The following is a 1,007,529-nucleotide window of genomic DNA, read 5'->3' as shown; positions in this document are numbered from 1 at the left end:
TAACAAAAAAAATAAAGAGTCCAAAAGCCAAATGACAAGCCAGGAGTCAAAGCCAGTGCAGGTAGTCAGACATGCTGGGACTGGAACCAAATCGAGAAGTCAGACAAGTCAGTTAAGCCAGGCATCAGGAACCAGAAGGGACGTGAAACAAGCTGGGTTATAGTCAGGAACACAAGAACCCATAGAGACACGCAAGGGCAAAGGCAAACAGGACTGAGTTTAATAGGGAATGATGACATCATCATTCTGGGACTGCAACCTGTCTCTCTCTTATGATGTTCTCCAGTTTGGCCATAAGAGGGAGCCTGGAGTAGTGAACAGTGTTACACACTCTGCTACAAGCAAGGGGAGAAGACAGGTGAGTCAAATATGGCAGCCCCAGCTAAAGGGCTTGATTGCTTTAATGTATTGAATTGAGTGATCTTTGGGAGTGACAGACATTTTGTGCATCCTAAAAATTCAGGTGAATTATAACCATCTGATTGCCAGTGAGAACTTAGCATTGCTTTACAAAGTGTTACAGACCTCTCTGGCAGCCTGTTTAAGGTTTATGCATTTCAGTTTAATGAAGGTGCTAACCAGTGTCTGGCCAGAAACCCCACCTGCTATGCAGAGGTCTAAGTAAGCACTGAGTCCTCCTGCCACCACTCCTAGGCGTAGTTATCCTGTGTACTCTGCAGATCTATATAATTCCACGATGTTGACAGATAGCACGCCCACTATCATCGAACTACGGCCAGCAGGATCTAAAAACCTTAGCAAGAAAATGACTACTACTAAAACCACTGCTCAACTGCTTTACTGTCTTGCCCATTTACACTAAGATCTAGTTTCTCCACAGGTTCCTAGGTATACAACTTTGTATACATACTGAGTATAAAGCCATTTTAATATATATATATATATATTATATACAACTGTGCCGTGTGTTATGACATTCCTGAAGCAGCGCTGTACATGTAACACAGCACTCATACATTATTATAGGCTTTGACACTGAGTACAGCTACCCAGTCTCACTAGGCTAAGCTGCAGGATGGAGCATCAGTATTTCCCAGCAACAGACCCTCTCTCACTCTGCCGGCCCGAGTATGTGCTTTAGCATTTCTGGCTCTGTGCGGGGCTCCACTCGCCCCAGCCAAAGGGCGGGCCTGTTGGTTTTATACCACCTCCTAGCCTTGGGCCCCATTGCAGTGACACCGGCTGCACCACCTGTTGTCCCGCCACCTGTTTAGCATATTATAGGCAGGGGGCTATAACATACTCCTCCAGACATTTTTATTTGGCTGTTCAATCCAAAGTTGTACTAGGTTTGTGTATTTTCCAAAACTAGCACTAATGTTGCATACCACACAAGCTGTCAAATTTGCATGCATATTTGGGCAGCATATAATGGTAAAGTATATAGTTTCATCTCACATGCCTTATCTGTTCAGATGACAACTAACAGAACCAACTGTGGGCTGGTTACCTTAGTCGTTAGCATTATTTTTGCATGATGCAGAGCCAGCCCTGGTCTGCCTCTCACTGCATATTTTGCCTGTGAGCCAGGTCACGGGCAGTCCCAGCCCTCAGTCTGATCATGTGAGCTGGACTAGGGATGTGCCCTGCCTCCCAAGCATTAAATAAAAATGATCCTACTCACAATGGCTATAAACTGTAATTTTGGGTTTACTAGTGCCCTGCTTTTTGGGCAAGGGCATAATTTCAGGGTGTAGTGTTTGTGAGATATTTCCTTATCAGACCAATCCTGGCTAGTAGTCTTCTTATACCAGTATTAAGTTGAAACATAAGGAAAAATCACAGATCTAGATTTAACGGATTAAGGGAATGAGAAAGGACAGGAACAGCAAATATTCAGATAATATTGTAAGCAAAGGAATGGTCACAAGGCAATGCAGAGTTCAGCAACAGGTAGGCAGTCCAATATTTACACTAGAGGTAAAAGCAGAGAGCACCCAGGAATACACAAGGCAAACCTATACTAGGGCAATTAGAAAAGAAGGAAGTTACCCTAAAAAGACGCATGCTCGCACCAAGGAGGGAGTACAGGTGCGCACACAGAAAACCAGAGTGGCACTCGCGGTGATGGCGTCACTGCCACGTGCCGCACAACAACCACATGCGGCCATGGCTATGGCTGGAGGTACGGAGAACTAGGGGAGCAGAGGTGGCGGTACGTAACACAGTGATCTGGAAAGTGTATCATTTTGCCTTTATGGTAGCAGGGTTTCCATGATGGACACCACATTTGTATAGGAAGGCTGTACAAGTGAATATTCTCCGGCTTGGACTAACCCAGGGGTAAGGAAATATTAATGGTGCCTGTTGACGTCTGTGGGTGCCTGTTTTTCATTGAATGTCTAGGGTGCTTTGTGTGTTCTTCGGGTGCCTGTGGATGTTAATTAACATTTATTCTTTATTTAAATATAAACTTCAATAACTTCATTTGTTTCTTTAAATTACATTTCACTTTTTTACTATTTAATGGCAACAAATTAACAAAATACAGTGACCGCAGGGTTTTATAAACTTTAAATGTTTTTATAAATCAAACTAGTATGTTATACTTCTCAGTTTTGGGGTATGGCTAAATAACAAAAGGGGTGAGGAGTCGGCTGCTCTGCCTTAAATTGCCCAGGTCTATTTTTGGACCTAGTCTGGAACTGTTCCTGTACTGAAAAAAAAAAGTTGTGTTTATATTAGTGAGTCATTATATAAATAAAGGATTGAGAGATCTGCTTATTAACAGCGAGCAGTCTGGCTTTTGCACTTCCAGGCTGCTTAAAAAATCAAAGTGAGCAGCTTTAGCATATGTATTAAATAATAATATTAACAACATTAGTAATTAAATAAGGTCCCTCAGGGATTGCTTTAAAGGATTTTTTTTTTACCTTTGGAACTGTGTATCTCATTAAGTGGAGTTCACTAATATATTTTTTATGTGAAAGAGAGAAACTTACTTTAGAATACAGATCTCAATAAAATAAGATGATGATTTCTCTCCATACCAGTGAGTTTTTGATAATTGTGCCCAAGGTTTTAATTACCAGTGATAACACAAAAACATAAAACACTAAAAATTGTGACAACATTAACAGTGTAAGGTAAGTGATAGTTAAAGTAATAATGGACCTCATTTGCAGTCTGGAACCAAGCTTGTAGGAGATATGTAGAATATGGTTGTCAGGTGCAGGCCAAAATTGACACCACATAGACAGCCCACAGTTATTAGCATAATGGGGTTAAACCAACCAAAGCAGTAGTCTACAGTCAGGCTTAAGTTCAGTGCCAAAGTTGCTGTCAGGAATAAAACTCATGAAAAAGTAGGCAGGAGAATAGTAAAAAAAAAAATCTCCAGAAGTCAGCAACCAGTGAATCAGCTCTTAAAACAGGGTACAGGCAGGGATGAGGCTTGAGGCCTAAGCCAGGATTTAAGCAGGGGTCAGTTTGGAGAAACTAAAGAACAAGTCAACCCAAAATTTGTTCTAAGTCAAACATATAAAGTTGCAACAGATTAATATTTACAAATGTAGCCCAATTTGCTAACATATATCGTTTTCAAGTAAAAACACTTACTATTTGCACCTCTGCCCTTTTAAAATGTCCGCCTGCCCCTCCCCTATTTTGTCACCAGCATCGTCATCATCTGCCTGTGATCGCAGTAACTTTGCGATCCTACACATTGTTTGGTGCATGTGCATTGCACTGATTTTAGTGAAGGGGTACTTTTGATGTATGCATGTACAAATAAAAAAAAAAAAGTATATGCATGTACATATAAACCACATATTAACCAAAATTAATTGCTCGCTAAAAACTATTGAATAACTCTATGCACATAATAGGCGAGAACAAAGAACCCATATAAGAACATGTTATGCAAAACATGTTAGGGGGAGCTGAGACTTAGAAGTCTCTCTCCATATGTTATTTTAACTTGCAGTGGTTACCTTCGTGTACCTCCGACTCTGTTATAAAAAATGTTGGCTAATATTAATAATAACGTGATTTTGGCTGACAAATGGTGTTGCCGTAGGGATAGTACTAGCAATAATCTCTGGGCTTAAATAACTATCTGCATCTATGTTAACTATATACCGGTGACTCAAGGGCACTGTTTAAGCGGGCTCCTATTGGTAACTAATCAAATACGGGGCCATTATAATTAGAAAACTACTGTAATAACTGGTCTCATATAGTACCTCTGAGCTAACTTATTTGTTTCATCCGAAAACTACAGAAGGGGTTTCTCTCCTCCTTTTTTTAGATAAACTTGAAATTATTTGTATGCTAGATACCGGACAAGTATTATTAAGCATCCATATTACTATTGGTATACAGAAGAACCCTACTTAACATCTCGTCGGCATTAGACCTGTCTGCCTCTTCTCATGATATAGTAATTAATGAATACACCCAGTCACACCACTATATGTTCAACTTCTGGTGTGCTTGAGAATATATCGGTATATTACTAACAAACTATTAGTATTTACACTGATGAGATCTTCTAGACTCTTTGGGCGCATGTACTAAGGTGTCAATTTTTTCGCAAATACCGTATCGAATTAACCCGCCGGCATTTGCACCATGCGGATAGAACTTCATTACATGAATGTACTAAAAACCAAGCAGTAAAATTTTGCGTCTATTGTGTCTCGAAGACAATCGGATTATTGATAACTTTGAAGCTTCGTTCGGCGCGAAAGAGCAAAGTTACGAAGCAGTCTGCGACCTGATTGGTTTAGTTCTTTACCCACGTGACGATCTAGGTGTCATAATCATCGGACAAGTGGCCAATTATAACGCTAGACACAGCTTGGAATGAACCGGTGGAAAAAAAATGTAAGGCTGCCAACAGTTTTAATAGTCCGGGTATGGCTTGTGAACACGCTGTCATAGGCTCCAGGTATTCTGCTATTTCATTGTAAAGTTCCATAATAGCTTCTCTGTGCAAACGGAATCTCTGGATAATCTCCCGATCAGAAATTCCTTCCAAACCCATACGTGGAAGGAAAACTCTAGGGACTCGGATTCTTATACCTCTCCTTCTTTGCAATCCATTGTTGTCAACCGGTGCCTGTATAGCCCTTCTTCCTCGTAATTGAATCAATCGGAAAAGAAACATGTGTAAAAGTGTCTCCATCTTCATTCAGTGATCCAAAAACCAATAATGATACAATAGTAGTCTAGTCATTTCACTTAAGTACTTCTACCTGGCGTCAGGTTAGTACCCCCTATAGTTTTCTATTGTACGCAAAGTTACAGTGAAAGTTGGAGCGGACGGATTAGTTGTAACATTCATAATTTCCGATTACAGCAAATTTATGTGCGATCGAACATGTAGTAAGTGGAAAAAGGCTTCGGAACAATCAGTTGCGTAAAATTACTATAGCTGATGAAAAATAGTGGTTTCTCGATTCGATCGCAGATTGGTAAATACGAAAAGCAGATTGTGAGCGAATTTTGACACGGAAATACAGTCAGACGGTCACTTCGAAGCTTAGTACATGGCGCCCTTTTTGTTCAGTACGTTATAATTATAACCATAAACACACGTTAAACCTGAGGTCCTAATAACATTAGATTCAGATGTATTAATAAGCAAGTATCTCTCAGGCCAGGCTTATTCATCCTTAACGGTTGCACATGACCCAAACCGAGGTTCAATTCAGCACACTTGGTCACGGTCTATTTTTACCTTATCTATGGGATACAAGGGGTCAATACTAATATAATACCCCATAGGTTCACACTGATATTGCACATTCATTGTTGTACTAGCCCAACTCATAGGAAATAACAGGGACATGAATAGTGTGATATTACCTGGCCAATTCTTTTAGAGTCCAATATTGCCAGTAAGAAAACTACTAGCCCAATATTTTGGGAATAATAATATATTGAACTGCTGGTTATAGTATCTATACAGACAGCCTCACACTGGGGAATATTATCCTGGTTAGAGTATGCCTGGTGTAATAATAGCCAATAGCAGTATCCCCTCGTATTAGGCCTGTCTCACATCAGTGGAAACCCCTAATAAGGAGGGATATAGATGAGATATACTTATACTAACATATACATGAGTTTAATTTGTAACTCTGGAAATTATTTATCTTGTGTGTAAGCTCCAATCAAACTACCTCGATACGTTAAATTACCCCCAATATGAAGACTGCAATAAAGATGTGGGGATAGTATTAGTGGTATTTTAGCGCACACTGATATTTAGTACCTAACAACGTGTTCTTATACAGCCAATATTTTCTTCCCCATATTTTGGAGAAGCCCTCACCTAGCTGACATTTAGATTACACGCATTGATTTAGCTTCACATATGGGCCACCCAGCCCTTTTGAATTACACCCTCATATTATTTACAATACATTGTACCATCTGTATTCTATTTCCACCTTTATATATATGGTTTAGTACCCATTTGCCCCGACCCCATATCACCTAACTATATACATACATAGCCTAGTTAGTACCTTTGGTAATGCAGGAGGTATACAACTGTTTTTCTAGTTCTATTTTTCCTTTTATGTATATCATCAATAAAAGTTAAGTTTTAATCTTGTCCTCCTGGGTTTACCCACTCATCTCTCTCCCATTGTGAGATAATTTTGAATTAATTTGAGAAGTGTTGTTGAGTGCTGCTTATGTACACACTTTCCAGTTATCCACTGGTTTCCTGCATGTATTCGTCTCTCCCTGTGTACAGCACCCGCCTTACAATATTTGCAGAACATTGTCCACTATATCATAGCACTGGACCAATAATAATTGAATTATAGGCAACAACACTAGTAGTGCCATTGTTCATTCTCTGTTTTGTCTGTGGGAAATGAAATATGCCTTTGAAATACAACTGTTGAGACATTGTCGGTAGGAAGTATGTATTATGTGTATGTTATATAAATGTAATATTATGCACAGGTCTATATCTAAATCTATAGGAAGGGTATATATATATATATATGTATAGGTATATTATAAGTGTAATATACTCGTATTTGATATTGATACACACATCTTTAGTAGTATTAGATAGTACCATATATGTGGAACAGATGAATTTATTAAAATCAGGAAATAATGAGTATTCTAAATATACGTTTTAAAATATATAAGAATATTTTTGTAGTGGTGTTTGCAAACAAAGCCGCACTCCAGTTTACTTGTTGCCCTCCGGTGTTCGATATGGGAATTACAGCCAGATAAATTCAATTTGAGGAAATTGAATGGCAGTACCAGGACCAATGAGGGACAAGCTCCGAAAAGTGCGTACCCAGTCCTATGGAGTGATTAAGAAATGGGGAGGAGTTTGGTTTCAGACAAAATTTCCTTGCACAAACAGAATGGGCCTTTTTGTTGGAAATTTACTTGGTGACTGTTGCAATCCTGCTTGCTGCCATTTTTGCTTACAGAGAGACACGAGTGTGAGAACAGTTTTCTGTAAGACAAACCTGTTGGGACACTCTTTGTGGATGAGATTATCAGGATTAATTCTCTTCCAACTGTGCATAATTCCCCTAAAAGTTATGAAAATAGACATATTTGGATATTGAACCCTCACCTGGAGCTGGTAAAGTATACGCGTTTGTTAAGTATATTTAATATTTAAATCAAAGGCTGTAATTAAATTGTAGCTGTGATTTAACTTTACTTAACTTTAAATGTATGTCCCATTGGCCTGTGCAGCTTAAAAATAATTATATTGATGCTAAGTTTTATTGCTAGAAAAAACAATTTGTATTTTGGTATTTAAAAGTCAGTCTTACTTATTGTGAAATCTCTTAGAAATTGCATATAAATTGGTTATTGTGTTGAAAATATACAATTTCTTTGGATTTTTTTTTTAGTTCAGCATTGTAACTTATAGGCTTCTGTATTGGCAGTAAATTAGAGTTCTTGGCTAGTTAAAGGCTGTTCTGGTATTCTCATTTGTGGTATTTTAATAAGTGATTCATTGTGAGTAAGGTTAATTTTTAGAGATATATTTTATCATCTGTTTTGTATAGAATAATTGTAACAGCATAGACATACTTATATTGGTCATATGTAATACAATATTTACTACATAAATATAATCATTGTGTCTATAAAGATAACTAATCAGAACAAAGGACTAAATATTAATTTTTAATAATAATATTGTTGTCAAATTTATAGATATCTCTATAGTGATATTTTGGAGTACACTACAGAGATCTCACTGAAGTGTTTTGACAAAGTTCTGCTATATTAATTGTAAGATATCGCTGACAATAGTTTTATACCGCTATTAATTAGTAATATTCATAATTACAATACGTAACAAGTATGCTACAAAATTGTGGAACTAGGAGTGTTCCACAGGACAGAATGCACGTATAGCACTCTAGTGCCCAGACCCCAGGGACGGTGCTTGACAGTTTAAATTAAAATATAACTTTTATTATCCACATTAAAAATGGGTTCATCAAAGTTTAACAAACAACAATAAATACATTCTATTGTTAAAATCAACACTGTGAGATAGAACCTGGGTAATAGGTCTTGCTGTACTATATATAAATTTCTCAAGCCTTTATTGTAAGATAGTACAGTACCACAAATATCATCGTCAAATACCCTGTGTTAGTCTTCCTAGCCAAGGGAGATACCAAATATTAGTTAAATTTGGTATCTTATAGTGTGTGTAAATAAGTAAAGTTGGTTCAATTATGATTGTTTCATCCCACTGTATTACTCAAAGGATCTAAATACGAGGGGTGTGAAGTAATGAGGAGTTTAGTTGCATCTAGTGTAGCAAATTGTGACTGCTGTCTACAATGTTGATATTGTTACGTTCAGAAACAGAACTCAGTATTCAGGAAAGGTAGTGTTTACCACTGAAAACTGGTACTGGAATACAAATATCTTGTGTAAATGACATATATTTTGTGCTGTTCAATTTGCAAATTGCAAAGTTGATATAGTATTAGGTAACTGATACTGAATGATGTAGTAATATATTGTAACTAATGGCCCACTTGGGTTATATTTGGGTAATATTCCATGTGAACCTTATATCTTAATGCCGCATTTCAGGGAGTTGTAGTCTTACACTCTTTATGGTTATCAGATTGAATCTCCCTGAGTGCATTACTACGGTATACCCACAGTGTACGTCAACATTATATTGAGATGGTGATTTCAACTTGTTCACTGACTGTCCAGCTGTATGAAATAGTTATCTGTCACAGCTTGTTGTAATTTCTGTTAAGTGCTATATCTGTCTGTGTTTCACAGTTATAATTATTCGTAAATAACCGCTGAGTGGTTATTTAGCCAAGTATAGAGATGTTTCTTATATTGTATCACAGTGTAATTACACTGCATAAAGTTCCACTTTCTATAGATTTCTAAGAATTCTTCTCTCTATGACTTGGTATATTATAGTAAGTGACAGACTAGCACTTATTTAACCTGATGGAAATAGGTCAATAATTCTCCTCTTATTTCATAATACTACTGTGTCTCAAATTGTTGCCGGTATAAAGAAACTAGTAATCACCCATGTTATGTCCGTTGCTGCATATTAATAAATAAATATGTATGTACCATGCAGCACTAGTGACTTCTATACATTATGCTAATAAAGTTACCAGACTGTATTAATAGCACTATATGTTATACTGACAATGATTAATCAATTATTGTTGTTCCCCTTCGAGTGAGAAGTACGCTATATATTAGATCAGTTAGTTCAACATTATCGTTTAGCATCTCATAGTAAGACTCAACATGGTATATTAAATCAAATCAGCTGGTCTCTTTTGCCTATAGCGTAATTTTAAATATTATCGTGACCTGTTGTTGCAGATGGAATCTGCTATCTTACATATATATTTATATATATAATCTTTTAGTTTGAAGATTGTGGCAAACAGGTGCCGCTAATCCACCAAATAGTTAGCAAATATGCCCCCACTTTGGTTTTGATAATTGACCTGAGTGTCTGGGCTTCAATTATGTCAGATGCTGCTATTCAGCCCACTAGTCAATTTAAACTGGTTCATACCACATGATATGTGCTACGTTACGTTGAGATTACACTAATGTGGCTAGGTAGTTACAGGGTATAGAAAGGTTCTAACTCAACAAGTGCATTTTAAAAGCGTCCTATACACTGCTCTGATGCGTTTCACCAGTCACGGCCTTTTTCAAAGGCAGCGAGTCGTCCGGTCTCGTAATACGTAACACATTGGAGGACACTCCTGAGACGTTTCAACATAATTAGAGGTTACAGCTGAGATAATAATAAATAATATTGTAACCTAGTATATACATTATTGGAGGCACAGCTGAAAGATTATTATCTTTATCACATTGATATAATATATTTTGTAATAAATAGAAATTATACATTTTTTAAATTTTTTTTTTAAATTGTATTAGCATTTTAATTTAACCAAATACTAAGCCAAAATAATAATGTTTGTTACTAGAAGTGAATCAAATGAATCTATGCTCAGTATCGAAATGTGTCCCTAAGATTTGCCCCTTACTAAGGCAGACGTCCTTAAAATGAATACTGTAGGCCACATTAAAAATAGATTTAACATTTCGGGTGATTTAAATGATTATATTGATATGCTTGCAATTAAGGAATTAGATAATAGAATGTGGAATGAAAAATGTGAGTTATTCCAGGAATGATAAATAAATTAATAAATGCAAAAATTCTAAAAAACAGGATCAGCTAATAATAATAAAAATGGCCCCTTGTATTATGCATTATTGATGAAATGTCCACCCACCTTATAGAAAAGGAGTTGCAATTACAGGAGCTAGAAGATGAAATTCGCTCATCATGAAAATATGAAGAAAATTTAGAAATAGCTAAAAAAGAAATTGTTACCTTTAAACAAGACAAAAAGCATAACCAAAAATGAGCAGCCCAAATAGAAAGTTTAAATAAACAACTCGCAGTGAGCCAGAAAAAGCTAAGTGAACTAAAAAGGCAGTATAAAAATAATAAAAACCCCTCAATTAGCAGTGAAAATAAGGATAGTGAAGGTATTTCAAAACCCTAAAAGAATCTATGAAAAACGAACTGCAGAACATTAGCAAAGAATTTATACAAAGGTCCCTGTTTGGATAAAAAATACACTTCCCAAATAAGCAGCCACCTCATGTTTTAAATTCAGAAAATTCCTCCATCTCGGAGATGGAGGGCAGCTCTAATAGTGAGTCAGTGGGCGGAGCCAGCTACCCAGATAGCCCATATAATACTAATGTACGTAAGGGGTCTCCCCATAGTAAATCTAGGGCAGATATGGGATGTTCCAGTACCAGAAATAAGGTCTCTAGGAAGACCCAAGATGCATCTAATAAGGTATATGACACCTCTAAAACAATTACTTTCTTAAGTGGTGCAATACCTACATTTTCCAAAAATAATTGACCACTTAGAGGCCTATGAATATGCTTTATCCATAATGAATGTTAATAGTGAGCAGTCAAAAATTACATTTCTGCCATGGGTATTTGAAGGTAAACATCACAAATTCTTTGCTTTACTAAAGGATATGATTATTCATTCCTTTAGTGAAACAAAGCAACAGTGCAAAAGGGAGTTTGGACAATATCGCACCAAAACAGCTGCTAAAATAGCTGTAAACGGTTTAAAATGTGGGGCAAATCAAAGCCCTATAGAATTCCTTTCTTCACTAAAAAGTGCGTACAGTATGGCCGAAGACTACCCCATATTTGAAAGCTCAGAATTTGTGAATTTATTTTTTTAAACATTGCACGCACACATCAAAATTAATTTGGCTAGAGATTTTGATGAGAACTGCTCATTGGACTGGCTGATCAAAGAGAGTACAAAGTTATACTCTATTCAGCAGTCCGGTGAACAGGGGGTTAAAAGGGAACCAAGGCCCAACCCTAAAATTGTGGCAGAAACTAGGGTGTCACCTAGCCTCCTCAATTTAGAGTTCAAAAAGAAAACTTATGTAGAAGTGGCCACAGAAAATAGGCCTTCCCCATAAAGTTTTGACTCTGCCCCTCCCCCACCAAGGGCTGAGGTGCAGAGAGAATATACTCAAAATGGGGGGCATACCCAGACAAATAGTTATCCCCAAAGAGATGAACACCCACAAGGTAATTGGTATCCCCGTTAAAGTAAATACCAAAAGTTGAGAAAATACTCTCAGGGTATCCAGACACCCCAAATAAATAGTGCTCCCCAAGATATTAATGCTAAACAAGTTGAACCCCAAAGACAAACACGTCAGAATAGAAACAATAGCTATGATTCTGAAGGATCCCAAGGATCCAGGAATCAGTACCCTGGGATGTCAAAAAATTTAACCATGGGTAAAAATAGCTTGTACAATCAAGTGGGCCAACTTAGTACATAGTTAAATCAATTATGTACACTATTCACTAATATGAGTCAAGCTTTGATGGCTCAGCAATCTAACAATCCTTTTTTAGGGGTACAGCCAGTGGCAAGCAGCGGGCCACAGGCACAATCATAAATACTCAGGTATTACCTGAGAGAGAGGGGAGAGAAATACCAAATGAAATAATAAATGTCAATAGTACTAATCATGTTCTCTCCCTACAGCCCAGAAACGAACGGCTTATCAGTGATGACAGGCAGCCTCAGCCTGGAAGCTCTAACAAATCTATTCTTTTGCAGTTGTCCCAAAACCATATTTCCACAGATGCAGTACATAGGAGCCCAGTCATACCAATTATAGAGGAAGTGACGGTAAGAGTGAAAATTATTCTGCATCAGGTAAAGTGGTTGATACAGGTAAAACAAGGCAAAGCCCACACATATTGTCAGGACTGTTCCTTTAAGCTAAGCCCTCCTCCTCACACTACAAATCCCCACTGCACCTGTAACCAGGTGCTTAGCAATTTGTTAGCAACCTTGTGTTTTGTTCTAGCAAGTAAACCCTGTATTCCTCTCCTAAACTGAGCCTGAATTAGCTAAGAGACTATTCAACAACTTATACAAAAGGAATTTACAAAGACACAGAGATTTGGAAGTTTTTGTCATTATCAACTACAGCGCTGTTGTTGTTTCATTACTCCCAAAGTGCCTATTCAGCAGACTATCAAGATAAACAAGCAGGACCCATTACAAGGAGTAAAACTACACTTACTCTGTACCTACCTCACTTGTTCAAAGCTAACTTCACCCGCAAGCGGAACTCCGTGACTGAAACGGAGACCGGTGACACACATCCACTCCCCCCTGTGACGTAACAGAGGGCGCATTCAGCAACTCAGACGCGGTTGTCAGCACCGCCAAGCAGAGACAACGGAGCTCTGTGATACAAACGGAGACCGGAGAACTGGAAGCCTCTCCTCACTGTGACGTAACAGTGGGCTAAATCTACAGCACAGACGCGGTTGATAGTACCGCTAAAGAGAAGAATCTTACACAAACTGAGAGCTGGTCTGCAACATCAACAAAGGTAGTTACTAAACCTGCAAATATCTCATAATAATTCTTATTTACTTGTCTCTTCTAATACATTCCCCTAATTCAGGTAGTGAAACAAATACCAAGAGCTGTTTCTCACCAAGTGTTTATGGTTAAAGGATTACCATATCAGTTCCTCCTCTGACTATACACATTCCTAAAATAAACACTACTTATTCACAAGGGGTAAACTTTGTTACCATTCACTCACAATAGTGGTAACATATTATCCCTTTGTGATACACACCATTATTATTAGATTTAGTTCTGCACATTGTGATCCTGTTATATCCTGTATATATATATTTAGGACTCTTCCAGCACCAGAACACAACAGAGGAATACCTGGACGCAAGGTATTACACATATGTAAACATGCAAATTTTATGTGTGAAATGGTAAAAACCTGCAGGGAGATATTAAGTATTAGCTGAGCTCCAGGATTCAGTTTCTAACCCTATCATGGGATTAATTGATGCTGGATCTCAGGTGACAGGTACCACAGGTACTACACATAGCTAAATTAGCTGACACCCCACCAGCCTAAACTCAAGGAATTTGATGGTTCACTAATATGTGTTGGGGGCGAATCTCTCAAAGTTTGGGGTACTGCATGGTTAAAGCTAAAGCTGGGTGAACAGGGTAATAAGACACCCTGTCATTATAGTGGATCTGCCGACTGATCATTTAATAATTGGTATTGACCTTCTTAAGCGACTAAGTACCATAATTGATTGCATAAATAATGAAATTTGGTCACAAGTAAAAAGACCTATTAAATATGAGCGGTCCAGCATACCTCCCACTAGACATAACTGTCACATGGTGGAAAAGAAGCCACTGGGAAGATAGTCAATATTTCCTTAGATGGCAATGTATTAACCATCTCTCTCCACAAAGGGGACCCTAAGTCCCCTAAAGGGGGAGATCGCTCTCAATTCCTCGCAGAAATTGAGAAAGTTAAAGATTATCTATTTATCCCTATGCAAGTGCATGACCTTGGAAAAACCAAGTATGCCAAATTAAACTTAAAACAGGAAGCTAGCTTAAGCGAAGATAGCTGAACCTAAGGTGATTAAATATCTTTCTCCCCAATATCTCTGGGTCCATGACCTGGATGACAACTCAGAAAGCAATAACATCACAGCTAAATGTTTATTATCTATCTCCATAGGTAATAAATTAGCAAAACACCTGTTTTTAGTTTTAAATAATCTCCATAATCAAATATACATTGGCAATGATCTTTTACATAGATATGCCATACAAATAGATTTGATTAACCTTTGCCTCTGGAGCAGTTTAAAGGGGGACCCTTGAAATATTTCAAGACAAAAACGCGGCCCTGAAATCAAACCAGCAGATGCCATATGCTGTGAATATGCAGGTGTCTAGTGATATCATAATCCCTGTTGGGGCTGAGGAATTTGGGGCTGATGAATTCCTCTTATCCTTACGGGTAAAAAGGGGTCAGAAATTAAAAACTTCTGAAACACTAATATGCATCTCCCATAGAATGCAAAATATGGGTATAACAATGACCCATACTCCTATGGTAAATATTGGAACTATTCCAATACATGTTATTATGCATAACATGACTCCACATGATATAACCTTGTCCAAGGGAACTACCATAGGATATGCTCTAGAATCCAGTTACTACACTTTTGGATTACAGAATAATATAATTGGGCTAATACCTGAAGGATACTTAACTGAAGAACAGTTAATAGAACAATCCTTTGCATCTATGCCAAAGGGATTATTTACAATTCAGTCTATTTATCCCTTCAGCTCAGAGGAAGGCATCTGTAAAATTGAAGAAGCCTCCCTAGTATTTAATCAGCCGATCAAAGAGCAAGAATACCCCAATACCCAGAATCATAGGGGCAATGTAAATTATAATCAAGGGGACCTCACCTCTAGGATGGAAGAAGCCTATGAGATAGGACAGCCTGAAATTTTTCCAGTATTTCAGCAAATAGTCGAAGAGCAAATCTCCTTAGCTAATGGCTATTCCAGTGACGATGAACGTCGACAGCTACGAGAACTCCTGATGGAATACCAGGACATTTTTGCTAGGGCCTACAGACCTGCACATTGCAAGAATCCAAACAGATCCCGATGCACCACCTGTCTTTGTTAAACAATAAAGACTTCCTTTAGCCTCATATGATTCTCTTGCAGAAATCACAAGGAACCTGGAATAAAGGGGTATCATCAGACAGGTGCATAGCTCTTATAACAATCCCATTCTATGTGTTCTTAAGCCCAATGGACAATGGTGTTTGTATGCTGACTTAAGACAACTAAACAAACGAGTATACATGACTGGCTGGCCTGAACCATACATTGACCAGTGCCTAGCACAGATGCAGGGATCTAAGATATTCACTGCTATTGATTGTGTGCAGGGATACTGGACCATAAAGGTACACAAGGAAGACCAGTTTAAGTTCGCATTCTCCTTCCAAAAGGTCCAATATGCATTCCAAAGACTTCCGTTTAGATACATAAATTCAGGACATGAATTTGCAGCATTCATGTATAAGGCTATGCCTGATGATCTGGAAAGGGGGACATTATCCTATGTTGATGATGTTTTGATCAAAAGCACAGACTTTGAGAAACACATCACAGAACTTAAACATGTCAAATTATCCCTACAAAAAGCCCAATGGTGCAGTACTCGTGTAAAATTCTTAGGACATGAAGTTACTTCTGAAGGGTTAAATCCTCAGAAGAAAAAGGTGGAAGCTATAATAAATTCTAAGAACCCAACTAACTTAAAGGAATTCAGATCATTCCTGGGTATGACAAATAATTCACGCAAATGTATTGATAATTATTATGCAGAATTAGCTAAACCACTGCTACTTCTTCTAAAGAAGGATGTGAAATGGCACTGGAGTGAGGCTCAAGAGACAGCTATTAGCACCTTGCTAAGCGTACCCTGAATTTGGTTAACCTTTCTACTTAGAGACAGGTTACACAGATATAACAAAACAAATGAAGAGAGGGCGCTAATGAGCTTAAGGTAACCAACATATTTATTCCATGGACATCTAGTCCGATATCAACAAAAAGTTAAAAAATGATATATGTACATATAAATATATTGTAAATGTGCAAAAAAGACAATTACTATAACTAAGGGACGTCTCCCTAAGAATTATAGTATATATTAAATATATGACAAAAAGATAAACAATAAATTACAGTAAGAATTGAAAAAAGATTTTCTTTGCCAAAATACCACCTTAAAAAATAATAAAAACCACTTTGTGGGTTAAAAAATCAAAAATAAGAAAAGCTGACATCTGCTACTTATTTGCTTTCTCACATTATCAGGATGTTACTTTGTTACATGTGGCCACAGTAACCAATGGTTTTGTACTTTCTCCTGTCTATTTAGACTTGTTGTTTTAACCTTATCTCCTGTTGGAGAAATATATTATATTTTTATTTTTTAACCCACAAAGTGGTTTTTATTATTTTTTAAGGTGGTATTTTGGCAAAGAAAATCTTTTTTTCAATTCTTACTGTAATTTATTGCTTATCTTTTTGTCATATATTTAATAAATACTATAATTCTTAGGAAGATGTCCCTTAGTTATAGTAATTGTCTTTTGCACATTTACAGTATATTTATATGTACATATATCATTTTTTAAACTTTTTGTTGATATTGGACTAGATGTCCATGGAATAAATGTGTTGCTTACCTTAAGCTCATTAGCACCCTCTCTTCATTTGGTTTGTTGCATTGTTCTTTTTGACCACTTATAGGGAGGTGGTCTGGGAGTGGCCTTTGGTAACCTTTAGGCTTTAGCGCTTTATTTTTTCTTGCCTAGTCTTACACAGATATAAGCATGAGTGCTGTTTTATACCAAAAGCATGATAATTTAAGCAAAGTCATTGCTTATGTGAGCAAAACTTTATCCCCAGTAGAAATAAAATCTAGTGATTGTGAAAAATCCCTCTTATCTACTGTATGGGCTCTACAAAATTTCTGCAGATATATACAGGGCGCAAAAGTTATTGTAGAAACGGCCCACCAGCCTTTGCTATATCTGCAAAGTGAAAGAATAAGCGATGGGAACCTGTCCAATAGCCGCATAACAGCTTGGACTCTTTCCTTACAAGGCTGGCCTTTAGAAATTCACTACAAGAGACTTCTGGTGAGCGGCTCTACAAGATGGTTGCAAGCTTCATCAGCTCCGAAGAAAATTTCTTTTAATTTCAATATTGTAGCCATCTGCCTCTCCCTTGACAGGCAAAATGTCCGGGAACACTTAGCAGACAGAAGGAATACCAGTTCTTCTTCAGAACATCGAGCAAACCGGTTTCTTTTTTTTTTCCGATTTTTTTTTAATTTTATTTCAGTTAAAGAAGCAATAACAACACATTCCAACATTATTAGAGAGCAGCATATTCTAGTACAACATAATTGAGGTATATAAGCTTAAATTTCGTATAGTACAAATTAGTATCTAATGTGGCTACAATATTTAGGAGGATCAGTTCAGAGTGCCCATCACAGACAAGCAGGCACTCCTTCAGGAAACCTTACAGTTATACAACCTCGAATTAAGCAGTAATACACCGCTGGAATATTAGATGGTATAACAAGTTTTCATCCTATCGAGTCACACTAGAAGTTCCATACACGTCGTTTTTGAGTAGCAGTTGAAGGTATGAAATACATAAGTATATATAAGTAAAAATAACTACCTGTGTACCTAGTGTAAACATTGGGCCTAGGACTGAAAGTAAACAGATGAGCATATTTCGGGAGGCCGAATACTTTCTACTTGCAAAGAGGAAGGGTACCCTACGATGGAAATGTAGGGGGGGAGGGGGAGAGCAGGGGTAGGGTGAGAGAGAGAGGAGGGACTGTTGGCGATAGGGGAGGAGAGATATGGGAGCCTAATGAGATCCAAAGGACCCCCCCAGAGCCCAGCCAGGATCCTCTCGTTAAATATCCACAGATTATTCTAGGGTTGAACCCTGTAAAGTTGTCTGGCGTACTGTGTCCCTACTGCTTACTCTGCGAGAGATACTGCTCCCAGGGCTCCCAGATGAGGCTGAAGGTCCCTGACTGATTTCTCGTTCTGTATACATAATCTTCCATTGATTTGACATAATTAAGATACTCCACTACCCCCTGCCATTTCGGAGGATGGACTTTCTTCCAGTTTCTCGCGATCAGCATTTTGACTGAAGTGAGTAGGTAAAAAAACAGGGATCTCTTAGGAGCAGGGGTCTTCCGCAGACCCACATGTAGAAGGGCCAGGCCCGGACCGGTTATCTCTGGGAGGCTCAAACTAGCACAGACCTCCCTCACCTTATCCCAGAGCGGCTGAAGTTTAGGGCAGGACCACCACGTATGAAGTGGGGTACCCACTTCCCCACATTCCCTCCAGCAGGCAGAGGGGTGGTCCGGGAACAGTGCTTGTACCTTGGTTGGCACCAGGTGCCATCTTGAGATTACTTTGAAGTACAAATCATACATCATGGTACAATGCAGTGTTGCTTTAGTTTTTGCTATTGCTTTAGACCATTCCTCCTCGGAAAAAAACACTCTTATTTCCGTTTCCCAAGCGATCATATGTCTGGTCTTAGAGAGCACCGGATCTCCCAAGAGACATCTATAGTGCGTCGTGAGGGGTTTACAGAGCTGAAGACCCGATTTCCATCTGGTCTCCCAAATTGTGGGGTTCCTAACTTTGACCGACAAGAACCCCCAAGTTTTCATCAGCGACCTCAATCTCAAGAGCTCAAATTCAAGGTGCCGCGGTACATTGAATTTTATCATCATCTCACGGTGTGTCAGAAGGCGTTCGTCACTGAAAAAAATCACTCACCGTAGTTATCTCACCCTGTTTCCATGCACTAATCCGGATATTGGGGAGAGCCTGTAATAGGGAAATTACACTCCTCTGGCACTCTCCAACCAGCCGGTTGGAGATGGTGAGTTGCGAGGTTAAGTGCGAGGGGAATCACAGTAGATCTGAGAGATCGATATATGCAGGGAGGGAGGCTTGTTCCAGCTCCCTCCATCTCGTGGGTGGGAGATCCTCAAAGTACCAGGACACACTTGGTAGGACCAAGCCCCCTTGCTCCAGAGGGGCCTGCAGGATTGCAGCCGCAACTCTAGGCCTCTTGTTATTCCAGACATACGCATTGAATGATGTTTGGAAGTTCCGCAGAATCCTCAATGGCACCTGCAAGGGAATACATTGCATAAGATATGTTAGTTTGGGGAGAACCATCATCTTTAAAGCTGTGATTCTGCCCAATCAGGAGATATCATCATATTTTTTTGATTTTAATGTTTTATCCACCTCCCTCCAGAGAGTGTGGTAGTTCTCCTGGAGGACCGTTTCTCTGTCATGAGACAGGAACACCCCCAGATGACGTATCCCCCTAGTGGACCATTTAAACTGGTATTGTTTTTTAAGAGCCCGCTGCTCGTCATGATCTATATGTATCATATAGGCTTCCGTCTTACTAACATTGATCTTATAGTTAGAGAGTTCACTAAAAGAATCAATTACAGACATCAAAAATGGGAGTGATTGAAGAGGATCTACTAGAAATAGAGTAAGGTCATCAGCAAAAAGCACCAGTTTCTGGAGCGAATCATGTAGCAGAAGACCCTGAATCCGATAGTCCTGCCTAATGGCTTCTGCCAACGGTTCTATAGCGAGTGCAAACAGTAACGGGGACAGGGGGCATCCCTGTCTGGTACCGTTACATATTGGGATCCTGGGAGAGCAGAAGCCAAGACCTTTAATCACCGCCGTCTGAGCCGTATATAGTGCCTCAACTGCCTTGCAGAAGGAGTGTGGTATACCAAAAACTTTCAAAGTTTCGAACGGATATTCCCATCTCACCCTGTCGAACGCTTTTTCAGCATCTAGTGACAGGGTGAGAAGGGGTAGACCCATGTCTTTCACCTCCATGAAAACGTTTAATAACCTGCGGGTATTATCAGTTCCCTGCCGGCCCTGGACAAATCCCACTTGATCCAAGTGGATTATTGTGGGTAAGTGGCATCCCAATCTAGCCACAAGAATCTTCGAATAGATCTTAACATCGACGTTGATCAAGGAGATAGGTCTGTAACTCCTGCACTCCATGGGGTCTTTACCCTCCTTGGGAATAGTTAGTATATTTGCTTCCAGGAATTCCTGAAGCAAGGAACCTCGTTTGGCTACTTCGCTGTACAGTCGAAGTAGTAGCGGGGCTAGTAGTGGGGCAAAAGTGCGATAAAATAATGGAGTATAGCCGTCCGGTCCCGGGGCTTTGTGTGGCTTCAGGGCTAAAATAGCCGATTTCACCTCCTCCAGTGAGAAGGGCCTCTCCAGATCCTCCATGGAGTCCTCACTCAGCGTGGGCAGATGTAGACCACTCAGAAATTGCCTCACCACCTCACCACTGCACTTTGGCGCGCAGGGAGAGTTGTCAAGGCTATATAAAGAGGTATAGTACTCCGAGAATGCCTTACCAATCTCTCTAGGGGAGCGAACTATCCCCTGACTAGACTTGATAGCTGCGATTCTAGATTGTGCAGCCCAGTTTCTGAGTTTGCGTGCTAACAGCCTATCTGCTTTATTGCCTTTACTATAATACAGCTGCTTAAGTCTAAATAGGTTGGCCTGTACCTTTAAGAGCTCCCTTTTGTTGATTTCAGACCTTATAGCACCTACACGCGTAGCTAGTTCAGGTTCCGGAGTTTTTTTATTTGCATGCTCCAGAGTTCTAAGCTCCGCATAGAGCTTTGTCAGGGAGACCTTATTCTTGGCTTTCCACTGGGCATTTTTCTGTAGGAAATGCCCTCGTAGATAGGCCTTAAGCGCTGCCCACACTATTTCTAAGCTCGTATCTCCCGTATCATTAATCTTAAGGAAGTCGATTACCTTTTCTGTCAATTGTGGTATCTCCACCTACGCTAGGCACTGATCCGGGAGTTTCCAAGAGGGTTTACCGTCTGGGAGGTACAGAAGTGCGAAATCACCAAGGGCACATCTCAATTCATGCGGCGTCAAATTTGTCCAGAGCCCAGGAATCACACAGCAAATAATCTATATGCGCATACGAATTGTGAGGTCTAGAATGATGCGTGTAGTCTCGTTCCGTGGGGGACAAACATCTCCACACATCAAATAAACTATATTGAAACATCAGCTTTCGGAAAGCATTAGACTGCGTAGAGATATTGCGGTCAATTGGGCGTTCTGCTCTAGCCTTCTTGTCTAATTGAGGGTCCCACACAAGATTAAAGTCCCCTCCCACCAGGACATGTCCCCTCTTAATTTCATCCAGCCTGCTCAGGAATTTCCGTACGAAGGGGACCTGCCCCGTGTTAGGAGCATAGATAGAAGCTAGCGTGCACAGTATCCCATTCAAGGTACAAACCATGACGAGATATCTACCCTCTGGGTCTCTCTCTATATAATCAATCTTACAGGAAATATCTCTGTGAATCAATATAGCGACACCTCTCTTCTTTTTAGTGTAAGAAGCTGCTTCACATATTGGGAATAGGAGAGAGCCTCTAGATTGTCTGGGGTCTGTCTCCCAAATGGAGTCTATGTGAGCGTAAGTAGTTGAATAAAAGGCTTCGTTTCGTAGGGGAGTTGAGCCCCTGAGTGTTCAGGGTGGCCACCTTAATAGGAGCCATATGTGTAGGCGAGTGCTGGGCCCCGGGGGTTTTCCCCTCTGGCTGGGAAATTAGGGCTTCAGAAAAAAATATTACCCCTACAAAGAGGGTTAATAGCAGATAGGTATGCATTAATAAGAGGGAAAGGAGGGGGGGGGGGAGGAGGTAAGGCAGCACTATAGTACTAAATTGGGGAGGTTATCTTCACAGACCTAACTGCTCGCAATAGCTTACAAAGTACTTGACTTTCTAGAACTATCTAGTCTTTAGCGAAGTGTACAATACACACTTTCACAATGAGTGGTCCCTCGGCAATGCCAAGAGAACACAACTATTTAGGTTTGGGGGGGGGGGCTGGCATAAGTAAAAGCCAGGCCCCAGTCAGCGGTTCTTTTTAAAATCACACTACATTTTACCTATTCGGGATCAAATATTCTGGGTGTGTAAGATGATATACCAATAAACTTATATTTCAATATATGTAAGCTATCCCTATCCATGTCACTATTTCTCAGGGGGGAAACATATTCCATTTCTAACTCTCCTAACCTGTCTGTTTAACCAACATCTAACCTAACATCTGTTTAAAAATCACAATAGCAAGCATGTATATAAGTAGACAAATATACAGATAACAGATAAACATACTTCCCCTCCCCCAACCCGACACAACAGTAATCTTACCCGTTAAGGTATGTAAGAAAAATCTGACAACCACTCCCTCGGCACCTCCATCTATAACGTACTCCATGCATAGTGTATTTTGGGAGAGTAACGGATTACTATTATGAGAAGAAGAGTTTTTTTGTTGTTGTTCTGGTTTGTGTGTACATTCATCGGGGGCTGTCAAATAAGAGAAGATGACAGAAGGGATTAAGATGCTGTCTTGGAACGTGGGGGGGATTTCGTCTCCAGCTAAATGCAAACTAATTATCAGAACCCTAGCCAAACAAAAAGCCAACCTAGTTTTTCTTAATGAGTTGGAAGCAGCTAAACTGAGGACTAACTGGGTTGGAGAGGTAATTTCTACTAAAGGCTCTAACAAAAAATGTGGTGTGGTTATATTGTTGCATAAACAATTAGATTATAAGATTATTAAAATAGAGATCAATATCGCAGCCCGGTTTATTCTACTCCAAATAAGTGTCAAGAACATAAAATTTATAATCTGCAATATTTATGCGCCAAATAGACTCTCGACAGAATTCTGGGAAAAAATCCAAAACAAGCTATTCCCGTTCAAGGGGCACAACCTTGTGTTATGTGGTGACTTCAGTATGACACTGGAGCCAGCTATAGATCGTTCTTCAAATAAAAATGTAGATAGTCATATGCGTAGCGCTAAAAATTTTAAGAAATTCTGTATTAAACTAAACCTGACAGATATTTGGCGGATTCAAAATCCTGATATTCTAGCATATACGTGCGAGTCTAAAGCCCATAGGACGTTCTCCAGGACTGACCTGTTTTTAGTGTCAGAATCTCTATCTATATGGCAAGTAAAGGCAGAGATCAGAGAGTTCCTGATATCGGACCACGCATTAATCTCACTAATGTTTCCTCTCTCTGGTAAGGGTAAATTACATAATTCAGTGTTTTGCTTCCCTCGTTTTTTATATTCTGATCCTAGATTTCGAGCATGGTTGAAACAAAAATGGCAGGAGTATGGTATTAATAACGCTGACTATAGAAATAAAGTGGAAATTTTTTGGGAAGCTTCTAAAACTGTGCTACGGGGGGAGATTATGGCTTATTTGCATAGACGAGGAAGGAGGATTAAGTCACGGGAGGTATCTTTGTCAAATAAAGTAAAGAATACTTACAGAGAGGTACAGAATGTTCCCTCACAGACAAATTGGGACAAATATTTAGCAAGCAGAAAAGAGCGAGATCTGTTCTTAAAACAAAAATCACAAGCAGAAGAAGTCAGAATAAACCGTTATTATAGGGGGTTTCATGGGTGTTCGGCAAAATATCTTGCAAGTCTCACCAAAAGTAGGAAGACATTTTTTTTATACCAGTTATTAAATATGATGAGCTGAGATATTTTGAGACCCAGGGAATTAGTGAAGTATTTGCCACCTATTATCAACATTTATACTCTTCAATAAATATTAATTCGCATAACCAAGATATATTCTGGTCTAAAGTTGTGACTCCCAAGATTCAATCTGAAGATCTGGCAATGTTAAATGAACCAATAACTAGAGAAGAGATTTGCAAAGCTATTGATAAATTGAAACTGAATAAAGCTCCAGGTCCAGACGGATTTCCAGCAGAATTTTATAAATGTCTTATGGAAGACCTACTCCCGGTGTTAGAAGTCTTGTTCAATAACTATTACTCAGTAGATAATCCGATTTCATCATATTTTTCAATGGCTAATATCTCCCTTATTCTTAAAAAGGGTAAAAATCCTGAGGACCCAGCATCATATAGACTGATATCGGTCTTGAATTCGGATTATAAGATTCTTGCTTCCATTTTAGCTGCCAGATTTTCTCATTGTTTACAGAACCTTATACACCCGAATCAGACGGGGTTTATGACCAATAGGAATCCGTGTAAGAATTTTCGCAAACTTACAACCTTTTTAGATTATGTTTGGAATAAGGAACAAGAACATAAAATGAGTTGGGCTCAGGACATGGCTGTCCTTACATTAGACGCTGTTAAAGCATTTGATTCTATAGTCTGGGAACACCTATTCATCTCGCTGGAAAAATTTGGTGTTAATGGGAACTTTGTTCAGTTTATCCATAGAATCTATTCAAGACCTATATCATATTTACTGGTAAATGGAACTAGCTCCCCTAAGATAACATTGCAGCACGGCACAAGACAAGGTTGCCCATTATCACCTTTACTGTTTAATATAGCCTTAGAACCGTTAGCGATACGTTTAAGAAATAGCCTAACGGGGATTTCATTAGGTTCTCAACGCTTAAAAATTTTGTTATATGCGGATGACATCCTAGTTTTTTTGGAGAACCTCCAGCAATCTATTCCAATTTTGACGCACCTGCTTGATGAGTTTAGCTCATTCTCTGGCTATAAGGTAAACTTAGAAAAAAGTGAACTGATGTGTGTGGGCAAATTCCCTCCTAGCTCTTGCAATAATCCATTTAAAGTTGTCGATACTATTAAATATTTAGGATTAGAGCTGCATAAGAATCCTAAACATTGGTATCTAGATAATTATGTTCCTTTATTCCAAAAGATTAAATTGGATTTGCAATTATGGGTTTCTTTTCCATTGTCCATAACGGCTACGGTGAACCTGGTGAAAACTATTATTTTTCCGCGTCTTCTTTATCCGATACAAAACTTACCTCTGTTTTTGTCTAATAGTGATTTAAGAAAACTGCATGGCTATTTTTCCAAATTTATTTGGCAAAATAAAAAACAACGTATGGCATTGGCTAGGCTAATACAGAGAACTGGTTCAGGGGGATTATCGTTTCCAGATATTAGGCTGTATAACATTGCATCTTTGATAAAAGTTGCGATTGATTTGCTAGCAAGAACGAATATATTCTCTTCTATTGAAGAGGAGACCTTTTAAATATATCCTTTTGCGCTAACAGCAATATTACACTGTAGTCCTCGACAGTTACCCTCTAATATTCTCTCGCTTATAACATTTAAGAACATCGTCCTCGCGTGGCATATGTTTTGTAGAATGTTAGGGATAGATTTTACTTTTTCAGAGTTCCTTCCTATTTAGGGTAACCCATTATTTTCTCCTGGAATTAATCACAGACCTTTTAAATCTTGGGTAGAGAAAGGCTTATGCTTAGTAAATCAGTTATTAGGACCTGATTATCAAATGTTGGCAGGGGAAACCCTTTTTTCCTTATATGAGCTACCTAGGTCAAATTTATTTGCCTTTTTTCAAGTTCGACATTTTGTTGCGGCTCAGAAGTGGCAGTTTCCTCCTCTTGCGTGGTCCGATATCAGAACTTTGATACAAAAATTTGTCTCCGGTGACACATCGATTTCATTAATATATGACATTATGTTGTCAAAGCAAAGTCAGGGATTCCTAGACAAGATCTGTAACTATTGGGTTTCCTCCATTCCCCACATAGATCATGACAGAGTCAAGCAAAGTTTTAGTACTTTAAACAAGTGTAAAGTCCCATCAAATTGGAAGGAATCACATATGAAACTTCTTAATAATTTTTATTTAGACCCAGTGAAGCTTACTAGATTTTACTCAACTAGGTCCCCTTGTTGTCCAAGATGTCTGAACCCTAGAGCGGATTTATTTCACATGTTTTGGTCGTGCCCTAGAATTAACCAATTATGGTTGAAAACTATATATTGGTTTAACTATTATTATAATTTGTCAATTCCCCTCACGTTCTAAGACATTGTATTACTAATTGAGACTCCTAATAATAGTGATAGTCACTGGGTTCGTACCTTAAACACCATAATATTAGCTGTTAGACAGCAAGTGTAAAGTCCCATCAAATTGGAAGGAATCACATATGAAACTTCTTAATAAGTTTTATTTAGACCCAGTGAAGCTTACTAGATTTTACTCAACTAGGTCCCCTTGTTGTCCAAGATGTCTGAACCCTAGAGCGGATTTATTTAACATGTTTTGGTCATGCCCTAGAATTAACCAATTATGGTTGAAAACTATATATTGGTTTAACTATTATTATAATTTGTCGATTCCCCTCACGTTCCAAGACATTGTATTACTAATTGAGACTCCTAATAATAGTGATAGTCACTGGGTTCGTACCTTAAACACCATAATATTAGCTGTTAGACAGCATATATTAAAGCATTGGAAAGCTAAAAGAGGGCCTGCCTTTTCAGTAATTACTCAAACTATACAAGAACAGATTGTCTTTCAATCCTATAATTTGCAGGATGCTTCAGAAAAAAGAATTAAGAAATTTTTACTAGCATGGTAACCCATTATTAAGTCTTATCCCACACCCATACAAAACAGATTTTATCGCCTTTTCTCTCCTCTGCTAGCTTTGCAGAAATGGTCATATTAGAGTTGTTCCCGCACACGTGGATAACAAACGCAGGCGAGATATAATATTAATTATCCCCAGGATTGGTTTGTGGTCTGGATTTTTTTTTGTTTTTTTTTTTGTTTCGTTTTTGTTCGGTTATTTTTATTTTTTTCTGTTAGGGCACCTCACAGCCAGGTGCTGCTAGGTGTAAAGTATAAAAATACAGACAAATTTATGTCATATTGTGTTCTGTGATAACTACGCATACAAGTTGCTGTTTTTGGTTATATGTGACATCAAGATGGAATTTTCTGTATTAAACATTGTTGGTGACAAATAAAGAGATATAAAAAAAAAAAAAAAAAGAGAAGAAGAGTATCTTTAAATTTACCTCTAGGAAAGGGGGTCCTATGAATCTAGTGGGGAGGGGGGCTAGGTCAAAATCTCCTTGGCAGGGAGTATCCTCAAGCATTCCTACCTCTTGGTTGAAGTTGTGGGGTGAACCTAAGGGATCCTAGGGCTAAACAAATTTCCATAGTAGTTTCCAAAGAGCCTAGGAGGTGTCTGCTTATTACTTTCTAACGTGCGGGATCTCAATTACTCAATGGACTCTAAGTAAAAGCTCAAGGCCCCAGGGAGTGGTCGCCAAACCTCAACCAGGTAACAGTAGCATAAGAACTCCTAACCCACCCTCATTTATAAAAACAGAGTTAAATCAAGACAGAAGAGTCCAGGTCAGTAGTGCTGTGAGAGGATAGGGGAGAGAAAATGTCATAACAAACATATTAAACATATTAGTAAACAAACAATCAGGAACAGTCTCACCCATCTTCTTATGTCTCCAACATGGAGGGCTCAGTGTTTTAAGTAAGAGTTGACTCTCGAACATTAGTCCAAAGGAAAAAAAAGTCAAAGAATGAAGTTCAACAGTAGATCTTTTAGGAAATTAGCTGCTAGGAGCCCGTTCAGAAAGATTCCTATCTTGCCTCAACGTAGTCGATCTTTGAGCACTTCTGGATCTCTGAGGGAGGGGGCACCACTCCAGGGCCGAGGCCCTCAGACCCCTCTCAGGTTCATCTGCTGGTCTTGTCATTTCTGGATCCTGTGGCAGAAGTTTCCATCTCTGTAACAGCTCACGGCTTGCTGCGAAGATGAGGCCATACATTGATGACCATCTTTGTTAATATATAATTTAACTGGGAAACCCCAACGGTATTTGGTAGCTTTTTCTCTCAAGACTTTAGTGAAGGGCTGGTAATGCCGACGGAGTTGGAGGGTGTGCAGGGAGAGATCTTGGAATACCTGAATCTCTGCATACTTCTCAGGAAGGAAGTTAGGGCCTGCAAGTGGAGTCGGGCAATAACATCTCTGGGTTTATCACCTTCAGCTATCCTGGATCTCAATGCTCTGTGTGCCCTATCTATCAGCATGTCATTGTCAATTACAGGGCCCAGTACTGCCACAAACATCTCCTGAAGATATTTTACTAAATCTTGAGGGAGAACAGTTTCCGGGATCCCTTTTACCCTAATGTTATTACGTCTGGTCTGGTCTTCCAGATCTGTGAGTTTGACTTCCAGAACCATAAGTTGTTCCACCAGCCCTTAAGAGTAATTGAGCAGGTTAGTATGTTCCACCGATAGGTCCTCCTGCTTGCGTTCTACGGCGTCTGTCCTCTCCCCTATAGTTGCTATATCTCTCTTCAAGTCAGCATGACCTTTTTCAAATTTCTTGGATATTGAATCATGATGTGAGGCCAGTAGAGACCGGATAGAGTCCATCAAGTTATTGTCTGTGCTAGGATCATAACTGGGCAGCCGCCCCATTGACTGAGTCAGAGTCTCTCTTATGTGTGTTTCACTAAGGCTACTCGCATCGGTAGCCTCATCTTCTGAATATGCATGTTGTTGAGAAGCGGGCTGGCTGAAGTGATCAACTACTGTCCTCTTTGGAACACTATGAGGCTTCTGCTTCCTCTAGACTGATTGAGACATTTTATTCTTCGTCATGTGTAGCGACATATAATAGATAGATATATAGTGCTATATTGGTGGTTCCTTAGTGGCTGGCTGACTGGGGCCTGGCACCGTGTTGCTGTTTACATGTTCATGGCCAATGCACTATCCATACAGAACCTATAGAAGTGACTGAGAGGTTCCCGTGATCCGCCCGACCACACCAAGTCGCCTCGTGGAATGTACAGTCTCAGCAGGGTTCTGGATTTGGCCCAAGATCGCTCCTCTAGGGAGCAGTCCCCTTAGGACGATGTTGGTACAGGAATGTGGATATGACCCGCAGGCAATGTGGGCCGGCGGGAAAGGGACAGGAGAGATCTACAGTCCAGCACGGTCAGAAGTGTGAAGCAAGGGAACAGCACCCCAGATTAAACTTTGCCACTTGGGGTAGGCAACTTTATTCAGTTAAGCAATCTGATACTTGTATTGGGAGTAACCAGTTGGTCTATATGTTGGTTTGACTATAGTTAATCTTCTGGCCCTTTTACTCCCATATGACTAATGCAGAGCTGAAAATCCTTTGGTCTCAAGGCCTGGGGTATGTAATCTGATGGGGCCAGAACCTCTGTAATCTATTGTCCTCACACCCTGCTTGTCAAGTGCAGCCCCCTCTGATGTCGCTGTGGTGACTGTGTGGAACTCAATAGTGGGGGGTGAAAAGCAAGCCAGCCCGTGACAAAGATGCAGTCTTCCTCTCTGATCAGGCCCTGTATTCTACTCAGGCCCAAGCCAGTGTCTCCTGAAGGACCGGGGCCTCTAAAATACTTTGCGTGCTACAGATAGCCCTCAACACCTTTGCGTGGGGCAACTCCCGTGTGTGCTGCAGAAGGAAACGAGTTTGCTACTCAAGTGTGCAGGGATCGCCTTACCTCTGGCTACAGGTTTTCCTGCACTTGCGGCAAGATGGCTGCACTTCGCGACAAATCGGACTGGCGATTGTGGGAAGCTTACCACCCTCTTAACGGGCCTCACACTTCTCTAATTCCCCGCTGCGGGGAGATCCGACTGGCCTCTGCTTGTCCCCTTGCCTCCTGGTGACCAAGTGTGACCGGTCTTCTGGGTTTCTGGGCTGCACCTGATTGCGGCTATATCGCGTGGACGGGGTAAGTTGGTCTGTTATCCCCAAAGGCAGTCCACTCCTTTGGATCTCCCCACAGTCAACCAGGCTTAGATTGTACTGCACCGCTACTCCGGAGCGGAGCCCCGACCCTTCGGAGTCAGATGCAGAGAGCCGTTAGTCCCCAGAGCCTTGGCGCAGTTGAGAAATAATGAATTTTCCTCCCTGTAAAAGCGGTACTTGTTACTCCAATCTAGGCAGGGGTCACCTAGTAAGTTTATCTATAGGGTGCCTCACAAATAGCTATGGGTAGGTAGCTTAAAACCCTATAAAAATGAGCTTTTTACTATCAATAAGTCCAGAGCTCCTAACAAGTGCGACTGAGCTGCACGGCAGTTAACCACGCCCCCTCAAACCGGTTTCTTAACAGCTAGCAGAAGCGCCATATGGTAGTGAGACAACTTATCATATGGAAGATCGATCTCCATACACAGGCTAATCTGACAACATTTTACATTTTACACCCAAAGGCTAAACAGACTAAATTTGAAGGCTCCCTTACAGCTCATCCACTGGCTTTGCTGATATATACAGGCACTTTATCAACATTATCCCCAGTGCGGGCTGCATCCCCTATCTCGGATAACAGATCTGTAACTTACATTTTGGAAGTCCACTTCTTGTCTGTGGCAGGGATTACCGAACCGGCATCGTCCTGTAGTGTATATGCAGAGGCCTCTCCTGATTGCGGTGCAGTAGAGATGAAGCGCAGCAACACAAAATTGGAACATTTCGTTCAGCTGTTGACTGCTGCAATGTCTGAGCTTGTCTCGACCTCCAATGTGCTGGTATGTGAGACGCTTAAAGCAACCCTGGCAACGGACAGAAATCATCATGAGGCAATTTGAGGAAAGCACTCTTTGTCTTGCACGATGCAAGGAAACTCTAAGTACAATCAGGCTTGCTTATCTACTGGAGTTGGCTGAATCATAACACACATCCCTGTGCCACAAACATTTACATATCTACCCTTTTGCTTTTAACATAGAATGCGGGTATAGCAGATCCCTATATATGTCTTTGACTTTATCTACTTGTTGCTGGGCCACAGTACCTTTACGATGTGTTTTCTGGACTAACAAGTGATCGGCTTTCTTCTATTATTCATAGCCAACTGACTGACAATACCAATTTCTATGTGAAATGTTGCTTGATTATTAACCAGCTAATTTGTCTGCAATAGATACATAATGCAACTCATTTTGGTATAAGGTGAGAATGCATCTATATAATTGCTCAGAGTTCAGCTTATATAGATATCCATCTGGTATAATTCTTGTTTTGTATTAGAGCTTAACTTTGGCCCTGTTGGCTGCTTGTTTTGTTTAAAATTGTTTTTAGCTTGTTATCATATCTATTTGGAGATTTTTGGTACTATATCGATTTTCTATAAATAAGCAATGTATGTCTGCTTACAATATCACATGCTAACCTCATCATAGTAGGGATCATGTGAACAATTCCTTGTAAATGCTCCTAATGACGTTTTTTATGAAACAAGCTTGCAAAGTATAGAAGATATTCAGATATTCCCAGTTCCCTCTCTTCACAGGGATTTCTCCATGCAGAAGAGACTTTCAGTGGAAACTTAAAATAATAGTATGTAATTCTGAACAATGATATCAGTGAATGCCATGCTCTGCTGAAATGATTAATGTTGTTCTTATGGTTCTGACAACTTTGTTCTGTTGACAAATCTGAACATATCTGTTATCTATGCACTATATCATTGTAAGATTGATCCTTTAGGTTCCACAGGTAACTTCCTACCATATGTCCATTTCACATGTAACTTCCTACCATATGTCCATTTCACATGTACACACTGATCTAGACTTTTGCCACACATTTTATTTGAACGCTATATTTAGAATGTATGCTTCTATACTTTGGTTACTCAACTCCGTAAAATAATCATAGTCTCCAAAGAACACACACAACATATATTGTCTTCTTAATTCTTACTAGACTCTCCGCTAGATTACGAGTTTGGCATTATGAGTGAAAAAGCATTGTTATGGCCCATAGCAATGCTTTTTCCTTAACGCCGCTATTACAAGTCTTGTCAGAATAGCTGTACCGCACACTTTTTTGGCCGTCACGCAACGTCAGTACCGTTTTAAGAACAGGACTTCCATAGCGCCGGTTTTACAAGTTTTGCTGTGAGGCCAAAAAGTGAGCGGTACAGCCTAAAATGATAAGATTCGTACCGCCATCTAAAGTCAGTAGTTATGAGTTTTACGTTACAAAGTTATAGCATAAAACTCATAACTAAACTGTCACAAAGTACACTAACACCCATAAACTACCTATTAACCCCTAAACCAAGGCCCTCCCGCATCGCAAACACTAAAATAAAATGATTAAGCCCTAATCTGATGCTCCGGACATCGGCACCACTGAAAAAATGTATTAACCCCTATTCTGCCGCTTCCCGACATCGTCACCACTATAATAAACCTATTAACCTCTAAATCGCCGTCCTCCCGCATCGCAAACACTATTTAAAGATTATTAACCCCTAATCTGCCATCCGCCCACACCGCCGCTATAATAAACCTATTAACCCCTAAACCTAACCCTTACCCCCTAGCTTAAATATAATTAAAATAAATCTAAATAAAACTTACATTTATTACCTAAATAATTTCTATTTAAAACTAAATACTTACCTGCAAAATAAAAGCTAAGATAGCTACAATATAACTAATAATTATATTGAAGCAAGCTTAGGTTTTATTTTTATTTTACAGGTAAGTTTGTATTTATTTTAACTAGGTAGACTAGTTAGTAAATAGTTATTAACTATTTACTAACTACCTAGTTAAAATAAATACAAACTTACCTGTAAAATAAAACCTAACTTGCCTTAAACTAAAAACTAACATTATAATAAAATAAAATAAATTAATACAATACACGTGCCGGATGTCTTGAAGATGGACCCGCTCCGTGCCGGATAGATGAAGATAAAAGATGCTGGATGGATGAAGACTTCTGCCGCCTGGATGAGGATGGATGTCCGGTCTTCGAAAACTGTAAGTGGATCGTCGGGGTTAGTGTTAGTTTTTTTAAGGGTTTATTGGGTGGGTTTTATTTTTAGCTTAGGGTTTGGGCAGTAAAAGAGCTAAATGCCCTTTTAAGGCAATGCCCATCCAAATGCCCTTTTCAGGGCAATGGTTAGCTTAGGTTTATTTAGATAGGTTTTTATTTGGGGGGTTTGGTTGTGTGGGTGGTGGGTTTTACTGTTGGGGGGTTGTTTGTATTTTTTTTTTGCAGGTAAAAGAGTTGATTTCTTTGGGGCAATGCCCCGCAAAAGGCCCTTTTAAGGGCTATTTGCAGTTTAGTGTAGGCTAGGGTTTTTTTTTATTTTGAGGGGCTTTTTTATTTTGATAGGGCTATTAGATTAGGAGTAATTCTTTTTTATTTTTGATAATTTCATATTTTATTTTGTGTAATTTAGTGTTTTTTGTTTTTTTTAATTTAGATAAATGTATTGTATTAATTTAATTTATTTTATTGTAATGTTAGTTTTCAGTGTAAGGCAGGTTAGGTTTTATTGTAAGGCAGGTTAGGTTTTATTTTACAGGTAAGTTTGTATTTATTTTAACTAGGTAGTTAGTAAATAGTTAATAACTATTTACTAACTAGTCTAACTAGTTAAAATAAATACAAACTTACCTGTAAAATAAAAATAAAACCTAAGCTAGCTACAATATAACTATTGTAGCTATCATACGGCTAGATTACGAGTTTTTGTCGGTAAGGCTGTGCGGTGCTAATGAGCCTGTTTTTCTTACCACTCACTTAAGACAACGCTGGTATTACAAGTCTTCTGCAAGCTGGCGTTAGCCTCAGAAACGTGAGAGTTGAGCAAAATTTAGCCCACATCTCACTGTAATACCAGCGCTGCTTACGGTAGCAGTAAGCTGGCAAAACGTGCTTGTGCACGATTTCCCCATAGGAAACAATAGGGCTGAGCTGGCTGAAAAAAAAGCTAACACCTGCAAAAAAGCAGCGTTCAGCTCCTAACACAGCCCCATTGTTTCCTATGGGGAAATACTTTTTATGTCTGCACCTAACACCCTAACATGAACCCCGAGTCTAAACACCCCTAATCTTACACTTATTAACCCCTAATCTGCTGCCCCTGACATCGTTGCCACCTACATTATATTCTTAACCCCTAATCTGCCGCTCCGGACACCGTCGCCACCTACATTATCCCTATGAACCCCTAATCTACTGCCCCCAACATCGCCAAACCCTACATTATATTTATTAACCCCTAATCTGCCCCCCCAACGTCGCCGCACCTATATTAAATTAACCCCTAAACCTAAATCTAACCCTAACACCCCCCTAACTTAAATATAATTTAAATACATCTAAATAAATTTACTATAATTAATTAAATTATTCCTATTTAAAACTAAATACTTACCTGTAAAATAAACCCTAAGCTAGCTACAATATAACTAATACTTACATTGTATCTAGCTTAGGATTTATATTTATTTTACAGGCAACTTTGTATTTATTTTAACTAGGTACAATAGTTATTAAATAGTTATTAACTATTTAATAACTTCCTAGTTAAAATAAGTACAAATTTACCTGTAAAATAAATCCTAACCTAAATTACAATTACACCTAACACTACACTATCATTAAATTAATTAAAATTAATTACCTTCAATTAACTACAATTAAATTAAATAAACTAAAGTACAAAAAAAAACACTAAATTACAGAAAATAAAAAAAGAATTACATTTTTTTTAAACTAATTACACCTAATCTAATCCCCCTAAAAAAATAAAAAAGCCCCCCAAAATAATAAAATTCCCTACCCTATACTAAATTACAAATAGCCCTTAAAAGGGTCTTTTGCGGGGCATTGCTCCAAAGTAATCAGCTCTTTTACCTGAAACAAAAAATACAATAACCCCCCAACATTAAAACCCACCACCCACACACCCAACCCTACTCTAAAACCCACCCAATCCCCCCTTAATAAAACCTAACACTACCCCCTTGAAGATCACCCTACCTTGAGCTGTCTTCACCCAGCCGGGCACAAGTGGATGTCCAGAGGGGCAGAAGTCTTCATCTGATCCGGCCAGAAGAGGACATCCAAACCGACAGAAGACTTCATCCAGGCGGCATCTTCTATCTTCTTCCATCCGGAGCGGGTCCATCTTGAAGACATCCGACGCGGAGCATCCTCTTCCATCCGACGGCGACTGAAGAATGAAGGTTCCTTTAAGTGAGGTAATCCAAGATGGCGTCCCTTCAATTACGATTGGCTAATAGAATCCTATCAGCCAATCGGAATTAAGGTAGGAAAAATCCTATTGGCTGATGCAATCAGCCAATAGAATTGATCTCACATTCTATTGGCTGATTGGAAGAAGATAGAAGATGCCGCCTGGATGAAGTCTTCTGCCGGTCTGGATGTCCTCTTCTGGCCGGATCGGATGAAGACTTCTGCCCCTCTGGACGTCCACTTGTGCTCAGCTGGGTGAAGAAGGCTCAAGGTAGGGTGATCTTCAAGGGAGTAGTGTTAGGTTTTTTTAAGGGGGGATTGGGTGGGTTTTAGAGTAGGGTTGGTTGTGTGGGTGGTGGGTTTTAATGTTGGGGGGGTTATTGTATTTTTTTTACAGGTAAAAGAGCTGATTACTTTGGGGCAAGACCCTTTTAAGGGCTATTTATAATTTAGTATAGGGTAGGGAATTTTATTATTTTGGGGGGCTTTTTTATTTTATTAGGGGGATTAGATTAGGTGTAATTAGTTTTAAAACATTGTAATTCTTTTTTTATTTTGTGTAATTTAGTGGGGGTTTTTTGTACTTTAGTTCATTTAATTTAATTGTATTTAAAGGGACAGTCAACACCAGAATTTTTGTTGTTTAAAAAGATAGATAATCCCTTTATTACCAATTCCCCAGTTTTGCAAAACCAACACTGTTATATTAATACACTTTTTACTTCTGTGACTAACTTGTATCTAAGAATCTTCTGACCGTCCCTAATCACATGACTTTTAGTTATTATCTATTGACTTGCATTTTAGCCAATTAGTGCAGTGTCTGCCACTAGCCACGGGCGTGATCACAATGCTATCTATATGGCCTACAAGAGCTAGCTCTCCCCTGCTGTGAAAAGTAAATAAAATAGAGGCGGCCTTCAAGGGCTTATAAATTATCATATGTGCCTTCCTAGGATTGCTTTCAACTAGAATACCAAGAGAACAAAGCAAAATTGTTGAAAAAAGTAAATTGGAAAGTTGTTTAAAATTACATGCCCTATTTGAAAAATGAAAGTTTTTTTTGGACTTGACTGTCCCTTTAATTGTAGTTAATTGTAGGTAATTTATTTAATTAATTTAATGATAGTGTAGTGTTAGGTGTAATTGTAATTTAGGTTAGGATTTATTTTACAGGTAAATTTGTACTTATTTTAACTAGGAAGTTATTAAATAGTTAATAACTATTTAATAACTATTGTACCTAGTTAAAATAAATACAAAGTTGCCTGTAAAATAAATATAAATCCTAAAATAGATACAATGTAAGTATTAGTTATATTGTAGCTAGCTTAGGGTTTATTTTACAGGTAAGTATTTAGTTTTAAATAGGAATAATTTAATTATAGTAAATTTATTTAGATGTATTTAAATTATATTTAAGTTGGGGGGGTTCGGGTTAGACTTAGGTTTAGGGGTTAATAAATTGAATATATTTGCTGCGACATTGGGGGGGCAGATTAGGGGTTAATAAAATGTAACTAGTGTTTGCGAGGTGGGAGTGTGGCAGTTTAGGGGTTAATAAATTTATTTAATTTAGGGGTTAATTTAATTTAACGGTCTATACATAACAATCCAATGTAGGACTACTTACTGTGTGAAATGAAATATCATAATTTGAAGATTTTGTATCTTGTATCCTCTACCCCACGTCTGCCCCAAAGTCAAACAGAAGCCATCACTTTGAGTGTATTTACGCCTGATCTTACACCAGATGATTTCTGGTTAATGGTCACCTAAAATCCTTTATATACACATACAAATGTAATGAAACCCTCCCAATTAGATCTGAGCTTACACCTTCACTGTGAACAGATAGGAAGATCCTTGATCCCTCTTGAGACATTACAGTTTGTCATCCCACCATCGGCGGTGAGATACAGCATTAGGATGCAATAAACGTCTCACAATATTAAGTTAGATAAACATTGCAGGTCTATACTTTATCAAGGTCATATATGACTCAATGGCTCCTTGAGAATACCCATAGGCTTTATTTTCAAAAGAACTAGAAGGAAGCAGTGAAACGGCTATCCATTATGAAACTATGAACAAATAAAAGTAAATTGTAAAGCTATTCAATATTAGGATCCAAGAATGTGCCTAGAATTAAGAAAGTGAGTTTTATTAGGATCCAAGAATGTGCTTAGAATTAACATAGCGAGTTTTATTAAAAGCAGTTTTACTATAAGCAGTGACAGATCAGCATCGTAAGAAATTACATACATTATTCAAAGAATTGACTATTCCCAGTAACCGATTCTATTACATATTGGCACATTGACTCTGACATTATACAGGGAGTGCAGAATTATTAGGCAAATGAGTATTTTGACCACATCATCCTCTTTATGCATGTTGTCTTACTTCAAGCTGTATAGGCTTGAAAGCCTACTACCAATTAAGCATATTAGGTGATGTGCATCTCTGTAATGAGAAGGGGTGTGGTCTAATGACATCAACACCCTATATCAGGTGTGCATAATTATTAGGCAACTTCCTTTCCTTTGGCAAAATGGGTCAAAAGAAGGACTTGACAGGCTCAGAAAAGTCAAAAATAGTGAGATATCTTGCAGAGGGATGCAGCACTCTTAAAATTGCAAAGCTTCTGAAGCGTGATCATCGAACAATCAAGCGTTTCATTCAAAATAGTCAACAGGGTCGCAAGAAGTGTGTGGAAAAACCAAGGCGCAAAATAACTGCCTATGAACTGAGAAAAGTCAAGCGTGCAGCTGCCAAGATGCCACTTGCCACCAGTTTGGCCATATTTCAGAGCTGCAACATCACTGGAGTGCCCAAAAGCACAAGGTGTGCAATACTCAGAGACATGGCCAAGGTAAGAAAGGCTGAAAGACGACCACCACTGAACAAGACACACAAGCTGAAACGTCAAGACTGGGCCAAGAAATATCTCAAGACTGATTTTTCTAAGGTTTTATGGACTGATGAAATGAGAGTGAGTCTTGATGGGCCAGATGGATGGGCCCCGTGGCTGGATTGGTAAAGGGCAGAGAGCTCCAGTCCGACTCAGACACCAGCAAGGTGGAGGTGGAGTACTGGTTTGGGCTGGTATCATCAAAGATGAGCTTGTGGGGCCTTTTCGGGTTGAGGATGGAGTCAAGCTCAACTCCCAGTCCTACTGCCAGTTTCTGGAAGACACCTTCTTCAAGCAGTGGTACAGGAAGAAGTCTGCATCCTTCAAGAAAAACATGATTTTCATGCCGGACAATGCTCCATCACACGCGTCCAAGTACTCCACAGCGTGGCTGGCAAGAAAGGGTATAAAAGAAGAAAATCTAATGACATGGCCTCCTTGTTCACCTTATCTGAACCCCATTGAGAACCTGTAGTCCATCATCAAATGTGAGATTTACAAGGAGGGAAAACAGTACACCTCTCTGAACAGTGTCTGGGAGGCTGTGGTTGCTGCTGCACGCAATGTTGATGGTGAACAGATCAAAACACTGACAGAATCCATGGATGGCAGGCTTTTGAGTGTCCTTGCAAAGAAAGGTGGCTATATTGGTCACTGATTTGTTTTTGTTTTGTTTTTGAATGTCAGAAATGTATATTTGTGAATGTTGAGATGTTATATTGGTTTCACTGGTAAAAATAAATAATTGAAATGGGTATATATTTGTTTTTTGTTAAGTTGCCTAATAATTATGCACAGTAATAGTCACCTGCACACACAGATATCCCCCTAAAATAGCTATAACTAAAAACAAACTAAAAACTACTTCCAAAACTATTCAGCTTTGATATTAATGAGTTTGTTGGGTTCATTGAGAACATGGTTGTTGTTCAATAATAAAATTAATCCTCAAAAATACAACTTGCCTAATAATTCTGCACTCCCTGTATGTTATAGACACATAGAGACAATGAGCCATAGTAAGATCGGGTAATACCGAACATCTGAGAAAGATCTGTAGTCCTAATAAGTGAGGGAACTACATATCCCATAAGTCAATGGGGAATATGATGCTGCACCTTCAGGTCATATGATGCAGACCGGTGGACCAAAGAACTTCCGGTCACATGATAGAAACTGGTGAATCGAATAAACTATGTCTCCCAAAAGCTAAAACGGAAGTTGATGCCGCGATACCAGGCCACTTCCGGTCATAGCAATTTTCAAAATAAGATCGCATTGGAAATGAAGTTTTTGACATTAACAGGGGCAATTCATAAATGAGAACCAGTCCATGTAAATAAATAAGCAATTTGAGCCCAAAGAAAGGGGAAACCCGCCCAGAAAACTAACGGAGTTAACACAGAATATAATAATAACAACATTGACAAAACGCTACTATTACCTAATAATGAAAATAAAAAACAAATAAATAGGAAAATCTAGATTTATACTAGAATTTGTGGCAATAATAGGAACCAATTGACCTTTAAGATGGGAAAACATAAACATAACATAGGAAATATCCCAGAGATGCAATGGGTGAAACAGGAAAGGGAGGTGCCTCTAAAAATGGCGCCAACACAGCACCAATCATTTCAACACTGACCCTACTTAAAGCTCCCAGATTTTCTGATACAGTATAGTCTTGAGAAAGGCCTAGTCTAGGCCGAAACGCGTTGGCATACTGGTGAGCTTGGTTTTAATTACCTATATTATATATCATATACAGTGTTGCACTATTTGTTTCTCTTTTGTTCCCTTTTAGGTATTTTATCGATGTATTTGTTTGTTATGGATCTTACCAAAGATTTTTAACATCTGAATTAAGGATTTGTTTTCACTAGATCTTTAGTGCTTTTTAATATTATCACTGATTTTCTATTTTTGTCTTTTGATATTTTTGTCTTTTTATTTTTGTCTTTTGATCTTTGACCTTTGTTTATCATTTGAATTCAAGTTTTCCACGTGGATTTTTTCACAAGTTATTTTTATTTTTATACACCTCACGGATTTACAATTTTTTAATTTTGAAGCTGAACCACAATAATTTGACCCACTCAACGTTTACATTCTACTATTATTGACTTCACGTTATATTTCTACACGTCACTTTGGAGGAAACACTACTGGATTCACTTACATATAACCGGTTGAACATTTGAACATTTTTTATGTACGCCAATTTTTGTGAACACTATTTTTTGTGAATGCTATTTTTCTTTGTTGACAGCTATTGTGTGCACTCAATCACTCACTTAGGTTGTTTATATTATTGAATGTACATGTCCTTCTAACTCCTCATCACTGGCTCACTAAGTCAGCGTCACATGCTTTACTCCATTGGATATTTTTGATACTTTTAGATTTGTTTATTATATATTTTTTTGTTAAGTCAGACATGGATCCATGCGTCTGATTGCCATTTGTAAATTTTTATATGTATTAAAATGTACTTTTTACTAGCCTTTTAAGCTTTTTAGCGCTTACTTTCTCCCCATTTTAACTTTTATATTGTTAGCCTACTAGGAGGCTATATAGTTAGTAAGCTTAAGGCCCTGGGTGTAGCGCTCGGTCCACTTCTCCTGTTTTTAATAAATTTATTAAAGTGACGGCGATGTCCGGTCGGCAGATTAGGGGTTAAACATTTTAGTTAAGTGTTTCCAATGTGGGGGGGGGGGCCCTCGGTTTAGGGGTTAATAGGTAGTTTATGGGTGTTAGTGTGCTTTTTAGCACTTTAGTTAAGAGCTTTATGTTCCGGCGTTAGCCCATAAAACTCTTAACTACTGACTTTTAAATGCGGTAGGAGTCTTGCCAGGAGAGGGTCTACTGCTCACTTTTTCCAGCGATCGTAATACCGGCGTTAGGAAAATCCCATTAAAAAGATAGGATACACAATTGACGTAAGGGGATTTGCGGTATGCTAAAATCGCGGGAAAAAAAGTGAGCGGTACACCTGTACCTGCCTGACTCGTAATACCAGTGGGCCTTAAAAAGGAGCGTTGGGACCCCTCAACGCTGCTTTTTAAGGCTAAGACAAGACTCGTAACCTAGGCGTTAGGTTTTATTTTACAGCTAAGTATTTAGTTTTAAATAGGAATTATTTAGGTAATAATTGTAAGTTTTATTTAGATTTATTTTAATTATATTTAAGTTAAGGGGGATTAGGGTTACGTTAGGGTTAGGATTAGAGGTTAATAGGCTTATAATAGCGGCGGTGTGGGCGGATGGCAGATTAGGGGTTAATAATCTTTAAATAGTGTTTGCGATGCAGGAGGGCGGCAGTTTAGGGGTTAATATCTGCAATTTAAGAAGCGGCGATGTTAGGGGTAGCAGATTAGGGGTTAATAGTTTTATTTATGTGGCGGCGATGAAAAGGGCGGCAGATTAGTGGTTAATAGTTTTATGTAGGTGGCGGTGGCAGATTAGGGGTGTTTAGATGTAGGGTTTATGTTAGGGTGTTAGGTTTAAAGGTAACTTTTTCTTTCCCCATAGATATCAATGGGGCTGCGTTACGCAGCTTTTGTTTCCGCGATTGCAGGTGTTAGGCATTTTTTTTGCATTGATGTCTATTGGGAAATCGTGCACGATCACGTCAAAGCAGCGCTTGTATTTGGGTGAGGTATGGAGCTCAACGCAACCATATCGCCCGCACAAGTCTGCTTTTTGCAAACCTGTAATAGCAGCGCTATGAAAGGTGAGCGGTGAAAATAACGTACAAGTAATTAGCGAGCAGCCATAACGCAAAACTCTAATCTGGCTGTCTGTGAATTATACCATCTCTAATTGCTCTTACTTGAAAATGTTTGATAATTCCTACTACAACCTGCCTTGATCTGGTGGATCATTCCTATCACTATTCTAAAATAGCCCGGCCTGTTTAACTATTTACTTATCGCAGTGGGCATAACTATTTCAATTTGCAGCAATAATCATGTATTTTTTCAACTTTGGTGTTTGCCTGCTTCTAAATTTCTCCTGGATTATCTAAAATCCGATTCCAGCAGCTATAATATTAGTTATATATACACAGACATGTTTACTATTGGTACCAATTGGTAAAATTCTGATCCCTACTGATATCTATAAACTGAAGGGATTTGATCTATGTTAAGTTATTTCACTGAAATTACCTATAATATATTGTGCTAATAGATCGTCATAATACCTCTATAAATATTGATTTGGACATATGCACTAACTATTGGAGACTGCTCTATGTGCTAATTTATCCATCCCTAGGTATATTCTTTATTTTTCTTTAATCAACCGCAAGACATAACCTAAAGCTTCAGACTGATAGTATTTTTATTTCACAATTCTAATCCCAAATGGAGGGGCTAATTGACAGAGTTTGGGTTTGGTTGTTACCCCGTTCTCGTGTTTTTGTTTTATTTGTGTGTGTTTGTTTGTTATTTTGATTAAATAGAAAATTAAGAAGCAAAGGTGACTTCACTATGGGATATATATGTATTTTATTTTGCTTTTCATGCAAAAAATAAATAAATTACCCTAACTTATAGCATTTGTTGCTACACACTGAGTATATCCCATATTTATGCCTGATTTTTGTTGTAAGTGAATCTGTATGTGCCTTCTGTACTTTACTATAATGTATATTCAACAGATCTACTGTTTTATGCTTTACATTAAAGGGACAGTCTAGGCCAAAATAAACTTTCATGATTCAGATAAAGCATGCAATTTTAAACAATTTTCCAATTTACTTTTATCACCAATTTTGCTTTGTTCTCTTGGTATTCTTAGTTGAAAGCTTAGCCTAGGAGGTTCATATGCTAATTTATTACACCTTGAAGGCCACCTCTTTTCAGAATGCATTTTAACAGTTTTTCACCACTAGAGGGTGTTAGCTCACGTATTTCATATCGATAACACTGTGCTCGTGCACGTGAAGTTATCTGGGAGCAGGCACTGATTGGCTAAACAGCAAGTCTGTCAAACAAACTGAAATAAAGGGGCAGTTTGCAGAGGCTTAGATACAAGATAATCACAGAGGTTAAAAGTATATTATTATAACTGTGTTGGTTATACAAAACTGGGGAATGGGTAATAAAGGGATTATCTATGTTTTAAAAAAATAAAAATTCTGGTGTAGACTGTCCCTTTAACTCTCTATCTTGTGACAATATTTTTTTTGTCTTGTATCTGAGTTCCTTGAATAAAAAGATTTAAAAAAGAAAAGAAAAAAAGAAATTCGCTACACGCAAAATAAAAAGAATCCAGTTGCTCCACGACTGTACTGCTAAGGATTATGAGGAAGAGTTATTATAAGATGATTTCCTGGAGGAACAATTGCTTTCCCCATATAAAATGTACGAGGGCCATTGCCAAACATTACCTTGGGTATATGTTGATGGCTGTTCTTACCATGCCACTATTGATAATGAGCGCAGATTAGTCACTGGCATTGGTATAACTTGGGCAAATGGATTCCCAAATATTTCTGTAGGTTTCAACATTGGACAAAGATCTAGTCAAGTTACAGAACTCACTGCTGTTCTAAAAACCATTGGAATAGCTATTGAACAAGGTATTCATGAATTTGTAATCATTACTCAAATTATGTGCGTGACAGTATTGTTGAATACCTGCCAACTTGGAAAAGAAATGGCTTGCAGAAAACTAACAACAAACCAGTCAAACATGGCAAGTTGTTCTGCAAGATTGATGAATTAGTGGTGTCCAATACTTTAACCATACACTGGAAAAAGACAAAGGGTCATTCCAGAATTCAAGATTCTGACAAGGAAGGCAATGACCTTGCAGATTCATTAGCCAAGCAAGGAGCCATAACTGGAGAGCTCCTTGATATTGACTACTTAATGGGTGAAATTCAGGTAGAAACTATTACCAGAAACCAAACTAAACAACAAAATGAGCCTAACCTGGTACAATGGAATCAAGATTCTCCTAGTGATGACCTGATCACTAGTCAAAGAGAAGACCCCACTAATTTGTTAGAGCATGTCATTTTACCACTAGTGACAAAGCAAAGCTATGTTTCTTTCTAATGACACAATGAGTCCACGGATCATATAATTACTATTGGGAATATCACTCCTGCCCAGCAGGAGGCGGCAAAGAGCACCACAGCAAAGCTGTTAAATATCAGATACCTTCCCTCCAACCTCAGTCATTCTCTTTGCCTACGTTAGAGCAAGGAAGTGCTAAAGTTAGGTGTTAGAAAAGATTCTTCAAACAAGATTTTATTATTTTTTTAAGTAGTGCAAGATTGTGCTGCTTTGTTCTAGGGTGTAGCCGTAGTCCATATCAGTCTCTTCAGTAGAGCAGTGGTGGCTTTCAAGCAATGGGAACTTGTGGGACATAATTCTCACTGTGTTGCCCTAACACTGAAAGCCTGAGTAAGATTACTCAGTCTTTATCTCTTTTTCCACAGGTCCATGGGAGGGAGACCTCTCAAACCTAGTGAGCTGCCTGGCAGATTTATGAGGTAAGTGCTGACTTTATTTTTCTGGGTAAACACAGGAAAAAGTGGGCACTTTATTCACTAAGGGACACACAATTTTCTCCTATATGTTTAGGGGAACATATAATGGCAGTATGGTTATGGCAGGTACTGGGGCTGAGGATTAATACAAAAAAGGCTCATTTTAATGTGGTTTCACTTCTCCCGGTGGCTTGACCTTAAAGTATGCCGACCGGGAGGTCGATTTTTTAGACGCCCACGATGGACAGGGCTGAGGCGGCAGTTTGCTGTTGCGCACCATTTCCCCCTTCATTTACTGTGACCGGAGGGTGCAGATAACAGTCTCAGACAGGAAAGCCCATAATAAGTTTTAAAACTGCGCTTTTAGGACCGGACAGCTGCTCATTATACTGCAAGTCGAGATCCAGATCTTTTACTGGAGATATGCTATCCGGTGTCAGCAGGGCAGGTAGGCACCTCAGCAAAGCTAAGCTGAGGTGTAGAGGTTGTCAGTAGTACTTGCATAACACTATTAATTTAGTTACTTACTACAAAAAAAAAAGTTATGTTTTCAAATTTAAAGAAGCTACGGCTACTTCTCTTTCTTTGTGGCTGAAGAGTATCATTCGCTTTGCCTATGAATCTGCTGGACAGCAGCCTCCTGAGAGTGTCATGGCTCATTCTACAAGGGCTTTTTCCTCTTCCTGGGTATTCAAAAATGAAGCTTTTGTGGAACAGATTTGCAAGGCTGCAACTTGGTCCTCTCTTCACACTTTTTCAAAATTCTATAAATTTGACACTTTTGCCTCGGCTGAGGCCGCTTTTGGGAGAAAGGTTCTTCAAGCAGTGGTGCCTTCCGTTTAGATTCTCTGTCTTGTCCCTCCCTTATCTGTGTACTCTAGCTTGGGTATTGACTCCCAATAGTAATTAGATGATCCGTGGACTCAGCGTGTCATTTGAAAGAAAACTAAATTTATGCTTACCTGATAAATGTATTTCTTTGACACGATGAGTCCATGGCCCACCCTGTTCTTTAGACAGGTTGTTAGTATGTTATAAACTTCAGACACCTCTGCACCTTGTTGCTTCCTTTCTCTCCTTTACTTCATTCGAATGACTGGGGTTGGAGGGAAGGGAGGTGATATTTAACAGCTTTGCTGTGGTGCTCTTTGCCACCTCCTGCTGGGCAGGAGTGATATTCCCAATAGTAATTAGATGATCCATGGACTCATCGTGTCAAGAAAGAAATACATTTATCAGGTAAGCATAAATTTTGTTTTTTAACCCCCATAAAGGTATTATACACACACAATTAAATTACTGCATGCTCTGTACCTGCAAAGCATGACTGGTCCAGAGCAGAAACTGCTGCTTATCCAGTGAATCAATGATTGGATCTGCGGCGGTTTCCCAAGCAGTATTTAACTATCGCCTAGATTACGAGTTCTGCGTTAGGGTTAAAAAGCAGTGTTAAGGGGTCCTAACGCTGCTTTTTATCTAACGCTGGTATTACGAGTCAGGCAGGAAAGGGTCAACTGCTCACTTTCTTTCTGCGACTCGAGGCTACCGCAAATCCCCTTACGTCAATTGCGTATCCTATCTTTTCTGTGGGATTTGCCTAACATTGGTATTACGAGTCTTGGAAGAAGTGAGCAGTAGACCCTCTACCGACATGACTCCAACCGCAAAAAAAGTCAGTAGTTAAGAGCTTTATGGGCTAACACTGGAACATAAAGCTCTTAACTACTGTGCTATAAAGTACACTAACACCCATAAACTACCTATGTACTCCTAAACCGAGGCCCCCCACATCGCAAACCCTATAATACATTTTTTTAACCCCTAATCTTCAATCGGATGGAAGACCTCTTCTGCCCCGCTTGGATGAAGACTTCAATCGGATGGAGGACCTCTTCTGGCCCGTTTGGATGAAGAATTTGGCTCGTCTGAGTGAAGACGACTCAAGGTAGGGAGATCTTCAGGGGTTTAGTGTTAGGTTTTTTTAAGCGGGGTTTGGGTGGGTGGTGGGTTGTAATGTTGGGGGGGTTGTATTTCTTTTTTACAGGTAAAAGAGCTGATTACTTTGGGGCAATGCCCCACAAAAAGCCCTTTTAAGGGCTGGTAAAAGAGCTGATTACTTTGTCATTTAGGATAGGGTAGGGCATTTTATTATTTTGGGGGGCTTTTTTATTTTATTAGGGAGCGTAGATTAGGTGTAATTAGTTTAAACTTCTTGTAATGTTTTTTATTTTCTGTAATTTAGTGGGGGATTTTTTTGTATTATAGTTTAGTTTATTTAATTGTATTTTAGCTAATTGTAGGTAATTTATTTAATTAATCTATTGATAGTGTACTATTTGTAACTTAGGTTAGGATTTATTTTACAGGTAATTTTGTAATTATTTTAACTAGGTAGCTATTAAATAGTTATTAACTATTTAATAGCTATTATACCTAGTTAAAATAAATACAAAGTTGCCTGTAAAATAAATATAAATCCTAAAATAGCTACAATGTAACTATTAGTTATATTGTAGCTATATTAGGGTTTATTTTATAGGTATTTATTTTTAAATAGGAATAATTTATTTAATTATAGTAAATTTATTTCATTTTATTTAAATTATATTTAATTTAGGGGGGTGTTAGGTTTAGGGGTTAATAACTTTATTATAGTAGCGGCGACGTTGGGGTCGGGAGTTCAGGGGTTAATAATTGTAGGTAGGTGGCGGCGATGTTAGGAAGGGCAGATTAGGGGTTAATAAAATGTATTATAGTGTTTGCGAGGCGGGAGTGCGGCGGTTTAGGGGTTAATACATTTATTATAGTGACGGCAATGTCCGGTCAGCAGATTAGGGGTTAATAAGTGTAGGTAGGTGGCGGCGACGTGGGGGGGGCAGATTAGGGGGTAATAAATATAATATAGGTGTCGGTGATGTTAGGGGCAGCAGATTAGGGATTCATAGCTATAATTTAGGTGGCGGCGGTGTCCGGAGCAGCAGATTAGGGGTTAATAATATAATGTAGGTGTCAGCGATAGCGGTGTGGCAGATTAGGGGTTAATAAGTGTAAGATTAGGGGTGTTTGTACTCAGGGTTCATGTTAGGGTGTTAGGTGTAGACTTAGAGAGTGTTTCCCCATAGGAAACAATGGGGCTGCGTTAGGAGCTGAACGCTGCTTTTTTGCAGGTGTTAGTTTTTTTTTTTCAGCCAGCTCAGCCCCATTGTATCCTATGGGGAAATTGTGCACGAGCACGTTTTTCCAGTTTACAGCTACCGTAGGCAACGCTGGTATTGAAAGTTGAAGGGAAGATAAATTTGGCTCAACGCTCCCTTTTCTGAGGCTAACGCAGCCATTCAGACAACTCGTAATACCATCATTGGCTTAAGGGTGCGCTGGGAAAAAAAAAAGGAGTGTTAGCACCGCGGGTCTTTACTGACAAAACTCGTAATCTAGGCGTATATATTTAATCCCTAACAAATAAGAGCATTGCATTTTATCTATAATGGTATTTTAAAGGGACACTGAACCCAAATTTTTTCTTTCATGTTTCAGATAGAGCATGCAATTTTAAGCAACTTTCTAATTTACTCCTATTATCAAATTTTCTTCATTCTCTTGGTATCTTTATTTGAAAAGCAAGAATGTAAGTTTAGTTGCCGGCCTATTTTTGTGACCAACCTGGGTTGCCTTTATTGATTGGACAGCACCAATCAACAAGTGCCGTCTAAGGTCTGAACCAAAAATTGTCTGGCTCCTTTGTTTAGATGCCTTCTTTTTCAAATAAAGATAGCAAGAACACAAAATAAATTAGAAAGTTGCTTAAAATTGCATGCTCTATCTGAATCACAGAAGAAAAGAAAATGGGTTCAGTGTCCCTTTATGTTTTGTTGGAAATTATTTGGTAAGTGATTCTAAGCAATTGCTGTCTAGTAAGTAGATTCCACAAACTCAAGGAGTTTTATAGTAAAATCATGCAAAATATAAAAGTATACTAATGTATAATAAAACATATGCATGTTAATTAAACATATGCATACTTTAAGATATGAACCGCAGCTTTCATATGTCATGTCATAGTAAAATATCACCGATGCAGTCTTTTAGGTATTGGGATAACTACATGTTAGCACCCACACTGTGAAGGTGCTAACTGCTGCCAGCACTTAAAATGGACGCGGTGCCGGTGTACTTAAAAACTTCAACCAACACACTAACAAAGACATCAAATCTTTTTTTCTGAGCGTTAATAACATAACAGATACCGGTACGCTCATATAATCGTCTTGTTACTTTTTAGATTATCCAAAATACAAGGTTGATAGTTCGCATGACGTCACTACAGTCTTCCCTCCCACAGCGCTCCCTCCGCCGCGGACGCGTCTGCTTCCTTCTCCACCCTCTAAACTTATGCTGCTGCTTCCGCCGCCGTTTTGTAAAAAAGAGGAAGAGACGACATTAACCCGAAAGAAAAAATAATCCGATACTAATGCCGCGGGGTCGCCCCCCTAAATCCAGGGGTGGGGACGGATCACAACCAGGTAAAAAAAAAAGTTATATATTCCCGTTTTAAAACATCCGAGGTGAGTTCTGGAGGAGGCTTTGTTTGTTTGCTTAGTTTTTTATGTTAGATCACATATAGTCCCCGGATGTAGTGGAGAGGCCGTCTTGCGATTGTGTGAGAGTAACAGGGCGGAATGATATGGAGGAGGGAGGGCACAGTACCAGAACTAGAAGTGGCGGAGGAGTGGATAAAATAGTGTGGAGATTGTTTGGGAGCGAGCAGTTTGTCAAATGTCAATTTATTAGTGGAATAGGTTGTGAATTGGGGTTATACCGGGAATGGGAGGAGACTGAAAATAAACGTAATTAGTCTAAATTTTGTAATCTACTTTTAAGACATAACCGATCGATGTACACGTTAGTATGCCGTGTTTATTAATGCCAAATTTTGTTGTAATGCTGTGGCTTCAGAGCCTTTGGCGTGTTATTACGTTATGCGTAGCTCAGTTTTATGATTTTGTGTAAGCTCACTTGGATATAAAGTGCATATATATGTGTGTATATATACTGTGTATATATATATATATATATATATATATATATATATATATATGTTATATAGTTCATGTACATTTTATATTCGATTCATGTTATTTTGTACATTTCTTTTACTTCTAGTGTTGACAATCCAATTAAAAACAACTTGTTTTCTAAAAATAAAATCATCACATCATTCTGCATATTATTTGTCATGTATTAAAAATCCTGTACAGTGAATGCATTATAAAGAAAAAACAAAGTGGCCAATAATATCAGGGACCATAATTTGTGTATAACACTTGACCACGATCCTTGCAACTTTTGGACTCCAGAAAATAAATATGGGAATACTACTTTAGTAAACGTACTAATATAGGAATTGAGGACCCTGCAAACTGGAAAAGTATCACTATTTAATAGTATATCATAATTTGCTAGTACCCACACAATTAAAGATTGGACCAATCCCTTACTAATTTAAAATGCCATTTTGGACCTGTCATTTATAAATGTACTACTCTTTGTACTGTCCACTGCATGTTTTTTGTACACTTCTCACAATTCCTTACAACAGTAGTTCCAAGTATGAGGAACTGATTATTGCAGTTTGCTTTTCCCCATGATTTGTTGGATCAACAACCACTGCATCTTAAAGGGACAGTCAACACTTCCGTTAACATTATTTGAGATAGAAATATAAGAACCGAAGATCCGCCTGCACTGTACCTCTTCTGCCATGCCGCCTTGCTTCTATAGTAATCACTTTCGCTAACTTGTCTAATACCGGGTAAATATGGCAGCCGGACTCCCCCCACCGTTACGTAGCTGCCTTCTTCAAATGATCATCAAATCAGAATCCAGTCCTCGGATAGAAATTGCACGCGCTTGCAATTTCTGTCTGAGGACTGGATTCTGATTTGATGATCATTTGAAGAAGGCAGCTACGTAACGGTGGGGGGAGTCCAGCTGCCATATTTACCCGGTATTAGACAAGTTAGTGAAAGTGATTACTACAGAAGCAAGGCGGCATGGCAGAAGGGGTATAGTGCAGGCGGATCTTCGGTTCTTATATTTCTATCTCAAATAATGTTAACGGAAGTGTTGACTGTCCCTTTAAAGAGACATGAAACAACATTTTTAGACAGAGAATACCATTTTAAACACCTTTCCAATTTACTTATATTATTTACTTTGCTTGATTCTTTTGTTATCCTTTGCAGAAAGGTTTAGGTAAGCTCAGGAGCAATTAACCTAGGTTCTAGCTGCTGATTGGTGGCTATATATATATATATATATATATATATATATATATATATATATACACACTGACTCATTGGCTCACCCATGTGTTTAGTTAGAAACTAGTAGTGCATTGCTGCTCCTTCAACAAATGATACCGAACGAATGAACCAAATTCGATAATAGAAGTAAACTGGAAAGTTGTTTAAAATTGTATGTTCTACCTAAATCATTAAATAAAAAAATTGGGTTTCATGTCCATTGAAGGGAGGTCAACAGTTTCAAACATACTCTCCCTTTGGCTTCTCACCTCTTTCAATAACCATATGCCATGCTAACAGAAAAAGTGTACCATGCATGGGTCACCAGCTAATGTAAGGGGCTGGGCAATCAATGGACGCTAATTCAGTTGTGTATGTGTTTATGGGTAATCACCGGCTTAAATGGATAGGTAAAAAATTAAATATGAATGGGTGCGTTTCAATTTAAAATATAAGCATTTTTGCAATTTGCTTCCATTAGCAAAAATGTTTCTAGTATTGTTTTTCTATGGCATACGCACATATCCTGTGAGGACCCATGCACCTAGGGTTGCCACCCGTCCCTTAAAATACAGAACACTTATGAGTTATACATGCTGCAGGGTGTGCAGGGAGGAATATGAATAGTGCTGTCCAGAAACACAATACATGTTCCACCCCGCAGCATGTGTAACTCATAAGTGTCCAGGAAAACATGGCTGAGGTGGCAACCCTACATGCACCAGTATTCAAACACTACAAGCAATGCTGTAACGTGTTAACCCCACAGCTCTTTTGTACACAATCCAGAGTTTATAAACCCTATTTTTCAAGTGCTTGAACAGTCTTCTAAACTAAAAACTATAGATATTATATGGTAATGAGAGTAATCATTTGCCACAAACTTTATGAATGCATTCTCCCTACCTTAGTCATACCCATCTAAGCACATTTCCTAGTTTTGTTCACAACCACCACCAGCATTCAACATACACAATCTATAAATAAATATTGGAAACAACTTTTACCACCTCTTAACTCAATCAGGTATAATAATTTCTGCAACTTCCCCTTGGTTGTCGTCACAACTTAAAGTGATAGTAAATCCTAGCGTTTGTGAAATGCTAGGATTTACCAGTGCAACAAATAAGGGGACTTTCAGTTATGAAGTATAAAATAGCTGCGCTGTGTCTCAGGCTACCCGCACGCAGCACAACACTTTTTAAAGGATGGTGACATTTCTACCTCTTAGCACAATAGCCGTGCGGGGCAGTTGGCATTATGTCAGATATAGCTAGCACACTATTGGCTAAGATCAACTCACTGCAAAATAGCAGCTTGAGGCGCTCAGAGCGGCGAACTGTGCACACAAATAAAGGAACTTTCTGCATGAGGTATTTTATACTTCCCTTTATTTGTTGCACTGGTAAATCCTAGTATTTCACAAACACTAGGATTTACTATCACTTTAATATCACAGAAACTAATCTGCTTATTACCCTTCCTTTCGACTTCTCCCTCATAGTAGAAGACTGTAATCACCACTTTTACTCAGGTCCACTGTTTCTGTGTCACACTTAAAGGGACATTGAACCCAAATTTTTTCTTGTGATTCAGATAGAGCATGCGATTTTAAGCAAATTTCTAATTTACTCCTATTATCACATTTTCTTCTTTTTCTTGGTATCTTTATTTGAAAAGCAAGAATGTAAGTTTAGATGCCGGCCCATTTTTTTGTGAACAACCTGGGTAGTTCTTGCTGATTGGTGGATAAATTCACCCAACAATAAACAAGTGCTTTTCAGGGTTCTGAACCAAAAAATGTCTGGCTCCTTAGCTTAGATGCCTTCTTTTTTAAATAAAGATAGCAATAGAACGAAGAAAATTTGATAATAGGAGTAAATTAGAAAGTTGCTTAAAATTGCATGCTCTATCTGAATCACAAAAGAAAAAGAGTTGGATTCAGTGTCCCTTTAACTCAGCATTTTAGTTCACCCTGCATATCCAAACACTTACCTAATCCTGCCATTTTTATGTACACATTTCTAGAATTTTTTCTTTCCTTATCCAAAATGCCACAAAAATATTCACTCGCATCCTATATCACATTGATTACTGCAACATGCTTATTAGTGATCTTCCCAACTCCTGTTTCTCCTGTCTCCAAACTATCATGAGTGCCTCTGACAGAAATAAGCTTCAGTTGTTCCTTTATCAGCCGTTAAAGGAAAATTAAACACTTTGAGAATATAATATAAAATGATAAATTGTATATATAAAAAAATTTGCAATATACTTTCATTTTTTATTTCCCCTTTTCCTGTAATTCCATTATAAAATTGTGAGCTTTTCAGTTCCTGTTAGAAATAGTACAAAACACAGTTATATTCCACACAGTCATTGGCTGCACACTCTAGTGACCTATTTATAACGATCCTTAATTGGCCACAGCAGAGAAGGTAACCTAAGTTACAACATGGCAGCACCCATTCATTTATAGACACTAAAATTTTACACTTATTTAATTTTGTCAATATTTAAACAACTAATGAAACTTTAAAAGATACATCTACATGTCATTCCCAGACTAATCTTTTCTTTGAATGCATCATTTCTAGCATTTATTTAGTGTTTAATATCCCTTTTAACTTGCTCCTTATGTCCTACTGGATCAAATTTGAAATGCACTGACTTATAAAGCTCAAAATTAGTGTTTCTCAACTCCAGTCTTCAAGTACCCCCTTAACAGGCCAGATTTCGCTGATATCTTACCTAGAGCACAAGTGAAATAAGTAGTTGATGGGTGACAGCAGGTTAGTAACCATGGTTACTGATTAGCTGATTATTTCACCTGTGTGCTAGTTCAAATAGCAGCAAATTTGTCCTGTTAGGGCTGCTTGAGGACTGGAGTTGAGAAACACTGCTATAAATAAACTTGAACCTGATTACATTTGCAAACTCCTTTTCAAATATTTCCCAAACTGTCTTCTTCAATCTGTCTGGGATCTATGTCTGTTTTCCAATATCACCTCCTTTCTCCCTAGTCTCCAAGACCTCTTTTGTGCTGTTCCTTATCTACTCTTTTTTTTTTTTTAGATTTCACCTTTCAGAGCTCCAAGCATGGTTTGAAAACCCATCTTTTAGAGATGCATACCATCTTCTAATTGTTTATCACCATCCCCACCTAAAAGCTCATTCTACAAGCAACCCCTACACTTCTTGTGTCAGATAGTTCAGAAAGAGATGTAGCTTGTGATAGGTTTGCACACGTGTTACTGTTTGTGAGCAGAAAGTTTGCATGTTTTGTAAGCTTTGGTCAGTTTTATTGTCCATTCCAAACTCGGCTAGAAATATGTTTATGGCCTTTGAAATCTGTAATGGTTCTGGATTACTGATTAGAAAGGTGACAGTTTAAGCTACAAGCGGTACATTTATAGTGCAATATTTGATTTTAATGTGCATTTGATAGTGAAACCAAATATTGCCCTCTAGTTGGGTTCCTTTTCAGCCAGACTGCCCACTCCATTCAAAACCTTAAAGTGAAATCCATAGTGGACTTAATGTTGATAATGGATTCTTGACACTGCTAAGAAATGCCACTTTTTTTTTAAAGTCAGTATATGCTACAAACCACATGGACATCACACACACATACACATTTTATACAATAAAGTACCAAAAAGTGTACACTAATGCCATAGCTTATGTTCTTAATCAAACAAAATAAAAGCCCATGCAAAAAGTGTCTGCTGGATTGGAATGATGTTGGTGAGGAGTTTGGGTGGTTCAAAGCAAAATAAATAAAATTGATAAAAAGACAGGAAATTGAAAGGTGCAAGACACTTATGCCAGAGTTCATACTCAGTTAACCTAGAAAAATACAATTTACTGTTACCGGACTCCAAAAATGTTCCCATATCAGATAAATGTCTGTAACAACATGTCTTTCAAGAGAGATTCCTAAACGTCATTGAAATGACAAGAAAAAGCACAAGAGGGCACCAACATCATGCCATTTAGCATGATGATAAAATCTCCAATGACTGTTTATACTCAGAGGCATGGTAGCACAAAAGCAGTGGGTGCAGGATATAGAAAATATGCTTTTGTGGACCTTACACTTACTATTTGTCACATAAATAATCACTGACCGTGAAATCTTATGTCTGTCACAGTTTCTGCATATATTATTATATAGATCTATATATTTTCCAGTGACAGCTTATAGTCAGTTCTGTATAATTTGAGAACAAAAAATAAATGTATTTTTTTAAGTTATCAGTTGTGCATTTTTGTGGAACATATATTATTATTGTTAGTTGTATGCTTATGCAAAGATGTTTAAATGCATAGTTAAAGCCTGATCCAGAGCACTACTGGGAGGTGTCTGAACACATCTGTTGAGTCAGTGACGAGGCATATGTGCGTAGCCAACAATTACCAGCTAGCTCCCAATAGTGTATTCCTGCTCCTGAACCCATGCTCTTCAACAAGGGATACCAAAAGAATATAGTAAATTCGATAATAAATTGCATGCTCTATCTAAACTATGAAAATTTAATTTTGTCTCCTGTCCCTTTTCTGTTAATAAAACATAACTTAAACTGAAGCTTTTAAACTATAAAACTTTTACAAAACTTAAATACAATAATGAATATAATATATTATTTAGTTAGTGCTTCGCACATAAAAAAAAAGTTAAACTACGTAAAATATGAAAAAGTGCTGTGAAACTAAACAATTGTCCACTTAAAAAAGAGAAATTCAATCACACACATTAGGTTGCTAGTATGAATACATAGATTGTTTTTTATATTGACTTCATATTTTCCGCATTCTGTGTAAGTATATAAAGAACAATAAATACCTCACTGAAAAGCCTGTTTCTTATGCATGATTGCCTAGCATGTAATTTTAACACTAGCGTCGCGCCCAATGCTTTGTGTTTAATCTCAAAAGGGTTAAACACAAAGTTAAAGAACCATTATAGTCCAAATATTAAATGCTCTAATTCACTAGAGCATGTCATTTTAAGACTAGTGATCCTTTAATGCTATGAGTTTAAACCTGCAAAGGGTGTTAAACACATAGGGCCCGATGATCAAAAGTTAGCGTCCAAAAACTTGAAAAACCAGGTTGTGACGAGATGTCTCCCATAGAAATAATGAGAGCTCCCTGCTATGTAAAAGTTTGCAATAGACGACGGAGTACCCAGGGAGAAACCTGTGTATGTTTAAAGGGACAGTCAACACCAGAATTTTTGTTGTTTTAAAAGATAGATAATCCCTTAAAGGGCCAGTAAACCTAAAAAATAATGTTATATAATTCTACACATAGTGCAGAATTATATAACATATTAGTGCTAGTTTTTTTATTACATAATATATCCGGTGATTTTTTATTACAAAAGAGGGTTTTCTAGACCCACCCTCTGTGCTCTACTGAGCGGGTCTGGTTTTCCCTCAGAGCGCATTGGGCCAGCTGTCTAGTCACAGCCCGGCCCGACCGCGCCATTACATTCAATACAGCTCGCTCCTGCTCTGTCTGACAGCAGGAGTGAGCTACATTGAATGTAATGGCGCGGTCGGGCCGGGCTGTGACTAGACAGCTGGCCCGATGCGCTCTGATGGAAAACCAGACCTGCTCAGTAGAGCACAGAGGACGGGTCTGGAAAACCCTCTTTTCTAATAAAAAATCACCGGGTATATTATGTAATAAAAGACTAGCACTAATATAATGTTATATAATTCTGCACTATGTGCAGAATTATATAACATTATTTTTTAGGTTTACTGGCACTTTAATTACCAATTCCCCAGTTTTGCATAACCAACACAGTTCTAATTATACACGTTTTACCTCTGTAATTACCTTGTATCTAAGCCTCAGCAGACTGCCCCCTTATTTCAGTTCTTTTGACAGACTTGCATTTTAGCCAATAAGAGCTGTCTCCATGGTAAATTCACGTGCATGAGCTCAATGTTATCTATATATACACGTGAACTAATGCCCTCCAGTGGTGAAAAACTATCAAAATGCATTTAGATTAGAGGCGGCCTTCAAGGTCTAAGAAATTAGCATATGAACCTCCTAGGTCTTGCTTTCAACTAAGAATACCAAGAGAACAAAGCAAAATTGGTGATAAAAGTAAATTGGAAAGTTGTTTAAAATTACATGCCCTATTTTAATCATGAACATTTTTTTTTGGACTTGACTGTCCCTTTAAACTTGCATTTTACACTTAATACAAATCAAAATGTGCTATTTTCAGCGCACTGTACCTTAAATTCACTGTTTTTTTCATATGCATAGGTTTTTCTTTCAGAGTAATTAGTGTTTTGATAAAAGCTTGCCACCTTTTAACTGGCGAGAAAAAACAGTGAGATCTGTAAGGTGAAAATGTTTTGATAATTACGCTTTGATTTGAGAGACAATTTCATGCCCATGTTCAGCTCATTTTACCAAAAAACAATTACGCTTTGTTTTTTGTAAGTACACATTTTACAAGTACACATTTCTATGTGTTTTGCACATCCAGCATACTTAAATTACGATTTACGCTGTGCATATTTAATACGATTTATTCCAGTGTGATTTACTGACAAATTTTAAGTTTTTGCCAAAATATGATTTTTGGTGAACAGTGTTATTGCAATTTTTTTTATGTACCTTTTAACAATACAATTTTTTCCTGCGTGTTTTTGTGTGAATGATTCAATTATTTGTTTTGTATGATTTTTAAATGACATATTTCATTGTGCACTTTTGTAATGTATTCATCTCCTCCCCATATGAAAGTGCAGTACACGCCCCTTAGCGAGACACCCTGTTTTCATTCCACCAGGGAAATAGAAGTACAGGCCAGAGACCTTTAGATCATCAGACCCATAGCATTAAAGGGTCGCTAGTAACAAATTAGAGTATGTTATTTTGAGTCTGTGATTCTATGACTCGGCATCAAGGGATAACAGGACAGAGTAGGTGCTACAAATAGTTACTATCTGCTACTATTCGTTGTACATTTTTTTTTATCATTTACTGTTTTTTTTAGAAATTAGATGTACTGAGCAGATGTGAATTCACAATGAAGTGCAGCAGGTGGGGTAAATAACTGAACACATGGGCAATGCATAGAAATACTTTACATTTTTCCTTGTTTTTTAAAACTTCTGCAGATGGTGATTTAACTTCAAACGGCGAGAATAATAATTATGCTTACCATGGAATATCCTATAAGTGTGACATCTGCCTGTTATCTTTTCCCAAAGAGACTCAGTACCAGAGACACATGCGTGACCATGAGAGGAATGATAAGGTAGGGAAATTAGAATTACAAGGTTATTCCCTTGTACACAGATCACAAGCTCTGTTTAAAATGTAATGGTTTTCTTTTTTGTTTCTGTAGCTATAATGCTTGTAAAAGCTGGGAATGTAAAGTTTCACTTATCCATGAATCGTGTTTAAATACTACTGTGTTTTGTTACACAGCCTCACCGATGTGACCAGTGCCCAATGTCATTTAATATTGATTTTAACCTGACGCTTCACAAGTCTACACACAATGTGGATGATCCTGTGTGTCCGGCATGCAACAAGAAGTTCTCTCGAGTGGCGAGTCTAAAAGCCCACATTATGCTTCATGAGAAAGAGGAGGTAATTATCTGGGTATCTCTTACCCACATATAAATCAATCTCTTATGCTACTGCAGATGTTCCTCTGGATATTGTAAGGGCGAGATATCCTAATGAGGGCTGTAGCTTCATTTCGCTCAACTGCTCTCTCCGTTCCACCTTTTTCACTCAATTTTCCTGCTTTTTCTTTTCACTTTCTATTTCTTGTCTCTTTCTTTAAACTCAATTAATTATTCAGCACTAGAAATTCAAAGATGCTTGTCCAAGTATTTATGTTGCATTACAGATACAATTATAAATAACAAAAAAACCATCACATGTTAATGCAAGGATAGAATTCTGAAAAAAGGAATATGAAGTTTTTCTATTGCGCTTGAACATATTTAAAGGAACAGTATACAATTTTAATATAACTGCATGTAATAGACACTGCTATAAAGAAGAATATGTATTGATACTGATCTACAAATCCAGTATAAAACCTTTTAAAAACTTACAGTTTAGCACTGTTGATGATGTTAGGCTGGGACACTACCTGAAATGGGCTGGGAAATAAACATAAATAGCAGACACTCCCCCCTTCCCATATGAAAAAGCAGATTATACAAACAGAAGCAATCTGAAGTCTGCATACATCAGTATATATCTAAAACTTTGGGGCTTGGTTAGGAGTCTGAAAATCAGCACAATGTTATTAAAAACAAAATAAGCATAACTATACATTGTTACAAAAACATTCCCAGATGGGCTTTATAAATGGATCATCTACAAAACATTTATGCAAAGAAAAATCTAGTGTACAATGTCCCATTAATCTCAAAACACCTTAGCAAACCGTGTTCTTGTGCGGTAAAAATAAAAATAGCAATAGTATTCAAAGCTTCAAATACTTTAGTACAAAGTAAAACATATGTATTTAGTAATAGCAAATATGTGGCACAGAAAAAACCTGTGGGTTCTGTGATTCATTTTCGTTTTGCATTTACCTCAGGGAAGAGTTGTATTCTAAGGTCTTATTTGATGCTGATGGCCTTAAACACCCTCTTTGTGCAAGATAGTAATGCCCATTTCAGTCTTCTATTATATACAGATGGTTACATGACTCAGAAAATGTAATGTTTCAGTGATCTGTCATCAGAAGTTGGACATCTCATTGTCCTACAAAATAAGAACCAGAGTCCGAAGTAGTTATTGTTGTTTACCGTTTTATCAAAAGCCAGTGACAGCAAAAAACAAACAAACAAACTACCCAGCAGTGAATGAAGTTTTTCTTCATCCATTGGATTATAGATCGCTAGTTAGTACAAATGACTGACAGAACCATCATTTAATGATATTTAGAAGACCACGCAACTACTCCAGAATTCTATAGCACAGCAGATTTATTTTCTCCACAGAGGTTTAAGCAATGCCACAAACTGGATTTGTTAACATCTTTGAAGCAACGTTGTTCCAGAGTATAAATTCATTATGTTCGGTTACCCACTTTAATAACTCTTTTGTTTGATTCACTAGCGCAAATGACTGCAGTTGTATGCCATTTTCTCTTATTATTTGATCTTCCTTTTGCATAGACAAAGCAATATTTTTCCATGTATGACTTTTTTTAAAAATAGTACTTAGTGAATGCTTCTATTTCAACATTTCTGAAAAACTGATTACATATGGTGCAGGAAATATTCAGGTGTGGGGATGTTTTGCATACTTTGGAGTTGTTGTCTTGTACAAGATCAACTGCACTTTGACCAAGCAGTAGTGCCACTCAATACAGCAAAGGCATGCCATCCCTTCTGACTGTTGTGTGGATGAGGATTCATTTTCATGTATTTTAACAATCCTACACATGGAACTCAGATTGCCCTAGGATAGCTTCCAATGAAGAGCAAGGAATGCTGATCAGCAGGGCTTTTCCTCCACGATCACAGGAACATTTGAAAAGGGAAAATGTGAAACACACTGATATCTGTAGACACTTTCTGGAATGCTCTAAGGGAGTGCTGGTGTTATGTTAATTGTAAACTTCTGCTCAAACTTGTAGAATCAATGCCAGGCAGATATAAAGCAGTTATTAAGGCAAATGTATTAAATACTGCAATTTCTTATTCTCCGTATGTACCAATAAAGATATTTTTTTTCTTTTTTTTAGTAGAAATAATGTTTGGGAAATACTGTATATTCAGTTTAAAAAATAGTTTTTCAGAAATGATGAAATAAAAGCAGTTTGATATGATGCCAAACAATTAAAAATACTGATAAGTGATTGATTATTCAATGTGAAAGGACTGCATGCTTACACACATATACATACACACATATATATATATATATATATATATATATATATACGCACACACACATTTTGTAATATGAAAAAAGTATTAAACCTCACCTTTTTAATGATATATTTTCATAGATTCTTATCTGCTCTGAATGTGGTGATGAATTCACTCTTCAAACTCATCTTTCTCTCCACATGGAAGAGCATCGTCAAGAGATAGTGGGAAGTAAGACATACAGTTGCAAATCATGCAAGAAGACATTTGATTCTGCTCCACAGCTTAAAGACCACATGAAAACTCACTTAAAAATCAGGTCGAAACATAACTGTTTCTTTTTTTTTTTATTTTGCTTTATTTAACATCTGTGCCAAGCCTAAACTATTTAATAGCTGAATTAATAATAAGGTTAATGTGAATGTAAAGTTGAATGAATGGGTGCCCGATTTTTAAAAATACTTTTCAAAACAGGGGCACTTTCATTCATTAAACTTTACATTGCATCGTGTTTTTTAAATACTTACCTTTTTCTTTAGGAAACCCAGACCGGCGATCCTCCGCCCACAGCTCCTTAGTAATGACGAATCCGGCTTCCTCCAATTGTTGTGTGGCCTCACGAGATGGACGTGATTGGAGGAAGCCGGTTTCATCATTGCTGAGGTACAGAGGAGCTGCGTTAGGAAGATCGCCGGTCTGGGTTTCCTAAAGAAAAAGGTAAGTATTTAAAAAAAAACAAAAAAAAACCCCCCGCTGCAATGTAAAGTTTAATGAATTAAAGTGCCCCTGTTTTTAATAGTATTTTTAAAAACTGTGCTCTCATTTCTTCAACTTTATATTCACTTTAAGTATTTTAAAGCCTAGATTTTCTTGGATTCATGTAGCAAAGATGTTTAATATATTCCATATATAAGTTTAAAGAGACAGTAAAGAGAATTTGATATAAAATATTTAGTTGTGTAGTAAAACAACTTTGCAATATTCTGAATTATTTATTTTGCTCCACATTTCCTATAATTTTAAATCTAAAAACATAGAAGTTTCCAATTCTGACAACTAAAAGAACACATGGCAGATTTTTCAAGTATCGCCCTGCCACATAACTGTCCCTGATTGTTTTACAGTTCCTGAACCAATGATGATTTTGCTAACAAAATAAGGCATGTGGTGGGTTGGGTTTGGCTTAAAACAATTACTGTAAACAAAATGTTAATACATTCAAAACATTTTCAAACTCACCAACTGGGAAATTTTAAATAATTTAAATTAACCGTAGTTTTTGTCACCAATGTCCAGATTCATTAAATAATAGTTAGGAGATATGTATTCTCATTAAGGGGCTTGTTTGTGTATGTATAGTATATTTCAGCACTAAATCACTGCTTTGCAAAAAAGAGTTAGATACATTTGAATTTGCTTGTAACCTTTTAAAGGGCCATTCTAGTGAAAATAATGACATGCTCTAATTTGTTAAATCATTTAATTTTAGCTCTTGTGACACTGCAAGTCTATTTGTTTAACAGTTGCAGGAGTTTTTTTAATTTTATTTTATGGGATTTTGTTTTGTGTCTTTTTAAATTACTCTGCAAACGTGCATCTCACTTGGCTTCTTGAGATTCTTATCCATTATATGAATAGATTATCTTAAAGGGACATGATTCAGATAGAGAAGATAATTTTAAACAACTTTTAAAATGATTTCTATTATCTAATTTGCTTCATTCTATTGGTATCCTTTTTTGAAGCAGCAGCAAATCACTACTGGGAGCTTGCTGAACATAGGTGAACCAATAACAGGAGGTATATATATAAAGTGGATATAAAAAGTCTACACACCCCTGTTAAAATGTCAGGTTTCTGTGATGTAAATACATGAGACAAAGATAAATCATTTCAGAATCTTTTCCACTTTTAATGTGACCTATAAACTGTACAACTCAATTGAAAAACAAACTAAAATATTTTAGGAGGAGGTAAGTAAACAAAAAAAACTAAAATAATGTGGTTGCATAACTGAAGATGTAGCTGTGTTCAGAATTAAGCAATCACATTCAAAATCATGTTAAATAGGAGTTGGTACACACCTGCCATCATTTAAAGTGCATCTCATTAACCCCAAATAAAGTTCAGCTGTTCTAGTAGGTCTTTCCTGACATTTTCTTAGTTGAATCCTACAGCAAAAGCCATGATCCACAGAGATCTCCCAAAGCATCAGAGGGATCTCATTGTTAAAAGGTATCAGTCAGGAGAAGGGTACAAAAGAATTTCCAAGGCATTAGATATACCATGGAACACAGTGAAGACAGTCATCATCAAGTGGAGAAAATATGGTGCAACAGTGACATTACCAAGAACTGGATGTCCCTCCAAAATTGATGAAAAGATGAGATGAAAACTGGTCTGGGAGGCTGCCAAGAGGTCTACAGCAATATTAAAGGAGCTGCAGGAATACCTGGCAAGTACTGGCTGTGTGGTACATGTGACAACAATCTCCCGTATTCTTCATATGTCTGGGCTATGGGGTAGAGTGGCAAGACGGAAGCCTTTTCTTACCAAGAAAAACATCCAAGCCTGACTAAATTTTGCAAAAACACATCTGAAGTCTCCCAAAAGCATGTGGGAAAAGGTGTTATGATCTGATGAAACCAAGGTTGAACTTTTTGGCCACATTTCCAAAAGATATGTTTGGCGCAAAAACAACACTGCACATCACCAAAAGAACACCCTACCCACAGTGGAGCATGGTGGTGGCAGCATCATGCTTTGGGGCTGTTTTTCGTCAGCTGGAACTGGGGCCTTAGCCAAGGTAGAGGGAATTATGAACAGTTCCAAATACCAGTCAAGATTGGCACAACACCTTCAGCCTTCTGCTAGAAAAAGAGGAACTTCATCTTTCATTATGACAATTTCCCAAAGCATAAATCCAAATCAACAGAGGAATGGCTTCACAAGAAGAAGATTAAAGTTTTGGAATGGCCCAGCCAGAGCCCAGACCTGAATCCGATCAAAAATATGTGGGGTGATCTGAAGTGGGCTGTGCACAGGAGATGCCCTCGCAATCTGACAGATTTGGAGTGTTTTTGCAAAGAAGAGTGGGCAAATCTTGCCAAGTCAAGATGCGCCATGCTGATAGACTCATACCCCAAAAGACTGAGTGCTGTAAAAAAATCGAAAGATGCTTCAAAAAAGTCTTATGCAACCATATTATTTTGTTTTTTTATTTTTACTTCCCTCCACCTAAAAGCTTTCAGTTTGTTTTTCAATTGAGTTGTACAGTTTATAGGTCACATTAAAGGTGGAAAAAGTTCTGAAATTATTTATCTTTGTCTCATTTTTTTACATTACAGAAACCTGACATATTTTAACAGTGGTGTGTAGACTTTTTATATCCACTGTATGTGCCACCACCAATCAGCAGCTCTTGAGCCTACCTAGGTATTCTTTTCAACAAAAGATACCAAGAGAACAAAACAAGTTACATAATATAGGTAAATTGGAAAGCTGGTTAAAATCACATGCTCTATCTGAATCATGAAGTAAAAAAAAAAAAATGGGGTTTCATGTCCCTTTAAACGGTTATTTATGTTTTTACTGGATTAAAAGACAAACATTTTATACATTGCAAAATTCATAATAGAAACAGTGCTAGGAACATTATTTTGTATGGCTACAGCATTGTATACCATTGTAATAGATCTTAACTGTGTTCTTGTGTCATGATCAATTTTTCTTTTTGTGCTAAATTATCTTTCTTTCTTGCAGGGTCACAAGTACAAGGTCATACAATCGAAACATTGACAGGAGTGGGTTCTCTTACACCTGTCCACACTGTGGTAAAACCTTTCAGAAACCAAGCCAGTTGACACGTCATGTTAGAATACACACAGGTAACAAACATCCTGTTTTGTTCAGACTGTTAGAAATATTTATTCTTAGAATCTAAATCATATTGATCAATGCGCCTAAACCTGGGTATTCCATTTTTCATGTTTATGAACGCACATCATGTAGTATCACACGTGGTTCCATATAAATCATGTAAATATAGAGGCTGGGAGTGTACTGATTTAATCTAAAAAATGAATATTGTATTATCAACCTTTGATACCTAGTAAAGGGTTGTGTTCTATGGCAGCTAAATATGTACAATATGCACTACTTATAATAAAACCAAAGTAAAAAAAATAAAATTATTTTAGGTATAGTTTTTATAGTTGCATTATTTTTTGTGAACATTTATTATTTTCTTTCTAATGACACAGTGAGTCCATGGATCATCTAATTACTATTTTTGGAATATCATTCCTGCTGAGCAGAAGGCAGCAAAGAGCACCACAGCAAAGCTGTTACAAATATCATCCTCCCTTCCCTCCAACCCTAGTCATTCTCTTTGCCTACGTTAGTGTAAGGAAGTGGTAAAGTTTAGGTGTCTAGAAAGACTCTTCAATCAATAATTTATTATTTTTCTGCAGTACAAATGTGTACTGTGTTCCTACTGGGGTGTAGCCGTACTCCATTTCAGTCTCTTCAGTAGAGCAATGGTGACTTTTAAGCAATGGGAACTTGTAGGGTACAATCCTTACTGCGCCTCCCATGTAATTAATGCTGCCCTAATATTGAAAGACTGTAAAGGATCACCAGTCTTTATCATTTTTCCACAGGTCCATGTGAGGGAGAGGACCTCTCAAACCTAGTGAGCTGCCTTGCTGCCAGGCAGACTTTATTGAGGTAAGTGCTATATTTATTTTTTCTGGGAATGCAGGAAAAAGATGGCACATCACTTTATTTAATGGGACTCTAAAAAGAATATGGCTCGTAACAGGTTAAGGAGGCTTTATTTGTGGCAGCGGTGCAGGCACTAGAGGACAAGGAGACAGGCTCTGATATGGTGGTGTGTTTTTTTGCTCCCGGCGGTTTTTTACTTTCGTTTAAGCTACCAACCGGGAGGACAGTGTAATGACGCTCACAAGGGGCGCAGTTATGTGATGCATCAGTATTTTATTTTTCCCTCTCTCCCCTTCACTTCTGTATGTTGGAGAGGAGAGCTTGGGTTGCAGTTTCACAGTCTGTATCCTAAATACTTATCTAAGGACCTTATCCACTCCACTACACTCCGGTTTGAGTCCGGATTATTTTTAACGTTGTCCCCTCAGAGTACTGAGATTTTTCAGATTGGGCAGGTAGGCACCTCAGCAAGAGCTTGCTGAGGTGTACAGGCGTTATGGTTTTTGTTAACATTATTTTTCTGTCATCAATAAACTAATTTTATTTCTATTAAAACAAAAGCACAATTTTCCATTTTATATTTAAAGAGACAGTAATGATTTTTTTTTCTGTGTGAATTATTGATTAAAAATTTAGTAATTTAATACTTTTATTTTTAATTCTGGTAAAAATGGGTCAAGACTCTTTGCAAGATTATAGCTGTCCTTTATGTTTGAATGCTAATATTGAACCACCAATCCCTTTCTGTTCCTCATGTGTTGAGAGAACATTACATTTCAGGGATAAACTTTTTGAGCCAACATTGTCTAAGACGGATGCTGTCTAGGAGTCTTCTGACAATGTTCAAGATATGCCGTAGTGTTCTCCTCAGGTGTCCCAAATATTATTGTCCACTAACACAGTGCCCTGCACTTCCTCTCAAGCTTCGTCTGAAGTGTCCTTGCAAGACATTGCTTCCCTCATGTCTTCTGCAGTTTCTGATGCATTGTCTGCTTTTCCTATGCTGTGGGGAAAGCACAAGAGGAAATGTAAAGAATGAGTGAGGAAGGTTTCTGACACGGTTGAGGCTATTCCGAATGTTCCCTCCTAAAAGTCTGAGGAGGAGGATTCTTCGGTAGCATCTGAGGGTGAAATCTCAGACTCAGTCAGTGTAGTTCCTTCCTCTGATGCTGAAGTTGTATCCTTCAGGTTTAAGCTAGAACACCTCCGTTTATTACTCAAGGAGGTTTTAGCTACCTTGGACAACTCTGACACTACTGTCATTGTCAACCCTAAGAAGTCTAGTAAACTTAACAAGTATGTTGATGTACCTTCCATGGTGGAGTGTTTTCCTGTACCAGATTTGGCTACAGAGATTATTGCTATGTAATGGGAGAGACCGGGTATCCCTTTTTCTCCATCCCCTATTTTTAAAAAGATGTTTCCTATTGCTGACTCTATCAAGGAGTCTTGGCAGACAGTCCCCAAGGTAGAAAAGTGCAATCTCCACCTTAGCTAAGAGAACTACTATTCCCATAGAGGATAGTTGTTCTTCCAAGGATCATATGGATAAGAGGTTGGAGGGGTTACTTAAAATGATGTATGTTCACCAGGGTTTACAATGGGAACCTGCGGTGTGTATTGCTACCGTCACTATTGCGGCGGCATACTGATTTGCTGCGTTGTCTGATTCTAATCAAGCAGACACTCCCCTTGAGGAGATCCAGGATAGGATCAAGGCTCTTAAGTTGGCCAATTCCTTTATTATGGATGCTTCCCTTCAGGTTATCAAATTGGGAGCAAACATTTCTGGTTTTGCCATACTGGCCCGCAGAGCCTTATGGTTGAAATCCTGGCCTGCGGATGTGTTGTCTAAGTCAAAGCTTTTGGCTATCCCTTACAAGGGTAAGACCTTGTTTGGGTCGGGATTAGCTGAGATTATCTCCGACATTACGGGAGGAAAGGGGCATTACCTCCCTCAGGATAAGAGAAATAAGCAGAAGAGACGTCAGAGTAATTTTCGTTCTTTTCGAAATTTCAAGGGTAAGTCTTCCTCTCCTAAACAGGAACAGTCCAAGCCTTCCTGGAGGTCCATTCAGTCTTGGAACAAGGGAAAGCAAGATAAGAAACCCGCAAATGAATCAAAGTCAGCGGGACCGGATCTTGTGGGTGGCAGACTTTCATTTTTCGCTCAGGCTTGGGTTCGAGACGTTCAGGATCCCTAGGCGGTAGAAATCATGTCCCAGGGATACAAAATAGAATTCAAGACCTTTCCTCCCAGGGGCAGGTTTCTGCTCTCAAGATTATCTGTAGACCAGATTAAAAGAGAGGCGTTCTTACACTGTGTTTGGGACTGTAGCCCCCATGGACATCATTCCATTTGCTCGTTTCCACCTCAGACCTCTGCAGTTATGCATGCTCAGGCAGTGGAACAGGGATTATTCCAATCTGTCTCCGCAAATTCATCTGGATCAGATGACAAGAGATTATCTTACTTGGTGGTTGTCTCAGGATCATCTCTCCCAGGGAACCTGCTTTTGCAGACCCTCCTGGGTGATTGTGACAATGGACGCCAGCCTGCTAGGTTGGGGAGCAGTCTGGGGCTCTCTAAAGACTCAGGGGACATGGACTTGGGAGTCCCATAAACATTCTAGAGCTGAGAGTAATCTTCAATGCTCTTCTGGCCTGGCCTCAGTTAGCTTCAGCCTGGTTTATCAGATTTCAGTCGGACAACATAACTTCAGTGGCTTACATCAACCATCATGGAGGAACTCAGAGTTCCTTGGCAATGTCAGAGGTAGCCAAGATTATTCAGTGGTCAGAGACCCACAACTGCTGTCTTTGTGCGATCCACATTCCAGGAGAGGAAAATTGGGAAGCGGATTTTCTTAGCAGACAGACCTTTCACCCGGGGGAATGGGAACTCCATCCGGATGTGTATTCCAACTTGATTCTCAAATGGGGACAGCCGGATCTGGATCTTATGGCATCTCGTCAGAATGCCAAGCTCCCGAGGTACGAGTCGAGGTCCAGGGATCCTCAGGCTGTACTGATAGATGATCTGGCGGTCCCTTGGATTTTCAGTCTTGCATATCTATTTCCTCCGTTCGCTCTTCTTCCTCGGGTCATTGCTCGAATCAAACAGGAGAGGGATTCGATGTTCCTCATTGCACCGGCATGGCCTCGCAGGATCTGGTATGCAGACCTAGTGGAGATGTCTTCTCCCTCCTTGGAGACTTCCACTAAGGAAGGGCCTTCTAATTCAAGGGCCCTTCCTTCACTCAAATCTAGTTTCTCTGAAGCTGATTGCTTGGAGATTGAACGCTTAATTTTATCTAAGCATGGTTTTTCGGAGTCGATCATTGAGACCATGATTCAGGCTCGTAAGTCTGTTACCAGGAAGATTTGTTATAAGATATGGCGTAAATATCTGTATTGGTGTGAATCCAGAGGTTACTCTTGGAGTAGAATTCGAATTCCTAGAATTTTATATTTTCTCCAAGAAGGTTTGGAGAAGGGTTTATCGACAAGTTCATTGAAGGGTCAAATATCGGCCTTGTCTATTTTGTTACATAAACATCTGGTGGATGTATCAGACATACAATCGTTCTGTCAGGCCTTGGTCAGAATTAGGCCTGTGTTTAAACCGGTTACTCCTCCCTGGAGTCTTAACCTTATTCTTAAGGTTCTTCTTGTAAGGAACGTCTGCTGCACAACCTAGATGTAGTACGCGCTTTTGAAATTCTATTTACAGGCGACCAAGGTTTTTCGGCAGTCTTCTGCTCGTTTTTTAATTTTCTCTGAGAATAGTATGGGGCAGAAAGCTACGGCTACTTCTCTTTCTGGCTGAAGAGTATAATTCGCTTGGCCTATGAAACTGCTGGACAGCAGCCTCCTGAGAAAGTCACGGCTCATTCTACGAGGGATGTTTTCTCTTCTTGGGCATTTAAAGATAAAGCTTATGTGGAACAGATTTGCAAGGCTTTAACTTGGTCCTCTCTACACACTTTTTCAAAATTCTATAAATTTGATACTTTTGCCTCAGCTGAGGTTTCCTTTGGGAGAGAGGTTCTTCAAGCAGTGGTGCCTTCCTTTTAGGTTCCCTGTCTTGTCCCTCCCTTATCATCTGTGTCCTCTAGCTTGGGTATTGATTCCCAATTGTAATTAGATAATCCATGGACTCACCGTGTCATTAGAAAGAAAACTAAATTTATGCTTACCTGATAAATTTCTTTCTTTCTTGACATGGTTCGCCCTGTTTTTGAGGACAGGCATTTTTGTTACATTATAAACCTCAGACACCTTTGCACCTTGTTGCTTCCTTTCTCTCCTTTACTTCGGTCGAATGACTGGGGTTGGAGGGAAGGGAGGTTATATTTTAACAGCTTTGCTGTGGTGCTATTTGCTGCCTCCTGCTGGGCAGGAGTGATATTCCCAATAGTAATTAGATGATCCATGGACTCACCTTGTCAAGAAATAAATACATTTATCAGATAAGCAAAAATTTCGTTTTTTAGCATTATTTCATTGTTAATTAGCATTGACAGAGTTTTGTCTAATTTAGACATTGATATGACTTGCACTATATTACAAAATACAGAAATGAACAGACTAAAATCACATTTCACAGGTCTTTACAAACTAGTGCCATTAAGTTTTATTTCAAATATTCTGTCCACAATACTGTAAATAACAGTGATAAACTATATGCGTTGATGCCAGATTTTATATAAGAAAACATTTAGCAGCCCCTAAAATATACTTGAAATTAAAAGTGAAAACATATCTTTTATATTATATAGTGGCCACCCTTGGACTACCTAGTCTCGGGTTACAGAGTAAAGGGATCTAATAGGGGATGAAACAAAAGGACCACTTTTGGATCCATTAAAGAAGTAGAAACATATACAATTAAAACTCATCAGAATAGATAAAGGTAATTTGCATAGCCACTTGTAATCTGGCCCATAGTGTTCCATCTGCAAGTAAGCAAAGTGGTGTGAATGCTTTATATTGAATTGAGTTTGTAAGGTAGTGAAGGAAACAATACTAGAGTTTTCATGATTTAACACTTGGGAAACTACATGTAATACTAGTCTCTTTCAAATGAGGAATGGTTCTGTAGGTATTCCTGCTGGGAAATCAGGGTTCCATTGAAAGGGGAGACATTTAGTGACTTCATGATTAATTCCTAGCCTTTTACAAACTTTCCTCCACACGTGCAGTGGTTGTTTCCTCAAGGGACAATCTGTAAGGAAAAAGTCTCCTTTATTTGTAGTCATATGGGGTAGCATTTTAAATGACCAGGGCATTGTCGTTTTTTGCTCTAGCTCGGGTATAGTGAAGTGATTTTGTTTAGAGTCAGTCCAGGACATATTTAATCTGGGCTTCCCAACAATACAATTCCACATTTGGGACCGCCATTCCTCCAGAGGCAATGGAAATAGTCATACGTGTCCAGCTTATTCAGTGTTTCTTAAGACCTCATATCTTTGAGCCCTTATAACTTTTTTGTGCAATCATTTCTATTAGATAGTGTTATTATGCGTGCAACTGTGCTTTGTTATGTATTTTTTATGTGTTTGTGACACTTTTTTGTTTCGCGAAACAGTTAACCAGAGCTCTGAGGAAGCGCTATCCCAACGTGCGTTAACTTTAATTGCGATCAAGTGATTGCATTTACTTTTAACTTGTAATACCAGCTTTACCACTGACGTGCATAAACACCCACGATAAACCCATTTTCGCTCCTGCGTACTTAGCGTGCCACTCGTAATCTACTACTAAACTGATATTTTATAAGAGCTCTGATCTGCACAGACCCAGCATGCAAAACATACCCAGTCCTTTAGATAAAAAAAAAAGATCATTTTTCTCAACTCTGGACCCTTAAGAAGCCAGATATTCATTGTATCTTAACTAGAGCACAGGTGAAATAATCAGATGATTATTTCACCTGCGCTCTAGTTAAGATATAATGAATATGTGGCTTGTTAAGGGTCCTGAGGACTGGAGTTGATGAACATTGCTTTAGATTTTACCTCCTATTTTAAATATGTACTGTTTGGTGATAAAAATGTATATACTACAGGAGAATTGAAATTGGATATTTGTATCCTAAAAGTAAACCACTTGCTTAAAGGGACATAATACTCATATGCTAAAGCACTTGAAAGTGATGCAGCATAACTGTAAAAACTGACAGGAAAATATAACCTGAGCATCTCTATGTATAAAAGGAAGCTATTTTACCCCATAATTTCATCGGCTCACCAGAGTAAGCCCTGTGTAAAAATTTATACTTCAACTGCTGTCCAGCTAAAAAAAAAAAAAGAAGAAATGAACAGCAGCCAATCAGCATCAACAGAACTCTTTTACTGTGATCTCATTAGATTTCACTTAACTCTCATGAGATTTCATAGTAAACTTCCTTAAACTGGATAGGGAAATAACATGTGTGCACAAGGCTTACTGATTTGATGCTTAAAGACCATTACAATGGGGTGTGAATACTTAGGACATTTTAAGGTAAAAAAAATATATATATTTTGAGGTAATAAAAAAAAAATATATATTTTTTTTACATAGAGATGTTCAGCTGATATGTTCTAGTCAGCTTTTTACAGCTATACTGCATCACTTTCAAGTGTTTCAACATTTGGGTATCATGGCCCTTTAAATTACCTAGAGGGATTCTTCTACAGCTCATTGGTGGTACACTGTGACCTGAAACCTGCATCCTATGTTCAGAAGAGAATTAGCTGGTGCTTAAAGCAAATCTTTTTTGCTATAGCACTAGCGCTCTTATTCTTGTAGTCAACAAGTTAGCAAAAAGAGGCAGCACTAATTGGGTGCAACTTTATCTCCATACATTTGTAATTTGAATATCTGACATTTTGATGCTTTCTACACAGTATTTGATTATATCACTTATGAAGTTCAGTGTGTTGTACTGAATGTGTTTATGTTTCAGTTGAGAGCATTTTTTTCTTTGCTGCAGTTTTTACAAAAGAACACTAGGGGCTACTCTTGCCTTGACAAAATAACACATGAAACACCTACCCTTGTTAAAAAGAAATTACATTTATACATCTTGAAAGCTTTTATAGGAAAGCTGAATAGCTTTAATTAAATAGCTTGTAAGGTTACATTTATCAATTCTTTAGTTTCTGTGCTTTGTTTTCTTGCTTAATTTTTTAACATATTATATCCATTCTGGTATAGTTTTACTTGCTTATTGAAATTGTAATAATTCAGTGTTGGAAACAATGTATCTTTCAAACTTTTTTGCAAAATACTATAAAGGTGTACAATGCAAGGTAGTGAAAACAAACATGAGATAAAACAATTTAATATAAAGCTGTATGCAAAAAAAATGTATATGTGATACTCAAAATCTTACGGAGCATGAATGTAAGATAATGATACAATGACAAGCATACTTGCAACTGCTAGACAGGTCTTTTGAACATGCGCTGGCAGTTGATACATGTGGGGGTTAATTGCACATGCACACAGCTTTCTTAGGGTAGCTGCATGCATATCGATGGTCAATACATACTGTACAGTCATGGCCAAAAATATTGGCACCCCTGCATTTCTGTCAGATAATGCACTACTTCGCCCAGAAAATGGTTGCAATTACAAATGTTTAGGCATTCTTATGTTTATTTTGCTTGTATTGGTATGACACAAAAAAGTGGAGAAAAAAGCCAAATCTGACACATTCCACGCCAAACTCCAAAAATGGACTGGACAAAATTATTGGCACCTTCTCAAGATTGTAAGAAATAATTGCATTCCAAGTTTGTGATGCTCCTGTAATTTGTAATTAAACTCTCCTGTATCAATTAACAGATGCTGACAATAATACCGGCAACCAGTTAAAATGGTGAAAAATGTATTCAACCTTTCTGTTGTGTGTCTCTGTGTGCCACACTGAGCATGGAGAAGAGAAAAAGCAGCAAAGAATTGTCTAAGGATTAGAGAACAACAATTGTGGAAAAGCATAGACAATCTCAAGGTTACAAGTCTACTCCAGATATCTTTGATCCTGTGTCCACTGTGCGCAACAATGTCAAGAAGTTTACAGCCCATGGCACTTTAGCTGATCTCCCTGGACGTGGACAAAAGAGACAAATTGATCAAATATTCAACAAAGGATTGTTCGAATGGTGGATAAAGAACCTTGATCAACTTCCAGACAAATTCAAGCTGACCTTCAGGCACAGGGTACAAATGTGTCAGCTCGCACTATATGTCGACATCTGATTAAAAAGGGATGCTATGGTAGGAGACCCATGAGGACCCCACTGCTGACACAGAAACATAATAAAGCCAGATTGGAGTTTGCCAAAACTCACCTTTGGAAACCAAATGTGCTGTGGACAGACAAAACAAAATTACAGCTTTTTGGTAAAGCCCAGCATTCTACTGTTTTTAGAAGAAGAAACAAGGCTTTTAAAGAAAAGAATACAGTCCCTACAGTCAAACATAGTGGCGGTTCACAGATGTTTTGGGGTTGCTTTGCTGCTTCAGGCACCGGATGTCTTGACTGTGTGCATGGCATTATGAAATCTGAAGACAACCAAAGAATTCTGTGGTGCAATGTAGGGCCCAGTGTCAGAAAGTTGGGTCACTTTCAGAGGTCATGGGTCTTACCCAAATGACCCAAAGCACACGTCACAAAGCACCCAGAAATGATTTAAGAAAAAGCGCTGGAGAGTACTGAACTATTGAGCAATGAGTCCAGATCTCAATCCCATAGAGCACCTGTAGAAATATCTCAAAACAACAGTTGGGAAAAGGAACCCTTCCAATTTGAGAGACCTGGAGCAGTTGGTGAAAGAAGAGTGGCCCAAAACTCCAGTAGAGAGGTGTAAGAAACTCATTGAAGGTTACAGGAAGCAAATTATTTCAGTTATTTTTTTTTAAAGGGGTGTGCTACCAAATATTAAATTAAGGTTGCCAATAATTTTGTCCAGTGCATTTTTGGATTTTTGCATGGAATGTGTCAGAATTGGCTTTTTTTTCTCCACTTTTTTGTCTCATACCAATATAAACAAAATAAATAAACATGAGAATGCCTAAACATTTGTAATTGCATAAAATGTTCTGGGTGAAGTGGTGCATTATCTGACGGAAATGCAGGGGTGCCAATATTTTTGTTATAGTATGTGATCATTTTTCCCTGAAACTTTTTTTTAAGTGAAAGTATATTGCAAAAATGCTTCTAGGCACATTTGACATGCACTAGTGTGGACTTAAATTCGACTGTTCTGTCCATTTAAGAAGTAATCTTATAAAATTCTGCTATTGAGCAGATCTAAAGCTCTCAATACAAAATCATACTTCATTATCGGTTATTAAACATTAAAGAGTCTGATAATCTTCAGCTTATAAGATATTGTTTGAGTAAAATAAAAAAACTTTGAGTGCAGTTATCTGTGAGGTTAACAGCGAGACTATTTTCAAAATAGTTTAAAAGTGTGTTCCAAAGTAATGGAAATATTTAAGTGTGGTAAAAAATATAGTAGAGAACATTGTAATATTGTAAAGGCTGTTTAGCTTATTTATTTTTTAAATAAATCTATTGTCATGTGACCTTTAATATTTTATGGTAATCATATATTGGAAGTACCATAGAATAATGAAATATAACTTAAAGTGAATGTAAATTTAGATGATAAAGTGCCCGGTTTTTGAAAATCCGATTAAAAACAGGGGCACTTTAATTCATTTAATACATTTCACTTGTGTTGTGAAAATACTTACCTTTTAATCTTGACAGCCGCTCCAGCGATTCCCCCGGTCGTCGCAAGACTCTTCATACGTCAGAAATGACGGATCGGTCATCCTCCAATCACGGCTCCCTACCCAGGGGAAATCGGTGTCTGATTCAACGCCGTGATTGGAGGAAGCCGGATTCCTCATTTTAGACCCAGGAAGATGCTTTGCGACGGGCGGGGGAAGCAATGCAGGGGCTGTCAAGATTAAAAGGCAAGTATTTTCACAATACAAGTGAAATGTAAATATTGATGAATTAAAGTGCCTCTGTTTTTAATCAGATTTTTAAAAACCGGGCACATAATCATCTAAATTTACATTCACTTTAAGGGCCATCATAGTAGAAACAATTGCATTGCAGCTAGGTTGTGCAACTAGCGCTGCTGATTGGTTCAGTTCTCTGAGGCTTCCGAGTGGTACTATAACTATGTGTTTAACCACTCTGCAGGGGGTAAACACATAGACTTGCAGCATCGCTAGCAATAAAATAACAAATTAGAATATGTAATTTTTTCACTTTAATGTCTATTAAAGATTACTACTCTGATGTATACACCAAGCAATTCTTCATTAAAAGTAGGAGTGTCACCAAAACTGTTTCACCAATCACATATTACCCTATAATGAGCTCCTGCATATTCATTAGCAGCTGAGCGCGTACGTGATCCCAGTAGCTCTTAATAATAATAGTGTGTTGTGATAGAAAAGCTCTGCAATGCAATACATATTAAAAAAATCTTATGTGACTTACATCTGTGCTGCTGGCCCCCCTTCAACACCCCCTGTGAGGATACATACGTTTTGTCTTGCTAAAGTCTTTCAGATTGCAGGGTGTTTCAAGACATGACCCTTTTTTCATTATGTGTCAGTGTGTGGGGAACTGAGCAGTCCCTGGAATGATCTACACAAACATAGCAAAGCAGTATTTCTTCTTGACAGGAGGAGCACGGCAGCTACGGTGAAGGCTTGTCCCACTGTCTCATCCTGACACAGAGCTACTTGAATCTTATCTAAAATAAACAATTGTGCTACCGGTGTAGTGTCGAAATCGGTGACCCCACGGAATGTGTGACCGCGACATTCCTTAGTGCACATGTGACTGGTTGACCACCAATCACCTGCTAGAGACACCTCCATGGTCGCACATTCCGTCGGGTCGCCTGACTCGCACTACTGAAGGCATCTGAGTGCTCACATTGATCCGTGTGGGAAAATTATGCAAGCAAAGGACCTTCACTATTGCATTGTGCTCTTTTATTCTCCTAAAGCAGCTTATCTCTAAAGCACTACACCGGAGGCAGAATGAAGATGTTGCTTGTATATGAGGGTGACATAAAGACCTATAGCACAGAGAGCTGCCTGGTGACTGAGTGCAAGGGAAGAAGGCGACACGAGAAAGTAGATGTGTGTAGTAGAGACGGAAGATGTGAACCCAGAAAGTGAATATGCACAGAGATTCAAATAGAAATATCTAATATTGAGGGCTGCCCAATAGAAGCTGAAGATCTGGAAGGGTGTAAATAAAATATACACAAAATGAGTGTGATGAAGATATTGATAATGAGCCTTTTGCAGAGACGATAAGTGCATAGGTGTGGAGAATGAGAGAGCTTTAAAAGAGAGCAATTTGAAAGAGATGACAAGGTAGAAATTTATTATTTTTTTAGCCGTTTTTAGGGAGTACAAACAATCTTGGGTTTCATGACCCTTTAAAAGATATGTCTCTGTGCTATATAGGTCTTTATGTCACCCTCATACACAAGCAACATATTCACTCTGCCTCCGGTGTAGTGCTTCAGAGATAAATTGCTTTAGGAGAATAAAAGAGCACAATACAATAGAGAAGCTCCTCTGCTTGTATAAATTTCCCACCCGGATCAATGTGAGCACTCGGATGCCTTCAATGCGTAGGTCGCTTAGTGACAGTAGTGCGAGTCAGGCGACCCGACGGAATGTGCGACCGTGACGGAAGGAGGTGTCTCTAGAAGGTGATTGGTGGTCAACCAGTCACATGTGTGCTGAGGAATGTGGTGACGTCACAGTCGCACATTCCGTCGGGTCGCATATTTTGACACTACAGGGGGTTCCCACCAGCCCCCTTCAAAGCTAAATAAACAAATCTTGAGTGACTTAATACAAACTATGCAGCCGTCCCCTTGCAAGGCTAAAATTGTTCTTCCATGACAGAGAGGGTCTGTATAATAAAAGGGAAATAGCAATTATTGACTCACGAGTTGTAGGTAGAAGTGGAGCCGACAGGTTACACATCAGATAAATTCAGTAGAACTCGAGTGACTACTGCTCCCTTCCCCTCCCCAAATAATGCTCAGATAAGGACATAATAATGTAGATTTTATTGAACGTTTTAAAATAAAAACATAATTATTCAAAAAATATATATAAGGTTTACAAATTAATAATTCCGACAAAGTTGATACAGAACAGTGTGAGCTTTAGCAAACACACACAGGACTGCAGGAAATGTGAACTGGAACGGATACAAGTGAAGCCAATGACGTAACACAATGCAGCAGCTGTCTCAAAGTGCGCATGTGTAGAGTCTGTGCACGCCCCTTCAGACAGAACCTAGGTTTCCCTCAATGATTGGATGGCATTAATTAGTTATACAGTGGGTTTTCCTATTCAGAAACCTTAAAATTGAAAAATAATAAAAACTACAAATAAAATGTTAGACACCTATTGCAAATATAAAGTCCTTACTTTGTATTTTTTTAGATATTAAACAATTTTTTTGTGTTTAAAGACACCCCAGCCAAAGGCTTAAATACCTCCCGCACTTCCCTCATATCCCAGTCATTCTTTGCCTTTTGTCACAGGAGTTGGTAGAGAAGTGTCAGAAGATACAGAGTAGTTCCTTATGAAGGGTATCTACCCTTTGAAATTGGACTGGAGTTTTAAGTAGTCTTGATTCAAAGAGTATTCCAGCCACCAAGTTTTCTTAAAAGACCTTTATTTCACATGGGGTCCCAAACAAACAGTTACAACGTTTCAAGCCACACCAGGCTCTTAATCATGTATAATTAGATACACAGGTGTATGCCTTATATACCCTTACCTATTATTCTACATCCTGCGTTAGAATCCAACTGCACAACAGTGCCATCTTGTGCATGCAAAAATTCAATGCAACTCCAAATTCAACACAGGAGGTGAATAAACACATAGATAAAATCACTTAAAAAGACATATACAACCAAGTACAAATTTAAAAAGAGGAACAATGCTTAGCAAAATTATTTCAAACAACTGATGTTATTTATGTTGTCAATAGAGAAAAATAATTTTATCTTAATACATTATCACAGATTTTATCAGAGAAAAAGACTCCAGTCAAAATCTTTGTTCATACCCTTTGGCTTCATGCACTCTAGTTTATATACCCAGAACATCTCTCTCATTTTTAATAGTCGTTCCCTATCTCCAGCCCTTCTAGGCCTATCTACTTGTTCAATAATTTGAAACCTAAGTTGGCTGATATTATGACCCATAGAGAGGAAGTGAGAGGAAACTGGCGCTTCTTTATTCTTACATCTGATATTAGATTTGTGTTCCCTTACCTCTCTACAGGTCTCGCCAATATAAATTTGGCCACACGGACATTTAATAAGATAGATACAGTATGTAGCCCTGCATGTGAGATACTTATTTATTTTATATTTCTTCCCAGTAATGGGATGATAAAAAATTTCCCCTTTGATCATAGAACTACAGTGGGAACAATTCAGACATGGGTAGAAGCCATATCTCTTAGGCCCAATAGTTTTCTGGCTCTCTTGTTTACAGCTACCAATATCTGAATGTACCAACTCATCTTTAATACTTCTGTTTTTCTTATAAGCCACCATTACATTTTCTTTAAATTCCAAGACTTCTGGATGGCAGTCTTTTATTATATGCCAATTTTTCTTCAAGATACCAGTAATTTTATTACTTAACCTATTAAATTGTGTGACAAAAATCATACGGTTTGACTTCGTTTTTTGTTTATTTATCTTATTTGTTAATTGTTCTCATTCATGATCGCATCTAATTGTTTAGAGATCAAAGATGGAGGATAGTTTCTATTTATAAATTTATTCGCCATTTGTTCCAATCTATATTTACATTGTTCTTGATCCGATACTATTCTTTTCACACGAGTAAACTGACTTTTAGGGATTGCCTGAAAGACATTTTCTGGATGGTAGCTCCCATATTTCAACAAGTTGTTCCTGTCAGTACTCTTTGTGTAAAGATCAGTATATAGAAATCCCTCCTTATTATAGACAATAGTATCAAGATACTCAATCCTCACCTCATTCATATTCAGTGTAAACTTTAAACCTGTAACTGAATTATTAAGATCCTGTACAAATGACTGGAGGCTACTAACGTCACCCCCACACACGCCAAACACATCATCGATATATCTCCACCAGGAGGCGCCATAACGTTGAAAAGATAGATGAGAATATACAAAATATTCTTCAAAATTATTCATGAAAATGTTGGCGAATTTGGAGTTGCATTGAATTTTTGCATCCACAAGATGGCACTGTTGTGCAGTTGGATTCTAACACAGGATGTAGAATAATAGGTAAGGGTATATAAGGCATGCACCTGTGTATCTAATTATACATGATTAAGAGCCTGGTGTGGCTTGAAACGTTGTAACTGTTTGTTTGGGACCCCATATGAAATAAAGGTCTTTTAAGAAAACTTGGTGGCTGGAATACTCTTTGAATCTGGATTGACTGGGACCTGGCAAGTCCTTTTTTGTTCCGTGCCCCAATGAAAAAGCAAAGGTGTGCTGTTTCTTCAAAATCATTTGTGGATCAAGTTTTAAGTAGTCTTGTCAGCCTCTCAGTGAGAGCATTGATGAAAGTTAGGGTCTGGAGATGCAGGGAGAATCTTTCTGCGATTCCATCCAGACTCGTATTAACAGCTCCTAAGCAATCAGTGTTGATGAGTTTCGCTGCCTGCTTTCATCACTCAAGTCCATGTCAGGAGCAATGCTACAAGACGCTCACACTTGAGAGACTGTGTTTCTGTTCCACAGCATAGATTCCGGTAAGATAGTTTCATTTTTTTATACATATGGTAACGCTAGAAGACAGGGTCACAGTGTGGCTCCTTTTATCTGTATGGAATCAAGGGTTCATCTCCTGAGGGGGGATTATTTAACAGTGGGGATTAATTTTATACATTTTTATTTGATTTATTCTGCATTATGTGTGAGATGTTTTTTGAGGCTCATAAGCTGATGTTGCAACATACAGGTTACTTTCACTTTAGAGCTGCACAGCTTTTCAAGCTTTGCGTGCTTTTCCTTAGTGGAGGCGGTCCTAGATGGCGCTCCATGTGACCGGGTGTGGTCGTAGTTTCACTTCCTATTCTCTGACCGTACTGGTTATAGGAGAGAAGCGGTTTACTCTGTATGCCTGGGTCATAGGAGATGGTAAGTGCCCCAGCCATTGGGGGTATAAAGGTGCCATTTTTATATTTTATATAATGTTCGTTATTATTATATCAGGACATAGCCCATAGCTATAGAGGACTCTGATGTTTTAGAGGGTACTCCCCTCTATACCTAAGACTAATGCCTGTTTATATTGTGAGGAGGCCAAGGTATATCCGCCCTCAATTATGTTCCACATGCCTAGAATAAGTGATTATGTCAAAAACGGTTAACATGTTTGATACCACTGAGCCTTCCACCTCTGAGGGGTCCCTGTCCTTTGAGGTCTGAATCTGCTGCCTCTAAGCCTCTGATTGCGGAAGAACCAGATTTTAGATTTAGGATGGAGCACGTGCACTTTCTTTTAAAGGAAGTTCTGGCTACCTTAAAAGATTCCAGAGGCCACGCTGCCTGAAGAACCTTTAATTCCTAAACTGGATAGAGTTTACGAAGACTGGGTTGTTCTTGTAAAGATGGCAAACATTATTAAGAAAGAATGGAAGAGGATTGGTTCTCCTTCACCCCTTCATCTGCCTTTAAGAAACTGTTCCCGGTCCCGGACTCTCAATTGGAGTTGTGGGGTTCCATCCCTAAAGTGGATGGCGCTGTCTCCACACTTGCAAAACGCACTACTATCCCACTGGAGGATAGCTTGTCATTCAAAGAGCCCATGGATAAAAAAGATGGAAACTCTGTTAAGAAAGATGTTTCAGCATTCTGGATATTTATTTCAACCAGTGGCGGCAGTTGCCGCGGTTGCGGGAGAGGCTACCTACTGGTGTGTATATGTAATAGCCCTTAATGATGGTAGGTTATAATAGTTTACTAGGTGTATTGATGATTATTCATTAATTGTGTCTGTTGCGACTGTAACCACATAGTAGTAAATGTTTAAAAAAATGGCTTTCGCAGGTACTGTGATAATCTGGACGATAAATGTCACTATGTTGTATGGGTTATAGCCACTGTAAATATCTCTGCTATGGTAGTCATTGTTTTCACCATACAGCATTATTAATTGGGTAATTCTGTGGCCAGACTTAGACCCACTTGTCCAACAATATGACAAACTTAGAAGGACTGAAATAATTATTGGTCTCCAACTATTTATCCCAATACCATATCTGACCATTACCTAAGAACATAATTTATAATCCTGGTGGAAATTGTTCCCAGGATTTTATATGTTGATTAACCCTTTATTCTCTAGTTGATTTTAGAGTACCCATTTTTTAAAGAAACCTATTAAAGTTTAATTTTTAATTTACGGTTGATGTAAACCTTCCTATATATATAATATACATATGGGATTAGAGTACTATTTGTGTATCTTTTTTGCAACTTTCTAGTTGTACAAGTTAAAGTGTTTGTCAATACACAGCACCTTTGGGCTACCTTTTATTCTTTATAAGGCCAGTTGTGCACCAGTACAAGTCCATCCCAGTTTATTTAAATTAGTAGTGCCATCACTCTTGCCTTTTTTAGTAACAATATTTCTTTCAGACCAAAGACGCTGCAAGCTGGCTTCGGCATGTCTTGCCCTCCGGACCTCCTCAAGGCCCTCTGTGGCGCAGTGTATGGGGGTTATTGGTCTCATGTTGTCCAACATGGACATAATCCCCTTTGCCAGGTTCCGTCTCAGACTGTTACAGCTGTGCATGCTGAGACAGTGGAACGGCAATCATTAGGATCTGTCAAAAACAGATCTCTCTGGACAAGAGAATCGATCTTTTGGTGGCTCTGTCCAAATCACCTGTCCCGAGGGACATCCTTTTTAAGACCATCCTGGGAGATTGCGACTACAGATGCAAGTCTCTCAGGATGGGGAGCAGTTTGGGGAGCCAAGACGGCTCAGGGCCTTTGGTCTCGGGAGGAGAGCTCTCTTCCGATCAACTTTCTGGAACTCCAAGCAATCTTCAATGCTCTGAAGACTTGGCCCCGTCTGGGTTCTTCCCAGTTTATCAGATTCCAATTAGACAATATCACCTCGGTGGCTTACATCAACCACCAGGGAGGAACGAGGAGCTCCCTAGCAATGAGGGAGGTATCTCTGATTCTGGAGTGGGCGGAGGCCCACAACTGTTCGCTGTCAGCGATCCACATTCCTGGTGTGGACAACTGGGAAGCGGATTTTCTCAGCAGACAATCATTTCATCCGGAGGAATGATCTCTCCATCCCGAGCTGTTTGCAGAGATATGCAACAGGTGGGGGACTTTGGAGATAGATTTCATGGCGTCCCGTCTCAATACCAAGCTACCAGTGTTAATTTTGATGGCAAGTTTCAATTTAATCTTGGTTTTAGTCTTTTGACTAAAATGTCATTTTAGTTTTAGTCGTATTTTAGTCATCTGAATTGTTTTAGTTTTAGTCTAGTTTTAGTCGACTGAATCTCCAGTAGATTTTAGTCGACTAAAATCTAAGGGGTGTAGTTAAAGTGTAATGCATTATTTAAACAATATAAAAACTTTAACAGTTCTCTGTTAATAATTAAAACAAGTAACAAGTAACAACACAACAAAAAGTTTCTGCAGCTAGCACAGGCCCAGCATAACTTAAACCCATATTCATAGGTTATGCTTATTTCTATAGGAAGAATCAATTGATTGTTCACAGATTCGAAAAATTTTCGGCAACGATAGTAGCACTGCTCTAGAACTTCCAAACTCATTATATACTCCTGGAGTAAAGGTTTATTAACCTGTTTTTATTTATGGTATTAAGGTTTGAATATGCAATACAGATTTAACAGATTTAACTGTTGTGGTATATAACATGTCTTTATTTTTCTTAAAATTTAATAAAATTAAGTTTCGTAAATTTTACAAAAGAGCAGTAATTGTATATGGATGGATTATAACACCTTGCATAAAATGTTTTTGTCAGCAAATTTTGATTTAATTTTAGTCCTAGTCTTATGACTAAAATGTAATCGGGTAGTGTCCCGCATCAAGCAGGAGCAGGCATCAGTGGTACTAATTGCTCCATCGTGGGCGCGAAGGATGTGGTTTGCGGATCTAGTGGGGATGTCATCTCCTCCATGGAAGTTACCTTGTCTCAGGGATCTGCTGAAACAAGGTCCTTTTGTTCATCAAAATCTAAATTCTCTAAGGCTGACTGTGTGGAGATTGAATGCTTAGTTCTAGCCAAGAGAGGTTTCTCTGAGAGAGGTAATGATACTATAATTCAAGCTCGTAAGCCGCTTACTTGTCGCATCTATCATAAGGTGTGGAGGGTCTACTTATTCTGGTGTGAAGAGCATAGATTCCCCTGGCATAAGGTCAGAGTTTCCAGGATTCTTTCCTTTCTCCAGGATGGTTTGGAGAAGGGCCTTTCGGCTAGCTCCCTTAAGGGACAGATTTCAGCCCTATCTGTTTTACTGCACAAGAGGCTCGATGAGCTTCCAGATGTTCAGTCTTTTGTTCAGGCTCTGGTTAGAATCAGGCCTGTGTTTATATCTAGCGCTCCTCCTTGGAGTTTAAATTTTGTTCTTAAAGTTTTGCATGTAGTTGACATTAAATTACTGTCTTGGAAGGTTCATTTTCTACTGGCTATTGCTTCGGCGTGCAGAGTCTCTGAAATGGCTGCCTTGCAATGTTAGCCTCCTTACCTAGTATTACATGCGGATAAGGTTGTTCTTCGTACTGGGTTAGGTTTTCTTCTGGTCGTTTCAGATCGCAACATCAATCAGGAGATTGTGGTTCCTTCCTTGTGTCCTAATCCTTCTTCTTCGAAGGAACGTTTTCTTCATAATTTGGATGCAGTTCGGGCCTTGAAGTTCTATCTTCAGGCTACAAAGGAGTTTAGACAGCCTTCTTCTTTGTTTGTTGTCTATTCTGGGAAGCGTAGGGGACAGAAGGCCTCGTCCACTTCCCTATATTTTTGGTTGAGGAGCATTATTCGCTTAGCTTATGAGAGGATTAAGGCTCATTCAACTAGAGCAGTGGCTTCCTCTATGGATCAGATTTGTAGGGCAGCTACCTGGTCCTCCCTACATACCTTTTCTAAATTTTATAAGTTTGACGTTTTTTGCTTCTGCTGAAACAGCTTATGGGAGAAAGGTTTTGCAGGCTGTGGTGCCCTCAGAATAGGGTCCCCCTCCTTTTTTGCCCTCCCATTCATTCAGTGTCCTCTGGAGCTTGGGTATAGGTTTCCCACAAGTAAGGATTGAAGCCGTGGACTCTCCTCATATTAAGAAGGAAAACCTAAATTATGCTTACCAGATAATTTCCTTTCCTTCTGTATGAGGAGAGTCCACTGTCCTGCCCGTATTCTCCGTTGGACGGACCTACATTTTGTTTTGTTCTTCTGGCACTATTTATACCCTAAGATTTCTCCTACTGTTCCTTGTTCCCTTGGCAAAATGACTGGGATATAAGGGAATTGGGGGAGGTATTTAAGCCTTTGGCTGGGGTGTCTTTGCCTCCTCCTGGTGGCCAGGTTCTGCATTCCTACAAGTAAGGAATGAAGCCGTGGACTCTCCACATGCAGAAGGAAAGGAAATTATCTGGTAAGCATAATTTATGTTTTTCATGTATTATATAGGGATTTATTATTAAAAGGCCATTATATGTAGAGTTAAAATAGCATGCTTTAATCCGTTAGAACATGTTATTTTAACACTAGCGATGCTGTAATGCTGTGTGTTTAACCCCCGCATAGGGATTAAACGCGTATATAAAATTCTGCCAGCTGTGCGACTAGTGCTGCTGATTGGATCAGCGCGAGTTTCTGCTTGGGAACAGCAGTGCCCTTTGCAGGGTTAAATGCACATCATTGCAGCACCACTAGTGTTAAAATGACATACTCTTAAAGGATTAGAGCGTGTCATTTTAACACTATAATGGTCATTTAAAGAAGGAAAAGAGCACTTGCCAATATAGGGATAGATTACATGTGGCGCACTAACTTTTACATGCAAGCAAAAAGGAATTAATCGTGGATGTTTACGCGCGTCAACTTTAGTGTCGTATTACAAGTTGAAAGTGAATGCGTAAGCGCAAAAGCATTAGAGCTGTAACAACTAATCTCGATATAATCGATTATGACAATAGTTGTCAACGAATCTAATGATTGATTAGTGGGTCAGCAATTAGTTGGTCTGTGCACGGCACCAGCTGCTTCATGGTATTGTGTTTTATGGTTATGCCCTTAGCCTAAAGGATGTCTACAGATGTTTACTTTTCACTTTTGTGCAACCAGAAATAATAGGAGTCATCATTTCGATTGTTTATATTAAATCAGGGGATTTGTGACTATGCTTTGCATGATATACAATGTGTGCACAATTATTAGGCAAGTGAGTATTTTGACCAAATCATCATTTTATGCATATTGTCCAACTCCAAGCTGTATAAACTTGAATGCTTATTGGATTTAAGAAAATCAGGTACGTGTGTTTGTGTAATGAGGGAGGGTGTGGACTTAGGAGATCAACACCCTATATCAAGGTGTGCATAACTATTAGGCAGCTTCTTTTCCTCAGACAAAATAGGCCAAAAAAGAGATTTAACTGACTCATTGTAAAAATTATTTAAGAGGGATGCAGCACTCTTGAAATTGCTAAGATATTGGGTCGTGATCACAGAACCATCAAACGTTTTGTTCTAAATAGTTAACAGGGTCGCAAGAAACATGTTGAGAAAAAGACGCAAATTAACTGCCAAAGATTAGATAAGAATCAAACGTGAAGCTACCAGGAACCCATTATCCTCCAGTGCTGTCATATTTCAGAACTGCAACCTATCTGGAGCGCCCAGAAGTACAAGGTGTTCAGTGCTCAGAGACATGGCCAAGGTAAGGAAGGCTGAATCTCAACCACCACTGAACAAGACACATAAGATATGTCAAGACTGGGCCAACAAATACCAGAAGACGGATTTTTCAAAGGGTTTATGGACTGATGAGAGTGTCATATCAGAGTTTGTTAGCAGTTGTTGTTAGAGTGGAATCATTGACAAGAGACCACACCATAGGAAACTGCAAATTGATTTAACTATCAGTAGCAGTCTGAGTCTGAGAGAGCAGGCAAGACTGCTAGCAATAGCTGGTTAATTAAGGGTTAGCTGGCTAGCAGCTGATACTAATGTTGTGGGTAGATGTGAAATATTATCTGAACACAGGGGCTGCCTTGAGATTAATGGAAAAATAAACAAACAATCTCTGTTTTAGATTAGTAGTTCATCAATAGCAGTTAGAGACAAAGTTAGTTTGTTAATTGCAGTCCATTTAAGCAACAGGTTATAACAAGTTGATGTGTGTGCTGTTAGCAAAAAGAACTAGTAAGATTTGTTGAATTACATATTATAGCAAGCACAGACTTTGTGAGAGTTAATGAGCAGCACACATAAGCATAGATTGTAAGGGAAACAACTTATCTTATGGAAGGAATGCAGTCCTGTATAGGAGATCATTAGAGCAGTGATTGCCAGCAGTAATTCAGTAGTTAAGGTTAAAGGCTTTTCCAGACAGCAGGAGAGGAACAATGCAGCTTCAGTGTGGAGTGTCCTGCTGTTATAGAGAAACTGAAAGTGAATCCAGAAGCAGTGAAAAAGGCTGCAGCTCCTGTAGGTTAGCAGCTGATACAGACTGAGGAGTTACAGCAGTCTGTAGTTGATTGGCTTCAGTAAGTTGCACAGGAAGGAAACTCTCTGCAATTGAAGATACCTAAGCAGAGTGTTAGAGGAAGTGCTGGCTTAAATAGGCTGAAGGAGGAGGGCCATACTTAAAGGGGCAGTAAGTTAGAGCATTACAGAGAGTAACTCTTTACGAACCAGATGAATGGGCCTGTGGTTGGATCAGTATCGGGCACAGAGCTCCACTTCGACTCAGACTCCAGCAAGGTGGAGGTGGGGTACTGGTATGAGCTGGTATTATTAAAGATGAGCTAGTTGGACCTTTTCGGTTTTTTTTGGACCCAGACCTACTGCCAGTTTTTAGAAGACACTTTCTTCAAGCAGTGGTACAGGAAAAAGTCTGCTTTTTTTAAGAAGACCATGATATTTATGCAGGACAATGCTCAAGGTATTTCACTGCGTGGCTTGCTAGTAAAGGCCTTAAAGATGAAAGAATAATGACATGGCCCCTTCCTCACCTGACCTAAACCCTATTGAGAGCTTGTGGGCCCTTCTTAAACAGGAGATTTACAGTGAAGGAAAACAGTACACCTCTCTGAACAGTGTCTGGGAGGCTGTAGTTGCTGCTGCACAAAAAGTTGATCGTCAACAGTTTAAGAAACTGACAGACTCCATGGATGGAAGGCTTATGACTGTTATTGAAAAGAAGAGTGGCTATATTGGTCACTGATTTTTTTTTTTTTGGGGGGGGGGAATGTCAGAAATGTTTATTTGGGAAATTTTTAGTGGTTTATTATTCTCACATTAACAGATGAAAATAAATAAGGGAGATGGGAAAATTTTTAATTTAGTTGCATAATAAATCTGCACACTAATAGTTGCCCAATAATTGTGCACACATAGATATTCTCCTAAGAAAGCCAAAACCTCACTTCTTTTTTCTTAGATATTCAGGTTTGAGGTTTATTAACATTTTGGATTGACCGAGAGCACTGTAGTTGTTCGATAATGAAATTAATCCTCAAAAATTCAACTTGCCTAATAATTGTGTACACAGTGTAGTACCAAGCTTGTTATTTACACCTAGCCCTAGATTCATGAGAGTTATTTGAATTGATGTGCACTATTATCTGTTTGCACAATTATTAGAGAATCGCTTGCTATTGCTGATTATATGTACTGTATAGATAAATGTTTAAGGCTTTGTCCTCTTATTGATATATAGTCCTTAGCGCTTTTGACTTTTTCAGTTTTTTTTTTTTTTATATTTTTAATTACGGTGATATGTACCAAATTCAACCTCTATAAGTATATGTCTGTTATTTTAAGAATGGACTAGAAACGTTTTCCTTAACCTTATAGCTGGTTATTTACCATTGAATAAAGATATTCAAGATATTTTTATGTTAGAATGAAGTCCAGGCTTACTTTTTTAGAGGCCCCTTGTATTGTTGGAGAGTTAACAAAGAGAGATTTCCCACCTTGGTGAAATTGGCAACACCCTACTTATACACATCAACATCATCTGAGCGCATCTTCTCTACTGCAGGCAAAATAGCTGCAAAAAGAGAGCCAGCCTCAGCTAGGAGCATGTGAACATGTTGACATTTTTGCATTTTAATGCAAAGTTTCTGAAAGAGTCAATAACAGAATGTTCTTAACAGTGATAGCCTACCTGTTTGTAGTTCTACCTCATTTGAAACAGTTTTAGTTTTGTTTTGCTTTATTATAAAAAAAAGTTCTGCTGCTTAAAAATTGGACAAACAATTGTGTTAATGTAAAGTTGTAAAGTTCTAGTCTGAAGTTTTATATTTGTAACACTCAGTATGTGGATTTTATTTTAAATATAGGCTTTTTTTTTTTTTTTTTGATTGTTCAATTTAATCGAAAAAATAATTGGCCGATTTAATCGATTATAAAAATAATCGCTAGTTGCAGCCCTAAAAAGCATATTTATGCAATATTCATATTTAATAAAGTCATGCTGTCTATTAACTGTAACTATTTCACATTCCAATTTTCTTCACAGAGGGGAATATGTTCTACGTATTTCTAAATCGATATATACTGTGTGTGTGTGTATATATATATATATATATATATATATATATATATATATATATATATATATATATATAAAATATATATATATACTGTGTGTGTATATGTATGTATGTATGTATATATATATATATTGTACCAAAATACCATCAGATATATGTAAAAATATGTATTTATGAATTAATAGAACATATTCTGCAATGTGAAGAAAATTAACATGTAAAATGATCATATTTTCATGTCAGGTTAGCGCACGAGAATATGCGATTGGTTTGCGCGCGAGTTGGATGCTAGTCCCCCCCACACACTTTTTTGCTCCATTGACTTCTATGAAGGAAAAGGTTATTGCGCACACAATATTCAATGTTTGGCTATTTGTGCGCATCGGGTTAGGGCTTGAGCGAAAACGCTTTACTTTCAACTTGTAATATGAGCGCTACCCGACGTGTGCAAAAAACTTACTTCTAGCTGAGTTAGCATGTGAGTGGGAGCGTTAAATATTGTTCCACTTGTAATCTGGCCCATAAATGTCTAGCAGTATGTGCTGCCTTAAAAGGACAGTATACACCAATTTTCATGCATTTAATAGACACTACTTTAAAGAAGAATATGCACAGATACTGAACTAAAAATCCAGTATAAAACCTTTTAAAAACGTACTTAAAAGCTCCCAGTTTAGCACTGTAGATCAGGTTAGGCTGGGACTCCCAGTAAAAGGGGATGGGAAAACAATAACAGCAGACACTCCCCCCTACTCCCTTCCCTGCATATGAAATGACAGATTATAAAACAGGAGTTGCACCACCCAAGCATCACTTTCATTATTTGGAGGAGACCATTTGGACTTGTGTCTGGAGAAGACTGTACTTGCCACTGTCATTGTGTTAACAAAGCTTCAGCAGAAATGATAAATAACCAACTGCAAATTAGGGACAGCCATGTGGTAGGGCTAGGCTTGTGAAGGAATCCACAATTTGAAGACTTTAATGACTTGAAAAGGGGGAAAATAAACAATAAAAATGTATTGCTAAGTTATTTTACTATGAATAATTAAAGGGACAGTTTACACCTATGTAAACATTAAGCCATTCCTTAGATCTATTACTGAATTTCTTTCTGCTCCCCTGCCACCGTTATGTGGCATCAACATAAAAAAAGATATTGTAAAAAGAAGTTTATATGCTTTTCTCTTTCGATCTAGCACACAAATTGACAAATACGCTTGTGCATCTTCTGCAAAGCAGAAGTCTCTGTGTGCTCAGTAGAAAAAAAAAACCAGACTTAATATTGTTGTGTCTTCCGTTTCCCCTGGTGTGTGTCCTGATTTCGGTGTCAGCATTTATTTAAATAAAAAAACAAAATTTATGCTTACCTGATAAATTCATTTCTCCTGTAGTGTGGTCAGTCCACGGGTCATCATTACTTCTGGGATATTATCTCCTCCCCTACAGGAAGTGCAAGAGGATTCACCCAGCAGAGCTGCTATATAGCTCCTCCCCTCTACGTCACCTCCAGTCATTCGATCAAAGGACCAACGAGAAAGGAGAAGCCCAAGGGTGTAGTGGTGACTGGAGTATAATCCAAAAATTTTTTTAGCCTGCCATAAAAAACAGGGCGGGCCGTGGACTGACCACACTACAGGAGAAATGAATTTATCAGGTAAGCATAAATTTTGTTTTCTCCTGTTAAGTGTGGTCAGTCCACGGGTCATCATTACTTCTGGGATACCAATACCAAAGCAAAAGTACACGGATGACGGGAGGGACAGGCAGGCTCTTTATACGGAGGGAACCACTGCCTGAAGAACCTTTCTCCCAAAAACAGCCTCCGAAGAAGCAAAAGTGTCAAATTTGTAAAATTTGGAAAAAGTATGAAGAGAAGACCAAGTTGCAGCCTTGCAAATCTGTTCAACAGAAGCCTCATTCTTAAAGGCCCAAGTGGAAGCCACAGCTCTAGTAGAATGAGCTGTAATTCTTTCAGGAGGCTGCTGTCCAGCAGTCTCATAGGCTAATCGTATTATGCTACGAAGCCAAAAAGAGAGAGAGGTAGCCGAAGCTTTTTGACCTCTCCTCTGGCCAGAATAAACGACAAACAGGGAAGACGTTTGACGAAACTCCTTAGTTGCCTGTAGATAAAATTTCAGGGCACGGACTACATCTAGATTGTGTAGCAGACGTTCCTTCTTCGAGGAAGGATTAGGACACAAGGATGGAACAACAATCTCTTGATTGATATTCCTGTTAGTGACCACCTTAGGTAGGAACCCAGGTTTAGTACGCAGAACTACCTTGTCTGAATGAAAAATCAGATAAGGAGAATCACAATGTAAGGCAGATAACTCAGAGACTCTTCGAGCCGAGGAAATAGCCATTAAAAACAGAACTTTCCAAGATAACAACTTGATATCAATGGAATGAAGGGGTTCAAACGGAACACCCTGTAAAACATTAAGAACTAAGTTCAAACTCCATGGCGGAGCAACAGTTTTAAACACAGGCTTGATCCTAGCTAAAGCCTGACAAAAAGCTTGAACGTCCGGAACTTCTGACAGATGTTTGTGTAAAAGAATGGACAGAGCTGAAATCTGTCCCTTTAAAGAACTAGCGGATAACCCCTTTTCTAAACCTTCTTGTAGAAAAGACAATATCCTTGGAATCCTAACCTTACTCCATGAGTAACTCTTGGATTCGCACCAATATAAGTATTTACGCCATATTTTATGGTAAATCCTTCTGGTAACAGGCTTCCTAGCCTGTATTAATGTATCAATAACTGGCTCAGAAAACCCACGTTTTGATAAAATCAAGCGTTCAATTTCCAAGCAGTCAGCTTCAGAGAAGTTAGATTTTGATGTTTGAATGGACCCTGGATCAGAAGGTCCTGTTTCAGAGGTAGAGACCAAGACGGACAGGATGACATGTCCACTAGATCTGCATACCAAGTCCTGCGTGGCCATGCAGGTGCTATTAGAATCACTGATGCTCTCTCCTGTTTAATTCTGGCATTCAATCGAGGAAGCATCGGGAAGGGTGGAAACACATAAGCCATCCCGAAGGTCCAAGGTGCTGTCAAAGCATCTATCAGAACCGCTCCCGGATCCCTGGATCTGGACCCGTAGCGAGGAAGTTTGGCGTTCCGACGAGACGCCATGAGATCTATCTCTGGTTTGCCCCAACGTCGAAGTATCTGGGCAAAGACCTCCGGATGAAGTTCCCACTCCCCCGGATGAAAAGTCTGACGACTTAAGAAATCCGCCTCCCAGTTCTCCACTCCCGGGATGTGGATTGCAGACAGGTGGCAAGAGTGAGAGTCTGCCCAGCGAATTATCTTTGATACTTCCATCATTGCTAGGGAGCTTCTTGTCCCTCCCTGATGGTTGATGTAAGCTACAGTCGTGATGTTGTCCGACTGAAACCTGATGAACCCCTGAGTTGTTAACTGGGGCCAAGCCAGAAGGGCATTGAGAACTGCTCTCAATTCCAGAATGTTTATTGGAAGGAGACTCTCCTCCTGATTCCATAGTCCCTGAGCCTTCAGAGAATTCCAGACAGCGCCCCAACCTAGTAGGCTGGCGTCTGTTGTTACAATTGTCCAGTCTGGCCTGCTGAATGGCATCCCCCTGGACAGGTGTGGCCGATAAAGCCACCATAGAAGAGAATTTCTGGTCTCTTGATTCAGATTCAGAGTGGGGGACAAATCTGAGTAATCCCCATTCCACTGACTTAGCATGCACAATTGCAGCGGTCTGAGATGTAGGCGTGCAAAAGGTACTACGTCCATTGCCGCTACCATTAAGCCGATCACCTCCATGCATTGAGCTACCGACGGGTGTTGAATGGAATGAAGGACACGGCATGCATTTTGAAGCTTTGTTAACCTGTCTTCTGTCAGGTAAATTTTCATTTCTACAGAATCTATCAGAGTCCCCAAGAAGGGAACTCTTGTGAGTGGAAAGAGAGAACTCTTCTTTTCGTTCACCTTCCATCCATGCGACCTTAGAAATGCCAGTACTAACTCTGTATGAGACTTGGCAGTTTGAAAGCTTGAAGCTTGTATCAGAATGTCGTCTAGGTACGGAGCTACCGAAATTCCTTGCGGTCTTAGTACCGCCAGAAGAGTACCCAGAACCTTTGTGAAGATTCTTGGAGCCGTAGCCAGTCCGAATGGAAGAGCTACAAACTGGTAATGCCTGTCTAGAAAGGCAAACCTTAGATACCGGTAATGATTTCTGTGAATCGGTATGTGAAAGTAAGCATCCTTTAAATCCACTGTGGTCATGTACTGACCCTCTTGGATCATGGGCAGAATTGTTCGAATCGTTTCCATCTTGAACGATGGAACTCTTAGGAATTTGTTTAGGATCTTTAAATCCAAGATTGGCCTGAAAGTTCCCTCTTTTTTGGGAACTACAAACAGATTTGAGTAAAACCCTTGTCCTTGTTCCGACCGCGGAACTGGATGGATCACTCCCATTAATAAAAGATCTTGTACGCAGCGTAGGAACGCTTCTTTCTTTATTTGGTTTGTTGATAACCTTGACAGATGAAATCTCCCTCTTGGGGGAGAGGATTTGAAGTCCAGAAGGTATCCCTGAGATATGATCTCTAACGCCCAGGGATCCTGAACATCTCTTGCCCAAGCCTGGGCGAAGAGAGAAAGTCTGCCCCCTACTAGATCCGGTCCCGGATCGGGGGCCCTCGATTCATGCTGTCTTAGGGGCAGCAGCAGGTTTCCTGGCCTGCTTGCCCTTGTTCCAGGACTGGTTAGGTTTCCAGCCTTGTCTGTAGCGAGCAACAGCTCCTTCCTGTTTTGGTGCAGAGGAGGTTGATGCTGTTCCTGCTTTGAAATTACGAAAGGAACGAAAATTAGACTGTCTAGCCCTAGGTTTGGCTTTGTCCTGAGGCAGGGCATGGCCTTTACCTCCTGTAATGTCAGCGATAATCTCCTTCAACCCGGGCCCGAACAAGGTTTGCCCTTTGAAAGGTATATTAAGCAATTTAGATTTAGAAGTAACATCAGCTGACCAGGATTTTAGCCACAGTGCTCTGCGTGCCTGAATGGCAAATCCGGAATTCTTAGCCGTAAGTTTAGTTAAATGTACTACGGCATCTGAAATAAATGAGTTAGCTAACTTAAGGGCTTTAAGTTTGTCTGTAATCTCATCTAGTGTAGATGATTGAAGTGTCTCTTCCAGAGACTCAAACCAAAATGCTGCTGCAGCCGTGACAGGCGCAATACATGCAAGAGGTTGCAATATAAAACCTTGTTGAACAAACATTTTCTTAAGGTAACCCTCTAATTTTTTATCCATTGGATCTGAAAAGGCACAGCTATCCTCCACCGGGATAGTGGTACGCTTAGCTAAAGTAGAAACTGCTCCCTCCACCTTAGGGACCGTTTGCCATAAGTCCCGTGTGGTGGCGTCTATTGGAAACATTTTTCTAAATATCGGAGAGGGTGAGAACGGTACACCGGGCCTATCCCACTCCTTAGTAACAATTTCAGTAAGTCTCTTAGGTATAGGAAAAACATCAGTACTCGCTGGTACCGCAAAATATTTATCCAACCTACACATTTTCTCTGGTATTGCAACTGTGTTACAATCATTCAGAGCCACTAACACCTCCCCTAGTAATACACGGAGGTTTTCCAGCTTAAATTTAAAATTTGAAATATCTGAATCCAATCTATTTGGATCAGAACCGTCACCCACAGAATGAAGTTCTCCGTCCTCATGTTCTGCCGCCTGTGACGCAGTGTCTGACATGGCCCTAATATTATCAGCGCACTCTGTTCTCACCCCAGAGTGATCACGCTTGCCTCTAAGTTCTGGTAATTTAGCCAAAACTTCAGTCATAACAGTAGCCATATCCTGTAATGTGATTTGAAATGGCCGCCCAGATGTACTCGGCGCTACAATATCACGCACCTCCCGAGCGGGAGATGTAGGTACTGACACGTGAGGCGAGTTAGTCGGCATAACTCTCCCCTCTTTGTCTGGTGAAATATGTTCAATTTGTACAGATTGACTCTTATTTAAAGTAGCATCAATACAGTTAGTACATAAACTTCTATTGGGCTCCACTTTGGCATTAGCACATATAGCACATGTATCTTCCTCTGAATCAGACATGTTTAACACACTAGCAATTAACTAGCAACTTGGAAATGCTTTTTTAAGTAATTTACAATAATCTGAATACGAACTGTGCCTATAAGAAGCACAGAAAAAATTATGACAGTTGAAAATAATTAAGTTATAGCATCAATCTTTGTCAGAAATATACAATTTTAGCAAAGGATTGTTCCCATTAGCAAAGGATAACTAACCCAGGCAGCAGAAAAAAAATACACAAATAAACGTTTTTTATCACAGTCAACTACAATCTTCACAGCTCTGCTGTGATGATTACCTCCCTCAAAAAAGGCTTTGGAGATCCCTGAGTTCTGTAGAGATGAACCGGATCATGCAGGAAGAAAATTAACCTCTGACTGAGTTTTTTGATGCGTAGTAAAAGCGCCAAAAATGGCCCCTCCCCCTCACACATAACAGTGAGAGAGATCAGTGAACTGCTTTAATTTAAACAAAAACTATTGCCAAGTGGAAAAAATAGTGCCCAAAACATTTTTTCACCCAGTACCTCAGAGAAATAAACGTTTTTACATGCCAGCAAAAAAACGTTTAACCTCAATAAATTAATTGTTATTTAAAACCTATTGCAAGTCCCTGCAAATTAGGTTAAGTCTATGCATACAGTATAAATCCAGTGAAGTACCATTCCCCAGAATACTGAAGTGTAAAATATACATACATGACAGCCTGATACCAGCTACATCTACTGCATTTAAGGCTGAGTTTACATTATAACGGTATGGCAGGATTTTCTCATCAATTCCATGTCAGAAAATAACAAACTGCTACATACCTCTTTGCAGATTAATCTGCCCGCTGTCCCCTGATCTGAAGTTTACCTTTCCTCAGATGGCCGAGAAACAGCAATATGATCTTAACTACTCCGGCTAAAATCATAGAAAAAACTCCGGTAGATTCTTCTTCAAATTCTACCAGAGAATGAATAACACACTCCGGTGCTATTATAAAATAACAAACTTTTGATTGAAGTTAATAAACTAATTAAATCACCACAGTCCTCTCACACATCCTATCTATTCGTTGGGTGCAAGAGAATGACTGGAGGTGACGTAGAGGGGAGGAGCTATATAGCAGCTCTGCTGGGTGAATCCTCTTGCACTTCCTGTAGGGGAGGAGATAATATCCCAGAAGTAATGATGACCCGTGGACTGACCACACTTAACAGGAGAAACAACATATAGATTGTATCTCTGAATAGGTAATTGCTTTTACAGATGATGGGATAAAATATCGATAAGAGAAGCTGAACAATGTCCTTATGCTTGCAATTAAAGTCTCTTGCAAGTAACAAGGAGTTGATAAGTATATTGGAAAATCTTTTGTTTGTCAAGGAATGATGTATCCTTAAGGTTATACAGCTATTATCGTGTATATGAATAAGTATTTCAGTAGAGGCTGTATACCTTGTGTATCAATCCTGACCTTGTTATATAATCTTGAAATGTCCCACACGGTGTATATATGTTAAGACAATATGTAACAATATATTAGAATCCAATATGCTTTGAGGCATAAACATTCACTCACCCATCTTCTTGTAGTGTAGGGGCTGAGTATTGCTTCCTTCGTAGGTGCAGGCTTGAAAAAGCTTTGTAGATCACAGGCTGGTAAGCAGCCCTCCGGATGTGTAAATCCCAGGTATGTATTCACAGGGGAGAATGTTTGCCTGCTGCTGGAGGCGGAAAGTGCCAGGACAAGCCGCCAAACAATTTCACAAATAAAAAGCTTCCACAGCAGTGGAAAAATCCAGCATGGAATGGACCGAGAGTAGTGAAAGGTAAAATATAAACTTTATTAGGTATACATTAAGAAACCTGTGAGTGTTTCACAGCGAATCTGCCAATATTACAGCATAGGTAGAGTCAGCCTAGTAGCCCAACATTACACACTCCAACATGTTTCTTGCTGCAACAGCACTTCGTCAGGGATAGTAAGGGGTTAACTGCTCAGCCGTTAAACACATTTTTTGTCCAATCAGATACCTGTATACAATTTTAAACCAATCATAATACCTCAGGAAAGGCTGTCATGATGACTATTCAAATCGATTGGTTAATTCACATTATCTGGATTAACTTTGACTGTGTGTAACAGGTGAGCAGAATAAAAACACATTCATTTGTAAAAAGACACCAAATAAAACATTGGATTACTCAACTACAGATACTGATTTGTAAATGGATGAAAAAGTTTTTTTGAACAAGTTTTGAAAAAAATATACCATTAAACCGTAAAGGCTAAAAAAGAACTTGTGTAAATAAAAAATATAAATGAAACCTACGAAAGGCTTTTTTGTGTATTTATATTATGTTAAATGTCTATGTAGGAAAACATTTTCTTGTATGTATCCAAACATATATGTAATGGCTCTGTTCATTATAGAATGAAAATCTCTTGCATCTGAGGTGGGCTAACCTTGTTATTTAGTGTATAAACTGTATCAATAGTAAAAAAACGGTAGCGAACCACTTTTATATATTACTATTTCAGGGCCATAATCAAAGCATTCTTACTACATTTAGATATGTCTGCTAGCAATTTGAAAAAAATAAAAAATACCAACTTAAAAGTTTGTGCAGATAAATGGATTTTGTTGCGGATCTGTCTTGTGTCCCTAACCTAATGAAAAAATAATCACTAGAGGGCTCTCGTATTGGTAGTAAAAATAGAACTAGAGAGGATATTAAAGTGATACCTCTCACGGATCTATAGCTAATTTGTGAAAGAAAAAAATAGCAATGTCTTGGATATAATCCTGCTAATTCTGTCCAGATAGGGACAACTTGCTTGACAGAAATGGTTCAAACAAAAAGAAACTAGTAACTATATGGACCTTGGTTCTATATCAGGGGTGAGCTAACCATATCATAAAGTGTACAAACCGTATTGATAATAACAGCGATGACGGACCCCTTTTATGTATTACTAATTAGGGGGAAAAAATATTTTTTCTCTCTAAAGTAATCTTATGGTTATACATTAAGATTTATCCGTTAACAATTTGCAAAAATAAAACAACGGCTTGGAAATTAATTTTGATGAATGAATATAATTACAGGACGTGAGTATAATCTGTCCTTTTATCCTATACTGGTGGAAATAAAGATCACTAATGGGCTCCCGCCCTGGTTGTTGCTAAAATTAAGACAGGGAAAATATACTAAGATAATAGCTATCCCCGATATGTAACAAATTTGTAAAAGGAAAAAGATTAATGTCCTGAATATAATATCCTGCTAGTTCTGACCGGATAGGGACAACGAGATTGGCGGAATAAGTTCTCACCATACAGACCTAAGGGCTATATAAACCTTCATTGTGTATGTACCCTTGTAGCATAGTGCAACCAAAAGTAATAATAAAAAATAATGAGTGAAAAAAGAACAATAATTGCGTCAAAGCATATTATGTGAAGCTGGAATTAAATCCGTGAAATATCGTTTAATTAAATGATAAAATAAAATGAAACAAAAGCGTGAGGTATGATAATGTTGAGTGAATGTGTGTATAATAAAACACCAGTGTTGGAAAGAAAAAATGCATTATGAATAATGAATAATAATAAATAAAAATGTGTGCAAATGTGTAAGTCTAAAATGTGAAGTGTTGTTAAGATGTGGTTATATTTCATACTGTGAAAACGAATTAAATCGTGAGATGTAGTGTCAGTGAAAGTGGTGATTATATTGCATGCTGTGGAATCCAAATTACAAAACGTGAGATGTAATGACAGTGAAAATGGTGGTTATATTGCATGCTGTGGAAACCAAATGTCCACTATACCAAACGTTGATATTGTATACTATTTAAATCCAATATTGGTGGAGTCTTTTGGTATTACACAGCATTGAACATGTAAAATTATGTGAACAATCAATATTACTGTCCAAAATTATATGGAATTATATGTGCAAAATTATATATAAAATTAATATTACTGGTAAGAAAAAAATCTTTAAAGAACCTGTCTAGATAATATAATATATTAAATTGACCTTTCTATCCAATAAATAATTTTATATCAGATTTCTTGTTTATGCCCAATGGTGCTCCAGTTTGTAATGTGAATATCCAAAAAGCCTCTTGCTTATTTAATTTGTCAAATCTATTTCCACCAGTATTTAGTTTGGGAATATGATCAATAGCTTTAAATGAAAAGTATTTTGAAGGTTTTTCACAGTGTGACCTAAAATGTTTAGCTACAGGAGTCTTAGGTTCTTTTTCTGATAGAGAAAGGAGGTATTCCCTAATTCTATCTTTGAGCATGCGGGAAGAACGTCCTGTATATTGCTTTTTACAAAGTTTACATGTGATCAAATACACTATGAATATTGAATTACAGGTTAGGTTATATTTAATTTTATAAGTCTCACCTGTATGGCTAGAAACAAATGAGGACCCTACTTCTGCAAATTCACAAGATTTGCATGGATTTGTCCCGCATCTAAAAAACCCTAATCTTGGCTCTAACCAAGTTCTCTGTATATTACTTGTTTTCTCTTGTTAAGTGTGTTCAGTCCACGGGTCATCCATTACTTATGGGATATATTCTCCTTCCCAACAGGAAGTTGCAAGAGGATCACCCAAGCAGAGCTGCTATATAGCTCCTCCCCTCACATGTCATATCCAGTCATTCTCTTGCAACCCTCAACAAAGAAGGAGGTCGCGAGAGGAGCTGGAGTTTTTACTTAACTATTAACTATTAACTATTCTTCAATCAAAAGTTTGTTATTTTAAATGGCACCGGAGTGTGCTGTTTTTCTATCTCAGGCAGTATTTGGAAGAAGAAACTGCCTGCGTTTTTTATCTATGATCTTAGCAGGCGTAACTAAAATCCACTGGCTGTTCTTGACATTCTGAGGAGTGGGGTAACTCCAGACTGGGAATAGCATGCTGGGTCCTCCGCAAATGAGGTATGTGCGGTACTTTATTTTCTGGGAATGGAATTGACTAAGAAAATACTGCTGTTACCGTATGATGTAAGTACAGCCTTAAATGCAGTAGTAGCAACTGGTATCAGGCTGATAAATGTATGCGCAGTCGAGTTATATTCTAGGAACTAGAATTTGACTGAGAAAATACTGTTAACACTGAAATAATACTTAAGCCTTCTCTGCAGTGGTAGCGACTGGTAGCAGGCTTAGTGATAGCTTTGCATGACATTGAAAAATGTTGTTTTTTAATAAAACGTTTACTGGCATGTTATTCGTTTTTTTGTGAGGTACTTTGGTGATAAATCGCTTTGGGGATGATTTTTTCCACATGGCTAACATATTTTTCTGCATGGAAACCGTTATATCAGGGCTCCCACTGTTGTGATTGGAGTGGGAGGGCCCTTGTTTTAGCGCCTTGTTGCGCAGTTAAAATTATTGCACAGTCTTTCTGCTTCTTCCTCCTTGATCCAGGATGTCTCTAGAGAGCTCAGGGGTCTGCAAATTTCATTTGTGAGGGAGGTAATCAGTCACAGCAGATCTGACAGTGTGCTGACTGTGATTAAAAGCGTTAAATCTTAATTGATATCTGTTTTATCCGTTTTGGGTATCGAGGGGTTAATCATCCTTTTGCTAATGGGTGCAATCCTCTGCTAATAGTACACTTCTTGTTAAGAATTGTTTAATTATATCTGTATTTTTGAAGCGCTGTAGCGTTTTTTATATTGCTTGTAAAACTTATTGAAAGTGATTTCCAAGCTTGTTATTTTCATTGCTAAGTCTGTTTTAAACATGTCTGATTCAGAGGAAACTGTTTGTTCATCATGTTCAAAAGCCAATGTGGAGCCCAATAGAACGATGTGCACCAATTGTATTGATATTGCTTTGAATAAAAGTCAATCTGTACCGATAAAGAAGCTATCACCAGACAACGAGGGGGAAGTTATGCCGCCTAACTCTCCTCACGTGTCAGTACCTGCGTCTCCCGCTCGGGAGATGCGTAGGATTGAGACACCTAGTACATCTAGGCCCTTACAAATCACTTTACATGATATGGCTAATGTTATGAAAGAAGTATTATATAATATGCCCGAATTAAGGGGCAAACGCGATAGCTCTGGGTTAAGGACAGAGCGCGCTGATGACACGAGAGCCATGTCTGATACTGCGTCACAACTTGCAGAACATGAGGACGGTGAGCTTCATTCTGTCGGTGACGGTTCTGATTCGGGGAGACCGGATTCAGAAATTTCAAATTTTAAATTTAAGCTTGAGAACCTCCGTGTGTTACTAGGGGAGGTATTAGCGGCTCTGAATGATTGCGATACGGTGGCAATTCCAGAGAAATTGTGTAGGTTGGATAGATACTATGCGGTACCGTTGTGTACTGACGTTTTTCCTATACCAAAAAGACTTACAGAAATTATCAGTAAGGAGTGGGATAGACCCGGTGTGCCTTTTTCCCCTCCCCCGATATTTAGAAAAATGTTCCCTATAGACGCCACCACACGAGACTTATGGCAGACGGTCCCTAAGGTGGAGGGAGCAGTTTCTACGTTAGCCAAGCGTACCACTATCCCGGTGGAGGATAGCTGTGCTTTCTCAGATCCAATGGATAAAAAATTAGAGGGTTATCTTAAGAAAATGTTTGTTCAACAGGGTTTTATATTGCAGCCTCTTGCATGCATTGCGCCTGTCACGGCTGCAGCGGCATTCTGGTTTGAGTCTCTGGAAGAGGCGATTCGCACAGAGCCGTTGGATGAGGCCTTGAGCAAAGTTAGAACCCTTAAGCAAGCTAATGCGTTTGTTTCAGATGCCGTAGTACATCTAACCAAACTTACGGCTAAAAATTCCGGATTCGCCATACAGGCGCGCAGAGCGCTCTGGCTCAAATCCTGGTCAGCGGATGTAACTTCCAAGTCTAAACTACTTAACATTCCTTTCAAAGGGCAGACCTTATTCGGGCCCGGCTTGAAGGAAATTATTGCTGACATTACGGGAGGTAAGGGCCACGCCCTTCCTCAGGACAGGGCCAAACCAAAGGCCAAACAGTCTAATTTTCGTGCCTTTCGTAACTTCAAGGCAGGGGCAGCATCGACTTCCTCCGCTCCAAAACAGGAAGGAACTACTGCTCGTTACAGACAAGGTTGGAAAGGCAACCAGTCATGGAACAAGGGCAAGCAGGCCAGAAAGCCTACTCCCGCCCCTAAGACAGCATGAAGTCAGGGCCCCCAATCCAGAGACGGATTTAGTGGGGGACAGACTTTCTCTCTTTGCCCAAGCTTGGGCAAGAGATGTGCAGGATCCCTGGACGTTAAAGATTATATCTCAGGGATACCTTCTGGATTTCAAATCCTCTCCTCCACAAGGGAGGTTCCATCTTTCGAGGTTATCGACAAACCTAGTAAAGAGAGAGGCATTTCTACAATGTGTACAAGACCTCTTAATCATGGGGGTGATCCACTCAGTTCCACGATCGGAACAGGGACAAGGATTTTACTCAAATCTTTTTGTGGTTCCCAAAAAAGAGGGAACCTTCAGACCAATCTTGGACTTAAAGATCTTAAACAAATTCCTAAGGGTACCATCGTTCAAGATGGAAACCATTCGAACCATCCCACCCATGATCCAAGAGGGTCAATATATGACCACGGTGGACTTAAAGGATGTTTACCTTCATATACCAATTCACAAAGATCATTATCAGTACCTGAGGTTTGCCTTTCTAGACAGGCATTACCAGTTTGTGGCTCTTCCCTTCGGGTTAGCCACGGCCCCGATAATTTTTACGAAGGTTCTGGGCTCACTTCTGGCGGTACTAAGACCACGAGGCATAGCGGTGGCTCCGTACCTAGACGACATTCTGATACAAGCGTCAAGTTTTCAGAATGCAAAGTCTCATACAGAGATAGTTCTAGCATTTCTGAGGTCGCATGGGTGGAAAGTGAACGTGGAAAAGAGTTATCTGTTACCACTCACACGGGTTCCTTTTCTAGGGACTCTTATAGATTCTGTAGAGATGAAGATTTACCTGACGGAGTCCAGGTTATCAAAGATTCTCAATGCTTGCCGTGTCCTTCATTCCATTCCAAGCCCATCGTTAGCTCAGTGCATGGAGGTAATCGGCTTAATGGTAGCGGCAATGGACATAGTGCCATTTGCGCGCCTGCATCTCAGACCGCTGCAACTATGCATGCTCAGTCAATGGAACGGGGATTACTCAGATCTGTCCCCTTTGCTAAATCTGGACCAGGAGACCAGAGATTCGCTTCTCTGGTGGTTGTCACCGGTTCATCTGTCCAAAGAAATGACCTTTCGCAGGCCAGATTGTACGATTGTAACAACGGATGCCAGCCTTCTAGGCTGGGGAGCAGTCTGGAATTCCCTGAAGGCTCAGGGATCGTGGACTCAAGAGGAGAAACTCCTCCCAATAAACATTCTAGAATTAAGAGCCATATTCAATGCTCTTCTGGCTTGGCTTCAGTTAGCAAAGCTGAGGTTCATCAGATTTCAGTCGGACAATATCACGACTGTAGCTTACATCAATCATCAAGGAGGAACCAGGAGTTCCCTAGCGATGTTGGAAGTCTCGAAGATAATTCGCTGGGCAGAGTCTCACTCTTGCCACCTGTCAGCGATTCACATCCCAGGCGTAGAGAACTGGGAGGCGGATTTCCTAAGTCACCAGACTTTTCATCCGGGAGAGTGGGAACTGCACCCGGAGGTATTTGCTCAACTGATTCGTTGTTGGGGCAAACCGGATCTGGATCTCATGGCATCTCGCCAGAACGCGAAGCTTCCTTGTTACGGATCCAGGTCCAGGGACCCGGGAGCGGTGCTGGTAGATGCATTAGCAGCCCCTTGGGTTTTCAACATAGCTTATGTGTTTCCACCATTTCCGTTGCTACCTCGGCTGATTGCCAGGATCAAACAGGAGAGGGTATGCAGACCTAGTGGACATGTCGTCCTGTCCACCATGGTCTCTTCCTCTGAGGCAGGACCTTCTAATTCAGGGTCCTTTCAACCATCCAAACCTAATTTCTCTGAGGCTGACTGCCTGGAAATTGAACGTTTGATTCTATCAAAGCGTAGGTTTTCGGATTCGGTTATTGATACATTAATACAGGCTCAGAAACCTGTGACAAGAAAAATTTACCATAAGATATGGCGTAAATATTTATATTGGTGCGAATCCAAGAGTTACTCATGGAGTAAGGTTAGGATTCCTAGGATATTAGCTTTTCTACAAGAGGGTTTAGAAAAGGGTTTATCCGCTAGTTCGCTAAAGGGACAGATTTCAGCTCTGTCTATTCTTTTACACAAACGTCTGGCAGAGCATCCAGACGTCCAGGCCTTTTGTCAGGCTTTGGCTAGAATTAAGCCTGTGTTTAAAGCTGTTGCTCCTCTGTGGAGCTTAAACTTGGTTCTTAAAGTTCTTCAGGGTGTTCCGTTTGAACCCCTTCATTCCATTGATATTAAGCTTTTATCTTGGAAAGTCTTGTTTTTGATGGCTATTTCCTCGGCTCGAAGAGTCTCTGAGTTATCTGCCTTACATTGTGATTCTCCTTATCTGATCTTTCATTCAGACAAGGTAGTTCTGCATACTAAACCTGGGTTTTTACCTAAGGTTGTTTCTAACAGGAATATCAATCAAGAGATTGTTGTTCCATCATTATGTCCTAATCCTTCTTCAAAGAAGGAACGTCTTTTGCATAATCTAGACGTGGTCCGTGCTCTGAAGTTCTACTTACAGGCAACTAAAGATTTTAGACAAACTTCTTCTCTGTTTGTCGTTTACTCTGGACAGAGGAGAGGTCAAAAGGCTTCGGCTACCTCTCTCTCTTTTTGGCTTCGTAGCATAATACGTTTAGCGTATGAGACTGCTGGACAGCAGCCTCCTGAAAGAATTACAGCTCATTCCACTAGAGCTGTGGCTTCCACCTGGGCCTTTAAGAATGAGGCCTCTGTTGAACAGATTTGCAAGGCTGCAACTTGGTCTTCACTTCATACTTTTTCCAAATTTTAAAAATTTGACACTTTCGCTTCTTCGGAGGCTGGTTTTTTGGAGAAAGGTTCTACAGGCAGTGGTTCCCTCTGTTTAATGTTCCTGCCTTGTCCCTCCCATCATCCGTGTACTTAGCTTTGGTATTGGTATCCCATAAGTAATGGATGACCCGTGGACTGAACACACTTAACAAGAGAAAACATAATTTATGCTTACCTGATACATTTATTTCTCTTGTAGTGTGTTCAGTCCACGGCCCGCCCTGTCTTTTTCAGGCAGGTTCTAAATTTTAAAATTATAACTCCAGTCACCACTGCACCTTATAGTTTCTCCTTTCTCGTCTTGTTTCGGTCGAATGACTGGATATGACATGTGAGGGGAGGAGCTATATAGCAGCTCTGCTTGGGTGATCCTCTTGCAACTTCCTGTTGGGAAGGAGAATATATCCCATAAGTAATGGATGACCCGTGGACTGAACACACTACTAATAATATGAGTTAAAAGATAACCTACAGTTTCAATGAGAAATTCAATGTATTCAGTGTCATAATTGGTGTATCTTCTCAACATTTGATAGAGTGCAAATAATCCTTGATTGTGAGGAATGCAAGAATATAGAGAAGATACATCAATAGAGACAAGCATACAATCCTCATCCAAAGTTGTTTCTTCCAACATATTCAATAAATGCTTAGTATCTCTGACATGTCCTGGGGTAGAAGTAACAATAGGTTGTAAATGTTCATCCACAAAAGCACCCAGCCTCTCCCCCAGTGTGCCAATGCCAGAGACAATTGGCCTTCCTGGGGGGACGTCAGGTGCTTATGTATCTTAGGTATATGCTTAAAGATAGAAATTTGTGGATGAGTGACTGTCAGATTCTCTGCAGTGGCAGGTGTAATAAACCCTCTATGTACTGATTGATCCAATACATTTTTGAGATCCTGCTGAAATTTTTGAGTGGGGTTGAAACTAAGTTTCAAGTACGTTTGTGTATCTTCTAGTTGTTTTAAAGCTTCCTTGACATAATTATCTTTACTTTGTACCACTACAGCACCACCCTTGTCAGAGTTGGTTATCACCAGATTATCATTGTTCCTAAGTTTGTTAAGAGCAATTCTTTCTAATTTGGTAAGATTATCACCTTTAGTTTTGTTGGCTTTCTTCTTTTTATTTACAGTTTGATGTAATTCAATTAATTCCTTTTCAACTATAGTGTGGAATGCCTCTATTAAGTCACCTCTCATTTGTATAGGGTAAAATTTTTCATTTTTTGATTTTACTTTAATGGATGGAATGATGTGTGAGCTAGTATCATATCTAATACTTTCACTGTTGAGACTTGTTAAATCAATGAGACTGCATTGTTCCTCAAAATTTGAGACATTGCTATATGTTAAAGACTTAGTTCTGTGGTTGATGTCTTCATGGACATTCCATTCCAAATTTGTGTCTAAACTAAAGTGTCTTTTCAAAGTAAGCTTCCGCATGAACCTATTTACATCTAGCAATGTATCAAATAATGAGAAATCTGTTGATGGAGCAAAAGACAAACCTTTGGATAACACCTTTATATCTAATGATGACAATTGTGTATTAGATAAATTCACCACATTAATCTCATTATGATCATGATCATTTTGTGCTGTATTATGTGACATTCCTTGTGGTACAAATAAAGAATCTTTATTTATGGAAGTCTCTAGTCTCTTTGTGTCATGCCCCCTCTTCTTCGACTGGGATATCTTGCTGGGAGATCTTTTGTGTCTTCCCCGTTTTTTGGCTGTCTCCTTTGGCTTACTTCTTTCATCTTATTTGACGTGCTTGCCATGCTTGTTTCTGGAACTGCAATTGGACTGCTGCCATCTTTAGGACGGACACTTCTGTCACTTGAGCCCCCTGTTTTGGGGGTTGATGCTCTTGAACTCTCAGCTGAGGATGTTTCAAAGCTTGAAAAAGTGACTTTTTTGTTGACTTGACCTTTTTGATTATTACTATGATGGCCTTTCTTATTGTTTGATCTATTAGGATTTCTTTGTATGGAAGTCCAATTATAGACCACATCAAGGTCATAATCCTTACAATCACGATGGTATTTTTTTGCTTTTCGATCTGACAAATCATCATTAAGCTTCTTCATTGTTTCTGCAAGTTGTTCAGTGTAATTTTCATATCTGGGGGATGGTGAGAACTTATTCCGCCAATCTCGTTGTCCCTATCCGGTCAGAACTAGCAGGATATTATATTCAGGACATTAATCTTTTTCCTTTTACAAATTTGTTACATATCGGGGATAGCTATTATCTTAGTATATTTTCCATGTCTTAATTTTAGCAACAACCAAGGCGGGAGCCCATTAGTGATCTTGATTTCCACCAGTATAGGATAAAAGGACAGATTATACTCACGTCCTGTAATTATATTCATTCATCAAAATTAATTTCCAAGCCGTTGTTTTATTTTTGCAAATTGTTAACGGATAAATCTTAATGTATAACCATAAGATAACTTTAGAGAGAAAAAATCTTTTTTTCCCTAATTAGTAATACATAAAAGGGGTCCGTCATCGCTGTTTTATTATCAATACGGTTTGTACACTTTATGATATGGTTAGCTCACCCCTGATATAGAACGAAGGTCCATATAGTTACTAGTTTCTTTTTGTTTGAACCATTTCTGTCAAGCAAGTTGTCCCTATCTGGACAGAATTAGCAGAATTATATCCAAGACATTGCTATTTTTTCTTTCACAAATTAGCTATAGATCCGTGAGAGGTATCACTTTAATATCCTCTCTAGTTCTATTTTTACTACCAATACGAGAGCCCTCTAGTGATTATTTTTTCATTAGGTTAGGGACACAAGACAGATCCGCAACAAAATCCATTTATCTGCACAAACTTTTAAGTTGGTATTTCTAATTTCTATTTTTTTCAAATTGCTAGCAGACATATCTAAATGTAGTAAGAATGCTTTGATTATGGCCCTGAAATAGTAATATATAGAAGTGGTTCGCTACCGTTTTTTTACTATTGATACAGTTTATACACTAAATAACAAGGTTAGCCCACCTCAGATGCAAGAGATTTTCATTCTATAATGAACAGAGCCATTACATATATGTTTGGATACATACAAGAAAATGTTTTCCTACATAAACATTTAACATAATATAAATACACAAAAAAGCCTTTCGTAGATTTCATTTATATTTTTCATTTACACAAGTTCTTTTTTAGCCTTTACGGTTTAATGGTATATTTTTTTCAAAACTTGTTCAAAAAAACTTTTTCATCCATTTACAAATCAGTATCTGTAGTTGAGTAATCCAATGTTTTATTTGGTGTCTTTTTACAAATGAATGTGTTTTTATTCTGCTCACCTGTTACACACAGTCAAAGTTAATCCAGATAATGTGAATTAACCAATCGATTTGAATAGTCATCATGACAGCCTTTCCTGAGGTATTATGATTGGTTTAAAATTGTATACAGGTATCTGATTGGACAAAAAATGTGTTTAACGGCTGAGCAGTTAACCCCTTACTATCCCTGACGAAGTGCTGTTGCAGCACGAAACATGTTGGAGTGTGTAATGTTGGGCTACTAGGCTGACTCTACCTATGCTGTGATATTGACAGATTCGCTGTGAAACACTCACAGGTTTCTTAATGTATACCTAATAAAGTTTATATTTTACCTTTCACTACTCTCGGTCCATTCCATGCTGGATTTTTCCACTGCTGTGGAAGCTTTTTATTTGATAAAATATCGATGCCTGATGCGAATATATCTCTCATTTCCTGGTGTCTAATATGCTCTGTGCCACCAACTTTTTTGATCACATTAAATTATGTATCCTTGTTTTGAACACACTATATCTAGCTAACCACTACAGTAATAAATCACATTGTGGGCATGCCATGGAATATATAGCCATACTTAATGTGATTTCACACATTTTACCTTTTCAATTAGTTGTACTGCAATGCTGCACAAATGTCAAAAGGTCACAATGTTTTCAATAGCTCTGCATTTGTCTGTCCCTTGGTACCAATCTACATGAATCGCAACTTATGTTACTGAGTTTCTCCCAATTATATTCATCTAAACTAATAAATGTATATGCAACTTTTCATTATTATTTATCATACTGATTTTATTTATATTTTTTTCCATATGATTTGTGAGTTGAAACCATAAATGGACATCCCTACTTTTTTTTATGTCATTTTTTTTTAATGTAATTTTTTTTCTCTAAAATTTTGAAATACATTTTTATTTGATATATTTCATAAAAAAATATTTGTATCATTTTTCTGTGTGAGCTGTAATATTTGTGTGTTATCTGTAGGCTAATTTTGTGTGATCTGGAGGGTCAGAGTGTGTGTCTGTGAGCTTTATGGTTAGAGTGTGGGAGCTGTAGATTGTGAATGTTTGTGAACTGTATGGGAGTATGTGTGTTTGTGAGAGCTGGTGGGTCAGAGTGTGTAGGCCTATGGTATGTGATCGCATACATATGTATAATGTGATGGTTGCTTACCAAATAATTTACCGTTCCTTATACTACTCAGCTCTGGTGAAAAATGTGATACACATCTAAGTTCTGCCTGTTTGGCTCCCCCTAATGTAGTGCATGCGCAAAATGACCAACGTTCGAGACCAGAAGTTAAAGGGACACTGAACTTAATTTTTTTCTTTTGTAATTCAGAAAGAACATGCAATTTTAAGCAACTTTCTAATTTACTCCTATTATCAATTTTTCTTCGTTCTCTTGCTATCATTATTTGAAAAAGAAGGCATCTAATCTTTTTTTTGGGTTCAGGACTCTGGACAGCACATTTTTATTGGTGGATGAATTTATCCACCAATCAGCAAGGACAACCCAGGTTGTTCACCAAAAATGGGCCGGCATCTAAACTTACATTCTTGCATTTCAAATAAAGATACCAAGAGAATGACGAAAATGTTATTAATAGGAGTAAATTAGAAAGTTGCTTAAAATTTCATGCTCAATCTGAATCACAAAATAAAAATTTTGGGTACAGTTTCCCTTTAACTAGTGATCCTCTTCTTATTGATCAATTAAAAAGCACTGTGACAATGACGTCATTGTTAGGTGGAGCTGAGTGGCCATTTCTAACCGTCAGAAACAAAGATATTTATTTATATATATATATATATATATATATATATATTTATTTATTTTTTTCTGTTGATGCCACGTAACGGTTGCAGGAGTGCAGAAGGAAATTAATCAATAGATCTAAGGTATGGCTTAATGTTTACATAGGTGTAGACTGTCCCTTTAAGTATTTTATATAACAATCTCAAAATATTTACTATCCCTTTAAGCTGCAAAGCACTAAACAAGGTGCACATAATGTGTAAGAGCAATTATGTGCACCTTGTTCAGTGCCGTGCATCTTAAAAACTAGAAAAAATATTCAATTCAATGACAAGAAGTATTGGTGCTGCCTGAATGTAAAAAGGTCATGTCCTAATTACAGGAGCTCCCACCTGAAGGACTCAGGTCTGGGAGTTTCTATAGAAGCTCACTCAGAGTTATTATCCTATTTACCTTGTTCCTGTCTCCAGAGAACAAACATACTTACCTAATACCTGTGTATGCTCACCTTGCTTCAGAGACTAAGCATACTTACCTGGTACCTACATATGTTCACCTTGCTTCTGAGACCAAGCATACCTTCCTTGCTTCTGAGACCAAGCATACCTTCCTTTATACCTGTGTATGCTCACCTTGCTCCAGAGACCAAGCATACTTATCTGATACCTGTGTATGCTCATCTAGCTTCTGGGACCAAGCATACTTATCTGATACCGGTATATAATCACCTTGCTTCAGAGACTAAGCATACTTACCTGGTACCTGTGTATACTCACCTTGCTTCAGAGACTAAGCATACTTACCTGGTACCTGTGTATACTCACCTTGCTTCAGAGACCAAGCATACTTACCTTGTACCTGCGTATAATCACCTGGTTCTTGAAAGCTAAACAGTCTTGCTTTATACCTGTGCCTGCTGTATTTATCTAGTATCCTGTGGCAGTCTCACCAACATTACTGGGTATCCTGTGCCTGCTGAGTACCCTGTGTCTACTATACCAGCAACAGCCTTACTCAAACCAGCTGTGTCTTCTGTACCTATCTGGTATACCGTGGCAACCTCACCAACATTACCCGCTGGGTATCCTGTGCCTGCTGGGAAGCCTGTGTCTACTATACCAGAGACAGCCTTCTGTACCTATCTGGTATCCCGTGACCTGAAACCTCATATTTTTGAGCCTTTATAACTTTTTTCGTGCAATTTTTTTAAAATAATTTTTGTTAGATGGTGTTATTATGAGTGTAACTGTACTTGGTAATGTATTTTTTATGTGTTTTGTCAAAATTAAACGTTCATGATTCAGATATAGCATCCAATTTTAACCCCTTAACGACCGACGACGTGCAGGGTATGTCATCCAAAAAAATACACTTAACGACCGAGGACGTACCCTGCACGTAGTCTGTCTTGGAATGTGGTGGAAGCGATCCTGATCACTTCCAGCCGCTTTCCAGTTATTACAACAATGCCTCGATATCGAGGCACCCTGCAATAACCCTCCTTGGCCATCCGATGCAGAGAGAGCCACTCTGTGGCCCTCTCTGCATCGGACATCGATGGCCGCAATCGTTGGTGGGTGGGAGATGACGTGGGAGGCGTGTGGGTGACTAATGATGGATCCTGTGATGCACAGGGGTGGGAGCGGGTGGGAACCGCTACGCTACAGAAAATGTTTGTAATAAAAGTGGGAGAGAGGGGGGAAATAATTTAAATAAAATGGATCTAAGGGCTCTGGGAGGGGGTGGGGAGTTGGTCTTTGGGGGGGGTAGCTACACTACAGAAAATAAAATAAAAAGAAAATCTTTTATTGTAAACTGTGTACTGGCAGAGACCTGTTTGGGGGGGGGGATCAGGGAGGTTGGGGGCTAAGAGGGGGATCCTATACAGCAGCATATGCAAATATGCTAAAAAAATTAAGATGGCTTTTATTTTAGTACTGGCAGACTTTCTGCCCGTACTTAAGATGGCGGGGACAATTGTGGGGTGGGGGAGGGATGAGAGCTGTTTGGGAGGGATCAGGGGGTATGATGTGTCAGGTGGGAGGCTGATCTCTACACTAAAGCTAAAATTAACCCTGCAAGCTCCCTACAAGCTGCCTAATTAACCCTTTCACTGCTAGCCATAATACACGTGTGATGCGCAGCGGCATTTAGCGGTCTTCTAATTACCAAAAAGAAACGCCAAAGCCTTGTATGTCTGCTATTTCTGAACAAAGGGGATCCCAGAGAAGCATTTACAACCATTTATGCCATAATTGCACAAGCTGTTTGTAAATAATTTCAGTGAGAAACCTAAAATTGTAAAACATTTTAAGTTTTTTTTAATTTGATCGCATTTGGCGGTGAAATTGTAGCATTAAATATACCAAAATGGGCCTAGATCAATACTTTGGGTTGTCTACTACACTACACTAAAGCTAAAATTAACCCTACAAGCTCCATAATTAACCCCTTCACTGCTGGGCATAATACACGTGTGGTGCGCAGCGGCATTTAGCGGCCTTCTAATTACCAAAAAGCAAAGCCAAAGCCATATATGTCTGCTATTTCTGAACAAAGGGGATCCCTGAGAAGCATTTACAACCATTTGTGCCATAATTGCACAAGCTGTTTGTCAATAATTTCAGTGAGAAACCTAAAATTGTGAAACATTTTAAGTTTTTTTTAATTTGATCGCATTTGGCGGTGAAATGGTGGCATGAAATATACCAAAATGTGCCTAGATCAATACTTGGGGTTGTTTACAACACTACACTAAAGCTAAAATTAACCCTAGAAGCTCCCTACATGCTCCCTAATTAACCCCTTCACTGCTGGGCATAATACACGTGTGGTGCGCAGTGGCATTTAGCAGCCTTTTAATTACCAAAAAGCAACGCCAAAACCATATATGTCTGCTATTTCTGAACAAAGGGGATCCCAGAGAAGCATTTACAACCATTTATGCCATAATTGCAGAAGTTGTTTGTAAATAATTTCAGTGAGAAACCTAAAGTTTGTTAAAAATGTTTTGAAAAAGTGAACAAGTTTTTATTATTTGATCGCAGTTGGCGGTGAAATGGTGGCATAAAATATATTAAAATGGGCCTAGATCAATACTTTGGGATGTCTTATAAAAAAAACAATATATATATATATATATATAGCAAAGAATGGGTTTGTGATATCAGCGCAAATTAGGTGTAAGTCTCAGAAAATTCCTATTAAAGAATGCTAATATAACACTATGCAGCCCCAAATTACCTATTAGGACTGTGGGATCCCCAAACCCCACAATCCTAATATAGAGAAAATATTGAGCCAAGACAAAGTAAAATATGAGGGGCGCTCAGTGTGAAGAAGAGTGTATGTTGACAGAAACTGGGTGGTATGAACTCAGCCGAGAATATTGTCAATAATCGCAATAAGCACAAAAGAAAGTGGGAACAATGTATCAAGTGGTATAAAAAGTGTTCCCACAGTTGGTAATAACCAAAAGATTGAAGGTCGGAGGGGTCTAATTGTAGTCGCTATAAATTGTTACAATATACAATATTAGACTACGATTCAAATATGGAGCACACGATAATAAACCATAAACAATAAACACTCATAGATAATATATTGTGCAAAAGACCCCAAGTGACAAAAATACAAATGAAATGCGCAAAGTACAAGTGTTAGACACACAAATAGTGATAAAATGACAGTCCTTAGATGATACTAAGTAGAAGTGGTGAGAGTCCCAAAACTGTGTGGCACACTTTCCCCTCAGGGGATTCAACTTACTCTCCTTAACCTCAATCAGTATGAGGTAAGTGTCGCACAGGGTAAGTAGAATGAGCTCCTTCGTGGTATCAGGTGTCCACCGGCTTGGAAATGTCTCCCGGCACCTCCGCTCACATATATAAATGAGAAGAGAGAGAACAGTAATAGTGCAACCCTGTTAAATGAACAGTACTGTGCACAATCAAACTTTAAGAATCTTACTCACACAGTACAACCTCAGATGTATATGAGGTATTTTATTAGCATCAATGAATAAAACCTAGATACATTATATCCGCTATTGCATTACAGCTCCTGCGGTATTCATGTAAATAGCAGTCACTATTACAAACTGTGTTAAAAGCGAGTTCTTTTCAGAATATCCACAGTCCAAACTACCGTTATCTGGCATTGGCTGTGTGGTGTCACTGATCAATGGTTAAGTCAGGGGCCCCACAATTTCTAGTGGCGGCCCTGGGTACAGTAAATGAGTAAGAGGAAAATTACAGCTAAACACAAACACCGCAAAAATTTAAAAATAGTCTTGGTCCCAAATGGACAGAAAATGGAAAAGTGCTGTGGTCATTAAGGGGTTAAACAAATTTACAATTTACTTTCATTAACAAAATGTAGATAATATTTTTATATTTACACTTTTTAAGTCACCAGCTGAACATGTGCAAGAATTTGCAGAATATACGTGTATGTATTTGTGATTGGCTGATGGGAAGTCACATGATACTGGAGGAGTTGGAATACACATAACTTTGAAATTTGTCAGAAAGAAATCTACAAAACATTTAAATATCAGACTAATTGCTATTGCATTGTCTTTTTTATCATGCACTTGTTGATTCTGCAAATCTACTGTATTTGGTGGCGTGGAAGTCTCCTCCAAGGTGAATTACTGCTTATTCTGCCAGATCAGTTTCTCCTTCCTGGGTTTTTAAAAGTTAGGCTTCAGTAGAATAATATACATATATATATATATATATATATATATATATATATATATATATATATATAAAATGTGTGTGTATATATATATATATATATATATATATATATATATATATGGAAAAACATTATTTTACTTTAAATATTACTAGCCCCAAGGAAAAAAGTTACTAGTCCTCTCAGTGTTAAACATAAGAAAAAGCCAACATTCTTACTCATCTGGGACTAGTGCAAAATATTTTCCAAAATTTACCTTTTTTTATTTTTTAACATTTGCAACCTGTCGTTTCAGGTGAAAGACCCTTCAAATGTAATCTCTGTGGAAAAGCTTTTAACCAGAAGGGGGCACTGGCGACTCATATGGTTAAACACACTGGTGAAAAGCCCCATGCATGTGGTTTTTGTCCTGCAGCCTTTTCTCAGAAAGGCAATCTACAGTCTCACATACAGCGAGTTCATTCAGAGGTAAACAGAGCCATCCTGTTAATGTTCATTTTCAGGCTATGATGTATTCAAAGTATCAGTTGAAGATGATGAACTAATGAGAAGTTAATGTTTTCACATTAATCATTCACTTGTCTCTGTCCTTTATAACTCAGGTGATTCAAGTTAGTTAATGCAAGTATTGCGTGCTTTGCTTGCTGTTCTATTAATATATACATACATGCAGGGCTCAAGAAATATCACTATTGCTTACTCAGTGAAAAAAAATACTGGTTAGAAAATCAAGGTATTTTAGACAAACAAAAGCTTAATTTATTTTTCTGTTTTTTGAAAATTTATTTATGCAATTTTAAGCAACTTTCTAATTTACTCCTATTATCAATTTTTCTTTGTTCTCTTGCTATTATTATTTGAAAAAGAAGACATCTAAGGTTTTTTTGGTTCAGTACTCTGGACAGCAGTTTTTTATTGGTTGATGAATTTATCCACCAATCAGCCAGGACAACCCAGGTTGTTCACCAAAAATGGGCCGGCATCTAAACTTACATTCTTGCATTTCAAATAAAGATACCAAGAGAATGAAGAAATTTTGATAATAGGCATAAATTAGAAAATTGCTTATAATGTCATGCTCTATCTAAATCACGAAAGAAAAAATTTGGGTTCAGTGTCCCTTTAAAGTTTAAACAATCAACATTCTGGAGTACTGTCCCTTTAAGTAACTTTTTTATGGCTCATACCCCTTGTTCAGACTCATCAAATATGCAAGTAATATCACAAGAAAAGAGAGCCATTTGAATAAACTGTCTATTCAACTGGCATTAAAGGGACAGTATTCTGAAAAATTGTTTTTCTCTTAATTTAAAAGGCCACTAAACCCAAAATCTTTCTTTCATGATTCAGATAGAGAACAGAAATTTAAACAACATTACAATTTACTTCTATTATTTATTTTGCATATCTAGATATGCTTTCCAGCAAAGAATATCAAGAGAATAAAACAAATTAGATAATAGAAGTAAATTAGAAAGATGTTTAAAATTGCATTCTCTTTCTAAATCATGAAAGAAAAAATGTGGGTATTATGTCCCTTTAATGTATTTGCAATGACTTGTTATACCACCTGCAGAGTGTAAAATGTGTGAGAAATTGTATTTTCAGGTTTATTTGTGTATTTGAAATAGCTGGTTTTGTGCTTTCAAACTACAGCCTATTAAAATGGGTTGAGCTTGCAGGTAATCTCCGATCTCATTATGTTATCACTTTTATATACACACACATGCTTCCTTATCTTATATTTGTTTATTTTATAATATGTAAAATCATAAAAATATCAGTACTCACTGGAATTAATATTCAAAATAGTTTATTACTTACTAGCTACAGTTGTATCTATCTTATCATGCATTTACCCTGAAATAAAAGTTAAAAAATGATGTATTAAAGTGATGGTAAACTCTCCCCTTTTTAAAATCAGATCTGGAATGTAAGCGCTATTTTAGATGGGGTTTTATTCATCATGTGCAATGAAGATGCACTATAACTTAGTTATTAATATAGATATGAAATTCAAATACCCCACGTTACACCACCCACTTCAAAAGTCAATTTTTAGGTCAGCTAAATGATTGAATTACTCTCCAATCAATGCTCTAGCTACAACAAAAGTACCATATGAGGAGAGCGCTGATTGGACAACAATTCAATCTGTTAGCTCACAGAAAATTTTACTTTTGAAGTGGGCGGAGGAGCATGCAGTATTTGAATTGCATATCTCTATTAAAAAGCATGTTATACTGCATCTTCATTACAGCTAATGAATTAAACTTAATCTAAAATAGCGCTTACATTCCAGATCTGATTTTAAAAAGGGGAGAGTTTACCATCACTTTAATCTGTTTTGTATTTCAGTGAAAGCTGATATTATATTGTCTGTCTGTCTTACTGTCTACCTATCTATCTATTTACACACACACATATATATCATAAAACACTGAGCTGTGCACATTTAATTAAAGGGCCATAATACCCAAATGTTTAAACACTTGAAAGTGATGCAGCATAGCTGTAAAAAGCGGATTAGAAAATATCACTTGAACATCTCTATGTAAAAAAGAAAGATATTTTACCTCAAAAGTTCCTCAGTAGCCACCTCCCATTGTGAAGGATTTCTAAGCAGCATTTTAGTGTGTTTGTCCTGGGACATCTGAAGGGACTAGCATCGTGCACTCTCATATTATTTCACCAATCAGGTAAAGGAAGTTTACTATGAAATCTCATGAGAGTTAAGTCAAATCTCATGAGATCACAGTAAGAGTTCATGACCTCAGCACTGCTGATGCTGATTGGCTGCTGTTCATTTCTTCATTTTTTTAAATTTTTTTACCTGCAGCTGGGAGCAGCTGAGTATAACTTTTTACACAGAACTTACTCTGCTGAGCTGAGGAAATTGTGAGGTAAAATATCTTCCTTTTTTACATAGAGATGCTCAGGTGATATTTTCCTGTCAGCTTTTTTACAGTTATACTGCATCAGTTTCAAGTGATTTAGCATATGAGTATTATGTCCCTTTAACTGACTACAAATTCAAGCCTGTAAATGAATTTTCTTTCCTATAGCATGGCGAGTCCACGACTTCATTCCAATTACTAGTGGGATATTCAACTCCTGGACAGCAGGAGGAGGCAAGGAGCACCCCAGCATAGCTGTTAAGTGTAAGTTCCCTTACCCATAATCCCCTGTCATTCTCTTTGTCTTTGTCAATTGAGGATGTGCAAAGATGGTGTCTGAAGATATTTAATCCTTTATAGGTACTTTTCTCTGAAAGCAAGGATTGGGGCTATGCTGTGTCCATGTCAATCTCTTAAGTAAGAGTAATGGTGGCTATTAGCAGTTAGAAAGCGGCTCGGTTGTCTTTGCTTTATTGCTAACATTTTGCTACCCCCTTTACAGGAAGCCAGGGTTGCTTACTCTGTTCTTTCTTTGTCTGCAGGTCCCTGACAGATGTTGGTGAGTCCGTCATACCTGACACACTGCTTCTGCCCTGCAGCCGGATCCACAGGTAAGTGCTTTGTCTTCTAGGTATTGAGGATTAGCACTTCGGTTTAATTTGTGGACATTTATGGGACATAATTTATTCTCCATGAGTTGGAGTAATTTTTTGGGCAGTTCTGTCAGGGATACTGAACTGCTAGGGGTCTGTTATTTTGATGATCTCAAAATACTATGGCATCAGGCTGGCTCTGAGACTTGTGATGGCTCTGGAACAGTAGGGGGTTAACATCTGTATTTTTTCCCCTGTGTTAGCATATGAGAGTGTGTTATACTATGTCATCTGACAGTTTATGGCGCTGTAGTTACTTTTTCGCGACTTCCTAAAGTTTTGGCGCACTTGTAATACCTTTAATGTCCTCTGTCACGTGACGTATTTGCGCTTCCGTTTTTCCGGCTATACTGCAGCCGTTTCTTTTAGTGGAGCGCATTGTGCATGATAGTTTCTTTTGAAAACGTGTCTATCGAACCGGAGGTTACCGATCACTGGAGTGGTGTTTTTCAGACAGCTGCGATTGGCATCTACATCTATCTGATACTAGTGGGGTTTATACTTTGGTAGCCGGAGCTGAAGTTTTAGTGGTGCCTGAATTTATTTTGTTCCAAATTAAAGAAATTCTTTATTTTTCAAAAACAGTTTATTTTGGTTTTCTGTATTACTAGTGTGAATCCTTTCTAAGATGGATACTGAATTAGAGGGTTCCAATTTTAATAAATGCTTATATTGTTTGGAGAAACAAGTTATCCCTCCTGTGTGTTTATTAATTATTAATAATTATCCTTTAAAATAAACCCCCAATAAAATGCATATACAAAACAATTAAAATGAATGTAAATTCCTAAGTTCTTTTTCTATTAGTTAACATTTATAGACACATTGAAATATATTTGTAGAAAACCAGATATGAATCAAAACTATACATGTTTAAATTATATAATATGCTATGTGAAGATCATAAAATTTACCTTTAGAACTAGCCTTATTCACAATTGAATTGCATAACCTCACCACAATGAAATATTACAGTATGGGTCACTAACTTCCAGACAACTATATTTAGGCAATTTAGCTCACAAAATATTCTATTTAACTCTAATTAAAACAGCAGAAGTTATATATATTCTTAATATAAACAGCCATTTTATATGCCAATCTGTCTAAGCTGAAACAAATTCTTTAGCAGCAATAAAGTAAATTCAAAAATATATTTATATGGCTACAGTTATAAATTACTTGGCAACAAAAGACTAACTTAAAACTATGCAAGACTATGGAAGCAAACTGAAATATAAATTGCTCTTTTACAACTCTTTACTGCAGCAATAATGAATAGATTTGTTTTAAATATTACATATATTTAGCAACCTCTTATACTTTACCAAAAATAACCAAATTGATATTCAGCTTCCAAAACCTCTTTGTTTCATCTCATATGAAAATAAGTGTATTTGCAATATGGATAAGAGGAGGTAGCCCGATTTGCTTAAAGTAACTGTATTCCACGCAATAAGTTATCAATCCAATTCATCAAAAGTCAGCCCCCCCTCTCCTGTTGCATTCAGCTTAATAATTGATGAAACAATATGGGAGGCCCTTCGGAACTAAACATCTCATTGGTCCATTTTGGGGGACACTCTGTATGTGTTCCAATAGACAATTCATTTGGCTGTCATATCATTCCAATCCCCTAGGGGGCAGCAGACAACCAGCAAACACAGTCTAATCTGCTCCCCCAACATCGCAGACACCTACGTTATATTTATTAACCCCTAATCTGCCGTCCCTAACATCGCCGCCACCTACCTACATTTATTAACCCCTAATCTGCCGCCCCCAACGTCGCCGCCACTATATTAAAGTTATTAACCCCTAAACCTAAGTCTAACCCTAACACCCCCTAACTTAAATATAATTTAAATAAATCTAAATAAATAGTCCTATCATTAACTAAATTATTCCTATTTAAAACTAAATACTTACCTATAAAATAAACCCTAAGCTAGCTACAATATAACTAATAGTTACATTGTAGCTAGCTTAGGGTTTATTTTACAGGCAAGTTTGTATTTATTTTAACTAAGTAGAATAGTTATTAAATAGTTATTAACTATTTAACCCCTTAACGACTCATGTTGTACAGGGTACGTCTTGCACAAACTGGTCTTTAAAGACCAACGACGTACCCTGTACGACATTAGGGGTTTAAAGCGCCTGGAAGCGATCCTGATCGCTTCCAGCCGCTTTCCGGCTACACTACAGAAAATGTTTTGGCTAAAAGTGGGATAGAGTGTGGTCAAATTGAATTAAATAAAAAACATCTAAGGGATCTGGGAGGAGGTGGGGGGTTGGTCTTTGTGGGGGGGGGGGAGCATTTTTTTTTTAGTAAACTGGGTACTGTCAGACAGCTGCCAGTATCCAAGATGGCTACCAATAAGGTAGAGGGGGAGGGTTAGAGAGCTGTGGGGGGATCAGGGAGGTTGGGGGCTAAGGGGGATCCTACACATCAGCTTATGTAAATATGCTAAAAAAAATATTTGAAAAAAATAAAAAAAATATTTTAGTACAGGCAGACTTTCTGACAGTACTTAACATGGTGGGGACAATTGTGGGGTAGGGGAGGGAAGAGAGCTGTTTGGGAGGGATCAGGGGGTGTGATGTGTCAGGTGGGAGGCTGATCTCTACATTAAATCTAAAATTAACCCTGCAAGCTCCCTACAAGCTACCTAATTAACCCCTTCACTGCTAGACATAATACACGTATGATGCGCAGCAGTCTTTAGCGGCCTTCTAATTACCAAAAAGCAACACTAAAGCCATATATGTCTGCTATTTCTGAACAAAGGGGATCCCAGAGAAGCATTTACAACCATTTGTGCCATAATTGCACAAGCTGTTTGTAAATAATTTCAGTGAGAAACCTAAAGTTTGTGAAACTTTTTTTTTTATTTGATCACATTTGGCGGGGAAATGTTTGAATGAAATATATCAAAATATTTCTAGATCAATACTTTGGGTTGTCTACTACACTACACTAAAGCTAAAATTAACCCTAGAAGCTCCCTACATGCTCCCTAATTAACTCCTTCACTGTGTGGTGCGCAGTGGCATTTAGCGGTCTTCTAATTACCAAAAAGCAACGCCAAAGCCATATATGTCTCCTATTTCTGAACAAAGGGGATCCCAGAGAAGCATTTACAACCATTTGTGCCATAATTGCACAAGTTGTTTTCAAATAATTTCAGTGAGAAACCTAAAGTTTGTGAAAAATATTGTGAAAAAGTGAACAATTTATTTTATTTGATCTCATTTGGCAGTGAAATGGTGGCATGAAATATACCAAAATAGGCCTAGATCAATATTTTGGGATGTCTTCTAAAAATATATATATACATGTCAAGGGATATTCAGGGATTCCTGAAAGATATCAGTGTTCCAATGTAACTAGCGCTAATTTTGAAAAAAAGTGGTTTGGAAATAGCAAAGTGCTACTTGTATTTATGGCCCTATAACTTGCAAAGAACATATAAACATTGGGTATTTCTAAACTCTTGACAAAATTTAGAAACTATTTAGCATGGGTGTTTTTTGGTGGTTATAGATGTGTAACAGATTTTGGGGGTCAAAGTTAGAAAAAGTGTGTTTTTTTCCATTTTTTCCTCATATTTTATATTTTTTTTTTATAGTAAATTATAAGATATGATGAAAATAATGGTATCTTTTGAAAGTCCATTTAATGGCGAGAAAAACAGTATATAATATGTGTGGGTACAGTAAATCATTAAGAGGAAAATTACAGCTAAACACAAACACCGCAGAAATGTAAAAATAGCCCTGGTCCTTAAAGGGCCACTAAACCCAAAATCTTTCTTTCATGATTCAGATAGAGAATACAAATTTAAACAACATTACAATTTACTTCTATTATTTATTTTGCTTCATTTTTTAGATATCCTTAGTTGAAGAAAAAGCAATGCACATGGTGAGCCAATCACATAAGGCTTCTATGTGCAGCAACCAATCAGCAGCTACTGAGCATATCTAGATATGCTTCTCAGCAAAGAATATCAAGATAATAAAACAAATTAGATAATATAAGTAAATTAGAAAGATGTTTAAAATTGCATTCTCTTTCTGAATCATGAAATAAAAAATGTGGGTTTCATGGCTCTTTAAGGGAAAGAAATTGAAAAATGGCTTTGTCCTTAAGGGGTTAATGAGTACCTAGCTAAAATAAATACAAAAGTACCTGTAAAATAAAACCTAACCTAAGTTACAATAACACCTAACCCTACACTATAATTAAATAAATTAACTAAATTAACAACAATTAAATCAATTAAATTAGTTAAAGTACAAAAAAGAACCACACTAAATTACAGAAAATAATAAACAAATTACAAGATATTTAAACTAATTACACCTAATCTAATAGCCCTATCAAAATAAAAAAAAGCCCCTAGCCTAAGCTAAACTACCAATAGCCCTTAAAAGGGCCTTTTGCTGGGCATTGCCCCAAAGTAATCAGCTCTTTTACCTGTAAAAAAAATACAAACAACCCCCCAACAGTAAAACCCACCACCCACACAACCAACCCCCCAAATAAAATACTATCTAAAAAAACCTTAACTCCCCATTGCCCTGAAAAGGGCATTTGGATGGACATTGCCCTTAAAAGGGCAGTTAGCTATTTTGCAGGCCCAAAGTCCCTAACCTAAAAATAAAACCCACCTAATACACCCTTAAAGAAACCTAACACTAACCCCCTGAAGATCGACTTACCGGGAGAAGTCTTCATCCAAGCCGGGCCGAAGTCCTCAACGAAGCCCGGGAGAAGTCTTCATCCAAGCCAGGCGAAGTGGTCCTCCAGACGGGCAGGTCCCTTTGTAACGAAAGTTCATCTTGCTCTGACCTAATGACCTTACTTAGTATCATCTGCAAAAATAGAGATGTCGCTATTTAATCCTAGCTCCAAGTCATTTATAAAAATATTAAAAAGAATAGGGCCCATCACTGATCCCTGGGGTACTCCACTGATTACCTTTGTCCAATCTGAGTATGATCCATTTACTACTACTCGTTGCTCCCTATCTTTTATCCAGTTATTTATCCACAAACTAACATTTTCAGCTATTCCAAGTCCCTTCATTTTGTGCATTAATCTCTCATGTGGCACTGTATCAAACGCCTTTGCAAAATCTAAGTATATCACATCAACTGATTCCCCTTTATCTATATTTTTACTTCCTTCCTCATAGAATCTAATTAGATTAGTTTGACATGATCTATTTCTCCTAAAACCATGCTGATTAGAACTCATAATCTTGTTTAAACGAATATGCTCATCAAAATAATCCCTTATAATCCCTTCAAATATCTTCCCCACTATTGATGTCAGGTAAGTATTTAGTTTTAAATAGGAATAATTTAGTTAATGATATTAATTTTATTTAGACTTATTTAAATTATATTAAAGTTAGGGGGTGTCAGGGTTAGACTTAGGTTTAGGGGTTAATACATTTAGTATAGTGGCGGCGACATTGGGGGCGGCAGATTAGGGGTTAATAAATGTAGGTAGGTGGCGGCGATGTTAGGGATTGCATCTTAGGGGTGAATAATATTTAACTAATGTTTGCGAGGCGGGAGTGCGGTGGTTTAGGGGTTAATATGTTTATTATAGTGGCTGCGACATTGTTGGTGGCAGATTAGGGGTTAATAAGTGTAGGTAGGTTGCGGCGACATTAAGGGCGGCAGATTAGGGGTTAATAAATATAATGTAGGTGTCAGCGATGTTGGGGGCAGCAGATTAGGGGTTCATAAGTATAATGTAGGTGGTGGCGGTGTCCGGAGCGGCAGATTAGGGGTTAATAAGTATAATGTAGGTGTCGGCGTTGTGGGGGGCGGCAGATTAGTGGTTAATAAGTGTACGAATAGGGGTGTTTAGACTCGGGGTTCATTGTTAGGGTGTTAGGTGTAGACATAAATTTTATTTCCCCATAGGAATCAATGGGGCTGCGTTACTGAGTTTTACTCTGCTTTTTTGCAGGTGTTAGACTTTTTCTCAGCTGGCTCTCCCTGTTGATTCCTATGGGGAAATCGTGCACAAGCACGTACGACCAGCTCACCGCTGACTTAAGCAGCGCTGGTATTGGAGTGCGGTAATGAGCAAAATTTTGCTCAACGCTCACTTCTTGTCTTTTAACAACTGGTTTGTAAAAACCCGTAATACCAGCGTTGCAGGTAAGTGAGCGGTGAGACAAAACTGCTCGTTAGCACCGCATAGCCTCTAACGCAAAACTCGTAATCTGGGCCATAATTATTCTATAAATTTCTATGTTAAAATAGAAAATATCCACATATGTCTGTTTATGACTACTATTCATGGGGCATCTAGTCTGAAAAATAAAGAGGCAGATATTATTTTGAAATTAGTCTAACATTTATACATTTATTATTCAGATACTTATTTAGAGATCTCATCTTCACATCAGTTCTTCCTGCAATCTTCACTAGATTTCTGGAAAACAAAGAAAGTGTGTTCATCTTGAAATAGATGGGTCAGTATTTGTATATACCAATGTAGTTATTGTTCAATTTATTACAATCTGAATTGCATTTCCCCAGATACCTATGTAGACATTTAATACAGTGTTTGAAATTATATAGGCTGTTTTTTTTAAATATATTTTATGGCTGTAATGTCATATGTGTTTGTGCCTGGCCAACTTTCATTGTCTAGAATTTGTGGATTCAATACACAGCAGGTGTCAGTTTAGCACCTACGTGCATAAGACTATTTCCTTTTGAAAATGTTTGTTCATTCAATTATCCTTCCAGATGGACCGTCCACTCCTCTAGGGGAACTCTTTATCCAGGCCTCCTTTGTAAGAAGTAGTAAATTTGATTACACATTTGAAGGTTCCTAAATGCTAATATTTACCTTGAAATGGTTCACTGGTCTTATCTTTTATAAAGCTTTAAACCTTTTGTTCTTCCTTAAGGTGACTTTGGAAACATTTCTTTTGATGAATGAGAGAGGGGGGTTTGGTTATACAGCCAAAAATCATTTTGGCATAGAGGACTGCAATCTACAGTAAATAAACTAGTTTCATATGTAATTAATTAATCCTGTGGCCTTAACAACCATATATATATGAATCATACTCAGGTACCCTGACACTCCTGTGCAACTATGTGCCACTTGTTTAAGCAGGACTTTGTCTTCCAGAGACAAGGATTCCGCCTCTGAGCCATATGTCTCTAAGGATAATGTTGTCCATGCCATGCCTCAGCTTTCCCCTCAAACTTCCCAAGCTTTAGCAATTTCACATGCAGTACCCTGCGGTTCCTCCCAACATCCTATTGGGGGTGTTTATTTGCCAGGAGATTTTGCTGCATAGATAACTTCTGCAGTTTCTGCAGCTTTATCAGCCTTTCCTGTTTCTGGTAAGAGGAAGAGAAAGTCTAAAATATTTCTTTCAGTACGGGTTCTGACTTTGCAAAGACAGCGTTAGTCAGTCTCCCTCAGTTATCTGGTGACGAGGATACATTAGTGGCTTCTGAAGGTGAGATCTCAGATTCTAAATCTAGGATGGAAAGTTCTACTGATTCAGAAGAGGTTCATTTTAGGTTTAAGCTTGAAACTTCCGATAACTTCTGAAAGAGAGACTCACTACCTTAGATGACTCCGAACCTTCTGGCGTCGTCAACCCTAAAAAGTCAACTAAACGTAATAGGGTTTATGATTCTCCCTCTTCTGTGTAATTTTTTCCTGTTCCAGATAAGATGCCTGAAAGTATAGCTCAGGAATGGGATAAGCCAGGGGTTCCTTTTTCCACTTCCCCTTTTTAAAAAAAAATGTTTTCTGTTGCTGACTCCATTCGTGACTCTTGACATACTGTGCCTAAAGTAGAGGGAGCTATCTCTACTCTGGCTAAAAGAACTACCATTCCTATAGAGGATAGTTGTTCCTTTAAGGATCCAATGGATAAGAAGCTAGAGGCTTACTTAAAAAAAGATATACATCCATCAAGGATTACAGTGGCAACCTGTGGCAAGTATTGCTACAGTTGCGGAGGCATCATCTTATTGGTGCGATGCCCTGTCTGATCTGTTATCAGAAGAAACTACGATAGAGGAGATCCAAGATAGGATCAAAGCTCTTAAACTGGCCAATACCTTTATCTACGATGCCAACATGCAGGTAATTAGACTGGGAGCTAAGATGTCTAGCTTCATTGTTCTAGTTCGCAGAGCTCTGTGGTTAAAATCTTAGTCGGCTGATGTATCTTCAAAGACCAAGCTTTTGGCTTTACCTTATAAAGGTAAAACTCTATTTGGTCCTGGTCTGGCGGAAATCATTTCCGAAATTAAGGGTGGAAAGGGATCTTTCCTTCCTTAGGACAAGAAGAACGGACCTAAGGTTCGCCAGAATTCTAATTTTCGCTACTTTTGTAACTTTAAAGGACCAAAGTCTTCCTCCTCTTCTTCCAAACCAGAGCATGGCAATACCTCTTGGAGGTCCAGTCAGCCTTGGAATAAGGGGAAGCAAAACAAGAAGCCTTCCACTGACTCTAAATCAGCATGAAGGGTCCGCTCCGATCCAATATTGGGTCAAGTGGGGGGCAGGCTTTCTCTTTTTTGGCAGACTTGGATACGCAATGTCCCCGATCCATGGGCTGTGGACATAGTATCCTAGGGTTACAAAATAGGATTCAAGTCTTGCCCTCCAAGGGGCAGATTTCTCCTGTCAAGACTGTCCACAAACCAGGTAAAGGACCTTTCATCCCTGGGAGTTATTCTAGTTCCTCTAGAGGAACAGGTCAAGGATTCTATTCAAATCTATTTGTGGTTCCCAAAAAGGAGGGATCTTTCTGTCCGATTCTAGATTTAAAGTACCTCAACAAATTCTTTAGGGTTCTGTCCTTCAAGATGAAAACTATTCGTTCCATTCTTCCATTGGTTCAGGAAAGTCAGTTCATGACGGCCATAGACCTGAAGGACGCGTATCTTCATGTTCCCATTCACAGGGATCATCACCAGTTTCTAAGGTTTGCTTTTCTGGACAAACATTTCCAGTTTGTTGCACTTCCGTTTGGTCTTGCCACATCTCCCAGAATATTCACAAAAGTTCTGTGGGCTCTTTTGGCAGTGGTCAGATCCCAGGGAATTGCTGTGGCGCTTAACTTAGATGACATCTTGGTTCAGGTGTCATCTTTTCATCTAGCAAAATCTCATATAGAGATTTTGTTTTTTCTACGTTCCCACAGATGGAAAGTGAATCGGGAAAAGAGTTCCCTTGTTCCAGCTACAAGGGTGTGTTTTTTAGGGACAATCATAGATTCCCTGTCCATGAAAATTTTCCTGACGGATGTCAAGAGATCCAAACTTCTTTCTTTGTGCCTTTCTCTCCAGTCTACTATTCGTCCATCAGTGGCTCAATGCATGGAGGTGATTGGTCTGATGGTTGCTTCCATGGACATCATTCCTTTTGCTCGGTTCCATCTGAAACCTCTGCAACTATGCATGCTCAGTCAGTGGAATGGAGTCCATTCAGATTTATCACAGAGGATAGATCTGGATCCCCTAAAAAGAAACTATCTCGTGGTGGATTTCACAGGAAAATCTAGCTTGGAGCACTTGCTTCCTGAGACCTTCCTGGGTGATTCTGACTACGGACGAAAGTCTGTTAGGCTGGGAAGCAGTTTGGGGCTCTCTAAAATCTCAGGGCCTGTGGACTTGGGAGGCGTCTTGTTTCCCCATAAACATCTTGGAGTTAAGAGCAATCTTCAATGCTTTAGTAGCATGGCCTCAATTATCTTTAGTCCGGTTTATCAGATTCCAGTCAGACAACATCACCTAAGTGGCATACATCAACCACCAGGGAGGAACTCCGAGTTCCTTGGCTATGAAGGAGGTGATTCGCATTCTGCAGTGGGTGGAAGCTCACAATTGTTTTCTGTCTGCTATCCACATTCCAGGGGTGGATAACTGGGAGGCGGATTTTCTGAGCAGACAGACTTTTCATCCCAGGGAGTGGGCTCTTCATCCGGAAGTGTTCTCAGTGATAGCCCTCAGGTGGGGGGTTCCGGAAATAGATCTGATTCCTCCTATCAAACCTGTCTTCAAGACCGGAAAAGAGAGAAGCCTTTCTAGAATGTGTGAAGTATCTCTCCTCTCTAGGTGTTATCTTACCAGTACCCCAAGCAGAATGGGGTCTAGGGTACTATTCAAATCTTTTTGTGGTTCCAAAGAAGGAGGGCACGTTCCGCCCGATTCTGTTCCTAACGTGTTTAAACAAGTTCCATCGTTCAAAATGGAAACGATCAGATCTATTCTGCCCTTAGTTCAAGAGGGACAGTTCATGACAACTATAGACTTAAAGGACGCTTACCTTCATGTGCCAATTCACATGGACCACTTCCAGTTCCTGAAATTTGCTTTTCTGGACCAACATTCCAGTTTGTGGCCCTTCCCTTTGGCCTGGCGACGGCCCCGAGAGTCTTCATGAAGGTTCTGGGGTCGCTACTTGCGGTGGCCATATCCAGGGGCATTGCTGTGGCGTCCTATCTGGACGGCATCCTAGTTCAGGTGCCGTCGCTCAGTCTCGCAGAGGATCATTCGAGGGCGCTTATTCTGTTACTCCAATCTCATGGTTGGAAGATCAACTCAGGAAAGAGTTCACTGGTTCCCAGCAACAGGGTGGAGTTCCTGTGCACGATAATAGACTCTATGTCCATGAAAATATTTCTCACAGACAATCGACGCAGTAAGATTGCGTCCTCTTGTCTTGCCCTTCAGTCCTCCTCAAGCCCCTCGGTGGCTCAGTGTATGGAGGTGATCGGTCTCATGGTTTCCAGCATAGACGTTATTCCATTTGCCAGGTTGCATCTCAGACCTCTTCAATTGTGCATGTTGAGTCAGTGAAACGGCGATCATTCAGATCTATCACAGCAGATATCCATGGATGCTCTGACTCAGATCTCCCTCTCTTGGTGGATCCGTTTGGAGTAACTTTCCATGGGGACATCCTTTTTGAGAACGTCCTGGGAGATTGTGACCACGGACGCAAGTCGGGCGAGATTGGGAGTTGTTTGTAGTGCCAGGATGGCACAAGGAAAATGGTCCCGGGAGGAGTCTCTCCTTCCAATAAATATTCTGGAACTCTGAGCAATCTACAATGCTCTGAAGGCATGGCCTCCTCTTGGGTCGTTCAGCTTCATCAGATTCCAGACCGACAACATTACATCGGTGGCTTACGTCAACCATCAGGGGTGTACGAGGTGCTCCCTAGCTATGATGGAGGTGTCTCGGTTCTTGGAGTGGGCGGAGTCCTACAGCTGATAACTCTCAGAGATTCACATTCCAGGTATTGGCAACTGGGAAGCAGACTTTCTCAGCAGGCAATCCTTCCATCCGGGGGAATGGTCTCTTCACCCCAAAGTGTTTGCAGAGATTTGTTTTAGGTGGGGAACGCCGGAGATAGATCTCATGGCATCCAGACTCAATTGCAAGCTACCCCGATATGGGTCGAGGTCGAGGGATCCCCAGGCAGAGCTAATAGATGCATTAGCCGTGCCTTGTGGGTTCAGCCTAGCTTACATTTTTCCACCATTGCCACTTCTACCTCGTGTAGTGGCACGCATCAAACAGGAGCGAGCTTTGGCCATTGTGATTGCTCCATCGTGGCCACAGAGGACGTGGTTTGCGGATCTGGTGGGGATGTCATCCTCTCCGCCGTGGAGGTTACCCTGTCGCAGGGATCTGCTGGAACAGGGTCCCTTTCAGAATCAAAATCTCGATTCTCTGAGGCTGACTGCGTGGAGATTGAACGCCTAGTCTTGGCCAAGAGAGGCTTTTCTGAAAGTGTGATTGATGCTCTAATTCATGCAAGGAAGCCAGTCACTCGTCGCATCTACCATAAGGTGTGGAGGACTTACTTGTCCTGGTGTGAGAAGCAGGGATATCTGTGATATAAGATGAAGGTATCCAGGATTCTGTCCTTTCTCCAAGATGGTTTGGAGAAGGGTTTAGCCGCTAGTTCCTGAAAGGGACAGATTTCGGCATTATCAGTCTTGTTGCATAGGAGACTCGCTGAGCTCCCTGACATACAATATTTTGTTCAGGCTCTGTCTAGAATCAATCCTGTCTTTAGACAGTCTACTCCCCCATGGAGCTTAAACTTGGTCCTTAAGGTATTGCAGAGGGTTCCGTTTGAGCCTATGCATTACATTGACATTAAGATTCTGTCCTGGAAGGTTCTCTTCCTGTTGGCCATTGCATCGGCACGCAGAGTATCTGAACTGGCTGCCTTGCAATGTGAGCCCCCTTATCTGTTTTCATCATTGTAACATCAATCAGGAAATAGTTGTTCCTTCTTTGTGTCCTAACCCTTCTTCTTCTAAGGAGAGGTTACTTCATAACCTGGATGTGGTCCGTGCCTTAATGTTCTATCTTCAGGCTACAAAGGATTTCAGACAGTCTACATCTCTTTTTGTGGTGTATTCAGGGAAGTGCAAGGGGCAGAAGGCCTCTTCCACTTCTTTGTCCTTTTGATTGAGGAGCTTGATTCTCTTGACCTGTGAGACAGCGGGACATAAGCCTCCTCAGAGGATCACGGCTCATTCAACTAGAGTTATGGCTTCATCTTGGGCCTTCAAGAATGAGGCCTCTATGGAACAAATTTGTAAGGCCCTCCTTACACACTTTTACAAAGTTTTACAAATTTGATGTTTTTGCTTCTGCAGAAGCTGTTTATGGTAGAAAGGTTTTGCAGGCTGTGGTGTCCTCAGATTAGGGTCTGCCTTTTACCCTCCCGGTTTCATTCAGTGTCCTCTAGAGCTTGAGTATATGTTCCCACAAGTAATGAATGAAGCCATGTACTCTCATCCCCTTTAAATGGAAAGCATAAATTATGCTTACCTGATAATTTAATTTCCATCGAGGGGAGGAGAGTCCACGGCTCCTGCCCGTATCTTCAATGGGCGGACCTAAATTTAATTTATCTTCTGGCACCATTTATACCCTGATGTTTCTCCTACTTTTCCTTGTTCCCTTAGCAGAATGACTGGGGGAGTGGGTAAGGTATTTTAAGCCTTTGGCTGGGGTGTCTTTGCCTCCTCCTGGTGGCCATGTTATTAATTCCCAACAGTAATTTTATGAAGCCGTAGACTCTCCTCCCCTTTTAGATGGAAATTAAATTATCAAGTAAGCATAATTTTTTTTTTTTACACCAATGAAATTGATTTTACAATTTGCAATGCTTCCAACACCAATTCAATAGCTACAGGGAGTGCAGAATTATTAGGCAAATGAGTATTTTGACCACATCATCCTCTTTATGCATGTTGTCTTACTCCAAGCTGTATAGGCTCGAAAGCCTACTACCAATTAAGCATATTAGGTGATGTGCATCTCTGTAATGAGAAGGGGTGTGGTCTAATGACATCAACACCCTATATCAGGTGTGCATAATTATTAGGCAACTTCCTTTCCTTTGGCAAAATGGGTCAAAAGAAGGACTTGACAAGCTCAGAAAAGTCAAAAATAGTGAGATATCTTGCAGAGGGATGCAGCACTCTTAAAAGTGCAAAGCTTCTGAAGCGTGATCATTGAACAATCAAGCGTTTCATTCAAAATAGTCAACAGGGTCGCAAGAAGCGTGTGGAAAAACCAAGGTGCAAAATAACTGCCCATGAACTGAGAAAAGTCAAGCGTGCAGCTGCCAAGATGCCACTTGCCACCAATTTGGCCATATTTCAGAGCTGCAACATCACTGGAGTGCCCAAAAGCACAAGGTGTGCAATACTCAGAGACATGGCCAAGGTAAGAAAGGCTGAAAGACGACCACCACTGAACAAGACACACAAGTTGAAACGTCAAGACTGGGCCAAGAAATATCTCAAGACTGATTTTTCTAAGGTTTTATGGACTGATGAAATGAGAGTGAGTCTTGATGGGCCAGATGGATGGGCCCGTGGCTGGATTGGTAACGGGCAGAGAGCTCCAGTCCGACTCAGACGCCAGCAAGGTGGAGATGGAGTACTGGTTTGGGCTGGTATCATCAAAGATGAGCTTGTGGGGCCTTTTCGGGTTGAGGATGGAGTCAGCTCAACTCCCAGTCCTACTGCCAGTTTCTGGAAGACACCTTCTTCAAGCAGTGGTACAGGAAGAAGTCTGCATCCTTCAAGAAAAACATGATTTTCATGCAGGACAATGCTCCATCACACGCGTCCAAGTACTCCACAGCGTGGCTGGCAAGAAAGGGTATAAAAGAAGAAAATCTAATGAAATGGCCTCCTTGTTCACCTGATCTGAACCCCATTGAGAACCTGTGGTCCATCATCAAATGTGAGATTTACAAGGAAGGAAAACAGTACACCTCTCTGAACAGTGTCTGGGAGGCTGTGGTTGCTGCTGCACGCAATGTTGATGGTGAACAGATCAAAACACTGACAGAATCCATGGATGGCAGGCTTTTGAGTGTCCTTGCAAAGAAAGGTGGCTATATTGGTCATTGATTTGTTTTTGTTTTGTTTTTGAATGTCAGAAATGTATATTTGTGAATGTTGAGATGTTATATTGGTTTCACTGGTAAAAATAAATAATTGAAATGGGTATATATTTGTTTTTTGTTAAGTTGCCTAATAATTATGCACAGTAATAGTCACCTGCACACACAGATATCCCCCTAAAATAGCTGAAACTAAAAACAAACTAAAAACTACTTCCAAAACTATTCAGCTTTGATATTAATTAGTTTTTTGGGTTCATTGAGAACATGGTTGTTGTTCAATAATAAAATTAATCCTCAAAAATACAACTTGCCTAATAATTCTGCACTCCCTGTATTGTTGCTTTCCAAGAGAAACTTCCTGTCTATAGTATACATTGTGGCATTCTATCTTTGATTTAAGCAAGACCCACTTCTCTTATGTTTCACTAACTAACCTCATCTTCACTTTTCACACTAAAAACTAAGCCTTAAAGGTTTGTAAGGACATCCTGAACAGTATTTTCTATTTCCTTTAAATGCCATCTCTGTGCCATTTATTAGATACACATGATTTTGTGCCATTTATTAGATACAAATTATTGTGTGAAATAACTCCCAATTTATTTTCTTGTTCCTTGAAGGCAAAGAATGGAGCTACATACGACTGTAATGATTGTAGCTGCATTTTTAAAAGTCTTGGCAGTCTTAATACTCATATTAGCAAGATGCACGGGATTGGCGCACAGCAAGCATCAGCTGCAACTGGTGGAATACCTCATGTAAATATGGTAAATTCCATATTCAAGTTCTGTTTGTTTTGAAGTAACAAAACTGGATAAATTGCTTGGTTAATTGCTTGTTCATATTTTATGGTTACATATTCTAATACCAGCACGACCAGCATGACTTTTTAACCCAGAGATGTATAAATTTAGTATTGGAAAGTTGGCTATAGAAGTCGTATATTTATCATCTGCTGCTTATGGTTTAAGTACTGTTGAGAGGAAAAGAGTTGTTACAAATGACAAAAAATAAACTGCTGTAAGGCAATAGAGGAACTTCAGACACCCCTGAAAAATTGTGTTTTGCAAACATTAAATTGTATTGTTTTAATGTTGTTTGCCTATGACTGTGTTCAACACCATGCAATGTACTAATGGAACCTAGCTCAATACATCTGTTGAGCCAATGCCAATAGGCATATGTGTGTAGCCTCCAATAAGCAGCTAGCTCCCAGTAGTGCATTGATGCTTCTTAGCCTACAAAGGTATGTACAGGTTACCAAGAGAAGGTAGGAAGTATATTATAAAATGTCTCTTAAAATATATGCTCTGTCTAAATCATAACATTTAATTTGACTTTCATGTCCCTTTTTTTAAAAATAAAAAATAAAAATAAAAAAATACATATACTTATTTCTTCTACTAGATACGATGAGTCCACGGATTCATCCTTACTTGTGGGATATTATCCTCATGCTAACAGGAAGTGGCAAAGAGCACCACAGCAGAGCTGTCTATATAGCTCCTCCCTTGACTCCACCCCCCAGTCATTCTCTTTGCCTATGCCAAGTAATAGGAAGAGGTAAAGTGAAAGAGGTGACAAAATGATAGTTTTTATTTTCTTCAAGCAAGACTTTATTTTAAATGGTACCGGTGAGTGCTATTTTTCCTCAGGCAGCATATGGAAAGAAGATTTCTGCCTGGAGGCTGATGATCTTAGCAGTGGTTACTAAGAACCAAAGGAGTTCACACAGAATGGCTGAGGAGTACTTGAGAAGCTTCAGTGTGGGGAACGGTCTTTATGCTACAAGCATTGAGGTATGTTCAGTCATTTTTTCTGAAGAGACTGTGGTATTTCAGAACCGGCTGACATTGTTCCCATGAGGGAAGGGGTAAACAATAATCCTACAGGCAATGAAGGGATGTTACTGGGACCTGTTATATTATGGGCTATAATTTTGCGCCTTAGATGCACAGTTGTATTTCACATAGAGACAGCAAGCTCCAGCTCCGGTGGGCCTCAACTGAAGAGATAGCCTTATCGAAGTGAGAGTGTAATTCTCAGACCCCAGAGGGCAGGTAAGCGCCACAGCAGGGGGTTGATAGTTTATTCTCATAACGTTTTTTTGGGTAACGTTTTTGCTAATAAAGGGTTAATAGTCCCTTACTTGTGGTGCAATCTTAGGCTGACAGATTAGACACTTATATAATAAAATTGTGAGTGTTAAAACCTTTTAAAGCAGTTCTGGAAAAGGCGCAGTAACGTTTTTTCAGATTGTTGTTTTTTTCATTAAATAAAGTGTTTTCAAGTCTTTTTGTGGTCATTACTAGCCTGTTCAACATGTCTGACATTGAGGAAAGTCAATGCTCTATGTGTTTAGAAGCCATGGTGGAACCCCCACTTAAAATGTGTCTCTCATGTACTGAAAAAGCCTAACATTGCAAGGAACATATTTCTTTCATGTAATTAGCAAGAGTCCATGAGCTAGTGACGTATGGGATATACATTCCTACCAGGAGGGGCAAAGTTTCCCAAACCTCAAAATGCCTACAAATACACCCCTCACCACACCCACAATTCAGTTTTACAAACTTTGCCTCCTATGGAGGTGGTGAAGTAAGTTTGTGCTAGATTCTACGTTGATATGCGCTCCGCAGCAAGTTGGAGCCCGGTTTTCCTCTCAGCGTGCAGTGAATGTCAGAGGGATGTGAGGAGAGTATTGCCTATTTGAATGCAGTGATCTCCTTCTACGGGGTCTATTTCATAGGTTCTCTGTTATCGGTCGTAGAGATTCATCTCTTACCTCCCTTTTCAGATCGACGATATACTCTTATTAATATACCATTACCTCTGCTGATTTTCGTTTCAGTACTGGTTTGGCTTTCTACAAACATGTAGATGAGTGTCCTGGGGTAAGTAAATCTTATTTTCTGTGACACTCTAAGCTATGGTTGGGCACTTTATTTATAAAGTTCTAAATATATGTATTCAAACATTTATTTGCCTTGACTCAGGATGTTCAACATTCCTTATTTTCAGACAGTCAGTTTCATATTTGGGATAATGCATTTGAATCAATCTTTTTCTTACCTTAAAATTTGACTCTTTTTTCCCTGTGGGCTGTTAGGCTCGCGGGGGCTGAAAATGCTTCATTTTATTGCGTCATTCTTGGCGCAGACTTTTTTGGCGCAAAAAATCTTTTCTGTTTCCGGCGTCATACGTGTCGCTGGAAGTTGCGTCATTTTTGACGTCCTTTTGCGCCAAAAATGTCGGCGTTCCGGATGTGGCGTCATTTTTGTCTCCACATTATTTCAGTCTCATTTTTTCTTTGCTTCTGGTTACTAGAAGCTTGTTTATTGGCATTTTTCCCATTCCTGAAACTGTCATTTAAGGAATTTGATCAATTTTGCTTTATATGTTGTTATTTCTTTTACATATTGCAAGATGTCTCACGTTGCATCTGAGTCAGAAGATACTTCAGGAAAATCGCTGTCTAGTGCTGGATCTACCAAAGCTAAGTGTATCTGCTGTAAACTTTTGGTAGCTATTCCTCCGGCTGTTGTTTGTATTAATTGTCATGACAAACTTGTTAAAGCAGATAATATTTCCTTTAGTAATGTACCATTGCCTGTTGCAGTTCCGTCAACATCTAAGGTTCAGAATGTTCCTGATAACATAAGAGATTTTGTTTCTGAATCCATCAAGAAGGCTATGTCTGTTATTCCTCCTTCTAGTAAACATAAAAAATCTTTTAAAACTTCTCTTTCTACAGATGAATTTTTAAATGAACATCATCATTCTGATTCTGATGACTCTTCTGGTTCAGAGGATTCTGTCTCAGAGATTGATGCTGATAAATCTTCATATTTATTTAAAATGGAATGTATTCGTTTTTTACTTAAAGAAGTACTAATTGCTTTAGAAATTGAGGATTCTGGTCCTCTTGATACTAATTCTAAACGTTTAGATAAGGTCTTTAAATCTCCTGTGGTTATTCCAGAAGTTTTTCCTGTTCCTAATGCTATTTCTGAAGTAATTTCCAGAGAATGGGATAAATTGGGTAATTCATTTACTCCTTCTAAACGTTTTAAGCAATTATATCCTGTGCCGTCTGACAGATTAGAATTTTGGGACAAAATCCCTAGAGTTGATGGGGCTATTTCTACCCTTGCTAAACGTACTACTATTCCTACGTCAGATGGTACTTCGTTTAAGGATCCTTTAGATAGGAAAATTGAATTCTTTCTAAGAAAAGCTTATCTGTGTTCAGGTAATCTTCTTAGACCTGCTATATCATTGGCTGATGTTGCTGCAGCTTCAACTTTTTGGTTGGAAACTTTAGCGCAACAAGTAACAGATCATGATTCTCATAATATTATTATTCTTCTTCAACATGCTAATAATTTTATCTGTGATGCCATTTTTGATATTATCAGAGTTGATGTCAGATTTATGTCTCTAGCTATTTTAGCTAGAAGAGCTTTATGGCTTAAAACTTGGAATGCTGATATGGCTTCTAAATCAACTCTACTTTCCATTTCTTTCCAGGGTAACAAATTATTTGGTTCTCAGTTGGATTCTATTATCTCAACTGTTACTGGTGGGAAAGGAACTTTTTTACCACAGGATAAAAAAAATCTAAGGGTAAGAACAGGGCTAATAATCGTTTTCGTTCCTTTCGTTTCAACAAAGAGCAAAAGCCTGATCCTTCATCCTCAGGAGCAGGGTTAATAGTCCCTTACTTGTGGTGCAATCTTAGGCTGACAGATTAGACACTTATATAATAAAATTTTGAGTGTTAAAACCTTTTAAAGCAGTTCTGGAAAAGGCGCAGTAACGTTTTTTCAGATTGTTGTTTTTTTCATTAAATAAAGTGTTTTCAAGTCTTTTTGTGGTCATTACTAGCCTGTTCAACATGTCTGACATTGAGGAAAGTCAATGCTCTATGTGTTTAGAAGCCATGGTGGAACCCCCACTTAAAATGTGTCTCTCATGTACTGAAAAAGCCTAACATTGCAAGGAACATATTTTAGCTGATAAAAGTATGTCTCAGGATGATTCTCAGTCTGAAGAGAATCGGGTTATGCCATCTAATTCTCCCCAAGTGTCACAACTTTTAACGCCCGCTCAAGCGACGCCAAGTACTTCTAGTGCGTCTAATTCTTTTACCCTGCAGGATATGGCTGCAGTAATGTCTACTACCCTTACAGAGGTATTGTCTAAACTGCCAGGTTTACAGGGTAAGCGCAGTAGGTCAGGTGTTAGAGTAAATACTGAGCCCTCTGACGCTTTATTGGCCATCTCCGATGTACCCTCACAGTGCTCTGAATTGGGGGTGGGGGATTTACTGTCTGAGGGAGAGCTTTCAGACTCAGGAAAGATGTTCCCTCTAACAGACTCATATGTGACGGCCTTTAAATTTAAGCTTGAACACCTCCGCTTGTTACTCCGGGAGTTTTTAGCGACTCAACTGGATGATTGTGACCCTATTGTAATTCCACCAGAGAAATTGTGTAAAATGGATAAATAACTAGAGGTCCCTTCTTACACTAATGTTTTTCCAGTCCCTAGAAGGATTTCTGACATTGTAACTAAGGAATGGTATAGACCAGGCATTCCGTTCTCTCCCCCTCCTACTTTTAAGAAAATGTTTCCCATATCTGACACCATTCGGGATTCCTGGCAGACGGTCCCCAAGGTGGAGGGAGCTATTTCTACCCTGGCTAAGCATACAACTATACCTATTGAGGACAGTTGTGCTTTCAAAGATCCTATGGATAAAAAATTAGAGAGTCTGTTAAAGAAATTGTTTATTCATCAGGGTTTTCTTCTACAACCTATAGCGTGCATTGTTCCTGTAACTACTGCAGCTGCTTTTTGGTTTGAGGCTCTAGAGGAGTCTCTTAAGTTTGAGACCCCATTAGATTATATTTTGGATAGAATTAAGGCTCTCAAGCTAGCTAATTCTTTTATTACAGATGCCGCTTTTCAAATGGCTAAATTAGCGGCAAAGAATGCAGGCTTTGCCATTTTAGAGCGTAGAGCGTTATGGCTTAAGTCTTGGTCTGCTGATGTGTCATCAAAATCTAAGCTGTTAGCTATTCCTTTCAAAGGTAAGACCCTATTCGGGCCTGAACTGAAGGAGATCATTTCCGACATTACTGGAGGTAAAGGCCATGCCCTTTCTCAGGACAAGACGGTTAAAATGAGGGCCAAACAAAATAATTTTTGTTCATTTCGAAACTTTAAAGGTGGACCCTCTACTTCCTCCTCCGCCACAAAGCAGGAGGGGAATTTTGCACAATCCAAGTCAGTCTGGAGACCTAACCAGACCTGGAATAAAGGTAAACAGGCCAAGAAGCCCGCTGCTGCTACCAAGACAGCATGAAGGGGCAGCCCCCGATCTGGGACCGGATCTAGTAGGGGGCATACTTTCTCTCTTCGCTCAGGCTTGGGCAAGAGATATTCAGGATCCTTGGGGCTTAGAAATCGTGACTCAGGGGTATCGGCTAGAATTCAAGGATTATCTCCCAAGAGGGAGATTTCATCTTTCACGTTTGTCTGTAGACCAGACAAAAAGAGAGGCGTTCTTACGCTGTGTAGAAGACCTATATACCATGGGTGTAATCTGCCCAGTTCCAAAACTAGAACAGGGGCAGGGGTTTTACTCAAATCTGTTCGTGGTTCCCAAAAAAAGAGGGAACCTTCAGACCGATTTTAGATCTCAAGATCCTAAACAAATGGAGACCATTCGAACTATTTTACCAATGATCCAGGAGGGTCAATATATGACTACCGTGGACTTAAAGGACGTGTATCGTCACATTCCTATCCACAGCGATCATCACTCAGGGTCGCCTTCCTGGACAAACACTACCAGTTTGTGGCCCTTCCTTTCGGGTTGGCCACAGCTCCCAGAATCTTCACAAAGGTGCTAGGGTCCCTTCTGGCGGTCCTAAGGCCGCGGGGCATAGCAGTGGCGCCCTATCTGGACGATATTTTGATTCAGGCATCAACTTTCCAGCTAACCAAATCTCACACGGACATTGTGTTGGCTTTTCTAAGAACTCACGGGTGGAAGGTGAATATACAAAAGAGTTCACTAGTTCCACTGACAAGAGTTCCATTCCTAGGAACCCTGATAGACTCGGTAGACATGAAAATATTTCTGACAGAGGTCAGAAAGTCAAAGATCTTAACTACTTGCCGGACACTTCAGTCCACTCCTCGGCCATCAGTGTCGCAGTGTATGGAGGTCATCGGATTAATGGTAGCAGCAATGGACATTGTTCCGTTTGCTCGCTTACATCTCAGACCACTGCAACTGTGCATGCTCAGACAGTGGAATGGGGATTATGCGGATTTATCTCCTCCGATAAATCTGGCTCTAGAAACCAGAGACACTATTCTTTGGTGGTTGTCACAGGATCATCTGTCCCAGGGAATGTGCTTCCGCAGACCAGCATGGGTCATAGTGACAACGGACACCAGCCTCTTGGGCTGGGGTGCAGTCTGGAATTCCCTGAAGGCTCAGGGTGTTTGGACTCAGGAGGAGTCCCTACTTCCAATCAATATTCTGGAACTGAGGGCAATATTCAACGCGTTTCAAGCATGGCCTCAGCTGGCCTCGGCCAAATTCATAAAATTTCAGTTGGACAATATCACGACTGTAGCATATATCAATCATCAAGGGGGAACAAAGAGTTCTCTTGCAATGATGGAAGTTTCCAAGATAATTCGATGGGCAGAGACTCACTCATGCCATCTATCAGCAATCTATATCCCAGGAGTAGAGAACTGGGAAGCAGATTTTCTAAGTCGTCAGACTTTTCATCCAGGGGAGTGGGAGCTCCATCCGGAGTTGTTTGCGGCATTGATTCGTCAATGGGGCACACTGGAATTTGATCTGATGGCATCTCATCAGAATGCCAAACTTCCTTGTTACGGGTCCAGATCAAGGGATCCCCAAGCAGTACTGATAGATGCTCTAGCAGTACCTTGGTCATTCAACCTGGCTTATGTGTTTCCTCCTTTTCCTCTCCTGCCTCGTCTGATTGCCAGAATCAAACAGGAGAGGGCTTCGGTAATCTTGATAGTGCCTGCATGGCCACGCAGGACTTGGTATGCAGATCTAGTGGAAATGTCATCTCTGCCACCATGGAAACTGCCACTGAGACAGGACCTTCTCATTCAAGGTCCGTTCCAACATCCAAATCAAAATTCTCTGCAGCTGACTGCCTGGAGATTGAACGCTTGATTTTATCTAAGCAGGGATTCTCTGAGTCGGTCATTGATACCTTGATTCAGGCTCGGAAGCCTGTCACTAGGAAAATTTACCATAAGATATGGCATAAATATCTTTATTTGTGCAAATCCAAGGGCTACTCATGGAGTAGGGCTAGGATTCCTAGGATTTTGTCCTTTCTCCAAGAAGGATTGGAGAAGGGATTATCGGCTAGTTCCTTAAAGGGACAAATTTCTGCTTTGTCAATTTTACTACACAAGCGTCTAGCGGATGTCACAGACGTTCAGTCTTTTTGTCAGGCTTTAGTCAGAATCAAGCCTGTGTTTAAACCTGTTGCTCCGCCATGGAGTTTGAATTTAGTTCTAAATGTTCTTCAAGGGGTTCCGTTTGAACCCATACATTCCATAGATATTAAGCTTTTATCTTGGAAAGTTTTGTTTTTAGTTGCTATCTCTTCTCCTTGAAGAGTTTCTGAGCTTTCTGCATTACAATGCGACTCGCCTTATCTTATATTCCATTCTGATAAGGTGGTTTTGCGTACTAAACTTGGATTCCTTCCTAAGGTTGTTTCAAATAAGAATATTAATCAGGAAATTGTTGTTCCTTCTCTATGTCCTAATCCTTCTTCTAAGAAGGAGCGTCTGTTACATAACTTGGACGTGGTTCGTGCCTTGAAGTTTTACTTACAAGCGACCAAGGATTTCCGGAAAGCGTAGGGGTCAAAAAGCTACAGCTACCTCTCTTTCTTTTTGGCTTAAAAGCATCATCCGTTTGGCATACGAGACTGCTGGACAGCAGCCTCCTGAAAAAATTACAGCTCATTCTACTAGAGCGGTGGCTTCCACGTGGGCTTTTAAAAACGATGCTTCTGTTGAACAGATTTGTAAGGCTGCAACTTGGTCCTCCCTTCATACCTTTTTCAAATTTTCCAAATTTGATACTTTTGCTTCTTCTGCGGCTATTTTTGGGAGAAAGGTTCTTCAAGCAGTGGTGCCTTCCGTTTAGGTATCTGTCTTGTCCCTCCCGTTCATCCGTGTCCTGTTGCTTTGGTATTGTATCCCACAAGTAAGGATGAATCCGTGCACTCGTCGTATCTAGTACAAGAAAAGGAAATTTATGCTTACCTGATAAATTGATTTCTTCTACGATACGACGAGTCCACGGCCCTCCATGTCATTTTAGACAAATTATATTTTTGTTTTCAAACTTCAGTCACCTTTGCACCTTTTTTAGTTTCTCCTTTTTCTTCCTATACCTTCGGTCGAATGACTAGGGGGTGGAGTCAAGGGAGGAGCTATATAGACAGCTCTGCTGTGGTGCTCTTTGCCACTTCCTGTTAGCAGGAGGATAATATCCCACAAGTAAGGATGAATCCGTGGACTCGTCATATCGTAGAATAAATCAATTTATCAGGTAAGCATAAATTTCCTTTTTTCTATGGAAAACAGTGGAAGCTATATACAATATTTTAATTCTGACACAAACCGGATGTTCATAACTGGTCGTTTTTGATTTTTAAAAAACTAAAAAGTGTAATACACAAAACACTTCCTTGAGGTGCAACAAAGAAAAACAAATTGTTCTAATTTTTCATTTAAACAAAATAATTATACACAATGCTGACAAGTTCCTGCAGATGAACCAGTTGGCTTTAGTGTCAGATGTCAGTCAACACAGCCAATTATTGGCTCATTCACCCATATGTGTAGAAGAAGGCATGGGTTTTTTCATTTTCTTTATTCTGTCTTAGTATTTTTCATGGTCCTGTTCGCCAAAAAATATACTGCTATATTTTTGATCATCTCGTCCTTTTAATACAGTCCTCAGCATCCATTAACAGACCACAAGTAATATAATCTGCTGCTTAGTAATTTTAGTTATATGACTTGCTCTTATTCAAGCTAAACCTAAAAGCCTGGCCTGTTAAGGGGATCTGGAGTTTGAAAAATCTTGTTATAGATGGTCATATCTTCCAACATTTGAAAGTCTCTACTTAGCACAGAGTCTTGCCAGACCAGTTTGGGCTGATTCACTGCAAGAAGTATGGATGATTTTGTAAAGTCTGAGGGTGAGCCCTGGACAGGACATTTTTGGTTGGGCATTGAGATGTCTGAAACTTAAACACAAATTGGGATAGAATGGACAGAGAGGCAGAAATCCCAAATTAGAACAATCCAGAAAATTTTACTGCTGTGAGTTCTGGTTCTGTCACATGTAACCCAAGTATTTCCTGTGCAGAAGAAAAAAAAACTTTGTTTTTAGTGCACATTGCAAATTTCTTCCTACTTTGCTTCAGCTGACCTTAAATTTTAGAATTTATTTATTTAGAATTTATTTAATTCATTTGAACATATTGCCTTTTTTAAATTTGAAACCTGCCAGATGGTGTACTATTGCCCAAAACCAAGTATGACACATTGTAAATTGAGATGTAAGAATAGTTTTCTTCATTATACCTCAATCATTATATGCTATGGTCTTTTGTTGCCTAGCAACAGAGCATCATAATATCTTAATTATTTAAAAGTCTGTACATACCATTGTTCTGACAGTACCCCTAGGTAAAGTTAAACCAGCAAGGGCAGGTGTTAATATTCAATTCACAATCTATGAATTTATAACTAACTCTGAAAATGTTAACCTAAAAATGACAGGGTTCAAACTTTTCTTAAAGGAATACATAAATAATATCTGCTATTCATCCCCTTTGTTGCTTAAAAGGGATCCTGCCAAGATGTACAAAAATTAGTTTTTTTTCTCCTAATTTAAAATAATTACTAAAATAATGCATAAAATACATTTTTTTATATATATATATATCATTATAAAAATGACTTGTTTGCTACGTGAAGCAATTTATTAACAGGTAGATTATGAGTTGTGCGTTTGTGTTTTAACACTGAAAAAATGGCCATTTTAGCGTTAAAACGGAAACGCAGCCATTACGAGTCTTGTCGGTATAGCTGTATCGCAAGCATTTTAGCCTGTAACGCAACGTCAGTCCCGCACTCAAAAAACATTTTCTTCTATAAGATACGACGAGTCCACGGATTCATCCTTTACTTGTGGGATATTATCCTCCTGCTAACAGGAAGTGGCAAAGAGCACCACAGCTGAGCTGTCTATATAGCTCCTCCCTTGACTCCACCCCCCCAGTCATTCTCTTTGCTTACTCTAAGTAATAGGAAGGGTAAAGTGAAAGAGGTGATAAAATGTTAGTTTTTATTTTCTTCAAGCAAGACTTTTTTATTTTAAATCGTACCAGTGAGTGCTATTTTCTCCCAGGCAGCAGATGGATGAAGACTTCTGCCTGGAGACTGATGATCTTAGCAGTTGTTACTAAGATCCAGAGTAGTTCCCACAGAATGGCTGAGGAGTACTTAAGAAAACATTGAGGTATGTTCAGTTATTTTTTCTGGAGAGATGTGTTATTTCAGAATTGGCTGACAGTATCCCCATGAGGGAAAGGGTAAACAGTAATCCTAATGTATAGAGAGGGGTATTACTGGACCTGTATATTGGGATATAACAAAATGGTTGACACTGATGATATGATGTTTGTGGGCAAACGTTTCTATGTTGGGAGTTACAGATAACGTTTTTTATGGCAAACGTTTTTACTTTATTTAAGAATGGAGGGTACACATGGCTTCACTTAATGGGTATATGAACCCACATTGCTAGGTTTTAGACCGTTCTGGTGCGGTTATTTTAGGCTGTGAGACATCAAGTGAGATGGGCGGGGCCTATTTTCGCGCCTCAGTTGTGCAGTTGTTTTTCCCAGACAAGCAGCAAGCTCCAACTCTGGTGGGCCTTTCAGAGACAGTTTGGGCCTAATCGAAGGGTTAATACGATTTTACAGACCCCTGAGGCCAGGTAGGCGCCACAGCAGGGCTGTGGCGAGGTGCAGGGGGTGTTTTTGTTTGAATTTAACGTTTTATAGCACAACGTTTTTTTGGTAAGGGTTAAGTATTGCTTTCCTCGTGGGGCAATCTTAGCTGGCAAGTTGGGATGCATTTATCATAAAATTGTGGTAATTTTATCGTTTTAAAGTAGTTTTGGAAAAATTGTATGCTTTTTTTTCTCTTAAAGGCGCAGTACCGTTTTTTCAGATTGTTATTTTTTTCATAAAATAAAGTGTTTCAAGTCTGTTTGTGGTCATTACTAGCCTGTTTTAACATGTCTGACATTGAGGAAAGTCAATGTTCCATGTGTTTAGAAGCCATTGTGGAACCCCCACTTAAAATGTGTCCCTCATGTACTGAAAGGGCCTTACATTGCAAAGAACATACTTTAGCTGATAAAAGTATGTCTCAGGATGATTCTCAGTCAGAAGAGAATCAGGTTATGCCATCTACTTCTCCCCAAGTGTCACAACCTTTAATGCCCGCCCAAGCGACGCCAAATACTTCTAGTGCGTCTAATTCTTTCACCCTGCAGTTATGTCTACTACCCTTACAGAGGTATTATCTAAACTGCCTGGTTTACAGGGTAAGCGCCGTAGGTCCGGTATTAGAGTAAATGCTGAGCCCTCTGATGCTTTATTGGCCATCTCTGATGTACCCTCACAGTGTTCTGATTTGGGGGTGGGGGAATTGCTGTCTGAGGGAGAGCTTTCTGATTCAGGAAAAATGTTCCCTCAAACAGACTCAGATATGACGGCCTTTAAGTTTAAGCTTGAACACCTCCGCTTGTTACTCAGGGAGGTTTTGGCGACTCTGGATGATTGTGACCCTATTGTCATACCTCCAGAGAAATTGTGTAAAATGGATAGATATCTAGAGGTCCCTGCTTACACTAATGTTTTTCCAGTCCCTAAGAGGATTTCGGACATTGTTACTAAGGAATGGGATAGACCAGTCATTCCATTCTCTCCCCCTCCTACTTTTAAGAAAAATGTTTACCATATCTGACACCATTCGGGATTTGTGGCAGACGGTCCCTAAGGTGGAGGGAGCTATTTCTACCCTGGCTAAGCGTACAACTATACCTATTGAGGACAGTTGTGCTTTCAAAGATCCTATGGATAAAAAATTAGAGGGTCTTCTAAAGAAATTGTTTATTCATCAGGGTTTTCTTCTACAACCTATAGCGTGCATTGTTCCTGTAACTACTGCAGCTGCTTTTTGGTTTGAGGCTCTAGAGGAGTCTCTTAAGGTTGAGACCCTATTAGATGATATTTTGGATAGAATTAAAGCTCTCAAGCTAGCTAATTCTTTTATTACAAATGCCGCTTTTCAAATGGCTAAATTAGCGGCAAAGAATGCAGGCTTTGCCATTTTAGCGCGTAGAGCGTTATGGCTTAAGTCCTGGTCTGCTGATGTGTCATCAAAATCTAAGCTGTTAGCTATTCCTTTCAAGGGTATGACCCTATTTGGGCCTGAACTGAAGGAGATCATTTCCGACATTACTGGAGGTAAAGGCCATGCCCTTCCTCAGGACAAGACGAATAAAATGAGGGCCAAACAAAATAATTTTCGATCCTTTTTCGAAACTTTAAAGGTGGACCCTCTACTTCCTCCTCCGCCATAAAGCAGGAGGGGAATTTTGCTCAATCCAAGTCAGTCTGGAGACCTAACCAAACCTGGAATAAAGGTTAACAGGCCAAGAAGCCCGCTGCTGCTACCAAGACAGCATGAAGGGGCAGCCCCTGATCTGGGACCGGATCTAGTAGGGGGCAGACTTTCTCTCTTCGCTCAGGCTTGGGCAAGAGATGTTCAGGATTCCTGGGCATTAGAAATCGTGACCCAGGGCTATCATCTAGAATTCAAAGATTCTCTCCCAAGGGGGAGATTTCATCTTTCACGTTTGTCTGTAAACCAGACAAAAAGAGAGGCGTTCTTACACTGTGTAGAAGACCTATATACCATGGGAGTAATCTGCTCAGTTCCAAAAGTGGGGCAGGGGTTTTACTCCAATCTGTTCGTAGTTCCCAAAAAAGAGGGAACCTTCAGACCGATTTTAGATCTCAAGATTCTAAACAAATTTCTCAGAGTCCCATCCTTCAAGATGGAGACCATTCGGACAATTTTACCAATGATCCGGGAGGGTCAATATATGACCACCGTGGATTTGAAGGATCACAAAGATAATCACCAGTTCCTCAGGTTCGCCTTCCTGGACAAACATTACCAGTTTGTGGCCCTTCCTTTCGGGTTGGCCACAACTCCCAGATTTTTCACAAAGGTGCTAGGGTCCCTTCTGGCGGTGCTATGGCCGTAGGGCTTAGCAGTGGCGCCCTATCTGGACGATATCTTGATTCAGGCGTCAACTTACCATTTAGCCAAATCTCACACGGACATCGTGTTGGCTTTTCTAAGATCTCACGGGTGGAAGGTGAACATAAAAAAAAGTTCACTTGTTCCTCTAACAACAGTTCCATTCCTAAGAACTCTGATAGACTCGGTAGACATGAAGATTTTTCTGACGGAGGTCAGAAAATCAAAACTCTTATCCACTTTCCGAGCACTTCATTCCATTCTTCGGCCGACAGTGGCTCAGTGTATGGAGGTAATTAGACTAATGGTAGCGGCAATGGACATAGTTCCGTTTGCTCGCTTGCATCTCAGACCACTGCAACTGTGCATGCTCAGACAGTGGAATGGGGATTATGCGGATTTATCTCTGCGGATAAATCTAGATCTAGAGACCAGAGACTCTCTTCTTTGGTGGTTGTCACAGGATCATCTGTCCCAGGGAATGTGCTTCCGAAGGCCAGCATGGGTCATAGTGACGACAGAGGCCCTACTTCCAATAAATATTCTAGAACTGAGAGCGATATTCAACACACTTCAGGCGTGGCCTCAGCTGGCTTCGGCCAAATTCATAAGATTCCAGTCGGACAATATAACGACTGTAGCATATATCAATCCTCAAGGGGGAACAAAGAGTTCTCTAGCGATGATAGAGGTTTCCAAAATAATTCGATGGGCAGAGACTCACTCTTGCACCTATCAGCAATCTATATCCCAGGACTGGAGAACTAGGAAACCGGATTTTCTAAGTCAGACTTTTCATCCGGGGAAGTGGGGGCTCCATCCGGAAGTGTTTGCACAATTGATTCATCAATGGGGCACACCAGAATTGGATCTGATGGCATCTCGTCATAATGCCAAACTTCCTTGTTACAGGTCCAGATCAAGGGATCCTCAAGCAGTGCTGATAGATGCTCTAGCAGTACCGTGTTCGTTCAACCTGGCTTATGTGTTTCCTCCGTTTCCTCTCCTACCTCGTCTGATTGCCAGAATCAAACAGGAGACGGCTTCGGTAATCTTGATAGCGCCTGGCCACGCAGGACTTGGTATGCAGATCTGGTTGAAATGTCATCTCTGCCACCGTGGAAACTGCCTCTGAGACAGGACCTTCTCATTCAGGGTCCGTTCCAACATCCAAATCTAGTTTCTCTGCGGCTGACTGCCTGGAGATTGAACGCTTGATTTTATCTAAGCGGGGATTCTCAGAGTCATTGATACCTTGATTCAGGCTCGAAAGCCTGTCACTAGGAAAATTTCTAATAAGATATGGCGTAAATATCTTTATTGGTGCAAATCCAAAGGCTACTCATGAAGTAGGGCTAGGATTCCTAGGATTTTGTCCTTTCTCCAAGAAGGATTGGAGAAGGGGTTATCAGCTAGTTCCTTAAAGGGACAGATTTCTGCTTTGTCAGTCTTACTACACAAGCGTCTGGCAGATGTCCCAGACGTTCAGTCGTTTTGTCAGGTTTTGGTTAGAATTAAGCCTGTGTTTAAACCTGTTGCTCCGCCATGGAGTTTGAATTTAGTTCTTAATGTTCTTCAAGGGGTTCCGTTTGAACCCATACATTCCATAGATATTAAACTTCTATCTTGAAAAGTTCTGTTTTTAGTTGCTATCTCTTCTGCTCGAAGAGTTTCTGAGCTATCTGCGTTACAATGCGATTCGCCTTATCTTATATTCCATTCTGATAAGGTGGTTTTGCGTACTAAACCTGGATTCCTTCCTAAGGTTGTTTCAAATAAGAATATTAATCAGGAAATTGTTGTTCCTTCTCTATGTCCTAATCCTTCTTCTAAGAAGGAGCGTCTGTTACATAACTTGGACGTGGTTCATGCCTTGAAGTTTTACTTGCAAGTGACCAAGGATTTCTGTCAAACATCTTCTTTGTTTGTTGTCTATTCTGGAAAGCGTAGAGGTCAAAAAGCTGCGGCTACCTCTCTTTCTTTTTGGCTGAAAAGCATCATCCGTTTGGCATACGAGACTGCTGTACAGCAGCCTCCTGAAGGAATTACAGCTCATTCTACTAGAGCGGTGGCTTCCACATGGGCTTTTAAAAACGATGCTTCTGTTGAACAGATTTGTAAGGCTGTGACTTGGTCTTCCCTTCATATCTTTTCCAAATTTTCCAAATTTGATACTTTTGCTTCTTCTGCGGTTATTTTTGGGAGAAAAGTTCTTCAAGCAGTGGTGCCTTTTGTTTAGGTATCTGTCTTGTCCCTCCCGTTCATCTGTGTCCTGTAGCTTTGGTATTGTATCCCACAAGTAAAGGATGAATCCGTGGACTTGTCGTATCTTATAGAAGAAAATGAAATTTATGCTTACCTGATAAATTGATTTCTTCTATGATACGACGAGTCCACGGCCCGCCCTGTCAATTTAAGACAGATTATATTTTTTTATTTGAAACTTCAGTCACCTCTGCACGTTGTAGTTTCTCCTTTTTCTTCCTATACCTTCACCTTTGGTCAAATGACTGGGGGGTGGAGTCAAGGGAGGAGCTATATAGACAGCTCTGCTGTGGTGCTCTTTGCCATTTCCTGTTAGCAGGAGGATAATATCCCACAAGTAAAGGATGAATCCGTGGACTTGTCGTATCATAGAAGAAATCAATTTATCAGGTAAGCATAAATTTCCTTTTCTTTTACAAAGATATGACGAGTCCACGGATTTCATCCTTACTGGTGGGATATTAACCTCCGGCTAACAGGAAGTGGCAAAGAGCACCACAGCAGAGCTGTATATATAGCCCCTCCCCTTCCCCTCCACCCCCAGTCATTCTCTTTGCCTGTGTTATACTAGGAAGACATGGTAAAGTGAGGTGTTAGTTTTAGTTTCTTCAATCAAGAAGTTTTTTATTTTAAATGTTACCGGTGCGTACTATTTTCCTCAGGGGGATATGGAAGAAGATTTCTGCCCTGAGGTTTGATGATCTTAGCATTTGTAATGAAGATCCACGCTGGTTCCCACAAGACTTCTGAAGGTAACCATGAGACATCTTCAGTGTGGAGACCGGTTTCATGCTACAAGCAGCATTAAGGTATGTGCAGCCTTTTTTTCTGAGTAGACTTGGTGTATCAGAACTGGCTTGCATTATTTCCCTGTATGGGGATGGGGTAAGCAGTAAAACCTATTTTAATAAGAGGGCTGTTACTGGAGTCCCTATATTATATTTATCATTAGTTGATATTTGGGCATTATGTGACATGGGAGACAATGTAAAAGACGATGTTTTATGTTTTTTTATTTTTGGCACTTAAAACTTATTGGTTTTATGCTTGAGGGTTGTATTGTGTGTGTATTTCTACTTTAGTGCAAAACTGCATTCCCATGCTGTGTTGTTTGGGCCTTCTCCAACTTTTGACTTTAAGGGACGGAGCCTATTTTGGCGCATTTCCTTCAGGCTTAGCAGCAGCAAACAGTAACTCGGTGGCTCCTGGACTGGTCTGAAGGGTTGGAAACTTGATTTGAAGTACTCTGGGGGCAGGTAGGCGCCACAGAGGTGTAGAGGTTTTTTTTTTTATCTATCTTTTAACTAGATGTTGATATAAGTACAGGTGGCCCTCTGTTTACAACGGTTCAATTTGCACCGTTTCAGAATAACAACCTTTTTTTTCAGTCATGTGACTGCTATTGAAAAGGATTGAGAAGCAGTGAATTGATTAAAATAGCCAGTAGGTGAAGCTGACAGATTGTGTTGCAGTAAAGATATGCAAGCCAAGCAAGCTGAAATTAATCAGTATAACCAGCAGCTTGCAAAGGAACAAGATCTTCTTGTCTATAAATCAGTCCAGATTGGAATGCATAGAAAGAACTGTTTGCAGAAAAATGCAAATAAAGTCTGTGTGGTGTGATTATTTCATAAGGTTTATAATGCTGTTTAGCAAATGTTTTTGTTCATTTAACTTAGTTTAATTATATATTCTGAGTTGTGTGATTATTTTATTAGGTTTATAATGCTATTTAGCATTTAAAGTCTTCATTTCAAAGCTTTAAAAATAATGTTTAGGTGTTACTTATGCCAATTTTGAGAGGGGCCTGGAACCTAACTCCCTCACTTCCCATTGACTTACATTATAAACTGGGTTTCAATTTACAACGGTTTCGATTTGCAACCATTCCTTCTGGAACCTAACCCCGGCGTAAACTGAGGGCTACCTGTACTTCTAAAGCCTTATTTCTGCCCTTGCTTCTGGGTGCAGTAATTTTTGGATTAACCAACGATATTTAAGTTAAATTTGAGAATAATTTAACGTTTTTTGTGCATTTTGAAAAAATTGTTCACTTTTTCTTTTCTTAAAGGCACAGTACACGTTTTTTCTAATGTTTATTTTATGCTATAAATAAGTCTTTAAACGACTTTTGTGGTATTACTAGTCTGTTCAACATGTCTGACATTGAGGTTTCTCATTGTTCTATGTGTTTAGAAGCTATTGTGCAACCCCCTCTAACATTGTGTAATTTTTGTACTGAAAGGGCTTTACAATGTAAAAAGCATATTTTAAATAATGTAATTGTGCCTAAGGATGATTCTCAGTCTGAAGAGAATCAGGATATGCCACCCAATTCTCCCCAAGTGTCACAACCTTTAACGCCCACACAAGCGACGCCTAGTACTTCTAGTGCGTCTAATTCCTTTACTCTGCAGGAGATGCCTGCAGTTATGTCAACTACCCTTACAGAGGTATTGTCTAAATTACCAGTGTTGCAGGGTAAACACAGTAGGTCAAGTATTAATGTAAATACTGAATCCTCTGATGCTTTATTAGCTATTTCCGATGTTCCCTCACAGTGCTCTGAGTTGGGGATCAGGGAATTACTGTCTGAGGGTGAAATTTCTGATTTAGGGAATGTTTTGCCTCAGACAGATTCGGATGCTATGTCATTTAAATTTAAGCTTGAACACCTCCGCCTGTTACTTAGGGAGGTTTTAGAGATTCTGGATGATTGTGACCCTATTGTTCCTCCAGAGAAATTGTGTAAAATGGATAAATATTTGGAAGTACCTACTTACACTGATGTTTTTCCGGTTCCTAAGAGAATTTCAGAAATTGTTAGAAAGGAATGGGATAGACCAGGTATACCATTTTCTCCCCCTCCTAATTTTAAGAAAATGTTTCCCATATCAGATACCATTCGGGACTCATGGCAAACGGTCCCTAAGGTAGAGGGATCTATATCTACCCTAGCTAAGCATACTACTATACCCATTGAGGATAGTTGTGCTTTCAAAGACCCTATGGATAAGAAATTAGAGGGTCTTCTAAAGAGATTATTTGTTAATCAGGGGTTTCTTTTACAACCTACGGCTTGCATTGTTCCAGTAACTACTGCAGCAGCTTTTTGGTTTGAGGCTCTAGAAGAGTCTCTTAAGGTTGAGATTCCATTAGATGACATCTTAGATAGAATTAAGGCTCTCAAGCTAGTTAATTCTTTTATTACTGATGCCGCTTTTCAAATTGCTAAATTAGCGGCAAAAAATGCAGGGTTTGCTATTTTAGCACGTAGGGCATTGTGGTTCAAATCTTGGTCTGCTGATGTGTCATCAAAACATAAGCTTTTAGCTATTCCCTTTAAAGGTAAGACCCTTTTCGGGCCAGAAAAATCATTTCTGATATTACAGGAGGTAAAGGCCATGACCTACCTCAGGATAAATCGGTTAAAATGAGGGGTAAACAGAATAATTTTCGTTCCTTTCGGAACTTTAAAGGAGGACCCCCCGCTTCTTCTTCTTCCTCAAGGCAGGAAGGGAATTTTACCCTTATCTAAGTCAGTCTGGAGACCTAATCAGAAATGGAATAAGGGTAAACAATCCAAAAAGCCCGCTGCTGCTCCTAAGATAGCATGAAGGGACGGCCCCCGATCCGGGACTTAATCTAGTAGGGGGCAGACTCTCTTTCTTTGCTCAGGCTTGGGCAAGAGATGTTCAGGATCCCTGGGCACTAGAAATAGTGACCCATGGTTATCAATTGGAATTCAAGGACTTTCTCCCAAGAGGGAGATTTCATCTTTCAAAGTTATCTGCAAACCAGATAAAAAGAGAGGCGTTCTTACGCTGTGTAAAAGACCTTTCTACTATGGGAGTAATTTGTCCAGTTCCAAAATTGGAACAGGGACAGGGGTTTTACTCAAACCTATTTGTGGTTCCCAAAAAAGAGGGAACTTTCAGACCCATTTTAGATCTCAAGTGTTTAAATAAGTTTCTCAGAGTCCCATCGTTCAAGATGGAGACTATACGAACAATTTTACCAATGATCCAGGAGGGTCAATATATAACTACCGTGCATTTAAAGGATGCTTACCTTCATATTCCAATCCACAAGGATCTTCATCGGTTTCTAAGGTTTGCCTTCTTGGACAAACATCAGTTCGTGGCTCTTCCTTTTGGGTTGGCCACAGCACCCAGAATCTTCACAAAGGTTCTAGGGTCTCTTTTGGCGGTTCTCAGACCGCGAGGAATAGCTGTGGCGCCTTATCTGGACGATATTCTGATTCAGGCGTCAACATATCATCTAACAAACTCTCACACGGACACAGTGTTGTCTTTTCTGAGAACCCACGGCTGGAAGGTGAACATAGAGAAGAGTTCACTTGTCCCACAGACAAGGGTTCCTTTCTTTGGAACTCTGATAGACTCGGTAGCCATGAAATTTTTTCCGACAGAGGTCAGAAAATCAAAGATTCTAAATACTTGCCCAGCACTTCAGTCCATTCCTCAGCCATCAGTGGCTCAGTGTATGGAGGTAATTGGATTTATGGTAGCGGCAATGGACATCGTTCCGTTTGCTCGCTTTCATCTCAGATCACTGCAACTGTGCATGCTCGGACAGTGGAATGTGGATTATGTGGATTTATCTCCTCAGATAAATCTGGATTAAGAGACCAGAAACACTCTTTTTTGATGGTTGTCGCCGGATCATCTGTCCCAAGGGACTTGTTTCCGCAGACCCTCGTGGGTGATAGTGACAACAGATGCCAGGCTTCTGGGCTGGGGTGCAGTTTGGAACTCCCTGAAGGCTCAGGGTGTTTGGACTCAAGTGGAGTCTCTACTTCCAATCAATAATCGGGAACTGAGAGCAATATTCAATACGCGTCAGGCGTGGCCTCAGTTGGCTTCGGCCGAATTCATCAGATTCCAGTCGGACAACATCACGACTGTGGCATTTATCAATCATCAGGGGGGAACAAGGAGTTCCTTAGCGATGATAGAGGTATCCAAGATAATCAGTTGGGCGGAGGCCCACTTTTGTCATTTGTCAGCAATCTACATCCCAGGAGTAGAGAATTGGGAAGCAGATTTTCTAAGTCGGCAGACTTTTCATCCGGGGGAGTGGGAGCTTCATTTGCCTCATTGATTCTCAGATGGGGCAGACCGGAATTTGATTTGATGGCATCTCGACAGAATGCCAAGCTTCCAAGATACGGATCCCGGTCAAGGAATCCTCAGGCCGAACTGATAGATGCCTTGGCAGTGCCTTGGTTGTTCAGCCTAGCTTATGTGTTTCCGCCGTTTCCGCTCCTTCCACGCGTGATTGCTCGAATCTAACAGGAGAGAGCTTCAGTGATCCTGATAGCGCCTGCGTGTCCACACAGGATTTGGTATGCAGATCTAGTGGACATGTCCTCTCTGCCACCGTGGAAACTTCCATTGAGACAGGACCTTCTCATTCAAGGTCCTTTCCAACATCCAAATCTAATTTCTCTGCAGCTGACTGCGTGGAGATTCAATGCTTGATTTTATCGAAGCGAGGATTCTCTGATTCGGTCATCAATACTTTGATATAGGCTAGAAAGCCTGTCACTAGAAAAATCTATCATAAGATATGGTGTAAATATATTTATTGGTGTGTATCCAAGAGTTACTCATGGAGTAAAGTTGGGATTCCTAGGATTCTGTCTTTTCTCCAAGAAGGATTGGAGAAAGGGTTATTGGCAAGTTCCTTAAGGGGACAAATTTCAGCTTTGTCAATTCTGTTTCACAAACATTTGGCAAATGTAACAGATGTTCAGTCTTTTTGTCAGGCTTTATCTAGAATTAAGCCTGTATTTAGACCCATTACTCCTCCCTGGAGTTTGAATTTAGTTCTTCGAGTTCTTCAAGGGGTTCCGTTTGAACCCATGCATTCCATGGATATCAAATTGTTATCCTGGAAAGTTCTGTTTTTAGGTTGTTTCAAATAAGAATATTTATTAATCAGGAAATAGTTGTTCCTTCCTTATGTCCTAACCCTTCTTCTAAGAAGGAGCGTATGTTGCATAATTTGGATGTGGTCCGTGCCTTAAAGTTTTACTTACAGGCAACTAAGGATTTCCGTCAATCTTCTTCTTTATTCATTGTTTATTCTGGAAAGCGTAGGGGTCAGAAAGCTACGGCTACCTCTTTTTCTTTTTGGCTGAGAAGTATCATCCACCTGGCATATGAGACTGCTGGACAGCAGCCTCCTGAAAGAATTACGGCTCATTCTAGGGCTGTGGCTTCCACATGGGCTTTTAAAAGCGATGCATCTGTTGAACAGATTTGTAAGGCAGCGCCCCTTGGATGATGACTTCTGCCGCTCCGGATCTCTTCTTCAGTTCCATCGGTTGGTCGGCTGGCTGAAGATGGCTAAAGGTAAGATGATCTTCAGGGGGGTAGTGTTAGGTTTATTTAAGGGGGGTTTGGGTTAGATTAGCGGTATGTGGGTGGTGGGTTTTAAGGTTGGGGGGGGGTTGTATTTTTATTTTACAGGCAAAAGAGCTGTTTTCTTTGGGGCATGCCCCGCAAAAGGCCCTTTTAAGGGCTGGTAAGGTAATAGAGCTGGTAACTTTTTAATGTAGAATAGGGTAGGGAATAGGGTAGGGAATTTTTTTATTTTGGGGGGCTTTGTTATTTTATTAGGGGGCTTAGATTAGGTGTAAGTAGCTTAAAATTGTTGTAATATGTTTGAAATTTTTGTAACTTATTTTTTTTTATTTTTTATAACTTAGCTTTTTTTATTTTTTGTACTTTAGTTAGTTTATTTAATTGAATTTAATTGTAGCTAATTTATTTAATTAATTTAATGTAGTGTTAGGTTTAATTGTAACTTAGGTTAGGATTTATTTTACAGGTAATTTTGTATTTCTTTTAGCTAGGTAGTTATTAAATAGTTAATAACTATTTAATAACTATTCTAACTAGCTAAAATAAATACAAAGTTACCTGTAAAATAAATATAAATCCTAAAATAGCTACAATGTAATTATTAATTACATTGTAGCTATCTTATGGTTTATTTTACGTGTAAGTATTTAGTTTTAAATAGGAATAATTTATTAAAGTATAGTGTAGTGTTAGGTGTAATTGTAACTTAGGTTAGTTTTTATTTTACAGGTAAATTTCTCTTTATTTTAACTAGGTAGCTATTAAATAGTTAATAACTATTTAATAGCTATTGTACCTAGTTAAAATAAATTGAAAGTTGCCTGTAAAATAAAAATACATCCTAAGATAGCTACAATATAATTATTATTTATATTGTAGCTATATTAGGGTTTATTTTAAAGGTAAGTATTTAGTTTTAAATAGGATTAATTTATTTAATAAGATAAATATTATTTAGATTTATTTAATTAATATATAAGTTAGGGGGGTGTTAGGGTTAGTGTTAGACTTAGGTTTAGGGGTTAATAATTTTATTACAGTGGCGGCGGTGTAGGGGGGGCAGGATAGTGGTTAATAAATTTATATATATATCGAGAGAGAGAGAGAGAAAATAACTCATTGTGTAAATGAGTTATTTTCTCTATATTTTGTATTTAGTAGAGGATTTTAAACTCACTTTTCGCCTCCCCATAATTGTAATTGTTGTTTTTTTAATATATATATATATATATATATATATATATATATATATATATATATATTTATATATATTAGGGATGCACAGAAATTTTGGCCGCAGAAACGTTTCGGCCGAAAATGGCATTTTTGGCTATTTTGTTTTCGGTTTTTTTTGCCTGTTATTTTCGGTAAAATTATTGTGTAGCATGTTTCAAATTTGATGCTAGCCTAAAGCAGCTGTTTAAGTTCCTTACTTGACTTACTGTTTTGCATATAATGTGTTTTTTAGTACTATACTTTATTTGGATAGTAAATCTGATTCTGTTACATAGAACTAAATAAAGAATAATACAGTATTTATGATATTTAATATTGTTTTAAGTAGGGATGAACCGAAATTTTGGCCGAAAATGGCATTACCATTTTTTTTTCTTGGTAAAATTGTGTAGCTTATTATTGTTTTAAGATATTTTTGTCCAATTTTAGTGTGTTACATTCAATAAGTGTGTGATTTTTTTGTATTGGCTTGAAGGTTTTCAGTTCAGATTCATTCATTAAATAGTCTAATTATGTAAAAAAAACAAAAAAAATATATTTGAAAATAATTAAAAAAAAAAAAAAAAAGACATTTTCCATATCGGTTTCGGTTTTCGGGCCAAGTGCATCCTGGATTTTCAGGTTCGGTTTCGGTCCAGAATTTCCATTTCGGAACATATTTTTTTATTGGAAGAACATTGGAATGCTTAATATTCATAACTACCTTCGGGTTTAGGGCCGTATGTCTAATTTAGTGTTGGGTTAGTATGTGAGCGATAAGAGTTTCCTTTTAAAGCATGCTCTATTAAAGTCTATGGGGGGGGAAGAAGCTAACGTAGTTGTGATATCCAAAGTCCTGAAGTTGGCGTGCATTGGGTTTCTCTCGCATCCAAGCAATTTACTTTCCACCCACTCCACATTTAAAGTTTACTTCTATTGTTGTTTGTGCGTGAGAGAAAGCTCTAAATAACACGTCACTTGTAATCTGGCCCAATGACTGTTATTTTTTAACAATTGGTGAATATTACAATGCATAGAGCGATATAAGTTCATTTTTGCTGAATTTGAAGGAAACCATTTTGTAACATTTAGATCAAGAGTAATAGTTCTAGCTCACATTTATTTGTTTTTTTATCATAGATTTAATTACTGTGGCTGTTATTCATTTTTTTATTTGTTTAAGATAGGGAAGGTAATGGGACTTGAAATGGTTCTGCAAACATTCAGTATATTTGTTTTTCACATTGTTATTATTGGCAAACATTGACTTTTACTAATTACTATTCATTATTATTCTTCATCATTAGGCTGCAACACAACCTCCACCAGTTCCTGATACTAATATCCTACAACCAACTACAGATGACAAGTGGAAAAATGTAAGAAATTTAGTTTTGGTGCAAAATCTAGTATAACTTCAACTTTCCTGATTTTTGTTTTCTTTCACATTTTTTTTCATAACTCCTGGGATTCAACTCCTGTCCACTAAGAGGAGGCAAAACAAACCAAAGGTTAACAAACCCTACATCAGTCATTTGTTTGTCACAGAAAGGGTTAATTGGTTAATCTAGCCACTCCAGACAAGACTGTGACTTAGTTCAGTGGGTACAAAGGTTAACTAATTGTCATGCTCCATCCTGGCCCATTCCCCAGCTCCTTCATAAGCTTGGCCACACCTGTAAACAGGTGCTTAGTGATTTTGTTTGTTCAGACTGTCAGAACGCACTGTGCCAGCATCTAGCAAATCTACCTTGGATTACAGTTTGTTTTCTCCCTACCTCTACGGCATCAAGTTGTTCTGTGCCTGGTTTTGAGAACCGTTCTATTCCTGGGATCTGTGCTCTCCTTATCCTGTCAGTTATATTAGTTTGCCTCTTCATTCCACGCTAATACAAACAAACGGAACTGGAGCCTCACGGACTTACGTGCTAACAAGCTCTCCCTACTATACTCCCCACGGATCCACCTAACTACCTGGTGCTCAAATCCTCCTTCCCGTGAGAGCCGTGAACCCCAACCAGCAAACCGCTGCAGTGTTTGTTTGCAGAGAATAGACTCACTGCAACTGCAGCCGGAATAATCAGCTGCTCCTGATCTCTCCGCTTAAGCATAAGCCTCATTCAGATCACCCTCTGCTATAGTGAAAGTATCCACTGTTTCTACTTAGTACCTGCTGATACTGCATAAGCCTTACTCAGTTGAGTATGTTTCCGGTAACGGGTTTATCAGCTGCAACTCTGCTGCACTTTGCTTCGCCTCTTAAAGGCATATAACGCTGTTTCTCCACATTCCACAAACAGCAAGGCAGAAGCAATAGTGAGATGTGTACTGCTACTTATCCACTCTTGTATCAGTGCTGCAAGTGACAGAGGTCTAAACCTTGTTATTAATTCACTGTCTGACAATTTTATATCTTTGAAGTATCTTATACAAGTCATAGTGATACAAATTCATTAGGAACTTTTCACAGATTGTCAAACCTCTCACTGCACTTACTGGGGCAAATACTTTCCATTGGAATGATAAGGCGGAGACAGCCTTCAACGATTTAAAAGCTAGGTTTACTACCGCTCCCATATTACATCACTCTAACCCATTGTTACAATACATTTTGGAGGTTGACTCATCCGATTTTGCTACGGGAGCTATCTTATCCCAACGTGAAACTACCACAGCATCTATACACCCAGTCGCATATTACTCCAAGGTCCTGAATAGTGCAGAGATGAACTATTCAATTGGTGACAAGGAACTTCTTGCCATTAAACGCTCATTTGAACATTGGAGGCACTTAAAAAACAAAACAACAAAACCTTATCTTAAAGACAAGTAAGGTGGAGCTTGTATTTTGCCAGGTTCAATTACAACATCATTTACCGTCCTGCAAAGAAAAATGGCAAAGCAGATGCCCTCTCACGGAAGGATTACAAAACAGTATATAACGATATTCCAAGTTCTATACTTGATAACTGATCTAACAAAAGTCTTAAAAAGAACCCTACACTCAGATGTGGAACTCCCACATAAGGATCTAATAAAAAAAAGCCAATGGTTTCTACTACCACAAAGATCAACTATACATCCCGACAGGTCTAAGACCTACTATATTGTGGATGTTTCATGATTCCCCTCTTTCCAGACATCAAGGCATTACTCGAATCCTAGAAAAAATTTCTAGGGAGTTTTGGTGGCCAGGTCTCAAGGCATCAGTTACTGATTACATCCAATCTTGTACTATCTGCACAACTTCCAAATCTGAGAAAAACTTACCATATGGATTACTCATACCAATCAAAGCTTCAGAAAGGCCCTGGGAACAGGTAGCCGTGGACTTCATAGTCGATTTACCTCTTTCAGAGAAACAAAATACAATCCTTGTTGTCATTGACCTTCTTACTAAGATGGCACATTTCGTCCCCTACCATAAGGTACCCACCTCAGTTGAGACTGCGGACTTGTTCATAAAGCATATAGTGAAACTGCATGGAATTCCTCCCGTATTATTTTCTGATAGAGGCACCCAGTTTACCTCTCAGTTCTGGACACATCTCTGCAAAACCTTACAAATAGAACATAGTTTCACCACATCCTTCCACCACCAGACTAACGGGCAAGCTGAGCGCCTTAACCAATGGCTTGAACTGTATATATGTTGCTATTGTTCTTCACATCAGTCTGAATGGATGAAGTATTTACCTTTAGCGGAATATGCATTCAACGACTCAATAAACACTACTACTAAAATGACTCCATTCTATGCCAATTACGGCTACAAACCTCGACTATCTGTGGCACCTGGTGTTATATCTTCCTCTCCTCAAGTTGATCATTTATTGAATTCTCTATTAGAGATCTTCAAAGAACTCCGAGACAACATCACTCAAGCACAAACCACCCACAAGAGGTATTATGATTTGAGAAGACGAGCACCTCCGAAATATTCTGTCAGTGATCATGTATGGTTGTCAACCAGGAACTTGAGATTACAGATTCCCTGTAAAAAGTTCGGTAGCCGTTTTCTCGGACCATTTCGTGTCATCAGAGTCATCAACGAAAATGCTGTCACCCTGGACCTCCCTTCAAACATGCGTGTTCATCCTACATTCCATGTCTCTCTCCTGAAACCTGCTACTCCCATGAGAGATCCCAATCCGGTTTTACCGCCTGGTCCTGTACAAGACTTACCTGATGAATATGAGGTTCAAGCCCTGCTGGACTCCAGATTCTAAAGGACAACTGCAATATTTGGTATTCTAAAGGACAACTGCAATATTTGGTATGTTGGAAGGGGTATTCTAGTCAGGATTATTCCTGGGAACCCTCCGTTAACATCCATTCTTCCAGGCTGAAGAACCTGTTCCACGGCAGAAACCCGGAACGCCCTCGACCTCAAGCTGTGGGACAGCTTGCTTGAGGAGGGGGTCATGTCATGCTCCATCCTGGGACATCCCTTAGCTCCTTCATAAGCTTGGCCACACCTGTAAACAGGTGCTTAGTGATTTTGTTTGTTCACACTGTCAGAACGCACTGTGCCAGCATCTAGCAAATCTACCTTGGATTACAGTTTGTTTTCTCCCTACCTCTACGGCATCAAGTTGTTCTGTGCCTGGTTTTGAGAACCGTTCTATTCCTGGGATTTGTGCTCTCCTTATCCTGTCAGTTATATTAGTTTGCCTCTTCATTCCACGCTAATACAAACGAACGGAACTGCAGCCTCACGGACTTACGTGCTAACAAGCTCTCCTTCCTATCCGCCCCACGGATCCACCTAACTACCTGGTGCTCAAATCCCCCTTCCCGTGAGAGCCGTGAACCCCAACCAGCAAACCGCTGCAGTGTTTGTTTGCAGAGAATAGACTCACCGCAACTGCAGCTGGAATAATCAGCTGTTCCTGATCTCTCCGCTTAAGCATAAGCCTCATTCCGATCACGCTCCGCTATAGTGAAAGCATCAGCTGTTTCTACTTAGTACCTGCTGATACTGCATAAGCCTTACTCAGTTGGGGATATTTTCCGGTAACGGGTTTATCAGCTGCTCCTCTGCTGCACTTTGCTTCACCTCTTAAAGGCATATAACGATGTTTCTCCACATTCCACAAACAACAAGGCAGAAGCAATAGTGAGGTGTGTACTGCTACTTATCCACTCTTGTATCAGTGCTGCAAGTGACAGAGGTCTAAACCTCGTTATTAATTCACTGTCTGACAATTGTATATCTTTGAAGTATCTTATACAAGTCATAGTGATACAAATCACATATATTCTACTACCTCAAACAAGATCGGTAGCTGTGATCCACACCATTAGCAAATCTAACACTAACATTATCTAGTCTGTTCTAGACCTTGAAAAAAATGCCCAAAACTCCCCTTTAATGCTACCCACACTAAACTCTCAAAGCTGCCACCACCTAACATTTTTTATATGCGGAAATCTTAGGGAAAACCCAGAAAAAACTAAAATCCCAGAATACAATTTAGAAAAAATTAAGCTAAAAAAAACCTCCACATTATTAATATTACCAGTCTCTTTCAGTAATGTGGTTCAAATATTAGACAAAGTCAAAATTTAATAAAGGAGCATTTATTATGAGAAAAAGGAGTCACAGGGCAATTTATATAAATAAGAAACAGGTAACAAACCATGTACAAACAGCAAACCGTTTTTAAAATAAAAGGAGATATAAAAGAACCTAATAACTTTACCCGAAGAATATAGTTTCTTCTTCCAGGAAAATGGATATTGAAAAATAGTCAGACATTCCATTATGAACAGCTTCCCATGTAGAATCTTAAATTGTTAGAATCAAGGTTATATACACTTTCCTCTGATTTCATTTCTTGACCAAACCTCTTTCCAGGGGGGGCCAGGAAAAACCCACCCCTCTATTTTACAACATGTCATAAAGCCCTGAATCGGCTGAAATCATAGAACACCTATGTATATCTAGTTCATATACACAGATAGGAAATCCCTCTGTGATGCCATGGGGAGTATTTTGATACCAAACATCATACATTTTGCATTCTTTATTGCTCTAAGGCAGGGGTCAGCAACCTTGGCTCTCCAGATGTTTTGGAACTGCATTTCCCATGATGCTAACACATTTAGGCTGTCTGAGCTTCATGGGAAATGTAGTTCCAAAACATCAGGAGAGCCAAAGTTGCTGACCCTGCTCTAAGGCACCATGACTAATAAAAGTATATTTCTTTGCATGACTGGTTGTCCTGTCAATGACATCAGGTTAGTGCCTGGATAGAGGCACTGTGTTTTATCACTGACCTTAGGCAATAAAGTTCTCTCTAGTGAATCTTATAAACTATTTATTAGGGCTCTGACTTATCTAAGAAACAAAACACAGAAACACATTTTTTTCTGGAAAAAAAATCACATGTTTTAGCACGCAAACTAAAATCATGAGGCCTTCATGACACCTCCTCCAAATAAGAGACGCAAAGGGAGGTGTCACAGAAGCCATTGCAGGTGTGGATCAAAGGGAGCTTTCCCATTGGTGTGATTAACTCGTCTGCATTACCATGTTCACTGCCCTTTCTGTGTTGTAGGGTAAATTCATACTGCTGCAAAGCTCCAGAGAAGTACGTTTATTCTCGCCAGCCACCCTGTGTAGCCAGTTTAGGGGATTATGGTCAGTAATTACAGTTAATTGCTGACTGTGCAGGTAAGGTTGCAGCTTCTGTAATGCCTAAACTATGGCTAGGCATTCTTTCACCACAGTGGCATAGGCCACGTTCTGTGGAAACAGTTTCAGGATATGCTTCACCCTTCTCATTTACCTGGCTTAGTACAGCTCCCAACCCATAATTGGAGGCATCTGTCTGTGCTGCAAACCTTTTCTTATAGTCAGGAGCCCGCAATATAAGTGACTCACTAAGGGAATGTTTCAGGGAGTCAAAAGCTTCTTGACAGCCAGGTGTCCAGTTGACTTTCTGTTGGAGGTATTTTTTGATGATGTCGGTGAGGGGTCTTGCAATGACACTATATTGGGGCACAAACTTCCTATAGTACCCTGCAGTGCCAATGAAGGTCATAGGCTGCTTCTTAGTTTTAGGGGGTTGCAAGGCCATTATCACTTCTACCTTACTGGGATCTGGTCATAACCCCCCCCCCCACACACACACACACACACATACTCTATGTCCCAAGTATTGCACCTCTGCCATGCCCAGCTGGCACTTATCAGGTTTTATGATTAGCCCAGCTGCTGTAATGCAGTCCAATACACTAGCTAGGTGTGTTAAATGTTCCTCCCAAGTATCACTAAATAGTGCAATGTCATTGAGGTATGCTACAGCATATCCCTCCTGTCCTTCTAACAAGTGGTTAACTAACTGCTGGAAGGTCAAAGGGCATTACTTTAAATTCATAAAGCCCATAGTAAATGACAAATGCTGACCTTGACTGTGCCTCTGGGGAAATGGGAATTTGCCAATACCCCTGCACAGATTCAAAAATACTAATGAATCTGGCACCAGCTAGCTGATCTAGAAATTCATCTATGCAGGACATAGGATAGGCATCAAAGGTGGCCATTAGATTCAACTTCCTGTAATCCACACAGAATGTAGTGATTTTGTCTTTCTTAGGGACTAACAGTACAGGCAAGGCCCAGGGGCTCTGTGATTTGTAAATCATGCCTAGCTCAAGCATGCCCTCTTTTTTCCCTTTTTATTATAGTCCTAACTTCCATAGACACCCTATAAGCTGCCTGCCTGAGGGGATGGGGATCTCCAGTGTCCACATAATGAATAACTAGGTGTGTCCTACTTGGTTTCCCAGTAAAAACATTGCCGAGGGGCCTAAGTGTGTCTAACTGCTGTGCTTTCTGAGCCTCACTCAATCTTTGTGAATCTGGATTTTGTGAATTTTACCTCTTTTATTGTAATGAGTTCGCAAGGGGATCAGCTTTTTACTTATCCCCAGGTGGGCTACATTCAGTCAACATAGTGGACTTTTTCACATGGTATGCTTTTAACATGTTCACATGATAAACTGTTTGTACCACATATTGTAATCATTTAACTGTTTCATAATACAGAAAGGCCCCTCCCATGCAGCTTCCAACTTATTCTGCCGCAGGGGTACCAATGCCAGCACCTTTGCCCCACCTCATATGTTCTTTCTCTGGCATCCCTGCTGTACATTGCTTTTATCAAAGGTAAAAATGAAGGTAGTACCAAGATATTGGCTGGGTATGAATCCACCAAAATACCTTGAACTCTTATTACCGATAAGAGAGTTCCCAGAACCCTTGTAAAAACCCTTGTCATAGCCCAGATGGGTATTGAACCCAGGACTGCTTGCTTGTATTGATGTGTGTTACCGCTGAGCCGCAGGTAGAGCAACAAACTGAAAGTCTTTGTGCATATAGGTAAACATTAGGAACTTATGAATGTCTCTGTGGATAGTACTATGAAGGTAAAAGTTCTTCAATTCTATAGTGGACACGTATTGCCCCTTCTGAACCAGGGGTAAAATAGTCAAATGGAAGTTGGAACCCTGATAAACTTGTGTAAAGTTTTCAAACAAAGAATAGACCTGAAAGTTCCCTCTTTCTTGGAAAAAAAAAAGGGGAATAAAAACCCCCTGTCCTCGTGAGTGTCACGCTCGTGCCCAGGATTGATCATAAGTCTCTCTCTGCTTTGCTGTTTTTTTGCTTTCTCATATGAGACACTGGAGGGCTCTAAAGTGTCATGCCTGGAGGCAAACCAGTCCTCAACATGCTAGGCCGTTGCTTAGCCTGTGTGCTATATGTGATCTGTAACAATGACTTCCATGAGTTCTAAATCTTCAACAGAATGAAAAAAAAGTTTTGTGCATTCACATGGTCCTTTGACACATGGAACAGAATAAGCCTTTCTATGGAAGGCCTAAAATTGTACCCTCTACTTTATCCCTGAGAAAACTATGTTTAAAAACCCAAGGATCTTGACCAGACTGAGACCAGACTTTTCGAAAAAGGTGTAATCTGGCTCTAACCAGAAAGGTATCTGGATCGGAGGCCTTACCTTCATGCTGACTTGGAAGAGGAAAAATACTTATTTGACAGTTTGGCCTTGTTGTGATTATGGAAGAAGTTCCATGAGGATCTGATCTGGAAGAATCTAGTTTTTGTGAAGAGGAGGATGGATTATGGTTCCTAGATTGACGAAAGTACCGACAATTACTAGTATTTGCGTTCCTTTCCCTGGATTTCCTGTCCTGAGGGAGAAAAGCTCAATGTCCTCCATTCATAAAAGAAATTATGATGCCCCAGGTCCAAATTTGTTTTCCCATCCTTGGAAAGGAAGAGAAAAAAGTCTAGCTTTAAAACCAAGTCAGCTGATAAGGCCATATTTCTTGCATTAAACTAATTGTGTCAACAAGTGCACCTCAAAATTGTCTTTCTCCAACATTGGTGTGTCCGGTCCACGGCGTCATCCATTACTTGTGGGAATATTCTCTTCCCCAACAGGAAAAGCTGTCCATATAGCCCCTCCTCAGGCTCCGCCCCCCAGTCATTCTCTTTGCCGCTCTGAACAAGTAGCATCTCCACGGAGATGGTGAAGAGTATGTGGTGTTTAGTTGTAGTTTTTATTCTTCTATCAAAAGTTTGTTATTTTAAAATAGTACTGGTTGTACTATTTACTCTGAAACAGAAAGAGATGAAGAGTTCTGTTTAAAAGAGGAGTATGATTTTAGCAGCAGTAGCTAAAATCAATTGCTGTTCCCACGCAGGACTGTTGAGCCCAGAGAACTTCAGTTGGGGGGAACAGTTTGCAGACTTTTCTGCTCAAGGTATGACTAGTCCTTTTCTAACAAGACTGTGTAATGCTAGAAGGCTGTCATTTTCCCTCTTGGGGATCGGTAAGCCATTTTCTTAGACTCAAACAAAATAAAGGGCTTATTATGGGCTATAAACTGGTTGACACTCTTAGGGGCTAAATCGATTGCTTTATTTAAGTATTTTAACTTTTTAATGTTGGGGAACGTTTTTAAGCGTCAGGCACTTGTTAGACACCTTCCCAGTCAGGAAGGGCCTTTCACTGTAGTAGGTAGAGCCTCATTTTCGCGCCATTATTGCGCAGTTTCTTTTGGATGCAGTGCATGCAGCTGCATGTGAGAGGGTCTGATTCTCATTGAAAAACGTTCCTGGAAGCTTGACTTGGTATCGTATACCCCCCTGGGATAAGTGAAGTCGCAGCAAACGCTGTGGCTGGGACTGTAGTGGAGTTAAAATTGTTAATTGACTAAACGGCTCCGGTTTCCTCATTTAAGGGGTTAAAGGCTTGAAAATTGGGGTGCAATACTTTGAATGCATTAAGACACTGTGGTGAAATTTGGTAAAGATTGGATAATTCCATCATAGTTTTTCACATATTCAGAAATAAAGTGTGTTCTGTTTAATATTTAAAGAGACAGTAACGGTTTTGTTTAAAAAACGGTTTTTGTGCTTTATTACCCTGTTTAAGCCTGTCTAACATGTCTCTACCTTCAGATAGATCATGTTCTGTATGTATGGAGGCCAAGGTGGTCCCCCCTTCAAATGTATGTGATAATTGTGCCATAGCGTCCAGACAAAGTAAGGACAGTACTGTCACATTTAGCAAGGTTGCCCAAGATGATTCATCAAATGAAGGAAGTAGGGATAGTTCTTCATCCTCTCCTTCTGTGTCTATACCAGTTATGCCTTCACAGGCGACCCCTAGTACTTCTAGCGCGCCAATGCTTGTTACTATGCAACAATTGACGGCAGTAATGGATAACTCCATAGCTAATATTTTATCCAAAATGCCAGCATTTCAAAGAAAACGTGATTGCTCAGAGGATAATTTATCTGTTATACCCTCACACCAGTCTGAAGTGGCAGTGAGGGAGGGTTTGTCAGAGGGAGAAATTTCTGACTCAGGAAGAATTTCTCAGCAGGCAGAACCTGATGTTGTGACATTTAAATTTAAGTTAGAGCATCTCCGTGCATTACTTAAGGAGGTGCTATCTACTCTGGATGATTGTGACTCTTTGGTCATTCCAGAAAAATTGTGCAAGATGGACAAATTCTTAGAGGTCCCGGTGCACCCTGATGCCTTCCCGATCCCTAAGAGGGTGGCGGACATAGTGAATAAGGAGTGGGAGAGACCAGGCATACCCTTTGTCCCACCTCCTATATTTAAGAAATTGTTCCCCATGGTCGACCCAAGGAAGGACACATGGCAAACAGTCCCTAAGGTTGAGGGGGCAGTTTCTACCCTAGCTAAGCGCACGACTATTCCCATTGAGGACAATTGTGCTTTCAAAGATCCTATGGATAAAAAATTGGAGGGTTTGCTTAAAAAGATTTTCTCCAACATTGGTGTGTCTGGTCCACGGCGTCATCCTTACTTGTGGGAATATCTCTTCCCCAACAGGAAATGGCAAAGAGTCCCAGCAAAGCTGTCCATATAGTCCCTCCTAGGCTCCGCCCACCTCAGTCATTCTCTTTGCCGTTGCACAGGCAACATCTCGTCGGAGATGGTTAAGAGTATGTGGTGTTTAGTTGTAGTTTTTTAATTCTACTATCAAGAGTTTGTTATTTTAAAATAGTGCTGGTATGTACTATTTACTCTGAAACAGAAAAAGATGAAGAGTTCTGTTTGTGAGAGGAAGATGATTTTAGCAGACAGTAACTAAAATTGTTTGCTGTTTCCACATAGGACTGTTGAGATGAAGTAACAGTCCTATGTGAGATGAACAGTTAGCAGACTTTTCTGCTTAAGGTATGACTAGCCATATTTCTAACAAGACTGTGTAATGCTGGAAGGCTGTCATTTCCCCTCATGGGGACCGGTAAGCCATTTTAATATGGGCTATAAAACTGGTAGACACTTTTATGGGCAAAATCGATTGCTTTATTTGGGCATTTTATACATGTTTATGCTTGTAATTCACACTTATAAGCTTGGGGAACGTTTTTTAACGTCAGGCACTGTGTTAGACACCTTTCCAGTCAGGAAGGGCCTTCCCAGTTGTAGGCTGAGCCTCATTTACGTGCCATTAATGCGCAGTTACTTTTGAGAGCAAGACATGCAGATGCATGTGTGAGGATCTGAAAGTAGTTGGAAAAGTTCCTAGAAGGCTTCATCTGGTATCGTATTCCCCCCTGGGTTTGGTAAAGTCGCAGCAAAGGCTGTAGCTGGGACTGTAGAGGGGTTAAAACTGTAACCGGCTCCGGTTTCTTTATTTTAAGGGTTAAAGCTCTGAAAATTGGTGTGCAATACTTTGAATGCTTTAAGACACTGTGGTGAAAATTTGGAACAATTCCTTCATACTTTTTCACATATTCAGTAATAAAGTGTGCACTGTTTAAAATTTAAAGAGACAGTAACGGTTTTGTTTTAAAACAGTTTTTGTACTTTTTTTGACAAGTTTAAGCCTGTTTAACATGTCTGCACCTTCAGATAAGCTGTGTTATATATGTTTGAAGATCAATGTGTGTCCCCCTTCAAAATTGTGTGATAATTGTGCCATAGCGTCCAAACAAAGTAAGGACAGTATTGCCACAGATAGTAAAGTTGCCCAAGATGATTCATCAGATGAGGGGAGTAGACATAGTTCTACATCATCTCCTTCTGTGTCTACACCAGTTTTGCCCACGCAGGAGGCTCCTAGTACTTCTAGCGCGCCAATGCTTATTACTATGCAACAATTAACGGCAGTAATGGATAACTCCATAGCAAATATTTTATCCAAAATGCTTGCATATCAGAGAAAGCGTGATTACTCTGTTTTAAACACTGTAGAGCAGGAGGGCGCTGATGATAATTGCTCTGTCATACCCTCACACCAATCTGAAGGGGTCATGAGGGAGGTTTTGTCGGATGGGGAAATTTCAGATTCAGGTAAAATTTCTCAACAAGCAGAACCTGATGTTGTGACATTTAAATTTAAATTAGAGCATCTCCGCGCACTGCTTAAGGAGGTGTTATCTACTCTGGATGATTGTGACAACCTGGTTATTCCAGAAAAATTATGCAAGATGGACAAGTTCCTAGAGGTTCCGGTGCACCCTGACGCTTTTCCTATACCCAAGCGGGTGGCGGATATAGTGAATAAGGAGTGGGAGAAGCCCGGCATACCTTTTGTCCCCCCTCCTATATTTAAGAAATTATTTCCTATGGTCGACCCCAGAAAGGACTTATGGCAGACAGTCCCTAAGGTCGAGGGGGCAGTTTCTACTTTAAACAAGCGCACTACTATTCCTATCGAGGATAATTGTGCTTTCAAATATCCTATGGATAAAAAATTGGAGGGTTTGCTTAAAAAGATTTTTGTACAGCAAGGTTACCTCCTGCAACCCATTTCGTGCATTGTTCCTGTCACTACGGCAGCGTGGTTCTGGTTCGAGGAACTAGAAAAGTCGCTCAGTAGAGAGACTCCGTATGAGGAGGTTATGGACAGAGTTCACGCACTCAAGTTGGCTAATTCTTTAATTTTAGATGCCACTTTGCAACTAGCTAGATTAGCGGCGAAAAATTCAGGGTTTGCAATTGTGGCGCGCAGAGCGCTTTGGCTAAAGTCTTGGTCAGCGGATGTATCTTCCAAGACAAAATTACTCAATATCCCCTTTAAGGGTAAGACTCTCTTTGGGCCAGAATTGAAAGAGATTATTTCAGACATCACTGGGGGAAAGGGCCATGCCCTCCCACAAGATAGGCCTTTCAAAGCCAAGAATAAGTCTAATTTTCGTTCCTTTCGCAATTTCAGGAACGGACCGGCCTCTAACTCTGCATCCTCTAAACAAGAGGGTAATGTCTCTCAATCCAAACCAGCCTGGAAACCGATGCAAGGCTGGAACAAGGGTACAAGATAGCACAGGAGTACTCAGCGCTTAAAATCTAAAAAGGATACCTAAGCCACTCTCCACTATCTCCTCAAGATAGAAAAATGGACAAACAATATGGCGAATGAGAGGGCGCTAATAAGCTTGGTATACTTAACACACCTAATTGGTTTAGGTCAAAACAAAAAAATATAAATCATAAGCGGTGTAGTTTGTAAATCTTTTACTAGTGGAAATAATCCCTCATACAGAAATTTATAAAACAGTATATGAAAACATTTAAAGACGCATGAATTAAAATTAGATACAATATTTATGACTAGTGCTGTAGGAATCCCTGATACATAAATTTATAAAACAATATATGAAACATTTAAAGACACATGATTTAAAATTAGATACAATATGATTAGTGCTGTAGGAATACCACCCTGATATAAAAATATGTATTTACAATAATAATATATATTTTTTTGTTTTGACCTAAACCAATTAGGTGTGTTAAGTATACCAAGCTTATTAGCGCCCTCTCATTCGCCATATTGTTGGAACAAGGGTAAGCAGGCCAAGAAGCCTGCTGCTGCTAACAAAACAGCATGAAGGAGTAGCCCCCGATCCGGGACCGGATCTAGTAGGGGGCAGACTCTCTCTCTTTGCTCAGGCTTGGGCAAGAGATGTTCAGGATCCCTGGACACTAGAAATAGTTTCCCAGGGTTATCTTCTGGAATTCAAGGAACTACCCCCAAGGGGAAGGTTTCACATGTCTCACTTATCCTCAAACCAAATAAAGAGACAGGCATTCTTACATTGTGTAGAAGACCTGTTAAAGATGGGAGTGATACACCCAGTTCCAACGTCGGAACAAGGAATGGGTTTTTACTCAAATCTGTTTGTAGTTCCCCAAAAAAGAGGGAACTTTCAGACCAATTCTGGATTTAAAGATCCTAAACAAATTTCTCAGAGTACCATCGTTCAAAATGGAAACCATTCGAACGATTCTACCCACCATCCAGGAAGGTCAATTTATGACTACCGTGGATCTAAAGGATGCGTATCTACATATTCCTATCCACAAAGAACATCATCAGTTCCTAAGGTTTGCCTTTCTGGACAAACATTACCAGTTTGTGGCCCTCCCATTCGGGTTAGCCACTGCTCCAAGGATTTTCACAATGGTACTGGGATCCCTTCTAGCGGTTCTAAGACCAAGGGGCATTGCAGTAGTACCGTACTTGGACGACATTCTAATACAAGCGTCGTCTCTTTCAAAGGCAAAGGCTCACACAGACATCGTTCTGGCCTTTCTCAGATCTCACGGATGGAAGGTGAACATAGAAAAAAGTTCCCTGTCTCCGTCGACAAGAGTTCCCTTCTTGGGAACAAGAATAGATTCTTTAGAAATGAGGATTTTCCTGACAGAAGTCAGAAAGTCAAAACTTCTAAACGCTTGTCAAGTTCTTCATTCTATTCCTCGTCCTTCCGTAGCTCAGTGCATGGAAGTAGTAGGATTGATGGTTGCAGCAATGGACATAGTTCCTTTTGCGCGAATTCATCTAAGACCATTACAACTGTGCATGCTGAAACAGTGGAATGGGGACTATACAGACTTGTCTCCAGTGATTCAAGTAGATCAGAAGACCAGAGACTCACTCCGTTGGTGGCTAACCCTGGACAACCTGTCCCAGGGAATGAGCTTCCGCAGACCAGAGTGGGTCATCGTCACGACCGACGCCAGTCTAGTGGGCTGGGGCGCGGTCTGGAAATCCCTGAAGGCTCAGGGACTATGGTCTCGGGAAGAGTCTCTTCTCCCGATAAACATTCTGGAACTGAGAGCGATATTCAATGTTCTCAGGGCTTGGCCTCAACTAGCAAAGGCCAGATTCATAAGATTCCAATCAGACAACATGACGACTGTTGCTTATATCAATCATCAGGGGGGAACAAGGAGTTCCCTGGCGATTTAAGAAGTGACCAAAATATTAAAATGGGCAGAGGATCACTCCTGCCACCTATCTGCGATCCACATCCCAGGTGTGGAAAACTGGGAGGCAGATTATCTGAGTCGTCAGACATTCCATCCGGGGGAGTGGGAACTCCACCCGGAGATCTTTGCCCAGTTGACTCAATTATGGGGCATTCCAGATATGGATCTGATGGCGTCTCGTCAGAACTTCAAGGTTCCTTGCTACGGGTCCAGATCCAGGGATCCCAAGGCGACTCTAGTGGATGCACTAGTAGCGCCTTGGACCTTCAACCTAGCCTATGTGTTTCCACCGTTTCCTCTCATTCCCAGGCTGGTTGCCAGGATCAATCGGGAGAGGGCATCGGTGATCTTGATAGCTCCTGCGTGGCCACGCAGGACTTGGTATGCAGACCTGGTGAATATGTCATCGGCTCCACCATGGAAGCTACCTTTGAGACAGGATCTTCTAGTACAAGGTCCATTCGAACATCCAAATCTAGTTTCCCTCCAGCTGACGGCTTGGAAATTGAACGCTTGATTCTATCAAAGCGTGGGTTTTCAGATTCTGTGATAGATACTCTAGTTCAAGCCAGAAAACCGGTAACTAGAAAAATTTACCATAAAATATGGAAAAGATATATCTGCTGGTGTGAATCCAAGGGATTCTCATGGAATAAGATCAAAATTCCTAGGATCCTTTCCTTTCTGCAAGAGGGTTTGGATAAAGGATTATCAGCGAGTTCTCTAAAGGGACATATTTCTGCTTTATCTGTCTTATTACACAAACGACTGGCAGCTGTGCCAGATGTTCAAGCATTTGTTCAGGCTCTGGTTAGGATCAAGCCTGTTTACAGACCTTTGACTCCTCCCTGGAGTTTAAATCTAGTTCTTTCAGTTATTCAAGGGGTTCTGTTTGAACCTCTACATTCCATAGATATTAAGTTGTTATCTTGGAAAGTTTTGTTTTTGGTTGCTATTTCTTCTGCTAGAAGAGTTTCTGAGTTATCTGCTCTGCAGTGTTCTCCGCCCTATCTGGTGTTCCATGCAGATAAGGTTGTTTTGCGTACTAAGCCTCGTTTTCTTCCAAAGGTTGTTTCTAACAAAAATATTAACCAGGAGATAGTTGTTCCTTCTTTGTGTCCGAATCCAGTTTCAAAGAAGGAATGTTTGTTACACAATTTAGACGTAGTCCGTGCTCTAAAATTCTATTTAGAAGCTACAAAAGAGTTCAGACAAACTTCTTCTCTGTTTGTTGTCTATTCTGGTAAAAGGAGAGGTCAAAAAGCAACTTCTACCTCTCTTTCCTTTTGGCTTAAAAGCATCATCCGATTGGCTTACGAGACTGCCGGACGGCAACCTCCAGAAAGAATCACAGCTCACTCCACTAGGGCTGTGGCTTCCACATGGGCCTTCAAGAACGAGGCTTCTGTTGATCAGATATGTAAGGCAGCGACTTGGTCTTCACTGCACACTTTTGCCAAATTTTACAAATTTGAAACTTTTGCTTCTTCAGAGGCTATTTTTGGGAGAAAGGTTTTGCAAGCCGTGGTGCCTTCTGTTTAGGTAACCTGATTTGCTCCCTCCCTTCATCCGTGTCCTAAAGCTTTGGTATTGGTTCCCACAAGTAAGGATGACGCCGTGGACCGGACACACCAATGTTGGAGAAAACAGAATTTATGCTTACCTGATAAATTACTTTCTCCAACGGTGTGTCCGGTCCACGGCCCGCCCTGGTTTTTTAATCCGGTTTGCTGAATTATTTTTTCTAACTACAGTCACCACGGCACCCTATGGTTTCTCCTGTTTTTTTCCTCCTGTCCGTCGGTCGAATGACTGGGGTGGGCGGAGCCTAGGAGGGACTATATGGACAGCTTTGCTGGGACTCTTTGCCATTTCCTGTTGGGGAAGAGATATTCCCACAAGTAAGGATGACGCCGTGGACCGGACACACCGTTGGAGAAAGTAATTTATCAGGTAAGCATAAATTCTGTTTTTGTTCAGCAAGGGTACCTACTCCAACCAATTTCGTGCATTATTCCTGTCACTACGGCGGCGTGTTTCTGGTTCAATGAACTAGAAAAGTCGCTTAATATGGAGACTCCATATGAGGAAGTCATGGACAGAATTCACGCACTTAAATTAGCTAATTCTTTTATTTTAGATGCCGCTTTGCAATTAGCGAGATTAGCGGCGAAAAATTCAGGGTTTGCAATTGTGGCGTGCAGAGCTCTCTGGCTAAAGTCTTGGTCGGCGGATGTATCTTCCAAGACAAAATTGCTTAATATCCCTTTCAAAGGTAAGACCCTTTTTGGGCCGGAATTGAAGGAAATTATTTCAGACATCATTGGGGGAAAGGGCTATGCCCTCCCACAGGATAGGCCTTTCAAGGCTAAGAATAAGTCCAATTTTCATTCCTTTCGCAATTTCAGGAACGGACCGGCTTCTAACTCTGCAGCCTCTAGACAAGAGGGTAACGCTTCCCAGACTAAACCAGCTTGGAAACCAATGCAAGGCTGGAACAAGGGTAAACAGGCCAAGAAGCCTGCTCCTGCTACCAAGACAGCATGAAGGGGTAGCCCCCGATCCGGGACTGGATCTAGTAGGGGACAGACTCTCTCTCTTTGCTCAGGCTTGGGCAAGAGATGTTCTGGATCCCTGGGCACTAGAAATAGTCTCTCAGGGTTATCTTCTAGAATTCAAGGAACTACCCCCAAGGGGAAGGTTCCACATGTCTCGCTTGTCTTCAGACCAAATAAAGAGACAGGCATTCTTACATTGTGTAGAAGACCTGTTAAAGATGGGAGTGATACACCCAGTTCCAACTGTGGAACAAGGTCAGGGGTTTTACTCAAACCTGTTTGTAGTTCCCAAAAAAGAGGGAACTTTCAGACCAATCCTGGACTTAAAAATTCTAAACAAATTTGTCAGAGTTCCATCGTTCAAAATGGAAACCATTCGAACAATTTTACCTACTATACAGGAGGGTCAATATATGACTACCGTGGATTTAAAGGATGCGTACCTACATATTCCTATCCACAAAGATCATCATCAGTTCCTAAGGTTCGCCTTTCTGGACAAACATTACCAGTTCGTGGCTCTTCCATTCGGTTTAGCCACTGCTCCCAGAATTTTCACAAAAGTGCTAGGGTCCCTTCTAGCGGTTCTAAGACCGAGGGGCATTGCAGTGGCACCTTATCTAGACGACATTCTAATTCAAGCGTCGTCTCTTTCCAAGGCAAAGGCTCATACAGACATTGTTCTAGCCTTTCTCAGATCTCACGGGTGGAAGGTGAACGTAGAAAAGAGTTCCCTGTCTCCGTCAACAAGAGTTCCCTTTTTGGGAACAATTATAGATTCTTTAGAAATGAAGATCTTCCTGACAGAGGTCAGAAAGTCAAAGCTTCTAAACGCTTGTCAAGTTCTTCACTCTATTCGGCAGCCTTCCATAGCTCAGTGCATGGAAGTTGTAGGATTGATGGTTGCAGCAATGGACATAGTTCCTTTTGCTCGAATTCATCTAAGACCATTACAACTGTGCATGCTCAATCAGTGGAATGGGGACTATGCAGACTTGTCTCCCCAGATTCAAGTAGACCAGGTAACCAGAGACTCACTCCGTTGGTGGTTGACTCAGGATCACCTGTCTCAGGGAATGAGTTTCCGCAGACCAGAGTGGGTCATTGTCACGACCGACGCCAGTCTAGTAGGCTGGGGCGCTGTCTGGAAATCGCTGAAAGCTCAGGGTCTATGGTCTCGGGAAGAGTCCCTTCTCCCGATAAACATCCTGGAACTGAGAGCGATATTCAATGCGCTCCGGGCTTGGCCTCAACTAGCGAAGGCCGGATTCATAAGATTCCAGTCGGACAACATGACGACTGTAGCTTACATCAACCATCAGGGAGGAACAAAGAGTTCCTTGGCGATGAGAGAGGTATCCAAGATCATCAAATGGCGGAGGATCACTCCTGCCACCTATCTGCAATTCACATCCCAGGAGTAGACAACTGGGAGGCGGATTATTTGAGTCATCAGACTTTCCATCCGGGGGAGTGGGAACTCCACCCGGAGGTCTTTGCCCAGTTAACCCAATTATGGGGCATTCCAGACATGGATCTGATGGCGTCCCGTCAGAACTTCAAGGTTCCTTGCTACGGGTCCAGATCCAGGGATCCCAAGGCGACTCTAGTGGATGCATTAGTGGCGCCTTGGTTGTTCAACCTAGCTTATGTGTTTCCACCGTTTCCTCTCCTTCCCAGGCTCGTAGCCAGGATCAAACAGGAGAAGGCCTCGGTGATTCTAATAGCTCCTGCGTGGCCACGCAGGACTTGGTATGCAGACCTGGTGAATATGTCCTCGGCTCCACCATGGAAGCTACCTTTGAGACAGGATCTTCTAGTACAAGGTCCATTCGAACATCCAAATCTAGTTTCTCTGCAGCTGACTGCTTGGAAATTGAACGCTTGATTTTATCCAAGCGTGGGTTTTCAAATTCGTTGATAGATACTCTGGTCCAAGCCAGAAAACCTGTGACTAGAAAGATTTACCATAAAATATGGAAAAAATATATAAAAATATAAAGTGTGTTCTGTTTAATATTTAAAGAGACAGTAACGGTTTTGTTTAAAAACGGTTTTTGTGCTTTATTACCCTGTTTAAGCCTGTCTAACATGTCTGTACCTTCAGATAGATCATGTTCTGTATGTATGGAGGCCAAGGTGGTCCCCCCTTCAAATGTATGTGATAATTGTGCCATAGCGTCCAGACAAAGTAAGGACAGTACTGTCACATTTAGCAAGGTTGCCCAAGATGATTCATCAAATGAAGGAAGTATGGATAGTTCTTCATCCTCTCCTTCTGTGTCTATACCAGTTATGCCCCCGCAGGCGACCGCTAGTACTTCTAGCGCGCCAATGCTTGTTACTATGCAACATTTGACGGCAGTAATGGATAACTCCATAGCTAATATTTTATCCAAAATGCCAGCATTTCAAAGAAAGTGTGATTGCTCAGTTTTAAACACAGTAGAGCAGGAAAGCGCTGAGGATAATTTATCTGTTATACCCTCACACCAGTCTGAAGTGGCAGTGAGGGAGGGTTTGTCAGAGGGAGAAATTTCTGACTCAGGAAGAATTTCTCAGCAGGCAGAACCTGATGTTGTGACATTTAAATTTAAGTTAGAGCATCTCCGCACATTACTTAAGGAGGTGCTATCTACTCTGGATGATTGTGACTCTTTGGTCATTCCAGAAAAATTGTGCAAGATGGACAAATTCTTAGAGGTCCCGGTGCACCCTGATGCCTTCCCAATCCCTAAGAGGGTGGCGGACATAGTGAATAAGGAGTGGGAGACACCAGGCATACCCTTTGTCCCACCTCCTATATTTAAGAAATTGTTCCCCATGGTCGACCCAAGGAAGGACACATGGCAAACAGTCCCTAAGGTTGAGGGGGCAGTTTCTACCCTAGCTAAGCGCACGACTATTCCCATTGAGGACAATTGTGCTTTCAAAGATCCTATGGATAAAAAATTGGAGGGTTTGCTTAAAAAGATTTTTGTTCAGCAAGGGTACCTACTCCAACCAATTTCGTGCATTATTCCTGTCACTACGGCGGCGTGTTTCTGGTTCGATGAACTAGAAAAGTCGCTTAATATGGAGACTCCATATGAGGAAGTCATGGACAGAATTCACGCACTTAAATTAGCTAATTCTTTTATTTTAGATGCCGCTTTGCAATTAGCGAGATTAGCGGCTAAAAATTCAGGGTTTGCAATTGTGGCACGCAAAGCGCTCTGGCTAAAGTCTTGGTCGGCGGATGTATCGTCCAAGACAAAATTGCTTAATATCCCTTTCAGCGACTGTAGCTTACATCAACCATCAGGGAGGAACAAAGAGTTCCTTGGTGATGAGAGAGGTATCCAAGATCATCAAATGGGCGGAGGATAACTCCTGCCACCTATCTGCAATTCACATCCCAGGAGTAGACAACTGGGAGGCGGATTATTTGAGTCGTCAGACTTTCCATCCGGGGGAGTGGGAACTCCACCCGGAGGTCTTTGCCCAGTTAACCCAATTATGGGGCATTCCAGACATGGATCTGATGGCGTCCCGTCAGAACTTCAAGGTTCCTTGCTACGGGTCCAGATCCAGGGATCCCAAGGCGACTCTAGTGGATGCATTAGTGGCGCCTTGGTCGTTCAACCTAGCTTATGTGTTTCCACCGTTTCCTCTCCTTCCCAGGCTCGTAGCCAGGATCAAACAGGAGAAGGCCTCAGTGATTCTAATAGCTCCTGCGTGGCCACGCAGGACTTGGTATGCAGACCTGGTGAATATGTCATCGGCTCCACCATGGAAGCTACCTTTGAGACAGGATCTTCTAGTACAAGGTCCATTCGAACATCCAACTCTAGTTTCTCTGCAGCTGACTGCTTGGAAATTGAACGCTTGATTTTATCCAAGCGTGGGTTTTCAAATTCAGTGATAGATACTCTGGTCCAAGCCAGAAAACCTGTGACTAGAAAGATTTACCATAAAATATGGAAAAAATATATCTGTTGGTGTGAATCCAAGGGATTCTCCTGGAGTAAGATTAAGATTCCAAAGATTCTCTCCTTTCTCCAAGAAGGTTTGGATAAAGGGTTGTCAGTGAGTTCTCTAAAGGGACAGATTTCTGCTTTATCTGTCTTGTTACACAAACGACTGGCAGCTGTGCCAGATGTACAAGCTTTTGTTCAGGCTTTGGCCAGAATCAAGCCTGTTTACAGACCCATAAATTTAGTTCTTTCAGTTCTTCAAGGGGTTCCGTTTGAACCTTTACATTCCATAGATATTAAGTTACTATCTTGGAAAGTTCTGTTTTTGGTTGCTATTTCTTCTGCTAGAAGAGTTTCTGAATTATCTGCTTTGCAGTGTGATCCACCCTATCTGGTGTTCCATTCAGATAAGGTCGTTTTGCGTACTAAACCTGGTTTTCTTACTAAGGTTGTTTCCAACAAGAATATTAACCAGGAAATAGTTGTTCCTTCTCTGTGTCCGAATCCAGTTTCAAAGAAGGAACGTTTGTTACACAATTTAGATGTAGTTCGTGCTTTAAAGTTCTATTTAGAAGCAACAAAAGATTTTAGACAAACCTCATCTTTGTTTGTCGTTTACTCTGGTAAGAGGAGAGGTCAAAAAGCTACTGCTACCTCTCTTTCTTTCTGGCTGAAAAGCATTATCCAATTGGCTTATGAGACTGCCGGACGGCAGCCTCCTGAACGAATCACAGCTCACTCTACTAGGGCTGTGGCTTCCACATGGGCCTACAAGAACGAGGCTTCTGTTGATCAGATATGTAAGGCAGCGACTTGGTCTTCTCTGCACACTTTTGCCAAATTCTACAAATTTGATACTTATGCTTCTTCGGAGGCTATTTTTGGGAGAAAGGTTTTGCAAGCCGTGGTGCCTTCCATTTAGGTAACCTGATTTGCTCCCTCCCTTCATCCGTGTCCTAAAGCTTTGGTATTGGTTCCCACAAGTAATGGATGACGCCGTGGACCGGACACACCAATGTTGGAGAAAACAGAATTTATGCTTACCTGATAAATTACTTTCTCCAACGGTGTGTCTGGTCCACGGCCCGCCCTGGTTTCCTAATCAGGTTTGAAAAATGTATTTCTCTATACACTACAGTCACCACGGCACCCTATAGTTTCTCTTTTTTTTCTCCTAACCGTCGGTCGAATGACTGGGGGGCGGAGCCTGAGGAGGGGCTATATGGACAGCTTTTGCTGTGCTCTTTGCCATTTCCTGTTGGGGAAGAGAATATTCCCACAAGTAATGGATGACGCCGTGGACCGGACACACCGTTGGAGAAAGTAATTTATCAGGTAAGCATAAATTCTGTTTTCTTTCATGTAATTAGCAAGAGTCCATGAGCTAGTGACGTATGGGATATACATTCCTACCAGGAGGGGAAAAGTTTCCCAAACCTTAAAATGCCTATAAATACACCCCTCACCACACCCACAATTCAGTTTTACAAACTTTGCCTCCCTATGGAGGTGGTGAAGTAAGTTTGTGCTAGATTCTACGTTGATATGCGCTTCGCAGCAGGCTGAAGCCCGGTTTTCCTCTCAGAGTGCAGTGAATGTCAGAGGGATGTGAAGACAGAGTTGCCTATTTGAATACAATGGTCTTCCTCTAGGGGATCTATTTCATAGGTTCTCTGTTATCGGTCGTAGAGATTTCTTCTCCTACCTCCCTTTTCAGATCGACGATATACTCTTATATACCATTACCTCTACTGATTCTCGTTTCAGTACTGGTTTGGCTATCTACTATATGTAGATGAGTGTCTTAGGGTAAGTAAGTCTTATTTTATTTATGACACTCTAAGCTATGGTTGGGCACTTTATATGTAAAGTTCTAAATATATGTTTTAAACTTATATTTGCCATGATTCAGGATAATCAGTATTCCTTCTTTCAGACTGTCAGATCCAATTTGCATTCAAAAGGTCCTTTTTTACTTTTCCACCCTTCAGCTGGCACAGAAAAAGTGAAAGCTCTATGAGTAAAAAAAGAAAAGATTTTAAAATAAAATAAAATACAAAAACATACAAGAAGAATATTCTGAACACAACCATAAGTATTAGATACTTAATAAAACAGTAAATATGAGGTTAAACAAGACTAATATCCCTTAGGGAGGAGCTGAACAGAAAATAATAGCTATTACACGGTAATGTCTCCTGAATTCCTAGACTAATATGTGACTGTGTATGATAGTGGTAAAAAGGCCATATTAAGGTGTCTGGCTATGCTGTACTTAAGCCAGTGTACCTACTATGAGAGTGCATGAGTGTTTTTTTCACTTACCTGAAATGCACCCACTCTACCATGCTTTTCGCTGCAGAAAGACTGATTCCAGTTGAGAGCCCAGTGCTGTGCAAGCAACAGCTGAGGATTTCTGTGAGGAGTACGACAACGACCCAACATAAGGAGGCGACACCTGTGGCATGTTTGTGACTAAATCCCATAGGAAAATATAGCGTCACTACCCAGTACTCCATACACCCTTCAGTCCAATGTCCACTGCATAAGGTGAAGAACAGGTCTCACATAGGTCTGAGAACCCCTTTCAACAAAGAATCTGGAACACCTCAATTCTTCACCTTAATCCTGAAAGCCAAAGATAAAACTAGCATACCAGAGAGGTGAGAGGGATGAAGTGCTCTTGCAGTTTTGGGAATCTTTTGCCTCCTCCTATTGGTCAACAGTTACATCCCAGGAGTAATGGCTTGTGGACTCCCACCACCTTGTGAAAGAAATGTAACCTTTATAATGCTTAATAGATAATTGTGTATTTTAAGGAAAAAACAAATATCCAATTCATCTGCCCATTATACGTAGTTTTCGAAATGTCCTTAAAGTGAAATTAAATTTCACTCCTCATAAATTCAAATTCCAAATCTGTGTATTATTTTATGTATAATGCTCAATATAAATGTATGTACGATAATAGCAAATAGCTTTTATTCCTTCTGATGTTTTAATTTTTTAAACACACTCCGCCTGCCCTCTTCATTCATGTTTTATTTTCCTGAGGGGACGTTTTCACCTCCCAGATATAAGGAGGGTGGTGCATATAGAACATACACCACACTCCTAGGGGGCGCTAACAATAAGCAGCAAACAGGTAAGCAAATAAATACAGATAATTAAGAGAATATACAATAAACCTAGCACACTTATATCAGATTATTAGAGATGATATGCTCACAAGTGGACCCAGATGATATTGGTATAATAAAATAACAAAATGTCCGCACAAAGAATAATCCAAAAGAAAGAGGGCAGCTCTCTGTCATAGGACGGTCATCCTGATGTGACGTGATCTATAAGAAAAAGAAGCACAGAGGCGCCAACATGGCCTAGTAACGTCACGGCAGTCGGATACAAAACATCAGCAGGATAGGAAATATACTCACAACCGTAGCGCACCCAAATGGTGCTATTGTGGCAGCCTGGAACATCAAACAGTGGTCCAGCTCACTGGTGTCTCCAGCCAGATAGAGATGATCCTTGGCGAGGGCCTATCCTATGATGCCTATAAGGGCAAAAAAGGCACACACATAGCCCAGTAACGTTTGTACACCAGATAAAAAAGGATTCAAGGTTGTACTTACAGGAAACAAAGCACCACCAGGTGCAATATCAGCAGTACTGGGACCTCTCAGCCGCCCAGTGGACTGTGGAATCCAATTTGCAGGATGCAGAAAATCACCACTTTGGAAGATAGGACTAGCACACACACTCTGCCCCCAAACAGGAGCAGAATAATTGTGATAAAGCAAGTATATATTTAAAAACTTTTATTTTAAAAACAGCTATTTTTAAAATAAAAGTTTTTAAATATACACTTGCTTTATCACAATTATTCTGCTCCTGTTTGGGGACAGAGTGTGTGTGCTAGTCCTATCTTCCAAAGTGGTGATTTTCTGCATCCTGCAAATTGGATTCCACAGTCCACTGGGCGGCTGAGAGGTCCCAGTACTGCTGATATTGCACCTGGTGGTGCTTTGTTTCCTGTAAGTACAACCTTGAATCCTTTTTTATCTGGTGTACAAACGTTACTGGGCTATGTGTGTGCCTTTTTTGCCCTTATAGGCATCATAGGATAGGCCCTCGCCAAGGATCATCTCTATCTGGCTGGAGACACCAGTGAGCTGGACCACTGTTTGATGTTCCAGGCTGCCACAATAGCAGCATTTGGGTGCGCTACACTTGCTAGTTTTCACCTCCCATCCAATCGACTCGCTAGACACATGACATTAAAGTGATTGTAAAGTTTAATGACTAATTGCCCGATATCTAAAAATAATCTTAAAAACAGGGGCACTTTCATTTATTAAACTTTACAAAGACGCTTATTTTTTAAAATACTTTTGCGTTATGGTAAAGATAACGCTGATCCAACGCCCGCAGCTCCTGCTTTCATTAGCATATCAATGACAAGCTTCCTCCAGTTGTTGCTTGCCTCATGAGCTAGATGCAACGATTGGAGGAAGCCGGGTTCTAAAGATGCTAATGAAAGCAGGAGCTGCAAGCAGAGGATCGGCGTTACCTTTACCATAACGCAAAGGTAAGTATTTTAGAAAATAAGCTTCTTTGTGCAGTTTAAGGAATGAAAATGCCCTTGTTTTTATGATTATTTTTAGATACCGGGCAGTTATTAAGTAAACTTTACAATCACTTTAAAAAAAAAAAAAAGACATTGAAGGGCTGATGCGTGGCTAGCAACCCTATTGGATGGGAGGTGAAAGTGTCACCTCAAAACAGGAGTGAAGTAGGAAGGCAGGGGGGTAAAAAATAAAAACATTGGAAGGAATGAAAGTTATTTGCCATTATCGTACATACATTTACATTGAGATAGATGTGAAACTTGGATTTATGATTAGTTAAAACTACCATCTCTTTAAAGGGACATGAAACCCAACATTTGTCTTTTGAAATTTGTTTTGGTCTCATGGTATATGTTGTTAAAGGGATATATAGTTAGGTAGCATGCACATGCCTAGGGCATGATACGGCAGGAAAATGTGCTGACATCTAGTACTCTTGCAAATACATAACAATCTTGCAGAACTGCTGCCATATTGTGCTGCAGAAATGTGCACACTCCTGATATAACCAACCTGCTTTTCAACAAAGTATACCAAGAGAATAAAAAACAATTGATAATAGTTTTTTAAAACTGTTTGATCTATCTAATTTATGAACGAAAAAATGTTTTTGTTTGCAAAATGAATAAGTTATCTGTAGTTTCCAGCATTTGGAAACTGCCAATAATGGATATGTTAGAAAAGGACTGCAAATCAAAAATGACTGTGTAAATACAGAATTTTTGAGCTTTAGTTCTTTTCTAATATGTCCTCTGTATGAGAACTCCTCTTATGCTAGAAACTGCTGCTAAGGATATTCTAGTGATAGTCTTTATAAAACAAATTACCAGATATGCTATCTAGTAGAACTCCTCTTCTTCCTTCACTAATAATGTCTGCTTCCTGTCAGCTTCCACACTCAACAGTGCATTGGAGCCATTTGCAGTCAAGTAGCTGAAAACATGTAAAATAATTTTAATGCAATATTCATATTTAATAGTGTTATTCAGTGTTTTTACTGTAAATATTTTACATTCCAGTGTTCTGCACATAGGGGAATATATTCTATGTATTTATAAATAGATATTCATATATATATATATATATATATATATATATACACTGCTCAAAAAAATAAAGGGAACACTTAAACAACACAATGTATCTCCAAGTCAATCACACTTCTGTGAAATCAAACTGTCCACTTAGGAAGCAACACTGAGTGACAATCAATTTCACATGCTGTTGTGCAAATGGGATAGACAACAGGTGGAAATTATAGGCAATTAGCAAGACACCCCCAATAAAGGAGTGGTTCTGCAGGTGGTGACCACAGACCACTTCTCAGTTCCTATGCTTTCTGGCTGATGTTATGGTTACTTTTGAATGCTGGTGGTGCTTGCACTCTAGTGGTAGCATGAGACGGAGTCTACAACCCACACAAGTGGCTCAGGTAGTGCAGCTCATCCAGGATGGCACATCAGAGCGAGCTGTGGCAAGAAGGATTGCTGTGTCTGTCAGCGTAGTGTCCAGAGCATGGAGGCGCTACCAGGAGACAGGCCAGTACATCAGGAGACGTGGAGGAGGCCGTAGGAGGGCAACAACCCAGCAGCAGGACCGCTACCTCCGCCTTTGTGCAAGGAGGAACAGGAGGAGCACTGCCAGAGCCCTGCAAAATGACCTCCAGCAGGCCACAAATGTGCATGTGTCTGCTCAAACGGTCAGAAACAGACTCCATGAGGGTGGTATGAGGACCCAACGTCAACAGGTGGGGGTTGTGCTTACAGTCCAACACCGTGCAGGACGTTTGACATTTGCCAGAGAACATCAAGATTGGCAAATTCGCCACTGGCGCCCTGTGCTCTTCACAGATGAAAGCAGGGGCACACTGAGCACATTTGACAGATGTGACAGTCTGGAGACGCCATGGAGAACGTTCTGCTGCCTGCAACATCCTCCAGCATGGCCAGTTTGGCAGTGGGTCAGTAATGGTGTGGGGTGGCATTTCTTTGAGGGGCCGAACAGCCCTCCATGTGCTCGCCAGAGGTAGCCTGACTGCCATTAGGTATCAAGATGAGATCCTCAGACCCCTTGTGAGACCATATGCTGGTGCGGTTGGCCCTGGGTTCCTCCTAATGCAAGACAATGCTAGACCTCATGTGGCTGGAGTGTGTCAGCAGTTCCTGCAAGATGAAGGCATTGATGCTATGGACTGGCCCTCCCGTTCCCCAGACCTGAATCCAATTGAGCACATCTGGGACATCATGTCTCGCTCCATCCACCAACTTCACTTTGCACCACAGACTGTCCAGGAGTTGGTGGATGCTTTAGTCCAGGTCTGGGAGGAGATCCCTCAGGAGACCATCCGCCACCTCATCAGGAGCATGCACAGGCGTTGTAGGGAGGTCATACAGGCACGTGGAGGCCACACACACTACTGAGCCTCATTTTGACTTGTTTTAAGGACATTACATCAAAGTTGGATCTGCCTGTAGTGTGTTTTTCCACTTTAATTTTGAGTGTGACTCCAAATCCAGACCTCCATGGGTTGAAAATTTTGATTTCCATTTTTTAATTTTTGTGTGATTTTGTTGTCAGCACATTCAACTATGTAAAGAACAAAGTATTTAATTAGAATATTTTATTCATTCAGATCTAGGATGTGTTATTTTAGTGTTCCCTTTATTTTTTTGAGCAGTGTATATATACAGGGAGTGCAGAATTATTAGGCAAGTTGTATTTTTGAGGATTAATTTTATTATTGAACAACAACCATGTTCTCAATGAACCCAAAAAACTCATTAATATCAAAGCTGAATATTTTTGGAAGTAGTTTTTAGTTTGTTTTTAGTTTTAGCTATTTTAGGGGGATATCTGTGTGTGCAGGTGACTATTACTGTGCATAATTATTAGGCAACTTAACAAAAAACGAATATATACCCATTTCAATTATTTATTTTTACCAGTGAAACCAATATACCATCTCAACATTCACAAATATACATTTCTGACATTCAAAAACAAAACAAAAACAAATCAGTGACCAATATAGCAACCTTTCTTTGCAAGGACACTCAAAAGCCTGCCATCCATGGATTCTGTCAGTGTTTTGATCTGTTCACCATCAACATTGCGTGCAGCAGCAACCACAGCCTCCCAGACACTCTTCAGAGAGGTGTACTGTTTTCCCTCCTTGTAAATCTCACATTTGATGATGGACCACAGGTTCTCAATGGGGTTCAGATCAGGTGAACAAGGAGGCCATGTCATTAGATTTTCTTCTTTTATACCCTTTCTTGCCAGCCACGCTGTGGAGTACTTGGACACGTGTGATGGACTTCTTCCTGTACCACTGCTTGAAGAAGGTGTCTTCCAGAAACTGGCAGTAGGACTGGGAGTTGAGCTTGACTCCATCCTCAACCCGAAAAGGCCCCACGAGCTAATCTTTGATGATACCAGCCCAAACCAGTACTCCACCTCCACCTTGCTGGCGTCTGAGTCGGACTGGAGCTCTCTGCCCTTTACCAATCCAGCCACGGGCCCATCCATCTGGCCCATCAAGACTCACTCTCATTTCATCAGTCCATAAAACCTTAGAAAAATCAGTCTTGAGATATTTCTTGGCCCAGTCTTGACGTTTCAGCTTGTGTGTCTTGTTCAGTGGTAGTTGTCTTTCAGCCTTTCTTACCTTGGCCATGTCTCTGAGTATTGCACACCTTGTGCTTTTGGGCACTCCAGTGATGTTGCAGCTCTGAAATATGGCCAAACTGGTGGCAAGTGGCATCTTGGCAGCTGCACGCTTGACTTTTCTCAGTTCATGGGCAGTTATTTTGCGCCTTGGTTTTTCCACACGCTTCTTGCGACCCTGTTGACTATTTTGAATGAAACGATTGATTGTTCGATGATCACGCTTCAGAAGCTTTACAATTTTAAGAGTGCTGCATCCCTCTGCAAGATATCTCACTATTTTTGACTTTTCTGAGCCTGTCAAGTCCTTCTTTTGACCCATTTTGCCAAAGGAAAGGAAGTTGCCTAATAATTATGCACACCTGATATAGGGTGTTGATGTCATTAGACCACACCCCTTCTCATTACAGAGATGCACATCACCTAATATGCTTAATTGGTAGTAGGCTTTCGAGCCTATACAGCTTGGAGTAAGACAACATGCATAAAGAGGATGATGTGGTCAAAATACTAATTTGCCTAATAATTCTGCACTCCCTGTATATATATATATATATATATATATATATACTGTGTGTGTGTATGTGTATATATATATATATACATACACATATACACAGTCGTATGGAAAAGTTTAGGCACCCCTGACAATTTTCATGATTTTCATTTATAAATAATTGGGTGTTTGGATCAGCAATTTCATTTTGATCTATAAAATAACTGAAGGACACCGTAATATTTCAGTAGTGAAATGAGGTTTATTGGATTAACAGAAAATGTGCAATATGCATCAAAACGAAATTAGACAGGTGCATAAATGTGGGCACCCCAACAGAAATATTGCATCAATATTTAGTAGAGCCTCCTTTTGCAGAAATAACAGCCTCTAGACGCTTCCTATAGTCTGTAATGAGTGTCTGGATTCTGGATGAAGGTATTTTGGACGATTCCTCCTTGCAAAACATCTCCAGTTCAGTTAGGTTTGATGGTTGCTGAGCATGGACAGCCTGCTTCAAATCACCCCACAGATTTTCAATGATATTCAGGGATGGCCATTCCAGAACATTGTACTTGTTCCTCTGCTTAAATGCCCGAGTAGTTTTTGATCAGTGTTTTGGGTCGTTGTCTTGAAATATCCAGCCCAACGTAACTTCAATTTTGTGACTGATTCCTCAACTTTATTCTCAAGTATAATTCTTCTGCTGATATTGAGTGGAATCCATGCGACCCTCAACTTTAACAAGATACCCAGTACCGGCACTGGCCACACAGCCCCACAGCATGATGGAACATCCACCAAATTTTACTGTGGGTAGCAAGTGTTTTTCTTGGAACGCTGTGTTCTTTTGCCGCCATGCATAATGCCCCTTGTTATGACCAAATAACTCAATCTTTGTTTCATCAGTCCACAGCACCTTCTTACAAAATGAAGCTGGCTTGTCCAAATGTGTGTTTGCATACCTCAAGCGACTCTGTTTGTGGTGTGTGTGCATAAAAGGCTTCTTCCGCATCACTCTCCCATACAGCTTGCTGAATTGTTGAACGATGCACAGTGACACCATCTGCAGCAAGATGATGTTATAGGTCTTTGAAGATGGTCTCTAGGCTGTTTTTGACTGTTCTCACCATCATTTGCCTTTGCTTCTCCGATATACCATAATGTTAAACAATCTTTGTTTTCAGGTCATTTAAGAGTTGTTTTGAGGCCCCCATGTTGCCACTCTTCAGAGGAGAGTCAAAGAGAACAACAACTTGCAATTGCCCACCTTAAATACCTTTTCTCATGATTGGATGCACCTGTCTATGAAGTTCAAGGCTTAATGGGCTCACCAAACCAATTGTGTGTTCCAATTAATCAGTGCTAGGTAGTTACAGATATTCAAATCAACAAAATGACAAGGGTGCCCATATTTAGGCACCTGTCTAATTTCGTTTTGATGCATATTGCACATTTTCTGTTAATCCAATTAGCCTAATTTCACTACTGAAATATTAGTGTGTCCTTCAGGTATTTGATAGATCAAAATGAAATTGCTGATCCAAACACCCAATTATTTATAAATGAAAATCATGGAAATTGTCAGGGGTGCCTAAACTTTTGCATACGACTGTATATATAAAAACATAAATAAATATTCTGCTATGTGGAGAACATTTGAATGTGAAATATTCATATTTTCTTGTCTGGTTAGCACACTTGAGAAAATGCGAGTAGAATGTTAGTTTTCTTTCCCACTTTTCGTGTTCTATTGAAGTCTATGAGGGAATACGTTAGCATTGTAGCAATATTCTCACTCCATAAGATGTATGATGTCTGCTCATCTATAGATGACCTCACAGTTAGCTGGAACCAAGGAGAAACTCCAATAATATCGACCCAAAATGCTAAAGGCAAGGAAAAGCTCCAATCAGGTGTGCATAAAATTACTTGAAAATACAAGTAGCAACTTACTCCATCAAATCTGGAATTCCGGCAATGTCCTAGCAAAGCAGCAATTCATTACTCCAAAGATGGTAAAAAGTTTTTTTAATGGCTCTACGAGCATCTAATCAAGAAGGTATCTCAATACAAGCCTAAAAACAGTGAATGTCAAGACACTACTGGGGAGATTTTGTGTCTTGATTTCTCCAACATAGGTGTGTCCGGTCCACGGCGTCATCCTTACTTGTGGGAATATTCTCTTCCCCAACAGGAAATGGCAAAGAGCCCAGCAAAGCTGGTCACATGATCCCTCCTAGGCTCCGCCTACCCCAGTCATTCTCTTTGCCGTTGTACAGGCAACATCTCCACGGAGATGGCTTAGAGTTTTTTAGTGTTTAACTGTAGTTTTTATTATTCAATCAAGAGTTTGTTATTTTAAAATAGTGCTGGTATGTACTATTTACTCAGAAACAGAAAAGAGATGAAGATTTCTGTTTGTATGAGGAAAATGATTTTAGCAACCGTTACTAAAATCCATGGCTGTTCCACACAGGACTGTTGAGAGCAATTAACTTCAGTTGGGGGAACAGTGAGCAGTCTCTTGCTGCTTGAGGTATGACACATTCTAACAAGACGATGTAATGCTGGAAGCTGTCATTTTCCCTATGGGATCCGGTAAGCCATGTTTATTAAGATAGTAAATAAGGGCTTCACAAGGGCTTATTAAGACTGTAGACTTTTTCTGGGCTAAATCGATTCATTATTAACACATATTTAGCCTTGAGGAATCATTTAATCTGGGTATTTTGATAAGATTATATCGGCAGGCACTGTTTTAGACACCTTATTCTTTAGGGGCTTTCCCTAATCATAGGCAGAGCCTCATTTTCGCGCCGGTGTTGCGCACTTGTTTTTGAGAGGCATGACATGCAGTCGCATGTGTGAGGAGCTCTGATACCTAGAAAAGACTTTCTGAAGGCGTCATTTGGTATCGTATTCCCCTTTGGGCTTGGTTGGGTCTCAGCAAAGCAGATACCAGGGACTGTAAAGGGGTTAAAGTTAAAAACGGCTCCGGTTCCGTTATTTTAAGGGTTAAAGCTTCCAAATTTGGTGTGCAATACTTTTAAGGCTTTAAGACACTGTGGTGAAATTTTGGTGAATTTTGAACAATTCCTTCATATTTTTTCGCAATTGCAGTAATAAAGTGTGTTCAGTTTAAAATTTAAAGTGACAGTAACGGTTTTATTTTAAAACGTTTTTTGTACTTTGTTATCAAGTTTATGCCTGTTTAACATGTCTGAACTACCAGATAGACTGTGTTCTGAATGTGGGGAAGCCAGAGTTCCTTCTCATTTAAATAAATGTGATTTATGTGACAATGACAATGATGCCCAAGATGATTCCTCAAGTGAGGGGAGTAAGCATGGTACTGCATCATTCCCTCCTTCGTCTACACGAGTCTTGCCCACTCAGGAGGCCCCTAGTACATCTAGCGCGCCAATACTCCTTACTATGCAACAATTAACGGCTGTAATGGATAATTCTGTCAAAAACATTTTAGCCAAAATGAACACTTATCAGCGTAAGCGCGACTGCTCTGTTTTAGATACTGAAGAGCATGACGACGCTGATAATAATGGTTCTGAAGGGCCCCTAAACCAGTCTGATGGGGCCAGGGAAGTTTTGTCTGAGGGAGAAATTACTGATTCAGGGAACATTTCTCAACAAGCTGAACCTGATGTGATTACGTTTAAATTTAAGTTGGAACATCTCCGCATTCTGCTTAAGGAGGTATTATCCACTCTGGATGATTGTGACAAGTTGGTCATCCCAGAGAAACTATGTAAAATGGACAAGTTCCTAGAGGTCCCGGGGCTCCCAGAAGCTTTTCCTATACCCAAGCGGGTGGCGGACATTGTAAATAAAGAATGGGAAAGGCCCGGTATTCCTTTCGTCCCTCCCCCCATATATAAAAAATTGTTTCCTATGGTCGACCCCAGAAAGGACTTATGGCAGACAGTCCCCAAGGTCGAGGGAGCGGTTTCCACCTTAAACAAACGCACCACTATACCCATAGAAGATAGTTGTGCTTTCAAAGATCCTATGGATAAAAAATTAGAAGGTTTACTTAAAAAGATGTTTGTTCAGCAGGGTTACCTTCTACAACCAATTTCATGCATTGTCCCTGTCGCTACAGCCGCGTGTTTCTGGTTTGATGAGCTGGTAAAGGCGGTCGATAGTGATTCTCCTCCTTATGAGGAGATTATGGACAGAATCAATGCTCTCAAATTGGCTAATTCTTTCACCTTAGACGCCACTTTGCAATTGGCTAGGTTAGCGGCTAAGAATTCTGGGTTTGCTATTGTGGCGCGCAGAGCGCTTTGGTTGAAATCTTGGTCAGCTGATGCGTCTTCCAAGAACAAGCTACTTAACATTCCTTTCAAGGGGAAAACGCTGTTTGGCCCTGACTTGAAAGAGATTATCTCTGATATCACTGGGGGTAAGGGCCACGCCCTTCCTCAGGATCGGCCTTTCAAGGCCAAAAATAAACCTAATTTTCGTCCCTTTCGTAGAAACGGACCAGCCCAAAGTGCTACGTCCTCTAAGCAAGAGGGTAATACTTCTCAAGCCAAGCCAGCTTGGAGACCAATGCAAGGCTGGAACAAGGGAAAGCAGGCCAAGAAACCTGCCACTGCTACCAAGACAGCATGAAATGTTGGCCCCCGATCCGGGACCGGATCTGGTGGGGGGCAGACTCTCTCTCTTCGCTCAGGCTTGGGCAAGGGATGTTCTGGATCCTTGGGCGCTAGAAATAGTCTCCCAAGGTTATTTTCTGGAGTTCAAGGGGCTTCCCCCGAGGGGGAGGTTCCACAGGTCTCAGTTGTCTTCAGACCACATAAAAAGACAGGCATTCTTACATTGTGTAGAAGACCTGTTAAAAATGGGAGTGATTCATCCTGTTCCATTAGGAGAACAAGGGATGGGGTTCTACTCCAATCTGTTCATAGTTCCCAAAAAAGAGGGAACGTTCAGACCAATCTTAGATCTCAAGATCTTAAACAAGTTTCTCAAGGTTCCATCGTTCAAGATGGAAACCATTCGAACAATTCTTCCTTCCATCCAGGAAGGTCAATTCATGACCACGGTGGATTTAAAGGATGCGTATCTACATATTCCTATCCACAAGGAACATCATCGGTTCCTAAGGTTCGCATTCCTGGACAAGCATTACCAGTTCGTGGCGCTTCCTTTCGGATTAGCCACTGCTCCAAGGATTTTCACAAAGGTACTAGGGTCCCTTCTAGCTGTGCTAAGACCAAGGGGCATTGCCGTAGTACCTTACTTGGACGACATTCTGATTCAAGCGTCGTCCCTTCCTCAAGCAAAGGCTCACACGGACATTGTCCTGGCCTTTCTCAGATCTCACGGATGGAAAGTGAACGTGGAAAAGAGTTCTCTATCTCCGTCAACAAGGGTTCCCTTCTTGGGAACAATAATAGACTCCTTAGAAATGAGGATTTTTCTGACAGAAGCTAGAAAAACAAAACTTCTAGACTCTTGTCGGATACTTCATTCCGTTCCTCTTCCTTCCATAGCGCAGTGCATGGAAGTGATAGGTTTGATGGTAGCGGCAATGGACATAGTTCCTTTTGCGCGCATTCATCTAAGACCATTACAACTGTGCATGCTCAGTCAGTGGAATGGGGACTATACAGACTTGTCTCCGAAGATACAAGTAAATCAGAGGACCAGAGACTCACTCCGTTGGTGGCTGTCCCTGGACAACCTGTCACAAGGGATGACCTTCCGCAGACCAGAGTGGGTCATTGTCACGACCGACGCCAGTCTGATGGGCTGGGGCGCGGTCTGGGGATCCCTGAAAGCTCAGGGTCTTTGGTCTCGGGAAGAATCTCTTCTACCGATAAATATTCTGGAACTGAGAGCGATATTCAATGCTCTCAAAGCTTGGCCTCAGCTAGCGAGGGCCAAGTTCATACGGTTTCAATCAGACAACATGACAACTGTTGCGTACATCAACCATCAGGGGGGAACAAGGAGTTCCCTAGCGATGGAAGAAGTGACCAAAATCATTCTATGGGCGGAGTCTCACTCCTGCCACCTGTCTGCTATCCACATCCCAGGAGTGGAAAATTGGGAAGCGGATTTTCTGAGTCGTCAGACATTGCATCCGGGGGAGTGGGAACTCCATCCGGAAATCTTTGCCCAAGTCACTCAACTGTGGGGCATTCCAGACATGGATCTGATGGCCTCTCGTCAGAACTTCAAAGTTCCTTGCTACGGGTCCAGATCCAGGGATCCCAAGGCGGCTCTAGTGGATGCACTAGTAGCACCTTGGACCTTCAAACTAGCTTATGTGTTCCCGCCGTTTCCTCTCATCCCCAGGCTGGTAGCCAGGATCAATCAGGAGAGGGCGTCGGTGATCTTGATAGCTCCTGCGTGGCCACGCAGGACTTGGTATGCAGATCTGGTGAATATGTCATCGGCTCCACCATGGAAGCTACCTTTGAGACGAGACCTTCTTGTTCAGGGTCCGTTCGAACATCCGAATCTGGTCTCACTCCAGCTGACTGCTTGGAGATTGAACGCTTGATCTTATCGAAGCGAGGGTTCTCAGATTCTGTTATCGATACTCTTGTTCAGGCCAGAAAGCCTGTAACTAGAAAGATTTACCACAAAATTTGGAAAAAATATATCTGTTGGTGTGAATCTAAAGGATTCCCTTGGGACAAGGTTAAGATTCCTAAGATTCTATCCTTCCTTCAAGAAGGATTGGAAAAAGGATTATCTGCAAGTTCCCTGAAGGGACAGATTTCTGCCTTGTCTGTGTTACTTCACAAAAAGCTGGCAGCTGTGCCAGATGTTCAAGCCTTTGTTCAGGCTCTGGTCAGAATCAAGCCTGTTTACAAACCTTTGACTCCTCCTTGGAGTCTCAACTTAGTTCTTTCAGTTCTTCAGGGGGTTCCGTTTGAACCCTTACATTCCGTTGATATTAAGTTATTATCTTGGAAAGTTTTGTTTTTGGTTGCAATTTCTTCCGCTCGAAGAGTTTCAGAATTATCTGCTCTGCAGTGTTCTCCTCCTTATCTGGTGTTCCATGCAGATAAGGTGGTTTTACGTACTAAACCTGGTTTTCTTCCAAAAGTTGTTTCTAACAAAAACATTAACCAGGAGATTATCGTACCTTCTCTGTGTCCGAAACCAGTTTCGAAGAAGGAACGTTTGTTGCACAATTTGGATGTTGTTCGCGCTCTAAAATTCTATTTAGATGCTACAAAGGATTTTAGACAAACATCTTCCTTGTTTGTTGTTTATTCCGGTAAAAGGAGAGGTCAAAAAGCAACTTCTACCTCTCTCTCTTTTTGGATTAAAAGCATCATCAGATTGGCTTACGAGACTGCTGGACGGCAGCCTCCCGAAAGAATCACAGCTCATTCCACTAGGGCTGTGGCTTCCACATGGGCCTTCAAGAACGAGGCTTCTGTTGATCAGATATGTAGGGCAGCGACTTGGTCTTCACTGCACACTTTTACCAAATTTTACAAGTTTGATACTTTTGCTTCTTCTGAGGCTATTTTTGGGAGAAAGGTTTTGCAAGCCGTGGTGCCTTCCATTTAGGTGACCTGATTTGCTCCCTCCCTTCATCCGTGTCCTAAAGCTTTGGTATTGGTTCCCACAAGTAAGGATGACGCCGTGGACCGGACACACCTATGTTGGAGAAAACAGAATTTATGTTTACCTGATAAATTACTTTCTCCAACGGTGTGTCCGGTCCACGGCCCGCCCTGGTTTTTTAATCAGGTCTGATATTTTATTTTCTTTAACTACAGTCACCACGGTATCATATGGTTTCTCCTATGCAAATATTCCTCCTTAACGTCGGTCGAATGACTGGGGTAGGCGGAGCCTAGGAGGGATCATGTGACCAGCTTTGCTGGGCTCTTTGCCATTTCCTGTTGGGGAAGAGAATATTCCCACAAGTAAGGATGACGCCGTGGACCGGACACACCGTTGGAGAAAGTAATTTATCAGGTAAACATAAATTCTGTTTTTCTTTTATTTTGGTAAAAGGTGGAGCTTTTCATTAAATGTAGATTTCAAATCTGATAGAAAGGTTGCCATTGGAAGCCTTCTGAAATCTTTCTTAGTTTCCACAGGGTCTGGAATTTCTTTAGGATGATATTGATATGGGTTTGTAAATCTGTTCAAACACTGCTGCACCCCTTTTTTTCCCACAAAAGACATTTGTTTTTTTCATCTCATGGTCATGCATGGACCCAAAAGTAAGCATTTATTAATATATCTACCTCTGGGTATTAGACCTCTGAATGTTATGTTTTGTGTTCTTTGTTTTAAATATAAAGGTGGAAGAAATTTATTTTTCAATCCATTAATAAAATATGTGCTATTTTTAAGCATTATATTTCTCAGTTACTTGAATTTGGTCTTACTTATTCCGCAAAACCCTTTTTAAACATGTATTAATTTTGATATTGCTATCTTCCAAGTTAATTTAAAGTGATGGTAAAGGCAACATTGCCTTGTTCTTTTGTAATCTTTGTTAAAGAGTAGGCTCATCAGAGTTCTGCTCTGGGTTCTTACGCTTCTAGTTTTGGGAAGTAAAATATGACACTTTGGGATATTTTAATGCCAAACATGGTCTAATCTTTGAATATTTATTTTGATATTGATGTTTTCTCATTCTCGTTTGGCTAACAGAATAAGTAGGCATGCGTTCATGGACTAGTTGGATTTGAGGCTTGAGATGATTGCTAGGCAACCGCAAAACAAAATTGGAAATTAGAATTTCCCATTTTGTCCAACTTTTTGTTTTTACTTATTTGTATTTTTACCTCCCAACTGTGTTACCATATTGACTTTTTGTTTCTGACCCAACAATACCAAGTATATTATCATGAGCATATAAAAAAAAAAAAAACATTAATTATTACTTTGTATACAAAGAGACTGATTTATTCTAAGCATAGCATATAATGGCCTTCCCTTACAAAGTGTTTTATACCTAGTTAAAGCACCAGTAAATACAGTAGATTTGCATAATCATCAAATGCATGATAAAAAGACAATGCCAATAGTACTTCATCTGAACTTCAAATGAGAAGTTTAATAATTTTTGACAAATTTCAAAATGATGTTTATTTCCACTCCTTCTGTATCATGTGACAGCCATCAGCCAATCACAAATGCATATATATATATTCTGTGAATTCATGCACATGCTTAGTAGGAGCTGGTGACTCAAAATGTGTAAATATAAAAAGACTGTACACATTTTGTTAATAGAAAATTGCATGTTTCATTTGAATCATGAAAGTTTAATTTTGACTTGTGTCCCTTTTAGTAATTTTTGTGGGGCAGTTTTCTTACTTCCATAATGCTTGTGCATTAAACAGAATCAGCATACAGTGTGAGGAAGAAGAGTGACTGAGTCTTCCTAGCTCCAAGTGGTGAGGAGCTATGTACCCAAACCTTCAGAATATTTTATATAAATGTAAATATATAAATGTAAATATATATATATATATATATATATATATATATTGTAAGTATAAATCTTTGTATTGTTACAGGAACACTTTTAAAATTCAGAAGCATGAGTCAGTATTTGTTTTAATGTTTTTTTCACAGTCTCTTATGTAATTATTTTTTTTAAAGCAGACAGTAGTTTTTCAAGCTGTACCAGCTCAGACGGACTCCACAGGAACATCATCAACTGAAGAACAGGGGCAGCAGCCGGCTGTGACAGATGTTATCCAGCAGCTATTAGAGCTGTCTGAGCCAGTGCCTGTAGAGAATCATCAGAATCAGCAATCCGAACAACAACTTAACATAGCAGTTGGGATTAACAGAGATATTTTACAGGTGTGTTAAGTCAGTGATTTTCAACCTATTTTTTTACATAAAAAACTCCTGCGGCACACCATAATCGCGAAATTTTACAAAATCACACATTGTAGCCTAATACAGTATATATATATATATATATATATATATATATATATATATATATATATATATATATTTATATATATATATATATATATATACTGTGTGTGTATATATATATATATATATATACATATATATACATATATATATATATATATATATATATATACATATATTAAAAAACAATTAAGTAAATTCTAGTCAATTCAATTCAGAATACAACCAGGCTGCAGAGCAGGATGGTTATAACTTGTTTATGTTTATGTTGTTGTTTTTTTATGTTATGTGCGGGTATATTCCAGATGCAGGGGGTATAGCGAGGAAAGGTTTAGAGGCAGGGACGACTCCATGTGGTGCAGAACACATTTGGACTCATGCTGAAAGTTAAGCATCTATTTTTTTTTTCACTTTAAAGTTTAAACTTAATTTCAAAGCCTGCACACAGCACAGTGCCATAGCCTGCAGGCACTTACAGACTGAACCAGCATTGGATGCAGCCTGCAGGAGGAACACAGCGTTTTTGATCCCTTCGCTGCCCTGCAAACTTAGTCTTTAAGTTTGCAGAGCAGCAAAGCGGGGAAAAAAACGGTGTGCCACCCGGTGTCCAAAATCATGGGTCAATATTTGCACAAGACAAGACCCCAGACCAGTACGTATTGGCTCCCGATAGTCAGAGGCCTCCTGCGATCACACCCACGTGTGGATGGTTGTATGCACTCCGCAGCAGGCTGTTACTCAGTGGACCCTCCGCTCCTGACGTACAAGAAGCGGTCAATGCCCACTCTCTTTAGTTGGAACTTCCAATAGAGATGGAAAAGTGGCAGGTGGCAGTTTATTATGGGCTATGTCACGTGCAGTAGGGTCTGTACACTCTGGAGTTATAACTTATTACATTATGGCGGCGGCTCTCTGCCGATGTGCTCCCAAAGTGAGCAGAACTTTGCTTCTCAGTCTCCACACACTTCTGAAGCTGCCCCAGTAAATGATATTGTCTGCCTAATGAGCCTGTCAGTCTGCCTCTCTGATGGCGGCACACCTGATGATCTCTCACGGCACACTAGTGTGCCATGGCACAGTGGTTGAAAATCACTATGTTAAGTTAATGCACACATTTTAGTTTTAAAGGGAAAAACATTCTCAATGTGTAAATAAAACTGCCTTACCAACTCATTGTGTATCTACAACCATCATTGTAGATTAACTCCTTAGCACTCTATCTAGGATAACAGAAGAATGTTAATTGAAAGATACAGGTCATTTTATATCTTTTTATAGTTATTTTCAAATGAGGAAATATTGTAATCGAAGCTACATGGCTATCAACTTCCATGAAGGTCTGTGAAAACTCAGTGAAAACAACATGAAGCCCTTATTGCACATATATTGATGTATTTACCTAATCCGAAAACAAAAATTTCCTTCCTAAGACAGGGAGAGTCCACGACTTCATTCCTTACTGTTGGGAAATACAACACCTGGCCATCAGGAGGAGGCAAAGACACCCCATCCAAAGGCTTAAATATCCCTCTCACTTCCTCATTACCCCAGTCATTCTTTGCCTTTCGTCACGTTAGGAGGTGGGAGAGAAGTGCCAGAAGATTCAGAGAGTCCTGAAAAAGGGTATCTGCCCTTCGAGATAGGACTGGAGTTTTAAGTAGTCATGTCAACCTCTCAGTGAGAGTATTGAAAAAAATTAGAGTCTGGAGATACAGGGAAAGTTTTTCTGCGAAACCATCCATACTACTGCTAACAGCTCCTAAGCAATCAGTGTTGACGAGTTTCGCTGCCTGCTTTCTCTCACTCAAGTCCATGTCAGGAGAGCTGCTATAAGACTGTCACACTTGAGAGGCTGTGTTCTGTTCCACAGCATGGATCCTGGAGGTAAGATTGTTTCAATTTTTACATATAAAATGCTATAACAGGGTCACAGTGTGGTTCCTTTATATCTTGATAGAATACAGAGTTAATATCCTCTGAAGGGGGTTTATTGAACAGTTGGGGTTAATCAGTGTACTAATTATTTACATGCTGCTTTGTGTGATTTTTTTTCTGGGCTGATAGACTGTGTGTTTTTGGCTGGAACAAACAGGTTTCACTTTTAAGTTTCACTTTCATTTTTGAAAGTGTTACACAGCTCCTTTTACTTGCTGTACTTGTAATAACAAGGGAAGTACTGTCTTGCACTCCATGTGACCGGGTGTGGTCTATGTTCATTTCCTCCATTCTGGCTGAGACTTAAACTTGAGGAGAGCGTTTCCTCTGTTAACTGTGTCTAGGAGGTGGTGAGTGCCCCAGCCATTGGGAGTATAAAGGTGCAGTTTTATATAATAAAAAAAACGGGAACAAAAACTTGTTATTTGTGTCTTTCGGAGGGTATAACCTGAGCTATGGAGGACACTGACATGTTAGAAGGTACTAAACTATACCTGTTTATATTGTGAGGAGGCCGTGGTTTTCCCGCCCACTCAATTATGTTCCACATGCCTTAACACTGTTATAAAGACTAAGAAGGGAGACTAGCCTGCTAAAGCTTTTAGTCCCTCTGAGCTGCCTACCTCTCAGGACTCGGCATCCCGTGAGATTACTACCCTTGCTACATTATCCACTCCATATGCAGTTCTCCGTAGCACATCTAATCCTCCATCCGGAGGGGGCCTTCTTCCTGCGGACTTTGCCGCGCAGTTACAAACGGCAGTGTCTGCGGCCCTCAGTGCATTACCTCGCTCTAACAAACGCAAGAGAAAGATTAAACATAGCTCTCCTGACCCGGAGTCATCTAAATATTTATAGGATTTAGCTATTATGTCCCAGTTGTAGCTTCAGAGGGTGAACTTTCTGAGTCAGATTCCTTAGCGTCTAAGCCTCCTGCTGCAGAGGAACCGTCCTTTAGATTTAAAATTGAGCACTTGCGTTTTTTATTAAAGGAGGTTCCGTTTGCGTTAGAGGTTCCAGAGGCCGCGCTGCCTGAAGAACCTATGATACCTAAATTAGACAGAGTTTACGAAGACAGGAAAGTTCCTTTGACTTTTCCTGTGCCGGTTAAGATGGCAAAAATTATTAAGAACGAATGGGAAAGAATTAGTTCTTCCTTTTCCCCCTCGTCTACTTTTAAAAAGTTGTTCCCGGTCCCAGACTCTCAACTTGATTTGTGAGGCTCCATTTTCTAAGGTGGATGGTGCTATCTCTACGCTTGCTAAACGTACTGCTATACCTCTTGAAAATAGTTCTTCATTCAGAGAGCCGATGGATAAGAAAATGGAAACCTTTCTGAGAAAGATGTTTCAACATACAGGATTTTTGTTTCAACCAGCGGCTGAAGTTGCCGCGTTTGCCGGAGTGGCTACCTTCTGATGCAACTCTTTGTTGGAACTCATTGAGGTGGAGTCTCCCCTCGAGGATATTCAAGACAGAATTAAAGCTCTGACAATTGCTAATTCTTTTATCTGTGATGCGAACATGCAAATCATTTGCCTAAATGCAATGGCCTCTGGTTTTGCGGTCCTAGCCCGCTGGGCGCTCTGGTGGAAGTCTTGGTCTGTGGATATGACTTTTAAGTCCAGACTCCTTTCTCTTCCCTTCAAGGGAAAGATTTTATTTGGTCCAGGCCTGGACTCCATTATTTCTACAGTTACCGGAGTAAAGGGTGCCTTCCTACCGCAAGATAAGTCTAAGGGACGACAATCTTCTAATTTCCGTTTCTTTCGTTCTGACAAATTCCAACGACAAAAATCCTACTCCAAGCCCGAGCAACCCAAGAGTACTTGGCAGCCGGCTCAGTCCTGGAATAAATCCAAGCAGAATAAGAAGCCAGCCGAAAACAAATAGGCATGAAGGGGCGGCCCCTGATCTGGCATCTGATTGTGTAGGAGGCAGACTGTCTCTTTTTTCAGACAAGGTGGTGGTATCTGAGGGATAAGCCTCATCTCATCTGCCAAGAGGCAGATTCCTTCTCTTGAATCTGTCTACCAGACCAGTGTGCGTTCGGGATCTATCCTCCTTAGGAGTTGTTGTCCCGGTGCCTATCGAAGAAGAGTTTTGGGGTTTTATTCTTTTCGTGGTCCCAAATAATGAAGGGAAGTTACCGCCCAATTCTGGACCTAAAGTGCTTAAACAAATTTCTCAGTGTCCCTTCCTTCAAGATGGAGACGATAAGGTCCATCCTTCCTTTAATTCAGAAAGGCCTGTTTATGACCACTATAGATCTGAAGGACGCTTACCTTCATGTTCCGAACCACAGGAAACACTTTCAGTTCCTGAGATTTGCATTCCTGGACCCGCACTGCCAGTTCATTGCCCTTCCGTTTGGCCTAGCTACTGCTCCAAGAATCTTTGCCAAGGTTCTGGGGGCTCTACTAGCCGTTGCTAGAACTCAGGGTTTTGCAGTAGCCCCATACTTGAACGATATTCTTGTGCAAGCACCATCCTTTCGTCTTGTGGAAGAATTCTTGGAGTTCCTTCTCAGTCTTCTTCGATCACATGGATGGATGATAAACTTGGAAAAGAGTTCTCTTATTCCAAGTACCAGGGTGGAATTCCTGGGTACTATAATAGACTCAATATCCATGAGGATATTTCTAACAGACCAGAGACGTTGCAAGCTAACATCGGCATGTCTTGGCCTCCGGACCTCCTTTAGTCCCTATGTAGCTCAGTGTATGGAGGTGATTGGTCTCATGGTGTCCTGCATGGACATTGTTCCTTTTGCAAGGTTCCATCTCAGACCTTTACAACTGTGCATGCTGAGGCAGTGGAATGGCGATCATTAAGATCTGTCTCAACAGATTGTATTAGACAGCCGGTCAAGAGAATCACTATTTTGGTGGCTCTGACCCGAGGGACATGCTTCTTAAGACCATCCTGGGAGATTGTGACTACGGACGCAAGCCTATCCGGATGGGGAGCTGTTTGGGGTGCCAGTAAGTCACAGGGGTTGTGGACTCAGGAGGAGTCTTCCCTTCCGATCAATATTTTGGAACTACGGGCAATCTTCAAGGCCTTGAAGGCTTGGCCACTTCTGGGTTCGTCCCAGTTTATCAGATTCCAATCAGACAATATAACCTTGGTGGCTTACATCAACCATCGTGGGGAATGAGAAGTTCCTTGGCGATGAAGGAAGTATTCCAGATTCTGGAGTGGGCAGAGGCCCACAGCACAACTGGGAGGCGGATTTTCTCAGCAGGCAGTCCTTCCATCCAGGGGAATGGTCTCTCCATTCCGAGGTGTTTGCAGAGATATGCAGCAAGTTTGGGATGCCGGAGATAGATCTTATGGCGTCCCGTCTCAATACCAAGCTACCCAGGTACGAGTCAAGGGATCCCTAAGCGGATCTAATAGATGCACTAGCAGTGCCCTGGTGGTTCAAACTCATATATTTTTCCTCCATTACCGCTTCTTCCTCATGGTGGCCCGCATCAAGCAGGAGCAGGTATCGGTAACTTTGATTGCTCCATCGTGGCTGCGAAAGACGTGGTTCACGGATCTAGTGGGAATGCCCTCATCTCCTCCGTGGAAGTTACCTTGTTGCAGAGACCTGCTGATGCAAGGTCCATTTGTTCATCAAAATCTAGATTCCCTGAGGCTCACTGTGTGGAGATTGAACGCTTAGCCTTAGCCAAGAGAGGTTTCTCTGAGAGTGTCATTGATTCTCTTATTCAAGCTCGTAAACCAGTTACTTTGCATATATACTACAAGGTGTGGAGGACCTACTTATTTTGGTGTGAAGAGCGTGGTTTTTCCTGGCACAGAGTTAAGGTTGCCAGGATCTTATCTTTTCTCCAGGATGGGCTGAAGAAGGGCCTTTCTGCTAGTTCCCTGGGGGGACAGATTTCAACCCTGTCGGTTTTATTGCACAAGAGACTGGCTGAGCTTCCAGATGTGCAGTCCTTTGTTAAGGCTCTGATTAGGATCAAACCTGTGTTTAGATCTGGGACTCCTCCTTGCAGCCTATATCTTGTTCTTCGGGTTTTGCAACAGGTTCAGTTTGAGCCTCTTCATTCATAGTAGACATAGTAGATAAGGTTGAAAAAAGACCGAAGTCCATCGTGTTCAGCCTATACAAATCTAAAATACTTACAAAAAGCTCCAGTTAAGCTTAAAACCCCCCACTAAAAGGTGACCCATTTAATACTAGCAATCATATCCATGAATTTTGTTTATATACAGAAATTTATCCAGACTATTTTTAAATGTAATCTAGGGTATTGGCATTCACTACCTCCTTTGGTAATGAGTTCCAAAATTTTATTGCTGTTACAGTGAAAAAACATTTCGGTTGCAGGAGATTAAATCTCCTTTCCTCCAACCTTAAATTGTGACCTCAATTTTCTTGGAATAAACAGAGCTTCTGCCATCTCTGTATATGGGCCTTGACCATATTTATATAAAGTAATCATGTCACCTCTCAAGCGACTTATTTTCTAAAGAAAACAGACCCAGTTTGGCTAGCCTCTCCTCATAGGTTGAATTCTCCAATCCCAATATTAGCTTTGTGGCCCTTCTCTGAACCTTTTCTAGTTCTGCAATATTTTTTTTGCGATCGGTCCCCAGATCTGCACTCCATACTCAAGGTGAGGTCTTACCAGGGCTTTATATAGTGACAGAATTATGCTTTCCTCCCTTGAATCAATGCCTTTTTTAATACATGCTAGTATCTTATTAGCCTTTGAAGCCGCTGCCCCGCATTGTGCACCCATCTTTAGCTTGTTATCTATTACTGCTCCCAAATCTCTTTCCTCCTCTGTTTGGCTAAGTCTTGTCCCATTTAAAAAATACGTTGCCTGCTTATTTTTACTTTCAAAATGTAGAACCTTGCATTTTTCCATTCCGTTGACATTAAATTGTTATCTTGGAAGGTTCTCTTTTTATTGGCTATTGCCTCTGCGCGCAGTGTTTCTGAGATATCTGCTTTGCGATGTGAGCCCCCTTATCTGATTTTTCATGCAGATAAGGCAGTTTTATGTACTAAATTAGGTTTTCTTCCTAAGGTTGTGACAGATCGCAACATCAATCAGGAGATAATGGTTCCTTCCTTTTGTCCTAATCCTTCTTCATCAAAGGAACGCTTAATTTACACTTTGGATGTGGTTTGCGCATTGAAGTTCTATCTTCAGGCTGCTAAGGAGTTTAGACAATCTTCCTCTTTGTTGTCTATTTGGGGAAGCGTAAGGGGGAGAAGGCTACTTCAACTTCCCTATCTTTTTGGTTAAGGAGTGTCATCCGCTTAGCTTACGAGACAGCGGAACATAGTCCTCCTGAGAGGATAACGGCTCATTCCACTAGAGCAGTGGCTTCCTCTTGGGCCTTTAAGAACGAGGCCTCTATGGATCAGATTTGTAAGGCGGCTACCTGGCCCTCCTTACATACGTTTTCAAAATTTTACAAGTTTGATGTTTTTGCTTCGGCTGAAGCAGCTTTCAAGAGAAAAGTTTTGCAGGCTGTGGTGCCCTCAGAATAGGGTCCATCTCTTCCTTTTTGTTCCCTCCCGTTATTCATTCAGTGTCCTCTGGAGCTTGGGTATAGTTTTCCCAAAATTAAGGAATGAAGCCATGGACTCTCCTTCTTAGGAAGGAAAACATAATTTATACTTACCAGATAAATTCCTTTCCTTCCGGATAGGGAGAGTCCACGGCCCCGCCCAGTTTTTCTTGTCTATGGGCGGTCACCTATTATTTGTTTTATTCTTCTGGCACCATTTATACCCTAATGTTTCTCCTACTTTCCTTCTTAATATAAGGATAATCCACAGAATAATTCCTTAATGTTGGGAAATACTGAACCTGGCCACCAGGAGGAGGCAAAGACACCCCAGCCAAAGACTTAAATACCTTTCCCACTTCCCCAATCCCCCAGTCATTCTTTGCCTTTCGTCACAGGAGGATGGCAGAGAAGTGTCAGAAGATTCGGAGTAGTTCCTTAGAAAGGGTATCTGCCCTTCGATATGGGACTGGAGTTTTAAGTAGACTTGTCAGCCTCTCAGTGAGAGCATTGGCGAAAGTTAGTCTGGAGATGCAGGGAGAGTCTTTCTGTGAACCCCCTCCAGACTACCTGCTAACAGTTTCTAAGCAATCAGTGTTAACAAGTTTCACTGCCTGCTTGTTTTCTCACTCAAGTCCATGTCAGGAGCGATGCTACAAGACTGTCACACTTGAGAGGCTGTGTTGCTGTTCCACAGCATGGATTCTGGTAAGATCGTTTAAATTTTTACATATGTTGAATACTCTAGAAGACAGGGTCACAGTGTGGCACCTTTTATCTTAATAGAATCATGGGTTAATGAGGGATAATTAAGGGATATTTATTTAGGATATTAAAGGGATATTATATATAATATTTAAGGCATATTAAATATATTTAAGGGATATTAAATATATTTAAGGGATTTTTATTTTATTTTAGGGATATTTATTTTAATGATTTGATATTTATTTTCATGAGGGATAATTAAGCCTTTGGCTGGGGTGTCTTTGCCTCCTCCTGGTGGCCAGGTGTTGTATTTCCCAACAGTAAGGAATGAAGCCATGGACTCTCCCTATCCAGAAGGAAAAGAATTTATCTGGTAAGCATAAATTATGTTTTTCTAGACAATTGTTTTACCATTTAATATGATAGAATGATGGACAATGACTAATGGAAGATATTTTCTTCTCTTGGCACCACACTAGCAAGCCCTAGAAAACAGTGGTCTTTCATCAATCCCAGTTTCAGCACTTCCCACTGACACTACTCAGGGAAAGACGACAGTGCAAGTAATTGAATGCCTCTCAAGCCAGCAAATAGAGTGCAATGACCAGGAGCACGTGGTAGAGCAAGAGGACCAGGATACGACTGACAAGAGTGAAAAAAGGATTATAAAGAAAAAGTCATTTTCCACAGGTACACATGATTGGTCTTTAGTAGTTAAATGGACATGATACTCATACATTAAACATGAAAGTGATGCAGCATAACTGTAAAAAGGAAGCTATTTTACCTCAAAATCTCTTCAGCTCACCAGAGTAAGTGCTCTGTGATCCAGAGCTTCTCTCTTTACTGTCATCTGCATGATGAAATAAAAACAGCAGTCAATCAGCATCATGAGTTTAGTTTGCTTTATGCGATTAATGGGATTTCACAGAAATCTTGCTAGATTTCATAGTAAAATTCCTGAAACGAAATAAAGTGACTGTATCTGCACATGCCAGATAACGTTCCCTTGCAAGTCCCGGGACTAGCATCCTGATTGGATGCTTAACCCCTTAATGACCAACGACGTGCAGGGTACGTCCTCCATAAAAATTTCCTTAACGACCAAGGACGTACCCTGTACGTCGTTGGTCTTTGAAAGCAGTGGAAGCGATCCTGATCGCTTCCAGCCGCTTTTATGTTATTGCAGTGATGCCTCGATATAGAGGCATCCTGCAATAACTGTTTAAGCAGTCCGATGCAGAGAGAGCCACTCTGTGGAAATCTCTGCATCGGCTATTGATGGCTATGATCGTTGGTGGGTGGGAGCGTGTCCAGGGAGGCGAGTGGGCTGCCATCAGTAGAGGAGGGGGGCGGAATCGCGTGTGGGTGCGCGTGCACGTGTGAAACTGGCCAAAACATTGGAAGAGGCACAAGGTGGGACTCAGTGGGAGAGAGGGTGGGAATAAAAAATATTAACGATCTGGGAGAGGGTGGGGGGTTGGGTGTTGAGGGGGGGGCAGCTACACTACAGAAAAACTTAAAAATAAATAAAAAAATAAACATTTGATTCCAAACTGGGTACTGGCAGGCAGCTGCCAGTACCCAATATGGTGCACAATAAGGCAGGGGGGGGTAGAGAGCTGTTTGGGGGGGGATCAGGGAGGTTGGGGCTAAGGGGGGATCCTACACAGCAGAATTTTTTTTTAAAAACGAAACAAAAAAACCCTTTTATTTTAGTACTGGCAGACTTTCTGCCAGTTCTTAAGATGGCGGGGACAGTTGTGGGGTGGGGGAGGGAAGAGAGCTGTTTGGGAGGGATCAGGGGGTGTGATGTGTCAGGTGGGAGGCTGATCTCTACACTAAAGCTAAAATTAACCCTGCAAGCTCCCTATAAGCTACCTAATTAACCCCTTCACTGCTAGCCATAATACACAGCGGCATTTAGCGGCCTTCTAATTACCAAAAAGCAATGCCAAAGCCATATCTGTCTGCTATTTCTGTACAAAGGGATCCTAGAGAAGCATTTACAACCATCTGTGCAATAATTGCACAAGCTGTTTGTAAATAATTTCAGTGAGAAACCTAAAATTGTGAAAAATTTAGCGTTTTTTTCAATTTGATCCCATTTGGCAGTGAAATGGTGGCATGAAAAATACCAAAATGGGCCTAGATCAATACTTGGGGTTGTCTACTGCACTACACTAAAGCTAAAATTAACCCTACAAGCTCCCTAATTAACCCCTTCACTGCTGGGCATAATACACGTGTGGTGGGCAGTGGCAGTTAGCGGCCTTCTAATTACCAAAAAGCAATGGCAAAGCCATATATGTCTGCTATTTCTGAACACAGGGGATCCTAGAGAAGCATTTACAACCATTTGTGCCATAATTGCACAAGCTGTTTGTAAATAATTTCAGTGAGAAATCTAAAATTGTGAAAAATTTAGCGGTTTTTTTTTTTCAATTTTCAATTTTTTTTCAATTTGATCGCATTTGACGGTGAAATGGTGGCATGAAATATACCAAAATGGGCCAAGATCAATACTTGGTGTTATCTACTGCACTTTACTTTAAAGTTAAAATTAACCCTACAAGCTCCCTACATGCTCCCTAATTAACCCCTTCACTGCTGGGCAAAATACACGTGTGGTGCGCAGTGGCATTTAGCGATCTTCTAATTACCAAAAAGCAACGCCAAAGCCATATATGTCTGCTATTTCTGAACAAAGGGGATCCCAGAGAAGCATTTACAACCATTTACAGGTATACTTCACTTTACAGCGTTTCGCTAATACAATGCTTTGTGGAGCTGAAGTTCAACCTCCAAAATTTTGAAACAGTGCTGTAATCTTCGTGAGATTGTGAGAAAAGTGACTGGCACCATTTTGTTATGTGCAGTTCACTTTGTTTACAGCATTACAGTGCAATCTGTGTCTCAGTATTATAGTCTGGCAAATTTTACTACAGTAATTGTCACTATTTTAAAGGTACAGTATTTATTGAATACTGTGCTGAGCTAGTGTTAAACTAAACATAGCAATATTGCACCTCTAATATATGTTAGTTTAAACATGTTTTTAAACACACACTTTAAAAGATAGCTAAAACTGCCTTGTTTCACTTTAAGGTGGTTTTCACTTTACAGCGGGGCTTCGGTCCCTAACCCGCTGTATGAGCGGGGTATACCTGTATGCCATAATTGCACAAGTTGTTTGTAAATAATTTCAGTGAGAAACCTAAAGTTTGTGGAAAAAATGTGTGAAAAAGTGAATGTTTTTTTTTTTATAAAATTTTTTATTTGAGAAAATCACATAGTACAAGAGCGTGAAACAAATGCAACATTTTCAATGATGCAGACAAAAAAAGAAATAATAACAACCACAAGAATAGCTTCAAAAGTTTCAGCGTAAATGCTACTCAAATGTTGCATGGGACTTCAATTAAGACTTTTCTCAATTTTTAAATAATTTGGTAAATTGAAATATAAACATAAGTAAGCGGGAACATATACTCTCATAGAATAGCCCAAGAATGATAAAGGTGTAAGAAATAGAGACAATACAGGTGGAGGGTCAGAAAAGGGGATGGGAAGTAGGTGAAGATAATAAAAAAAGTATGTCATATTAGAGGAAGGTGACCAAGATCTAAGTGACGTAAAGCTTGTTTAATTAGGGAATTTTTCCCACCAGGGTGCCCAGGTTGCATGATAGAAATCTAGCTTATCTAGGGCTGAATGGGAGTAAGCTTCCATTTCTTTCATGTAATTAGCAAGAGTCCATGAGCTAGTGACGTATGGGATATACATTCCTACCAGGAGGGGCAAAGTTTCCCAAACCTTAAAATGCCTATAAATACACCCCTCACCACACCCACAAATCAGTTTTACAAACTTTGCCTCCTATGGAGGTGGTGAAGTAAGTTTGTGCTAGATTCTACGTTGATATGCGCTCCGCAGCAGGTTGGAGCCCGGTTTTCCTCTCAGCGTGCAGTGAATGTCAGAGGGATGTGAGGAGAGTATTGCCTATTTGAATGCAATGATCTCCTTCTACGGGGTCTATTTCATAGGTTCTCTGTTATCGGTCGTAGAGATTCATCTCTTACCTCCCTTTTCAGATCGACGATATACTCTTATATATATATACCATTACCTCTGCTGATTTTCGTTTCAGTACTGGTTTGGCTTTCTACAAACATGTAGATGAGTGTCCTGGGGTAAGTAAGTCTTATTTTCTGTGACACTCTAAGCTATGGTTGGGCACTTTTTTATAAAGTTCTAAATATATGTATTCAAACATTTATTTGCCTTGACTCAGGATGTTCAACATTCCTTATTTTCAGACAGTCAGTTTCATATTTGGGATAATGCATTTGAATCAATCATTTTTTCTTACCTTAAAAAATTTGACTTTTTCCCTGTGGGCTGTTAGGCTCACGGGGGCTGAAAGTGCTTCATTTTATTGCGTCATTCTTGGCGCGGACTTTTTTGGCGCAATTTTTTTTTTCTGTTTCCGGCGTCATACGTGTCGCCGGAAGTTGCGTCATTTTTGACGTTCTTTTGCGTCAAAAGAGTCGGCGTTCCGGATGTGGCGTCATTTTTGGCGCCAAAAGCATTTAGGCGCCAAATAATGTGGGCGTCTTATTTGGCGCTAAAAAAAATGGGCATCACTTTTGTCTCCACATTATTTAAGTCTCATTATTTATTGCTTCTGGTTGCTAGAAGCTTGTTCACTGGCATTTTTTTCCCATTCCTGAAACTGTCATTAAAGGAATTTGATCAATTTTGCTTTATATGTTGTTTTTTCTATTACATATCACAAGATGTTCCACGTTGCAACTGAGTCAGAAGATACTTCAGGAAAATCGCTGCCCGGTGCTGGAGCTACCAAAGCTAAGTGTATCACTTTTGGTATCTGTTCCTTCAGCTGTTGTTTGTATTAAATGTTATGACAAACTTGTTAATGCAGATAAAATTTCCTTTAGTACTGTTACATTACCTGTTGCTGTTCCGTCAACATCTAATACTCAGAGTGTTCCTGATAACATAAGAGATTTTGTTTCTAAATCCATTAAGAAGGCTATGTCTGTTATTTCTCCTTCTAGTATACATAAAAGTCTTTTAAAACTTCTCTTTTTTCAGATGAATTTTTAAATGAACATCATCATTCTGATACTGATAATGGTTCTTCTGGTTCAGAGGTTTCTGTCTCAGAGGTTGATGCTGATAAATCTTTGTATTTGTTCAAGATGGAATTTATTCGTTCTTTATTTAAAGAAGTATTAATTGCATTAGAAATAGAGGATTCTGGTCCTCTTGATACTAAATCTAAATGTTTAGATAAGGTATTTAAATCTCCTGTGGTTATTCCAGAAGTTTTTCCTGTTCCTGGTGCTATTTCTGAAGTAATTTCCAGAGAATGGAATAATTTGGGTAATTCATTTACTCCTTCTAAACGTTTTAAGCAATTATATCCTGTGCCGTCTGACAGACTAGAATTTTGGGACAAAATCCCTAAAAGTTGATGGGGCTATTTCTACCCTTGCTAAACATACTACTATTCCTACGTCAGATGGTACTTCCTTTAAGGATCCTTTAGATAGGAAAATTGAATCCTTTCTAAGAAAAGCTTATCTGTGTTCAGGTAATCTTCTTAGACCTGCTATATAATTGGCTGATGTTGCTGCAGCTTCAACTTTTTGGTTGGAAACTTTAGCGCAACAAGTAACAGATCATGATTCTCATAATATTATTATTCTTCTTCAACATGCTAATAATTTTATCTGTGATGCCATTTTTGATATTTTCAGAGTTGATGTCAGGTTTATGTCTCTAGCTATTTTAGCTAGAAGAGCTTTATGGCTTAAAACTTGGAATGCTGATATGTCTTCTAAATCAACTCTACTTTCCATTTCTTTCCAGGGTAACAAATTATTTGGTTCTCAGTTGGATTCTATTATCTCAACTGTTACTGGTGGGAAAGGAACTTTTTTACCACTGGATAAAAAATCTAAGGGTAAAAACAGGGCTAATTATCGTTTTCGTTCCTTTCGTTTCAACAAAGAACAAAAGCCTGATCCTTCATCCTCAGGAGCAGTTTCAGTTTGGAAACCATCTCCAGTCTGGAATAAATCCAAGCCTTCTAGAAAAGCAAAGCCAGCTTCTAAGTCCACATGAAGGTGCGGCCCTCATTCCAGCTCAGCTGGTAGGGGGCAGGTTACGTTTTTTTCAAAGAAATATGGATCAATTCTGTTCACAATCTTTGGATTCAGAACATTGTTTCAGAAGGGTACAGAATTGGTTTCAAGATAAGACCTCCTGCAAAGAGATTTTTTCTTTCCCGTGTCCCAGTAAATCCAGTGAAAGCTCAAGCATTTCTGAAATGTGTTTCAGATCTAGAGTTGGCTGGAGTAATTATGCCAGTTCCAGTTCTGGAACAGGGGCTGGGGTTTTATTCGAATCTCTTCATTGTACCAAAGAAGGAGAATTCCTTCAGACCAGTTCTGGATCTAAAAATATTGAATCGTTATGTAAGGATACCAACGTTCAAAATGGTAACTGTAAGGACTATCTTGCCTTTTGTTCAACAAGGGCATTATATGTCCACAATAGATTTACAGGATGCATATCTGCATATTCCGATTCATCCAGATCATTATCAGTTCCTGAGATTCTCTTTTCTGGACAAGCATTACCAGTTTGTGGCTCTGCCGTTTGGCCTAGCTACAGCTCCAAGATTTTTTACAAAGGTTCTCGGTGCCCTTCTGTCTGTAATCAGAGAACAGGGTATTGTGGTATTTCCTTATTTGGACGATATCTTGGTACTTGCTCAGTCTTTACATTTAGCAGAATCTCATACGAATCGACTTGTGTTGTTTCTTCAAGATCATGGTTGGAGGATCAATTCACTAAAAAGTTCATTGACTCCTCAGACAAGGGTAACCTTTCTGGGTTTCCAGATAGATTCAGTGTCCATGACTCTGTCTTTGACAGACAAGAGACGTGCTGCATCAGACGCGATCCCATTTGCTCGTTTTCACATGCGACCTCTTCAGCTCTGTATGCTGAATCTATGGTGCAGGGATTACACAAAGATATTTCAATTAATATCTTTAAAACCGATTGTACGACACTCTCTAACGTGGTGGACAGATCACCATCGTTTAATTCAGGGGGCTTCTTTTGTTCTTCCGACCTGGACTGTAATTTCAACAGATGCAAGTCTTACAGGTTGGGGAGCTGTGTGGGGATCTCTGACGGCACAAGGAGTTTGGGAATCTCAGGAGGTGAGATTACCGATCAATATTTTGGAACTCCGTGCAATTTTCAGAGCTCTTCAGTCTTGGCCTCTTCTGAAGAGAGAATCGTTCATTTGTTTTCAGACAGACAATGTCACAACTGACCACTTAGTCTACATGTAGTTTTTATGTCCTATTATTTTACTTTCTATGCTTGCTCACAATAAAGGTGCATTGGATTTCAAATTTCGCTTGAGACCCGCTTTCTTTGTATACATTCATCTATTCTGGTCTGGGGATCGCCAGCAGCGGTTAGCCGAGTGAAAATTGGAGTCTGGTCTCTTATTGGATGTTTTTCTTACTGGACGTCCTGTTGTTTCATGCCCTAATCCAGAGGTTACTTCAAAAATAAGGAACAACGAATATAACATATTAAATAACTTTCACAAGGAAATAACTCATACCCGACATACAGAGGATCTATGGCCCATCCGGCGACAGCGGTGTGAGGGTGCTGCTTGATGTGGAACTTTTCCTCCGCTCGGAGTTGCCTGGGGGACCGGCACAGGTAACGGAAGTGGAAGCGCATAGCGCATTTGGGATTACGTCATTTCCGGTGAAGCCGACAGGGCCGCCGATGCGTCGACCGAGAGGAGCCGCTGATGTGGAGAAGTTTTTCGCTACATACTGCAGGGCTCCCGTTACTAGGGTCTAATTTGCATCCAACAGCCGCTTAATCCCAAGGACGCTCCACTTCGCTCCCCACCGGTAAGACACTGTTTTTCAACATTGGGTACTCATTTCTACAGTTATTTCTACAGTTATGTTCGGATAGTGAGGCATGATGACAAAGACTGTCCTAAATATATGTTAAACTATAAAGAATTACTTTTCCTGGTTACGGAAGTGGGGACAATCTAGAAGTGGTTTGTCAGGAAATTCTTTGTGTATCTGGATCTTCAAATCCCAATTTTTTCCCCTTGCCTTTCTCCACTCGATTTACCCACTTCTTTAAAATTTATAAGAGACAGCACCATTCAGCACACACTACGCTGTGTAATCTGTTGACTTTCTATTTGGGGTCTGTTTTTTCATAGCAGTCCATTTGTGAGCATTTAAAGTTATCATGGAAAGTGTAAAACCTTTTTCCCTAAGAGCAATAACTGATTTGGACAGATTAAGGCCCACCTTGGATGAGCTTTTCTCCTGTAAATCTAGGAGAGTGACCATCACAGATGTCTTCTCTAAGTTAGAGGATCTCCTTATCAAGGAACATAAGATCTGGTGGGATATTAATCTCATGGAAAAATACTTAAGTTTGGACATGATTCCCAGGGGCTTGAGGATTGTCAAATTCCCCACCTTTATGATCACTGACAAGGTCTTCATAGAAAGATGGAACTCTATATTAACGGATTGCTCAATCAGGCTTATGAATATGCTTATAACATATAAGAAGGAGCAATTGGATCATATACGAGGTGAAATTACCACACTCCAGGAAGATCTAAATCAATTCTTGACACATAAAGATTACAATAAGTTTGATGATATCCTCCAGGGGACTGTCACTTCTGTTAAAGAGGACATTGATGCCCTAAAATTTAAAAAATTTGATAGGGATCTGTTGGACTATAAGAATAATTTGGTGTATCTTTGGTCTAGTTACAAGAAAAAATCTAGGAAATTTAATAAGAAAAATCAAAAATCACGTGCTAAACAGGTTTCCTTTTCAGATACAGATGCATCCTCAACAGAAGATGACACTCCAAAATCTACCCTATTCCCTGAGGCACGAGACCAACAACAAAACAGACACAATGATCCAGGTAATGGTAACATTATAATTGATAATACAAATAGACAGGAGATTACTCAAACACATGTTGCAGACATCTCAGACAGATCTGGTCAGGAGTTTATTAGTACCATTAGACCAACCTTTGATTTAGTTCTAGATGATAGAGAAGGAACTGATATTTCAACAGGATTAGATCATTTAAGCCAAGTTGTCTCTACACAATCTACTACACAGGTTTTTCCCAAGGAACAGAGAACAAAAGGCATAGGTCTAGAAAAAGAAAGAGAAGGGGCAAGCGTATCAACGCAGAAAGACAGAAAATACCCGGTAAGAGTGAACCGTCAGAAAAACAAGTACAAAGTCACACAGTAATCAATGTCTCTTCATATGAGTTAACAGATGAACAAAAACAAGTTCTCCAGCTAGGTTTAGGCTTTGTACCTGCTGAAGACTTTAATCTCTTTGATACAATTATAGATGTCAATAGATTCATACGTAAATTGACATTAAAAAAGTTTTTCGCACAGCAAACCTTGTTGCCCTCTAATACTTCTCACCATGTATCTAACTCTGTTCCCATGGAAATTTCTCCAATAGATGTATCATTCGATGAAGTACATGACTACATGTCCCTTTTGGAATTGGAATTAGAGTCCAGCAGAGTGAACTTGGGAGTTACAAGTACACATGTAGGTTTCAGACCACCTTCAGTCTTCTATCCCACTAAACATAGGGGTAATGTTTTGGAGTTTTTCCATAAGAAGATAGAAGCGGATCTGAATAACCTACATGATAGTCTGAATACCTCTTCGAGGTTTCAAAACTTGTCTTTATCACAAAAGAAAGCTCTCAAGTCCCTGCAGGCGAATTCCAACATTGTTATTAAACAAGCGGACAAGGGTGGGAATGTGGTAGTGCTTAACAGAGGTGATTATATTGAGGAGGCTTATCGCCAGCTCAATGATACTAATGTCTATATGAAATTGGGAAAAAACCCTACCTTTGAATACCAGAGACTTGTGTACGACATATTGGATGATGGGAGAGAAGCGGGATTTTTTGATAGTGACACACAAGATTATCTATATGTAAAAGATCCTATTGTCCCAATTTTTCACCACCTTCCAAAAGTGCACAAGTCTCTGGAATCTATCAAGGGCAGGCCCATTGTTTCGGGCATTGGCTCTCTTTTGGAGAGATTATCAGCCTGGATAGACAGCATCCTTCAACCCTTAGTTCAACTTATCCCAAGCTTTTTAAAAGATACTAAACATCTCTTGAATCTCTTGGATAAGGAAGTCTGGTCTCAGGATTATATATGGCTAACTGTGGATGTAGTGGGGCTGTATTCAGCCATTCCACACAGTTTAGGTTTACAATCTGTAAAATTTTTCCTAGACAGATTTAGTAATTATTCAACAGATTTCAAGAACTATGTAATGGATGTGATAGAGTTTTTACTCAATCACAATTATTTTCTGTTTGAAAATGAGTTTTTTCTCCAGAAACGTGGAACAGCTATGGGGGCGAAATTCGCCCCCTCCTATGCCAACCTGTTCATGGGTTGGTGGGAGCTGTTCCACGTTTATGGACAGGAAAACTCTTTTCGTCAATGTATCAGATTTTACAGGCGTTACATTGACGACTTGCTCTTTATCTGGGAAGGTACATCACAGGAAGTAGATGAGTTTGTTGCATCCCTCAATGTTAACAGATGCGGTCTAAGTTTCACATATACATGTGACTGTGCCAAGATTCCCTATCTTGATTTAACATTGATAGGTGATGTTTGTAGCAATACCGTCTCTACTGAACTGTACTCCAAACCCATCAAGTCCAATGCTCTGCTGCATGCAAAGAGCTTGCACCCCAAAAGCACTGGATTTGGTATGATAAAGGGTGAAATGATCAGGTTAAAACGCAATTGTTCTAACAATGATACTTTTTTGTCAGAAAGTACCATGTTAACACAGAAATTTCTTGAACGTGGGTACACAATGCCAGTGATAGATAAAGCTCTAACACAGGTACAAGCTTTGGATAGATCCTTTTTACTAAGGGACAGATTCAAATCTAGGCCAAATAGTCAAGCTAAACAAGAAGAAAAGATTATCTTCAGTACCAGGTACAGTAGGCAATATGATCAGATAATCAAGATTATTAAACAGAATTTGCCTATGCTTATGGGAGACGCTTCTTTAAACCCTATTATTAAAAGGGGTTTTCGCTTCGTCTCAAGACGCAATCAAACTTTGGGAAATTGTTTGTCACCCAGTATGATCCGTACTCAGACCAAGCAAGGCAATTGGCTGGCGACCCATGGTCACTTCAAATGTGGGAAAACCAACTGTAAAGCCTGTGGTCATGCTGAGGTCTCTAAACAATTCCAATCTTGCGTCACCCAAAGAATTTACAATTTGGAACATTTTTCAAATTGTAGGAACAAATATGTTGTTTATTTAGTCAGATGTCACACATGTAATCTTCAATATGTGGGTATGACTACAAGGGAAGCCCGTGAAAGGATCAGAGAACATCTTAATGATATCTCTAATATCTCTCCATGTTCAGCACTGGCAGAGCACTTCATAATCAAACATGACTGTAAAGTGAATACATTCAAGTGGCTTGTAATAGAACAAATTCGTCGCCCCCTAAGGGGGGGAAATTTGGATGAGATCCTCTCCAAGAGAGAAGCGTTTTGGATTTTTGTTCTGAGAACAAGAGTACCATTTGGCTTCAATATTGATTCAGACATTATAAATGTCTGGAAATAGGAATTTAAATCTACCCTGGTAATACAGATTTATCACAATACAATGTTAGAGCTAGGCTTATGGAACCACTTAATAGAGTGGATATCCTGGTAGGAAGAACTAAGAGGCATCCACGTTATCTGGACCCTGAGCACTCAGTTTATCCAGACGCTATGGACACCATAGGAGATAATTGAGTGTCTATAAGTGACTTACTTTATTATTATTATCACACTTTCTCTTCGGGGAGGGCTAGTGATTAGAGTGGGGTTCGTTACAATAGGGGTCACTAGGGGTACATACGTATCAAAACCTCTATATGAGCTCAATACTATAATGCATATAATATATGTTCGTGACCAATTACTGCTGAAAAACACTTGCTATGAGAATCTATGGTTTTTTGCAGCTCTCTCAAAGTGGTATAATACCTAGGATCTAGTGATCAAGTTTCTTGATGAAAAAGAGGTTTGATTTGGCAAAGGGATGATGGTTCAAGTGACAACTTTCATAGTTTAAAATGTCCTTAAATTTATGTGACAAAATATGTCATTAGTCCAGGAAACCTTCTCCCAAGTCAAAATCTATTTCTATTTTTTCTCTTTTTTTCTTCTTTTCTCTTCTTTTGAGCACACTATTATAGGTTTATACGTTGAGAATCTACAATCAACATAACAAAAATCAAATAAAATTCTAATAAAATTTAAATCAAAAATCAAACAATGGTAAAATTAATTAACATTGATTAAATATAACATTTGGTTCATGAAATTAAATTTTATATGTCTGAGCGATGTTTTTAGCAGGCACGTCTGTACATATACATTTTTCAGCAGCCATTATTATTATTATTATTATTATTATAATTATTGTATTGCGTATTATTATCATTATTTTCTGTTGCACATAAACTTTTATTGATGATAATCTGTTTGTTTACAACATGCATTTTCTGTTATATGCATTTTTCCAGGGGTTAAATCCTAAGAGGGTGTTCTCTCAACCTTAATTAACTGATTGTTCTGTGCACCAATTAACCAATCAGCAATACCCTTAGGGTATATACATGCTTAGCAGAGTATAATGTACAGGTCACAGATGAAGGCGTGAGCCGAAACGCGTCTGACCACTTAGTCTACATGTAGTTTTTATGTCCTATTATTTTACTTTCTATGCTTGCTCACAATAAAGGTGCATTGGATTTCAAATTTCGCTTGAGACCCGCTTTCTTTGTATACATTCAATGTCACAACTGTGGCATACATCAATCATCAAGGAGGGACTCACAGTCCTCTGGCTATGAAAGAAGTATCTCGAATTCTGGTTTGGGCGGAATCCAGCTCCTGTCTAATCTCTGCGGTTCATATCCCAGGTATAGACAATTGGGAAGCGGATTATCTCAGTCGTCAAACGTTGCATCCGGGCGAATGGTCTCTTCACCCAGAGGTATTTCTTCAGATTGTTCAAATGTGGGAGCTTCCAGAAATAGATCTGATGGCGTCTCATCTAAACAAGAAACTTCCCAGGTATCTGTCCAGATCCCCGGATCCTCAGGCGGAAGCAGTGGATGCATTATCACTTCCTTGGAAGTATCATCCTGCCTATATCTTTCCGCCTCTAGTTCTTCTTCCAAGAGTAATCTCCAAGATTCTGAAGGAATGCTCATTTGTTCTGCTGGTAGCTCCGGCATGGCCTCACAGGTTTTGGTATACGGATCTTGTCCGGATGGCCTCTTGCCATACGTGGACTCTTCCGCTAAGACCAGACCTTCTGTCGCAAGGTCCTTTTTTCCATCAGGATCTCAAACCCTTAAATTTAAAGGTATGGAGATTGAACGCTTGATTCTTGGTCAAAGAGGTTTCTCTGACTCTGTGATTAATACTATGTTACAGGCTCGTAAATCTGTATCTAGAGAGATATATTATAGAGTCTGGAAGACTTATATTTCTTGGTGTCTTTCTCATCATTTTTCTTGGCATTCATTTAGAATTCCGAGAATTTTACAGTTTCTTCAGGATGGTTTAGATAAAGGTTTATCCGCAAGTTCTTTGAAAGGACAAATCTCTGCTCTTTCTGTTCTTTTTCACAGAAAGATTGCTAATCTTCCTGATATTCATTGTTTTGTACAAGCTTTGGTTCATATAAAACCTGTCATTAAGTCAGTTTCTCCTCCTTGGAGTTTGTATTTGGTTCTGGGGGCTCTTCAAGCTCCTCCTTTTGAACCCATGCATTCATTGGACATTAAATTACTTTCTTGGAAAGTTTTGTTCCTTTTGGCGATCTCTTCTGCCAGAAGAGTTTCTGAATTATCTGCTCTTTCTTGTTAGTCTCATTTTCTGATTTTTTATCAGGATAAGGCGGTGTTGCGAACTTCTTTTGAATTTTTACCTAAGGTTGTGCATTCCAACAACATTAGTAGAGAAATTGTGGTTCCCTCATTATGTCCTAATCCTAAGAATTCTAAGGAGAAATCGTTGCATTCTTTGGATGTTGTTAGAGCTTTGAAATATTATGTTGAAGCTACTAAGTCTTTCCGAAAGACTTCTAGTCTATTTGTTATCTTTTCCGGTTCTAGAAAAGGCCAGAAAGCTTCTGCCGTTTCTTTGGCATCTTGGTTGAAATCTTTAATTCATCATGCCTATGTCGAGTCGGGTAAAACTCCGCCTCAAAGGATTACAGCTCATTCTACTAGGTCAGTTTCTACTTCCTGGGCGTTTAAGAATGATGCTTCGGTTGATCAGATTTGCAAAGCAGCAACTTGGTCCTCTTTGCATACTTTTACTAAATTCTACCATTTTGATGTGTTTTCTTCTTCTGAAGCAGTTTTTGGTAGAAAAGTACTTCAGGCAGCGGTTTCAGTTTGAATCTTCTGTTTGTTTTTCATTAAACTTTATTTTGGGTGTGGATTATTTTCAGCAGGAATTGGCTGTCTTTATTTTATCCCTCCCTCTCTAGTGACTCTTGCGTGGAAAGATCCACATCTTGGGTAGTCATTATCCCATACGTCACTAGCTCATGGACTCTTGCTAATTACATGAAAGAAAACATAATTTATGTAAGAACTTTCCTGATAAATTCATTTCTTTCATATTAGCAAGAGTCCATGAGGCCCACCCTTTTTGTGGTGGTTATGATTTTTTTGTATAAAGCACAATTATTCCAATTCCTTATTTTATATGCTTTCGCACTTTTTTCTTATCACCCCACTTCTTGGCTATTCGTTAAACTGATTTGTGGGTGTGGTGAGGGGTGTATTTATAGGCATTTTAAGGTTTGGGAAACTTTGCCCCTCCTGGTAGGAATGTATATCCCATACGTCACTAGCTCATGGACTCTTGCTAATATGAAAGAAATTAATTTATCAGGTAAGTTCTTACATAAATTATGTTTTTTGATAAATAGTTGACTGTAGCTAAAATTTGTGAGGTGGTAGGAGGGGTAAGTTGTTTCCATGCTTTCGCTATTTCCAATTTAGTGGCCATTAGAATATAAATAGATAAGGCTTTATGGGTAGGGGTAATGGCTGGGAAATCTAGGTGAAGCAGGCCAATTTGGGGACTAAGCTGAATAATGATACCTAAAGAGTGAAGGAGGTTTGTTACATTAAGCCACACAGAGGAAACTTTAGGGCAGAACCACAAGATATGTGCCTGGGTTCCAAGTTGTCCACAACCTCTCCAGCAAGCAGGGGAGTGAGAGTCATATATCCTATGGAGGGTGGCTGGCACTAAGTGCCATCGTACTGTGATTTTGTAATGAAGCTCCCAAAGGGATGTGCAATGTAATAGTTTTCTCGTAGACTTAAGTTTTCTGTACCAGGAGTCGGCGTCAGCCGTGAAGTTAAGATCGGTTTCCCATGCTATAAACTGTGAAACTTTTTGTTGAGAGGAGGGATCTAGTAAGATCCTATAATGAAACGATACGGTTCCCTTGAGTTTGTGAGGTTGGGACCATCTCTGCTCCCATGCTGTAAGTGGTCTAAGATTCTTTCTGGGGAACCCCCATGATCTGACCATGGAGCAAAGACGAAAGGCCTCAAATTTCAATGAAGCAGGGATCCGCAATTTATTACAAATCGTTAAATAGGACATACCCCCAGTATGATCATAGAGATCAACTACATAGTCTGCTCTGAGAGAGGACCATCTGGAGATATGAGTGTCAGGTAGGCAGAAAAGAACACTAGTAATAGTTTGGTATGGGGAAGGATGGGGGGCAATCAAATTTGAGTGCCTCGCCTGATCCCAGAATCGAAGAGTATCTATAATCACCGGATGTGTGGTAAGAAGACTTTTCCAGTAATGTGAGGGTATCCAAGGGAGGTCAGTCAGTCCTAAGTCTGAAGGGAGAAGTGACTGTTCCACATCTCTCCATGAGGCTGGGTTATCATTGTGACCCCACTCTATCACATGAGCTAGGCGTGCCGCTTGATAGTAGAGAATGATATTAGGCATTCCTAGGCCGTCTCTGTCACTAGGTCTTTGAAGAGTTTGTCTCGATGTTCGAGGTTTCTTACCCTTCCAGACATCACTAGTGATGAGGCTCTGAAGTTTATTAAGAAGTGGCCGAGGTAGATTAATTGGAATAGTGCGAAAAAGATAAATAATCTTTGGGATAAAAGACATTTTAATGGCCGCGATTCTGCCCGTCCAGGAGATTTCGTGAAAATCCCAGGAATCTAATAATTTTTTCCAATCTGGAATTCTTTCCGTGAAGTTCTTGTAGATGACAGTGGAGACATTTGGTGAGAGGTGTATACCTAGTAGCTTAAGAGAATGGGGGGACCATTGAAATCTGTATCTATCGCGGAGAATAAGGAGATCTTGAGGTGTAACGTTGACATATAAAGCCTCCGTTTTAGAAAAATTTAGTTTGTGGTAACTTAGGGTCCCGAACTTAGAGATGATTTTAAACACCGCAGGAAGGGATCTAAATGGGTCAGTGAGCAAAAGAGTTACATCATCTGCATATAGAGAGATAGTGTGTTGACAGGGACCAATAGGGAAGCCAGAAATATCCGGGTCTGATCTGATAGCCTGAGCAAGTGGCTCGATAGATAAAGCAAACAGGAGTGGAGAGAGGGGACAGCCCTGCCTCGTTCCATTTGTTATGTCAAAACGATTGGATTGAAATCTTATTCCTTTAACTCTGGCAGTCGGACCAGAGTAGAGAGCTTGAATAGCAATAATAAATTGTTCTGGAATCCCAAAGGCGCCGAGAGTTTCCCATAAGTACTCCCACCTCACCCTATCAAAAGCTTTCTCAGCATCTAATGATAGGGCTAACGTGGGAGTTTCTCCTCTCGCACTTTCCAATAATATGTCCAAAACGCGTCGAGTGGCGTCCGGACCTTCTCTTCGGGGTATGAATCCCACTTGGTCTGGGTGTACCAGAGTGGGGATGATTCGGGCAAGGAAATCGGACGATAGCTCCCACATTCCTGAGGGTCCTTGCCTGGTTTTAATATGGTGGTAATCGAGGCTTCAAGGAATTCCTTACGAAAACTACCTCTGTTTAATGCTTCATTGAATACTCTACAGAGAATTGGAGAAATCTGAGGGGAGTAGGATTTATAGAATTGGCATGTGAAGCCATCTGGGCCTGGGGATTTCGCTATTTTAAGGTCGTTGATGGCTAAGGTAACTTCCTCGAGAGAGATAGGGGATGTCAAAGCTGTTGTATCTGTTTGGTCTAGTTGAAGGAGATTTAGGGAACAGAGATATCTACGAATACTATCCGGGTCAAGAGTTTTCGTAGGGTCTGAAGAGCCTAGATTATAGAGCTGGCGGTAGAAATGTTTAAAAGCCTCTCCAATATCGGATGGGGACGTCACACATCCACCATTGGTATGTATGGCGGTGATTTTGGCTTATGCAGTTCGATTCCTAAGTTTCCTAGCCAATAAAGTAGAGACTATATTATTATTATGGTAGTAGACTTGTTTGAGTCTTTCTAACATATGCTGAGTATTAATAACTTCCAAAGTCTTTATCTGTTTAGTGATCTCTGAGATTTGTGTATTTGTTGTGGTAGAGTAAAAGTTTGAGAGGTCAAGCTTCAGAGTTCTGAGCTGACAATTAAGAGATGCGAGTGAGGCCCCTTGTGCCTTCCAAATTTGGGAGGACTTGCCGATAAAAAAACCTCTAAGATATGCCTTGAGAGTGGCCCAGATCACCTCTTCCGACAGGAGAGGAGTGCAATTTTCATTTAGAAAAGTGGTAATTGCTGTTGAAGTCTCTGCCTTAATCTCAGGTGTGGTGACCAGGAAATTTTTGAGGTGCCATGTGGTGGAGGGCTACCCAGCACAATTGTCAGAGAATCGTGATCTGACCACGAAATCACTGAGATTGTCGCGTCTGAAATCGAATCTAATAGGCGAGCACCTAAGAAAAACAGATCAATTCGAGTGTGAGATTTATGGGGTGCTGAATAGAAAGTGTGTTCTCGACTATTTGGATGAATCGCTCTCCACATGTCATATAGATCATACTGTTTAATTAAGTTTTGAAAGGTTGTAGACAGGGGGTGTAACGCCCTCTCCGATGTGGAGATCGGGGGACCTGTTCTATCAACTAAGGGGTCCTAAATGAGGTTAAAATCCCCTCCCCAAATTAGTTCTCCCTGGGTCACGGCCGACACCGACTCCAGTAGGCATCTAAGAAATCGAATTTGTCCTGAGTTGGGTGCATAGATGTTTACTAATGTAAATAGTTTATAATTGAGCTTGCATATTAAAATTATAAAACGTGAACTATGTATTTGATACTATGCAGTGGCCTGATTGTTCAGATTGTGTACCATTTTGCCTTATTTTTTGGCTATATCTGTTAAACTTCAGTTGTACCTCAATAAAAAAATTATTTGAAAAAAAAAATAAAAAAAAATAAAAAATTGTAAAACGTGCTTGCGGGTCTTTTTCTATGTAAATCGGTTCGTATAGAGTGGAGGAGCTAATCAGTATAGCGACCCCCCTAGACTTGGAGTGAAAAGACGCCGTAATTACAGTAGGGGATTTTCTGTATGTATATGCAAAATTAGCGCTAACGAGCCAATGCGTCTCCTGTTTAAAGGCTACGTCAACTTTATTACGGGATAACATGGTGAACAATAAGCTACGCTTGGTTGGGGAGTTGAGCCCTTGGGTGTTAAGGGTTAGAAACTTCAATTCTGACATTGTAAGTATAAGACTATATTTCTCTACGTCTTGTCTTAGGGAACTATGAGAGAGTTAGGATACAGAAAAAAAGAATACTATTCTTAAGTCTGGAGAGCCCACTTTATGAGCTAAGGGAGGAGGATGCACCGGGCGAAAGCCGCTCAAATTTGGGGGGTAAAGGGGAGTTAGGGGAGGGGAATATTGGGAGGCTGGAGTTGCTTAGAAATGAACTTTAATCAGTGTATTTCGTGGAACAAATATAGAGAGGTGCAAACCTTAAATATATAGGGGAGAAGTAGGGGAGAAAAGAGGGGAATTAATAAAATTAACCAAAACTTAGGAGGGGTAATAAATGAGGAGAAAGGTTAAAGTAAAAGGGGGAAGTCAGGAGCAGAATCTAAACCGTAATGTCTATAGTGGCTATCACAGTGATTCTGGTGTACAACTTCTCTAAAGTGACAACTATGGATTAGTCTTGGGGAAGAGAGAGCAAGATTAATGTCAAGTAATGTACTAAGAGGGGAGGGAGGGGGTGCCTGGGAATGACTCCACTTCACTCCCGAAGCTGAGGTCAAGAAGAAAGATAGAAAACAAAGAGAAAATGAGTCTATCAAATATTAAATAAACGAAACAATACAAACATAAATACCAATTCAAACATTTCAAATATAACATTCAAAGTATTGGAGGAACTCAAATGCGTAAAAGATATTGTAAAGGAATGTTTTTTTTTTATTTGATTGCATTTGGCGGTGAAATGGTGGCATGGAATATACCAAAATGGGCCTAGATCAATACATTGGGATGTCTTCTAAAAAAATATATATACATGTCAAGGGATATTCAGGGATTCCTGAAAGATATCAGTGTCCCAATGTAACTAGCGCTAATTTTGAAAAAAAGTGGTTTGGAAATAGCAAAGTGCTACTTGTATTTATGGCCCTATAACTTGCAAAAAAAGCAAAGAACATGTAAACATTGGGTATTTCTAAACTCAGGACAACATTTAGAAACTATTTAGCATGGGAGTTTTTTTGTGGTTGTAGATGTGTAACAGATTTTGGGGGTCAAAGTTAGAAAAAGTGTGTTTTTTTCCTCATATTTTTTTTATAGTAAATTATAAGATAAGATGAAAATGGTATCTTTAGAAAGTCCATTTAATGGCGAGAAAAACGGTATATAATATGTGTGGGTACAGTAAATGAGTAAGAGGAAAATTACAGTTAAACTCAAACACCGCAAAAATGTAAAAATAGCCTTGGTCCCAAACGAACAGAAAATGGAAAAGTGATGTGGTCATTAAGGGGTTAAAGGGACAGTTTACACCAGAATTGTTATTATTTTAAAAGATAGATAATCCCTTTATTACCCATTCCCTAGTTTTGCATAACCAGCACAGTTATATAAATACACTTTTTACCTCTGTGATTATCTTTTATCAAAACCTCTGCAAACTGCCCCCTTATTTCAGTTCTTTTGACAGACATGCATCTTAGCCAATCAGCGCTGGCTTATAGGAACTCCACGTGCGTGAACACAGTGTTATCTATATGACACACATGAACTAACACCCTCTAGTGGTGAAAAACTGTCAAAATGCCCTGAAATAAGGGGGCAGTTTGCAGAGGCTTTGATAAAGTCCCTTTACAGTAATATGTGGCTACTGAGGACATTTTGAGTTAAAATATTTTCTTTTTTGTTTAATTTCAGATGTTCATGTGATATTTTCTAGTTAGCTTTTAAGTTGTTTGCTTCCAATGCCATTTCTAGATTGATTTGATTATGTATACAAGTTCAGAAAACATTTTATCTTGACTGAGGAAAAAGTAATGTTTTATGGACTTATTTAAATATGATTGAAAACTTCTATTAACTGTTGCACCTCTACATGACAGTAGCTGACATGGGAACATGCTACCATAATTGTCAATAGCGATGGCAGTATAGCAACAAAAAAAAAAAAACGTGTTTGAATGGGATGCCCGACTGCATGAAAGAGGAAAGTTTTAACTGCTTAAAATAAAAACACATAAGTAGTTTTTAAAAGTCTTCTTTTACATGTACTATTTGTGTTCGGCATATGTCCATATGCTGTGCCTATATTCTTTAGTGAAATTGCTGCCAACTGCATTGATTTGCATCTTGATTTTTTAGTGCAGTTTCAATGTAAATACATGGTTATGAGCTCAGGGATTCATTATATTTCCCCTACACAATCAGCATGTACGTTCAATCTAATTAAAGGTACAATATTTACCACAGATCTACAAAAGTTAGTACCATAGTCTTGTGGATTCTATAATTAATTGTAAAATGTTCTGCTCTGCTGCTGTTAGAAAATTAATTTTAAATTGGCAGAGTGACTACTGGGAATCTGTGAACTACATATATTAGCAAAAACAATAGCCACGTTGTGATTCATATATGCAGAGCATTTTCAAAAGGATAAGGGATGTACTTGAGTCACCCTTTTATGCTTTGTTCTAGAGAAAAAAAAAATCTGATTATTATATCTATGTTGAAGATGGAAAATTGATTTTCACAGTATTTTAACTCAAAAATGTATCTAGTTCACACTTCTCGCTCCTGCACAGCAGTATGCCATCTGGTTAATACATTGCTATAACTAAAATTATTCATTGTTTGATTGCATCCTATGTATCCAGGATTTCAGATTTTCTTTTTTTTTCATGGAAATAATTTAGCTGGGATTGGCATCACAAACAAGAAATATCAGGCTAGATTTCAAGTGGAGCGTATACGTTTGTGCCCGAGCGATAAAAGGGAATATCGCGAGGGTTTGCGCTCATCGGCCTTACCGCTCGTATTACAAGTTAAAAGTAAACACAATCACATGAACACAATCGTGATTTATGCTAGAATGATTACCATTAATTCAGAGCCCTAGTTAACTGTTAAGCAAAACTTAAAAGTTGCACAAAACACATCAGAAATACATTACACAGTACACTTACACTCATAATAATACCATCTGATAAAAATTATTTAAAATAAAAATTGCACACAAAAGTTAATAAAGGCTCAAAGATAGGAGGTCTGGTGTTAGAAAAAAAAGACAGGCAAAGGTCTTTAACATAGACATACTTACATATATATATCTAAAGATGTGTGTGTATATATATATATATATATATATATATATATATATATATATATATATATATATATATATATATACAGGGAGTGCAGAATTATTAGGCAAGTTGTATTTTTGAGGATTAATTTTATTATTGAACAACAACCATGTTCTCAATGAACCCAAAAAACTCATTAATATCAAAGCTGAATAGTTTTGGAAGTAGTTTTTAGTTTGTTTTTAGTTATAGCTATTTTAGGGGGATATCTGTGTGTGCAGGTGACTATTACTGTGCATAATTATTAGGCAACTTAACAAAAAACAAATATATACCCATTTCAATTATTTATTTTTACCAGTGAAACCAATATAACATCTCAACATTCACAAATATACATTTCTGACATTCAAAAACAAAACAAAAACAAATCAGTGACCAATATAGCCACCTTTCTTTGCAAGGACACTCAAAAGCCTGCCATCCATGGATTTTGTCAGTGTTTTGATCTGTTCACCATCAACATTGCGTGCAGCAGCAACCACAGCCTCCCAGACACTGTTCAGAGAGGTGTACTGTTTTCCCTCCTTGTAAATCTCACATTTGATGATGGACCACAGGTTCTCAATGGGGTTCAGATCAGGTGAACAAGGAGGCCATGTCAATAGATTTTCTTCTTTTATACCCTTTCTTGCCAGCCACGCTGTGGAGTACTTGGACGCGCGTGATGGAGCATTGTCCTGCATGAAAATCATGTTTTTCTTGAAGGATGCAGACTTCTTCCTGTACCACTGCGTGAAGAAGGTGTCTTCCAGAAACTGGCAGTAGGACTGGGAGTTGAGCTTGACTCCATCCTCAACCCGAAAAGGCCCCACAAGCTCATCTTTGATGATACCAGCCCAAACCAGTACTCCACCTCCACCTTGCTGGCGTCTGAGTCGGACTGGAGCTCTCTGCCCTTTACCAATCCAGCCACGGGCCCATCCATCTGGCCCATCAAGACTCACTCTCATTTCATCAGTCCCTAAAACCTTAGAAAAATCAGTCTTGAGATATTTCTTGGCCCAGTCTTGACGTTTCAGCTTGTGTGTCTTGTTCAGTGGTGGTCGTCTTTCAGCCTTTCTTACCTTGGCCATGTCTCTGAGTATTGCCCACCTTGTGCTTTTGGGCACTCCAGTGATGTTGCAGCTCTGAAATATCGCCAAACTGGTGGCAAGTGGAATCTTGGCAGCTGCACGCTTGACTTTTCTCAGTTCATGGGCAGTTATTTTGCGCCTTGGTTTTTCCACACGCTTCTTGCGACCCTGTTGACTATTTTGAATGAAACGCTTGATTGTTCGATGATCACGCTTCAGAAGCTTTGCAATTTTAAGAGTGCTGCATCCCTCTGCAAGATATCTCACTATTTTTGACTTTTCTGAGCCTGTCAAGTCCTTCTTTTGACCCATTTTGCCAAAGGAAAGGAAGTTGCCTAATAATTATGCACACCTGATATAGGGTGTTGATGTCATTAGACCACACACCTTCTCATTACAGAGATGCACATCACCTAATATGCTTAATTGGTAGTAGACTTTCAAGCCTATACAGCTTGGAGTAAGACAACATGCATAAAGAGGATGATGTGGTCAAAATACTAATTTGCCTAATAATTCTGCACTCCCTGTATATATATATATATATATATATATATATATATATATATACAGTATATATGTTTAAGTGTGTATATATATATATTGTATCCCACAAAAGTGAGTACACCCCTCGCATTTTTGTAAATATTTTATTATATCTTTTCATGTGACAACACTGAAGAAATTACACTTTGCTACAATGTAAAGTAGTGAGTGTACAGCCTGTATAACAGTGTAAATTTGCTGTCCCCTCAAAATAACTCAATACACAGCCATTAATGTCTAAACCATTGTCAACAAATGTGAGTACACCCCTTAGTGGAAATGTCCAAATTGGGCCCAAAGTGACAATATTTCTTTCATGTAATTGGCAAGAGTCCATGAGCTAGTGACGTATGGGATATACAATCCTACCAGGAGGGGCAAAGTTTCCCAAACCACAAAATGCCTATAAATACACCCCTCACCACACCCACAATTCAGTTTTTACAAACTTTGCCTCCCTTTGGAGGTGGTTAAGTAAGTTTGTGCTTGATTTTCTTTTGTGATATGCGCTTCTCAGCATTTTGAAGCCCGATTCCTCTCAGAGTACAGTGAATGTCAAAGGGATGTAAAGGGAGTATCACCTATTGAATTCTATGGTTTTCCACGCTGGAAATTGTTTTCATAGGTTCTCTGTTATCGGTCGTAGAGATTCATCTCCTACCTCCCTTTTTATATTGACTATATACGCTCATATTCCATTACCTCTACTGATAACTGTTTCAGTACTGGTTTGGCTATCTGCTATATGTGGATGGGTGTCTTTCGGTAAGTATGTTTTCATTACTTAAGACACTCTCAGCTATGATTTGGCACTTCATGTATTAATGTAAATTTCTAAATATATGTATTGTACTTATATTTGCTATGAGTCAGGTTTATGTATATTTCCTTTTTCAAACTATCAGTTTCAAAATTGGGAAAACATATTTAGGAAGTTATTTTTTCTTACCTGGGGTGTAGTGTTTTCTTCAAAATTGAATGTTTTTCATTAATTTTCGCGGGCAAAATTCGGTTTGCGAGGCCACAAAATGCTGATATTTATTGCGTCATTCTTGGTGCAAGAATTTTTTGGCGCAAAGGTACTTTCGGTAACGCAAATTCATAATTTCCGGCATCTTAGTTGACGCCAAGTCTCCTTGCACAAGGTTGCGTCTGCCATGACGCGAGTTGCATCAGTTCCGGATGTTGTTAGCGGCAAAAATTTTGATTTTGCGTTGCGCGTCATACTTGATGCCAAATAATTTAATTATTTATACCCCAGTTCCTATATGCCTCTTGCCTTTTTCTATGCTCAGAGGGCTATGCTGTTTGCATTTTTTTTTTCCATTTCTGAAACTGCCATATAAGGAAATTGATAATTTTGCTTTATATGTTGTTTTTTCTCTAACATTTTTTGCATTTTTGTAAGATGTCTCAATCTGATCCTGTCTCAGAAACACTCTTGGATCCCTGCTGCCTTATAACAGTTCTACCAAAGATAAGTGTATCTGTTGTAAGTTAGCAGAGATTATACCTCCAGCTGTAGTATGTAACAGTTGTCATGATAAGCTTTTACATGCAGAATATGTATCCATCAGTACTAGTACAATGCCCGTTGTTCCTTCAACATCTAATGTACATGATATCCCTGTAAATATAAAAGATTTTATTGCTGATGCGATTCAGAAGGCTTTGTCTGCTATTCCTCCTTCTAATAAACGTAAAAGGTCTTTTAAAACTTCTCATAAAGTTGATGAAATTTCAAATGACCGACAATATACTGAATTATCCTCCTTTGATGAGGATCTATGTGATTCAGAAGATCCTACCTCAGATATTGACACCGACAAATCTACTTATCTCTTTAAGATGGAGTATATTCGTTCCTTGTTGAAAGAGGTGTTGATTACTTTGGATATTGTTGAAACTAGTCCTCTTGATACTAAAACTAGTTAATGTTTAAATTCTGTTTATAAACCTCCTGTGGTTGCTCCAGAGGTTTTTCCAGTTCCTGATGCTATTTCTGATATGATTTCAGAGGAATGGAATAGGCCTGGTACTCTCGTTTATTCCTTCTTCTAGGTTTAAAAAGTTGTATCCTTTGCCAGCAGTCAGATTGGAGTTTAGAATAAGGAACAGAGACCAAATCTTTCCCCCAAAGAATCTGGTTCCAATTGGAAACCTTCTTCAAGTTAGAATAAATCCATGCCTTTTAAGAAACCAAAGTCAGCCCCCAAGTCTGCATGATGTTGCTGCCCTCATTCCAGCTCAGCTGGTGGGGGGCAGATTAAAATTTTTCCAAAACATTTGGGCAGATTCTGTCCAAAATCATTGGATTCAGAGTATTGTCTCTCAAGGGTATCGAATAGGATTCAGAGTAAAACCTCCTGTGAGAAGATTTTTTTCTCTCATGCGTTCCAGCAAATTCAATGAAGGCTCAGGCTTTTCTGAAGTGTGTTTCAGATCTAGAGCTTTCAGGGGTAATCATACCAGTTCCGTTTCAGGAACAGGGTCTGGGGTTTTATTCAAATATTTTCATTGTCCCAAAGAAAGAAAATTAATTCATGCCAGTTCTGGATCTGAAAATTTTGAATCGCTTTGTAAGAGTGCCAACTTTCAAAATGGTGACTATAAGGACTATTCTGCCTTTTCTTCAGCAAGGTCATTATATGTCCACGATAGACTTACAGGATGCATATATTCATATTCCGATTCATCCAGACCACTATCGTTTTCTGAGATTCTCTTTTCTAGACAAGCATTACCAATTCGTCGCTCTTCTATTTGGCCTAGCGACAGCTCCAAGAATTTTTTCAAAGGTTCTTGGTGCCCTTCTCTCTGTAATCAGAGAACAGGGTATTGCTATGTTTCCTTATTTGGACGATATCTTGGTACTAACTCAGTCTTTATATTCTGCTGAATCTCACACAAATCAGCTAGTGTTGTTTCTTCAAAGACATGGTTGGAGGATCAGTTTACCTAAAAGTTCCTTGATTCCTCAGACAATGGTCACCTTTTTAGGTTTCCAGATAGATTCAGTGTCCATGACTCTGTCTCTAACAGACAAGAGACAAATAAAATTGGTTTCAGCTTGTCAGAACCTTCAGTCTCAATCATTCCCTTCAGTGGCTATGTGCATGGAAGTTTTAGGCCTCATGACTTCAGCATTTGACACAATTCCCTTTGCTCGTTTTCATATGAGACCTCTCCAGCTTTGGATGCTGAAACAATGGTGCAGGGATTATACAAAGATATCACAGTTAATATCCTTATATGCCAATGTTCAACTCTCTCTGACTTGGTGGTTAGACTACCATTGTATAGTTCAAGTGGCCTCTTTTGTTAGTCCAACCTGGACTGTAATCACAACAGATGCAAGTCTTTCAGGTTGGGGAGCTGTCTGGGGATCTGTGACTGCACAAGAGGTTTGGAAACCTCAAGAAGTGAGGTTACCAATCAATATTTTAGAACTCCGTATTTTCAGGGCTCTTCAGGTTTGGCCTCTGTCGAAGAGAGAACCATTCATTTGTTTTCAGACAGACAATATCACAACTGTGGCATATGTCATTCATCAGGGTGGGATTCACAGTCCCCTAGCTATGAAAGAAGTATCTCAGATACTTTCTTGGGTGGAGTCCAGCTCTTGTCTAATTTCTACGGTACATATCCTAGGTGTAGACATTTGGGAAGCAGATTATCTCAGTCATCAGACTTTACATCCAGGGGAGTGGTCTCTCCATCCAAATGTGTTATTTCAGATTGTTCAGATGTGGGGTCTTCCAGAAATAGATCTGATGGCTTCCCATCTAAACAAGAAACTTCCCAGGTACTTGTCCAGGTCCAGGGATCCTCAAGCGGAGTTGGTGGATGCGTTAGCAGTTCCTTGGTTTTACCAACCTGCTTATATCTTCCCGCCTCTAGTTCTTCTTCCAAGAGTGATCTCCTAGATCATCATGGAACAATCATTTGTGTTTCTGGTAGCACCAGCATGGCCTCACAGGTTCTGGTATGCGGATCTTGTCCGGATGTCCAGTTGCCAACTTTGGCCACTTCCTTTAAGACCAGACCTTCTGTCTCAAGGAATGTTTTTCCATCAGGATCTCAAATCGTTAAATTTGATGGTATGGAGATTGAACGCTTAGTCATAGAGGTTCCTCTGACTCAGTGATTAATACTATGTTACAGGCTTGTAAATCTGTTTCTAGGAAGATTTTTTATTGAGTTTGGAAGACTTATATTTCATAGTGTTCTTCTCATAAATTCTCCTGGCATTCTTTTAGAATTCCTAGAATTTTACAGTTCCTTCAGGATGGTTTGGATAAAGGTTTGTCTGCAAGTTCCTTGAAGGGACAAATCTCTGCTCTTTCTGTTTTATTTCACAGAAAGATTGCTAAGTTTCCTGATATTCACTGTTTTGTGCAGGCTTTGGTTTGTTTCAAGCCTGTCATTAAAACAATTTCTCCGTCTTGGAGTCTTAATTTGGATTTGAAGGCTTTACAGGCTCCTCCGTTTGAGCCTATGCATTTTTTGGATATTAAACTACTTTCTTGGAAAGTGTTGTTCCTTTTGGCTATCTCTTCTGCTAGAAGAGTTTCTGAATTATCTGCTCTTTCTTGTGAGTCTCCTTTTCTGATTTTTCCATCAAGATAAGTCAGTTTTGTGGACTTCATTTACATTTTTACCTAAAGTTGTGAATTCTAACAACAGTATTAGGGAAATTGTTGTTCCCTCTTTGTGTCATAATCCTAAGAATTCTTTGGAGAGATCCTTACATTTTCTGGATGTTGTAATAGCTTTGAAATATTAAGTTGAAGCTACTAAAAATTTCAGGAAGACTTCTGGTCTATTTGTTGTCTTTTCTGGTCCTAGGAAAGGTCAGAAAACTTCTGCCATTTCCTTGGCATCCTGGTTTAAGCTTTTGATTCATCAGGCTTATTTGGAGTCAGGTCAGGCCCCGCCTCAGAGAATCACAGCTCATTCTACTAGATCAGTTTCCACTTTGTGGGCTTTTAAAAATGAAGCTTCAGTTGATCATATTTGCAAAGCAGCAACATGGTCTTCTTTGCATACGTTTACTAAATTCTATAGTTTTTAAGTATTTGCCTCTTCGGAAGCAGTTTTTGGTAGAGAGGTTCTTCAGACAGCTGTTTCAGTTTGATTCCACTGCTTATGTTTTAAGTTTTTTTTCTTTCAATTATGAGAAAAACTTATTTTTTTGGATATAGATTTAATTTTTTCAGCGGAAAATGGCTGTTTTTATTTTTATCCCTCCCTCTCTATTGACTCTTCTGTGGAGTACCACATCTTGGGTTTTACTATCCCATACGTCACTAGCTCATGGACTCGTGCCAATTACATGAAAGAAAACATAATTTATGTAAGAACGTACCTGATAAATTTATTTATTTCATATTGGCAAGAGTCCATGAGACCCACCCTTTTTATGGTCGTTAAGTTTTTTTGTATAAAGCACAATTATATTTCCAGTTCCCTTTTTTGATGCTTTTTACTCCTTTTTTTCTATCACCCCACTACTTGGCTATTCATTAAACTGAATTGTGGGTGTTGTGAGAGGTGTATTTATAGGCATTTTGAGGTTTGGGAAACTTTGCCCCTCCTGGTAGTAGTGTATATCCCATACGTCACTAGCTCATGGACTCTTGACAATATGAAAGAAATTAATTTATCAGGTAAGTTCTTACATAAATTATGTTTTTGTGTGGCCACCTTTATTTCCCAGCACTGCCCTAACCCCTGGTGGATGTTAGAGACCTTCCAATTGAGGATGCCCCACAGATGCTCAATAGGGTTTAGGTCTGGAGACATGCTCGGCTAGTAAATCACCTTTACCCTCAGCTTCTTTAGCAAGGCAGTGGTCGTCTTGGAGGTCTGTTTGGGGGTGTTATCATGTTGGAATACTGCCCTGCAGCCCAGTCTCCGAAGGGATGGGATCATGCTTTGCTTCAGTATGTCATAGTACATATTGGCATTCATGGTTCCCTCAATGAACTGTAGCTCCCCAGTGCCGGAAGCACTCCTGCAGGCCCAGACCATGACACTCCCACCACCATGCTTGACTGTAGGCAAGACACACTTGTCTTTGTACTCCTCACCTGGTTGCCGCCACACACGCTTGACACCATCTGAACCAGTAAGTTTATCTTGGTCTCATCAGATCACAGGACATGGTTCCAGTAATCCATGTCCTTAGTCTGCCTGTCTTCAGCAAACTGTTTGCAGGCTTTCTTGTGCATCATCTTTAGAAGAGGCTTCCTTCTGGGATGAAAGCCAAGCAGACCAATTTTAAGCAGTGTGCGGCTTATGGTCTGAGCACTGATAGGCTGACTCCCACCCCTTCAACCTCTGCAGCAATTCTGGCAGCACTCATACGCCTATTTCCCAAAGACAACCTTTGGATATGAGGCTGAGCATGTGCACTCAACTTCTTTGGTTGACCATGGCAAGGCCTGTTCTGAGTGGAACCTGTCCTATGAAACCACTGTATGGTCTTGCCCACCGTGCTGCAGCTCAGTTTCAAGGTATTGGCAATCTTCTTCTAGCCTATGCCATCTTTATGTAGAGTAAAATGAAACACAAGGAAAGAGGCGCCGTATGTGTGAATCTGTAGCAGCCAGTATCAAAAATAGAACAAGTGCAGGGTACTCACAATGTGGAAAGGCACTCAATTGTGCCTGTAGATGCAGGCTGGTATTCACAGCAAACCAGCTAGCTGTACAAGGCACTCCAGGATATCCCCAAGTAGGAATCTGTAAATATTTCAGCCGAATGTAGGAGATCAGTCCAGCAATGTGGAGGTCTGGAGCTAGGTGCAAAGAAAAGCGCATAAACTGTGTGAATCTGTAAGCACCCAATAATTAGTTTAAAACCAGTACAGGGTACTCACATTCTGTAGCGGCACTCAGACGTGCCAGTAGAGGCAGGCTGGTTATCACAGCAAACCAGCTGGCTGTACAGGGTAAGCAGCAGGATACTCCACAGCAAATAGGATCGACAGGTAACTCAGATAAATATAATCAGCAGCAATGAGGATATATGGTTAAAAATAAGTTTAATAAAGATAAAAACAATTATAAAATACATATATCACTCATGCAATATGAGTAAACAGCTTGCAACGCGTTTCTCGGTAAAGACCGTTTCATCAGGCCTAATGATTGTATACTAATATTGTAACATTGTAACTTTGTGATTCCGCTGATTTTTTGTTGTAGGTATATATATATATATATATATATATATATATATATGTGTGTGTGTGTGTATGTATGTGTATATATCTAGTATCTATATATAATCTTTATGCATTCCTATATGAAATATAGCTGTGCAGTATAGTCTATACATAATAGCGCCCCCTATTGGGTTCTTTACCCTTTTTGTTTTTGTGTTTATGTAGAGTAACAATTTTTTCAGATCCTCAGAGATTTTTTTGCCATGAGGTGCCATGTTGAACTTCCAGTGACCAGTATGAGAGAGTGTGAGAGCGATAACACCAAATTTAACATACCTTCTTCCCATTCACACCTGAGACCTTGTAACACTAACGAGAAACATGACACCGGGGAGGGAAAATGGCTAATTCGGCCCAATTTGGACATTTCCACTTAGGGGTGTACTCACTTTTCTTGCCAACGGTTTAGACATTAATGGCTGTGTGTTGAGCTGTTATACAGGCTGTGCACTCACTACTTTACATTGTAGCAAAGTGTAATTTCTTCAGTGTTGTCACATGAAAAAATATAATAAAATATTTACAAAAGTGTGAGGGGTGTACTCACTTTTGTGGGATACTGTGTGTGTGTGTATATATATATATATATATATATATATATATAATGTGTGTGTGCGCATATGTATTTTCAGACATATATAAGTGCATTAAAGCCCTTTGCCATTAAGTAGATGAAAACATGTAAAAGCATATATATGCAATATTCATATTTAATAAAGTGTTACACTTTGTATTTACTGTAAATATTATACATTCCAATGTTCTGCACATAGCAGAATATGTTCTATGTATTTATAAAAAGATATTCATATATATATATATATATATATATATATATATATATGTGTGTGTGTGTGTATATATATATATATATAGCTATACCTATATGTAATCATATATAGATATATATTGTACCAAAAAGCATTAGATACTGTATATGTAGAAATATTTATTTATGAATAAATACAACATATTCTGTTATATGCAGAACATTGGAATGTGAAATATCCACATTTTCATGTTGGGTTAGTGCAAATGAGAATATGCGATCGTGTTTGCGCGAGAGTGTATTTTTTTGTTCCACTTTATTTTTCCTCCATTGACTTCTATGGGGGAATTGGTGAACACGCATGCAATATTCTAACTTTTTTTGCGCTCGTCGGGTTATCGCTAGAGTTTACTTTCAACTCATAATACAAGTGCAACCTTCTAGGGCAATTAACGCTCAAACTGGAGCGTTGATTTGCGCTTCACTCGTAATCTTGTCCATCATGTCTTAATTATATTTTTAGTGCCCTATAGACATTTCTTGTATTAACTTTTTTTTTTGCTACATTTGTGGAGGATAAGACCTCTCCACCAGTAGAGGTAGTGGTAGTGTTTTTATTAGTCATTATGCCATTTACTGTATTTAGTGGTCCTTTTATACAGCACTATTTTTTTAATATATTTTTTTTATTGACTGACCCTGCAGCTTTGTGTGTTTAACACCAGAAAATGGGTTAAACACATAGTTTAAGCTCTGCTAGGTGTTGCTAGTCCGAAACAGAAATTTCAAATGAGCCAATCAGCTGCTTTAGTCATTCAGCTAGGTTGGGTATTTATTGGCTACCTTTTTTATATATATAACAGATTAATTAGAATATATGTTTCACTGATGTTGCCTCGTTTTTTTAATTACAGTATCTGAATAAGTAACATGGTCTTTTGTATTGCAGTTATAATTTGTCAGAACGTAAGTTTGACGAGCGGATTGCTCTTTAAGACCTCCACCGGTTTCTTTAACTACAATATGACTATAATGTGATTTTAAGGCATGATAATCAAGAACTCCTCATCATAGAGAGAAATTGCACAAAATCTTTGAGGGCTTTATTTTAACATTCTATTTTTATATGTTTCTCTTCTTCACATCCAAAACCCTTCATAGTCTGATAAACAGCTCTCAAGCTTAAAGGGACTGCAAAAAAATAAGAGTTTTATGAGATTTAAAGCGACACTGAACCCAAATTTTTTCTTTCGTGATTCAGATAGAGCATGCACTTTTAAGCAACTTTCTAATTGATTTCTATTATCAAATTATCTTCATTCTCTTGGTATCTTTATTTGAAATGCAAGAATGTAAGTTAAGGCCTATTTTTGGTGAACACACTGTGTTGTTCTTGCTGATTGGTGGATAAATTCACCCACCAATAAACAAGTGCTTTCCATGGGTCTGAACCAAAAAAATAGCTTAGATGCCTTCTTTTTCAAATAAAGAAATCAAGAGAATGAAGAAAAATTGATAATAGGAGTAAATTAGAGCATGCAAATTTAAGCAACTTTCTATCTGAATCACAAAATAAAAAATTTGCGTTCAGTGTCCCTTTAAGCCTGCAAAGCTACACTTACCTTGTGTTCTTCGCCAGCCTCTTCTGATCCTGTCTTTTTTTAAAAGTGTGTCTAGCACCATTGAACTAAATGTACTGCGCTCCTGCGATAGCTAAAGCTGTCGGCTGTGATAGTAGCGCACGCCCATGATGCTTTTTAAAAAAAGACAGGATCAGAAGAGGCTGGCGAAGAACGCAAAGTAAGTAGAGCTGTGCGGGCTTTAAATCTCACAAAATTATATATTTTTTGCAGGTATCGTTAAGTTAATGTTACATAACTCTGCGCATAGTGCATAATTATGTAACATTAAAGGGACGTTCCAGCCAAAATCGACAAAGGCACATTTCAGTTTTGAATAGAAGCATTTTTGTAATATACATGCAATAGCAAAAATGCTTCTAAAAAAAGCTATATCTTTTTCAAAAATGGAAATGTAAGTATGCACCGTGCGCCACTACAACCCCATCTTTGGAGGTCTCTCCCACACAGATGCAGCAACTTACCTCATAGGCTTGAGGTAGTTTCTAGTAAGTGGGATACCTTCTATACTCCATTTGGGGACCTTGTTCTATGTCTTATGGACTTCTGTGGATCCACTCATTGAATACATTGTGTATTTATTGTGTATATATTGTTGTATATTCATTGTATTAGTATTCGACTGGCGCTTCACACTCCTTTATATATATATATATATATATATATATATATATATATATATATATATATATATATGTGTGTGTGTGTATACATTTTCTACACCAGGGTGCTGGGAAAAATATCCACAGCAAAAAAGTCTAGGCAGGCACTTTCTGGGTTTTAATATAATCACACCATTATTGTTATTTTTCAGGGTTAAACAGGTCTGAGGAAGGGGTGTTTATCTCTGAAATGTCACAATAAAGGTGCACACACACACTATTTTAGTTTTGGATTCATTTGAGGCCCATACTAATATCTGCCATAAGATATATTAATAAATTGTTGTACAAATTTTGTTTCAGGTTCTTTCAGAGAAGAATGTGGCATCCGGTGGCACATTTGTACTTACTGTGCAAAGGAGTTTAAAAAGCCCAGTGATCTTGTTCGGCATATTCGTATCCACACCCACGAAAAGCCTTTCAAATGTCTACAGTGTTTCAGAGCCTTCGCTGTAAAAAGTACTTTGACAGCCCACTTAAAGACGCACACTGGCATCAAAGCTTTCAAATGTGAATATTGCATGAAATGCTTCTCCACCTCTGGAAGTTTAAAAGTTCACATTCGTCTACACACTGGTAAGAATCTTGGCTGTTTTTTTAATTTTAAATCTCAGGTTCTTTTGTTACTTTGTCGTCATATTACATATATTCTTAAATTTTTTAGGATGTCTTTTATATATGAGGTAATATCACATATTTATGAAGAGGAATCATCACTTACATATCTGTTGAAGAACATATGCTGTTACTTTTAGTAGTTGATAAAATAAGAGCAGTGCTTGTTAACACATATGGAATTGGTGAAATGTTCTAGAAGGTTCTTCAAACAATTGGGACTGATGTATACAAAGTTGGTGTCTGAAGATATATTGTCCTTTTATGCGTATTTTTCCTTGCAAGTAAGGACTGGGTTCTAGCTGTGTCCACGTCAATCTCTTGAGTAAGAGTAGTGGTGGCTTTTAGCAGTTAGAAGGCGGTGAGGTAGCCCTTACTTTACTTCTACCAAGTTTTCTACCTTTTTGTTGAAAGCCAGGGTTGTTGACTCTGATCTTTCTCTTACTACAGGTCGTGACAGGGAGCGCAGTACCTGCCACACCTATGTAGCTGCTTATTGCCCCGCAGCCGGATCCACAGGTAAGTTTCTCTTCCTTTCTAGGTTAGAAAAGACAGCACTCAAGAGGTTAAACCTCCAGTGGATCTCATTATAGGACAGAGTTTCACTACTGCCATGGGGTACAGTGTTGGGGTAAATTTTTATTGGGTCAAAAGGGACAAAAAATAGTTGGCACTTTAGGTATGAGGATGAGAGACTTTAAGGGTTAATCTCCTTAATTCTTGGCATTATATGTGGCTTATTTATGTTATATTGCAACATATTTGGGAGTTATTTCTTATCGTTGCTGGTTTTAAATTCTCACCAGCAGAGGGAGCTAACGGTTTTATTAGCTTATACAGCCGTGGGAACAAACGGCTTTTAAAAGCTTATACAGTTTGTTTTTTTGGCGCTAGTATGTGTAGCACAGTTTCTATTTCCAGCCACTCACTTGTCCTCCGCACTTCCGGTTTTATGGAGCAGACTTTTGTGAGCTCAGAAAGCTGGTCTGCAATTTGAAGAGAGGTGTCAGCTTTGTCCTTTGCCGATCGGACTATCTTCAGTGGCTCTGGATCGTCCATCTGACAGTTCACAGGGATTTTAACACTGGTCCAGTAGGAACTTCAGATAGTGTGTCTGAAGTTAATTTACATTAGTATTTTTCTCTTCATTTACTATTTTTTCAATAAAAAAGTAAAAGTTTTTTTTAATATTTCAATTTAGTTTCAGTTCTGTTTTTTGCTAGTGGGACCTGTCCTTGTATTATGGACGCTGAACAGGATCAGCCTATCTCTCTGGATAAATGTTTGTTATGCTTAGAGAATCAGATTGCTCTACCAATGCAGTTTTGTTCCTCATGTTTAGCAAAAATTTTAAATTTTTAAAGAAAAGATTCTCCCTTCTGAGCCAAGTGTCTCTTAGGCTTTTGCTGTGCGTGACATGCCGCAGCATTCTCCTCAAACGTCCCAAGCCTTAGTTGTGTCTCATACTGTGCCTGCTGTGTCCTCTTAAACTACTGGGGTGTTTATTACCTGGGGATTTCGCCGCTCCAATTACTTCAGCAGTGTTAGCGGCTTTATCTGCTTTCCTTCTTCGGGGAAACGTAAGAGGAAATTTAAACATTTGCCTGCTACTAAGTTTTCTGACCCCTCTAAGTCGGCATTAGCCAATATTTCTCAATTGTCTGATGAGAAAAATTCTTTAGTAGCTTCTGAAGGTGAAATCTCAGACTCTGACACTTTAGAAGAAAAATCTTGGAACCTGAAGAAGTGAATTTTAGATTTAAGCTTGAACACCTCGGGTTACTACTGAAGGAAGTCCTAGCTACGGTAGATGACTCTGAACCTTTGGTTTCTGTTAACCCTACTAAATCGTCTAAACTGGATAGAGTTTATGATTGTCCATCTTCTGAGGAAGTTTTTCCTGTTCCAAGGAAGATGTCTGAAATTATTGCTCAGGAATGGGATATACCAGGGGTTCCTTTTTCCGCTTCCTCTGTTTTTAAAAATATGTTTCCTGTTGCTGACTCTGAAGGGTAGAAGGATGTCAGGATATCTTTGAATGTTATTAATTTTTATATATATATATATATATATATATATATATATATATATATATATATATATATATATATATATATATATATATATATATATAATTTATTTAATATATATATGGTTGTATACACCAAATAATTCATTTTATTTGTAAAACTATATCACTGTAACAGACCAACCCCCTCTCCCATTCATCAAAGGAATGGTTTTCAAGTTATCTTAGAAAGATCACTTCAAAAGACCTTATGGTCACTACCTGGAAATGTGTAATAAGATTTCCTACTTCTTACAAGAGAGTCTAAAAGTCTGAGACAAGTGTTTTGGGAAAGTGACCATTCACGCTTTGATGCAAATTGGTACCTGCTGTGTCAGATAAACATGTACTGAACCAAACAGAAACACATGTTTGTATTGTAGTTTTAAAATTCATTTTTAAAATACTACTTGTGTTTAAAATTTCAAGTATAATTGATTCTCAGACTGTGTATATATATATATATATATATATATATATATATATATCCTGAGAAGAAATGCCTTTCAGATTTGCAATGGATTAAATGAATAACTGTAATTAGATGTATTAGATGTATAAATGTTTGATATTTTTAACAACATTATTATTATCTGGTGTTTCATGCATTCAAAATTTATTAGAAATATGAAACCACATATGTCTGCTGACCTCAAGGTATGTATGAGATATTAAGATGATGGCTGAGAGAGTAAGTGAATCCATGATGAAAGTATTACAATCCTTTCTCCAACATTGGTGTGTCCGGTCCACGGCGTCATCCTTACTTGTGGGAATATCTCTTCCCCAACAGGAAATGGCAAAGAGTCCCAGCAAAGCTGGCCATATAGTCCCTCCTAGGCTCCGCCCACCCCAGTCATTCTCTTTGCCGTTGCACAGGCAACATCTCCACGGAGATGGTTAAGAGTTTTTTGGTGTTTAAATGTAGTTTTTTATTCTTCTATCAAGTGTTTGTTATTTTAAAATAGTGCTGGTATGTACTATTTACTCTGAAACAGAAAAGGATGAAGATTTCTGTTTGTGAGAGGAAGATGATTTTAGCAGACAGTAACTAAAATCGATTGCTGTTTCCACATAGGACTGTTGAGATGAAGTAACTTCAGTTGGGGGAAACAGTTAGCAGACTTTTCTGCTTAAGGTATGACTAGCCATATTTCTAACAAGACCATGTAATGCTGGAAGGCTGTCATTTCCCCTCATGGGGACCGTTAAGCCATTTTCTTAGTCAAGCAAACAGAATAAAGGGCTTAATATGGGCTATAAAACTGGTAGACACTTTTATGGGCTAAATCGATTGCTTTATTTGGGCATTTTATACATGTTTATGCTGATAATTCACATTTATAAACTTGGGGAACGTTTTTTAACGGCAGGCACTATGTTAGACACCTTTTCCAGTCAGGGAGGGCCTTCCCAGTTGTAGGCTGAGCCTCATTTTCGCGCCATTACTGCGCAGTTGTTTTTGAGAGCAAGACATGCAGATGCATGTGTGAGGATCTGAAAGTAGCTGGAAAAGTTTCTAGAAGGCGTCACTTGGTATCGTATTCCCCTCTGGGCTTGGTTAGGTCACAGCAAAGGCTATAGCTGGGACTGTATAGGGGTTAAATTTGTAAACGGCTCCGGTTCCGTTATTTTAAGGGTTAAAGCTCTGAAAATTGGTGTGCAATACTCTTAATGCTTTAAGACACTGTGGTGAAATTTGGTAATTTTTGAACAATTCCTTCATACTTTTTCACATATTCAGTAATAAAGTGTTTTCTGTTTAAAATTTAAAGAGACAGTAACGGTTTTGTTTTAAAACATTTTTTTGTGCTTTATTGACAAGTTTTAAGCCTGTTTAACATGTCTGTGCCTTCGGATAAGCTATGTTCTATATGTATGAAAGCCAATGTGTCTCCCCATTTAAATTTGTGTGATAATTGTGCCATAGCGTCCAAACAAAGTAAGGACAGTACTGCCACAGATAATGAAATTGCCCAAGATGATTCCTCAGATGAGGGGAGTAAACATGATACTACATCATCTCCTACTGTGTCTACACCAGTTTTGCCCACGCAGGAGGCCCCTAGTACATCTAGCCCGCCAATGCTTATTACCATGCAACAATTGACGGCTGTAATGGATAACTCCATAGCAAATATTTTATCCAAAATGCCTACATATCAGAGAAAGCGCGATTGCTCTGTTTTAAACACTGAGGAGCAGGAGGGCGCTGATGATAATTGTTCTGTCATACCCTCACACCAATCTGAAGTGGCCATGAGGGAGGTTTTGTCAGATGGGGAAATTTCAGATTCAGGAAAAATTTCTCAACAAGCTGAACCTGATGTTGTGACATTTAAATTTAAATTAGAACATCTCCGCGCACTGCTTAAAGAGGTGTTATCTACTCTGGATGATTGTGACAACTTGGTCATTCCAGAGAAATTATGTAAGATGGACAAGTTCCTAGAGGTTCCGGTGCACCCCGACGCTTTTCCTATACCCAAGCGGGTGGCGGACATAGTGAATAAGGAGTGGGAAAAGCCCGGCATACCTTTTGTTCCCCCCCTATATTTAAGAAATTATTTCCTATGGTCGACCCCAGAAAGGACTTATGGCAGACAGTTCCTAAGGTCGAGGGGGCAGTTTCTACTCTAAACAAGCGCACTACTATTCCTATCGAGGATAGTTGTGCTTTCAAAGATCCTATGGATAAAAAATTGGAGGGTTTGCTTAAAAAGATTTTTGTACAGCAAGGTTACCTTCTACAACCCATTTCGTGCATTGTTCCTGTCACTACAGCAGCGTGGTTCTGGTTCGAGGAACTAGAAAAGTCGCTCAGTAGAGAGACTCCATATGAGGAGGTTATGGACAGAGTTCACGCTCTTAAGTTGGCTAACTCTTTTATTTTAGATGCCGCTTTGCAATTAGCTAGATTAGCGGCGAAAAATTCAGGGTTTGCAATCGTGGCGCGCAGAGCGCTTTGGCTAAAGTCTTGGTCAGCGGATGTGTCATCCAAGACAAAATTGCTTAACATCCCTTTCAAAGGTAAAACTCTATTTGGACCAGAATTGAAAGAGATTGTCTCAGACATCACTGGGGGAAAGGGCCACGCCCTTCCACAGGATAGGCCTTTCAAGGCCAAGAATAAGTCTAATTTTCGTTCCTTTCGCAATTTCAGGAACGGACCGGCCTCTAATTCTGCATCCTCTAAGCAAGAGGGTAATGCCTCACAACCCAAACCAGCCTGGAAACCAATGCAAGGATGGAACAAGGGTAAGCAGGCCAAGAAGCCTGCTGCTGCTAACAAAACAGCATGAAGGTGTAGCCCCCGATCCGGGACCGGATCTAGTAGGGGGCAGACTCTATTTCTTTGCTCAGGCTTGGGCAAGAGATGTTCAGGATCCCTGGGCACTAGAAATAGTTTCTCAGGGTTATCTTCTGGAATTCAGGGAACTACCCCCAAGGGGAAGGTTCCACATGTCTCACTTATCCTTAAACCAAATAAAGAGACAGGCGTTCTTACATTGTGTAGCAGACCTGTTAAAGATGGGAGTGATACACCCAGTTCCAATAAAGGAACAAGGAATGGGATTTTATTCAAATCTGTTCGTAGTTCCCAAAAAAGAGGGAACTTTCAGACCAATTTTGGATTTGAAGATCCTAAACAAATTTCTCAGGGTACCGTCGTTCAAGATGGAAACCATTCGAACAATTCTACCCACTATCCAGGAAGGTCAATTTATGACTACCTTGGATCTAAAGGATGCATACCTACATATTCCTATCCACAAAGAACATCATCATTTCCTAAGGTTCGCCTTTCTGGACAAACATTACCAGTTTGTGGCCCTCCCATTCGGGTTAGCCACTGCTCCAAGGATTTTCACAAAGGTACTAGGATCCCTTCTAGCGGTTCTAAGACCGAGGGGCATTGCAGTAGTACCTTACTTGGACGACATTCTAATACAAGCGTCGTCCCTGTCAAAAGCAAAGGCTCATACAGACATCGTTCTGGCCTTTCTCAGATCACACGGATGGAAGGTGAACATAGAAAAAAGTTCTCTGTCTCCGTCAACAAGAGTTCCCTTCTTGGGAACAATAATAGATTCCTTAGAAATGAGGATTTTTCTGACAGAGGTCAGAAAGTCAAAACTTCTAAGCATTTGTCAAATTCTTCATTCTGTTCCACGTCCTTCCATAGCGCAGTGCATGGAAGTAGTAGGGTTGATGGTTGCAGCAATGGACATAGTTCCTTTTGCACAAATTCATCTAAGACCATTACAACTGTGCATGCTCAAACAGTGTAATGGGGACTATACAGACTTGTCTCCAATGATTCAGGTAGATCAGAAGACCAGAGATTCACTCCGTTGGTGGCTGACCCTGGACCATCTATCCCAGGGAATGAGCTTCCGCAGACCAGAGTGGGTCATTGTCACGACCGACGCCAGTCTAGTGGGCTGGGGCGCGGTCTGGGAATCCCTGAAAGCTCAGGGACTATGGTCTCGGGAAGAGTCTCTTCTCCCGATAAACATTCTGGAACTAAGAGCGATCTTCAATGCTCTCAGGGCTTGGCCTCAGCTAGCAAAGGCCAGATTCATAAGATTCCAATCAGACAACATGACGACCGTTGCGTATATCAATCATCAGGGCGATGAAAGAAGTGACCAAAATAATTCAATGGGCGGAGGATCACTCCTGCCACCTATCTGCGATCCACATCCCATGTGTGGAAAACTGGGAGGCGGATTATCTGAGTCGTCAGACATTCCATCCGGGGGAGTGGGAACTCCACCCGGAGATCTTTGCCCAACTAACTCAATTATGGGGCATTCCGGACATGGATCTGATGGCGTCTCGTCAGAACTTCAAGGTTCCTTGCTACGGGTCCAGATCCAGGGATCCCAAGGCGACTCTAGTAGATGCACTAGTAGCACCTTGGACCTTCAACCTAGCTTATGTATTTCCACCGTTTCCTCTCATTCCCAGGCTGGTAGCCAGGATCAAACAGGAGAGGGCCTTGGTGATCTTGATAGCTCCTGCGTGGCCACGCAGGACTTGGTATGCAGACCTGGTGAATATGTCATCGGTTCCACCATGGAAGCTACCTTTGAGACAGGACCTTCTTGTTCAGGGTCCATTCGAACATCCAAATCTGGTCTCCCTCCAGCTGACGGCTTGGAGATTGAACGCTTGATTCTATCAAAGCGTGGGTTTTCAGATTCTGTGATAGATACTCTGGTTCAGGCCAGAAAACCGGTAACTAGAAAGATTTACCATAAAATATGGAAAAGATATATCTGTTGGTGTGAATCCATAGGATTCCCATGGAATAAGATAAAAATTCCTAAGATTCTCTCCTTTCTACAAGAAGGTTTGGAGAAAGGATTATCTGCAAGTTCTCTAAAGGGACAGATCTCTGCTTTATCTGTCTTACTACACAAAAGACTGGCAGTTGTGCCAGATGTTCAAGCATTTGTTCAGGCTCTGGTTAGGATCAAGCCTGTTTACAGACCTTTGACTCCTCCCTGGAGTCTAAATCTAGTTCTTTCAGTTCTTCAAGGGGTTCTGTTTGAACCTTTACATTCCATAGATATTAAGTTACTATCTTGACCAGGAGATAGTTGTACCTTCTTTATGTCCGAATCCAGTTTCAAAGAAGGAACGTTTGTTACACAATTTGGACGTAGTCCGTGCTCTAAAATTCTATTTAGAGGCTACAAAAGATTTCAGACAAACATCTTCTTTGTTTGTTGTCTATTCTGGTAAAAGGAGAGGTCAAAAAGCGACTTCTACCTCTCTTTCCTTTTGGCTTAAAAGCATCATCCGATTGGCTTATGAGACTGCCGGACGGCAGCCTCCTGAAAGAATCACAGCTCACTCCACTAGGGCTGTGGCTTCCACATGGGCCTTCAAGAACGAGGCTTCTGTTGACCAGATATGTAAGGCAGCGACTTGGTCTTCACTGCACACTTTTGCCAAATTTTACAAATTTGATACTTTTGCTTCTTCGGAGGCTATTTTTGGGAGAAAGGTTTTGCAAGCCGTGGTGCCTTCCGTTTAGGTAACCTGATTTGCTCCCTCCCTTCATCCGTGTCCTAAAGCTTTGGTATTGGTTCCCACAAGTAAGGATGACGCCGTGGACCGGACACACCAATGTTGGAGAAAACAGAATTTATGCTTACCTGATAAATTACTTTCTCCAACGGTGTGTCCGGTCCACGGCCCGCCCTGGTTTTTTTAATCAGGTCTGATGAATTATTTTCTTTAACTACAGTCACCACGGTACCATATGGTTTCTCCTATATTTTTCCTCCTGTCCGTCGGTCGAATGACTGGGGTGGGCGGAGCCTAGGAGGGACTATATGGCCAGCTTTGCTGGGACTCTTTGCCATTTCCTGTTGGGGAAGAGATATTCCCACAAGTAAGGATGACGCCGTGGACCGGACACACCGTTGGAGAAAGTAATTTATCAGGTAAGCATAAATTCTGTTTTTAAATCGTTTCATAGAAAATGCGATTTTTAAACACATTTTAATATATTATAAGTGTAATATTTTCACGTTTGGTCTTAAAATGATCAGAAGAAATGGTACTGTGTGATTCATGTGTATTTGAACATGTAACTTATTAGTACTAGGAATCATGGTGTGTTGAATAATCACTTTATAAGGATATATTAAATTGTTAGCAATATTGATGATGAGATCTGCATTCCTGGGTGTCTGCTGCCACCTATGGATCAGGAACGGTATCACAGCCAAAAGACATTTGGCTGCTCAGGGAGGCGTTTCCCAAAATAACCTATGAGATATTCAGATCCAAGGGCGAATCAGAGACATGCTCCGCAAGGGCAAATAACAGACAAGCTTGAGGGCATATCATATTGTTTCACTGATGATTAGAATAATAAAGGGTGGGGATTTTCACATGATATGACCTCAATGCAAGGAGAGAAAAAAGGTATTTTTAACTGCTGAAACTTGTGACTGAATAACTGCTGCCAAATCGGGACACAGTCACTTTAAGCAAAATTGGACTACCTTTTCTTATCCACATCGCAATACACTTATTCATATGAGGTGAAACAAGAAGTTCTGGAAGCTGAAACATTGATTTGTTTATTTGGGTGATGTATGACTGTTCTATATTTTTAATATTTTAGACAAAGGTATTTGCAGTTAGTAATTTTAAAAGGGCACTTTGTATTTTAGCTTGCATTCATAATCCTGTGTGGTTTAAAACTAATCTTTTGTTTGCCAAGTAATTTATAATTGTAGCCATATAAATATATTTTAGAATTTGCCTTATTGCTGCTAAAGAATTTATTTCATCTTAGATAAGTTAGCATATAATTTTGTTGTGTGCATTAATAATATATATAATTTCTGATGTATATAATTGGAGTTATATAGGATCAATTGTAGGCTAAGTAGCTTAAGTATATTTGTCTGGAAGTTAACAAACCATTAACAACCTTGGCATCTCATTGTGATATTTAAATGCAACTCTGATTTGGGAGATTATTGTGAATAAGGTAATTTTTATGATCTTTGTATAGCATATTATAACAGCATAAACGTGTATAGTTTGATTCAAACCTGGTTCCTATAAATATAATTCAATGTGTCTATAAATTTAACTAATATAAAGAATTTAAGAATTTACATTAATTTTAATTGTTTCGTGTATGCATTTTATTGGGGGGTTAATTTAAAGAATAATTATTAAATATATTGTATTATTACCCAGCCATAAACTGACAAGGAGCTATTACTACCCTTTCTAAGACAACTACCATTCCTATTGAGGATAGTTGCTCTTTTAAGTATCCAATGGATAAGAAGCTAGAGGCTTACCTGAAAAAGATGTACATCCATCAAGGATTACAGTGGCAACCTGAGGCGAGTATTGCCATGGTTGCGGGGGCTGCATCTTATTGGTGTGATGCCTTGTCTGATCTTATTTCTGAAGAAACTACAGTAGAGGAAATCCAGGATAGGATCAAAGCTATTAAATTGGCAAATACCTTTATCTGTGATGCCAACAAGCAAATGATTAGATAGGGAGCTAAGATGTCTAGCTTTACTGTGCTAGCCCGCAGAGCTCTGTGGTTAAAATCTTGGTTAGCTGATGTTTCCTCAAAGGCCAAGCTTTTATCTTTACCTTATGAGGGTAAAACTCTGTTTGGACCTGGTTTGGCGGAAATCATTTCAGAAATTACAGGTGGAACGGGATCTTTCCTACCTCAGGACAAGAAATATAGGCATAGGGGTCGACAATCTTCTAATTTTCGTTCCTTTCACAACTTTAAGGGACAAAAATCCTCCTCTTCTAAACCAGAACAATCGAAGTCCTCTTGGAAATCCAACCAGCCCTGGAACAAGGGAAAACAAAAGAAAAAGCCCTCTGCTTACTCAAAGTCAGCATGAAGGGTCCGTCCCTGATCCAATTTTGGTTCGGGTGCAGGGGCTAACTTTCTTTTTTTCAAACAAGCCTGGATTTGTGATGTCCCAGATCCATGGATTGTGGACATAGTATCCCAGGATTACAAGATAGGGTTCAAGTCTTGCCCTCCAAGGGGCAGATTTCTCCTGTCAATATTATCCTCAATCCAGGAAAAGGAGGCCTTCTTAAGTTGCGTAAAGGACCTATCCTCCCTGGGAGTTATTGTACCAGTCCCTCTAAAGGAACAAGGTCTAGGATTCTATTCAAATCTATTTGTGGTTCCCAAAAAGGAGAGGACTTTTCGTCCCATCCTAGATTTAAATAATTTTAACAAGTTCCTCAAGGTTCCGTCTTTCAAAATGGAAACTATTCGTTCCATTCTTCCGTTGGTCCAGGAAGGTCAGTTCATGACGACCATAGACCTGAAGGACGCGTACTTACATGTTCCCATTCACCTGGATCATCACCAATTTCCTAATATTTGCCTTTCTGGACAAGCATTTCCAGTTTATTGCCCTTCCATTTGGTCTTACCACGGCTCCCAGAATATTCACAAAGGTCCTGGGAGCACTATTGGCAGTGATCAGATCCCAGGGAATTGCAGTGGCGCCTTATCTAGATGACATCTTGGTTCAGACATCATCTTTTCAACTTGCAAAATCTCATACAGAGATGTTGTTGTCTTTTCTACATTCCCACGGGTGGAAGGTGAATTTGGAAAAGAGTTCTCTAATTCCATCTACCAAAGTGTGTTTCCTAGAGACTATAATAGATTCCCTCTCCATGCAAATGTTCCTGACGGAGGTCAGAAAATCCGAGATTCTTGCTTCATTCCTTTCTCTCCAGTCTACCTTTTGTCCATCTGTGGCTTAATGCATGGAGGTGATTAGTCTGATGGTGGCATCCATGGACATAATTCCTTTTGCTCGGTTCCATCTGCGACAACTGCAACTTTGTATGCTCTGTCAATGGAACGGAGACCATTCGGATATATCTCAGAGAATAAATCTGGACCCTCTAAGAAGAGACTCTTTTGTGGTGAATGTCACAGGAACATCTGTCTTGGGGCACTTGTTTTCTGAGACCTTCCTGGGAGATTGTGACTACGGACGCCAGTCTGTCAGGCTGGAGAGCTGTTTGGGGTCTTTTGAAGGCTCAGGGTCTGTGGTCTCGAGAAGAGTCCTCTTTTCCCATAAACATCTTGGAGTTGAAAGCTATCTTCAATGCCCTAGTGGCGTGGCCTCAACTATCTTTAGTCCGGTTTATCAGATTCCAGTCGGACGACATCATCTCAGTTGCTTACATCAACTGCCAGGGAAGGACTCAGAGTTCCTTAGCTATGAAGGATGGGACTTGCATTCTACAGTGGGCGAAAGCCCGCAATTGTCTTCTATCTGCCATCCACATTCCAGGAGTGGACAACAAGGAGGAAGATTTTCTGAGCAGACAGACCTTTTATCCCGGGGAGTGGGCTCTCCATTGGGAAGTGTTCTGTCAGCTAACCCTCAAGTGGGGTGTTCCAGAGTTGGATCTGATGGCTTCCCCCCAAAATCAAGGTTCCAAAGTACGGTTTAATCAAAGAGATCCTCAGGCCGTTGTGATGCCCTAGCGGTTCCTCCAAGGTTTTCTCTGGCATATCTGTTTCCTCCATTTGCTCTCCTTCCACAAGTTATTGCTCATATCAAACAGGAGAGAGCATTGCTGATCCTAATAGCTCCTGCATGGCCTCGCAGGATCTGGTTTGCGGATCTGGTAAGGATGTCATCTCTACCTTGAAGGTTACCTTTAGAGGAAGGAGCTTCTAATTCAGGGTCCTTTCCTCCATCCAAACCTAGATTATATGAAGCTAACTGCTTGGAGATTGAACGCCTAGTTCTGTCTAGACGTGGTTTTTCTGAAGCGCATCATTGAAACTATGATTCAGGCTTGAAAACCTGTTACTCGCAAGATTTACCATAAGATATGGCGTAAATATCTTTACTGGTGCGAATCTCTAAGGGGTTCTTCTGGAGCAGGGTGAGGATTCACCGGATTTTGTCTTTTCTTCAGGATGGCCTAGAGAAGGGTTTATTGGTCAGTTCTCTAAAGGGTCAGATTTCTGCATTATCTATCCTTTTACTAAAACGTCTGGCAGATTTACCAGATGTTCAAGCCTTTGTTTAGGCCCTGGTTAGAATCAGGTCTGTGTTTAAACCTGTTGCTCCCCTGTGGAGCCTTAATCTAGTTCTTAAAGTTTTGCAGCAGGCTCCGTTTGAACCTATGCATGTTGTTGCTATTAAATTGTTATCTTGGAAGGTTTTGTTTCTTCTTGCTATTTCTTCCACTCGCAGAGTGTCTGAGCTTCCAGCTCTGCAGTGTGATTCTCCATACCTTATTTTTCATGCTGATAAGGAGGTCCTTCGTACTAAATTGGGGTTTCTCCGTAAGGTGGTGTTGGATCGAAATATTAATCAGTAAATTGTTGTTCCTTCTTTTTGTCCTAATCCTTCTTCTCATAAGGAACGTTTTTTGCATAACTTGGATGTTGTGCGGGCTCCTAAAGTTTTACTTACAAGCTACTAAAGATTTTTGGCAATCTTCTGCCTTGTTAGTTGTTTTCTCTGGAAAGCGTAAGGGTCAGAAGGCCACTTCTACTACTCTGTCTCTCTAGTTGAGAAGTTTGATTCGTTTGGCCTATGAGACTGCTGGACAACAGCCTCCTGAGAGAATTACGGCTCATTCCACTAGGGCTGTCTCCTCGTCTTGGGCTTTCAAAAATGAAGCTTCTGTGGAACAGATTTGCAAGGTGGCAACATGGTCCTCTCTGCATACTTTTTCCAAATTCTACAAATTTGATTCTTTTGCCTCGGGTGAGGTTTCTTTTGGGAGAAAGGTTCTTCAAGCTGTGGTGCCTTCTGTTTAGGTCCTCCTGCCTTTTTCTCCCTCCCTGTTCATTCTGTGTCCTCTAGCTTGGGTATTGGTTCCCACTAGTAATTGGAATGATGTTGTGGACTCTCCATGTCTTTGGAAAGAAAACAAAAGTTATGCTTACCTGATAAATGTATTTATTTCCGGACATGGAGAGTCCACGACCCTGCCCTCTACTTTATTGTAAATCGGCAGTTTTTTTTTAATAAACCTCAGGCACCTTTTCAACCTTTTGTTTCTTCTTTTTCCTTCAGCTGAATGACTGGGGATTATGGGTAAGAGAAGTTACACTTAACAGCTTTGCTGGGGTGCTCTTTTCCTCCTCCTGCTGGCCAGGAGTTGAATATCCCATTAGTAATTGGAATGACGTTGTGAAATCTCTGTCTGGAAAGAAAGAAATTTATCAGGTAAGCATAAATTTTGTTTTTATAGGTAGATTAGCCGGTAAGAACAGTGACATATTGCAGTCACGTTCAGCACTAGAAGAAATATGCTGTAGGTATAATAAACCTTGTTGGTAATGCAATAAATGGGCTCTAGATCACTATAAAACTTCCTCAGAGAACCTACAAACATGACAGAGGAGTAGATAGGAGTTCAGCCAGGCAGTGAAAATCTTCTCCCGTTGTGGAGATGCCACCAGCCTCCTAGGTGAAATGTGGGCATGCTCACCCATCTCCTGGTCTACAGTGTGCTGCTCCTTGTTATCACCTTACAGATCTTTGGCACTGTATTTGCACTGATTTGGATGGGCCAATTTACTGGTAGCTGTCTTTTGCAGCTAAGGTGAACACAGTAGACAGATGCTGAGAGGTAAGTACCATTATAGCCAGCAGGCTATTAGCATGATCATGTACACATTTCACATATCCTGGGTACATAGTCAAATACATAATTTAATGCTACATAAACTTTTAGGCACTTTGGGTACTGTTAGAAAAATATCAAAAATCTATGTACTGTCTCTTTAAATTTACTGCTTTCAGCTTTTTTGCACATCCAAGCTCCGATCCTCATCTGCAGCAGGCTATCACATGATTAGGAGGATATTTAGCCCTGTTGAGAGCTAACTTTTGCTTCATGCGCTAAAAGGGATCTGCAAACCTCAGCTGTTAATTATTGGAACAAAAATAGAACTGGTCATCTTGCTGACACAATTTAATTTTCAATTGGAGCGATGAGCACCCTTTATTTCAAGAACTTACATATTATTGTATAAATTTAAAGGGACAGTCTAGGCCAAAATAAACTTTCATGATTCAGATAGAGCATGTAATTTTAAACAATTTTCCAATTTACTTTTATCACCAATTTTGCTCTTGGTATTCTTAGTTGAAAGCTTAATCTAGGAGGTTCATATGCTAATTTCTTAGACCTTGAAGCCCACCTCTTTCAGATTGCATTTTAACAGTTTTTCACCACTAGAGGGTGTTAGTTCACGTATTTCATATAGATAACACTGTGCTCATGCACAAGAAGTTATCTGGGAGCAGGCACTGATTGGCTAGACTGCAAGTCTGTCAAAAGAACTGAAAAAAGGGGCAGTTTGCAGAGGCTTAGATACAAGAAAATCACAGAGGTTAAAAGTATATTATTATAACTGTGTTAGTTATGCAAAACTGAGAAATGGGTAATAAAGGGATTATCTATCTTTTAAAACAATAAAAATTCTGGTGTAGACTGTCCCTTTAACCCTTGGTTTATTATTTTTCTTTTCTTTTTTGTTGAAATCTTTTTATTGTTTTTTTCAGTTGGTGATCAAAATATACATATAACAAAGTCAATAACAGTAAACCTATAATAAATAATACAGTCTTCAAGTGCTTCCTCTGAATAAAATATGAATTGACAAAGAACGGTTGATAGTATTAGCAATTATCTTTCGGGAACCTTATGTTGAGCCATTGCCTTTCTTAACGTGGGATTAATGTCTATATGCATCGTGAAATTAGTTACAGCGTGGATGGGGATATAATCCTACAAACAACCTCCTACCCATCTACATAAATATTTGAGTCTAGTTCTGCTTACGGGGGTCTCTCTACTCCAAGGACCAGTACTGTTGGGCCACCCACATCCCCAACCATCTGATTGGTATTTCTTCTAGCTCTGTTTACTTGTTCAATATACATAATGTATGGCTCCCATTGTTGAATAAATCTGTTCTTCGTATTCAAGAGAGCTGCAGAGACACTAGTCATATTATAGTGGTATTCTATTTTCTTTTTAATATATTCAAATGTGGGAGGATCTACTTTCCAATATCTAGCTATACAAATCCTCACTACGGTGCAGATCATAGCTATTAGTTTGTGGTGTCTTTTTTCAAATTCCCTTCCGGGAGAAAATGGAGTAAGGCCTGTTATAGGTAAGGTCTATTTCCATTTCTAGAATTAAACTTAAATATGCAGAGTTCATCTCCCATATCCTTTTCACCTTCTCACATTTCCACCACATGTGTAAGTATGACCCTATCTCTCCACATCCCCTATAACACATGTGAGGGGTGTCATCTAGGGACTTAGCTAATCTGGTGGGGTATATATACCATTTGTAAAGTACCTTAATGTAATTTTCATTCAGCATTGCATTAGGAGAAAATGACAGGCCTCTGTTAATGTTTGTAACCCAGGTTTCTACCGTCCACGTCTTATTTAAGTCTTGTTCCCATTTAGTCATAATGAAATTCTTTTCCATAACGTTCCCCCCACTGAAAGTCGGGTAGAGTAGCGATATCAGGCCACTTCTAGGATTTTTTGTGAGACATAGTGACTCAAATATGGTGTTAGTCGGAGGTTTATCTGATCCTATTATCTCTCTTTCTCTGGATTTAAGCTGTAGGTAGTGAAACCATTCATTTCGCTCAGGTGTACCCAATTCCATATATTGCATATAGGACAGTATATTGTTATTGATAAGTGTGTCTGCATTCCGGTAGAGGCCCTTATATTCCCATTTCTTTTGTATGTGAGTGCTGACTAAGGAGTCAAGTGGGGTGAGTGGGGTCAGTTGTGATTTTACATTAAGTAAATTACATGACTTGATCAATTTATCCCATATAAAGGTGGTGTCACTGTTAGAGATATATTGTTTAATGTGCCAGGGCCTATTTTGTTTTGTCGACCAAAGAATATTATCTAGCCTTCCTACCCCCATGATGTCCTTTTCTAATTGTACCCACTGCGGTGCTTGGTCTAATTTGTACCATTGCATGGTCTGTGCAAGTCTAGCTGCTTAGTAATATGAGATGAGATTTGGTAATCCAACCTCTCCACCTCCTCTATGTCTCGTCAGGACATGTTTGTTTATCCTTGCTCTTTTCCCCTGCCAAACATATCTTAAGATTTCTTTTTGCATCAGATGTAGATCTGTAAGTGGAATCGATATCGGGAGTGCTCTAAATAGATATAGGAGTTTAGGCAACACTGTCATTTTAATGGAAATCATTCTCCCATATAGTGAGATATTATATTTGGCCAATTTAACTAGTTGCTCTCTGATCTGTGAAAACATGGGGACATGATTTTCCTTATAAAGTAAGTTTACATTGTTAGTGGATTTCTAAATAAGTGAGGGATGTCTTAACCCATTTAAATTTTAAAGTTTATCTCTAGTAATTTTTTTGTTTGTTTTGGAAGGTTAATACTAAGGACTTCGCATTTGCTTTCATTGACTTTATAGCCAGACCGTAGTCCAAATTTATTTATCATAGAGTAAACTATTGGGTGGGAAAGTAATGGTTTTGTGACGGCGAGAATGACATCATCCGCAAATAAAGATATTTTGTATTCCCTATCTCTCATCCTTATTCCCGCAATATCTGGGTTATCTCTTATCTTCACTGCTAATAGCTCAATGCACAATGCAAAAAGTAAGGGGGGCAGGGGGCATTCTTGTCTGGTGCCATTTCAAATTTGAATTTGCTTTGATTAATATTCTGACAGTCTAATGAATACGTCCGGTCTTGAATGTCTTGAATATATCTTATGTAATGCAGTACTAAAGGGTCCCTTAATTCCCATCTTGTTAAGTACCACATGCATATAGTCCCAATTAACCCTGTTGAATGCCTTCTCTGCATCCAAAGCTACAAACAGAGAAGACATCCCCCTAACTGTCGCCAAATTGATCAGATCGATCACTTTCCTTATATTGTCTGGTGCTTCTCTTTGTGCAATGAAGCCTACTTGGTCTGTATCTATCAGGCCTCTAATAGGTGTCGCTAAACGGTTGGCAAGAATTTTAGTAAATAATTTAAGGTCCTGATTAATTAAAGAGATTGGGCGATAGTTTTGACAGTACTGTTTATTCTTGCCTGGCTTCGGGACGACAGTCACCCTCGCAGTCAACAGGTCAGGGGGAATATCTACACCTTGTAAGATGTTATTATACAGTATAACTAATTGGGGTGCTACAGTGAGCTGAAGATCTTTATAGAAGGAACATGGAAACCCATCTGGGCCTGATGCTTTATTTCTTTGTAACCCTTTAATGGCTAATGCGACTTCCTGTAAAGTGATAGGAGAATTCAGAGATTCCAGTTCTTCCCTTGAAATAGTCTTTAGCTCAGTGTTATCAAGGAATGTATCTAACTCAGCTCTCTTATTGTCACCTTGTTTAATAGTGGGCAAATTATAAAGACTACTATAAAAATTAGCAAATTCATTGGCTATTTGGAGGGGATCATTAGTGACTTGCCCATTAGATTTTTGGATTTGTGGGATAGTGGATTCTCTAGTGAGCTCCTTTAATTTGTTTGCCAACATTGTGTCCGGCTTGTTCCCATATATATAATATCTGGTGTCAACTGTTCTGATCAAGTGAATCGCATCCCTTTCTAGGAGTTGATTTAGCTCCTTATTTTTATCTTTAAGTAATTTTATTAGCTTGTTTTGGGGATTATTTATCGTCTGGTCTCTTAGTGTAGCAATCTCTACTCTCAATTTCTCCAATGTGTTAGTATAATCTTTCTTTATTCTACTAGACTCAGCGATCAGGAGCCCCCTAATGGAGGCCTTGAGCACACTCCAAACAAAGTTTGGATTTGTCGTGGTTCCTACATTTATGGCTAAGAAGTCTTTACTATGTTGCTGTATTTTCTGTAGAAGTATGTTGTTCTGGAGTAGGTTCGGATGCAGAGACCAGGATCTCACTCACTTTGGGTTCAATCCCTCAAAATCCACTAACACCATTTCATGATCCAACCATGAACAATTATGAATATGTGCTGATTTTACTAGTGGTAGTAGGATCTGACTTATTAATATTAAATCTATTCTTGAACAAGTGCCGTATATTGCGGAGTAATAGGTATAGTCTTTGGTTCCCTTATTGAGTGCCCTCCAACTATCTTTTAAGTTAAAATCTAAAAGAAAATCTTTCAGAAGTTGCTGAGCTGGGGTGTTTCTTTTTCTCTTGCAAGATGTATCGAGTCCACGGATTCATCCATACTTGTGAGATATTCTCCTTCCTAACAGGAAGTGGCAAAGAGAGCACCCACAGCAGAGCTGTCTATATAGCTCCTCCCTTAGCTCCACACCCCCAGTCATTCTCTTTGCCTACTCTAAGTACTAGGAAGGGTAAAGTGAGTGTGGTGACAAAAATGTTAGTTTTTATTTTCTCAAGAAAAAAGTTTGTTATTTTAAATGGTACCGGTGTGTACTATTCACTCTCTGGCAGAAAAGGGATGAAGATTTCTGCAAGGAGGATGATGATCTTAGCACTTTGTAACTAAGATCCACTGCTGTTCCCACAGAGGCTGAGGAGTACAGGAAAACTTCAGTTGGGGGAACGGTTTGCATGCTAGGCTGCATTGAGGTATGTTCAGTCAATTTTTTTCTAGATAGACTGTGATCATTCTAGAAAAGGCTGGCAGTATCCCCATGAGGGAAGGGTAAGCTGTATTCTGACACGTAGTAGGGAATCCCAGCTTGCATAAAGGGCTCAGTTGTTACTGGTGACACTTATAGGAAAAACGCTTTTTTATTGAAAACTTAACATTTTTTGAGGGATTTCAGGGGTCATTGTGGCTTATTTAAGGGTTATTAACCCACATGGCTAGTTTAGAAAAACTTTGCTGTGTTTCTTTTAGGCCCCACTAACATCGAGTGAGGTGGGAGGGGCCTATTTTTGCGCCTCAGTTGCGCAGTTTCTTTTACACAGAAGACATCCAACTGCTTCTCCAGAGGGTCCTGCTGTGTTGAGGGCCTAAACTAAGTTTTTTCCCCACAAATCTATCCTTTAGGGCATGTAGGCGCCACAGCAGAGCTGTGGCAAGGTGCTGAACGATTTTATACCGGTTTTTGACGTTTTGTCAATCCGGTTTTTACATTAAGGGGTTAATCGTTTATTTGTCTGGCTGTGCAAACTTACTAAGGCTTTATGATTCTACTGTAAACATTTCAAAGATTTTACTGCTTTTTTACACTGTTTTGCAGAGTTTGTGCATCTTTTTTTTCTCTTAAAGGCACAGTACCGTTTTTTTCTAAATATTATTTACTTTGAATAAAGTGTTTTCCAAGCTTGCTTGTTTCATTACTAGCCTGTTTAACATGTCTGACATCAAGGAAAATCCTTGTTCAATGTGTTTAGAAGCCATTGTGGAACCCCCTCTTAGAATGTGTCCCACTTGCACTGATATGTCTATAAATTATAAAGAGTATATTATAGCACTTAAAAATATAGCAATAGATGATTCTCAGACAGAAAATGAGGGTATGCCATCTAGCTCTCCCCAAGTGTCACAACCAGTAACGCCCGCACAAGTGACGCCAAGTACCTCTAGTGCGTCGACTTCATTTACTTTACAAGACATGGCCACAGTTATGAATACAACCCTCACAGAGGTTTTATCTAAACTGCCTGGGTTACAAGGAAAGCGTGACAGCTCTGGGTTAAGAACAAATGCTGAGCCTTCTGATGCTTTAGTAGCCATATCCGATATACCCTCACAATGTTCTGAAGTAGGGGTAAGGGATTTGCTATCTGAGGGAGAGATTTCTGATTCAGGAAAGATGCTCCCTCAGACAGATTCTGATATGACGGCCTTTAAATTTAAGCTTGAACACCTCCGCTTGTTGCTCAGGGAGGTATTAGCGACTCTGGATGACTGTGACCCTATAGTGGTCCCAGAGAAATTGTGTAAAATGGACAAATACTTAGAGGTTCCTGTTTGCACTGATGTTTTTTCCAGTCCCTAAGAGGATTGTGAATATTGTTACTAAGGAGTGGGATAGACCAGGTATACCGTTCGCTCCCCCTCCTGTTTTTAAGAAAATGTTTCCCATATCTGACACCATGCGGGACTCGTGGCAGACGGTTCCTAAGGTGGAGGGAGCTATTTCTACTCTCTCTAAGTGTACAACTATACCTATCAAAGACAGTTGTGCTTTCAAAGATCCTATGGATAAAAAATTAGAGGGTCTTCTAAAGAAAATTTTTGTTCATCAAGGTTTTCTTCTCCAACCTATTGCGTGCATTGTTCCTGTAACTACTGCAGCTGCTTTCTGGTTTGAGGCTCTATAAGAGGCTCTTCAGATGGAAACTCCATTAGACTTCTGGACTTCAAAGACTCCCCCCCAAGGGGGAGATTTCACATATCTCAATTGTCTGCAAACCAGACAAAGAGAGAGGCGTTCATACGCTGTGTAGAAGACCTACATACCATGGGAGTGATCCGCCAAGTTCCAAAAGCGGAACAAGGGCTAGGGTTTTACTCAAACCTGTTTGTGGTTCCCAAAAAAGAGGGAACTTTCAGACCAATCTTGGATCTCAAAATTCTAAACAAGTTCCTCAGAGTACCATCCTTCAAGATGGAGACTATTCGGACTATTCTACCTCTGATTCAGGAGGGTCAATATATGACTACCGTGGACTTAAAGGATGCGTATCTACACATCCCTATTCACAGAGATCATCATCAATTCCTCAGATTTGCATTTCTGGACAGGCATTACCAGTTTGTGGCCCTTCCCTTCGGGTTGGCCACGTCTCCCAGAATTTTTACAAAGGTGCTAGGGTCCCTTTTGGCGGTTCTAAGACAGCAGGGCATAGCTGTGGCGCCTTATCTAGACGACATCTTAATTCAGGCGTCGACATTCCAGTTAACCAAGTCTCACACGGACATCGTGTTGGCTTTTCTAAGATCTCACGGGTGGAAGGTGAACATAAAAAAGAGTTCTCTCTTCCCTCTCACAAGAGTTTCCTTCCTAGGGACTCTGATAGACTCGGTAGAAATGAAAATATTTCTGACGGAGGTCAGAAAATCAAAACTCCTATCCACTTGCCGAGCTCTTCATTCCATTCCTCGGCCATCAGTGGCTCAGTGTATGGAGGTAATCGGACTCATGGTAGCTGCAATGGACATAGTTCCTTTTGCCCGCCTACACCTCAGACCACTGCAACTATGCATGCTCAAACAGTGGAATGGGGATTATGCAGATTTATCTCCTCAAATACATCTGGATCAGGAGACCAGAGATTCTCTTCTCTGGTGGTTGTCTCAGGACCACCTGTCTCAGGGAATGTGTTTCCGCAGGCCAGATTGGCTCATAGTAACGACAGATGCCAGCCTGCTGGGCTGGGGTACAGTCTGGAACTCCCTGAAAGCACAGGGCTTATGGTCTCGGGAGGACACTCTCCTCCCGATAAACATTCTAGAACTGAGAGCGATATTCAATGCGCTTCAGGTGTGGCCTCAGCTAGCTGCGGCCAAATTCATCAGATTTCAGTTGGACAACATCACAACTGTAGCTTAGATCAATCATCAAGGAGGAACACGGAGTTCTCTAGCGATGATGGAGGTAACCTAAATAATCCGATGGGCGGAGATTCACTCTTGCCATCTTTCAGCAATCCATATCCCAGGGGTAGAGAACTGGGAGGCGGATTTTCTAAGTCGTCAGACTTTTCATCCGGGGGAGTGGGAGCTCCATCCGGAAGTATTTGCCCAGCTGACTCAGCTATGGGGCACGCCAGAATTGGATCTGATGGCGTCCCGTCAGAACCCCAAGCTTCCTTGTTATGGGTCCAGGTCCCGGGATCCCCAGGCAGTACTGATAGATGCTCTAGCAGTGCCCTGGTCCTTCAATCTGGCCTATGTATTTCCACCGTTTCCTCTCCTTCCACGTCTGGTTGCCAGAATCAAGCAGTAAAGAGCTTCAGTGATTCTGATAGCACCTGCGTGGCCACGCAGGACTTGGTATGCAGACCTAGTGGACATGTCATCTGTTCCACCGTGGACTCTGCCATTGAGGCAGGACCTTCTAATCCAAGGTCCATTCAAGCATCCAAATCTAATTTCTCTGCGTCTGACTGCTTGGAGATTGAACGCCTGATTTTATCAAAGCGTGGTTTCTCTGAGTCAGTCATTGATACCCTGATTCAAGCTAGAAAGCCTGTCACCAGGGAAATTTATCATAAGATATGGTGAAAATATCTTTGTTGGTGTGAATCCAAGGGTTACTCATGGAGTAAGATTAGGATTCCTAGGATATTGTTTTTTCTCCAAGAAGGATTGGAGAAGGGATTATCAGCTAGCTCCTTAAAAGGACAGATATCTGCTTTGTCTATTCTTTTACACAAGCGTCTGGCAGCTGTCCCAGACGTTCAGGCGTTTAGTCAGGCTTTAGTCAGGCTCAAGCCTGTATTTAAACCCGTTGCTCCGCCATGGAGCCTAAACTTAGTTCTTAAAGTTCTTCAAGGGGTTCCGTTTGAACCTATGCATTCCATAGATATTAAGCTTCTATCTTGGAAAGTTCTGTTTTTAGTAGCTATCTCTTCGGCTCGAAGAGTTTCTGAGTTATCTGCTTTACAGTGTTACTCACCTTATCTTGTTTTCCATGCAGATAAGGTGGTTTTGCGTACCAAACCTGGATTCCTTCCTAAGGTTGTTTCTAATAAGAATATCAATCAGGAAATTGTTGTTCCTTCGCTGTGTCCTAATCCTTCATCAAAGAAGGAACGTCTGTTGCACAATCTTGATGTGGTTCGTGCTTTAAAGTTCTACTTACAAGCAACTAAAGATTTCCGTCAAACATCTTCATTGTTTGTTGTTTATTCTGGTAAGTGGAGAGGTCAAAAGGCTACGGCTACCTCTCTTTCTTTTTGGCTGAAAAGCATCATCCGTTTGGCTTATGAGACTGCTGGCCAGCAGCCTCCTGAAAGGATTACTGTTCATTCTACTAGAGCAGTGGTTTCCACATGGGCTTTTAAAAATGAGGCTTCTGTTGAACAGATTTGTAATGCGGTGACTTGGTCTTCGCTTCATACTTTTTCCAAATTTTACAAATTCGATACTTTTGCTTCTTCGGAGGCTAATTTTGGGAGAAAGGTTCTGCAAGCAGTGGTGCCTTCCGTTTAAGGTACCTGTCTTGTCCCTCCCTTCATCCGTGTCCTAAAGCTTTGGTATTGGTATCCCACAAGTATGGATGAATCCGTGGACTCGATACATCTTGCAAGAGAAAACAGAATTTATGCTTACCTGATAAATTTCTTTCTCTTGCGATATATCGAGTCCACGGCCCGCCCTGTCTCTTTAAGACAGGTAGTATATTTTTATTTAAAAAACTTCAGTCACCTCTGCACCCTATAGTTTCTCCTTTTCTTCCTAGCCTTCGGTCGAATGACTGGGGGGGTGGATCTAATGGAGGAGCTATATAGGCAGCTCTGCTGTGGGTGTTCTCTTTGCCACTTCCTGTTAGGAAGGAGAATATCCCACAAGTATGGATGAATCCGTGGACTCAATACATCGCAAGAGAAAGAAATTTATCAGGTAAGCATAAATTCTGTTTTTTTATGAGGAGCTAGGGATGACCTATCTAAGTCATCATTAATCGTCATGTTGAAATCCCCCCCTATAATAATCTTACATCTCTTCCAGATTGAAAGCTGTCTACTTAATTTAGTAATAAATGGTCCCTGATTTTCATTAGGTGCATACATGTTAATAAGTACAACGGGAACGTTATGAATTATCCCTCTCACAATTAGAAATCTCCCCTCTTTGTCTTTGACTATTTCTTCCTCCTTAAAATTAAGGGAGGTATGCATAAGAGTTGACACCCCACATTTTTTCTTGGTTTTAAATGCATGGTATTGCAATGGCTAACTCTTATCCCAGTATTTGGGTGTGGAGACTGTAGTGAAGTGCGTTTCCTGGAGCATTACTATTTGGGCATTTTGGGATTTATAGTCTATTATGGCCTTTCTCCTTTTAATGTTGGAGTTGAGCCCCCTTACATTATGGGATACTAGTCTAATATACATGGATCTTGTTCAAACATATCCTTATGTGATCCCAAATTGAATTCTGCAAGAAACAACCTCTGCGCAAGTGTACCTCTATTCCATATGGATCAGATAGTCTCTTATTATTTAGGGCTCTTCTCAATATTACACCAATGTATCTAGTAGGGTAAAGGCTGTCATTCCTGTCATTCATACATCCTTGAACACTTGAGACTGTAATTAAACAAATGTAACAATATAACATTAACTTAAAACTTGATGCATCTAAACGCATCTGTAGCGTTAAATAATTCTACAAAGAGAGATAGTAATAAACATTAAGAACGTTATGTAAAATGATACAGTATTGAAAAATACAGATTGAGGGAATATAAGGGGGAAGGTGGAAAGTTAGGACAACATTTTTCACATTTCAACATAGTGTAAATGCCCCCCCCCCCCCATGTTGCATCTGTAAAAGTTCTGGTAACAAGACATTTAGTCCATACTTGACTAATTATACGACCTGCTTGTCAGACCACATGTAGGTCATCATCTTCGGACATCTGGGCTCAAACCTCTAATGAGGTCAGTGTCAAAGTACTGGTGGTGCTTCTGTATTGGAGTTGTCTACTTCCTTTTCACCTGTGGGACTCGGTTTGGCTTTTTATTTAGATTTTCCAGTCTTGTTTACTACAGTCCATTCGTTTTGCGGGTTCTTTCTCATTGAACTCTGTGGTCCCTGTGTCTCTACATCTTCCACTTGAATTTCCAGCTTGGAAAGTATCATCAGCCCTTCTTCCACTGTGGAACATGTATAAGTGATATTCTTGTATGTGAAGATCAGTTTAAATGGAAAGTTCCATCTGTATCTTATGTTTTCTCTAATTAGTGTTGCCACCACTGGTCTCATCTCCCTGTGTATCCTTAATGTAATCAGAGATAAATCTATAAAGATTTGGATGTTGTGCCCTTCATACATTACTGTGTGAGCTTGTCTGGCTGCTTGGAGGATCAATTCTTTAACATGAAAGTAGTGCATCTTGACTACTATGTCTCTTGTTTTGGATTGAGATGGTTTGGTCAATGCTCTATGAACCCTATCCATCAGTAGCATAGAAAGTTCTGTGTCAGGAATGAGTTGATAAAAAATTTCTTTTATATCCGCCTGTAAGTTTTTATAGTCTTCTGGAAGGTTCCTAATTCTGAGATTGGAGCGCCTAGATCGTTTCTCCAAATCTTTTACTTGATCTTCAAGTTTCTTAATATAAATGGAGGGATCTAATAGGGTATGTTAAATTTGAGGAATTTCTTCTGAAAGATCTTCAAGTTTATTTTCAATCTCCGTTCTCCCTCCAATCTCGGATATCCTGTTTGAGGTTATATATGGCAGACTTTAGTTCCTCATGAAAAAAGGTTTTGATTTGAGTTAGCAACTCGTTATTTGGGATATCTCCAGATTGTGTGATATCTTCATCTGACGTTTCTGCTAGGGCGTTTTGTTTAGGCGGGCTGCTGGATTTGTCTGCTGCTTTTAGTTTCTGCTGTGATTTGGATAGATACTCCTTCACAGATTGATTTCTGCTTTTCATCTTGTCTGGTTTTGTAAATTTATCTCTGGTTAGAATAATAAGGTGCAGCTGGACTTTTATGGCGTTCTTTTTCCAAGCAGCTCTTTTATGATAGTCACAGTTGTTGTATATTATCTCCGGTATGGCATTGTAGGAAGCTGATCAAATCCTATCTGGCCTCAGTCGCTCCAATTAGACACTCATATCCTCAGCAGAGGTTCTGCTTTTGGCGTATTCTGATACAAGCCATTATTGAGTACTATTATATAGGGAATTTTAGTTCTTGGGTCTTGAGACCTCTAGAGCCGTATAGGAGTCTTCTAAACGTGTCTTGAAACCGCCCCTATAGTTGCGTAATGAAGTTAGAGAGACTGAAGGTGGTTATTTGTGACGACCCACAGTAACAAAGAACTTTAAATGTCCAAATTCCCTATCTATTTAATTTCCCCCTCACATTAGTAATCTTCAGGTTTTTTTTCAGTTTTTATATATTGTCTGTCAGAACTAATATGCCTTGACTGTATGCCTTCTATCCTTAGGCCTTCTGATCCCTTTGGCACTATAGGGAAGTTATTATTGTCCAGGCCAAAAGTGTGGTTTTATAGAGCAGTCAATCCTTCCAAAATTGCTATAATAGTAGGTGTTTAAATCCAAGGTATTAAAATATGCAAAAATGTCCCTTCAGTTGCTATGAATGGATTGTGCCCCTGGTTCTGAATATGCAGAACCAGGCTCAAAGCTATTCTAAAATGGCTTCTGAGCTCCAGATCCCAGAGCTTGTGTGGTTAGGATTATAGTGGTCACTATTGCTGTAATCAAGCTAAGAAAAGTGTACAGCCAAGGGGGTTGCTTTTATGTGCAGTGTTCAGATTATAAATTAGTATGCAGTGTTTGGTATGGTTTTAACCTCCGTAGTACTCACAGTCTCCCTGCAGGGCCTGTCCTGTCTTGGGCTGTTCCAGTGATTCACTGCTGTCTGCTGCGTGTCTAATCTTTTGCTTTTTAGTTCCAGGCACCTCCGATCTAGGTGTTATGAAGTTTCCTGAAGTTATCTGTCTTTGGAGACCCTGCTGGTGTAGCTCTCGATCTCCGGTATAGGCCACAGCCGCGGTCTTTCCTAAAGATTCTACCGGTTCTCCTTGGAGCTCTGTCGCCGCTTTTCTTACTGCCCCCACAATCGTTTGATTGAATGATCAAAGGGCTCACACTAACTATCCCAAAGATTTTACAGCTTAGGATATTGTTTTGTTCACTGCAAATCCCTTTGATTTTAATATATTAGCTGGATCTCCTGCTATGTGCGTCTGCCCTGTATCACCCCTCTATTTTTCTTTTTAAAGAGATAGTGTCTTTTGCTAAATGCATTCTAGGGACAGTTTTACATTGTGCCACTTATACTGTGTTTCCCTAGGGGATTAACCCTTTCTGTGCGCAAGTGATATTCGGTTTATTGCAGCTGTTTGTGCATGTCAAAAGTATCATGCATATTACAAGTTAAAAGTAAAAACATTCGCTTGAGTGCAATTGTAATTAACGGGTTCACAGATGTATTTATGTATTTATATGTGTATGCGGAATCTGTTGGTGCTTTATAAATAAAGAATAATAATAATACACATAAATACTCATGTATACTTATGTACACATATACAGTCATGGCCAAAATTATTGTTAACCCTTCATTTCTGTCAGATAATGCACCAGTTCTGCTAGAAGATTGTTGCAATTACAAATGTTTATGCATTCTCATGGTTATTTCTTTTATTTGTTTTGGTATGATACAAAAAAGTGGAGAGAAGAAGCCAAATCTGACACATTGCACGTAAAAGTCCAAAAATGGACTGGACAAAATTATTGGCACCTTTTCAAAATTGTAAGAAATAATTGCATTTCAAGTTTGTGATTCTCATGTCATTTGTAATTAAACTCACCTGTATCAATTAACAGGTGCTAAAATCACACTGGCTACCAATTTAAATGGTGAAAATTTGACTCAACCTTTCTGTTGTGTGTCTCTGTGTGCCACACTGAGCATAGAGAAGAGAAAGAGCAGCAGAGAATTGTCTGAGGATTTGAGAACAAAAATTGTGGAAAGCATGGACAATCTCAAGGTTACAAGTCCATCTCCAAAGATCTTAATGTTCCTGTGTCCACTGTGGGCAACATTGTCAGGAAGTTTACAGCCCGTGGCACTGTAGCTAATCTCCCTGGACGTAGACAAAAAAGAAAAAAATGATCAAAGATTGCAACAAAAGATTGTTCGAATGGTGTATAAAGAACCTTGATCAACTTTTAGACATATTCAAGCTGACCTTCAGGCACAGGGTACAAATGTGTTAGCTCACACTATACATCGCCATCTGAATGAAAAGGGATGCTATGGTAGGAGACTCAGAAGGGCCCCACTGCTGACACAGAAACATAAAAAAGTCATATTGGAGTTTTCTAAAACTTACCTGAGGAAGCCAAAATCCTGTGCAGTGGACAGACAAAACAAAATCACAGCTTTTTGGTAAAGCCCATTATTCTACTCTTTTCAGAAAAAGAAATAAGACTTTTTAAAGAAAAGAATACAGTTCCTACAGTCAAACATGAAGGAGGTTCAATGATGTTTTGGGGTTGCTTTGCTGCTTCAGGCACTGGATGTCTTGAGTGTATGAATGGCATTATTAAATCTGAAGAATACCAAAGAAGTCTGTGGTGCAATTTAGGGCTCAGTGTCAGAAAGTTGGGTCTCCGTCAGAGGTCATGGGTCTTACAGCAGGACAATGATCCAAAGCATACATCAAAAAGCACCCAGAAATGGTTAAATACAAAGTGCTGGAGAATACTGAACTGGCCAGGAATGAGTACAGATTTCAATCCCATAGAGCACCTGTGGAGAGATCTCAAAACACCTGTTAGGAAAAAGAACCCTTCCAACCTGAGAGACCTGGAGCAGTTGGCGAAAGAAGAGTGGTTCAAAATTCCAGTAGAGAGATGTAAGAAACTCATTGATGGTTACAGAAAGCGATTGATTTCAGTTATATTTTTCAAAGGGGTGTGCTACCAAATATTAAATTGAGGGTGCCAATAATTTTGTCCAGTCCATTTTTGTAGTTTTGTGTGTAATGTGTCAGATTTGGCTTTTTTTTTCTCCACTTTTTTGTGTCATACCAATACAAACAAAAGAAATAAACATGACAATGCCTAAACATTTGTTATTGCAACCATTTTCTTGGTGGTGCCTTATCTGACAGAAATGCAGGGGTGCCAATATTTTTGGCCATGACTGTATATATAAGTGAATTTGAGCCCTTTGCAGTCAAGTAGCTGAAAACATAAAAAAATACTATTTATGCAATATTCATATTTAATAAAGTGATTAACTGTGTTTTTAGTGTACATATTTCACATTACAATGTTCTTCACATAGGGGAATATGTTCTAAGTATTTTTAAATATATATTCCTATATATATATCTGCATATATCTATACCTATAAATAATCATATATACACACAAACAGCTAACCAAGTGAGCAAAATAGACAGGCAGTCTTTGTTTTCAAGCTACACTGGTAGAAATACTACCAATACCATAAAGAAAAAGGCATTCACTGATGAAATTGTTTTCTCTACCCAGTATAGCAGACAATTTGATGAGATCTGCAAAATAGTACACAAATATCTTCCTATTCTCCAGAGTGAAGGCCCCCACAGTAGGGGATAGAGTTAGGAAACATTTCACTAACAAACCTACACCCGGGACACATTGGCTCAGCCTCAACAAAGGTTTCTTCAAATGTGGACATATCTGCAAGAGCTGTAATTACACTCAGAAAACCGATTATTTTTCCTCATCTATTTCAGGCAAAACATTCCCTATCAAACAAAGAATAGATTGCACTACCCGTTTTGTAATATACCTCATAACATGCCGGCAGTGCTCCCAACAATACGTAGGTCTTACCACACGACCACTTAAGGACCGTATCAGACAACATTTATTATCTCTAGAAGATGAAATTCCTAAAACCCCTGTAGCTAAACATTTCCGTTCTCATGGTAATCATATTAAACATCTCTTTACATTTGTAGGCATTGAACACATCCCCAATGACATAAGAGGAGGAGATAGGGTGGGGAGACTTCAGAAGAAAGAGGCATATTGGATATTCACTTTACATACTAAATCTCCCCATGGCATCAATATGAGACATGACCTTGACCTATTCATTGACTAGGCTTGATACATGTCTCATTAGCATGGGACCATTTTGCCTCTCTCCCTTTCTCTCACCACTTTCCTTTTTCTTTTCCTTTTCCATCTCTCCCTTACTTCTCCTCTTATCCTCTTTCCTGTCGCACCTCAAGCTTCAGGCCAAGCAACCCATGCCCCTAGGTTCCTGTTCCATCTATATAACCCATTTTTTAGTGTTTCTTCTCTTTCCACTAGTTCTTAACTCACACTTTACATTCAGATCATTACTACTCAATGGTTAGTTCCTATTTCAGAATTACTTATTACTTTTACCCAACATACTGCACTTCTCTTCCTTACCTCACTTCTTTACTCCCCCATTAGGGAGCCTCATCAATCTTTTTCATAAATTCCTCTGTCCATACACACATTCATTTGTTTACATATTTTTTTAAACATTTTTTCTTTCTTACTTCAAGGGTTACCGCCCTTGTCATTTGTATTAAGCTTACACCGAGCAGGTAACCAATGACCAATAGGCATAGTTCCCCATTTATGGTCCTGACACAGCAATTAGGTATTTACTCTATATACTGTAAAATTTGTCCGGCCATTAGGGGCACCCTGACACAATAAACCTATTTGTCCCGCTCCGGTCCTTAGCTTAAGTCTCAATCTGTGTAATACAGAAAAGTTATGACCATCTGTGTTTATTTTTATTTTTATTATATATTATTTCCTTTTTTATTACATACACATTTCCTTTTTAGATACATATTGTCTTATCCTAGTACTCTAGTTTTCCCTCTTAGTACCTTTCTGCTCTTCATTTTTATAAGTCTGACCTTTGTCAATTTTTGTAATTGTGCCCATTTCACTCTATTAGTTCACTCAAAAATTAGATTTGCAAACTGAATTTAGTGTTCTAATGTTACAGGAAACATTACAATTGTTCTAGTTACCAAAGCAGGAATTCAATGCCTTAAACTTCATAGAGAAAACTAACTTATAGAATCTATAAAGACCCTAACATTGATTCCTAGTGGCTCTCTGAACAAATTAAGTAAAAGAATTTTCTTAAAAAGAATTTAATAAAATAAAGAACAATACTATGAGGTGAAAGAAAAAAAAAAAAATTTAGTGCACTTTTATGATGTGTGCTTTTTAATATAGTTATGGAGTTTAGAGGAGGAGTAAATCTTCCCTTAGATCTTTTTACTTCTTTTTATCTCTCTTCTATTCTGAATGTAAAAAATATCTTGCCAATAGTTCATCTTAATCAATTTATTATCACTTTGATCCCATCACTTTTAAAAAAAAATGTCCCTTTTCCTCCCGGACTTATTATACTTATTTTTCTTATGGTCAATAGATTTTTGATTGTCATTCACTGATGTTATTTATTTACTTTAGTCATATCACACTCACAAGTAGTTTTCACTTAATTACCATAAGGGATTAGTACCGGGATTAGCACTGCCCACCTTTGTGTCCAGTGTTCTATTGGCTGCTGTTTTCTATATAACCTTCTCACAGGTAACACTACTAGATCTCTGATGAAGCGCATGTGAGCATGCGCGAAACGCGTCAGATCTAGCACCCCTTGCACACCGGTGTTAGTGCTACTCACCTTGTATATCAAATAAAGTCACCTGGCTTCAAGTTCCTGAGTCCTCGCTTTTTTCCTTTGTATCCTATAAATAATCATATATACATATAGGTATAGATATGTATACGTGAGGTTAGCGCACTTGACAAAATGCGATCAGGTTTGCGCGATTTGTTGGGTGCTTTGCCCGCTTTTCGCACTCCATTGTAGTCTATGGGAGAATACTTTAACCCAATCACGATATTGTAACTTTGGCTTTTTCTGCAAAAAGCCGAAGTCAAGCACAGTTAGCGCAGGATCGATAAATAGCGCTCCACTTGTACTCTACTCCTGTGCCTTTTATACTGTGTTTCTGTGCTGCTATTTACCTTTAGATACTTGCCTGTCCTTACTATATATTATATACTATGGAGTAACTGGGGCAGCTCACGTCTCAGGACATCATGATGACCCCTATTCTACTAACAATTTAACCCCTTCACATTTGCTCTGTAAGGATGTGATGGTGTGCCCCCCTTCACTCAGTTATGCTACTTATGTCTGTCTAATTCCAGATAACCCTATGCAGCATTTCATTTTCAGCTCAGTGCTCAGACATTTACTGCCCACCAGAGTTATCCAAAAATAAGAGCTGACCTACATATTCTGCAGGAAAGTGTAGCTTCTGGCTGGATTATCCCCCACTATTAACATTTGGAGAATATGTGCTAAATCACTAGGTAAAAGAATAAAGTCTAAATCCTTTGCAGTGCACTAAAACAGAGCCATTAAACTTGAGACCCCAGTGCAATAGCTCTTTAAAAACAATTTACACCTTAATCATCATGATCCAAAACCCTTAAACTCATTCTCAAATTGTAGTCATGTCCCCTAAACAGCCATGCACCCCAAACCCCTCAATTAACCCCTTTGTTTGCAAGAGCAGTGAGGATACTAGGTTTTCAGGTACTGGTAATTTTGTAGATTAGATTTAGCTATACCTGGTTCACAATAACTAATGGATATCAGGCTACTTAATACAACCTATGTACTGTGAACCTATAAGAATATGATTGTATCATATAAATATGTCATAGTCTATTGTTTAAGAAAATGAGTAACTCACGATAGTTAGGTAAAATTAATAGGGTTAAAGACGAGTCCAAAAAGTCTCTAATTAACTTCCAATTCCAAATAAGAGGTTAAGACACGGAGCTCCTTGCAGATGCGTGATGCGACCTCACAGTTCGGCAGCTAACTCTGCCCCCAGCATGCAGCATTACATAACAATTCATTATTTTATTTATTATTTTTAAAGCGTATGATCATATCAATATTTTTTGAGGGGGCACAGCATTCAATTTGGGTTGGCATTGCCCCCCAATGCCCCCCCTTGGAGCTGACCCTGGGTGTGCTATCTGTTGCGAAGGAGTGATAAGGGGTTTATCGCGGCTCTTTGCATGGTTGGAAGTAGCGTACGCATTACGAGTTGAAAGTAAATGCTTTCTCTTGAGAGCAATTGAATTTAACCCACGTCTAGTTAGCACGACTTCAGAGCTCTTGTTAACTGTTACACTAGACAGAAAAGTTGCACAAAACACAAAAAAGAATACATTGTACAGTACAGTTACACTCATATAAACACTGTCTAATAGAAAGTCTAAAAAATTAGCATAAAAATGCAATATTATTTTTAAATAGATATTCCTATATATATATATTTGTATATATCTATACCTATATATATATAATCAATCTTTTTATATATATATATATATATATATATATATATATATATATATATATACATTTGTGTGTGGTATGTATGTATGTAAATATATATATATATATATATATATGTATTTATATATATTGTGTGTGTGTGTATATATATATATATATATATATATATATATATATATATATATATATATATATGTGTGTGTGTGTGCATTAAAGGATTGTACTCTTCTCCAACTCTCTTCTCTTTCTACAATCCTTCAATATATATAAGTAATAGGTCTCATGGTAGCAGTTTCAGATGCTTTACATTTTGTCAGATTTAATTTATGTCCTCTACAGCTGAAAATGTTGAAACAGTGGAATAGAGATTATAAAGATCAGTCTCAAAAGATCTTCTTAGACTTCAAGACAAGGCAGTCCCGATTGTGGCACACTCACCAATCTCTTTTTCAGGGAGCCCCTTTCTCTGTCCAGCATGAGTGGTGATCACCTGTTGTGTTGAGGTGCAGTCTGCGTTTTTAGGAGAGTGCACGGAGACAAGGTTACCAATCAACATCTTGGAACTTTGCACAATATTCATTGTTCTCCAGAACTGGCCCTTATTAAGACAGGAGTCATTTTTAAGATTTCAATAAGACGATGCCACTGTGGTTGGTTATATTATTCACCAAGTTGGTACTGGAATTAACTTCACAATGAAAGATGTAGCCCACATTCTGACTTGAGCAGAACATCATTGTTGCATAATTTTAGCAATCCACAACCTGGTTGTGAACACTTGGGATATAGTTCGTGGGATAGCCTTATGCTTGTCCCAGACATTTTTAAAGTCCCCCACAGTGTTTGTCATTACTACCTCTTGAGGACGTTTATTCCATAAATCAATCACTCTTTCTGTAAATAAGTGCTTCCTCAAATTACTTCTGAATCTACTAGCCTTTGGCTTGAGATCATGACCCCTTGTTTTTGAATTTTCCATTTTATGTAAAATACCCACAGCCTCAGTTTTACCAAGTCCTTTAACGTACTTGAAAGTTGCTATCATATCACCTCTTTCCCTTTTCTCCTCTAAGCTATACATATTTAGGTCATTGAGCCTATCCTGATTTTATTTTTTTAGACCATGTACCATTTTGGTAGCCCTCCTTTGTACATATTCAAGTTTGTTAATATCCTTCTGAAGATATGGCCTCCAGAACTGCACACAATACTCAAGAAGAAGCCTAACTAATGATCTCTAAAATGGCATAAGAACCTGACTATTTCTGCTGCAGATACCTCTACCAATACATCCAAGCATTCTGCTGGCCTTATTCGCTGCATTACTATATTGTTTACTAAATTTTAAATCATCTGAAATAATAATTCCCAAATCCTGTTCCTCATTTGTAACAGTCAGTAAAGTCTCATTGAGTCTGTAATTAACATTTGGATTTTTCTTCCCTAAATGCATTATTTGCTGTGTTAAATTTTAGATCCCAGTCATTTGTCCAATCCTCCAATTGTTGTATATCACTTCTCATTTTGTCCACATACTTTACCCTGTAGCCCTTTGCTGATATCACATATAAATATGTTAAACAAAACAGGCTCCAGATTGTTCAATCTGATTTACATCTTTCCTCCTTTTGTATTACTATCCAGGATAATAGCCAGGATAAAACAAGAATGGGTCTCTGTAATACGGATTGATCCAGCATGGTCAAGTCAAGTTTTTGTTTTAACCTGGCTATTATCCTGGACAGTATGGAGATCTTATACAAATGTCCTCCAGCCAGCCTTGGAGTCTTCCTTTTAGGGAGAACCTTCTCTATTCAGGTACCTTCTGTCATCAAGACTTCAAATCTTTATGGCATGGCGATTAAATGCCTAACTTGGTCTCAACTGGGATTCTCTGTGATAGACACTTTGACTCAAGCCCAAAAATCAGTTACCTAGTGCATTTATCACAACGTCTGGAAAACTTTCTTTACCTGGTGTGAGAATAAGCATTACCGTTTGAACTCTCTTCAAAATTCCCCATATATTGCTGTTTTTACAGGATCTTCTGGAAAAAAGGTTTAACAGCAAATTCCTTTTAAGGTCAAATGTCAGCCTTGTCGGTCTTGTATCACACATTTCCTGCTTTTGTTCAAGCCTAGGTCAGGATAAGACCAGTTATCAGACCAGTTTCTCATCCATGAAACTTGTTGTAGGATTTCTACAAGCTATGCATGGCCTGTATATTCAGCTGTTGGACGTTTTTTTTTCACATTTTGAGATATCCCGTGTTTTGCCTCCTCCTAGTAGACTGGACTTTAATCCCTCATGTGATGGCTTGTGGATAACATCATGAATTTATCAAGTAAGCATAATTGTTTTTTCTTTTTTTTGCTTTTTATTGTTTTCTATTTTTGAAAATCATAATAACAGCTTCTATTATAGTAAGTTAAAGAGATCTAAAAATACATTGCTGTTAATCATTTTTACAACTCTGCGCTAGAACGTTTTTAGTTTTTTTTCCCTCAAACTTTGCACATAATTATTTGTGCATTTTATGTGAGATACCCACAGAAACCTTACATTATAATTTTTATTTATTTACACCTAGATTACAAGTTTTGCGCTACAGAGGGTGAGGAACAAACGCAAAAAAGTTGAGTTATTTCACCCTCCATAGCGCTGCCATTACAAGTTTTTAAAAAGCCGCCTTGTGCGTGCGATATGGTGGCGATGAGCTCCATACCGCACAAAATCCAAGCGCTGCTTTGACGTGCTCATGCATGCTTTCCCCATAGACATCAATGGGTAGAGAGTGTTAGAAAAAAACACCTGCGATCGTGGAATGAAAAGCTCCGTGACGCAACCCCATTGATGTCTATGGGGGAAAAAAGTTAAGTTTAAACCTAACCACCTGACATAAACCCCAAGTCTAAATACCCCTAATCTGCTGCCCTTGACATCGCCGACACCTACATAAAGTTTTTAACCCCTAATCTGCTGCTCCCTACATCGCCACCACCTAAATAAATTTATTAACCCCTAATCTGCTGCTCCTGATATCGCCGCCACTATAATAAAGTTATTAACCCCTATTCCCCGCACCCCAACATCGCCCACAATATAATAAAGATATTAACCCCTATTCCGCAGCTCCCCAACATCGCTGCCACTAAATAAAGTTATTAACCCTAAACCTCTGGCCTCCCACATCACTGCCACTAAATAAAGGTATTAACCCCTAAACCGAGAGCCCCCACATCGCCAAAAACTAAAATAAAGGACCTATCAACACAGAAGATTTGCAGAATCAACAAATGCAAGCTAACCAGACAATGCAATAGCATTTAGTCTGAACTTCAAATGAGTAGTAGATTTTTTTTTCTGACAATTTTAAAAGTTATGTCTTTTTCCACTCCCCCTGTACCATACACGTACCATGTGACAGCCATCAGCCATTAACAAATGCATACACACTTATTCTTGCACATGCTCAATAGGAGCTGATGACTCAAAAAGTTTAAATATAAAAAGACTGTGCACATTTTGTTAATGGATGTAAATTGGAAAGTTGTTTAAAATGGCATGCTCTATCTGAATAATAAAAGTTTAATTTTGATTGAGTGTCCCTTTAAACTATTAACCCCTAAACCTAACAACCCCTTAAAAAAAAAAAAACACATAGCCTACGATAAAGTACCAATAGCTCTTAAAAAGGCCTTTTGTAGGGCATTGCTCTAAATAAATCCGCTCTTTTCCCTGAAAAACAAAAAATACAAATTCCCCCCAACAGTAAAACCCACCACCCAACCAACCCCCAAACTCTAACAAAAACCTAAGCTTCCCATTGCCCTGAAAAGGGCATTTGTATGGACATTGCCCTTAAAAGAAAATTCAGCTCTTTTTCTTGCCCTGAATAGGGCATTTAGCTCTTTTAAGAAAAGCCCAAACCCTAATCTGAAAAAAAACCCACCTAAAAAAAGTTTAAAAAACCCTAAAACTAACCCCGACAATCCACTTACAGTTTTTGAAGTCTGGGCATCCATCCTCATCCAGGCGGCGAGAAGTCTTCATCCAGACAGGGAGGTCTTTATCATCCAGGCGGCGTCTTCTATCTTCATCCAGGCAGCGTCTTCTATCTTCATCCAGACAGCATCTTCTATCTTCATCCCAGCGGCGTCTTCTATCTTCATGCCGGCAGCGTCTTCTATCTTCATCCCGGAGACTCAGAGCTCGTCCATCCTGAAGACATCCGGCGTGGAGCATCCACTTCATACGGTCGCCACCGTATACTGAATCTTCAATGCAAGGGAGCCTTTTCAAAATGGCGTCCCTTGCATTCCTATTGGCTGATTTGATTTTTGAAATTCAAATCAGCCAATAGGATGAGAGCTACTGAAATCCTATTGGCTGTTCAAATCAGCCAATATAATTTCAATAGCTCTCATCCTATTGGCTGATTTGAACAGCCAATAGGATTTCAGTAGCTCTCATCCTATTGGCTGATTTGAATTTCAAAAATCAAATCAGACAATAGAAATGCAAGGGACGCCATTTTGAAAAGGCATCCGCCGGGATGAAGATAGAAGACGCCGCCAGGATGAAAATAGAAGATGCCACCTGAATGGATGAAGACTTCTTGACGCCTGGATGTCCGGACTTCAGAAACTGTAAGTGGATCGTCGGGGGTTAGTGTTAGGGTTTTTTTGGGTGTTTTTTTTTTTTTTTTTAGATTAGGGTTTGGGCTTTTATTAAAAGAGCTGAATGCCCTTTTCAGGACAAGAAAAAGAGCTAAAGGCAATGCCCATACAAATGCCCTTTTCAGGGCAATGGGTAGATTAGGTTTTTGTTAGTTAGGATTTTTATTTTGGGGGGTTGGTTGGGTGGTGGGTTTTACTGTTGAGGGGGTCTTTGTATTTTTTTTCAGGTAATAGAGATGATTTCTTTAGGGCAATGCCCTACAAAAGGCCAGTTTTTGGCGATGTGGGGGGGCTCTTGGTTTAGGGGTTAATAGGTTTATATAGTGGCAGTGATGTGGGAGGACAGATGTTTTGGGGTTAATAACTTTATTTAGTGGTGGCAATGTCGGGGAGTGGCGGAATAGGGGTTAATATCTTTATTATAGTGTTAATAGGTAGTTTATGGGTGTTAGTGTACTTTGTAACATTTTAGTTATGAGTTTTGTTTAATAGTTTTGTTGCGTAAAACTACTTGTCTCATATTGCAGAACAGATTGTGTCGGTATAGGCTGTAACGCAAGATTTTTAGCCTTACCGCAAAACTTGTAAGGGCAGCGCTATGGAAATCCCATGCAAAAACGCAATTTTTTTGAGTGCGGGACTGAGGTTGCGTTACAGGCTAATATGCTTGCGGTACAGCTATACTGACAAGACTCGTAATGGCTGCGTTACTGTTTTAACGCTGAAATGGCAATTTTCTCAGCGTTAAAACACAAACACAAAACTTGTAATCTAGGTGATTGTTAGCTATTTTTTTAAGCAGCTTTTATGAAATAATTGTAGTTTGCTAAAATACTCAAAATAGTAAAAAGCCACCATAAATATTTGAAAAAAATCTATAGTATATATGGTAAGCCTCAGTATCTGAGTCATTATTCACTAAATATTTCCAAAAGATTGGTTCAGCTTCCTAAAACCCCAGAATTATATAATTTAATAAACAATTACTAATTGAAAATCAGAAGATACAATTTATTATTTGTATCTCTTTTAACAATCTATTATTGTTGTCACTGCACAGTTTATTCTGAAAATAAGTAAGGGTATCTGTATTGACCACATAAAATATTAGATACAGTTGAAAATTACATAATTGTGATGTGCCTTTATCATCAGACTGCTGCTTCCTAACCTATTCACCAGCTATGAGCTGGCAGTTAGTAATCGCCCAGGCCTAGTCCGACTGGGGTGGTTTTCAGTCCCTGCTTGCTCTTGTGCAATGTGAAACGCACTCACCTAGCGTAGTGCAAAATAATATTAATTATCATCAAAATACCAAACATAAAACAGGTGTGTCAAAAATCATGAATTTATAATTTTACTTAATGGCATCTATTTTTACACACGTAGCTTTCTCATTTGTTAGGATACTACCAGCCATTTTATTTAAAGTGGATCTTCCTGGATGTGGACAAATCAAAACAAAAAAAATTGTACCATTGAAATAAACACAGACAATATCAGAATGATTTTTTTTCCAAGGGAGGGTGAAGCACATTTTGCACATGTAGTAAAGCAATAGCAAGCAAACAGATCAAACATTTTATGGGAGAGTATAGGTTTCTTTAAAAGGATATTAAAGATTGTTTTTTTTTTTTTCTCACTTGCAAATTTCTTTTCCTCTGATGATTAAATAAGCATTTACTTTTCCTAATTGTTATCTTTGTAGGTGTTAGACCATTTGCTTGTCCACATTGTGAAAAAAAGTTCCGTACTTCAGGTCACAGAAAGACTCATATTGCTTCACATTTTAAACAGTGTGAATTGAGAAAATTACGGCAACAGCGTAAACCTGGTAAAGTTCGTGCTGGAAAATGTAATGTTCCATTATCTGAGATTCCTTTACAAGAACCCATACTCATCACAGATCTAGGTAAGATTTTTTATTTTAGTTTTAAGCATGGTTTGCACATGGCATTTCTTCAGAAAAGGGTACAGAAAAATGAAATTATGTTTATTGTAGCAGAAATAACTGCAATATTCTAATGCTTCTCTGAGCAATGCTTGTAAGAGATAAAGCTGAGCTGGTGGTGTCTATTTTATTTGATTTTTATTTGCATAAATTATAACTATCACTGTGGGTTCTTAACACCTAATCTTTCATCTTTTATACCTTTTTAAAACTACAATTGATAACAATCCCACATCAATCATTTTTATGGATGCTGCAGTTATGATCTGCCGAGTCTCTTCCTCTGACATGTTCATAGACAGCCATCTACTTTGCAGAACAGGATACCTTTGAATTGATAAATTGAGCTCTGGGGAAAATCTATCTTAATAAAACAATTCAAGTTTAGGAAGCAGTTGTCCATAGTTTTTAAATTGTTTCATGTTTTAAAATCTACACTTAGAAAATAGCAGTGATATTACAATTACTCGCTGCTTTTTAATTCATTCTACTGCTAAGCAAAAGTATTAATATACTTTTATAAAGCATTAAGCTTTATAAATTCCATGTTTCTTTTTAATGTAGAAATAATGTGATATTTGTTTCCATACGCAACTTAAAAGGACAGGAAACTCCAACATTTTCTTTTAGGATTTACTAGTCCTAAAGCCTGTTCACACGGGCCATTTTTTGCAGTACAGCGATCCCACCCCTTGCTCTCTCTCCCTCTCTTTTGCGCTCTCTCCCCCTCTCTTTTGCGCTCTCGCTCTCTCCCCCTCTCTTTTGCGCTCTTCCCCCTCTCTTTTGCGCTCTCCCCTTCTCTTTTGCTCTCTCTCTCTCGCTCCACCTCTCTTTTGCTCTCCCTGACATCGTCGCCACTATAATAAACCTATTATCCCCTAAACCGCCGCCCTCCCGCATCACTACACAAATATATTAACCCCTAAACCTAACCCTAACGTAACCCTAACCCTTACACCGCTAACTTAAATATAATTAAAATAAATCTAAATAAAACTTACAATTATTACCTAAATAACCTATTTAAAACTAAATACAAACTTACCTGTAAAATAAAACCTAAGCTAGCTACAATATAACTAATAGTTACATTGTAGCTAGCTTAGGTTATATTTTTATTTCACAGGTAAGTTTGTATTTATTTTAACTAGGTACAAAGTTACCTGTAAAATAAAAACTAACCTGCCTTACAGTAAAAACTAACATTACAATAAAATAAAAAAATTAAATTAATTAAATACAATTACCTAAATTACAACAAAATAAACACTAAATTAAACAAAATAAAAATCGAAATTATCAAAAATAAAAACGAATTACTCCTAATCTAATAGCCCTATCAAAATAAAAAAACCTAGCTTACACTAAACTGCCAATAGCCCTTAAAAGGGCCTTTTGTGAGGCATTGGCCCAAAGAAATCAGATCTTTTATCTGTAAAAAAAATAATACAAACAACCCCCCAACAGTAAAACCCACCACCCACACAACCAATAGCCCTATCAAAATAAAAAAAAACTATCTTACACTAAACTGCCAGTAGCCCTTAAAAACCCACCCAATAAACCCTTAAAAAAAAAACTAACACTAACCCCGACGATCCACATTACAGTTTTCGAAGACCGGACATCCATTCTCATCCAGGCAGCAGAAGTCTTCATCCAAGCGAGCAGAAGTCCTCATTGAAGCCGGCAGAAGTCATCCAGATGGCATCTAATATCTTCATCCATCCGGCGCGGAGCGGGTCCATCTTCAAGACATCGGCTGGGGAGTATTCTCTTCTTCCGGTGGTCGCTGTAGAATGAAGTTTCCCTTTAAGTGACGTCATCTAAAATGGCGTCCCTTACATTCCGATTGGCTGATAGAATTCTATAAGCAATAGGAATTAAAGGGGGAAAAATCCTATTGGCTGTTGCAATCAGCCAATAGGATTGAACTTTCATCCTATTGGCTGATCCAATCAGCCAATAGGATTGAGCTCACATTCTATTGGCTGATTGGAATAGCCAATAGAGGATGAAAGCTCAATCCTATTGGCTGATTGCAACAGCCAATAGGATTTTTCCCCTTTAATTCCTATTGGCTGATAGAATTCTATCAACCAATCGGAATGTAAGGGACGCCATCTTGGATGACGTCACTTAAAGGGAAACTTCATTCTACAGCGACCATCATAAGAAGAGTATGCTCCGCGCCGGATGTCTTGAAGATAGACCCGCTCCGCGCCGGATGGATGAAGATAGAAGATGCAGTCTGGATGAAGACTTCTGCCCGCTTGGATAAAGACTTCTGCCCGCTTGGATGAAGACTTCTGCCGGCTTTGATGAGGACTTCTGCCCGCTTGGATGAAGACTTCTGCCGTCTGGATGAGGATGGATGTCTGGTCTTCGAAAACTGTAAGTGGATCGTCGGGGGTTAGTGTTAGGTTTTTTAAAGGGTTTTTTGGGTGGGTTTTATTTTTAGCTTAGGGTTTCTTAGGGTTGTCCATCCAAATGCCCTTTTCAGGGCAATGGTTAGCTTAGGTTTATTTAGATAGAATTTTATTTGGCGGGTTTGGTTGTGTGGGTGGTGGGTTTTACTGTTGGGGGGTTGTTTGTATTATTTTTTTTTACAGATAAAAGATCTGATTTCTTTGGCCAATGCCCCACAAAAGCCCCTTTTAAGGGCTATTGGCAGTTTAGTGTAAGCTAGTTTTTTTTTTATTTTGATAGGGCTATTAGATTAGGTGTAATTTGTTTTTATTTTTGATAATTTCGTTTTTTATTTCTTCTGTTATGTGTGATCAGTCCACGGGTCATCATTACTTCTGGGATATTATCTGCTCCCCTACAGGAAGTGCAAGAGGATTCACCCAGCAGAGTTGCTATATAGCTCCTCCCCTCTACGTCACCCCCAGTCATTCTCTTGCACCCAAAGACTAGATAGGAGGTGTGAGAGGACTATGGTGATTATACTTAGTTTTTATAACTTCAATCAAAAGTTTGTTATTTTACAATAGCACCGGAGCGTGTTATTACTTCTCTGGCAGAGTTTGAAGAAGAATCTACCAGAGTTTTTCTTATGATTTTAACCGGAGTAGTTAAGATCATATTGCTGTTTCTCGGCCATCTGAGGGAGGTAAAAGCTTCAGATCAGGGGACAGCGGGCAGTTGAATCTGCATTGAGGTATGTAGCAGTTTTTATTTTCTGAATGGAATTGATGAGAAAATCCTGCCATACCGTTATAATGACATGTATGTATACTCTACACTTCAGTATTCTGGGGATGGTATTTCACCGGAATTACTCTGTAAAAGTACATTAAACCTTTTAATAGGTATTTAATTCATGTTAAACGTTTTTGCTGGAATGTAGAATCGTTTGCATTTCTGAGGTACTGAGTGAATAAATATTTGGGCATTATTTTTCCACTTGGCAGTTTGCTTGTTTTGATTATGACAGTTTCGTTTCTCTCTCACTGCTGTGTGTGAGGGGGAGGGGCCGTTTTTGGCGCTCTTTGCTACGCATCAAAAATTTCCAGTCAGTTACTCTTGTATTTTCTGCATGATCCGGTTCATCTCTAACAGAACTCAGGGGTCTTCAAACTTCTTTGAAGGGAGGTAGATTCTCTCAGCAGAGCTGTGAGACTTATGTAGTGACTGTGTTTTAAAACGTTGCTCTGTGATTTTTATGTTTAAAATTTAATTAGTGTTACTTTACTAATGGGAACAAACCTTTGCTAACAAGTTGTGTTGTTTTTAAAGAGTGATGCTATAACTGTTTTTTCAGTTCATTATTTCAACTGTCATTTAATCGTTTAGTGCTTCTTCGAGGCACAGTACGTTTTTGTTAAATAAGATTGTAACCAAGTTGCATGTTTATTGCTAGTGTGTTAAACATGTCTGATTCAGAGGAAGATACCTGTGTCATTTGTTCCAATGCCAAGGTGGAGCCCAATAGAAATTTATGTACTAACTGTATTGATGCTACTTTAAATAAAAGCCAATCTGTACAAATTGAACAAATTTCACCAAACAGCGAGGGGAGAGTTATGCCGTCTAACTCGCCTCACGTGTCAGTACCTGCGTCTCCCGCCCGGGAGGTGCGTGATATTATGGCGCCTAGTACATCTGGGCAGCCATTACAGATAACATTACAAGATATGGCTACTGTTATGACTGAAGTTTTGGCTAAGTTACCAGAACTAAGAGGCAAGCGTGATCACTCTGGGGTGAGAACAGAGTGCGCTGATAATTCTAGGGCCATGTCTGATACTGCGTCACAGCTTGCAGAGCATGAGGACGGAGAGCTTCATTCTGTAGGTGACGGTTCTGATCCAAGCAGATTGGATTCAGATATTTCAAATTTTAAATTTAAATTGGAAAACCTCCGTGTATTACTAGGGGAGGTCTTAGCGGCTCTTAACGATTGTAACACTGTTGCAATACCAGAGAAAATGTGTAGGTTGGATAAATACTTTGCGGTACCGGCGAGTACTGACATTTTTCCTATACCTAAGAGATTAACTGAAATTGTTACTAAGGAGTGGGATAGACCCGGTGTGCCGTTCTCACCCCCTCCAATATTTAGAAAGATGTTTCCAATAGACGCCACCACACGGGACTTATGGCAAACGGTCCCTAAGGTGGAGGGAGCAGTCTCTACTTTAGCTAAGCGCACCACTATCCCGGTGGAGGATAGCTGTGCTTTTTCAGATCCTATGGATAAAAAATTAGAGGGTTACCTTAAGAAAATGTTTGTTCAACAAGGTTTTATATTGCAACCCCTTGCATGCATCGCGCCGATTACGGCTGCGGCAGCATTTTGGATTGAGTCTCTGGAAGAGAACCTTAGTTCCGCTACGCTGGACGACATTACGGACAGGCTTAGAGTCCTTAAACTAGCTAATTCATTCATTTCGGAGGCCGTAGTACATTTAACCAAACTTACGGCTAAGAATTCAGGATTCGCCATTCAGGCACGTAGGGCGCTGTGGCTAAAATCCTGGTCGGCTGATGTAACTTCTAAGTCCAAATTACTTAATATACCTTTCAAGGGGCAAACTTTATTTGGGCCCGGTTTGAAAGAAATTATCGCTGACATTACAGGAGGTAAGGGCCACGCTCTACCTCAAGACAAAGCCAAAGCTAAGGCTAGACAGTCTAATTTTCGTCCCTTTCGGAATTTCAAAGCAGGTGCAGCATCAACTTCCACTGCACCAAAACAGGAAGGAGCTGTTGCTCGTTACAGACAAGGCTGGAAACCTAACCAGTCCTGGAATAAGGGCAAGCAGGCCAGAAAACCTGCTGCTGCCCCTAAGACAGCATGAACCGAGGGCCCCCGATCCGGGACCGGATCTAGTGGGGGGCAGACTCTCTCTCTTCGCCCAGGCTTGGGCAAGAGATGTCCAGGATCCCTGGGCGCTAGAGATCATATCTCAGGGATACCTTCTAGACTTCAAATTATCTCCCCCAAGAGGGAGATTTCATCTGTCAAGGTTGTCAACAAGCCAAATAAAGAAAGACGCGTTTCTACGCTGTGTACAAGATCTATTATTAATGGGAGTGATCCATCCGGTTCCGCGGTCGGAACAAGGACAAGGGTTTTACTCAAACCTGTTTGTGGTTCCCAAAAAAGAGGGAACTTTCAGGCCAATCTTGGATTTAAAGATCCTAAACAAATTCCTAAGAGTTCCATCGTTCAAAATGGAAACTATTCGGACAATCTTACCCATGATCCAAAAGGGTCAGTACATGACCACAGTGGATTTAAAGGATGCTTACCTTCACATACCGATTCACAAAGATCATTACCGGTATCTAAGGTTTGCCTTCTTAGACAGGCATTACCAGTTTGTAGCCCTTCCATTCGGATTGGCTACGGCTCCAAGAATCTTCACAAAGGTTCTGGGTGCCCTTCTAGCGGTTCTGAGACCGCGAGGAATTTCGGTAGCTCCGTACCTAGACGACATTCTGATACAAGCTTCAAGCTTTCAAACTGCCAAGTCTCATACAGAGTTAGTTCTGGCATTTCTAAGGTCGCATGGATGGAAAGTGAACGAAAAGAAGAGTTCTCTCTTGCCTCTCACAAGAGTTCCATTCTTGGGGACTCTTATAGATTCTGTAGAAATGAAGATTTATCTGACAGAAGACAGATTAACAAAGCTTCTAAATACATGCCGTGTCCTTCATTCCATTCAACTCCCGTCAGTAGCTCAATGCATGGAGGTGATCGGCTTAATGGTAGCAGCAATGGACATAGTACCTTTTGCACGCCTACATCTCAGACCGCTGCAATTGTGCATGCTGAGTCAGTGGAATGGGGATTACTCAGATTTGTCCCCCACTCTGAATCTGGATCAAGAGACCAGAAACTCTCTTCTATGGTGGCTTTCTCGGCCACATCTGTCCAGGGGGATGCCGTTCAGCAGGCCGGACTGGACAATTGTAACAACAGACGCCAGCCTTCTAGGTTGGGGCGCTGTCTGGAATTCTCTGAAGGCTCAGGGACAATGGAGTCAGGAGGAAAGTCTCCTGCCAATAAACATTCTGGAATTGAGAGCAGTTCTCAATGCCCTTCTAGCTTGGCCCCAGTTAAAGACTCGGGGGTTCATCAGGTTTCAGTCGGACAACATCACGACTGTAGCTTACATCAACCATCAGGGAGGGACAAGAAGCTCCCTAGCAATGATAGAAGTATCAAAGATAATTCGCTGGGCAGAGTCTCACTCTTGCCACCTATCAGCAATCCACATCCCGGGAGTGGAGAACTGGGAGGCGGATTTCTTGAGTCGCCAGACTCTTCATCCGGGGGAGTGGGAACTTCATCCGGAGGTCTTTGCCCAAATACTTCGACGTTGGGGCAAACCAGAGATAGATCTCATGGCGTCTCGCCAGAACGCCAAACTTCCTCGCTACGGATCCAGATCCAGGGATCCGGGAGCGGTTCTGATAGATGCTTTGGCAGCACCTTGGAACTTCAGGATGGCTTATGTGTTTCCACCCTTCCCGCTGCTTCCTCGATTGATTGCCAAAATCAAACAGGAGAGAGCATCAGTGATTCTAATAGCGCCTGCATGGCCGCGCAGGACTTGGTATGCAGATCTAGTGGACATGTCATCCTGTCCGCCTTGGTCTCTACCTCTAAGACAGGACCTTCTGATTCAGGGTCCATTCAAACATCAAAGTCTAACTTCTCTGAAGCTGACTGCTTGGAAATTGAACGCTTGATTTTATCAAAACGTGGTTTTTCTGAGTCGGTTATTGATACCCTGATACAGGCTAGGAAGCCTGTTACCAGAAAGATTTACCATAAAATATGGCGTAAATACCTATACTGGTGTGAATCCAAAGATTACTCCTGGAGTAAGGTTAGGATTCCTAGGATATTGTCTTTTCTACAAGAAGGTTTAGAAAAGGGTTTATCGGCTAGCTCATTAAGGGGACAGATCTCAGCTCTGTCCATCTTGTTGCACAGGCGTCTGTCAGAAAATTCAGACATCCAGGCCTTTTGTCAGGCTTTAGCTAGGATCAAGCCTGTGTTTAAAACTGTTGCTCCGCCATGGAGTTTAAACTTAGTTCTTAACGTTTTACAGGGTGTTCCGTTTGAACCCCTTCATTCCATTGATATAAAATTGTTATCTTGGAAAGTTCTATTTTTAATGGCTATTTCCTCGGCTCGAAGAGTCTCTGAGTTATCAGCCCTACATTGTGATTCTCCTTATCTGATCTTTCACTCAGACAAGGTAGTTCTGCGTACTAAACCTGGGTTCTTACCTAAGGTTGTCTCTAATAGGAATATCAATCAAGAGATTGTTGTTCCATCCTTGTGTCCAAATCCTTCTTCAAAGAAGGAACGTCTTCTACACAATCTGGATGTAGTTCGTGCCCTCAAGTTCTACTTGCAGGCAACTAAAGATTTTCGCCAAACTTCTTCCCTGTTTGTCGTTTATTCTGGACAGAGGAGAGGTCAAAAAGCTTCTGCTACCTCTCTCTCTTTTTGGCTTCGTAGCATAATACGTTTAGCCTATGAGACTGCTGGACAGCAGCCTCCTGAAAGAATTACAGCTCATTCCACTAGAGCTGTGGCTTCCACTTGGGCCTTTAAGAATGAGGCCTCTGTTGAACAGATTTGCAAGGCTGCAACTTGGTCTTCGCTTCATACTTTTTCCAAATTTTACAAATTTGACACTTTTGCTTCTTCGGAGGCTATTTTTGGGAGAAAGGTTCTTCAGGCAGTGGTTCCTTCTGTATAATGAGCCTGCCTATCCCTCCCGTCATCCGTGTACTTTTGCTTTGGTATTGGTATCCCAGAAGTAATGATGACCCGTGGACTGATCACACATAACAGAAGAAAACATAATTTATGCTTACCTGATAAATTCCTTTCTTCTGTTGTGTGATCAGTCCACGGCCCGCCCTGTTTTTTACGGCAGGTACATATTTTTTAAATTATAATTCAGTCACCACTACACCCTTGGCTTCTCCTTTCTCGTTGGTCTTTGGTCGAATGACTGGAGGTGACGTAGAGGGGAGGAGCTATATAGCAACTCTGCTGGGTGAATCCTCTTGCACTTCCTGTAGGGGAGCAGATAATATCCCAGAAGTAATGATGACCCGTGGACTGATCACACAACAGAAGAAAGGAATTTATCAGGTAAGCATAAATTATGTTTTTGTTTAATTTAGTGTTTATTTTGTTGTAATTTAGGTAATTGTATTTAATTAATTTAATTTTTTTATTTTATTGTAATGTTAGTTTTTAGTGTAAGGCAGGTTAGTTTTTATTTTACAGGTAACTTTGTACCTAGTTAAAATAAATACAAATTTACCTGTGAAATAAAAATATAACCTAAGCTAGCTACAATGTAGCTATTAGTTATATTGTAGCTAGCTTAGGTTTTATTTTACAGGTAAGTTTGTATTTAGTTTTAAATAGGTTATTTAGGTAATAATTGTAAGTTTTATTTAGATTTATTTTAATTATATTTAAGTTAGGGGTGTGAGGGTTAGGGTTACGTTAGGGTTAGGTTTAGGGGTTAATATATTTGTGTAGTGATGCGGGAGGGCGGCGGTTTAGGGGATAATAGGCTTATTATAGTGGCGACGATGTCAGGGAGCGTCGGAATAGGGGTTAATACATTTTTTATGTGGCGGCGATGTCCGGAGAGGCAGATTAGGGGTTAATATTTGTATTTTAGTGTTTGCGATTGAGGGAGGGCCTCGGTTTAGGGGTTAATAGGTAGTTTATGGGTATTAGTGTACTTTGTAACAGTTTAGTTATGAGTTTTATGCTACAGCTTTGTAACGTAAAACTCATAACTACTGACTTTAGATGGCGGTACAGATCTTGTGGTTATAGAGTGTACTGCTCACTTTTTGGCCTTCCAGGCAAACTCGTAATACCAGTGCTATGTGGAATTCCCATTGAAAAGGACTTTTTAAAAAGTGCGGTACTGACGTTGTGTGACGGCCAAAAAGGTGTGCGGTACACCTATACCTGCAAGACTTGTAATAGCGGCGTTAGGGAAAAAGCATCGTTATGAAGCATGGTTATGAAGCATAACGATGCTTTTTCACTCATAACGCCAAACTCGTAATCTAGCTGAGTGTTTGATATTTTATTTTTATAAAGTACATTTCAGGACTTACTTAAACAAATCCAGTATAGTAACTACCAATAAAAGAAAAATAAAAAAGAATGGGTAATAAAAAGAAATGTATAAAGAAAGAAGCTTTCATTTGTTATGCTGTTCATTTGGTTTTCATGTTCCAGATGGAGCTAGGTTTTAATGCCATTTTAATAGGATTTTGTTATGAAGGCTCTGTCACTCCTAACTAATTTTTAGCAAAGAGTATGTTAGCTAACATTCAATAAAAACACATAATTTTGTATTTTTGGCTAGGGCATGTTAATTAATTCAATTTCAGGGCATATCACCAACTAACAATTAGTATGATTTAAATGCATTCTGCCAAAACAAAATACCATCTAACTTGTGTGGTTTTTACAGACAACAACAAAATAGTTTTTTTTTTGTTTTGTTTGTTTTTTATATAGACATTATAGAGAAGATATAAAATATGTAACCTTTTAGAATTTAATAAAGGTACAAAGTAGTGGTAAAAATACATGTACAGTTTGTAAAATGTCTTTGAATGGTCGTAAGGAGGAACTAAATAGATTTGGAAGAAGAAAATACTTCTTCCCTATAAAAGCAAAGGAATGAAGCATTATTATAAACTGTATTATTTACTGCAAAAATTCATGCTGTGTCAGAAACCATGTAGCACGTTCCTTTATCAAAGTTTTTAAGGCCATGTTTACTATTCCAGACCCTACTTTTAAGTTGTGGGAAACCATTCCTAAAGTGGATAGTGCTATTTCCACCTTGGCCAAGAGTATTACTAGCCTTCTGAAGGGATAGAACCTTTATAGCTTTTTATAGATGTTCCTTCTATACTGTAGTTTTTGTATCGCCCTGCTGTGGTTGTGGCCTTTGTTTCTACAGCCATGCCGGAATGATGTGACATCCTAAGTTTTTTGCATTAGGGCTGGGCTAAACTTATTAAAATTTCTATCAGCTTTTTTAGTGACACAGCTGTTGACATGGTTGTTGCCTTGGCAGTTTTAGCTTGATGGGCCTTTTAGCTGAAATCTTGGACAGCTGATATTGTAGAGTAGATTTCTGACTTTGCCCTTTCAGAGGAATGTATTTTTTAGCCCTGGGTTGGATTCTATCATTTCCACCGTTACTGAGGGTAAAGGTGCTTTCTTACCTCAAGATAAAATTGGTTCACGGGGCATTTTTGTCCCTCAAGGCATTCCAAGAATCCCAGATCATCTAACGCTTTCTCAAATGCCTCTGGTGCTTCCAAATCACCCTGGAAGATGGGAGATTCTTGGAGCAAATCTAAACAGTCCAAGAAGGCCATTTCCTCTTCCAAGTCAGCAAAAAGGTCTGCATCTATACAGGTATTCCTGTAGGGGGCAAACTACTGCTTTATGGGGGTTTGAGAGAAATCAAGGTCCATGAGTTTTGCAGGGGATATAAACGAGTTACAGGAAGAACCCCACAGGCACACATTTTGGGGGGATATTTATCAAAGCCTCAACTATGCTGCATTCGCCGGCACCAATACGCTCGCCTAACAGCGCTGCCACGGACCTGAATACGATCTCCATTTTTATAAAAAAAAAGCCGGCAAAAAGACGCGCACCAGGTACGAGGCGATGAGCATCGGACTGTTGTTAACTAACAGTCATCGATTACGCGTCTATTCGGCTTTTTCCCAACTTTATTTATACCCTGTCACTAAACACAGCCACTATACTAAAATATCCCCTATCCCGCCGTTCCCGGATCCCGCCGCAACCTAAATAAATTAATTAACCCCTATCCCGCTGCTCTCGGACCCCGCCACAACCTAAATAAATGTATTAACCCCTAAACCTCTGGCCTCCCACATCACTACCATTAATTAAACCTATAAACCCCTAAACTGCCAGCCCCCAACATCGCTATAAACTAAATTAAGCTATTAACCCCTAAATCTAACAAGCCACTAACTTTAAATTAAAATTACAACACCCCTATCTTAAAATAAATTTAAACTTACCTGTAGAATTAAAATAAACTATTTTTAAACTATTAATTAACCTACCCTAACTATTATACTACAATTAAATTAAACTACCAATTAAATTAACTAAATTACTGTCAGATATCTAGTTAGTAACTAGAGATGATGGATCTCAACTGCAGAAAGGAGAGAGTATAGGAATTGAGTAAACGTTATTTACCCCTGTTTACTGGTTACAGGAGAGAGTTGGTAAAGCAAGTTAGCACAGAGTCTATTGAATGAGAGCGTCTGTTTGAGATGCAGTACTTTCCTCAGTACAATTTGCAAGTTTAGAGAACAAGTGGATGAACAACTCTGAATGGAGAGTGTTTAAAGAGCGCTCTAGTATTATGTACTGCTCGGGTAGCAATGGAGAGAGAGCGTGTGAGGGAGACGAGCCAGCGCTGCAGAAAGCTGACAGCCTCAGGGGGGTGTGTGACGATTATCCAATGGCATGCGAGAACACGCTGACAGGCACACGCTGTATGAGAAGCTTAACAGCGCGGTTTCAGTGAGGAAGGTTAGTCGGTGAATAAGTATAAGAATTGCCGGGTTGCTGGAAAGCAAGTTTGTTCAGAGTTGTAGCGGTAGTTGAGAGGAGTAACTCACTGTGTTTGATAGAGGAGATTGTCAGTGGAACGGCTTGGTTATACCGGCAATGAGAGGCAGTAATCCTGGGTATCTGTGCAAACGAACTGTAATATAAGTCCATAAGACGATGAATGTATAGGAATAGTAGGTTGATAATACCCAAAAGTATTATAGTTGTAATCCAATGATTAGGTAGAGAATAATCACTTAGCCAGGAGGTTTAGAACATGCTGCTTCACACAACGTAGCATGCTGCAAACTAACATTAATTGGCACCTGGAAGGGGGAGGTGTAGGTTTAAGTAAGGCCTGCTTAAAGGTGTACAGACATGCACATAAGAACATGACAATTACATATTAAAAAACCCTAACCCTACTCAAATTATTTAAATCTACTATTAAACATTATTAAAATTACTAAATTACCAAAAAAATAAACGCTAAATTACAAAAAAATAAAAAACACCACTAAATTACGAAGAAAAAAAAAACACATTATCAAAAATAGAAAAGAATTATACCTAATCTAATAGCCCTATCAAAATAAAAAAGCCCCCCCCAAAAAAATAAAAAAAACCTAGCCTACAATAAACTACCAATGGCCCTTAAAAGGGCCTTTTGTGGGGCATTGCCCCAAATAAATCAGCTCTTTTGACTGTAAAAAAAATTACAAACACCCCCCAACAGTAAATCCCACCACCCAACCATCACCCCCAAATAAAAAAACCTAAGCTCCCCATTGCACTGAAAATGGCATATGTATGGGCATTGCCCTTAAAAGGGAATTTAGCTCTTTTACCTGCCCAGACCCTAATCTAAAAATAAAACCCACCAAAAAACCCTTAAATAAACCTAACACTAACCCCCGACGATCCAATTACAGTTATTGAAGTCCAACTTGAAGGATCCATTCAGCCGGCAAGAAGTCTTCATCCGGGCGGCCTCTTCCGTCTTCATCCAGCCGGCGAAGTCCTCATCCATGCGGCAAGAAGTCTTCATCCAGACGGCATCTTCTATCTTCATCCATCCGGTGCGAAGCGGGTCCATCCTGAAGACATCCGGTGCGGAGCGCCTCTTCATAAGGTCCCAATCAGCCAATAGGATTTGAGCAGCTCTCATCCTATTTGCTGTTTCAATCAGCCAATAGGATGAGAGCTCAATGAAGAGGAGCTCCGCACCGTATGTCTTTAGGACCCACTCCGTGCCGGATGGATGAAGATAGAAGATGCCGTCTGGATGAAGACTTCTTGCCGCATGGATGAGGACTTCACCGGCTGGATGAAGATGGAAGAGGCCGCCCGGATGAAGACTTCTTGCTGGCTGGATGGATCCTTCAAGCGGGACTTCAATAACTGTAAGTGAATTGTCGGGGGGTTAGTGTTAGGTTTATTTAAGTTTTTTGGGGTGGGTTTTATTTTTAGATTAGGGTCTGGGCAGGTAAAATAGCTAAATGCCCTTTTAAGGGCAATGCCCATACAAATGCCCTTTTCAGGGCAATGGGGAGCTTAGGTTATTTTAGATAGTTTTTTTTATTTGGGGGGGTTGGTTGGTTGGGTGGTGGGTTTTACTGTTGGGGGGTGTTTGTATGTATTTGCAATGCCCCACAAAAGGCCCTTTTAAGGACCATTGGTAGTTTATTGTAGGCTAGGGTTTTTTTTCATTTTAGGTTTTTTTTTTTTATTTTGATAGGGCTGTTAGATTAGGTGTAATTCTTTTTTTTATTTCTGATAATGTGGTTTGTTTGTTTTTCTTAATTTAGTGTTTTTTATTTTTGGTAACTTAGCGTTTATTTTTTTGTTAATTTAGTAATTTTTAATAATGTTTAATAGTAGATTTAAATAATTTGAGTAGGGTTAGGTTTTTAATATTTAATTTAGTTTATTTAATTGTTAGTTTAATTTATTTGTAGTATAATAGTTTGGTTAGGTTAATTATTAGTTTAAAAATAGTTTATCTTAATTCTACAGGTAAGTTTAAATTTATTTTAAGATAGGGATGTTGTAATTTTAATTTAAAGTTAGCGGCTTGTTAGGTTTAGGGGTTGATAGCTTAATTTAGTTTATGGTGATGTGAGGGGCTGGCGGTTTAGGGGTTAATAGGTTTAGTTAGTGGTAGTGATGTTGGAGGCCAGAGGTTTAGGGGTTAATACATTTATTTAGGTTGCAGCAGGGTCCAGGAGCAGCGGGATAGGGGTTAATAACATTTTGTAGATGGCGGCGATGTCGGGGGTGGCAGATTTGGGGTGTTTAGACTCGGGGCTTATGCTAGGATGTTAGGTGTAAACATTACTTGTTTTCAACTATAGAAATCAATGGGATATCTGGCAGCATTGAATATAAGCTTTTGGTGCTTTCAGACTCCCATTGATTCCTATGGCATCCGCGGCCTCCAGGGTGGCGGATTGAAAACCGGGTACATTGGGCTGAAATAGCCGCGAGCATATCTATTAGAAATTTGATAACTGGCAAAAAGTGTCAGATAGAGCCGAATGTGTATTCGGAACATCTGTAATGACGTAAGCATCAATCTGCATCGGATTGAGACTGGCGGATCGTATGTTACATCACAAATGTCAACTTTTGCCGGTATGTAGGCTTTGATAACTAGGTCGGATCAAGCTCGCAACAATTATGCTGCGGAATTCCGGCGTATTTGCAGTTGACGGCTTGATAGATATCCCCCTTTGATTTCTTTGGTTTCTTAAGAACATGCTTTGGCCAAGGCTCTTCTTGCAAGTGTGGAACAATTGGGGAAAAAAAACTGTTTGATTGTGCTAGTTCTTTTGAGGGAATAAGGGTATGGATTTTATTCCAACCTATTCATAGTTAAAAGGAGTCAACTTTTATCCCTTCACCACTTTAAAAAAAGTTTCTTAGTCTATATTATGAAAAAAATGAACTCTATCAGAACTATTCTCCCACTAGTTCAGGGAGTTTATATCTACAATGGACTTCAATGTTGCATATTTGCATAGTTTGGTTTTTGAGATTTTCCTTCCCAGACTGGCTAGATCAAATGGAAGAGTAACAAACTGATAATGCCACAGTCCCCATGGTGTTCACCAAGATCTTGGGAGCATTGATGATGCTAGCAAGGCTTCAGCTAATTTGTGGTTCAAGTGGGCTCCTTGTCCATGCTCTGGAGTCATGGTTGGTGCAATAAAATATGTGGGTTTTTGACACTTTGGATGCCGTTTCTTTTTCCCAATTTCATCTGAGACCTCCGTAGTTGTGTCTCCTTCATTAGTTCAACAACCATTATGAGGATTTATATCAGGTTATAATCCTGAACCAGGAATCAAGAGTTGCTACTGTTGTGGATGTCTCACCTGTGTCCGTAGCTGTAGTTTGGACATTTATTTCCACAGATGCCTGTCTGGTGGGCTGGGACTAGTTTGGGAGCTTCAGAGGGTGTAAGGATTTTAGTGCCCTTAGGAGGCAAGGTTGCCAATCAATATTCTAGAATTCTAAGGAAGCTTCAAAGCTCTGATGAACTAGGCCAGTCTTGTTTAGGTGTGTCACAGTTGCTTCCATTTGCACAATGTCACATCTATGACATATGTAATCAAAGAGGAACATAGAGTCGTTGTGCAATAAAAGAAGTAGTGTACACATCTTTAAGGTTGCAGATATTCTCATTTGCCAACATCTAAATCCAGGAACAGAGTTCTCTGTCAGGAAATGATCAACCAGATTATCAAGCACTGGGGTCAGCCAAAGATAGATCTCATGGCTTCTTGCTTGAGTATCAAGCTGTCTCACTATTGTTTCAGGACCAAAGATCCTCAGGCAGTGCTTGTGAATGTGTTGATTGTTCTCTGGTCATTTAGTTAATGTTTACCCTCATTGGTAATGCTTCCTCTTGTAGTGACAAGAATCTGCCAGGAAAGGGTGCCAGTGATATTCATTGCACTGACATGGCCAAGGAAGGCATGCTATGCAGACCTGGAAGAGATATCCATTTGCTGTTAAAGTGGCATATTCCTTTCAAATGAGATCTGTTGTCAGAGTCCTTATTGTCATCTGGACCTATGGTCTCTAGTTTTGACAGCATGGAGCTTGAACATATGATTTTATCTAACAAGGAACTCTCAGACAATCTGATTGAAAACTTAATTCTACCACAAAATATGGCAAATCGTTTTGTCCTGATGGCAATTAAGATGGTACTGTTGTTAGCCGTCTACACAGCTAGAAGAGTTTCTGAATTGTCAGCTTTATCTTGTAACCTACCTTTACTTATCTTTCCTAAGGATAAGGTAGTTTTGAAAACTGATACAATCAGTTAGGAAATTGTGGTTTGTTCACTTTGTCAGATAAGGAGCAACTTGATTTAAATTTGACAAGGGTATTTTAATTTTATGTAAAAATAACAAAATATTTTTGTCCCTCATCTGTACTTTTTGTGCATTTTTCTGGCGCCCTAAAAGGGGAGTTTCATAATGAGTCTTCCATGGAATAAATTTGTAAGGTTGCCTCTTTGTCTTCTGTTCATACTTTTTCCAATTTTAGCACTGTGATGTTTTTACCTTGACTTAGACAGGGTTTGTCAGGGAAGTTTTGCAGGCCTTTGTGCCCAACTATCTGCCTTTCCTTTTAACCATCCTTTTTTGTGGTCTCATGGACACACTGCTTTGGTATGGGATCCCAATATACGGCCAGATTACAACTGGCGTGTTAACTGTTACGCCAAGTGAAAAGGGGTTTATCATGGATGTTTGCGCGCATTGGGTTTCCCGCTCATATTACAAACTGAAAGTAAACGCGATTGCTTGAGTGCAATCATGATTTTCACTAGAATGATTACCGTGTCCTCAGAGTTCTTGTTAACTGTTTTGCAAAATAAAAACACATAAAAAATACATTACAAAGTACAATTACACTCATAATAACATTATTTAATAAAATATATTAAAACATTGCACAAAAAAAGTTATAATGGCTCAAAGATATGAGGTCTCAGGTATTAGAGAGAAAAAAAGCAGACAAAGGGCTTTAACATAGAGATACATGTGTAAATATTTGAAATTAGTGTATATTTTCAAATATACATTAAATTCACAAAGTAAAACATCAAATAATGTGTTAATAATGTGTTTTCAATATAGTACCGGGAGAATAGAATTTTCAAATGACTCTTATTGTTTGTGTTTTGCATTTTCCAAACTGTCCCAACTTTTTCAAAATTGGAGTTGTAGAATACAACTAGAAAATACAGGATATTTGTATGCAACTAAACCCCCCCCCCCCCAAAGAAAAAAACAGCTTCTAAAGGCTAAAGTGGCAAGTATTTAGTGTTACCTCCCCTTATACTTGAGTAATCGCAGGAACCTGGCTCTTGTAAACCTAAATGGAATGGAACCCTAATTCATTTCATTGCTAACACCTGTATTTGTCCTACTATTTCATGTCAAAATGACTGCTCTGAAAAAGGCTTGTGCAAGACATGTTTGAGCATTACATACATGTGGTATGAGTTTAATTCATTGGAAGCGTGTTAATAAAACCAACTTTCAATCACATCCATTCAAAATGCCAAAGATCAAAGAATTTGACAGACATAAAATCATACTTTTGCATCAGCAAGGCCACTCTCAAAGTAAAATCATCAAATAAACTGGATACTCAAGATGTGGTATTTAAGCTTTTAAAAAGACATTTGAAGAATCAGGAGAGCAGGAAAGCTGAAGGCCAAAAAAAGGACTGGAAGGCCAAGGAAACTTTCAAAATCTGATGAGAAGTTTCTCAAAGTTTCATCTTTGAGAGACCAGAAGAAGTCCAGCAAGGGCCTTCCTCAGCATCTGGCAGCTTTATCGGAATGCCACGTTGACCCTTCTACAGTCCGAAGTAGCTTGATCAGGAATATTCTTTGTGGAAGGGTAGCAGCCAATAATCCACTTTTTCGGAAGGGGAACAGGGTGAAAAGGCTAAGATATGTTAAAATTTACAAAGATTGGAATGAATATCAGTGGTAAAGAGTATTATGGAGTGATGAATCCAAGTTTGACATTTTTGGATCCAATCATTGACAATATGAGAGAAGAAGCGTTGGAGAAAGATGGAAGAAGGAGTGCTTGCAGCCTTCAGTGAAACATGGTGGAAGTTCTGTCCTGGTTTGGGGCTGCATTTCTGCCAGTGGTGTTGGTGATATTGTCCAAATTGATGGGATCATGAATGCTGGAAAGTACAGACAGGTTTTAATTCATCATGCCATTCCTTCTGGAAAGCGCCTGATTGGGAATGGTTTTTCAGCATGACAAAGATCCCAAGCACACTGCTAATGCAGTGAAATCATATTTGGAGAGAAAAACAGCTGATAAGACACTGACAATCATGGACTGGCCTCCACAGAATCCATACCTGAATATTATAGAGGCAGTATTAGATCATCTGGACAGAGAAAGAAATAAAATATAACCTAAAGCTAAAGAAGAACTGGGAAGTGCTGAAAAAGCCTGGTAAAATAAACCAGAAGATTACTTCAGAAAACTTCAGGACAGACTCCCCAAAAGAGTTCAAGATGTGTTTAGTGCCAAGGGAGGTCACACAAAATACTGACTTTTGAATGAAGAAGCCATTTTGTTCTTAAAATAGTGTGTGTGTGGGGGGGGGTTGTTTATATATTTTGTGTACATATTTCCTGCATTTTCTGTTTTATCTTAACGACCAACGTCGTACAGGGTACGTCATACAAAAACTGGTCGTTAACGACCAACGACGTACCCTGTACATCGTCAGGGGTTTCAAGAGGTGGAATCAATCCTGATCACTTCCAGATGCTTTCAAGGTATTGCCGTGATGCCTCGATATTGAGGCATCACTGCAATACCTTTTTTAACACACCGATGCAGAGAGAGACACTCTGTGGCTCTCTGCATTGGCCAGCGATGGTGCGATCACTGGTGGGTGGGAGCCGTTGCAGGGAGGCGGGTGGGTGGCCATCGCTGGTGTAAACACGTCAGAGGGGGGCAAGATCACGCACATCCTGTGAGTAGAGTTAAATCATCCCAACTATTCTATCCATCAGAGAAAAGTTAAGTAAAGTAATATAGCTTCCAAGAATCCTTAATACTTAAATGATTCCTGCTAGTAAAACAAACACAAGCCTACATACTGAAAACAATTTATACACATATATAATATATGTACTGTGTGTTAGTTGTTCCTAGCTGATCCATTTAACTATTTTATGTCTCTAATGGAGGAATAAGTTCATTTCAACTATACTATCTATTAGACACATTACTTAATATCACTTATCCTATACCATTTTATTATACTGTATTTGGAAACTTCCTTTGTAAGTAGAATAGGTACGGTTCTCTATACTAGTAATATCAACTTAAATAATATAATATAGTCTACAACAAGCCATTTCATTGAATTATACATATATCTTCGGGACTATCTAATATTAGCTACTGTTGATATTAGTCAAAGATACAGAAATAGTCTCTTAAATAACCACCAGGAAATTACTATAGTCTATACATATAAAAGTGTTAGTTCCTCCTAGAATTCTTCTAACTATATCCTAGTCCTCTCCATAAATAACTCTTCTCCCCCCTATTTACATTTCTAATTTAATAGTTCTTACATAATTATTTTACATTATACTTATTTTTCTTTTCTTTTTTGTTTTAGTTAGGCAGTTATAATTTCTATTTTCTGTGTTGTTGGCTACCACTTGATGACTAAGAACACTGACATTAAGTGGCAATATTGTTATTTCCCACTATCCTGTTCCTACTATTACTAATTATTTTATAATATAGGTCCAAAGCGTAGTTCATTTGTACTTAAAAACACTTTGTTTGCCCACTTAAACAATATCGTATGGGGATTTACAGGCTATTGGGAAACAATATAGTTTTACTCTATTCAACAACCTTTATGTAATACCATACTCTTGTTGCTTTTAAAGTATTAATTTACCATTATATGTTAAATTTGGTTTTATATGTATATGTTTTACTGTTTATAATTTTGTTTATGTATTTATTTTATTCCATTTTATTTTATTTAATTACTCACATACCTAGTTCAACAGTCACTTACTGGTGGTTGTTTCACTAATAAGCATGAAGTAACATTCTAGAGTTCATATCCACATTTTTAATAGAAACAGAATAAGCTAAGAAAAATAATTTATCTAATCTGTTCTGTTATGTCTCTTCCCTAATCTGGAGATGTATAATAGGTGAATGCCATTATTTCATTCAAGCACACATAACGATTTTTCAGACCCTAGGTACTAGCACACATGTCTATTTATACATATAAAGGGTTAAAATCCACTAATTCTTCTTGTCTTCCGATTGGCTTAATTCACCTTTATGTTGACCCAGACTGGTTGAGACACATATCTCTGAAGAAGCGCATGTACGCATGCGCGAAACGTGTTAGATAGGAGCTTACCTGGTGTGTTTTGTAAAGCCTGCTCCTAAATAAACCTATTCTGATCTACTGTGAGTTCCACCGTCTCCTTTTCCTCATCTCTCTGCATTGGCCAGCGATGGTGCGATCGTTGGTGGGTGGGAGCCGTTGCAGGGAGGCGGGTGGGTGGCCATCGCTGGTGTAAACACGTTAGAGGGGGGGGCAAGATCACGCGCGGGGACGCTGGGAGTGCGCACGGATGCGGGCACAGGGGCGGGAGTGAGCCCTACACTATGGAACAAAGTGTAAAGGGGAGGAGGGGGGACAATTTTATCTAAGGGATCTGGGAGGAGGTGGGGGTTGTTTTTTGAGGGGGGGAAGTTATACTACAGAAAAAATAATATATATATATATATATATATATATATATATATATATATATAAAAAGGCTAATTGTATGCAAACTGGGTACTGGCAGACAGCTGCCAGTACCCAAGATGGCAGACAATAAGGTAGAGGTGGGAGGGATATAGAGAGCTGTTTGGGGGGGATCATTGAGGTTGGGGGCTAAGGGAGGATCCTACACAGCAGATTATGTATTTAAATAAAAAGCCTTTTATTTTAGTACTGGCAGACTTTCTGCCAGTACTAAAGATGACCGGGACAATTGTGGGGTGAGGGAGGGAAGAGAGCTGTTTGAGAGGGGTCAGGGAGGGATCAGGGGGTTGGATGTGTCAGGTGGGAGGCTGATCTCTACACTAAAGCTAAAATTAACCCTACAAACTACCTAATTAACTCCTTCACTGCTGGGCATAATAAAAGTGTGGTGCGCAGCAGAATTTAGCGGCCTTCTAATTACTAAAAAGCAATGCCAAAACCATATACGTCTGCTATTTCTGAACAAAGGGGATCCCAGAGAAGCATTTACAACCATTTGTGCCATTATTGCAAACACTGTTTGTAAATAATTTCATTGAGAAACTTAAAGTTTGTGAAAAAGTGAATATTTTGTTTTATTTGATCGCATTTGGCGGTTGAATGGTGGCATGAATTATACCTAAATGGGCCTAGAGCAATACTTTGGGATGTCTACTACACTACACTAAAGCTAAAATTAACAATACAAGCTCCCTAATTAACCCCTTCACTGCTGGGCATAATACACATGTGGTGTGCAGCGGCATTTAGCGGCCTTCTAATTACCAAAAAGCAATGCCAAAGCCATATATGTCTATTTCTGAACAAAGGGGATCCCAGAGAAGCGTTTACAACCATTTGTGCCATAATTGCACAAGCTGTTTGTAAATAATTTCAGTGAAAAACCTAAAGTTTGTGAAAAAGTTAACAATTTTTTTTTATTTGATCTCATTTGGCGGTAAAATGGTGGCATGAAATATAGCAAAATGGGCCTAGATCAATACTTTGGGTTGTCTACTAAAAAAATATATACATGTCAAGGGATATTCAGGGATTCCTGACAGATATCCGTGTTCCAATGTAACTATCGCTAATTTTTTTTTTTTAAAAAATGGTTTGGAAATACCAAAGTGCTACTTGTATTTCTCCAACATTGGTGTGTCCGGTCCACGGCGTCATCCTTACTTGTGGGAATATCTCTTCCCCAACAGAAAATGGCAAAGAGTCCCAGCAAAGCTGGCCATATAGTCCCTCCTAGGCTCCGCCCACCCCAGTCATTCTCTTTGCCGTTGCACAGGCAACATCTCCACGGAGATGGTTAAGAGTTTTTTGGTGTTTAAATGTAGTTTTTATTCTTCTATCAAGTGTTTGTTATTTTAAAATAGTGCTGGTATGTACTATTTACTCTGAAACAGAAAAGGATGAAGATTTCTGTTTGTGAGAGGAAGATGATTTTAGCAGACAGTAACTAAAATCGATTGCTGTTTCCACATAGGACTGTTGAGATGAAGTAACTTCAGTTGGGGGAAGCAGTTAGCAGACTTTTCTGCTTAAGGTATGACTAGCCATATTTCTAACAAGACGATGTAATGCTGGAAGGCTGTCATTTCCCCTCATGGGGACCGGTAAGCCATTTTCTTAGTCAAACAAACAGAATAAAGGGCTTATTATGGGCTAAAAAACTGGTAGACATTTTTATGGGCTAAATCGATTGCTTTATTTGGGTATTTTATTCATATTTATGCTGACAATTTGCATTTATAAACTTGGGGAACGTTTATTAAACGGCAGGCACTGTGTTAGACACCTTTTCCAGTCAGGGGGCCTTCCTAGTTGTAGACTGAGCCTCATTTTCGCGCCATTACTGCGCAGTTGTTTTTTGAGAGCAGGGCATGCAGATGCATGTGTGAGGATCTAAAAATTGCTGGAAAAGCTTCTAGAAGGCGTCAATTGGTATCGTATTCCCCTCTGGGCTTGGTTGGGTCTCAGCAAAGACTATAGCTGGGACTGTATCGGGGTTAAATTTATAAACGGCTCCGGTTCCGTTATTTTAAGGGTTAAAGCTCTGAAATTTGGTGTGCAATACTATTAATGCTTTAAGACACTGTGGTGAAATTTTGGTAATTTGAACAATTCCTTCATACTTTTTCACATATTCAGTAATAAAGTGTTTTCTGTTTAAAATTTAAAGAGACAGTAACGGTTTTGTTTTAAAACGTTTTTTTGTGCTTTGTTGACAAGTTTAAGCCTGTTTAACATGTCTGTACCTTCAGATAAGCTATGTTCTATATGTATGAAAGCCAATGTGTCTCCCCATTTAAATTTATGTGATAATTGTGCCATAATGTCCAAACAAAGTAAGGACAGTACTGCCACAGATAATGAAATTGCCCAAGATGATTCCTCAGATGAGGGGAGTAAACATGATACTACATCATCTCCTACTGTGTCTACACCAGTTTTGCCCACGCAGGAGGCCCCTAGTACATCTAGTGCGCCAATACTTATTACCATGCAACAATTAACGGCTGTAATGGATAACTCCATAGCAAATATTTTATCCAAAATGCCTACTTATCAGAGAAAGCGCGATTGCTCTGTTTTAAACACTGAAGAGCAGGAGGGCGCTGATGATAATTGTTCTGTCATACCCTCACACCAATCTGAAGGGGCCATGAGGGAGGTTTTGTCAGATGGAGAAATTTCAGATTCAGGAAAAATTTCTTAACAGGCTGAACCTTATGTTGTGACATTTAAATTTAAATTAGAACATCTCCGCGCACTGCTTAAGGAGGTGTTATCTACTCTGGATGATTGTGACAACTTGGTCATTCCAGAGAAATTATGCAAGGTGGACAAGTTCCTAGAGGTTCCGGTGCACCCCAACGCTTTTCCTATACCCAAGCGGGTGGCGGACATAGTAAATAAGGAGTGGGAAAAGCCTGGCATACCTTTTGTCCCCCCCCCCCCTATATTTAAGAAATTATTTCCTATGGTCGACCCCAGAAAGGACTTATGGCAGACAGTCCCTAAGGTCGAGGGGGCAGTTTCTACTCTAAACAAACGCACTACTATTCCTATCGAAGATAGTTGTGCTTTCAAAGATCCTATGGATAAAAAATTGGAAGGTTTGCTTAAAAAGATTTTTGTACAGCAAGGTTACCTTCTACAACCCATTTCGTGCATTGTTCCTGTCACTACAGCAGCGTGGTTCTGGTTCGAGGAACTAGAAAAGTCGCTCAGTAGAGAGACTCCATATGAGGAGGTTATGGACAGAGTTCACGCACTTAAACTTATAACTCTTTTATTTTAGATGCCGCTTTGCAATTAGCTAGATTAGCGGCGAAAAACTCAGGGTTTGCTATCGTGGTGCGCAGAGCGCTTTGGCTAAAGTCTTGGTCAGCGGATGTGTCATCCAAGACAAAATTGCTTAACATCCCTTTCAAAGGTAAAACTCTATTTGGACCAGAATTGAAAGAGATTATTTCAGACATCACTGGAGGAAAGGGCCACGCCCTTCCACAAGATAGGTCTTTCAAGGCTAAAAATAAGTCTAATTTTCGTTCCTTTCGCAATTTCAGGAACGGACCGGCCTCTAATTCTGCATCCTCTAAGCAAGAGGGTAATGCCTCACAACCCAAACCAGCCTGGAAACTGATGCAAGGCTGGAACAAGGGTAAGCAGGCCAAGAAGCCTGCCGCTGCTAACAAAACAGCATGAAGGAGTAGCCCCCGATCCGGGACCGGATCTAGTGGGGGGCAGACTCTCTCTCTTTGCTCAGGCTTGGGCAAGAGATGTTCAGGATCCTTGGGCGCTAGAAATAGTTTCTCAAAGTTATCTCCTGGAATTCAAGGAACTACCCCCAAGGGGAAGGTTCCACATGTCTCACTTATCCTCAAACCAAATAAAGAGACAGACATTCTTACATTGTGTAGAAGACCTGTTAGAGATGGGAGTGATACACCCAGTTCCGATAAAGGAACAAGGAATGGGATTTTATTCCAATCTGTTCGTAGTTCCCAAAAAAAGAGGGAACTTTCAGACCAATTTTGGATTTGAAGATCCTAAACAAATTTCTCAGGGTACCATCGTTCAAGATGGAAGCCATTCGAACGATTCTACCCACTATCCAGGAAAGTCAATTTATGACTACCGTGGATCTAAAGGATGCATACCTACATATTCCTATCCACAAAGAACATCATCAGTTCCTAAGGTTCGCTTTTCTGGACAAGCATTACCAGTTTGTGGCCCTCCCATTCGGGTTAGCCACTGCTCCAAGGATTTTCACAAAGGTGCTAGGGTCCCTTCTAGCGGTTCTAAGACCGAGGGGCATTGCAGTAGTACCTTACTTGGACGACATTCTAATACAAGCGTCGTCCCTGTCAAAAGCAAAGGCTCATACAGACATCGTTCTGGCCTTTCTCAGATCACACGGATGGAAGGTGAACATAGAAAAAAGTTCTCTGTCTCCGTCGACAAGAGTTCCCTTCTTGGGAACAATAATAGATTCCTTAGAAATGAGGATTTTTCTGACAGAGGTCAGAAAATCAAAACTTCTAAGCTCTTGTCAAGCTCTTCATTCTGTTCCTCGTCCTTCCATAGCGCAGTGCATGGAAGTAGTAGGGTTGATGGTTGCAGCAATGGACATAGTTCCTTTTGCATGAATTCATCTAAGACCATTACAACGGTGCATGCTCAAACAGTGGAATGGGGATTATACAGACTTGTCTCCAATGATTCAAGTAGATCAGAAGACCAGAGATTCACTCCGTTGGTGGCTGACCCTGGACCATCTGTCCCAGGGAATGAGCTTCCGCAGACCAGAGTGGGTCATTGTCACGACCGACGCCAGTCTAGTGGGCTGGGGAGCGGTCTGGGAATCCCTGAAAGCTCAGGGTCTATGGTCTCGGGAAGAATCTCTTCTCCCGATAAACATTCTGGAACTGAGAGCGATATTCAATGCTCTCAGGGCTTGGCCTCAACTAGCAAAGGCCAGATTCATAAGGTTCCAATCAGACAACATGACGACCGTTGCGTATATCAATCATCAGGGGGGAACAAGGAGTTCCCTGGCGATGAAAGAAGTGACCAAAATAATTCAATGGGCGGAGGATCACTCCTGCCACCTGTCTGCGATCCACATCCCAGGTGTGGAAAACTGGGAGGCGGATTTTCTGAGTCGTCAGACATTCCATCCGGGGGAGTGGGAACTCCACCCGGAGATCTTTGCCCAAATAACCCAATTATGGGGCATTCCAGACATGGATCTGATGGCGTCTCGTCAGAACTTCAAGGTTCCTTGCTACGGGTCCAGATCCAGGGACCCCAAGGCGACTCTAGTAGATGCACTAGTAGCACCTTGGACCTTCAACCTAGCTTATGTATTTCCACCGTTTCCTCTCATTCCCAGGCTGGTAGCCAGGATCAATCAGGAGAGGGCCTCGGTGATCTTGATAGCTCCTGCGTGGCCACGCAGGACTTGGTATGCAGACCTGGTGAATATGTCATCGGTTCCACCATGGAAGCTACCTTTGAGACAGGACCTTCTTGTTCAGGGTCCATTCGAACATCCAAACCTGGTCTCCCTCCAGCTGACGGCTTGGAGATTGAACGCTTGATTCTATCGAAGCGTGGTTTTTCAGATTCTGTGATAGATACTCTGGTTCAGGCCAGAAAACCGGTAACTAGAAAGATTTACCATAAAATATGGAAAAGATATATCTGTTGGTGTGAATCCAAAGGATTCCCATGGAATAAGATAAAAATTCCTAAGATTCTCTCCTTTCTACAAGAAGGTTTGGAGAAAGGATTATCTGCAAGTTCTCTAAAGGGACAGATCTCTGCTTTATCTGTCTTACTACACAAAAGACTGGCAGCTGTGCCAGATGTTCAAGCATTTGTTCAGGCTCTGGTTAGGATCAAGCCTGTTTACAGACCTTTGACTCCTCCCTGGAGTCTAAATCTAGTTCTTTCAGTTCTTCAAGGGGTTCCGTTTGAACCTTTACATTCCATAGATATTAAGTTACTATCTTGGAAAGTTTTGTTTTTGGTTGCAATTTCTTCTGCTAGAAGAGATTCAGAGTTATCTGCTCTGCAGTGTTCTCCGCCCTATCTGGTGTTCCATGCAGATAAGGTGGTTTTGCGTACTAAGCCTGGTTTTCTTCCTAAGGTTGTTTCTAACAAAAATATTAACCAGGAGATAGTTGTACCTTCTTTATGTCCGAATCCAGTTTCAAAGAAGGAACGTTTGTTACACAATTTGGACGTAGTCCATGCTCTAAAATTCTATTTAGAGGCTACAAAAGATTTCAGACAAACTTCTTCCTTGTTTGTTGTTTATTCTGGTAAAAGGAGAGGTCAAAAAGCGACTTCTACCTCTCTTTCCTTTTGGCTTAAAAGCATCATCCGATTGGCTTATGAGACTGCCGGACGGCAGCCTCCTGAAAGAATCACAGCTCACTCCACTAGGGCTGTGGCTTCCACATGGGCCTTCAAGAACGAGGCTTCTGTTGACCAGATATGTAAGGCAGCGACTTGGTCTTCACTGCACACTTTTGCCAAATTTTACAAATTTGATACTTTTGCTTCTTCGGAGGCTATTTTTGGGAGAAAGGTTTTGCAAGCTGTGGTGCCTTCCGTTTAGGTAACCTGATTTGCTCCCTCCCTTCATCCGTGTCCTAAAGCTTTGGTATTGGTTCCCACAATTAAGGATGACGCCGTGGACCGGACACACCAATGTTGGAGAAAACAGAATTTATGCTTACCTGATAAATTACTTTCTCCAACGGTGTGTCCGGTCCACGGACCGCCTTGTTTTTTTTAATCAGGTCTGATGAATTATTTTCTCTAACTACAGTCACCACGGTACCATATGGTTTCTCCTATATATATTTCCTCCTGTCCGTCGGTCGAATGACTGGGATGGGCGGAGCCTAGGAGGGACTATATGGCCAGCTTTGCTGGGACTCTTTGCCATTTCCTGTTGGGGAAGAGATATTCCCACAAGTAAGGATGACGCCGTGGACCGGACACACCGTTGGAGAAAGTAATTTATCAGGTAAGCATAAATTCTGTTTTTTTGCCCTATAACTTGCAAAAAAAGCAAAGAACATGTAAACATTGGGTATTTCTAAACTCTTGACAAAATTTAGAAACTATTTAGCATGGTTGTTTTTTGGTGGTTGTAGATGTGTAACAGATTTTGGGTATCAAAGTTAGAAAAAGTGTTTTTTTTTCTTTTCTTTTTTTTCATCATATTTTATAATATTTTTTTTATAGTAAATTATAAGATACTAGTCCTAAAGCCTGTGTACACGGGCCATTTTTTGCAGTACAGCGGTTTCACCCCTTGCTCTCTCTCTTTCTCCCCTCTCTTTTGCTCTCTCTTTCTCCCCTCTCTTTTGCTCTCTCTTTCTCCCCTCTCTTTTGCTCTCTCTTTCTCCCCTTTCTTTTGCTCTCTCTTTCTCCCCTCTCTTTTGCTCTCTCTCTCCCCCCTCTCTTTTGTTCTCTCTCTCCCCTCTTTTGCTCTCTCTTTCTCCCCTCTCTTTTCCCCCTCTCTTTTGCTCTCTCTCTCCCCCTCTCTTTTGCTGTCTCTCTCCCTCTTTTGCTTTCTCTCTCCCCCCTCTCTTTTTCTCTCTCCCCCCTCTTTTGCTCTCTCTTTCTCCCCTCTCTTTTGCTCTCTCTCTCCACCCTCTCTTTTGCTCTCTCTCTCCCCCCTCTATTTTGCTGTCTCTCTCCCTCTTTTGCTGTCTCTCTCCCTCTCTTTTGCTCTCGCTCTTCCCCCCTCTCGTTTGCTCTCTCTCTCCTCTCATTTGCTCTCTCTCTCCCTCCCCTATCTTTTGCGCTCTCTCCCCCCTCTCTTTTGTGCTCTCTCCCCCCTCTCTTTTGTGCTCTCTCCCCCCTCTCTTTTGTGCTCTCTCCCCCTCTCTTTTGCGCTCTCTCCCCCCTCTCTTTTGAGCTCTCTCCCACTTCTCTTTTGAGCTCTCTCCCCCCTCTCTTTTGGGCTCTCTCCCCCCTCTCCTTTGCGCTCTCTCCCCCCTCTATTTTGCGGTCTCTCCCCCCCTCTTTTGCGCTCTCTCCCCCCTCTCTTTTGCGCTCTCTCCTCCATCTCTTTTGCTCTCTGTCCCCCCTCTCTTTTGCGCTCTCTCCCCCTCTCTTTTGTGCTCGCTCTCCCCCTCTCTCTTTTGTGCTCGCTCTCCCCCTCTCTCTTTTGTGCTCTCTCCCCTCTCTTGTGCTCTCTCCCCCCTCACTTTTGCTCACTCTCCCCCCTCACTTTTGCTCACTCTCCCCCCTCTCTTTTGCTGTCTCCCCCCTCTCTTTACCCCCCCTCTTCTGCACTCTCTATCCCCTTCTTTTTAGAGCTCTCTGTCTCAATCACTCACTCTGCACTCTCCCGGCATCTGGCCCCGCCTGCGTTGCGCTTGGCCCCGCCCAGCCCCACGGTCGACCCCGCCCATACCATGCCCGGCCCCACCCATGTCACACCCATGTCCATACACCCACACCCGCCGGGCACGCCCACTCCACCACACGCGAGTCCAGGAGGAAGACACTGACAGTTAGAAGGCCAGGTGTGTTTGTCCTTGTGCGCAGTCTCTACTGCGCATGACAGCTTCGGACCAACACACTTGGCCTTTTATTATATAGGATGATGAAAATAATGGCATATTTAGAAAGTCCATTTAATGGCGAGAAAAACGATATATAATATCTGTGGGTACAGTTAATGAGTAAGAGGAAAATTACAGCTAAACACAAACACTGCAGAAATAAAATAGCCCTGGTCCTTAAGGGTAAGAACATTGAAAAATGGTCTGGTCCTTAAGGGGTTAATAAAGAGACCGAAAAATAAATATGGAAAGTCATTAAAACTTAGCTAAAACATCAAATCTAATTGTCTTCTAAGACTTTTGCACAGTACTGCGTACATACACACACACATACATATATAGACACATACATATATACATACATATACTGCATACATATATATATATATATGTGTGTGTTATAGTGTGTATTTAGTGTATATATTTTACATTCCAATGTTCTGCACATAGTAGAATATGTAGTATGTATTTTTAAATAGATACAGTATATATATATATATATATATATATATATATATATATATATACATACCTATATATAATCATTTAAATATATAGGTATTGATATATGTAAAAATATGTATTTATGAACATATAGAACATTTTCTTCCATGTGAAGAACATTGAAATGTGCAAAATTAATATTTTTGTGGTGTTAGCACACTTGAGAATATGCGATCGGGTTTGCGTGCGAGTAGGGTGTTTCTCCCCACACACACTTTTCTGCTCCATTGACTTTTATGGGGGAATATGCTGTCGCACGCAATATTCTAAGTCTGACTTTTTATGTGCATTGTGTTTACTGTTTATTTTCAACTTGTAATACGAGCGCTACTGACGCGTGCAAAAAGCTTACTTCTAGTGGAGTTAGCACTACACTTGTAATCTGGCCCATAGATGGATCTTGTACTAATATTTTCTTAAGAAATAAAACATAATTTATGCTTACATTTCTTGAGGGTAAAAATCCACATCACCTTTTTTATTATATTTGGGGGGTGGTAGGTTAAACTTCAACTGCCAGTCTTTCTTTTGGGGGGTTTTCTGCCATTTTTCTATTAACTTTTCTGCTTTCCCATTTGGTTAACTGTGGCTGAGTGGGATTATATGCTGGGTAATGCCAAAAAAACAATAAAAATCCTTTATCAGATAAACTTAAATTTATATTTTCACTGCTCATTTAAATAACAATACAGGTTATCTCCCAGTTCCTGAGAATTATTAATATTGCTGAGATTTGTAAATACAATATACTATACCAGGCCTTGAACATATTCCCGCTCCCATCATATTTTATGAATACAGTTAATCCCTTCTGTTGCAACCTTGTAGAAACACTGCACTAGATTGTCTCTATATCTGGACTAAGACACCATGTTCTTTGTATAGGTAATATTGAGTCATTATTTCATTGTTGGATAATAGTAAGATTTAGATTCAGTGTAACATCCAAAGGGTAAAGGGTATTTGAAAGGAGAACCTTTTATGTCAGCAACACACACAAATGCTTAAAGGGGCATGACACCTAAAATTCTTATTTCATGGTAGGTCATGCAATATTAAACAGCTTTCCCATTTATTTATTTTATCTAATTTGCATGGTGCCTAAAGTAGAAGGGGCTATTTCTACTCTGGCTAAGAGAACTACGATCCCTATAGTGGATAGTTTTTCCTTTAAGGACCCCATGGACAAGAAGCTGGAGGCTTATTTGAAAAAGATGTATGTTCAACAAGGTCTTCAATGGCAACCTGCAGTTTGTCTTGCCACAGTAGCAAGTGTGGAATCTTATTGGTGCAACGCCTTGTCTGAATCAATTTTGGTAGAGACTCCGTTGGAGGAGATCCAGGATAGGATTAAGGCTCTCAAACTAGCCAATTCCTTTATTTCTGATGCTAACATGCAAGTTATTAGACTGGGAGCCAAGATCTCTGGTTTCACTGTCCTAGCCCGCAGGGCGTTGTGGTTAAAATCTTGGTCAGCTGATGTTACCTCCAAGTCCAAGCTTCTGGCGCTTCCTTACAAGGGTAAAACCTTGATTGGACCTGGTCTGGCAGAATTAATTTCTGATATTACGGGTGAAAAGGTATCTTTTCTACCACAAGACAAGAAGAACAGACCTAAAGGACATCAGAGTAATTTTCGTTCCTTTCGTAACGTCAAAGGAAAGTCTTCATCTTCCTCTGCAAAGCAGTAACAGTCCAAGTCTTCTTGGAAACCCAAACAGTCTTGAAACAATGGGAAACAATCTAAGAAACCCACAGCTGAGTCTAAGTCAGCATGAAGGGTCTGCCCCGGTCCGGGATGGGATCAAGTGGGGGGCAGACTTTCTCTGTTTTGTCAAGCAGGGATATGAGATGTGCCCAGATCCTTGGGCTGTGTACATAGTATCTCAGGGTTACAAAATAGAATTCAAAACGTTCCCTCCCAGGGGCAGATTTCACCTCTCAAGATTATCTGCAGACCAGGCAAAAAGAGAGGCATTCTTGAACTGCGTTCATGTCCTTTCCACCCTGGGAGTAATTGTTCCAGTTCCAGTAAGGGAACAGGGCCTAGGATTCTATTCAAATCTGTTTGTGGTTCCCAAAAAAAGAGGGATTTTTTTTACCCATTCTAGACCTAAAGTGTCTCAACAAGTTTCTCAGAGTACCGTTCTTCAAAATGGAAACCATTCGTTCCTTTCTTCCTTTGGTTCAAGAGGGTCAGTTCATGATAACCATAGATCTGAAGGATGCATATCTTTATGTTCCCATCTACAGGGATCATCACAAGTTCCTTAGATTCGCCTTTCTAGACAAACACTTTAAGTTTGTGGCTCTTCCGTTTGGCCTTGCCACATCTCCCAGAATTTTTTCAAAGGTTCTGGGGGCTCTCTTGGCAGTTATCAGGTCTTGGGGAATTGCAGTGGCACCCTACCTGGACGACATATTGGTTCAGATGCCATGTTTTTAACAAGCAAACTCTCATACAGAGATCTTGTTGTCTTTTCTACGTTCCCACGGATGGAAAGTAAATCTGGAAAAGAGTTCCATTGTTCCAGCTACAAGGGTTGTTTTCTTAGGGACAATAATTGATTCCCTATTTATGAAAATTTTTCTGACAGAGGTCAGAAAATCCAAAATTCTCTCCTCTTGCCTCTCTCTTCAGTCTACTGTTCCATGGACATTTTTTCCTTTGCTCGATTCCATTTGAGAGCTCTGCAGTTATGCATGTGCAGACAATGAATGGAGACCATTCGGATCTGTCTCAGAGGATAGATCTAGACCAGTCGACAAGAGACTCTCTCCCGCGGTGGCTTTCTCAGGAGCATCTGTCTCAGGACACATGCTTCCGGAGACCTTCCTGGGTGATTGTGACCACGGACGCCAACTTGCTAGGCTGGGGAGCAGTCTGGGACTCGTTAAAGGCGCAGGGTCTATGGACTCGGGAGGAGTCTGCTCTCCCCATAAACATCTTGGAGTTGAGAGTAATTTACAATGCTCTGATGGCTTGTTGCCCTTAGCCCGGTTTCTCAGGTTCCAGTCGGACAACATCACCTCAGTGGCTTACATCAACCACCAGGGAGGAACTCAGAGTTCCTTAGCCATGAAGGAGGTAGGATTTCCTGAGCAGACAGACATTTCATTCCGGGGAGTGGGCTCTCCAGGTTAACCCTCAAATGGGGGGTGCCAGAGTTGGATCTGATGGCGTCTCGGCAGAACGCCAAACTTCCAAGGTACGGTTCAAGGTCAAGAGATCCGCAGGCTGCAATGTTAAATGCGCTGGCAATTCCTTGGGATTTCAGTCTAGCATAACTGTTTCCTCCGTTTGCGCTCCTTCCACAAGTCATTGCTCGTATCAAACAGGAGAGATCGTCAGTAATTCTAATAGCTCCTGCATGGCCTTGCAGGATCTGGTATGCAGATCTAGTGCAGTTGTCATCTCTGCCACCTTGGAGGTTGCCTCTGAGGAAGGACCTTCTAACTCAGGATCCATTCCTCCATTCAAATCTTGTTTCTCTGAAGTTGACTGCTTGGAGATTGAATGCTTAGTTCTGTCTATGCATGGTTTTTCTGAGTCAGTCATTTAAACCATGATCCAGGCTTGCAAGCCTGTTACTCTAAAAATTGACCATAAGGTATGGCGTAAATACCTTTATTGGTGTGAATCAAAGGGCTACTCTTGGAGTAGACTTAGGATTCCTAGAATTTTGGCTTTTCTCCAGGAAGGTCTGGAGAAAGGATAGTCAGTCAGTTCTCTGAAAGGTTAGATTTATGCATGATCTATTTTGTTACACAAGCATCTAGCGGATGTGCCAGATGTCAAGCCCTTTTCAGAATCAGGCCTGTGTTTAAACCTGTTGCTCCTCCTTGGAGCCTTAACCTTGTTCTTAAAGTTCTGCAGCAGGCTCCATTTGAGTCAATGCATTCCATAGATATTAAGTTGTTATATTGGAAGGTTTTGTTTCTTATTGATATCTCTTCTGCTCGGAGAGTCTCAGAACTCTCGGCTTTGCAGTGTGATTCACCTTTTCTTATCTTTCATGTGGATAAGGTGGTTCTTTTGTACTAAATTGTGTTTTTTTCCTAAAGGGGTTTCAGATAGAAATATTTATCAGGAAGTTGTTTTTCCTTCTCTCTGTCCTAATCCTTCTTCTCATAAGGAATATCTGCATGTTATGCGTGCTCTAAAATTCTACCTACAAGCGACCAAGGATTTTCGCCAGTCTTCTGCCGTTTGTTTGTTTCTCAGGAAAGCGTTAAGGTCAGAAGGCTACTGCTACTTCTCTTTCCCTCTGGTTGAGAAGTATAATTCATCTTGCTTATGAGACTGCTGGTCAGCAGCCTCCTGAGAGAATTACAGCTCATTCCACTAGGGCTGTCTCTTCTTCTTGGGCTTTCAAAAATGAAGCTTCTGTGGAACAGATTTGCAAGGCTGCAACTTGGTCCTCTCTGCATACTTTTTCCAAATTCTACAAATTTGATACTTTTGCCTCGGCTGAGGCTTCCTTTGGGACAAAGGTTTTTCAAGCGGTGGTGCCTTCTGTTTAGGTCTGCCTGTCTTGTTCTCCCTCCCTATTCATTCTGTGTCCTCTAGCTTGGGTATTGGTTCCCACTAGTAATTTGAATGACGTTGTGGACTCTCCATATCTTAGGAAAGAAAACAAAATGTATGCTTACCTGATAAATTTCTTTATTTCCGTATATGGAGAGTCCATGACTCCACCCTTAATTAAGACAGTTATTTTTGACTAAACCTCAGGCACCTCTACACCTTTGTGTTATTCCTTTTTCCATTTCCCTTCAGTCGAATGACTAGGGATTATGGGTAGGGGAGTGACACTTAACAGCTTTTTTGGCCAGGAGTGATATTCCCACTAGTAATTGGAATGACGTTGTGGACTCTCCATATCCGGAAAGAAAGAAATTTATCAGGTAAGCATAAATGTTGTAGTTTAGTATAGTGTATATATGGTAAAATACAGTTTCAATCTGCTGGGTCTGCTGATATATCAATATATATAATTTATAGGTTTCTCATGGAAAAAATTGAGGGAGCATCTTAAAGCTCCAAAACAGCTCAGCACAAAGTTGGAAATGGCTCAGCAGTTAAATGGGTTAAATTGTATCTGCCTTCAGAGATATCTGAACACTATAGGTGTCATATATTCTGTTCCATAAGCTATCTTGACTTATTTACAATCAATGATCTCTTTGGAAATAATCTTACCTAGAGATTTGTTGGTGTTTCTATTTTATATTCTTATATTAATAAATTGGTCTGTATGATCTTGCTAAGTTCATAAATTTATGCATAAGCCAAATCTCAAATACTACTGTGGAAATCAAAGTGATTTGAATTAGCAAAATTGATTAGCATAGGTGACAGTTATGCAGGCAAAAGCAGCTATTTCAAATATCAAAATAAATGTGAATTAGGTGTTTGCAAATAATTGAATATTCCCTAGGAACTAATTAAAGTGAAGAACATTTAAGAGTACAATATCCCTTTGAAGAACATTTCAAAATTCTTGAAATAAGCACTGAAATGCACTGCTGTACATGTTCATTTACTAGCATGTCCTTTTAAACTCTGTCTTTGACATAAGTGTTTAGTCATTTAAACTTTTCAGTAATATTAAGCCTAAGGAATAAGCATTCCTCAAATTGTATGCTCTGAAGCTGGCATACTTGGTGACACAGTAAAATAGGCTGTTTGACTTCTAAAAGAAAAATATGAATGTATATACCTTAAGGTAAATAAAACAAATTCTCTTATCTCCTGCCTGCAAATCAAATGGTGTAACAGTGCTTGAGGAATGTAATAAATGTATTTGCTAACTGTAATTCTTACAAAGACCCAAATAAATACCTTTTAAAACCAGTGAAAATGAATGGCACAAAGTGTGTTGGCAGACTCTGCCTTCAAACTAAGATTAAAAGTTGTAGTTTTCAATCAAAACTTTCCATGTAAAAAAGGCCTAAATACATTTATAGTAACAGATCAGTCTAACATAGCATATAGCTTCCAGAATTAATAATTCATCCAAAACACAATAGGAGTAAATTCAATTCAAGACAGCTTCATGTGCAAGGAGAATATAAACAAGGCTTTATTGTTCTAAAGTTAGGAAGTTAAGGGAATGTATTGCTAGTGTGTTTGTGATTCGCTGTATATGTATTTAGAAAGCTTGTGTGTGTGTGTGTGTAGGAAGGGGCAGTCTTTATGAGACAGTAACCATATGTTGCCATAAAGAGGGCAGGATATTTTGTTTCAGTTATTTGTGTGAATATACAAACAACACAGCAATAAACACAGCGCTAGATTCAAAACTAAAGTCACAAAGACTATCTGAAAGACTTATTCCTATATTACCTAAAATCAGAACATTAAATAACAGAAGCACCACTGGAATGCTAAATGTGACATAAAAGACTACATGGAGAACAAACAATGTATAATATAATATATAATAAAATCAATTTAATTACAGAGAGCTCCTAAATATGTGAAAATAAACACATAAATATAATACAAATGAACAAAAGTGATACGGATCTGTATTATAAAAATACAATAGGGCAATGCAGGAAAAAATATATTTTACTGTGCACACCAAAGTGTTGTAACTACCAGAAATATTGATGTCCCAAAGAGAAATTGTCAATGAGTTTTGACTCTGACGGGGCCTTTTTCAAGACTAAGGGGCCAAATTATCAAGTTCCGAATGGAGCTTGATGCCCCTGTTTCCTGCTGAAAACAGCAGTTATGAAGCAGCGGTCTAACAACCACTCCTCCATAACTTGTCCACCTGATCTGAGGCTGCGGACGTCAATCCACACAATCCTATATGATTGGGCTGATTGAACCCCTTGTTAGCGGCCGATTCTGCAGGGGGCGGCATTGCACAAGTAGTTCACAAGAACTGCTAGTGCAATGATAAATGCAGACAGCGTATGCTGTCGGCATTTATCGATGTGTGGTGGACATGATACGCTACATTGTATGATGTCCGCTCGCACTTTCATAAATTGGCCCTTAATTATCCTAGTGTACTGTGCTAGTTTAATAGCAACTTGTCCACCAATCTGTGCCAAACAAGCTCACAATATCCGAAAAATCCACTGTGAAACCTGTACCTACAGCCAATCACAATGCTTCAAAACAGTGCATCAAAACAAACAATATATATGATATGTATATACTCAAAGGGAGCGAATGTCGTAAAATGTAGTATTGAAACATAAAACGTAACTGGATAAATGGCCATAGAACTTAATAGGATAGGGCAATGTAATAATAAAGGTGTATAAAATCAAAGGCATTATTAAAACTCAGTTTGTAAAACATTACGCATTTGCGTAAAACATTAAACTATGGGATATCGTAGTGATTCACAAATATTAAAATATTTAATAAATTCAATAATAAAAATACCTTTTTTATAATAAATCCTTAAATATTTAAAAAATACCTAAAGAATACTTACATATTAACAATAAATCCTTAAAAATAAAAAGTATCTAAAATATCTAAATCTAATATCTAATTTCTTTCATGTAATTAGCAAGAGTCCATGAGCTAGTGACATATGGGATATACATTCCTAGCAGGAGGGGCAAAGTTTCCCAAACCTGAAATGCCTATAAATACACCCCTCACCACACCCACAAATCAGTTTTACAAACTTTGCCTCCTATGGAGGTGGTGAAGTAAGTTTGTGCTAGATTCTACGTTGATATGCGCTCCGCAGCAGGTTGGAGCCCGGTTTTCCTCTCAGCGTGCAGTGAATGTCAGAGGGATGTAAGGAGAGTATTGCCTGTTTGAATTCAATGATCTCCTTCTACGGGGTCTATTTCATAGGTTCTCTGTTATCGGTCGTAGAGATTCATCTCTTACCTCCCTTTTCAGATCGACGATATACTCTTATATATACCATTACCTCTACTGATTCTCGTTTCAGTACTGGTTTGGCTTTCTACTACTTGTAGATGAGTGTCCTGGGGTAAGTAAGTCTTATTTTCTGTGACACTCTAAGCTATGGTTGGGCACTTTTATATAAAGTTCTAAATATATGTGTTCAAACATTTATTTGCCTTGACTCAGGATGTTCAACGTTCCTTATTTCAGACAGTCAGTTTCATATTTGGGATAATGCATATGAATCAATCAATTTTTTTCTTACCTTAAAATTTGACTTTTTCCCTGTGGGCTATTAGGCTCGCGGGGGCTGAAAATGCTTCATTTTATTGCGTCATTCTTGGCGCAGACTTTTTTGGCGCAAATTTTTTTTCTGTTTCCGGCGTCATACGTGTCGCCGGAAGTTGCGTCATTTTTTTGACGTTTTTTTTGCGCCAAAAGTGTCGGCGTTCCGGATGTGGCGTCATTTTTGGCGCCAAAAGCATTTAGGCGCCAAATAATGTGGGTGTCTTTTTTGGCGCTAAAAAATATGGGCGTCACTATTGTCTCCACATTATTTAAGTCTCATTAATTATTGCTTCTGGTTGCTAGAAGCTTGTTCACTAGCATTTTTTCCCATTCCTGAAACTGTCATTTAAGGAATTTGATCGATTTTGCTTTATATGTTGTTTTTTCTATTACATATTGCAAGATGTCTACGAGTGACCCTGAGTCAGAAGCCACTTCTGGAAAAATGCTTAACTGAGTTTCAGTTCTACCAAAGCTAAGTTCATTTATTTTAAATGTTATAAATGTTTATCTTTAGCTATGGTTTGTAATAAGTTATTATGATATACTTTTACATGCAGATTCCATTAGTATTTACGCTTTATACATTTCCATTCTTAAGTACAAGAAATGTTTAGAAGATTTATAAGAAATATTTTTTCTGATTAAGGCTTTGTCTGACTTCGTGCCTTCTAATACAATTTTTAGGTCTTTTTCACTTCTTTTTTAATTATTGAAGTTTCAAATGACCAACAACATACTGATTTATCCTTCTCTGATGATGTTTTTTTCTCTTTCAGAAATTCTCTTCATCAGATATTGACACTAACAAATCTACTTTTTTATAATTTTTTTATTAAAGTACATTTTTTCTTTGTTGAAGAGGTGTTGATTATTTTGGATATTAAGGTAACTAGTTCTTTAAGACTAGCTGACACTATTTCTGCCTTTTTTTTCTTCTGTGATTTCAGAGGTTTTCTTTCCAATTCCCCATACTAGGGAATGGAATAGGCTGAGAATTCTCTTTTATTCCTTCTTCAAGGTTTTAAACTATATTCTTTGCCAGCAGTTAAATTCAATTTGGAGGGTTCTCCAATTTATTGGGGCTATCTCTACTCCTACTAATTATGCTATTGTTTCTATAGCAAAATAATATTTATTTTCCTTTATATAGTTGTATCTTATTTATGGAAAATTATTTAGTTTCAGGTACTTTTCTTGGTCCTGTGATATTGCAATTGCTTTATTTTTTCTGTTTACTTTAAGATCAAGTATCAGATTATGATTTATTTTAGCATTGTTAAAGGGACAACATTTACTAGACTAGGTGCTGTTGCATTTGTCTTGTTGTTTTGCATTTTGTGTTTTGACTGGTCCTTTAAACTGGACTATCATGCTAATGATTTCATTTGTGTCTTCATTTTATTGAATATATTCGCAAATGAGGGTTAATCTATGTCTTTAGCTATTTTAGCTAGAAGAATTTTGTATTGGGTTCCGTCTGTCGGTACCTTTAGTCTCTATTTTTTCCTTCAGTTGCTATATATGCATAGAAGTTTTAACAGCATTGGATTCAATTCCCTTTGCTCATTTTTAATGGAAAGATCCTTTCCAGCTTTTTATGAGTGTTGTTTCTTCAAGAACATGGTTGGAGGATCAATTAACCAATCAGTTTGTTGATTCCTCAGACAAGAGTAACCTTTTTTAGGTTTCCAGATAGATTCAGTGTCCATGACTCTGTCTCTGTCGGACAAGAGAGGTCTGCATTTGGTTTCAGCTTATCGAAACCTTCAGTCTCAATCATTCCCTTCTGTAGCCTTATGCAGATGGTTTATGTCACTGTCTTTGTCTTTATCGGACAAGGGACAATTTGTATTGGGTTCCGTCTGTCGGTACCTTTAGTCTCTATTTTTTCCTTCAGTTGCTATATATGCATAGAAGTTTTAACAGCATTGGATTCAATTCCCTTTGCTCATTTTTAATGGAAAGATCCTTTCCAGCTTTTTATGAGTGTTGTTTCTTCAAGAACATGGTTGGAGGATCAATTAACCAATCAGTTTGTTGATTCCTCAGACAAGAGTAACATTTTTTAGGTTTCCAGATAGATTCAGTGTCCATGACTCTGTCTCTGTCGGACAAGAGACGTCTGAATTTGGTTTCAGCTTATCGAAACCTTCAGTCTCAATCATTCCCTTCGGTAGCCTTATGCATGGAAATTCTAGGTTCTTATGACTGCTGCATTGGACGTGTTCCCCTTTGCTCATTTTCACATGCGACCTCTTCAGCTCTGTATGCTGAACCAGTGGTGCAAGGATTATACAAAGATATCTCATTTAATATCTTTAAAACCGATTGTTCGACACCCTCTGACGTGGTACAGACCACCATCGTTTAGTTCAGGGGGCTTCTTTTGTTCTTCCAACCTGGACTGTGATCTCAACAGATGCAAGTCTGACAGTTTGGGGAGCTGTATGGGGGTTTCTGACAGCACAAAGGGTTTGGGAATCTCAGGAGGTGAGATTTCCAATCAACATTTTGGAACTCCGTGCAATTTTCAGAGCTCTTCAGTCGTGGCCTCTTCTAAAGAGAGAGTCGTTCATTTGTTTACAGACGGACAATGTCACAAATGTGGCATATGTCAATCATCAAGAGGGACTCACAGTCCTCTGGCTATAAAGGAAGTATCTTGAATACTTGTATGGGCGAAATCCAGCCCCTGTCTAATTTCTGCGGTTCATATCCCAGGTATAGACAATTGGGAAGCGGATTATCTCAGTCGCCAAATGCTACATCCGGGCGAATGGTCTCTTCACCCAGAGGTATTTCTTCAGATTGTTCAAATATGGGGACTTCCAGAAATAGATCTGATGGCTTCTCATCTAAACAAGAAGCTTCCCAGATATCTGTCCAGATCCAGGGATCCTCAGGCGGAAGCAGTGGATGCATTGTCACTTCCTTGGAAATATCATCCTGCCTTTATCTTTCCGCCTCTAGTTCTTCTTCCAAGAGTAATCTCCAAGATTCTGAAGGAATGCTCGTTTGTTCTGCTGGTGGCTCCAGCATGGCCTCACAATTTTTGGTATGCGGATCTTGTCCGGATGGCTCCTTGCCATCCATGGACTCTTCCGTTAAGACCAGACCTTCTATCACAAGGTCCTTTTTTTCCATCAGGATCTCAAATCCTTAAATTGAAAGTATGGAGATTGATTCTTGATTCTCAGTCATAGAGGTTTTCTCTGACTCCGTAATTAATACTATGTTGCAGGCTCGTAAATCTGTATCTAGGATGATATATTATCGAGTCTGGAAGACTTGCATTTTTTGTTGTTTTTCTCATCATTTTTCTTGGCATTCTTTTAGAATTCCTAGAATTTTACAGTTTCTTCAGGATGGTTTGGATAAGTTTTGTCTGCAAGTTCCTTAAAAGGACAAATCTTTGCTCTTTCTGTTCTTTTTCACAGAAAGATTACTAGTTTTCCTGATTGTTATTGTTTTGTACAAGCTTTGGTTCGTATAAAACTTGTTATTTCTCCTCCTTGGAGTTTGAATTTGGTTCTGGGTGCTCTTCAAGCTCCTCCGTTTGAACCTATGCATTCTCTGGACATTAAATTATTTTCTTGGAAAGTTTTGTTTCTTTTGGCCATCTCTTCTGCTAGAAGAGTTTCTGAATTATCTGCTCTTTCTTGTGAGTCTCCTTTTCTGATTTTTCATCAGGATAAGGCGGTGTTGCGAACTTCTTTTAAATTTTTACCTAAGGTTGTGAATTCTAACATTAGTAGAGAAATTGTAGTTCCTTCATTTTGTCCTAATCCTAAGAATTCTAAGGAGAGTTTACTGCATTCTTTGGATGTAGTTAGAGCTTTGAAATGTTATGTTGAAGCTTCTAAGATTTTCCGAAAGACTTCTAGTCTTTTTGTTATCTTTTCCAGTTCTAGGAAAGGTCAGAAGGCCTCTGCCATTTCTTTGGCATCTTGGTTGAAATCTTTAATTCATCATGCTTATGTCGAGTCGGGTAAACTCTGCCTCAAAGGATTACAGCTCATTCTACTAGGTCAGTTTCTACTTCCTGGGCGTTTAGGAATGAAGCTTCGGTTGATCAGATTTGCAAAGCAGCAACTTGATCTTCTTTGCATATTTTTACTAAATTCTACCATTTTGATGTGTTTTCTTCTTCTGAAGCAGTTTTTGGTAGAAAAATACTTCAGGCAGCTGTTTCAGTTTGATTCTTCTGCTTATAATTTCAGTTTTTTACATTATAAGATTTAAACTTTGTTTTGGGTGTGGATTATTTTCAGCGGAATTGACTGTCTTTATTTTATCCCTCCCTCTCTAGTGACTCTTGCGTGGAAGATCCACATCTTGGGTAGTCATTATCCCATACGTCACTAGCTCATGGACTCTTGCTAATTACATGAAAGAAAACATAATTTATGTAAGAACTTACCTGATAAATTAATTTCTTTCATATTAGCAAGAGTCCATGAGGCCCACCCTTTTTATGGTGGTTATGATTTTTTTGTATAAAGCACAATTATTCCAATTCCTTATTTTTTATGCTTTCGCACTTTTTTCTTATCACCCCACTTCTTGGCTATTCGTTAAACTGATTTGTGGGTGTGGTGAGGGGTGTATTTATAGGCATTTGAGGTTTGGGAAACTTTGCCCCTCCTGGTAGGAATGTATATCCCATACGTCACTAGCTCATGGACTCTTGCTAATATGAAAGAAATTAATTTATCAGGTAAGTTCTTACATAAATTATGTTATCTAAATCTAAAATATCTAAAAATATCTAAATAAAAATATGAATATGAAAGTACAATTGATGTTTATTTGGATTATTTGTGTTTATTTTTATACATGGATCAATATTATTACGTATTTAGGAGATCTCTGTAATAAAATTAATTTTATCATATATGGTGAAGCCCCGTTTTGTGAATGCACAGAGTTGACAGGACTAAGGCTTTGTTTCTCTTTGATTTTCTGATAGGTTCAGATGAATGGTTTGTGGATAAGCACTGAGGTACATAGGCAAAATGCCTCATATTTACCATATTGTAACTTGTTATTGAGGTTTGATGTGCACCCGAGTCTCCGGTGCTCCTCTTGGTGTTAGGGAGCCTTCCTTTAATATCTCCTAGTGGCCCAGTGGTGGACACCATCTTGAGTGCACAGTGATGCACTGATATTGTGTACTGAAGGCCTTACTGATTTGGATATCTGGTAAAGACAGATAGGTGTAAACACAAACATTTGGAAATTACACTGTGCATTTGCTATACTTGGCCATAATATGCCTAATGAGCCTCAGTTATTTTTAATTCAAAATGTTAGCTCTCTGCAAATCTGGCTGATAAGACTGATAACTCCATAGATGTTTTGATAGATAATTTAGAAATTGTGCTGAATTTGATGTTTCGGATCCAGCACCCTTTTGTTAAATGAATTAGCCTTTGGGCCTAGCCGAAGAGATCACTTAGTTTTCTTCTATTAAACAATGATTTAAAGTTATATCTCATGTTTTTCTAGCTCTTATTGAGGAATCAGAATTAATTTATTAAGCAAGAGAAGCAATTATATATTCCAGCCAAACATTTCTAAGATGTATCCCCTTCCCAAAACAGTTGCTCAGGCATTTGGTTTAATTCCTTAAAGGGACACTGAACCCAAATTTTTTCTTTCGTGATTCAGATAGAGCATGAAATTTTAAGCAACTTTCTAATTTACTCCTATTATCAAATTTTCTTCATTCTCTTGGTATTTTTATTTGAAATGCAAGAATGTAAGTTTAGATGCCGGCCCATTTTTGGTGAACAACCTGGGTTGTTCTTGCTGATTGGTGGATAAATTCATCCACCAATAAAAAAGTGCTGTTCAGAGTCCTGAACCAAATAAAAAGCTAGGTGCTTTCTTTTTCAAATAAAGATAGCAAGAGAACGAAGAAAAAATGATAAAAGGAGTAAATGAGAAAGTTGCTTAAAATTGCATGCTCTATCTGAATCACGAAAGAAACAAAATTGGGTTCAGTGTCCCTTTAAGTAATCTCAGCAGTCACTAGCTTATCTAAGAACTTTCTAATGCTTACTAATGTTTCTGGAATTTTTAGAGAAATTAAGGAAATTTAAAAAAAAAAGTTTGTTAAAGGGACAGTCTACTCCAGAATTGTTATTGTTAAAAAAGATAGATAATCATTTTATTACTCATTCCCCAGTTTTGCATAACCAACACGGTTATATTAATATACTTTTTACCTCTGTGATTACCTTGTATCTAAGCCTCTGCAGACTGCCCCTTTATTTCAGTTATTTTGACAGACTTGCATTTTAGCCAATCAGTGCCCTCTCATAAGTAACTCCACGGGGGTGATCACAATGTAATCTATATGGCACACATGCACTAACACCCTCTAGTTGTGAAAAACTGTAAAATGCATTGAGATAAGAGGCGGCCTTCAAGGGCTTAGAAATTAGCATATGAGCCTCCCTAGGTTTACCTTTCAACTAAGAATGCCAAGAGAACAAAGCAAATTTGATGATAAAAGTGAAATGGAAAGTTGTTTAAAATTGCATGCCCTATCTGAATCATGAAAGGTTAATTTTTCCTTTAGGAAAATTCACTTGCATGTTGGGCAGTGTTTTAGTCTTTTATAGCCATGACTAAAGCTATCAGTGTTGTTCTCTTTCTGTAGGGAATGCTGTTTGGGAAGCAATTAGTTCTTTAAATTTCTAAAATCGGAGGCATACGTGTTTAAGACTAATAAGCTTCCATTTTATATGTTTAGACAGAAGCCTATGTTTTGTTCGATTCATCAGTAATCTAAAGCAGTGTTTCTCAACTATGGTCCTCAAGTACCCCCAGCAGACCAGGTTTTCATTATAGCTGAACTGGAGCACAGGTGAAATAATTAGCTGATTAGTTACCATGGTTACTAACCAGCTCTCACCCATAAACTGATTATTTCACCTGTGCTCTAGTTCCCCTATAATGAAATCTGGTCTGTTAGGGATACTTGAGGACCGCGGTTGAAAAACACTGGTCTAAAGAAATTTTTGTGCTCAGATATGGAAATTACCAACACCGGCCAAAGGAGAAGACTGTTTCGGATTCTCCTAAAAAAATAAGATGCAATTAGGCTTTTCCTGCCAAGGATTTTCTGGTTGGTCTCATCACACACACAGACGCACACAAACTTCTGTGTAGATTCAATCACAGATTCCTGGGTTCTATAGGTTACTCTATAGAATTTAAGAATATCCCACTTCGAAAGTTTTGAGACTCTAGTCTTCTAGTGGATCAGGTGAATAAATAAACAGTACATCAGTATATGTCACAACTATTAAAATATAAGCTTTTCCTTTTTCCAATGGTGCTGTGGCCAGTCTTCAAAAATTTCCAGCACTGGTCTGATTTTCCTTTTCTGCACTGCTTTGTATCAAACAGGCAGCGGGCCCTGTACTTCTGCTGCCCTTGTGGACATTGCACACTCGCTTGAGTGTGTAATAACGCCCCCTCCTTTCACATGACAGATGGAACTGTCAGTCACCCCGAGCAAGTGTGTTCTGGGTGATTTCAATCCTCTACCTAACATTCCAAGAAGCAGGTTCACATGTGTGACCCTGGTCCGTAATGGGCTCTCAAGCAGCTTACGCTGCTAAGGACATGGACATGACCTAATGTTAATACATTTTGTAGCCATATACTGCTTTATGTTAACACATTTCCACTCCTATGTTTAGATTTATTATATCATTTGAATTTAAGATTGAAAATGAAATTTGTAATCATGGTTTGAGGACAGATTCTGCCAACACACTTTTATACCTGGATTTATTAGTGCTACCTTCTGTAAATACATTTATTACTTTCCCCAAGCACAGCTGGCAACATTTTAGACTATTTGATTTACAATTTGGAAATAAGAATCATTATTTTATTTGCCCCTGGTATGCACACATTTCCATTAATAAGTTAAACCAATGTCAGATTCTGGACATAGATGATTAGGCAATGTTTCCTGTTGTTGAATATTACTGAATATGTAAGTTATAAAAGGAATTCATCATTTGCACCATGGACATGTGCCTTATATAAATTATTCCTTTCTAATTTATATTAGTTGTACATACCAGCAAATGACTTTGTAGAATTAAATCAGACGTTTTACGTTAATATTCAAACTCAAAAGATATAAAAATACATATCCTCTGATAGATTGTTCATCAGACCAAAAACAGGACAGTTTTAATATCTTGTTTGCTGCAATTGGTTTTTTTTTTCAATAGCCAAACTCCACCCACCTTTTACCCTATTTGGAGGAGTCAGTTTGGCCTTGAGCCTGCATACAAGTCTAGCAAAGTTAATTAGGTTTGTATAAAGCGCCATTTAGGGAAATGTGTAGCAGAAGTCTGCAGTGTCTATTTTCAGTTCTGAGAATTATAAAATCCACTATTTCCCAAGCTAAATTACATAAAAAAGGGCAAAATAAATAATAAAAGTATATTGCAAAGTTTTTTTACTACACATAACTAAGGGCAAGATTACGAGTGGAGCACAAACGTTTGCTCCCGAAGGAAAAGGGGTTTATCGCAAGGGTTTGAGCTTGTCGGCTAACCACTTGTATTACAAATTAAAAATAAACGAGATCACTGCACATAGTGCAGAATTATATAACATTAGCTTACCGGTAGCTTTATACTTTAAAGGATTGCAGAGAAATTGTAACTAAAACCTCCTTTTACAAGAACGCCGCTCCTTGCTCTACTGAGCGGGTCTGGATTTTACACAGCGCATCTCTGCAACACTGTGTGCCCTGTCGTGCCATTAAAATTAATGTAGCTCGCTCCCGCTCTGGTCTAGTAGCGGGAGCGAGCAACATTAACCCCTTAAGGACAAGGCCATTTTTCAATTTCTTTCCCTTAAGGACCAGGGCTATTTTTACATTTCTGCGGTGTTTGTGTTTAGCTGTAATTTTCCTCTTACTCGTTTACCGTACCCACACATATTATATACCGTTTTTCTCGCCATTAAATGCACTTTCTAAAGATACCATTATTTTCATCATATTTTATAATTTAATATAATTTTTTTTATAAAATATGAGGAAAAAATGGAAAAAACACACTTTTTCCAACTTTGACCCCCAAAATCTGTTACACATCTACAACCACCAAAAAACACCCATGCTAAATAGTTTCTATATTTTGTCCTGAGTTTAGAAATACCCAATATTTACATGTTCTTTGCTTTTTTTGCAAGTTATAGGGCAATAAGTACAAGTAGCACTTTGCTATTTCCAAACCACTTTTTTTCAAAATTAGCGCTAGTTACATTGGGACACTGATATCTTTCAGGAATCCCTGAATATCCCTTGACATGTGTATATTTGTTTTTAGAAGACATCCCAAAGTATTGATCTAGGCCCATTTTGATATATTTCATGCCACCATTTCACCGCCAAATTAGATCAAATAAAGAAAAAATTCACTTTTTCATAATTTTTTTTCACAAACTTTAGGTTTCTCACTGAAATTATTTGCAAACAACTTGTGCAATTATGGCATAAATAGTTGTAAACACTTCTCTGGGATCCCCTTTGTTCATAAATAGCAGACATATATGGCTTTGGCGTTGCTTTTTGGTAATTAGAAGGCCGCTAAATGCCACTGCGCACCACACATGTATTATGCCCAGCAGTGAAGGGGTTAATTAGGGAGCATGTAGGGAGCTTCTAGGGTTAATTTTAGCTTTAGTGTAGTGTAGTAGACAACCCCAAGTATTGATCTAGGCCCATCCTGGTATATTTTATGCCACCATTTCACCGCCAAATGCGATCAAATAAAAAAAATTTTAAAATTTTTCACAATTTTAGGTTTCTCACTGAAATTATTTACAAACAACTTGTGCAATTATGGCATAAATAGTTGTAAATGCTTCTCTGGGATCCCCTTTGTTCAGAAATAGCAGACATTTATGGCTTTTGTGTTGCTTTTTGGTAATTAGAAGGCCGCTAAATGCTGCTGCGCATCACAAATGTATTATGCCCAGCAGTGTAGGGGTTAATTAGATAGCTTGTAGGGAGCTTGCAGGTTTAATTTTAGCTTTAGTGTAGAGATCAGCCTCCCACCGGAGACATCCCACCCCCTGATCCCTCCCAAACATCTCTCTTCCCTCCCCCACACCACAATTGTCTCCGCCATCTTAAAGGGACATGAAACCCAATTTTTTTCTTTTGTGATTTAGAAAGAGCATGTCATTTTAAACCACTTTCTAATTTACTTCTATTATCTAATTTGCTTCATTTTCTTGATATCACTTGCTGAAAAGCATATCTAGATATGCTCAGTAGCTGCTGATTGGTTGCTGCACATAGAGGCCTTGTGTGATTGGCTCACACTTGTGCATTGCTATTTCTTCAACAAAGGATATCTAAAGAATTGAGCAAATTAGATAATATAAGTAAATTGGAAAGGTGTTTAAAATTGCATGCCCTATCTGAATCATGAAAGTTTAATTTTGACTAGACTGTCCCTTTAAGTACTGGCAGAAAGTCTGCCAGTACTAAAATAAAAGGCTTTTTTTTTTTTATGATTTTTCTTTTTTTAAAATATCTGTTTAGCTGTGATGGACCCCCCCTTAGCCCCCAACCTCTCTGATCCCCCCCAAACAGCACTATAACCCTTGCCCACAACCTATTTGCTGTCATCTTGGGTACTAGCAGCTGTCTGCCAGTACCCAATTTGCCTCCCAAAAATGTTTTTTTTTTTTATGTAATTACATTTTTTCTGTAGTGTAGCTGCACCCCCTTAATACCCTCCTCCCTCTCCCCCTCCCAGATCCTTTTGACAGTTATTTTCCCCCCTCCCTCTCCCTCTCTCCCATTCATTCATTCATTCATTGGTGGCAGTGGCTGATACGCAATCGTGCGCACGCGCGCTACCTGCAGGCCCCCGCACGCTCCCGGCACCCGGCATGCACATTGCACATTCAGGAACCGGATGCCGGGTAGCGATGGGCCGCCCACCCGCCTCCCTGCAGCTGCTCCCACCCACCAACGATTGGGCCCATCGCTACCGGTGCAGAGAGGGCAACAGAGTGGCTCTCTCTGCAACGGTTTTGGAAAAAAAAGGTATTGCAGTGATGCCTCAATATCGAGCCATCACAGCAATACCTTGAACGCGGCTGGAAGCGATCAGGATTGCTTCCAGCCGCTTTAAACCCTGATGTCGTACAGGGTACGTCGCTGGTGTTTAAAGACCAGGCTGTGTGCGACGTGCCCTGTACGACATGCGTCGATAAAGGGTTAATTTTAATGGCGCGACCGGGCACACAGTGTTGCAGAGATACGTTGTGTAAAATCCAGACCCGCTCAGTAGAGCAAGGAGCAGCGTTCTGGTAAAAGGAGGTTTTAGTTAAAATTTCTCTGCAATCCTTTAACGTATAAAGCTACCGGTAAGCTAATGTTATATAATTCTGCACTATGTGCAGAATTATATAACATTAGTTTGTAAGATTATTGCCCCTTTAAGCGCAATCACGATTTACTCTATAATGATTGCCGCAACATCAGAGTTCTTGTTTTACGAAACATAAAAGTCTCACAAACCACATTGAAAATTCATTACAAGGTATAGTTACACTCATAATAACACTGATAAAACTTATTAAAAAAAAAAAGTTATATGGGCTCAGGTGTTAGAAAAAAAGGCAGGCAAAGGGCTTTAGCATAGAGATACATACATATACATGTCTAAAGATGGATATGTATATAATGTATTTATATGTGTATGTATGTATTTACAGACATAAATATACGTATATATAGACATATGCAGAAGTGCATTGGAGCCCTTTGCCTTTAAGTAGAAGAGAACATGTAAAAGCATATCTAGGAAATATTCATATTTATTAAATGTTTTAACTATGTATTTACTGTAAATATTTCATATTCCAATGTTCTGCACATAGAAGAATTTGTTCTAAGTATTTTTAAATAGATTTTCCTATATATCTATATATATCTATACCTATATATATATATATATATATATCTATACCTATATATATATATATATATATATATATATATATATATATATATATATATATATATATATATATATATAGTACCAAAATACCATCAGATATATGTAGAAATAGGTATTTATGAATAAATAGAACATATTCTACTATGTACAGAACATTGGAATGGAAAATATTTATATTTCTTTCTAATGACAAGGTGAGTCCACGGATCATCTTAATTACTGTTGGGAATATCACTCCTGACCAGCAGGAGGAGGCAAAGAGCACCACATAAAAAGCTGATAAATACCACTCCCCCTACCCACAATCCCCAGTCATTCTCTTTGCTTGTATCAGTTACAAGGAGGGGTAAATTTAGGTGTCTGATTCTTCAATCAAGAGTTTGTTATTTTTTAAGCAGAGCAACTTTGCTCTGGTTTTCTTTGGGGTTTAGCAGTAGTCCATGTCAGTCTCTTCAGTAGAGCAAGTGGTGGCTTTTAAGCATTTGGGAACTTGTGGGGTATAATTCCCACTGGGCCTCCCAAGTAATTTCATGCTGCCCTTGGTTGAACGATTGAGTAAGTTTACTCAGCCTTTTCTTTTCTCCACAGGTCCATGTGAGGCAGAAAGCCCCTCTCATACCAAGTGAGCTGTCCTGCTGCCGGACAGATTTTTGAGGTTACTGACTATTTCTTTCCCTTTTGATATAAAAGAGTTTGGCACTTTGACAGTTAATTCTGTCTAAATATACAATCAGCCTTCTAGGTTAACGGTTTATTGTATGGCAGTTTTACAGGCACTGGGGATGTTTGGAGGCTCAGTTTATTATGTTTTCACTTTGGTGTACATGTTTTTTGTTTGTATATTAATGGCTACCGGGAGGTTTGTTAGGCCACGCCCACAATAGGCGGGCTTATCTGACATAGCAAGGAGGTTTTTGGTGCCCTTTTAGCTGGTTCCTGATGTTCCTGGATGTTGCAGCTCTGTTGCATGGCTCCTCAGAGGTGGTTCAGCGTTCTCTCCGGTGCGGCTGTATAGGGGTCCGGATCATTTTCTGACTTTGTTTCCAGCATCAAGGAGGACAGGTAGGCACCTAAGCAGAGCTTGCTGAGGTGTGGAGGTTGCCTGTTGTTTTTTTTTTTTGTGGGGCTGCTGCTCTGTTTATATTTAAGTTTTTGTCTGAATTTTAGGGACTATAACGGTTGTGTCTCTTTTTGCATTCATTTTGGGAAAAATTGTTGCTGCAAGATTTATTGTGCAGTTTATTTAAGGATTTTCTAGTTTTTTGTTTTTTTAAAAAAGTCTTTACAATTTAAAGGGACAGTAACTTTTTTGTTTCATTAAAATTCTGATTTGAACTTGGAATAAGATGGACCAAGAGGCCCTGCATGCTGTTGCTTATTCTCTATGTTTAAATACTAATGTTGAGCCTCCTATCCCTTTTAGTTTCTCTTGTATTGAGAGAACATTACATTACAAGGATAGACTTTTTGATTCTGAGCTTTCATTGTCTAGGGCGGATGTTGTGCAGTAGTCTCCTGTTCAGGCTAATCCGCAGCTTTCTCCTCATACGTCCCAATCTTCTGCAGTGCCCTTTGTTTCGTCTCAGGTTGGTTTTTCCTTGCAGGATATGGCTACCCATATATCCCCGGCAGTATCTGAGGCTTTTTCTGCTTTTCCTATGTTGCAGGGGAAGCGCAAGAGGAAGTACAAGGTTTTTGATTCTGTTGCAATTGTGTCTAGTGTTTCTTCTCATAAGTCTGAGAAGGAAGATACTTAAGTAGCATCTGAGGGTGAGATCTCGGATTATGATAGTGTAAATCCTTATTCTGAACCTGAGGTATTTTCCTTTAGGTTTAAGCTAAAGCACCTCCGTTTGTTACTCAAGGAGGTTTTGGCTACCTTGGATGACTCTGAGGTGTCAGTCATGGTTATTCCTAAGAAATCTAGTAAACTTAATACGTTTTTTGATGTTCCTTCCTCATGGAAGTTTTTCCTATACCAGATCGTGTTTCAGATATTATTGCACGAGAATGGGAGAAGCCTGGGATTCCTTTTTCACATTCTCCAATTTTTAGGAAGATGTTTCCTATTGCTGATTCTATTAAGGAATCTTGGCAGATGGTTCCTAAGGTGGAGGGAGCAGTTTCCACTCTAACCAAGAGGACCACTATTCCTATTGAGGACAGCTGTTCCTTTAAAGATCCTATGGATAAGAAGTTGGAAACTTTGCTTAAAAAGATTTATTGTCACCAAGGGTATCAATGGCAACCGGCTGCATGTATTGCTATGGTTACTAGTGCAGCAGCATATTGGTTTGATGCATTGTCTGATTCTATTCAGCAAGATACTCCTCTTGAAGAAATTCAAGATAGAATCAAGGCTTTGAAGTTGGCGTATTCCTTTATTGCAGATGCTTCTCTACAGGGTTAATCCTGGTCTGTGGATGTGTCCTCTAAGTCTAAGCTTTTGTCTATTCCTTACACGGGTAAGACCTTGTTTGGGACAGGTTTGGCTGAGATTATTTCTGATATTACGGGAGGAAAGGGGCATTCTCTTACTCAGGATAAAAGAAATAAACAGAAGGGTCGGCAGAGTAATTTTCGTTCCTTTCGTAACTTCTCTGGTAAATCTTCCTCTTCCTCCTCCAAGCAGGAACAGTCCAAGCCATCTTGGAAGTCAAATCAGTCTTGGAGTAAGGGGAAGAAGACCAGGAAGCCTGTTGCTGACTCAAAATCAGCATGATCAGTCTGCCCCTGATCTAGGAATGGATCTTGTGGGGGGCAGACTCTCTTTCTTCGATCAGGCTTTGGTTCGAGATGTTCAGGATCCCTGGGTGGTATATATCGTGTCCCAGGGTTACAAACTGGAGTTCAAGAATTTTCCTCCCAGAGGCAGCTTTCTTCTCTCCAGGTTATCTGTAAACCAAATAAAAGGAGAAGCGTTCTTACGTTGTGTTCAGAATCTGGGTTTTTATTCCAATCTCTTCATCGTTCCCAAAAAGGAGGGAACTTTCAGAGGTATTTTAGATCTCAAGAGTGTAAACAAGTTTCTCAGGGTTCCATCTATCAAGATGGAAACTATTTGTTCCATTCTTCCTTTGGTTCAGGAAGGTCAGTTCATGACCACAGTGGATCTAAAGGATGCATATCTGCATATTCCCATTCACAGGGATCATTACAGGTTCCTAAGATTTGCATTTCTAGACAAACATTTTCAGTTTGTAGCTCTTCCTTTTAGTCTGGCAACAGCTCCCAGAATTTTTTTCAAAGGTCCTGGGAGCATTGTTGGCGGTGCTTCGATTTAAGGGTGTTGCAGTGGCTCCTTATCTGGACGACATTCTAGTTCAGGCTCCATCTTTTCAACTAGTAAACTCCCACACAGAGTTGTGTTTTCATTTCTGGCTCCCACGGTTGGAAGGTGAATTTAGAAAAAGTTCCTTAATTCCGGCTACAAGAGTGGTATTTTTGGGGACCATTGTAGATTCTCTAGAGTTGAAAAATTTTCTGACAGAAGTAAGAAAGTCAAAGATTTTCAATACGTGTCTTGCTTTTCAGTCCCTTCCTCGGCCGTCAGTGGCTCAGTGCATGGAGGTTATTGGTCTGAAGGCTTCAGTCACGGACATCATTCCGTTTGCTCGGTTCCATCTCAGACCTCTGCAGTTATGCTTGCTCAGGCAGTGGAACGGGGATTATGTGGATCTATCTCCAAAGATTGTTCTAGATCAGATGTCCAGATATTCTCTTCCATGGTGGTTGTCTCAGGATCTTCTCTCTCAGGGAACTTGCTTTCACAGACCTGCCTTGGTGATTGTAACGACGGATGCCAGTTTCCTGGGCTGGCGTGCTGTCTGGGGTTCATTAAGGGCTCAGGGTCTGGTATGGAATCGGGAGGAGTCGGTTCTTCCAATAAATGTTTTTCAATGCTCTTCTAGCCTGGCCTCAGCTAGCTTCAACCCAGTTTATCAGGTTTCAGTTGGACAACATAACGTCAGTGGCTTACATCAATCATCAGTTGGTAGCCAAGATTATTCAGTGGGCGGAGATTCACAACTGTTGTCTGTCTGCTATCCACATTCCAGGGTTGGACAATTTGGAAGCAGATTTTCTGAGCAGACAGACTTTTCATCCGGGGGAGTGGGAACTTCATCCAGAGGTATTTTCCAGCTTCATTCTCAGTTGGGGGCAGACGGAGTTGGATCTCATGGTATCTCACCAGAATGCTAAGCTCCCGAGGTATGGGTCGAGGTCAAAGGATCCTCAGGCTGTTCTGATAGATGCTCTGGCAGTTCCATAGACTTTCAGTCTGGCATATGTGTTCCCTCCGTTTGCTCTTCTTCCTCGGGTCATTGGTCGGGTCAAACAAGAGAGGGCATTGGTGATTCTCATTGCTCCAGAGTGGCCTCGCAGGTTCTGGTTTGCAGATCTGGTGAAGATGTCTTCCCTTCCACCTTGGATTCTTCCATTAAGGAAGGACCTTCTTCTTCAGGGACCCTTCCTTCATCCAAAACACGTTTCTCTGAAGCTGACTGCTTGGAGATTGAACTCTTGATTCTTTCTAAGCGTGTTTTTTTTTTAGTCAGTCATTGAGACTATGATTCAGGCTCGTAAGCCTGTGACTAGGAAGATTTATTATAAGATTTGGCGTTAATATTTGTATTGGTGTGAATCCAAATGCTTAGGATTCCTAGGATTTTGTCTTTTCTCCAGGAGGGTTTGGAGAAAGGTTTATCTGCTAGTACCCTGAAGGGTCAAATTTCTGCTTTATCTATTTTATTGCACAAGCGTTTGACGAATGTGCCAGATGTTCATTCTTTTTGTCAGGCCTTGGTTAGAATTTGGCCTGTGTTTAAGTCTACTACTCCTCCTTGGAGTCTTAATTTGGTTCTTAGAGTCCTTCAACAGGCTCTGTTTGACCCTATGAATTCTTTGGATATTAAGATGTTATCTTGGAAGGTTTTGTTTTTGGTGGCTATTTCTTCAGCTCGAAGGGTTTCGGAGATTTCTGCCTTACAGTATGAATTGCCTTTTCTTATTTTTCACTCTGATAAGGTAGTTCTGCGTACTGCCTTGGGTTTTCTTCCCAAGGTTGTTTCTGATAAGAATATTATTCAAGAGATTGTTGTTCCTTCTTTGTGTCCTAATCCTTCTTCTCATAAGGAGCGTTTGTTGCACAACCTGGATGTGGTTCGTGCATTGAAATATTATTTGCAGGCGACTAAGGATTTTCGCCAGTCTTCTTATTTGTTGTCTTTTCTGGGAAGCGTAAGGGTAAGAAAGCTACGGCTACTTCTCTTTCTTGCTGGTTGAGGAGTGTTATTCGCTTGGCATATGAGACTGCTGGTCAGCAGCCTCCTGAGAGAATCACAACTCATTCCATGAGGGCTGTTTAATCTTCTTTGCATACTTTTTATAAATTTTACAAATTTGATACTTTTGCTTCAGCAGAGGCTTCTTTTGGGAGAAAGGTTCTTCAAGCAGTGGTGCCTTCTGTTTAGGTTAACTGTCTTGTCCTCTAGCTTGGGTATTGGTTCCCAACAGTAATTAAGATGATCCGTGGACTCACTGTGTCATTAGAAAGAAAACATAATTTATTCTTACCTGATAAATTTATATATTTCTTGTCACAGTGAGTCCATGGCCCGCCCTGTTTTTCAGACAGTTTGTTTTTCTATAAACTTTAGACACCTCTGCACCTTAGATTACTTCCTTTCTCCTTTCCCTTTGATCAAATGACTGGGGATTGTGGGTAGGGGGGGTGTTATTTAACAGCTTTTTCTTTGGTGCTCTTTGCCTCCTCCTGCTGGCCAGGAGTGATATTCCCAACAGTAATAAGATGATCCGTGGACTCACTGTGTCAAGAAATAAATAAATTTATCAGGTAAGAATAAATTATGTTTTTCATGTTGGGTTAGATCAAATGAGAATATGCGATTAAGTTTGCGCAAGAGTGGGGTGTATGGGGGAATACGTGAACTTGATATTCTAAGTTTGGATGTTTGCGTTTGTTGAGTTAGCGTGAGAGCAAAAACAGTATACTTTAAACTCGTAATACGAGTGCAACCCGATGAGTGCAAAAATCTTACTTCTAGCACAATTAACGCTCAAGCGGAAGCATTAATTTGTGCTCCACTCGTAATCTGGCTCTAAACATTTTATATGCAAATCATAAGGCGTTTAATATCCCTTTAAAAAAAATTCCCTTTAGATTTGTTTATTACTAGAAGCATATGTAAATAGCAATTGTTTTTACAAAGAGATATTCTGTCTGTCTATCTATCTTTTCCCTGTTAAACTATTTGCTGTTTTTGTGCATTATATTTCTGCCCATTATATTGAGATAAAAATAAAACATGTTCTGTAGTCTTCAGGAATAAAGTAGTAATGCTTAAACTGTTTTATTCATTAAGCTATTGATTATGGTAATCTTTTTGTTAGACTCACAAGAAGTATATGGAATATTTTAAGTTTAAGTTTACAAGAGAGTTTATATTGTTGAGCTAAAATGTGGTTTGTGATTGAATACAAATTTCTTCAATTCCAGTCCTCAACTCAGATTTTGAGGATTACCTAGGGAGGGGGCAGCATGGTAACCATGGTTACGGTTATGCTGATTATTTTTTTCTGTGCTCTACTTTAAATATCTATAAAGTGAGATCCATTAGTGGGTCCACTGACAGAAATGATATCTTTTGTTGAAAAGTAGGGATTTAAACTTAAGAGACTGCTCATTTTTGGGGCACTATAGGGCAGCAGGTTTGCAAGAATGTTATCCATTTGCAAAAGCACTAAAGGGCAACACTATTTCCTGCCATGTAGTTCTCCAGATGCCTACCTAGGTATCTCTTCATAAAAGAATAATATTGGAACAAAGCAAATTTGATAATAGAAGTAAAATGAATTTTAAATGATTTTTTGAGTTTCAGATCCCTTTAATTGATATTTTTTTTCTTCTTCACAATTAGATGATAATTTTCTGCAATAACAGATCTTAAAATAACATAAAACCAAAACATGTCTCTCTTATAATTCAGGTAGAGCTTACAGTTTTACAAAAACTTCCAACTTAATTCTTGTTATTAACAAATTTACTTTGTTTTCATGGTATTCTTTGTTAAAGTGAATACCTAGGTAGGTAGCATGCAGGTGTGAGGAACACTGTGTGATAGCAAACAATCCAAATATATAACATTGTTAAAAACGTATTCTTCTAAATTCGCTACCATATAGTGTTCCACGAATGTGCACTATTCTAAACCTACCTGTCTACTTTTCAACAAAGGATACAATGAAATCAAAGTAAATTGTAAAGTTGTGAGGGGGGTAATATTTTTTTTTGAACGCTCTGAATCAAGAAAGGAAACAAATGTGTTTCATTTCCCTTTCAGGTTGTCTGTTTTTGACCAAATCTGTAAAACAAATCCATCTAAACTTATAATTGCAAAATGAATATATAAATGAGTATGACCATTTTTAAATTGCTGTTATTTGGTATTCCATATTTAAGTGCAATTATATTATTATTTCAAAACCTGCTCAAGTTTGGTATTTGCATAGTGAAAAATGATGATATTATATATATTTGTCTTTTAAATACAGGTCTCATCCAGCCCATTCCCCGTAATAGTCAATTTTTCCAGAGCTACTTGATTAATAATTACACACATGAAGTTGATAGGCCATATAAATGTTATTACTGCCATCGAGCATATAAGAAATCCTGCCATCTTAAACAGCATATCAGGTAAGACATTAAATAATGATTCAACAACAAAATAACAGCAAGAAATTGTAAACTGTTCATTGTAAGAATTTTGACAAACATTATCTATATATCAAGTGACCTAAAACACATTTCTTTCTAATGGTTGTGAAAGTCAACAACTTTATTTATTCAACCCCTGACCACGAGGAGGAGGCAAAGACAACTTACACCAGAGCTTTAAGCTTTTGCTTTCCTCTCTCTCCCAGTAATTCTTTGCCTTGTCAAGCAGAGGGCAATGACAGAGGTGCTTAGATGATTTTTTTTATTTCCTGTCAGAAGAAGCTTCCTCAAAGTAGAGTTCCTGGAATAGAGGGAATTAGGAGGAAGCCACAGGTGTTGCTGGGAAGTTCCCAAGCCTTCTCCTGTTGGCTAAGTGAAAGTTTCATCCTGATATGGTCTCACATGTTAGTTTCACAAGGTCCCTTTCCTACCTGGCATATCAGGGGCTTAATAGAGATGAACAGGCCTTACTTAGGACTGTGATAGTCCTAAGGCTGCTAAGGAGCTATCAGGGCACTCTGTGAGTGGTTATTGCTTCTATCTAAAAGCATTATCATAAAGGAGGTTAGTGCACAGTTATCCGGGGCACTAAAGTGGTTATAGCCTTATATTGGGAAATGTTTTCACTATGCACTGAATGCAAGTGTACACCCACTTTTTAAGAACTGCGATAATAGCAGTTTCTCTTTGATCAGCACTCTGGTGTCAGTGTTGGACCCGGAAGCCCTGAGGCAGCAGTGGTTGTACCAGGACCCCAGAGGAGCATGGCATGTTGAGCTTTGTGTGGCGAGAGAAGTGTTTAAACAGTCTTCCCTCCAAAGGAAGGGAGTTTTGGCATGCTTCTCCGCCTCCTTCAGCCGCATCTCTTTTGCACTGACAGATTCATCGCTGCTTGCTGTAACAGAATCCTGATCACATCGGAGGGGGGAAGACCTGTACGCCTACTGCTCTGTTTCATACAGGATGTGGGGGAGCTTTAAAGGATAAAATGTAGTTTTCTGATGCACCTAATGAAGTTAATATTTCTGAGGGTAAATCCCTGGAAATTAATATTGCAGTTAATAAATGTCTGTTGTGCAAATTGGTCACTGTCTGTCAACCGGCACAACTTTGTAATTCCTGCTTATGCTCTGTTCTACAGTCCCATTTTCAGGCCCCAAGCACTGCTTCTGCAGCGGGACAAATGCCTGTTTATGTTACGCAGGGTGAAGTGATTTTACACCCACTTTTAAGAAGCCCTTACAATCAGCGATGTCTGAAGCTATGGTTGCTATCCCGCCTGCAACCAAGCACAAGCGTAAGCTCAAGCATATCTTATCAGACTCTGCTTCTAGGGATTTTACCCCAGCCCAGCTGTCTGAGGGTTCTTCTTCAGATAGGGAGGTTTCCTCGGAGGATTCTGGGTCTGTGGCAGACAACGAATGATATTACTTTTCAGTTTAAGATGGATCATCTATGCTTTTTACTGAAGGAGGACCCTTGGTGCATCATCATACGGAAGGTGGGGGAGTGCAAAGTCTCTAACATCCACCAGCTCTGGGATGTCGTCATGGAGGAGTGCAAAAGGACTCCAGTGGCAACCTATGAAGCTCTGGTGTAGTCCATACCCAAGAGGGTTAAGGCAGTGCTGGAAAATAATGGTGGCCACACACAATATTGATACTTTGTGCCTTATTTGGACATTTCTACTTAGGGGTGTACACACTTTTGTTGCCAACGGTTTAGACATTAATGGCTGTGTGTTGAGTTTTTTTGAGGGGGCAGCAAATTTACACTGTTATAGAGGCTGTACACTCACTACTTTACATTGTAGCAAAGTGTAATTTCTTCAGTGTTATCACATGAAAAGATATAATAAAATATTAACAAAAAAGTAAGGGGAGTACTCACTTTTGTGAGATACTGTATATATATATATGGTAAAGCCCTTTTCAGTCCTGTTTTCTAATACCTTATACCATATATCTTTGAGCCCTTATAACTTTTTTGTTAATTTGTTTTAACTAATTGTTATCAGACATTGTTTATATGAGTGTAACTGTACTTTTACATGTATTTGTTGTGTTTAATGCAACTATTGTCTTCCTCTGCCCTTTAACTGACGAGCGTAAATCGCGATTACGCAATAGCAAACACGTTTACTATTAACTCTTATTATACTTGCTATTTCCTTTGTGCATAAAAACCCAATATCGCTCCCACGCTACAGTTAGCATGCCACTATTAATATAGCGCACAGTGTGCTATGTGTGCTTCTTACCTGATACCATAACATAGCAATTTAATAATCCTTGAAAAAGTTTTAATTGTGGATTGCTAATTTAATTTTGATTCAATATTCTTTTATACAAATATTTTAATGTCAATCCAGTCTTGGCTCTTAATCGACATTACAGAACTGCACACATAAAATGAGTGATAACTGTTTTGTTTATTAAATACAATTCACATAATTATACAGAGGTTCCATAATGTTTCCAACACATTTTATTTGTGGGTACTATGAACATACACACAATTGGCTATATTACAAGTGAAGCACAATTGATAGACCGGTGTGCGTTATCTTGTGCTCAGCCTCATACAAACAGTATTGCTTTATTTGCAAAATACCACTTTACAATATAGTACCTAGTTTGTATTACATAACAAATGAAAATACCACTGAAATAAATTATTTGTTTAATTTAGGCTTAATACTTAGGAAGCAAATGTTTAATAACAAAAAGATGGTTTTGTGGGAGAATTAAAGGAATATGGTATATGTGACGGATTAACCACATCAGCAGTTTGTGTCATAAAGAGTTAAACTACCCACTCAACTTTAATATGACTGTCACAACCAAGTTACTTCTGTGATGTAGGACAGTTTGTACTAAGGTTAACAAAACACTCCCTAGTTTTATTAGACCAAGAACAATGCCCCAAAATCCCTTTTAATGCAACCCACACTAAACTATTTCTGCTGCCAAAGATTAGGATTTTTACATTTTATGGGAAATTTTAAGAAAAACCCAGACTAATTGATTTAAAAAATCAACTTACAACACAATATTGTAATATTTGTATCTTCAGTAATGTGGTTCGGATATTAGCCAAAAGTAAACTTAAAGGGACATTAAACACTTTGAGATGGTAATATAAAATGATAAATTGTATATAATAAAACAACTCTGCAATATACTTATACTCATTATTTATTTTGTTCTCTTTGCCTGTAATTCAATTCTGAAATTGTGAGCTTTTCAGTTCCTGTTAGAAATGGAAGTGCAGAACACTGTTAAATCCAGCACAACCATTGGCTGCACACTCTAGTGACCTATGTATAACTGACCCTAATTGGCCACAGCAGAGAAGGTAACACAAGTTACAACATGGCAGCTCCCAGTGTTTTATAGACACTAAAACTTTACACTTATTTTGTCAATTTTTAAACAACTAATGAAACTTTAAAAAATACATCTACATGTTAGTCATGGACTAATCTTTTCTTTGAATGCATCATTCTATCTAGCATGTGTTTAGTGTTTAATGCCCCTTTAATAAAGAAAAATGTATTGTGAACATAAAAGGCCACAGTGCATTTATATATAAAACAAACAAGATTTAACAAACAATATTACACAAATCAAACACTTTAAAATACAATGGAGAAAACAACAGAACCCAATACTTCACCAGCACAGATTGTTGTCCCAAGGGAGATTGGAGGAAAGATTGTCACTTATTCTATAGTAGCCTCCCATGTAAATGACAATAGCATTTAGCTGAATTCAACATTAAAGGGACAGTTCACCCAAAAATGATCTCCCCTTTAAATTGTTCCCAATGATTCTTTTTACATGCTGGAGTGTTTTAAATTGTTTACACGTAGCCCCTGTACCCCTATTTTTGCATTTGAAATAGCTGATTTAGCCTGTGATATCCCAACCTATACTGAAAGTTTCTATACTGGAGTATATTCTATTGAATAGCCTAAGTAAACACAGTCAGCAGAAGAGATTACACTTTCAGTGGGGAGCATGATAGTTAAGTAATAAAATGATAATTTTCCATTGTTCTCTCTAAGTATTGTGCTTTGGTTTTCCAGACAAATATAAGATAAGGAAGCAAGTCTGTGTACATACAAGTGATAACATAATGAGATCTGAAAATACCTGAAGCTCAACCCATTGTAATAGGCTGTGGTTTAAAAGCACAAAACCAGCTACTTTATATACACAAATAAACCAAAAAATGCAATTTCTCATACATTTTATACTCTGCAGCTGGTATAAGTCATTGAAAATACATTCATATAAAAACTATTTCTCCAACATTGGTGTGTCCGGTCCACGGCGTCATCCTTACTTGTGGGATATCCTCTTCCCTAACAGGAAATGGCAAAGAGTCCCAGCAAAGCTGGTCACATGATCCCTCCTAGGCTCCGCCCACCCCAGTCATTCTCTTTGCCGTTGCAAAGGCAACATCTCCACGGAGATGGTTAAGAGTTTTTTGGTGTTTAAATGTAGTTTTTATTCTTCTATCAAGTGTTTGTTATTTTAAAATAGTGCTGGTATGTACTATTTACTCTGAAACAGAAAAGGATGAAGATTTCTGTTTGTAAGAGGAAGATGATTTTAGCAGACAGTAAATAAAATCGATTGCTGTTTCCACACAGGACTGTTGAGATGAAGTAACTTCAGTTGGGGGAAACAGTTAGCAGACTTTTCTGCTTAAGGTATGACTAGCCATATTTCTAACAAGACCATGTAATGCTGGAAGGCTGTCATTTCCCCTCATGGGGACCGGTAAGCCATTTTCTTAGTCAAACATAAAAGAATAAAGGGCTTAAAAAAGGGCTTAAAAACTGGTAGACATTTTTATGGGCTAAAACGATTGCTTTATTGGGGCATATTATGCAGATTCTAGCTAATAATTGGCATTATAATCTTGGGGAACGTTTAAAAAACGGCAGGCACTGTGTTGGACACCTTTTTTAGTCTGGGGGCCTTTCTAGTTATAGACTGAGCCTCATTTTCGCGCCATTACTGCGCAGTTGTTTTTGGAGAGCAAGGCATGCAGATGCATGTGTGAGGATCTAAGAATCACTAAAAAAGCTTCTAGAAGGCGTCATTTGGTATCGTATTCCCCTCTGGGCTTGGTTGGGTCTCAGCAAAGCATATAGCTGGGACTGTATAGGGGTTAAATTTAAAAAAGGCTCCGGTTCCGTTATTTTAAGGGTTAAAGCTCTGAAATTTGGTGTGCAATACTTTTAATGCCTTACGACACTGTGGTGAAATTTTGGTAATTTTTGAACAATTCCTTCATACTTTTTCACATATTCAGTAATAAAGTGTTTTCAGTTTGAAATTTAAAGAGACAGTAACGGTTTTATTTTAAAACGTTTTTTGTGCTTTGTTGACAAGTTTAAGCCTGTTTAACATGTCTGTACCATCAGATAAGCTATGTTCTATATGTATGAAAGCCAATGTGTCTCCCCATTTAAATTTATGTGATAATTGTGCCATAGTGTCAAAACAAAGTAAGGACAGTAATGCCACAGATAATGATATTGCCCAAGATGATTCCTCAAATGAGGGGAGTAAACATGATACTACATCATCCCCTACTGTGTCTACACCAGTTTTGCCCACACAGGAGGCCCCTAGTACATCTAGTGCGCCAATACTTATTACCATGCAACAATTAACGGCTGTAATGGATAACTCCATAGCAAATCTTTTATCCAAAATGCCTACTTATCAGAGAAAGCGCGATTGCTCTGTTTTAAACACTGAAGAGCAAGAGGGCGCTGATGATAACTGTTCTGACATACCCTCACACCAATCTCAAGGGGCCATGAGGGAGGTTTTGTCTGATGGAGAAATCTCAGATTCAGGAAAAATTTCTCATCAAGCTGAACCTGATGTGACATTTAAATTTAAATTAGAACATCTCCGCGCACTGCTTAAAGAGGTGTTATCTACTCTGGATGATTGTGACAATTTGGTCATTCCAGAGAAATTATGTAAGATGGACAAGTTCCTAGAGGTTCCGGTGCCCCCCGACGCTTTTCCTATACCCAAGCGGGTGGCGGACATAGTAAATAAAGAGTGGGAAAAGCCCGGCATACCTTTTGTTCCCCCCCCCCCTATATTTAAGAAATGATTTCCTATAGTCGACCCCAGAAAGGACTTATGGCAGACAGTCCCCAAGGTCGAGGGGGCGGTTTCTACTCTAAACAAACGCACTACTATTCCTATCGAAGATAGTTGTGCTTTCAAAGATCCTATGGATAAAAAATTAGAGGGTTTGCTTAAAAAGATTTTTGTACAGCAAGGTTACCTTCTACAACCAATTTCATGCATTGTTCCTGTCACTACGGCAGCGTGTTTCTGGTTCGAGGAACTAGAAAAGTCGCTCAGTAAAGAATCTTCGTATGAGGAGGTTATGGACAGAGTTCAAGCACTTAAATTGGCTAACTCTTTTGTTTTAGATGCCGCTTTGCAATTAGCTAGATTAGCGGCGAAAAATTCAGGGTTTGCTATCGTGGCGCGCAGAGCGCTTTGGCTAAAGTCTTGGTCAGCGGATGTGTCTTCCAAGACAAAATTGCTTAACATTCCTTTCAAAGGTAAAACATTATTTGGACCAGATTTGAAAGAGATTATTTCAGACATCACTGGGGGAAAGGGCCACGCCCTCCCACAGGATAGGTCTTTTAAGGCTAAAAATAAGCCTAATTTTCATCCCTTTCGCAGAAACGGACCAGCCTCTAATTCTGCATCTTCTAAGCAAGAGGGTAATACTTCACAACCCAAACCAGCCTGGAAACCAATGCAAGGCTGGAACAAGGGTAAGCAGGCCAAGAAGCCTACCACTCCTACCAAAACAGCATGAAGGGATAGTCCCCGATCCGGGACCGGATCTAGTGGGGGGCAGACTCTCTCTCTTTGCTCAGGCTTGGGCAAGAGATGTTCAGGATCCTTGGGCGCTAGAAATAGTTTCTCAAGGTTATCTCCTGGAATTCAAGGAACTACCCCCAAGGGGAAGGTTCCACAGGTCTCACTTATCTTCAAACCAAATAAAGAGACAGGCATTCTTACATTGTGTAGAAGACCTGTTAAAGATGGGAGTGATACATCCAGTTCCAATAAGAGAACAAGGAATGGGATTTTATTCCAATCTGTTCATAGTTCCCAAAAAAGAGGGAACATTCAGACCAATTTTGGATCTGAAGATCCTAAACAAATTTCTCAGGGTACCATCGTTCAAAATGGAACCTATTCGAACGATCCTACCCACCATCCAGGAAAGTCAATTTATGACTACCGTGGATTTAAAGGATGCGTACCTACATATTCCTATCCACAAGGAACATCATCAGTTCCTAAGGTTCGCTTTTCTGGACAAGCATTACCAGTTTGTGGCACTTCCATTCGGATTAGCCACTGCTCCAAGGATTTTCACAAAGGTACTAGGGTCCCTTCTAGCGGTTCTAAGACCAAGGGGCATTGCAGTAGTACCTTACTTGGACGACATCCTAATTCAAGCGTCGTCCCTGTCAAAAGCAAAGGCTCATACGGACATCGTCCTAGCCTTTCTCAGATCTCACGGATGGAAGGTGAACAAAGAAAAAAGTTCTCTGTCACCGTCAACAAGAGTTCCCTTCTTGGGAACAATAATAGATTCCTTAGAAATGAGGATTTTTCTGACAGAGGTCAGAAAATCAAAACTTCTAAGCTCTTGTCAAGTACTTCATTCTGTTCCTCGTCCTTCCATAGCGCAGTGCATGGAAGTAATAGGATTGATGGTTGCAACAATGGACATAGTTCCTTTTGCACAAATTCATCTAAGACCATTACAACTGTGCATGCTCAGACAGTGGAATGGGGATTATACAGACTTGTCTCCGATGATTCAAGTAGATCAAAAGACCAGAGATTCACTCCGTTGGTGGCTGACCCTGGACAATCTGTCACAGGGAATGAGCTTCCGCAGACCAGAGTGGGTCATTGTCACGACCAACGCCAGTCTAGTGGGCTGGGGCGCGGTCTGGGAATCCCTGAAAGCTCAGGGTCTATGGTCTCGGGAAGAGTCTCTTCTCCCGATAAACATTCTGGAACTGAGAGCGATATTCAATGCTCTCAGAGCTTGGCCTCAACTAGCAAAGGCCAAATTCATAAGGTTTCAATCAGACAACATGACGACCGTTGCATATATCAATCATCAGGGGGGAACAAGGAGTTCCCTGGCGATGAAAGAAGTGACCAAGATAATTCAATGGGCGGAGGATCACTCCTGCCACTTGTCTGCGATCCACATCCCAGGAGTGGAAAATTGGGAAGCGGATTTTCTGAGTCGTCAGACATTCCATCCGGGGGAGTGGGAACTCCATCCGGAAATCTTTGCCCAAATAACTCAATTATGGGGCATTCCAGACATGGATCTGATGGCGTCTCGTCAGAACTTCAAGGTTCCTTGCTACGGGTCCAGATCCAGGGATCCCAAGGCGACTCTAGTAGATGCACTAGTAGCACCTTGGACCTTCAACCTAGCTTATGTATTCCCACCGTTTCCTCTCATTCCCAGGCTGGTAACCAGGATCAATCAGGAGAGGGCCTCGGTGATCTTGATAGCTCCTGCGTGGCCACGCAGGACTTGGTATGCAGACCTGGTGAATATGTCATCGGCTCCACCATGGAAGCTACCTTTGAGACAGGACCTTCTTGTTCAGGGTCCATTCGAACATCCGAATCTGGTTTCCCTCCAACTGACGGTTTGGAGATTGAACGCTTGATTTTATCAAAGCGTGGGTTTTCAGATTCTGTAATAGATACTCTGATTCAGGCTAGAAAGCCTGTAACTAGAAAAATTTACCATAAAATATGGAAAAAATATATCTGTTGGTGTGAATCCAAAGGATTCCCATGGAACAAGATAAAAATTCCTAAGATTCTATCCTTTCTACAAGAAGGTTTGGAGAAAGGATTATCTGCAAGTTCTCTAAAGGGACAGATCTCTGCTTTATCTGTTTTACTTCACAAAAGACTGGCAGCCGTGCCAGATGTTCAAGCATTTGTTCAGGCTCTGGTTAGGATCAAGCCTGTTTACAGACCTTTGACTCCTCCCTGGAGTCTAAATCTAGTTCTTTCAGTTCTTCAAGGGATTCCGTTTGAACCTTTACATTCCATAGATATTAAGTTTCTATCTTGGAAAGTTTTGTTTTTAGTTGCAATTTCTTCTGCTAGAAGAGTTTCAGAGTTATCTGCTCTGCAGTGTTTTCCGCCCTATCTGGTGTTCCATGCAGATAAGGTGGTTTTGCGTACTAAGCCTGGTTTTCTTCCGAAAGTTGTTTCTAACAAAAATATTAACCAGGAGATAGTTGTACCTTCTTTGTGTCCGAATCCAGTTTCAAAGAAGGAACGTTTGTTACACAATTTGGACGTAGTCCGTGCTCTAAAATTCTATTTAGAGGCTACTAAAGATTTCAGACAAACATCTTCCTTGTTTGTTGTTTATTCTGGTAAAAGGAGAGGTCAAAAGGCGACTTCTACCTCTCTTTCCTTTTGGCTTAAAAGCATTATCCGATTGGCTTATGAGACTGCCGGACGGCAGCCTCCCGAAAGAATCACAGCTCACTCCACTAGGGCTGTGGCTTCCACATGGGCCTTCAAGAACGAGGCTTCTGTTGACCAGATATGTAAGGCAGCGACTTGGTCTTCACTGCACACTTTTGCCAAATTTTACAAATTTGATACTTTTGCTTCTTCGAGGGCTATTTTTGGGAGAAAGGTTTTGCAAGCTGTGGTTCCTTCCGTTTAGGTGACCTGATTTGCTCCCTCCCTTCATCCGTGTCCTAAAGCTTTGGTATTGGTTCCCACAAGTAAGGATGACGCCATGGACCGGACACACCAATGTTGGAGAAAACAGAATTTATGCTTACCTGATAAATTACTTTCTCCAACGGTGTGTCCGGTCCACGGCCCGCACTGGTTTTTTAATCAGGTCTGATGAATTATTTTCTCTAACTACAGTCACCACGGTATCATATGGTTTCTCCTATATATATTTCCTCCTGTCCGTCGGTCGAATGACTGGGGTGGGCGGAGCCTAGGAGGGATCATGTGACCAGCTTTGCTGGGACTCTTTGCCATTTCCTGTTGGGGAAGAGAATATCCCACAAGTAAGGATGACGCCGTGGACCGGACACACCGTTGGAGAAAGTAATTTATCAGGTAAGCATAAATTCTGTTTTTACAGTGTACCGTCCCTTTAAACAGAATCCTTGTCAGGTTTCTGGCCAGGCTCCATCCATAGAAGGGGTAAACAATTTAGCTACCACTTGCATGTCAGGCTAGTGGCCAACTCCCAAGCCCTGGCTGAAATTATAGAATACCTCATCATTTTAGGTATATACAGTAGCCATACCATTGTGATCAATTATATCATGGAATCATAGGGATTATTTTGCTACCAAACCTGACCTGTCTCTCATATAAAATGCCTTCAAGATGTAATATATTAAGACACTCCTGTTTGGATATACGGAAATGTATATTATTGTAAAATATATTTTGCTGCTTAGTTCCATATCAGATCTTACATTTGCCTGGTTAGTAATGTGAGGATTAGAGTGCTCATATGTCATGTTACCCTACTATCTGCCCTCAGAACCTGTTATGCATGCACAGCAAGACACACTTTAAATAAAATATAACAGTTCAGTTTCCACTTGACCCTGGCAAGGGGGTAATTGGGAATTTTGAGCCATATGGCTTATAATTTCAACTAGTGCCAGACAGTTTAGAAATTACTTCTGAAAAGTAAAAATTTTGCTTTTTCAACCATTAACATTCAGTGGGGTACTAATTATTTTCCTCTGGGCTAGTGACTGGTAAACAAATAAATATTATTTTGTTATCAAACTATGTGTGGTTTTGTAGCCATGTGGCACATCCCTTTAAAAGTATTGTTTATCTTAACTCTTTAGTGTGACCCTTATTAAGTAATCATCTTTATCAGTTAATTGCTAAGCTTCTGTGTGAGCGTTTAAAGGGACAGTAGTCAAAATTAATTTTTTATGATTCAGATAGGGCATGTCATTTTAAACAAAGTTTCCTATTTACTTTTATTATCAAATTTGCTTTGTACTCTTTGTATTCTTTTTTTAAAGCTAAACCTAGGCTCATATGCAAATTTTTAAGCCCTTGAAGGCCACCTCTTATTTTGACAGTTTTTCAAAACTAAACAGCGCTAGCTCATGTGTGCCATATAAATAATATTGTGCTCACTCCCGTGGAGTTATTTATGAATCAGCACTGATTGGCTAAAATGCAAGTCTGTCAAAAGAACGGATATAAGGGGCAGTATGCAGAAGTTTAGATACAAGGTAATCACAGAGGTATAACGTATATTAATATAACCATGCTGGTTAGGCAAAACTGGGGAATGGGTAGTAAAGGGATTATCTATCTTTTAAAATAATAACAATTCTTGGGCAGACTGTCCCTTTAAGTCTTATTGTCAGAATAATTTTGTAAACAATTTACTTTGCCCAGTTTTGTTATTGGGGTCTTGAGCTTTTATGTTTTGTTATTTTTGCAAAAAGTATGTGTGCTTTTATTTAGTTCACAGTCCGAATGGTACCAACCTTTTTTCTACATCAGTATGGATGACAGTACAATTTACTTCCTGCAAATGAAGCTCAAACTAATAAATAAAATTACAAAATGTAACCTTGATATTATGTACAGAGTGCATCATAAATCCATTCTGCCTTACTAAGCTTTTGTCTTTATAATTTGTTCCATATCTACATTTTTTTATACACATTATTTTTGTTCCTATAAAAAGTACCTGCTCTTACATTTGTATCTTTCTTTGTAGGTCTCATACTGGTGAAAAGCCTTTTAAGTGCACACAGTGTGAAAGAGGCTTTGCATCATCTGGTGTCTTAAAAGCACACATCCGAACACATACAGGATTAAGGGCTTATAAATGCCTTGTATGTAATGGGGCTTTCACCACTGGTGGTAGTCTACGGCGTCACATGGGTATTCATAATGACTTGAGGCCTTATATGTGCCCTTATTGCCAAAAAACATTTAAAACTTCTTTAAATTGTAAAAAGCACATGAAAACTCATAGGTAAGTACAAGTCAATATCTATGCCACTGTATTTCACTGCACTTTATATTATTGTCTTTTGTGACATTTATATTATCTTAAAATCAAATGAAGTAAATGAATCATTGTATCTTCTATAATTGCGGTTTCCTACTGTCACCTAGAGAATATGATAATCATTTTCTGTATGTTAACAATAAATATTTCTGATGATTTATTTTGCATTTCACACTTCAAATCTAGGTTTCCAAAGAATCAGCAATTTTTTTCTAGTCTTTTAATTGTATCTTTCCTAATAACATTTAAACGCATCACATAAACAACTGAATAAAAATCAAGATCTCTATTAACTTATACTCTGCTTTAAAAATCTTTTACAGGTGTACTTTTGTGCCATTTCACATTATTGTTAGAAAGTCAAATTTTTCTGTTCAAGTTGAAATTGCTCAACAGTTTTTATTTATGAGCCAGTGGAAGATTTACAAGTAAAGTTGATGGTCATAAAAATCAAAATGAAAATGAATCACGTCAATTCTTCTCATGCTGTTATGAACTTTATTTATATAAGTTCAACCACAGTAGAGAGCCATTATATTAAATGTTAACAAAATCTCTAACTGAAGCATTATGCATTTTAAAGTTAAAAAATATTAAATTTAAATGTCATATCACCTTTTCATTGCCTGTATAAGCAACTTTGCTTGTTTTCATGCAACGCAGTAAAAAGTGGTGTTGGGGAAAGGTTTCAGATATGAAAATCCTTTTCTCTCATTGTTTTGTGGTACATCTTTTTATACCCTCAACATCCTGCTCTCCTTAGCTTTACTTCTTACCATTATTTTTTTGACATTGTGGGTTTTATCTAGGCATGTGCATTTGTGACATTCGGGAGAAAACTAATTTGAAGATGGCAGATGCAATTTTGGAGCCCGATTTATTCTTGTGATTGTGCAATACACTATGATCCATTTGCGGCATTCATTTCTTCCAGAATTTAATGAATGCATTTGCCTAGTTTTGTCTTTGTCTAAAGTGTTTATATTTCACACAAGTAAAGAAAGAATATTGTAACCCAATTTCAATATGGGTTGCATCTGCAAGAGAATGCATACCCCTTTCCTAAGTTTGGGCATCAGAAATGCAGGTGCATGCTGCTAATTACAAAACCTTACAATTCTACCACACACCAAAACCTATTTAAATCGTAAGCCATAATGCATAGTTTTCCTGATGGCCTTTGCAATTACATTAAAAATGGGACTAAAAATTCCAAATACATTATTTCTCTCTTGTTGATTAGAACCTTGTTTTTAGGGCTGAAAATGAGTATCTATTTTTTTTAATCAATATTGAAGATAGTATGGCAGCATGGTAGCAGAGGATCCTCTTGGTGCTTGCATTAGGATTTAACACAGGGGTGGGCAAGAGGTAGATCGCAAGTGAATTTTGAGGTGACCGCCTGGAAGGTTTCATAAGTCTGCATAATAAGAGAAACCTTTCTCACACATATAGATTCTGAGTGAAGAGCCTCACCACTGTAGATATATGAGAAATGTTTCTCTTATGCAGACTTTTGAAATCAGCTATGGGTCTATGACGGCGGTATGTGTACTTCAGCATGCGCAACGCGGCTGTAGCTGAACTCGCTGCCCCAGCTTTGATTACTGCCTGTCCCAAACTCTTCTTCTTTTTGTCTCAAGAGCGGTCAGTCCATAGTACAGACTCTTCATGCGCCAGGCTGAGATGCTGTTCGGTATCCCTGGGTTTGGCAGTTCCAGGTCCTGCTCTGTCTGATATTCTGCTGCTACTTTCTAGTGGCTATGCTGGGTGAATGGTCTGGTGTTGTTTTCTCTTGTTAAGTGTATCCAGTCCACGGATCATCCATTACTTATGGGATATTCTCCTTCACAACAGGAAGTTGCAAGAGGATCACCCACAGCAGAGCTGCTATATAGCTCCTCCCCTAACTGTCATATCCAGTCATTCTCTTGCAAGCCTCAACCAAGATGGAGGTCGTAAGAGGAGTGTGGTGTTTTATACTTAGTTTATTCTTCAATCAAAAGTTTGTTATTTTTAAATGGTGCCGGAGTGTACTGTTTATCTCAGGCAGTATTTAGAAGAAGAATCTGCCTGCGTTTTCTATGATCTTAGCAGAAGTAACTAAGATCCATGGCTGTTCTCACATATTCTGAGGAGTGAGGTAACTTCAGAGAGGGAATGGCGTGCAGGTTTTCCTGCAATAAGGTATGTGCAGTTAATATTTTTCTAGGGATGGAATTTGCTAGAAAATGCTGCTGATACCGAACTAATGTAAGTAAAGCCTTAAATGCAGTGATAGCTACTGGTATCAGGCTTATTAATAGAGATGCATACTCTTATAAAAATGTAATATAAAACGTTTGCTGGCATGTTTAATCGTTTTTATATGTATTTGGTGATAAAACTTATTGGGGCCTAGTTTTTTTCCACATGGCTGGCTTGAATTTGGCCTAGAAACAGTTTCCTTAGGCTTTCCACTGTTGTAATATGAGTGGGAGGGGCCTATTTTGCCGGTTTTTTGCACAGCAAAAATTACAGACACAGACATCCAGCTTCTTCCTGAATGATCCAGGACATCTCTGGAGGGCTCAAAAGGCTTCAAAGTCATTTTTGAGGGAGGTAAAAAGCCACAGTAGAGCTGTGGCAGTTGTTGTGACTGTTTGAAAAAAAACAAAAAACAAAAAAAACGTTTTTGTCTTTTATTATTTTTTGGGTATTAAGGGGTTAATCATCCATTTGCAAGTGGGTGCAATGTTCTGCTAACTTGTTACATACACTGTAAAAATTTCGTTAGTGTAACTGCCTTTTTTCACTGTTATTTCAAATTTTGACAAAATTTGTGTTTCTTAAAGGTGCAGTAACGTTTTTTATATTGCTTGTAAACTTGTTTAAAGTGTTTTTCAAGCTTGCTAGTCTCATTGCTAGTCTGTTTAAACATGTCTGACACAGAGGAAACTACTTGTTCATTATGTTTGAAAGCCATGGTGGAGCCCCATAGGAGAATGTGTACTAAATGTATTGATTTCACCTTAAACAGTAAAGATCAGTCTTTAACTATAAAAGAAATATCATCAGAAGATTCTGACGAGGGGGAATTTATGCCGACTAACTCTCCCCACGTGTCAAACCCTTCGCCTCCCGCTCAGGGGATGCACGCTAATATGGCGCCAATTACATCAGGGACGCCCATAGCGATTACCTTGCAGGACATGGCTGCAATCATGAAAAATTCCCTGTCAGAGGTATTGTCCAGGTTGCCTGAATTAAGAGGCAAGCGCGATTGCTCTGGGGTTAGGAGAAATACCGAGCGTGCAGATGCTGTAAGGTCCATGTCTGATACTGCGTCACAATATGCAGATCATGAGGACGGAGAGCTTCAGTCTGTGGGTGACATCTCTGATTCGGGGAATCCTGATTCAGAGATTTCTAATTTTAAATTTAAGCTTGAGAACCTCTGTGTGTTGCTTGGGGAGGTATTAGCTGCTCTGAATGACTGTAACACAGTTGCAGTACCAGAGAAATTGTGTAGGCTGGATAAATACTATGCGGTACCGGTGTGTACTGATGTTTTTCCATTGTTTTGCCATTGTTCATTTGACTAAACTAACGGCTAAGAATTCCGGATTTGCCATCCAAGCGCGTAGGGCGCTATGGCTTAAATCCTGGTCAGCTGACGTGACTTCGAAGTCTAAATGACTCAACATTCCTTTCAAGGGGCAGACCTTATTCGGGCCTGGTTTGAAGGAAATTATTTCTGACATTACTGGAGGTAAAGGTCACACCCTTCCTCAGGACAGGGCCAAAGCAAAGGCCAAACAGTCTAATTTTCGTGCCTTTCGAAATTTCAAGGCAGGTGCAGCATCCACTTCCTCCGCTTCAAAACAAGAGGGAACTTTTGCTCAATCTAAGCAGGCCTGGAAACCTAACCAGTCCTGGAACAAAGGCAAGCAGGCCAGAAAGCCTGCTGCTGCCTCTAAGACAGCATGAAGGAACGGCCTCCTATCCGGAAACGGATCTAGTAGGGGGCAGACTTTCTCTCTTCGCCCAGGCGTGGGCAAGAGATGTTCAGGATCCCTGGGCGTTGGAGATCATATCTCAGGGATATCTTCTGGACTTTAAAGCTTCCCCTCCACAAGGGAGATTTCATCTTTCAAGGCTATCTGCAAATCAGATAAAGAAAGAGGCATTCCTACGCTGTGTGCAAGACCTCCTAGTTATGGGAGTGATCCATCCAGTTCCGCGGACGAAACAAAGACAGGGTTTTTATTCGAATCTGTTTGTGGTTCCCAAAAAAGAGGGAACCTTCAGACCAATTTTGGATCTAAAGATCTTAAACAAATTCCTCAGAGTTCCATCTTTCAAAATGGAAACTATTCGGACCATCCTACCCATGATCCAAGAAGGTCAGTACATGACCACAGTGGACTTAAAGGATGCCTACCTTCACGTACCGATTCACAAAGATCATCATCGGTTTCTAAGGTTTGCCTTTCTAGACAGGCATTACCAATTTGTAGCTCTTCCCTTTGGGTTGGCTACAGCCCCGAGAATCTTTACAAAGGTTCTGAGTTCACTTCTGGCGGTTCTAAGACCATGAGGCATAGCGGTGGCTCCGTGTCTAGACGATATCCTGATACAGGCGTCAAGCTTTCAAGTCTCATACAGAGATAGTTCTGGCATTTCTGAGGCCGCACGGGTGGAAAGTGAATGAGGAAAAGAGTTCTCTATCCCCACTCACAAGAGTCTCCTTCTGTAGAAATGAAAATTTACCTGACGGAGTCCAGGTTATCAAAACTTCTAAATGCTTGCCGTGTTCTTCACTCCATTCCGCGCCCTTCAGTAGCTCAGTGTATGGAGGTAATCGGCTTAATGGTAGCGGCAATGGACATAGTGCCATTTGCGTGCCTTCATCTCAGACCGATGCAATTATGCATGCTGAGTCAGTGGAATGGGGATTACACAGATTTGTCCCCTCTGCTAAATCTGGATCAAGAGACCAGAGATTCTCTTCTCTGGTGGTTGTCTCGGGTACACCTGTCCAAGGGTATGACCTTTCGCAGGCCAGATTGGACAATTGTAACAACAGATGCCAGCCTTCTAGGTTGGGGTGCAGTCTGGAATTCCCTGAAGGCACAGGGATCGTGGACTCAGGAGGAGAAACTCCTTCCAATAAATATTCTGGAGTTAAGAGCGATATTCAATGCTCTTCTGGCTTGGCCTCAGTTAGCAACACTGAGATTCATCAGATTTCAGTCGGACAACATCACGACTGTGGCTTACATCAACCATCAAGGAGGGACAAGAAGCTCCCTAGCGATGATGGAAGTATCAAAGATAATTCGCTGGGCAGAGTCTCACTCTTGCCACCTGTCAGCGATCCACATTCCTGGAGTGGAGAACTGGGAGGCGGATTTTCTAAGTCGTCAGACTTTCCATCCGGGGGAGTGGGAACTCCATCCAGAGGTGTTTGCTCAGTTGATTCGTCGTTGGGGCAAACCAGAGTTGGATCTCATGACGTCTCGCCAGAACGCCAAGCTTCCTTGTTACGGATCCAGGTACAGGGACCCAGAAGCGACGCTGATAGATGCTCTAGCAGCGCCTTGGTTCTTCAACCTGGCTTATGTGTTTCCACCGTTTCCTCTGCTCCCTCGACTGATTGCCAAAATCAAACAGGAGAGAGCATCGGTGATTCTGATAGCACCTGCTTGGCCACGCAGGACTTGGTATGCAGACCTAGTGGACATGTCATCCTTTCCACCATGGACTCTGCCTCTAAGACAGGACCTTCTGATACAAGGTCCTTTCAATCATCCAAATCTAATTTCTCTGAGACTGACTGCATGGAGATTGAACGCTTGATTCTATCAAAGCGTGGCTTCTCCGAGTCATTGATACTTTAATACAGGCACGAAAGCCTGTTACCAGGAAAATCTACCACAAGATATGGAGTAAATATCTTTATTGGTGTGAATCCAAGAATTACTCATGGAGTAAGGTTAGGATTCCTAGAATATTGTCTTTTCTCCAAGAGGGCTTGGACAAAGGATTATCAGCTAGTTCCTTAAAGGGACAGATTTCTGCTCTGTCTATTCTTTTGCACAAGCGTCTGGCAGAGGTTCCAGACGTCCAGGCATTTTGCCAGGCTTTGGTTAGAATTAAGCCTGTGTTTAAACCTGTTGCTCCCCCGTGGAGCTTAAACTTGGTTCTTAAAGTTCTTCAAGGAGTTCCGTTGGAACCCCTTCATTCCATTGATATTAAACTTTTATCTTGGAAAGTTCTGTTTTTGATGGCTATTTCCTCTGCTCGGAGAGTCTCTGAGCTATCTGCCTTACAATGTGATTCTCCTTATCTGATTTTTCATGCAGATAAGGTAGTCCTGCATACCAAACCTGGGTTTTTACCTAAGGTGGTTTCTAACAAGAATATCAATCAAGAGATTGTTGTTCCATCATTGTGCCCTAATCCTTCTTCAAAGAAGGAACGTCTTTTACATAATCTGGACGTAGTCCGTGCCTTGAAGTTTTACTTACAAGCTACTAAAGATTTTCGTCAAACATCTACCCTGTTTGTCGTTTACTCTGGACAGAGGAGAGGTCAAAAAGCTTCGGCAACCTCTCTTTCCTTTTGGCTTCGGAGCAAAATACGCCTAGCCTATGAGACTGCTGGACAGCAGCCCCCTGAAAGGATTACAGCTCATTCTACTAGAGCTGTGGCTTCCACCTGGGCCTTTAAAAATGAGGCCTCTGTTGAACAGATTTGCAAGGCCGCGACTTGGTCTTCGCTTCACACTTTTTCCAAATTTGATACTTTTGCTTCTGCGGAGGCTGTTTTTGGGAGAAAGGTTCTTCAGGCAGTGGTTCCTTCCGCTTAATCCTGCCTTGTCCCTCCCATCATCCGTGTACTTTAGCTTTGGTATTGGTATCCCATAAGTAATGGATGATCCGTGGACTGGATACACTTAACAAGAGAAAACATAATTTATGCTTACCTAATAAATGTATTTCTCTTGTAGTGTATCAGGTCCTGCCGCTGTCACTGTCACAACTATTTGCAGTAGTCTTCCGCTAGTAGTAGACGGATGGAGAGCAGCCAACAGGACCTGCCCCCTAATCAATCTGACATGGCGTCCAGCCAATAAAATTGCTAAAAGAAACGAATAAAAGAACTGCTGGTGCAATGATAAATGCAGAGAGCGTATGCTGTCGGCATTTATCGATGTGCAGTGGACATGATCTGCAATATCGGATCATGTCCTCTCACATATTAATAAATAGGCCCCATAGTCTCTACATTGTCACCTGTATCATCATAAATATCTTCCCTTATTGTAGGTTTAACCACTTAGTGACCAGAGCACTTTTCCATTTTCTGTCCGTTTGGGACCAAGGCTATTTTTACATTTCTGCAGTGTTTGTGTTTAGCTGAAATTTTCCTCTTACTCATTTACTGTACCCACACATATTATATACCGTTTTTCTCGCCATTAAATGGACTTTCTAAAAATACCATTATTTTCATCATATCTTATCATTTACTATAAAAAAATTATAAAAAAATGGAAAAAAACACACTTTTTCTAACTTTGAACCCCAAAATCTGTTACATATCTACAACCACCAAAAAACACCCATGCTAAATAGTTTCTAAATTTTGTCCTGAGTTTAGAAATACCCAATGTTTACATCTTCTTTGCTTTTTTTGTAACTTATAGGGCCATAAATACAAGTAGCACTTTGCTATTTTCAAAACATTTTTTTTTCAAAATTAGCGCTAGTTACATTGGGACACTGATATCTTTCAGGAATCCCTGAATATCCATTGACATATATATATTTTTTTTTAGAAGACATCCCAAAGTATTGATCTAGGCCCATTTTGGTATATTTCATGCCACCATTTCACCGCCAAATGCGATCAAATACAAAAAATTGTTCACTTTTTCACAAATTTTTTCACAAACTTTCAGTTTCTCACTGAAATTATTTACAATCTGCTTGTGCAATTATGGCATAAATGGTTGTAAATTCTTCTCTGGGATCCCCTTTGTTCAGAAATAGCAGACATATATGGCTTTGGCATTGCTTTTTGGTAATTAGAAGGCCGCTAAATGCCACTGCGCACCACACGTGTATTATGCCCAGCAGTGAAGGGGTTAATTAGGGAGCATGTAAGGAGCTTTTTGGGGTATTTTTAGCTTTAGTGTAGTGTAGTAGACAACCCCAAGTATTGATCTAGGCCCATTTTGGTATATTTCATGCCACCATTTCACCGCCAAATGCGATCAAATTAAAAAAAACATTACATTTTTCACAATTTTAGGTTTGTCACTGAAATCATTTACAAACAGCTTGTGCAATTATGGCACAAATGGTTGTAAATGCTTCTCTGGGATCCCCTTTGTTCAGAAATAGCAGACATATATGACTTTGGCGTTGCTTTTTGGTAATTAGAATGCTGCTAAATGGCGCTGCGCATCACACGTGTATTATGGCTAGCAGTGAAGGGGTTAATTAGGTAGCTTGTAGGGAGCTTGCAGGGTTAATTTTAGCTTTAGTGTAGAGATCAGCCTCCCACCTGAAACATCAGACCCCCTGATCCCTCCCAAACATCTCTCTTCCCTCCCCTACCCCACAAATGTCCCCGCCATCTTACGTACTGGCAGAAACTCTGCCAGTACTAAAATAAAAGGAAAATTTGTGCATTTTTGTGCATTTTGTTTTAGCATATTTACATATGCTTCTGTGTAGGATCCCCCTTAGCCCCCAACCTCACTGATCCCCCACCCAACAGCTCTCTAACCCTCCCCCTCTGACTTAATGTGCGCCATCTTGGGTACTGGCAGCTGTCTGCCAGTACCCATTTTAGTGAAAATATGTTTTTTTTATTAAAAAAATTTCCTTTTTCTGTAGTGTAGCTTCCCCCCCCCCAATACCAACCCCCCACCCCTTCCAGATCGCTTAAATGCTTTTTTTAAAAAATGTTTATTTCATTTTTTAATACACTTTACTCTTTACTTTTTTTCTGTAGTGTAGCGGTTCCCACCCGCTCCCGCCCCGTGCACGCGCCCGCCCGCCACCCACCGTGCACGCGCGCGCGCCCGTGCGCGCCCCCGAAGGCTCCGCCCCCGATCCCGCCCCCCTCCACCTTCCAGATCTCACCGATGGCCGCCCACCCGCCTCCCAAGTCGGCTCCCACCCACCAACGATACCGGCCATCGATGTCCGGTGCAGAGAGGGCCACAGAGTGGCTCTCTCTGCATCGGATGGCCAGAAAGTGTTATTGCAGGATGCCTCGATGTCGAGGCATCACTGCAATAACCGGAAAGCAGCTGGAAGCGAGCAGGATCGCTTCCAGCTGCTTTCCAGACTGAGGACGTGCAGGGTACGTCCTCAGGCGTTAACTGCCTTTTTTTAGAGGACGTACCCTGCACATCCTCGGTCATTAAGGGGTTAAGGCTAGGTTTAATATACATGCAGATTCCTCCATCCATGTTATTACTCCTATCCCTCCTAAATAAAACATAATTCTCTAAGTTAAATGCCCAGTCATGCGAATTATCCCACCAAGTTTCTGTTATACTGATAATATCATATTCCTCTTCTGCAACTAAGAGCTCCAGCTCCCCCATTTTACTTGTCATGCTTCTTGCATTTGCTGTCATACATTAATTTATTTCCTAAGATATGGTGAGTCCATGGCTTGAGTAATTACTGTTGGAAAAATCACTCCTGGCCAGCAGGAGGAGGCAAAGAGCACCACAGCTAAACTGTCAAGTATTACTCCCTTACCCACAACCCCCAGTCATTCTCTTTGCCTTCGGTGCATGGAGGAGGTGAAGTTTAGGTGTCTGATGAAAAATTTTGATTTCATCTACAAGCAAGTTTTGGGGTATAGCCGTATTCCACGTCATTCCTTGCAGTCGGGTAGTGGTGGCGTTTTCCTAACAATTGCTGCCCTAGTTTAGAAAACCAGAGTTGGCTACTCTGTTCTTTCTTTTTCAAAGGTCTCTGTGAAGAACTGTGTCTTCTCATACATTGTAACTGTCTACATGCCAGACAGCGGAGCAGGTACATGCTTTTTCTTCCAGTTGGGGAGACCATGCACTTAACAAATTAAAAACACTGCTTTTTTTTTGGAACATAGATAATCCTGTCGTATGGTTACACTGGGGCATGAAGCAGGCCCTGTAGCATGTGTGAGACTAACATTTAAACTCTTTTAAAAAGAAAGGGTAAAATGTTTTTGTTAGGCTTTATTTTCTGACATATATTAAATTGATAAAACAATACAAATTTAAACTGAAAGTAAGGCTGAATTTTCTATTTCAGCAGCTTATTCATTTCCACTTTGCTTCAAAACGCAACATTTTGAACTGTCAGGTTTGAAAAAATGGTTATTTCTGGTACTCAGTGTACCAGGAAGTAGTGCCTCTCTGTGTCGCAGCAGTAATTTGAGCTCGGCAGCTTCATAACATTTTAGAAGTTTATTTGATGTTTATTAAATGTTTTTTTCTTAACCTTTCTCACATAATTTTAGCTGGAGATCGATCCTAATTTGGGATAAAATTTAAAGTGTTTTTTTTTCCTTGGCTTATTTTAATTGAATATTAAAGTCTTTTAAACTTATCTGTACAAGTTTATTTACTGTTTCACAACATGTCTGATATGGGAGCCTGCTCTCATGAATTCATGCTTATTATGTTTAAATGCAGCTCCTATGCAATTTTGTTCTTCATGTGTCAAGAAAACCTTGCAAAATAAAGGTAACATTTTTGATCCTTATGTCTCTCAGGATGATGCTGTTAAAATAATACCTCAGCTTTCTCCTGCTATGTCCCAAGCCTCAATTGCGTAACATGCATTGCCCTGCGGTTCCTCTATAACTGCCCAGGTATCTTCAGCGGTATCTGTGGCATTAACTTGCCATTCCCAGATTACAAGGGAAAACGCAAGAGGAAATCTAGAAATTCAGAAAGTAAGGGGCCTGTCCTCAGTTCTGCTTCCCAAGTTGCACTTTCTCATAAGTCTGATGAGGAAGATACATCGGAACTTTCTGAGGGTGAAATCTCAGATTCGGACAGTATAATTCCTTCTTCTGAGACTGAGGTGGTATCATTCAGAATTAAGCTTGAACACCTTTGTGTATTGTTAAAGGAGGTTTTAGCTACTTTATATGACTTCAATTCCCCTGTCATTGTCACTCCTAAGAAATCTAGAAAACGTATTAGTTTATTTGATGAACCTTCCACTTCAGAGGTTTTTCCTGTGCCGGACCGTGCTAGGGAGATTATCTCACAGGAATGGGAGAAACCAGGGGTGTCTTTTTTCCTGTCTCCCATTTTTAAGAAAATGTTTCCTGTTGAGGACTCCATTAAAGACCCTTGGTATACTGTACCCAAAGTTGAAGGGGCCATTTCCACCCTGGCTAAGAGAACCACTATTTCTGTTGAGGATAACTGCTCTTTTAAGAATCCGATGGACAAGAAGCTGGAGGCTTATTTGAAAAAGATTTATGTTCACCAAGGTCTCCAATGGCAACCTGCGGTGTGTATTGCCATTGTGACTAGTGCATCATTTTATTGATTCAACGCCTTGTCTGATTCTCTTTAAGTAGAGAATTCCTTGGATGAAATTCAAGATAGGATTGAAGCTCTTAAGTTGGCCAATTTCTTTATTGCAGATGCCATTTTACAGATTGTTAGACTAGGAGCTAAAACTTCTAGTTTTGCTGTCCTAGACCGCAGGGCGTTATGGTTGAAATCCTGGTCTGCGGATGTTTCCTCTAAAGTCAAGCTTCTGGCAATTCCTTACAAGGACAAAACCTTGTTTGGACTCGGTTTGGCAGAAATTATCTCTGATATTACGGGTCGAAAAGGGTCTTTTCTACCTCAGGATAACATCAATAGGCCTAAAGGACGTCAGAGTAATTTCCTTCCTTTTTTAACTTTAGAGGAAAGCCCTCCCCTTCTTCTTCAAAGCAGGAACAATCCAAGTCTTCTTTGAAACCCAATCAGTCTTGGAACAAGGGGAACAAATCAAAGAAACCCGTAGCTGATTCCAAATCGGCATAAAGGGTTTGCCCCCGATCTGGGATCGGATCAGGTGGGGGGCAGACTTTCTCAGTTCTCTCAACCCTGGATACGAGATGTCCCAGATCCCTGGACTGTGGTCATAGTATCCCAGGGTTACAAATTGTAATTCAAGATTTTTCCTGCCAGAGGCAGATTCCTTCTCTCAAGAGTATCTGCAGACCAGATAAAGAGAGAGGCGTTCTTGAAATGTATGCAACATCTTTCCTCCCTGGGAGTGATAGTTCCAGTTCCAGTGCAGGAACAGGGTCTCGGGTTCTACTCCAACCTATTTGTGGTTCCCAAAAAAGAGGGAACTTTCCATCCCATTCTAGAATTGAAGTTTCTCAAAGTTCCATCCTTCAAGATGGAGACTATAGGCTCCATTCTTCCTTTAGTACAAGAGGGTCAGTTCATGACAACCATAGACCTAAAGGATGCGTATCTTCATGTTCCTATTCACAGGGACCACTGCATGGTCGGAATGCCGACCATGCAGATCTATCTCAGAGAATAGAGTTAGATCAGTGGTCAAGGGATTCTCTCCCGTGGTGGATTTCTCAGGAACATCTGTCTCAGGGCACATGCTTTCGGAGACCTTCCTGGGTGATTGTGACCACGGACGCCAGCCTGCTGGGCTGGGGAGCAGTCTGGAACTTGTTAAAAGCTCAGGGCCTTTGGACTCAGGAGGAGTCTGCTCTTCCCATCAACATCTTGGAGTTGAGGGCAATTTACAATGCTCTATTGGCTTGGCCTCAGTTGTCTTCAGCCCAGTTTATCAGGTTCCAGTAAGACAACATAACCTCTGTGGCTTACATCAGTCACCAGGGAGGATCTCAGAGTTTCTTAGCCATTAAGGAGGTTACTCAGATTCTTCAGTGGGCATAGACCCACAATTGGTGTCTATCTGCGATCCACATTCCAGGATTAGACAACTGGGAAGCGGATTTTCTGAGCAGACTAACTTTTCATCCCGGGGAGTGGGAACTCCATCAGGAGGTGTTTTCCAGCTTAGTCCTCAAATAGGGGGTGCCAGAGTTAGATCTGATGGCGTCCTGTCAGAACGCCAAGCTTCCAAGGTACGTTCAAGGTCAATAGATCCGCAGGCCGTTCTGATAGATGCTCTGGCGGTTCATTGTATTTTCAGGTTGGCATACCTGTTTCCTCTGTTTGCTCTCCTTCCAGGAGTCATTGCTCATATCAAACAGGAGAGGTCGTCGGTGATTCTAATCGCCCCTGCGTGGCCTCGCAGGATCTAGTTTGCAGACCTAGTGGAGATGTCATCTCTCCCACCTTGGAGGCTACCTCTGAAGATGGACCTCCCGATTCAGGGTTCCTTTATCCAAAACTTGTCATTGAGACCATGATTCAGGCTCGCAAGCTTGTTACTAGAAAGTTTTACTATAAAATATGTCATAAATATCTTTATTGGTGTCAATCCAAGGGCTTAAATTAGAATTCCTAGAATTTTATCTTTTCTTCAGGAAAGCCTGGAGAAGGGATTGTCAGTCAGTACCCTGAAGGGTCAGATTTCTGCTTTATCAGTTTTACTACATAAACGTTTGGCGGATGTTCCAGGTGTGCAATCTTTTTGTCAGGCCTGTCTTTAAGCCTGTTGCTTCTCCTTGGAGCCTTAACCTTGTTCTTAAAGTTTTACAGCTGGCTCCATTTGAGCCGTTGCATTCCATAGACATTAAGTTGCTATCTTGGAAGGTTTTGTTTCTTGTTGCTATCTCTTCTGCTCGAAGAGTCTCGGAACTCTCAGCTCTGCAATGTGATTCCCCTTATCTTCTTTTTCATGCCGATAAGCGGGTTCTTCGTACTGAGTTAGGTTTCCTTCCTAAGGTCGTTTCTAATAGATATATCAATCAGGAAATTGTTGTTCCCACTCTGTGTCTTAATCCTTCTTCTTCCAAAGAACGTTTGTTACACAATTTGGATGTTGTACGTGCTCTTAAATTCTACTTACAGGTGATTAAGGATTTTCGCCAGTCCTCTGCCCTCTTTGTCTCTCTGGGAAACGTAAAGGTCAGAAAGCTGCTGCTACTACTCTTTCTTTTTGGTTACGAAGTATAATTAGTTTGGTTAATGAGACTGCTGGACAGCAGCCTCCTGAGAGAATTACGGCTCACTCCACAAGAGCTGTTTCCTCTTTTTGGGCTTTCAAAAATTAAGCTTCTGTGGAACAAATGTGCAAGGCTGCAACTTGGTCTTCTCTACAAACTTTTTTTTTTAAAAAATGTTACAAATTTGATACTTTTGCCTCGGCTGAGGCTTCTTTTGGGAGAAAGTTTCTTCAAGCGGTGGTGCCTTCTGTTTAGGACTGCCTATCTTGTCCCTCCCTATTTATCCGTGTCCTCTAGCTTGGGTATTGGTTCCCAACAGTAATTACTTAAGCCGTGGACTCACCATATCTTAGGAAAGAAAAACAAAATTTATGCTTACCTGATAAATTTATTTATTTCCGGATATGGTGTGCACAGCCCCACCCTTTATTTTAAGACAGTTTTTCTTTTGACTATAACCTCAGGCACCTCTACACTGTGTGTTACTCCTTTTTCTCCATTTCCCTTCAGTCGAATGACTGGGGGTTGTGGGTAAGAGAGTGATACTTGACAGTTTAGCTGTGGTTCTCTTTGCCTCCTCCTGCTGGCCAGGAGTAATATTTCCAACAGTAATTACTCAAGCCGATGACTCACCATATCCAGAAAGGACGAAATTAATCAGGTAAGCATACATTTTGTTTTTTCATGTGCTTTCTGCTGCTACTTGGTGCGCTTTTCTCCAAATTTTCTAATCTGACATTTCTTAAGTCATCCCTTGCTTGAGATATTCTAGGTGTGACATATTCCCCCATCTTTCTATTGTGTTCGAACTGACCCTCCCCACCTTTGCCTTGTTTAAAAGATTCTCAAAACGTGCAACCGTCCTCTCCCCCAACACATCTGCAACCATGTCATTCAGGTGCAATCCATCCTTACTGTACAATTTGTACCCAAGTGAAAAGTCAGCCCAGTGCTCTAAAAAGTCAAACCCCTCATTTTTACACCATGCTTTTAACCATGAATTAACTGACCTTAGCTCCTGCTTTACTGAGTTAGCACATGGCACTAGTAATATCTCAGAAAATATTACCTTTGTGGTCCTTGCTTTAAACTTGCTAGCTAATTCCCTGAAGTCATTTTTTAGGACACTGCATATGCCGCTAATTCCTTCATTAGTACCAATATGTACCATGACTTCAGGATCAGACCCACTTCCCTCTACCAATCTATGAATACGCTCCACAATATGCCAATACAAGTTTCTAAAGAGGCAATATGCTCACACTTGCCGAGCACATATAATCCCTGAAGTGGCTGCTCATCATCTTTGTTTATTAATTTTTCTATTTTACTAGTATCTATTTGAGATCTGGTTAGGAGATCTCTATTCTTTGGAAGTTTGTATGTATGCTCTTTGGCGCTTAATACTTTTTTGACAACCATATACCTTTTTACACTTAAAAAATATTCATATAAATATTAATATATTTATTTATTTTTTATCAGAAACCGTTTATATGGGTGTAACACTTTATTTTAATGTGTTTAAGTTGTGTTTGGTACATTTTTTTTTTTTAACCCTTTCTTTTTACGCAAAGTCTTCACACGCGCAATCCCGATGCGTGCTAATTTAAGTTTGCGCTTGAGAGATTGTGTTTACTTTCAATTCGTAATACATGTGCAAGTTAGCGATGTTGCGATATTGCTTATCACGACTCATGCTAACAATATTGCACCACTTGTTATCTAGCTTATAGTAAGCAAAGGGCTCTAGTTTTAAAAGTAAATTGTTCTTACAAATGAGAGGATTTGATTTTTATATTATTAAATGTAGAGGTATTTATGAGCCATCATTTTTTACAATGCTATAGGAAAATATAACTTTAATTGGGTAATTAGGATTTGTCCGAAGAAACAGAGTGACAATGTAATGCTAATAAAATGACCTTTTATTTTGAATATAGTTTGCTATCTTATATTATGTTACCTGTATATTCTATATAACGCTACTAACTGATTAAAAACCTGCAATAATGAGAATTTTTCATCAGTTAATATATATTTTTTTTATAGAACGTACATGCAACATACTCTTTATACAAAATTACAAATTGTCATTAATGCAGGTTTTTAAGTAGTGAATTGTTTCCTCCTTACAGATATGAGCTTGCTCACCAACTTCAGCAGCACCAGCCAGCAGCTTCAGAAGACACAGTTGATCAGATTCATGTATCTAATCAGATACACGTGGAGATTGTGGGAGAAGAGCTGCATCAGACAAACAATGTGGCCACACAAGAAGAAGCTATATTGCAGCTAAGCCCACAGCCTGTTATAGATAATGTTTCAACTGCTTTAGCACAGTCTTTGGCTGATCAGCCCATAGAAACAGATGAAGGTAGGCATGAAATGTATGTGAAAAGCACCATTTTAGTGCCTTTATCCTTGACAAAACCATTAGTTTGTCTGTATGGGGACTTTTTTAGGTGTTTTTTTTTCCCCACAGTGTTAGATGAAGTTAGTTTTAATGTGTGTTTTATTTTACTTTCATTGATTAAAATGAATACAATGTGTGTGCTCAAATCAACAAAGTTAAGGTAAATATTAAACATTGAAATTCCATAAATCTATTTGTTCTAATGTAAAGTTCAAACAGTCTTTCTGAATTCCTATCTAACAAATGAGTGAAGGAACAGTAGTGATGTTAGCGGTGGAGGGGTTAGAAAACTAAATGGGAAGGAGTAAAAAGGAGAATAAACTCCCATCTATTGGTTGGGAAAGACACCTATTTCTTTCGTATTATGATGATATATTTCACAGGGCTCTATAACATGTTGGATATAATTCCCACCACCCTTTATGAATATTAGTAGAGAAGGATAAATCTAAATAAGGTTCAAAATACAATACTTTAAAGGTGAAATTAGATCTAAAACCAATTAAACCTATGTCATCCTTGGGTGAATAAATAGAGGCATACACAGTGTTCTCTACAGCTGGGGGTCATTATGAAGTAGTTAGGTGGGGGGGGGGCAGTGTAATAGTTTTCAATATTATATTATTTTCTGTTAATTATAAATGCTACTTAAGCTATCCAAAGCACAAATTAATTACATAATTTAGCATAAATTTAATTTGTCCAACAAACATTGAAAAAATATTTAATATTAGATCATTTTAGCTTGATATTGGTTTCAATTTTAGCCGTGTGGTGTGTCCTGTGGAGAACACTGCAAAAAAAATAATAATATTGATTTGTGCCCCAGAGACCCAAGGAGGTAAAGCCCCAATATAGTTGGGTCTGCATATTGCAATGTGTCCTAGTTATTCTGCAGTATTTTTTAGAACCCATGCTGTTATGTAGCATTCAGCCTCCATATGGGGTAAGAAAGCCCCTGATGATGTTTATTTCATGTAGGTTCAGTGTCTGTATATTGATCTGGTAATCTCTAGAGGTTGAAGATCTACACAATCACCTTTATGGTTTTATGTCCCTTTAAGTTTGAACACCTTTGTGTATTGCTAAAGGAGGTTTTAGCTACTTTAGATGACTCTGATACCCCTGTCGTTGTCTAGTAAACGTAATAGTTTCTTTGATGAACCTAGCCGGACTGTGCTAGAGAGATTATCTCACAGGAATAGGAGAAACCAGGGGTGTCTTTTTCCCCATCTCCCATTTTTAAAAAAATGTTTCCTGTCGAAGACTCCATTAAAGACCCTTGGTATACTGTACCCAAAGTTGAAGGTGCCATTTCCACTCTGGCTAAGAGAACCACTTTTCCTATTGAGGTTAGCTGCTCTTTTAAGGATCCGATGGACAAGAAGCTGGAGGCTTATTTGAAAAAGATTTATGTTCATCAAGGTCTCCAATGGCAACTTTTGGTGTGTATTGCCACCGTGACTAGTGCAGCATCTTATTGGTTCGACGCCTTGTCTGATTCTCTTCAAGTAGACACTTCCTTGAATGGAATTCAAGATAGGATTAAAGCTCTTAAATTTGCCAATTCCTTTATTGCAGATGCCATTTTACAGGTTGTTAGACTAGGAGCTAAAACTTCTAGTTTCGCTGTCCTAGCCCGCAGGGAGTTATGGTTGAAATCCTGGTCTGCGGACGTTTCCTCTAAAGTCAAGCTTCTGGCGATTCCTTACAAGGGCAAAACTTTGTTTGGACCCGGTTTGGCAGAAATTATCTCTGATATTATGGTGGAAAAGGGTCTTTTCTACATCAAGATAAGAAGAATAGGCCTAAAGGACGTCAGAGTAATTTTCATTCTTTTTGTAACTTCAGAGGAAAGCCTCCCCCTTCTTCTTCCAAGCAAGAACAATCCAAGTCTTCTTGGAAACCCAATGAGTCTTGGAACAAGGGGAAACAATCAAAAAAACCTGCAGCTGATTCCATTCTAGACTTGAAGTGTCTAAACTAATGTCCTTCCTACAAGATGGAGACTATAGGCTCCATTCTTCCTTTAGTACAAAAGGGTCAGTTCATGACAACTATAGACCTAAAGGATGCGTATCTTCATGTTCCTATTCACAGGGACCATCACAGATTCCGGAGATTCGCCTTTCTGGACAAACATTTCCAGTTTGTGGCCCTTCCATTTGGTCTAGCCACGGCTCCCAGAATTTTTTCAAAGGTTCTGGGGGCTCTTTTGGCAGTGATCCGTTCTCATGGAATTGCTGTGGCACCCTACCTGGACGACATATTGGTTCAGGCGCCATCTTTTCAACAAGCAAAATCTCACACAGAGATATGGTTGTCTTTTCTTCGTTCCCATGGATGGAATGTGAATCTGGAAAAAAAAGCTCCCTTTCCCCTGCTACAAGAGTAGTGTTCTTATGGACCATAATAGATTCACTAAAAATTCACTATTGATGAAGATTTTTCTGACAGAGGTCAGGAAAAACAAAATCATTTCCTCTTGCCTTTTTCTTCAGGCTACTGCTTATCCTTCAGTGGCTCAATGTATGGAGGCAATCGGTCTGATGGTGGGTTCCATGGACATCATTCCTTTTGCTCGATTCCATTTGAGAGCTCGTTGTGCATGCTCAGACAATGGAATGGCGACCATGCAGATCGATCTCAGAGAAAAGAGTTAGATCAGTCGTCAAGGGACTCTCTCCTGTGGTTGATTTCTCAGGAACATCTGTCACAGGGCACATGCTCTTGAAGACCTTCCTCGGTGATTGTGACCACGGACGCCAGCCTGCTGGACTGGGGAGCAGTCTGGAACTCGTTAAAAGCACAGGGCCTTTGGACTCGAGAGGAGTCTGCTCTTCCCATCAACATTTTGGAGTTGAGGGTGATTTACAATGCTCTATTGGCTTGGCCTCAGTTGTCCTCAGCCCAGTTTATCAGGTTCCAGTTAGACAACATAACCTCTGTGGCTTACATCAATCACCAGGGAGGAACTCTGAGTTCCTTAGCCATGAAGGAGGTTACTCAGATTCTTCAGTGGGCAGAGACCCACAATTGCTGTCTGCCATCCATAATCCAGGAGTAGACAACTGTGAAGTGGATTTTCTAAGCAGACAGACTTTTCATCCCGGGGAGTGGGAACTCCTTCTGGAGGTTTTTTCCAGCTTAGTTCTCAAATGGGGGGGTGCCGGAGTTAGATCTGATGGCGTCCCATCAGAATGCCAAGCTTCCAAGGTACGGTTCAAGTTCAAGAGCTCTGCAGGCCATTCTGATAGATGCTCTAGCGGTTCCTTGGGTTTTCAGGTTGGCATACCTGTTTCTTCCGTTTGCTCTTCTTCCACAAGTCATTGCTCGTATCAAACAGGAGAGGTCGTCGGTGATTCTAATAGCCCCTGCGTGGCCTCGCAGGATCTGGTTTGCTGACCTAGTGGAGATGTCATCTCTCCCACCTTGGAGACTACCTCTGAGGAAGGACCTCCTGATTCAGGGTCCCTTCCTTTATCCAAATCTCGTTTCTCTGAAGCTGACTGCTTGGAGATTGAACGCTAAATTCTATCTAAGAGTGTTTTTTTGAGTTGGTCATTGAGACCATGATTCAGGCTCGTAAGACTGTTACTAGGCTGATTTACCATAAGATATGGTGTAAATATCTTTATTGGTGTGAATCCAAGGGCTACTCTTGGACTCTTGGAGTAAAATTAGAATTCCTAGAATTGTAGCTTTTCTTTAGGAAAGCCTGGAGAAGGGATTGTCAGTGAGTACCCTGAAGGGTCTGATTTCTGCTTTATCAGTTTTACTAGATAAATGTTTGGCGGATGTGCCAGATGTGCAATCTTTTTGTCAGGCCTTGTTTAAATTCAAGCCTGTCTTTAAGTCTGTTGCTACTCCTTGGAGCCTTAACCTAGCCTTAATCTGTTTGAGCCATTGCATTCCATAGACATTAAGTTGTTATATTGGAAGGTTTTGTTTCTTGTTGCTATCTCTTCTGCTTGAAGAGTCTCGGAACTCTCAGCTCTGCAGTGTGATTCCCCTTATCTTATTTTTCATGCAAATAAGGCTGTTCTTCGTACTAAGTTAGGTTTCCTTCCTAAGGTTGTTTCTAATAGAAATATAAAAATGAAATTGTTCTTCCCTCTCTGTGTCCTAATCCTTCTTCTTCCAAAGAACGTTTGTTACACAATTTGGATGTTGTACATGCTCTTAAATTCTGCTTACAGACAACTAAGGATTTTTGGCAGTCCTCTGCCCTCTTTGTCTGTTTCTCTGGGAAACGTAAAGGTCAGAAAGCTACTGCTACTACTCTTTCTTTTTGGTTACGTAGTATAATTTTTTTGGCTTATAAAATTGCTTGACAGCAGCCTCCTGAGAGAATTATGGCTGATTCCACAAGAGCTGTTTCCTCTTCTTGGGCTTTCAATAATAAAGCTTCTGTGGAACAAATTTGCAAGGCTGCAACTTGGTCTTCTCTACATACTTTTTCACAAATTTGATATTTTTGCCTCGGCTGAGGCTTCTTTTTGGAGAAAAGTTCTTCAAGCAGTGGTGCCTTCTGTTTAGGACTGCCTGTCTTGTCCCTCACTATTTATCTGTGTCTTCTAGCTTGGGTATTGGTTCCCAACAGTAATTACTTAAGCCGTAGACTCACCATATGTTAGGAAAGAAAAACAAAATTTATGCTCACCTGATAAATGTATTTCTTTCCGGATATGGTGAGTCCAAGGCCCCACCCTTTATTTTAAGACAGTTGTTCTTTTGACTGTCACCTCAGGCACCTCTACATCTTGTATTTTTCTCCATTTCCCTTTGGTCGAAAGACTGGGGGTTGTGGGTAAAGGAGTGATACTTAGCAGTTTAACTGTGGTGTTCTTTGCCTCCTCCTGCTGGCCAGGAGTGATATTTCCAACAGTAATTACTCAAGCCGTGGACTTACCATATCCGGAAATAAATTTATCAGGTAAGCATACATTTTGTTTATTTCTACTATTACTGGAGGTAAGGGAGTTTTTCTTTCCCAAGACAAAAGTCTTAACGGATATTTAAAGCTCCCATTAGTTTTCGTCAGAACCGAAATCAGAAAACTGACTCCTTCCCTAAAGCCTCTGGTTCAGTTTGGGGACCATCTTCAAATTAGAATAAATAAAAGCAGAATAAGAAACCTAATCCAGCCTCTAAGACATCATGAAGGTACGGCCCCCAACCCAGTGTGAATGCTAGGGGGCAGATTATTTTTCTTTTTAATAAAATCTTGGATATAATCTGTCCAAAGCCCCTGGAAACATTATTTCTCAGGGATATCCAATTGGATTCAGAATACGACCGTCTAAGGGGAGTTTTTTTCTCACCCATATTCCAAAACATTCTATGTCCACAATAGATTTACAGGATGCTTACCTTCACTTCGCAAAACACCCAGAACTTTACCAGTTCCTAAGGTTCTCTTTTCTGGAAAAACGTTATCAGTTTGTTGCTCTTTCGTTTGGTCTAGCTACAGGTCCAATAATATTTAGCAAGTTTCTCAGTCCCCTTATATCTGTTATCAGGATGCAGAGTATTGCAGTTTTTCCTTACCTGGACAATATCTTGGTACTAGCTAAATCTTTACATTTAGCAGAATCTCACAAAAACAACTATTGTTATTTCTTCAAAGACATGGTTGGAGGATCAATTTACCAAAGAGTTCCTTGATTCCTCAGACAAAGGTTACCTTTTTAGGTTTCCAGATAGATTTAGCGTCCATGATTGCAGCTTTGGACGCAATTCCATTTGCTCAATTTCATATGAGACCTCTTCAGCTTTGTATGCTGCGCCAATGGTGAAAGGATTATACTCGGATATCTCAACAGATATTCTAACATACAAACACGCACCTATCTTTGATTTGTTGGCTAAATAACCAATCTATTGTTCAGGGGGCTTCTTTTGCTCATCCTACCTGGTCGGTGATCACCACAGATTCAAGTCTTTCAGGTTCGGGAGCTGTCTGGGTGTCTCTGACAGCACAAGGGGTTTGGAATCATCAGGAGGCAAGGTTACCCATCAATATTTTAGAACTCTGTGATCTCTTCAGGGCCCTTCAGGCTTGCCTCTATTGAAAAGGGAGTCTTATCTCTGTTTTCAGACAGACAATATTACAGCAGTAGCTTATTTCAATTGTCAAGGGGGAACTCGAAGTTCCCTAGCCATGATAGAGGTATCTCAAATCCTTTCTTGGGCAGAAACCAATTCCTGCCTCATCTCTTAGATTCACATCCCAGGTATAGACAGTTAGGAGGCAGATTACCTCAATCATCAGTCCCTACATCAAGGAGAGTAGTCTCTCCACCAAGATGTGTTCTTCCTTATTGTACAAAAATGGGGCCTACCAGAAATAGATTGAACGACCTCTCGTTTGAATAACAAACCTTGCGAGGTCCAGGCATCCTTAGGCAGAGGTGTTGGATGCTCTAGCAGTTCCCTGGTCCTTCCTGCCTGCTTACTTATCCCCCCCTCTGGTCCTGCTTCCCAGAGTGATTTAAAAAATCAAAATGAAACCGTCATTTGTAATCCTGGTAGCTCCAGCATGGCCTCACAGGATTTGGTATGCGGAGCTGGTCCAAATGTTCAGTTGCCCGCCATGGCCTCTTCCTCTAAGGCCAGACCTTCTGTCTCAAGGACCCTTTTTCCATCCAGATCTAAAGTCTCTGAACTTAATGGCATGGAAATTGAACGCTTAGTTCTCAGTCATAGAGGATTCTCTGACTCTGTGATTAACACTATGATTCAGGAACGCAACCCTGTTTCTAGGAGGATCTATCACATAGTTAGGAAAACTTACATTTTGTGGTGTACTTCCCATAATTTTTCCTGGCATTCTTTTAGAATTCCTAGGATTCTTCAATTTCTTCAGAATGGTTCAGATAAAAGTGTATCTGCCAGTTCTTTGAGAGGCCAAATTTCTGCCCTTTCTGTATTGTTTCATATGAATATTGCTAATTTTCCTGATGTTCATAGTCTTGTTCAGGGTTTGATCCAGATTAAACCTGTTATTAGGCCTATTTCTACTCCTTGGAGTCTTAACCTAGTATTAAAAGTGTTACAGGCTAGTCCTTTTGGTCCTATGCATAAATTAGACATTAAACTAATTTCTTGGAAAGTGCTGTTTCTGTTTGCTATCTCTCCTGCAAGAAGAGTTTTTGAACTGTCTGCTCTCTCTTGTGAGTCTCCTTATCTGATAAAGCTGTTTTGCGGATTACTTTTCAATTTTTATCTAAAGTTAACTCTCACAACATAAATAGGGAAATAATAGTTCCCTTCCTGTGTCCTAATAAAAAAAAATTCTACTGAAAAATCCTTACAATCTTTGGATGTTATTAGAGCATTAAAATATTATGTTGATGCTACTAAGGATTTCAGACAGACTTCTAGTATGTTTGTTTGTTTGTTTTTTTCTAGTCCCAAGGAAGGCCAGAAGGCCTCTATTTATTTTGCCTCTTTGATGAAACTTTTGATTTTCAAAGCTTATTTGGAGACGGGTCAACCTCCGCCAAAGAGAATTACTGCTCATTCTACTAGATCTGTTGCCACATCTTGGGCTTTCAAGAATAAGGCTTCAATTGATCAAATTTGCAGAGGCCACTTGGTCCTCTCTGCATACCTTTACTAAATTTTACCATTTTTATGTTTTTGCCTTATTAGAAGCAGCTTTTGGTAGAAAGGTCCTTCAGGCAGTTGTTTCAGTTTGGTAATTGTACCTATATTTTGAGTTTTGTCATAAAAAAAATATATTATTTTGGATTTAATTTTGTCAGCAAAAAAAACTGTTTTTATTGTATCCCTCCCTTTCTTGTTATTTATGGACTGTCACATCTTGGGTATTCTATTCCATACGTAATAGCTTGTGGAATCTTGCCACCTATATCAAAGAAAACCATAATTTATTTAAGAACTTACCTGATAAATTAATTTATTTCATGGTGGCGAGAGTCCATGAGTAGTGATGTTGCGAACCTAAAAATTTAGGTTCGCGAACGGCGGACTCGAACTTCCGCAAATGTTTGCGAACCGGGCGAACCGCCATTTACTTCAATAGGCAGGCGAACTTTAAAACCCACAAGGACTCTTTCTGGCCACAATAGTGATGGAAAAGTTGTTTCAAGGGGACTAACACCTGGACTGTGGCATGCCGGAGGGGGATCCATGGCAAAACTCCCACGGAAAATTACATAGTTGATGCAGAGTCTGGTTTTAACCCATAAAGGGCCTAAATCACCTAACATTCCTAAATTGTTTGGAATAATGTGCTTTAAAACATCAGGTATGATGTTGTATCGATCAGGTAGTGTAAGGGTTATGCCCGCTTCACAGTGACAGACCAAACTCCCCGTGTAATGCACCGCAAACAACCGCAAACAGTCCATTTGCACAACCACGAGATAGATAGATTTGATAGATAGATAGATACATTGAAGGCAACTTCAATTAGATTACACTACCAGACTGATGTTTCACAGTCAAAAAATATTTTTTTTAAATATTTACACTACTGTTATAACAAATATGATTGGTGGCACTAGTTGGCAAGTGGGCCTGGCACACACGCTGGGAGGAAGGCAACTGCAATTAGATTACTCTAGATGACTGATGTTTCTCAGTCAAAAAGTTTTTATTTTAAATATTTACTATACTGTTATAACAAATATGATTGGTGGCACTAGTTGGCAAGTGGGCCTGGCACACACGCTGGCAGGCAGGCAGGCAACTGCAATTAGATTACACTAGATGACTGATGTTTCTCAGTCAAAAAAGTTTTTATTTTAAATATTTACAATACTGTTATAACAAATATGATTGGTGGCACTAGTTGGAAAGTGGGCCTGGCACACACGCTGGCAGAAAGGAAACTGCAATTAAATTACAATAGCAGACTGATGTAAAAGTTTTTTTTAAAAAAAGTTACACTAATGTTATAACAGATAGGAGTGATGGCACTCAGGATAGAAGTAGGCACAGTATGTGCTGGCAGCCTGACACACAGGCTGGCACTAGTGGCAGGCTGGCCTGGCAACTAAAATTAAATAACACTAGAAGATTGATGTAAAAGTTTTTTTTTACAAAATTTAAACTAATGTTACACCAGATAGGAGTGGTGGACTGGCACTGAGGATGGAAGTAGGCACAGTATATGCTGGCAGCCTGACACACAGGCTGGCACTAATGGCAGCCAGGCTGGCCTGGCAACTAAAATTAAATAACACTAGAAGAGGACTGATGTAAAAAAAATATTTTACAAAAATTTACACTAATGTTACACCAGATAAAAGTGGTGGAAAAAAGAGCTATTAATCACACTATATGATGTGGGCCTGACACACAGGCCTGATGGAAAATGAAATTAGATTACACTAGCAAAATGATTTAAAAGTTGTTGTTTTTTAAATTTACAATAATGTTAAGCAGATATGAGTGGTGGCTGGCACAGCAATTAACCACAGTATATGTATGCTGTGTAAGCCTGACACACAGGCCTGATAGAAAATGAAATTAGATTACACTAGCAAAATGATTTAAAAGTTTTGTTGTTTAAATTTACACTAATGTTAAGCGGATATGAGTGGTGGCTGGCACAGAGCAATTAACCACAGTATATGCTGTGTGAGCCTGAGACACAGGCCTGATAGAAAATGAAATTAGATTACACTAGCAAAATGATTTAAAAGTTTTGTTGGTTAAATTTACACTAATTTTAAGCAGATATCAGTGGTGGCACTAATCACAGTATATGCTGTGAGCCTCACACACAGGCTGAAAGCCAGGCAAATGCAAATAAAATTACAAATAATAATAAAATAAAAAAAACGACTGAAGTTATAGCCCTAAAAAGGGCTTTTTGGGGTGCTGCCCTTACAGCAGAGATCAGATGAGTCCTTCAGGACTGTAGTGGACACTAAATACACTAGCCTAGCTATCTATTTCCCTATAATGTCAGCAGCAGCAACACTAAAGCTCCTCTCACTAAGAAAACAAGATCGTAATGAATCTAAAATGGCTCCTGCCAAGATGCTGGGAGGGTCTGTGAGGGAGTGTCTGCTGCTGATTGGCTCAAATGTGTCAGAAGGCTGTGAGATACAGGGTCAAAGTTTCCTCAATGATGACACATAGGGGGCGGATCGAACATCGCATATGTTCGCCCGCAGCGGCGAACACGAACAAGCTATGTTCGCCGGGAACTGTTCTCCGGCGAACAGTTTGCGACATCACTATCCACGAGGCCCCACCCATTTGGGGTTACATTTTTTGTTTAAAGCACATCTTTTTATCCTGCTCCTCATTATTGGCTTTTACTAATTATAAACATCTCACCACTTGGCTATTCGTAAATCTGAGGTGTGTGTGTGTGGTATTAATGCATATCCCATATGTAACAGCTCGTGGACTCTAACCACTATGGAAGAAATTAATTTATCAGGTTTTTGTATATGTTTTTGTATATTCTGTGCAACCTTTCAGTATTTAGTACTCTGAATTCCAATGAGACATTTAAATCAGTAGTATATTAGGTACATAAAGTATCTCATATCATTTTCCAGACAGGTTTGTGACTTCCCAGCATGTTCTGCAGGAGAATATCAGCCACTATGATCCCCAAGGATTGCCTCAGCAATCATATGATCAACAGGGTCTAACACAGGGTAAGTATGTTATTAAAAAAAAAAAATCAATTGTTTAAAGTTCTATATATTATTTTTTTTAGTTGTAGATACTTAGTCAAAATTAACTAATCTGGTACTACTATAGAAAATAGCAAACCATTATTTAGTCAGGTGTTAAATATATCATTTAAATCTGTATGATTATTTATTTCTGTAGCACATCAGATACTTCAAAGTGTTTTAAAATTGTTATACTTGCACATTGTATAGAGCAGAGTTTATTAGTACCAATAATCAAGGATCCATAAAAATTCAGATTTAATTGATGTTCCATTATGAGCATAGGTGAGAAAATGGATAAGCTTTTGAACAGTCCATGAAGGGTAATCCTTTAAAGTTGACTTGTTAGGATTCCTTGCAAGTGGAGTTCAGAAAATTTGATAGTAAAACATTGAAAGGGAATGTTGGAAACCTGAGACAAAGGGTGAAAGACCAAGTGGTTATTTGCAGAGAAGTTGCAATTTGCTTAATGATGTTTAACTGTTTGATAATGTTTAATTTTACTGTAAATTCCATAGCTAAAGCCCAATGAATATATTTGACTTACAGTACATAGTTCAGCAGGGCTTTTGATGTAAGATAAGTATCACGTTTATAGAGTTAACAGCAAAGTATTAAATATGGAGGCAGTGTTGAAAAGAGTTTTTTAAAAGCAATTGCTAGCGCATTATATCTAGAAAGAAAGATAATAGAGATGATTAATTTTGTCAAGGAGAGACCTAATTGAATATCTTAAATGTAGAGATGGAGAAATTAAACTAAAAAATAAACTACACTGCTTAAAATTGCATATATATATATATATATATATATATATATATATATATATATATATATATATATATATATATATATACTGTATATATGTGTGTGCGTGTGTATATATATATATATATATATATATATATGTAGGTAGATAGGTAGATAGATATACACTCACCAGCCACTTTATTAGGTACACCTGTTCAATTGCTTGGTTACACAAATTGCTAATCAGCCAATCACATGGCAGCAACTAAATGCATTTAGGCATCTAGAAGTGGTGAAGATGACTTGCTGAAGTTTAAACCGAGCATCAGAATTGGGAAGAAAGGGGATTTAATTGACTTTGAACGTGGCATGGTTGTTGGTGCCAGACGGGCTGGTCTGAGTATTTAAAAACCTGCTGATCTACTAGGATTTTCATGCACAACCATCTCTAGGGTTTACAGAGAATGGTCCGAATAAGAGAAAATATCCAGTGAGCCCCAGTTGTGTGGACAAAAATGCCTTGTTGAGGTCAGAGGAGAATGGTCAGACTGGTTCAAGATGATAGAAAGGCAACAGTAGCTCAAATAACCACTCGTTACAACCAAGGTATGCAAAATACCATCTCTGAACGCACGACACGTCGAACCTTGAAGCAGATGGGCTACAGCAGCAGAAGACCACACTGGGTGCCACTCCTGTCAGCTAAGAACAGGAAACTGAGGCTAAAATTCGCACAGACTCACCAAACTTGGACAATAGTAGATTGGAAAAACGTTGCTTGGTCTGATGAGTCTCAATTTCAGATGCGACATTCAGATGGTAGAGTCAGAATTTGGCGTAAACAACATGAAAGCATGGATCCATCCTGCCTTGTATCAACTGTTCAGGCTGGTGATGGTGGTGTAATGGCAGGGGGGATATTTCCTTGGAACACTTTGGACCCCTTAGTTCTAATTGAGCATTGTTTAAACGCCACGGCCTACCTGAGTATTGTTGCTGACCATGTCTATCCCTTTATGACTACAGTGTACCCATCTTCTGATGGCTACTTCCAGCAGGATAATGCACCATGTCACAAGGCTCAAATCATCTCAAACTTGTTTCTTGAACTTGAAAATGAGTTTACTGTACTCCAATGGCCTCTACAGTCCCCAGATCTGAATCCAATAGAGCACCTTTGGGATGTGGTTAAACAGGAGATTTGCATCATGGATTTGCAGCCGACAAATCTGCAGCAACTGTGTGATGCTATCATGTCAATATGGACCAAAATGTCTGAGGAATGTTTCAGATACCTTGTTGAATCTATGCCATAAAGAATTAAGGCAGTTCTGAAGGCAAAAGGGCGTCCAACCTGGTACTAGCAAGATGTACCTAATAAAGTAGCCAGTGAGTGTATATTGTATAAGCCTAATAATATAGCTCTGGAAAGGGAGTTCTAAGAATTCTAGTGCTCCAGACATTATAATAGAAGTACATTGGAAACTTTTTTTAAAATTGTATTCTCTATCTGAATCATGAAAGAAATGTTTTGAGTTTCATGTTCCTTTAAGTTGTCTGTTGGACTGAGGCTAGTGAGGCCTCTCTAGGGATAGCATCCTTTTTGAGTGGACAGACGGAGAGTGTGTCAGGAATGTGGGGGGGTTTTCTGCATTTCCTGAGCTTTGTATTTCTTCTTTGCCCTGTGGTGGCTTGCTTCTAGTTATTTTCTTGACATTCTCAATGGTCTTTCAAGTAGAATAAAGGACAAGAAATTAAATGTATGCTGCTATGACCTGTTTTTTATTACTTCAGAGTGTATATAATGCAGTACCTGTTTTTTAAAGAGATATGAAACCTTAAATTTTTATTTTGTGATTCAGACGAAGCATACCATTTAAAAAAAGTTTCCTGTTTACTTGCATTTTGAAGTGATACCAGGAAATTGTGTTGCAATCTAGTCCTCTTTCAAATGTTTAACTTTCTTGCAAAGCTGTCGTCATATAGTGTTTCAGAAATGGGCAGGCTCCTAGGCATATGTCCCTGCTTTTCAACAAAAGATACCAAAAGAACTAAGAAAATGATAATAGAAGTAAATTAGAAAGTTGTTTATAAAGATATAGCAGAGTCTTTCTTTAAATCATATAAAAAAATTATAGTACCTCAGGAATTAATAAAGACAATAAGATTAAGTTCTTGAATAGTATGTCTTTTCCTACATTGGAAAAGGATAAATTGGAACAACTCAATGCTCCAATCTCAGCGGAAGAAGTATTAGCTAAAATAAAAGAATCCTCATATAATAAGAAACCTGGACTGGACCAACTACCGACAGAATTCTATAAGATCCTTAGTAAAGAGAGAGCCCTTATATTGTGTAAACTGTATAACTGTGTCATGTTCTGGTGTACATGCGCTCAGGACACAGACCCTCGGGGCAGTGGTAGGCATTTGGAGACACCGACCCCCTGACCCGGGGAAGAGTATCCTGGACGTGGAAAGATGATATTCTGTGATTCATAGTTGCTAGAAGTTATTGTAGAATTCATGGAGTGTGCAACATATGTATACAATTTATTCTGGCTTCACTGTGACTTATAGTTAGTTAATAGGAGTAGCTGCAGGATTCAATGAGAGAAAAATATAGCAATGCGGAATGTTCAGTTTTCAGAGTAAACTGATAGAAGATTGACTCATAGATGCAAACTAAGGTTTGTTGCAGGTTCACAGTACATAATATTATATAGAGCTGTATGTCAGTAATAAGCAGAGCAGCACAGGTGATAGACAAGTTGCAAGTTTAAGGCATTAATTACGGTTTGTGCATATAATGGAGAATCACATGAAAGCTTTTAACTGAACAAATAGATGCAGAGTTCTGAATATATTAACATATATGGAGGAGGATATTTCAGCTATGACAACTTGTAGCAGAGAATAGTTATACATTTCTGAGTAAGATGCTGTTGAAGTAATTAGAGAGTGGTGATAACCAAATGCATACTTGTAATTTATAATAAAGTTCAGAGTTTGTTAAGTAGCAGTGTCCAGGAAACAAAATGGAATTATTTGGATACTTGCGATTAGATGATTTTAAGCATAGGTAAAAGGAAAGGCTGTAGCTTGAATAAGTTGGTAAAATCCATGCAGGAACAGTCACAGACCTCTGTTGTTCAGGAACACAACTCCAAAGTTAATGCAATGCACATTAGGCCTGAGAAGACTTAAAAAGAGGCTGACGGAATCAGGTGCATGTATGATTAAATAGGCAAGTAAGTTAAATGCAAATACTGCCCAAACCAGCATGATTGTCAGAAGCAGGGAAGGCAGTCTTAAAGGGACAGTGATATCAGGCTGGGATATGTTACAAACTGCTATTATATAGATAAGGATTTAATGTCTAGGAGCTGTCACTACTTTACTTTAATTTTAAAGAAAAATAAAGATCCTGAACAAATTGATTCTTACAGGCCTATATCTTTACTAAATGTAGACTATAAAAACTTAGTGTCAATTATAGCTTAAAGATTAAAGAACGTCTTGGGGGGAGATTGATCCAACCCACCCAAGTAGGTTTTATGAACGGAAGATCCTCCGTGACAAATATCAGGAAAGCAGGTCCAGTAATAGAATGTCAGGTCTATTTATAATCACCAAATCTCATTTTGTTAGTGAATTTGGAAGAGGCACAAGACAGGGATGCCCTCTGTAACCATTATTGTTTAACTTAGCTATTGAGCCTCTTGCTATTATACTACAGGATACAAGTAGTAATGTGTAAAGACATAGAGACTAAAATCTTACTTACGTAGACAGTATCTTCATCTTTCTGAGGAACACAAAACAAAATCTACCAATTCTTCTAGAATGTATTAATGAGTATAGTTCTTTCTCAGGGTATAAAGTAAATACCACCGTCATATACATATACTATATATGTATATATGTAATTAAAGGTGGATTACCAGCGCTAAAAACTTCAATACTTGTTGGCCAATATGCAAAAAAGCTTATTGGTATAATATTACTTTATATCCGCCCTAGGTATTTATACGGGTGAGAGGGGTGAATATCGCAATAAAGAGATGGTATTGGTGTGTTTCTAATAGTGCTGCATGTGATTGATGCAGTGAACCCTTAGCACTGTTAAAGAATATGATAGAAAAGAGAAAATCAATACATATGTCAGCGCACAGATACCATCTCTTTATTGCGATATTCACCCCTCTCACCTGTATAAATAATAATTGTAAATGGTAAATGGTTTTCTTCTTACCAGAGATTACCCCAATCATATAAGGTAATATTTTTACTCGAAAGCCAGTGGGGACACTCCTCTGTGTTCTCCCTGTATTGGTCCTTAGGTCTGTGATTCCGGGGATTTTTATCCTAGGTCACTTCCAAAGTCAGATAGATGTTGTAGGACACTCCAAACTTGTTGGTAGAAACTTCCTGATAGAAACTTCCAGCTTTTTTTCTCTGTAGCGTTATATCTTTGTATCCCCCACAAGCTGTACTATTTGACTACATAACACTTCTGAAGTAATGGTATATACGCCTACGATAACAAGATCTACTGCCTCAAAACCATACTCCTGGGGGATATAAATATATATAACGTGTGTGTATGTATATATATATATATATATATATATATATATATATATATATATATATATATATATATATATATATATATATATATATAGTAAATTTCAACATAGGACTGCACTCACTGGGTTTTTCAAAAAAAGATACTTATTTAATAAGGTAACGTTTCGGAGTTCACAGACCCCTTCCTCAGACCAGAACAAACATGCAACTGAACACAGTGACTTATAAATACATTAAGCCCCACTCACCACCAAATCAAATGTAAATTGCGCCAAAACTGGGGTTGTCATGGTGATAACCCCTGCACCCCTCAGTGTGACCATACTACTAATCCAAGAGGTCATACAAGAATCAAAACTATACAGATGGTTAAATAAATACATAAGTCAATAAATATATCAATCAATAAATATAGACATATACGTGTCCCTGTTCATATCTCAGCGTAATCATCAAATCAGAGGCATATAAGTAATGTACAAGAGAATAACCCATGCCACAATTGATAACAGACCATAAGGGTCATAAGGGTTATAAAAGTGTATCAAATCCTAGAAACACACTGTTTAATTGTGTCCCAACGCACTATAATATGTATCCATTCTTAAGTATATGATAAACGGACACTTCAAAGCATAATATAGGTGGTGTTTACAAAAGCTACTAAAGCCAGATCGTAATGAGAAAAATATATATGCTCAATAATTTCATACCGGTATTACCCATCCTACCTTAGCGTGTTCATGGTGCTGTTAATTTTACTGGCCATATCAGGCTCCAAATACTGGGCAGAGTGGATCGTATCAAAATAACAAATATTGCCGTTGGAATATACCAGGTGCCAAAAAAAACCCAGCTCCGGCGCCCATAGTGCTCCTTAGCCTAGCGCATGGCTAATTAGCATATACTGATGACGTGTGCGTGTGTTCACGCATAGTCATGGAAACACTTGTGAGATTCAATACATTTAGTGAGCGATCCTGACGGCCTGTTATACTAGCGCTAACTAAGAACAGGGATTAATTGAGAGATCACACTAAATATAATGATGTTATATGGGCATATATTGAACCTAGGTAGGCTATGATTGAAACAGCTAATAAGTAAATACACCTCTAGACCCCCTCGGTGGGTCATAAATCACCATACGTGTTTATTCAATGGCATAATTATTTTTAGCATCTAGGGATAATGTATAGCATCCCTCTTCCTCTCCAGCGATGTCTGTAGGACAGTGGTTATAACATTGCTTTTAACGTTGCATGGCACATTGCTTTTTTGCACACACCCTGCTTTGTTTATGTGTAAACATCTTTTATGCACTATATGCACTATCCGGCTTTACATACACTACAATATGATTTATGACCCACCGGGGGGGGGTCTAGAGGTGTATTTACTTATTAGCTGTTTCAATCTTAGCCTACCTAGGTATATGCAACGGCAATATTTGTTACTTTGATACGATCCACTCTGCCCAGTATTTGGAGCCTGATATGGCCAGTAAAATCAACAGCACCATGAACACGCTATACATTTGACTATAAAGTAGGATGGGTAATACCGGTATGAGATTATTGAGCATATATATTTTTCTCATTACGATCCGGCTTTAGTAGCTTTTGTAAACACCACCTATATTATGCTTTGAAGTGTCCGTTTATCATATACTTAAGAATGGATACATATTATAGTGCGTTGGGACACAATTAAACAGTGTGTTTCTTGTAGGATTTGATACACTTTTATAACCCTTATGACGAAATGTAATATATTGTTACATATGACTGTTGGTCTGTTATCAATTGTGGCACGGGTTATTCTCTTGTACATTACTTATATGCCTCTGATTTGATGATTACGCTGAGATATGAACAGGGACACGTATATGTCTATATTTATTGATAGATATATATATTGACTTATGTATTTATTTAACCATCAGTATAGTCTCGATTCTTGTATGACCTCTTGGATTAGTAGTATGGTCACACTGAGGGGTGCAGGGGTTATCACCATGACAACCCCAGTTTTGGCGCAATTCACATTTGATTTGGTGGTGGGTGGGGCTTAATGTATTTATAAGTCTCTGTGTTCAGTTGCATGTTTGTTCTGGTCTGAGGAAGGGGTCTGTGAACTCCGAAACGTTACCTTAATAAATAAGTATATTTCTCTTGCAAGGTGTATCCAGTCCACGGCTTTATCCATTACTTGTGGGATATTCTCCTTCCCTACATGAAGTGGCAAAGAGAGCACACAGCAGAGCTGTCCATATAGCTCCCCCTCTAACTCCACCCCCCAGTCATTCTCTTTGCCGGCTCTAAGCACTAGGGTCTCTCTACGGGAGGGTAAAGTGAATGTGGTGTTAGAATTGTAGTTTTATTATCTTCAATCAAAAGTTTGTTATTTTAAATGGTACTGGTTTGTACTATTTACTCTCTAGCAGAAAAGTGATGAAGATTTCTGCTGAGAGGAAAATGATTTTAGCATGTTGTAACTAAAATCCACTGTTGTTCCCACACAGGACTGAGGAGTACCAGAAAACTTCAGTTGGGGGGAACAGTTTGCAGGGTACACTGCAATAAGGTATGTTCAGTTATTTATTCTAGTCAAGACTGAGATAATGCTAGAAGTGACTGACAATATCCCCATGAGGGGTGGGTAAGCTATGTTCACAGACTTAGTAGGGAATTGAATGCTTACATATCAGGGCTAATTATGCTGGTTGACACTAATACAGGGCATCGATTTTTTATTTAGTTAAATCATTTGTAAGACACTTGAAAGTCCCTTTGGGTTCTTTTCAGGGGTTATTTCCCACATGGCTAACTTTTATTCACTTAGGAGTGAATTCTTAGGCCTTACAGCTCCGGAGTGGAGTGGGAGGGGCCTAATTTTGCGCCTCAGATGCGCACTTGGAATTGCAGAGAAATTCATGCTGCTTCTCATGGAGGGTCCTGCTGCTGTTTGAGGACCTCAAGAAAGCCTTTTTCCCCAAAATCTGGTCCCTAAGGGCAGGAAGGGCCACAGCAGTGCTGTGGCAAGGTGCTGTAGTGATTTTAACCGGGTGTGGGCTTTAGGCTGCTCCGGTTTGGGCATTAAGGGGTTAATCGTTTTGATACTTGTGGTGCAACCTTTCCAAGGCTGTAGGTACATACTGTAAAAATGTCAAAAGAATTGCTGCATTTTTCACTGTTTTGTAAAATTGTGTGTCCTTTTTATCTCTTAAAGGCACAGTAACGTTTTTTTCAAATTGTGTTTTTTATTTGATTAAAGTGATTCCAAGCCTGTTGGTGTATAATACTAGTCTGTTTAACATGTCTGTCACCAAGGAAAATCCTTGTTCAATATGTTTAGAAGCCATGGTGGAACCCCCTCTCAGAATGTGTCCCACTTGCACTAATATGTCTATACACTTTAAGGATCATATTATTGATCTTAAAGATATGGCCCTAGATTATTTTCAGACTGAAGGTAACGAGAAAAGTCCGTCCACCTCTCCCCATGTGTCACAACCAGTTACGCCCGCTCAGGCGCTGCCTAGTACCTCTAGTGCGTCTGCTCCTTTTACATTACAACAAATAGCGGCAGTCATGGATAATTCCCTTTCAGTTTTCTTATCTAAATTGCCTGTGTTGCCTGCAAAGCGTGATAGCTCTGTTTTAAGAACAGATTATGAGCATTCTGAAGCTTTGGTAACTTTATCTGATGTACCCTCACGACGTTCTGAAGTGGGGGTGAGGGAATTGATGTCTGAGGGAGAAATTTCTGATTCAGGAAAGGTTTCTCATCAGTCAGATTCAGATACATTGGTTTTTAAATTTAAATTAGAACACCTCCGCGTATTGCTCAGGGAGGTATTAGCTACTCTGGATGATTGCGAGCCTTTGGTGGTCCCAGAGAAATTGTGTAAAATGGACAAGTACCTGGAGATCCCTGTATACACTGATGCGTTTCCTGTCCCTAAGAGGGTTGCAGATATCGTTAGTAGGGAGTGGGATAGACCAGGTGTTCCTTTTGTTCCCCCCCCTATTTTTAAGAAAATGTTCCCCATAACTGACCCCATGCGGGACTCGTGGCAGACGGTCCCTAAGGTAGAGGGGGCTGTTTCTTCACTTGCTAAACGCACAACCATACCACTTGAAGACAGTTGTGCTTTTAAAGACCCTATGGATAAAAAGTTAGAGGGTTTACTTAAGAAAATATTTGTTCAACAAGTTTTTCTGCTCCAACCTATTGCCTGCATTATTTCTGTAACTACTGCAGCTGCTTTCTGGTTTGAGGCGCTGGAGCACTCGCTCCAGACAGAGACCTCATATGATGAAATTATGGATAGAATTAAGGCTCTAAAGCTGGCTAATTCTTTTATCACAGATGCCGCTTTGCAATTAGCTAAGTTAGCGGCGAAGAATTCAGGTTTCGCCATTATGGCGCGCAGAGCGCTTTGGCTCAAGTCCTGGTCAGCCGATGTGTCATCAAAATCCAAACTACTAAATATTCCTTTCAAGGGAAAGACCCTCTTTGGGCCAGAATTGAAAGAGATTATTTCAGAAATCACCGGGGGAAAGGGCCACGCTCTCCCTCAGGACAAGCCTTTTAAGGCTAAGAACAAAGCTAATTTTCGCTCCTTTCGTATTTTCAGGAGCGGTTCCCCTTCAGCCTCTCCAGCTGCGAAGCCAGAGGGTAATGATTCACAGCCCAAGGCAACCTGGAAGCCTTACCAGGGCTGGAACAAGGGTAAACAGGCCAAAAAGCCTGCAGCTAACAACAAGACAGTATGAAGGGGTAGCCCCCGATCCGGGAACGGATCTAGTAGGGGGCAGACTCTCTCTCTTCGCTCAGGCCTGGGCAAGAGACGTCCAAGATCTCTGGGCATTAGACATTGTTTCCCAGGGATATCTTCTAGATTTCAAGGACTCCCCTCCAAGGGGAAGGTTTCATATTTCTCGTCTGTCCACAGATCAGACAAAGGTAGAAGCGTTCTTACGCCGTGTAGAAGATCTACATATAACGGGAGTGATACACCCGGTTCCAATTGCAGAACAAGGACTGGGTTTTTACTCAAGCCTGTTTGTGGTTCCCAAAAAAGAAGGAATTTTCAGACCAATCTTAGATCTAAAATTTCTAAAAAGGTTCCTCAGAGTCCCATCTTTCAAGATGGAGAATATTCGGATAATCTTACTTATGATCCAAGAAGGTCAATATATGACTACCGTGGATCTAAAGGATGTGTAACTTCACATTCCTATCCTCAAAGATCATCATCAGGTTTTCAGGTTTGCTCTTCTAGACAAGCATTACCAGTGTGTGGCTCTTCCTTTCGGGTCGGCCACTGTTTCCAGAATTTTCACAAAGGTGCTAGGGTTCCTCTTAGCGGTTCTAAGACCGCGGGGCATAGCAGTGGCACCTTTCCTAGACGACATCTTAATTCAGCTGTCTTTCCAAAGAGCCAAGTCTCACATGGTGATTGTATTGGCTTTTCTGAGGTCTCTCGGGTGGAAGGTGAACACCCATAAAGAGTTCTCTCTCCCCACTAACAGGAGTTCCTTTCCTAGGAACTCTGATAGACTCGGTAGAAATGAAGATATTTCTGACGGAGGTCAGAAGGTTAAGCTCTTAGCTACTTGCCGAGTTCTTCATTCTATTTCTCGACCATCTGTAGACCATTGCAACTATGCATGCTCAGTTTGTCCAGCTGACTCAGCTTGGGGCATTCCGGTCTGGGATCTGATGACGTCCCATCAGATCTCTAAACTTCCTCTCTATGACCTGCGTGGCCACGCAGGACTTGGTATGCAGACCTTGTGGACATGTCCTCTGTTCCACCATGGATGCTGCTGATGAGGCAGGATCTTCTAATACAGGGTCCGTTCAAGCATCCAAATCTAATTTATTTACGTCTGTCTGCTTGGAGATTGAACGCTTAATGCTATCAAAGGTGTGGTTTCTCTGAGTCAGTTATAGATACTCTGATTCAGGCTAGTAAGCCTGTCCCCAGGAAAATCTATCATAAGATATGGCGAAAATATCTTGTTGGTGTGAATCCATGGGTCACTCATGGAGTAAGATTAGGATTCCCGGGACGTTGTCTTTCCTCCAAGAAGGATTGGAGAAAGTATTGTCAGCTTGTCCCTTAAGAAGACAGACATCTGCTCTGTCTATTTTTTTACACAAGTGTCTGGCAGAGGTCCCAGACGTACAGGTGTCTAATCAGGCTTTAGGAGAATCTAGCCTGTCCATAAGACTGCGGCTCCGCCATGGAATCTAAATCTAGTTCTTTCAGTTCTTCAAGAGGTTCCGTTTGAACTTTTACGTTCCATAGATATTAAGTTGTTATCTTGGAAAAACATTTTTTGGTTATCTCTTCTACTCGAAGAGTCTCAGAGTTATTTGCCTTACAGTGTGATTCACCTTCCACTGGTGTTCCATGCAGATAAGGTAGTTTTTACGTTACATACCTGGTTTTCTTCATAAGGTTATTTTTAATAAGAAGATTAACCAGGATATTGTTGTTCCTTCTCTGTATTTGACAAAGGAACATCAGTTAAATAATCTTAAAGTTCTACTTACAAGCAACTAAGGATTTCAGACAAACATCTTCCTCTTGTGTTGTCTATTCTGGTAAGAGGAGAGGTCAGAAAGCGACTGTTACCTCTCTTTCCTTTTGGCTGAAAAGCATCATCCGTTTGGCCTACGAGACTGCTGGCCAGCAGCTTCCTGATACAATTACTGCTCATTCTTCCAGAGCAGTGGCTTCCACATGAGCTTTTAAAAACAAAGCTTCTGTTAAACAGATTTGTAAGGCAGCGACTTCTTCTTCGCTGCATACTTTTTCCAAATTTTACATATTTGATACTTTTGCTTCCTTGGAGGCTATTTTTGGGAGAAGGGTTTTACGAGCAGTGGTGCCTTCCGTTTTAAGGGGTACCTGCCTTGTTCTCTCCCTTCATCCGTGTCCTAAAGCTTTGGTATTGGTATCCCACAAGTAATGGATGAAGCCGTGGACTGGATACACCTTGCAGAATTTATGCTTACCTGATAAATTACTTTCTCTTGCGGTGTATCCAGTCCACGGCCCGCCCTGGAATTTAAGTCAGGTAATAATTTTTTTGTTTAAACTACAGTCACCACTGCACCCTATGGTTTCTCCTTTTTCTTCCTAACCTTTGGTCGAATGACTGGGGGGTGGAGCTAGAGGGGGAGCTATATGGACAGCTCTGCTGTGTGCTCTCTTTGCCACTTCCTGTAGGGAAGGAGAATATCCCACAAGTAATGGATGAAACCGTGGACTGGATACACCGCAAGAGAAAGTAATTTATCAGGTAAGCATAAATTCTGTTTTTTTTTTTAAAAACCCAGTGAGTGCAGTCCTATGTTGAAATTTACTGTGAATATTATTGATCTGGCACCCTGGTTGGCGACTGAAGGACATTGTGAGTGCAGATACACATGGAGGGTATATATATATGTAAGAATGAAAAATAGAAAAGAAAACTGCGTATAAATCGCATGATATAAGGGAAAAGTTTTGTTAAGTAAATATGATCTTGATATGATATGATTAAATTGATCATTATTATAATTATGTTGATATATTTTATAATATATATATATAATATTATGTTGATTATGTTGATATATTTTATTAATATCCTAATAAAATTATATTTAAAAAAGTTTTTTTTAAATTGCATGCATGAATCATTAAAATTGGGTTTCATATCCATTTGATACATTACTTATTTACAAATCTTAGCTTTTCACTACAGATCTTTTGCCCATACTCCTTCTTAAAGGGACACTAAACCCAATTTTTTTCTTTTGTGGTTCAGATAAAGCATGCAATTTTAAGCAACTTTGTAATTGACTCCTATTATCAAATTGTCTTCATTCTCTTGGTATCTTTATTTGAAATGCAAGAATGTAAGTTTAGATGCCGGACCATTTTTGGTGAACAAACTGGGTTGTTCTTTCTGATTGGTGGATAAATTCACCCATCAATAAACAAGTGGTTTCCATGGGTCTGAACCAAAAAAATAGCTTAGATGCCTTCTTTTTCAAATAAAGACAGCAAGAGAACAAAGAAAAATTGATAATAGGTGTAAATTAGAAAGTTGCTTAAAATTGCTCTATCTGAATCACAAAAGAAACATTTATGGGTTCAGTGTCCCTTTAAAGGGACATGAAAGTTATGGATCAAACACAGCATGCAATTTTAGGAGACTTTTCAATTGACTTATTTTATAAAACTAACTTTGTTACTCATTCAAATTACTTTGGCAAGAACCCTTCAGTAAAAACTCGTTTTCTTCTGTTATGTGTGATCAGTCCACGGGTCATCATTACTTCTGGGATATAACTCCTCCCCAACAGGAAATGCAAGAGGATTCACCCAGCAGAGCTGATATAGCTCCTCCCCTCTACGTCAGTCCCAGTCATTCTCTTGCACCCAACGACTAGATAGGATGTGTGAGAGGACTATGGTGATTATACTTAGTTTTTATGACTTCAATCAAAAGTTTGTTATTTTATAATAGCACCGGAGCGTGTTATTACTTCTCTGGCAGACTTTGAGGAAGAATCTACCAGAGTTTTTACTATGATTTTAACCGGAGTAGTTAAGATCATATTGCTGTTCTCGGCCATCTGAGGGAGGTAAAAGCTTCAGATCAGGGGACAGGGGCAGATGAATCTGCATTGAGGTATGTAGCAGTTTTTATTTTCTGAATGGAATTGATGAGAAAATCCTGCTATACCGTTATAATGACATGTATGTATACACTTCAGTATTCTGGGAATGGTACTTCACCGGAACTACTTTGTTAAAGGTCACTAATCTTTTTAATAAGTATTATATCATGTTAAACGTTTTTGCTGGAATGTAGAATCGTTTACACTGCTGAGGTACTGAGTAAATAAATGTTTGGGCTTTATTTTCCACTTGGCAGTAGTTTATTTTGAATTGTGACAGTTTCGTTTCTCTTCACTGCTGTGTGTGAGAGGGAGGGGCCGTTTTTGGCGCTCTTTGCTACGCATCAACAATTTCCAGTCAGCTATTATTTTTCCTGCATGATCCGGTTCATCTCTGACAGATCTCAGGGGTCTTCAAACTTCTTGAAGGGAGGTACATTCTCTCAGCAGAGCTGTGAGAATTTTTTATATTGACTGTGGATAAAGACGTTACTCAATAATTTTTATGTCAAATTTAGTTATGTTATCTTACTAATGGGAACAAAACCTTTGCTAAAAGTTGTGTTGTTTTAAAGTTGATGCTATAACTGTTTTCAGTTTATTATCTCAACTGTCATTTAATCATTAATCGTTTAAGTACCTTTTTGAGGCACAGTACGTTTTTGCTAAAAAAGATTATAACCAGGTTGCAAGTTATTGCTAGTGTGTTAAACATGTCTGACTCAGAGGATATCTGTGTCATTTGTTCCAATGCCAAGGTGGAGCCCAATAGAAATTTATGTACTAACTGTATTGATGCTACTTTAAATAAAAGTCAATCTGTACAATGTGAACAAATTTCACCAATCTGCGAGGGGAGAGTTATGCCGACTAACTCGCCTCACGCGGCAGTACCTGCATCTCCCGCCCGGGAGGTGCGTGATATTATGGCGCCTAGTACATCTGGGCGGCCATTACAGATAACATTACAAGATATGGCTACTGTTATGACTGAAGTTTTGTCTAAATTACCTGAGCTAAGAGGCAAGCGTGATCACTCTGGGGTGAGAACAGAGTGCGCTGACAATACTAGGGCCATGTCTGATACTGCGTCACAGCTTGCAGAGCATGAGGACGGAGAGCTTCATTCTGTGGGTGACGGTTCTGATCCAAACAGATTGGATTCAGATATTTCAAATTTTAAATTTAAATTGGAGAACCTCCGTGTATTACTAGGGGAGGTCTTAGCAGCTCTCAATGATTGTAACACCGTTGCAATACCAGAGAAACTATGTAGGTTGGATAAATACTTTGCGGTACCGGCGAGTACTGACGTTTTTCCTATACCTAAGAGATTAACTGAAATTGTTACTAAGGAGTGGGATAGACCCGGTGTGCCGTTCTCACCCCCTCCAATATTTAGAAAGATGTTTCCAATAGACGCCACCACTCGGGACTTATGGCAAACGGTCCCTAAGGTGGAGGGAGCAGTTTCTACTCTAGCTAAGCGTACCACTATCCCGGTGGAGGATAGCTGTGCCTTTTCAGATCCAATGGATAAAAAATTGGAGGGTTACCTTAAGAAAATGTTTGTTCAACAAGGTTTTATTTTGCAACCCCTTGCATGTATCGCGCCGATTACGGCTGCGGCAGCATTTTGGATTGAGTCTCTGGAAGAGAACCTTAGTTCATATACGCTAGACGACATTATGGACAGGCTTAGAGTCCTTAAACTAGCTAATTCATTCATTTCGGAGGCCGTAGTACATTTAACCAAACTTACGGCTAAGAACTCAGGATTCGCCATACAGGCACGTAGGGCTCTGTGGCTAAAATCCTGGTCAGCTGATGTTACTTCTAAGTCCAAATTACTTAATATACCTTTCAAGGGGCAGTCCTTATTTGGGCCCGGTTTGAAAGAAATTATCGCTGACATTACAGGAGGTAAGGGCCACGCCCTACCTCAAGACAAAGCCAAAGCTAAGGCTAGACAGTCTAATTTTCGTCCCTTTCGGAATTTCAAAACAGGAGCAGCATCAACCTCCACTGCACCAAAACAGGAAGGAGCTGTTGCTCGTTACAGGCAAGGCTGGAAGCCCAACCAGTCCTGGAACAAGGGCAAACAGGCCAGGAAACCTGCTGCTGCCCCAAAGACAGCATGAACCGAGAGCCCCCGATCCGGGACCGGATCTAGTGGGGGGCAGACTTTCTCTCTTCGCCCAGGCCTGGGCAAAAGATGTTCAGGATCCCTGGGCGCTAGAGATCATATCTCAGGGATACCTTCTAGACTTCAAATTATCTCCCCCAAGAGGGAGATTTCATCTGTCAAGATTGTCAACAAACCAGATAAAGAAAGAAGCGTTTCTACGCTGTGTACAAGATCTGTTATTAATGGGAGTGATCCATCCGGTTCCGCGGTCGGAACAAGGACAAGGGTTCTACTCAAACCTGTTTGTGGTTCCCAAAAAAGAGGGAACCTTCAGACCAATCTTAGATTTAAAGATTCTAAACAAATTCCTAAGAGTTCCATCGTTCAAGATGGAAACTATTCGGACAATCTTGCCCATGATCCAAAAGGGTCAGTACATGACCACAGTGGATTTAAAAGATGCTTACCTTCACATACCGATCCACAAAGATCATCACCGGTATCTACGGTTTGCCTTCCTAGACAGGCACTACCAGTTTGTAGCTCTTCCATTCGGATTGGCTACGGCCCCAAGAATCTTCACAAAGATTCTAGGTGCCCTCCTGGCGGTACTAAGACCGCGAGGGATTTCGGTAGCTCCGTATCTAGACGACATTCTAATACAGGCTTCAAGCTTTCAAACTGCCAAGTCTCATACAGAGTTAGTTCTGGCATTTCTAAGGTCGCATGGATGGAAAGTGAACGAAAAGAAGAGTTCTCTTTTTCCTCTCACAAGAGTTCCATTCTTGGGGACTCTTATAGATTCTGTAGAAATGAAGATTTACCTGACAGAGGACAGGTTAACAAAACTTCAAGATGCATGCCGTGTCCTTCATTCCATTCAACACCCGTCAGTAGCTCAATGCATGGAGGTGATCGGCTTAATGGTAGCGGCAATGGACATAGTACCTTTTGCACGCCTACACCTCAGACCGCTGCAATTATGCATGCTAAGTCAGTGGAATGGGGATTACTCAGATTTGTCCCCTACTCTGAATCTGAATCAAGAGACCAGAAATTCTCTTCTATGGTGGCTTCATCGGCCACACCTGTCCAGGGGGATGCCATTCAGCAGGCCAGACTGGACAATTGTAACAACAGACGCCAGCCTACTAGGTTGGGGCGCTGTCTGGAATTCTCTGAAGGCTCAGGGATTATGGAATCAGGAGGAGAGTCTCCTTCCAATAAACATTCTGGAATTGAGAGCAGTCCTCAATGCCCTTCTGGCTTGGCCCCAATTAACAACTTGGGGGTTCATCAGGTTTCAGTCGGACAATATCACGACTGTAGCTTACATCAACCATCAGGGAGGGACAAAAAGCTCCCTAGCAATGATGGAAGTATCAAAGATAATTCGATGGGCAGAGTCTCACTCTTGCCACCTGTCAGCAATCCACATCCCGGGAGTGGAGAACTGGGAGGCGGATTTCTTGAGTCGCCAGACTTTTCATCCGGGGGAGTGGGAACTTCATCCGGAGGTCTTTGCCCAAATACTTCGACGTTGGGGCAAACCAGAGATAGATCTCATGGCGTCTCGCCAGAACGCCAAACTTCCTCACTACGGGTCCAGATCCAGGGATCCGGGAGCGGTTCTGATAGATGCTTTGACAGCACCTTGGAACTTCGGGATGGCTTATGTGTTTCCACCCTTCCCGCTGCTTCCTCGATTGATTGCCAAAATCAAACAGGAGAGAGCATCAGTGATTCTAATAGCACCTGCATGGCCACGCAGGACTTGGTATGCAGATCTAGTGGACATGTCATCCTGTCCACCTTGGTCTCTACCTCTAAGACAGGACCTTCTGATACAGGGTCCGTTCAAACATCAAAATCTAACTTCTCTGAAACTGACTGCTTGGAAATTGAACGCTTGATTTTATCAAAACGTGGTTTTTCTGAGTCGGTTATTGATACCCTGATACAGGCTAGGAAGCCTGTTACCAGAAAGATTTACCATAAAATATGGCGTAAATACCTATACTGGTGTGAATCCAAACGTTACTCCTGGAGTAAGGTTAGGATCTCTAGGATCTTGTCCTTTCTACAAGAGGGCTTAGAAAAGGGTTTATCGGCTAGTTCATTAAAGGGACAGATTTCAGCTCTGTCCATCTTGTTACACAGGCGTCTGTCAGAAAATCCAGACGTCCAGGCCTTTTGTCAGGCTTTAGCTAGGATCAAGCCTGTGTTTAAAGCTGTTGCTCCACCATGGAGCTTAAACTTAGTTCTTAACGTTTTACAGGGTGTTCCGTTTGAACCCCTTCATTCCATTGATATAAAATTGTTATCTTGGAAAGTTCTGTTTTTAATGGCTATTTCCTCGGCTCGAAGAGTCTCTGAGTTATCAGCATTACATTGTGATTCTCCTTATCTGATTTTTCACTCAGACAAGGTAGTTCTGCGTACTAAACCTGGGTTCTTACCTAAGGTAGTTACTAACAGGAATATCAATCAAGAGATTGTTGTTCCATCCTTGTGTCCAAATCCTTCTTCAAAGAAGGAACGTCTTCTACACAATCTGGATGTAGTTCGTGCCCTCAAGTTCTACTTGCAGGCAACTAAAGAGTTTCGTCAAACTTCTTCCCTGTTTGTCGTTTATTCTGGTCAGAGGAGAGGTCAAAAAGCTTCTGCTACCTCTCTCTCTTTTTGGCTTCGTAACATAATACGTTTAGCCTATGAGACTGCTGGACAGCAGCCTCCTGAAAGAATTACAGCTCATTCCACTAGAGCTGTGGCTTCCACTTGGGCCTTTAAGAATGAGGCCTCTGTTGAACAGATTTGCAAGGCTGCAACTTGGTCTTCGCTTCATACTTTTTCCAAATTTTACAAATTTGACACTTTTGCTTCTTCGGAGGCTATTTTTGGGAGAAAGGTTCTTCAGGCAGTGGTTCCTTCTGTATAATGAGCCTGCCTATCCCTCCCGTCATCCGTGTACTTTTGCTTTGGTATTGGTATCCCAGAAGTAATGATGACCCGTGGACTGATCACACATAACAGAAGAAAACATAATTTATGCTTACCTGATAAATTCCTTTCTTCTGTTGTGTGATCAGTCCACGGCCCGCCCTGTTTTTTCAGGCAGGTAAATATCTTTTAAATTATACTCCAGTCACCACTTCACCCTTGGTTACTCCTTTCTCGTTGATTCTTGGTCGAATGACTGGGACTGACGTAGAGGGGAGGAGCTATATCAGCTCTGCTGGGTGAATCCTCTTGCATTTCCTGTTGGGGAGGAGTTATATCCCAGAAGTAATGATGACCCGTGGACTGATCACACAACAGAAGAAAGGAATTTATCAGGTAAGCATAAATTATGTTTTTACTATAGCTTATAATAGAAATCTAAAAATAGAAAAATATTTATACAAATTGTACATAAATTTAAGCAATTAGTGTGAAATGTCTTAAAAAAATCCTCATTTTCTCTTGTCATTGTTAGTTGGCTTTACAGTGACTGATGGCTTTAGTCAGCATCCTCAGTTTCCAGCTGTTCAACAACTGCAAGATTCAAGCACTCTCGAGTCTCAGGCACTTTCAACCAGTTACCAACAACCTGCTCTTTTGGAAGTTTCATCCGCAGACACCATCAATGTAGTGAGTAACACCTCATGTTAGCTAAGTATCTAATTGACTCAACATCTTACAATTAATTATATAAAGTCTTTGCTGGCCAGATACAGTTATTCCAGTTTAGCCTGTAAAGATGTAAAATTATATTTATACAGTATATAATTATATAGTTTTATATTGTATTACATACATAAGACATTTATTTGTCTTGTATCAGTGAAAACAGCTGCTATTACCAATACAAATAATCTATGCATTGAATTTTAATAAATATAATTTTTTTTTATTATTTAATAAGCTTAAATTATAATTTTATATCAACAAAAATTAAATTTTTAATGTTTTAACTGAAATTAAAATGTACGTCAGTGCATTTGCAATGTACCTGTATTAGCAAAATGCTTCTGATGAAAGCCGTAACTGTTTTATTGAAATCTTTAATTGAACACTTGACCTGCAGAGCACAAGGCCTTAGGTTATGTACACCCACATTCTCTGTGGTTTCTCATTGTGCTGATGGTGACGCAGACCACTTTTTAGCTTACACAGTCCTTGTTGCCCCCTGCCTGATGCGCATTTCAGTTACAGATAGAATTTTCATTTAATGAGAAAGTCTTACTTTATGCTTTTATTTTATTTTTTGCTGCCAAGCTTTCTGTGAACAAAGTCCCAGTTTTGCTTTTAAAGGGATACTAAACAGTGCTCCTTCTGTAAAAAAAATGTTTAATCAAAGTAAAAAAGTAAAAAAGAAACAGATTTTTTTAAAAACAGCAAACAACTTACTTGTTTTTTTTGCATAATGGACATTCTCAGGGTAGCCCTGATATCTTTGAAACTTAGGTTACATTCTGACTGATCGAGGCATGAGCAAGTGTGACTCCCTGTTATCTAGTCTATTCATAGACGTTTTATGACATCAGGCTAAGATAAACCTTCCTGCAGAGGCCTCCTCCTCCTTTTAAGGCTGTGACAGGAAGTAAAGAACACTGCACAAATGTAGGGAAAAAATAAATAAAAGGTAAAATCCATTTAAATAAATAAATAATCCATATTGCAATTATTTCTATTAAAGGGACAGTAAAGCCATAATTAGACATTCATGATTTAGACAGAGCATACAATTGACTTCTATTATTTAACCCCTTAGTGACCAGAGCACTTTTCCATTTTTTTGTCCGTTTGGGACCAAGGCTATTTTTACATTTCTGCTGTGTTTGTGTTTAGCTGAAATTTTCCTCTTACTCATTTACTGTACCCACACATATTATATACCGTTTTTCTCGCCATTAAATGGACTTTCTAAAAATACCATTATTTTCATCATATCTTATCATTTACTATAAAAAAATTATAAAATATGAGGAAAAATGGAAAAAAACACACTTTTTCTAACTTTGAACCCCAAAATCTGTTACATATCTACAACCACCAAAAAACACCCATGCTAAATAGTTTCTAAATTTTGTCCTGAGTTTAGAAATACCCAATGTTTACATGTTCTTTGCTTTTTTTGTAACTTATAGGGCCATAAATACAAGTAGCACTTTGCTATTTTCAAACCATTTTTTTTTCAAAATTAGCGCTAGTTACATTGGGACACTGATATCTTTCAGGAATCCCTGAATATCCATTGACATATATATATATTTTTTTAGAAGACATCCCAAAGTATTGATCTAGGCCCATTTTGGTATATTTCATGCCACCATTTCACTGCCAAATGCGATCAGATACAAAAAATCGTTCACTTTTTCACAAATTTATTTAAAAACTTTCAGTTTCTCACTGAAATTATTTACAAACTGCTTGTGCAATTATGGCATAAATGGTTGTAAATTCTTCTCTGGGATCCCCTTTGTTCAGAAATAGCAGACATATATGGCTTTGGCATTACTTTTTGGTAATTAGAAGGCCGCTAAATGCCACTGTGCGCCACACGTGTATTATGCCCAGCAGTGAAGGGGTTAATTAGGGAGCATGTAAGGAGCTTTTTGGGGTATTTTTAGCTTTAGTGTAGTGTAGTAGACAACCCCAAGTATTGATCTAGGCCCATTTTGGTATATTTCATGCCACCATTTCACCGCCAAATGCGATCAAATTAAAATAAACGTTAAATTTTTCACAATTTTAGGTTTCTCACTGAAATCATTTACAAATAGCTTGTGCAATTATGGCACAAATGGTTGTAAATGCTTCTCTGGGATCCCCTTTGTTCAGAAATAGCAGACATATATGACTTTGGCGTTGCTTTTTGGTAATTAGAATGCTGCTAAATGGCGCTGCACATCACACATGTATTATGGCTAGCAGTGAAGGGGTTAATTAGGTAGCTTGTAGGGAGCTTGCAGGGTTAATTTTAGCTTTAGTGTAGAGATCAGCCTCCCACCTGAAACATCAGACCCCCTGATCCCTCCCAAACATCTCTCTTCCCTCCCCTACCCCACAAATGTCCCCGCCATCTTAAGTACTGGCAGAAACTCTGCCAGTACTAAAATAAAAGGAAAATTTGGGCTTTTTTGTGAATTTTTTTTAGCATATTTACATATGCTTCTGTGTAGGATCCCCCTTAGCCCCCAACCTCACTGATCCCCCACCAAACAGCTCTCTAACCCTCCCCCTCTGACTTAATGTGCGCCATCTTGGGTACTGGCAGCTGTCTGCCAGTACCCATTTTAGTGAAAAATATGTGTTTTATAAAAGAAAATGTCCCTTTTCTGTAGTGTAGCTTCCCCCCCCCATACCAACCCCCCACCCCTTCCAGATCCCTTAGATGCTTTTAAAAAAAAATGTTTATTTAATTTTTTTCTTACACTTTATTTCTAACTTTTTTTCTGTAGTGTAGCGGTTTCCACCCGCTCCCGCCCCTTGCACGCGCCCGCCCGCCACCCCCCATGCTCGTGTGCGCGCCCCCGAAGGCTCCGCCCCCGATCCCTCCCCCCTCCACCTTACAGAGCTCACCGATGGCCGCCCACCCGCCTCCCAAGTCGGCTCCCACCCACCAACGATACCGGCCATCGATGTCCGGTGCAGAGAGGGCCACAGAGTGGCTCTCTCTGCATCGGATGGCCAGAAGTGTTATTGCAGGATGCCTCGATGTCGAGGCATCACTGCAATAACCGGAAAGCGGCTGGAAGCGAGCAGGATCGCTTCCAGCTGCTTTCCAGACTGAGGACGTGCAGGGTACGTCCTTGGTCGTTAACTGACATTTTTTAGAGGACGTACCCTGTTAATTTGCTTCCTTTGCTGAAAACTTTATCTAGGTAAGCTCAGGAGCAACAAAGAACCTAGCTTCTAGCTGCTGATTGTTGGCTGCATATATATATATATATATATATATATATACCGATTGTCATTGGCTCACCAATGTGTTCAGTTAGAAACCAGTAGTGCATTTCTGCTCCTTCAACAAATGATACCAAATACAAATGTAATAATACAAGTAAACTGTAAAGTTGTTTAAAATTGTATGTTCTACCTAAATCATAAAATAAAAAAATTGTGTTTCATGTCCCTTTAAGTAAAAAACACAGCTTAGTGCTTTTTTATTACAACAATGAAACAGACTGATTAACATCCTTCTAAGTCTCTCTTATCAGGAAACCGTTAATAATGATTCTATATAGTACAACTACAGTACATAACACTTTTTTTTATTTTGTTTCTCATAATAAGACAAGTAAGAAATATATTCATTTTAAAGATAGGTAGAAATATAATTATGAATATAAATAAATTACCCTTTGAAAAATATTATGCACTGAATAATCTGGGTTTTAGTAGTTTATTATTGTAGTGTATTTAATACATATCCACTATTAACATCAATAAACAAGACTACTGCTTTGCACTATAGGCTGCACGTCTCATTCAAGAAGAATCACATGAAGAAATGGAACTGCAGGCCCAGAGTACTCCATATTTAGAAACTACAGATGATCATAGTAGGCGAATCTACAGGTTAGTTCTTTGCACCAATTTTTTTTTAACACCTTCTTATTACACACTTAGTGTTACAGTTATATGATCACAGTTAAATTAATGCATATGGATTGATATGAAGTAACATAAGAACAGACTTGCATATTTCAAAGACTTCTTTAAGGGACACAAGCTAAACATTTTGATGGACATAGATGCATTTCATCTTTAAAGGGACAGTCTGCTTTAAAAAAATGAATTGCTTAAAAAAATAGATATTCCCTTTATTATTCATTCTTTAGTTGTACATAACCAACACTGTCATATTAATAAACCTTTACCTCTATGATTACCTTTTATCTAATCCTTTGCAGACTGCCTCCTTATCTCAGTACTTTTTACAAACTTGTATTTTAGCCAATAAGTGCTGATTCCTGTATAACTTCATGGGAGTGAGCACAATGTTACCTATATGGCAGACATAAACTAGCATTCTCCGGCCGTGAAAAACTAATGAAATGCACTGAGATAAGAGGCAGCCTGCAGGGGCTTAGGAACAGGCAGAGATTTAGAGGTTTACAGTTTATAAGTATACTAATATGACAATTTTAATTGCGCAAAGCTATGGAATGAGAAGTAAAGGCATTATGTCTCTTTTTAAACGATAAACAAAAAATCAAGTAGACTGTCACTTTAAAAAGGGGCATTTTTGCAATATATATGTACGTATTAGCAAAAATGCTTATAATTAAAGTTATCATGGTTTCAATATTAGCTTTTACGGTGCATGGAGTATATTGTACTTTTGTCCTGTGCACCTGCATTCAAAAACCATACTTGTTCTCATAGTATGTAATGCATTAGCGATAACTAAATTTGCATCATCATTGACAAATCCATATCACCTCCACCTCTATGAACAGGTACAGTGGTTGATTGAGGATGCAAAAGGCATAGTGTTTGAAAGAGGGTGTACAGGGAATATGTATATAGGCTACTTGCTCCTATAATGGATTCATTATTTATATTTCTTGCTAATCCACATTCATTTTTTGTAGTTATAGCCAGTCCAAAGATATTCTGCAAATTTCTGCCAAATTCATTAATGCTAATCTTATAATTTTATACTCATTTTGCCAAAGGGGGCTATAATAAAATTGAGTGTTTGTATGTATGTGTATACAGTATGTATATATATGTGTGTGTGTGTATATGTATATATATATATATATATATATATATATATATATATATATATATATATATATATATATATATATATATATATATATATATATATATGATATAAGGAGGCACTCTCTGGTCTTTTAACAAGTGAAGTTTAATAGAACAAGAGTGACGATTCGGGGGGACACTCCCCTTTCTCAGACCCAGGAAGGGGAGTGTGTCTGAGGAAGGGGAGTATCCCACTGAAACTTCACGCTTGTGCTATTAAACTTCACTTTGTAAAAGACCAGATAGTGTCTCCTTATATCCTATGTATTTAACCGTTGGCACCCTGGCAGCTGAATGTAAGATGAGAGAGCTCTCTTCTGGACTATATATATATATATATGTGTGTGTGTGTGTGTATGTATTTATATGTGTGTGTGTGTATGTATTTATATGTGTGTGTGTGTATGTATATATTTATATGTGTGTGTGTGTATGTATATATTTATATGTGTGTGTATGTATATATTTATATGTGTGTGTGTGTATGTATATATTTATATGTGTGTGTGTGTATGTATATATTTATATGTGTGTGTGTGTATGTATATATTTATATGTGTGTGTGTGTATGTATATATTTATGTGTGTGTATGTATATATTTATGTGTGTGTGTGTGTATGTATATATTTATGTGTGTGTATGTATATATTTATGTGTGTGTGTGTGTGTGTATGTATATATTTATGTGTGTGTGTGTGTATGTATATACTTATATGTGTGTATGCATGTTTCCTATGGTTTTAAATTACACTCTTGGATTTCATGTCACATATCATTAATGTCAGTCAAGTAGTTATTTGTTGTGCTGTTTTTCAAAAGAAAAAAAAATCTTTCTCAGTTAAAATGTTTTAATATATAAGCTAATAGATATTGGAAAAAAACAATACCATGAATACTTTTAATTTTCTTCTGTGAACACAAATACAACTGTCAAAAATTGTGTTTTTTTTTTTAATTTTTAGATGTGAGTATTGCAATAAGGGTTTCAAGAAATCAAGTCATTTGAAGCAACATGTCCGGTCGCACACTGGGGAGAAGCCTTATAAATGTAATATGTGTGGCCGTGGCTTTGTTTCTTCAGGGGTGCTCAAGTCACACGAAAAAACTCATACAGGTAAACTGCCGTATTCATCAAACTTGCCCTTTTTACTGCTTTATTTTTTACGTTTATTAAAGGGACATTGAACACATATTTTAGTCATGCATAGAAATATTTTTGTTTATGGAAACCTTATATTAAAGGGACATGAAACCCACATTTTTTATTTCATGATTCATATAGAACATAGTATTTTAAACAACTTTCCAATTTACTTATATCATCTAATTTGATTTGTTTTCTTGGTATTCTATGTTGAAAAGTATACCTAGGAAGGCTCATGAGCTGCTGATTGGTGGCTGCACATATATGCGTCATGATATTGGCTCATACGGTGTTCAGTTATCTACCAGTAACTGCATTGCTGCTACTTCAACAAAGGATACCAAAAGAATGAAGTAATTTGGACAATATAAGTAAATTGATTCTCTATCTGAATCATGAAAGAAAAATGTTAGGTTTCATGTCCCCTTAAGCTGTTTATTTTTTTTTTATTATTTTTTTTTATTATTAAACAAGTCAAATTGTACAACAAGTTATGATTACAACGTTATATGTCAAATTTCAATACAATGAAGCTATAACATTACAACGTTTTACATTACTCTTTAGCACTATTATCACTTGTCCTGTGAATGCACATATTCCTCCCATATAAATATTATGTAACTGATAGTAGTGATACTTTTCCAAAGATAGTGTTAAAGTGACATTTTCAGACCAATCTCTTATTGAGGGGGTTATCTCTTTTTTCCACAGCCTAGGTATTAACTGTTTAGCACAATTTAACATAACATACAAAAGCATGGATCTTAATTTGCAAGCCAATTTAACAGACATTTCAGAGGGTCTAGGGGTATAGTGGTCTGTAATACCTTATTAATTTACCTTAGTATGAGTTGCCAGTATTCAACAATTTTGGGGCATTCCCACCATATGTGTATCATTGATCCCACTTGGCCACATCCCCTCCAGCATTTATCATTTGTGATAGGATATATCTGAGCGAGCCTTTAGGGGGTGTAATACCATCTACTGAGAAGCTTCATGTTGGTTTCTTGAAATCTTACAGATGAGGATGAGGAGTTCATCATTGAGATAATATCAAGCCATTCTTTCTCAGTGGGTTTAGTATTTAATTCTCTTTCCCATTTATGTATATACGTGGGAAGAGTGCGAGTATTGCTCTGCATGCATATCTTGTATGAGATAGACATATAGTCTTTGGTAATGCTAGAATGGTTGCAAAGGGATTCAAACGTGGTAAGTTGTCTAATTGTTTAAAATTTTTCCATATGTGAGGTTACTATATGGTTTAATTGATGGTACTTAAACCAGTGGTTAAAGTATGGTATATTACGTTTTAATATGTCTGCCTTTGGGTGTAGTCTACCATTATCAAGTACTGTATAAAAGGGTATCAAGGTGTGTAGATAGTGTTCTGAGCCTGGGTTAATACTCTTCTCACCATCAAAAATTGGGTTTGTGATAATTGGCGTTAGTGGGGAGGGGTTTGATGAAAGTGTTGCATCCCGTTTAAGCAACTGGCCCCATATTTTTAGTGTTTCTATAGTGAAGGTGGATGTGGTGCACAATGCTCTCTGTTGTGATGATAATGACCAGAATATACTACCTAAATTTATGGAATTGGCTAGAGCCCGCTCTAATGCTATCCATTCCTTATCTTTTTCATGTCTGCTCCAGTTGATGATACGCACTAAGTGAGTAGCAAATTTATTACATACTTGGTTGGGGACCCCCAGCCCTCCTCATTGTTTGGGCATGTACAAAGTCTTCATTGACACCCTGGTCATGTGTTTGGACCAAATATAGGTAGTGATGGAGTTTTGTAGAGCTTGTATGAAATGGTCTGGGATGTGCATATGTAAAGCCTGTAATGGGTAAAGTATTTTTGGGTGTATCATCATTTTAACAGCACTTATACGACCCAACCAGGACATAGATTTATGCGTCCAGTTGTGAAGTTCTTGTTTAATTTTTTGGTGGTAAGAAGTTTAAGGTGAATAGTTTATCTTTGTCAGCTGTTATTTGTATCCCTAGGTACCTTATAGATTTAGCTTGAGGTTTAAAGTGAAAGGTCTGTTGTATATGCTGCGTGATCTGTCGAGGGTTGTTCAGACTAAGGAATTCTGATTTGGATTAATTAATTTTAAAGAATGATATATTACTGTATCTTGAGAGCTCCATTGACAAGTTGTTTAGTGATGTTTAGAGGATGAAATGAGGGTGTAATACACATCAATGTGTATTACTGCCCTTAGGGGGCGCCTCCTATAGCCTAACAACTAAACATATGTTCAAACAATATCAGTTAACTAAATTAATACTTATAAGAGATATATATATACAGAAACATACATATATATAAAAGTGTACCAACATAAAGTCCAGTAAGTGATATAGATATAGTCCCAATCAGTGGTAAGTCCAAAAAAAACAGTAGTAGGCAGCTCTCGGTCTTAGGATGGTCTTCCTGAAAGATGAGTAACTAGAAAAAAAGAAAACACAGAGGCGCCAAACATGGCCTAGTATAGCCAGATACCAGATATAACAATTAACAGGGTAGCAATTGGATACTCACAAAGGAGACGCACCCAATGGTGCTATTGAAGCAGACTGGAGCCTCTCAGTGGTCCAGCTCACTGATGTGTCTCACGTATCAGTTGTGGTCCTTGGTGATGGTGATTAACAGGTTCCTGAGTGAACAAAAAATATGCAAACCATAGCCCAGTAACGTTTGTACAAGTGAATGGCAATCTGAGCAATCCTACTTACAAGATCCAAAGCACCTGCAGGTGCATACACTGCAAACTGGAACCAAACAGTCGCCCAGTAGACTGATCCCTCCAGGTGAAAGCAGATTAACTCTCAGGTGCCAATCAAAGTTTGAGCAGCATATAAATGATATAAAGATTGTCCAAAAAGCAAGTGTATTTCTGTAAAAATCTTTATTAAAATGCGACGCGTTTCTCAGCTATAACAAGCTGTTTCATCAGGCTAAAAAATTATAAAAACACATTCAGAATACACTTGCTTTATACAAAACTAAACCTACTAATTAGCCAATCAGATGGCTCCAACCTTGATGGTCATTAAGTGTTAGCACCTGTCTGCTAGAAGGTTGGTATGGCAACCAACAGCCCAAACATAATTTAGTACAGATACCAAACTTCAGCAGACCATACTAGTGACCGAATCATCGTTTGTGTGCATCAAAATAAATCATCATTGTGTATTGATGATAATAAAAAACATAAGCAAAACACTGTTAAGAACAGGAACACATTTCCTATAAAATTGTACTTCATGAAATATAAATAAACAAACTAATACATATAATGATATGTTTCCCATACCTATTCAGTCTACATAAATCGTGCTTTTATAATTTCAGCCTTAACTTCCTCTTAAAAAATGTTAAATTAAATATGCGACTTAATAACAAGTTAAGGACAGGCAAAGCAATGCTGTCAAACTTATTGTTAAACTAATGTTGCAAACCCAAGTGTTCGTTAATACGACTCCTGCTTCCTGATGTCAAATAGCACAATAGCTGATTCTTCAAAAATAAATGGGTGGAATTTGTTTGACGAAAATCTTGTGAGACCTTGATGACAGGTGTATATTAACAGCCGCTGGGTATAAGGCTATTTTATGTGCGATCCTTGTATGTCAGTGTGTTTACCACTGATCCGGTGGCTTGTCGATGTTTAACCGGGTTTATCTCTATATGCGGTATTGCCTAAACATTTGGGTGTAAACTATTTGTATAGCATAGAATCCTACACCAATGGCTGCTTTGGCCTGTGTAGGTGGGTGTGAACTATTCCTATAACGTATAAACATGTACCAATGATTGCATAGGCATGTGCAGATGGGATTGGCTTAACCTGACAACGTCAGCATACTGTGTGTCAAGCGTACAACCTCAATCTTGCGTGTAGAGGTGTCAACCCACGCAATCTCCGTGAACGACAGTTCAAATAACATTATGCGATCCAATCTATTTGGCAGGGGATGTTATATCCAAAGTATATCTAGGCTGCCTGCATTCATAAATAGAGCGTTGTGTCACAACTCTGAGCACCAAATGTAATACTGTCATAGACATCTAGTAGGCACTCGGTTCTAATCGAAACATATAGTATTATTATGTTGAATTTATCCGACCTTTGTAATCATATGCTGATAATAAAATATCAAATTGTGTTTATCCATGATGTGATGATATAGTGAGATTAGTGATGTGAGATAGGGTGATGTGCAGATTGTGCTGTAATGATCTGCCATCATCATGGTTATGAGTGGGAAGTGTATGATATTAATATGTGATTAACAACATGTAGTGTTAGATCGTTCTTAGTGAATATTATAAGTGTGATGTGTATGGTGTTAGTGTGTATTCTACTGTGAATGGTGTGTGGATCATACTTTAAGGAGAATGTAATGTGCTGTGCAAACGTGTGAGTGATGGCCCAATCCAACGGGCACTTCTAATAGTGATATTCTCTACGTGGTATATGAATAACATACTGCTAGAGATATAGGGGAAGGAAAATATGAAGAGAAAAGGAGGACTCTCTCATACCAAAATATAAAAGTACTTTCTAAACCAGATATTAGCCCTGGCTATAGGGCTAAAACAAAGGGGTTCAGGTGCAGGAATTAAGGTACCTATACCATCACCTTATTGGTCTAAGTGGGTATTAAAACCATATTTGTGACGTATAAGCAGTCAATGTTATTTATAAAAAACTAATAATAAGTTAAGGCACTGGTCATTTCACTAGTGTAAGGGGATACCGTCTTCTAGTAAATAGAGGTAGGCGCAGCATATGTCTGCTTTCTAAATCCATTGGATAGGGATAGGCACAGCTTAGGTCTGCTTTCTCGGTCCATGCATCAGCATAGTCGTGGAGGCCATATATAAAGAATTACACATCTGAAAGAATAATACCTGGGTTAACTAACCATTATTTGAGAATGTTTGATATAGGACCCTATATGGTACATGATACAAGGGAGCAGTCTGCCTTGTCGGGACACCCTAAGGTGAACGTGAAGGGATAATGGAAGGGACTCTTCCTGTGCCAATAGAAATTAGGCAGAGGCAAGTGAGTTCCCTAACCGTTGAACGGAGACAGGATTGTTCCCTATATATTCTGAGTAACCATAACTTGTTAGATCTGCCTTAGAGATGATTACGCTGGTAATAGGTCAGATCAAAAAGAAGCCATGTCTAGATTTTCATTCAAGCCATAAGGCTGTAATGTGACTAATTTCTTGATCCAAAAGGATTCTCTTCTCCTGAGAGTTATAAAAGCATCCTTATTGGATCTGGATATCATCTCTATGGGTGTTATCCTCATGGGGTCTTTGAGTGTTTTATGGAGATTCAGACAGTGTCTTGAGACACTGTGAGATTTAGATAATTTTTTGATGTTATATGAGTGTTCCCCCCATCTTTTTTTGACCCTGCGGCAAGTGCGGCCCACATATTGCACCCCACATTTGCAGCTAAGCAAATATATTACAAAAGATGTTTCACATGTTATACGATTCTGAATCACAAATGATTCTCCTGTAACAAAAGATGTGAACGATGATACTCTGTGTGTTATGAAACTGCACATACCACAACGTTTTCTAAAACATTTTGATACCATAAGTTTCTGTTTATTAATGTCCCGTGGAATGCCTGGGAATAAATTATTGTTGGTGTATTTGTCCCTGACAATTTTGCTCGGCGCTAGAGCTGTTTTTAGGGTTGGTGCCCTCCTATAAACTACCTTGGGTTTGTCACCCAAAAGTTGCTTAAGGGTAGGATCATTGGTAAGGATAGACCAATGTTTCTTGAGAATTTTATTTACTGCAAGGTGGTTAGAATTATATCTGGTAATGAAGAGGGGGGGATTAGTATCCTTGAAGACAGTCTGGTTTCCAGCTTTATTAATGAAGTAATTCGACCTATCTTCTTTCCTGACCCTATCCATCTCCCTGGATATCAGGTCTGGTGGATAGCCTTTTTCAAGAAATCTCTCGCCAATAATTTTGGCCTGTGTGTCATAATCATCAATTGATGAACAATTTCTCCTAATCCGTCTAAATTGTCCGTAAGGGACATTCGTTTTCCAACATTTATAGTGGTTGCTCTCAAAGTGGAGAAAACTGTTGCAATCAACTGTCTTGAAAAAGGTTTTTGATGATACGTGTCCATTTGGAGAACTACCAAGGACTAAATCAAGAAATTCAATTTGTTCCTTTTGAATGTTATATGTGAAAGATATCCCGAAGTTGTTATTATTCAAATGTGTGACAAAGTTATGGATATTTTCCTCAGTGCCTTTAAAGATGAAAAGGAGATCATCAATATAGCGGCCATAGAACACCAGGTTCGCTCCAAACTGTGAGTTGTAAATATACAGGTGTTCAAAGCTACCCATAAAAAGGTTAGCAAAGCTTGGAGCGAACCTGGTGCCCATGGCCGTCCCCTTCACTTGAAGGTAATATTTGCTCTGGTAGAGAAAGTAATTATGTTTCAATATGAAACTGATCAGTGTAATCAAAAAATCAACTTGTTCACCAGGCATATATTGATCCTCTTCCAGGTAGGATCGCACAGCTCTAATACCTAACTCGTGTTGGATGTTGGAGTATAAAGCTCCAACATCACATGTGATCCACCAGCATTGTTCATCAAAGGTATGGTTTTTGAGTTTCATCAATAAATCAGATGAGTCCCTTATATAGGAGGGTAAGGTTATAACAAATTTCTGTAAGAACTTATCAATATATGCTGATAGGGAATCAGTCAGGCTTCCTATTCCAGCAATAATGGGTCTACCTTGCGGTTTAATGGGGTCCTTGTGGACCTTGGGTAGATGGTAATAGAAGGCCGTGCACGGGTATTTGGGTAGACAAAAGTCTCTTTCCAGTTTGGTAATAATACCCATGTCAAAGCCTTTTTGTAAGATTCCCTGAAGTTGGTCATAGAACTTGGATGTAGGGTCCCCACATAACACCTCATAATACTCTTTATCATTGAGGATACGATCGGCTTCAGTTAAATAGTCCGGCATGTCCTGCAGGACTATCGCCCCACCCTTGTCTGCCTGTCTGATCACAAGGTCAGATCTTTTAATGAGTCTGGTCAAAGCTTTCTGTTCTTTATAGTTAAGATTATTTTTATATCTTAATTTTTTCTGCTTTTTGGCCAGTTTCTCTAGATCCTCCAACACTAGGTTGGCATATATCTCTATGTGGTTTCCACTACTCTTCGGTGGAACAAAAGAGGATTTTGGCCTCAAATTGGTATGAATATATCCATCATATAGATCTTCTATAAGCATGCTGGGTTCATATACCAGGCAGCCATCACTTAGATGGGCATCCATTAGGTCTGTGGTAATGGGTCTCATAGAATCATCTTTAAGCTTTTTTTCAGCAAAATATTTCTGTAGTGATAATTTTCTTACATAGCTGTTGATGTCTACAAACATCTCGTACATACTAAAATGGTTGGACGGGCTGAAAGAGAGACCCCTCCCCAGAACTCTAATCTCATCATCCGATAGTGGATGGGATGATAGATTAAAGATCCCCTTCTTTAATTTTTCTAATTTTTCCTTTTTGCGGGTGATGGATTTACCTCTAGATCCTCGTTTCCGAATGGTCTTTTTTGTCTTTGGGGCAAAGACGGTCCCCCATGGCCTTGCCATACCGGAGGATCCTGATGTAGGTGGCCTGGCCCTAAAAAAGGAGAAGGAACTTGTGGGGTGTTAGTATTCCTATTTTCACCATTTTTGTTCTCCAAGTTATGTAAAACTTGGAATCTGTTAGGATGTGAGAAGCTATGTTCCTGTGATCTTTGGTCAGTATCATTAGATCCCATCGTATGATGGTATGGTTGTTGCCTGTAAGTATTGTGATGGTTATGTCCTGGGCTATTGGAAGCTCCCTCAGTATGTTGTTGATACGTATTAAGTGTGGATGGGTACATATTGGAGGTGGAAGGATATTCCCTATTCTTGTGATAATGTTGATTTTGATTGTGTACCCTTTGGTTCGCATAATTGTTATGTGATTGGTGGCTCGGTGTAAAAGTTTTATGATGTGACATATTGGAGTTATATGTGTTAGGGGTGAAATTGGTGTTGGTCCACGGGGACTTTGTGTCCCTGTAGGGGGGACCAGGGGGTCTCCTGACTCCAGTCTGTATTTCACTTCTATTGTTGTTATCTGCATTATAATTCTCTTGGTTGTGCATGTATCTATTATGGCCATTATGTCTTGAAATCCTATTCACACGATTGTAGGTGTAGACTAAGCCCTTAGAATAATCATCATCATCTCTCTCCATTTTCTTGTTTTTATTGCTGATGATTTGCTGTTGATATTCATCAGCTTTATCATATGTGTTCTTCATAAGATTTTCAAATTGGGGTGATGATTTGTGTGTGTCTATTTCTTTTTGGAGGTTGTCAATTTCAAGGCCTACTTCATCTACCAACACCTGTCTGTGTTTGATCAAAATCTCCATAAGGGTCATAGAACAGGTGTTTAGAGGACTCTCCCATTCTTTGAGCACCCCTTCATTATTTTTGAAGGAGCAGTTTTTAAACATCCTAAGTCCCCTAGGGATCTGATTTTTATTCTTATATTTTTTGAGTGTATCAAGATCCCACCAGTGTCTGTGTTCTGTTTTTAGTAACGCCTCTAGTTTGTTAAAAGAGGACTGTAGAGACAGTGGTGGGTTAGATCCTACAGGACCTGACTGTTCTATGCATGCCCTCTTGTTAGCTCTTTCTGAAGATGACAGCATTTTTGAAAACAATAACAAACAATATTGTTATTCCAAATTGTTGGTTCTACCAATAAGTGATAAGTGTATGAATTGATACTAATAGAGTGATAATAATCAGCAACCTATAGTTTAAAAACTGATATAGGTAGGTGTGCGATCAAAATAGAGTAGGTTACTCTAATTTAGAGATAATAGATATATATAAAATGCTAAACTAAACAACAAACCACTATAATGGAGTACAGCTCCCCTATAGGTGACCTAGATAGTGTATAGAGGATGAAATGAGGGTGTAATACACATCAATGTGGACTTTATGTTGGTACACTTTTATATATATGTATGTTTCTGTATATATATATCTCTTATAAGTATTAATTTAGTTAACTGATATTGTTTGAACATATGTTTAGTTGTTAGGCTATAGGAGGCGCCCCCTAAGGGCAGTAATACACATTGATGTGTATTACACCCTCATTTCATCCTCTATACACTATCTAGGTCACCTATAGGGGAGCTGTACTCCATTATAGTGGTTTGTTGTTTAGTTTAGCATTTTATATATATCTATTATCTCTAAATTTGAGTAACCTACTCTATTTTGATCGCACACCTACCTATATCAGTTTTTAAACTATAGGTTGCTGATTATTATCACTCTATTAGTATCAATTCATACACTTATCACTTATTGGTAGAACCAACAATTTGGAATAACAATATTGTTTGTTATTGTTTTCAAAAATGCTGTCATCTTCAGAAAGAGCTAACAAGAGGGCATGCATAGAACAGTCAGGTCCTGTAGGATCTAACCCACCACTGTCTCTACAGTCCTCTTTTAACAAACTAGAGGCGTTACTAAAAACAGAACACAGACACTGGTGGGATCTTGATACACTCAAAAAATATAAGAATAAAAATCAGATCCCTAGGGGACTTAGGATGTTTAAAAACTGCTCCTTCAAAAATAATGAAGGGGTGCTCAAAGAATGGGAGAGTGCTCTAAACACCTGTTCTATGACCCTTATGGAGATTTTGATCAAACACAGACAGGTGTTGGTAGATGAAGTAGGCCTTGAAATTGACAACCTCCAAAAAGAAATAGACACACACAAATCATCACCCCAATTTGAAAATCTTATGAAGAACACATATGATAAAGCTGATGAATATCAACAGCAAATCATCAGCAATAAAAACAAGAAAATGGAGAGAGATGATGATGATTATTCTAAGGGCTTAGTCTACACCTACAATCGTGTGAATAGGATTTCAAGACATAATGGCCATAATAGATACATGCACAACCAAGAGAATTATAATGCAGATAACAACAATAGAAGTGAAATACAGACTGGAGTCAGGAGACCCCCTGGTCCCCCCTACAGGGACACAAAGTCCCCGTGGACCAACACCAATTTCACCCCTAACACATATAACTCCAATATGTCACATCATAAAACTTTTACACCGAGCCACCAATCACATAACAATTATGCGAACCAAAGGGTACACAATCAAAATCAACATTATCACAAGAATAGGGAATATCCTTCCACCTCCAATATGTACCCATCCACACTTAATACGTATCAACAACATACTGAGGGAGCTTCCAATAGCCCAGGACATAACCATCACAATACTTACAGGCAACAACCATACCATCATACGATGGGATCTAATGATACTGACCAAAGATCACAGGAACATAGCTTCTCACATCCTAACAGATTCCAAGTTTTACATAACTTGGAGAACAAAAATGGTGAAAATAGGAATACTAACACCCCACAAGTTCCTTCTCCTTTTTTAGGGCCAGGCCACCTACATCAGGATCCTCCGGTATGGCAAGGCCATGGGGGACCGTCTTTGCCCCAAAGACAAAAAAGACCATTCGGAAACGAGGATCTAGAGGTAAATCCATCACCCGCAAAAAGGAAAAATTAGAAAAATTAAAGAAGGGGATCTTTAATCTATCATCCCATCCACTATCGGATGATGAGATTAGAGTTCTGGGGAGGGGTCTCTCTTTCAGCCCGTCCAACCATTTTAGTATGTACGAGATGTTTGTAGACATCAACAGCTATGTAAGAAAATTATCACTACAGAAATATTTTGCTGAAAAAAAGCTTAAAGATGATTCTATGAGACCCATTACCACAGACCTAATGGATGCCCATCTAAGTGATGGCTGCCTGGTATATGAACCCAGCATGCTTATAGAAGATCTATATGATGGATATATTCATACCAATTTGAGGCCAAAATCCTCTTTTGTTCCACCGAAGAGTAGTGGAAACCACATAGAGATATATGCCAACCTAGTGTTGGAGGATCTAGAGAAACTGGCCAAAAAGCAGAAAAAATTAAGATATAAAAATAATCTTAACTATAAAGAACAGAAAGCTTTGACCAGACTCATTAAAAGATCTGACCTTGTGATCAGACAGGCAGACAAGGGTGGGGCGATAGTCCTGCAGGACATGCCGGACTATTTAACTGAAGCCGATCGTATCCTCAATGATAAAGAGTATTATGAGGTGTTATGTGGGGACCCTACATCCAAGTTCTATGACCAACTTCAGGGAATCTTACAAAAAGGCTTTGACATGGGTATTATTACCAAACTGGAAAGAGACTTTTGTCTACCCAAATACCCGTGCACGGCCTTCTATTACCATCTACCCAAGGTCCACAAGGACCCCATTAAACCGCAAGGTAGACCCATTATTGCTGGAATAGGAAGCCTGACTGATTCCCTATCAGCATATATTGATAAGTTCTTACAGAAATTTGTTATAACCTTACCCTCCTATATAAGGGACTCATCTGATTTATTGATGAAACTCAAAAACCATACCTTTGATGAACAATGCTGGTGGATCACATGTGATGTTGGAGCTTTATACTCCAACATCCAACACGAGTTAGGTATTAGAGCTGTGCGATCCTACCTGGAAGAGGATCAATATATGCCTGGTGAACAAGTTGATTTTTTGATTACACTGATCAGTTTCATATTGAAACATAATTACTTTCTCTACCAGAGCAAATATTACCTTCAAGTGAAGGGGACGGCCATGGGCACCAGGTTCGCTCCAAGCTTTGCTAACCTTTTTATGGGTAGCTTTGAACACCTGTATATTTACAACTCACAGTTTGGAGCGAACCTGGTGTTCTATGGCCGCTATATTGATGATCTCCTTTTCATCTTTAAAGGCACTGAGGAAAATATCCATAACTTTGTCACACATTTGAATAATAACAACTTCGGGATATCTTTCACATATAACATTCAAAAGGAACAAATTGAATTTCTTGATTTAGTCCTTGGTAGTTCTCCAAATGGACACGTATCATCAAAAACCTTTTTCAAGACAGTTGATTGCAACAGTTTTCTCCACTTTGAGAGCAACCACTATAAATGTTGGAAAACGAATGTCCCTTACGGACAATTTAGACGGATTAGGAGAAATTGTTCATCAATTGATGATTATGACACACAGGCCAAAATTATTGGCGAGAGATTTCTTGAAAAAGGCTATCCACCAGACCTGATATCCAGGGAGATGGATAGGGTCAGGAAAGAAGATAGGTCGAATTACTTCATTAATAAAGCTGGAAACCAGACTGTCTTCAAGGATACTAATCCCCCCCTCTTCATTACCAGATATAATTCTAACCACCTTGCAGTAAATAAAATTCTCAAGAAACATTGGTCTATCCTTACCAATGATCCTACCCTTAAGCAACTTTTGGGTGACAAACCCAAGGTAGTTTATAGGAGGGCACCAACCCTAAAAACAGCTCTAGCGCCGAGCAAAATTGTCAGGGACAAATACACCAACAATAATTTATTCCCAGGCATTCCACGGGACATTAATAAACAGAAACTTATGGTATCAAAATGTTTTAGAAAACGTTGTGGTATGTGCAGTTTCATAACACACAGAGTATCATCGTTCACATCTTTTGTTACAGGAGAATCATTTGTGATTCAGAATCGTATAACATGTGAAACATCTTTTGTAATATATTTGCTTAGCTGCAAATGTGGGGTGCAATATGTGGGCCGCACTTGCCGCAGGGTCAAAAAAAGATGGGGGGAACACTCATATAACATCAAAAAATTATCTAAATCTCACAGTGTCTCAAGACACTGTCTGAATCTCCATAAAACACTCAAAGACCCCATGAGGATAACACCCATAGAGATGATATCCAGATCCAATAAGGATGCTTTTATAACTCTCAGGAGAAGAGAATCCTTTTGGATCAAGAAATTAGTCACATTACAGCCTTATGGCTTGAATGAAAATCTAGACATGGCTTCTTTTTGATCTGACCTATTACCAGCGTAATCATCTCTAAGGCAGATCTAACAAGTTATGGTTACTCAGAATATATAGGGAACAATCCTGTCTCCGTTCAACGGTTAGGGAACTCACTTGCCTCTGCCTAATTTCTATTGGCACAGGAAGAGTCCCTTCCATTATCCCTTCACGTTCACCTTAGGGTGTCCCGACAAGGCAGACTGCTCCCTTGTATCATGTACCATATAGGGTCCTATATCAAACATTCTCAAATAATGGTTAGTTAACCCAGGTATTATTCTTTCAGATGTGTAATTCTTTATATATGGCCTCCACGACTATGCTGATGCATGGACCGAGAAAGCAGACCTAAGCTGTGCCTATCCCTATCCAATGGATTTAGAAAGCAGACATATGCTGCGCCTACCTCTATTTACTAGAAGACGGTATCCCCTTACACTAGTGAAATGACCAGTGCCTTAACTTATTATTAGTTTTTTATAAATAACATTGACTGCTTATACGTCACAAATATGGTTTTAATACCCACTTAGACCAATAAGGTGATGGTATAGGTACCTTAATTCCTGCACCTGAACCCCTTTGTTTTAGCCCTATAGCCAGGGCTAATATCTGGTTTAGAAAGTACTTTTATATTTTGGTATGAGAGAGTCCTCCTTTTCTCTTCATATTTTCCTTCCCCTATATCTCTAGCAGTATGTTATTCATATACCACGTAGAGAATATCACTATTAGAAGTGCCCGTTGGATTGGGCCATCACTCACACGTTTGCACAGCACATTACATTCTCCTTAAAGTATGATCCACACACCATTCACAGTAGAATACACACTAACACCATACACATCACACTTATAATATTCACTAAGAACGATCTAACACTACATGTTGTTAATCACATATTAATATCATACACTTCCCACTCATAACCATGATGATGGCAGATCATTACAGCACAATCTGCACATCACCCTATCTCACATCACTAATCTCACTATATCATCACATCATGGATAAACACAATTTGATATTTTATTATCAGCATATGATTACAAAGGTCGGATAAATTCAACATAATAATACTATATGTTTCGATTAGAACCGAGTGCCTACTAGATGTCTATGACAGTATTACATTTGGTGCTCAGAGTTGTGACACAACGCTCTATTTATGAATGCAGGCAGCCTAGATATACTTTGGATATAACATCCCCTGCCAAATAGATTGGATCGCATAATGTTATTTGAACTGTCGTTCACGGAGATTGCGTGGGTTGACACCTCTACACGCAAGATTGAGGTTGTACGCTTGACACACAGTATGCTGACGTTGTCAGGTTAAGCCAATCCCATCTGCACATGCCTATGCAATCATTGGTACATGTTTATACGTTATAGGAATAGTTCACACCCACCTACACAGGCCAAAGCAGCCATTGGTGTAGGATTCTATGCTATACAAATAGTTTACACCCAAATGTTTAGGCAATACCGCATATAGAGATAAACCCGGTTAAACATCGACAAGCCACCGGATCAGTGGTAAACACACTGACATACAAGGATCGCACATAAAATAGCCTTATACCCAGCGGCTGTTAATATACACCTGTCATCTAGGTCTCACAAGATTTTCGTCAAACAAATTCCACCCATTTATTTTTGAAGAATCAGCTATTGTGCTATTTGACATCAGGAAGCAGGAGTCGTATTAACGAACACTTGGGTTTGCAACATTAGTTTAACAATAAGTTTGACAGCATTGCTTTGCCTGTCCTTAACTTGTTATTAAGTCGCATATTTAATTTAACATTTTTTAAGAGGAAGTTAAGGCTGAAATTATAAAAGCACGATTTATGTAGACTGAATAGGTATGGGAAACATATCATTATATGTATTAGTTTGTTTATTTATATTTCATGAAGTACAATTTTATAGGAAATGTGTTCCTGTTCTTAACAGTGTTTTGCTTATGTTTTTTATTATCATCAATACACAATGATGATTTATTTTGATGCACACAAACGATGATTCGGTCACTAGTATGGTCTGCTGAAGTTTGGTATCTGTACTAAATTATGTTTGGGCTGTTGGTTGCCATACCAACCTTCTAGCAGACAGGTGCTAACACTTAATGACCATCAAGGTTGGAGCCATCTGATTGGCTAATTAGTAGGTTTAGTTTTGTATAAAGCAAGTGTATTCTGAATGTGTTTTTATAATTTTTTAGCCTGATGAAACAGCTTGTTATAGCTGAGAAACGCGTCGCATTTTAATAAAGATTTTTACAGAAATACACTTGCTTTTTGGACAATCTTTATATCATTTATATGCTGCTCAAACTTTGATTGGCACCTGAGAGTTAATCTGCTTTCACCTGGAGGGATCAGTCTACTGGGCGACTGTTTGGTTCCAGTTTGCAGTGTATGCACCTGCAGGTGCTTTGGATCTTGTAAGTAGGATTGCTCAGATTGCCATTCACTTGTACAAACGTTACTGGGCTATGGTTTGCATATTTTTTGTTCACTCAGGAACCTGTTAATCACCATCACCAAGGACCACAACTGATACGTGAGACACATCAGTGAGCTGGACCACTGAGAGGCTCCAGTCTGCTTCAATAGCACCATTGGGTGCGTCTCCTTTGTGAGTATCCAATTGCTACCCTGTTAATTGTTATATCTGGTATCTGGCTATACTAGGCCATGTTTGGCGCCTCTGTGTTTTCTTTTTTTCTGTTTAGTGATGTTACTGGGTTTGTAAGCGTAAGCATGACATCATCAGCATATAATGTTATTTTATAATCAGGATTATTAATAGTGATCCCTGAAATATTTGGGTTTTGAGGTATGTTTGCCGCTAAAGCTTCCATAGCCATTATAAATAGAACGGGTGAAAGTGGGCATCCCTGGCATATGCCGTTTGAGATCTTAAGTGATGCTAATAGGGAATCATTTAGACTAATTTTAGCTGTAGGGGAGTTATATAAAGCAAAAAAAATTCCTGTCAAAGGTGTTCCAAACCCGAATTTACCCAGTACGGCCCTTAGAAATTCCCAATTGAGCCTATCAAAGGCCTTTTCTGCCTCTATAGATAAAAATATTGATGGTACCTTATTTTTGGAAACATAGTCTAAGAGGTTAATTATTTTGGTGGTATTGTCCCTAACTTCGCGATTTGGGTAAATCCCGCCTGGTTAGTGTGTATTAACATAGGGAGAACTTTATTGATTCGGGTTGCTAATATTTTCGAAAACAGCTTGATAGCTACGTTCAGGAATGATATAGGCCTAAATTTAGCTGGCGTAGGGTTTTTTCCAGGTTTAGGCATGACAGTTATATGAGCTTCTACCATACTGTTGGGAAATGGGTTGTTGTTGTTCACCTTATTAAAAAGTGTGAGAAGTATTGGGGTCAAGATTTCTTTAAAAGCTTGGTAGTAGTGAACTGAAAAACTGTCTGGGCCTGGAGCTTTACCTGTATTCAGGTTTTTGATGGCTTGAGCCAGTTCTAACTGGGATATCGGTGCATCTACTTCTTTCATCTGTTCTTCAGAAATGGTTTAGTGTTCCCTAGGTATGTGGTTATATTGGGTTCCAGGTCCAATTGGAATTCTGGAGTAGCCAGGTTATATAGCCTGGATTAATAATCCCTAAATTGCTCTACGATAGCTGAAGTGGTATGTATTTTTTGCTTTTCATGGGTGTGTAATTCATGCACAACGGATTTTAATTTTTTGGCTTTCAGATATCTGGCCATCATTTTTCCCGCTTTATTTCCTTTATAGAAGAGCGGTTTATTTTTTTTATTTTAAAATTAACAGGAAGTGCATTTCTGCTAGCTGTTCCATGTGATAGAAGCTAACTCGCTGACAAGGAAGGTTCCTACAGCTTTGTTGGTAGACAGTGGCACATTCATCCATTTATTTTCAGCTCAGGAGCATCAGTTTTTTATTTAAAAAAAAAAAACGTTCTACTACATATTAAGGTGAGCTCCTGCAACCACAAATATATTTTGTTAATGAAATGCAGAGATTTATATAGTGCTGTTTTCATAGACATCTTGGCCAAGATACACGTTGAGTACAACTGATAAGTGGAACATTATTTTGTGCTTGATCAGGTAATACAAGTTGGTTCGCATTTTTAATGCAGGCGATACTTATATCGCATGCCCAATGCTTTCAATGGAAAGTAGCAGTTGCGTTGTCATTGCGCTTATATTACAAGTCGCTGGTTAAGCTTTGCGCTTGTGCAATCTATGAAATAAATAGTTAATAAAGAAAAAAGTGTTAAAGAGATAAGGTCTATGACAAAGGGCAGGAGTGAGTCATAAGTGTGTGTGGGTATGTGTGTGTATATGTGTCAAGTTTTATATTTAAAATTGAACGTGTATAGCAAAGAAGTAAATGAAAAATTTCACTACTTGAGATGATTTTTTGTGTGCTCAATTAACTTGGCATTGAAACATTCTCGGATATGAATTATTTTAGTACAGCACCTAACAGAAATCTATTATCCGAGGAAAATTACACATCAGTTATTTGTGCACAATAAATATTAACGACTGACTTCGTAATCTGTGCTCAAAAATGCAAGTGGTATAGATTGCTCACAAACCTTATTTGCATTTCATACCACGTGCGTTTTAAACTTTGTAGTCAATATAATATCAATGTTAATTGCATGGAATCTTTAAAAGTAGTTTGTTTTTTCCTTGTAAACCAAATGTGTTGCACTGTTTTGACCTGTTTGCATCTATTACCACAGGAGTTAAAGGCTACAGCTGCACTATTTGTAATGCAGCATTCACTACAAATGGCAGTCTGACAAGGCATATGTCAACACACATAAGCATGAAACCCTATAAGTGTCCTTTTTGTGAAGAAACATTCAGGACAACAGTTCACTGCAAGAAGCACATGAAGAAACATCAGAATATATCCACAGCTCTTGTTTCTGATAATGATTGTACTGCAAGGGAAGAGGGTAAGGACAAAATATTTTTTCTATGATGCATTTTATTACTGATAAAAGGCACATAAAAGTATAGCACTCTTAAAAGTGAATGGCAAGTCTGTGAAATAATTCCAAGCACAGAAGCCTATAGAGATCTTTATTATACTCCAGTCAGCAGTCATGTTCATAAAATGTTAAACAGTACCTTGTGAATTATTTTAGCTTCTAGATCTCTCTCTGTTATCAGTACTGTTCAGAGAGCTCTGAGATTGTTCTCTTTCTGTTGAAACGTTTCACCATGACATTGTTACTATAAACCATTTAAACCTTACAAACAACAATAGCATGGCTTTGCAATATGTCCCTGTAAGTATATTAAGGGGTTTCTCAAGTATGTTTAGGGATTTAATAAGGCTGATGATGAAAGCTTTTATTTTTTATTTTTTTTGCTCTCAAAACAAGAGCAACAGGACATGGGGTCGGGAATTCTAATTAGAGGGTAGCAGGTTCAGGATTAATTTGATGTAGCATTTCTTTACAGAACGGTTGGTTGATTATGCAATAAACTTCTTATAGAGGTGGTAAAGACAAATATATTAAGTGAATTCAAGAATGCTTGGGATATGTATACAACTACCCTAAGAACGAGACTGACAGGATTTGTTCTTAGATGACATACAAATCTATGCTTCTATTATGCTGAATTGTCTGAAGAATTTAGAATGTTGCTGATCCCATTTTGAAGTTTCTCATACTCTTGTGGTCTGCTGAGGGTTAACCCTCTGGCTGCCAGGGAGGACTACCATGTATTTCTTCACCACTTCTTACCACCCCCCTGGCAGCTAAGGAAATTGAGAATGCAAGTTTGTTTGCAGCTAGGAGTTAGGCTTGGAGCTAAATTTAAAAACAAACAAAAATAACGCTGGGCGCAGACAAAATAGAATGGTCACTACTATGCTATAGTTTTTGCTTCACGTGCCTGCAGCGCTCTTCCAAGCCTCTCTCCTATTTTAATTCATTAAATATGCCTGATGTGGAAGCCTTTTCATACTCTGTGCCACCATTTTGGAACACAGATATTCGTGTACCTTGTCACAGAAGAGGTGCACACTCATGATGTTGCCAGGTTTTTATTATGTGCTTTAGGCTATCACACATGATAAAGAGCAGGAGGCTTACATTTTTGTAAGTGCTGCATTGCTTTATATTATTCCTTCTTGTATTTTTTATATATTTTTAAAACTGCGTAAAAGATCATACTCTCTATCATGCATGCTAACCCCAAGCAAATGATATGCTGGTAACATCACTGATCTGTGAGTGTGAACCACTTCTTTCACAGGGTATGAGGATACCTGTGCTTTAAGATGGTGGTGCCCAGTATGAAAAGGCAGAGCTCTTCAGCATCGTAAACCTTTAAGGTGTTTAAATAGGAGAACAGCTTTAAAATTAGCTGCAGGCACAGGAGGAAATACAATAGCATGGTGAGCAGTAACTACTGTAGTTTTGCTCAGCAGTTTTATTCCCCTATAAGTGTTATTAAACTTTGTCATTTTTTAAAACATAATCACTTTACAAGTTGCAATTATGCCAGGTAGCATTTCAGAATTTAACTCATTAATGTTGCAGTACTGTAAGTCATGTGATAATTTAGTACAGTTCTTCTATTGCTAGTTATGGAAGCATTGCAGAACGTGCACTGAAAACATTACACACACACACCACCCTAAGCATTAATACATGCATGTATAAACAGAGAAGGTCAATTAATTGATTAGCAAAAACTAGGTCCCCTAATGGATGAATCCTTTTTTCTTGTATTTGTCTATTCTCTGTATTTGTTACTGACTAAAATGTATACTGTGTGTGTGTGTGTGTGTGTGTATATATATATATATATATATATATATATATACAGTGTGTGTGTGTATATATATATATATATATATATATATATATATATATATAATGTTCACAGTAGAGCGCACTCCCACCTTCAAGATTAACTACCTGGATTTGTGCAAAAAGTGCTTTATTGACACATAGGAAAATCAGTGATGTATATGTATTCGGGATCAATAACCCTTCATCAGACTAAGTGAAATTGTGAAAAACAAACAGTGTATATAACAGGTGTTAGTCCCACCCCCAATCAGAGAGGAACAGCCTATAAGTGTCATCATGTGAGTCATATACATAATAGACAAAAATAATTACGTAATTTCTGTACCAGTCAGTACAATAAGTGAACAAACTTAGAATAATCCATTTACACAGGGCTTTAAAAGTGCATAAAATAAACTCATTAATGTGTTCACATAGGAGCTCTCTCCTTTATAGTTATAGATTGGCTTGATAGCGATTAACGGATATAACCTAAATCTATCTATTCAACATTCACATATATATATATATATATATATATATATATATATATATATATATAATGTATCAAAAATCTAAACAAGGGATTAACAACATTCACGGGAGACAAACTCACGTTTGGTTAGTGGGCGTTACCATCCGGAGATCATCAAACGTCACAGGCTGACACAGCCAATCAGGTTGTTGCTGCATTACACACGTAAATCAATGGAAACAGGTTAGCCCAAAGACTCACAGCGTGTGTGTGATGGGCGTTGCCAGTGGTGTCGTCATGAGGGATGGACCAGTACAACATCAGCCATTATCTAAATGTGCAAACATATAAGGAAATAAAACATAGATCAAAACGAACACAATTCATCCCTGACAGGCAGTGTCAAATACACATTGCGTATAAAAAATAGGAGTATCACTCAAAACGTAATATGCCAGATCAGGCTCTTGTACTGTAGTTAGAACACATGTAAGCACTAGACTATGACAGGGAATGGGTAATAGGCACTGCTAGCAGAGACTGATGATAATCCTGCTTTTCCTTCTTAATATGAGGAGAGTCCACAGCTTCATTCCTTACTTGTGGGAAATACTGACCCTGGCCACCAGGAGGAGACAAAGACACCCCAGCCAAAGGCTTAAATACCTCCCCCACTTCCCTCATCCCCCAGTCATTCTTTACTTTCTATTTTCTGAAGCTTGGTTTGGGGATGTGCAAGACCCAAGGGTACTGGAGGTTATCGCTCAGGGATACAGGATAGGTTTCAAGTCTTATCTTCCCAGGGGCAGTTTCCTTTTATCAAACCTGTCTTCATGGCCAGAAAAGAGAGAAGCTTTTCTAGGGTGTGTGAGGGATATCTCTTCCCGGGGGTCATTGTACCGGTACCTCCAGCAGAGAGAAGTCTGGGATACTACTCAAACCTTTTTGTGGTGCCAAAGAAGGAGGGTACTTTTTGTCCGATTCTGGACCTAAAGTGCTTAAACAAATTCCTGACTGTCCCCTCATTCAAGATGAAGACAATAAGGTCCATTCTTCCCTTAGTCTAGAATTGACAATTCATGACAACGATAGACCTGAAGGATGCCTACCTTCAGGTCCCTATCCACAAGGAACACTTCAAGTTCCTAAGATTTGTGTTCCTGGACCAACACTTCCAGTTTATTGCACTTCCGTTTGGTCTAGCTACTGCTCCAAGAGTTTTTATGAAGGTTCTAGAGGCTCTGCTCGCAGTGGCCAGAACCAGAGGGATTGCAGTTGTGCCTTACTTAGACGATATTTTGGTTCAAGCACCATCCTGTCATCTGGCAGAGGACCATTCCAAAGCCCTTCTTTCTCTTCTTCGATCTCATGGATGGAAGATAAACTTAGAAAAGAGTTCTCTTATTCCCAGTACCAGGGTGGAATTCCTCGGTACGATAATAGACTCCATATCCATGAGGATATTTCTTACAGACCAGAGATATTCCAAGCTAACTTCTAGTTGTCTTGCCCTCCAGACCTCCTTCAGGCCATCTGTGGCTCAGTGTATAAAGGTAATTGGACTCATGGTGTCCTGCATGGACATCATCCCCTTTGCCAGATTCCATCTCAGAACTCTTCAGCTGTGCATGCTGAGACAGTGGAACAGCAATCATTCAGATCTGTCTCAACAGATTTCTCTGGACAGCCGGTCTAGAGAATTGCTCTCCTGGTGGCTCTGTCCAGACCTCCTGTCCCAGAGGAATCCCTCCTCCCGATCAACATCTTGGAGCTTTGAGCGATCTTCAATGCTCTGAAGGCTTGGCCCCTTCTGGGTTCGGCCCAGTTTATCAGATTCCAATCGGACAACATAACCTTGGTGGCTTACATCAACCATCAAGAGGAACGAGGAGCTCCCTAGCAATGAGGGAAGTATCTTGGATTCTGGAATGGGCGGAGGCCCACAACTGCTCACTGTCAGCGATCCCCATTCCGGGTGTGGACAACTGGGAAGCAGATTTCCTCAGCAGACAATCTTTTCATTTGGAGGAATGTTCTCTCCATCCCGAGGTGTTTGCAGAGATTTGCAGTAGATAGCGAACACCAGAGATAGATCTCATGTTGTCCCGGCTCAATTCCAAGCTACCCAGATATGGGTCGAGGTCCAGGGATCCTCAGGCGGAGCTAATAGATGCATTAGCAGTGCCTTGGAGGTTTGGTCTGATCTACATTTTCTCGCCATTACCACTTCTACCTCGTGTAGTGGCCCGCATCAAGCAGGAGCGAGTATCAGTGATTCTAATTGCTCCATTGTGGCCTTGGAGGATGTGGTTCGCGGATCTGGTGTTGATGTCCTCATCTCCTCCATGGAGATTACCTTGTTGCAGGGATCTGCTGGAACAAGGTCTTTTTGTTCATCAAAATCTAGATTCTCTGAGGCTGACTGCGTGGAGATTGAAGGCTTAGTCCTAGCCAAGAGAGGTTTTTCTGAGTTATTGATACTCTCATTCAAGCTTTTAAGCAGGTTACTCATCACATATATCATAAGGTGTGGAAGACATACTTATTCTGGTGTGTAGAGCATGGATTTCCCTGGCATAAAGTCAGGGTTTCCAGGATTCTTTCCTTTCTCCAGCTTGGTCTGGAGAAGGGCCTTTCGGCTAGCTCCCTTAAGGGAAAGATTTCGGCCCTCTCTGTTTTACTGCACAAAAGGCTCCCTGAACTTCCAGACAATCCAGTCTTTTGTTCAGGCTCTGACTACAATCAGGCCTGTGTTTCGATCTAGTGCTCCTCCTTGGAGTTTAATTCTTGTTCTTAAGATTTTGCAGAGGGCTCCGTTTAAGCCTACGCACAGACTTGACATTAAATTACTGTCTTGGAAGGTTCTTTTTTACTGGCTATTGCTTTGACACACAGAGTATCTGAGATGACTGCCTTGCAATGTGAGCCCCTTTACCTAGTTTTAGGTTAGGGTTAGGTTTTCTTCCTATTGTTGTTTCAGATCGCAACATCAACCAGGAGATTATCGTTCCTTTCTTGTGTCCTAACCCTTTTTCTTCGAAGGAGCTGTTACTTTATAATTTGGATGTGGTTCAGGCCTTGAAGTTCTAGCTTCAAGCTACTATGGAGTTTAGACAGACTTCTTCTTTGTTTGTTGTTTATTCTGGGAAGCGTAAGGGGAAGAAAGCCTCAGCCACTTCCTTATCTTTTTGGTTGAGGAGCATTATTCGCTTAGCATATGAAACAGCGGGATTTAAGCCTCCTCAGAGGATTAAGGCTCATTCAACTAGAGCAGTGGCTTCCTCTTGGGCCTTCAAAAATGAAGCCTCTATGGAGCAGATTTTTAAGGCGGCCACTTGGTCCTCCTTACATACCTTTTCAAAACTTTACAAATTTGACGTTTTTGCTTCGGCTGAAGCATCTTTTGGGAGAAAGGTTTTGCAGGCTGTGGTGCCCTCAGAATAGGGTCTGCCTCTCCTTTTTTACCCTCCCGTTTTCATTCAATGTCCTCTAGAGCTTGGGTATATGTTTCCCACAAGTAAGGAATGAAGCCGTGAACTCTCCTCATATTAAGAAGGAAAACATAAATTATGCTTACCAGATAATTTCTTTTCCTTCTGTATGATGAGAGTCCATGACCACCGCACGTTTTCTCCGTTGGGCGGACCTAAATTTTTGTTTTGTTCTTCTGGCACTATTTATACCCTGATATTTCTCCTACTGTTCCTTGTTCCCTCTGCAGAATGACTGGGGGATTAGGAAAGTGTGGGAGGTATTTAAGCCTTTGGCTGGGGTGTCTTTGCCTCCTCCTGGTGGCCAGGTTCAGTATTTCCCACAAGTAAGGAATGAAGCAGTGGATTCTCCTCATACAGAAGGAAAGGGAATTATATGGTAAGTATAATTTATGTTTTTATAACATTAGTTTGTTGTATTGTGTCTATTTGTAGGATAGCCGTTCTGCACTGAATCTGTATCTATTCAGAGCGCTTAGATACTCTGTAGTGGTAGTATCTAGTCATGTTGATACTACATATGTTTCTGGATAATTATACCTAATTTTTTCTCTACTATATAGCTCAGAAAGTTCCCTATATAGACCGTTACATTCATTATAGATTGACCACAGCCAGATTATTATTTGACTGCTAATACATGAGAATCTGTTGTAGTAATACAACCTAATCATTGGTTAAAATAGGGTAATGGCACAGAGGGTGCACATCCCATATTTCTACCAAACGATCGTTAGTGAGAGGTGGTGAACAATCCTGTACGAAGTACCCGTTACATTTTGTTTATGATAAACTTAACCTCTGTACCAGCTGGTAGGTCTCTTTAGGATGTTTTATCGATATAACTCTGTGTCTACTCACACCACTACTTGTGTAAATTATTATCTACTGACTAACTCAGTTTATGATCATCATCAGTATTTGCGAGCAGTGCCTATTACCCATAATTATTAAGTTATTTAATATTCCCTGTCATGGTCTAGTGCTTACATGTGTTCTAACTACATTACGAGTGCCTGAAATGGCATATTACATTTTGAGTGATACCCCTATTTTTTATACGCAATGTGTATTTGAAACTGCCTGTTAGGGATGGATTGTGTTCTTTTTGATCTATGTTTTATTTCCTAACATGTTTGCACATTTAGATATTGGCTGATAGGTTGTTCTGGTCCATCCCACATGATGACGCTACTGGCAACGCCCATCACACACATGCTGTGAGTCTTTGGGATAACCTGTTTCCATTGATTTACGTGTGTAATGCAGCAACAACCTGATTGGATGTGTCAGCCTGTGACGTTTGATGATCTTTGAATGGTCACGACCACTACCCAAACGTGTGGCGTCTTCCGTGCAGCATGGCGCTGACATTGTTTGGCGTGAGTTTGTCTCCCCTGAATGTTGTTAATCCCTTGTTTAGATTTTTGATACATTTTTTATATATATATATATATATAGGAAATGAAAAGATGAAAGCACTCACTGGACTATGGACAACAGTGTCAATAAAATATCGTTTATTGTGACGTTTCGGGACCAACAGCGTCCCTTCTTCTGACAAGCAACAAGTGAAAACAGACAAACATATAAAGGCCCCTAAACCACTCCCCATAGTGAACTACCAATCCCAATGTGCCGTGTGCAAAAGTAAGTGAGCCGTGTGCAAAACCGGCAATGGTCTCCGTGTTATAATTTCAAATACACATAAATCTTGTTCAAACTTATTAAAGGTGTACATTGAATCATGCCTATCAATATGTCATAGTGTTTGTGTGTTGTTAATAACTGAAAAACTGTATCCGATCATACACATGCTCAATGTCTAACATAGTGCGTTAAACCTAATAGAAAGGTAAATAAAACCTGATAGGCGTAGATCACACGCCCCTATTGTGTGATAGGCTCAGCACATATGCCTCACAAGCACACACCTTCCAAAGAATCACAAGCCAACCGCGATAGCCACCCATGTAAACAACCGACCTGATTGGCTACATGTGACCAAACAGCCCCGCTGTCAATAGCGGTGGCGAAACTACTAGTCTAATGGTTGTCATGGTTCCCACCGACAGGTCCCCCTGCTGCATATCATTGCATAACAGCCCCACATACCTCTCATTGTGCACATTCTGAGTCCTACACGAACCGCATAACGTTGAACCGGCATTGCTCACAACTTACACCCTACGCCGTAACCACCATTGCCTTATCGCATAGTTGCTATGGAAACCCGTATGCAAAGCACAGATCCCGATTGCGGCTGTATGTTGTGCCTCCTCGTCACAACCCGTATGCAAAGCACAGATCCCGATTGCGGCTGTATGTTGTGCCTCCTCATCACAACATCCATGTTCACAAATCGCTATTCATTATATCACCAGCCGCCATTATCCTGATATAATGGTTACTATGGTAACCTGTATACACCACTAGTCTCGAATGTGACTAACAACCAAGAGCTCTATGCTTGTGTGCTTGTAATATGCGTGAATGGGTAATAATGAATAATATCATACCCAATTAAGTATCAGCATCAGAATGAACAACTGCTCTTTCTGTCCACCTCAGAGAGCCAACAGGACAACCACAGCACCTGTCAAGACAAAACATTCTCCACATTAGAGGGACCAATCAGAAACACAGTGTGCTATGGTCCTGCCAACCATCTGTCACAGATGGTGCTTGCCGTCGGACCACCCTATTTAAAACCATATATACAATACCCACTAATAATGGTGATAAATAAAATAATAAAATAATCTAATACTATTCAAACATGTAGAATAACTCGAAAACACACACCCCCTAAGTGTCAAACCCTCTAAGAACACGTCAGGGATGTACCCACCCCACTCGGGGGGCTACATCTCAAACTCCTTATGTATAAGAACTGACCACCTATGGAAAAAATATATATAAGTCCGTACACCAATATAAAAGTACTAACAATATTGATCATGGTGTACCCGTATGTATCCTAAAATAATCCAAAGCAAACAAAATCTTACATCCCCCTATATACCTCATATAAAATAACTTACCCAATCATATCCAGACGTCCAAAGTGATAGACACTGATCACCATACTTTTATCGCAACTATTGTCAAATCCATTGAGCATGTATAGAAAGCATACCAGTTACAGACAAAACCAAAGGTTGAAAGTGTAACCAGAGTGATGAAGCAAGATTAAAAACAAATAAAAACATAGCACCCCTCAACTAATAGCAATTTCCCAATAAAACATCTAACATATGAAAATCATGGAACACCATGGAAAGAAATTTCAACTCCAAAAGGGAGAAGTAACTCAAGAGTAGAAAGTAGACTCTCATTAATTAGCGATACACACAGTATCGCCCGCCCCCATGGGCATAGATCCAATGAATCAATGGACTCTCACAACACTGTATCAATGGACTCTCACAGCACATATCCATTATAGAAAGTTCTGCCACCCCGTCTGGATATTTAAACCTCTTGGGGCCAATGTACATAATTCATGTATCCAGCGTGCTTCTTTTCTCAGAAGGATCTTGGCTCGGTTTCCACCTCTGCGTAGGGCTGGCACGTGGTCAATTATTCTGAAGCGTAGGTCGCTCACAGTATGTCCTGCTTCAAGAAAGTGGCGAGCCACCGGATGTTCTGCCTTTCCCGTGTTAATTGCCGATCTAATGCTTGAACGGTGATTCGCCATCCTCACTCTGGCGTCATCCGTCGTCTTGCCAGTGTAAAATTTCCCACAAGGGCAATTAAGTAGGTATACGATGAATTGGGTTGTACATGTCAGGTAATATTTTATCTGATATCTTTTACGACAATCAGGATGTTGAAATGTCGTGCCAGTGTGCATACTGTTGCAAGTAACACAACTAATGCATTTGTAGCATCCAATTTTTCTCTTGAGCCATGTCTGTTTCTCATTTTTTATAGGGATATCAGTCTTAACCAGGAAGTCTCGTAGACTCCTACCCCTACGGTATGCCAGTCGTGGTGCTGCCCATTCAGTGAATGGTAGTGTGGGGTCACTCTGGAGAATCTTCCATTCTTCCTTTATTGCTTTGGCAATCTGATGCTGGTCTGGATTGTACGTGGTCACAAACGTGAGTTGGCGAGTTGGTGTACTTGTGGTACTTTGTTCTTGTTGGGCTAAAAGTGCCGATTCACGTTGTTGCTCTAAGTTCTTTCTATTGTACCCACGTTGAAGAAATCTTTGTGTCATTTCTGACATCTGTGTCTGCATCAGATCTATATTTGTGTTGTTTCTTATCACCCTTTGGTATTGGGCTTTAGGAATATTCCGTATGAGTGCAGGCTGGTGGCAACTTCTGGCATGTAATAGTGTGTTACGGTCTGTTTGCTTCCGGAACAGTGTGGTACCCAGCTTATTGGACGTTTTAAACACCCTGACATCTAAAAAATCAACTGTGACACTGTTGACCGAGTGCTGAAATTTAATAGTGCTATCCATCTCGTTTAAAGTAAGGATCCAGTCATTCAGGGCCTGTTCGCCATCACGCCATATCAAGAAGACGTCGTCTATATACCGACAATAGTATAAAATGGCATCCATTTCGTACACCTTCATTTGTATGGACTCATAGTCCGCCATAAACAGGTTGGCCAACGATGGTGCCATGTTTGACCCCATCGCGGTCCCTTCAATTTGTAAGTAAAAAGTGTTCTCGAACCGGAAAAAGTTGTTCTCCAGGCATATCTTTAGGAGATCCACCAGAACATCCTCTGGGGGTCCCACATAAGGACTCTTTCGTAGATGGTTGACCACGGCTGCGATCCCCAATTTGTGGGGAATTACCGTATACAGACTGCAGACATCCATCGTCACTAGTAGATCAGTGGGTTGTAACTCCTCAAGTTGGGTAATGGATCGAATGAAGGCGTTCGAGTCTTGTGTGTACGATTTCATTCTTTTAACCATCGGCTGCAGATGAAAGTCCAGAAACTCAGCGAGTGGTTGGAGGAGTGATCCCCTTGCTGAGACAATAGGCCTTCCCGGGGGGTGTGTGGGATCCTTATGGATTTTTGGTAACGTATAGATAATGGGTGTTATAGGATAGTCCCTTTTCAAAAATTTATGTTCCTGTATGGTTATACATCCCATTGCACACCACCTCTCGAGTTTCTCATCTATGTGTCTTTTCAATTGCTGGGTGGGATCCATTTTGAGGGTCCTGTAGGTCTTTCTATCCGTTAGTTGTCCCAACAGTTCTGATCTATATTCTTGCACATCCATCACGACCACCGCCCCTCCCTTATCCGCCGGGCGTATTATGATGGTCGTATCTTCTGCTAGTGTCTTTAATGCCTGTCTTTCTTCCTTTGACAGATTATCTGCTCTCCGCCTGTTGGGGATTTCTTTGGAGACATGACTCAGATAGTTTGTGTATGCAGTAATAGATGGATTTTGCGACTTTGGGTCAAAAGTTCCAGGTGTTCGGAAGGGTGTTGTTTCACTATTATCTGTCTTATAGTACTCCTTGAGTCTCAGATTCCTCCCAAATTTTTGAATGTCGATATAGGTGTCAAATGAATTAGACTTCATTGTTGGAACAAAGGATAAACCCTTATTCAATAGGGAGTTTTCTGGCTGTGAAAGCGGTCGCGAGCTGATATTGAATACATTATTAATCATCTCCTCTGTATTGGAGGGCGGCGTGACATGCCCCCCCCTCCTCGTGTGTGGCCTGTGCCTCGTCCTAAAAAACGAGCTGAAGAAGAGTTAGATGAAGTGTATGAGGTGCCTCTATTATTCGCTCCCCTCATGTTGTCCCACTGCAGTCCTCTGTTAGCACCTCTGGATCTTGTGGTGATGCCTCGATATGATGAGTCCCCGCTAGTTGTTGCCACCTCTGGGTCTGAGCTATCACCCGAGCTGGTATCCACCGTGTTGATGTTTCTTTTCGTGAATCTTCTTTCACGCCTTGATCTGTAGTTCTGTCTCTCATCCGGTGATAACATCCAACGATATACACTCTTATATGTGTAGTCCTGGTGAACTGTTTGGAGTTTTCGGTCTACTCCAAGAAGTGAGAACTGAAATCCGTGTGTTTGAAGCAGAACAACTCAACACACTTAGAGCAGATAAGAGTGTCGATTGGTTGGATAAACTGGCACAACAAGTCAAGCTATATAAACAAGAACTTATTGCATTCAAGAACCGAAAACTCCAAACAGTTCACCAGGACTACACATATAAGAGTGTATATCGTTGGATGTTATCACCGGATGAGAGACAGAACTACAGATCAAGGCGTGAAAGAAGATTCACGAAAAGAAACATCAACACGGTGGATACCAGCTCGGGTGATAGCTCAGACCCAGAGGTGGCAACAACTAGCGGGGACTCATCATATCGAGGCATCACCACAAGATCCAGAGGTGCTAACAGAGGACTGCAGTGGGACAACATGAGGGGAGCGAATAATAGAGGCACCTCATACACTTCATCTAACTCTTCTTCAGCTCGTTTTTTAGGACGAGGCACAGGCCACACACGAGGAGGGGGGGGCATGTCACGCCGCCCTCCAATACAGAGGAGATGATTAATAATGTATTCAATATCAGCTCGCGACCGCTTTCACAGCCAGAAAACTCCCTATTGAATAAGGGTTTATCCTTTGTTCCAACAATGAAGTCTAATTCATTTGACACCTATATCGACATTCAAAAATTTGGGAGGAATCTGAGACTCAAGGAGTACTATAAGACAGATAATAGTGAAACAACACCCTTCCGAACACCTGGAACTTTTGACCCAAAGTCGCAAAATCCATCTATTACTGCATACACAAACTATCTGAGTCATGTCTCCAAAGAAATCCCCAACAGGCGGAGAGCAGATAATCTGTCAAAGGAAGAAAGACAGGCATTAAAGACACTAGCAGAAGATACGACCATCATAATACGCCCGGCGGATAAGGGAGGGGCGGTGGTCGTGATGGATGTGCAAGAATATAGATCAGAACTGTTGGGACAACTAACGGATAGAAAGACCTACAGGACCCTCAAAATGGATCCCACCCAGCAATTGAAAAGACACATAGATGAGAAACTCGAGAGGTGGTGTGCAATGGGATGTATAACCATACAGGAACATAAATTTTTGAAAAGGGACTATCCTATAACACCCATTATCTATACGTTACCAAAAATCCATAAGGATCCCACACACCCCCCGGGAAGGCCTATTGTCTCAGCAAGGGGATCACTCCTCCAACCACTCGCTGAGTTTCTGGACTTTCATCTGCAGCCGATGGTTAAAAGAATGAAATCGTACACACAAGACTCGAACGCCTTCATTCGATCCATTACCCAACTTGAGGAGTTACAACCCACTGATCTACTAGTGATGATGGATGTCTGCAGTCTGTATACGGTAATTCCCCACAAATTGGGGATCGCAGCCGTGGTCAACCATCTACGAAAGAGTCCTTATGTGGGACCCCCAGAGGATGTTCTGGTGGATCTCCTAAAGATATGCCTGGAGAACAACTTTTTCCGGTTCGAGAACACTTTTTACTTACAAATTGAAGGGACCGCGATGGGGTCAAACATGGCACCATCGTTGGCCAACCTGTTTATGGCGGACTATGAGTCCATACAAATGAAGGTGTACGAAATGGATGCCATTTTATACTATTGTCGGTATATAGACGACGTCTTCTTGATATGGCGTGATGGCGAACAGGCCCTGAATGACTGGATCCTTACTTTAAACGAGATGGATAGCACTATTAAATTTCAGCACTCGGTCAACAGTGTCACAGTTGATTTTTTAGATGTCAGGGTGTTTAAAACGTCCAATAAGCTGGGTACCACACTGTTCCGGAAGCAAACAGACCGTAACACACTATTACATGCCAGAAGTTGCCACCAGCCTGCACTCATACGGAATATTCCTAAAGCCCAATACCAAAGGGTGATAAGAAACAACACAAATATAGATCTGATGCAGACACAGATGTCAGAAATGACACAAAGATTTCTTCAACGTGGGTACAATAGAAAGAACTTAGAGCAACAACGTGAATCGGCACTTTTAGCCCAACAAGAACAAAGTACCACAAGTACACCAACTCGCCAACTCACGTTTGTGACCACGTACAATCCAGACCAGCATCAGATTGCCAAAGCAATAAAGGAAGAATGGAAGATTCTCCAGAGTGACCCCACACTACCATTCACTGAATGGGCAGCACCACGGCTGGCATACCGTAGGGGTAGGAGTCTACGAGACTTCCTGGTTAAGACTGATATCCCTATAAAAAATGAGAAACAGACATGGCTCAAGAGAAAAATTGGATGCTACAAATGCATTAGTTGTGTTACTTGCAACAGTATGCACACTGGCACGACATTTCAACATCCTGATTGTCGTAAAAGATATCAGATAAAATATTACCTGACATGTACAACCCAATTCATCGTATACCTACTTAATTGCCCTTGTGGGAAATTTTACACTGGCAAGACGACGGATGACGCCAGAGTGAGGATGGCGAATCACCGTTCAAGCATTAGATCGGCAATTAACACGGGAAAGGCAGAACATCCGGTGGCTCGCCACTTTCTTGAAGCAGGACATACTGTGAGCGACCTACGCTTCAGAATAATTGACCACGTGCCAGCCCTACGCAGAGGTGGAAACCGAGCCAAGATCCTTCTGAGAAAAGAAGCACGCTGGATACATGAATTATGTACATTGGCCCCAAGAGGTTTAAATATCCAGACGGGGTGGCAGAACTTTCTATAATGGATATGTGCTGTGAGAGTCCATTGATACAGTGTTGTGAGAGTCCATTGATTCATTGGATCTATGCCCATGGGGGCGGGCGATACTGTGTGTATCGCTAATTAATGAGAGTCTACTTTCTACTCTTGAGTTACTTCTCCCTTTTGGAGTTGAAATTTCTTTCCATGGTGTTCCATGATTTTCATATGTTAGATGTTTTATTGGGAAATTGCTATTAGTTGAGGGGTGCTATGTTTTTATTTGTTTTTAATCTTGCTTCATCACTCTGGTTACACTTTCAACCTTTGGTTTTGTCTGTAACTGGTATGCTTTCTATACATGCTCAATGGATTTGACAATAGTTGCGATAAAAGTATGGTGATCAGTGTCTATCACTTTGGACGTCTGGATATGATTGGGTAAGTTATTTTATATGAGGTATATAGGGGGATGTAAGATTTTGTTTGCTTTGGATTATTTTAGGATACATACGGGTACACCATGATCAATATTGTTAGTACTTTTATATTGGTGTACGGACTTATATATATTTTTTCCATAGGTGGTCAGTTCTTATACATAAGGAGTTTGAGATGTAGCCCCCCGAGTGGGGTGGGTACATCCCTGACGTGTTCTTAGAGGGTTTGACACTTAGGGGGTGTGTGTTTTCGAGTTATTCTACATGTTTGAATAGTATTAGATTATTTTATTATTTTATTTATCACCATTATTAGTGGGTATTGTATATATGGTTTTAAATAGGGTGGTCCGACGGCAAGCACCATCTGTGACAGATGGTTGGCAGGATCATAGCACACTGTGTTTCTGATTGGTCCCTCTAATGTGGAGAATGTTTTGTCTTGACAGGTGCTGTGGTTGTCCTGTTGGCTCTCTGAGGTGGACAGAAAGAGCAGTTGTTCATTCTGATGCTGATACTTAATTGGGTATGATATTATTCATTATTACCCATTCACGCATATTACAAGCACACAAGCATAGAGCTCTTGGTTGTTAGTCACATTCGAGACTAGTGGTGTATACAGGTTACCATAGTAACCATTATATCAGGATAATGGCGGCTGGTGATATAATGAATAGCGATTTGTGAACATGGATGTTGTGATGAGGAGGCACAACATACAGCCGCAATCGGGATCTGTGCTTTGCATACGGGTTGTGACGAGGAGGCACAACATACAGCCGCAATCGGGATCTGTGCTTTGCATACGGGTTTCCATAGCAACTATGCGATAAGGCAATGGTGGTTACGGCGTAGGGTGTAAGTTGTGAGCAATGCCGGTTCAACGTTATGCGGTTCGTGTAGGACTCAGAATGTGCACAATGAGAGGTATGTGGGGCTGTTATGCAATGATATGCAGCAGGGGGACCTGTCGGTGGGAACCATGACAACCATTAGACTAGTAGTTTCGCCACCGCTATTGACAGCGGGGCTGTTTGGTCACATGTAGCCAATCAGGTCGGTTGTTTACATGGGTGGCTATCGCGGTTGGCTTGTGATTCTTTGGAAGGTGTGTGCTTGTGAGGCATATGTGCTGAGCCTATCACACAATAGGGGCGTGTGATCTACGCCTATCAGGTTTTATTTACCTTTCTATTAGGTTTAACGCACTATGTTAGACATTGAGCATGTGTATGATCGGATACAGTTTTTCAGTTATTAACAACACACAAACACTATGACATATTGATAGGCATGATTCAATGTACACCTTTAATAAGTTTGAACAAGATTTATGTGTATTTGAAATTATAACACGGAGACCATTGCCGGTTTTGCACACGGCTCACTTACTTTTGCACACGGCACATTGGGATTGGTAGTTCACTATGGGGAGTGGTTTAGGGGCCTTTATATGTTTGTCTGTTTTCACTTGTTGCTTGTCAGAAGAAGGGACGCTGTTGGTCCCGAAACGTCACAATAAACGATATTTTATTGACACTGTTGTCCATAGTCCAGTGAGTGCTTTCATCTTTTCATTTCCTACAATACCTGGCTACAGCACCCTGGCAAGTTGCGGTTTGATGGTGAGAGTGCACATACCAATAACAAATTTCTATATATATATATATATATATATATATGTGTGAATGTTGAATACATAGATCTATGTTATATCCGTTAATCACTATCAAACAAATATATAACTATGAAGGAGAGAGCTCCTATGTAACATATTATATGAACACATTAATTAATTTATTTTGTGCACTTTTACAGCCCTGTGTAAGTGGATTAGTCTAAGTTTGTTCACTTATTGTACTGATTGGTACAGAATTTATGTAATTATTTTTGTCGATTAGGTATATGACTCACATGATGACACTTGTTTATACACTATTTGTTTTTCACAATTTCACCTAGTCTGATGAAGGGGTGATTGATCCCCGGAACATCACTGATTTTCCTATGTGCCAATAAAGCACTTTTTGCACAAATCCAGCGAGTGCATGCCTCTTTGGAAATGTTATCTTGCTTGACTGCACCCTGGTAGTTGATCTTGAAGGTGGGAGTGCGCTCTACTGTGAACATTATATTACCCATTGCTGCACCCACAACTGGAAAACAGATACCAACCATCTGGACATCAGAGAAGTCTGCACCCTACACTGGACACATTATCACCAAGATATCACTTGCACTTGGATTACTTGGAGCTCCGCATATTACCAACATGATTAAGAAGAAAAGAGAGAAGCAACGATGGCACTACATATGTTGTTGCCTAACTATGTAAGATCAAAATTAAATATTACTGTATATAGTAACTAAACTACATCATAGTAATATCTAAGGTGGGTGCTGTACACCAAAAGAAACTGTTTACACGAAAGACCAGTGGACTACTGGGGAGTGTGTACATATATAGCACTCAACAACATGAAGGTGGAGTAGTATCAGTGGGAAAAAGTAATAACATTGTAGCATCCGGAATGAGGAAGTTAAAACTTAAAGGGACAGTCTACCATAGAATTGTTATTGTTTTAAAAGATAGATAATCCCTTTATTACCCATTCCCGGGTTTTGCATAACCAACACAGTTATATTAATATACTTTTTACCTCTGTGATTACCTTGTATCTAGGAACCTTCTTCCAGCCCCCTGATCACATGACTGTGACTGTTTATTATCTATTGTCTTAAATTTAGCATTGTTTTGTGCTAAATCTTAAATAACCCCTTGTGCCTGAACACAGTGTTATCTATATGGCCCACATGTACTTTCTGTCTCTTTGTGTTAAAAAGAGATTTAAAAAGCATGTGATAAGAGGCAGCCCTCAAAGGCTTTGAAATTAGCATATGAGCCTACCTATGTGTAGTTTAAACTAAGAATACCAAGAGAAAAAAATCAAATTTGATGATAAAAGTAAATTGGAAATTTGATTAAAATTAAAAGTCCTATCTGAATAATGAAAGTTTAATTTATACTAGACTGTCCCTTTAACTTTTATTGATTTTGTTGGTAAAGGAAAAATAGTGAAATAAAAACACAAGGGCAAGGCCACCTGTACTCCTAAGTACCGTTGTTTGGGTCAACTGAAAGGTGTAAGTCGTATACATATGATATACCTGTGCATAGCAGATAACACTGCCTTATATACTGTTGGTCTGTCTATGGGTACCAATCCCAGAATTAACGGGGCATGAAATTCACATCTCCCACAAGGTGTAGTGTTACCAAATAATATTCTGCAATAAGAAATTAATACCATAGGGTATCAAGGGAGAGGATGTGGAAAGTGTGCTCACGTAAATTAAGTTCAAAATAATCTCACAGTAAAAATGCCTGGATGTATTAGGCAACAATGACAAATTAATGGCCCCAAAGTGCATCAATTACCAATAATAGGATATGAGGCAAGAAAGTGTTTGCACAACACTCTGGGTGAGAATGCCATAAATATACTTAAATCAAATGAGTCATGAAATACTGGGGTCAAATTCAAGAGAGCTGCGTATGCATTGACAGGCTATAGTTTCTATAAATAATTTTGTATTGTGTCTGCTGCCGGTTGCCACTACCAATCAATGATGGCTAGCATCCCTAGGTAATATGATAATGTATGATTCATATTACAACAATATGATTTCCCCTCAGTAGGTCAAAGTTGAAGTGGTATTGTAACTAAAATAAGTAAATATTCTATACTATACAGCAATCCGGTATAAAAATGCAGCAAGACTAGTGTGCACAAGGCTAAAGGTAAGTAAGAGAGTTAAATGGTCACGGCCGGAATACCGGTTAGAGCATATAATGAAATAAGTCAGATCTATACTGAGAAATAAAACCGAAACGGGCAAACAGACTGGACTAATAATTACGCATAGCAATTATCGGATATTAAACTGAAGTAATATGAAGACAGGTATTTCCATCAAGGAATCATTAGCTACTGAGTATCGTGTTAGGCTCAAGGTAATGGTGGTATATATCAACAATTCATGTATTTGCACCTAACCTGAGTAAAAGCTATTACTACGGCGACACCATTTGTCAGCCAAATGCAAATTTAGTATTAACCAAAACAACTACTAATATATCTGTAGGTTACAGGTGTAATGGCCCATGCAAGTTAAAAAGTATGTTAAGAGTCAGGAGAGAGACAACTATGTCCCTACTCCCCCTAACATGTTTCACAAACTGCTTTATCAAAGGAAATTACAAAAGTAGAAGGTCCCGATGACCTTTATATTATTCAGGAGATACCGCTTTCTCCTTTCACTTTATAAACATTTTTGGTCATTAGGGATAGGACCACTACTTTGACATTTAATTCACATTATTGCTTTCTATATACACTCCTACATAACCTATGTATGGTCTAATATAATTTTGAGGTGCTATTTTATATAATTTAAGACTCCCCCGCTTTATATCCTACATGTTTCATCATAACTATATCATGGATGGCCCCCTCCTATTCTTTGAAACCAACCCGTGTGTCTGTCCATACAAGAATTCCCACAAAGATGGATGTGAGTTTTGGTTACTTAAATCTCCTAACTTGTTGTATGGTTTAACAGCAATAATATGCAGAGATTGCGTACCACCCATGATCGTCATAGCGCAATTCCAAGTCTGTCATTATGTATTTATACCACTATAGGCTATTCTTTGTGTATCAGTTTTCTTATTTGATTCCCAGAAATATTACTCCTCATTTACCCACATGATGAATCACTACATGCACGCTTATGGTTATCTAGCAACCTCCATATGGTAGAAGACACAGCGTACACAACAGGGCTATCACGCCCCCCTTACTGACTAATCGGCTGTCAGTATACATCTCAACCTATTGGATTGCTTCTTCATTTAGCCTTTCAACCTATAAATATCCGGATCAGAGGCGGGGGAGTAGGGACATAGTTGTCTCTCTCCTGACTCTTAACATACTTTTTAACTTGCATGGGCCATTACACCTGTAACCTACAGATATATTAGTAGTTGTTTTGGTTAATATTACATTTGCATTTGGCTGACAAATGGTGTCACCGTAGTAATAGTTTTTACTCAGGTTAGGTGAAAATTGAATGAATGAATTGTTGATATATATTACCTTGAGCCTAACACGATACTCAATAGCTAATGATTCCTTGATGGAAATACCTGTCTTCATATTACTTCAGTTTAATATCCGATAATTGCTATGGGTAATTATTAGTCCAGTCTGTCTGCCCGTTTCGGTTTTATTTCTCAGTATAGATCTGACTTATTTCATTATATGCTCTTACCGGTATTCCGGCCGTGACCATTTTACTCTCTTACTTACCTTTAGCCTTGTGCACACTAGTCTTGCTGCATTTTTATACCGGATTGCTGTATAGTATAGAATATTTACTTATTTTAGTTACAATACCACTTCGACTTTGACCTACTGAGGGGAAATCATATTGTTGTAATATGAATCATACATTATCATATTACCTAGGGATGCTAGCCATTATTGATTGGTGTTGCCAACCGGCAGCAGGCACGATACGAAATTAATTATAGAAACTATAGCCTGTCATTGCATACGCAGCTCTCTTGAATCTGACCCCAGTATTTCATGACTCATTTGATTTAAGTATATTTACGGCATTCTCACCCAGAGTGTTGTGCAAACACTTTCTTGCCTCATATCCTATTATTGGTAATTGATGCACTTTGGGGCCATTAATTTGTCATTGTTGCCTAATACATCCAGGCATTTTTACTGTGAGATTATTTTGAACTTAATTTACGTGAGCACACTTTCCACACCCTCTCCCTTGATACCCTAGGGTATTCATTTCTTATTGCAGAATATTATTCGGTAACACTACACCTTGTGGGAGATGTGAATTTCATTCCCCGTTAATTCTCTAATTGGTACCCATAGACAGACCAACAGTGAATAAGGCAGTGTTATCTGCTATGCACAGGTATATCATATGTATATGACTTACACCTTTCAGTTGACCCAAACAATGGCACAAGGTGGCCTTGCCCTTGTGTTTTTATTTCACTATTTTTCCTTTACCAACAAAATCAATAAAAGTTAAGTTTTAACTTCCTCATTCCGGATGCTGCAATGTTATTGCTTTTTCCCACTGATACTACTACACCTTCATGTTGTTGAGTGCTATATATGTACACACTCCCCAGTAGTCCACTGGTCTTTTGTATATTACCAACATGGAAGGAGGTGCAGATGACACCACCCTTGTCAGCCCCCTTATCACTATACTATTATTATTTTTAATGAGTTTAGGGCATCCAATTCTGATGTAGTCAAATTAAAAAACATCTCCTTGAAAAGGACAAAATGTCATCCTTCACCCTCCTACATAAAGTAGCTGTGCTTGCATTATTACTGGAAAAGTCTCTAGTAAGCCTAAAACCAGATCTGTTAATTCCAGACAGTCCAAATTTCTGTTTAATAAAAGTCTCTGTATCTTTTACAATTCAATATCTGTTTCCAAATCCCCTGGGACATGTGATGTGACAAAATGTGACATTAATAACTCCTTTGCCTTGGACAGACTATAATCACTAAGATTAACACTACTCCACTGTACTTGTCTTCCGCTGTTTTAAACCTTAAATAAACTGTTTTTGTGCAGCCTGTGTCACTCTTTGGCTTGTTGTATCTATAACATGAGCCCTTCTTTGTATGGTATATAGCTATATATATACTGTGTATATACAGTGGGGCAAAAAAGTATTTAGTCAGCCACCAATTGTGCAAGTTCTCCCACTTAAGAAGATGAGAGGCCTGTAATTTTCATCATAGGTATACCTCAACTATGAGAGTCAAAATGTGGAAACAAATCCAGACAATTGCATTGTCTGATTTGGAAAGAATTTATTTGCATATTAGGGTGGAAAATAAGTATTTGGTCACCTACAAACAAGCAAGATTTCTGGCTCTCACAGACCTGTATCTTCTTCTTTAAGAGGCTCCTCTGTCCTCCACTCATTACCTGTATTAATGGCACCTGTTTGAACTTGTTATCAGTATAAAAGACACCTGTCCACAACCTCAAACAGTCACACTCCAAACTCCACTATGGTGAAGACCAAAGACCTGTCGAAGGACACCAGAAACAAAATTGTAGACCTGCACCAGGCTGGGAAGACTTAATCTGCAATAGGCAAGCATCTTGGTGTGAAGAAATCAACTGTGGGAGTAATAATTAGAAAATGGAAGACATACAAGACCACTGATAATCTCCCTTGATCTGGGGCTCCACGCAAGATCTCACCCCGTGGGGTCAAAATGATCACAAGAACGGTGAGCAAACATCCCAGAACCACATGGGGGGACCTAGTGAATGACCTGCAGAGAGCTGTAACACACTACGCCGCCATAGACTCAGATCCTGCAGTGTCAGATGTGTCCCCCTGCTTAAGCCAGTACATGTCTGGGCCCATCTGAAGTATGCTAGAGAGCATTTGGATGATCCCAGATCCCAAATGAAACCAAAGTAGAACTGTTTGGTAGAAACACAACTCGTCATGTTTGGAGGAGAGAGAATGCTGAGTTGCAACCAAAGAACACCATACCTACTGTGAAGCATGGGGGTGGCAACATCATGCTTTGGGGCTGTTTCTCTGCAAAGGGAACAGGGTGACTGATTCGTGTACATGAAAGAATGAATGGGGCCATGTATCGTGAGATTTTAAGTGCAAACCTCAAAAGATGAAACGTGGCTGGGTCTTTCAGCATGACAATGATCCTAAACACACCGCCCGGGCAACAAAGGAGTGGCTTCGTAAGAAGCATTTCAAGGTCCTGGAGTGGCCTAGCCAGTCTCCAGATCTCAATCCCATAGAAAACCTTTGGAGGGAGTTGAAAGTCCGGGTTGCCCAGCGACAGCCCCAAAACATCACTGCTTTAGAGGTGATCTGCATGCAGGAATGGGCCAACATACCAGCATTGCCAGCAACAGTGTGTGACAACCTTGTGAAGACTTACAGAAAACGTTTGACCTCTGTCATTGCCAACAAAGGATATATAACAAAGTATTGAGATGAACTTTTGATATTGACCAAATACTTATTTCTTTCATGTAACTAGCAAGAGTCCATGAGCTAGTGACGTATGAGATATACATTCCTACCAGGAGGGGCAAAGTTTCCCAAACCTCAAAATGCCTATAAATACACCCCTCACCACACCCACAAATCAGTTTTACAAACTTTGCCTCCTATGGAGGTGGTGAAGTAAGTTTGTGCTAGATTCTACGTTGATATGCGCTCCGCAGCAGGTTGGAGCACGGTTTTCCTCTCAGCGTGCAATGAATGTCAGAGGGATGTGAGGAGAGTATTACCTATTTGAATTCAATGATCTCCTTCTACGTGGTCTATTTCATAGGTTCTCTGTTATCGGTCATAGAGATTCATCTCTTTCCTCCCTTTTCAGATCGACGATATACTCTTATGTATACCATTACCTCTACTGATTCTCGTTTCAGTACTGGTTTGGCTTTCTACTACATGTAGATGAGTGTCCTGGGGTAAGTAAGTCTTATTTTCTTTGACACTCTAAGCTATGGTTGGGCGCTTTTATATAAAGTTCTAAATATATGTGTTCAAACATTTATTTGCCTTGACTCAGGATGTTCAACGTTCCTTATTTCAGACAGTCAGTTTCATATTTGGGATAATGCATATGAATAAATCAATTTTTTACTTACCTTAAAATTTGACTTTTTTTTCCCTGTGGGCTGTTAGGCTCGCGGGGACTGAAAATGCTTCATTTTATTGCATCATTCTTGGCGCGGACTTTTTTGGCGCAAACATTTTTTTTCTTGTTTCCGCCGTCATACGTGTCGCGTCATTTTTTGACTTTTTTTGCGACAAAAGTGTTGGCGTTCCGGATGTGGCGTCATTTTTGGCGCCAAAAGCATTTAGGCGCCAAATAATGTGGGCGTCTTTTTTGGCACTAAAAAATATGGGCGTCACTATTGTCTCCACATTATTTAAGTCTCATTGTTTATTGCTTCTGGTTGCTAGAAGCTTATTCACTGGCATTTTTTCCCATTCCTGAAACTGTCATTTAAGGAATTTGATCAATTTTGCTTTATATGTTGTTTTTTTTATTACATATTGCAAGATGTCCCAGATTGACCTTGAGTCAGAAGATACTTCTGGAAAATCGCTTTTAGTAATGTTACATTACCTGTTGTTGCTCCATCAACATCTAATACTCATCCTGTTAACATAAGAGATTTTGTTTCTAAATCCATTAAGAAGGCTATGTCTGTTATTCCTCCTTCTAGTAAACGTAAAAGGTCTTTTAAAACTTCTCATTTTTCAGATGAATTTTTAAATGAACATCATTCTGATTCTGATAATGATTCCTCTGGTTCAGAGGATTCTGTTTCAGAGGTTGATGCTGATAAATCTTCATATTTATTTAAAATGGAATTTATTCGTTCTTTACTTAAAGAAGTCTTAATTGCATTAGAAATAGAGGATTCTGGTCCTCTTGATACTAAATCTAAACGTTTAAATAAGGTTTTTAAATCTCCTGTAGTTATTCCAGAAGTTTTTCCTGTCCCTGATGCTATTTCTGAAGTAATCTCCAGGGAATGGAATAATTTGGGTAATTCATTTACTCCTTCTAAACGTTTTAAGCAATTATATCCTGTGCCATTTGACAGATTAGAATTTTGGGACAAAATCCCTAAGGTTGATGGGGCTGTCTCTACTCTTGCTAAACGTACTACTATTCCTACGGCAGATAGTACTTCCTTTAAGGATCCTTTAGATAGGAAGATTGAATCCTTTCTAAGAAAAGCTTACTTATGTTCAGGTAATCTTCTTAAACCTGCTATATCTTTAGCGGATGTTGCTGCAGCCTCAACTTTTTGGTTAGAAGCTTTAGCGCAACAAGTAACAGATCATAATTCTCTACGTCTATATCATTTAAACAACAGTAAGAAGTTACCTGCAAAACACTATCATATAGTAGTGAAACACAAGAACAATTCAGCCAGTGTTTCCTGCTATTTAACTACCTAACAGTCTATTTTAAATATTATCATCAGAAAGTGATTCAAATACAAAGTAATGTAAAAGAAACTCTGTCCAGACATTGTACCATAATATTGAACATACAATATAAAATTGAGAAAATACAAATTGTGCTAAATCAAAGGATAATCTTTAAGTTGAGCTAAGTTGCAATGATACATTAACATTTTTTCACTTGGCGAATCTAGTAGTTCACTTTCTACCTGGCCAGATACAAAGTAACTTCTCAACTTAGAAAACTCAATTGATTAAAATCTATGCCAAGAGAATAGAAAAAGCTTTATGGGGAAACAAAAGGAAACAAGAACTCTTAGATTAACCTAGCTCTTTACCAGTGGCAAACTCTCAAACAGACTTGATAGCCCAGTTGATATTTTCTTTAAACATACTTAAGATATACATCTGTAGCATGTATATACAGAAGATCCAACAGTAGCAGACAAAAGTTCATCACTTTAAATACGTTTATAGACTGTTTGTATTACCTACCCTAAGGGGAACACTGTACTGCATTCATTACTATAGCAGTTCACAATGTCTCAGATATATGGAACAATATACTAGACACTAGGAATAAAATTGGAAGACCAGGGGCGGAAGTGGGCGTGTGTCGCGGCCTCCATTCTCTGGTGGACCTGCGGGTGTCGGTAGTAGGGAGACATGATTGCGGGCAACGATCGAGAGAGAGGAGCCTGACCCCTTGGAGCTGCCATTTTTCTTTAGCCCTTAATACTCCAAGGACGCAATTTGGTCAAAGGTCGTTGCTGCTTATTAAGTCATCATGAACGAGGTGATGGTGGTTAAAGAAGGATGGCTTCAGAAAAGAGGGGAATACATCAAGACGTGGAGACCTCGTTACTTTCTCTTGAAGAGCGATGGCTCGTTTATTGGGTACAAGGAGAAGCCAGAAACGTCCGAGCAGAGCTTGACCCTTCCTTTTCTCAATAACTTCTCTGTTGGTGAATGTCAGCTCATGAAGACGGAGCGTCCCCGGCCCAACACATTTGTCATCCGGTGCTTACAGTGGACAACTGTAATAGAAAGAACGTTCCATGTGGACTCTGATGAAGAAAGGGAAGAGTGGATGAGAGCGATCCAAACAGTGGCCTGAAAAACCAAGAAGCAGAGGAAGACGATGAAGCCATGGATTTTAAGTGCTCTCCCAGCGACACCACTGTCACAGAAGAAATGGATTTAGCTGTGTCCAAAGGACGCCCCAAAGTGACCATGAATGATTTTGACTACCTCAAACTGCTGGGTAAAGGAACTTTCGGGAAAGTTATCCTTGTCCGTGAGAAAGCAACGGGTCGCTATTATGCCATGAAAATTTTAAGAAAGGAAGTGATCATCGCAAAGGATGAAGTTGCTCATACGGTTACAGAAAGCAAAGTCCTTTAAAACACACGGCATCCCTTCCTAACGGCTTTGAAATACGCATTTCAAACAAGTGACAGGCTCTGCTTTGTTATGGAATATGCTAATGGAGGCGAGCTCTTTTTCCACCTCTCTCGTGAACGTGTTTTCACAGAGGACCGTGCCCGATTTTATGGAGCAGAGATCGTATCGGCCCTGGAGTATCTCCATTCTAGAAATGTAGTCTATAGAGATATCAAGCTGGAAAATCTTATGCTGGATAAGGATGGGCACATAAAGATCACAGACTTTGGCCTCTGCAAGGAAGGAATTACAGACGGGGCTACCATGAGAACTTTCTGTGGCACGCCAGAGTATTAGGCGCCAGAGGTCCTAGAAGACAACGATTATGGGCGTGCTGTTGATTGGTGGGGTCTGGGGGTAGTGATGTACGAGATGATGTGTGGCAGACTCCCCTTCTACAACCAAGATCATGAAAGGCTATTTGAGCTAATTTTAATGGAGGAAATCCGCTTCCCCCGTACATTGAGTCCAGAGGCTAAGTCGCTGCTGGCCGGACTCCTAAAGAAGGATCCAAAACAGAGGCTAGGGGGAGGCCCCAATGATGCTCAGGAAGTGATGGCGCATCGATTTTTCACTTCTATCAACTGGCAAGATGTAACTGACAGAAAGTTGATCCCACCCTTTAAGCCACAAGTGACTTCAGAAATCGACACCAGATATTTCGATGATGAATTTACGGCCCAGACTATAACAGTCACACCTCCTGACAGATGTAATAATCTTGATTCCTTTGACCCTGAAGATCGCACCCACTTTCCCCAGTTTTCATACTCCTCGAGCATAAGGGAGTAAGCGGAACTCCCACACCAAAGAGGGGCAACGGAGCAAACGAAAAACTTAAGACTTTCATCTGAAAGAAGGAATTGTGCTCGCCCCCTTTGTCAGAACGGGGAATGCAAGTCAAATAAGTTTAACCGTCCTCTAATGTTAAGAGAATGAACGTCTTCAGAGGTATATGGGGATACCTGAGGAACTAGTCACAGCAAAATTAATAACTTTTGATAGATTGTAATGCAGTTGACTGCCACTGCCCATGGCAGAGATAGTAAGCCATAGAGTGTGGGTAGTGACACCGCACAAAACAGGCAATCAGTAGCTATCCCAGAACTCACTGCATCCGGCCTTTCCTGTGTCAGACTCTCGCTGCAGAGCCACCAGTTTTTTTGTTTGTTTGTTTTTCTCCCCGCTCTCCAAGCCCTGTGATCATAACGGTACCAAGACATAGAAAAAAAGGGTGAAAAATATCACCAAACTAGTTACTAGTCACATTAGGGAGTAAGGAGACAGTTGGATTTAATTGGTGCTGCCTATTTGGCCGGTACAATGTATAAACTCTTATGGGTTTCTTTTTTTTTCCCTCCGATTTTTGTTCCTGGCCATTCAAAATCCAGGAATTGCTTATTTTTACAACAGTTCGTATTTCTGCCTAGAGATGAATCTTTGATACTTCCAAAGGGCTGACCATGGTAATTTTTTTTTAAATTTTTTTTTAAATATATTGGGCTTACGCACCTTTTTTAGTCACTTCTTTCCAGTCAAATAAGTGATTAAGCTTCTAGAACTGAATGTATCCACATTTACCTGCTTTTTTTTTTTTTTTCTCACTTCAAAGTTTAAGGTCAAAAAGTAAAATTTCAACTTTTTCTTTTTTCGTACACAGTTAAAGCTTTAAAAAGGAAAAATATTTCCCCCTTGGAAATAAAGGAGCAATTTGTAACATTTCCCTCCCATCTCTCCTAGTTTTAACGTTGTGTGTTCTATTATAAATCTTTTTTCTCTCTGGTTATTTTCCCCCCACTTTTGAGGCCTCGCACAGATTAGGTAAACTTTGAAATCTGTAATTATACTTGTGGAATCTGGTGCCTTTTTTATTCATCATATGACTTTTAAGAAACTGAGCATCTACATCAGTTCAAAGAAGAACTGTACTCCGCTTCCCAGAATCCTTTGTCTTTAACTGTGGAATAAGCCGTTTAAATGAGGCTAAATATTTTTTTATTTTTTTTTACCGTGCAGATGACATTTGCCACTTTTTATCCCAGGATGTTAAGAGTTAAAATCCTCCGCCTTTTCGAAGCAATAATAATTCTCGTTTTATGGGATTGCTGGAAGTGAAATCATCTTGGTCTACTTCCTGTATTTATGTTGGAAGCAACAGTACAAGCTCGTAGTTTAAAATATATTTTTAAATATAATTTGCATCCTTAGTCCTTCAAATTTAAGTTTGATTTCTATGAGAATTATTTTGTGGTTCTTTGGAAAAGCTTTAGGTTTGGACAATGACAAACTATTTAGACAGACAAGCCGTCTTCTTCCCAAAAGACCGCATCAAGCGGTTGTAAATTTAAGAAAAGAACAAAGCAAAAAAAAAAAACACATTTTACTTACAATTGTATTGTTAATTAAAAAAATATTTAAAAATGTTCTCTTTATAATGTAACTACACTTTAAACATTTATGCTCTTGAAAGTTGAAGTTTCAGTTGTTTTGTTAATTTTTTGTAAAACTTAAATAAACAGCTTTTCCTCCATAAAAAAAAATAAAATAAAAAAAAATAAAAATTGGAAGACCAAAAAATTGATGCAAATAATCTACGCATAGTATAATATACAAGAAGATATAAAGCATCTTACAAGTAATTAGAAACTTTCACCTAGAGTCCCAAGACAGTGACATATACAATTCCATATATAGGACCAACCTGATAACTGCTTGCTCTCATCCATAAAAGCATTATAACCGGGGATCCCACCTTGAAATAGAGATATAAAATATATAGCAAAGTCCACAAGAAAGTGGTCAAAGCTCCAACCAACAGAATAAAATTGTTAAGAATATAAGTTCCCTATTGGACTTCTACCTAATACTTTGAATAAAGAATTATTCTAGTTGAATCACACCTTGTGTATGCCACAACTTTTCATCCATTATTATTAAAAAACCAACTGACCCAAACCTGTATTTTTAACTTAACTGTATGTGTGTTATTTTGTTTGTGTTTTTATTTTAAACTACCCAATAAAGGTTATATTTTAAAATCTCCAAGCACACCTTCCTCTCCAGTATACCTATATACTGTTCAATTACAGCCACCATTAGTTAGGGAAAGAGTGCTAAACAAGTGTACACTTTCTTCAATCCTAGGATTGATTTTGTTTTTCAGATCATAATTCTCATAGCATTGTTAATCTTCTTCAACATGCTAATAATTTTACTTGTGATGCCATCTTTGATATCATTAGGGTTGATGTCAGGTATATGTCTCTAGCTATTTTAGCTAGAAGAGCTTTATGGCTTAAGACTTGGAATGCTGATATGTCTTCTAAGTCAACTTTGCTTTCCCTTTCTTTCCAGGGTAATAAATTATTTGGTTCTCAGTTGGATTCTATTATTTCAACTGTTACTGGAGGGAAAGGAACTTTTTTACCACAGGATAAAAAATCTAAAGGTAAATTTAGGTCTAATAATCGTTTTCGTTCCTTTCGTCACAATAAGGAACAAAAGCCAGATCCTTCATCCACAGGAGCGGTATCAGTTTGGAAACCATCTCCAGTCTGGAATAAATCCAAGCCTTTTAGAAAACCAAAGCCAGCTCCCAAGTCCACATGAAGGTGCGGCCCTCATTCCAGCTCAGCTGGTAGGGGGCAGATTACGTTTTTTCAAAGAAATTTGGATCAATTCAATTCACAATCTTTGGATTCAGAACATTGTTTCAGACGGGTACAGAATTGGCTTCAAGATAAGGCCTCCTGCAAAGAGATTTTTTATTTCCCGTGTCCCAGTAAATCCAGCGAAGGCTCAAGCATTTCTGAAATGTGTTTCAGATATAGAGTTGGCTGGAGTAATTATGCCATTTCCAGTTCTGGAACAGGGACTGGGGTTTTATTCAAATCTCTTCATTGTACCAAAGAAGGAGAATTCCTTCAGACCAGTTCTGGATCTAAAAATATTGAATCGTTATGTAAGGATACCAACATTCAAAATGGTAACTATAAGGACTATTCTGCCTTTTGTTCAGCAAGGGCATTATATGTCCACAATAGATTTACAGGATGCATATCTGCATATTCCGATTCATCCAGATCACTATCAGTTTCTGAGATTCTCTTTCCTAGACAAGCATTACCAATTTGTGGCTCTGCCATTTGGCCTAGCAACAGCTCCAAGGATTTTTTCAAAGGTTCTCGGTGCCCTTCTGTCCGTAATCAGAGAACAGGGTATTGTGGTATTTCCTTATTTGGATGATATCTTGGTACTTGCTCAGTCTTCACATTTAGCAGAATCTCATACGAATCGACTCGTATTGTTTCTTCGAGATCATGGTTGGAGGATCAATTTACCGAAAAGTTCATTGATTCCTCAGACAAGGGTAACCTTTTTAGGTTTCCAGATAGATTCAGTGTCCATGACTCTGTCTCTGACAGACAAGAGACGTCTAAAATTAGTTTCAGCTTGTCGAAACCTTCAGTCTCAATCATTCCCTTTGGTAGCCTTATGCATGGAAATTCTAGGTCTTATGACTGCTGCATCGGACGCGATCCCCTTTGCTCGTTTTCACATGCGACCTCTTCAGCTCTGTATGCTGAACCAGTGGTGCAGGGATTACACAAAGATATATCAATTGATATCTTTAAAACCGATTGTACGACACTCTCTGACGTGGTGGACAGATCACCATCGTTTAGTTCAGGGGGCTTCTTTTGTTCTTCCAACCTGGACTGTGATTTCAACAGATGCAAGTCTGACAGGTTGGGGAGCTGTTTGGGGGTCTCTGACAGCACAAAGGGTTTGGGAATCTCAGGAGGTGCGATTACCAATCAATATTTTGGAACTCCGTGCAATTTTCAGAGCTCTTCAGTCATGGCCTCTTCTAAAGAGAGAATTGTTCATTTGTTATAGTTAGTTGTGGTAGGTGGCGCAAACCAAGTTGCTATTCCCAATGTGTCTTACTGTAAATATGTGTGATAATATGTGGGCTCAATATATGTTAATGTTTTGATAAGTACTATTTTATATTCTCTTATGGAAAAAATTGGATGTTGAAACTTTTTAAAAAAAATATATATTATACTTTATTTGATTCCGGTAAATTTACCCAATAATAGTGAAGCTAAAAGTACAATTAAACAAATATTATTACAAATTTCTTCAAAGTTTAAAAAATGACACCGGTGTCTCTATGTATCTATGTATAAAATGTACGTAATATATAAAAATATATGAATATATAAAAATTAAATTAAAATAATATTGTTGAAATCTTGCAATTTATACAGTTATAGGTTTATCACAAGTTGTAATTTCTAACAAAATGTTTGTAAATACAATTTAATAGTGGATAAGACAATAGTTGCTGTATAGTTCATATAGGATACTTTGTTTCAAGTTCAGCTGTGCAATTGAGATCTTATCTTAGGTAACTATATATCAAATGTAGAGGTATGTTGGTGCGATTTTTATCACACTGTGATACAAGTATACAAATTAGTACCTTAAAGTGTATCTGTTTGATATCACTTTTGTGAGATGATTGCGGTTAAATAAACGCCGCTATGCCAATAATTTGCTGATGGCAGTTCTATATGGGCTGCTGGCGGTTAAATAAATGCCGCTTTGGTTTCCTCTTGTTAGGTGGGCTTATCTGTTTGCTTCGAGGAAATTCACTTTTATATAAATGCTTGTGTAGTTGCCGTGGCCGCTTTGTTATCTTGTCCTTTGTCGGTCAGTGACCGATCGCGCTCTTAAGGATTTCTTGGTGGGATCTTCGTTGCGGTTAGGTGCTAACCGTTTGCTGATGTTTTTTAAGTATCTCCGGTTTTTCTATTCTGTGATTTGTCTGTCGGTCAGTGACCTATCACGATGGTGTGGTTGTTGGATGACCTCCTGATGTGGAATATTTGCGTGCCTCTCCGGTCCGTTGTTCCCAGGTTTCTTTGATGTCGGTCAGTGACCGATCTGGGTACTGAAATGTGGTTGTGGGATAAGTAGAAAGTTTGTAGGATAAGTAGAAAAAGGAATTCTAGTTATCAATGTGATCTTTGCGGTTAAATATATGCCGCTAAGTAGGAACTTGAATATTTCACCAGGGTATAGCTGGTATTCTCTTTGTCTTCTCAAATCCTTTGCAGGTGTGCTCTGGTATCAACGCGTTTCGTCTGGACAGCCTTTTACAAGATACCAGATGTGTGGATTCAAGGCTATTTAAAGCCTCTATAATTTAGCAATTAAATCACTAATTGATGATATACATAAAAATCAAAAAAAGTTCAAGAACATTTAAAATGCTGCTTTATTATATAACATAGGTATCCTTGGGTCTTAGTTATAATATAGTAGGGTGACTTTATGTAGCGATAAACATTTTATATGATTTCTTTTAAAATAGAGAGAGATATTATATATCTTAATGTCAATCACTTTTAGAGTGTTTATTTTAATCACTCTATATAACAAAGGATATTGTTAAAAGGTTTCTGTAATTAGAGCGTAATATTAGAGTGAAATAATTTGTCTATACTTATCGTTGTATGGATGTTTAACCATAAAGTATAGTTAAAAGCGTGGCCAATGGTGAATAAAAATTAGAAGGGCCAAAAGAGAATATAAAACTATAGTAAAGAACTATATGGAATCCAAAATAGTACTTTTAGACCATATTTAGATACATGTGTTTTAATAATCTTCTAATATGTTAAATCGATATATAGCTATGCGTATTAGATTATCATGATCCAATGAGTGTGTTGTACCAATGTTTTTCTAGTTTTTGTGGATATTGGTATTATCGGATGGGAGATTAGCCTTCTTGTATGAATTTTTAAAAATATTGTAGGAATTTAAAAAAAAATGAAAATTTCAAGTTGTGTGTCCTTAGACTGTAAAACTAAGTGGTAATTTTAAATATATATATATTTTATTTTAGAATTCTATTGTATTTAATCAACTTGGTTTGTTAGTGTGATGGCTTTTATGATCTTTATCTTTAAAAAATAGCCTATGTGTTTGTTTGAATTTCAAGTGGTGTGTCCTTAGACTGTAAAACTTTATACTTTTTTTTTTTTCTTGAGTAGTTTTATTATGTTACATCAATATGTTTTAATGGTGTGTTTGTGTGTTTTTATGATATTTATCTTATAGAATTGCATTGAGGTCTAGTTCGCTATTGAGGCCTTTTGGGTGTAGAGTTTTCATTTTGAAAAACAATTCTGCTTCATGGTATAGTAGCTTCTTTTCCATATTTCCACCTCTACCATCTGTCTTTATTTTCTTAATGCCCCAGAATTTCATGTCATTTGCGTTACCTTTGTGGAATTCTTTAAAGTGGGCATAAAGTCTGGTATTGTCTTTTTCTTTTTCTATGCATCTGATATGCTCTCTTATTCTTTCTTTCAGTTTCCTCCCCGTTTGACCTAGGTACTGTAGTTTACATGAGCATTGAATTAAATAGATTATATTGGTGTCAGTGCATCTTATGGTGTCATTAATCTTCAGTTCTTTCTGGGTTACATTAGATTTTACCTTTTTGGTTTTGGTGCTAAATTTGCATGATTTGCATACATGACATGGAAAAAATCCTAATAGCTTTTCATTGTTTAAGTTGTATTGCTGAGGACCTGTTTTTGATTTAAATTCGCTTGGCGCTAGGATATTCTTTAAATTGGTGGCCTTTCTGAATATAACGTCAGGGCGATGTTTAAAGGACCAGTCAACACAGTAGATTTGCATAATCAACAAATGCAAGATAACAAGACAATGCAATAGCACTTAGTCTGAACTTCAAATGAGTAGTAGATTTTTTTTCTGACAATTTTAAAAGTTATGTCTTTTTCCACTCCCCCTAAACCACGTGACAGCCATCAGCCAATCACAAATGCATACACGTACCATGTGACAGCCATCAGCCATTCACAAATGCATACACACTTATTCTTGCACATGCTCAGTAGGAGATGGTGACTCAAAAATTTTAAATATAAAAAGACTGTGCACATTTAGTTAATGGAAGTAAATTGGAAAGTTGTTTAAAATAGCATGCTCTATCTGAATAATGAAAGTTTAATTTTGATTGAGTGTCCCTTTAAGTCTTTTCCCTATTATGGGGTCACTTCTGGCTATGTGCCAGTGTTTCTTTACAATGTTCTCAATTAGTTTATGTTGACTAGAAAATGTCCGGAACACTGTGGGGTGCGAATCTCGTGCTCTACAAAAGGTTTATTGATGATATATTCATTATCTGGAAAGGTGATGAGGAACTACTAGAACAATTCATTTCAGATTTTAACACCAATGATTTCGGATTAATATTTACATATGAATATAACAAAGTAAAAATTAATTTTCTGGATATAGAAATATCTATAATAAATAATGAAATAACTACAACCAACTTTTTTAAAAAAGTTGATGCCAACAGCTATATTGATTTTAAAAGCTGCCATCACAATAAATGGAAAAGAAACATACCAAAAGGGCAATTCTCAAGAATTAGAAGAAACTGCACACACCTTGCAGATTATGACTCACAAGCAGATATTTTACACAACAGATTTTTAGAGAAAGGATACCACCCTAAACAACTACTAGAAACCAACAAACTAGTTAGACAAACAGATAGGAGGCCACTACTAGAAGACAGCAATATTACCAACAAGGCAGAAAAAGATCCATATGACATTCCATTTATCACATCATTTTCTAGTCAACATAAACTAATTGAGAACATTGTAAAGAAACACTGGCACATAGCCAGAAGTGACCCCATAATAGGGAAAAGACTTAAACATCGCCCTGACGTTATATTCAGAAAGGCCACCAGTTTAAAGAATATCCTAGCGCCAAGCGAATTTAAATCAAAAACAGGTCCTCAGCAATACAACTTAAACAATGAAAAGCTATTAGGATTTTTTCCATGTCATGTATGCAAATCATGCAAATTTAGCACCAAAACCAAAAAGGTAAAATCTAATGTAACCCAGAAAGAACTGAAGATTAATGACACCATAAGATGCACTGACACCAATATAATCTATTTAATTCAATGCTCATGTAAACTACAGTACCTAGGTCAAACGGGGAGGAAACTGAAAGAAAGAATACGAGTGCATATCAGATGCATAGAAAAAGAAAAAGACAATACCAGACTTTATGCCCACTTTAAAGAATTCCACAAAGGTAACGCAAATGACATGAAATTCTGGGGCATTAAGAAAATAAAGACAGATGGTAGAGGTGGAAATATGGAAAAGAAGCTACTATACCATGAAGCAGAATTGTTTTTCAAAATGAAAACTCTACACCCAAAAGGCCTCAATAGCGAACTAGACCTCAATGCAATTCTATAAGATAAATATCATAAAAACACACAAACACACCATTAAAACATATTGATGTAACATAATAAAACTACTCAAGAAAAAACAAGAAAAAAAAAAAAGTATAAAGTTTTACAGTCTAAGGACACACCACTTGAAATTCAAACAAACACATAGGCTATTTTTTAAAGATAAAGATCATAAAAGCCATCACACTAACAAACCAAGTTGATTAAATACAATAGAATTCTAAAATAAAATATATATATATATTTAAAATTACCACTTAGTTTTACAGTCTAAGGACACACAACTTGAAATTTTAATTTTTTTAAAAAATTCCTACAATATTTTTAAAAATTCATACAAGAAGGCTAATCTCCCATCCGATAATACCAATATCCACAAAAACTAGAAAAACATTGGTACAACACACTCATTGGATCATGATAATCTAATACGCATAGCTATATATCGATTTAACATATTAGAAGATTATTAAAACACATGTATCTAAATATGGTCTAAAAGTACTATTTTGGATTCCATATAGTTCTTTACTATAGTTTTATATTCTCTTTTGGCCCTTCTAATTTTTATTCACCATTGGCCACGCTTTTAACTATACTTTATGGTTAAACATCCATACAACGATAAGTATAGACAAATTATTTCACTCTAATATTACGCTCTAATTACAGAAACCTTTTAACAATATCCTTTGTTATATAGAGTGATTAAAATAAACACTCTAAAAGTGATTGACATTAAGATATATAATATCTCTCTCTATTTTAAAAGAAATCATATAAAATGTTTATCGCTACATAAAGTCACCCTACTATATTATAACTAAGACCCAAGGATACCTATGTTATATAATAAAGCAGCATTTTAAATGTTCTTGAACTTTTTTTGATTTTTATGTATATCATCAATTAGTGATTTAATTGCTAAATTATAGAGGCTTTAAATAGCCTTGAATCCACACATCTGGTATCTTGAAAAAGGCTGTCCAGCCGAAACGTGTTGATACCAGAGCACACCTGCAAAGGATTTGAGAAGACAAAGAGAATACCAGCTATACCCTGGTGAAATATTCAAGTTCCTACTTAGCGGCATATATTTAACCGCAAAGATCACATTGATAACTAGAATTCCTTTTTCTACTTATCCTACAAACTTTCTACTTATCCCACAAACTCTCTACTTATCCCACAACCACATTTCAGTACCCAGATCGGTCACTGACCGACATCAAAGAAACCTGGGAACAACGGACTGGAGAGGAACGCAAATATTCCACATCAGGAGGTCATCCAACAACCACATCATCGTGATCGGTCACTGACCGACAGACAAATCACAGAATAGAAAAACCGGAGATACTTAAAAAACATCAGCAAACGGTTAGCACCTAACCGCAACGAAGATCCCACCAAGAAATCCTTAAGAGCGCGATCGGTCACTGACCGACAAAGGACAAGATAACAAAGCGGCCACGGCAACTACACAAGCATTTATATAAAAGTGAATTTCCTCGCAGCAAACAGATAAGCCCACCTAACAAGAGGAAACCAAAGCGGCATTTATTTAGCCGCCAGCAGCCCATATAGAACTGCCATCAGCAAATTATTGGCATAGCGGCGTTTATTTAACCGCAATCATCTCACAAAAGTGATATCAAACAGATACACTTTAAGGTACTAATTTGTATACTTGTATCACAGTGTGATAAAAATCGCACCAACATACCTCTACATTTGATATATAGTTACCTAAGATAAGATCTCAATTGCACAGCTGAATTTGAAACAAAGTATCCTATATGAACTATACAGCAACTATTGTCTTATCCACTATTAAATTGTATTTACAAACATTTTGTTAGAAATTACAACTTGTGATAAACCTATAACTGTATAAATTGCAAGATTTCAACGATATTATTTTAATTTAATTTTTATATATTCATATATTTTTATATATTACGTACATTTTATACATAGATACATAGAGACACCGGTGCCATTTTTTAAACTTTGAAGGAATTTGTAATAATATTTGTTTAATTGTACTTTTAGCATCACTATTATTGGGTAAATTTACCGGAATCAAATAAAGTATAATATATATTTTTTTTAAAAAGTTTCAACATCCAATTTTTTCCATAAGAGAATATAAAATAGTACTTATCAAAACATTAACATATATTGAGCCCACATATTATCACACATATTTACAGTAAGACACATTGGGAATAGCAACTTGGTTTGCGCCACCTACCACAACTAACTATAACTCTTTAAACTTTGGGATAAAGTTTACTTCAGGTGTGCTAGATTCCCCACCAGCTAGACAGTCTAACCCTACCAAACAATCGTTCATTTGTTTTCAGACAGACAATGTCACAACTGTGGCATATATCAATCATCAAGGAGGGACTCACAGTCCTCTGGCTATGAAAGAAGTATCTCGAATTCTGGTTTGGGTGGAATCCAGCTCCTGTCTAATTTCTGCGGTTCATATCCCAGGTATAGACAATTGGGAAGCGGATTATCTCAGTCGCCAAACGTTACATCCGGGTGAATGGTCTCTTCACCCAGAGGTATTTCTTCAGATTGTTCAAATGTGGGGACTTCCAGAAATAGATCTGATGGCTTCTCATTCAAACAAGAAACTTCCCAGGTATCTGTCCAGATCCAGGGATCCTCAGGCAGAAGCAGTGGATGCATTGTCACTTCTTTGGAAGTATCATCCTGCCTATATCTTTCCGCCTCTAGTTCTTCTTCCAAGAGTAATCTCCAAGATTCTGAAGGAATGCTCGTTTGTTCTGCTGGTGGCTCCAGCATAGCCTCACAGGTTTTGGTATGCGGATCTTGTCCGGATGGCCTCTTGCCAACCGTGGACTCTTCCGTTAAGACCAGACCTTCTGTCGCAAGGTCCTTTTTTCCATCAGGATCTCAAATCCTTAAATTTGAAGGTATGGAGATTGAACGCTTGATTCTTAGTCAAAGAGGTTTCTCTGACTCTGTGATTAATACTATGTTACAGGCTCGTAAATTTGTATCTAGGAAGATATATTATCGAGTCTGGAAGACTTACATTTCTTGGTGTCTTTCTCATCATTTTTCCTGGCATTCTTTTAGAATTCCGAGAATTTTACAGTTTCTTCAGGATGGTTTGGATAAAGGTTTGTCTGCAAGTTCCTTGAAAGGACAAATCTCTGCTCTTTCTGTTCTTTTTCACAGAAAGATTGCTAATCTTCCTGATATTCATTGTTTTGTACAAGCTTTGGTTGGTATAAAACCTGTTATTAAGTCAATTTCTCCTCCTTGGAGTTTGAATTTGGTTCTGGGGGCTCTTCAAGCTCCTCCGTTTGAACCTATGCATTCACTGGACATTAAATTACTTTCTTGGAAAGTTTTGTTTCTTTTGGCCATCTCTTCTGCTAGAAGAGTTTCTGAATTATCTGCTCTTTCTTGTGAGTCTCCTTTTCTGATTTTTCATCAGGATAAGGCGGTGTTGCGAACTTCTTTTAAATTTTTACCTAAGGTTGTGAATTCTAACAACATTAGTAGAGAAATTGTGGTTCCTTCATTGTGTCCTAATCCTAAGAATTCTAAGGAGAGATCATTGCATTCTTTGGATGTAGTTAGAGCTTTGAAATATTATGTTGAAGCTACTAAGAATTTCCGAAAGATTTCTAGTCTATTTGTTATCTTTTCCGGTTCTAGGAAAGGTCAGAAGGCCTCTGCCATTTCTTTGGCATCTTGGTTGAAATCTTTAATTCATCATGCTTATGTCGAGTCGGGTAAAACTCCGCCTCAAAGGATTGCAGCTCATTCTACTAGGTCAGTTTCTACTTCCTGGGCGTTTAGGAATGAAGCTTCGGTTGATCAGATTTGCAAAGCAGCAACTTGGTCTTCTTTGCATACTTTTACTAAATTCTACCATTTTGATGTGTTTTCTTCTTCTGAAGCAGTTTTTGGTTGAAAAGTACTTCAGGCAGCTGTTTCAGTTTGATTCTTCTGCTTATAATTTCAGTTTTTTTCATTATAAGATTTAAACTTTATTTTGGGTGTGGATTATTTTCAGCGGAATTGGCTGTCTTTATTTTATCCCTCCCTCTCTAGTGACTCTTGCGTGGGAGATCCACATCTTGGGTAGTCATTATCCCATACGTCACTAGCTCATGGACTCTTGCTAATTACATGAAAGAAAACATAATTTATGTAAGAACTTACCTGATAAATTCATTTCTTTCATATTAGCAAGAGTCCATGAGGCCCACCCTTTTTTGTGGTGGTTATGATTTTTTTGTATAAAGCACAATTATTCCAATTCCTTATTTTTTATGCTTTCACACTTTTTTCTTATCACCCCACTTCTTGGCTATTCGTTAAACTGATTTGTGGGTGTGGTGAGGGGTGTATTTATAGGCATTTTGAGGTTTGGGAAACTTTGCCCCTCCTGGTAGGAATGTATATCCCATACGTCACTAGCTCATGGACTCTTGCTAATATGAATGAAATGAATTTATCAGGTAAGTTCTTACATAAATTATGTTTTTCCACCATAATTTGCAAATATATTCTTTCGAAATCAGACAATGTGATTGTCTGGATTTGTTTCCACATTTTGTCTCTCATAGTTGAGGTATACCTATGATGAAAATTACAGGCCTCTCTCATCTTCTTAAGTGGGAGAACTTGCACAATTGGTGGCTGACTAAATACTTTTTTTGCCCCACTGTATATATATATATATATATATATATCATACCTCCCAACATTTCAAAATTCAAAAGTGGGTGGGGCTTAACAAATCATAATACCAAAGTAAATCCACTGTTCGATACCCTGGTATTAGCACTGCTCATTGTATAAAACTGAAGGCATGCTAGTATTATCACCAGGGGTTAGACATCATCACTACCAGAGGTAGGTTAGAGAGGTCACCATTGCCCGTGGTCAGAGTGTATACAGCCTTCTTACTCCTGCTTAACCCACACACCATTCCTTTTCCACAGGGAATCTAACAGGTATCTAACCCTTTGAGAGCAAAGCCAGCTGCTTCTGAGTATGGGCCCAATAGAATTTAAAAAAAAAATAATAAATTTTTGTATGCATAGGGCAAATCGGGACAGATGGCTAGCAACCCGGGACAGTGGGTCAGACCCCTATAATCGGGACTGTCCAGCGAAACTCGGGATAGTTGGGGGGTATGTTATATATATAGATAGATAGATAGATAGATAGATAGATAGATAGATAGATAGATATACAGTATGTGTGTACATATATTTATTTGTGTGCATTGCTATTCATGTGACCAAGTCCTCTGTGGGGGGCTGAAACGTTATGTGTTTGACACAATAAAGGTGTTTGGAACAATCTGTGGTGCCTACTTACGTGTTGCTCAGTTGGGATATTTGCTGAGTCCCGTTCAACATACCGATATATATATATATATATATATATATATATATATATATATATATTTGTGTGTGTGTGTGTATATAAATATATATATATGTGTGTGTTTGTGTTTGTGTGCAAGTATTAAAAAAAGAAGAAAAGAGTACGTAGCTAGATAGATATGGGCATATACTGTAGTTACTGCAAAGTGATCTTCCTATTACCCAATTCACCTCCAGAAGTAGGTTTGATAAGGTTTATCTTGAAATATGGTTTATGATTTAGCTTAAATTACAGCTGTGCAAACCAGGTAATATGTCCCTGTTGAAAACGGTCATAAAATGAATCATATGAGATAGGCTGCAGTCAACTCTGAGAAGATAATAATATTGCTAAGTAAGCAAATACATCCCATGTGACAGCAATAGGACAAGTGGAGCAGGGATTGTTCCCACTATTATTAAAAATAAATAATTGATTAAATAAGTGAATACCTAAAAAAAGGCATCATTTATACATTCCGAACACAAACAGTTTTTATATAAGCCCCAGGAATATCCTACTAAAATGTACAACAATTTACCTGTATGGATTTAACACATTGAATTCTTCTTTGCTCATATCTATTGAAGTATTTAGACAATGAGATCAATTCTGCTTCTAGGCTGCTGGATGGGAATTTATACTTAATTATTTTAAATGCCTACTCTTTCTCTTCTTTGTTATGCAGCTAGTGATCAGAAGACACAGACAAAAATAAATACTAATATACCAGGAGAGTATTGGTAAATGTTCTGCTATGAGCAAATAAACTTATGGGACATATTATTGCACTGTTTTGCATGCATATGTGTTAAACACATATTGAAAGTCAGTTTCAGAGCAGCAATTCACTACTGTAAGCTAACTGAACACATCTTGTGAGCCAGTGACAAGAGCCATATATGTGAAGTCACCAATTACCATCTTGCTCACAAAAGTGAAGCTCCTAAGCCTACCTATGTATGCTCTAAACAAAGGTTACTAAGGAAATAAATTGGGTAATAGAAGTACATTGGGTTTAAGGGTAGCAATACAACTATAGAAGCTTACTGCCAAAAACTGCATAACTAGAACATTTGCTCAAATCAGTCAGATCCAACACTATAGATTATACACAGATATTTTTCTTATTTATCATATTGCAGAACAGATTACATACCTATGCACCCAACACACGCTTCAGAAAAGGGTCTTAGAGTTGCTGAGAGTTTACGTGCACCTTCATAGCCAACCGGCTATTGTTATAAACATGTCCACATGCTTCACATAGTTTGGCGACATATATTTATAGACCATAAACCTTATACTAGCAGTTTATAGCACTTTTTGGCACTTTTTATAAGGTTACTGTTGCTTTAAATTTAGCAGGGCTGCCTTTACGCTCTGAAATTTTTTTTTCTGAGTTATTAACAGTATGTTTTACTTCACCTGTGCTAAATACCTTCGTGTTATTAGTGTTAGCACTCACCGGTAGTTCAGGCATGCTAAGGGTTAACTGTTTTCTGTGTTTTAATCCTTTCCTGTTGCTCTAACATTTTCAGCGTATACAAAGGTTTTCTTATGGTCATAAGAGCTTGACTTTGTATTTAACCCTCTATGTGCTATGTTATTTGCTATATAAGCCTATATGCTTTTTTACAGGTTTTTTTCAGTGCTTATTTGAACAGTACCATATGTTCTTGTTACTGTTTCCCTATTGAGTGTGAATCAGTTCTATATTGTGCCTGTTCTTCTCTTAGGGGTTAACTATTTGTGAGATTTTTACTTTCTATTAGCTTCTGATTATCTCTGATACTTAAGCTATGTCCTTATTGGTACTATGGAGCAAACTGGGGCAGGTCAGGCTTCTGGTCTGTCAGCTGAACAGCTAGAAGGTAGATCCTGATGCATTAACCCCTTCTAGAGTGTGTATGTTTTGCAAGTATTCTCTGGTGTATGTGCCTGCTCAGCTTTGTACCTCATGTGTTGAGTCTATTGCTAATCCTAAACAGCTTTTTACTCCGCTTCAGAGTGTGCAAGGGTTTTTACCCTACCAGAGTTTTGTTTGCTTGCCTCTAGCTGTTAAGAGCGGATATTTGCAAGGATATGAAGGTAGTCCTTCTTTGGCCTTTAGCTCATCAGGGACCTCCCTTAGGAGCAACCAGTCTAAGCTACCAATTAATGATAGGGGTGTCTCTGACTCTAAGTATTCTTACTCTGAGGATAGTTTCTCTGAGTCTAAGGATCCTGCTCTTGTGGCGGAATATGTGTCTTTTAACTTCAGGTTTCACCATATTGATGCCTTATTTTGGGAAGTTTTAATTGCTTTAGAGGTAGAAGGTTGTCCTGCTACACTCAAGCAACCTGTTAAGAGGATCAATATTTTTTTTAAGGCTGCTAATAAGCTAAGAAATGTATTCTAATGAATCGCAGAAGCCAGGTATTCCTTTTATTCCATGTACTAAATTGTAATCTATGTTCCCCCTTCCTTCTGTTAATACAGAGATTTGGGAAACTGTTTCTAAGGTAGCTGCAGCTATATCCACTTTTGATCAGGGTTACCACTAATTATTTGGAAGATAGTTCCTCTTTTTAGAATCCATTAGGTAAAAAACTTGAAGGTTTTCATAGGTGATCCTTTCAGCTAGCAGGTTTTAGACCTGTAGTTAGCCATGTTGCTGCTGCCACTGCTTTTTTGTGTGATAATCTATCAGAACTTGTTTCTGGGAGATTCAGGATTGTATTAATCTCCCGAGAATAGTGCTTTTTTTTTGTGATGCAGTAGTAGAAATTATTTGCATTAATGCTAGGAATGCTGCAATAGCTGTTTTAGCTAGACGAACTTTGTGGCTTAAGTTTTTGTCCGCTGATTTGGTTTCTAAGCGTAGACTGCTTTCTCCACCCCTTCCATGGTAATCTCTGTTTGGGCCTGGACTCGATTCTATTATTGCCACAGTAACTAAGGGTAAGAGAGCTTGTCTTACCAGGATAAAAAGTCTAAAAGTAAACTTAGATCTGCTGGGCATTTTCATATTTTTGGTAATCTAAGGCTCAGAAAGATTCTCCCTCTGCTTAGGGTTCTGACTACTCCAAATCCTCCTGGAAGTCTAACCCTTCTTGGTCTAAAAAGAAATAGTCCAAGAAGTCTACCCTAGCTCCCAAGACTGTATGAAGGTGTGTCCCTAATACCAGATCAGTCTCTTTTCAGGGTGGCAGATATCTGTTCAATATCCCTGAACATTGCTTATCATTTACCAGGGATATTGCATGGGTTTTTGTTCAAGGCCTCCTCAGGAAAGATTATTTTTGTCTTGAGTGCTTTGAGATCCTTTAAAGGCCCAAGCATTTTTGGCTTGTGTGAGAGATCAGGAATTAATGGGAGTAATTATTCCAGTTCCAACTCCAGAATTAAGCCAGGTGTTTTATTCAAATCTTTTTAGTGCAGTAGCATCAGTTAATGTCTACCATAGACTTAAAATATGCTTTTTTTGCATATCCCTATCCACAGGGATCATGTCAAGTTTCTAACATTTTATTTTTTAGACAAGCATTACCAATTCATGGCCCTCCTTTTGGTCTGTCTACAGCTTTCATAGTATTTTAAAAAGAATTAGGAGCTCTGTTGTCTGTGGTTGGAGCTCAAGAAATTGCTGTAGTTCCTTACTTGGATGATATTCTAGTTCAGGCTCCTTCTTATAATCTGGCTGTGTCTCACACTCAGATGGCTCTTCAGTTGCTTCAGAGTCACTGGGTCAGATTACATATGGCACACTATTTAGCACTTTCACTCACGCTCAAACACTGACAGAAGTACATTTTTTGTTGAGAGTAAAATGTTTGCTCACAAGCAAAAGCCGACACAAGATAAATGTTGGACTTCGGATATCGCGACCATGCTAACTTCTTCTTCTCATAGACTTCAAAGGAACATACAAATGGGGAAAAAACTAACAACTGTGTTCACATGCTAACCCAATCGTGTTTAACGAAGTGTGCTATACCCAACATGAATTATGAATATTTTACATTCCAATGTTCTTTACATAGATGAAAATTTTCAATTTTTTCATTATATATCTATCTATCCATATCTATATATATATATATATATATATATATATATATATATATATATATATATACATATACATATACAGTATATATATATATATATATATATATATATATACACATATACAGTATATATATATATATATATATATATATATATATATATATATATATATATATATATATATATATATATATATATATATATATATATATACAGATATATACAGGGATTTCTATTTAAAAAATACATAGAACATTTCCCCCAAATGAAGAACATTGGAATGTAAAATATTTACAGTAAATACACACTAAAATATTACAATTAATAAAAAAATATTTTTATTGTTTTGAGGTATTTGAGTGAAAAGGGCTACAATGTGTGTATGCACCTTTAAAATTCAGATGCAAAACATCACTTATTTTATTGTTCAATTTAATAAGCAAATTGCACATATGGTGGCACTAGCATGGACACTTTTCTTTTACATTCATTTTATTAACTAGTTTGTGCATTGTTAGGGACATTAAACTGATAAGTACATCTACAGTAGCACAATGCTAATGTCCTGGGCCTGCAGCTATCTTCAAAATAATTATTTTATTTTAACCCCCAAGATTAGTTAAAGAAGCTCTGTATCTTCACACTGGGAGCCACCATCTTGGAGCTTGCACTTGTTATGTAACTTTTAAACTGTGAAAAAAATATGCACAAATGTAACACTTCAGCTCTCTATTATGTGAGCTAAACTGAAGTGAAAGGTACAGCTGTCAAAATGCAGATCTGTGAAAGTGCACTGCTTCTATCACTGGATGCAACAATATGTGAGCTACAAGATGGCTGTGTCTAGTATTAAATGCAGAGATTTAGCAGCTGGGTTCTGTAATGACTTAAAATAAGAGAACTGCTTTGAAGACAGCTGTAGATACAGGAGAAAACGCAATAGTATGGTAAGTAGTATCCATGCTAATGTAGTTGAACATCCAATAGGATGTAAGCAGCTCTCATCCTATTGGCTGATTTGAAAATGTATACAAGGGATACCTTGCATTCAAACTTTAGTGTGCAGTGGACGATCTCATGAAGAGGAGGCTCCATGTCAGCGCCGTTGCCGATCCTGCCACGCTCCTCGCCGCCTCAGCTCTGCGACCCCTGGATGAAGATGGACCCGCAACACCGGGATGAAGATTGAAGATGGAGTCGGCTGGAAGAAGACCTTCACCGCCAGAGTTCAGGAATGGTGAGTACCTATTTCTGGGTAAGTGTTAGGTTTTGTTTTTTGTTGTTTCTTTTCTGTGTCTTTTTTAGATTAGGGCTTTTTTTGTTTTTTAATAAGCACTAAAGAGCTAATTGCCCTTTTAAGGGCATTGCCCATACAAATGCTCCTTTAGGTCTTTTTTTTTGGGGGGTTGGGTGGGTGGGGGGTTGTACTGTTACGGGCTAATTTGTATTTTTTTAAAGTAAAAGAGCTGATTGCTTTAAGGCAATGCCCTACAAAAGGCCCTTTTAAGGGTTATTGGTAGTTTAGTGTTAGATTAGGGGGTGTTTTTATTTGGGGGGGCTTTTTTGTTTTTATAGGGATATTAGATTAGGTTTATTTTTTTGGATAATTTCGTTTATTATTTTCTGTAATCTTAGATTTTGTTTATTTTTCGTAATTTTAGAGTTTGTTATTTTTTGTAGTGTTAGGTTGTTAATTTTTTTTCCTGTAGTGTTAGGATTTTTTAATTTTGTAATTTAGGTTTTTTATTTTTGGTATATTTTTTTAAAATAGTAATATTATGTTTATTTATAGTTTAAGCTTTAGGTTTTATTTATTTCACATGTAAGTTTTTATTTATTTTAAAGTACTTATATTGTAACTTTAATTTAAAGTTAGCGGGTGTTAGGTTTAGGTATGAATAGTTTAATTTAGGTAGCTGCGATGTGGGTGTTTGTCGGTTTAGGGGCTAATAGGTTAAGTTTAGTATTTGCATAACTGGGGGGCAGCGGATTTGGGGTTAATAGTTTTATTTAGGTGTTAGCGATGCGGGTGGGCGGTGGATTAGGGGTTAATAGGTTTATTGTAGTGTTGACGATGCGGGGGGCGGCGAATTGTGGGTTAATAGTTTTATTGTAGTGTTGGCGATGTCGGAGCAGCGGATTAGGGGTTAATATCTTTGGTGTTGGTGATGTCGGGGGGTGGCAGATTAGGGGTATTTAGACTAGGATTTTATATTAGGGTGTTAGATATATAATAAACTTTCTTGTCTCCATAGACATCAATGGGGAATGTGCTATAGTGATCGCCATTCCACAATCGCAGGTGTTCTTTTTTTTGGGGGGGGGGGGGCTTTTTCTCCATTGATGTCCATGGGGGGATACGTGCACGAGCACGTCAAGTCAGGACTTGGCTTTTGTGCGGTATGGAGCTTAACGCACCATATCACACAACAAAAGAAAGTTTTTTTGTCACTTGTAATGGCAGAGCTATGGAAAGGGCGGTACCGCTAAATTTTTAGCGTTGTTTATGCACGGGGTTTAGCGCAATCTGTAATCTGGGTCATTGGTTTTTATCTACTCTGTGTTAAAAAGATGTCGGTATGTACAGAAACATAGATTGATGTGCAATTCTCATAGTAGTTTGAAAAAAAAGTAAACAATTAAGGTTTATTCCACCTTTCTGTATTGAGATGCTATCAAGACATTTAAATGTTCTGGCAGTCGAGAGACAATTATATCAAATAATGATGCATCCAAATGTTTTTTTCATATATGAATTGGGTAGTTATGCACACCTCAAACCACCATGTTTAAAGGGATATGAAACACATTTTTTTTCTTTTATGATTTGGATACAACATGCACTTTTTAACAACTTTTCAATTTACTTCTATTAAATAATTTGCTTCATTCTCTTGGTATTATTTTCAGGAACTGCAATGTATTACTGGGAGCTAGTAGCGCATTGGTGTCTGCATATATATGCCTATTGTCATTGGCTCACCCAATGTGTTCAGCTAGCTCCCAGTAGTACATTGCTGCTATTTCAACAAACAATACAAAAGAATTAAGCAAAATTGATAATATAAGACATTTGGAAAGTTGTTTAAAATTGTATGCTCTTTCTGAATCACGAAATAAATATTTTTGGTTTTATATTTCTTAATTTATTCTTAATAAAAGAATAAATGTATAGCGTTAAGTACTTTAAAAATAAACTGTATTACTACAAAGGGTATTTATTTCTTCTTTTTATTATTACTTGTAATTGTTATTTATTTACTTTTTCATTTATTTAGCAGTTTTTTATATTTATATATAGCTTTTTGCGCCTGTCAGGTTGCGCTAGTATTATGAGTTGAAGGTAAACTATTTTCGCTCACGCGCTAACCAGATGAGTCTAAAAAACCAAACTTAGAATATTGCGCGCACAATAACCTATTCCTCCATAGAAGTCAATGGAGAAAAAAAGTGAGGAAAAAAAGAACTTGCGTGCAAACCTGATAGCATATTTTCAGGTGTGCTAACCCGACTTGAAAGTATAAATATTTTACATTCCAATGTTCTTCGCATAGAAGAATATGTTCTAATTATTCATAAATAATATTTAGCTGATTTTTTTGGTAAAATAAATATATATATATGTATGTACAGTGTATATATATATATATATATATATATATATATATATATATATATGTGTGTGTGTGTGTGTGTGTATATATATATATATATATATATATATATATATATATATATATATATATATATATATATATATATATATATATATATATATATGGGAATATCTATTTAGAAATACTTAGAACATATTCTGCTATGTGCAAAACCATAGAAATGTAAAATATTTACAGTAAGTACATAGTTAAAAACCTTTATTAAAAAATGAATAGTAAATAAATATGCTTTTATATCTTTTCATCTACTTAAAGGGACAGGAAACCACAACATTTTCTATCATGATACGGATAGAACATACAATTTTAAACATCTTTCCAATTTATTTCTATTATCAAATTTGCTTCATTCTATTGTAATTATTTGCTGAAGAAACAGCATTGCACTACTGGCAGCTAACTGAACACATCTAGTTAGCCAATCAAGAGACAAGTGTGTTCACCAATCAGCAGTTAGCTTCCACTTGTTAAGGATATGTGTGTATTCTTTTTCAACAAGGTATACCATGAGAACGAAACACATTTGAAAATGGAAGTTAATTTAAAAGTGACTTAAAATTACATGCTCTATCTGAATATTGCAGGTTTAATGTTGATTTCTCTTGTTAAGTGTATCCAGTCCACGGATCATCCATTACTTGTGGGATATTCTCCTTCCCAACAGGAAGTTGCAAGAGGATCACCCACAGCAGAGCTGCTATATAGCTCCTCCCCTAACTGTCATATCCAGTCATTCTCTTGCAAGCCTCAACCAAGATAGAGGTCGTAAGAGGAGTGTGGTGTTTTATACTTAGTTTATTCTTCAATCAAAAGTTTGTTATTTTTAAATGGTGCCGGAGTGTACTGTTTATCTCAGGCAGTATTTAGAAGAAGAATCTGCCTGCGTTTTCTATGATCTTAGCAGAAGTAACTAAGATCCATGGCTGTTCTCACATATTCTGAGGAGTGAGGTAACTTCAGAGAGGGAATGGCGTGCAGGTTTTCCTGCAATAAGGTATGTGCAGTTAATATTTTTCTAGGGATGGAATTTGCTAGAAAATGCTGCTGATACCGAAGTAATGTAAGTAAAGCCTTAAATGCAGTTATAGCGACTGGTATCAGGCTTATTAATAGAGATACATACTCTTATAAAAATGTAATATAAAACGTTTGCTGGCATGTTTAATCGTTTTTATATGTATTTGGTGATAAAACTTATTGGGGCCTAGTTTTTTTCCACATGGCTGGCTTGAATTTTGCCTAGTAACAGTTTCCTTAGGCTTTCCACTGTTGTAATATGAGTGGGAGGGGCCTTTTTTAGTGCTTTTCTGTACAGCTAAAAATACTGACATTCAGCTTCCCTCTGCATGATCCAGGACATCTCTGGAGGGCTCAAAAGGCTTCAAAGTCGTTTTTGAGGGAGGTAAAAAGCCATAGTAGAGCTGTGGCAGTTGTTGTGACTGTTTGAAAAAAAAAACAACAAAAAACGTTTTTGTCTTTTATTATTCAGTTTTGGGTATTAAGGGTTTAATCATCCATTTGCAAGTGGGTGCAATGCTCTGCTAACTTGTTACATACACTGTAAAAATTTTGTTAGTGTAACTGCCTTTTTTCACTGTTATTTCAAATTTTGACAAATTTTGTGTTACTTAAAGGTGCAGTAACGTTTTTTATATTGCTTGTAAACTTGTTTAAAGTGTTTTCCAAGCTTGCTAGTCTCATTGCTAGTCTGTTTAAACATGTCTGACACAGAGGAAACTACTTGTTCATTATGTTTGAAAGCCATGGTGGAGCCCCATAGGAGAATGTGTACTAAATGTATTGATTTCACCTTAAACAGTAAAGATCAGTCTTTAACTATAAAAGAAATATCACCAGAAGATTCTGACGAGGGGGAAGTAATGCCGACTAACTCTCCCCCGTGTCAGACCTTCGCCTCCCGCTCAGGGGACGCACGCTAATATGGCGCCAATTACATCAGGGACGCCCATAGCGATTACCTTGCAGGACATGGCTGCAATCATGAATAATACCCTGTCAGAGGTATTATCCAGGTTGCCTGAATTAAGAGGCAAGTGCGATTGCTCTGGGGTTAGGAGAAATACAGAGCGCGCAGATGCTATAAGGGCCATGTCTGATACTGCGTCACAATATGCAGATCATGAGGACGGAGAGCTTCAGTCTGTGGGTGACATCTCTGATTCGGGGAAACCTGATTCAGAGATTTCTAATTTTAAATTTAAGCTTGAGAACCTCCGTGTGTTGCTTGGGGAGGTATTAGCTGCTCTGAATGACTGTAACACAGTTGCAGTACCAGAGAAATTGTGTAGGCTGGATAAATACTATGCGGTACCGGTGTGTACTGATGTTTTCCTATACCTAAAAGGCTTACAGAAATTATTAGCAATCGAGTGGGATAGACCGGGGGTGCCTTTTTCCCCACCTCCTATATTTAGAAAAATGTTTCCAATAGACGCCACTACACGGGACTTATGGCAGACGGTCCCTAAGGTGGAGGGAGCAGTTTCTACTTTAGCAAAGCGTACTACTATCCCGGTTGAGGACAGTTGTGCTTTTTCAGATCCAATGGATAAAAAATTGGAGGGTTACCTTAAGAAAATGTTTATTCAACAAGGTTTTATTTTACAGCCCCTTGCATGCATTGCGCCTGTCACGGCCGCGGCAGCATTCTGGTTTGAGGCCCTGGAAGAGGCCATCCATACAGCTCCATTGACTGAAATTATTGACAAGCTTAGAACACTTAAGCTAGCTAACTCATTTTTCTTTCATGTAATTAGCAAGAGTCCATGAGCTAGTGACGTATGGGATATACATTCCTACCAGGAGGGGCAAAGTTTCCCAAACCTCAAAATGCCTATAAATACACCCCTCACCACACCCACAAATCAGTTTTACAAACTTTGCCTCCTATGGAGGTGGTGAAGTAAGTTTGTGCTAGATTCTACGTTGATATGCGCTCCGCAGCAGGTTGGAGCCCGGTTTTCCTCTCAGCGTGCAGTAAATGTCAGAGGGATGTGAGGAGAGTATTGCCTATTTGAATTCAATGATCTCCTTCTATGGGGTCTATTTCATAGGTTCTCTGTTATCGGTCGTAGAGATTCATCTCTTACCTCCCTTTTCAGATCGACGATATACTCTTATATATACCATTACCTCTACTGATTCTCGTTTCAGTACTGGTTTGGCTTTCTACTACATGTAGATGAGTGTCCTGGGGTAAGTAAGTCTTATTTTCTTTGACACTCTAAGCTATGGTTGGGCGCTTTTATATAAAGTTCTAAATATATGTGTTCAAACATTTATTTGCCTTGACTCAGGATGTTCAACGTTCCTTATTTCAGTCAGTTTCATATTTGGGATAATGCATATGAATAAATCAATTTTTTACTTACCTTAAAATTTGACTTTTTTTCCCTGTGGGCTGTTAGGCTCGCGGGGGCTGAAAATGCTTCATTTTATTGCGTCATTCTTGGCGCGGACTTTTTTGGCGCAATTTTTTTTTCTTGTTTCCGGCATCATACGTGTCGCTGGAAGTTGCGTAATTTTTTGACTTTTTTTTGCGTCAAAAGTGTTGGCGTTCCGGATGTGGCGTCATTTTTGGCGCCAAAAGCATTTAGGCGCCAAATAATGTGGGCGTCTTTTTTGGCGCTAAAAAATATGGGCGTCACTATTGTCTCCACATTATTTAAGTCTCATTGTTTATTGCTTCTGGTTGCTAGAAGCTTATTTCACTGGCATTTTTTCCCATTCCTGAAACTGTCATTTAATGAATTTGATCAATTTTGCTTTATATGTTGTTTTTTCTATTACATATTGCAAGATGTCCCAGATTGACCTTGAGTCAGAAGATACTTCTGGAAAATCGCTGCCTGTTGCTGGATCTACCAAAGTTAAGTGTATCTGCTGTAAACTTGTGGTATCTGTTCCTCCAGCTGTTGTTTGTAATGAATGTCATGACAAACTTGTTAATGCAGATAATATTTCCTTTAGTAATGTTACATTACCTGTTGTTGTTCCATCAACATCTAATACTCAGAGTGTTCCTGTTAACATAAGAGATTTTGTTTCTAAATCCATTAAGAAGGCTATGCCTGTTATTCCTCCTTCTAGTAAACGTATAAGGTCTTTTAAAACTTCTAATTTTTCAGATGAATTTTTAAATGAACATCATCATTCTGATTCTGATAATGATTCCTCTGGTTCAGAGGATTCTGTTTCAGAAGTTGATGCTGATAAATCCTCATATTTATTTTAAATGGAATTTATTCGTTCTTTACTTAAAGAAGTCTTAATTGCATTAGAAATAGAGGATTCTGGTCCTCATAATACTAAATCTAAACGTTAAAATAAGGTTTTTAAATCTCCTGTAGTTATTCCAGAAGTTTTTCCTGTCCCTTATGCTATTTCTGAAGTAATCTCCAGGGAATGGAATAATTTGGGTAATTCATTTACTCCTTCTAAACGTTTTAAGCAATTATATCCTGTGCCATCTGACAGATTAGAGTTTTGGGACAAAATCCCTAAGGTTGATGGGGCTGTCTCTACTCTTGCTAAACGTACTACTATTCCTACGGCAGATAGTACTTCCTTTAAGGATCCTTTAGATAGGAAGATTGAATCCTTTCTAAGAAAAGCTTACTTATGTTCAGGTAATCTTCTTAGACCTGCTATATCTTTAGCGGATGTTGCTGCAGCCTCAACTTTTTGGTTAGAAGCTTTAGCGCAACAAGTAACAGATCATAATTCTCATAGCATTGTTAATCTTCTTCAACATGCTAATAACTTTATTTGTGATGCCATCTTTGATATCATTAGGGTTGATGTCAGGTATATGTCTCTAGCTATTTTAGCTAGAAGAGCTTTATGGCTTAAGACTTGGAATGCTGATATGTCTTCTAAGTCAACTTTGCTTTCCCTTTCTTTCCAGGGTAATAAATTATTTGGTTCTCAGTTGGATTCTATTATTTCAACTGTTACTGGAGGGAAAGGAACTTTTTTACCACAGGATAAAAAATCTAAAGGTAAATTTAGGTCTAATAATCGTTTTCGTTCCTTTCATCACAATAAGGAACAAAAGCCTGATCCTTCATCCACAGGAGCGGTATCAGTTTGGAAACCATCTCCAGTCTGGAATAAATCCAAGCCTTTTAGAAAACCAAAGCCAGCTCCCAAGTCCACATGAAGGTGCGGCCCTCATACCAGCTCAGCTGGTAGGGGGCAGATTACGTTTTTTCAAAGAAATTTGGATCAATTCAATTCACAATCTTTGGATTCAGAACATTGTTTCAGACGGGTACAGAATTGGCTTCAAGATAAGGCCTCCTACAAAGAGATTTTTTCTTTCCCGTGTCCCAGTAAATCCAGCGAAGGCTCAAGCATTTCTGAAATGTGTTTCAGATCTAGAGTTGGCTGGAGTAATTATGCCAGTTCCAGTTCTGGAACAGGGACTGGGGTTTTATTCAAATCTCTTCATTGTACCAAAGAAGGAGAATTCCTTCAGACCAGTTCTGGATCTAAAAATATTGAATCGTTATGTAAGGATACCAACATTCAAAATGGTAACTATAAGGACTATTCTGCCTTTTGTTCAGCAAGGGCATTATATGTCCACAATAGATTTACAGGATGCATATCTGCATATTCCGATTCATCCAGATCACTATCAGTTTCTGAGATTCTCTTTCCTAGACAAGCATTACCAAATTGTGGCTCTGCCGTTTGGCCTAGCAACAGCTCCAAGGATTTTTACAAAAGTTCTCGGTGCCCTTCTGTCTGTAATCAGAGAACAGAGTATTGTGGTATTTCCTTATTTGGACGATATCTTGGTACTTGCTCAGTCTTCACATTTAGCAGAATCTCATACGAATCGACTCGTATTGTTTCTTCGAGATCATGGTTGGAGGGTCAATTTACCGAAAAGTTCATTGATTCCTCAGACAAGGGTAACCTTTTTAGGTTTATAGATAGATTCAGTGTCCATGACTCTGTCTCTGACAGACAAGAGACGTCTAAAATTGGTTTCAGCTTGTCGAAACCTTCAGTCTCAATCATTCCCTTCGGTAGCCTTATGCATGGAAATTCTAGGTCTTATGACTGCTGCATCGAACGCAATCCCCTTTGCTCGTTTTCACATGCGACCTCTTCAGCTCTGTATGCTGAACCAGTGGTGCAGGGATTACACAAAGATATATCAATTGATATCTTTAAAACCGATTGTACGACACTCTCTGACGTGGTGGACAGATCACCATCGTTTAGTTCAGGGGGCTTCTTTCGTTCTTCCAACCTGGACTGTGATTTCAACAGATGCAAGTCTGACAGGTTGGGGAGCTGTTTGGGGGTCTCTGACAGCACAAGGGGTTTGGGAATCTCAGGAGGTGAGATTACCAATCAATATTTTGGAACTCCGTGCAATTTTCAGAGCTCTTCAATCATGGCCTCTTCTAAAGAGAGAATCGTTCATTTGTTTTCAGACAGACAATGTCACAACTGTGGCATATATCAATCATCAAGGAGGGACTCACAGTCCTCTGGCTATGAAAGAAGTATCTCGAATTCTGGTTTGGGCGGAATCCAGCTCCTGTCTAATTTCTGCGGTTCATATCCCAGGTATAGACAATTGGGAAGCGGATTATCTCAGTCGCCAAACGTTACATCCGGGTGAATGGTCTCTTCACCCAGAGGTATTTCTTCAGATTGTTCAAATGTGGGGACTTCCAGAAATAGATCTGATGGCTTCTCATCTAAAGAAGAAACTTCCCAGGTATCTGTCCAGATCCAGGGATCCTCAGGCGGAAGCAGTGGATGCATTGTCATTTCCTTGGAAGTATCATCCTGCCTATATCTTTCCGCCTCTAGTTCTTCTTCCAAGAGTAATCTCCAAGATTCTGAAGGAATGCTCGTTTGTTCTGCTGGTGGCTCCAGCATAGCCTCACAGGTTTTAGTATGCGGATCTTGTCCGGATGGCCTCTTGCCAACCGTGGACTCTTCCGTTAAGACCAGACCTTCTGTCGCAAGGTCCTTTTTTCCATCAGGATCTCAAATCCTTAAATTTGAAGGTATGGAGATTGAACCCTTGATTCTTAGTCAAAGAGGTTTCTCTGACTCTGTGATTAATACTATGTTACAGGCTCGTAAATTTGTATCTAGGAAGATATATTATCGAGTCTGGAAGACTTACATTTCTTGGTGTCTTTCTCATCATTTTTCCTGGCATTCTTTTAGAATTCCGAGAATTTTACAGTTTCTTCAGGATGGTTTGGATAAAGGTTTGTCTGCAAGTTCCTTTTTCACAGAAAGATTGCTAATCTTCCTGATATTCATTGTTTTGTACAAGCTTTGGTTCGTATAAAACCTGTTATTAAGTCAATTTCTCCTCCTTGGAGTTTGAATTTGGTTCTGGGGGCTCTTCAAGCTCCTCCGTTTGAACCTATGCATTCACTGGACATTAAATTACTTTCTTGGAAAGTTTTGTTTCTTTTGGCCATCTCTTCTGCTAGAAGAGTTTCTGAATTATCTGCTCTTTCTTGTGAGTCTCCTTTTCTGATTTTTCATCAGGATAAGGCGGTGTTGCGAACTTCTTTTAAATTTTTACCTAAGGTTGTGAATTCTAACAACATTAGTAGAGAAATTGTGGTTCCTTCATTGTGTCCTAATCCTAAGAATTCTAAGGAGAGATCATTGCATTCTTTGGATGTAGTTAGAGCTTTGAAATATTATGTTGAAGCTACTAAGAATTTCCGAAAGACTTCTAGTCTATTTGTTATCTTTTCCGGTTCTAGGAAAGGTCAGAAGGCCTCTGCCATTTCTTTGGCATCTTGGTTGAAATCTTTAATTCATCATGCTTATGTCGAGTCGGGTAAAACTCCGCCTCAAAGGATTACAGCTCATTCTACTAGGTCAGTTTCTACTTCCTGGGCGTTTAGGAATGAAGCTTCGGTTGATGAGATTTGCAAAGCAGCAACTTGGTCTTCTTTGCATACTTTTACTAAATTCTACCATTTTGATGTGTTTTCTTCTTCTGAAGCAGTTTTTGGTAGAAAAGTACTTCAGGCAGCTGTTTCAGTTTGATTCTTCTGCTTATAATTTCAGTTTTTTTCATTATAAGATTTAAACTTTATTTTGGGTGTGGATTATTTTCAGCGGAATTGGCTGTCTTTATTTTATCCCTCCCTCTCTAGTGACTCTTGCGTGGAAGATCCACATCTTGGGTAGTCATTATCCCATACGTCACTAGCTCATGGACTCTTGCTAATTACATGAAAGAAAACATAATTTATGTAAGAACTTACCTGATAAATTCATTTCTTTCATATTAGCAAGAGTCCATGAGGCCCACCCTTTTTTGTGGTGGTTATGATTTTTTTGTATAAAGCATAATTATTCCAATTCCTTATTTTTTATGCTTTCGCACTTTTTTCTTATCACGCCACTTCTTGGCTATTCGTTAAACTGATTTGTGGGTGTGGTGAGGGGTGTATTTATAGGCATTTTGAGGTTTGGGAAACTTTGCCCCTCCTGGTAGGAATGTATATCCCATACGTCACTAGCTCATGGACTCTTGCTAATATGAAAGAAATGAATTTATCAGGTAAGTTCTTACATAAATTATGTTGTTTCTGATGCCATTGTTCATTTGACTAAACTAACGGCTAAGAATTCCGGATTCGCCATTCAAGCGCGTAGGGCGCTATGTCTTAAATCCTGGTCAGCTGACATTCCTTTCAAGGGGCAGACCTTATTCTGGCCTGGTTTGAAGGAAATTATTGCTGACAATACTGGAGGTAAGGGTCACACCCTTCCTCAGGACAGGGCCAAAGCAAAGGCCAAACAGTCTAATTTTCGTGCCTTTCGAAATTTCAAGGCAGGTGCAGCATCAACTTCCTCCGCTTCAAAACAAGAGGGAACTTTTGCTCAATCTAAGCAGGCCTGGAAACCTAACCAGTCCTGGAACAAAGGCAAGCAGGCCAGAAAGCCTGCTGCTGCCTCTAAGACAGCATGAAGGAACGGCCCCCTATCCGGCGACGGATCTAGTAGGGGGCAGACTTTCTCTCTTCGCCCAGGCGTGGGCAAGAGATGTTCAGGATCCCTGGGCATTGGAGATCATATCTCAGGGATATCTTCTGGACTTCAAAGCTTCCCCTCCACAAGGGAGATTTCATCTTTCAAGGCTATCTGCAAATCAGATATAGAAAGAGGCATTCCTACACTGTGTGCAAGACCTCCTAGTTATGGGAGTGATCCATCCAGTTCCACGGACGGAACAAGGACAGGCTTTTTATTCAAATCTGTTTGTGGTTCCCAAAAAAGAGGGAACCTTCAGACCAATTTTGGATCTAAAGATCTTAAACAAATTCCTCAGAGTTCCATCTTTCAAAATGGAAACTATTCGGACCATCCTACCCATGATCCAAGAAGGTCAGTACATGACCACAGTGGACTTAAAGGATGCCTACCTTCACATACCGATTCACAAAGATCATCATCGGTTTCTAAGGTTTGCCTTTCTAGACGGGCATTACCAATTTGTAGCTCTTCCCTTCGGGTTGGCTACAGCCCCGAGAATCTTTACAAAGGTTCTGGGCTCACTTCTGGCGGTTCTAAGACCGCGAGGCATAGCGGTGGCTCCGTATCTAGACGACATCCTGATACAGGCGTCAAGCTTTCAAGTTGCCAAGTCTCATACAGAGATAGTTCTGGCATTTCTGAGGTCGCACGGGTGGAAAGTGAACGAGGAAAAGAGTTCTCTATCCCCACTCACAAGAGTCTCCTTCTTAGGGACTGTTATAGATTCTGTAGGAATGAAAATTTACCTGACAGAGTCCAGGTTATCAAAACTTCTAAATGCTTGCCGTGTTCTTCACTCCATTCCGCTCCCTTCGGTAGCTCAGTGTATGGAGGTAATCGGCTTAATGGTAGCGGCAATGGACATAGTGCCATTTGCCCGCCTTTATCTCAGACCGCTGCAATTATGCATGCTGAGTCAGTGGAATGGGGATTACACAGATTTGTCCCCTCTGCTAAATCTGGATCAAGAGACCAGAGATTCTCTTCTCTGGTGGTTGTCTCGGGTACACCTGTCCAAGGGTATGACCTTTCACAGGCCAGATTGGACAATTGTAACAACAGATGCCAGCCTTCTAGGTTGGGGTGCAGTCTGGAATTCCCTGAAGGCACAGGGATCGTGGACTCAGGAGGAGAAACTCCTTCCAATAAATATTCTGGAGTTAAGAGCGATATTCAATGCTCTTCTGGCTTGGCCTCAGTTAGCAACACTGAGGTTCATCAGATTTCAGTCGGACAACATCACGACTGTGGCTTACATCAACCATCAAGGGGGAACCAGGAGTTCCCTAGCGATGTTAGAAGTCTCAAAAATAATTCGCTGGGCAGAGTACCACTCTTGCCACCTGTCAGCAATCCATATCCCAGGCGTGGAGAACTGGGAGGCGGATTTTCTAAGTCGTCAGACTTTCCATCCGGGGGAGTGGGAACTCCTTCCGGAGGTGTTTGCTCAATTGATTCATCGTTGGGGCAAACCAGAGTTGGATCTCAAGGCGTCTCGCCAGAACGCCAAGCTTCCTTGTTACGGATCCAGGTCCAGGGACCCAGAAGCGACGCTGATAGATGCGCTAGCAGCGCCTTGGTTCTTCAACCTGGCTTATGTGTTTCCACCGTTTCCTCTGCTCCCTCGACTGCCAAAATCAAACAGTAGAGAGCATCGGTGATTCTGATAGCACCTGCCTCTAAGACAGGACCTTCTGATACAAGGTCTTTTCAATCATCCAAATCTAATTTCTCTGAGACTGACTGCATGGAGATTGAACGCTTGATTCTATCAAAGCGTGGCTTCTCCGAGTCAGTCATTGATACTTTAATACAGGCACGAAAGCCTGTTACCAGGAAAATCTACCACAAGATATGGAGGAAATATCTTTATTGGTGTGAATCCAAGACTTACTCATGGAGTAAAGTTAGGATTCCTAGAATATTGTCTTTTCTCCAAGAGGGCTTGGACAAAGTATTATCAGCTAGTTCCTTAAAGGGACAGATTTCTGCTCTGTCTATTCTTTTGCACAAGCGTCTGGCAGAGGTTCCAGACATCCAGGCATTTTGCCAGGCTTTGGTTAGATTTAAGCCTGTGTTTAAACCTGTTGCTCCCCCGTGGAGCTTAAACTTGGTTCTTAAGGTTCTTCAAGGAGTTCTGTTTGAACCCCTTCATTCAATTGATCTTAAACTTTTATCTTGGAAAGTTCTGTTTTTGATGGCTATTTCCTCGGCTCGGAGAGTCTCTGAGCTATCTGCCTTACAATGTGATTCTCCCTATCTGATTTTTCATGCAGATAAGGTAGTTCTGTGTACCAAACCTGGGTTTTTACCTAAGGTGGTTTCTAACAAGAATATCAATCAAGAGATTGTTGTTCCATCGTTGTGCCCTAATCCTTCTTCAAAGAAGGGACGTATTTTACATAATCTGGACGTAGTCCGTGCCTTGAAGTTTTACTTACAAGCTATTAAGGATTTTCGTCAAACATCTTTCCTGTTTGTCGTTTACTCTGGACAGAGGAGAGGTCAAAAAGTTTCGGCAACCTCTCTTTCCTTTTGGCTTTGTAACGTAATAAGCCTAGCCTATGAGACTGCTGGACAGCATCCCCCTGAAAGGATTACAGCTTATTCTACTAGAGCTGTGGCTTCCACCTGGGCCTTCAAAAATGAGGCCTCTGTTGAACAGATTTGCAAGGCTGCGACTTGGTCTTTGGTTCAAACATTTTCAAAATTTTACAAATTTGATACTTTTGCTTCTTCGGAGGCTGTGTTTGGGAGAAAGGTTCTTCAGGCAGTGGTTCCTTCCGCTTAATCCTGCCTTGTCCCTCCCATCATCCGTGTACTTTAGCTTTGGTATTGGTATCCCACAAGTAATGGATGATCCGTGGACTGGATACACTTAACAAGAGAAAACATAATTTATGCTTACCTGATAAATGTATTTCTCTTGTAGTGTATCCAGTCCACGGCCCGCCCTGTCCTTTTAAGGCAGGTCTAAATTTTAATTAAACTACAGTCACCACTGCACCCTATGGTTTCTCCTTTCTCTGTTTGTTTTCGGTCGAATGACTGGATATGACAGTTAGGGGAGGAGCTATATAGCAGCTCTGCTGTGGGTGATCCTCTTGCAACTTCCTGTTGGGAAGGAGAATATCCCACAAGTAATGGATGATCCGTGGACTGGATACACTACAAGAGAAATAAATTTATCAGGTAAGCATAAATTATGTTTTTTCTATTCCTTTAACTGCAAAGAGCTACAATGCACTTCTATATATGTATACATATGTATTTATGTGTTTACATATGTATACATATATATATATATATATATATCTGTAAATACATATATACACATATAAATACATCTGTTCATTCATATAAACATATATATATATATATATATATATATATATATATATATATATATATATATATATATATATATATATATATATATATATATATATATATATATATATAGGGGTTTTGAATCTGTTTTCACAACATATATATATTTATATTTATGTATTCAATGTGTATGTGTGTGTGTATATATTATATATATATATATATATATATATATATATATACACACACATACATCTTTAGACATGTATATGTATGTATTTCTTTTGTAAAGCCTTTTGTCTGCCTTTTTTTATATCTCCTAACATATTTGAGCCTTTATAACTTTTTTAATACTATTTTTTTAAAATAATTTTTATTAGATTGGTGTAACTGTTCTTTGTAATGTATTTTTGTGACACTTTGTTTGTTTTGAGAAAAAGTAGACCATAGCTCTGAGGACGCGATAACCATTCTAGTGTAAATCGCGTTTATGCTCAAGCGATCCTATTTACTTTCAACTTGTAATACGTGCGAAAAACCCACCCACGCAAACACCTGCAATATACCCCTTATCGCTCACGCATACCTTTTGGGGCTTCACTTATAATTAGGACCATTAATGGGAAAATAAATTGTGAAAGAAAAATTATAGTTTTATTTTTAATGAGCCAACTTATTTCACATCACTATACAAGGACTACAATAAAGACAAGACAGGGAAAGTATTACAGTGCACTGCTCCTTAGTGAGGTCTAAGTGGTAGTTGGAGAAAAGGGTTGGTTTAAGAAATTAAACTGATAATATGCTTTCTGGGTCTGAAAATAAAATTACTTCCCTTAGAGATAGCATGGTTTACTAAACTAAGCTACAAGTGGATGGTTTGGACATATAGATTGTCTAGTGCTTCACCCTTTCACTTATACACAAAGGACCTTATTTCTAAGAGTAGTAGACAGTGTAAAGTAAAGTGGTCCTTCCTTCTCTCAACCTCTGATCCATGCCCATTACCCATTATTAAAATTAGACAATAGCTCAACTCACAGTACTAGCCTCTCCCATATTTTATACCCTTACAACTAAAAATAGTGTACCTATTCAACAATCTAATTACAGCCTAAGCTTTTCTTCTAAGATTTCATAGATTTAGGAACGAGAAAATACAAATCATAATAGCCTGTACCTATTTTCTGAGTACCCCATAGGTCCTATTCATCTTCACTGTCTACTCTAGTAATGTTTGTTATGATTTGTATTGACTATATGTGGTGGAACAAATCTACTAATTAGTTTTGTATGTATTTTGATGTCATGTTTGATATCATTCATAGTAAGCCTAACTTCCATTATCATATGTTAATCTAATTCATCAGATTCTATTATAGTCCTAAGGGTCTAAAAGTGGCCCTATATGTTCTGTTCACCACTATATTTTCTTTTATGTAATTGGCAAGAGTCCATGAGCTAGTGACGCATGGGATATACAATCCTACCAGGAGGGGCAAAGTTTCCCAAACCTCAAAATGCCTATAAATACACCCCTCACCACACCCACAATTCAGTTTTTACCAACTTTGCCTCCTATGGAGGTGGTGAAGTAAGTTTGTGCTAAGATTTCTACGTTGATATGCGCTTCTCAGCATTTTGAAGCCTGTTTCCTCTCAGAGTACAGTAATGTCAGAGGGTTGTGAAGGGAGTATCACCTATTGAATGCAATGGTTTTCCTCGCGGGAGATCTATTTCATAGGTTCTCTGTTATCGGTCATAGAGATTCATCTCCTACCTCCCTTATTCAGATCAACAATATACTCTCATATTCCATTACCTCTACTGATAACTGTTTCAGTACTGGGTTGGCTATCTGCTATATGTGGATGGGTGTCTTTTGGTAAGTATGTTTTCATTACTTAAGACACTCTCAGCTATGGTTTGGCACTTTATGTATTAATGTAAAGTTCTAAATATATTTATTGTACTTATATTTGCCATGAGTCAGGTTTATGTATATTTCCTTTTGCAGACTATCAGTTTCATATTTGGGAGAAAAACATATTTAGGAAAATATTTTTCTTACCTGGGGTATAGTCTTTTTTTCAATTGACTGCTTTTTCATTAAATTTCGCGGGCAAAATTAGGCTTGCGAGGGCGCAAAATGCCAAAGTTTATTGCGTCATTCTTGGAGCGAAGGTACGTCCGATGACGCAAATTCGTCATTTCCGACTTAGTTGACATTGAGTTCCTTGCACAAGGTTGCCTCTTCAATGACGTGAGTCTGTCATTTCCGGATGTTGTTAGCGCCAAAAAATTTTCAGTTTGCGTTGTGCGTCATACTTGGCGCCAAATAATTTCATTACTTAAAACCCCATTCCTATATGCCTCTTGCCTTTTTCTATATCAGAGGGCTATGCTGTTTGCATTTTTTCCCCATTCCTGAAACTACTATATAAGGAAATTGATAATTTTGCTTTATATGTTGTTTTTTCTCTTCAATCTGATCCTGTCTCAGAAACCACTGTTGGAACCCTGCTGCCTGATAACAGTTCTACCAAAGCTAAGTGCATTTGTTGTAAATTTGTGGAGATGATATCTCCAGCTGTGGTATGTAATAGTTGTCATGATAAGCTTTTACATGCAGATAATGTGTCCATCAGGAATAGTGCAATGCCTGTTGTTCCTTCAACATCTAATATACATGATATACATGTGAATAAAAAATATTGTTTTGCTGATGCGATTCAGAAGGATTTGTCTGCCATCCCGCCTTCTAATAAACGTAAAAGCTCTTTTAAAACTTCTCATAAAGTTGAGGAAATTTCAAATGACCGACAACATACTGAATTATCCTCCTCTGATGAGGATCTATCTGATTCAGATCCTTCCTCAGATATTGACACTGACAAATCTACTTATTTATTTAAAATGGAGTATATTCGTTCCTTGTTAAAAGAGGTGTTGATTACATTGGATATTGAGGAAACTGGTCCTCTTGATATTGAAACTAGTAAACGTTTAAATTCTGTTTATAAACCTCCTGTGGTTACTCCAGAGGTTTTTCCAGTTCCTGATGCTATTTCTAATATGATTTCTAAGGAATGGAATAGGCCTGGTACTTCTTTTATTCCTTCTTCAAGGTTTAAAAAATCGTATCCTTTGGCAGCAGTTAGATTGGAGTTTTGGGAAAAGATCCCCAAAGTTGATGGGGCTATTTCTACTCTTGCTAAACGTACTACTATTCCTATGAAAGATAGTACTTCTTTTAAAGATCCTTTAGATAGGAAACTTGAATCCTATCTAAGGAAAGCTTATTTATATTCTGGCCATCTTCTCAGGGCTGCCATTTCTATGGCTAATGTCGCAGCTGCATCAACTTTTTGGTTGGAAAGTTTAGCGCAACAGGAAATGGATCCTGATTTGTCTAGTATTGTTCGCTTGCTTCAACATGCTAATCATTTTATCTGTGATGCCATTTTTGATATCATCAAAATTGATGTTAAATCTATTTCTTTAGCTATTTTAGCTAGAAGTGCTTTGTGGCTCAAATATTGGAATGCTGACATGGTATCTAAGTCTAGATTACTATCTCTTTCTTTCCAAGGTAATAAGTTATTTGCTTCTCAGTCGGATTTGATTATTTCAACTGTCACTGGGGGGAAGGGAGTATTGTTTGCCTCAGGATAAAATACCTAAGGGTAAATCTAAAGCTTCTAACCGTTTTTGTTCCTTTCAACAAAGTTTCTGGTTCCAATTGGAATCCTTCTTCAAGTTGGAGTAAATCCAAGCCGTTTAAGAAACCAAAGCCAGCCCCCAAGTCTGCATGAAGGTGCGGCCCTCATTCCAGCTCAGCTGGTAGGGGGCAGATTAAGATTCTTCCAAAACATTTGGGCAGGTTCTGTCCAAAATCAATGGATTCAGAGTATTGTCTCTCAAGGGTAAAAAATAGGTTTCAGAGTAAGACCTCCTGTGAGAAGATTTTTTCTCTCACGCATCTCAGCAAATCCAGTAAAGGCTCAGGCTTTTCTGAAGTGTGTTTCAGACCTGGAGCTTTCAGGGGTAATCATACCAGTTCTGTTTGGAGGATCAATTTACCAAAACGTTCTTTGATTCCTCAGACAAGGGTCACCTTTTTAGGTTTCCAGATAGATTCAGTGTCCATTACTCTGTCTCTAACAGACAAGAGACAATTAAAATTGGTTTCAGCTTGTCGGAACCTTCAGTCTCAATCATTCCCTTCAGTAGCTATGTGCATGGAAGTTTTAGGTCTCATGACTGCAGCATCGGATGCGATCCCCTTTGCTCGTTTTCATATGAGACCTCTCCAGCTTTGTATGCTGAACCAATGGTGCAGGGATTATACAAAGATATCACAATTAATATCCTTAAATCCCAATGTTCGACTCTCTGACTTGGTGGTTAGATCACCATCGTATAGTTCAAGGGGCCTCCTTTGTTCGTCCAACCTGGACTGTGATCACAACAGATGCAAGTCTTTCAGGTCTGGGAGCTGTCTGGGGATCTCTGACAGCACAAGGGGTTTGGAAATCTCAAGAGGCGAGGTTACCAATCAATATTTTAGAACTCTGTGCTATTTTCAGGGCTCTTCAGGTTTGGCCTCTGTTGAAGAGAGAACCGTTCATTTGTTTTCAGACAGACAATATCACAACACCACCCTTTTACATAAAGGGTGGTAGATTCATGGAATAAACTTCCATTTGAGGTGGTAAACACAAAGACTGTAAAGGAATTTAAAAATGCCTGTGACGTGCATAAGGCTATCCTAAGGAAAAAGTAACATGTAATATGGGTAGACTCGATGGGCCTTTTTGGGTCTTATCTGCCGTCAAATTCTATGTTTCTATGTCAATCATCAGGGTGGGACTCACAGTCCCCAAGCTATGAAAGAAGTATCTCGGATACTTGCTTGGGCGGAATCCAGCTCTTGTCTAATTTCTGCAGTTCATATCCCAGGTATAGACAATTGGGAAGTGGATTATCTCAGCCGTCAGACTTTACATCCAGGGGAGTGGTTGCTCCATCCAGATGTGTTTTCTCAGATTGTTCAGATGTGGGTCTTCCAGAAATAGATCTGATGGCTTCGCATCTAAACAAGAAACTACCCAGGTACCTGTCCAGGTCCAGGGATCCTCAGGCGGAAGCAGGGGATGCGTTAGCAGTTCCTTGGTGTTTCCAACCTGCTTATATCTTCCCGCCTCTGGTTCTTTTTCCAAGAGTGATTTCCAAGATCATCATGGAATAATCGTTTGTGTTGCTGGTAGCTCCAGCATGGCCTCACAGGTTTTGGTATGCGGATCTTGTCCAGTTGTCAACCTTGGCCACTCCCATTAAGGCCAGACCTTCTGTCTTAAGGTGTGTTTTTCCATCAGGATCTCAAATCATTAAATTTGAAGGTATGGAAATTGAACGCCTAGTGCTTAGTCATGGAGGTTTCTCTGACTCAGTGATTAATACTATGTTACAGGCTCGTAAATCTGTTTCTAGGAAGATTTATTATCGAGTTTGGAAGACTTATATTTCATGGTGTTCTCATAAATTCTCCTGGCATTTTTTAGAATTCCTAGAATTTTACTGTTTCTTCAGTATGGTTTGGATAAGGGTTTGTCTGCAAGTTCATTGAAGGTATAAATCTCTGCTCTTTCTGTTTTATTTCACAGAAAGATTGCTAAGCTTCCTGATATTCACTGTTTTGTACAGGCTATGGTCCGTATCAAGCCTGTCATTTAATCAATCTCTCCTCCTTGGAGTCTTAATTTGGTTTTGAAGGCTTTACATGCTCCTCCCTTTGAGCCTATACATTCTTTGGACATTAAACTACTTTCTTGGAAAGTGTTGTTCCTTTTGGCCATCTCTTCTGTTAGAAGAGTTTCTGAATTATCTGCTCTTTCTTGTGAATCTCCTTTTCTGATTTTCCATAAGGATAAGACAGTTTTGCGGACTTCATTTAAATTTGTACCTAAGGTTGTGAATTCTAACAACATTAATAGAGAAATTGTTGTCCCTTCTTTGTGTCCTAATCCTAAGAATTCTTTTTAGAGATCCTTACATTCTTTGGATGTGGTAAGAGCTTTGAAATATTATGTTGAAGCTACTAAATATTTCAGGAAGACTTCTAGTCTATTTATTATCTTTTCTGGTTCTAGGAAAGGTCAGAAGCATTCTGCCATTTCCTTGGCATCTTGGTTAAAGCTTTTGATTCATCAGGCTTTTTTGGAGTGGGATCGCCCCGCCTCAGAGAATTACAGCTCATTCTACTAGATCAGTCTCCACTTTGTTGGCTTTTAAGAATGAAGCTTCAGTTTATCAGATTTGCAAAGCAGCAACTTGGTCTTCTTTGCATACATTTACTAAATTCTACCGTTTTTATGTATTTGCTTCTTCGAAAACAGTTTTTGGTAGACAAGTTTTTCAGGCAGCTGTTTCAATTGGATTCCTCTGCTTATGTTTTTAGATTTTTCTTTTCATTATGAGAATAAACTTATATTTTGGGTTTTGGATTTATTTTTTTCAGCGGAAAATGGCTGTTATTATTTTATCCCTCCCTCTCTAGTGACTCTTCTGTGGAGTTCCACATCTTGGGTATTACTATCCCATACGTCACTAGCTCATGGACTCTTGCCAATTACATGAAAGAAAACATAATTTATATAAGAACTTACCTGATAAATTCATTTCTTTCATATTGGCAAGAGTCCATGAGACCCACCCTTTTTATGGTGGTTATGATTTTTTGTATAAAGCACAATTATTTCCAAATTCCTTTGTTGATGCTTTTTACTCCTTTCTTTATCACCCCACTACTTGGCTATTCATTAAACTGAATTGTGGGTGTGGTGAGGGGTGTATTTATAGGCATTTTGAGGTTTAGGAAACTTTGCCCCTCCTGGTAGGATTGTTTATCCCATACGTCACTAGCTCATGGACTCTTGCCAATATGAAAGAAATTAATTTATCAGGTAAGTTCTTACATAAATTATGTTTTTCTTCTTGTTCACAACTACAGTCCTAAGGGTCCAAGAATGGCCCTATATATTCCATTTATGTTATAAGCCCCTTCTTATATCCCCCTATTGGTAAAATGAAATGTTCAGGGCCCAAGAGAGGCCATTGCTTCCCTCTGGGGACTCCCTGTATATAAGTCATGGATTGACAACAGGGGTTTATTGCATTATATGTGCTATAGAATAATTAAAAAAAAAAGAGGTTCATTACTTGGGACCCAAGAGTGGTCCCCTTTAGTTCACAGTTGCCATCTATGGCTTTACACTGTTAATAATATTGCAAGGTCCAAAGGTGGCCTTATATAACATTTGGAGGCCGCATAGTCTGACTGGCAAACATTTTGTTAATGATAGTCCTGACCGGTGTCATATAATTATGTTATGTTCATCTTGTTTATTTTATACTGATTGTACGCCTGGAAATAATATCTTTGTACAAACTTGGTTGACATTTATAATGTGTATGCTTTGAATCAAACCTCAATAACAATATTTTTTTAAAAAAATACTTCCCTTAGCTCTCTTTCCACTACAGTTTAACCTTTTAACGCCGTTATGCCGTTCTATTCCGTCATATTTACACTGGGCTTTAAAGCCGTTATGACGGAATAGAACGTCATATCAAACGGCTGTCCTGAAGCCTTCTGCGCTTCAAGGACTTGATCGCGGTCTGGAGGGCGTTCCTAGGGTTGTAGGGACGCCCCCCAGATGCGATCCAATAATTGAAATCTCGCGATCGTATGCACGATCGCGTAGTTTCAATTTGTCTACATCGGAACAGGTGTTCCGATGTAGACACTTTAACCCTGTCACGAAAGGGTTAATCCCCACCAATGCACTGCATGCTAAAGACACAAGATATACATAGATATATGGAAGTGGCATTTTTATATTTATTAAGGTAACCATATTCTCCCCATGTGCTGACCCTGTTAAGTGCTGCCTAGATTTCATGGTCACACCAGCTAAACACATGGAAATATTTTATTTTATAGTTTGCAAAAGATGGATGTTAATGGTTAGTAAAGTTGCAATATTTCTATTTCTTTTCACATTGTAATATTATTTTTGTCATTTAGAACATTTGATATCTGCATCTCGCCGGTCACATTACTACTCTATTACAGTAATTTTTTCTTTATTAAAACTTCAGCATATTACAGCATGGGGTAAAGTGTGTTCTAGAGACAAACTATATTAAAATAGAATAAAGTAGAGCATTGAAAGTAACTCTCTAAGTCTTGGTAACAGGTTTTCAAATGTTTCACCTTGGGCTGCATTTAGTTTTTTTCAACTGCATGTTTGTTGAACAAGTTCTAGAAATGATTTTGTTTACCAACCTGAATTGGAGCTGCTAAATATTTCTGTGAAAAGGAACATTTTAACTACCTGCATACCCATGGGTGGTTAAGATGTTTTAAAGCGGTAGAGCCTTAAAACAGCAGGGAATCAAAGTGTGAAATCTTCAAATACACGTTACAGTAAATCAATGTTTTCAAATAGCAGCGCACAGATTTAAATTGTATACAACCTGTTTGGTTTACAGAAGATATTGGTCTTGATGAAGATGATGAAAATTCAGAACGATCAAATTCACGAAAATCTCGTCATGGCGTTATCACTTTCACAGAAGAGGAAACGGCAGAACTTGCAAAGATTCGACCACGGGAAGGCGCTACCATCTCTGAAAAAGTATTGGTACAATCAGCAGCTGAGAAAGACAGAATAAGTGAAATTAAAGATAAACAAGCAGAGATGGAAACTGAGCCAAAGTTTGCCAACTGTTGCAATTACTGTCCTAAAAGCTTTAAAAAGCCCAGCGACCTGATAAGGTATAAAAAGTTTCATATTCAATATTTTTATCTAAACGTTTATTTCTATAACAATTTAGTATGCTATATAGTGAAGGATCTACTAATTTTACATTATATCCATGCACTTAAAGCTGCCTATATGTGGACAGATCACATATTTGTGTTTGTTTCTCTACTTTCCTGTAGAACCAGCACTGGTGGCTATATATTCTTTGAATACTGAAATATGTAGACAAATACCCTAGAAATTTGTCAGGCTGGGATTCCCCACCCCTGAATATATCCATTAATTTCCTGATTGAAACTGTTAAAGGGACATTAAACCCAATTTTTTTTCTTTCATGATTCAAATAGAGAATACCATTTTAAACAATTTTCTAATTTACTTCTATTATCTAATTTGCTTCATTCTCTTGATATTCTTTTCTGAAAAGCATATCTAGATAGGCTCAATAGCTTCTGATTGGTGGCTGCACATATTTGCCTCATGTGATTGGCTCACCCATGTGCATTGATATTTTTTAACAAAGGAAATCTAAAGAATGAAGCAAATTAGATAATCAAAGTAAATTAGAATGTTGTTTATAATTGTAATCTCTATCTGAATCATGAACTAATTTTTTGGGGTTTAATGTCCCTTTAAGTTTTCTGCAAGTTTGGGGACAGGGAGGCTGAGCAGGAGACCTGTTTGTTATTTTGTTAATCATTTAAAGGTTCAGAAAAGTATTTTTTTCCGATTGGTTTGTTCCCACAAGCACAAAGGACAAACAGGGGGAAGCCCTATCCATGTCCAAAAGGTTCTGACTCACATTCTTCTGCCTTTTAAGGTCCCATTTATCCATGAAATCGAATCTTGGTTCTACAGGTTAATTATTTTAAACTTTTGTATGAAGTTTTTTCATTTTTTTTTTATTTATTTTGCAACTATCATTCATTTTGCAACTATTTATTGTTTTATCCTTAGTGGCATTTCTGAGTTAATTTTTAATTTTTCATACAGGAGAGAATGTTATTCAGAACTGCCCCTTTATTTCTGACAAAGATAGTTTCTATTTAGATTATTATTATTATCCCTTTATTCTGTTCAAACACTAGGGGCAAATAAGAATTTCTTCTACAACTTTGATGTAATCAGCTCTCAAATATTTTTAGAAGCTACAAATAGTGAGCTGGGATTTTCTTTTAGTCTCTTTAGTTTCTGAACTTTTTGGCCTTTTAATGGCAGCAGAATCGAGGACTAAAAGAAAATCACAGCTCACTAGTTTGTCTTTGTTTGGTTCCGCTTTAGTATATACTATTATTGATATGTTTTACTTGAGTATGAGAGTAAATCTGATTTTATAATTACTGAAAAAATCATTTTTAACATAACATCAAGTCAGTATTAGTTCAGAATATCTGAATAGATACAAAAAGGAGGAGTAGAGACAAGATGGAGGCAGGTTGGTTATACATTTTTTTTTTTTTTTTGGTTATACATTCTTACAACACTTTACTAAGCACTTTCATTATTTATTTCTAATGGTGGTGAGAGAACACAAGACCTTATTCTTGGGAAGTGTAAGGTGTAAAATCCCATGGGCGGTGTCAGTACAGGCCAAAGCCTTGGGCCTACGGTACCACCTGAGGCATATGCAGATTATCTGATAAGGATCCCTTTAGAATGACTCAGACCACGCAGCATTATGATCGAAAGCCAATTCTGTTTATTGCACAGTGCAAGCCTTTCTTATAACAGCATACAGGGTTAAGGGGATGACACGTTAGGATCGCGTCATCTCGTACCATATTTCATGAACAACAGAAGCTTACAAAAATACATGAGAAAAAGGAGTATGAAGGAGTGTTTCTTATGACAGTAGCAAAAATATATCTGTGCGCATATTTCAGCCTAAAGCAAGGTCGTTTGGCCATCTTACCTAGATAACAGACTTCCAGGCACCTTGCCAGGAACATTTGCAAGGCCAGTAATACTAATACAATTCTTACTAACATCAGCATAGTTCTCACTACATAATAACTGCTATAATAAAGTCTATTCATTACAAAATGGATGTTATTATCACAAAATGGCTGCGAGGAACAAGATGGCTGCCGTCAGGTTCATATTACCCCTAACATACCATCCTTTTATTCTAACAGAATAACATAAAAATAGACAGGCATAGAAAATTAGTAAAGCCTTATATTATGGTAACAGAACTCTATAAGAATACTAAAGAGAAAAATATTTGTATGTCGTGATATACTTTTATAGGCTAATTGTCACTGCATATAGGTACAACCCCTCCAATACCCTCCATCTATCTTCCAGCCTTCCCAAAACTACCGGTCTACTGGCACAGAGACCCAACCAGCCCCCCATCTACCCCCAAACAACGCTGCATCGTTTATTTCTCCACCTGCATTGCTAGCACCCCCCAATATGTCCAACAGTTCTTTCTCCACAGTAAAGCATGACATAGCAACAGCACAACTGTCTCTAGGTGGCCTCTGAACACTTTAAGAACAGTCTTTGTCCATTTGAGAGCGCTGCACCTTGACACTTTGCTATAATACAGTTCTCCAACAGTTAATTTGCAGTAGGGGTGCTTATCCACGGTTCTTCCGCAGGGAGATACTGGAAATCTGATGGTTTGTTCATGGGGTAGACAAGGCAACCAGTGGATACCCATGGCAAGCAAACACTCAAGTCACAGGGAGTCTAGGAAGCAAACAGAAACAGTACCGGATGAGTACACACCGCAATACAATCACAATTATGTCCAAATAAAACGTCACTTTCATCCTATGTCATTTAAAATCAAACAAAACATTGTTGATATATAATACAAACTAAATACATTGACATTTCTCAGAGAATAATTTACAACTTCTCTATACACTTTTAAATGATACTTCATGAATACTACGCAAGTGAAAACCTGTCAGACTTCATCAAGGGCCTGAATGGTTATGCTAAAACTTATGCTAAGGCCTGCCCTGTAGTAAGAATGGAAAAAAGAAAACAGTCAATGAAAATAAATGAATTTCTTTACACTGTCACCTTGAACTTCTAAAAATAAAAGAACCTTGTGTTGCTTTATTCTGCATGGCTGCTATCTATAATGTTTATAATTCTCCAACCATGATCCTAATATTCAACAATCTCATCTGATATAAACACTACTAGTTTACTAATTATTTTATGCAACCTAAATTCTCTCACACTCCTGTATGAGGAAAGCATACAAACAGAACATCATTTAAAACTACAAGTTCTTTTAAAGGTAAACACATCTTTATGTTAAGAATTACTCTCTTTGACAAACATCAGGAATGACCAAATTCACTTTGCAGATACCATACTAATTAATAAAAGGGAAAAATACATTTGCTTTCATAAACTATTATTATGCTATTCCCTGAACAAACATTTCTCTGTATATTTACTATAAACTTCTAGCTTAGACGTGTCCTCCTTATGTTCTAGAGGGTGAAGGGTCTAAAATATTATGCTATGTTGCAGCATTTTCCTTAAACCTATTTTCTTATACTCAGTGGGCCATTCAATAGGGTACAATACTGCGAAGTTCACAGTTACATTTATCTAAAGGGTTACTTTGTTAAGCACATAAACTACCATGTGCACTAATACCAATGACGCATATGATGTCTTATACCCAATATGATCAATAAAGATAAAACAAATACAAGAGAATACAAAACAAGCAATATAAGGAATTGAGTTAAAGAATACTCCCCTAATTTAATTGGTTGACCCTGTAACAGCATAACAGGACCTCCATATCGAGCGGTAAGGCACAGTCCAGAGAAGGATAGTCTTTATGTCCTGAAGACACACATCAGAGGAAACAGTCATGGATTAGCCAGAGTCCAGTTCTGGGGCTGGTACCAGCATGCAAAGCAAAGAATGGATCCAAAGATAGTTCAGCAACTTTTTTTTACTGCAGTATGGTGGTTAAAACAAGCTTCACAAAAGGTCTTTCATCTTTATCTTTTCTTTCTTTAAAGGTTTACTTGCTTTCAATCTTTAATCTTTTGAAGAGTGCACTTATGGAATTTTGCCTGTACAGATTTTACCTAAATACGGAAACTCAAAAATAGTTCAGTTAGTGTGTTTCAATTTCTGAATACAGCATACTCTCATCCTGCAAATACAAATATAGTGTTAAGAACCACATAGAAAAATAAAACATTTTAGGCATCTGAAATTAACACAGAAAGACAATAAAAAGATCTAATCCACCAGGCAGGGAAAAAAAAGGAGTGGGGTGTGGGTGTACAGGCTACGACCTGGGTGGCCAGCAAGGTAGATGCTTTTCCGTGGCCAGATTCCCAATGAAGGAAAGTTCTAGACAATCCTAGGGACGTAGTGCATCCTGCATAGGGGTAAGACAAGGAAATTTAGGGCACAGCTGGTGGTTAGACAATAACATTGTACGAGGAGATTCAAAAAGTTTTAGGTTCACCTCCTAAAAACAATCACCCCCATTACATAAAGATATTCATCAATACTCATCAATACTTCCCCCTTCTTTGCGTGAAACATCTCATGTGACACGCAAACACAAGATAACAAGAAACTGAACGACAAATCATGCACTCCACTCATGCAGAGACAATTCGCAACAGCAATCAAAATCAAATACACTTCACTATTCACTACGCTGTCCATACAGCACGCTTCCACACGTAGTCACAAAAGAGAAAAACATAACAAACAAACAGTGAAAACCAATCGTTCTTGTCTTTCACAAAACAAAACATTAGCTGCTGACACAAATTTCAAACAACCACAATTAACTTAGAATGCAACACATATTCTGACATTCACTGGAATGCAACACTCTCAGAACACTACAAACAATTAAAAACATCCACTATGTACAAACACGGCAGATGCACAAGAAACTTCAGTTGCAGATTATACAAATAAAATTGCGCTTATTTGGGAACGATCAGATAACCGCGGTAGCCACTGTTAAAGGGACATTCTAGGATAAATGAAAATTACATTATTCAGATAGGACTTTTAATTTTAACCAACTGTCCTAGATTAAACCAAACATAGGTAGGCTCATATGCTAATTTTTAAGCCTTTGAGGACTGCCTCTTATCACAGGCTGTATAAATCTCATTAGAACCCCAAGAGACAAAATACACGTAAGCCATATAAATAAAACTAAAACTGTGTGCTGGAAAAAGGCCCTAGACACAAGGCATGTCAAAACTATAATCAGATAAATTAACAAGTTATGTAAATGCAGTAGAATCAGATAAATTGTGCATCATTTGTTTGCTGTCCCCCATTGCCTTAAGTAGGGGTGTTTATTTGTAGACACCTTATAGACCACGGCTTAGCTGTTATGCAGCAATCAAAGTCATTGCAATAATAGTGGTAGACTAGTTAATAACCGAATAACTATATATATTTTAAAGTGTCACTGAAATCACTTCATTAAATAATATCTCATTTATTTATTGAACGCAGTGGGGGTTATTTTAAATAACAAAGAGTTATATCTGTGAGATACAGTTTGACAGCCACAGAAATAAAATTATAATTTTTAAGATATATTCTGTGACAGAATATAACATAAATACTTGTTTCTTTGTAGTGAGCAATTTATAGTTATCATTTTTTATAACATAGAACACCAGTACTGCCGCTTTAAATGTAAAGTGCAAATCGTTCTCTCTGCAACAAAGCCAAACAGAGAAACTTTTTTTTTTAAAGAAAAGCAAAACATGCACAGTGTTATCATTCTTCTCAAGGATAGTGAGGCAAGCTCAAAGTTTTATTTCTACTTAAAGGAGAAACACTGTTTACTGCTTAAAAATATAAAATTCGCACTAAAACTTGATAAATGCTAATTAGTTTAACCACAACAAAATTATTGGATTTAGCGTTGTGTATAAATTGATATTCACCATTCTGCAGCTCTCCAGCCAAATATAATCAACTGCATATAACACAAAAATAAGCTTTCTACAAAAGAATAATAATACAATTTCTCCTTTAAATTATTCCCAATGATCCTTATAATAAAAAAATGTATACTGACGTTCATGAAATAGCCGAAGCAAGCATAAGCAGCATAAGAACGCACTCACAGTGGGATGCAGGCTAGTTAAAGGGACATTTTACCCAAACTAAAAAATAATCTTTAATTGAAAATGCTAACACAGTGAAATATACTAGTGTTAGGCTTACAGTAAACCTTATCGTCTTTTATGTAAACATTCCCTTAAATTCTCAGATGTTATATCAGTTTGCCTGTATCCCTTTAAATATTTTCACTCCTCTGTTTTTTTTCAGTTTTTTTTCTGTCCGCTAGTCTCACGGATCCCTACACTAAAATTGTAGACAACTTATCACTTCAGTTTGCATTACAGAGAGAATTAAGTTATACTGCAAAAAGAAATATCTGCTATCTAAACAGCAGATTTAAAATAAATATATACAAAGAAAGGTCTCTTAAAATATATTTTGCAAACTACTAATACAGTGTTATTGCACTGGTCCTTTAAATAAGAAAATGACAATTTTCTATTGCTCCATCTACGCACTGAGCTCTGATTTTACAGACAAATATAAGATAATGAGATATTCTTATTATCTAAAATTCAACCCATTGCAATCAACTGTGTTTTGAAAGCATAAAACCAGCTACTTCATATATATACAAATAAACTTGCAAATGCAATTTCTCCTATATGTTATACTATGCAGCTTGTATAACAAGTCATGGACAATACATTAATAGCAACACCTTGTCACAGTGGACTGTCCCTTTAAGGACTAACCATTCATCACGTAAATTACATATGTATATCCCAACCATAATTTAGGCTGCTTGTATGATTTACCACACAAATCTCACCTCTGTACTGTAGCATGACCTGCAGATTAATTTACTTGCAACAAAAACCGGACGCACTTTTAGATAAATTTTCAATTACAGCTTATAACTATATGTCATTAGGTGCACCAACTCTGTGCACAGACCTTACAAATACAACATACGTTAACCCATTAATCATATTTGAAACAGTTTCATATTTACCAGAGCGTGACAAAAAAATCACACACCATCGCACTTTCAAAGCCACTTTCAAAGCCGTTACTTCACTTGCAAAAACAATATCATATCTTTACATGCCGCAAAACAATTATCACTTAAAACTAAAACTGCATATGAATACCACATACTTAAAACATGCTGGTGACTTTAAAATACAGGTTTATAAAATAACATTACAAGATATCTTCTTAAAACGTCTGATTTCCCAGCAGGGAAACAGAAAGAAACAGTTTTACATTTGTACAGCTATGCAGACAAGTTCATTTCATCTCGCATACTAAAGATTCACTCCCTTTTTTCCTTTCTCAGAAAAGCATCTATTTCATAGCGTACGACATACATATAAAATTTACCAGATTAACTTGTCACCAAGTTCAAAATGTATTCTTTTTTTTTCCGAAACCCCGCAAAATGGCCACTTTTGCATGGCTTGAGACAATCATTTTCAAATAATACATTCTGTTTTTTGGTTTAAAGCAAATCTGTTACACTCATACCACAGTGAGAACCTACAGACCATCACACATTATGCATCTCAATATACAAAATTTCATTTTTGTTACTGCAAGCAAACAAAAAAGTCTTAGTGCAAAGAAAAAAGAGAGAAGTGTGTGTATGCGCTAAACAGCTACGGGGATAAGAAATATTCTACAAATAATATATTATAAAAACACTTTGTGTGACATACAAATATAATATAGGTGTATTATCTTAGCAACTGAGATAAATAAATAAATATCAGAGCAACTGAAATGAATAAAATATCAAAGCAATAAGTATATCAAGATAAAATTTATTTATCACATATAAAATAACACGAAAATAATATGACCGGTCATATACAATATCAAACACTACGCTAAAATTATGTAAATTATACTAAAAGTAGCTAAAAGAAGTTGAATATTAGTAGAGACCTCTAGGTCTGATAAGATATTAGGATGGTTGCCCTATATACAAAGTTGTAAATCCACCTGTGGAATACTGGCTCATGTGAGACTATATCACAGTAAAAGTTCCGTTTGGAGTTAGGTAGGTATAAAAAGTTCTGCCTAGAGTTGAAATAAATGTTAAGGCTCCGTAATAGGAATAAATGGGTGTAAAAACACCGTATGGAGATATTTGTAATTCCGTTAGATGTAGCAAATCAAACAGGGGTAATTAGCAGTTTCTATGATGATCACAAAACGATGTCTCCTTTGCGGAATATAAGAATACCCTCTGACTACCACGCTGTTGGGCCACTACACCTCTATCGTGCCTACCTGCTCCTTCTCGAGCTGAATCCTCCGTTAAGGTACGGCACAGGTGTCCAGCGCGGCTCACAACAGCTGGTGACGTCAGGAAAAAAAAAAAAAAATTTATGAAATTTTATAAAATTTTATAAAATTTTATATATATATATTTTTAAGATATTTTTTAAGACTGTTTTAGGATTTCTTTAGGATTTTATTATAAATTGTGCACATACAAAATTACTATTAGGTTTACATCACATTTACCCCATTTAAACATTTAGCTTTATTAATTATATATACATATAGATTGTACATATATTAATTGAGTAAAAAGAATGAATTCTTCGAAATACTTTTATACTAGAAGGAGTTGTTTATATACAATAGTTTTTCCAGATAAAATGTATCAAATGATAGGAGATAGCTCTATATAATACCAAATAAGATCTTAGGTTATCCACCTTAAGCAAATCTACCTTTAAGTAAATCCACCTTAAGTAAGATATGTCCTTAAGGAATCATTAATTAAACCATGACCAATCACAGATGAACTATACGTTTATAAAGGATCTCAGAACCAGCTTAAACCATCTTGATAAAGCCATGTTATGTGGTGAAACGCGTTGATGGACCTAGATGATTAATCACAAAGTGATAATACATTACTATCTGCAAGGATTGCAAAGGATTCGTTGGGACTACTTGACCCAGTTTTAATTATTACTCTGCGCAGAGTTTCTTTTCCTGACCGGACCTATATTCGACACGCATCCAGCGTTCCTGACGTCACCAGCTGTTGTGAGCCGCGCTGGACACCTGTGCCGTACCTTAACGGAGGATTCAGCTCGAGAAGGAGCAGGTAGGCACGATAGAGGTGTAGTGGCCCAACAGAGTGGTAGTCAGAGGGTATTCTTATATTCCGCAAAGGAGACATCGTTTTGTGATCATCATAGAAACTGCTAATTACCCCTGTTTGATTTGCTACATCTAACGGAATTACAAATATCTCCATACGGTGTTTTTACACCCATTTATTCCTATTACGGAGCCTTAACATTTATTTCAACTCTAGGCAGAACTTTTTATACCTACCTAACTCCAAACGGAACTTTTACTGTGATATAGTCTCACATGAGCCAGTATTCCACAGGTGGATTTACAACTTTGTATATAGGGCAACCATCCTAATATCTTATCAGACCTAGAGGTCTCTACTAATATTCAACTTCTTTTAGCTACTTTTAGTATAATTTACATAATTTTAGCGTAGTGTTTGATATTGTATATGACCGGTCATATTATTTTCGTGTTATTTTATATGTGATAAATAAATTTTATCTTGATATACTTATTGCTTTGATATTTTATTCATTTCAGTTGCTCTGATATTTATTTATTTATCTCAGTTGCTAAGATAATACACCTATATTATATTTGTATGTCACACAAAGTGTTTTTATAATATATTATTTGTAGAATATTTCTTATCCCCGTAGCTGTTTAGCGCATACACACACTTCTCTCTTTTTTCTTTGCACTAGTTCCCTTATAATCTGCTTTATGGGAGCAGATTAGTGTGTATTGCAAGGGGCAGATTTGCGCACCATATACCCACCCCTTTTCATAAAACAAAAAAGTCTTACAAAGGAAGCTGCTGTAACAGATTTCTTTCCTTTTTTTTTTTTTTTTTTTTTTCTTCTGATCTATGTGCGCTCTCAGTGGTGGCCCCCCTTCTTTGCCTGCTACATTTTTTTAACACAGAGATTTCTCTATTTACCACACAGCAGTACTCACTGACAGTGTTTTAAAAATATTTCTGTCTTTTGCAGAAACTTTTAACTCTCCTTTTCTTTTACCTTACATATGTAATTTTCTCTGTGCATTCTTATCTATAAGCAGTTCCCATTTCTCAACACAATAATAGCCACAATAAAAACATGCACAGCCACTTAATATTTTCTACGCACAGCATCAAAAAACACAAACAAAGCAAAGCAAGCATCAGATATCAACATGAGCTTCAGGTGGGTAACAAAACTCTATTATGGGAATGAATATGGGAAACTTTAACATACATGAGACTCACTCACTCTGCCAAGTTGCCCGGGGGACCTTATCTTAAAAAATCCTCCCGTCGACTGGCATTCATATATTTCTTGCGCGCTTATCACAGACAGGATCACAACTGCCGGCAGGACTATAACCTCCGCAAACCTGCGTCTCAACCACAGGAACCCCTTTAACCCTTTATCATATATTATCAACACCTATTACCAGACTAAATTTAGGTTCAGATTCACAGAAGGAAAGCATGGTAAAAGCACTCATACTTACTCACTGCAAATCCCACTGTCCTGACACCAAGAATTGTAAGGTGTAAAATCCCATGGGGGGGTGTCAGTACAGGCCAAAGCCTTGGGCCTACGGTACCACCTGAGGCATATGCAGATTATCTGATAAGGATCCCTTTAGAATGACTCAGACCACGCAGCATTATGATCAAAAGCCAATTCTGTTTATTGCACAGTGCAAGCCTTTCTTATAAAAGCATACAGGGTTAAGGGGATGACACGTTAGGACCGCGTCATCTCATACCATATTTCATGAACAACAGAAGCTTACAAAAATACATGAGAAAAAGAGGAGTATGAAGGAGTGTTTCTTATGACAGTAGCAAAAATATATCTGTGCGCATATTTCAGCCTAAAGCAAGGTCGTTTGGCCATCTTACCTAGATAACAGACTTCCAGGCACCTTGCCAGGAATATTTGCAAGGCCAGTAATACTAATACAATTCTTACTAACATCAGCATAGTTCTCACTACATAATAACTGCTATAATAAAGTCTATTCATTACAAAATGGATGTTATTATCACAAAATGGCTGCGAGGAACAAGATGGCTGCCGTCAGGTTCATATTACCCCTAACAGGAAGTACATAGCCTGGTCACCAGGAGGAGGCAAAGACACACCAAACCAAAGCTTTTAATATTCCCCCTACATCCCCTTCCCTCCCAGTAGTTCTTTCACTTGTCTAGAAGAAGGCAAGGATGGAGGTGCTCTTTGTTTGAACTTTCAAACTCCTACTGTCAGTGGATAGTTCCTTTAAATGACAGAAGGGCTATACTTGGGGAAGTTCCCATGCCTCCTCCTTTCCGCCCATGGTTCTGTACTCCAGGGCAAAAGTCCTAGGCTGTAAGTTACGGTATTGGACTTCTCTACACTAACTAGCAGGTAGAAAGAGTACATGGGTTACTAAGGTTTAATAGCCCTGAGAGCTACGCTCATAGTGCCCAGTGTGTGCTACATTGTTGCTATTCACAGGAGTGGTTGCTATTCACAGGAGTGGCAAACAGTGTATGTAAGTTGTGAGTTTTTTCTTTGAGTTGTAGTTTGTGCACAATCGGACGTTTGTGCACAGTTTACTCCTGACCCTGCAAACTTTAATATTAATGGTAATGGGACGGCCTACTCTCTATTCTGACCCTAGAGGGTAATGGCTTGTTTACTCGGTCAGTGTGGGCTTTCTCTTACTTTTTGTTGGTACAGTTCCTTTAAGAACCCTTGCTCTGGTTCTTCAGTGCTTTGGTCAGGTGACAGTAAGCTCCAGTGCAATGAAGAGGAAGCGACAAGCAGCAGTTGACATCGCTTTGGATGCAGAACTGTGGCGGGTAAGGAGTTAAATATTTTCCTGCCACATAGCAGCATTTTCAGGTGCGCTCCGCCTTCTTTTTCTTGTGGCTCTGATGATCTTCGCAAGCACAGTGCACTGAAGCCTTTTCACATACTGCATCGTCTCTGACTTCTCAGGAGGGGGTAAGACCCTAAACTGGAGCAAAGGGGGTTTACTTTGGTATCAGTAGTCACATCTACTAGCCTACTAACATAATATTTTTGGGATATTATTACCGCCGAGTTATCAGAAACAATTATAAGCAGTGAAAGGGGATTAGACTTATTGCCTAAGCTATTATATACTCTATATAGTAAGTCCTACATACTGTTTATTGCACAGGATACAACTTATTAGGTACACCACATATGTGGATCTACAGTCTGTGCAGGCATTGTGCATATAAATCCTCTGCGTAACCACAGATTGAAAATTATTCTGTACAAGCACATACTGGCATGCCTTGCACTTTGCTGCTCCACACCTGAAGTGTCCCCTGAACCTGAGCCAACTACTTCCAAAAATACCTGACTGATTTATCTTAATTTCACTAGGTGCTAGAGTTTTGCCCAATGTGCTGCCTCTTCTTGAGACACATTTGTATCCTTGTCTGACCCAGTGATAGAGATCTTCATTCCCCCTTGGGTATAGGTAGAGAATCATGCATTATTCTTGCAATATCATTAAACTGTTCACTATAATCCGTAACAAAGACAGGTAAATGTTGCATTTTCTTTTTAGCAAGCCTATCTTTTAGTAGTCCCTTCCTGTCTAAGGATTTAAGTTTTTGTTGGCCATCTCTTCTGATCGTAGAGTCTCCGAGTTGTCGGCTCTCACATGTGAGCTGCCATATTTGGTTTTTCATTTAGGTCTGTTATATGAACTAGGTTTGGTTTTCTATAAAAAGGGGACAACATCAACCAGGAGATACTGCAATTTTCCTAAGGAGTGCTTATTGCTTAATCTTGACGTAGTTAGATAACTTAAGTTTTACCACTAAGGATTTTCACTAGTCTTCCAGTCTGTTTGTCTTGTTTTCTGGTAAGTGCAAGGGCCAGAAGGCTATGGTAGTGTCTTTATCCCTTTGGTTAAGGAGCCTCATGCATAGAGCTTACTTGGAGGTGGGTCAACCACTAAAACACTCACATTACTGCTCATTCCACTCATTCTGTGGCCACATCTTGGGCCTTTAACAATGAGGTATCTGTAGAGCAGATTTGCAGGGCTGCAAACTCTTTGGATACTTTAACCAAATTGTATCTTTTTGATGTTTTTGCCTCATCAGAAAGGTTCTTCAGGCAGTGATTCTGAGTAAATAATTGCCTGCCTTAACTTTCTATCACACCTTCTTTTTTTATGGACTCCTCAGCTTGGGTATTGGTTCCCAAGAGTAAAGTCTCATGGACTCTCACTACCATTAGAAAGAAAACTACATTTATTTTTAACTGACAAATTAATTTCTTTCTTGTAGTGAGAGTCCACGAACCAGCCCTATAGTTTTTCCTATAGTTGTGGCAAGCCTAGTTTGCACCACTTTACACCTTTTATCTTTCTTTCTTTTCCCTATCCTTGACTATGGGAGGATACTGCTGGGAGGGAAGGGGAAGTAGTAGGGATATTAAAAGCTCTGGTTTGGGGTGTCTTTGCCTCAATCTGCTGGTCAAGTGATGTACTGCCCAAAAGTAAGTTTTTGTAGACTTTCACTGCAAAGAAAGAAATTAATTTATCGGGTAAGAATAAATGTAGTTTTCTCCAACATTGGTGTGTCCGGTCCACGGCGTCATCCTTACTTGTGGGAATATCTCTTCCCCAACAGGAAATGGCAAAGAGTCCCAGCAAAGCTGTCCATATAGTCCCTCCTAGGCTCCGCCCACCCCAGTCATTCTCTTTGCCGTTGCACATGCAACATCTCCTCAGGGATGGTTAAGAGTATGTGGTGTTTAGTTGTAGTTTTTTAATTCTACTATCAAGAGTTTGTTATTTTAAAATAGTGCTGTTATGTACTATTTACTCTGAAACAGAAAAAGATGAAGAGTTCTGTTTGTGAGAGGAAGATGATTTTAGCAGACAGTAACTAAAATCGTTTGCTGTTTCCACATAGGACTTTGAGATGAAGTAACTTCAGTTGGGGGAAACAGTTAGCAGACTTTTCTGCTTAAGGTATGACTAGCCATATTTCTAACAAGACTGTGTAATGCTGGAAGGCTGTCATTTCCCCTCATGGGGACCGGTAAGCCATTTTCTTAGTCTCTAACAGAATAAAGGGCTTAATATGGGCTATAAAACTGGTAGACACTTTTATGGGCAAAATCGATTGCTTTATTTGGGCATTTTATACATGTTTATGCTTGTAATTCACACTTATAAGCTTGGGGAACGTTTTTTAACGTCAGGCACTGTGTTAGACACCTTTCCAGTCAGGAAGGGCCTTCCCAGTTGTAGGCTGAGCCTCATTTTTGCGCCATTAATGCGCAGTTACTTTTGAGAGCAAGACATGCAGATGCATGTGTGAGGATCTGAAAGTAGTTGGAAAAGTTCCTAGAAGGCTTCATCTGGTATTGTATTCCCCCCTGGGTTTGGTAAAGTCGCAGCAAAGGCTGTAGCTGGGACTGTAGAGGGGTTAAAACTGTAAACGGCTCCGGTTTCTTTAATTTAAGGGTTAAAGCTCTGAAAATTGGTGTGCAATACTTTGAATGCTTTAAGACACTGTGGTAAATTTTGAACAATTCCTTCATACTTTTTCACATATTCAGTAATAAAGTGTGCACTGTTTAAAATTTAAAGAGACAGTAACGGTTTTGTTTTAAAACGGTTTTTGTACTTTTTTGACAAGTTTAAGCCTGTTTAACATGTCTGCACCTTCAGATAAGCTATGTTCTATATGTTTGAAGATCAATGTGTGTCCCCCTTCAAAATTGTGTGATAATTGTGCCATAGCGTCCAAACAAAGTAAGGACAGTATTGCCACAGATAGTAAAGTTGCCCAAGATGATTCATCAGATGAGGGAGTAGACATAGTTCTACATCATCTCTTTCTGTGTCTACACCAGTTTTGCCCACGCAGGAGGCCCCTAGTACTTCTAGCGCGCCAATGCTTATTACTATGCAACAATTAACGGCAGTAATGGATAACTCCATAGCAAATATTTTATCCAAAATGCCTGCATATCAGAGAAAGCGTGATTGCTCTGTTTTAAACACTGTAGAGCAGGAGGGCGCTGATAATTGCTCTTTCATACCCTCACACCAATCTGAAGGGGTCATGAGGGAGGTTTTTTCGGATGGGGAAATTTCAGATTCAGGTAAAATTTCTCAACAAGCAGAACCTGATGTTGTGACATTTAAATTTAAATTAGAGCATCTCCGCGCACTGCTTAAGGAGGTGTTATCTACTCTGGATGATTGTGACAACCTGGTCATTCCAGAAAAATTATGCAAGATGGACAAGTTCCTAGAGGTTCCGGTGCACCCTGACGCTTTTCCTATACCCAAGCGGGTGGCGGATATAGTGAATAAGGAGTGGGAGAAGCCCGGCATACCTTTTGTCCCCCCTCCTATATTTAAGAAATTATTTCCTATGGTCGACCCCAGAAAGGACTTATGGCAGACAGTCCCTAAGGTCGAGGGGGCAGTTTCTACTTTAAACAAGCGCACTACTATTCCTATCGAGGATAATTGTGCTTTCAAAGATCCTATGGATAAAAAATTGGAGGGTTTGCTTAAAAAGATTTTTGTACAGCAAGGTTACCTCCTGCAACCCATTTCGTGCATTGTTCCTGTCACTACAGCAGCGTGGTTCTGGTTCGAGGAACTAGAAAAGTCGCTCAGTAGAGAGACTCCGTATGAGGAGGTTATGGACAGAGTTCACGCACTCAAGTTGGCTAATTCTTTTATTTTAGATGCCACTTTGCAACTAGCTAGATTAGCTGCGAAAAATTCAGGGTTTGCAATTGCGGCGCGCAGAGCGCTTTGGCTAAAGTCTTGGTCAGCGGATGTATCTTCCAAGACAAAATTACTTAATATCCCCTTTAAGGGTAAGACTCTCTTTGGGCCAGAATTGAAAGAGATTATTTCAGACATCACTGGGGGAAAGGGTCATGCCCTCCCACAAGATAGGCCTTTCAAAGCCAAGAATAAGTCTAATTTTCGTTCCTTTCGCAATTTCAGGAACCGACCGGCCTCTAACTCTGCTTCCTCTAAACAAGAGGGTAATGCCTCTCAATCCAAACCAGCCTGGAAACCAATGCAAGGCTGGAGCAAGGGTAAGCAGGCCAAGAAGCCTGCTGCTGCTAACAAAACAGCATGAAGGAGTAGCCCCCGATCCGGGACCGGATCTAGTAGGGGGCAGACTCTCTCTCTTTGCTCAGGCTTGGGCAAGAGATGTTCAGGATCCCTGGACACTAGAAATAGTTTCTCAGGGTTATCTTCTGGAATTCAAGGAACTATCCCCAAGGGGAAGGTTTCACATGTCTCACTTATCCTCAAACCAAATAAAGAGACAGGCATTCTTACATTGTGTAGAAGACCTGTTAAAGATGGGAGTGATACACCCAGTTCCAACGGCGGAACAAGGAATGGGATTTTACTCAAATCTGTTTGTAGTTCCCAAAAAAAGGGGAACTTTCAGACCAATTCTGGATTTAAAGATCCTAAACAAATTTCTCAGAGTACCATCGTTCAAAATGGAAACCATTTCGAACGATTCTACCCACCATCCAGGAAGGTCAATTTATGACTACCGTGGATCTAAAGGATGCATATCTTCATATTCCTATCCACAAAGAACATCATCAGTTCCTAAGGTTTGCCTTTCTGGACAAACATTACCAGTTTGTGGCCCTCCCATTTGGGTTAGCCACTGCTCCAAGGATTTTCACAAAGGTACTGGGATCCCTTCTAGCGGTTCTAAGACCAAGGGGCATTGCAGTAGTACCGTACTTGGACGACATTCTAATACAAGCATTGTCTCTTTCAAAGGCAAAGGCTCACACAGACATCGTTCTGGCCTTTCTCAGATCTCACGGATGGAAGGTGAACATAGAAAAAAGTTCCCTGTCTCCGTCGACAAGAGTTCCCTTCTTGGGAACAATAATAGATTCTTTAGAAATGAGGATTTTCCTGACAGAAGTCAGAAAGTCAAAACTTCTAAACGCTTGTCAAGTTCTTCATTCTATTCCTCGTCCTTCCGTAGCTCAGTGCATGGAAGTAGTAGGATTGATGGTTGCAGCAATGGACATAGTTCCTTTTGCGCGAATTCATCTAAGGCCATTACATTGCATGCTGAAACAGTGGAATGGGGACTATACAGACTTGTCTCCAGTGATTCAAGTAGATCAGAAGACCAGAGACTCACTCCGTTGGTGGCTAACCCTGGACCACCTGTCCCAGGGAATGAGCTTCCGCAGACCAGAGTGGGTCATCGTCACAACCGACGCCAGTCTAGTGGGCTGGAGCGCGGTCTGGAAATCCCTGAAGGCTCAGGGACTATGGTCTCGGGAAGAGTCTCTTCTCCCGATAAACATTCTGGAACTGAGAGCGATATTCAATGCTCTCAGGGCTTGGCCTCAACTAGCAAAGGCCAGATTCATAAGATTCCAATCAGACAACATGACGACTGTGGCTTATATCAATCATCAGGGGGGAACAAGGAGTTCCCTGGCGATGAAAGAAGTGACCAAAATAATAAAATGGGCAGAGGATCACTCATGCCACCTATCTGCGATCCACATCCCAGGTGTGGAAAACTGGGAGGCGGATTATCTGAGTCGTCAGACATTCCATCCGGGGGAGTGGGAACTCCACCCGGAGATCTTTGCCCAGTTGACTCAATTATGGGGCATTCCAGATATGGATCTGATGGCGTCTCGTCAGAACTTCAAGGTTCCTTGCTACGGGTCCAGATCCAGGGATCCCAAGGCGACTCTAGTGGATGCACTAGTAGTCCCTTGGACCTTCAACCTAGCCTATGTGTTTCCACCGTTTCCTCTCATTCCCAGGCTGGTAGCCAGGATCAAGCAGGAGAGGGCCTGTGTGATCTTGATAGCTCCTGCGTGGCCATGCAGGACTTGGTATGCAGACCTGGTGAATATGTCATCGGCTCCACCATGGAAGCTACCTTTGAGACAGGATCTTCTAGTACAAGGTCCATTCGAACATCCAAATCTAGTTTCTCTCCAGCTGACAGCTTGGAAATTGAACGCTTGATTCTATCAAAGCATGGGTTTTCAGATTCTGTGATAGATACTCTAGTTCAAGCCAGAAAACCGGTAACTAGAAAAATTTACCATAAAATTTGGAAAAGATATATCTGCTGGTGTGAATCCAAGGGATTCTCATGGAATAAGATCAAAATTCCTAGGATCCTTTCCTTTCTACAAGAGGGTTTGGATAAAGGATTATCAGCGAGTTCTCTAAAGGGACAGATTTCTGCTTTATCTGTCTTATTACACAAACGACTGGCAGCTGTGCCAGATGTTCAAGCATTTGTTCAGGCTCTGGTTAGGATCAAGCCTGTTTACAGACCTTTAACTCCTCCCTGGAGTTTAAATCTAGTTCTTTCAGTTCTTCAAGGGGTTCCGTTTGAACCTCTACATTCCATAGATATTAAGTTGTTATCTTGGAAAGTTTTGTTTTTGGTTGCTATTTCTTCTGCTAGAAGAGTTTCGGAGTTATCTGCTCTGCAGTGTTCTCCGCCCTATCTGGTGTTCCATGCAGATAAGGTTGTTTTGCGTACTAAGCCTGGTTTTCTTCCAAAGGTTGTTTCTAACAAAAATATTAACCAGGAGATAGTTGTTCCTTCTTTGTGTCCGAATCCAGTTTCAAAGAAGGAACGTTTGTTACACAATTTAGACGTAGTCCGTGCTCTAAAATTCTATTTAGAAGCTACAAAAGAGTTCAGACAAACTTCTTCTCTGTTTGTCGTCTATTCTGGTAAAAGGAGAGGTCAAAAAAGCGACTTCTACCTCTCTTTCTTTTTGGCTTAAAAGCATCATCTGATTGGCTTACGAGACTGCCGGACGGCAACCTCCAGAAAGAATCACAGTTCACTCCACTAGGGCTGTGGCTTCCACATGGGCCTTCAAGAACGAGGCTTCTGTTGATCAGATATGTAAGGCAGCGACTTGGTCTTCACTGCACACTTTTGCGAAATTTTACATTTTTGATACTTTTGCTTCTTCAGAGGCTATTTTTGGGAGAAAGGTTTTGTAAGCCGTGGTGCCTTCTGTTTAGGTAACCTGATTTGCTCCCTCCCTTCATCCGTGTCCTAAAGCTTTGGTATTGGTTCCCACAAGTAAGGATGACGCCGTGGACCGGACACACCAATGTTGGAGAAAACAGAATTTATGCTTACCTGATAAATTACTTTCTCCAACGGTGTGTCCGGTCCACAACCCACCCTGGTTTTTTAATCAGGTTTGATGAATTATTTTCTCTAACTACAGTCACCACGGCACCCTATGGTTTCTCCTGTTTTTTTCCTCCTGTCCATCGGTCGAATGACTGGGGTGGGCGGAGCCTAGGAGGGACTATATGGACAGCTTTGCTGGGACTCTTTGCCATTTCCTGTTGGGGAAGAGATATTCCCACAAGTAAGGATGACGCCGTGGACCGGACACACCTTTGGAGAAAGTAATTTATCAGGTAAGCATAAATTCTGTTTTTTCCTGCTTATCCTACAATTTAACTCTCAGAGGTTGGAGTATATTCGGTAGAATACAGAACTGTGACCCTCCTACAAGCTGCAGAGTAATTGGTTGATATATGCAGGAACATTTTTTATATCTGTCCCTTATTGGCCACAGCAAAGGAAGTAAGAAAAACAGAATTTAAGAAGCATTTCAAGTCCCGAGTATCCAGAATAATGCATATGTAATGCTTTTGATCTAAATATGTATAGTTAGAGGATAGAAGGGAAAGAGGTGGCATGATAGAAACCTTCAAATATATGAAGGGACTTAATAAAATGGAAGCTTAAAGCATTTTTCACAAAAAATAAATGCCAAAACAAGGGGCCACAATCTAAAGTTAGAGGGTAGCAGAAGGGTGGTGGATTAATGGAATAAACCTCCATTTTAGGTGGTAAACACAAAGACTGTAAAGAAATTCAAAAATGCCTGGGACATGCATAAGGCTATCCTAAGGAAAAAGTAACATGTAATATGGGTAGACTTGATGAGCCTTTTTGGTTCTTATCTACCATTAAATTCTATGTTTCTATGTTTTAAGCATTTATTTTTCATGCACATTTTTTGCAATGCAGTAAATTTACTTTATTTTCCATGAATTGGGATATTCTTGATATTTTTCTGTGTCCCTATAACTCCAGAATAGTTTGTGCTGGAATGTTCCTTTAGTCCAGTGGAGGCTCCTCTCTATGAGCACAGGTGCACGTGACCCCCCTAAAAAAAGAAAATATTTTTTTGGCTGAATAAATATAATTTCTCCAATAGCCCCCCATTTGAAAAATTATATTTATTCAGCCAAAAAATGTTCCAGTCTACTGTCCAGTTTAATAAAATAAAAATTAAAAAAAATCCCTTTTTTACCGCACATGCGGTAGAGAGGTATAGCCTGCCATAGCCCTTAACAGAGCCTATACCTTTGCTAATCGCACAATTTTCAGTGTGCGAGTTGAGCCATTTCTATGGGCGGGCAGCAGGGGGAGCACGCCAAGGCTAGGAACTAACTACAAGTCCCATAATGCATAGCCATTAGCCAATGAGAGAGCGGTCTGGTCTGGGAAGGAGGGGCTGCAGACTTGCATGCGTGTGGAACAGAAACACTGCTAATCAAGGTAGTATGTCTTCATTTAAAGCCAATACCTGCTTGAATTACCTATTTCAGTCTCTGTTATTCTCCCTGATCATATCTACTTAGGCAAAATAGCCGTCCCCTAAAGATAAAACGTATAATATGCAATAACCAGGGGAGATAGGCTTGACATATACCAAGAGCTAATATGAAATGTAATATGGTTAGGGATATAAGGCACCTAGGGAACACAATCACTAATTCTCCAATGCATAGGAGAGAAAAAAAGCCACTGTTACAATGGACCAAAGACCCTAGAAAAACTATACTGATCACCGGTACACAGCCCAACAAGTTCACACATAACAGTCAAATGGAATACAGCAGTGGTGGATTCAACTCCACTGAGATTAAATAACTATATAGGTGCTACCCAGTTTGGATACAGAAAAAATCTGACAGCGCTCAACCTGCTTCCTCACAGCTCCTGGATAAAAGGGTATCTAGCTTACCCTAATAAGACTACAAAAAAATAATAATAAAATAATCCAAGAGCGCCAACTAGAGGCAAAGGAAGATTCTAACAGAAAAATAAATGATTGTCAAAACATTTATTTAAACATATAATAAAAACATGGATCCATATAACATATACTAAAATAAAATACAGTTAAAAAATACAGTTAAAAATACAATAATCAACAAATTTGTATCACCAATTACGGGGATAAACAAAATAAGAGTCACATTAAATGATCTCTTGGGGAGAAAGAAAAAGTTCTGAAAAAAGTCCAAAGGAATGGTGGTGCAATTCCTAGGTGTATAAATAATAAATGTCAAGTGCAGAAATCCAGTGAAAAAAGTCAGTGGAAAAAAATCCAGTAAAAAAGTCTAATAAAATAATCTATATAAAATCCAATGAAAAAGTGTTGTAATCCAAGTGTATATATAAAAAAAGTGTAATATGAACGGGGGATCCCCTAAAAATGGTAAAAATGTGTGGAAAATGTGTGAAAAAATGTCTGAAAAAATGGAAAAAAGTAAAAAGTAAAAAATATATGTGTGTGAAATCCAATTGAAAGTCTTAGTTAATAAATAAAATCCAGGTGAAACTCAGTGAATAAAGAATAATAATAATAGTGGTTATTAGTGAATGATCCTCCTTATGAATGTCTCCATATGGGTGATGGTAATAAACTTTTATGTGCTAGATGACTCTGCTTTGTCTTTTCAATGTAAACTTGAAAAAAAATAACATAGTGCAATAACGTTTTAACATATGAAAAATAATGAAATAATGCTCACCAAATTTGTCAACGCATTTCGGCCTCTATAAAAGGCCTTTTATAGAGGCCGAAATGCGTTGACAAATTTGGTGAGCATTATTTCATTATTTTTCATATGTTAAAACGTTATTGCACTATGTTATTTTTTATTTTTTAAATTACAGGGATAACCGAAGTTTACATTGAAAAGACAAAGCAGAGTCATCTAGCACATAAAAGTTTATTACCATCACCCATATGGAGACATTCATAAGGAGGACTTTCAATTGGATTTCACACACATATATATATATATATTTTACTTTTTACTTTTTTCCATTTTTTCAGACATTTTTTCACACATTTTCCACACATTTTTACCATTTTTAGGGGATCCCCCGTTCATATTACACTTTTTTATATATACACTTGGATTACAACACTTTTTCATTGGATTTTATATAGACTATTTTATTAGACTTTTTTACTGGATTTTTTTCCACTGACTTTTTTCACTGGATTTTTCACTGGATTTCTGCACTTGACATTTATTATTTATACACCTAGGAATTGCACCACCATGCCTTTGGACTTTTTTCAGAACTTTTTCTTTCTCCCCAAGAGATCATTTAATGTGACTCTTATTTTGTTTATCCCCGTAATTGGTGATACAAATTTGTTGATTATTGTATTTTTTAACTGTATTTTTTAACTGTATTTTATTTTAGTATATGTTACATGGATCCATGTTTTTATTATATGTTTAAATAAATGTTTTGACAATCATTTATTTTTCTGTTAGAATCTTCCTTTGCCTCTAGTTGGCGCTCTTGGATTATTTTATTATTACTACCCAGTTTGGATGTAAGGAAGAAAAAAGGGTCACACTAAGGCTGTCAGACAGGCTCTCCTATCCAACACTTCGTATGCAGGTCCCCCTATTGAGATACTTCTGGACTGGTTATTGTTATGCCTGACACATAATTATTTCAGGTTCAAGGACACGTACTATCTACAACTTGTAGGCACTGCCATGGGGTCAAGTCTAGCGCCCTTGTATGCCAATCTGTTCATGGCATGGTTTGAGGGCCATTACTTTTTATCGTGCAAGAACCTCAATGCCCTACTATATCGTAGGTACATTGATGATTTGTTCGTGGTATGGGGTGGCTCCCAGCATGAACTCAGTGAATGGATCCAGTATCTCAACCAGTCAGAATCATCCATATCCCTTAAAAGTGAGAATAACAAACAAAGAATTAATTTTCTTGACTTATGTATATTCAAAAGTGACACTGATGGGGGTTGTCTGCTGAAGACCACCCTTTTTTCTAAACCAACAGACCGCAACACACTGCTACAGTATAGTCAATAACCTAGCTCCACTGGTTATTGCATATTATACGTTTTATCTTTAGTGGATGGCATCTTTGCGTAAGTGGATCCCGAGTGTTGTATAGGATTCTATCATTTTTTCCAAGGTTTTTATTGGCTGATTGCAGCACATTCCCCTGTACGTTGTTATGCTTTTGGCATAGGATTTGTCAGCTACCGTCCAGTTGATCGGTAGTGGATAGCTGAGTCTGTAAGCGCTCTGATGTGTTTCATTGTATCATTAGTGAACGTCTTCGACGTCTGATGTATATTCACCTGATGCCCATTCCTTATTAGCGTAAGTAACGCTATTTAAGGTTGAGCTGGTTGTTGATGCGGATCATGCTTATTTTCTTTTGGGAGCACGGCTGACTAGCCGCATTAAGGTAAGGTCTGCTTGTTTGTATAAATTTAATGTTTGTATTGTCGGTGGTTACTCTTATTTCAATTGAATAAGGTATGTCAGGATGGGAATTGAGCCCTGTGTTTACATAGACCCCCAGGACTGCACACCTGCAGCTGTGTCTGTATATGTGGAGTCCGCACTTGTAATATTATGGTTAAAGTACTGTGCACAGTTGGGGCTTTATGAGGATGTACACACCCTGCATCAAACGTGTTGTTCGGTAACATGGGTGTGCAGGGGTATCGCCAGCTTGAGCGGTTCTGTAGATCTTATGTGGTATTTAGGTTTACTTTATACTAGTTTAAGTGTATTTGGTTAGTTCCTTTTATGGTTGTATTTTAGTATGGGGCCGGTTGATAGGTTTAAGGTTCTGTCTCACGATTATAAAGTTGGTTGGTATGCCTTTGATAAGCGATAGTCTTGCAGGGGCCGTTAAGCTCTGGTTATTTCAAGCATCATGCGTTGTGGGCATTGACTATAACTGTATTACAGAGTGTGACTGTTTGTACTCTGGGATGTGCACGGATATTAGGCTTTCTGCTTTGGTTATTTGGTGGTTATCAGTGTATTTGGTTGTGTCTGTACAAGGTCCCATAAGGGATTTGCGTAATCCATCTCGCACTTCATTCTTGTGCCATTGCTTCGTTCCGGTTTCCGGGGTCATAGTAGGGCCCTTGGTTTCTTGATTTATATGTATTTTTATTATATAAGCTAGTGTCTCTTTCAGGAATGGTTTTTTGTCCCACTGAGCACTGGGCCAGGTAGGCGTGGAATAGTTCCCATTATCCCTGACTCTCCTCTGCATGGTACATTGCGCTCTAGTTATATTGTGACAAGGACTTCTTCATACATAATTTGTGTCTAATTATCTGATTGTCACTCTTAGTAATCCTTAATCCGGATCAGAGTGTCAGTTTATCTGTTTTGTTTTAAATTGTACACAGAGTAACGTTGGTGTTGGGTGTAAATGTTGTATGTCATCACTTGTATCACACTACATAAGTTTCCTGTTTATGTTTTTCTTGTATAGATAAAACTTGTCTTGAAGAAGGCTCAAATAAGAGCCGAAACGTTGACTGACTATGATCTTTTATGTGAAAATTCTAATGCTCTCAGAATAAATACTATTGATTATTGAAACTAAAAATCCTGTGAGTGCCCATCTTTACAACAAATATTAACCACAGTCTTTTGAGGATTGCACCCAGGTCAGAGTTACACTGGTTAATTGACTTTACATATATATATATATATATATATATATATATATATATATATATATATATATATATATATATATATAACATAACTGGTCATCCATTTAAATAACGACACTGCTTTAGTCTCATATTTTGTCCTTAATTTAGATGTTTACAAAGTGGTTTTTAAAATGTTCCAGTTTTACTTCAGATCATTGTTTTATAACTTTTCTTATCAAGATGGATTTGAGCAACATGATCTGTATGCTGCAAACGTTTTAAAATAGATGTCACTTTAGTGATGAGAAATTGTAAATGCGAACACAAACAAATCCGCAGCAGAAGCGTAATCTAAAGTACTTTTGATACATAAATTGCTCAACATTATTACAAACTGTAGTTCCTGATAACATTTTCATCTCATCTGATCAAAGCCACTCTGAAAATAAACATGATGCAACATTACAATCAATGATGTGAGGATGGATGCATCATTATATTTTCTGTTAAAGGTTCACAAATGGAACTGGTAATATTTTCAAGTCTGTTTATTTTGTTGTCTAAGCGGAGGCAATCAACTACTGGCTAAAACCAATGGGCACTATTTTAATAGCTGGAATAGCATACGCCCTGTATCAGATATTATATCTTTAAAATAAAAGGATACATTAAAGTCTTTTTCCACATGTATATACTGATGTTTATATTAGAAATTAAGTACTGACTTTGCAAAAGTCCTACATACAAATGAACAGCTTCAACAGCATTTAAATTTTTTTTTTTTACTTGAATACTTTGGTATGTGTATCCCTTGCATAATAGACTTCTATGGGGGTGTGTGGTAAAGTGATACGTCAATGAAGTGCAAAAAAAACTTTCTTTGAAATTTAAGCATAAAACACGTCACGCACACACACATATGTTCATATATATATATTAGACATGTGCAGCACTGAATAATTTGTGCTGGAAAATTAGTTTTTAAGAATATTCATGTGCCGCTCTTTTTGTATTCATTTAGTTTAAACTGAACCAAATACTGAACATTTGTTAACATTTATATTAGTTTTCGTTAAAATGAATGTAAATGTTATCTTGCTGCTGGTGGCACAGTGTCACCTGTAGGATACTTACCAATAGCATGCTGGGGAGCTGCGCTAATCCATTTCTTTTTCTTAGTCTGTGAGCAGCATTTAAAAACCCCAAAACAGCTCATCACAGAGGTGAAAATGGCTTAGCAGTTAAAAGATTAATGTCCCTTTAAGTCTAAATATAACTTAAATCCATTATTTCCATAGCATTTTTATGTGTTTTGTAATCTAGCCCTTAAAGTGCCATAAAACAGTTTGAAATCTGTGCATATCCTAAAAGGGCTAATTAAGTAAAAAATAGCCTGCATAAAAAATTTTTTTAAAATTGCTGGGAAGTATTTTTTAAAATAATTTTCAAAAGTAAGCAAAAATACTTAAATAGCTATGCTCCACCCCCCTTATCAGTGTTTAGACACAGGCATTGTATTTCAACTGAGTTCACAGCTTCTAGGCATGCTCCAGCAGATAATCCCTGTTCATTTTTGTATTCTACCAAAACAGTAATAGATATAGATACAGCCATAAAAGGAATTGTGTGGGGGGAGTTAGAGCTGTACAATTCAGAAACTTAAAAGAAAGGGTTAATGGTGAGGCACTGCAGTATACATTTGCAGGTAAAGTAAATAAAGTAAATATTATTATATTTTGTCTCTATCTCAACTTGTTTTATGTCCCTTTAAAGAGACAAACAATCCAAATGTTTTCTTTCATGATTCAGATTGAACGTACAATTGCTTTTATATAGGTGATAAGAGTCCACGATCCATTACTCCTGTGAATTACCTTTGCTGTCACTAGGAGGAGGCATAGATTTCCCAACCTCAGAGCTCTATATAAACCCTCCCACCTCTTTGGGTCTAGTCTTTGCCTCCATGTGAAGATGTGCAAGATTGATTGTTATTTTATTTTAGGGCTTCCTGGTTAGGACCCTGGAGTTTCCCTTTTCAGTACTGATTTTGTCATAAGGGTCTTATTAGAGTATTAGGCATTAAGCTTATTTTTATCCTTTTATTTTAAGGGGATAAAAATATTCTTTTTTATTACATTTAGTGCAGGAATCTTCCTTTGCACTTATTTGGCCTTCCAATTTACTTCTATTATCAAATCTACTTCTAGAAAAATCTTGTATTACTGTCCCTTTTAGAAACGTAAGTATACAATTCTGGGGTGAATATTTTGAAAAGCTAGTTATATAGCATTATGTGTTTTTGTAAATAAATTTAAAAATTTTGCAGCTAGTATTTCATAGATGTCTGTTCATGTTGCACCAAATGCATTTTATATTTCATGTTGATAACAGCAAAATCAGTTTAATAAATAAATGTACAGTATTTTTTTGTTCTTTCATATGTAGGCATATACGAATCCATACTGGTGAGAAACCTTACAAATGTGATGAATGTGGAAAGAGTTTTACTGTTAAGTCAACACTGGATTCCCATGTGAAAACACATGGTGGTAAGTAATGAACAGTACACTTCAAAGAATTATTATAAATAAATTTGTGCTTGCCTGGATATTTTAATTCTAGATAGATTAACATATAGAGCTTGAATTATCATCCACAGGCAGACAGGTGCATACATATTTTCCCCTGTCTGTCTGGCTTCTTCTTTGGCAAGCAGCAGTTTGCTGCCCACATTTACTATTGCACATGAGTGATCCTTTGTCCCTTGCCTACACACAGCCAATAATGTGTGAACAGGAGCTGTCAATCTCCCTGGTCTCTTCCAAAAAGACCAGAGAGATTGAAATTCTCCATCTAAGAGGTGGAGAATAGAAGAGGGAATAAATCCTGACCGCAGGTTCAGTTGTGCGAATCTGCAGTCGAACTGGAGAGAAGGGCTTGATAAATCGATCCCAAAGGGCTTTATGTACTAAGCATCAAGTGTGAACCTGCTTACTGCAAGTTGCAAAGGTTGCCGTCATATGACGTCCGCCACTTCTGAGGTTGTAGAGATAAATCACACTGACCTTCTTTTGGGTGATTGACTGGTCCTGTTGCGCAAGAGCAGGAGGCAGTACTGCATGATAAAATACTTATGCAATAGAAAATTCAGGCAGTGGATACAAAGTGTCCTTTTAGTACATAGGGCCCAAAGACTAAACATATTAACAATAGTTTCAATAATTCAATAATAAGATTAGCATATTAATGTTGAAATCCTAAAACCACATAGACATTCTGAAAATATGTACCATATTAGTCAGATACAGTCTTTCTTTGTTGCAGGCATAAAATTGGTGTTTCCAAAGCATATTTATCTAAGAGGCTTGGAATATATGCATACCCATGTCATTTTTATATATAAATACAATGAAACAATAGAAACGTTTTACATTATAGTACATTTTACTTCTGAACGTTTTTTAATTGAGCCTTCCTGAATTTTTTTTTTTTTAAATAAAACAGATTCTGAGTAAAATGCACTGAACATAATTCTATAACTCAAGTTCTTTGGCTGCTGGAATGAGTATAGAGCATTTTTTTCTCCTTTTCTTTTAAAGGATCTACTATCTATAGTTTACTGATCTTTTCTATTATGTCAATCCTTCTACAATATTTTTTTTCATAGAGCCTACTAACTCGTCATTGGTCCCTCTCAGCTTGGTTCTCTTTCTATTTGGCTGCTCAAAATGTATCTGCCTTGTAGTGATTCTCTGCTCTATTCTGCCCCCTTAATATTACCTTAATATTTCCTATGGCATGGAGTGTCCACGACTTCATTCCAATTACTAGTGGGATATTCAACTCCTGGCCAGCAGGAGGAGGCAAAGAGCACCCCAGCAGAGCTGTTAAGTGTCACTTCCCTTACCCATAACACCCAGTCATTCTTTGCCTCTGTGACTGGATGAGTGTCTGAGAAGATTTATTTCTTTAATGGGTATTTTTCCCTGCAAGCAAGGATTGGGGTCAAGCTGTGTCCATGTCAATCTCTTTAGTAAGAGTAATGGTGGCTTTTAGCAGTTAGAAGCCAGCGAGGTGGTCTTTGTTTTACTTCTAACACCATTGCTGCCCAGCAGCTGAATCCTCAGGTAAGTGCCTTTGCCTTCTAGGTACTGAAGGTTTGCACTTTAAGGGGTTAAATCCTCTATTGGATCATATTGGGACATTTATTATCCTTTTTTATTGAGGTTACAATAAATGGCAGTTTGCAGGCACTTATGTATGTATTCAGATGAGACAAGGTCAAGAGACTTAGGGGTTAATAATTTTCCCTTGTTTTGAGAAATAGGATCTCTCATGAGACTGGCTGAACGGTTTATTGTGGGATTTAGGTTTTTCCCTTTTTTTCATTACTTTAGAGGTGACTACGGGATAGTATGCAGTTACTTTCCGTTTTTCCTTTATGAGTGAGAGCGCTAGAAACGCGCAGTTTTTTTTTCAATCTGAGGTGCCGTTTCTTTTTTATTGGCCACTCAAGTGACTCTCCGCTCTTCTGTGTACATACGCAGATCGGAGCTGTGTGTTTGACGATCGGATCATCTTGAAAGAGAGCAAGCATCTGAAACCTGCTGGAGAGTCCCTCATTATTTTCTAGTTCTGGTCCGGTTACGGTAGGACACCTCAGTCGAACTGAGGGCTAGAAGTGCGTTATGTTATGCCTAACAATTTGCATGTAATTCAGTGATATATCGCTCTGAGGGATTACTCTACATTTTTCTTAAAGTGACCTACGGTTGCATTTATATTTATTTACAATTGTTTTTTATTTTTATTATTATTGACAAATGGTTCAGTTATGGACACAGATTCTTCTGTTTCTTTGGACAAATGCTTACTATGTTTAGAGGCTCAAATTGTCCTACCTATGCAATTTTGATCCTCATGTTTATCTAAAACTTTAACATTTTAAGATAAAATACTCCCTTCTGAGCCACATGTTTCTCAGGATATTGCTGTTCAGGATATGCCACAGCTTTCTCCTCAAAGTCCCAAGCCTTAATAGTTTCACATACAGTGCCTTGCGGTTCCTCTCAACCTCCTGGGGGTGTTTATTTGCCAGGAGATTTTGCTGCGCAGATTACTTCTGCGGTGTCTGCAGCTTTATCTGCTTTCCCTGCTTTCAGTAAGCGTAAGAGGAAATCTAAAAATATTTCTGCTAGTAAGGTTTCTGACCCCACTAAATCTGTGCTGGTCAACCTTTCCCAAATATCTGACGAGGAGGATACCTCAGTAGCCTCTGCAGGTGAGATCTCAGACTCTGACTCGATGGGGGAAAATTCTACATAATCTAAAGAAGTTAATTTCAGATTTAAACTTGAACACCTCCGGTTGCTTATGAAGAATGGTTCTAGCTACTTTGGACAACTCCGAACCTTCTGTCGTTGTCAACCCTAAAAGGTCAACTAAACTTAATGGAGTTTATGATGCTCCCTCATCCATGGAAGTTTTTTCTGTTCCAGACCGTATGCCGGAAACTATAGCTCAGGGATTCCTTTTTCCCCTTCACCTGTTTTTAAAAAATAGTTTCCTGTTGCTGACTCTACCTGCCTAAGGTAGAAGGAGCTATCTCTACTCTAGCCAAAATAACTACTATTCCTATAAAAGGATAGTTGTTCCTTCAAGAATACCATGGATAAGAAGCTAGAGGCTTACTTAAAGAAGATGTACATACATCAAGGTTTACATTGGCAACCTGCTGCATGTATTGCTACGTTTGCGAGAGCAGCATCTTATTGGTGCAATGCCTTGTCTGAGCTGATATCAGAAGAGACTAGTATAGAAGAGATCCAAGATAGGATAAAGGCTCTTAAACTGGACGATAATTTTATCTGCGATACCAACATGCAGGTGATTAGAATGGGAGCCAAGATGCCTAGCTTTGCTGTTCTAGTTTGCAGAGCTCTGTGGCTAAAATCTTGGTCAGCTGATGTAACTTCCAAGCCAAATCTTCTGTCTTTACTTTATAAGGGTAAGACTTTATTTGGTCCTGGTCTGGCAGAGATCATTTCCGAAATTACGGGCAGAAAGGGATCTTTTTTACCTCAGTACAAGAAGAATAGACCTAAGGGTCGCCAGAATTCTAATTTTATTCCTTTCGTAACTTTAAAGGACAGTTCTTCCAAGCCAGAGCAATCCAAGACCTCATGGAGGTCCAGTCAGTCTTGGAATAAGGAGAAGCAAACCAAGAAGCCTTTCACTGATTCTAAATCAGCATAAAGGGTCTTCCCCCGATCCCTTTTTGGATCAAATGGGGGGCAGGCTTGGATACCCGATATCCCAGATCCTTGGACTGTGGACATAGTATCCCAGGGTTACAGAATAGGATTCAAGTCTTGCCCTCCAAGGGGCAGATTTCTCCTGTTAAGATTATCTACAAACCACGTAAAGAGGGAGGCCTTCTTAAGCTGAGTAGAGGACCTATCCTCCTTGGGAGTAATTGTTCCAAATCCTGTAGAGGAATAGGGTCAAGGATTTTATTCAAATCTCTTTGTGGTTCCTGAAAAGTAGGGAACTTTCTGTCCCATCCTAGACCTAAAGTGTCTTAACAAATTCCTTAGGATTCTGTCCTTCAAGATGGAAACTATTCGTTCCATTCTTCCATTGGTTCAGGAAAGTCAGTTTATGACAACCATAGATCTGAAGGACGCGTATCTTTATGTTCCCATTCACAGGGATCATCATCAGTTTCTGAGGTTTGCCTTCCTGGACAAGCACTTCCATTTTTTTGGTCTTGCTACGGCTCCCAGAAAATTCACAAAGGTTCTGGGGGCTCTCTTGGCTGTGATCAGATCTCAGGGAATAGCAGTTGCGCCTTACCTGGACGACATCTTAGTTCAGGCGTCATCTTTTCAACTAGCAAAATCTCATACAGACCTGTTGTTGTATATTCTACGTTCCCACGGGTGGAAAGTGAATCTGGAAAAGAGTTCCCTAATGCCAGACACAAGGGTGTGTTTCTTGGGAACAATTATAGATTCTCTATCCATGAACAATTTTCTGACGGATGTCAGAAAATCCAAACTTCTTGCTTCCTGCCTTTCTCTCCAGTCTTCTGTTCGCCCATCAGTGGTTTAATACATGGAGGTGATTGGCCTCATGGTAGCTGCCATGGATATCATTCCTTTTGCTTGGTTCCATCTGAGACCTCCGCAGTTATGCATGCTCAGCTAATGGAACGGAGACCACTCAGATCTATTGCAGAGGATAGATCTGTATCCCTTAACAAGAGACTCTCTCTCGTGGTGGATTTCACAGGACCATCTGACTCGGGGCACATCCTTCCTTCCTGGGTGATTGTGACCATGGAAGCCAGCCTGTTAGGCTGGGGAGCAGTTTGGGGATCTTTAAAAGCTCAGGGCCTGTGGACTCAGGAGGAGTCTTCTCTTCCCATAAACATCTTAGAGTTGAGAGCAATCTTCAATGCCTTGACAGCTTGGCCTCAATTATCTTTAGTCCTGTTTATCAGATTCCAGTCAGACAACATCACCTCGGTGGCTTACATCAACCACCAGGGAGGAACTCAGCGTTCCTTAGCTATGAAGGAGGTGACTCGTATTCTGCAGTGGGCAGAATCTCATGATTGTCTCCAATCTGCCATCCATATTGCAGTGGTGGACAACTGGGAGGTGGATTTTTTGAGCAGACAGACCTTTCATCCCGGGGAGTGGCCTCTCCATCCAGATATGTTCTAAATGATAACTCTCAGGTGAGGGGTTCCAGATTTGTATCTGATGGTGTCTCATCAAAACTCCAAGCTTCCAAGGTATGGTTCAAGGTCAAGAGATCCTCAAGCAGCTCTGATAGACGCTCTGGCGGTTCCTTGGAACTTCAATCTGAATTACCTGTTTCCTCCGTTTGCTCTCCTTCCACGAGTCATTGCTCGAATTAAACAGGAGAGAGCATCAGTGATTTTAATAGCTCCTCCATGGCCTCGCAGGATCTGGTCCGCAGATCTGGTAAAGATGACATCTCTTCCACCTTGGAAGTTACCTCTGAGGAAGGACCTTCTAATTCAAGGTCCCTTCCTCCATCAAAATCTAGATTCTCTGAAGCTTGGAGATTAAACGCCTAGTTTTGGCTAGGCGTGGCTTGAGATGGTCATTGATACCATGCTTCAGGTTCGTAAACCTGTTACTCCTAAGATTTACCATAAAGTATGGTGCAAATACCTCTATTGGTGTGAATCGAAGTGTTTCTCTTGGAGCAGAGTAAGGGTACCCAGAATTTTGTCTTTTCTTCAGGAGGGCATGGAGAAGGGTTTGTCAGCCAGTACTCTAAAGGGTCAGATTTCTGCACTGTCCATTCTTTAGCACAAACGTCTTTTGTTCAGGCCCTGGTCAGAATCAGGCCTGTGTTCAAATCTGTTGCTTCTCCTTGGAGCCTTAACCTTGTTCTTAAAGTTTTGCAGAAGGCTCCATTCGAGCCTATGCATTCAGTTGATATTAAGTTGTTCTCTTGGAAAGTTTTATTTCTCCTTGCTATTTCTTCTGCTCGCAGAGTTTCCAAGCTCTCGGCTCTACAGTGTGATACCCCTTACCTTATTTTCCATGCTGGTAAGGTGGTTCTTCGTATTAAGTTGGGATTTCTTCCCAAAGTAGTATTGGATCGCAACATCAATCAAGAAATTGTTCCTTCCTTTTGTCCTATTCCTTCTTCCCAGAAGGAATGCCCGTTGCATAACCTGGACAGTGTGCGTGCTCTAAAATTTTATCTGCAAGCAACTAAAGATTTTCTGCAATCTTCTGCCCTGTTCGTTGTTTTCTCTGGTAAGCGTAGGGGTCAGAAGGCTACTTCTACTTCCCTTTCTCTCTGGCTGAGAAGTGTTATCCAGTTAGCTTATGAGACAACTGGACAGCAACCTCCTGAGAGAATTACGGCTCATTCCACTAGGGCTGTCTCATCTTCCTGGGCTTTCCAAAATTATGCTTCTGTGGAGCAAATTTGCAAGGTGGCAACATTGTCCTCTTTGCATACTTTTTCCAAATTCTACAAATTTGATACTTTTGCTTTGGCTGAGGTTTCTTTTGGGAGAAAAGTTCTTCAAGCAGTGGTGCCTTCTGTTTAGGTCTGCTTGTCTTGCTCTCCCTCCCTTTTCATTTTGTGTCCTCTAGCTTGGGTATCGGTTCCCACTAGTAATTGGAATGAAGTCGTGGACTCTCCATGCCATAGGAAAGAAAACAAAATGTATGCTTACCTGATCAATTTCTTTCTTTCCGGGCATGGAGAGTCCACAACCCCACCCTTATTTACATTAAATTTGACAGTTTTATTGTGTAAACCTCAGGCTCCTCTATACCCTTGTGTTATCTTTTTTCCATTTCCCTTTGGCCGAATGACTGGAGGTTATGGGTAAGGGAAGTGACACTTAACAGCTCTGTTGGGGTGCTCTTTGCCTCCTCCTGCTGGCCAGGAGTTGAATATCCCACTAGTAATTGGAATGAAGTCGTGGACTCTACATGCCCGGAAAGAAAGAAATTGATCAGGTAAGCATACATTTTTGGGTTATTTTACTCTTATTTACCACTTGTGTATTTCTCTTCTTCTTATCCCTCCCTCTTAATCTCTCTTTTGCTCTCATATATTTTATTATAAATGGGACTTATTACCCATATCTATGACTAGAAAAATCACTGAGCATCGCTAAAGAATCTAATCTATTTTACCAAAATCTTTCTGAATCTCCACATCACATTATAGAGACTTTAAGTATCTAATCCAGATGCTTGTCCCACATTAGGAAGGCAGTGAGTGCATCTGCTGTTTAAGGAAGTTTACTCTGAAATCTCATGAGATCACTGAGAAATCCTGTGCGATTATGGCAAAATCTCATAAGATCACAGCAAATTGTGAATTTAGCACTGATAATAATAAGTAAAAGCAATAGCTAAATGTTAACTGCTTACAATACAGTTACTATGGTAACTTAATTTAATTTTAAACACAGAATTAAAAATCCCAGGTTGATATAATTTAACTGATTTCTTTCTCACTGTTGCATCAGGGAGAAAGGAGGATTTATGATGAGTTACGTGTCCCTTCAACTCTTTTCAATATATCTCAATGCTTTGTGATGTTTCAGCATAATTAACTTTATGGCTGAGAGTATAATATAATTCTGCACACTACTTTTATTGGCTTAGATGTTTTATGTTCTAAAGCACCTTTTTGTTTCACTTTACTTCACTTTGGACATTTATTTTATTACCAGTAGCCAAATTCAATACAAAAATAAGAAATACCCCACACTTAGACTGGTAGAATCTGCAAAAGCTTTAGTACAAAAAAATAAATAGAACTTTTCAAACCAGTGCTAAGTCAAAATGAAATTGAGTTGTAACACGTTAAAAATGACATCTCACCATAATTACTTTGAGTGAGAAGGCACATAAGCTGAAACTTTAGGTATATTCCTTTATAGCAGTCATGCTGGGCAGTAACGAGAATTCTGCAAAGGAAATCAAGCTATAGTTTTGTGCTTCTGTGGTCACCAGTACTTAAAGGGACACTGAACCCATTTTTTTTCTTTTGTAATTCAGAAAGAGCATGCAATTTTAAGCAACTTTCTAATTTACTCCTATTATCAATTTTTCTTCGTTCTCTTGCTATCATTATTTGAAAAACAAGGCATCTACGCTTTTTTTTGGTTTCAGTACTCTGGACAGCACTTTTTTATTGGTGCATGAATGTATCCACCAATCAGCAAGGACAACCCAGGTTGTTCACCAAAAATGGGCCGGCATCTAAACTTACATTCATGCATTTCAAATAAAGATACCAAGAGAATGAAGAAAATTTGATAATAGGAGTAAATTAGAAAGTTGCTTAAAATTTCATGCTCAATCTGAATCACAAAAGAACATTTTTGGGTACAGTGTCCCTTTAAGGTTATTCCTAAGAATAGGTAGTTTTATTTTAAACATATTTGCTCCAAAGATAATTTTCCCCATACCTTTGTTTGTGTAACCTAGACTGCTTAGTAAGAAGTAAAGGGATGTCTATCTAAAACAATTTCAATCACATTAATCAATTCATATAAAAGAGCAGAATTGAAACATATATTTGTGTATGTGTGTGTGTGCACGTGTAAACAAACAGAACATATTTCTGCAAATTGGAACGCAGTTACTCTTTATTTGCGGAATTTAAAGGGACATTGTACTGTAAAATTGTTTCCTTTTAATAAAGGGACACTAAAGTCAAAATTAAGATTTTATGATTTAGATGGAGAATGCCCTTTTAAACAACTTCCAGATTTACTTCCATTATCAATTTGTGCTTAGTTGTTTTATATGCATTCATTCTGAGGTACTAGCTCCTGCTGAGTATGTGCAAGAGTTTGCAGTCCGTATGTATGTGAGTATGTAATTGGCTGATGGCTGTCACTTGGTACAGTGGGCAAGGACATGTAAATAATATTTGAAGTTTATCAGAAAAAAACTATTGATAATTTGAAATTCAGAGTAAGTGCTGTTGCATTGTCTCTTTATTGTGCATTTATGGTCCTATAATGTGTTCCCAAAGACTTGTTATAGTTGCTGCAGAGTATAGATTGTATGGTAACTTGTTCCATTAGGTTATTTTTTATATGAAATAGCTATTTTGCTTATTGAAACTTCAATTCATTGTTTTCAAGAATCTCTTAATCTTATCTATCTCTCTTTACATTAAGGCTTCCTTGTTTTATCTCTCTCTGTCTTCACACAAAGATTAATACTTATAGAAAGTAATTAAAATGGGAATTACCTCTCTCTTCCATCCCCCACTAGGAACTTGATTTCTGCTTGCTGATTCTTGTTTGCATAGCTTTTCTATATAGAATAGTAAAGTATTCATGTTTGCAGTATTAAAGGGACACTAAACCCAATTTACTTTAATGATTCAGATAGAGGATGCAATTTTAAGCAACTTTCTAATTTACTCCTATTATCACTTTTTCTTTGTTCACTTGCTATCTTTATTTAAAAATCAGGAAAGTAAAGGTTTATGCTTGCTTATTGGTTTGCTAAATGCCTCTACCAATAAGCAAGCACTTTCCAGAGTGCTGAAACTAAAATGGGCTGGCTCCTAAGATTTAAATTCCTGCTTTTTAAAAGATAGCAAAAGAACGAATAAAGATTGATAATAGCAGTGAATTAGAAAGTTACTTAAAATTGCATGATCTGTCTGAATCATGAAAGAAAAAATTTAGGTTTAGTATCCCTTTAACCCCTTCACGACCGAGGACGTGTCACACGTCCTACAAAAAATACCCTTAAGGACCAAGGACATGCCTGACACATCCTCTGGGGTTTGAAGCGCTGGAAGCAATCATGATTGCTTCCAGCCGCTTCCAGGGTATTTTAGTGATGCCAACCACCAATGCAGGGAAGAGAGCCGTTTGGGAGGGATCAGGGGGTGGGATGTGTCAGGTGGGAAGTTGATCTCTACACTAAAGCTAAAATCAACCCTACAAGCTACCTAATTAACCCCGTCACTTCTGGGCATAATACAAGTGTGGTGTGCAGCGGCCTTCTAATTACCAAAAAGTAACGCCAAAGCCATATATGTCTGCTATTTCTGAACAAAGGGGTTCCTAGAGAAGTATTTACAACCATTTGTGCCATGATTGTACTAACTGTTTGTAAATAATTTCAGTGAGAAACCTAAAATTGTAAAAAAGTTTGCGTTTTTTTTTATTTGATCGCATTTGGCGGTGAAATGGTGGCATGAAATATACCAAAATGGGCCTAGATCAATACTTTGGGTTGTCTACTACACTACACTAAAGCTATAATTAACCTTACAAACTCCCTACAAGCTCCCTAATTAACCCCTTCACTGCTGGGCATAATACACGTGTGGTGCACAGCAGCATTTAGCGGCCTTCTAATTACCAAAAAAGCAATGCCAAAGCCATATAAGTCTGCTATTTCTGAATAAAGGGGATCCCAGAGAAGCATTTATAACCATTTGTGCCGTAATTGCACAAGTGGTTTGTAAATAATTTCAGTGAGAAACCTAAAGTTTGTTAAAATGTTTGTGAAAAAATTAATGATTTTTTTTTTTTATTTGATCGCATTTGGCGATGAAATGGTGGCATGAAATATACCAAAATGGGCCTAGATCAAAACTTTGGGTTGTCTACTAAAAAAAAATATATACATGTGAAGGGTTATTCAGGTATTTCTGACAGATATCAGTGTTCCAATGTAAATATCGCTAATTTTGAAAAAAACTAAATGGTTTGGAAATAGCAAAGTGCTACTTGTATGTATTGCCCTATAACTTGCAAAAAAAGCAAAGAACATGTAAACATTAAGGCCTCTAGTTATCAAGCCGTCTACTTACCTGCATTCGCCGGCCCAATACGCTCGCCTAAGCTCACCTACCATCGCTGCCGCGGACCTGAATACGTTCGCCAAACTTATCAAGAAAGCTGTCAAGAAGCCGCGCACCAAGTACGGGGCGATGAACAGCAGACTGTTGTTAACTGACAGTCATCGATCTCGCTGCTCATCGGCTTCTTCGCAGCTTTCTTGCTAGCCTGTCACTAAGCACCCACACTAACTATACTGTTTTACCCCCTAAACTGCCGCTCCCGGAGCCCCCCGCACCTAAATAAAGTTATTACCCCCTAAACCGCCGCTCCTCTACCCCGCCGCAACTATAATAAATATATTAACCCCTAAACCGCCGCTCCCGCACCCCACCGCCACCTACATTATACCTATTAACCCCTAATCTGCCACCCCCTATACCGCCGCCACCTATATTCAAGTTATTAACCCCTATCCTGCGGATCCCGGACCCCGCCGCAACTAAATAAATTGTTTAACCCCTAAACTGCTGCAACCGGAGCCTACCACCACCTATATTAAAGTTATTAACCCCTATCCTGCCCCCCACTACACCGCCGCCACCTATATTAAACTCATTAACCCCTAAAACGCCGCTCCCGGACCCCGCCGCAACTAAATTAAATGTTTAACCCCTAAACCGCCGCTCCCGGACCCCGCCACCACCTATATTAAACTTATTAACCCCTATCCTGACCCCTATACCTTAAAAACAACAATTTATAGAGTTTTATTTATTTAAAGAAAAATAACAATTACCTTAAAGAAACAGGAAACCCCAAACTTTCCTTTATTCTCTTGCTATCCTTTGCTGAAGGAACGGCATTGAAGCTGGCAGCTAGCTTAACACTTCTAGTTAGCCAGTCAGAAGAGACAAATATGTGCAGGCACCAACCAGCAACTAACTAGTGTATGATATGTGCATATTCATTTTCCGTCTAAAGGGGAGGAGAGTTCACGACTTCGTTCATTACTGTTGGGAATTTAGAACCTGTCCACCAGGAGGAGGCAAAGACACCCCAGCAAAAGGCTTAAATACCTCCCCCACTTCCCTGATCCCCAGTCATTCTTTGCCTTTCATCACAGGAGGACGGCAAAGAAGTGCCGAAGATCGGAGTAGTCTCTTATGGAGGGTAGTACTCTTCGCATTGGGACTGGAGTTTTAAGTAGTCCTGTCAGTCATTCAGTGAGAGCCTGGGCGAAAGTCCGGAGATGCAGGGAGATTCTTTCTGCGAAACTTTCCCGACTCATATTAACAGCTCCACAAGCAATCTGCCTGCTTTTTACACTCAAGTCCATGTCTGGAGCGAGGCTACTAACCTGTCACACTTGAAGGGCCGTGTTCCTGTTCCACGGCGTAGATTCTTGTAAGATCCTTTAAATTTTTTATTACATAATGATAACATGGAAGACAGCGTCACAGTGTGACACCTTTTATCTTTATAGAATCAAGGGTTAATATTCCTAGTAAGGGGATTATTGAACAGGGGGGGATTATACAAGATATTGTTTATTGTGTCATTGCTGCGTTGTGTGCGAGATGAGGCTCTGGTAATGTGTGGAACTTTCAGGTGACTTATGGGAGTATGGCGCAGGAGACAAAACAGTTAATCTAGTCCGTAATAAAAGCGCAAGCTATGGAGGACTCTTACGCGTTAGAGGGTTTTCCCTCTTCAACAAGGCCTCATTCCTGTGTTTATTGCGAGGAGGTTCTGGTAGAACAGCCTGCTCAACTATGTTCCACATGCCTTAATAAAGTTACGATATCTAAAAGTAAACGGATGTCTAGTACTACTGAACCATCCACCTCTGAGGGTTCCCTGTCCCGTGAGGTGTGTTCCCTGCATTCATCTCCTATTGCACATGCAGCGCCCAATTTGTTGGCTGTCAGATTTTGCAGATCAACTGCAAACGGCGGTATCAAAAGTGATCCATGCCTTACCACGTTCTGCTAAGTGCAAGCGTAGGGCGTATCATTGCGGCTCAGCCCAGGGGTTGTCTGCGCCTGTGGAAATTTGGTAAGTATTGTACGATGACGAGGCCCACTCCGACTCTTTGGAGGAGGCCCCTTCTGGGTAGGAGTCTGTGTCATCTAAACCTCCGACTGCGGAGGAGCCTGACTTTAGGTTTAGGATGGAAAATTTGCGCTTTTTGCTGAAACAAGTGCTTGCTACTCTTGAAGTTCCGGAACCAAAACCTCCAGAAGAACCTGCGATTCCTAAGCTTGATAAGGTATATAGGCAGGCATTCCAGGTTCCTGTTAAGATGGCAAATATTATTAAGAATGAATGGGAGCAATTAGGTTCTTCCTTTTCCCATTCTTATTCCTTTAAGAAACTGTTCCTCATCCCATACTCTCAGCTGGAGCTGTGGGGTACTGTCCCTAAGGTGGTTGGTGCTATCTCCACGCTCCCGAAGCGGACTACTTTTCCCCTTGAGGATAGTTTGTTGTTTGAAGAGCCCATGGATAAAAAGTTGGAAAACATGTTAAGGAAAATGTTTCAACACACAGGGTTTGTTTTTCAGCCGGCAGCGGCTGTAGCAGCAGTCGCCAGTGCTGCAATATATTGGTGTGAATCCCTGTGTGAAATAGTCGAGGGGGAGACTTCCATCGCCGAGATACAGGATAAGATTAAGGCGCTGAAGATCGCCAATTCTTTCAAATGTAATGCCAATATGCAAACTATTCGCCTGAACGCTAAGGTGTCTGTTTTTTTTTTTTTGTTTTAGCGTGCAGGGCTACTTTTCACCCCTTTCGTGCGGACAAGGCCCAGCACCAGCAGCCCACCGCGAAAACGGACCAGTCCAAGGGAACTTTTAAACTGGCTCATTCTTGGAACAAGTCTAAGCAGAGCAAGAAGCCTGCCAAGACAAAATCGGCAGACCAAGTAGGGGGCAGATTATCTCTCTTCTCAGAAACCTGGTTGCAGGACGTTCAGGATCCTTGGGTTTTGGACGTTGTCACCCAGGGTTACAGGATAGGGTTCAGAGCCCATCCACCCAGGGGCAGATTCCTCCTATCAAACCTGTCTTCAAGACCGGAAAAGAGAGAAGCCTTTCTAGAATGTGTGATTTCTCCTCTCTAGGTGTTATCGTACCAGTACCCCAAGCAGAAAGGGTACTATTCAACTCTTTTTGTGGTTCCAAAGAAGGAGGGCACGTTCCGCCCCGATTCTGGACCTAAAGTGTTTAAACAAGTTTCTGAGTGTTCCATAGTTCAAAATGGAAACAATCAGATCTATTCTGCTAGTTCAAGAGAGACAGTCCATGACAACCATAGACTTGAAGGACGCTTACCTTAATGTGCCAATCCACAGGGACCACTTCAAGTTCCTGAGATTTGCGTTTCTTGACCAACAGTTCCAGTTTGTGGCCCTTCCCTTTGGTCTGGCGACGGCTCGAGAGTCTTCATGAAGGTTCTGGGGCGCTACTTGCGGTGGCCAGAGCCAGAGACATTGCTGTGGCGCCCTATCTGGATGACATCCTAGTCTAACAGAAGATCATTTGAGGGCTCTTCTTCTTTTACTCCAATCTCATGGTTGGAAGATCAACTCAGGAAAGAGTTCCCTGGTTCCCAGCAACAGGGTGGAATTCCTGGGCATGATAATAGACGCTATGTCCATGAAAATATTTCTCACAGACCATCGACGCAGAAAGATTGCGTCCTCTTGTCTTGCCCTTCAGTCCTCCTCAAGCCCCTCGGTGGCTCAGTGTATGGAGGTGATAGGACTCATGGTTTCCAGCATAGATGTCATTCCATTCGCACGGTTCCATCTCAGACCTCTTCAATTATGCATGTTGAGACAGTGGAACGGCGATCATTCAGATCTATCACAGCAGATATATCAATGGATGCTCGGACTCGGATCTCCCTCTCTTGGTGGATCCGTCCGGAGCAACTGTCCATGAGGATATCCTTCTTGACACCGTCCTGGGAGATTGTGACCACGGACGTGAGTCTGGCAGGATGGGGAGCTGTTTGGGGTGCCAGGATGGCACAAAGAAAAAGGACCCGGGAGGAGTCTCTCCTTCCGATAAATATTCTGGAACTCCGAGCAATCTGCAATGCTCTGAAAGCATGGCCTCTTCTGGGGTTGTTCAGCTTCATCAGATTCCAGACCGACAACATTACCTCAGTGGCTTACATCAACCATCAGGGGGGTACGAGGAGCTCCCTAGCTATGAGGGAGGTGTCTTAGATCTTGGAGTGGGCGGAGTCCCAGAGCTGCTCGCTCTCAGCGATTTACATTCCAGGTGTGGACAACTGGGAAGCAGACTTTCTCAGCAGGCAATCCTTCCATCCAGGGGAATGGTCCCACTCCCTTCACCCCGAAGTGTTTGCGGAGATTTGTCTCATTTGGGGAACGTCGGAGATAGATCTCATGGTGTCCGGACTCAATTGCAAGCTAACCCGATACGGGTCAAGGTCCAGGGATCCCCAGGCAGAGCTAATAGACACCTTAGCGGTGCCTTGGGGGTTCAGCCTAGCTTACATTTTTCCACCGTTACCACTTCTACCTCGTGTTGTGGCACGAATCAATCAGGAGTGAGCTTCGGCCATTCTGATTGCTCAGTCGTCGCCGCGGAGGACGTGGTTTGCGGATCTGGTAGTGATGTCATCCTCTCCGCCGTGGAGGTTACCTTGTCGCAGGAATCTGCTGGAACAGGGCCCCTTTCAACATCAAAATCTTGATTCTCTGAGGCTGACTGCGTGGAGATTGAACAACAAGTCTTGGCCAAGAGAGGCTTTTCGGAGATTGTGATTGATACTCTAATTCAGGAAAGGAAGCCAGTCACTCGTCGCATCTACTATAAGGTGTGGAGGACTTACTTGTCCTGGTATGAGAAGCATGGATATCCTTGGCATAAGATGAAGGTATCCACGATTCTGTCCTTACTCCAAGACGGTTTGGAGAAGGGTCTTGACGCTAGTTCCTTAAAGGGACAGATTTCGGCATTTGATAGTTTTGTTGCATAGGAGACTCGCTGAGCTCCCTGACATCCAATCCTTTGTTCGGGACCTGTCTAGAATCAGGCCTGTCTTTAGACAGTCTGCTCCCCCATTGAGCTTAAACTTGGTCCTTAAGGTTTTGCAGAGGGTTCCGTTTGAGTCTATGCATACCATTGACATTAAGATTCTGTCCTTGAAGGTTCTCTTCCTGTTGGCCATTGCATCGACACGCAGAGTATCTGAACTGGCTGCCTTGCAATGTGAGCCGCCTTGTTTGGTTTTTCATGCGGATAAGGCTGTGTTTCGCACTGGCTTGGGGTTTCTTCCCAAGGTGGTGTCTAACCGTAACATCAATCAGAAAATAGTGGTTCCGTCTTTGTGTCCTAACCCTTCTTCTTCTAAGGAGAGGTTACTTCATAATCTGGATGTGGTTCGTGCCCTGAAGTTCTATCTTCAGGCTGTGAAAGATTTCAGACAGTCTACATCTCTTTTTGTGGTGTATTCAGGGAAGCGCAAGGGGCGGAAAGCCTCTTCTACTTCTTTGTCCTTTTGGTTGAGAAGCTTGATTTGCTTGGCCTATGAGACAGCGGGACATAAGCCTCCTCAGAGGATCTCGGCTCATTCAACTAGAGCTGTGGCTTAGTCTTGGTCCTTCAAGAATGAGGCCTCTATGGAGCAAATTTGTAAGGCAGCTACCTGGTCCTCCTTACACACTTTTACAAAGTTTTACAAATTTGATGTTTTTGCTTCTGCGGAAGCTGTTTTTGGGAGAAAGGTTTTGCAGGCTGTGGTGCCCTCAGATTAGGGTCCACCTTTTCCCTTCCGGTTTCATTCAGTGTCCTCTAGACCTTGGGTATATGTTCCCAACAGTAATGAATGAAGCAGTGGACTCTCCTCCCCTTTAGATGGAAAACATAAATTATGCTTATATTGATAATTTAATTTCCATCGAGGGGATGAGAGTCCACGGCTCCCGCCCTTATCTCTGATGGGCGGACCTAAATTTAATTAATCTTATGGCACCATTTATACCCCGATATTTCTCCTACTGTTCCTTGTTCCCTCGGCAGAATGACTGGGGGATGAGGGAAGTGGGGGAGGTGTTTAAGCCTTTTTCTGGGGTGTCTTTGCCTCCTCCTGGTGGCCAGGTTCTAAATTCCCAACAGTAATAAATGAAGCCGTGGACTCTCCTCCCCTGGATGGAAATTAAATTATCAGGTAAGCATAATTTATGTTTTCAACAAGTGATACAAAGAGAAGCAATCATATTTGAAAATAGAAGTGAATTTAAAAGTGTATTAAAACTACATGCTCTATCTGAACTATGCAAATATAATTTTGGCTTTCCTATCCTTTTAATAATAACAATTTGACTAGTTTTATTCAACTAAGACAATAACTTTCCCTCCTCACCCTTAGTTCCTTGTGCAGATGTATTTCACTCCAACCAATCTTCTATTTAGTGAGCTTCTTGAAACTTAGTATGGGTTGATTGTGGGTACATAGATTTACAGGGGAGCAATGGCATTAATGGGACCGAAAAGTCAAAATTAACTTTCATTATTCAGAAACATGGGATTTTTACCAATTTTCCAATTTACTTCTCTTATGTAATCTGCTTAATTCTCTTGGTAATGTTTGTTGAGAAGCATACATAGGTAGGCTCAGAAGCAATGCACTGTTGGGAACTAGCTACTTGTCACTGTCTCACCCAATGTGTTCATATAGGCTCCAGTAGAGTATTGCTCTCCTTTAACAAAGGATACCAAGAAAATGAAGCAAATTTGATAATAGAAGGAAATCTAAAAATTGTATGCTCTCTCTGAAACCCAAACGTGTCCTTTCATGATTATGTCTCTTTAAGGTCTATTGTGAAGAAGGGGCATGTTATTTTTGCAGACACCAATTTACAGTTTTGAGAATTGCAAAACCAATAATATGTGATAGATAAATTTCCCAAAATAATGACAGTAACCTCTGGGACAGCAGGACAGTGTGAATGGGTTAATGTAATTAATTTACCAAAAAAAACATTACAGCCATTAATATAGAGCATCTTGCTAGATAATAAAAAATGTATCTATATTTCAGGATGAATAACCTTTGGATTATAATGTATCTTAAATATAAACTATCTTTAGATCGATGTTTAATCAAAAAGCATTTTATTTTAATAAATGCTAATTAGCATTTGCAGCAGTTTGGGCACTCTTCCAGTCATTACGTACTGTAGTTTATATACTGCAAAAGTTGTTTTATTTTCTTGGAGGTACCCATACTTTTGCATACAACAATATGATATTAATTTCTGCATAGAAAAAAAGGTAAAAGTAAAAGCTGATTAAATTATTATTATATGGAAGCTAACAGAAAATGCATATTTCTAATACCATTTTTACAGGATACAATTAGATGCAAGTAATAAAAAATAGCTTTAATGAAATTCATTTTAATTTTAAAAACTATTTGCTGCAGACTTGTAGGAAAATGCTAATATCATGTAAAGTAAGAACAGTTTATTTCTTCCAGCGTCAAACCTACATCTGAAGCAAGTGTTAATCAAATACATTTTCATTTTAGCACTGTATACATTGCTAATTTGCACGCATTCTTTTTTTTATCTTTTTCTTGCAAGCTTTAAAATGGCTGGGCATATCTGCGGGGTTAGCAGATGTGTATGGATTAGCAAACGTGGCACATGCTGTGAGGAAACTTAAAATCCACAAAGAAACAACATTTTTTAACCATATAGATGCTTTTCTTGTAAATTGAATATTTGTAATTTTCTTGTAATATGAATGTTACAGTGTTTGCATTTAACTAGTTATATTTATTTTTACACAAAGTACAAACTGTTATAAGAATACAATACAATAAACTGAGAATTGATTAAATTCTGCTGTGATGCAAAGTGCATTATTAGCAACAATGCCCTTGTGGTTCCATGAAGATTGTATGAACCTAGGCAGTTGAACCTAGACAGTTAAAAGACAGGAGAAACATGGGGGTTCGGCCTTACAGAGCTATACTTCCCATGACCCTCTAATTTTAGCTTGACACATGCAGTAAATAAGGCTTATAACATCCATGACAGCTTACAATTAATATGTCTTTAAAATGTGGTCCCAGTAACCTCCTGTCACAGCAGAATATGAGCATTAAAAATTAGTCACAAGAATTAAGCCGTTCTGTAAGATAATATATTTTCTGTCTTATGGTGTGAGCTATTTTAACCACAACAAGCGTTAGTTACCTCTCTGTGAATTTAACCTAAATCACCTGCTCAGATAATTTCTCTTTAAACATCTTTGACTCATTGGTAGTTCAGTGCCAGTCACATTATTAAACACTGTTGAGAGCCTGTATTCTGAATAGCAATTGAATAGACTCAGTGTGTTGAAGCACACTATTAAATCTGATGACTGATGCTTGGAACTAAGATTATTTATCACAAAAAGAAAATAGAGGAAGTTGTATTATAACCTGTGAAAAATGTAGTGATTAGTTTAAGGTAACAATACAATATTAGTAAAGACCTTTTATAACAATGTATACAAACAATGTGCTTAAACTATTAAATTGTAAACTTTATTGTGTTCTGTGTACATAGAATATTTTTATATGAAATATATATTTATTTGTAAGCCAATACAGATTTTTATGTACAATAATTTTATGCATCTATCCCACAGTAAAGCTTAGATTGGCATAGACTTATTTATCATAATTACAAAACTCAATGTTTTCTTTGTTGGATCTAAAAGAGAGCGTTTTAGATACCTGGCATATAGGAGCCACAAGCCCTGACAGAGATTGGCAAGTTTGTGCAACTGCCTCTGCTGATTATCTCACTGCTTGGCACCAGCAGTTCTCTGTGGCTCTCAAGCAGGATATTATCTGTGTTTTACCCCTTTCAGGGGTTAAACACATAGAGTTACACAGCTAGTTATTCATTGACATGATCTAACAAATAAAAGCATATATTTGTTCTACTACAATACCCCTTTGAACCTAATATTGCTGTTAAAGAAATATATACAGAACTATTATATGAACATTATTGTCCTAACTGATGAAAACCACATTCCTCAACCTTGTATAATTATTTTCTCTATTTGTAGGGCAGAAACTCTTTAGTTGTCATGTCTGTTCCAACTCTTTCTCAACAAAGGGAAGCCTAAAAGTGCACATGCGCCTACACACAGGAGCAAAACCATTCAAGTGCCCTCACTGTGATATGCGCTTCCGAACTTCTGGGCGAAGGAAGACTCACATACAGTGTCACTACAAAGGAGACTGCAAAAAGATAAGGAAGACTATGCTTCGTAGACATCTTCCACAAACAGGAGCTCAAATATCTAGTACTGCAACAACCACATCTGAATCACTACAGCCAATAAGCCTTCTTAACACTTCTGCAACAGATCCAAATGTCTATATCACAAACAGTTCTGTTCTTTCCAGCCAATTTGATCAAAATTTACTTCAGCAGGGTCTTGTTGGACAAGCTATTCTTCCAGCTTCTATGTCAGGTAAACATAGCATTTTCTAAATATTACCCTGTGGAAATATATTTAGTTCCATTCATTTGTGCGTCCACTTTAATTTGCAATATGCTGAGAATTATTTTTTTAGTTGTCTGATGAAGTTAGAGGTTTTAATTACAAGAAGCTTAAAGGGACACTAAACCCATTTTTTTTCTCTCATGATTCATATAGAGCAGCAATTTTAAGCAACTTTCTAATTTATTCCTATTATCAATTTTTCTTCGTTCTCTAGTTATCTTTATTTAAAAAGCAGGAATGTGATGCATAGGATCTGGCCAATTTTTGGTTGAGAACCTGGGTTATGCTTGCTTATTGGTGGGTAAATGTCAACCTCCAATAAGGAAGCACTATTCATGGTGCTGAACCTAAAATGGGCTGGCTGCTAAGATTTACATTCCTGCTTTTAAAATAAAGATAGCAAGAGAATGAAGAAAAATTTATAATAGCAATAAATTAGAAAGTTGCTTAAAATTGCTACTCTATCTGAATCATGAAAGAAAAAAAAATGGGTTCAGTGTCCCTTTAACTACTAAATGAGAGTTGGTCCACCTATTATATTTAGCTGATATAGAGAAATATACTGGTAGCATTATCTTTTTAAGGTAAAAAAAAAAAATATAGAACTTACCGTTCTCTTATTGGAGTACTGATTTTGAGCCCTGTGGATTTATAGAGCTCATAATAATGATTTCTCCACACAGGTTTAGTGTAAAAAAATGCATTGTTTTCACATGTCCAAAAAAGCCCAATATTTCTAGATGTTTAGTTATTTATTTAGTCTAAAACTAGTCATATTTGATACATAGAGTCTCAATAATTTTCTTTGATGTGGATAATCTATTTTCCTATATTTTCTACCTCTGCAGCTGGTGGTGACTTAACAGTGTCATTGTCAGATGGTAGCCTAGCTACTCTTGAAGGAATTCAGTTGCAACTTGCTGCAAATCTGGTTGGTCAGAACGTACAAATTTCTGGACTAGATGCTACAGGCATAAACAACATTACGCTACAGGTAGATGTCTACTATATTTCCTAGAACAAATTAAAGAAAATTCCAATTATTTGGAACTAAATTTTGAAAAACATGTACCTTTTTTTCTCATTCCTATTCTGGACTAAATAGATTGACCCCAGCATTTTACAGCAAACCCTGCAGCACAGCAGTATTATTCCTCAACAGCTTTCTGGAGATCCAGGCACAGCCCAGACACCCAACAGCCTACAGTCAAGCGAGAATGCTGTACCAGCGAATGTTGTTCTTCAGCCTATAACAAGCTTATCCCTTCAGTCTGCAACAACATCATCTTCAAATATGACTATAGGATCTATTCCTGAGCAAGAGTCTGTTCTGACCTCAAGCAGTGCATGTAAGTTCTCATTTTTAAAATAAATATTTATCCAAAAATGTATAATATTGCGGTAATTGTCAGTTATTGCTAGGGTTTCGTATTCAGAGGTGAGGATAACTCTGAGAATTAGGGTTCTGTAGCATAAGCTTACGTTTTTAAATGTTTTATAACCAAAAGGGATACAATTAGAACAATTTTCCATATGTACATTTCTTGAGTATTTTGGATATCCGGTATACTGTAATACCCAGCACTTAACATACACCCATTACCTGGGGTATAGTCTTTTTTTCTTGGAAACTTGTGGGCAAAATAGCCTCGCGAGGGCGCAAAATGCTGTTATTTATTGCATCATTCTTGACGCGAGAAATTTTTTGGACGCGAATGTGCGTGTATCATGACGCAAGTTCGTAATTTCCTGCGTCTTAGTTGACGCTAGGTTTTTTGGCGTGAAATTGTGTTTGTTATGACGCGAGTTGCTTCATTTCCGGATGTTTGTTGGAGCCAAAAAAATTCTCAACTTCCTTTTGCGTCATGCGTCATACTTGGCGCCAAAAAAATTTAGTTTTATTTTACCTCACTCTCTATATGCTCTTCTTTATGCTCAGAGGGCTATGCTATTTGCTTTTTTTGCCAATTTTAGCATTTGCATTTTTTCCCATTCCTGAAAATGCTATATGGGGAAATAAGATATTTCTGTTTAATGTTATTTTTTCTTTTTTACTTTTTACAAGATGTCTCAATCTGATGCTGTCTCAGAAGCTGCTGTAGGAACCATGCTACCTGAACACAGTTCTACCAAAGCTAAGTGTATCTGTTGTAAGCTAGTGGAGATTATATCTCCAGCTGTAGTATGTAACAGTTGTCATGATAAGCTTTTGCATGCAGAAAAGGTTTCTATTAGTGCTAGTACAGTATCTGTTGTTCCTTCAACATCTAAAGTACATGATATCCCTGTTGATATGAAAAATTATATTGCTGAAGCGATACAGAAGGCTATGGCTGCTATACAGCCTTCAAATAAACGTAAAAGGTCTTATAAAACTTCTCATAATACTGATGAAATTTGTAATGACCGGCAACATACTGATATATCCTCCTCTGATGAGGATCTCTCTGACTCAGAAGATCCTACTTCAGACATTGACACTGATAAATCATCTTATCTTTTTAAGATTGAGTATATTTGTTCTTTGTTAAAAGAAGTGTTAATAAATTTGTTTATTGCGGAGTCTGGTCCTCTTGATAATTAATCCAGTAAACGTTTACATTCTGTCTATAAACCTCCTGTGACTACTCCTGAGCTTTTTCCTGTTCCTGATGCTATTTCTGATGTGATTGCTAAAGAATGGTCTGAGCCAAGTTGTATCCTTTGCCAGTGGCTAAATTAGAGTTTTGGGGAAAAGTCCATAAGGTTGATGGGGCTATTTCTACTCTTGCAAACGTACTACTATTCCTATGGAAGATAGTACCTCTTTTAAGAATCCTTTATATAGGAAGATTGAATCTTATCTAAGGAAAGCTTATTTGCATTCTGGCTATATCCTCAGGCCTGCCATTTCTATGGCTGATGTTGCAGCTGAATCAACTTTTTGGTTGGATAGCTTAGTACAACGGTAAAAAGACTCTGATTTGCATAGCATTGTTCGTTTGCTTCAACATGCTAATCATTTTATCTGTGATGCTATTTTTGATATAATCAAGATTAATGTTAAATCTATGTCTTTGGCTATTTTAGCTACAAGAGCTTTATGGCTCAAATCACTGAATGCTGATATAGTATCTAAATCTAGGTTACTATCTCTATCATTCCAGGGTAATAATTTGTTTGGTTCCCAGTTGGATTCTATTATTTCCACTATTACTGAGGGGAAGGGAGTTTTTTTGCCTCAAGATAAAAAGTCTAAAGGCAAATCTAAAGCTTCAAATTGGTTTAGTTCCTTTCATCAGAATAGAGAACAGAAAACCACTCCTTCCCTTAAAGACTCTGGCTCCAATTGGAAGCCATCCTCGAGTTGGAATAAATCCAAGCCTTACAAGAAACTGAAGCCAACCCCCAAGACTGCATGATGGTGCGGCCCTTGATCCAGTTCTGTTGGTGGGGGGGCAGATTGAAATGATTTCAAGACGTTTGGGCAGGTTCCATTCAGAATCATTGGATTCAGAATATTGTCTCTCAGGGGTATCGAATAGGTTTCAGAATAAGACCTCCTGTGAGAAGATTTTTTCTTTCTCACGTTCCAACAAATCCTGTGAAAGCTCAGGCTTTTCTGAAGTGCGTTTCAGATCTGGAGCTTTCAGGAGTGATTGTACCAGTTCCAATTCTGGAACAGGGTCTGGGTTTTTATTCACATCTATTCATTGTCCTGAAGAAGGAAAATTCTTTCAGACCATTTCTGGATCTGAAGTTTTTGAATCATTTTGTAAGAGTCCCAACTTTCAAGATGGTGACTATAAGGACTATTCTGCCTTTTGTTCAGCAAGGTCATTACATGTCCTCAATAGACTTACAGGATGCGTATCTTTATATTCCGATTCATCCAGACCACTATCGGTTTCTGAGATTCTCTTTTCTAGACAAGCATTACCAGTTTGTTGCTCATCCATTTGGCCTAGCAACAGCTCCAAGAATCTTTTCAAAGGTTCTTGGTGCCCTTCACTCTGTAATCAGAGAGCAGGGTATTGTGGTGTTTCCTTATTTGGACGATATCTTGGTACTGGCTCAGTCTTTTCATTTAGCAGAATCTCACACAAATCAACTTGTGTTGTTTCTTCAAAGACATGGTTGGAGGATCAATTTACCAAAGAGTTCCTTGATTCCTCGGACAAGGGTCACCTTTTTAGGTTTCCAGATAGATTCAGTGTCCATGACTCTGTCTTTAACAGACAAGAGATAAATGAAATTGGTTTCTGCCTGTCGAAACCTTCAGTCTCGGTCATTCCTTTCAGTGGTTATGTGCATGGAAGTTTTAGGTCTTGTGACTGCAGCATCGGACGCGATCCCCTTTGCTCGTTGAATAAATGATCCCCTTTGCATGCTGAATAAATGATGCAGGGATTATACTCGGATATCACAGTTGATATACTTAAATCCTAACATTCAACTCTCGCTGTCCTGGTGGTTAGTCCATCATCAGATTATTCAAGGGGCCTATTTTGTTTGTCCTGCCTGGACTGTGATTTCAACAGATGCAAGTGTCACAGGTTGGGGAGCTGTCTGGGGTCTCTGACAGCACAAGGAGTTTGGTATCCTCAAGAGGCGAGGTTACCAATCAATATTTTAGAACTCTGTGCTATTTTTAGGGCTCTTCAGGCTTGGCCGCTATTAAAGAGAGAATTATTCATTTGTTTTTAGACAGACAATATCACAACTGTGGCATATGTCAATCATCAAGGGGGGGGGGACTCACAGTCCTTTAGCGATGAAAGAAGGATACTTTCTTGGGCGGAATTCAACTCCTGTCTATTTTCTGTGATACATATCCCAGGTGTAGACAATTGGGAAGCAGATTATCTCAGCCATCAATCTTTACATCCAGGGGAGTGGTCTCTCCATCCAGATGTATTTTGTCAGATTGTGCAGATGTTGGGTCTCCCCGAAATAGATCTGATGGCTTCCCATCTAAACAAGAAGCTTCCCAGGTACCTTTCCAAGTCCAGAGATCCTCAGGCGGAGATGGTGGATGCGTTAGCATTTCCTTGGTTTTACCAACCTGCCTCTAGTTCTTCTTCCAAGGGTGATCTCCAAGATCATATTGGAACAACTGCATGTGATTCTGATAGCACCAGGGTTTGGTATAATAATATAATTAAAATAAATAAAAATAATTAAAATAAATCTAAATAAAAATTACTATCATTAACTAAATAATTCCTATTTAAAATGAAATACTTACCTGTAAAATAAAACCTAAGCTTGCTACAATATAACTAATAGTTACATTGTAGCTAACTTAGGTTTTATTTTTATTTTACAGGTAAGTTTGTATTTATTTTAACTAGGTAGACTAGTTAGTAAATATTTATTAACTATTTACTAACTACCTAGTTAAAATAAATACAAATGTACCTGTAAAATAAAACCTAACCTGTGATACACTAACACCTAACCTTACACTACATTTAAATAAATTACATTAATTAAATACAATTAACTAAATTACAAAAAAAACTAAACACTAAATTACACAAAATAAAAAATAAATTATCAAATATTTAAACTAATTACACCTAATCTAATAGCCCTATCAAAATAAAAAAGCCCCCCCAAAATAAAAAAAACCCTAGCCTACAATAAGCTACCAATGGCCCTTAAAAGGGACTTTTTCGGGGGAATTGCCCCAAAGAAATAGGATCTTTTACCTGTAAAAAAATAATACAAACAAACCCTAACAGTATAACCCACCACCCACACAACCAAACCCCTCAAGTAAAATCCTATCTAAAAAAAACTAAGCTCCCCATTGCCCTGAAAAGGGCATTTGTATGGGCATTGCACTCTTTTTCTTCCCAAATCCTAAGCTAAAAATTAAACCCACCCAATAAACCCTTAAAAAAACCTAACACTAACCCCCGAAGATCCACTTACAGTTTTTGAAGAACGGACATCCATCCGCAACAAAGCCGGGAGAAGTCTTCATCCAAGTGGCAAGAAGTCCTCAACAAAGCCATTAGAAGTCTTCATCCAATCGGCAAGAAGTGGTCCTCCAGACGGGCAGAAGTCTTTATCCAGACGGCATCTTCTATCTTCATCCTTTTGACACGGAGCGGCTCCATCTTGTATTTAATTAATGTCATTTATTTAATTGTAGTGTAAGGTTAGGTGTTAGTGTAAGACAGGTTAGGTTTTATTTCACAGGTAAGTTTGTATTTATTTTAACTAGGTAGCTAGTAAATAGTTAATAACTATTTTCTAACTAGTCTACCTAGTTAAAATAAATACAAACTTACGTGTAAAATAAAAATAAAACCTAAGATTGCTACAATGTAACTATTAGTTTAATGTTAATTTTACAGGTAAGTATTTAGTTTTAAATAGGAATTATTTAGTTAATGATAGTAATTTTTATTTAGATTTATTTTAATTATAATAAAGTTAGTGGGGGTTAGGGTTAGACATAGGGTTAGGTTTAGAGGTTAATAACTTTAGTATAGTGGCGGCGACGTTGGGGGCGGCAGTTTAGGGGTTAATAAGTGTAATATAGGTGGCGGCGATGTTAGGGGCAGCAGATTAGGGGTTAATAAGTATAGGTAGGTGGTGGCGACATTGGGGGCGGCAGATTAGGGGTTAATAAGTGTAGGTAGGTGGCGGCGGTGTTGGGGCGGCAGATTAGGGGTTAATAAGTGTAGGTAGGTGGCGGTGATGTCAGGGGCGGCAAATTAGGGGTGTTTAGACTCGGGTTTATGTTAGGGTGTTAGGCTTTTTTTTAGCCGACTCTCCCCTTTGATGTCTCTGGGGAAATCGTGCACAAGCACGTAAAACCAGCTCGAAGCAGCGCTGGTATTTGAGTGCAGTATGGAGCTCAACGCTGCCATATTGCCTGCTAACGCCGGGTTTTTGTAAACCTGTAATAGCATCACTATAGGGAGGTGAGCGGTGGAAATAACTTGCAAGTTAGCACCGAGACGCTCTTACTCGTAATCTAGCCGTTAATTTGGTTTTGCAGGCTTTGCAGGCTCTTCCTTTTGAGCCTATGCATTGTTTGGATATTAAACTACTTTCTTGGAAAGTGTTGGTCCTTTTGGCTATCTCTTCAGCTAGACGAGTTTCTGAATTGTCTGCTCTCGCTTGTGAGCTCCTTTTCTGATTTTTCATCAAGATAAGGTTGTTTTGCGGACTTTGTTTAAATTTCTTCCTAATGTTGTGAATTCTAACAACATTAGTAGGGAAATTGTTGTTATTTCCTTGTGTCCTAATCCCAAGAATACTCTTGAAAGATCTTTGCAGTCTTTGGACGTTGTAAGAGTTTTGAAATATTATGTTGAAGCTACTAAAGGTTTCAGGAATACTTCTAGTCTATTTGTTGTTTTTTCTGGTCCTAGGAAAGGTCAGAAAGCCTCTGCCATTTCTTTGGCATCTTGGTTAAAGCTTTTGATTGACAAGGCTTATTTAGAGGCAGGACAGTCTCCACTTCAGAGAATTACAGCTCATTCTGCTAGGTCAGTCGCCACTTCTTGGGCTTTTAAGAATGAAGCTTCTGTTGATCAGATTTTCAAAGCAGCAACTTGGTCTTCTTTGCATATATTTACTAAATTTTACCATTTTGATGTATTTGCTTCTTCTGAAGCAGTCTTTTGTAGAAAAGTTCTTCAGGCAGCTGTCTCAGTTTGATTCTTCTGCTTATAATTTAAGTTTTTTCTTGAAATTTATGTGAAATTTATAAGAAAGACTTATTTTTTTGTGGATTTAATTTTTTCAGCGGAAATAACTGTTTTTATTTTATCCTTCCCTTTCTAGTGACTCTTCTGTGGGCTCCCACATCTTTGGTATTTCTATCCCATACGTCACTAGCTCATGGACTCTTGCCAATTACATGAAAGAAAACATAATTTATGTAAGAACTTACCTGATAAATGCATTTCTTTCATATTGGCAAGAGTCCATGAGGCCCACCCTTTTTATGGTGGTTATGATTTTTGTATAAAAAGCACATTTTTATTTCCAGTTCCTCTTTTTGTATGCTTTTTTACTCCTTATTTTATCACCCCACTACTTGGCTATTCGTTAAACTAAATTGTGGGTGTGGTGAGGGGTGTATTTATAGGCATTTTGAGGTTTGGGAAACTTTGCCCCTCCTGGTAGGATTGTATATCCCATACGTCACTAGCTCATGAACTCTTGAAATATGAAAGAAAAATGAATTTATCAGGTAAGTTCTTACATAAATTATGTTTTTTTTATTGGTTTTTTTAAATCATGGATATTGCATTAACTCTGAAATTCTAAAGTATACATTTGCATCAGTTTACTTTGTTTGGAATATATTTATACAGTTTAGATCAGAGTTATCCTCCCGGGGAGACACTAATTTCTGTATATATCTCTCAGTAGATCAACTGTATCAGTTTATGACTGGCTGAACCTATAATAAACAAGACTAATTTTGAAATTGACTACAATCCCCTCAATACCTTTAGCCAATACACAAATTGAAATCTATTGATATGATAGAACAGTGTATCTTTTTTCTGAGCATTGGGATTTTGCAGTGACAATGTCAGCAAATTCTCTTTACAACATAGCTGAGGAAATGTATTTCTTTCATGTAATTAGCAAGAGTCCATGAGCTAGTGACGTATGGGATATACATTCCTACCAGGAGGGGCAAAGTTTCCCAAACCTCAAAATGCCTATAAATACACCCCTCACCACACCCACAATTGAGTTTTACAAACTTTGCCTCCGATGGAGGTGGTGAAGTAAGTTTGTGCTAGATTCTACGTTGATATGCGCTCCGCAGCAAGTTGGAGCCCGGTTTTCCTCTCAGCGTGCAGTGAATGTCAGAGGGATGTGAGGAGAGTATTGCCTATTTGAATGCAATGATCTCCTTCTACGGGGTCTATTTCATAGGTTCTCTGTTATCGGTCGTAGAGATTCATCTCTTACCTCCCTTTTCAGATCGACGATATACTCTTATATATACCATTACCTCTGCTGATTCTCGTTTCAGTACTGGTTTGGCTTTCTACAAACATGTAGATGAGTGTCCTGGGGTAAGTAAATCTTATTTTCTGTGACACTCTAAGCTATGGTTGGGCACTTTGTTTATAAAGTTCTAAATATATGTATTCAAACATTTATTTGCCTTGACTCAGAATGTTCAACATTCCTTATTTTTCAGACAGTCAGTTTCATATTTGGGATAATGCATTTGAATTAATCATTTTTTCTTACCTTCAAAAATTTGACTCTTTTTCCCTGTGGGCTGTTAGGCTCGCGGGGGCTGAAAATGCTTCATTTTATTGCGTCATTCTTGGCGCAGACTTTTTTGGCGCAAAAAATCTTTTCCGTTTCCGGCGTCATACGTGTCGCCGGAAGTTGCGTCATTTTTTGACGTTATTTTGCGCCAAAAGTGTCGGCGTTCCGGATGTGGCGTCATTTTTGGCGCCAAAAGCATTTAGGCGCCAAATAATGTGGGCGTCTTATTTGGCGCTAAAAAATATGGGTGTCGCTTTTGTCTCCACATTATTTAAGTCTCATTTTTCATTGCTTCTGGTTGCTAGAAGCTTGTTCTTTGGCATTTTTTCCCATTCCTGAAACTGTCATTTAAGGAATTTGATCAATTTTGCTTTATATGTTGTTTTTTCTCTTACATATTGCAAGATGTCTCACGTTGCATCTGAGTCAGAAGATACTACAGGAAAATCGCTGTCTAGTGCTGGATCTACCAAAGCTAAGTGTATCTGCTGTAAACTTTTGGTAGCTATTCCTCCGGCTGTTGTTTGTATTAATTGTCATGACAAACTTGTTAATGCAGATAATATTTCCTTTAGTAAAGTACCATTGTCTGTTGCAGTTCCTTCAACATCTAAGGTGCAGAATGTTCCTGATAACATAAGAGATTTTGTTTCTGAATCCATAAAGAAGGCTATGTCTGTTATTTCTCCTTCTAGTAAACGTAAAAAATCTTTTAAAACTTCTCTCCCTACAGATGAATTTTTAAATGAACATCATCATTCTGATTCTGATGACTCTTCTGGTTCAGAGGATTCTGTCTCAGAGATTGATGCTGATAAATCTTCATATTTATTTAAAATGGAATTTATTCGTTCTTTACTTAAAGAAGTACTAATTGCTTTAGAAATAGAGGATTCTGGTCCTCTTGATACTAATTCTAAACGTTTGGATAAGGTATTTAAATCTCCTGTGGTTATTCCAGAAGTTTTTTCTGTTCCTAATGCTATTTCTGCAGTAATTTCCAAAGAATGGGATAAATTGGGTAATTCATTTACTCCTTCTAAACGTTTTAAGCAATTATATCCTGTGCCGTCTGACAGATTAGAATTTTGGGACAAAATCCCTAAAGTTGATGGGGCTATTTCTACCCTTGCTAAACATACTACTATTCCTACGTCAGATGGTACTTCATTTAAGGATCCTTTAGATAGGAAAATTGAATCCTTTCTAAGAAAAGCTTATCTGTGTTCAGGTAATCTTCTTAGACCTGCTATATCTTTGGCTGATGTTGCTGCAGCTTCAACTTTTTGGTTGGAAACTTTAGCGCAACAAGTAACACATCATGATTCTCATGATATTATTATTCTTCTTCAGCATGCTAATAATTTTATCTGTGATGCTATTTTTGATATTATCAGAGTTGATGTCAGGTTTATGTCTCTAGCTATTTTAGCTAGAAGAGCTTTATGGCTTAAGACTTGGAATGCTGATATGGCTTCTAAATCAACTCTACTTTCCATTTCTTTCCAGGGTAACAAATTATTTGGTTCTCAGTTGGATTCTATTATCTCAACTGTTACTGGTGGGAAAGGAACTTTTTTACCTCAGGATAAAAAATCTAAAGGTAAAAACAGGGCTAATAATCGTTTTCGTTCCTTTCGTTTCAACAAAGAACAAAAGCCTAATCCTTCATCCTCAGGAGCAGTTTCAGTTTGGAAACCATCTCCAGTCTGGAATAAATCCAAGCCTGCTAGAAAGGCAAAGCCTGCTTCTAAGTCCTCATGAAGGTGCGGCCCTCATTCCAGCTCAGCTGGTAGGGGGCAGGTTACGTTTTTTCAAAGAAATTTGGATCAATTCTGTTCACAATCTTTGGATTCAGAACATTGTTTCAGAAGGGTACAGAATTGGTTTCAAGATGAGACCTCCTGCAAAGAGATTTTTTCTTTCCCGTGTCCCAGTAAATCCAGTGAAAGCTCAAGCATTTCTGAATTGTGTTTCATATCTAGAGTTGGCTGGAGTAATTATGCCAGTTCCAGTTCCGGAACAGGGGATGGGGTTTTATTCAAATCTCTTCATTGTACCAAAGAAGGAGAATTCCTTCAGACCAGTTCTGGATCTAAAAATATTGAATCGTTATGTAAGGATACCAACGTTCAAGATGGTAACTGTAAGGACTATCTTGCCTTTTGTTCAGCAAGGGCATTATATGTCCACAATAGATTTACAGGATGCATATCTGCATATTCCGATTCATCCAGATCATTATCAGTTCCTGAGATTCTCTTTTCTGGACAAGCATTACCAGTTTGTGGCTCTGCCGTTTGGCCTAGCTACAGCTCCAAGAATTTTTACAAAGGTTCTCGGTGCCCTTCTGTCTGTAATCAGAGAACAGGGTATTGTGGTTTTTCCTTATTTGGACGATATCTTGGTACTTGCTCAGTCTTTACATTTAGCAGAATCTCATACGAATCGTCTTGTGTTGTTTCTTCAAGATCATGGTTGGAGGATCAATTTACCAAAAAGTTCATTGATTCCTCAGACAAGGGTAACCTTTCTCGGTTTCCAGATTGATTCAGTGTCCATGACTCTGTCTTTAACAGACAAGAGACGTCTAAAATTGATTTCAGCTTGTCGAAACCTTCAGTCACAATCATTCCCTTCGGTAGCCTTATGCATGGAAATTCTAGGTCTTATGACTGCTGCATCGGACGCGATCCCCTTTGCTCGTTTTCACATGCGACCTCTTCAGCTCTGTATGCTGAATCAATGGTGCAAGGATTACACAAAGATATCTCAATTAATATCTTTAAAACCGATTGTTCGACACTCTCTAACGTGGTGGACAGATCACCATCGTTTAATTCAGGGGGCTTCTTTTGTGCTTCCGACCTGGACTGTAAATTCAACAGATGCAAGTCTCACAGGTTGGGGAGCTGTGTGGGGATCTCTGACGGCACAAGGAGTTTGGGAATCTCAGGAGGTGAGATTACCGATCAATATTTTGGAACTCCGTGCAATTTTCAGAGCTCTTCAGTTTTGGCCTCTTCTGAAGAGAGAATCGTTCATTTGTTTTCAGACAGACAATGTCACAACTGTGGCATATATCAATCATCAAGGAGGGACTCACAGTCCTCTGGCTATGAAAGAAGTATCTCGAATTTTGGTTTGGGCGGAATCCAGCTCCTGTCTAATCTCTGCGGTTCATATCCCAGGTGTAGACAATTGGGAAGCGGATTATCTCAGTCGCCAAACGTTGCATCCGGGCGAATGGTCTGATGGCGTCTCATCGAAACAAGAAACTTCCCAGATATCTGTCCAGATCCCGGGATCCTCAGGCGGAGGCAGTGGATGCATTATCACTTCCTTGGAAGTATCATCCTGCCTATATCTTTCCGCCTCTAGTTCTTCTTCCAAGAGTAATCTCCAAGATTCTGAAGGAATGCTCTTTGTTCTGCTGGTAGCTCCGGCATGGCCTCACAGGTTTTGGTATGCGGATCTTGTCCTGGTGGCCTCTTGCCAACCGTGGACTCTTCCGTTAAGACCAGACCTTCTGTCACAAGGTCCTTTTTTCCATCAGGATCTGAAATCCTTAAATTTAAAGGTATGGAGATTGAACGCTTGATTCTTGGTCAAAGAGGTTTCTCTGACTCTGTGATTAATACTATGTTACAGGCTCGTAATCTGTATCTAGAGAGATATATTATAGAGTCTGGAAGACTTATATTTCTTGGTGTCTTTCTCATCATTTTTCTTGGCATTCTTTTAGAATACCGAGAATTTTACAGTTTCTTCAGGATGGTTTAGATAAGGGTTTGTCTGCAAGTTCCTTGAAAGGACAAATCTCTGCTCTTTCTGTTCTTTTTCACAGAAAGATTGCTATTCTTCCTGATATTCATTGTTTTGTACAAGCTTTGGTTCGTATAAAACCTGTCATTAAGTCAATTTCTCCTCCTTGGAGTTTGAATTTGGTTCGGGGAGCTCTTCAAGCTCCTCCCTTTGAACCTATGCATTCATTGGACATTAAATTACTTTCTTGGAAAGTTTTGTTCCTTTTGGCCATCTCTTCTGCCAGAAGAGTTTCTGAATTATCTGCTCTTTCTTGTGAGTCTCCTTTTCTGATTTTTCATCAGGATAAGGCGGTGTTGCGAACTTCTTTTGAATTTTTACCTAAAGTTGTGAATTCCAACAACATTAGTAGAGAAATTGTGGTTCCTTCATTATGTCCTAATCCTAAGAATTCTAAGGAGAAATCATTGCATTCTTTGGATGTTGTTAGAGCTTTGAAATATTATGTTGAAGCTACTAAGTCTTTCCGAAAGACTTCTAGTCTATTTGTTATCTTTTCCGGTTCTAGAAAAGGCCAGAAAGCTTCTGCCATTTCTTTGGCATCTTGGTTGATCAGATTTGCAAAGCAGCAACTTGGTCCTCTTTGCATACTTTTACTAAATTCTACCATTTTGATGTATTTTCTTCTTCTGAAGCAGTTTTTGGTAGAAAAGTACTTCAGGCAGCGGTTTCAGTCTGAATCTTCTGCTTATGTTTTTCATTAAACTTTATTTTGGGTGTAAATTATTTTCAGCAGGAATTGGCTGTCTTTATTTTATCCCTCCCTCTCTAGTGACTCTTGTGTGGAAAGATCCACATCTTGGGTAATCATTATCCCATACGTCACTAGCTCATGGACTCTTGCTAATTACATGAAAGAAAACATAATTTATGTAAGAACTTACCTGATAAATTCATTTCTTTCATATTAGCAAGAGTCCATGAGGCCCGCCCTTTTTTTGTGGTGGTTATGATTTTTGTATAAAGCACAATTATTCCAATTCCTTATTTTATATGCTTTCGCACTTTTTTATCACCCCACTTCTTGGCTATTCGTTAAACTGAATTGTGGGTGTGGTGAGGGGTGTATTTATAGGCATTTTGAGGTTTGGGAAACTTTGCCCCTCCTGGTAGGAATGTATATCCCATACGTCACTAGCTCATGGACTCTTGCTAATATGAAAGAAATGAATTTATCAGGTAAGTTCTTACATAAATTATGTTTTTTGATGTAATTGAACACTCATCTTATATTGAAACTTTTTATCTTTGTGAGTTAGTAACAGATATCTAAAATCCTCCACTGCCAATAAAACTAAAAATTGCCCCTCCCCTACTAATACCCCTATCACAACTCTACAATTACTACTTTCTCTATTACCTATCTCCCTTTTTACTGCAGCACTCATCATCCAGGGCTTGATTTCTAGGCGTTTTCTGACACTCTAAAAAAAGAAATCAACTTCTGAATTTTGTATGACCCTGTAAAAAGCATAGATACTAGGGAAGAAAGTATAATTCTGCCACTGTATAAATCACTGGTAAGACCTCACCTTGAGTATGGAGTACAGTTCTGGAGACCAATTTTAAAATGGGACATTGCATAATTAGAAAAAAATCAGAGAAGGGTCACAAAACTTATAAGGGGGATGGAGTATTTAATCTATGAAGAGAGGTCAGCCAAACTGGGTCTGTTTACTCTAGAAAAATGACACTTGAGAGGTGATATGATTATTTATATAAAAATATTCAAGGCCCATATACAGAGTTGGCGGAAGAGTTGTTTATTCCAAGGCAGTTGGTTGTAACGCAAGGTCACAATTTAAGGCTAGAGGAAAGGAGATTTAATCTCCAGCAATGTAAATGCTTTTTCACTATAAGAACAATCAGATTGGTTAAAGGGACATTAAAGGGACAGTCTAGGCCAAATTAAACTTACATGATTCAGATAGAGCATGTAATTTTAAACAATATTCCAATTTACTTTTATCACCAATTTTGCTTTGTTCTCTTGGTATTCTTAGTTGAAAGCTTAACCTAGGAGGTTCATATGCTAATTTCTTAGACCTTGAAGCCCACCTCTTTCAGATTGCATTTTAATAGTTTTTCACCACTAGAGGGTGTTAGTTCACGTATTTCATATAGATAACACTGTGCTCGTGCACGAGAAGCTATCTGGGAGCAGCCACTGATTGGCTAGACTGCAAGTCTGTCAAAAGAACTGAAAAAAGGGGCAGTTTGCAGAGGCTTAGATACAAGATAATCACAGAGGTTAAAAGTATATTATTATAACTGCGTTGGTTATGCAAAACTGGGAAATGGGTAATAAAGGGATTATCTATCTTTTAAAACAATAAAAATTCTGGTGTAGACTGTCCCTTTAAACTCCTGGGTAGAACTACAGTAGCAGGGATAGTACTCAACATGCTAGTGTTTTTCCTTATGTTCCTGCAGCTCTTTAAAAGCCTTATTATTTTTGTTTTAACCAATTACAGATGCCAGTTGGCAAAGCTCCTGAATCTTTATACTGGGCGCCACCATCTAGTAGCGCGCATATTGTTGCATTCTATGACAGAAGCAGTGAGCTTTCACAGATCTGTGTGTTACTGTTTTTATGACAGCGTCACTGCTTCACCTTAAACTTTGGATTATCTCCCACAGTAGAAAGCAGAAGCTTTACACATTTCAGGTATTTTTTTCTTTACGCAGTTTAAAAGTTTCATAACAAACATAAAAGCCCTCAGGTGTAATATAGAGAATTGCAACCACTGCAAAAATCTACAGCTCCTGTTCTTTATTGTGCACTTTGAACTGAAGTTCACAGTAATGCTTGTCAAGGAGACAACAATATCAAAAATCTGTGAATGTGTACTGCTTCTGTTACAATATGCATGAATACTTAAACTCCAAGATGGCGGCACCCAGTGTGAAAATGCAGTTTCACTAACCAGCACTTGTAAAGGGTTAAAACAAGGGAATAGCTTTGAAAAAAGATGCAGGTTTAAGAAGAAAAACAATAGCATGATGAGTAGTAACCAAAGTAAAGTAGTTGTGCCCAGAAATTTAATGTCCCTTTTACATTATGCCTAAGGAGGTAGTGACTGCCAATAAATTAAAATAATGGCTTATATATATTTCTGGCTAAAAACAGAATTCAGGTACACGCTTGCTTGTATTAATGGGTCAACTTTCTATTTGTTTAATGTAAGTTCAATTGTCAGCTTATTGTGTATAAATCAGGTAATCTATGTTTATAATGGCACCTGTTTCTTTCATGTAATTGGCAAGAGTTCATGAGCTAGTAACGTATGGGATATACAATCCTACCAGGAGGGGCAAAGTTTCCCAAACCTCAAAATGCCTATAAATACACCCCTCACCACACCCACAATTCAGTTTTTACAAACTCTGCCTCCTATGGAGGTGGTAAAGTAAGTTTGTGCTAAGATTTCTACGTTGACATGCACTTCTCAGCATTTTGAAGCCTGATTCCTCTCAGAGTACAGTGAATGTCAGAGGGATGTGAAGGGAGTATCACCTATTGAATACAATGGTCATCCTAACGGGGATCTATTTCATAGGTTCTCTGTTATCGGTCGTAGAGATTCATCTCCTACCTCCCTTTTCAGATCAACGATATACTCTTATATACCATTACCTCTACTGATTCTCGTTTCAGTACTGGTTTGGCTATCTGCTATATGTGGATTAGTGTCTTTCGGTAAGTATGTTTTGGCACTTTGTATATAAAGTTCTAAATATATGTTTATACTTATATTTGCCATGATTCAGCTTTAACAGTATATTTCCTTTTTTGCAGACTGTCAGTTTCATATTTGGGAAATGCATTTAAAAAAAAAAATTTTAGATGAGGTTTTCAAACTGATTCTTTTTTCTAAATTGCGGGCTGTATTAGGCTCGCGTGAGTGCAAAATGCTATAATTTATTGCGTCATTCTTGGCGCGAGAATTACGTTTGTTTACGCAAATTCGTCATTTCCGGCGTCTTAGTTGACGCTGAGTCTTTTTACGAGGTGACGCTAATATTTGTTGCGGACGTTTTTGGCTCCAAAAAAAAATATTTTCAGTTGTGGGCGTCATACTTGGCACCAAACTGTTTGTCATTATTTAAGACTTCATTTCCTTTTGCCTCTGGTCCTTTTTTTCTTTGTCAGAGACCTATTCTGTTTGTATTTTTTCGCATTCCTGAAACTGTCATATAAGGAAATAGATAATTTTGTTGTTTTTTTCTCTTACATATTGCAAGATGTCTCAATCTGATTCTGTTTCAGAATCTACTACTGGAATCCTGCTGCCTGATATCGGTTCTACCAAAGCTAAGTGCATTTGTTGTAAACTTGTAGTAACTGTTCCTCCGGCTGTAGTTTGTAATAGTTGTCATGATAAACTTTTACATGCAGAGAATATTTCCATCAGTAGTGTTGCATTACCTGTTGCTGGTCCATCAACATCTAATGTTCAGGATATTCCTGTCAATTTGAGAGAATTTATTTCTGATTCCATTCAGAAGGCTTTGTCTGCCATTCCGCCTTCTAATAAACGTAAAAGGTCTTTTAAAACTACTCATACAGTTGATGAATTTTCAGTGGACCGACAACATACTGATTTGTCTATCTCTGATGAGTATCTGTCTGAATCAGAGGATCCTGCCTCAGATATTGACACTGACAAATCTTCATATTTATTTAAAATGGAGTATATTAGTTCTTTATTGAAGGAAGTGTTGATTGCATTAGATATAGAGGAGTCTAGTCCTCTTGATACTAAAACTAGTAAACGTTTAAATTCGGTTTATAAACCTCATGTTGCTTTTCCAGAGGTTTTTCCAGTTCCTGATGCTATTTCAGATATGGTTTCAAAGGAATGGAATAGACTGGGTATTTCTTTTACTCCTTCATCAAGGTTTAAAAAAATGTATCCTTTGCCTACTGATAGATTGGAGTTTTGGGAAAAGATCCCCAAAGTTGATGGGGCCATCTCTACTCTTGCTAAGCGTACTACTATTCTTATGGAAGACAGTACTTCTTTTAAAGATCCTTTAGATAGGAAACTTGAATCCTATCTAAGGAAGGCTTATTTATGTTCAGGTCATCTTCTTAGGCCTGCTATTTCTTTAGCTGATGTTGCAGCTGCTTCAACTTTTTGTTTGGAGGCTTTAGCGCAACAAGTATCAGACCATAATATGTATAGCATTGTTAAGTTAATTCAGCATGCTAATAATTTTGTTTGTGATGCCATTTTTGATATCATCAGAATTGATGTTAGATATATGTCTTTAGCTATTTTAGCTAGAAGAGCTTTATGGCTTAAACCTTGGAATGCTGATATGACTTCTAAATCGACGTTGCTATCTCTTTCTTTCCAAGGTAATAAATTATTTGGTTCTCAGTTGGATTCTATAAGTTCAACTGTTACTGGGGGGAAGGGGGCTTTTTTACCTCAGGATAAAAAATCTAAGGGTAAATTTAAAGCTTCTAACCGTTTTCATTCTTTTCGACAGAATAAGGAACAGAAACCTAATCCTTCCCCTAAGGAATCTGTTTCCAATTGGAAGCCTTCCTCAGTCTAGAATAAATCCAAGCCATTTAAGAAATCTAAACCAGCCCCCAAGTCTGCATGAAGGTGCGGCCCTCATTCCAGCTCAGCTGGTAGGGGGCAGACTAAAATTTTTCAAGGATGTTTGGATAAATACAGTCCAAAATCATTGGATTCGGAACATTGTCTCTCAGGGGTACAGAATAGGTTTCAGAGTAAGACCGCCCGTGAGAAGTTTCTTCTCTCATGCATTCCAGTGAACCCTGAGAAAGCACAGGCTTTCTGAAGTGTGTTTCAGACCTGGAGTCTTCTGGGGTAATCGTGCCGGTTCCTTTTCAGGAACAGGGTCTGGGGTTTTATTCAAATCTGTTCATTGTCCCAAAGAAAGAAAATTCATTCAGACCAGTTCTGGATCTAAAAATCTTGAATCTTTATGTTAGAATACCAACATTCAAAATGGTGACTATAGGGACTATTCTGTCTTTTGTTCAGCAAGGGCATTATATGTCCACAATAGACTTACAGGATGCATATCTTCATATTCCGATTCATCCAGATCACTATCAGTTCCTGAGATTCTCTTTTCTAGACAAGCATTACCAATTTGTTGCTCTTCCTTTTGGCCTAGCAAAAGCTCCAAGGATCTTTTCAAAGGTTCTCGGTGCCCTACTCTCTGTAATCAGAGAGCGGGGTATTGCCGTGTTTCCTTATTTGGACGATATCTTGGTACTTGCTCAGTCTTTACATTCTGCAGAATCTCACACAAATCAACTAGTGTTGTTTCTTCAAAGACATGGTTGGAGGATCAATTTACCAAAAAGTTCTTTGATTCCTCAGACAAGGGTAACCTTTTTAGGTTTCCAGATAGATTCAGTATCCATGACGTTGTCTCTAACAGACAAGAGACGTTTGAAGTTGGTTGCAGCCTGTCGGAACCTTCGGTCTCAGTCATTCCCTTCAGTGGCTATGTGCATGGAGATTTTAGGTCTCATGACTGCAGCATCGGACGCGATCCCCTTTGCTCATTTTCACATGAGACCTCTTCAGTTTTGTATACTGAACCAATGGTGCAGGGATTATACAAGGATATCACAATTAATATCCTTAAATCCCAATGTTCGACTATCTCTGACTTGGTGGTTAGATCACCATCGTATAGTTCAAGGGGCCTCTTTTGTTCGTCCAACCTGGACCGTGATCACAACAGATGCAAGTCTTTCGGGGGGAGCTGTCTGGGGATCTCTGACAGCACAAGGGGTTTGGAAATCTCAAGAGGCGAGATTACCAATCAATATTTTGGAACTCTGTGTGATTTTCAGGGCTCTTCAGATTTGGCTTCTCTTGAAGAGAGAACCATTCATTTGTTTTCAGAAAGACAATATCACAACTGTGGCATATGTCAATCATCAAGGTGGGACTCACAGTTCCCAAGCTATGAAAGAAGTATCTCGGATACTTGCCTGGGCGGAATACAGCTCCTGTCTAATTTCTGCGGTCCATATCCCAGGTATAGACAATTGGGAAGCGGATTATCTCAATCGTCAGACTTTACATCCGGGAGAGTGGTCTCTTCACCCAGATGTGTTTTTTCAAATTGTTTAGATGTGGGAGCTTCCAGAAATAGATCTGATGGCATCTCATCTAAACAAGAAACTTCCCAGGTACCTGTCCAGGTCCAGGGATCCTCAGGCGGAGGCAGTGGATGCATTGACACTTCTTTGGAGTTATCAACCTGCTTATATTTTTCTGCCTCTAGTTCTTCTCCCAAGAGTGATTTCCAAAATCATCATGGAGCAATCGTTTGTGCTGAGGTTTTGGTATGCGGATCTTGTTTGGATGTCCAGTTGCCAACCTTGGCAACTTCTGCTAAGACCAGACCTTCTATCTCAAGGTCCTTTTTTTCCATCAGGATCTCAAATCATTAAATTTGAAGGTATGGAAATTGAACGCTTAGTGCTTAGTCATAGAGGTTTCTCTGACTCTGTAATTAAAACTATGTTGCAGGCTCATAAATCTGATTCTAGAAAGATTTATTATAAAGTTTGGAAGACCTACATTTCATGGTGTTCTTCTCAATACTTTACTTGGCTTTCTTTTAGAATTCCTAGAATTTTACAGTTTCTTCGGGATGGTTTGGATAAGTGTTTGTCTGCAAGTTCTTTGAAAGAACAAATTTCTGCTCTTTCTGACTTATTCCACAGAAAAATTGCTAAACTTCCTGATATTCATTGTTTTGTACGTTGGTTCGTATCAAGCCTGTTATTAAATCAATCTCTCCACCCTGGAGTCTTAATTTGGTTTTAAAGGCTTTACAGGCTCCTCTGCTTGAGCCTATGCATTCTTTGAACATTAAAATGCTTTCTTGGAAAGTTTTGTTTCTTTTGGCCATCTCTTCTGCTAAAAGAGTTTCTGAATTATCTGCTCTTTCTTGTGAGTCTCCTTTTCTGATTTTTCATCAGGATAAGGCGGTTTTGCGGACTTCATTTAAATTCTTACCTAAAGTTGTGAATTCCAACAATATTAGTAGAGAAATTGTTGTCCCTTCCTTGTGTCCTAATCCTAAGAATTCTTTGGAAAGATCCTTACATTCTTTGGATGTGGTAAGAGCTTTGAAATATTATGTTGAAGCTACTAAAGATTTCAGGAAGACTCTATTTGTTATCTTTTCTGGTTCTCGGAAAGGTCAGAAGGCTTCTGCTGTTTCCTTGGCTTTGTGGTTAAAGCTTTTGATTCATTACGCTTATTTGGAGTCGCATAAATCGCCGCCTCAGAGGATTACGGCTCATTCTACTAGATCTGTTTCCATAGACTCTTGCCAATATGAAGGAAATTAATTTATCAGGTAAATTCTTACATAAATTATGTTTTAGTTTAAACTCCAGTAAACATAAGCTATGATAATATAGAAGTATTCTTTGCTAAATATTTGTAGGCTGTTGATAGTTAATGTACTTTGGGCTAGATTACAAGTGGATCGCAAAACATTTTGTGATAGTTTGCGCTTCTTTTACATTGCGCTCATATTACAAGTTTAGTGAAATCTCGATTGCGCTAGCACAATCACGATTTATGCTAGAATCCTTACTACGATCTCAGAGCTGTGGTTAACTGTTTTCCAAAAATAAGTGTCACAAAACACATAAAAAATACATTACAAAGTACACTTACACTTATAATAACAATGGCTAATAAAATTAATTAAAAATAATATTGCACACAAAAGTTAAAAGGGCTCAAAGATATGGGTTTAGAAAAAAAATTATATATGTATGTGTACAGATGTATTTATATGTGTATATATGTATTTACTGACATATTCTCTTATAAACACATAAATATATGTATATAAGTGCATTCGAACCTTTTGCCGTTAAGTAGATGAAAACATGATAAAGCATATTTATGCAATATTTATATTTAATAAAGTGTTTAACTATGTTTACTGTAATCATTTCACATTCCAATGTTCTGCACATAGCCAAATATATTTAAAGTATTTTTAAATAGATATTCCTATATATATCTGTATATATCTATAACTAATATAACTAATCTATAACTAAATATATATAGTTATAAATATATATTTGTTTAAAAAAACATCAGATATATGTAGAAAAGTTTATTTATGAATAAATAAATAGAACATATTACATTATGTAAAGAACATTGCAATATGAAATCTTCATATTTTCATGTCGGTTTAGCGCTATTGCGAATATGTTATGGTGTTTGCACGAGAGTGTGGGGTGTTAGTTTTTTTTTTCAACTTTTCTTCTCCATTAATTTCTATGGGGGTTACCGCAGGGGAAAAAATTGTATACTTTCATTTTGTAATACTAGTGCAACCCGACTAGTGCAAAAATAAAAATCGTAGCTGAGTTTTTGCCATAGTGGAAACACAAAAATACTGCTCCACTTGTAATCTAGCCCTTACTGTATAGTTTATTTAGTGCCAGTAACAATATAAATACTGTCTTCCCATTTAGCTGATCAAGACCTTTCTCAGGTGATGACTTCCCAAGGGTTGGTGTCTTCCTCCAATGGACAACATGAAATTACGCTGACTATTAATAATTCAAGTCTGAGCCATGTTTTGGCTCATGCTACTGGTACCACACCTACTACATCAACTGGATCACCACAGGAAATAACTCTTACCATATCTGGTTAGTGAAAGTCTTTTAAGAAATATGTTTTACTTTTTAGAACTTTTTTTACACCAAGTTTGGGTGTCTGTAGACTGTACTTTATTACAACATGTGCACTGTAATCTCTTCTGGTGAGATGTAAGTAATGAAATGCACATGTAACAATGATCAAAATTACTTACATTTAATCTGAATCAAATGTAATGCATTCTGATTGTGCATTACCCTACTTCCCACTATACTGATAATGGTTTGAATCCCAGGCTATAACAACTAAATAATATAATAAGACACTGAATATAACCTAGATAACATTGGTCATTAGCTTCACTGCTAACCTTGCAAAGCCTTGTCATTTATGTTTTTTTTGTGCTTTTCTGCCTAGCTAGGATAAAAGCAATTATTTTCTAGACTCCAAAGGGTTGTTTGTCTGTAATCTCCTGATGCATTCTATTTTTCAGCCTGATATTGTTTTTCCATAAGCTTTGATGATGTTCAATTTTGCTTAATTAGGTCAGGATATCATGCAACTTGGCTCTTCTGGAAGCAATGAACTGACTGGGAACTTGCGACTGAACACAGCTGCAATAACTAATCAGTCATCTGAAACCTCTTTATCATTAAGCAGTGATCATATTTTGTCACAGGCCACTACATTGACAACTACCTCAGGTAACGTAAAAAAAAGAAATAATAATTTTGAGATCTGAGTTTCTCTTAAAAAAATAAATAATAAACCTTCAAAATAAATTCAAGAGCAATATGCATGCATTTTTGTGTGTTGGAGTGTTAAAAGAAAACACTGTAAAATTAGCTATAAATCTGTAACCTGTAACAAATACATTAGATATAAACTTAAAATAAAACAAATATGTTTAATGCATTACATAGAATACTGCTTTCTTTATGTTTTATTTATAAGCAGTTGAGCATATTAAGCTCCCTTTTACTTGGAAATGTGTTTTATACTAGTAAATGTGCACTGTGGAATTAAGAGCTAACCTTTAACCCCTTAAGGACCACAGCACTTTTCCATTTTCTGTCCGTTTGGGACCAAGGCTATTTTTACATTTCTGCTGTGTTTGTGTTTAGCTGTAATTTTCCTCTTACTCATTTATTGTACCCACACATATTATATACCGTTTTTCTTGCCATTAAATGGACTTCCTAAAGATACCATTGTTTTCATCATCCTATACTATAAAAGGCCAAGTGTGTTTGTCCGAAGCTGTCATGCGCAGTATAGACAGCACGAGGACAAACACACCTGGCCTAAGTCCCTAACTGTTCTGCCGACTGCGCCGAGCAGAAGTGGGCGTGGCCGAGCGTGAAAGGGGCGGAGCCTAACGCGAAGGCCCGCGAAGGGGCGGGGCCTAGCTTGAAGGGCCGTGGAGAGAGCTCAAACAGCTCAAGAGAGGGTGGAGAGATGTGGGGAGAGGGGGGGAGATGTGGAGTGAGGGGGAAGATGTGGAGAGAAGGGAGAGATGTGCGGAGATGTGGAGAGATGTGGGGAGAGGGGGGAGATGTGGAGAGAGGGGGGAGGTGTGGAGAGAGGGGAGAGATGTGGAGAAAGGGGGGAGATGTGGAGAGAGGGGGAGAGATGTGGAGAGATGTGGGGAGATGTGGAGAGATGTGGGGAGAGGGGGGAGATGTGGAGTGAGGGGGGAGATGTGGAGTGAGGGGGGGAGATGTGGAGTGAGGGGGGAGATGTGGAGAGAGGGGAGAGATGTAGGGAGATGTGGAGAGAGGGGGGGAGATGTGGAGAGAGGGGGGAGATGTGGAGAGATGTGGGGAGAGGGGGGAGATGTGGAGTGAGGGGGGGAGATGTGGAGAGAGGGGAGAGATGTAGGGAGATGTGGAGAGAGGGGGGAGATGTGGAGAGAGGGGGGAGATGTGGAGAGATGTGGGGAGAGGGGGGAGATGTGGAGTGAGGGGGGAGATGTGGAGTGAGGGGGGAGATGTGGAGAGAGGGGAGAGATGTGGAGAGAGGGGAGAGATGTAGGGAGATGTGGAGAGAGGGGGGAGATGTGGAGAGAGGGGGGAGATGTGGAGAGAGGGGGGAGATGTGGAGAGAGGGGGGAGATGTGGAGAGAGGGGGGGAGATGTGGAGAGAGGGGGGAGATGTGGAGAGAGGGGGGAGATGTGGAGAGAGGGGGGAGAGAGAGACAGAGAGAGAGAGGAGAGAGAGAATGAGAGAGAGAGGGGGGAGAGGGAGAGAGAGACAGAGGGAGAGAGATAGAGAGAGAGGGGAGAGAGAAAGAGGGGAGATGTGGACGGAAAAAGAGAGAGGGGGGAGATAGAGAGAGAGAGGGGAGTGAGAGAGACAGGGGGGAGAGAGACAGAGGGGAGAGAGAGAGAGACAGAGGGGGGAGAGAGAGGAGGAGAGAGAGAGGGGGAGAGAGAGAGAGAGGGGAGAGAGAGAGGGGGGGGAGGGGGGGAGAGAGAGGGGAGAGAGATAGAGAGAGGGGGGAGAGAGAGAGGGGGGGGGGAGATAGAGGGGCAAGAGAGAGAGAGAGGAGAGAGAGGGGGAGAAAGAGGAGAGAGAGGGGGAGAGAGAGAGGGGAGAGGGAGAGGGGAGAGAGAGGGGAGAGAGAGAGAGAGGGGGGGAGGGGGGAGAGAGAGAGATAGAGGGGAGAGAGAGAGAGGAGAGAGAGAGGGGAGAGAGAGAGAGGAGAGAGAGAGGGGAGAGAGAGAGAGGTGAGAGAGAGAGAGAGGGGAGAGAGAGAGAGGGGGGGAGAGAGAGGGGTGAGAGAGAGAGAGGGGAGAGAAAGAGAGAGAGGGGGGAGAGAGAGAGAGGGGGGGAGAGAGAGAGAGGGGGGGAGAGAGAGAGAGGGGAGCGAGAGAGAGATAGGGGGAGAGAGTGCAAAAGAGAGGGGGAGAGAGAGAAAGCAAAAGAGAGTGGGAGGGAGAGAACGCCAGGGGTGGGACCACTGTACTGCAAAAAATGGCCCGTGTGAACGGGCTTTAGGACTAGTATCTTATAATTTACTATAAAAAAATTATAAAATATGAGAAAAAAATGGAAAAACACACTTTTTCTAACTTTGACCCCTACAATCTGTTACACATCTACAACCACCAAAAAAACACCCATGCTAAATAGTTTCTAAATTTTGTCCTGAGTTTAGAAATATCCAATGTTTACATGTTCTTTACTTTTTTTGCAAGTTATAGGGCAATAAATACAAGTAGCACTTTGCTATTTCCAAACCACTTTTTTTCAAAATAAGCGATAGTTACATTCGAACACTGATATCTTTCAGGAATCCCTAAATATTCCTTGACATGTATATATTTTTTTTAGAAGATATCCCAAAGTATTGATCTAGGCCAATTTGGGTATATTTTATGCCACCATTTTACCGCCAAATGCGATCAAATAAAAAAAAAACATAATTTATATAAGAACTTACCTGATAAATTAATTTCTTTCATATTGGCAAGAGTCCATGAGCTAGTGACGTATGGGATATACATTCCTACCAGGAGGGGCAAAGTTTCCCAAACCTCAAAATGCCTATAAATATACCCCCCACCACACCCACAATTCAGTTTAACGAATAGCCAAGAAGTGGGGTGATAAGAAAGGAGCGAAAGCATCAACAAGGAATTGGAATAATTGTGCTTTATACAAAAAATCATAACCACCACAAAAACGGGTGGGCCTCATGGACTCTTGCCAATATGAAAGGTTACCCTTTGAGGAATCAAGGAACTTTTTGGTAAATTGATCCTCCAACCATGTTTTTGAAGAAACAACAATTGTGTGAGATTCTGCAGAATGTAAAGACTGAGCAAGTACCAAGATATCGTCCAAATAAGGAAACACCGCAATAGCCCGCTTTCTGATTACAGAGAGAAGGGCACCGAGATACTTTGAGAAGATCCTTGGAGCTGTTGCTAGGCCAAAAGGAAGAGCAACAAATTTGTAATGCTTGTCTAGAAAAGAGAATCTCAGGAACTGATAGTGATCTGGATGAATTGGAAAATGAAGATAAGCATCCTGTAAGTCTATTGTGGACATATAATGCCCTTGCTGAACAAAAGGCAAAATAGTCCTTATAGTCACCATTTTGAATGTTGGTATTCTTGCATAACGATTCAAAATTTTTAGATCCAGAACTGGTCTGAAAGAATTCTCTTTCTTTGGTACAATGAACAGATTTGAATAAAACCCCAGACCCCGTTCCAGATATGGAACTGGCACAATTACCCCAGATGACTCCAGGTCTGAAACACACTTCAGAAAAGCCTGAGCCTTTACTGGGTTAACTGGAATGCGTGAGAGAAAGAACCTTCTCACAGGCAGTCTTACCTTGAAACCTATTCTGTACCCTTGAGAAACAATGTTCTGAATCCAATGATTTTGAATTGAATTGATCCAAACATCTTTGAAAAATCATAGTCTGCCCCCTACCAGCTGTGCTGGAATGAGGGCCACACCTTCATGCGGACTTGGGGGCTGGTTTTGATTTTCTAAAAGGCTTGGATTTATTCCAGACTGGAGAATGCTTCCAATTGGAAACCGTTCCTTTAGGGGAAGGGTCAGGCTTCTGTTCCTTATTCTGACGAAAGGAACGAAAACGGTTAGCAGCCCTAAATTTACCCTTAGATTTTTTATCCTGAGGCAAAAAAGCTCCCTTCCCCCCAGTGACAGTTGAAATTATAGAATCCAACTGAGAACCAAACATTTTATTACCTTGGAAAGAAAGAGATAGCAACGTTGACTTAGAAGTCATATCCGCATTCCAAGATTTAAGCCATAAAGCTCTTCTAGCTAAAATAGCTAAAAACATATACCTGACATCAATTCTAATGATATCAAAAATGGCATCACAAATGAAATTATTAGCATGTTGAATTAGCTTAACAATGCTATACACATTATGATCTGGTACTTGTTGCGCTAAAGCCTCCAACCAAAAAGTTGAAGCTGCAGCAACATCAGCCAAAGAAATAGCAGGCCTAAGAAGATGACCTGAACATAAATAAGCCTTCCTTAGATAAGATTCAAGCTTCCTATCTAAAGGATCTTTAAAAGAAGTACTATCTGCCGTAGGAATAGTAGTACGTTTTACAAGAGTAGAGATAGCCCCATCAACTTTGGGGATTTTTTCCCAAAACTCCAATCTATCAGACGGCAAAGGGTACAGTCTCTTAAACCTTAAAGAAGGAGTAAATGAAGTACCCAAACTATTCCATTCCCTAGAAATTACATCTGAAATAGCATCAGGAACTGGAACAACCTCTAGAATAACTACATGAGGTTTAAAAAACGAATTTAAACGTTTACTGGTTTTAATATCAAGAGGACTAGACTCCTCCATATCCAATGCAATCAACACCTCTTTTAATTAAGAATGAATTAACTCCATTTTAAATAAATATGAAGATTTGTCAGTGTCAATATCTGAGGCAGAATCTTCTGAACCAGATAGATCCTCATCAGAGATAGATAAATCAGAATGCTGGTGGTCATTTAAAAATTCATCTAATTTATGAGAAATTTTAAAAGACCTTTTACGTTTACTAGAAGGAGGTATAACAGACAGGGCCTTCTGAATAGAATTAGAAACAAATTCTCTCAAATTAACAGGAATATCCTGAACATTAGATGTTGAAGGAACAACAACAGATAATGGACTACTACTAATGGAAATATTGTCTGCTTTTGAAAGTTTATCATGACAACTAACACAAACTACAGCCGGAGGAACAGTTACCACAAGTTTACAACAAATGCACTTAGCTTTGGTAGAACCGACATCAGGCAGCAGCATTCCAGAAATAGATTCTGATACAGGGTCAGATTGAGACATCTTGCAATATGTAATAGAAAAAACAACATATAAAGCAAAATTATCAAATTCATTAAATGACAGTTTCAGGAATGGGAAAAATGCAAACAGAATAAGCCTCTGGAAACCAGAAGCAAAAAGAAACCAAGACTTAAATAATGTCAAAAAAACTGACGCCAAGTATGACGCCCACAATTGACAAATTTTTTGGCGCCAAAAATGTCTGCAACAAACACGAGCATCATAGATGACGCAACTACGTGAAAACTCTTGGCGCCAACTAAGATGCCAGAAATGACGTCATAACGTCAACAAACGTAATTCTCACGCCAACAATGTCTCGCGCCAAAAATGACCCAATAAATTATAGCATTTTTTGCTTCCGCGAGCCTAACAGCCCGCAATTTAGAAGAAAAGTCAATTTGAAAAATTTTCAGGTAAGAAAATTTTTTATTCATATGCATTTCCCAAAATGAAACTGACAGTGTGGAAGAAGGAAATATACTGATTAACCTGAACCATGGCAAATATAAGTATAAAACATATATTTAGAACTTTACATATAAAGTGCCAAACCATAGCTGAGAGTGTCATAAATAAAATAAGACATACTTAACAAAAGACACTCATCTAAATATAGCAGATAGCCAAACTAGTACTGAAACGAGAATCAGCAGAGTTAATGGTATATAAGAGTATATCGTCGATCTGAAAAGGGAGGTAGGAGATGAATCTCTACTACCGAAAACAGAGAACCTATGACATAGATCCCCGTTAGGATGACCATTGCATTCAATAGGTAATACTCCCTTCACATCCCTCTGTCATTCACTGCAATCTGAAAGGAAAACCGGGCTTCAGAATGCTGCGAAGCACATATCAACGTAGAAATCTAGCACAAACTTACTTCACCCCCTCCATAGGAGGCAACGTTTGTAAAACTGAATTGTGGGTGTGGTGGGGGGTGTATTTATAGACATTTTGAGGTTTGGGAAACTTTGCCCCTCCTGGTAGGAATGTATATCCCATACGTCACTAGCTCATGGACTCTTGCCAATTACATGAAAGAAAATCACTTTTTTCACAAACTTTAGGTTTCCCACTGAAATGATTTACAAACAACTTGTGCAATTATGGCATAAATGGTTGTAAATGCTTCTCTGGGATCCCCTTTGTTCAGAAATAGCAGACATATATGACTTTGGCGTTGCTTTTTGGTAATTAGAAGGCCGCTAAATGCCACTGCGCACCACACGTGTATTATGCCCAGCAGTGAAGGGTTATTTAGGGAGCATGAAGGGAGCTTGTAGGGTTAATTTTAGCTGTAGTGTAGTAGACAACCCCAAGTATTGATCTAGGCCCATGTTGGTTTCACCGCCAAATGCGATCAAATTAAAAAAAACATAAAATATTTCACAATTTTAGGTTTCTCACTGAAATTATTTACAAACCGCTTGTGCAATTATGGCGCCAATGGTTGTAAATGCTTCTCTTGGATCCCCTTTGTTCAGAAATAGCAGACATATATGGCTTTGGCGTTGCTTTTTGGTAATTAGAAGGCCGCTAAATGCCGCTGTGCACCACACGTGTATTATGCCCAGCAGTGAAGGGGTTAACTAGGGAGCTTGTAGGGTTAATTTTAGCTTTAGTGTAGAGATAAGCCTCCCACCTGACACATCACACCCCCTGATCCCCTCCAAACAGCTCTCTCCCCTCCCCCACCCCACAATAGTTCCCACCATCTTAATTACTGGCAGAAAGTATGCCAGTACTAAAATAAGTTGTTGTTTTTTTATTATTCTGCTGTGTAGGATCCCCCCTTAGCCCTTAACCTCCCTGATCCCCCCCCCCAAACAGCTCTCTAACCCTCCCCCTCTACCTTATTGGAAGCCATCTTGGGTACTGGCAGCTGTCTGCCAGTACCCAGTTTACAATAATAAAAAAAAAATTCCGATTTTTTTTTGTAGTGTAGCTCCCCCCCAAAGACCAACCCCCCCACCCCCTCTCAGATCTTTTAGATCTTTTATATACCAATTCCCTTCCTCGTCTCTCTCTCACTTAATATCACAAAATTGTCCCATAGTGTAGCAGTTCGCGCCCGTGCACGCGTGTGCGGCCGTGCGCACTCCCGATGACTCAGCCCACGATCACGCCTCTCAAGACTGATCTGCCAATACCGATGGCCGCCCATCCGCCTCCCACATCAGCTCCCACCCACCAACGATTACGGCCATCGATGTCCGATGCAGAGAGGGCCACAGAGTGGCTCTCTCTGCATCGGATGGCTAAAAACAGTTATTGCAGGATGCCTCAAATAACGAGGCAACACTGCTATAACAGGAAAGTGGCTAGAAGTGATCAGGATCGCTTTCACCGCTTTTTAAAGACCAACGATGTACAGGGTACGTCCTCGATCGCTAACTGCATTTTTTTGCAGGACGTACCCCATACGTCGTTGGTCATTAAGGGGACACTAAACCCAATTTTTTTCTTTCATGATTCAGATAGAGCATGCAATTTTAAGCAACTTTCTAATTTACTCCTATTATAATTTTTTCTTCGTTCTCTTGCTATCTTTAATTGAAAAACAAGGCATCTAAGCTAAGGAGCCAGCCAATTGTTGGTTCAGCACTTGTTTATTTGTGATGTTCAATCAGCAAGGACAACCCAGGTTGTGAACCAAAAATGGTCCGGCTTTTAAACTTACATTCTTGCTTTTTAAATAAAGATAGCAAGAGAATGCAGAAAAATTGATAATAGGAGTAAATTAGAAAGTTGCTTAAAATTGCATGCTCTATATGAACCATGAAAGAAAAAATGTTGGTTCAGTGTCCCAAAATAAAACACCCCCTAATCTAATGCTAAACTACCAATAGCCCTTAAAATTACTTTTTGTAGGGCATTGCCCTAAGTTAAACAGCTCATTTGCATTTAAAAAAATTCTAAGTCTCCCTCTAACAGTAAAACCCACCACCCACCAAACCCCCCAAAATAAATAAACCTAACACTAAAAAAAACCTAAACTACCTAACCCCCCCTTAAAGGGCATTTATATGGGTATTGCCCTTAAAAGGGCATTCAGCTCTTTTACTGCCCTTAAAAGGGCATTCAGCTCTTTTACTATGCCCATTGAAACCCTAATCTAAAAATAAAATTAAAAAATATAAAAAATCATAGCTCTAACCCCCAAATAGGTACTCACCGTTCCTGAAGTCCGGCGGAGAAGGTCCTGTTCCTGGCGGTGAAGTCCTCTTCCAAGCGGGGACCTCTTCTTTCTTCTTCCAAGACCAAGCCGGCGCGGAGCAGAGAGAACATTTTAAATCAGCCAATAGGATGAGAGCTACTCAAATCCTATTGGCTGTTCATCAGCCAATATGATTTGAGTAGCTCTCATCCTATTGGCTGATTAAAATGTTTCAGCCAATAGGAATTCAAGGTACCCCATATTTAAACGCTTACCTTGAATTCACTATGCAGTGTACGGCGGCGATTATACGAAGAGGATGCTCCGCGGTCGCCGGTCCTGCTCTGCGCTCATCTCCGCTCCGCAACGGCTTGGTCCTGGATGAAGACGAAAGAGGTCTTTGCTTGAAAGAAGATGCCGGCCGCTTGGAAGAAGACTTCACCCCCTGGAACAGGACCTTCTCCGTCGGACTTCAGGAACGGTGAGTACCTATTTGGGGGTTAGAGTTAGGATTTTTTTTATTTTTGGGTTTGTTTTTTTTTAGATTAGGGTTTTAATGGACAATCATAAAAGAGCTGAATGCCCTTTCTTTACTATGGCATGGAGAGTCCAGTAAGTCATTCCAATTACTAGTGGGCTATTCAACTTCTGGCCAGCAGGAGGAGGCAAAGAGCACCCCAGTAAAGCTGTTAAGTGTAACTTCCCTTATCCATAATCCCCAGTCATTTTCTTAGCCTCTGTAAATGGAGGATGTTTGAAGATGGCGTCTGAAGATATTTAATCCTTTTATGGGTACTTTTCCCTGCAAGCAAGGATTAGGGGCTATGCTGTGTCCATGTTAATCTCTTTAGTAAGATTAATGGTGGCTATTAGCAGTTAGAAAGCGGCAAGGTTGTCTTTGCTTTATTTCTAACATTATAGAAAGCCAGGGTTGGTTACTTTGTTCTTTCTTATTTTTCAGGTCCCTGTCAGCAATCTGATGAGGCTAACAGACCTGTAGCTGTTGTGACTGCTCCACGACAGAAGATCCTAGAGGGTAAGTCCTTTTGTGTTTTCATGCCCTCATAGGGGATCTATGCGGGAGACTCTGTAGTGGGTGCCCTATGTGGCCCCTAAATTCCCTCTTAGTGAGTCTGAATAAGATGATATATTCCGGGCTTAGGATATTTTTTTTTTGGCCTTTTGAGCAGGTTGGGGTTTTAATATTCCCACTACAGATGAACTGACACCCTTTAGTGTAGGGGAGGGTGTCTGTGGCAACTTTTATCTAGTGGCCATTTGGGAGACAGAGCTCCTTTTGCAGTCTCTTTTTTTCCCCTTCTATTTCAGCCTTGACGTTCCGGTTTAAAGTAGGGGTTTTTACCTTTATTGGTGAACCGTAACAGGCTGTATAGTTTTTTTTCCCCAGACAGTTTCCCTCTATCAGCATAGTTTTTGGCAGTTTACATTTACTGGCCTTTTTATTTCTAACTCCCTCAATTGTTGTAGACAAGTATCTGGCGTGAACCGCTGCCCTAAGCTTCCTCAGTGTTTCACCGGCAGGAGGGTAAAGTTTTCTTTCCCACCTAGGACAGGGTTGTTTGTGATGCACTTGTCAAACAACCGTTGAGGGAGACAAGATGGTGCCAATGTGTAGGGCTGCGCTATACTTAGCTGATCTCTCTAAGGGACACATCAGGTTGTATGTACCTTACATTGGTTTGGTGCTATACTTAGATCTGTTTAGTTATACGATCACTATGCAGTCCTCAAAACCTATGTATATCTGGGTTAGGACTTGAGACGGCCGGTGGCGGAATAATGTTTATGATATTTAGCGCTTTTACAAGCACAATTTTACTCTAAGATACGTGGCTTTTCTGATACTTTTTCCTCCTAGCAAAATCAGTAGAGATGACGCTCTTTTTAACTCCCTGGGGGTTTGTGTTAATCTTGCACTGCACAGTTTCCTGCCGGTACAGTTTCCCCAACCCACAAGGCTGAGTGGGTATGGAGACATGTACATATTATAACTTATGTCTTTATAACTCTTTTATTTATTTCTATATATTAATATAGATATTTTCTTATGTCCTTAATACTTTATGGGTTAATTAAATTTTTCTGCATATGGATCTGTGCTGTTCTTTCTCATGCTGAGGTAATTTTTCACGCTGAGGTGATTTCTCTTCTTTCCTCTAAGTGAAATACATGTATTTTATCTTAAAAAAGCTGTACATCCATCAAGGATTACAGTGGCAACCTGTGGCAAGTATTGCTACGGTTTGCGGGACCAGCATTTTATTGGTGCGATGCCTTGTCTGATCTGATATCAGAAGAATACAATAGAGGAGATCCAAGATAGGATCAAAGTTCTTTATTTGGCCAATACCTTTATCTGCGATGCTATCATACAGGTAATTAGACTTGGAGCTGAGAGGTCTAGCTTCACTGTTCTAACAGATTACGAGTTTTGAGCGCTATAGGGAAATTAACGACCGCAACATTTTCAGCGTCATTTCACCTCCCTATAGCGCTGCTATTACAGGTTTAGAAAAAGCAGGCTTGTGCGGACGAAAAGGGTTGTGTTGAGCTCCATACCGCACCGAAATCAAGCGCTGCTTTGACGTGCTCGTGCACAATTTCCCCATAGACATCAATAGGAAGAGCCAGCAAAAAAAAAGCCTAACACCTGCAATCGCGGAAACAAAAGCTCCGTAACGCAGCCCCATTGATGTCTATGGGGAATGAAAAAGTTATGTTTAAACCTAACATAAAAACCACGTCTAAAAACCCCTAATCTGCCGCCCCCGACATCGCCGCAACCTACATAATGTTATTAACCCCTAATCTGCTGCCCTTAACTATGCCGCCACCTAAATAAAAATATTAACCCGTAATCTGCCGCCCTTAACATCGCCGCCACCTACATTACAGTTATTAACCCCTAATCTGCCACCCCCACTATACTAAAGTTATTAACCCCTAAACTTCTGGCCTCCAACATCACTAACACTAAATAAATATATTAACCCCTAAACCTAACCCTAAGCATAACCATAATGTAACCCTAAGCCTAAGTCTAACCCTAACACCCCCTAACTTAAATATAATTAAAATAAATCTAAATAAATCTTACAATTATTACCTAAATAATTCCTATTTAAAACTAAATACAAACTTACCTGTAAAATAAAACTAAGCTAGCTACAATATAACTAATAGTTATATTGTAACTATCTTAGGTTTTATTTTTATTTCACAGGTAAGTTTGTATTTATTTTAACTAGGTAGACTAGTTAGTAAATAGTTATTAACTATTTACTAACTACCTAGTTAAAATCAATATAAACTTACCTGTGAAATAAAACCTAACCTGCAAAATAAAACCTAACTAAAAACTAACATTACAATAAAATAAATTAAATTATTAAAATACAATTTTCTAATTTACAAAAAAAAAATAAGCACTAAATTACAAAAAATAAAAAAACACATTATCAAAAAGGGGTTGATAATCTTTAAATATTGTTTGCGATGCGGGAGGGCGGTGGTTTAGGGGTTAATAGGTTTATTATAGTGGCGACGATGTCGGGGAGCGGGGAAATAGGGGCTCATAATTTTTTTTAGTGGTGGCGATGTCCAGGGCGGCAGAATAGGGGTTAATAAACTTATTATAGTGTTTGCAATGCGGTAGGGCCTCGGTTTAGGGGTTAATAGGTAGTTTATGGGTGTTAGTGTACTTTTTAACACTTTAGTTATGAGTTTAATGGTACAGCTTTGTAACGTAAAACTCATAACTACTGACTTTAGATGGTGGTACAGATCTTGTCGGTTATAGGGTGTACCACTCACTTTTTGGCCTCCCAGGCAAACTCGTAATACCGGCGCTATGGAAGTCCCATTGAAAAAGAACTTATTTAAAAGTGCGGTACTGACGTTGCGTGACGGCCAAAAAGGAGTGTGGTGCACATATACCTACAAGACTTAGCAGCGTTAGGGAAAAAGCAGCGTTATGCTTCATAACGCTGCTTTTTCCCTAACGCCGCTAAGTCTAACTAAAGTGTTAAAAAGTACACTAACACCCATAAACTACCTTTTTCACTCATAACGCAAAACTCGTAATCTAGCTGTTTGTATGGGCCTCGTCTGGCGGAAATCATTTCAGTGATTTCGGGTAGAAACTTATCTTTACTACCTCAAGACAAGAAGAATAGTCCTAAGGGTCCACAGACTTCTAATTTTCATCTTTAAAGAACAGAATTCCTCCTCTTCTTCTTCTAATCAATGTCCAATTGGAAATCCAGCCAGCCTTTGAATAAGGGAAAGCAAATCAAGAATCCTTCCGCTGACTCTAATTCAGCATGAAGGGTCTGCCTCAGATATGATTTTGGATCGGGTGGGGGGCAGGCTTTCTCTTTTTAAACTGGCTTGGAGGCGCAATGTCCCAGATCCATGGGCTGTGGACATAGTATCTCAGGGTTACAACATAGGATTCAGATCTTCCCCTCCAAGGGGCAGATTTCTCCTGTCAAGACTATCCTCAAACCAAGTAAAGTGGGAGGCCTTCTTAAATCACGTAGAGGCCCTTTCCTTCCTTGGAGTTATTGTACCAGTCCCTCTAGAGGAACAAGGTCAAGGATTCTATTCAAATCTATTTGTGGTTCCCAAAGAGGAGAGAACTTTCCGTCCCATCCTAGACCTAAAGTGTTTCATCAAATTCCTCAGGGTTCTGTCCTTCAAGATGGAAACTATTCGTTCCCTTCTTCCATTGGTTCAGGAAGGTCAGTTCATGACGACCAGAGACCTGAAGGACGCGTACTTACACGTTCCCATTCACTGGGATCATCACCGGAGTTGGATCTCCAGTTTTTAAGGTTTGCCTTTCTGGACAAGCATTTCCAGTTTATTGCCCTTCCGATTTGGTCTTGCTTCAGCTCCCAGAATATTCACAAAAGTTCTGGGAGCCTTTTTTACAGTGGGATTACCTAGGATTTTGCTGTGGCACCTTATCTAGTCGACTCAGGTGTCATCTTTTCATCTAGCAAAATCTCATACAGAGATGTTGTTGTCTTTTCTACGTTCCCACGGGTGGAAGGTGAATCTGGAAAAGAGTTTTCTAGTTCCAACTTCAAGAGTGTGTTTCCTAGGGACATTCATAGATTCCCTGTCCATGAAGATTTTCCTGGCGGACGTCATAATATCCAAACTTATTGCTTCTTGTCTTTCTCTCCAGTCTGCCACTCGTCCATCAGTGGCTCAATGCATGGAGGTAATTTGTCTGATGGTGGCTTCCATGGACATTATTCCATTTGCTTGGTTCCATCTGTGACCGTTGCAGCTTTGCATGCTCAGTCAATGGAACTGAGACCATTCGGATTTATCGAGGATAGATCTGGACCCCCTAACAAGAGACTCTCGTGGTGGATTTCACAGGAACATCTGTCTCGGGGCACTTGCTTCCTGAGACCTTTCTGGGGTATTGTGACTACGGACGCCAACCTGTTAGGCTGGGGAACTGTCGTGGGTTCTCTAAAAGCTCAGAGCCTGTGGTTTCTGGAAAAATCTTCTCTTCCCATAAACATCTTGGAGTTGAGAGCATCTTCAATGCCTTGACAGCTTGGCCTCAATTATCTTTAGTCTGGTTTATCAGATGCCAGTCGGACAACATCACCTCAGTGGCTTACATCAACCACCAGGGAGGAACTCAGGGATTCAGGGTCCATTCCTTCATCCAAATCTAGATTCTCTGAAGTTGATTGCTTGGAGATTGAACGCCTAGTCCTCTCTAGATGTGGTTTTTTGGAAGCGGTCATTGATACTATGCTTCAGGCTCGTAAACCAGTTTTCTTTCTTAAGACACGGTGAGTCCACGGAATTATCAATTACTGTTGAGAATATCACTCCTGGCCAGCAGGAGGAGGCAAAGAGCACCATAGCAAAGCTGTTAAGTATCACTGCCCTTCCCACAACCCCCAGTCATTCTCTTTGTCTTCAGTACAAGGAGGAGGTGAAGTTTAGGTTTTGTTTATTTTTGCTATCGCTTCTGCTCGTAGAGTGTCGGAACTCTCAGCTTTGCAGTGTGATTCGCCTTATCTTATCTTTCATTGTACTAAGTTAGGTTCCTTCTAAAGTAAATTTAAATCAGGAAATTGTTGTTCCTTCTCTTTGTCGTAGTTCTTCTTTTCTAAAGAACGTTTGTTGCACAACTTGGTGGTTGTGTGTGCTTTACAATTTTATTTACATACGACTAAAGATTTCTCCAGTCTTCTGTCCTGTTTGTTTGTTTGTTTGTTTCTCTGGGAAACGTAAGGGTCAGAAAGCTTCTGTTATTTCTCTTTCCCTCTGGTTTAGAGGTATAATTGCTTTTGCTTATGAGACTGCTGGGCAGCAGTCTCCTGAGAGAATTAAAGCTCTTTCCACTAGGGCTGCCTCTTCTTGGGTTTTCAGAAATGAAGCTTCTGTGGAATATATTTGCAAGGCTGCAACTTGGTCTTTTCTGCATTCCCTATCAAAATGTTACAAATTGTATTATTTTGCCTCGACTGTGGTTCTTTTGGAAGAAAGGTTCTTCAAGCAGTGGTGCCTTCTGTTTAGGTTACCTGTCTTTTCCCTCCCTAATCACCTGTGTCCTCTAGCTTAGGTATTGATTCGAAACAGTAATTGATGATTCCCTGGACTCACTGTGTCTTAAGAAAGAAAATAAAATTTATGCTTACCTGATAAATTTATTTATTTCTTGACATGGTGAGTCCTCAGCCCTCCCTATTTTCCTGACTGTTTTTTTTATATAAACCTCAGGCTTCTCTGCACCTTGTGTTGTTTCCTTTCTCTCCTTTTCCTTCGGTTGAATGACTGGGGGTTGTGGGAAAGGAAGTGATACTTAAAGGGACACTGTACCCAAATTTTCTCTTTTGTGATTCAGATAGAGCATAACATTTTAAGCAACTTTCTAATGTACTCCTATTATCAAATTTTCTTCATTCTCTTGGTATGTTTATTTGAAAAACAAGAATTTAAGTTTAGATGCCTGCCCATTTTTGGTGAACAACCTGGGGTGTCCTTGCTGATTGGACAGCACCAATAAACAAATGCTGTCCATGGTTCTGAACCACAAATTTGCTGGCTCCTTAGCTTAGATGCCTTCTTTTTCAAATAAAGATATCAAGAGAATGAAAAAAAATTGATAACAGAAGTAAATTAGAAAGTTGCTTAAAATTGCATGCTTTATCCGAATAATGAAAGAAAAAATTTGGGTTCAGTGTCCCTTTAACAGCTTTGCTGTGGTGCTCTTTGCCTCCTTCCCAGCAGTAATTGATGATTCCGTGGACTCACTGTGTCAAGAAATAACATTTTTTATCAGGTAAGCATAAATTTTGTTATTTTGCAGGATTTTTCATAAAATATTGCATAAATAGCTTTTTTTTTGGTGTGAAGCAAAAGGATTTTCCTGGAGTCGGTGAGGATTCCCCGAATTTTATCTTTTCTTCAGGAATGACTGGAGAAAGGTTTGTCAGCCAGTACTTTAAAAGGTCAGATTTCTGCACCGTTTATTCTTTTGCACTAACGTCTGGCAGATTTACCAGATGTTCAAGCTTTTGTTCAGTCCCTGGTCAGAATCAGGCCTGCATTTAAACCTGTTGCTTCTCCTTGGAGCCTTAACCTAGTTCTTAAAGTTTTGCAGCAGGCTCTGTTTGAGCCGATGCATGTTGTTGATATAAAATTGTTATCTTGGAAAGTTTTGTATCTCCTTGCTATTTCTTCAGCTCTGCAGTGTGATTTCCTCGTTATTTATTTTTCATGCAGATAAGGCGGTCCTTCATACTAAATTGGGGTTTCTCCCTAAGGTGGTGTCGGATCGAAACATTAATTAGGAAATTGTTGTTCCTTCTTTTTGTCCTAATCCTTCTCATAAGGAACGTCTTTTGCATAACCTGAATGTTGTGCATGCTCTAAATTTTTTCCTACAAGCTACTAAAGATTTTCGGCAATCTTCTCCCTTGTTTGTTGTTTTCTCTGCAAAGCGTAAGGGTCAGAAGGCCACTACTCTTTTCCTCCGGTTAAGAAGTATGATTCGTTTTGCTTATAAGACTGCTAGACAACAGCCTCCTGAGAGAATTACGGCTCATTCCACTAGGGCTGTCTCCTTATCTTGGGCTTTCAAAAATGAAGCTTCTGTGGAACTTATTTGCAAGGCGGCAACATGGTCCTCTTTGCATACTTTTTCCAAATTCTACAAATTTGATACTTTTGCCTCAGCTGAGGCCTTTTTGGGAGAAAGGTTCTTTAAGCGGTGGTGCCTTCTGTTTAGGTCCCCCTTCCTTGTTCTCCCTCCCTGTTTATTCCGTGTCCTATAGCTTGGGTATTGGTTTCCACTAGTAATTGGAATGACGTTGTGAACTCCATAGGAGAAAAAACAAAATGTATGCTTACCTGATAAATTTCTTTCTTTCTGGGCATGGAGAGTCCACGACCCCGCACTCTTTATCTTTATAATTTGGCAGTTTTTTTGAGTAGACCTCAGGTACCTTTTCACCCTTGTGTTTTTTCTTTTTCCATCTCCTTCGGCTGAATGACTGGGGATTATGGATAAGGGAAGTTACACTTAACAGCTTTGCTGGGGTGCTCTTTGCCTCCTCCTGCTGGCCAGGAGTTGAATATCCCACTAGTAATTGGAATGACGTTGTGGACTCTCCATGCCCGGAAAGAAAAAAAAATTATCAGGTAAGCATACATTTTGTTTTTATGGGCAGTAAAAGATCTAAATGCCTTTTTAGGGGAAATGCGCATACAAATGCCCCTTTAGAGGCAATGGGTAGTTTAGATTTTTTTAATGTTAGGTTTATTTATTTTGGGGGGTTTGGTAGGTGGTTGGTTTTACTGTTAGGGGGGGGGGCATATCATTTTTTTAAATGCAAAAGAGCTGTTTAACCTAGGGCAATGCCCTACAAAAAGCCATTTGAAGGGCTATTGGTAGTTTAGCATTAGATTAGGGGGTGTTTTTATTTTGGGGTGACTTTTTTATTTTCATAGGGATTAGGTTTCATTTTTTTTATTTTGGATAATTTTGTTTATTATTTTCTGTAATGTTAAACTTTTTTATTTTTGGTAATTTTAGATTAATTTATTTTAATTTAATCTTAGATTTATTTTTCTAAATATTCTTAGGTTTTTTTATTTTAATTATAATTTAGTATTTTATTATTTTATGTAATTTGGGGTTAATTTAGTGGGTGTTAGGTTAGGGGGCTTAGTAATTAAATTAGTTATTTGTGTTGTGGGGGTTAAGTGGATTAGGGGTTAATAGGTTAATTAGGGTACTTGCATTGTGGGGGTTTGGCGGATTAGGGATTAATAGTTTTATTAGTATTATAGCATTGTGTGAGTTTTTTGTGAGTTTTTGGTGGTTTAGGGGTTAATAGTTTTATTAGGATTATTGCATTGTGTGGGTTTGGCGGATTAAGGGGTTAATTGAGTTATAAGGTTTGTTGCAATGTGGGTTAATGTCAGATTAGGGGTTAATCATTTTATTATGTATATTGTGTTGTGGTGGGTTGACGGATTAGGGTTTAATAGATTTATGAGGTTAGATTGCGATGTGGGGGTTGGCGGATTAGGGATTAATACATTTATTTAGTTATTGCCGTGGGTATTGGTGGTTGACAGGTAGGTTGATATTGCACATAAGTTAGATGTTAGTTACTATTTTCAGGGGGTTACGGTGCTCACATACTCAGCGTGTCTTGCTCCGCCTGCCTATGTGTGGCGAGGTGAAAATGGAGTAACATTTCTCCATTTTTGCCGCGTAAGTCCTTGCGTTGAATATGCGATACTGATTTGCAACACTGTTCTATGTTAGCTTATGGGAGTAAAAATTGCGGGCGACGGGTGAAATATATGCGCCACATTTATATGCAGCGCCGTATATGTGATAGTAAAAATCGGTGTAGCCGGCTTTTGCAGGTGACACCGCATATGTAATCTTGTAAAAATGTAATTTTTAAACAGTGCTACTGTGTTGTGTTTTGGGTTTTTACTGGCGGTCTGTGCAGTAGCTTCTGTAGCTTGAACACTTTGTTGTTTTCATGGGTTATTATGAAGCAGTTATTATGGACAATCCAAACAGTGAAACAAGTGGTGAGTCCTTTTTACCTAACATATTACAATCTGTGACAAAGGGACATAAAACCCTACAATTTTAATCAACTTTCTAATTTACTTCTATTATTATTTTTTCTTTGTTTTCTTGTTATCCTTTTTTGAAAGGCAGGGATGTAAGCTCAGGAGTGTGCACGTCTCTGCAGCACTATATGGCACTGGCAGCATTTTTGCAACAGTGTTATACATTAGCAAGCTGCACTATTTCAGGTCATGTACTGCTTAAGAAATGTAAATGGCAGACAGAAACAGGGGCACCACACTGCCTAGCACAGTCAGATCAATAGATGATGATAGCAAATGAAGATGCTCATCTATGTTGTTGCACCAAGGCAGTGAGGTGTAAATGAGGCGGACTGAACTCCCGTCAAACACCAACACTTGTAGTCAGCAATCTTCAAGTTAGTCATTGTTTTTATTCCCTTTCCATGTATGGTTCCGGCAGATGGGTGCTCTTCAATGAGCAAGCCACTTTATTCTCGTCCTCCCCACTTCGTCTACCCTGCCGTAAACTTCTGTAAGTCCATCAACTCTCTGCATCTACTTTCTTGTCAACTCTTAGTCTTCGGCCAGTAACAGAATAGGATAGTCACATGGTATTGGCATCAGCAATAACTTTTTAACATCAGAACAGTCCTCTGGCCCTGCAGCCAGAGAAACATTTGTTCATATGTATGCAATGGTTTGGTGCACACCTTTTTTTTTTTACACTTTACACTCTTCGCATATTTATGCTTTGGGTTTGCGCGCCATTTTTTTTGGCGCCTTTCAGTGCGCATTTATAGTAGTTGAATTTTTGCACCATAATAAAAACTTTTGTATAATGCGTCACTATTGGTGCGTTTGAATTGCGCACTTCGTTACTCATCAAAGATGCCCTTTTTAGCAATCTTTATTCCCTCTATACATTTTGCATTTGAAATTTGCACAAACTGATATTATTTACTTTCCTAGGCTTCATTTGCTTAGCGCTTTAACGTCCTTGCAATGCTCTATATAGTGGGCATATTTTTTGCTTTTCCTCAAAAATGCCGTAATGGAGCAGCACTAATCTGTCCTTAAAGTTATCATGGGAACTGAGTCTTTTGAACACCTTTCTACCAAAGCGAATGGTGCTTATTGTAAAACAACTAAAGTAGCTCCTTCAGCTCATTTATGTGACTCATGCTTAGATTTCTAATTGCATACATATCAATCTAATGATGTTTCTATGTGTACTAATGCACCTACAGTCTCCTCCTTACAGATGGATGCTGATGGCGTGCCTCTAGAAATGAAAATGTTTATTACTACTGCCATTACGAAGGATCTAGCTGCACTACCGCCTTCAAATAAGCGAAAAAAGGTCAGTTTGATCTTTTGCTAGTAATAGAAGTACTGACCTACAAAATACTGAAGTATCTTCGAATGATGAGGATTCCACTAATAGTGAGGCTTCCTCCTTTTTATTTAAAAGAAGAACATATTCGTTCTCTTTTGAAGGAAGTCTTAGTCACTTTAGGGATTGAAGAAGCTAAACCTTCTAATAATAAACCCTGTAATTGTTTGAATTCAGTATATAAAACTGTTGTCAATCTCTCTAAGATTTTCCCTATACCTGATGTTGTCCCTGATATCATTGCTAAAGAATGGTCTAAACCAGGTGTCTCTTTTAACACTTCTTCAAGGTTTAAACTATATACTTTACCTGCTGCTAACTTAGAGTTATGGGAAGTTGATCGGGCCATTTTTACTCTGGCTAAACGCACTACTATTCCTCTAGAACAATGTTTCTCAACCGCAGTCCTCAAATACCTCAACAGTCCAGGTTTTTATTATAGCTGAACTAAAGCACAGTTGAAATAATCAGCTGATGGGTGAGAGCAGGTTAGTAACCATGGTTACTGATCCGCTAATGATTTCACCTGTGCTCTAGTTCAGTTATAATAAAAACCTGGACTGTTGGGGGTACTTTAGGACTGTGGTTGAAAAACACTGCTCTACAAGACAGTATTTCTTTTAAAGACCTTTTAGATCTTTTCTAAGAAGTGCATATTTACATACTGGCTATATTCTTAGACCAGCTATATCTATTGCTAATGTGGCTCCTGCTTCTACTTTCTGTCTATCCAGTCTCGCTTAGCAGTTGTCCTCTGACCCAGAATGATCTTGAATTTATTTCAATATGCAAACAATTTTATTTGTGATGCAGTATTTGATGATATGAAAATTAACATCAAAAATATGTCTTTATGTCTCTATGCTGATATGGTATCTAAACCTAGATTACTATCTCTTTTTTTCAAGGAAAGAAATTGTTTGGGTCTCAACTGGTTTCTATTATTTCTACTATCACTGGAGGTAAGGGAGTTTTCCTTCCCCAGGACAAAAAGTCAAAAGGGAAATTTAAAGCTCCCAATTGTTTTCATTCCTTTTGTCAGAACAAAAAACTGACTCCTCCCCTAAACCCTCTTGCTCAGTCTGGAGACCCTCTTCAAATTGGAATAAATCCAAGCAGAATAAAAAATCTAATCCAGCCTCTAAAACCTCATGACGGTACAGCCTCCAATCCAGTATTACTAGTAGAGGGCAGATTAAACCTTTTTTTCCAAAATCTTGGTTACAATCTGTCCAAATTTCCTCAATTCAAAACATTATTTCTCAGGGCTATCGCATTGGATTTAGAATACAACGTCCTACAGGACATTTTTTTTTTTCTCTTGTAAGGTGTATCCAGTCCACGGATTCATCCTTTACTTGTGGGATATTCTCCTTCCCTACAGGAAGTGGCAAAGAGAGCACACAGCAGAGCTGTCCATATAGCTCCCCCTCTAGCTCCACCCCCCAGTCATTCTCTTTGCCGGCTCTAAGCAATCGGAAGTGTAAAGTGAATGTGGTGTTAGAATTGTAGTTTTTATTTTCTACAAGCACTACTTAATGACAAATGGTTTTTTATTGGAAAATATCGTTTTTTGTGACACTTTGAAGGTTCCTTTGGGTTTCTTTCAGGGGTTGTTACCCACATGGCTATTATTAATACACTTAGGAGTGTTTCTTTAGGCCTCACAGCACCGGAGTAAGGTGGGAGGGGCCTAATTTTGCGCCTCAAATGCGCAGTTTAATTGACTAGATCTTCAGGCTGTTTCACATGGAGGGTCCTGCTACAGTTTGAGGGCCCATAAGAAGCTTTTTCCCCACAAATCTGACTCCCAAGGGCAGGTAGGGCCACAGTAGAGCTGTGGAAAGGTGCTGAAGTTGTTTTAACCGGTCTGTTGCTTAATATTGATCCAGTTTGGGCATTAAGGGGTTAATCGTTTTTATTGCTAGTTGTGCAATCTTACTAATGCTTTAGGTACACACTGTAAAAATTTCGAAAAATTTGCTGCATTTTTCACTGTTTTGAAAAATTGTGTGCCTTTTTTATCTCTTAAAGGCACAGTAACGTTTTTTGCAAAGTGTGTTTTTACTTGATTAAAGTGATTTCTAAGCCTGTTTGTCTTACTACTAGTCTGTTTAAACATGTCTGACACCAAGGAAAATCCTTGTTCAATGTGTTTAGAAGCCATGGTGGAACCCCCTCTCAGAATGTGTCCCACTTGTTCTGATATGTCTATACACTTTAAAGAACATATTGTTGCACTTAAAAATGTGGCCCAAGATGATTCTCAGACAGAAGGTAATGAGGTTAGCCCGTTAAAATCTCCCCAAGTGTCACAACCAGTTACGCCCGCTCAAGCGACGCCTAGCACCTCTAGCGCCTCTAACTCTTTTACCTTACAAGACTTGGCGGCAGTTATGGATAATGCCCTCTCAGTGTTTTTATCTAAACTGCCCGTGTTACCTGCAAAGCGTGATAGCTCTGTTTTAAGAACAGATTATGAGCATTCTGACGCTTTAGTAGCTGTATCCGATATACACTCACAACGCTCTGAAATGGGGGCGAGGGATGTGCTGTCTGAGGGAGAAATTTCCGATTCGGGAAAGGTTGCTCCTCAGACAGACTCATATACGTTGGCTTTTAAATTTAAACTAGAACACCTCCGCTTATTGCTCAGGGAGGAATTAGTTACTCTGGATGACTGCGACCCTATGGTGGTTCCAGAGAAATTGTGTAAAATGGACAAGTACCTAGAAGTTCCTGTTTACACTGATGTGTTCCCGGTCCCTAAGAGGATTGCGGATATCGTTACTAGGGAGTGGGATAAACCAGGTATTCCCTTCGTTCCCCCTCCTGTTTTTAAGAAAATGTTCCCCATATCTAACCCCATGCGGGACTCGTGGCAGACGGTTCCTAAGGTGGAGGGGGCTGTTTCTTCACTTGCTAAACGCACAACTATACCAATCGAAGACAGTTGTGCTTTTAAAGACCCTATGGATAAAAAATTAGAGGGTTCACTTAAGAAAATTTTTGTTCAACAAGGTTTTCTTCTCCAACCTATTGCATGCATTGTTCCTGTAACTACTGCAGCTGCTTTCTGGTTCGACGCGCTGGAAGATGCGCTCCAGACGGAGACCTCATATGAGGACATTATGGACAGAATTAAGGCTCTTAAGCTGCCTAATTTTTTTATCACAGATGCCGCTTTCCAAATAGCTAAGTTAGCGGCAAAAAATTCAGGTTTCTTTCATGTAATTAGCAAGAGTCCATGAGCTAGTGACGTATGGGATATACATTCCTACCAGGAGGGGCAAAATTTCCCAAACCTCAAAATGCCTATAAATACACCCCTCACCACACCCACAAATCAGTTTTACAAACTTTGCCTCCTATGGAGGTGGTGAAGTAAGTTTGTGCTAGATTCTACGTTGATATGCGCTCCGCAGCAGGTTGGAGCCCGGTTTTCCTCTCAGCGTGCAGTGAATGTCAGAGGGATGTGAGGAGAGTATTGCCTATTTGAATTCAATGATCTCCTTCTACGGGGTCTATTTCATAGGTTCTCTGTTATCGGTCGTAGAGATTCATCTCTTACCTCCCTTTTCAGATCGACGATATACTCTTATATATACCATTACCTCTACTGATTCTCGTTTCAGTACTGGTTTGGCTTTCTACTACATGTAGATGAGTGTCCTGGGGTAAGTAAGTCTTATTTTCTGTGACACTCTAAGCTATGGTTGGGCACTTTTATATAAAGTTCTAAATATATGTATTCAAACATTTATTTGCCTTGACTCAGGATGTTCAACGTTCCTTATTTCAGACAGTCAGTTTCATATTTGGGATAATGCATATGAATAAATCAATTTTTTTCTTACCTTAAAATTTGACTTTTTTCCCTGTGGGCTGTTAGGCTCGCGGGGGCTGAAAATGCTTCATTTTATTGCGTCATTCTTGGAGCGGACTTTTTTGGCGCAAAAATTATTTTTTTTCTGTTTCCGGCGTCATACGTGTCGCCGGAAGTTGCGTCATTTTTGACTTTTTTTGCGCCAAAAGTGTCGGCGTTCCGGATGTGGCGTCATTTTTGCTGCCAAAAGCATTTAGGCGCCAAATAATGTGGGCGTCTTTTTTGGCGCTAAAAAATATGGGCGTCACTATTGTCTCCACATTATTTAAGTCTCATTATTTATTGCTTCTGGTTGCTAGAAGCTTGTTCACTGGCATTTTTTCCCATTCCTGAAACTGTCATTTAAGGAATTTGATCAATTTTGCTTTATATGTTGTTTTTTCTATTACATATTGCAAGATGTCCCAGATTGACACTGAGTCAGAAGATACTTCTGGAAAAACACTGCCTGCTGCTGGATCGACCAAAGTTAAGTGTATCTGCTGTAAACTTGTGGTATCTGTTCCTCCATCTGTTGTTTGTAATGAATGTCATGGCAAACTTGTTAATGCAGATAATATTTCCTTTAGTAATGTTACATTACCTGTTGCTGTTCCGTCAACATCTAATACTCAGAGTGTTCCTGTTAACATAAGAGATTTTGTTTCTAAATCCATTAAGAAGGCCATGTCTGTTATTCCTCCTTCTAGTAAACGTAAAAGGTCTTTTAAAACTTCTCATTTTTCAGATGAATTTTTAAATGAACATCATCATTCTGATTCTGATAATGGTTCCTCTGGTTCAGAGGATTCTGTCTCAGAGGTTGATTCCTACGGCAGATAGTACTTCCTTTAAGGATCCTTTAGATAGGAAGATTGAATCCTTTCTAAGAAAAGCTTACTTATGTTCAGGTAATCTTCTTAGACCAGCTATATCTTTAGCGGATGTTGCTGCAGCTTCAACTTTTTGGTTAGAAGCTTTAGCTCAACAAGTAACAGATCATAATTCTCATAGCATTGTTAATCTTCTTCAACATGCTAATAACTTTATTTGTGATGCCATCTTTGATATCATTAGAGTTGATGTCAGGTATATGTCTCTAGCTATTTTAGCTAGAAGAGCTTTATGGCTTAAAACTTGGAATGCTGATATGTCTTCTAAGTCAACTTTGCTTTCCCTTTCTTTCCAGGGTAATAAATTATTTGGTTCTCAGTTGGATTCTATTATCTCAACTGTTACTGGAGGGAAAGGAACTTTTTTACCACAGGATAAAAAATCTAAAGGTAAATTTAGGTCTAATAATCGTTTTCGTTCCTTTCGTCACAATAAGGAACAAAAGCCTGATCCTTCACCCACAGGAGCGGTATCAGTTTGGAAACCATCTCCAGTCTGGAATAAATCCAAGCCTTTTAGAAAACCAAAGCCAGCTCCCAAGTCCACATGAAGGTGCGGCCCTCATTCCAGCCCAGCTGGTAGGGGGCAGATTTCGTTTTTTCAAAGAAATTTGGATCAATTCAATTCACAATCTTTGGATTCAGAACATTGTTTCAGAAGGGTACAGAATTGGCTTCAAGATAAGGCCTCCTGCAAAGAGATTTTTTCTTTCCCGTGTCCCAGTAAATCCAGCGAAAGCTCAAGCATTTCTGAAATGAGTTGGCTGGAGTAATTATGCCAGTTCCAGTTCTGGAACAGGGGCTGGGGTTTTATTCAAATCTCTTCATTGTACCAAAGAAGGAGAATTCCTTCAGACCAGTTCTGGATCTAAAAATATTGAATCGTTATGTAAGGATACCAACATTCAAAATGGTAACTATAAGGACTATCCTGCCTTTTGTTCAGCAAGGGCATTATATGTCCACAATAGATTTACAGGATGCATATCTGCATATTCCGATTCATCCAGATCACTATCAGTTTCTGAGATTCTCTTTCCTAGACAAGCATTACCAGTTTGTGGCTCTGCCGTTTGGCCTAGCAACAGCTTCAAGAATTTTTACAAAGGTTCTCGGTGCCCTTCTGTCTGTAATCAGAGAACAGGGTATTGTGGTATTTCCTTTCCTTGGTACTTGCTCAGTCTTCACATTTAGCAGAATCTCATACGAATCAACTTGTGTTGTTTCTTCAAGATCATGGTTGGAGAATCAATTTACCGAAAAGTTCATTGATTCCTCAGACAAGGGTAACCTTTTTAGGTTTCCAGATAGATTCAGTGTCCATGACTCTGTCTCTGACAGACAAGAGACGTCTAAAATTGATCTCAGCTTGTCGAAACCTTCAATCACAATCATTCCCTTCGGTAGCCTTATGCATGGAAATTCTAGGTCTTATGACTGCTGCATCGGACGCGATCCCCTTTGCTCGTTTTCACATGCGACCTCTTCAGCTCTGAATGCTGAACCAGTGGTGCAGGGATTACACAAAGATATCTCAATTAATATCTTTAAAACCGATTGTACGACACTCTCTGACGTGGTGGACAGATCACCATCGTTTAGTTCAGGGGGCTTCTTTTGTTCTTCCGACCTGGACTGTAATTTCAACAGATGCAAGTCTGACAGGTTGGGGAGCTGTTTGGGAGTCTCTGACAGCACAGGGGGTTTGGGAATCTCAGGAGGTGAGATTACCAATCAATATTTTGGAACTCTGTGCAATTTTCAGAGCTCTTCAGTCATGGCCTCTTCTAAAGAGAGAATCGTTCATTTGTTTTCAGACAGACAATGTCACAACTGTGGCATACATCAATCATCAAGGAGGGACTCACAGTCCTCTGGCTATGAAAGAAGTATCTTGAATACTGGTATGGGCGGAATCCAGCTCCTGTCTAGTTTCTGCGGTTCATATCCCAGGTATAGACAATTGGGAAGCGTATTATCTCAGTCGCCAAACGTTACATCCGGGCGAATGGTCTCTTCACCCAGAGGTATTTCTTCAGATTGTTCAAATGTGGGGCCTTCCAGAAATAGATCTGATGGCTTCTCATCTAAACACGAAACATCCCAGATATCTGTCCAGATCCAGGGATCCTCAGGCGGAAGCAGTGGATGCATTGTCACTTCCTTGGAAGTATCATCCTGCCTATCTCTTTCCGCCTCTAGTTCTTCTTCCAAGAGTAATCTCCAAGATTCTGAAGGAATGCTCGTTTGTTCTGCTGGTGGCTCCAGCATGGCCTCACAGGTTTTGGTATGCGGATCTTGTCCGGATGGCCTCTTGCCAACCGTGGACTCTCCCGTTAAGACCAGACCTTCTGTCGCAAGGTCCTTTTTTCCATCAGGATCTCAAATCCTTAAATTTAAAGGTATGGAGATTGAACGCTTGATTCTTAGTCAAAGAGGTTTCTCTGACTCTGTGATTAATACTATGTTACAGGCTCGTAAATCTGTATCTAGAAAGATATATTATAGAGTCTGGAAGACTTACATTTCTTGGTGTCTTTCTCATCATTTTTCCTGGCATTCTTTTAGAATTCCGAGAATTTGGCAGTTTCTTCAGGATGGTTTGGATAAAGGTTTGTCTGCAAGTTCCTTGAAAGGACAAATCTCTGCTCTTTCTGTTCTTTTTTTTTTTTTTTTTTTTTTTTTTTTTTATTGAGGTTAAAATAGCAAATATATAACAGTCTCATCAACAGGTTACACTTCACAATACGCATTGAACTGACATGACGTGACAATTTAGGCACCTCAGTTTTAAAATCTTGTAGGTTCGCAGTGTCCTCAGACAAACAGGTCCAATCAAGGGACCAAAAAGTTAACAAAGCAATTGAGGGCATGTTAATGGAGATAATAGTAAACATTTGCAGTTTCAGCATTCACAGAGTTAATACAAATTCTGGAGTGAACACACAATATCAAAATAGAGAAATATAAACCTAGTTTCCTATCAACACTGAACAGTTATATAAGTATAGACATAAAAGAGACTATTATCATGGATACATTACAGGGGAGCAGGAAAACATAAACAAGCTTAAATTTCCTGTATTGAAACCCTGAGAGCCATTTTACATAAATGCATGGGAAAGACTGGGTCATGGCTCTGCGGGTGGGACAGAGACTACTACACTCTGTCAAAAAAAGTATGCGGAGGAGAGAGGACTCAACCCTGACCGCACAAGAATGGGGGGGGGGCAGAGGGCAGTCCAGCAATGTCATATTTTTCTGTTGCTAGTTAGCATATCTAACACGTTAAACAGCCCTAGATTCACCCAAGAGAAAAATAGAGTATTATCATGGAGATTTAACATCAATTCACACAGAAGAATTAACTAGTTTAACACACTTCAAGTAATAGTTACTTAGACTGATTTTGAGATGCATAGGCAATACAGTATGTCCGCAAGCAACTCGCACTGCAAACTGAACATAGTGAAACTCTTGCGTTTGCAATACAATTAAGTAGCTATGAAGTCACATGAGTCAGCAAAACAACTGTAAGAGAGATACCCTACACATGCAAAAATAGGTGGTTACCTAAAACAATCTATCCAACACTAGTTAGGATCTACAGTACAGGATATAGTGCTTTAGTGGTTTAGTGAAACTGAGATTAGTAAGCACAGCCCATGCACAAGTCTATCTTGGGCAATTAACTATGCTGGGAAAAGTATTCCTCACATTTTCAGCTATTGAGGCTCTAAATTACATAACTAGTAGTGTTAAAATATATAGGCAATCATATTGCCCATCAATAAGACATTGTTACTCAAGATTTATGCTTGTATGGGCTCCAATCAAAAAACTAAGCTCTAATAGCACTATCCTGTCAGAACATGTGGCTTCATAAATGAAGACTGCCCACCTATAGTTAGGAACTAGAACATTACCGGCCATAAGCCTCTTATAGGACCACCAAATAATAAAAACATAGACTGTAGGAAGAAAATCACACATTTTCAGGTATTGCTGAGACATAAGATTACAAAAGGATCATGAGAAAACAGGTCCAAATCTACACATTATCAGATATACAGCTTCCTCTATAGTATAATCAGTCATTGTGCCTAAGAGCAAGGGTCAATGGGAGGAGCATTTGTTAAATAAAATACTTGAGTCTGTACAATTGGTATCCGCTGCTATAGTAAAGATCAGAGAGCACCAGTTCTTGTAATACATCAGTCACAAATAGCAATGACCTTACTCACAGTTCTTAACCCACACCAGATCTACGGGCGCTTGGGCAGTGAGAGAAATATAACAGCCTCCAATCCATACCCAATGTGAGGAAGCAAGCATGGAGAAGGGCCATGGGGGCACCAGTAAAATCTAGGGTGCCTTGAATATGTATGAAAGTGACCTCTACTTGCGGGGAGTCGGGAATCAAAAAAGTGTACCGTAAGTCTCTTGCGGCCTTCATAGGCGCTCTTGGTAGGTCTGGGTAGCATTCCGGGGAGCCTACCACTCTAGTCCAGGCATTCATCCATATCCCGTTATGGGGGTCTTCCTTTTCTGAGCGAGTCTGCATGTCCCCCAAAGTTACACCGCCTCCCGCAGTGTCACTTCGTGATCCAACAGCAATTACTACTGCGGCCGGGTTGTCACTCTGAGGTGCCAAGTCATCAGGGGTTTGTGACTCACACGTCTGCTCCCAGGGACTCCCAACACTCTGTCGCACTTCAGCATCGGACGTCTGAACCCCTGTGAATGCGTGAGCAGGACTATCAGGTATCATCTTCAGAGTCAATGCTGCGTCCCTTGCCAACTTTCTATTTTTCAGGTCATTGCTCACTGTGTTGATAGACAGTATAATACCGTCTATTCTTTCATAGAATATTCTCTCCACTTCCTCCATGTAGGTCCGCAGTGCAATGTGCAGCTCCTCCATGACAGAGGATCTAGTGCGCTGTGTAGCTCAATATCCACTTCGTTAGGGTTCTCAGCCTTCAAGGGGCCCCGACATCCGCTAGGCCTAGTTTGTGTTAGGCTTCATTACTCTCCTCTGCCCCCAAGAAAGCCCTTCTAAGTCACTGGATAGCTTCCCCAACAGTTGTAGGGCACATCTATCACGAATAAGCTATATTTTGATAGGGTACAGACTCAGCAATTTTAGTAAAATAGGTGCCGTTTTCCAGAGCTACTGTACCATGCGTCTGCTCTGTTTGGGCGCCAGCTCCGCCCCCCTTTCTGTTCTTTTTCACAGAAAGATTGCTAATCTTCCTGATATTCATTGTTTTGTACAATCTTTGGTTCGTATAAAACCTGTCATTAAGTCAATCTCTCCTCCTTGGAGTTTGAATTTGGTTCTGGGAGCTCTTCAAGCTCCTCCGTTTGAACCTATGCATTCGCTGGATATTAAATTACTTTCTTGGAAAGTTTTGTTTCTTTTGGCCATCTCTTCTGCTAGAAGAGTTTCTGAATTATCTGCTCTTTCTTGTGAGTCTCCTTTTCTGATTGTTCATCAGGATAAGGCGGTGTTGCGAACTTCTTTTAAATTTTTACCTAAGGTTGTGAATTCTAACAACATTAGTAGAGAAATTGTGGTTCCTTCATTGTGTCCTAATCCTAAGAATTCTAAGGAGAGATCATTGCATTCTTTGGATGTAGTCAGAGCTTTGAAATATTATGTTGAAGCTACTAAGAATTTCCGAAAGACTTCTAGTCTATTTGTTATCTTTTCCGGTTCTAGGAAAGGTCAGAAGGCCTCTGCCATTTCTTTGGCATCTTGGTTAAAATCTTTAATTCATCTTGCTTATGTCGAGTCGGGTAAAACTCCGCCTCAAAGGATTACAGCTCATTCTACTAGGTCAGTTTCTACTTCCTGGGCGTTTAGGAATGAAGCTTCGGTTGATCAGATTTGCAAAGCAGCAACTTGGTCTTCTTTGCATACTTTTACTAAATTCTACCATTTTGATGTGTTTTCTTCTTCTGAAGCAGTTTTTGGTAGAAAAGTACTTCAGGCAGCTGTTTCAGTTTGATTCTTCTGCTTATAATTTCAAGTTTATTTCATTATAAGATTTAAACTTTATTTTGGGTGTGGATTATTTTCAGCGGAATTGGCTGTCTTTATTTTATCCCTCCCTCTCTAGTGACTCTTGCGTGGAAGATCCACATCTTGGGCAGTCATTATCCCATACGTCACTAGCTCATGGACTCTTGCTAATTACATGAAAGAAAACATAATTTATGTAAGAACTTACCTGATAAATTCATTTCTTTCATATTAGCAAGAGTCCATGAGGCCCACCCTTTTTGTGGTGGTTATGATTTTTTTGTATAAAGCACAATTATTCCAATTACTTATTTTTTTTGCTTTCGCACTTTTTTCTTGTCACCCCACTTCTTGGCTATGCGTTAAACTAATTTGTGGGTGTGGTGAGGGGTGTATTTATAGGCATTTTGAGGTTTGGGAAACTTTGCCCCTCCTGGTAGGAATGTATATCCCATACGTCACTAGCTCATGGACTCTTGCTAATATGAAAGAAATGAATTTATCAGGTAAGTTCTTACATTAGTTATGTTTTTGCCATTTTAGCACGCAGGGCGTTATGGCTAAAGTCCTGGTCGGCCGATGTGTCGTCAAAATCCAAACTATTGAACATCCCTTTCAAAGGAAAGACCCTCTTTGGGCCTGATTTGAAGGAGATTATTTCAGAAATCTCTGGGGGAAAAGGCCATGCTCTCCCCCAGGACAAGTCCTTCAAGACGAAGAACAAACAAAATAATTTTCGTTCCTTTCGGAATTTCAGGAGCGGTCTCGCTTCATCCTCCCCTGCTGCAAAGGAAGAGGGTAACACTTCACAACCCAGGGCAGCCTGGAAACCTTACCAGGGCTGGAACAAGGGTAAACAGGCCAAGAAGCCTGCAGCTGCCTCCAAGACAGCATGATGGGGTTGCCCCAGATCCGGGACCGTATCTAGTAGGGGGCAGACTCTCTCTCTTCACTCAGGCCTGGGCAAGAGACGTACACGATCCCTGGGCCTTAGAGATTGTTTCCCAAGGATATCTTCTAGAATTCAAGGACTCCCCTCCAAGGGGAAGGTTCCATATTTCTCGTCTGTCTACAGACACGACAAAGAAAGAGGTGTTCTTACGCTGTGTAGAAGACCTACATACAATGGGAGTGATCCACCCAGTTCCAATTGCGGAACAAGGGCTGGGGTTTTACTCAAACCTGTTTGTGGTCCCCCAAAAAAGAAGGAACTTTCAGACCAATCCTGGATCTCAAAATTCTAAACAAATTCCTCAGAGCCCATCATTCAAGATGGAGACCATTCGGACAATCTTACCAATGATCCAGGAGGGTCAATATATCACTACCGTGGATCTAAAGGATGCATATCTACACATTCCTATCCACAAAGATCATCACCAGTTTCTCAGGTTCGCCTTTCTGGACAAGCATTATCAGTTTGTGGCTCTCCCTTTCGGGTTGGCCACTGCTCCCAGAATTTTCACAAAGGTGCTAGGGTCCCTCCTGGCGGTGCTAAGACCGCGGGGCATAGCAGTGGCGCCTTATCTAGACCACATCTTAATTCAGGCGTCGACTTTCCAAAGAGCCAAGTCTCACACGGAAATTGTGGTGGCCTTTCTGAGGTCTCACGGGTGGAAGGTGCACATCAAAAAGAGTTCTCTCTCCCCCCTCACAAGAGTTCCCTTCCTAGGAACACTAATAGACTCGGTATTAATGAAAATATTTCTGACGGAGGTCAGAAAGTTAAAACTCTTAATTATTTGCCGAGATCTTCATTCCATTCCTCGGCCATCTGTAGCTCAGTGCATGGAGACAATCGGATTAATGGTAGCGGCAATGGACATAGTCCCTTTTGCACGGATACATCTCAGACTACTGCAACTATGCATGCTCAGACAGTGGAATGGGGATTATGCAGATTTGTCTCCTCAAATACAGATGGACCAGGGGACCAGAGATTCTCTTCTCTGGTGGTTGTCTCTGGGTCACCTGTCTCAGGGAATGTGTTTCCGCAGACCAGAGTGGATCATCGTAACGACCGACACCAGTATGTTGGGCTGGGGTGCAGTCTGGGATTCCCTGAAAGCTCAGGGTTCATGGTCTCGGGAAGAAGCTCTTCTCCCGATAAACATTCTGGAACTGAGGGCGATATTCAACGCGCTTCAGGCATGGCCTCAACTAGCTGCGGCCAAATTTATCAGATTTCAGTCGGTCAACATCACGACTGTAGCTTATGTCAATCATCAAGGGGGAACAAAGAGTTCCATAGCAATGATGGAAGTAACCAAAATAATCAGGTGGGCGGAGGATCACTTTTGCCACCTCTCAGCAATTCACATCCCAGGAGTAGACAACTGGGAGGCGGATTTTCTAAGTCGTCAGACTTTTTACCCGGGGGAGTGGGAACTCCACCCGGAGGTATTTGCCCAGCTGACTCAGCTATGGGGCACTCCAGAATTGGATCTGATGGCGTCCCGTCAGAACACCAAGCTTCCTCTTTACGGGTCCAGGTCCCGGGATCCCCAGGCGGTGCTGATAGATGCTCTTGCAGCGCCTTGGTCCTTCAATCTGGCCTATGTTTTTCTACCATTTCCTCTCCTTCCTCGTCTGGTTGCCAGAATCAAGCAGGAGAGGGCTTCGGTGATTCTAATAGTGCCTGCGTGGCCACGCAGGACTTGGTATGCAGACCTAGTGGACATGTCATCTGTGCCACCATGGACACTGCCAATGAGGCAGGACCTTCTAATACAGGGTCCTTTCAAACATCCAAATCTAATTTCTCTGCGTCTGACTGCTTGGAGATTGAACGCCTAATTCTATCAAAGCGTGGTTTCTCTGAGTCGGTTATTGATACCCTGATTCAGGCTAGACAGCCTGTCACCAGGAAAATCTACCATAGGATTTGGCGAAAATATCTTTTTTGGTGCGAATCCAAGGGTTACTCATGGAGTAAGGTTAGGATTCCCAGGATTTTGTCCTTTTCTCCAAGATGGATTGGAGAAAGGATTATCAGCTACTTCCTTAAAGGGACAGATATCTGCTTTGTCTATTCTTTTTCACAAACGTCTGGCAGAGGTACCAGACGTTCAAACGTTTAGTCAGGCTTTAGTCAGAATCAAGCCTGTTTATAGACCTGTGGCTCCACCATGGAGTCTGAATTTAGTTCTTTCAGTTTTGCAAGGGGTTCCGTTTGAACCTTTACATTCCATAGATATTAAGCTTTTATCTTGGAAAGTTTTGTTTTTGGTAGCTATCTCTTCTGCTCGAAGAGTTTCAGAGTTATCTGCTTTACAGTGTGATTCACCTTACCTGGTTTTCCATGCAGATAAGGTAGTTTTACGTACCAAACCCAGTTTTCTTCCTAAGGTTGTGTCTAATAGGAATATTAACCAGGAAATTGTTGTTCCTTCTCTGTGTCCTAATCCTTCGTCGAAGAAGGAGCGTCTGTTACACAATCTTCATGTGGTTTGTGCTTTAAAGTTCTATTTACATGCAACTAAGGAGTTCAGACAAACAACTTCTTTGTTTGTTATCTATTCAGGTAAGAGGAGAGGTCAGAAGGCGACCGCTACCTCTCTTTCGTTTTGGCTGAAAAGCATCATCCGTTTGGCCTATGAGACTGCTGGCCAGCAGCCTCCTGAAACAATTACTGCTCATTCTACCAGAGCAGTGGCTTCCACATGGGCTTTTAAAAATGAGGCTTCTGTTGAACAGATTTGTAAGGCAGCGACTTGGTCTTCGCTGCATACTTTTTCCAAATTTTACAAATTCAATACTTTTGCTTCTTCGGAGGCTATTTTTAGGAGAATGGTTTTGCAAGCAGTGGTGCCTTCCGTTTAAGGTACCTGTCTTGTTCCCTCCCTTCATCCGTGTCCTAAAGCTTTGGTATTGGTATCCCACAAGTACAGGATGAATCCGTGGACTGGATACACCTTACAAGAGAAAACAGAATTTATGCTTACCTGATAAATTACTTTTTCTTGTGATGTATCCAGTCCACGGCCCGCCCTGTCATTTTAAGACAGGTGTTTTTTTTTTTTTAAAACTACAGTCACCACTGCACCCTATGGTTTCTCCTTTTTCTTCCTAACCTTCGGTCGAATGACTGTGGGGTGGAGCTAGAGGGGGAGCTATATGGACAGCTCTGCTGTGTGCTCTCTTTGCCACTTCCTGTAGGGAAGGAGAATATCCCACAAGTAAAGGATGAATCCGTGGACTGGATACACCACAAGAGAAAGTAATTTATCAGGTGAGCATAAATTCTGTTTTTTCTCACCCTTATTTCAAAACATCCTATAAAAGTTCAGGCTTTTCTCAAATCTGTCTCAGATATGGAAAATATGGGAGTAATTGTTCCAGTTCCTTTACAGGAACAGGGGATGGCATTTTATTCAAATCTCTTCATTGTACCAAAGAAGGAAAATTCTTTCAGACCAATTTTGGATCTTAAAACTCTAAAAAAAAAAATTGTAAGAATTCCAACTTTCCAAATGGAAACTATAAGGACTATTCTGCCTTTTTTTCAACAAGGTCACTTTATGTCCACAATAGATTTTCAGGATTCTTAACCTTTACATCCCAATTCACCCAGAATATTACCAGTTTCTGAGGTTCTCTTTTTTGGAAAAGCATTATCAGTTTGTTGCTCTTCCGTTTGGTCTAGCTACAGCTCCAAGAGTATTTACCAAGGTTTGCAGTGCCCTTTTATCTGTAATTAGAGTTCAGGGTATTGCAGTATTTCCTTAGCTGGATGATATCTTGGTACTAGTTCAATCTTTTCATTTAGCAGAATCTCACACAAAACAACTATTGTTGTTTCTTCAAATACATGGTTGGAGGATCAATTTACCAAAGAGTTCCTTGATTTTTTAGACAAAGGTCACCTTTTTAGGTTTCCACATAGATTCAGTGTCCATAACTCTTTCCCTGACACAAAAGAGACAAATAAAATTGATTTCAGCTTGTCTGAACCTTCAGTCTCTCTCATACCCTTTAGTGGCTTGGTGTATGGAAGTACTAGGCCTCATAAATGCAGCCTTGGACACAATTCCATTTGCTCGAATTTCATATGAGACCTCTTCAGCTTTGTATGCTGTGCAAATGGTGCAAGGATTATACTCAGATATCTCAACACCCATCTATCTCTGACTTGCTATTATTATCTATTATTCAAGGGGCTTCTTTTGCTCGTCCTACCTGGTCTGTGATCACAATAGATGCAAGTCTTTCAGGTTGGGGCGCTAATCTAAAAAATGCTACTGAAAAATCCTTGCATTCTTTGGCTGTTGTTAGAGCACTGAAAATATTATGTTGATGCTACTAAGGAACTCTGACAGACTTCTAGTCTGTTTGTTCTTTTTTCTGGTCCTAAGAAAGGCCAGAAAGCCCCTGCTATTTCTTTAGCCTCTTGGTTGAAACTTGTGATTCACAGATTATTTGGAGGCGGGTCAGCCTCCGCCTCAGAGAATTACAGCTCATTCTACTAGATTGGTTGCTACATCCTGGGATTTCAAGCTTCAGTTGATCAAATTTGCAAAGCGGCCTTTTCTAAATTTTACCATTTTTGCCTTGTCAGAAGCAGCTTTTGGTAGAAAGGTCCTTCAGTCAGTTGTCCCAGTTTGATATTTGTGCCTATGTGAATGCTTACCTTTCTGTTCTTATTTCTAGGAACATCATTGGTTTCTGAGTTTTGCTTTTTTGGACAAGCTTTTTCAGTTTCGTCTGGCTACAGCTCATAGAATATTCTCTAACATTCTGGATACCCTCTTATCTGTAATCAGTTTTCAGGCTATTGCAGTGTTTCCTGGCCTAGATTATATATTGGTCCAATTTCCATCTTTTATTTCCCTCCTACAGACTGTTGTTGTTTCTTCAACAACATGGTTGGAATTGTTCTTTTCTAAATAGTTTACTGGTCCCTCAGATAAAGGTTGCTTTTCTGGGGGTTTTATAGATTCAGTTTCTATGAGTCTTTCTTTGGCAGTGCAAAGACGGTTATAGCTGTGGTTAGCCTGTTAGAACCTTTAGTTTGTTTGTTTTTTCTTCCGTTGCTCTTTGCATGGAGGTGTCAGGTCTCATGTTTTTGGCCTTGGTTGTTATTCCGTTTGCTTGCTACCATATGAGTCCTCTTCAGCTTTGTATCTTTTTCCAATTATACTGGGACCTTTCTCAGTTGCCTCTGAGTACTTATTTACATTCCGTAACAAGTCTGTTTCTATCTTGTGCATGTCAGTGTATCCCAGGTTTGGCACAGATCTAAGTCTAACAGTAAATGGGTACTCACATTTATTCAGAGCACCCTAATGTGCTAGTAGAAGCGGACTGATAGAGTCGTTTTTTTTAGTTTGTTTTTAGTTTTTCGGTTAGTTTTTAATGTGTTTTTAATTAAATTCTTTTTTAACTGAAAGCAGTTTGGCAAGCCATTCTTTTATACAGCATATACTAACCCTATTTGGACAAACACCACTTGGAAACCAGCTTCCACATACCTGTACAAGTTGGATACGCTGTTGTCTGTTCCTGATACCAGGAGGGTTGAACTGATATGCCCGCATCTATCAGTCCCCTTCTACTAGCACATTAGGGTGTTCTGAATAAATGTGAGTACTCATTTACGGTTATATCTGTGCCAAACCTAGGATACACTGATACGCACATGAGGCTCCCCTATATTTGTTTGCTGGTTAAGAATCACCAGATCCATTTTGGGAGGAGTGCAGCCAAGATTTAAGAACTATTATATGTTGTATATGTTTAATTACACATTAATATACAGGGAGTGCAGAATTATTAGGCAAATGAGTATTTTGACCACATCATCCTCTTTATGCATGTTGTCTTACTCCAAGCTGTATAGGCTCGAAAGCCTACTACCAATTAAGCATATTAGGCGATGTGCATCTCTGTAATGAGAAGGGGTGTGGTCAAATGACATCAACACCCTATATCAGGTGTGCATAATTATTAGGCAACTTCCTTTCCTTTGGCAAAATGGGTCAAAAGAAGGACTTGACCGGCTCAGAAAAGTAAAAAATAGTGAGATATCTTGCAGAGGGATGCAGCACTCTTAAAATTGCAAAGCTTCTGAAGCGTGATCATCGAACAATCAAGCGTTTCATTCAAAATAGTCAACAGGGTCGCAGGAAGCGTGTGGAAAAACCAAGGCGCAAAATAACTGCCCATGAACTGAGAAAAGTCAAGCGTGCAGCTGCCAAGATGCCACTTGACACCAGTTTGGCCATATTTCAGAGCTGCAACATCACTGGAGTGCCCAAAAGCACAAGGTGTGCAATACTCAGAGACATGGCCAAGGTAAGAAAGGCTGAAAGACGACCACCACTGAACAAGACACACAAGCTGAAACGTCAAGACTGGGCCAAGAAATATCTCAAGACTGATTTTTCTAAGGTTTTATGGACTGATGAAATGAGAGTGAGTCTTGATGGGCCAGATGGATGGGCCCGTGGCTGAATTGGTAAAGGGCAGAGAGCTCCAGTCCGACTCAGACGCCAGCAAGGTGGAGGTGGAGTACTGGTTTGGGCTGGTATCATCAAAGCTGAGCTTGTGGGGCCTTTTCGGGTTGAGGATGGTGTCAAGCTCAACTCCCAGTCCTACTGCCAGTTTCTGGAAGACACCTTCTTCAAGCAGTGGTACAGGAAGAAGTCTGCATCCTTCAAGAAAAACATGATTTTCATGCTGGACAATGCTCCATCACACGCGTCCAAGTACTCCACAGCGTGGCTGGCAAGAAAGGGTATAAAAGAAGAAAATCTAATGACATGGCCTCCTTGTTCACCTGATCTGAACCCCATTGAGAACCTGTGGTCCATCATCAAATGTGAGATTTACAAGGAGGGAAAACAGTACACCTCTCTGAACAGTGTCTGGGAGGCTGTGGTTGCTGCTGCACGCAATGTTGATGGTGAACAGATCAAAACACTGACAGAATCCATGGATGGCAGGCTTTTGAGTGTCCTTGCAAAGAAAGGTGGCTATATTGGTCACTGATTTGTTTTTGTTTTGTTTTTGAATGTCAGAAATGTATATTTGTGAATGTTGAGATGTTATATTGGTTTCACTGGTAAAAATAAATCATTGAAATGGGTATATATTTGTTTTTTGTTAAGTTGCCTAATAATTATGCACAGTAATAGTCACCTGCACACACAGATATCCCCCTAAAATAGCTATAACTAAAAACAAACTAAAAACTACTTCCAAAACTATTCAGCTTTGATATTAATGAGTTTTTTGGGTTCATTGAGAACATGGTTTTTGTTCAATAATAAAATTAATCCTCAAAAATACAACTTGCCTAATAATTCTGCACTCCCTGTAGTGTTAGACTGTGATATATACATAGATAAGCTATTTTAGAGCACCCCCTACTGTTATCTCTGATAGTTCTGTTTCTATCTTGGTAGATGAGCTATTGGCTTTTTATGCAGGGGGCTTCTTTTGTCTATAATCTCTACAGATGCAAGTTTTTTTCAGGATGGGGGAGCCATCTGGGGATCTCAGAAAACATAAGGAGTTTGGTTTCCTCCGGAGGCTAGGTTACCTGTTGATATTTTTAAACTCCATGCAATATTCAGGGCCCTTCATAGTTGGCCTCTATTATGAGTTCCCTAATTATGAGGATAGTATCTCTATTTCTTTCCTGGGCAGAAGTAAGAGTGGTCTCTTCTTCTGTTTATGCTCTATCAGATAATATATATTTGGGGTCGCCCATTAATTCTCAATTTTTCCAGGTACTGTGTAAGATCTGTGCTTTTTTTTACAGGATAGTTTGGATAATGGTTTATCCACCAGTTCTTTTGAAGGGTCAGTCTTTTTCTCCTCTTTAGTTATGCTTTGTAAGAAGATTGCTAATCTTTCTGACATTCATGGTTTAGTCCTAGCCAGGTAGAATTAAGCCTGTTCTCAATTTTTCCTCCTTGGACCCTTTGTTTGGTATTGAGAATTTTGCAGATTCCTCATTTGAGCCCATGCATCTGGTGGATATTAAACTTCTTTCTGGAAGTTTTGTATCATTTAGCTATTTCATCTGTTAGAAGAATTTCTACTCTTTTTTGCGTTCCTCCTTATTTTACTTCCTAAGATAGGGAGAGTCTACAACTTAATTCCTTACTGTTGGGAAATACAACACCTGGCCACCAGGAGGAGGCAAAGACACCCTACCCAAAGGCTTAAATATCCCTCCCACTTCCTAATTACCCCAGTCATTCTTTGCCTTTCGTCACATAAGTAGGATGTGAGCCCCCTTATGTGATTTTTCATGCAGATAAGGCAGTTTTAAGTACTAAATTAGGTTTTCTTCCTATGGTTGTGTCAGATCGCAACATCAATCAGGAGAATGTGGTTCCTTCCTTGTGTCCTAATCCTTCATCAAAGGAACGCTTACTTCACAATTTGGATGTGGTTCACACCTTGAAGTTCTATCTTCAGGCTACTAAGGAGTTTAGACAATATTCCTCCTTGTTTGTTGTCTATTTGGGTGAAGCGTAAGGGGCAGAAGGCTACTTCGACTTCCCTATCTTTTTGGTTAAAGGGCCATTATGCACTCATTTTTTCTTTGCATAAATGTTTTGTAGATGATCTATTTATAAAGCCCATAAAGTTTTTTTTTTTTAAAAATGTATAATTTTGCTTATTTTTAAATAACATTGCTCTGATTTTCAGACTCCTAACCAAGCCCCAAAGTTTTATAAGAATACCGTCAGCTACCTTCTCCAGCTTGCTCCTGTTTGTGTAAAGCAGTGCTTTCCAAACTGTGTGTCGGGACACACTAGTGTGTCGGCAGCAGTGTGTAGGTGTGTCCCTGCTTCAGCACAAATTGTTTTAAATTTAATTTTTTTTTTTTATATTGTTTTTTGGTTTCTGACTTTCCACCTGCCTGCTACGCATATCACATGGTTGACACGTGATTGATACCTAGTGGGTCACAGTGATCAACTTAACCAATTGGCACAGCTCAGTGGGAACTGAAACTATTACCATTGGCGGATTTGGCGGCACATTGGCTCTTGACTGCACATGTAGTCTCCTTAATTGGCTCGTGACTGCAAGTGTAGCCAGTGAGTGGGACAGCAGTGTGTTTGCAGCGTGGGCAGTAGTCAGGCGGACTCACAGAGCTCTGAGGGTGGCAGCTTAAACGCTGAGTTGAAGTCAGTGGGTTTTTTTTAGAACTAGCTCCCAGTAGTGCATTGCTGCTCCTGCTCTTGATATATGGATAGGAAGTGGAAGCTTAAAAATGCTTGATGATGAAATGTGAGTGTCTTTATCTAATATTACACCAAATATTCTGAAACTGTGTTCATCCCATCAACCTCATACATCCCATTAAAATAGTAAGTAGCTATTGGTGGTAAACTTTTTAATTCTTGCACATACATACTGTTACTTGTAAATACATTTTGTTATTATATAATTTATGTATGTGTCCGTATCTTTTAAAACAAGTTAGTTTAACCTCCTTTTCTCCAACATAGGTGTGTCCGGTCCACGGCGTCATCCTTACTTGTGGGATATTCTCTTCCCCAACAGGAAATGGCAAAGAGCCCAGCAAAGCTGGTCACATGATCCCTCCTAGGCTCCGCCTACCCCAGTCATTCTCTTTGCCGTTGTACAGGCAACATCTCCACGGAGATGGCTTAGAGTTTTTTAGTGTTTAACTGTAGTTTTTATTATTCAATCAAGAGTTTGTTATTTTGAAATAGTGCTGGTATGTACTATTTACTCAGAAACAGAAAAGAGATGAAGATTTCTGTTTGTATGAGGAAAATGATTTTAGCAACCGTAACTAAAATCCATGGCTGTTCCACACAGGACTGTTGAGAGCAATTAACTTCAGTTGGGGGAACAGTGTGCAGCCTCTTGCTGCTTGAGGTATGACACATTCTAACAAGACGATGTAATGCTGGAAGCTGTCATTTTCCCTATGGGATCCGGTAAGCCATGTTTATTACGATTGTAAATAAGGGCTTCACAAGGGCTTATTAAGACTGTAGACTTTTTCTGGGCTAAATCGATTCATTATTAACACATATTTAGCCTTGAGGAATCATTTTATCTGGGTATTTTGATATAATAATATCGGCAGGCACTGTATTAGACACCTTATTCCTTAGGGGCTTTCCCAAAGCATAAGCAGAGCCTCATTTTCGCGCCGGTGTGGCGCACTTGTTTTTGAGAGGCATGGCATGCAGTCGCATGTGAGAGGAGCTCTGATACTTAGAAAAGACTTTCTGAAGGCGTCATTTGGTATCGTATTCCCCTTTGGGCTTGGTTGGGTCTCAGCAAAGCAGATACCAGGGACTGTAAAGGGGTTAAAGTTTAAAACGGCTCCGGTTCCGTTATTTTAAGGGTTAAAGCTTCCAAATTTGGTGTGCAATACTTTTAAGGCTTTAAGACACTGTGGTGAAAATTTGGTGAATTTTGAACAATTCCTTCATGTTTTTTCGCAATTGCAGTAATAAAGTGTGTTCAGTTTAAAATTTAAAGTGACAGTAACGGTTTTATTTTAAAACGTTTTTGTACTTTGTTATCAAGTTTATGCCTGTTTAACATGTCTGAACTACCAGATAGACTGTGTTCTGAATGTGGGGAAGCCAGAATTCCTATTCATTTAAATAAATGTGATTTATGTGATAATGACAATGATGCCCAAGATGATTCCTCAAGTGAGGGGAGTAAGCATGGTACTGCATCATTCCCTCCTTCGTCTACACGAGTCTTGCCCACTCAGGAGGCCCCTAGTACATCTAGCGCGCCAATACTCCTTACTATGCAACAATTAACGGCTGTAATGGATAATTCTGTCAAAAACATTTTAGCCAAAATGAACACTTGTCAGCGTAAGCGCGGCTGCTCTGTTTTAGATACTGAAGAGCATGACGACGCTGATATTAATATTTCTGAAGGGCCCCTAACCCAGTCTGATGGGGCCAGGGAGGTTTTGTCTGAGGGAGAAATTACTGATTCAGGGAACATTTCTCAACAGGCTGAACCTGATGTGATTGCATTTAAATTTAAGTTGGAACATCTCCGCATTCTGCTTAAGGAGGTATTATCCACTCTGGATGATTGTGACAAGTTGGTCATCCCAGAGAAACTATGTAAAATGGACAAGTTCCTAGAGGTGCCGGGGCTCCCAGAAGCTTTTCCTATACCCAAGCGGGTGGCGGACATTGTTAATAAAGAATGGGAAAGGCCCGGTATTCCTTTCGTCCCTCCCCCCATATTTAAAAAATTGTTTCCTATGGTCGACCCCAGAAAGGACTTATGGCAGACAGTCCCCAAGGTCGAGGGAGCGGTTTCCACTTTAAACAAACGCACCACTATACCCATAGAGGATAGTTGTGCTTTCAAAGATCCTATGGATAAAAAATTAGAAGGTTTGCTTAAAAAGATGTTTGTTCAGCAAGGTTACCTTCTACAACCAATTTCATGCATTGTCCCTGTCGCTACAGCCGCATGTTTCTGGTTCGATGATCTGATAAAGGCGGTCGATAGTGATTCTCCTCCTTTTGAGGAGATTATGGACAGAATCAATGCTCTCAAATTGGCTAATTCTTTCACCCTAGACGCCACTTTGCAATTGGCTAGGTTAGCGGCTAAGAATTCTGGGTTTGCTATTGTGGCGCGCAGAGCGCTTTGGTTGAAATCTTGGTCGGCTGATGCGTCTTCCAAGAACAAGCTACTTAACATTCCTTTCAAGGGGAAAACGCTGTTTGGCCCTGACTTGAAAGAGATTATCTCTGATATCACTGGGGGTAAGGGCCACGCCCTTCCTCAGGATCGGCCTTTCAAGGCAAAAAATAAACCTAATTTTCGTCCCTTTCGTAGAAACGGACCAGCCCAAGGTGCTACGTCCTCTAAGCAAGAGGGTAATACTTCTCAAGCCAAGCCAGCTTGGAGACCAATGCAAGGCTGGAACAAGGGAAAGCAGGCCAAGAAACCTGCCACTGCTACCAAGACTGCATGAAATGTTGGCCCCCGATCCGGGACCGGATCTGGTGGGGGGCAGACTCTCTCTCTTCGCTCAGGCTTGGGCAAGAGATGTTCTGGATCCTTGGGCGCTAGAAATAGTCTCCCAAGGTTATCTTCTGGAATTCAAGGGACTTCCCCCAAGGGGGAGGTTCCACAGGTCTCAGTTGTCTTCAGACCACATAAAAAGACAGGCATTCTTACATTGTGTAGAAGACCTGTCAAAAATGGGAGTGATTCATCCTGTTCCATTAAGAGAACAAGGGATGGGGTTCTACTCCAATCTGTTCATAGTTCCCAAAAAAGAGGGAACGTTCAGACCAATCTTAGATCTCAAGATCTTAAACAAGTTTCTCAAGGTTCCATCGTTCAAGATGGAAACCATTCGAACTATTCTTCCTTCCATCCAGGAAGGTCAATTCATGACCACGGTGGATTTAAAGGATGCGTATCTACATATTCCTATCCACAAGGAACATCATCGGTTCCTAAGGTTCGCATTCCTGGACAAACATTACCAGTTCGTGGCGCTTCCTTTCGGATTAGCCACTGCTCCAAGGATTTTCACAAAGGTACTAGGGTCCCTTCTAGCTGTGCTAAGACCAAGGGGCATTGCTGTAGTACCTTACTTGGACGACATTCTGATTCAAGCGTCGTCCCTTCCTCAAGCAAGGGCTCACAGGGAACAATAATAGACTCCTTAGAAATGAGGATTTTTCTGACAGAGGCCAGAAAAACAAAACTTCTAGACTCTTGTCGAATACTTCATTCCGTTCCTCTTCCTTCCATAGCTCAGTGCATGGAAGTGATCGGGTTGATGGTAGCGGCAATGGACATAGTTCCTTTTGCGCGCATTCATCTAAGACCATTACAACTGTGCATGCTCAGTCAGTGGAATGGGGACTATACAGACTTGTCTCCGAAGATACAAGTAAATCAGAGGACCAGAGACTCACTCCGTTGGTGGCTGTCCCTGGACAACCTGTCACAAGGGATGACATTCCGCAGACCAGAGTGGGTCATTGTCACGACCGACGCCAGTCTGATGGGCTGGGGCGCGGTCTGGGGATCCCTGAAAGCTCAGGGTCTTTGGTCTCGGGAAGAATCTCTTCTACCGATAAATATTCTGGAACTGAGAGCGATATTCAATGCTCTCAAGGCTTGGCCTCAGCTAGCGAGGGCCAAGTTCATACGGTTTCAATCAGACAACATGACAACTGTTGCGTACATCAACCATCAGGGGGGAACAAGGAGTTCCCTAGCGATGGAAGAAGTGACCAAAATCATTCTATGGGCGGAGTCTCACTCCTGCCACCTGTCTGCTATCCACATCCCAGGAGTGGAAAATTGGGAAGCGGATTTTCTGAGTCGTCAGACATTGCATCCGGGGGAGTGGGAACTCCATCCGGAAATCTTTTCCCAAGTCACTCAGCTGTGGGGCATTCCAGACATGGATCTGATGGCCTCTCGTCAGAACTTCAAAGTTCCTTGCTACGGGTCCAGATCCAGGGATCCCAAGGCGGCTCTAGTGGATGCACTAGTAGCACCTTGGACCTTCAAACTAGCCTATGTGTTCCCGCCGTTTCCTCTCATCCCCAGGCTGGTAGCCAGGATCAATCAGGAGAGGGCGTCGGTGATCTTGATAGCTCCTGCGTGGCCACGCAGGACTTGGTATGCAGATCTGGTGAATATGTCATCGGCTCCACCTTGGAAGCTACCTTTGAGACGAGACCTTCTTGTTCAGGGTCCGTTCGAACATCCGAATCTGGTTTCACTCCAGCTGACTGCTTGGAGATTGAACGCTTGATTTTATCGAAGCGAGGGTTCTCAGATTCTGTTATCGATACTCTTGTTCAGGCCAGAAAGCCTGTAACTAGAAAGATTTACCACAAAATTTGGAAAAAATATATCTGTTGGTGTGAATCTAAAGGATTCCCTTGGGACAAGGTTAAGATTCCTAGGATTCTATCCTTCCTTCAAGAAGGATTGGAAAAAGGATTATCTGCAAGTTCCCTGAAGGGACAGATTTCTGCCTTGTCGGTGTTACTTCACAAAAAACTGGCTGCTGTGCCAGATGTTCAAGCCTTTGTTCAGGCTCTGGTTAGAATTAAGCCTGTTTACAAACCTTTGACTCCTCCTTGGAGTCTCAATTTAGTTCTTTCAGTTCTTCAGGGGGTTCCGTTTGAACCCTTGCATTCCGTTGATATTAAGTTATTATCTTGGAAAGTTTTGTTTTTAGTTGCAATTTCTTCTGCCAGAAGAGTTTCAGAATTATCTGCTCTGCAGTGTTCTCCTCCTTATCTGGTGTTCCATGCAGATAAGGTGGTTTTACGTACTAAACCTGGTTTTCTTCCAAAAGTTGTTTCTAACAAAAACATTAACCAGGAGATTATCGTACCTTCTCTGTGTCCGAAACCAGTTTCAAAGAAGGAACGTTTGTTGCACAATTTGGATGTTGTTCGCGCTCTAAAATTCTATTTAGATGCTACAAAGGATTTTAGACAAACATCTTCCTTGTTTGTTGTTTATTCCGGTAAAAGGAGAGGTCAAAAAGCAACTTCTACCTCTCTCTCTTTTTGGATTAAAAGCATCATCAGATTGGCTTACGAGACTGCCGGACGGCAGCCTCCCGAAAGAATCACAGCTCATTCCACTAGGGCTGTGTCTTCCACATGGGCCTTCAAGAACGAGGCTTCTGTTGATCAGATATGTAGGGCAGCGACTTGGTCTTCACTGCACACTTTTACCAAATTTTACAAGTTTGATACTTTTGCTTCTTCTGAGGCTATTTTTGGGAGAAAGGTTTTGCAAGCCGTGGTGCCTTCCATTTAGGTGACCTGATTTGCTCCCTCCCTTCATCCGTGTCCTAAAGCTTTGGTATTGGTTCCCACAAGTAAGGATGACGCCGTGGACCGGACACACCTATGTTGGAGAAAACAGAATTTATGTTTACCTGATAAATTACTTTCTCCAACGGTGTGTCCGGTCCACGGCCCGCCCTGGTTTTTTAATCAGGTCTGATAATTTATTTTTTTAACTACAGTCACCACGGTACCATATGGTTTCTCCTATGCAAATATTCCTCCTTAACGTCGGTCGAATGACTGGGGTAGGCGGAGCCTAGGAGGGATCATGTGACCAGCTTTGCTGGGCTCTTTGCCATTTCCTGTTGGGGAAGAGAATATCCCACAAGTAAGGATGACGCCGTGGACCGGACACACCGTTGGAGAAAGTAATTTATCAGGTAAACATAAATTCTGTTTTTGCTAGTACAACTGAATTACTGTGTCGTGAAATGATGTAGGTCTGCAAAGTGTGTCACCAACATGAAAAGTTTGGAAAGCTCTGGTGTAAAGGGTTTTTTCATATGCAAAAGAAGGGGGAGGGGGATTGTCTTATTTCCCACTTGCAGTGGGCTTTCCAACTGCCTTTTCAACAGAGCTAAACTGACAGCTTCTAAGTAAGTTTTTAAACCATTTTATACTGGATTTTTATATCGGTATCTGTGCATCTTATTCTTTATAGTAGTGTCTATTACATGCAGTTATTTGAAAATGAGTGTATACTGTCCCTTTAAGGAGTGTCATCCTCTTAGCTTATGAGACAGCAGGACATCGTCCTCCTGAGAGGATAACGGCTTATTCCACTAGAGCAGTGGCTTCCTCTTTGGCCTTTAAGAACGAGGCCACTATGGATCAGATTTGTAAGGCGGCTACCTGGTCCTCTTTACATACTTTTTCAAAATTTTACAACTTTGGCTGAAGTAGCTTTCGGTAGAAAAGTTTTGCAGGCTGTGGTGCCCTCAGAATAGGGTCCGCCTCTTCCTTTTTGTGCCCTCATGTTATTCATTCAGTGTCCACTGGAGCTTGGGTATAGTTTTCCCAACAGTAAGGAATAAAGCTGTGGACTCTCCCTATCTTAGGAGGGAAAACATAATTTATGCTTACCAGATAAATTCCTTTCCTTACAGATAGGGAGAGTCCCCGGCCCCCGCACGTTTTTTCTTATCTATGGGCGGCCCCCTATTATTTATTTTATACTTCTGGCACAATTTATACCCTAATATTTCTCCTACTTTTCTTTGTTCCCTCGGCAGAATGACTGGGGTAATGAGGAAGTGGGAGGGATATTTAAGCCTTTGGGTGGGGTGTCTGCCTCCTCCTGGTGGCCAGGTGTTGTATTTCCCAACAGTAAGGAATGAAGCCATGGACTCTCTCTATCCTGGAAGGAATGGAATTTATCTGGTAAGCATAAATTATGTTTTTGTAGTGTTAGTGTTCTCAGGCAAACTTTTAGTTTGTTCCTTTTGCTGGTTCTAGGATGGTTCTAGGAAGTTCAGAGAGTTTCTGCTGTTTCTTTGGCTTCTTGGTTGAAGCATTTGATTCATAGAGTTTTCTTGGAGGTAGCTTTCTGCTCATTTTTTCAAACCAGTTGCCACTTCAAGTGTTTTTACAATGTTTTATCAGTGGACCAATTTTTGCTAGTTAGCTATTTAGTCTTTGCATATTCCTTCTACCATTTTAATGGTCTTGCTTCTTCTGAAGCAGCCTTTGGTAGGGTGTCCTTCAGGCAGTTGTCTCAGGTTGATTTATTTTTGCCTGTTTGTTATTCTTTATTGCCTTTTTTAGGCTCTGTTGGGGTTGTGGATTTAGTTTCTCTTAGATCCCACCCTTTTTTGTTATTACTCGTGGACTCCACAGCTTGGGTATTCTTACCTGATAAATTAATTTCTTTCATGGTGGTGAGAGCCCATGAGACCAAACCCTGTTTTTTTCTGAGTTGTTTTTTTTCCTTTTTTGCGCACATCTTTTTTCACTTCTCCATTTTGTTGGCTCTTATTACTTTTCCTTCCTCTTTGTGCTCGGCTATACATTAGACTGAGGTACTTGTAAGGTTGGAGGGGTTTTATAGAGTTCTTATGGTTCGGGAGTGGTAGAGAAGAGTAATCCCTAAGAGTAATGAATCATGGACTCTCACCACCATGAAAGAAATGACTTTATCAGGTAAGCATAAATTATGGGTTTTTTTTGGCAGTTTGAAGTCTATGGGAGAAGTTACCGCGGTTGAGATAGTTTAAGCTCTAGCAGAAACGCTAAATTGCACTCCACTTGTAAACTAGCATTTTGTGTGAAATGGTTGAAGTTACTTCACTGTTATTTAATCAGCTGCTCACCTGCTGGTTATGCGAACAGTTGTAAGATTTTCTGCTATATATGAGTTGTAAATAGTGTTGTTCTAGATACATAATGCACATAATGAGAACGTAGCTTCAAAGACCTCCACATTATTTTGAATATCAGTTTTTACTGTAATGGATTCTTCTGTTCTTGTGTTTCATTATTTCGTCCTTGATAAACTCACTGACTCATGGAACCACTTCTCTTTAATGGCCTCGCCTATTGCATATCTTTTAACTCATTTGCTTCCATACAGTCTTCTGAGATTAAAGGGTTAAGTTGATAAGAGAACATTTAATGTGAATGGTTTTCTTCTTTTATTTTATATCAGAATTAACAACATCCACTGGCAGTCTTCCTTGTACAACTTCAATGACGCAGGCCCCCATAACTACTCAAAATTTAGTTATGTCGTCTGGAGTTGGGGGAGATGGTAGTGTTACCCTAACACTTGCTGACACACAGGGCATGCTGTCTGGAGGACTGGATGCAGTCACTCTTAATATCACTTCACAGGTATGGATGCATGTAACAAATAACAGATTTGAATTTAGAAATTAAATGTATTTAAATTAAAATGATGAAATAAAATTAAATAGAATTGAAAATGTATAGTTCTTTATTAAAGGTACACTAAAGTAAAAATGACTCTTTCATGATTCAGATAGAGAACACCATTGTAAATAACTTTTCAATTCACTTCCATTATCAAAATGTGCATAATATTTTTTATATGCACACTTTCTGATGCAGCTGCTCTTACTAAAGGGTCATGAAACCCACATTTTTTCTTTCATGATTTAGAAAGAGCATGTAATGTTAAACAACTTTATAATTTACTACTGTTATCCAATGTGCTTCATTCTCTTGATATCCTTTGCTGAAAAGCATATATAGATAGGCTCAGTAGCTGCTGATTGATGGCTGAACAAAGATGCCTCGTGTGATTTATTCACCCATGTGCATTGCTATTTCTTCAACAAAGGATATCTAAAGAATTAACAAATTAGATAATAGAAGTAAATTGGAATATTGTTTAAAATTGTATCCTCTACCTGAATCATGAAAGACAATTTTTGGGTTTAGTGTCCCCTAAACATGTGCAAGAATTCAAGTATATGTATGTCAATGCATTTTGTGATTTGCTGATGGCTGTCACATGACGCAGGGGAAGGAAAATGTAACTAACTGAAAACTAAAATCTACTTATCTGAAATGTAAGTGCTATTGATTTGTCTTTTTTATTATTCATTTAATGATTATGCAATTATACTGTATTTATTAGTCCTTTAAATAGACAATAAACATACATTGTAGAATCAGTGCATAACAATATTAAAATAACAACAACTTTTAATTCGCATGAATTTTTATACATTTTAATTGTGTTGTGAGGTGAGCGCTACAGAAGTGATTGGAAAAAAATGTTTGGGACTGAGGAGCAGTTAGAGAGGTTTGTCTGTCTGTTTAACATCCTTTTAAAGGAGATACTTGTTATCACCAGTTTACCCAGTTTGTAACAGTAATGGAAACTAGGCCTTTGATGGAAACAAATTATGCAAGGCCCAAGCAAAAGTAAACCACAACAGCATTGATGATGTCTTCCTAAAAATAAATGTTTAACTTTACTCTTAATATCAGTGTACCCTGTACGTCAGCTATTGTTTTTACTCTAATGGGTTAAATAGTGCAGGTCCTGCCTACAGCTGCTATTTACAAATGCAACAGGGAGTGAGTCATGTAGTAATAGTATTTGTTACAGCTGTCAAAACCTGTGCTATTACAGGGCTAAAAACTTAAAAGGGATAGTAAACCCAATTTCCATGATTCAGATAGAGCGTGCAATTTTAAGCAACTTTCTAATTTACTCCTAGGGGCCGATTTATCATGGCCCGAATGGGGGCAAATACCCCTGTTTCCGCAGGAGCCTTCAAGCCCGCCGGAAACAGGAGTTTAGAAGCAGCAGTCTTAAGACCGCTGCTCCTTAACTTTCCGCTACCTCTGAGGCTGCGGACATCAATCCATCAGATCGAATACGATTGGGTTGATTGACACCCCCTGCTAGCAGCCGATTGGCCGTGGATCTGCATGGGGCGGCATTGGACTATTAGTTCACCAGAACTGCTTGTGCAATGTTAAATGCCAACAGCATATGCTGTCTGCATTCAGCGATGTCTGGCGGACATGATACACTACAGCGTATCATGTCCGCCAGACATTAATAAATCGGCCGCTATTATCAAGTTTTTTTCCTTCTCTTGGTATCTTTATTTAAAAAGCAGAAATATATGTTTAAGAGTCGGCACATTTTTGGTTCAGTACCTGGGTTGCACTTGCTTATTGGTGGCTAAATGTAACTAACCAATCAGCAAGTGCAACCCAGGTTCTGAACCCAAAATGGGCCGGCTCTTAAACATACATTTCTGCTTTTCAAATAAAGATACCAAGATAAGGAAGAAAAATTGATAATAGGAGTAAATCAGAAAGTTACTTACAATTGCATGCTCTATCTGAATCATGAAAGAAAAAATGTGGGTTTACTATCCCTTTAAGGACACACGGTCTACAGGGTGAATTTGTGTTGTTAAGGGGTTAATGCTGTGCAATCAATATTTATATAATTTCCATTCATTTTATAATTACATTTTTAAACATCCAAACAATTGCAATCATAAATGAACATTTACGTGATTTTTTATTTTTTTAAATAATAGTGTTAAGTAACACAAACGGATCATGCATCAAAACATTAAATGGCACTCAAAACATACACAGATGGTTTTTCTACACTTCCATTGTGTTGGTTTTGAATGTAATTGAGTTTGATTTTGTAAGTATGACAAGCTGCTTGAAATACCAGTGTCTAATTGCAAGATAATAAGGGGTACGGATTGGAACAGGTTCAAAACCCCACAAAAACCATGTAATGTTTATTTCATGGGTGTTCTGATGGGTGGCAATGTCTGCCTTAGTTTTTTTTTATGTTTATTAACAACAAAAGCATTCATTGTTAATCATTTGGAACCAGGGTGGATTTGATTTAAATCAAATTGATTTAAAGGGTTATAAAATGTAAAAAAAAAATTAATGATTCAGAAAGAGCAGGCAATTTCTACTTTACTTCTATTATCAATCTTTCTTCTTTCTCTTGGTATCTTTTGTTTAAAAGCAGGGATGTATGCTTAGGAGGCGGCCCATTTCTAAAGCACTATACGGCAGCAGTTTCGCAAAATGATTATCCATTTGCAAGAGCACTAGATAGCGCCACTATTTCCTGCCATGCATTGCTCCTCATGCCTAGCTGTATCTAGCTAACGTGACGATACATAAAGAAAATGAATATGTCTTCACTGAATCCAAATTATCATGCAGAATCAATTTACTTTAACTGTTTTCTCTATAACATTTTGGATACTGTTGATATAAAATAAAGTAATGGATCATATTCTGGGAAAAACAGTCACTGAACGTAAATTAATTGCTCAATATGTCCCTGAAAATAGCATTTGCAAGGAGTTCTTAATTAGCACAGCTTGCTAGATTTTATTTGTAGTAAGCCTTCTTAAGTGGAATCATAGTCTCTGAACCACTGAAGACATTAGCACTAATTCAAAGACGCTTGTGGTAAGAACATTTAATCAAGTTGCCATTGTATCTAGTATCTAGGAAATATAATTTGAGGCTACAGAAAAAGCTGTTTATTAGTACATAGTTGGCAACACCACCTGGTAGCATAGTAACATAGTAGATGAGGTTGAAAAAAGACCAAAGTCCATCAAGTTCAATCTATACAAATCTAACAAAAAAAATGCTCACAGACTGTGAAGTTTATTAAGTTCATAAAGCTTTTTTTTTTTTTTTTTTTTTTTTAATAATCACAATAATTATTTAGGGTACATCATTTAATCAAATTGAAGATTAAAAGGTGTGCAGTTTTACGTAGAGAAATCATATATTTATTATCATTTATTTTTCCTACAAGAACATGTAAAATATGCTGTGACAATATGGTTTAAATATGTTGAAGCATGGGTTAATATGTTGTATCTCAGTTCTTTGAGATATATTTCATATCATGGCAAATATGGTATGTGATATAGCTTCTGCAGTTCTTACAAGAATTTTCACATTTCAAAACCTCTAAAATTCTGAATTAGAATGAAGTTGCTTGCAACTGATCATGCCATTGTGCAATTACATTGTAGATAATAGAACTCAAAGATTTGAACTAAATAGTGAACCATTTGAATAAATTGTGATTGGATCGCAATCAAATTGAAGGAGAACTTCAAGCAATGCTCTAAACTATCCCTTTTTTCTCTATGTGGTATATTTTTTTATGAGAACTATATATTTTCCTATTTTTTATAGCATTTATCCAGATATCTATGCTTGGAATAAAAAATGACACAATTTTCTTTTCTTTTTTAATAAAAAGGGATTTGTTCTGTTAAAAGAAATATAGCCTTTTCTATCAGTCATTGTGTCTTTTATATTTTTAATACATGTCCTTCAAGAAGACAATGAGTGTTTCTTTCTTAAGACACGGAGGCCTAGATTTGGAGTTCGGCGGTAGCCGTCAAAACCAGCGTTAGAGGCTCCTAACGCTGGTTTTGGCCACCCGCTGGTATTTGGAGTCAGTGATTAAAGGGTCTAACGCTCACTTTTCAGCCGCGACTTTTCCATACCGCAGATCCCCCTACGCCATTTGCGTATCCTATCTTTTCAATGGGATCTTTCTAACGCCGGTATTTAGAGTCGTTTCTGAAGTGAGCGTTAGAGCTCTAACGACAAGATTCCAGCCGCCTGAAAATAGCAGGAGTTAAGAGCTTTCTGGCTAACGCCGGTTCATAAAGCTCTTAACTACTGTACCCTAAAGTACACTAACACCCATAAACTACCTATGTACCCCTAAACCGAGCTCCCCCCACATCGCCGCCACTCGATTAAAATTTTTAACCCCTAATCTGCCGACCGCCACCTACGTTATACTTATGTACCCCTAATCTGCTGCCCCTAACCCCGCCGACCCCTGTATTATATTTATTAACCCCTAACCTGCCCCCCACAACGTCGCCGCCAGCTACTTAAAATAATTAACCCCTAATCTTCCGACCGCAAAGCGCCGCCACCTACGTTATCCCTATGTACCCCTAATCTGCTACCCCTAACACCGCCGACCCCTATATTATATTTATTAACCCCTAATCTGCCCCCCTCAACGTCGCCGACACCTGCCTACACTTATTAACCCCTAATCTGCCGAGCGGACCTGAGCGCTACTATAATAAAGTTATTAACCCCTAACCCGCCTCACTAACCCTATCATAAATAGTATTAACCCCCTAATCTGCCCTCCCTAACATCGCCGACACCTAACTTCAATTATTAACCCCTAATCTGACGACCGGAGCTCACCGCTATTCTAATAAATGTATTAACCCCTAAAGCTAAGTCTAACCCTAAGACTAACACCCCCCTAACTTAAATATAATTTACATCTAACGAAATAAATTAACTCTTATTAAATAAATTATTCCTATTTAAAGCTAAATACTTACCTGTAAAATAAATCCTAATATAGCTACAATATAAATTATAATTACATTGTAGCTATTTTAGGATTAATATTTATTTTACAGGCAACTTGGTATTTATTTTAACCAGGTACAATAGCTATTAAATAGTTAAGAACTATTTAATAGCTAAAATAGTTAAAATAATAACAAATTTACCTGTAAAATAAATCCTAACCTAAGATATAATTAAACCTAACACTACCCTATCAATAAAATAATTAAATAAACTACCTACAATTACCTACAATTAACCTAATACTACACTATCAATAAATTAATTAAACACAATTGCTACAAATAAATACAATTAAATAAACTAGCTAAAGTACCAAAAATAAAAAAGAACTAAGTTACAAAAAATAAAAAAATATTTACAAACATAAGAAAAATATTACAACAATTTTAAACTAATTACACCTACTCTAAGCCCCCTAATAAAATAACAAAGCCCCCCAAAATAAAAAATTCCCTACCCTATTCTAAATTAAAAAAGTTACAAGCTCTTTTACCTTACCAGCCCTGAACAGGGCCCTTTGCGGGGCATGCCCCAAGAATTTCAGCTCTTTTGCCTGTAAAAGAATAAATACAATACCCCCCCCCCCAACATTACAACCCACCACCCACATACCCCTAATCTAACCCAAACCCCCCTTAAATAAACCTAACACTAAGCCCCTGAAGATCTTCCTACCTTGTCTTCACCATCCAGGTATCACCGATCCGTCCTGGCTCCAACATCTTCATCCAACCCAAGCGGGGGTTGGCGATCCATAATCCGGTGCTGAAGAGGTCCAGAAGAGGCTCCAAAGTCTTCCTCCTATCCGGCAAAAAGAGGACATCCGGACCGGCAAACATCTTCTCCAAGCGGCATCTTCGATCTTCTTCCATCCGGAGCGAAGCGGCAGGATCCTGAAGACCTCCAGAGCGGAACATCCATCCGGACCGACGACTGAACGACGAATGACTGTTCCTTTGAGGGACGTCATCCAAGATGGCGTCCCTCGAATTCCGATTGGCTGATAGGATTCTATCAGCCAATCGGAATTAAGGTAGGAATTTTCTGATTGGCTGATGGAATCAGCCAATCAGAATCTAGTTCAATCCGATTGGCCGATCCAATCAGCCAATCAGATTGAGCTCGCATTCTATTGGCTGATCGGAACAGCCAATAGAATGCGAGCTCAATCTGATTGGCTGATTGGATCGGCCAATCGGATTGAACTAGATTCTGATTGGCTGATTCCATCAGCCAATCAGAAAATTCCTACCTTAATTCCGATTGGCTGATAGAATCCTATCAGCCAATCGGAATTCGAGGGACGCCATCTTGGATGACGTCCCTTAAAGGAACAGTCATTCGTCGTTCAGTCGTCGGTCCGGATGGATGTTCCGCGCTGGAGGTCTTCAGGATCCTGCCGCTTCGCTCCGGATGGAAGAAGATCGAAGATGCCGCTTGGAGAAGATGTTTGCCGGTCCGGATGTCCTCTTCTTGCCGGATAGGAGGAAGACTTTGGAGCCTCTTCTGGACCTCTTCAGCACCGGATTATGGATCGCCAACCCCCGCTTGGGTTGGATGAAGATGTTGGAGCCAGGACGGATCGGTGATACCTGGATGGTGAAGACAAGGTAGGAAGATCTTCAGGGGCTTAGTGTTAGGTTTATTTAAGGGGGGTTTGGGTTAGATTAGGGGTATGTGGGTGGTGGGTTGTAATGTTGGGGGGGGGGTATTGTATTTATTCTTTTACAGGCAAAAGAGCTGAAATTCTTGGGGCATGCCCCGCAAAGGGCCCTGTTCAGGGCTGGTAAGGTAAAAGAGCTTGTAACTTTTTTAATTTAGAATAGGGTAGGGAATTTTTTATTTTGGGGGGCTTTGTTATTTTATTAGGGGGCTTAGAGTAGGTGTAATTAGTTTAAAATTGTTGTAATATTTTTCTTATGTTTGTAAATATTTTTTTATTTTTTGTAACTTAGTTCTTTTTTATTTTTTGTACTTTAGCTAGTTTATTTAATTGTATTTATTTGTAGCAATTGTGTTTAATTAATTTATTGATAGTGTAGTGTTAGGTTAATTGTAGGTAATTGTAGGTAGTTTATTTAATTATTTTATTGATAGGGTAGTGTTAGGTTTAATTATATCTTAGGTTAGGATTTATTTTACAGGTAAATTTGTTATTATTTTAACTATTTTAGCTATTAAATAGTTCTTAACTATTTAATAGCTATTGTACCTAGTTAAAATAAATACCAAGTTGCCTGTAAAATAAATATTAATCCTAAAATAGCTACAATGTAATTATAATTTATATTGTAGCTATATTAGGATTTATTTTACAGGTAAGTATTTAGCTTTAAATAGGAATAATTTATTTAATAAGAGTTAATTTATTTCGTTAGATGTAAATTATATTTAAGTTAGGGGGGTGTTAGTGTTAGGGTTAGACTTAGCTTTAGGGGTTAATACATTTATTAGAATAGCGGTGAGCTCCGGTCGTCAGATTAGGGGTTAATAATTGAAGTTAGGTGTCGGCGATGTTAGGGAGGGCAGATTAGGGGGTTAATACTATTTATGATAGGGTTAGTGAGGCGGATTAGGGGTTAATAACTTTATTATAGTAGCGCTCAGGTCCGCTCGGCAGATTAGGGGTTAATAAGTGTAGGCAGGTGGAGGCGACGTTGAGGGGGGCAGATTAGGGGTTAATAAATATAATATAGGGGTTGGCGATGTTAGGGCAGCAGATTAGGGGTACATAGGGATAACGTAGGTTGCGGCGGTTTACGGAGCGGCAGATTAGGGGTTAAAAAAAATATGCAGGGGTCAGCGATAGCGGGGGCGGCAGATTAGGGGTTAATAAGTGTAAGGTTAGGGGTGTTTAGACTCGGGGTTCATGTTAGGGTGTTAGGTGCAGACGTAGGAAGTGTTTCCCCATAGGAAACAATGGGGCTGCGTTAGGAGCTGAACGCTGCTTTTTTGCAGGTGTTAGGTTTTTTTTCAGCTCAAACAGCCCCATTGTTTCCTATGGGAGAATCGTGCACGAGCACGTTTTTGAGGCCGGCCGCGTCCGTAAGCAACTCTGGTATCGAGAGTTGCATTTGCGGTAAAAATGCTCTACGCTCCTTTTTTGGAGCCTAACGCAGCATTTGTTTGAACTCTCGATACCAGAGTTAATTTTATGGTGCGGCCAGAAAAAAGCCCGCGGAGCGTTAACAGCCCTTTTACCGCCGAACTCCAAATCTAGGCCGGAGTGTCCACGTATCATCAATTACTGTTGGGAATATCACTCCTGGCTAACAGGAGGAGGCAAAGAGCACCACAGCAAGACTGTTAAGTATCACTTCCCTTCCCACAACTCCCAGTCATTCTCTTTGCCTTACGTGCAAGGAGGAGGTGAAGTTTAGGTGTCTGTACAAGATACTTTTATCAAGATTTTTTTATTTTGGAAGCCTGAGCAGGTTTGCTCTGATCTTCCCTGACAAGCTGGGTTTAGTTGTACTCCATGTTAGTCTCTTCAGTAGGGCTGTGCTAGCTTTAAAGTAGTTGGGAACTTGTGGGGTGGGCCTCACTGCGTTTTCCTGACAAGTTTGCTGCCCTTCAACAGTATGCCAAAGTAGGCTTACTCTGTTCATCCTTTATTCACAGGGCTCTGTGAGGAGTGGCTTCCTCTCATACCTGGTGCTGTCTCCCTGACAGGCAAGGGTGCAGGTAAGTGCCATTTTATTTCTATAAACAGAGAATCCTGGCACTTAAGAATTTTATTTTCTGCACCTCATATTGGGACAAATTTTTTCCTGAGATCAGAATTATTAGACAGGCTGGCAGGTCATTGTGTGAGACAGGACGTTAGGAGAGAGTGTTTGTTACATTTCAGACATATTAATGGTGACAAACTTTATTGGTGGCTCAGTCAGTAACCCAAAAGCAGTTTAGGAGTAGTCTGCTTGCGTTGCAGTCATGCTCTACTCTGTTTTTTAAAACTATTAGATTCAGCCCGTATTCACAGCTATGACGTCATAGGGGGCGGGCTTCTTCTCCCCAGACGCAGCGCACACTTTTACTTGGCGCTTTTTCTCCAGAGTGTAACTACGTCTGTGTCCTATTCTTCATTTTGGCCCCTGCTTGTTCCCGGTATCATTCTGGGTGGAATCCGCAGTGGTGTAGGGGGTGCCAGAGAGGTAGTGTATTAATTATTGGGGAATAATATATTCTTGATAAATAAAAAGGTTTTGCTTTCATATCATAATTATCGGGCATTGATTTTCTCCTTAGCAGGAGTCTTAAAAAGACAGTACCGTTTTTTTTTTAAATATTTTTTTTTTAAATATTTTTTTTTAATTGGTGTTCCTTTTCTTGCAAAATGGACTTAGAGCCTATATCTGTTGAGAAGTGTAAACTTTGTTTGAATGCCCAAGTTGAGTCACCTTTGCCTTTTTGTGGTTCTTGAGTTGAAAGAACTTTATTGTACAAAGACAGATTGTTTGATTCTGAGCCACCATTCTCTCAAGTGGATACTGTTCAGGATATGCCACAGTCTTTTCCACAAGTGTCCCAAACTGTGCTATCATCTCACACAGTGCCCTGCGCTTCCTCACAATCTCCTGATGGAGTGTTTTTGAAAGTTGAAATTGTGGCCCAGGTTTCCTCTGCGGTATCTGAGGCGCTAGCGGCCTTCCCTATGCTGCAAGGGAGACGTAAGAGGAAGATTTGTGAATCAGACAGTAAGCTATCCGACTCATCTCAGGCTAACCAGGTTGCTGAGGCCAATGAAACTAGTAATTCAGGTAAGGGGGATAGATTTTTAAATGTTCTCAGGGATAACTTCTTGTCACAATTAATAGAGGAGCCAACTAGGAGTAAAGCTATATTGGATTTAGTGCTATCAAACAATACAGATATAATATCAAACATAGAAGTCAAAGAACATTTGGGTAACAGTGATCATAACATGGTCACATTTGAAATCTCTTTTCATATGCAGTGTCTTAAAGGTTTAGCTAAGACTTTTAACTTCAAAAAAGCAAAATTCAACGATTTAAGGAAATCATTAAATAATATAAGTTGGGACAATGTATTCTCTAATAAAAATACAGAGAATAAATGGATAATATTTAAAACTTTGTTAAATAAATATACATATCAACAAATACCATATGGTTATAAAAATAAAAATAAAAAATCAAAGCCGTTGTGGATAAATAAAAATGTGTTAAGAGAAATTAGGAAAAAACGTAGGGCATTTAAATTATTGAAAGAAAATAGTACAGACTCAACATACAATATTTATAAGGAATGTAACAATGCATGCAAAAAAGCAATCAAATTAGCCAAAATTGAAAATGAAAAATGAAGTCTAACCCTAAAAGGTTCTTTAAGTACATAAATAGCAAAAAATCTAAGAAGAATAATATAGGTACATTAAAATGCGTGGAGGGTAGCATGATGAATAATGACAGGGAGAAGGCTGATGTACTAAACCAGATTTTTTTCTTCAGTATACACGAGAGGAACCATTGGATGATACTTTGGAACAAAATAGAACATGTCAGTCCATACCATTAACTGGGTTATGTCTCAATCCACGATACTTCCTAACTACCCCAACAATAGGCAACTAATAGACATACACTCCCTTATTTCTGTAGAGATATAGATATATTTTTCTACCAGTGACCTTATTGTCAGTGAAATCTCCATCTAGTGGTCTTGGAGGTAGCTAACCTACCTGTGCACTTTCCTACCATTACTATTTATAATTATAAATAAGGGGAAAGGGGCCTCCAGTTTCTTTTTCCTTTTGATTTTAATTTGAATCTTTATTTTAAAAAATCTTATTAAAAGTTATGTTTTAACTTTCCCAATTTCTCTTCAAACAAGTCCAGGCATAGAGTGCTATATGTGCAGTCTTTTGGGAGGTTCTTTCCTCTCTATTGTTCAGTATATTACATACGGCACAGCACCACTTTTCTGCTACTATTATTACTGAAGACATGATCTATATATTGTGTCAGCTAACTTTAATATAGAAAAGCTTGCCATAGTGGTGCCACTGTATTTGTAGTGTGTTACATTAACTGGGTTATGTTTAGAGGATATCAGGAAAAAACTGGATAATATTAAGGTAAATAAAACTCCAGGCCCAGATGGAATACACCCAAGGGTGTTAAAGGAACTTAGCACTGTTATAGACAAGCCTCTACTTTTAATTTTTCAAGACTCATTATCCTCAGGCATGGTACCCCAGGATTGGCGTAAAGCTGATGTGGTGCCACTCTTCAAAAAGGGAAGCAGGGATGATCCAGGAAGCTATAGATTAGTTAGTCTGACATCAATAGTGGGGAAGATATTTGAAGGGATTATATTGATGAGCATATTCGTGTAAACATGATTATGAGTTCTAATCAGCATGGTTTTAGGATAAATAGATCATGTCAAACTAATCTAATTTGATTCTACGAGGAAGTAAGTAAAAATATAGATAAAGGGGAATCAGTTGATGTGATATACTTAGATTTTGCAAAGGCATTTGATACAGTGCCACATGAGAGATTAATGCACAAAATTAAGGGACTGGGAATAGCTGAAAATGTTAGCTCATGGATAAATAACTGGATAAAAGATAGGGAGCAACGAGTAGTAGTAAATGGATCATACTCAGATTGGACAAAGGTAATCAGTGGAGTCCCCCAGGGATCAGTACTGGGCCCCATTCTTTTTAATATTTTTATAAATTACTTGGAGCAAGTTAAGTAAGGTCATTAGGTCAGATCAGCATGAACTTTCATTACAAAGGGATCTGCAAAAATTAGAAGTATGGGCAAGTAAATGGAAAATGAGATTTAATACGGAAAAATGCAAGGTTCTACATTTTGGAAGTAAAAATAAGCAGGCAACGTATATTTTTTAAATGGGACAAGACTTCGCCAAACAGAGGAGGAAAGGGATTTGGGAGTAGTAATAGATAACAAGCTAAAGATGGGTGCACAATGCAGGGCAGCGGCTTCAAAGGCTAATAAGATACTAGCATGTATTAAAAGAGGCATTGATTCAAGGGAGGAAAGCATAATTCTGTCACTATATAAAGCCCTGGTAAGACCTCACCTTGAGTATGGAGTGCAGTTCTGGGGACCATTCGCAAAAAAAAATATTGCAGAACTAGAAAAAGTTCAGAGAAGGGCCACAAAGCTAATAAGGGGATTGGGGAAATTAACCTATGAGGAGAGGCTAGCCAAACTGGGTCTGTTTTCTTTAGAAAAAAGGCACTTGAGAGGTGACATGATTACTTTATATAAATATATTCAAGGCCCATATTCAGAGATGGCAGAAGCTCTGTTTATTCCAAGAAAATTGTTTCTGACAAGAGGTCACAATTTAAGGTTGGAGGAAAGGAGATTTAATCTCCTGCAACGGAAAAGTTTTTTCACTGTAAGAGCAATAAAATTGTGGAACTCATTACCAAAGGAGGTAGTGAATGCCAATACCCTAGATTACATTTAAATTCATGGATATGACTGCTAGTATTAAATGAGTCACCCTTTAGTAGGGTTATTTAAGCTTAACTGGAGCTTTTTGTAAGTATTTTAGATTTGTATAGGTTGAACTCAATGGACTTCAGTCTTTTTTCAACCTTATCTACTATGTTACTATGCTCTTTCCCATAAGTTGGAAGAGGAGGATACTTCGGTGGCTTCTGAGGGTGAAGTACAGATTTGGATAGTGAAATTCCTTCTTCTGATGCTGAAGTAGTTTCCTTTCCAATCAAGCTTGAACACCTCTGTGTCTTGTTAAAGGAGGTTTTAGCTACCTTGGACGACTCTGATACGCCTATCGTTGTTAACCCTAAGAAGTCTAGTAAATTAAATAGATACTTTGATGTCCCCTTTCCTGTGGAGGTGTTTCCAGTGCCAGACTGTGCAACAGTGATTATTAGCCGGGAATGGGAGAAACCAGGAATTCCTTTCCTTCTTAATATGGGAAGAGTCCACAGCTGCATTCCTTACTTGTGGGAAATACTGAACCTGGCCACCAGGAGGAGGCAAAGACACCCTAGCCAAAGGCTTAAATACCTCCCCCACTCCTTCATAACCCTAGTCATTCTTTGCCTTTCGTCACAGGAGGTTGGCAGAGAAGTGTCTGAAGATTTCGGAGTAGTCTCTTATGGAGGGTAGTACTCTTCAAGATGGGACTGGAGTTTTAAGTAGTCCTGTCAGCCTCTCAGTGAGAGCATGGATTAAAGTTAGAGTCCAGAGATGCAGGGAGAGTCTTTCTGCGAAACCATCCCGACTCATATTAACAGCTCCATAAGCAATCAGCGTTGACGTTTTGCTGCCTGCTTTCTTCACTCAAGTCCATGGCAGAAGCAGCGCTACTATCTATCAAACTTGAAGTACCGTGTTACTGTTCCACGGCATAGATTCTGGTAAGATCGTTTAATTTTTTATACATGTATGATAACGCAAGAAGATAGGGTCACGGTGTGACTCCTTTTATCTGTATAGAATCAAGGGTTAATATCTCCTGAGGGGGATTATTGAACAGTTGGGAATAATCTTATATGTTAATTTGATTTTATGCTGCTTTTATGTGTGAGATGTTATGGGCTCATAGGCTGTTATGAAATATACAGGTTTCACTTTCATCTTGAGAGCTGTGCAGCTTAAAGTTTTGAGTGCTTTTTCTCATAGCAGAGATGGTCCTGCATTATGGAGTTTCCATTCCCTCTTTCCTGGCTGGGTGTGTATCAGAGAGGAGTCATAAATCTCTGTACTGTCTGGGTCAAAGGAGGTGGGGAATGCCCCAGCCATTGGGGTATAAGAGTGCCGTTTTTGTGAATAAAATAAGATTGTTTTATTTTCTATAGTTCTCCGGTTATTGCACTAGCGACGGAGGATTAAGTTACTTTAGAGGGTAATCCCTCTATTCCTAAAGAGTAATTCCTGTTCATATTGTGAGGAGGCCTTAGATCCGCCCTCTCAATTATGTTCCATATGCCTTGATAATTTGATAATATCAAACATGTTTGATACCACTGAGCCGTCCATCTCTGAGGAGTTGTCGTCCAGTGAGGTGCGTACCCTACATTCTTCTCTCTCTACACATGCAGTTTCCCGTAGCATTGCTGATCCTCCATCTGGATTGGGCCTTTTTTCCCAGACGTTACTGAGCAGTTCAGACGGTGGTGTCTGCATTCTTTAATGCTTTTCCTCGCCCTGCCAAGCGCAAGCGATAGGTTACATATTGCACTCCTTCCCAGAGTACATCAGATAATTTATTGGATTTATCTTATAAGGTTATCCGAGGATGAAGTCCTTTCTGAGACTTCAGAGTATGAACATTCTGGATCTAAGTCTGCTGTCTCTAAACCTCCGGGGGTGGAGGAACCAGACTTTAGTTTTAGGAATTTGCGCTTTCTTCTAAAGGAAGTTTTGGCGAATTTAGAGGTTCCAGAGACCAAATTGCCTGATGAATCTTTGATTCCTAAATTGGATAGAGTTTGGGGAGCGGGTGGTACCTTATCCTTCCCTGCTCCTGTTAGATGGCGAACATTATTAAGAATGAATGGGACAGGATTGGATTCCTCTTCCTCCTCTTCTTTTTTTAAATGTTTCCCAGTCCTGGACTCCCAATGGAGTTGTGGGGTTCCCTACCAAAAAGGGATGGCGCTATCTTCACCCTTGTTAAACATACTGCTATCCCGCTTGAGGGTAGCTCTTCATTTAAAGAGCTCATGGATAAAATATAGAAACTCTGTTAAGAAAGATGTTTCAACATACGGGATATTTGTTTCAACCGGCGGCGGCTGTTGCCGCAGAAACTACCTACGGGTGCGACTCCTTATAGGATTTGATCGGGGTGGAGAGGTTCCCTCGACGTTATTCAGGAAAGAATTACGGCCTTGAGGGTTGCTAATTCTTTTATCTGTGATGCTATTAAGCAGATTATTTGCCTGAATGCTAAGGCTTCAGCTTTTCTGCTCAGGCCCGTCGGGCTCTGGCTGACGTCATGATGGATATGACTTCTAAGTCTAGACTTCTTTCCCTCCCCTTTACGGGAAAGATTTTGTTTGGTCCAGGCCTGGACTCAATTATCTCCATGGTCGCAGGGGGCAAGTGTGCCCTCCTACCGTAAGAGAATAAGAACTAGTCTAAGGGACAATTTTCGTTCTTTTCGTTCTGATAAAGCCCATTGTCAGCAGTCCTCCGCTAAGCCAGAGCAAACCAAGAGCTCTTGGAAGCCGGCTCAGTTCTGGAATAAAACCAAGTAGAGCAAGAAGCCCGCCGAGTTTAAGTCAGCATGAATGGGTGGTCCCCAGTCCTCTTGTGGATCATGTAGGGGGCAAACTGTCTCTCTTTTCAGTCACTTGGTTCAGGGATGTGCAGGATCCATGGGTCCTGGAGGTCATAGCTCAGGGTTACAAGATAGGTTTCAAGTCTCGGCCTCCCAGGGGCAGATTCCTCCTCTCAAACCTGCCTTCCTGACCAGAAAAGAGGGAAGCCTTTCTGGGGTGCGTACGGGATCTGTCCTCTTAGGAGTTATTGTCCGCAGAGAGAGGTTTGGGTAACTATTCAAACCTTTTAGTGGTCCCAAAGAAGGAGGGAACTATCCATCCGATTCTGGACCTAAAGTGCTTAAACAAGTTTTTATATGTCCCCTCGTTCAAGATGGAGACAATAAGGTCCATTCTTCCCCTCATTTGAGAAGGGCAGTTCATGACCACGATAGATATGAAGGATGCTCCCTTTACGTATCAATCCTCAAGGACCACTACCAGTTCCTAAGGTTTGCGTTCCTGGACCAGCACTTCCAGTTATTGCACTTCCGTTAGGTCTAGCTGCGGCTCCAAGAAATTTTTCGAAGAGTGGACCATTCGTAATCTTTCCTCTGTCTTCTTCGATCCCATGATAGAATTCCCGGGTACTATAATAGACTCCATAGACATGAGAATATTTCTAACAGACCAGAGACATTGCAAGCTAGCTTCAACATGTCTTGCCCTCCTTACGTCCTTAATGCCATCTGAGGCTCAGTGTATGGAGGTGATTGGGCTCATGGTGTCCAGCATGGACATCATTTCCTTTGCCAGGTTTCACCTCAGACTGTTGCAACTGCGCATGCTAAAGCAGTGGAACAGCGATCATTCAGGTCTGTCTCAACAGATTTCTCTGGACAAGTAATCGAGAGAATCACTCTCTTGGTGGTTTTGTCCGGATCTCTTGTACCGAGGGACGTCTGTCTTAAGACCATCCTGGGTGATTGTGACTATGGTTATGAGTCTGTCAGGATGGGGAACTGTTTGGGGTGCCAGGAAGGCACAGGGCCTATGGAGGAAAGCTCCCTCCCAATCTCATTTTGGAACATCGGCAATATACAATGCTCTGAAGGCTTGGCCTCTGCTGTGTTTGTCCCAGTTTATCACATTCCAATCAGACAATATAACCTTGGTGGCTTATATCAACCATCAGGGGGGAACAAGAAGCTCCCTAGCTATGAGGGAAGTATCTCGGATTCTGGAGTGGGCGGAGGCCCACATCTGTTTGCTGTCAGTGATCCACATTCCGGGTGTGGACAACTGGGAAGCGGATTTCCTCAGCAGACAATCTTTCATCCGGGGGAATGGTATCTCCATCCCGAAGTGTTTGCGGAGATTTGCAAAAGGAAGATCTTATGATGTCTCAATACCACGCTACCCAGATATGGGTCGAGGTACAGGGATCCTCAGGCGGAGCTTACAGATCCATTAGCGGTGCCCTAGAGGTTCAATCCAATTTATCTTTTCCGGCCGTTTACCACTAATTACTTGTGTAGTGGCTCGATTCAAGCAAGAGCAGGCATCAGTGATACTGATTGCTCCGTCTTGGCCGCGAAGGATATGGTTCGCGGATCTAGTGGGGATGTCCTCATCTCCTCCATGGAAGTTACCTTGTTGCAGGGATCTGCTGACCAAGGCCTCTTTGTTCATCAATGTCTAGATTCTCTGAGGCTGACTGCGTGGTGGAGATTGAACGCTTAGTCCTAGCCAAGAGAGGGTTTACTGAGAGAGTTATTTTTACTCTCATTCAAGCTCGTAAACTGGTTGCTCGTCGCATCTATCATAAGGTGTGGATGACCTACTTATTCTGTTCTCCAGGATGAACTGGAGAAGGGCTTTTCTGCAAGTCCCCTGATGGGACAGATTTTGGCCCTGTCTGTGTTACTGCACAAGAGGTTTGCTGAGCTTCTAGATGTGCAGTCATTTGTTAAGGCTCTGCTAGGATCAGACCTGTGTTTAGATCTAATGCTCCTCCTTGGGGTTTAAATCTTGTTCTTAAACTTTTACAACGGGCTCCGTTGGAGCCTATGCATGACGTAGGAAGGTTCCTTTTCTACTGGCTATTGCTTCTGCTCGCAGAGTATCTGTGATTTCTGCCTTGCAATGCATCCCTCCTTTCTTGGCTTCAATGCTGATAAGGCTGTTCTACGAACCAAGTTAGGTTTTCTTCCTAAGGTTGTGTCAATTCGCAACATCAATCAAGAGATTGTGGTTCCTTTCTTATGTCCTAATCCTTCTTCGTCGAAGGAATGTTTTCAATGTAATTCTGGATGTAGTTTGTGCCTTGAGGTTCTATCTTCAGGCCACAAAGGAATTTAGACATACTTTCTCTTTTTGTTCTCTTTTCTGGGAAGTGTGGGGGTCAGAGGGCCTCTTCGACTTCCTTATCTTTTTGGCTGAGGAGTGTCAGCATAGAGACAGCGGGACATAAGCCTCCTCTAAGGATTACGGCTCATTCTACGAGGGCAGTGGTTTCCTCTTGGGCCTTCAAAAATGAGGCCTCTATGGATCAGATTTGTAAGGCGGCTACATGTTTCTCCTTACATACTTTTTCCAAATTTTACAAGTTTGATGTTTTTGCTTCTGCAGAAGCAGCCTTCAGGAGAAAGGTTTTGCAGGCTGTGGTGCCCTCAGATTAGGGCCCGCCTCTATTTTTATTCCCTCCCATTAGCATTCCGTCTACCCTAGAGCTTGTGTATATGTTTCCCACAAGTAAGGAATGCAGCTGTGGATTCTTCCCATATTAAGAAGGAAAACTTAAATTATGCTTACCTGATAAAGTCCTTTCCTTCTGTATGGGAAGAGTCCACAGCTCCCGCCCGTGTTCTCCGATGGGCGGCCCTAAATTTAAATTTATTATTCTGGCACCATTTTCACCCTGATATTTCTCCTACTGTTCCTTGTTCCGTCGGCAGAATGACTGGGGTTATGAGGAAGTTGGGGAGGTATTTAAGCCTTTGACTGGGGTGTCTTTGCCTCCTCCTGGTGGCCAGGTTCAGTATTTCCCACAAGTAAGGAATGCAGCTGTGGACTCTTCCCATACAGAAGGAAAGGAAATTATCAGGTAAGCATAATTTGTTTTTTCCCATCTCCCCTGTCTTTAGGAAAATTTTTCCGGTGGCTGACTCCATCTAGGAGTTGTGGCAGACGGTTCCCAAGGTGGAAGGGGTGATTTCTACTCTGGCCAAGAGAACTACTATTCCTATTGAAGATAGTTGCTCTTTCAAGGACCCTATAGATAAGAAGCTGGAGGCCTTCTTAAAAAAGATGTATACTCATCAGGGATTACAATGGCAACCAGCAGTGTGTATTGCTACAGTAACTAGTGTGACAGCCTATTGGTTCAACGCTTTGTCAGATTCCCTCCAAGCTGAGACTTCTTTGGAGGAGATTCAGGATAGGATAAAGGCTCTCAAGTTAGCCAATTCCTTTATCACTGACGCTTCTTTGCAGGTCATTAAGTTGGGAGCCAAAATATCTGGTTTTACAATTTTAGCGCGTAGAGCGCTATGGCTAAAATCTTGGTCTGCAGACGTTTCTTCTAAATCTAAGCTTTTGGCAATCCCATACAAGGGAAAGACCTTGTTCGGGCTGGCCTTAGCAGAAATTATTTCCAATATCATGGGTGGTAAAGGATCCTTTCTGACTCAAGACAAGAAGAATAAGATGAAGGGACATCAGGCTAATTTTCGTTCCTTAAGTAACTTTAGAGGTAAGCCTTCCCCTGCCTCTACCAAGCAAGAACAATCCAAGTTTTCTTGGAAGCCCAGTCAGTCTTGGAACAAGGGGAAGCAATCCAAGAAACCCACAGCTGAATCCAAGTCAGCATGAAGGGTCTGCCCCGGATCCGGGACCGGATCAAGTGGGGGGCAGACTTTCTCAGTTTGTGCAAGCTTGGGAACAGATGTTCCAGACCCGTGGGCAGTGAACATAGTTTCCCAGGGGTACAAGTTAGAGTTCAAAACTTTTCCTCCCAGAAGCAGGTTCCATCTCTCAAGGTTATCTGTAGACCAGATAAAAAGAGAGGCGTTCTTGAAGTGTGTACAAGATCTTTCCCTCTTGGGAGTGATAGTTCCAGTTCCAAGTCAGGAACAGGGTCTCAAGTTTTACTCCAACCTGTTTGTGGTTCCCAAAAAAGAGGGAACTTTCAGGCCCATGCTAGAAGTTACTAAACAGATTCCTCAGAGTACCGTCCTTCAAGATGGAGACTATCCGCTCCATTCTTCCTCTAATTCAAGAGGGTGAATTCATGACAACCATAGACCTGAAGGATGCATACCTGCATATTCTCATTCATAGGGACCATCACAAGTATCTGAGGTTTGCCTCTCTAGACAAGCACTTTTAATTTGTTGCACTTCCATTTGGCCTTGCCACAGCTCCCAGAATTTTCTCAAAGGTCTTGGGAACTCTATTGGCATTAATTCGGTCCCGGGAATTGCAGTGGCACCTTATCTGGACAACATTCTGGTTCAGGTGCCATCCTCGCAACTAGCAGAATCTCATACAAAGATCTTGTTGGCGTTTTTTTTTCGTTCCTACAGTTGGAAGGTCAATTTGGAAAAGAGTTCTCTTCTTCTGACTACAAGAGTGATATTCTTAGGAACAATTATAGATTCTCTATCGATGAAAATATTTCTGACGGAGGTCAGAAGAGCCAATATTCTTACCGCTTGCCTGTCCCTACATTCGGCGGTTCGTCCATCAGTGGCCCAATGCATGGAGGAAATCTGGTTGATGGTGGCTTCCATGGACATAGTTCCTTTTGTTCGGTTCCACTTGAGACCTCTTCAGCTTTGCATGCTCGCTCAGTGGAACAGGGATTATACAGATCTTTCTCAGAGGATAGTTCTGGATGAATCAGCAATGGACTCCCTACCGTGGTGGCTGTCTCAAGAACATTTGGCCCAGGAGACATGTTTTCAGAAACCCTCTTGGGTAATTGTGACCGCGGATGCCAGCCTGTCAGGTTGGGGAGCAGTCTGGGACTCGTTGAAGGCGCAGGAACTTTGGTCTCAGGAGCAATCGGCTCTAACCATAAACATTCTAGAGTTGAGAGCAATCTTCAATGCCTTGATGGCTTGTCCTCAACTCGCTCTAGCCAGATTTATCAAGTTCCAGATGGACAACATAACCTCAGGGGGGAACTCTAAATCCTTAGCCATGAAAGAGGTGGCGTGAATCATTTAGTGGGCGGAGGCTCACAATTGCTGTCTATCTGCCATCCACATTCCAGGAGTGGACAATTGGGAAGCGGATTTTCTGAGCAGACAGACTTTTCATCCCGGGGAGTGGGAACTCCATCCGGAAGTGTTCTCAAGGTTAACAACCAAATGGGATTTTCCAGAATTGGAGCTGATGGTGTCTCGTCAGAACACAAAGCTCCCAAAATACAGGTCGAGGTCAAGAGACGCTCAAGCCTTTGTAATAGATGCTCTGTCAGTTCTGTGGAACTTCAGATTGGCTTATCTCTTTTCCCCGTTTGCTCTCCTTCCACGAGTCATCGCTCGGATCAAGCAGGAGAGAGCGTTGGTGATTCTAATAGCTCCTGCTTGGCCTTGCAGGGATCTGGTATGCAGATCTAGTAGAAATGTCATCTCTACCACTGTGGAGACTGCTGCTGAGGAAGGACCTCCTGCTTCAGGGGCCCTTCCTTCATCCAAATCTCGTTTTTCTGAAGCTGACTGCTTGGAGATTAAACGCTTGATCCTAGCTAAGCGTGGCTTTTCTGAATCGGTCATTGAGACTATGGTTCAGGCTCATAAGCCTATCACTAGAAAGATTTACCATAAGATAAATATCTTTATTGGTGTGAGTCTAAAGGATATTCTTGGAGTAGGATCAGGATCCCAAGGATCTTATCTTTTCTCCAGGAAGGCCTGGAGAAGGGGTTATCTGTTAGTACCCTCAAGGGTTAGATTTCTGCTCAATCTATTTTTCTACACAAGTGTCTGGCGGATGTTTCGGATGTACAATCTTTTTGTCAGGCTCTGGTCAGAATCAGGCCTGTGTTTAAATCTGTTGCTCCACCTTGGAGTCCTAATCTTGTTCTTAAAGTTTTGCAACAGGCTCCGTTTGAGCCTATGCATTCCATAGATATTAAGTTATTATCTTGGAAAGTTTTGTTTCTTCTGGCTATATCTTCTGCTCCGGAGGGTTTCTGAACTCTCAGCTTTGCAGTGTGACTCTCCTTATCTCATATTTCATGAAGACAAGGCAGTTCTTCTTACCAAGTTTGGTTTCCTTCCTAAGGTTGGTTCGGATAGAAATATCAATGAGGAAATTTTTGCTCCTTCTCTCTGTCCTAATCCTTCCTCTCACAAGGAGCGGTTGTTACACAACTTAGATGTTGTGCGGGCTCTTATATTCTATTTGCAGGCTACGAAGGGCTTTCGTCAGTCTTCTGCATTGTTTGTTTGCATTTCTGGAAACCGTAAGAATCATAAAGCTACTGCCACTTCTCTTTCTCTCTGGTTGAGAAGTATTATACGTTTGGCATATGAGACTGCTGGATAGCAACCTCCTGAGAGAATTACAGCTTATTCCACTAGGGCAGTTTCTTCTTCTTGGGCCTTCAAAAATGAAGCCTCTGTAGAAAAGATTTGTAAGGCTGCGACCTGGTCTTCTTTGCACACTTTTTCTAAATTCTATAAATTTGATACTTTTGCATCGGCTGAGGCTTCTTTTGGGAGAAAGGTTCTTCAAGCAGTGGTGCCTTCTGTTTAGGTTGCCTGTCTTGTCCCTCCCTAATCATATGTGTCCTCTAGCTTGGGTATCTATTTCCAACAGTAATTGATGATCTGTGGACTCACCGTGTCTTATGAAAGAAAACAAAATTTATGCTTACCTGATAAATGTATTTCTTTCTTGACACGGTGAGTCCTTGGCCCTCCCTTGTTTTCAGACAGTTTTTTTTTATATAAACCTCAAACAAAGAGCATGTTTCACTCTTGGCAGGTCCAGACATCCTAATGCTTATTTACAGAATATAAAAGCATTACAGCAAGAGTAGCTTGACAACTCTAAAACTGCTGGTATTTTTTGGTATTCTTTTTATTAAGAATCCATTTTTCGCAAGCAATCATAAACATGAATACAAGAAAGTTTACAAATTATTACTGTTAAATGCAAAGGAATTTTTAAAGGGACACTGAACCGAAATTTTTTATTTCGTGATTCAGATAGAGCATGCAATTTTAAGCAACTTTCTAATTTACTCCTATTATGAAATTGTCTTCATTCTCTTGGTATCTTTATTTAAAAAACAAGAATGTAAGTTTAGATGTCGGCCCATTTTTGATGAACAACCTGGGCTGTTCTTGCTGATTGGTGGATACATTCACCCAACAATAAAAAAGTACTGTCCAGGGTCTGAACCAAAAAATAGCTTTGATGCCTTCTTTTTCAAATAAAGATAGCAAGAGAACGAAGAAAAATTAGAAAGTTGCTTAAAATGGCATGCGCTATCTGAATCACGAAAGAAAAGAATTGGGTTCAGTGTCCCTTTAAGCTCAATAACATATTATTGTTAAAATTCCTCTTTAGAAGATGTTTATATGTTTTGATAGTTTGCCTAATCAACATTGTGTAGTTATTTAATATTTCATTTTTTAATAAAGACACAATACAAACAATAAAAACACATTTTTACTGCAGATTAGAAACATAAGCCCAACAAGTCTGCCCATATTTCTCATAAAATGTAAGCTTAAAGGGATATAAAACCCTAAAATTTTCTTTCATGATTCAGATAGAGCATACAATTGTAATACATTTTTGAATTTACTTCTATTGTCTAATTTGCTTTATTATTTTGGTATCTTTTGTTGAACAACATACCTGGGTAAGCTCAGAAGCTGGAAGCTAGCTGCTGATTTGTGGCTGCACATATATACGTCTTATCATTGGCTTACCAGTGTGTTCAGCTAGATCCTTCAATAAAGGAAGCAAAGATAATTGAGCAAAAACATAATTTATGTAAGAACTTACCTGATAAATTAATTTCTTTCATATTGGCAAGAGTCCATGAGCTAGTGACGTATGGGATATGCAATCTTACCATCTTACCAGGAGGGGCAAAGTCTCTCAAACCTCAAAATGCCTATAAATACACCCCTCACCACACCCACAATTCAGTTTAACGAATTGCCAAGTAGTGGGGTGATAAAGAAAGGAGTAAAAAGCATCAACAAAGGAATTTGGAAACAATTGTGCTTTATACAAAAATATCAAAACCACCATAAAAAGGGTGGGCCTCGTGGACTCTTGCCAATATGAAAGAAATGAATTTATCAGGTAAGTTCTTACATAAATTATGTTTTCTTTCATGTAATTGGCAAGAGTCCATGAGCTAGTGACGTATGGGATAGCAATACCCAAGATGTGGAACTCCACGCAAGAGTCACTAGAGAGGGAGGGATAAAATAAAAACAGCCATTTTCCACTGAAAAAAATTCATCCACAACCCAAAATCTAAGTTTATTCTCATAAATGAAAAGAAAAACTTAAAACATAAGCAGAAGAATCAAACTGAAACAGCTGCCTGAAGAACTTTTCTACCAAAAACTGCTTCTGAAGAAGCAAATACATCAAAACGGTAGAATTTAGTAAATGTATGCAAAGAAGACCAAGTTGCTACTTTGCAAATCTGATCAACTGAAGCTTCATTCTTAAAAGCCCATGAAGTGCAGACTGATCTAGTAGAATAAGCTGTGATTCTCTGAGACGGGGCTTGACCCAAATCCAAATAAGCTTGATGAATCAAAAGCTTTAACCACAAAGCCAAGGAAAAAGCAGAAGCCTTCTGACCTTTCCTAGAACCAGAAAAGATAACAAATAGACTAGAAGTCTTCCTGAAATCTTTAGTAGCTTCAACATAATATTTCAAAGCTCTTACCACATCCAAAGAATGTAAGGATCTCTTATAAGAATTCTTAGGATTAGGACACAAGGAAGGGACAACAATATCTCTATTAATGTTGTTAGAATTCACAACCTTAGGCAAGAATTTAAATGAAGTCCGCAAAACCGCCTTATCCTGATGAAAAATCAGAAAAGGAGATTCACAAGAAAGAGCAGATAATTCAGAAACTCTTCTAGCAGAAGAGATGGCTAAAAGGAACAACACTTTCCAAGAAAGTAGTTTAATGTCCAAAGAATGCATAGGCTCAAAAGGAGGAGCCTGTAAAGCCTTTAAAAACAAAATAAGACTCCAAGGAGGAGAGATTGATTTAATGACAGGCTTGATACGAAGCAAAGCCTGTACAAAGCAGTGAATATCAGGAAGTTTAGCAATCTTTCTGTGAAGTAAAACAGAAAGAGCGGATATTTGTCTCTTCAAGGAACTTGCAGACAAACCCTTATCCAAACCATCCTCAAGAAACTGTAAAATTCTAGGAATTCTGAAAGAATGCCAAAAGAATTTGAGAAGAACACCATGAAATATAAATCTTCCAAACTCGATAATAAATCTTTCTAGAAACAGGTTAACGAGCCTGTAACATAGTATTAATCACTGAGTCAGAGAAACCTCTATGACTAAGCATTAGGCGTTCAATTTCCATACCTTCAAATTTAATGATTTGATATCCTGATGGAAAAACGGACCTTGAGACAGAAGGTCCGGCCTTAATGGAAGTGGCCAAAGTTGGCAACTGGACATCCGAACAAGATCCACATACCAAAAAATATGAAGCCATGCGGGAGCCACCAGCAATACAAACGATAACTCCATGATGATTTTGGAGATTACTCTTGGAAGAAGAACTAGAGGCGGGAAAATATAAGCAGGTTGATAACACCAAGGAAGTGTCAACGCATCCACTGCTTCCACCTGAGGATCCCTGGACCTGGACAGGTACCTGGGAAGTTTCTTGTTTAGATGAGAAGCCATCAGATCTATTTCTGGAAGATCCCACATCTGAACAACCTGAGGAAACACATCTGGATGGAGGTACCACTCCCCTGGATGTAAAGTCTGACGGCTGAGATAATCCGCCTCTCAATTGACTATACCTGGGATATGAACCGCAGAAATTAGACAGGAGCTGGATTCCGCCCAAGCAAGTATCCGCGATACTTCTTTCATAGTTTGGGGACTGTGAGTCCCACCTTGATAATTGACATATGCCACAGTTGTGATATTGTCTGTCTGAAAACAAATGAACGGTTCTCTCTTTAACAGATGCCAAATCGCACGGAGTTCCAAAATATTGATTGGCAATCTCGCCTCTTGAGATTTCCAAACCCCTTGTGCTGTCAGAGATTCCCAGACAGCTCCCCAACCTGAAAGACTTGCATCTGTTGTGATCACAGTCCAGGTTGGACAAACAAAAGAGGCCCCTTGAACTATACGATGGTGATCTAACCACCAAGTCAGAGATATAGTCGAACATTGGGATTTAAGAATATTACTTGTCCTTGTATAATCCCTGCACCATTGGTTCAGTATAAGCTGGAGAGGTCTCATATGAAAAGGAGCAAAGGGGATCGCGTTCAATGCTGCAGTTATGAGACCTAAAACTTCCATGCACATAGCTACTGAAAGGAATGACTGAGACTGAAGGTTCCGACAGGCTGCAACCAATTTTAAACGTCTCTTGTCTGTAAGAGACAGAGTCATGGACACTGAATCTATCTGGAAACCTAAAAAGGTGACCCTTGTCTGAGGAATCAAGAAACTTTTTGGTAAATTGATCCTCCAACCATGTTTTCGAAGAAACAACACTAGTTGATTTGTGTGAGATTCTGCAGAATGTAAAGACTGAGCTAGTACCAAGATATCGTCCAAATAAGGAAACACTGCAATACCCCGCTCTCTGATTACAGAGAGTAGGGCACCAAGAACCTTTGAAAAGATTCTTGGAGCTGTCGCTAGGCCAAAAGGAAGAGCGACAAATTGGTAATGCTTGTCTAGAAAAGAGAATCTCAGAAACTGATAATGATCTGGATGAATCGGAATATGAAGATATGCATCCTGCAAGTCTATTGTGGACATATAATGTCCTTGCTGAACAAAAGGCAGAATAGTCCTTATAGTCACCATTTTGAAAGTTGGTACTCTTACAGAACGATTTAAAATTTTCAGATCCAGGACTGGTCTGAATGAATTTTCTTTCTTTGGGACAATGAATAGATTTGAATAAAACCCCAGACCCTGTTCCTGATTACCCCTGAAAACTCCAGGTCTGAAACACACTTCAGGAAAGCCTGAGCCTTTACTGGATTTGCTGGGATGCGTGAGAGAAAATATCTTCTCACAGGAGGTCTTACTCTGAATCCTATTCGGTACCCCTGAGAGACAATACTCAGAATCCATTGATTTTGGACAGAATTTGTCCAAACATCCTTGAAAAATTTTACGGCTAGATTTAGAGTTTTGTCGGTAAAGACCCGCGTAGCTAACGCTGCTTTTTTTCCCAATGCACCTTTCCAACAACGCTAGTATTTAGAGTTGTCTGAGGGGCTGCATTAGGCTCAAAAAAGGGTGCATTGAGCCTAACTTAGCTCCACTTCAACTCTCAATACCAGCGTTGCTTACGGTAGCGGTAAGCTGGGAAAACGTGCTCGTGCACGATATCCCCATAGGAAACAATGGGGCTGAGCTGGCTCAATAAAAACCTAACACCTGCAAAAAAGCAGCGTTCAGCTCCTAACGCAGCCCCATTGTTTACTATGGGGAAACACTCTCTAAGTCTACACCTAACACCCTAACATGAACCCCGAGTCTAAACACCCCTAACCTTACACTTATTAACCCCTAATCTGCAACCCCCGCTATCGCTGACCCCTTCATATTATTATTAACCCCTAATCTTCCGCTCCGGACACCGCCGCAACCTACATTATCCCTATGAACCCCTAATCTGCTGCCCCTAACATCGCCGACCCCTATATTATATTTATTAACCCCTAATCTGCCCCCCCCCAACGTCGCCGCTACCTAACTACACTTATGAACCCCTAATCTGCTGACCGGACCTCGCCGCCACTATAATAAATGTATTAACCCCTAAACCGCCGCACTCCCGCCTCGCAAACACTAGAATAAATTGTATTAACCCCTAATCTGCCCTCCCTAACATCGCCGCCACCTACCTACAATTATTAACCCCTAATCTCCAGCCCGCACCATCGCCGCCGGTGGGTTTTAATGTTGGGGGGGTTGTATATTTTTTTTTTACAGGCAAAAGAGCTGATTACTTTGGGGCATGCCCCGCAAAAAGCCCTTTTAAGGGCTGGTAAAAGAGCTGATTACTTTTGTATTTTAGAATAGGGTAGGGAATTTTTTATTTGGGGGGCTTTTTTTTATTTTATTAGGGGGCTTAGATTAGGTGTAATTAGTTTAAACTGCTTGTAATTCTTTTTTATTTTTTGTAATTTAGTGTTTGTTTGTTTTTGTATTATAGAATAGTTTATTTAATTGTATTTAATTGTAGGTAATTTATTTAATTAATTTAATGATAGTGTAGGGTTAGGTTTAATTGTAATTTAGGTTAGGATTTATTTTACAGGTAATTTTGTATTTATTTTAACTAGGTAGCTATTAAATAGTTATTAACTATTTAATAGCTTTTGTACCTAGTTAAAATAAATACAAAGTTGCCTGTAAAATAAATATAAATCCTAAAATAGCTACAATGTAATCATTAATTATATTGTAGCTATATTAGGGTTTATTTTATAGGTAAGTATTTAGTTTTAAATAGGAATAATTTAGTTAATTTTAGGAATATTATTTCGTTTAATATAAATTATATTTGTTAGGGGGTGTTAGGGTTAGGGTTAGAGTTATGTTTAGGGGTTAATAACTTTATTATAGTAGCGGCGACGGTGCGGGCGGGAGATTAGGGGTTAATAATAGTAGGTAGGTGGCTGCGATGTTAGGGAGGGCAGATTAGGGGTTAATACAATTTATTCTAGTGTTTGCGAGGCGGGAGTGCGGCGTTTTAGGGGTTAATACATTTATTATAGTGGCGGCGAGGTCCGGTCGGCAGATTAGGGGTTAATAAGTGTAGTTAGGTAGCGGCGACGTTGGGGGGGCAGATTAGGGGTTAATAAATATAAAATAGGGGTTGGCGATGTTAGGGGCAGCAGATTAGGTGTTCATAAGTATAACGTAGGTGGCGGCGATGTCCGGTCGGCAGATTAAGGGTTAAAAAATTTTATTAGAGTGGCGGCGATGTGGGGGGGCCCTGGTTTAGGGGTACATAGGTAGTTTATGGGTGTTAGTGTTCTTTATAGCACAGTAGTTAAGAGCTTTATATTCACGCGTTAGCCCATAAAGCTCTTAACTACTGACTTTTTTCTGCGGCTGGAGTCTTGTCGGTAGAGGCTCTACCGCTCACTTCTCCCAAGACTCCAAATACCAGCGTTAGGCAGATCCCATTGAAAAGATTGGATACGCAATTGGCGTAAGGGGATCTGCGGTAGCCTGGAATCGCAGTAGGGAAGTGAGCGGTAGACCTTTTCCTGGCTGACTCTAAATACCAGCGGGCGGCCAAAAGCAGCGTTAGGAGCCCTTAACGCTGCTTTTGACGGCTAACGCAGAACTCTAAATCTAGGCGATAATCTTCCCCCTACCAGCTGACCTGGAATGAGGGCCGCACCTTCATGTGGACTTGGGGGCTGGCTTTGGTCTCTTAAATGGCTTGGATTTATTCCAATTTGAGGAAGGCTTTCAATTGGAAACAGATTCCTTGGGGGAAGGATTAGGTTTCTGTTCCTTATTCTGTTGAAAAGAACGAAAACTATTAGAAGCTTTAGATTTACCCTTAGGTCTTTTATCCTGAGGCAAAAAAACTCCCTTCCCCCCAGTGACAGTTGAAATAATTTAATCCAACTGAGAACCAAATAACTTATTACCTTGGAAAGAAAGAGATAGTAATCTAGACTTAGAAGTCATGTCAATGTTGAAATTTTAGCACATACTTACTTCACCACCTCCATAGGAGGCAAAGTTTGTAAAACTGAATTGTGGGTGTGGTGAGGGGTGTATTTATAGGCATTTTGAGGTTTGGGAAACTTTGCCCCTCCTCATAGGATTGTATATCCCATACGTCACTAGCTCATGGAGTCTTGCCAATTACATGAAAGAAATTGATAATAGAAGAAAATTAGAAAGTTGTTCTATGGTTTTCATGTGCCTTTAATTAGTTAGGCATTCTTAACGTCACCCTCAGTGTTTGTCTTTACAAACTCTAATGGAAGTTGTGAAGAATTATTTCAGCAAATTACTCCTGAACCTGCTATACATTTCAACTTATGATTAGGACCCCATGTTGCTCTTTTTGTTAAAAATACTTTTAGCTTCAGCTTTATTAAGACCCTTTATATACTTGAAAGTATATTAATTAAGCTACACATAAATTGGTAAGCAAGTCTTTTATTTCTTTCATAAAGTGGTGAGAGTATATGATCTATTATGCATGGGGGATTCACTTCCTAGCCACTAGGAGGAGGGAAAGCTTTCAAGAGTACTTCATCCTTCCCACCTATGGTATGCTAGTCTAAATCTTTGCTTTCCAGGAGGTTGGTGAAGAAATTAGATGCTTCTGAATTTTATTGAGAGGGGTTTTTAGACTGACTTGAGACCTGTTTTCCCCGTCACACAACTACCACAGAGAGTCAAAGGGGAGACTGAAGTATGAGCCATTACTCACAGTGAAGGAGTTAGTCTCAAGCCCTCCTCCTGTTGGGTCGTTGGCATAGTCCTCACATATATCCTCTCCTGTAATGTGCTCAGCACTGGATGGGCTATCTACAGGAAGCAGTTGTCTCTGCAGCTCATAAGCACAGTGAATTGGGTGCCTGAGAAGTAAGTATAATTTTAGCACTCGCATATCCCACAGACTATTAGCAGGTACATTTGCAATGTCACATCATAGCTGAGGACCTTAGTATAGCAGACATTTTCACATTAGACCCTATATATTATTGTCCTCATTTATATGGAGGCTAGGGGAGCAATGGGACCTCTGTGTAGTGTGCACACTTAATTTTAAGATTTTTCTGTGAGAAATTGTATTTGTTCTGGTCTCTGGTTTATTTTATTGGGGCAATTTTTTTACTATCCGTGTTAACAATATGCATGGAGGTGTTTTTGTAGCAGGTCCACTTGTGTCTATCATGTCTGGAAACATCAGTGCACAGACAATTTTTACTTTAATTTATTCTGTGCAACGGCTTTTATAACAGCAGAAGAAGCCTGGCTGTGTTTTTGTGGCGCTCTCTGGTTCAGGGCTAAGGGAGTTCAGCAGGGAAGTGGTTAATTAGTTTTCCTGCCATGCAGGAGCCCGCCTTCACCTTGTCTCATCAGCACACTCAGGAGGGATACATTTTTCACAATTTTTTCATGAGCCAGGGTTTATTTTTTTTTGGTGTGTACTGGGCATCAGAGGTCCCTATTGCATACTTATTGTATTATTACTGCTATTCTCCCCTTCTTTAATCATTTAAGTCCTTGTTTATTTACTCTATTTGGTCTTCTTATATACTGTGTTTATCAAGCATAACACTGTCTGCTATTTTATTAGTACTTAAAGGGACATGAAACCCACATTTTTTCTTTATGATTTAGAAAGAGAATGTAATTTTAAACATCTTTCTAATTTACTTCTATTATCTATTTTGTTTTATTCTCTTGATATTTTTTGCTGAAAAGCATATCTAGATATGCTCAGTAGCTGCTGATTGGTTGCTGCACATAGAAGCCTCGTGTGATTGGCTCACCCATGTACATTGCTTTTTCTTTAATTAAGGATATCTAAAAAATGAAGCAAAATAAATAATAGAAGTAAATTGTAATGTTGTTTAAATTTGTATTCGCTATCTGAATCATGAAAGAAAGACTTTCGGCTAGATTTAGAGTTTTGTCGGTAACGACCCGCAAAGCTAACGCTGGCTTTTTTCTGGCTGCACCTTTTAAATAACTCTGGTATTGAGAGTCCACAGAATGGCTGCGTTAGGCTCCAAAAAAGGAGCGTAGAGCATATTTAACGCAACTTCAACTCTCGATACCAGAGTTGCTTACGCATGCGGCCAGCTTCAAAAACGTGCTTGTGCACGATTCCCCCATAGAAAACAATGGGGCTGTTTGACCTGACAAAAAACCTAACACCTGCAAAAAAGCCGCGTTCAGCTCCTAACGCAGCCCCATTGTTTGCTATGGGGAAACACTTCCTACGTCTGCACCTAACACTCTAACATGTACCCAGAGTCTAAACACCCCTAACCTTACACTTATTAACCCCTAATCTGCCGCCCCCGCTATCGCTGACCCCTGTATATTATTTTTAACCCCTAATCTGCCGCTCCGTACACCCCCGCCACCTACATTATCCCTATGTACCCCTAATCTGCTGCCCTAACATCGCCGACCCCTATATTATATTTATTAACCCCTAATCTGCCGCCCCCAACGTCGCCTCCACCTAACTACACTTATTAACCCCTAATCTACCAACCGGACCTGAGCGCTACTATAATAAATGTATTAACCCCTAATCCGCCTCACTCCCGCCTCAATAACCCTATAATAAATAGTATTAACCCCTAATCTGCCGACAGGAGCTCACCGCTATTCTAATAAATGTATTAACCCCTAAAGCTAAGTCTAACCCTAACACTAACACCCCCCTAAGTTAAATATAATTTAAATCTAACGAAATAAATTAACTCTTATTAAATAAATTATTCCTATTTAAAGCTAAATACTTACCTGAAAAATAAATTCTAATATAGCTACAATATAAATTATAATTAGGATTTAGGATTTATATTTATTTTACAGGTAACTTTGTATTTATTTTAACCAGGTACAATAGCTATTAAATAGTTAAGAACTATTTAATAGCTAAAATAGTTAAAATAATTACAAAATTACCTGTAAAATAAATCCTAACCTAAGTTACAATTAAACCTAACACTACACTATCAATAAATTAATTAAATAAAATACCTACAATTATCTACAATTAAACCTAACACTACACTATCAATAAATAAATTAAATACAATTCCTACAAATAAATACAATTAAATAAACTAACTAAAGTACAAAAAATAAAAAAGAACTAAGTTACAAAAAATAAAAAAATATTTACAAACATTAGAAAAAAATTACAACAATTTTAAACTAATTACACCTACTCTAAGCCCTCTAATAAAATAACAAAGACCCCCAAAATAAAAAAATGCCCTACCCGATTCTAAATTACAAAAGTTCAAAGCTCTTTTACCTTACCATCCCTGAACAGGGCCCTTTGCGGGGCATGCCCCAAAGAATTCAGCTCTTTTGCCTGTAAAAAAAAACACATACAATACCCCCCCCAACATTACAACCCACATACCCCTAATCTAACCCAAACCCCCCTTAAATAAACCTAACACTAAGCCCCTGAAGACCTTCCTACCTTATCTTCACCATATCAGGTTCACTGATCGATCCAGAAGAGCTCCTCCAATGTCGTGATCCAAGCCCAAGCTGAAGAGGTCCATGATCCGGCTGAAGTCTTCATCCAAGCGGGAGCTGAAGAGGTCCATGATCCGGCTGAAGTCTTCTATCAACGGCATCTTCAATCTTCTTTCTTCAGGATCCGTGTTCATCCCGCCGATGCGGAACATCCATCTTCACCGACGACTTCCCGACGAATGACAGTTCCTTTAAGGGACGTCATCCAAGATGGTGTCCCTCGAATTCCGATTGGCTGATCGGATTCTATCAGCCAATCGGAATTAAGGTAGGAAAATTCTGATTGGCTGATGGAATCAGCCAATCAGATTGAGCTCGCATTCTATTGGCTGTTCCGATCAGCCAATAGAATGCGAGCTCAATCTGATTGGCTGATCGGATCAGCCAATTGGATTGAACTTGATTCTGATTGGCTGATTCCATCAGCCAATCAGAATTTTCCTACCTTAATTCCGATTGGCTGATAGAATCCTATCAGCCAATCGGAATTCGAGGGACGCCATCTTGGATGACGTCCCTTAAAGGAACCATCATTCGGCTAGTAGGCGTCGCTTGAAGAGGTTGGATCCGCGTCCGCTGGGAAGAAGATGGCTCCGCTCCGGAAGAAAGAAGATTGAAGATGCGGCTTGATAGAAGACTTAATCCCGATGATGGACTTCCGACTTCATCCCGATGATGGATTTCTTCAGCCGCCGCTTGGATCCAGACTTCAGCCCGAGGATGGACGTCACTCTTCAGCCCCCCGCTTGGGCTTGGATCAACACTTCCGAGGCTTGGATCAAGACTTCCGAGGACGGATCGGTGAATCTGGCAGGGTGAAGATAAGGTAGGAAGATCTTCAGGGGCTTAGTGTTAGGTTTATTTAAGGGGGGTTTGGGTTAGATTAGGGGTATGTGGGTGGTGGGTTGTAATGTTGGGGGGGAGTTATTGTATGTGTTTTTTTTTACAGGCAAAAGAGCTGAATTCTTTGGGGCATGCCCCGCAAAGGGCCCTGTTCAGGGCTGGTAAGGTAAAAGAGCTTTGAACTTTTGTAATTTAGAATAGGGTAGGGCATTTTTTTATTTTGGGGGTCTTTGTTATTTTATTAGGGGGCTTAGAGTAGGTGTAATTAGTTTAAAATTGTTGTAATATTTTTCTAATATTTGTAAACATTTTTTTATTTTTTGTAACTTAGTTCTTTTTTATTTTTTGTACTTTAGTTAGTTTATTTAATTGTATTTATTTGTAGGAATTGTATTTAATTTATTTATTGATAGTGTAGTGTTAGATTTAATTGTAGGTAATTGTAGGTATTTTATTTAATTAATTTATTGATAGTGTAGTTAGGTTTAATTGTAACTTAGGTAAGGATTTATTTTACAGGTAATTTTGTAATTATTTTAACTATTTTAGCTATTAAATAGTTCTTAACTATTTAATAGCTATTGTACCTGGTTAAAATAAATACAAAGTTACCTGTAAAATAAATATAAATCCTAAAATAGCTATAATATAATTATAATTTATATTGTAGCTATATTAGGGTTTATTTTACAGTAAGTATTTAGCTTTAAATAGGAATAATTTATTTAATAAGAGTTAATTTATTTTGTTAGATTTAAATTATATTTAACTTAGGGGGGTGTTAGGGTTAGACTTAGCTTTAGGGGTTAATCCATTTATTACAGTAGCGGTGAGATTCGGTCGGCAGATTAGGGGTTAATAATTGAAGTTAGGTGTCGGCGATGTTAGGGAGGGCAGATTAGGGGTTAATACTATTTATTATAGGGTTATTGAGGCGGGAGTGAGGCGGATTAGGGGTTAATAACTTTATTATAGTAGCGGTGAGATCCGCTCGGCAGATTAGGGGTTAATAAGTGTAGGCAGGTGGAGGCGACGTTGAGGGGGGCAGATTAGGGGTTAATAAATATAATATAGGGGGCGGCGGTGTTAGGGGCAGCAGATTAGGGGTACATAAGGATAACGTAGGGGGCGGTCGGCAGATTAGGGGTTAAAAAAATTTAATCGAGTGGCGCCGATGTGGGGGGACCTCGGTTTAGGGGTACATAGGTAGTTTATGGGTGTTAGTGTACTTTAGAGCACAGTAGTTAAGAGCTTTATAAACCGGCGTTAGCCCAGAAAGCTCTTAACTACTGACTTTTTTCTGCGGCTGGAGTTTTGTCGTTAGATTTCTAACGCTCACTTCAGACACGACTCTAAATACCGGAGTTAGAAAGATCCCATTGAAAAGATAAGATACGCAATTGACGTAAGGGGATCTGCGGTATGGAAAAGTCGCGGCTGAAAAGTGAGCGTTAGACCCTTTCCTGACTGACTCCAAATACCGGCGGTAGCCTAAAACCAGCATTAGGAGCCTCTAACGCTGGTTTTCACGGCTACCGCCAAACTCTAAATCTAGGCCTTTGGGTTTAGTGGCCCTTTAAATTTTATTTTATTTGTACTTTATTATTAATGGAGCATTCTGGTACTGTCCCTATCAATGTGGATCCTTTAGAGCATAGATCTTCTGAGAACCTATTTAAGTGTATTTTCTGTTAGCTAACTCACTATTACTCCAACAGCTCAGTTATATAACACATTTATGGATCACCTTATGCATTCTAATCACTCTAATTCTTTGCTTGCCTCTAAAGGAGTCTGTAATCCCACTGTTTGTTCGGTACAGGGGAGTTCTTTAGATTTTACTCCTGGTTTTAAATATTTGTGCATTCTACTGTGTTTATGATGATGGCGGCCATGCCTCCTCTAAGTAAGCACAAAAGAGTTCCTAATAAACAACTTTTGTGCTGTTTTTCCCAGTACTTCTGAATCTCTTTACTTGCATACTCGGATTCTACCTCCTCAGATCCATCTTTAAAGGTGAAGTACTTTCTGATGATTAGGAGTCAGCTTTGGATCAATATATTGAATCCTCATCTGTTATGTTTAATATTGAACATCTTAGAACTCATTTAAAGGATATGAGTTCTGTTAGGGGTACAGGATCCTATGCCTTCGGAAGATAAAACCTTTGAACTATTGCATTTGATTTTCAAACTGTATGTTAAACCCCAGAGGTTTTTTTCCTATTCCTGGGGTGATATCTGAATTCATATACACGGAATGGTTCAGATCTGGTCTTCCTTCCAACTCAGCTTCTGCTTTCAAAAAGATGTTTCCTTTAATAACGGCTAGTGTGGAGCTTTGGGAAACAATTACAAAGGTAGATTATGCCATTTTTCCTTTTTCTAAGAGGACTTCCTTCCCTTTAGATAGTACCTTTTTTAAATTCGTATGGACAGGACATTGGATTCTTTCCACAGAAAGGCCCTCTTGTATAAGTGGGTTATTTGTTTAATCAAGCTATTAGTATAGCTTGTGTGGTAGCCACTTCTACTCTTTGGTGTGACAATTTATCTGAATAGTTGTCAGATAATTCAAGTGTTGAAGATTTTCTATGTCGCTTACAGCTTGTTCTGTCAGCATATGCCTTTCTCTCAAACTACCCAAGTATTTGTGATACTATTGTTGACATCAGATTAAATGCCAAGAACATGGCATTGTCAGTTTTGACAAGAAGAGGCTTGTGGCTCATATCTTGATCAGCTGGTTTCAAAGTCTAGGCTTCTATCTCTTCCTTTCATTCTTTTATTTTTTTTATTTTGGCCTGATCTAGATATTGTAATTTTTGCTGTAACTGGAGATAAAGGAGGTTTTCTTCTTCAAGACAACATATATAAGAGAAGGAATATAATTTCAAGTTGTTTTTGTTCCTTTTGTCACTCTAGGAACCAAACATCCTACTCCTCTTCTTTGAAATAAGATTCTTTCAGATCTTACTGGAATTCTACCATTCCGGGAACAAGGCTTAACAGTCAAAAAAGCCAGTCCAAATTTGATTCTGGTAGGGGCAGATTATGCCCTTTCAGAAGGCCTGGTCTTAAACTATGTAGCATCTTTAGATTTTAAACTTATTTTTCTTGGGGCTATCGGTGGGTTTCAGATCAAGACCTCCCAGCGGTTCTCTTCTTTCCCACATTCCAAAGAACCCTGTGAAGGCTCAAGCCTTTTTCCATTGTAGTCAGGATCTAATAATCATGGGAATATTATTTCCAATTCCTTTTCCAGAATAAGGCCAGGTTTTTATTCTAATCTGTTCATAGTTCCCAAGAATAAGGGAACTTTCAGGTCAATTCTGGATTTAAAGACCCAATACTGTTTTCTAAGGGCTCCTACCTTCAAGATCGAAACCATTCAAACTGTTTTTCCCATTGTCCAACAAGACCAATTTATGTCTTCAATAGTGTAGCGGGTCTTGGTACCCCAGACTGGGTATACCCACTAAAGTCAGCTTCCTCCCACTAAACGCCAACCCATGAACCTCCACTGGATACCTTCTGCTATTAGAAAAATGGCCACTGCAAGTTGTTATAGCTACCACCAAGAACATTAGCCAAGACTTAATGCTCGAGGGTCAAAATAGGAACTGCTTTATTGCACAGAAAACACAGCTTTTATACATTTCCAACAAAGGGGGGTAGTCACCACATGATCAATAGAAACAAATATTATACAATGGGACAAACATCAGACAATGGTTAGTTAAACAAGATTCTAATCACATCCTGACTTACAAAAGGACAATGATTGACACACAATAACAGAAAGGCACTTTACACCTAGACTAGGTATGTAGACATTATAACAGCAGGAGGTTGCTATCAGCTCAAACATTCGGAGTCTTTGGCCTCTAGTTATCAAGCCGTCAACCACAAATACTCTGGAATTCTGCAGCGTATTTGTGGCGAGGCTGATTCGCCTTAGTTATCAACCCCTACTGGCAAAAGTAGAATATAGTGACGTAAGCTTCGATCCGCCGGACTCAGTCCGACACAGATCGATGCTTATGTCACTCCAGATGTTCCGAAAGCAAGTTCGGCACAATCTGACTACTTTTGGTAGTTATCAAACTACTAGCAGGTACACTCTCCACTATTCCGGGCCAGCGTACCTGGATTTCAATCCGCCGCCCTGGAGGCGGCGGATCCCATAGGAATCAATGGGAGTCTGACCATAGCAAAAGCTCATGTTCGCTGCTGCCCGATATCCCATTGATTCCTATGGGAGATGTCTGCACCTAACACCCTAACATGTACCCCGAGTCTAAACACCCCTAATCTGTCCCCCCCTATACCTGGGTGAAGATGACTCAAGGTAGGGAGATCTTCAGGGGGTTAGTGTTAGGTTTTTTTAAGGGGGGTTTGGGTGGGTTAGAGCAGTGATTTTTAACCTTTTTTACATTAAAAAATCCTGTGGCACACCACCATCCCAAAATTAAAAAAAAATCACACATTGTAGCCTAATACAACATATATATATACACATACACACAAACACACACATACTGTATGTATTGTGCTGTTATGCCATGCCTCCTACAAACTACCCCTGCACTGGGAGTAAAAAACAAGCAAAGTTTAAAAAATATGTCACACTGTTATCAGTCTGCCGTGGCACACCTGAGGATCTCTCACGGCACACTAGTGTGCCACGGCACACTGGTTGAGAAACACTGGGTTAGAGTAGGGGTATGTGGGTGGTGGGTTTTAATGTTGGGGGGGTTTACAGGCAAAAGAGCTGATTACTTTGGGGCATGCCCCGCAAAAAGCCCTTTTAAGGGCTGGTAAAAGAGCTGATTACCTTGTAATGTAGAATAGGGTAGGGACTTTTATTATTATTTTATTTTATTAGGGGGCTTAGATTAGGTGTAATTAGTTTAAAATTCTTGTAATATTTTTTTATTTTCTGTAATTTAGTGTTTGTTTGTTTTTTGTAATTTAGTTTAGTTTATTTAATTGTATTTAATTGTAGGTATTGGTAGCTAATTTATTTAATTAATTTAATGATAGTGTAGTGTTAGGTTTAATTGTAACTTAGGTTAGGATTTATTTAACAGGTAATTTTGTAATTATTTTAACTAGGTAGCTATTAAATAGTTAATAACTATTTAATAGCTATTGTACCTAGTTAAAATATATACAAAGTTACCTGTAAAATAAATATAAATCCTAAAATAGTTACAATGTAATTATTAGTTATATTGTAGCTATATTAGGGTTTATTTTATAGGTAAGTATTTAGTTTTAAATAGGATTAATTTAGTTAATAAGACTAATATTATTTAGATTTTTTTAATTAATATTTAAGTTAGGGGGTGTTAGGGTTAGTGTTAGACTTAGGTTTAGGGGTTAGTAATTTTATTATAGTGGCGGCGGTGTAGGGGGGGGCATGATAGGGGTTAATAAATTTATTATAGGTGGCGGCGGTATAGGGGGGCTGGATAGGGGTAAATAGGTATTATGTAGGTGGTGGCGGGGACCGGGAGTGGCGGTTTAGGGGTTAACATATTTATTATAGTTGCGGCGGGGTCCGGGAGCGGTGGTTTAAGGGTTAATATATTTATGATAGTTGCGGCGGGGTCTAGGAGTGGCGGTTTAGGGGTTAATATATTTATTATAGTTGCGGTGGGGTCTAAGAGTGGCGGTTTAGGGGTTAATATATTTATTATAGTTGCGGCGGGGTCCGGGGGTTTAGGGGTTAGTAAGTTTATTTAGTTGCGGCGGGGTCCTGGAGCGGTGGTTTAGGGGTTAATAACTTTATTTAGTTGCAGGGGGCTCCGGGGGCGCCGGTATAGGGGGTAGAACAGTATAGTATAGTGTGAGTGCTTAGTGACAGGGGTATCAATAAAGCTGTAAAAAAGCCGAAGAGCAGCGAGATTGATGATTGATAACTATCACAGTGCGCGGCTTTTTGACAGATTTATTGATAACTTTGGCGAGCGTATTCAGGTCCGCGGCGGCGATGTGAGGCGAGCTTAGGCGAGCGTATTGGGCCGGCGAAGGCAGGTACGTACGGAGCTTCATAACTAGAGGCCTTTGAGTCTAAAGGGGGGTGGGGTTGCAGCAGACAATGCTGGATTGGGCTGTCACCTTATACTCCAACAAAACACAGGAATCTTCAGAACCCTTCAGTTCTCAGAGTCTTTGGGAATTCATGGAAACGGGGTAAACCTGAATCCAGGGTAAAAGTACTCTAAATGTACCCTGGACACCCGCCTCTAAAATCATAGAATCCCCTCAAGTTCCAGGGTCCATAGTCGGTGGGGAGGAGGCTGTCCTGCATTCCTCTCCAAGTACAAAAGTAACGGAAGCTTCTGTTACAAATAGATTTGAACCTTTTATGTGCAATTAAAAATAGTCCATCACACCTGTAAACCAGTATATGCTGCAAGGGAGATTGCAATCCCCTAAACCATAAAATTCCACAGAAGGCCGCATCACAGTCACATAATAAGGGACAGTAAAGTAAAAAAAAAATCTTTCATTATTTAAATAGGGCATGTAATTTTAAACAACTTTCAAATTTTCTTTTATTACCAATTTTGCTTTGTTCTCTTGATATTCTTAGTTGAAAGCTAAATCTAGGAGGTTCATGTGCTAATTTCTTAGACCTTGAAGACTGCCTCTAATCTGAAAGCATTTTGACAGTTTTTTCACCACTAGAGGGAGTTAGTTTATGTGTTTCACATGGATAACATTGAGCTCAGGCACGTGAAGCTCCTAGGAGTCAGCACTGATTGGATAAAAATGCAAGTCTGTCAAAAGAACTGAAATAAGGGGGCATTTTGCAGAGGCATATATACAAGTTAATCACAGAGTTAAAACGTATATTATTATAACTGTGTTGGTTATGAAAAATTGGGGAATGGATAATAAAGGGGTTATCTACCTTTTTAAACAACAAAATTTCTGGCGTTTACTGTCCCTTTAATCATGTGAATACCTTATTGTACCTGATGAAGTGCTTGTAAAGCAGGAAACTCGTTGGAGTACAGCTCCTGTCTGACAAGAGCTATGGTTGTTTTCTCTGTTATTAAGAGGATGGAGCAGAATTGAGGTGCTCCAGATTCTTCGTTGAGACATGCAGTTTAGCCACTCAGTGCAGACTCCTAAATAACTCCACGGGAGTGAGCACAATGTTAATCTATATGACACACATTAATTAGTACTGTCTAACTATGAAATGCTTTCAAAATGCTCTGAGCTAAGTGCCAGTTTTCAACGGTTTAGAAATCAGTTTGACCCTACCTAGGTTTATCTTTTCAAAAATACCACTAAGGGAACAAAGCAAATTTAATGATAAATATCAATAGGGAAGTTGCTTAAAATTGCATGCCCTATCTAGATCATGAAAGTTTAATATTGACTTGACTGTCCCTTTTCTCTGTCGTTTAAATACATTTTTACAGTGTTTTCACTGAGCACGCTTTCCTGACAGCGCACTCCCAGGAGCAGCAGTGTGTTATTTAGTGTGCTCCTGTGTTGATTGCCCTGATCTCGATACAGCCCACTATAACAAAACTCTTTCCTCAGCACTAGACACACTTGCCCCTCCCAAACTGCGCAAAACATCACGCCATCCGTTACAGCCCTGACACTCTCCACAAACACGCTGTTTGCAAAAATGCTCCCGTACTGCTGAGCGTGCCTGGAGAAAAACTCTGAATCTGACTTCATCCACTATAAGTTTATTCTTTGTTCATACACTTGTGCCCTTCATTTAGTCAAGCAAACCTACTTCTCTTCTCTCATATCTACTCTTTCCTCAAACGCTAAACGACTCTTCTCCACCGTTAACTCTCTTCTCTACACACCTGCTCCACCCCCCCCCCCTATCTGTCTTTAGTGCTCAAGACCTTGCAAACTACTTTTTAAACAAAACACATAGTATTCAAAACAACATCCCAAAACCAACCTGCAGTATTCCAACAACAGGCCCAGTTACTCCCTCTGCCACCCTCTGCATTTTCATTCCAGCCACTGAGAAGTCTCTTCGTTACTATCTTCCTCACGCCTCACTACCTGTCCACTCGACCCTATCCCTTCTCATCTAATACCCTCCCTGTCTTCCATCCTCACTCCTGCTCTCACTCACATCTTTAACCTATCACTCTCTACTGGTTCATTCTCATCTTCCTTCAAACATGCTAAAGTCACTCCCATACACAAAAAACCCACCCTTGACCCTAATTCTCCTGAAAGCTACCGCCCCGTATCACTGCTTCCACTAACATCAAAACTTGAAAAACTAGTTTACAATCGCCTAACCCACTTCCTGTCCATCAACTCCTTGCTTGACCCACTGCAATCCGGATTCCGCCCCAAACACTCAACTGAGACTGCCCTTACCAAGGTTACTAATGATCTTCTTTCTGCTAAAAGTAATGGCCTCTACTCCAGAAACGTTACGTTTTATGGGCTGAATATTACATTTTCACCTCATTACTGAAGTGTGGAGTTAAGCTTTCTTTCTCCAACATAGGTGTGTCCGGTCCACGGCGTCATCCTTACTTGTGGGATATTCTCTTCCCCAACAGGAAATGGCAAAGAGCCCAGCAAAGCTGGTCACATGATCCCTCCTAGGCTCCGCCTACCCCAGTCATTCTCTTTGCCGTTGTACAGGCAACATCTCCACGGAGATGGCTTAGAGTTTTTTAGTGTTTAACTGTAGTTTTTATTATTCAATCAAGAGTTTGTTATTTTGAAATAGTGCTGGTATGTACTATTTACTCAGAAACAGAAAAGAGATGAAGATTTCTGTTTGTATGAGGAAAATGATTTTAGCAACCGTCACTAAAATCCATGGCTGTTCCACACAGGACTGTTGAGAGCAATTAACTTCAGTTGGGGGAACAGTGTGCAGTCTCTTGCTGCTTGAGGTATGACACATTCTAACAAGACGATGTAATGCTGGAAGCTGTCATTTTCCCTATGGGATCCGGTAAGCCATGTTTATTACGATCGTAAATAAGGGCTTCACAAGGGCTTATTAAAACTGTAGACTTTTTTTGGGCTAAATCGATTCATTATTAACACATATTTAGCCTTGAGGAATCATTTTATCTGGGTATTTTGATATAATAATATCGGCAGGCACTGGTTTAGACACCTTATTCTTTAGGGGCTTTCCCAAAGCATAAGCAGAGCCTCATTTTCGCGCCGGTGTTGCGCACTTGTTTTTGAGAGGCATGGCATGCAGTCGCATGTGAGAGGAGCTCTGATACTTAGAAAAGACTTTCTGAAGGCGTCATTTGGTATCGTATTCCCCTTTGGGCTTGGTTGGGTCTCAGCAAAGCAGATACCAGGGACTGTAAAGGGGTTAAAGTTCAAAACGGCTCCGGTTCCGTTATTTTAAGGGTTAAAGCTTCCAAATTTGGTGTGCAATACTTTTAAGGCTTTAAGACACTGTGGTGAAAATTTGGTGAATTTTGAACAATTCCTTCATGTTTTTCGCAATTGCAGTAATAAAGTGTGTTCAGTTTAAAATTTAAAGTGACAGTAACGGTTTTATTTTAAAACGTTTTTTGTACTTTGTTATCACGTTTATGCCTGTTTAACATGTCTGAACTACCAGATAGACTGTGTTCTGAATGTGGGGAAGCCAGAATTCCTATTCATTTAAATAAATGTGATTTATGTGATAATGACAATGATGCCCAAGATGATTCCTCAAGTGAGGGGAGTAAGCATGGTACTGCATCATTCCCTCCTTCGTCTACACGAGTCTTGCCCACTCAGGAGGCCCCTAGTACATCTAGCGCGCCAATACTCCTTACTATGCAACAATTAACGGCTGTAATGGATAATTCTGTCAAAAACATTTTAGCCAAAATGAACACTTATCAGCGTAAGCGCGGCTGCTCTGTTTTAGATACTGAAGAGCATGACGACGCTGATAATAATATTTCTGAAGGGCCCCTAACCCAGTCTGATGGGGCCAGGGAGGTTTTGTCTGAGGGAGAAATTACTGATTCAGGGAACATTTCTCAACAGGCTGAACCTGATGTGATTGCATTTAAATTTAAGTTGGAACATCTCCGCATTCTGCTTAAGGAGGTATTATCCACTCTGGATGATTGTGACAAGTTGGTCATCCCAGAGAAACTTTGTAAAATGGACAAGTTCCTAGAGGTGCCGGGGCTCCCAGAAGCTTTTCCTATACCCAAGCGGGTGGCGGACATTGTTAATAAAGAATGGGAAAGGCCCGGTATTCCTTTCGTCCCTCCCCCCATATTTAAAAAATTGTTTCCTATGGTCGACCCCAGAAAGGACTTATGGCAGACAGTCCCCAAGGTCGAGGGAGCGGTTTCCACTTTAAACAAACGCACCACTATACCCATAGAGGATAGTTGTGCTTTCAAAGATCCTATGGATAAAAAATTAGAAGGTTTGCTTAAAAAAATGTTTGTTCAGCAAGGTTACCTTCTACAACCAATTTCATGCATTGTCCCTGTCGCTACAGCCGCATGTTTCTGGTTCGATGATCTGATAAGAGCGGTCGATAGTGATTCTCCTCCTTTGGAGGAGATTATGGACAGAATCAATGCTCTCAAATTGGCTAATTCTTTCACCCTAGACGCCACTTTGCAATTGGCTAGGTTAGCGGCTAAGAATTCTGGGTTTGCTATTGTGGCGCGCAGAGCGCTTTGGTTGAAATCTTGATCGGCTGATGCGTCTTCCAAGAACAAGCTACTTAACATTCCTTTCAAGAGGAAAACGCTGTTTGGCCCTGACTTGAAAGAGATTATCTCTGATATCACTGGGGGTAAGGGCCACGCCCTTCCTCAGGATCGGCCTTTCAAGGCAAAAAATAAACCTAATTTTCGTCCCTTTCGTAGAAACGGACCAGCCCAAGGTGCTACGTCCTCTAAGCAAGAGGGTAATACTTCTCAAGCCAAGCCAGCTTGGAGACCAATGCAAGGCTGGAACAAGGGAAAGCAGGCCAAGAAACCTGCCACTGCTACCAAGACAGCATGAAATGTTGGCCACCGATCCGGGACCGGATCTGGTGGGGGGCAGACTCTCTCTCTTCGCTCAGGCTTGGGCAAGAGATGTTCTGGATCCTTGGGCGCTAGAAATAGTCTCCCAAGGTTATCTTCTGGAATTCAAGGGACTTCCCCCAAGGGGGAGGTTCCACAGGTCTCAGTTGTCTTCAGACCACATAAAAAGACAGGCATTCTTACATTGTGTAGAAGACCTGTTAAAAATGGGAGTGATTCATCCTGTTCCATTAAGAGAACAAGGGATGGGGTTCTACTCCAATCTGTTCATAGTTCCCAAAAAAGAGGGAACGTTCAGACCAATCTTAGATCTCAAGATCTTAAACAAGTTTCTCAAGGTTCCATCGTTCAAGATGGAAACCATTCGAACTATTCTTCCTTCCATCCAGGAAGGTCAATTCATGACCACGGTGGATTTAAAGGATGCGTATCTACATATTCCTATCCACAAGGAACATCATCGGTTCCTAAGGTTCGCATTCCTGGACAAACATTACCAGTTCGTGGCGCTTCCTTTCGGATTAGCCACTGCTCCAAGGATTTTCACAAAGGTACTAGGGTCCCTTCTAGCTGTGCTAAGACCAAGGGGCATTGCTGTAGTACCTTACTTGGACGACATTCTGATTCAAGCGTCGTCCCTTCCTCAAGCAAAGGCTCACACGGACATTGTCCTGGCCTTTCTCAGATCTCACGGATGGAAAGTGAACGTGGAAAAGAGTTCTCTATCCCCGTCAACAAGGGTTCCCTTCTTGGGAACAATAATAGACTCCTTAGAAATGAGGATTTTTCTGACAGAGGCCAGAAAAACAAAGCTTCTAGACTCTTGTCGGATACTTCATTCCGTTCCTCTTCCTTCCATAGCTCAGTGCATGGAAGTGATCGGGTTGATGGTAGCGGCAATGGACATAGTTCCTTTTGCGCGCATTCATCTAAGACCATTACAACTGTGCATGCTCAGTCAGTGGAATGGGGACTATACAGACTTGTCTCCGAAGATACAAGTAAATCAGAGGACCAGAGACTCACTCCGTTGGTGGCTGTCCCTGGACAACCTGTCACAAGGGATGACATTCCGCAGACCAGAGTGGGTCATTGTCACGACCGACGCCAGTCTGATGGGCTGGGGCGCGGTCTGGGGATCCCTGAAAGCTCAGGGTCTTTGGTCTCGGGAAGAATCTCTTCTACCGATAAATATTCTGGAACTGAGAGCGATATTCAATGCTCTCAAGGCTTGGCCTCAGCTAGCGAGGGCCAAGTTCATACGGTTTCAATCAGACAACATGACAACTGTTGCGTACATCAACCATCAGGGGGGAACAAGGAGTTCCCTAGCGATGGAAGAAGTGACCAAAATCATTCTATGGGCGGAGTCTCACTCCTGCCACCTGTCTGCTATCCACATCCCAGGAGTGGAAAATTGGGAAGCGGATTTTCTGAGTCGTCAGACATTGCATCCGGGGGAGTGGGAACTCCATCCGGAAATCTTTGCCCAAGTCACTCAGCTGTGGGGCATTCCAGACATGGATCTGATGGCCTCTCGTCAGAACTTCAAAGTTCCTTGCTACGGGTCCAGATCCAGGGATCCCAAGGCGGCTCTAGTGGATGCACTAGTAGCACCTTGGACCTTCAAACTAGCTTATGTGTTCCCGCCGTTTCCTCTCATCCCCAGGCTGGTAGCCAGGATCAATCAGGAGAGGGCGTCGGTGATCTTGATAGCTCCTGCGTGGCCACACAGGACTTGGTATGCAGATCTGGTGAATATGTCATCGGCTCCACCTTGGAAGCTACCTTTGAGACGAGACCTTCTTGTTCAGGGTCCGTTCGAACATCCGAATCTGGTTTCACTCCAGCTGACTGCTTGGAGATTGAACGCTTGATTTTATCGAAGCGAGGGTTCTCAGATTCTGTTATTGATACTCTTGTTCAGGCCAGAAAGCCTGTAACTAGAAAGATTTACCACAAAATTTGGAAAAAATATATCTGTTGGTGTGAATCTAAAGGATTCTCTTGGGACAAGGTTAAGATTCCTAGGATTCTATCCTTCCTTCAAGAAGGATTGGAAAAAGGATTATCTGCAAGTTCCCTGAAGGGACAGATTTCTGCCTTGTCGGTGTTACTTCACAAAAAACTGGCTGCTGTGCCAGATGTTCAAGCCTTTGTTCAGGCTCTGGTTAGAATTAAGCCTGTTTACAAACCTTTGACTCCTCCTTGGAGTCTCAATTTAGTTCTTTCAGTTCTTCAGGGGGTTCCGTTTGAACCCTTGCATTCCGTTGATATTTTTGGGAGAAAGGTTTTGCAAGCCGTGGTGCCTTCCATTTAGGTGACCTGATTTGCTCCCTCCCTTCATCCGTGTCCTAAAGCTTTGGTATTGGTTCCCACAAGTAAGGATGACGCCGTGGACCGGACACACCTATGTTGGAGAAAACAGAATTTATGTTTACCTGATAAATTACTTTCTCCAACGGTGTGTCCGGTCCACGGCCCGCCCTGGTTTTTTTAATCAGGTCTGATAATTTATTTTCTTTAACTACAGTCACCACGGTACCATATGGTTTCTCCTATGCAAATATTCCTCCTTAACGTCGGTCGAATGACTGGGGTAGGCGGAGCCTAGGAGGGATCATGTGACCAGCTTTGCTGGGCTCTTTGCCATTTCCTGTTGGGGAAGAGAATATCCCACAAGTAAGGATGACGCCGTGGACCGGACACACCGTTGGAGAAAGTAATTTATCAGGTAAACATAAATTCTGTTTTTTTGTGATTAAAAAGCAGGTACTGAGATACAACACTTCAGTCTAGATAGCAGGTGCTGTTAGAAGAGCAATTGTGAAAAGTTTCAATATGGTTAATTTCTTTTCAAGCAAAATTCCAGAAATTCACATGCAAAGATGACAAATACTAATTGGTACTAAAATGCAATTAGATACAATAAGCTTTTTAGATGCAAATGTATTTAATTATTACTGTACTTTTCTAATTACCACTCGCCTTCCTACTGATTATGGACATTTAATTTTTATGCTATTGGATTAAAAACATGTATTTTTTTATTTATTAGGGTCAGCAGTTCCCTGGTCTTCTTTCTGATAGCAGTTTATCTGGACAAAATGGTACAGGTTCTCAGCAGGTCATTCTAGTGAGTCATGCAGACCAATCCTCCTCCAACAGCAATGAGCTCAGTTACCAGGTAATATAATATTTTGTGCAGAATCTTTTTATGCTGTTTAGATTTTCTAAGTCATACATGTTTTATATTCTTTGCTGCATTTGGAAATTCAAGATAATTATGTTTTTCTAACACTTTTCTGCAATTTCAGTCCATCAGAAATTATAGTTAATTATAGTCAAAGTTCCTGCATGAACACCCCTTCAAATGGGCTTGGCACCCACCGCTGGGAGGTTGATTTCAGCAGCTGTTGTAACACTTCTATATTTTGTATAGTAACACTTTTCCAATGATATTCCAATGTATATTTTTATAGTAGCTTGTTTCATATTTTTCCCTTTTCTTATTCATCATTATTGACTCCTTGAAAACCATGTTCTGTCTTTTCCATCAGTGTTTATTGCTTTTTTTGGTGTTTTTGTGCAGGCTCAGTTGTTTCTAGGTTAAATACAAATAAGCCTCAAATCATATTTAAACTATGAAACTTTGCTGGACTAAATTATTATTATAACAGTTAAAGGGATATAAAAAAGCCTGGTTCATTGTATTAAACAAAGCACTAAACAAAGGGTTTATACTCAATATAAATCATTGCAATATGTATTATTCATCATTTTAAAATATTTTTTACCTTTTATCTCTTTAAAGTGATGGTAAATCCGAGTGTTTAAAAAATCCTAGGATTTACCATTACTAAAAATAAACTGTAGTTTCAGTTATCACTTATTAAAAAAAAGGCAGCTAAACTCACCCTGTCTGTGCCACGGCAGCTCGCTAAAGATAGAGACTCCGGCCACCCACTGCACAGTGCTCTTCTTTCACCTCTAAACCAAATAGCCTTGCATGTCATCTGACAGTGTTCTGTATGCTAGCACAGCAATTGGTTTACAGATGGAAATGTCACCTCATTGGTAAAGAGCGCTGTGCCGTGGGCGCCAGGAGGCTCTGACTTTAGCGAGCTGCCATGGCACAGACAGGGTGAGTTTAACACCCTTTTTTTAATAAGTGATAACTGAAACTACAGTTACTTTTACATTTAAACTGTATGTGTGCAGTGTCAATTACTTCCTGTAACAGCCCTACAAGGGGGCTGGAGTCTCTATATATTCAGTGAATGCTAGAGAGACAGGAAGTTAGTTTCTTGACCATGCTCAGAAGAAGCAGAATGCAACTTAAGTTCTCAGCATGCCTGGTCCTTTATTTATCTGCAGGCTAGCAGTGGCTACAATGAGAAAAGTGCTCACATTGCAAGAAAACAAGTTAAGTTGTTTTCTGGTGTTTTTTTACACAACCTGTTTCTTTTATGTGTACTTTGATTTAACATATATTTTTTACTGTAGCACTGTTTCATATCCCTTTTATTTAAATTAGTGCTTGGTCATTTAAAAATGTTAGCTATAAAATTACTTGAGATTATATGAAAATGTTAATTGCACACACATTAGACAGAAATTGTCAAAACTGAATCAATTACCTTTATATATAAATGTGTGTATATATATATATATATATATATTGAATCTATGAACGTTTGGGAGAACCCCAACAAAACCTTGAAATCATAAAATTATATTTGTTTTGGAGTGTAATGGCTAAGAAAAGGCATGGCAGCTTGCATGCAATGTTGTAACACAGGATTTTCAAATTACTGCAGTGGGAGCAATGCGTTTGTGCTTTTCCAGCAATGGTGTCAATAAATGCTCTCTAAAATGAGTATTCCAGAACAAAGCACAATCCCACCCATGTTATATTTAAAGCAAAGTAACTAGGTAGCTGCCTAAGGACATTTCACTTTCTTGGGCACCTGCTTAGTCAGTCGCATAATACAATTATGTATTAACTTTTCTTATCTCCCATTTTCTACACTGAGTGGGGTTATAGGTTCTTCTGATCTACTTGAGTATCCTGTGCACTGAGATACAGGGACAGATTTATATAAAATATAGTACTAGATTCAGTTGTGTGTATATGTCAGATTTAGTTCTGCTTTTCCTGGAAAGCAGAAAAGAACAAAAAGTTTTGAACCTCAACTGCAGGATTAAATTTAAATATTATGTGTGGATAGGCAAATATCAGATACAGTATATAACTAGGTCGCATCTGGTGTTAAACTGTATCAAGATATCTGTCTGGCATATGATATAGGTTAAGATTGAACAAGCATCTGAGCAACAAAAGTGTATAACTCTGCTCAGTGTTATTCAAATTACCAATGAGGAAAAAACAGTTGCAGGAAGGAAATGTGTACGTTTTACAACTAAAGCAATTGTATGAATAAAGTTCTTATTAAAAATTAAGCTTGATTGTTTGATTCCTAAGAGGTTAAATATCTAGTTTGATTATTAACAACTTTTAAGCACAAGAAAGTGGTTAAGAGACTTAGGCCTAGATTTGGAGTTCGGCGGTAAAAGGGCTGTTAACGCTCCGCGGGCTTTTTTCTGGCCGCACCATAAAATTAACTCTGGTATCGAGAGTTCAAACAAATGCTGCGTTAGGCTCCAAAAAAGGAGCGTAGAGCATTTTTACCGCAAAAGCAACTCTCGATACCAGAGTTGCTTACGGACGCGGCCGGCCTCAAAAACGTGCTCGTGCACGATTCCCCCATAGGAAACAATGGGGCTGTTTGAGCTGAAAAAAAACCTAACACCTGCAAAAAAGCAGCGTTCAGCTCCTAACGCAGCCCCATTCTTTGCTATGGGGAAACACTTCCTACGTCTGCACCTAACACTCTAACATGTACCCCGAGTCTAAACACCCCTAGCCTTACACTTATTAACCCCTAATCTGCCGCCTCCGCTATCGCTAACCCCTGCATATTATTATTAACCCCTAATCTGCCGCTCCGTAAACCGCCGCCACCTACGTTATCCCTATGTACCCCTAATCTGCTGCCCCTAACACCGCCGACCCCTATATTATATTTATTAACCCCTAACCTGCCCCCCACAACGTCGCCGACACCTGCCTACACTTATTAAACCCTAATCTGCCGAGCGGACCTGAGCGCTACTATAATAAAGTTATTAACCCCTAATCCGCCTCACTAACCCTATCATAAATAGTATTAACCCCTAATCTGCCCTCCCTAACATCGCCGACACCTAACTTCAATTATTAACCCCTAATCTTCCGATCGGAGCTCACCGCTATTCTAATAAATGGATTAACCCCTAAAGCTAAGTCTAACCCTAACACTAACACCCCCCTAAGTTAAATATAATATTTATCTAACGAAATAAATTAACTCTTATTAAATAACTTATTCCTATTTAAAGCTAAATACTTACCTGTAAAATAAATCCTAATATAGCTACAATATAAATTATAATTATATTATAGCTATTTTAGGATTAATATTTATTTTACAGGCAACTTTGTAATTATTTTAACCAGGTACAATAGCTATTAAATAGTTAAGAACTATTTAATAGTTACCTAGTTAAAATAATAACAAATTTACCTGTAAAATAAATCCTAACCTAAGTTATAATTAAACCTAACACTACCCTATCAATAAAATAATTAAATAAACTACCTACAATTACCTACAATTAACCTAACACTACACTATCAATAAATTAATTAAACACAATTCCTACAAATAAATACAATTAAATAAACTAGCTAAAGTACAAAAAATAAAAAAGAACTAAGTTACAGAAAATAAAAAAATATTTACAAACATAAGAAAAATATTACAACAATTTTAAACTAATTACACCTACTCTAAGCCCCCTAATAAAATAACAAAGCCCCCCAAAATAAAAAATTCCCTACCCTATTCTAAATTAAAAAAGTTACAAGCTCTTTTACCTTACCAGCCCTGAACAGGGCCCTTTGCGGGGCATGCCCCAAGAATTTCAGCTCTTTTGCCTGTAAAAAAAAACATACAATACCCCCCCCCCAACATTACAACCCACCACCCACATACCCCTAATCTAACCCAAACCCCCCTTAAATAAACCTAACACTAAGCCCCTGAAGATCTTCCTACCTTGTCTTCACCATCCAGGTATCACCGATCCGTCCTGGCTCCAAGATCTTCATCCAACCCAAGCGGGGGTTGGCGATCCATAATCCGGTCCAGAAGAGGCTCCAAAGTCTTCCTCCTATCCGGCAAGAAGAGGACATCCGGACCGGCAAACATCTTCTCCAAGCGGCATCTTCGATCTTCTTCCATCCGGAGCGAAGCGGCAGGATCCTGAAGACCTCCAGCGCGGAACATCCATCCGGACCGACGACTGAACGACGAATGACTGTTCCTTTAAGGGACGTCATCCAAGATGGCGTCCCTCGAATTCCGATTGGCTGATAGGATTCTATCAGCCAATCGGAATTAAGGTAGGAATTTTCTGATTGGCTGATGGAATCAGCCAATCAGAATCTAGTTCAATCCGATTGGCCGATCCAATCAGCCAATCAGATTGAGCTCGCATTCTATTGGCTGTTCCGATCAGCCAATAGAATGCGAGCTCAATCTGATTGGCTGATTGGATCGGCCAATTGGATTGAACTAGATTCTGATTGGCTGATTCCATCAGCCAATCAGAAAATTCCTACCTTAATTCCGATTGGCTGATAGAATCCTATCAGCCAATCGGAATTCGAGGGACGCCATCTTGGATGACGTCCCTTAAAGGAACAGTCATTCGTCGTTCAGTCGTCGGTCCGGATGGATGTTCCGCGCTGGAGGTCTTCAGGATCCTGCCGCTTCGCTCCGGATGGAAGAAGATCGAAGATGCCGCTTGGAGAAGATGTTTGCCGGTCCGGATGTCCTCTTCTTGCCGGATAGGAGGAAGACTTTGGAGCCTCTTCTGGACCGGATTATGGATCGCCAACCCCCGCTTGGGTTGGATGAAGATCTTGGAGCCAGGACGGATCGGTGATACCTGGATGGTGAAGACAAGGTAGGAAGATCTTCAGGGGCTTAGTGTTAGGTTTATTTAAGGGGGGTTTGGGTTAGATTAGGGGTATGTGGGTGGTGGGTTGTAATGTTGGGGGGGGGGTATTGTATGTTTTTTTTTACAGGCAAAAGAGCTGAAATTCTTGGGGCATGCCCCGCAAAGGGCCCTGTTCAGGGCTGGTAAGGTAAAAGAGCTTGTAACTTTTTTAATTTAGAATAGGGTAGGGAATTTTTTATTTTGGGGGGCTTTGTTATTTTATTAGGGGGCTTAGAGTAGGTGTAATTAGTTTAAAATTGTTGTAATATTTTTCTTATGTTTGTAAATATTTTTTTATTTTCTGTAACTTAGTTCTTTTTTATTTTTTGTACTTTAGCTAGTTTATTTAATTGTATTTATTTGTAGGAATTGTGTTTAATTAATTTATTGATAGTGTAGTGTTAGGTTAATTGTAGGTAATTGTAGGTAGTTTATTTAATTATTTTATTGATAGGGTAGTGTTAGGTTTAATTATAACTTAGGTTAGGATTTATTTTACAGGTAAATTTGTTATTATTTTAACTAGGTAACTATTAAATAGTTCTTAACTATTTAATAGCTATTGTACCTGGTTAAAATAATTACAAAGTTGCCTGTAAAATAAATATTAATCCTAAAATAGCTATAATATAATTATAATTTATATTGTAGCTATATTAGGATTTATTTTACAGGTAAGTATTTAGCTTTAAATAGGAATAAGTTATTTAATAAGAGTTAATTTATTTCGTTAGATAAATATTATATTTAACTTAGGGGGGTGTTAGTGTTAGGGTTAGATTTAGCTTTAGGGGTTAATACATTTATTAGAATAGCGGTGAGCTCCGGTCGGCAGATTAGGGGTTAATAATTGAAGTTAGGTGTCGGCGATGTTAGGGAGGGCAGATTAGGGGTTAATACTATTTATGATAGGGTTAGTGAGGCGGATTAGGGGTTAATACATTTATTATAGTAGCGCTCAGGTCCGCTCGGCAGATTAGGGGTTAATAAGTGTAGGCAGGTGTCGGCGACGTTGAGGGGGGCAGATTAGGGGTTAATAAATATAATATAGGGGTCGGCGATGTTAGGGCAGCAGATTAGGGGTACATAGGGATAACGTAGGTGGCGGCGATTTGCGGTCGGAAGATTAGGGGTTAATTATTTTAAGTAGCTGGCGGCGACGTTGTGGGGGGCAAGTTAGGGGTTAATAAATGTAATACAGGGGTCGGCGGGGTTAGGGGCAGCAGATTAGGGGTACATAAGTATAACGTAGGTGGCGGTCGGCAGATTAGGGGTTAAAAATTTTAATCGAGTGGCGGCGGTGTGGGGGGACCTCGGTTTAGGGGTACATAGGTAGTTTATGGGTGTTAGTGTACTTTAGGGTACAGTAGTTAAGAGCTTTATAAACCGGCGTTAGCCAGAAAGCTCTTAACTCCTGCTATTTTCAGGCGGCTGGAATCTTGTTGTTAGAGCTCTAACGCTCACTTCAGAAACGACTCTAAATACCAGCGTTAGAAAGATCCCATTGAAAATATATGCTACGCAAATGGCGTAGGGGGATCTGCGGTATGGAAAAGTCGCGGCTGAAAAGTGAGCGTTAGACCCTTTAATCACTGACTCCAAATACCAGCGGGCGGCCAAAACCAGCGTTAGGAGCCTCTAACGCTGGTTTTGACGGCTACCGCCGAACTCCAAATCTAGGCCTTAGCGTTTTAGCAGGCTGGTAAATATTGCAATGTTAATTGTTTTAGTAGTTTATGGTAACGTTACAGTTCGTACTTGCTGTTTAAGCTGATGGTAAGAAGGTGACTTCTAAATCTTACCAAGTTGAAATAGTAAGCAAGTCCGTTTGGTTGAAGGAGGTATTGGCTGCTAGCGTTGTTATCCGTTACCGGAGAAGGCTTTGCAGAGGTGAATCCGGAATTGCAGGGGTAAGTTACGCTGGCGTGTGACGTCACAGCCTCCTCGGACTGAGCAGTGAAAAATCTGTCAGGCGTAGCACCAGGTAAGGAGGGAGAGTTCCTTCACTAGATGTGTTGTGGCAGAGACAAAATTCCAAGCAACTAACAATAGGCTAGTTGATAATTTATACGGTGGGAGTGGGCGGAGTTATAATGTAGGTGCAAGGATATGAACTTCAAAGGATGAACAAAGAGTTAGGTCACCATAGAATCATGACAGGACCCCCCCCCCCCCCAAAAGATCAACTCCGGGGATCGGGTCCAGGATGATCCGGATGTCGCCGGTGAAACTGAGCAAGCAGGCGGGGAGCAGAGAGATTCAAAGCGGGTTCCCAAGAATCCTCAGAATCTGGATAACCCTTCCAATGAATCAAATACTGCAAGACACCCCTCACACAACGAGAGTCCAGAATCCTCTGTACCTCATATTCAGACTGAGGAATCGGGTTGGAAGGTAGATGAAGGTCTGTGACATCATGTTGACGTAGAGCCTGGTAAGGTTTGAGAAGTGACACATAAAAAGTAGGATGGGTCTTCATTGAAGGTGGCAAGGTGAGGGAAGGGACCAATAAACGTAGAAGATAATTTCTTGGTTGGGAAAGGCAAACGTAAATTACGTGTTGATAACCATACATAGTCTCCTACCTGATAAGTTGGGGAAGGGACCCTTTTTTATCATAATACAATTTATAACGGTCTTTTGCCAACTTTAAGTTTTGTGCCGTTAAAGAGAAGGAATCTGAGATGGTATTTATCACCTCATTGACTACAGGACAGGAGTTGTGGGACGATGTATCCCAATGAAATGATGTATGAAACCCATAATTAATGAAGAACGGGGTTGATTTTGTAGATGTGTGGTAGGAACTGTTGAAGGCAAACTCAGCAAAAGGTAACAGATCCACCCAATTATCCTGCCTAGCGGATATGTAACATCTGAGATATTGTTCGATCCATTGGTTAGTTCTTTCAGTCTGGCCATTCGTTTGTGGGTGGAAAGAAGTACTTAATCGCCTAGAGATTCCCAAAGCTTGGCATAGTTGTTTCCAAAATCTACAGGTAAATTGTGTACCCCTATCAGAGGTTATGGTGTTAGGTATACCATGTAGTTTGAAAACATGGTTTACTATAAGTGTTACGGTTTCTGAAGAAGTGGGTAATTTATGATGCGGTATGAAATGAGCCATTTTACTGAAAAGATCCACTACTACTAGAATTGTGTTGTTCTTTTTGGATAGGGGTAAGTCGACTATAAAATCCAGAGCTATGTCAGTCCATGGGCGATCTGGAGTTGGGAGTGGGATGAGTTCTCCTGTTGGTGAGGTTTGTAAGAGGTCTTGTTAATTCTGCAAAATTTCTTATAAATTTCCTGTAGAAATTAGCAAATCTCATGAACCGTTGTACATCTCTCTTTGTTTTGGGAATAGGCCAGTCTAAAATGGCTGTTACTTTATTATTTTCCATTCGAATACCTTCTGGAGAGATTTCATATCCAAGGAATTTGATATGTTTAGTATGGAAGATGCATTTCTCCAACTTAACATATAATGAATTTTCTCTAAGTCGTGTCAGGATGATCTTTACATGTTTTATGTGTTCCTCAATTGTTGAGGAATAAATGAGGATGTCATCTAAGTATATAACTACGAAGAGGTCCAATAAATCTTTGAAGATATCGTTTATAAAGTATTGGAAAGTTGCTGGAGCGTTACAAAGACCAAATGGCATGACGGTGTATTCATATAGGCCATAGCGGGTTCGGAATGCAGTCAGCCACTCATGTCCTGATTTTATTCGTACCAGGTTATATGATCCTCGAAGATCCAATTTTGTGTAATAAGTTGCACCTCTTAACCTGTCTATGAGTTGTGGAATCAAAGGTAGGGGGTATCAGTTTTTTATAGTACGTTTGTTTAATTCCCTATAATCAATTATAGGCCTAAGAGATTGATCTTTGTTGGTCACAAAGAATATTCCTGCCTTTCTGAAGATTTTCTTTTAGATAAGTTTTAAGATGTAATAACTCAGGTTCTGACAGAGGGAAAATATGACCATAAGGAATGTCCACTCCAGGCAAAAGGTCTATTGGACAGTCATAAACCCTGTGAGGGGGTAGAGTTTCTGATTCTTTTTTATTAAAGACATCTGAGTAGGGCCAATATTCTTTGGGTATAGTTTCAGGGTCTATAAGTAGTAACCGTTCATGAAACAAACAGGTATCCGTACAATGCTGGGAATTGAACTGTACGGTGACAGAAAGATCCTTTAGATAGGAAAATTGAATCTTTTTTTGAGAAAAGCTTATTTATGTTCAGGTAATCTACTTAGACCTGCTATCTCTTTGGCTGATGTTGCTACAGCTTCAACTTTCTGGTTGGAGGCTTTAGCGCAACAAGTGACAGATCATAATACTTATAGCATTGTTAAACTTCTTCAACACGCTAATAATTTTGTCTGTGATGCCATTTTTGATATCATTAGAGTTGATGTCCGGTATATGTCTTTAGCTATTTTAGCTAGACAAGCTTTATGGCTTAAATCCTGGAATGTAGATATGACTTCTAAGTCAACTTTGCTTTCTCTCTCTTTCCAAGGTAATAAGTTGTTTGGTTCTCAGTTGGATTCTATAATTTCAACTGTTACTGGAGGGAAGGGTGCCTTTTTGCCTCAGGTAAAAAAATCTAAAGGTAATTGCAGGGCTGCTAACCGTTTTCGTTCCTTTCGTCAGAATAAGGAGCAGAAGCCCGATCCTTCCCCTAAAGGAACAGTTTCCGGTTGGAAACCTAATCCAGTCTGGAATAAATCCAAGCCTTCCAGAAAGTCAAAATCAGCCCCTAAATCCGCATGAAGGTGCGGCCCTCATTCCAGCGCAGCTGGTAGGGGGCAGGTTATGATTTTTCAGAGATGTTTGGATCAATTCGGTTCACAATCTTTGGATTCAGAACATGGTTTCACAAGGGTACAGAATAGGTTTCAAAGTAAGACCGCCTGTGAGAAGATTCTTTCTCTCACGCATTCCAGTCAATCCAGTGAAGGCTCAGGCGTTTCTGAAATGTGTTTCAGACCTAGAGTTAGCTGGGGTAATTATACCAGTTCCAGTTCTGGAACAGGGTCTGGGGTTTTATTCAAATCTATTCATCGTACCAAAGAAAGAGAATTCTTTCAGACCGGTTCTGGATCTAAAAATATTGAATCGTTATGTAAGGATACCAACATTCAAAATGGTGACTATAAGAACTATTCTGCCTTTTGTTCAGCAAGGGCATTATATGTCTACAATAGACTTACAGGATGCATATCTGCATATTCCAATTCATCCAGATCACTATCAGTTTCTGAGATTCTCTTTTCTAGACAAGCATTACCAGTTTATTGCTCTTCCATTTGGTCTAGCAACAGCGCCAAGGATCTTTTCGAAAGGTTCTCGGTGCCCTTCTCTCTGTAATCAGAGAACAGGGTATTGCGGTATTTCCTTATTTGGACGATATCTTGGTACTTGCTCAGTCTTCACATTCTGCAGAATCTCATACGAATCAACTTGTGTTGTTTCTTCAAAGACATGGTTGGAGGATCAATTTACCAAAGAGTTCCTTGATTCCTCAGACAAGAGTAACCTTTTTAGGTTTCCAAATAGATTCAGTGTCCATGACTTTGTCTCTGACAGAAAAGAGACGTCTGAAATTGGTTTCAGCCTGTCGAAACCTTCAGTCTCAATTGTTCCCTTCGGTAGCATTATGCATGGAGATTTTAGGTCTCATGACTGCTGCATCGGACGCAATCCCTTTTGCTCGTTTTCACACAAGACCACTCCAGCTTTGTATGCTGAACCAGTGGTGCAGGGATTATACAAGGATATCACAAATAATATCCTTAAATCCCAATGTTCGATCATCTCTAACTTGGTGGATGGATCACCATCGTTTAATTCAAGGGGCCTCTTTTGTTCGTCCAACCTGGACTGTGATCTCAACAGATGCGAGTCTATCAGGTTGGGGAGCTGTATGGGGATCTCTGACAGCGCAAGGGTTTTGGGAATCTCAGGAGGCGAGATTACCAATCAACATTTTGGAACTCCGTGCGATTTTCAGAGCTCTTCAGTTTTGGCCTCTTCTAAAGAGAGAATCGTTTATTTGTTTTCAAATAGACAATGTCACGACCGTGGCATATATCAATCATCAAGGGGGGACTCACAGTCCTCAAGCTATGAAAGAAGTATCTCGGATACTTGTATGGGCGGAATCCCGCTCCTGTCTAATTTCTGCGGTTCACATCCCAGGTGTAGACAATTGGGAAGCGGATTATCTCAGTCGCTAGACGTTACATCCGGGCGAATGGTCTCTTCATCCAGAGGTTTTTCTTCAGATTGTTCGATTCTGGGGTCTTCCAGAAATAGATCTGATGGCCTCTCATCTGAACAAGAAACTTCCCAGGTATCTGTCCAGATCCCGGGATCCTCAGGCGGAAGCAGTGGATGCGTTGTCACTTCCTTGGAATTATTATCCTGCTTATATCTTTCCGCCTCTATTTCTTCTTCCAAAAGTAATCTCCAAAATTCTAATGGAGCGTTCATTTGTACTGCTGGTGGCTCCAGCATGGCCACACAGGTTTTGGTTTGCGGATCTCGTTCGGATGGCCAGTTGCCAACCTTGGACACTTCCATTAAGACCAGACCTTCTATCTCAAGGCCCATTTTTTCATCAGGATCTCAAATCATTAAATTTGAAGGTATGGAGTTTGAACGCTTGATCCTCAGTCATAGAGGTTTCTCTGACTCAGTGATTAACACTATGTTACAGGCTCGTAAATCCGTCTCTAGAAAGATTTATTATCGAGTTTGGAAGACTTACATCTCTTGGTGTTCTTCTCATAAATTCTCCTGGCATTCTTTCAGAATTCCTAGAATTTTACAATTTCTTCAGGATGGTTTGGATAAAGGTTTGTCTGCAAGTTCTTTGAAGGGACAAATCTCTGCTCTTTCTGTTCTTTTTCACAGAAAGATTGCTAATCTTCCTGATATTCATTGTTTTGTACAGGCTTTGTCTCATATCAAACCTGTCATTAAGTCGATCTCTCCTCCTTGGAGTCTTAATTTGGTTTTGAAAGCTTTGCAGGCTCCTCCGTTTGAGCCTATGCATTCTCTGGACATTAAATTACTTTCCTGGAAAGTATTGTTCCTTTTGGCTATTTCTTCTGCTAGAAGAGTTTCTGAGTTATCTGCTCTTTCTTGTGAATCTCCTTTTCTGAGTTTTCATCAGGATAAGGCGGTGTTACGGACTTCTTTTCAATTTTTACCTAAGGTTGTGAATTCTAACAACATTAGTAGAGAAATTGTTGTTCCTTCATTATGTCCTAATCCTAAGAATTCTAAGGAAAGATCGTTACATTCTTTGGATGTAGTTAGAGCTTTGAAATACTATGTTGAAGCTACTAAAGATTTAGGAAAGGTCAGAAGGTCTCCGCCATTTCTTTGGCGTCTTGGTTAAAGTCTTTGATTCATCATGCTTATGTAGAGTCGGGTAAATCCCGCCTCAAAGGATTACGGCTCATTCTACTAGGTCAGTTTCTACTTCCTGGGCTTTTTGGAATGAAGCTTCTGTTGATCAGATTTGCAAAGCAGCGACTTGGTCTTCTTTGCATACTTTTACTAAATTCTACCATTTTGATGTGTTTTCTTCTTCTGAAGCAGTTTTTGGTAGAAAACTGGGTTTGCCCTTGATCCGGGATCGGATCAAGTTGGGGGCAGACTTTCTCCGTTTTATCAAGCATGGATATAAGATGTCCCAGATCTCTGGGCTGTGGACATAGTTTCTCAGGGTTACAAAATAGAATTCAAAACTTTTCCTCCCAGGGGCAGGTTCCTCCTCTTAAGATTATCTGCAGACCAGATAAAAAGAGAGGCATTCTTGAATTGCATTTGGGACTTTTCTTCCCTGGGAATGATAGTTCCAGTAAGGGAACGGGGTCTGGGATTCAAATCTGTTCTTGGTTCCCAAAAAAGAGGGAACTTTTCATCCTATTCTAGACCTAAAGTGTCTCAACAAGTTTCTCAGGGTACCCTCCTTTAAAATGGAAACCATTCGTTCCATTCTTCCCTTGGTCCAAGAGGGTCAGTTCATGATGACCATATATGTGAAGGATGCGTATCTTCATGTTCCCATCCACAGGGATCATCACAAGTTCCTGAGATTCGCCTTTCTAGACAAACACTTTCAGTTTGTGGCTCTTCCGTTTGGCCTTGCCACAGCTCCCAGAATGTTTTCAAAGATTCTGGGGACCCTCTTGGCAGTGATCAGGTCTCGGGGAATTGCAGTGGTGCCCTACCTGGACGACATTTTGATTCAAGCGCCATTTTTAAAAAAGCAAACTCTCATACAGAGATCTTGTTGTCTTTTCAACGTTCCCACAGATGGAAAGTGAATCTGGGAAAGAGTTCCCTTGTTCCAGCTACAAGGGTAGTCTTCTTAGGGACCATAATAGATTCCCTATCGATAAAAATATTTCTGATGGAGGTCAGAAAATCCCAAATTCTTACCTCTTGCCTCTCTCTGCAGTCTACTGTTCGGCCATCAGTGGCTCAATGAATGGAGGTAATTGGTCTGATGATCGCTTCCATGGACATCATTCCCTTGTCTCGATTCCATTTAAGAGCTCTGCAGTTATGCATGCTTAGACAATGGAACAGAGACCATTCGGATCTGTCTCAGAGGATAGATCTAGATCAGTCAACAAGAGACTCTCTCCTGTGGTGGCTTTCTCAGGAGCATCTGTCTCAGGGCACATGCTTCCGGAGACGTTCCTGGGTGATTGTGGCCACGGATGCCAGCCTGCTAGGCAGGGGAGCAGTCTGGGACTCGTTAAAGGCGCAGGGACTTTGGACTCAGGAGGAGTCTGCTCTCCCCATAAACATCTTGGATTTGAGAGCGATTTACAATGCTCTGATGGCTTGGCCTCAGTTGTCCTTGGCCCGGTTTATCAGGTTCCAGTTGGACAACATCACCTCAGTGGCTTACATCAATCACCAGGAAGGAACTCGGAGTTCCTTAGCCATGAAGGAGGTGGCTGGGATTATTCAGTGGGCAGAAGTTCACAATTGTTGTCTATCTGCTATCCACATTCCAGGAGTGGACAACAGGGAAGCGGATTTCCTGAGCAGACAGACATTCCATCCAGAGGAGTGGGCTCTCCACCCGGAGGTGTTCTCCAGGTAACCCTCAATTGGGGGGTGCCAGAGTTGGATCTTATGGTGTCTCGGCAGAATGCCAAACTTCCAAGGTACGCTTCAAGGTCAAGAGATCCGCAGGCCACCCTGATATATGCTCTGGCAGTTCCTTGGGATTTCGGTCTAGCATACCTGTTTCCTCCGTTTGTGCTCCTTCCACGAGTCATTGCTCATATCAAACAGGAGAGAGCATCGGTAATTCTAATAGCTTCTGCATAGCCTCGCAGGATTTGGTATGCAGACCTAGTAAACATGTCATCTCTTCCGCCTTGGAGGTTGCCTCTGAGGAAGGACCTTCTAACTCAGGGTCCATTCCTTCATCCAAATCTCGTTATTCTGAAGCTGACTGCTTGGACATTGTACGCTTAGTTCTGTCTAAGCTTGGTTTTTCTGAGTCGGTCATTGAGACCATGATTCAGACTCACAAGCCTATTACTAGAAGATTTACCATAAGGTATGGTGTAAATACCTTTATTTGTGTGAATCCAAAGTCTACTCTTGGAGTAGGGTCAGGATTCCTAGAATTGTGTGTCTTTTCTCCAGGAAGGTCTGGAGAAGGGATTGTCGGTCAGTTCTCTGAAGGGTCAGATTTCTGCTTTATCTATTTTGTTACACAAGCGTATGGCGGACGTGCCAAATGTTCAATCTTTTTGTCAGGCCCTGGTCAGAATCAGGCCTGTGTTTAAGTCTGTTGCTCCTCCTTGGAGTCTTAACCTTGTTCTTAAAGTTTTGCAGCAGGCTCAGTTTGAGCCATTGCATTCCATAGATATTAAGTTGTTATCTTGGAAGGTTTTGTTTCTTATTGCTATCTCTTCTGCTTGGAGAGTCTCGTAACTCTTGACTTTGCAATGTGATTCGCCTTACCTTATCTTTCATGCTGATAAGGCGGTTCTTCTTACTAAGTTGGGTTTTCTTCCTAAAGTGGTTTCGGATAGAAATATTAATCAGGAAATTGTTGTTCCTTCTCTATGTCCTAATCCTCCTTCTTTTAAGGAACACATGTTGCACAACTTGGACGTTGTGTGTGTTCTAAAATTATACCTACAGGCGACTAAGGATTTTCACCAGTCCTCTGCCCTGTTTGTTTGTTTGTTTGTTTCTCTGGAAAGTGTAAAGGTCAGAAGGCTACTGCTACTTCTCTTTCCCTCTGGTTGAGAAGTATAATTTATTTTGCTTATGAGACTGCTGGTCAGCAGCCTCCTGAGAGAATTACGGCTCATTCCACGAAGGCTGTCTCCTCTTCTTGGGCTTTCAAAAATGAAGCATCTGTGGAATAGATTTGCAAGGCTGCAACTTGGTCCTCTCTGCATACTTTTTAAAAATATTACAAATTTTATACTTTTACCTCGGCTGAGGCTTCTTTTGGGAGAAAGGTTCTTCAAGTGGGGGTGTCTTCTGTTTAGGTCTGCATGTCTTGTTTTTCCCTCCCTAGTCATCTGTGTCCTCTAGCTTGAGTATTGGTTCCCACCAGTAATTGATGATGTCGTGGACTCTCTATATCTTAGTAAAGAAAACAAAATGTATGCTTACCTGATAAATTTATTTCCGGATATGGAGAGTCCACGACCCTACCCTTAAATTTAAGACAGTTATTTTTTACTAAACCTCAGGCACCTCTACACCTTTGTATTATTTTTTTTCCTTTAGGTCGAATGACTGGGGATTATGGGTAGGGGGGTGACACTTAACAGCTTTGCTGTGGTGCTCTTTGCCTCCTCCTGCTGGCCAGGAGTGATATTCCCACTAGTAATTAATGATGTTGTGGACTCTCCATATCTGAAAAGAAGTACATTTATCAGGTAAGCATACATTTAGTTTTTATCTACAACTTTATATAGATGTACAAATTGCCTTACTAAAAACTGTGTTATCCAAAAAATTGCAGCATTTGTCTGTAGACTTTTTTTAATTACTGGACAATGTTTTTTCCACTTTCCTGCACCGGCAGTACAGTTATTATAAGTAAAAGTCATTGTTTCATTGAAGGCAGGTTAGCTAGTCATCAGGTGTATTCTGGTAATCCTTACACTTTCTTTGTTCAGCTCTTCATCCTTCCAAGATAATAATAAGAAAATATGGAAAAGTTGAATGGAATTTAAACAATAAATTTGTTGTAGTGGTTCACTGTAGTGTTATTATTATACAAGTTATTTATAAAGCACCACCATTTTCTGCAGCACATTATATATATGTAGGGTTATGAGAGTGCTTGAGCTGAATCCTGCTGCTGAGCACAGTGATTTTTTATATTCACGTTTAAACAATTATGATATAGGGTGAAAGGCACTCAAGCTTATACTCTTAGAGACGAGCAGGAGACCAAGGTTAGGAAAGCTTGGCTGATAGGGGTCAGAAGGAAAGTCAGTGTAAACAATTATTTTTAAAAAAAAGCATGAGAAAGAGAGTGAGGAGAAGAGTAGAGCTGTTTAAACAAAAAATAAATAAAAATGTGTCTGAATATGGACAGCGTGCAAGCAAGGAGTAGGATTGAGCTACGTGAGTGAGAACAGGGCTGTCAATAATGTTCTTGTAGTGACCTTGGTTGCTTGAACAGCTGATGGCAGTTACAGGATTAAAATATAAGAGAGTAACAGTTTAGTAGGGTGAGTGCTGGGAAGTGTGTATGAAGAGCATTTTAAGATTAATATTAGTATTTTTTTATATTTTTTTTTGGATTAGGGCACATCGCTAAGAAGGCACTCGGTAAATTTTTCAAACTAGGTTGTCTAACCTGATTACAGGGAAACATATTGAAAGTGCCTTTTTCTGACCTTCACTACCCAAGATTGTATCATGTTTATCTGGGAACCATTGAGGGTTTTTCTCTTGTAAGGTGTATCCAGTCCACGCATCATCCATTACTTGTGGGATATTCTCATTCCCAACAGGAAGTTGCAAGAGGACACCCACAGCAGAGCTGTCTATATAGCTCCTCCCCTAACTGCCATACCCAGTCATTCTCTTGCAACTCTCAACAAGCATGGGGGTAGTAAGAGAGAAAGTGGTGAAATGTAGCTGTTATTTTGCTTCAATCAAAAGTTTATTATTTTTAAATGGTACCAGAGTTGTACTATTTTGTTCCAGGCAGAAAAATAGAAGAATCTGCCTGTGATTTCTATGATCTTAGCAGGTTGTAACTAAGATCCATTGCTGTTCTCACACATGACTGAAGAGAGAGATAACTTCAGCGGGGGAATGGCGTGTAGGTTATCCTGCTATGAGGTATGTGCAGTTACGTTTTTTTCTAGAAGATGTGAAATGCTAGAAAATGCTGCTGATACCAAATTTATGTAAGGTAAGCCTGAGTACAGTGATTTAATAGAGACTGGTATCATGCTTACTTTCTGAGGTAATACTCTTTTATATTTACAATATAAAACGTTTGCTGGCATGTTTAAACGTTTTTATATATTCTTTGGTGATAAAACTTTATTGGGGCCTAGTTTTTTCCAGATGGCTGGCTTAAATTTGCCTAGAAACAGTTTCCTGAGGCCTTCCACTGTGTTACTATGAGTGGGAGGGGCCTAATTTAGCGCTTTTTTGCGCAGTAACTTTTACAGACTGAGACATCCAGCTTCCTCCAGGAGTCCCCTGAATGCTATAGGACATCTCTAGAGGGCTCTTAGGCTTTCCAAAATCATTTGTTGGGGAAGGTAGGCCCACAGCAAGGCTGTGGCAGTTTGGTGTGACTGTTAAAAAACGTCTATATCGTTTTTTTGATCCGTTTTTTTAACTAAGGGGTTAATCATCCATTTGCAAGTGGGTGCAATGCTCTGTTAGCTTATTATACACACTGTAAAAATTTTGTTTGATTTACTGCCTTTTTTCACTGTTTTTCAAATTCTGACAAAATTTGTTTCTCTTAAAGGCACAGTACCGTTTCTTATATTTGCTTGTTAACTTGATTTAAAGTGTTTTCCAAGCTTGCTAGTCTCATTGCTAGTCTGTACAAACATGTCTGACATAGAGGAAACTCCTTGTTCATTATGTTTAAAAGCCATGGTGGAACCCCCTCTTAGAATGTGTACCAAATGTACTGATTTCTCTTTAAGCAATAAAGATCATATTCTGTCTTTAAAAAATTTATCACCAGAGGAATCTGACGAGGGGGAAGTTATGCCGACTAACTCTTCCCATGTGTCAGATCCTTTGACTCCCGCTCAAGGGACTCACGCTTAAATGGCCCCAAGTTTATCTAGGGCGCCCATAGCGTTTACTTTACAAGACATAGCGGCAGTCATGGATAATACACTGTCAGCGGTATTAGCCAAACTACCTGAATTTAGAGGAAAGTGAGATAGCTCTGGAGTTAGACGAAATACAGAGCATACTGACGCTTTAAGAGCTATGTCTGATACTGCCTCACAATATGCAGAAGCTGAAGAAGGAGAGCTTCTTTCTGTGGGTAATGTTTCTGACTTAGGGAAGATGATGCAACCTGATTCTGATATCTCTACATTTAAATTTAAGCTTGAACACCTCCGCGTGTTATTTAGGGAGGTTTTAGCTGCTCTGAATGACTGTGATACAATTGCAGTGCCAGAGAAATTGTGTAGACTGGATAAATACTATGCAGTGCCGGTGTGCACTGATGTTTTTCCAATACCTAAAATGTTTACAGAAATTATTACTAAGGAATGGGATAGACCAGGTGTGCCGTTCTCTCCCCCTCCTATTTTTAGAAAAATGTTTCCAATAGACGCCACCACACGGGACTTATGGCAGACAGTTCCTAAGGTGGAGGGAGCAGTTTCTAGTCTAGCAAAGCGTACTACTATCCCTGTCGAGGACAGTTGTGCTTTCTTAGATCCAATGGATAAAAAGTTAGAGGGTTACCTTAAGAAAATGTTTATTCAACAAGGTTTTATCCTACAGCCCCTTGCATGCATTGCTCCTGTCACTGCTGCTGCGGCGTTCTGGTTTGAGTCTCTGGAAGAGGCTTTACAGGTAGCGACTCCATTGGATGACATACTTGACAAGCTTAGAGCACTTAAGCTAGCCAATTCTTTTGTTTCTGATGCCATTGTTCACTTGACTAAACTAACGGCTAAGAATTCTGGTTTTGCTATCCAGGCGCGCAGAGCGCTATGGCTTAAATCATGGTCAGCTGACGTTACTTCTAAGTCTAAGCTGCTTAACATTCCCTTCAAGGGGCAGACCCTATTCGGGCCTGGTTTGTAGGAGATTATTGCTGATATCACTGGAGGAAAAGGTCATGCCCTTCCTCAGGATAGGTCCAAATCAAGGGCCAAACAGTCTAATTTTCGTGCCTTTCGAAACTTCAAGGCAAGTGCGGCATCAACTTCCTCTAATGCAAATCAAGAGGGAACTTTTGCTCAGTCCAAGACGGTCTGGAGACCTAACCAGACCTGGAACAAAGGTAAGCAGGCTAAAAAGGATTCTGCTGCCTCTAAGACAGCATGAAGGAACCGCCCCCTATCCGGTAACGGATCTAGTAGGGGGCAGACTTTCGCTCTTCACCCAGGCGTGGGCAAGAGATGTCCATGATCCCTGGGCGTTGGAAATTATATCCCAGGGATATCTTCTGGACTTCAAGGCTTCCCCCCCAAAAGGGAGATTTCACCTTTCACAATTATCTGCAAACCAGATAAAGAGAGAGGCATTCTTACACTGTGTACAAGACCTCCTAGTTATGGGAGTGATCCATCCAGTTCCAAAGGAGGAACAGGGACAGGGATTTTACTCAAATCTGTTAGTGGTTCCCAAAAAAGAGGGAACCTTCAGACCAATTTTGGATCTAAAGATCTTAAACAAATTCCTCAGAGTTCCATCATTCAAGATGGAGGAGACTATTCGTACCATCCTACCTATGATCCAGGAGGGTCAATACATGACTACAGTGGATTTAAAGGATGCTTATCTTCACATTCCGATACACAAAGATCATCATCGGTTTCTCAGGTTTGCCTTCCTAGACAGGCATTACCAGTTTGTAGCTCTTCCCTTTGGGTTAGCTACAGCCCCAATAATTTTTACGAAAGTTCTGGGGTCGCTTCTGGCGGTTCTAAGACACGGGGCATAGCAGTGGCCCCTTATTTAGACGACATCCTGATTCAGGCGTCAAACTTCCAAATTGCCAAGTCTCATACGGACATAGTGTTGGCATTTCTGAGGTCGCATGGGTGGAAGGTGAATGAGGAAAAGAGTTCTCTATCCCCCCTCACAAGAGTTTCCTTCCTAGGGACTCTGATAGATTCTGTAGAAATGAAAATTTACCTGACGGAGTCCAGGTTATCAAAACTTCTAAATTCCTGCCGTGTTCTTTATTCCATTCCTCGCCCTTCGGTGGCTCAGTGCATGGAAGTAATCAGCTTAAAGGGACAGTATACACTCATTTTCATATAACTGCATGTAATAGACACTACTATAAAGAATAAGATGCACAGATACCAATATAAAAATCCTGTATAAAACTGTTTAAAAACTTACTTAGAAGCTTTCAGTTTAGCTTTGTTGAAAAGGTAGCTGGAAAGCCCACTGCAAGTGGGAAATAAGACACTTCTCCCCCATCCCCCTTCTTTTGCATATGAAAAGACCCTTTACACAGGAGCAAACAGGATACAAACAGGAGCAAGCTGGAGAAGGTATACATCAGTACTCACATAAAACTTTGGGGCTTGGTTAGGAGTCTGAAAATCTGAGCAATGTTATTTAAAAATAAGCAAAACTAAACTTTTTTTTTTTTTTAAAACTTCATGGGCTATATAAATAGATCATCTACAAAACATTTATGCAAAGAAAAAATGAGTGTATAATGTCCCTTTAATGGTAGCGGCAATGGACATAGTGCCGTTTGCACGCCTACATCTCAGACCGCTGCAACTCTGCATACTCAGTCAGTGGAATGGGGATTACACAGATTTGTCCCCTCTACTAAATCTAAATCAAGAGACCAGGGATTCTCTTCTCTGGTAACTATCTCGGGTCCATCTGTCCAAAGGTATGACCTTTCGCAGGCCAGATTGGACAATTGTAACGACAGATGCCAGCCTTCTAGGTTGGGGTGCAGTCTGGAACTCCCTGTGAAGGCTCAGGGATCGTGGACTCAGGAGGACTCACTCCTCCTTCCAATAAATATTCTGGAACTGAGAGCGATATTCAATGCTCTTCAGGCTTGGCCTCAGCTAGCAACTCTGAGGTTCATCAGATTTCAGTCGGACAACATCACGACTGTGGCTTACATCAACCATCAAGGGGGAACAAGGAGTTCCCTAGCGATGTTAGAAGTCTCAAAGATAATTCGCTGGGCAGAGATTCACTCTTGCCACCTATCAGCTATCCATATCCCAGGTGTAGAGAACTGGGAGGCGGATTTTCTAAGTCAACAGACTTTTTTCCGGGGGAGTGGGAGCTCCATCCGGAGGTGGTTGCTTATGTGTTTCCACCGTTTCCTCTGCTCCCTCGTCTGATTGCCAAGATCAAGCAGGAGAGAGCATCAGTGATCTTGATAGCGCCTGCATGGCCACGCAGGACCTGGTATGCAGATCTAGTGGACATGTCATCCTTTCCACCTTGGACTCTGCCGTTAAGACAAGACCTTCTACTACAAGGTCCTTTCAATCATCCAAATCTAATTTCTCTGAGACTGACTGCCTGGAGATTGAACGCTTGATGCCATTGATACCTTAATACAGGCACGAAAGCCTGTCACCAGGAAAATTTACCATAAAATATGGCGTAAATATCTTTATTGGTGTGAATCCAAGGGTTACTCATGGAGTAAGGTCAGGATTCCCAGGATATTTTCCTTTCTCCAAGAAGGTTTGGAAAAAGGATTGTCAGCTAGTTCCTTAAAGGGACAGATTTCTGCCCTGTCTATTCTTTTGCACAAGCGTCTGGCAGATGTTCCAGACGTTCAGGCATTTTGTCAGGCTTTAGTTAGAATCAAGCCTGTGTTTAAACATGTTGCTCCGCCATGGAGCTTAAATCTGGTTCTTAAGGTTCTTCAAGGAGTTCTGTTTGAACCTCTTCATTCCATAGATATCAAACTTTTATCTTGGAAAGTTCTGTTTTTGGTAGCTATTTCCTCGGCTCGTAGAGTCTCTGAGTTATCTGCTTTACAATGTGATTCTCCTTATCTGATCTTCCATGCGGATAAGGTAGTCCTGCGTACCAAACCTGGGTTTTTACCTAAGGTGGTATCTAATAAGAATATCAATCAAGAGATTGTTGTTCCATCTTTGTGTCCTAAATCCTTCTTCATAGAAGGAACATCTATTACACAATCTGGACGTGGCTTTAAAGCTTTACTTACAAGCTACTAAATATTTTCGTCAAACATCTGCTTTGTTTGTTGTCTACTCTGTACAGAGGAGAGGTCAAAAGGCTTCGGCAACCTCTCTTTCTTTTTGGCTAAGAAGCATAATCCGCTTAGCCTATGAGACTGCTGGCCAGCAGCCTCCAGAAAGGATTACAGCTCATTCTACTAGAGCTGTTTATTCCACATGGGCCTTCAAAAATGAAGCTTCTGTTGAACAGATTTGCAAGGCGGCGACTTGTTCTTCGCTTCATACTTTTTTAAAATTCTACAAATTTGATACTTTTGCTTCTTTGGAGGCTATTTTGGGGAGAAAGGTTTTACAGGCAGTGGTACCTTCCGTTTAAGTACCTGCCTTGTCCCTCCCTTCATCCGTGTACTTTAGCTTTGGTATTGGTATCCCACAAGTAATGGATGATCCGTGGACTGGATACACCTTACAAGAGAAAACATAATTTATGCTTACCTGATAAATTTATTTCTCTTGTGGTGTATCCAGTCCACGGCCCGCCCTGTCATTTTAAGGCAGGTATTTTTTAATTTTAAACTACAGTCACCACTGCACCCTATGGTTTCTCCTTTCTCTGCTTGTTTTCGGTCGAATGACTGGATATGGCAGTTAGGGGAGGAGCTATATAGACAGCTCTGCTGTGGGTGTCCTCTTGCAACTTCCTGTTGGGAATGAGAATATCCCACAAGTAATGGATGATCCGTGGAATGGATACACCACAAGAGAAATAAATTTATCAGGTAAGCATAAATTATGTTTTTTATCACTTTCACTAAAACTATAAATGTATCACAAAATGATTGTCTTGGGTTGCCATGTACCTTTTTCAGAGAGGAATTGCCTGATATTTCGGGACTGGACTGACCATAATAGGCGTGATCAGACTGATATACTACAGGAAAGTTCTTCTCTGTGAAAAACATTACTGGGATAAAAAGAAGCTACACCCAGGTTGTAAATTGCTATAGAACAAGTTAAAAAGTTATTGAGCTGCTTGTTCATTACTGAAAGTGCGCTCCTTTCTGAGCGTATTATCACACTGAGGAGCCTATTTGCTCAACCACTTTTTTTATTCATGCAAAGAACGTGCACCTCTTCTCTACAGTTAGTTCATACCTATAGATAGATATTTCTAGGCCTAGGTATCATGCCTCAAGAGTTATTGCAGCATTTTCTTATGGTTAGTAACGGTTTAAAATTTGAGATTCTTGGGGGAACTTCTGGTAGTGGCCATCATTCATATTGGTGAATGAATTACAAGTGGATTGCTAAAAAAATGTAATATTCAGTGGCCTCTAAATGGAAAATAGTTGACAACAAGGGCCTGTTTCTCTTGTTAAGTGTATTCAGTCCACGGGTCATCCATTACTTATGGGATATATTCCCTTCCCAACAGGAAGTTGCAAGAGGATCACCCAAGCAGAGCTGCTATATAGCTCCTCCCCTCACATGTCATATCCAGTCATTCTCTTGCAACTCAACTAGATAGGACGTTGTGAGAGGTCTGTGGTGTTTTTTATACTTAGTTGATTTCTTCAATCAAAAGTTTGTTATTTTAAATGGCACCGGAGCGTGCTGTTTGTTCTCAGGCAGTATTTGGAAGAAGAATCTGCCTGCGTTTTCTATGATCTTAGCAGAAGTAACTAAGATCCACTGGTTGTTCTCGCACATTCTGAGCAGTGGGGTAACTTTCAGAAAGGGAATAGCGTGTGGGGAATCCTGCAAACAAGGTATGTGCAGTAAATTATTTTTCTAAGGTATGGAATTGACTAAGAAAATACTGCTGATACCGATGTAATGTAAGTACAGCCTTAAATGCAGTAGCGACTGGTATCAGGCTGATGAATGTATGTACAATAAGTAATTTTCTAAGGAATGGAATTGACTAAGAAAATACTGTTAATACTGAGGTAATGTATGAGCCTTAACTGCAGTAGAAGCAACTGGTAGCAGGCTTATGAATAACACTACCTAACTTTTAAAGTGCGTGTTTAAAACGTTTACTGGCATGTTATTCAGTTTTTTTTTGTGAGGTACTTTGGTGATAAATCTTTTGGGGCATGATTTTCCACATGGCTGACGTTTATTTCTACATAGAAACGATTAACTGAGGTTTCCCACTGTTGTAATATGAGTGGGAGGGGCCTATTTTAGAGCTTTTTTTGCGCAGTAAAAATTCAGTTACAGTCTTCCTGCTTCTTCCTCCTTGATCCAGGACGTCTCTAGAGAGCTCAGGGGTCTTCAAAATTCATTTTGAGGGAGGTAATCAGTCACAGCAGACCTGTGACAGTGTGTTTGACTGTGATAAAAACGTTAATTGTTAAATTGATTATCCGTTTTTGGGTATTAAGGGGTTAATCATCCATTTGCTAGTGGGTGCAATGCTTTGCTAACTTAATACATTTACTGTGACAATTTGGTTGCTATAACTGATTTGGTTCATTGTTATTTCAACTGTGATGATTTTTTGTGCTTCTTAAAGGCGCAGTAGCATTTTTTATATTGCTTGTAAACTTATTTGAAAGGATTTTCCAAGCTTGCTAGTCTCATTGCTAGTCTGTTTAAACATGTCTGACACAGATGAATCTGTTTGTTCACTATGTTTGAAGGCCAATGTGGAGCCCCACAGAAATATGTGTACTAAATGTATTGATGTCACTTTGAATAAAAGTCAAATTTTATCTGTAAAGAAATTATCACCAGACAACGAGGGGGAAGTTATGCCGACTAACTCTCCTCACGTGTCAGTACCTTCGCCTCCCGCTCAGGAGGCGCGTGATATTGTGGCGCCAAGTACATCAGAGAGGCCCATACAAATCACTTTGCAAGACATGGCTGCTGTTATGACAGAGGTATTATCTAAATTGCCTGAATTAAGAGGCAAGCGCGATAGCTCTGGGTTAAGGACAGAGCGCGCTGATGATGTGAGAGCCATGTCCGATACTGCGTCACAATTTGCAGAACATGAGGACGGAGAGCTTCATTCTGTGGGTGACGGATCTGATCCAGGGAGACCGGATTCAGAGATTTCTAATTTTAAATTTAGGCTTGAGAACCTCCGTGTATTGCTAGGGGAGGTATTAGCGGCTCTGAATGATTGTAACACGGTTGCAATTCCAGAGAAAATATGTAGGTTGGATAGATACTTTGCGGTACCGGTGTGTACTGACGTTTTTCCTATACCTAAAAGGCTTACAGAAATTATTAGCAAGGAGTGGGATAGACCCGGTGTGCCCTTTTCCCCTCCTACGATATTTAGAAAATTTTTTCCAATAGACGCCACCACACAAGACTTAGGGCAGACAGTCCCTAAGGTGGAGGGAGCAGTTTCTACTTTAGCTAAACATACCACTATCCCGGTGGAGGATAGTTGTGCTTTTTCGGATCCAATGGATAAAAAATTAGAAGGTTGCCTTAAGAAAATGTTTGTTCAACAGGGTTTTATCTTACAGCCCCTTGCATGCATTGCGCCTGTCACTGCTGCTGCGGCATTCTGGTTTGAGTCTCTGGAAGAGGCCATTCGCACAGCTCCATTGGATGAGATTATGGACAAGCTTAAAGCACTTAAGCTAGCTAATGCATTTGTTTCTGATGCCGTTGTACATTTAACCAAACTAACGGCTAAGAACTCCGGATTCGCCATCCAGGCGCGCAGGGCGCTATGGCTTAAATCCTGGTAAGCTGACGTGACTTCTAAATCTAAATTAATATTCCTTTCAAAGGGCAGACCTTATTCGGGCCCGGCTTGAAAGAAATTATTGCTGACATTACTGGGGGTAAGGGTCATACTCTTCCTCAGGACAGGGACAAATCAAAGGCCAAACAGTCTAATTTTCGTGCCTTTCGTAACTTCAAGGCAGGAGCAGCATCAACTTCCTCCGCTCAAAAACAGGAAGGACCTGTTGCTCGTTACAGACAGGGCTGGAAAGCTAACCAGCCCTGGAACAAGGGCAAGCAGGCCAGAAAGCCTACTTCTGCCCCTAAGACAGCATGAAGAGAGGGCCCCCGATCCGGAAACGGATCTAGTGGGGGGCAGACTATCTCTCTTCGCCCAGGCTTGGGCAAGAGATGTCCAGGATCCCTGGGCGTTGGAGATCATATCTCAGGGATATCTTCTGGACTTCAAAGCTTCTCCTCCACAAGGGAGATTTCATCTTTCAAGGTTATCAGCAAACCAAATAAAGAAAGAGGCATTTCTACGCTGTGTGCAAGACCTCTTAGTAATGGGAGTGATCCACCCAGTTCCGCGGACGGAACAAGGGCAAGGGTTTTACTCAAATCTGTTTGTGGTTCCCAAGAAAGAGGGAACCTTCAGACCAATCTTGGACCTAAAAATCTTAAACAAATTCCTAAGAGTTCCATCATTCAAAATGGAAACTATTCGAACCATCCTACCCATGATCCAAGAGGGTCAATACATGACCACAGTAGACTTAAAGGATGCCTACCTTCATATACCGATTCACAAAGATCATTATCGGTACCTAAGATTTGCCTTTCTAAACAGGCATTACCAGTTTGTAGCTCTTCCCTTTGGGTTAGCTACGGCCCCGAGAATTTTTACAAAGGTTCTGGGCTCACTCCTAGCGGTGCTAAGACCGCGAGGCATAGCGGTGGCGCCGTACCTAGACGACATTCTGATACAAGCGTCAAGTTTTCAAATTGCCAAGTCTCATACAGAGATAGTTCTGGCATTTCTGAGGTCGCATGGGTGGAAGGTGAACGTGGAAAAGAGTTCTCTATTACCACTCACAAGAGTCTCCTTCCTAGGGACTCTGATAGATTCTGTAGAAATGAAAATTTACCTGACGGAGGCCAGGTTATCAAAACTCTTAAATACTTGCCGTGTCCTTCATTCCATTCCACGCCCGTCAGTAGCTCAGTGCATGGAAGTAATCGGCTTAATAGTAGCGGCAATGGACATAGTACCATTTGCGCGCCTGCATCTCAGACCCCTGCAATTATGCATGCTAAGTCAGTGGAATGGGGATTACTCAGATTTGTCCCCTCTACTAAATCTGGATCAAGAGACCAGAGATTCTCTTCTCTGGTGGCTTTCTCGGGTCCATCTGTCCAAGGGGATGACCTTTCGCAGGCCAGATTGGACAATAGTAACAACAGATGCCAGCCTTCTAGGTTGGGGCACAGTCTGGAACTCCCTGAAGGCTCAGGGATTATGGACTCAGGAGGGGAAACTCCTCCCAATAAATATTCTGGAGTTGAGAGCAATATTCAATGCTCTTCTAGCTTGGCCTCAGTTAGCAACACTGAGGTTCATCAGATTTCAGTCGGACAACATCACGACTGTGGCTTACATCAACCATCAAGGGGGAACCAGGAGTTCCCTAGCGATGTTGGAAGTCTCAAAGATAATTCGCTGGGCAGAGTCTCACTCTTGCCACCTGTCAGCGATCTACATCCCAGGCGTGGAGAACTGGGAGGCGGATTTTCTAAGTCGCCAGACTTTTCATCCGGGGGAGTGGGAACTTCATCCGGAGGTCTTCGCTCAACTGATTCATCGTTGGGCAAACCAGATCTGGATCTCATGGCGTCTCGCCAGAACGCCAAGCTTCCTTGTTACGGATCCAGGTCCAGGGACCCGGGAGCGGCGCTGATAGATGCTCTGACAGCCCCTTGGGTCTTCAACATGGCTTATGTGTTTCCACCATTTCCGATGCTACCTCGACTGATTGCCAAGTTCAAACAGGAGAGAGCATCGGTGATTCTGATAGCGCCTGCGTGGCCACGCAGGACCTGGTATGCAGACCTAGTGGACATGTCGTCCTGTCCACCATGGTCTCTACCTCTGAGGCAGGACCTTCTAATAAAAGGTCCTTTCAAACATCCAAATCTAATTTCTCTGAGGCTGACTGCATGGAGATCGAACGCTTGATCCTATCAAAGCGTGGCTTCTCGGAGTCAGTTATTGATACCTTAATACAGGCACGGAAGCCTGTTACCAGAAAAATTTACCATAAGATATGGCGTAAATGTTTATATTGGTGCGAATCCAAGGGTTACTCATGGAGTAAGGTTAGGATTCCTAGGATATTGTCCTTTCTACAAGAGGGTTTAGAAAGGGCTTATCTGCTAGTTCGTTAAAGGGACAGATTTCTGCTCTGTCTATTCTCTTACACAAATGTCTGGCAGAAGTTCCAGACGTCCAGGCTTTTTGTCAGGCTTTGGCTAGGATTAAGCCTGTGTTTAAGACTGTTGCTCCTCTGTGGAGCTTAAACTTGGTTCTTAAAGTTCTTCAAGGGGTTCCGTTTGAACCCCTTCATTCCATTGATATTGAGCTTTTATCTTGGAAAGTTCTGTTTTTGATGGCTATTTCCTCGGCTCGAAGAGTCTCTGAGTTATCAGCCTTACATTGTGATTCTCCTTATCTGATTTTCCATTCAGACAAGGAAGTTCTGCGTACTAAACCTGGGTTTTTACCTAATGTAGTTTCTAACAGGAATATCAATCAGGAAATTGTTGTTCCATCATTATGTCCTAATCCTTCTTCAAAGAAGGAACGACTTTTGCATAATCTGGACGTAGTCCGTGCCCTGAAGTTCTATTTACAGGCAACTAAAGATTTTCGTAAAACTTCTTCCCTGTTTGTCGTGTACTCTGGTCAGAGGAGAGGTCAAAAAGCTTCAGCAACCTCTCTCTCCTTCTGGCTTCGTAGCATAATACGTTTAGCCTATGAGACTGCTGGACAGCAGCCCCCTGAAAGAATTACAGCTCATTCCACTAGAGCTGTGGCTTCCACCTGGGCCTTTAAGAATGAGGCCTCTGTTGAACAGATTTGCAAGGCTGCAACTGGTCTTCGCTTCACACTTTTTCAAAATTTTACAAATTTGACACTTTTGCTTCTTCGGAGGCTGTTTTTGGGAGAAAGGTTCTACAGGCAGTGGTTCCTTCCGTTTAAGTTCCTGCCTTGTCCCTCCCATCATCCGTGTACTTTGGCTTTGGTATTGGTATCCCATAAGTAATGGATGACCCATGGACTGAATACACTTAACAAGAGAAAACATAATTTATGCTTACCTGATAAATTTATTTCTCTTGTAGTGTATTCAGTCCACGGCCCGCCCTGTCTTTTTAAGGCAGATCTAAATTTTAATTAAAACTCCAGTCACCACTGCACCCTATGGTTTCTCCTTTCTTGTCTTGTTTCGGTCGAATGACTGGATATGACATGTGAGGGGAGGAGCTATATAGCAGCTCTGCTTGGGTGATCCTCTTGCAACTTCCTGTTGGGAAGGGAATATATCCCATAAGTAATGGATGACCCGTGGACTGAATACACTACAAGAGAAATAAATTTATCAGGTAAGCATAAATTATTTTTTTTGCTGATTAACAGGTCTCAATGGCGTATTTTGTACTTTTAAGTATTAATTTCTTGGGGGGGGGGTTTGCACATCCAGTGTACTTAAAGGGACACCGTACCCAACATTTTTCTTTCGTGATTCAGATTGAGCATGAAATTTTAAGCAACTTTTTAATTTACTCCTATTATCAAATTGTCTTCATTCTCTTGGTATCTTTATTTGAAATGCAAGAATGTAAGTTTAAATGCCGGCCCATTTTTGGTGAACAACCTGGGTTGTCCTTGCTGATTGGTGGATAAATTCATCCACCAATAAAAAAAGTGCTGTCCAGAGTACTGAAACCAAAAAAAAAGCTTAGATGCCTTCTTTTTCAAATAATGATAGCAAGAGAACGAAGAAAAATTGATAATAGGAGTAAATTAGAAAGTTGCTTAAAATTTCATGCTCAATCTGAATCACGAAAGAAATATTTTGGGTACAGTGTCCCTTTAAAGAACGATTAACACAGCATAGTAAATACAATTTATTCCTGTGTAATTTACCTACAAATTGTATGTTTTTTTTATAAAATGAGGTACATGTTAAGCTACTTTTTTCACTCATATATTTTTCACAGGGTCCAAAAGTGGTCCTTTTCTGTCTCCCCTTGAGTTCCCCTTTACTTTGATATCTTAAACCATGTGGGGCCCATAGTTTTCATCAGAGGCATGCTGTTTGTCTGAGGTTCGCCTTAGTAACAGGATTTAGTTCTTCATGATAATTCATGTCACATTGCCATATGTTTAAAGATAATAAGCACCACGTCTAAATATGTTAGCATTATACTCTTACTTTTTTCTAATAATTATCGGCTAGATTACGAGTTGTGCGTTAGGCTGAAAAAGCAGGGTTAACAGGTCCTAACGCTGCTTTTTCACTACCGCTGGCATTACGAGTCTTGCAGGTTTAGGGGCACCGCACACTTCTTTGGCCTTACCGCAAAACGACTTACGTAAACTTTGTAAAGTCTTTTTTCTATGGGACTTCCATAGCGCTGGTATTACGAGTCTGTCCTGGGAGGCCAAAAGTGAGCGGTACACCCTCTACCTCCAAGATCCCTAACGCATTTTAAAGTCAGTAGTTAAGAGTTTTATGGTACAACGCCGTAACATAAAACTCATAACTAAAGTGCTAAAAAGTACACTAACACTCATAAACTACCTATTAACCCCTAAACCGAGGCCCTCCCGCATCACAAACACTAAAATTACATTTGTAACCCCTAATCTGCCGCTCCGGACATCGCCGCCACTATAATAAACATATTAACCCCTAAACCGCCACATTCCCGCCTCACAAACACTAGTTAAATATTATTAACCCCTAATCTGCTGTCCCTAACATCGCCACCACCTACATTATACTTATTATTCCCTAATCTGTCTCTCCGGACATCGCCGCCATCTACATTATACTTATAAACCCCTAATCTGCCGCCCCCAACGTCGCCGCCACTATTCTAAATTTATTAACCCCTAAACCTAAGTCTAACCCTAACAACCCCTAACTTAAATAAATCTAAATAAAATTACTATCATTACCTAACTAATTCCTATTTAAAACTAAATACTTACCTATAAAATAAACCCTAAACTAGCTACAATATAACTAATAGTTACATTGTAGCTAGCTTAGGGTTTATTTTTATTTTACAGGCAAGTTTGTATTTATTTTAACTTGGTACAATAGTTATTAAATAATTATTTACTATGTAATAACTACCTAGCTAAAATAAATACAAAAGTACCTGTAAAATAAAACATAACCTAAGTTAGAATAACACCTAACACTACACTACAATTAAATAAATTAACTAAATTAAAAACAATTAAATAAATTAAATTAAATTCGCTAAATTACAAAATAAAACACTAAATTACAGAAAATAAAAAACAAATTACAGATCTTTAAACTAATTACACCTAATCTAATAGCCCTATCAAAATAAAAAAAGCCCCCCCAAAATAAAAAAAAACCCTAGCCTAAACGAAACTATCAATAGCCATTAAAAGGGCCTTTTGTGGGACATTGCCCCAAAGTAATCAGCTCTTTTACCTGTAAAAAAAAAAATACAAACACCCCCCAACAGTAAAACCCACCCAATACACCCTTAAAAAAACCTAACACTAACCCACACAACAAACCCCTCAAATAAAAAGCTAACTAAAAAAACCTAAGCTCCCCATTGCCCTGAAAAGGGCATTTGGATGGGCATTGCCCTTAAAAGGGCAGTTAGCTCTTGCGGCCCAAATCCCTAATCTAAAAATAAAACCCACCCAATACACCCTTAAAAAAACCTAACACTAACCCCCTGAAGATCTACTTTGAAGACCGGACATCCATCCTCAAGGAAGCGGCAGAAGTTTTCATCCAACCGGGCCGAAGTCCTCAACGAAGCTGGGAGAAGTCTTCATCCAAGCCGTGCGATGTGGTCCCCCAGACGGGCAGAAGTCTTCATCCAGACAGCATCTTCTTTCTTCATCCATCCAACGCGGAGCGGCTCCATCTTCAAGACATCCGACGCGGAGCATCATCTTCTTCCAACGACTACCCGACGAATGAAGGTTCCTTTAAGTGACGTCATACAAGATGGCGTCCGATAGATTCCGATTGGCTGATAGAAATCAGCCAATCGGAATTAAGGTAGAAAAAGTCCTATTGGCTGATGCAATCAGCCAATAGGATTGAACTTGCATTCTATTGACTGATTGGAACAGACAATAGAATGCGAGCTCAATCCTATTGGCTGATTGGATCAGCCAATAGGATTGAACTTCAATCCTATTGGCTGATTGCATCAGCCAATAGGATTTTTTCTACCTTAATTCCAATTGGCTGATAGAATTCTATCAGCCAATCGGAATCTAAGGGACGCCTTCTTGTATGACGTCACTTAAAGGAACCTTCATTTGTCGGGTAGTCGTCGGAAGAAGAGGATGCTCCGCGGCGGATGTCTAGAAGATGGAGCCACTCCGCGTCGGATGGATGAAGATAGAAGATGCCGTCTTGATGAAGACTTCTGCCCGTCTGGAGGATCACTTCACCCGGCTTGGCTGAAGACTTCTCCCGGCTTCGTTGAGGACTTCAGCCCGGTTGGATGGAGACTTCTGCCGCTTCCTTGAGGATGGATGTCCGGTCTTCAGAACAGTAAGTCGATCTTCAGGGGGTTAGTGTTAGGTTTTTTTAAGGGTGTATTGGGTGGGTTTTATTTTTAGGTTAGGGTTTGGGCCTGCAATAGAGCTAACTGCCCTTTTAAGGGCAATGCCCATCCAAATGCCCTTTTCAGGGCAATGGGGAGCTTAGGTTTTTTTTAGTTAGTATTTTATTTGGGGGGTTGGTTGTGTGGGTGGTGGGTTTTACTGTTGGGGGAGTTGGTTGTATTTTTTTTTACAGGTATAAGAGCTGATTACTTTGGGGCAATGCCCCGCAAAAGGCCCTTTTAAGAGCTATTGGTAGTTTAGGCTAGGGTTTTTTTTTTTATTTTGGGGGGGCTTTTTTATTTTGATAGGGCTACTAGATTAGGTGTAATTAGTTTAAATATCTTGTAATTTGTTTATTATTTTCTGTAATTTAGTGTTTGTTTGTTTTTTGTACTTTAGCTAATTTAATTTATTTAATTGTTTTTAATTTAGTAAGTTTTATTTTACAGGTACTTTTGTATTTATTTTAGCTAGGTAGTTATTAAATAGTTAATAACTATTTAATAACTATTGTACCTAGTTAAAATAAATACAAACTTGCCTGTAAAATAAAAATAAACCCTAAGATAGCTACAATGTAACTATTCGTTATATTGTAGCTAGCTTAGGGTTTATTGTATAGGTAAGTATTTAGTTTTAAATAGGAATTATTTAGGTAATAATATTAATGTTTATTTAGATTTATTGTAATTATATTTAAGTTAGGGGGTGTTAGGGTTAGGTTTAGACTTAGGTTTAAGGGTTAATACATTTTGTATAGTGGCGGCGACGTTGGGGGCGGCAGATTAGGGGTCAATAAGTGTAGGTAGGTTGCAGCGACATTGGGGGCGGCAGATTAGGGGTTAATAAATATAATGTAGGTGTCGGCGATGTTGGGGGCAGCAGATTAGGGGTTAATTCATATAATGTAGGTGGCGGCGGTGTCCAGAGTGGCAGATTAGGGGTTAATAAGTATAATGAAGGTATCGGCGATGTTGGGGTGGCAAATTAGGGGTGTTTAGACTCAGGGTTCATGTTAGGGTGTTAGATGTAAACATACATTTTATTTCCCCATAGGGGTGTTAGACTTTTTCTCAGCCGGCTCTCCCCGTTGATTCCTATGGGGAAATCGTGCACGAGCACGTGCGACCAGCTCACCACTGACTTAAGCAGCGCTGGTATTGGAGTGCGGTAAGGAGCACAATTTTGCTCAAAGCTCACTTCTTGCCTTTTAATGCCGGGTATGTAAAAACCTGTATTACCAGCACTGCTGGTAAGTGAGCGGTGAGAGAAAACTGCTCATTAGCACCGCATAGCTCCTAACGCAAAACTCGTAATCTGGCCGAATATTTCCTACTAGATATATCTTATTATGCCTTTACAAGAGTGTACACTGGTTTAAGGTCTCCATAACTGAGAGTATATGTTTATGGTTTTATGCCTTCTTTATACCATTGTATCTTAGTCTGTTTCTTGAGTCCAAAAGTGGCCCTGTTTCATTATTCTCCCCTGACATTCCCCCTGAAATTAATGTCTGTGTACAGTGGTCCATGAGAGGCTACTATTTATCATTTGGGGCAAGTGTTATTGCTGAACCTACAGAAAACAACTGGGGATAATTAATATAGATTCCCTATATAAAAATATAAATCTGAGGTTTACTAGCTGCATCCAGCGCTACGGAATTTGGCGGTGCTATACAAATAAATGATGATAATAATAGGTTCAGAGAGTTATAGGCTTTGTATTCACTATAGGAATGACCCTGATGTGTTTTCTTTTCAGATTTCTATACATATTTCTACTACTACCTTATTTTTATTGTAAAAATGTTTATGTAAAATGATTATACCATAATGTGTATATCTACAATTGTATACTGTTTCATATTGTATACCTCAATTTAAAAAAACAACAACTTGAGATTCCTGTGCTGATAGATTAAAATAAGGGCAACAATGCCAACATCTTAAATATGTCGGACAGTCCATTTTATTATCTAGTGCTCTGGCTAGCACTAAGTAGAATATTGTGCACCTTTTTTATCTGTAATAACTTCATTGTTTATAGGTTTCTGATGAGGCTTCTCTTGAAAAGACCGATCACACTGATAAAGATGACCAAATTCATCAGTGTTTTGAGTGTAATCATTACTTCGGTTCAGCTTCCATATTAGCAGATCACAACAAAGAAGTTCATGGAAAAGAGAGAATACATGTTTGCCATCTGTGTAATAAAGCCTTTAAAAGAGCATCTCATCTGAAGGTAGTTCACATACATATATACTTGATCTCATAAACCATTGCAAATTTACCACTTTTTAGTAGATGCCTTTATTGTATCACTCTTGCAGGAACATATGCTGACACATCAGCCTGGTCCTTCACGAAGTTCTCAGATGCCCAAATTGTGTATATGTGTAACCTGTGACAAAGCTTTTGCCAAGCCCAGTCAGCTGGAAAGACACAAGCGAATTCACACAGGTAATTGGTGTATAATTAATAGAACAACTGGGGGTTTTTTTTGTTTGTTTGTTTTGTGTGCATTTGTTGCCATTGAAATTATTTATACTAGAGTATTCTGTTTATATTATCATTGTTTCAGTGATAGTATTTACTGTGCATGGAAACATATGTGCAAATTTCACATGCACCTGTATTCAAACATGAATTTTCACTTCTATTCCCCTTCAAAGAAACACAGTGTATACCTATATGAGTCTGTGATTGGTTGATGGCTGTTACATGATACAGGGGGGGGGGGGCACTAAATAAAAACAAAAAAATAAAATTTATCAGAAAAACATCTACTACTTATTTTAAATTCAGAGCAAGTGCCATAGTAGTTTTATTGTGCAATTGTTCATTCTACTTTATTTAATGGTCCTTTAAAGTGAAGGTAAATGAATGAAAGCCCGTTTTTGAAAAAAAAAACAATAAAAACAGGGGCGCTTCCCCCACCCGGAGGTCCTCTCTTCACACGTTATCAATGACTAATCCAACTTCCTCCAATCACGGTTTTCCCCCCAGGGTAGTCATGGGCCTCTAGTTATCAAGCCGTCAACCACAAATACGCTGGAATTCCGCAGCGTATTTGTGGCGAGGCTGATTCGCTGTAGTTATCATACCCTACAGACCGGCAAAAGTAGAATCTAGTGACGTAAGCTACGATCCGCCGGTCTCAGTCTGACATTGATCGATTCTTACGTCACTCCAGATGTGCCGAACGCAAGTTCGGCACAATCTGACTACTTTTGCTAGTTATCAAAGAACTAGCAGGTACGCTCAGCACTTTTCCGGCCCAGCGTACCTGGTTTTCAATACGCCGCCCTGGAGGCGGTGGATCCCATAGGAATCAATGGGAGTCTGACAGCAGCGAGAGCTCATGTTCGCTGCTGCCCGATATCCCATTGATTCCTATGGGAACGTCTGCACCTAACATGTACCCCGAGTCTAAACACCCCTAATCTGTCCCCCCTACACCGCCGCCGCCTACATTATACTTATTAACCCCTAAACCGCCACTCACGGACCACGCCGCAACTAAATAAACCCCCGGACCCCGCCGCAACTATAATAAATATATTAACCCCTAAACCGCCGCTCCCGGACCCCGCCGCCACCTACATAATGCAAAACAGAAAGAGAAGCAGTCTGCCAGGAACGAACAGCAGCATCAATAGCTTGTTCTATGGCCCAGTTACCACCTGGAAGTAGCTTCTTTCTGCCCAATTGTGCTTTTCACAGAGGAAAACTTTCCTGTAGTATATCAGTCTAGTCCCGCCGACAAGGTCAGTCCAGCCCCGAAATACCAGGCAATTCTCCTCTGAACAAGGAAAAGGCAACCCCAGACGATCGTTTCGGCCTTCTGTGGGCCTCGTCAGTGAGGTGCAGCCATATTCCTCTAAGCACATTGGGCAAGGAGTCCACGTCTGGTTTCCCCCATCACCCATAGGGAGACTATCCTCAGGGTCATATTAACATATGCAAAACAGAAAGAGAAGCAGTCTGCCAGGAACGAACAGCAGCATCAATAGCTTGTTCTATGGCCCGGTTACCACCTGGAAGTAGCTTCTTTCTGCCCAATTGTGCTTTTCACAGAGGAAAACTTTCCTGTAGTATATCAGTCTGATCCCGCCGACAAGGTCAGTCCAGCCCCGAAATACCAGGCAATTCTCCTCTGAACAAGGAAAAGGCAACCCCAGACGATCGTGATGGGGGAAACCAGATGTGGACTCCTTGCCCAGTGTGCTTAGAGGAATGTGGCTGCACCTCACTGACGAGGCCCATAGGAGGCCGAAACGATCGTCTGGGGTTGTCATGTTCCTTGTTCAGAGGAGAATTGCCTGGTATTTTGGGGCTGGACTGACCTTACTTGGCAGGATCAGATTGATATACTTCAGGAAAGTTTTCTTCTGTGAAAAGCACACTGGTCTAAAAGAGGCTGCTTCCGGGTGGTAAATCGCCATAGAACAAGCCACTGAGCTGTTGTTCGTTCCTGGCAGAGCATTCTCTCTTTGTATGCAAATTATTATGACCCTGGGGAAGTCTCCCTATGGGTGATGGGGGAAATCAGACATGGACTCCTTGCCCAGTGTTCTTAGAGGAATGTGGCTGCACCTCACTGACGAGGCCCATAGGAGGCCGAAATGATCGTCTGGGGTTGTCATGTTCCTTGTTCAGAGGAGAATTGCCTGGTATTTTGGGGCTGGACTGACCTTACTTGGCAGGATCAGATTGATATACTTCAGGAAAGTTTTCTTCTGTGAAAAGCACACTGGTCTAAAAGAGGCTGCTTCCGGGTGGTAAATCGCCATAGAACAAGCCACTGAGCTGTTGTTCGTTCCTGGCAGAGCATTCTCTCTTTGTATGCAAATTATTATGACCCTGGGGAAGTCTCCCTATGGGTGATGGGGGAAATCAGACATGGACTCCTTGTCCAGTGTTCTTAGAGGAATGTGGCTGCACCTCACTGACGAGTAAATACAAAAAGTGTGATAAATCAGCAGCGCCTAAAAACAACAAAAATCAAATATGTTCCCTTAAACATATATAAAACAAATGTGAGCGAATGATTATGTGTAAATAATCATATGCAAGTGCAAAAACACAACAATAAATGTCCCACACACTGAGTGGTGTGAGATAAACTCATATACAAAAATGTCAATCAAACCGATATCAGGTGTGTGACCCCAAAAGTCCAAAGTTGAAATATTGATGGTATGGCAGCAAAAGACTTCTTCCAAAAGTTGAAGGCAATTAAAACGTGGCAAATCTGTATAGAATACAATAAAGAAGAAGGCGCCAACATAGTGTGAATCTGTATTAAAAGTTGTTCACTCCCCACACATAAATGGTACTTACGAGAAGTAAAGCACTTGAGAAGTGCTACAACGACTTTCTGGAGCATTAACAGCTGTCCAGGTAGCTGGTCTCTCGTCCTCAAAGTGTGCTCCTAGTACTGTGTACGGTCTGCAGCCATTTGCAGCTTGAACCCTTTCACCTGCTCCTTTCTCTCACTGTGTTTGTAATATGAGAGATGCCCAAACCAGGTGGGCTGGTGGCTATGATCGGATTTCAAGTGTTTGTTAAAATAACGATTCCTAAAACATATATCACTCTGCCGTGATCAGATATGGTTAAAAACAAATGTTTATTTCATAAACATATATCACAACGCGTTTCCCGGTCTACCTTGACCGCTTCCTCAGGTGAATAAACCATATCTAAACTGCACAGCTTATATTAGCTTAACTCGGCGTTCAAGCCGAATTAAAGCGCATGCGTGAAGGAGTATACAATCCCCATAGTAAACAGGGGTGTGTATTACCATCAGAACGATTGGTCATCTGAATGAAATATCAGACCAACCACAGGGTACTGTGGTGACACACCTCTAACGTGTGTGTAAGTGTATATCCACTAATTTCTGATGTGCAGGTTGCTGCAAATAGCGTAATATCATTTAAAAAACAGGTGGCTATTAGCTATTCCATGATAATATACATAAAGTTACCAAAAGTGGCTATTTATGTCATAGCGTTACAAGGGTATTGATGCGTGCGTTCTAGCATCTAATAGGGATAATACTCCTTCATGCATTTACAAAAATTACTGTACTATATATCAGAGACAATGATTCTTGGTCTAAAATATACAAAATCTAATGCTGTATAAAAATATATATAAATGTATATAAAAATAAAAAATAATATAATAATATAATAATAAAAATAAAATATTACCCCTAATAACAAAGATAACAGATGCGAATACTCCTATACATAATGTATATACCTAAAAATAATGATGTTGCTCATTATATATAAAAATATATTAGTCTATGTGTACTGTTGTTAATACAGATTACATCATGTAATACAGCTGTCCCCCTCAAATTCTCTCTCTGGGGTTTCGTAGTGAGATCTATAATTGTTGGTGGTATATTATAATGTATCTGAACAGAGTCTATTCAGTGGAAAACTAATACTAGGGAATGATTACTGATAATAAGAAAAACTATTAACTCATAACTAAATAGAGCTATGACCTAGTTAAATGCCGCCATATCAAGATTCTCATTCAGACCATATGGATTTAATGTTTTTAATTTCCAAATCCAATACGTCTCTCTTTGTCTTAAGTCCGTTAATCTATTTCTACCCCATTTGGATGAGATTTGTTCAATAGGAAAAATACTATACAGATCTGTCTGCCCATCATGACAACAAACTCCATGTCTAGAGACACTATGTTTAATACACGATTTTTTCACATTTCTCATGTGTTCACCCCATCTTTTTTTCAGGGGTCTAGATGTTCTCCCTATATACTGTAAGCCACACTTACATTCCAGTAAGTATATTACGAAAGAGGAATCACATGAAAAATAAGTCTTTATCTCAAATTCTTCTTTCGTAGAAAAAGACCTGAACTTATACTTATCTCCCTTTGTAAAATCACAGAGCCCACAGTTAGCTCTATTACATTTATAGAACCCTTTCTTATTAGACAGCCAATTCTTTGTCTTATGTTCACCATTTTTTCCAAATTTCTTCATCACTATTTTGCTAGGGGCAAGTTTATTTTTTAAAGTAGGTGCTCTTTTAAACGTGCATATGGGGTTTTCATCTAAAATGTTCCTTAATACCGGATCATTCAATAGAATGTTCCAATGCTTCCGAACAATTCTCTTAATTTTATCATGGTTTGAGGTATATTTAGTTATAAATCTCAGATTGTTATTTTTATTCACTTTGTTCTTATTCGTGTCTATCTCATCTAGATTTTTACGTTCTAAGTTTTCCTTCTCTTTTGTAGTTTTGAAGAATTCAGATCTATCTTTATTTCTAGCCTTTAAATAGCTCTCCTCTATTAGGTCCCCAGGATAATTCCTTTCAAAGAATCTCTTTTTTAGGATACCTGCTTGTTCGTCATATAGAGTTAAATTAGTACAATTTCTACGAATTCTAGAAAACTGATTGTATGGAATATTTCTCTTCCATGCCTTATAATGATTGCTTTTATAATTCAAGTAACTATTTGTATCCACTGTTTTAAAGTGGGTTTTGGTCACTATATGACCTACTTGGTCCCAATATAGTACCAAGTCCAAAAATTCAATACGATCTATATTAATATTATGAGTAAACTTAAGTCCCATGTTGTTTTCATTCAATGATTTAATAAAGTCTAGGGCCTTATCCTCTGAACCTTCCCAAATAAAAATAAGGTCATCTATAAAACGGCCATAGAACACCAGATTCACCCCCAGAGGGGCACTATATATGTATCTTTCTTCAAACACCCCCATAAATAAATTTGCAAAGCTGGGGGCAAATCTGGTGCCCATGGCCGTTCCTTTGATCTGTAAAAAAAATTGTTCCTGATAAACAAAATAATTATGTTTCAACACAAATGAAATTGCTTCTAACAAAAATAATCTCTGTTTATTGGGTAAAAATTGATCTCTTTTCAAAAAAACATCTACAGCATCTATACCTAGATGGTGCTCTATATTTGAATAGAGGGCTGTCACGTCACAAGTGAACCAGATAAGTTTGCGTCCTGCCTTTTCTATTTTTGATAACTTAGCTATTAGGTCTGGGGTGTCTTTGATATATGACGGAAGCCCCTTCACTATTTTCTTTAAGAATTGATCAATATATTCAGATAAGTTGCATGTCAGACTCCCTATGCCCGAAATAATGGGCCTGCCCGGTGGATTATTGGTACACTTATGTATTTTCGGGAGGTGATAGTAATATGCTAGATTGGGTGACATAGGGACCAGATATTCTTTCTCCTTTTTTGTTAAGATCCCCTCTAGAAACCCTTTATCTACCATTTTAATTAACTGAATCATATAAGTTTTAGTAGGATTAAATGTGAGTTTTTTATAATAATTTTGATCTAAAAGGATCCTATTAGCTTCCTGTAAATAATCTGACATATTTTGCAAAACCACCCCTCCTCCTTTGTCCGCCTGCCTAATCACCAAGTTGTCTTTTTTGGCTAATCTTGACAAGGCTTTAATCTCATATAAATTCAGATTGGAGTTCCCCACTTTCTTCTCTAGTGCACTGAACTCCTCTAAAACGAGATTTTGAAATAGAGAGATATATGGACTGTTAACTGGCAGGTTAAAATTAGATCTTAACATTAAATTTGAATGGATATAGTCATCAAATAATGCATTACATAACTCTTCTGGTTCATGATATACTATACTATTGGTTGGTCTTTCTGGCATATCATCAGTAATGATAGCCAATTGTGTTGTATTGTTGATTTTTTTATCACAAAAGTACTTTTGCATAGACAGTTTTCTTACAAACCGATTGTATAGTATATCATGAACCAGAAGAGTTATGTAATGCATTATTTGATGACTATATCCATTCAAATTTAATGTTAAGATCTAATTTTAACCCGCCAGTTAACAGTCCATATATCTCTCTATTTCAAAATCTCGTTTTAGAGGAGTTCAGTGCACTAGAGAAGAAAGTGGGGAACTCCAATCTGAATTTATATGAGATTAAAGCCTTGTCAAGATTAGCCAAAAAAGACAACTTGGTGATTAGGCAGGCGGACAAAGGAGGAGGGGTGGTTTTGCAAAATATGTCAGATTATTTACAGGAAGCTAATAGGATCCTTTTAGATCAAAATTATTATAAAAAACTCACATTTAATCCTACTAAAACTTATATGATTCAGTTAATTAAAATGGTAGATAAAGGGTTTCTAGAGGGGATCTTAACAAAAAAGGAGAAAGAATATCTGGTCCCTATGTCACCCAATCTAGCATATTACTATCACCTCCCGAAAATACATAAGTGTACCAATAATCCACCGGGCAGGCCCATTATTTCGGGCATAGGGAGTCTGACATGCAACTTATCTGAATATATTGATCAATTCTTAAAGAAAATAGTGAAGGGGCTTCCGTCATATATCAAAGACACCCCAGACCTAATAGCTAAGTTATCAAAAATAGAAAAGGCAGGACGCAAACTTATCTGGTTCACTTGTGACGTGACAGCCCTCTATTCAAATATAGAGCACCATCTAGGTATAGATGCTGTAGATGTTTTTTTGAAAAGAGATCAATTTTTACCCAATAAACAGAGATTATTTTTGTTAGAAGCAATTTCATTTGTGTTGAAACATAATTATTTTGTTTATCAGGAACAATTTTTTTTGCAGATCAAAGGAACGGCCATGGGCACCAGATTTGCCCCCAGCTTTGCAAATTTATTTATGGGGGTGTTTGAAGAAAGATACATATATAGTGCCCCTCTGGGGGTGAATCTGGTGTTCTATGGCCGTTTTATAGATGACCTTATTTTTATTTGGGAAGGTTCAGAGGATAAGGCCCTAGACTTTATTAAATCATTGAATGAAAACAACATGGGACTTAAGTTTACTCATAATATTAATATAGATCGTATTGAATTTTTGGACTTGGTACTATATTGGGACCAAGTAGGTCATATAGTGACCAAAACCCACTTTAAAACAGTGGATACAAATAGTTACTTGAATTATAAAAGCAATCATTATAAGGCATGGAAGAGAAATATTCCATACAATCAGTTTTCTAGAATTCGTAGAAATTGTACTAATTTAACTCTATATGACGAACAAGCAGGTATCCTAAAAAAGAGATTCTTTGAAAGGAATTATCCTGGGGACCTAATAGAGGAGAGCTATTTAAAGGCTAGAAATAAAGATAGATCTGAATTCTTCAAAACTACAAAAGAGAAGGAAAACTTAGAACGTAAAAATCTAGATGAGATAGACACGAATAAGAACAAAGTGAATAAAAATAACAATCTGAGATTTATAACTAAATATACCTCAAACCATGATAAAATTAAGAGAATTGTTCGGAAGCATTGGAACATTCTATTGAATGATCCGGTATTAAGGAACATTTTAGATGAAAACCCCATATGCACGTTTAAAAGAGCACCTACTTTAAAAAATAAACTTGCCCCTAGCAAAATAGTGATGAAGAAATTTGGAAAAAATGGTGAACATAAGACAAAGAATTGGCTGTCTAATAAGAAAGGGTTCTATAAATGTAATAGAGCTAACTGTGGGCTCTGTGATTTTACAAAGGGAGATAAGTATAAGTTCAGGTCTTTTTCTACGAAAGAAGAATTTGAGATAAAGACTTATTTTTCATGTGATTCCTCTTTCGTAATATACTTACTGGAATGTAAGTGTGGCTTACAGTATATAGGGAGAACATCTAGACCCCTGAAAAAAAGATGGGGTGAACACATGAGAAATGTGAAAAAATCGTGTATTAAACATAGTGTCTCTAGACATGGAGTTTGTTGTCATGATGGGCAGACAGATCTGTATAGTATTTTTCCTATTGAACAAATCTCATCCAAATGGGGTAGAAATAGATTAACGGACTTAAGACAAAGAGAGACGTATTGGATTTGGAAATTAAAAACATTAAATCCATATGGTCTGAATGAGAATCTTGATATGGCGGCATTTAACTAGGTCATAGCTCTATTTAGTTATGAGTTAATAGTTTTTCTTATTATCAGTAATCATTCCCTAGTATTAGTTTTCCACTGAATAGACTCTGTTCAGATACATTATAATATACCACCAACAATTATAGATCTCACTACGAAACCCCAGAGAGAGAATTTGAGGGGGACAGCTGTATTACATGATGTAATCTGTATTAACAACAGTACACATAGACTAATATATTTTTATATATAATGAGCAACATCATTATTTTTAGGTATATACATTATGTATAGGAGTATTCGCATCTGTTATCTTTGTTATTAGGGGTAATATTTTATTTTTATTATTATATTATTTTTTATTTTTATATACATTTATATATATTTTTATACAGCATTAGATTTTGAATATTTTAGACCAAGAATCATTGTCTCTGATATATAGTACAGTAATTTTTGTAAATGCATGAAGGAGTATTATCCCTATTAGATGCTAGAACGCACGCATCAATACCCTTGTAACGCTATGACATAAATAGCCACTTTTGGTAACTTTATGTATATTATCATGGAATAGCTAATAGCCACCTGTTTTTTAAATGATATTACGCTATTTGCAGCAACCTGCACATCAGAAATTAGTGGATATACACTTACACACACGTTAGAGGTGTGTCACCACAGTACCCTGTGGTTGGTCTGATATTTCATTCAGATGACCAATCGTTCTGATGGTAATACACACCCCTGTTTACTATGGGGATTGTATACTCCTTCACGCATGCGCTTTAATTCGGCTTGAACGCCGAGTTAAGCTAATATAAGCTGTGCAGTTTAGATATGGTTTATTCACCTGAGGAAGCGGTCAAGGTAGACCGGGAAACGCGTTGTGATATATGTTTATGAAATAAACATTTGTTTTTAACCATATCTGATCACGGCAGAGTGATATATGTTTTAGGAATCGTTATTTTAACAAACACTTGAAATCCGATCATAGCCACCAGCCCACCTGGTTTGGGCATCTCTCATATTACAAACACAGTGAGAGAAAGGAGCAGGTGAAAGGGTTCAAGCTGCAAATGGCTGCAGACCGTACACAGTACTAGGAGCACACTTTGAGGACGAGAGACCAGCTACCTGGACAGCTGTTAATGCTCCAGAAAGTCGTTGTAGCACTTCTCAAGTGCTTTACTTCTCGTAAGTACCATTTATGTGTGGGGAGTGAACAACTTTTAATACAGATTCACACTATGTTGGCGCCTTCTTCTTTATTGTATTCTATACAGATTTACCTCACTGACGAGGCCCATAGGAGGCCGAAATGATCGTCTGGGGTTGTCATGTTCCTTGTTCAGAGGAGAATTGCCTGGTATTTTGGGGCTGGACTGACCTTACTTGGCAGGATCAGATTGATATACTTCAGGAAAGTTTTCTACTGTGAAAAGCACACTGGTCTAAAAGAGGCTGCTTCCGGGTGGTAAATCGCCATAGAACAAGCCACTGAGCTGTTGTTCGTTCCTGGTAGAGCGCTTCTCTCTTTGTATGCCACCTACATAATACCTATTAACCCCTATACCGCCGCCACCTATATTACATTTTTTAACCCCTATCCTGCCCCCCTATACCGCCGCCACCTATCTTAAACTTATTAACCCCTATCCTGCCCCCCCTACACCACCGCCACTATATTAAACTTATTAACCCCAAAACCTAAGTCTAACACCCCCTAACTTAAATATCAGCCAATCGGATTGACCTCGCATTCTATTGGCTGTTCCGATCAGCCAATACAATGCGAAATCAATCCGACTGTCTGATTGGATCAGCCAATCGGATTGAGCTTCAATCCGATTGGCTGATTGAATCAGCCAATCAGATTTTTCCTACCTTAATTCCGATTGTCTGATAGAATCCTATCAGCCAATCGGAATTCGAGGGACGCCATCTTGGATGACGTCCCTTAAAGGAACCTTCATTCGTCGGGTAGTCGTCGGGCCAGCAGGATGTTCTGCGTCGGAGGTCTGCAAGATGGAGCCGCGGTTGGATGAAGATAGAATACGCCACTTGGATGAAGACTTCTACCGGATGGTGGACCTCTTCTGCCCCGCTTGGATGAAGAATTCGGCCCGGCTGGGTGAAGACGGATCAAGGTAGGGTGATCTTCAGGGGGTTAGTGTTAGGTTTTTTTAAGGGAGGTTTGGGTGGGTTAGAGTAGGGGTATGTGGGGGGTGGGTTTTAATGTTGGGGCAGTTGTATTTTTTTTTACAGGTAAAAGAGCTGATTACTTTGGGGCAATGCCCCGCAAAAAGCCCTTTTAAGGGCTGGTAAAAGAGCTGATTACTTTGTAATTTAGAATAGGGTAGGGCATTTTTTTATTTTGGGGGGCTTTATTATTTTATTAGGGGGCTTAGATTAGGTGTAATTAGTTTAAACTTCTTGTAATTCTTTTTTTATTTTCTGTAATTTAGTGTTTGTTTTTTTTGTACTATAGTTTAGTTTATTTAAATTGAATTTAATTTTAGGTAATTGTAGTTAATTTATTTAATTAATTTAATGATAGTGTAGTGTTAGGTTTAATTGTAACTTAGGTTAGGATTTATTTTACAGGTAATTTTGTAAGTATTTTAGCTAGGTAGTTATTAAATAGTTAATAACTATTTAATAACTATTGTACCTGGTTAAAATAAATACAAAGTTGCCTGTAAAATAAAATTAAATCCTAAAATAGCTACAATATAACTATTAGTTATATTGTAGCTATCTTAGGGTTTATTTTATAGGTAAGTATTTATTTTTAAATAGGAATAATTTAGTTAATAATAGTAATTTTTATTTAGATTTATTTAAATAATATTTAAGTTAGGGGGGTGTTAGGGTTAGACTTAGGTTTAGGGGTTAATAAGTTTAATATAGTGGCGGCGGTGTAGGTGGGGCAGGATAGGGGTTAATAAATTTAATATAGCTGGCGGCAGTATAGGGGGGGCAGTATAGGGGTTAATAAATATAATGTAGGTGGTGGCGGTATAGGGGGGGCAGGATAGGGGTTAATAAATTTAATATAGGTGGCAGCGGTATAGGGGACGGCAGATTAGGGGTTAATAGGTATTATGTAGGTGGCGGCGGGATCCGGGAGCGGCGGTTTAGGGGTTAATATATTATAGTTGTGGCGGGTACGGGAGCGGCGGTTTAGGGGTTAATATATTTATTATAGTTGTGGCGGGGTCCGGGAGCGGCGGTTTAGGGGTTAACATATTTATTATAGTTGCGGTGGGGTCCGGGAGCGGCGGTATTGGGGGTAAAATCTTTATTTAGTTGCGGGGGGCTCCGGGAGCGGCGGTATAGGGGTAAAATCTTTATTTAGTTGCGGGGGGCTCTGGGAGCGGCGGTATAGGGGGTATAATAGTATAGTATAGTGTGGGTGCTTAGTGACAGGGGTATCAATAAAGCTGGGAAAAAGCCGAAGAGCAGCGAGATCGATGACTGATAAATATCACAGTCCGCTGCTCATCGCTCCGTACTTGGTGCGCGGCTTTTTGACAGCTTTATTGATAAATTTGGCGAGCGTATTCAGGTCCGTGGCAGCGAGGTTAGGTGAACTTAGGCGGGTGTATTGGGGCCGGCGAATGCAGGTAAGTACGAAGCTTAATTACTAGAGGCCATTGTCTGAGGCCATGTCGTGATTGGAGGAAGATGGATTAGTCATTGATGACGTGTGAAGAGAGGATCTCCGGGTGGGGGAAGCTGCTCTGGCTGTGAAGAAAACAAAGGTACATTTTTAATCAAAACGGCTGCCTTTTAAACTTTGATGAATGAAAGTGCCCCTGTTTTTAATTCATCAAAGTTTACCTTCACTTTAAGTTTAAAAGTCTATAGTTGATTGCATCTTGTTTTTGTCCTTCTGTCTCTCAGTGACATGTGTTGAAATACAACAGATAGGAGAGTGTATAGGGGCGTTGTTTCCAGCTTAAGGGATCGTACGTATCTTTGTGACCTTGTATAGTGATTATATATATATATATATAATTGTGTTTAAAAGTGAAATTTAAAGTGACACTATTTTATTAGTTTAAGTATATTTAGAAATTATATGTCTAAAAGTGATTAAATTAGGACTGAATTCTCTCTATACAATGTGTACTATGTGTATTGTGTTAATTAACTTTGTGAATTAAAAGTAAAAAAAATTTTTTAACATAAAACCGTGTTCTTGCGCTGTTTGAGTGTATATTACCCCTATATTAATCGGTGTAGGTAAAAATGACAATATATAAAGTCAAGATGTATCATCCAGAATTACTTCCAATTTATTAAAAATATTTATAATATATTAAAGTACTGTTTAAAATTTAAAACTCATATATATGACATTTACAAGTTCCTCTAAAATAAACTGTGGCACGTCTCCCAAATACATAAAACAATATATATTATTAAACCTTGAGATGGTATGTGTATTTCGTGACAATTGCTGGGTTAAAAAACGTTATTTGCAGTACAATAACAATGTGGCTAGCTTAAAAAACCTTTTAAATAGTTACTTTGTTTGAGCTGACCTTTGATCTTTGCTTAACATACATTTTTTACCACTTATCAACCTTTCAATTCAGGATATAATTAAAGCTTACAACCTTATCTTACTTTACAGTTATTAGTTTTGCAAATCAGTTCTGTAATTCTTGATAAATAATACAATTCTTGATAAAGCTCTGAACAGAGCGAAACGCGTCGAGCTGGGTGACTTATACACAGATTGTATTATTACAAAGAAGAACTGTATAAAATCATATACATAACCCGGGTTGTGCACTTTTCTATCGGCATTGCCATCTCTATATTACTACCTTCTAAATCCACCTTAAGAACTGCGTGCAAAGCACTAAGTGCAGTTCCATCTTTAACATTTCTCACTTGAGCTATTAACAGAGATACGAGTAGCGGTGTCTTGGGAAAATATCCTCCTTGAGGGGAGTGTGACGTCAGACGCCGAACAGAGGCGGCAAAGTTAGAAGGATTACAGTCAGAATTCACAAGCCGATCTGACAAACACAGCAGCGAGATCAAAAGGATCTGTGAGTACCAATACAAGAAAGCTAGTAAACCCCCCAAAATAGTGTGTACTAAAAGTTTCATTTTCATTACCACACGTTGATATATATAAAGACTCTGACTGCGTGCAAAGCACTAAGAGCAGTCTCACACAGAAAAGTTTGTTTAATACGGACTGTACAAAACCAGAACTGCATATACTTTACAGAACTGATTTGCAAAACTAATAACTGTAAAGTAAGATAAGGTTGTAAGCTTTAATTATATCCTGAATTGAAAGGTTGATAAGTGGTAAAAAATGTATGTTAAGTAAAGATCAAAGGTCAGCTCAAACAAAGTAACTATTTAAAAGGTTTTTTAAGCTAGCCACATTGTTATTGTACTGCAAATAACGTTTTTTAACCCAGCAATTGTCACGAAATACACATACCATCTCAAGGTTTAATAATATATATTGTTTTATGTATTTGGGAGACGTGCCACAGTTGATTTTAGAGGAACTTGTAAATGTCATATATATGAGTTTTAAATTTTAAACAGTACTTTAATATATTATAAATATTTTTAATAAATTGGAAGTAATTCTGGATGATACATCTTAACTTTATATATTGTCATTTTTATCTACACCGATTAATATAGGGGTAATATACACTCAAACAGCGCAAGAACACGGTTTTATGTTAAAAAAAAATTTTTACTTTTAATTCACAAAGTTAATTAACACAATACACATAGTACACATTGTATAGAGAGAATTCAGTCCTAATTTAATCACTTTTAGACATATAATTTCTAAATATACTTAAACTAATAAAATAGTGTCACTTTAAATTTCACTTTTAAACACAATTATATATATATATAATCACTATACAAGGTCACAAAGATGCGTACGATCCCTTAAGCTGGAAACAACGCCCCTATACACTCTCCTATCTAGACAATCCAATTTATAAGACCAAAGGATCTTATATTAATAGGGTGTTTGGGATCTTTCATAGTTCCAGCGCTCTACTCATTCACACCAATTGAAATACAACAGCTGAGATGGTATCAGGAACAAACAGCCTTATATGGGAGAAAATATATAAAATGTATGCAGACAACATTGTTGATTATTAGTACAATAGTTTAAATGTCAGTTAAGCAATACAATAGTCAACATTAAGCCTGTTTCTATTTAAATGTAGTTGTATATGGCTATGCTGAATGTCATATTTTACCCTTGATTTTGTGATACTATTCTACAGATAATGTGGGTTATTCTGGAAAAAAATGCTTTCCTTCTGTATTTAGAATGAACATTGCAAAATGTGTTTGTTTCTGTATATTTTTCTGTTTTAGAAGAGCCGAGAATGGTGTATACATAACTCTTTTCTCCAAATAAATGCACAAGCTTAATACAATAACAATTCCCTTGAGCTTTCATCATTCTAATAAATGTAGTTATGCTGAAAAAAATTCTTTGAGGTATTCTCATACAGGTAGTTTATATGGGGGGTTTTTCTTAGATGTAGTAAATTCTCACATAATTGCACCAATTTTCAGAGACATTATGACAATTTTACATTGTGCATGCATTACTTTAAATTTAAATTACCTTATTTACCATATGCATTGTGCTTCAAGATAAAGACAGCTTGTAGTATTAGATCACTATGGTATAAATGTATATATTTTCTTAAGATTTAAAGTGCACCACCTCACCGAAAGATGCAGCATTATTAGGGTGGAATTATCACTTAAAGGGACATAAAACCCAAAGTTTTTCTTTCATGATTTAGAAAGAACATGCAATTTTAAACAACTTTCTAATTTACTTCAATTATCTAATTTGCTTCCTACTCTTGATATCCTTTGCTGAAAAGCATATCTAGATAGGCTCAGAAGCTGTTGATTGGTGGCTGAACATAGATGTCTTGTGTGATTGGCTGACCCATGTGCATTGCTATTTCTTCAACAAAGGATTTCTAAAGAATTAAGCAAATTAGGCAATAGAAGTAAATTGGAATGTTGTTAAAAATTGTATTCTCTATCTGAATCATAAAAGAAAAAAAAATTGGGTTTAATGTTCCTTTAAGAAAAATAACCTTTTTTGGAACTTGGCTAAAGGCAGTACCCTTATTCAAGGAGGAGGGATAGGCAATACTTAACCATTAGCAATCTTTTTATTAAATGAATAATGAATAATAAGACAGGGCGCAAATTATCTTTAGTGAAACAAAATTAAATAGGTAACTTTGATATCTAGGGAAAAAGGGGAGAACAAAATATTAAAATCTAAAATATTCTGTATCCAACATCAGCATCTTATATGAAAATGTTACACAAGGAGAAAGTAATTAATTTTCACACAGCTGTGATTATTTATTAGAATTCTTTGCCTATATATTTCCATGCTGTGCTTAAAAACGGCATTATAACTGCATGTACAAGCATTAGAAGGAGCTGTGAAATATTGGTTTTGCAGCTAAAGTCTGAACCCATTAAGGGCTTATTTACATGCGCCTGTCTAGAATCTCTGGATTGTGGTAAAAATATTAGTTTTCTTTATCACATAATTTATTTATTTATGTCCTGTACTACGTACAGGGTGTGACCTCTGTTCCTATCTGTCTGTAAGCCTTAAAATTGGATTTGTTACTTAAAACAACCTTTGTCCCAATAATAAAACACAGGAAGTATGGTACTGCTTTACTTTTGCCCTGTGCGGCACTTAGTGTTTATCCTAATGGGGAGCACAAGTGTTATATATAACCAGGTAGCAATATTCTCAGATACGTCTTGGTATCTGATTTGTTTTTACCACATTTCTAGCTTAATATTTGAATGTTTTTTCTGTAGGCAGACCTGTTGAGTTTCTGTCAGACAGGAAATTGTACACCAATTATTTTTTTGTAATAAAAAAAACCCAAAACAAATCTGATTATTATTACCAAGATATTATTTCTATGTAATCCTTGCTGTGTTTAGTATGCCAAGGATAAAACTGTATAATGAATAGTAACTATGCTTTTAAATCACCTTGTCTTTTACAATACCACACTACAAGATATATACTTGCAGTATATAAAATATATTGTTGATAAAGGAATTATATATTTTTTTTGCTTGTTATAAACACAATTAGACTTATCTATCCTAATGCCCAAAACTGCGTATTAATAAGATTATTAAATCAAATAATTTCTTCACGATTCACGTTTGATAATTATAGATTGGTGTAAACAAACACTAGCTCTGTATGGGTTTTTCAAAATATACCAATAAATATACATGTAACTGCTGAGTGGGAAACTTGAAATAGTATGTATTAGATTTACTATATGTTAAGGATATAATCTGTTTACAGGTGAACGTCCGTTTCAGTGCACGCTATGTGAGAAAGCTTTTAACCAGAAGAGTGCACTACAGGTGCATATGAAAAAACACACTGGGGAAAAGCCTTATAAATGTGATTACTGCTCAATGACCTTCTCACAGAAATGTAATATGAAGCTACATATGAGGCGTAGCCATGCTTATCCTGGTAAGTACCTAGCTGTCTTAACACATTTTTTTAAATATATATATATATTTATTTTTTTGTCTATAAGAGATCTAATCAGATTGCTTTTGAGGCAGATTTCAGAAAAATAAATATTAATCATTTACAAAAGAAAACTGGACAATGAAATAGATAAGTCTTTGGAGCCTATCCGAGCATTTAATGCCCTTAACAATTTTGCATTTACTTGTGACAGGACATATATTTTATATTTATTTATATTTATTTACCTAAAACATAATTATTGATATTTTACAGTTAAAATAATATATAAATTAGCCATGCAATATGTATGAGTTCTTTCTCCATAAACAAACAATCGAACAAGTAAAGAATTATTTAAAAATAAATAAAATTAGCCAGTTTTAAAATATAATGGTTTCCAGTAACTGGATAATGTTTATAGGCCACTCAATCTAAAGAGGTATCTGTATAGGATAATAAAATCCTATAAGTCATTAAATCATTTTATTGCATTAATACTTATTGGTTTCTTTGTATATACCCCTTTCCAAGGAGTTAAACACATAGGGCTAGATTACAAGTAGAGCACTATTTAGTGTTTGCTTGTGCGCAAACACCACTAAAAGTAAACTTTTAATAACACCACAACCTACAGTGCTAAACTTCAAGGTAGTTATGAATATTTAACATTCCTATGCTCTTCTTTTCATTTTTAAATATAAATAAATATATATATATATATATATGGGATTCATTTAAAAAAATATATATCTATACCTATATATAAATTAAAGGAAGCGCACACATGTACTTCTCATAGTGGAGTATCTTTACTTTACAGTGGTAATAAAACAATGTACAGAGTAGAGCTCCTCTAGGGGTTCTTACTTACTCATAATAGCCTCAAACTCAATATGGAGACCACACTGGGTTATCGTCGTCCATGTACAATTTGCTCCTTAAGCAGAAAGATCCTCTCAAGGGATGTTTGTCTTCTGCTGTTTCACTGATCTGCACTTGTTCCTTTTCATGAGGGCAGTCAAGCAGTAAGAGTGACACATTTACAGCGAGTGCAGAACGCCAAAGAAAATGTCCTTGTGGTACTTCCAAAAGCATGAACTGCCTAGTAGCATAAGCTGGGCGTGGCCTTACGCATTTCACGGATTACTCCTCTTCTTCAGAGGCTTCATCATTATTTTTAAAGAAATACAAAAGTTAAAAAATTTTTTTTTCAAAAAACCCTTAAATCACCTTAGCACTCAAAGAGTTAATATAACAACTCCTGTAAGGTTTAGCACACATGTATGTGAGCTAAACCCAAAAGGTAGTTATGAATACTCTAAATTCCAATGTTCTTCACATAGAAAGAAATGTTCTTTTTATTATATATATATATATATACAGTTGTGCTCATAAGTTTACATACCCTGGCAGAATTTATGATTTCTTGGCCATTTTTCAGAGAATATGAATAATAACACAAAAACTTTTCTTTCACTCAAGGTTAGTGTTTGGCTGAAGCCATTTAATATCAATCAACTGTGTTTACTCTTTTTAAATCATAATGACAACAAAAACTACCCAAATGACCCTGATCAAAAGTTTATACCCTGGTGATTTTGACCTGACAACATGCACACAAGTTGACACAAAGGGGTTTGAATGGCTATTAAAGGTAACCATCATCACCTGTGATCTGTTTGCTTTTATTAGTGTGTCCCATTTGGCCAAATGCGGTAACTAACCTTTCCATTTTTGCTGTCCGGTCTGAGAGTGCAGTCCCCTTCCGTGTTTTGTATATGTCTGGGGTGATTACATAAGCCTGTGCACCCTTCATTTGTTCCCAGTTTGTTTGGATTAAGAGCTTGCATTGTGTGGCTGTTTTAGGGACCCAAGTTTTTGGAAAGGACCTGACGTGGTACCTGGGCTTGTCCCATTTGGCCAAATGCGGTAACTAACCTTTCCCTTTTTGCTTTTAATCTTAGCTGAGAGCTTGTAATTGAGTGCTGGACTTTCTCTGTGTGTTGTGTGTGTGTGTGTGTGTATATATATATATATATATATATATATATATATATATATGTGTGTGTGTTTAAAAAGAATGTATGTCAGCGCTTCCTTCCGTGGTGTAAGCAAATATAAGCAAAAAAGAGTGTGGGGTCACAAATCCCCTATCCCCATGCACTTACTTTTAAAAACCTCAATCTGTATGAGGTAAGTAGTCACCATTCATACGCCTAGATTTAGAGTTCTGTGTTAGCCTTAAAAAGCAGCGTTAAGGGGTCCTAACGCTGCTTTTTAACGCCCGCTGGTATTTAGAGTCAGGCAGGAAAGGGTCTACCGCTCACTTTTTTTCCGCGACTCGAGGCTACCGCAAATCCCCTTAAGTCAATTGCGTATCCTATCTTTTCTATGGGATTTGCCTAACGCCGGTATTACGAGTCTTGGAAGAAGTGAGCGTTACAGCCTCTACCGCCAAGACTCCAACCGCAAACAAAAAGTCAGTAGTTAAGAGTTTTATGGGCTAACGCCGGAACATAAAGCTCTTAACTACAGTGCTATAAAGTACACTAACACCCATAAACTACCTATGAACCCCTAAACCGAGGGCCCCCCACATCGCAAACACTATATTAAAAATTATTTAACCCCTAATCTGCCAACCGGACATCACCGCCACCTATATTATAGCTATGAACCCCTAATCTGCTGTCCCTAACATCGCCGACACCTACATTATATTTATTAACCCCTAATCTGCCCCCCCCCAACGTCGCCGCCACCTACCTACACTTATTAACCCCTAATCTGCCGAACAGACATCGCCGCCACTATAATAAATGTATTAACCCATAAACCGTCGCACTCCCGCCTCGCAAACACTATAATAAATTTTATTAACCCCTAATCTGCCCCCCAACATCGCCGCCACCTACCTACAATTATTAACCCCTAATCTCCCGCCCCCAACATCGCCGCTACTATAATAAAGTTATTAACCCCTAAACCTAGGTCTAACCCTAACACCCCCCTAAATTAAATATAATTTAAATAAAATGAACTAAAATTACTATCATTAAAAACTAAATACTTACCTATAAAATAAACCCTAATATAGCTACAATATAACTAATAGTTACATTGTAGCTATTTTAGGATTTATATTTATTTTACAGGCAACTTTGTATTTATTTTAACTAGGTACAATAGCTATTAAATAGTTAATAACTATTTAATAGCTACCTAGTTAAAATAATTACAAAATTACCTGTAAAATAAATCCTAACCTAAGTTACAAATACACCTAACACTACACTATCAATAAATTAATTAAATAAATTACCTACAATTATCTAAACTAAAATACAATTCAATAAACTAAACTATAATACAAAAAAAAACACTAAATTGCAAAAAATTAAAAAATATTACAATAATTTTAATCTAATTACACCTAATCCAAACCCCCTAATAAAATAAAAAAGCCCACCAAAATAATAAAATGCCCTACACTAAATTACAAAGTAATAAGCTCTTTTACCAGCCCTTAAAAGGGCTTTTTGCGGGGCATTGCCCCAAAGTAATCAGCTCTTTTACCTGTAAAAAAAACAAATACAATCCCCCCCCCAACATTACAACCCACCACCCACACACCCCTACTCTAAAACCCACCCGATCCCCCCTTAAAAAACCTAACACTACCCCCCTGAAGATTACCCTACCTTGAGCCGTCTTCAGCCAGCTGGCCATCGATGAGACAGAAGAGGACATCTGGGCCAGCATAAGTCTTCATCCGATCGGGGCAGAAGAGGTCCTCCAAGCAGCAGTTGTCTTCATCCGATCGGGGCAGAAGAGGTCCTCCAAGCGGCAGATGTCTTCATCCAAGCGGCATCTTCTATCTTCAATCAACCGGAGCGGAGCTGAGCCATCTTGAATCCAGCCGACGCCGAGTCATCCTCTTCTTCCGATGTCCTAACAGCGAATGAAGGTTCCTTTAAGTGACGTCATCCAAGATGGCATCCCTCGAATTCCGATTGGCTGATAGGATTCTATCAGCCAATCGGAATTAAGGTAGGTAAAATCCGATTGGCTGATGTAATCAGCCAATCGGATTGAAGTTCAATCCGATTGGATCAGCCAATAGAATTGACCTCGCATTCTATTGGCTGATCCAATCAGCCAATCAGATTGAACTTCAATCCGATTGGCTGATTACATCAGCCAATCGGATTTTTCCTACCTTAATTCGAGGGATGCCATCTTGGATGACGTCATTTAAAGGAACCTTCATTCGCTGTTAGGACATCGGAAGAAGAGGATGGCTCCACGTCGGCTGAATTCCAGATGGCTCAGCTCCGCTCCGGTTGATTGAAGATAGAAGATGCCGCTTGGATGAAGACATCTGCCGCTTGGAGGACCTCTTCTGTCCCGATCGGATGAAGACTTCTGCCGGTCCGGATGTGCTCTTCTGTCCCATCGATGGCCGGCTGGCTGAAGACGGCTCAAGGTAGGGTGATTTTCAGGGGGGTAGTGTTAGGTTTTTTTAAGGGGGGATAGGGTGGGTTTTAGAGTAGGGGTGTGTGGGTGGTGGGTTGTAATGTTGGGGGGGGATTGTATTTGGGTTTTTTTACAGGTAAAAGAGCTGATTACTTTGGGGCACTGCCCCACAAAAAGCCCTTTTAAGGGCTGGTAAAAGAGCAGATTACTTTGTAATTTAGTATAGGGCAGGGCATTTTATTATTTTGGTTGGCTTTTTAATTTTATTAGGCGGTTTAGATTAGGTGTAATTAGATTAAAATTCTTGTAATATTTTTTGATTTTTTGTAATTTAGTGTTTGTTTTTTTTGTATTATAGTTTAGTTTATTGAATTGTATTTTAGTTTAGATCATTGTAGGTAATTTATTTAATTAATTTAATGATAGTGTAGTGTTAGGTGTATTTGTAACTTAGGTTAGGATTTATTTTACAGGTAATTTTGTAATTATTTTAACTAGGTAGCTATTAAATAGTTATTAACTATTTAATAGCTATTGTACCTAGTTAAAATAAATACAAAGTTGCCTGTAAAATAAATATAAATCCTAAAATAGCTACAATGTAACTATTAGTTATATTGTAGCTATATTAGGGTTTATTTTATAGGTAAGTATTTAGTTTTAAATAGGATTAATTTATTTAATGATAGTAATTTTAGTTAGTTTTATTTAAATTATATTTAATTTAGGGGGGTGTTAGGGTTAGACTTAGGTTTAATGGTTAATAACTTTATTATAGTAGCGGCGACATTGGGGGCGGGAGATTAGGGGTTAATAATTGTAGGTAGGTGGCGGCGATGTTAGGGAGGGCAGATTAGGGGTTAATATAATTTATTATAGTGTTTGCGAGGCGGGAGTGCGGCGGTTTAGGCGTTAATACATTTATTATAGTACCGGTGATGTCCAGTCGGCAGATTAGGGGTTAATAAATATAATGAAGGTGTCGGCGATGTTAGGGACAGCAGATTAGGGGTTAATAAATATAATGAAGGTGTCGGCGATGTTAGGGACAGCAGATTAGGGGTTAATAATATAATGTAGGTGTCAGCGATAGCAGGGGCGGCAGATTAGGTGTTAATAAGTGTAAGGTTAGGGGTGCTTAGACTCGGGGTTCATGTTAGGGTGTTAGGTGTAGACTTGCAGGTGTTAGGTTTTTTTTTTCAGCCAGCTCAGCCCCATTGTTTCCTATGGGGATATCGTGCACGAGCACGTTTTTCCAGCTTACCGCTACCGTAAGCAACGCTGGTATTGAGGGTTGAAGTGGAGCTAAATTATGCTCAACGCTCACTTTTCTGAGGCTAACGCAGCCATTCAGAAAACTTGTAATACCAGCGTTGTCTTAAGGGAGCGCTGGAAAAAAAAGGAGTCTTAGAGCCGCAATTTTTTACTGACAAAACTCTAGCGGATAGAAAACACCCGTAATGGCTGAAAAATCCAGGTCCGAGGTGTAGTAAATCAGGAACACTGGTAAAGTTGATCAGCTGTGCTATAACTGAAGTGCTGTTTCGAGTCTCCACAGTACGCTTTTTCTTGCTGATTCACTCTCAAATAAGTTTTAACTGCTGCTCTGCCCTCAGCAGCAGTTGACTCGAAACAGCACTTAAGTTATAGCACAGCTGATCAACTTTACCAGTGTTCCTGATTTACTACACCTCGGACCTGGATTTTTTTGCCATTACGGGTGTTTTCTATGAATGGTGACTACTTACCTCATACAGAATGAGGTTTTTAAAAGTAAGTGCATGGGGATAGGGGATTTGTGACTTCTTCTTGTCTTGCTGCCTGCTTTCGGATATATAATATCCTGTGGACTTTTATATATATATTTTTATATATTTATACATTACCTGTAATTTATTCTTTTTACAGTGTTCATTGAGTTTTACAAGCAATAGTTTAGAGGATAGCGCAGTGTTCATAGTATTTTGTTTTGGACTTCAGTCAACTGTGACAAAATCACACTTTTGTCACAGTTGTCACAGTTGACTGAAGTCCAGTGAGTGCTTATTTTCATATATATATATATATATATATATATATATATATATATATATATATATATATATATATATATATATATACTGTATATATATAATTATTATTTTTTGTAAAATATAAAGCTATACCTATAAATTTATATGAATATATAGAGGTATAGTTAAATACTAAGAACATTTCCTACTTTGTGAAGAACATTTCCTACTTTGTGAAGAACATTGTAATGTAAAATATTTTCAGTAAATACACATTAAAACACATAAATTATTAAAAATTATTTCTTTTATACAGGTGGTGAGAGTGCACTATCCATTACTCCTGGGAATTAGTCTTCCCTGACACTAGAAGGAGGCAAAGATTCCCAAACCCCAAGAGTTCTATAAAACCCTCCCTCCTTACTGGTACCTCAGTCTTGTCTTTGCTTTCACTGGAGGAAGGTGAAGAATGAATATGCACATGTGATTCTTCAGCTAAATTTAGCCCATTTCCCCTCAGAGTGCAGTACCTTTTCAGAGGAATGTGTACGAAGTAAAGTGTCTCATTTTAACCTCATGGGAAATTATTCACACACCTTCAATGGGTAATGCAGGGACATCTCCTTTGCCTGCTGGGTCTTCAGTATACTCCTATTTCATATCCTCTGTTGATATGTTTCAGCACTGTTTGGCTTTCTACTGGTTTTGCCAGTGTCTTGGTAAGTAATATTTGTATCTTATTTGGCACTCTGTAAGCCTTTTTGGATATTTGATTTATATATATATATATATATATATATATATATATTATATATATATTATATATACATACAGGTAGCCCTCAGTTTACGCCAGGGTTAGGTTCCAGAAGGAATGGTTGTAAATCGAAACCGTTGTAAATTGAAACCCAGTTTATAATGTAAGTCAAAGGGAAGTGAGGGAGATAGGTTCCAGGCCCCTCTCAAAATTGTCATAAGTAACACCTAATACATTATTTTTAAAGCTTTGAAATGAAGACTTTAAATGCTAAACAGCATTATAAACGTAATAAAATAATCACACAATACAGAATATATAATTAAACTAAGTTAAATGAACAAAAACATTTGCTAACAGCATTATAAACCTAATAAAATAATCACACAACACAGACTTCACTTGCATTTTTCTGCAAACAGTTCTTTCTATGCATTCCAAACTGGACTGATTTATAGACAGGAAGATCTTGTTCCTTTGAAATCTGCTCGATAGCTCAGGTCTGGTTAAACTGATTAATTTCAGCTTGCTTGGCTTTGCTGCAACACCAGCGGACAGCTCCACCTACTGGCTATTTTAATCAATGCACTGCTTCTCAATGCTTTTCAATAGCAGTCACATGACTGGGAAAAAAGGTTGTTATTCTGAAACGGTGTAAATTGAACCGTTGTAAAACGAGGGCCATCTGTATATATATATATATATATATATATATATATATATATATATATATATATATATATATATACACATACATATATATATATATATATATATATATATATATATATATATTCTTATATATAGCCCTGGGACATAATCTTTTTTTAGGTTATTCCCCTTTAAATTTGAAAATACTTTTTATTTTTTCATGCTTTTTTTTGTGTGTACGTTCTTTCGTTTTTTTCACGCTTGTTGGTTTAGTGCATATTTGCCTTCTTTTTTGCGCATTCCAGTTTTTTTCCATGCATGTGGTTATAGCACTCATATGCCATTTGGTTTGTGCATCAGATTTTTTGCACGCTTTGGTTATTCATCCCACAAGTCGATCTTTAGGTCTGCGTGCATCAGGCTAGCACACGTAAGCCCTCAGGTATGCGCACAATGGATTTTGGCATGCTTTTTTCTTTATTTGGCTTCGGGTTTAGCACCCGCTCCCTATCTGTTAGTGCAATATCATGTCATGAGATGTAAAGTTTGTTTGTTACCTTCAGTATTTTTAGTGCGCCTGGCCTAGTAGGTTTTTTAAAGATCAACTTTTGGAGGGGGTAAGTTTGCCTTTCCTCAAGAGGTCTTTTTGTGGGGATTTTATTACTCTTATTTATGCATTTTCTACTTTTGTAATTTGCTGAAAAAATGGAGCCTTCTGTTTTTGTTCCTAAAATTCCCTTAGAAGCTGGGCCCTCTGAACACTTTCATACCAGTGTTAAGTGTGTTTTTTGTAAACAGGCTGATGTATCTTTTCCAGCATATATGCATAACATGCCTTTATGTTTTGATGCATTCATATAGTTCTAATGCTGTTCTTTGCTTCTATAGGGTTTTACTGCTCCCTCTCTTTGTTCTTTACAGGAAAGTGCCACTGATTTCACACCAGGTATGAAGGATTTTATCAGTTCAGCTGTGCTTGAAATGTTGGAAGTTTTTAAAGGGACAGTCTACACCAAAATTTGTATTGTTTAAAAAGATAGATAATCCCTTTATAACACATTCTCTATAACACATTCTCCAGTTTTGCATAACCAACACAGTTATATTAATATATGTTTTACCTCTGTGATTACATTGTATCTAAGCCTCTTCAGACTGCCCCCTTTTTTCAGTGCTTTTGATGGACATGCAGCTTAGCCAATCAGTGCAGAATCCTAAATAACTCCATGGGAGTGAGCACAATGCTATCTATATGACACACATGAACTAGTACTGTCTAACTGTGAAAAATGCTCTGAGCTAAGAGGCGGTTTTCAACAGTTTAGAAATCAGTTTGAGCCTACCTAGGTTTATCTTTTCAAAAATACCACCAAGGGAACAAAGCAAATTTAATGATAGAAGTCAATAGGAAAGTTGTTTAAAATTGCATGCCCTATCTGAATCATGAAAGTTTAATTTTGACTAGACTGTCCCTTTAATCAAGCATAAAAGGTTAGTTATAAATTTGTATTCTACTAGTTTTAAACCTCCTGTAGCTGATGTTTCTGCTGATGTTTCTTTAGAAGGAGAGTTTTTTTCTGATGATCACGGGTCTTCCTCTGATCATGAACCAGAGACTTACTCTTTTTTTTTTTCATTTTAAGTTTAACATTTACGTTCTCTTTTAAAGGAAGTTTTACTTACTTTAGAGGTTCAGAATCCTACGGTGGCTGAGGATAAAACTTCTAATCGTTTAGATTATATGCTTAAGCCTTTGGTTAAAACGCCTGAGGTTTTTCCTGTCACTGATTTTATCTCTGAGATAATTTCTAGGACATAGTATAAAACAGGTAATCCCATTTATCTTTCTGCAAGGTTTAAGAAATTGTATCCATTATCTGCTTTTAATAGTGATCTTCCATAGACGTTGCTGCTGCGTCTTCTATTTGGTTGAATAGTCTGTCTGAGCAGTTTTCTGATGATTCTGCTAGTGAAGATTTGTTTTAACCTTTAAGGATTGCTTAAATGTGCTAACTAATTTATCTGTGATGCTTTATCTGACATTATTAAGATTAAGGCCAAATGTATATATTTGACAGTGCTTTCTAGAAGAGCTTTATGGTTTAAATCTTGGTCTGCTGATATGGTTTCTAAATCTAGACTTTTAGAGTAATTTCCAAGATCAGGTAAGAGGAATCATCAGTAATTCAGAGTGCTCTAGCTTGGGCTCACATGGTTTGGTATGTAGATCTGGTTCAGATGTCCAGTTGCCCACTTTGGCCAGATCTCCTGTTTCAAAGTTTGTTTTTCCATCTGGCTCTCAAATTTCTAAGCTTGATGGCTTGGACATTGAATGGTTAGTTCTTGGACATATAGGTTTTTCTGATTGTGTGATCAAGACTTTGATTCAGGCTTTTAAGCCTTTGAAGAAGAAAATGTATGATAAGGTTTGGAAAACCTTTATTTCTTGGTGTGTGGATCATGGTTGTTCTTGGCATTCTTTTAAAATTCCTAGAATTTCGCAGTTCCTACAGGATATACTGGATAAGGGCCTATCGGCTAGTTCTTTGAAGGGGCAGATTTCTGCTCTTTGTTTTTTTTTCATATGAAGATTGCTAATCTTCCTGAGATTGATGGTTTTGTTCAGGCTTTGGTTCGTATTAAGGTTCAGCAACAACCGCACTCAGCCCAAATGAAACAGAAATCCAGGTAGATAAAAACAAAATAGCATAGTTTATTATACCAAAACGGTAACAACGTACATACTGAAGTGGCAAGCAGCAAATATGGTCAAACGCGTTTTGTTGTCACAAACATAACTTTCCCATGCAAAGCTCTTTTATATACAAGTAACTCCTCCCTCTAACACACAATTGGTAAATCTGCATTATAAGTAGAGCTGGACTGGAAAGAGCAAGTGGTTAATTTAAAGGAAAAGCACTAATATAATATGCATCTTTACTGGTTCATTAGTTTACATTCTAGAATTTTTATATACAACTTGTTAGACATAAATAATTCCTACAGTTAACACATCTATATTAATGGCACAACGGTACTCTAAATAGCAAGTAGAGAACATCAAATTAATGTATGTCTATATCAATTTAGCCATTTTTTATTCTAGATTATTATTAATCTAGCATATATATGAAGGTTAAGATCATAAATACAATGACAAATGCCCATCATAGTTAATCATAATTAACATACAGTTTTACATCCCAATTCAAATTCAAATCTGTTGGCATTTGGGTGTCAAGCTGAAAAATTCAGAAGACTTCTCTTTTACTTAGAACATCTCCTCTATTGCCCCTTCTGGGGTATCTGGGTATCTGCTGGACACCCTGAAAATTCAACAGAGAACTATCAGAATTATGTTCTCTCTTGAAGTGTAGGGATATGGGAGTACTGGACTCAGGATCTTCTATGGCACGCAAGTGCTCCAAAAAATTATCCTTAAGGGCTCTTGTAGTTTGTCCTATGTATTGTTTATAACACCCTCTACAGGTCAAAAGAGTTACAGGTTATGTGTTGTTGTATCTTAAATGTTTTATTGTTCACGTGATGTAAACTCAATGCCAAATGAAGCATAGGTACATTCCAATGTTCTTAACTTAAAAAATATATATTTTTAAACATATATATATATATCTGTGTGTGTGTGTGTATGTGTATATATTTATATATAGGTATAGATATATATTTTGCAATATAAATATATATATATATATATATATATATATATATATATATATATATATATATATATATATATATATATATATATATATAAATATATATTTAAAATAAAAAGAAAATTTTCTTCTATATGAAGAACATAGGAATTTAAGATATTCCTAAAGCACCTCCGGGTTGAGTGCAGTGTTGGGTTAGCACCCAAGCAATAACTTTTTTTTTCCAGCACGCCCCATAAAAGTCTATGAGCAGATATTAGCGCAGTCTCAATATCTGAAGTTAGCCTGCCTCAGTCTTTTGTTCACACAATAACTTTTAATTTCAACTTGTAATATTGGCGCAAACCCGGCCACACCAAAAAAAATTCTTGAACACAGCGCTAGAGGGAAACATTTTTTTGCGTGCCACTTGTAATCTGGCCCTGTGTTTTTCGTCTGCATGTGCATTAAAAGGACAGTAAACGTAAAATATGTTACATCATTTTTGCACTATGTGCAGAATTATGTAACATTATCCTAGAGACACCTTAAAAAACGAAAGCTATTAAGAGATTTTCCCCACACACACACACACACACTATACTTACCCTCCATTTCTTGCCAGCCTATTCTGTTTTTTTTTTCCTTCTCAAAACTGCCTCACGGGTTTGCTATGTAATTACAGCATGCCCGATTTAGCATAGAACTAAATGTAGCGCTCCCAGATTTACACAGCACAGGATCTCGCTGTGATTATGCGCGCTTTTGAGAAGAAGAAAAAAAATCAAGTAAAAACTGACGAGGAACGGAAGGTAAGTATACCTTTGAGGGGGTAAATCTCTTGTATTTTAAGGTGTCACTAAGATAATGTTACATGATTCTGCACATAGTGCAGAATTATGTTACATTATTTTTTAAGTTTACTGTCCCTTTAAGATTTTTGGCCTGACCATTCTGTGCATGTATAGCTAAGCCTGGGCCAACAGATTGTTACTAAAAAATTATTTGCCGTATGTGGTATCTAAAAGTGATCTTATGAGCTATTTATTTGTGCTAATCAAAATATATTACTTTAAAATAGAGTCTGTAGGAATATGTGAGTTATAGCTGGTCTAAAATTTATATTTAGACGTATATTAATGGTTAAGTATAAATGAATCTATACATTTCACTTGTATAGGAATCTCCTAATTACTAATGCTTTATGTGAGGTCCTTAGTAATTAGACAAATGCTACATACATTTATAAATATATATAATAGACTTTTGTGGTGTGTTTGGATATAAAATTAAAATTATTATGGAACATTCCTGAATGTATGCGTTCATTGGAGATTCCAAAATCTTCCTCCCCCAGGCTTTTCAATCAAGTATTTAAACAATTTTTTAGAGAAATTAACTCATTGTGTAGTTCATTAACAAATCTAGACAAGTCAGACGACTTGCTTTTCCCACAGAAAACCTCTGAATACACTGTTTCCAGTACAGCAAAGGATTCTGGGTAAGATATGCAAATGAGATTACCAATGACTCACTTTTTTTACTTCAGCCTACTTTTAGGCAGACTTCCCTTTACGTCATAGCATTGCTGTATACAAAGCTTTGAAGCTTAGCTAGGCTTAGTGTACGGTGATTCAGAACCCCAGGACAGCTATTTAGCTTAGAAACAGTGTATTTAGAGGTTTTCTGTGGTAAAAGCAAGCCTTCTGACTTGTCTAGATTTGTTAATGAACTATACGATGAGTTATTTTCCTACATTTTGTGCTTAGTGGAGGATTTTAAGCTCACTTTTTGCCTCCCCATAATTTTGAGCTATTTTTGAAAAAGAACCTAGGTAGTGAGGTACTTTTGCTTGTAACTTCTGATTGACCGTGTCAGTTACAGTATGTTCAAAAGGTAGCACAGTGATTTCTGCCCTTTTGTGTAATTGAGTAAGACCATAAATATTAGCTTTAGAATCACCATAGCTGTAATCAATCCTAAAATAAAAGATACTCACAAGGATTGTCAGTACAAGCTGGATACCCTATATCATTCTTAACTTGACCTGTGCAGGCGTAAGTACATTTTTGATAGTATGTTATTAAAATAACAAATAATTTGAACTGTCATCAGGGATATTCTCCTTAGCTGATGCAGAATCTTGTACCTGTCTTAATACCAAAGTAAAACAGTTTCATTCATTCTTCACAGATCTTATAGAGGAAGTTTCAATGCATCCAGATGAAGGTGGACAAGACATCACTCAAACTCTTAATCTGGAAGAGGTTGTTCAGGAGCAGTCAAATGACTGGCAGTGTGGCATATCCAATGTTTTTCGATGACGTCTCCTAATGTACAAACTGTTATTATGACTTTATTTTTGCTAGTCAATTTATTTAAAAAAAATACAGACATCAGTATTGTTTGAAAAATATTTAAAACATGGGAGTGGGTTTTATGCCACATGAACCCACAGTAGCTTTTGTCAATGTTGAAGAAACTGTTTATGGTTTTTCATTTGATCAGAACTACAGCAATACTCAGGTACCTCTGAATAAAGATATCACTACCTTCCGTTGAAATTGATGAACCTTTTAGATTCTTCTTGATATTTGGGCGGCTCAAGACTGTCAGGATAAGTTGAAAATATTGGGTTTTGTTGTATTATAGTTAACAAAAAAGTTTTGTAGAGATGAAAGTGTAAAAAGCAAGTTGTCACAAACAAAATAAACTCTAGCAGAAGAATGTTCTGTTCCGAACAACATTGTTAATTTTGTTCTTGAGTATTACAAGATGTTCTTGTGTTTAATTTTACTTGACTGACGGAGAAGTGGCTGGGCCACCATCTTATGTGAAATACTGAGGAAGAAATTTAAAGATGTCTGAGACGTCACACAGTTGTTTAATTTTAATAAATGTTTTTCATTGACCATTTTCATTTGTGTTCAATAGTATCTTAATTTATTTCTATTATGTTTTTTTCTGCATAATAAATAAGTTACACAAATTGTTCTACTGTAAAACAATTTACTTTCATTAATTCTTTTGCTCTCTTTTTCAGCAATTTAAAGTTAAGAACTTTGTTGTTTTTATCCATTGCAGGATACAGAACACGGACCATGTAAAACAATGTAAAATCTTTTCAGAACATGCATTTTGTAACAATATTTCCAATGCAGTGCTAATTACTGGTATGCACTATGTAAATATATTTCTAAAAAAATAACTTTTAAGGGACAGTAAACACATTGAGATTGTTTTCATAAGATGGTGAGAGTTCTTGAGCCATCACATGTGGGATTAAAGTCCAGTCCTACAGGAGGAGTTAAAACATCCATCACGACATAGCTTTAATCACTCCCAGTTTCCCATGATTCCTTAATTATTTTTTGTCCTCCAGCAAGGAGGATCGTGAAACTTAGTGTTGATCTACATATTAATTGAACAGGGTTCTCAAACTGATGTGAGACCCGATGGAGTACATTGGCAGTGATAGCAAATCTTCCGCCTGAGTCACTTGCCTGCTACAGTTGTTGCTGTCACTAGTCCTGTTGGTGCATCTCAGTATTCCTTCCTTAGATCTCATGTCAGTGCATACTGAATTCAGAATTTCCGCTTCCTTGTTTATCCATTTTTCACATCCGCCGCAGTGTGGCTTAAAGCTTTGATTTGCATAGCGTACATAGTTGCGGGGAAGTCTCCCCCTGAATTAATTATTTCTCATTCTAAAAGAGTAGTCGCCACTTCTTGGGTTTTTAGGAATTAAGCTTCCATTGAACAGATGTGCAAGGCAGCTACTTGGTCATCTTTTCATACCTATAACAATTTCTACCATTTTGACACATTTGCCTCTTCTGAGGATGCTTTTGGTAGGAAATTTCCTCTACCTGCCTTAACTTTTATTCCCTACTTATTTCATGGTGGGCTTGTAGATTTTACAGCTTGGTTATAGGATCTGTGACAAGATTCCTTTTGTTTCCTGCCTTGGGACTTTACACTGCCACACAGTCTTTTAGGGAATAAGTTTTCACACACAAAGTAATGGAGATCAAGCGGGAGTCTGCCTGTTTATTTTGCACATCACAGGCAATTCAAATGAAAACAGCAGCAAAATATAAAACAAAATCCTGCCGTCTAGGCACTAACTAAACATACAGCAACGGTGTCAGTCAGCAAGTCTAGAACTGACAAAACTAACATAAAACAAACAAAGTTAAAGGCAAAAGATTACCTTAATGTATAGGGGCTTCAAACAGCAGGCAGCTGCTCCTATTTTCTGCAATGAGGAAGTGAAGGCCCTGAACTAACTCAGACTTCAGGCTTTATAGGAGCATGATTACACACCTGTGTACTGCTGCAGTGTCTGAGAAACTGATCAGCTGCAAATCCTGGACTGGAACCTAAAGTAACCAAGCTATGTGACAGAATCCTTTTCCTCACATACCTGCCTTCTATGACAAAACCATGGGATCTGTCACAGATCCCACATGTGATGGCTCGTGGACTCTCACCATCTTATGAAAGAAAACAAAATGTATGCTTACCTGATGGTGAGAATCCACAAGACTGATAAAATAAGAATCCAGGACCGGCTCAATCACTGTCTTCAAAACTTCAATTCAAAATTATGAAGCATCACAGAACAATCATGCAGCCGCATGTAAAATATCAAATAAAAGGCAAGAGGCATCCCCTCGGCATGGTATTATATTATTTATTGTTTTTTATGATGAGCAACAGTTTTTTTTTTCTGATTAAGACACAGAGTCTAGCTATTTCATATTTGAGCTTGAACATCTTAGTTCTTTATTTAAAGTGGTTTTATATACTTATGGTGTGAAAGACTCTAAATCATCAAAGTAAAAATTTCTAAACAACTGGATTTGATTTTAAAACCTTGTGCTAAGTCTGAGGCTCTTATTAAAATAATTTTCAGAGAGTAAATCAATCCTGGTCTTCTCTTTCAAACCATCCACTAAATGGAAAAGGATGTTTCCTTTACTGGCTTGTAATGTAGAGATTTGGGAAACTTTTTCAGTGGTGGATGGTGCTATTCACTTTAGCCAAACCCGCTACTATTACCTTATAGTACATTTTCCAGTAATTATATGTACGTGAAAATGGCAACATTTCATCAAAAGGCCTTTTTTTCAGTAAGCATTGCTTCTGTAGCAAGTATGTCTGCTCTTTGGTGTCTGTCTGAGTAAATTTCTCTGTGGATGAAGATTTTCAAAATTGTTTGAAACTTCTTAAGTCGACTAATGCACTTATCTGTTGTCCCATCAATTTTATTTTAAGTATATGTATTTAGCAGTGCTGAATAGAGGGACTTTATGATTTAAAGGGACATTCCGGTCAAAATTTAAATGCACATGGATGAATTAAATCTTTAAATAGAAACATATTTGCAATATACATGTATTGCTAAAAATGCTATCACTGTTTCAGTGTTAACATTTTTCTCTGCACGTGCATATGAAGCATAGCTAGATATTCTCAGTGCACCAGCTTTTTTAAATACTGCAGCTGCTCAGAGCACCAGTGGGGCTTGTATAATGTCAGCAATTAACAAATTAAGTTATTGCCACATGCAGTGTTATGTCCAAAATGCTGGTGCATACTTAAATACACAATTGAAAAAGCTATAGCTTTTATTAGAAGCATTTTTGGTAATGCATGTATATTACAAAAATGCTTCTATTCAAACTTGAAATTTAACCATATGGATTCTACTTTTGGCTGGAATGTCCCTTTAAGTCATTGTCAGCAAATAGGGTGTCCAAAGATTAGACTTTCATCTCTCCTTTTCAAGGAAGAATGTATTTGGACCTAGTCTTGACGTTATCATTTCCACTGTGTCTTTTGGAAAGGGAATTTTCTCCCTCAGGACCAAAAGTCTAAAGAAAAATTAGAACAAATTGTAATTTTTCGCTCATTTTGTCAATCTAGAAACAAAAAACCTTGCTCATCCTTACAATGACCTAAATCTTCCAGATCTTCCTGAGAGTTTAATCCAGCTGGAACAAGGCCAAGCATTCTATGATCCTTCTTACGTTTCCAAATCAGCATGAAGGTATGGCCCCAATCCAGATTCTTTTCTAGAAGGGGCAGTTTACACGTTTCTTAGTAGGCCTATCATTTTCTGTCCAAGATCTCTGGGTTCTAAACATAATTTCCCATAGGTTTCAAATCAATGCCTTTTTGAGGAAGGTGTCCTCGCGTTCCAAAATACTTTACAAATTTTATTAACTGTAGTTTAAGTTTTAGAACAAGGCCAAATATTTTATTCCAAACTTTTCCATTATTCCAAAAAAGAGGGAATTCTCAAAATAGTTACAATCTGGACAATTCCACCCCTTATTCAACAGGGTCAATTTATTAATGACTTCTTTCCTATTCCATCTCCACCTTCTAAGATTTGCCTTTCAGGACAAACTTTTTAAGTTTGTGGCTCTTTTGTTTGGTTTATCTACAGCTTTTATATTTTTTTGAAGGTTCTAGGAACGCTCTTGTCTATAATAAGTACTCATGTAGTTCCGTGACTCTAATCCTGGACAACGTGTTGTATTTCATACCAACATTCTATTATTGTTTACAGTCAGTTTGCTCACAGCTAAACTAAATTTCCAACCCATTTGTAGATCAAGGTATGGAAGTGTTAGGTCTGATGATTGCAGTATCAGATGTTTTTCATTTTGCATGGTTCCATATAAAAACCTTTTTTTAACTTTGCATGCTTTGACAATAGTGCAAAACTGTATCTAAACTAGCTCATAGAATTCTATAGGATTCTTCAGTGAGGCAATCTCTGTCTCGGTGGATAGTTTTCCAAACTATTTTTCTTGGGGCGTTTTTTATTCACCTTACTTGGACATTAATGTCTACAGACACCATTCTCAGTCTGGAGGTCCAGGAGAGAAAAGGGAGTTTTGTTTTCCTCAGGAGGCGCGGTTACCAATAATTATCTTGCAAACTATAGGTCCCTTAAGAGCTGTCCTCTTCTGAAAGTAAAATCGTATCTGAGCTTTAATTAAAGGGACATAAAACTGGTTAAGATCTGTGCATTTCCTAAAAGGGCTAATTAATTAAAAAAAAAGTTTGCATAAAAAAAAAATATTTAAAAAAGTGCTGCCAAGTATTTAAAAATAGTTTTCAAAAATAAGCAAAATGAATTACATAGCTAAGATGCCTAGAGAAGCCAACTCCACCCCCTCATCAGTGTTTAGATACAGGCATTGTATTTCAACTGAGTTCACAGCTTCTAGGCATGCTCCAGCAGATAATCCCTATGCATTTTTGCATTCTACCAAAACAATAATAGATAGAGATACAGCCATAGAAGGAAATGTGTGGGGGTTGTTAGAGCTTGACAATTCAGAAACTAAAAAGAAAGGGATAATGGAGAGGCACTGCAGTATACATTTGCAGGTAAAGTAATTAAAGTACATATTATATTTTGTCTCTATCCCAACTTGTTTTATGTCCCTTTAAGACAATTTTACAGCTGTAGCTTACATCCATCATCAAGAAGGAAAATGCAGTTCGTTAACAATAATTTAGGAAGCCTCAAGGCGGTTTGATTGGCCACAGAAAAATGTTCTATATTTTGTATTCTAGCAATCAAATCTGGAAGACAAATTTCCTTAGTTGGTAATCCCTTCAACTGGAATGTTTTCTCCGTCAACTAGTTTTCTACAAAATTGTGAAACAATTGGGTCTCCTAGAGATAGACCTGATTACTTCTGTTTCCGAGAGTCAATATTATATACATGCTCATATAAACGCCTCTTACCATTTCTTTTCGGGCGCCCCACATAGATCACAGCATGTGCTGTTTCAATCTGTTCTTTGTAAAGTCTTATATTGGGCTGAACTATCTTAATTGAAAAATATGTCATCTGACTTGACATATTTGCACATACTACAGTTCGATTTATTACAGCAAAATGTTAATTTTCTATTAAAGGGAAAAGGCATATCTCTAATGGGTTTATTGTTTCTAAATTTTAATCCTACTAGGTGCAAGAAGACTTTTTAAGTTTCTATTTTTCTTATAAATAATCCTTAGTCCATCCCCAATGCAATCCTTCAGAACAGGTTCATTTTTGAGGATATCCCAATATTTTGCTAGGATATTTTCAATAACCCTACTTCCTTTGCTGTATGTAGTTTATAAATTTAATTTCTGATTTATCAATTTTAGAAGCTCCTCTAGTTACTTTAGGGTATTGTAAATCTCTCCTATTCATCATACCTACTTTCTCTCTAGGTTGGCTGACAATTTTGGGATATATTTCCTCTCTAAAAAAACTCCTATTTAGGTCTTCTTCTATTTGATAATCCTTATCTTTAGTGCAATTTCTTCTAACCCTTTGGAATTGGCCCATGGGAATATTATTAATCCACCGTTTCAAATTACCACTTTTTGCATATAGGAAGCTATTCTTGCCTGTTGGTTTCCTAAAATTCTTTACATATATCTTTAATATATTGTATGTGTTTACATTGACCAATAAATTGAATGCTTCTTTGAGATAATCATCCCTATTTTGCATCACAATTCCTCCTGCTTTATCATCTTATCTTAAAACGATATCTCTATTTGACATGAGGTTTTTAAGTGCTTTGCTTTCATGTGTATTGAGGTTAACATTGTGTAAATTCACATATTTATTATCATGGGATTTAAATAATTTATCTAGATCATTCCACTCTAGTCTATTAAAAACTTGGATAAATTCTCCTTGGGAGCTAACTGGATATAAAGTTGATGTTTTTTTGAAACCACTATGTTGAACATGATGTTTTTCGTCATAGATCTAACTCCTGGTCCGCAACATCCTTAATACTCTGTGCTACATTATTTTATTTTTACACTGACCAAAGTATTTTAAAGGTTTGTAAATCTTTTCCCCTCAAATCTTTTCTATCTTTATTTTCATATGTAACAAGATTATTTTATGAAATATTGTTTCATTGTTAATCTTCTGATGTATTTCTGGAGGTTAATGTACGTTTCAAATTTATAAGGTTTAGGTTTTGGTGCAAAATTTAAATCTTTATTAAGAAGGGACATTTTAGAGTGGTTCAATTAAACATTAGATACATTGAAAATATGGGATTCAACCATATATAATCCCATCTTTTTTTGTAGTTTTCTTTTGTTTTCTCGTCCCCCCTCGTTTTGTTCTAAAAACCTTTTTTTTTTTTTTTTTTTTCCCATCTGTTTTCCTAAAACGTTTATGTCCCATCTCTTTTGGTGGTGTTCCCCTAAAAAAAGGAATGGATGTTGATGTATTGTGTGCTTTCAGACAGACGTTTGGGTTTAGCTCCCAGGTTGTACCATTGTGCATCCTCTTACCGTATTATAGGAAGATTTCTCCGTTAAAGAGGAAGTCTATTTGAAGAGGACTATTAGAACAAGAATGTTTGTTACTCTAACTCATGAGTGTAAATATAGATCCCTGCTTAGACTTATTACTGTTATTAGTAATATAGGTAAGTTTAATTTTTCCTACTTGATTCTTAATGTTAGGTTCCCTTCTCACTTTTTTCTCTTTTTAATCCAATATATCCCTCATAAATTTAGTCTGCTTGTGGCTTTCCAATTCCCTATTCAATTTAGTGATACCATTCTGTATGCTGGTATTCAATTTCTGCCATTTCCCCACATCTTTATATGGTTGTATATTGTTAATCACTTCATCTAGTTGTACTTTTATCTTTTCTAATCTTTCTTCCCTATACTTAATTAGGAGTTTAATCAGTCTAATAGAACACTCATGTAAGATGCTTTCCCATTCAGTCATATATTCCACTTCCTCTAAATTGAATGCAGGAAATGTAAGTCGTAGTCCTCTGGGAATTATATGTAGCCACCAATCAGCTTACATTCTGGCTTTTTCAAATAAACAAACAAACAAGCAAGCAGTGCGCTCTTTCCTCCCTCACCGCATAAGGCAGTACTTCCGGTATTCGGCACACAGGAGAGTGGGGATGACGTTGAATCACATGGACCAGTGAAGGAACAGCAGCGTATCCGGCCCCATACGCCAAAGAAGCAAGCAATCCAGAATACAAATTGTAGTTCCAAAACCGGTAAGTATAAAAAGTTCCAATCTTTATTTTCCAGGCATATAAAAACTCAAAGGGTACAGTCCAGCTACAGCACAGCACAAACTGACCAAGACTTACATAAAATGTAACACATCAAGAGGGAGAGAAGTTGCGCTCCTCATGCAGCAGACATGTTTCGTGCTTACCAAGCACTTGTTCACTGCTTAAAGGAGCAGCAGCTGCATTCCACTTAAATAGGCTACAGGTACCAAGAAAACAAAGAAAATAATGATCATTTTTGGTTCAGAGCACTGGGTAGCACTTGCTGATTGGTGGCTACATTTAGACACCAATCAGCAAGGGCTACCCAGTTGCCGATCCAAAAATGGTCCGTTTCCTAAGCTTACATTCTTGATTTTTTTCAAATAAAGATACCAAGAGAACAAAGGAAAATTGATAATAGGAGTAAATTAGAAAGTTGCTTAAAATTGCATGCTGTATCTGCATCATGAACATTTAATTTTGACTAGACTATCCCTTTAACATCTCTTTAAAGAGACATAAAACCCACATTTTTTCTTTCAGAATTCAGCTACAACAGTGTTAAAAAACTTTCCAATATACTTCTAGTATCAGTTTTTCTTTGTTTTCTCGTTATCCTTTTTTGAAAAGTAAGGATGTAAGCTCAGGAGTGAGCACGTGTCTGCAGCACTATATTGCAGTAGTTTTGCAACAATGTTATACATTAGCAAGAGACCAAAAAAGAGAGTACAGCTGCACCGTCAATTAATGCAATATTTATTGCAGCTAGTGAAACAAATACAATCATGATTAGGGATCGTTAGATCTGAAACGTTGTATTTGTTTCACTAGCTACCTAGATATCTCTTCAACCAAGAATAATATGAGAAAGAAGTAAAATTGATAATAAAAGTAAATTAGAAACTTTTTTTAAAATTGTATTCTTTATCTTTATAATCAAAGAAACATTTTTGGTTTCATGTCTCTCTTTAAATCTTAGTTTATCAAATGCCTTTTATATTACAAGTATGAAAATATTATAGAATTTTACTTGAGTGTTTATTTCCTGCAGTGCCTAAAACACTGTTTATAAAATAAATCAGATCTATACTATTTCATTTCTTTGCAAAATCACGTTGTGTGATAAATCCAGAGAAAATAAAATAAATGTAAATCTTTATAGAAACTCCATTTCATGAAATATTAAACACCATTATTTTGTCTCAGTAGAATGCAGCTGTGTTTCTTATTCACATCAGCTCTGCTGGCTTTTCAAATATTAAAAATAAATTGTGTTACCATGCAAGTTCACTATATTAGGATTTGTTTACACAACTTGAAATACAATAATATTTTTTTTATTTATATATACAGTATATATAGTTTTTCATTTTATCATTTCTTTACTTGTTGAGAATGAAGCTTGATTTTGAAAATGTTTGCTTGTTTTGAAATTGCATAATACAGATGATGTATGGCAAGGTTTGTGATAAATCTACAATGTGCCATTGACAGCATACGCTGTTGGCATTTATCATTGCACAAGCATTTCTAGTGAAAGAGGCTTTCATCATCACGATCGGATCAGGATAATTTCAATCCAACACCTAAAAGTCAAACAGGTTATGAGCGATGCTCCTTAACTTTCGTTTCAGACAAGCTTTAAATGATGGATCTTCGAAGAAGCTTCCGCAGCTTCATAAATGTAGCCCACAGTCTCAGTTGTTGCAACTCCTGAGACTATGGACTCCATATACTAAACAGCAAAGGCTACTTTGGAACCCTGGCTGTGCAGGCTTGCTCATGTGAGCCTGCTTATCTCAAGTTAAGTAGCAGAGATACATTTGTTAAGAGTGGCTGACAGGCCCTGCTCTTGCTTGACCTATGGAGGGCAGTGTTGCACGAGCGAATCCTTGTGCAATGATAACTGTGGGTAGCAGGCATACAGTGCTACCTGTTCACCACAAAAACTTGTAGGCAGATTCTCTGATTGAGAAACTTCTCCCCCTACCTGTGTCTGTTTACACATTGCATCTCCATTGCGCAACAGGAAGAGTGTCTGTAAGACTTGCTTATGTCTATAGTGTCAGCTACTGGTATATTGTTTATGTTACCATTTTCTACTACTCATGCCTATCTTCTTTCTATACAAAATTACACTATGGGACCCATAGCAGCGAGGTCAGGCAGACTGTTTGTCCATCTTTATAATTTGAGGATACTTCTGATTGATGTTTCTGGAACGAACAGCTCAGTAGCTTGTTCTATGACAAGTTACCACCTGGAGTCAAGTCTGCAACATAAATTACAACCCATTACTCCATTTTAACTACTCTGGGTTATTATCATTAAAATGTACATGTAATCCTTTTTGATATAGCTACCAACTAAACTAAACATATTGATTAACATTTCCTTAAAAATGTTACCAAGAGGAGAGAGTAAGGTGGAGAAAATAATTGGAAATTGTTTAGTAGAAGGTTTATACTCTCAACCTCAAAGAGGCTCCAGGTCAAACCTCCAAACATCAGTGAGGCTCCAGGTCAAACCGCCAAACATCAGAGAGGCTCCAGGTTAAACCTCCAAACATCAGAGAGGTTCCAGGTCAAACCGCCAAACAGCAGAGAGGCTCCAGGTCAAACCTCCAAACAGAGAGGCTCCAGGTCAAACCTACAAACATCAGAGAGGCTCCAGGTCAAACCTACAAACATCAGAAAGGCTCCAGGTCAAAACTACAAACATCAGAGAGGCTCCAGATCAAACCTACAAACATCAGAGTGGTTCCAGGTCAAACCTACAAACATCAGAGAGGCTCCAGGTCAAACCTACAAACATCAGAGAGGCTCCAGGTCAAACCTACAAACAGCAGAGAGGCTCCAGGTCAAACCTACAAACATCAGAGAGGCTCCAGGTCAAACCTACAAACATCAGAAAGGCTCCAGGTCAAACCTACAAACATCAGAGAGGCTCCAGGTCAAACCTACAAACATCAGAGAGGCTGACATATCCACAGTACTTTAAACTAGTGATAAATTACTGCAAGCTTTACTGTTATTTCTTAGCAATAGGTTCTGGATGGCACCAAAAGGGGCTTAATTAAAATTGCTGAGAACATGTATTAAAAAATGCAAATGTTATAAGGAATGTTTGACGTTCATTTTAACACATTTCACTGTGTTATTGTTCCTCATGCTTAGTAGCAATAGATAATTCTCTCTAGAATTACAAACAGTCAATTTGCTTTTCTTTATTCCCCATTTAGATAAATATGTAAGCACCTGACATATCCGACTTACTTGCCATTCATTGTCTTCTCCTCCAGACCATACAAATTAAGATAATATCCTTGTAAGTGTAAAAACTAATGCCAAAATACACTTAACCCCTTAGTTAGGGGACATGTAACATGTCTATACAGCAACACATTAAATTAATTTTTAAATATGCATAGTAGATCATCAGTTAAGCACTGTTAACACAATGTTAATTGATTAAATGTAAATGATCCGCAACACTGATACTATTTTGTATAGACGCCAGTGCCCCCTTTTCATTTGGGGAATACTTTGATTCCTCAGACCACCTGCTGACCCAATAATCTGATCTGCAACCTGCAAACAATATTTTAGTTCTGTGTTCAGTAAATAGACCATAAGGGGTGTATATTCGAATACAACCCCAATTCCGCAAAAGCTGGGACTGTATGGAAAATGCAAAAAAACTAAGAGTCATTTGAAAATTCATTTCACCCTGTACTGTATTGAAATCACATTATTAACACATTATTTGATGTTTTACTTTGTGAATTTAATGTATTTTTTTAAAATATACACTAATTTTAAATCTAATGACTGCAACACACTCCAAAATAAGTTGTGACAGGGGCAATTTATGATTAATAGTGATGTGACAAGTTGAAATAAGAAGGTGATTTAAAACAGGTGAGACAATTGTGTAATCATAGTATACAGGGAGTGCAGAATTATTAGGCAAGTTGTATTTTTGAGGATTAATTGTATTATTGAACAACAACCATGTTCTCAATGAACCCAAAAAACTCATTAATATCAAAGCTGAATAGTTTTGGAAGTAGTTTTTAGTTTGTTTTTAGTTATAGCTATTTTAGGGGGATATCTGTGTGTGCAGGTGACTATTACTGTGCATAATTATTAGGCAACTTAACAAAAAACAAATATACCCATTTCAATTATTTATTTTTACCAGTGAAACCAATATAACATCTCAACATTCAAAAATATACATTTCTGACATTCAAAAACAAAACAAAAACAAATCAGTGACCAATATAGCCACCTTTCTTTGCAAGGACACTCAAAAGCCTGCCATCCATGGATTCTGTCAGTGTTTTGATCTGTTCACCATCAACATTGCGTGCAGCAGCAACCACAGCCTCCCAGACACTGTTCTGAGAGGTGTACTGCTTTCCCTCCTTGTAAATCTCACATTTGATGATGGACCACAGGTTCTCAATGGGGTTCAGATCAGGTGAACAAAGAGGCCATGTCATTAGATTTTCTTCTTTTATACCCTTTCTTGCCAGCCACGCTGTGGAGTATGTGGACGCGTGTGATGGAGCATTGTCCTGCATGAAAATCATGTTTTTCTTGAAGGTTGCAGACTTCTTTCTGTACCACTGCTTGAAGAAGGTGTCTTCCAGAAACTGGCAGTAGGACTGGGAGTTGAGCTTGACTCCATCCTCAACCCGAAAAGGCCCCACAAGCTCATCTTTGATGATACCAGCCCAAACCAGTACTCCACCTCCACCTTGCTGGCGTCTGAGTCAGACTGGAGCTCTCTGCCCTTTACCAATCCAGCCACGGGCCCATCCATCTGGCCCATCAAGACTCACTCTCATTTCATCAGTCCATAAAACCTTAGAAAAATCAGTCTTGAGATATTTCTTGGCCCAGTCTTGACGTTTCAGCTTGTGTGTCTTGTTCAGTGGTGGTCGTCTTTCAGCCTTTCTTACCTTGGCCATGTCTCTGAGTATTGCACACCTTGTGCTTTTGGGCACTCCAGTGATGTTGCAGCTCTGAAATATGGCCAAACTGGTGGCAAGTGGCATCTTGGCAGCTGCACGCTTGACTTTTCTCAGTTCATGGGCAGTTATTTTGCTCCTTGGTTTTTCCACACGCTTCTTGCGACCCTGTTGACTATTTTGAATGAAACGCTTGATTGTTCGATGATCACGCTTCAGAAGCTTTGCAATTTTAAGAGTGCTGCATCCCTCTGCAAGATATCTCACTATTTTTGACTTTTCTGAGCCTGTCAAGTCCTTCTTTTGACCCATTTTGCCAAAGGAAAGGAAGTTGCCTAATAATTATGCACACCTGATATAGGGTGTTAATGTCATTAGACCACACCCCTTCTCATTACAGAGATGCACATCACCTAATATGCTTAATTGGTAGTAGGCTTTCGAGCCTATACAGCTTGGAGTAAGACAACATGCATAAAGAGGATGATGTGGTCAAAATACTCATTTGCCTAATAATTCTGCACTCCCTGTATAAGGAGTCTAAAAAAAAGGTCTAGTCCTTTAAGAGCAAGGATGGGTCGAGGCTCGCCAATCTACCAACACATGCGTCAGCGAATAATGCAACACTTTGAGAACAACATTCCCCAAAGTCAAATTAGTAGGATTTTGGGCATTTCACCTTCTACAGTGCACAATATAATTAAAAGATTCAAAGAATCTGGTCAAATCTCTGCGTAAATGGCAAGGCCGAAAATCTCCGATCTTTCAGATGTCAGTGTCTCAAAAACCATCATGAGTCTGTAATGGATATCCTGACATGGGCTTCAGAATACTTTGGTAAACCTTTGTCAGTTAACATCATTTGCTGCTGCATCCACAGATGCAAGTTAAGACTTTACAATGCAAAGCAGAAACCATACATCCACACTCTCCAGAAGTGCCGCCAATTTCTCTGGGATCGGTCTCATCTGAGATGGACATTGGATTTTTGTGGTCCGACGAGGCATCATTTCAAACAGTTTTTGGAAAAAACAGCCATCGTGTTCTCTGCGCCAAAGAGGAAAAGGACCATCCAAGTTGTTATCAGCATCAGGTCCAAAAGCCAGCGTCTGTCATGGTATGGGGGGGGGTGTCAGTGCCCATAGCATGGGCAACTTGCACATCTGTGAGGGCAACATTAATGCAGAAAGATATGTATACATTTTGGAGCAACATATGCTGCCATCCAGATGTCGTCTTTTCCAGGGACGTCCCTGCATTTTCCAGCAGGACAACGCCAATCCGCATTCTGACCGGATAACAAGTTCATGGTTGTCTATACAAAAGAAAAGGGGGGAAAGGACAGGAGGGGGGCTTATTAGCACTCTTTCCTAACATACAGGTAGATTAAAAGTTGTGTGTTCGCCTTTTAATGCTGAAAAAATGGTAATTTAAGCGTTAAAACAGCAATGCACCCAAGTCTTGTTGGTAAAGCTGTACTGCAAGCCTTTTATCCTGTAACACAACGTCAGTCCCGCACTGGGACTTACATAGCGCTGCCACTACGAGTTGTGCGTGAGGCTATAAAACTTGCGTTACACCCTATACCGACACGATCCGTACCGCCATCTGAAAGCAGTAGTTATGAGTTTTATGCAACAAAACTGTTAAATAAAGCTCATAACTAAAGTGTTACAAAGTACACTAAACACCCATAAACTACCTATTAACCCCTAAACCGAGGCCCTCCCGCATCGCAAACACTATTTTAAAGTTATTAAACCCTAATCTGCCGCTCCCGACATCGACCACTACTATACTAAAGTTATTAACTCATATTTCCCCCACACCCCAACATCACCGACACTATAATAAAGATATTAACCCCTATTCCGACGCTCCCCGACATCGCTGCCACTAAATAAAGTTATTAACCCCTAAACCTCTGGCCTCCCACATCACTACCACTAAATAAACCTATTAACCCCTAAACCGTCAGCCCCCACATCGCAACAACCTAATTTAAACTATTAAACCCTAAACCTAACACCCCCTAACTTTAACCTAATTAAAATAGAGCTAAATTAAAGTTGCAATTATTAACTAAATAATACCTATTTAAAACTAAATACATACTTACCTGTGAAATAAAACCTAAGCTAGCTACAATATAACTAATAGTTATATTGTAGCTAGCTTAGGTTTTATTTTTATTTCACAGGTAAGTTTGCATATATTTTAACTAGGTAGACTACCTAGTTAAAATAAATACAAACTTACCTGTGAAATAAAACCTAAGCTGCCTTACACTAAAACCTAAAACTAAAATTACAAAAAAAAAACTACCATTACAAAAAAATAACAAACAAAATTATTCAAAATAATAAAAATTATTCCTATTCTAATACCCTGTTTAAAAAAGAAAAAGAAAACCCACCCCAAAATAAAAAACCCTAATCTATAATAAAATTCCAAGGGCCCTTAAAAGGGCCTTTGTAGGGCATTGCCCTAAAGAAATCAGCTCTTTTCTACAAAAGAAAAACAAGCACCTCCTAACAGTACCCATTGCCCTGAAAATGGCATTTGTATGGGCATTGCCCTTAAATGGGCATTCAGCTATTTTGCTGCCCATCAAAAATAAAAAGTGTCTATTCTAAAAAAAAAAAACCACCCCAAAACAAAAAAAAACATTACACAAAATAACAAACGAATTATCCAAAATAATAACAATTATTCCTATTCTAATACTTATTTAAAAAAAAAAAAACACCCCAAAAAAAAGAAACCTAATCCTATTATATAAAAGGCCAAGTGTGTTTGTCCGAAGCTGTCATGCGCAGTAGAGACAGCACAAGGACAAACACACCTGGCCTTTGAGTCCTACTCCCTAGCTGATCTGCTGCAGAAGTGGGCGTGGCCAGAGTGAGCGGGGGCGTGGCTGGTGTGAATGGCCATGAATGGGGCGTGGCTTGGCATGAATGGCCGTGAAGGGGGTGTGACCGGGCATGAAGGGGGCGCGGCCAGGCACGGTCGCGAGATAGAGAGGGGAGAGAGATAGAGGGGAGAGAGAGAGGGGGAGAGAGAGTAGAGGGGGGAGAGAGAGGAGAGGGGGGGGGAGAGAGAGGAGAGGAGAGGGGGGGGAGAGAGAGAGGAGAGGGGTGAGAGAGAGAGGAGAGGAGAGGGGGGAGAGAGAGATGAGAGGGGGGGGAGAGAGAGGAGAGGGGGGAGAGGGAGAGGAGAGGGGGGAGAGAGAGATGAGAGGGGGGGGGAGAGAGAGGAGAGGGGGGAGAGAGAGATGAGAGGGGGGGAGAGAGAGGAGAGGGGGAGAGGGAGAGGAGAGGGGGGAGAGAGAGAGGAGAGGGGGGGAGAGAGGGGGGAGAGAGAGAGGAGAGGGGGGGGAGAGAGGGGGAGAGAGGGGGGAGAGAGGGGGGAGAGGAGAGAGGAGAGGGGGGGAGAGAGGGGGGGAGAGAGAGAGGAGAGGGGGGGAGAGAGGGGGAGAGAGGGGGGAGAGGAGAGAGGAGAGGGGGGAGAGAGAGATGAGAGGGGGGAGAGAGAGAGATGAGAGGGGGGGGAGAGAGAGAGGAGGGGGGAGAGAGAGGAGAGCGGGGGAGAGAGAGAGGAGAGGGGGAGACAGAGAGGAGAGGGGGGGAGAGAGAGAGAGAAAGAGAGGGGGGAGAGAGAGAGGGGGGAGAGAGAGAGCTCAAAAGAGAGGGGGAGAGAGAGCTCAAAAGAGTGGGTTAGAGAGAGCAAAAGACAGGGGGAGAGAGCGCAAAAGAGTGGACGAGAGAGTGCAAAAGAGGGGGGAGAAAGAGCACAAAAGAGAGGGGGAGAGAGAGAGCACAAAAGAGAGGGGGAGAGAGAGAGCTCAAAAGAGAGGGGGAGAGAGAGCACAAAAGAGATGGGGGAGAGAGAGAGCTCAAAAGAGAGGGGGAGAGAGAGCGCAAAAGAGATGGGAGAGAGAGAGCAAAAGAGAGGCAGAGAGAGAGCGCAAAAGAGAGGGGGAGAGAGCGCAAAAGAGAGGGGGGAGAGAGCGCAAAGGAAAGGGGGAGAGAGAGAGCAAAAGAGGGGGATAGAGAGAGAGCACAAAAGAGAGGGGGAGAGAGAGAGAGAGAGAGGAGGGGAGAGAGGAGAGGAGGGGAGGAGAGAAAGAGAGGAGGGGGGTGAGAGAGAGAGGAGGGGGGAGAGAGGAGGAGGGGAGAGAGAGAGAGAGAGAGAGAGAGAGGGGGGAGGGAGGGAGGGAGACAGAGAGGGGGAGGGAGAGAGAGAGGGGGAGGGAGAGAGAGAGGGGGAGGGAGAGAGGGAGGAGAGAGAGGGGGGAGGGAGGGAGAGAGAGGGTGGAGAGAGCTCAAAAGAGAGGGGAGAGAGAGCGCAAAAGAGATGGGGGAGGGAGAGAGAGCAAAAGAGAGGGGGGATAGAGAGCGCAAAAGAGAGGGGGGAGAGAGAGAGAGAGCAAAAGAGGGGGAGACAGAGAGAGCACAAAAGAGAGGGGGGAGAGAGCGCAAAAGAGAGGGGGGAGAGAGCACAAAATAGAGGGGGGGAGAGAGCGCAAAAGAGGGGGAGAGAGAGAGGAGGGGGGAGAGAGAGGAGAGGGGGGAGAGAGGGAACTCAAAAGAAAAGGGGAGAGAGAGCGCAAAAGAGATGGGGGAGAGAGAGAGCTCAAAATAGAGGGGGAGAGAGAGCGCAAAAGAGATGGGAGAGAGAGAGCAAAAGAGAGGGGGGAGAGAGCGCAAAAGAGAGGGGGAGAGTGCAAAGGAGGGGGAGAGAGAGAGCGCAAAAGAGCGGGGGAGAGAGCATGCAAAAGAGAGGGGAGAGAGAGAGCGCAAAAGAGAGGGGGAGAGAGCAAAAGAGAGGGGGAGGGAGAGCAAAAGAGAGGGGAGAGAGAGAGAGAGCAAAAGAGGGGAGAGAGAGAGAGCGCGCAAAAGAGAGGGGGGAGAGAGAGCACAAAAGAGAGGGGGAGAGAGAGCGCAAAAGAGATGGGGGAGAGAGAGGGCAAAAGAGAGGGGGAGAGAGAGAGCGCAAAAGAGGGGGGAGAGAGAGAGTGCAAAAGAGGGGGAGAGAGAGAGCGTAAAAGAGAGGGGGGAGAGAGAGAGCGTAAAAGAGATGGGGAGAGAGCGCAAAAGAGATGGGGGATAGAGAGAGCACAAAAGAGAGGGGGTGAGAGAGAGAGCGCAAAAGAGAGGGGGGAGAGAGAGAGCGCAAAAGAGAGGGGGGAAAGAGAGAGCTCAAAAGAGAGGGGGGAGAGAGAGCTCAAAAGAGAGGTGGATAGAGAGAGCAAAAGAGAGGGGGGAGAGAGAGAAAGCAAAAGAGAGGGGGAGGGAGAGAGAGCGCAAAAGAGAGGGGGAGAGAGAGCGCAAAAGAGAGGGGGGAGAGAGAGCGCAAAAGAGAGGGGGGAAAGAGAGAGCTCAAAAGAGAGGGGGGAGAGAGAGAGAGAGCTCAAAAGAGAGGTGGATAGAGAGAGCAAAAGAGAGGGGGGAGAGAGAGAGAAAGCAAAAGAGAGGGGGAGGGAGAGAGCGCAAGGGGTGGGACCGCTGTACTGCAAAAAATGGCCTGTGTGAACGGGCTTTAGGACTAGTCTATAATAAACTACCACTATCCCTTAAAAGGGCCTTTTGTAGGGCATTGCCCTAAAGAAATCAGCTCTTTTTCTAAACAAAAATACAAAGACCCACTAACATTACAAACCCCCACCACCCCCATCCCACAAAATAAAAAAAAACTTTCTAAAAAAACCTAATCTACCCATCGCCCTAAAAAAAAACACCAAAAAAAACTTTTAAAAAAATCTAACACTAACCCCTCTTTAGGTACTCACAGTTGCTGAAGTCCTGCTTGAACGATCTTCATCCTGGCAGCTCCATCTTCATCCAGGCAGCTCCATCTTCATCCATCATGGGACCGACATCTTCTTCATCCCTGTGGAGGCGGAGGTCCAGGCGAAGGTACAAAGCGGAGGTCCAGGCGGAAGCCCATCATTCCGACGTGGAGGTCCTCTTCATGCGATCGTCCGCCTCACACTGAGGATGGAAATGCAAGGTACCCCTTTTATACTGAAGGTACCATTTCATTCCTATTGGCTAAAAAATTTGAATCAACCAATAGGAATTAGGGCTGCTAAAATTTAAGCAGCTCTCATTCTATTGGCTGATTCAAATCTTTAGGGCAATGCTCTACAAAAGGCCTTTTTAAGAGGTATTGGTAGTTTATTATAGATAAGGTTTCTTTTATTTTGGGGCGGGTTTTTTTTTAAAATGGGTATTAGAATAGAAATATTTTTTATTATTTTGAATAATTTGTTTGCTATTTTGTGTAATTTTTTTTCGTTTTGGGGTGTTCATTTTTCTTTTGTAGGAAAAGAGCTGATTTATTTAGGGCAATGCCCTACAAAAGTCCCTTTTAAGGGCCATTGGTAGTTTATTATAGATTAGGAGTTTTTTTTATTTTGGGGTGGGTTTTCTTTTTTTTTTAATAAAACGAAAACGAAAACGATCTACCATTCAGGATTACCATTCAGGATTCCCTGACGAAGTGCCTGTCGGCATGAAACACGTAGGATGTTTACTTGACCTGCTGTATCACATCTGGGGTGCAATCCGATAAAGATCGTAGTTTGCTGCGCAAGCGAGGGAACCCCCAACGCCCGCAGTTTCAGCTCGCAACTCGAGCTATCTTATATACGACGCCGTCAGAGGCTAAAGTGCCGTAAGTCTGACAAACCAGCGATGTCCAGAAATCTGCGTAAGCACAAATTTCTGGAGTCACCAGTGACTTACGGCACTTTAGAAACTGCCGGCGCCTACAAAACCTGACTAAAGTTATTAAATCTCCCGTACTGTCTAACGCGCCTCCCTAACATAGCCCGACACGTCTAACCCTCTAACCGCTATCCCCCCTCACTATCCTAACAATAAAAAAATGTATTAACCCCTAAACTGCCGCTCCCGGACCCCGCGGCCAGCTATATTAAATCTACATTACATACCCCCTAATGTGAGTCCCTTACACTGCCGCCATCTACCTTACCTACCCCTAAAGTGAGCCCCTACCCCGCCGCCATCTATCTTACCTACCCCCTAAAGTGAGCCCCCTACCCCGTCGCCATCTATCTTACCTACCCCCTAAAGTGAGCCCCCTACCCTGCCGCCATCTATCTTACCTACCCCCTAAAGTGAGCCCCTACCCCGCCGCAATGTATCTTACCTACCCATAAAGTGAGCCCCCTACCCCGCCTCCATCTATCTTACCTACCCCCTAAAGTGAGCCCCTTACCCCGCCGCCATCTATCTTACCTACCCCCTAAAGTGAGCCCCTTACACCGCCGCCATCTATTTTAAAAATATTAACCCCTAATTTAATCCCCCTACACCGCCGCCAGCTATATTAACTATATTAACCCTAATTATATTATGGTTAATATAGTTAATATCGTTATTATATTATATATATATATTAAGTATAATAACCCTATCTAACTCTAACATCCCTAACTAAATTCTTATTAAAATAAATCTAATTAATATTAATATTATTAATTAAAATATTCCTATTTAAATCTAAATACTTACCTATAAAATAAACCCTAAGATAGCTACAATGTAATTAATAATTACATTGTAGCTATTTTAGGGTTTATATTTATTTTACAGGTAACTTGGTATTTATTTTAACTAGGTACAATAGCTATTAAATAGTTAATAACTATTTAATAGCTACCTAGTTAAAATAATTACCAATTTACCTGTAAAATAAATCCTAACCTAAGTTATAAATACACCTACACTATCAATAAATTAAATAAACTACAAATATCTAAACTAAAATACAATAAAATAATCTAAACTAAATTACAAAAAAAAACCCACTAAATTACAAAAAATAAAAAAATATTAAAAGATTTTTAAGCTAATTACACCTATTCTAAGCCCCCTAATAAAATAATAAAGCCCCCCAGGAGGCAGTGGAGTTGGAAGAAACACGAAATCCGGAACCAGCGACCCGACTGAAGACACGATCAGGGATTACCCAAAAAAGAGAAGACGAAGGAGATGGAGAACCAAAAGGGAAAAACAAGAATTCAAAGAAAGGACAATGACTTCTCATATAGATAATGCTGAAAATCTAGTACCATGTACTAATGCCGAAAATCAAAACATTAGTGTTATTAATTTGTCCAAATATGTCTTGAAAGAGGAGGAATTGCAAATATTAACTAAAGGATTGGGTTTTGCTCCCTCGGGCAACTTCTCCTGTTTCAATACTCTTTTTGATATTAATAAATTCATACGAAAATTGGCTCTTAAAAGATATTTTGCATTAACAAATTCTCAAGATGTCAATGTAGAAACCAATATCTCTAATGTGAATAGTACAACATGTGCAGCGGAAGGTCCCATTTTGCCCTTTGAGGACGCCCAAGCTCTAATAAATTGGTGCGCCCAAAGAGGACAAAGTCTGACTTTTATCCTAAACAGTATAGAGGTGCTATTATTAATGCATATCATAAAATGGTTCAGGATGACATTTTTGAATTGGAAATGAAGAAAAATGACAATGCTGCCTCCCACAATCTGTCTTATAGAGAGAAGAGAGCATTAAAATCTTTACAAGACAATTCTAATATTGTCATTAAAAATGCGGACAAGGGAGGCAGCATTGTCATTCAAGACAAAGAGGCCTATTTCATTGAGGCATATGAACAATTGAACGACACTGAAGTGTATAAACGCCTTCCAGGAAATCCCATTTTCTCTTACAAGAAGAAATTGGAAAATTTAGTTAAGGAAGGAATTACTCTAGGTATCTTCAAAGAAGGGGATTTCTCAAATTTAATTCCAGATCAACCTCTGACTCCAATTTTTTACCATGTCCCCAAGGTTCATAAGGACCCCCTCTCCCCTCCTGGTAGACCTATTGTCTCCGGGGTGGGGTCCTTATTTGAGCCATTGGGGGCATGGTTGGATGAGGTTCTACAACCTATAGCCAAAAAACAGCTATCCTATCTGAGGGACAGTGCCCAGCTCATTGATATACTGGACACTGTGCAATGGAAGGAAGAGTATACATGGGCAGTTATTGATGTATGCTCTCTTTATACCTGTATCCCTCAAGAATTAGGGGTACAGGCTGTGCAATTTTTTCTAAATCGAGAAATGGATTTAACAGATTCAACCATTCAATATGTAGGAGATGTATTGCGATTCCTTTTATCTCACAATTATTTTTGGTTTGACGGGGTATTCTACAATCAGATATGTGGCACTGCCATGGGGGCAAAATTTGCCCCCACATTTGCAAATTTGTATGTCTCATGGTGGGAGTTGTCACATATCTATTGTATACATAACCCTTGGTTAGAAAACATCCTTATATATGTATGCTATATTGATGACCTATTGGTCATTGTAAAAAAAGCCCCTCAATGAGATAGACTTTAACACATTTATTGAATATATAAATGGAAATGCATTTAATCTTAAATTTACTGGGATATTTAATAACAATAAGGTCAACTATTTAGATTTGACACTTCAAATCACTGACAATACAATTATTACCAGCACATATCACAAAGAGACAGCTGGCAATACAATCTTACATGCCACCTCACAACACCCCACACATGTTATTAGGGCAATACCTAGGGGACAATTTATAAGGATCCGTAGAAACACTAAATCTGATGTAATATATGAGTCTCAATCTCTGGAATTAAAAGACAGATTACTGTGTAGGGGTTATAATACCAACTCCCTTGAAAAGTGTCAAAAAAGTATAAGTACTCACAATAGTGCTCATAAAAAACTTGATTTGAGTAAGAAAGAGAAATCCAACTTTAAAGATGCAGTAGTATTTACCACGGCCTACTCAAAACAGTATAATGAAATTGTTAAAATCATGAAAAAACACTCCCATGTCCTCCTAGGGGATGACACACTTAAACCACATATAAAGAATATTAAATATGTTCCCAAAAAATGTAAAACCCTAGGTCAAGCCATATCACCAAGTTTGGTCATGAAAACTGATGTAACTAAACAAAATTGGTTGCAACATAGGGGCAACTACAAATGTGGTAGACGCAACTGTTTAATGTGTACACATATCAATGAAGGTGACAAGTTCTATAGTCACAGCACAGGAAATGAATATACTATGGAGCTTTATGCTAACTGTTGCACCACTTTTGTGGTTTATCTTATCACTTGCAACCTATGTCAATTACAATATACAGGTCAAACTTCCAGAGAGGCTCGTAAAAGATTCAATGAACACACCAGAGATGTTAAAAATTACAATAAGGATTCGGAAGGCCAATCATTTTAATGGTTACCATATGACAAATATAGCCAACATGAGTATTAACATCATAGATATTGCAACTACATCCATTAGAGGGGGTAACAAATTTAAAATCTTAGAGAAAAAGGAACTGTTCTGGATGTTGAAACTAAAAACTCGGTCACCATTAGGGATGAACCGTGAATGTGACATCAATTATTTTATAGATAATTAATTTAATACTCTAAGTTTATCCCACTCTGTTCTTTGCATTATATATATGCTAGTATATATACGCTTTTTTGTACATGGTCTATCATTTTCATTTAATGTCTTTAATTGTGGTCTAGATAGGGTTAATGGTTTTCCAATGACATTTCTACTAGCCTGCTGGTTAATTAATTTTTTCCTATGCATTCATTTTTCAACTTACTTGTTCATTTATTTTCCTAATTATTATTATCTTTTCATTTTTTCATTTATTCTTTCATTTATTTATTTTTTCATTTATTTTTTACAATATCTTCCATTTTGTCTAAACTCATGTTTTGGATTTTGCTTCCTCCATTAATACTATGTAATCATGTTTCATATTAACATCAATGTATATAATTGTATATTTAAAATTCACTGAGGTTCATTAACTTTGTTTTTAACTTTGTATTTTGTGATGTATCAAGAGAAAGGTCTTCTTACTAAGGGTTAACAAATAGATGGCTGTGGCTAATTAAATCATTCTTAGCAAACAGCCAATTGAACTGAAAGTTCCCCTTCTTAAGCAGCCTTCCTCCCATCACAAATCAGTCTATGAATAAGCATCCAAGAGGGACACGAAACTAGTCAGACAGCAAATAGTGTCTCTCATACACTCCTGCCATTGCCTTTTTTAGCGTGTTATCCAGCGTTTGTAGCTGGTTAAAATCTTTTTAACCTTGTTTTTTCAATAAAGGATACTTTTTATTTATAAGAAACCCTCGTTGCAGTGCCTGCTTACTACTTGTACTCTAAATAAAAAAAAATTCCCTACCCTATTCTAAATTTAAAAAGTTCAAAGTTCTTTTACCTTACCAGCCCTTAAAAGGGCCTTTTGCGGGGCATGCCCCAAAGAAAACAGCTCCGCCAGGATCGGATGAAGAGTTCGGCCCAGCTGGGTGAAGACAAGGTAGGGAGATCTTCAGGGGGGTAGTGTTAGGTTTTTTTAAGGGGGGTTTGGGTGGGTTTAGAATAGGGGTACGTGGGTGGTGGGTTGTACTGTTGGGGGGTGGTATTGTGTTTTTCTTTTACAGGCAAAAGAGCTGTTTTCTTTGGGGCATGCCCCGCAAAAGGCCCTTTTAAGGGCTGGTAAGGTAAAAGAACTGTGAACTTTTTTAATTTAGAATAGGGTAGGGATTTTTTTTTATTTTGGGGGGCTTTGTTATTTTATTAGGGGGCTTAGAATAGGTGTAATTAGCTTAAAAATCTTGTAATATTTTTTTTATTTTTTGTAATTTAGTGTTTGGTTTTTTTTGTAATTTAGTTTAGATTATTTTATTGTATTTTAGTTTAGATATTTGTAGTTTATTTAATTTATTGATAGTGTAGGTGTATTTGTAACTTAGGTTAGGATTTATTTTACAGGTAAATTGGTAATTATTTTAACTAGGTAGCTATTAAATAGTTATTAACTATTTAATAGCTATTGTACCTAGTTAAAATAAATACCAAGTTACCTGTAAAATAAATATAAACCCTAAAATAGCTACAATGTAATTATTAATTACATTGTAGCTATCTTGGGGTTTATTTTATAGGTAAGTATTTAGATTTAAATAGGAATATTTTAATTAATAATATTAATATTAATTAGATCTATTTTAATAAGAATTTAGTTAGGGATGTTAGAGTTAGATAGGGTTATTATACTTAATATATATAATATAATAACGATATTAACTATATTAACCCTAATATAATTAGGGTTGATATAGTTAATATATATAATATAATAACTATATTAACTATATTAACCCTAATATAATTAGGGTTAATATAGTTAATATAGCTGGCGGCGGTGTAGGGGGATTAAATTAGGGGTTAATATTTTTAAAATAGATGGCGGCGGTGTAAGGGGCTTACTTTAGGGGGTAGGTAAGATAGATGGCGGCGGGGTAGGGGCTTACTTTAGGGGGTAGGTAATATAGATGGTGGCGGGGTAGGGGGCTCACTTTAGGGGGTAGGTAAGATAGATGGCGGCGGGGTAGGGGGTAGGTAAGAAAGATGGCGGTGGGGTAGGGGGCTCACTTTAGGGGGTAGGTAAGATAGATGGCGGCGGGGTAGGGGGCTCACTTTAGTGGGTAGGTAAGGTAGATGGCGGCAGTGTAAGGGGCTCACATTAGGGGGTATGTAATGTAGCTTGCGACGGTGTAGGGGCTCACATTAGAGGGTTATACTTTTAATGTAGGTGGCGGCGGGGTCCGTGTGCGGCGGTTTAGGGGTTAAATACTTTATTAGGGATTGCGGTGGGGGATCGCGGTTGACAGGTAGATAGACATTGCGCATGCGTTAGGTGTTAGGTTTATTTTGCAGCCAGTTTAGGGAGTTACGGGGCTCCAATAGACAGCGTAAGGCTTACTACGGCTGCATTTTGTGGTGAGGTGAAAATGGAGTAAGATTTCTCCATTTTCGCCACGTAAGTCCTTACGCTGTATATTGGATACCTAACTACGCTGTTTTGGTATACCTGCCTATGGCCCAAAAAACTACGGGCGAAGGCAGAAATATACGAGCGTAACTTCTAGGTTACGCCGTATATAGGATACCAAACCAGCGCAAATTTTGGCGTCGCCGGCTTTTGCGGTCGACGCTGCATATCGGATCGGGCCCATGATGCGTTACTGTTTACCTTGCAAAATAAATTGCACCGCTTGATGACCACACAGATCGTTTTCATTTTATTGAGTACTACAGATTGACAAGAGGTTGGGACGCCACTTCAACGAATTTGTATCTGCCGTTTCTTCTTTTTTGCCTGGGAACGACACTTCCAGACAGGTCACGAGACCGCACCGAACAGTAAATATCCCTAGGCCAAGAGAGACTGTTTTTTTTTTTTTTAAAACAGGGTATTAGAATAGGAATAATTTTTATTATTTTGAATCATTTCGTTTGTTATTTTTTGTAATGGTAGTTTTTTTTTTATTTTTTGTAATTTTAATGTTTTTATTTTTTGTAATAGTAGTTTTTTTTATTTTTGTAATGTTAGGTTTTAGTGTAAGGCAGCTTAGGTTTTATTTCACAGGTAAGTTTGTATTTATTTTAACTAGGTAGTTAGTAAATAGTTAACAACTATTTACTAACTAGTCTACCTAGTTAAAATAAATACAAACTTACCTATGAAATAAAAATAAAACCTTAGCTAGCTACAATATAACTATTAGTTATATTGTAGCTAGCTTAGGTTTTTTTCCACAGGTAAGTATGTATTTAGTTTTAAATAGGTATTATTTAGTTAATAATTGTAACTTTAATTTAGCTCTATTTTAATTATGTTAAAGTTAGGGAGTGTTAGGTTTAGGGTTAGGTTTGGGGTGAGGGGTTAATAGTTTAATTTAGGTTGTTGCGATGTGGGGGGCTGGCGGTTTAGGGGTTAATAGGTTTATTTAATGGTAGTGATGTTGGAGGCCAGAGGTTTAGGGGTTAATAACTTTATCTAGAGGTGGCGATGTCGGGAACGGTGGAATAGGGGTTATTAGATTTATTATGGTGTGGGCAATGTTGGGGTGCGGGGGAATAGGGGTTAATAACTTTAGTATAGTGGTGGTGATATCGGGAGCGGCAGATTATGGATTAATAGATTTATTTTGGTGGCGGCAATATCGGGAACGGCAGATTAGGGGTCAATAACTCTATGTAGGTGTCGGCGATGTCGGGGGCAGCGGATTTGAGGTGTTTAGATGTGGGGTTTATGTTAGGGTGTTAGGTTTAAACGTAAAAAAAAATTCCCCATAGACATCAATGGGGCTGCGTTACAAAGCTTTTCATTCCGCGATTGCAGGTGTTAGGATTTTTTCTGACACTCTCTCCCCATTGATATCTATGGGGAAAGCGTGCACGAGCACGTCAAAGCAGTTCTTGTATTTTGTGCGGTATGGAGCTCAACGCAATCTTATCGCACGCACAAACCGGCTTTTCTAAAACTTGTAATAGCAGCGCTATGGAGGGTGAAATAACACAACTTTTGTTGCTTTCTTTAAATACCCTCTATAGCGCAAAACTTGTAATCTAGGTGATTGTGTCTGTTAGCTGTAGTAATCATCTCTACTAAGTAAGAGGTAACTATAAGCTAAAAATAAACTGTAATGATAATCTTTAAAACAAAAGGTGAAAAAACTTTTACCAAAATCCACCACAAACACTTAAAAAAGGATAAGAAGCACTGTTTGTTACTCCCCTGTATTCCTGGCTGATAACTGGAAGCGTCGGCTTCAGGTGCCTGGAGCAACCTATACAGTGGTCTAATCCTACAAAGTTAGAACAATACAAACGCGTTTCGGCCACTCCATGGTCCTTTTTCAATGTGTAAGACATTTTGGACGAACCCAATTCAGAATATCTCTGCTTTTTAAACCCACTGTTACTCTAATTAGCCAAAGGTGGGGTTCGTCACAAGGGGTGCGGCTACCATCATTATGTACGGATTGGATCCAAATATTACCATAACCTGCAACCAATCACATGGTATTTCATGAACCTGCCCTTAAACTGAGCACCACTGATTCGTTATCATCTCGTATGGGGTCGTGAAACGGGATGCGTGCTAATAGGTGCCAATACGGCCAGCGTAATAAACTGGGAGGTTTAGATATTCTGTTATACTGGGATATGAATTGCACTTCTAATGAACATACCATTATGTAAATATTTATCAATATCCCTAATATTTTTTTTTAGATCCGATTAAGTGAAGTTTAAACAAAGTGTGGGTATTTATAGCAAAAACAAAGTACTTGCATATTCAAGTAACTAACACTTTTACTTTTGTCATGGATAAATTATTAGGGTTCGGTTTCATAACTGAAAGTAGTCCACATATGGTGATTATTATATGGGTCAATTTTGAATGTTCCATGATATGGTGGCAAATATAATTGTATTGGCTGTGATTGTTAGTAATTTAATAGGTAAGGGGTGATACGCTCGCTGTAGGTGCAGGATATGCGCACGGTATATCATCCCTTTTACTCCACCCTATAACGTATGTCAAATATATACTATTGCCCACCATTTTAAGTGCAATTCATGTATTTCCTATATAGAAGTTAGGCAGAAAAAAACACTAACACTGCTACATATCAAAACATATTTGAATATTCTATTTTTAATAAATGAACAGTGTTATATATGTATTATATCTGCTAATCCACATCACTATTGACACTTATGTCCTCAGTCTTAGTTGATGTTTAAGCAAAATGCTAACACTGCTACATATCGGTACATATTTGAATATTCTGTTTAAAAACAGTGCACAGTGCTATACCTATGATATTTACTAGTTTACATCACTATTTGCATTCTTATAGGAATACCCAGTAATTGTTGTTTTCATTCATGCCATGGAGCATGACTGAATCAGTTTAAAAAACCATCTTGCTTCCTTTTGCAATAGCACTTGTTCTTTGTCCCCTCCACTAATGCCTGCGGGGATATTTATTTATTTATTTTTTTTTTTTTTTTTCAAATAAGCTTTATTTGGAAGATCATCAAATATACAATATGTTTTTCAGGTTAGAAGGGAGACAGTCCCTCCCCTCCTTCCTATCAAAATGAATCTTACAAGTTATCATCAACATATACATTGTCATTTCTGCATTACTAACGTTAACTATTATGCCCAGCAAGATATCCAAGCACTACTGCTGAGAGTTCAGCTGTACCGTCCATTTCTCACAGTGTCCATTAGGCAGTTTAGATCTGTCCACATTCAGTTAGCAGGTATTATAACAAATATCAAAATGTTCATCAGCATTATCAACATGTATATTACAACACTCAATGAATGACTATGTTTTCCTAGCGTAACTTTCAATCCTTTGGTATATTACTTGTGCTCTGACCTCTGAAAAGTTATAGTGTGCGGTTATTAAACTCATGGTCTATAAGATTCTCGGCACTCTTTCCACCGCAGCAGCATAATCTTGTGTGTGTCCAATGTGTCATTTTGCATGTGGTGGTACCTTTCTAAGTGAAGTAATGTGTCTACCTGTTGTTTCCACTCCTCAACTGTTGGTGCAACTTTATTCTTCCAATGCTTGGGGATCAGCATTTTTGCCCCATTCAGCATAACTAGTCTAAGGGCAATCGCTGCCTTGCACTCCAGGCTGGGTAGCGAGATGTATAATAAGGTCTTGGGGTTATTCTGCAATGATTTCCCTGTTGCCACTCGAACATACTCTAGTATCTCTGTCCAAAACCCGTCTAACCTGGGGCAGTCCCACCATATATGAGTCAATGTGCCTTCACTTCCACATTCTCTCCAGCATTTCCCTGAGGTCGTTTTATATATTTGTTTTAGTCTAACTGGGGTCAGATACCATCTTGATAAAAATTTATAACTTGATTCTTGTACCCTAGCAGAGATTGAGGAGCCTGCGGGGATATTTATCAAGCTGTCAACCACAAATACGCTGAAATTCTGCGTCGTAATTGTTGTGAGATTGATTCAACCTAGTTATCAAAGCCTCAAGATTGGCAAATGTTGAAATTTGTGATGTAACATACAAATCTGCAATCTCAATCCAACGCAGATCGATGCATTACAGATGTTCCGAATACACATTTGGCTCTATTTGATAGTTTTTGCCATTTATCAAATAGTTAACAGGTATGCTCACGTCTTTTTCGACACAGCATACCTGGTTTTCAATCCACCACCCTTGAGGCCGCGGTTGCCATAGAAATCAATCGGAGTCTGAAAGCACCGAAAGCTTATGTTCGATGCTGCCAGAGAATGAAGCATATCCTATTGATTTCTATGGTAGAAAACAAGTGACATTTACACCTAACACCCTAACATAAACCCCGAGTCTAAACACCCCTAATCTGCCGCCCCCAACATTGCCGACACCTAAAATTTTTTTATTAACCCCTATTCCACCGCTCCCCGACACCGCCGCCACTAAATAAATGTATTAACCCCTAAACCTCTGTCCTCCCACATCATTACCACTAACTAAACCTATTAACCCCTAAACCTTACCTGTAGAATTAAAATAAACTATTTTAAACTATTAATTAACCTACCCTAACTATTATACTACAGTTAAATTAAACTACAAATTAAATAAACTAAATTGCATATTAAAAAACTTAACCCTAATAAAATTATTTAAATATACTTTTAAACATTATTAAAAGTACTACATTGCAAAAACAAACAAACACTAAGTTACAAAAAAAAAACTAAATTACGGAATTATTTTTTTTTATCAAAATATAAATTGCCCTATCAAAATAAAAAAGTCCCCCCAAAATAAAAAAAACCTAGCCTGCAATAAACTACCAATGGCCCTTAAAAGGGCCTTTTGTGGGGCATTGCCCCAAAGATATCAGCTTTTTTACCTGTAAAAAAAAATACAAACACCCCACCAACAGTAAAACCAACCACCCCAAATAAAAAAAACTATCTAAAATAACCTAAGATCCCCATTGCCCTGAAAAGTGCTTTTGTATGGGCATTGCCCTTACAAGGGCATTTAGCACTTTTACTGCCCAGACCCTAATTTAAAAATTAAACCCACCCAAAAAAAACCTTAAAAAAGCCTAACACTAACCCCCAACAATCCACTTACAGTTCTTGAAGTTCTGCTTGAAGGATCCATCTATCCGGAGAAGTCATCATCCATGCAGCAAAAAGTCTTCATCCAGACGGTATCTTCTATCTTCCTCCAGCCAGCGAAGTCTTCATCTAGACAGCATCTTCTATCTTCATCCATCCAGCGCGGAGCGTGTCGATCCTGAAGACATCCGGCACAGAGTATCCTCTTCATACAGTCGCCGCCGTGCACTGGAACTTGAATGCAAGTGACACAATCCAAGATGGCGTCCCTTGCATTCCTATTGGCTGAAAGATTTCCATCAGCCAATAGGATTAAGCTCTCATCCTATTGGCTGTTCCAATCAGCAAATAGGATTGAGTTTTCAACCTATTGGCTGTTCCAATCAGCCAATAGGATTGAGCTCTCATTCTATTGGCTGATTGGAACAGCCAATAGGATGAGAGCTTGATCCTATTGGCTGATTGGAACAGCCAATAGGATTTTAGCAGCTCTAATTCCTATTGGCTGATTGAAATCTTTCCGCCAATAGGAATGCAAGGGACGCCATCTTGGATTGCTTCACTTGCATTCAAGTTCCAGTGTACAGCGGCAACCGTATGAAGAAGATGCTTCGCGCCGGATGTCTTCAGGATGGACCCGCTCCGTGCCGGATGAAGATAGAAGATGCCGTCTGGATGAACACTTAGCTGGCTGGATGAAGATAGAAGATACCATCTGGTGAAGACTTCGCCGGCTGGATGAAGATAGAAGATGCCGTCTGAATGAAGACTTCTTGCCGCATGGATGATAACTTCGCCAGATGGATGGGTCCTTCAAGCAGGACTTCACGAACTGTAAGTGGATCGTCGGGGGTTAGTGTTAGGCTTTTTTAAGGGTTTTTTGGGTGGGTTTTATTTTTAGATTAGGGTCTGGACAGTAAAAGAGCTAAATGCCCTTTTAAGGGCAATGCCCATACAAATGCCCCTTTCAATGCAATGGGTAGCTTAGGTTATTTTAGATAGTTTTTTTTATTTGGGGGGGTTGGTTGGGTAGTGGGTTTTACTGTTGGGGGGTGTTTGTGTTTTTTTTACAGGTAAGAGAGCTGATATCTTTGGGGCAATGCCCCACAAAAGGCCATTTTAAGTGCCATTGGTAGTTTATTGTAGGCTAGGGTTTTGTTATTTTGAAGGGCTTTTTCATTTTGATATGGCTATTAGATTAGGTGTAATTTTTTATTTTTGGTCAAAAAATTTTTAATAGTATATTTAAATAATTTTAGTAGGGTTAAGTTTTTTTAATATGTAATTTAGTTTATTTAATTGGTAGTTTAATTTAATTGTAGTATAATAGTTAGGGTAGGTTAATTAATAGTTTAAAAATAGTTTATTTTAATTCTACAGGTAAGTTTAAATTTATATTAAGATAGGGATCTTGTAATTTTAATTTAAAGTTAGGGGTTGTTAGGTTTAGGGGTTACTAGCTTAATTTATTTTTTTGCAATGTGGGGGGCTGAAGGTTTAGAGCATGGGTGTCAAACACAAGGCCCGCGGGCCAAATCCGGCCCGCCAGACCTTGTCATGTGGCCCGTGTAGCCGCCGCCAGCCTTCACCTTTTATTCTCGCTTTTTTTTTTTTGACACAAGAAAGCCGCCTCTTCAGCGCATGCGCGACAGCCTACAAGCCAGCCCTCTAGCGGCGCCGGCCGTTCTACACAGGAAACCTCCACTTTACATGCATTCAGGAAACCTCCACTTGTTTTTATATTGAGCGCATGCCATCCTGTGATGTGACAGATCCAACAGCTGCCTGAACCCTTCTCTCCTGTACTGTAAGTACATATGATGTATGTGGGGGGGGCTGCCTATTATTCTGCTTAAAAGTCTGAGCGGTAAACTTTGGATATACTGACCACTTCCGTGTCACTTTACAGTGGTATAGGGACCATAAACTGACCTCAGGAAAACGATGTCAGCCATCTAGTCAGAAAAGTTAAAAAAAAGTTAATGCCTTGTGTTTGCCATATGTGTAATAAACAGTGTTTGGCAATATTTGTATGTTTTTAAAAAAAAAAAAAATTACTGTCTGTTACCAAAAATCATTTTTCAATAAATTGTACAATAATTGTACATTTGAATATCTACTTGCCATTATTCTGACTATGTTTCTGCTTTCAGAGCTAGTTATTACTTACATTATTACAAAAAACAGTAATAATTGAATGCAGTGACAATAATTTATGATAATAAAGAGTGGACACATATTCCTACAGATACAACCGGCCCTTTGAGGGTGACCAAACTGCTGATGCGGCCCACAATGAATTTGAGTTTGACACCCCTGGTTTAGAGGTTAATAGGTTTAGTTAGTGGTGGTGATGTGGGAGGACAGAGGTTTAGGGGTTAATACGTTTATTTAGGTTGCGGCAATGTCGGGGAGCACCTGGATAAGGGTTAATAAGTACTTTATTTAGGTTGCGGCGGTGGCGGGATAGGGGTTAAACATTTTAGTATAGTGGCGTTTAGTGAAATGGTATAAATAAAGTTGGGAAAAACATGAATAGCAGCGTCATCGATGACTGTTAGTTACCAACAGTCCGATGCTCATCGCCCCGTACTTGGTGCTTTTTGACGGCTTTTTTATAAATATAAATATGCAGATTGTATTGAGATCTGCGGCTGCAACATTTGGCAATGTTAGGCGAGCGTATTTTTTTTTTTTCTACTCTCAGCTTCTTCTCACAATAAAAGATGAGCTTTCTATCCAGAGGTCTGGTCTCTTCTTATGGCTCCTGAGTGGCAATAAAATTCCCATTGCTGAACATTTTTTAAATGAAAAAACACAGGCATTGACGTGCACAGACAGTAACAGCAGATAAAATCCTCTCGCTGGAAAGTTCTTGAACACAGGCAATCATGGTCGGCTGATCACTTTGTTCCAATTATCACAAGTAACTATTTGGTTGTGGTGTCTTATGTATATTTACCCTGTGGAGATAGATAAAATACCTACACATATCTCCTGAGAATTGTCTCTAAACATCCACGTCACTCCTAATTCACTGATAAACACAATATCAGTAGAGTCTTCACAGATTAAACTGGAAATCAAACTTATCTTGTTGGGACTGTTAACTAAACCCCAAATAAAACAAAAACAAAATTCATATTTAACCAAAATGCCAACTTTCTATTATTCCTCTTAACTCCAAGTTGCTGTCTCCATGCTGACATTCTGATACCTTGCAATGAAAGTGGTATGCATTTCAACCCTTCCTACTTGGCTCTAAATTTAAACCCAAAATGGACAAGGACAACCAATTAATAGCCCAACTAGAATAAAAAGGTAAAACCCCTCACCCATCCACCTACTAAATAACTTTGGATAAGTCACCTTAGTTATAGAAGCATTGTGAAACTGTCATTAACTTATAAGAGAGGAGGATGCATGAGATCATAGTATACACATGTTAAATAGATGCAATAATATAAAACACATTAGATCAGAATTTAAACAATAGTCTTCTTCTTGGATCTTAACCGTGTTCCCGTTTTCACCTCTGTTATATCTATATAAAAAAAAAAAAAAAAACACAGGTCATAATTACTTTCCCGGTCATTTATAGCATATAAGATCCAACACTAGCAAGTATGTATATATAATTATATATATTCTGGCAACTTAAACTACCAGCTTGTAGCTGCTTTCTCCTCCCTATCTGCATACACAGTTCTAAATATCTCTCCACACCTCATGATTTGGGCACTATCCACTATTCTTGCACAGGGACTTATGGTTTCCTCTACCTTTCCCCTCCCGCTAGGCCACAAATGTGTTCATCCTGAGGTGACCGCCCCATAAACTAAACCACAAATGTTCCTACATTATCGGGTTGAAGGCTGAGACACTACCCTTATTCAGGGACTGAAGGGGGCATTTCCTACCTTTTGCCTTTCCGCATTCATTTTTATAGAGCATGCAGCTTACCTCTTCCAGCTCATTTAAAGGCTATGGGCCAATATGTCTTAACATAACAGCTATGGGCATGCTTCCCATCTCCACCCTTACCTGGACACGTCAAATTTAGAAATGTGAAACATACAGCATTTCTTTCCGGCTCAGTAAAGGATTATGGGCCAATATGTCTCAATGAGAGCTATGGGTATGTTTCCCATCTTTTAATCCTACCAGACATAGAAAGTTAGTGAAGCAAACTACAACTCCTCTTCAAGCTCTGTTAAAGGCTATAGGCCATTATGCCTGCAATTCAAACAACCCCACCACAACCATTGGATAAGTTCCCCATCTTTCAGACTTTCTCCTGGACATGTATCCGCAACTCTTAGAGTGCTTCATATTGAACCTTGCGGCAAAGAGCCTGCACAGCTAAACATTGTAGTGACAGTGAATTTCCACTTCTGTTACCATTTCCACTGTAACTCTTTGGTCTTGGGTGTTAAAACTGAAAGACATACTCCATACAATGGTTACGTTAGGCATATAATTGTAATTTATTACAGATAAGACCACTCACACAATGTAACAAAAGAAAAGCTCCTCCCCCTGGCTCCAGCTACTAGCCAAGGTGTACACTATATCTTAGCACAATGGCTTTGCACACATCCTCTGTTAAAAGGGTGGTCTTTATCCCACTAGTCATCATTATATATATATTATATTAACATACTAAATGGCATATTATTAAATGTTTACTCTACTAAACTTTCCTTTTTCTTCCTGTAAAAAAGAGAAATTAATTAATATAAACGCAAATAAAAAGAATGGTGATTATAGCTAAATAACACAGATTTAAACCAAATCTGTTTTTCATTATGGAGGCAGGAAAAAAACAAAAACTAGTTTAACCAGTTTCAAAGTGAACTGTTAAAGGTCTTTTCATATGTAAATTACACTAGGCCTCAACACACACCATATGGCCACCAAATAGTCAGTCAGTGGCACAAAATAAAATAGCTTCTAAAAAACACCAAAGATTTAAATAGAAAATCACAATAATTAATTTCTATCTTCTACACCAATAAGCATAATATTAAACTTAATTTCTGTATACAGGTGTTGCACATTGATTCACAAATTTGATATATCTTTGCACGGGCAGAAATGATAAAAACTGGGTACAATGCATCATCTATTCTTTCATTCATTTATTTACAAAGACACACAAGTTACTGTAACTTTTTAAGCTAAAGATTTGTATTTTCTCAAATATTCAAGCATAATCCCATACCTCGTCCCCAAATGTTACGTTAGGCATCAATAATTTATTAATTTCAATTAATAAATTAATATGCAACAATCAAAGCACCTACTTATAACATTAATATTTTTTAGTTCTTGGTATTATGGTCAAATATGTGGAATAAAAACACACAAAACAGTAAAATATCAATTGACAATTTACTTGGCAATCCATATTAAAAGTTAACACAATAAAACAATACTAATACATAAGACAGAAACAATACTTGACACTGTGATAACACAAAACAATACAATAAACACAACAATGAATCAAAACAATATTCGCAACAGTACACATTCTAACCTACAGGGCCCAGCCTGCAAGCTGGACCCAGCATAAATTCCAGTCCTTCATCCTTGCTAGCTCATGGTGGAAGGCATAAGCCTTTTCCAAATCCCTCAATTTACTCTAAAAATGGGAGGTACTATATCAGGTAGGCTGGTCTATGATGTCACTACCTGGAAATGAATTCTACACACTGCCCCCAGTGAACCCTCTAGCAAATTGCATAATAATATAATAATATAATATGCTTAATTTATTACATAAATCATTACTGACCACAAGCTATAGATCCTTTCTACATAGGTGTTTTTGTAGCATTTCTGTCAAAGTGACTCGTAGTTAAACAGTCATTAAGGTTGTTTGCTCTCCTAAAGGTAAATAAAGGTTTGCCTGGGATGATAGTTTGTAGCTGTTCATAAGCTCTCAGGACATGCCAGTGTATTTTTAGTATGTTTGAGACTTGCTTACTCTGGGCAGAAAAGATTGAGATAAATCTGAGGGGATTAGTGTTATTCGGTTGTTTGGGAATTAGTAGCTCCTGTCTGTTTTTATTCTGAGCTATGTGGTATGCTCAGGCGAGGGACTTTCTGGAGTAACCTCTCAGAAGAAGCCTCTCTCTCAAGTCATGTGCTGCTTTTTTAAAAGATTCCAAGGTGGTACTATTTCTTCTTATCCTAAGGTGTTCCCCCATGGGTAAACCTTTAATAGTTGAGGGATGGTAATAACTACTGGCACATAAAATATTGTTTGTAGCCATGGGTTTTCTATATGTGTCAGTCTCTAGATGGTTATCAACTCTTTTAATTACCAATTCAAGGAATTCTATTTTCTCTTCATTAAATGCCATGGTCAAGTATAGGCCAAAAGGATTAATGTTAAGCAGTCTGACAAAATCTTGCAGAAGTTCTCTGGGGCTGTTCGAAACAAAAAAATATATCATCTATATATCTGGACCAGTGGGATATGTGTTTAGTATAGTGTTCTAGTGTTTCATGGATCACAACCGTTTCTTCCGACCAGCCCAGATATATTGGCATATGTCGGGGCACATGACATCCCCATCGCTGTTCTACACATTTGTAGGAAAAACCTACCATCGAAAACAAAATAATTATGACTTAGAACAAATTCCAAGAGATTTACAAGGAATTCTTTAGTTTCATTTGGCAAGGTATCATTTCTCTCTAGATAGTGTGAAACTGCCTTGCACCCCCATTGCTTGTCAATACTAGTGTATAGTGACTCTACGTCACATGTTACCAATAGGGATTCTGAGGTTATTGTCATTTTGACAATTTTGTTCAATATGTGAATGGTATCTTTTGTGTTAGACGGAAGTGAATCAACTATATACCGTAGTCTGGCGTCAATATATTTACTTGCTTTTTCTTCCAGGGACCCAATGCCAGAGACAATAGGTGTATTTTGGGCAGCAAGTAAAGAGTCACTACTTTCGGTTGTTTCACTTCCAGAAATGTAAACTATATCTGGTCAATAAGATCTTCTGCAAAGGCAGAGCTTACTAATTTATTGTACTGCTCCAAAAAATTTCTTACTGTTACTTAGCTGTTTTTTTTTGCTTCCTCTACATACATAGAAGTGGGCCAAATGACAATGTTCCTACCTTTATCACTTTGTTTTGTATGAATGTCTGTCCATTATGTTAATTCCTTGAGAGCTTGTTTCTATCCTTTAGATAAATTGTTTTCCAATTCTTCTCTACCTTTAGTTATAGATAATATGTCTTTACATACCAAATCTAGAAAGGTTATAGTATTGTGAGATGTACTATTGGGAGGTTAAAATGGGTGTATTGATTATTCACTAATTATTTATGTCATAAATTAAGCATAATTATGCAATTTGCTAGAGGGTCCACTGGGGGCAGTGTGTAGAATTAATTTCCAGGCAGTGACATCATAGACCAGCCTACCTGATATAGTACTTCCCATGTTTAGAGTAAATTGGGGAATTTTGAAAAGGCTTGTCTCTTTCCACCATGAGCCAGCAAGGATTAAGGACTGAAGTTTATGCTGGGCCCAGCTGGCAGGCTGGGTCCTGTAGGTTAGAATTTGTACTGTTGTGAGTATTGTTTTGATTCTTGTTTGTTTTTATTGTATTGTAATATGTTATCACTGTGTTGAGTACTGTTTCTGTCTTTTGTACTAGTATTGTTTTATTGTATTAACTTTTAATATGGATTGCCAAGTAAATTGTCAATTGATATTATACTGTTTTGTGTATTTTTTCTTCCACATATTCGACCATAATACCAAGAACTAAAAAATATTAATGTTGTAATTCGGTTGCATATTAATTTATTTATTGATATTCATAAATTATTGATGCCTAACCTAACAATGGGTTTGGGTCTTATCTCTTCATCTGAATTGTCTACATCTGTGGTTTCACAGTCTCTATCCGATATATCAGAATCAATACCTGCTGTTCCATTATGACCCCACAAATAGACTGCTCCATTCGCATAATCAGCTAGGTCTCTGTCAATTTTTTTCTCTTTTTTATCAGAGATAAACTTGGCAAATCTCTCAACCTTTCCCTTAATTTTAGTATATGATTTCTGAAAATCTTCTTTTAATTTGTATTGTTTTAATTCCCTGGTTAATTTGGAGATTTCTTCAGTTATCTCAGTTAATTTCTCCAATTCATGTTCAACTAGAAACCCAATTAGCTTAAATGAGCATTCAGTGAGGGCCCCTTCCCATTTTAATTTCAGTTCTGTCTTATAATCTTGAAAGGATGGGAACAACTTGAGGCTTTGGTATTACGTTATTCTCTGTATAAAAATTATACATGCCTATATTCCATTGTCTCTTAATCTGTTTTTTCCTTATTTTTTTTAGACTTTTCATTGATTTTAGCTATTCCCCAACTTGTTCGTTCTCTTTTGTGCTTTTGTATTTTAAATCAACAGTTAAATTCTTAATATCTTCTGACCACGTGCTCAAATATCTAAGGAATTTGGATTGAGACCCACAAGTAATACATTTATACGACAAGGGAAAATATTGGCACTGTGATCAATTAATCTAGGAAATTATGAGGTTTTGTGATTAACCCTAGAAAGCTTGGTGCTGCCCCTTACAAATTGACTATACAAAAGAAAAGGGGGGGGGGGAGAAGGACAGTAGCGGGCTTATCAGCACTCTTTTCTAACATAGTGTCTAAGTTAGCTGTAGTAATCAGCTCTATTAAGTAAGAAGTAAACTATACGTTAAAAATATACTTTAATGATAATCTTTAAAAGAAAATATTTTCCCTTGAAGTGCTTGTTTAAGCAAAGAGTGCAGGTGCTAGCATGACCTGCCTGCAGTCCTGACCTGTCTCCGATTGAGAATGTGTGGCGCATTATGAAGCACAAAATAAGGCAATGAAGGCCACGTACAGTTGCGCAGCTGAAGACATGCATAATGGATGCATGGGGGGAAATTCTGCTTGCTAAACTTAACCAACTGGTGTCATCAGTGCCCAAACGCTTAATAAGTGTTATTAAAAGAAATGGTGATGTTACACAGTGGTAAAGAGATCGACTGTCCCAACATTTTTGGAGTGTGTTGCAGTCATCAGATTTGAAATGAGTGTACATTTTCAAAAATACATTAAATTCACAAAGTAAAACATCAAATAATGTGTTAATAATGTGTTTTCAATATAGTACAGGGTGAAGTGAATTTTCAAATAGGTTAGAAAACATGAACAAATACATTACATCCTGACTTGGACATCGGGGTAGACTACCCTAGTCCACAGTGACCATGGGATTATTCTGCCCATACTTCCGGTCACTGTTCTAGCTAAAGTCAGTCCCTATATCGGGCCGGAAGTTTCACCACTCTTCCGCTTGATGTAACTTTGCATGAACTGTCCTCTGATACAGAAGATGGTGAACAAGAGTCCGCTGGAGGCAAAGATATATCCCCGTTGTGGTCTTGCTGAGGGGAAGGCACCTCTCTTAGAACAGGGGATCCCACCGGCGGTGGTACTGAGGCATCCAGTTCCAAACTCTCAGGTACAGACTGAAGATGTCTTCGGTTACGGCGTGTAACCGTCCCTCCTTCCGTAAGGACTGTATAAGACCTTGGTTCTGGAGAGCGGCCAACTACCGTAGCAGGCGTCTTCCATTTCTTCTCATCATCCAGTTTAATTCTGACACTTTGGCCCGCTTTCAGTTCCTGTAAGGGCCTGACAGAATGTCTCCTGTCGTAGAAGAAACAATAACCCTTTTTGGCTTCTTCATCCCTCCTAAGGACTTCATCCCGAGGAACCGGGACCGGCGGCTTGAAGACACCCACTGAGGGTAAAGTGGTGCGAATCTGGCGTCCTAGCATCAGCTGTGCCGGGCTAAACCCGGTGGCTTGAATGGGCGTCGCCCTGTATGACAAGAGGGCTAGGTACGGCTCAGATTGCTTTAGAATTAATTTTGTTGTTTGAACTGCCCTTTCAGCCATTCCATTGGCCTGCGGATAATGTGGACTTGATGTGGAATGTACAAACTCATATTCCCTGCTGAAAGCACTGAACTCTGTAGAAGCGAACTGCATACCATTATCACTCACCAGCTCCATTGGAATGCCCCAGTGGGCGAACAAGCTCTTCAGGCGAATGATAACGGCCTGACTTGTGATATCATTCAGGTGTGCAATTTCCAAATACCTGGAATAGTAGTCGATCACAACAAGAAACTTTTTCCCGTGCAGTTCACACAAATCAGCAGCTATTTTCTGCCACGGCCCCGCAGGCAGCGGAGTAGAAATCAAGGGCTCCCTTCTCTGAGTAGGCCGGCGTTCCCGGCAACGTGATTTGCAATGTCGGAGCTGATCCCAGGCCACCACACAGCTGTAGCTGCCCTTTCTCTGCACTTTGTAATGCCTAAGTGGCCATCGTGAATCCTGTTTAACATCTCCTTCCTCATGCTGACAGGAATTACAATGCGGTCTTGGAACAGCACCAACCCCTCCAGCTCCGTGAGCTGCGACCTCTCTGGCTGGTAAGCATTTAAAGACATCCAGGCTGCCCGGCTCTCAGGCCAGGCTTCTTTTATGTACCTTATAACTTCTTGCAGATCTGTGTCCAAATATGTCTCTTTCTTTATCTCTTCCAGTTTCCTTGAAGAAATGGACTTAGAGGCCAGAACTGAATCAGCATACACTTTCACATCCGATTCTGTGGAGGATTCTTCAGCAGCAGCCAGCGGGAGCCTGGATAGTGTATCCGCCACAACCAGTTGTTTCCCCGGCACATGCACTGCCTGAACATTGAACCTGAGCAGTCTCATTAAAAGTCTCTGGCATCTCAAGGGTGTTTTGTCAATGTCATAAGAGTTGATTAGAGGGACTAGCGGTTTGTGGTCAGTTTCCAGACTAAATTTCTCCAAACCCACTAGATAGCGCTGGAAGCGCTCACAGGCCCAAACTGCAGCCAGGCACTCTTTCTCAATTTGAGCGTATTTTGACTCTGCAGCCGTCAGTCTGCGGGAACAGTAGGCGATGGGCTGTAGTTTATTTTTGTTCAACTGCAGGAGTGCAGCCCCCAACCCATAACTGCTTGCATCGGCACTAACCACAGTCTTTTTTGAAGGGTTGTAGAACCCCAGCACTGGGGCAGACTCCAGCAGGGACTTGGCATGCAGGAAAGCTTTTTATTGTGAAGGTCCCCAGACCCAGGCAACATCTTTCTTAAGCAACTCCGTGATAGGGTGTAAAACTGTTGATAAATCTGGAAGAAACTTGCCCACGTAATTTACAAGGCCCAATATCTGTCTCAGCTCATGTACATCAGAAGGGCTTTTCATCTGTTCAATAGCACAAATTTTCTCGGGGTCTGACTTGATGCCATCCCCGTTGATGATATGCCCAAAGTAGCATAATTCAGTTTTCCTAAAATTACATTTTTCTTTATTCAGCTTCTTTGGAGCTATATCTTCTAAAGTCGGCAGCACAAATCTCTCTCTCTTCACTGCCTCATTCAACCTTTTCAGGTCCACACAGATGCGCACCTTTCCGTTTTTCTTTGCGACTGGAACAATGGGGGCACACCAATCAGTCGCTTCAACAACCTCTTCAATAACCCCCATAGACTTCATGCGCCTAAGCTCCTTCTCCACTTGAGGCATGAGCGGGAAAGGAATTCTACAAGGAGTAGAAATACTGTATGGGACTGCGTCACTTTTAAGTGCTATACGAACTGGTTTGCAATTCAGTAGGCCCAACTCGCCAAACATATCTTCAGAGATCTCATTCACTCTGGCCACGAGGCCCAAGTCACAGGCTGCTTTTCTGCTCAATAAATTGTTAACACACTGACCTCGAATCACATGGTGAACTTTCTTTGCTTGTACTCACAGCTGGCAAGAAATTTCCCCGCACAATCAATGCGGCCACCAGGACTATGGACATTCGTAGTAACCTCCACCAGCTGGGGCTGTCGAGGCAGTTTCATAAATTCAGCAAAAGACATTACAGTGATATCTGCTCCTGTGTCAATCTTAAAATCAACTTTGTCTCCCATTACAGTAAAAGTAACTTTCCAATCTTCCTCTGAGCTTGGCCGTTCCACAACGGACCCCACAAAAGACACTTCCTGACCCTCCTGGTCACCGTCCACCTGCATCTCCTTAATGTATTCAGTTCTACACACCACTTCAAAATGGCCCATTCTGTTACATTTTCTGCATCTTTTATCCCTGGCCGGGCATATAACACTCTGATCATGAGCACGGTAGCACCACGTGCATCGGGCATGTTGCGCCCATCCATTTCTAGGCCTTTCCAGTACTTTAGATCTACCGCTCACACTGTGCCTTTCACTAGCATTTTTCCTAGACTGTTGCACTTCATGCACAATACTCTCAGACCTCAGATCAGCACTTTGCTTTTTCACCAGTTCACTCTGGCGGGCCATCCTAATAGCCCCATCTAATGTTAAATCAGGTTCTAACTGCAGCTTCAGTGAGACTTCAGCATCTGCAATCCCAATAACTATTCTGTCTCTGATTTGCTCTTCTTTAGCAACACCAAACTCACAGAATTCAGCTAGTTCATACAGGCTGCGCACAAATGACTCCACAGATTCTCCCACACGCTGATTACGTTTGTGAAAACAAGCTCTCTCATGAATCACATTTCTTTTGGGCACAAAGTGGGCACTGAGTTTATCCATAACTATATCAAAGTCAAATTCTTCCCCCTCTTGGAAAGTAAAAGCATTGAACACTGGCTCCACATCTTTCCCCATAGAGTATAAAAGAGAATAAACTTGTACTTCACCACTCTCCTTGTTCAGTTTGGAAACAATCCTGAAGCGCTGAAATCGCTGACGCCATGTGGGCCAAGCTGCAGACTGAGAGAAGTCAAAAGGCTCAGGTGGGATAAACTTTGACATTGCAATCGATCAGGAACAGAAGCGCAGTCCAGAACTTCTGACACCATGTCATGAGATGCAGGACATATGCAGGACACAGCAATGATGGTACAACTCTATTTTATTGCAGAGCATAGAAACATACATCTAGTCAGGTTGATTGTACTAAACTAACTGCGACACAGACACCGGACCCAAGCCCCGCCCACAAACCAGTGACATCACATCCTGCTCTCATCACAGATACCAATAACAAATTAGATAATAGAAATAAATTGGAAAATTGCAGGCTCTTTGAATTATGAAAGTTTAATTTTGAATTGACTGTCCTTTTAAAGGCCCCTGAAGCAAGAAGTCAGCTCTTTGAGTGACTATTACCTCTCATGGAAGTTAGAGGACTGGTGAGAGTCCAGTGAGGAATCAAATTAACCAGATGTAATAAAACAGACAAGTTCAAGTGTAGAGGTAATAAGGTTTAGCAGAAATTAAACCCTCTGTGTGGCAAACCTGAAAAGAGGGGGAAATATACACTAAGAAGGCTGCAGTGATGAAGGAAAGAGTTGGCAAAAACCCCTCTAAAAGCAATGAGACAGCGGGAGAGCTTTGGGAAGAAAGGTCTAAGAAGTGCTCCCTTTGTAAAACTGTACAAAAGGAAATGGGTTGTATAATTATGTAAAATAGTGCAGAAAAGGAGCAGAGGTGCTGATATTAAATAAAGTAGAAACATTTTGTGCAGACACAGTGACCTGAGAAAAAAAAGACAGTGATTTAAGTTTCATGTGAATAAAATGCTGCCCTAGATAATAATTAGGAGACATAAAGATGACTGAATAATACAAAAAATAATAAGCTTCAAAAACAATCTTTTTTTATTTTGCTAAACTTTACTAACACTGGAACTGAAAATAATTTACAAACTCACACGATTATCATTTATAGCTAATCTAATTGGTTCTTGTAGCATAATTGTAAATAAAAAGCGTGAAAACAGTTCTGCTTAGATCATTAGATGATATACAAACATTTTGTAGTCAAGCAGATGTGGTAATCCCAAAGGGATTAATTGAAAACATGTTCTATTAAAGAGACTTTAAAACATCAAAATAATCAAACATACAAGACAAAATAACAGATCACAGTTAAGCTCATATCTGCTTAGTAGATCTTCAAAGATGTTCTTGTTTTATGAAAAGGCTCTATAACACTTTGTATTTATTTTCATCTTTTCTCTCCTCAGATAGTAGACAAAATAAATATTTTAAAGAGGAATAAATACCCCCCTTTTTTCTGTCCCTCATTCTAGAAGTGAAATAAAGAGGCATAAAATATACTCCAAAATGGAGGATGCTTGGAAGAAAGATCATTGTTTTCATCTCTTCTTGAGTTTTCTTTTTTCCTCTTCCTCCTTTTTCCCCAGTATCAGTAAGAATAAAAGAGAAGAAGGATAAAGAGGAAGGAGAGATAAACTGCAAGATAAAAAGCAGAAGTCTTAAAACTCAGTCTTAAATATCTTATAATAAAAATAACAAGACATTTCAGTTGGTCTCAGGAACTTGGTTTTCCGTGTTTGGAGGCTTGTGCCGCACGCTCGCAATCGCTGCCAGTGGGGGTTTGCGCCAAAGCAGGATCAGCCACGGCATCCCCCACCTGAAAAGCCACAGGAAGTTGGGGAGAAAATAAATAAACTCCCCAACTTTCTATGGCTTTTTGGGCGTGTAACATTACACTGCACAAATAAACAAAATTTACTAAAAGACCAGTGAGTGCTAGTTGCCTTCATAATTAAAATCTATCCTGGAAGTTAGAATTTTTTTAAGTAATTACTTGGATATTATGATTATTTTTTATAGAAAATAATAAATCAAAATGAGTTCAAAGACAGATATGATAAATAAAAAAACAAGAATAAAAGAGCACAAATCTTCAAGTCTGGATGGGTTCATAGCAAAATGCTATAAATTATTAAAAGAACATTGAAAAACTAAACACGTCACGCACCACCCTATAATTATGGGGGCCACTATTTTGAAACCTAGGTTACACTGCAGGAAGGAGAGTTGCTGCACATGTGCAAACACATCAGCACTGCAATGTAATGAAGGATAGATTTCAACATGGTAGCACCCATGGCTGGAGGGAGGTGGGGATTGGGGAATAACCTCAATACTGTGCATATGAAGAGTGTTTTTGTTCAATGTTCCTTTAAGTCACATTTTAGCTTTTAAATTGCATAAGTTATTTAAGGCCCTGAACAAAGGGTAGAACTCCCCTGGATCATTTATTGATGCTTATTTTACAATGATCCCTATACCTGGTAAGACATTAGACAACCCATGTCTCTTTACTTCAAGGGACACTAAAGTAAAAATTAAACCTAAATGTGTTGAATAGATCATGATATTTTAAACAAGTTTGCTTAGTTCTTTTCATGTCCTTTCTTAAAGAGTAATTGTAGGTGAGTTTAGGAGCATGCACATCAGCCTATCAGCATACCTTCAACAAAGAATTCCAGGGGAACAAAGCAAATTTGACAATAGAAGTAAACTGAATAGTTGTTTTAAAAAAAAGTTCAAAATTGCATGATCTGTCTGAATCATTAAAGATTAATTTTTGATTTACTGTCTCAACTTAGATGTGAAAATATCTTGACCCCTAAATTGGATTCTGATTGACATGAAGATCCCCCTTCCCTGAAGGGGGCGGGGCAGAAACCTGGTGAACCCACATAGACCAAAATATAAGTGAGCCCCTAATAAAGTTTGCTGAGGCTCTGCAGTTATGGAGCGTTCCTCCACCTCTCTATCCAGGAAGGTAGGAAGAAGGAAAAATCTACCCCTAAGCTTGTTCAAGCTACACCGACTGCATCTGATGTGAGTACATTGTTAAAAGAGATGTTTTTTCTGTTTTGTAATTTTTTATGTGTAGCTCTTATTCTTTCAGCCCTGAGGCTGCTTCAGTTTCTGTGTCTGCTTTTATGAGGGATGTTATAGTAACCTTATCCATAATCCTGTATTTGGAAGGTGTAAGTTATATCAAGAATGTATTAAAGAAATTTATGGATGTGAGGTTCTGACCTGTAAATGCTGTTTGTGAGCCTGAAGATAAAAATGGGGAAGTAGAGACTTTGATGATTCTCTACAGTCAGGGTTTGACATTAATTATTTACAAGCAGTGGCAGCTCATGGGTTATTCAAATGGGGTTCACAATATATATATATATATATATATATATATATATATATATATATATATATATATATATATATATATATATATATATATATATATATATATATATATATATCATAAATATATATATATATTTATCATATATATATATATATATATATATATATATATATATATATATAAATATATACAAAACACGGAAGGGAACTGCACTCTCATACCGGACCGGGTACACATCCATGACCCTGCAACATGCTCAGCCCTGTTTGCCACTGGCACTCACAGGAAGCTGTGCTGTCCCCAGAGCCACAAGCAGTTAACCCCAGACAGGTCTGGGTGCAAGAACCATAGGGAAAATTACAAAACAAATTAATACAACACACAGAGAAAACCCAGCACTCACTTACAAGCTCTCAGCTAAGATTTAAAAGCAAAAATGGAAAGGTTAGTTACCGCATCTGGCCAAATGGGACAAGCCCAGGTACCTCGTCAAGGTCCTTTCCAATACCTGGGACCCTAAAACAGCCACACAATGCAAGCTTTCAAATCCAAACAAACTGGGAACAAGGGAAGGGTGCACAGGCATATGTAATCACCCTAGTCATATACAAAACCCGGAAGGGAACTGCACTCTCATAGCGGACTGGGTACACATCCTATGACCCTGCAACATGCTCAGCCCTGGGTGCCACTGGCACTCACAGGAAGCTGTGCTTTCCCCAGAGTCACAGGCAGTTAACCCCAGACAGGTCTGGGTGCAAGAACCATAGGGAAAATTACAAAACAAATTAATACAATACACAGAGAAAACCAAGCACTCACTTACAAGCTCTCAGCTAAGATTTAAAAGCAAAAATGTAAAGGTTAGTTACCACATCTGGCCAAATGGGACAAGCCCAGGTACCTCGTCAAGGTCCTTTCCAATACCTGGGACCCTGAAACAGCCACACAATGCAAGCTTTCAAATCCAAACAAACTGGGAACAAGGGAAGGGTGCACAGGCATATGTAATCACCCTAGACATATACAAAACCCGGAAGGGAACTGCACTCTCATACCGGACCGGGTACACATCCCATGACCCTGCAACATGCTCAGCCCTGGGTGCCACTGGCACTCACAGGAAGCTGTGCTGTCCCCAGAGTCACAAGCAGTTAACTCCAGACAGGTCTGGGTGCTTGTGTCTGACACCTGTATTAGCCAAAGTATCCTTTAAATCACTTTAACACATATTGCACATTTACATCATGGGCTTGTTTGTGGCTCAGTGGGTAGATTAATAGCTTTATTATTATTAGGTCGTGAGTTTGAATCCGACCATCACTGTTATTTTTATGATTATTATTTTTTATGAAATATATTCATATTTTATTTTTATCTTTATGTGACATTTATTTATTACACTGAAAGGGTTAAAAAGATTTCATCATGTATTTATTGGTAGATTATATTATATACCACCAAAAACTATCCCCCTTTTTTTCACAAATAATTTATTTATTACACTGAAAGGGTAAAAAAGATTTCATCATGTATTTATTGGTAGATTATATTATATACCACCAAAAACTATCCCCTTTTTTTTTTTTAACAAATAATTATTTTGAACACTAGATATTTACATTAGCTAAAGTATCTTTATAATGATTTTGACATATATTGCATTTTTACATCATAAATCTGCTTGTAGCTCAGTGGTTAGGTTAATAGTCTTTCAATCAACAGGTTGTGAGCTTGAATCCGACCATTACTGAAATTTTTATGATTATTTTTATGAATTTATTATTTTTTGTATTTGTATATTAGAAAACCAATTTATTTATTCAATTTACTATTATTTTTGCTTATTTTTATTTTTATTTTATTATTATGAAATAGATTATTATATATATTTATTTTCATTGGTATTACATTGCGCTCAAGATTGAAATATCAAAACATTACTGTCTTAACCATTGAAACCTAACATTTTTTGGTGATTTATATGATTTTTGTTCCTTGTACTAAACAATTGAACTTTTGAAGTCTGTATAACTTGTACCGATGATTTTGTGCTAATAGCACTATATTCATGATGGGTGATACCTATTAATTTAATAGTACACCTGTGTGTAGGAGGTATGTGAATCTTCAGGGTTTCCGATTGGTTCTGTCAGCTCTTTTAAACAAGCAAGGTGATGTTTAGAATTATATAGCCTGATGAAACGGCATGTTGGCCGAGAAACGCGTTGCTAAGTTTTAATGTTTTAATAAAACTTTTACTATTTTCACCTTGCTTGATCCTGGTTTATTCAAGAGTAGCAGTACAGATCCTGGGGAGTCAGCCGAACGGCTCATTAAAGATTCGGCACGCCCGATATTGCACTGGTTGTGCAACTCCGCTTGTGAGTATAAGCCCTCTGACACTTGCTGTGTGTGTGTTCTGTGTCTGGGTTTATCTGCACCAAGGGCGGTATCTATTTTTTATTACAGGACAATTTCTCCAATACTCTGGACCGTTGGTTACATGCTTACTCAGTGAACAGCTGCGGTATTCCTAGCGAGTCAGCCGAGCGGCTCTGAAGCTTCGGCTCATCTGTTATTGCACTGCATGTGCAAGTATCTTTGTGAGTATCACTTCTTCACTTTAGTATATTATACTTTGTATCCAAGGATTTTCTGCACCAGAGCTCCTCTTCCTTTTTGTTTCTCTACAGAATGCAGTTTTCTTTGTGTGTTGTATTAATTTGCTTAGTAATTTTCCCTATGGTTCTTGCACCCAGACCTGTCTGGGGTTAACTGCTTGTGACTCTGGGGACAGCACAGCTGCATTGTGTGGCTGTTTTAGGGTCCCAGGTATTGGAAGGACCTTGACAAGGTACCTGGGCTTGTCCCATTTGGCCAGATGCAGTAACTAACCTTTCCATTTTTGCTTTTAAATCTTAGCTGAGAGCTTGTGAGTGCCTTGTTTTCTCTGTGTATTGTATTAATTTGCTTTGTAATTTTCCCTATGGTTCTTGCACCCAGACCTGTCTGGGGTTAACTGCTTGTGACTCTGGGGACAGCACAGTTTCCTGTGAGTACCAGTGGCACCCAGGGCTGAGCACGTCGCAGGGTAATGGGATGTGTACCCGGTCCGGTATGAGACTGCAGTTCCCTTCCGTGTTTTGTATATGTCTCGGGTGATTACATATGCCTGTGCACCCTTCCCTTGTTCCCAGTTTGTTTGGATTTGAAAGCTTGCATTGTGTGGCTGTTTTAGGGTCCCAGATATTGGAAAGGACCTTGACGAGGTACCTGGGCTTGTCCCAGTTGGCCAGATGCGGTAACTAACCTTTCCATTTTTGCTTTTAAATCTTAGCTGAGAGCTTGTAAGTGAATGCTTGGTTTTCTCTGTGTGTTGTATTAATTTGTTTTGTAATTTTCCCTATGGTTCTTGCACCCAGACCTGTCTGGGGTTAACTACTTGTGACTCTGGGGACAGCACAGCTTCCTGTGAGTGCCAGTGGCACCCAGGGCTGAGCATGTTGCAGGGTCATGGGATGTGTACCCGGTCCGGTATGAGAGTGCAGTTCCCTTCCGTGTTTTATATATGTCTAGGGTGATTACATATGCCTGTGCACCCTTCCCTTGTTCCCAGTTTGTTTGGATTTGAAAGCTTGCATTGTGTGGCTGTTTTTGGGTCCCAGGTATTGGAAAGGACCTTGATGAGGTACCTGGGCTTGTCCCATTTGGCCAGATGTGGTAACTAACCTTTCCATTTTTGCTTTTAAATCTTAGCTGAGAGCTTGTAAGTGAGTGCTTGGTTTTCTCTGTGTGTTGTATTAATTTTTTTTGTAATTTTCCCTATGGTTCTTGCACCCATACCTGTCTGGGGTTGACTGCTTGTGACTCTGGGGACAGCACAGCTTCCTGTGAGTGCCAGTGGCACCCAGGGCGGAGCATGTTGCAGGGTCATGGGATGTGTACCCGGTCCGGTATTAGAGTGCAGTTCCCTTCAGTGTTTTGTATATGTCTAGGGTGATTACATATGCCTGTGCACCCTTCCCTTGTTCCCAGTTTGTTTGGATTTGAAAGCTTGCATTGTGTGGCTGTTTTAGGGTCCCAGGTATTGGAAAGGACCTTAACGAGGTACCTGGGCTTGTCCCATTTGGCCAGATGCGGTAACTAACCTTTCCATTTTTGCTTTTAAATCTTAGCTGAGAGCTTGTAAGTGAGTGCTTGGTTTTCTCTGTGTGTTATATAAATATATAGATATACATACATACACACTATATTTTATATATATATATATATATATATATATATATATATATATATATATATATATATATATAAAACACAGGAATGGACTGCACTCACAGACTGGACTGGGTACACATCCTAAGCCACTGTTAACTCCACAGCCCTGAACACTGACAGACATCTGCAAAGTTCCCAGCAACCCAGGCAGTTAACCCCAGAGCAACCTGGGTGTCAGGTCCGCAGGGGAGCATTACAAACATTAACACAAAACACAAAAAACCCAGCACTCACTAGCAGATTCACAGCAATGTTTAAAAGCAAAACTGGGGGAAGTCAGTTACATTTGGCGCCAAAGGATCAAGCCCAGGACCACGACAAGGTCTCCCCCTTCCTGAGACCCTAAACCAGCACCCACACAATCCATACTTCCAAACAAACCAACTGGGAGCCTCCCAGGGTGACACAGGCTTTTGTAACCTCCCCTATGTAAATACAAAACACAGGAATGGACCGCACTCACAGACTGGACTGGGTACACATCCTAAGCCACTGTTAACTCCACAGCCCTGAACACTGACAGACAGCTGCAAAGTTCCCAGCAACCCAGGCAGTTAACCCCAGAGCAACCTGGGTGTCAGGTCCGCAGGGGAGCATTAAAACATTAACACAAAACACAAAAAACCCAGCACTCACTAGCAGATTCACAGCAATGTTTAAATGCAAAACTGGGGGAAGTCAGTTACATTTGGCGCCAAAGGATCAAGCCCAGGACCACGACAAGGTCTCCCCCTTCCTGAGACCCTAAACCAGCACCCACACAATGCATACTTCCAAACAAACCAACTGGGAACCTCCCAGGGTGACACAGGCTTTTGTAACCTCCCCTATGTAAATACAAAACACAGGAATGGACCGCACTCACAGACTGGACTGGGTACACATCCTAAGCCACTGTTAACTCCACAGCCCTGAACACTGACAGACAGCTGCAAAGTTCCCAGCAACCCAGGCAGTTAACCCCAGAGCAACCTGGGTGTCAGGTCCGCAGGGGAGCATTACAAACATTAACACAAAACACAAAAAACCCAGCACTCACTAGCAGATTCACAGCAATGTTTAAAAGCAAAACTGGGGGAAGTCAGTTACATTTGGTGCCAAAGGATCAAGCCCAGGACCACGACAAGGTCTCCCCCTTCCTGGGACCCTAAACCAGCACCCACACAATCCATACTTCCAAACAAACCATCTGGGAACCTCCCAGGGTGACACAGGCTTTTGTAACCTCCCCTATGTAAATACAAAACACAGGAATGGACCGCACTCACAGACTGGACTGGGTACACATCCTAAGCCACTGTTAACTCCACAGCCCTGAACACTGACAAACAGCTGCAAAGTTCCCAGCAACCCAGGCAGTTAACCCCAGAGCAACCTGGGTGTCAGGTCCGCAGGGGAGCATTACAAACATTAACACAAAACACAAAAAAAACAGCACTCACTAGCAGATTCACAGCAATGTTTAAAAGCAAAACTGGGGGAAGTCAGTTACATTTGGCGCCAAAGGATCAAGCCCAGGACCACGACAAGGTCTCCCCCTTCCTGGGTCCCTAAACCAGCACCCACACAATGCATACTTCCAAACAAACCAACTGGGAGCCTCCCAGGGTGACACAGGCTTTTGTAACCTCCCCTATGTAAATACAAAACACAGGAATGGACCGCACTCACAGACTGGACTGGGTAAACATCCTAAGCCACTGTTAACTCCACAGCCCTGAACACTGACAGACAGCTGCAAAGTTTCCAGCAACCCAGGCAGTTAACCCCAGAGCAACCTGGGTGTCAGGTCCGCAGGGGAGCATTACAAACATTAACACAAAACACAAAAAACCCAGCACTCACTAGCAGATTCACAGCAATGTTTAAAAGCAAAACTGGGGGAAGTCAGTTACTGGGAACTGGGTTGCTGGGAGTCAGTGTTCAGGGCTGTGGAGTTAACAGTGGCTTAGGATGTGTACCCAGTCCAGTCTGTGAGTGCGGTCCATTCCTGTGTTTTGTATTTACATAGGGGAGGTTACAAAAGCCTGTGTCACCCTGGGAGGTTCCCAGTTGGTTTGTTTGGAAGTATGCATTGTGTGGGTGCTGGTTTAGGGTCCCAGGAAGGGGGAGACCTTGTCGTTGTCCTGGGCTTGATCCTTTGGCGCCAAATGCAACTGACTTCCCCCAGTTTTGTTTTTAAACATTGCTGTGAATCTGCTAGTGAGTGCTGTTTTTTTTGTGTTTTATATATATATATATATATATATATATATATATATATATATATATATATATATATATATATATATATAATGAACAAAGAATAAAAATAGTGGTGCTATACTATCAATCTAATGCGTTAACTCAAAAGTGCCAGCAGTCCATAAAAAGTAATATAAAAATAGTACAAAGAGGAGGATTGAGTATACTGTTTTATCAATCAAAGATGAACCAAAGGCTGCACAGTGATTTCAACGCTTTATTACTTAAATATGCACATTAAGCTTGATAGCAATGGGCCGTCTATTCTCCACCCATATTTCAAATAATCAACACATACACAAAAAATATAAAAAGCATAAGAGGCAAAGAGAAGCAAAAACGTTGTATAAATATATCACACCATAATAAAAATCCTGATACTGCAGTAAGCTGCTTAGAAAATCATGACACTCTTTCTAATGTAACTAAATAACCTCACAGGATGACATAAAAAAGGGAAGAAAACCAAATGTGTCAAGTCCTAAGCTTTATGCATAAAGCAAATGAATTAGTAGTGGGGCCCCAGAATTGAACAGCGGAAATGTAAACGCTCCAGAAGTCCTGAATTTGCAAGCCAGGCACTCAAGTGTTAGGAAACACGCACTGGTATTGATGTAGAGAACTTCTTATTACAATACAGTCAAAACAATGTCAAGTTGGCGCTATGCGCTGATGACTGTGTAACTTGTAACTTTATACAATTTTATCTGTAACATTTTCAAGGGTAGTATCCACTTTGTATCAAGTGTGCGATAAAGAAAAGATACAACATGGTATCAGCAGTCTTTTAAACAGCTTTAACACAGATTTCTCATGGGTAGCAAGACTTTTTTTGGCCAAACCTCACCTGTAATACACAGATGCTTCGTCCACCACTAGACAGGGTTAGAACAACTGTGATTCTGCGATTTCACAGCATGTATGGTTCTTTTTTGGGGTTGGCGTCTTCACTTGCCATTTCTGCTACAGTGCATCAAAACACCCATTTGTCTATTCAGCGTGATTGCTTACTCCGCCTATTTGTAGCTCTTACGTCATCAGTGACTCATCAGACATGACGCGTTTCGCGCCTCCCACAAAGGGCTGAAGTCGGGGCCTCATCAGATGTAACTTCATAGGACAGACCTGCTATTTATTAAATCTTATGTCCGCAGTACCGCCTTCATTCACTGAGGAATATCCAAAGGTCCGTGACTGCTACTTTTAGTTGCTCACAATATAATGTGTATAGGTTGCTGTCATTGAAACTGAACGCTTAAATGTAACCAATTTATAGCTAACACTTACATACTGCAGTATCAGCCAGCTAAATTTTTAAAAAACACCACATTAAAGATTTTTTAATCATTGCTATAATCTGGGTTAACACATTTACCTAGCTACATAAAAATGCTCAACTTTCATAAAGACCAATTTATGCACAAGAATGCACATTTAGGAATTAGCCTTTTTGCAGGACTTCACTGAGTATAGATATCCTTTACCACAAAAATTGTTTTCCTTATCATACATATACACTTTAACATGGACTTGCTACACTAGGTATTGAAATTGTATAAAGTTACACAGTCATCAGCGCATATCACCAACTTAACACTGATTTGACTGTATTGTAATAAGAAGTTCTCTACATCAATAGCAGTGCGTGTTTCCTAACACTTGAGTGCCTGGTTTGCAAATTCAGGACTTGTGGAAGTCTACATTTCCGCTGTTTAATTCTGGGGCCCCACTACTAATTTATTTGGTTTTCTTCCTTTTTTATGTCAGCCTGTGAGGTTATTTAGTTACATTAGAAAGAGTGTCATGATTTTCTTAGCAGCATCCTGCAGTATCAGGATTTTTATGATGGTGTGATATATTTCTACAACTTTCTTGCTTCTCTTTGCCTCTTATGCTTTTTATATTTTTTGTGTATGTGTTGACTATTTGAAATATGGGTGGAGAATAGACGGCCCATTGCTATCAAGCTTAATGTGTATATTTAAGTAATAAATTGTTGAAACCACTGTGCAGCCTTTGGTTTATCTTGATTGATAAAACAGTATACTCAATCCTCCTCTTTGTACTATTTATATATATATATATATATATATATATATATATATATATATATATATATATATATATATATATATATATATATATATATATATACACACAAACATATATAGGTGGGCTATTGTAAAAATTATATTTATTCAGGCAAAAAAAAATCTTCTTCTTTTGTCTTGGAGGTTCACGTGCACCTGTGTGCATATGGAGGAGCCTCCACTGTTTATAAGGCTTTATTGGTGCTATTCATGAAACACTTAGGGCTAGATAATGAGTGGCGCAATAACTGTTGCGCACAAGAGAAAAAGGGGTTTATCGTGGCTCTTTTTTGACCGAGTTGGAAGTAGCGCGGTATTGCGAGTTCAAAGTAAACGCTTTCTTGAGCGCATTTGAATTTAACATGCATGGGGATAGAGAAACCTCAGAGCTCTAGTTATCTGTTACGCAAGACAAAACACATCATAAATACATTTTAAAGTGCATATACAATCATAATAACACAATATAATAAAAATTATTTTAAAAAATTGCATTAAAAAGTTATAAGGGCTAAAAATATGAGGTCTCAGGGGTTAGAATAAAAAGGCATGCAAAGGGCTTTAACACAGAGACACATTCATATACATGTGGAAATATGTATTTATATATATACAGTATATATATATATACATATATATATATATGTTAATTTGTGTGCACATACTGTATGTATTTGTGTATCTATATGTGTATACAGTATATGTATTTACAGACATATATACACATATAAAAAGGATCCTTGATAAAGCCTTAGAAGTAAGGCAAACGATCGTCGGATTTACTGTTTTTAAAGACCATTGTAGACTTTTTTCACTGTTATTTCTGCTAATGTACTCTGATTGCTATAATAGCCTCAACAGCACTGTGCCATTATGTGCTGTTTATGGGGCTTAGCAATCTCTTTGTGTATTTGTTTATTTGTAACAGTGTCTAATTTTAGTCCTGTGCATTTTAATAAAGCTGTTTGTTGCCATTCAAAAAAAAGACCGGTTCCTGTCTTACCTTGGAAGCCGATGGTCTAAAACCTACCTGCAATCATACTGCTGAGTTATAGCTCTAATTAGTGTAAGTACCTGACTTGAATTGGAAGTTTCTAATATATATATATATATACAGAGTCCACTATTGTTTTTCTCTCTTTCCTTTACATATCTCCCCTTGGAGACACAACATGGAATTACGTGGATCATCCAAAGCTTACCATCCTAAGAGCTATATCCTTTACAGATTTATGCACATTTTTGGACATTTTAGTTAATTAGTAAAAAAAACTATTTAACAGGTATTTAAATAAACAGATATAAATTCCTTTTTAATCTTAACTTATAGCTAAATATGAATATACATCTATATATACACAATAATATTAACATATAAACTACTGTGTATGCTACACTGCTATTGCATAGAATATTTTTCCTATCATGATTGTTGATGCATGAAAATCCACATTTAAAAAGTAAATGAGTACAGAGAATTGTAGGTGGGGGGTAAAAAAAACCCTTGCAGATAAATTAGCTAAAAGCATTAACCCAAGCCCCCTTGTGGAACAAGTACAATTAAAAAAATGTTTGTGTGTTAAGGAAACAAAATAAATAGTTGATGTATATTGCAATAATGTCTAATTTTCAATAAGGACACATTTTATGCATTGTTGAAGTGTCAAATTTGATGACCCCATTAAGAGTACTATTGTGCCTACTGTTTGCTGATGCAATTTTTGTGATTCTAAAGGGAAAAACGAGTTGAATCTCAGAAACATTTTTTTCCAGCAGTCTGCTATGTTGTAAGTAGTAATGCCTTTGTTTTCTGCTAATATAGCTGTTGGAATATGGGCCCATAATTTCCAAGATAACCTTCCCCCTAGGGAGGAAGATGTCTTTTCTACTTATTTTTGTATGTGCTTTATTATTAAATCTGTTTATCTGTCCCTTGTTACTGAGCTGATTTCAAATGGATTGAAGATTAGTGCCAGATCTTTGGCTACGTCCAACCTAGTAAGGAGAGCCTTGTGGCTGAAACAATAGGAGGTGGACATAGCTTTAAAAGTAAACCTCTTTAATTTGCCATTTGATAACTCTTCTCTGGAGAATAATTGGATAATTTAATATCTAAAAGTTCTGGAGGGAGATGTATTTTCCTGCCTGAATATTGTAGCAATGAATTTGTGTCTAGAGTTTATTCATTATGTTCAAAGAGACAATTTTCTGGAACATGGGCAGCAGACAGAAGAGGGTCCTTTCCTAAGAGACAGGTTAACAAGGCCCAGACATCTCAAAAGCAATCTTGACAATCTGGCTCGCTTCCTGCAGATACTCAGAAAAAAAATGGCTGTTCAAGCGTTTGTTTCTACCCTCCTGATACAGAATGTTATAGTAGACAAAGGAGCTTTAGCTCACTCCAAAGAAGGGGAATCCTGTTCTGTATCTCAAACGTCTCAATTCTTGTCATGCTCCTCGTGGGAGCGGGTTCAGAAATTGGTAGCTGTTGTGCAGAGGTGTCAGGTTCTGGAGCTTGAGACAAGAAGTGACTACATGAGTCTCTCCTTCTAGGCATAATTAAACTAGTACAAGGTCCTGAGATTAAAGGCGCAGGGTTTAATAAACAGAATTATTAGCAATGCAGATAAACGCAGACTGGAGGAAAGACAAGAGTCTCTGGTCCAACAAGTATATAAGACAGGTAACACAGTTCAGACAGTCTCAAAGCTGACAGGCAGAAGACTAAGGCAAGAGGCACAAAATAAACAGATGACTTAGTATAGGTAAACTTTGAACAGGTAGCCAGGATGCGTAGACAGATGGTACAGGAAGAGATTCGGGAATGCAGCAATGAGGAAATACAGAGGCAGAAAAGACTTGTAAATACTTGGCAAAAAGGATACTTAAGTATGCTACAACAAAGAGCGCTGAACATCACAGCTTCAGGACTAGTGTTAATAGAACAGCCAAGTTTAACACTTGCAGTGCTGTAGACAGGATACAAGATGCAGGCAGGAAGCATAAACACTTTCGACAATCAGGATACTTGAGTATGCTGCAACAAGGAGTGCTGAGCACCACAGCTACCAGGACGAGTGTTAATAGAGCATCCAAGGTTAACACTTGCAGTGCAGTAGACAGGATACAAGATGAAAGCAGGAAAAATAGACACTTTGCAATCAGGATACCACAGCTTCCAGGACAAGTGTTAATAGAGCAGCCAAGTTTAACACTTGTAGTGCTGTAGATGGGATACAAGATTCAGGCAGGAAACATAGACACTTGGCAATCAGGATACTTGAGTATGCTGCAGCAAATAATGTAGAACACCACAGCTTCCAGGACAAGTTTTAATAAGGCAGCCAAGTTTAACACTTGCAGTGCTGTAGGCAAGATACATGATGCAGGCAGGAAACGTAGACACTTGGCAATCAGGATACTTGAGTATAATGCAACAAGGAGCTCTGAACACCACAGCTTCCAGGGTAAGTGTTAATAGAGCAGCCAAGTTTAAACACTTGCAATGCTGTGTAGGCAGGATACAAGATGCAGGTAGAAAGCGTAGCCACTTGACAATCAGGAACGCAGAGAAGAAAATACCTAAGACAGTCCATAGAGAATATCAGGAATACTAGCCAGGGTCATATGCCAGATGCTAGCTGTTGTCTTCCTCAGAACCCCTAGTTGATGTTGCAAACTGCTATGCACTTATTTTTTATTAATTTATTACTGTATGTAGCATTATTTAATTTGTTATGGTATAAAATAAAAACATTAATAAAAATTACTGCACAATAAGGTGTTTCACAATATGGCTAAACATATGTGCAAAGAGGGGCGTGGTGTAAGCAAGTAGTGGGTGGGATAAAGTGGCAAGCAACATTTTGGACTGGCTAGTTGCTTAGGATATGAAATTTTGAGCCCATAATAGTACAAAAGAAAATCATCATTATGACTGAAAAAGTTTAGAAGATAGTATGGAGAAAGAATGCAGATTTAGAGGTGATACATTATCATTAAAGATTGCTTCCACTGTCTGCAACAGACAATGAAACAACATTGTAAATAACATAATTCCTGGACTAATACATTTTAAACAAGCCATACATTCACCTAGATTATGAGTTTTAATTTAGAGGCGGTGCTCACCGCTCACTTACAGACAGTGCTGGTATTACGCGTTTTTACAACCCAGACAAGAAATGAGGGTTGAGCAAAATTTTGCTCCATACCGCATTCCAATACCAGCTCTGCTTACGTTAGCAGTGAACTGGTGTAACGTGCTCGCGCACAATTTCCCCATAGTAATCAACGGGGAGAGCCGGCTGAAAAAAAGTCTAACACCTGCCAAAAAGCAGCGTAAAGCTCCTTAACGCAGCCCCATTGATTCCTATGGGGAAATAGATTTTATGTCTACACCTAACACCCTAACATGAACCCCGAGTCTAAACACCCCTAATCTTACACTTATTAACTCCTAATCTGCCGTCCCTGACATCGCCGCAACCTACATTATATTATTAACCCCTAATCTGCCGCTCCGGACACTGCCGCCACCTACATTATACTTATGAACCCCTAATCTGCTGCCCCCAACATCGCCGACACCTACATTATATTTATTAACCCCTAATCTGCCGCCCCCAACATCGCCACCACCTACCTACATTTATTAACCCCTAATCTGCTGCCCCCAACGTCGCCGCCACTATAAGAAACATATTAACCCCTAAACTGCCGCACTCCCGCATCGCAAACATTAGTTAAATATTATTAACCCCTAATCTGCCGGCCCTAACATCGCCGCCACCTACCTACATTTATTAACCCCTAATCTGCTGGCCCCAACGTTGCTGCCACTATGTTAAAGTTATTAACCCCTAAACCTAAGTCTAACCCTAAACCTAACACCCCCTAACTTAAATATAATTAAAAGAAATATAAATAAAATTACTATAAAACTAAATTATTCCTATTTAAAACTAAATACTTACCTGTAAAATAAACCCTAAGCTAGCTACAATATAGCTAATAGTTACATTGTAACTAGCTTAGGGTTTATTTTTATTTTACAGGCAAGTTTGTATTTATTTTAACTAGGTACAATAGTTATTAAATACTATTTAATAACCACCCAGCTAAAATAAACAATTAAATGCAATTAAATTAAATTAACTAAAGTAAAAAAAAACCCCACTAAATTACAGAAAATAATAAACAAATTACAAGATTTTTAAACTAATTACAACTAATCTAATCCCCCTAACAAAATAAAAAGCCCCCACAAAATAAAAAAGCCCTACCCTACACTAAATTACAAATAGCCCTTAAAAGGACCTTTTGCGGGGCATTGCCCTAAAGTAATCAGCTCTTTTACCTGTAAAAAAAAGTACAACCCCCCCAACATTAAAACCCACCACCCACACAACCAACCCTACTCTAAAACCCACCCAATACCCCCATTAAATAAACCTAACACTAACCCCTTGAAGATCACCTTACCGGGAGAAGTCTTCATCCAACCGGGCGAAGTGGTCCTCCAGATGGGCAGAAGTCTTCATCCAGATGGCATCTTCTATCTTCATCCATCCGGCGCGGAGCGGGTCCATCTTCAAGACATCCGACGCAGAGCATACTCTTCTGACGACGGCTAAGACTGAATGAAGGTACCTTAATTCTGATTGGCTGCTAGAAATCAGCCAATCGGAATTGAAGGGACGCCATCTTGGATGACGTCACTTAAAGGTACCTTCATTTTGTGTTAGCCGTCGTCAGAAGAGGATGCTCAGCGTCGGATGTCTTGAAGATGGACTCGCTCCACGCCGGATGGATGAAGATAGAAGATGCCGTCTGGATGAAGACTTCTGCCCGTCTGGAGGACCACTTCACTTCGGCTTCACTTCACTTCGGCTTGGATGAAGACTTCTCCCGGTAAGGTAATCTTCAAGGGGTTAGTTTTAGGTTTTTTTAAGGGGGTATTGGGTGGGTTTTAGAGTAAGTTTGGTTGTGTGGGTGGTGGGTTTTAATGTTGGGAGGGGATTTGTATTTTTTTTTTACAGGTAAAAGAGCTGATTACTTTGGGGCAATGCCCCGCAAAAGGCCCTTTTAAGGGCTATTTGCAATTTAGTGTAGGATAGGGCTTTTTTATTTTGGGGGGCTTTTTATTTTGTTAGTGGGGTTAGATTAGGTGTAATTAGTTTAAAAATCTTGTTTATTATTTTCTGTAATTTAGTGTTTGTTTGTTTTTGTACTTTAGATAATTTAATTTAATTGTATTTAATTGTATTTAATTTAGGGAAATAATTGAATTGTAGTATAGTATTAGGTGTAATTGTAACTTAGGTTAGGTTTTATTTTACAGTTACTTTTGTATTTATTTTAACTAGGTAGTTATTAAATAGTTAATAACTATTTAATAACTATTGTTAAAATAAATACAAACTTGCCTGTAAAATAAAAATAAACCCTAAGATAGATACAATGTAACTATTAGTTATATTGTAGCTAGCTTAGAGTTTATTTTACAGGTAAGTATTTAGTTTTAAATAGGAATAATTTAGTTAATTATAGTAATTTTATTTATATTTATTTTAATTATATTTCAGTTAGGGGGTGTTAGGTTTAGGGATATACTTAAGTTTAGGGTGTTAATAACTTTAATATAGTGGCGACGACGTTGGGGGCAGCAGATTAAGGGTTAATAAATGTTGGTAGGTGGCGTCGATGTTAGGGACTGCAGATTAGGGGTTAATAATATTTAACTAATGTTTGCGATGCGGGAGTGTGGCAGTTTAGGGGTTAATATGTTTATTATAGTGTTCGCGATGTCTGGCTCAGCAGATTAGGGTTTAAAATTTTTATTTTAGTGTTTACGATGTTGGGGGGCCTTGGTTTAGGGGTTAATAGGTAGTTTATGGGTGTTAGTTCACTTTTTAGCACTTTAGTTAAGAGTTTTATGCTACACCGTTGTAGTGTAAAACTCTTAACTACTGACTTTAAAATGCGGTACCAGCCTTGACAGGAGAGGGTCTACCGCTCACTTTTTGGCAGACTCGTAATACCGGCGCTATGCAAGTCCCATTGAAAAAATAGGATACGCAATTTACGTAAGTGGATTTGCGGTATTTCCAAGTCTGGCCAAAAAAGTGAGCAGTACACCTGTACCTTCAAGACTCGTAATACCAGCGGGCGTTAAAAAGCAGCGTTGGGACCGGCCACCGCTGCTTTTTAAGCCTAACGCACAACTCAGGCTGCTTTAGAAAATTGTCTTTAAAGGGACACTAAACCCAAACATTTTCATTAATGATTCAGATAGAGCATGCAATCTTAAGCAACTTTCTAATTTTACTCCTATTATCATGTTTTCTTCGTTCTCTTGCTTGCCGGCCCATTTTTGGTTGAGAACCTGGGTTATGCTTGCTTATTGGTTTGCTAAATGTAGCCACCAATAAGCAAGCACTATCCAGGATGCTGAACCTAAAATGTGCTGGTTTTAGAACCAAGAAAAATGGATAATAGGAGTAATTTAGAAAGTTGCTTAAAATTGCATGCTCTATCTGAATTATTAAAGAAAAAAAAATGGGTTTAGTATCCCTTTAAGGCTAAAGAATCATCAGTATTGTTCCCTTGGCTTTGTGTTGCCATAAGGAGACATTGATACCTACTTTGCATGGATTGAAGCAATTCACAGCCTATGTTATAAAAATGGAAAACATATTTAGTTTGGGAACAGAGAATGGAGGTTTTTTTATTTTTTTTTCATAATGTTCCTTATATTTGGAGAAAATAAAACAGGAATATATGTGCACTGACAAGCTATATGCATTTATATGTTACCTATGCTTAATAAATTATGCTTTCTGACCTCCTCCACAATATATATATTTTTTTTTTTAACTATTTTAGTGTCTGCTAGAAGCAGATACATTACATTGCATATTTGGAATTTCCAGCATTAAAGCAAACAGTTGCCATTGATACAGAATTCATACAAGCTCTATTTAATTATAACTGAATGATAATCTGCAGGGAAAACCTTTAACGTTTTTATGTACATAAAATGCAATTATAAGAAAAAAGCAAAGACTGTCGGTATATTATCTTTTTCTGTTGCTAGGAATTATTATAGGGATTAGACAATATAAATATCAAAGAGATAAAAAGAATCAGATTATGCTTTAAAATCATTTTATTTTGCAGACCTCACACAATTCTCTATAATAGGTGGCTGCACTGTAAAACCCAATCCTGGGACAAGCTGCCTCCCTTAGAAATAATGACGCTCTCGGGAATGGACAATGTTGTAAGGGAGAGCATAGCTTCTAAATGAAAATGCACCATAACCCTGTGAGCGGCCTTGTTGTACTGATGGATCTTTTTAGATAATCTCATCTGAAAGGAGAGTTTTAGAGAATGCCCCTGTTTCCGCACGAGCCTTCAGGCTTGCCGGAAACAGCAGTTATGATCAGCTGTCTTAAAACCACTGCTCCTTAACTGGTCCGCTGCTTTTGAGGCTGCGGACATCGATACGCCTGATCCTATACAATCGGGTTGATTGACACCCTCTGCTAGCAGCCGATTGGCCACAAATCTGTAGGGATAGAACTACTTGTGTAATGTTAAATGCCGACAGCGTATGCTGTCGGAATTCAGCGATGTCTGGCAGATATGATACGTTACAGTGTATCATGTCTGCCAGACTTTGATAAATCGGCCCCTAAGACTCAATAAATATAGTCAAATAATATAGTCCAGTTATTGTAGCTCGCAAATTTTGAACATTTATCATGTTGAATGATTTAGCTTCTATGCACATCAAATCCTTTTCTTTCTTTTTCTAACCTCTGTTTATGAGAATAATTTGCATATTAAGATGCTATTTTTAGTTTGCTTCATGGTATTCCCAGGTATTGGGTCATATTAATATGAAATAAAGTGGAAAATTATACTAGAAGTCCAGCTACTTATCTGTAAATTTACTATTAACTATTATGTCTTTGAGCATTTTTTTCTTTTTAATCATATGTCTTAACACATCACTGATTAATACTTATGGCTGCTCCATTTTATAGGTCATAACATTTTAAATACAATAGTGGCTTTTAGAGATCTTGAATCTAGCTAATATTAGTTCACCTTTGCTACCCTATTCCATAATTATATATTTTTTCTTTTTTTATCAAGTGTTAAAATCAAAAGATGAGAAACTATTGAATAATTTATGCATAAGCCATTATTGTTAAAGTGATGTTAGAGTGTTTTGCCTACAAAAGTCTATTTTTTATTTTATCCTTTGCTATATGCTTTTAAATGATCAAATCAATATGAAAACGTTTTGGTAAATATTTTAGATTAAAAAGAAAACAACGAAAATATATTTTTAAAATGGTGTATCTGCGTCCTTTCCCATACGAGGAATGAGGAATCCATTGTAAATGATTTATCAAAACTCATATTGGCATAACCCATATTAGCATATTCTTCCAAGTCATATGAAAGTCATAAACAAATATTGACAGAAAAATGTTTTCAAATTGGCTCTGTAGGGGAGACATTATAATCATATTTAAATAATATAGGCCTAGATTTAGAGTTTAGTCGGTAACGACCCGCGTAGCTAACGCCGGCTTTTTTCTGGCCGCACCATAAAAATAACTCTGGTATTGAGAGTCCACAAAAAGGCTGCGTTAGGCTCCAAAAAAGGAGCGTAGAGCATTTTTAACGCAGCTTCAACTCTCGATACCAGAGTTGCTTACGCAAGCGGCCAGCCTCAAAAACGTGCTTGTGCACGATTCCCCCATAGGAAACAATGGGGCTGTTTGAGCTGAAAAAAAACCTAACACCTGCAAAAAAGCCGCGTTCAGCTCCTAACGCAGCCCCATTGTTTGCTATGGGGAAACACTTCCTACGTCTGCACCTAACACCCTAACATGTACCCCGAGTCTAAACACCCCTAACCTTACACTTATTAACCCCTAATCTGCCGCCCCCGCTATCGCTGACCCCTGCATATTATTTTTAACCCCTAATCTGCCGCTCCGTAAACCGCCGCTACTTACATTATCCTTATGTACCCCTAATCTGCTGCCCTAATATCGCCGACCCCTATATTATATTTATTAACCCCTAATCTGCCCCCCTCAACGTCGCCTCCACCTGCCTACACTTATTAACCCCTAATCTGCCGAGTGGACCTGAGCGCTACTATAATAAAGTTATTAACCCCTAATCTGCATCACTAACCCTATAATAAATAGTATTAACCCCTAATCTGCCCTCCCTAACATCGCCGACACCTAACTTCAAACATTAACCCCTAATCTGCCGACCGGAGCTCACCGCTACTATAATAAATGTATTAACCCCTAAAGCTAAGTCTAACCCTAACACTAACACCCCCCTAAATTAAATATAATTTTAATCTAACGAAATTAATTAACTCTTATTAAATAAATTATTCCTATTTAAAGCTAAATACTTACCTGTAAAATAAATCCTAATATAGCTACAATATAAATTATAATTACATTGTAGCTATTTTAGGATTAATATTTATTTTACAGGCAACTTTGTAATTATTTTAACCAGGTACAATAGCTATTAAATAGTTAAGAACTATTTAATAGTTACCTAGTTAAAATAATAACAAAATTACCTGTAAAATAAATCCTAGCCTAAGTTACAATTAAACCTAACACTACACTATCAATAAATTAATTAAATAAAATACCTATAATTATCTACAATTAAACCTACCACTACACTATCAATAAATAAATAAATTAAATACAATACCTACAAATAACTACAATGAAATAAACTATCTAAAGTACAAAAAATAAAAAAGAACTAAGTTACAAAAAATAAAAAAATATTTACAAACATAAGAAAAATATTACAACAATTTTAAACTAATTACACCTACTCTAAGCCCCCTAATAAAATAACAAAGACCCCCAAAATAACAAAATGCCCTACCCTATTCTAAATTACTACATTTCAAAGCTCTTTTACCTTACCAGCCCTGAACAGGGCCCTTTGCGGGGCATGCCCCAAGAAATTCAGCTCTTTTGCCTGTAAAAAAAAACATACAATACCCCCCCCCCAACATTACAACCCACCACCCACATACCCCTAATCTAACCCAAACCCCCCTTAAATAAACCTAACACTAAGCCCCTGAAGATCTTCCTACCTTGTCTTCACCCTACCAGGTTCACCGATCCGTCCTGAAGAGCTCCTCCGATGTCCTGATCCAAGCCCAAGCGGGGGGCTGAAGAGGTCCATGATCCGGCTGAAGTCTTCATCCAAGCGGGAGCTGAAGAGGTCCATGATCCGGATGAAGTCTTCATCCAAGCGGGAGCTGAAGAGGTCCATGATCCGGATGAAGTCTTCTATCAACGGCATCTTCAATCTTCTTTCTTCCGGATCCATCTTGCAGACCTCCGACGCGGAACATCCTCTTCTCCCGACGCCTACTAGCCTAATGACGGTTCCTTTAAGGGACGTCATCCAAGATGGCGTCCCTCGAATTCCGATTGGCTGATAGGATTCTATCAGCCAATCGGAATTAAGGTAGGAATATTCTGATTGGCTGATGGAATCAGCCAATCAGAATCAAGTTCAATCCGATTGGCTGATTCGATCAGCCAATCAGATTGAGCTTGCATTCTATTGGCTGTTCCGACTAGCCGAATGACAGTTCCTTTAAGGGACGTCATCCAAGATGGCGTCCCTCGAATTCCGATTGGCTGATAGGATTCTATCAGCCAATCGGAATTAAGGTAGGAATATTCTGATTGGCTGATGGAATCAGCCAATCAGAATCAAGTTCAATCCGATTGGCTGATTCGATCAGCCAATAGAATGCGAGCTCAATCTGATTGGCTGATTGGATCAGCCAATCGGATTGATCTTGATTCGAGGGTTTGGGTTAGATTAGGGGTATGTGGGTGGTGGGTTGTAATGTTGGGGGGGGTATTGTATGTTTTTTTTTACAGGCAAAAGAGCTGAATTTCTTGGGGCATGCCCCGCAAAGGGCCCTGTTCAGGGCTGGTAAGGTAAAAGAGCTTTGAAATGTAGTAATTTAGAATAGGGTAGGGCATTTTGTTATTTTGGGGGTCTTTGTTATTTTATTAGGGGGCTTAGAGTAGGTGTAATTAGTTTAAAATTGTTGTAATATTTTTCTTATGTTTGTAAATATTTTTTTATTTTTTTGTAACTTAGTTCTTTTTTATTTTTTGTACTTTAGATAGTTTATTTCATTGTAGTTATTTGTAGGTATTGTATTTAATTTATTTATTGATAGTGTAGTGGTAGGTTTAATTGTAGATAATTGTAGGTATTTTATTTAATTAATTTATTGATAGTGTAGTGTTAGGTTTAATCTTAGATAATTATAGGTATTTTATTTAATTAATTTATTGATAGTGTAGTGTTAGGTTTAATTGTAACTTAGGTTAGGATTTATTTTACAGGTAAATTTGTAATTATTTTAACTATTTTAGCTATTAAATAGTTCTTAACTATTAAATAGCTATTGTACCTGGTTAAAATAATTACAAAGTTGCCTGTAAAATAAATATTAATCCTAAAATAGCTACAATGTAATTATTCGTTATATTGTAGCTATATTAGGGTTTATTTTACAGGTAAGTATTTAGCTTTAAATAGGAATAATTTATTTAATAAGAGTTAATTAATTTCGTTAGATTAAAATTATATTTAACTTAGGGGGGTGTTAGTGTTAGGGTTAGACTTAGCTTTAGGGGTTAATACATTTATTAGAATAGCGGTGAGCTCCGGTCGGCAGATTAGGGTTTAATAATTGAAGTTAGGTGTTGGCGATGTTAGGGAGGGCAGATTAGGGGTTAATACTATTTATTATAGGGTTAGTGAGGCGGATTAGGGGTTAATAACTTTATTATAGTAGCGGTGCAGTCCGCTCGGCAGATTAGGGGTTAATAAGTGTAGGCAGGTGGAGGCGACGTTGAGGGGGGCAGATTAGGCGTTAATAAATATAATATAGGGGCCGGCGGTGTTAGGGGCAGCAGATTAGGGGTACATAGCTATAATGTAGGTGGCGACGCTTTGCGGTCGGCAGATTAGGGGTTAATTATTGTAGGTAGCTGGCGGCGACGTTGTGGGGGGCAGATTAGGGGTTAATAAATATAATACAGGGGTCAGCGGTGTTAGGGGCAGCAGATTAGAGGTACATAAGGATAACGTAGGTGGCGGTCGTCAGATTAGGGGTTAAAAAAATTTAATCGAGTGGCGGCGATGTGGGGGGGGCCTCAGTTTAGGGGTACATAGGTAGTTTATGGGTGTTAGTGTACTTTAGAGTACAGTATTTAAGAGCTTTATGAACCGGCGTTAGCCCAGAAAGCTCTTAACTACTGACTTTTTTCCTGCAGCTGGAGTTTTGTCGTTAGATGTCTAACGCTCACTTCAGAGACGACTCTAAATACCGGAGTTAGAAAGATCCCATTGAAAAGATAGGATACGCAATTGACGTAAGGGGATCTGCGGTATGGAAAAGTCGCGGCTGAAAAGTGAGCGTTAGACCCTATTTTGAGTGACTCCAAATACCGGAGTTAGCCTAAAACCAGCGTTAGGAGCCTCTAACGCTGGTTTTCACGGCTAACGCCAAACTCCAAATCTAGGCCATAATCTTTAATTAAAGTGAAAGTTTGAGATCTCAATACACCACAAAAAAATCAGGAAATCCTTTTATTTTACAAAATTAACAAAATTCAAAATTTATCGGGACAACATGAAAAGCTCTAATTCATAAGAACATGCACATTTTGTTTTAGTGCCCCAGGCTTTCTATAGTCAGTCACAATAAAACCGTTAGGTAATATCGGGCAAACTTGCTGGGCCTATGGCTCTTATCTGCTGTCAATATCTATTATTTTGATAATAATGAGCAGAATAATGACCACAATCACCAATTTTTGGTTGTTTTTAGAACACATTATCAGATCATTGATAAATGCAGTTATATTTAATACGGGACAGTCCTGTTCAAAGCAATCACAATCCAAAATTACGATACTGTTCAGAAAGTGTTTTGTGACCTAGGTAATCATTTAGAGACTGTGGCATCAACTCTATCATTTTCTGCTATTTTACCTGTGTATGACCAGGAAGCAGGAAAGATGGAGCGGATAACAACATTTAATTCTTGGTTAGATAAGTGGTGCAGGGAACGAGGATTTGGTTTTATTGGCCATTATAGCTCTGCTTGGAAAGATACTAGGTTATTTAGGAGAGATGGCTTGCATTTGGATGCTAAAGGAACAGAGTATCTGGGAGAGGAGTTCAAATACTTTATTAGAAATCATTTAAACTAATAAAGGGGGGTAGCATTAATATATCCACCTGCCCCCCACAGCATGCCAAAACTGTTAGTCCAAGTAACAATTCTAGAAATTCTAGTAGAAAAATTCTTCGTGCCATGAGCACAAATGCTCGCAGCTTAGGAAATAAATTACCTGAACTCATTTCAATAATGACTAGGGACAACTTGGATTTAGTAGCTATAACAGAAACATGGTACAATGATTTGCATGACTGGGACATAGTCATACCTGGATACAGGTTATTTAAAAAGAACAGAGTAGGAAAGAAAGGTGGAGGAGTTGCTTTGTATGTAAATGAAAATATAAAGGTTACTGAAATTGTAGGAACAAATGATGAGGTGGAAAGTATTTGGGTGACTTTGGAAATTGGAGATAAAAATGTTTTTAGAATAGGGGTTGTATATAGGCCTCCATTGCAGGATGAAAAACTGGACAATCTGTTATTAGATGAAATAACCAAAATGACCATGAAGGGTAAGGTTATAGTACTGGGGGACTTTAATTTGCCAGATATAGACTGGAAGATTCCTTCTGCTAGATCGGCTAGAAGCAGGTATATTCTTGAATCTCTGCTAGGGGAATCACTTGAACAATTAGTCAAGGAACCAACTCGTAAGGAAGCTATATTAGATCTAATACTTACAAACAGTGATACAGTTTCAGATGTGTCTGTAGGTGAGAACTTAGGATCCAGTGATCATCAATCTGTTTGGTTTAGTATTCATGTTCAGGAACTGTACACCCAGACTAAAACAAAAGTTTTAGACTTTAGGACGGCAGATTTTTCATTAATGGGAGAATACCTAAAAAACTATTTAAAGGGGAAAAATCTTATTACAGGGGTTCAAGAACAGTGGGAATTTGTGAAAGGTGCCATTTTAGATGCAACCGCACACTGTATTAGACATGTCTGTAAAAGTAAAAGAAAGCGGAAACCAATTTGGTTTTCCAAAGAAGTAGCACATGCTGTAAAGACAAAAAAGATAGCTTATAAAAATTACAGACACACACAAGCAGATGATGATATGAAAATATGGAGACTCCAACAAAAAAAGACTAAGCAGTTAATTAGGAAGGTTAAAGCTCATGCAGAAGAGAAGATAGCACAGTCAGTAAAACATGGGGACAAAACCTTCTTTAGATATATCAGTGAAAGAAGAAAAAATAAGGTAGGAATAGTAAAATTGAAATCAGTTGATGGTAGAATAATAGAAGGAGATAAGCAGATTGCAGACTGTCTCAATGATTACTTCTGTTCTGTTTTCACTAAAGATTGTGAAGATACAATGTCTACATTAAGGGATGCTATGCAAAATAGAAACAAGCTTAACAGTAATCTTTTTACAGAGGATGAGGTTTTGTTAGCATTATCAAAAATAAATGTTACAAAGGCAGTGGGTCCTGATAATATTCATCCAAGGGTTTTAAAAGAACTTCGTTCAGTGCTAACTGTCCCATTAACTGATCTGTTTAATCAGTCACTATTAACAGGAGCTGTCCCAGATGATTGGAGAATAGCAAATGTAATACCTCTTCATAAAAAGGGCAGTAGAGAAGAATCTGGCAACTACAGGCCAGTTAGTTTAACTTCAGTAGTAGGGAAATTAATGGAAAGCCTCTTAAAGGAAAGAATTATGACTTACATAAAGACAAACAATTTAGAGGACCAAAATCAGCATGGTTTTACTTCAGGGAGATCATGTCAGACTAATCTAATTGACTTCTTTGATTATGTAACAAAAGTATTAGACAAGGGAGGAGCAGTTGATGTAGCATATCTAGATTTCAGCAAAGCATTTGACACCGTCCCACACAATAAACTTATTCACAAACTATATCTCCTTGGTCTAGATTCAAAAATTGTGAACTGGGTGGAATGCTGGCTTAAGGACAGAAAACAAAGTGTCTTAGTAAATGGAGTTCATTCAGCAGAGGGGGCTGTTACTAGTGGTGTTCCTCAGGGGTCAGTTCTGGGGCCTGTTTTGTTTAACATATTTATCTGCGATATCAGCAAAGGGCTACAGGGGAAAGTATGTCTCTTTGCAGATGATACAAAAATTTGCAACAGAGTGGATGTTCCAGGGGGGGTAGACAAAATGAGAAGTGATATACAACAATTGGAGGATTGGACAAACGACTGGGATCTAAAGTTTAACACAGCAAAGTGTAAAATAATGCATTTAGGGAAGAAAAATCCAAATGTTAATTACAGACTCAATGACACTTTACTGACTGTTACAGACGAGGAACAGGACTTGGGAATTATTATTTCAGATGATTTAAAACTTAGTAAACAATGTAGTAAGGCAGCGAGTAAGGCTAGCAGAATGCTTGGATGTATTGGTAGAGGTATTTGCAGCAGAAATAGTAAGGTTCTTATGCCACTTTATAGATCATTAGTTAGGCCTCATCTTGAGTATTGTGTGCAGTTCTGGAGGCCATATCTTCAGAAGGATATTAACAAACTTGAATCTGTGCAAAGGAGGGCTACCAAAATGGTACATGGTCTAAAAAATAAAACTTACCAGGATAGGCTCAATGACCTAAATATGTATAGCTTAGAGGAGAGAAGGGAAAGAGGTGATATGATAGCAACTTTCAAGTACATTAAAGGGTTTAGTAAAACTGAGGCTGTGGGTATTTTACATAAAATGGAAAACTCAAGAACAAGGGGTCATGAGCTCAAGCTAAAGGGTAGTAGATTCAGGAGTAATTTGAGGAAGCACTTCTTTACAGAAAGAGTGATTGATTTATGGAATAAACTTCCTCAAGAGGTACATCCAATTAGAACACAGTATTGACGGCTAAACAGACGAATCAGAAGCAAGTAGCACAGGTCCGACTAACACATGATGATTGACGGCTGGGACATCCAATTAGAACACAGTATTGACGAACATTAGTTACCATCAAATATCAGCCACTAAAATACCATGCCACTACGAAATATTTACACACATATATACAAAATGTAAGAAGTAGCAAGGGCGTCTATATATTTTACAAGTAAATACATCCCTCTCCAAGTATTTAGGTGCTCATATCACCCCAGGGGTGGAAACATTTTGAATGAGGGACACCGATTGGTCTGTGTCATGTCAATTGTTGGGGGTGGGCTGTGGGTGTTGTTTAGTAGCATAGCCCTATATAAGGAGTAAATATCTGTGTAAAAACATGCCTGAGGAAACAGTTTTTAACTGAGAAACGCGTCGCATGTATTCCTGATGTACCAATTATATTCTTTGAGTGGTAAACCTTTTTATATGTTTTAAATAAATTCATTTATTTTATATAAATCCACTCTCAGTGTTATATATGGTACCGCCCTGCTATGCTACTTTAGAGTACCAACACTCTACACACCCACGAACCAGCCAGCTCACCCTGGATCAGCTAGCTGGATTGCTGCTAAAATCCAGCCTGTCTCTATAGGTACAAGTGAGTGCCTTCCATAAATGTGAGTACCCTGTGTACACTGGGCTATTAGTGATACCTGTACCACCATTTACCTGCACCATTGGCGCCTCTATTCCTACTTTTACTTTTTAGATTTCCTTCCACTGGATGCTGATAGAGAGCTGCCTCCCAGTTCAGCCAGCTGGATTGCTGTTAAAACCCAGCCTGTGTCCACCGGCACAACTGAGTGCCTTCTCATATTGTGAGTACCTAGTGTTCGCACATGTTTGTTATACCAAAAAATCTCCATTGACCTGCACCATTGGCGCCTCTTTCTTGTTGCTTTTTCTTAACAGATTCTTTTGGTTGGAATTGTTGGAGAGCAGCCTTTGCTTTGGTGAGATTTGAACAACAACATCATCCATAAAAAGGATCTGTGGACTTATTTTTCTCACCAATTGGTGTTGGACTCTTACCTGTGGACTGTATCTCAGGATTTGGGGTGATATTATTCCAGTGCTTATATACCTCTTTGCTGTTATATGTTATATGTCATTATATGTCATTATTGGTTTCTAGTTACAAGTCTTTAGGAATTTCATTCCAATCACAATACTTCTGACAGACAGCCATATATTGAGGTACATTTATCTTGGGCACCATGCTGTCATCTGTTGAAAGGAATCAACGTAGATTAAGTCACCAACAAGGTAACAACTACACAGAGTCTCCCCCTACCATTACACCCACTATTAATGTAGAAACCCTGTTTTCGAAATTAGAAGACCTTTTGAAAACAGAACACAGACATTGGTGGGACATTGACTGTCTTAAGAAATATAAGGAGAAGAAGCAAATACCTAGGGGTTTGAGGCTATTTAAGAATTGCTCTTTTAAAAATGACACGGACCTATTAACAAAATGGTATGAAGCCCTAGATGATTGCTCCTTCCACCTTATTGACCTCCTTATTGCCCACAGGGAAAAATTAGTAGCAGAGGTATCCATCCAAATAGACACTGTACAGAAAGATTTAGAACCATTGAAAGAGCATCCCGAATACTCAAAATTAAATATTCAAACTATAAAAACAGTGGATGAATATCAAATGGAAATCATTGCTATTAAAAACAAAAAATTAAAGAGGGATGAGGAAGACTACAGTAAGGGAGAGGTTCATACTTATACTCGCACTAACAAGAAGGATGATTGGACCACAGTCTCATATGGCAAGGGTAATAAGAAAAAACCGACCAGCCAGAATGTGAATCAGGGAGCTAATTATCACTTCCAAAACACTCAATACCATCATAACTTGGGACAGGGTAGGAATTATTCCAACATGCAGCAGGATAGACGACAGAACAGCTGGAATGGTGATAATCATCAAGCTAGGAGCTATCAGAACAAACAACTACCCTATCAAGGTAACTACACTTCCCCTAAACAACACCATACACAGAACCATTATGACAACCCAAATATGATCCCAGTACAAAACAGATTCTCTCCCTTCAATTCTGATAATAACCCTGGACAGAGTGAAAATGGTAATAATACAATTCCACACTATGAGAATCAGGCCACCACCTCTAACGAGGTTTTTTTAGGGGCACCCAACTTGGCTCCTTTATGGAGGAGGAACCAGCAGTTGCCCCCCAAACAGCTCCAAAACGGGAAAAAAAGACCGTTCCCAAACGGGGACGGAGAGGCAGAGGCAAAACCAAACAAAAAGAGAAATTAGAAACACTTAAAAAGGGAATATATAACCTTTCCTCACATGTCCTATCCAATGACGAGATAAAGATCTTGGGTAGGGGGCTATCCTATTGCCCGCCTAACACACATGACCTGTTCCACCTCTTTGTAGACCTCAATAAATACACGAGGAAACTAGCATTACAAAGATATTTCGCCATAAAGTCACTTAGGAAAAACAACATAGAGGGCACACCTATACTCCTAGACAGCCTACCCAATAGGAATTCATCTCCCATTATATATTGTGACCCTGAACAGCTGTCCGATGAACTATTTGACTCTGTCATCCACACCTCACTTGCACCTATGTCGACATTCAATCCACCTAAAGAAGATGTTTCATACATAGATCTTTTTCAGCAATTGGTATTGGATGATTGGGAGACTATTCCCAAACATATCAGTGGCAATAAGAGAATCTGGCCAAATGAGGAGAAAGCCCTTAGACGTCTGACGGGTGACAAAAACATTGTCATCCGACAGGCCGATAAGGGTGGGGCTCTGGTTATCCAGAATTATTCTGATTACACTGGAGAAGCAGAACGTATAATTCATGATACCAATTATTATAGGAAATTAGCCCAGGACCCTACATCAATATTTTCTAAAAAACTTGTTCAAATTTTGGAGGATGGTAGTAAAATGGGTATTCTAAGCAAGAAAGAAAAAAGATACTTAATTCCAGACCACCCTAGTATACCCTACTACTACCATCTCCCAAAGTTGCATAAAGATGCCCTTAAACCACCGGGACGTCCAATTATAGCGGGCATTAACAGCATAACTGATAGGCTAAGCGAATACGTAGACACGTTCTTGCAAAAATATGTCCAACACCTTCCTTCATTCATTAAAGACACCACAGATCTGTTACAAAAACTTGTAAATATACAGTATAAAAACAATTATATATGGCTATCCTGCGATGTAGGAGCCTTATATTCCAATATCTCGCATGAATGGGGGTTAAAAACGACCTCGATTTTTTTGAATAGAGACATATACATGCCTGATAAACAAAAAGAATATCTTATTACTTTGATAGATTTTATACTTAAACATAACTACTTTCAATTTTTGGATCAGTTTTACTTACAGACTAAGGGAACGGCCATGGGCACCAGATTTGCCCCTAGCTTTGCCAATCTCTTTATGGGGATTTTCGAAGAAACTTACATCTACAATACAAAGTGGAGGGGCAATCTGGTGTTCTATGGCCGTTACATAGATGATCTATTATTCATTTTTGAAGGCTCTATTGGAGAAGCGCAAGAATTTGTAAACTTCTTAAATAACAACACTATGGGTATAGACTTCACATCCAATATACAGATACAAACAATAGAATTTTTGGATCTATTGCTTTCGTGGGGGCCCAATGGTACTGTTTGCACTTCTACTTACTTCAAGTCAGTAGACTGTAATAATTTCCTTCATTATTCCAGTAACCACTACAATAACTGGAAAATTAATATTCCTTACAGTCAATTTTGCCGCATTAGGCGTAATTGTAGTTCTATTAATATGTATGATGAACAGTCTGTTATATTGAAGGACAGATTTAGGGAAAAAGGCTATCCTAAGGGCCTAATAGAATATGGCTACAACAGAGCAAGATCCCTAGACAGAAATTTGCTATTATCCTGCAAGACAAAAAAAGGGACAGAAAACACAGGCCATCAGGGACAATCTCTATTCGTCACACAATATAATTCCAACTTTAAAGCAGTTAATAGAATTATAAAGAAACATTGGCACATTTTGCTTAGAGACCCCGTACTAAAAAAAGTGCTGGCCCCCTTACCTAAGATAGTGTATAGGAGGGCGCCAACCTTGAAACAAAAATTAGCACCTAGTAAGGTTGTTATGACAAAGAAACACTTTAAATGCAATAGAAAAGGGCCTAGAAGCTACGATCACATAAATGGGAATACTAATAACAATATTGGAACTTATAGATGTGGACACACACGGTGCCATATGTGTAAGTCCATCACACACGGAAGAAAATCCATAATATCACATACAACAGGGGAAGAACACCAGATCAGAGAACATTTGACATGTAACTCTGGGTATGTAATCTATGCACTCACTTGTGCATGTGGGGTCCAGTACATTGGACGCACCTCTAGGAAGATACGACTAAGGTGGGGGGAACACAAACGGAACATAATCAAACGTTCACCCAAACATAGTGTATCAAGGCACTATTGCATTAAAAGTAGGATAGGCAAATGCCAATTCAGCATTACACCTTTGGAGAGTATCCCCAACAGTCATCATTATAATAGATTCACGCGTCTGAGACAAAGGGAAACATACTGGATTTTTAAATTCCAAACACTCTTCCCCACAGGGCTAAATGAAGTTATAGATTCTATGGCATTTGTTTAATATTATGGTAGAGGGTTATTTTACATCTATCATAATAAAGATAGAAATAGTGTAGTACCAACAACCAGTTTTTCCACCTTGCTGTAGGGGAGATCGCCCGAGATAGGGGGTCATCTCGGTAGACTTAGAGCCCTCAGACCCACAGATTTGACACCTGAGATATTTGGTGTAGCCCCTGTTTAGATTGGATAAATGTATTATATTAATATACCTCATGACTCACAGACTGGATACGTGTGATCTGATAAATGTATTATATTAATATAATTTACACTTACAGTTTTTATGTTTCACTGACCAAACAATAGGCTCCTATTGGTGCACTATATTCATACAAAAATGATCACTGTCACTTACACATTATATAATTTTAATAGAACACTAGCATCTTCTTATGTAAGATTTAATTACACTAGCACAACCCACTATGGGTCTTTACATCACATAGATTCTAACCTGATTGTAGGCGTTTCATGAATTAAATGGTGACTATACATATATGATTATGAGGTTCACGCATCACTTATACCTCAATTACAGCCATCGGCATTCATCGATGTTATGGATGCACAAATAATGTGCCAAAAAATATTTTTACTTTGTCTTTTCTTCTTATCTTTCACACACTTATCACTTATTAAATTATCTTAACTTTAGCAAATTTATTGCGCCATTTATTTATACGATCACTGCTTAAATAACGTTGATCATTAGATTATTCACTCTATTTGTATTTATATATATTCAGATCCATTCATAGATCTAACAATATCATTTTTAGGGCACTAACCAATAGGGCTCTTTGTTGACATTACCCGCTGACCAATAGGGCTCTTTGTTGACATTACCCGCTGACCAATAATGATCCCTGTTCAATACAACAACTTGCATTAGAACCAATGGGATACACCGGTTACAAACATTACGCAGTAACCAATAAGATTCCCTCGATGGGCGCACACTGTAGTGTACTATTAAGGCCAGCAAAATGGGGGCACGCCTGAAATTAGCCTATCCATTGGATACTACACTTACTAGCAACAAGTGACCAGAATCTCTGACTGACGGCTACATAGACGAATCATAAGCGAGTAGCACAGGTTCGACTAATACAGGATGATTGATGGCTGGGACATCCAATTAGAACACAGTATTGACGGCTAAACAGACGAATCAGAAGCAAGTAGCACAGGTCCGACTAACACATGATGATTGACGGCTGGGACATCCAATTAGAACACAGTATTGACGAACATTAGTTACCATCAAATATCAGCCACTAAAATACCATGCCACTACGAAATATTTACACACATATATACAAAATGTAAGAAGTAGCAAGGGCGTCTATATATTTTACAAGTAAATACATCCCTCTCCAAGTATTTAGGTGCTCATATCACCCCAGGGGTGGAAACATTTTGAATGAGGGACACCGATTGGTCTGTGTCATGTCAATTGTTGGGGGTGGGCTGTGGGTGTTGTTTAGTAGCATAGCCCTATATAAGGAGTAAATATCTGTGTAAAAACATGCCTGAGGAAACAGTTTTTAACTGAGAAACGCGTCGCATGTATTCCTGATGTACCAATTATATTCTTTGAGTGGTAAACCTTTTTATATGTTTTAAATAAATTCATTTATTTTATATAAATCCACTCTCAGTGTTATATATGGTACCGCCCTGCTATGCTACTTTAGAGTACCAACACTCTACACACCCACGAACCAGCCAGCTCACCCTGGATCAGCTAGCTGGATTGCTGCTAAAATCCAGCCTGTCTCTATAGGTACAAGTGAGTGCCTTCCATAAATGTGAGTACCCTGTGTACACTGGGCTATTAGTGATACCTGTACCACCATTTACCTGCACCATTGGCGCCTCTATTCCTACTTTTACTTTCCTCAAGAGGTAGTAGCAACAAACACTGTGGGGGACTTTAAAAATGCATGGGACAAGCATAGGGCTATCCTACGAACTAGATAAGTTTATACTGTTAGGTAAGGTGGGGCAGACTTGCTGGGCCTATGGCTCTTATCTGCCGTCAATATCTATGTTTCTATGTTTCTATGTTTCTATACTTATCAATACATTTAGAGACCCATTTTTCACTTATCAAATTCTACAGCTAAAAGGACTTGATAAAATCCAAAAGTAGTCTTTTCAACTTCTTACTGAATATTCCAAGATATTTTCGAATGGCCAAACACAATCACCTAGATTTAGAGTTTTGCGTTAGAAGGGGTGCGTTAGCTACGCGTGTCTTTTTCCCCCCGCACCTTTTAAATAACGCTGGTATTTAGAGTTCTCTGAAGGTCTGCGTTAGGCTCCAAAAAGGGAGCGTAGAGCATAATTTACCGCCACTTCAACTCTAAATACCAGCGTTGCTTACGGACGCGGCCAGCTTCAAAAATGTGCTTGTGCACAATATCCCCATAGGAAACAATGGGGCAGTTTGAGCGGAAAAAAAACCTAACACCTGCAAAAAAGCAGAGTTCAGCTCCTAATGCAGCCCCATTGTTTCCTATGGGGAAACGCTTCCTAAGTCTGCACCTAACACCCTAACATGTACCCCGAGTCTAAACACCCCTAACCTTACACTTATTAACCTCTAATCTGCCGCCCCTGCTATCGCTGACCCCCGCATATTATTTTTAACCCCTAATCTGCCGCTCTATACACCGCCGCAACCTACATTATAGCTATGTACCCCTAATCTGCTGCCCCTAACATCACCGACCCCTATATTATATTTATTAACCCCTAATCTGCCCCCCCAACGTCGCCGCTACCTACCTACACTTATTAACCCCTAATCTGCCGACCGGACCTCGCCGCCACTATAATAAATGTATTAACCCCTAAACCGCCTCACCTGCTCTCCCTAACATCGCTGACACCTAACTTCAAGTATTAACCCCTAATCTGCCGAACGGACCTCACTGCTACTATAATAAATGTATTAACCCCTAAAGCTAAGTCTAACCCTAACACCCCCCTAAATTAAGATTTATATTTATTTTACAGGCAACTTTGTATTTATTAGGAAAGAAGACAACAAGAAAGAGGCGCCAATGGTGCAGATCAATGGTGCTTGTATGATGTATCAATGCAGTGTGAACACTAGGTACTCACAAATGGCAAAGGCAATCGATTATGCCAGTAGGGGCAGGCTGGATTTCATCAGCAATCCAGCTAGCTGATCTTAGAGGCCGCTCTCTACCAACATCCAATGGGAAGAAATCTAGGAGTAAAAGCAATAGATGGAGGCGCCAATGGTGCAGATCAATGATGGTCTGATGAAGATATTATTACAGTGATATACAGGGTACTCACGTGTATTAAAGGCCATCACTTATGCCTATAGGGACAGGCTGGATTTTAACAGCAATCCAGCTGGCTGATTCGGCATCCAATATCAGAGTATGGGTGTCAGAGCATTAGCCTACTACAAGTAGCATAGCAGAATACCATACACAGCACTCAGAGTGAAAAATATATAAAACATTTTTATTAAAAACTATAAAAAAAGTTTACCACTCATCTTGGTGCCAACTAGTGTATGACTTGTGGAGAAACAGTGCGAAGCGTTTCTCAGATATACTGTTTCCTCAGGCATGTTTCTCAACTGTACTTTACCTCCTTATATAGGGCTATGCTACTTGTAAATACCCATGTCCCACCCCTAACAGTTGTCAGGTTCCTGACCAATCCTAAACCTTCATTTGGGAATAAACCTCCCCTGCTTCAATAGTTTGACATATAATTCTTTATATATTCGTTTTACTTATAAAATGTATAAGCCCACTACATGTTACATATATTAAGTATATATGTGTCTGAAATCCTAAGCTGTAATTTCATACATAATATAATAAAAGTATAATTATTGTTGACCGTAAATCGTGTGATCTTATTGGATAATATAGCTGTCCATCAAATTTTAAGGAGCGGATCGTATATACGGCTCCTTATTGGACCTGGTAGCTATCTATCAAACAGTGTCTGCGCGGGCTTTTTTTGTAAAATATATACATGACTCAGTGGCACATCTACCAATCGGAATTTAGTTAGAGGACCGCACCTCTGATCCTGCTCTCACGGCTATGTGTTAGTTGATTACGCCCAAGAAACTGTTATTGGTCGTTGGTGGTATAAACAAACCCACCCATTGGTTTGTGCCCAATATCATCAGTGTAGAAGAAGTGTATTACTGGTTGATGAAAGGGGTAAACAAAAACGCCCATTGGATGTACTGCGGCAAGCTGTAAATACTATTGCCGCGATTAAAAAATATATATATGAATACGGTGCCACCAGTGTTACTGTCAAGGCTCAGTGAGCTAAAGATATTTCAAAGATTGATTTGGATCTACAACTGCGGATCAGATGTAATGTTTCACTCAGCACTTAATTAACATATGACAATGTTAACCAAATTGGGGCTCAGAGTGAGTTAATAAACTTTAAGTCTTTATGGAGACTTGAGAGAAAATAAAGGAGTAACTTAATATGATAAGTATCCAACATGAAACGAATTTACAAAGTAATTCTTTCTGAGAAGATTTGTGGCAAAGTATCAGTTCTTAGGTATCGGAATACAAACAATGAATCAGTTCCTCTGTATCCAATAATACGCTAAAGAATGAGGTGTGAGAGCCAAAGGATTAAAGTCACAATAGTAATTCACAACTCTGTTAGCAGTAGCGAATGAGTCACAGGTTACCTGTTTAGTCGGCTGAGAGTGGAGAACTCGAGCGGCACTCGAGACAACAGCTGTTAGGCGTGACTGACAGCTTTACTGAAACTGGTTGCGGTCGGCATCTGACGTCACAGGAATGAAATCCGGAGTAGAAATAAACTCACAATTCCTCCGGTAAGGATTCAATGGCACACAGAGCTTTTAAAGTATAATCCTGGCTTGATAGTAGAAGTAGAGATGTAGCTGAAATGAATACCGTTGCCAGAGAAGTGAAAGCCGAACACCGTAAAAGGGTGTCAGTTCCCCTTGATTGAAGATTAAACTATTTTCCAATAAGTTAGCTTGGAATAAGCAGGAGCTCAGTCTAAAACAGAGTTACCTAGGGATAAACTCAATTACTAAGCACCTGGCTGACGTCAGGAGAAAGCTTAAATAGGCTAGGAGGAACTAAAAGGTAAAGGTGGTATTGGTAAATGTATGACACTAAATATAAGGTGGTATAGTAAGTTCTGACAGATTGCCCCCTTCACTCAAGCCGTCCCACGGCTTGTAAACGGGGTCTGTGAGGATTCCTTGAATGGAAGCGAGATACCAATCTGGGAGCATTCACAAGATTATGAGGTTCCCATGTGTCTTCATCTGAGGAGTACCCCTTCCAACTGACAAGGTATTGTAGATCACCTTTGTATAAACGCGAATCCAGAATATCCTTCACTTCATAAACGTTAGAGTCTAAAGACTGAGCTTCAGGAGGTAGTAGTTGAGTACCAGTGTTTTTAGCAGGTTTCAATAAGGAGACATGGAATGTAGGATGGATGGCAAGAGTGTCAGGAAGTTGTAGAGTAACAGCATTTTGGTTGATGATACGTATGATACGAAACGGTCCTATAAAGAGGCTAGCTAGCTTCTTGCTTGGGGTCTGTAACTTCAGATTTTTTGTAGATAGCCAGACCCAGTCTCCGATTGCATAAGGTGGAGATGGCCTTCTTCTGAGGTCATAATACTTCTTTTGTGTCTCCTGAGCAATTTGTAGATTCCTTTGTAGGAGTTGCCAGTTTTCAGTAAGCCTATCAGATAGATCCTCCACATTTGGGTTTGGAGAGGTTTCCTTTGTTGAGAGACTCATCTTTGGGTGGTATGCATAATTCGCAAAAAACGGTGACATCTTACTGGACGAACTAAGAGAGTTGTTATACGCGAATTCTGCAGTTGAAAGGAAATTCTTCCAGTCAGTTTGGTGGTAGGCACAGTAGCAGCGCAGATACTGCTCGAGCCACTGGTTTAAGCGCTCTGTTTGGCCATTAGTCTGGGGGTGATAAGCGGTGGTATAACGGTGTTCAATCTGTAACTTGTTGCAGAGGTTCTTCCAGAAACGAGAGGTGAATTGAGTCCCCCTGTCAGTAGTAAGGATTTCTGGTATCCCGTGTAGTTTAATAATGTTGTCAATAAACAGTTGTGCGGTTTCAGCTGAGGTTGGTAATTTGTGGTGCGGTATAAAATGGGCCATTTTGGTAAACAAGTCGATAACTACCATTAGTGTGTTCATTCCAGCTGAGGTAGGTAATTCGACGATAAAATCTAGACCTAGATGAGTCCAGGGTCTTTGTGGGACTTGTATGGGCATCAGCAATCCATAAGGAGGACGTCTCTCCGATTTTGAGGTGATGCATCTAGTGCAATTTTGTACGTAGTTTTTAACATCAACTGCCATATGTGGCCACCAATAAGTCCTTGATATGAGGTTTAGAGTTCTTTGAATTCCTGGGTGTCCAGAAAGAGGGGAATTATGATGTTCCTTAATCAGATTTTGTCTTAATTGCGCAGGTATATATAATTTATCTAATTTGTAATATAGACCATCATTACCTAGTGTTATTTCTTTAGGTAAATCTTGTTCAGCATGTAGGGCTTTTTGATAAGCGGAGTCAGAAGATCATGTGATGCCTAGGAACTTCTCGTGGGGTATCATCACTGTAGGGTTATCTTCCAAAGTTGGTTTAGGATCTCTTCGAGAGAGAGCGTCCGCCTTTCCATTACGGGTAGCTGGTCTGTAAATGATTTGAAAATGAAATCTGCTAAAGTAAAGACTCCACCTCACTTGTCTAGCAGAGAGGGTCTTATTTCTCTGGAGGTATTCCAAGTTCTTGTGGTCGGTGTAGACTATAACAGGTAAAAATGTACCCTCTAGAAGATGCCTCCAGTATTCAAAAGCTCTTTTAATTGAAAGTAACTCCTTTTCCCCGATCGGGTAATTCCTTTCGGGTGGCGACATAATTTTCGAATAGAAGGCCATAGGGTGCAGAGGTTGGGTTAAACTTTCTCTTTGGGACAAGACAGCTCCTAAGGCGTAGTCTGAGGAGTCCACTTCAAGGTAGTACTGTAAATCAGGATTAGGGTGACGCAATATTGGAGCTGTTGTGAAGGAGTTTTTTAAGAAGTCAAATGCTTCATTGGCCCTTGAGTTCCACCGATAGATAGTTGTACTGCCCATAAGGATGGTGAGAGGTTTAACAATAGAAGAATAATTTTTGATAAATTTTCGATAGTAATTGCTGAAGCCTAAGAAGCGTTGAAGTTCCTTTCGGGTTTGAGGAATAGGCCAATCTTTTCCTGCTTCAACCTTGTCTTGTTGCATCTCGATGCCTTCAGAGGAGATGTTGTAACCAAGGAAAGATATCTTTTGAGTGTGAAATAAGCATTTCTCAGCCTTTGCATATAGTCGATGGACCTGTAGTCTTGAGAGCACCTAGCTGACATGTTTAATATGATCTTGTAGGGTTTGGGAGTAGATCAGGATGTCGTCCAGATAAACTGCGACACAGATGTGTAACAGGTCTCTGAAGACATCATTGATGTAGTGTTGAAAGGTAGCTGCTGCATTAGTAAGGCCAAATGGCATAACTAGGTACTCATACAGACCGTATCGAGTCCTAAAAGCAGTCAACCACTCATCTCCCTCTCTTATGCGTATGAGGTTGTAGGCCCCCCTGAGATCTAATTTAGTGAAAATCTTAGCTTTGTGAAGGCGTTCTATGAGCTCGGGTATTAATGGGAGTGGATACCTATTCTTAACTGTGACTTTGTTAAGGTCTCTGTAGTCTATGATCGGACGTAATGATTGATCTTTATTTTTGACAAAAAACATTCCTGCACCAGCAGGAGATACCGAGGGTCTGATGAATCCCTTCCTAAGGTTCTCGTTTAAATAAGCTTTTAAATGTTCAAGCTCGGGTTGACTCAACGGGTATAAGTGACCATAGGGTACAGTTGCACCAGGTTTAAGGTCTATGGGGCAGTCATAACTGCGGTGAGGTGGCAAGTTTTCTGCCTCACGTTTGCTAAAAACTTCAATATATTGGGTATACTCCTTAGGAATAATAGGCAACTCCTCAGCTACCTGTATTACATGTGTGGGAGAAGTACAGGTACTCTTGCAATATGGAGAGTCTAAAGTGAGTTTTAATGTCTTCCAGATTATAGTGGGTTCGTGCAAGCGTATCCACTGTATGCCTAAAACCACAGGAAAAAGAGGAGAAGGCAAGACATCAAAGCGAATGTATTCATGATGATTGTCTTGTGTGGTAACCAATAAAGGAATAGTGTGATGTGTTATTGGACCGCTAGATATGTATGTGCCATCAACCACACGAATAGAGACAGGAGTGGCTTTTCTTTCAAGAGGTATTTTATTTATTTTCACAATAGTAGAATCTATATAATTCCCGTGGGCCCCGGTGTCAACAATGGCCTCAGTGGTTAGGCGTCTACGGTCCCACTGCAAAGAGAGAGAGATGATACAATAAATAGGGTTATTCTGCTTTGGAGTGGAAGTATTGGTCATAACGCACTTACTTTTCTTATTCTTTTGTAGCAGTGGACAATCCTTTACTGAGTGGGAAGGATTAGCACAGTATAGGCAGAGTGCTAGCGTCTTGCGTCTGTGCTTTTCTTCAAGCGACAATGGACCTCTCAGAACTCCAATCTCCATCAGTTCTTGAGTGGAACTACTGGTAGCCCCATGGGGTATGGGAGGTGTAGGTCTCCGGTAGGTAACTTCAGAACCGTGTCTTTCACTTTTCCTTTCCCTGAGACGTCTGTCTATTTGTATGGACAGCCTAATCAGACCTTCCAAGGTCTCTGGTAAAACCACTCTAGCCAACTCATCCTTAATGGAGTCAGAGAGACCCAACCTGAATTGGTTTCTAAGAGCTATTTGGTTCCATTGGGAGTCTGTAGAGAATTGCTTAAATTCAGTGATATACACCTCAACTTGTTTAGAACCTTGTCGTAAAGCTCTCATCTTAGTTTCAGCGGTTATTTGTGAATTAGTATCCAAGTACAATTCATCCATGGCAGTGAGGAAATCAGGTAGGGAAGTGAGAATAGGATTGTGTGTTTCATAAAACGAGTCTGCCCAGATCCTGGGTTCTCCACGCAGATAAGATATCATTGTTAAGACTTTCAGATGATCACTAGGATAAGTTTTAGGTTTGAGCGTGAAAAGCAACATGCATGCATTCTTAAATTGTCGATATAGGCATCTGTCGCCTGAGAAGAAGTCAGGAGGTGCTATCTGGGGTTCAGGTTGGCTCACCGGAGGTGGTGTTGTAACCTTAACAGTGTCTCTGATAACCTTTCTCAAAGTTTCATTCTCCACTTGTAAGGCACTCATGCCCTGTCCTAGTTGATCCACCTTCTGTGAAATATTTGTAAACAATTTGCGGCAGATCCGCTGGATCCATTATTTAAGGCTTAGTAATTCTGTCAATGCTCAGTGAGCTAAAGATATTTCGAAGATTGATTTGGATCTACAACTGCGGATCAGATGTAATGTTTCACTCAACACTTAATTAACATATGACAATGTTAACCAAATTGGGGCTCAGAGTGAGTTAATAAACTTTAAGTCTTTATGGAGACTTGAGAGAAAATAAAGGAGTAACTTAATATGATAAGTATCCAACATGAAACAAATTTACAAAGTAATTCTTTCTGAGAAGATTTGTGGCAAAGTATCAGTTCTTAGGTATCGGAATACAAACAATGAATCAGTTCCTCTGTATCCAATAATACGCTAAAGAATGAGGTGTGAGAGCCAAAGGATTAAAGTCACAATAGTAATTCACAACTCTGTTAGCAGTAGCGAATGAGTCACAGGTTACCTGTTTAGTCGGCTGAGAGTGGAGAACTCGAGCGGCACTCGAGACAACAGCTGTTAGGCGTGACTGACAGCTTTACTGAAACTGGTTGCGGTCGGCGTCTGACGTCACAGGAATGAAATCCGGAGTAGAAATAAACTCACAATTCCTCCGGTAAGGATTCAATGGCACACAGAGCTTTTAAAGTATAATCCTGGCTTGATAGTAGAAGTAGAGATGTAGCTGAAATGAATACCGTTGCCAGAGAAGTGAAAGCCGAACACCGTAAAAGGGTGTCAGTTCCCCTTGATTGAAGATTAAACTATTTTCCAATAAGTTAGCTTGGAATAAGCAGGAGCTCAGTCTAAAACAGAGTTACCTAGGGATAAACTCAATTACTAAGCACCTGGCTGACGTCAGGAGAAAGCTTAAATAGGCTAGGAGGAACTAAAAGGTAAAGGTGGTATTGGTAAATGTATGACACTAAATATAAGGTGGTATAGTAAGTTCTGACAGTTACTATATAGCTACCCAAAGTCTATATTTGTTAGCAGGGCATGTAGCGATAATATTTTAACGTATATCACATAACATTATGCTACAATATAAGAGTAACGGGCACAGAATAAAAATACCTGTCAGCAGTGAAAGAAAATTCCCATATAAACTATACTGTGAGTAATAGGTAATAAGTTACAACGAGGTAGGTATACCCCAGACCATCATATATCAATACAATATATAAATAGTAAAAAACAAAGGTGACATAAACTTATGATGGTTGATATTCAAATGGTGATATAATTGATGTGATATGTATGTGGAAAGTGATATCGTGTCATGATGCACGGTAAGCAATTGAAAACCATGGTGTGTGTGAACGTATCTATAGTGATGTATGGTAATTGTGCTAACTATGTGTGATAGTAAATAGATAACTATGTGAACGCATCTATAGTGGTATATGGCAATAGTGCTAACTGTGTGTGATAGTAAGTGGATAGCTTTGGTTTAGAAGTGGATTATTAAATGGAATAATACCAAGATTTTACTTGTGTTCCCTACTGGTGATTGTCCTGAAAGGACTGTTTAGTGAACATTCAGTGATCAATATATTGTGAATGTACCAGGTGATAGAGTGCCTAGGTCTGCAATAAAATTATGTGCTAACATATAGAAAGTAGGAGAGATCTCCTTACACCATAAAAGGTGGTATGTATATGTATCAAATATATAAGAGCCTAATATATGATGATTATCTATAAAAGGATGTGTGAAGAATTGATATATAAAGGCCAATGTATATATACATGTGTTAAATATTCTATATTTACATGTTTGTAAATTGAGCTGTTATATACAGCGGGTGGATATCCCAAATATCCGGTCTGTACATTGTATATAGATGTATTAAGTGTTCTATGTTTACATATTTGTAAATTGAGCTAATATATACAGCAGGGTGGAACTCCCAAATATCCAGTTTGTACATTGTATATCATATTATACAGTTATGGGAAATCTCAACAACGGTTAATGGAATGTATCCCAACAACAATACAAAAAAGAATGATACATATTCTTAATATACCTAAAGATCAATGATAATAAGGTAAATCTAAGCAAAGGCCATAGAATCAATGACCTCATTTAACCCCGTGGGGAATAGTGTTTGATATTGAAACATACTGGATATTTAAATATCAAACACTATTCCCCACGGGGTTAAATGAGGTCATTGATTCTATGGCCTTTGGGTAGCTATATAGTAACACTGGTGGCACCGTATTCATATATATATTTTTTAATCGCGGCAATAGTATTTACAGCTTGCCGCAGTACATCCAATGGTCGTTTTTGTTTACCCCTTTCATCAACCAGTAATACACTTCTTCTACACTGATGATATTGGGCACGAACCAATGGGTGGGTTTGTTTATACCACCAACGACCAATAACAGTTTCTTGGGCGTAATCAACTAACACATAGCCGTGAAAGCAGGATCAGAGGTGCGGTCCTCTAACTAAATTCCGATTGGTAGATGTGCCACTGAGTCATGTATATATTTTACAAAAAAAGCCCGCGCAGACACTGTTTGATAGATAGCTACCAGGTCCAATAAGGAGCCGTATATACGATCCGCTCCTTAAAGTTTGATGGACAGCTATATTATCCAATAAGATCACACGATTTACGGTCAACAATAATTATACTTTTATTATATTATGTATGAAATTACAGCTTAGGATTTCAGACACATATATACTTAATATATGTAACATGTAGTGGGCTTATACATTTTATAAGTAAAACGAATATATAAAGAATTATATGTCAAACTATTGCAGCAGGGGAGGTGTATTCCCAAATGAAGGTTTAGGATTGGTCAGGAACCTGACAACTGTTAGGGGTGGGACATGGGTATTTACAAGTAGCATAGCCCTATATAAGGAGGTAAAGTACAGTTGAGAAACATGCCTGAGGAAACAGTATATCTGAGAAATGCGTCGCACTGTTTCTCCACAAGTCATACACTAGTTGGCACCAAGATGAGTGGTAAACTTTTTTTATAGTTTTTAATAAAAATGTTTTTATATATTTTCACTCTGAGTGCTGTGTATGGTATTCTGCTATGCTACTTGTAGTAGGCTAATGCTCTGACACCCATACTCTGATATTGGATGCCGAATCAGCCAGCTGGATTGCTGTTAAAATCCAGCCTGTCCCTATAGGCATAAGTGATTGCCTTTAATACACGTGAGTACCCTGTATATCACTGTAATAATATCTTCATCAGACCATCATTGATCTGCACCATTGGCGCCTCCATCTATTGCTTTTACTCCTAACTTTGTATTTATTTTAACCAGGTACAATAGCTATTAAATAGTTAATAACTATTTAATAGCTACCTAGTTAAAATAATTACAAAATTACCTGTAAAATAAATCCTAACCTAAGTTACAATTAAACCTAACACAACCCTATCAATAAATTAATTAACTAAACTATCTACAATTATCTACAATTAAATCAACTAAACTAAATTACAAAAAAACAAAACACTAAATTACAAAAAATAAAAAAGATTACAAGAATTTTAAACTAATTACACCTACTCTAAGCCCCCTAAAAAAATAACAAAGCCCCCCAAAATAAAATAATGCCCTACCCTATTCTAAAATAAAAAGTTAACAGCTCTTTTACCTTACCAGCCCTTAAAAGTGCCTTTTGCTGGGCATGCCCCAAAGAAAACAGCTCTTTTGCATTTAAATAAACATACAATACCCCCCAACATTACAACCCACCACCCACATACCCCTAATCTAACCCAAACCCGCCTTAAAAAACCTAACACTAAGCCCCTGAAGATCTCCCTACCTTATCTTCCCCACGCCGGGTATCACCAATCCGTCCAGAAGAGGGTCCGAAGTCTTCATCCTATCCGGCAAGAAGAGGTCCAGAAGAGGCTCCGAAGTCTTCATCCTATCCGGCAAGAAGAGGACATCCGGACCGGTAGACATGTTCATCCAGGCGCGTCTTCTATCTTCATCCATCCGACGCGGAGCGGGACCATCTTGAAGCAGCCGACGCGGATCCATCCTCTTCTTCCGGCGACTCCCGATGAATGAAGGTTCCTTTAAGGGACGTCATCCAAGATGGCGTCCCTCGAATTTCGATTGGCTGATAGGATTCTATCAGCCAATCGGAATTAAGGTAGGAAAAATCTGATTGGCTGATTGACTGTTTCAAGTTCAATCCGATTGGCTGATCCAATCAGCCAATCAGATTGAGATCGCATTCTATTGGCTGTTCTGATCAGAATCCTATCAGCCAATCGGAATTCGAGGGACGCCATCTTGGATGACGTCCCTTAAAGGAACCTTCATTCGTCGGGAGTCGCCGGAAGAAGAGGTTGGATCCGCGTCGGCTGCTTCAAGATGGTCCCGCGCCGTGTCGGATGGATGAAGATAGAAGACTCCGCCTGGATGAACATGTCTACCGGTCTGGATGTTCTCTTCTTGCCGGATAGGATGAAGACTTCGGAGCCTCTTCTGGACCTCTTCTTACCTGATAGGATGAAGACTTCGGACCCTCTTCTGGACGGATCGGTGATAGCCGGCGTGGTGAAGATAAGGTAGGGAGATCTTCAGGGGCTTAGTGTTAGGTTTTTTAAGGGGGGTTTGGGTTAGATTAGGGGTATGTGGGTGGTGGGTTGTAATGTTGGGGGGGTATTGTATGTTTATTTAAATGCAAAAGAGCTGTTTTCTTTGGGGCATGCCCCGCAAAAGGCCCTTTTAAGGGCTGGTAAGGTAAAAGAGCTGTTAACTTTTTATTTTAGAATAGGGTAAGGCATTTTTTTATTTTGGGGGCTTTGTTATTTTTTTAGGGGGCTTAGAGTAGGTGTAATTAGTTTAAAATTCTTGTAATCTTTTTTTATTTTTTGTAATTTAGTGTTTGGTTTTTTTTGTAATTTAGTTTAGTTCATTTAATTGTATGTAATTGCAGGTAATTTATTTAATTAATGTATTGATAGTGTAGTGTTAGGTTTAATTGTAACTTAGGTTAGGATTTATTTTACAGGTAATTTTGTAATTATTTTAGCTAGGTAGCTATTAAATAGTTATTAACTATTTAATAGCTATTGTACCTAGTTAAAATAAATACAAAGTTGCCTGTAAAATAAATATAAATCCTAAAATAGCTACAATATAATTATTCGTTATATTGTAGCTATATTAGGGTTTATTTTACAGGTAAGTATTTAGCTTTAAATAGGATTAATTTATTTAATAAGAGTTAATTTATTTTGTTAGATAAAAATTATATTTAACTTAGGGGGGGTGTTAGTCTTAGGGTTAGACTTAGCTTTAGGGGTTAATACATTTATTATAGTAGCGGCGAGGTTCGGTCGGCAGATTAGGGGTTAATACTTGAAGTTAGGTGTCGGCGATGTTAGGGAGGGCAGATTAGGGGTTAATACTATTTATTATAGGGTTTTTGAGGCGGGAGTGAGGCGTTTTAGGGGTTAATACATTTATTATAGTGGTGGCGAGGTCCGGTCGGCAGATTAGGGGTTAAGAAGTGTAGGTAGGTAGCGGCGACATTGGGGGGGGCAGATTAGGGGGTAATAAATATAATATAGGGGTCGGTGATATTAGGGGCAGCAGATTAGGGGTACATAGGGATAATGTAGGTTGCGGCGGAGTGCATTCGGAAGATTAGGGGTTCAAAAATATTATTAGAGTGGCGGCGATGTGGGGGGACCTTGGTTTAGGGGTGCATAGGTAGTTTATGGGTGTTAGTGTACTTTAGAGCACAGTAGTTAAGAGCTTTATGAACGCTCTTAACTCCTGACTTTTTTCTGCGGCTGGAGTCTTGTCGTTAGAGTTCTAACGCTCACTTCAGCCAAGACTCTAAATACCAGCGTTAGAAAGATCCCATTGAAAAGATAGGATATGCAATTGACGTAAGAGGATCTGCGGTATGGAAAAGTCGCGGCTGGAAAGTGAGCGTTAGACCCTTTCCTGACTGACTCTAAATACCAGCGGGCGGCCAAAACCAGCGTTAGGACCCCCTAACGCTGGTTTGGATGGATAACGCAGAACTCTAAATCTAGGCGAATGAAAATAGTCAATGATGTCACATATAGGATTACAAGTGATTACAAGTGGAGCACAATCGTTTGCGCCCCGAGCGATAAGGGGTATATTTAGAGGATATGCACTCATCTGGCTCACTGCTCACATTATAAGTTAAGCGTTAACGTGAACATGTGAGTGCAATTGCAATTTACGTTAGAGCTGTGGTTAACTGCAATTTACACTAGAGCTGTGGTTAACTGTTGCAAAAATAAAAAGTGTCACAAAACACATACAAATTATATTACAAAGTACACTTACACTCATAAAAACACTGTCTTATAAAGATTATTTGAAAAAATATTGCACACAAAAGTTATAAGGGCTCAAAGATACAAGATCTCATTTGTTAGAATAAAAGCTCTCAAAGGGCTTTAGCATATAGATATATACATATACATGTCTAAAAAAGTTGTTAGAATAAAAGCTCTCAAAGAGCTTTAGTATATAGATATATACATATACATGTCTAAAAAAGTATATGTATGTATATATGTGTATATATATATATATATATATATATATATATATATATATATATATATATATATATATATATATACAGGGAGTGCAGAATTATTAGGCAAGTTGTATTTTTGAGGATTAATTTTATTATTGAACAACAACCATGTTCTCAATGAACCCAAAAAACTCATTAATATCAAAGCTGAATATTTTTGGAAGTAGTTTTTTGTTTGTTTTTAGTTTTAGCTATTTTAGGGGGATATCTGTGTGTGCAGGTGACTATTACTGTGCATAATTATTAGGCAACTTAACAAAAAACAAATATATACCCATTTCAATTATTTATTTTTACCAGTGAAACCAATATAACATCTCAACATTCAAAAATATACATTTCTGACATTCAAAAACAAAACAAAAACAAATCAGTGATCAATATAGCCACCTTTCTTTGCAAGGACACTCAAAAGCCTGCCATCCATGGATTCTGTCAGTGTTTTGATCTGTTCACCATCAACATTGCGTGCAGCAGCAACCACAGCCTCCCAGACACTGTTCAGAGAGGTGTACTGTTTTCCCTCCTTGTAAATCTCACATTTGATGATGGACCACAGGTTCTCAATGGGGTTCAGATCAGGTGAACAAGGAAGCCATGTCATTAGATTTTCTTCTTTTATACCCTTTCTTGCCAGCCACGCTGTGGAGTACTTGGACGCGTGTGATGGAGCATTGTCTTGCATGAAAATCATGTTTTTCTTGAAGGATGCAGACTTCTTCCTGTACCACTGCTTGAAGAAGGTGTCTTCCAGAAACTGGCAGTAGGACTGGGAGTTGAGCTTGACTCCATCCTCAACCCGAAAAGGCCCCACAAGCTCATTTTTGATGATACCAGCCCAAACCAGTACTCCACCTCCACCTTGCTGGCGTCTGAGTCGGACTGGAGCTCTCTGCCCTTTACCAATCCAGCCACGGGCCCATCCATCTGGCCCATCAAGACTCACTCTCATTTTATCAGTCCATAAAACCTTAGAAAAATCAGTCTTGAGATATTTCTTGGCCCAGTCTTGACGTTTCAGCTTGTGTGTCTTGTTCAGTGGTGGTCGTCTTTCAGCCTTTCTTACCTTGGCCATGTCTCTGAGTATTGCACACCTTGTGCTTTTGGGCACTCCAGTGATGTTGCAGCTCTGAAATATGGCCAAACTGGTGGCAAGTGGCATCTTGGCAGCTGCATGCTTGACTTTTCTCAGTTTATGGGCAGTTATTTTGCGCCTTGGTTTTTCCACACGCTTCTTGCGACCCTGTTGACTATTTTGAATGAAACGCTTGATTGTTCGATGGTCACGCTTCAGAAGCTTTGCAATTTTAAGAGTGCTGCATCCCTCTGCAAGATATCTCACTATTTTTGACTTTTCTGAGCCTGTCAAGTCCTTCTTTTGACCCATTTTGCCAAAGGAAAGGAAGTTGCCTAATAATTATGCACACCTGATATAGGGTGTTGATGTCTTAGACCACACCCCTTCTCATTACAGAGATGCACATCACCTAATATGCTTAATTGGTAGTAGGCTTTCGAGCCTATACAGCTTGGAGTAAGACAACATGCATAAAGAGGATGATGTGGTCAAAATACTCATTTGCCTAATAATTGTGCACTCCCTGTATATATGTATATGTATGTGTATACAGTATGCAACTGAAGTAAGTACACCCCAGTGCAATATCACTTAAATGTCAAATGATTCAAAATTGTATAACCTAACAGTAATTGCATTACGTCTAAGTTTTACAGTAGGGTATTTGCTCTATGTAAAATTAAAAAACTAACAGTGTAGATTTACTATATTAAAAATACAGGCCCCAAAGCAGGAAAAAAAAGTCAGTGCACCTTTTATTACTGACATTCAAATCTTTTATTTTCTTCAATACTTTGCATGTCCACCTTTATTTTTGATGAAAAACTCAATCCTCCTTGGCATGGAGGAAACCAGGGTCATACAGATTTCTGGAGGGATGTTCTGCCCTTCTTCAGAGATAATTTTTTTCAGCTGCTCTTTGCTGGAGGGGTTGTGTTGCTCTACCATCCTCTTTAAAATACCCCAAAGATGTTCTACTGGATTCAGGTCAGGTGACATACTTGGCCAGGTCATAGTTTTCACTTGTTTCTCCTTTAGAAACTCCTTTGTGATTTTGGCAGTGTGCTTTTGATCGTTTGAGTACTCTTAAAAACAATAATTCTATTGTAATAAGACACTCTGACAAGGGTGGTAGTGTGGTTCTATTGGGCATGAAAACCTACATTACAGAAGCAAGGAGGCAGCTAGAGGATCCTAACACATATACTAGTCTGTCCTGCAATCCAGTCAATAGCTTTCAGAAGGAACTCTATGGCTTATTGGATGATGGTGTACACTGGGGAATCATGGGTATTGAAACTATGAAATATCTATATGTAACTAACCCTATTACCCCAGTGTTTCACCATCTCTCCAAAGTGCACAAAAGCCTGGTAGAGGTAAAGGGAAGGCCCATTGTTTCTGGCATTGACTCCCTTTTGGAGCCATTGTCTGAGTGGCTGGATGCCGTACTACAGCCTATCGTTTTATCATTACACAGCCATATCAAAGATACTACGCATGTATTGCAATTGGTAGAAAACTTAGTGTGGACACCTAAATGTAGTTGGCTCACCATAGACATAGTGTTTTTATATTCCAGTATTCCACACCATTTGGGTATTATGGCTATTAAATATTTCCTGGAACTACACTACGATATGGAGAGCCAAGTAATTGAGTACATTCTAAGGGTCACCACTTTATTCCTCCAACACAACTATTTTCTATTTGAGGGGGTTTACTATCTGCAGAAGCAGGGCACCGCAATGGAGGCCAAATTCGCCGCCTCATATGCAAATATCTTTATGGGTTGGCTGGAGAGATGCTTTGTTTATGCAGATAGTAACCCATTTGTAGGAAGCATTCACCTTTATAAACGCTTCATAGATGACCTGCTTATAGTGTGGACATCTGATGAAACCAATGCAGATAACTTTGTTCAATTTTTGAACAGCAGTGACAATGGTGTAAGCTTCACATTTGAGTGGAATAAACAAAAGATTAACTTTTTAGACATTACCCTAGAGGGGGATACTTTGTCTGGAAAAGTTAATACCAAATTGTACAAAAAGCCTATCTCAGGCAACACACTATTACACAGTAGAAGTGCACATCCTAGACATGTCTTCAAAGACATTGCAAAAGGACTACTGTTACGCACTAGAAGGATCTGTAATACTAATGCAGATTTTGTAGAGGAAAGTACTCACATGGTGAAGGAAGTGGCAAGAATGGATAGACATGATACCTTTAGTCACAAGCCAAAAAATACTGGGGATGAACGCTCTCTGTTCATTACACAGTATTCTTCAGAGTTTAATGAGATTTGTTAAATACTAAAAAAGTATTTCCCATTACTATATGGTGACAAAGCATTAAAAATGACAGTTGAGAAGGGGTTTAAATGTGTATATTTGAGAAAATTAACCCTAGTTAATATCCTGTCCCCCACTCAACTCACACAAAAACAGCAGCCAACCACCTGGCTAAGTATTCATGGGACATATAAATGAGGGGAGCAGGTGCAAAGCATGTGATTTCATAGTAGAGGGAAAAGAGTTTTATTTGTGCGTTACCAATCAAACCTTTGAAACTAAAGGATATGTGAAATGCTCCACTTATTGAATGTGTCTCTTATCATTGTCAATACGTGGGTATGACCACCAGAGACATACGAACCAGGATATGTGAGCATCTTGGTTATATAAAAAACAAGAAACTATGCTCTTCTCTATCAAGAAACTTCATTGAGGTGTACGAGGGGGGGTGTTAAAAGGCTTTAAGTGGAGGGCAATTGAAACCATCAGATAACCACTTAGGGGGGGCAAGGATGAGCTCCTGGCCAGACAAGAAGCCTTTTGGATTTTTAAATTGCAAACACAGGTCCCCGATGGTTTCAATTCTGAATTCGATCTTATCAATCATTGGCATTTAATTACTGGTTGTACATATAGTTGGTTATATACTCTGGTATAAGTCTCCCATAGTATATATATATAATAGCCCAATTAGGTGTTGGATAAATATCACTGATTGTGTTGTTGTCTATATGAATAAGGTATCGTGTCATGTTCAGTCTTATTGCACTGTTACCCTTTACACATTATACCCATATATATATATATATCTTTGGCTGCTATTCTCTTGATCTTGATCTTTATCTGCACCATTACTTTCATATACAATATGGAATTGGTCCTATGTTATGGCTTGATTAATGTAGGTAACAAGGTTACATTATTTAATATGTAGAATACATGTAAGAAACTATACATGTGAATTTCTTGTGAATATTGTTTCAAGCTTTACCTATTTGTATTTAGGTTGTTATAACCTAGTCCTCATATATATAATGTTCAAGCCTAAGTAAATTGTGTTGCTGTAACTATTTTGTTTAAAGAGAACATTGAGTCATGATGAGTGAAGGGGTTAAAATGGAGGTTCTACTCCTCCATTTAAATTACCAATACCTGTGCAGTACACCCTTTTTAAGTTATCCACTTTCTAGTATACAGCAGATTTATGATTAAGGCAACACACCAAAACTAGTCAAGCCATCCTGTTTTTTATTGTTCCTGTGTCTTGGTGTTAGGGATTTTATCCGAATTTAAATAAAGATATGTATTTTTAACGTTCCAGGATTCCTGCTTCATCTTTTGCACTTGCTTTTGATCGTTATCATGCTGGAATATTCATCCTCTGCCAAACTTCTGGAGACTGGGAGTCATCTTGTCAGCCAGTATTTTGGTATATCCCAGGCATTCATGGTGCCATCTATAAATGCCATCTCCCCAACACCTTTTGCAGTCATGCAGCCCTGTATCATCACACTCCCACCTCCATGATTCACTGTTGGGACTATGCATTCACTGTAATAATCCTGACCAGGCTCACACCAAACATGCTGCACCCCATCTGAGCTGAAAAATTGTATCTTGGTCTTGGCCATCTTACCAAATAATGGCCTAGATTTGGAGTTCGGCGGTAGAAGGGCTGTTAACGCTCCGCGGGCTTTTTTCTGGCCGCACCATAAATTTAACTCTGGTATCGAGAGTTCAAACAAATGCTGCGTTAGGCTCCAAAAAAGGAGCGTAGAGCATTTTTACCGCAAATGCAACTCTCGATACCAGAGTTGCTTACGGACGCGGCCAGCCTCAAAAACGTGCTCGTGCACAATTCTCCCATAGGAAACAATGGGACTGTTTGAGCTGAAAAAAAACCTAACACCTGCAAAAAAGCAGCGTTCAGCTCCTAACGCAGCCCCATTGTTTCCTATGGGGAAACACTTCCTACGTCTGCACCTAACACTCTAACATGTACCCTGAGTCTAAACACCCCTAACCTTACACTTATTAACCCCTATTCTGCCGCCCCCGCTATCGCTGACCCCTGCATATTTTTTTAACCCCTAATCTGCCGCTCCGTAAACCGCCGCAACCTACGTTATCCCTATGTACCCCTAATCTGCTGCCCTAACATCGCCGACCCCTATATTATATTTATTAACCCCTAATCTGCCCCCCTCAACGTCGCCGACCCCTGCCTACACTTATTAACCCCTAATCTGCCGAGCGGACCTCACCGCTATTCTAATAAATGTATTAACCCCTAAAGCTAAGTCTAACCCTAACACTAACACCCCCCTAACTTAAATATAATTTACATCTAACGAAATAAATTAACTCTTATTAAATAACTTATTCCTATTTAAAGCTAAATACTTACCTGTAAAATAAATCCTAATATAGCTACAATATAAATTATAATTATATTATAGCTATTTTAGGATTAATATTTATTTTACAGGCAACTTTGTAATTATTTTAACCAGGTACAATAGCTATTAAATAGTTAAGAACTATTTAATAGCTACCTAGTTAAAATAATAACAAATTTACCTGTAAAATAAATCCTAACCTAAGATATAATTAAACCTAACACTACCCTATCAATAAATTAATTAAATAAACTACCTACAATTACCTACAATTAACCTAACACTACACTATCAATAAATTAATTAAACACAATTCCTACAAATAAATACAATTAAATAAACTAGCTAAAGTACAAAAAATAAAAAAGAACTAAGTTACAAAAAATAAAAAAATATTTACAAACATAAGAAAAATATTACAACAATTTTAAACTAATTACACCTACTCTAAGCCCCCTAATAAAATAACAAAGACCCCCAAAATAAAAAATTCCCTACCCTGTTCTAAATTAAAAAAGTTACAAGCTCTTTTACCTTACCAGCCCTGAACAGGGCCCTTTGCGGGGCATGCCCCAAGATTTTCAGCTCTTTTGCCTGTAAAAGAATAAATACAATACCCCCCCCCCAACATTACAACCCACCACCCACATACCCCTAATCTAACCCAAACCCCCCTTAAATAAACCTAACACTAAGCCCCTGAAGATCTTCCTACCTTATCTTCACCATACCAGGTTCACCGATCCGTCCTGAAGAGCTCCTCCGATGTCCTGATCCAAGCCCAAGCGGGGGGCTGAAGAAGTCCATGATCCGGTCAAAGTCTTCATCCAAGCGGGGCAGAAGAGGATCTTCCATCCGATTGAAGTCATCATCCAGGCGGCATCTTCTATGGTCTTCCATCCGAAGCGAAGCGGCAGGATCCTGAAGACCTCCAGCGCGGAACATCCATCCGGCCCGACGACTGAACGACGAATGACTGTTCCTTTAAGGGACGTCATCCAAGATGGCGTCCCTCGAATTCCGATTGGCTGATAGGATTCTATCAGCCAATCGGAATTAAGGTAGGAATTTTCTGATTGGCTGATGGAATCAGCCAATCAGTATCAAGTTAAATCTGATTGGCTGATCCAATCAGCCAATTAGATTGAGCTCGCATTCTATTGGCTGTTCCGATCAGCCAATAGAATGCGAGCTCAATCTGATTGGCTGATTGGATCAGCCAATCGGATTGAACTTGATTCTGATTGGCTGATTCCATCAGCCAATCAGAAAATTCCTACCTTAATTCCGATTGGCTGATAGAATCCTATCAGCCAATCGGAATTCGAGGGACGCCATCTTGGATGACGTCCCTTAAAGGAACCGTCATTAGTGGGGAGACAACGGAAGAAGAGGATGGATCCGCGTCGCCTGCTTCAAGATGGACCCGCTCCGCACCGGATGGAAGAAGATCGAAGATGCCGCTTGGAGAAGATGTTTGCCGGTCCGGATGTCCTCTTCTTGCCGGATAGGAGGAAGACTTTGGAGCCTCTTCTGGACCTCTTCAGCCACCGGATGATGGATCGCCAACCCCCGCTTGGGTTGGATGAAGATGTTGGAGCCAGGACGGATCGGTGATACCTGGATGGTGAAGACAAGGTAGGAAGATCTTCAGGGGCTTAGTGTTAGGTTTCTTTAAGGGGGGTTTGGGTTACATTAGGGGTATGTGGGTGGTGGGTTGTAATGTTGGGGGGGGGGTATTGTATGTTTTTTTTTACAGGCAAAAGAGCTGAAATTCTTGGGGCATGCCCCGCAAAGGGCCCTGTTCAGGGCTGGTAAGGTAAAAGAGCTTGTAACTTTTTTAATTTAGAATAGGGTAGGGAATTTTTTATTTTGGGGGGCTTTGTTATTTTATTAGGGGGCTTAGAGTAGGTGTAATTAGTTTAAAATTGTTGTAATATTTTTCTTATGTTTGTAAATATTTTTTTATTTTTTGTAACTTAGTTCTTTTTTATTTTTTGTACTTTAGCTAGTTTATTTAATTGTATTTATTTGTAGGAATTGTGTTTAATTAATTTATTGATAGTGTAGTGTTAGGTTAATTGTAGGTAATTGTAGGTAGTTTATTTAATTAATTTATTGATAGGGTAGTGTTAGGTTAATTGTAGGTAATTGTAGGTAGTTTATTTAATTAATTTATTGATAGGGTAGTGTTAGGTTTAATTATATCTTAGGTTAGGATTTATTTTACAGGTAAATTTGTTATTATTTTAACTAGGTAACTATTAAATAGTTCTTAACTATTTAATAGCTATTGTACCTGGTTAAAATAATTACAAAGTTGCCTGTAAAATAAATATTAATCCTAAAATAGCTATAATATAATTATAATTTATATTGTAGCTATATTAGGATTTATTTTACAGGTAAGTATTTAGCTTTAAATAGGAATCATTTATTTAATAAGAGTTAATTTATTTCGTTAGATGTAAATTATATTTAAGCTAGGGGGGTGTTAGTGTTAGGGTTAGACTTAGCTTTAGGGGTTAATCCATTTATTATAGTAGCGATGAGCTCCGGTCGTCAGATTAGGGGTTAATAATTGAAGGTAGGTGTCGGCGATGTTAGGGAGGGCAGATTAGGGGTTAATACTATTTATGATAGGGTTAGTGAGGCGGATTAGGGGTTAATAACTTTATTATAGTAGCGGTGCGGTCCGCTCGGCAGATTAGGGGTTAATAAGTGTAGGCAGGTGGAGGCGACGTTGTGGGGGGCAGATTAGGGGTTAAGAAATATAATATAGGGGTCGGCGATGTTAGGGCAGCAGATTAGGGGTACATAGGGATAACGTAGGTTGCGGCGGTTTACGGAGCGGCAGATTAGGGGTTAATTATTTTAAGTAGCTGGCGGCGACGTTGTGGGGGGCAGGTTAGGGGTTAATAAATGTAATACAGGGGTCGGCGGGGTTAGGGGCAGCAGATTAGGGGTACATAAGTATAACGTAGGTGGCGGTCGGCAGATTAGGGGTTAAAATATTTTAATCGAGTGGCGGCGATGTGGGGGGAGCTCGGTTTAGGGGTACATAGGTAGTTTATGGGTGTTAGTGTACTTTAGGGTACAGTAGTTAAGAGCTTTATGAACCGGCGTTAGCCAGAAAGCTCTTAACTCCTGCTATTTTCAGGCGGCTGGAGTTTTGTCGTTAGAGCTCTAACGCTCACTTCAGAAACGACTCTAAATACCGGCGTTAGGAAGATCCCATTGAAAAGATAGGATACGCAATTGACGTAAGGGGATCTGCGGTATGGAAAAGTCGCGGCTGAAAAGTGAGCGTTAGACCCTTTAATCACTGACTCCAAATACCAGCGGGCGGCCAAAACCAGCGTTAGGAGCCTCTAACGCTGGTTTTGACGGCTACCGCCGAACTCCAAATCTAGGCCAATGTGCTCCCAGTATTCATCAGGCTTTTCATGTTGTTTAGCAAATTTTAATCTTGCAGTTTTGTGCCAAAGCGCAAGCAAGGTTTTTTTCCTTGGATGCTGTCCATAGAAGTTGACATTATGCAATGTCCTTAGCACTGCCTGAGCTGTCACAGAAACTCCAATTTCTATCGATAATCCCTGAGCCAAATCTGAAGCACTTGCCTTGATGCAAATCTGAAGCGCTTGCCTGTTGCCTGTTTTTCAGATTGTGCAAGTAGCGCCCTGTCTGTGGCGTCATTTTAGGAGGACAGCCACTGGGGCTCTGATTTTTGGCACTGTGTATCGATCTATACCTCCTGATTACTGCAGCAACTGCGTTTTTAATGATTTGTAGTTGGTCACCAATCTTTCTGTATCCTTTTCTATTTTTGTGAAGTCTCACAATCAGATTTTTCAATTCCTCTGGCAATTCTTTTTCATGGGGAGACATGATGCAGACTTGCATATAGACACAGCCCATTGGTCAAAAAATTAGACTGTTCTGGTAACTATGCTCATGTAATTAGGCTAATTGGAAATCATAGGTGTACTCAATTTTGTTTCAGTGAGCTAACTTGTGTGTCAGTGACCACAGGTGTATTCACTTTTGTTGCATTAAGTTTCTACTTCGGGGCCTGTATTTTCAATATAATCTTTCTAAAGTATTTCTTTTTTGATATTGTGATATTGCCCGGGGGTGTACTCACATCTGTTGTATACTGTATATATATATATATATAATTATATATATAGGAAAAACAAAAGAGAGAGTTCAGGACAAAGTTAGTTGTTAGCTGGATTCATTTGTTGGCAAACAAAATGTAAAGTGTATGAGGCTGCCTGTGTTGCGCTGAAAAAGCTGTAACGAGGAGTAATCGATTGTGGAAGGAGGGGTTAATTCTTACTCTCACCAAGTACCCGCCTGTCGGTACCGCCACCGCTGCACCTCAGGAAGACCGGTCAAGCTTCTACCTCCACACATTCTACGAGCTCCGTTTCTGAGAACCAGGCTCAGACTCCAGTACACAGGCTCAGACTTCAGACACAGGGCACGCCAAGCACGTGACGTAGATCAATCCATTCCTCCAATCCAGAAGGTGCTCCAGACTTCGGTAAAGGGAACAAAAAGGCTGAGAAAACCGCCTTACATTCCACTGCTTAGCTTTGCTGACAGGCTTACTCATAAATATATACATTATATACAATAACTATATATATATATATATATATATATATATATATATATATATATATATATACAGTTGCAAGAAAAAGTATGTGAACCCTTTGGAATGATATGGATTTCTGCACAAATTGGTCATAAAATGTGATCTGATCATCATCTAAGTCACAAAAATAGACAATCACAGTCTGCTTAAACTAATAACACACAAAGAATGAAATGTTGCCATGTTTTTATTGAACACACCGTGTAAACATTCACAGTGCAGGTGGAAAAAGTATGTGAAACCCTTGGATTTAATAACTGGTTGAACCTCCTTTGGCAGCAATAACTTCAACCAAATTTTTCCTGTAGTTGCAGATCAGACGTGCACAATGGTCAGGAGTAATTCTTGACCATTCCTCTTTACAGAACTGTTTCAGTTCACCAATATTCTTGGGATGTCTGGTATGAATCGCTTTCTTGAGGTCATGCCACAGCATCTCAATCAGGTTGAGGTCAGGACTCTGACTGGGCCACTTCAGAAGGCGTATTTTCTTCTGTTTAAGCCATTCTGTTGTTGATTTACTTCTATGATTTGGGTCATTGTCCTGTTGCAACACCCATCTTCTGTTGAGCTTCAGCTGGTAGACAGATGGCCTTAAGTTCTCCTGCAAAATGTCTTGATAAACTTGGGAATTCATTTTTCATTCGATGATAGCAATCCGTCACCATACTTCACAGTTGGGATGAGGTTTTGATGTTGGGCTGCGTCAACACCACACATAGTGTTGTGTGTTTCTTCCAAACAACTTAACTTTGGTTTCATCTGTCCACAGAATATTTTGCCAGTACTGCTGTGGAACATCCAGGTGCTCTTGTGCAAACTGTAAACGTGCAGCAATGTTTTGTTTGGACAGCAGTGGCTTCCTCTGTGGTATCCTCCCATGAAATCCATTCTTGTTTAGTGTTTTACGTATTGTAGATTCACTAACAGGGATGTTAGCATTTGCCAGTGACTTTTGTAAGTCTTTAGCTGACACTCTAGGATTCTTCTTCACCTCATTGAGCAATCTGTGCTGTGCTCTTGCAGTCATCTTTACAGGACGGCCACTTCTAGGGAGAGTAGCAGCAGTGCTGAACTTTCTCCATTTATAGACAATTTGTCTTACCGTGGACTGATGAACAGCAAGGGTTTTGGAGATACTTTTATACCCTTTCCAGCTTTATGCAAGTCAACAATTCTTAATTGTAGGTCTTCTGAGAGCTCTTTTGTGCGAGGTATCATTCACATCAGGCAATGCTTCTTGTGAAAAGCAAACCCAGAACTGGTGTGTGTTTTTATAGGGCAGGGCAGCTGTAACCAACACCTCCAATCTCATCTCATTGATTGGACTCCAGTTGGCTGACATCTCACTCCAATTAGCTCTTGGAGATGTCATTAGTCTAGGGGTTCACATACTTTTTCCACCTGCACTGTGAATGTGTACATGGTGTGTTCAATAAAAACATGGCAACATTTCATTCTTTGTGTGTTATTAGTTTAAGCAGACTGTGATTGTCTATTGTTGTGACTTAGATGATGATCAGATCACATTTTATGACCAATTTGTGCAGAAATCCATATCATTCCAAAGGGTTCACATACTTTTTCTTGCAACTGTATGTCTATATATGTGTACATACGTATTTTTGTATTTATTTGTGTATATATGTATTCAGACATATATACACACATATAAACACAGAAATATATATATATATGGAAAACATAGAAAAGAAAAAAGAGCAACTGGACTCAAATGAAAGGGTTATTTTAATTGACACACAATAAAACACCTTTAAAAACAATAGGGATTAAAAGAAACAAGTGTGCATAGCAGACAAAACTGTCTTAAAAGCAGAGCAGGTTACTGCTTCCAGGCGTCTTGATACACTGTATAGTAGCAGATTCAATGTAGGCTGTCTTTTCTAGCGTGGCCGGACTGTTATCCGACTGACGCTTGTCCGACGGACATTTGTCCGACGGACAATATTCCGAAAGACATTTATCCGGCTGCTGGGTGGGAATGAAGCTTAAAAATCACGTTTTATAACATTTTTAATAGTGGACTGACAAAAGACAATTAAATCAACTTATATATAACATTTATAACATTTTTAATAGTGGACTGACAAAAGACAATTAAATCAACTTATATATAACATATTAATTATAATATATAATATTATAATTATAATAATTATATCATGTGTTAAAAGTACATCGTGAGGGTAGGGACCCATGGATAGGTTCCCAGAGGCGGTTGCAGCGCCCGAGTCACTGATTGTAACAGAAAATTTTGGATCGTACACTACAAATGATTGGATTGATAATCATGGAGGTGGAAAAAAGGGGGGGGGAGAGGATGATAAAATATAACTTTTATTTACATATTTACTTAAAAGGAGGGGAAAAAAAACAATTAAAAACACACACAATGTCGACTCATGCGTAAAGTAACCTTTTATATCTGTATATCAGATTGCCCTTTGTGAATAGGGAATAAGTTTGAGACCAGTCAAAGAATCCGGACTACAGGTGGTGTTGGTAACAGTTGGTCTCCAGATGTACTAATTACATAGGTACACGATTGTAAATATAATAGCACGATTGATGAAACTGATCAAAATTGATCCAGATTATATGTCATAAACTCATTTCAATATGGTTCACTATCATAGATTAAACAAGTATATGTCCAGTATCAATCTAGGGTATTTAATAGTTTTACAACCTGGCTCAAATCTGGTCTTGATAAATTAAATCTATCTGCTGACCATTGCAGTTATACTGCAGGTTTCTAGTAACGGTGGTATAGTGATATAAATTATATATATATAATCATTATAGATTTAATTATGGAAATAATAAATATATATGATATATCATTGAGTATGATACCACAATTTTGATAGTACACTGAATTTGTTTGGACAACAATAATATGTGTTAGGTTTGCATTGCAAGCTTCATTGATGATTTTATATATTGATTACATGTATATATGGATAGTTTGACTATAAGTTTGGCAGTTTGTGCTCTTAATGAGTCTTACTGCAACTATGTGTTTAACCTTGCAAATTGTATGTGTTTCTTTATATTTTTACACCACTCTGAAAGTTTATGTATTGATATCTGTCTGTTTATACATTTTTGTTTTCTAAATCAATACTATTATAGTTGTTTTTATTAAGGAAAATATCCAATTTGTATATAGAATAAATCTATTTTGTAAGAAGTGAAGACAGTGTTGCAAAGCTAGTTGAATGTGTGTTTGATTCAATATATATATTTTGTTTTGGAGTTGAAATTCCAGTTGTAGCTTATTCACTGTTTCCACATACTAATATAGTCATAATGTCATGCTTATGAATTGTATATTGAAGCTTCATTAAATTGTATTGCACATATTTTGTTGTATTGGCGTATACTTGTTAATGAGTGCCTAAAGGGGCTGCAGTTGTGTCACTGCTATTGAAGTACAAGCTACTAAATATAACGTTTTAATAAATTTATAGATAAGATTCACTATTTGCACAATCTCAGTCTTAACTGTACAAATGTATGGTGTGCAATAGATATATTAATCTTACGAATTTTGTAATATAGGTTTGTTTGCTAATAGCTTGCTGTTTCAAAAGTTAACTTGCTGGAGTTTGAGTAGTCCCTGGAATTGCGGTTTGTATACTACTATCTCAGCACTTTAAATATAAATACAGCCATACTATGCACTCAATTGAATATAGGTTTGTTTGCTAATGGCTTGCTATTTCAAAAGTTAATTTGCTGGAGTTTGAGTAGTTACCGGAATTGCGGTTTGTATACTACTATCTCAGCACTTTAAATATAAATACAGCCACACTATGCACTCAATTAAATACGTAACCATAGAGTATAGACATTTTGTTGTTCGGAGTCTCATTTGTTTGTTTTTAAATTGTTAAGTAAATCGTTCAGCTATGTTGTTACTGAAACTTTACTGCCCAATTACCACCAGGTTTTTAAATTCTAACGCTGCCTTTGTCAGTTTCAGCTATGTTGTTACTGAAACTTTACTGCCCAATTACCACCAGGTTTTTAAATTCTAACGCTGCCTTTGTCAGTTTCAGCTATGTTGTTACTGAAACTTTACTGCCCAATTACCACCAGGTTTTTAAATTCTAACGCTGCCTTTGTCAGTTTCAGCTATGTTGTTACTGAAACTTTACTGCCCAATTACCACCAGGTTTTTAAATTCTAACGCTGCCTTTGTCAGTTTTGATAAACGTTCTAAGCAGCTGTTTATAATAATGTATTATATTTAATAAAGGTATCCGGTTCTTATGCGGTCTTATTACTACGATAATACTAGGTTTTTAAATAAGTTTTTCATAAGTCTCAATTGCGGCTAATTAAAAAAGGAGTTCCCCTTGACTCCTAAGTCCCTAACATGTTTCGCCGGTACACCCGGCTTTTTCAAAGGGTATCGCCAATATGGATACAAATATTAATTCTTGCATGGCAGTCTATTTATTCTCCAGAGAGTTCTATTACTCTCCTAGAGCCAAAAAAGCTAAGAAACTTAAAAAAGTTACAAAATTAATTAAAAAATCTAAAGCTAAATTGATAGATAATGAGGGACTGGAATATTTAAATCCGGAGGATCTTCAGCATCCTAGATCTTCCAATTGGAGACCCTCCAAGAGGGTTGCTAAATTTCTTGATCATTATTTAAGAAAATCCCTCTCCAACAAAGCTAGGTATACTTTGAAAGCAGAGTGTCCTCGTCCTGATTTGCCCCATAAAACCTCTATTACTCCGGAGATTGATGCAAATATTGTTAAATTTTTCAATAATAATTTTTTTTTTTTTAAATATCTTTTGATTTTATGAGAATTATACAAAATACAGTACATAACACCAGACCCGGCCTAAGGGTTACACAGTACGGCAGGGAGTGGATGAGAGTGAAATCATTTTACAACAAATGATAAAGGCTATATAAACATATTATTCAATCATAGCAACAAGGTAAGTTTCTTAACAGAACGAGTTTGGGGGGAGGAGGGTAGGGGAATAGAAAGAAATGCCCCAAATGGGTCATTCCTAGACTTCACAGAGCTATCATAAATGAGGGAAAATGTGGTCAGTAAACAACCTGCAAAGTTTATTACTGCAGCCGAAAATCTGAGGGGGTCAGAGTCAGGTGAGTCCATGTGTAAATGCTAGTATATTTTAGGTTTGGAGGGGGCGGGGGGTTATTACACAATGGTATCACTGAGAGTTATATCCAAAGGGTAGGGGGAGCTAGTAGAGAAGAAATTACAGCTCACTGACTAATTGTGGGAATCTTTGTCATCTCAGGTCAGGGAGGGAGTTAGTCATTTAGGGTGGTACGGGTACTAGGGGTCATAAGAGTCTCCCAGGGTTCCCGGACCTGGGCATAAGTGCCCGTTTGTCTGTTGGCCAGATATACACCGCTCTCCATAAACTTAAAGTATTCAACTGTCTCCAGTACACCTCTCCATCTTGGGGGATGTTTTTTTTTTCCCAATTTCTAGCTATCAGTAGCTTGGATGCAGATCAGCAAACATTTGCTATGAGAGGTAATTGGAGGGATATCTATATGGAGTATACCCATGGAAGGGAGTGTGACACTAGGGAGACCTAGTTTGGTACACAGATACCTCGTCTTAGCCCAGTAATTCTCGAGTTGGGGGCAATCCCACCACACATGTGTGGGGTTGCCTCTCCCTCCGCATACCCTCCAGCACAGTCCCTATGTTGTAGGGTAGAATTTCTGTAGTTTAGTTGGCACCAAGTGCCATCGGGTGAGAAGTTTATAGAAAAGTTCATACACCATTACACAGTGTATGGCCATCCTGGTATCAGATATGGCGCGTTGCCATTGTTGTGTTGAGTGGTCTCTTCCCCACGCCAAAGTATGAGGGGTTTCAAAGGAAGAGTTGTTGCTAAGAAGACACTGATAGTGGACGGATAAGGACTTATATAGCTGAAGTTTGGTTGTCCACCTGGTTTCCCAGAGTGTTGTGTCCCGGAGTGTCTCAGGGAGGAAACCCCACGCTCGTAGCAAGGATCGTAACCTGGTCAAGTCAAAGAGAAGTTTGGAGGGAAGATCCCTCTTTGCTATTAAGTCCGACTGAGTCAAGAGCCTATCGTTATGGTAAAAATCACCTATTGTTCATAACTGAGAGGTTCTCCAAGCCCCGATGGAAAAGCTGGGAAGGGTTAGGAGAAGACTTACTACAGGCTGAACTGGGGACGGGTTGGGAGCGATCAAATTGGAGTTGTGTAGGCGTAACCACGCACTCCTGCATTCCCTGACAATCAAATTAGAAAGAGTAAGTGACTGGAGGCCATGACTCGCCATCCAAAGTAGGTCCTCAGGTTTGACATAAGCTGGAAGGGAAGCCTGTTCCAGCTCTCGCCATCTGGTTTGTGGGAGATCAGAGCTCCATGCAGAAGCATGGGTGACCATTGCGGCATAGTAGTAGGTTCTGATGTGTGCAAGCCCTATCCCTCCCCTCGCTATAGGTCTGTGCAAGATATTTGCCGCTACTCTAGGCTTCTTCCCTCCCCAGATATAGTTAGAGATGAGTCGTTGGAATCGAATAATAAAAATGTTAATCTTATAAAAGGTCCTGACAGATTTCTTAAAGCGTGTCAAGATAGATATTTGTATACTTTGGGTCCAATTACTAAAGTTTTTGAGCTTACGGAAGAAGCTATTGTAAATAAGGTTATGTTGGATCCTTACATTGTAAGACAATGGATCCAAAGAACTGTTTATTTATTTGGGGATGCTAACACTGCCCTTTCTTCTCAATGTAGAAGAATGGTTTTGAGGAGAATTGATCCTAAAATATCGGCTTTCGCTCCCACAGAGATGGGTCCTCAAGCAGAAGGCCTTCTTTTTGAGGATTTAGGCCTGAAAGAAATTAGTGCATATGTCAATACTTTTAATTCTCTAAACAAAGTTAAAACATCTACTAAAAAGATTTTTTACAGTCAACCCAGTCGTGTTTTTGAATGGGCCTGGAAAGGAAGAGGTCATTTTCCCGGTCGTTCATACTTTAGTAACAGACCTCAGTTCCAACAATTCCATCAATTCCCTCCTTCAAACCCCTCCCTTTCAAGTTCTTTCCCCTCAAGACAACACTCCTGGACACCTAGATTCTCAAGATCAAAATCTCACCCCAGACCTTTCTCAGGTAAGACCACTCTATTTACACAACATATTTTTTTTCCCACACAGAGTTGGAGGCAGATTCCAAATCCTATTGTTTTTGCAAAAACAGATTCAGATTTATTAGGTCAAGAGATTTTGAGTCTCCAATTGAAACAAGCTATAGAAGCAGCTCCAGACACGTCGGATTCTTTTCTCAGCAACATGTTCTTTGTGAGAAAGAAAGAGGGTTCTCTTCGTCCTGTGATAAATCTGAGGAATCTGAATGGCTTGCTTTCTTACAATCATTTCAAGATGGAGGGCATTCATCTTCTGAGGGATTGTCTGATGGACAAGGATTGGATGGTATGATTGGATTTGACAGATGCTTATTTAACAGTTCCAATTAATTTTTCTCATCGCAAGTTTCTCAGATTTCTCTGGAAAGATTCTATTTGGCAGTTTACTTGTCTCCCCCTTTGGTCTATCTTCCACTCCTTGGGTTTTTACCAAGATTTTAAAACCGGTTGTAGCATGGTTGAGACTCAGAGGAATTTGTTTGATCATTTATTTAGATGATATTCTCCTTATGAGTCAAGACCCTTCTCTCCTTCTTCTTCATTTAAAAATGACGGTAGATATTTTAAAGAATTTACAAGAAGTCAGTTCTTTTACCGTCTCAGAAATTAGTCTTTCTTGGTTTTCTAATAGACACCACTGTTTCTACTTTGAGTTTACCTTTGGAGGAAATAAAGAAAATAAAATTAGAGATTTCTCATCTTTTAAAGAAAAAAATCTTTCCTATCAGGACTCTGGCCAGAATTGTGGGTCTTTTATCTTCCTCAATTCAAGCAATCTTCCCAGCTTCCTTACATTACAGAGCTTTACAGAGATTAAAAATATATTATTTTCTTATTCTCACAAAATCTCTTTATCAGAAGAAGCCAGACTCAGATTGATCTGGTGGCTTTCCAATATAGAAGCCTGGAACGGTAAAGCTATATTTGGGAAAGCTCCAGATATTATAATAGAATCGGATGCAAGCAATTCGGGTTGGAGTGCCAGATGTGGTTCTCAAATAACTGGAGGCAAAAGGTCTATTTTGGAACACAATTTACACATCAATTGCCTAGAATTAATGGCAGGTTCTTTTGCAATCAAGAGTTTTGTCAAACAGAATTATCCTATTTCAATTCTATTAAGGATGGACAATATTTCAGCTGTTCGTTATCTGAATCATTTGGGTGGCACTCATTCCAAACAATTATCAGATATCACAAAGGATTTCATTCATCAATGTCTTCAGAACAACATTTCTATTCAAGCGGAATATATTCCGGGTCTTTCCAACACCGCAGTGGATTGGGTTTCTCGTTATATTTTAGACTCAAGCGATTGGAAATTACATCCAGATCTTTTTAAAAAATTACTTCTTATCAGAGGTCCTTTCTCAATAGATTTATTTGCGTCCCGTCTCAAATATCAGATTCTTCCATTTTTCAGTTGGCATCCGGATCCGGAAGCTTTAGCGATAGATGCATTTCTCCAGTCTTGGCCACTTCAAGGAGCTTATGCCTTCCCACCATTCTTGATGATTCCCTGAGTCTTGAACGTTGTCAGGAGGAGCAAGATTTCACTGCTCCTGATATCCCCATTTTGGCCAACTCAGTCATGGTATCCGTTTCTATTAGAAATGTAATTTCAGCTTCCAATCCTATTTCCCATGGTTCCTTATCTTCTGTCAGACCCAAACAGAGATTTTCATGACCTAGTTCTTCAAGGTTCTCTTCGACTTATTGCATGTACAATTTCAAGGGATCTTGGGCTTCCGAAGGTCTTTCTTCATCAGCTAGAGCATTATTACAAGATTCTTGGGCGCCAGGAACTAAGAAATGTTACCTATCCTCCTGGCCTAAATGGTCTTGCTGGTGCAGTCAAAGACATTTGGATCTCTTTCCAGCTCCTTTAAATGAGATTTTAAATTTTCTCTCTTCTCTTTTTGATGAAGGTTTGGCCTATAGGTCTATTAATGTTTATAGATCCACTATTTCAGCGGGTCATGAACTAATTAATAATTTTCCTATTGGTCAACATATTTCTGTTTCCAGACTTTTGAAATCTATTAAAATTAAGAGACCTCCTGCGGCTAAATATTCTTCTTTTTGGGATGCTAATTTATTATTTTCTCTCTTTCAGTCTTGGCCTTCTAATGAAGTACTTTCTTTTAAACAACTTACTTGTAAACTTACTTCCCTTCTTTGTCTATTATCTTGCAGAAGGGTTTCGGATGTTAAGGCTATAGATTTTTCTTCTAAAATGTTTTCACCTCAAGGTGTATTTTTTAATATTTCTAGAAGAACTAAGTATATGTCTTCTTTTATATTTTATCCTTATTTTTCTGATCATCCTTTATTATGTGTAGTGCTTTGTCTTAAAGAATATGAGAAACGTACTTCCTCTTTTCGAAACAACTCTTTTAATCAACTTTTGATTTATTTTTCTCCTCATCATCTTTCTGTTTCTTCTACTTCTATTAGCAGATGGATCAAATGGGTTATGAATGAAGCAGTGATAGATAAATCTTTCAATTCTCATTCTATCAGAGGAGCGGCTGCTTCTAAAGCTTTTTGTAAATCGGCATCTCTTCAAGAAATTCTAAATGCTGCAGATTGGTCTTCAGAGTCTGTCTTTAGACAATTTTATTTTAAACCTATTAATTCTTTACCTCAATGTTTATTAGATTAATAATTGTATTTGTTAGCTTTAAACTTGGAAAATATAAGTCTCTGTCCTTGTAATAAAATTCCGATTATCCTAGCTTTGTGAAGGTATGATCTAGATTTTATTAATGAGACAGAGATGATTATTTCCCCTCCCTATTCCCATACCCTTATTTTATGTTTTTTACTTATTGTTATTTCTATATTTTCAGCTCCAGGTCCCTCTTCATCTGGATCCTGAAATTCGGATTTCTTCAAAGGTTCAAGATTTATATGATGTTCTACCTTCCAGTTCTTCAGGAATTCTTCCTTCATGTCAAGTTTCGTCTGATGGACTATGTTTTCAGTTTTTTTCTTTATTTTTTCTGCTTCCTGATTATTTTCTTCATTTCAGTTTATGGATTTATCTCAGAAGACTCCAAATTTTTTTTATCCTGCACCAAAGATCAAAGAGGCAGTTGGGATTATGTGTGGTCAATTTATAACAAGATGAACTTTTCCAATTGATCTGCTTTGAATCATACCTTACAGGGTTGTTTTTCATTGGTCATTGTTTTCATTTCTGTTCTCTCTATGTTAAATGTGTAAACTGTTTATTGTAACTTTGAATAGCTGTTGAGCAGTAAAGGAAAAGGCTTATGCAAAATAATCGTCTCTGTCTCTTTAATAAAATCTAGAATATACCTTCACAAAGCTAGGATAATCGGAATTGTAAAATAATTCCTCAATGTTGACGTAAGGACAGGTGCTACAATCCTTTATTCTGCACCTAATTAACCCTTTTTTAGCTGTTAGCCACATATTTTCACTATTATTTTTAGAAGAATGTTCTCTTAGTTTACTGGGAGCCAGTATGTTTTTTAATTTGTTATTCCTTTTATACACGATTTGAGGTTTCATGTCTATGTGTGTTCCTAGAATAGGATCTTTTAAAAGGATACCCCAGTGTTTTGTTAGGATTTTCTGGATATCTTTATGGTTTTCATTATAAGTGGTTCTAAACCTAATATTGGATTTATTCTGTTGTTCCGAATTTCATCTAGGTTAATGACATCAGTTTTATTTTTATTTTTTTTACTCTAAAAGTGTCAGGGTGCCAGGAATCAGACTGAGACGAGAAGTGCAAAAATAATCACACCTTTATTAATAGCAAAAAATAATAAAAAGTCCACAAGTCAAATAACAAGCCAGGAGTCAAAACCAGAGCTGGTAGTCAGACGAGCCGAGTCAGGAGCCAAAGCGAATAGTCAGACGAGCCGGAATCAGCAACAAGGAAAACAGCAGAGTCAGGAACAACCCAGGGATCAGGAACCAGGAAGGACGTCAGGCAGCCAGGTAATAAACAGGAACTCTCACAAATAGGTCTGAGACAATGCAAAGGCAAACATACTGAACAGAGGCCTTTTAAATAATAAGTGATGACATCACAATTCTGAGACTGCATCCTGTCTCACACGGATGATGCACACCAGTCTGGCCATAAAAGGAAGTGCAGGAAATGAGCAGCATCCCCCATACTGCACCATAGTCAGGAAGAGAGGTGAGTAAAATGGATGCCAGCAGCACATGGCAAACAAAACAGGGAAGAAACCCTGACAAAAAGATCTTTTCTATTCATATTTAGTACCTTTTCATTTGCACTGGTCACTATAGATACAGAGTAACCTTTTTGTAAAAATTCTTTTGTTAGTATTTTAGCTTCCTTTTTATAGTCTGCTATGTTTGAGCAGTTTCTCCTCAGTCTTTGAAACTGCCCATAGGGCATATTGGGTAAATCTCTGAGGTGATTTGAAGCGGGCTGTCCATGCTCGGCAACCATCAAACCTAACTGAACTGGAGATGTTTTGCAAGGAGGAATGGTCCAAAATACCTTCATCCAGAATCCATACACTTATTACAGGCTATAGGAAGCATCTAGAGGCTGCTATTTATGCTAAAGGAGGCTCTACTAACTATTGATGCAATATTTCTGTTGGGGTGCCCAAATTTATGCACCTGTCTAATTTAGTTTTGATGCATATTGCACATTTTCTGTTAATCCAATAAACCTAATTTCACTACTGAAATATTACTGTGTCCTTCAGTTAATTGATAGATCAAAATGAAATTGCTGATCCAAACACCAAATTATTTATAAATGAAAATCATGGAAATGGTCAGGGGTGCCTAAACTTTTTGCATACAACTGTATATATATATATATATATATATATATACATATATATATATATATATATATATATATATATATATTTCTTTCATGTAATTAGCAAGAGTCCATGAGCTAGTGACGTATGGGATATACATTCCTACCAGGAGGGGCAAAGTTTCCCAAACCTTAAAATGCCTATAAATACACCCCTCACCACACCCACAATTCAGTTTTACAAACTTTGCCTCCGATGGAGGTGGTGAAGTAAGTTTGTGCTAGATTCTACGTTGATATGCGCTCCGCAGCAAGTTGGAGCCCGGTTTTCCTCTCAGTGTGCAGTGAATGTCAGAGGGATGTGAGGAGAGTATTGCCTATTTGAATGCAGTGATCTCCTTCTACGGGGTCTATTTCATAGGTTCTCTGTTATCGGTCGTAGAGATTCATCTCTTACCTCCCTTTTCAGATCGACGATATACTCTTATATATACCATTACCTCTGCTGATTCTCGTTTCAGTACTGGTTTGGCTTTCTACAAACATGTAGATGAGTGTCCTGGGGTAAGTAAATCTTATTTTCTGTGACACTCTAAGCTATGGTTGGGCACTTTGTTTATAAAGTTCTAAATATATGTATTCAAACATTTATTTGCCTTGACTCAGAATGTTCAACTTTCCTTATTTTTCAGACAGTCAGTTTCATATTTGGGATAATGCATTTGAATTAATCATTTTTTTCTTTCCTTCAAAAATTTGACTCTTTTTTCCCTGTGGGCTGTTAGGCTCGCGGGGGCTGAAAATGCTTCATTTTATTGCGTCATTCTTGGCGCGGACTTTTTTGGCGCAAAAATTCTTTTCCGTTTCCGGCGTCATACGTGTCGCCAGAAGTTGCGTCATTTTTTTGACGTTATTTTGCGCCAAAGATGTCGGCGTTCCGGATGTGGCGTCATTTTTGGCGCCAAAAGCATTTTAGGCGCCAAATAATGTGGGCGTCTGATTTGGCGCTAAAAAATATGGGCGTCGCTTTTGTCTCCACATTATTTTAGTCTCATTTTTCATTGCTTCTGGTTGCTAGAAGCTTGTTCTTTGGCATTTTTTCCCATTCCTGAAACTGTCATTTAAGGAATTTGATCAATTTTGCTTTATATGTTGTTTTTTTGTCTTACATATTGCAAGATGTCTCACGTTGCATCTGAGTCAGAAGATACTACAGGAAAATCGCTGTCTAGTGCTGGAGCTACCAAGCTAAGTGTATCTGCTATAATTTTTGGTATCTGTTTCTCCAGCTGTTGTTTGTATTGCATGTCATGACAAACTTATTAATGCAGATAAAATTTCCTTTAGTACTGTTACATTACCTGTTGCTGTTCCGTCAACATCTAATTTTCAGAGTGTTCCTGATAAACATATGAGATTTTATTTTTTAAATCCATTAAGAAGGCTATGTCTGTTATTTCTCCTTCTAGTTTACATAAAAGTCTTTTAAAACTTCTCTTTTTTCAGATGAATTTTTAAATGAACATCATCATTCTGATACTGATAAATCTTTGTATTTGTTCAAGATGGAATTTTTTCGTTCTTTATTTAAGGAAGTATTAATTGCATTAGAAATAGAGGATTCTGGTCCTCTTGATACTAAATCTAAACGTTTAAATAAGGTTTTTAAATCTCCTGTAGTTATTCCAGAAGTGTTTAATCTCCCTGATGCTATTTCTGAAGTAATTTCCAGGGAATGGAATAATTTGGGTAATTTTTTTACTCCTTCTAAACGTTTAAGCAATTATATCCTGTGCCATCTGACAGATTAGAGTTTTTTGGGACAAAATCCCTAAGGTTATGGGGCTGTCTCTACTCCTGCTAAATGTACTACTGTTCCTACGGCAGATAGTACTTTATTTAAGGAAAATTGAATCCTTTCTAAGAAAAGCTTACTTATGTTCAGGTAATCTTCTTAGACCTGCTATATTTTTAGCGGATGTTGCTGCAGCGTCAACTTTTTGGTTAGAAGCTTTAGCGCAACAAGTAACAGATCATAATTTTATAGCATTATAGCATTATTATTATTCTATAACATGCTAATAATTTTATTGGTGATACCATCTTTTGATATCATTAGAGTTGATGTCAGGTATATGTCTCTAGCTATTTTAGCTAGAAAAGCTTTATGGATTAAACTTGGAATGCTGATATGTCTTCTAAGTCAACTTTGCTTTCCTTTTCTTTCCAGGGTATTAAATTATTATCTCAATTGTTTCTGGAAGGAAGGGAACTTTTTTACCAAAGGATAAAAAATCTAAGGTAAATTTAGGTCTAATAGTCTTTTTCGTTCCTTTCCTCACAACAAGGAACAAAAGCCTGATCCTTCATCCTCAGGAGCGGTATCAGTTTGGAAACTATTTCCAGTTTGGAATATATCCAAGCCTTATAGAAATCTATAGCCAGCTCCTAAGTACCCATGAAGGTGCGGCCCTTATTCCAGCTCAGCTGGTATGGGGCAGATTACGTTTTCTTCAAAGAAATTTGGATCAATTCCGTTCTCAATCTCTGGTTTCAGAACATTGTTTCAGAAAGGTACAGAATTGGCTTCAAGTTAAGGCCTCCTGCTAAGAGATTTTTTTCTTTCCCGTGTCCCAGTTAACACAGCAAAGGCTCAGCATTTCTGAAATGTGTTTCAGATCTAGAGTTGGTTGGAGTAATTATGCCAGTTCCAGGTCTGGAACAGGGGCTGGGGTTTTATTTTATCTCTTCATTGTACCAAAGAAGGTCAATTCCTTCAGACCAGTTCCGGATCTATCAATATTGAATCGTTATGTAAGGATACCAACATTCAAGATGGTTACTGTAGGACTATCCTGCTTTTTGTTTAGCAAGGGCATTATATGTACAATAGATTTACAGGATGTGTATCTGCATATTCCGATTCATCCAGATCACTTTTAGTGTCTGAGATTCTCTTTTTAGACAAGCATTACCAGTTTTTTGGCTCTACCGTTTGGCCTAGCCTCAGTTCCAAGAATTTTTTTCAAAGGTTCTCGGTGCCCTTCTTTCTGTAATCAGAGAACAGGGTTTTGGTATTTCCTTATTTGGACGATATCTTGGTATTTGCTCAGTCTTCTCATTTTCGAAGAATCTCATACGAATCGACTTGTGTTGTTTCTTCAAGTTCATGGTTGGAGGTTCAATTTACCAATCAGTTCATTGATTCCTCAGACAAGGGTAACCTTTTTAGGTTTCTAGATAGATTCAGTGTCTATGACTCTGTCCTTGTCAGACAAGAGAAGTTTAACATTGATATCAGCTTGTCAAAACCTTCAGTCACAATCATTCCCTTTGGTAGCCTTATGCATGGAAATTTTAGGTCTTAGGACTGCCGCATCAGATGCGATCTCCTTTGCTCGTTTTCACATGCGACCTCTTCAGCTCTGTATGCTGAACCAATGGTGCAGGGATTACTCAAAGATATCTCAATTAATATCTTTAAACCGATTATACGACACTCTCTGACATGGTGGACAGATCACCATCGTTTAGTTCAGGGGGCTTCTTGTTCTTCCAACCTGGACTATAATCTCAACAGATGCAAGTCTTACAGGTTGGGGAGCTGTGTGGGGGTATCTGACGGCACAAGGGGTTTGGGAATCTCAGGAGGTGAGATTTCCGATCAATATTTTGGAACTCCGTGCAATTTTCAGAGCTTTCCAGTCTTGGCCTCTTCTGAAGAGAGAGTTGTTCATTTGTTTTCAGATAGACAATGTCACAACTGTGGCATACATCAATCATCAAGGAGGGACTCACAGTCCTCTGGTTATGAAAGAAGTATCTCGAATTTTGGTTTGGGCGGAATCCAGCTCCTGTCTAATCTCTGCGGTTCATATCCCAGGTATGGACAATTGGAAAGCGGATTATCTCAGTCGCCAAACGTTGCACCTGGGCGAATGGTCTCTTCACCCAGAGGTATTTCCTCAGATTGTTCAATGTGGGAACTCCCAGAAATAGATCTGATGGCTTCTCATCTAAACAAGAAACTTCCCTGGTATCTGTCCGGATCCCGGGATCCTCAGGCGGAGGCAGTGGATGCATTATTTTCTTCCTTACAAGTGTCATCCTGCCTATATCTTTCCGCCTCTAGTTCTTCTTCCAAGGGTATTCTCCAATATTCTAAAGGAATGCTCGTTTGTCCTGCTGGTAGCTCCAGCATGGCCTCACAGGTTTTGGTATGCGGATCTTGTCCGGATGGCCTCTTGCCAGCTGTGGACTCTTCCGTTAAGACCAGTCTTTCTGTCTCAAAACCTTAATTTTAAGGTATGGAGTTTGAACGCTTGATTCTTGGTCAAAGAGGTTTCTCTGACTCTGTGATTGATACTATGTGACAGGCTCGTAAATTTGTATCTAGAGAGATATATTATAGAGTCTGGAAGACTTATATTTCTTAGTGTCTTTCTCATCTTTTTTCTTGGCATTCTTTTTGAATACCGAGAATTTTACAGTTTCTTCAGGATGGTTTAGATAAAGGTTTGTCCGCAAGTTCCTTGAAAGACAAATCTGTGCTCTTTCTGTTCTTTTTCACAGAAGGTTTGCTAATCTTCCTGATATTTATTGTTTTGTACAACCTTTGGTTCGTATAAAACCTGTCTTTAAGTCAATTTCTCCTCCTTGGAGTTTGAATTTGGTTCTGGGGGCTCTTCAAGCTCCTCCTTTTGAACCCATGCATTCTTTGGTCGTTATATTACTTTCTTGGAAAGTTTTGTTTCTTTTGGCCATCTCTTCTGCCAGAAGAGTCTCTGAATTATCTACTCTTTTTTGTGAGTCTCCTTTTCTGATTTTGCATCAGGATAAGGCGGTGCTGCGAACTTCTTTTGAATTTTTTACCTAAGGTTGTGAATTCTAACAACATTAGTAGAGAAATTGTGGTTCCTTCATTATGTCCTGATCCTATGAATTCTAAGGAGAAATCATTGCATTCTTTGGATGCTGTTAGAGCTTTGTAATATTATGTTGAAGCTACTAAGTCTTTCCGAAAGACTTCTAGTCTATTTGTCATCTTTTCCGGTTCTAGAAAAGGCCAGAAAGCTTCTGCCATTTCTTTGGCATCTTGGTTGAAATCTTTATTTCATCATGCCTATGTTGAGTCGGGTAACACTCCGCCTCAAAGGATTACAGCTCATTCTACTAGGTCAGTTCTACTTCCTGGGCATTTAAGAATGAAGCTTCGGTTGATCAGATTTGCAAAGCAGCAACTTGGTCCTCTTTGCATAATTTTACTAAATTCTACCATTTTGATGTGTTTTCTTCTTTTGAAGCAGTTTTTGGTAGAAACGTACTTCAGGCAGTGTTTTCAGTTTGAATCTTCTGCTTATGTTTTTTCATTAAAATTTTATTCTGGGTGTGGATTATTTTCAGCAGGAATTGGCTGTCTTTATTTTATCCCTCCCTCTCTAGTGACTCTTGCGTGGAAAGATCCACATCTTGGGTAATCATTATCCCATACGTCACTAGCTCATGGACTCTTGCTAATTACATGAAAGAAAACATAATTTATGTAAGAACTTACCTGATAAATTCATTTCTTTCATATTAGCAAGAGTCCATGAGGCCCGCCCTTTTTTGTGGTGGTTTTGATTTTTTTGTATAAAGCACAATTATTCCAATTCCTTATTTTATATGCTTTCACACTTTTTTCTTATCACCCCACTTCTTGGCTATTCGTTAAACTGAATTGTGGGTGTGGTGAGGGGTGTATTTATAGGCATTTTAAGGTTTGGGAAACTTTGCCCCTCCTGGTAGGAATGTATATCCCATATGTCACTAGCTCATGGACTCTTGCTAATATGAAAGAAATGAATTTATCAGGTAAGTTCTTACATAAATTATGTTATATAAATAAGTGCATTGGAGCCCTTTGATGTTAAGTAGATGAAAAAGTATAAAAACATATTTATGCAACATTCATTTTTAATAAAGGTTTTAACTATGTATTTACTGTAAATATTTAATATTCCAATGTTCTAAGTATTTCTAAATAGATATTCCTATATATATATATATATATATATATATATATATATATATATATATATATATATTTACACCTATTTTATTATCATGTATATATACAGTATATAGGTATACATATATATTTGGGCAGAAGAAATATGTATTTATGAATAAATAGAACATATTATTTTATGTAGAGAACATTGGAATATGAAATATTCATATTTTCATGTCGAGTTAGCACAAATGAAAATATGCAAAGGTCGTTGCGCGAAAGTGGGTTTCCCCCAGACTTTTTATCTCTATTGACTTCTATGGGGTAATACATGAACACGCACGCAATATTCTAACTTCTGATTTTTGCCCTAGTTGGGTTACCGCTAGAGCAAAAACAGTTTACTTTCAACCTGTAATACAAGTACAACCCAACTAGCGCAAAAAAACTCCACTTGTAATCTAGCCCTTAATGATTTTGTGAAATTATGGTCTAGATTCATTGAGGCTCTCTTCTCTTTTTTATTCTTTCACTAGAGGGTGTTCCTGTAATTTACATATTTAATTGTATTAATTGGCCAAATACATGACATCTCACACAGCCAATAAGAACATCTAGAAACACTTAAAAACAAAATCACAAAACTCATGACCACAACATCTAGAAAATCTGTTTAACAAGTGTATTTCTAAAAAGCCTTAATGGGTTAATAATTGCATTTCTGTAATGTTAAATTACAATACTTTTGATATTATTTGTTTGTTGATGTTCTAGATCCATGATACAAAATAAGAACAAAAATGCCTATTTATAAGGACATAATTTTACTTCTAAAGTTTCTCAGATCACAGTCTGGTGTCACTTATATAAATCTGACCGAAGGAATTTGGAATTGGGATCACTCAAAGTCCAAGCTAATAATATTGGACAAAGTTTAAAACACAGAGGCGTAGATTACAAAGATATTTAGTGAAACTGAGTAAAATCCATACCATGAGTATAAGCATCTGTGAGCTCATATTTCAAATTTTCTCTCTAGTTACCAAAGCTGAATGTAAACAGTGATTTCCATTATGAAGTTGCCAGAAACCTACCAGTTACACTAATACAACGGCCATTTAGCAGGAATGTTTATTACAATGCAAGCATTTACATCAATACCGTTTTAGAGTGTGAAAGGACAATAGCAATTTACTTGTGTGAAATTAACCTCTCACAAAAGAATAGCACAACTTGTAAATGAATGAATCATACATTTGACCTAGGGCATTATGGTTGTACAGTACATGTGTGTATGATGTATAATGTATGTTCATTATACTGTACAATTGTTTATTATACTTTTTTCTATCTTCCTTTATTGTAAAAAATTCGTTTTTTTTTATTTGGTCTAGAAACAAAATTAACATTATTGTATACTAACATTTTGCATTAAAAATGTCAGCAGATTTACCTGTTTACAATTGTGGGCTTTTAAACATTTCTAACACTGTAAGATGTGTTTTATAAAAAGGCAGCATTTCTACTATTAATACTAATGAGCCGCTTAAAGGATTACTTTCTGTTATAATTTTTAAGCCAAACAACTAACATATTAAAGTTAATAAACATTAATTAAAACCTAATGACCTATATTTTCTCCAAAACGAAGTTTCATAACGTTATAAAAGTTTTATCTTTTATTCCCCAATGATGTCACGTTATCCTGCCCACTATTTTCAGCACTGTGTGTTCAAAATACTTAAACCAATGAAATTGTGTTTAAATCGCCATTTTGAAACCTAGGTATTGTAAACGGATTGGTACAGAGCAAAGGATACCCATGGAGTGGGTTTGGAAAACAATTAAATTTGCAGACAAGATTTCTGATATACGGTAGAGATATGTTAATGAAATGCTATTGATAAAAAGCGTATTTGGGGTAGTTAGTTAGAAACAGGCATAGAAAATATTTACTTACAGTGGCCCTTTAATTTTCACAAAATGTAAATTTTCAGTGTATAGACAGAGATAGCATTTTGTCATTGTTTTCTCACTGGTACTGGTCTCACTGTGTATACATTGAGAGAAAAGATAAGGAGGACTTTGTGTACATAAAGAGATAAGTTAGTGAGGTCTGCACTCCCTGCAAGCTTAGCCCAATTGATTAGGTTGTGGTTTCTATTAGCAGAAACAGCTATTTTCTATACAAAAGTATACCTAAAGGAGCACTTTCTCAGATATTTTTAACTCTGCACCTGGTAAATCAAGTCATTGGAAACATATAAAGGGGTTATACATTTTAAAGTATACTGTCCTTTTCAGTAGATCTAAAAATTGTAGCAGTGATTTTTTTTTTAACGAGCAAAGGGGATCGCGTCCGATGCTGCAGTCATGAGACCTAAAACTTCCATGCACATAACCACTGAAGGAAATTATTGAGACTGAAGGTTCAGACAAGCTGAAACCAATTGTATTTGTCTCTTGTCTGTTAGAAACAGAGTCATGAACACTGAATCTATCTGGAAACCTAAAAAGGTGACCCTTGTCTGAGGAATCAAGGAACTTTTTGGTAAATTGATCCTCCAACCATGTCTTTGAAGGAACAACACTAGTTGATTTGTGTGAGATTCGACAGAATGTAAAGACTGAGCTAGTACCAAGATATCATCAAAATAAGGAAACACCGCAATACCCTGTTCTCTGATTACAGAGAGTAGGGCACCGAGAACCTTTGAAAATATTCTTGGAGCTGTCGCTAGGCCAAATGGAAGAGCAACAAATTGTTAATGCTTATATAGAAAAGAGAATATCAGAAACCGATAGTGATCTGGATGAATCGGAATATGAGGATATGCATCCTGTAAGTCTATTGTGGACATATAATGACCTTGCTGAACAAAAGGCAGAATAGTCCTTATAGTCACCATTTAGTCAACGGTTCAAAATTTTCAGATCCAGAACTGGCCTGAATTAATTTTCTTTCTTTGGGACAATGATTAGATTTGAATAAAACCCCAGACCCTGTTCCTGAAACGGAACTGGTATAATTACCCTTGAAAGCTCTAGATCTGAAACACACTTCAGAAAAGCCTGAGCCTTCACTGGATTTCCTGGAACGCGAGAGAGAAAAAATCTTCTCACAGGAGGTCTTACTCTGAATCCTATTTGATACCCTTGAGAGACAATGCTCTGAATCCATCTTCTATCTTCCTCAATTCAAGCAATTTTCCCAGCTTCTTTACATTACAGAGCTTTACAGAGATTAAAAATATATTATTTAACCCTTTAAGGACACAGCTTTCAGTTTACTCATTCCGTCATATATCCTTAAGAGGTTAAGGAAGGGTTTTTCTTATTCTCACAAAATCTCTTTATCAGAAGAAGCCAGACTCAGATTGATCTGGTGGCTTTCCAATATAGAAGCCTGGAATGGCAAAGCTATTTTTGGGAAAGCTCCAGATATTATAATAGAATCGGATGCAAGCAATTCGGGTTGGAGTGCCAGATGTGGTTCTCAAATAACTGGAGGCAAACGGTCTATTTTGGAACGCAATTTACACATCAATTGCCTAGAATTAATGGCAGGTTCTTTTGCAATCAAGAGTTTTGTCAAACAGAATTCTCCTATTTCAATTCTATTAAGGATGGACAATATTTCAGCTGCTCGTTATCTGAATCATTTGGGTGGCACTCATTCCAAACAATTATCAGATATCACAAAGGATTTCATTCATCAATGTCTTCAGAACAACATTTCTATTCAAGCGGAATATATTCCGGGTCTTTCCAACACCGCAGCGGATTGGGTTTCTCGTTATATTTTTTTTTTTTTTTTTAAAAATTACTTCTTATCAGAGGTCCTTTCTCAATAGATTTATTTGCGTCCCGTCTCAAATATCAGATTCTTCCATTTTTCAGTTGGCATCCGGATCCGGAAGCTTTAGCGATAGATGCATTTCTCCAGTCTTGGCCACTTCAAGGAGCTTATGCCTTCCCACCATTCTTGATGATTCCCCGAGTCTTGAACGTTGTCAGGAGGAGCAAGATTTCACTGCTCCTGATATCCCCATTTTGGCCAACTCAGTCATGGTATCCGTTTCTATTAGAAATGTAATTTCAGCTTCCAATCCTATTTCCCATGGTTCCTTATCTTCTGTCAGACCCAAACGGAGATTTTCATGACCTAGTTCTTCAAGGTTCTCTTTGACTTATTGCATGTACAATTTCAGGGGATCTTGGGCTTCCGAAGGTCTTTCTTCATCAGCTAGAACATTATTACAAGATTCATGGGCGCCAGGAACTAAGAAATGTTACTTATCCTCCTGGCCTAAATGGTCTTGCTGGTGCAGTCAAAGACATTTGAATCTCTTTCCAGCTCCTTTAAATGAGATTTTAAATTTTCTCTCTTCTCTTTTTGATGAAGGTTTGGCCTATAGGTCTATTAATGTTTATAGATCCACTATTTCAGCGGGTCATGAACTAATTAATAATTTTTCTATTGGTCAACATATTTCTGTTTCCAGACTTATGAAATCTATTAAAATTAAGAGACCTCCTGCGTCTAAATATTCTTCTTTTTGGTATGTTAATTTATTATTTTCTCTCTTTCAGTCTTGGCCTTCTAATGAAGTACTTTCTCTTAAACAATTTACTTGTAAACTTGCTTCCCTTCTTTGTCTATTATCTTGCAGAAGGGTTTCGGATGTTAAGGCTATAGATTTTTCTTCTAAAATGTTTTCACCTCAAGGTGTATTTTTTAATATTTCTAGAAGAACTAAGTATATGTCTTCTTCTATATTTTATCCTTATTTTTCTGATCATCCTTGATTATGTGTAGTGCTTTGTCTTAAAGAATATGAGAAACGTACTTCCTCTTTTCGAAACAACTCTTTTAATCAACTTTTGATTTATTTTTTTCCTCCTCATCTTTCTGTTTCTTCTACTTCTATTAGCAGATGGATCAAATGGGTTATGAATGAAGCAGTGATAGATAAATCTTTCAATTCTCATTCTATCAGAGGAGCGGCTGCTTCTAAAGCTTTTTGTAAATTGGCATCTCTTCAAGAAATTCTAAATGCTGCAGATTGGTCTTCATATTCTGTCTTTAGACAATTTTATTTTAAACCTATTAATTCTTTACCTTAATGTTTATTAGATTAATAATTGTATTTGTTAGCTTTAAACTTGGAAAATATAAGTCTCTGTCCTTGTAATAAAATTCTGATTAGCCTAGCTTTGTGAAGGTATAATCTAGATTTTATTAAAGAGACAGAGATGATTATTTCCCCTCCCTATTCCCATACCCTTATTTTATGTTTTTTACTTATTGTTATTTCTATATTTTCAGCTCCAGGTCCCTCTTCATCTGGATTCTGAAATTTGGATTTCTTCAAAGGTTCAAGATTTATATGATGTTCTACTTTCCAGTTCTTCAGGAATTCTTCCTTCATGTCAAGTTTCGTTTGATGGACTATGTTTTCAGTTTTTTCTTTATTTTTTCTGCTTCCTGATTATTTTCTTCATTTCAGTTTATGGATTTATCTCAGAAGACTCCAAATTTTTCTTATCCTGCACCAAAGATCAAAGAGGCAGTTGGGATTATGTGTGGTCAATTTATAACAAGATGAACTTTTCCAATTGGTCTGCTTTGAATCATACCTTACAGGGTTGTTTTTCATTGGTCATTGTTTTCATTTCTGTTCTCTCTATGTTAAATGTTTAAACTGTTTATTGTAACTTTGAATAGCTGTTGAGCAGTAAAGGAAAAGGCTTATGCAAAATAATCGTCTCTGTCTCTTTAATAAAATCTAGAATATACCTTCACAAAGCTAGGATAATCGGAATTGTAAAATAATTCCTCAATGTTGACATAAGGACAGGTGCTACAATCCTTTATTCTGCACCTAATTAACCCTTTTTTAGCTGTTAGCCACATATTTTCACTATTATTTTTAGAAGAATGTTCTCTTAGTTTACTGGGAGCTAGTATGTTTTTTAATTTGTTATTCCTTTTATACACGATTTGAGGTTTCATGTCTACAGGGAGTGCAGAATTATTAGGCAAATTAGTATTTTGACCACATCATCCTCTTTATGCATGTTGTTTTACTCCAAGCTGTATAGGCTCGAAAGCCTACTACCAATTAAGCATATTAGGTGATGTGCATCTCTGTAATGAGAAGGGGTGTGGTCTAATGACATCAACACCCTATATCAGGTATGCATAATTATTAGGCAACTTCCTTTCCTTTGGCAAAATGGGTCAAAAGAAGGACTTGACAGGCTCAGAAAAGTCAAAAATAGTGAGATATCTTGCAGAGGGATGCAGCACTCTTAAAATCGCAAAGCTTCTGAAGCGTGATCATCGAACAATCAAGCATTTCATTCAAAATAGTCAACAGGGTCGCATGAAGCGTGTGGAAAAACCAAGGCGCAAAATAACTGCCCATGAACTGAGAAAAGTCAAGCGTGCAGCTGCCAAGATGCCACTTGCCACCAGTTTGGCCATATTTCAGAGCTGCAACATCACTGGAGTGCCCAAAAGCACAAGGTGTGCAATACTCAGAGACATGGCCAAGGTAAGAAAGGCTGAAAGACGACCACCACTGAACAAGACACACAAGCTGAAACGTCAAGACTGGGCCAAGAAATATCTCAAGACTGATTTTTCTAAGGTTTTATGGACTGATGAAATGAGAGTGAGTCTTGATGGGCCAGATGGATGGGCCCGTGGCTGGATTGGTAAAGGGCAGAGAGCTCCAGTCCGACTCAGACGCCAGCAAGGTGGAGGTGGAGTACTGGTTTGGGCTGGTATCATCAAAGATGAGCTTGTGGGGCCTTTTCGGGTTGAGGATGGAGTCAAGCTCAACTCCCAGTCCTACTGCCAGTTTCTGGAAGACACCTTCTTCAAGCAGTGGTACAGGAAGAAGTCTGCATCCTTCAAGAAAAACATGATTTTCATGCAGGACAATGCTCCATCACACGCGTCCAAGTACTCCACAGCGTGGCTGGCAAGAAAGGGTATAAAAGAAGAAAATCTAATGACATGGCCTCCTTGTTCACCTGATCTGAACCCCATTGAGAACCTGTGGTCCATCATCAAATGTGAGATTTACAAGGAGGGAAAACAGTACACCTCTCTGAACAGTGTCTGGGAGGCTGTGGTTGCTGCTGCACGCAATGTTGATGGTGAACAGATCAAAACACTGACAGAATCCATGGATGGCAGGCTTTTGAGTGTCCTTGCAAAGAAAGGTGGCTATATTGGTCACTGATTTGTTTTTGTTTTGTTTTTGAATGTCAGAAATGTATATTTGTGAATGTTGAGATGTTATATTGGTTTCACTGGTAAAAATAAATAATTGAAATGGGTATATATTTGTTTTTTGTTAAGTTGCCTAATAATTATGCACAGTAATAGTCACCTGCACACACAGATATCCCCCTAAAATAGCTAAAACTAAAAACAAACTAAAAACTACTTCCAAAAATATTCAGCTTTGATATTAATGAGTTTTTTGGGTTCATTGAGAACATGGTTGTTGCTCAATAATAAAATTAATCCTCAAAAATACAACTTGCCTAATAATTCTGCACTCCCTGTATGTGTGTTCCTAGAATTGGATCTTTTAAAAGGATACCCCAGTGTTTTGTTAGGATTTTCTGGATATCTTTATGGTTTTCATTATAAGTGGTTATAAACCTAATATTGGATTTATTCTGTTGTTCCAAATTTAATCTAGGTTAATGACATCAGTTTTATTTTTATTTTTTTTTACTCTAAAAGTGTCAGGGTGCCAGGAATCAGACTGAGACGAGAAGTGCAAAAATAATCACACCTTTATTAATAGCAAAAAATAATAAAAAGTCCACAAGTCAAATAACAAGCCAGGAGTCAAAACCAGAGCTGGTAGTCAGACGAGCCGAGTCAGGAGCCAAAGCGAATAGTCAGACGAGCTGGAATCAGCAACAAGGAAAACAGCAGAGTCAGGAACAATTAAAGAGAAAAGAGGTAAGGGAACCTCAATTAAAGCAGGTGGTTTAAGCTAGCACTCATTCCTGTCAAACGTATTTAAAATTAAAAAGCAAACTTTAATAAGTAATTTAAAATACCGGCCTAAATACCCAGTGTACCAAACGTTTTAAACTAAGTCACAATTGTCCCCCTGTTTCCTGGCCGATAGCAGCTCCCTCGGCTTCAGGTGACAGGGACAATGGACAGGAACAAGCCAGGGATCAGGAACCAGGAAGGATGTCAGGCAGCCAGGTAATAAACAGGAACTCTCACAAATAGGTCTGAGACAATGCAAAGTCAAAACATACTGAACAGAGGCCTTTTAAATAATAAGTGATGACATCACAATTCTGAGACTGCATCCTGTCTCACACGGATGATGCACACCAGTCTGGCCATAAAAGGAAGTGCAGGAAATGAGCAGCATCCCCCACACTGCACCATAGTCAGGAAGAGAGGTGAGTAAAATGGCTCCCAGCAGCACATGGCAAACAAAACAGGGAAGAAACCCTGACAAAAAGATCTTTTCTATTCATATTTAGTACCTTTTCATTTGCACTGGTCACTATAGATACAGAGTAACCTTTTTGTAAAATTTCTTTTGTTAGTATTTTAGCTTCCTTTTTATAGTGTGTTATGTTTGAGCAGTTTCTCCTCAGTCTTTGAAACTGCCCATAGGGTATATTGGGTAAATCTCTGAGGTGATTTGAAGCGGGCTGTCCATGCTCGGCAACCATCAAACCTAACTGAACTGGAGATGTTTTGCAAGGAGGAATGGTCCAAAATACCTTCATCCAGAATCCATACACTTATTACGGGCTATAGGAAGCATCTAGAGGCTGCTATTTATGCTAAAGGAGGCTCTACTAACTATTGATGCAATATTTCTGTTGGGGTGCCCAAATTTATGCACCTGTCTAATTTAGTTTTGATGCATATTTCACATTTTCTGATAATCCAATAAACCTAATTTCACTACTGAAATATTACTGTGTCCTTCAGTTAATTGATAGATCAAAATGAAATTGCTGATCCAAACACCAAATTATTTATAAATGAAAATCATGGAAATGGTCAGGGGTGCCTAAACTTTTTGCATACAACTGTATAAGTAGATGAAAAAGTATAAAAACATATTTATGCAACATTCATTTTTAATAAAGGTTTTAACTATGTATTTACTGTAAATATTTAATATTCCAATGTTCTAAGTATTTCTAAATAGATATTCATATATATATATATATATATATATATATATATATATATATATATATATATATATATATATATATATATTTACACCTATTTTATTATCATGTATATATGCAGTATATAGGTATACATATATATTTGGGCAGAAGAAATATGTATTTATGAATAAATAGAACATATTATTTTATGTAGAGAACATTGGAATATGAAATATTCATATTTTCATGTCGAGTTAGCACAAATGAAAATATGCAAAGGTCGTTGCGCGAAAGTGGGTTTCCCCCAGACTTTTTATCTCTATTAACTTCTATGGGGTAATACATGAATACATGAACTTCTGATTTTTGCACTAGTTGGGTTAGCGCTAGAGCAAAAACAGTTTACTTTCAACCTGTAATACAAGTACAACCCAACTAGCGCAAAAAAAACTCCACTTGTAATCTAGCCCTTAATGATTTTGTGAAATTATGGTCTAGATTCATTGAGGCTCTCTTCTCTTTTTTATTCTTTCACTAGAGGGTGTTCCTGTAATTTACATATTTAATTGTATTAATTGGCCAAATACATGACATCTCACACAGTCAATAAGAACATCTAGAAACACTTAAAAACAAAATCACAAAAATCATGACCACAACATCTAGAAAATCTGTTTAACAAGTGTATTCCTAAAAAGCCTTAATGGGTTAATAATTGCATTTCTGTAATGTTAAATTACAATACTTTTGACATTATGGGCTCCATGTACGAAGCAGCGAAAGTGTGTAATGATACATACGGGCAAGCGGATCAATAGATCCGCTGCCCGTGTGTAGCGGAGGCGGGCGGACAGCTTTGCGAGTTAAGAAGCTGTCCGCCCGCCTCTTAGTACATGGAGCCCTATTTGTTTGTTGGTGTTCTAGATCCATGATACAAAATAAGAACAAAAATGCCTATTTATAAGGACATAATTTTACTTCTAAAGTTTCTCAGTCTGGTGTCACTTATATAAATCTGACCGAAGGAATTTGGAATTGGGATCATTTAATGTCCAAGCTAATAATATTGGTCAAAGTTTAAAACACAGAGGCGTAGATTACAAAGATATCTAGTGAAACTGAGTAAAATCCATAACATGAGTATAAGCATCTGTGAGCTCATATTACAAATTTTCTCTCTAGTTACCAGAGCTGAATGTAAACAGTGATTTCCATTATGAAGTTGCCAGAAACCTACCAGTTACACTAATACAACGGCCATTTAGCAGGAATGTTTATTACAATGCAAGTGTTTACATCAATACCGTTTTAGAGTGTGAAAGGACAATAGCAATTCACTTGTGTGAAATTAACCTTTCACAAAAGAATAGCACAACTTGTAAATGAATGAATCATACATTTGACCTAGGGCATTATGGTTGTACAGTACATGTGTGTATGATGTATAATTTATGTTCATTATACTGTACAATTGTTTATTATACTTTTTTCTATCTTCCTTTATTGTAAAAAATTTGCTTTTTTTTATTTGGTATAGAAACAAAATTAACAGTATTGTATACTAACATTTTGCATTAAAAATGTCAGCAGATTTCGCTGTTTACAATAGTGGGCTTTTAAACATTTCTAACACTGTAAGATGTGTTTTATAAAAAGGCAGCATTTCTACTATTAATACTAATGAGCCGCTTAAAGGATTACTTTCTGTTATAATTTTTAAGCCAAACAACTAACATATTAAAGTTAATAAACATTAATTAAAACCTAATGACCTATATTTTCTCCAAAACGAAGTTTCATAACGTTATAAAAGTTTTATCTTTTATTCCCCGATGATGTCACGTTATCCTGCCCACTATTTTCAGCACTGTGTGTTCAAAATACTTAAACCAATGAAATTGTGTTTAAATCGCCATTTTGAAACCTAGGTATTGTAAACGGATTGGTACAGAGCAAATGATACCCATGGAGTGGGTTTGGAAACAATTAAATTTGCATACAAGATTTCTGATATACGGTAGAGATATGTTAATGAAATGCTATTGATAAAAAGCGTATTTGGGGTAGTTAGTTAGTAACAGGCATAGAAAATATTTACTTACAGTGGCCCTTTAATTTTTACAAAATGTAAATTTTCAGTGTATAGACAGAGATAGCATTTTGTCATTGTTTTCTCACTGGTACTGGTCTCACTGTGTATACATTGAGAGAAAAGATAAGAAGGACTTTGTGTACATATAGAGATAAGTTAGTGAGGTCTGCACTCCCTGCAAGCTTAGCCCATTGATTGGGTTGTGGTTTCTATTAGCAGAAACAGCTATTTTCTATGCAAAAGTATACCTAAAGGAGCACTTTCTCAGATATTTTAAACTCTGCACCTAGTAAATCAAGTCATTGTAAACATATAAAGGGGTTATACATTTTAAAGTATACTGTCCTTTAAAGTAGATCTAAAAATTGTAGCAGTGATTTTTTTTCTAACGAGCAAAGGGGATCGCGTCCGATGCTGCAGTCAAGAGACCTAAAACTTCCATGCACATAACCACTGAAGGAAATTATTGAGACTGAAGGTTCAGACAAGCTGAAACCAATTGTATATGTCTCTTGTCTGTTAGAAACAGAGTCATGAACACTGAATCTATCTGGAAACCTAAAAAGGTGACCCTTGTCTGAGGAATCAAGGAACTTTTTGGTAAATTGATCCTCCAACCATGTCTTTGAAGGAACAACACTGGTTGATTCATGTGAGATTCGACAGAATGTAAAGACTGAGCTAGTACCAAGATATCATCCAAATAAGGAAACACCACAATACCCTGTTCTCTGATTACAGAGAGTAGGGCACTGAGAACCTTTGAAAATATTCTTGGAGCTGTCGCTAGGCCAAATGGAAGAGCAACAAATTGGTAATGCTTATCTAGAAAAGAGAATATCAGAAACCGATAGTGATCTGGATGAATCGGAATATGAGGATATGCATCCTGTAAGTTTATTGTGGACATATAATGACCTTGCTGAACAAAAGGCAGAATAGTCCTTATAGTCACCATTTTGAAAGTTGGCACTCTTACAAAACGGTTCAAAATTTTCAGATCCAGAACTGGCCTGAATTAATTTTCTTTCTTTGGTACAATGATTAGATTTGAATAAAACCCCAGACCCTGTTCCTGAAACGGAACTGGTATAATTACCCTTGAAAGCTCTATATCTGAAACACACTTCAAAAAAGCCTGAGCCTTCACTGGATTTCCTGGAACGCGAGAGAGAAAAAATCTTCTCACAGGAGGTCTTACTCTGAATCCTATTTGATACCCTTGAGAGACAATGCTCTGAATCCATTGATTTTGGACAGAATCTGCCCAAATGTTTTGGAAAAATTTTAATCTGCCCCCACCAGCAGAGCTGGAATGAGGGCCGCACCTTCATGCAGACTTGGGGGCTGGCTTTGGTTTCTTAAAAGGCTTGGATTTATTCCATCTTGAAGAGGGTTTCCAATTGGAACCAGATTCTTTGGGAGAAGGATTGGCTTTCTGTTCCTTATTCTGTCAAAACGATTGAAAATGATTAGAAGCTTTAGATTTACCCTTAGATCTTTTTTGCTGAGGTAAAAAACCTCCCTTGCCCAGTAACAGTTGAAATAATTGAATCCAACTGAGAACCAAATAAATTGTTACCTTGGAAAGAAAGAGATAGTAATCTAGACTTAGATACCATGTCAGCATTCCAATATTTGAGCCACAAAGCTTTTCTAGCTAAAATAGCTAAAGACATAGATTTAGCATCAATTTTGATGACATCAAAAATACCATCACAGATAAAATGATTATCATGTTGAAGCAAGCGAACAATGCTAGACAAATCAGGATCTGTTTCCTGGTGCGCTAAACTTTCCAACCAAAAAAGTTGATGCAGCTGCAACATCAGCCATAGAAATCGCAGGCCTGAGAAGATAGCCAGAAAATAAATAAGCTTTCCTTAGATAAGATTCAAGTTTCCTATCTAAAGGGTCCTTAAAGGAAGTACTATCTTCCATAGGGATAGTAGTACGTTTGGCAAGAGTAGAGATAGCCCCATCAACTTTGGGGATTTTTTCCCAAAACTCCAATCGAATTGCTGGCAAAGGATACAACTGTTTAAACCTAGCAGAAGGAATAAAAGAAGTACCAGGCCTATTCAATTCCTTTGAAATCATATCAGAAATAGCATCAGGATCTGGAAAAACCTCTGTGGTAACCACAGGATGTTTATAAACAGAATTTAAATGTTTACTAGTTTTAATATCAAGAGGACTAGTTTCCTCAATATCCAAAGTAATCAACACCTCTTTTAACAAGGAATGAATATACTCCATCTTAAAGAGATAAGTAGATTTGTCAGTGTCAATATCTGAGGTAGGATCTTCTGAATCGGATAGATCCTCATCAGAGGAGGATAATTCAGTATGTTGTCGTTCATTTGAAATTTCATCAACTTTATGAGAAGTTTTAAAGGACCTTTTACGTTTATTAGAAGGCGGAATAGCAGACAAAGCCTTCTGAATCGCATCAGCAATAAAATCTTTTATATTCACAGGGATATCATGTACATTAGATGTTGAAGGAACAACAAGCATTGTACTAGTACTGATGGATACATTCTCTGCATGTAAAAGCATATCATGACAACTAGGGTTGCACCGATACCATTTTTTTAAAACTGAGTACAAGTACCGATACTTGTTTTCAAATACTCGCCGATACCAATTACCGATACTTTTTTTTATGTCATGTGACAGTTCACCAAGCACAATACAGACTAATTATTTAAGATTTCTTCTTTATAATTATGAAGGACTGTAGCTCAAAAGACATTATGAAATAATAAAACAGGTTTTATTTATCACAAAGTTCACAGAACATGTTTAGAAATAAAAATATTACAATAAAATATATTAACAACAACAAAAAATAACAAATATAAAATTGCAACCAACCAAAAGTGCCATACAGTAAAAAATAGAACAGAATACTGTTTAATCATGGTGAACAACACTATGGGCTAGATTACATTTGACTGGTAAGCTTTACCAATGCTCTCATTACACGTCCTACTCCATTAAAGGCTATGGCGTTGGAAATGTGAAAAGAGCATTGGTAAAGCTTACCAATCAAATGTAATCTAAATTTAGTCCTATAATTGCAGGATGAGTGTTCATTGGGATTAACTTAAGTTTTCCTATGAGTACTCTTTCTGCAATTATATAAGCTAAGATGTTCCTCAGAGTACAGTATGTTTTGAACATAATTGTGCAAGATGAGAACTAGCAGTATAAAAGGCAATCTAGAAATTAGAATAATTTTTCAAAAGTTAGCGGCAAGTTCTTTTTAAGGAACAGAACAGAAGCATCTCTGCATGTTCAGCTGTAAGTCTGTTTTTGCTATCAGTAAGGAGGTTCAACTTTCCACACTACTGCATGGGGCAGAAAGATATTTTTGGGCCATTTTAGCCAGAGCTGGAAATCTCAGTTTATTAACTGCCCAGTACTTCAGGGGTTTGTCTGAACGCAGTACAGTGATCTCTCCTACAATAAGAGCAGTTTGTATTGGCAGAACAGTAGTAAACAATTTTTATTTTAGTCTCCACTCCAGCTTTAAATGAAATGGGAACATGCAGTTTGAAAAAAACACCACAAGATAGCATGTGGGTAGTAAGTGGAGGTATCGGTTTAAGTATCGGTGCATTTACATGAGTACAAATACTCATGCAAGTACTTGGTATCGGTACCGATACTAGTATCGGTATTGGTGCAACCCTAATGACAACTGTTACATACTACCGCTGGAGACATAATCTCTGCTAACTTACAACAGATACACTTATCTTTGGTAGAACTGTTATCAGGCAGTAGGAATCCAACAGTGGTTTCTGAGACAGGATCAGATTGAGACATCTTGCAAATGTAAGAGAAAAAACTAAATATAAAGCAAAATTATCAATTTCCTTATATGGCAGTTTCAGGAATGGGAAAAAAATGCAAACAGCATAGCCCTCTGAGCATAGAAAAAGGCAAGAGGCATATAGGAAGTGGGGTTTAAATAAATAAATTATTTGGCGCCGAGTATGACGTGCAACGCAAAATGAATTTTTTGGCACTAACAACACCCGGAAATGACACAATTCACGTCATTGCAGACGCAACCTTGTGCAAGGAACCTGGTGTCAACTAAGACGCCGGAAATGGCGAATTTGCGCCACCGAACGTATCTTCGCGCCAAAAATTCTTGCGCCAAGAATGACTCAATAAATATTAGCATTTGGCGGCCTCGCGAGCCTAATTTTGCCCACGAAAATGAATGAAAACAGTCAATTTTGAAGAAAAGACTATACCCCAGGTAAAAAAAATAACTTCCTAAATATGTTTTCCCAATTTTGAAACTGATAGTCTGCAAAAGGAAATATACATAAACCTGACTCATGGCAAATATAAATACAATACATATATTTAGAACTTTACATAAATAAATAAAGTGCCAAACCATAGCTGCGAGTGTCTTAAATAATGAAAACATACTTACTGAAAGACACCCATCCACATATAGCAGATAGCCAAACCAGTACTGAAACAGTTATCAGTAAAGGCAATGAAATATGAGAGTATATCGTCAATCTGAAAAGGGAGGTAGGAGATGAATCTCTACGACCGATAACAGAGAACCTATGAAAAGATTTCCCGCAAGGAAAACCATAGAATTCAATAGGTGATACTACCTTCACATCCCTCTGACATTCACTGTACTCTGAGCGGGCTTCAAAATGCTGAGAAGCGCATATTACAGAAGAAAATCTTAGCACAAACTTACTTTACCACCTCCATAGGGAGGCAAAGTTTGTAAAAACTGAATTGTGGGTGTGGTGTATTTATAGGCATTTTGAGGTTTGGGAAACTTTGCTCCTCCTGGTAGGATTGTATATTCCATACCTCACTAGCTCATGGACTCTTGCCAATTACATAAAAGAAAGCAACTTTCTTTGTTAAAAGTCTTTAAAAAGTGTGAAAATAATGCCTAAAAGTTCACTTTTGTGGTTTATGAAGTCCTGTAGAAACAGTCATAATGACTTTACTAGAGCATTTCCATTTGTTTCATATTTCCAGAGTTAATGTTATTATTGCGTGAGTACAAAGGTTAACCATGGACTTGTAATATGAGCGTGAGTTTTCACTTTGTCATAGATATCATAGATAATATGGTAAGCTTGCACAAGGGAATTTGCAAATCTTTTTTATGCTTGTCTTCTAATATGGGTTCTAGTGGTAAAAACATTGTGACCTGCCATTTGCGCTTCTCATAGCAACAGTTGCAATCCACTTGTAATCTAGGCCAAAATCAGCAAAATTGTGATCTCCCCCTATGTGTTTAACCTCTGAAAAGTGGGTTAGCCTATTCTAAGTCCTGCATGGTCGATTTAACACATTGAGTCCCATGTACTAATTTGTGTGTGGGCAAAGTTTCCAACTTAGGAACCTGTCTGCCTGTCTTTGCGTGAGAGAAGGGTGTGTCAGTTATCCCAAACGAACAAATTCGGGGGGATTTATATCTGTCAACTCAGAAGTTACAGAGAGGGAAAGAAGCAGTGGTCTGGTTTCTGCTGCTTCTTACATTGTGTACACACTTCTTAATACATTGAGCACATTTAGGGCTAGATTTCAAGTGGATCAGTACTACTTGCGTGCAAACCCGATCGTATAGTCTCAAATGTGCTAACCTGACATTGAAATATTAATATTTTTACATTGTTCTTCACATAGCAGAATATGTGTGTATTTATGTGTTTATATGTGTATATATGTCTGTAAATACATATATACAATACACATATAAATACATATGTACACACATATAACCTTATATATATATATATATATATATATATATATATATATATATATATATATATATATATATATATACATACATATTCAGCACCTGAGACCTCATATCTCTGAGCCCTTATAACTTTTTTTTGTGTGCAATTTTTTTATTAGATAGTGTTGTTATGAGTGTAACTGTACTTTTTAATGCATTTTATACGTGTTTTGTGCACTTTTGTTTTGCAAAACAGTTAAAGGGACACTGTACCCAAAAAATTGCTTTCGTGATTCAGATTGAGCATGAAATTTTAAGCAACTTTCTAATTTACTCCTATTATAAAATTTTCTTCATTCTCTTGGTATCTTTATTTGAAATGCAAGAATGTAAGTTTAGATGCCGGCCCATTTTTGGTGAACAACCTGAGTTGTCCTTGCTGATTGGTGGATAAATTCATCCACCAATAAAAAAGTGCTGTCCAGAGTACTGAAACCAAAAAAAAGCTTAGATGCCTTCTTTTTTCAAATAATGATAGCAAGAGAACGAAGAAAAATTGATAATAGGAGTAAATTAGAAAGTTGCTTAAAATTGCATGCTCTTTCTGAATTACAAAAGAAAGAATTTGGGTACAGTGTCCCTTTAAGGACACAGTAATCATTTTATTGTAAATTGCAATTGCTCTTACACGCTCTCATTTACTTTCAACTTTACTTTCAATGCGAGCGCTACACCCAAAGCGCAAACAGCTGCGATATACCAAATATTGATGCGCCACTTATATTCTGGCCCAAATATCCTAAGCAGGATGCACCCAGTGATTGGCAGCTAAATGCGCCTGCTTTTCTTGCTCTGGTGAGTTTCATGAAACTGAGGCATATGTAGATAAGGGAAAACAGAAGGAAGGAAAAAGCTCACAGAGGACAAGATTACAAGTCACCCGGTATTTCTTTTCTGCTCGCTATATTGTCTTTTCGCAAGCAATTTTCCATTGTGCATATTACAAGTCTTGAAAAATTGCCTTTTATGCAACAATCCTTTCCACACTCGAAGAGCTGTAGTTTTCAACAACAAAAAAGTTTCAAAAAACACTTACAAAGTACATTACAAAGTACAGTTAGACTCATATTAATAATGTCTAATAAAAAATATTTAAAAAGAATATTGCACAGAAAAGTTATAAGGTCTCAAAGATAGGAGATCTCGGGTGTTAGGAAAAAAAAGCCAACAAAGGGATTTTACATAGAGCTACATATAGATACATTGCTAAATATGTATTTGTATGTATATAGATATGTCTATATATGTGTGCAAATATATTAATGTTATATATTTATATATGTATTGACAGAAATATATACACATATAAAAACATAAATATATATGTACACTTATATATATATAAAAGTACAATATATCGCTTTGCCATTAAGTAGATAAAAACATGATAAAACATATTTATGCAATATTCATATTTAATACAAATTTTAACTATGTATTTGCTGTAAATATTTCAAATTTGCTAATGTGAATATGTTGTATGTATGGGTGTTTTTTTCCAACAATTTTTTTCTTCTCCATTGACTGCTATGGGGAATGCGAAATTGCTATGGTGATTGAGCAATCTTGGGGTTTTTTTCAACTTTTTCTCCATTGATCTCTATGGGGAATACATGTACGCACACGTGAAAACGAAACTTAGTGTATGCGCGGTATTCGGTTTAACGCAACTTGTAATCTTGCCCAAAGTGTGGTAGAGCTGAACGCTCTGTGAATCTGGAATACCCCATCTGAGCTAATTTAAATACTTCATTTAAAAAGTAAAAGCCTTTAAAGTACAGTATTTAATATTGTACAGCTACAATACAGTGACCCTGCTGTAAAATACAAATACATTTTAATGAAAAACGGCAGTAATATGTCTTACTGATTAGCAATTTGCAGATTCCCACTTTTCTTTCCAGATCTAACAGTAAATATTTGGTGATTGTTATTAACAACAAAGACAAGCTTTATCAAAGACAGGAAGAGTTCATAGAAAGAAAATCTTTCATGACATTAGATAAGAAAAAATGCAATTTCATATCCAATTTAGCATTTTCTGTAAGCAATTTTAAATGTTTGTGTGGTATAACTTGATTTCTTGCTAAGTTGTTATAATCTATATAAAGCAGAATATATATATATATATATACATATATTTTGATTAATATTAAAATTTCTAATTTTTATGTTTGTCTTTGCTCATTGAACAATAAATACATACACAGGGGTGGAAAAATATTACTATAGTTTACTAGTCAGGGGTTAAAATCTGCTAGCCCAGAGGGGGAAAAGTTACTACTACACTCAATGTTAAAGGTACGGTCTACACCAGAATTATTACTGTTTAGCCAATCAGTGCTGACTTCTAGGTAACTCCACGTGCATGAGCACAATGTTATCTGTATGACACACATGAACTAACACCCTGTAGTGGTAAAAAAAACCTGTCAAAATGCATTCACATAAGAGGAGGCCTGCTGAATCATGAAAGTTTATTTTGGACTAGACTGTCCCTTTAAAGATAGGAAAAAGTTAAATTTCTAAGTCGTCCAGGACTAGTGGACCACTGGAAATGTCAAGCCCTATATATATATATATATATATATATATATATATATATATATACATATATATATATATATATATATATATATATATATATATATATATATATATATATATATAAACAGAGCAACAAAAACATATGAAACTGCAAGGCAAAACACGTATGCTGTCAGCTAGTAGTGTGATTAGAAAGTTCTTAGAAAGTTCCAACGGCTCTAAATAGTGCTGAAATGTGCAAGAATCCTGAGATAGTAGTACAGTTCACTTAAGTAAGTGCTATTCGTAGATGTCCAGCAAACTTAGGAATCTTGTTAGAAACAGTCCACAACTGGAACATGAACAAATCAAATGAGTATAAAAGTTCCAGAGTAGTAAGAAAGTTAGCCAGGTTGTGGTACAAGTAAGGTAATAATACTTAGCTGAAATAATACTTAGCTGAAACACCACTTTTTCAAGCCTCAAAGTCTCAGGTTCTCCTTCTCTCCTTACGGAACCTGGCTTCCTATATATATATATATATATATATATATATATATATATATATATATATATATATATATATATATATATATGCGTGCAAAGAGATAGATTTATGATAGCGGCGCAAAAAAACAGGTGATGCTTATCAAAATCCTTGTTAGAGGAAAGAAAATAAGTATATTTAGCTCACTATGCTGCCCCAAAATTACTTATTAGGGAAGTGGGATCCCCAAACCCCACAAACCTAATAGAGAACAAAATGTATATTGAACCAAGAGTGAGTAAAATGTAAGGGCGCTTAGTGTAGAGAGCTGGTTATACGTTTATTTAGTGAAAAGAAATTGTTATTAAATAAAGTCACAATATAGGACCGCTAGATTAGTATATAAAGGATGGAAAATATATAGTTAAAAAAACAAACAAATACATATATAAATATCTCACTATATATAGGTGGAATATGGTACAAATATCAAATGTCAAAAGCAAGCTATAGTATATATACACTGGTCTAGCAGATTATACTATTAAGCTAAAGCACTGTTAACTATTACTGTCACCTGTGGTGCTTTAGCTTAATAGTATCATCTGCTAGACCAGTGTATATATACTATAGCTTGCTTTTGACATTTGATATTTGTACCATATTCCACCTATATATATATACATTAAATGGCCAAAAATATGTGGATACTCCTACTAATTATTGAGTTCAGGTGTTTCAACCACACCCATTGCTAACATGTGGATAAAATCCAGCACATTGCCTTTAAATCTCAATAGTTGTACGACCCATTGTAATACAATGGGTCATACTGAAGATCTCAGTGATGTTAAATGTGGCACTGTCATAGGATGCTACATTTGCCACAAGTCAGTTCATTAAATTTCTTACCTAATAGATCTTTCCTGATTAACTGTACAATTGGAAGTGCTATTATTGTGAAGTGGTAGACAACACAAGCTCACAGAGCATAGCTGCCAAGTGCTGAAGTGCATATCATGTAAACATTCACTACAGAGTTCCAAATTGCCTCTGGAAGCAACAACAGCACATTAACTGTGTCTGGTGCTTCGTGAAATGGGTTTCCAAGGTGGAGCATCTGTTAACGAGTTCCATGTCAATATGCGAAATGTCAAGAGTCAGTGGTACTGGTGTCAGGGTCAGCGGTACTGGTGTAAAGCTCACCACCACTAGACTCTGGAGCAGTGGAAATGTTTTTTTGTATTGTGATGAATCACGCTTCACTATCTGACAGTCTGATGGAAGAATCTGTGTGTGGCAGATTCCAGGAAAATACAATCTACCAGAATGCATAGTGCCCACTGTAAAGTTTGGTGTAGGAGGGATAATTGTCTGGGGCTGTTTTTCAGCGTTTGGCTAGGACTCTAAGTTCTGGTGAAGGGTCATCTTAATGCTGAAGGATATTAAGATATTTTAGACAAATGGGTGCTTCCAACTTTGTGGTAACAGTTTGGAGAAGGTCCTTTCCTGTTCCAGCTTGATTGTGCCCCTTTGCTCAAAGTGAGGCCCATGAAGAAATAGTTTGACGAGTTTGGTGTGAAAGAACTTGAGTGGCCTGCACTGAGCCATGTGTTTAAATATACTAATATTCTAGACCTAACGCTTTACTGCAGGTCTCCAGTCGCGCTTACTTTGTTATCGCTGCTCACACACAATACATATCTTACAGCTTTCAATATGAGCCACTGCACTATCCATTGAATATATAGGGCGTGCTAAAGTGATGTTGGACGTGCTAAACATTCTCTGGTAATTCTGTATAACCATTCACTTTTAATACAATGCTCTATTCTAAACTCAGGACTATGATATTGATAGCACACACTTCACTTGTACTCAGTGCTATAGTAAGCCAGAATAAATAATGCAACAATTACATTCTCTAATGATTTAGAGCATGTGAGTACTACATTTGATGTCTCTTTAATTGTCTACTAAGTATTTCTTACCTTTCTCTAAAATAACACTTTACAAAAATAGAAACAGACTCCAATTAAACTCCTCATGTTTTGAATGTATATATTTAAATTATAAATATCTCTAATGATCATGAAATAGCTGTGAGGTAAATGCAAATTGTCTCTCTTGGGACATGAAAGTCACTATGGCAAAATGCATTAGAAACAGACAGATAGACAGAGAGATATAGATATTATTATTTCCTTGTTGAAAAAAACCTATCTGCTAGATTACGAGTCTTGCGTTAGCCTTAAAAAGCAGCATTGAGAGGTCCCAACGCTGCTTTTTAACGCCCGCTGGTATTACGAGCCTTGCAGGTACAGGTATACCACTCACTTTTCTTCCACGACTCCCCTTATGTCAATTGCGTATCCTATCTTTTTAATGGGATTTGCCTAACTCTGGTATTACGAGTCTTGGAAGAAGTGAGCGGTAGACCCTCTCCTGTCAAGACTTCTACCGCATTTAAAAGTCAGTGGTTAAGAGTTTTATGGGCTAACGCCGGAACATAAAACTCTTAACTAAAGTTCTAAAAAGTACACTAACACCCATAAACTACCTATTATCCCCTAAACCGAGCCCCCCCCCACATCGGAAACACTTTAATAAATATATTAACCCCTAATCTGCAGATCGGACATCGCCACCACTTTAACAAATATATTAACCCCTAAACCCCCGCACTCCCGCCTCGCAAACACTAGTTAAATTTTATTAACCCCTAATCTGCCGTCCCTAACATCGCCGACACCTACCTACATTTATTAACCCCTAATCTGCCACCCCCAATGTCGCTGCTACTATATTAAAGGTATTAGTCCCTAAACCTAAGTCTAAACCTAACCCTAACCTCCCCCTAACTTAAATATAATTTAAAATAATCTAAATAAAATAACTACAATTAAATAAATTATTCCTATTTAAAACTAAATACCTGTGAAATAAACCCTAAGCTAGCTACAATATAAGTAATAGTTACATTGTAGCTATCTTAGGATTTATATTTATTTTACAGGCAACATTTTTTTTTTTAACTAGGCACAATAGTTATTAAATAGTTATTAACTATTTAATAACTACCTAGTTAAAATAAAGACAAAAATATACCTGTGAAATAAATCCTAACTTAAGTTACAATTACACCTAACACTACACTATCATTAAATAAATTACCTAAACTACCTACAATTAATTACAATTAAATTAAATAAACTAAAGTACGAAAACCCCCCACTAAGAGCGCAATCCGATATACGGCGTAGTTTTCGGTGTAAGCGATAGTTATTAAATAGTTATTAACTATTTAATAACTAGAATGGAAAATGAACAAGGGGCGCCAACATAAAGTTAGTTAAAATAAAGACAAATATACCTGTAAAATCAATCCTAACCTAAGTTACAATTGCACCTAACACTACACTATCATTAAATAAATTACCTAAACTACCTACAATTAATTACAATTAAATTAAATAAACTTAAGTGCGAAAAAAACCCACTAAGAGCGCAATCCGATATATGGCGTAGTTTTCGGCGCAAGTGATGGAACCCGCGCCGCCCGTAGTTTCACCTTGCACATCGGGGTATTACATATAAGGCGCCGGCAGTTCCTAAAGTGCCGTAAGTCGGACAAACTAGCAATATCCAGAAATAAGCGTAACTACAAATTTCTGGAGTCGCCAGTGACTTACGGCACTTTAGAAACTGCCGGCGCCTAAAAAAACTAACTAAAGTATAAAATCTCCCCTAACTGTCTAACCTGCCTCCCAAACATCATCCCGACACGTATACCCCTATATCCGCAATGCCCCCCTCTCACTCCTAATAATAAATTTATTAACCCCTAGACCGACAACCCCCCACAGCGCAATAAGCCTAATTATTAACCCCTAAACTGCCATAGCCCATAAACCACCGCTCCCGGAGCCCACCGCCACCTACATTATATGTATTAACCCCTAAACCGCCGCTCCCGGACCCCGCCTCCACTAAATAAAGTGTTTAACCCCTAAACCACTGCTCCTGGACCCCGCCGCCACCTACTATAATATAATATATTAACCCCTAATATGACCCCCCTACACCGCCGCCACCTACATTATATTTATTACCCTCTAATCTGATCCCCCTACACCGCCGCCACCTACATTATATTTATTACCCTCTAATCCCCGCTGGCGGCGGTGTAGGGGGATCAGATTAGGGGTTAATACATTTAATGTAGGTGGCAGCGGTGTAGGGAGGTCAGATTAGGGGGTAATACATTTAATGTAGGTGGCAGCGGTGTAGGGGGGTCAAATTAGGGGGTAATACATTTAATGTAGGTGGCGGCGGGGTCAGGGAGCGGCGGTTTAGGGGTTAATACACTTTATAAGGTATATCGGTGGGGGATTGCGGTTGACATGTAGATAGACATTGCGCATGCGTTACGTGTTAGGTTTTTTTTTCCAGGTATTTTAGGGAGTTACGGTGCTCCAATACTCAGCGCAAGGCCTGCTACGGGTGCATTTTGTGGCGAGGTGATTGAGCTCGCATTCTATTGGCTGATTGGAACAGCCAATAGAATGCGAGCTCAATCCTATCAGCTGATCGAATCAATCCTATTGGCTGATTGGATCAGCCAATAGGATTTTTTCTACCTTAATTCCGATTGGCTGATAGAATCCTAATTCAAGAGACGCCAACTTGGATGACGTAATTTAAAGGAACCTTCATTCTTCGCTTGGACTTCGTCTGAAGAGGATGGCTCTGCGTCGGCTGGATTGAAGATGGACCCGCTGCGCTCCAGATGGATGAAGATAGAAGATGCCGCCTGGATGAAGACTTCTGCCGCTTGGAGGACCTCTTCTGCCCGGATCGGATGAAGACTTCTGCCCCTCTGGAGGTCCACTTGTGCCCGGCTGGGTGAAGACGTCTCAAGGTAGGGAGATCTTCAAGGGGTTAGTGTTAGGTTTTATTAAGGGGGGATTGGGTGGGCTTTAGAGTAGGGTTGGGTGTGTGGGTGGTGGGTTTTAATGTTGGGGGGGTATTTTTTTTACAGGTGAAAGAGCTGATTACTTTGGGGCAATGACCCGCAAAAGGCCCTTTTAAGGGCTATTTGTAATTTACTATAGGGTAGGGAATTTTATTATTTTGGGGTCTTTTTTATATTATTAGGGGGATTAGATTAGGTTAGTTTAAAATTCTTGTAATTATTTTTTTTCTGTAATTTAGTGTTTTTTTTTCATAATTTAGTTTATTTAATTTAATTGTAATTAATTGTAGGTTTAGGTAATTAGTTTAATTATAGTGTAGTGTTAGGTGTAATTGTAACTTAGGTTAGGGTTTATTTTACAGGTACTTTTGTACTTATTTTAACTAGGAAGTTATTAAATAGTTAATAGCTATTTAATAACTATTCTACCTAGTTAAAATAAATACAAAGTTGCCTGTAAAATACATATAAATCCCAAGCTAGCTACAATGTAACTATTAGTTATATTGTAGCTAGCTTAGGGTTTATTTTATCGGTAAGTATTTAGTTTTAAATAGGAATAATTTATTTAATTGTAGTAAATTTATTTCGATGTATTTAAATTATATTTAAGTTAGGAGTGTGTTAGGGTTAGGGTTAGACTTAGGTTTAGGGGTTAATAAATTTAATATAGTTGCGGCGACGTTGGGGGGCAGATTAGGGGTTAATAACTATAATGTAGGTGGTGGCGATGTTGGGGGCAGTAGATTAGGGGTTCATAAGTATAATGTAGGTGGCTGCGGTGTCTGGAGCGGCAGATATGGGGTTAATAATATAATGTAGGTGTCAGCTATAGCAGGGGCGGCAGATTAGGGTTTAATAAGTATAATATTAGGGGTGTTTAGACTTGGGGTTCATGTTAGGGTGTTAGGTGCAGACATAAAATTAATTTCCCCATAGGAAACAATGGGGCTGCGTTAGGAGCTGAACGCTGCTTTTTTGCAGGGGTTAGGTTTTTTTTCAGCCAGCTCAGCCCCATTGTTTCCTATGGGGAAATCGTGCACGAGCACGTTTAGCCAGCTCACCGCTGACTTAAGCAGCGCTGTTATTGAGGTGAGATGTGGAGCTAAATTCTGCTCTACGCTCACCTTTTTGCGGTTAACTACAGGTGGGAAAAAAAGGCTCGTTAGCAACACAAGCCTTACCGACAAAAACTCGTAATCTAGGCGTATGTATTTTTTAACAGCAAACTGCCAAGCAAGTTTAAAATATAGCTGAACTACTATGTATACGATTCTCAGGTAGCCTATCTTACGGCTAGATTTAGAGTTCTGCGGCCAAAGGGGTGCGTTAGCTACGCATGCTTTTTTTCTCCCGCACCTTTTAAATACCCCTTGTTTTTTTTGAGTTCACAGAAGGGCTGCGTTAGGCTTCAAAAAGGAGCGTACAGGCATATTTATCACCACTGCAACTCTAGATACCAGCGTTGCTTACGGATGCGGCCAGCTTCAAAAACCTGCTCGTGCACGATTCCCCCATAGGAAACAATGGGGCAGTTTGAGCTGAAAAAAACACCTGCAAAAAAGCAGCGTTCAGCTCCTAACGCAGCCCCATTGTTTCCTATGGGGAAACACTTCCTAAGTCTGCACCTAACACCCTAACATGAACCCCGAGTCTAAAAACCCCTAACCTTACACTTATTAACCCCTAATCTGCCGCCCCCGCTATCGCTGACCCCTGCATATTATTATTAACCCCTAATCTGCCGCTCCGTACACCGCTGCCAGCTACGTTATCCCTATGTACCCCTAATCTGCTGCCCCTAACATCGTCGACCCCTATATTATATTTATTAACCCCTAATCTGCCGCCCCCAACGTCGCCTCCACCTACCTACAATTATTAACCCCTAATCTGCCGCTCCATACACCGACGCACCGACGCAACATACATTATAATTATGTACCCCTAATCTGCTGCCCCTAACACCGCCAACCCCTATATTATATTTATTAACCCCTAATCTGCCCCCCACAATGTCGCCGCCAGCTACCTACAATAATTAACCCCTAATCTGCCGACCGGATCTCGCCGCTACTCTAATAAATGGATTAACCCCTAAAGCTAAGTCTAACCCTAACACTAACACCCCCCTAAGTTAAATATAATTTAAATCTAACGAAATAAATTAACTCTTATTAAATAAATTATTCCTATTTAAACCTAAATACTTACCTGTAAAATAAACCCTAATATAGCTACAATATAAATTATAATTATATTGTAGCTATTTTAGGATTAATATTTATTTTACAGGCAACTTTGTATTTATTTTAACCAGGTACAATAGCTATTAAATAGTTAATAACTATTTAATAGCTAAAATAGTTAAAATAATTACAAAATTACCTGTAAAATAAATCCTAACCTAAGTTACAATTAAACCTAACACTACACTATCAATAAATTAATTAAATACAATACCTACAAATAACTACAATTAAATAAACTAACTAAAGTACAAAAAATAAAAAAGAACTAAGTTACATAAAATAAAAAAATATTTATAAACATTAGAAAAATATTACAACAATTTTAAACTAATTACACCTACTCTAAGCCCCCTAATAAAATAACAAAGACCCCCAAAATAAAAAAATGCCCTACCCTATTCTAAATTAAAAAAGTTCAAAGCTCTTTTACCTTACCAGCCCTGAAAAGGGCCATTTGCGGGGCATGCCCCAAATAATTCAGCTCTTTTGCCTGTAAAAAAAACATACAATACCCCCCCCCAACATTACAACCCACCACCCACATACCCCTAATCTAACCCAAACCCCCCTTAAATAAACCTAACACTAAGCCCCTGAAGATCTTCCTACCTTATCTTCACAATGCCAGGTTCACCGATCCGTCCACCGAAGTCTTGATCCAAGCCTCCGAAATCTTGATCCAAGCCCAAGCAGGGGCTGAAGAGTGACGTCCATCCTCCGGCTGAAGTCTTGATCCAAGCGGGCAGAAGAGGACATCCGGACCGGCAAACTTCTTCATCCAAGCCGCATCTTCTATGTTCTTCAATCCGATGACGACCGGCTGATCTTCAAGACCTCCAGCGCGGATCCATCCATCTTCACCGACGACTTCCCGACGAATGACGGTTCCTTTAAGGGACGTCATCCAAGATGGCATCCCTCGAATTCCGATTGGCTGATAGGATTCTATCAGCCAATCGGAATTAATGTAGGAAAATTCTGATTGGCTGATGGAATCAGCCAATCAGATTCAAGTTCAATCCGATTGGCTGATCCAATCAGCCGATCAGATTGAGCTCGCATTCTATTGGCTGTTCCGATTAGTCAATAGAATGCAAGCTCAATCTGATTGGCTGATCGGATCAGCCAATCGGATTGAACTTGATTCTGATTGGCTGATTCCATCAGCCAATCAGAATGTTCCTACCTTAATTCTGATTGGCTGATAGAATCCTATCAGCCAATCGGAATTCGAGGGACGCCATCTTGGATGACGTCCCTTAAAGGAACCGTCATTCATCGGGAAGTCGTCGGTGAAGATGGATGTTCCGTGTCGGCGGGATGAACATAGATCCGAAAGAAAGAAGATTGAAGATGCCGTTGATAGAAGACTTCAGTCAGATCATGGACCTCTTCAGCTCCCGCTTGGATGAAGACTTCAGCCGGATCATGGACATCTTCAGCCCCCCGCTTGGGCTTGGATCAAGACATCGGAGCCAGGACGGATCGGTGTGATACCCGGCGAGGTGAAGATAAGGTAGGAAGATCTTCAGGGGCTTAGTGTTAGGTTTATTTAAGGGGGGTTTGGGTTAGATTAGGGGTATGTGGGTTGTAATGTTGGGGGGGCTGGTAAGGTAAAAGAGCTTTGAACTTTTTTAATTTAGAATAGGGTAGGGCATTTTTTTTATTTTGGGGGGCTTTGTTATTTTATTAGGGGGCTTAGAGTAGGTGTAATTAGTTTAAAATTGTTGTAATATTTTTCTAATGTTTGTAAATATTTTTTTATTTTTTGTAACTTAGTTCTTTTTTATTTTTTGTACTTTAGTTAGTTTATTTCATTGTATTTATTTGTAGATATTGTATTTAATTAATTTATTGATAGTGTAGTGTTAGGTTTAATTGTAGATAATTGTAGGTATTTTATTTAATTAATTTATTGATAGTGTAGTGTTAGGTTTAATTGTAACTTAGGTTAGGATTTATTTTACAGGTAATTTTGTAATTATTTTAACTAGGTAACTATTAAATAGTTATTAACTATTTAATAGCTATTGTACCTGGTTAATATAATTACAAAGTTGCCTGTAAAATAAATATAAATGCTAAAATAGCTACAATATAATTATAATTTATATTGTAGCTATATTAGGGTTTATTTTACAGGTATTTAGCTTTAAATAGGAATAATTTATTTAATAAGAGTTAATTTATTTCGTTAGATTTAAATTATATTTAAGTTAGGGGGGTGTTAGTGCTGACTAATGATTCTACATTGCACCAACATGTGGGAGACTATCCCCTAATGACAGCAATGAGACCTAGCAATTTGAAAGACCTCCTTGTTAAGAGCAAATTTAATAAAGTTCCTACATGTAATTGGTTAGAACGTAACGCTCAAAAGATAGTTGGTAGTTCCCCCTGTAATCACTGTGTCTGCTGTCAATTTATGCAGAAAACTAAGACCTTTAGCACAAATACAGGAGTCACATACAAAATCAACTCATTCATTAACTGCTCCACAAAAGGAGTCATATATCTTCTCTATTGCTCGTGTAAATATTTCTATGTGGGCAAAACATTTAGAGAATTACGCTCCCGCATTACAGAACATAGAGATGATGTAAAGGACTTAATATTGATAGCCCAGTGGCAAGACATTTTGCTCAATTTCATAAATCAAAAACGGATGAACTCCGTTTTATTGGAATTGAATCTGTTAAATTAAGTATGCGTGGGGGGGACATTGATAGAATTATTTTACAAAAAGAAACAAGATGGATGTACAAACTGAACACCCTGTCTCCCAATGGTTTAAACGAAAAATTGGAATTTGCTTCCTTTTTGGGTTAATTCCCTATACCTAACTCTGTCTGCAAACCTCCATTTATATCTATATCTGTATAGAAGATGGGATCTCAAAATAAATTAAAAATCTTAAATATACATCATCATAAAATTGTAAATACATATATTTCTATGATGAGCTAAATTGCACATATTAACTGTTAGTGTAATTTACACACATATCTCTATTTATAAAGTATTGTCTTTTAAATATTGCACAATGGTGCATTAAGAATAAAATTGTCTTTTAGAATATTTTGTATATATGAATTGTTGCGGATGTGTGTGTGTGAGTGAGTGTTTTCAACAATAAAGTGTATTAAATTAATTTCTGCTATGAAATACTTCACCTTGGTTACACGAGAAGCCCTGCATATAACTGTATTCAAAAGTAACCATTGTAAAACATTGTAACAGCTGCGCAGCTGCGGTGTACGGAGTGGCAGATTAGGGGTTAATAATAATATGCAGGTGTCAGCGATAGCGGGGGCGGCATATTAGGGATTAATAAATATAACATAGTGGTCGGCGATGTTAGGGGCAGCAGATTAGGGGTACATAGGGATAACGTAGCTGGCGGCGGTGTACGGAGCGGCAGATTCGGGGTTAAAAATTTTTAATAGAGTGGCGACGATGTGGGGGGGACCTCGGTTTAGGGGTACATAGGTACTTTATGGGTGTTAGTGTACTTTAGAGCACAGTAGTTAAGAGCTTTATAAACCGGCGTTAGCCCAGAAAGCTCTTAACTACTGACTTTTTTCTGCGGCTGGAGTTTTGTCGTTAGATTTCTAACTCTCACTTCAGCCACGACTCTAAATACCGGCGTTAGGAAGATCCCATTGAAGAGATAGGATACGGAAATGGCGTAGGGGGATCTGCGGTATGGAAAAGTCGCGGATGCAAAGTGAGCGTTAGACCCTTTCTTGACTGACTCCAAATACCAGCGGGCGGTAAAAACCAGCGTTAGGAGCCTCTAACCCTGGTTTTGACGGCTACCGCCCAACTCTAAATCTAGGCCTATATTTGTTAACCAGCTTTATTTGTTTATGAGAGAACTGATTTTTTTTACAAAATACATAGTGCTATCTGAAAATCATACATTTCTTTATGACATAATAATGTAAGCGAAACCAGTGATTGCACAAAACATAGGTTTTCCATATGTAAGATATAAATATGCTTACAAGAATCCTGCCTAAACAGATCTGTAGCAAAATATTGAAAATGTACCTGGTACCCCTGTTTCAAAACTAATCCTGTATCTTGGCAAGAAAAGAAATGCCTTTGTTTTGTAGTAACACAAATGAGTTTAATTCTAGATATATGCTGCCAGGTTTCTGCTTCTGTGACATTTGCTGAAATAAACTATCAGCAGGTTTTAAAAATGTTGTTCTTCACCGAAAGAACGGAACATAAATAATGTGCGTTACAAATTCCCCCTGAGTTGTACAAAGAACTCACCTTGTCAACAGGGTAGCAGGAACATTCTTTCCGTAAAGAAAAATATCAAAAGACTTCCACTAAAAAGCACTGGGCTAGATTACAAGTGGCAAACTGATGTTTGCGCAAGATTAATATGGGGCTTTTGTGCGGGACAGAAAGAGCGTTCATATTACAAGTTGAAAGTAGGTACGACCACAAGAGCGCAATCACATTTTATGTTTGTTGGGTTTGCATGACTGATAAACTCATGTAAAGGGTAGTGCGTTAAAAAAAAGTTGCACTAAACACATAAATACATTAAAACCTACAATTACAGTCATATCTGATAAACTCAATTTGATAAAAATTAGTTACAAGGGTTTCAAATGTATATGTTATATGACAAGGTGTTTGACTGCAAAGGGTTATATTGTGTGTATATGCATATATGTCTATGTATGCATATGTATCTATGTGTATTTATGTCTTTTACTGTATATTTACTTTACATATTTAACATTACAATGTTTTTCACATACAGGATAATGTAATTTCTATTGTAAATACATATTTCTATATATATCTGTATATGCCTATACCTATTTATCTATTTCTATAGCTATATAGGTAAATATATATATTTTACATTAACATTATCAGATATATATAGAAATATATATTTAATAAAATAAAATATTCAAAGTGAAGAACATAGTAATGTAAAATATGTATAACGCACTTTGGATTTTTAGTTTTTTAGGTCTCATGCAGTGTCAGGTTAGTGCACATGAAGAATTAGTAATCTTAGCGCCTGTTCTTCAAATATTAAATATAGAAAACAATGTGTAACTGCAAAATAATAGGCACAGGACAGAAGGCATGACGAGTGTCATGAGATGCAGGACATATGCAGGACACAGCAATGATGGTACAACTCTATTTTATTACAGAGCACAGAAACATACATTTAGTAAGGTTGATTATACTAACTAACTGCGACACAGACTTCCGGACCTAAGCCCCACCCCCAAACTAGTGACATCACTTCCTGCTCTCATCACATCTTCCCCCTTTTCAAAGGGCGAGGCATACATTTAAATATAACAAATAACAGAGTATACAGAAAGCATACAACAACATTTTTGAACAGTGTATAGTAAATTGGTTACAGAAAAATGAACAACATTAATTACATCCTGACTTGGACATCGGGGTAGACTACCCTAGTCCACAGTGACCATGGGATTATTCTGCCCATACGTCTGGTCACTGTTCTAGCTAAAGTCAGTCCCTATATCGGGCCGGAAGTTTCACCACTCTTCTGCTTGATGTAACTTTGCATGAACTGTCCTCTGATACAGAAGATGGTGAATAAGAGTCCGCTGGAGGCAAAGACATATCCCCGCTGTGATCTTGCTGAGGAGAAGGCACCTCTCTTAGAACAGGGGATCCCACCGGCGGTGGTACTTAGGCATCCAGTTCTAGACTCTCAGGTACAGGCTGAAGATGTCTTCGGTTACGGCGTGTAACCGTCCCTCCATCAGTAAGGACTACATTAGACCTTGGTTCCGGAGAGCGTCCAATTACCGTAGCAGGCGTCTTCCATTTCTTCTCATCATCCAGTTTAATTCTGACAGTTTGCCCCACATTCAGTTCCTGTAAGGGCCTGACAGAATGCCTCCTGTCGTAGAAGAAACAATAACCCTTTTTGGCCTTTTCATCCCTCCTAAGGACTTCGTCCTGAGGAACAGGGCCAGGCGGCTTGAAGACACCCACTGAGGGTAAAGTGGTGCGAATCTGGCGTCCTAGCATCAGCTGTGCCGGGCTAAATCCGGTGGCTTGAATGGGCGTCGCCCTGTATGACAAGAGGGCTAGGTACGGCTCAGATTGCTTTAGAATGAATTTTGTTGTTTGAACTGCCCTTTCAGCCATTCCGTTGGCCTGCGGGTAATGTGGACTTGACGTGGAATGTACAAAGTCATATTCCCTGCTGAAAGCACTGAACTCCGTAGAAGCGAACTGCATACCATTATCACTCACCAGCTCCATTGGAATGCCACACCGGGCGAACAAGCTCTTCAGACGAATGATAACGGCTTGACTTGTGATATCATTCAGAGGTGCAATTTCCAAATACCTGGAATAGTAGTCGATCACAAAAAGGAACTTTTACCCGTGCAGTTCACACAAATCAGCAGCTATTTTCTGCCACGGCCTGCAGGCAGCGGAGTAGAAATCAAGGGCTCCCTTCTCTGAGTAGGCCAGCGTTCCCGGCAAAAGGCACATTTAGACACGTGATTTTCAATGTCGGAGCTGATCCCAGGCCACCACACAGCTGTAGCTGCCCTCTCTCTGCACTTTGTAATGCCTAAGTGGCCATTGTGAATCCTGTTTAACATCTCCTTCCTCATGCTGACAGGAATTACGATGCGGTCTTGGAACAGCACCAACCCCTCCAGCTCCGTGAGCTATGACCTCTCTGGCTGGTAAGAACTTAAAGACATCCAGGCTGCCCGGCTCTCGGGCCAGCCATCTTTTATGTACTTTATAAACTCTTGCAGATCTGTGTCCAAATATGTCTCTTTCTTTATTTCTTCCAGTTTCCTTGAAGAAATGGACTTAGAGGCCAGAACTGAATCAACATACACTTTCACATCAGATTCGGTGGAGGATTCTTCAGCAGCAGCCAGCGGGAGCCTGGATAGTGTATCTGCCACAACCAGTTGTTTCCCCGGCACATGCACTGCCTGAACATTGAACCTGAGCAGTCTCATTAAAAGTCTCTGTTATCTTAATGGTGTTTTGTCTATATCATAAGAGTTGATTAGAGGGACTAGCGGTTTATGGTCAGTCCCCAGACTAAATTTCTCCAAACCCACTAGATAATGCTGAAAGCGTTCACAGGCCCAAACTGCAGCCAGGCACTTTTTCTCAATTTGAGCGTATTTTGACTCAGCAGCCGTCAGTGTGCGGGAACAGTAGGAGATGGGCTGTAGTTTATTTTCATTTAACTGCAGGAGAGCAGCCCCCAACCCATAACTGCTTGCATCAGCACTAACCACAGTCTTTTTGGAAGGGTCATAGAACCCCAGCACTGGGGCAGACCCCAGCAGGGACTTGGCCTGCATAAAAGCTTTTTCTTGTGAGGGTCCCCAGACCCAGGCAACGTCTTTCTTTAGCAACTCTGTGATAGGGTGTAGAACTGTTGATAAATCTGGAAGAAACTTGCCCACATAATTTACAAGGCCCAATATCTGTCTCAGCTCATGTACATCAGAAGGACTTTTCATCTGTTCAATAGCACAAATTTTCTCGGGGTCTGGCTTGATGCCATCCCCATTGATGATATGCCCAAAATAACATAATTCAGTTTTCCTAAATTGGCATTTTTCTTTATTCAACTTCAGCCCAGACTCTTTGATAGCCTGCAGCACACAACTTAAACGCTGATCATGCTCCTCCACTCTAGACCCATACACTAGAATGTCGTCCATGACGACTGCCGTGCCCACGTGGTCACTCAGGAGAGAACTCATTTCCCTTTGAAAGATTTCAGGAGCAGAGGATATCCCAAAGGGGAGTCTGCAGAAGCAAAACAGACCTACCGGTGTGATAAAGGTAGTCAGATTAAGGCACTTTGGATCCAGGGGGAAGCGTCCAATGTAGAAAAGAACTTTGCCCCAGCCAACTTTGGAGCTATATCTTCTAATGTTGGCACCACAAATCTCTCTCTCTTCACTGCCTCATTCAACCTTTTCAGGTCCACACAGATGCGCACCTTTCCGTTTTTCTTTGCAACAATGGGGGCACACCAATCAGTCGCTTCAACAACCTCTTCAATAACCCCCATAGACTTCATGTGCATAAGCTCCTTCGCCACTTGAGGCATGAGCGGGAACGGAATTCTATGGGGAGTAGAAATATTTTATGGGACTGCGTCACTTTTAAGCGATATACGGACTGGTTTGCAATTCAGTAGGCCTGATTCTCCAAACATATCTTCAGAAATCTCATTCACTCTGGCCACGAGGCCCAAGTCACAGGCTGCTTTTCTGCTCAATAAATTGCTAACACACTGACCTCGAATCACATGCACCCACATAGTGAACTTTCTTTGCTTGTACTCACAGCTGGCAAGAAATTTCCCCGCACAATCGATGCGGCCACCAGGACTATGGACATTTGTAGTAACCTTCGCCAGCTGGGGCTGTCAAAGCAGTTTCATAAATGCAGCAAAAGACATTACAGTGATATCTGCTCCTGTGTCAATCTTAAAATCAACTTTGGCTCCCATTACAGTAAAAGTAACCTTCCAATCTTCCTCTAAGCTTGGCCGTTCCACAACAGACCCCACAAAAGACACTTCCTGACCCTTCTGGTCACTGTCCACCTGCATCTCCTTAATGTATTCAGTTTTACACACCACTTCAAAATGGCCCATTTTGTTACATTTTCTGCATCTTTTATCTCTGGCCGGGCATATAACACTCTGATCATGGGCACGGTAGCACCGTGTGCATCGGGCATGCTGCGCCCATCCACTTCTAGGTCTATCCGTTACTTTAGATCTACCGCTCACACTGTGCCTTTCACTAGCAGTTTTCCTGAACTGTTGCACTTCATCCACAATACTCTCAGACCTCAGGTCAGCACTTTGCTTTTTCACCAGTTCACTCTGGCGGGCCATCCTAATAGCCCCATCTAATATAATGTTAAATTAGGCTCTAACTGCAGCTTCAGTGAGACTTCAGCATCTGCAATTCCAATAACTATTCTGTCTCTGATTTGCTCTTCTTTAGCAACACCAAACTCACAGAATTCAGCTAGTTCATACAGGCTGCGCACAAATGACTCCACAGATTCTCCCACATGCTGATTACGTTTGTGAAAACAAGCTCTCTCATGAATCACATTTCTTTTGGGCACAAAGTGGGCACTGAGTTTATCCATAACTATATCTAAGTTAAATTCTTCCCCTTCTTGGAAAGTAAAAGCATTGAACTCTGGCTCCACATCTTTCCCCATAGAGTATAAAAGAGAATTAACTTGTACTTCACCACTCTCCGTGTTCAGTTTGGAAGCAATCCTGAAGCGCTGAAACCGCTGACGCCATGTGGGCCAAGCTGCAGGTTGAGAGAAGTCAAAAGGCTCAGGTGGGGTAAACTTTGACATTGTCATTGATCAGAAACTGAAGCGCAGGCCAGAACTTCTGACACCATGTCATGAGATGAAGGACATATGCAGGACACAGCAATGATGGTACAACTTTATTTTATTACAGAGCACAGAAACATACATCTAGTCAGGTTGATTGTACTAACTAACTGCGACACAGACTACCGGACCTAAGCCCCGCCCCCAAACTAGTGACATCACTTCCTGCTCTCATCACAACGAGTAAAGCTATACGTCATATTTGTAAATGCTGCCCAATCAGGAACCAAAACAATTTTTCATTACCCACAATGCAGAGTCCAAAGCCAAATTCAGATAGCAAACAAAGAGCACAACCACAATTGCCAAAAATAAAAATGGATGTGCGTTGTCAGAATTATTTAAAGAAAAAAAGCACAAAACATATTCACATCAAAAGTTGTGTGAGTACCCAATTGCAAATTATGAAAATCACAAATGACACAGCACATATCACTAGGTTTATACAGTGGTATGTACAGTGTAGCCACCACTGTCCTGGTTTGAGCACATAACGTGTATAACACTGATGGGATCTTTAAGAACTGGAGGTGCTAAAATAATGGAAGTGTTTGCTTAGAACTGTGACTTGTGGTAACTCCAATCATCCCTGTAACTTCTGCAAGGTTCTCACTGTATACAAGTACAGCAGATCATTTTGTATTAGTCACAACAGTAAACTTCCCTATAATGCTCATTTATGAATTTAAGAATAGTAGATAGTTTCCTTTACTTTATGTGGATGATGAAGCCAGAAACACAAAATATAATAGGAAACAACTTTATTACATTGTCAACAATATTCTAAAAATCTCATTTTATTACCTTTTAACTTCTTTCCTTTGAGGGTTTTCTTGTGTCTTCAATATCTTTCATTTCTGTGGTCTGGGAAATAAGAATTGAATGTGAACCACACCAGAGATTATTTGTTTTTGGTCTACTGACAAACATGTTATGAGAGGAAATATTTTCTACTGTTTCTGTTATGACTTGGCTACTCAGTTTTCCGTTTTTTTCTTTCTAGCAATGTTTTCAATGTATCTTTAAAATTATTGACATTGATATTTAACTTTGTATATATAGAAAACTGGTTATTCACACCATTTTTTAAACCCCTGTGCTAAACTGATTTTCAGATGTTGTTGCCGCTTATATTTAAACAGTATTGTAAGAAATATTCCAGTGAGTATCTCACACACACAATATATTGTTTGTTTTGGAGGGTTTTAAGCAGGCCCAGCAGATTATGTTTCATAACATTTAGAAAACTTGAATGAAGAAAACAAAAATGTTAAACAATTATAGGCTAGATTACAAGTGGAGCGCAAATTTATTGTGCACCTGTAAACGGGCAAATTTGCCTATTTGCGGACGAGTGATAAATAACCAGCCAGTACAAGTAGCTGATTATTGTTACCTCAAGCTTGTAATAGCAATTAGCACTTATAAAAGTAACCAGAGATCAGATCTCTGGTTACTTTTATAATTGTCCACCAAATGCCCCCAAAATACAGTGTTATATACTTTACTAAACAATAAGGATAGTGGCATCTTTATTTTTTAATAAAATAATTGCAAAAAGCAGTTATGAGAGTTCAAAGTTGTCGGTTGTGGAGTGACTTTACATGCTTATATATTTTTGTGTTAATATGTGTATATACATTAACACATAAATATACAGGAATCTGTGAAAGCAATCCCAAAAAAAAGAGGGTGCCTCCTTGTGCAACACTGTGATGGTGGTGGAATAATGCAGATCTTGTACTGAAATGATACTCACAAGGGGTGCAGCACCAAGTGTGCCAAATGGCGCAAGCTGGGGAATCACAGTGGCCCAGCAACACTGATCCTGCAATAGGATGTTGGGATCCAGGGATTCCAGGTGGTGGAACAGCTAAAACAGGCTCAGGCTTCCATATGATACAACATATATTTATTTAAAATAGTATTAAAAACATAGGGTGTTAAACTTCACCCAAATTAATATAAAAACAAATGTAGAGACAGCTATCTGTAGTAGTGAAATGTAAATGTGAGTACCCTGTATCAGAGTCATCAGACTGGTGGTTGTCCATTGAATGATACACACATGCAGCGCCTCTTTCTTATTTTGTTTATTTAAGTATCACTCTCCATTCAGTAGATGTTGTACAATTATTAATCTCACCAATGAAAGGTGGTGAGACTGTGTGTGAAAAGGTTCACCTAAGCTGGTGATTATTCTTTACAATACTAGAAATTCCCAGCAATGCTTCCCTATTACAATACAGGTTACCCCCATAGAAAGTCATGAAAAAGCCCATGGAAGGGCTAAACATTCTCTAGGTATGGAAAAAAGAAAGAAAAGAAAACTAACAATAATAAACCTGTAAGAGCTGGGGGGGGGGTAGGTATAATGTACATGTGTATATGGTGTCTTAAATATATGTATTAAACTGTAAAATAGTTCATATGTATTTACTGTAAAAAAAAAAATGTTTAAAAAAAACAAAACATGTTTTTAACTTGTGTCAGTAGCAATATTAGATGTAAACCCGTACAGTACAGTATAAACTTACTATAATATGTTAGTAATATTGCGCTCTCACTGTACCAAGCATGTTATTAAACCTGTTATTACCAGATCCAGACAGGCATTGATTCTGTCGGGAAGTCATGAAGCTGCCATCTAGCAGGTTTAAAACCTTTTCCCCTGTTAGATGAACTACTAGTTGTCAGGGTGCCAGGAATCAGACAAGAAGTGCAAAAATAATCACACCTTTGTTAATAGCAAAAAATAATAAAAAGTCCACAAGTCAAATAACAAGCCAGGAATCAAAACCAGAACTGGTAGTCAGACGAGCCGAGTCAGGAGCCAAAGCGAATAGTCAGACGAGCCAGAATCAGGAACAAGGAGAACAGCAGAGTCAGGAACAAGCCAGAAATCAGGAACCAGGAGGGACGTCAGACAGCCAGGTAATACACAGGAGCTCTCACAAACAGGTCTGAGACAACGCAAGGGCAAAGCATACTGAACAGAGGCCCTTTAAATAATAAGTGATGACATCACAATTCTGAGACTGCATCCTGTCTCACACGGATAATGTACACCAGTCTGGCCATAAAAGGAAGTGCAGGAAATGAGCAGCATCACAGAGTATGCACCAGAATCAGGAAGAGAGGTGAGAAAACTCGGTCAAAGAGTTCCGTAATGAGCGGAATAGGGTAAGCATTCTTAATGGTAAGACGATTAATACCCCTGTAATCGATGCATGGTCTTAACTTTCCACCCTTTTTCTTCACAAAGAAGAAGCCAGCCCCTGCAGGAGAGCAGAATTTGCAGATTATCCCCCACCGCAGAGCATCGGCAACATACTCCTCCATAGCACAATTCTCTGCAACAGACAGAGGGTAAACCCGGCCCCGAGGAGGAATAGCTCCAGGTTGCAGGTCTATGGCACAATCATAAGACCGGTGCGGAGGCAACGTACCAGCACGCACCTTGTCAAAAATGTCTAGGAACTCTTGGTACTCCTCTGGCAATTGAGATACCAAAGACGTGCACGAGACTTTAACTGGTTTCTGAAGACAAGTGGAAATACATTGCGGAGACCACGACAAAATTTCGGACCTGCGCCAGTTGAGACTGGGATTGTGCTCTAGGAGCAAGGAATAACCCAGAATAACCGGAAAATGCGGAGAGTTTATCACCTGGAACTGGAGGGTTTCAAAATGGAGAGCCCCAACAGCCATGGATAACGGAGCAGTTTTGTGAGTAACAAGTGCGGGCTGAAGGAGCCTGCCATCAATGGCCTCAATAGCAAGCGGAACAGACCAAGGCAAAACAGGAATGGAGTGCTTTGATACAAAAGCACTGTCAATGAAATACCCTGCAGCACCAGAGTCAACAAGAGCCTGGGTGACTATGAAGGAGTCCACCCAGGAAAGGACAACGTGACCAAAGGTTTCTTCTTTAGCGGTTCTGGGGACAAGGATAAATCACCCAAGGTCTGCCCCCGACAGGACCTTAGGTGTGAGCGTTTCCCAGCCATGTAGGACAAGACTTCAAAAGGTGGCCCTGTAACCCACAATAGAGGCAGAGCCCCTCCCTCCTCCTAAAGGCCCTCAGCACCACGGAGAGATGCGTGAACTGCATCGGCTCATCTGTGACTCGGGACCAGGAGGAATGGGAGGAGAGGGAGGCATGGGTGGGAACGAACACGTAGGAGACAACGGAAAAGGAGGCTTCTGCAAGCACTCTTTGAAAGAGGGCCTCTCACTTAGTCTGATGTCAATTAGGATCAAAAAAGACACCAATGCCTCGAGATCTTCTGGTAAATCTCTGGCAGCAACATCGTCCTTAATCGCATCAGAGAGCCCATGAAAGAAGGAGGCAACAAGGTCTTCATTGTTCCAACCTACCTCTGCGGCAAGTGTATGGAACTCAATGGCATACTGAGCAACAGATCTTGTACCTTGCTGAATGGACATGAGTTGTTTAGCAGCAGAGGAGGAGCGAGCCGGAACATCAAATACCCTTCGAAAGGAGGCCACAAATTCAGGGTAATTTGAAATCACAGGTTTATTAGCCTCCCACAAGGGATTAGCCCAGGCAAGAGCTGTGTCAGAGAGTAACGAGATGAGAAATCCCACCTTAGCTCTGTCAGAGGGAAACGCCTGATCTAACATCGCAAAGTAAATGCCCACCTGGTTAAAAAACCTTCTGCACTGATTAGGATTGCCTCCATATCGCTGAGGTAGAGGTGCAGAACCGGACATGCTCCTGGTAGGACTAGGTGCAGCAGCGGAAACAGGAGCAGCCATAACTTGCGGGACCCTTTGGTCCAAATGTGCAGTGCGAGTCAGCAGGGTTTGCAGGGATAGTGCAAATTGATCCAAGCAGTGATCCTGTTCATACATCCTGGAAATTATGGCAGGTAAAGGTGGATTATTTTCACCATCAGGATTAATGGCCCTTGCGTAATGTCAGGGTGCCAGGAATCAGACTGAGACAAGAAGTGCAAAAATAATCACACCTTTATTAATAGCAAAAAATAAAAAAAGTCCACAAGTCAAACAGCAAGCCAGGAATCAAAACCAGAACTGGTAGTCAGACAAGCCGAGTCAGGAGCCAAAGCGAATAGTCAGATGAGCCAGAATCAGGAACAAGGAGAACAGCAGAGTCAGGAACAAGCCAGAGATCAGGAACCAGGAGGGATGTCAGACAGCCAGGTAATACACAGGAGCTCTCACAAACAGGTCTGAGACAACGCAAGGGCAAAGCATACGGAACAGAGGCCCTTTAAATAATAAGTGATGACATCACAATTCTGAGACTGCATCCTGTCTCACACGGATGATGTACACCAATCTGGCCATAAAAGGAAGTGCATGAAATGAGCAGCATCACACAGTATGCACCAGAGTCAGGAAGAGAGGTGAGTAAAATGGCTGCCAGCAGCACATGGCAAACAGATCAGGGAAAAAACCATGACACTAGTCCTAACATCCCAATCATTGTCTGGGTAATTTTAATATCCCATGATTAACAGGGAGTGACTAATATTATCCTAAGCAACAATAAATAACTTGAATTAATAAGTGGAACTATCACTTTTAGTGATCTAATACAAGTATTAAACTACATAGAATTTATTAGTATAACACAGAAGAAGTCTTGTGTTTTTTCCATGAATCATTTGTTAATCTCAGTATATAGCAGATTGTGACTAATTCAATATATTCACGAAGCTCAGTTTGAAAACTCATATGACATTATTAATATTTATGTAGCTGCTCCATTTACACCACTTTGCCTATGTGTTTATCATGGGTATAAATTTCTAAGAGGTTATTTGTTAATATTATATCAGCTAATTTTCATGCTATATGTCATTCAATGAGTGAAGTTGTCATTAGATATTGACAACACCTTAAACCTATACCAGGGTGTATGAATATATAAAAAACATTTAAAACAGTCTGTTGTTCCATCATACTAATAATTTTTGGATATTCATCTATTTATAGAACCATCCATTACAAGACAGCACTAATAATATTAAGGTTGTTTCACCACTTTACCTATGTGTTTAACGTAGGAGATATTCTAATAGTGGTACTTTTTACCAGTAATTGACAACAGCTTATACTTGGATAGTTTTATGATAATATAAGATATTAGAGTTTAGTCTACATATTATTTGACTCTAACCTGCTCAATTTAGGAACTAACAGTGCAGGCTAAGCAGTTCATTAGTCCTGCCAATCTGATACCTATACACAAGGGCTCTAGTTTATGATATTCAGTTTTTTAACTGGAATTTTTGCCAGCATTTTAGTTTTAATGCACCCAGTTTTTAATAAGTTCTAATAAAGATTTATGTTTTAATTTGTGTGATTCTTTTCCTAACTCCAAACGATTTAAGGGTCTTTTGAGTGCTTATATAGTATCGTTTTCTGTTTAGTTTCTCTAACTAACAAATTTGTAAATTAGTATTCTTGATATATATCACCATACCACATATAATTAAGTAATTCCAGGGCCATTGACCTTATATGGAACGGTAACAGACCCTACATTACATTTCTAGTAAGTGGTGCCATCACTTTAATTCTTATCCAAGTTTTTATATTTGCTGACTACGGAAAATGCTTATTTTTGAGTGAGGAGACTTTCTACTATTGTTTCCATATTTTAGCGCTGTGATGGAGGCAGTCTCCTAGCACCTGTCATGTGACCATCAATCTCAGTCTGTGCCGATGCTGAAGAACGCAATAGGGCCGGAGCTGAAGTCTGAGCATTGCAGGTCTGTGAGTTTTTACCTTTGTATCTTATGATGGCAAATTTGTACTCAACACAGCATATTAAAAATGCAAAAGAAGCTTCTCCATCAAATTTATTAAATGACTTTCAAATATACCGTCACCAACTGGGCTCTTGCTCAGAAAGTATATGTCTAGCTTTAAATAACAATGAAAGTGTCCACAGCTCTCCAATGCTTAAAAGTATCTTTATTAGAACAAATTAGCAACGTTTCGAGGCTAATACCTCTTAGTCATGCATAGGTGTCACTATTTCTACAGGTTGTGGGCCTTGTGGCGCCAAACCAACAGGTATAAAAGGTGTGTTAAGTTAGTAAAAGCCTATGCATGACTAAGAGGTATTAGCCTCAAAACGTTGCTAATTTGTTCTAATAAAGATACTTTTAAGCATTGGAGAGCTGTGGACACTTTCATTGTTCTACATTTATGTGGTGAAGTGGCAGTTCACCTGTCTGCATGAGCACTCCCTTCCTTTTGTGCTGTTCCACATTGGACTGTTTTGTTATACGTTTTCTGCCAGGAACGTGCACACTGGATTATAGAAAATGCAAAAAGAAAAAGATAAGGACAACAACATGGGCACTGATGGAAATAAAGTATTCGCATACTCTGAGATTGATACAGCAAGGATCACCACCCTAGTAAAGGGGTCTAGAGACTTTCTCAGGACAGCTCCAAGTGAAAACTTGGGAAAGGACTATGAACAACTAAAAATGAGGCAAATGAAATGGGATCTCCACACTACCACTTTGGCGGAATATTACCGCGTTAAAAGAATACCCAGGGGGCTACGGATGAGCACCTGTCCTATCTTGTTACGAGAAAATCAAACATACTGTAACACCTTCGAAGCAATCCTAAACAAATGCTCATACGACCTGATGGTGCTGACCGTAGAGTCCCTGTTGAAGGAGATGGAAGCCCAGGATGCCAAGATCAAGCAAAGTAGAGAGGACCTGTCAAGGCGATGTCACCGGAGGATCTCACTCTATTGGAAGCCCAGATAGACGAGAAAATCAAGACGGCACAAAGTGAAATTAAAGAAACCAAAAGGGTTAAATTTCTCAGAGACGAGGATGACTACCGTAAAGGCTTTGTGTACAAGTGGCGTCAAAGTGGCCATGGCAACCAACCAGCCAGTAGAAGGAGACGTAATGCTCACGCACGCAACCCACGTCATCAGAGAGGGACGACAGGAACGCCATCAAAGGACAGCTCCTCCGAAGAATCAGCTTCCCCTTTAGAAGCGAGTGGAGAAGAAAGCAGCACAGAGGAGGCAGGAAGCACAGCAAGCGGCACCAAGAAAAGCGGAATGACCACGAGGAGACACTACAAATCGAAGAAAACTCAAAACCGCAAGTAAACTGTATTACGCAGAGAGACAGTACTGTCATTAATATATCTGGACATATGTTAACAGAATTTGAACAAGGACTGTTAGATAAAGGCCTTTCCTTTTGCCCATCTGCGAGCATTAATTTTTTTGAGTTAGAAAAAGACCTGTATACATTTTTTAGGAGTATTAAGCTTAAATATTGGTTTGCCAATTATATGTGTGATTACAATGCATCTCAAAAAGAAAGTTGTAGTAAATGGTCTCTTTGTGAAATGGGGCTTGTTAAGAAAAACAGCACATTCAATCCAAATGTGAATGAACATAGTATAAACACATATATAAAGCTGGTAGAACAAGATATACAAAGATTGAGAAAAACACACAATAGTAAGAAAAAGTACTGCACCAACTTTACATCTAATGACCAAAAAGCTTTAAACTCCTTAAAGAATCAAAAAGATCTAATTTTTAAAGGGGCTGATAAGGGAGGGGCCTTAGTACTAATGGATAGAATGTATTATATAGGAGAAATAATGGGGCAATTACAGGACCAAACAACATATAAGAAACTAAATAGTAATCCTGTCAAACTATTACAAAAAGAAATTTCACATATTTTAGAGCAAGCCTATAATGATCACATCATAGATAAAAAGCTAAAAGAATATCTTTTTGTACAGAACCCACGAACACCTATATTCTATTCAGTTCCTAAGGTCCATAAGGATGTAAAAAGACCCCCTGGTAGGCCCATTGTCTCCAGTGTTAAATCGGTATTTTCTAACATCTCTATATTTGTAGATAAAATTTTACAACCAGAGGTTAACAAAATGTCTTCATATATCAAGGATACAAATCATTTTCTTGAAAAAGACAAAAATCTAGAATTCCCCTCTAGCAAATATATTCTCTTTTCTATGGATGTAAAAAGTCTTTATACATGCATAAAGCATGAAACAGGTATTTCTATTGTTATGAAAAATGTATTGAATAACAACATATGTACTAGAAAACAAGGCCAATTCATTGAAGAACTACTAAGATTGATTTTATTTTGGAATTATTTTTTGTTTGAAGATGAATGGTATGTACAGTTGAGAGGAACAGCCATGGGGTCCAATGTTGCCCCATCATACGTCAATCTCTTCATGAATGAGATTGAGGAGAAAATCATTTATGAGAATAAAATCTTTAAAGAATATGGCTCCATTTGGTGGAGATTCATAGATGATGTCTTTGGCGTGTGGTGGGGAGACATTGGATCCCTGGAAAAATTTGTCAGAGAGGTAAACTCAGCAGTACAAGGTTTGGAGTTAACTATCACCTACAGTGAAGAGAGTATAACGTTCTTAGACACAAAAGTTATAAAAGCTGGCAATATATTAGAGTTTGATTTGTATACCAAAAATACTGATAAGAACACATTACTCAGATTTGACAGCTTTCACCCAAGACCTTTGGTAGAATCTCTCCCCAAGAGCCAGCTACTACGTGTAAAAAGAATAGTCAGCAATACACAGAAATGTAACCAACGTATAGATGAAATGGCAGACAAATTCATTGAAAGAGGCTACCCAGCAAAATTAATAGAAGAAAAAAAGCATGAGGTACTAAAGTTTCATAATAAAAACAATACTGTTAAACAAAAAGAGAACAGGATGGTCTTTGTTTCTCAGTACAGTCACTATAGTAAGGAAATCACTAAAAGTATAAGAAAACATTGGCATATACTAAGTGACTGTAATGACAAAATACCTATCTTCAAAAATCCACCCTTAATGGCCCATAGACGTGTAAAAAACTTGAGAGATCACTTGGTAAAATCCGATGTTGGTCCAAGTAAAGGTAGTATTCAAACACACATAGGTAGTAAAAATTATGGCACATACCCATGCTTAAATTGCATGAGCTGTAGTTCCATAATTAAAGGAAAATGTTTTCATCATCCCCATAATGGTACCAGATATAATATTAAAGGTTTCTACACATGTGATACTACCCATGTTGTATATTTAATAAAGTGTACATGTTCTTTGGTTTACTTGGGAGAGACCACCCGTAAGGTAAAAGATAGGATGAGCCAACATCGCTCAAATATACGCTGTAAAAACAAAGAGGCCCCTGTATCTAGCCATTTCATAGAGAAAGGACATAACATCAGCCAAATGAGATGGCAAGTAATTGATCACATAAAATCTCAGAGAAATGGACAAGACAGGGAAATTCTATTAAAACAAAAAGAATCCTGGTGGATTCACAAGTTGGAAACTATGGTGCCTAGAGGCTTAAATAGAGAATTAGATTTGTCAGTTTACCTATAACAAAGGTCCAACAAAAAAGAGTATTTCTCTTTTCTATATCAATTTTTTAACTCTGACTTTAAACCTTCAAGGGTAAGTCCTTATTTTTAAAGCCTAAAAGGGATTTTTACCTTTAATTGATATATAATCTTTATCTGTTGACACAGTAATCTTCATCAGTTGATATAAATATCTTTATCTTGTAACACCATTAATGAGCCTTGTAGCCCAGATCCAATAAAATAAAATAAAATAAAACATGCATGATAAAATAAGAATTAAACTTTTATCATAGTCTTATGTGGAAAGTACATAGGAGGTATTTACCCTAAGTTAGAAATTACCTTGCCATCACCATATAAAAGGTTTAGATCTCTTGTTCATTAAAATATGTGTGAAATTTAAACTATCTAAGATTTTCTCCAAATTTAATTATAATGTAAACTTTATGTGTTCCATCAGTACAACACAATATTTCATTGTAAGCATGTACATATATTTGTATAGAATAACTTTTTAATGTAATGTATATAAACACCAGTAGGTGTCACTATTTCTACAGGTTGTAGGCCTTGTGGCGCCAAACCAACAGGTATAAAAGGTGTGTTAAGTTAGTAAAAGCCTATGCATGACTAAGAGGTATTAGCCTCGAAACATTGCTAATTTGTTCTAATAAAGATACTTTTAAGCATTGGAGAGCTGTGGACACTTTCATTGTTCTACATTTATGTGGTGAAGTGGCAGTTCACCTGTCTGCACGAGCACTCCCTTCCTTTTGTGCTGTTCCACATTGGACTGTTTTGTTGTAGCTTTAAATAACAATAATTTTTATAAAAAAGCTTACAGTAGCCACACAAAAGTTTAATGATTTTAGAAAGTGTATGCCACTGGCATTTCTGAAAGAACTAGGCAAGACTCATAGGGCGAGATTACATATGCATAGGTTTTATAGCCTGGTATTGGTATCACATATAACGGCGCCCCATATAAATGCGGTGCGTATATTTCACCCGTCCAGTGGTGGATCCAGAGCCTGGTCTCGGGAGGGGCACTTCCAGATTTTTTTGTGGCGGCGGACAGAAAATAATGAGTGCTTATAGAACAGACTATTTTATTTAACCTATCGTACAGCTCTAACCTTATTTAAAAACAGTCACATTTGTCTTTCCAAATTATGGATTTAAAAAATTAGAAACAGGTGACATTTAACCACATATAACTTTATTATTTAACAGTTTTGTAGACTTTTTTATCAGGAGTTTGTATACTGATTATAGAACAGAATATTCACAGACAAAATCGTAACAAACCATACACAATTATGTGCAAAAAGGTAGAAATATACTGATAACAGTGTCACTTTCCAAACACTAAAAGCAACAGACACATAACATTTTTACATTAAATAACAAATTACAAACATCTCTCATTGTAAATTGCTCAAAATACCAAAAGGGACAGGGAGAGAGCACTGTAAAGATCACTTATATGACGTTGTCATTTATACGAATTACTATAAAAAACACACACATAACTTGGAAAGTCAACTTATACCCTTCAACTAGGCGTAAATTAATTAATCTTACCAAGGCTCATTTATAATAAGCCATGGTTGTTGCTGTACGCCTTTTCTATTACATTTATAGAAGCCATGTTCAGTGACTTGATACGGTATAAATAAAGACCATTTTATTGATACTTGGCCACTATTGTCATGCAGCCTCCATCCAACAATAAAGTTGTTACTTTAGCTTTACAGAAGTCACATTGAATTAAATTATTACACAATTGCCCCTGAATTAGAAAGTTTAGATTAATTCATGAGTGACCCTTCATTGCCTTTAGCTTGGAATGACAAGAAAACAACTTCGCACACCAGCAGTTGCTTCCCGCTACTAAACCCGCAGGCTCATGATCTTGCACACTTACCCGCCAATCCCGATTATAATGCGGCGCATTTTTGCTTCTTTTTGTTGGTCTCGTAGTAGTACAATTTCAATTTCATTCATTCAAAAAACGGTTCGACCTCCTATATATACTCCTAGGAGGACACGTGACAATGGTTCCGAAAGGCGGAAGCCAATGAGAGGCGATCTCTGGAGCTCATGCGTGGTCTGGCGCCATACACCTGGCTTGTGCTTGTCACTGTCATTTGCGGATATTTATAGCACTGGGCTAAAAGTCCCTAAGCTAAATTAGGACGCCGGTAAAGTAGCAAATGTCAATGATTTACATTGTCACGCCAGTATATTCTCGGGGGGGGGGGGCAATTGCCCCGTTGCCCCCCCTGGATCCGCCACTGCACCCGTCGCCTGCTAATTTTACTCCCATAAGCTAACATAGAACCACATTGCAAATCGGTATCACATATTCAGTGCAAGGACTTATGCCGCGAAAATTGAGAAATTTTACTCCATTTTCACCTCGCCACACATAGGCAGACGCAGCAAGCCTTGCGCTGAAAATGTAAACACTGTAACTTCTTGAAAGTAATAACTAACACCTAACGCATAAGCAATATCTATCTACCTGTCAACCGCCAACCCCCACCGCAATAACCTGTAAAGTATATTAACCCCTAATCCGCCAACCCCCACATCACAAAACATATAATTAACCTAATAACCCCTAATCCGCCATTCACCCACATCGCAAAATACCTATTAAAACTTTTAAGCCCTAAACCACCACCCCCCACCAACAAAATAAAGTTAATTAACCTATTAGCCCCTAATCCGCCAACCCCCCACAACGCATTAAACCTAATTAACATTAACTCCTAATCCGCCAACCTCCCACAATGCAAATAACTAATTTAATGACTAAGCCCCCTAACCTAACACCCCCTTAATTAACCCATATTACATTAAATTAAAAAATACTAATTTACAATTAAAATAAAAAACTAACATTACTTTAAAAATAAAAATACTAAGATTAAATTAATCTAAAATTACAAAAAATCTAACATTGCAGAAAATAATAAACCAAATTATCAAAATAAAAAAAATTAAACCTAATCCCTATGAAAATAAAAAGCCCCCCAAATAAAAGCACCCCCTAATCTAATCTAAACTACCAATAGTCCATAAAGGGCGTTTTGTAGGGCATTGCTCTAAGTTAAACAGCTCTTTTACCTCTAAAAAATACTAAGTCCCCCCTAACATTAAAACTTCCCACCCACCAAACCCCCAAAATAAAAAAACCTAACACTAAAAAAACCTAAACTACCCATTGCCCCTAAAGGGGCAATTGTATGGGCATGGAGATGGAATCTTCCTCTGGGAGGAAAAGTCTCAAATTCCAATTTGTAACCCTGGGATACTATGTCCACAGTCCAGGGATCTTGGACATCTCATATCCAGGCTTGAGAGAACTGAGAAAGTCGGCCCCCTACCTGATCCAATCCCAAATCGGGGGCAAACCCTTCATGCTGATTTAGAATCAGCTGTGGGTTTCTTTAATTGTTTCTGTTATGTTCTGTGTGTAGTCAGGATTAGAACATTCAGTTGTGTGCTGTTACCTTGTGTCTGATGTCTCTTGTACATATCACTGAGACTCTGAAGCAGGAACTTTAGATAGCTTTTATTCAGCTACAGCCACATGGCTATTTACTAGCAGGTTCCATCAGTAAAAACTAACATGGCTTCTGATGATGTCACAGAGACCCAAACACACCCAGGGGGTGTGGTGAGCTGAGCTTAAAGCTGCAGCACTTCTAACATATAATTATGAGACAAGGTTAGTGCAAAGATACAGTAAAAGCTGCAGTAATCTTAACATCCCCTTTTTTCTCAAAAAAAAAAAAATATATAAAAAATAAATAAAAATAAAGAACAGACAGTGGATAATATTGTAACATACAACAAGTAACTAAACCATACACTTGAACTTAGAACAGTTTATCTCTATAGTCTATGTGCACAAGACCTAGGTCGCAGCCTAGATTTTAGTCACAGTTATTTTTTCTGCGATAAGTCCGCCTTCGGATTAGGTCATTCCTTGCTGAATAATCTCTCACTGAATCCTCACATTGCCATCTAGAAGGTGGCCTTCTGTTTCTAGAGGGCCGTAGAGTATGTGGTTCAGTAGAAATTGTCTGTGGAGGAGTACCCAATGGTTGTTGATCACCTGTGATATTTTGTTGTTGGACAGAATCCTTCTGAGGTTGATCTGTTCCAGTTGTGTTCATTGCATTTTCATCCTAAGAAGACTCAGGTGGGCACCACACTCCATGCCAGATATCCTCATAATCTGAATCATTTGATATTTGTGTAGCTGGTTGAGATCTATGTCTCATTTGTTCTACATGGCGGGAAACTGTACCACCAGCTTGTAGTTGAACTTTAAACATTCTGTTGCCCATGCCTTGTATTATGACAACTGGAATCCATTTATTTGGGCCACGGTAGTTTCTAACCCATACTCTGTCATGAAGAACAAATTCTGAAACGCTAGAAGTGTTCAACTCTTGTGTGGGATGTTCTGGTCTAACTTTATCCAGTGGAGTTCTCAGGCGTCTTCCAAACATTAACATTGCAGGTGATAGCCCAGTAGTGGCATGGGGGTGTGTTTCGATAGTTAAACAAAAAATTAGAAAGGGAGTTTGGATTAAATTTTGATTTGTGAGAGACAGCTAAGTGGCGTTTTAAAGTTTGTACAAATCTTTCAGCCTGTCCATTAGAGGCTGGAAAATATGGAACTGTCTTACAGTGTTTGATGTTATTTGTATCTAGAAATGTTTCAAATTCATGTGATATGAACTGTGGACCATTGTCTGAGACTAAAGTTTGTGGCAGTCCAAATCTTGCAAACATACTGGAAAGAACGACAATGGTTTGTTGTGTTGTAGTACTTGACATTTGAACTACTTCTGGCCACTTGGAATGAGCATCCACAGCCACCAAATACATTTGTCCATCAACTGGCCCTGCAAAATCAACATGGATTCTTGTCCAAGGTTCATTTGGCCATGGCCAAGTTTTTGAGGTGTCCCTGCTGGGATTCCGCTGTGTCTGTGCACATGCATTGCAAGCAGCTACATAAGAAGCAATATCTGTATCCAATTTAGGCCACCAAAAATATTCTCGTTCTCTTTGCTTCATTTTTACTACACCCTGGTGTGAGCTGTGTAGTAACTTTAATGCTAATGTTTGCAGTAAGTTCGGAATTATCACTCGTGACCCCCATAACAGACAGCCTGAGTCATGCACAATTTCCTTCTTCCTTGTAAAATATGGCTGAAGGTCAGAGCGAACTACTTTAGGCCACCCATGTTGAACAAAAGACTTGATTTCCTGTAAGGTAGAATCAGAGCATGTATAAGTAGCAATCACTTTGGAATTTAGATTTACAGGCTGTGGAAGGGTTTCTATGATTTTAGAAGATGTTGTCATGTGATGTACCATTGGTAATCTAGAAAACATATCCACATTTGTATGATCACTGTGGCATCGATATTTAATGGAGTAGTTGTAAGCCGCCAGCTGAAGTGCATAGCGCTGAAGTCGAGCAGCTGTTGTGTTGGAGATACCCTTCTGAGGGTGCAGAATGGACAAAAGTGGTTTATGATCCGTGATCAGAGTAAAAGGTCTGCCATATATATAAATGTGGAATTTCTTCACAGCCCAAATTATTGCTAAAGCTTCCCGATCAATCTGGGCATAATTTCTCTCCGATGGAGTTAAAGATCTGGACGCAAAAGACACAGGACGTTCAGACCCATCTGGCATAATGTGTGAAAGTACTGCGCCTAAACCATATGGTGAAGCATCACAGGCTAGTACCAAAGGCTTCTTAAGGTCATAGTGGACAAGGAGTCTTGATTCCAGAAGAAGCTGCTTAGAGCGTTCAAATGCTCGTGTATATAAGTTAGTCCAGGCCCACTGGTTTTTACTATCTAAAAGACGGTGTAGTGGATATAGTAAATGAGCCAAATTTGGTAAAAATCTGTGATAGTAATTGAGCAACCCCAAATAAGAACGTAGCTGAGATACATTAACAGGGGTGGGAGCATGAACCAGCGCTTTCACTTTTTCAGCAGTTGTGTGTAGACCAGTCTTGTCCACTACATGTGCACAATATTCTAAACTCTTGCAGAAGAACTCACACTTTTCCATGTTAACTTTCAGTCCGAATTCCTGTAGGCGTTGTAAAACAGCTTCAACATTGGCTTTAGGAGCAGCATCATTTTCACCAGTGATAAGCTAGTCATCAAACATACAGTGGGTATGTGGAATACCTGCCAAGATCTCATCCATTATCCATTGCCACACTGCAGGTGCTGGGGCAATGCCAAACACCATCCGCGTATACTGAAAAAGTCCTTTGTGAGTGTTGATAGTTAACAGGTGTCTGGAGTCTGGATGCACCTCTAATTGTAAGTATGCTTGATGCAAGTCAATTTTTGTAAATTTTTCACCCCCTGCCAGAGAACTAAACAATTGTTCAATCCGTGGTAAAGGATAATGATCCACAAGTAATTGAGGGTTAAGGCCTACTCTGAAATCTCCACAGATACGAATGTCCCCATTCTTTTTTCTGACAGGAACTATTGGGGAAGCCCATTCACTGCTAGACACTGGAACAATAATCCCCTGATTTCGTAGTCTTTCTAGTTCTGCTTCAATTTTAGGTTTAAGTGCAAATGGTACAACTCTTGGTTTACAAAATTTTGGAATAGCATTTTCTTTTAGGTGAAGCTGAATCTGCTTGTCTTTCACTAAACCTAGGTTCCCATCAAATACAGTCTTATATTTGTGCTTTAGTGAATTGATCCAAGAAGAATTTGAATTCCCACTTTGGTCCAGCAGTTTGTTAAGCGGTAACTGTTGTGGTAACTTTGGCATGCCCAATGCTTGGATCCAGGATCTACCAAACAAAGGTGGTCCTCCTTTAGGTAAAATGTAGAGGCGTAGCTTTTTAGTTATACCATTAAATGTCACTGTAGGTGATACACACCCAATAGGCTTTATTATTTCATATGAATATGTTTGCATGGTGACAGCTGTTGGAACAATTGGTTGCCTTAGTCCCAGGCGGTTCCAATCAGCAGCTGTGATAACAGAGACTGCTGCTCCTGTATCAACTTCCATAATGAGAGGTCTACCATCTATATTCACCTTTGCTTGCAGTTCTGGAATTTTATTTTCAAGGCTGTAGATCTGTAATGTGTATAATGGTTTGTCTTCCTCTGAATCGGTGTGTGGTGTATCTACTTGCACATGAAAAGCTGCACGTGACTTGCTGCCTTTCTTACTTTTATCTCTGTCTAAGGAACTTCTGCACACTCTCTTTGTATGACCAATCTTCCCACACCCATAGCAGGTGCTGTTCCTAAACCTGCAGGCATTTGCTGTGTGATTTGTGTCACCACATCTGTAACATGCTGTCTGTGACCCTTGTCTAGCTGGATACTGTTTATTTAGGTGCATACTTGTATGAAAAAACATAATTTATGTAAGAACTTACCTGATAAATTCATTTCTTTCATATTAGCAAGAGTCCATGAGCTAGTGACGTATGGGATATACATTCCTACCAGGAGGGGCAAAGTTTCCCAAACCTTAAAATGCCTATAAATACACCCCTCACCACACCCACAATTCAGTTTAACGAATAGCCAAGAAGTGGGGTGATAAGAAAAAAGTGCGAAAGCATATAAAATAAGGAATTGGAATAATTGTGCTTTATACAAAAAAATCATAACCACCACAAAAAAGGGCGGGCCTCATGGACTCTTGCTAATATGAAAGAAATGAATTTATCAGGTAAGTTCTTACATAAATTATGTTTTCTTTCATGTAATTAGCAAGAGTCCATGAGCTAGTGACGTATGGGATAATGACTACCCAAGATGTGGATCTTTCCACACAAGAGTCACTAGAGAGGGAGGGATAAAATAAAGACAGCCAATTCCTGCTGAAAATAATCCACACCCAAAATAAAGTTTAATGAAAAACATAAGCAGAAGATTCAAACTGAAACCACTGCCAGAAGTACTTTTCTACCAAAAACTGCTTCAGAAGAAGAAAACACATCAAAATGGTAGAATTTAGAAAAAGTATGCAAAGAGGACCAAGTTGCTGCTTTGCAAATCTGATCAATCGAAGCTTCATTCCTAAACGCCCAGGAAGTAGAAACTGAACTAGTAGAATGAACTGTAATCCTTAGAGGCGGAGTTTTACCCGACTCAACATAAGCATGATGAAATAAAGATTTCAACCAAGATGCCAAAGAAATGGCAGAAGCTTTCTGGCCTTTTCTAGAACCGGAAAAGATAACAAATAAACTAGAAGTCTTACGGAAAGACTTAGTAGCTTCAACATAATATTTCAAAGCTCTAACAACATCCAAAGAATGCAACGATTTCTCCCTAGAATTCTTAGGATTAGGACATAATGAAGGAACCACAAATTCTCTACTAATGTTGTTGGAATTCACAACTTTAGGTAAAAAAATCAAAAGAAGTTCGCAACACCGCCTTATCCTGATGAAAAATCAGAAAAGGAGACTCACAAGAAAGAGCAGATAATTCAGAAACTCTTCTGGCAGAAGAGATTGCCAAAAGGAACAAAACTTTCCAAGAAAGTAATTTAATGTCCAATGAATGCATAGGTTCAAACGGAGGAACTTGAAGAGCCCCCAGAACCAAATTCAAACTCCAAAGAGGAGAAATTGACTTAATGACAGGTTTTATACGAACCAAAGCTTGTACAAAACAATGAATATCAGGAAGAATAGCAATCTTTCTATGAAAAAGAACAGAAAGAGCAGAGATTTGACCTTTCAAGGAACTTGCGGACAAACCCTTATCTAAACCATCCTGAAGAAACTGTAAAATTCTCGGTATTCTAAAAGAATGCCAAAAAATGATGAGAAAGACACCAAGAAATATAAGTCTTCCAGACTCTATAATATATCTCTCTAAAAACAGATTTACGCGCCTGTAACATAGTATTAATCACAGAGTCAGAGAAACCTCTTTGACCCAGAATCAAGCGTTCAATCTCCATACCTTTAAATTTAAGGATTTCAGATCCTGATGGAAAAAAGGACCTTGCGACAGAAGGTCTGGTCTTAACGGAAGAGTCCACGGTTGGCAAGAGGCCATCCGGACCAGATCCGCATACCAAAACCTGTGAGGCCATGCCGGATATAGGCAGGATGATACTTCCAAGGAAGTAAAAAATGCATCCACTGCCTCCGCCCGAGGATCCCGGGATCCGGACAGATACCAGGGAAGTTTCTTGTTTAGATGAGAAGCCATCAGATCTATTTCTGGGAGTTCCCACATTTGAACAATCTGAGGAAATACCTCTGGGTGAAGAGACCATTCGCCCAAGTGCAACGTTTGGCGACTGAGATAATCCGCTTTCCAATTGTCCATACCTGGGATATGAACCGCAGAGATTAGACAGGAGCTGGATTCCGCCCAAACCAAAATTCGAGATACTTCTTTCATAGCCAGAGGACTGTGAGTCCCTCCTTGATGATTGATGTATGCCACAGTTGTGACATTGTCTATCTGAAAACAAATGAACAACTCTCTCTTCAGAAGAGGCCAAGACTGAAGAGCTCTGAAAATTGCACGGAGTTCCAAAATATTGATCGGAAATCTCACCTCCTGAGATTCCCAAACCCCTTGTGCCGTCAGATACCCCCACACAGCTCCCCAACCTGTAAGACTTGCATTTGTTGAGATTATAGTCCAGGTCGGAAGAACAAAGAAGCCCCCTGAACTAAACGATGGTGATCTGTCCACCATGTCAGAGATTGTCGTAAAATCGGTTTAAAGATATTAATTGAGATATCTTTGAGTAATCCCTGCACCATTGGTTCAGCATACAGAGCTGAAGAGGTTGCATGTGAAAACGAGCAAAGGAGATCGCATCTGATGCGGCAGTCCTAAGAACTAACATTTCCATGCATAAGGCTACCAAAGGGAATGATTGTGACTGAAGGTTTTGACAAGCTGATATCAATGTTAAACTTCTCTTGTCTGACAAGGACAGAGTCATAGACACTGAATCTATCTAGAAACCTAAAAAGGTTACCCTTGTCTGAGGAATCAATGAACTGATTGGTAAATTGATCCTCCAACCATGAACTTGAAGAAACAACACAAGTCGATTCGTATGAGATTCTTCGAAAATGAGAAGACTGAGCAAGTACCAAGATATCGTCCAAATAAGGAAATACCAAAACCCTGTTCTCTGATTACAGAAAGAAGGGCACCGAGAACCTTTGAAAAAAATTCTTGGAACTGAGGCTAGGCCAAACGGTAGAGCCACAAAACTGGTAATGCTTGTCTAAAAAGAGAATCTCAGACACTAAAAGTGATCTGGATGAATCGGAATATGCAGATACACATCCTGTAAATCTATTGTAGACATATAATGCCCTTGCTAAACAAAAGGCAGGATAGTCCTACAGTAACCATCTTGAATGTTGGTATCCTAACATAACGATTCAATAATGATAGATCCGGAACTGGTCTGAAGGAATTGACCTTCTTTGGTACAATGAAGAGATAAAATAAAACCCCAGCCCCTGTTCCAGAACTGGAACTGGCATAATTACTCCAGCCAACTCTAGATCTGAAACACAATTCAGAAATGCTGACCCTTGCTGTGTTAACTGGGATACGGGAAAGAAAAAAATCTCTTAGCAGGAGGCCTTAACTTGAAGCCAATTCTGTACCTTTCTGAAACAATGTTCTGAAACCAGAGATTGAGAACGGAATTGATCCAAATTTCTTTGAAGAAAACGTAATCTGCCCCATACCAGCTGAGCTGGAATAAGGGCCGCACCTTCACAGGTACTTAGGAGCTGGCTATAGGTTTCTATAAGGCTTGGATATATTCCAAACTGGAAATAGTTTCCAAACTGATACCGCTCCTGAGGATGAAGGATCAGGCTTTTGTTCCTTGTTGTGAGGAAAGGAACGAAAATGATTATTTACCCTGGAAAGAAAGGGAAAGCAAAGTTGACTTAGAAGACATATCAGCATTCCAAGTTTAATCCATAAAGCTTTTCTAGCTAAAATAGCTAGAGACATCAACTCTAATGATATCAAAAGATGGTATCACCAATAAAATTATTAGCATGTTATAGAATAATAATAATGCTATAAAATTATGATCTGTTACTTGTTGCGCTAAAGCTTCTAACCAAAAAGTTGAAGCTGCAGCAACATCCGCTAAAAATATAGCAGGTCTAAGAAGATTACCTGAACATAAGTAAGCTTTTCTTAGAAAGGATTCAATTGTCCTATCTAAAGGATCCTTAAATGAAGTACTATCTGCCGTAGGAATAGTAGTACATTAGCAGGAGTAGAGACAGCCCCATAACCTTAGGGATTTTTGTCCCAAAAAACTCTAATCTGTCAGATGGCACAGGATATAATTGCTTAAACGTCTAGAAGGAGTAAATAAATTACCCAAATTATTCCATTCCCTGGAAATTACTTCAGAAATAGCATCAGGGAGATTAAACACTTCTGGAATAACTACAGGAGATTTAAAAACCTTATTTAAACGTTTACATTTAGTATCAAGAGGACCAGAATCCTCTATTTCTAATGCAAATAATACTTCTTTAAGTAAAGAACGAATAAATTCCATCTTGAACAAATACAAAGATTTATCAGCATCAACCTCTGAGACAGAAACCTCTGAACCAGAAGAACCATTATCAGTATCAGAATGATGATGTTCATTTAAAAATTCATCTGAAAAAAGAGAAGTTTTAAAAGACTTTTATGTATACTAGAAGGAGAAATAACAGACATAGCCTTCTTAATGGATTTAAAAAATAAAATCTCTTATGTTATCAGGAACACTCTGAAAATTAGATGTTGACGGAACAGCAACAGGTAATGTAACAGTACTAAAGGAAATTTTATCTGCATTAATAAGTTTGACATGACATGCAATACAAACAACAGCTGGAGAAACAGATACCAAAAGTTTATAGCAGATACACTTAGCTTGGTAGCTCCAGCACTGGGCAGTGATTTTCCTGAAGTATCTTCTGACTCAGTTGCAACGTGGAACATCTTGCAATATGTAAAAGAAAAAAACAACATATAAAGCAAAATTTATCAAATTCCTTAAATGACAGTTTCAGGAATGGGAAAAAATGCCAGTGAACAAGCTTCTAGCAACCAGAAGCAATAAATAATGAGACTTAAATAATGTGGAGACAAAAATGACTCCCATATTTTTTAGCGCCATAAAAGACGCCCACATTATTTGGCGCCTAAATGCTTTTGGCGCCAAAAATGACGCCACATCCGGAACGCCGACATTTTTGACGCAAAAAAACGTCAAAAAATGACGCAACTTCCGGCGACACGTATGACGCCGGAAACAGAAAAAAAAAATTTTGCGCCAAAAAAGTCTGCGCCAAGAATGACGCAATAAAATGAAGCATTTTCTGCCCCCGCGAGCCTAACAGCCCACAGGGAAAAAGTCAAATTTTTTAAGGTAAGAAAAAAAGATTGAAACAAATGCATTTATCCCAAATATGAAACTGACTGTCTGAAAAATAAGGAATGTTGAACATTCTGAGTCAAGGCAAATAAATGTTTGAATACATATATTTAGAACTTTATAAACAAAGTGCCCAACCATAGCTTAGAGTGTCACAGAAAATAAGATTTACTTACCCCAGGACACTCATCTACATGTTTGTAGAAAGCCAAACCAGTACTGAAACGAGAATCAGCAGAGGTAATGGTATATATAAGAGTATATCTTCGATCTGAAAAGGGAGGTAAGAGATGAATCTCTACGACCGATAACAGAGAACCTATGAAATAGACCCCGTAGAAGGAGATCACTGCATTCAAATAGGCAATACTCTCCTCACATCCCTCTGACATTCACTGCACGCTGAGAGGAAAACCGGGCTCCAACTTGCTGCGGAGCGCATATCAACGTAGAATCTAGCACAAACTTACTTCACCACCTCCATCGGAGGCAAAGTTTGTAAAACTGAATTGTGGGTGTGGTGAGGGGTGTATTTATAGGCATTTTAAGGTTTGGGAAACTTTGCCCCTCCTGGTAGGAATGTATATCCCATACGTCACTAGCTCATGGACTCTTGCTAATTACATGAAAGAAAAATATTTTTCCTTATCACAAACTGCCTGTGCAGGGGCCTTGAGCATTTGTGCATCTTTAGCAGCAAGTTCCATGACTGTAGCTATCTCTATAGCACGCTTTAGTGTTAAATCATCCTCTGCTAATAGTCTCTTTTGTACTGTACAGTCCATGAGTCCAATAACAAACATATCACGTAAAGCAGTGTTTAAATAATCACCAAATCTGCAGCTACTTGCTAGTTTCTTTAAACTGATCACATAAGTTTTAATGTCCTCATGCTGCAATTGCTTGCGTGTGTAAAACTTAAAGCGTTCTGATATCTCCAGAGGCTTAGGTAGGTAGTGGTCAGATAACAGGCAGATCAGGTCAGACAGAGGTTTAGCATTAGGTTTATCTGGTGAGAGAATGTCCCTTACTGTAGTGTAAGCTGCTGAGCCTATAGTTGTCAGAAACACAGCCACTTGCTTATCAGCTCCTATGTTATTTGCTGTACAATATAGCTCAAACTGTTCAACCCATGTGTCCCATCTGTCTGTGTCTGCTGCAAACACAGGTAAGGTGCCAATAAGCGCCATTATAGGGTCAGACCACAGATCCTCGTCGCCAGCTGTTATGTTCTGTGTGTAGTCAGGATTAGAACATTCAGTTGTGTGCTGTTACCTTGTGTCTGATGTCTCTTGTACATATCACTGAGACTCTGAAGCAGGAACTTTAGATAACTTTTATTCAGCTACAGCCACATGGCTATTTACTAGCAGGTTCCATCAGTAAAAACTAACATGGCTTCTGATGATGTCACAGAGACCCAGACACACCCAGGGGGTGTGGTGAGCTGAGCTTAAAGCTGCAGCACTTCTAACATATAATTATGAGACAAGGTTAGTGCAAAGATACAGTAAAAGCTGCAGTAATCTTAACAGTTTCCCTTGTTCCAAGACCGATTGGGTTTCCAAGAAGACTTGGATTGTTCCTGCTTGGAAGAAGAAGGGGAAGGCTTTCCTCTGAAGTTACAAAAGGAACGAAAATTACTCTGACATCCTTTAGGCCTATTCTTCTTATCTTGAGGTAGAAAAGACCCTTTTCCAGCCGTAATATTAGAAAAAAATTCTGCCAAAACGGGTCCAAACATGGTTTTGCTCTTGAAAGGATTTGCCAGAAGCTTGACTTTAGAGGAAACGTCCACAGACCAGGATTTCAACCATAATGCCCTGTGGGTTAGGACAGCGAAACTGGAAGTTTTAGCTCCTAGTCTAACAACCTGTAAAATGGCATCTGCAATAAAGGAATTGGCCAACTTAAGAGCTTTAATTCTATCTTGAATTTCATCCAAGGAACTCTTGAAGAGTCATCAGACAAGGCGTTAAAAACCAATAAGATGCCGCACTAGTCACGGTGGGAATATACACCGCAGGTTGCCATTGGAGACCTTGATGAACATAAATCTTTTTCAAATAAGCCTCCAGCTTCTTGTTTATTGGATCCTTAAAAGAGTAGCTATCCTCAATAGGAATAGTGGTTCTCTTAGCCAGAGTGGAAATGGCCCCTTCAACTTTAGGTACAGTATACCAAAGGTCTTTAATGGAGTCCTCAACAGGAAACATTTTCTTAAAAATGGGAGACGTGGAAAAAGACACCCCTGGTTTCTCCCATTCCTGGGAGATAATCTCCCTAGCACGGTCAGACACAGGAAAACCTCCAAAGTGGAAGGTTCATCAAAGAAACTATTAAGTTCACTAGATTTCTTAGGAGTGACAATGAGAGGGGTATCAGAGTCATCTAAAGTAGCTAAAACCTCCTTTAACAATACACAAAGGTGTTCAATCTTAAATCTGAAGGATACCACCTCAGTCTCAGAAGAAGAAATTATACTGTCCGAATCTTAGATTTCACCCTCAGAAAGTCCCGATATATCTTCCTCATCAGACTTATGAGAAAGGGCAATTTGGGAAGCAGAACTGAGGACAGGCACCTTACTTTCTGAATTTCTAGTTTTCCTCTTGCGTTTTCCCTGTAATCTGGGAATGGCAGCAAAAGCCGCAGATACCGCTGAAGATACATGGGCAGCAATTTCTGCTTTTAAATAAACTCAACTAGAAGTTATAGAGGAACCGCAGGGCACTGCATGTGATGCTATTGAGGCTTGGGATGTAGCAGGAGAAAGCTGAGGTATTATTTTAACAGCATCATTCTGAGAGACATTAGGCTAAAAAATGTTACCTTTATTTTGCAAGGTTTTCTTGACACATGAAGAACAAAATTGCATAGGAGCTGCATCTAAACATAATAAGCATGAATTCATGAGAGCAGGCTCTTACTCCATATCAGACATGTTGTGAAACAGTAAATAAACTTGTACAGATAAGTTTAAAATATTTTAATATTCAATTAAAATAAGCCAAGGAAAAAATACACTTAAAGTTTTATCCCAAATTAGGATCGATCACCAGCTAAAATTATGTGAGAAAAGTAAAAAAAAAACATTTAATAAGCATCAAATAAACTTCTAAAATACCCTTCAGGCAACCACACACCTCAATTACTAAGGGGCCTTACCGCTACCAATTAAGACCGGATCACCCAGAAATTGAGAAAAAAAATTTATTCCAAAGAAACGTTATGAAGTAAAGCAGGTCATGTGACCGCAACTGCCAAGGTCAAATTACTGCTGCGACACAGAGAGGAACTCCTTCCTGGTACACTTAGTGCCAGAAATAACCATTTTTTCAACAGTTTAAAATGTTGCATAGTTTTATTTTAAAGCAAAGGGGAAATTAATAAGCTGTTGAAATAGAAAATTCAGCCTTACTTTCAGTTTAAACTTGTATTGTTTTATCAAGTACATATGTGTCATGTGTATTTTTGAATACTCTTGAGTGATTAGTCTATTATCTAGCTGGGATTTAAGCCTATACCTCCCCTCAGCTTACATTGTGGGAATCTAGATGGCAGCAGGGGTTTAGATTAGGCAAACCTATGTCAATCCACTATAGCATAGTGGAAGGGGCGTCGCCTATCAATAAAGCTCAGCATATAATGAAATGGGAACAAAAACTGAATATATATATTCCTACTCAGGTCTGGCAATGTACACTCCTATTAACTAAAAAAGCTATCCACTGTATTACCATATATGAGACATATTTTAAGCTACTCATACACTGGTATTATGTTCCAGCCAGATTAGCTAAAGAGTTCCCTACTGCTTCTCCTAAATGTTGGAGAAACTGCGACCACATAGGTGATACGTCACATGTTTGATGGGGTTGTCCGAAACTCAAACCGCTTTGGAACACTTGTATCACCACCTATCCAGATTAGGGATCCCCCTCTCCAAGTCTCCGGAAGTGGACTTATTTCATTTAGGTTCCTGCAAACTACCCAAGCATCATGGATACCTATGTATATACCTCTTCTCAGCTATAAAACTATCCATCGCCAGATCATGGAAAAAATTAAACCCCCCCCCTCCTGGCCAGAAATAATTAAAGTTATGGCGTATATAAATTCCATGAAAAAAAATTGTTCTATTCCCTAGAATATTCAGACCTCTTTGAAATGATCTGGGCTGTCTGGAAAGCCATGTTCAACACCCATTGGCTTCCTAACCTTGACACCAAGGGAGGCTTCCCCCATCCTTTGCACAACCTCTCCTCACTAAACTCCTCTCTCAACAACACCACCCTCTCAGAAACTTACACCATCCCTACACAGCAACAATTTTCCATTACCCTGTCTGCCTCTGTTCCCCAACCACCTCACCTCCCTTCTGGTACAGCATACTTAACCTACTGTGCTTATGTGTAACTCCCTAATGGAGTTGTTATACGTGAGCTCTGAATGTTTTTCAATTGTCATATGTATGTTTTTGTGTTTTCTGTGCTGTTGTGTGCTTAACGGTACACTTTTGTATCTTTAATTTGAAAATCAATAAAATATAAAAAAAAGAGTTTTAATGTTAGTCTCACACATGCTACAGTACCTTCTTCATGCCCCAGTGTAACTGTAACCTATACAACAGGATTATCTATGTCCCAATTAAAAAGCAGTGTTTTTCATTTGTTAAGTGCATGGTCTCCCCAACTGGAAGAAAAATCACTTACCTGCTCCGCTGTCCGACATGAAGACAGTTTCAAGGTATGAGAGGACACAGTTACTCACAGAGACCTTTGAAAAAGAAAGAACAGAGTAGCCAACTCTGGCTTTCTAAACTAGGGCAGCAATTGTTAGGAAAATGCAGTAAGTACCTCTTTACAAGTTCCTAACTGCGACCACTACCCGACTGCAAGGGAATATGGCTATACCACAAAACTTGCTTGTAGATGAAATCAAAAATTTTATTCAGACACCTAAACTTCACCTCCTCCAGGCACCGAAGGCAATGAGAATGACTGGGGGTTGTGAGTAAGGGAGTGATACTTAGCAGTTTAACTGTGGTGCTCTTTGCCTCCTCCAGCTGGCCTGGAGTGATACTCCCAACAGTAATTATTCAAGCCGTGGACTCACCATATCTTAAGAAATAAGCATTTACCATCTTAGGAAATAATAACGCTTAAGTGCATAAATTATATGGACATGAAGGGTTTGGCAGCCTTGAACCACCCACACAACCTTAACATTTTGGTCACACAAGTGATTGTACCTTTTTGAAATAGAGTATGCAATTTTAAGCAACTTTCTAAATTACTTCTATTATCATTTTTTTTTGTTCTCTTGCTATCTTAATTTAAAAAAAGCAGGAATGTAAATCTTAGGAGCCGCCCCATTTTTGGTTCAGAACCTGGGTTTATGTTTGCTTATTGGTGGCTAAATGTAGCCACCAATAAGAAAGCTCTATCCAGGGTGCTGAACCTAAAATGGGCAGTAGGAGATACAGTAGGAATACTATACACTTTTTTTACACTCTTTAGCAAATCAATAAATACAATAACCATATGCTGATGTACACAGCATGTGCATAACAAGCTAAAACATTGAATCAATATATAAACAAACCAGTCAATGAATACATTAAAACCACCTTTATAAAATAATAATGTATAAAAATCTAACAATGGCGGCCATTTTTAACTGCAAACAAATTATGATTATTTAAAAGTTTCATGAACTTCTTATAAGGTTATAGATGTGGAACCCACTGCAAGATGCTTGTCTGGTATGTAACAATAAGTAATGAAGAATAAGTATTGGATCTAGATTGTCCCTTTAAATGTAAACTAAGCTTGCCCAAAAATCTCATTTTGGAGGCTTTGGATTTCTAATAAGCCCTCTGGAGTTGTCCAATTTAACAAATACTAGGCAGACAAGGATGAAAATCTCCAAACCTGTCTACCTGGCACTGCTGCTCACGGCAGCAATACGCTGCCTGCATTAACCATTGTACAAACTGCTGATTGTGCAACGTCGCCCCCTGCTTGGTCTTTCAATCACCCCGGTAAGACAAGTCTTGTCAGATTGCAAACAACCAGCTCAGCTTTGGACATCCCATGGACATTATATAGAGTTGGTTCCCCTTTGGTGCCAATATCTGCCACTCTTTTGGAAAGGCTTTCTACAAGAGTTTGGAGTGTGTTTGTGGGAATTTGTGCTTATTCAGCCAAAATAGCATTTTTAAGGTTAAGCACCTGATGTTGGATGAGAAGGTCTGGCTCACAATCGCTGTTCCAATTTATCCAAAAGGTTGGATTTTATGCATCTGTGGCTGAAACAGTTGAACTGATTAATTAGTAGTGGTATCCACATATTTTTAGCTTTATTGGGTATATTCTTATTACAAGGGATTTTACAAATTTCTTAGGTAGTGTGTGGCTTCGGGAGTGTCTAGTACATAGTGTTTTTTTCATTGCATATGGTATTCTGCTATACCTCCATATTAATTACCATAAGCTCTAGCAGAAACAAGAAATACAATAAAATGGTAGCTAAATCTGTCTCCCAATAATTGTTACCTACTATTGTGATAATTAGTCTTAGAGCCCTATTCTTTATGCCTCTTTGGTCTGAGGAAATTATCTAAGAAGTCTCAACTGTACTGTGGGGTCCCTTGAATACTTTTCTCTCAATATGTAGAGTTCTGCATGTGAAAGAGACATCTACATTACAAAAAACAGGACAAGCTATAGTTTCACTTGTTCCCTAGTTCAGACCATGGGCTCCATATACTAAGCAGCGGATGCTGCTTCGGAGCCCCATCGTTTCAGGTCTGCCTGAAATGGAAGTTAAGAAGCAGCGGTCGTAAGATCTTTTAGGTGGCGGACTGAAATCATCCCGATCCGATTGGGATGATTGACGGCCCCTGCTAGAGGCCGATTGGACAATGTGCAATGTTAAATGTCGACAGCGTATGCTGTCTGCATTTTGCAAGGTGAAGCGGACATGATTTGCTATAGTGAATCATGTCAGCTCGCCTATTTATAAATCTACCCTCTTCTCTCTTTTTATGTATGTATATTTCACAATAAATAGCTCCAAATTTCCTCTAGCCATTAATTGAAGAATAAATGGGTCCTACTCGCAGGGCCGCCACTAGAAATTTTGGGGCCCCTGACTTAACCATTGATCAGGCCCCCCCCCCCCTCCTTTGACATGTGCAATTTTTGACCAAGTGACTAAAACGTATATGCACTTTATTCTTAATTGTCTATTTAAACTTGGAAATGTTGTAAAGATAGAAACATACACTGAAACACACACACTCACACATAAGGATTCACATACAGACACTCTAGCAAACACGCAAAGAAACTCAGACACAGACACCCAAACAGACACTTAGCACTTGTTTACATTGCCCTGACAAGTAATGAGGTAAACTACAGTTTTGTAAAAAAAGGAGATTTAGAAAACAAAATATGGAGTTCTGATTATCTTTTTGTAAAGGAAGATGCCAACTAAATGATGACAACAGCTTTACAGTGGCTGAAAGGAAGGGCCGTGAACTGCCTAAACAACAATTTAAAGGTTAAATGGTAGATTGGTGACTTCCGGAAAGGTCTCATAAGTCTCAAAGTCTGTAGAAAGATGTGAATAATCAGTAGTAAGGTCAAAATGTCCTAAAAAGGAACATACAATGGACACCCACACACAAACTCAAACTTGCACATACACCCAAGGAAACACCAACAGAGACAGCCTCAGAAAACACACAAAGACATACACACACACACACAGAGACACCCACAGAAAACACATAAAGACATACATACACACCCTCACTGAGACATCCACAGAAAACACACAAAGACATACACACCCTCACAGAGACACCCACAGAAAATACACACCCTCACAGAGACATCCACAGAAAACACAGACACACACACACACCCTCACAGAGACATCCACAGAAAACACAGACATACACACCCACCCTCACAGAGGCATCCAAAGAAAATACACAAAGACATATGCACACACCCTCACAGACATCCACAGAAAATGCACAAAGACATACACACCCACCCTCACAGAGATACCAACAGAGAAAAAATACATACACACTTATAGAGACATAAACCAAAGCACAAAGACATAAGCACAGACACCCACAGAAACACTCACAGGAGGAAACATTTATGCACCTTGCATCCCCTAAATCAACAGTGTGTGACATGCATGATAAAAAAAAATGCAGAAATTAAGAGATCACTTTTTAAAGAATCATATTTGTAAATGTGCAAACAAAAATAATTCTGTGAATTCAAAATTGTACATTAATGATCTGGGTAGATGGCTAGATGAAGAAAAGTACTTTTAAAAGGTTGACATATGTTTGTTTGATATTTTCCCCAACCAAGAGCACCACTTCAAATATAGTATACAAATGTTCCCATCCTGTCTCATGGGGCCCCCCTAGCCCATTGGGCCCCTGACAGGAGTCACCCCTGTCACCCCCTGATGGCGGCCCTGCCTACTCGTCACATGAATAAAGCACAGCTGTTTCCTCCTACAATGACTTCCAGGCAAAAGCAGTACATTTAACACCTTTGTAATGCTGATTGTCCAGTGGTTTCTAGTGATTGTTAAGTGACTTGGGATATATTAGTAACATTTTTGGCTTAACCAGGTAAACTTTCAACATGTTGCAGAATTATTCATTCGATGCATGTTTTGGTTTTAGTTTCTACACTGACATTGGTGATTCTTTGTAATATATTTGATGTTGTTTGCAAGAGACTTTTTTTTCTATTTCACAACAAATCAGTGAAGCCGATGAAAGAACAAAGGGAAATAAACTGATTTTTAACTGATTAAAATGTATGAAACTATAACTGTCATGTATGCATTGAGGGCCTGATTACAAGTGGGGCATTATTTAACGCATTTACTGCGCTAGAAGCTTTTTGTGTCCGTTATTATGAGTGTAACTGTACTTTGTAAAGTATTTTTGATATGTTTTGTGACACTTTTTTGTTTCGTGAAACAGATAACTAGAGCTCTGACTACGCTGTAATAATTCTAGCATAAATCGTTTGCTTTCAACTATTAATACGAGCAGAAAACCCAATGCGCGCAATCACCCGTGATATCCCCTTACCGCTCGCACGGAACTGTTAGCGCTCCACTTGTAATTTGGTCCCTAATTGGTTCCACAGCAAAGGTTAAACCATGTGTTAAAACTATTTTCTTGCTTGCAGCAGCTTTTTCTATATATGATCATCTTGCAGCAGATTTTTTTTTCTCTCTCTATACAATCAATATGTAAATACTGGCCTTTATCTTTTGAAGATTGACTATCACTAGCTCTGGCTTAAATTTGATTTTAAAACTTTTGACAACTGCCACCAGTTTAAACGTGAAAGAAAATGATCTGTAAAGGTTGTGCGTTGCATTTTATGCTTAAAGCCCACTTGTATTTAACAAAATACTCAAGGATATTTTAGGGCAAACATTAAATGCCTTACTTAAATACTGTAAACATATTATACATATTGCTTATAACTAAACATTTTAGTTTTTAATATCTTAAACTTGTTAATTTTTACTAGTTTCTGGAAATACTGATACTGTTTGATATATATATATATAAATATTTTTTAAATAAGAGCTAATCAAATATTTTAAATTGCCCTTAAATAGGGTTCAGAAGGTGTATTAAATATTAGGTATTAGGAAATATATCAAATAAAAACTTTTTTGGGGTGTGAGTCATTATTGTAATAATTTGATTTTTTTACAATACAACATCATTTAGCTGAAAAACATAATTCAAAAAAATGCTCTAAAACATTTTCTACTCTTTAATGCGTTCCAAATTATCCATTTTACATGCTGGGGTGTATTAAATTGTTTACAAATAACTTTCACCGAGTTTACGAGTTTTGCGCTATACCGGTTGCGTAAATAACACAATAAAATGAGCGGTATCACACTTTCCATAGCGCTGCCATTACGAGTTACTGAAAAACCCCTTTGTGCTGTGCGTTATGGTGCGTTAAGCTCCATACGGCAGAAAAGCCAAGGGCTGAGTTTATGTATTTGTACACGCTTTCCCCCATATACATCAATGGGAAGAAAGTGTTAGAAAAAAACTAACACCTTTGCTCGCGGAATGGCAAATCACCGTAATGCAACCCGATTGATGTCTATGGGGAAAAAAAGTTACGTTTAAACCTAACACCCTAACATAAACCCCTAGTCTAAATACCCCCAATCCGCCGCTCCCCGACACTAAATAAACCTATTAACCCCTAAACCGCCGGCCCCTCACATCGCCAACACTATAATAAAGTATTAACGCCTGAAGCTTCAGCTCCCGACATCGCAACTAATAAACTAAACCTATTAACCCCTAAACCGCCAGCCCCCACATCGTAACTAATAAACATAACCTATTAACCCCTAAACCTAACGCCCCCCCTAACTTTAAATTAAAAGTTACAATAAAACTATCTTAAAATAAAAAAAAACTTACCTGTGAAATAAAAAAACTAAAAAAACTAACACTACGAAAAAATAAAAAACCTAAATTACAAATTTAAATAAACCTAACAACTTAATAAAAATTAAAAAATCTAACATTACAAAAAATAATAAACAGTAAAAATACAAAAAATAAAGAACTCTAAGATTACAAAAAATAATAAACGAAATTATCAAAAATAAAAACAATTACACCTAATCTAATAGCCCTATAAAAAATAAAAAAGCCCCCCAAAATAACCCCCCCCTAATCTAACAATAAACTACCAATAGCCCTTAAAATGGCCTTTGCCCTAAGTTAAACATCTCTTTTATCTACAAAAAAATACAGTCCCCCCAACAGTAAAACCCCCCACCCAACCAACCCCCCAAAATAAAAAACCTAAATCTAAAAAAATCCTAAACTAGCCATTGCCCCTAAAGGGGCATTTGTATGGGCATTGCCCTTAAAAGGGCATTCAGCTCTTTTACCACCCTTAAAAGGGCATTCAGCTCTTTTACTGCCCAAAGCCCTAATCTAAAAAAAAACTAGCACTATCCCCAGAATATCTACTCACAGTTACTGAAGTCCGGTCATCCATCCTCATCCAGGCGGCGAGAAGTCTTCATCCAGGAGGTGACATCTTCCTCCATCGCAGGACCATCTTCTAGCTTCATCCCGGTGGCGCGGAGCGGAGCGGAGCTTTTCATATATAAAAAATCAACTTCTCATATATTTTATACTCTGCTGCTCTGCATTATGGGAAGAAAATTGTCCTGCTTTTTTGTATATTAATGTCAGCTGGGAAGGAGGGTAAAGTCACTCAATTGTTTGTTACTTGGAGCCAAAATGATATTGGGCTAGATTCCAAATGGCTCACTAACTTTTGCGTGCAACTGATATTGTTTTAGGTTAGAAAGACTGCAGAGTTCGCATAAAGTGTAGAGAGTCAAAAAAGTTGCATAAAACTCAAAATATATACATTTAAAAGTACAATTACACTAACATAAACACTTACTGATAAAAATTATTAAAAATAATTATAAACAAATTATAAGGGCTCAAAGATATATGGTATAAGGTGACAAAAAGGGCTCTAACATATATACATACATTAAGAGGCCTACTTATCAAGCCGTCAACTGTGCTGCATTCGCCGGCACCAATACGCTCGCCTGACATCGCCTAACTTCGCTGCCGCGGACCTGAATACGTTCTCCATATTTAACAAAAAAGCTGTCAAAAAGCTGCGCACCAAGTACGGGGTGATGAGCAGCGGACTGTTGTTAACTAACAGTAATCGATCTCGCTGCTATTCAGCTTTTTCACAGCTTTATTTGTATACTGTCACTAAACACCCACACTATCCTAAAATGTTTAACCCCTATCCCTCCGCTCCCGGACCCCACCGCAACTAAATAAAGTTATTAACCCCTATCCCGCCGCTCCCGGACCCCGCCGCCACTCTATTAAAGTTATTTACCCCTATTCCTCCGCTCCTGGAGCCCACCACCACCTACATTATGTTAATACCCCCTAATCTGCCAACCCCTATACCGCTGCCACCTACATTATGTTATTAACCCCTAATCTGCTGCCCCCTACACCGCGCCGCCACTCTAAAAAGTTATTAACCCCTATCCCGTCACTCCCGGACCCCGCCGCAACTAAATAAAAATATTAACCCCTATCCTGCCACTCCCGGAGCCCACCGCAACTAAATAAATGTATTAACCCCTAAACCGCTAGCCCCTCACATCGCCATAAACTAAATTAACCTATTAACCCCTAAACCTAACAACACGCTAACTTTATATTAAATATTAACTCATCCCTATCTTATAATAAATTTAAACTTACCTTTAGATTTAAATTAAACTATATTAAACTAATAATTAACCTATTCTAACTATTATAATAAAATTACATTAAACTATATTAAACTAATAATTAACCTGTTCTAACTATTATAATAAAATTACATTAAACTATATTAAATTAATAATTAACCTATTCTAACTATTATAATAAAATTACATTAAACTATATTAAATTAATAATTAACCTACCCTAACTTTTATACTAAAATAACATAAAACTACAAATTAAAATAACTATATTCTATATTTAAACACCTAACCCTACTCAAATAATTTAAATCTACACTAAAAAATTACTAAGTTACCAAAAACTAACAACTAAGTTACAAAAAATAACAAACACTTTAGTTACACAAAAAAATAAACACTAAGTTACAAAAAAGAAAAAAGAAATTATCAAAGCTTTAAACTAATTACACCTTATCTAAGGGCCCTATGAAAATAAAAAAGCCCCCCGGATGTCTTGAAGATGGAGCCGCTCCGCGTCGGATGGATGAAGATAGAAGATGCCGTCTGGATGAAGACTTCTGCGGGCTTGTATGAAGACTTCGGCCGCTTCGTTGAGGACTTCTCCCGGCTTCTTGGAGGATGGATGTCGGATCTTCAAAACTATAAGTAAATCTTCTGGGGTTAGTGTTAGGATTTTTTAAAGGTTTATTGGGTGGGTTTTAGTTTTAGATTAGGACTTGGGCTGCAATAGAGCTAAATGCCCTTTTAAGGGCAATGCCCATCCAAATGCCCTTTTCAGGGCAATGGGGAGCTTAGGTTTTTTTAGATAGCTTTTTATTTGTGCGGTTGGTTGTCTGGGTGGTGGGTTTTACGGTTGGGAGGTATTTGTATTTTTTATTTACAGGTAAAATAGCTGATTTCTTTGGGGCAATGCCCCGCAAAAGGGCTATTGGTACTTTATTGTAGGCTAAGGGTTTTTTGTTTTTTTTTTGTGGGGGGGAATTTTCATAGGACCCTTAGATTAGGTGTAATTAGTTTAAAGCTTTGATAATTTCTTTTTTATTTTTTTGTAACTTAGTGTTTATTTGTCTGTGTAACTTAATGTTTGTTATTTTTTGTAACTTAGTTGTTAGTTTTTGGTAACTTAGTAATTTTTTAGTGTAGATTTAAATTATTTGAGTAGGTTTAGGTGTTTAAATATATAATATAGTTATTTTAATTTGTAGTTTTATGTAATTTTAGTATAAAAGTTAGGGTAGATTAATTATTAGTTTAATATAGTTTATTGTAATTTTAGCATAATAGTTAGGGTAGATTAAATTAATTAGTTTAATATAATTTTAGTATAACAGTTAGGGTAAATTAATTAATAGTTTAATATAGTTTAATGTAATTTTAGTCTAACAGTTAGGGTAGATTAATTAATAGTTTAATATAGTTTAATTTAAATCTAAAGGTAAATTTAAATTTATTATAAGATAGGGATGAGTTAATATTTAATGTAAGGTTAGCGGGTTGTTAGGTTTAGGGGTTAATAGTTTAATTTAGTTTATGGCAATGTGGGGGGCTGGCGGTTTAGGGGTTAATAGGCATAGTAAGTGGTAGTGATGTGGGAGGCCAGGGGTTTAGGGGTTAATAACTTTATTAAGTTGCGGTGGGCTCCGGGAGCAGCGGGATAGGGGTTAATAACGTTATGTAGGTGGCGGCGGTGGCGGGCGGCAGATTAGGGGTTAATAAGTATAATGTAGGGGGCGGCGGTGGCGGGCGGCAGATTAGGGGTGTTTAGACTCAGGGTACATGTTAGGGTGTTGGTATAAACGTTACTTTATTCTCCCATAGGAATCAATGGGATATCGGGCAGCAGCGAACATAAGCTTTCACTGCTTTCAGACTCCCATTGATTCCTATGACATTGAAAACCAGGTACGCTGGGCCAGAATAGTGGCGAGCGTACCTGGTAGATTTTTGATAACTTGCAAAAGTAGTCAGATAGTGCCGAATTTGCATTCGGAACATCTGTAGTGACGTAAGCATCGATCTGTGTCGGACTGAGACCGGCGGATCGTATGTTACGTCACAAAATTCTACTTTTGCCAGTCTGTAGCCTTTGATAAATAAGGCGAATCAAGCTCTCCACAATTACGCTGCGGAATTCCAGAGTATTTGCGGTTGACGGCTTGATAAATAGGCCCCATAGTGTCTAAATATGTGTATGTGTGTGCATATATATATATATATATATATATATATATATATAGACAGTAGAAGAGCGGTGAATCCCACAGACGGTCTCCGTGTTGTATCCAGGATCCAAATAAGCAGGCACACAGGATTTTTCATAAGCACTCCGTTTTAATGGCAATAATTTAACCAAACGTTTCGGCTCAAACACGAGTCTTTGTCAATGGTGTACAAAACCGGCTTTGTACACCATTGACAAAGGCTCGTGTTTGAGCCGAAACGTTTGGTTAAATTATTGCCATTAAAACGGAGTGCTTATGAAAAATCCTGTGTGCCTGCTTATTTGGATCCTGGATACAACACGGAGACCGTCCGTGGGATTCACCGCTCTTCTACTGTCTGTATTTTCCCAGTGAGAGCACCAGGTAGCTGAATTATTTAGTGAGTGCCGTACATCTCTGCAACTTTGTATATATATATATATATATATATATATATATATATATATATATATATATATATATATATATATGTGTGTGTGTGTATACATATGTATTTATGTATTTACATGTGTATATATGTATATACATATAAACATAAATGTGTTTAACTGTGTATATACTGTAAATATTTTACACTTCAATGTTTTCACATAAGGGAATATATTCTAAGTATTTTTAAATATATATTTCTAAATATTTTTTTTATACACCTTTACCTATGTATATTCATATAGACATACAAGTATATATATATATTAAAATAATAATCATAGATATATAGAAATATATATTTAACAATAAATAGAACATTTGAATGCAAAAAATGTGAGTTGCGATTTGGGTTTAGCGCTGTAGGTCTAATGCAGTGTCGGGTTAGTGCACTTGAAGATAGTTATATTAAGGCGCCTTATGCAAATATTAAAAATAAAAATAATGTAAAAATATTAGTACTAGTTATTATTATAAAGGTTCTAAAATATGTTAGAATCTTTTTAATATTTTTAATAATTATTATTATTTTTATATTTAATATTTACATAACGTGCCTTAAGATAGAATGATGCATTCAAAGAAAAGATTAGTATAAGAATTACATTGAGATGTATTTTTTAAAATTTCATAGCTGTTTAAATACTGACAAAATAAGTGTAAAGTTTAGGTGCCGATTTATCTAGCTCTGTATTGAGCTTGATGCCCCTTGTTTCCGGCAAGCCTTTAGGCTCGCTGGAAACAGAAGTTATGGAGCGCTCCATAACTTGTCCATCTGCTCTGAGGCCGCAGACAGAAATCAACCTGATCGAATACGATCGGGTTGATTGACACCCCCTGCTCGCGAATATGCAGGCTGCGGTATTGCACCAGCAGTTCACAAGAATTGCTGGTGCAATGATAAATTCCGACAGCGTATGCTGTTGGCATTTATCGATGTGCAGCGGACATGATACACTACATTGTATCATGTCCACTCGCATTATGTTAAATATACCCCTTAGTGTCTATAAAACAATAGTAGCTGCCATGTTGTAACTTAGGTCACCTTCTCTGCTTTGGCCAATTAGAGACAGTTATAAATTAATCACTAGAGTGTGCAGCCAAAAGCTGTGTGGAATATAACAATTTTCTGCACTTCCATTTCTAACAGGAACTGAAAAGCTCACAATTTCAAGATGGAATTACAGGAACGGGGACAAAATAAATAATGAAAGTATAATGTAGCTTTTTTATATATATATATATACGATTTATCATTTTATATGTTACTATCTTAAAGTGTTTAATGTCCCTTTAATAGCTAAGTTCGAGTTAGCGGGAGAATATAGGTATTAGTTTTTTTTTCAATATATGCGCTCCATTGAAGTCTATGGGGCCGATTTAACAATTTGCGGATAATGTCTGCCCCACATCGATAAATGCAAACAGCATACGCTGATGGAATTTATCATTGCACAAGCATTTCTTGTGAAATGCTTGTGCAATGCTGCCCCCTGCAGATTTGCGGTCAATTGGCTGCTAGCAGGGGGTGTCAATCATCCCTTTCGTATCAGATCAGTATGATTGCTATCCGTCACCTCAGCGGTGGTGGATGAGTTAAGGAGCAGAGTCTTAACTTTTATTTCCGGCGAGCCTGAAGTTAATTTGCAGCTTAATAATTCGACCCCTAAGGGTAGAATAAGGTAACGTGGTTGCAATATCTGAAGTCCAACTCTTGCATGTGTGGTGTTTAGCTTGTGCAAAAACTTTTTACTTGTAATACGAGTGCTACCTGACGCATGCAAAAAGTTAACTTCTAGTGTAGTTAATGCTTGAGCAGGATAGCGTGCCACTTGTAATCTAGCTCATAATGAGTAGGGCTTATTATGTGACTCATGCTTACCACCCTTCCCCAGTAACCTGTTGGTCGGCCAGTTTTTTGTATGGAGGGCAATTGGAAATCCTATTGATCATGCAGAGCAAAACAAGCAAAAGGCAGTGACACACTCAACCTGAAGACTCTATGCTCTTCAGAACAGGGACCTCCTCCGCCTGTACTAGGTATGTTTAGTCGGTATATGTATCTTATTTTTGTCATTCTAAGGGGCCGAATTATCAATGTGCGGCCACATATCGACTGTTGGCCTTTATCATTACACAAGCATTTCACAAGAAATGCTTGTGCAATGCCGCCCCCTGCAGAGCAGAGGATGTCAATCAACCAGATCGTATCCGATCGGGCTGATTGCTGTCCGCCGCCCCAGAGGTAGCAAACGAGTTAAGGAGCATTGTTCTTAAGACCTCTGCTTCTTAACTCCTGTTTCCGGCTTGCCTGAAGGCTTGCACTGAAACAGATGCATTGGGGCCAATTGACTGCTTGATAAATTGGCCCCTATACCTTTATCTATGTACCCAGAGCTACAGAATTTTGCAACACAATAAATAATAATAATAACAAATGCCCTATCCCTGCTCAGAAATGACCATTATTATTCCTGCAATTACCTAAACAACTAGAGTGACAAATGCTGCTGATACATATATGTGTATGCATGTAGTGCATTTCATTTGCCAGCCCTGGACTAGTTCATTTGTTTTATCACCCTGGTTATATCCCAGCCTTCTTCTTTTAGCTATATACACCTGCTGAGCTTTCTCTGCTCTGCCTTGTTACCCTAATCTGCTCTCTGACCCTTCGTGTCACTGATTTGTGTGCAATAATTTATTGAACTTTGAAGCTGGCTTTTCTCTGACATCCAATTTCTCCCTATTTGATTGCACTTGACCTCATGTTTCATGGTGAATTATTGCTACCTATTGAACCTTTTGTTCCGACCCTGGATCTTTGATACATTTTATTAAATGAACTGTGATGTAAATATCAATAATCTGCATTACAAGTAAGGATAAATTCCTCACATGGTTTGCCAAATTATGAAAATAAAAACAAAATCATATCACATGAGTGAATGTCAAACAAATGTCATTTCATTTGGGACACGTTTACCTTCTATCCAAACTGTCTGTATTCTTTGTATTCTTTGTATTCATTACAGTATTTAATGATCATGTCTCACCTTTTTTATTCTTTCTTAAAGAAGATTTTAAGGGACAGTTTACTCCAGAACTGTTATTGTTTAAAAATGTTTTTGTATAACCAGCACGGTTATATTAATACACTTTTTACCTCAGTGATTACCTTTTATCTAAGCCCCTACAGACTGCCCCCTTATTTTAGGTCTTTTAACAGACATGCATTTCAGCAAATCAGTGCTGACTCCTAGATAACTCCACGTGCAGGAGCACAATGTTCTCTACATGGCACACACAAACTAACGTCCTCTAGCTGTGAAAAACTGTTAAAATGCCTTTAGATAAGAGGCGGCCTTCAAGGGCTTAAAAAGTAGCATATGAGCCTACCTAGGTTTAGCTTTCAACAAATAATACCAAGAGAACATAGAATTTTTGATTATAAAAGTAAATTGGAAGGTTATTGCATGTCCTTTCTGAATCATGAAAGTATAATTTTGACTAGACTGCTCCTTTAAACTTATATCATATATCAGCAATTAATCACTGCATCTCAAGATAAATGTTTTTAAATCATTTAACAATCTTATTTTGATAGCTCAATTTTGCCAGGTTTTGCAAATCAAGAATAGTTCAGAGATGCACCCTTTGAAAAACCTGGTGGGAATATATAATGTGGCCAATTAGGGACAAATGTAAATGGGTTTCTGCTCTAATCTAACTAGTAACTGTATATAATGTTACAGGCTCTGGTAGATGACACAATACTTAAAGGGACAGTCTTCTTGAAAATTGTTATTGTTTTAAAAGATAGATAATCCCTTTATTACCCATTCCCCAGTTTTGCATAACCAACGCGGTTATATTAATACACTTTTTACCTCTGTGATTACCTTCTGTCTAAGCCTCTGCAGACTGCCCCCTATTTCAGTTCTTTATTTTTATTATTTATTTTACAGCAAAAGATAAAAAAATGTTTTTTTTAGTTCAATGCTTTATTTTTCTTAACAAAACATTTTGGGCTAGATTACGAGAGGATAGCTATTTAGCACTCCTGCTTGCATGGTAACATCACTAGACAAAGGCTTTTTGCATGCATCTGGTTACGCTCGTTTTTCAATATGTGTGTGGTGTCTTCTCTCACAAAAAAACAGCTCACTTTATTTATAAATAATAATTTATTGATAAAACAATCTAGTTGCTGGAAAAAAAACTGTAGACCGCTTTTTGTTCCCAAAGAAAATTATTTGTAGTTCAAAAAACTAGTAGTATTGCTGTAAAACCGCAAAGGTGCTACAGGGGAAATAAGTATAAATGAGGGATACCAGGATGGCAGAGTGAAGGAGCAGACTGAGCGTTATTGCAGTGAATCCGGAAGTGATGTCGCAATCCCAGAATGCTTTGCCTGATGCGTTTTGTGAGGCTGGCTCACTTCATCAGAGGCTAATAGCACACTGCAGCAAGAAGGGACATCATAATAATGTGGTCCTGCCACTCACGGCAAGACCCACACTACTATAACCTGATAAACCCTTAATGACCAGCGACGTACAGTGTATGTCGCGGTCATTGAGGGGTTAATGCAATATTTTTTTTTCAATTTTTTTTTATTTTTTAAAAAAAATTACTTTATTGAGAATAAATGTAATATACAAAAAGAGAATTTCATAATAAACAGATCATACATCCTTTGATTAAAAAAAGAGAAAAGAACAAAATCAAAACAATTTGCTTAAGATTATTCATAAAAGTTCCGTTAGTGTATTAAAAAAAAAAAATCCTCAAAACTGTGATTGAGCGCGTAATTATCTCTGAGAAAAGAGAAGAAAAAACAAACACACAAGAAGAAAAAAAAAATTATATAAGTCCCTTCTCCAGGCATCTCCTAGTCATCACATTCAATTAGTGGAAGAATTTGCTTTATTTTAAATATATTAAACTGTAAATCAGTCCCCTAATGAATTATATCATTTCCCCATGTTTGAATGTAACCCCTCATCCCATTTTTTTATAACATTTAGTATCGTAAGCCTCCAAAATGGCCTGACTAGTAAGGAGATTTTTAAGCGCACCAATCGACAGGGTTTTATTGATAATCCAATTTTTAAAAATGTATGATCTAGTCAAAATAATTACCCATTGTATAAATGTATTGTTTATACCCCATTTTGGGCCTTTAATCAAAAGTAAAATATTTTCATCTGTCATTTTAGGTTATTCCTAGTATTGACTCAAGCAGAAATTCAATCTTTCCCCAAAATTGGTGTAGTTTCGGACATGGGGATATCATATGTAAAATAGTGGGATCTGATAGCCTAAATTTCTTACATTTATTTTCCACATCTATTATCAATTTTTGAGCTCTCTTAGGAGTGATATAGTCAAGATGAATTAATCTAAAATGCGATTCTCTGGTTTTAGCAGATTTAGATATTGCCCCTATGGCAGAAAAACTTTTTACAATTTTTGAGTGATTACTAAGGTTAGGGGAAATTCTATCCCATCTATTGTTATACTCTTTTGTTATTATCGCCTCTAATGGAGTTTGTAATATTTTATATATAAGTGATAGTAGGCTCTTTTTAATCTTGGAGCAGTTCAATAAGGGATGTTTTTGACAGAAATTTGGAGAGAATTTCATCATCTGAAATATATAATGTTTTGCCTGCGGGAAACAGAACCAATCTTTGTTTGGAACCTTATAAATCCTTTGAGCCTTTGAAATTATATAGTTGTTCTGTTAAGGGGTCTATCAGTTGGTTAATGGAATTAATTTTTTTCTTTTTTCAGAGTTGAAATGTCCTACTCTGTGAACCAGAAGGAAATTGGGGATTGCCTATTAAGTGGAGCCATCTCGAAGTAGTGTAATTAGTGCCCATTGATTTAATTGAGGATCTCCAGGCTAATAAGATATCTTTTAATAAGGGATGAGAATGAATATCCGACCACGATAATTTATTAGATGCATGAAGAATGAAAGTAAGAGAAAAGGGGGCACATAATGTTTCGTCTATACTACAATTCATAAAATTGTCCATATGGGCCAACCAATCTAAAGCATATCTTAAAAGAGTTGCACAGTTGTACATTCTTATGTCAAGTAGAGCCAAACCTCCCCTAGTACAAAAGGAGGTAAAGTTTATCCAGCCTGATTCTAGATTTTTTTACCTCGCCATAGAAAATATCTCAAGGCTTTTAAAACTTATTAATATCTTGTGTTCTTTTTGCAAGAGGCAGCATTCTAAGAGGGTAAATCATTTTTGGCAAGATAACCATCTTGAAAGCTGACACTCTACCTGAAAGAGAGAGAGGCAAATTAACCCAATTCCTAAGTTTGTCAGCATTATTTTGAAGGACTGGAGTTACATTTTTACTATACCAGTTAGAATGATTTGCCGTAAGGAAAATTCCTAAATATTTTAGGGTCTTTGTTTCTATAAAGGGGTATGTATATTCTGACATTTACTTTTTTTAACCATAGAAGATTAGATTTGGAATAATTGATTTTATATCCTGAGATTTTTCCATATTCTTCTAACTGCTTTATTACTTCAGTAATTTGTTTTTCTGGAGAAGTAATACATAGTAATAGATCATCCGCAAAGAGCAAGATCTGGAAAAGCTCTCTGCCTACTTTGAATCCAAATAACAAGTCCCTACGTTTAACAGCCAGAGGTTCCAAAATTAGATTTAAAAAGGGGTGACATAGGACATCCTTGTCTAGTCCCTCTAATAGAATTATTAACCAATAGTGAAGCACTGGCATCAGAGTATACGTTTGAAACTAAATTAAAAAAAATAAATTTAATCAAATTCAGATTTAGTAGTGATATAGGTCTATAAGAGGCTACCTGCATAGGGTCTTTATTTTCTTTCAGTAATAAGATTATATTTGCTGACTTAAATTTAGTTGTAATTTTCTTATTATCAAGATAGTATTGGCTCGATAGGTCTTTTAAGTCATAAATCTATCTCATCCTTTAGTAACCAATAAAATTCTAATGATAGACCATCAGGTTCCGGTGCTTTCCCTTTATTCATATTTTTCATAGTTTTGATTATTTCTTGTTCAGAAATGGGTGTGTTTAAAGATTCCATGTCTTCTACCCCGATCTCAGGCAATGGTATCTTTCCCAGGAAATCCTGAATATCTACTCTCTTAGGATTTTGAGAGGTGTATAAGCTGGTAAAATAGTTTTGAAATAGGGAGATTATATAATCTATATTATTGGTGGATTTAGATCCATCATTAATTATCGGAATAGGTTTTCTTTTTTTTAGATCTTTTGAACAAGTTTGCCAAATACTTCCCTACCTTATTAACAAATCGATCAAATTTTGATAAGTGTTTATTTATAGATTTTCCTGCTAAGCTTAGTAAAAAGAGATCTCTTTCTTTTTTAATTTTGAAGTAGTTGTATCTATTTTCTTAAGATGGATGTTTCCTAGCTAATGTATATGCTGTGGCTAAATTGGCTGCTAATTTTGTACTCTCAATATTGCCTTCCTCCCTTAATTTGATTAAATAGGATGTAATCTCTGCTTTCAAAGATGCTTTAGCAGCCTCCCAATAGATTGCCATATTGTTTTCATGTTCTTTATTATTAATAGTATACTCAGTCAATTTCTGTTTTGAAAATTCCCGCAAACTTTACCGATTTGGTGAGAAAATGAGGTGGGGGGGGGGGGGGGAAGCATTATAATTAGTTTTGTATGGTTTACTTAATGTTAAAGTGATTCCAAAATCACTAAATTCCAATTTTTTTTTATCTCTGTGACCCTTGCCACTAGGGATTCTGATAATAAGAATATATCTAATCTGGAAAGAGTATTATGGGTTTTAGAGACACAAGTAAATTCCAGATTTAAAAGCCACCATGCATCAGTTATTTTATAGTTAGCAGATAGGGTTAAAAATATTTTGTTTTCATTTACTAAATTAGGTTTCTGTGATCTATTCATCTCGTTTGGTTGAAGTAATCTTTTCCTATCTAAAATCATATTAGGGGTCACATTAAAGTCTCCCATAATTATCAATTTTTCATCCAGGAATTTGTCTAAAATCCTATATATCTTTCTCCAAAATTTCCAGTCTGTTTTATTGGGCCCATAAATATTTCCAATTATGTACTCATTGTCATCTAGATTAATATGTATAAATAGATATCTCCCTTCCTTATCCACTAATTTTTGCTTTATTTCATATTTTAAATTGTGGTTTAACAAAATAGCTACCCCTTTTGCTGATTTTGAATAAGACGCACTGATGACCTCCCCAATCCAATTTGCTCTAATTTTTGAATGCTCCAGTTCAGATAGGTATGCTTCCTGCAAGCATACAATATCCGCTTTTTTTTTTACAAAGATAATTTATAATAGCCTTTCGTTTTTTTAGGGGAATGGATTCCCCCCACATTCTATATAACCATTAGATGATTTTAAGAAAAATAAAAAACCTCAATCACGTTTGAAACTAGAGGAGGAGAGAGAGAAAGAAAAAAAAAAAGTATAACACCTAACACCCCATATTTTAAATGGCAAATTACATCTATATACATCTGTACAATACACATTTGCCTATCTCCCTCATATAATATCTGATTTCCCTTTCTCAAAAAAAATTATTATATTATAGAAATACAATAAACCTTACAGTGTCAGTCCTTCTTACATAGGCATTTACATTGATATTCACCTGGTATTGCTACCACTAATAAACATTCAGGTAGATTCCGAGTTTTGCGTTACGACTTTTAACGCTGAAAAATGGCATTTCCAGCGTAAACGCATATTACGAGTCGTTTTGGTATTGCTATACCTCAAGCATTTTAGCCTGTAACACAACTTCCATTCCACACTCAAAAAATAATAATTTTTGCATGGGATTTTCATAGCGCCGGTATTACAGGTTGTGCGCTGAGGCTAAAATGCGTGTGTTACAACCTATACCAACACGATCCATACCACCATCTAAGAGCAGTAGTAATGAGTTTTGCGCAACAAAAATGTTTCACAAAACTCACAACTAAACTGTTACAAAGTAAACTAACATCCATAAACTACCTATTAACCCCTAAACCACCATCCTCCCACATCGCAAACACTATATTAAACCTATTAACCCCTAATCTGCCGCCCACCCACATCACAATTATTAAATAAACCTGCAGTAATATCCCCTAATCCGCCACTCCCCGACATCGCTGTCACAATAATAAAGTTATTAACCCCTAAACCTCCGGCCTCCTACATCGCCTCCACTAAATTAAACTATTAACCCCTAAACCTAACACCCCCCCTAACTTTAAATTAAAATTACAATATAAATATCTTAAAATAAATAAAAACTTACCTGTGAAATTAAAATAAACCTAAGTTTAAACTATAAATTAACCTAACATTACTATTCTAATAAAATAAAAAATTAATGCCAATTAAAAAAACTAAATTACAAATTTAAAAAAACCTAACACTACAAAAAAAATTAAAAAAATTAAAATTACAAAAAATAATAAACACTAAATTACGAAAAATAAAAAAACACTAAGCTTACAAAAAATAATAAACAAAATTATCAAAAATAAAAACATTTACACCTAATCTAATAGCCCTATAAAAATAAAAAGCCCCCCAAAATGAAAACACCCCCTAGCCTACAATAAACTACCAATAGCCCTTAAAAGGGCCTTTTGTAGGGCATTGCCCTAAGTTAAACAGCTCTTTTACCTGTAAAAAATACAAAGTCCCCCCAACAGTAAAACCCCCCATCCCCAAAATAAAAAAAAAACGTAACTCTAAAAATAACCTAAGCTACCCATTGCCCCTAAAGGGGCATATGTATGGGCATTGCCCTTAAAAGGGCATTCAGCTCTTTTAAAAAAGCCCAAAGCCCTAATCTAAAAAAAAACACCGAGAAAAAAAAGAAAAAAAAAGAACTAACACTAACCCCAGAATATCTACTCACGGTTCCTGAAGTCCGGACATCCATCTCCATCCAGACGGCAATATCTTCATCAATCTTGGGGACGTCTTCTATCTTCATCCCGGCGGCGCGGAGTGGAGCCATCCTGGAAGCCGAAGACATCCTGTGCGGAGCGTCCTCTTCATATGGTCACCGCCGTACACTTAAGTTGATTGCACCATTTCAAAATGGTGTACCTTGCATTCCTATTGGCTGATTTGATTCTTCAAATGCAAATCAGCCAATAGGATGAGAGCTTCTGAAATTCTATTGGCTGTTCAAAACAAATGATCGGTTCTTTCTCCAAATTCAGGGGACAGCAATGGGTTCCTCATGCACACCCACCTATACCAATATCTACCTGGGTTGGTAGGAATGTGTTTTTGGGGATACCTTGACAAAATATACAGATAATGTGGCTCCGGTACATAGACGATCTTTTGATTCTATGGAAGGGAGATAAATCCCGCTTTAAGGAATTTTTAGGTATACTTAATACCAATGATCTGAATCCTAAATTAACTTATCACATAAGTCCAAAGGAGGTGGAATTCTAGGATATCAAGATAAGTAAATATAATACAGGACATCTAAGGACAGCTGCCATTCCTGGTCTACCAAAAGAGCCATACCAGTCAGTGAATTTCTACGACTGAGGAGGAATTGCTCAGATTTGAGAACTTTCTTTTTAAGATCTAAAGAATTAAAATGGAGACTCAAATCTAGAGGCTATACGTGTAAAGTTATCAAGAAAGCCTACCATCATGCTTTACACACTAACAGAGAAAATGTACTGGTACCGAAGAATAAAAAAGAGAATAATGATAAGAAAGTAAGATTTGTCACTAATTATAATGAGAGATACAAAGAGATCACAAAAATCCTAAATAAGCACTGTGACATCCTCAGGTCTGATGAAGATTTAAAAGAGGTGGTGGGGGAACGAATTGCAGTAAGTTAGAAAAGGACCCCAATGATCAGCAACAAACTCGTGAGGAGCCACTTTGTACACAAACAAAATAGAGTAATATCTGGGACCCAAAGTTGAGGGTCTTGTTCTTTTTGTAAATACATGCATAACTTGAAAGAGGTGGAAATTTTCCCAAGAGGCACTAAAAAGTTAACCGATATTGCAAATTGTAGAACGAGAAATGTGGTGCACTGTTTTCAATGTGATTGACACAAATTCTATGTGGGAATCACTACAAGGAAAGTATGAACCCGGCTGGGTGAACAGATTAATAACATCAGAAATAGCCTGGAAGATATTAAAAAATGCAAGACCTTGACATCAGTGGCGACTTTTTGAAATATCACAAGGCCAAAACAGATGTTAAAATGTCGGTACTACAATTAATAAAGACAGGCATAAGTGGTGGGAACATTGAGCAAATGTTACTACAGTCTAAGAGCAGATGGATTTTCTGGCTCAACTCTATGACACCGAAGGGTATGAATGAGAATGCAGGATATGGGTCTTTCTTATAAATGACAGAGTATATTATGGGTATTTAGCAGACAACCTTTATATATACCCATGTTTAGCTACAATATCAACTGATCCAATAGTTTAACACTCTGTATATACATACTCAGAATAACCTGCGCTCATAGAGTCACCTTATACAAATGGGATGACTGCTTTGTTTAAGTGACGTCATAACCAGAGACATCAGTTAACATTATACTATATAACAAACAAAATCAATTAAAAGGATCTTTTCCTTTTTAACATTTCTATATTATCATCTGTGTGTATTTTATTGAATTAGTCACAACTCTACATACATATGAGTATCGCAAAACATCTTTTCTAACTGTCTTATGTATAGTAATCGGTTCTCTATAACATTAAAACATAATGACAATATACAACGACTCTTATTATCTAGACATACTGGTGGGTTAACATGTAAGGACTATGATAGGTTGGTGTATGTAGCATAATGTATCAATATAAAGGCTTACACGGCTCTTAACACTATACCATATTTCAGGTCCTCCAAATAAGTTTTTAAGATACTACGATTCAAAAGGTATTTACATTGCAATTGATGCGGTAGTTATCACTAATAGAAGCTAATATGAAGGTGACAGCTTTTCTGCTGCATACACAGTTGTTCAGTGTTTACATCTCGATAACACCCACGCTTGTTACCTAATAGAGATAAGTGGGAGTAACTGATGAGTCTTCTTGTCAGTCTAACCGTCTTGAATCACGGACACGCTTGTCGGATAGGCTAAAATGGTGGGGTGTAAGTCATACTTCCTCCGGATTGGTCATAACAGGCTTTTTAAGGATAGGGCTATCTACACTCATGTTGGCCTTTGAAAAAACTACGGTGAAATGCCCATCAGGCGACCGCTACCTGATGTCAGCTGCTAGTAGTTTTGTGTGAAATTTGTTCCACAAACATTCTAAGCTAATTTACTGAGCATTTACTGTTTGATGTAACTTATGGGTACTGTTTGGTGTTAGTTATGGGCTTTAAGATTGAGTTTATTGGGACTATGCCCCTGCCTAATATGTGAAATAAGTGCATATCTAGCACCCTGTTCCTTCACTGGGAGTACACTACTTCCCTTCCTATACTGCTGAGTATCTCATACGTATTGCCTGTCATTTAGCAGCCTCACAGAGGCCTGATAGCTTATTTTCTTTTAACAATTTTTATGTGTATTTGTCTTGTTGATACATCCATTTTTTTCAGATTTTTACAATATATATATACCAATAAAAGTTAATTTTTAATTATAGTTTAATATTTTCCCTATCCTTTTGTATATTTTGTATATAAGTGAGGGCTCATTGCTTGAATTACTTCCTGCTTGATCCTGGCTATCACTCTGGGTAACAGAAATAGGTACAAAACCCTTAATCATACATAGCTACAAATTTACAAGTGCACTCTTTTATAGGCCCACCTACACTCAGGTGCTTAATTAGCACCTCAGTACAACACCACCTAGTGGTAACATAATAAAAGGACATACAGACCATCACCTTTGTTACATTTGAAGTACATAATGCAGATCAGACATAATTTAAAAACAATATGAACAATATCATAGCAAATATATACAGATATGGAACTAAACACCTACAGTGGGGCAAAAAAGTATTTAGTCAGCCACCAATTGTGCAAGTTCTCCCACTTAAGAAGATGAGAGAGGCCTGTAATTTTCATCATAGGTATACCTCAACTATGAGAGACAAAATGTGGAAACAAATCCAGACAATCACATTGTCTGATTTGGAAAGAATTTATTTGCATATTACGGTGGAAAATAAGTATTTGGTCACCTACAAACAAGCAAGATTTCTGGCTCTCACAGACCTGTATCTTCTTCTTTAAGAGGCTCCTCTGTCCTCCACTCATTACCTGTATTAATGGCACCTGTTTGAACTTGTTATCAGTATAAAAGACACCTGTCCACAATCTCAAACAGTCACACTCCATACTCCACTATGGTGAAGACCAAAGAAACAAAACTGTAGACCTGCTCCAGGCTTGGAAGACTGAATTTGCAATAGGCAAGCAGCTTGGTGTGAAGAAATCAACTGTGGGAGCAATAATTAGAAAATGGAAGACATACAAGACCACTGATAATCTCCCTCGATCTGGGGATCCATGCAAGATCTCACCCCCTGGGGTCATAATGATCACAAGAACGGTGAGCAAACATCCCAGAACCACATGGGGGGACCTAGTGAGTGACCTGCAGAGAGCTGCGACCAACGTAACAAAGGCTACCATCAGTAACACACTACGCTGCCAGGGACTCAGATCCTGCAGTGCCAGACGTGTCCCCCTGCTTAAGCCAGTACATGTTCGGGCCCATCTGAAGTATGCTAGAGAGCATTTGGATGATCCAGAAGCGGATTGGGAGAATGTCATATGGTCAGATGAAATCAAAGTAGAACTGTTTAGTAGAAACACAACTCGTGTTTGGAGGAGAGATAATGCTGAGTTGCAACCAAAGAACACCATACCTACTGTGAAGCATGGGGGTGGCAACATCATGCTTTGGGGCTGTTTGAGTGCAAACCTCCTTCCATCAGCAAGGGCATTGAAGATGAAACGTGGCTGGGTCTTTCAGCATGACAATGATCCCAAACACAAAGCCCGGGCAACGAAGGAGTGGCTTCGTAAGAAGCATTTCAAGGTCCTGGAGTGGCCTAGCCAGTCTCCAGATCTCAACCCCATAGAAAACCTTTGGAGGGAGTTGAAAGTACGTGTTGCCCAGCGACAGCCCCAAAACATCACTGCTCTAGAGGAGATCTGCATGCAGGAATGGGCCAACATACCAGCAACAGTGTGTGACAACCTTATGAAGACTTACAGAAAATGTTTGACCTCTGTCATTGCCAACAAAGGATATATAACAAAGTATTGAGATGAACTTTTGATATTGACCAAATACTTATTTTCCACCATAATTTGCAAATAAATTCTTTCCAAATCAGACAATGTGATTGTCTGGATTTGTTTCCACATTTTGTCTCTCATAGTTGACGTATACCTATGATGAAAATTACAGGCCTCTCTCATCTTCTTAAGTGGGAGAACTTGCACAATTGGTGGCTGACTAAATACTTTTTTGCCCCACTGTATAATCAATACTCTATTACTATGGGTTTTTCTTCTTTTTATGCACCAATGAATCAAATATTTGTGGGGTAAAAGCTATAAGAATAGAGAAAAATCTAATTCTTTATTTAACCCCTGCGGTTGCATGGCTCCTAACTTATGTATTAGAAAACAAAAACAAAGTATCAGCGCTACTGATATGGAGATATCTAAATAGAGTATATTCTATATAAGTAGTCTAGAGGTAGTATGTGAATAAGTTAAATATTGCACAATAATAAAATACCAAATATTGAATAGACCACACAATATTTAAAACCAATAATACAAAATATAAAATGAGAAATAAAAATCACAATGATAACACACTATTTAAAATGCTAATAAGGAGCTGCAAATGTGCAATGTTAAAATGCCAAAATATAATCTAGCCAAACAGTATATAAACAAATAGTCCCAATGATAAATGAATGTAAAAAATAGTCTTACAGATTATGGCTGTATAGTAGAATTTAAACCATTGATCCTCACCAGACACTCTGGTGTATGCTGCTCTTCAAAAAAGGGTGTATCATGGGCAAAGTCCCTTTGTGCAAGGCATAAAACTGAAAGACAGAAAAAGAGAAGAGCGCAATCTGGACTCAAGTGAAGTTTATTACACAAATGGCAAACAACATTAAAATATCAGGGCAGTATATCACTTGAGTCCAGATTGCGCTCTTCTCTTTTTCTGTCTTTCAGTTTTATGCCTAACTTATGTATCCAAAATGCCTCCTTCTTTTTAATAACAACTCCCTATCCCCTCCCCGCCTAGGCAGGGGTACTGCATCAATTACCTGAAAACGTATTTGGCTAATATGATGTCCACATTGTAAAAAGTGGCTAGAGACAGGGGCCTCCCAGTTGTTACACTTGATGTTGCTTTTATGTTGAACAATTCTTTCACGGACCCTACTGGTGGTATCCCCGATATAAACCCTCCCACACGGACATTTAATAAGGTACACTGCAAACTAACGGCTAGATTTAGAGTTTTGTCGGTAACGACCCGCGTATCTAACGCTGGCTTTTTTTTTCCCCGCACCTTTTAAATACCGCTGGTATTTAGAGTTCACAGAAGGGCTGCGTTAGGCTCCAAAAAGGGAGCGTATAGCATATTTACCGCCACTGCAACTATAAATACCAGCGGTGCTTACGGACGCGGCCAGCTTCAAAAACGTTCTCGTGCACGATTCCCCCATAGAAAACAATGGGGCATTTTGAGCTGAAAAAAAACCTAACACCTGCAAAAAAGCAGCGTTCAGCTCCTAACGCAGCCCCATTGTTTCCTATGGGGAAACACTTCCTAAGTCTGCACCTAACACCCTAACATGTACCCCGAGTCTAAACACCCCTAACCTTACACTTATTAACCCCTAATCTGCCGCCCCCGCTATCACTGACCCCTGCATATTATTTTTAACCCCTAATCTGCCGCTCCGTACACCGCCGCAACCTACGTTATCCCTATGTACCCCTAATCTGCTGCCCCTAACACCGCCGACCCCTATATTATATTTATTAACCCCAAATCTGCCGCCCCCAACGTCGCCTCCACCTACCTACACTTATTAATACCTAATCTGCCGACCGGACCTCACCGCTACTATAATAAAGTTATTAACCCCTAATCCACCTCACTCCCGCCTCAATAACCCTATAATAAATAGTATTAACCCCTAATCTGCCCTCCCTAGCATCACCGACACCTAACTTCAAGTATTAACCCCTGATCTGCCGACCGGACCTCGCCGCTACTATAATAAAGTTATTAACCCCTAAAGCTAAGTCTAACCCTAACACTAACACCCCCCTAAGTTAAATATAATTATTATCTAACGAAATTAATTATTTCTTATTAAATAAATTAATCCTATTTAAAGCTAAATACTTACCTGTAAAATAAACCCTAATATAGCTACAATATAAATAATAATTATATTGTAGCTATCTTAGGATTTATTTTTATTTTACAGGCAACTTTCAATTTATTTTAACTAGGTACAATAGCTATTAAATAGGTATTAACTATTTAATAGCTACCTAGCTAAAATAAAGAGAAATTTACCTGTAAAATAAAAACTAACCTAAGTTACAATTACACCTAACACTACACTATACTTAAATAAATTATTCCTATTTAAAACTAAATACTTACCTGTAAAATAAACCCTAAGATAGCTACAATGTAATTAATAATTACATTGTAGCTATTTTAGTATTTATATTTATTTTACAGGTAACTTTGTATTTATTTTAGCTAGTTAGAATAGTTATTAAATAGTTATTAACTATTTAATAACTACATAGCTAAAAGAAATACAAAATTACCTGTAAAATAAATCCTAACCTAAGTTACAATTAAACCTAACACTACACTATCATTAAATTAATAAAATAAATTAACTACAAATAACTACAATTAAATACAATTACATAAACTAACTAAAGTACAAGAAATAAAAAAAGCTAAGTTACAAAAAATAAAAAAAATAAGTTACAAACATTTTAAAAATATTACAACAATTTTAAGCTAATTACACCTAATCTAAGCCCCCTAATAAAATAACAAAGCCCCCCAAAATAAAAAAATGCCCTACCCTATTCTAAATTTAAAAAGTTCAAAGCTCTTTTACCTTACCAGCCCTTAAAAGGGCCTTTTGCGGGGCATGCCCCAAAGAAAACTGCTCTTTTGCCTGTAAAAGAAAAATACAACCCCCCCAACATTAAAACCCACCACCCACATACCCCTAATCTAACCCAAACCCCCCTTAAATAAACCTAACACTACCCCCCTGAAGATCATCCTACCTTGAGTTGTCTTCAGCCAGCCGACCCACCGATGGAACCGAAGAGGAGATCCGGAGCGGCTGAAGTGATCCTCCAAGGGACGCAGAAGAAGTCTTCCATCCGATGAAGTGATCCTCCAGGCGGCGCTTAAGAAGTCTTCCATCCGGGCGATGTCATCTTCCAAGCGGGGTCTTCAATCTTCTTCTTCAGGATCCATCTTCATTCCGCCGACGCGGAACATCCTTCTTCCCCGATGGACTACCGACGAATGAAGGCTCCTTTAAGGGACGTCATCCAAGATGGCGTCCCTCGAATTCCGATTGGCTGATAGGATTCTATCAGCCAATCGGAATTAAGGTAGGAAAAATCTGATTGGCTGATGGAATCAGCCAATCAGATTCAAGTTCAATCCGATTGGCTGATCCAATCAGCCAATCAGATTGAGCTCGCATTCTATTGGCTGTTCCGATCAGCCAATAGAATGCAAGCTCAATCTGATTGGCTGATTGGATCAGCCAATCGGATTGAACTTGAATCTGATTGGCTGATTCAATCAGCCAATCAGATTTTTCCTACCTTAATTCCGATTGGCTGATAGAATCCTATCAGCCAATCGGAATTCGAGGGACGCCATCTTGGATGACGTCCCTTAAAGGAGCCTTCATTCGTCGGTAGTCCGTTGGGGAAGAAGGATGTTCGCGTCGGCGGAATGAAGATGGATCCTGAAGAAGAAGATTGAAGACCCCGCTTGGAAGATAACATCGCCCGGATGGAAGACTTCTTCAGCGCCGCCTGGAGGATCACTTCATCGGATGGAACACTTCTTCAGCGCCCCTTGGAGGATCACTTTTGCCACTCCGGATCTCCTCTTCGGTTCCATCGGTGGCTCGGCTGAGTGTTAGGTTTTTTTAAGGGAGGTTTGGGTTAGATTAGGGGTATGTGGGTGGTGGGTTTTAATGTTGGGGGGGTTGTATTTTTCTTTTACAGGCAAAAGAGCAGTTTTCTTTGGGGCATGCCCCACAAAAGGCCCTTTTAAGGGCTGGTAAGGTAAAAGAGCTTTGAACTTTTTTAATGTAGAATAGGGTAGGGAATTTTTTTATTTTGGGGGGCTTTGTTATTTTATTAGGGGGCTTAGATTAGGTGTAATTAGCTAGGTTTTATTGTAACTTAGGTTAGGATTTATTTTACAGGTAATTTTGTATTTCTTTTAGCTAGGTAGTTATTAAATAGTTAATAACTATTTAATAACTATTCTAACTAGCTAAAATAAATACAAAGTTACCTGTAAAATAAATATAAATCCTAAAATAGCTACAATGTAATTATTAATTACATTGTAGCTATCTTAGGGTTTATTTTACAGGTAAGTATTTAGTTTTAAATAGGAATAATTTAAAAAAATAATAAAAAAATTTAAAGTATAGTGTAGTGTTAGGTGTAATTGTAACGTAGGTTAGTTTATATTTTACAGGTAAATTTCTCTTTATTTTAGCTAGGTAGCTATTAAATAGTTAATAACTATTTAATAGCTATTGTACCTAGTTAAAATAAATTGAAAGTTGCCTGTAAAATAAAAATAAATCCTAAAATAGCTACAATATAATTATTATTTATATTGTAGCTATATTAGGGTTTATTTTACAGGTAAGTATTTAGCTTTAAATAGGAATAATTTATTTAATAAGAGTTAATTTATTTAGTTAGATTTAAATTATATTTAACTTAGGGGGGTGTTAGTGTTAAGGTTAGACTTAGCTTTAGGGGTTAATAAATTTATTATAGTAGCGGCGAGGTCCGTTCGGCATATTAGGGGTTAATACTTGAAGTTAGGTGTCGGCGATGTTAGGGAGGGCAGATTAGGGGTTAATACTATTTATTATAGGGTTATTGATGCGGGAGTGAGGCGGATTAGGGGTTAATAACTTTATTATAGTAGCGGTGAGGTCCGGTCGGCAGATTAGGGGTTAATAATTGTAGGTAGGTGGAGGCGACGTTGGGGCGGCAGATTAGGGGTTAATAAATATAATATAGGGGTCGGCGGTGTTAGGGGCAGCAGATTAGGAGTACATAGGGATAACGTAGGTGGCGGCGGTGTGCGGTCGGCAGATTAGGGGTTAAAAAATTTTAATAGAGTGGCGGCGATGTGGGGGGACCTCGGTTTAGGGGTACATAGGTAGTTTATGAGTGTTAGTGTACTTTAGAGCACAGTAGTTAAGAGCTTTATGAACCGGCGTTAGCCCAGAAAGCTCTTAACTCCTGACTTTTTTCTGCGACTGGAGTTTTGTCGTTAGATTTCTAACGCTCACTTCAGCCAAGACTCTAAATACCGGCGTTAGAAAGATCCCATTGAAAAGATAGGATACGCAAATGGCGTAGGGGGATCTGCGGTATGGAAAAGTTCCGGCTGGAAAGTGAGCGTTAGACCCTTTCCTGACTGACTCTAAATACCAGCGGTAGCCCAAAACCAGCGTTAGGAGCCTCTAACGCTGGTTTTGACGGCTAACGCCAAACTCTAAATCTAGCCGTTAGTATTGCATGTGTAATACCCTCTTATATAGAATTTTTTTCCAGTCAAGATGTAAAATAATCGGGCCTTTTATCATCAAATTGCAATTACCACATCCTAAACATGGATAACAACCTTGTCTCTCTTCTCCTTTTAATACACCTTGTCTTAACATTTTTTCACTGCCTAGATCAGTATAGACTAGTACATCTTTAAGGTTCCTCCTTCTTCTAAAGGCCGGCATAGGGGGTAAAGTGAATTCAGCCATTCCTGGGTGGCAATTCTGAAGGATTGGCCAATATTTCCTAACAGTCTTCATTATTTCATTATTATGGTTATTATAATCCATCAACATTATCAAACGTTTGTTTTCTTTTTTTAAAGATGAACATAATGGAGACTGTACTCGTGCAAGTTCTCCCTGTATAAGATTAGTAGGGTATCCCCTAACTTCAAATTTTTCTGCCATATCCCTGTATCTCTTATTACATCTTTCCTCATCTGATACAATACGTTGGACTCTCAAAAATTGATTTCTGGGGAGTGATTTGATTGTGTTTCTAGGGTGGTAACTTTGGTATTGTAGCATACTGTTCCTGCCTGTGGGTTTGATGTATAAATCAGTACATAATCTTGCATATTTAAAGAATACAGTGGTGTCCAAAAATTGAACCTCTACCTCGCTAGCAGGTAAGCAAAATTTAATCGAATTAGTACTCCTATTTAATTCTTCTACAAACGCTTGATACAATACAATCCTCAATAAATTTTCAAAAAACATTTTTTTGGGCTGTAGTGTATTCATTATTCGCTCAAAGTACTTTCATAACTGCGGCTATCCCACTTTCATGTCTTATTGCAGTATATAGACTGCTAACATCTAAAGTGAAAAGTATACATTTATCACTATTATGATTTAAATTAAGAATTTTCACCAGGAAATCCCCAGTATCTTTAATATATGAATTGCCTAGGTGCACAAGCGGCTGAAATACTTTGAATACTTTGTCCAAAAATATCGCTATTCTAGAAAACACTGAGTCTGTACTGGCCACAATGGGCCTACCTGGTGGATTGTCTAGCCGCTTGTGCATCTTGGGCAAAGTATAAAAAAACCGGGATACGTGGATATTCCACAATCAAAAAATCTGAAACATCTTTGGATATTAAACCCATATGTAAAGGCATGTTGATAACATGTTTAATCTCTTTTTGGACTAAATATGTAGGGTTACAGGTTAGTTCCTTATATACCTCCTTTTGGGACAGTTGATTCTTAATTTCAGAGATATACATACATTTGTTCATAATTGTTATGGCCCCGCCCTTATCAGCAGTTTTAATTATTAAGTTCTTATTGTCCTCTGTCTCTTTCTTTGTGATATTGCAAACATGATGTTCTTTTGTATGCTTTTTGTAAATCTTATCTAAATCTCTTTTGACCAACTCTATATAAGTATTTACGCTATGAATTTGTAGCTATGTATGATTAAGCGCACTTGTAAATTTATAGCTATGTATGATTAAGGGTTTTGTACCCGAAACGTCACAATTTTTTGTAATCCTGGTATGACAAAATAAAGACTTTTTATCCATTGGAAGGTGCTGCCGTCTGTGATATTGTTGATTGCAAAGGTATACAGCGCCTTTATATTGGCGTGCACCTGACAGAAGTGCTGTGATACTGTGAGTGAGACAAAACAACCAAGGAGTTACAAGAGCATTCACAAACTTAACCTGAGGATCCATGGACCTCGCAAAGTATCTGGGAATCTTGTTGTTCAATCAAGAACCCATCAGATCTATTTCTGGTGGTCCCCACAGATCCACAATCTAACTAAAAACTTCCAAATGAATAGTCCATTTCTCTGGATGAAGGGATTGGCGACTGAGAAAATCTACTTCCAAATTGCTTACCGCTGGAACATGAATCACAGAGATTTAGCAAAAATTGTGCCCAAGTCAGAGTTTGAGACACCCCCCCTCATTGCCAGGAAACTGTAAGTTCCCCCTTGTTGACTGATGTAAGCCTCTGCAGTGACATTGTCTGACTGAAAACATAGATAAGTCTAGAGGCCAATTCTGAAGAGCCCTGAAAATTGCATGGAGTTCCAGAACATTTATCGATAGCCTCACCTCTCAAGGAGACTAAACTCCCTGTGCCCTCTTAGACCCCCAGACTGCACCCCAACCTGAAAGATCTGCATCTGTCGGGATCGCAGTACAATTTAGATGAACAAAGGATGCCCCTTGAACAATGAAGTGATTATTTATCCACCAAGACAGGGAAGATGAACAGGTCCCATGAGAAACCAAGCAAAAGGAATAGCATCTGAAACTGCTATCATCAGAGCTAATACTTCCATGCAAAAAGCTACAGAAGGAAAAGGAACAGACTGAAGATTTGCAGTTACAGCCTTCTCTGACCCATCAAGGAAAGTCTCATGGAGACTGAATCTATTATAACACCTAGGAAAGTAACCCTGTATTAAGGAGTAGGAGAACTCTTTGGAAAATTGATTCTGCAACCCTGTCTTTGAAGTAACAAAACAAGTATGTTAGTATGAGATACTGCTAAATGTAAAGATGGAGCCTGTAACAAGATATAGTCCAGGTGAGGAACCATTGAAACACCCTGAGCACTTATTACCAATAAGAGGGCCCTGAGAACCTTCATAAAGATTCTGTGAGTGGTAGCCAGACCAAATGGAAGAGAAAAAAATGAAAATTCTTGTCCAGCAATGTAAATCTTACAAATCGATAATGAACTCTGTGAATAGGGATATGAAGATAAACATCCTTTAAATCTATTGTGGACATAAAAGGTCCTTACTGAACAAGAGGAACAATAGTCTAAATTGTTCCCATTTTAAAAGAAGGAACCCTGAAAAACTTGTTTAAAGTATTTAAATCTGGAACAGGTCTGTAAGTCCAAGAGGTTGGAATAAAACCCCTGACCCTGTTCTGATCTTGGTCTCTTTGACTATTACACCCATAGACTCCAGATTTATGACTGACTAAAAGAAGGCTCTTGCCTTCGCAGGATTCTTTGGAACAAGAGACAGATGAAACCTTCCTCTGGAAGGTTAAAAATTGAAACCAATTCTGTATCTCTAGGAAACTATATAAAAAACCCATGGATCTTTAACAGACTAAAACCAAAGCCCCTGAAAAAAGGTGTAATCTGCCCCCTAACAGAATATCTGGATCGGGGGCTACACCTTCATGCTGACTTGATAGAAGAGATAGGTTTCTTGGACTGCTTTGATTTGTTCCAATTATGATTTGTATTCCCAGAAAATCTGGAAGAACCCTTTTTTGAGAGCAACAGGAACATTTGTGGTTCCTACATTGATGAAAGGAACAAGAATTATTAGAAACCATGGTTTTACCCTTAGACTTCTTATCCTCGAGTCACAGTACAACTAATTGTACCCAGACCAGACCTGAACAAAACTTTTCAATGAAAAGGAAGGGACAAAAGCCTAGACTTTGAAACCATGTCAACTTATTATGCTTTCAATCATAAGGCCCTCCTGGTTAGAAATGCTAATGCCATATTTTTGACATTGATCTTAATAATGTCAAAAACAGCATCACAAATAAAAGCATTAGCTGTATTTAGGAGTTTTAACTGATTTAAAAATATTAACCAGCAAACTCCTCTGAAAACTGTTCAAACAAAAATTCACTCCAAAGTTTAGAGGCTACAGCAACACAAGCAATACCAATTGCTGACCTAAAAAGAAAACATGCTTGCTGAAAAGCCTTTCTATGAAAAGACTCAAACTTTCTATCCATAGGGTCTTTAAAAGAGGTACTATCCTAAATAGAAATTTAACTACATCTAGCCAAAATAGAAATAGCCCCATTTACTTTAGGGATCTTTCCAAAAGCTCTATATTAGAAGCAGGCTAAGGAAACATCTTAAATGTTAAAGCAGGATTAAATAGGGACACCTGGTTTAGAAATTATTCAAAAATGGCATTTGGAATTGGGAAAACCTCTGGAGACTTAAAAGTAGGTTTAAAAATGAAATCCAATTGCTTCACAGACTTATTCTAAGAAACCTTAGTATCCTAAACCCCTAAGGTATATAACACTTCTCTTAAAAGAGAACAAATATGTAAGAGGATGGCTCTGTTTCTTTATCAGAAACTGACTCCTGATGATCGAAAAATACTTCCCCCTCAGAGGAAAATTTAGAAAATTTAGAAGCACTGGGTTAAGAAACCTGCAGCATAACAGACTTAGAACTATTTAAATCAGATATGTTAGAGGAGGGATTATCAGTAGTCAACATTTTATGTTTACTTGGAGAAGGCATAGCTGCCAACATTTCAGATACAGTAAAGCATACAAAATCTTGAAGAACTCCCTTATATGGAACACACCAAGGGGCCAATTTATTAAACAGTCAATCAGCTCCAATGCATCTGTTTCCATGCGAGCCTTCAGGCTCGCCGGAAACAGAAGTTAAGAACCAGTGGTCTTAAGACTACTGCTCATTAACTCATACGCCGCCTCTGAGGCTGCAGACATCAATCCGCCCGATCGTGTATGATCAGGTTGATTGACACCCCCTGCTAGCGGCCAGAATATGCAGGGGGCGGCATTGCACAAGCAGTTTACCAGAACTTCTTGTGCAATGATAAATGCCGACAGCTTATATGTCGACATTCAACGATGTCTGGCGGACATTATCCGATACAACAGATCATGTCTGCCAGACATTGATAAATCAGCCCGCAAGGGAGGACAGATGCCATTAGAAGCAAGAGCAGCATTGGTCTGATTAGAATGCATTAAATGTTCCATTGAAGATTTGCAAAGCTGAGCGGGGGTATAATATTAACAAGCTTGCAAAAAAAACACTTAATATTAGTAGGAAATTGTTCAGTGGATCTAGCTTCTGAGGCACTAACATTCACAGTAGTGGGGACAGATTCAGAATGCTCCATAATAAAGCAACAGGCCTAAGAAACCACAGAAAAAAATAATTAATGTGGAAACAAAATCAATGATTAATCATTATGAATAGGAAATAAAGGCAGAGAAAAAAAACAGAATCCTACACCCCCAAAAAAAGCTCTTGTCAGAATTTAAAATCTTACCCCCTCCACAAAAATAGGCTGAAAAAAGTGAAAGAGCCTTACAAATTCATCTAGCAGCCCTGAGGATAACCTGACACAGTGTAGAATGGAGAAATCTTAAGCCAAGCACCAGGACTAAAAAATAAACTAACAGGCAGACAAATAAACAAAGCACACTAAAACTCTGACAGACACTTGTCAGCAGCACACTAAGCAAACTAGATACATGCATGTGTGCGCAAACCAGCCAGGCACTAGAAAAGCTGATGCACACAAAACAAAAGTGCACGAAGATCTAAAACACAGAACACTATTAGAGAATAAATAATAAGTCGAGAAGCGCAAACATTATAAAAAGCTTAAAAATCCGACACACACTAAATATATATAAACATGTACTTATACATTTTTGTGATTTTTTTGCTAATCCAGCGAGTGCAGTCCCTGGTTTTGCTATATATATAGTCATGGCCAAAAATATTGCCCACCTGCTTTTTTGTCAGATAATGAACCACTTTGCCCAGAAAATTGTTGCAATTACAAATGTTTAGGAATCCTCATGTTTATATATTTTATTTGTATTGGTATGACTATTACACAAAAAAGCGGAGAAAACCCCCCAATTCTGACACATACCACGCAAAACTCCAAAAATGGACTGGACAAAATTATTGGCACCTTCTCAAAATTGTAAGAAATAATTGAATTCCAAGTTTGTGATGCTCCTGTAATTTGTAATTAAACTCACCTGTATAAATTAACAGGTGCTGACAATATAGAAATCACACCAGCAACCAATTAAAATGGTGATTTGAAAAATTGACTCGACCTTCATGTTGTGTGTCTTTGAGTGCCACACTGAGCATGGAGAAGAGAAAGAGCAGCAAAGAATTGTCTGAGGATTTGAGAACAAAAATTGTGGAAAAGCATGGACAATCTCAAGGTTACAAGTCCATCTCCAGAGATCTTAATGTTCTTGGGTCCACTGTGGACAACATTGTCAAGATGTTTACAGCCCATAGCACTATAACTAATCTCCCTGGACATAGACGAAAGAGAAAAATTGATCAAAGATTGCAGCAGGTTGTTCGAATGGTGGATAAAGAACCTCGATCAACTTCCAGACAAATTCAAGCTGACCTTCAGGCACAGGGTACAAATGTGTCAGCTCACACTATACGTTGCCATCTGAATGTAAAGGGACGCTATGGTAGGAGACCCAAGAGGACTCCACTGCTGACACAAAAACATAAAAAAGCCAGATTGGAGTTTGCCAAAACTTACCTGAGGAAGCCAAAATCCTTTTGGGAGAATGTGCTGTGGACAGACGAAACAAATTTACAGCTTTTTGGTAAAGCCCATCATTCTACTATTGTCAGAAAAAGAAATGAGGCTTTTAAAGAAAGAATACAGTCCCTACAGTCAAACATGGTGGAGGTTCACTGATGTTTTGGGGTTGCTTTGCTGCTTCAGGCATTAAATGTATTGACTGTGTGAATGGCATTATGCAATCTGAAGACTACCACAGAATTCTGTGGTGCAATGTAGTGCCCAGTGTCAGAAAGTTGGGTCTCCATCAGAGGTCATGGGTCTTAAAGCAGGACAATGACCCAAGGCACATGTCAAAAAGCACCAAGAAATGGTTTAAGACTAAGCGCTGGAGAGTACTGAACTGGCCAGCAATGAGTCCAGATCTTAATCCAATAGAGCACCTGTGGAGAGATCTCAAAACAGCAGTTGGGAAAAGGAACCCTTCTAATCTGAGAGACCTGGAGCAGTTTGTGAAAGAAGAGTGGTCCAAAATTCCAGTAGAGAGGTGTAAGAAACTCATTGATGGTTACAGGAAGTAATTGATTTCAGTCAATATTAAATTAAGGGTGCCAATAATTTTGTTCAGTCCATTTTTTGTAGTTTTGCGTGGAATGTGTCAGATTTGGCTTTTTTTTCTCCACTTTTTTGTGTCATACCAATACAAACAAAAGAAATAAACATGAGAATGCCTAAACATTTGTAATTGTAACAATTTTCTGGGCGAAGTGGTGCATTATCTGATAGAAATGCAGGGTGTCAATATTTTTGGCCATGACTGTGTATATATATATATATATATATATATATATATATATATATATATATATATATATATATATTTTTTTTTTATTTTTTTATTTAATTAATGCAGTGGGGAGATGGTGTAGTACTATTTCTTTCTACACATACATATAGATCCCTTAAGCCCAACTCCATATAAAAATGATACCTGTTTCAATTGCCCTGTTTCAGTCTTGTACAGTTTGTAGAAGCAACTCCCTTTTTTTCATTGTTCCATTTTCCCTGAAATAAAATGGCCCATAATTATATGCTTATATATTTTCTGTAAGAATTCTATAAGATTCTAAGGCCTAGATTTAGAGTTCGGCGTTATCCGTAAAAACCAGCGTTAGAGGCTCCTAACGCGGGTTTCTTACGCACTCCGGTATTTAGAGTTTATTTACCGCCACTCAAAATACACCTAACGCTCACCTTTCTACCGCCACCTCAGACCCAGTAGTAAACATATACCGCAAAAAAAAACATCCACGAATCACAAAACAAATATTACACAAAGTACACTTACACTCATACAAACACAACACTATCTTTATTTTTCTTATTTATTTTTTTTTTCCTTAAAATACAAAGGATTAAAGTTGCGAGATCTCGGGTGTTTGAAAAAAATCCACACAAATCCATTTTCCCATTGACTTACATAGACACACGGGAAAAGACCCTCATATACCTACATCTAACTAATAACATTATCACAAACATACACTCATCGATGCATACAAACAATATACACCACATGACATACACAAAATATTTATTTATTACAAAAAGAACACGATTTAGCGACTTTTTCACACAAGATCATGACGTCACTCACTTTACGAGGAAAACCAGTCTTAGAAAAAAAAAATAGAAATCTTTGGAGCCTCCATTGACTTCTATTGGGAAGACGTGCTCGTGCACGCGAAACCCTCATTTCCCTAACGCACGCAAATAGCGTAGACTGAAAAACTCCAAATACCAGCGCTAGAAAATACATGATTTCATGCGTTAGACCTAGCGATGATAAATAGATCAAGAAATGACTATTTCCCTATGGTGGACTTATGTTTTTTAATATTAAATATTCACCACACCATAAATATTTTTAACACTTTTAGATTACATCAACTACAAATCCCCATCACTAGTAACACATTATTATTTCAATAAAATTACATTTACAATTAAAATAAAATTCAATACACATTTCTGGATTCACAAACACTACACAATGGGAAACATCTCTCATTTACCTTTATTATTGCATTTCAGTTATTCAACTCATATGCTTGCAGCAACTGCATATCTACATAGGCTTAACACATAATCACTCATGGATGCACATACATTACGTTTAACATTCACTCATACATGTGCATTCAAATGATGGGGGAAACACACATTACATTCTCTCTAGGAATCACAAAACACAACATATGGATTTTACTGTACTTTTAACATCATGATTCCATCACCAGAAACCATTAGGAATTACGTACAACACGAACATCATTACACCAGATTACAGATGTCACTTTATGGGAAGGAACAACAATGCCAGACCGCTATATAGAAGTCAGCATATGTGGGACACAATCACAATATATACGTACTACATGTACATAACACGCATCACCCATCACGCAACCACAAAGCACACATTTAGATTTTATTCAGCACACAATAACAATGTAGCACAATACAACAACACAATGAGGATTTCACAACTACATAGGCAGGTTAATAATATCATGACGTCATTACAAGATTCAACCATACACATCACAGATTCACCACTGTACCGCCCCTTTAGGAACTTTAACACTCAATACTACAATACAACATATACGTAAACCACACTTTTGAACAGCATTATTATGGAGATTTCAATGGGACAATTAAGAAATATTGTCAGATCGCAAATCAATTATATATACAATACTACAGATGGCAGCCGGAAGTTATTCAGTATTCGTGCAATTTTTATGGGACGCATACAATATTGTCAGATATAAAATCACTTATATATACAATACTACAGATGACATCCGGAAGTTATTCAGTATTAGTGCCATTTGAATGGGACGCATACAATATTGACAGCTCGGCAATCACTTATATATACAATACTACAGATGGCAGACGGGAAGTTCGGAATTATTATTGCGATTTTAAAGGGACGCATACAATACTGACAGCTCGGCAATCACTTATATATACAATACTACAGATGACAGCCGGAAGTTATTCAGTATTAGTGCCATTTGAATGGGACGCATACAATATTTACAGCTCGGCAATCACTTATATACACAATACTACAGATGACAGCCGGAAGTTATTCAGTATTAGTGCGATTTGAAAGGGACGCATACAATATTGACAGCTCGGCAATCACTTATATATTCAATACTACAGATGGCAGACGGGAAGTTCGGAATTATTATTGCGATTTGAAAGGGACGCATACAATATTGACAGCTCGGCAATCACTTATATATACAATACTACAGATGGCAGCCGGAAGTTATTCAGTATTAGTGCCATTTTAATGGGACGCATACAATATTGACAGCTCGGAAATCACTTATATATACAATACTACAGATGGCAGATGTTACTTTATCGTTTACAAACAATATTGCATCAACATTGATCGATCACATTCGATGCACATTATACACAACTATGCACTTTCATTCATGTTAGCCTGGACGTGTGCTTGTTACTATAAGATCGCGTTTAAGAAATATTGATTACGCATATGATCAAACATTACAAACATGCACTGTATGTGTGATATTGGACACTTTCACATTGAGAATCATTGTTTGAAACTAACATTTCAGCAAACAACAAATAAACGCCCACTGTGAAAGCATTCGCGCCGCTCACATACAAACAAGTGAATACAATTAGCAATCATTACAAACTCACTACCATTGGACTAATTGTACTATAAATCCCCCAAACAACATGGCCAATGCATCACTTGTGATCCACATCAGATCAAGTGCATACCTTGTTACGCTGTTTTGAAAGATGGATGACGATGACATGGTAGACGCTGCTGGTGGTGCTATTGGCGAACTAGCTGTTGGTCGAATCAGGCAGCCTCGGCGGCTCAGACTGAGACGAAGGGGTCGTCTGGTTCGAGGTCCTCGTGTCTACAGGGTGAGACCCACCTTGGAAAACATGAGTGACTTTGAGGTTTTTGATAAGTATCGGCTCGATCGCGAACAGCTCATTGGCCTTTACGAGCTTCTTAAACCTCATTTGGAGCCACGTATACAAATAAGGACTGCTGTTCCCCCCATGAGTAAGATGCTAAGCTGTCTATACGTCCTGGCCTCCGGGAGTTTTCAATCCGGAGAACTGTACATGCATGGCTTGGCTCAAGGTACATTCTCTGGGGTGTTTGATAACTTTCTGAACGCCATGGTACGTATCAGTAAGCAATACATAGGATTCCCACAGAATGATGGTGATTGGAGGCGCCTGAAGCGGGAATTCTTTGATATTGCTCAATTGCCCAATGTCTTGGGAGCCATTGATTGTACCCACATTGCGCTGCATGCTCCAATTGATGACTTGCCCTTCAGAAATCGCAAACATTTTCATAGCCTCAACGTGCAGTATGTTTGTGACGCACGGATGAGGATTATGCATGTGTATGCGAATTTTGGAGGGGCTTGTCATGATGCCCGCATCCTCTCTCTGTCGTCCCTGTGGAGACAGTTTGAGGAAAGACAAATGCCCCCTGGTTATCTCGTTGGTGAGTATTTGTGCTCAACATGGTTAATTATTTTGACAATTGCCCCTGTATTTTTTAACTGTTAGCGTCATGTTCAGCTATAGGATTAAATTTAACCATTTGTTATTTACCGACGCTAATGTCTAGTTTTATTGAAAAGCAGATATGTAGCATGTCTTACCTTAAGTGTTCATATAGAGAATGCAATGTAACCATGTAGTTAGCATTTTACACAAGGTTTGGTTTAGTCGAAATACGCATATGTAGCATGTCTTAGATGAAATGGCAAGATATTATCTCATGCAATTTAACCCTGTCATTGTCTTTTTCCGCTAATGTCTAGTTTTATTGAAATGCAGATATGTAGCATGTCTTACCTTAAGTGTTCAGATAGAGAATGCAATGTAACCATGTAGTTAGCATTTTACACAAGGTTTGGTTTAGGAGAAATACGCATATGTAGCATGTCTTAGATGAAAAGGCAAGATATTATCTCATGCAATTTAACCCTGTCATTGTCTTTTTCCGCTAATGTCTAGTTTTATTGAAATGCAGATATGTAGCATGTCTTACCTTAAGTGTTCAGATAGAGAATGCAATGTAACCATGTAGTTAGCATTTTACACAAGGTTTGGTTTAGGAGAAATACGCATATGTAGCATGTCTTAGATGAAATGGCAAGATATTATCTCATGCAATTTAACCCTGTCATTGTCTTTTTCCGCTAATGTCTAGTTTTATTGAAATGCAGATATGTAGCATGTCTTACCTTAAGTGTTCAGATAGAGAATGCAATGTAACCATGTAGTTAGCATTTTACACAAGGTTTGGTTTTGGAGAAATACGCATATGTAGCATGTCTTAGATGAAATGGCAAGATATTATCTCATGCAATTTAACCCTGTCATTGTCTTTTTCCGCTAATGTCTAGTTTTATTGAAATGCAGATATGTAGCATGTCTTACCTTAAGTGTTCAGATAGAGAATGCAATGTAACCATGTAGTTAGCATTTTACACAAGGTTTGGTTTAGGAGAAATACGCATATGTAGCATGTCTTAGATGAAATGGCAAGATATTATCTCATGCAATTTAACCCTGTCATTGTCTTTTTCCGCTAATGTCTAGTTTTATTGAAATGCAGATATGTAGCATGTCTTACCTTAAGTGTTCAGATAGAGAATGCAATGTAACCATGTAGTTAGCATTTTACACAAGGTTTGGTTTTGGAGAAATATGCATATGTAGCATGTCTTAGATGAAATGGCAAGATATTATCTCATGCAATTTAACCCTGTCATTGTCTTTTTCCGCTAATGTCTAGTTTTATTGAAATGCAGATATGTATCATGTCTTACCTTAAGTGTTCAGATAGAGAATGCAATGTAACCATGTAGTTAGCATTTTACACAAGGTTTGGTTTAGGAGAAATACGCATATGTAGCATGTCTTAGATGAAATGGCAAGATACAGATTTATATATAAATTTATTTTATTTTTTTTATCTTTCTGACAACTTTTAATATGGATTATGGTTTTTAAAAAATATATTTATACAACAATATACTAGTTTAAGTATTCTGTTTGAATTATGTTCTGTTCTAAATTTATAGGTGATTCTGGGTACATGAGCCGGCCTTGGCTCATTACCCCCTTGCGTAGCCCAACTGATGTGTCTGAGGAGCGCTACAATAGGGCTCATAAGAGAACCAGGGCGGTGGTTGAAAGGATGTTCGGGCTCCTGAAGATGAGATTCAGGTGCCTGGACCGTTCTGGAGGAGCACTCCAGTACAACCCAAAGAAGGTGGCTAAGATCGTTGTAGCCTGTAGCGTCCTGCATAATATTGCACAGCGGGCTGGGATGCTGCAGGCCATCCCGGTGGACAGAGACCTCCTCAGAGATGAGGAGGATGATCCTGTTCTAGAGGGGGAATTCCAGGACGAGGGACTTGATGTCAGAGCAGACGTCATCAACCGCCACTTTAGACGGTAAATAATAGAAGTTACACTGGAGTATTTTCAATAGATGTGAACTCTAGGGAAATGACAAGTAGAGAATTGTGCAAACATGTTAGTATTGATCAAATGTTAGAATAATCTTTATTTCTCATAATATAGGTGATGCTCTGGGCATTGGGTCCTATAGCGAGTCTTTGCCACCTGGTTTTTAAAGAGGACATCAGATGGTAAGTAGAAATGTATGGACTGTTGCTGGCATGATTTGTACACAAATACATCATATGGCATACATTTTAAAAAATATAACTTTGTTTACACATTACTTAAAATGTACATAATCAGAAAGGGATACTCTAGAATGACTATGGTTCAATGTCACACAGAGGTTTGTTCTGCTCAATATGACTCATCTTCACACTTGATAGAAAATAACACAGGTTCATACACAGGCTTAGTAAGCTAGTGATAGATATTTATTATGAAATGGGGGGTGGGAGAGGGGTACAGAACTGATTCACACACTTGTATGAAATCTTTATATATAATTTCTTACATTAGGGAGATGACTTAATCTAAAGACTGAAAGGGAACAATTTGAAGCCTGACAGTGAAGATTTCCAAGACTGACAGTGGGGAAAAAGCCAAGATTGAAATTGAAGTATACCAATGGGATCATGTCTGGCATTATATTTCAATTCTGCTGACCTTGAAAACCATACAAATACATGTTCACATGGTAAGTGCAAACTATTTGATAGAATAAGGCTGTGGAGACATCCTATTGGAGACACTTAGATGATTTTCTATTTTGTAGATGGTATTTCCCAGTCCTCTATTTAATGAACTGATGAATAATACACCTATTGAAGATCAACTGTTTACCCCTGAATTGACTTTCAAAGACCATGCATTGTCCAGGTTGGTGTACCAATGCATGCTAGTGAAGACTGTAGAATATTAGTAGCTTACATACATTAGTCATATTTAGTTCTTAATTAGATATTTAGGGATCACAATCAGACACTTAGATGATTGTACTTTTTTAGATGGTATTTCCCAGTCCTCTATTTAATGAACTGATGAATAAGACACCTATTGAAGATCAACTGTTTACCCCTGAATTGACTTTCAAAGACCATGCATTGTCCAGGTTGGTGTACCAATGCATGCTAGTGAAGACTGTAGAATATTAGTAGCTTACATACATTAGTCATATTTAGTTCTTAATGAGATATTTAGGGATCACAATCAGAAAAAGGAATACATATTATAGTTGATATAGAGGTATTTGAATGGACATGAAATATTACATTTATGTTCAGCATACATATATTGTTTACATGTGATATACATTATTATGTATAATTTTAATTTTTGATATTTAAATATAATTTTTAATCAACAATATAATGGTGTATGTATTTCATTAATTTAAAATCAATGTAATGATTATCTTTAAAAAATGTTGATCAAAGTTAGAGCATAGACACCATATGATTTTAAATGTATTTTATGAATATTTTACAACGTGTGTATTAACTTTGTTCCATTTTTATTATTTGTCATTTCAGATTGGCATCTGATGACTTCCTGGAATATTTAATTATTTTCAATTAAATATATGTTTATTTTTAACAGATTCTAATATATATCAATATAATCTGTAAATAAATAAAACTTGGACTCCCATGACTGGTAGTTGGCTATTTGACAAGCACATGCATAAGAGAAAATAATGCATTAATAGTAGAAAATAAAAATCTTCAGAGAATATTAAAATATATCTTTTAACATTAATTGGGGAGTCAGATTCTTCAATGCTTTTATATTGAAAAAGTATATATTAAAAATATTTAGGATATGTATTAATATTATGATTGTTTTAACATTTAATAAGGTGAAGTGGTTCAATTACATGAAAGTGACAGTGTTGTTGAATGTAAAAAACATAATTTATGTAAGAACTTACCTGATAAATTCATTTCTTTCATATTAACAAGAGTCCATGAGCTAGTGACGTATGGGATATACATTCCTACCAGGAGGGGCAAAGTTTCCCAAACCTTAAAATGCCTATAAATACACCCCTCACCACACCCACAAATCAGTTTAACGAATAGCCAAGAAGTGGGGTGATAAGAAAAAAGTGCGAAGCATATAAAATAAGGAATTGGAATAATTGTGCTTTATACAAAAAAATCATAACCACCACAAAAAAGGGTGGGCCTCATGGACTCTTGTTAATATGAAAGAAATGAATTTATCAGGTAAGTTCTTACATAAATTATGTTTTCTTTCATGTAATTAACAAGAGTCCATGAGCTAGTGACGTATGGGATAATGACTACCCAAGATGTGGATCTTTCCACACAAGAGTCACTAGAGAGGGAGGGATAAAATAAAGACAGCCAATTCCTGCTGAAAATAATCCACACCCAAAATAAAGTTTAACGAAAAACATAAGCAGAAGATTCAAACTGAAACCGCTGCCTGAAGAACTTTTCTACCAAAAACTGCTTCAGAAGAAGAAAATACATCAAAATGGTAGAATTTAGTAAAAGTATGCAAAGAGGACCAAGTTGCTGCTTTGCAGATCTGGTCAACCGAAGCTTCATTCCTAAACGCCCAGGAAGTAGATACTGACCTAGTAGAATGAGCTGTAATTCTCTGAGGCGGAATTTTACCCGACTCAACATAGGCAAGATGAATTAAAGATTTCAACCAAGATGCCAAAGAAATGGCAGAAGCTTTCTGGCCTTTCCTAGAACCGGAAAAGATAACAAATAGACTAGAAGTCTTACGGAAAGATTTCGTAGCTTCAACATAATATTTCAAAGCTCTAACAACATCCAAAGAATGCAACGATTTCTCCTTAGAATTCTTAGGATTAGGACATAATGAAGGAACCACAATTTCTCTACTAATGTTGTTGGAATTCACAACTTTAGGTAAAAATTCAAAAGAAGTTCGCAACACCGCCTTATCCTGATGAAAAATCAGAAAAGGAGACTCACAAGAAAGAGCAGATAATTCAGAAACTCTTCTAGCAGAAGAGATGGCCAAAAGGAACAAAACTTTCCAAGAAAGTAATTTAATGTCCAATGAATGCATAGGTTCAAACGGAGGAGCTTGAAGAGCTCCCAGAACCAAATTCAAACTCCATGGAGGAGAAATTGACTTAATGACAGGTTTTATACGAACCAAAGCTTGTACAAAACAATGAATATCAGGAAGAATAGCAATCTTTCTGTGAAAAAGAACAGAAAGAGCGGAGATTTGTCCTTTCAAAGAACTTGCGGACAAACCCTTATCTAAACCATCCTGAAGAAACTGTAAAATTCTCGGTATTCTAAAAGAATGCCAAGAAAAATGATGAGAAAGACACCAAGAAATATAAGTCTTCCAGACTCTATAATATATCTCTCGAGATACAGATTTACGAGCCTGTAACATAGTATTAATCACGGAGTCAGAGAAACCTCTTTGACCAAGAATCAAGCGTTCAATCTCCATACCTTTAAATTTAAGGATTTCAGATCCGGATGGAAAAAAGGACCTTGCGACAGAAGGTCTGGTCTTAACGGAAGAGTCCATGGTTGGCAAGATGCCATCCGGACAAGATCCGCATACCAAAACCTGTGAGGCCATGCCGGAGCTATTAGCAGAACAAACGAGCATTCCCTCAGAATCTTGGAGATTACTCTTGGAAGAAGAACTAGAGGCGGAAAGATATAGGCAGGATGATACTTCCAAGGAAGTGATAATGCATCCACTGCCTCCGCCTGAGGATCCCGGGATCTGGACAGATACCTGGGAAGTTTCTTGTTTAGATGAGAGGCCATCAGATCTATCTCTGGGAGCCCCCACATTTGAACAATCTGAAGAAATACCTCTGGGTGAAGAGACCATTCGCCCGGATGCAACGTTTGGCGACTGAGATAATCCGCTTCCCAATTGTCTACACCTGGGATATGAACCGCAGAGATTAGACAGGAGCTGGATTCCGCCCAAACCAAAATTCGAGATACTTCTTTCATAGCCAGAGGACTGTGAGTCCCTCCTTGATGATTGATGTATGCCACAGTTGTGACATTGTCTGTCTGAAAACAAATGAACGATTCTCTCTTCAGAAGAGGCCAAAACTGAAGAGCTCTGAAAATTGCACGGAGTTCCAAAATATTGATCGGTAATCTCACCTCCTGAGATTCCCAAACTCCTTGTGCCGTCAGAGATCCCCACACAGCTCCCCAACCTGTGAGACTTGCATCTGTTGAAATTACAGTGCAGGTCGGAAGAACAAAAGAAGCCCCCTGAATTAAATGATGGTGATCTGTCCACCACATTAGAGAGTGTCGAACAATCGGTTTTAAAGATATTAATTGATATATCTTCGTGTAATCCCTGCACCATTGGTTCAGCATACAGAGCTGAAGAGGTCGCATGTGAAAACGAGCAAAGGGGATCGCGTCCGATGCAGCAGTCATAAGACCTAGAATTTCCATGCATAAGGCTACCGAAGGGAATGATTGAGACTGAAGGTTTCGACAAGCTGTAATCAATTTTAGACGTCTCTTGTCTGTTAAAGACAGAGTCATGGACACTGAATCTATCTGGAAACCCAGAAAGGTTACCCTTGTTTGAGGAATCAAAGAACTTTTTGGTAAATTGATCCTCCAACCATGATCTTGAAGAAACAACACAAGTCGATTCGTATGAGACTCTGCTAAATGTAAAGACTGAGCAAGTACCAAGATATCGTCCAAATAAGGAAATACCACAATACCCTGTTCTCTGATTACAGACAGAAGGGCACCGAGAATCTTTGTGAAAATTCTTGGAGCTGTAGCAAGGCCAAATGGTAGAGCCACAAATTGGTAATGCTTGTCTAGAAAAGAGAATCTCAGGAACTGATAATGATCTGGATGAATCGGAATATGCAGATATGCATCCTGTAAATCTATTGTGGACATATAATTCCCTTGCTGAACAAAAGGCAATATAGTCCTTACAGTTACCATCTTGAACGTTGGTATCCTTACATAACGATTCAATAATTTTAGATCCAGAACTGGTCTGAAGGAATTCTCCTTCTTTGGTACAATGAAGAGATTTGAATAAAACCCCATCCCCTGTTCCGGAACTGGAACTGGCATAATTACTCCAGCCAACTCTAGATCTGAAACACAATTCAGAAATGCTTGAGCTTTCACTGGATTTACTGGGACACGGGAAAGAAAAAATCTCTTTGCAGGAGGTCTCATCTTGAAACCAATTCTGTACCCTTCTGAAACAATGTTCTGAATCCAAAGATTGTGAACAGAATTGATCCAAATTTCTTTGAAAAAACGTAACCTGCCCCCTACCAGCTGAACTGGAATGAGGGCCGTACCTTCATGTGAACTTAGAAGCAGGCTTTGCCTTTCTAGCAGGCTTGGATTTATTCCAGACTGGAGATGGTTTCCAAACTGAAACTGCTCCTGAGGACGAAGGATCAGGCTTTTGTTCTTTGTTGAAACGAAAGGAACGAAAACGATTGTTAGCCCTGTTTTTACCTTTAGATTTTTTATCCTGTGGTAAAAAAGTTCCTTTCCCACCAGTAACAGTTGAAATAATAGAATCCAACTGAGAACCAAATAATTTGTTTCCCTGGAAAGAAATGGAAAGTAGAGTTAATTTAGAAGCCATATCAGCATTCCAAGTCTTAAGCCATAAAGCTCTTCTGGCTAAGATAGCCAGAGACATAAACCTAACATCAACTCTAATAATATCAAAAATGGCATCACAGATAAAATTATTAGCATGCTGGAGAAGAATAATAATATCATGAGAATCACGATTTGTTACTTGTTGCGCTAGAGTTTCCAACCAAAAAGTTGAAGCTGCAGCAACATCAGCCAATGATATAGCAGGTCTAAGAAGGTTACCTGAACACAGATAAGCTTTTCTTAGAAAAGATTCAATTTTTCTATCTAAAGGATCCTTAAACGAGGTACCATCTGACGTAGGAATGGTAGTACGTTTAGCAAGGGTAGAAATAGCCCCATCAACTTTAGGGATTTTGTCCCAAAATTCTAACCTGTCAGGCGGAACAGGATATAATTGCTTAAAACGTTTAGAAGGAGTAAATGAATTACCCAATTTATCCCATTCTTTGGAAATTACTGCAGAAATAGCATTAGGAACAGGAAAAACTTCTGGAATAACCGCAGGAGCTTTAAAAACCTTATCCAAACGTATAGAATTAGTATCAAGAGGACTAGAATCCTCTATTTCTAAAGCAATTAGTACTTCTTTAAGTAAAGAGCGAATAAATTCCATCTTAAATAAATATGAAGATTTATCAGCATCAATCTCTGAGATAGAATCCTCTGAACCAGAAGAGTCCAAAGAATCAGAATGATGGTGTTCATTTAAAAATTCATCTGTAGAGAGAGAAGATTTAAAAGACTTTTTACGTTTACTAGAAGGAGAAATAACAGACAAAGCCTTCTTTATAGATTCAGAAACAAAATCTCTTATGTTATCAGGAACATTCTGCACCTTAGATGTTGAGGGAACTGCAACAGGCAATGGTACATTACTAAAGGAAATATTATCTGCTTTAACAAGTTTGTCATGACAATTATTACAAACAACAGCTGGAGGAATAGCTACCAAAAGTTTACAGCAGATACACTTAGCTTTGGTAGATCCAGCAGGCAGTGATTTTCCTGTAGTATCTTCTGGCTCAGATGCAACGTGAGACATCTTGCAATATGTAAGAGAAAAAACAACATATAAAGCAAAATAGATCAAATTCCTTATAAGACAGTTTCAGGAATGGGAAAGAATGCCAAATATCAAGCTTCTAGCCCGTAAAAGAGGGGGCCAAAGAAAGGCCCCGCGGAAACTGTACCTACTCCCTTATGAGGTGACTTTATGCGAGCTCCTCAATCTCCGGGTCCCCAAAAGATTTAGATCCTCGCCATCCTCGGCCTCCTCTTCTTCCCTCCCAGCTGCGGGATCTGAAAGTCCTGACGCGGGGGACAGGGCAGATGCTTCTCCGTCCGGTGGCCTGGGAGGAGCCGATAGAGAATCTGAACCAGGTAATTATCCAACTTCATATAATATTTATAATTTTAAAAATCAAAAATGTGTTTTTAGTCAGATACTAAACCTATACAGATCTCACAACATACACTACATATGATGTTTAGATATCTGATTTTAGATTATTGACACATGAAATAGGAATGATGTTTCTTGCGCTCTACAGAATATGCGTCACAGAGCGGAAATGTAATTTCGCATCCACGTTAACATGGGTTTGCGGAAAGTGGCATTGCTTTATACATGTTGTTCAAATGACGGATGCGTAATTCCGCTTGGAATCATTGCGCAATGATCGCGAAAATGGCATTTCTCATCCACGTTAACATGGGTTTGCGGAAAGTGGCATTGCTTTATACATGTTGTTCAAATGACGGATGCGTAATTCCGCTTGGAATCATTGCGCAATGATCGCGAAAATGGCATTTCTCATCCACGTTAACATGGGTTTGCGGAAAGTGGCATTGCTTTATACATGTTGTTAAAAATTAAATGGAAATTCTTAGATTAGTGAAGAATACAGTATTCTTATTTTAAATATTATATCTAATAAAAAACGAATAATACTAATAAATTATAACATATGGCCATCAATTGATGATTATGTAATAACAAGCAGATATTCTTAAAGATACAGTAAACAACACAACTGATTGAAAATAAGAGTCCAGGATATATTTATCATTAATTTAATTGCGGAAACTATTAACTCATGGGACTACCAAAGGATTAATATTTTTCTATTGATTTGATATTAATGTAAATATTTTAAACATGGCATGATTAGTATTAATGATATGCAATCCTCATTTAATATATTACAGATATGGATGTGGCTGCTGGATCCTCAAGCCAGGGCTTGTCACAGTATGGTATGTCTCATTTTAATTGACATTTGTCTTAGAAACATGGAATGAACATTACATACTAAATACACATTGTTCAATATTTATATGTAATGTCTATTTAATAGATGAAAATTATATAATTATTCGGATATCCTTAAATAACATATTTGATTTTAATTGCATGCTCAATACCATTCATTACATCAACATATGGAGTAGATAATTCATTAACAAACAACAACATTGTGGAATCTATTTAATTTTAGATTAAAGGGATACTGAGCTACAATTATTAATATTGTCTTTCACATACAGTATGCAATATTAATAAACATAAAATATAATACTATCATCATATGTGACATATTCTATTGCTAAATGTAGTTTAAAATAAAGAAAGTACGTTTATGTGCATCTAAATATTTGTTGACCAACCTGGGTTTATATTGATGATTGGTGGATACCTTCAACAAACAATATTTATTGAATCCAATATTCCTTATCTGCCTTTAAGATTAATGTCGAACAACATTCTAATTATAATAGGAGTCAATGTTAAATCATTTTTTACATTTTGAACATAGAAATCAATTATTTAAATTAATCATGTCAGTGTCCCTTTAAGACAAAATAGATTCATTCATCTTTACATTATTTTTATTAAAAACTATTGATATATAAATCTAATTATCTGTTGGAGTTACTTTATAGATATCTGCATACTCTAACAGCACCATGATTACATATTTGTAATAATCAAGTTTGTTATGTATTGTGATAAATATGTGTTGTGTCCTAAACAAGATTACTGTACATTGAAAAAATGGGTCGATGTGACACATGTTTGTTTAGATTTGTCAACAGATGCTCCTCAATATGTGGTTTGTGTGTATTCTTGTAACTTCTTAAGGACATATGACGGAATTATTCCGTCATAAAACAATTGAGCTAAGTGAAAGCTGTGTCCTTAAAGGGTTAAGAACATTGATCATTGGGTATATTTAGATATGCAATAGCAGCATCTGAGATGAATTTGATGTCTAATGTAGTCTGACATTAAACATATGTTCAATACAGATATGTTTACAGAATCCCCTTGATTCAATCAAGCATTTTCTGGTGTAATGACTGCTCTATTCTTCACATTTTAAAGTTGATTAATGTTAAAATTCTAGACAGATGTGATTTAGTGATATCCAAAATGTGTTTAATAATATATATCTATATCATTCATAGAGAGAGTTGGTGTGGGAAGCCCACAGGAATCCAGCAGTGACATAGAGCCGCCTTTGCGGTCTCCTGGTAAGTCCATTGACTCATTTATATGTAATTGAAGGTGTATTGCTAATCAATATTATGATCATGATTCCGATGAAGCATAACATTATAAAAAATCATAGAATTTATCTTCTGTTTATATATTTATTTTTTATATTGAGCGATTAATAATTTCTACTTTATTAGTCTACACATTTGTTATTCATAAGATGTCTAACATATGTTTTTTTCAATTTGTTTTTTTGACAACAGTCATCAAGTGATACACACATGAGAAATCTTAAATGTTCTATGTACTATGCTTTTATGAATTTAACATTAAGACAAACAATACATTAATATTCTGATTTATTGACAATAACAAATCTATTGTCATTTGTATGCTCCATCAAAATGATGTAAATCATAACTTTGTGTGTGTATATCTTTAATGCAACATTGATGTGCGTATTTGAGCAACAGTAACATATGTTATAATATCTGATCTTAAGGTGTACACAACATGTTATGTTTTACAGAGATTGATGTCACATGTGGGATGGAGGAGGAAGAGGCTGCCTTGGAGTCTGATGGTATGTGAAATATATCTATCATGTTTCCAACATGTTTCTTTTTTTGAAATCATTTTATTGAAGACATTCAAAGTCTACAGCTTTTTCCCTTTAAAAAGGAATATTATTTGTCTGTTCAAATACACTACTGCCCCCTTTCTATATCAGGCAGCATGAAAATCTGCTTGTATATATTTTTTTAAGAATATATAATTCATGCCATCATTATGTCACATGCATATTCCATGCCAAAACACAATAATAAGTTTCACATTGTACAGACAGTCATTGAGATTCATCTGAGTGCCTATATAGATACCATATCCTCATTTCAGAATAGTTTACAGATTCAAACACACTTCGAAGTATATTGAAAACATAATCAATTTGAAATGCGTTGATTTGATGTCAGGATGTATGAGATGTTAATATATTTCTTTTACATTTTCAGATGGATCCACCACTTCTGGTCATCTGGATTCCGCCCCTGCCCAGTCACAGACCCCTCCCCGTGCACACACCCCTGACCATGGCCACACCTCTGCACACACCCAGAGCCCTTCCCATCACCAAACTCATGACCATGCCCCGACCACTGCCAGCCCTTCCCATATTTCATATCCTGTCCCTCCCAAAAAACGCCCATACACCCCCCTTCGCCGCTCTCCCCGTATTCTGGCCCGTACAGCTGCCCAGACCCAAACTCCCCACTCCCCAGCTGTACGGCCTACCCTGGAGCAGCAGCTCACCACTCCCCAAGCCATTCCCATCCCTCCCCAAGCCAATCCCATCCCTCCCCCCTGTTTAAACCTTCATTGTCCTGGGTGTCAGATTGTCCTTCCCAGGCACAGCTGTAAGTATCATTCTAAATACACTTTATAAGATACTTAAAGGTACAGTGAAGTTAAATTGGTTAAATTGTGATTCAAATCCAGCATGCAATGTTAAGCCAATGTATAATAGAATACTCTTATGAATTATTCGTCATTCTCTTGATATATTTATGGAAAACAACTTATTCCTATAATTAGTTTAAACAATAAAATAAATGTGGCCATCATTTCTTTATTGTTGGATGAATGTATCCATCAACCAGCATGCACAAACAAAGTTCATCAACAAATATTGGCTTCCATAAAAACCAACATTCTTGCATTCAAAATATAGCTTGACAATTAAAACATATAATGAATATGTGTAATTTCTAAAGATTTGTCATGTCATGCTCTATCTGAATCAGTCCATTAAATATTTAGGTTCAGTGTCCCTTTAATTGGATATCACTACATATACCAAACACCACTACTTGGATCCAAAATTTTATGTCCAAATGTGGATACATTATCTCTTGTCTAACCCAGTGGGAATGTAATTTCTTCTGGTTGCTATGTTTACACAGCTTGTCCTCAATGCCAAAATGTTTAAGGATAGGTGTGCCTACCACAGTCTAAATTGAATTTTTAAATTGCTGATGTAAGTACAATGTAAATCCTTTAACAAGATTTGATACACTCAAGCTGTATAAGTGGATCATCTAAAACCAATTAAAGGGGACAACATGTTTGAGTAACATGAGCCTTTAATGATTTCTGTCTGTCTGAATAACCTAATTCATGTGTAAAAAATATATGAAAAATAATTTATGTAAATAATTATTTGTCTTTATGATGACAATGTATGTATTAAAATCTTTTATTCTGTTGTGTAATTATCCTTAATATTTAATTTTATTTTATTTTAGGCTGTGACTCAGCATGGCTCATGCTAGAAGGGATAGCAAGAGTAGAGCAGGCCGTGTTGAGGAACGCAGCTGTCCTGAGAGGGATGAACGACACCATGCAGGCCCAGCTCCGGGTTCAGGACTTGACTCTGCGTGAAATTATGCAATTACGTTCAAGGCCTGAATCTGGAGCTGGACATGCACAGGACAATGAAGAGGATGACCAGTAAGTGGAGGATCTGGATATGCTCCATGGTGGCAGATAATAATCCTCCGTCCACATGTTGAATTAGTATTTATATTGTTGCCATTTGGCCTTTTTATCAGTTTATTGTTGTGCCTGTTGCACTCTTTTACCTTGTCATGTGTCTCCAATGAGGCTATGCTGGCCCTTGGCAACTCTCTTCATGGACTGTGATGCACTGTGTTACCTTGCCATGTGTCTCCAATGGGGCTATGCTGGCCCTTGGCAACTCTCTTCATGGACTGTGATGCACTGTGTTACCTTGCCATGTGTCTCCAATGGGGCTATGCTGGCCCTTGGCAACTCTCTTCATGGACTGTGATGCACTGTGTTACCTTGCCATGTGTCTCCAATGGGGCTATGCTGGCCCTTGGCAACTCTCTTCATGGACTGTGATGCACTGTGTTACCTTGTCATGTGTCTCCAATGGGGCTATGCTGGCCCTTGGCAACTCTCTTCATGGACTGTGATGCACTGTGTTACCTTGCCATGTGTCTCCAATGGGGCTATGCTGGCCCTTGGCAACTCTCTTCATGGACTGTGATGCACTGTGTTACCTTGCCATGTGTCTCCAATGGGGCTATGCTGGCCCTTGGCAACTCTCTTCATGGACTGTGATGCACTGTGTTACCTTGTCATGTGTCTCCAATGGGGCTATGCTGGCCCTTGGCAACTCTCTTCATGGACTGTGATGCACTGTGTTACCTTGCCATGTGTCTCCAATGGGGCTATGCTGGCCCTTGGCAACTCTCTTCATGGACTGTGATGCACTGTGTTACCTTGTCATGTGTTTCCAATGGGGCTATGCTGGCCCTTGGCAACTCTCTTCATGGACTGTGATGCACTGTGTTACCTTGCCATGTGTCTCCAATGGGGCTATGCTGGCCCTTGGCAACTCTCTTCATGGACTGTGATGCACTGTGTTACCTTGTCATGTGTCTCCAATGGGGCTATGCTGGCCCTTGGCAACTCTCTTCATGGACTGTGATGCACTGTGTTACCTTGCCATGTGTCTCCAATGGGGCTATGCTGGCCCTTGGCAACTCTCTTCATGGACTGTGATGCACTGTGTTACCTTGTCATATGGCTCATATATTCCTTATTTTTACAAGATTATTTATAAACGTTGTGTATGTTTTCTTACATACTAATAAAATACATTTTATTTCACAAATCTTTGTCCTCATTCTTCCTGTTATTTTTTGAAAGCTCTAGTTTATGTTGTTTATCCTTAAAGGGACCTAACAAATATATTTGTTATAATGAAATCATATATGTAAGACAATAGTAAATGACTTTAAGATTAACATCTCCAATGTAATCTTATTATTTGTGTTTATATTATTTTCTCTTAGCTCTATCATTGCCTGATTATGATTAGCAGAGTAATTTCTTTATATATGTATATATATTTTTGTATTTGTGTATATATGTATATTTAAATGTTCAGATCCATGTGTGTATTTATAAACTCTGCATGAATTGATGCACCTTTACCAAATGATCTGAGTATTGATACAATGATATAATCCCTGTAAAGTGTTCATTTTATTTAAATAGTATTGACTATGTGTATGCTCTTTTTAAAAACAAAATAATGTCCCTTTAAGTGATGTTGATCACTATTGTAAATGAATGTATTTCCATTTGTAAAGCGTTTTTGTCCTTTTTACAAGAACAAGGACATATAGTTTTATTAATAAACAATCTTATTGTAATGTTGACAGCACCTGTATTTCATTTTCAAATCTATATTATTGTCAAAGTGTAACCAAATCAATCTCTGTGTGTAATGCAAATAATGTAGATGATGAATATTAGTTAACTAATATGTTAACAAAATACATCTCCTCCCATATATGGCTATAGGTAGGCTGACAATAATTAAACTTGAATAAATGACACGTTTAATCAATACATGTATAACTATTGTTATTCAACAACAATCCAAACATATCTTAAAACATCAATGGCATATGTATTTCTCATGTGTATCTTTTAAATGTTAAAGATATACACCATAGCTATAGTTCAAGGGACAGTCAAGTCCGAAAAGATGATTCATGATTTGGTGACATTCCTAGATAGCAATCTACACACATATTAGTTCCTAAAATATAAATACGTTTCTTAGTGATATGCCAAGATGTCACTGAGTCCTTGTATTGTCTGCGTTTTTTCAGCGATCTCGGATGCGCCATGTTGCTTAAGACGTCACCTGCCAGGCTGTCCAATGATTCCTTGTATTGACTGACGTTCTTACGTGATCAGGAATATGCCTTTTATTGGATTGCGTTTTGACGCGATCAAGGATGCGCCTTTTTTTTTTGTGCGTTCTTACGTGATCAATAATGTGCCTTTCATTGGATGGCGTTCTTACGTGATCAAGGAAGCGCCATGTTAAGACGGAACATGTAAAGGTAAAAAAACGTGTGATTGGATTGCGTAGTCCCGCAATATTTGTGCACGTTAAAAACGTTTGTGACTGCATGCAATTTTAAAAAGCTTGCGAATATGTATTATTTGCATCATGTTACATTGTTGACCCGTAGCTGATAAAGACCAACACATTCTCTTTTGCTGGATGTCTGGTTGAATCAACGAACGAAAGCAAAATGTTTTCATGCATAGGATATTTATAGGCAAGTGCAAATCTCTCCAGTCCATGTTTAATATGTTTGTCAACAATGTTCCTTTTTCTGAAAAATTACTGTTGTGTTTAATGTTGAACATATCTAATTAATAAATATGCGCTATTGTGTTTGAATAAAGTAATCAATATGCATTTATCATATGCTAAATATATGATGCCGACTTCTTCTAAATGTAATTTCGTTGTATATTTTATGAAAGGTTCATTAGACACTCACATTATAAATAAAAATATTTGATTTTGTCTCTAGTTAGATAGTCCATTGTTTAACCAATCGGTTTATTTTGTCTTGTGTTGTAAGAAAATGTAAGTAATTTTCTTACTCCTCGCAAAGCCAATGAGTTTCATGTGAGTACCATCTCCAGCTTTGTCCAGTTTGTGTAAAGGGTCTTTTCATATGTTAATGATGGGGTATTGTGTTGTTTTACGGTTGTAATGGTGGTTCATCTATATTTTCAATATAGCTAACCCTATTTTATTTGCAAGTGTTTGAAGCTTTTTAATATTGATATCAGTATATGTTAATCTTGTTGTTTGTAGTAGTGTCTATTACATACAGTTATGTAAAAAATATAGGATACTGTCCCTTGAATGCAAATGTTGTTTTTTGTATCATGTATGAGATCCACATAGTTTAATCTTCAAATATATTTTTGTTAGCATATTTCCCCCCCCCCCCACTCCTAAAAGGACTTTAAACCATATTCATTGTTAAAATAAAAATATTTACAATAAAATATTAACACAATAATGTCTCTTAAAGAAAATAGACTTTATTTAACACGTCAATATAAATGTGATTTTAAAAAAAATTTTTTGACAAAGTACATGTAGATATACCAACAAGCTTAAAATATGTGTTAGCATATGTAATGTTGTTAAAGGGACAGTTTAGAAAAAAAAATTTTAAAAAATTATTCGAAAAGTCAATTCTGTAATATCAAGGATATCAAATGTTTCTCAACAATTGAACATTTGTCTGGGTTTATTTAAATTTGCTATCTAAACCTATGAGGTTGGTGTGCTCATTTCTTAAATCTTGAAGAGTGCTTGTAATCATTATACAATTTGAGCACTAGAGGGCATTTGGATAGCATTTGTATATGTAAAACCTTGTGCTCATACAGCATATTATTGACCATGTATTGATCATTGATATCTAAAATGTTGTTATGTCAGAACAACAAATAAGTGGTCATTTTTCATAGTCATAGATACAAGGGTAAGCACATAAGTCACACATGTATTTCTCCATGTTTTGTTGTTTCAAACTTTATAATGCGTAATACAGTGTTTTCTTTGTAATCAATAATTTTCTGACTGTCCCTTTAAGCTGTGTTATTGGCATTCAAACAGTAATATGCCATCATGGATAATTGTTATGGTAATTTAGTTAGCGATTCGGGAAACAGTTTGGACATCACATCACAGAAACCAATCAATATCATGAACAAGGATAGGTATGTGATGATGTGGTTTTCACACACTTATAACCCACACTCTGCAAAGAATCTTCCTCCATGGACCCGGTCCCATAGAAGTCGATTATATACAGAGTGTGGTCCACAAGTGTATGAAAACCACATCATCACATACCTATCCATTACACAAAAAAAATATTTGAAGATGGAAAAAAATACTTACTTCCTCTTCCTTCCCCTCTTCCCACGGGGCTGAGGCTCTGGGAGAGGCAACTGCCGACTCCGAAGAGTCCTCCTTGGAGCTGTTGTGGGAGGAGTGGAAGGAAGAGTACTGGGACGACCAAGGTGAGGAGTAGATGGCTGAGGAGGAGGAGAAGATGGATGAGGAGGAGAAGATGGCTGAGGAGGAGGAGGAGTAGATGGCTGAGGAGGAGGAGGAGTAGATGGCTGAGGAGGAGGATGAGATGGGCCGGCAGGAGGAGATGGCCCAGCAGCAAGAGGCCCAGCAACAAGAGGCCCAGCAACAGGAGGTAGACCAGCATGCGCCTCCCGGAAAAATGTGAACATTTCCTGATGAAGATTAAACATTCTTGTTTGTCCTTCTTGTATTCTATTCAGTATACTGATTATTTCATTTTGGCCTTGAATTATTTGATTCTGCCTATCAAGTATTCTGCGTCGTCCTTCTATGTTTTCTATCCGGGAGGTACGCATCTGGTCTATGTACTCCAGTAGAACCCGCACCTCCGCTATTTCTTCTTGTTGTGCCTGTTGAACCCGTGCACGGCGGGGTGCCCGTGCACGGCGGAGTGCGGGTCTTTGAGGGACCTCGGGTTCCGCGGGTTCAGCGGGATCCTCCTGTGCTTCCGGGGCCTCTTCATCATCTCCCGTGCGCTGTTCGTCACGGGGGGCCTCTTCCCTCCGAAGTGGGAATTCCTCACCACCACTCTCATCCCGGGGAGATGCAGGAGGCTGTGCTGCCTCGTCCCCAGACTCTGTATATAAATAAAAAAAAAAATATATATATATATATATATTAGCATATTTGCAAATCAAGGTTTAAATGACTTAGCTTACGATACAATTACAAATGCAGAATCATTAATCCACTTTGAAATCTAACAAACAATCAATACGATTTCCGCTTTTTCTAAACCGTGTTTGTGATATCTGGTCAATGTGAATGTTTTTGCGTTTGTTTTCAGTCTGTTTAAATGCACACCTAACCTATAGCCTAGATACTGATGTAACCGCAAAGTAATAGAATGCGTGTAAACAGCGTAATAGCATTAATCTGATCCTTAACACATGAAACCCAATGTTTTATCTTTCATGATTTAGAAGCATACATTTAGTATCAACTTTCGAATGTACTTTTCTTATCTAATTAGCTTCATTCTCTGGATATTCTTTGCTGAAAAGCATATCTAAATATGCTTATAAGATGCTGATTGTTAGCTGAATATAGCTGCCTCCTGTGATTGTTTCACCGTGTGCATGGCTATTTCTTCATTAAAATATATCTCAAGAATGAATCAAATTAGGTAATATAAGTACATTTGAATGTTTTGTCAAATTGTATTCGCTACCTCAATCATGAAAGTAAATGTTTGCGTATAGTGTCCATTGAAATACATTCGTATGTGAAATTATTGTTCAATGAGCTTACCGTCAGATGAGAGTGGCAGGTTCCCGGTATCGATTCCTCCGATACCGACTACTTCCACCTCGGAGATGCTGGGCCGCAACATTTCCTCCCATCTGCAGTACTCCATTTCAAGGGCAGGGCCGCCACCGGTCCCTGCGGCATGTCGGGCCTCCAGGCTTAACTTTTTTTTAAGTTCAAGTTTACAGTCCCGGTACCGATGTTTGATAGAATCCATATCCCGGTTCCGGCCACCCACTGCATTGACTGCATTCCTAATCTCGTTCCAGAGCCTCCTCCTGTCAGTCGGGGTAGTCTTCTGGTGCTGCAGCATCCTATGCCTGGCCATATAGGCCTCTACGAGGGCCTCCTTCTCCTCCATCGTAAACCTCGCCTCCCTAGTCGCCTTGGCCTTCCCCTGTGACGATGCCCTCTGTTTCCCGGACTGTGAAGCCCTACTCTGACCGCCACTGGGCCCAGCCACTTGGTCATCTTGAACCAAGTGGCTGGGTCCACCCACCGCTTCCACCCCCGCTTCCTGCCCCCCTTCCTGCCCCCCTTCCTGCCCTGTTCCTCTCCCCCTCCCTCTACTCCCCCCTCTACCTGTCCCCTGCCTGGCCTCCATCTCCTCCCTAAACTAAACCCCAAATAATCAAACAAAAAGTGAGTGTGATGAAATGAAAGGGGGTCAAAATAAAGAACTAAAAAGACAAAAAAGGTGCTTAAAGTGTGAGGGATGTAAACAAAACAAAGAGGGTAAGGAGTATTTAAATAAACGAAAAGAATAAGACTAAAAGGAGGATATGTAAACTAAATGTAACTAGGGGATGGGTATGGGATGGGTATGGGGTATGGGATAAGAGTAAATGGGATGAAAGGGAATGGGACTACAAGGAATGGGGTATGGAGTGTAGTATGAGGGGGTAGGGGGTATGGAGTGTATGTAGTGTTATTGATAAGTGTATGTATGTATTGAATGTGTTTGCGTGTAAATGTGTTAAGTGTACAGATAAATCACTCGCTCGCTAACTCACACTACTTCTAATTCTCAATAACAAACACTCCCACTAACGCTCACTAACTACCACTAACTGACGCTCACACTAACAACTATCACTAATAACTCCCACTAACTCACTCACGCTCCCACTAACAGACTCTCTCCCACTCCCACTAACTCCCACTAACTCACTCACTCTCTCACGCTAACACTACCAACTGACTCTCTCACGCTAACACTACCAACTGACTCTCTCACGCTAACACTACCAACTGACTCTCTCACGCTAACACTAACTCACTCTCAAAAATTCTCAAACTCTCTATTCTTAAACCTCCAATCTCCAAAGACCCACCAGCAACACAGTCAAAGAAGCCATGCTTGTGTGGTGCTTATATACCCTGTGTAAATGTTTAATGATGTCCCAATTTCCATTGTAATTAGTGTTCAGGTGTGCTTTATTAGCAATTAATATTATTGCAATGTGTATTAGGTGTGTGAATTTGCGCATGCTCATTTAGAGTTGGTATTTGTGGAATGTGTAGAATGCGATGATGTCATAGTGTTCGTTTTCGCTTTCATTGTCCAAAAGTATTCTTTTTAAATGTGAATTTGCGATGGTGTGTTCTTCGTGAAGTGTTGTATATGTATGTTTTTCATAATATATAATGATATTGAATGCGATTTTGTTTCTAGTGTATGTATATATTTTTTAATCCTTGTTGTTATTGTGCGATTTTCCGCATCTTAAAGTATATGCGTATTCCCCGTATAAATAGTATTAAAACTTCCCCCGCTTGTGAATGTGTAATGCTTGTGTGCTTTGTTGATTGATTGTTGTTGTGACATTTGCGGCGTGTTATTGTTGTGCATGATGTGGTATGCGTCATATGACCGAGCTGTGCGTATTCTCGCGAGATCGAGTGTTAGGTGAAAAAAGGCAATTTATTTGCTTTCCCATTGATCTCTATGGGAGACTGTCTAACGCGGGCAGGATTACGCGTGTGACATACACGCGTTAGGAGCATCGTTAGATGGTCTTATATTAACTCTAAATACCGGAGTCAAACAATGACGTGCGTTAGACATAAACACGCGTGGCGTTAACAGCCCATCTACCGCCGAACTCTAAATCTAGCCGTAAATCTGTAATAAAAGATTTGATATAGATTACAAGCTCATGAAAAAGGGGCATTACTTCTGCCTGACCCTGTAAATAGCATATAGAATAAATGAGTGCCTACAAAAACAAAACCCTATACTTACCTAGTAGGCACCCACACTTTTGGATTGACCACTTGCAGAAAAATACTGCTTCCAGTTGACAGCTAATCCAGTGCTGTACACGTGACAACATAGGATCTACAGTGGGGCAAAAAAGTATTTAGTCAGCCACCAATTGTGCAAGTTCTCCCACTTAAGAAGATGAGAGAGGCCTGTAATTTTCATCATATTTCCTCATAGGTATACCTCAACTATGAGAGACAAAATGTGGAAACAAATCCAGACAATCACATTGTCTGATTTGGAAAGAATTTATTTGCAAATTATGGTGGAAAATAAGTATTTGGTCAATATCAAAAGTTCATCTCAATACTTTATTATATATCCTTTGTTGGCAATGACAGAGGTCAAACATTTTCTGTAAGTCTTCACAAGGTTGTCACACACTGTTGCTGGTATGTTGGCCCATTCCTGCATGCAGATCTCCTCTAGAGCAGTGATGTTTTGGGGCTGTCGCTGGGCAACACAGACTTTCAACTCCCTCCAAAGGTTTTCTATGGGGTTGAGATCTGGAGCCTGACTAGGCCACTCCAGGACCTTGAAATGCTTCTTACGAAGCCACTCCTTTGTTGCCCGGGTGGTGTGTTTGGGATCATTGTCATGCTGAAAGACCCAGCCACGTTTCATCTTCAATGCCCTTGCTGATGGAAGGAGGTTTGCACTCAAAATCTCACGATACATGGCCCCATTCATTCTTTCATGTACACAGATCAGTCGTCCTGTTCCCTTTGCAGAGAAACAGCCCCAAAGCATGATGTTGCCACCCCCATGCTTCACAGTAGGTATGGTGTTCTTTGGTTGCAACTCAGCATTCTCTCTCCTCCAAACACGACGAGTTGTGTTTCTACCAAACAGTTCTACTTTGGTTTCATCTGACCATATGACATTCTCCCAATCAGCTTCTGGATCATCCAAATGCTCTCTATCATACTTCAGATGGGCCTGGGCATGTACTGGCTTAAGCAGGGGGACACATCTGGCACTTCAGGATCTGAGTCCCTGGTGGCGTAGTGTGCTACTGATGGTAGCTTTTGTTACGTTGGTCCCAGCTCTCTGCAGGTCATTCCCTAGGTCCCCCCGTGTGGTTCTGGGATGTTTGCTCACCGTTCTTGTGATCATTTTGACCCCACGGGTGAGATCTTGCGTGGAGCCCCAGATCGAGGGAGATTATCAGTGGTCTTGTATGTCTTCCATTTTCTAATTATTGCTCCCACAGTTGATTTCTTCACACCAAGCTGCTTGCCTATTGCAGATTCAGTCTTCCCAGCCTGGTGCAGGTCTACAATTTTGTTTCTGGTGTCCTTCGACAGCTCTTTGGTCTTCACCATAGTGGAGTTTAGAGTGTGACTGTTTGAGGTTGTGGACAGGTGTCTTTTATACTGATAACAAGTTCAAACAGGTGCCATTAATACAGGTAATGAGTGGAGGACAGAGGAGCCTCTTAAAGAAGAAGATACAGGTCTGTGAGAGCCAGAAATCTTGCTTGTTTGTAGGTGACCAAATACTTATTTTCCACCATAATATGCAAATAAATTCTTTCCAAATCAGACAATGTGATTGTCTGGATTTGTTTCCACATTTTGTCTCTCATATTTGAGGTATACCTATGATGAAAATTACAGGCCTCTCTCATCTTCTTAAGTGGGAGAACTTGCAAAATGTGTGTTTGACTAAATACTTTTTTGCCCCACTGTATGTTTATGTTGTATAACAATAATCCAACAGGAGAAGGCTATGAACCGGTCCCCACTGTGGCAGGCCTGTGACTATCTCCCACTTGGTGTAATTGTGCCACTATCCCATACTCAAAAAAATCCCTCTATCAAACAGTAGCTCTATGAGGTGTTAATATGGCCTCAAATTGGTCTGAGGACCCCTTTCTCTGAAGAAAATCTGGAGCACCTTCATTCTTCACCTTCCTCCTGTGGAGGCAAAGATAAGACTAGCTTTCAGTAAGGTGGGAGGGGTTTTAAAGGGCTCTTGGAGTTTTGGGATTCCTTGTCTCCTCCTATTGATCAGGAGTGTTTTTTATAGGAATAATGACTTGTAGACTCTCATAACCTTTATGAAAGAAATTTAAGCCCATTTGTTTCAACATATGACAAGCCAAAGTTGTTATCGCACTCACCGTTCCCTGTGTACAAATTAATGTTCTTCAGTTAACTTTTGGGAAGCAAGCAGCAACAATCATACTATTTTATTTGCTTTATTTTATTTTTATTTATTTTTTATTAAGTTTTATTGAGTTAAAATTAAACATAACAAAATAAAAACCAGCTGTTGTCATTAGTGGAAAAGTGTCACAATGGAGTGATTAAGCCAAAGTTAAAATCAAACCTTTAATGTTTAACATTAAAAATATACAGACATACTATGTCCATATACTCTTACGTGTTTTGCACGTAACACTATATAAAAAGTTAAATCTAGCCTAAGCCAAATGATACTGATCATAACATATGGCATTAAACTTTTAACCCTAGCTTCCCTGCATTTTAATGGAAATTTTTGAATAAGCAAGAAAGCTTTTACTCTATTTAAACCATATAGGCTTATTTATATTTGGCTTGTTTTATACTAAATACACACAGAGAGAAGCACGCTCACAGGAATGAACAACTGGCTCAATACCATTGTTAGCCGGTTCTATGGCGATTTACCACCTGGGTGCAAATAAGACCTAAAAGGGCTTAATGTGAGTGGTTCCCTAGTGAACTTAAAAGTGATGGTGTAAATAAGGTTGACAAAGACCTAAAAGGGCTTAATGTGTAATTTTTTTTCCATGTCACAGCTGCAGAGCCTGCAGATACAGTACAAAAAGCAATTCTATTTTTTTTACCAAAAACTGGGGAAAATTTTAATATCAGAGATACGATCAGATATTCGCAAAAAGGGGTTATATATCTAATTAAATGCTCTTGCAATTTATTTTACATTGGTGAAACCACCAGGATTCTGAGAGACAGAATCAGAGAACATCTCTGTAATATAGAGAAAGGTAATTTAGACAGTCACTTGTATAAACACTTTAGAGAAATTCATAAGAATAACATCAAACACTTCAAATTTTGGGGTATATGTATAGTTAAGGGCAACTTGAGAGGGGGTGATTTTGTAAATAAAATTTTGAGGAAAGAATCAGAACTAATATAAAAATTAGACACCCTTTTCCCCAATGAGTTAAATTCAGAATTAGATCTGTTCCCTTTTTTACGAGTTTAAGGTCATCAGCTTAAAACTGTTAATTATACACAGCAATCCTCTGTCAGATTCTATCAAAGATCAATGAGAATCAATATTGTCTTAGGAAAATAAAAGAATCTGGACTCCTTTATAGAAATACACTGTTTCATCAAAATAAGGCAGTAAGCAGTCTTACTATACATGTCTATGATTATTGGTATTAATAAAAAGGGAACTTGTGTTTGTGTAGAAAGAAAAAGGAAAAAAAAAATATTACCACCTTAAGAAAAAAATGCACAACTCATATATAAGTTTATGATTCCAAATGTCAAGTATAATTCACAATTGGTTAAATTAAGAATATCTATATATATTTATTTTTATCTTTTTAGCATATGTTGTTGTATACCACCTTATACAAGATTGCTATGTATCTTTTCTTGATATTAAGAAAGACAAGTATAACATTTTGTAGACTAAAGAGGAAGAACCACCTTAAACATCATGCCTCCTTAAGAAACAATTAGGAAGGAATTTCAACCAATGGAAGAATAGCAGCAGGTTTTTAAACATGGTTTCCAGGAGCAGCTGCTATCTTGAAAAAGCCTGGTAATACAGGTGAAACGCGTTGAAGCTAAGCTGTTTGTCCTGCAAATATACTAACTTTTCTCCACTAGGTACCTAGTAACTCGCGCGTGATACACGCTAAGTGTGGGGTGTCACACACTTTGGATTAGAACACTACAACTTTGGAAATGAACACTGCAATAATCGGATCCTTTTTGGCAGGCTCCACGCACCTGAACTGTGAGTCTCAATTTAGAAACAGAAGCCGTCACTTTGTAAGAAGAGGGGTGAGTGAGACTGATCCTATTGTCCTCCAAAGGCAAACATTGTTTTCTATTACAGCAGGTGCGGACTCTGAGAGAACCCCGATCAGGTGGGCTGTTCACAATTTGTCTTAAAGGACATGATCATATTTCCTGAGTAACATTACTATTAGGAGGAATTGACACATTCTCATACAGTTTATCACTGTTACTATGTGGCCACAGTAACATTTTGGTGACTATTATATTATCAACATTGTGTCAAAGCAGGGCCGGACTGGGAGTAAAAAGCAGCCCTGGAAAAATTAGAGACCAGCCCTATATTGTGGGTACATGTGTGTGCGTGTATATATATATATATATATATATATATATATATATATATATATATATATATATATATATATATATATATATAAATATATATGTATATATATGTATATATATATATATATGCATATATATATATATATATATATATACACATATATATATATATATATATATATATATATATATATATATATATATATATACATATATATATATATATATATATATATACACATATATATATATATATATATATACACACAGTATATATACCGCCGCTCTCAGGGGCCTTTGGATGGACAATTATATTCTTGCCAAACCACTGAGATATATATATATGTATATATATATATATATATATATATATATATATATATATATATATATCTATATATATATATATATATATATATATATATATATATATATATATATATATATATATATATATATATATATATATATTATATAAACATAGGAGATGGAATAATGGGAAATTACTTAGGGATGAATACAAAGATTTTCATTTTTTTAAAGCAGGCTGCATGAATTAAGCAGGGTATGTCTGAAGCCTGGCTGCTATGCTATGTCAGCAATTAAGAGGTTAACACTCACAGCTCACAAACATTCCTGGGTCCAGTCGTTACAGTGCTTAGCTTCACTGATTGACACTCATTGCTTGGATGATGGGTAAGGAATGCGAGCTGCTGCCGTTCCACACCACACCGGTCTTCCTTAGGAGGTACAAATAAAATGTGACATAATTTACTGCAGTGCTTGCAAGGCTCAAGCCCAACATTTTTGGAAAGCTTAGTTGGAGCACAGAGGCTGCTAAAAAAATGTTGGGCTTGCATGTACTGCAGTAAATTATGTCACATTTTATTTGTAGCTCCGAAGGAAGACCGGTGTAGTGAAGCTAAGCACTGTGAGTGATGACTGGACCCAGGAATGTTTGTGAGCCACTGGCCAGAGCACCGGCCTGAGCCTCCACCCTCTCTGCTCTTACATTAGTTAGTTACCCGGCGTGGTCTGTACCCTGGCTGCGGCGGCTGCTGCTGCCCCCCCCCCCATTGGAAAAATAAAACCTTGTCGTCTATCATCATGTGAGTCACTTACTGTCACTGATGATTCAAATACCGTCCTGACTGGCATCCTCACTGACAGACTGAGATGACTGATACTCCATAGTTGTTCTGCCTGCACTCACCCAGGGACCACCTTACCAGGACACGGACATGCAGCGGTGCGCTATAACTTGTTATTGGCGCCATATGACTTCAGACTGAGTCAAGTGCAGGTATTGGCTACAATTCTTCATGTGACCGACTACATCAGACCCAATAGGAATTAAATAATAAAACAAATAGAATTAACAATGAAGCGGCCACAAGGTTGGGGGCAATGCAGGACACACAAATAATAATAATAAAAAAAAATTAACAATAAAGCGGCCAGGGGGTTGGGGGGCAATGCGGGACACACACACTGTGCAGCTGCCTGGCCCCAGCCTCTGCCGGCCCTGCGGCCCACCAGGATTTTTCCCAGTGTCCCGGCGGCCCAATCCGGTCCTGTGTCAAAGACACGGACTCTCATATCTGAAGCTAAGAACATTGTTCTACTATCTCTGTTACCAGTGCAGTATACGGTATATTTTTTTAAATTAATTTTTATAAGGTGGTACATAGTAAATTTACTTTTTATTGTATTTGCTAGCATCGCTTATTTTAACATTTATATTGTACTTGTGTGGATTTTAGGGAGACGTCCCATATTCTTATATTTGTATAGCTATTCTTATATGAGGATTTCATTATCCTTTATTATTATAGGTATTTGACTAGATGTCCACAGAATAAATGTGTTTGTTACTTCCAGCTTTTTAGAGTCCTCTCTCATTTCCTTGTTTTATTGCAGCTTCTTTTTAGCCCAGTAATGCTTTTCACAGAGTAGAACTTTCCTGTAGTAAATCAGTATGATCCCGCTTATTACGGTCAGTCCAGCGCCGAAATATAAGGCAATTCCTCTCTGATCAAAGTAGCAAAATGTAGAGGACAGCGCCAAATGTAAAATGTACTTGCTCAACCTCTGAGTAGAACAACTGTCCAATATAGTCATTTCTTATTGAGAGCAAAAAGATGGGGTTTTGGAGGGAGCACCTCACATGGGGCTTTAGTACATTACATAATTGATAATCAATATTAGTATTTATCTGTGATATTCATCTTGATGATAAGTCACAATTGATGTGCACAGATGTGATGTTTGAAAAAAGAAAACCTTTTAATACTTTAAATTGCAGAAACTGATAGGTATATAGCCAATAATGTGCTTATAACCACTAACAGATAAATGTAGTAAAATGGGTAAATGACAAAGTACTAAATACTGTTAGGTTGTTAGAGTGTTTCACTTAAAACATCTATACATAGATAACAAAATAACAGATTCTTTAGATAAAAACAGATACAAACGCATACAAGCTATATGTTTATACAGCTAGAAGAAGGGGCTTACCATAAGCCAAAAATGTATTTGGACAAGTTTAAGAATGAGTTAAAAGAGCTGAATATATCTGCTAATTGAAAAGTGTCTTTCAATCTCTAAGTAGAAGATATCTCAAGTAAAAAATAGTATAAAATTGTTTTTATATTAAAACAATGTTTTCACATTCGACATATCAAAGAGATATTTTTACATATAGGCAAAGTTTTAGTGTCTCCACAGGTAGCAACTATAGTTGCAAAAGAAATGGGATAAAATGTTTTGAGAATAATGTGTACCCAAAGGAATTATCTATCCAAAACATATAGAAAAAAATATTATATAAACAAAAGTTGCTATGGTCGCTATGAAGTAAGTAGATGTGACAGCTATTGACCGTTATATAAGTCCTGTAGTGTTATCTACGAAACCGTGTAAATAAATTAAGAGAATATGTGCAGGAGTGGCTATTCAGCAGACTGAAATTTTGACCACTAATGATACTGTTGCGTGACTCTGAAGAGAGAATAGATGTCTGTTTTTTCAAAAACAATTTTATGTGAACAAAGAAAAAGTGCTGTTTAAAGATAGAATACTATTAGCATAAGGATAGTATAAAAATCAAAAATTGGGCAGATAAAATAAAGAGTAGTACCGTTTATATCTAAGTGCAAAAATAGAGACTTGACGAATGAATAATTTTGCTGATTGTCTTAAGGTTACAATGTGACAAGTAGATAATAGCTGTGTGCTATTAGTGTAAGAACATAGGTAAAACAAAATAATAAAACAAAAGGGATTTTACATACAAATGTGAACATGAAGTGTAGATATATATGTATATGGTATACCGCTAATGGGTCGACAATATAACACTAGTTAGTAGACTTTTCAGCAAACAAGGATTAATAAAATATGAGCCAACTAGACAGAATAAAAAAAACAGTTGTGCGATGGTCATCATATTATAGATGACATATACATAAAAAAATAAACGTTATATATGAAATCCAAATGAAATGTCCTTAGCGATAGCTAAAAAAATAAATAAACGTGTCTTTGGCGAAAAAGGTGAAGATCCACTAGAATAAGTGGAGTGCTTTAAAATGTCCAAATGGTGACGTAGATACTTTATCCTAAAAAAGTGTATCGTGTATGAAGACCAGAAAAAAACCTGTAAAAGAAACAAAAAAGAAAACTATAGCAAACTAAACAACTAATCTGGGCATGTGTAGAAATAAGCTCACCTGTCAAGGCGAAGAACTCGGACTGGTAAGTCTGATTGAATCGAATACAAGTCTACGTGTTTCAGCCTCCAAACGAGGCCTTTCTCAAGACTAATACCAGCTCTTATATTCAAGAGGAATTTAAAGGCTAAATGAGCCTATAGCGTGTGTGGGCGGTGGCTGGATGTTTGCGCCAATAAAGTTTATAGTGTGAAAAGGCTTCAAAAGGATCATTTCTCTTGCGGCCATATTTGAAGTGGGCAAAATTTAAATTTCTCATAGTTTGACTTAGAGCTAATATGTCTGAAGATATTCATCAGCTTCATTATAGTAACAACCCGAGTTTTGTAATAGCTTAGAGAGAATGAGCATATGTACAAATATAAATATTGAAGTTACTTTTACTCTTACAGAGAGTGACTCCGAAATAGCAATCGTTTCGGCCTTCATTGGGCCTCGTCAGTGAGGTTTATTCCTCTAAGCACAGTTAGCAAGGAGTCCACGTCTGATTGCCCCTTTTTCCCTTAGGTAGACTAAATACACACAGAGTGAAGCACGTTCACAGGAAAAACAATTGTCTCAACACCTTTGTTAGCCTGTTCTATGGCGATTTACCACCTGGTTCTTTTAGCCCAGTAATGCTTTTCACAGAGTAGAACTTTCCTGTAGTATATCAGTCTGATCACGCCTATTACGGTCAGTCCAGCGCCGAAATACCAGGCAATTCATCTCTGAACAAGGAACACAGCAACCCCAGACGATCGTTTTAGCCTTCATTGGCATAGTTCAATCTAGACTGACCCAAAAGATATTGAGCATAAGATATGGCACTAAACTTGGGGACCTAGCATCAATACATTTAAATAGGATATTCTAAATAAGTAACCAAACTTTTACTCTATTAAAACCATATTGACTCACTCTCACTTGGCTTGTTTTATACTAACTGAGCATTTTCTCTATGAAAACCATCTTAGCTCACCAAGATTTGGCTGTTTTATACTAATTGGGCGTCCCTCTATATAAAAAAGTTGAATCTAGCTTGAGACAAATGATATTGATGATAAAATATGACACCAAATCTAGCACCCTAACTTCAATGCATTTCAAAAGAAAATTCTGAATAAGGAACTGAGCATTTCCTCTATGAAACCCATCTTGGCTCACCAAGATTTGGCTTCTTTTATACTAATTGAGCATCCCTCTATAGGAAAAAGTTAAATGTAGCTTGAGCCAAATTATATTGTTCAGTAAATATGGCACCAATCCTGTCACCTGAACTTCCATGGGTTTCAGTGGGAAGTTCTGAATAAGGAACCAATCTTTTCCTCTGTTAAAATTATCTTGGCTCACTCAAATTTGGCTTCTTTTATACTAATTGGGCATCCCTCTATAGAAAAAAGATCAAGCTAACCTGAGCCAAATTACATAAAATATTGTAACAAACCTGGAATCCTAATTTCTATATCAATCTGTTCCTCTATTATTATTATTTCCTTCCTAAGATAGGGAGAGTTCACGGCTTCATTCCTTAATGTTGGGAAATACAACACCTGGCCACCAGGAGGAGGCAAAAACACCCCAGCCAAAGGCTTAAATATCCTCTGTTAACTGTCTGGGTCTAGGAGGTGGTGAGTGCCCCAGCCATGGGGGGGAACATAAAAAAAATAGGATTTGTGTCCTTCTGTGGATATAACCTGAGCTATTGAGGACTCTGTCATGTTAGAAGGTACTCCTTCTATACTAAATCATACCTGTTTATATTGTGAGGAGGCCGTGGTTTTCCCACCCACTCAATTATGTTCCACATGCCTTAGCACCATTATAAAGTCTAAGGAGGCAGACAAACCTGCTAAGGCTCTTAGTCCCTCTGAGCCGTCTTCCTCTCAGGACTCAATGTCCTGTGAGATTACTATCCTTGCTACATTATAAACTACACATGCAATTCCCCGTAGCACATCTAATCCTCCATCCGGAGGGGGCCTTCTTCCTGCGGACTTTGCCACACAGTTACAAATGGCGGTGTCTGTGGCCCTCAGTGCATTACCCCGCTCTAACAAACGCAAGAGAAAGGTTAAACATAGCTCTCCTATCCCGGAGTCATCAAAATATTTATCGGATTTAGCTATTATGTCCCAGTTATCCAATGATAAGTTAAACTCTGTAGCTTCAAAGGGTGAACTTTCTGGGTCAGAGTCCATAGCATCTAAGCCACCTGCTGTGGAGGAACCGTCCTTTAGATTTGAAAATTGAGCACTTGCATTTTTTTATTAAAGGAGGTTCTGTCTACGTTAGAGGTTCCAGAGGTGGCTCTGCCTGAAGAACCTATGTTACCTAAATTAGACAGAGTTTACAAAGACAGGAAAGTTCCTTTGACTTTTCCTGCGTCGGTTAAAATGGCACAAGTTAGAAAGAATTGGTAATTCCCCTTGTCTACTTTTAAAAAGTTGTTCCCGGTCCCGGACTCTCAAATGGATTTGTGGGGCTCCATTCCTAAGGTGGATGGTGCTATCTCTATGCTTGCTAAATGTACTACTATACCTCTTGAGCAGCTACTTACTGGTGCAACTCCTTGTCAGAACTCATTGAGGTGGAGTCTCCCCTCGAGGGTATTCAAGACAAAATTATAACTCTAAGAATTGCTAATTCCTTTATCTGTGATGTGAACATGCAAATTATTCACCAAAATGCAAAGGCCTGGTCTGCGGATATGACTTCTAAGTCCTTTCTCTTCCCTTCAAGGTTAATATTTTATTGGTTCAGGCCTGGACTCCATAATTTCTATGGTTTCAGGAGGCAAAGGTGCCTTCCTACCGCAAGATAAGAAGAACAAGTCTAAGGGACGACAATATTCTAATTTCGTTCCTTTCGTTCTGACAAATCTCAACAACAAACAATCCTCCTCTAAGCCGAGCAACCCAAGAGAACTTGGAAGCCGGCTCAGTCCTGGAATAAATCCAAGCAGAATAAGAAGCCTGCTGAAAACAAATAGGCATGAAGGGCAGCCCCCGATCCGGGATCAGATCGTGTAGGGGACAGACTGTATCTTTTCTCAGACGCTTGGTTCTGGGTCGTGCAGGATCTGTGGGTCCTGGAGGTCGTATCTCTGGGATACAAGATATGTTTCAAATCTCATCTACCAAGGGCAGATTCCTACTCTCAAACCTGTCTACCAGATCAGAAAAGAGGAATGCTTTTCTAGGGTGCGTTCAGGAACTATACTCCTTAGGAGTTATTGTTCCAAGCCTATCAAAGAAAGAGGTTTGGGGTTTTATTCAAACCTTTTCATGGTCCCAAAGAAGGAGGGAACTTTCCACTCAATTCTATACCTAAAGTGCTTAAACACGTTTCTCAGTGTTTCTTCTTTCAAGATGGAGACGGTACGGTCCATTCTTCCTTTAGTTCAGGAAGGACAGTTTATGACCACCATAGATCTGAAGGATGCATACCTTCATGTTCCAATACGCAGGGAACATTTTCAGATTCTGAAGTTTGCTTTCCTGGATCAGCACTTTCGTTTGGTCTAGCTACTGCTCCAAGAATCTTTACAATGGTTCTGGGGGCCCTTCTAGCCATTGCCAGAACCCAAGGGATGGCATTAGCACTGTTGGATGATATTCTGGTGCAGGCACCATCCTTTTGTCTTGTGGAAGAACACTCAGAGTCTCTTCTCATTCTTCTTCGATCACATGGATGGAAGATAAACTTGGAAAAGAGTTCTCTTATCCCAAATACCAGGGTGGAATTCCTGGGTACTATCATAGACTCTATATCCATGAGGATATTTCTAACAGACCAGAGATGTTGCAAGCTAACTTCGACTTGTCTTGCCCTCCTGAGCTCCTTGTGGCCCTCTGTGGCTCAGTGTATGGGGGTGATTGGTCTTAAGGTGTCCTGCTTCATCATTTCTCTCGCCAGAATCCGTCTCAGGCCTCTACAGCTATGCATGTTGAGACAGTGGAATGGAGATCATTCAGATCTGTCCAAACAGATTGTCTCCAATCAATATATTGGAACTATGGGCAATCCTCAATGCCTTGAAGGCTTGGCCCCTTCTGGGTTTGTCCCAGTTTATCAGATTCCAATCAGACAACATAACCTTGGTTGCCTACATCAACCATCAGGGGGGGAACGAGAAGTTCCCTGGCGATGAAGGAAGTATCTCGGATACTGGAGTGGCGGAGGCCCACTGCTGTTCGCTGTCAGCGATCCACATTCCGGGTGTGGACAACTGTGAAGTGGATTTTCTCAGCAGGCAATCCTTTCACCCAGGGGAATGGTCTCTCCATCCTGAGATCCTAAGGTGTTTGCAGAGATATGCAGAGAGTGGGGGATGCCGAAGATAGATCTCATGGCCTCCTGTCTCAATGCCAAGTTGCCCATGTATGGGTCTAGGTTGAGGGATCCTCAAGCGGATCTTATAGATGCACTAGCAGTGCCCTGGATGTTCAAACTCATATATCTCTTTCCTCCTTTACCGCTTGTTCCTCCTGTAATGGCCCACATCAAACAGGAGCGGGCATCAGTGATCCTGATTGCTCCTTCTTGGCCACAAAGGACGTGGTTTGCAGATCTGGTGGGGATGTCCTCATATCTGCCATGGAAATTACCTTGTTGCAGGGATCTGCTGATACAGGGTCCATTTGTTCATCTAAATCTAGATTCTCTGAGGCTGACTGCATGAAGATTGAACGCTTAGTCTTAGCCAAGAGAGGTTTCTCTGAGAGTGTTATTGATACTCTACCATAAAGTGTAGAGGACCTACCTAGACTGGTGTGAAGAGCGTGGTTTTTCCTGGCACAGGGTTAAGGTTGCCAGAATATTATCTTTTCTCCAGGATGAACTGGAGAAGGGTCTGTCGGCTAGTTCCCTGATGGGACAGATTTCCGCCCTTTCGGTTATACTGCACAAGAAGCTGGCCGAGCTTCCAGATGTGCAATCCTTTGTTACGGCTCTGATTAGGATCAGATCTGTGTTTAGATCTGGGGCTCCACCTTGGAGCCTGAATCTTGTTCTTCATGTTTTGCAACAGCCTCCGTTTGAGCCTTTGCATTCTGCTGACATTAAATTGTTATCTTGGAAGGTTATTTTTTGTTGGCCCTAGTCTCTGCGCACCGAGTTTCTGAGAATTCTGCTTTGCAATGTGAGCCCCCTTATCTGGTTTTTCATGCAGATAAGGCAGTTTGACACACTAAATTAGGTTTTCTACCTAAGGTGGTGTCAGACTGCATCATCAATCAAGAGATTGTTGTGCATTCCTTGTGTCCTAATCCTTCTTCAAAGGAACGGTTGCTTCACAATTTGGATGTGGTTCGGGCTATGAAGTTTTATCTTCAGGCTACCAAGGAGTTTAGACAATCTTCCTCTTTATTTGTTGTCTATTCGGGGAAGTGTAAGGGGCAGTAGGCTACTACTACTTCCCTATCTTTCTGGTTGAGGAGTGTCATCCACTTAGCTTACGAGACAGTGGGACATCAGCCTCCTGAGAGGATAATGGCTCATTCTACCAGAGCAGTGGCTTCCTCCTGGGCCTTTAAGAATGAGGCTTCTATGGATCAGATTTGTAAGGCGGCAAACTTACATACTTTTTCTAAATTTTTTGCTTTGGCTGAAGCAGTTTTTGGGAGAAAAGTTTTGCAGGCTGTGGTGCCCTCAGAATAGAGTCTGCCTCTTCTTTTATTGTTCCCTCCCGTTATTCATTCATTTGAAATGCATGGATGTTAGGGTGCCAGGTTTGTTGACATATATTTATAATCAATATGATTTTGCTCAGACAAGATTCAACTTTTTCCTATAGAAGGATGCTCAGTTAGTAGAAGACAAACCAAATTTGGATAAGCCAAGTTGTTTTTTCAATAGAGAAAATGCTTGGTTTCTTCTTCAGAAATTCCAATTGAAATGCATGGATGCTATAGTACCAAGTGTGGTGTCATATTTCATGATCAATATCATTTGACTCAGTCTAGATTCAACATTTTCCTATAGTGGGATGCTCAATTAGTAGAACACAAGCAAAAAAGGTTTTCATAGAAGGAATGCTCCATTCCTTATTCAGAATATACCTTTAAAATGCATATATTAGGGTATATATGCCATATTTTATGATAAATATAATTTGGCTTAGGCTAGATTTAACTTTTTTTATATAGAGGAATGCCCAATTAGTATAAAACAAGCCAAATGTGAGTAGGCCAAGAAGGTTCCCTTTTCAGAATTTCCAATTGAAATGCATGGATGCTAGGATGCCATACTTTTTCGAACAGAGAAATATCCAATTACTGGATAACAAACTAAATCTTGGGGAGCCAAGATTGTTTTAATAAAGGAAATGCTTGGTTCCTTATTCAGAATTTCCCATTCAAATGCATGGATGATAGGGTGTCAAGTTTGGTGCCATATTATATGATCAATATCATTTGGCTCAGGGTAGATTTCATTTTTTATATAGAGAGATGCCCAATTAGCATAAAACAAGCCAAATGTGAGTGAGCCAAGATGGTTTTAATAGAGTAAAAGCTTGGTTACTTATTCAGAATTTCCCATTGAAATGCATATATGCTCGGGTGCCAAGTTTGATGCCCTATTACATGATCAATATCATTTGTCTCAGGCTAGATTTATTTTTTTTTATATAGAGGGATGCCAAATTAGTATAAAACAAGCCAAATGTGAGTGAGCCAAGATGGTTTTAATAGAGTAAAAGATTGGTTACTTATATAGAATTTCCCATTGAAATGCATGGATGCTAGGGTGCCAGGTTTGATGCCATATTATATGATCAATATCATTCGGCTCAGGCTAGATTACATTTTTTTATATACAGGGATGCCCAATTAGCATAAAACAAGCCAAATGAGAGTGAGCCAAGATGGTTTTAATAGAGTGAAAGCTTGGCTACTTATTCAGAATCTCCCATTGAAATGCATGGAAATTATGGTACAATGTTTGGTGCCATATTATATGATCAATATCATTCGGCTCAGGCTAGATTACATTTTTTTTATACAGAGGGATGCCCAATTAGCATAAAACAACCCAAATGAGAGTGAGCCAAGATGGTTTTAATAGAGTGAAAGCTTGGCTACTTATTCAGAATCTCCCATTGAAATGCATGGAAATTATGGTACAAGGTTTGGTGCCATATTATATGATCAATATCATTTGGCTCAGGCTAGATTGAATTGTTTTATATAGAGGGATGCCCAATTTGCATAAAACAAGCCAAATGTGAGTGAGCCAAGATGGTTTTCATAGAGTAAAAGCTTGGTTACTTATTCAGAATTTCCCATTGAAATGAATGAACATTATGCTACCAGGTTTGGTGGCATATTATCTAATAAATATCATTTGGCTCAGGCTAGATTGAATTTTCTTATAAAGAGGGATGCCCAATTAGCATAAAACAAGCCAAATGAGAGGTATCCAAGATGGTTTTAATGGAGTAAATGCTTGGTTACTTATTCAGAATCTCCTATTGAAATGCATGGAATTTAGGGTACCAGGTTTGGTGCCATATTATATGATCAATATCATTTGGCCCAGGCTAGATTGAATTTTTTTATAAAGAGAGATGCCCAATTAGCATAAAAAAAAGCCAAATGTGAATGAGCCAAGATGGTTTTAATAGAGTAAAAGCTTAGTTACTTATTCAGAATCTCCCATTGAAATGAATGAACATTATGCTACCAGGTTTGGTGGCATATTATCTGATAAATATCATTTGGCTCAGGCTAGATTGTTTTTTTTTTATATATAGAGGGATGTCCAATTAGCATAAAACATGCCAAATGTGAGTGAGCCAAGATGGTTTTAATAGAGTAACTAGATTGAAATTTTTTATATAAAGTGATGCCCAATTAACATAAAACAAACAAATGTGAGTGAGCCAGGATGGTTTTAATAGAATAAATACTTGATTACTTATTCATATTATATGATCAATATCATTGGGCTCAGGCTAGATTGAAATTTTTTATATAGAGTGATGGGCAATTAGCATAAAACAAGCCAAATGTGAGTGAACCAAGATGGTTTTAAAAGAGTAAAGCTTGGTTACTTATTCAGAGTTTCCCATTGAAATGCATGGATGTTAGGGTGCCAGGTTTGATGCCATATTATATGATCAATATCATTTTGCTCAGACTAGATTGAATTTTTTTATATAGAGTGATGCCCAATTAGCATAAAACAAGCCAAATGTGAGTGAGCCAAGATGGTTTTAATAGAGTAAAAGCTTGGCTACTTATTTAGAGTTTCCCATTGAAATGCATGGATGCTAGGGTGCCAGGTTTGATGCCATATTATATGATCAATATCATTTGGCTCATGCTAGATTTAATGTTTTTATATAGAGGGATGCTCAATTAGCATAAAACAAGCCAAATGTGAGTAAGCCAATATGGTTTTCATACAGTAAAAGCTTGGTTACTTATTCAGAATCTCCCACTGAAATGCATGAAAATTATGGTACCAGGTTTGGTGGCATATTATATGATCAATACCATTTGGCCCAGTCTAGATTGCATTTTTTTTATATAGAGTGATGCCCAATTAGCATAAAATAAGCCAAATGTGAGTGAACCAAGATGGTTTTAATAGAGTAAAAGCTTGGTTACTTATTCAGAGTTTCCCATTGAAATGCATCGATTCTAGGGTGCCAGGTTTGATGTCATATTATATGATCAATATCATTTGGTTCATGCTAGATTAAATGTTTTTATATAGAGGGATGCCCAATTAACATAAAACAAGCCAAATGTGAGTGAGCCAAGATGGTTTTCATAGAGTAAATGCTTGTTTACTTTTCTCCCATTGAAATGCATGGAAATTAGGGTGCCAGGTTTGATGCCATATTATATGTCAGTATATGGCCGGGTTTTAATACAATTTATTTAATAATTATTCTTTAAAATAACCCCAAATTAAAATGCATATACAAAACAATTAAAATCAATATTTTATTCCTAAGTTCTTTACGATAAGTTAAAGTTATAAACACATTGAATTATATTTATAGAAACCAGATTATGAATCAATTGATACACACTTAAACTGTTGTAATATCCTTACAAAGATCATAAAAGATGTACCTTTACAATATACCTTATTCACAATGAGTTGCATTAAAATACCACAATGAAATACCAGAGTATGGATCGCTAACTTTCACAGTGCCTAGTTAAACAATATAACAAGATACTTTAACAGCCAATCTTTATGTCAAGTTATCTGAGCTGAAATAAATCTTATTTTAGCTACAATTAAGGCAAGTTCTAAAATATATATACAGTTGCAAATATGAATTACTTAGCACTAAATATGACTAGTTAAACTACACAGGACTATGAACATGAGCTTAAAATACAAATTGTGCTCTTAAATTTACCAGCTGTAATCTATTTCCTTAGAATGCCTTTGATTTAAATATTATATATACTTATCAGTTTCTTATACTTTACCCAAATAACCAAATCAAATCAATGTTTCAGCTTCCAGATTTTCTCCAATAAGTCCAATTTCACCTCATAAATTAAAAGAGGTGTTGTTGCAAGATGGATAAAAATTAGGCCCAGATTTGCTTTAGAGAGACTGGTTTCCAAGGCAACAGTTTGTCAGTCAAAATTCAGCAGCAAAGAACTAGTCCTTTTTTCTCTCTTGCATGGGGTTATATCACCTGATATACCCCACATATTTTTATTCTAATCAATAGTGAAATTGGAAACGCTCCATGGAAGCTTGTCTTGTGATAGGCCCCTTGAGCTGAACATCTCTTGGTTATTTGGGAGACGCCTCCCTGAGTAGCCATTTATCTTTTTGCTGCAATACCATCTCTGATCTATAGGTGGCAGCAGACAACCAGAAATGCAGTTTTACCATCAAATATTGCTGCAGTTTAATATAGATTCATATATATTTTTACACTATATTATATTTTCTAGTATTAATAAGTCACATGTTCCATGTGTATTGGACCACCTCATACCACTCATCCTGAGCATTTCAAGACTAGATATGATATATTTCTCATAATACAAAGTAATTCTTATACATTTAAAATGTATGGGTATTTAAAAGGATGTTAATACTTTTAGCATGGATCTACTTAATATCTCAGTTATCATCTTAATATCACATACATACCTTGAGATCAGCAATCAGATGTGGTTTCATATTTATTACTACTCCATATAAATATTTCATATCTGTATATCGCTTGCTGAGTGTATAAAAACATATAATGTTATTTATATTTTTCATTTAGCAGACATTCACATTAAATATTATACAAACAGACAATTTCATATCCATTTATTCGTACCTATTATTTAATAGTCTAAGGCACATATTTAATGTTTGAAAACTATATATATGATTTGTCCAAACTTCAGATCCGTAAGACTTCTATGTTTTCAAAAATAGGTTAAGACATGTTGAAATTTGGATTCTTAGGTTTTCAGCTTCCCATATTACCATTCTTAGGCATTGACAATCTCCCAGATTCATGTGTTCATATTTAATATGTTGTCTGAATATATATATATTCATTTGAGTATCTTAAACTACATGAAAATTAGGCACAATTCCTTTATCTTAGATCTAGTTTCTCATGTGTTATTTATCTGAGCCAACAGCTTCTTCAACTGAGAATGTGAATTAGGTCTCAGCAGGGACAATTTAACACTTGGATGAGAACAGCTGTATCCTCTGAGTAAGTTTGTATATTCCCCTATTTTTACAGCCGGAGCGACTGGTTTTTTAGATAGAGAAAAATTATTTACCCAGGCCTCCTTTGAAATGGATAATAGCACAAAACAATGCACAAACAGCACCTTAAGTTCCCAAATTCCCTTTTTCAACTCAGGGTTAGTGGTGACCGGTGGGGTAGAGGAGACTGCCTTCCTCTCAGTATTCCAAAAAAAAGAGTGTCCACAGCACCAAATAAATGAGAAGAGGCTTATTCTGGTACAAACATTAAAACATGCAACGTTTCGGGATCCATTCCCTTAATCATGCATGATTAAGGGAATGGATCCCGAAACGTTGCATGTTTTAATGTTTGTACCAGAATAAACCTCTTCTCCTTTATTTGGTGCTGTGGACACTCTTTTCCTTTGAAATGGATGATTGGGACATTCTGGCTTGTGATCTGATAGGAACTTTAACTTTACATCTTAGGCAGGAAATCTTTAAAAGCAATTCCTTTGTTCTCAGATGTTCTGTTAATCAGGAAAAAGGGGATTGGTCTGTTATGGCTATAGCCCACACAATTCATGTCAAATTTGATATTAACTAAAATGGAATATCAAATCATGTGGTATATCTGTAGTTTATTTCATGTTACTCGCAGATACCCTGACATATATGATCAATATCATTTGGCTCAGGCTAGATTGAATTTTTTTATATATTTTTTTATATAGAGGGATGCCCAATTAGCATAAAACAAGCCAAATGTGAGTGAGCCAAGATGGTTTTAATAGAGTACAAGCTTGGTTACTTATTCAGAATTTCCCATTGAAATGCATGGATGCTAAGGTGCAAGTTTGATGCCATATTATATGATCAACATCATTTGGCTCAGGCTAGATTTCATTTTTTTTTATATAGAAGGATGCCCAATTAGTATAAAACAGGCCAAATGTGAGTGAGCGAAGATGGTTTTAATAGAGTAAAAGCTTGGTTACTTATCCAGAATTTTCCATTGAAATGCATGGATGCTAAGGTGCCAGGTTTGATGCCATATTATATGATCAATATCATTTGGCTCAACCTAATTTTAACTTTGTTATATAGAGGGGGGTCAATTAGTATAAAACAAGCCAAATGTAAGTAAGCCAAGAGTAAAAGTTTGGTACCTTATTCAGAATTTCCCATTGAAATGAATGGAAATTATGGTGCCACGTTTGATGCCAAATTTCTTGATTAATATCATATTAACTTTGGTTATTGTTGTTTAATAAACAATTACTTTCATGAACAAGAAGCTAACCTGAATAGGATGCTGGGTGAATATTAAGCTAACTTCAATCTTCGAATTCGAAGCTGGCCGAATAAGGAGCTAACTTCAGCATTCGAATAAGAAGTTCGCCGAATAAGGAGCTAATTTCAGCAGCATTATTCTTGGGGGAAATACATAAATATTCATATACTAAGACTGGGACTTTATTTGGACTTAGACTGTTCAGTTGAAGCATTATTACATGTTGAAGGGATGTGATTGGGCACGTGGTGTGGTCACGGGCAATGGTGATGTTCACACCACTGAGTATAGTGCAACAAAGATATTGGGCATCTGTGGTCATGTGTAATGGTGACGTTAACACTACTGAATATACCGCCACTAAGAGATTGGCCAATAACGGTCACATGGAACAGTGACATATGCGGTAGAACAAACCTCGCATAGAATCTCGTTATGAGTGATTTCCGTGTAAACCATTTAACACATTAGCTATTTAGAGATCTACCAGCCGTGGTCACATGGAATAATGACACATATGGAAGAGTACACGTAGAATCACATTAAGGGTGACTACTGTTAATTAAACTATTGGTATCACTGAGCTAAAATAAGGACAAGGTAATGAACCATAAGACATTAGAAATAAATGGGTCACATAACATAATAATGAGATAGATCTAGCATACAAGCATATAACTTGCTTATACAGAGTCGGATTGATATAGGCCACTAAAACTGATATGCATTTTTATTTGATTTGACTGTATACATACATTGCCTTGTTCAAAGTGGCTAAAACACTGATTACCCTAGGAAAATTTTGTCATTGAATTTCCTTTTTTCTTGTATTTACCTATTTGTACTGAATTGTTTTTTTTATATCACTAGAAAAGAAGTATATGTCAAACTGTGATTTACTGACTTTCATCTCTGCACTTGCTAAGGAGAAAAATACAAATATTTTAAAACATGCTTAAATTGATTAATGGTAACTGCAGGTGGGGTCAGGAATTCTTAATTTTGCAACAGGGAAATAAGCATTGTGTCATATCTTATCAATTCAGAGAATAAAAGCAACCATCTATTTAGAAATCAAAATGGTGCATCTGGAAAATCATTTGTCCTAAAAGAAAAAGTTTAGGTAATTTATAATGGGGTTAAAGGGATATAAAAGTAAAAAAACAAAAAATGTTCAGTGCATGTATGTACTAAATACAAGAATAATGTTGCAGAGATAGATACAGTAAGGTTAAAATAACATTTTAAATACACATAATTCTAAATGGTACTAACAAAAGTTTATTTTATCTTTCTAGAAACCAACGCAAAAGCTTAACATCAGAAGTAAATCAGTTCAGTAGCTTTATAGAGATAGTAAAGTCAAAATTAAACTTTCATGATTCAGATAGGGCATGTAATTTAAACACCTTTCAAATTTACTTTTATCATCAAATTTACTTTGTTCTCTTGGTATTATTTGTTGAAAACTAAACCTAGGTAGGCTCATATGTTAATTTCTAAGCCCCTGAAGGCCGCCTCTTATATAATTGCATTTGACTGTTTTTTACAGCTAGAGGGTTTTAGTTCATGTGTTTCATATAAATAACATTGTGCTCACGCACGTGGAGTTATTTAAGAGTCAGCACTAATTGCCTGAAATGCAAGTCTGTCAAAAGATCTGAGATAAGGAGGCAGTCTGCAGAAACTTAGATACAGGGTAATTACAGAGGTGAAAAGTATATTTATATAAGAGTGTTGGTTATGCAAACCTCTGGAATGGGTAATAAAGGAATTATCTATTTAAAAAAAAAAAAAAAAAGCTTACCTGATAAATGTATTTCATTCTTGACACGGTGAGTCCACAGGAGCATCATTTACTGTTGGGAATATCACTCCTGGTCAGCAGGGGGAGGCAAAGAGCATCACAGCAAAGCTGTTAAGTATCACTGCCCTTCCCACAACCCCCCAGTCATTCGACCAAAGGAAAGGAGAGAAAGGAAATAACACAAGGTGCAGAGGTGCCTGAGGTTCATAAAAAAAAAAAACTGTCTGAAAACAGGGAGGGCCGTGGACTTGCTGTGTCAAGAAATAAATTTATCAGGTTAGCATAAATTTTGTTTTCTTTCTTATGACACAGTGAGTCCACAGGATCATCAATTACTGTTGGGAATCAATACCCAAGCTAGAGGACACAGATGATAAGGGAGGGACACAAGAGAGGCAACGTAAACAGAAAGCACCACTGCTTGTAGAACCTTTCCCAAAAGAAGCCTCAGCTGAGCCAATAGGATAAAATTTAAAAACTTAGAAAAATGAATGCAAGGAAACCAATCTGCAGCCATGCAGATCAGTTCTTCAGAAGCTTCATTTAGAACCCTAAAAGAAAAGACAGCCCTCATGTAACGAGCCATAATTCTCTCAGTAGACTGCAACCCTGCAGTCTGAAAAGCAAACAAATTAAACTTCTCAACCAGGGAAAAGAGAAATAACAGTAGTTTTCTGAGACAGAGAAAACACACTCAAAAACCAGAAGAATAAATATAAAGCCCGCACAACATCCAAGTTGTGCACACACGTTCCTCAAGAGATAAAATGAGGGCACAGAGAGGGAACAACAATTCCCAAACAAAATTTTCACTTAGGATAAAAAAAACGCCTTATCCGAAAGAAGATAAAGAGAATCACACTGCAAGACCGAGAGTACCTAAACTCTCTGAGCAGAAGATATAGAAAAATCCCAAGAAAGATTGAAAATCTATGGAATGCTGAGGCTCAAACTAAGCCTGCGGCAAAATCTTAAAAACAAGGTTAAAACTCCAAGAGGAGCCACAGACTGAAACACAGGCCTGATACTAATCAGGGTCTGTCAAAAGGAAAACGGGTGTGGTCCATCCGCCAGACACTTGTGTAAAACAAGGATAACTCAGAAACTGACTGACAAACAGTCCTCCAGACCGACCTGGAAACTCCTAGGAATCCTGACCCTACTTCCAAAAGTAGTCCATGGATTCCCACCAAACAGGGAATTTACGTCATACCCTATGGTAAAAGGAAAACAGAAATATACTTGTAAACCTGAATCATGGTCTCAAAGACCTATTCAGAACCCACGCTTAGACAGAACTAAGCAAAACAATCTCCAAGTAAAAGCTTCAGGGAAAACAAAATTGTATGAAAGAATGGACCCTGAATTAGAAAATCATTCCTCAGGATCAACCACCAATGGTGGAAGAACACATCTCTGCTATGTCTGAAAACCAGACCCTGCGACTATGCATGAACTATTAAAATACTGTAGCTCACCCCCATTTGATACGAGCAAAGACTTACGGAAGGAGAACCATCAGACTGAAATCTCCAGAAACCACCAGGGTATTTAGCAGAGCAGCCTGCTAATCACTTAAACATAACATTGAAAAAAACATAATTTATGTAAGAACTTACCTGATAAATTCATTTCTTTCATATTAGCAAGAGTCCATGAGCTAGTGACGTATGGGATATACATTCCTACCAGGAGGGGCAAAGTTTCCCAAACCTCAAAATGCCTACAAATACACCCCTCACCACACCCACAATTCAGTTTAACGAATAGCCAAGAAGTGGGGTGATAAGAAAAAAAGTGCGAAAGCATATAAAATAAGGAATTGGAATAATTGTGCTTTATACAAAATCATAACCACCACAAAAAAAGGGCGGGCCTCATGGACTCTTGCTAATATGAAAGAAATGAATTTATCAGGTAAGTTCTTGCATAAATTATGTTTTCTTTCATGTAATTAGCAAGAGTCCATGAGCTAGTGACGTATGGGATAATGACTACCCAAGAAGTGGATCTTTCCACACAAGAGTCACTAGAGAGGGAGGGATAAAATAAAGACAGCCAATTCCTGCTGAAAATAATCCACACCCAAAATAAAGTTTAACGAAAAACATAAGCAGAAGATTCAAACTGAAACCGCTGCCTGAAGTACTTTTCTACCAAAAACTGCTTCAGAAGAAGAAAATACATCAAAATGGTAGAATTTAGTAAAAGTATGCAAAGAGGACCAAGTCGCTGCTTTGCAGATCTGGTCAACCGAAGCTTCATTCCTAAACGCCCAGGAAGTAGAAACTGACCTAGTAGAATGAGCTGTAATTCTCTGAGGCAGAGTTTTACCCGACTCAACATAGGCAAGATGAATTAAAGATTTCAACCAAGATGCCAAAGAAATGGCAGAAGCTTTCTGGCCTTTTCTAGAACCGGAAAAGATAACAAATAGACTAGAAGTCTTACGAAAAGATTTCGTAGCTTCAACATAATATTTCAAAGCTCTAACAACATCCAAAGAATGCAACAATTTCTCCTTAGAATTCTTAGGATTAGGACATAATGAAGGAACCACAATTTCTCTACTAATGTTGTTGGAATTCACAACTTTAGGTAAAAATTCAAAAGAAGTTCGCAGCACCGCCTTATCCTGATGAAAAATCAGAAAAGGAGACTCACAAGAAAGAGCAGATAATTCAGAAACTCTTCTGGCAGAAGAGATGGCCAAAAGGAACAAAACTTTCCAAGAAAGTAATTTAATGTCCAATGAATGCATAGGTTCAAACGGAGGAGCTTGAAGAGCTCCCAGAACCAAATTCAAACTCCAAGGAGGAGAAATTGACTTAATGACAGGTTTTATACGAACCAAAGCTTGTACAAAACAATGAATATCAGGAAGAATAGCAATCTTTCTGTGAAAAAGAACAGAAAGAGCAGAAATTTGTACTTTCAAAGAACTTGCGGACAAACCCTTATCTAAACCATCCTGAAGGAACTGTAAAATTCTCGGTATTCTAAAAGAATGCCAGGAAAAATGATGAGAAAGACACCAAGAAATATGTCTTCCAGACTCTATAATATATCTCTCGAGATACAGATTTATGAGCCTGTAACATAGTATTAATCACAGAGTCAGAGAAACCTCTTTGACCAAGAATCAAGCGTTCAATCTCCATACCTTTAAATTTAAGGATTTCAGATCCTGATGGAAAAAAGGACCTTGTGACAGAAGGTCTGGTCTTAATGGAAGAGTCCACGGTTGGCAAGAGGCCATCCGGACAAGATCCGCATACCAAAACCTGTGAGGCCATGCCGGAGCTACCAGCAGAACAAACGAGCATTCCTTCAGAATCTTGGAGATTACTCTTGGAAGAAGAACTAGAGGCGGAAAGATATAGGCAGGATGATACTTCCAAGGAAGTGATAATGCATCCACTGCCTCCGCCTGAGGATCCCGGGATCTGGACAGATACCTGGGAAGTTTCTTGTTTAGATGGGACGCCATCAGATCTATTTCTGGAAGTTCCCACATTTGAACAATCTGAAGAAATACCTCTGGGTGAAGAGACCATTCGCCCGGATGCAACGTTTGGCGACTGAGATAATCCGCTTCCCAATTGTCTACACCTGGAATATGAACCGCAGAGATTAGACAGGAGCTGGATTCCGCCCAAACCAAAATTCGAGATACTTCTTTCATAGCCAGAGGACTGTGAGTCCCTCCTTGATGATTGATGTATGCCACAGTTGTGACATTGTCTGTCTGAAAACAAATGAACGATTCTCTCTTCAGAAGAGGCCAAAACTGAAGAGCTCTGAAAATTGCACGGAGTTCCAAAATATTGATCGGTAATCTCACCTCCTGAGATTCCCAAACTCCTTGTGCCGTCAGAGATCCCCACACAGCTCCCCAACCTGTGAGACTTGCATCTGTTGAAATTACAGTCCAGGTCGGAAGCACAAAAGAAGCCCCCTGAATTAAACGATGGTGATCTGTCCACCATGTTAGAGAGTGTCGAACAATCGGTTTTAAAGATATTAATTGAGATATCTTCGTGTAATCCTTGCACCATTGCTTCAGCATACAGAGCTGAAGAGGTCGCATGTGAAAACGAGCAAAGGGGATCGCGTCCGATGCAGCAGTCATAAGACCTAGAATTTCCATGCATAAGGCTACCGAAGGGAATGATTGTGATTGAAGGTTTCGACAAGCTGTAATCAATTTTAAACGTCTCTTGTCTGTTAAAGACAGAGTCATGGACACTGAATCCATCTGGAAACCCAGAAAGGTTACCTTTGTCTGAGGAATCAAAGAACTTTTTGGTAAATTGATCCTCCAACCATGATCTTGAAGAAACAACACAAGTCGATTCGTATGAGATTCTGCTAAATGTAAAGACTGAGCAAGTACCAAGATATCGTCCAAATAAGGAAATACCACAATACCCTGTTCTCTGATTACAGACAGCAGGGCACCGAGAACCTTTGTAAAAATTCTTGGAGCTGTAGCTAGGCCAAACGGCAGAGCCACAAACTGGTAATGCTTGTCTAGGAAAGAGAATCTCAGAAACTGATAGTGATCTGGATGAATCGGAATATGCAGATATGCATCCTGTAAATCTATTGTGGACATATAATTCCCTTGCTGAACAAAAGGTAAGATAGTCCTTACAGTTACCATCTTGAACGTTGGTATCCTTACATAACGATTCAATATTTTTAGATCCAGAACTGGTCTGAAGGAATTCTCCTTCTTTGGTACAATGAAGAGATTTGAATAAAACCCCATCCCCTGTTCCGGAACTGGAACTGGCATAATTACTCCAGTCAACTCTAGATCTGAAACACATTTCAGAAATGCTTGAGCTTTTACTGGATTTGCTGGGACACGGGAAAGAAAAAATCTCTTTGCAGGAGGTCTCAACTTGAAACCAATTCTGTACCCTTCTGAAACAATGCTCTGAATCCAAAGATTGTGAACAGAATTGATCCAAATTTCCTTGAAAAAACGTAACCTGCCCCCTACCAGCTGAGCTGGAATGAGGGCCGCACCTTCATGTGGACTTAGAAGCAGGCTTTGCCTTTCTAGCTGGCTTGGATTTATTCCAGACTGGAGATGGTCTCCAAACTGAAACTGCTCCTGAGGATGAAGGATCAGGCTTTTGTTCTTTGTTGAAACGAAAGGAACGAAAACGATTATTAGCCCTGTTTTTACCTTTAGATTTTTTATCCTGTGGTAAAAAAGTTCCTTTCCCACCAGTAACAGTTGAAATAATGGAATCCAACTGAGAGCCAAATAATTTGTTACCCTGGAAAGAAATGGAAAGTAAAGTTGATTTAGAAGCCATATCAGCATTCCAAGTTTTAAGCCATAAAGCTCTTCTAGCTAAAATAGCTAGAGACATAAACCTGACATCAACTCTGATAATATCAAAAATGGCATCACAGATAAAATTATTAGCATGCTGAAGAAGAAGAATAATATCATGAGAATCACGATGTGTTACTTGTTGCGCTAAAGTTTCCAACCAAAAAGTTGAAGCTGCAGCAACATCAGCCAAAGATATAGCAGGTCTAAGAAGATTACCTGAACACAGATAAGCTTTTCTTAGAAAGGACTCAATTTTCCTATCTAGAGGATCCTTAAACGAAGTACCATCTGACGTAGGAATAGTAGTACGTTTAGCAAGGGTAGAAATAGCCCCATCAACTTTAGGGATCTTGTCCCAAAATTCTAATCTGTCAGGCGGCACAGGATATAATTGCTTAAAACGTTTAGAAGGAGTAAATGAATTACCCAAATTATCCCATTCTTTGGAAATTACTGCAGAAATAGCATCAGGGACAGGAAAAACTTCTGGAATAACTACAGGAGTTTTAAAAACCTTATTTAAACGTTTAGATTTAGTATCAAGAGGACCAGAATCCTCTATTTCTAAAGCAATTAGGACTTCTTTAAGCAAAGAACGAATAAATTCCATTTTAAATAAATATGAAGATTTATCAGCATCAACCTCTGAGACAGAATCCTCTGAACCAGAGGAATCATCAGAATCAGAATGATGATGTTCAGTTAAAAATTCATCTGTAGGGAGAGAAGTTTTAAAAGATTTTTTATGTTTACTAGAAGGAGAAATAACAGACATAGCCTTCTTTATGGATTCAGAAACAAAATCTCTTATATTATCAGGAACATTCTGCACCTTAGATGTTGAAGGAACTGCAACAGGCAATGGTACTTTACTAAAGGAAATATTATCTGCTTTAACAAGTTTGTCATGACAATCAATACAAACAACAGCTGGAGAAATAGCTACCAAAAGTTTACAGCAGATACACTTAGCTTTGGTAGATTCAGCACTTGACAGCGATTTTCCTGTAGTATCTTCTGACTCAGATGCAACGTGAGACATCTTGCAATATGTAAGAGAAAAAACAACATATAAAGCAAAATTGATCAAATTCCTTAAATGACAGTTTCAGGAATGGGAAAAAATGCCAAAGAACAAGCTTCTAGCAACCAGAAGCAATAAAAAATGAGACTTAAATAATGTGGAGACAAGAGTGACGCCCATATTTTTTCGCGCCAAATAAGACGCCCACATTATTTGGCGCCTAAATGCTTTTTGGCGCCAAAAATGACGCCACATCCGGAACGCCGACATTTTTGGCGCAAAATAACGTCAAAAAAATGACGCAACTTCCGGCGACACGTATGACGCCGGAAACGGAAATAGAATTTTTGCGCCAAAAAAGTCTGCGCCAAGAATGACGCAATAAAATGAAGCATTTTCAGCCCCCGCGAGCCTAACAGCCCACAGGGAAAAAGTCAAATTTAAGGTAAGAAAAATGTTAAATTAAAATGCATTATCCCAAATATGAAACTGACTGTCTGAAAAATAAGGAAAGTTGAACATTCTGAGTCAAGGCAAATAAATGTTTGAATACATATATTTAGAACTTTATAAACAAAGTGCCCAACCATAGCTAGGAGTGTCACAAAAAATAAGATTTACTTACCCCAGGACACTCATCTACATATAGTAGATAGCCAAACCAGTACTGAAACGAGAATCAGCAGAGGTAATGGTATATATAAGAGTATATCGTCGATCTGAAAAGGGAGGTAAGAGATGAATCTCTACGACCGATAACAGAGAACCTATGAAATAGACCCCTTAGAAGGAGATCACTGCATTCAAATAGGCAATACTCCTCACATCCCTCTGACATTCACTGCACGCTGAGAGGAAAACCGGGCTCCAACTTGCTGCGGAGAGCATATCAACGTAGAATCTAGCACAAACTTACTTCACCACCTCCATCGGAGGCAAAGTTTGTAAAAACTGAATTGTGGGTGTGGTGAGGGGTGTATTTGTAGGCATTTTGAGGTTTGGGAAACTTTGCCCCTCCTGGTAGGAATGTATATCCCATACGTCACTAGCTCATGGACTCTTGCTAATTACATGAAAGAAATAGCATACTGCCATCTCCAACTCCAGCACCCCCATGTGAGGATTAACCTGGAGAACACCTCCGTGAGAAGCGTTCACTCCTCAGGAAAAAAAATCTGACTGCTCAATATCCATTCCCTGTATACACACTTGAAATGTGAATAGAGGATAAACTAGAATGTGAGCGTCTGCTCACCGAACAATCCATGCCAATCATGGCAAGGAATTCCCAGTTCCTCCCAGGTAATTGATGTAAACCACTGAGAAGAAATTATAATAGGGGGCAAAAAATCCTTGACCCTGAGAAT

General features: G+C 39.0%; 1 protein-coding gene and 1 pseudogene across 2 annotated transcripts; both read left to right on the top strand.

The window, feature by feature from the left end:
• Window positions 1-49,341: 49,341 nt before the first annotated feature.
• Window positions 49,342-729,435, top strand: ZNF236 (zinc finger protein 236). Of its 2 annotated transcripts, none has more exons than XM_053714849.1 (33): window positions 49,342-49,478; window positions 58,415-58,554; window positions 58,728-58,892; window positions 61,285-61,463; window positions 64,907-65,031; window positions 115,939-116,111; window positions 134,275-134,421; window positions 159,279-159,350; window positions 198,700-198,903; window positions 207,651-207,861; window positions 241,481-241,753; window positions 281,898-282,101; window positions 340,020-340,164; window positions 352,054-352,314; window positions 368,604-368,842; window positions 379,429-379,530; window positions 399,189-399,343; window positions 403,173-403,276; window positions 405,437-405,588; window positions 423,504-423,722; window positions 493,717-494,002; window positions 521,426-521,529; window positions 541,426-541,836; window positions 542,718-542,863; window positions 542,975-543,218; window positions 564,467-564,646; window positions 565,142-565,300; window positions 614,389-614,573; window positions 662,344-662,472; window positions 697,449-697,643; window positions 697,732-697,861; window positions 714,785-714,961; window positions 728,709-729,435. In XM_053714849.1, exons 1-33 carry the CDS (start codon window positions 49,427-49,429, stop codon window positions 728,837-728,839), a joined length of 5,799 nt encoding a protein of 1,932 aa, XP_053570824.1. In that variant the 5' UTR covers window positions 49,342-49,426; the 3' UTR covers window positions 728,840-729,435. The 2 variants fall into 2 exon arrangements, with proteins under 2 accessions (XP_053570824.1, XP_053570823.1); XM_053714848.1 differs by having other exon boundaries at window positions 198,697-198,903.
• On the top strand, window positions 449,424-452,735 carry LOC128660811 (RAC-beta serine/threonine-protein kinase A-like; annotated as a pseudogene).
• Window positions 729,436-1,007,529: the final 278,094 nt, after the last annotated feature.

This window comes from Bombina bombina, chromosome 5, assembly GCF_027579735.1.
Source record: "Bombina bombina isolate aBomBom1 chromosome 5, aBomBom1.pri, whole genome shotgun sequence".
Lineage (NCBI taxonomy): Eukaryota > Metazoa > Chordata > Amphibia > Anura > Bombinatoridae > Bombina > Bombina bombina.
This window is presented reverse-complemented; position numbering and strand designations above follow the sequence as displayed.

Coding starts and splice junctions, on each gene's coding strand:
- ZNF236 (XM_053714848.1), top strand. CDS start 49,427: ATGCCGCGGGGTCGCCCCCCTAAATCCAGGGGTGGGGACGGATCACAA. Junction 159,351..198,696: donor CAGATGACAAGTGGAAAAAT/GTAAGAAATTTA, acceptor TTTTTTTTAAAG/CAGACAGTAGTTTTTCAAGC. Junction 714,962..728,708: donor GCGTAGCCATGCTTATCCTG/GTAAGTACCTAG, acceptor CATTCTTCACAG/ATCTTATAGAGGAAGTTTCA.